This window comes from Colius striatus, chromosome 4, assembly GCF_028858725.1.
Source record: "Colius striatus isolate bColStr4 chromosome 4, bColStr4.1.hap1, whole genome shotgun sequence".
NCBI lineage: Eukaryota > Metazoa > Chordata > Aves > Coliiformes > Coliidae > Colius > Colius striatus.
This window is the reverse complement of record NC_084762.1, coordinates 6650936-7804368: the sequence shown is the minus strand read 5'-3', so window position 1 is coordinate 7804368 and position 1153433 is coordinate 6650936. Positions and strand designations below refer to the sequence as shown.

General features: G+C 39.3%; 12 protein-coding genes and 1 pseudogene across 19 annotated transcripts; 8 read left to right on the top strand and 5 right to left on the bottom strand.

Moving 5' to 3' along the window:
- Positions 1 to 247253: 247253 nt before the first annotated feature.
- On the top strand, positions 247254 to 743803 carry CTNND2 (catenin delta 2). Of its 3 annotated transcripts, XM_061994768.1 has the most exons (21): positions 247254 to 247382; positions 369805 to 369917; positions 453963 to 453997; positions 454487 to 454603; positions 476831 to 477003; positions 485524 to 486091; positions 507375 to 507569; positions 521106 to 521358; positions 585176 to 585308; positions 607109 to 607322; positions 621497 to 621680; positions 654058 to 654175; positions 655890 to 656075; positions 666369 to 666542; positions 678253 to 678403; positions 706745 to 706955; positions 710235 to 710319; positions 730631 to 730757; positions 734659 to 734790; positions 741867 to 741940; positions 743543 to 743803. In XM_061994768.1, exons 1-21 carry the CDS (start codon positions 247254 to 247256, stop codon positions 743801 to 743803), a joined length of 3633 nt encoding a protein of 1210 aa, XP_061850752.1. The 3 variants fall into 3 exon arrangements, with proteins under 3 accessions (XP_061850752.1, XP_061850753.1, XP_061850754.1); XM_061994769.1 differs by lacking the exons at positions 247254 to 247382; positions 369805 to 369917 and adding an exon at positions 445369 to 445382; XM_061994770.1 differs by lacking the exons at positions 247254 to 247382; positions 369805 to 369917; positions 476831 to 477003; positions 485524 to 486091 and adding an exon at positions 445369 to 445382.
- Positions 743804 to 821727: 77924 nt separating this feature from the next.
- Positions 821728 to 868765, top strand: DAP (death associated protein). Its single transcript, XM_061996027.1, has 4 exons — positions 821728 to 821906; positions 828488 to 828584; positions 863140 to 863182; positions 866105 to 868765. Exons 1-4 carry the CDS (start codon positions 821852 to 821854, stop codon positions 866222 to 866224), a joined length of 315 nt encoding a protein of 104 aa, XP_061852011.1. The 5' UTR covers positions 821728 to 821851; the 3' UTR covers positions 866225 to 868765.
- A 15555-nt stretch (positions 868766 to 884320) lies between these two features.
- ANKRD33B (ankyrin repeat domain 33B) lies at positions 884321 to 919927 on the bottom strand. The gene is made up of 4 exons (XM_061996005.1): positions 919511 to 919927; positions 896014 to 896143; positions 891517 to 891657; positions 884321 to 887463 (listed from the first exon to the last, which is right to left on the bottom strand). The coding sequence occupies exons 1-4, from the start codon at positions 919925 to 919927 to the stop codon at positions 886613 to 886615; spliced, it is 1539 nt and encodes a 512-aa protein (XP_061851989.1). The 3' UTR covers positions 884321 to 886612.
- Positions 919928 to 948475: 28548 nt separating this feature from the next.
- On the top strand, positions 948476 to 957470 carry SNRNP48 (small nuclear ribonucleoprotein U11/U12 subunit 48). Its single transcript, XM_061995923.1, has 9 exons — positions 948476 to 948545; positions 949358 to 949471; positions 949618 to 949678; positions 949939 to 950013; positions 953077 to 953265; positions 954558 to 954679; positions 955105 to 955220; positions 956154 to 956312; positions 957208 to 957470. The coding sequence occupies exons 1-9, from the start codon at positions 948510 to 948512 to the stop codon at positions 957245 to 957247; spliced, it is 912 nt and encodes a 303-aa protein (XP_061851907.1). The 5' UTR covers positions 948476 to 948509; the 3' UTR covers positions 957248 to 957470.
- Positions 957471 to 958236: 766 nt separating this feature from the next.
- ROPN1L (rhophilin associated tail protein 1 like) lies at positions 958237 to 972070 on the bottom strand. Of its 4 annotated transcripts, none has more exons than XM_061995922.1 (6): positions 971981 to 972070; positions 963882 to 964039; positions 962703 to 962826; positions 962369 to 962530; positions 960409 to 960584; positions 958237 to 958598 (listed from the first exon to the last, which is right to left on the bottom strand). In XM_061995922.1, the coding sequence occupies exons 2-6, from the start codon at positions 964010 to 964012 to the stop codon at positions 958535 to 958537; spliced, it is 657 nt and encodes a 218-aa protein (XP_061851906.1). In that variant the 5' UTR covers positions 964013 to 964039; positions 971981 to 972070; the 3' UTR covers positions 958237 to 958534. The 4 variants fall into 4 exon arrangements, with proteins under 4 accessions (XP_061851906.1, XP_061851903.1, XP_061851904.1 ...); XM_061995919.1 differs by lacking the exon at positions 971981 to 972070 and adding an exon at positions 965870 to 966111; XM_061995920.1 differs by lacking the exons at positions 958237 to 958598; positions 971981 to 972070 and adding an exon at positions 965870 to 966396 and having other exon boundaries at positions 960330 to 960584.
- On the bottom strand, positions 970781 to 1018233 carry MARCHF6 (membrane associated ring-CH-type finger 6). Of its 2 annotated transcripts, none has more exons than XM_061995917.1 (26): positions 1018172 to 1018233; positions 1013467 to 1013563; positions 1012538 to 1012611; positions 1004245 to 1004388; positions 1002831 to 1002903; positions 1001167 to 1001335; positions 999588 to 999780; positions 999232 to 999293; positions 997309 to 997341; positions 995119 to 995170; positions 992109 to 992167; positions 991516 to 991596; positions 990149 to 990217; positions 989945 to 990019; positions 989054 to 989188; positions 988462 to 988581; positions 987467 to 987567; positions 986654 to 986791; positions 984953 to 985154; positions 982374 to 982443; positions 980980 to 981161; positions 979647 to 979781; positions 977764 to 977853; positions 976458 to 976590; positions 975381 to 975516; positions 970781 to 973078 (listed from the first exon to the last, which is right to left on the bottom strand). In XM_061995917.1, exons 1-26 carry the CDS (start codon positions 1018188 to 1018190, stop codon positions 972988 to 972990), a joined length of 2733 nt encoding a protein of 910 aa, XP_061851901.1. In that variant the 5' UTR covers positions 1018191 to 1018233; the 3' UTR covers positions 970781 to 972987. The 2 variants fall into 2 exon arrangements, with proteins under 2 accessions (XP_061851901.1, XP_061851900.1); XM_061995916.1 differs by having other exon boundaries at positions 1013467 to 1013566; positions 1018172 to 1018223.
- Positions 1018234 to 1034741: 16508 nt separating this feature from the next.
- Positions 1034742 to 1039669, top strand: LOC104549392 (carboxymethylenebutenolidase homolog). The gene is made up of 5 exons (XM_010210902.1): positions 1034742 to 1034947; positions 1035199 to 1035306; positions 1037249 to 1037391; positions 1037791 to 1037882; positions 1039490 to 1039669. Exons 1-5 carry the CDS (start codon positions 1034742 to 1034744, stop codon positions 1039667 to 1039669), a joined length of 729 nt encoding a protein of 242 aa, XP_010209204.1.
- Positions 1039670 to 1041835: 2166 nt separating this feature from the next.
- LOC104564188 (carboxymethylenebutenolidase homolog) lies at positions 1041836 to 1048097 on the top strand (annotated as a pseudogene).
- A 1825-nt stretch (positions 1048098 to 1049922) lies between these two features.
- Positions 1049923 to 1056965, top strand: LOC104550867 (carboxymethylenebutenolidase homolog). Its single transcript, XM_010210900.2, has 6 exons — positions 1049923 to 1049986; positions 1052018 to 1052240; positions 1053393 to 1053500; positions 1054582 to 1054724; positions 1055717 to 1055808; positions 1056705 to 1056965. Exons 2-6 carry the CDS (start codon positions 1052026 to 1052028, stop codon positions 1056882 to 1056884), a joined length of 738 nt encoding a protein of 245 aa, XP_010209202.1. The 5' UTR covers positions 1049923 to 1049986; positions 1052018 to 1052025; the 3' UTR covers positions 1056885 to 1056965.
- Positions 1056966 to 1071315: 14350 nt separating this feature from the next.
- On the top strand, positions 1071316 to 1073173 carry LOC104555189 (serine/threonine-protein kinase SBK2-like). The gene is made up of 3 exons (XM_010198478.2): positions 1071316 to 1071496; positions 1072166 to 1072368; positions 1072604 to 1073173. Exons 1-3 carry the CDS (start codon positions 1071316 to 1071318, stop codon positions 1073171 to 1073173), a joined length of 954 nt encoding a protein of 317 aa, XP_010196780.2.
- Positions 1073174 to 1086216: 13043 nt separating this feature from the next.
- Positions 1086217 to 1094534, bottom strand: CCT5 (chaperonin containing TCP1 subunit 5). Its single transcript, XM_061995856.1, has 11 exons — positions 1094376 to 1094534; positions 1093676 to 1093736; positions 1093403 to 1093567; positions 1092725 to 1092923; positions 1091474 to 1091666; positions 1090408 to 1090557; positions 1089946 to 1090065; positions 1089356 to 1089541; positions 1088242 to 1088379; positions 1087336 to 1087516; positions 1086217 to 1086494 (listed from the first exon to the last, which is right to left on the bottom strand). The coding sequence occupies exons 1-11, from the start codon at positions 1094478 to 1094480 to the stop codon at positions 1086367 to 1086369; spliced, it is 1626 nt and encodes a 541-aa protein (XP_061851840.1). The 5' UTR covers positions 1094481 to 1094534; the 3' UTR covers positions 1086217 to 1086366.
- Positions 1094535 to 1094632: 98 nt separating this feature from the next.
- On the top strand, positions 1094633 to 1101552 carry ATPSCKMT (ATP synthase c subunit lysine N-methyltransferase). 2 transcript variants are annotated; one of them, XM_061995134.1, is made up of 5 exons: positions 1094633 to 1094721; positions 1095823 to 1096103; positions 1097185 to 1097322; positions 1098235 to 1098285; positions 1100051 to 1101552. In XM_061995134.1, the coding sequence occupies exons 2-5, from the start codon at positions 1095828 to 1095830 to the stop codon at positions 1100246 to 1100248; spliced, it is 663 nt and encodes a 220-aa protein (XP_061851118.1). In that variant the 5' UTR covers positions 1094633 to 1094721; positions 1095823 to 1095827; the 3' UTR covers positions 1100249 to 1101552. The 2 variants fall into 2 exon arrangements, with proteins under 2 accessions (XP_061851118.1, XP_061851116.1); XM_061995132.1 differs by lacking the exon at positions 1094633 to 1094721 and adding an exon at positions 1094732 to 1095109.
- Positions 1101553 to 1127190: 25638 nt separating this feature from the next.
- RNF182 (ring finger protein 182) lies at positions 1127191 to 1132463 on the bottom strand. Its single transcript, XM_010206247.2, has 2 exons — positions 1132401 to 1132463; positions 1127191 to 1128142 (listed from the first exon to the last, which is right to left on the bottom strand). Exon 2 carries the CDS (start codon positions 1127926 to 1127928, stop codon positions 1127191 to 1127193), a length of 738 nt encoding a protein of 245 aa, XP_010204549.1. The 5' UTR covers positions 1127929 to 1128142; positions 1132401 to 1132463.
- Positions 1132464 to 1153433: the final 20970 nt, after the last annotated feature.

The following is a 1153433-nucleotide window of genomic DNA, read 5'->3' as shown; positions in this document are numbered from 1 at the left end:
GAGAGGAAAATATTCAGATTGCTTCAATTTAGTCCTTGTGTTTGTTTCTGAAAAATATGAGGGGGATATATGTGAGATAAAATGTTCTATTTTACATATTATATCTTGCAGTAATAAAGAATCTTATATTCATAGTTACTTAGCTTTTCACTAATGAAAAGATTTTATGAAAGTCTCTGAAAACTGAAGAAGAGTATTAAAAATGGAAGGCAACTGTGCAGTATGACCTATTAGTATTATATTGCAGTATAATATTGCAGTGATAAATATTAACTCATTGCCTCAGGACTATGAAGTGTACAGATTTATTTCAGCACAAGGGCTTTGCACTTATTTAATCATTTACATCTATGCAAGCTGGTTTGAACGACAGTAGATTACAACTATAGCATCTGACTGCTCCTTTATATTGAATTTATAGTTGCATAACACCTGCAATAAAGCTGGAAAGAAAATGGGAATGAGGCAGAAGAGAAACCATATGTGGAAGGATGTGGTACAGGCAAAAGAGTGGATGCTGATGCAGTGGCGTATGGCTGGCGGAGACAGGAAGAGAGAAATTGCATTGCTACATAAGGAGACAAGAGACATGAGTTTGGCCCAGCTTTTGTTTAGTAATAGCACCACATGTGAACACGTGTCATTAGGAAACAACAGGAAGCATATGCAGAGGCACAGCTGAACTGAACAGACGATTCCAAGACCCCTGTTTCTCGATTTTTCAGTTCTATCCTTTGTGACCTCAGACACATCCAAAAATCTATGGAAAAAGAATATGTGTCATTTCTTTCTAGCTTGGTAGCAGTGCCAATAACATGCTGAGGGAGTCAGGCTATGAGAACAGGAAACACGCTATCAATAGAGGATTTAACCTTCTACAGATTGGAGAAAAATGACACTGAAGCATCATGCAAAGGCTGGAGCTTTAGATACACATCATGACTTTTTTGGGAAGTTACAGCAACAGAAATCCAGCAGAGCTGTACCCAGCTTTCAAAAGGAGAACCATAAAAAAGAAAAATGTTTGGAAGCAGTGTGGAAATGGTATTGGTGGCAAGGGACAAAAGCACACCACCCCTCAATAAAGACTGGAGAAATGGCAAAGGGAAGTAGCTAAACAGTAATGTAAAGGAAGCTAATAAATTCTGGGGGCTGTAGACCCATGAGAAGTCCACACTGGAGCAGACTCCTGGCAGGACTTGTGCACCCATAGATGGAGAGGAGCCTGTGACAGACAAGGTTTGCTGTCAGGATTTGTGACCTCATGGGAGACCCACAGCAAAGCAATCTCTTCCTGGAGGAATTCACCCCATGGAAGGAACTCTTTCACGAGCAATTTGTGAAGAACCATAGCCTGTGGGAAGGACTCACGCTGAGGTTCATGGAGGACTGTCTCAAGTGAAATATATAAAGAATGTCCTAAGTAGGCAAAGGTTTTGGCTCTTTTTAAAAAAAATTACTTTCTTTTTTTACCACTCATGTTAACCATGAATTGTAGAAGCAGGGACCCTTCTTTTCAGAGTCTTTTTCAGAGGCTTTGACTGATATTGAAGCTTTGGCAGAAAGGTTATGGATCAAGGAGACAATGTGAGCCATAACAAATCACCAGGAACAGATGGCTTCTGCCCCAGAGTTCTGAGGGAACTCAACTGTGAAATAGCCAAACTACAAACTGTGGTGTGTAGAAAACTGACTCGGTATCAGAGGACTGGAAAGTGGTTAAAACAATGCCAATTTTTTAAAAGAGCTCCAGGGGAACTACGGATGAATAAAGACTGGAATTAAGGGACATATGGACAGATATGAGATGTCATAAACTTACTTGAGTCCTTTGAAAAGATTAACATACATTTAGACAAAGGAGATCTGACTATTATTCCTTTGGATTTGCAGAGTACTTTCAGTCATGTACTTCACCAAAGGTTTTTAAGAAAACTAAAAAGAGAAAGTACTTTTCAGGGTAAAGACTAATAAAAAAAAGAGGAGGAATAGAAGAGAGAAGTAAAGGAATAACCACTCTTGCAGTGGAAGTCAGTTCACTGCAGAAGCTCCACAGATATATATGCTGGGTTCTTTGGTACTCAACATACTCACATGCATTCTGGAAAAGAAGATGAACACCGAAATGACAGAAATGAAGTTGTTGATTCTGTTAAGCTGTTCATGGTAGTAAAGATGACATCCAGCTGAAAAAAAACCTGCAGAAAGTCAATGAACTGGCAGCTGAAAGACAGCATAGAGAACTTCAAGTCAAAATCCCTGACTGAACTACCTTCTTTCCAAGATCCAAATCCCATGCTGCAGCAGGAAGAATGCAGAAAATCACCTTCCTGCTTCTCTACCTCCTAGAGTCTCAAAAGTCATACTTCATATGTTTACTGTACTGCAGCTATATTGAAACAACTGTAAAAGAAATGTAATGGAATTGGTCCCTATTCACGTGGTAGGAAAAGAAATATTAAAGGAGGAATAAACATTTAAACAAAAGCCTACCTGTGAAAATATGTGGATGATTTAGTCTTCTCTTATCAGTCCTTCACTCACAGCAGTTGCAAATATGACTTACTGTATTTTGACTGTGCTAGAAACAGTATAATTTTATGGATCAAAATACAAATCGCAAAGACTTTTTTTCTTCTTAACATCTAAAGTGGAGAGTAAAATTACTTGCTTTTCATACCTGGGGGCCCTTAATTGCTGTGTGGTGTGGTTAAAAGCAGAGAGAATACACTGTCAAATTAAATATGTAGTCCTTGGTCAGAACTGCTTTCACTTACGGTTTTGCTCTGTGCTGTTATTTAGTTTCGTGAGCTCCACCGTTAGGTTTGTGTTCTGAAATTGGATCATCTTTTTGATGGTTGTTGGCAAAAGACAACATGAATGGAAGTATCAGTCAAAGTAGACCATGAGGATATGTGTGTGTGGCTATAGAAAGTTTCATGCATGCCAGGCACATCCCGATTTCCACTTTTGATTGCATTTTACAGGAATTAGTAGCCCATTCACTATGCAAAATTCAGTGATTGTTACAACAGATCAGTTTTCAAGAGAATGGACTCTTACTCTGAGCAAATCTTATTTCTGAAACATTAATTTCAGCCAAGTTCTTCAGTGGACTGCTTCATTCAATACACAATTTAAAGACATTTTATTGGGCAATGAGGAAGGTTGAAGACTGTCAATCACATTAAGTTGCTCGATTTTCATTAGGCTTTGGAAAACTAATGGAGCAAAAAAATCTCTGTCCTAATGCTTTTACTTGTTTATGGTACAAGGATTAAATTCAGTTGGATTACCAGGAGCTATTAACTGTGGAGAAAATACTCTGAATATTTTGACCTCTTTTATTTCTCTTGCCTCTCATTGTTATAGCTCATTAGTTGTAAGACTCAAAAGACTTCAACAGATATATCTGCATTGCTGTAATGTGTGGCAGGTGTGTGGAGTTTCATAATGATCTACGTAGATTATGACTGTAATCAAGCCAGGAGACCAAGTGTTGGATACGGTAAGCACATATGCACATAATAACACAGTGATACATTTTTGTTTAGTCCAGTGGCAACAGCAGTGGAATTTAACTTGCAAATGAGATTTAAGGATGGAATTAAAACTATGGTTGTAATCGTGACATAGCTGTGTCAGGGCTCTGCTCACACCCACATATAGTGCATTTAAGTAATTAACTCCTCAGTTATTCATCTGCATAGAATAATTGGACTAATTTTGGACAGTGGACCAACTTCAGACCAAGTGATTGAATGAACTCTTAACCATCTTCATAGTTATATACTAAAGTATTTGCTGCCACCCTTTTGACTGCTCTGGAGATCCACCCAGGCAGCTCCTGCTGTACTCAAACACATCAGTATGTTTCAGTGCATGGATTAACATCCTAGGTGGAAAATCGGGTCCTACCAGAGAGACACATCCCATCCAGAGATTTCCAGAGAGTTGCTGATGAAACAATTACATTGTACATAGGTAATAAACTTGGGAACAGTCAGGGAAAATTCTCCAGAAGTGTAAAAAGGATTGTGTAAAAATCTCTCAGTGCAGCAAAATAGTTAGGAGATGTTTTGCACATTAACTAAGTTATTAGCAACAGAATTGCGGACCAGTTGGATAAGGGCTGTCACAAGGAGTCTCATCAGGTCCATCTGAAAACACCATGGGATTTTGCACACTGTAGTTCCTGCAATATGTTCATGAGCTGAGTTTTTCCAGTCAGAAAAGACTTGTGGAAAATCGATGACCATTGTTGTTCCATCCTTAAACAGAACAGCACTAACTCTATTACTTCTTTTACAGTTATTACTTGCTTTTGTGTTATGAAGTACACTGTAAATAATAGCACCACAACTTCCACAGCAACCAAATGTAGGTATCAAAGATTTAAGATGGAAGTTTTGCAAGAAATTTAAACAAAAGTGTAATTATTATTAGGTTTTCATAATATTCACATTTAACAGTATCAGTAATACCTTTTCATTACAGAAGTATCCCATACTTTTTTTCTGGTTAATAAAAGAAATCTCTTTTCAAAGATTTAAATCTGAAAATGTATAATAGACTGACATTACATAGGTAAATGTGTGAAAATTGTAACTCTTTATGAGCCTATATCACCCCTAGTGATAATCAATGTAGAAACAATGCTGTACAGAACAAATACAGCTTTTCCTTGATTGATCTTTAGTATTTCTGATTAACTAAAAATTGGCTTTTCTTTTATGCCAGTCTAGCACAACTGAACAGGTGTCATAGGCAATGTGCCACATTACTTAGAACTGAACATTGTTTATACCAAAGGAAGAATCAAGTTCAGGGGATGAGGCAAGATGTGCATTTTACCCTTCGTGCTTATTAAACTATTGTTAGCTAAAACTATTCTTGTTGGGAGAGAGGAATGTGATAATAGTTTGACTTTAAAAAAAAAGAGCTGAAAATAATATCATAAAGAGGCTTTCTGCTGTTACTTACCCTTTCAAATCCAATTAATGAAGCTATTAGGAATCAAGTTGAAACAAGTAAAGAGGTAAGTCTTCATGCAACACTTAGCAACCTTTCCAGAGGTTGTTGTGAAAATAAGATTACATTAGTTCTAAAGACTGGTTCATGGGAAGATAAATCCTATTGGGGTCCTCAGTTCATGACACTTAAAAGGCTGGAAGGTATTAAGAGGAAATATCTTGTATTCTTTCCCTGCTTTTACTCTTTCCTAGCCATTAGCTCATGCATACTCTGCTTATTTGTTTTCTCCAAGAAAAATAGAAGGAAGATACATCTTTAATATGTCATCAGAGTCCTCCCTGAGAATAAGGTTAGTAAAACATACAAGGGGGAGTTGGGGGGAAGAAGTGTTCAAGACAAGAAGTTTGAGGGGAAGGGAAGGTCAGAGGGTCAAAAGTGGAAGAACAAGGAACCCAAAAGATACACTCCCAGCAGCACCTCCTGTTCCCTGTAAAAAAGTGCAAAGAGATGGCTGATGGGCACAGCTGGAAGATTCCAAAGTGAATGAATCATTGGTCTGACCCATTCCTACTTTCAGTTACACAGGCACGTGCTGCTGCATGTAACGGAGATGCAAATGTTAAACATGTCATATCAAGTTCAGGAGCACCTTTCAGGATTCAGATGATATAGGAAATCCAATTAATTAATAGTAATTGATTAATTGAGTATTCTCTTTTTTTTTTTCAATATTAGTTCTTTTAGTCTTTTGACTTTGGAATCAAATGAAGCTGAGAATTACTGAAGAGCTATACTGAAACAAATTCTTGCTCAACAATATGGTGCACAGAATAAAAACTCAAGTAGCATGCTTGTTTGGAAAATCAGAGTTCATAGCCATAACAAAACTTTTTGTCTGGAAATTTTCAACAATAATCATTTCAAACTTATATTAAAACAATCTCACACAACTCTGTTATTGCCCCAGCTCCTATGAATATCTAGGAAAGGTAGGTTGCTTTGATTGCATTGGTTTTTGTGTGGTCTTTTTGGCAGATTCGGCTCTTGTTTGTAGAATATGGGAAATTTTCTGAAAGGTGTCACTAACACCCTGCACCTGAGATTTCATCTAGCAATAACTTTAGCTTGTCCTTTTTTCCCCACTGTAGGATTATTTAATGTAATATTTTCTAAGGTATTGGTCTTGCTTGAGTTTCTTCAAGTAATGGACCTTCAACTATTCTACAGTCCCATAGAAGTAGCTGTGCTAAGGATTTCTTTAATCTCAAAATCTAGCTAATAATGGCATTCTGACAAGTCATTTTGTTCAAGAATTACATAATTTACAACTACATTTTTAATTTCAATTAATATACAACATTACTTTAAAATATAGCCATACTTTGTTCTATTTTTATTGTTTCTAGGTTGCTGAAAACTGCAGATAAGGTACAATGAACACCTGAACAAGTTTGTAAGCATGGTTGAAAGTAATAATTACAGATGAGAGACCTGGAAGCTTGATTCTACACTGTTGGAACCACTGAGCATTTGGCTTTGGATGAAACATCAGATTTATATTTACTGTGATGGATCAGATTGTAGAGAGACTTGCTGGAAAAATCTAGAACACAACTTAGGTGAACCTGCTTCTGCAAGGAAGTTGGACTAGATGATCTCTAAAGGTCCCTTCCAACCCCTACCATTCTATGATTCTATGAACAAAATTGTACTTAATATACAAATCTAAAGCACTGAGTGCATATATAATGAAACTTTGCACCACAATCAGTGTAGATTTTTTAGGGGTTGTGATTTCCTTTTACTATATACAGGAACAGTGAACTTCCCATCTGTTACAGATTGATGCTGCAGGTTTCACACCAGTTACTATGAGCTGGGGTATCCCAGAATGACCATAAAATGACCAAAAAAGAGATAAATTCAAATATGACATCTTGATCTCCTGTTTCTTTTTTTTTTTTTTGTATTTTCTACATTCCTCCTATCATTCAATCAGAGTATGTTACTGAGAGATTTCTGTTTAAGTATATGCTGTACTTCACCCTTTGGCCACTGCCTCCCTCTTGCTTTCTTAGAATCATAGAATCATTTCAGTTGGAAAAGACCTTTAAGATCATCAAGTCCAACCCCTCACGTCACACTGCCAAGCCCACCACTAAAATATGTCCCTCGGCACCTCATCTATACATCTTTTAAATATGTCCAGGGATGGGCACTCCACCATCTCCCTGGGCAGCTCATTCCAGAGTTTAACACTAATCTCCAGTCCAAGTTCAGTTCTCCTCCCAAGCATCTTTCCTTTCCTTTCCTTTCCTTTCCTTTCCTTTCCTTTCCTTTCCTTTCCTTTCCTTTCCTTTCCTTTCCTTTCCTTTCCTTTCCTTTCCTTTCCTTTCCTTTCCTTTCCTTTCCTTTCCTTTCCTTTCCTTTCCTTTCCTTTCCTTTCCTTTCTTTCTCCTTATAATCAGTTTTATTAATTTTAGCCATAATTCAGGCCTGTATGGCTCTTAATGCATTTTTATTTATTTGATAAACACAGAATGAAAAACATCATCCAACCAATCAGTTAGTCTTCCACCTCAGTCCACTGTTCTGTGCCATTACTCTTTGGCTTGAACTGAGAAAAAATTATGTGTATTTTCATGAAATACAATGAAACAATGACACATATTGGTCTCAGTCAAATTGATGAGGTGATAGTCTCTAAAACTACAATAAAATTTGAATAGTCTGATGCATTGCATTCATTCAACACTGCCTTCTGTAATCTGTTGAAGGAGAAATTATTTACCCATCAATTAATTTATAAAACTGTGCATTTACTTACTTAGAGTTTAATTTCTTCCATCTGTTCTGATCCTGTCAAGTCAATTATACTTAATTTTATTGCCATGATCATTTTCATAAGAAGCCTTTTAGTCATAATCTGTCATAATAAAATTATCAGAAACCAGAATATTTTAAGGGTAGGACACACTAATGACTAAAATCAGTTTTTCTTTTGGTAAAGAATCATTGCAGGTTTTTCCCTCTCATTTTATCTCCAGTCTTAGTATTTTTTTCAGATTCCTCTGTCATCAATATTTTTATGCAAGCCACTATATTTGTTTGGCACTTTAATAAAACCAGACCCCTTGTCCTATTTTAATTGCATTATTTTCTAGGAATGGCTTCTATAATCAGTGCAAACAAAAGTAGAGCCTGCTTTCTTTTGTTTTGGGTGTTTTATATAATGAACATTAAGAAGAAACATTGGCCTTTCAGCATGTGGTTATATTCATCTTTTGTCATGTAGTTAGAATTGAAATGTCTTTTTTGTCCTTCAGTTTTATTATGAGCAATTTCAGTAGCATTTCTCTTCCACAATTAGTGCATTTTTACTGGGTTTTGATAGCCAATATGTTCTTTGAAATGTTAATATTGTTCAATACTTATTTTCATATTGTAATATAACTTAAAAATGTATATAGTATATTTACTTTTGTACTTGCAAAGCAGGTAGTCACCTCTTGTTTCTTGCAATAAAGTTGATCAATTAAAAGCTCCCTTGGTTTTTCAATATGTTCTTATCTATCTCAAGTCATTTGCAATATGTTTCTGAAAACTGTACTTTCCAGAGAGGTGACGTATCCTATGTAATGCTTTGGAACAGACTGAATTGGCTACATAAAAATTTATTCTATGGTTTCTAAACGTTTTTGTTTAAACCACTTTTGAATTTCACATATGGAGGTTCATCATGTTAGATCTATGGGGCAAAATAAAACTGTTAAACCAAAAAGTCTGTTTTTATGACAAAAAGATAAGAGTCTGATACATAATAAAGGAAAGATGTCTGTAAGAAATGTATTCTGTTTACTGAGTCAACATAGCGACAGCGTGGGAATGAGCTTATTTCAATGTCATTTTAATTTAATTGTTCCTTTCATTGGAATCAAATTCCTGAAATAATGTGATGCATCTGTGAAGAAGGCAAATCCAATCCTAAAATGCTCCAAGCAAAACATTTCCAGAAGAACTGAGGAAGTGTTACTGCTATCGTATAAGGTCCCACTCCAAAGTCATCTGGAAAACTGTAGTCACTGTAATCGAGAAAAAATTAGGAACTGTACTAAAATAGGAAAAGTTACACGGAAGAGAAACAGGGAACATCAGGGGAATCGAGAAGATTCAGGTAGAAGAGCACAGCTTGTTTACATGAGCAAAATAAAAGTTGAAAGGGATACAATTAATGTCTCAGAATACATTGTAAGTGAAGCTCTTAGAGAAGAGATAAGGTGTTAAAGCTAAAAATCAGGGGAGAATTTAACTTTCTACAGATTGGAAAGATGACACTGAAGCATCATGCAAAGGTTGGAGCTTTGCATGACTTTTCATGATATACATCATGACTTCTTTGGGAAGTTACAGCAACAGAAATCCAGAAGAGCTGTACAGTTTTCAAAAGGAGAACCATAAAAATAAAGAAGTCTGTAGGAGCAGCCAAAAAAGAAAAATGTTTGGAAGCAGTGTGGAAATGGTATTGGTGGCAAGGGACAAAAGCATACCACCCCTCAATAAAGACTGAAGAAATGGCAAAGAGATGTAACTAAAAAGTAATGTAAAGGAAACTAATAAATTCTGGGAGCTGTGGACCCATGGGAAGCCCACACTGGAGCAGGCTCCTGGCAGGACTTGTGCACCCATAGACAGAGAGGAGCCTGTGACAGAACAGTTTTGCTGTCAGGAGTTGTGACCTCATGGTCAGGAAGAGAGAGCTTGTATTGCTATATAAGGAGACAAGAGACATGAGTTTGGCCCAGGATTTGTCTGGTAATAGCATCACATGTGAACACGTGTCACTAAGAAACAACACGAAGCATATGCATAGGCACAGATGAACTGAACAGACAATTCCAAGACTGTTTCTAAATTAATTGCAGTTAAATCATAGAACCTTCACTTTTTCAATTAATTGCATCATCCCCACTAAAAAAATCAGTCACAGATTTTCTATAGTGTTAATTTACTTATTTTTGCAGTATAAAAAATGGAGCGGGTGTGAGTGGGGGTGTGTGTGTCTGTGCGTGTCTGGTTTCGACTAGAGATAAGTAGGCATTGGCACTTTTAACCCTTTTTGTTTGATTCCCACCCACTGTTTCAGAGGAACGTATAGAAACTTCACAGACAATTATTATGCATTACATTTTACTAAGAAAAAGACACAAAAGGGACTACTGCTTTTTTCTTCTGTTAAAGCCATAGGAAAATAACGATGGAAAAATTTGTCTAGTTTCTTACACTGAGGTAGTTTACTTCTGTAACAAAAAAAGCCCATTCAGCAATGCCAACTCATATTAAACAGTTAAAAAATATTCATCCTATATGTCAGATGACAAATGAGTCTTAACGTGTGAACTTTTAGAGTACTGGAAATGGAATGAGAGCACTTTTCCTTTAAGATATATGAAAATGTCACTTTCCTGCTCTCAGCATGCTGGACAGATGCAATGTAACGTGGAAATGAGATCTGGGCCTTAAAAACAATTCTGTGTCTACAGGAGTCTCAAATACTGAAATAGGTGTCAAGTACCTTGATGACAGGCAGCATGAAAGGGAGATCTGGAAAGAAAATTGCAGCTAACAAAGGTGAAACTCTTAAAAAGACAGCCTAAATTTTGAATGCAAGTGAAATGCAACAAATTCTTTCCTTAATAAATAAGTAGATTTAAAATAATTGGTCTACTAGCAAATGGTAAGGGGGAGGGGGTGTCCCTATAGGTCTTTAATCCAGGATCCTAAATAACTGCTGTGAGTGCTTCTTGGGGAAAAATAACATAGACAGTGTTCAATGACAAATTTCTATTCACTGTAATGGGATCATAACTACAAGATCATTCAAAGCATTTTTTATAAACATCTGCTAATTATGTTTCATTAAGGTGTTTAATATCTATTTGCTGCTTCCTAGATGGGAGCTCATTTACCTGATAACTTGACTTTTTCTGACAGTATCTTGTGTCTTGGAATAAGTCTGTGAAATGAGATTGACCTATAATTACATACTTCTAATGTATGAAGCAGCACAGATCTTAACACATCTTTAACATCTTAAATTCATTCAATATAAGTATATTTTTTCAGATACAATTTCCTCAGAATTGCTAAAATTGCCACTTGCCAGTGTACAGAAAAAGCATCTTTCAAGACCTGTGTACAAATTGCACACTGAAGCTGCTGCAATTTTCCCTGTAGGATTGGTCTCTCTGGCTCTGTTGAGTCCAGCCTGGCACCACACTCACATCTGTCCACAGCTTCCAGCATGCCACACATCCAGCTCAGCAGATGCATCTCAACCACTGTAGTAGCCAAGCTGTCTAATCACCACCCCTTCTTAACAAACAAACTTCATTTCCTTCCTATTTTTCTCTCTTTGCTTGGAAAGCATGCTAAACTACTATTTATTTCTCTTTCTTTCTTCCATCCAGTCCTTTTTTTCTTGCTTAAGAGTTTACCCTTTTAAAAGCACTCCTCCCAGTGTCATATTGTTTCCTGAATTTTGGCCAGTACATAGGGTGTTACAAAAGGTGGGATTTTCAGTCTGGAAGTGGCTGATGCTGGTGACTGCTATTCTTAAAGCAAGCCTTGATATTACGTTATCACTGCACAGCAGAATCATTTCTTTTGAGTATATCTAAATGCTGAAGACCAGCTCCTTATATTTTGTCAGCATAGCACTGATAAAGATGGTTTATTTATGAAGACTTGCCTCTCATCATCCTGAGTACTTTATGTTATAAGCTGTGAAGTTTTGCTATATTTTCTAGGCTTTACTCAGTTTCCAGCCCAGCAAGAAGTCTTTCTACCTCTCCTGAGAGCCACAGAATATGGTCCTGGGTGAGCTTGGATTGGCAAGGACATTTGGACATCGTCTGGCCCCTCTCACTGCTCAGAGCAGGGCAGTTTATATGAGGTTCAAGGGCTTTGACCTGTCTAGTTTGCCATTCTCTTGAAGTGGAGACTCCAGCATTTAGTCTCACTGATGGGTGAGACAGTCATCATAAGGAGTGTGTCATGGCTTGTCTTTAACATTTTTTCCCATAATTCTCTTTGATGTGTTCTATGCAGAAAGTCTGGATAACATGGAGGGTCTTAGATCCCTCTAAACAATTTCTCACTTATTTTGCAAATGAGGAGAGGAAATAATGTTAAATATATATACAAATGTACATATGTTGTATGTAATCTATATTCATATATATTAGTAGTTTTCAACATGTAAAAATGTTTTAAATTGCCCTGTTATTGAAATTAATTCTTTTAATGCCAATTCTTTTACAACAGATCCCATAAATGGTAAATCAGAACAACTAATGACAAAATAATCTACCAGATAAATGGTAAGTTAAAATAACTAATGAGAAAATAATCTGCCAGATAACAAAGCAAGGAGAATATCAATTGCAATATTAACTTTCAATTAACATTTAAATTCATTATAACATCCATTCTGATTATCAAAACCATTACCAGTTATGAGATCAAGTTCTAGTCATAAATAATTGTACAGGAAAAGAGATGTGTGTCTTTTAGGAAAAAATAAACATACAACTATTCTATTGAGTAATTAGGAAAAAAAGAACAGAACAAGATTAGAAAACATGTAAAATAGGTGTTTTTACAAGTATGCACTTTTCATTTTATAAATACTTGAAATCCTTTTTTTTAAATTCAGAAGAAAAACACTTTTACAAATAGTATTTTTTTAACATATCATATATATTGTGTGTAATATATGTCTAACATGATAGATGTAGATGTGCTGCTGAGGGACATGGTTTAGTGGTGGATGTGGCAGTGCTGGTTTAATGGTTGGACTCAATACTATTTAAGGTCTTTTCAAATATAAATAATTCTATTCTATTCTATTCTATTCTATTCTATTCTATTCTATTTTATCCTTCTATGTGATATGTGTATACACAGGTATAGTGTATGTGTTTCTTACAGATAAGCTATGCATATGTCTTGTGTGCGTACATCTACATATCCTCCCTGTGTTTATGTTTAAATATCAAGGTCCTGCAGAATACAAATGTTTAACAACTATAAATTTTAAAGTAGAAACATTATCAGCAAAGGTCAAGCCATTATTGTGCATTTTTGTTGGTACCTCCTTGAACAAAAGTTTATTTCCAGTAAATCAATGTTACCTGCAGCACTTTGAACTGAAAGTGTCTTCCCATTCTTATCAGAAATTCATTATTACAGCAATTTCTGAAGTAATACCATATCCACATAGGACTGGAGACACAGGTATTATCTTGAATATCAAAAACATATGGATCTTTAATATCATAATCTCAGTTTTTATATGATCTAAGTTTTTATGTGGCTTCCTCTGATAATGGTGTTTGGGCCCCAAATAATTCAAATGAACCTCTTCAAATTCTCAGTTCACATCAATCAATTAAAATAAGAGATTAATAGAGGAAATCTGATCAGATTTCTTTTTTCTATTGTTTGGGGGTGTTTTTTTGGACTATAACTCTCCAGAAAGTGGCAGCAAAGCAGTCAGACTGAACAGAACTTCAGGATACCTGCAACGCAACAACCCCTTCCCCCCCAGCTAAAATTCACAATGTAATGTCTTTTCTCTTCATTTACTATTTGGACTCTGTAACTCAGAATAAATGAAATTTAAATTTCAGAAGCTAAATCTCTGCCTTTCTTAAGAAAATGAGGGAAAAGGTGTGAGATGTTCAAGAAATAAAAGCAGAGGACCAGTTAACGTGATATACACATACAATCAAAATTTTTAACTGAGTCAGCATTGTAAGACAATGGCCAGTAAGAAGGAACATGAACTACAAAATGGTGTCAGAATGCCTGTGATTTTACTGAGCCATTTATATGATCTACCTTCTCCATCCTGCCACTTCAGACATATTTTTCACCATTAACATCACTTTATCACTTTGTACAGAGAATACGGCAGCAGCAGGTGAGGATTAGTAGAATAGAAAGCTCTTTAATGTTAATTGGTCAAAAATTAAATATGTAAATCACCATGACTTCTATTCCCTCAAGGATAAAGCAAAACATAAGTGTTCCAATTTTGTATGGCACTAAACTGATCTTTTGCTTCTCTTGATTTATGATTTATTTCTTCATTAAGAACCTTTGAAAAGGTTGTGAATGTGTGTGAAACAAATGGATTATCTTGAAAAGAAAGATGTATTCTGAACTTGCTTTTTAGTAATCTGATTCCAGAACAAGGATCTGAGTGTCATGTACACACTAAACTCACTGCTCAAGCATATTGTGCCCACACTTCCCACTATCCCTTCCTTTATGTTCATTTTTTATATAGACAATAAAACCTACTACACTCGTGACTATAATACTGCTGGAGACTTAGGTCTGGGATTTCTCTTCAGCCCCATGATTGTCACTATTTTCCACACGGCATTCTTAGACTTATTCAGAAGTTAGAACTTGGGAATCTAACTCATAGGTTTTATTAGACAACTTTCTTTTTTGCGCCTCTTCTCTGTCTTACCACTACTTCACACACACTGACACACCTAAGTGGGAATTATCCCTTTGTAATAAGATGAGGTTCTAGTTCCCATATGAAAAAATGATGATGTGCTACTTGTTTTGCTATATTGTCAGAGGTGTAGCTCTCTTACTTTTTTCATTTTCTTCACTTCTTCACTGTCTTTTATCTGGGCTTTCTGAATATCCTATAGAATCTTTCTCCAGATATTTCTGTTGTTGAGAGTAGAACTGGTTGTTGAATAATGCTCTATGCTTACAAGCAAATACATCCCAAGAAGCCTGGAACTGGTTAATGCATACTGCAGCTATATTTCCAGTATAGTGTGCAAATGCCAGTCAGTTCAGGAGTTTCTGGTCAGCTTAAACTGGAGACTGCAAAGGTAGTTCTGCTAAGAAACAAGTCTCTGCAAAGCTTTCAAGCTTTTACTGGCAACATTCAATTTCTTGAGCGCACCCAAAGGACACCAGTGTATTCAAAATGTAGCCATTAACAGCATTAAAATAATCTAAGAGTCAAATAACACTCAACTTTATTTTGTGGTACTTCAGGATTTAATCAACAAGATTTTCTGACTCAGTAAGATCAGCAGAAAATAAGCCCATCAGGGTTAGTTCCTGTGAGAAAACTATTAACCTTTGTTTAAATGCACACTGATTTAGGACTCGAAATGGTAAACAGCAGTTACAAGTGATTGCTGTGAGCATTAAAGAGTGGAAGTTTAGCAATCATTCTCTAAATTTAGAATGAGCAATTTTTGTTGTAAGTTCATTCAGCACTAATTGTGGGAGCAGTTACACTGGCTTCAGTGACGTGGAAATGAATGAAAACAGTTTGTGAAAAGCTACATTTAGAGCCAGAGGAAAACATCAAGGAACCAAATTATTGGGTTTTTTAAAAGTTAATAGGTTTGTTTTGACATTTCAGTTTTGTAATTTTTTTCCCAGGGTTTATGATCAACTAGGCACCAGTCTTAGAGACATAAACATCTAAAATTGAATATTTTTTTGGGCATGTTACATATGTGTAATCCAATGAAAACACTGATATCATAAACCAACATGTTCAGTGTTTCTAGTCTTTTTGGTTTTGTTGAGACTCTGTGTCAACACTTCCTTTCTATTAAGCTCTATTGTTGCTATTTTCAGCTTGTGTTTTCATGAGTATTAGGAAAAGCAAAATGTCCAATGTTTGTTTCCTTAAATAGAAATATTTATTGCCCTAGCTATTGAAGTTGCTAAATTAAATGTTAAAGTATCTTACATCATTATTTCTTGGGATAAGTAAATTTGTCAAATGATATTGGTTGTGTTTGGAGTGCTTCTTTGTGAGGACATCAAAAGTCTTGGAAAAAGCATGCTTATTGCCATTCCAGTGGAAGAAGAAAATGCTGTTAGGAAACAACTAACCCATAAAGACAGACCTTATGAAATTGGGGAAATTTAATACTCCCCTCACCAGTACAAGCAGGAGAGCATTTTGTTGATAAAGGTTATCCTGAAGTGTCTATTCAAGTTGAAATCAGAGCTGTGAATTGTTCTGCTGGAAATCATGAACACTGTGAATTCCTTCACTGGAAGGAATGCCAGTCAATTCACTGGAAGGAATTCACTGACTGAAGTGATTTATTAAGCATTTGCCAATGACCTTGGCTCAAACTATCCAGACTTCCTACCCATCAATGTAGAAAAGCAGTCCTGTTCACTGAAACTAGAGGGATCATCACATTTGAAGGCTGTCATAGGCACCATATTCCCCAAATTTGCTATTTAAGAGAGTGTTTAATGATGCAGGTTGATTAATTACAGGCTATAATTTATCACCAGCAGCTTCCATTTATTGTCTTCAGGACCCCGTATACAAGTTTAATTGGCCATCATGATCTTTTTTTTCCCCACTGTAGTAATGTTGATGTTGATTTCAGAAAGATTTTGTATGTGAATAATTATTTTCCAAAGTACTTGCACTTCTGAGGTGATTCGGATACATATTTGAATGAGAAGTCCTGTTTACACAAAGGAAAACTTCTTCCAGGAGCATGGTAGGCTTAAGAAAACAAGAAAATTAAATGTGTAGCAACCAGGTGTTACCACAGAATGAGGAAAGAAACAGAAAATAGATTCCTTAGCCTGGCAAGAGCTTGTAATCAAACTTTTCTCAGAATATGTCAATGTCTTCTAACTTTAGGTGAAACAGAAATAACAGATGATCTTTATGCAATTCTTTCAGTTCTGATTAATATGTAAAAGTTTAATAATGCTCATTTTTCATGATTTAAAAAAAAATCCACTACAGTGTTTAAGACTAAACTTTTTTCCCCTTTTTCTCCTAGTATACAGATGAATTTATCTATAAATCTTTACACATTAAGGCTGATAATTAGAAGTGAGAGTCACTTGTACAACGGGCATATTTTCTTCTTGGCAAAAAGAGAAAATTGACTAATTTTGTTGTCATATCACATGACAGTGCTACAGAAACTGAGATTATACAAGCAGCTACCTGTTCAGAATGCAGATAACTGAAAGGAATTTTAACCTACCCCATTGACTTTTAGAGGGTGATTAACTCAGGAGATTTATAAGTGGAATGATATTTCACCATTCCTGAGATTCAAAGACAATATGAATTTTGTGATGTCATTTTCTATCTATATAAGCACTTGAAAATAGATGCATTTAGATCAACAATTCAGAAGCTTGCTTTTATCTTTCATATTAACGTTCTACCCCAGAGGCAAGATATACAGTGGGTTTTTGACATGCTGCTAACATGATTTCATTTTTTTTCCCAACTAATTCACCAGTTTGGACTTTTCAGACTGTGATTCAACAAAGCTCTAAAAATATTTCTGAACAGATTTCCCTAAGTCATATACACGTTCAATTATGCCTGTTAGTCATCTATGAATGAATGTATTTTGATAGAAAAATTACTTTTAAATCTATAAAGACATTACACAATTTCTTTAGGAAAATAAAATTTACTCTGATAGCTATTTCCTAAAAGAGGAATGAGAAAATATAATTTACAATTAGAATGCTGAGTTCTTATAGTTGGTACTTTTTCTCTGACAACCAGAAAGGCCCCTGAGATTAATTATGTGCTTTAAAATATCACTGTGTTTCTTTGTGCTTCATTTGCTTCTCAGATAACTGGGTTTAAAGACAAAGTAATTGACCAGATCTTTTTTTAGGTATTTAGACAGCTCCATGTAGTATCCTTCAGTTAATTTTGTAACTTGTCTTTAGAAATTCACTTGTAAGTACTTGTTTTTTAAGATTACAGTACTGTGGTCTTTTTTTATTAACAGCTCAAACCCATGGACTCTCACCAGGAGCCAAATTACCATAACCGCCTCATTCTCTTATAGCATGAGTCACCAAAGCATGTGCCATTCATGTGGAGTCCAAATTATAGTCAAATTTAAAATATTTGAACTTCCTTTTGCTGTATTTTATATTACCTTTTAAATTCATCAGTCTTGCTAGATGTTTCCTCTATTTAGTTTTTGTAGTTATTGAGTTATCCTACAGATGTTATAAATACAGTAACTTTACTATAGAAATTCAGACAAAGTACAAGCCAGGGAAGGTAAAAAGAGTATTTGACTTTGAGAATGGACAATGGGTATGGAAATCTTTTCTTTGTTAAAATGCTAATGTAAATTATCTGCAACTAGTCAGGAAAATGTTTTGATCTGGAACTGGACTGGATGTGAAAGGTTCCTGAAGCTGTGGAAAGCCTATTTTTCTTCAAAATAATTCTGCCTGACTGTAGAACAAACACTGAATGTTCTGGTCAAATTCATCCCTGGGATTAAAGAGAGGTGGGAAAGAAAGAGGGAAAGATTTTTTGAGTCCTCCACTGAATATTATTAAGTTGGACCTAGTGATACAGCACAACATTTTTTTATAACAGTATGATATAGTAATAAGTTTATTAAGTAGCTCAGAATGTGCTACTATTGATATTTATTCTTTTAAATAAATGTGAAGCTCTTTCTGAGGTAAAAAGGGATTCTGCAGCATAAACAGATTTTTCTTGCAATTCTTTGGTTCTACCTAGAAAAGAAATGTAGAAATCTCCTGGGTTTTTTTCTTTCAATTTAAAGAAAACCCTAAGGTTTCCTTTGAAGAAGGATTCCTGGAGACTGGCTGGTATTCAGTGAACTTCAGAGTGCTAGGTTTGAACTGACAATCTTGTAAGAAGGGAAGCTGTTAACTCCTTTCCCTGCATAGATCATGCTCCAATAGATGAGTGATTCAATGCTTTTACTTTAAGTGTTTCATAGATTGAAACCCTAGTCAGTGTTAGAGGTTTTGATATTCAATAACAGTAGAGCATTTCATTAATGTCCATATATGCTTAAGTTCTATATTTTAATTCTATTAGTTTATGTTTGAATTCTAATGGGAATTGTCCTATGGAGCCCTCTAAGATATGAGTGAAAAATACACTTGTATTTCTCTTGGCAACTACCTATATCACCAGTGTATCCAAAAATGGTAATTTTATCTATAGTTTTCTAAGAATTATTAAGGAATAGGATCTGAATAAAATAAATTGTTCCATAAACATGTTATGTCTTGCATATTTGAATATGAAGTATGAAGTATCATATTTGACTATGAATCCTGACATACGCAAAATAATCTCTTACAGTCTTAAAGAAGTGTAGGTCAAAATCTGTAGCCTTGATAAGGTAGGTATTTCACTGTCTTATCAGAATGCCTTCGAGCAAGTAATTCACAATGTTCAAGGAGTAATCCCATGGGCCTTCAGTACTGCAGTAAATATTTACTCTTCTCTTTAGAAACTATGTTGCACTGACTAAACCAGGAAGGTTGGTTCATGCAGGGACAATCACAGTGAGGGAGCAGGAGGGAATAGTGCAGCTAAGATACTCGTAAGTGCTTGATAAACAGGGTAGGTAAGGTTATGGAATTTGCATGAAAAAATTCACCCTTATGACAGTCCAGACTAAAACTGATTCTGAAGAGCTGCATCAGGATCTTATGATGCTGAATAAAAATTGCAAATTGAACTCTATATCAACATAAGAATAAAAAATAAGACAAGGCCATTCACAGGCTGTTGCGGTTCAAAAGTATTTACCTCTGTTTAGGAAGGAGATATTAATCATTGTGGATGTCACCTCACTACTACTACGATATTCAAAAACATTATAGAGAACAAAACAGAAAATAGTGGCATCCCACTCTATAAATTCACTGCTACCACATCTTGTGTACTGATGTACATACAGTGCATTCCATAAAAGAGAAGAAATCAAATGCAGTGTTTCTGTCTAAACAGCAGAAACCTGAAAGGTATAATGAAATCATAAACAATATAGAGAAGGTGAGTAAGAAATAATCATCATCTTTCTCCTTAGACGGTCTTCACAGCATTATTAAGTTATTAAGTCATACCAAAAGGATGATTGAGTCTTATGTCTCGCATTTTCTTAAACCCTGATAAAACCAGGATGTGCTACTTAAACCTTTGATGTAAGAATCACAATACTTCTCACTGGTTGCAGTCTTTCAGGATAAAACCTACAGCATGGGCTGTGCACACTGTTCAAAACCACTCCTTACGTCCTTTGAATTGGATCATGTGACTGAAAAGTTTATATCTTACAATTTTTAAATAATGAAAACTTTTTAACTCTATATAGACATCCAGTTTGCTTTTGGAAAGACATGAATAATCCATGCCTCTTACAAAATACTACACACTACTTCACAGATTCCCTCCCTCTCCACTTTTGTTGTACTCACCTTCTTTGACTCTGTTTGTTTGTTATTTAATTGGTCTCAAATTTTTAGCTTTCCATTTTTGTAGTAAAATTCCATGTTTTATTGAGAAATTATGTGAATTGAGCAATAATGGCACAGAATAAAGTAGCAAAAAGATACTCAGATCTCATTTTCCAACCTTTCTTCTCAGTATTGACTGTATTATATTCTTCAGCTAACATGTTAAAATACAGTAAATCTTTACAATTGTTTACATTTTAAAAATGCCAGAGTCCTAGCTTCTGATGGAGTTATAAGGATTTTTCTATAGATTCCTCTTGAGCTACAATTTTGGTCTGCACATGTTTTTCAGAGATATAACCACCTCTTTCACGACTTCTTGGTGACAAATGGCATTCAATTTTTTTCAGAGGTCGTAAAAAAAAAAAATCTGAAGATGCATATTCACACAAAACTTTTCTCTAGAACTTCCAGTTTCCTCCCTCCAACATTTCACTCATTGTTTCAGAGCAGAAATGTCTAAACACTGTATAAATGCTCAAGGACTGATCGCAAGTCAGAAGAAAAGCTATTTCCTTTCACAAATTATAAATAGCAGTAATATGAGGATCTCAGTGGCCTACAATTCCATATAACATCTCTGATTACTTCAAGTAATGGGCCAATTAATAGACTCATGAATGATGTATGAGAAGAAAACCAGAAAACATTACTGTCTTTGAAGAGCTTGCTTCCTCTAGTCAAAGATCTTTTTTTTTAAAGATCAGTTACTATACATCAATGCTTTTTCAGATCAAATATCACCATCAGCTGCATGAAGGTCTCCAGTAACATCCACAGATAGTAAATTACAAGAGTGAACAGCCTGATCAAGAGGTGTTTGATGGAAATTCAACATCTTCTTGATGTTGTGCAACACTGAATTAAAGAAAAACACTAACTGAACATAAGCTTGGACTCCAGTATTGCCATACAATGTGTGGGGGTTTTATATTGTATTTTTTCTGGTTTCCATCTCAGTCTTAGGTGGCTTTTGGATGACCAGCAACAACTCAGTACATAGTTGTTCTTGCATCTTGCCAGTACTGAGATTCTTATTTACCATCTCTCAGGAGAGAGAAATCAAAAAAAAATACATGCTGTAATTTCTTATTTTACCATAATGTCTAACATATGCCCCCTTTGTTGTTTCTTGTTTCCTTTATTGACAGTTTTCATCTCAGTGCATTTCCTGCCAAAATGAAAATAGTATTTTATATTCATTATGTGCTAGAGCTATGATAATTTAGAGGCACAAAGGAAACATCTGGTAAATAAAAAGATCAACCAAGAAATTGGTATTACCCCTACATGGCAAGAAAGGAACACAAGCAGAAGCTGCTCGGTCAGGATACAGGTTTTATATCTGAAAAGAGTGTATCATAAGGTAAGAAGCTTTCACTCAGCTCACAGATACCAACATATGTTACACAGCAAAGACTGACTTTTCCCTCTGTGATCAGGCTTGATTTTCTCCAACTGTTGTATGGAAAAGTAACAAAAAAGAAAGAAAGAAAAAAAAGACTAGTTTTCTCTTTATTCACTGTAACTTTTGTGGCTTTTGAATACTTTTGGGAAGAAAGTATTTTGAAATTCTTGTACCTAGTTCAACCTCAAGTTCTGTGTAAGTTCTACTATTCTCTGGTACTTTCACAAAAGTTTCCCAAAGATGCAGCTATGAACTGTGTTACTGCAAGCACTAATCCTCTAAGTTTTAGTTTAATTCTATCTGAATTCTGTATCAGTTCAGAGAAAACCTCAATGTTTGAATTTTTCCCAAATTCTTTTTGTGGATTCAGTGAAATTACAGGTGTGTGCTCATTCCTTAGCATATCAGGTCTCTCATTGGAGATGGAATAACCACCTCTTTCTGAATCAGCATCTTTATCATGAAGATAAAGATTGAAAACAGAATATCTCATTCTGAAAGGGACTTCAAGAGGTCATATATTCTAGCCCTCTGCTCATGAAAGTCATAGAGTAAGGCTGCAAACCAAACTTCCTGTATTCTGAGGACTGTCTGACTTAAATCCCATGCTGGAATTTCAGTGATGTTCTTAGCATTTTGAGAGTTTCATACCCATTTCAGGAAAACTCACAAAGTTGTTTAATTTTTTTCCTTAAATATCATTTAATGGTCACATTTAATGGCAATGTTTTAAAGTGTAGAATCTACTGCTTGCTTCTTGATGAAAAAAGCCAAAGGATGTTCAAAAATGTCTTTGTTTTTGAAAGATTCTCAGATACTTACATTCTTGCTTGATGAAATCGGATGCTTATTCGTATAACAGAAAGTGAGAAATTACTATACATCTCTGGTTTTGCTTATTTTCTCTTCTGTTATTGCTTCTGTTCTTGCTGTGCAAAGTGTAAGTCTCCTCTGAGAGAACATCAGTCAAGTCTGAATATGAACACTGTTATTTTGGCTGCTAGTCAGATGCTTGCAGGTCTATGGGAGGCTAACCAGATTGGCAGCTGGTATGCCCTACACAGTACTAAGTATATGGTGTGGCCTGTGAGAATCTCTGTGTGGTGAAATGGAAATTTTACACCTGAGAGATTAATTTTGACAATTTCATTGCTCTCTGCAGTGTGTGGGAGAGGTAGAATCTGTCATTCTGGCATGTTGCTCCCCATGCCAGCGTCTTGCACTCTAGTGGGGGTTTTTTTGGTTGTAGCACCGTGAGTCCTGTAAGATGCTGTTAATGGTAAGAGTGCTGGGTGTGTGCATTCATGACTGAGCACGTGTTTCTTCTAAGGGAGAGTAGGTGTGAAAAATCATCCCACTGTCCCTGGAATGTGGTCCATTGTCCACTTTGTTGTGTTTGAGTGCAGATAGCCCTCATTTGATATACCTAGTATATTTGAGAACAAATTTTCCTGGATGCTAGATGTTGTCTTTGACCTTCATTCAACTAGCTTTCATTTTCTTGAGACAGCACTGTTCTATGTTTCTGTCATAGCTACTCAACCATGTTTCTCCATGTGTTCCTACTGGGAAATTCTCCAGGCAGCAACACTTCTTCCAGCATAATCAGACCAAAAATTCAATTTATTCCAGTCCCCAGGTTATCCTTCTGTGCTCCTAGGACTGCGATTACAACATCTTTTTCTTGAGTAGCAACTGCAAGGAGTAACAAAATGCACTGCAGGACCAAACACTGAAACAGTTGTTTCCCAGCATGTGAGACCTGGGTTTTTATAGATTTTGAAGCCTTGGGCTCACTAGGTTAAAAGAAATTTTGGAAGAAAACATTGCAGGTCTCAGGTAGCAAAGGAAGACTGAAGTTTGCAGGCTATCAGACCATTATATGCTGTGTAAAGTGGTAAACAGACTAGAGTATCCTCTTATATGTTGTTTTGTGGATTTCTTTAATGTGACCAAAAAGTAGGGATTTATCCAGCTTTCTTCTCTAGCATGTGACATGTGCAATAGGAGTCATCATGTAATAAGATACTCTAAGTAACTCGGATGTCCTCGCTCAGCTCAAGTTGGAAAGTGGTAAGCTGGATAACTGAGATTGTAATAATAAATGAAGGTGTATTTTTCAGACATATAGAGATTTCAAAGAGAACCATCAGGATTTCTCAAAAATGTACAGAATTATTGCAATAAAACTTCAAACTTCACTGATGCAGAATGAGCTATTTGGTAGTGTAATTGATGGGAAATGGCAGATTTCCCATACCATGACGTACAGTTAAAATAGTATTGGGATATTTATAAAAGTAAAATGAGGAAACACAGTTGTCGAGGAGAATTGTCTAAACAACATTGTATTTAGTGAAGAACAATATTCCCTGAGATCTACACTGAAAGGATATAAGAAGAATCGCTGAGATTTCATTGTCAGTTTAAAGAGCGATTCATGTAGTAGTCTGTGGAGAGAGAATGGGGGGGTAGGAATTCTGCTGGAAAAGAAAGGTCACTACAACTCTTCAATGACAAAAGTAATTGGACATCACAGTGGAGATGCTGATGTGTGGCTAGCAACAGGTTCAAGTTTGACTAGGTGACCTATGATGTCTTCAAGAAATCAGACTCTCAGGAAATGTCTAATGGTGTAATACGAAACAATGTCCCTGGGAAGAGGTGCAAGATGAGTGTGTGCTTGGACCTTCTACAACATACAAGTGTGATAGGACTGAAGTGGCTTCAAAAAAGAAGAAATAAAGAGATAAAATTGCCTCAGTGGTTTTTATTGTGTTATTTTTATATAGCTGAACAAACCCCTCTGTATCTGCAGTTGTTACAGGGGCCAGGCTACTAAAAAAACCCAAGAAGTTATTTGAAGCTATCATATCTTTTAAGCTGAAGTGTTTCAAAACTGTTCAGAACAAGGAAATATTGTAGCTGTTTTCAAATCTTGTTCCAAACATGCCAGAGCACAGAGATGAACTGAAAATGCTAGTGCTGGCAGAAAGCTCTGGCAATGGCATCAAGCAGATTTGGCACTACATGTTTTGATGACGTTCAGCCTTCTGCATGCTTAATGTCTGTATGAATGTGTGTGGAAAAGTACCTCTTTAGGGAGTCACGACTCCCCTGAGTCTCCCACACTCCCTGAGTATTCCCATCTGAACTGTTTCATATCCATGCGGCAGAGAAGCAGCTTGCTTGCAGATAAGAGTGCTGAATATATTTGAAATTCTGCAAAGGTGGCTGCCTCAACCTGGTGCAGACACTATCCCAGTTGTCAAGCCAAAACAATGACAAAACAATGCAGAATTGCAAAGAGTTTTGATACTCATCCAGAAACCATGGCAGCTGGGTTATCAGTAAAACACAGTGACAGAATTACCTTTCATATTACTCTGCTGTACTTGATATAAGACCTTGAATATTTGTTATGAGACAAACCCAGTACTTTGCCAGTGGCAAATATCTGCTTTGAAGATTCTGTAAAAATACAAACTTAGTCTGACAATGGTTGGCAAGTGGTTGTCTTATCTCATAATACCTGCAGTTAAGACTAAGAGGAATGTAATTTCCTGTTTCAGTGATACAGGTGTTTTTTATTGGAAAGATTATGTAGACTATGAGAAACTCATCTAACATTAGTAATTGTAAAATTAGAAACAATTTAAGTGAAAATATTTGAGTCAAATTCATCTAAAATCTGCATTTTCTTCCTACCACAAAATAGTTGAGTCTAAGAGGAGGAATTCTAGTACATACATCTACGTAAAAGGAAAATAAAACATCCCAGTTTTGGTTTGTTTTTTAAACTTTGAAACAAGAATAAGATTCCTTAAGTGCCAGATATGTAGGATTTTCCATAGACCTTATTTCCTTTTACTTGAGCTTACTTCTCCTGAATTAACGTGGCTTTGTCAGAAAAACAGGTACAAGGTCTTCTATTCAATAAGAGTTTTCCTTACCATGTTTTAAAGCTCTGAAACTCAATGAAGCTACACACACCACCACATGCCATAGACTAGACAGGCCCTCAGGTTTCACCTTTCAGCAGCTGAGGTTGTAACAGACAGATTTAGGCACTATCATCATTGATACATTTTTCCAATGTGATTTGGTTGCAAGAATTAGGAATCATTTCAACTGAATGACCAGCTCTGCAGGGAAACAATATAATGTTCCACAGTCCAAACTGATCTACTTGCAAAGTAGAAACTCCAATACTCTAAATCCATGACCTGAGAGTATGGTGAAATTCTTCACCCTGTCTTCCTGTACAACTGAATCTTTGCAACTGAAATTTATTGCAATGAATGGTTATGAGAAGTCTTTCTAGTGGGCAGAAACATTAATCATACTTGCAAAACATGAAGGGAAGCTGGAATGAATTTGGGCTATTAATGAAGATTATTTTAAATCCAGTGCACCTTTAAAAACATCCATTGCATGGATTTCCATAACATCACAGACGGTTAGATGGTCATTGTTGAAATAGTCATAGAATCACAGAATGGTAGGATTCGAAGGGATCTTTAGAGATCATCTAGTCCAACCCCCCTGCAGAAGCAGGGTCACCTAGATCAGGTCACATCGGAACATGTCCAGGTGGGTCTTGAAGATCTCGAAGGAAAGAGACTCCACAACCCCTCTGGGCAGCCTGTGCCAGGGCTCCCTCAGCTCACAGTGAAATAGTTTTTTCTTATGTTTAAGTGGAACTTTTTGTGTTCCAGTTTAATCTCATTACCCTTTGTCCTGTTGCTAGCTACAATAGAAAAAAGGGATGTCCCAGCCTCCTGACATTCACCATTTAGATATTTGTAAATGTTAATAAGATTTCCCCTCAGTCATAAACAAATCAGGGAGTAAAGAAAATGGGTGTCATCTTGTCTGATGGCAGCATATGATCCAGTTTATTCTGACAGAGAGGGGCTAGGAAAGGCAGGAAAGTGAAAAGCACGGAAAAGTTGCTAAGCCTGCCAAGTAGGAAGGTGAGCCAAGAATTAACTTGTTTCTTTACATGGGGAATTCATGAGGAAGTGAGTAACTGAGCTGAACTGTGCCAAAAGAAGTAAAATATGTCAAAATGATACTTTGATAAAAGCCTGTTGGAGATTACTCAATCTATCCTACTTTCCTCCCTTTGGATTAGTTCTCTTGTAATTGAATTTCAAAAGAAAAAATAGGAACCAATATCAATACATAAAATTTAGAATTTCCCTAAGAAATAATTTTGTTTCTTTTTTAAAGGGACTTCAAATTTAAACTGCTTATTATAAGCAAGTTAAATATACATTGAGGTGAGATATAAGTCTAGATAGTTCCAATTTTAACAGATAAATTAATCTTACAAATATTCAAATACAAATTGTTCACATATATGTATTGATTACTAAACCTCCATTTGTTCAATATTAGCTCTTAAATGTTCATTATACAAAAGAAAGTGGATTAAACCTCTTTTGGTATAACAGCTTAGAAAAATTACCATCCAAATCAATACCACTGCTAAAGTTTTAAATATGAATCAAGTTTAAAAGCTTCTCATACTTTTGTACAAGAGCTGTAGCATCAGAATGAATGAAACATTCTATATAGGAGTGTAAGAATATACTTTATTCTTTGTTTTTAGAAACTGCATGAAAGATTATATCCTGATGATATAATCCAAGACTCTTCTAAGTGCATACACACTGAATGGAATTTACTTTGTATTATATAGATGAACCAAAGTTCATGGGCAACAAGCTTCATGTGTAATTTTGAGATGGTGTATGTGCACTACTAAGAGAAATTCAACATAGTCTGCTCAAAAAATTGTCGTAGCTGGCTAAATCTGGGATGCTGTTTCACAGCAGATAAAATGGTATTCTCAGAAACATGGAACAAAATATTGTTCTCCCTGCTATGAGCTCAGGAGATGAACAGGTTCAAGCTATCAAGCCAAAACTATCTGCAAGAGAACAAATGAAAAAATTTCATAATAAGTTCCCTACACTACTTTGATTTTATAAGTACAAACATCAATATAGTGAAGGGAAAGACAATGTATAGGGGAGGAAATAGCAATATATGGGGAGAAAATACAAAAGATTGAGAGCAAAACTATGGGGAAGAAAGAGAAAAGACTGAGAGCAAAACTAGACTAGTCCCAACTTAGATTGCTGTAAACTGATATACAGTTTTTCCTCCAGACTTTATACATCAACTTTTGAAGGATTTTTCTTATCTCTGTGACATTTTCTACATTTAAATGAAAGTTGAAAATACAAGGTAAAACAAAGGGAAAAAAAAATCATCTCAAAAAAACCCCCAAACTGTCAGCTGTAGCTACTACATGAGAAGGGAATTAAATTTGTATGGGTAGGAGTAAAAAGTTTTCTTTCAGTCAAAAAATTGTCAAAGAAGGATACAGATCAAGGTCAGTCAAACATTTTACATGTTCTTTCTGAATGGATTTGGCAATAAAAATAGGTAAAAGCCCTTTGGGAAATGTTTCAAATGTAAAACTTTCATCATGAACCGTTTATTAAACCATGTTAATTAGCTAAAATATTCAAGATATTATTCATTGCATGTTAGCAAGTGTATATGTATTAATTTGCATCACTATTCAGTCTTGTTAAATAGTTAATCAGAATAGTTTAACAGAAATGAAAAAAAAATCCACCACCAACTATTTTCAGAATCCTTTCTTACAAGTAAAAAATCATTTAAAAAATAATAATAATTTGTCTCAATAATTTATTTATTTATTTTCCTCTTTTCATTGAACTTTTTTGTCAAAATTCCTCAATTATGCTGCTGTGTTTAACAAGTTGGACATGTCTCTAGACTTTGGTTCTTATCAGTCACAAAAAGTGTTCCAACAACAGGCCATATATTTGTTAAAATATTGACTTAAAATACATCTGATAGTCACTGAGAAATTTAAATTAAATTTCATGTAATAAGTATTTTAGACATGCACTGTAAGAAATGGAAATTTAGAGAGAATATTCTGTGATGGAATTCCAAGACGAAATGCAAACTTCAGCTTTGGCAACAGACTAGCAACAATGTCTTTTCAGGACATATTGATCATGTGTAACCCTTTGCATTACTTATTAGACAGAGTATGTAGTCAGATGGAGTGCAAGGACACGTCACTTCACTTTAAGTCCAAGATCTACTAATGTAGACCGTTTTCAGTATCTTTCCTGGTCCACAGGACACCCAAAGCCCATTCTGTTGCCCCTCTGGTTCTCTATATTGTTTAGAAGTACAGTTCTCTTTCTTCCTTGCCACCATTACCCTCTTCACAAGGATCCTTGTGTACTTAGATTCTTAAAGAACATATTGACAAGTAAAAAAATAAATATGTAAGCTGAGGAAAGGAAATTCTTAGTCTTGGACATATTAATTTTTAAGAAGACACAAGGTTCCCAGAAAACTGCTTATATAAGAGACATAGTCACTGCATCTCCATAGAGAAACTAAACACACTGCTTTAGTTTAGAGGAGTTTTAGTTTGATTGATCTCATTCTCTTTTGCTCACTAAATTGCCTATTTCTCAAAACAAATGAATGCCCAAATTCTAAAATGTGAATAATGTCACAATTGATGGGTGTATTAAAATTAGAAGTGAGTCTGAAATATATCATTCTGACTATACAGTAAGTCTCATTTCACTATTCAGTGCAGCACAGTCTTCATTCTCTGTACCAGCCCAGCTTCAAACTCCGTGGATTTATTCCATATTCCCTGTTTAAAGTGTAACTAAAAAAAAGAGATCATGGCATAGCCAGAGATGTTTAAAAAATGAAATAAAAGAAATATTTTCCAAATAACAAACATAGACTTTGGGTCACTGAGAGTGAGAAACCTTTTGTTCAGGGAAAGTGTTCTCTCAGCATATAACCAGTATTCTTCAAACTGTAATATGCATGTAAGACATGGGTCTGTAAAAATATTGTCATATTTTTGCTAATAAAGAATGTCTTCTTTGCAAGTTAGAGACATTGGATTAGATTTTAGCAACAGAATAATAATGTTTGTTCAAATACGATGAAACTCATTGGTGGGAAGTAAGTGACAGTACTGATTTAGCTCTGTTCTTTAAACACTCTGGTATTAAAATGCTAAAATTGAGATTATCACAGCAATTTTTTACTTTCAAATTACTCTTGTCACTTGTATGTCATGTGTGCAATTTTGTGCTCAAGCAGACAGCAGGTGATAGAGAAAAACAAAAGGGAAAGATGAAAGCTCTTGCTGTCATCAATTAGCACCAGGTTGTGTTCTGATTTGGTGGATCATAAGTACCTTTACTTCCTTGTTTCAGTAAAAAATCACTGAATTAGAGTTCAGAATTAAAAAATACTTGCTTTTTTATCTTCAATGAAAGCTTAAAAGCTCCACTGATAGTCAGAAATCTTGCTCATTTGGACATCAGTGGATATTAGGCTACATTTTTTTGTCAGAATAAGTATCTAAGCTGTAAGATGTGGGGGCAAATATTAGGTTGCCATATAACAGCATCAATCTTTGCAGACATTTGGAGAAATCCTGAGTCCATTGGAAATGTAATTTCTTTATACTAACTTGATGCTACTCCATATATCAACATGAAACATGTCATGAATGGGAATTCAATATATACAATGTGAAGGTTATGGTGTAGAGAAAACATGAGAGAATTCAAGATACTTGTTAATAGCAAAGGAATTTTGAGAAGTTTTCTTGTTTTAGGATGCTATCTCAAGTCTCAAATACTCCAATTGTTGTTCATCTTTAATTTAAAAGATACAGTGGTGGATAAAGGAAGATATATTGATATATATTGATGAGTTGGTTACATTTTTAAATATATTATCAAGTGCTTTACATCAAACAATAAACAGCCAACTAATGCATGGGCAGCTAAAAGGAAACAAATTCAAAATGTGTCAAATCTGAAAAGTAATCAAATAAAACAAAATAGACCACTTGATAAAAAACAAGGAATACATGTTACTTGTGAAATTGTATTTTCACTGGGATAGGAAAGTCAAAACAGAGCAGCTGACAAAAACTTGAGTCCTATAAAACCGTTTTGACATACTGCAAAATAGTTCTGTGAGTACCTGAAGTCAGCATATGTCAGTGCTCAGGTCACAGAGTGCTCTCACTGTCATGCCTCCTCTCTACTCTTCCATTTGGTTTCAGAAGAATGCCTCTCCCCTCTCAGGTGCATGGCTGGCAACTTATGTTAGGGAATTCCTTTGCTCCTGCGAAAGCTCTACTCCTCCACACTGAAGTATCTCACTCATTAGGCCAGAGAGAGATGAGAAGTTTATGCTCAGAAAAACTAAAACCATACATCACTATATCTTACTTATTAAAGTGTTTATTTGGAAAGGAGGCCTCAGCCTTGCTCCCTAATCCAAGGCAGCTTCTGTAACAAATCCAATGAGTGACTTAAATTAGTGCTTATCATGGGCCTTCCTGTGATCCTACTTGGGCTTAAGAAGTTTCTCCTCACAAATTTCTTTGACATAGAAAAAGACTAGTAACAGTCCCTTGGTTTTCATCTACGATTGGAGCCGTAACATCTTTTGCTCTGAATATAAATCCAAACCATGAGGCCCAGAATCTTTACTGTGTAAAGAGCTAGGCTAAGAACATGGTGAACTGTGTACTGGTTGCAATATGATGCCCCTGGGAAAAAAAAAATAAACAACACTTTTTCTTCTGTTATTATAACAATTCTTTAGACCACATTGATATGTATTTTAAAATAAACTTCTCTTTAAAGTTAAAGATGATTTTGTGTCTGTGTGCAAGTGTGTGAGGTCAGACTATTTATTATCCTTTGTTGTTAACTGAAGAAATAGAAAAGAAATATAATAGTAAAATGTGAGAAACCTACAAGTTCTCAATTTAACTGCAGCAGAACCTGAGATAAAAATGTACATTTGTAACTCAAAAACTTTCTGGTAAACAGAAAGAATGTTTCTGAGCTGTCCAGTTGCTTCAAGTAAGATTGTTTGTACTGCATATGCCTAAACCATGGAAGAAAGTTAATTCTGGTAGTAATGCTGACTGATGACTTCTAGGGTTTTAATTGCAATTAGAGAATAAGGTATTCAATTTACTTGTTTATTCATTAGTAGAGTATAAGGGATAAATGAAAGACACAAAGTAATGTCTTTGGTGTGATGTAAATATTGAAAAGTCTGTTTCCCTACTGTAGTTATATCTTTGATGAGTAGACTGAGATAGTTGTCGTTAAATGAATATTACATTGTGTTGCCTAAAAGACTTAATCTAATTTTTGTGGAAGAAAGAATTGTGTTTATTTCAATGAGATTACAAAAGGTGATACAGAGAGCTAGTTTTGTTTCACTTCAGTAATATAACATGTCTTTGCGGTGACAGATGTAGTGCACAAAGCAAAGCTAGGCATTGTGCCAGATTTGCAAGCACTGCACAAAAGGTTTGTTGTCCTGTTCCATCAGTTTTCACTGTAGGCAAAATTATTATTGCCAAACACTGTATGTTATAGTTGAGTAGGGGGAAAAGAGCAAAGTTAGAAGTTATTTGTTTTCTTTGTTTTAGAAGTGCAGCAAGTCTGTGAAGCAGAGCAGTCTCACTGAAATGAGTACAAAATTAAGTAAGCTAGCAGAAAGAGAGTATATTGCTATTTCCCTTTTGAGATGTCCTAAAAGAGTATTGCAAAATGAGGAAAGGATAAGGAAAATGTTTCCTTTACAGAACTCTTCTCACATCTTGATCTTGTGTTTTATGGCACCTATGACAGGTGATGATTACCAATCTTGGGTAATATACTGTAATAACAATATAACCATCTTTTCAGTCTGTCACTAGTCACACAGATCATAACTTTATTAATAAACAGTGTTTCATTCCAAGAGCCTTTGGAATTTTCTGGTCTGTAAAAACCAGACAAATACTTGGAAAAAAGTAAGCTCAGCTATCTATTTGCCTTTCTCTCAATGTCCAAAGATACTGTCACCCATGCAAGTCATTTTCCATAGCACACAATGCTAATTTTTATGAAGCTGGACACCACTGATAGGAGTTGACTCCAATTCACTTCTCAGTTGGTTTAGGCTTTGTTGCTAATGTAGCAGAAACTATAATTTCTTGACCTTCCAATGTGCTACTTGCTTTCAAAAGGGCCAGCACTGGTTTTAAATAATTACATGTGTGTTTTTCTCTTTGATTGGGTTCCTGACCACTTTCCAGAATGCTATACTCTTTGAATCATTTCCATAATTGTTGTGTTTCTGTGAGTTTTCAGATATTGCTGGCTGTTAGATTCTCACCATCACATGAATGAAAAGATGGTTTTATTAGCACATGGAGTTCATGTGGTATTTGTGTTTTGTATCTGTCTCATTCAAAAATTCCCTCATGATGTGTGACTGACTGTGCATGTGTGCTGAATGCTAGCTATGAAAAACACACATTGGAAGTTATATTGTCAAAGGTACAGTGAGCACAAATACCAATGCCCCTCTGTGAATGTATTGCTGGATGTTTAACATCATTTCTGTTACAGTTTTTTGCAGAACTGATAAGGATTTTATTTGGATTGTATAGATGTCCTTTGATTTGGGGGGTTGCTGGCCTTTTATTGTTTGTGTTTGGGGTTTTTTTTCCCAAAACAACCTGTCTACAACTAGTTGAGAATGTTTATGTGCAGGTGATGTTCTCATTCACTCATTGACCTCCCCACTTAGCTCCCTCCCTCTGTGGTAACGATGAGGCATCTGGTTATTTGGGAATTTTGAGGCTGTTTCTCCTTGTTAATTTTTTTCCTGAAATAACTGAGGAAGGTTCTGTTCTTCTGGATGTTATCCATGTCCCATCTTGCTAACCCAGCATGAGATATGTGATTTGTAATGCAATAAGGTACCTGTCGAGTTCAATCTGACTTCATGCATTTGTATGAAGCTCATTTATCTGAAATACTCATTTCAAGAAACTTTTTGCTTGAGACTAATAGGAATTATATTGTGTAAATCTTGTTTTACAGGTGAATGTTAAGTATATTTTTCCTCTAAACTTTCATTTTAATAATATTATCCTGCAAATGGCTCTGATTTTTCAGTAATTTGTTGTTAGCCTTTGCAAATTGCCAGCCTCTGCTAAATTATAGATGTTTTTAATCAAATAAAATGACTAATATATCCTTTCTATGTATTTTTTGTTGTTTTTCCTTCACAGAGGGCTCTAAAAGCAGGAAAAAAAAAGGAGGTAGCTGTGTAATTCCTGACTAAACAAACTGTTTTATATGACAGAAATCAAACTCTCAATTTATATTATTTTCTTACAATATAATGAAAGCAGGAAAAACATTAATTTCATTCAAATTCACGTGAATTTAGGTTGCATTTTCTATTAATGTCTTTTGTCTGTCTCTATGTACAGACAGACAAACCAAGAAAATAACAAAATGAGCGATACCAAAATGAAAAAGGGATTGATTTATGGCAAGGTATCTGAACATTGAATGTAGTGAGAAGCAGAGGGAGAGAAGAGTAGACACCTGCTGTCTCACTCTTCAGGCAGCAATGCGTAGATTTCCAAGCCAGCTTTTGAATATTGAGAGTTAAAAACTGTGACCACAACAACCTCGATGCAAGCTAATTCTCCTCTCTGTGCCAGACACACTCACTTTATTACCTTAACACACGTGATGGTTCAGGGAAAAACTGGATGGTTGTTCCCAAGCTGAATTACATTCACTTGTAATGGTTTAGCAAAAATGGCACTCAGGGCTGGTATTTAAAAGAGTGTCCTCAGAGCGACTCATTCTTTCCCAAGGTAGAATTTCTGTTGAAGTAGACTAGGTAAAGTCCAAATAAATGCTTTAGGGTTACCATACATATGATCAATGGCTCCACCACTGCTTATTCTTTAGGTAGCCTGTGTGCTATTATCACAGAGGTGTGTGAGAAAAACGCAGTTGAACAACTGGGTAATATTTATGAAATGTATTACTTTCCTGGTTCCCATTGAGTAGCCATTTATAAAACTGAAGCAAACTTTATGTACTTCTCAGTTTTTACTGAGTCCTTGCTTAGGATAAGCCTCACTATTCACTACCATTTAATAACTCAGAATATACCAGTAGGAAATACATCTGGAACAAGAAATAACTGACTGCATTTCTGCTTCTCCAGTAGCAAAATGTATACTTTGAGAACTATCAAAACACTGTTACTTTGGAGTGACTGTTAAGAAAAGCATAGTTGAAGTAGATCCAGAGGGCAATTGCCAAGAAAATGTGCATCCTTCCTGGATTGTAAATTTTGAGAACCTTAAGTACTTGGCATAATGCTTTTAAGCTAGAGCAGGCAACATTCCAGCTGCAAAATAAGAACTTTGGAGAGGTTTGATTAGTTTACCATTCAGACTTGAACTATATAATTATGTTTTCTCTTGGCTGTTTGACTAAGGAAAAAGGTAAACCATTTCAACATTAGAGACATTAATTCCCAATGTGCTGATCTTGGTGGAAACTTAATACTTCCTTTCATCCAGACAATGATACAATCACTTAGTAGTTGGAAAATGGCACCTTTGTCTTCAGGTGTCATGCTGTAACTAATGACAGCAGAAGTGGCTGAGTCATCTCTGCATGGTCAGAAAGCAGAGGCCTCCCTCTATAAGAGCTCTCTCATTCCATAAGTTTTGGTACATTTTTTTTTAATAGTTGGCTGAAAAAAATTAATTGGAAATAATTAACTCAATAAAAATAAAGGGATTGTAGCCAATGTAGAGATCCGTGACACTGAGAAATTATAAGTGGACTAATCAGGATATAATTAACATTAGCTATACTATGACTATTAAATTATTAAATGTTATAATTAACAGTGGTATTTATAACACTGTGATGGCATAGCCAGACATAGTTGTACTTAAATATATGAGTAACATAATCACCAAAGAGGCAAACAAAGCTAGGTCTAGTTGCACATAAAAGGCATTCAGACAGCTAAAGCTGCCAGACGTAGAACAAGATAAGCACAAGGAATATCATTCCAAATACACAAGGATTTCTGTCAAGACAAAGAGAACAAGATATCAGCATGGGAGTTAAGGAGGATTCCCTTGTCTTTTGATGAGAGGACACTGTATAAATACATCAAGTACAACCAAGGAGAATTGAAGAACTGGAGGAACCAAAGGAAGACAAACTCATTTTAATTCCGACTTCTTTTGTTGACTAAGTCTCACGCCTGATTAAAGGAACCTCTGCAACTAAGAGCCACCAAGGAGCGTACCCATCGGTACTAACTGCATGGCATCTACTCCATGGTATTATGTATTCATAGTTAATTTAAAATATGTCTGTCAAAAGACAGAGAGTTTTGCATATATATTGGTGATGATTAATATTAAAATCTGATCATTAACAAATGTTACTAATGAACAAAAAGGAGTAAAAGCTTACTGTCTAAAGCTGGTCTAATTTGCAACGCTTTTAAACATTTACATCATGATGTTTCTTTAGCTAATACACATATATATATATATATATATCACATACACACATGTGTATACACACGTATTCAGTAACAATAAGGTATCATAGAATCATAGAATGGTAGGGGTTGGAAGGAACCTTTAGAGATCATCTAGTCCAACCCCCCTGCAGAAGCAGGGTCACCTGGACCTAGGTATTGTGCCATTTTTCCATAATAAGATATGTATAAAATACAAAGCTATTTGGTAATATTTGATATAAACATAGCATCATTTGCAAAGAAAAACTTCCACATTCTTTCAAGCTGTGAGCCACAACACCTAATGTGTAAATCCTAGAATGGAATTAAAACCACGATGGTGTTACCCATAAAACATAATTGAGCAGTCTTTACAATTTTTTCTTAAAGAATATCCAAAGAAGGCCTGATTACCTCTGTCTATCCTTCATACCACTGTTAGAACACATCTCCTTTGTGAACCATCCAGGATTCAAACCATGTATCTTAAAAGTGTTCCTTAATTTATGTTCATTTTTATTCAGGATCTACTTAATGCAAGTTACAAAAGCAAGCTGCTTCATTACAAGACTACAGATGCAGGCTGTCATGACAATTATTCTGCCTGCTGGCATGAATCCTGAAAAGTCTTTCATATCCTTTCCCCAGTAGTACAGCTGCTATCGTGAATCAGCCTGACCATTCAGAGCTCTTCAGAACCACAGGAAGTTGTCTTGGGAAGTGTGAGCTCAAACTTGTTTCAGCTCTGGTGAGTATAAGCCCTTGGCCAAGCGTTATAGTCATGACAGTATTTTATGGCAGCATCTCTAAAAGGAGTTGTTGCAATGCCATTTAGTAGGAAATTTGTAAGTTGGCTTCTGCTAAATCTGCTCTATTTCCACTGATGGTCCATCTACTTTCCCACGTAGTTGAGAGGAAGTGACAAACCATGGATACGCAGCGTAAAGAATGAGGAAAACCAGTATAGCAAACTTTCACGGCAAGCAGAAGCACATCTGAGGAGTGGTAGTTTAAACCATGGACTATATGTTGGCTTTGTAACTTCCTAAAAGATTATTTTTTAAATTGCTTTGCTACAGAGAAAGAGTGATGTGTACCTTTGCCACAGGGTAGGCAAGGATTTACACTTTTATCAATCCTTGATCTTGCAGACAGTTACGTGTAAGCTTAAGTGTTATTTACCTGAGTTAAACTTCTTGAAAGTCAGACCTGAAAACAATCAGCTTGAAGCGAATGAGATTATTTATAGAGATAAATTCATCTTTTAAGTTTGTTGTTTGGGGTTTTTTTTAAGACTATGCATCCTAGAAAAGCAGCATGACATGAAAACAACTCATTAGTCAAAGAGTAATCATAAAACTGAGCCTCTTCCTTAAACAGCTCTTAAATGAAACTATATTGCCTAACTGTTGTTTTCTAAAGTATATGTAGATTTTACATGTACTTCAGTATAAATATTTCAACCATTTGATGGATATCTCCATCTGGTTGAGGCATGCTAGGTTTTCTGTTTCTATACTGCCACCAAAGATTACCACTGAAATGTTTTAAACCTGTGTTGCATTTAGGCCTACAAACATTTATATTGCTTCATTTAGATTTAGGGCATGAAATATGTTATAAAAATTCAAGAGGTCAAGGCAGGTCTTAAAATTGCTATGTACAGTATAGAGAATTTCAAATCAGGATCTAAGTTTCCACAATGATGGCACAATGTCCTGATTATGTAATATCCTTAAAACAAATGTAATACCAGTATCATAATTGCAGACTTGGACACTGAGAAACAGAGTTTCACCTGTGATAGTTGTATTCTGATGTCAAACCTTCAGAAGTTAGGGAGTTATACATCATATTTTGGTACTTGATTTAATTGTGCACACAGGTCTGTATCTTGACTTTTCACTTTCAACTACAAACTTCTCACCAAAACCTCTCACAAAAAACACAGCCTGTGAAATCACCAAAACAAAGGATTAAAGGACCTGATATAGTGAAATACTCAGCATCCTTAGCACTCCTTATTCTAGTGAGAGGGTTAAGGGTACTCATTGATATTAGCCTAAAGAATTCAGGCAATCATTGTATCATTTCAGGTGAGCTTTATACTCCTAAATTTGAAATTATTAGCTCCTTGGAAAAATTTGATCCTGATCTTACAAACATCTTACGAATATATCTTTCCTTAGACTCATGATCAATATGCATTTCATTTATATCTTTAAAGCATGACTTAGGCATAGAGGTAAGGACAGAAGACTGGGATCCATCACTATACAGAGCAATACTCAATGAAAGCATCAAAACTACTTTAAATGTCAACATATTAGATGGAGCATTTGAGTTGAAGCACACTTCTCTCTGCCATGCAGAAATGAGAGCTGTCTGGATAATTTTTAACAGATTAAAACCAGGAAAGCAGATTTCTAATGCTCTGATCAGAATTTCTATTGGCAAACAGCAATGAATATTAAAGGGCACAATAAATAAGTCTTGATCATCATTAGTGAGAACAAGCTTTGTTCAGAGAAAGCAGAATAGGGGCTCAAGACTTATCTGCTCACCACAGCTGGATCTGGTTTTAGCCATTGCAGCAATTGCCTGGCAGCCACATGCCTATGGCCTCACTGCCTTGGCTTAACTCTAGGGGTGCCTAGGGCTGAGAGACACACACTGGAACAGTCTATTCCTGAAGGACTGCATCCTGTGGAAGGGACTCATGCTGGGGCAGTTCATGCAGAACTGCAGCCCACAGGAAGAACTCACATTGGAAAAGTTTGTGGAGGACTGTCTCCTACGAGAGATACTCCACACTGGAGCAGGGGAAGAGAGTGAGGAGTCATCCCCATGAGAGAAAGGAGAAACAGGGACAATCTGTGATGAACTGACCACAACCCCTGTTCTTCATTCCCCTGTGCCTCTGTAGGGGAGGAGGTAGAGGAACATATAACTTACACATGAACTCAAAAACAGCTAGAGAAAAATGATCTGAAGTTTTGGTTTACAACCAAAAACTTGGTTAATCAACATCACAGAAAGCTGGTGAAAGAAATCAATACAATTGGAAGATTGGTAAAATAGAAATAGTTTATTCAGGAAGCACAAACAGGACAAAAAGGAAACCAATATTACACTGTAGATCAAGAATACTTTGAAGTCACTCTCTGAAGTTAAGAGGTGAGAGGCAAATTTGTTGCATTTCTCTAGGTGAAGATAAAAGGAGAAAGAACAAAGAAATATCCTTATCAAAAAGAAGCTGTAGATGAAACAAGAGCAACCAGCAGCAACTAAAGGACAACAGAAATGCAGGACTAAGTAGCTAATTATTTATTGTAAAACAGTATGTAGGGCACAGTCCTACAAAATGTATGGAGAGTGACTTTGGATAGGGGAAGTTAGAGAAGTTCAAAGGTGAGGAGAACAATAAAATTTATCCTGGAGTATCTGGTAAGTAGTCAAGGCCATCTCACAATTATTCTTAAAGAAGTGCATGCAGATAGCAAGAACACGTCCCTGCCAATGAGGGGGATGACCCTGCCAAGGACCTCATAGGCAACCCCAACTGCATTGATGGTGACTCCATTAGAAAAACTGAAGGCAGGAACTCTAAAATAAAACCTTTCCTTCTTGATTCTGAGTATTGAAAAAGTCACCCCACCAGTACAAGATGCTATTACGCTCTTTGGTTTCTGCTAAGTCTTTCCGACTTGTAAAAGTCCACTCTTCCAGGACTGGCTCTAGCAAGAGGGTTGTCTTTCAATTCTATTATAGTTCTTCTTTCTCTGCAACAGCAAGATATATTTGTTCTTGTTATCTGAGACCTTGAGGAAGACAGATTTCCAGGCAAAATACTGTTTAGTTGAGACAGGTTCCTAGCAAAAAATAACCTTCCACTGTTACAATAGAGCCATATTTGGGCTCTTGTCGCTAAAATAAATAGGAACTATGGATAGTAGCTTTCATACTCTTGCCCTAGCAAGGGACAGCCTGTGTTGTTTAACACCACCACACAGTGTTGCTAGGAGTTGAAAACTCACTGCCCTTTATCTTGAAAGAAACAGTTTCAAGATTCACAAAATTACTTGAAGACAGCTCAAACGTGAGGAAAGAGAATAAGTTACAGGGTCAATTCACTCACATGGCTACCCTTCGCTTTTTACTGGAGATAAAATAATCCACTTCATTACCAAAGTGTTTGAGAATCTAGCATTCAGCACCTAACAAATCCAGATTCCCAGAATAGCAGCAAGAATGAGCAGAAAGCATTACCCCTTTTGCAGGCACAGTGTATGGTTTGACACCTAGCTTTTACCATTTCTACAATAGCATGGGTAAATAAAAGCAGTATGAGGCTGGAGAAAGGCCCCAGAAGACTGGAGTTTTGTGGATATGAGATTCTTCTCTTCTGAACCACTGCAAAGTAAGATCCAAATTGGTGGTTAGCTACAAATATTGTAGGGACATCAATTACATGCATACTCATCTGATTTTAGAGTCTGCTCCGCACTGAAGAGATGACACTGCAACACAATAGTTGTGAGAGTCTTTCTGAAAAATGGAGTAAGTGCAGCTTCTTGCAATTTCAACAACTGTCACAGAACACTGAGGTTTTCTGTTGTGAGAATCTTGGTGGCCAAAGAAAATGACCAGTTTGGCTCAGGAGTAGAATTGTGTAACTACAGGTTTGATTCAGGTCTTCATTTTGTTAATGATAACACGCCACCACGGTTTCCAGAGATTCTGTCTTTGGCATCATAAAACAGGCCATGAGAGTGATTTAGATCTTCTAAATCCCAACTGCAATAGCTGTCCCCTGGACTAGCTAGAGGGAATATCATTCACCACTGGTTATATCGAAACCTATTAGCTGGTGTGGCCTGCTGATTGCCACAGACCTCTGCCTTCAGGTGATAAAATTAAGTTTAGGGTAAGAGCCTTAATTTTTTTTCCCCTGTGTCAGCTATTTCCTTTTTCTTTCTTTCCTCCCCATTTCATTTCATTGCTGTTCTCACTGGATTATGAGAGATTTGTGAATCTGTTTCTCCTAACAAGAAATCTTATTTCTCCACAGAATTAAACCTGATGCTCTGTACAGTTGGAAATTGTTCATTACTCTTTCTGTCTGTGAAGACAGTTTTTCCAGAGGCTGTTTCTTCTGCTAGGAAGTAGGAGACTCACATGGTAGTAATCAATCCCTCTTACATTGTTTCCTTTATGAATAAGATCTCTGTGCCAATTTATTCCAGCTTCTACCTAAGGTGAAATAACTGACTTGATATCAATCCAAGTCTGACAAAATCCAGACATTTTGTTGTTGGATTTGTTTCTTTTTTTCATTCTGGGTGTGATATTTCTGAGCTTAAGCCATTGTTTTTTCTCCATAGACTCAATCTTCAGTCTCATTGCAATAAATCTCTATTTTTTATGTATGATACTGAGAAGGCTTGTATCAAAATTGCAGTTCTATGAAGTGAGAAAGGGACACAGGCATTAGGTTTTTTAGAAAGAAAAGAGAAATAAGACATCACTTTTTTTTTTTCCCCTCAGTCTGCTTGGACAGAATGATTCCATAACAATTTATGTCCAATAGCATATTCTGTGAATTTAGCAGATAAGGTCAATAAGGCAAAACATAGCTTAGTAAAGAGGTTCAGTGACAGTTTTTCTATCATGCAGAAAAGTTTTTTAATTAAGGAGTAGAATAAAAAATCTTTAAGATTTGCCTGAAAGGCAGAAAGAAGAGGCTAGGGGGAAAATGATCTCATACAGCCTAACCATTCAAAGGCAAGTTAGCCATTTGATGTAGGCAACAACTGGGCGAGAAGCTACAACCTGTGGCCTTTACAGATATCCCGGATTATTTTATTTCATATAAACCTCTGCTTTGGCAAACAGCCTGTAGTTTACTCTTCCTTTTTCACCAAAGAGTTTATGTCTGTTTATAGGTATTAAATAGAAGGAATTATCTCCTACTGCAAAGGGGTTGACTGTTCTGAAACCCTCAGTGGCTGTTTGGATCAATAGAGATCTCTGCACAAAGAGAAATTTGATCAGGGGCTATGTTAAAATATCTTATGCCCAGGTGGATCTTCCTTCATCGATTAAAGTATCACCATTAAAGTATCACATAAAAGTAACACCAAAGCAAGTGTTACTGCAAGAGCTTTGCTGAGTCACATCTCCATCAATATCTTTTCCAAAGAATGCTCCTAAAAATAAATAATGGAAAAATGAGAAAGCAAAGAATCATATTGTGAATCCATACATGGATAAGCATTCAAAGGAGAAAAGACACTGGAAATTTTGATGACATTTGATCCACTAACACATTAATTATTTATCTATCTTCATGTCTTCTTCAAGATTTCATTAGACTCATTAGACTTTGCTGAGATGAAACTGGGGACTGTGTGGACCGTACTGTCCCATATACCCAAATGTTAGATTAACATGAGCAGAAAAGATAGGGGGAAAATTGCACCTAGACTACTAGAAAGTATTATCAGGATCATTGTTACAGTGCGGAATAGTTTGTTTGCTCGCTAATAAACCTTGGTACAATACTGTGTCTAGGTTGGTAAGAATGTAAAGACTGACAACATAAGGAATTAAAAAGAGCCTAAGAAGTAAAGTACTTGGTATACTGACCTGTAAAGACTGACTGACAAGACTGAGTTTCACTAGGTCCAGCAAAGAACTGAAAGAGAACTAGAGTATCCCTAGAAGGCAAGCTTACTACAATTGGTCAGTTGGTCATACTCTCTGTTATTTGATTGGTTTGTTTACAGAAAGCACTGGTAAAATATAATTATCACAGGCAATCAGTTATTGAGTTTCTGCCTGCCCAGTTAATAAGTCTTTTTCATTGTAAAAAGGAGGGAAGCAAACAGCTTTCTGGATATAGGTTCAGGCATATTTATTTTCTTTCATACAGGACAGACTGGATAGACTTCTTGAGGTCATTTTGAGGCAAATGTGTTTAGAATTTCTTCTCAGGCTGTGTGAAAATCTTAAGTGTGATACAGTCAGATTGCCATGAAAAAACTTACTTGAAAGTTTATTATTGAGATTCTCTAATACAGCAAGAGTATTCAGATTGTAACATTGATAATCTAAATTTAGAGATGTTTTAAGACTGTTTTTGAGGCCAAAAAATATCCTCAAAATGATTCTTAATAGTTACTTGTAGTCATTTCCTGATTTTTCTATCTCCAAATTAACAACAGTATAAATTCTGCCTTTTAATATGAGGAAGCTAGATTCTTTTAATTACCTCTTTTTTTTAAGATTGGCTTTGTTCATTTCCAATAGTCTCAGCATGTTATTTCCTCTGAATGGATAGATTAATTCTTTTTCTACAGAAGGTATTGTACTACATCAGACATCTATTTCAAACCAGTAACCTTTGAAGTTAATTTTTGGTTTTGGTAGATCTTTCTAATCTTTCCTTTTAAATGGAGAGTTGATAGCAAGAAAAATCATTTCTATCCTTTGTTATTATTCTCACAGTCTCCTAAAACATCATATCTATCCAAACATTTATATTGTTTGAATTAAAATATTTCTCTATATGGGATCTGAACTGATGATCATTTTTAGTAGTCAGAAGTTTTGTTTAAATCCCCCCAAAAAACTAAGTAATTTTTACTACTGATACATAGACCATTCATCTTCACTTTCTAGTGATTGTTTAGTTACATAGAACTACTTAATTTGGGGAGAATTGCAGTGGATATGATTGACTTTTCCTGCTGGAATAAGCAGAGTGATAGTCTGGGAAAATGGGAAAGTTGAGCCAGGTTTGGAATCTGTCATTAGCAGAGCGTCTTGCAAGCACTCCTGTCCTGGGCTGCAGAGCTTACCTGATCACCTCACTTGGAAAATTAGAACAGGTTTCAGACTGAATAAAAACACGTCAGTGAAGTCATGCATCAATCACAAAAGGTCTGCATGAGGGGAGGGCTCCTCACAATAATCCTTCTATATTCATTAGTCTTTGTTAATGGGACTTCCTATCAAAGTGCTCTCAGCCAGACAGCAAAAACTTCTGATCTCAAAACCTACATGCATCTTCACACACTCAATCTTTTGTTCTTCCAGGAGGATGTCTGAAAGATAAAGCTAAGGAGAACAGTATAGTGGTTTAGAATAGCATAACTATCTATCCTGGAGGAAACAAAGGATAATAAAAAAAAACCACACACACATAAGGATTTGGATTAATTTTCAGCATTTCTGAAAGCAATACTATTTTGTTTTGATAGAGCATTAATTTTTCTCTTAGATGTATGTCTCTATTTTCTGTAGATAAACACTTCATTTTTTGTGAACTCAGACTTAAAACAGTTGTTATATAAAAACTCTGAGCACTGCATAAATCTCTTTGACCAAAGAAACCATTCATGTCTGTCTTATATTTAAAAGAGGAATTGATATAAAATATTATGCAATAAATTGAGGTAAGTGAGCTCAGATATGGTTAGGAAAAAAATGGACTGTGCAAGGTTTCAAAGAAGGTGTGCTAATCATAGAATGGTAGGAGTTGGAAGGGACCTTTAGAGATCATCTAGTCCAACACTCCTACAGAAGCAGGTTCAATGCAGGCAAACTTTTTATTGTTGTTGTTAAACTGCAAATTTGAATCTGTGTTCTCCTGAAAGGTCGGTGCCTTCCTCCAGAGGAAGCAACTGAACTGGGATGATGTTTTGGATATGTCAATCTTAACATTGCCACCAGTAATAAAATCTTTTCCTGTTGATGATGATTTTGTTTCTACACTCTTTCAACCTTTGGAGTTTTTTTAAATGAGTTATAAATTTTGCACTATTTATCACATCATTAACATCAACATACAAATGTGTGTAGGTTAGGATTTAAAAACTAGAATATGAAAAAACATTGCCATTATGGAAAAAAATAGACATATTTTCATTTGCTAACAATATATTTTTCTCATTACTTGTATACAGCAAGCAGAACTTTGAAAATGCCATTGGATTTGTTGGGTTTGTATTACTATATAAAAGAGTTTCTGACTTCTTGAAACTAATTTCAAAGACATTTCTCTTGAGATAACACTCTGTTAGGGGATGAGCTTCAAGATGCCACTGGGATCAGGCAAGATCATCTGAATTTTTAAAAGCAGAGTTAAGAGTTTGGTGAAAGAAAAGAAATAACAGAAAAGCTCTCTCAACTTCCAACTCTTTCCAGTGATCATTATATGAATCTCTGAATGATGACTTGACTGGAATTTATCTATTTTGCACAAAAAGACAGCAGGAAACAAATGGTTGTTTCCACTAGTCAATCATTCATTAGACACCTCTGAAAGTTAATTGCAGATTATTAGCAGATAAAGATAGTTAAAATAACTTGTGGCATATCTCTTTTGTTGTCAAATACTTGTAACAGAGTTTAATTTCTGTCCATAAAACAATCAAAAAGGAAATAGTTAATTACAACAGTCTAATACTGAATAACTGTCAGAAATGCAATGTTTCCATGGATTACGGTGATTGTTGCCACAGGGAAAAACATTATCATTCAGGTCTTTATTCTCAACTGAAAAGGAAATTAATGCATTGTCTTACCAAGATGATGTTGTTTAGCTTTAGGTAAATGTTCCATGATAATTTAATTTATTATTTTATGAACAGACCTTTGATTTCCATTGACTTGATTGACTTGTTGCTTCTGTCACTCAGTTTCAGCTCATACCCATAACAATAGGGATTGAAAAAAGTCCCAGAGTTGCTAGAAGCTGTTCTACAGCTGGCTTAATGATACACTTTGCTGGCATTCTGATAACCACGAGGAATGGAGAAATCTCTTCTGTAAAAATGATAGTCTTACTGTAGCAACTGCTTCTAAAAATTTATAAAAACATCTCAGTTCATTCTCACATGATGGATTACTCTAGCTGCTGACTATCACTTGTGTTTTGGGATAAGGCAGCCTAGACTAGATTCACTATAAAAGCAATATGTACTTCCCCTCTGTAGAAAATGAACAACACCTAAACAGCAAAGTATTTAATCTATACAGCAATATTTTTGGAGAACTATTCTGGAAATAAATTTTCCCTTTAGTAGTGACAGAAGGCTTTTATGCAGAGTTCTATAAAATATGAGTTGTCTAGATACATATTTTGAGTTGCAATGAAGTGTCTCATCTTCAGTGTGCTTATAGTCACTTCCAGATACTTAAGAAAAATAGGTTCTCTTTAAAAATACTCAGAATGGCTAATTGGGTTTTGTTCCATCCAGTGAACTCTTGTGTTTATTAATTGCTAGGACTCACTATATGCTAACTGCAAGGCAAGGAGTCATCTTAACTTTTAGCTATCAATTCCTAAATGTTGAAGTCAGGTCGCAATTAGAAGCTTCATCATAACAACTATTGAACAGCACAGCTTTGAACTCCTAAAGATTTACTGTGACAGGGATAGTCTTATTCTCTAATGAACTCCTACAAAAAGGAATATAATGAAAGTGAGAGGCAGTGCTTGACAGTATGAAGTGTTCTCTTTTTTTAATATGACAGTTTTTTATACCTTAGTATTTTAAATAAATGGATGTGAAGACAACGTTAGATTTTGTGGGTAGAGCTTGAGATGAGTTTCAAATCAGAAACTTGCTCTGCTGATCTAAGAAGTTGAAGACTAAACTCCATTATGAGCATTCTCCTCAAAGATCTGAAAATCACAGTGTCTGCAAACATTTTGTTTCAGTATAGCTTAGCTACTAGTTCATGTTTTACATAATATGTGCAAGTTACTCTTATTTTCAAATTCTGTCTTTCTGGCTTCACTATTTTCCTAGAAGTGTATTTGATTTCATAGTAAAGAACGGTTTTCCCACTACTAAAAATGCAATACATCAAGATAATGACAGTTACAAACGTAAGTCATCACATTCTCTCAGCACATAACACATCCATCAGAATGTGATTTTTATCTGTATAGTTCTTCATTCCCTCTCTGAAAAGCACACGCCAAAGTCATAAACTATACTTTCAGCAAGTGCTGACAGAGAAATAAAGATGGAGGGGAAGTAAGTTTCAACATTAAATAGTCTTGCTGTTTTCTTTTTATATTTAAGTAGTTAAATCTGATTTAATCCTTTTATTATTTTTATTCTAAATGGCTACAGCTTAACTGTAGGGATATTTAATTAGCTTTGCTGATTTTCTGTCTGCTTTTACAGCCTCATTTCTTGTAAAATTTTCTTCATTTCCTCCTTGCTTTATTTTCCACCACTCTAGTACACAGTTCATCTTCTCTCGTTATTTTATATTTGCCAGATAATTTTAATATACCAGGCTGCAGTTAAAAAGACTTTTATAAGCAGGCAACATAATGCTGTAGCTAGATGAAGAACTTCAGCTGACTTAATTTGGAGTGAAATCAATCATTCTGACACCCTGAAAATCCTCAGTGCCTGTTTTCCCAACTGCTGTAAATACATTATTGCCCTCCATCAAATTTCGTTTTCACATGAGCGTACATCAATATTTCACCTGTATTCATACATTAGGGTTTTATTACTCTATACTAAAAGTTTACTTCTCATAGTTTTGGTATTCATCTCTGAAATCTTCTCTTTGAATTAATAGATTATTACTCTAACTTCTGATTTCTTCAGCTATCTGTGGTTAAAACACCAAAAACCATGCATTTGTCATGTCAAAGTATATGATGAATATTCAATGATCAAATTTGATATTTGCTTACAACTCATTGAGGTATTTTCTTAGGATTCTACACATTCATGGGTGCTGTAGTCCCTTGTGCTTCCCTTTTCATAAATAAACATTTTTTAACATCTAAATAAAGCAAATCAGCAACTTTCTTATGCTTTGCAAGAAAATTCTACAGGAATAATGTCCTCTGCTTTTTGGATATTTGGATGCTTTAACAAAGCACCAACCATAGGAAAGTTCTCACAGAGCAATGCTTTGCTGTTGCAAATGGAGCATCTTATACTTTTGGAAAGAGAGATGAACCATCCTGAATGACATTTGCATTGGTCTGGAATTTTCTTCAAGCTCCAAAACCAGAAAGCACTGAGAACTAGTAAGGCAAACTTTGTGTTGATCTTAGCATGACTCTTTTGCAGTGGGGAGCTAAATGTCTGACACAGAAAATGCAAGACAGGTATACAGAAAAATCTGGGGAGGTTTTTCACATTTGAATGCTGGCTTGTAGAGGTCAGAAGAGAGAAGGTAGTACAAAATAGTGGGCACTTGGACTTAAAAGCCTTAGACTTTTGTGAGCCTCCATACAAACTGCAACAACTGGGATTTCCTGCACCCATTAAGTGTTTTGCAAAGGGAAGTGAAGAGAAAGAAAATCAAGTATAGAGTACATCTTTCCCTCCTTTCCTGCTTGTATAAGTGTGACTTTTATATAACTGAGAACTACTAGGGGTTCTTAACTGCTGAGAGCTGATGCTTACTAAAAGCAACCTGTAAGAATATTAAAGCAAAACTACTTTTTCCTTTGTGCTGTCTAAAGTTTTTTGTATTATGCAAGTAAACCACAAGAATTAAACCCTTCCAGGAATAAAGTGAGCAGCCTGTTAGGATTATTGCAATCTGAAGCTTTTTGTTGCTGCAGGAGTGGAGAGCTAAATAGCTAAATCAATACTGAGTACCTCTGACCTCCTCTGCAAAGTCTCAGCGATGCTCTCACACCAAGGGATGCAGATCCAGGTCCTACAGGTGTTGACTGGTCAAGTTTTTTGTGCTGTTGTCATACAGCCTCAGGCTTCCGAGCAAATTGTTCCTCCAGGCTTCACATCTGTCCTTGAGCATCCAAAGCTGACGGTAGTCAAGGCAATGAGAAATTCAGGTGACCCAGGCAAATGGATCTGTTGGGCAATAAGCCCAGCAGCCAGTCACGAGGCTAGTGCTGTGTTATTTGGTAAGGGGCCAGGACAGGGTATCACAGAGAGATCTGCTGTGTGTCTTCAATTTTAATTCAGAAAAATCACTGGCACAGGTGCATTTGTCAAGGAATTGTCCTTCACAGTGTCCCTTAAAAAAAGATAGATTACTCTAGGCACAAAGACGTGAAACACTTCATCATAATAAGTGTCCTATAATTCAGAGACCACGATGAGAAAGAACATATTGTTAGCCATGTAAAAATGCCAGATGGAAACTTTAACTTGCTCATTCCTTCTCAGAGTCTACCAAGAACTCTCTCTCTCTTTCTCTCAAATATACATATTAATACATTTCCTCAAAGCATCTGAGACTGACAACGTTTTACACAAAAGAATTAACAGATTAGGTAGAATGATTTTGATAAATGATTTGTGTGAAAGCTGGGTGCTCTGAAAGCTACTGGGAGCTATAAGAATAAAGGTTATCCTTCCTGAGATTTACTGCTGTGGTGGATTTGGCCCAGTTGACAGACAAACACCCACACAGCTGCTCATTTACTCCCAGTGGGACAGGGAAAAACCTTGCAAGAAGAGGAATGAGAATTCTCATGGATCAAGCTCAAGATCAGAAGATTTCTTATGAATTGCAATGGTGTGGAATAGTATATCATTCATTTACCAAACTCAGTAGACTTTCGTTTTTCTATGGTCCTATAGCATTTGTCACATTGAGCATTGATCACTAAAATCCAGAAATACAGAAAAAGAATTTATTCAGGTTTTATGTTAGTTTTACCAGTTAAATTATTCTTCATTTAAATAATTCACAAATTAAATAGAGTTTATGTATTAGAGTACATCATCTACTCCCTCTTACAAATTTCATTTTGCTATCTTTTGCTAATGTTAACTTTCTGAATTCTTCTATTTATAAATGAAATCACCCCTAGCATTTTAACAGAAAAATGGCATTTCTTGTATCAGTCATTCCTGAACTAGCAGTTGGTTTCTGTTCTGTGTATGGAGATTGGAGTTTCATTTTGGCAGTGAATGTAAATCTCAGCTAAAACTAAAAGATGTTACTGTCAAGTGTTTATTCAACGCTCTATCAGTACTGTGATAAATTAAAACTGATAATAGCATATATTGCATCTTGCTGAAGATACTTAAGAGATGTAAAAATTACTATGGATTCAGCCACAAGAATCCTCTAAGGCATTCCATGCTTTAGAGAAAGAGAAATCCACCACATCATATGGAAAATTAGAAACGGATCCAAATTAAATGACTCTTTTGTGGCTAAAGGATATGCTTTCTTTCACAGTATAAAGTAGAAACAATATCTAATTTTCATTTGATTTTGTTTTACAATTTAAGGTAAGTTTAAAAAATAGGGTTTATTCTGGTACCACTGCTGTGAAAAATGTTATCACAAACAGGATTGTACACGTCTGTACATTAACAGTTGATCAGAGTATTGATTTCATTTATCAATCCATAGAACTGTATGATTCCATTTCTATTTAGGTAATATCCATCATTTTTCAAGCTGTTATCTGTAACAGGATAATGGAATAGCTTTTCAGACAGTGAGGTAGCAAAAGCTTGTGAAATCCTCAGACTATTGGCTCAGTTCACAGAGACACTGTGTTGTGAGAGTAGGCTAGAAAGCTGTACTTCTCAAGCTATCTGCTTCAGTCTAGGAAATACTGCATCCAATTTAATTTTCGGGATTATTCTTATTGGGAGGTGAACCTAAATCTGATTTATTTTATTTTGATTTTGTTTGTAGGTTTATTTTTGTCTGAGTCAAGCAGCAAAATACCACAGCCTAGTGAAGCTTTGACTAGGCCATATGAGACTTAAAAACCAGTAGCAGCAGCCAATAGGGCAATAAGTTTTCCTTCTGAGTTAATCATCCCAAAAGAAGCCTCCTATTTTAAACAACATTTTATTGTCACCTTACAACACCTGAAATGTGACTTCAACACTACCCTTTAGAAACCTGTTTCTGTCTAGTAATTGTTGTGAAATGTGTGGTGAATATGTCTTACCTTTCTGTACAAATAAGGAAGAATCATAGAATGGTAGGGGTTGGAAGGGACCTTTAGAGATCATCTAGTGCAACCCCCCTGCAGAAGCTCCAATGCTCTTTACTAAGGATATTATTTTTTTCATTCAGTGTAAATGAACACAAAGAATATCTACTTTATCTAAGATAATCAACTGGTAGAAGTTTCTCAGTGGACTGTAACTAAGCAAAATGTTTTAAACATGGTGAGTCATTATAGCCACAACTGCTAAGCAAATACCCATGGAAAGATTTAAGTCTCTGTAGACCCTGCAGAAAATATCACACTTTTTTAAATCAGAAGGAAGTGTTTGTACTGTATTCACAGAACTCAAAAGATCAAAAGATTGAATTGGTTGTTCAGCCCTTTTGTCCTAAGAAGTGAGTCTTTTTTTAATATACGTTAACTTTTTTTTTCAGTGAAAGGCAGGAAGTTTAAATAACACTTTGTCATCAGTACTATTTAGAAAGGCATAGAGTACATTCCCATTGCAATGGGGTTGCAGAAAAATTTAGTTGCTAAACATTAAAAAAAGCTCTCTTAAATGTGAGGAAACTAAGTCTTGCAAGAGTCCTAAAACTTGTTAACATTTCATGGAGTACCTTTAGACCCGAGACCTAAGTTCATTTTATTAACAGAACAGCTGAGGATAGCACATTTTTCTTCCCAGAAATGATTGCTACAGAATGACATATTTCCTTCCTTAGCTGCAGAAATTTCAGCAACTTAATGACAGAAAAGATGTAAAAATATCAGTCAGAGGGAAGCACATGAAATAAAAACGTTAACCTCAAACCCTTGAGTTTAGCCACGTTGTAACCCACTGTAAACAGTTCCTTATCAAGAAGAGGATTAATGTATCTTTTCTGTAGGTGGTGTTATCACCTACTCTTAGGACAGCATCCTCAGATAACAGACACTTACAGAACTCCAGCTGAATAAAGCCTGGCAGATACTGATGTGAATGCATTTTTCTTAGCTGGACAATTAATGACTTGCTGTCCAAGTATTTTAAAAAATAATATGGTGTGAGTGATCTCATGTACTGTTTTTGGTTTCCCCTATGCACCCAGAGTCTCAAAGGACAGTCCCTACGGCTGGTCTTGCTAAGCCTGTGGTAATTTGGTAATGCTGCACAGATACAGGTTCTAAGCCAGAGAGTGTGAGCTGATTACAGTCATGCTGTAATACAGGTTCCAGTTTTGAGCTCAGTTTGGTCCTCATCCTGTGCTAGATTTTAACTTGCTTAGAAGATGACATTTCTCAAGCTGAGGAAAAACCCAAGAAGAAAGCACTGATAGAAGTTATCCAAGGTAAATTCAAGCTCAGTATTAAAGCACCATAATGCCATACTGAACTAATTAAAGTATTAAACAACAGGCTGGAAGGAATCTTTTGAGAGCCCTTCCAATCGTTAAGATTCTGTGAGTCCATTGAAGTATCACTGAAATGGCTAGCTTCAGAAATATATAAAGAGACTGGGGGAACTGGGTTTAACATGGATGAGAGAAGCTTTGAGGAGGTCTAACTGCAGAAACCCAATACATTGAGGTTATGCAAAACAGAAGATCTAAAATAATGTCAGAGCTGCAAAATGAAGATGCTACGTGCATAGGACACAATGAAGAAACTCCACTTTGGATACAAGATCAAAATTGCAGTGGTCAAGCGCTGGAATAGGTGGACTAAGTCTGTGAAATCTCCATTCGTAAGAGATTTTCAAAACTAGATTGGACAAGGTCCTAAGCAAAGCAATCCAACTTTGAAGCTAGTCCTGCATTGCCAACACAAGTGACCCCTTCCATATTTTCTGTTCTATGATTGCTACAAAGTAAGCTCTCGACAACAACGTGGCCTGTCCTAAGACCCCTAATGCAAGACAAGTAAGGAGCCATTGCAGAGATCAGTGAAGGGCCATAAAGATGAAAGGACTGAAGCATCTCCCCTAAGAGGAAAGGCTGAGACACCTGAGGCTATTCAGTCTAGAGAACGCTGAGGGTGGACCTTATCTATGTATATAAGTATCTGAAGGGAAGATGCAAAGATGGAGCCAGGTTCTTTCAAGGGTACCCAGTGGTATCACCAGAGGCAATGGGCACAAATTGAAACACAGCAGGTTCCCTCTGAGAATCAGGAAACATTTCTGACTGTGAAAGTGACCAAGCACTGGCACAGGTTGCCCAGGGAAGAGATACTCCTTGGAGATACTCAAGAAATGCTATAATATGGTCCTGAGCAACTAGCTGTAGTTAGCCCTGCTTTAGCAGGAGCTTGGACTAGACAACCTCTAGAAGTCCCTGCCAACCTCAGTCCCTCCATGATTCTTCAGTATACGCTATGTTAAAAAAAAAAATCATCCTGGTACAACACAGATTAATCCTGTGCAAGTTTTTTTCATAGTAACAGCTATAAATTACTTGAATGTCAACAGTTTATACTATGTAGTGATTTGGTCCAATTTATAAAGTACTAAAGTTTTACTACACAGTTATTGTTCATTACTTGAAAATTAATTACATGCATTTTGGTGAAAAACAAGGGTACTGAGCTTCATAGGCTTTAATAGAATTTGTTTTTAAAAGCAGTAAGACATTATTCAAGGTAATAGTGAGAATGGCTTGCTAGGTTCCTGAAAATATTATATAACCAAACTTTAAAAATACACTTAACAGCCCCTCCTTCTGTCTCTCCATCACAGAAACCTTTTCTCCTGTACTCAGTGAAAATATGTGAGAAAAATAAAATCTGAGCTTCAAACCAAAATTCAAGTTAAATGCACTTGGCAATAACAATTTATTTCTTGTTTGAACTCTAATGCACAGAGTTCTATCAAGGTTAGGTAATAATTTAAAGAAATACAAAATGATGATATCTGCTGGTCCCTGTCTCAGTATCAGCAATGCAATTAAATAATTGAACTCTTCTACCTTAAGCTGGAAGTAATGTTTTCCCTGGAGTAATTAATGTTCAAACAGAAGCAAAAACAAATGCAAACCAGACAACTGTATGTGACATGATTAAGATAGTCTTCGGTTTTATTTTTTCTAATAGTGTTGTTTGTATAAAGCAAAGGCTCAGATGAATATCTAAGTCTGCTATTTAACGAGAATCTTAACTACAGTAGCTGTCTAGAATCTTTGCTGCCTGAAGAACTCTAAACTTTTCCTAAGTTCTCCCTTTGCTGGTTGGGTTTTTTTCTTTTCTTTTAATTGTTCTGGGTGAGATAAACCAGAAGAATAAACAAAGATTTTCTAAGAAATCCATAGGTAATTCACCAAGGTACACAACCTAACAAATGAATTTAACAAACAGATTGGCTGATAAAGGGTAAATTTTTTTCAGATTAAAATTTTTTCACAGCTTTAGTTCAGGATTGTGTTCAATTATGTCTCCCTTGATTATTTCTTGGAAATATTTTTACTACAAATGAAATCAAAGGATAAAATTCTCCCATATATGTCGCATTCATTACTATAGAGGCATGCCAACAGACCAGATTTCTACTTTGTCCACATCATTGCCTGCAACAGCAGGAACAGGCAGGAATCTGTGTTGGTGGTTTTTTGGGTGAAAATCAGATCAGTTTCACTCTTTCTTTTAAAAATAGCAGTAATTAGACAGTGGTAGTCCAACAGAGCATGGGTAGGTACATAAGAAACGTGACTAGCTGAGGACATTAATACAGGATATGTATCTCCATGGTTACAGAGATCACAGGATATTTGAGGTATCCAAAGTTGTTAATATGCAAGTCTAAAATTTTTTTTCAAGTCCCTGTTGACTTGTAAATCATAAGAAAGTCCTTCCTGGGTGACTATCTCAATGCAGAATTTGAACCACTTTCTCTTGTCACCATAGGCAAAGAAAGGATCATCTCTGGATACATTAAAAGGAGACAATCAGGACACAACCTTAATACTTTTATATTTACAGCAACAAAAAAAAAATTATGCCCAGGCAGGTAGGCTGTTTCATGTCTTACTACCAGCTCAGCAGGAAGAATGAAATCTAAGTCTTCCCACTCATTTGGTTTTTGTGGTTTAACACTTTCCAAGTAGTTCCTACCCCAATTCCTGCATTAGAACCAGGATTTCTTAACCTCCTAGATAGGAAGAGACGGGTACATGATTTTGAGCATAGCTGTGGGTGTGAGAGTGACCATTCTTGCATATCTATATACTTCCATTTTTTAGGAAGTTGTTTGTCTTCCTGAGAAAATGAGGCAAATTCAGTGTTCTGCTCTCTACTTATATTTCTCTTCTATTCATTTGTGACTGGGGCGTTGAAGGTCTGAATGAATTCTTCATTTTACTTTTATATAAGAATATAAATACACAGTACAATCGTGCCTCTCAGATTCACAGCTGAATGAAAAGCTAAAGGGCTATATACTTTATGTGACACTCATTTTGGTAAGCTAAGCAGTAGTGTAAAGTGGTCTGAAGGTCTGCTTGATCTGAAAGATAATTGCAAACACTCCCGAGACTTTTAAGAATTGTGATTTATTACTGGGCAGCTTATAGCTGAATTATTAATAATATTCTGAAGTAATGTAAACTCTTGCCTGTGACAAAAGGATCCATAAGGACAGTGTTAGTGTTTTGTGACATGATGAAATGACAGCTTTCACTTCAGGATATGTAAATTGCTGTAAATATAGTGTGACACCTTTGCTTTGCTGTAAAAGGTTTTCCATCTAAAAAGACGTCCAGTCTCCTGATGCTCAGTAAGACAAGCAAATATCTTGGTTCCTGAGAAAAGCAACAGGGAACTAGTATCTCAATTTGCTGTTTTAGACACCTTTCTTTTACTCCACTGACACTAGCAGGTATGGAACATAAGACAACAATCAAGATGGAGAATAAAAAATGCAAGAGTATTTACAGAGGTTACCCAGAGTACTCAATATAAAAGAGGTAAAACTGCTCTAAGAGTGAGCAGGATGGAAGCTAATTTAGAAATGGATTGAGATTAATGAGATACAAAATGACTAAGCAGATAAGAGCCCTAACTGAGCTGAAAATGGCTGGGGAAATGTAGGCTCCATATGGTTCCCAGTGCACTTTCCCTTTCTTCATGGAAGCACTCAGAAAGAGGCTGTTAAAAAGAGTGTGTGAGAAAAACAAATGGCTCAGGAACAGGATGGTCTCATTCCAAGGTTCAGGGAAGACTGTAGTGCTTTGTTTCTGACTTTGTTAAGTCTCTCTCCAGGTGGATAGATCTCTTGGTTCCTCTAATACTTGTTTGATAAGTTTGATTTGCTCATATAGAGATGTTAAGCAGTTCATTAATTTCGGGGAAGATAATATCTGAAGGAGAACAAACGTTTAGTTTGGGGAAGCATGTTTCAAGTGGTTGGCACAAACGATGGAAACTCCTTATACAAACACCAGTGGTTGGTATTAAGATACAACCTTTGTTTACTTCTAGCTTTAACCTCTCTGCCGTCAAAGTTGTGCAGCAGTTTTGCCCCAAATCAAAGACAGGAGCATGTTAGAGTATTGCATGGGGCAGGGGCTCCCCTGTCACAGGTACAGTCGAGGCCTGTCCCACCACTCCATATGGTGTCCCATGGATTTAGCACCTCCCCTGAGACAGGTTAGGAGCATGTAGGCAATTGCATGGGGCTCGAGACACTCTCCCCAAGGCGATGAGGGAGAGTGTAGCTCCCAGTTGCACTACCTCTGAGCTGGTCATGGGCTCTAGTAGCCAAACCTACAGGAGTGAGGATGAGCGCAGGTCCCTGACACTTAATTCAGTGCTACACAACACAGCAAATAAGGCAACAAGACCAGTGTCCAGCTCCTCATTGTATCAAAATAATGTCAGCAAACATCTCTTGCTGCTGGTGGTGCTGCCACTCTCCTTCAGGAGAAGTGAAGGATTCCAATCTGCTTTCTATTTCTAGCAAATTAATTGTTTTCTACTTATTTTTAACTCATTTTCATTTCAAAAAATGGTGGTTTTTGAGGGTGCTTATTTAACTGCTTCTCTTTGTTACTGTTTACAATGAACTTTAGAACTTGTATAGGCTAATGAACCTTTTCATTTCCCTGGAACACTTTCAAATATTATTTCTGTAATCCTTAATGTTGAGCTTACTTCTGCTACGCTAATGTTCTCCAGAACAAAATAGTTTATGGTGGTTCATATAATATTTTTACCACCTCTAAAATCTTTGAATACTGATTTTGTATAAAAGAATAATATTGACAGGTGGAAGGAAGAGAAAAAGTGCTAGATTTGCAATCATATTGAAAAAAATCCTCTTTCATCTGCCAGAGGTATTCTTTCCCAGAACAGACCGGTGGGGGGGGAGGTGGGGGGAGTATGTGTTACCTTTTCTCTTGGACGCATACCCAACCGCTGTCAAAGCAGACAGATAATCATTAGAAGAGGAGGGAATTAGGCTTTCCATCTTTGCCATTAACATTATAGGCTAAATTGAAACAATTATGAAGCTCAGTAACAAGAACAAGGATGTAGAGCCTTAAACTACTAGCAGTGACTATAACAACAGCAATTTTATTATAAAAATGAGTGGGGTCAATGACTCTGGAGGACAGAGGTTGTTTCTTCTTTAGGTTGGGATGCTTTTGGTGCAAGCCATGCAGTATTATAAACAGGGTACTTCACAGGATTCAAATCAATTTAGCTTTTGAGCATTCAACAAGGGTTTCAGTTGTAAATGTAAAGCTACCCAAAGGATTGAGGAAACTGTTACTATAAAATTCCAGACACAACAATAAAGATGTCATCTTTGCCTAGGATAGAACTAGGCTCTTAGGCTTTCCTAGTTGTAAAATGTGTTAACCAAAACTACAGAAAAAATAAGAGAAGGTAGAATTGTGCTATAGGAAAACCAGCATTTCTTGGATTTAACACAGAGTTATAATTATACTGCAATAAAAATATTGTCTCTTATCTCTGACCAAGATATTAAGGTAGCCACCAGTAGATGAACATCTATGTTATATAAGTAATTAATGTTTGAAAAGTTATGGTACTTCAGTTTATATACTCTTTAACTTTTCTTTATCTCTGTTAGAAAAAAAAACAGATTATAATTTCCTCTTGTAAAAATAAACAAGGTATTCTTTTCTTTGAACCTGATACTCCTCTTTTGCCTTGAAACACTTTCCTTGCAGTCAAATTTAGGCTTTTTAACTGAAATTCAGGAAAGCTTTAAAACACAGATCTTGGCTTTTGTTTTAGCTGCTTCTTCTATCATTAAAAAACAAATAAATGCATTTAATCTCACATTCATAGCTCTAGGATTTAACTTCTTATTCACTTTTTTTTTTGACATGGTTTTGCCAACTCCTTCACAGAGAAGCTGGGTTACTGCTAAAGCTTCTCTCCATCACTACTTACATATTGCAAAGAGACAGATTTACCTACGAAGAACATCCCCATCACAAGCATCTTTGAAGATGGCTTAGCAAGAAGAGGAAAAGAAAGTGTGGGAGAGGATATAAATGTGTAGCTGTCTAATTAAGAAGTCATATAGGAGATTAGAAACTGATTAGGAAAGGCAAAGGAGAATATAGAGCAGTACAATTTCAGTCGAACATATTGTCTAGCTATTCCTCTCCTTATTTGTATTCAACAAATGAAGACCCAGAGAAAATACTATCTCCCTGATGAGCTGTTAACACTAGCCAGTATTATCAATGAATAGATAATAACTTCCTTCTAACAGTGGGGAAGAGTCAGATTTCAGTATGTGTTAGTATGTATGAGTGTATACAAACACACACACACTAATAATGCATCTTTATGAATATATATTACTAAACTACAATATCTATACTACTTGGATAGTGTAGATGTGTTAAATGTACATACAAGTAAAACCCTTTACTAATGCATATACTGTACATGTTTGTATTTCCATAAATAAATACATGCACTTTTGCCTTTGAAAGCACAGCTAGCAACAGAGTTACTTGGAAAAGCAAGGACAAGTCTATCACCTCTCTGAAACTCTTCTCATTGAAACTCTGTGCATGGTCTGCCTCTGGTACACCAGTAGCTTGTTGCTGAAACAAAAGTAACTCAATCTAAACATAGAAAGGGAGGGAAAAGGGAAAAACCTTCAACCTTTCCTCTTCCCCAAGTGCCAGACAGTCCTTGCAGTACCAGCTTAGAGATCCTCATTTGCTTTAACTGATTTCTCAGTCTGCAAATTAAGACGTCTACTGCTCATTATTCAGAATTTAGGAACTATGAAAATACTCAAGAGACTTCATAGACAAAACTACCTGTTAGTTCAAGCAAGAGTGAAATAATTATTTTGTAAGCTTAATGTTTGATGAGTTTTTAGACTTCATCTCTTCTTTAACCAGTTGAAGTTTCCAGAACAACTTTTAATCAAATGATTACTGTCAAACACTTAATTAATTTATTTGGAATGGGAAATGGACTTCAGTTTGGAGATGTTCAAATGAAGCTTCCTTGCCACACCTCCTACATATAAATTGACGTATAAGCACAAAGATACGTATTCCAGAGTTGAAAATTACCCCTCCCACAAAGAAAGAAAAAAAAAGAAGTTAAATGACATCTTTCCTGAAGTCTCTCATTTCTGCTAGGGAGCTCCTTAACTCACTAAGATCTTTTTCCTCTAGCCTACTAGCCACTACCCTGCCTCCTTTTGCTCCTCAAATTGCTTCCCAGGGAGTCTTGGAAATCAGGGATGCAGGCAAGAAAACCCTGTGGAGGGATATATAGAGATCTGTGTAGGGCAGACTACAAGAGTACATGACCTTGCAAGAAGAAAAAGAGGAATTCCACCCTGCTTCCTGCAGTCAGGCAGATAAATGGCTACAAAGAAGGGAAAGTGAAACTTGGGTGTGATCCTGGCTAATTTGGAGGGCAGCAAGGGCTGAATAAAAGGCTTAAAACATTTAATAATGATATGTACTAGTACAGAAAGGGTAACGCACAAGTCTGAGAAAAAGTGTCCAACAACTGCATTGGATATAATGTCTGGATATATTTCATAGAAACATTGAAATATGAAATGCTTCTCCCATTCCCTGCATGATATACTGAAAGACTTAAATACAATCCTGACTTCCAAAATGATATCAGTATAGCAAAGAGGTCTTTGCCTCTCAATGTGTATTTTTAAAAAGACAGGATTTTCAAAGAAAGTTGTTCCATTCAGTTTGGAGCCATACAGGTCTGTTAGTTGCAGGTCTGTTAGTTGCATACTGGGGAGTTATATAAGTGTGCACACATGATTAATCAAGTGTGTGGACCTGAAGAACTTGTGAAAGTAATTTGGATAATAACATTTGAGGCTTGCAGAGACAAGAACCAAGACTGTCTTCCCTGTTTTTTCTCAGCTACTCTAACTTACATCACAAGTGAGACAAGCTTGCTTTTGAATTTACAAATGAAGTTAGTTTTAACTGCTTGTCAAGCCAGCATGGCTGGCATAAAAGCTGTTAAGTTTTTGAGGAATAACATTCTGTGGATTCATTAAAAAAATCATGGAATGTCATAGAATGATCAAACATCATGATAGAGTATGCTGCAGTTGTTTTTCAGAGGAAAATGCTTTCCAACTGAAACTCCAGCACCACTTGCTGACAACCTGCATGCTCTCTTGGATATCTGGTTCAATCCATTTTCTCCAGTACAGTTCAGCATGGGAGGGCTTCAAGTTGTTGTGATTACAATGATGTGGTTAAGTCACTTGAAGCATATGAAAGCTCACAGAATTTCTGCCTTGTTTAAATAGAGTTTAATTTCATTAAAGGAGTAAATGATGAGGGTTTACAGGCAAAGTTATTCCTTTTCCTTTTCTGCTTTCCTAAGACTGGATGTAGATTTAACTGTAACTGTCAAGCTTTGAAGACTTCCCTTGCAAATCACCTACTTGTGTCGTACTTCAAATGCAAAGAAAGGATTTACAAATCAAACCCACTTTCTTTTAGGACTTATTGGGATGATTTGTAAATTAATCATAAGAATTACATCTAGAAGGTAGGATTTATAAACCTAAAGTAGGATTATAAAGTATGATGTTGGATTAGTAAATCTATTGTATGAATATAAATACTTCTTCAAACAGACTTCTAAAGCTATTACATGTTAGTTAAATCATGTTTAAATTAATGATGTCTAAATCAAAGCTGAGTAAAATACTTCTTTTAAACCTATTGGAAAGATAGGGCAAAATTGGTACTAAGTTTAAAAAGGGAATATGAATATATAATACCAAAATAGATACTTTCCAAAACTGGCTTCAACTTTTAGAAAGCTGTCCACCTGGAAGCAAGCAGTAATCTAAAGCAATGTATTCACTGGTCACATACAAGATGGTGAGGGGAAGTTGAGAGAAGGTAACAATAAAGTCAGGAAAGCATGTATACATTGTTTCGACTACGCAAATTAGAATAGACAATGCAGTGATTTGAAACAACAGGGAAGTTACACTACTAGTCTGAAAACAAACTTGCCACCCACAATGACTCTGGGATTTCTTTTTTGCAAAAGAAATTTCTTTTTCTTAGGTCTCAGAGCAACAGAAAACTAACTCAGTGAGCAACTGGCACCTCATGAGCCGTTTAAGCCTAAAGAACTGATAGCATGAGCAATTTAAGATTCCTAGCAGCACAGCTTTCTAGAACTCATATAAAGACAAAGATAAAAGCCTTGTAGTAACCCACAATCATTCAGTAGAAGGTACCATGACGTAGGAGTTATATTGAGACTTAAAATGTAAAAGAAAAACAACTGGCAGCCTTATCAGAACAATCTGAGCAATTTGACTCACACCATGAAAGTGTTTGAAGTTTTCCTCAGCTGGCACACAGATTGCATTTGCTAATTTGTAGCAAGTTGCTCAGATTTTCTTTGTGTTTGTAAACACCCTGCAGAAATTATTTTTATTCTGTTATAAAAGTCTATTTGTACTCTGTTTCTAAATAAACACAGTGGATGAGAAGTGAAGAAATGCCAAAGTCAAACTGAGACAGAAAGACCTTCAAAGGGAGAAAGCAAATGAGCAAGAGGCCTTCATTATTGAGAAAACATAATGATAGAATAATCATATTTCTCTGTAATTAAATGAAATGGATTATCTACATAAGGTCCTTCACACAAACAAGTGTCAAGGTTTTAGCACTAAACAAATTAGGTGTTCAGCTTCATCCATATTTCATTAATAATGTAAGACATCTGAGGAAGAAGTGAAAGTTTCTTTCTTTTTTTTATCATGACTTTTACACCAGTTCTGCTTTTTTTCTTAATTATGGCATAGTTGTCTGACTACAGAGGCTGTGATGTAAAGGATCACTGCACTAGGTCTAAGTCTTGAGACTAAAGCAGAATAGATTCTTAATATTCTTTATTCCTCACTAAAGTTTACCTATTAAAGGTATTAGCCTTGACTCAGTAAGTCCATTACTCCTACACTCAGTCTTCAGCAATTTCTGCTCAGGAGGCAGGGAGAAGTTGTACTATCTTATCTTGGTTTTACATTTTCTTTCATGTCATTCACTTTTTGATGACTGATGGAGACTGACTATTTGGCTAGACAAATGCTTAATCTGAGCTGGTATATTTATTCTTGTCTGTTTTTTTCAAGATCCTCCCTGTTACCTGTTCATTTACATCAGCCCTAATGAGTGCTTTAAGCACTGTAGCACATGAAAAGTTATGTGTAAAATGAACAGCTACCTAGACTGACAGATTTATCTCTATGAATCTTCTATTTGTTGATTCTTGAGGCTGAGAGGTTGTGAGATGACTTCAGCTCCCTCTTTGCATCAACAGAATGTCTCAGTAAAATCAATTAATTGACTCAATCTCTTATTCTGCAAATGCATTCAGTGATCAGGATAAATAGAGACCAGGTTCCCTTTGAAATCATTGACAAGGTTTAAGATTCAAGGGAAGGTGGGACTTGATTTTGAGGTTCCAGAATAAACTTGCAGAGCAGGAGTTAAGGAAAAACATTGTTCCTTACTAAAAAAATGAATTTCTAACTCCAGCTAATTGGACTTGGAGACTTAGGATGCCACTTTTGTAATTTTATGTGCATTTCTTTCTTGAAAACAGAAAGGAATGAGAAAAAATACAAGAAAAGCAAAAACTGTGAAGCAACAAGACTTGCTTGAAAATGAAAGCCAAATCAGGATACCATTTAAGCACAAACAAGAACAAAAAGTTAGAGTTGTCATACCTGACAAATATTTACTTTTTCTCATTTTCCTACAGAGCTATTTCTGCAGTGCAGTTGTATTTAAGAAGTAACATGTTATCACCTCCCAGTCATCTAGAATGTTAAATCCTTCTTTATAGTGCCATTTGGTAAGAAAACAGTCTGCAGCTTAAATATTCTCCTGTAGCTCCAAGTACTTAATTTCCACCACACATACATATTGCAACAGCAAGATACAGTAAGACCATCAGCTAACAACTCCCACAGGGTACTCACCTTACCATTTACATTGTATCACTCTCTTCCTTTTAGAATTTTTTATATGCTTCTTCCTCCTCTATAAAAGGCAACTGTAAAGAGTTTCTTGCATGCATCTGCTTTTCATAGGATTTTAGAACCGTAACATCATGCAGTTATCTAGGTTGGAAGGGAGCTCAAGAGAGCAATCCCATCTAACACATTGCTCAAAGCCAGTCTCATTAGATCAAGTTACTCAGGGCCATGTCTAGTCAAGTCCAGAGCAACTCCAAAGACAGTTTCTGCATTCTCCCTGGACATCCCATTCCTTCATTCTACACCACCTCACGGAAAACAAAAAGTTACCCTTGTATCTAATCAGAATCATCAATGTTCCAACTTGTGCCTCTTTCTTCCTGCCCTATTACTGTCAGAGCAGAGTCTGGCTTCATTTTCTCTCTATCCTCACAAGTAGCTCTCAAGAGTCTGTTTACAAAACCATTCTTACCTTGCTTGATCACATGTGCTGCATCTCACCTCAGTACTCTTTACTCTTCACACAAGGTCCCATAGCTACAAGAAGCCAAAGCCCTACCTATGACAGAAGCTGTTCAGGAGGGTCTTGATCTGATGACCCCACTTCTGCTTAAATTTTTCCTCCTCACTTGTAGGAATAAGAAGACATCACCTAGATCCTATTCACCACTCCTTCACCTTACACACAGAGATCTGTAATTATTTTTGATATACTGCAACTTACCTGTTACAAGGTCATCACTGGCCATGTGGAAGATAAGCAAAGGGATAGAGTCCAAAGGAAGGTCACTCTAAATCCAGGCTCCAGCAAACAACAAACCTCTTGAACTCTCAGGTCACCATTTAAGTCTTTGCATCTATCACAGCAAGAAATCTCCTCAGTTACTCCTCTTTTCCTCTTCATGACTCAGCTGATTCTGATGCATCTGCTTGATGAATCTTGTTTGTCCTACCAGCACCTGTTCTGAATTTGCAGCTCTGAAGGTGAAGCAGGAACCTGAAGTCATAAGCTTCCAGCTTTCCCTATCTTGAAAGTGTTACCTCCCCTGCTCGTTTGACTGTGGCCTCTGTTATCCTTCCTTTGTTGCTTTCTATGACTTGGGCTGTCATCCCTGTGATTATTTTTCTTTGTAAAGACCCCCATCAATCACCTTTTTCTTCAGCTTCTTTGCCTAGTGACTCAATCAAAGAACTTTTCACATAAGAGATCTCCAGCACCAGACATTCCCTAAAGTTCTATGTCTGGACAGTGGTGTCCCTCCCGTGGAGCTCTGTTGAGGAAAGAGGTCTCCAAAGCATCAAGGGTATTTGTATCAGTTAGTACCACAGAATGTACCCTCAGCATGCTGAAACTATTGTCAGATAGTTTTCAAGCAACCTCACAATGTTTTGAGTGGATTTTCTGTGTCCTTCATCCCTGCTTTGCCATGACAACTGCAATTCCTCTGGTGTGCTCAAAGAGCTGGAGCAGTAGCAATTATTTCCTCCTCTCTGCTGCTCTGAATTCTGTTTTGCCCTTACTTCTTGGGTACAGAGATCGTGTCTGGACCTGGAAGCACAGAAGAAACATGTGAAGAACATGGGTTAGAAGAAGAGAATTTCAATTCAGGATAAGAGAAATTTAAAAGGTGATAAGTGAAGTAATAATCCTTTAACATTTCTCAGTCATTCTAGTTAAGGTCTGTAACCTTGTACCTAAACAATATGCCTTACACTGCACTGTTACAACTAATTTCACTATTTTAGCAGTTTATGGTTTGATGTGATTAAATGACTTTGAAATTCTTTACCAACCTTAGTAGAGCTGACCAATTTACATAGCAATGTCATTGTTACACTCAATTTTACTGTGGCAAAGAGACTAAGGAAACCAAGGTTCCAGACCTTAATTACTCACAAATGTATTTGTATTGATTTATTGAATGCATTGTTCATGAGCTCCATTGCAAGGATCAGTCTGTTAGTGATCCTTTTACCTTTTGCCTTACACTTTCAAATCAAACATCTATTTAAAAGTGGAGAAAGCATGTTTACATTGCTGCAATCTGACAAAGCACACCTGTTATGCCCTCAATGGATAAATTAAACCACTTACAGACCTTAGAATTAAGACACAATAGAGAAATGGCGGTTATTTGAAGTGACATAGAACATGAAATGTAAGAATGAAAACCTAAAAGTAAACAGCATGAAATACAGTGTATGAACATGTGTCAGAGTTATGAAGCTTTGTGTTTGGATTAGTTATTCCATTTTTTTAAGTAGGTACTTCAAAGATACTGGAAAGCTTTGTTTTCCTTGTGTGTCTTGATTTTTACCTCCTGACAATGACAGTTCTTTCATCTGAACTACAGGAAGAAGCAGCTCTGTAGAGCACTAGTAGTAAACAATATCAAACAATATCAAAAGAAGTGTAACTAAGGGAGTAGAGGAGAGAGAAAATGACCTACGACCAGCACAATCCATCCCATCACTTCTTAAATGATGCCTGTCAGTCCCTTCCTTAAAAATGCCCAATCATAGTCATTCCACACTTTACTCAGACAATTTACAGCTGTGTAAGTACACTTCATTTTAGAGTTTTCTTTATGTCTCGTAGTAATCCTATTTCATCCTGCAATTAAAGGTCCATACTGTTTTCCACGTTTTCTTTACAGTGAATCTGGGGGAGAGTCTATTTCCTTCTTCTGTGTGGCAATGAAGAACATTCAAAAACTGTTGATGTGTGCAAAAGCAGGAAAGAAAATGGAGAGGAGTTTCATGAATTTCAGTGTTAGGTGCCTTTGTTACCTTCAAAACTGTAACACAAAGAAGTTTTTTCCATGGTACCTTTTTACCTAAGTCATTTTTGGTGTTAATTTTATTTGGTTTACAGTATCATAGATAAAAGTATCTTTAAAAATAGGCTGCTGGTTGTTATTTATGATTTTGTATGCGATGTTTTCACTGATTCTACAATAACACTAACACTATAGGTTGATTGTAGATATTAGTTTTATGGAATGTTGCAATCTTTCCCTTTCACTCACTCCTTTAGGAGACTGAGACTTTATCAATTCAGATTTTTTTTTGTCTGAGAAATAGAGATCATCTCCCAAAATCTTTTTTCCCTTCACAGGTACCAGGTGCCTTATCTTTCAGAAACAAACTGATCCATATCTAATTAAACTCCAACCAGTTGTTCCAAAATTCCTTTTAGTTTTTAAGTTTGTTTCTCTGTTCATCAACCTGAAGAAAGATTTGTCTGCCTGAAACCTTGTCTGATAGTCTCCATTTATGGCAGAGGAGTACAAGCATTACTGCTACTTGTAACCTTTGTCTTGCCTATAACTTTACATTGTCCTTGCAGCAGCAACGTTGCCATTATAAAAAGGTTCTGAATGTAAATCCACTCAGCCAGAATTAAAGAGGACCACCTTGTTTCTCCTTCTTTAACTCAGAGATTACAGACAGGATCACAGAATACAAAATTTTCTTCTTAACTTCATCAGTTCTGGAAAACATTGTATGAAGACATTCACCATTTTATCTTTAATATCATTTCTTTGTATACAGACTTTTACTCATGCAGTTTTGCTGCTGCTTTTCATAATAAACAATTCATGCATCAAAAAATACAAGAAAAAAAAAGTATGGCTTATTTTCTATGCACCTTTGATTAAAAGATTATTTTCTAACATATTTTACCAGTAATCAGCAATATGCTATCATATTTCCTCTTTGTTGTGCCAGCAGAATAAAAACTTACTAAGACTAAAAATTGGACAAAGACTGATGATGTTTTTTCTAAACTTTAAATCTTCAATTAAACCCATGTGAGGTTTGGATAGCCATGAACTGTAAGATTAGAATTCAGTGTTTGGGGATACTAATAACAGTGTCACTGCTCTGATTTGCCTTGGTCTGTGACCATGACTCCCAAGATACTAAATTTTTACTATATTTAAAAAAAAAAAGCAGAATCATTCTAGTCATAACTTACTCTGCACTTCTCAAATCTTCCACATGATTAAAAGTGAATGGAAGTCTCTCATATCCCTGCACACAATTAGAGGGAATGGGATGGAGTCTGAATTCAGTGTATAAGTTCTTATGGGATTTGAAAATGTTTGCATCAAGAAGAGTGTGGGCAGCAGGTTAAGGGAGGTTCTGCTCCCTCTCTACTCTGCCCCGGTGAGGCCTCATCTGGAGTCCTGTGTCCAGTTCTGGGCTCCTCAGCTCAAGAGAGACAGGGAACTGCTGGAGAGAGTCCAGCACTGGGCCACCAAGATGATCAGGGGACTGGAGCATCTTCCTTATGAGGAAAGGCTGCGGGAACTGGGGCTGTTTAGTCTGGAGAAGAGGAGACTGAGGGGAGATCTTATTAACATTTACAAATATCTAAGTGATGGATGTCAGGATGTTGGAGCATCACATTTTTTCTTTTTTTTATTATATCCAGTGACAGAACAAGGGGTAATGGGATGAAGCTGGAACACAAAAAGTTCCATTTAAATGTAAGAAAAAACTATTTTACTGTTCTGATAAGGGAATCCTGGCACAGGCTGCCCAGGGAGGGTGTGGAGGCTCCTTCTCAAGAGGTTTTCAAAACCTGCCTGGACACATTCCTGTGTGACCTGATCTAAGTGGACCTGCTTTAGCAGGGAGATTGGACTAGATGATCTCTAAAGGTCCCTTCCAACCCCCACCATTCTATGATTCTAAGTGATTCTGTGATTTTCACATTTATTTTGCATTTGTTTGGGTTTCATATTTATTTTGCAGTAGGCTATTTTCATTAGGAATATATATTTGCTCTACACAAATTACCAAACAAGACTTAGAACCTCATTTCTATTTTAAAAAGAGGGATAAATTATTTTTCTTTTGGTCCAGAAAAAAAAATACCAGCTGAATACCATTAAATACTTTCTCCAGTTTCACATTAATGTGGTGTTCATCAGAAATCAGCAGGAGGGATCCATCTTGAGAAGCTGCAGCAAATGTATTGGATCTAATTACTACATATAGCAAACTGCATGTCAGTTTCTAGACAGCATACTCAGCTAACCCTTGAGGTAAAAGAGGCATGGCATAAAAAACCAGAATAGCTCGCATCTTCAGTGCTTAACTCTTGATACATGCAAGTGTTTTTCTTAGGAAGAAGTGGGCGTGAACAACATATGCTTTTATAGACACATTTGTGACACTTTTAATTCTGGGATGAAGTGCCATATGGGTCAGGCAGAGCTTTGTTTTCAGAGTGCTGAAGATTCACCTCTGAAGTAGATTTTCAGAACTCTCAGCAAAACTTTAAGAAAATTAAATACAAGCAGTTTTTCCAGTACTCAGCACCAACTCTCATGTCAGACTTTTCCAAATTATTTAGCAATAGTCTATTCTGCAATTTGACCAGTCATTTGCACTTTATATATCCAAGCTCTTTCTTTTGAAGTTCAGAACTAAAGAGAGGCCTGGCTGAATTTTACTACAATCAAACAAGAATCTAAGCTTCTTCTGAATGAAAGGAATTCAGTTGCAGCACTTGAGAGTTAACATCAGATTTCCATTTCGTTTGCAGAGACAGGACCAATCTTTTCCAGTTTCAATATCTTCTGAGCCATCAAGAGACAATAATTTTACCTGACATTGGATTCCTGTTCATTTCTGGCATTCTAGGAGAATCTTAAGACACTAGTGACAATAAAGAATTACTTATCTTCATAGCATGTTGTGTATTGCAGCATTCACTACATGCAAGAAACCTTGACCAGTGACAATGATGGCTTGATATGTACAAGACTGCAAAATTATTGATGTCACACACAGAATATCAGGTTTTAAGTGTGGTTTATCTTGTTACCCAATTTGTCACATCCTTGCACAGAATTAAAAGCAGTATGTTTGTTATATTACTTTATACCTCTATTGATGCTTCCAAAATGATATGACAAACATAAAACAAATAGCCAAGCAATGCTGATAATTTTCAAATGCCTGTCATTCTTGCTAATATCTGCACTAAATTCATAACAAGTGATCTTACATTTTGTCTTGCATAGTTAAATATTGCATATGAACCCATAAAATCATAACTATTCCTCCATTTAAAAATAGACTATGAAAATACATGATCAAAAAGTCATAGATATAATTTAACATTGTCCATTTTCATTATGGTTATTATGTGCTTTCCCAATATTTCTACTTGTCTGAGGGCTTGTGTAAGGTGAGAAGCTTTGAAATATTAATACAGTTATAATTACAAACTTTTAATAATCTAACAGGATGTAAGATAAAAGCCACTCGAAGCTCTTTATAGCCTGAGGGACTATGTTGATTCCTTTCTGCATTCATTTCTTAGAGTATTAAAAATGCATTATTGGGAGTGCTCTGATAACTGCTTGCATGTCTATTTATTCAACTCTGCAATTGTTTATATTAGAATTATGGACTTGGTTTTCTGGACAGTCATTTTACTTGCTTACTGAGTCTTGAAGCTATTTTAGTTCAAATTATTAGAGAATCACATAAAAAGGAATTCTTTGTTCACAGACTAGCCACCAAAATATAGAGGACTTCAGAAGCATCTATAGCTCCAGGGCCCAGTAAATTAGGTCTTGACTAGAAAAATAAAAGGAATAAGAATCGCTATATGTAAGAAGGTGGATTGGATGTACTGTCTTCCACTAAGGGAAAGGAAACTGTATTCTCTTATAAATTGAAAGTAGGTCTATTTTACACACTTTTTCGAAAAGTCAGATATTCTTAGATAACAGGATCAACTCTAAGATAAAGGGAGAAGTCTGGTTTGTATACTTTCCATGGCCCAGGTTGCATTTTTCCATAATGAAAAAGAAAGAAGTAAGTCAGACTAGAAATCTCTATGAAATTTACATTATCTTGGTGAATATCCATTTTTATACCAGCCATGAAAGATATGGAGGAGAGTTGCTTCAGAGCATCTAAATTTTACCACACCCTTATGAGTGTATATCAGTACAGTCAGAAAACAGGATGAATTTGCAGAGGCTGTTTCAGAATAGAAAGGTATTCTTCTCTTCTTTCTTTGCTTCTGTCCTATTCCAAAAGGCAGAAAATTAATTTGCAATGTCTGCTTCTATTGAAGTAACCACTGAAAAATACCTTTGGGAGGTTTGAGCCATGAAAACCACGGTATAATCAAAATGTTGCTTTTTGACCCTTATTATTTTAATGATCATGTTGTAAAATTTATATCCTGTTAAACATTATTCACAAAGTAGAAAGTGTTTTGTTTGTTTCCTGTAGCTGTCTTATTAGCTGTAGCATTTTCCTTAATATTTATATTTAGTTAGCTGATTCATAGAAATAAGTGGAAAGTAATAAAATTAGCTTCATGTACAATTTTGCTTGGTTTACCTCGAACATTATTCTTTTGTTTTAATACAAGCTGTATACAGTGGATTATTATTAACTAAATTAATTAACCTTTAATATTAGAGTGATAGACAGGATATGATTTTAGTCATGTCCATGTAGAGTTGTTTGCAAACTCTTCTGTGTTATTTTAGAGAAAGCTCCTTCTATGATTCATTTCCCATTTGCTCAGTGTTGGCTTGCATGTAGATTGTACACATATTATCCCTTAGTCCCAGTTAATAATATTTTGATTTCTACATCCTTCCCTTCACACTTCCCAGGGATGAGGATGCATTTTAGTTTTATTTTGGAGCTCATTACAAAGACACTTTTTTTTGATCACTTTGAAGCTCTTTAAAAGGTCAGATCCCCACATCTGATCTATATATGTACAAAAAAACCCATAACCAAACAGCAGGAGGCATTACATATTACTGAAAATGCTGAAAAGTAATAGTATGTTGACATCTATTTGATTCATTCATGTATTATACCTCTGCATCTTTAAACCTGTATTACTTATTTAAATTATTATATACCTGTTGCATTCAGTAATGTGGTAAGCTAAGAGATCATTCTTTAATGCTTCATGTGGTGTTCCTTTGGACCAGGAGGGAATTGCTTCTAATTTAAGAAGATATCAATCAAAACTATAGATATTCATTAGAGCAATGAGGCCTGACTTTGAACTTGTCACTATAGACACGTCTGCTGATTGCTGGACTGTAGCTGAAACCACTGTCATCAGAACTGCTCTTCTCACCACGCTCAGGTACTGTAGGGCTGTACCTCTTCTTCATGTCACCTTTGCCTTCCCTTGCAGAGTAACCTTACAGTGACAGCTGACTCTGCTTTGATCAGGGAGTTGGACTAGAAACCTTCTGAGGTCCTTTCCAACCTCAGTTATCCTATAATCATATGATCAGTTTTTCATGTCATTAGCTAGGAGAGTTTTCCTCATCCTTCTCTTCTGGCCTGTTTTTTAATGTACTTGATAATATAACCAAGAAAGGATTACAGCCTGACACTTTTAGTGACGTTAAAATTCCCAGTGTTTATGGATTGTGAGCAAAAATGCTGTGTACACACATACTATTTTGAGCCTAAACCAGACCCACTAAGTGTGACAGCATTCACCTTACTTTGCTTTCTAAATGGCACCTTTCTGTGGCCCATTTGGTGTCTGTTGATGCCTGAATTGTTTGTGTTGATCTGCTGCTTTCTGGCTCTTAAGGCATTCTGTAGCTGAGTTACAGTACACCTCTGAGAGAGTTCCTTTTGTTAAAAAATGAGAACTCAATGCACTCTTTTCTGTTTGAGCTTTCTCATTCATACTCATGCTTACTTTACTACCCTCTCATTCTTTCTTTGTTGCCCACTGCTGCTAAGAAACAACTTTCTATATCAAAAGAAAAGTGAAACTAGACTGTCTCTTTATATGACTTCCTACTTTCACAAACCTTTTGATCTGAATGTAATTTGGGCAAAAAATCCCCACCCCAAGCATAGTGGGAATGTTTAATATCTATGCAGAGAGAGAAATAGGTTGATGAGAGAGAGAATGATTCATGTATCGTTCTTCACACTAAGAAACATCTTGCTAATATGATGCCATAGAGAATTATCAGAGTTAAATCAAATAATACCTTAAAAATTAATTGCTACTCTATAAAATGTTATGACTGGGATTTCACAGTTGCAGAGGTCTATAGAGACACCATCACAGCATCACGAACCAAGAGCATACAGTAAACCAAACTATACACTGACTGTAGTGAGTTCATTTCTTATTTGTTTCTCTAATATTAGATGAAGGATGGTTCTGTGATTGCTTGCTTCCTTGTCTCCTTCTCCAAAACACTGGTGATTTGAATGAAAAGGATTTAGAAAGAAAAAGTTGCAGCATTTTCACATTGTTTCTATTTGTAGTGAAAGTTTGATCAAACCTGACAAAAAAATAAAACCTGTCAAGGAGATCTCTGGGTAGTTTATGTCCTAATCATAATCTTTCAGGGATGGCCAATTCCATAACTGAAAGTGTCTCATCTGATCAGAGACAATGGATACTTTACAAAAGTATAATTCTCCAGTTTTTACTGTGATATTTTATGCTTACATTTTCTTATCAAATATTACTTAGAAGTAAACACAGCAAAAAAAGCTTCAAGTAAATGAGATTTCAAATACCTTACTGCCCATGTTTCATAATTCACACAGCTTAGCCTCACTTTTAGAAAACATAAAATTATTCACTGACTGACTCTTTTTTTCCTGAATCTTTTTAGTCTTTTAGAAATCTTAGTAGTGGGGTTGAACTAGAAGATCTCTAAAGGTCCCTTTCAACCCCTACCATTCTGTGAAGAAAACTAAACAGTTCTCTTTATTCTCAATGTTTGCAATGCATGTAATAACTTCTGCTGGATAAATTCTGCAGTCATAAATTAACCCTTGATACAGCCACAACATGCAGGAAAGCTTCACTACCCAGTTTCTGACCCTTGTGAAACCTTATCATTCCTTGTTATAATTGCCAATTTGTGATACCAGTTTCCAGTATGCCTATGTAGAAATAATCTTGTATCCATATTCTGGTGTCATTATTCTCAGAGCATCATGCTTAAGGGTTACTCTACAAGAAAACTTGCCATGGTTGCAAGATATCTAATATGATTTAGAGAGTACAGACACTTCTGTATACAATACTTGGTGACTTTTACATGCTTTCAGTATTACATATTCAGCAGAGTGTGATTTAAAAAGATAGGTAAATTTGGCATGTTTCTAAAGCTACGTTGGATATAATGAGCTTGACCTTCACAATCATAACTAAGATTTCTTTATCTTATTCTTCAGATTTTTTTCTTTACAAACTTAACTGTTGTGGCTGCATGAATTTACAAATACTTCAACCCACAGGACTTTTTGGGTAGAGTGGAATCTTTTACAATGGACTGCTTCTTATTTTGCTTCTTAAACAACTTTGAAACAAACTTGTGACTGAAGATTTGGATATATTCCAGGAACACACAGAAGCCAAGCACCTAATTTTTCTCTTCCTAAACACAGCTGATAGGTCTACATTTCAAATTAAAGCAAGTAATGGTACAAATAATTCTGTACAATATTTTCATCTTTTTCATTACAGAATTTCAAAGATAAAATATTTATCTGTCATTCTTAAATGAGTTATTTAAAGACATTTGAAGTCACATAGAAAAAGAAGCATTGTATGTCTCTCACGAAACAGAAAAAAAACCCTCAGCATCAAACTCAGGAAACAGTTACTGCACAGTTGGTTGCATGCCTAAGTAAATATTTGCAAGGTAAATACAAACAATGATGAAAAAACACTTGCAGATTACTTCTATGAGAAAAATGGGAGCTGGATAATTTTTTACACCAAATACATCTATCTGAAAACTCTTCAAAGTAATTAAAAGGTATAACTAAAGTGAAATGTGGCATGACAGTCTTTGAAAAGCTGAGACAAGCATCTAGTTGAGGGAATATCAACCAGTATACAGCACAGAGTACCATTATACATTGATATATGATTCTGTTCCTTATGGCTAATAGCTATTATTTGTGTATTGCAAAAATATTAAGGAACTCCATTGCTTTTAACTATTAAAAAGATCCTGGTACTAACAATCCACTTAGAGGAATCCTGTTTCTCATGTGATAAGAAATGATCTGATATGTATAAATATTTGGAAAGGTTTTTCATCATTTTAACAAACGTTACTGAAACCAAGGAGCTCCAGTTCATTCTTTATAGTCATTTATTTCTTGATAATGAATCATCGCTTTTTGCATTTAAATTATACAATCTACAGCAAAGCAACTGCTTTATAGCACTGAACAGATATGCACATGCAACAAAGCATCATTGGAATCAAATACAAAAAGCACATATTTCTTATAAAGCTATATCCCTATCTCAAGCTTTTGCTATGGTGTTACCATTTACTGTCCTCCACTACATCACTTGACATACTAATACAAGTCTAACTGTTCTGTAAGCATAATTACAACATAATTATTGCTTCCTATAAAAATTATCTTTAAGAGAAGTGGTCAAAGAAATTTAGAAAGTCTAATACATATTATTTTGATAGTTTACTGGTGTCCATATTTTATATGTTCTTCAAACACACTGCAAATAACTAATGGCTGAATTTCTTTTGAAAACACAAACATATTGTCAAACAATGTTTGCAAGGTTTAAAGTTTCCCTACAGGAACTCAGATTGAAATAATATTTGCCTTTATAAATATAACCTTACTGAGAACTAAGCAGTCTAATGCCTTTCAACAGAAAGCCAAAGATATAACTTTTAAGAAAAAGTTAAACCTAAAAGAAAGAGTAAAAAGATCATGTAGTAAATTCAAAACAAAAGAAATTTTAAGTCCAAAAGCCTCACACAACGTTACTTCTGCACTTTTGAGTACATATTATCATTTTCCACAGTACTATTCTGTCGTTACATAGTGACCTACATGGATACAAAATTGGAGGAAAAGCTCATCATTCTGATGAGGTTGCATTTTTGCTGCTGTGTTGACCAAGTTATTTTTATCATCCTCTGCATCACTGTGTGTCATCTGTTTCTCTGGCTCATCAGAGCATATTGACCTGAAAAAAAAGTCATCTGCCATTCTACTGATACTCTTGATTGTTCCTTCACTCCTCCTCTTCCTGTGATCCTTTATAGTAAAGATCTTAATATCTAAGCCACTGAAGTGTTTTGTGATGTAGGGTATGATGCTTGATTACCACACGTGGGATGGGACAGCAAAACAGATCTGTTGCTCTGACTAAACAGAATGTGGTGAGCCTGCCTCTCCCCTTGGGTGGACCAAAGTGACTCAGAGCTTTTCATTTGCTAGCAGAGAAATGCCCAGGCAAGCCTCCTGGTATCACCTTGTCAGTATCCCTTCATGGCACCAGCACCTTCCTCATAGTCTCCCAGCACACTTCCAGTCTGATCAAAAGGCTGGAACAAGCTATGGGTGCTATGTTATGGTCTTGGGGTTGTTTCAGATGAATGCATTGCTGCAGATAAAATTATATTAAAACTGAATCAGCTTCTTGAAAAACCCAGAACAGGAGAACAGAAAAATTACATGAAATTATACATGAAAACACTGGTTACATTGGAACATTTCTAGTTCCGTTCTGGTAGTTTGCAGTCCAAGCAAAATGAAAAGTTTTTAGACTTCACAAAGAAGTTTTTGAAGTCTTCAGCAGCTTCCCAGAGTTTCACTATTTGGTTTAGAATGACATCTTGTAGAAGTATCACTGTAGGATAGCTCTGCCTCTATGTTCTTTACCCAGCCTCCCCTACTGACCGCTGTCCAATAAAGGCTTCTGAGTCAGGTTGCCTTTTGATCTGGTTTTGTACAGCTAGTAGTGGATGCAGCGGAAGCCCTGTCAGAACATTTGCACTGATGTCTTACTTTCAGGAAGGCTCTTTGGAAGCACTGATCAATTTTACAGTAACCTACACATTGAGTAGATCCATAGATTTTAACACGAACTCTAATATTTTGTATTCCATGCAGTCTCCTCCTTTTCTGCTTAGTGCAAGAATTAAGAGGAAACATCATGAAGCATTCCTCCCTTGATAGTCTGATAAAGGTTTTTCCAAATGTCAAGCTGGTCTGGTTGACTAGAGAAGATATATGACAGAACATCAAATAAAAAGGCATTTTAGATGGGAAAAAAGCATCCAAGTACCTTAACCAGAAAGTTGAGTCACAGATTCACGCAATGGTAGGGGTTGGAAGGGATCTCTAAAGATTATCTAATCCAAGCAGATCCACCTAGGTCAGGTCACACAGGACATAAGTTAAAAGAAACAAGAACTAGTCTTATGGAAGGGTGTTGAAAATGCAAGTTTACAAATTCTAATGCTTAAAAAAGGTTCAGTCCTCTGAACTACAGGCAATCACTTAGAAAAATCATTGTCCCACCTGTCCACTAATGAAAGTAAATGAAGTAAATTAGATTTTTGTGTGTGTTTTTCCAGTGTAATGGCCAAATTGTCTCTGTTTAATTTGACTACTCTGAAACTATTGTAAGCAAAATAGTTAGACATAAACTGGACTAATGTAGTTGGTGTCTAGCCTGAGGTCAGTATAGCACGGCTGTCCTTCTCCAGGGCCAGATATCAAAACAGCAAACCATTTTGTCAACAGGTGAAGGTCCAATGCAATAATCTGTTCTCAGGCTAATTACATCAGGGACAGTGACATGACATGATTTCTGAAGTGAGGAATATTTTTACTTAAACATAATACCCTGTCTTTCAATGATGACACTAAGTACCTTTTCCACAGAATCCTCTACGGTTGCCTGCATGTGAAATTAATACATTCAGTTTTCAGCAATGTCATTTGGTCTCATGATGATCTGGATAACACACTATTAATTAATTAAGTTCAGAAATTGAACTCGGAATTCTCTGAGCCGCTATTTAATTTATGCCCAAGCAAATTGACTTTAGCTAACATTGTGTATATTTTCCTGTATATACCCTGGAAGTCTTTTTTTTCCTCTCCCATTCCACAAATACAAAAATGTTTAAATAATGTTGGACTTGTCTTCACAGAATACATCCAAACGCATAAGTGAACAACACAAACAGTGCATGTAGTATACAGACAATTCTGTCAAGTATTGATTGATGCCTTTGCTGCATATACTGGAGAAAACTATTACAGAGATTCAACTAATGCATGAAAAATATTTATTTGCACCTGTTCTTTCACATTTACTTTTTCCTTCCTAGGCATTTACTTCAGATTTATCAGAAGCAGCTTAGAAAATAGATGAAATTCCTATACATCTGGTATATTTTTACAGGGTTTCTTTGGAACAGCATGAAACAATAAAGCAGAAAACACTGAAACCAATTGTTCTACCTCCACTAGATGTAAAAGCTGAAACATTTACAAATGGTGTTCTTACTACATGACCAATACTATATGATGTGCATATGTTTTCAGCTTTTCTGCCTGAATCAGTGTGCAATCATTCAGAGCAGTAATCAATTGATTCAACACTTCCTCATGTTTTTAAGCTGTCATAACAAGAATCTTTCTTATTCTGGATGAAAATTTAAGCCTTATAAAAAAAGTAAAATGCAAATTCCCTATCTTTCTTTTGTAAAGACTTTCTTTACTTGGAATACAGGTGCAAAATACCCACTTATCAGTCCTTAGAGCTAGATAAAAGCTTCAATTAAGTTTATCATTTTTTGGTTGCTTTGGTTTGGCTGCTTGCTGGGGAATGGATTGCCTTTTTTCTTCTTTTTCCTTAGCTTATTTGTAAGAAACATACTTATGTCATCTCTTCAAAGGAAAAAATTATGTTAGACACTTTTCCAGGTTTGATGTGCCAACTCTTCTTTTTCTGCTGGAAAACTAAACATACACATGTATAAATCTGTTTTTCCAAGTGTTCTTTGTCTGTCTCAGTGAACAAACTGTAAAATACTGTTTTATCTTCCTCTTCCATATCCGTTCCTCTATATGTTTTCTCGTTCACCACTCTTTCAAGAGGAAATATTTTTTGGAAGGCAAAGAGGTGATGCCAGCAGCATTAACAAGGATTATAAGAAAAACGTTGTCCTATGTGGAAATGTATGATATAATATCTACATATGCACAGTAAAAAGTATGATATAATTACTGTGCATGCACAGTGAGTGTTACTTTACCTTTCACTTAAGTGAGCGTGAGGCAGCATTCAACTGGTATAACTCTTCACTGGGGATTGTTTGTGAGAAGAAGTGTAGCATTTCAAGGTATATTCTTTTATTGTTGATTGTACTGTTTTATTGTGTATTTTTCTACAAGTAAATAATATCCAGAAGTTAATCTTTCCTAGCCAGGATGTTTTAGAATTGTCTAAAGCAACTATGTGCTGTATTGGAGTCAAGAAACTATCCTTGCTGAACCTATCCTTAAGATTTTATAGGAGAATTTTAACAAGGGAATATTAGAAGATCTAGAGAGTACTTTCTCTGTATCACATGGAACAATGAGGAAGGAAAAACAGTTACTTCAGGAAAAAAGCCAAAACCCTTCAATGTCTCAACTGTTTCACACAGCATGCTGTTGCCAACTAGCATTCCCATTCTCTTCCACTGTTGTCAATAGATTTTTCAAACCTATTGTCATTAGGTTTTCAAATGTATTATGTAACTAGAATAGAACTTTTTTCCAACATGTATAAGCTGAATTAATTTCTTCAAAATTTCCATAATTCATTTTTTTCTAATCCCTTTAATTATTTTGTCATCTCTTTTGACTTCTCAATTTATTGATATATAGTTTTATGATGAACTATGTCAATCTGTAAGTTTCCACATTTTTCTTTCTCCTCTTTGTTAAATCAAGGTAGTTCTGAACAAATATGTCTATGACAACCTCCAGAACGGTGACACTAGATAACGTCTTAGAACTCACAAGCCCTGAAACATTCCTTGTTTTGCCATCACATAAGCACTTCTGAAAAAAACTGGGAGGAAAGGACAGTCAAGGGAACCACAATTCTGTCAAAAATGCAAGTGTTAATTACTTTTAACAAAACCATTTTTCAAAAGAAGACAAGAAAGCTCAGGCCTTTTACTGGTTATAAATAAAACTGAGGTAGAAAGGTGCAAGTATATTATTAATTGCACCTTAGTTCACAAGTTTTCAACTTGAGCATCCACAGGCATTTTGAAGGAGGTGTCAGGTGCTTTTTCTAGGTGTTAATATTTAAAGCAAACAAAAGTTTCTAAGGAGTATAGTTCAACACTGGTAATAAAAAAATCTAGGTGTAAATATAGGATTTGATGTTGATAAAAGGGCATACATTCAGAAATACAAATACAGAGGGCATGGAGAGAGAACAACAACATGGGAAGAATTTTAATTGAAAGGAAAAGATGGGAAAGTGTACATAAAACTATGAATGTAATTTCTCTTGACTATATTTATGCTAAAAGAAATCATAAATGTAATTCTCTGTTTTAACTAAGATGGGTTGAAAAGGGCCTTTAACAGAAGGGTTTGTATCCTAAAATTAGATAAGGACACTGTGGCTTTGACACCCTCTTCCAGTCAAAGCCAGTTGCATGGAAAACTGAGATGGCAAGAGCTAATGAAGATCACATCCTAAACATGTAAACATGTAATCAGTTAGTGAACCTAAGCCACTGATTTTGTGTTCTTTACTCAGCTTCATCACATTTAAGTTATCAAAGAGAACAGTGTTTGTATACCACATTACAATGTTCTGATCATTATGGTTGCTATGGAAACTCAGCTCAAGTTTTATCAATATAAATTCAAATAATTGAATTGTGATTAAGCACAGTAGGTAAAAGAAGAGCTCACACCACAGCCTTACACTTCAAAGCAAATTACCAGGTCATGAGTCTAGGTATGCAGGAACAGGACCTTCAGGATACTCCTACTGCTCCCATCAAGATGCAGTGGAACAAGAGTAAACAGAGGCAATGACTATGAGACTCAGTTAGTACATGTTCTCAGTAATGTGGTGCAATATCTTCTCCTGCCTACTGTGCTTCACTGCAGGATAGAAATGGAACTTCTGGAGCCTTTCAAAGGCAGTGAAGGCCTGCATACAGCTGCAGAGTTACCCATTGCTCCATCTCACAGCTACAGCCTTGCCCCTAAATAGAATGTTGATTTAACAAAATTTTGTGAGATCTAATTTGAATAACTAGCTATAATTATCAAATAAGCAGGTGCCTGAATTCAGTGAGGAAAAAGAAAACAGAAATGTTTAACATTTATAATATTTTCTATGTGAGGAAAGGCACAAGTTGTCAAGCCAACACTAGAAGAGCTCAGTTCAGTAAATAATTTAGAACAGAATGTAAGCAGAAAAGAGCCAAATCACAAACTATTATAAAGGTTTGGGGCCTGCAGCAGTACAACACATTGTAAAGGTTTTTAGGGCAGCTAGTTAAAGACAAGAGATTGTGCAGTATTTTCCATGGGAAGATAATGTTAAAAAGTACAAAGCAATGCATACTGCAAGGGTTAAGATGAATATGCCATTGCTAGGGCGCAGCTATTCAGGAAAAAGAAAAGAGGTTACTCATTACACAGCTCAGCTGCTGGAAGGCCAGTGTTCAGTTCTGGTCATCTTAATTCAAAAGGAAAACAGCACATAGGCAGGCTCAGCAACAGTCAATTTGAATCAGCAGAAGCAGTGAAAAAGCACTAAAGAAGCTTTTCTGAAATATGCCTTGCTTGTTTCAGCAAAGAATAAAAATGCATTATAGTATAAAACAAAACAATGAATACCAGAGAGAAGAAAAGGCACAAAATGGTAAATTCCTTCACCATTTCTTTTGGGAGACAAAAGAGAGCAGTCAATCTGATGTTAGCATGTATTAGCTACTGAAAGAACTCCTTGCCAAAAAACATCACTGTAAGAAAGTTATAAGTTGAAAGTGGAAGATGATTTGATGCTTGCATGCTTGGAGAGTAGTTCTGTAGTTAGTTTCTAGGCTGGATTTTAAAGCAGAAAAGTCTTTAAACTGACTCTTCAAGAGCAGATGACAAAGGATGCTTCTATCATACATTGGTTATTCCAGGGTCTTTGTTCTGGATTACTTCACACTCTCAAACAAAGAATTACTAGATTATGATTAGCAGTTTAGTTAATTAATAATAGTCTCCAACCATTTCTTTGAGTTCTTAACTCCTCTAGTTCTATGATGATCTCAGGTCACAACAATAACTATGAGACTATAATTATATATTAAATGAATCTTCAATAAGTAAAAAAAGATTTAATCAGTTGTAATTGCTGACCAAGTTTTAGAAAAATATAGAAAAAATGCTAATTTACCTGAAAAATAGGTAAAATTCTGATATAAATTACATACTACAACTACAAAGCATAGCTTTATGTGGAATAGTAAGTTTGTGAAATGTTTTTTAGTTGGATTTTTTTGTGACAAAGATCAGAACAACACTGGTCTCACTTTGCTCCTCTACATAGATTCAACCTGATGTTGTACTCAAATTCAGTTTCTGAGAAACAAAGATAATAATATGTAGCTGTCTCATAAGGATGCTGTGAGAATTAATTAGTGCATAAAACACTCACTGCAAAAAGCAGAATGTTTTTTAAAGGAGTTTTAAATGAGACAAAATATTGCTGCAATCACATTGAGAGCACAATATCAACCCATAAAACAAATTTCCAAGTAAAGCAAAAGGAATTCTGTGTTAGAACCCAGCATAAGGACAAAGGAAATTAAGCCAATGCTTTTGTCCTCCTTCTTGTGGGGGAAGTTTTTGTGGAGTCGTGTCAGTTGGTTCATATTCTCTTTCCTTCACTGAAAAAATTTGATGTAGTCAACAAATGTTGTAACAGGCTTTTACAGCTGATTTGTATGAACATGCTAACTGGCCAGTTGTCAGACAAATCTTCTGTACTCAGAATGTGATCAAGGGAGCTCTAATTTGAATGTTCAAGTTGTAGGTAATAGTATATTTTCATGAAGCTTGTAGGAACTTAATAGCTTTGAGTCCTAGGCTGCACTTTCAAATTTGGTTGAACTTGGATATTGTTTGAAAGTTGTTGGGGAGACAGACTGACTGACTGACAGACAGATAAATGAATATGGATAACATGATTGCATAAAACTTTTCTTCTTAGGAAATCAGGATAAAAATAAACTGACATTATTATAACACCCAGCAAACTTTCAGAGTTGCTAAGAAAGCTTCCATAATTATAGTACTATATTCCTAAGGCTGTTAGAAGGTATATGATGGTTATAACTGTTATTCTTGTGTGACTTCCTGTAAAATTGCTGCATGTCACTCATTCCTAATGGCTGTTTAAGAGTTATCATTTTTGTATGTGTGCTACCAAGTGACTGTAACTTGAAAAACAAAAGGCAAGATAAAAGAAAAATCTCTATATTCATTTAGGGTTTTCTTCATCAAGGTCTGTAAAAAACACCTATTAACTCAGCTGGGAATATGATGAGCCTTTATAGGATGTGTAATTAAAGTTCAATCCAAAAAAACTAGAACTCTTACATGAAAGCTCTCAAAGGATAATCATAGAATCATAGACTCATTTAGGTTGGACAAGACCTTTAAGATCATTGAGTCCAACTATCGCCCTAACAATGCCAAGTCCACTACTAAACCATGTCCCAAAGTCCTACATCAACAGTCCTTTAAATACCTCAAGAGCTGGTGACAGTACCATTTCTATCGGCAGCCTGTTCCAGCGCTTGGCAATCATTGCAGCAAAGAAATTTTTCCTAATATCCCATCCCTGTCCTCAGCCTCCTTTATCTCCAGAGTAAAAAACCTCCGTTTCCTCAGCTGCTCCTCATTGGCCATTCTCTCCACACCCTCCACCAGATTCATGCCCTTCAACTACGAGTCACTTGTAACTCTTTTATGATGCTGCCTTTCAAGAATGAAGTAAATACTTGATTCTGAAGTACACCAGGACAAGCTGAGGCCTTTTGGGTCATTTAATAGAATACAAAAGCTGTTAAAGTAAACTATGCTCCTCAAATGAATATTTATTCATATTCTGAAGTGGCTTACTTTAACAACTTCAAATTTTAAAATTCATCTTTGCTGCATTCCAATTGTTATTTTCAGTAAACAGATTGGCACTTATCTAGAGGCAGAAGAACATTCGCCTGTAAAAATAAGCCATTCCAATTAAATTATCAAGGCTGTAATGTATGCTGCATTCAACAAAGGCAAATTATCTTTCTGGAAATTTCCAAATGCTTAGTCCAATTAAATTTACTATGTGAAAAGAAAGGCTTGTGATAACTAACACAAATATGGATTTCATAGAATCACAGAATGGAAGTAATTGGAAGGTACCTCTAGAACTCATCCAGTCCAGCCCCCTGCTAAAGAAGATTCTCCTTGATCAGGGGGCACAGGAATGTGCTGAGGGGGGTTTGGAAACCTCCAGAGAAGGAGACTCCACACCTTCCCCGGGCAGCCTCTGCCAGGATTTCCTTACATGAACACAGAAGAAGTTTTTCCTTCTGTTCAAGTGGAATTTCCTACTTTGGGCTTCTGTCCATTACCCCTTGTCCTGTCACTGGGCACCAAAGGGGAAAAAAAGACTGATCTCATCCTTTTGACCTCCACCCTTTAGATATTTAACAGTGTTGATGAGGTTCTCGCTCAGTCTTCTCCAGGCTGTATAGCTCCAGGTGTCTCAGCCTTTCCTCATTAGAGATATATTGCTTAGTATTTGGTTCCGATGGGAAAAAGAAGCCTATTCTGGTGGTTTGAGGTTAAACTAGGGTGATGAAGACTCCTTTATTGACATTAAGATTATAATTTGAGCCAACACGATTTCAGCTTAACCCAGAACAATGTGTTTTTGATTAAATACTCAGTAATGACGTGTGAGTTTTCTATTGCATATTATTCAGCAGCATGGCCATAAGCTACCAAAGGGTCAGATCTTGTTCTTTGTGTTTATGGAAATATTTTTATAGCTATCAATAGAATTTGTACATCCTTGAGGTTTATCACTGGTTTGTCTTGTCTTGCAATTGTCAAGCACAGAACAGCCAAGCTGGGAGGAAAGTAGTGGAGGGTGGGGGGAAGGAATATATTAGTTAATCAAGTCTTCTGTTTAGTTAAAATAACATTACCCATTCTTAATTACTCGTTTTCTCTCTTTTTTTTTCATGTCTTTATTCCTGGTGCATGTACATTAGTTGAACAGAAAATTCTCTATATACTGATGAAGAGGCTGGTATAGTGGCATTGCAACTGTACCCTAGACTAATGTAAGAGTCAAATGTTCTGCCCTCATCACCTTGTGACGTTTGTCTCTCTCATAACTAGCAGCAAGCTAAAGGTTTTTTGCATCAATAGAGAAGGCTTATTGTACCATAATTATCCTCTTGAGGCAAAATCAAAACAATGATGCAATATAGCTCAGCTGACCTTGTATTTGGAGCCAATCCTTAAAATTCATCATTACATTTGTTTTCCTGATTACAGAGACATGACATATATTCCTGCATCTAACTCAGCTAAAGTTTTTGAATGAGTTTACTACTAAATGCAGGTAAGAAATGAGATGTCATACTTGAGGTAGAGCCATTTTTCATGACAGAGTAGGGGAGGTTTGGGGTAATAGTGTTTTGTGTCCTTTTTAAAAATATATATTTCATTTCTTGCTTGTATGCATTCAGTTGCTCCAATGGCATTTCGGTGTTTTGTTTCTCTTAAAAAGACCTTGGATGTGAGATTTTCTTTTTGATGAAGGGCTATTCAGAGCTTAGTGTTTTCATATCTTAAACAATTCCATGTGGAAAATATATACCCTTTCCACTGCATGCCAGAAAGAGGAGAATAAAACTGCCATAGAAGAATAGACTGCAAGGTAAGTAACTGTTTTCCAGTTCTTTAAGACAGCTTGTAAAAAGGAAATGGGCAGGTTTTTATAACCATAGTTGGAAGACTTGATGTATTTATCTTGAAACCTAGAGGAATTTTTATATCATCAGTAAGTTCTGACCTATTGATCTGCCTTGTATCTGGTGACACCATTTATACTCATGCAGAGCACAATCAATAGTATAGAAAAACCATATTTTTCCTGTATTACAGTGATATTTTAAGTGACAGTATAGTGAGGGAGAAAGCTTCAATAATAATAGTAAAAAAAAAAATAAATAAGAAATATAGTTTGGGGTTTAATAGCTTGGCCATATTGATTTTTACCAGGGTTATTTGCCGTATTTTACCATCAGAGTTGTCATCTTTGCAAAACAGTGGGGTTTTTTTCCCCAATTAACTTTTTTAGTTGGGAAACCAAATAAGTGTACTGAGGGATTAGGATCCTTTCCTGAACTATAGGACAAACTCTCCTACTCCAAGATCCTGGTAACTTTCTCCCCCATATCCTCTGGCACTTTGGGATCCTTTAAGATAAGCATCTTTTGAAAATAAGAATAAATTCTAGCTCTTTCCCTAGTCTAAGCAGTGCAGACAACCATGTCACAAACAAAAAAAGTTTCCAGAGGTTGTGTTAGGAGGAAGGAAAGCAAGAGGATTCCTTGCTAGATGCTCTGGCAGAATGCATTTAGGGAAACGTAAGCTTAGATGCAGTCTTAGGCCACAAAGACACCTCAATACTACAGAGGAACATTAAAAAAAGACCAGTGTCTGACCTGGAAGAAAATATCTTCACTCCAAACTCAGCAACTGATGTTCCACAAAGTCTGTCTCATGGGGTAAAGCTTACCTGAAAATACTACTCAGGTAAACAAGACTTTGATCATCTTCACATCTCTGACTGACTATATCAATCCAGTATACACCACAAAATAAAAAAAGACAGGTAAACTTTCTTACATTGCTGTTGTCAAATTCACACACTTGTAACACACCAGAGTGTGTTAAAAATCCAATTAGAAAATGCTAACTGTCCTTCAGCATTGGGAAACTCAAAGAAATTGGTCTGTGCTCCAGGATTAGCAACTTATCAAATCTATTATACAAAGGAATAAATTTTGAAAACTATAGCCTCTGGGGACACAAGAGGAACTCTATACATAGATGTCCAACATTGTGAAAAAAGACTGAGTTTAAGGCAGAACCACTATGCCCAGGAGTGAGGCTGCCAGCAGACTTGGACACGACAAGAAGTTAGACTGGTGTCACACTCTCCCAGATCTGTGGTGCATCACAGCTGGCCTGAAGGGTCCTGGTTATTGTGAGTGAGAATTCTGTTCTGTGGAACAGAAATCTTAGAATAGAACTTATTGCTCACTTTTTATAGCTTAGTAAATGACATTAACTTTATGTGTCGCTGAGTGATGTGGTGCTGTTCTCATGTCCATCCAATTCAGATTTCCTCCAGGACACCAAAAGAGCAAGAATAGCACAGCTGACATTTTGGGCCACTGGATTTTCTGAATGGCATCTGAATACTGATACCATCTTCTCTGATGTTCCCTGCATTCCTAGATGGCCAATATCTGATGCTTCAGAGGAAACAGGGAGGAAAAATAAAAATATAATTTAAAAGAAAAAGAACTTTTTTGCCTCTGTATTGAATTTCTGTTTTCATAGCCACTCCTATAAAATCTTTTGTGTTGTTCCCCTACAAGAGTAGCTGGCCCTGTGAACAAATACCAAGAAATAACAATAAGCATTGCCTGCATGGAAAGCCTATGGAGATGACATTAAATAGTGCAGCTCTACATGATTCTTCTAATTATATCCCAGAATATACACATGTGTTTTGGGGTTTTTTTTATTGAAAGGGTTTGCAGCTCTCTGCTGAGGCACTGTAGCTTCATGCAGTGCTCCAGAGAGGCTGTGATTTTCAGTGCAGTGCCCCATCTCAGCCATCATTTTCTTCATTCTAAGAGCAAAGTCAAAGAAACTGCCAAGGAGTTCATCTTTCACAAAGTACCTTGACTCTCTCTGGGCCCTGAAGCAGCTAGCATCAAGTGGTGCAATCCAAAAAAAAAGAGAAGGTAACTCAGGTACAAAATGTATACTTTAAACATCGGGAAGAAAGAGGAAAGGATTATAGTAGGATATCTGGCATTGTTCTAACAGCCATCCTTTGGGAATTGCAAATTCCCTGTAAACTTCACAGAAAGAAGAGCTGAAAGATTATTCATTTGAAACTAGTGAGTGAAAAAAACATAGCTGGAAGAGTAAAAAAGAAAAGTATTCACTTGGCAACAGCAGTGAATTTATTAACTCTTCAAGAGGAAGATAACAGATGCTGTCAATAATGTATTTGTACTTGTGCAGAGGTGGGGCAGATGAAAAGTTCTGCAGAACTAGTTTTGATATAATGGAAACCTGAGGCTTGAGTCACTGAGGATATTTCCTGTAAAATGGTACAAAAACTACTTATTTCAAGATTGTTTCTCTTTTGTTTTACTGGGCTTGTTTGAGTCCTTTTGTTATTGAAAGGGAGATGGAGTGATGTAGATAACAGCAAGATAAAAAAAACAGATTTTGCCTGAACAAAAGGAAACCTCGGGTTTAAGTGCAATTTAATGTAAAAGAAAGATTAAGAGAAAACACTGATTTACCATGTGTGGTAAATATTTTAAAGTAACTGAACAGTGCCTTGTTTCCTACAGATGTATGAATAATGTCTCTGTGCATTACTTTGTTCATTAAGCCAAAAATCTTCAAGTGTCATCCAAGTGAGCATCTGAACACGTTTTCAAATTAATGAGGTGACTGTAACTTCCTTCCTTTGGATTAGAGGCAACCACTACTAACACGCAGGCTTGAATTATTTTTACTTTAAAAAGATGTCTGAGAATATGGTCACACTGCCTTTCATTATGCAAAAAAAGAAAGCTGTAAGGATCATAGGGATGCTTTCAAAACACCAGTGAAAAACAAGTAGGACACTTGAAAAACAGATTTAGTTAAGTCAGCACAGAGTAACAGCAGAATCATTTTAACTAAAAAGAGCTTGAAATAGTTTTATTTCTTATCTATCTGTGTTTAATAAAGTCAGAAGTCACCTTTTAGAATGGTATTGGAGTATGGATCCTTTGAAAATAGGAAGATATGAAGTACAGGAACTGTACAAGTCACGAAGTACTAGAGTAAACTGGGAGAGTTCTGTCATCATTAATTTTTAATTTAGACTAAATAGTTTAATAGTTAATAGACTTAGTTATTGGATTTGAGGTAAATTACCCTGGTCATAATGACCAAAGTTCCTTTCATTTCACCTCCTGTTCTTCCTTCAACTCACAAACTCAGATTGAACAAATCCAATATAGTGATCATAACTGAAGTAAACTTCAAATTTGCAACATCTTTGTTTATTTTCAGAACTGGAAATCATAATTTAGGATACTTCAATCATATAGCCAAACTGGTTAGGGTTTTTTTAATGATCTTAAAAGTCTTTTCCAAACTATATGATTGATTCTGTGATGTTAAGATTTATTATCTCTGTTTTAAAGACTTTTACTCCCTGTGAGCAAGTAGAATCTGGGTACAAGGACTCATCGTATTTTAAGCTTCCTTGAAGATCTGCATTCTGATGATAGATATAAATGGCATTTATCATGGTTCAAATAGAAGCTCATTCCTGCACAAAGACAGCATCTCTTACAATGCTGATCATCCTCTCTGAAGAACCAGTTGAGGGAAGGCGATGGAAGCAGGTTGACTATATATATATATATATGATGAATACATTAGCCAGAAGCAAAGTGATTCCATTTCATTATCTTGCCTCTGGATGTTTAATAATTTCCTCTTGTTCTGGTTCAGCGTGAGTTTAAGCAGTGCATTGTAGCAGACAAGTGACAGTGTGCTTCTACAGTTTTTTCTTAAATTCTTGTACTGTCTTTTACCGCTCACAATTTCATGTCCTTGGGTTGTGGTTTTTTTAGAATAGTAATACTCAAATTATATTTTCATGGATAGCTGTCTTCAGTTTGTGAGGTTTTCTTGTTTGGTTGGTTGGTTTTGGGGTTTTAAAGTATTTCTGTTAAATCAATTTGTTGTTAGGGAGGTGTTGAACAATTGCATAGTTGTTGAACGGCGGTAGATAGAACAACACACTTTGATCTGATGCTGGCTAACATTAAGTTTTTTGGGCAGTGATATTCAGCTAGATCTCGTGTAAGCTGCATAGACAAGACAACTGAAAGACAAGTTAATCTACAACAGCTCCACTAAGCTAGATTTTAATAGCAGTCTGTAGTCATCTGAATCCTCACTCAGGAAGATAGATGTGATTGTCTATATTTATTGTCTCCCAAAAGACCAATACACGGTTCTAAGTTTTAGGTTTAATGAAACAGTCATGGAAAAGTTTGGAAAATAATCTTGTGATTCTGCCTTAGCAAAGGAGAGACACAAGAGGTTTACTGAGCATTGTCTTCACATTTTAAAAAACTATATCCACCTCTCACTGTCTTCTCCAAGGATAGACACCTACACTACAGCAGCCATTTGAATGATCTACTGTATCCCACCCATACAGAATGTCCACGTATGAAATCAACAAACATGAAGTAGGCTCTTCTCTGACAAATAACCTCTTGACCAATTAATGAGGCAAAAATCTTACTCCCAGTTGAGTTAGGTGGCACTTGTGTTGCACAGCCTATCAGGAGCAAGCCCCTCTGTACCCACAAAGCACTAGAGTTTTCACTTGTAGGGGGTGCTTCAAGCTGAAGGGGTCAGTCAAGGTAGTTCACGTATCTTGCTAAAAGTCATTCTCACTCTTTTTCCTGTATGGAGGACTGCAGCCCTCAAGATGTAAGTTAGAGTTAGGACTTTCATGATAGTAGTTCTGTGTACATACAAATAGAACATATTTATCATATATCTGCCCAACAGCTTTTCACTTTAGAACTCTTTCAACATACCATACATATAAAGATAATGTTTTATGTGATACACTTTGGAAACAAACCAGATTTTATGCTTGATATTTCACAGTTTTAACACCTGTCCAAGCCTTAGCAACAATCTTCTAAAATTTTCTAGTTTTGGGGAGTTTTGTCTCTTGTTTTGAAAGGATTCAAGGGGCTTCGAGGATATGCTTAAAGCATTAACCTCAATTCAATTCTATATTGCACTAATATTGACCTAAGAGATTTTGATATCAATTAAACTAGTGTAACTCTCTCTTGAATACAGCCCAGAAAAACTACTGCAAAGATTTCTGAGGTCAGGAAAATGGGATATCTTGCAACATATCCACTTACCACATTAAATGAAACCATTTGGGTTTTTTTTCCTTATAAAGTTGTCGTGCTACAAACTTTCCTGTATGTCATATTTCTATTGTGTCTTATTTTTCACATTGCTGTGTGATTCAGAGATGTAAGATATTGGAATATTGGAAATGTCCAAATAGATAGTGCTCTAAGAGAGTACTTGATATTTTAAAACACCAAGACCTATGCACAGTAGTATATTGGCCAAAAACTGGCTACAAATTATCATGCATCAGCTCATATGGAAGAGGAAGCTGAAGTCAGAAGACTGTGTGTTTTAGTATTGTGTATTTTTCTTGTATTTTTACTTTGCAATTAACTGAATCACACAGAGTCACAGAATCTTAAAGTTTGGATGGGACCTCTAAAGATCATCCAGTCCAATCCCCCCGCCAGAGCAGGACCTCTTAGAGTAGGTCACACAGGAACTCATCCAGGTGGGTTTGGAATGTGTCCTGGGAAGTAGGCTCCACAACCCATTGGGACAGCCCTTTCTAGTGCTCTGTCATTCCCATAATGAAGAATTTTTTCCTTGTGTTTCTTTGGAATCTCTGTTCCAGCTTGTACCTATTGCTCCTTGTCCTATCACTGGACATCACTGAGAACAGCCTGGCTCCAGCCTCCTGACACCCACCCTTTATGTATTTGTAAACATTAATGAGGTCACCCCTCAGTCTCCTTTTCTCCAAGCTAAAGAGCCCCAGCTCCCTCAGCCTTTCATCATAAGGGAGATGCTTCACTCCATTATCTTTGTGGCCCTGTGCTGAAATCTCTTCAGCAGCTCCTTGTCTTTCTTGAACTGAGACTCCGAATTGGACACAGTATTCCAGATGCGGTCTCATGAGAGCTGAGTAGAGGGGTAGGAGAACCTCTCTCAACCTACTGTCCACATGCCTTCTAACACACACCAGGATTCCTTTGGCCTTCTTGGCCACGAGGGCACATCACTGGCTCATGCTCATCCTGCTGTCCACCAGGTCTCCCAGGTCCCTTTCCCCTACATCACTCTGTAAGATTTCATTCCCCAACCTGTACTGGTACAGGGGGTTATTCTTTCCCAGATGTAAGTCACACTTTGTATTCTATACATTTAATGTAAAATATATCTGGTAAAATGTTCTAGGACCATATTAAAGAAATATTTTAAGATTAAATATCTAGACACTTTCAATGACAGCTTTTTAGGTTTCACCCAGACCAACGTACAGGATCCGTTCAAATGGTATCATTAGAAGTCACTGTATAATGAATAACTGTTGGACATTTGGATTCCAAAATCCCGAAGCTACTAAATCAAAAGGTCTACTGCTGATTGATTTTTTAAAAAGAAGTCACATATAAATGAAAAAAGTTGTTAGAAAAAGGTTAAAGAGATTAATCATTCCCAGTGGCACTGTGACTATCTAATACCACCATGTGGCTTCTCAAAGTAAGGAATACAACCTACTAGCAAAGACTTGAGAATACTCAAAAGGCTAGGGGGTATCATTATAAAGGGAAATCCTTTAAAAACCTTAACCTATGTTGAAATTTGGATAATAGAAGGAATAATAATCACTAAGAAGTCAGTTATGTGTAAAAATACAAAATGGCAGGAGCAAAAAAAAGAGTTTGAGAAACTATCTGCAGATACCAAAAAAAACAAAGAATAAATCCATTTTCAAACAGATGAGGAAGAAAGCTTCTAGAAATTCTGTAGCAGGAGGGAATGAATCAAAACATGAAAAGAGCAGACCACAGCAGAGAAGAAAAATTGCTTGTTTATATCCCTGCTTAATATGGATATGTTCAGGGAGGTTTCTGAGCTGAACCTTTTTTTTAGCCACAGACACATTAAAGGCTACGCCCAACTGTCAGCAGAAGTTATTGAAGGAATAGCTGAAATTAAAACATTTGCAAACTGAATGATATTTCTCTTTGGACTCCAGGGAGACTTCAAGATGAAACAAATACATCACAAAGCTCTCTCTCAGAAACGTGGAGGCAAAGGACAGGCAGATGTGACACCAGTTATTTCAGAAGGCTGTAGGGAAATCCAAGGGCTGATCAGTGATTCATTGTGTCCAGTAGGTTAATTAATTGAAACTGGCTGAAAAATGGAATTAATGCGAACTTGAATAAATATGAATCATAATGGTTCATAAATATGAACGATTAGGGAAGAGCAGCAAGGCTTTTGCAAAGGAATACTCACAAACCTAGAGTTCTCTGAAGCAGTCAGCAAGCCTCCAGACTGGAGCAAGCAGGCTGAAACAAGGCACCTTGACTTTGAAAAGGCATTGAATTATATCTTCTACCAAAGGCCCTTAAAGAGATAAAGATGACTGTGGAAAAGGCAACTAAAACTGATGAATAAATTACTCATTAAGAGGTAAAAAACAAGTAGCAAAAATAATTTTCACAGGGGAGGGAGATTATCAGATGAATCCCTTTGAGATTTGCACTTGACTCCATAATTTTTAATTTAGTCATTAATGATCTTGAAAGAAGATGAGCAGTGAAGTGGAAAAGTCTATCAATACTTAATAAGTTATTTGGGACAATATATATGAGCAATGACTGTGAAAAATGCAAAAGCTCTTCACAGTAGTGACTGACTAGGTGACAAAATGGTGGATGAATGTACAAGGAAACAAGACTTTATTACCTGAAGTGTGCTTTAATTAATCTTTTGATTTCAATGAATTTTATAGAAGTTAAACGTAGGAAAGGAAAATTTCTGGGAAGGAATTTTTGAATCAATGAAATTTATAGAAGCTAAATACAAAATTAAAGTCGTCAATCCATTTCAGAAACAATAAGGAACCCTTAGAAAACTGCACAAAATACTGTTTCGGTTCAAAATTACTATCTGTAAATTGCATCTTTAATTCTGTTGATATACTTCCCTTGATTTTCAGGTTTGGACAGAATGGACTAGATTGAAACATCTGATTTCTGTTCTGTTAAATCAAATCTAGGTAAGAAAACTTTTGATGTAGTGTGTTTTTATTTCACATATACATTACGTTTACCATTCTATATTTCTCCTCCACAAGGCAATCAGTTCAATATGACTTCATGGAAACTGTTGTTTATGCATATGTTTCTGTCCAAAATAAAAGTGGTAAATTCTTTCTGAATAGCTTTAGTTCAGAGTTGGCAGAAAGCTTTCTGTGCTCCCTGACCTCTAAGTAGGGACAACACAGGTTACTGGGAACATGACTCAGTGGAAATTCCTTTATGACAAAAAAGGTGCAAAAAATAAATAACATAAAATTAAGACAAAAGGTGCTTCCCTGTCTAGGTTGACTGAAAAAATCCACAGGTTGCAGAGAAGTGATGCAAGAGAGAGGAATGTATGTATGTCCAGCCACAGAGGTGCTAGCAGAGACTCTCCAGGCAGTGGGCCACTTACAGCACTCAAGCTGTTGTCATGCTCATAGACACAACTCCATCAAGGCTGGGCAGTGCTAAAGAAAAAAAGCAAATGGCATGAGAGCAAAGTCTTGCTAGGAAAAATCCTCAGGTGAACACTGTTTCCCCTTTTCATGAAGTCATCTCTCTTTTTTTTTCATTTAGGGGACTGATAGAGCAAACAGATCCTTTCTTTATACTGAGTATTTGAGAATTTCCTATTTTATTATCCCCTTTCAATATTTCATCTACATTTTCTGTGTGATTGGCTGCAGGAATTTTTACTGCTTCAGGTAGCAAGGTAGCTGTAGTAGCAAGATTTATTTGATGCTCTCTAGTTCCTTTTTTGAAATGTCTTTGTCTCTTTCTTCAATGATGCAGGTATAATGTGAAAAATTCTTAATGCCTCCCCGTTTCTTTTCAAAAGTAAGAGTACACTGTGGTTCCTCTTCTACAAGAGTAGTTCAAAATGCTGACTATTTTTCATTACCAATAAAATTAACAAGATTTATAAATATCTTGAAGGTTTTTGAGACCTTAACACTGTCTGACCATCATGCTAGCACTCCAGACCTCTTATCAAGCTTGTATCATAGAGTTTTAAGATATTGCAATGTTAAAAAAAAAAGTTAGTTGCCTTGCATTTAATATAGTGAAATGTTAGTACTGCAGCCTTTCAATGGCCTTATCCTATTTGAATAATTCTGATTGCAGCCTTTACAAAACTTATGAAAGATGACACTTAAGTTCACTTAAGACAACAAAATAAATATATGACAAGAAAAAGAAATTCAAATAATAATTTTCTCTCAGTTATATGTTTCTATCTGTCCTTCTTTTCACTTAAAAAATACATCAGCTATAGTTTTGCAACATTTTAATTAAAATATCAAGATCTAATATAGAGAATCTCCTGAAATATAATGTAAAAAGTAGTAGAGGTCATCAGGCTTTATTTTAGTCAACATAATCAGCTTTCTCTAAAAATATATTTGCATTTCATGGGTTTTTCAGCTTCATGAATGACACTTATTCAGACCACCTGTCAAGTTCAGGAGACACCATGAAATAATGCTTGAGCTAGGGAAAATACTGGAAATTTTAAGAGAGAAGTTTAAATTAGAGAACTGCAGTATTTTTCATTTTAAGTCATCTAAGTTCATTTTCTCTCAACAAGTTTGTACATATTTGACAACTTTTTGATCAGTCTCTGATATGAAAGAAAATAATTAAGTTAGCTTTAGAAAGAAAGTAGTTTTGCTGATTTAAAAATTCAATGTCAAACATTAATTCTAATATGTACATACTGTCATTTTAGTTAATTACAGTTATTGTCAAAATCTTCCAAGTATACACTTATTTAAGTTGCTCAGAGCTCCTAGAAGTGTTCAAGGCCAGGTTGAACAGAGCTTTGAGCAACCTCATCTAACAGAAGACAGCCTTGCCCATGGAAGGGAATTTGAACTAGATGATCTTTAGAGGTCCCTCCCAGCTCAAACCATAATTCTATGACTCCCTGATACATAAAGTGATGATCATATTAGTTTGTAACACAACAACCTTTTGATTCCTTCTGATGAAACACACATTGTAAATAATGAGTTTTCCCCATGAGTTTTGTATAATCTTTTTCAGATTTAACAATGACTAATTTCAAAAATCCGCTTGTCATGTTTTACTGCAGCTGAAAAATGGAAAGAACGAAGACAGCAAGCTGGATATCAACCAGGCAGAGAACAGCTAGAGCTCTTTTTTTAAAGTGCTATCTAGAAAAATATGCTTTGAAATAACAGGACTGATAAAAAATAGCTTTAAGGAATAAAGCCAATGAATATTATCTAATATATGTAAATAGTATTGACACTTTCTAATCTGGAGCCCGTATATTCAACCATGTAAACGATGCATATATTTCTTCTTCCTTTTCTAAAGTTGCTGTCCTCTCAGTTATAATAATTTTGCTCATAAGTGCTTGAAAAGTAGACCAATTTACAAAAATCATCTGCAGAATGTAATTGCCATGTAGTATTCCAGACAGTTTTACCCATCTATGGGGAAAGAAATAGATAAAGGGGAAACACAAAAGACGAGCAATGTGAAAGAAGTGGAATTATAGACTGCTGAGAAGAAAAACTACTGCTATCAGTCCTGCCAGTTCATGAAAAACTGATCTGCAATTCATGAATGTGACAAAACACATTCTCCTTACAAAACAATAAACCACAAAGAAGCCAGATAAATAGGGACAGAAGGAAAGGTGCCTGCCCAGCTGTAGACTTTGAATAGTATTTCCACTTAGGTAGATCTTTTGTGTGTTTACAAAACAAGGGCAAGAAAAAATGCAGAAACAAGAAAAACCTCATCTTTTTACAATTGAAAAAATGAACCCCACAAAAATGAAGAGGTAAATGAAAAATTTTGAATCACTATATAATCTTCTTATAAGGAGGAGAATCCTCAAAACCTTACATTTGTGGAGTTATGAGAACTGTTTACTTTTTTCATGTAATCTAGGTTTATTTCTAACTGATAGAAGCTGAGAATCTTTTATGTAGTTTTTATTGTTGTTTTGCTTTCTTCATAAGAGTAGAGCTCCTACAATCCTTTGTTTATGACTCTTTTTTTGGTCTGATTACTCCAAAGCAACCAGGTGTCTTTTTCTCCTTCTTTGTATTCCCATGTCTTTAAATGCATTGGGTGGGAAATTGCCTTTTCACCTCTCTGTTGGAAATGCAGGAGTGTTGTTTTGCTTCTGGAAGCAGGGAACTTCATGGATCAGTCTGCATAGACCTTTGACAATTCTAGGCATTTTAAAATCAAATCAAAGAATACACGCTATTGATTACTCATTCCAAAGGAATAGTACTTTGTCAACTTTGGTCTTTAGGCCTTTCACAGATTTTTACATTTCTTCTTCCTCCATGAAAAAGTAGTATTTCTAGCCCTGGATAAACATTCTGGAGCTTCAGATTAACATGAGGAAGTAGGAGAATCTCTGATGGAAGAGATCTTAAACCAAATGGCTCCCTGCCCCCCGTGACTGTAGAAAGCCTTATTCTAACATGTTTCTCTGCATGATAAGACCTTTTTAGAGTATAATGGCATCACTGGTTCCAGAGTAAAAGTTCTGTATATTCTTGGGCATTAAGACTTCCACTATAAGTCTTTTTTATCTTTTTTTTTTCCTCAACTAACAAATTCCTTCTCCTTCTTGTATTTGTATGCAGAACAACTAAGGGTGATATCTCAAAGGAATTACAGTAACAGATTAAAACTAATGTGCAGGATCACAATTATGTTGTACTTGTCCAAAGTGAGTAAAATAGAATTAATTTCAGATTTATAATCATGAGGAATTACGCTAATGAAAGGCACTAATTACATCCCTTAACGTGCTAAGCATAAAATAAGTAAGTATGGACAATTATTATGATTTTGACGAAGATCGGGAGCATAGGTTTTCAGGAAAAGTACTAGGCAATGGGGAACTCCCTATACTTTTAAAATTAACAAAGAGAGCTGGGATAATAGATTTTCTTTTTGATCTCTGGAGATAACACTTTTCAGAACTTCATTTTTCATCCTTGTACTAAGGCCAGGACGAGAGAATTGTCTAATCCCTATTTTCTTAATGTTTTTTGTAACATCCTCTTTGATGACAACTTTGACTCCTTTCACATCACACTATGTCTATTCTTTACAAATATTTAGCAAATTGTTATTTTCTCTGCAAATACCTTAAAGTATTGAATTTAACTGTGTACTTCAACTTACCCAGAAAAGTAAATTTTCACTTATGTAAGTGTTGCAACAAGAAAATGATAAAAAAAAGGAGTTAAGTGTCCATGCAAGAAACAGAAATACAGAATAAAACAAAAGTACAGAAAACCATTCCATCTTAAAATTATAATATTGAATATTTACAATAATAAATATATATTATAGATCATAAATACAATAAATAACAAATATATACAATAATAGCAAACAAAAGAATTCAAAAAATACTGAGGAAATGATGTAAATTACAAGTTTAGGGATTTGTAAATGGAAGAGCTTGTTCTTTAACTGTTATTTCTAAAACATGATTGAATCAACTTTACATTAACTTCCATAGGAATTTACCACCTTGCAGTAATATCCCATCAGCCATAAGCCTCTACTACTATCTGTGTTCTGCCTGTTCTGTCATTTAATATCTAGTATAAAAAATATTGTTCCCCAATATATTGACATTCTCAGAACCCAAAAAACTCTCTACGATCTCCTGAGCATATCTAATTCTATTAACCAGTCAGTGACAATTTGACATAGAAAAAATGTCTCTGAAGAACCCTGTTTGTTTGTTTTACCCTGCAAGTACTCTTTATGCTGCCACGTTAAGGAATTTTCCTCCTTAAGTGTTGATTAATTTAATAGCACTGCTTGGAATCCTTACAAAAGTGTTTCTGAAATTAAAAATTTGGGTTTTTAAACAGTCATTCAGGTTTGCACCAAACCTTCCAATGCACATTGGCCCTTATGTGCAGTATTTTCCTGAACTAGCAGATGCAGTGATGAGCAGTAGGCTTTTCAGTCATGTCCCATGGTCTTCTTGTCTTTAGGTGCTGTGTCAAAAGCACGTTCTAAACGGCATGAGTGTTGCCTACTGGAAGAAGAGGTCTTTTAAAAGGTACATGTTTTCAAGTTGTTTTGCCAATGCTGTATTTAGCTCTATTTTACAAACAGAAGATTAAGCTCTTCCTTTTGGGTTTTTTTTTTTGGCAAAGCTAAAGCTGGTGAAACTTGGCAGGGGCATGTGGAAAGGAAGCAAGAGCAACTCTATTTATGTTTCATTCTCTGTGAAACCACAGTGTCTTACAACCAACTTGCAGCTTTAGCCAGTCTGCAGAATTACAACATGTTAGGAAAGGAAAGAAGTTGAAGGATGAGCTGCTGTGTAGTATGTTTCAGGTGAAAACTTCCCAGCATGCAAATAATGTCTCTGAGCAGAATTAAAAACTTCTGCACATTTTCTGCCCAGCATTGAGCAGAACCCATGTTTGTGCAGCTCCCAAAGGAAAAGCAGTTTTGCAGGGTGACCAGAAATGGAGACCAGCTGAATAAATCTTAACTCTGAAATAGCAAAGCAGAGAAACATGGGCTTATTGTCCACATAGCCCTACCACATGGGGAAGCCATGTTCCCCCATGAATCTGATCAGAATGAAGCATGTGCCAGTGATGTGAACTGATGCTCCTAGGTTCATTGAAGCCCACTAAGTAAATGAAAAGTGTTGCATTAGCATTAATAAGCTTCAGAAACTAAAATCCTATGATCTGCAGAGCATGAGCCTGATTTCACAGTAAATTGCCTCACTGCAGTCTTTGAGCTGAACAAATGTAATGAGATTAGAAACCCCCTCACAAGGATATTTCTCATTTCACCATATAAATGGGTATGTATTTCCTGTAGATCTGTTCCTGTCTGTTACTTGCCACCAACAAGTAATTCCAACAGATGTGTATTCTTCTCTGATAATGCCTTGAAACCTGTTGGATTCAACTAAGCATTATATCTTGGACAAGGTAAGAACTTTGAGTCGGTACTTCCAATAATAAAATTGAAAAGACAGAAGCTTTTATTACTTCTGCACAGCAAACACATTGATTAGATTGTGATTTTCTGAATTAAGAAATTATGAAGTGTCAGTAAGTAAGTGCTGACATGACACATTTTCATTGAATTACTTCATTTAAAGCCAAATTTGGCAGCACCTATAGAATAAAGCAGCAGAGAGTTTTGTAAAAAAACGCCACATCTCTTGAAGAGAAAAGCTTCCTTTTCTGAACAGGAAAAGATCTTAGTGAGAAAGTAAATCAGACTCTTTGGGAAAAATAAAACCTCATTAAGAAATTAAAGCTGGCAGCAAAAGAAAACTGTAAGCCAGGTTGTTCATTTTATCCAACTTGTGTCTTTAGCTGGATCAGAGGACTGGTTTGCTTTGACTGTCATGCCCTGAACAGTCATAAACTCTGTGGGTACATGCTCTGCGTCTCTTGGGACACACTCAGTAGAGGAAGGAGGGTGAGGTGGCAAATCTCCACTTCCAGCCTCACACACACACCATATGACAGAGGCAGAAGGGCCAGTGCCCTAGAGAAGACACCCAAATGGTTTGTTTCATTCCAGAAACCCTAAAGTATTCTTAAATCAATGTTCCAGCAGGAAAGCAGGAAAGCAACCTGCAGTTCCTGGTATTGGGCAAGATCTCCCACTCCACCTGCAGACATACCAGTTGTAGTAGATTATTTTGCACCAGTAGAGCACTGCAGAGATATTCCACTGGAGCAGTAAATCTAGCCCAACATATTTCGTTACAGAAAGAACTGCTGAGCCTGACATGTACATGACCTGTAAATGATATTGGTCTTTCCTATTTCACAGTAGACTAACCATGTTGGATGTCACTTCAGGGTGAAGTGGGTATACTTGGGTGTGCACATATATGGTTTTGTGACAGGACTGTAGCACCAAACATTTTGGTAGGAGAAATCTGCTCATAGGAATTCAGATTCTTGAAATAAGGAAAATTCACAATTAATAAATCCACTTTTTGGTTGACACAGGATCATGGGTCATGACGAATGAGCTTGGCCTATCCTAGGCATAGGTAATGAAGGGCTATTTATCTGCTTAAATGTAATGATGTAGCTCATTTTATACTTGCAGAGGTGTCTGAAAAATATGTGACAGAGAGATAAGCACAGGACCTGTTTTTTCTTATAGAATGGTAACTGGAAGCTAAACAGGAGCTAAACAGTATCAGGAGGATGAAGCCAGGCTGTTCTCAATGATGTTCAGTGATAGGACAAGGGGCAATGGGTACAAGCTGGAACACAAGAGGTCCCAAAGAAACATAAGGAAAAACTTTTTCACTGTTCAGGTGAGGGAGCACAGGAAGGGGCTGCCCAGATGGGTTGTGGAGTCTCCTTCTCTGGAGACATTCCAAACCCACCTGGACGAGTTCCTGTGTGACTTACTCTAGGTGGTCCTGCCTGGATGGGGGGTTGGACTGGATGATTTTTCAAGGTCCCTTCCAACCCTTAAGCTTCTGTGATTCTGTGATACCCTGTGTTAAAGCAATACAGGAACCTACTTTCAGGTACCTGAATAACTAACTCCTCTATTGTGTATGTGAGAAAACAGGAGCAAAAAAAAAAAATCAGTCCAACCCAAATGTCTATACTACCAGTTACAAAACTTTTGGCTGTGAGTATCAGTGCTGATCACATGACAAGAATTTATTCTGAACATTTAAAAGTAAAGTTGTTCAGGATTTAACGTGCCACCTGTATTGGGATAATAAAAGATATGCAGTGCTCTCCTCGCTTCACAGAGGAGCCACCCAGTCTGGCCCCTGTAATGTACAATGTGTGCTTTTTTTTTGGCCAGGAGTGACTGTGGGTGTCAGGGTGTGAGGAGGGAGGGAAGTGAGTGTGTGTTGTCCAAATGCCCAGGAAAGAGCTGGGCTGCCAGTGATTTTTATTCCATCACTCTTGTTAGCCTCAGGTCCCTCCTCCCATGTTGCCCTCCAACCTCCTCACTGAGCGATGTGTATCAAGGTGATGGCAAGGTTTCTGGCTTCAAGGTTCAATGAAAAATCTTTCATGGAAAGGACAGAGACTAGCTTGTTATTTGCAATTTTGTCTGAAGGGATGTTCCATATTTCAACAGGTTAGCCTCTCCTGTCACATGAGATGGTTGGACACCACCTGCATAAGGGAACATAACTACTTTCAGGTTATTTATGACCAGACGTGCACAGTGACTAACTACCTTTTTTTTTTCCACATCTCCTCACCATTTTTAAACTTAATTTTTCACCTGATTTTATCTGTGCTGCTTACTCTTCCTTCTGCCTTTATCCTACATCAGGAACCTTTTTCTCTCTTTGGAAAGAGAAGAATGGAAGAAAAAATCCTTTATTTATTTAAATGGGCCCGATCCTTAAGTGCTCTAAGGAAGACTATCGTGAAATGCAAAAGCAAGAGGTGACACAACCAGCAGGAAAGCAGGAGTCACAAGTTTCAGTACACAGTGGCTTTTACACTTTTTTTCATTTGGACATATTAGACAAAGACTAGACAAACATATACAGAAGGACAGACTCCAGACTGCTAGGTGGAATGGTAAGGTTAGCACTCTCATTCATGCAGCTATATTACGTAAGCTAGGAGATGAGCATCCACAGTAACACACGTGTGGTTTACAGCAATCCCAGCTGAATGGTAGAGGAATTTGTGCCAAAGATTATTTTTAAAAAGGAAAGGAAAATGTATTCTCTTACCAAATGTGGAGCTTATTTTTAAGTCATTCTACTTTTCAAATATGGGAGTAATCCAAAAATAACTACGAAGTCATTAACAAGTTTTATATAGGTTAAGTATTATGCAATACATACTATCAACAACTATGCAAGTATACACACCGAATACAACATTTGAAGGAGAGAAATATGGTTCTTGTTCTCTTCATGTAAACTCCACTAAACTTAAGTATATGAAAATACTTCTGACAAACTCAACTGATTTGAACACCTAATTATGAAAACTGGAAAAACTACTTAAAACTGAAAGAGCTTAAAAATAATATGCACAATTCCTCTGCCTCTGTATCATATTCCAAGCAAGTCAAACAATTGATTTCTTGTCACCTCTTTCCTTCTCTGACTGGTATATTTTTCTTTAATGGATCTTTCTTGACTCATTTCACCCCTGTTTCATATTAGCATTATTTTAGCATAAAATCATTAGCATAAAATCATCATATTAGCTCCCTGTTTTCACTGTATGCATGCTATGTGCTTTAGATTTCATATACATTTTACTTAGATGATGACATTTTGCACTGTATTGTAATCTTCTCTATTCTATTGTATCTTTACTTAGTCATACACTTATTGATTAGTTATATAAAATACTATACGGTGGTACATTTTGTCAGTTGAATTCTGACTATCCATTAGAGGTAACATTTTGCTTGTTAAAGAAAGCTATAATGAATTACATAAAATTACCTTTAATATCCTTCAGTTCTGGTAAAAATATTTTTTAAGTTGCTAAATAATTAATTTTTACCCCTCCTTAGGTATAGGCTGGAGCTTTCAAGGACCCACAAGATTATGTGGGATTAATGTACTATAGAATGTGCATCCTAAAGGAGAATGACATTACCATTCAGCCTCTCATACTTCAGATGAGTCAATTATAACATTTCAGTGACAACAGCATTGCTTGCTTTTTTCTTTACTTCAATAGTGACAAAATAATGAAGTGTTCCTTCTATTTTAATGCTTTCAGATATGTTTGCTGTGAGCATCAGATTCATGCTGGGTGCAGACTGAAAGCTGATGAATTTGAAGAGTTTCTGAAGGAAGAGCAGAGCATGTTGGGACTATGTGGAGGCTATGTTGGAGACACTGGAACAAGTAGGGTTCAAATAAGTCCATGAATTTATATTACTATAAACAGAGCAGCATGAAGAGAAAGAAGTTAGATAAATCAGAAAGCAGTTGAAGGCAAATTTTAGGAGTGAAGCACTGACAGAGGAAATGAAAATGAAGGGAGAAGGAGATCTGAACATAATGTTAGGGCTGGCAGACTAGATAATGAGCACATACCAAGCCTAACTACTTTAATGTTATTTTCAGTAGTTAAAATTAGATACCTCTGACCATTGAAAAAAACAGTATTTTGTAAATATTTCAGACTGATTTTTAATAAAGAAAAGTAAAGAGCCTTAACTAATGAAAAATAAACGTAATGAAACTAGAGTCAAAGGGATATTTTATTTAAGTGGTTGATTGTATAGAATTTAAAGGTTGAACAGAAGTCTGTTTTGATGAGACATGATAAAAATGTCCGAAAAGTTAGTGTGTGGGTTTCAATACAGAGGACTGAGTCTTGAGATAGATCGGAATTATTATAAGATTGTAAGAAAAATATTAACAGTGAAAATAGACCTAGAAAAATAAATGCACAGGTAGTGCCAGATATCAAAGTCCTTGGTATAAAAGCTCTGTTTAACAAATAGTGAAGTCACTATGATGAAATGCTATGCTAGTTTTATTTTCAGTGAGAGAAAATCTTACAAAGGTAATAGGGAATTTCAGCTTAGTAAATCAGGAGTTCAATTGAGTTGAGCTTTTAGAAAAACAAACTTTGAGAAATACTAGAAATCTTCTTACACGATTGCCTAGAATAATGTGTTCAAGAATTTGAACTCAAATTTGAATCCTGTTCTATCCAAAGTACTAGCATCACTTGGTGCTTGAATTTCAGGAAAAAACTTACAACAAACCAAAACTCTGACAAGGCTACAGACTTCCTAGGATGATTACACAATTCTTCAAGAGATGAAGAATAAGAATAGAGAATGCAAGTATGGAAATAAAAATATAACAGACATGAGATTAAGGATAAAAACAGTGAGGTAAAATTTCAAAAGATGATAAAGGAATCAATTAACTAAGGATGTTATATTGGCAGTAACAATATATGGCAAGGAAAAATTGTCTAGATTGCTCAGGATAGTAAAAGAAAGATCGACCTGTGAAACCATAGGTATAAATAACTAAACATTACAGAATAGGGGAAAGTATTTTAAATGCCATAACACCTATTTGTGAGACTACACACTTATTCTAGAAGTTGTTGCTTAAATTTCTCAGTGACTTAGAGGTTTTTTCTTTGGTTCTACTTTGTACTAGAGAATTATACTTTGTAGAAGAAAGCATTTCTTATTCATATGATATCATAAAGCTGTAATAATGGAAAACTTCAGAGTATTAGGCATATAACTTTTCTTTAAACATATTCAGAAGACAATTAAAAGAAATACTTCTAAGGATTCCCTACTGTTATCAATGAAATGTTTATAAGAGCATTAGTTCTTTTGCAGTTAAGAAGCTGTGTGGTTTTACAAGTGTGACTCACGAACTACAACAAATTTGTGTTCCTTTTGAAACTTTGGCACCTACCTCAGCTTTGACTGAGATTTTGAGTAGAATTGGAAAGAATCGCTTCAGTAATCAGTCCCCTTCTAGTACTTTAGCAGTGAATGCAATGAAATCATGAATTTCAAAAATTTCAGAGACAAATGTGGTCTACATAAACCTAAGAAGAATCTTCTACAATCTCAAGATCTCTAATCACTATCCATAACTATAATGGACATGGCCATAGGAAAAAACTGAAAGATATTGAGAAATGTCAAGGGTAAGGTTCTTGTATTCATGAATGATTGTTAAAAATCAAAACACACATTATTGTACAAAACAAAACAAAAGAACTAAAAAGAAAATATATTTTCCCTGTGATTATACCTGCAAGAGAAAAAGTCTTCCTGATTTAAAGTATGGTCATCACTGTAACCCTGAGCATATGAGCAGGGCTCAATAGCAAGTCACCTGATAAACTGATGCTACTGAGACCACTAGTGAACACTAGTCTCCAGTCTGCCACTGTCTTCAATTAATCCTGAGGTATATTAGTAAAATTATCCACATATATCATATACAAACAATCAGTCCCCTTTCAAATCTCTTTGCAGATATCAGTAAATCTGATAGGCAGAGATTCCATTTTGTGCTTTGCCATCTTTTTCATAAACTTGTCATCTTCTATCTTAAAAGATTATTTGTTCTTACGCTGCTGTTTTGGAATATTATTTTTAACATAAAACTTAGGTAATAATGATATTAACTACAACAACAAAAATATAATAATAAAAAATAACATTTGTAAGTGTTTAGAATTTATTATCACATTAAAAGATTGCATTTCTGTGCTTATTTTCTTCTCTTTATATTCACTACCCAGTCAACGTCGCTCTCAGGCTCTGTTCCACTAAACTAAGAAAACCAACTACTTTAAATCTCACTTCTTTAGATAGACACTCCTCCCCCCTTTAATTAATCTAGTAAAGCACATGTTGTCTTCAGATTAAATTTCTGTTTCTGGAAAAGATTCTTCCAGAGGATGTTTTGACAATGTCTCAAAGAGGACTTCTGCTAATTCTACATCTCCATCAGATGACAGAGTTTTCTGTCCAAAGTCTCTGTTTTGCCAAATGTAGCTTACAATAGTAGCTCTTCTCACACCTGTCTCATTCTGGCAGCTCAGGTGCCTTCTCTGGTTGACTACACACACAGATATCTCTTCTGCTGTTTCCATTTGGTGGGAAACAAGAGAATTGTTGTTTCTGTCAGTGTCTGACTTTTTGTTGTTCAATATCATTCTTTTCCTATGCCTCCACAACAGCGACAATATTCTCCAGCTTTCTTGTTTCCTCCCATAAATGAACCCATGCCTATTCCTTACCTAGTGGCCACCACTGGATCTATTAAGGAGTATCAGTCCCAACAGTGTTGTCAAAATACTATACCATTCCTTTCTGATAACTGCTAAACTCTCACTTTTGCTGTCTCCTTAACCTCACAATTCATCAGCAATCTCTGTCATCTACAACTCACTTTATAATTATACAGGAGTAATGTAGCAGGTGTTTAATCTAAACCTAGACCAGTGCCATTATCTGGATTAGGTCCCTTCTCTGAGAAATTGGAGATATATAAAAAGGAAAATGAAAAAAAAAAAAAAGGAAAAAAGTAACAAAAGAGTTTGGTTTGTCATGATCTGCCTTTGCTAAAACCGTGCTGTTAATTGAGGTAATTGCATTTCCTTCTTTGTCTTTACTGTTTAGTCTAAAATATTTTCAAAGACAATGTCTGAGGTATAGTATCAAGGATATTGCTGGTGTACAATTTTCAACATTTTCTGAAAATAAAAAGCTGTTAACCAACTTCAGCAACAAGTTATGAACTATACAGGTTGTCCTCCATGAAAAAAAACCCCAAACAACAGCCCACAACCACAATTTCATAAACAGATTTCCAGAAAACCTGGTCATACACTAGACTTATAAAAGTAGTATTTACTACAGAGTTGCACTGATATAGTCCACATGTTTAGGGATTACAAAATATATTAGTTCTTGGTTCCTGCACATTTTTAGACTATCCAAATTTATGGCTAATGTTCAAAAAAATATTGATGAAGGCAGCAAGATTAATCTAAACATGCTTTTGACTATATAGACTGCAACTGCGTAAAAGGAGTCCATCTGAATCTGAAGGAAAAATGAGCTTCTAAGAAATGCTTTTCTTAAAAGAAACAAAAAGTTTTACTAAAAAGTCTATTGCACTGTCAAGGATATTCTAAGAGCAAGGAAAAGAATCAAGAGGAACTAGGAAAACCCAGATGAGAAAAATAGCCTTACTATTACTCTTTCAGCAAAGTTAACATTCTAAGAAATAGAAAGAAAAGTGAAAATACAAGTTGACCATTATTTTAAGGAGGCAACATTATGTGCCTACAGATACCTGTGTTTACTAAAAACAGTGGCAAAATGCCTGCTAATTTTAAAATAAACAGGACATCAAAGATCCTTTAGAAAAAAACCACCAAAACAAAACCTGGGTAGTTGAGGCATTTGACAACCTTGGACAGACAGAAAAAAAGCCCAAAACAAAAAAACAGCAAAGCTTTGCCCTCCTTGGTCACACCTATCAAATGTCACTCTCTAGGACGTAAGAATACAGATACAGATACTCAAATTACTTGGAGTACTGGAAGTAATACAGGAAAATCAGAGCACTGTTTTACCTGAGATAATTCATCTTCTGTTGGCCAGTACTGACACTAAAGACTTGAGAGATTTAGATGCCACCACGCTGTTGAAGTGTGTTTTTCCTTTTCCTTCTGAAGTCCTCCACATCATTCACATGAAACTAAATATGTCTTAGTCATTGGAGGGAATCTTGATTCTCAGCTACTATTTGTCTTAGAAAATCTCCATCTATGAAACATCAGCAAAACAAGATGCCTGCCAGCTCAGACTGAGAGACCAGCAAGAGAGTAGTAGCTTGAAAATCATAGCATCCTCAAGAAACCTGTCAATGCAGATGGCAACAGGAGACTGGAAATAGGATGAGAACACAGCAAACCATGTGATTTCCAAGCAAATAGTCTATGATATGCTTAATACAGCACGTCTGAAAAATTCATATATGTTAGCAGAAAGCATATAGTAGATGTGCTGAAAAGAAGCCAAAGGTTTCTAAGCAGTCATCCAGTTTGAGGTAGGTTAAGTATTTTGTATGGCTACAAGGGGTGATCAGGGAGGTACATAACAGTAGTAAAAAGGTTGCCTCAAGTTGCGCCAGATTTAAGGTATGTTCTTTAATACTTAGGAGTCTTAGTAAAATCTTAGAACACAGAACCCTTAACTACCTCTCAGTTTTAAACTAAAGTTTAATATAGATCTAGCATGAGCTATATTCTCCTCCTTCAAGAAATTAGACAGGAAGCCTTAAATTACTATGATGTAATCTTATGCACAAGCAGTCAACTGCCAGTGAGTAAACTTACACTGAAAGCAGAACCTATGGTCTCTAGACTCAATAACTCATATAAATTTAGCTGTCATACTTGAGCAAAAATGTATCTGTTGGTTGTATGAAAGCTTTGTCATGTACCTTAATTACTGCATTGCAGAACAAAAGTGTAATGACCATCATATCCTTAAAAAGAAATGTCTTGCACAAATACATTTTCTACATTAAAGTTAATGATAGAATCCATATATTCCCACCTGACCCCCTGAAATAAAAGATGAAGTCTAATAAACAGAGAACTATTGAGAATCAATTTCTATAGTTTATTCAGTGATGTGATGACTTAGACATTGTGTGGTCTCTAAATGTAGCAATAAATCAAAAGTGTAATGCTAGGAGAAGCGTGATTTATTTTCTCCTTAATTTATTTTCACCCTGATCTTTTCACTCCTGAAATATAAGGTAGTTTCAGACCAAAGCTGCTTTGGGGTCTGAAGGACTGAAAAAATACAATGTGCTTCACTGTTCTGTGCCTGAACTCCCAAAATTTGTGGAAGCAATGAACAGTAAAAGCCCATCTGAATGCATATCTTCCTGACTCTAACCCTGAAATCTGTGGAGCCAAGGGAGTAAACTGCCTTCTCAATGGAAGTATGAGGAACAATATGAGTCCCTGTCCTGAATTATAAGAATTTTAATTTTGGATAATGTCCATATAATCTATATTTTCTTCATGAGTGATCTGTCAGTATAAAAAAATTGTTATATGCATAATTTTACTATAGCTGGCATTTTCCAATCCTCCTGAATTTGTAACGTAAAACTTATAACACTTTCCAGAGAATCATCATTCAGAATGTTTTGCTATCTGTGTCAATTTAAATTAAAACTAAAATTCTGCTTATTCTTAACTCTACTTTTAACTTCTCATTCTGGTTTCTGTTTTCTTATGTATTATTTCCCACTATATGTTGTACTTAATGAGTGCAAATTGTGAGTTTTAATTGGACAGTGATTTAATATTTTAGTTTTTAATATTCTGACATTTTCAGGTAGTAGGTACTTTGTAATTGAACAAAATAGGGAAGGTTCAGAATTTATATGAATCTGGCACAATTGCCTGAGGAAAAGAGGGGACATTAAACATTATATACTGACAAACTAACTGTTGATGAAGTATCTATCTGTGCTTTACAGCATGCAAAAATATTTTGGAAGACTCATAAAAATGCCAACCAACTAGTAAAATGTTCAACACCATTATATATATGTGAGTATTTTTTTTTCACTAGAAAGTTTCAATTCATTTAAAAGTACTAACAAAATATTGTATTCCTTAATAGTTTCCCTGAGTTCCACGTTCACTAAAATCCATATTGTAATAGGAATATTTTAAGGAATTTAGAAATTCAGAGTACCACCTGTTGGTGGAAAATAAAAGTAACAATGCTCAATGGCTGAAGTCATGTTTTGGTGAAGAGCTGGAATCAGTCATGGTTGTGGACAATTTGCCAGGCTACATAATGTGAAGCAGAATTACAAGAAAAAACAAGCTATTTATGATTTAATTATTTCAAGTTGATAATATGTAACGCTGATTTAACAAATCACATTTCAAATACTTTGCAAATATGTTCTAGTTTGTTTATAAGCATATCTCTCTGGTTTAGCTTTATCTGTGCTATATTTTGTTCTGGATAAACTTGTGAAATTAAAATGAGCGTATTTACATATGGGTATATAGTAGTCAGCTTAATACACATATTTGCTGGAGATGTTTTGTTATTTACTTCTTGTCACTAAATGATGACCCTTAAGTATATTCCTAAAATATAACAGGTGCAGTTAATCTTGTGTGGTCACTGAATATTTCACTGTATTTTCACTACATTTGATAACTGGAGTAAGAATAAGTATTGGAAGGGTTTTATGAACCTATTAATGGGGGATTTAATACTTGTGACACAGGGTTTCTTTTCTTCTTCTTCTCTTGTTCAAACAAATATCTTGTTTTACAAAATAGAGAAGCATGAGAATAACCATTTCAAATTTATCTAGACCAAATGGCACCCTAAATCTAGCAGTGGCCAATATAACATCTTTCAGATAGAAACTTTACATTGGTGAGGATGACTATTACAAACGACACCCAGCCATATTTGGCATTTTGATTCGATAGTAATCTGAAGCAATTACTTTTTTGGTACAATAAAAAACAGGTGATAAAAATACCAAGAGAAAAAAAAAACAATGAATCTTCAACTATGCTAAGCAGCTGAGTTCAATAGTTTCATAAAGTAACCACTTTCTATTCTGGAAGTTGTTGCTTTTTCTCACTCCACTTCCTACCGGAAGGATGGTTCAAAGTCTCATTTTGTTAAAGAACATCTTCTTAGTTCAAACCTAAACTTACTTGTGCACAGTATACACTATTTTTTTCTTCTCATACCTATATTATCTTTTGGCTTGAGAAAACCCTTCACAGTTTTTTCTCTAGAAAAGGAGACAGGGAAGTGAAGGTCTCTCACAGGGGGATCAAGTATATGTCATTCAGCCTTTGTTTAGTAAGACTATTAAACCATACTCTGTTAGTTACTGTTTGCAGAAAATTCTGCCTTTTATCTGAGCAGTCTCTGTACTCCTTTTAATTCTGTTTCCCTGAATGTGGATGATCACAATATCTGCAGTACTCTTTACTGTAGTTATCTAGGGCCCTGCATTAATAGTTGTTACTCTCCTGCCAATTCTTATGATGTGTTCAATTTAATTTCCTTTCTCTGGGCCACATCACACTGAAAACTTATAACCCATCTTGATGAATTCAAACTTTTTTCCTCCATTGTCATTTCCTTTTCATGAACTTTTCGTTTATAGAAGAAAATTCTTTTATCAGTCCTTCCTAGACTTTCTTTTCTTGCATTTGATACCAGTCTCTGGTCTTAATTGCTTTTCATTGACAACATATTACAAGTTTTGCACACTGCAGAGGTCAAATTAATTTATCTGCAGCTGCCTACATAACCTTTTCCTTCTGAAAAGTTACTGCTTCATGAACGATTTTTGATGCCATACATCAGAATTCTAGTAAAAATCATTGCTATCAGACTCATTTGTTCATTCTCCTATGTTTCTGTAGTCAGAAATCTAAAAATGAGGCAATCCATTCTATCAAGTAGTTTACTCATCAAACCAAGCAGATACCTGATGAAGAGCTACTGACCTCCTCAATGTTCCCTGTCATTTCATATGTCTCACATTCCACTCCATACCATCGTTATCATAGCCATCTGACTCCTGCTACATATTCAGTAACATCCCATTTTCTGCAAATAGAAGTAGGGTGCTCATTTAGGCTGGAGACACACCTGCACTTATCTTGACTCTTTCATCACTGATCAGGATAAGCTTGATGTCAGTTAATTATTATCTTTCTTTCTGATCTCCTTGATAAAATTCCTTCATGATCAACCTTCTGTATTTTTCTTCATCCTTAAAGGTTTCTATTTTTCACTCAGTATCCTGTTTCAGGTGTCTAACTTATCCAGCCAAATCTAGAGCTCTTGGCTACAGAATTTTCCTCATATTTGTTAACAAGCTCCAAGTACTGTGTTTCCTCCACATCATTCCAGAGTCTTTGACACATGAATCTTTCCAGCCTGACCTCTCTGAATTCCTTTATGTACCTCAAATCCTTTTTTTATTTTTTAAACAGAACATTATTTAGCAGACTGTTTGTTTATCCTTCCTTTAATTTAAGCTGAACAAGCTCAAGCTATTGGGTTGTGTACTTAGTACTTATTTGCCTTCTGGAATAGCTTTGTATCTTAACATTTTATCACTCTTCAATGACAAAATCTCTCAGCTATCCTAAACAGAAATGACAGTGCTATTCTTACTAATATTGTTTTCTGTTATCCATATCTAGGAAATTAAAAATATAGTAAGTACATAAATACAAACAGTTGTAGTATTTATCATATGAAAACCCCACATATTTAAATTCTTGGAATCTATAGAATATATGCTTGTAGTAGTAATAATTTTTTGCAATGCTTTCCCAAAATTGAGTAATATCTTAATTCAGGACCTCTTCTCCTTTTAACATCTATCTCAGTCATTTTTTAACTATTTCAGTGCTCGTTTCTATCAGATTATTATACTATATATATATCAGACTATTATTATATCTGTTTTTGGGGATTCTCATCCCTGTCTGCCTCCATTTTACTCTTCCTCTCCTCTGCTGGGATAGTGTTTTCTTTCTCCTTGCTTTTGTCATGCTGTCTCCAACCTTGACTGTCTTTTTACTTCTCCAGCACACCAAAGCTAGTTCCTCAGGGAACAAAAGGACTTGTTCTTCTTTATCTCAGGAATTAGCCAAGTCAGATCAGGGAAGAATCATGAGCTATTGGTTTGAGTCTGCATTCAGCAACAAAGACAGGGAAATCTGGGAAGTTCCTGCTGGAGTGGGATGAAGACTACATATGGCAGAGTCTCAAAAAGCAGCTGCTCTTGACCTCTGCCTAGCTCCTGACAGTCAGTTGTCATTAGCTGTCTTATTTAATTTAACAGCTTATGTAATTATGGACCTAACAGTGCAAGCAAGTCAGACAAGGCTTCTGTTGAGTTTTTTTAGTGACTTTTCTTGAAGGTTTTCCTCTCTAGACTTCAATATCAAGTACAAGAGAAGCAGTAGCTGAATTATCTCTTCTTTTCTATCTTTTGTATCCCACACCATCTGTAATAAGCATTTTTAAACAACTTGTTTGTCCTCTAGGGACAGAGTTCCCTACAGAAGCAATGTGCTGAGTACATTACTGAATCAGTTCTGTTTGAAAAAGAGATGAGGCCATTATCTAGCTAAGACCTAGTAAACTTCCAGTATCAGAGATAACTTCAGAGTTTCACAAATGCCTTATTTATAACTCAAGAGTTTAGTCATTGTCAAACATTGTAGCTTGGGTTCATGAGATACAATATCAAGTTTTTTATTTATTCAATATCACAAAGATAACCAACAATCTCCACTTTTTATGAGAAGCTCCCTTTGGTCCAGATTTGAACCTTACTCATTCTATATAGTCTCCTGCATAACGGAGCAATTTCCTGACTAAACATCCCAGAGCCTGGACCTTTGAGCGACGGTGGAAATTACAAGGGAAACTCTAAGATTATTTAGAAATGTCAAGCACAGGAACATAGCAGCAAGTGCTTTCATTTTGTTAACTGTAGTATTGAATCAGCTTTACACTGAGAAAATAATGGATCTATTTCTGACGATTGTAATAACTGAGGCTCATGAGGTCTATCCCAGTTGTGAGTTCAAGCGCTGTAAAGTCAATCAAAGTTTATAAAATGTTCCGATAGCTGTTAATAACATATGCTGAGGGCAAAAAGTACAAAAGAGAGAGGAGAGCGAGAAAAAACTAGTCTATCAGTCTTTGGATATGACATAGAGCTGCATGAAAACCATCTTTGGTAAGAAGAAATGCAGTTTGGAAAAGAATGAACCCAAACTGGTATACTGGAAACAGTCTGTCAACATCTACCCTTAATAACTACCTTTTTAATCATCTTTAAAAAGGGAGTTTGAAAGGAACAGGTGAACACAGAATCGAACCATTAGGAAGAGGAGTAACTATTTTTTTCACTCCAAAGACTGTGGCTTTTTTTTATGAGCCTCGAACTCACTTCCATAAGGGTGTTGCCAGATTAGCTCACTACAGTTAGCAAAAGCTCCTTCCTGGTTGATGTGAGGTGATTCCCAGGACCCAGAGGCAGGACTTTTGTAATAGAATCCACTGCAATTGAGCTCCAGCCTTGGATGTTAAAAATCATGAAAAAGAAAATAATCTTTCTCCTCCATTACCAGATTTCACTTTCCCCATATGTGTTTGTTTTCTTAAAAAACAATTACCATCTTTCAAGGAACTCCATAACAGAAACAGCCTTTTTTTTCCCCAATGACATGTGTTCCTATGACAACATATTAGATTTTAACTAGTAAGTTTTTACATTAAAAAGTCATTGATGCATTTTAGGCACAGTTTTCAGTTTTGTAATCAGGTTTGATTCTCTTTTTCTCTTTTTTTAATTCATTATTTCTTATTTTAACGTGTATTTCCTAGTTTCTGACAAATGGTAACTAAGTACAAGTATCTCTATTTAAAACTCGTTTACCATCTGACACGCTGTTACAATGGATTGCCACGTGAATATTGATAATTCACTAGGGATATTTATCCTCCTGGAATAAAGGCAGATGTACAGAAGCTCAAATATAACTGAGTAATCCAGTGTGACTCCAGATCTGGATAAATCATGCCACTGAAAAAATCACCCTCCTTGTTCTGTGGCAGAAGGTCTGAGGAGCTAATAGAAACTTGAATGAGAAATAAGAGTACATCAAACAGTGGAGACAAAGGACACTGTTCATACTGTAGCAGCTGTCGTCCAATCTACATTTGGCCATTCCTGGAAAAGTTTTTGCCCTCGCTTTCCTTGCCAGAATATAGCTGCTGCTGACTAATGAATTCTGCTCAGAACAACCACATTTTGCTGTAAGTGAACCGCAGACACTATGCTTCCCCCATGGCTACTGATGGAGAAAGTAGCTGAAATGTAAGTTCTCTTTAAATAGCCCTATGATAGCTTAAAATATATTGTATTTTGAAAAACTGGTGGGGATCTTATGGTAAACTATGCATTTAATACCTACATTTGCACAAATAATGAAAACCAGTGAGGGTCTTACTGATCATGTCTGAATAACTATTTCACTGGATTAAAGGGTATTTCCAATTTTTCAGTGTTACCACAGTATATGAAAAACGCCTCTTCCTTTCATACGTAGCAGGACTGCAGCTCAAATATAACCCAAAGTGGAATTATTCTGAAATCATATGATCTTGTTAACGCTAAAGTAATTTCTCCATGAATAATTTACAAATCTCTGTTCCTCAGACGTGTTCCCCACTGCCTACTGAATACATGATTCAAGTTATTTTACCTTTCTTTTGCATTATCATGCACTTCCCACAATCTTGCCATATTCTTATTTCGTATTTCTTTCAACCATTTATTCTTATGTTTTATTTTAGACAGAATTCATTCCAGGGCATGTGACTCAACTTAAGAACTTAATTATATATTAGCAGGTAAAGTTTAAGAGTTTTCAGTCAGATGCATCACTGGGTAATTTATACATCATCCAGTATAATATCACATATCAGTTTATATTAATACCCAGTTCTCTTTATAATATGAATATATGGCTTCTCTCCTCCTTAGATGAAAGAACAGATTTAAATAAACAAATCTACCTTATGATAGCTTGCTTTAGGGTTGAAGGAGGTTCAGCTGGCTGGTTGTTTACCTGTCATTCATCACAGTGAAACAGCACTGATAGGTACTGATTATTGAACCTTCAACAAGCTGAATATGCAATATTTCCTTACCAGCTGACACTATGATATATTTGGTTGCTAGTTCATTTGTATTCCAAAACTAATGTTATGAGACAACTTGGTTTCATATTCCTGAAAGTATGTGTTACTGTAAAAGGCAAATACTAACTGGTCATGAATTGTTTATTTCTTAATGTTTTAAAATCATTGTGAAAGTTCTTTAGCTGAAATGATTTCACTCTTCTTTTTTCAGCCTCCAATGTTCAGAAATAAAGATTTCCTTGAGTTGTAAGAACTAAACTCCTTAATAAATACTTTATATTACCTCTGAGTTTATTATTTTCAACCTATTTTTCTTCTGTATACACTACTTGCAAGTTGTGATGGAGTTAAATGATTTAAGTAGGCTGAAAATAAAAATCGTTCTCTGCAGTATGACAAACCACCCTCACACCTGAAGTTTATTGTCAGTATTTTCTCCTATATATAACATTATTCAACCAGATTTTGGTTCTTAACAATGCTTAGCCAATTTGAATTAATTTTTCATTATATTCAGAAAAAAAGGTTGTGCAAAGTAATCTCCAAAGAGTATTGAGGTTTACATAAATGGAAGCTAAGGTGATATTTCAAGTTCAAATGAAACAACATATTGATTTTCCACAAGAATTCCGATCTCTGATTCAGCAGAGCAGTTGCCTGACAGTGCTGTAGGTATATATTCATTCATGGATAGGGATCCTCTGACTGTTATCCATATGGATATTTTCTCTGAAATGAATGTTATAATGGACAAAACATCATGGTTCAGGGGGAAAAAAAACCCTAAACAAGGCAAAGTAGCAGCAATCAACTGATTAAACACAGAAGGGATTTATATGTTTATAACACAATTCGGATTATGCTTTCAGGAAGCTGTTACAAAGGCCATCTTAGCCTGGAAAAGCTACAGAAGGAGCTGACTGAAACCATTCACCTAGAAAAACTCTTCTGCAATAGTTACTGGTTTTGTTCTTAGGTTTTGTGTAAGTTTTAAAACCAATAAGAAGACTCATAGTCAGCAGGACAAGGCTGTCTTGTTGCAGGTAAGGTTTCTATACAGTTGTAGTGTAGAAAAAGTAGCATTGGTAAAGACAAAGGACATTTTTATTTTGCTCAGGAAAACTGTTGATATTTCTTTTCACCATTTTCAAGAACTTTGAAGCACTGCTGTTACCATAAGAATGGGAATTCTCCTTTGTTTATACCTATAATATACAGACACATGCATGCACACAGACACCTATTTACGCCTATTGGTTTATGAATAATTTCAGATAGATTTCAGATAAATCAGAAGTACTTATATTCTAAGCACTTTGGGGACTGGTAATACAAATGAGACCCTGAGACAAACACTAGAATTAAGGATTACAACTAAATGGAAGGAAAGTATTGGAGAGGCTCTGTTTATTCTGAAGGAGGTAAAGGAAAACTACTAGTTATCCTGTACCACCTATTATGAAAGGCCTGGAAGGAAGAATATGGGTAAAAGGTCTTGTTTAAGAGTCACGGAATATGAGACCTACAGAAATAAGATATAAATAATGAGTCAAGTGGCAGGTAAAGCCCACTTGTGAGCTCTACTCTAAAGCATGATGGTATGTGCTGAGGATGATAGAAGCAGTGACCCTTTGGTGTGCTGTCACATGCATTTATTCTCACTGAAGAGTTTGCCCAGGCAATGCAAGAAGGTCTTTATGTCTTTAAGTAAGGAATATCAAGGTGGATGATGGACAAAAGCAGTGGAAAGGGTAAAATGTATATGAGATTTCATTGTTTTTAGGAGAAACAATCTTGTTAACCTGAGAATTCCTTGTGATTTAATGGAAGTGCTAGCACACATTAATCACTCAACAACAAAAAAACCCACCAGTTTGATCATGTTCAGTGTATGTATGGAAAATGGATGGTAGCTTCATCAGTAGAATATGATCTGATGGTTTAACATATTGCCTTATTAAATACCCTTGAATTTTAGCTTGATGTGAACAAGTTCAGATTATTGGGGTTTTATTGCTTTTTCATCTTTTCAAAAACAAGATTAATACTAATTTTAGCAAATGTAAGAAAATAATTACTTGTATTAAAATAGAATTATTACAAGGCAAGGGTTGAATTGTTCCAAGGATTCATTATTAAAATTCTTGAGATCTGTTTAATTGCAAGGCTCTTGCCTCACATATCAAAATATATAGTTTTAATATTTTTTCTCCTGTATGAATCTTAAATCTATTTCCTCTATATTAAACTCCCTGAGAGCCTGAAACTGTAGCCTGATGCTGGTGATTACAGGAAAGCAGCAAGTAATGCGTGAAAGACAAGCAAAGAACTAGAACTGAGGAAAACCTGATAATTTTCAGCATATGGATTCATACTTTCTATTTTCTGGGTTTTTAAACCTGGAAAATTCTGATTTGAGTTTTGAACTGGGAGAGAGCATAATTCTGAAATGGAGTTGCTAAGTCAGAGTTCTAAATGGAGAGGCATAAACACTAATTTAGATATGTTTAATGTTTTTCCATCTAATTTATGTTAGAAAGATTATACTTGTGAAGATAGAATTCTTGTGATCGAGTCCCACTGTTCCTATGCTTTAATTGCTGAGATGGGCATTCAACAAACTGCATCCAGAAAAACTGTGCTGTTACTTTATGCTTGTAACAGTGAAATGATTATTCTATTTTTTTTCAGTTCAAATGGAGTCTTCTAACTGGATATTCTATTCAAGAGCTTTTCAATCTTTTTCCTCCTCCATCTCAGTAGATGTAATCACACTTTCCACAGCTCTCCATGACCCTACAGTCAACTCTTTGCAGCAACTCATCCTCAGATTCACAAGCTCTCCAAGATATTTTCTGTATATTTTCTAGAGACACAAAAGTAACACCCATGACCCCAACAAAAACATTGCTCTCTGCTCTGGTCATAGGAGTAAATAACTCATAAATTGAGATGTTCTGATCTATACAAAAACTGGCAGATTGGATGAGTTAGAGGAAATGCTGAAACACTTCAAGACTTTATCTCTTAAAAAAAGCAGAGGGAGAAGTGTGAAGATCAAGCAGATGGAGATTGTCAAAAGCCTTTATTAATGTTTGATTTTATGTATCACACTATATGAGGCATTGATACACTCAATCTTTTTACTGCTTTAGATATACATTAGATAGGATCTATGTTGTCTGGAATGGCTGATAAATTTAAAACACCTTTTGTAATTGCAAGAAAAGAAATAGTAGGAAGAAGATTTATAATGCTGCCACAGGGCACATTACAAACAAACAGGAAAACAAATGAACATTAAAGGCCAGAAGATGATGACTTTATTGTTCTTCAAGGTCTGCCCTCACCATATGGTCTATCTAACAATCTATGGTTGTTTTTACCTTTCCTGATTTTTTATTGTCCTTTTGTGTTACACAAATAAAATGTTAGAAAAATTAACCTCTGGCACATTCTGATAAGATGCTTTTCAAATATAAACTGAAAAACCTTTCAACACTTTTCCCTTTCAAAATAATGCTAGCTTCATTTTGTGTCTAGATTTAAAACCCCTGTTTGTTTTCTAGGAGTTGCCAAATGGTGTTCAAAATGACTCTATCTTCCAACACAAAAATGCCTGTTTTAATGCAATCAGAAGCAAGTCCTGTTATTGCATCAAAAAACAAGCAGAACAGAGGAGAAAAAGGCCCTACAATAGAGGTGATGGCAGCTCTTGTGCAGGCTGCATACTCCCCACAGTTTGACTACATCCAGAGCACATATGGCTCATATTTCCATCCCAGTCTCTCTGCTGCCCACATCTAGCTCATTTACCTTCTTCCAGATACAGACAGAGCTCTCACACAACATGAGTGGTTCAAGTCTCTGAGACACAGAGGACTGACCTACCCTGTTTTGGGGTATTGTCTCCCCACACTTTGAGCCCTGCTTGCTGCTTCCTGCCCTTCTTCCTGGCTATTGTTACTGTCTGTCAATAGATCAGACTGAGTAGTTCTGGTTCCAAAAGTGAAAAAGGATGTCTTTTCCAGGATCTTTGAGGAAGGATTCAAAAACTTCTAATCTGCCTAACTGAGGTGCATTTTTGAACCACTTCCCTCCTTCCCTTTCATAAACAGGTCTCTATCTTGGCATTGAAATAATAGCAGAATGCTATCCCCCACAGTAGCAAACGTGTCTCCCTGTGTCTTCCTTCCTGGCACATTAGAAGTAGGTGTACACATGTGCATGCTTGTGTGAGCATGGACATGTGGTGGGAAGAAACTATTTTATCCCCTGTGGTTTTAAGAGACCTCCATCACCAGTAGGACAGTAAAGCTTTCTAAAATGCACACACACTTGCTAAGCTGATGGATAATATCCAAGCTTCTGTGGCTCACCCTCTCCCTCTGCCTTGTGATAGCAATAGCTTCTGACAGAACAGAAGGAAGAGTAGCAATGTAGCTGGTGCAAACAAGGGGCTGGAGCACCACCTCTGCTGTGCCTCCCAAAAGCAGAGCAGTGACTAGCTGGTGAATATTTTCCCCTGCCAATTCTTTGAGTGTATGAGTAAGAAAGACTAAAAATTAAACTTAGCCTATTTTACTCTCAGTCAATGCCAGTGGGAGCATTACAGTCTATGAAGTGTAATTTACCCCATGAATTTGAAATACAGATTCAACCTTCAGAAATATAAAGGTTCCATATGTTCTTCTCAGCATGGGGAAAGCTTTGTGAAGCAGAGCCCGGAGTTTGATAGAAAGCAGTTTTGTGCAATGGCATGTTCTCCTGAAAGGGAAAGGAATTTCTCTGCATGACAGCAAGTGCACCTCTGAATCAGGCACCTCAGAGGTGAATCCAATAGGAAGAGAAGGCTATAAAAGCTCTTGAGACTAAAGACACAGTAAAAAAATTGTTGGTTACAAGCAGGTGCTGTAGTGCTATGGCAGTTTCACTGTGGATCTCAAGACAAGGAGGCTTGATGAGTTCTCCGTTATGACTAAATCATGGAACGATGGGAGTTCAGATGGACCCTTGAAGCCTTTCTTCTCAGATTAAATATGGCAATAATTCACAGCCTGAGGCATGCAATACAGACATCCCTTTGTTGCTCACTGTTTGCATGTATGACAGCGTGAACTTAAGGTCTTTTATTTTCTTTGCACATTATTTGTTAGATTTATTTTGGTTTTTAGAATGAATGGTCAACTTTCCTCCCAAATTAACAGAAAATATCACTGATTGTAAAGGACCAAGATACTATGCCTTGCCAGATGTCACTTATTATATAAACACTGAGGCTATTCAAGGCTTTCAGTATAAGACCACCTACCCTTGTCCAGCAATAAAGAATTCAGCAATGTTAATTATAATAATTCTTACAGGCTGCAGTGACAGCTTTTAACAAAGGAACAGCTAATCTGCCATAGATTCATCAGTTGCCAGACTGGGTCAACTTTCAAGCCACAACAAGCTGATGAGCCTCACTTATGTTCACATGTGTGTAAATAATCAAAACAAAAACAGTCAGAAACACTTATGAATGGACATGCCAGCATTGTTCATATCTGTAAGTTCCTGCCCATATAGTGACTCAATTGGTAATCTGTAAGGTGTTTTTAGGTCTTGTCAAAGGCTAGTTAGTATAAGTGACTAGCATGAGCAATTGCTGCAAAAGAGAGTTAATGAACCAGTTGTAGGGTTATAAAAGACTTTCTAAAAACAGGTGAGAGACAAAAAAAAAGCACTAATGCTCTCCTATACAAGGTCACTGCATTAATCTTAAATTATTTCATTTATAAACTCCAACAGTTCCAATGATCCTGCATGCCATGTAAACAAGATGTAAGGCTGATTTAGAAAAAGCTAACTCTGTATTTTATTAGCTGTGTATCTGCCTCTGTTACATTTGTATCCATCTCATCTACTTCTGTGTGAAGCAACACCTACTCCATAAGAATGCTGTGCTACACGTGACTTTTAAGCCACAGTCAGATTGTCACGCAATCTTATAGTGCAGTGAAGAGGAAGGATAAGAAGCAATCGATTTAACTAATGAATTCTTGTTACTTCAACCAAAGGAAGAATTCAGGAAGTGAAGAGTAAATCGGGTTGCTAAAGATGAATACAAAATAACATCAGCAAGCATGTGGAAACAAAAGACCAAGGCATAAACCCCATGAAACCAAGAAGACATATCACATTAACAAATGCATAGCACGCTAGCAGAAGAGTAGAAAAAAAATCCTGGCTTGTTACCCAACGGAGAAGGAAACTACTAACAGCTACGAACACCCATGTATTTTGTGCCCTTTTTGAGTCTTCTCTCCCTGAAATTACCCATCTGTCAGCATTAGCTTCCACAATTGACTACTTCATAGCAGTGGGATAAAATCTCACCCTAAAGCAAGGGGAAAACAAATATGAATACATTTAGGTAAGATAACTGTTTGGAGATCAGCTGGCCCTGATAAATTTAATTCCAAAATATTTATGGAACTGGCTGAAATAAACAGATTCACAAGCAGTTATTACCGAAAATTCATAGATAAAGAGGTGGTCTAAATGCAGATTAACCCTAAGAATGGTGAAAGGAAGTGAGCTGGAGGATTTCATGGGGATTTTAGAGATTTTGTAGCTTCATTGTAGACCCTAAGTAACCTTGATACAATTAAACCATTTGCAAGTAGAGACAGAAAGCTTACAAGATTAATAGCAACTAATGTGGATTCATAAAAAAATGAAATGTGTCAAATGAATATCATTTTATTCTGCAATGGGGTAATGGGATTTGTGGACAGAATGGAAGCACAGAACCATAGAAACATGTTTCATATCATGACAATAATAAAACTTCCAATGATGTCCTGCAGGATACTCTGATAAGCAGGTTAGAGAGACATGATCTAAACAAAATTTATTACAGGATGATCTGGATAAAATCTGCTGCAGTGAGTGTAAATCTTGTTGGCAAACTGTAATCAGAAAGGAGGCTGTCAATGATTTACTGCCCGTAATAGAAGAGGTCTACTCAGACATTTTACTTGAATCTTGTCATTAATGGATTTGATACTAAAGTAAAAGGAAACTTATTAAAGCATCAATGATGAAAAGCCAGATGGGGCTGCAAGTATGTTGAAACATAGTGTTAGAATTCAAAATAACTTTGACAAATTGCAGAATTGATTAGACAAAACAAGAGATTCAGTGGTAAGAAATGCAAGGTGCAGTCATGCAAATAAAAGATGAAAAGCAACCTGTTAGAAATCAGTCCCTTGGGAAGAGAAACTGTGTGAGCATAAAAGGGTTACTCTCAGAGGATCATTTTTGAAAGACAGCACACTTCTAAGCCATCCACATGACCACACTGTGGACCTGTTATGTAGTTCTATTCCCCATATGCTAGCAAAAGATGAGAAAATTTAATAATAACTACATACACTGAATATTTTAGGTGAGGTAAGATCTGATAAGAAGTGGTGCAGAGGGGGAACAGGAGTATCCCAAGTTCCACAGGAAAAAATACACTTATTCTCAGAGTCTTTAAGGGGCTTATGGTAATGGGTGAAACTTATTACAGGATGTTTAGGGGAAAGAACCAAAGGCAAGGAAAGGGTCACTACCCTTTGTCCAGCTGAGCTCCACATCTGATCAATGCAGACAGTTCTATGTTCTTGAGCCCTGTTTCTCCTCACTCTTTTCTGTGTGGACTTGATCTCTGTGTGGAGGTGTCTGGAGATGACTCAGTAGCACACTTCAAGCTGGATGAGACAGAATCTGAAAAGACATAAGGTCAGACTTGCCAATGAGTTAAATGGAGCCATGGGTTAAAACATGGATCCCAGGCAGATCTATCTGATCTAGGGAACCATTAATCAAATGGTGACTGTGAATGAGGTATGATAGTCTATGAATGTCCACTAGTAAGCTGATCATCTGGAGAGGGGGAATGAGATTGCACTGTGTTGTTCCTTTCTGTGTGAGTGCTGCTGGTGTTTATGTGATGTCTATGATAAGCCTGTCTGTGTGGCCCATGTGTCTATCAGGAATTCATGTTAAGCCTTGCTAACAAATGATCCCACTAACAGGGACACCAGAAAACAGACTGGATAAGATAAATCTCTTGGGCTTTAAACTCCAGTGGATTTGACAATCATTCATAGGTAAAAAAAAAATCCTATATACCTGTATTATATATATCTCTATATATATATAGACACCTATATAATATAGCTATATTGCAAATTTTGTTCAAGAATGATGGGGAGGAGGCTGAAGATTATGTGCAAACAATGAACTAAAAGCATCAGTGGAAGCAGTGTGCTAAGTCTGAATGTATTGCTGAGTAGTCATAGTTTCCTGCATCCTGATTTGATGGTTTTTATTTTCAAGAGACAGAGACAGAGAGACAGCTCTACAAAGGAGAAGTCTATTCTAAACTTAAAATTCATATTAAGGGTATGAAGATCAGAGTCTACACAGTGTTACACAATTGCTTGATGCAGTATGAAGCTAAATTGGCAACTACCTTGTCAGTCATTCATTGGAATAAACAACAGGAAAAAAGAACCCAGAGATAGATAGTTGCCCACCACTATTTTTCTACAGAATATGTTCAAACTATGTTCAAAAGCACAGTACTATTCTCTGCTGGTTTATAACAGCAGAAAAACTTTCCAGGCATCACAAAATAACATAAACATAACCAAAGGTCACTGAATCTAATACAATTTTCTAAATTGATATCCTAGAGTAAAAAAGAAAAAGATTTGCTGTCTGAACTTTGTATGTGACACTAGTAACTTATTTTAGGGATACAATTGACACAAAAAATGTCAATGATTTTTTGTAACTCGTTTAAAAGGTTTTACCACTTTAAAAGTACTCTAACTGTTGAATTTATCAGAGCTGTCACAGTGTACTTTTACTATCTCTCCAAAGGGACTGACGCTGAGACTATGACACTTTTGAACACCTACAGTTTTTCTCGTAGTGCACAGCTACAACACAGTTGTGGGAATTACAAAATCTAGTCAAAATGATCATCTAAATAAATTGAAAACATTTTAAACAAGTCCTTAATTAAACAAACAAACAAAAAAGGAAATCTTCACATTAGGATTTAGAAACATCGTATTATTTCTCTCTCAGTACTTTGTACTTCTTTACAGTTTATTCCTTTTATGTTTTTTCCTTGCATGAAAGGTAAGAGAAGACCAAGCTCAGTTATGTTTCTTACATTAAGCAGGTGGTGCTGATAAAATATATCTTTCTGTTTTCCACCAAGTTAAAAATAACACAGGTCAGGTGTGCAGTAATACAGAGATTTAAATAACAAGATTAGACAAAAATAAGCAATTACTTTTTTCTGCTGAAAAAGCATAGGGTAGGAAAGGCAAGTTTTCCTTCAACAGCTGTTACCCTGAAACCAAAAGAGCAGGAATAGAACAGGAAGTGAGGGAAAACACATCTTGCCCCACATGTGACATATTTTCTTGGCGTGTTTAGAAGTTGTGCTGAAAACTATCACACAGAGTATCACAGGATAAAAACAGCCTTCAACAAAGGTATCAAACTGGACAATTTACAATTGTTTAAAGGTTGTTTCACTCTTTTTTACAGTATTTCCATTTTTACGACACCATTGTGAAAATCTAATTTCCCAGGTAGAAAACTGTGGGGGTGAAAACTTAATGTACATGACACATAAGAACACTAAGAAAAAGCTTTGAAGAGCAGGAACATTCTTGCAAGGAACCTTTGCTAACTGTTGTATACCCACAGAGCTCCAGTGGTTTCTGTTTTCGCAACAGTTGTTAGTGTAGTGTCAAAGGAAACTGAGAAGAAGGATCTGAATAGGTGTCAGATGAGATCATAGAACCACAGAACACTTTAGACATCACCTAGTCCAACCCTCCTGCAGAAGCAGGTTCACCTAGATCAGGTTGCACAGGAACATGTCCAGGCAGGTCTTGAAGACCTCCAAGGAAGGAGACTCCACAACCCCTCTGGGCAGCCTGGGCCAGGGCTCCCTCATCTGAACAGTGAAATAGTTTTTCCTTATATTTAAATGGAACTTTTTGTGTTCTGGCTTCATCACATTACCCCTTGTCCTGTTGCTAGCTACTATAGGAAAAAGGGATGTCCCAGTTTCCTTGGTACTGTGGAATGATGGCTCATTTTCTAATCTATTCTCTATTATATTTAGATGAGATTTACTGATTTAGTCAGTATCCAAAAAGATGAAGCTAAATTTACATCAATGTACACTCCATAAAAATCGTGTCCCAAAAGTCACAGTCTTTTGGTTTTTCCAACTATGGTGGCTTTAAGCTCCTGGAGACTGTTGATCTGTTTTCCCAGGTTCAAAGGTCCCTTCCAACCCTACCATTCTATGATTTTATGATATGACAAGTCATTCATTCAGCTTTCAGGGTAGGTAATATCTCAGTCCTACACAATACGAGGTCTAACTAGATGCACAACCTACTGGCACCTTGAATTCTGATAGCCTTTTACACTGTGGAAAAATATGAAGTAAAACTTCTACATAATTGGATTAAATAAAATGATCATCAGTATAACAAGGTTTCACTGTTATTTGAACAGCATGATTTTATGAATCTGTGGCAAGATTTCTACTTGGATTTCTACAGGATGGTCTTTATCATTGAGATTAACTTATTTCAATACATAGGTATGGTGGAAAGGAAAAAGGATCCGGGTACAATACAATTTTGTAAGTGTCATACCTTAATCCTACACGCTTTTGCATCTCTAAGTGTATTAAAGGATACATTCTGAGACTATCTTGGCATTTCAAGAGACAGTAATAGGGATAAATGTGTTTTGAACTATTAAAACCAGATTGTAATTTGCATCTGAGTTGACATGATACTGCTCATAAGACTGGGTCACACAAAGATAGATTGTGATTGCTTTCTTTCATGGGATTAGGGTTTAGAAATCATTTCAGAACATTCATCTCTTTGTATAGTCTGTGCATGTACAGGATAGTAATCTATAACAGCAAACTTTCTTTTGCTGGATGCTGAAAAGAACAATTTTTACATTACTCTAAACTTTGTCTCAACTTCTGGCCTTCCATCTTCCAGAAGAAAATATGCCAAAAAGTTAAGACCCTTTCCAACCCCACATAAAAACTCAAACCCTCTTTAACTCATATATGCTTAGCCAATGGGAATAATCAACTATGTCCTGTCTCACATTATGTTTATCGTTGGAGTGGAGTAAAATTCCAGCTGGCTCATTAATCAAGAACACTTAGATAAAGGTTTATTATGAAATAATGCAGTTCCCTTACTATACTTCAAATAAGAGTGCTAATTATTTGTGACTGACACAGACAATTCAATTGAATTTTTACTTTTTTTCCATATTTTTATATGAAAATCCAACATGCTGAAAAATGCCAAAATGCTTCAGCAACTAATGGCAGCCATCGGCTAAATAACAACTCTTAAAATGATTTTCTAAAGCTAAGCAGGTCCAAAAAAGATTTTAGCTCAGCTGTTTCAGAGAGATTTTCTTCATAACTGCCTATCTGATTATCTACAGATGAAGCAGTGAATAAAATAATCCCTGTCAAGTCCTAGAGAGCTGACAGTTGTCTTCAGCACTCGCAATCCAACTCTCCCAATGCAAATATAGAGTCATTTACAAAATCTGCAGGTACTACAAATTCAATTGTATCTTCCTATTGCACTTCAACTGTAATTTACTCATAACCAGACTGAGTCAAAACCAGCTGTGCCTCAGAATAGAAAATATCTATTTCTTTAAGAGACCATGCTAAAAAATATTTCCATGAGATGAGGACACAAGCTTATGCAAATACAATTGTGCAAAGCTTCTCTTGTCATTCTGTTTTTGTTGCACAGAAAACTACTTGCTCATCCTAGGATTTACATGTACTTTGCTGTTAGGTAAACATGTTGTATATATAATATTGTGTAACTACTTAGGAAGAATGGAAAATACAAATAATATTACAAGAATTGATGTAACTTAACAAAGATCGCCAAATAAGAGAGAAGAAATTTGAATCAGGTGAATCAGTTGTTTAAACTCATTCAGACTTTGGTTTCATAAGACACCATGCTGTGTGTCTCCAGAAACGTGCTCTTTCAATGGATGTTGTCAACTACTTTTAGTAATTCCACTTTCAAATAATTCTTAGAAAGTGACTAGACAGTAATCACAGAAACTTCTTTAAATTATTGCTGTAAATTTGAAAGTCTGATATGCTTAGTTGACTTTTAATTTTATTAAAAGGGAAACCCACATGTTCTCCTGGTGTTATTCTGGATATGCTAAAGATGGCCTGAAACATTCATCTGTTTCATAGACCTAGTTTTACTTCAGTTACATTCTTGGTATGGACAGTTCTCCCTAACTTCAGCACAACAAAGGAAAGTGGACACTGACCATAACAGAGGATCTCAACAATCTTTATATGAAGTATATATTTAATTTTAAACATAAGCTAAAAGTAATAAAGTCAAACTAGTCAATAAATGCTTTCCTTTCTGTCCAAAAATCCAGAAAACAAGCCCTCATCTTTGTTCCAAGAAGGATTAAACCAAGACTAAATGAGTTTACAATGAGACACAACTAGTGCTTGTGCCTAGGTATCGCACATTTTAGATGCCTTGTCAAGCTGCTGACCCATGAACCCGTGTTCCTCCATTGCTAGTCTCATGCTTTACCTGAAGGTGAAACTTTCCACAATGAAAAATGGATGTTTCTAGTTAAAAGGATGGGAAAAGAATCACTGGTGACTAGCTACAGTAACATGCAACCCTGGAGCCTAAAGCTTATACAATTTGTTGTTGCTATTGTTCTTTAGAATAGTCATTTAGAAGACAAATGACTTGAAAATGCTATTACTGGATTTAAATTTGTTCACGTTAACACATTTTTTACTTTCTAAAATGTTTCCTTGTCATTATTTTGACCAAATAGAAGCTTAAAGCCTCAAGACCCTTTGCAAATCTTACAGGCAAATATAAATGGCAGATGCTTTTACAGCTCCTGTGCTTGAAAATGTTTACCTATATAGTCTAACATTTTCTTTTTCTCTTTCACCTTTATCAAGAAAAAAAACAAACCCAAATAAACCATGAAGGAGGTTAACTGAGGATTAGGGTAGATAACACCACTCCTAGGCACAAACTAAGTAAGCCTAAGCTAACACCTTGCCTATATCTGAGAAGGCAGAGCCTGATCAATAGAATGAACAGCCTCCACCAGTTTATGCTTTCGGCTTGTCAGAATAAGAAGCTTAGTCACTGAGAAAGTAAGCAGACATTACCTGCTATAGAGAGGGCAACTCCTTCCATAAGTTGACCCCACTCCTTTTCATCTTCTTACTCCTCATTGCTCTCTCTTACCTTTCTTCCATGACAGCAGCAATAGGAGCAAAACATCACTTCTGGAATCTGGTTTAGTCACTTGCTCCAATGCTCCATATCCATAAGCTGGCTCAGTCCTGAGCATAGTGACAAGGAATGTTGATGAGATGATGCAGGGAGAATCAGAGGAGATAAGCCATCGAATAATGAGTAGCCCTGTGAGTCATGTTAATGTCTTAAGATGAATGCCCTGTCATGGAAGATCATGATGGGAAAAAACGAAATCTTGTCAGAGAAAAGCAAATGTCTTCCGACACCTCCCAGATTCCTCCAAATCCCTTCAGCATCCAGCCCTCACGTCCTGTACAGAGGGTCAACATTGCTACATAACTCTATTACTACTATATTTAACTTCCAGGCCAACAGCTTCCAGACTAATACATTGGTATAGGTAACTGAGTAACCTTTACAATGTGGAGAGAATCAGATGTCTTAGGTATATCCTTCACTAGCTCATCTTGCAATTCAGACAGACATGTATGATTCCCAGGGCCACAAAATACCCCTATTATGTGGCTATAATTCAGAGGGAATGAAAGGACAGCACAGCCTGTTTCTAGCCCTTCTTTCTCCTCTGTCTTTGACAGAAAGATCTTTCAGCTCTGGAGAAGAGGTCTGGCTGAAGAAAGTGGATCACATGATGCTATGTTGGATCTAGGATGCTGACACCCAGAATTTCATTATCAAGTAGATCCTGAGGTTTAACACAAAGATAGTGACTGTAGGTATCTACTTTCAGCACAGAATTAGGTGCCTATTGCAGGCTAGGAATCACAAACTCAATGTAGTGCACTTAACAGATACTATATTCTTCCTCTAGATGTAGATGATGGGGGTTTTTCCTCTCTCCCTGTGAAACAGTAACTGCTGCTGAATCTCTCCTTATTCCGCAATACTTTGGAACTTAAATCATTTTTCAAGAAATAAAAGACCTAAATTACATGTCTGATTCGGAATTTCAAACTGGAAGACCACTTGGCTTCCCAGGGTAGGGCCCTACTTATCAAGCAATTTTTATACCTCCAACTGCTGATTTTTCCAACCTCAGATGGCCAGAGCAGGCCTAATACTGCTATTACAAGTTTTGATAAAGGCAGGGCAATCATTTTTTCTTCTTGTAATAGATGAGAAAAAGATTCAGATGGACCAATTCTTAATTGCTACAGATTTGTTTAACTATTTACTGTTAACAGCTTCTTGAATTGCTTAAGTAGGCTCCTCTGAATACTAATTTTCTCTTCTGTTCTTCTGATGTGTCTTTGAGTAGATGAAAACAACTGTGCTTATTGTGAGGCTTGAGACAGCTGATAAATGAGTTGGCCTCAAGGCAGCACACACAGAACTCTGCATTTAGTTCTTCCCCAGGTAAACAGCAAAGGTAAAATGAAGACAAGTTATGCAGGGAAATAAAAAAACAATAAGATACCAGAGGCAGCAAATGCGTCTTTGTGGGACTGGCCACAGCATGAGCAATGCAATGAAGAGAAGTGGTCCCATGCCTTCTGGGGGAATGAAAGGAGGAGTAACCCTCCCTCAGCAAGTTCCTGCTTCACCTCAGCTTCCAGGAGCGCTTGGGGGAAGCTGCGTGAAACGGCCATGCGAAAGGTGGCAGCAGCGAGTCGCGCTGCAACTCGACCTCAGCGGCGATCCCTACTGCTACCGAGTCCGCTAAAGCCGCCTGTAGGCACATCTTTCAAACCCGCAGCTGTTCATAAAGCGCCTAGGCGATGATTTACTCAGCCCAACTAGGCGGCGGTTCGGTAGCGAAGCGGCGGAGGTGAGGCAGCCCGAGAAGATGCCAGGCCGGCAGGAAGGGCCAGCTCCCCTCGGGCCAGGTGGAGTAGCGGCTTCTCCTCCCTGCGAGTAGGTACCAGGGCCGCGGATTCCGGCGGGCAAATAACCGATTGTAGGCGTTGCCCTGACGTCTCAGCCTGGTGAATGGCTTTCCTGATTGCTACGCTGGTGTTCAGTTCCATGCGAGCGTGAGTGAGCAGCAATTACCTCAGGCAACAACAAAAATATTGGCATTTTTTCTCAGATACCAAAACTCCGCGAACCAAGTTAAAAGGACGGATGGAATGGTAACTTTCAGGTGAGTGCGGTAATTGCGCTTTACACAAGTTTCTCAGTAAAGGGTTAAGCGCGCACAAGACTAAACATGACTTCCATAATCTTTACCCTCTTTGCTCGCCAGAAGACTTCTGAAAACATGGTAGATTTTCCAGCTATGGTTCCCAAGGATGGGGAGCAAGAAGCGAGACAGAACCGAGCAGAGGAATAAGCTCTTTGATTCCTAGGTGCTTTGATACCGGTTTTGTCTTCGGCTGGCACACCTCAAGTTTCAGTCACCCGACCCAAGGCGGCGGGAGCCGCTGTCACTGCCGGGGGCTGCTCCCCACCGGCACCGCGGCGCGACCCCACACCTGCGCCCTCAGCCCGCCGCCCTCATTTCCTCTTCCCCCGTAAACCCGAGCCCCCCGCCCGGCCGGGGGGACCCGGCGACGCGCTCCTCTGCGGTTAGGCGGCTGCTCCGCGCGGAGCGGGGCCTGGGGACCCGGCTTGGCCCCGCCCGGCGCAGGCGGCGGCGCCTCAGCGGGAGCGGGGCCGCTCGCTCCCCTTCCTCCCAGCGCCGGCTGCTCGGCCGTGGCGGGCGCGCTCCTGCTGGGGAGGAGACGGAGGAAGGAGGGGCGGAGGCAGGCGGGGTGGGAGGGAGGCTGGGCGGGCGGGAGGGAGCGCGGCGGCGGCAGATGCTGCGGCGGCGGCGGCGGCGGCTGTGTCTCCTTCGGCCACATCCCGCGGCCGGTGCGCCCGCCCGGCGCGCTGCGCTACGGCGCCGCCGCGCAGCCTGCCCCAGCCGCCGCCGCCGCAGCGGCCCCGCACCTCGCCCGAGCGGCGGGGCGGTGGATGCCGAGCCCGCCTCACCCCGGCAGTCAGCGGGCAACTGTCCTGCGGCGGAGCACCTTGGACCGGGATCAGCGCGCTTGCACAGATACGGGGATACACGGGCGCACATCGGCACACACACACACACACACGCCCGCCCGGGGCGGGGGGGGGCAAGCCGAAGATGCTGCAGCTGGGCAAGGTCAGGACCTTGCGGTGAAGCCCGGGGCCGTCGCTCGCCCCCCCCCCCCCGCCTTCCCCCCCTTCATTCTTGCCTAGCGGACTGAGGATTTGCTGTTGGATTTTGGTTTATGTTTGGGAGAAGGCAGGCGGAATCGGCGCCGATCGGTGAGTACGACAGGCACAGTAATGGTGCCAGGTTCCCCCCACACACACCCTTCATGCTTGCGTGATATTTCGTCTTGGTGCGGGCTCCGGCACTGCTCCTCTCGGCGAGGCAGCCGGGCTGGGTTGGGCTACTGAGAGCTGTGTTTGTGCCTTTAGCGGAGAGGTAACAAAGTGCGTTATTTTCCCTTGTTTCTTCCTCCCGCGCCATCTCCCCCCCCCACCCCCATCTCTTTCCTCCCTTTCTACGTTAGTCGTTGCTTATGTAGGGCATCCTCGGCACCGTGTCTCCCGCTGCCTCGCACTAATGTTCTCGTTACGGCGGTGAAGTCATGAGCCGAGGAGGAGGAAGGAAGGGGCTCAGGGACCCGCGGGCAGGGACAGCGCCCGGCCCTGCGTGGAGCCCGGTCGGGATGTGCCGGCACGATTGCCCGAGCGCTGGGGCGGCTCCGAGCGGCGGCTGCTCCCTGTCTATGTGTGTGCGTGTGTCCCTGTGCTGCGAGGATGGGGGGGAGGTGGGGGTGTTCTTCCTTTGAAGCCACCGTCTGCGAAATCTGTGCTCGAGGAGCAAGCGGAGAGGGGTGGGGAGGGGAGCCGCGATGTGCGCTGTGATGTTTCGTTGGTCTATATTTATGGCTGAAAGGAAAGATGCTTTTCTTTCCTTTACCCTTTACCTTACTCTTATTCTGGTGTGTAATGTGCTTGCATCGATCGGTCAAAGCGTTAGCTTCAGCTGAATCAAGTCACCACAGAGGAGGTGCAGCAGCAGCACAAGCAGAACATGTAATACACAAATTTATCTGGCAGGGGATCTTGGAGAGAAATTTAAAAACCTCAAATCCTGAAGAGGTATGATTTTAGAAACCATGTTAAATAGCCCCTGGAAGTGAAAGACTGGAATTCCATGTTAGACAGGAATATAGCATCTTTTGCAGAGACATTTTCTTTCTCATACTTTAAGTGTTAGGATGTGCTTTGTTTGGATGCAGGGTGTCGTGATTAACCCTATGCATTACAGAAAGATATCCCAAACTTGCAGAAGATACTTAGAAATGCATAAGCCCCTTTATTAAACACCCAGCTGTTAACTTTATCAGCTATAGTAACTGACATTCATGCCCCTTAAAATATGTATCCTTTTGGATTGGCCAAAACAAGACAAAGTTGAAACTTCACGTTGCAGGTTTATTTTCAGTCTGGAGAGATAGTCTGAATGTAAAGTGGAAACGGTGAATTGGCCTGAGTTGTGGGCTGTAGCAAACCTCTCCATAGGGTATGTCAAGTATTTCAAGATAGTGAGACAACTACCCAGAAATATATGGAGTTCATGTAAGTCTGTTGTGAGCTTTTGCAAAATCACGAGAGGGAAAATACCTTTGTCATCCCATATTTAATGATGTATTCATTTGATCTTAAGAAATGTACCGATTACCTCATGTAGGCTGAGTTGGTATTTCTCAACAGCCTAGTTAGTTGGGTCAGTTTATAAATGACAACAGCGTGAGGGAGTAATGTGCAGACCTCCAGCAAAAGCTGCTGCATATCCTACTTGTGGGCCTCAGAGACTCACCTGGTTTTGGGGCTTTTGTCAGCCTAGGTACCTTTACACAAGTTTTCTGGGGAGGAGCCCTGACTCTAAACCCAAACCACCTAGGAAGGCTATGATATATAAGCAAAACTTGGACATTCTATGATGATCAGATACTGTTGTAACACTAATTCTGAGCCAAGTTGGTGAAGCTGTCTCTTTTCAGTCTGTGAGTGACTAGACTCTTTGAGAGCCTCGACTCACTATCATCTTGCATCCTGCAAAGTCTTGGTGAGCTTGCAGTAGATCATCTTCATTAGTAAGAAGCTGATTAATGGTTTAGGACTATGTTGGATTTGATTATGCTGAATGTTGTAGTATTGAAATGGGAGATTGCATCTTGATCACGTTGTTCAGAGATGGCTTTTGCAGTCTGTTACATAAGAGAGGCTTAAAAAAAAACCACCCAGAGTAGCGGGTTGTGCTGTGTATACGTATCAAAGGAAGTACCTCCTAAAGCTGCTGGTAGGAAGCAAAGTCTTTATTTCTGAGTTCTAGTTGCATGACTTTGTGGACTACAAGAAAGATGCATTTGGGAGGGAACTCGAGCTATGGTGCTGTTTTTCAGGTACCTTAATGGTCATTAAAAGCAATAAATAGCTCATCGACGACATAAGCTTTTGAATTTGATGTGGGTTTTTTTGAATAATGCTACTAAAATAATTTCATCCTCACATAATGAACTCTGACAGACGGCTGCACAAAATAGAAATAGTAACAACTAAAAAAAGATGTTTGCATAATTCTGATTTGCATAATTTACCTTTGCTGATGGATGGTATCAATTTAATGGCTGTGATTTGGTGTTAAGTATTTGTTTCTCAAGACACATGTAAAATCAACTTCTGCTATAAATGAAGTGCCAAAGCAGCTTTTTTTAAGAGTTTTAAGAAATGCATTTTTAGGTGGGGCTGTAGATTGGCATGTAAATGGAGCAGATAACAGAATCAGAACTCATGAGTGTTAAATTTTGCACTAAATTTCAGATGCATTTTCTATTTCATGGTTCAGTATGATATGACTTTTCTTTTTTTAGAGCCTATCACTCATGGAAGTTCCAGCATATCTTTGTTAGATTTTCAGATATACGTTTCAACAATTCCTAGAAGCAACTGTTTTTAGGAGTATCAACAAGATAAGGAAAATATTGTTACAGTACTTTTTACTGAAATAAGGACTTGTGGTTTTGATGTTTATTGATTGTGCTTGTAAGTCATGAAGAGTTTGATATTTCAGGTTACAGCTGAGGTTTGACAAAAATGAAATTGATTGTTTCTTCCCTTTGAAGGTCTCAGTAAGATCTTATTACAGGATGAATTTTGGATGCTTATTTAGCTGTACAATACGAAATTTATCAGGCTAATTATTAATAATATACAAGTAAATGATAAAGCTCGATGAGGAAGTATTTTTCAATATGGTGCATTTATTTTTTAAATAGCAGAATGACTCTCAAAAAGGATTAAAGCACATTTGAGTTTAAAGAGGAGATTGATTTATTTTTTTTTTCCTGACAAAAGTCATTACACCTGAAAAAAACATTATTTCTCTGACTTTTTTTTAATGGAGACATGATCATAGAATCATAGAATGGTAGGGGTTGGAAGGGACCTTTAGAGATCATCTAGTCCAACCCCCCTGCAGAAGCAGGGTCACCTAGATCAGGTCACACAGGAACATGTCCAGGTGAGTCTTGAAGAGCTCCAAGGAAGGAGCCTCCACACCCTCCCTGGGCAGCCTGTGCCACTGCTCCGTCACCCTCACAGTGAAACAGTTTTTTCTTATGTTTAAGTGGAACTTTTTGTGTTCCAGTTTCATCCCATTACCCCTTGTCCTGTTACTATCTACTATAGAAAAAAGGGATGTCCCAACCTCCTGACACCCACCCTTTAGATATTTATAAATGTTAATAAGATCACCCCTCAATCTCCTCTTCTCCAGACTAAACAGCCCCAGTTCTCGCAGCCTTTCCTCGTATGAGAGATGCTCCATTCCCCTGATCATCTTGGTGGCCCTGCACAGGACTCTCTCCAGCACCTCCCTGTCCCTCTTGAGTCAAGGAGCCCAGAACTGGACACAGGACTCCAGGTGAGGCCTCACCAGGGCAGAGTAGAAGGGAAAAGTTATTTTTCTTATGTCAATAGGAAGCCTCAAAACAGACAGGTGTGCAGTCCTACTTAGATACTACAGAACCACAAGACCCTTTGTCTAATGGCTCTTCTGTAGTTTGGCTTACTTGGAAAGAAATCTGAATGCAGTATGATACACTGAAGCAATTTCTTCTGTCCTCATGGGATGTGCTAACATGGTGTCATGAATGGGTTGTAAAAGCAGATTGCCTGACCAGATTCTCTGGCAGTAAGATGGACAAAATTAAAGTTCAATAAAATTGAAAAGGAAATATGGTATCTGTTTATATGTAAACTGATAGCTCTGTTAATACTTTTTTTTAATTCTTGTTTTAGTTGCCAGTTTAGTGTAAAACCAAGGAATACAGAACCATCTTGTTATCTATGAGAGCAAGCATTTAATATTTGTTTAAATTGCTCTTGGCATGCTAACTTCTAGTGCATCCTACTGGCTCTTAATCTGCCTGTTCTACTTTACAAAATTCAATTACAGTAATAAGCAATAGTTTCAAGAGATAAATCCTCGAAGAGTAGGTATTATCTGGTCCTTTTGGCCACTGCTTATTTTATTGAAGTTGGTGAGGGGGAAAAAAACCCAACAAAATCAGGCTTCTAATGAAACTTCAAAACTTAGTTCTTCTCAGACCTGACAAAAAGGTGGTAACTTTCAAAAATTCTTTGTAAAATAACCCTGTTTTATGTTACATTTTATTATCGTTTATTGCATTAGAATAATTCTACTGTATAACAAACTATTATTTCCACTTGTTTGCATTCATTTTGAGAAGCTACAAATACCCAGAGTCCACTTTGAGTAGTAACACCCAAAGTCAAGATCATCTGAGAACTGAAGGAGATTTCCATAAAATGGTAGGGGTTGGAAGGGACCTTTAGAGATCATCTAGTCCAACCCCCCTGCAGAAGCAGGTTCACCTAGATCAGGTTGCATCATCTGCTAAAAATCTTCACAGTACAGCAATTTGCTTTTGGTCAAGAAAATTACTTTTGGAAACAGCCAGTAAAACTTTTTTTTCCCCTGTTTAGTGTCACATAAACATATTCCTTTTTTTTTCAGATATAAGTATATTCTTTTGTCCCAGTACAGTCAATTATTGTTCAATTAAGTAGCATGAAAATATCTCTTTAAAGCTGAGTTTTTGAGGACAGCTGAATGAAATTAGGCAGGTAGTATAAACAGGTGTTCTGATGGGGTTCTTAATGGTTTTAAACCCCCTGGATGAGACTTAACTGTTGCATATTCGTTTCTATCAGCTTAATTTATTTTACATTACTAAGATGTTTAGGGAAACGGTTAGAGAGAAGTTTCAGTGTGGTGGTAGAAAATTGCTGCACATTTTAGTACCACTAAAAATGGCACAGCATGGGATCTGGAGGTGCACATTCAGTGAAAAGCAGAATGAGAAGGCAAAAGGCTAGGTCACTGTACTGTTATCTAAGGAAACAGCAGCTTAAAGGTTTTCTACAATGGAAATGGCTCAAGGTTAGATATAGAAAGCTTGCCTGGGCAATCCTTGCTGTTTTAGAGAAATGGAGTTCTTTAAATAAGCAGATTCCTGAAGGCCTTCTTAACACCATCTCTTTCTCACATATTTTTTTCAACTCAACTTCAGGACAACTTTTGAACATGCCTAATGGTATTGTCTCATTTCTGAATAGTGTCATAGCTCTGAAAGTGACATTCTACATGATCTAGAAACTGAAGTCTCACAGGAAGTGGGAGTTGGGCTTTTAAATGGTAGTAGATGCTAAATACAGAGTAGATAATCTAGTGAATTCTTACAAATCAAAATCTAGGTCATTCTATGAGCACTTGGCAAATTTTAACAAAACGATGAGTCATATTTGACTCCTGAATATTTCTGATGAGGAAACTGTGTCTTTGATACACATGATGGTAACCTGAACCTTCATTTCAGTGCCTAACCTTGTCTGACTTAGTGTGCTTAGAGATGGCAATGAATAGAACTAAAAAACCACTTAAGGTATTTTTAAAACGTTTGTGCTTTAATGAGAGATTGACAGTAATTGATGAATTTCATGATTTTTGCTAAAGGTAAAGTTTGTTTCACTCGGGAAAAACAATGTTTTTAATCTGACACAGACCTCATTCAGGATTAACTGCTACACATGCCTTACTTTACTGACAACATAGAGCATCCTATAGTTGAATGCATAGGAGATATGCAACACTGTTTCCTCTTTTTCTCTGGTATAAATATGATGGTTTTTAAAAAGATTGTGTAGGTTCACAAGTACATATTTTTAGTTGAAAGTGTTTCTGACAAGCTTGGCAGCTTATTGCACTCATTCTCCGCTCTGACTTTTGTTGTCTTTACTGAGAACAATTAAAGTATTGCACAGAACGTGAAGGGCCTTGGGGGACTCTGACTTTAATCTCTTCAAAGGAGGATGGACAGGTTGATCTTAGTTAGAATCGTGTGTCTAATCAAAGGGTAAACTTAGAATCACAAGTTCTGAGAACTGGCAGGAAAAAGAGTGGTGATACCAAGAAATATTTTTCATGTAAATGGGAACATTAAGCAGAAGCCATAGTATATCTGGGAAGCCTAATGCACTGATCTGCTAAGTAATTGGTTAATACTGTCAGGTAAATAGGTCTCTTTAATATGTGTCATTATGTGTGTTTTCAATAAAAACAAATTCCAAGGCATGCATTTCTGGTGAAATTAGGGAAGTTTGTTAGCCTCTGAGTGTTTCCACTGGGATCAGTGCTGACTGTCATAATGAGCACTCAAAGGATCAATAATAATACTCATTTCAGAAAGAAACATTGCCTTATATTCCATGCCACCTTATGTAGTAGATCTATGCAGCAATCACTTAATGTGGATGAAATGCAAAGGTATAGTGTAAATCTTTACATCTCTTCTTTGCCTTTTTGTGATTGAGTTTTGATCAGTTGCCTTAAGTGTTCCACCTTTTAATACCTTTTAATTAAAGTAGCCAAGACTAATCAGCTTTGTAATTCTTACTTTCCTAAGTCTAGCAGCTATAGCACATATATAGTTCCTGCTGTCTTTCCTTTTTCTCCAGTCTGTTTGAAGATATGTAGTTTTTGATAATGAGTAATAAATATTTCTTCTGTTTCATGTGCATTAGTATAAAAAAGCTTAAATTGAGCCAAGAATGTACCTGGTTTTGAGTGGTAAACACGGAATTATGACCTTTGATCATGTGCTTTGAATTTAGCTTAAAATGGCTAAACCTGTGCACAGTTAGATTAAGTAAAGCTGGTTCAGTTTGATTGCCAATGTAAGATTCTTTTTCCTATTATTGCAATTTATTTTTTCTAGTAGCAAGTGCAACATTAGTATTTGGGGAGTATGTTATACTTGACAATGCCAGCTTAGTGCCACATAAACTTGACCTGCTTTTAGGACTTCAGGACATCATAGATTTGTTGAGATCTGGCATCTCTGTGTGACCTTCTGAACATGCTGATGTCATGCCATTGAAAAGCCTGCCAGGCAAAATGACTTCAGAGAACCTGATTTTTCTGTTTATGAAATATTTTTCTGTGTATGAAATTTCTCTATATTTCTCACTCAAACCAGAGTGGCTGGTGAGGGGGAGTGGGGGCTTCCTCTATGAAATTGCTCTTTCCACTGGAGTCTGAGGGCTGACATGGCTGATGGATTATTCTGTCTGAGACTCTCTCAGCATGGTCTTCTCTCTAAAAATATCCAGCGAGCAGCTACTTGGCTTTTGATCAGTAGTGATGACAATGTTTCAGGTCCCCCGTGACAGATTACTGGTGATCTATTGACAGAACAGACTTGGAGCAATGATGCTTGTCAAGGAGGCAAAGACTCAGTGGTATAAATTGCTTTTGCATTTGCTTGTGGGTTTTCAGATGGATATTTTGTGGTGGGGCTTTTTTTGTGTGTGTGTCTAGTGTCCAAAGCAGAGAAAGAGATCTGAGATACTTTTAATAGCAAACCAAAGAAAAGGCTAGGGGAAGGAGGAGACAAAAGACAGACTGGAAGGCACAATTACTGTGTTGTCATTCAGCAGGGAAGATACTAATACAGTCTTTCAACATAGGTGATTGAGCCAGCCGGGTGATTTCTAGCAAATAGTTTTACAAATACATTTTCAGGAGTGGTTATTAAAAAAAGTAAGTCAGTTCTAACGGGACATCTTGCACATATATAATAAGCAGAACACAATTTGCACATGTTTCAGAAATACATGCATGCATATGTTCTACTCGTGTGCTTCAAGCAGGTATGGAGTTAGTTGCACCCATGTCAGATGTTAAAATTCCTCCATTGCATGTGTGTAGCATAAGTTGTGTATTAACCTTAAAAGCAATGTAATTTTGTATTTCCCCCCAGGCAGAACTCAACTGTACTCTTGTGGAATTTCCTAACAAATCCAGCTGATTTAACAGGAGACCTGTGCTTTATAAAATGTACCTGAGCAAAAATGGTTTTTTCTCTTTGTTAACCTTCTGTAACTTGACTCTTCAATAATTCCCCAACTTAATGTTTGTTGTGACAAAGTACTGGCTTGGTTTTGGTTTGAGGGTTTTTTTATTTGGTTGTTTTTTTGTTGTTGTTATTTTTAATTGGTTTTTGTTTGAGTGTTTATGTGTTTTTTGTGGAGTGTTTGGGTTTTTTAAGGATTTGCTTTTTTGTTTAAAGAAAATGACAAGTTTTACATTACCTTAAAGCAGACAGGATGAGTAATCTTAGTTTATAGGTTTTATACTTGAGAATTCCTAAGTTTTGTCATATTGGATTAAAGTATTTTTTTGTTTGTTTATCAGATTTATATAAATTCCAGGTAGGGGGAAAAATGGTGGAGGAGAAGTAGAGAGGGAAAAAGTCTGAATGCTAGTTTCTTTGACTGACTTGTCTTATGGATATATCCCTTTTTGATGTATAGAGCAGTATAGTTCTGGAAGTATAAGGTTTGTTTACCTCATGCTGTAGTATGCTTGTCAGTAAATGGAATTGCTCTCTAGAAAGTTGTAGGGACCTCTGAATCAAGTAATTAAGTTTAGGGAAATACGTGTTCTTGGGAATGAAGCAATTTTTTCTCCCCCTGTTGTGCTGTTTTTAAATTCACTTTACTTGTAGCATTCCTCCAGTAAAGTACCAGGTCTGTAATAAAGAAGTAAAGACTCATGATTTATGGAGGACTTAATATTATCATAATAGCATTTAAGTATCTATGTTTTCCAAATTCTTTTCTAATACATATTTATTTAAATGTGGCCTTTTGGTTCTGTTTTGATTTAATAACTACATAGTTTTGGGAGATGTCCAAGACTGAAGGATTTCTTTGTCACATGATTTTATTTAGGAATGTCTAATTTGTGGTGCTGTGCAGAATAGTCATTTTTTTGCTTAACAGAAGAAAATTAATGGTTGGTATGAAACAGCTGAATTGGCCAGGAGGAAAGGGACAAAGAGGAAAGTGAAACAGTCCCTAAAACTGAAATCAGAGGGAGAATGGGAAGGGAAGACTGGTTGCTCTTGAAGTTACAAGGTTAAAAGGATTTCCCTAACTTCTACCTGTTGATCTGCCTTCTGAATGGCATTGGTCCTACATGGGGGACTATAAAGATCCAGGTGAATCCTTACTATTCATATATTCTCTTCAGCTGTTTGTCACTACAGAAGTAGGTGCCAGGTTTCCTCCCCTGTGCACATTCAAGGCATTCTTGGTTGGTGCTCTTTTTGGTTCCACTCTTCTTTTATGCTTACCTACCTATCCAGCAAAACCATGCGCTGGTAAATGTGCCGTTCATGTTAGAACACTGTCATCCTACAAAGAAGCTATATGAAAATAGGGTTAATGAGTTTAACATTTCAATGACGTGATTTAGTTTAGGTCAGGAATAAGCTATTGGACTTCAGGTTCAACTTTTTCTATTCACCTGAGGATAGCAATGCAAGCTTAAAATACTGAGAACACATTTAAAAGTACCTGTCCTTCTATCTGTTTGTTGAATGCACAGTTATTAATATGTGGGCTATTGTCATTTGAATAAAAAATGTAAAATAAAAATGAGAACTTGAACTCTGTGAATTCACCTTCTTACTGCTAGAAAGTGGGATAGTCACGTGAAACTCAGGTTAGATCAAGATTTTTTTTTAAAGCAAAAATATTTGTGTTCTTCCAGTGAAACAAGAAGACTCCAGTATTTAGTTGCAGTGCAGCTAAATTAAGTAGATGGTAGAAGAGAGACAGATGTGCTTCAGGGCCTGTATCAAGGTGAGGGAACATGTATAAAGGTAGGTATGTCTGCAGGGAAGCGTGATAATGGGCTTGCAGTGGCTGCTCCCATTCAGAAGGCCAAGCAGCCAGTAGTAGCTGCAGCACCTCAGCTTGTCTGTGTAGTTCATCAAGAACCTTGCCTGTTGGAATGGTATGGGTGGAAACGTTTATTTGGTTTTGGATCAGCTAAAGAAGGCAACATCACTGTGATAAATCCTCTAGTATTTCAAGAGAGTCTGAGGGTAGCTAAAATAATTTTAGTTGTGTATTCCATTCCCTTCAGTGTGCGTCTTATAGTAGTTTATGTGGAAGGCTTAGAGACTTATGATTTATTTCACAATACCAGGTTTTAGATATGAAATGTACTTCTGAAGCACAGCTATACATCTGCATTTCACAGGAACAGTTGGAGAAAGGAAGACCAGAACAAAGCTTTTTCTTCTTTGCACATGAATCATTTAGAACTTCTTCAGAAAGGTGACTTAACCTGCTGAATGAATTTATAGAATGTTTTGTAATGTTTCTAATGTTTTAATCTTCATCTATTTCATATATGTGTAGAAGAGAAGAATAAAAAGGGACTGGCAATTTAAAGTCTGAGCATTTATACATCCATATCTTTTGAAGTTTGAAGATCTATGCAGAGTTTGTAATAATACCTAAATATCACATTTAAATATTACCCAAAGTGTAACAGAAATATAAAGCAGTACTGTCTCACTTTCTTTATTTGTCAGGCAGAAATTCCTATTTTTTAAAGACTTACCATTCAGTTATCTCGAAACAGTCATTAATGGCTTAAATAAAATATAATGGAAGTTTCTATTAATTCCATTTTTTGTTTTGCTATCATTTGTTAATAACTGTGCATGTGTTATATATTGCATCCCTCTACAGTTTGTGATACTACTGTATACTTAAAATAATTTTGTTGTGCATGAAAATGTTGTGTTGTGGCTGAAGCTACTACCTCTAGATGCAGGCTAGCTTGTGGTGGAAACCTCAGGAAACTCAGTTGAATTGTTTGCAGCTCTTGTTTCAACCTTTCTTACTGTTTGCTTTATATGAAATCAAGTTCTCAACTTCTGAGAGGAAGTGTATTTGTTTCTTATTGATACTCAATTTCAGTAGGCTACTTTTGTTATGAAACTGGACCTCAGACGTAAGTTACAGAAGAACTTTAAAGTAAATAACCCAAGGTTCTCCATCTTGGCGTATGGAGTGAGCTCAACACCTCTGAGTTAAATAATCTGGGAAAACTTTTGCAAGCAATAACAAGTGCGAAAACCACAGTTAGGATGGCTTCAGGACTCTCTGCCTATGCTGAGTGGCACATAACCAACTCCCTCCCAGGGCATGTTTAGAAATTCATGTGCTATAGATTTATTAACTGTGTCATACATGAAAGAACGTGTGCAAGAATGCAGATACACTACCAGACTGTAATGTTGCGTTATTAATCATCTAAGCAATGAAACGTAACAGTGGCTCTTTATTTTGTTCATCAGTGTTTTAACAACTGAACTTAGATCACAACCCTTTTGAACATGGTTGTGAAGCAGGTGGACCTGCTTTGGACTAGATGATCTCTAAAGGTCCCTTCCAAACCCCTACCATTCTATGATTCTATGAACCGGTGCTGTCCAAAACATACAGATTATTCTTGTGCTGAGAAGTTCAAAACCCTAGTGAACACATTGCTGAAGGGAAAGTAAGTCTTAGGCTGAAAACAGGTCATGTACAAGTATGACAATAGGATTCTGACTGCTTGTGTACTCTGTCTCCTGGAACATATAACCCTTACCCATGTGGCTTAAGCAAATACTTGTCTCTAGTTATTCTGCACTCAGTGCATGGGTAGCATAAAAGTAACTTTTGCTTGACTTCATATGACATTTTCCCAAGCAACTTAACCACATGTTTTATATGATGCTAGAGGCTTTTTTCCAAAGCAGAAAATGTAATTCCTGAGCTTTTGTCTCTTCTTTAGAAAAATGAAAACAAGTAAAAAGAGAGTCATTTGGAGGGGAGAAAAAGGTAAATTGTCCTTAGTCCCTTTTTCATGAGGAAGGAAACACCAGAACTTGCTTTTGCAATAGTAATGAAACTGTACAAAGTACCAGCAAATACTCTGCTGCCCATCCCTTACTACAAGCATTGATACTACTGTATTAACCCAGATTGTACAAGGAATGGTATTAAACTCACTTGTGAGCAGGAGTCTGTTACTGTTGTTTCATGTCCTAAGAGACAGAACTGCATAGACAGCTTCTGTTCAAGCCTTGTTGTGTTACTCAGTAATATTTTCTTGCCAATGCTTTCCTTTTTTAGTTTCAAGCAAAAAAGAAGCAAACAGTCTTAGTTACAGCAGGAAAATGAGGGACAAATGTTTGAATTTCCTATATCCATAGGCTGTATTCTTCAAATAGAGGTCAAGTTGATGAAGTAATTAAAGGTTCTTGTGGCAAAATAATTAACATAGGTAAGCCCTAGAATATTTGGACAATCTCTCAGTAATTTTCTGTCTTTTTTACAAAACTTTAAATACTGTTCTGGTTTTTGTTTGTCTTGAACATATCTGAAAAAGAGCTTTAAGATGATTACTCAAAAGGAGTTTGTTTCTGACATTTTTCTTGCCTTTTGTTTTGTAATGGGGAACAAACAAACAATGAAGCCACAAAACAAATAGAAAGGGAAAAAAAAAAGTAATGGGCCTTGATATTATGGTCTATTGAAATGTACAGTGAATTTTAGAACATCTGCCCTCTAATTGCTTTAAATATCACTATCCTAAATGATGTAGGTAAGATGACTTCTTGTGTTTTTATATAATGTCATTCTAGAAGCTGCTCAAATCAGGTCTTTGTTTTTCTTATCAATTGTTCCTCCAGGTTGTCAGATTACAATCAGCAAGACTTGTGTAGTTAACAAACCACGTACACCTCAAAAGAGTAACTACAATGTGAATGACAATGGTATTTCCAAAAGATATAATCTGAAGAGAAATTTCAGTTTAAAAAACATAGTTTCTAGGAGATAAGTTTGTTTAGTGGCATATGTGGATGTAGCAGAGTACATTATCTCCTTTATCCATGGTAGAGAGTTTTTTTCCTTGGTACTCAGAGGATGGTTAGACCTTGATTCTATTTTTTTTTTTTAGTTTAGTTGTTTTTTTTCTCCCTTCTTCCAACAGACTGCTCCACAGTTGAGCACTCTTCCCTGACATCATTCAGTCTCCTGCTCTCATGAGCTTTGCTGTAGGCTTCATTACCTGTGTTTTCAGCTAGTAGCTGGCTTGTTTTGGATACTGCTTTTTGCTGAATTATGGCACAGGTTCTTCTTAAGTGACAGAGAAGCAGAGCTCACTCATGACTGTGGTAACATGAAGTTCTGAGACATCTCATTATTGGTTTGTGACTGTCAGATTGTCTCAGGATGGTTCCAGTAGGGCTTTTTCTTTTATTCCAATGGGGACTCTGTTACAGATGCGTGAATGTATCTGATGAAATGCTAATAAACAGCTGCCCTGGGCTTCAGAGTCTTACTTCTAAGCAACAATATATTTGCTCACTTAAGAGTAGGAGAGTTTATATTGATCCACTTCATCATGGCATCTGCCTATCATCTACATTAAAAGTTCTACTTCTGTATTAGTTGTAGGAAATTTAAAGTCTCTAATAATTATCTTTGAAAGGTCATGGCGATAAGGGGAGCTTCCTGAGGACTGGAAGAAAGTGAACATCATTCCTGCTCTCAAGAAGGATGATCTGGGGACCTACAGGCCAATCAGCCTCACCTCAGTTCCTGGGAAGGAGATGGAGCAAATCCTCCTGGAAATAATTTCCAAACATGACAGACAAGATGATTGGGAGTAGTCAACATTGATTTATGAAGAAGACATGTTTTACCAGCCTGATAGCATTCTGCAATGACTGTAGTGGGTGAAGGGAGAGCAGTGAGTGTCATTTGTTGTGATTTTATGGGATGCTTTGGACAGTCTTGCATAACGTACTCATAGACAAGCTCTTGAAGTGTGGATTAGATAAATGGACAGTGATGTGGGCTAAAACCTGTCTAAACTACTGGGCTCAACGGATTATGGTCAGTGATGTGAAGGCCAGCTGGAGGCTGTACACTAACAGTGTAGTCCCAGCATCCAAACTGTCCCATATTGTTCAACATCTTTGTTTGTAGTCTGAGTGATGGGACAGAATTGCACTCGGCAAGTTTGCAGATGATGCAAAACTCTGAGGAATGGCTGATATAACAGAAAATTGTGTTACCATTCAGACACATGTTAACAAGTTGCAGAAAAGATCTGTCAAGAACCTTGGAAAGTTCAATGAAGGCAGTGACAAGTTCTGCACCTGGGTTTGAGTAACCTCTTGCAGCAGTACATGCTGGAGTCAGCTGGCTGGAAAACATCTTTGCAGAGAAGAATTTGGGGTTCCTGGTGGAAAAGATGAACAGTGTGCTCTCATGGCAGAGAAGACCCAACAGCTTCTTGGGCTGCATTAGGGAAAGCATCACCATAAGCTAGAGGCAAATGACTCCTTCCTTCTATTCAGCACTGATGAGGCTGCATCTGGAGAGCTGTGCATAGTTCTGCTGCGTTTCTGGATAATTCACGACTGTTTTCTGAGTTCTGCTTTGGCATCTGCATTGTCTCAAGGCAATTCAGATATTAGTGGGCTGTAGTATCAGTTCAACTGTGACTTAATGTCAAATGAGGAACAAGGCTTTAAACTGAGAATGGAAGATGTTTGTGAAGGATCTTGGGTGTGGGCCTGATATGTTCCCACACCAATATTTGCTTTTAACGCAGTAGGCAACTGGTTTCTCTGCAAATGGAAGTCTGTATGTGGTTTTCAGGGTTAACACCAGACCTGTTTATTATCCTAAGGGTGTCTGTTGCATTGGTTACCGTGGCTTGTCCAGTAGAAGTTTCTTCTTAGACAGATGGCAAAGGGATGTTCTGAACCTGCCTGAAAATTTTGACATAGCAGAGTGTAAAGCTCAAAGCTTTGCATGATTCCTAATAGGGTCCATATGCCTGCAGTAAAGGGTGTCTGTGTAGCACCCTTCAGCCTTGCCTGAAACTGAATCTTCTACAGTCAAGAAGTAGTCTCCTAAAATTCAAAATTCATCATAGCTAGAGCTGGATCCCCAGGAGTCATCATCAGGATATTTCAAGAGTCTCATTAGTTTCCTCCAAAGCAGATACTACATGATTTTGTTAACAATTGGTCTTCATTTCAGCAGTCACTGATAGGATAGTCTACTCGGAATGAAGTGATGTAGATGTCTCAAATTACCCTGATGCAGGAATAGAAGTGTATGTAGCACTCTCCCTTTTTTTCTGTTGCTCCTGGGATACCCTGAACACCCTGATCCATGAGGGGTTTTTTTTTCATTTTCATTCTCAAAACCAAGGAGAGATGTTTTCAGCAAAAAAGCAGTGGTCCTTGACTCGGAAAGCAGTGTATTAATGGCAAATATTTTTTAATCATCCTAAAAATAAACACTTCCCTGTTGGAGTTTACACTTCTCTGTTATCCCTGATAATACGAAATGCCTCATTACTATTCAGACTGTAGAATGTTTTTCCTTTTTTTTTCTTCCATAATGAAGCAACTAAAATGAGCTATTGTTTTCTGCTTTGAGGAGGTTGCTTAAGTCTGTACAACTGCTTGAAACGTTCTGTATTTTCAGACTTACAGGGTGATGACAGCGGAAAATTAACGCTTAGTGTTGGAACACATTTGTCTTGGTCCTGGAAAGCATGATCTACTGAGATCTGAACAGGTAGTTCCTCATTATATGATGTAGCAAGTTGCATCCTAACATCAATTTGATCAAAAAGTCAGAAGGCAGTTTTGTAATAGAAAGTCATTTTCCCTTCTTATTTTGTATAGGCAGTATTTGGTGGAAGGGGAGAAGTGCTGGGCATACAATGGCAAATTAGATGATTAATACTGCTTTTATTCAGAGAACATGACTGAAAGTTTAAAGTACACTTGACAAATAAATACATGTGACACTAAAGGTTTGGAATATTGTTTTATTGTTCCAAAGATGAATGATGTATTATTTTTCTAGCCATTTTTTGGTTTGTTTTTTTTCCTTGTAAACTAAGTGAAACATTTTTATGAAGCCCCTGTATTATACAGTGGAAAAAAGATTCCCTTCTTTTAACAGGGAAGTATTAATAGTAATTGTGCTCTCCTGTTTGGGTGTTTTTTTCCTATAGACCCAGAAGTCCTGGACTAATTGAATGAGATGTGCAATCTGATCACAGAGAATGAAACAACAATTGATCCTCTAATGTGTTGGTTGTGCATTCTTGCATCAGCCCTTTCATACCAGTCTGCACTATTTACAGGGTTAAGTTCTGTATCATAAGCTCTCTTAAATTTTATGATAATTATCTGTCTTCCAAGTTGTTTCTCTGTGGGGGCAAAACCTCTAGAGGGTGCCAAAAAACTGGTTTTGGTTAAAGAAGCTTTTTGATTGTGTGCTACTAATGTCAGAAGTGCAGGACATGGTTCAGTTCCTGGAAGCTTTTCCTGGTCTCAGTAGTTCAAGTGCCTTAACGAACACCTGCTTCTTTAATTGTGGTTCTGAAGTCCTTTTAGTTTGTGATGATAGTCTTTAGTTTTTTTGGATTTTTTTCTTTTATAAGGCTCTGTGGGATTGACAGGACAGTTTTGAGATGATTATATATTTTTTTTTTAACATGTTTAATCTATTTGTTTTTTGCTTGGAGAAATGATGAATAATACATGATGTTTGTAATGTCAAAAAGAGCATGCACTAAGATTAATTTCCCAAAGCTTTCTATAACAGCAGGGTCTAGATGTCTGCAAATGACAGATTTTTCCCATTCCTTTGTAACTCTCAGTCTTGCCCAACATTGTGCCTTCGCTGTTGCCAGGTTTTCAAAAGCCTCAACTAGCTTTAGGCATACGCTGTTTGCGTATGCCTAAAAAACAAAAAAAGCCTCAAACAAACAAAAAATGATGGAAGGAGGGGAATTGTTCAGTAGTTTAAGTATGGGACATAAGCTTCAGGAACAGGTATTCTAAATAGTTGCTCCTATTTGACTTCTTGATTTGTAACTTCATTTTGAGAGAAACAAGTAGGTTTTTTTTTAAAGTAGTACAGTTTAATAACAGTTACATGTGTACAACATGACAAAATGCTGCCAGCTGGACTGAATATCAAGCAGTGTCACTTCCACTCATCTGCAGCTAGTGGTGAAGAAGACACTATCAGAAGGAGTAGACTAGTAATTGCTCCTGCTGCACCTTGTCAGAGACACAGAATTTTCCTTGTTTCTTGTCTCTCTCTATGTAGGTGTGCCAAAAATACCTGGATATATTCACTTATTTTAGTTAGAAATATCCCTAGGAATTCTTCTCAGGTGCAGTCTTGTGCACAACCTCAGCTGACTTCAAGCTCTTGTAGACGGTAATGATGTGTGCCCTTAAAAATAGGGTGATATATCATAGTTGGAGTCATAGTGGAAGAAGGTTCTTAGGGAGTTTGTAGGTATTTGGAAGCCTGTCCTGTAAGACAGGATTCCTTGGGGGTTTTGTGTATGATGTAAGACCATTTCCCTCCCCACTTCAAGTCTGGGAAATTCTTGTGTTCTACTTAACACAACCAAATCCTCTTCACATTTACTCTCAAACTTTTGTTGACATAAGTTGGACTATTCACATCAGTGAAACCAAATTTGCCCCAAATTGTACATTCTCCCAATTTTTTGGATAATTTATGTATTTTAACAGGGCATTTAAAAGTGGTTCATGATTAAGTTCAATACTTAGCCTACAGAAATCATACGGCATATAGATTACATGACCTGCCTAAAAGGAGTTTAAGAACACTGAGAATTAAGTACCTAAAAAAACTTGTCTCAGAAACAAGTCAGTGTGTATTCTTATTCAGAGATGCTCCTTTTGAATAGAGTGCTGGGGAAACAGGATGGAAATGCTGAAAGGAGCCTAGCTGAAGTTGAAAGGCTGTCCCAGTAAAATATAGAGTTGTTAGAATAAGACTAATAGATACAACTGGTGGAATCAGTTGGTTTAATCAAAAAGTTTTATTTATAAAGCTAATCATGAGAGTGCACAGAAAATCTGATGTCATTGCTAGGACAGAGCAAAACTAGGAGGTTAAAGAAAAAGGAAAGAAGGATGAATCTGTCCTAAATGAAACCATGTGGCATGTATTGGATTAAAAATTAATTGGATGACCTAAAAAAACAAAAATAAAAAAATTAAGGATCCTTACCCTTCAGTGCAATCAGGTGAGACACTGCAAGTGAATTGAGAAGGGTGAATTGAGTTATGGTCTAGAAAACACACCTGCAGAAGATGATAAAGCTTTAACTATCTTCTTTGCCAGTGGGAGTAAATTGATTGCAGTCTGCTGGGAAAATGATTTCTGTTGGAGGGCTTTTTAATTTTGTAGCAAATAAAACAATGAGAATTTGAGTTGGTGGTTAATAATAAAGAAATTGATTTTAGAAATGAGTTTAGTCTTTTAATATTGGTTGCTGATCATCACAGAAATAAAACTATCAAATGACAGTAGTGTTAATATTTATTGAAGGTTATATGTGTATTTAAAATACATAAATAGATTGTTAAACTATTCTATTATGGAAATCAGATCAAATTATAGTATTTTCTGGCTTTACTAATGAATTCATTACTGAATTTTAGATCATTTCAGAAGTTGTTATTGAAATTGCTCTCAGTTGCTCACTAGTATTTATTCTACTGATTTTATAGTCCGTTTCTCATTTTGGAAAAAAACTCACTTGAAGTTCATTTGTTTCTATTTATATTAACACTGATAATACCACTGGTTACATTACTGATAGTATTACTTGCACTACCACTGGTTCTGGGATGATTCCAAGAGAATCATATATTTATAAGTATAGTAACCTCTAGTTTAGTTTTTTTTCCATTTCATGATACTGGAAAGTAAATTTTAAATCATGAACAAAATCTCATGTGCATCCCTAATAACCTGGTTCTTTTTCCATCTGAAATTCATGGGCTATCGGGACTCCATCTTACTATCTAAACAGTTCTCAAAACTGGCACCAAAAGGGAACTTGGGCTGTTTAATCTGGAGAAGAGGAGATTGAGGGGTGATCTTATTAACATTTATTATTAACATTTATACATATCTAAAGGGTGGGTGTCAGGAGGTTGGGACATCCCTCTTTTCTATAGTAGATAGTAACAGGACAAGGGGTAATGGAATGGAGCTGAAACACAAAAAGTTCCACTTAAACATAAGAAAAAACTATGTCACCATGAGAGTGGCGGAGCAGTGGAACAGTGGCACAGGGGGTTTGTGGAGTCTCCTTCCTTGGAGGTCTCCAAGACCCACCTGGACATGTTCCTGTGTGACCTGATCTAGGTGACCCTGCTTCTGCAGGGGGGTTGGACTAGATGATCTCTAAAGGTCCCTTCCAACCCCTACCATTCTATGATTCTAAGGTAAAGCATAACATTTGACTGCTTTTACTTCTATCTACATCTTAGGAATATAAGGACAAGTTTGGTTTAAATAGGATCCTTGCTAATATACAGTATAAGATACTGGAATATGCTTTGATGATGCCTTGTTTTGGTCATTTGTTTGTAAATTTCCTTTGAAATCTATCATAGAAGATAAATAACTGTTCCAATTTTTGACAAATTGACTTATTGCATAACTAATGTAGTAAGATTTTTTGGCTTTTTTTTTCTGTGGAAACAAAGCAAAAGGAATGTACCTAACACATTTTTCTGAAGCTAGAGTTAGTTAGGTCTCTGCTACAGTTGTTAGCCAAGTTACAGAGGTGAATTTCTTTATAGTGTGTGTATGATGTCACCAAATAAAACTGAGGCAAATAGGAAGACAAAACTTGATGTCAGATTATGGAGGGTTGTTTTTTGATGTCTTTCTGAAATAATTCAACTGCTTTGATGAGGTAGCCTTAAAATGTTGCACTTCTCTTCAGATATTGGCACATGCACCGCTGCACCTTAGTATTATGATTATACTATACAATAATTTCCTTTTATGATAACCTCAGAATTTGTTCCACACCCTGATTCTACAATCAAGACAAGCTTACTAAGTGTTTTGGTACATGGCAATACCTGAGTATGTAAATGATGCATACCACTTTGTTTGTTAATAGTAATATAGACAACTAGTGTTATGAGGCATAAGAGCTTCCATGCATCAGTACAGTATACGCTTGGGCAACTGCATAGAGCATGGGTGTCAAACAGCCTTGAAGTGTGGTGATACTTGCATTGGCAGTTTAAGCAGCATGTCTCCTCTGTAGTTAGGATTCCTTATCTGACTGGCACTTCTAAAAGTTAATTTACGCTTCTCAGGTGTACTAGTTAAACTTTATTAATTTTAAATGTCTCTATTGTGTTTATGAAGAGCAAGTCAGCATTTATGTTTTAAAGAGGAAAAAGAGAGAGAAGGATTGATGTTTCTAGTTTGTTCTTCTCTAATTTCATTACTTGAGAAACAAAGATCACTTCCTAGGTTTGCAGTAGAAGCTACAGAAAACTTCTGTAAAATTGAGCTGTTATAGACTAGTCCGTAGCTTTTGTTTTTTAAGTGCCTAGATACCTAAAATTAAAACTTTCATTCTTGGATTTTAGGGTTACTCTCAAGCCTTGATGTGTCTCATACAGTGTACCAATGGATTTTTATTTCTTGACGATAAAGAAACCTGGTGGTGCTATCAGATACTGCATCATGATGTCATTTACCTGTGTGTGAGGAAGTACAGTCTAAATCTTCACGGTAGTGAAGAAGGTCTTGGAATTGTAAGCTCTAATTGGTGTGCACATGGGAAATACTTATGAGGCTTTTGTGGGTGTTTTGTTGTGTTGCCTATTCTTTGGTTTTCATTTTTTCTAAAAGGATTTTGACTTTGGGGTTGAATTCGGAATATCCATCACTGGAGATATTTAAAAGACACATAGATGAGGTGCTGAGGGACATGTTTTAGTTTAGTGATGGGCTTGGCAGTGTGAGGTTAGTGGTTGCACTCAATGATCTTAAAGATCTTTTCCAGCTGCAATGATTCTGTGATCAAAGAACTTGAATTATGACCATAGTAGCGAACTCAGGCTATACTAATTTTAGTTAGTATTTAATAGTATATTATTTAATTAGAGGTAGGTCATTAGTGTTTATAGTATAATAAATACATACAATGTTCATAGTGTTGTCTCATTAAGGTGGAGACATTTTAATTTTACTGAATTCCCCACAAATGTTTCCTTTGATGTGGTAACTTCTTGTGATTTCCTTCATTAAATACCTTGTCAACGGAAACATTTGTGGGAATGTAGTAAAGTTTCAATGATTAGAAACGTTTCTTGGAAAATTATAGTACCTCATATGAATAATGGAGAGCTTGTCAAACAACATAATTTTGTAACTTGCAGTGTTGCATTTTATTGCTTCCTCAATAAAGGAAACGTGGGACCCCTTTGAATGCCTGTGAGCAACTTATTCTGAGACACTACATATTAGTCTTTTAAACCCTGGTTTCCCCTCAAAATGTCATGGAAATTCATGATTATGTTTTCTCTGAAGAATGATGACGATTGTAACCTAAGCACCTTTAAATGATGCAGAAATGATTTGTTATACGATGATACGCAGTTTAAAATAAGATAATTCTTGTAAGAGTATAATGACCCAAACTGTCACTCTTTCTTTTTTTTTGTGGCTTTTAATCATTTACACTTGTTAATTGAAATGGATCAGATAATAATGAGGCTTCAGTATTTTTTCCCTCATTTATAGTAGTGACAGCTCTTTAGGAGTTCAGAAATAGAGCATCTCATAACTAATTGAGAGAGAAATGCACGTGCAAGTAGAAAATGATTCTTGTGCGTATTTTTATGCTCAGTGTTTTAACAGCTGCGTTTTACAATTATGTGTGACTAATTAGAAGTCTGGTCTAAAGGCAGTACTGCTTCTGGGGTTTTAAGAAGTACATTGGGCTATTAATCACAAGAATAAAGTTCTGAGTTACTTCTCAGTCTGGACTTCTTACAGTGTTTCAGTGTAGGAGTGCTCCTTATTTACCTGGAAAGATGTGCTATTGCCTTCAGTTGTGATTTGATTACTCAAGTTTTTTTCATGGGATCCTTTATTTTTTTTCAGCTAATGCTAATGTCCCTGTATTCACTCTATTTGGATCGTCAAGCTGTTGGCCTCTTAAAATAGACTCTCTGTCTGTGGATCTTTTTCTTTTTTTGTAGTCTGTATGCACCCAAATACTTGTTTCAGAGAATTTGGAAGAAACTGTGACTGGTCTTCTGGTTGCTCCAGGCAAAAGTTAAGTCTCAAAGTCTTAAAGTAATTTCCAATATTTTTGAAGGTCTCTGTGCTGGTGGACCTTGAGCAGCTGCCTGCTAGTCAAAAAGTCAAACTCTTGTTCTTTCTGTTGCCTCTTGTACTACTCTCTGAGGGCTTTGGCTAAAGCGTCAAAGCCTCTCTCTTAAGCAGTGGATAAATCATGAAGTTGTTTAAAGGGTGTGTTGATTTCCTTGAGTCAGTTTGGCTTTGTCAAGAGAGACAGGCTGCTGTTGGGCTGTGTGATCTGGATCAATTTTCTTATGAAAGGTGCAAGGACTAGGTTCGCACCATAGTCTGGGTCTAGAACTGTCACTCTTGGGGAGCAAACTGCTGAAGATAAGGCTTTCGGAAAGGGGTACTGAAGATGCTTTCTTGATTTATACAAGTCATGCTTGAAAGAGCAATTGCAATGTCAGGTGAAATAAAAGAGCATTATGTAAGGGGTCTTGAAACATCTCCAAGCTGAAGTAATTGGGACAGGATTCAGTCCAATTTGCTGACAGTTTGCTATCTGCACCCTTCTTTATGGTAAATCTGTTAAAATTCGCTTTGACTTTAACAGAGAGGGTAGTAGACTTAGTAATTAATTGCTGGTGTTGTAAGACTAGCTTTACTTTAGAGTGAAATAATATGTTGAACAATTTAATACAAATAAAATATGCATCTTCCAAAAATACCCTTGTGAAGGTGTGAGATTTAGTTGGGTTTTTTTTTAATGGTGAAATACATTTACTAATGGAAAACATCAAGCAGTATTTTGTCAGCAGTCAGAAATACAGTATAAGTTCAGCAAGAAGCACATTAGACACTACAGACAGTAATTTGTATTCTGTTCATGGCTGTTTAAATAACCCAATCGTTAGTTGTAAACACCCATTAATATAACACATTTGGCTATTAGTGGAGTTCAGACTAGTTCAGAAAGGCCTTTTTAGCTTTATTAGGGTGGGAATTTTGGGATTTTTTTGGTGTGGAGTTTTTTTGTTTGGCTTTGGTTGGTTTTTTTTTTTTAGCTTAGTATAAGAAAAACTGCTTCTGTCTTGAGAATAATTAATACTTATGTTCTTAGTGCCCAAAGACACCTAATTCCACATAGACACTCACCATGTGTAGTTGCAGAGTCCTCACACAATTATTATTTTTTAAGACATGTTAAGACCATCACTTCTATGAATGGATTAATAGCAGGTAAATAATTCTCAAAAAGGCTGAAGAAATGCTCAAGAGGAGAACAAAAGAACAAAACCAGATTGAAACATGATTTGAAATGGCGTTAATGGAACTTTATTTTTACTTTTAGAACCCTGCTTATACAAATGTGCTCTCTCTTGTGCACAGATAGCCATTGACTTTGAGAGAAACTTAATAAACATGGATAGAATCAGGTCCACAAGCACTACCATCCTTTTTCACTCAGCATAAAATACAGTCTCCCCTAGATGTTTCAAACATTTTCATTGTCATCTTTTGAACCTGGTTGTGATGTGAATAGTTAAAAGATTCATTGCTTACTTAGCAAATAGGGAAGAATAAATGTTTTACAGTGTTTTTATTGTGCATGGCCAGATGTCACGCTATCACCCTGCATTATTTTTCCTTTGAGATTAATAGTGCTTTTCTGTCTCCTAGATGATTGATAAACACCTGCTAGTTTGATATCTGTCTAGGTCATTGTTCTAGAAAGTCTTTTCCCTGTATGTATGCTATAAGGATTTCTCCTTTAAAATGTTTTTTTCTCCATTTTATGCTGCTTCTGTTGTTCAGTATTTAGAAAGATTTATGCATTGGATCTGTGGAAAGGAGAAGTCCTTAGCTCCCTCTCTCTCTTCTGGCAGAGAGAGGACCCTTCTTGATTTTCAAGCTCAGTTTTACAGTCCTGTCAGAGGAAAATAAAGGTGCAAATTTCTTTCACTATCCCTTTATCCTCTACCTGGCATTTCTGGCATCCACTTAGCTCATGAATAACTTCACCGCTTGTTTCGGATGCTCTTCACAGGATCTTGCCAACAGCAGCGCTGTGAAATAAGCACGGTTCATGCGAGGTGTCATGGCTCCCCACTGGGCTCTCAGTGGCAGCGCTGAGTGATAATAACACGGTCTTCTTGTTTTCAACTCTGCTGCAGTTTAACAAGCCTGCGAGTAATGGTGGAGATTAATTCAGCTTTCCATCTGCTGACTTGGGACAACATTACAGCACTTTGCATTAGGAAGCTTAGGTTTACTATTATATGATGTAGTAGGATTTATTATTATTGTTATTGGAATAATTTGGCACAGGAAAGCTGTAGGCTGCCTGACTTGCTTTGGGAGGCTCTACCCCTTGATAATTAGTAAAGTAAAATAAAAGTTTAGTAACCTCTTTGTGCTGTGTGATCTGATCAGTATTAAATGTTTTGTTTGATTCCTACCAGGAGAATGAGTGCTTATGATAATAGTGCTAGTGATAATCCCATACTGAGTAGTGCTTAAGTCAAGAAAAAACTAGTCTTTCAAAGGAGCCACGTCTGCTTAATTTAAAGATTCCTGTGGAGGACACTTTTCTAAGTAGTGAACTGTGTGTGCTGTTGCTAGTCTATGGGAAAGGAAAGTCAGTGCTGTTCTTCCCAAGTTGGTTACTGCGAAAGAGTGCAGCCTTTTTTCTCTCATTGTACAAGCCCCAGTTGTTGTTTCTACACCCTGGATAGCATGATGGAACTCTGTGGTCTCTTCTGTATGATATCATGAGGACTACTGCTGCTGGTTTAGAAAAGATCTTCCTTTTCAAGCTTCCCATGTTCTTTCTAAGTTTTCAAAACTTGTTGCTTCCATGTCCTGATGTCATGGCTTTTTCTTGTGGTATTTTTCCCTCCTCAGTGGGAAGAAGAGTACAAAAGAAAGAGTCTCAGCAGGATTTTTGCTGCTGTTAGTGGATGTCTCACTGTACAGTGGCTTCCTTGTTTTTAATGTGCTCCGTGCTGATTGCCAAAAAATTATCATCTTCTGATACTTCAAGATTTGATCTTTTTCAGGCCTTCTGAAGAAGATATTCAGTTTTTTATCACTCATGAATCATGATCTATTCAACCATGCTCTTCTCAAATATCTCAACTATAGAGAGTAAGACAGTCACATGAAAAGGATTTGTTTCCCACTGTGGCCTTCGTTGTGCTGGTAATGCTGCTATTACAGCACGTCACTCTTCCTGCCCCTTCTCTGGGGCCTCAATCACAGCATGCTCTCCTGTCATGAAAGCAGAAAATTCTCCTGCTTAGCATGAAGTTCCAGAAGAAAATACATAAATCTCACTTTCTACAGCACTGAGTAAAGATGAAGAGTTATTTTCAATACTGTGAGATCTACTGAACTGTAATGGCCCTGCAATAATTAATCCTGTTTTAATTTAATAACATAGTCTAAAATCCAGAGCTCAGGTTACCTGTCTTTACAATGAAATGAAAGAGAAGGGTTGGAAGATTCATGTGCAGATCTGAGAAGGACAGACAGATCTGTGTACCTCCTCCTATAAAATGCTTTCAGTATTAAGAGATAATTTGCTTTCACCAATGAACCCAGCATTTGTATTTGCTATTCTGTAGTTGATTAAGTTTGTTAATTAGTTTTGATATGTGATTGAGGCTGTTTCTGGTACCTACAAGTAGATAGGGACTGAAGTTGCCAAAAATCAGTTGTCATTGCAGCTGCTTCCACTTTATGAAGAGCTGGAGTGTAATTTTTTCAGTGTCGGATGAGTGTATCTGTGATGCAGGAACAACACTTGCAGATAAACGCCAACTATTTGTCATTTGCATCCAGTTCAGACACTGTGCAGAAGTCAGTTAAAATTAGTCAAAATTGGTTCCTAAATGTTAAATTAAAATGTGTCCTTTCATTTAATGTCATATTTATCATGATGTTTGAGGAAGAACGTGAATTTGTACGTTACAACAGAGCATTAATAAGCTCCTGCAGCTAACTTTTGGAAAGCAGAAATTACTCCATCTGCTTGCTGTTATTTAGATGTCTGATTTCTCAGGTGTCTAGGTGAAAGAGCCAAGCTGTTTTGGTGTGCATGGAGCAAACTCACATTCAAATGTCAATATAAATTTTCAAGTATACCTTTAAATAAATTCACTCATTCTCAGCCCTCAACTTTTTGTGGATTGAAATTATCTTTACTACATATTAACTTACTTTTTGGTAAGCTTAAAAAATCACAAATGCTGAAGAGGAATGGGAATTTGTTTTAGGGGCACACTTCTGAGACATGGAGTTTCTGAAATTTTGATAAAATTGAGAAGTTAAATGAAACATCTCCTTTCATTAGCAGAGGCAGTGTGTTTTATGTATTATATGATTTTTAACATGAGGGGAAAAAAATCTTTTTGAAATGTTGCTTTCTTTTCAACGTGCCATTTTACTGAGATCCAGATCTTCCCCAAATCCTGCTTTAGGGTTCTAGCACAAAAGTTTTTGGCCAAGCAGAAGAACTGTGCCACAAATTTCTTAGAGTATTTTTGGAAACTTTTTGAGAAGGTAGGTGAGACAGAGGGCTATGAGGGTGAATATTCATCAAAGCAGCAAGCCTATTACATGGTCCATCAGTGCAGCTGGGTGCCTTAGCTGGAGTCAGCAAGCAAAAGCTAGCTCTGCATTTCTGTATTTTGCTGGGCTTTTTGCTGATGTGAGAAGCTTGGGTTTCTGCTGTAGCTGTGAAATATGCCCTTTTCATATGTTCAGCAGAAAGTGTATGGATTGTATGAATCCTAACTTGTTAATATTTTGAAGGCTTTAAAAGGGCCTATGTGAAGCTCCGACTCTGCTGCAGCTGTTGGCTGAGGTGTGTTTCACTGTGGGTATGAAAGGTGTCCGCATACTGATAATTTTTCCTTATGTCATGTTGAAGGACGTAGATATTTGATGTAAACTGGATTCTTTGTATTTTTATTGCATTGGAAAGAAAATAGCAATGTATTTTAACTGAAGAGAATGCGCCTTTTATCTTCCTCCTCTGGTAAGTCCCAGTAGTCTGAGCTCCCTTCAGGATGTCGTAAAGTAAGGTTTTTCTGTGAGCTGATGATCTACTGACTTGGTGTATTAGGTTGCCACAAAGATGATAAAGGGAGTGGAGCATCTCCCTTATGACAAAAGGTTGAGGGAGCTGGGGCTCTTTAGCTCAGATAAGAGGAGACTGAGGAGTGACCTCGTTAGTGTTTACTAATAGTGCTGGATTAGGTCACACAGATTCATAGAATGGTAGGGGTTGGAAGGGACCTTTAGAGATCATCTAGTCCAACCCCTCTGCAGAAGCAGGTTCACCTAGATCAGGTCACATAGGAATGTGTCCAGATGGTTCTTGAAGACCTCCAAGGAAGGAGACTCCACAACCCCTCTGGTCAGCCTGTGCCAGGGCTCCCTCACCTCACACTGAAATAGTTTGTTTCTTATGTTTAAGTGGAACTTCTTGTGTTCCAGCTTCATCCCATTACCCCTTGTCCTGTTGCTAGCTACTATAGAAAAAAGGGATGTCTCAGCTTCCTGTCACTCACCATTTAGATATTTGTAAATGTTAATAAGATCTCCCCTCAGTCTCCTCTTCTCCAGACTAAACAGCCCCAGTTCCCGCAGCCTTTCCTCATATGAAAGATGTTCCAGTCCCATGATAATCTTGATAGCCCTGTGCTGGACTCTCTCCAGCACTTCCCTGTCCCTCTTGAGCTGAGGAGCCCAGAACTGGACACAGTACTCCATATGAGGCCTCACCAGGGCATTTCCTTTTCTGATACCAATTTATAGTAAGTAAAGAGTGACTGCTGCTGATTCTTGGCATCTATAATCTTTCATTGTTCAAGTGAGAGAGACAACTAATGGAGGAGTGACTGTGTATGTACTGCCTAATGATTTCAGGCACTTCAGTTCAATTGTGGGTGTTGCTGTCTACTCTGTAAATAGTTAAAAAAATCTGAAAAATTACATTATACATTATGGGGGAAAAGGGGGTCTGCAGATTGAGATGGTCACATAATGTTCTGATGTTTAAAAACTAGCATAAAAATTGCTAATGTATCTATTGAAACGACTGATTGAATGAGTAGCTTCATCAGCTACTAGGTGCATTAACTGTATGCTATTTCCTTTGTAGTCTTCATTAAAAGTGTTGCTAATTTGCCAGTAATTTATGTCCAGAGGAATCTCTTGATAAATGAATCTGTGCTATAGTGGTCATCAGACACTCTCAACTTTTTATTTATGGTGACCCCATTGTACCCTTTTAAATTGAAACTTACACAATTGTGGCAAAAAAAAAGTACCTCAACGTAATTAGCAAAAATTATGTTCTGGTGTTCTAAGGTTAATTTTACAATGTACATAAATCATAAAGCAGATAGGAAATCCTGTGAATTAGATGGCATGTTACATGATCTGTGTACAAAATATTTTCTCCCTTCTCTTTATTAATTACAATAAAACAAACTGAGACTTGTAGATTTCTTTTATAGCTGTCCAGACTCTTTTTAGTGTAACATTGTGTCTATTTGGATGTTTATTATTGAGATATTAATGAGAAGGTGAAACAACTCTATTTTTGTGTGTGTGTTAAATGGTAGTACATTAGAAAACCCTCCTCCAACCCCCAAAAAACTGCTACCCCTGAACTAAGCAAATAAATACTACTGGAATGACATACAACCTAAACTTTGATGTAAAATATTAGATAAACCAGAAGAAGAAAGAGTTGAGAAGGTATTATAGGCCAGGATTCTTTTCATCTAGCATAGAGGGTAAGCCATGCTGCACATAAAAGATATTTGACTGAAAAGTTCAGAGATGTTTCAGCTTTATGAGAATACTTGTTACTGCTTATGTTGTATTATATTCAATTTAAAATTTATAGGACTAATGAATTCAGGCTGTTGTTTCCAATTATGTTTTAACAGAGTTTGTGTGACCTTCTATCATCTTTATTACTTATGAGCAAAGTTATTGGAGATCACAGAGAAGGAATACACTATAGAACTAAAATTAAAAGAGTTTATTTCTGTAAATCTAAACTAATGGAAGTGTATATAGGTTTTATAAGAGCATTTGGCTAGAACCTACCATGCATATTTTAACTGATTTATGGCTAAATGTGCACACATCTGGGAAAAATTAGGAGCTTATCCTATCTTTTAAGACTGTACATGTTTCTTAAAAATGAAAGGGGGGAGGGGAACCACCCCAACCCAAATTACTTGCCTTAATAAACTGTGGTGTTTCTCAAGCATGTTGGACTTTACTTTGTATATTATTCATGCTGTCACTGTGCCTAGGGCTTCACTAAAGCTAATGAATAAATGCATCAGCTGCACAAGAAACCAGTTCAGCTGGAAGGATGATTCAAGGAATGTTTGGAAAAGAATCAAGAAAACCAAAATACCTGCATAGCTAGGAATTGTAAATTAGCAGATGGTGATAAAACTTTTAGTATAAAGCTACTGCTTCCTCCTGTGTAATGCACAATCCTGCATTTGTCCCTCTACTCACCTAGCGTGAGAAGCAAAAGCAGCAAAGTAGGTAGGCTGCAATCAGTGAATGCAGTAGGAGTCAATTTTGTGTGCTTTGGATTGTGAATGTCTCTACTCTCTTGTGCTGGGCTGATACCTTTTTGAAACAAAATAATGGACATTAAAATGTTAAGTTCTATCTCCTTTTATGAAAAAGGCTGACGAACTTGTATATGAGAGGCATAAGTAAATGGTGATAAACTTGTTTAAAATAACAGATTTGGAGGGCAAAAAGATTACCATGACTCAAAATGTAATCACAAGAAAATGTTTCCTTAGATGGGATTAAAGCAGAAAATACATCCTTACACTTTAAGGTGTCTGATAAGTACAAAAGGATTAGGAAGAAAATTCCTTAAGAGGCTGTTTGTGGCATGCTTACCCAGAATGGGTTCTGTTTTTCAGAAGATATTGTCCCATAGTCTCCTGTACTAGCCTTGGACTGAGATGTAGCTGGAATAAGTCAACGGGATCCGATCCCTCTTATTGCACGTGTAGTGGTCTTAAAGGTGATCTTGTTAAGAATGCTTGCATGGGCATGGAAGCACCAGGAGGAAGAAATTGCTGGAAAAGGGGCTATGGGAATGAACAAGTCTGAATGCAATTTTTCCTGAGACCTGGCTCAAGAGGCAAAGGACAGCAATTAAGCCCTGATGACCTCGAAATGGAGAGATTGATCACTGGCAGCTTCTGAAAGCTTCAGAAAGTCCACTCAGATCTGCATGTTACTGCCATCCCGACAGAAGGAGGACTCGTTCTGGGAGCCTCTTCACTCTCAAATCATCACTGTGGGCACTGGATGGATGCCAGCAACACAATGACCCTGCAGCCTCACTGCTGGGCAGGCTGCTGAGACCTGTGTGTTTTAGTGTTGGGGAATATTTGGGTATGAAAGTGAGAGTGAGTCAACACAACTCCGTTTTGAAACAAAGTAACTTTTCTATAAGAGTTGTTACAATAACACTGTGACAGTGTAGCAACATTTTCTACATACAAACAGCTCACCAGTGAACCATCGCATGCATTTCTCTGACATAACTAAGTCTCTGTGGGGGGTTGTATATGTTCTGCACAAATATCCCATCTGTGAGCAGTTAAGTACTGGAAAAACACTTAAAAACCCAAAACAAAAAACCACAAACAGAAACACAGTCAGCAGGATGTTGGACTTCTTCAGTGCTTAGGTCCTGGAGTGCTGCTGGTGTGAGTGGTGTTGTTTGGTGGGGTTGGGTAGAGTGTGAGGAGGCAATAAGGAGTCTTCTTGATGTGTGTCTTCCTGCAGGACAGAGCCTTATGTAGCAGGTCAAAGCAATAACAGAGGTTGTTCAGGTTTTGTTTTAAATGGAAAAAAAAAAAGATTTTACTGTGTCTTTCCATGTATGTTTTTGAAAAAGCTTTGGGTGGCTTGTGGGGTTTACAGGACTTTCTTTTTTGTTTGGATAGCTACATGCTTCTTTAAGACTGGAGATAAATGATAAACAATCCTGTGTATTTCACAGTCATCTGTGGTCTACAGAGTGTGTAACTGTTTTCTTACTCTGTTTTTCTGTCTCCTGCTATAGGTCAGGTGAATTAACAGGAAAAAGAATTAAAAATCAATGGTTTGAATTGTATCCCCTTCCATAGTACTCTGTAAAGCAAACTACTTTTTATGCATGGGGAAGCCTTGCCTCTGTCATTGCTTACTGCTGGACTCTGGGAATTAAATTTTCATTTTGCTTTTTGAATTATTATTTAGCTTGGACAGATTTTCTCATCTACGTGCTCCAGCAAACATGAAGATGTTTTGTCCTACTGTAAAAAGATGTCGCTGTTTGTTTATACCATGGACATGTGGTAGCAGAAGTTTCAATAGGTCTGTGTGGGAGTTGTGACAGTGCCATGATTCTACCTGAGTTTATTTTCATTAAGTGGTTGTAAAAACTTTCCATCCCTAGAGTGAGGAATTACACATTCCTTCTGTTGTGCAGCTCAGAGGTGAAAGGTGTGGTGCATGCACCATTCCCTAACTGCTGAAGTGTGTACTGTGGATATACACATTGGATTAGTGAAGAAATCTGAGAGACTGGAAGCTGTAACACAGCAATGGCATTAGAAAAGTTGAACCAGTGAGGTGCCTGTGGAAGCCTTGCTGTACCTAGAATATTCTTTGGCATCAGTCTGGATGAGTAGAATTTACTGAAGTAAACTGGAAGTGGAAAAAAATGTCTGTTGTTGACATGAATTTATGCTGATTTCATATAAGGAGATTAACTTGGACATTTTATTCCAGGTAATTCTCTTGAAATGTTTAAAACCATTTTCACTAACAGTGAACTGATAATTTATTAGTCTAGGTCTAGTCATCTGTTCTTTCAGTTGCAAGGGCTTAGACTTGAAATTTTCTTCAGTGGGACAGAGATATTCTTAAGTGATTTTATTGCAAGTACATTCTAACAATGCTGAACAAATTCAGTTGCCTGAAAAATACTATGAATTACCCATTGAATAATACATTTGTTATGAAGATTTAAAAATTAGAAGATAAATGAGAAAGAAGCACGCTGACAATCTTAAGAAGTTTAAGCTTTTACTTAGGTTGTTTGTTTTTTCAGGTATTGTTATTTTGGTTAAATCCTGAAGGATGATGGGAAGTGACAAAGCAGAACTAGCACTGAGTTGATCTATGACTTTTGATTTGAACAGGGAAATTTACCATTCAGCTGGTTTCCCACAAGTTTTCGGTAATAAAAGGACTTTACGAGTTAAAACTAATTTAAATAAATAAAGTGAATGACTGCTGATCTTTGGCAACTAATAAATGATATTTGGAGTATTAATAAATGAGAGCATGTTTGCAACCATACCCTGGAAACAAAACATATACTGTCCATATTGGTTACATTTACTGCTGTTTCTTGGCTTGTCTTTTTGACTTGCTTTGATTCGCTGAAAGCTTTTCTAGGAGACTGGTCAAACTGCTGATGACATTCAGGGATGGCACAGCATTACCAGTCTATTTCTTTGTTGTTAAAAAGGCTGAAATACATTCATTAACTAAGTGCTTTTCATAGATGACCACACTAATGCCAAACCTGTCACTACTAGTTGAGTCCAATGTCCCTCCAACATTTCTTTGCATGATGAAAACGTTGGAACATTTTTTGTCACTTCTATTTTTTTTTTTGTGTCACATCTTCAGTATCACTTGCTAAAGAGTGAGCTTTCTTTAGCATGAATCAATGTTTTGAACCTTGAGGGAGTGGAATATTCTTTTAATATAATTACTGCAAAAACATTTCTGTAATAAGATAAAGATTTTTCCTGTTTGTGAACCTTGTTTCTGTTTTTGTTCCGAGATCCTGTTGCAGAATGAAGATGATAAAATTTTTCATATCTAAAGAACTTGATCTTTCTGCAATAGACATAAAGAAATAAATGAGATTGATAATATTAGAATAGTGGGAAGAAGAATAGGGGGTCCTGTGTTGCTTCATGAGCACAGTTTTTCTCCTAGAATGCTTATATAGCAAAAATTAGAAATTCACAAGATAGTCTTTAAGTAAATGTACACATAACTGGAAAATCTGGCCATCAACTAATAATGAAATATGTCTGTAAATAAAAAACCCACATTTAACATGCATATAGTATTGAAACAATATTGGTTTATGTTTTATAGTCCACAACTACTGAAGAAATGTTATCTTTTCCTCACATTTTAGCAGTGACAAAGGGTTGCTCCTCAGGTTTAGAAAAAAGTAAATTTTTTACCTTGAAGGTAAAACACTTTTCCTTTTCAGCAATTGAGAAACTGTACAGTTTAGGTAGAAAAATCCAAGTAGGTGCTTATATAAGTACTTTATTTTCCTTTGGAAAATTACTATGTATTAACTTAGTTTAGAAAGTTACTGACTGTAGTTCATTTAATGCAGCTTAACTTGACTAACTTCAAGCTCCAAGCCTGTATAGATAGCATAAGATTATTTTATGTGAGGGAAAAGGAGGTATGGTGGCTGGAAATGGCCTTGAATTACAAAGGAGACACTGAAGTGAATGTGGAGCTGTATTTTATACAAAATGGACAGACTTTTCTGTAAGCAAATGTCTGTCTCTGTGCCCTGAATGATAATGGGGAAAAGCCAAGGATGAGAAAAATGACTTGCACTGTGATTCTTAACAAATTATGTGAAAAACAAGTTCCAAATCTTGTGGAAAACATCCTGTGCAGCCAGACTTCAGCTTTCTACTTGGTATGGCTGACAGTGTGTTAAGTTTTGGATTTAATTTGTCTAGCTGAACGGAACGCTTTTGCTTTCTTTGTTGTAATTATTTTTACTCAATGTGAAACATTTAAGCCCATATACATCAACATGGTGACTATCATAAAATAGTTTTGGAGAGGATTTCTCCACAAACAGGAATGTGGCTCCTGGCCTTGCTTTCACCAGGCAAGAACAGCTTTGACCTTTTTAATTGGAGCAGAGTTATACATTAAAATAAATCCTGTTTTTCTGCTGTTTAGAATGTATAAAAGCTGTCTATTCATAACACTTTTGTGTTTCTGGACATATTAATTGGCATTTTAACTCTTGCTTGTGATTACTTCATAGATTATCTTCTTTATTTTGTATGCTCAGGGGAATTACTGCTGATAGCTGAGAAGTAGCCCTGCTTTACTAATGCTGTTTTCTGAATCTGGTGCTTTTATTCCTCCACTGGACTCTTGGCTGCTGAGTTTGGGTGTAGCAGTTGGCTGTGGAGGTTGAGGTTTTTCTCACTGTTTATGTGAAACTCTTCAGTTTTTCTTTTGTTAGTGCTTTACATTTCTTATAAACAAAGCTACCTGTTCTGAAGTGTTATAAAGCTGTGAATATCTGATGTGTTTGAAGCTGTGGAAGGCTGTAGTAACGTCTTTGTTATTACGTGGTATCAGATTTTTTTCCATTTGTTCTTTTGTGTTGCAAAACATTGAGCTCTGGGCTCTATTATTGTCACAGACTTTGACAATCTCTCAATCCTTTTTGCACATAATCTTTTACTCTGACAGTGGAAACCTGGTGAATTTCAGATCATTTAATTTTAAACCAATCCCAAATGTTTGTTAAATGTCTTGAAACACAGTTTTCCATTTACTGTCCAAAATGAACAACAATTGCTAAGAATCCTCTTACTCTAATTCTTCCATTTGGCTGTTTTGAAATGAATTCCTGAAATGTAAAATATAAGGGCTCTACAAAAGTCTTAATGATGTGATACCTTTGCATGGAAAGACATGACTGCCTTTATGTACATGTAACTGGAAGCAGCACAGCTTTCATGCTGTTCAGTGTTGCTGATTTATTTCATGCAGACTATATAGAGTGGCTGAGCCTCGCTACAATGGGGCTTTGAACTGGTTTTTAACTGGGCATGGTGTCCTAATTACTGAGATACTGAACATATGGTTTATCAACAAGGTTCATTACATGATGTACTTGCTTGTGCTGAAGACACTTTAGAGCCCTCTCAAAAATGTATCCTATGCAATAGTCCCATTAGTGTGAGGTGATTGAAACTGTACTCTTGAATTCTTCACTGATCCATTATAGAGCCTCTATCAAAGACAGCATCTGGGAGATTAAGACACAAGAATTTTTTGCAGACATGGTCATATCCCAAAGAAAACAATTTAAACCCATGGATCAATCTGCACTGTTGGAGATGGAGAAGTTGCTACAGCTCTTGAACAACTTAGAAGTTTAAAACCAAAAAACAACCACCACCCCTCCAAAAAACAAACCAAAAATCATCAGCACCTCGAAACAGCAACCAAAAATGACACACAGTGAAAACTGATGCTAGGTGAGGGATTGATTTGCCCTATACAAGGATCATGGTAGGAAGTGTTCTGTCTTAGAAGTCTGCTGTTGCCACGCTGAGACTGCTAAAGTAGATGTTTCTTTTCTTGGTGAATGCCAGAATTAGGAGGGAGTAAAATGTATGCTACTAATTGCAGTCGACATTGCACTAGTGTTCTGTTGCTTCAAGTACAGACCTTTTGGAAAGATGTAAATACTACTGTCACGTAGAGCATGCTAATTTCCATGTAGCAGTCAAACCTGAGCTCATAGATAATGGCATACACCAACTGTACTTGCAATAAATGTTTTCCTTGGTAAAAACCAAGGCTGACAGGAATTGCTTAGCTTTGGCAGACTAAACTATCTGTCTGAGAAGAGCGTCTCTGGACTGAATCTTGGATAGGATCATTAAGTTCATACTTCATTGTGGAAGTATATGAATAAAAAGGTTCTTGTGGTGCTAATTTGATAAGGATGGGACACAAAGAGTTTACTATGGTATGTTCTAATTTATTTGAAAAGAAGTCACCATAAAAAGTGACCAAAAAAAAGCCTACTTTGAATTGAGAGTGTAAAATCTTTGTTGAATAAAACCTTGTTTAACAATAATTGTGATAAAGTATTGGGTTTGTATTTTTCCTAGCTTAAGATTTCTGTTAATTTTAGTACCATAATCAGATTTGTGTGGTGAAATATTTGGTTTTGCAGATGTTAAATAAATATTTCCTTAAAATGGGTAGAGCTCTTCTCTTTAGGGTGCTAGTTGTATTACTCTTTTTGTCAAGTTTATTACAGCAGTCTTAGGTATGTTGCTATTTTCTTATGATGGCTTCCTTAAAAGCCCTGAATAGTGTAAGATCATTTTGCTGAGGTGAGGTAAGTGATTCTTTCTTGGTCTGCATTCTCTGCATACAACAAGGTGAAACTATGGCTGGTCTCCTGCACTTCCAAATGCAGCCGTGTTTCTTTTAGGCTCATGTCTCTCTGGTTCAGAGGTACTCCCATCCAGGTCCAAGAATAACTGGATTTTCGAGGCTTACACTCTAACTAGAGCATTAAGAATGTTGTGGACAACGGATAGAGCTCCCAGCCTTGTCAGAGAGACCTATCTGAAGCAACTTTCTCTCAGGTAATTCCAGAAAGGCTGCTCTGTGTTTTTGCAGCACGTAAAATACTTGCAATGTTGGCCACACACGGGCAAGTCCAGTTGACAGAGCAGAGAGGTATATGTTGTTGTAATACAGTACCTGTGTATGTCTTCAAGTATATGAGACTTATTAATCCTTTTACAAGCTTCTGTAGCAGTTGTGTAACAGCTGTGTCCACAAAAGAGGATATCATGAAACTGGTGTCTGTATTTTCCAGTGTCTCTACTGACAAATGATGACAAATGGATCTTGTTTGCATCTCTACGAGAGGACATGATTAATTGTTTGATATTGTTTTCTTAGAAATACTTTTTAAAAGAAAATGTAGAGCTAAATGACCACTGTATTTAGTAGTTGGATCTCAAGACATTTCAAAGCAATTCCTGCAAACCAGCCTGAAATGAGTGCTGGTGGAATAGAATTTTATTTTTGGAAGGCTGCATTGGCTGAGTGAGCAGGTGATTTCTTATTCTGACCATGTAGAAGGAAAGCTGCCTTTTCTTAGAATATGATTCTGAAAGGAAGATCAGGTGTGTCCCTCTGCTACTGTGTTGAGGGGGAGTTAATAGCATTACTGAGTTCACAGTAGTTCATAATAGTTCATTAGTAGCAGTGTCAGGAAGTAAGCTGTATTTTAAACTTTCTTCTGTGATACAGATGATCCTTTTACAATGCTTAGACACAATTTCACTATATAATGGCAAATATTAATGCTTAATTGGTACTGTATAAAGAACAAATTACAGAAGAAGGTCCTGTTACAGTCTTCAGGAAGTCATTGGTGCATTCCTTATATAAATACTTTCTTTTTTTAACTACAGGTAGCATAATGTCAAAGGTTCTATCCAAAACTCTGTAATTGCCAATTTATTTTTCTTTTAAGCTTAATACTCATGTTTAGATTTAATCTCATGGTTTAAAAATTACCCTGATTTTAAAGATGGAAATAACTTCAGAGGATACAAAATGAGTATCTTTTTAATGATGAGTAACTTTTTAATGATGAATTTTAGCTTTCAAAGGAATCTAAGCATTGTTAATTCAGCCATTGATTACTGTAAGCTATACTGTAAGACTTAGACTGAGATTTTCTTAAAAATCCTTTTAGGTGTATGGAAGAATTTCCTTGTTTATCTGTAGGTGCTAAGTTGTTGTATTCAAACAAAATAAAGCCTTTCACTTCTGATTTCATTCTGTGTTCTCAAGCAATTCTTGTTCCTTTTCTGTCATCTCTGTTTCCTTTGTCTGCTAAACAGTGGGTTGTGTTAACATTTGAGCCTTTGTGTTTGGATAAATAGCTAGTTTATTTTGTAAATGGTGGAGAGACTGATAGTCTGTGTAGCTTATTTGCTGTTCTTAAAGAGAAAGATAATATTTTGCAGTTGACTGTATCTGTTTCGCTGCTGCTTTCTGAAGGGTGAAATCACTTGGGCCAACTTTTCCTCCACACTCCTGCACATGGAACAAATGAGATTATTTTTGGGCAGAATCTCCTTAATGTTATTTATTCCTCTCTGGAGAAACAGATTTTGTGTAGCTATTACTCTGAAGTACAACATGAAGACTGTAATTCTTCTCTTCTCCTTTCCTTTATTTTGGTGCTTGTTAAGGGCTACAGAAGTATTTTACCCCTTCATTTGGAAGGAGTTGAAGAGTGCATTCTTGCTAGTCTTTAGGAGCAGATGGAAGAGCTAATGGAAAGACTGTGGAACTAAAATTTTGGGTTATACTCAAAATTATCTGTTATCTGTGCAGCAGACTGCATGTTGCTTATGTGTCCTTAACACATCTGGTAAGCAAGTCTCTGTCCAGACATTCTGTCTGGATCTCCTTGACTGACTTCCCTGTCTGTGGACCTTTACTCAAAGATGGTTTTTTTCAACTTTTCATCAGTTGGGGAGTCTGTTAAATAAAGAAGGACACATGTTCTAATGAAAATGAATGGGAACTAGGCATTTGGAATTCTGGATTCAAACAGAAGATGATTCAGAGTCACACCCTCCATTTCATGTTGTGATACTGATTCCTTTTGCTAAGTCGTGGGTGAGAAGGGATTTTGCTGGAGTTGCAGAGCTGGTGGTTGAGCATGCCCTGAGGAGTCTGAAATGCTGCTGGCATCACAATCAACAGCTATACTGCTTGCTGATGTTCAAAGGTCCTTTCTGTCATAAATGGTAGCCCTGACTTGGTCAAAATACTGTTGTTACTGTAGGTCTGTTGAACGTGTCAAGGTACAATGATATTGTTAGTTCCCAACATCAATGCTGGTGATCTGTGGTTCAGTTGTTACTTAGTATTTGCTGCCATGTTGTGTGGAACGAGCAGCTGGAATGAGTCCTTTTAGTAAGTATGTGGGATGAGATGACCTGTATTGACTTTTCTCAGAAGGACTCCTTCATAACTTGGTTTCCACTGCTTTTGTCTTTCTGAGTATTTTTCTGGGCTGGCCATAAATGGTAATTTGTGTAGAGAAAAGATCCTGCTGACAGCAACTGCTTTGTATTTCTGCTGAGACCTTGCTGAGTTTATAGTCAGCATTTTTACTATAGTGAAATTAATGTTTTATTGCTGTTTAATGTACAGGAAGTAAATCCTGTGGCAGAATTGCTTGTTACTTGCCACGTCTTAAAATTGCTTCTCTTTCTTCAGCTCTCTCTGTCATTCTCTGTAGAGGATGGTGCTTGTTCTCTGCAGTCTTAAGTGAATTGAGATTCCCCACCCTGAGCCATGTTTCCTTCACGTTTGTTTTGTGGCAAATGTTTTAGGTTGCCTGGCATCTTCCCCAGACCAATTAACATTAAAATCTGTCAGGAGCAGTTCAAGCAAAGGAACTTAGCCTCAGACATGTCAGACTACAGCAAACAATTGTATTTTTGACAAAATTTAAGACAAGCATCTCTGCTGTTTAAATTATTATTCTACTTAGCTGAGATTTTCTTCTTCTGCACTGTTTATTATCTGTCTGGCAAATGTATTCCCTAGACATAGGCAATGGTGAAGTACAATCTCTATTCCAAACATTTTAGAGCCTATAATCTCCCCAATCAAATTCTTGTCAGAGCCAGAATCAAATTTCTACAATCTCATTTTCCTCAGTTTCATGAACAGTAAAATTACTCCTCCATCACTGTAGGAAAAACAAAAAAGGTTGCTCTGGGTGAGGCAGAGGTTTTTTGTTTGCATTTTTTTTCAGTGTTTGAGATCTCTCCCTTTGTCCTTAATCATTGTTGAGCCATTCTCCATTGCTTCAGACGTGGTTATGGACTCTGAACTGAGAGAGTGACTTACATGTTCCCCTGCTGTAGTTCAATGTTGTTAAGCTGTAAAGATAAGGAGAAATTTTAATTCTTTGTTTTGTTTTGCTACAACAGTTGTTTTTGTGGTAGCATCTAGAAGATCTAGTCGAGGACAGTGTTACAAATCTGTAAGAAAAAGTGCAGCCTCTCTCCTCAGAACTAAATTAAACTTCTCTCCAGAGGTGAGCAAGAAACAAGAAAACTTGTTTCAAGTTCAGGAGGCTGAAATAGAGTCTTGCAGTGTTCTCTGGCAGCATTCCCTGAAAGCTAACAGCATCCTGGGTTATGTTACACAGTACACTGATGGAAATGTTTAATTCCCCTTTTGTCAGCACTCATCAGAGTACACCTGGAAGATTGTGTCAAGGTTTGGAAGCCACCTCATCTTCTCTCCCTAGCCCAGTCTAAGACAGACATTTCTAGACAGGAATATATTCAGTGGAGGGCTATCAAAACATTTGAAGGCAGAAGTGTATGTTCTTTGAGGAGAAGCCAAGGAAATGGAACTTGTTGAGCCTGGAGAAGATGCTTTGAGGAAGGGAGAGCCTAATGGCAGCCTTCCAGTGCAGACAAGGATTCAATCAAGACAAGAGAGCTGGGCTCTTCACTGAGGTGCTTGGTCAGAAGATGAGAAATAATGTATGTGAGTCAATATAAGAGGCTCAGACTTGACGAGACATACCCATTCACTGCAAGGATAATTAAATATTGGAAGACGTTGCCTAGCAAGGTTGTGGAATGTCTGTTCTTGAGGTTTTCAAGTCCTGCCTAGAAAAGCTCTGAGCAACCTAGTCCATCTGAACTCATAGTTGACTCTGCATTCTGCAAGTTGGAGTAGATGACCAGCCTAAGTCCTTTACAGCATGATTTATTCAATGATTCTGTGAACCGAGGAAGACCCTGGGAAGTAGAATGTCTGCTGTCAAAGGTCATGGTTTATAGAAGATAAGCCCATGTCCTTGTGGCTGCTAAAGAAAAAGATGTAAAATAGTTTTCAAGAGGCTACATTTCAGATTTCTGAGCGATTCATCTGACCACAAGGATTATGCAGTGATCCAAATGTATGACAGCGATGAAGAAAATAGAGAAAAGGGAAACAATAATCAGAGTATGGGGAAGCTTCGCACTGTGAGGGGTGGTGGGTGATTGGAATCTACAGCCTAGAAATAGGACAGATGAATATGCATAAGGTAAAGAATAAAATGAATAAGATAAATCCCAGGGATCATGGAGGGTACAAACTCTTATCTCTTTTCCAGGTAAATGTGGTCATCAAATGCAGTAACCAGGGAACAGGTAAAAAAGACAAGAAAATGTTTCTCTCCTAATAAAGGGAGATGGGTGAAGCTGCTTATTGCAACTGTCAGTTTATAAATTGATGAATAATCCTCACATGTTTAAAAAAATTGGAAAAAATAATAACAGGAAAAAAAATGCTGTTAAACAGGTTTGTACCATAGACTTAGGAAGAATATATGGGAGAAAACACCTGCTTTTAACTGGAACTGAAGACAGGAGAGGACACTAGACCTGACTGTTAGAACTACAGAGTCTTAATTGAACAAATAGTCTTACCTAAATGTGAATTGTATCAGCTCAGAATTTGCCAAACTTGTAAACCTTAAGAGTTCATGCTGTCACAGTCTGACAACTGATTGATGATTGATTAATACTGATGATCTGAGAGCCTGGAGTGCTTATAAAAGCATGAAATCAAAAGGACGTTTTTGCTGTAAGAGAGCACAGAGGCAATTTCTACCTTGCTGTTGTTGCTGTTCAACAGTGGTTCAGTATTGCTTCTAGCAAAAAGGTATTTTACCATTAGGTCTTTTCAAGCTTATTTTTCTCTGGCTAAGAAAAAAACCATTCTTTGAAGATGTCAATAGGTGTATCATGTGTAGAGGTATTTAGTTCAGTAACTTTGTGATACTTTGATGTAATAAGATCAGAAGGAAACTTTATTTCAGGCTGGAAAAATCAAACATGGACTATGTTATCCTTTGGACAACTCATCAAGCATAAGTGAATATCTGCATGCAAAGTAATCAGCATTTAATTGCATTCAATAATAATGCAGTCAAGATCCAGTCTCTTACTGGACAATCTGAGAAGGCAACTGAAGTCAAAATACCAAGAAAGTGAGCTTTTTAAAATAGCAAACTTTTGTCTGATGTGGTTGGTGGCAGTGTATAATAGTCTATAGAAAATACCCAATACAGAGTCAAAGGGATGTTAATTTAACATAATTCTCTTTGAACACTGCAAGTGGGCATAGAGTATGAGGGTATTGTAACAAATTTATTCACTGCAACTTTTTCTCAAAGTGTGTGGGATTTTTAATCAGCACAACATGTTTCAAGAACTAGAGATAGAGAACTGCTGTAACAGCTTCTTCATGTTTGAGTAAATTTATGTTAATTGCAAATATGTGATGACTGCCTGAGATGTAGGAGCAGAATGCCAGAAACACTAATGACCTTCCAGAGCTTTATGTGCTTTTTTTCCACTTCTGTTCAATGTATATTAAATCCTGTCTCTGGGTATAGCATCCAGCAGCCACCTTTGACAAACATGGGGCTGGGACACAGAGGACAATGAAGGGGAAGTATGTCCCTGACATTTTTTAAAATGAAAACTTAAAAAAAGGACTATGTTCCATAAGAAGTTTTCCAAGTGAATATGGGCTATATTTTGGCATGCTTTCTGTTGGTATTTAACACAGAGTTCATCCTCCCTTCAATGCTGAAACTGTGTTAGTAGTCATCATATTATGGCTTTGGCTGGAAAATGGTTGTCTCCCACATGCTGCATCCTTTTCATTGTTCTATATGTGGAGAAGACATAAAGCATGTGCATGTATGCCTACTATTGAATTGATGGCTTTACTTTACTTGGTAGTTGTTTTTGACCACTTAGACACTCATCTACTGTGCTTCAGAAAGCTTGGAAGTCTTACCAAGGTTGCTATCCCTAGAGGATTTCCAGATTTCAGCATTGGCTGACAAATAAATGTAGAAGTTTGAAGCTATCTTCAAAGCTATTGTTAGTACAATCTTTTCATGACATGACCAAAAAGCAATGTTGGAATGTATTTTAAGCAAAAGAGGTAGCACTTAGAAGAAACAAGTGCCTGTGTGTGTGCACTTTAAAAACAAAGACATGAAGCAGTTAAGCAAATACACTCTTTTCTTCAGTTGGTTTTGGTCTTATATACTTAATCATCCATTAAGAAACCACAAATCTAGTCATTGACAAAGAATTATGTCTATTACTGGATTGCTTAACTAGTGAAATTTTTTTATACTGAAGAGCACCTAAACAGAGTTATTCCACTGTGTTTGCTTTATGCTTTCTACTTGAAAACACTTGCAGTGAAATGAAAGGTTGAAATGAATGAAGTATATTGTACTAGCTTTTAGTGGATAAAAACTCAATTGTACAAACATGTTGCTTCTCAAAGCTGTGAGCTCGGAGGTTTGTGTTCAACTGTGAACAATCAACTGGCAAACACTTCACTAATTTCTAATTTTAGCATCCTTTATACAATGGTATTATATAGTTGACTTTTATCTGTCTGTATATCTCTTTGTATCAGAGATCTCCCTGCCATATGTTGTTTTCTCTTTTAGTGTCAATTTATGTGTACTAAATCATTCTTGGTGGTCCCTAAGATCCACATATAATGATCATGTGGTTCAACTCAGATGATTATTATTTTATTTGTATGCATTATTTAGAATTGCTTTTCTTTTAAAGAGACCCCAAACCAACACACACACACAAAAATCCTGAACCAAACCAGCAATAATGAGAATGTAATAAATAGCCTGAAATGGTGTAATGGGAATTTGTGGGCATACTCTGAAACCATTTGGAGAAAGAAAATGAAGTATTCTGACCAACGTCATCTTTCACATACAAAGTCTGTTCCTCTTGAATGATCAAATGCTTGGTTTAAAATGTTTCTGGGGATAATGAAATAGTCTCAGCAATGGATGATGAGATGTTTATGACAGACAGCTAATGTCAGATGAAAATATGCTTAGTGAGTAATTCTTATGAACCAGTTGATCTTAGGCACTTGTGCTAAATGGCAAAACAGGTGCTGAGCTCTCGAGTGTTGCTGGTACAAGAACTGGTAATGAAGTTGATTTTGACAACAGAAGACATTTGAATGGATCTGCCATTAAAATATCTTCACTGTAATTTATTAGTAAGGATTAAAAATGACATCACTGTGCACAGGAAGATGACTTCTAACTGAAGCAAATGTGGTTGTGTTGTCAGTGTCTATTAAATTATGTTAAAGTAGCCCTAAATAACACAAGTGCCACTCCAGAATGCAGGGGAAGGCACAGCGAAGCAATTGCTTATGGAAGACGTTAATAAATCAATGCAGTAATTCTGTTGTGTATGGGCTGATTGTCAAAAGTGTGGTATTTCAGTAACATAGCCCAAGTCACAATTATGCTGGAAGGAAATTTTTATTTTGTAAGCCCGTGACATCTCATTTTTAAACTCCAATTTCTGGGAAGGTGTCAATGACAGAAGATAAATGGTAGGTACTGAGACACTCATTAAATACTTTTTGGTTTGCATTTAGAAACTAGTTGCTAGAGCACTCTGAAAAACTCTGCTTGTGTTCAGAACTGATTTACTAATTTGCAAGGTAATCCTTAAGACTTGTAGCTGGCAGATTGTGTCAGTTTTACAGAAATCTACAATTACAATTGCATGGTGCTGGGTATGGGTTCTCTGAGACTTTGTACAGGATGAGGATGAGATGTTTTGAATTCCTTTGGTGTTGTGGTTTGGATTCTTGTAACCTAGTGAATATGTCTGACAGGAGGACTCGTGCCTCCATTAGAACTTATACCCATTATTTGAGTGCATTTTGTAGTGTATTGGAGAAGGAACTTGAAAAAATTTGCAGATGAAGGTGGTGGAGGTTGAACATTCTTCCTAGGTTAGATTCCTTTATTGCCCCTTTAAATGTGGTTTAGGATGTGTAAAATCATCATCTGAAAAAGAATATTCATTGCTATGCATAGTCAGACATCATTCTGTAACTTTCTGACACTTCAAAGTCATGCACATGAGAATATTCGTGGTTGACATCATAAGGAAGCTGATGTCGTATCAGGGCTTCAATTTATTTTTTAGCTTCCTCCTTGATGTCAAGAGGACTGAGAAAACTGATTTACAGAGGCTATTGGAGAGGCATCATTAAAGAAATGCTTCAAGAATGCACAATCCTCAACTTACCACAGCAGGGGAACTGGAAATTAATCTCTGTACTTCTTTTCTTGATCTTGTTGACAACTTTCTGTTACAGTGATAAGATGTATCCTGATAGGACTAACCGTGGCTAAGCAGAATCATCAGTATAGCTCTCCAACTATACCACACAAGAATCTTTTGTTTATGGTATCAAGAAACAATATACATATTTTATTATGTTTATTAGTTCCCTTCACTTGCCTGTAATTTGCATACAGTGAGTTTTGCTTTTCCTATTTTTGCTTCTCTTGGTTTTTTTTCTGATGTTTTTCCTAATTTGTTCAAGTAAGTTTGGTTTTATTAACAGAGACATTCAAAAGAATCAGGGGGTTTACTGACACCAGAAAGACTTGCAGAAACAGACCCACAGCACTACAGAGAATAATCTTGGAAATTCCTATTCAAAGCCTAATTATATACTCTTTGTGGTCTGCTTTCCCTTGCTAAACATGTGGCAAAATTATTGTTTGTGTGACAAAAAGTGCTCTGTAGTTTAGTGGGGTTTTAAAGTTTATTTGAGAGATGGTGAGACAATAAGCAGAGGGAAGACATTGTATAATTAGCAAAAAAGTTAAACCTTTCTGAGAAAACACCTACTTTATTTTTATGGGCTGAATCAAACTTTCCAGCACCCACAAAGAAAGCTGCACAATGACTGTGAAACTGTTGCTTTTCTTCTTTTAAAGCCATTACAGAACTAGTGATACCAGTTGATAAAACATTTTAAAAGTGTTTTCTCCACTTGGAAAAGAGAGTATTTGTCTGTGAAAGAATGGAAGAACTTAAATTTCATATCCTCAATGTGAATATATAATTAATATTTCCCTATTGCTACTAGAATAGAAATTAAATGGTAAAATAAAGCATTTTCTTTGTGAAATGTAATTGTAGAAAAAAACAGTACTGCAAAATGGGCAGGTTGAGCATTTGTGAGAAATTTTCATTTAATTTAGTAATCTTTTTTGATGAACAAGAAGGATATTGCTAATGATGAGATATCTGGGCCCCTGAGTTCAAGAAGGACGCGGAGCTGCTGGAGAGAGTTCAGCACAGGGACACGAAGATGATGGGGTGGAGCATCTCCCTTCTGATGAAAGGCTGAGGGAGCTGGGGCTCTTTAGCTTGGAGGAGACTGAGGGGTGACCTCATTAATATTTACAAATATTTGAAGTGAGGGGGTATCAGGAGGCTGGAGCCAGGCTGTTCTCAGTGATGGCCAATGACAGGACAAAGGGCAATGGGTATAAGCTGAAACGTAAGAAGTTCCAAAGAAACATAAAGAAAAGCTTCTTCCCTGTTGAGGTGAGGGAGCACTGGAAGGGGCTGCCCAGATGGGCTATTGAATCTCCTCATCTAGTGACATTCAAAACCCACCTGGATGAGTTCTTATGGGACCTACTCTAGGTGGTCCTGCTCTGGTTAGGGGGGTTTGGACTAGATCTTTTGAGGTCCCTTCCAACCCTTAAAATTCTGTGATATGAGTGGAAAAAAATCATAAACTATTCATTGTTAAATATTTTACTCCAATAAAATGGAATTCCCTAAATGTTTTACTTTTCTAAAACCTGAAGTAGGTTACATTTTTAAGAAAATCCAAATATGTGTGATGGATGTCATTCTAACTGGTGGAGTGATTTGGGCGGGAAAATGCCCTTGGAGCATCCCATTCCTCAGTGTTCCTTGCTTTGGGGAAATCTTCTCCAGAAGAGACTTGTATAAAGAGACTGCCTGTGCATATTTTATGAGACAGACCATTAGAGTGATGGTTGTTACATTTCTTCTGACTCCTGTGCTTAAGGGGAGAGGAGTCAACACCTGCTAGGGGAAAGAAGTGGAGGGTTACAAGGGGTAACCATTTGGTTTTGCAATAGCTTTTTGTAAATGTTAGTTTTATGCATGGAGGTGTGTCAAGACTAAGAAACAATAGGTTAATCTGTTGTGAGAATTAAACAGATTGCACTTCTCTATGTATATCTATCCTGGAAACACATATAGATGACACTGAAATTGCTCAGCTTTGTGGTTAAGACTGCATTATATGGAATGTGAGATATAAAGTTTCAGATCTATTTACTTTCCCTGTAGGAAAAATGACTATCTTCTGTATGAATACACTGATCTTGTGTGCATACATTCAATTTATTTCTCTTAATAAGATACTCTTGCAACTCTCATTACTGAGCTAAAAGCATGTAATTTCTGTCTTTTTTTTTGCTGTTTTAAGGGTCTGTTTATTTTTCTGTTCTAAGGAGGAAAAAAACTTGAACAATTAAACAAAACCCTGTTACTGAGGAGATTCAATGTTCAGAACAGTCAAGGGGTTCTGGAGGGCCACTGCTTACTTATAGTGTGGCTGTCCGTGACTGCGTGCCCTAAGGGAAGAGATCTATTGAAATCATTTGAGCAGGATCAAGCTGTAATGCACTGCAGACCTCATTATGTTCTGCTTGCTTTAAATGGTTAAATGTCCTCCAGATGATTTTCAGTTGGATCAGGGGTTTTTCCCTCATTACTCTTTGTATGAAATATATAAAATTTTATTCTTTTTAAAGACTTCTTTTTGTTCCTTAAATTAAATTATTCATTGTAGCATCCCTGGTAATTATTGCCAGGGTGAGTTTGAGAGTAAGAATTCTCTTACCTTGTCGCAGCTGGGGACTGAGAAAGAGAACTGGAGATGAAAAGACAAAAAAAACCTGCTCAGGTTCACAACTTTGTAAGGTTATCACAATATTTATCATCATTTTTCATGCCCTTCCTTCATTAACCATATGAAGGTATTGTGCACATCTGTTGTCAGAAATAAGAAGAGAGCATTGGGAGTGGAGATAGTCCTTAAATTTTAGAGCTTGCCATTTTCCCTTGGAGGTTTGGTAGCGTGACCAGGAGACTTGATTTTGTCATTGTTCATGTTATTCTCTTCAACCTTTTTTACCAAGAATGATATCTACAAAGAGGGCTGTCACTACTACTCTCTCCTAGCCATTTAGGGAGTGAGGGCAGCCTAGAAGAGAGCTGGTGCAGAGACTTGCCTCCTGTAGCTGTTTCTGCAGCAATGGCATTAAGAAGCCTGCTAGATCCATACTATAGTGATGGATCTGTGTTAAGGAATGCTAATTTTTGGGGTGTCATCATAAAATAAAATGAGGGAAAGGCTATTCATTGCTCCTTAGGGATAAAAAAAAGTATATATACAGAAATCTAAGCAGCCTGGGCTTCTGTTAGTTTCATTATATGCATTAGTATACTGTTATCTTCATTTTGGTTTTTTTCCTTATGCAGGCTTTTTAATTAGTTGCAGGAGTGAAGTAAGAGAAAGCTTATAAATTAAATGAGGGGAAAGAATAAGTTTTAGAGACTGGGGGAAGGGGAAGCAGTGTTGCAGTATCCTCAATTTTTGTATGACCATTTCCTGTACTGTTTAAAATGGATAGTATTTCTTCCCCTTCTTCTGAATTAAGCTTGTATGGTGAATAAAATCCTCCTTGTTCAAATTAACTTAGTTTTATTATGTCAGCATGATTATCAAAAGGGAGATCTCAGGTGGGAAAACTTGAGCTGGAAACCTGACTCATAACGAATGAGAAATTGTCCTATTCATCAGCTGTGCCTGGGAGGATACTTGGCAGGGAGAAGGATGCAGCAAGAGGAAGAAGTGAAAAGAACTAGGAGGGGAACAGCTGACCCACTTTGAGGAGTCCACTGACTGAGTCTTACTCCCTTTGTTTCCTTTCTGTTCAAATTTTAGTGGAGAAGGTGCTCAGGTACTGCTGGTGTTAACTCAAGCTTTCATGTTCTTGGTGGAGTTCATTCTGTAGCACTTTCTGCTGCCTCTGTCTCTCCTGAAAATTGTCTTGGTTATTTGAACTTGATAAAGGGGAATTTGTGATCTTTATTTTGAAAATGCTTCAGGATTTTGTTGATCACCTCTTCCATAAGCTCCTACTTAAAATATTTTATGGACATACAAATGATTATCTTAGGAGGGGGAAGTTTCATGTGTTGTACCCCTTGGCACTAGTGTGATTTGGATGAAGAGTATTTACAGATTAACATCAATCTTTTTAGTGAGTTGGGAAGAACTCTCTGTTCTCAGAGTGGGCCTTCTCTTGCAGGGAGTGAAAATGATGGATACATCTCTAGTTACAAATAATAACTGCAAGTGTGTAGGAGGACAGTTCTTTGATGGGTTAAAAAACATTAAAATTTAGGTTATTTCTAAAATTTGGTGACAAGAGACTCAGTTTTTGGGGTGCAACTTGATACTGTGCAAATATTTCCCTAAACAAATATTAATTTTGATCTTGTCAATATGTTTCTGCCATGGATAGAACTGGAAAAAAAATCCCAGCAATCAATTTGTCTTCACAGCTCAAAACTGAACTTTCTTCTTTTACTAGAAAATATATGAAACCTCTCTTCGTAGTTTTATTTGACTGACTAGATTCAATAGATCAAAGTGTTAGTATTTACCACTCATATTTGCTCTTAAGGTCGGAATAGTTTGAAGTGTGTGTGCACAAACAGGTTGAATAAGCATAAATAAATCTAACTTACTTCAGTGGTATTGTTTGGTAATGGATATGTATGTTGTGTGTAAAATAGCACTTTTATACATTAAATGGTTAAGAGTAAAGTGATTTGTTCATGTAGAGAAGGGACAGTTTGAATTCATATGAATTCAGTCTGTGATACAGAGGTCAAAAATGTCAATTGTTTCTGCAGGTGAGAGATTTGATAGAGATTAAAAACTACCTATGTGTTGGACTAATACACTAATGTTATTGATTTCCTACAATAAGGCAAGGAATAGCTTTCCTAAACTAACACAGTTTACTTGATCTCTTAAATTGGTAACTCTGTAAAGAAACTCCAGAGGATGCAAGATACAGCATTCTGCATAAAGTTACTGATATTAAGGTAAAGGGGATTTTTGAGAGTTAATTTGATATGCTTCGGTAGTATTTGGTGTTCATTTCAGTGTTTATTCAGTCAGGATGATGAGATCTCATGTTGAGAAGTTAGGATGTTTATCCAGAGAAGGTGAGCACATACATTCTCACTTTGTTGAATGCATGGAAGAGCTTCTATACTGTTTGCACACACTGCACTCCTGTATTATATTTGACTGCATCAATGCAATGTGCATCTGTTCTTTCTTTGTTCAAGTTTTGTTTAGCAGCACTTTGAGATCATTGCTTGTGCTAACTGCAGAGGGAAAAATGGTGGTGTGTGTTTTTAGTTTTGGTGAGAATTTTTTCTAGTCATAGGCACAGGGAGGGCACTGATGCTACTGTACCAGTTACTGCACCATTTTGAAGGGAGAGCAAGAAAGGGGAGTGCTGTTGGGAAATGAAAGGCCCATGTAGTCTTCATGAATATGGAAAGCAGAAGCTAAGCAATCATGGTTAGAAGTGCTGTGTTGTACTACACCTCGTGGACCAGTGGTATTGACCTTTCTTGAGGACAGTGGGACAGGAGAGTGATGGCTCTTTGCTGGGAGTGGTGGGATACTGCTGGCATGAGATGGAGCCTTCCCCCTTTGTCTTGGGTCTGCTTGGGGCTGGCTTTATATATTTGCAGTCTGTTCAGACACTCTTTCTTTTCTAAATGTCTCACAAGGTAATTGCACAGGGACTTCTTATCTCATTTAGACCTTTATCACAATATGGTTAAAGCACATCATGGCAGAATCAGCGTTAAGCTTCTATTCTAAAGGAGGCTTCTATTAAGCTGTAGATAGTAGATCACTGCAGAGGCAGTACCCAGCTATAGAAAATAACCCTCTGGACCCTGTCCTCATCTTTATTGTTATTTTCAGATGCAAATAAAGCAGACCCATGATTATTTAAAGCATTCCCTAGTGAATCCCAAAGACCAGAGTTGTGAAGCTGCCTGTGGGATGCTGGTATCCCTTGCCAAGGCTGGGGCTGGCCAGAGGAAGGGCACAGTGAGACATGGCACAAGCACTGTTTTAGCCCAGGGGAGGAGGTTTGGGGACTGAATGCCAAGGGTGGGTGGAAAGAAAATGAGGTTTCACATCAACTAAGGATAGTCTATCAGAAGACATTAGCTAGCATTTCATGGATGGGTTTATGAAGACCATTTGTAATTCTAGGTCAGGTAGCAGGGGTTCAAAAACTCACATGTTTTTCCTTAAGCTTATCAACTGCCTATGCCAATTCGGGCACACAAGAGAAAATCAAAGTTTGGAGCACATCTCGTCATTTTTTGGCATTTTAAATCTTTCATTGCACTTTAAGCCTTTAACTTGAAAATGCCATTGATTTTCATTGGAAGGCTTTGTAATCTATTTCAGAACTGCTCTCCTAAAAAATATAAAATTAAAATCTATCTTGGTAAGGAGTGATACCGATTTCCTATTTTGGCCTCTTTCCAGTCTTATAAATTGGGACTTAATCAGGGCTACTGAACTGAAATAGATTTTATAGAGAGTAACAACCCATTAATAAGATCTTTTGCTTAAGTAAGTCTTTAATTGCAGCTCTGTCCCAATGTGGTGTAGGAAAAGTCTTGCTGGTTTGTGCTGTGACCTTTATATTGTCTAATGTTTCTTCTTTGAGAGAAACGTATGAAGACCTTTATTCTAAGTGTTTTCAAGGAGGTAGAACCAAATCTGAAGGTAAGCTTTATTTCCCTTACCAAGGATAGTTCAGGCAAAACCAGAACTTCTTTTGAATATTTTTGTCAGCTTAACCTCACAAACTTGATTCAGCTGCTTGGAGCTTTAAATTGTTAGCACAATCTACTTGAAGAAATATTCAAGCCTTGTGAAAACCTTGTTAAAGCTTTCTGCCCCCTCTAATCAGTTCTGCTTCTAGGGGGAAAAAATGTCTGCTCAGATGAAGTAGGAAAATGAGATGGTGTCCTTAATCAAACATGTCTTAAAGGAAGGTTTCTTTAAGTAGGCAGTATTGATCCCCCACTGTAATACTATAGTCATCTTCCAGCCTGCATATCTCTGAAATACCTTAAGCATTTTCTCCCTGATAATTCTTAGCCAAGCTGCCTCCCAAAAGCCCGTGTAAGTCTCTGTATCAGCTATGCTCTGTTCAGTTTCAGGTTTTATTTGGAAAAGGCCCAGCTGAAAAGGTTTTCCCTCTCCCTTTCACCAAAGCTGTGAAAATGAGAGACTGATAGGAGTCATGGTATGTTGCTGCAGAGCTGCCTGATACAGTGATACATCTCTGGCTGATTAACGTCAGCATTGCATTACGTTATGTTATATAATCACTGATCCTTGTATAACAAGGTGGTTGGGCTGCTATTGCTCCTGTGCCTGTGTCCTCCCTGCAAATCTATCTTATTTCTTAATTTCAGAGTTCTCAAGTAGGTGACTACATTATCTCTTTGGGATGTTATCTTTCTTGTGTCTAGCAACAGGACAAGGGGTAATGGAATGGAGCTGAAACACAAAAAAGTTCCACTTAAACATAAGAAAAAACTATTTCACTGTGAGGTGATGGAGCCCTGGCACAGGCTGTCCAGAGGGGTTGTGGGGGCTCCTTCCTTGGAGGTCTTCAAGACCCACCTGGACATGTTCCTATGCGACCTGATCTAGGTGACCCTGCTTCTGCAGGGGGGTTGGACTAGATGATCTCTAAAGGTTCCTTCCAACCCCTACCATTCTATGATTCTGTGATTCTCAGCTGTTAAACCTAGGATCCATTGTGAACTACTGTTTCCAGACTTGAGACTTGTAAAGTGGTATTGCCATTTCAAGTAGTCATTACAAATTCTTTTGGAAGTTATGCTCTATTCTGAAGTGGACAAATAGTTGATGTGACATTTCTCAAGGAAATGCAGCATTTTATAGATAGTGAGCTGTTTCTTTTATTGATGTGACACTTGGTGAGCACAGCAGTGACATGACTTTTCAATGATAGGTTTTTTGTCTGAGAGCTAGGATACATCTCAGTCTGTGTATGTTGACACAGTCAGAAAGTAGAACAATAGATCACTTAAGCCTGTGTCAGTAATAGCTAGACTATCAGGTAACTGTGCCAACAAACAGCAAGATCTCCTGAGACTTCCTTATCAAGTGGTGCTTCAGACACATGTTGCAACAGCTATGTTGTTAGTCTTAAGTGACTGATACAAGCTCAGGCCATATCTTCTACATGTTGAAAAGTTTTACGTGTAGTTGGAACTTAAATACAGAAATCCCTGTGTGGAGTTTGGCTCCCTTCAGTTATTTATTTGGAGTAGGCAACAGATGTGACAACCAATACCTGGGTATCTTCTCCCATTCAACTTTGCAGTTATTAAAGTTTAAAAAGCTCAAATATGTTACAGCAGTACTTGTGACCTATAGATTTCAGACCTATTTTCTGACCAAGAAAACAGCTGGGCTTTCTCCTTTGGAAGTAACTCAAGCGTTATTAAGATGCTGAACCTAATTAGCTCCCATCCCAGATTGCTTTATCATTCTGACTTAGAAGTGCTGCTTTTTGAAAAGGGGTTATAGGATCTTTCTTTAATTGGTTCACAATTTAACCACAAATTAGCCAGTAAATTTGTAAATTAATAACTTTCAAGTTTGCAAATTAAACTTAAGGAGTATTTACTTTACTTTTTGCAGGTGGAGTGATTACCTTAGCTAACTATCACTCAACAGATTTTCAGTTTAGATAAATCTGTTTAAAGAAACAGAAAAAGTCAAGGAAGAAAATATTAAATATTCTTTAAATCTGAGAAGGAAAATCTCAGGGTATCGATGGAAATCTTCAAAATTCTTTGTATCTGCTCCCCACCCCTAAAGTTTATAGAAGTAGAAGACAGAATTAAGTTAATTTTCCTCCTCTTTGCCAAGAATCTTGAGAAAGTGAGATTTCTCTGTGTCCTTCCAGTCAGTTTGTTCTCATACCACACCTTCATAAAGCTTGTAAATGTCAAGTAAATAAAAAGACTTTACAAAGTCTTACTGTACCTGTGGAGAGGTGGATTTTTTGCTGTTTATACAAATGTAGCTATGGAATGTGTATTTTCAACCAATCAAGGGAAGAAAAATTAAGGGTCAGTAATAGAAGACTAGAAATGATAGTTCTTTTTCAGAGGTCAAAACACAGAACTGATGAAGGTAATGGATAGTATTAAGGGTGAACAGAGGGGTTGAGGCTTAAATTCTTCAATTGAAAGAAAAGAACACCCAAACCTAAACAACTCCAGTTTAAATGGATTTAAGTTAAATGATGCTTTCATTGTAGGAGTTAATGAACATCTGTAAATGAGTTGGAAAATCTTTTTCCAGTCAGAACATCGCACTTGTTATGAGAATGAATCTAAGTGCCTTTAAAGCATGGTACTTTAAGAAACTCTGAGCCTTTGCCTATTTTGACCACTGAACTGTTCCATGAAGAGCAGCTCTATTGAGACACCCTCTACAGTCAAATTTCACATATCTTGGTGCCATCCATACTGATGTGGGGACCACCTCTAAAAAGTTACATAAGGCAGTGCATGTAAGATGAGGAAAATAGATTCTCTTCCACTACTACCCAGAGTAGAACTCCAAGTTATCTGTAGCAAGTTTGTTAAAGAGATCAAGAAAGCTTATGAGTGTGGAATTTAATGATGAAGACATTATTTTGAAGTGTTGATAATCTGAAATTATAAATGACTTTCCACTGATACTGCCTTTAAATAGGAAAAGTTATATAACATTTGACAGAAGGGATATTTAATCCTAAATTAGCTTTTTAAGGAGCTGGTAAATTGCTGAATAGTACTGACATGGAAAATTAGAAATTCTTCTATAATGGGAAAAGATGCAAGGGGAATGAAACAGTGGCATCCTAGGGTGTATTAGAAGGACTGTGGGCAGTAGGTCAAGAGAGGTTCTCCTCCCACTCTACTCTGTCCTCTTGAGATCACATCTGGAATATTGTATCCAGTTCTGGGCCTCTCAGTTCAAAGACAGGGAGCTGCTGGAGAGAGTTCAGCACAGGGACATAGAGATGATGGAGTGGAGCATCTCCCTTATGATAAAAGGCTGGGGCACTTTAGCTTGGAGGAGACCGAGGGGTGACCTCATTAATGTTTACAAATATGTAAAGGGCTGATGTCAGGAATATGAAGCCAGGCTGTTCTCAGTGATGAACAATGATAGGACAAGGGTCAATGGGTACAAGCTGGAACACAAGAGATTCCAAAGTAACACAAGGAAGAATTTCTTCCCTGTTGAGGTGAGGGAGCACTGCAAGGGGCTGCACAGATGGGTTGTGGAGTCTCCTTTGGAGTCATTCCAAACCCACCTGGATGAGTTCCTGTGTGACCTACTCTAGGTGGTCTTGCTCTGGCAGGGAGGTTGGACTGGATGATCTTTTGAGGTCCCTTTCAACCCTTAAGATTCTGTGATTCAATGAAAGTGTCCTGGAAACAAAGGGTGAAGGTCAAGAACTGGGTATCAAAATGAAGAAGCAATTGTCTGAGAAGCTGACTGTGCAAAATATTGACTCCCATTTACTGAAAATGTACCCCAAAGTTACTTTTGCAACCGGACAGAAGGGGAGGAAGGCTGGCTGTCACTTGCTTCATGTGTGGGTTCCTCCAAGGTTGAGAACTCCAGAAGGGTGATGAGGAGCACTATGGAAACGACAGCATTGTTTTGCTACTCATGTGCAAAACCCATTCAGTCCTTGGCTCAATTTAGAGTGGCCTTGCTGCTGCTTCCGTGTCTGCTGCGGTGACAATTGCTTGAGAGCTGTGCAATTGAAGAGCTGCTTGAGTATGACATGCTCATCTCTTTTGATGGCAGGAGCATTGAGGATGGAGGGGTTTTTTTATCTCTGTCAATATACTTCATTTTTTATATACAAAGAAGTGAATATGACCAAGTATGTAACTAGGAAGCTGGATAGGAGTCTGTACAATTTATGTCTAGTTCAATAGGGGAAAATAGTGATATATGTGGGAAAATAATATATACAAAAGGTTTATCTTCTCTTCTTTTGTATGATCTCTTTGTCTTCAGATTTGGTTAAGAAATGCAGCATGAAATTTTTCACTGGATTTTGTGTTTCTAACTTTTGCTCGAACTATGTCACGATGAATTGTACTTTGCTGCAAAATGTAATGCTGCCTTATCTGTGATATGACTTTAATGTGTAAATGGCATAGCTCTCCTGAAACTGTTAGGGGTTTGCTCTGTAAAATAGGGGTAAGATCGGTCACCTGGCTCCAAGTGCTTAATGAAACCTGGCTACTGGAGTCAAGCCTGTAAAAAGCACTACTGCCTGTGTTTGGTAATCTCCACCACCTCTCAAGTGTTAAAGAAATTAGCCTCAAGTGACTTTTAAAAAAGTGAACATCTTTTCAAAAGTGCTGTACTTTGGTGGCTTTCCACTGCAGAGGCAAAGAGAGCTGTCGCTTGCCATCTGGTTATCAGTGCTGATCCTACTTGAGATCAAGTGATGCTGCACCAAATGCAATCCTCTTGCACTGAAAACCAAGGCTTACTTGAGGTCTGAGTCACTGCCGTTCCAAGGCAGTTTTTGAACATTCACCCTCAGGATTCTGTTTCCTGGAAGGTAAAAATACTGCAGCCCTTTCCTTCCAGTATCTCACCTGGTAACAGTATCTTTTTTTCATCCTTTTCTAGAGTATCTGACATGATATCTGACAGAAATACTGTGAAAAACAGTTTAAGCAGAGTTCAGTGCTTTGAGGTTTTTGTCAGTATAACAATTATGGTCTTTTATAGACTCCTGGCAGATAAAGTCTATACATTTCTACCTGATAATGCAAGCCCATGTAGGATTTAGCTTTTAGACCAGGCTTGTAGATTTTATATGGGTATAAGAATTTGTCCATTCATATCAGCTTATATCTGAGCTGCATCAGGGGAAGTTCAGACTGGACATAGGAAAAGGCTCTTCACAGAGAGTGTGGATAGTCACTGGAAAAGTCTCCTCAGGGAAATGGTCACAGGAACAAGCTCACAGGAACAACTCTTAACTCTGTTAAGAGTTCAAGAAGCTTCTGGATGATGTTTTTAGTCATGTGGTTTAGTGTCAGGCAGTCCCCTGAGGAGCAGCAAGTTAAACTTGAAGATCCTTATGAGTTTCTTCCAACCTAAAATGTTCTATGATTTGAATCAGCCAAAAGAAAAGGGATTGCAAATACAGGGAGACATTTAGACATTAAGACTATTTTACCGACTTTTCCATTCCTGTGCATTTAAAGATATTCAATGGACATGAGTGGACATGACATGGAAAGGCTAGTTAGTTTTCTTTGCTTGTATGGCATTGGTGCTCATTAATTTATGAAGGTGAAAAGTACAGCATGTTATTCCTGTGAAGAAGTCTTGGCGTCTGTGAATATGTGAGGATTAACTTTCACCAATTCCATTGTAATTTCCAACTTAATTTTTACATATAATTCATATTTCACTGAATGTTCTGAATATGAAACTCCTCAGCTCCTTCATTTAAAGGTTAAAAAGACCCCAGAGCCATACTTATGGCCTAGATAATGATATTCCAGGTTATTGAAAATGTTCTGATTTGACTAAGGACCTCCTTTCAAATTCTCCATATCAAAGAAGGATGAGTGAGAGTTTCCTGGCAACTTGTTCATTTTTGCTCTATGCAGTCAAAGAGCTTGTTATCTCTTAGTGCAACATTTAGTAGATAAATACATTTACAAATGAGAGCTTTTGCAAACAAAATAAGTAGCAGAGATAGGAAGGGAGGAGTGTTGAAATGGAAATAGCTCTTGGGGTTTTTTTTAATGGGCTGGATATCAAGTTCTCTGTTGATTACAAACATCTGAAAGCATTGGACAATGTATGTTTATTCCATGACTAATACACCAAATAATAAATGTTTTTTTAGAACACATATGATGGAAAAAGTAGGCAGTAGTTTGACTAAGAAAATGTTACCAGCAATGAGAATAACACCACCAATGCTAAATGGTAACCCTCTTTTTTGGACACATGCTATCTGCTCATACCTTGCTGGGTAAAATCATAGTGAGATCACACTGCCCTAAGCTAGCAGACATTCTTGGTCTTTCCTTTGCCAGTAGCCTCTTCAGATGCCAATTTCAGAAAACTAAAGTCAGTTCTTAACATTGGAAGATCTTTGAATTTTGTTTTCCTGAGTCTAAGGATCTTAGTAAGCTGAAGTGGTCCATGATGAATTTGTTTAAAGTGAAAGGCTAATTGTAACAGGAAATACTCAGTGGGAGTGACCTGAATATGTGTCAAATCTTACCAAGACCATATGCGGTACCATATCAGTACCAAACTGCTTGAAAAAACTGAGAAAGGAGGAATGAAGTCTGTCTTGTTTATCTCAAGTGATGAGAAATGCAATTGTACTGTATCCTACTCTGCCAACAAAAGTAGTTTGACTAAATTGAAGATGGTCATAAAACGTGAGGAATGTGACAGATTGATGAGTAGGTTGAAAATGTTTATCCTGTAGAGTATGGAGGCTTGAGCATGAAGACCATCATCAATCTGTAAAGCAAATGAGATAACTTGAGAAAAATGTGAGCTGAATGTGGCATAATTTAGTCATAAGAAGTAATTTATGAAGGGTTCTCATTTTTTTCCCCATGAAATCACTATGTTGGTGTTGGGTTGAATAAATGACTTTCATATTGTGTTGTCAAAGATAGTTGTTGTAACCATTCACCACAAAAACGTGGCTCCTCTGTCCTCATTGTTTCTTATCATTGCCTAAGCATTATTTCAGGGTACAATGAGTTATATTTTCTGTGGCCATTTATCTGCTGTGAATTTTCTCTGGGAGAGGCAGAAACAGGAGATAAGACAGACAGAGGGCAAGGTGAGAGTTGAGGGGGCAATATGCAGGTGAGAAAAAATTTTGCAGAACAAGATGTGATAACCTTTAATGATTATTTTTTGTGTTTGTTGCACTCTGTTCTGTGGGGATATTCCAGAGTTTTGGAGGGTGACTAACCTTCTTATTTTCAGGACAGCCATCTTATACAAGCCCAGCGCACAATTTCAGCCATCCTGTATTCCTGTGGAATGCACCCTTCCACTTGCCTATGAAAAAAATCCCAAAGGAAAGCAAAGCCCTTGGCATTACCTGTTCATGTAGTGACTAGGGATGTCACATCAGTAACTGTTAGCTTTTATGGGAGATGTGGCTGTATTACTTGTAGCTACGTGACCATTTATCTAAATTGTCTCTATCAATGAAATGCAAGAAGCTAATTCTAATTGACTGCATTTAATGCAGAGTCACCTGAAGGTGTCTATACTGCTAAATTTAAACATATGCAAAATGACTTACGTAGCCCAAGAGGAACTTCAGTGTGTTTCTTTTCTGCTCCGCTTAGCAATTAAAGAGCAAATCTGTCAAGATTAGCCAGGTGCAATATGCTGCTATTCACTTCCCTGTGTAGCATCAGGTATTGGCCAGTGCTGGAGGCTGTGTTCAGGATTTTACAGAGCAGCAATATGATCTGCTATGACAAATCCTGTGAGTTCTTTTGGGGAAGTGGAACACTGCTCTGCTTTGAGCACTAATGCGTTCTCCACAGATTGTGTTTGTGGATTTAGTGGCGTGTCTATTTTCTCTACATCCTGCTTCATAGTAGTAACATTTCTCTCTCCAACTGTTGGACTAGAAAAATTAATCCAGTTTTATGTTACCTTACATGTCAGCATTCATGAAATTAGAAGGATGTAAGTACTTAGAAGGAAAGCAGCAAGGACAAGGAGGAATAGAGGTACAAACCAATGAGGAATGCATAGGCAGAGTTACCAAGTTTGCATGTTCATAGGCAGCTTCCTGGGTGAACACGAAGCAGCACTTGCTTGAATGAGAAGAGAAGCTGAAAAGTTAAGCAGGTGCAGTAACTTTAAGCTCTGCTTCACCACGCCACAGGTACTGCCTGAAAACCACTACAGTCATGTTTTGAGAAAGCTATCCTGTGACATTACAAGTTTCTCCTGGCTATGTAACTCACAAGTGGGACAGGCAATGCCCAGCACCAGAACATGCTGAGCTCCACCCAGCTGAAAAGCAGCTTTGCATAAAAGGAGCTGGGATTCTGGTGAACACTAAGTTGAATATGAGCTGGCAGTGTACTTCTGATGCAAAGGCATTGACTGATATCCTGACTGTATTAAGAGTGTTGCTAGAATCACAGAATGTTAAGTAGATAGATTCCTGGACAGACAATCACAGAATCTTAAGGGTTGGAAGGGACCTCGAAGATCATCTAGTCCAACCCGTGTGCCAGAGCAGGACCACCTAGAGTAGGTCACACAGGAACTCATCCAGGTGGGTTTCAAGAGAGGTGATCCTTTTTCCTCTGCACAACACTGGTGAGGCCAAACCTGGATGCTGTGACTGATTCTTGACTTCCCAGTGTATAAGATAGATACTGGACATACAGTATATACAGGACATATAGGACATAGAGATACTGGACGGGGTAGGCAAAGAGCCATGAAGATGATGAAGGAACTGGAGAAAAAGCTGAGAGAGCTGGGACTGTTCAGCCTGGAGAAGAGAAGGCTGAGGGAAAACCTTATTGATGTATATAAATCCCCCTGAAAGGAGAGTACAAAGAAGATGCAGCAATGCTCATTGCAGGTGGTGACCAGTGGCAGGATCAGAGGCAATGGGCACAAACTGAAACAGAGGAAGTTGCTTTCCTCTGAATAACAGGAGACACTTTGTTACTATGAGGGTAATTAAGAACTGGCACAGGTTGCCCAGAGATGTTGTGGAGTCTCCATCCTTGCAGGTACTGAAAAATGGTCTGTTTGCAGTTCTCAGCACTTAGCTCTAGGCAGCTCTGCTTGAGGAAGGGGTTTAAACCAGATGATCTCCAGAAGTCTCTGCCAACTTCAACCCTTCTATAATTCTATGTTCCTGCTAATCGTACATCTATCTAAAAATTCATCTGAACATTACTTATGTTTTTGACTTGGGGGTTTGTTTTTTTTTAGAAGTGACTGAATTAGCAGAACGATTTCTTTATTAATTTTCTTAAATCTGTCATCTCAGAACTGTACTATGTTAACAAAAAGTAATAAAGTTCACACGTCATAATATGAGAAGCAAACTATGTTCTATTGCAGCATTGCTGGGATTGAACAAAAACACAATTTCCTTTATGAAAAGGAGGTGTCAGACTAAACAAATAAAGAGCAAAGGGGACAAGATGTTGCAAGATCAGACACATCTGCAATGAATAACAAAAAAAGAAATAAGAGGATGTTAGATAATAAAGAGTTGAAGGTTTCTAGCTATGAAAAAAGGAAAAGGGACTCCATTTTTATAAGAATGACTTTGCAAATCTTATGGTTGTTTTTTGGGACAATGCTTCAGTGTTTTCAGAACTCTCATTGAAAGAGGGAGCAAAGAATGTTAAAAGGCTTGGGATGGAGATAATTTCATTCTTTATTTCTGTCTAATGTCAATTCAAGGAACTTGGAAGCATAAAGGCAGCTTGGGGGATAATTACAAGATGACAGGAATGAATCTGTATTAAAGATAAAACTTTACAGACTTTACTTTTATGTGAAGAAGATTAAAATTCAAAGTGTAGGTCACCCATATAGGGAACATCATCTTGAACAATTTTCTTCCTTTCTTAATTCTTCTCCTGTTACACTGTGGGTTTAGCTTCAAAACTTTACTCCCCATCCCCACTGCTGACAAGTTCCAGTAGATTGAATACTAGATCAGACACCTGTTTAAGGGCAAAACTCCATCTTTTGTGTCTTTAATCAGTTTCTATTGATTTTTTTTTTTTTTTTGCAACAGTTGGGCAAATGCTATTCATTGCTTAGTGTAGTTTTAGTTCCAGGGTGCCCCCATCTGAATAAATACACAGAAGATTTCTAAGTTAGAAAAATTATTAATTCTTGTTATCCATATGTACACAGAGATGCTAGATATGTTTTTTAGGGACTCTGTATTTTCACTGTGTCAGCAGCATAGTGATTTATACAACAAGACAATCTTTATTCCATATAGGACATTTGTGTATTTTTTTCCGTGTTTATTTAAGACTGGGTGCACTGAATGTGAAAACTGAAAGTGTAACATTAGCAGTGAAAGGGAGGATACAAAGAAGCATTAGAACAAGGTCTCTGGAACTTCATTATCCTTATCTGAGACTTACCACAATGTGAAAACATTGCAGTTTTAATTAGCTGCCATTTACAGTGGAAAAAATATATGAAGGTTGTACACATGAAATAAATGATTGCAGGGTTTAATCAGAAGAGAGTCTGGGTTGAGGTGAAGTGTGGAGGAAGGGGAGCAGGCACACCTGATTTTTGGATATTGTTACAGCTATCCTAGAATGGGGTCCTTGGAGAATTGTAGGGAATGTTGGGGATTCTTGTTTGTCTCTTCACAAATTTAACAGTTTCTGAAAGATCCTAGTTGACTTCTGTGGTGGTTTCAGCAATGTATCCATTCTCTGACAGAATCCTAGAAGTTAAATGTTCATGGGGTGACCTAGGACTTTTCCACTTATTAGTTAAAATTCAAGCACAGATATCTTGGTCTGGATGTGACCTGTTCTAAGTATTCAAACTTGCACTTGACAGATACAGGACAAATAAAATGATTTTAGGGATTTCCTTGGGATCTTGTCTGACACCTTGCAGGTGGTTTTACTTAAAAGTTTTGACTGAAAGAAACAAAAATGTTTCTAGGTATCTCTTTTTTTCCCCAAAAGAACCATCAACCAACCATTTTTTTTCCTAGTCTCTCTGAGACAGGCATTTCTTGTTTATTGTTGCACTTGGTGAACTTGAATCCAGCTAAAAAGAGTAGATCACTGTAATTTCTAAGAAAAAATAAAGTGTGAACTGCATTATTATTCAAAGAGTACTCATTAAATAATCTGAAACACCTTCACTGATTCAGGGATCTTTGCTTAGAAAAGACACAATACTGAGTGCAAATTTCCATCTCTTTGATGACAGAGTATAATGCTTTTCCATAATCTACTTTCTCTGGTGTAGAAGTTAGTTTCATTTTCATTTGTGTGGTAAATAATCTCAAAACCCTAGTTCTTGAATGGATTGTTCTGTTCATTCAAGGTAAGGATGAAACAAGTGAAGATAAGGTATATAATGTATGTTTTCCTTAAAAAATAAGCAAACAAGCTCAGAAGCAGCAACAAGAAAACCTGACCCAAAAATCTCCAAAAACCTGCCTGCCTTTTAGCCTCTCATCCTTAATCTCAGTCAGCAGTTCAAGACTCCCTCAAGACTGTGCCTTCATGGGATCGTACAGCATATTGCACATGTAGAGATAGCATAACATGAACTTAAAGGAAACCATTTCACTTTATTTTCCTTGCTGATATTCTTAAAGACTATGTGAAATGCCATTTTCAACTTTACTGCTAAGCCATAACTAAAAGAATCTGAAATATTAAACTTGTGATAGTTATGCTTACTACAAAACAGACCAATTTGTTTACTATGATTTTATCAAACTAAAACATATTTTATACATCTTGGTGGAAAAATAACTTGAAGTTGGGTAATGGTGTCATTTATTTTGCCCAAGAGTCGAGAGTCCTGCTGAAGAAAAATGGGATGTTTGCATTCTGATTCCTCCAAGGATGTTGCATACACCCAAATTCTTGTAGCTTTGAGCATAGCCTCACTTGGTCCTCATTCTGATGGTTTGTAAATGATTCTGGAAAATCTGGAAATGAACCAGAAAGTTTGGGGCGTTGTGTAGCCTGCATTCTTTTCTTTTTTTTCCTCCTTGTTTTATATATGTATGTGTGTGTGTATATATATAATTAAAATTATTATTATTATTATTATTTTTTACTCCCTTTTTGACGTGCAACAGTCAAATAAGAAAACTTGGAAAACTCTTTCACAGAAGATAGTTTCAGGAAACAGAGAGCTCAGCCTATTTCATATAGTTGTCTTTCCCTGAAACATTCAGAAAAATTCTGATTTAGACATTACTGTATCTTTGAAGCAAGATACCTACTGCTGTGGATGATTAGCTTCTTGGTTAAAAACTTGATTCAGATATCACCCTAGCTATTCTTGAGGTCCAGCTCTTAATCTAGCAAGTAAAGATAATGTTTCTATCTGATTTATTTGTTCCTGTATATTAAATGGCGATCAAGATTTTCTGTAACCTACCAGGTTATCAATAATTGATTTATAAAAGTAAAGCTTTCAGCCTAGAAGTGTTAATGTATCTGTCTTCCAGTGCACCTTCTTTGCACTATGGATATGAGAACTTAACACATTTACCGTGTGTTTGGAGCTGGGTTTATTAACTATGTTTTCACCGTCATTGCTGTTCACAGGTGTTAACTGTGTTCTTTCCCATTAAACAGAAAATTTCCCAGCTGTATATACCTGGTAGTTTTATATCCATTTATTGTGTACCATGGTGACTATCTAAATCCATTTTCATTAACATTTCAATGACTGTGAAGTCATGTGCCCTTAGAGAAGAACACCAACATTAGTACTGCTTTCAGCCAAGCAAAATTGTCCTTCTGTATTCTGTTCCTTATTTAATATAAATTGTTATCTTGATAGACACGTAATTACTCTAATTATTTTATCAATAGAGCATTTACAGGGAGTATTCTTTTTATTCAGCCTACTTAGTTTCTTAAGAACAGTTCTCAGTAATTTCACTTGCACGGTAAAATTAAATCTGCTACTCAGGGAAAAATTCTAAGAGGCGTTTTAACTCGTGCATATCAATTTATACGTCTATTTTGGGGTTTTATTGATTGATCTATTATATAGAACAGGTATGCTGCACTGAGATTGCTTTGCATTACAATTGTAGGTAGGGATTTAGATCTACAGTCAGGATTATCTCAGGATGTGAAGGTAGGAAGCCTTTACTATGAGAATATGTGAGACTCTCCATCCTGTGTTTGTAAGGATTGAAGTTATACGTCATTTTTCTAATGCTAGCGGTTTTAAGTGCGTTCTATAAATCGGACACTCTGCCTTAAATGTAGCTTAGTCCTGTACATATTTAAGATGACTGCTTACATCTGTAAGGTTTAAATCAATACAATTATTGGTAACAGTGTTGAAACCTGAGTTTTGTATCATGTTTCATTTGTGGACTGAGCTGCTCAAGTATAGAAGTTACCACTATTCACATTTTATAAGTTTCGAAAGAGATCTCCTTTTTGTAAGGGGTCTGGGATCTAATAAAATTGTTTCAAAAATGTCCACATATCAGTACTCTGGAGGACATTCAAATGCCAGATGATGCTGAACTTATTGAAATAAATTGTAGGTGTAAACCTTAATGTAGTAATGTAAACTGACAGACTTCCAAACCTAGATCCCAATCCATTTTCTGAATTGCTGCTTAAAAATATCCCCAAGCCTCTAAGGCTGTATTTCTCATTTTATGTAGTTATAAATGAGACAGAGAGCGTAGTCATTACATAATTCTGAAGGACAGTCTGTTTCTACAGATCAAGGCCTTTACCTGTGCAGAAGTGGATGTATAATGTAATTTCAAATAATGAAATACTAAATATGGGGTTTTTTTAAGGTCATTTGTAGACCGTCAGATATTTATGTTCTCATTCTAAGTCATCAGTTTCGAATCACATTCCTGGATGTATCTTAGCTTTCCTGAACAACCTTTTTAAATCTTCATTCTGACAAATGTTCACAGCAGAAGGAGATGATGTTAAGGACTTGGAGACTTTTCTTGCATTTTCCATTTTAATGGCTAGCCAAAGCTATGATTGAAGCATGTATTTTGAACATATATTTTTCTTTATAGGGAAAATGCCAAAGATATGTATTCTCTTAACTGTAGTTCCTTAAGCCTGTTCCTTAAGCGTTTGAAATCAGAGATGACTTTAATCATATTGTTGCTAATTTCTAGGTTACACTGAAATCTCTGCATCCCTCAAGCAACCCAGGACTGCCCTTTTTCCTTTACTTTTTGTTTTCCTAATGAATGTATAGATTTGTTTTTTCAGGCATTGATCATTCTTAAAAAAACCTTTTTTGTAGGTAAGTGTTTTGTTTGTCCTTATAGATAAATTAGTCAAAGTAAATGATCTAATACCTCCAGATTTGTACATCTCAATAGTTGCAATAGAAAACCTAATGCAAACCCTTTTTTAAAAAAGGAAGATTTTGCTCTTCAGATGTGTCCTTAGTTTTTCCTTTGCTTCATTTTTAATTTAGGTGCACAGTTTAGTGGATAGCCACTGAAGTGATGTATTTTTAGCAGAGTAGATGAGAGTATTTTGGATTATTTAGGTCCTGTTTGAGACATGTGATTTTGGTTTTTTATATCACTGGCAGCAGTAAACCATTTGGATAACTCCTGGAGTAGCAGGCCTGTGTTGGTTAAAGGATTGTGCTCTCCTCAAACTGCATGAAGAATTTTTCAGTGTTTCCTTTCTCCTGTAAGAGATTTTTGCTTTCAGATATCATCAGTCCAGATGGTTCCAAGCGTGAGAGACAATTTTTTTTAAATTGATGTTTTCCAAGTGTTTCCCCTGTCTCCACATCTGTAGCAATTTCAGCTTTGACTGATTACTTTCCAGCCTTTGGTTCGTTTAGGCTGCTGTTGGATCTTCTTGGCAAGCTGTACGTTAAACACTGTTTTTAGGCTTGTTTGAATGATGGTAGCTGGCACAGTAGAATCCATGTGGCAATGCATTATTAAAATGTATCTCTGTCTTCCAGTTTCCCTTCCATTTGGCATTTTCAAAACTTTCCATAAAGTCATCTTGTGGTAGCAAGAGGTTGGGGTTTTTCAACAAGAGCTAGAAGCTCTTGGCATTATTTTTGGTCATGGGAAGATGAGTAGCTTAAATACCAAAGGTACAAACAAATAACTGTTTGAAATCAGCTAAAATAAATCATTGATAAATCCAGTTTCTTGTCCAAGAAAAATAACTGTTATCATATAACTGCTGCTACAAATAATGATTCCATCATCATTTGCACAGGAAAATTTTGTAGGAAAATTTTGTTTCTAATCAAAAAGAATTTACCATGAGAGCAGCCAGACAGTGGGTTGGGCTGCCTCCATCCCTGGGAGTTTTCAAGACCCAGAGGTTTAAAGCCCTGAACAGTCAGGTCTGATTTCATAGCTGACCCTGGTTTGAGCAGAAGACTGGTCTGGATCACTTGCTGAGGCCCCTTCCAGCCCCATTTAGCCTTTGATTCTGTGAAATTCAGATTAGGTCGCCTGCTGCTACTGAAAATGAAGTAATTGTGTTCTAGCACATGCAGCTCTTCTGTAATCAGTTGTACCTTTTTACAAAGAAAGGTGAGGAGGGAGTAGGACACAAAGAGGAATATCAAAAAGCCAAAGGATCAAGACATAGTGCTTAGTGAAGGAAACCTTTAATCCCTGAATGATTAGATTTTTCCAGTTACCTTCTGAAGTCAGGAAAGTTTAGTGGCCTCAAAGTGTTGCTGTTTGTCAGATAAATACAGGGAGTTTACTGATTCCCAGTTTGGGAAAGGATGGGTTAGGTGGTCAGAGGTCAAAGTGTGTCTTTACAGACCTCTGCTGAAAAAGTATGTCCTGTACTTGAAACAAATAGGAATTGAGATATATATGGAAGAAGGTAATAGCTTTATAGATATTAATAAGAGATGTACCAAGCTCAAGGGGCTTGCTGCCGAGTGCTGTCCAGAAAAACAAGAGAAGAGGAAAGGCCTAGAAAAAAAAAAAAACAGTAAACTCACTCTTTATTTGATATGCTGTAGAGTTAACTTTGTGAGATCTTTGAGTACCCTTTTTAGCAATTTTCATTTAGTTTTTCTCATGTACAGTGTTCACAGTTTACTTCTTTTAGCTACCCCGTCTAACACTTAAGCATTTCCGTTGTAAACAGGAGAGAGCAGTTGGATCCCAGGCTATAGAATATTTAGAATAGTGTAAGACTTTACTTAATTTCCCTTGGCAAGAGTGGCAATATGCATAAGAGTTCTTTACAATAAATGGTATTTTACATTTTTTTTTAATTTAAATGTCTAAGGCCATCTGCACAGGCCATGAGAAGTTCCTGGGGGTTTGGTTGTGGGGTTTTGCTTTTTGTTTCTGTTGATCACTGTTGACTTATTATTAGTGTGGTTGTTAGAACTCTGGTAGTAACAGTACTGGGAACTCTGGTTACTGGAGTAACTCTGGTATTCCTGGTCTAGCAGGATATAAAGAGTGACAGGTGGGAAGAAAGACACATTAATTTCCCCTTTTGCTCCCTCATACTGCTGGTGAGGGTACTAGGACAGTTTTTTGAGGAGGAGGAGTAGCCTCAGAAGGAATCTCCAAAATCTGAAAGAGCTGTCCTGTTTTCTTATCTCCTGATGGTATGAGACATGGACAGCTGCTCCTGAGCACAGAGTGGCATGCAGCCTCTTGACTTGCTCCAACATGTAACTATGATGCTTGTATGCTTTTTGAATGGAAAGTGTCTGTTTGCCAACAGACTGCTTTCTATTTCTGAATGGATAAAACTGCCACAGAAGTTCTTAGTTTTTAGAGGCTAAATAAAATGTTGTGTAGATATCTTGACATCTAGTCTGAGTCTTTACTCAGGCTTCCATTTTGCCACTTGGTCTGTGTCTATACTTCTGAAAGGCCTTTGTATTTTTAGCACAGTACAAGCCAGCCAGAGGCTTTTCAATATATTTCACTACCTGAAACAGTGAGATCAGTCAAGTATGCTAAGAAAACTTCTGCATCTGTGTGTTACAGTTAGCTTCTCAAGGTAATGAGCTGTATTGGCTGTTTGTTGGAGATGACTTTTATGATCTCTAGCATACTGTCCTTTACAAGAAAAGAGGAAATAACATCTTTAAATTTGCAAGCTGAATAAAATGTTTTCATTGATCAGATGAAAAATTATTTGATGTTTGAGAGTTTTCTGTTGCATACTAAAAAGAGTTAAAATGTCACTGCTTTGAAAAACAAAGACAAAAACCTCATGCTTACGGTCGTTCTAAAAAGCTGAATCTTTTGATGTAACACCATGCTTCTCAAACCCTGGCTGGACTTCCCTAGGAAGTTATGGGAAAAGACTTTCAAGTTTCTTGTAAAAGAGAGAAAGACTTTTCAATTTGTTTTTATTTTTGAAGCACATTAATGAGAGAGATTGACTTTCAGTTAGTGAAATGAATCATGTAATGGGCATTATCTTTGGTGAGATGAGAAGTATTTAAACTTTTTTAATACTTCAGGTAGTTAAAACCAAATGGACAGATTCCTTGAGTGTAGGTGCCCAGGAAGGGTGAATGGGTAAACTCTGTTTGGAAATGAATTGGCTGCTTCTGTGGTTAGGTATAGGATGGTGTCATAAAAATACCTGCAGTAATCTTTATTCCATTCCAACTCTTTCTTGTGGGTAGTGAATGAGGGCCTGACATGTAAGGTAGGAAGCTACAGCTCAGCAGCCATCTCGGCCTTTTCTCCATTCTCGTTTGTCTTTGAAAATGCTTTAGAGCCCCTGGGCAAGTGAAGATGCTGTTGGAGTAACACACATGCCTCTGGGCAGCACAATCTTTTTTTTCTTTTTAAAAAATGAACAAATAAATGAAGAAAATCCCTAAGCAAAAACCAAGTACATGGGAACAAATAGTACATGGGATGAGGTGCTTTGGGAACTGAGAGGAGAATGAAATAGGTTTGATACCTGACAAAGCTGCACTTGAAAACCTTGAAAACAACATTTTAGTCCTAGGTAAGTAGACTGACTTGGTGGAAGAAACAATAGATTAGATATTTATAAAATTTTAAACACAGAATAAAGTACAACTGCTTTTTTCTTACTACTTACTTAGTAGTAAATGTTGACTACTTCATACTGGTGATATGATATGTTTTAAAAGACTTTAAAATAGCTTTCAAATTATGATAGTGGATTTTTCTCACTAAATTCTCTGCTTTCTATACTCTTGTGTTTCTGACTCAATTATTTACATGTTAATTGTTTCAGTAGTTTAGGTTACACTGTGTTCCGCTTCTCATGTTCACTGTTTACACTTTTTTATCTAATGACTCTGCCTTTGAAAATATGAAGTTATATGATAAAAAGACACACTTCCATGTGCACAAAGGAACAGAAAGGTGTGATGGCAGATAGGGAACCACAGTATCTCATAGAAAGAATTTCTTGTCCTAGACAATTTCAAGTTAGTTCCATTAGTCCCATGGACTTGGTTGATTCCCTTCACTGTGAGTTAAGGAAAGCAGATTTCTGGACCACCCATTGGAGTCTTTCTGTGTGGGATCGTTGCCCAGGGGTAGGGGGCACATTGTGGGTTGCAAGGGAAGGGCCTTAGGTACTTTGAGAGCCAGATATATTTCTACTGAGCACCTGAAGACACTGTCCCAAGCTGCCCAGGAAGGTGGTAGAGTCTCCATCTCCAGAGATACTTAAAAGCTGTGTAGCTGAGATGGTGAGGAATATGGCTCAGTGGTGGGCTTGGCAGTATGACATGAGTGGTTGGACTCGATGATTTTAAAAGTCTTTTTCAACAAAAATGATTCTGTGAAGGAGTCAGCTACTGGAGTGACCAGAAGGTCCAAGGCAACTGCCAGAGAGATCAGAGTGGAGTGTTCGGGGATGTCAATGTGTGAGGCCATTGGTGGATTCAGAGACAAGTTATTGGGCAGACTAATTATCTCAAATCAGTTACTAGAAAGATGCCCAGCATGCTTTTCTCAGTAATGGACCTTCTTCTTTATCTGCTAGAGAGGGGAACAGAGTAAGGCTGTTGTCAGTGTTCATGTTTCTGGTTGACAGTTTACAATGCTGAGAGGCAAGTGATGTAGTCAAGCTGGTGTCTGTTTACATCACATGTTTATGCAGGTTTACCTGGTAGCTACTTGACCTTTCTTCTACAGAGCTCCTTTCGCTTCTGCTGTTGCTTCTTCATTATTGTGTAATGAAGTCTCTCAGTCTAGAATATGGCAATTGTCTGTATAGAATCTGGTCCTGTCCCTTTTTTTTCTCCTCATATCCTATTGGAGTCTAACTCCATATTCATTGTGCTTGCACTCACACAAGCTTCAAGTCAATCATCTGGGTGTTGGGAGAGATAGCAGATCAGGTTGATGGGAATTCTATCCTTCTCTTTTGATAATTGCCATTGACAACTCTTCTCTGTTGGTTTATGAACAAATCATATTTGACTTTTTTATTTATCTAGACCATGTTTCTCTAGCTTATTTAATGGTGATGTGAGATACTAGAGAGATCACTTTGACTCTGTTGAGGTAATGCAGGTGCTTCTTTCATCGCAGTGTAGCCACATTGATTTCTAAGAGGAAAGTCCAAAATCTTTTTGGGTTGCTGTATTTTCTCTGCTCCAAAATATTGCCTCTTGAGGTCTCTAGCCTATTTAGTGAGCTTGAAATATGTGTTTTTTGTCCCTAGTCTTGTCCTTCAGAAATGCTATGTGGAATTTGCAGAGAAGATATACATTCCTGTAAAAGTCACTGCAAAGCATCTGTCAACTGAAAGACCATTAAAAACCAAAATGCAGCAGTATCAGAAATGCATTTGTTGCTTGCCAGTTTTGTGGAATGATAGAATCAAAGTTATGGGTTATCACATATAAGATATTCAAGACAGTAAAGCTGATTGTAATTGAAAGCATATTGGTAATAAATGGCAAATACAGTTGTTTTTAATATCCAGAATAGAATTCATTAGAAAAAAAAAGTAATTAATTTCTTTTGAATTCAATGCAATGTAAGTTTAATTTTCAGAACATTGCCTGGGGCAATGGTTTGACATTTTCTTGAAACCAATCTGATTAGTTCACGGAATTATGCAGAGAAATGTCTCTTACTATGGAAAATACCTTTATAAGCAGTGAACCTCAGCAAAGAAAAATTATTTTCTCTTTTCCTTCACAAATTACTTTGTGCATTTCAATGACAAGGGCAACAGTTAGCTCTAATTATGTATTGAACTTGTTTTTATATGATTATGGAATCAATTCAGGATCTTAACAGAAAAATGATATGGATTGAGCCAAGTCCTTTGTGCCATTTTTGTGAAGGTGACCTTAAAGAGTAAGAGTAAAGGCTGTTAAGTTTAAGCTTTCAGTACTCTTCTGCTGTAATTCTTACGGTATGAAGCTCTGAATTACCTGTGTAACATCTCCCTTAAATCAAACATCTGAATTAGTGGCAAAAATTGTATACATTGAGACATGAGTTTTCAATGAGTTTTTATTCCCTCGGGTTCTGGGAAAGGTCATGTGCACTTCCAATTTAAAAAATAAGTATTCATGTTGAAGAAAAATTCTTTGCAGAGGAAAGAAGTGGCATTTGACTGGTATGCATTGTGCAGGTTGCAGCATAGTCTCTTCTAGGACTGAGAGGAGTTCCTTTGAAATTTTTAGAATGACTTTGGACTCAGCCTGAAGTGAACTCAATGTTGCACTATGCACGTTGCTAACATTGATTTAAGTGCTGATATGCTAATACATATATAAATAGTTGGATGTGCAAACTGATGCATCAAGAATCCATTCTGATCTCTTATCTGAATTATTTGTGGCTTTATAATTTTCTTCTTCTTTTTAAAAAAGGTATTTTTAGCATTCAGACACTTTGTGACAGAAGCCACTATCTCATTTCTTCTTCCTTCTCTTTAATTTCCAGGTTTACAGCTAGGGAAATGAAAGGAGAAAAGAAGAAATTATTCACATAAGGTGAATCAAGAACAACAGTGATAGGACCCTAGATCTTTGTAGTCAGAGTCATATGATCTCCCTTAATCAAATTCGCTTTCAAGAACTACTCCTATATCTAAGCTTCACTAAGGTGTTATCAAGAAACTATGGAAATGAGAAGAGGATGCCAGAGTTCCTTAAACAGGACCTTAAATTCTGTTTATAGAATCATAGAATGGTTGGGGTTGGAAGGGACCTTTAGAGATCATCTAGTCCAACCTCCTGCAGAAGCAAGTTCACCTAGATCAGGTCACATAGGAACGTGTCCAGGCAGGTCTTGAAGACCTCCAAGGAAGGAGCCTCCACAACCCCTCTGGGCAGCCTGTGCCAGGGCTCCCTCACCTCCACAGTGAAATAGGTTTTTCTTATTTTTAAGTGGAACTTTTTGTGTTCCAGCTTCACCCCATTACCCCCTGTCCTGTTGCTAGCTACAATAGAAAAAAGGGATGCCCCAACCTCCTGACACTCACCTTTTAGATATTTATAAATGTTAATAAGATCTCCCCTCAGTCTCCTCTTCAGACTAAACAGCCCCAGTTCCCGCAGCCTTTCCTCATATGAGAAATGTTCCAGTCCCCTGATCATCTTGATAGCCCTTTGCTGGACTCTCTCCAGAAGTTCCCTGTCCCTCTTGAGTTGAGGAGCCCAGAACTGGACCCTACTCCAGATGAGGCCTCACCAGGGCAGAGTAGAGGGAGAGAAGAACCTCCCTTGACCTGCTGGCCACACTCTTCTTGATGCATCCCAGGATGCCATTGGCCATGAGGGCACATTGCTGGCTCAATGTCATATTCCAAGTTATTTAATTGTTGAGGACATTTAATCAGTCAAATCACTCATATCCCTTTAAACATTTTTTGGAACTGAAAATGACAAAATGGTTTTAATTATGGGGAAAAATGCTTAAATACAGTTTTGATAGCTTGCAAAAATGACATTTGTATAGGTAGATAGAAGTTAGCATTTGGGGCAATTAGGAAATAGTAAATTTTCAGATGCTTTCTTTTATTACTAAGATATTGTTATTCTTATCCCGAAATACTCAAGTAAGAGTCTTTGTATGATATTGTGCTTTGGGTTCTTTTTTAATTTGTTTTTTTGTTTAAACATAAAAAAGTTTATAGTCTCAGACTTTCATCCACAAGCAGAGGTGTAAAGACAGTTCAGAGAATTGTGAGTCTCTAGGCATGCGTCTTGTAAAGGAAGAAGAGAAGAAAATGGAACACTGGGAGGCTATTTAAATGGTTGAAAACAGTTGACTTTTTCTTAGAAGTGAATCTGCAGCACCATATGTGAACATTTTAAAGTAGTCTTTTTAATTACACAGTGTTTTAAAATTTGTGGCATATGCTTGTGTGTTGGGATGACTAATTGACATCCACTAGGTTTTCACAACACTCACAGGAGTGGGAGCTGTCCTCCAACATTCTGACTGTTTGGGTTTTTTTCAAGTAATGCAAAAGTATAAATGCTAGGAAGTAATGGCAAGGTGGACATTAAACAGGCATTTTTTTCCCTGAAGTTCTTATAGTTCAAATTGCCTGCAGTCCTTGAGAAACTTATGAAGGAACTGAAGTTAAAGCTGACTCCTTAATTTCTTTTAAAATGACTTTTGCAGCTGACGTTAATAATCTGAGAGGTAGGGGACAGAGGATGTGTCTTGGAAGAACATTGCTTTGTTTCTTTGGTTTTTCTCTGGAGACAGCACAGCCTGTGTTATCTTTGTTAGGCAGTCTCACCAATATGCCTTATCCCTGGCTGGTTCCTTCTTCCCTGTTCCTAGAGGGGATAAAAAGCTTTCATCCGCTTCTGGTCTCTGCTTGCACTATCTGCAGAGCTCTTGTTTTGAGACATTTCTTTTATGTCTGGTAATCTGGGGTCTAAACAATTGGCCTTGTTTCCAGCACCACTAAATTGAGCCAGGCACTAAGGAAGGGCTAGCAGTTCAAATCCTAGCATGGCTTGTGATATACTGCACATCGATTTTAAAAAAGAAGAAAACCTGAACAAAACAAACCCAAACCACTTTTTCCAATGTCCAGCACAGTACTTTAGGAAGAGATGACTCAAGGAACCGCATCTTCTTTTCTTCCCCTTCACTTTTCTCTGTTGTCATTTTCTCTCTTTGCTTTGAATTTGCACATTGGCAGCATCTTACTCCTCTTTGTTTCATTGTTTGCTCTAAAGATAGGATATGAATTCCTTACTTATACAGTAAAACTTAATGAGGTGATATGAAACACAGGATGCAACAATTTAATCCTCCCCAGCACCACCACATGCACATAAAATGTGCTCTGTTTTACATTGTGAGCATCAGCTGTGTTTTGAGTGGGCTCCAGCTTGTTTAAAATACAAGCGGCACTATGGTTCCTGGATAGAACCATGGGGCTCTCTTGTTCTGGTAAGAAAATGTGCAAAAATTAGGAATCTGTATAGTTTAAAAAGGACAAAAATGATTTTGTACTCTTTCCATGTTTTTCAGAATTTTGGCTTGTTTGGATTAACAAATTCACACAGACTACCTATTCATGCAAGTGAAAGGTGGACTCTTATTTAGGCCTCTGCTTAATTTCCCTTGAGCTCCTAGGAAGAAAGATGAAGTCCTGGTTTTAAGCTGAAGACTGGGCTGTTGTATGAAAAGAGAATGAAGTGGAAGCTCACATTGACCCAGTCTACCATAGGATATTCATAACATAAAAGCCTGGAATGCCAGCTCTCTCTTGCTTAAAATATTTCTTCTAAAGAACGTGCAATGTATTCATCTAGATGAGTTTAACATCCAGAGAAAAGACATGCTACAGAAGGACTTAATAGGCTTGGGTTTTCTCTGATTCACTGATATTTTGCTACTGAAAGCACACTTCCAGCATTCTACCATTTTTTATTCTTAAGACCAGCATCTCTAAGGTTTTCTAATGTTTTGATCCTGAAAGCAGGTGTAAGAGGTAAGTAAACCAACTAATGTGATGATTCAAGGAGAGATATAACATCCAACAATCATTCCCTCACAGCTGTTTTCCTGAGGACCTGCTTTTCCTGCTGAGGAATTCAAGTGTGGTTCTTCAGCTTCTCCAGAGTAAACTGCTGCCTGTCGAGGAGCTTATGAGATCTGAGATGCCAATACTACAGTTTCCTAAATCGCTGTCTTTTTAACATAAAATTGCTCAGATGAGGTGACTCACTGATCCCCAAGTGAAGCAGACTGCTGATAGTCCTCTTTGCAGCCTCCTTATTGCTGTGGAAAGGTAAAATTCGTAGTTCTTTGTACTTATTAATATATAGCTGTTTGAATTTCTCATCTGCAGAGAAAGAAGCAGCCTGCAATGAAGGAATCCTATGAATCTATGTCTTGTAAGGGTCCCAAGATATTGATTACCAGATAATGCTGGTTTTAAAGTAAATATGCACATATGTTTGCATATATATGTGCATATAAACATGTCTGTAATATGTAGGGTGTAATGATATATGTATGTGCAGTGTTTTAAAGCTTAAAACCCTCTAACATGCTTCCCTTTCTTCAGTCGTTTTCTGGTATAGCGATTATACTTACACTCATTACGTTGTTCTATCTTCTAACAGATGAAAGTAACATTCCCAACGCTTCCTTTTCATACATTGGGTGTATGTTTCCCTTAGGATTTTCCACCGTCAGAAATTCAAAGCTAAGACTCATAGCCATGCCAACAAGACTGAGGTGTTGATCTGAAGATGTGCGGTATCTTAGTTTTCTTTTGTTCTATTGCCCATTGATTTGCCCTGTAGTTATTTTCAGTGTAACTCTCTTAATAAGAGCTAGACAAAATATGGTTGCTTAGGTATATGTAATAGTAATAAAAAATTATTCTTCATCTCTGGTTATAGTTTTGCCTTCTGTCTTAAAGTATTTCCATTTATGATGGGAAACTTTGTAAAAAAATAACAACTCAAGAGAAGTTTAAGGTTCCTTAAAGCTTCAGCAGTGAACAGAGAGCTATTATCAAATGTCTTCCACTGAAACAATAGCTTTGAGAATAAGTTTAATGGGAATACTTCTTCAAATATTAAATATTCCAAGTTAGTATTTGCCCTTTTGCAAAAGTATAAGCATTATAATAAAGGATCTGCTTCAGCTGGTTGATTGTACTGCCCTCATTCGTGCATATAATTTGATTGATTTTGTTGTGTCTCATCTAAGTCCTCTGCAGTTTTAGCTGAACAGTACTGAACTGATGGTATTATTTACTGATAAACTTTAGCCCACATGTGTTGTTTTAAAAAACGAGGGTTTTTTGTCTTTATTTAAAACTTCCATATTTTCACTAAAGGCATCACAGTCCCGTTTTCTGAAAAGCATAAACAGATGCAGAAACTAATACGGAAACATTTCATCAATGTTGTGTTAGCTGTTTAAGAGGATTTGAAAGCTGCTCTCTTGGGACCTATGCAAGAAACAATTACTATGTTACCTTTCTTTTATGTATTTATATAATTCAATATAAAAGGGGATGCTAATTTTGTTCCAGGTCTAATATTATCTAATAAATTGAGCAAACTAATTGGCTAGTGAATGGAAGTATCCCATCTTATGCAATCATCTAAATGTGTGTATTTTATTGTAGCTGATGTACAGTTACTGTAATTCCTTATGTGCATGTTCTTAAATTAAACTACCATGTGTTACAATTTGCTAGTGGTATGAACTGGAAAAAAAAGATGCCTTAAGGTTTCCAAAACCTGAATTATGAGTGTAGCGATCATTTCAAGAAATTCTACAGAAAATTGCTTGGGTTTTTTTGGCATGCATTTGCCATTTAAATCAGTGGAAGTTGTATAGCTAAAAATCACACTGAATTCATTGCAAATCTAGGGCATGCTTAAGGGGCACTTCATCTGAGCAAAGAAATCATTGCTTTGACTGTGGCTATGTTAAGTTGAGAGATGGAAGTGAATAGCTTTTAGTTTATTGCTCATTTGAAAGCTGGAAGGAAAAATGGCCTTTGTCTACCTGCCAAGCTCTTTCCCTCCCCTGCCCAGACTTCCTAAAAACGCTCATTTGAAATCTGGCAGCAGTTACCTTTGATTTCTTTCAGTAGCTTTTCCAATTTTATTCTTTTATTACAGCATTGCTTCTTTCCCCCCTCCCTTCTTTTGTTCCTGTGATAAATTTGATCTATTTTTAAAGTGTAATAAGTAAAAACTAATCTCATTTGAAACAGACCCCAAAGAAAAAGTCACTTAATGGTAATTTCATACTTAATTAAAAATCTAATCACTGAGTACTCTTGAATAGCAATCTTTCTCTGGTTGTTGATAGGTGTGGACCTGTTAGGTTTCTTCAGGTAAATTAAAAAAGTCCTACTTTTTTGTGTGTACTGTAATGGCATCTTATTGCAGATCCTGCCTAAGCATGTGTTGTAGTGTTGAAAACCAGTAATTGCAGCTTGTAGCAAATTTGTGATCTGTACATCTGTGGATATGACACCTTATTGTTAAGGGATTAGATGAGGAAAATTAAATTATGAAGCCTGTTAGTACCCTCAACAATAGTGCTTTTAATGCTTTAATTAGCTGTGTTTGCTCTGAGACCAGCATAAAGAGTAGAAAATATTTGTTATTTTCATGGCAGAGCATTAAATAACACAAGCTTTTCTTAACAGAAGTAATCACGGGTTTTGCATTTATTCTGCTTTTTATCTTCTTACTTAATTGGGAATTTTTTGAGCTGCTGTCATTACCATGGATGTCAAGGAAGCAATTCTTGGAGACCTTGAGAGATTTGTTTCTTTGGAGGGAGAAGCGGGGGTGTAAAGTGTCTTGTATTTTTTTTCTTCAAAGCTCTGTTATGATAATGCACTTTTCATACTCAGGAATTCCTCAATTAAATGTAGGACTAAATAAAGGTGAAATCTTTCAGAGTCATGTCACTTGTTGCAAGAACAGATGAAAACCTTTAGAATTAACAGTGTGTCCTGATAGATGATGTGGTGAATGTGCCCTTTTATGCTTTGCCCAGGTAAAACAAGTGTTACTTCCACAGAGTTTTTAATAGCTTTTGTGTTTGAATTTCAGTGATTATTGATATCAGGAATAGAGGCAAGAAACAGTTTTCCAAGAACTATAGTCAGCTGAGGTGAATTAAATCTCTGTTACTGTTTGAACTGGATTCAAGTTTTATTAGTGGGTGTGAAACTGAGGAGACATGGATGGTGATAATAATAAGCACGTGCCTAAGGGAATAGAATTCAGTAATAACTTCCCAAACTCTGCTTACTGGTTCCTGCACTGCACTTACTGGATTTTGAGAAAATCAAATAAAACACCCTTTGCTAAATTAAATATATTCTGATTATGTAGTGGGTAGATATTTTAAGCTGGTTATCTTGAAACACTATTCTTCATTTGGCTTAGTTTTGTTTTCTATAAAGCACAAAAGAAGACAGTTTCTGGCATCTCCTGCCTATCTTCTTGTTTTCCCATTCTCCTTCCTTTAGGAGTAGTAAAGTAATGCATGCTTTAGTTTTGTGAAGTACAATTGATATAATCCACATGGCAATCTCTGGTTAAAAATAAACAACATTTATTCCAATTTGGAGATTGATGTAACATTCTTTACGTTATGGGTTATATCCCTGTCATGTTTGGACAGAATTCTCCTTGTAATGATATTACAGAGGGTCCTGTTAAATCAGAATCCTGTAAATAGTCTGGGTTTGACTGAGGTAACATCTCCTATTCTTTTACCTTTGAACTCTGTTCAGATGCCATTTCACCTATTGCAGTCTTATACCCATCTCCATCTAAATTAAAACAATGCCTTAATAAATATTTGATTTCCAAGGATATAAAATAAGATCATAGACCCATAGAATGGTAGGGGTTGGAAGAGACCTTTAGAGATCATCTAGTCCAACCCCCCTGCAGAAGCAGGTTCACCTAAATCAGGTGAACATAGGAACATATCCAGGTGGGTCTTGAAGACCTCCAAGGAAGGAGCCTCCACAACCCCTCTGGGCAGCCTGTGCCAGGGCTCCCTCACCTCACAGTGAAATAGTTTTTTCTTATTTTTAAGTGGAACTTTTTGTGTTCCAGCTCCATCCCATTACCCCTTGTCCTGTTTCTAGCTACAATAGAAAAAAGGGATGTCCCAACCTCCTGACACCCACCCTTTAGATATTTGTAAATGTTATTCTCGCCTCAGTCTCCTCTTTTCTAGACTAAACAGCCCCAGTTCCCTTACTGCAAATTTTCTTTCCATTTCCCTGGTCAGATTTTTTATGACAGTTGTAGCAACATAATGATTTCTGCTTGATAAAGATGCTACTGTAGATAATGGTGCTGCTAGATAAGTGCCATTACAATATGAGACATTTAAAAAAGAATAAATGTCAGGCTTCAGCTGATGTACATATTGCTGCAATAAATTGTTTCTTCATGAGTGTAGAAGGTGCTTATCTTTGAAATAAGGGTAAGCACGTTAAGATGATGGTCACTGAGGAGAGTTAAATTATCTTTTTGACCTTCATCATTAAGAAACATGGACAAAAGTTGTGTGGTTGACAGACACAGTAATACTCATTGTACTGTTTATAGTTGTTTGTACTGTTTGAAATAACAGTGGTACAGAACTTATTTTCTAGGTTAAAAAAAATATTAATTCTGGTGATTTCATAACTGATAGACTTGAGTTAAGGAGAAGAAAAAGCTTTCTTCATAGTGTAACTTAAATACCTTTAAGACCTTGTCCATATTACAGATAAGACAATTTTAGTCAAGGACGGAGCACTGGTACAGGCTGCCCGGGGAGGATGTGGAGGCTCCTTCCTTGGAGGTCTTCAAGACCCGTCTGAACATGTTCCTATGAGACCTGATCTAGGCTGACCTGCTTCTGCAGTGGAGTTGGACTAGATGATCTCTAAAAGTCCCTTCTAACCCGTACCATTCTATGATGATTCTAGCAAAACAGCTCTATTTCCTATTAGTTCACACCTGTATTTTTAGAGATATTGTGCATACAGTTTCAAGTAAACTTCCAAAAATGAATGTTAAGAGCTTTCCTGACTACTATGTAAGAATGATGTATGTATAAATTATTTTACAGGACTCTAGTTTGCAGCATCATTGATCTCTGTTTCAAAAGATTTATGATTGATAGGGTATAGAGAATGTGTGATTTCTATGAGGTTTTGTTGGATGAGACTACTGTATTTGTAGTATACCCTGAGCTCATTTTTAAAATCTCTTTGTCTCCTTTTAAACACAAGTCACAAACAACTGCTTTAATCATCTTGCCTTATTCAAAACAAGAAAAAGACATAACTTCTGTATCATCCAGTGTAGCTATTTTTGTCTTTGATGTTTTTGAGGGGATGGCAGGGTGTGCGGGTTTGGTTATTTTGTTTGGTTGGGGATTTCTGTGTTTCGGTTTTGGTAGTTGGGTTTTTTTTCTTCTTCTTTTTAAATAGTGTCATTGTAGTCTTAAAAAATACTTTTTCCTTAAAAGCAATATCTAATTTAGACAAACTGATTTTTCTGAAAGTGTCTATGCTTCTAACCTTTTTCAATTTACAATGTAAAATGTAAGTCGGTAATTGGATCTTAGGGAGACACTTCTTAAGAGTTAAGATTTCATTAGATGATGTGCATTCAATATGTTTAGAAAATGACAATCACCATGCTACTCATGTATATCTCTCAGTAGTATAAAGTTGAGGGGTTAATGCTTCCTGTTCCAAGAGAAAACTAAGATATTACCCATTTTGCCTACAATTTGAAAGATCGGGACATGAATAGCATCTGGCCAGTAAATGTAGCTACAGGATGCTGTAGCCTGTAGTCAGAAGGAAGCATGGTAAAGAGAAGACTTGTAATTCATTCTGATTATAGTCAGATTTGCTCTTGAATTCAGTTCTGCCAGTAGAAAATCCCAGAGATACACGTCATCTGCTAAGAATTCCCTTCTCCTGACTGTAAAAAATAGAATGCTTAGAACCCATCAAATGCTTTGTGTGGCAGGGTGAGAGAAGGGTAGACAGTCTTTGAAACATTTCATCTTTGTTCAGATCTATCCTTTGTTTGGTGACCACCCTTGTCCCAAGAGTGATCAATAAAAAGAAACTCAAAACCTTGACCACAAAAAATCCACATCATAACACTGAACCAACAGCCATTCAACCCACCATTTATTCAAAGTCATGTCTGTGTTAACTTTATGAGTTTACATTTTTGGCATCTTCCTTTACACTTGCTCAGGAGAAAGTCAGTGTTACAGCAGCCCTGCCAAACTAGACGCTGAGGTTATGCACTAGACTGCTGTGGCTTAAAGGAACAGGAACACAAGGAATGATACGACAATGTTGCATCTATGCAAGTTGCAATTGTATTGACTGCCTAGCACTGAGTATTTCACATAAAACTCATGTTGCCAACTGTGACAGAGCAGCTGCACAGCATAACACACATGTTGTGTTTTTTACCTTTTACTTCACACACATACTGTCTTATAGATACAGTGATACAGTTTTTACAGCAACATCCTAGGCTAGAACATCAGAAGTCACTGACTTTTGTCAGGACAACAAACAAACCAACTAACTCAGTGTGACTTACAGATATCATGGAGTCTTTTCACATTTTGTCATTTAAAAATATATATCTAGAGGTTTAAGTTGAACAAATTCATTTTCCTGTCAACATTTTATCACTCCAAACAATAAACTTTTGTCATCGATCATAGATGCTGTGAAGAGTACCTGCCAAGGAAGGAATGATGCTAGATTTTTCATCTCTACTTTCCTTCCCAAAGTAGAGGAGATAGATTTACCCTTAGTGAGCAAGGTGAAAAATACCAGATGTAAAAGCAGTCCATGGAAGCCTTCAAAAGCAGTGAATCTTGGTATTTCTTAAGCTTTCATTATGTTTGGACAATGCCTTTGATTTGTTAACGTGGCTATATTTTATCAATATTTAAAATGCTTTAGAAACCATTTTGAAATGTAAAATTTTAAGCTATTAATATAATATGTGAATGTGAGTTTGGACTACTTTTAATGTCCTCTGTATTAACGAAACTGGTAGCCTATTGGGCTGTGGTAACTGTTTTGCTAAGTTGACTACTTTAGTATTATTGCTGTATCTTCATTTGTCATAGAAATGTTATCTTCCTGGATAGCATCTGAGTTAGTTATTTAACAGCAGATATAATTTAGGTTTAAAAAACAACAAATGTAGCACTTCTTTAGTAAAGGAGACTTTGAATAGTGTGTGATAAGCAGGACTTAACATTTCTTGACATTAAGATAAAATAAGTCAAAGACTGTGCACTTTGAGTAAACAGGACACACCTGCATTAGGTATCTGAATTTTATCCTGTGTTCAGATTAGATTCTCTTGTTAATTTTTTTGATTGCTGTACAGTGCTCTATCCTTCTTTTGGGAAAACTTGTAAACTTCTCTCTGTCAATTAACACTTCTGTGTGGAGCTGGGCAGATCTTCTCTAGGTAAAAGTGCCACATCCTCAGCAGAAGGTATTAGTGCTGTTGGGAGAAGTTTTTCTTCTGCAGAGCCGACAAGATTGGCTCCCACAGAAAGTGAGAAGCTGCCTTGCAGTGTATTGCCTAGCTGGTAAGAAGAAAAGAACCTTAGGCCTTATAAGAAAAAGCAAGTACAATGTGAATTTCCTTGTGATTAGGTTTGCCTCAGACAAGACAGAATAAGTTGTTCTCTTTTGCCTTATCTTCTTGTTTTCTTTGCTCCTCAAGTTTTCCTGGGAGAACAGCCATCACCAAGGCACTCCATACAACTCCTCATCTGCCTAAGATTAAACTCAGATTTCTGAAACTCCATGCCTTGCTTTTGTTCCCCTTGCTTATCCCTTCAAAATCACGATTTGTTCTGTTCCTGATCTTCTGAATCACAGTCTAGTGCATCATAACTTCAATGTTTAGTTTGGCAGGACTGCTATAATAACCACCGTCTTCCTGTGCAAATGAAGAGGGAGATGCCAAAAATGTAAAGCCATAAAGTTATGCAGACATGATTTTGAATAAGTGAATGTATGCACAGCAGGTTGAATGGCTGTTGATTCAGTGTTACGATGTGGATCTTTTTGTGGTCAAGGTCTTGACTTTCTTTTTATTGAACATTCACTTTTTGGACAAGGGTAGTCACTGGACAAAGAATATATTTGAACCACTGTTGCTCTTGCATATGATTAATGTGTGCTTGGGATAATTTGCAATGAAGCACGTCAATATGTGTCCATACCCAGTATTGGTTTTAGAACCTGTGTTAAAGTGGCCTTCGGCTTATAGATATACGAAAGACATAGAATCATAGAATGGTAGGGTTGGAACAGACTTTTAGAGATCATCTAGTTCAACCCCACTGCAGAAGCAGGTTCACCTAGATCAGGTCACATCACACACAAATAGTAGAAATGAAGACAAAACAGTCTTGAGTGACTGATCTTGAGTAACGACTATGTAATGTGCACTTAATTTGTGATGGATATTGTTTTCAGACTCATAACAGAATTCTGAATGACATAGATGTTAGAATTGGAGCGTACATAGCCTTGTGGTTGGCCCTGCCGAATGCTGTTACCTTCTTTGACAGAAGCAGTGCAGTATGTTAGCAATCAAATGGCTTGTGTAGTTTCAATGCTCTGAGAAAAGTAAGGACTTATGAGTATAGCAGTGGCAAGCATAGAAGGGCATCTGGAGTAGTGAATATTTTCATCATGCCTTAAACCTGTAGAAACATTCCTCTTTGAACAGCCTTGTTGGAGCCAAAAGTTTGACCTTTAAACAGAGCTAGAAGTGAGTTTCCTCACTCTGTTTTTGGAATTGTGATACACATTTCTGGAATTCTTGTATAAGGACTCCTATTTCCACATTGGTTTTTAGGGAAGACATGTTTTTAGACAGGTTCTCATGTCCTTGAAGACTTCTTTACACCTGCTGAGTTTTCCTTTAAAGAGCTCCACTAATAAAATTACTCATGAGAAGTTTCTTCTTTGGTAATATATTAACGTATTATTACACATGATCAACTGGCATATATATATATATATATTTATATCTATATGAAAGAATATCTATAATGTGCACCTAATAATTCAGTAGTCTTAGAGAGAATTACTTGTTTTCAGACTGGACAAAGAATGATGCTTTTCCTAAGGGGAAAATACATCATTCTATTCTTTTTGACTGTCTTAAAAGAAGACTGGTAAAATTCAATGTTTTCCTTTGTTTGCTTCAGCTCTGAGTGCCTCCTTTTCTTTCCATATAGACTGAGGAGGTGCACTATAGTATGTTTCCAAGCATGCTTTTCTTGTGAAGTGCTAGTTGATGAGCTACTGCTAAAACTCCTTTCTGTTTGTCTTCTGTATCATCATTTGCTTCAGTCTCTCATAAGGCATCTCTTTTTCTCTTAGAGGGGAAGAAAAGGTTGTAGAGCTGAAGTCAGAACTGATTAGATGGTCAAAAATAGTCTGCACTTGAGAGTGTGTGTGTTTATACATTCACTCTTTTGTATGTATATTTTATATATATGTGTGGGTGTGGAATATAAAACTAGGAAAAATATGAGCCTCTGTGAAAATCTGCAAGTCCATAATTTGGGTTCTTCCTTCTGCCAGGATTATAGCTCAGAGAAGGAACAAACAGGGTCATGTTGTCATAGAATCATAGACCACTTTGGGTTGGAAGGGAGCTTTAAAGATGATCTAGTCCAACACCCTGATGTGGGAAGGAATGTCTTCAAACAGATCAGATTGCTTAGAGTCCCATCCAGCCTTACCTTGAACACTGTTTGGAGCACGTACAACTTCTCTGGGCAACCTGTTCCCGTCTCTCACTGCCTTCATTGTAATGAATTCCTTCTGCCCAATCCAAACCTAACCTCTTTCAGTTTCAAACTGTTGCCCTTTGTCCTGTCATTACAAGCTCTGGTAGGTGTCTCATAACCCCCCTCTATATATTCAAAGATTGCAATAACATTCTCCTGGACCTTTTTCTTCTCCAGGCTAAACCACCCCAGCTAAGCCTTTCTTTGGAGGGTAGATGTTTGTTACTGACAAATTTTACATGCACAATGATTTTGACAAATGCTTTTTTTTGTTTTCCTGAAAGATTGAATGAAATAGACTGATAAATGCACCAAGTTTCATTTCCTCTTTAAAATAATTATGTCTACAAAATCTACAACCACATGCAATTTAAATATACAATTATTTGAAGTATGTTATGTGTTTTAAAAAGTAAAAACACATTTGTCAAATGATGAATTGGAGTAATATCAGAGGGAGGCCTTTTTTTTAAAAAGAAAAATTAAGTACATATTTGTAAAGAATTGCAGAGCTAACTTAACTCTTTAATAGATGTTGTAAAAAGAGACGCCTGGATGGAGAAAACAAATGATATACTGTAAAGTTTGTGGATTATTTGTTCAAATATTTGAACCAATGACTTGCTTCCAATTTATTGATGCTATTATAATATTATATATAGTCCCTATGGCCATTATCAGAATGAAATCTGATGATGTGGATTATTGTTGCTGGTGGAAAACTGTAAAAGGGCCTAAACAGAGGCCTTTCTCTTAGCAAGCCATCCTAGTGGTGTCGCTGAATGTAACTGTGGAGTTTGGTAGTTGAAGAATGAATATTGGGAGACAAAGTGATGTAAGAAATGAAGCCTGAACATTAAGTGAAGCCTGTCGCACATGGTGGATGGTGGCCATGCTGGGCTTTGCACTAGAGTCCTGTTGTACAGGCATTTATATAGCTGAGAACCTTTCCCTCAGGTCAAAACAGGAAAAAATGGTGTGTTTGAGATTTTCTTTTTCTCCCAAACTGTTGTTAAAAGTAGATACCCTAACTCTGAAGATGTTTTTTTTCCCTCAGTTACTCAAACTCTGTGGAAATCATTACAAAGAAGGATGTCTGTTTCTCTTCAGGTTGACTTGATTGATTGAAATCCTGCAGATTTACCTTAAAGCTGAAGTAGAATTGGGGAGGTGGGTCACTGCCAAATTTTAATCAAACTGAGATCACAAAGTGCTTTGAAACAATTTCCCTTCATTTTCCCCTTTTTGGGTTATTTTTACAGTGATGTTTTTACAAATTAATGATGCATATGTGATTATCTTATTTCTACTGCCATGTGCATTCTGTGAATGTCAGCTTGGGTGGCAAAGCCAGGGGAACAGTATTTTTTGGTTCACTGCTTTATGCTACTGTATCCTGTCTAAAGGGAGACAAAAGAAACTGTGGCTGCCCAGTTTGTTTACAGATTTTTTTGTTCTCTAAAGAACCTGCTTGGTGAAAAGCCAAAATCATGGTTTTCATTCAAAAGAATTGCTTTTGAGAGGAAGTTTTCAAAGCTGCCTCCATTTATGTTCCATTGAAGTGAATGTCCTACAACAGTTATTATCTTTGTGTAAGCTTAAAAAAGGTGTGATAATATGTAAACCGGGTGAACATATGAAATTGATTCCACCAGCTCCCTGGGCAGCCTGTGCCAGTGTCTAACAACCCTCTCAGGGAAAAAGTGCTTCCTAATCTCCAGTCTAAACTGCCCTTGGTGCAACTTGAGGCCATTTCCCCTTGTTCTATCATTCGTTACTGGAGAGAAGAGACAGACCTCCACCTTACTAGGGCCTCATTTCAGGGAGTTATAGAGACTGATCATGTCTCCCCTCAGCCTCCTTTTCTCCAGAGTAAATAACCCCAGCTCCCTCAGCCGCTACCCATCAGACTTGTTCTCTGGACTCTTCACCAGTTCTGATGCCCGTCTCTGCACACACTCCAGCACCTCAGTGTTTGTCTTGTGGTGAGGGGCACAACACTGAACAAAGTATTGGAGGTGCAGCCTCACCAGTGCAACGTGTAAAGGGATGACCACTTCCCTGGCCCTACTGACCACACTTTTTCTGATGCTAGCCAGGGTGCCATTGATGTTTGCTTTTGGTTTGTTAGGATTCTGTGCAAGACCTTAAGGTATAGTTTTGATTTGCAGAAAGGAGACATTGTGCTAATTCATGTGTAAGTTTGGGGTTCATCCTCTGCCTCAGTTGGATATAATAGATACAATCAGTCTTTTGAAGTTCCAATTTTTTTTCCTGCTTTTCTCTGTTACCTCCCCCTAGTCCTACTTCTCACTTGATATTGTATTGTTTGACTACTGGATTTTCAGTGGCTTCTTGTGAACTAAGGGCAAGAGTAGTCAAGAATACTTTTGTCATTTGTGTTTCACAAAGTGTAGCTTTCAGCATTCTTTTTTAATGATTTCTACAACTAAAATTCCATCCAGCCAGAGCTTCTGCAGAAAAACTATGGTCAATTTATTCCACAAACAAACGGTAAAAATTGATTCCTAGTGCAAGTGCTATTTTCACATGGCCTTAAGTAAATTATTGCTTTATCTGCCTGAAGTCTCACAACCTTGTGTTTGGAGGTGATTCTCACCACAGCTTTGTACATGTAAAAGCTGAACCAACACTCAAGTAATTCTCTTGATCTCAGCATACTGAGTAATTCTGTATGTAGCATTATCACATGGTAACATTTTTATCTTTTACCTGTAATTTTGCAAGATGTTTTTCCTCTAGCAGAACTGGTGTACTGAAATACAGTACTGGTGTACTCCAGCAGAGCTGTTCTGTACTGAAACCAGGATTTCTAATCTCATGGAATAAATTCATAACCAGTTTTTTAAATGCTGAAATACAGATTTATTCAAGCTAGCATAGTGAAGCAAATTTTAGGGTACATTTTGTACATCAGACAATGAATTTCTGGATATGATTATTTGAGAATTTGCATGGAAATAAGAAATTATGCAGAAATCAAAACATAATGTACATTAGAGTTTGGACAAGGGCAGTCAAGAGACTTGGAGTTACACAGAATAGAAAATGAAGGCAAAATCTTTGATTTATGCTACTCCTATTGAGGTTGTGTCCCAAGAAAGATATTACTTTTTCTTTCCCTCTCCTCCCCCATTTTGCATATGCCTCTGAAAGGGAACATTGCTATCCATTGTGTATCCTTTTAAGTGTTAGTGGTAATACGAGGTATATCCACATCACAGATGGATTTTTAAGTTTGTTTTCTAATGCATTTTTACCTCCCTGATATGTTTGTTTCTGCTTGTACCTATAAGCAATGCTGACATGTATTTAAAGATATGTAGGACTCCATCTCTATTTTTCTTGAAACACAGCTCATGGATAAAGTTTATTCTAAGGGAAGTAAGAAAGCTGTTAGCCTGTAAAAACTGTCTGTAGTTATACAAAACACGAACAGCGTATCCTTTGTGAGTGGGTAAGAGAAGCAAGAGAGTAGTGACAAAGGGATTTTAAAGCCACCAAAAGGCAAAGAACCATCACAGTATTATGGGTAACACTAGTGAAATGTTTTGGCAAAAAAATTATTAGAGTCAAATACAAATGATTTCGTTACTTTACTTGTGCCATCCCCAATCAAATGAACAGTGCAAGACTTACGTTTGAATTTCATAGGAGAGAAATTGGACAGGCTCTCTGAATTCAATGTAATCATGCTGAAACTTATTTCTTGGGATAAGTTCAATATGTGTAAATCTTTGGGGTTTTTTAGAAATAATTTTTATGTCTTGCTGTCACTGGGTTTGACTTTGCTTATGGATGTTAGATGATCATACAGTTGTTAGATGAGTTTGTGCATAAAGAGAGACAACGTAGAAGAAGCTACAATGATGAAGGGAGAAGAGTTAATAGTGAGGTAAAAATGGTGATGACAATTCTGTGGAAGATATACAGGAAGGGCCAACTCACACAGGCTTTTAAATAAGGCAAACAAAACCTGTTGAGAGAGGCATAATGAAGTAACAAGGCATTTAAAAAAGGGATGCAGGTTCTCAATAGTTCAGAATTATTCTGAAAGTAATAAAGGAAGATGACAAAGGTAAACTTCAGATCTGGAAAAAGGAAGATACAATAGACAGGTCTATGTTTCAGCTCTTCTGTTGAAATGAAAAGTAAATGCCACATTATAGTGATTCTCTGAAGCAGATCTAAAAGGCAGCCTCAGCTCCCTGCACTTGAAGAGACTTGGGATGGTGTAGTTGAACTTCCTGTGGTGAAGGTCTAAATAGGCTCCATCATTGCCATTGGTGGAAAACTTAAAAGGTAAGCTCAGCTGAAAGACTTTGAAGATCTTCCTTGTTCTCTGAGTTGAGTTTGAGATCACAGAATCTTAAGGGTTGGAAGGAGACTCCACAGCCGATCTGGGCAGCTTGTTCCAGTGCTCCCTCACCCTCATAGTGAATAAATTCTTCCTTGTATTTCTTTGGAACCTCTTACGTTCCAGCTTGTACCTATTGCCCCTTGTTCTGTCATTGGCCATCACTGAGAACAGCCTGGCTCCATCCTCCTGACACCTGCCTTTTACATATTTGTAAACATTAATGATGTTACCCCTCAGTCTCCTCCAAGCTGAAGAGCTTCAACTCCCTCAGCCTTTCACTATAAAGGGCGATGCTCCACTCCATCATCTCTGTGGCCCTGTGCTGAACTCTCGCCAGCAGCTCCCTGTCCTTCTGGAACTGAGAGACCCAGAACTGGACCCAATATTCCAGGTGCAGTCTCATAAGGGCTTCTGTCAAATGACTAATGAAAACAGATCAGGTGAACTCTGTGTTGAAGACAAGTCTGTACTTAAAATATTTGAGGAATCTTAGCTGAGGAGAAAAATTCATCATATTTGAGGACAAGACCCAGTGCATGAGCTGACAGACAGGACAGGGAAGAGGATAAAAAGGCATCATGCAACTAACTAGTGAGTATTAGCCTACAAGGTGGCAATGGGCTTCTTCATGAAGCAAACTACCTGTTGACATTGGTACAGCTAAATCATGAGAAAGTAAAAATATATCTGCAGTTCACAAACACAGGTTTGTAACAGACAAAACATGGGATCACTGTGGAGTAAGGAATTGCTTCTTAAAGATCAAAAGCAGAAAAGATTGCATTTATATGGAAGGAAGAAGAAACAAGAAACAAACAAAAGCCAAACAAACTGTATAAAAATACAAAGCAATAACAGAGAAGCCTTTCTAAAAATAGGAAATTGAGGTTTGTAAAGTACAAAATAAATAAGCAGTGAATCTCATTTCTTTCCAGCTATAAGACAGAAGCATAACTTTGTTCTAATTAAAAAGCAAAAAATCACAAAATATTTCTTTCCCAGCCAACCTCTTTACCAGCAAGGTATGTACAAGATATCTTGGAAAATGGATTGTTGTGGAAATTACATGACTCATCTATATCCCCAGGGCATGAATGAAGGTGGAGGAAGAAAATTATTTCTTTATATCAGTCTTAGTGATAGAGGAAATGGAAATACTATCATTGCATTGAACAAGCCAGAAAAGTGATTTCCTGTAGATATCTGAAATAGTTAGTATATACTGTATTTCACCAGATCCACATCACAACTGTTTGAAAGTTCTAAATGTTTTAGAAAGGTTTAATTGAAACAATAGACTTTGCAGTGTTACGTCTTTTCATAGAGAAGATGCTTAAGAGATTAAATGTTGTTTGAAGATGAATACATGAAAATCTGCTTGTTTGTAGGAAACACAAACAACGTTCTCACTGCATGTTGAAAGATAATTGTGGATGTCTACCCAACATACCACAGCTCAGCATTTCCCAAAGAACACACTCTACATAATGATCATTTTGGAATCAAAGTGGATCCCAAAGCCTTTGTGAAAGTGGTATCACCACTGGAGGGGCACAGACAAATCTCTGTTCTTTAGTGATTTTCTTTAATGTCTGGGAATCCTTTGCAATGAAAGAATACACACCAACATGCCAGGGTCATTTTCTACAGCCTCCTGTTCCTTCTCTAATTTGTCTTTCAGTCTCTTGTTTAACAATCTAGGTTGTTTCCAGATGCTGTATTCCTCAGTAGCATCCTGCTTCACCTCTGTCTTCAGTAGGAAGGCACTTTTCTGGGCCTCCGTGTGTCAGCTCTGATAGAAGTCTTGCATTGTTTATGGGTCTAATTAATCCTGCTGTCTACCTGCTCTTGTTAGCAACTTTCAAAATGACTGACTGCTGTCACTAGCAATTTCATTATTGTCCCTGTCTTGTGACAATCTGTTGACCACACCAAGCACAAGTCACCTCACGGCGGTAATAAGTGCTGCATTACTTCAGTAAACGGTTTATTTGGCATATGGCGTCCAAGCAGACTTGACAAACTTCCCAGGTGATCTCCTTTATAGTTCTATAATCTCTGGAATGATTGATTTTTCTCCAGAAATTGACTTTGTGAGTACTTCCTTTATGTTCCCAAAGTACAGTTTCGGCATACAGAAGGATATGGCTTTCTATCTAATAATGTTTTTGTCTTAATCTAATTTCTTCATCAGATATTGCAAGTGTTGACATCCTAGACTCTGTTAGCTGTTCTGTGGATCTTTCCTAATTACACATTAGTTTGTTCATTTCAAGTGAGCTGTATATTGGTTTTTTTTAATCTCTAATAACTGGTTTCCTGACATGTTTCCCTCAGATCTAATTGTTGTTACTTTGTGTTACTGGAGATAAGCTTTATTCTTATGGCTGTGAACACCAATGTTTTCTGGATTGTTATGTGCTATGAAATATGATGCAGATTAGAATCAGTGCAGAAATATGAGATATGAAGCTCATATAATATTTGCACAAATCTTAACTCTGCATGTAACAGAACCTTTCTCTGCTTGGACTGCAAAAAAAAGGCTGCTCCATACAGGCACGTTTACAAAGGGCATTTAAAAAAAATACATATAACAGTTTCCTAAACTTGTGTGGTGTTTTCTCAGTTCACAGAAACACAGAATTCACTATTAAAAATAAAAATTTATAGTAAGTTTTAAAGCAAAACCTGATATCAGGGGTAGAATCTTTGTATAGAATACTTTTGTGTAATTTGCAGTACTTTGTGCTGTTTCTTTTTCAAAGGTAGCTGCTTCTTGCTGCTTTTAGAGGTCAGCATTAGGGAAGACATTCTGAAGTCGCTCTTCTGTTTTTCCAGTATACCAATTTTTCTGTGTGTTTGGCTGAGATTCTCTCTTCTATTTAGTCTGCCTGATCTCAAGGCTCATAGTTACAAAGGTTAAGGAAGTATTGTCAATGCCAATAAGCAAATGATAAACATGATAAAATGACTGGGTTTTGTTTTCTCTTTTTCTTAATAAAGTCATAAAAAACCTCCCCAAAATAGGGAAAGTGTATTGAAGGAGCACATTGTGGTGTTGCATTGCAGTTTGTGTTCTAATTGAAGTTGTAATTGTGTTCTAATTGCAATTAAGGAAAAAAACCAAACCTGCATATCTATAAATGCATTGCAAAACATTTACACAGGCATTTGTAAAACTTAGCTTTTTACTAAAGCTTCGTTGCATCTGTTTATATGTGTTACATATAATCTTCAGTATTGCATCTTATGGTGTTTTCATGCTTCATACTGTTCACAAGTGAGAAATTTAGTTTCAGAAGAGAGGATTCCTACAGTGCCAATTCCATAGCTGTGTGTGCAGTTATCACCTCTCTCCAATAAGTGATCTTCTTTTTCTTCTATTGAGAAGCCTGACATGTGGGCAGGAGGAGGATTTCGTATTAAATGGAGTAAATCAAATCTGTGATAACAGAGTGGTCTTTTATTTTCAGTCCAGGGTCTAGCTGACCATCCTTTATTGTTTGGCAGATATTGATGAATATATGTGTAGGACAGTACAGAGCAGGCAGCAGATTGTGCACCGCTATCGATCCTGATGCACCTCTCTTAACAATCTTGTTTGAGAGGCCATAGGTTCAGTGAATGTAGACAGAACTGGTTTTTTGCTTGCTGAACACAGTGCCTTCCTTTGTACTGGGTATGGGCTGTCTCAGACTGAGGCTTTGTAATGCAGCTAGAGTTTTAACGAGAAATGATGAGGAATCTGTTCTACAGTCTGTTGTCTAAGTTATGTGTGCTCAATTACCTTCATGCTCAGGTAATTATTATTTGTAGTAAAAAATTCTTCATCTATATAGTCAAACAAAACCTCAGTTCTGAGGAAACCTTTTGCACTACAACTGTCAATTTAAATCTGTGTTCTCAATAACATGGTATAATCAGTTTATTATTTTCATTCTGTGTCTGTATCACAGAATCATAGGCAGTTGGAAGGGACTTTCTAAAAAATCATATAGTCTAACTCTCTGCTAAAGCAAGTTCACCTAGATCAAGTCATACAGGAACACACCCAGGTGGGTTTTGAAAAACTCCAAAGAAGGAGACTCCAAACCCTCCCTGGGCAGCCTATGTCAGGACTGTCACTCTCACAGTAAAATAGCTTTTCCTTAAGTGTAATATGTATGTATAACTGTATGTATGTATAAATGTATAACTTTACTTTGAATGTGCCAAATAAAAGTAGAATTTTAGGTATTGTGGCTGTTATTGCCATGCTTTTTTTGCTGCAGATCTCTCTTGGTTTGGACCTTAGTATCAAGTTGTCCAGTCCTAATTTAACAATTATCCTGAGTGACTGGAAAGCTGTCCTGCAGAAAAGGACCTGGGGGTGTTGGTCTACAGCAGCTGAACATCAGCCAGCAGTGTGCCCAGGTGGCCAAGAAGGCCAATGGCATCCTGGCCAGGAGGTGGAGGAAAAAAGTTTATTCATTTTTAGTCAGAGCTTATTAGCCTTATGCCTAGGCTGCCATGCACAGGTTTCAGGGGCACCACAGTACAGAAGAGTCATTGATAAACTGTGGCCAGTTCAGGAGCACTTGATCTTTGAGGAGAGGCTTAGAAATGGGGTTTGTTCATCCCTATGGCTTAGAGGAATCTTGCAGCTCCCTTCTTGTATCTATGTGGAAGTTACCAAAAAGCCTGAGGCAGGCTCCTCTGCTAAGGTGTATGGCCTGAGGCTGAATCATTAATTGAGACGAGATATTTTGACTTGACTTAAAAGGGAATTAAAAAATTCACTGTCAGTCTAATTATGCGGTGGAAGAAATGTCCTGGAGAGGCTATAGCATCTTCATTCTTATTTCAAGAGCCAACTGAACAAAGCCCTGAACAACCTTGTTTTGAAGGCTGATCAGATCATTTTGAAAGCTGAAGCAGATCCTCCTGATCTGCTTTGATCAGGTTGTTGGATAAGAAAACTTGCAAAGGTCCCGTCCAACCTGAATAATTAATTCCATATGATAATTGTTCATTTTATACTTGCATAATCATTAATATTCACCTTCTTACTTGCACATTTGTTAATACTAAAAAAACCCAAAATAACATTTCTAAAAAATAATTCTATTGTGAGGAACAGATTTGTTCACTTCTTGTGTGACCTGCTCTAGGTGGTCCTGCTCTCGCAGGGGAGTTGGACTGGATGATCTTTCGAAGTCTCTTCCAGCCCTCGAGATTCTGTGATTCAGCACTCACTTGGTTGAGTTCTTACATTTTAAACACTGACATAACTAAGGAACAGGTAAAAATAATGACATTTTTGTAAGGGATTCTAGTTTGGATTAAATCCTCCTCCCCTGCACTGGAGGAGCATTATATCATCTCCTATTCAATAGGAAAAAACCCATCAACTCTATCATAAGTACTGCATACTTTGCATAATTATTTTTGTGCTGAATTTGCATGCACATACATTTCTGCTGAAAATACTATATGAAGAAATGTCTGATGATACCTAATTGTATGTATGGAACAGCAAAAGGTATTGGAAAAGCTTGTTTTCATGTCAGAGAGAATTTGTAGTACTGGATATTTATCCTCATCTTTCCAGAAGTTTTGGACAACTGTTTGATTATATAGCATTTCTCTGATGAGCTTGTTTGTTGATATATTTATTCTGCATCTCAGATGCAATTAATCTTACCTAATTTTAGCTACCTGAAAAGGTAGTCATTGACTTTAGAATAGTTGCCTAGGCACCCGTTACAGGTAATAGAGATGATTCCTCCTTTCCTCAAACATGAGTCATCCTGTCTGCCTTACAGGCTTGTCTTGTGATAGAATTAATCACTCTGCAGAAGCACCTGCTTTACCCTACTAACTAGGAGACTATAAGCAGCTAGCTCTTGCTAGATTACTAGTTTTACATGCTTATTTTGCAAATGTCTACATACATACTCATTGTATGTTGTGTTTCCCTTTCACAAACATCAGTGAAACACCTTGGAGAAACAGAAGTGAGCCCTGTTAAAAAAAAGAGAAGTTACTCTTAAATTCCTTAAATCTGTCTTAGAGATCTTGCTAGCTGATGCAAATTTCCATTTCTACATAGCATTCTGGAATGTATCCCAGCTGCAGCCTGAAGTGCAGATAGGAACCTGGCATTATGACTCATTGGAAACATGAAGTTAGTAACATAGGTCTGTCAAGATATGGAGGTTTTTCTAGATGTACAGAGTGGGTTGTTTGCAAGAGTTGGTGGTGGAGTCATAGTGCTTGATTTTAGTGCTTGTGGCTTTTTGTGTGTGTGTGTGTGTGTGTTTCATTTTACCCTTCTCTGAATACCTCACAGGAGACATTATTTCCCTTTTTGCTTCAGTACTGGAATCTGATGGCAAACACAGAGTTGTCAAGGAAAAACAGTGAAGCAACATTTAATCTTGGGCTGTAGAATTCTTCTAACATACTAAGAGCTTCTATTGAGAATTACTCGTCTTTTATTTTCTAATCAATGATCAGAAAGTAGACATGCAATCTCTACTTTATGTGCCAGAGATATATTTAAGCAGTGTAGGTATCACTGGGAGACTGTGGAAATTGTAGAAGCGATATGTGTGAGACAGGTCTCCAAACATGTTCTGGGATTTCTTTTTCTTTTACTGCTTTTTCTTGATTTCTATCTAGAGCCAACAGATTGATGTTGGATACATACCTCTCCTTCTCCCTTGGCAATATGCAAGTCCTCTTCAGGACAGGTTGGATATATGAGTTTGTACCCACTTCAGATTGAATCAGATGAAATCTGTAGTATTTCTTCTTTCTTTTCTTTCAGAAAGTAATTGAAATGAAATTCTTTCTTCTAGCAGGGGAATTGAGTGCACTTCATAGAAAACTCACAGAATTCACAAGTACATCTAAAAGCCCAACTTGAACTCATGGATTAGAGCTGATAGCAGTAATGCTTAGCATTCAAAGACTACCTGTGACTGAATGAAAACCACACCAGATCAGCTCAATATATGGAATGTATCTGATGGTTTTAAGTGTAGGACAAGAAACAGCCACCTGTGTGGCTTTATTTATCTGTGGTGGGCAGCAGTGTAATAATTGTTAAGTCAAAAGGAAAGTCAAAAAGTCATTAGAAAGCTGTTCTTCTGAGGTCATATATTCAAACATCTCTAGCAAATTCTAACATCATTAATAACTATGAATATGGCAAATGAATTGATATTTCTGACCTTGAGCAGTCTTTGTATCTAGTGTTTTCATCTGATAAATCTTGCAGGTGTTTGCAGTTTATAAAACAATAAGCGATTTGCTGCCTAATTTAGGTGATTTTAAATACTTCTAATGATTTTAAAGAGCTGTAGAGGATTTGGTTTTGGGTTTGTTTGTTTGTTTTTTTTAAATTCAGGGTTTTTTTGAAACTGAAAGGTGAGGGGGAAACCAGTCTTCATTAATAAGTGGCTGTGTAGAGATTATGAATTGCAAACTGTTTCAACATTAAGTCACTGTAAAGTGTATATGAAGGCTTCAGAACCATATTTGCTGTTCCTCCCCCAAGTCTCTTAGCCAATAAACAGTATCAAATAACTTACAAATAATGCTTTTGTAGCAAGAAAATAGTTGCCTCCATTAATATCTGTGCTTGTTTGAGCATTTTCAGTTCAGTAGAGGTCTGTGTGTTATGTTTTTATGACATTTTTTGCCTTTCCTTAATTTTTCCCATCTTTAGCCCAGTGCATCCTGAGTTGCAGCTGAAGGCTCTAGGTGCTGCTATAAACCAAATTACCGTGGTGTTCCATATAACAGAAACACTTCCAGGATTTTTTTGTAATGCAGACAGAAAAGAAATACTTTCTAGAAATACAATTTTTGGAAATGCCTGAACTGTTTAAGACTGGGGGTGTATGTGTGTGTGCTTAATTATGGGACTAGCTGCTTGGATAGAGTGCTTCAGCCTAAACAGTGAGCTTGTGAAAAGCGTGTGGCACTAAATGGGATCTTAAATTGAGAACTGCTAGGTCTGCCTGTAACTGAAAAGAGAAAGCTGGAAAGAGAATTGTGAAACTTCCTCACCAGCTTTAAGTTGTGAAATAAGTGAATTCCTCCAGAGCTGTCTGAAAACTGCTTTCAGCAAGCTTGACTTCCCACTGTTGCTGGCTGCTTTCCTGGAAGTTGTGATGTCTCAGCTGGATAACTGCACACCTTCCCCTTCTGCACCAGCTCTATTTCAGGAGACAGCACCTCTCACCTTGTTTGAGGGTAGGAGAGAGAAGAGGCAGCACAGGGAGGAGTGGCACCTTTCTTCTTGGCTTCCTGCCCACATTCCTTGTCCTTTTCCTCAGTGTTGAATGTATCTCTGCCAGTGCTTCTGCTTAACTTGTGCAAACTGTTTTAGGACAAAGCTTTTCTGTTAGTGTATCATTGGACAGAATGAGCTTGTAAATTAAATTGTAAATACAATTTAGATTCTGTAGTTATAACTAGATTAATGCATCCTGTAAGTACATTCACATAGTATATATGCAGATAGTTAAGACCAGGTAATATAGACAGCTGAAACAGACATTGGAAAATGTGTATAACTCCAATTACTTATGTGTATGCCTTTGTATGTACAGTGGGATAAATATGCTTCAAGTGAATGTTGCTGCTCTTCCAGCCACTTAATGGTGCAAAGGAATTCACAGGCATCTTAAAAAAGCCCTCAGAATGAACATGAGGTACAGCAGTTGTACTTCTGCACTTTGCCCAGCAAGGCAATTTTAAGGACTTAACATAGTGCAGTAATTTGGCACTAATTCTGCTGAAGACTTGGACAATAGTTTTTGTTTGAGTGTAATAATCTGAAAAGAAGGAATGATTAAAAGAAGTCGAGACTGGGACAGAATGCTGGCATAGTTGCCAGTCCATGAGACAGTGTTTAAAAGAAAAAACAGAGTAGTGTATCTTTGTAGGGCTACAATAAATGGAAGAAGTGGATGCTGGAGGATATGTACTGAATTGAATATATTGATTTCTTTTCTGTTACCTCTAATAGCTTTGATTTAGGAAAATAGAGTTACACAGTATATAATAAAATTCTAGTACAGATAAGTCACAGGTAATTTTCAGTTCTGTGCAATAGCTGATTCGAACCCAAGTTACTGAGGGAGGAGCTGACTTGCTTCTTACATCCAGTTGCCACTACAAATCCGTTATTGTTTCTGAGATATTAGCATACCCTTTAATATTGGGCCTGGTTTTTAGGAATCAAATTGGGTTTGACATATGTTCTTGTTAATTCCTCTCAAAGAAAGCAGCCCCTTAAGAAAAGACAGCGATATAATAGTGTTGTAACAGGCCTAGTTTTAGTCTTTTTAAAGAAAATTGTTGCAAACTCACTTACCCAGAATATTTGTAGGTGCAGTAAAAAAGCACTCAAAGGCTGATGTAATGTTGCTGTGTTAGTTCAACTATTTATTCTCACAGAAAAGTTTGTGGGTCTTCAGTTAACACAGCCCAGGCATTAAAATAAGACATTTAATTGAGCTTCCATGGGTGATTCTGTGAGATAGTGCTTTGAGGCTGTTCCTTTAGGTCAGTTTCTGTGGCACTTCCCTGTTTTTAAGAATCATTTGACCAGTCCAATGATTCCAGCTTAAGTTACTTCTCACTTGTTATCTTGTAAACAAAATGTCTGTGAATAAGCAAGACATGATGTACATTCTTCCCAAATACAGTTCAAACTGCCACTCTGAGTCTCCCTCACACCTGAAGTCTGTTTGTGTTTGGAGAAATGTATGTTTTCTTAAGCAACAGCAGAACCCTTATGTTAGACTGCTGCCCATCTTTTATCCCTTAGCAGCAGGAATATTTAAGTGAATGTTTTCGATGCTTCCTACCTTGCATGTTGTGACTGCACTTGTTCACAGTTGCTAACTTCTCTCTGCTATTTCTGTGTGCTGATCTGAGTGTTCTCGTCAATTTTTAAGATTCTATGTGCTGTGATGCACTCAGTCTTATTCAAGCTTTGTAGTCCTTCTAAGTATTGTCACATTCATTAGGTATTATTTATGCATCCCAGATCATTTAGTTTCCTGAAACAAAATTTCCAAGTCACTTATCTGGAAGGATCAAAGGATAAGAAGTTCCAAGCTGGTGGTGAAGGTGAGCAGAGATTTGTAAATGACTCTTAAAACTGTTGGCTCTGAGGGAGTTATGCAGAGGTTAAGCTTTGTCTGTATGTTTCCTCCAGCAAGTTTTGCTCTTGTTTAATAGATTATCCAACTTGATGTATTGAAAACAGGAAGAAAACTTTATATAGTCAGTCTATTAGAAGTCTTGGAAATGATGTGTTGCTATCAGATATATTTTCAGAGTGTGCTTAGCATATGTATATAAAGATAACACTGTAAATTGATACCCTTTTAATGTGACAGAGTGAAGATTGAAACTATTAGACTAATTACAGTCTTGTACAACTTAAATATAAGCATTTTCATTCTTTCCCACTAATTAACTATCTCCTGGATAGTATCATTTTGACTAGAAAGAATGTAAAATAGAAGATATGTGCTGTGTAGGGACACTGGGTTTGGTTGAACAACTCTGTGAGAGGATTAGTAATTTCCACACTTTCATACTAACTGAAAAGCAAATGCAAATGATTGTTCTCTCTAAACCACAAGACATAATTAGACATTTAACCTCTTATTTTATGTTCTTTACTGTAAATTGCTCCATTAATTCCACAGCATCTGGCTATAGGTTTTCAACCAAATTTAGAAGAGTTGTCATCATAGTCTCATAATGATTACTACTATCAATTTAAGTCTATTCCAGTATTCTATGTATGTAAAATATACTTTGTTCAAAATTATGCATTACTGCATGGACTTCTAGCAGGCAGAGATCCAGAGGCAGTTTTCTGCTCTGCTGTCTGTTTTTTTTCATGATTGTGTTTCTAATGCACTTTATCAGGTGATATGTCAGCAGAAATTTCTTTCAGCACTCATTTCTATGAAAATCCAGATTATGTGCTTGGGAGCACAAAAAAATATTCCTCTGTATGCAGTTTATAAGAAATAGCCAGGATCATACTGAGGGAATTTCCAGTCAATTGTCATATTTATTGTGTCATATGAATCAAAAAAGTTTGACTCTTGAGAGAGATGGATTCAACTCTGATCTACTTTAGATTTCTGTGAAATCTTAGGTGAGTTAGTTTGCCTCTTTGTGCCCCTGAACTCTGTAAAAAGAGAACAGAGACTGATACACTAGCCTTCTGTATACCTCCACTTTAAGATAGTGATGTAGGGCTTATAAATTAGAGAAAGTTTTCTAGCACCTGAGCTGCACACAATGTCAGGAATTCTATTGAATTTTGTGGAAAAACTGGGTAAATCCTTACAAATATGCCATTTCATATGAATGGTTTACTTTTGGTACCTGGAGTAGTTTATTTTTCATGTTTACTTAGCTGAGAAGTTTTTACTTTATACTTCTGTAAACATGTAATTTCAGCTATCAATTTCCCTTGTCACTATTTTGCGAGTTACAGTTTTGTGAGCAATTGTGCACACAGAGAAAATTAAGGTATTGGTACTAAGTCCATGTATATCCTAAAGCCTTCTCTCAAACTTCATAACATTATACTTGCTATTGCTTTCATATGAATGTTTCATGTGTCTCCTGATCTAAAAGCTGTATCTTTTTCTTACAATGAATTAATTTTATTTATAGAAAAAGAAAATTTATAGACATTTATATTTTCATACAAAATAAGAAACGATTTTTCTTATAGACATTAACTAACACATTCTCACTAATGCTCAAATGTAAGCAGTGCTTGTTAATATGCTGATTAGGTGAGAGAAAGTCAACAGAACTTATTATACCAAGCACAGAAAATGCAAAGAGCCACACAGATACGACTTTGGAAGCAGTAAACCTCTCACTTTTAGAAGTATATACAATCAAAACTTGTCATCAGGAAGGCAGGTACTACCCCACTGCTTGTATTCTAATTTCTCCCCTGATGATGAAATTGGCAAAGTATCTGCCATAGTGTGCTCAACTCTGCAAGGTCATGTGGAAAGAACATTTCTTAAGCAAGTTAAAAGTGTTCAGTAACAAGACTAATTATTTGAAGGAGGCACAAAGATTACTTGAAGGACCCGACTCTGAAGTGGTGAATATCTGAGGACCAGAAGTAACCAATAGTAAATTGGTGTAGTTATCCAGCAGAATCAAGTGCTGAAATGGAGTTCCCATGGAAGGAATAGAAATTAACTTGAACTTTGGCAGGATAAATGTAAAAACATAGTGAACAGATCAGAAGAGGCTTAAGAAACAGGAAAAGTTATAAAAAGGTAATGAAAACTTTTTAATATCTGGAGCGTGAAGCTTGGCAATGAGTCTGTATGGCTAGAAGTGAATAGGAACCTTCACTTACCATTTAAGACTGAGTGGCAGCATGGAGACTAAATGGATTTGGATACCAAACCACTTTCATCAGACATATATGAAGTTGTAAGAATTAGATGGTTTTACTGCTCCATGGGAGAGATGACTTGGTCCATGAATAAAACTGGGCAGGTCAGTGCAGTGGTTCCTTGCCTACCTTCCCTTTGCTGTGGTGGAGAGTGAGTGAAGTTCAGGAGACAAATTGGATGGATCAACAGAATACTTCCAGCTGGGAAGTATGCAGTCCTGTTGTAGGGTCATCGGGGTCTCTGCATGCTCTCTGGTGCTCTCAGATCCTCTGAGGATTGATCAGATGATCCCAGATTCCAGTGCAGGATTCTGAGGGTCTCACTTCTCTTTCTTTTGTAGTCTTGGTTCCCACAATATTAGGTATCCTTAGTTACAAGATTGGGCAGGGAGTACCATGTTGGTAGTTGATCCTTTCAGATGGTGATCTTTTCTGATTTATGGTTGCTGTTGTTGCTGCTTACAGTCTGGCTGTTCCAAGCCCCTGTTCATAAGCCCCTATCAAAAGGAGTGACACGATAAGTCACAACAGTTCCTATAAGGAGTGTTGCTCAGTACTCTGTCCGTCCATCAGACAGCTCTGCCTGTATCAGGCCAGGAGAATACTATATGTGGAGAGAGAGAAAAGCATAGAAATCTTTATCTGTAAACATACCTTGTCTCTTCAGGAAAATGCTAAGGAGATTTCTTGTTTAATTGTTTGAAACCTGTATTGTTTGACTGTTATGCTCATCTCTGGCTGGGGGAGGTGGATCCAACCATTTAAAAGAGAAGCCATCCTTACCCCAGCAGGTCCCTATTTCAGTAGGTAGTGAACAAGTGAGGAGACTTCCTGCTCTTCCACCAGCTCGCCATTTGAAGAATCCAGCCATGAAAGGAGTCCTGGAGTGACTGTTGTCTGGATTTTCTAGTGCAGCCCTACCTGCTAGATGTTAGTCTCTGAAAGTTAGTCTGGAGGTACACTGCACAGTGTTGTATAGAGCTTGGAAGTATCCCTTCTACTCTCTGGCTCTAGTAAAAGAGTAAGATGTGAGGCAAAGAGGATCTGTGCAATTCAGTATGATATGTATAAGTAAGCTCCTTAACTGTAGGAATTAGTGAAGTAGATTAGTCCTGAGATTACACCGATACAAGAATTGTCTATCCTCATCAAGCTTCAGATTGATGGGAAACATTAAGAGTAGTCAGTGTGACCAAGTCTGCCATTTAATTTTACAGTAGTAGTAATAAACAGATTACTTTTGGCACAGAACCTTAGTGGATTGCTTGCCTCAGATTCAAAAAACTGTGCTTTTGCCTTGCTATTTCTGTTCTTTGCAATGAATATATCTTCTCAGGTATTGCTGCCATTGGCCCCATCTCTTGCATTGCAAACTGGTTTTTTTTCTCTTTATGCTGTTGGTGGTGTTGGTGGGGAATTACTTAGTTGTGATGTGTGGTGGGTTGACTGTGGCTAGAAGCTAAGGCCCCACTAGCCAGCAGCATGGAGAAGAGAATTTGACAGGCAGAAGTGAGAACAAAAATGCTACTGAGTCAATTGTCTTTATCTTGACTTTATCACTTACAAGTGATGTAGAAGTACCCACTCATCACCATCAGACCAATGCCCAGCAAGTCCGCAAGCATCAGCTGCTTTGGAGAAGAGTTTTAGTTTTGCCCAATTTTATTCCTGAGCATGATGTCATGAGGTGTAGAATATCCTTGAGATCTGTTGAGGTCAGCTGTCCTGGTTATGTTCTCTTCCAACCCCGTTGAGGAGCAGAGTAAGAAACAAATGCAGTAGCTGAAGCACTGCTTTCATCACAAATCTAAACCACAGCGCCACCATAAGGAAAATTAACTCCATTCCAACCAGATACAGAATGTGACATCACTTAAATTTCCAAGTCCTTCCTAGACAATAAATGAACAACGAACAAAGCAAACAAAGGAACACACCATATCATGTTAGTGTCACCTGCTCCTATGTATCTAGGTCATTCAAGGTTTTAACAATTTACTGTCAAAGTGTTTCTGGCTTTTGTTTGTAATTGGGTGTTTTGCTCTGCATGCTTGAGGATATTGGCATTGTCACTGAAATCAGAACTCATGTTCCCTCGGTAACGCTGGCAGACGATATTCTCTTACTGGATTCTATGAATGGAACAATTTTGCTTGATTTATGAATAGACTTTTGAGCAAAACTGAAATAAATGATTGTAAATCCTCATGCTGAGATCTCTAAAATATTGACAGGAGGGTGAGTTTTTATGCTGCTTTCTCTTTGTGACTGTGCTGCTGATTCCAACTGTGGAATATTTCCATACGAATTTTAGCAGGTTACATACTTCTCAGATGGTACATGCTAGCTGGTTAGGATAAATTCTTACAGACTAGCTTGGTGGTTTCAGTACCAATGAAGTAGAAGTATTTCTAAGCCAGTGTATGTTTTATCTGTCATCATTAATTACTTAATTGCTATAAGTATATTGACAGAGAAGCAGACTACGAGCAGTTAACTGACACAGTGCGGTCTTTGTAGTTTGAGTCTCATCTTTCTTTAAATCTTCATGTGCCCAATAATGGTTGTTATCCAGTTTGAGAGAAAAAAAGCAAGGGATGTACAGTTGGGCCATCTTCATCTTGCCTTTGTTTCAAAGCCCTTTGGGCCAGATGCTGTAGCTTTTATCTCATAGTCGTTTCTTCCGAGTTATTCTGCTGAAATAGTGGGGAACGATTTAGGGGTTTTATTTTTGTGTGATTTTAAGGAGAAAGGATGTATAGTAGGTCAAAGGACTACAAATTTAAAATATTGTAGAAAAAAAACAAATCTGCCTTGTTTTATTACATATTTCTTGAGCAAAACAGTAGTTAGCAGGATCATATCAAACTAGAAAGACTGGAAATGTTGCAGCTGGCTTCAGCTCTAGGCAAGACTTAAGGTCTCATACTGGTTAATGTAGGCAACGTTAGGAAAATATTTGATGCAGCCTGCAGAGACCTCATATATTGGCTACTGTGTGCATAAAACTCTTCATTTTGCTTCCTCTTTGGAGAGTAGAAAAATAGAGATGTATTAATTAGAGCAGGAGTAGGGAGTCCTGAGAATGAAACTCTTCCTGTTGAGTTGTAGTCTTTGGATTGTTGCAGGAAATGCCCTTTTTAAGCAGGCATTTGTGAAAGAGAAGGAAATAGAGTTCCGTGTATACTGGCCGTGTATATGGCAACAGTTGTGGTTTCCATTTTAGGTATTATGTATTTATTTGTAGGACTTCAGGGTAAGATAAGTCAAGGAAAGTGTTGGGAGAAGTTAGTCAATGTAGCTTCTCTTCAGTCAAGTTTTAGAATACGATTGTCTTTATCCCTTACTGTGACAGTTGGGATCTGTATATATCTTCTGTGACACTTCTGCAGAGAGCTTCTGCAGACATCAACCTCAACTTTGCCTAAATTTTAAAACCCTTTTTTAAACCTTTTTTTGGTCCACTTGGACACTCTAAATAGTATGGTTGAAACAACTGAGAATGCAAGGGATGAAGTCACAAAATACAAGAGGCAAGCTTGCCTATCCTAGTGAACAGGCAACTGGATGGATCTATAGACAATTTCAGAAAGAAAATAGAGCCCTTACTCATTGGAAAACCCCTGTTATGAGTTAGCTAGAATAAGAAGAGTGCTGACATGATCCCTCGTATCCCTGATCCCTAATTGAGCTTAAGCCTTTGCAAAGGTCTTTGAGATATCATGTCTCCTTTAATTACTCCGTTTTCTCATCTAGTAATTTCAACATAGGAAGATACATGCTTTAGGATGTTGTTATGATAACTACTTAGGCAATTGGAAGACATTTCCCTCTTTGAGATATTGGGCAGGATCTGGCAGATTTTCCTATCTTCTTGTTGATTTGAGAGATTATCAACCTATTTTTAAGAATAGCCACCCAGACACAAATTATATCAAACTGTCAGCAAAGATAGGCCAGTAAAGAATCATGGAATCATAGAATCATTTCAGCTGGAAGAGACCTTTAAGATCGAGTGCCACCTTTGTCTCAGCCCTATCAACCACTAGACCATTTCCCTAATTACAACATCCATCCATCTTAAACACTTCCATGGATGGTGACTCCATCACCTCCCTGAGCAGGCCATTCCAATGCCTGACAACACTTTCAGTAAAGAAATTCCTCCTCATATCCAACTTGAACCTCCTCTGGCACAAATATGATCTGTCACAATGATTCAGTGAAGACAGTAGTGCCTTATAATTAGCTGATTTCAGTGGTTATGCATGCAGGAGAAGGGTAGGCCCATCTTTACAGACTTCTTGCCCTGTTTCACTGACACACAGCTCAATAATTCAACATCATTGCAGAAAAACTTAATGCAACAACAGTAGACACGTATCCTGCTGCCTACAGCCAATGCTGTCTCAGCCTTCCATCACCTCTGTAGTTTGACATTACTGAAGGAATACAAAAGGTCATCTTTCTGCTGCAAGTTATTCCTTGCATGTCTAAATTCCCAAGCAGTGACAATTTCTGCTTCTTCCGGTTAGAATTTTATTCCAAAAACCTACTGTAGACATCTTGATTAGTCTAATACTTATAACTGTGCAATAATATTTCAATTGACTTTACAATAATAATGAGAATTATCATTTTGGATATTTTTTCCCTCCATATCTGCACCAAATAGGACATAGATAATATAGGTAATCATTTGCAAGATGGCCAGGGCTTCCGTATTCCCTATTATTCTGGCTCTGAACTTACACCCATGTCATGGTTTGACATGACAGACTTTTCTGGTAAGGGAGAAGGGGCTGTAAGAAGTTGCTTGAAACTCTCCCCAGCTCTGAGCCAGACCAACTGCTGGGGCTGAGCCAATTAGGCACCTCCATGATTACTGTTTAAGAAGAAGCCGGAAGAGGAGGCTTCTTCCTGTTTCTTCCTTCTTCCGCCCTTCTTTTTCCGGCCGGTGGTGGTGCAAGGAGTGGGAAGAGAGAGAGAGAAGCAACCATGCGGACCTCAAGGTCAGTAAGGCAAGAGAGGAGGAGGTATGCCAGAGCAGAGACTCCCTTGCACCCTGTGGAAAGGACTGGTGAAGCAGTGAGCCCTCCCTGCTCTTGTCTCAATCCACAACATCCTTGGTTGTCTTTTTTCCTCCCATCTTGCTAGACCTCTGCCATCCTAATGAGGGTTGGAGTGGATGGGGGGCACTGAGCGAGAGACTGTCGTGGTGCTTCATTGCGGATTGGGCAAAACCATGACAACCCACCACATTCTTAGCTTATCAGAATGACTTGGTGAATGACATGAAAGCTGGTGGGTTTTGTGTTCATAGATACAATGCCAAATGTATTTCATTTTTTTTTGCTTACTACCCACAGTTGTTAGAAGCAAGTGTGTTGAAGCTTTCACAACTGCAGGCTTTCAAATAACAACTGTTGTTCACATACTCAGAGAGAAATAGAGGGTTCCCTATGGCAATAAGGCAGTTATTCCAATGAAGAACATTGTAGTATTTTTATGCATTTCTTCTTTTAGTTCAAACCAGCCTGGAAACAGGATTGGTGTCAGTCCTTCCTTCTGATATCTTGATATGAGTTACTGAAATGATAAACAGTAAATGTAGCCATAAACGTGCAGATTTGGGTTAAAAAAATAAAGCATTCAAGTATTTCCATTTTACAGTAAGTCTCCGTCATTTTGAAACAACAGCAAAAAAAGTAGGATCAACTTTAATAGGAACAATAGAAAGGTATATTATTAAATGATAGTTATACTGCAACCTCTATACAGCACATCCAAGGTACAGGAAGGGAAGCTAAAAATATTTCTAAGATGCATAACTGTGTATTGGATTATTTTAAGTGATTGGTTCTTGTCCAGAGCTACTTCAGTGTCATTCATGGTTCTCCAGATTAGCTCAGTAACAAGCCAAATTTGATTGCTGTGCAGTAAGACAGCATGACTCACACTTTATAATGAATGCTCTCACTGATTAATGGTTCATTGTACAGGGAAAGCCCACCAGGGAGTACATATCCTTTACCACAATATCTGGATATTAGTGAAACATAGTTGTATTTTCTGATTCCACTGATCTGATGCAGTTGCCAGTGTATAAATTGGCTTTTACCATGCATTTCCAGATATGAAGCTGGGTGGTGTTTTATTTGCCCTATCTACAGTTTCTACCCATGAAAGGGAGTGTATCATTTGACTCTATAAATAGCATATTAAATAAAGTGATTTCTTTTAAAAGAAAATCTAATGTTTAACAATGAAACTCTGTCTCTTGAAGTCATATTCCTTTTTTTTCTTTCCAGCGTAGGTTGAAAAAGAACCTATTAAAATAATGCAATTTAAGTTGCAAAATTCAGGAAATGCTCAGGTTACAGTTGATGCTGCTGCTTTTTCAGTTCCAGGCTTTTTTTCAGCATTCTATGTGGACAAGAGGAGAGTAAGATCATTGAAAGGCAGATTCAGCCACCCCATCTAAGGAAAAAATGGCAACAAGACATTGGTGATCTCTGCCACCAAAATGCTTTTACCAGCCACATCTTCATGGCTATACCTTATTAGTTCCCTGCTTAGTAAATCCCAACCCAGCATGATGAAAATCTATGTAAGGGTGTGTCTGCAAAATTAAACTTTCAAGTGAAGCCACAGCATCTGACATTGCTGTTTTTACATGCATTTATAAGTCACATGAATATTTTATTTTACCTAAGGATTTATTCATGGTGTACAATGTACCTCTGTGTATTGTGTACACATGTGTACTTCCACCACCTTACCTACTACTGATTTAAGAGGAATCTTCATCTGGTAAGGTTTGATATGTTTTTTGTTTGCTCATGAGATGATGACCATGGTAGTTTTCAGGTGTAGATTATAGTTGCATACTGTACACAACTGAAGATTGTCCCTGGACGGGTTCCTGTGTGACTCACTCTAGGTGGTCCTGCTTTGGTAGGGGGTTGGACTGAATGATCTTTCGAGGTCCCTTCCAACCCTTAAGATTCTGTGATTGTCTGTCCAGGAATCTATGTTGTCACCAAATCAAAAACCTGACCTATTTCTCTCTGCCTTTCTCGTTAAAGTCTAAACCAGCCTGTGGATTTGCCCTGGAACAGGAGGGCATTAAGGGAGATGGAAAAGCTCCTGGGTTGAGATAAAGAGAGCATCACTTACCTGTTAATCATCATGGCCAAAGCAGACTGGACTTAGGGAAAAGTAACATAATTTATTGACAGTGAAGATGGATTTGGGTAATGAGAAACAAAGACAAAAAATAAAACCACATCTTCCCACTACCCCCCCTGCTTCCCAGACAGGGCTTCAGCACTTCACTCCTGACTTCCTCCTCTCTATGAGAAGCGCAGGGGGATGAGGAATTGAGGGGCCATGCTCAGTCCATAACAGTTCTCTGCTGCTTGTCCTTGTCACACTTTTCCCTGCTATGGCATGAACCCTTCCACAAGCTGCAGGGAAACCCCTGCCCCACTGGAACCTGTCCCAGGGCCTCTCTGCAAGGAGCCTGGATAGAATCTTGTCAGTGCTGTCAGTGGCATATGGGAACCCATGAATTATTGATGTCAGGTTTCCTACTATGTTCCCAAAAGGCTGGTAATATTTTTCCTGTTCATCTGTCTATGATTGCCTAAGATTTTAATTTGATTCTCTTAGGAGTGTGTACATTCTCTGACTTACAGAATCTCATTTGTATTTTGGTGACACTGATAGGAAATACTGTTTCTGTTGTGGAAACTGAATGCAGCCAATTTACCTTTGTGTTGTAGTTACTCAGCTATGGTGTACTTTGTTAAGCAGCTTAATTTTTATTTCTTTCTTCTCATGTTTGCTTTAATTTTCCTTTTGTTTTTAATGCTAAGCTCCCAGGAGTGTGGATTTAAAAGGTTATCAGGCAGCTTATTTTATGAGGAAAAATGAAAAGAATTGAGGTAGCATTTCCAGAGAAGAGAAGCCAGAGCAGAAGCAAAGGTACAGTGGTCATCATCATGTGAGATAAGGCTTTTATTAAAGAGAACTGATGGGATAATGAGGATTTTTTGTCCATGCTGTATAGTACAGGAAACACTAAGTTTAAATGTGTTTTAGTAAACATTAAAGCAAGTTTTCTACTGAAAGGCTGGTGGAACCCTGAGGGGAAAGAGATGGCCAAGGGAGGCTGCAGCAAGGGAAGCTGTGAAGGACCAGTTATGTGTATTAAATATACAGAATGACTTAGGGGGAAAAAAAAGCCTACTTTGTCTAGAGATTTGGTCATGGTCTAAGGACTTGGATGCCCATTTCAGCCTTGTTTTCTGTAACTCTACAGTACTGGTAGGTGTCTTACACTTGAAGACCAAGCTAAATTAGAAGCATCTCTGAGCAGATGAACTGTTGCAAATGCAGGCCTTGGCTATGTTGGTGTTTGCTGTTGAAACACTTGCTGATTTATGTATAATTATTTTCATACAGCTACCTTTGGTACAGTAGCTTCTCTGTTGCTTTTGGAAGCTTATTATGTGTTTCCTTTCTATGTGATGTTTCTTATATAAATGTGTAATGAAAACATATTGAAACAGATAATGTTAGCTCATATGGACAACACTGTGCTGTGGATTCACAGAATCACAGAATGGTAGGGGGAAGGTGCAGTATGGAAATAAGAGCCTCCATGGCTGCAGCCAGAGGTCTTCAAGGTGGTGTTTGTGTCTTCCCAGTCAGGCCCAGTAACTATGGGGAGCAGGTGAGTCCTTTTCATTTGTCAGGTGAAGAGAGGAATCTAAATAGACCTCAAATGACAATTACTTGCAGAGCTGGGAACAGGACCAAGGAGTTCTTGATTGCTAGTCTGGTTTAGTTTGCTGGTTTGGGCTTTTTGTTTATGAAACAGTTGATTCAGCGGAGTCTCTCTTCTGGGGGTCAGACAGCCCTGGAGGAGCAAAGCAGACAAATAGGCTTTTTTCCAGGAAGCTTCTTTGCAACTGCAGAGAAAGCAATCCTGCAGCAAGGGAGCTACTCTCAGCCGATATGTCTGAAAGGATTTAGCAGACGTCTCATTCACAACTCTGGTGTTTTTTCCCACCTCAATGCAGTCTTAGGGAGGCAGTTCTTTGCACCTCATGTTGCTGCAGTTCCACCTGTCTCCCTGGAGAGCTGCCCTGATGCGGGCACCATGGCTCTCTGCTGCCCAGAGTGCTTGCGAGGGCAGTAGGACCGCTTCATGTGTCCTTACTCACATCCCTGAATCCTGTGGCCCCTCTTATTCCTTTGCACAATTTTCATCTGTACTTCACAGGGTATGGAGTTGACAGCAAGGAATGTTGCACTCCAGTGTTTTCTGCAATCACAGCTCTACAAAATGAACTATTAAGCCATTTGTAATTTTTTTTTAGGTAAATTGCAATACTATTTTGATACTGTAATTAATAATTTAGTAAAAAAGAAAATTAGGTTGTTTGAAAGTAAGATAATAGAATGGATATGTATCTGTACATGTTTTTTCTCTGGTACTTAACAAGAGAGTAGCAACTTTAATTGTATGTCACAAACTAGATTCCTTTGTTGCAAAAAATCATAGAATCGTAGAATGGTAGGGGTTGGAAGGGACCTCCAGAGATCATCTGGTCCAACCCCTCTGCAGAAGCAGAGTCACCTAGATCAGGTCACATAGGAACATGTCCAGGTGGATCTTGAAGACCTCCAAGGAAGGAGTCTCCACAACCCCTCTGGGCAGCCTGTGCCAGGGCTCCCTCACCTGAACAGGGAAATAGTTTTTTCTTATGTTTAAGTGGAACTTTTTGTGTTCCAGCTTCATCCCACTACCCTTTGTCCTGTTACTATCTACTATAGAAAAAAAGGATGTCCCAATCTCCTGACACCCACCCTTTAGATATTTATAAATGTTAATAAGATCTCTCCTCAGTCTCCTCTTCTCCAGACTAAACAGCCCCAGTTCCCACAGCCTTTCCTCATATGAAAGATGTTCCATACCCCTGATCATCTTGGTGGCCCTGCACTGGACTCTGTCCAGCTCTTCCCTGTCCCTCTTGAGCTGAGGAGCCCAGAATTGGGAAAATAGAATTCAAAAGTCCTTTTAGATTGATGTATAGGAGTCATATATAAGTTTTACATAGTATAGTTGTGATAGGAGGAGACAGGTATATCATCTGAGTTTTAAAGATTAATCTCATATAGTGTATGTATCTGGAGCCAAGGATGTTACCAGAGCCAAAGATTTGGTATTTGCCACTTTCAGTGATTTGCTTACAAAAAGTGAGCCAAATGAAAATGTTTAATTTCTTTAATTAAGATTCTAGATAATCTCATCCTTCAATATAGAAAATAATCTATCCTGAGATTTAGGGACATTTATCAGGAATAACTGACCTTTTTATGAATAATTTTTGTTTTCATGTTTTTGTCTTCCAAATATTTACCAATGTCCTGAGCTTCATAAAAACTTTTGGAAATAGCTTCCCAACTGGGTTGAATGAATATTCTTACACAACACTTGGCTTCAGAGCCAAAGCTTTGTAGAATGTCATCTTCCCTTCTTTTAGAGCCCTTATTTCCATAGTAAACTAGTGTGAAGGTGCTTGCTCTGGGTATTGAACTTTATATTCTATTTTGCCAACTCCCCTTTCCCACTCCTTACAAACTTCTTATTTCTTCCAGAAAAAGTTACATCTTATAAAAACATGAGCTTTGAAAAACAGAATGGAGCTGAGGCAGGAGTTTTGCCATTGACGTGACTGGCGAGTGCTGTGCCCATATGACCCCTATGAATATCCCCACTGCTCTTAAGGAGACTCATCCAGCTGGCAGCCTGTGGGCCAGTTCTCTTCCACAGAATATTTTTGACAGCTCCCACATGAATGTGATCTTAGCCTAACTCGCCTGAGCACCCTGCCAGCTGCCTCTCTGCTCTTTTACTTCTAGAACGGGGCACAACTTGCCTGCAGAGATACGCCTATAGTGACATTTAAACAGAAATGCTACACTATAGCTTTGCCTTCAGGAAGAGAAATGTTTCACAGTCACCACCAGTTTGCTCTTGAAAAAATAATACTAGAAATTCTTTTAAGTACTAAGAATCTTTAAGTTTTTTTGGTAACAAGTCTCAAAAATGGTTAAAAAACTGTTTTGCTGTTTTTCCTCAAAAATACTCTGATATAATGATATCAAAGTCACCTTCTAGACTAGAACAAAGGCAAAGTTAGTTACATAGCTTGGAAATATAATACATATTAAATGATTGTGCACATTAGAAAGTCAACACTAGATGTTTTATATTTCTCTCATGTGTCATTTGATGGTTTTCTGTTTGCAAAACGTTTCACGATTCATTGCTTTCGTGGCATTGTAATTTCATGTTGGACATTGCCGTTGAAATACTGTGCAAAAATTACAGCTCTAAATGATTTCAATCCTCTCCAAATGTACTGTGGCGAATATTTTGGAGCAAAACTAGGAGGTGATTTCATATTTTGTTTTGTAATTAATTTAGAACTAGTTTTAGTTTTAAATAATAATATATTAATTCTGTATTACAAACGCATGCTCTACAACTCTTTTTTTACTTAAATTAGTGTTGTTATACACATATGATTTCTGATGTGTATCAAGTTTCTAATAACAAAATAACTGTTTTCTTTCTCCATAACCTGCAGAAACTATGCCTGTTCCAGACCAGCCCTCGTCTTCTGACAAGACAAGTTCCTTTAGTCCCGTGTTGAACACATCCAACGGCGATGGCTCTGAAACTGAGACAACCTCTGCCATTCTAGCTTCGGTTAAAGAACAGGTATGCAAGTGCTGCATCTGCAGGGTTAAAAGCAACAATATGACTGAGTGTTTTTTTACAAAGCTTTAATAGATGGTATCTGAACAATTTTTCACAAGTACATGTTGCAAAGAATGTTAAATATTTCCTTATGTCTTGCTATACTTCCATGTGCTGTCCTACAGTAAATTGATGTATGATTTAATGTTTTAATTGTTTGTTTTATTCTCCATTTTCACTCTTTACTGGGAATGATGGTTTCCTCTTCTTGTTGGCAATCTGCATGTGGAGTTACAGCAGATAGACATGGCATAGAGGAACTATAGATAAATGAGTAGTTGTGGAGAAGATGTGTTAGCCTACACTTTTCAGTTAAAATAAACAAATTAAAAACTTAGGATTCATATTTAGCATACACGTTTCAGATTTGTTGTTTTGGTGAGTTGGTTTAATTTGTGTAAAAAGCTCATTGCAAGATTATTTTAGGGCAAAAATGGGTAGGAACAGAGGCTGATTAAAACCAAAAATGTTAGAAAGTTTTGAAAGGAAAGTGTTTAGTGTAGTTTTTCTGTTCGATGGTAATAAGACAGGTTTGGATATTTTAATGTAAAATGATGGTCAGCATTCTAGTTCATGAAAGCATCTGGTTTCTGTCTCTATCTTGTTTGGCTCAACAGCAGCAACAGGTATCCCAAAGAGGGAAAGTACAGAATAGCTCTTTTACACACCTTTTTCCTTGCTGAAAGTGTCTAAATTGATTCTCTGGTTTTAGTGGTCATTCTCTGCTTAAGATATTGAGTACTTCTTTAGTAAAAATAATACATGAATTCAGCTTATCATATCTATCAACACTGGAGTAACAGCTGTTGAGTCATTGGATTTTTACAAACAATATGACCTTGCTTTTCAATTTTTTATTTCTGATAGCTACCAGTTATGTCTTTTGGGTATTAAAGATTATCTATATTTTCTGATTCTGAAAAGAGGAGTGCAAGAAAGTTTGTAATGTGGAGTTTTGTCTTAAGATTTATGGCGCATTCTTGTACTGGAATTACCTATGGATTAGTTGTTTGCATATTCCCTTCCTGGACAATAACCTTACTTCAGTATATATCACTCTTTCAGTCTGTGTTACTCTATTATTTTGAATATGTATTTGAATTATTTGAGAAACTCTTACCTTTTTGAGTGTCTGATGTTGAGAAAATGTATGGGGAAGCTGCATAGGTAGAAGATATGTTGCATTTTCCTGTTCGAATGTGAAATAGTGTTGAATAGTGAGAAGTTCTCTGTTGTTGGGTTTTGTGGTGGTATTGCTTCTTTATACCTGGCCATGTGTTTTGCAACTGAACCTCTCACCCCCATAAATAAGTGGTTTGAGTAGTAGAGGGAATCAATGCTGAATTTGCTGGATGAAATGTAGTAAAATGTTAGCAAAGTTGTTTCTGGTTCCTGTGAACCACAGCAAAAAGGAGCCTGTAATGAAGGAGTTGTGCATTCCCTTATCACCAGGATCAGCCAAGCAAACTAACATAAGTTACTGCTGACTAGCAAGATAATCTCTTGAATTATTGTGGTACAGGGTACCAAAGTCTCTGCTCTGTGAAGTAAACTTCTTTCTTGACAAGTGATCTCTACTTAGTTTTAGAATCAAAAGCATAGCCAATTATTCAAAAGTACTGCTAATAAAATATGACTGAGTTCATAGTTATGATTTGATGAACCAAATGTTTTTTTCATCTGTGCTGATGCTTAAGCATCTTTACATTTTCTTGGAACACTGTGGCCACTTCATGTGGTGTTACTCCCCATTAAATACCTAGAACAGTGTCTTTGAGTGACTGTAACAGAGTAAACTCTGGGATTTAAGGCATTGATGACTGTAATAGGTGTTTGCAGTCCTTGAAAGGAGGGCACAGAGAAGTCATCAGAGATGTTGTATTTATTTTCTCTGCTTAAATGTCCTGTGTGAAACATAATTTATTCAGGAAATCTGAAGCTCTACTGTGCTTAGTTTGAAGGACATACATCTCTGTGCTCTCCGATTTTGAGGGACAGATTTATTTGGTACCAAAAAAAAAGTATTGGATTTAACAAATTGAGCTTAATATTGAGCTTGAGTGATGTTCATGGTGATCATGACTGGATTAGAAGATAGAGACATGCTTTTCAAGGTGAGAATTTCTGTCAACATAGAAATTGAAGCCTGTGTTTTATTGAAGAATTAGGTTGATTTTAGGAAATTCAAATCCTGAATGCCTTGCTTTACCATATAAGCCATTCCATGTATGTTTTACCTCTGGACAAGCATGCTGAATCACTTTCAAGTTTCAGACTTCTGAGATCCAATTCAGGAGAAGTGATGCATAAAGAAAATTAATCCTACTTTTGTTCTATTTTCTTTTTGCATTGCTGATGGCTTTCTTAAGGTCAGTGGACACTGGGGAGATCAAAGTCATATACTGCATGTCGAAGAAATCATGAGATGCCAGGCAGTGAGCTTTGATGTGTTTTCAAGTTGTCCTCATGAAGAAGAAGGGTTGTTAACTTCTGTTAAAGTGAAAACAGTTGGGAGTTTTTGTAGTTGTTTGTTTGTTTTTAGACAGTAGGAATCAAGTAGTGTAAAGAGAAGTCATCAAGTAATGTTAAACCCTCAGACAAATAGTTTCCGTTTTCCAGGCTGTATAAAATATGACTAAATATCTATATATGAGGAAGGATTATTTTCTTTTTATGATATACTGGCAAACACATTTGACTTAATGCTTTGTGGATTTTAGAAGGCTTAAGACCACTTCTCTTTTTTGGTTTGTCACATGCATTTGTATCTGTAAATATGGAAAAAAATTCTTCAGGAAACAAAGTGATATATCAGAACTCTATGAGAACATATGTGATAGAATATAACTGTTTCTTCTGAAAAAAAACATGATATGTTTCTAGTTAAGAATTTCTACCTGTGTAACAGATGGCTGAAAACATTAGGTGTTAAAAAATTCCAGGGAAGAGAGCTTTCAAAAATGCTATTTTAACGGCAGAAGTAGCTGCTGGAGAACCTTTCATGTAAACATGTAGTAAAGCTGATGCCTTTCCTGGAAGTCTTCAGTTGTATGTTGTTCACAGTCCTTTGGTTCTTGGCATCCAGAAATTGCTCTCTTGGAAGCTGAGGAGAAATGCAGTGATAGTCACTTAGCAGAGGCTTCTTTTGACAGTTTTGTTTAATAAAAGCACTTGGGAAACTTAAGATCAAATAATTTCTTAAGAGTGAGATCCATCTTGAACCACTGACAATTATATTCAGCTCAGAAATAGTATCATACACTCATTTTAGTTTGTGACTCTAGTGTCCTTTTCCAACTTACTGGTAGCTTGTTTCAGAGAACAGCTCCTTCCTGTTCAGAAAAGTTCTGAAAAAAACAAGTTGTCTATTGTGTAATATTTTTCTTGAAATATTAAATATCTCCTTTTTATATCTACCTATTTCAAATAAAGATGCTTGTTGCCTGTTTTCATTTCCCCTTCTCTCTAGAGAACGCTTGGGTTCTAAGACTTTTGGAATATTACACTGTTTAAATCAATGACTGATTGATTGATTGATTAATAAGTTCTTTAAATTACAGTGATGTTCCAGGGAAATCAGAAGTCTTTGGCTTTGAGGTGGTTACAGATAGCTCAAGACAACCAAATCCAAACCAAGGAGGAATGTATCATCTTCAGGGTTAAAAAAATTCTGGCTTTACAAGACATATTTTTTTCTAGAGGAATTTCTGTTATTTATAAATACTTTCCACTTTCCTGTGACAAAGCCATCCCTTTGTCAAGAAACTGTGGTAAAACAAGACTAAAACCACCACATACAGAGTGATAATGACTAAGCACTGTCATGTGTGTCAGTATTAAGGAAGGTACAGGACTTAAGTGAATCTGTATGTTGATAGAGTTATGTGTGTCATGCACTTCTTATATATGTATATTTAAGTAAAACTACAGATAAAAAATGGCAGTAGACGTTGAAAGACTTTCTTGCATTTCTTGGCTCTACCAGCTTGTTTCTCCCATGTCTTAATTTTGTGATTGCAGTTTGGAGAACAAAATCACATGTCTGCTGGGTGTTTCAATTCAAACTAGTTTTGAAGATTTTAAAGCCAGAAGAGACTTGTGAAATCATCTAGTCTGCCCAGACACAACATACAGTCATCCAGATATTGGGCCCCAAACCTGATTGCAGAATGACTTTTGCAACTGACATAATGCTTGCCATAATGTAGCATATGATCTTCAATAAAACTAAATGTCCTTCTTGCTTTACAGGAACCAGTAATTACTCTATTAACGTAAAGTATTCTGTAACTTCATAAGTTACGTGGGTTCAATTATGATATATTATGATATATTCATGTCCTGCTTGCCTTCAAACGTCAGGCTCTATCTCTGCTTTTAAAAGTTTTTAGCAACTCTATTTCAGAGCCTTGCTAATTATATTCAATCAATATATATTTTGCTCATCATCTCTCTTGGTAGCATGTCAATATATGCACTTCCTTAGTTCTAGAACTCCCTTGTTTCCAATGAAATTTTAAAGTGTTCCAGAGAGACATTCCTCTTCCTTTTTGCTCTCTTTTATTTTCATTAATATATTGATTTTAAATTCGAACTGGACTTGACTGTAGGATGTGTCAGTTACTACACTTCTAAGTTGCTGGATGGATCAACATGTTATTGAAATCTGAAGCTTTGTGAATGCAGCTTGTGCTTTCCAGGTACATGCTCAAGTTGCTGGGAAGTGTTTTATGAGGTGTACAATTCTGCTACTGGAAATGAGAAGCTGAATGGAGACATTTTGAAGAGTTTCATCACGGTGGCTGTTGAAGAAGGAAATAAATTAATACTCTTAGGTATATGCCTTGCTCTATTGGATTCTCAAGTGCCTGATTTAGTGTGGGGCTTGTTTCACATATACCTCTTTGGAGCAGCTGTGAGTGTATTCACATTGTGTGTCTTGGGAAATGTCAGTTTACAAGAATGCAAACCTACACAAATAATTCCTATTTAGAACTCTGTATCCTCCTAAGTCATAACAAAGATGCAGTAACCATAGTAGATGCAGTATGAAAACACTACAAATTACTTCACTGATAAAAGGATGTGATGATAGTCCAAAATATGTATTTTTAGGATTGTTTGAAGTGACCTTGGGGTGGAAGGGCTTCTATGAAGATTTAGCCTAATAGAAAGTTACTGAGAAAATATATCCTCCCAGTAAAACTGTCTTTGAAGAGAGGAAAGAAAATGCCAGTTAGCAGGGGAAAGAAAAGAGTTAAATGTGATGCTATTTTGATTTAATGTTCAAAAATTAGTAGTTCAAAGCCAAGAATTTCGCAGAAGCTGGGTAGAAAGCCACTTAGTGACAGCTCAGTGCAGTGCTTGTTTAAAACACTGTTGAAAACCATCACAAAGAAAGGCAAAATATCCTGTCTTACCACGAAGCCAGTACATGAACATGCTTTTGCTGATCCATGAGCGCTTCTGCCTTACTTCTTTTTTTTACCATGAGAGGAAGACTTTAAAGTTTTGAATAATGCCACCCTAACAAAGCAATAATGTTGATCTCAATGTCAATAGAGTTTAAATATTAGTATTTTAAGTTTCAAACAATTTTACATATTATATTTGTAACATCTTCATGTCATTGATTTCTTTTTTTCTCTGGTGTCATTTATTGGAGCTTTTAAAAATGTGAAATATGTTCACACCTAAACCCATGTCTTTTAAACCAACACAGTGGAATGGATGCTCAGTCTCACAAGTGTGTTTCTTTATAGCTTCTGGTCCTGAGACTTAGCTGTCTTACCTTGTTTTCATCAATTTTCTCTTTCTGTACTTGAAGTAAACAATATCCACCAATAGTAATTATCATTTGCATAGAAAATATATGAGACTGTGAGGCCCATGTCTTAGGAAACCCACATGCCTATTCTACAGAGAGAAGAAAGTGCTGTCAAAAGAACAAACTGCGAACACTTCAGTTAGTAATTGTTTTTATTTCTTATGTCTTCTCTGGAAATGAAAGAAGAATACTAAAAGCACTTTCCAGCTTCCATAGTGACCCTTCTCCTGTAACTTGCCAGTACTTTTCATGCAGCTTGCTCTCCCAACTTCAACTTTGAAAGGGATTTTTGAAGGAGATTTTTTTTACATTGTTTCAGCAATTTTCCTTCCCTTTATGTCATTCTGAAAACTTGAATACTTCTTTTGTGTTTTCCCATCTGTTTCTGTGTGTTTTCTCACATAATAGCATTTACTACTTCTGATGCATTTAGTGAAAAATGGAACTGTATCTTTCCCTGGGTAATTGAAATCTTTTGTATTCATAGAAAAAAAACTACTGAATGGTTAGTTGAATGCTCTGCATGTTACACTTAGAGAAAATATGCTACAATTCTGTTTATCCCCAAACAAGAAAACTAGAACTCAGCAAATGCTAAGTTTAAACTCAAGTCTACACCTGAGAGTTAAGGTACCTTACAGCCCAAATAAACTTGACTTTGACTATGAGATTCATAGTCATGCTAACACTAAACCAGTCTAATATCACAGAATAAATTGATTTTAGCAGCGTGTAGCATGTACTTGTCTTTTTTTACTCCTCTGTGGGGAAAATAAAGTATTTGTCTCTGACATTTCTGGTGACAGAAGTTTACTCTGTGGTTGCTTCTGACGAGAACTTTTCCAGTGTGAAGCAATTAAAAGGCCATAAAAGAAATTAATCTTCAAAAAAGATGTGAAGATCCATAGTAAAAGTCTGCTTGAAATATTTGCTGAATTCTTTCTTCTTTCCCTCAAGGTTAGCATTGCATTTTGGGTAGAACATCACATAACATACATAACCTGTAACATGTTTAACAGTGGAGTCAGGCTTTTTGTGTGGATTTACAGCTGTTCTTTAATATATATCTTTTCCTTTTCTGTGCAAACAGCAAAGTCCTGAGGTCCAAAGAATTTTAGTTTTTAAAAGCTTTCATTAGAAGATTTTTGGTTTTGGTTTTCAGGGTTTTTTTGGTTGGTTGGTTGGTTGGCTTGTTTGTGCAGATTTCTTCTTTTGTTTTTGCTTTTCACTGTGGGGTTTATTTATTTGTTTTAATTTAAGGAGTCAATATGGGGGTATAATAGCAGGTTAAATTTTGAAACATCTTTTTAGAGAACTTCTGGAGAGAGTCAGTGCAGGACTACCACAATGATCAAAGGACTGGAACATCTTTTATACGAGGAAAGGCTGTAGGAACTGGGACTGTTTAGTCTAGAAAAGAGAAGACTAAGGGGGGATCTTATTCATATTTACAAATATCTAAAGGGTGGGTGTCAGGAGGTTATGACATCCCTTTTTTCCATTGTATCTAGCAACAGGACAAGGGGTAACGGGATGAAGCTGGAACATAAAAGTTCCATTTAAATATAAGACAAATTTCACTGTTGAGGTGAGGGAGCCCTGGCACAGGCTGCCCAGAGGGGTTGTGGAGTCTCCTTGGAGGTCTTCAAGACCCACTTGGACATGTTGCTATGCGACCTGATCTAGGTGGACCTGCTTCTGCAGGGGGGTTGGACTAGATGATCTCTAAAGATCTCTTCCAATCCTACCATTCTATGATTCTATGTTATCCTTTCTTGTGTTGAGACCTTATTATAGTGCAATCCTCTCTGATTGTGTTCTTTTGTATATTTCACATGTGGAGAACTTTCTGTGTAGTACAAAGTTTATTGAATTTGATGCTACTTTCATTTACAGAGGATTTTGATTTAGCACAGAGACACAATAATGCACTCAAATCACAATATAATAAGAATTACAGTTAGTGGTGTATAACAATTGTACTATGCAATTGACACAAGAGAAATGTGAATCTCATTATCTAGAATGTGCTCACCATCACGATACTGAGTATCTCCAAGTTACTGGAAAGGAATGTGTGTGTTGAAGTCAGCTGAAGCCCATAGCTCTCTTCAGAGCTCTTTTGTTTGTTGTTGTTTGTTTGTTTTTTATATTGGGCTTAACCACATATACACTCCCCATGCTCATCTGGCTGGATAGTTTTTAGCCATGGGATCTCCAGTGCCACGTTGGTGGCCCATCACTTTTCCCTTCATGCATGTACATGCCTTTGGTTCTAAAGGCTGTTGATATCGTGACATGCCAGTATCTTTGTCATATTAGTGACATCGAATACCTTGCTCTGCACTGAATGACTGCTAAATGACTTTATTTTTCCATCTGTATAAATTATGATCACAACAGATTAGCCACAGGTACCTGCTTGATTATGAAAAAATGCTATCACAGCTAAGCCAAGTAAAACAAAGATACAGGCAGATCTAAAAAAGTTCATACAGAGAAATACTGGCAAGGTTCAGTCCTGAGGTCTTACAAACTGGGTACAAACTGAGCCATTACTTTGTTCATGAAGTACTTCATATAATTCATATAAAGCTATTCAGCAAGCTTCACAGTGGGGAACAGAATCCTTCCTCCATCACTCAGAGACCAAGAGTGAGCTGTCCTACACACCTGGAGCTCAAGGCTGGCAATTGTTGGGGAGTGAGGCTCGTCAGGCTCATCTTGCAGGAGGTATATAGCAGCTCAGTCCACTTGCTTGCAGTCTGTGCCATTGCATGTGAATTCATCAGTCAAGAATTGTAGGTGGAATCGTAGCAGGCAAAGTCACTTGGTGAGGAAATGACTGGTCTCTGCAGAAAAGCATAAAACAGTAAGCAAAATACCTATTACAGTTGTATGAGGAAAAGATACTCTTGATAAGAGTTTTATAGGATCATAATTTATAAGCAAATCCAATACTTATTAAAGTTATGTTATTTTAACTAGAAGCACCTCTAAAACTAGTTTGGTTTTGCTCTGGATCTGCATCCCTTTCATTCAGGACTTATGCAAATGGTTGAAATACTTTGCTGATATAGTCAGTTTCTCTAAAATAAAGGCACCCTTGGGTTTCTTTTGGCATTGAGATGAATTTGGCTTCCTTTTCAGAGTTGTGATCAATCATGTCAGTATTCTCCCCAGAGCCCTCAGGTCATATAACCACTATTCCTCCCTTCAGAGCATTACTTTATAGTGAGTGTGTGGGGAGCTTAGTGAGGTGGGAGTGTCTTTGATCAGTCAAAGCCCTTTGTCCCCTCATTTTACATAATGTGTTATGAAATCTTGTTTTCTCATGTACTGAAATTTACCTTTTTGGATAATAATAGCTCATGACACTAACTTTTATGAGTAAAACAAAGCCACTGGTTATCTACTTGATGGCATACAAAGTGATATTTATATTAGTATTGCTTCTATTCCTTGGGTCTGGATCGTTGTATAGCAAATAGCTGTTTGTAATCCATTTCATTAACTGTTTAGCAGCCTCTTCATCTAGGAAGTCTTTTAGTTCATGTTCATATCAGTAAGCAATTTTCAGCCTTTTTTTAAAGTGAAAAATACAGGAGGAAAAAAAAAAGGACAGAATGGAGGAAAAAAAATCTGACTTTATCTGTTCATTTCCATGTATTTCATAGTCATCAGAGCCTTAATGTAAATAGTTGTATTAAAGAATTACACCCTATGCTGCTTTGAAACTCAGAGATGTTTTTTACACTGTCTGTCTGATTCCAGCATAGCAACACATCTTGGTAAAACCCTGATAATATTTTTAGTGTATAGTTATTTACTGAAGTACATCCATCGGGTGTTACAAGTGGTACCCCTGGAAAATGCTGTTTTCCTTTTTCAAAGTAGTTGAGGATTAATTTTTTGTTCTTCACACTATCTTTCCTCTACGTAGTTACGCTCGTCTTTGTTGCCTCATTGTCAATCTAGGTCATTATTTGAAGCTTTTGTTGACAGAGCACTTGAGGGTAAGTGCATATGATACTATAAATAGGCTTGATTCTTCATAGTAAATCAGCAGATCACTTGAAAATTCTCAGTTTTGTATGAGGTTTGCTTAAATGGGAGATAAACTGCATGCTTCTGTCAGGCACTAGCATAACAATTTTTAAAGGAATTTATACATTCAAAACTTTGACTTTACAGAATTGAGTAATTTGGAATTAATACAGGATTCCAAATTCTGTTCAGTTGATGCTGTTCTGTTTTTTTCCAGATGACAGAAAATAGAGGATACTGTTCCTCTTACCTGTGCTGTGAAAATGATGCTTTGGATTAGGGTTTTTGTTTGTTAATTTACCATAAATTGTTGCAGGGACAAACCAAACAGTATGTGTTCTTGCCACAGTGTAAGGTGAATTTCTGGTACAGCTCCAAGATGCTGTTTTCCTTGCCAAAGATTTTCAGGCATGGAAAAACCTGTGGTGAGCTGTGTTTGTAGTTGTATGATTACAACTACAGGAAGGGAGTTAGGTGCAGCTGTGGCTGCAGCATGTGCATGGGCACCATTCTGAAACGTTTGAGCACCGTGTGTCCTGCTGCATCTATACAATAACCAACATTTAATTCCTGTTTTAACATCCTCTAATAGGCTTTAAAGCCTTATTTAAATAGTGAATAAATTATTGACATTAAATTTACAGTGTAGTTTCATCCTATGCCCTTTCTGTGTGAAGAACAAACATACTACAGAAACAGGTATAACACTAGATAAGTGTCTCTGTCTCTGAAAGTAGGACTTGATGTACCACTGTGATGCAGATTGGGATTGAAGAGCATTGTAAAAGGTTTTCATAACAGTAACTTCTCTCCACTGCAGTCTATAAAAGTTTTGTAAGCACCCCACAGCTTATATGCAGCACCAGCATCCTCTTTAGAGGTTTTTCCCACTGACACTGAGTGATGGACTGTGGAAAATGGACAGCTGTCCATAGTAAATTTGATAGGCACTCAGGCTGAGGTTTGATGCAGTGCCTGTTTGCTGATATTGAATCAGCATTGCTACTGGTGCTTTGCTGTTTCGTGCCAAATTCACTGTCAGACACAGAAATAGAAATTCATTGATAGCACATGCCACAGTGATGCCTCTTCAAAAAGAGCTAAGCTAAGTTAATGACACAAATAAATATACTTGTTTCTTTAGTAACATGTGAATATTTAAAGACTGGTGACAAGTCCACTAAGTGCTGTTCATTTAATTTTAGAAAGCGAACTATGCTGCACTCTGTGAATGTGTTTAAAAAATTATACAAATGCAAAAGTACTTCAATAGCTCAAGTGGTGAGTGATAGGCAGCTGTATTCCCTTATCAGGCATGAGGAATTATCCAGTACTTCAAACCTTGCAAGATTGTTTCTGTGTGTGAGAAAACGAACACTGCTACTGTCAGATAGTTTTAGTGCGCTTTAGTTTGTGAAGACCGTACCTAGTTGCATTTCCTTTATGCACTGGGAATAAAAAGATTGAAAGAAATGTCTGGTCATCAGCAGTTTAGACTGAACAGAAACCTCCTTATTTCACCTATGATGGCATTCACATGGAGCTTACTCTCCTCAGTTTTCCCTACCAGATACAGTTTAGCTTCTGCTTTTCTTGTGTTGACAGCTATGTCTACTCTCTCTCAGTTTATCTGTGGCAAAGAGCTACTCTGTGGTTTCTTACTGTAAAATTGGATGATATCTAGTATCCCTTGATGATTTTTTTTGTTGTTGCCTTTTGTTTAATAAGGTAGGCTGTTAGTCTGTAGCTATAATGCAAGATTTATAGGCATGGTTAATATATTTTATGAGGCCAACTCTTAAAAGGAAAAAATATGCAAGCTTTTTGTTGGGTCTAATTTATACACCCGAATGTTTGCCCTTTAATTTTTTCACCTTTAGCTGTTCTAATATCATGCACTTATCCTCATTACAAGCCTTTCCTGATGCAGTGATATCATATGGTAACAGGTGGTAATATTTTTCTGTTTCATTTGGTAGAGTATTTGGGAAAAAAAAGAAGAAATTGTTGTTTTATGAATCTTGTGTTGTTAATATATATGAATATTAGTGCTGTACCTGCACTGTTTGCTTAATTTGTGCAAGTAGGAAAACAGCCAATGGCTCTTTTTAATATAGCAGTGTATAGAGGAAGGTAAAGTCTTTTAATAAAAGCATGTTCATTTGTATCTCTCCTGTTTATTGTTTTAGATATCTGTGAAGCTTTATGTATTTTGTGAAGGTTTTGTCAACCTCAAGTAGGAAAAGTTTTTTCACTTGTCTTTCTGGATCCTTAATTTGCATTAATAACCAGCACTACTTGAGAAAGGAGAAACAGGCATAGAAGTTCTTCCTCTTGTCAGTGACTGTGCTAAGTGAGGGATCAATGGACTGACCTAAGAGAAGTATGAAACTTCAGGTTAACATTCCAAAGGATTGTATTAACATTGGCAAAGATGCACACATTACTTAAATGAAAATAATTCAGATTTTAATTTCAATATTTTTGGCATATTCCTTCCTATTTGAGTCTGTTTATTCTTACCATTTGTTTTCTCATTGTGTTCTTGAAAGAGTCATCAAATTATGGAGTCAGTTTCCTCACAGTTGTGGTCTTATACTGTCTTTTTCCCTAGAGTTCAAGGTTAGTTGGTTTAGATAATAAAATACCATGCACATTTTAAAATGTTTGTATTCATTACTGAAAGTACAGTATGAGAAAGTTTACTTCAGTTCTATTTAGTAAGAGAATTAAAAAGATCATAAGTATCTAAATTCTCTTTTAATGTAATATCTGTCATTTTATAGTAGGAAAATATGTATATTATCCAGCAGTGTGTCCAGATGGCCAAGAAGGCCAATGACATCCTGGCTTGTATCAGAAATAATGTGACCAGCAGGATGAGGGCAGCAATTGTCAGCAGTAGTGAGAGTGCAGCTTGAATACTGAGTTCAGTTTTGTGTCCCTCACTGCAAGTGGGACACTGAGGTACTGGAGCATATCCAGAGATGGGTAACAAAGCTGGGGAAGGGTCTGGAGCACAAGTCTGATGGGGAGTGGCTGAGGGAGCTGGGAGTTGTGATCTGAGGAGGGCAGGCACAGGATGTCTTTGGGCGCTTGGGTCAAACCACCACAGTCCCTCTAGCTTCTTGTTTTTATGGTTTGAGAATCGAAATATCTACCTAAATTTCATTGAGGTTGCACATACTTGTACATGAGGAGAGCTAGTAGAGGCCCTTAAGGGAGGCAAGGTGCTTTATCTTTTCTGCCAGATGCTTCTATCAGATTGAATATCTGGAGAAGAGTAAAATAGTTACAAAACCTATATTACACAACTTAATATGGTGAAGATTCCTATCTTGTGAGGGCTGAATCTTCCATTCAGAGCATTCAGAAATTTTTCAGAGAAACATTGCATCTCCCCTGTGTCTTGGACCTCAGGTCACAGAAAATGAGAGCGAGTCAATTATACCTTCAGCAGGAACATTAATCACCTCATTGTCTGTGTATAGCATATAAATAAATAGACTGGAAATCAGGGTGAGACATTCCCAATAAAGGAAGCTGAGTTACCCCTGATTCTGCTACAGTAAGCTGTCTTTGCTGGAGTGATCTCAATGGCACAGAGAACAGTTAACATGGTTAGGTCTGCAGGAGACTGTTCTTTGGGTTAATCCTCGGATTCAGCCAGATGTTGCCTGATTTTCTTTCAGCTCTCTGTAGAGCTAAGGGAGAAATACAATGGCTTAGTTTCAAGAATGGATTTTAGGATAAAATACGTTGATTGTTATCCCTATAATACTGAAGTGGTTGCCATCAAAATAAATGATTCTTCAAGTCAGAAACAGTTCCTGGGGTTTTTTTAGAGGTTATTTAGAGGATATTCCAGTGTCAAAATGCCAGATGAGGATTTTGTGCAACACAGGTAAGACTGTGACTGGTTTCTGCCTTTGTTGACTATTTATACAGTAGGCATATACCAATACCTGTTCCCTCCCTCCTTCCTTCCAGGTTAAATCCTAAGAAATGCTTTACACTGTAAAGAAAATCCAGCTTCTTGTGGGCATCTTATTTACTGAGATAGTATTCAACAGTATTGTTTTAGCTTTTCTGTTACTTTTCATGGATGTTTTCTTTCAATTCTGTTCCATACTCTATGGACTCCAATGTATTTAAGCAGTACTCGGAAGGGAGAGGTAATAATAACGAAGTTTTGAGCAAAACCTGCTGGAGCTTATATGGTCTAATATACCCTGTACCAGCATTTTCTACAGCTGTCTGTTTACAATTAAAGTTTACTTTCTTCAGTTCCTTTTGTTGCATCACTGTCAGTAAAACTGAAGTATGTTCTGAGTTTCCATAGGCTTGTAAAGCCATATTGTCTTCCATGAGTTTATCTATTTTTAACTGTTTAAAGTAGTTTTACAGCAGTTTTCTTGGTTACCACATGAATGAGTATGCTTTCCATCTTAGGTACGGCCTAGATTGAGGTTACAGATGTCATCTGATGATGTGTTATTTTTTTTCAGTAGGTTGTGCTATTCTGAGCACATTTGAAAATAGTTGAATAAAAACTTAGAGCTTGTTAAACAAAAGACTTTGTATCAAGGTTAGGTTTTTAAAGCTTGTTAGTTATGATGTATTAGTTATTGCTTCACTTGTTCATTTTAGCCCTAATGAAGCCATAGTTCTGGAGTGCAAGAACTGCTGCTCAAGTTACCATGTCTGTGTCTTCATTTTGTTTCTTAAGTGAGATTTATTTTATTGTGGGAGGAACATGTGTGTTGTAAAAAAAGCTCACTTTTCTTCAGTAGTGGTTTTTGGCCCAACACAGTAAAATCCTTTCCTATTGCTGGGACCTCTGGATGACCCTCATGCAATTTTTGAATTGGAGTAACTAAATCTCTGATCTCTTTGGTATTTTAATTATAAGTTAACACAATCTCTAGAAGTTTTTCTAAACAAAACTACCTTATCTGCATGCCCTGTGCAATGGAACACCATAGATAATACAGGTGTACCTCTCTCCGAGTGGCTTGGCAGACAGTCAGTGTCTGGGAAGGCTATTACTGAGCTTGTATTAATGTGCCCAGTTAAGACCTGAGTAGGCTTCCGATGAATTCACCATGGTTTTGAACAATTACAGTTTCAAAAGTGCAAAAGAAAATAAATGAATTGCTTCTAGATCCCAGGAGGTGTTGAATGTCTTACAGAAGTTTGGTGCTGTACCTGAATGAATAAAACCCAGTCAGTCTGAACCGTCTCGACCTTCCATCTTTTCACAGCTCCTCAGATGCAAGACTTTGTCTTGTTATATTTTTGTCTCCTGGGATTCAATTCCCTAAAACCTACCTTTTCTGCATGTTGCAAAGGTGCTGTGGGCCTTTTTTTGACCCAACTGTATTCAGTCTTCTGAGCTCTGAAAAGTACTAAAGATTTCCAGCTAGTGAGATGTTAGAAGATGAAATAGGGCAAACAGAAATGATCCAAAAGAAGGTCATAAAGCATGTCTAGTTGTCTGGTTATTGCAAATGCAAATTGGTCTTACCTCTTGGGCAGGAAAGAATTATTTCGTTCTTTGAGCTCACTGTCATACCCTATCTTGTGTATCTAGAAAGTCCTTTCTCATATCTTTGCTTACTACAGATGATGTGTTGGACAGACTTAATATAGCTTTAGAATAAGCAGCTGCTGCATTAATTTGAATAGCTAGGAGTTAAATTTCCACCCTGTTTCTGTGTTATTGGGAAAGAGATCTAATCCTGCAGGTCTTTCAGCATGGCTAACTATACTTACAAAGTTTTTTTATGAGTTGTTTGCAAGTTAGAGGGCTTAGAGATTTGAGTTGAATCCTGGCTTTAATTCTGAAAAGTTGACTTTGAAGACTTGGATTCAAATGATGCTAAAGTTAACGATAAAAAGTGAATCCTTATGTGAAAGTGCAATAGTGATTTTAAGATGTACATTTCAAGATGTAAACAATGCAATGTCCTGTAGGAAAAGGAAGTAGGCTGTTCTATTTACATAACTTTAAATAAAGCAAATAACCTGTTTGTAAATATTAATACTGGTAACTCATGTCATATACCTTGAAGTATGTAGTATGTTTTTTATCTTTCAGAGGGGTTTTGTTTAGTTTTTCAACAAATTTCATACTTAAGATGGGTTTCAAGGTTAAGATGCCTGTATCTGTTAGGCCAGTAGAATGTATTAAGGCTGATCAGCTGCTGGAAGAAATCTAAACCAAGAAAATTAAACTAATACCTCAACAGAGCTGGGCTAGCAAAAAGTAATTTTAGATTTGTGTCTTTCAAGGTGGTTGGGGTTTGGGTATTTTTAAGTATGAGGTTTGGGTGGTTTTTGGTTTGGGGCTCTTTTATATAATTTATTTTCAATGTCTAGAAAGGAGTTACTGAAAGCTAGAGAGAAATGCTTGGAAACAAATGATTTCTTAAGCATTCAGATTAAAAACTTCAAGATGGAAACATGTCAGAAATGTATTCTACTTTAGGAGGTTACTATTAAAATGGCAATATACCAATAGAAAGTTAGTGTACGATTGCCGACTTAAGGAAAGTGGTGTGATATGTAGGCTCCGATAATGATTTGAGGACTAATTGTCACCAAGTAACAACATTAGTTTTCCTGTCTTATCATATAGTAAAATAGAATTAAACTCTGCACAACCTTATGCTCTATATTGTGAGGTTCCAAATAGAATTGTGTAGCACCTACCTCACCTTTTTTTTTCCCCTAAACAAAGTACTGCTTTTCATCTTAAACATTTTTGGGAAACAAGCATTTTGGCCATATTGAAATATTACCATCCACTTTGTCTTTCAAGGTAACATCTCACTCATCAGCATTTCCCAAGAAGAAAATATTTCAGTGGAATATTTTAAAGTGAGTCAAATGATGACTGCAGCTAAGATATTAATGTCATGTAACTACTTTACAAAAGCCATTCTAGACCATTTATACAACCCAATTCCAATATGGTAAGCAAGTGTAATATACACTGTGATGATTGTAAACATTACCAAGCTACTAATATAAAAGAAATTCTGGTTGCTTGTTTAACATGAAATTGTTTTCTCATTAAATGAATTTCAAAATGTGATGCATTTAGTGAAAACTGCAAGGTTATTTCATCCCTGGTAGCATAGTAACGTTGTAAGAGTGATCAAGAATGAGCAAAACTCTTTTTTGTTCTCATGCATCTGCTGTCTGATTTTTCTCTGAGTTCTGAATGTTTGCATTCTGTCTTCACATTCTCATTTACAAGCTCATTGAATTTTATTAGTTATCACTACAAGCCAAATGAAATAAAATGAGTTGCACAGCTGCAGTGATGGGGCTTGATTATAGATCTCAGGAACTTTGCTAGAACAAATATGCAAGTGATTTCCTCAAAATTGAGCTATTTTACACGAGGAAGCTTTAAAACAAAACCTGAAAATAATTAAGAAAAGGCTTTCACCACCTTTTAAAACTTGGATCAGTATGTAGAAAGCTTTGTAGGTATTTAAGTTATCTTACTATAACAAAAGTGTTATCTTAATGCAATTGAGTTGAAGCTTGTGTAACTGTGACAGGAATAACTGTGGCTGTAAAATTGATATTGGCTATCTGAACAAACTCATTAATTTTTTGTGTACATAGAAGTATATGATTTAAGCTTCAGAATGAACCCTTTTGTACTCTGTGATTAAATGATTCCACAACAGACATAAAGATGGGAGATGTCCCTCTCCAGCAGGGTTGAACCTGTTCAACTGCTGCCTGCAATTCATACTGCTTCTTTTAATTCATATTACTTGCTTTAGCAGGGGATTGGACTGGATGATCTCTAGAGGTCCCTTCCAACCTCTACTGTTATGTAGTTCTATGATATTTAGTGCAGGCAACTACTAATAGTTTCTTTTAGGAAAAGAAACCATCCACCTGAGACTCTTCTGTGTGTTTAATAACTAATTTTTCTGCTGCTTCTACTTCAAAGGTTCACAAAAACTTTGCTTGAAGATAACAACCTGATTTGCCTGGAGATTTTTAGCAGTGCTGCAGGTTGACTGAAGGCAGCACAGTTCAAGGGAGTGTTGTAAATAGGTGACAGCAATACATCTTTTGAGAACGGGATTAATTGTAAGTGCTCAAAAGACAGCGTGTGTTTTCACATGCGCAGCATGTCTGTACTGACTTATGCACCTGAGTCATTACCCCAATGAAGTCACAACATCACAGTGTAGGGGAGGCTTTGCAAATAGCTGATAGAGACGTGAAACAGAGTCACTGTCCCTGGAAGTGTTTGAGATGGTGGATGTTACACTTAGGGAAATGGTCTAGTCGTTGATAGGGCTGGGACAATGGCTGGACTCGATCTCAAAGACCTCATCCAGCTGAAATGATTGTATGATGCTAAATGGTAAGTAGATGAAAGGAAGTCATGAAACTGTGTAATGATTGTATAGTTACCTTGAGCTTGCATTGCCAGGAAGGACTTCATCATCTGTGAAGACATAAAAGGAAGGACACCAGGCACTTTTAGTGCAGAGTCATCCTAGGCTGAGAATAAGGAAAGGCTGTTTAGTAGTACAGCAGCTGAAGACAAATGCTCTTCAGAACTATACTTCATATTATGCCTACATTCCAAAAAGGTTTTAAAGCTTCTGAACAGGTGGGGAGCTTTTTGTTTGTTTGTTTATTTTCTGACAGAAAGACATTTTAAGATCTTTAAATTCATACTTTCAGTATTTCCTGAAGTGTGTTGTATGGTATTATTATTCAGTCTTAGAAGTATTTCAATTGTATTTTTAAATCTAAGATTTTTTTTTCTCCTAGCTGTGGATTTTCTTGTACTGCAAAATTACAACTATTCAAACCATGGTTGGGCTATGACAGCATAACACACCTTTAAGGCCAGTAAAATAACACATTAATAATGCACTAGTTGCACTTCTGCCTCACTGGCCCTTTTTCCAATCCTACACTCATTAAAACAAATGGACTTATTTTAATCTGGTAAAACTTAAAGTCAAGAAAACAATTTTACAGTAGCAGGAACAGACATTAGCAAGCAAAAGAAAGTCCCTGTGGTTTTCTTCTTTCAACACCATGTCTATAGATTTCAGATAAAATAGAACTATAATACAGGTTTTTAATAGTTTGATTTTTTATTTCAGACCTCCCAGAGTGCTACTAAGTATCAAATCTCTTGTGATAAATTATGAATGTTTGTAAAGAAAAGAGTTTGTAGCAATTTATTATTTGCTTTTTTTTCTTGCAAAGGTAGTGAAATCAGTATTTTGGGAGTTTTGTACTTTAAAAAACAAACAACTTGAGTAGCCTTTTATTCTTTCTCCCTCTCCATTTAATGGCAGTTTTTGAAACCGAAGAGGATTGAAGGAACAGTATCTGCCATCCAAACTTTTTCAGTGTGTTGTTATGGGCTATTTCGGTTGCTTATGTATTTATACTTCATAGAATCACAGAATTTCAAGGGTTAAAAGGGACCTTGAAAGATCATCTAGTCCAACTCCACTGTCAGAGCAGGACCACCTAGAGCAGGTCACACAGGAACTCGTCCAGGTGGGTTTGGAATGTCTCCAGAGAAGGAGACTCCATACCCCATCTGGGCAGCCCCTTCCAGTGCTCCCTCATCTGAACAGGGATGAAGTTTTTCCTTATGTTTCTTTGGAACCTCTTATGTTCTGTCTTATACCCGTTACCCCTTGTCCTATCACTGGACGTTGCTGAGAAGAGCCTGGCTCCATCCTCCTGACACTCACCTTTATGTATTTATAAACATAATGAGATCACCCCTCAGTCTCCTCTTCTCCAAGCTAAAAAGCCCCAGTTCCCTCAGCCTTTCATCAGAAGGGAGATGCTCCACTCCCTCCATCATCTTTGTGTCCCTGTGCTGAACTCTCTCCAGCAGCTCCTTGTCCTTCTTGAACTGAGGGGCCCAGAACTGAACCACAGTGTTCCAGATGTGGTCTTACAAGAGCAGAATAGAGGGGGAGGAGACCCTCACTCGACCTAATGCACACACTCCTTCTAATCCAGCTCTGGATGCACTTCATCTGTATGGTATCAGTTTCAGGGAAACAAGCAAATGCAGTAACAAATGAAAGAGGCGTTTTGAAATGACAGCTAAATATTTAATCTTTGCTCTGAGTAATACATGAGAATTCAAATTATATTTTCTTGATTTGGTTGGCATTTTCTTGTGTTACTGCCTGAAGTGCCTGTGTACCTTCCAAGCAAACCTGACAACAGTTTTTCAAACTGCTTTCCTCATGTCTGTCAAATTTTAATAGAGGGAAAGCTTTCATTTGCTGAAATCAATCCTTGTTTGTTTGTTTTCTTAGAATAAGAAAATATTCCACTATAGGAAAAAGGTTGTTCTATTTACTTGTGGTAAATACATGTTAGAAATATACATAAGGTAAATTTATTCCTACGTGAGTATATAAGTAAGATCAGACATTTACATAGAAAATGTGTTATTGGGAAATACTGACAGTAATCTCTGAAGGTACAGGAATTTTCAAGCTACAAGTAAAAGGTGAGAGAGTGTGAAGACAGAGACACTTCTTTTGAAGGATGGTGTGAAAACTTCAGGAAAGCCTCATTGCTCTCCCAAATCAAGTTAAAAAAAAAAAAAAAATAGACACAGCAATATTTTTTCCTCCCCTAAACACAGAATGTGAAGGGTTGGAAGGAACCTCAAAAGCTCATCCAGTCCAACCCCACTGCCAGAGCAGGACCACCTAGAGTAGGTCATGCAGGAACTTGTCCAGGTGGGTTTGAAAGTCTTCAGAGAAGGAGACTCCACAGCCCATCTGGGCAACCCCTTCCACTACTCTGTTCCCCTCACAGTGAAGAAATTTTTCCTCGTGTTTCTTTGGAACCTCTTATGTTCCAGCTTGTACCTGTTGCCCCTTTTCCCATCATTGGATATCATTGAGAAGGACCTGGCTCCATCCTCTTGACACCACAACAAAGTACATACTCAAGATTTTATAGGAAACGGTATCAGAAAGAGGTGCAAAGGTTTACTTTCAAATAGGTTTAACCGAACTTTTATCACAGTTAAAGTATTAAACATTTACATGACTATTATGTATGATTTAAATTTCACTTATTTCAATGGAAACATAAAATAAGGCAAATCTACTGAGATTGCTTGTTCAGATTTTCTCAGAATGTTTAGGGAAAAAAAGATAAAACAGCCACTGGAACCACTGGTATAAAAAAAGTGTTTTCAAGTCTCTGTCACTTTACAGTGGTTTTAGAAACATATTTCACCCAGTGTAGTGGGTGAAATAACTGCACATCCTCTGTCCACCCTCTCCCTTTGTCATTAACCTAATTTTTGTATCATCAGAACACTGGTAGTGGTGTCACTGCTTAAAAAATCAGTGAGTGACAGCATCTACGTGAAAGATAGTTTTGGCTTTTGGGGAGTATAAGACAGGAGCATTGTTGCTTTCACTCCCTTTATTATAGAGTCTAATGATTTTACTAGTATTCTTTTTTTTGTGGGACAAGTTCTATGTGTGTGCATGTGTGTTGATTTTTTTTGTTTCATTTTTTAAACATATTGACCTACTAAATTCATGTTTGGGTGTGTAAGTAAATGATCTAATATGGACCATCTTGAAACTAGCCATATTAAACATCCAGCAGTCACTAAAAGTGTATAATTTATACTTGAATGTTTTGGGGAATCCAGTCTTTAATAGGAGTAGTAGCACTGAGTGGTAACAGGGGATTTGGCCCCTGTTCTTTCAGTGACTCAGAGACTTTTTTTACTGTATTCAAGGAGTTATTTAAAGCAAAATACAAAGGCAATTTCACAAGTACTGTTTCTGCTCAGTTACTTTTGGGTTTTTTTAGTGGTTTAAAAAGTTCAAAAAGTATTTCTGGTCTTTTGAATTTTACAACCTGTGAGTACAAGATTTTACACTGACATTTTTGGAACACTCAAAATTCTATTTAAACTTATATCTACAAGAGAATTCTTTTTACATTCAGTCTGTTTTACTTTGTTTCGAGTTACAATTGCAAGAGAAGTCTTTTAAGCTCCTGTTAGAAATAAATTAAACCATCACTCAATAGAAAACATTCATTGCCCCACTAGAAAATTTGATTTAGAGTGTAATTTGCAATTAAGCTAATATTTAACTTGCGATCAAATTTGAATTTAAATAAAAGTCTTATTTGAAATGCTGTCTGACCAGCACAGGTACAGTTTTTAATCTACTTTTCTGGATGCTGCTGTGCTTGTGCAGAAATCTCAAAACCTTGATACAAATGGCAGGATTTTACCTGTGCAGGAAATGAAAATAAAAATAGCATGACACCTGTTCAGAGTAGGCTAGTAAATAATTAAGCAAGCTGAAAATGAGTACCAAGTGTTTTTGCCAATGCCATTTAACTGATTTTTTATGGGAAAGTGATAGATCTCAGCCTGTCCAAGTTTATGAATGTCAATAAAGAGTGGAAGGCTCTTTGAATGTCACTAAGATGAAGGTATTTTAACTCTTTTTAAAGTCAAAATCAGGCCAGTTCAGCCTAGAAGCAGTTTATGTTGTTAAATGGTGTTGTAGCCCATTGACCCAAGCATCTGTAAGAGTGGTGCTTGGTAGCAATAGCAGGTAATACAGAATTCTTGCTGAATATCTAAGTGATATTGAATATGCCAATTGTTTTTAAATATATTCCAGCTCTGTGCTAGTAAATGAGTAAAAGAGCTGTCACCAGGAATACGCACTGTGATGCAATACTCTTTCAGCTACTGAAATAGTCCTCTAAGGAGGCGCACACAGATAACTTTGAGACCCTAGTGTAGCATGAAGGTACATTGCAAGCTGAGCCAATTACCCTTTTTGATCTGAACTGATACCTATTACAATGTGTGAAAACATCAAGGAGATTCAACATGCAGTAGAATAGTTCAGGATCCGATCCATGGTGACATTCCAGTCAGTAACTGTTTACACTGAAGCATAAGACATCCTTTGCTTAGAGAAGTCATAACTAAATACAAAATTTCTAAGAGAGAAAGAGGAGAAAGAAATTTGTTAAAACAGGGATTGAAAAAATAGTCTTTTTCCTTGTAAATCTTGTCATATGATTTGTGGTGCAGTGGTTTTGGTTTGAGTTTGTTGTTTGTTTAGGGTTTTTTTTCCCCCCTTTATTTTCTTTTCTGTCTAACATTCCTGAACTTCTGAGGCTTATTGTTAGCTCCTTCTGAGAGTTAGGAAAGTGCATCAAGTTGTGTGGGACTTAAGTTCTTCTAAGAACCAAAACCATGCCTAGTGAAAACGCTGAGTGTGTAAGAATGAATAATCTTAATACTGGGGTTTTGCTATGTTAAATTTCTGGTGACAGGGTAAAGAGTAAAGTGAAAACTACTTACATCTGCAGTCCATAGTCATGTCATTGTTAGAACTGATCTGCATCTTGTAATACAACTCACGTTAAACAAACAAGTTGATGTTTTGATTTGATGGATGATTCAATTTGCAATTTTGGTTTCCCCAGCCACAGCCAGCAGCTCTGCAGGTAACCGAGACTCAGAGGATGTGAAATACTCACTATCAACTCATTGCTAATTAATGTGTTGATCCTCCCTGTGGAGTAAGCACTGGAAGTTCACAACAGACATTTAATACAGTTTTTTAGTGAGTTCATTCCTGTCTGAAGATCCATGTCGTGCTATATTTCAAATAAGGTGTACTTTATATTAGCTGGATCTTCACTATGTAGTCTACTTAGTGTATGGGCAGACTTCACATTTTTCAGATGCTCTTATTCATGATAATCTTTTCCAAATGACCACATTAAGTCAAGAAAATAGCCACTTGATAATACAAAAGACAGGTCATAGTCTTCCACCACCTGCAGTTTTTCTCTGTTCCTGTTACTCGTGGGAAAAAGAAGAAAAGACTTCTTTACTCTGGCAGTGAAGACCTATGTATTTTAACCTATGTGCATTCTCTACTTTTTCTTCTTTTATGCTTCCTCTTTAGTAAAAATATTTTCGAGCATGTAGTTTTCTGTAATACAGTCAGCATCCTGTTACCTGAGATGTGCTGGGACTATTCTGTGTCAGGTTGCCCTCGGAAATGCATCTGTCCCTTGGAACACCTGTAGAAACAGATACCAGGGAAGCTAGGCATACACACACATCCCAGTGACTGCTTAGGTGTAGGATAGCCCGTATGTAGCACAGTCTGTGTTGAAGAAGGCAGCACAAATGAGTTGATTTATTCTGATTTGACTCCTTCGTAACTCCTGTGTGTTAAGACCTATGGTGCACCACAAAGCAGAAAAGTTTATTTGCTCATACCTAACTTTTTATGCTTAACTGGTCTTCTGTACATGCAGCAAAACTGATCTGATAAGTCTCCACCACACAAACTTTGTGTTCATAATTCAAATACATAATTAAAACTCAGCTTGAGCATAAGCCACCTTGTTGGCTCTGTTTCAGTGTTGACTATACTAGAGCTGAGATAGGCTTTGTAGAGGGGTCCTGATTCACAGCTGTGTCTATTTTGAGCTGCTTATAGTACTGAGTGCTGATGGACAGTTAAACTTGCCTATAGGATACTGGGATTAACTCAGCAGGATGATTACTCTCTTTGTAGTTTTAACAATTAAACATGTTAATATCTGCAAAAAGAATACAGCTCAAATCTCACCTGTGTATCTAGTTCCTGATGTACCTGTAGGAAGCAGAAGGAAAATTTATGTGTCTGTGGCTTACAGATAAAAAGCTCAGTTTATGAGAGACTATGGAGACAGTGCTAAGGAAATGTCATGTTGAAATGCAGTTTTCATTACATAGCTCACAGATTTTTAAATGGTTGTAACTTCCTCAAGTGCTTTTTAGAGGCCTGAAATTATTCCAGGCTCTGTTTTACCTGAGATCATTAATTTTAAAGCTTTTTTTTTTTAAATGAGAGAAAACCCAAACAAACCAGCCACCAAATACCATCAAACCTCTGGGGTTTTTCCCCAAATTACAGAAGAGAAAGGCTTTTTTTTTCTTTTCTTTTTCAAAACTACAGCACTAAAAAAGATAAAATTTTTTTAAACCTTATTTCATAGACTGTTTAGACCTTTGGACAGTAGTCATCACATAAAGAAAACAGGTGCACTTACTCTGGGGTTTTGTTATAAAACACTGTTTTATGAGATATTAACTCTCTAACTATTACATTGATTTGTGTGTAAAGGGAAAAAAATGCTGAAATAGTTTTTGTGAGAAGTAGGCAAAATTAACCAATACAAAGTGAAACTGTGAGCTGTGGCTCTGTAAAGTTTGACTTGGTTTGTTTGTAAGTACTTTGTTGTAAAAGAGGTTATAATCAAGTAGTTAGACTTGTAGTGGATACAAATTCACTCATTGGTACTTGTTTTTCTGGAAACACATGGTACAAAGGCAAAACATATGATTATTAGTAAAATTATATTAATTGAGTATTTACAAACTGTTTTTTTCTGGACTGTTGGAAGCTTGCTATGTAAAAGTATCCCATTGTAATTAAATACATCCTACACATTAAAAGGTTTACTGAATGAATGAATGCATCCAGTGACAGGACAAGGGGTAATGGAAGAAAGCTGGAACACAGAAAGTTCCACTTAAATATAAGAAATATCTCTTTTACTATAAGGGTGAAGGAGCTCTGGCACAGGCTACCCAGGGAGGTTGTGGAATCTCCTTCTTTGGAGGCTTTCAAGAGCCACCTGTATACATTCCTGTGTGACTTGATCTAGGTGGACCTGTGTTAGCAGGAAGGTTGAACTAGATGATTTCAAAAGGTCCCCTCCAACCCTTAAAATTCTGTGGTTCTGTGAAATAAAGTCATCTCAGTACTTATCTCTTTCAAGGATTTAAAACATAACCCATAGACTCTCACATTTTGGTTTAAATCTAGACGAGACTGGCTTTTTTCCTTATTATGGTTTATTTCATTTTAAACCATGGTTCATGGCTTTTATTTCAGGCTAGGAAAATACTGTATGGATAGTACTTCTAGTTTTGCTGAAGACAGAATAATGCAAAAATGTAGGAAACAAGCGTACACTGAAGTTTTCCCTCATATTAATGTTTTACTTTTCAGCCTTTGGAATCATTTTCCTTAGAGATCATTGGCAGTCAGGTGAAAGTTAAATGAGGTCCTCAACTGTAATGCTAGATAAGTACAAATATTGGTGAATGGCATCATGTCTATGATGGGAGGGATTGTGTAGGCTGAAAGCAGTGTAAGCATAAGCAGATTATTTTCTTTATATAGAAAGCTGAGTGTTTCAGTCATTAATTCAGCACAGCTTTCTAGTAAAAATGTGTGGGTTTGGAAGCAGTCTTTGAAGGAGGGCAACAGTGCTGGCTATCACACAGGTAACTTGAAAGAGCACACAACTAATTGACTTTGGTTTGCAAAGACAATAGATATCATTGGCCAAATTTAACTATGCTTTAACCATGTATCCTGTCATTAATTTAAGAAGTAATGCAAGTATTTCTTTCAGGAGGTGGTGAGCACACAGGGCATATAGGAGGCTTGCAGCCAGGGATTGTGGCAGTGCTCTCACTGTAATTTAGTCATGGATAATACACAATTACTTCACTGCTGTGGGGGTGGTTGCAGCTGGAATTTTTCAGCCTAAGTATGATATGGGACTGGTAAATGAAATCACAGTTTTGATTTCAGCTTCAACAGCTTAGACATCTGTGGGGAAAAGTAATTTTAAGCATATAACTCTTCAGTTTAAGCTGATTACCTGTTCTGCTCTACTGCCTAATCTCTCAGCCCTCTCTACATATAGGCCATCACTTTTAACTTCTCCTGCACCCACAATGTTTTAAAGTCATTTTAGCAACTGGTAATGCTTGAAACATTGTCCTCTTCTGTGCCTTTTTTGCTGTTTGTATATATCACAACACTGTATTATATGGAGAGTAAATGTAGTTTGTTGTTCAGCTCAGCTTACACGTTCAGCTATGTTCTCCCATTCACCATGTCTTCAGCTTTTCACTCACAGCCAACTATTAGGATTTATTAATCTCACTGACTATTTCTTCCTCTGTAGAAATTCCACAAAGGATTATGATTGTCATACAGCAACAAAAGGGAAAGGGAGACAATGAAGTCTTAGTCACACAGGAAAGCAAGGAGTAGAGCCTAAATGTGACAATGAATTCAGTTATACCCCACCGGTTTGTACGCCATATTTCTTCATTGAATCAAAATTCCTTATAGTATCTGAATCATGTTACTGTCTAAAATATGGATCTAGTCACTAGAACATGATGAGAGACTTTGTTAAGCCTTCAAGCAAAACAACATAACACTCCAAACCCAATAAACAAGGTTTTTAAGACAATAATTCTTATCAGTCTCTCTCCCTTCCTCCTCTCTGTCCCTTCACCACACCACTCCCAAATTTGGATCACTGACACAATGTTTTTGAGTCTCAGTAAGCAAGCACATTTCAGAAGAATTAGAAATTAATCTTAAATTTAATCTTAATTTTACTAAAGACAGTACCACAAAGGGTTCTTGGATTGATGAGAGTGTTTATCTAGAGCATGCAGAGGCTTATTCAGCACTATGGCTGTAGATCTCTCTGTTACCAATGGTGAGGACACCTGTCTCAGGTACTGAGACTCAGGTAGTGCTTGTGCCTGTTTTCCATGCTTCATTCCAGTCTACACTGAGTACCCCTCAGTAGCTCTCTGGAGCTCTACTTGCAGGGGACCAGGGCTGGCATGCCTGTTCACATCCACAGAGAAACAGGGATGTGTTCCCTCAAATGAAGGGCAAGAGGAAGAGCTGTCCTTTCCAGTACACTGATAAGGAACCTATGCCTTTGGAGGACAAGGCTGTCAAATCCAAGTCTCTTAAAGTAGAAATAAAAAGGTTTAAACACACTCATAGGTTCAGTACACTCCATTTTTGTGCCCTCCAGTGAGCACAAACCCAGGAATTGTACCCACTTTTTATTTTTCCCATTAGCCTTTAATCTATTATCCAGCTGTCCTCCTGGATCTGAACATCAGACACTCTCAGCATGCTTGGGTGAAGCCCATCATGTCCCATATGATCTCTCTCTCATGTTATCATTGACTTGATCCTCTTTCACTGCTAGCATTTCCCCTCCTTTACAAACTCTGCCTCTGGGCACAGAGGCCTGGGAGACTTTGTTGCTTCACCTTCAGGCTAAGACAGAGAAAGCATCAGGTACCTCAAGGTGTATCTGTATCTGCTGCCACTAAATCACCCACCCTATCCAGCCATGATCCCACATTTTCCTTGTTCCATGTTTTACCAGTAATGCAGTGGTCCTTTTGTTTTATCGAATATCTGTTGCAAATCTTATCTCTAGTTCAACTTCAGCCTTTCCTAATACATGCCCAGGCAATGTTTTCAAATTCTTCCTTTGCAGCTTGTCTTTGCTTCCATCTCCTGACAGTGGAGGGAGTTTTATTCCACAAGTATTTAGCATTAGTTGTGTGAATGCTTATTGTATGTGTGTGAAAACTGGGAAGCTGCATATGAACTAGAAACAGTTGCAGCTTGTGCTTTTGCATATGCAAAGGAGACTTTTAGGTGGGCTTTCTCTTATCAATTTCTATGGACGAGTTACTATGTAAAAAACCAGTATGAAATGCTTCTATATGAAAGATGCAATTTGTGCAACATGAAATGTTTGCTTTCTGTTATTGTTTACCCTCAGCATCACCAGAGTGACTCTAATTTAGCCCAGTTTATTTATAGATGGAGTACAACAAAGCTGCTTTTGGCTGGTGCTTTTAGCATTCCAGTCAGTAATGAAATTATTCACGATCATAGTTCTGCTCTTTTTGGAACTTAGTACTGATAATTATCTTGTAGAAAAATATAGCTTTCTTTGGATTCTGTTTTCAACAGTCTTATATACGTGTTTTATATTGATGGACAGAGAATTCAAGGTCTCAAGGCTGGGTGAATTTTTTAAATGTAATTTCTTCAGCCAACGATCACGTGGACTAAAATACTTAGGTATTGATGTAGATTTGGAGATTGGCATAACAGAAATGTATTTCAGAAGGAGAGCTACATTAGCAAACTGGAACACCTATGTAGAAAACATGGAAAGATTATTTTTTTACCATTTGCCTCACAAGTCTTTTCTGTATGATCACTAAGTCTTAAATTTGGACTGTACTAAAAAGAGAAAGCACTGAAAAATATCAGCTTCTGTTCTTTTATAGTTGTATTGTAACTTCTCTACAAGTGTGTCTCTACCTACCATTGTGGTAACACATTTATCTTAAAGAATGACTCATTATTTTCCAAATATTTATTGTAATAATTGAAGTGATGTTCAATTACTGTCTTGTGGTATTCAATATGATTATAATTCTGATCCACACAATGACCAAATATTTTCTTTTTCATAGTGTCTTGTTACTACTCACTCACAAAAGAACCAGTATGTTGTTTGTTTTTTATGAAATACAGATGACAGTAAACAATACTGAATAGTTTTAGGGAAAGTTATGTAGTAATAGAGTGATTTAGAAGAATTATTCATTGAATCAAATCAAGTCCCATTGCATATGGAGAGATATATGCCTCATTTAGATACATGAAGTTTCAGCTATTTCTGTCTTTTCTAAAATTAGGTCAGCCATATTGTGATATGAAAATGTACACTTATGGCACTCCTCTAACCTTAACAGCCCTATCACCAACACCCACACAACCTTAACTTCTTTATCATAGCTGTTTTCTGAACATATACACTTCAGTTTCACTGAAGTCTTCAAGGCAAGATGTATCTGAGTGCAGGAATAATTCTGGTTTTGTAGAGCAAAGCTTATTGCAGACATAGGAGCTGCTTGTTACATAACTGAAAACATTTTGTTAAGTAACTGGCATCCAGAGATTGTAAAAGGTATCCTGCTTTGTGCTTTTAAAGACAGATTTTGAAACCTAAGTGTGGTTTTTGATCTACACATAGCAGAGGTAGGTATTTGAGAAAGCAGTTACTGTTATACTGGGTATCAAAGCACCAGCTCTGTTTGCCAAATCAAGCTTAGCTCACAGAAAGTAGTTAAGTATTTGGCTTAAAACATTAAAGGCACCTTTATGCCAAAATCATTCTATACATTGACTAGAATCTCTGGTGCCACATTCTGTCCAGACAGCAATGTGATGGGATGACAGTTTGGGACATGTGACCAGACCACTGCAGCAATAGAATAGCCATTGTAAAATAAAAGGCTAAGGGCTTCTCTGAGTGTGGCCCTCTGATGTCACACAGGTGCTAATTCAAGTAAAAGAAAGTCCTGAATAGTGGTACCTCACTGCTGATACCCCTGAGCAGCTACACTGCTGAGAAGCCAAGTGATTGTCACCGTCTATTTTTACAAAGTTAAAAAATGGTGATCTAGTCCATAGACCAGTATGAATGAGCAGACATAAACACACAGTGTTTTATATGGAGATGACCTGGGGGAGTGGGCTTAAAAGTAAGGAAGTATGTAGGTAGATCTTTGGTCTTGCTATTCCCATAGGATTTACTCATATTAATTTTAGAAGTACAGTACATATGCCAGTATTCTTCAAGTGAAAGTATCAGCTATATGTCAGCTGTAGAATACCTTAAATTCACTTGATAATTGAGTCATCTGAACTCTGTCACATTGTGGAGAAATGAGATCGCTTCAGTTCTCTGCTGTCAAGCTCTGTGTCATTAAATAGGCTGAGGAAACTATCTCTATTTTTGAAGTCAAAAGCGATGCCAGATTTATTTCCCTGATGGATTGTAAAGTTTATTCATGACTATTGGTAATCGTTAGACTGTGAGAATGCAGAGTGCAGGTCTGGCCCCACACCATTCCCTTTTAAATTCCCAACACATGAGTGAAGTATGCTCTTGGCTTGTAAATTTGGCATTTCTCTCTTAACACACCCACATTCATGTTTTAGATTTGTTTTTACATATTTCTGCTAAAACTTGCTGTTTAGTCTACATATAGGCAAGGCTTGGAAGAGGGGTTATTTGCTTTCATTTTGTAAGTTTTCTTTGTGTGCTTGGCTAATGAGGAAACACAACAGTTACCCACAGTTTTAAGAAATGGATTGGATAGTCAAAATAATCCAACTACCTGAATAAAAGTAAAGTGAAATATTCATGTAACTGAGAACTTTTGAGAAAAAACAAAGGAAAATATGGACTTCTCAGACTTGGTTTCTAAAGTCTTGAGCCTCTGCATAGGCACTCAAATATTTGCATCAGAAAAAGAGTATGGATTTTGATTAGTAAACCCTCTGATACCATTGATGTCAGTGCTCCAGGATCTACGAGTCAAAATTAAGGCATCAAGCTCTGAAAATTCTGGATGAAGATAATAATGATTCTTCTCATATGTTGTGCTTGTTTCGTAGCTACAGGCATGGTCTGATAAAACACATTCTTCAGATCCCACACTGTACTCTGCTCCTTTCAGATTCACTAGCCAAATGAATACCTCTTGTAGGGTATATTTCCTAGTTCCCCTTCTAGTTTCCTATTCCCTGCCCTGTTGTTGAGTCTCTGGGAAAGGAAATCAGCTGTTACTGAAAGCACCTGAACCTGTAGTTTATATATTAATTTTCTAGTTTACATATTAAAGGGTGGTAAAAACTAACAGAACATGTGATTGATTTTAAAACAAACCCACTCATGTAATTCCTTATTTTGACAGTAATTGTATACAGATTCCAGTAGTCAAAGTATCTCCATAGCAATACATTGCAAATTAGACTAGGATTCAACTACATAATACCAGCAGGTATTTTTGGAAGTCTTCTTAAAGGAGTAAAATTTGTTGTTGAAAGGATATTACATAAGATTTTGTGTAGAAAGTGTTAAATTTCATGTCTTGATCCAGTCATTTAAATCTGGTGAAGAACATTATCTTTACCTCTCTGTAAGAGAGGTAATATAGTTGTTCATGGATTATGCTAAGTAAATGCTTCTGCTGCCTTATTGTGGGCGATAGCTTGATATTGGATCTTAACAACTGGTTTGACCTCAGTGGGAAGCAAGGATAAAAAATACGTGTTACAGAGTGGCATTGAGTAATTGTTTGGAGTAAAATGGGATTAGAGAGTAAATCCGACCTCTATAGCACTGACTGACAGACTTCATAGTGTGGGAAAACAAGATAAGGAGTAATGAAGAGTGTTTTTCCTCAATGGTCAAGATATTTTAGATTGTATAAAAAACTTGAAAATGGAGGTTATATGAGGTAAACAGTGGATATGATATGTGGGTAGATAGAATAGTGTGTCCAGTGGTGATAATACTAGATGTCTTTGTAGGGGATATTTTTAAGAGAGTTGTCTTACCCATCTTTATGTTAAAGATTTTAAATAGTTTAATATTATCTAGTTGATGGAAGTTTTTATATAGCACTTGGCTATAATGAAAGCACCAGGGTTGTTTAGGGCTTTTTATTTATAAAGGATGTATGTTTAACTGACTCCAGAACTTAGATCATGTATTTATATTGTCTTCATTTCTGTTAGTCTTGTCGTCTTGTTTCTTTGTTAATGGTTTTGTTTAGAAGCTACAATGAATACCAACTCAATGTCCTTTAGATTTCATTTTATCAAGTTACCTAAATAGTGCTGTAATTAAGACCACATCAGAGTTGATCTTATATCATGTTCTGGTCTTATATCATGTTCTGAATGTTTGTGGCTTATGTATCTACCTAGAAATTATTTGTACATGTCAGCTCTGAAATTGCTTTGATGAGTTCTTCCTAGTTCAATTCATATCCTTGCTATTTCTAAAGATTCAGAATTTCTGAGAGGAAGCTGTAACACAAATAGTTTTGAAACCTGAGTGAAAAAGTAATTTCTATTGCTTTGTCATTTGGAAATGGTTAAAAACCCTAGATTTGAAAAGATACAACTGTCTTAACTTTGGGAATTTCCCTAGGAGTGTTTTTCATAATTCTTCCAGCTTTATCTGTTGTGGGGTCTGTAGTTGTTTGCCTGTTTCAATATAATTATGGTGAATACCATGATTCTTGAGAGGTTTTTTCATTTCAGGAAGCATGCCAGAGCCTTCAGCTTCTTGGCTTCTTAAGCAGGTTCGGAAAATATCTCTGTGATTCCATAAAGTTGTTGCCTCATCCTTTATTTTGATAACTTTTGATGATTGAGATTATGATAAGATGATATAATTTGCTAAACTTAATTTGCAGAAGCATCCCAGTAATAAGCATTTTCAAAATAGCAACTGGGATTCTCAGGCCCATGAGCACAGTATTGACAGGTGTGAGGCACATACAGGTTTACCACATGGGCTAAGGTGACTTTGCCTTTTCTAACACTGCTTGATACAGCAGATGCTCTTGCATCCTATGTTAGTCACATATCTGTGCAAACATCCCCTCATATGAACAGAAGCTGCATCCTTCCATGTGGGATGCACATACAGAAAACAGATATGGTTTTTTCCTTTAACCTATGTGTGAAGCATGTACAATAGAGAAAGTCTGTAGCTGTCAGGGACTTGTGTTTCCTTCTACACAACGTTTACACAGTACAATTACACATCTGCAGTAGGAAGAGGCCAATCTTTATTGTGTAAACTGTATATGGTATCTAATATTTCAGCAAATAATCCAGATAGGTTTTTCTTTCTTCTTTTGAAGTATGTGGGTATCTTAAATGTTTGTGTGTAATATGAATTTTCTCTTAAACAGAAGGTAATAAAAGGCAATGAAAAGAAAGAATGATTTTGTCCCAAAAGCTTCCTGAATGCTCTTCAATAAAGGTCTTCTGTTTTGTGTAGCAGCAAAATATATGCACACTAACAGCAACTGTTTCAGCATATGTACTGGTTTGACTGAATTGCTACAGTAATTTACCTCCAGGAATATGAGTCACATTTACTTTTGCCACCACACAATTCAAATATGTATCCAGAGTAGTTAATCATGAAAGGGCTCCATGTTAGGGCAGAATGTAACAAGAATTAGGCTGGTTACTTACCAGCCAAAAATCAATAAAAGAGAATCTAGTTATCACTTGAACTCTGTCCTTGTCAAATCAGTTGTGAATTAAAAAGGCCAATACCCTAAGGCAGAGGAGAATAAATAAAACAAACTTTGGAACTGTTTAAGGAAATACAATTTTCTTTCCACTTGAATAACTAAGACATGCGATGTGCATCCTCATACTTTGTGTACCTTGTAAACTAATGAACCAAAGTAAGCTACATGTTAATTCTCAGTGTGAAAAATTATGCTTGATAAACCAACACTTTTATTCTCACTTCATGAAGAAAGATGGATCCAGAAAAAAAACAAACCAACAACTCCAACACCCACAACCCGCAAACCTGGTTTTGGTTGACTTTCAAGGATACATTATGTGTAGTATAGACTTCAGGAAAGTCTACACATAATATATCCATGAAAACTACTCTTTTGATTTCTAGGACTGTATAGTAGAACATGCATTTATTCTAAAACAAATGCCCCCTCTTTAGTTACAATGCTTCAGTCATGATTCCATGATTCTATAACTTGTCATGGCAAGAATAAGTCAAGGTCATTGGAACAGGTAATCATTTTCAAGTTACAAACACTGTTAATTTCTTGAACCCTTAAATTTTGTTGCTTCCTCATGTAATTGAAGCTACTAACACATTTTTGGAGATGGAGCTAACATTTGTTGCAGATTTTTTTGTCTGTACAAAAGAGGAACTATAGAAGAAGGAAATTCAAGTGTTCAGGGTTTCTCAGGGGATCATAGAATCATAGAATGGTAGGATTGGAAGGGACATTTAGAGATCATCCAGTCCAACATCACCCTGCAGAAGCAGGTTCATCCAGCTCAGGTCGCATAGGAACGCGTCCAGGTGGGTCTTGAAGACCTCCAAGGAAGGAGCCTCCACAACCCCTCTGGGCAGCCTGTGCCAGGGCTCCCTCACCTCACAGTGAAATAGTTTTTTCTTATATTTAAGTGGTACTTTTTGTGTTCCGGCTTCATCCCATTACCCCTTGTCCTGTTGCTAGCTACTACAGAAAAAAGGGATGTCCCAACCTCCTGACATCCACCATGTGCTGGTGCATGGGGATTGTTCCTTCCCAGGTGTAGGACTCTGCACTTGTCCTTGTTGAACATCATGAGGTTCCTCTCTGCCCAATTCTCATGCTGGTCGAGATCCCGTTGAATGGCAGCACAGCGTTCTGGGGAATCAGCCAGTCCTCCCAGTTTGGTGTCATCAGTGAACTTGCTGAGGATACACTCTGTCCCCTCATCCAGGTCGTTGATGAAGATGTTGAACAAGACTGGCCCCAGAACCGATGGAAAACAACCTTCTAAAATTGCATGTCTAAGATCGTACAATAGACAACAAGGAGTAGAACTTGATTTTTTTTCTTTTTGCTTGTCTATGGAAATCTTGTCTCAGATTTCTTTGCTAGAACTTAGATCATGCTCTGTTTTAGAAGGAGAAGAAATTAAGCAGTTAAAGAATGAGAATAAACAGAGTTCTCTGTGTTATTTTTGTACTTGTTGGCATTTCTCACTCTTTCACATCTTTGCATCTTGCTTAGGACTAATTTCAACTAGATTTCTTCACAATCTCTTTGTCATGACATCTGTAGTAATAACCTCAAAAGCTTCACATTTTTAATGGTACTGTTTTGATTTCCAGAACTAGTTAAAAGGGAACATCCCATTCTGATTGCATAGCTATTTCACATGGATAAACTTCTAGAGAGTGGGACACTCGACTGGATTACAGGTGCCCATGTTTAGCATAAGCATGTTGCATTTCTCCTGTTAGAAGGGATTGTTCTGGGTCTTAAAAATGACCAGCCAGCAAATGAACAAAAAAAGGTGCTCTACCTACCCAATGTGTGGACAGAACCATTGATCGTATAGGATTCTATATATTTCTCAGTTATTGCCCAATAGTAGTCCAATGAACACTTTGTGAAAATCAAAGTTATGTTTAACACCTGTAATAAAAAGGATTATGTCTGTGGACATATTCTTCCACTAGAGTAGAATGTTGCAGCAGTCCTATAAATGGCATTGTACGGAGGTGTTATTGAACATAGTTTGATTTTGTTTTTAAAATGGAGCTAAAGGGGAATAGAAACTTTAAGTGCCAGCAATGATCCATAGAATTTGGAGTTAATAACTTAGCAAACAATGATAAAGAAAAATACAACATTTGTATCTCCCTGAAACTTATTTTGTTCTCTAATGGATACAGATTTTACATAACAGTAGGATGAGCCTGAAAAAGTGCGGAAAATAAAACAACCTTGAGAAAACTTCATCTGTTCCTTATAAATTAAAACATATAGAGAGAAGTGGCAATGAATGAATTTTTTAAGGACCTTTGTTCTTTACCTCTTTTCTTTTGAAAGACTCCGACACTCACGTGATCCGATGTAATCCTTACAAAATTGCCTTCTTAAAGAGATCATAGCATTCTGTTGTCAGAAATGCCAAGTACTATGTTTTTAAGTGTTGTAAGATCTGGTTTATCCCCAGGCCTCACATAGGTGGAAGTTTGCTGAGATTTGTTAAAAATAAGAAATAACTTCTTGTGTTTATCATCTCACTCTTCTCTAGGGAGCTTGCTGTAGTACTCTTCATTCTGTTTTGCATAGCCTTTGGTTCTCCTCTGTTCCTCATATCTTACACATCCCTCTTACCCACTTTCTATACCTCAGCCTCAACATACCTTTCTAGAAGTATCTCACTCCATCAAACTTCATTTTGAAGTTCTACCCTTAACTTTTCTGAGGATCAGTTGACACAATTGTTCCCAGAGTTGTGATTCCTGTTCCCACTTAGGCTTACTTCATTTGCCTGAAGCAATTGTCTTATGTAATTATCTTCCCAAACTCTTAAATAGTATTTAATATATAGTCAGCCCTTGCAAGTATAAGTGCTTCAAATCAAATGCAGATCATACACATTAAAGCCAACCTATTTAGTTTTTCCTGTAAACTACAATGGGAACCATAAATAGAGACATTGAGAGAAGTTACCAAAGCCTTTTATGTGCAAAGATCATGGTAAAGCCTGATGCAGAAGGAAAGTGAGAAATGGAGTGTTAACACATTCAGAAGAGAGATGAATACAATTGAAAATGATAGACTGGTAGAACAGGGTAATAAAAATGCTTCAGAATAAAGAAAATAATGGCTTTTCAGTTCAGATCAGCTCAGCTCTAAGCAAGATGTCAAATCAAAGTGGGAGGCAAAATATCTCAGGATCACAGATTTATTAAAATCTACTTATATTATGTAATTTTGAAAATTTTAATTCTCCATGCAAATAAAAAGATTCAGTGGGTGACTTTACAGTTGGCTTAAATTTCAGCTTTAGAAGAAAAAAATCTTGATAATATTACTCAAAACTAAAAGAGAGAACCTGATTTTGAGCCCCATATGTGTAATCATAAAGTGGCTTAGAAGTGGTAAAAGTTGTTAAAGCTTTTTGAGATTCTGCATTAAAATAAATGTTATATTTTTTTGTCATCTTAGCCAGGCTAATTTCACTTTTGAGAACTTTGCAAAATTGGTGGGAAGTTTCTTCTGTGACTCAATGAGATAAGAAGTCAATAGGGACAGGAATAGTGAGAGGTTTTCACAATTTCATTCTGAGAATAAGCAGTAAATTCTAGAGCCTTTATCTTAGTTGTGTGACCAAATCTCAAATGAAGATTGCTTTTTATTATGCAAATTTCTTTTTTGTCTGGTAAAGTACAAACTTTGATTTTTCAAGTCTCAAAGAACATGGTTCAGTACCAATTTTAAAAGTGCAAATTGATTTTTGTGATAAAAAAAGAAAGATTAGTACTATTAACTGAAATATAGAATGGCAGGGATTGGAAGGGACCTTTAGAGATCACCTAATCCAAACCCCTTGGCAAAGCAGGTCGACCTGGAGCAAGTGTCCAGGTGGATTTTGAAGACCTCTAGAGAGTTGCCCTGCAGTGTCATTACCATTATGCAGCCTTCCTCTCCCTTTTGGCCTTTCCCTTTTAGCTTTTTTGTGTCTTACCACCTTTGCCAATTTTAAAAGCTGATGATATTCATTGGCAGATGCATTTGGAGGAAGCATTAGCTCTCTCTTGCCTTCTCCACATGTATTGCCTTCAGTTTTACATTTTATTATGTTTCTTGGCTAGTGTATCCTGGAAATTTCTAGCTTACTTATTTGAGGTTGCCAGTGAACGAATAGCAAGAGGCTTTCTGTTCTGGAGATGTGAAGAGCAACTGAGGCACACAGAAATGCTTTCTCTTGCTGATACCTACAGCACATGAGACAGAAGGAATGTACAAGTCATACATGGAATACAACCTTGAGTGTTTGGAGTAATTCACAACATCTGGATACATTTTTTGGGTTTACTGAATCATATGGGAGTCGTGACCCCAGGAAGGGCCAGAATGCTAAAAGGGAAGTTAGGGAAAGAGGAGGCTGGTGCCCTGTAGGAATATAAAACTGTTCTTTGAGTTTGGCAAGCCAGAGTAGGACACACATTGAATATTTTGAGCCTTTAGCAAAATAGACCTTTCTCATAGTAACAGCTGCTACTTCTCCAAGGTATTGCGAGTACATTGGACTTTTGTGTTTCCTCAACATAACAATTTAACTGTTGAAAAAAAAAAAGAACAAATCAAACCCCTAAATGACCTAAAGACGAACAACAAAATTGGTTAAAGCCAAAAATCTTGTCTTGACAGACTTAGAAGAGGGAAGAAACTAATAGCTCCAACCTTAGCCTTATTAGCATCTTGTTGCTGGCTACTTGTGAGGTTAAGATTTCTATTTTCTCACCATTTGTTGAAGAATATATTTTTAACTGAAGGTGTTCAAATTAATTGTTGTTTTCATGGTTGCTCTTTATCATATGAACAATAATGGTTGGTCGTTCTCTGAAATTCTTGGGGGTGAGGGGAAGTGTGGTATTATCTCATTGCCATCATTTATTAATAGCAAATAGTCTGTGTAGCTATGTAGGAGCATTCTGTAGTAAGCTGTATTTCTGCAAAATAGGATTGGTTTAGATTATTTTATAAACCTTTATTAGCACAAGGAGCAGCTACTCAGCCAGCTAGCTTACTTCCATATTTTGCTTCTAGTGTTTATGTCATGTCTACTACATAGTATGAAGCTATTTCAAACGATGCGTTAAGATGCAAGATGATTCACCAGCAGTGAGCTGCAGATGGTCTATTATTGAATTACAAAGTAACAGTGGGAAGACAGGGACAGTAATTATGGTATTTACCTACACTGAGGCGAGCAAGCAGTTCAGAGCTGGTTGTGTGTGAGACAGGCTTACTAAACATTATTTTTTTGTTCACTTATTGGCTGATTGGGAGGCAAATGAGGAAAAAAAAAACCTGATAGAAGATGAGTAAGCACAGACTAAGAGCACATTTAAGGGTATTCTCCAAATTTCTACTTCTATAGCAAGGATTCCAAAGAGTATATAAATAGTCAAAACTAACGTTATTTACAAAAGATCACAGCCATTGTATGTACCAGGAGAGCAATTTCATGTGGGGGAAAAAAAAGTGAAACACCTGCTTTGCTACAATTTAGCTCAGTATCCAAGAGACCCAATACATTTATTTTCTTTTTAAACATTTTTGATAGATTCTCATGTAGTGTGCTTTTGTATGTCTAATCTAACTGCAGTAGAGATAAACTCTTCACAAACACATCCATCATCAGAAGGATGAAAAGAGTATTTATCAATGTATAGGTATTATAACAGAAAGGGTAATTATTCCTACTCAGTATACAATTGAGTAGGAAAAGGACTATTTTTGACCAAAGATAGCATCTAAGTGATTAGCTGGGAAGATGGTCCATCACATCATTTTAAATGTATTTTGATGATTGTGTCTTATGATTTCGTAGAATCATTTTGAATGGAAAAGACCTTTGAGATCATCGAGTCCAACCACTAATCCTTTCAATCTTTTTTTTATCTCCAAGTTTAGATAGAAATGAATTATAGAAACTCTTTTTAGCAGTCTGACTACCTGTTTGAAAAATATCTCTGGGAGAACAAACTCCCCAAGGCACTTTTCAGGATGTCTTCTATGTTAGAAAACAGCAGAAAGTCTGATCACTCAGTAGTTTTTATTGAGTGTTGGCCTGTGCAGTTCTGTCTCTCTCAGTGGAGGAATTTTCTCTCTGGTTCCCTCGAGTTTGCTCAAGTAGCAGGATTATGCAGGCTTGTTTGATGTTAATAGGTGCACCCAGATTTTATCTTTCTACATAACTCATGGTGTTTTGAAACTGTTTTTGTAAACAATAGCTGAGAGTACAAGACTGCTTGTATTCTTTCTGTTCTTTGCTGAGAAATGTCTCAGTCACACATTTGATTTCATAGTTTAAGTATGGATTGAATATTAAGCACATACTTTAAATTCCACTTAATGTGTAATACATTGCACCAAACAGGTGTATATGCTATGTGCTTATGTATTTTGTTTCAGTGGAACCACAGTAACTAATATTTTACCCTAGATTAAAGCCTGTTGTTACACTTTATTGTCTCAAAAAATCACAATTTAAGGCATGAAGACTTGGACAAGATGATCAATTGGATGGCATGTTAGCTGTGGCTAATGACTTTAAATGGAAGAAGCTTTTTAAAATGGTGGAAAATGACTGATGTAAAATATAGCATATTCTTTTCACTTTTTTTTTTCTCATAGTCAAAATGCTCCCCCCGAGCTGCTGCAGATGGTTACAGTCTATTTTTTTCAAACTTTTTTTGTCTTGCATTTCCACAGCATTAGGCTTGATTATTTCTGTTGAATTGCTTTAGGGAACCCAACATCAACACTCATTTGCAATATCCAAGTAAGATGATACAGTATGATAGCTTGCTCTTAAAAAGAACGTCGTTATTTTTTCGTTAACCCTTTATGTAGGAATTCTGTAACCAGACCTATTATCAATAATGCCAGCAGCTCCTTTTATTAAAAGGGAGGCTGCTGTTGGCAAAGGTTTAATATTATAAGCTTTCACAGTATATTTAGTTTGTATGTCTTTTTTTTTTATATTAACATAATTCCGTACAGCATTGGATACTGTTTCTGTTGTTCATTTAAAGATTAATATAATCTGTCATTTCACATTGTTTCATTTGGTTTATTTCATAGAATCATTAAAAATATGAGCTAGATGAGACCTATGAGATCATCTTGTTCAGCCCTAGAGTCCAAAGGCAGAAGTTACTGTACAACTGAAATATTGCTGCCATTAAATAAAATGTCACTTTTCAATTCAAGCTTTCCCTAACTTAAATGTTTAATTAGCTTGATTGTGACTAATTTGCATGTTCTTTCTCATGTGTAACAATATCAGCTATACTGCATTTTTAAGTTATTCTTCCTCAACTGTACTTCCAACATCCTGTCTCTTTCTGTCTTCCAGTAAATTATTAGGGTGAGATAGAATTCATATAAGCATTAACATTTTTAATACTTACCCAAACCTAAGCCTTTAAGTTCTACTATTTTAATAATAATAATATAATCACTAGGTAGTCATAATTGCTTATAATAACCATTTTTTTAGTGTCACTCTGTTCCCAACCCTTCATAATATCCTAAAAATCCACCACCCATACCTTGGTAGCCCCCCAACATTTGCAAACTTGTCAAGGCAAACAAAAAAATCCTGGATTTAGCAGAGGAAGGGAGGACAGATTTTTACCAAGGAGAAGAAAAGGTAGTATTTTTTAAAAAGTGGAATTTGTTAAAAGCAGTACTTTGAGAAAGAGAATGGGAGACATGGTAATAAGTACAAAAAAGCCCTCAAAAAGCCAAGAGGGAAAATACTGAGTTTGGTATTCATGGAAAAAAGATATGACTGGGAGAATATCAGATCAAATGAGAGAAGCAATGTAGAAACAAGCTTATTTTGGCATCTCAAAGTGTTTATATTTTCAAAAAGGTTGTTATTAGTAACAATATAAGAATTCCATGACCTTTAGTATATACATATGTATATGTATACGTGCTACATAAGCAGTGGGTTTAATATGTCAAATCAAGAAGGAATCTTCCCTGAGGAGTACATTTTTTGTCCTGTCTTAGGTCATAATATCAGAGAACCTAAAAAGTTGAAGGAGAAGTTAGTAGCACTGTTGATGAAAAGACAAGGAGAAAGCTTCTCAGTCTTATTTTCAGTTGTGTCTAAATGTAATCATGCTTCAAACATTGTGTAAAAGCACTAATGGGAAACCTACTAACACAGAGTATTCATTCTCTTGGATATCATAACACATCAGCAGTGGCATGCTGGAATATCAGAGTCTTCAGAAGTCTTAAGGCTTCTTTATATCCGCTGTATGCAAGCGCTCAGTGTCTCTCAGTGTCATCTGTTCTCATCTATGTAGAATTTTGAGTGCTTATCATTTCTAGAAAGGAAAATTTCAACTTGAAAAGCATTCTTTATGTTTATGAGGAACAGTATCTCATATTTGTAATATTTATAAGAACAAAAACCTCCTTCACAGTACATACATGTTACCTGCCAGGATTATACACATAGATGTGCAGTGCCCCTTCTGACACTGCTCTCTCTGCCTGTAATTGGTTTATACAGGTTCCTAAGAAGATTGCAGAAAATGTGGTTACACTTGGCATTTCTTTTATAAATTGTAGTCATTGGTGCATTCCATATGTCTTTTGTGCTTAGTGTTTTTTTGCTGTGATGTTAGGTTATTCTTTGTCATGCTGCCGTTAACTTCACACTTGCTTCAATGCCTTTTTACTTTTCTCTGTACAAAACACTGTTGATAGCACAAGTTTCTGTACATTTTCCAGATCATATTCAAGTTGAAAGTCACCTTACTTTACTCCAACCTTCTACTCAAATAGGTGTTTGTCCTTGTCCTAGAAACTTTCTCCAAGAGGACTTGCACCACAGTTTTTCCTTGGTCTGAAGTAAGGCTGGCTGGCTTTGCTGTGATATAGACCAGGTCTTTCAGCAGTCTTGATTGCCATGCAACAAGGCCTACGGACTTAAGTAGGGTTCTGACAAGTAATCCTTCACCTGAGAATCATTCACTGCTGGTAATTCCCCTCCTTAAACCCTGCCTCTCAACACAGGAGGCCTGGGAGTCTCAGCAGTGTCTACTGCCAATTAATTACCCAACCCCTTCAGCCACAGTCCTGTTTTCTTTGTTTAAACTTTTAATGTAGCAGTAGAAGATCTAGTTGAGAGCTCGGCAAGTGTCTACCCAGGGGAAGGAGAGGGGAATGGAATGAGAAATAAAGAACAATGAGAACAGCAGTTGCTGTTTAGGAGTAAGAGGGGGGAGACTTTGCTAGCAGATCTACAAGTAGGTGCTATGATAGAATAGAAAGAAAGAGTTGAAAAATGATGTGAAAGTACTGACCACAGTCTTGGGAGACAGAGGGCAACTTCTTGATAAGCGTTAAACCAAGGTCAAAACCAGCTAGTCAGTCATGTGGAGCAGAACTCTCTACACAAGAAAGTCGCTTTCTCCCCCTCTTCCCAGTGAGAGAAGAGCTTCTAGCTTATTTCCCACACCGTAGTCAACTCTCAGGAGGTATCACCTATCTCTCCTATGGATATCTTTACTTCTCTCACCTTATGATGAGTTATCAGCATTCATAGGATCATAATTTTGGTCTGAATAGTTCTTACAGAGGAATAACTCCTGTTCTAGAAAGTATTTCCACACACAAAGCAGTTAGTGGCCGACTGCCATGGTGCACCTAGCACTATGCAGAGACTAAAGGGAGTCACTCATTGAGTGACTATCCCCTTCCCAATTTGTGATGATCCATTGACATATTTTGGCCTGTACTTTCTGTGTCGGTCACTTGCCCACGTTGTCCTCATGGCCCCCAAGGATAAAAATATAAGGAAGGCATGTAGGAGTAACACTTGAGTGATGGATGGTGAGGACTTTTCAGATTCTCCCACGTAGCAAGCCTGGCAGTTTGAGTTCAAACAACCTGCAGAGCTCATGGATGTGCTGCAAGTAAACCGGAGGGTTCAGGGACATGCTCCTATATGAAACTCTTTTTTATAGATTAAATTCTGCCTTAGTGACCTCTAAGTATTGATTATTGTTCTGATTTTCAAGAAACTTCACATCATCTTTTTTGGTTTATTTGGTTTATTCCTCTCATGCTGTATTACAGTCATAAGTTGGGAAGCTGGGGTTGTCACCAAGCTGAGCTACTGCCCAAGACACTTGCAGCCCCTTCAGAGAGGCTGATATTCATAACTAATATCATAATGTTAGGGCACAAAGACATACTTCTGTTTTTCCAAGAGTGGGAAACAGTGGCCAATGACTGATAGAAGAGAGTTGAAAGTAAAAAATGATAATAAGATATAGTAGTAAAAATAAAGTCTAGCAATGACTACTGCAGTAGATGAGCAGGTAAAGAAAAGAAACAACTTCAGACCAGAAATGTGTGTGACTGAAGAAGAAACAGCAGGGTTGAAGATAGTATCATTGGCAGTCGCTTTATATGTTGGAGGAACCTCTTTGAGTTTGCTGTGGTTTAAAGACATTTAGTGATGCTGAAGTTGTGTGTGGTGGTGTCAGCTCTATGGGAGTTCAGACCTAATGATCCCCATCGAAGTTGTAGAGCACTTTGGTGCAGTACTGCTAGTTTCATTTTCTGAAATCTTCATTTGTTCACTAAGCTGCTCTGAGAACTGAAAAAAGCACACAGGCAATGCAGTGAAGCGAAATCAGAGGATTTGGTTTGAGACTCCACCATTTTTACAAATGGGATTGCTAAAGAGCCTCTCTTAAAAACAATTAGGAACAAAATAGAAAAAGGCTAATAGCACGTTTTGCTTGTATGCCTGGAGTATTTATCATTTGTTGTAAATTTAACAAGAAAACAAAACCATCAAAAACAAAACATATCTAAGTAAGTTTTCTAGATATTATTTTTCTTAATACATCTTCAAGTGTTTGACTTCCAACATCCCTGCTTTGCTTTTATTTCCTTTACTCTTGCATTCACTGCATTGTTTCCAGCAATCTAAGCTGTTTAAGGGGTTTACACAGCTTTAAATTGCATTTGAATCACGGGCTTAGATCATAACACGCATGACTAAAAATCTACATTTACATAAATTTGTCTTTTTTCCTTTGCAGTTCAACATACAAACATGAGATATTTCTTTGAAAGCTTAAAAGGTTATTTCATTTTTATCTGGCATCGTTTTTTTTTTCCTGACATTTGAATTTCTCCACTGCTTAAGACAATAGTGTCAGCTGTGTATATGCTAGTCATCAAGAGATAAAAAGAGTTGGTTCAAAATGAGATGGTAGTTCAATCCACACTTTGTCTCTTGAGTTCCTGTTCGAAGGTAACTTGCTTTGTATTGCAACAGAAGGAATGCTGCTCTAAAAGAGAGACTGAAGAAAAAATGGAATTAAGTCAACTTTCAGTCCTTCATAACTTTGCTCTCCCCAGTCAATATAATGTTTTATGCTTTTTCTTAGTACAGATTAATCAATTGTTTGCAAAGCACTTTTCTAATGTGTTAAATACCTACTCTTATTACAAGCATATTTATTTGCAATTTACTCATTTAACGGCATTCTATTTTACTACAACTCATCAGACAATCAATTAAATCCTTTTTCAGTATTCATTGATCTTCTTTTCTGTATTTTCTAACTGTTTTCCATCTCAAATCTCTATAGAAGATAGGAATAAAACTAAAATTGATCAAATGTATTTTAGCTTCTCCCTCCTTTTGTCAAACTAGGCACAGAAATAGAGGACTTTTAGAGTACTTGAGCTATAGATATTCAGAATAAACATAAATATTCCAGGGCTGTACAGCTTAAAGAATGATGACCCTAGTGAAGTGAAATATACCAGAATTGTGATATTTTATCAGTAGGTTTGAGAAGAAAAGAAAAATTCACCTCAGATGTTTTGTTCTCTTCAGTGGTAAAAGTGAAATAAAATAGTCCAAATCATTTTTATTCATCACATGGGGAGTAACTGGTCAGTTCTATGTTTTTCTGCAACACACTACAGCAGAAATAAATTTCTAAGAAATTCTTTTCATCTCTTCTATCATAATTTATATTTTATTTATTGTTATTGCAGGACTCCTTAAAATCTCAGCTTCATAAAATCCACTATGGTGCCCTCAGCAAGACTATAAGCTTATTTACTTCTTACTTTAAATTAAAAAATAAACTCAGTTTCAAGGGACTCTTTCTCATAGAGTTGTGCAGGTGATTTGCTATTGACTGTAACAACTCTAAAATCTCTTTCATGTGATACATCTTCTGTGTTAATGTTCTTGACAACTTGATTTCCAAGATCTGTTCTACATTTGGTATTTGTGACCCTTGTCACAAATCGCTTGTTGAAGTAACTAACTTGAAGCTGAGTTAATTTTACTTTTAATGGCAGATTTTCCTTGGAATAGAAGCACATTTTGTATCAACTACATTTATTAAAATGGAAAGTCCCAATTATACCATTCTTGTTGTGATACTTATTCTTGTGAATAAATTGTAACAATAAAAACTTGCTTACCTACATGATGGGATACATGAGAATGCTATGGCACAAAACACAACAGAATCTTGTGAAGCTAGCCACAAGCAAACAGGAGAAAGGCCTATCAAGATGAGTGAGAAAGAAAAAAGAAATGCAAATACTTGAAATACCAGTCAGTGAGGTAAGTTTTAAGGTTTATTTCATCTGTGATCATCTTCCAAAGTAACAAGTAGCTCAGAAAATCACAACTGATAAAAACCATCCTGCAATGGCATATACTGACCAGCAAAAGGAAAAGAGAGTATGCCAGAACTCTCAGATAGATGTGGAGAGGTTACTTTTTAAAGCTTGAGTAAATGACTGAGATCTTTTCTGTGTCTGAATGAAGTGATCCATATAAAATATTGGATTATTAATTATTGCATTGAAATGAATTGAAATCTAAGTCAATAGGAACAAAAGGTACTGTTTCTAAATAGCTGATTTCATAGCAGTGGAAACCATTATAAGGCATATTATCTGGAAGAAAGTATTTAAACAAGAAAGGCCATAATAATTGGGAAGCAATTAGTTTTCAAGATAACTAGGAAATAATGCCAATTAAAACATTCAAGCTGTTGGATATAAACATAATAAGGAATCTGAGAAATTTAGAAAACTTACTGGGTGGTAAGGACTATAAACAGAAGTGTAATCAGCTAAGTTAAGGGAAGAAAAACGTGGTTTTGAAGGATAATAGGAGTTAGTATTACACAGCATGTTCACAGTCAACAAGTTACTTAATTTAACAGTTGGGTTTTTTTATTGTTACTATTACTACTACTGCACAATTCAAAGGAGAAATAGAACCACTGATGTTTAATCAGGAATTTTAGAAACAAGATGACTATGTTTTGGGGGTTTTGCGGTTTTTTTGGAGAATGGCAATGACCAAATACGTAGAAAACTGTCTCTGTGTTGAAGGATTCAAGAAACTTAATCAACTTATCAAGGAGGTGGTTAAAGGTAGCTGCCTAGGAAAAAGGTATCTGATAACAGGGTTAATCTGCGTTCCATCAGAAGTAAATTGCCTGAACTCTTTAAGTTAAACTATGAAAGTTCAGACTCAGGTAAAAAAAATGTTAATGGTAAAAGTAAATAAGTTCTGGCAAACTATTATAAGAATTGTAACGTATATACCATAAGATTATTCTGCTATGCATACTGTATTTTGAACTGAAAGTGCTTCATTTCAGATAAACTTTGTAAGTTCTTTTATTTTAGAAGACAAAGCAGAGATAGTTACTTGTTACAAAATATTTTCTCGAGTCCAACAAGCTTGAGAAGTGGTACTAATAAAGTCTCAAATGTCACTGTTCAAAACAATTTTCATTACAGTTACCCTTTCACAATACAGAAGGATTAGGTTCACTGATTCACAGGAGTGCAGCTTGTACTTTATGAAAGCAGTTTTACACCAAGCAAAGGCAGAGATCTACCTACATCAGTATCCTGTTTTCAAAACCAGTCATAAGCATGTATTTAGAAAAAGGAATACACAAGAGTAAATATGTACTGACACATCCCCAGGAGGGTTTTTACTTCCTAGATGAGGAGTGGTGCATTTTGAATTTTTCTCCACTTGATATCATGTACGTTTTTATCAGCTCCCATATCCTAAGACCTTCCACAGCTTCACTATGTCTTGTCAGAAGAACCACCATCTTATTTTGAATCAGCCACAACTCTACTTGTGAAGATCTCTTGGTCTTATAGTAGAAGAGAAAGATCTTATTTAACCTTCTTCAGTCATCTTTCCCTTTTAAGACATTTTAGTTTTCCATCTTGCTTACTTGCTTTTCAAATAGTTGTTCATTTTTGAGCTTCCTCTTACTCAGCTGATGTTATAGTCCCTCATATTTTGAAAGAAGACAATATCAGACCTGAATAGTAATCAAGTTTTATGAGAGAACCACTCCTTTACTTTTTCCTAATTAGGATAACTCATAAAGTTTCTCACTGTGCCCACAAATTAGAAAGGAAATGAGCACTTGCTATCTACCACAATGGTATTGTAATGATTCAAACTGATCTTCTAAATTGTCATGTGACTTTTAGGTATAGAAGGTAAGGGAATATGTTAAAATTACAGAAGTACAAAATATACTGAACGCACCAAAGAACATCTTGAAAATCTTATATCTATATTTTAACAAAATCACTTTTGAGTCTACTTGGCTTTTGGTTCAAGCACTTCTCATGACAAAGTTATTTCCGTGCATCCTTAAGAAGATGAGAGGTGAAGAAGGGTTTTGGTCATATTGAAACTTCATTAGCAGGGACACACGAGTGGCAGAATCTCTTGAGTTTGAAGTGCCAGTCTTCAGCTGGGGCAGATAACCAGGCTGTTACATAGAAAATGTTGAGACAAATTCAAGCACATGAAGACTTACTATCAGGGATCTGTGACTGATGGCAGATATTGAATCTAGTGATCTTTTTTGGGGGTGAAAATGGCAAAAAGAAGAAGGAGAGGAGAAAGAACATGAGAGAAAGGCGAACTCTCCCAGTGGCCAACAGGGAGGAGAAGCATCAGGGGGACCCCAAGTGAGTGTTCTTCCCTGTGTGTCCCCCCATAGTATTTTTTGTCCTATAGTAACTATATAATTTTCTTCAGGACCCGCTCAGACTTGCAGTTGTTTTTTCCTGTATATGATGCTATTACTGGTGACTGGAGCACGCATAGATCAGCAGAAGGTGGCACACACTCCTTGGCTGTTAGGCTTTCTGCATGTATATATTGCTTGCCTAAATATAAACCAAAAGCTACAATGAAGGGCTAGGAAAAGAAGGTAGAGAAGGAGTGACTAGTGGCAGTCGCTTTCCTTCAAGAACCACTGTAACAACACTGTAACAAGTTTTTTTTTCAGATTTGCAAGTGCAAAGCCATGGGAATAATAACAGCACAAGAGCAATTGCATGGGAACAGCAGAGAAAAAACACTGACACAGAGGCTCTAGAAAGCAGCTGGGGTGAAGGGATCAAGAGACACAGCTAAAGGGCTTTTAGCCATACAAAAGGCAATGCACTAAAAGCACTGTGTGAAAATACCTCTTGGTCCTTGTCATGAACAGACAAGACATCTCTAGTTTTCTCTAAGATGTTTTTCCCCTAAATCCTAGTTATGACATTTTGCAGTCACTGGATGCACGAGCTGCTACTTGTCAGTGAGTAATGTTATTTTGGTTGCATTAGTATTCAACCATGAGGTTACACCATCTCTTAGTCTGAGCCTGGGGTGAATTACTTATTTAGATTTTAAGCCATACATTGGTTGTCTTTAATTTTGTCCCCAAGCTCAGTATGTAAAACCTTCCTGGTTAATTTCTGTATTTAGTAGTTGTATCCATTTTTAGCTATATTGAAGTGAAAACAAAGTATGTCTTAATGGTTACTGACCAAAGGAAGTAAAGTCTTTTGAAGGACATTTAAAAACAAGCATAGAAAAAAGACTCTTAAAACTTAGTGACTTAATTTCATTTTGATTTAAATCAAAGAACTGTGAACAGGAAGAAAAAGCAACCTTTGTATACCAGAGTTGATATTTGTGCATAAAGGTGTTTGGAAGATTTAGAATGCCTAAGAGGGAACATTAAAAGGGCAATTTAAATAATTCTTTAGAACTTCAAATAAACATGAGCTTGGTTTTAGATTTTACCAGCTGAATTGGCAACTTTGGCTGAGGCAGAAGTGAACATTTTATCTTTTTATTGCACTGTAAATGGTAGAGAAGTGATAAGTCTGGTGTGTGGTTTTTTTAGGTCTGTAGGGGATTTTATGTGCATGTGTGTGTACACGTGGATACTCAGCACAGGGATATTTTGCTTTTTAAGTGTATAATTCACAAACTGCTTCAGGGATCCAACCAAATCCAAACATGCCTATACAAGACAAATAAATAAATAAACACTATCTGGTTTTGAGCCAGTGAGTACATTAGGAAGTTTATATTTTGAATGTGATAAATTAGAAGAGGAACAATAGGTCTTATTGAGAATGACATTTTTACTCTGATTTTTACACAAAATTGGTGTTTCTGTCCATACAAAAAGATTGCAAAGCTTTCAAAAAGGCAGCAAATCAAGGATGTGTTTCTCCTCCTTTCAAAAAGATTTGTTATCTTTTTGTAATCTTATCTCTCATTACCAATAAATAAAACTGAATAGACTCTGGATAAGATTAGCTGATCCTTATTAACGTGTTTTACTCTGGATGTGATGTTTGTTTCTTTGGAAGTTTAGAAATTTAAAATTACTAAATAAAAGGAAATATATAACAATGAAGGGAATCTAATCTACACTTCAGATAGGGAGACTAGGTATTTTAACACTTTTGACATTTATAATGAACAGAGGGGGTGATGTTTGCCATTGAAATCAGAGTACAAGATTGTTCCTTTAATCAATCTGTCCCTGGTAGAGGTTTGATTTTAGCTTTTGCCCTAGATCACAGACTTGTCATCCTCAGCTTTTTATTTGCAACTATCAACCCAGAAAGACCTTTAAGGGAACTGTTTGAAGAATATACTATGCTGATGATATTAAGTCTGTACCATCATATAAAATTGTTAAAGAAGGTACATCCAGTGTATGTGGAAGAAGATGACACTAAATATACATATAGTTGAGTTTGTCCCTAAAAAAAGGGAAACACTGGAAAAAATGCATTGCTAGTATAGTTGCTTTCCAAACAGAGGGAGAATGAATAATACAAAAAAGCCTATTCTTCCTACAAGTGTAACACTATTCAACCTAGTTCACCAAGATGGATTAATTTGATTTAGGTATTTAAAGCTGATTGGAATATAACATAATATTTCTATTCTTAAGGATTAGATAATATTCTTAGTAGTTATTTTGTCATATTATAAAATATGTATAATATTTTATAATATTATACATATAATAAAATAGTATAAAATAGTATAATTAATAAATGTAACTATAGGTTAATAGAAACAAGCTTTAACTCATTCCATCTCTGGATTGTGTGATGACTTACTTGTTTAATCCAATCCATTATACTTTGGTATTAAAAAATGCATTCAAATATATAATTGATTATAAGTATAATGAGAAAATCTACAAGGAAGCAAAAGCAGAAAAAAAAGGACAGTGGTTTCAAACACTTGAACAGTTGGCACAAAGGAAATAATTGTGGCAGCTAAACACAGAACAAGGACAAAGACAAGTAACTCTTGTTCACAATGTTCCCACAAGTGATCTCATAAGCACAACAGCTTAGCAGGAGCTTTTCTGTACACGCAGCAGGGTTTAGCTGGTAGCAAGAACATGCTGCCCAAGAAGCTATGTCAAGGTGCTGTCAGTCTCTTCCACTTCACTGCAGCTTGTCCTAAATGAACCCCAAGATGGGACTCTGAGTTACAACATACTGCAGTGTTGGATGCTGGATAGCATCTTCTTGGGTAGAATGACAGAGCTGGAAAGAGTGTTTTCTTGCATTTAAATAGATAATAAGGAAGTAGAAAGTTAAGAGACAGGAGTGGATAAAGGGAATGACTCGAGGAATGGAGAGGGAAGCACACAGAGAGAAAGGAGAATAATGTGTGGGAGGGGAATAAGCAAGCTTTGCCATTTTGTCTGGATTCACCAGCAGTGATACCAATGACTGTCTCCTGTCCTGACTCTGTACTAATCAAAGCTGGAAGGATTCTCTGGCAGAGGTAGGTACAGGAGAGCATAAAAGGCCAAAAGTGTCTTCCTTTTATGCAGGGACATCCCCTCTCAGAAATTGGAACCAGACATCATGACAGTATAACCTAAATTACAAATGCAATTTCAGTCTCAGATGCTGAACAATCAATAAAGTCACTGGATTTTAAAAAATTACTGGCTACAAGTCAAGTATGATAAATGCAGTTCATCTTGCAGAGCACCTAGGATTTAATATACCAAAAATGAGATCTGTAAGCAGTAGTACCAAAATACTTTACTTGGGAAAGCTCTGAAATAATATAGAATGAGGTGACAGTAACATCTGAAAGTTCCATATTGATAGGTAAAGAGACATCTGAAAGTCTTGTAAGTCTTACTGAAAACCCAAAATATCTTAGAAAGGAACAGAAATAATTGCAATTTAGTAGAATTACGAACATGCTGAGAATATGAAAATGCAAAGAAATAAGGAAAGTGACTGAAAGCTGTTATTTAGTATTAATGTTGTAGAATAAGCATAAAATATGAAATAAAGAACCGGTAAACTGCTGACAGCAACCATGAAAGGCAGATTTTCTAACTGATGAAAGGCAGATTTGCTAACTGGAAGGAGAGGCCAAGAAAAAGAAAAGCTAGTCACCGCTTAAAGAAGGCCTAAATATGTGTAGTAAGGTTGAAGATGTGATATGAGGTGGTTTTTTATTTATAGAGGATAAATATGAATTTATTTGAAGTAAGTATTGGTTTTGAGAGGTGAAGTGCTAAAATCACATAAAACCCAGTCAGACAATTTATAAAAAAAACTAGAACTGTAGTGGTTCATAACAGTGACTGAATCACTTGTGGTTTGACTTTCCGTGTGAGCTTACTCTTCTCTCTGAGTTCCTGTCAGCTATCCGTGCTCTCTGCTTGCTCTACATTCTCTGCTTGTTTAATGCCAGTGTGCTGCTCTGTCTGGTGTGATGTATGTTAAGGCAGGTTTCTTGCTCTGAAATTATTGCTAGAAATAGCTAAAGAATGTTGGAAGTCCTGTAAAATTGTAGTGAAATACAGCTCAGGAGAAGAGCTGCGAAAGTCTGAGGCACTGTGAGGTAATCTGATTATGCATCTCTCTCATTTTCTTTTCCATCCTAACACTAACTCAAATAGCCTTGGCTGCTTAAAAAGGGCCTGTGGACAAAATATGCCAGAGAGCCTGGATATCTGTTGAGAACACGGACAAACTTACTACTTGAAATTATATGGCACTAGCAAAAGATGCAGGAAACATATACAGAAATTCTGTGCAAAGATGCAGTACAGTGAGAACAGACGTAGCCTTAATTAAATATATACAGAATCTGCAAGGTATGAAATGTTCAGAAAAAAGAAATGGACTCAACTCTCACTTGATGTTATGGAGATTAATTAAATACTTGATACAATGCTTGAAGTTTCTTAGATGGCACAATAGTCTTCTGAAAGGACAGAAAACTTCAGAAACTATTCCAAAGCCACTATTTTAAGAAAATCTTTGGAAATCTATTTTAAAGATGTGACAGAATAATACCTAGTAAAAGAGTTTGATAAAGGATATCCAGCGTGAATTCAGGCAGAAGAGGTCATGCTGAACTAATCTGTTTGAGTTCTTTGAAGATACTAGTGGTAAGAAAGATAAGGGAAATTTAGAGGATGTAGCATCCTTACATTTCAAAAGAATTTGACAGGCTCTCACATCAGAGATAAATGCCTGCGGAAAGTTCTCTGGAGTAGGAGGTATATGAAGATGCTGGTAGAAAATTATTTGAAAACAAGGAAATGGGAATTTGGTAAATTTCAGAGAAGTTAAATGCCATTCCCTTGGTTTTATGAAACCCAGACAATAGGAATAACTATGATAATAATTTTAAAAACAGTTTAGGAAAGAGAACTGGAGTAACAGAAGGTCATTAAATTAATTCCTTAAAACATGAGTCATTGGGATTAAGATTTGTTAGAAACCTATTTGTATTGACCACTCAGATAATCTCCTGTTACACAATGACACCATAATTTTTCACAGCTTTTGCCTTCTTTAGTGCACAAAGTGTTCAGTATTCTCTTGGCTGTTCAGTAATTTTGTTTACCTTCATTCTGCCTCGAGTCCTATTAATTATTACCACTTCACTTGTAGTTTGAGTTAGATTGTTTTAATTTCTTCATTGGCTTTTTCAGGACAGTTTCCAACAGCACAAAAGTCTCTCACAGCTGAAATGACTCTATGATTCTAAATTCCATCTTTCAGTGATGGGGAACTGAGACATAGCAGTTACAGTCAAAGATGTCTACTGATTTTGTGTTATCAATCTGAGATTCCTCAAACATGAGCTCTAATCGGATTTCATTTATACAGTATTTTACATATTCAAAGCACAACTTCTGTTTACTTAACATGAACCAGTAAGTGAGAAACACACAACTTGTGATGACTCCCTCTGAAAAACTTTTCAATTATTTAAATTAGTCTAGTACAGCATTTGACTGCCTCAACTATCTAGCTGTCCTGTCTATTCATGTGTTAAAACTAAAGGAAAGTACTCAGTTATAAGTTAAAGAAAATAATCTCACTGACTGCAGATTTACATGTGTCCAGGATATGTCCAACCTGTGCTGTGAAATGCGTAATCCACTGATCATTTTTGGGGTGATAATTCCTAATTTTGAATGGTTTTGTGATCTTGATAATAGCATTTTTGGTGTATTTTTCCTCCACTAATAGATAGGAAAAATTTCCAGAGTTAAATGAGGAAGTAGCTCACGGTATGTGACAACATGCTGACACCTATGGGGGTAGAACCATCACATCCTCAGCACAGGATTCTCATACCAAAGCTAAGGAGGCAACTGACAGCAATTGCAATTCTGTGTGTAGATCAACACTCAGGACAGGGGCATTTCTTAGGTATTTCCTGGCAGATAGATGAAATGCTGATAACGTTCAGGAGTATATAGAGTCCTACATGAGATTATGTGATGAGTGTGCATAGGCACAAACCACATAAATGTGGTATTTTGCTGTGCCAGAGAACAGTTATCTTCTGATGTTAGACATAGCCGGTTCATAAGCTGAACAAGATGCCTCTTTCTGATTCTGTGAGCTGCTGAATGAGATGCAGCACAACTTTTCTCCTTGCATAGCCTTGTGGCTTGCCAACATTAGTTTATTCCATTCCTTCTGTCACTACTTTCTTGTAAAGTTTTTTTTTTTCTACAGATAGCAGTTCTTACACAAGAGAGAATACAAGATGATGTATTAGGTCTTTGCTGATGTCTCTTCTTGATACATTTTATCTTCCTACTATCAGTCACTCACTTTTGTTGATTAGAAAGTCCAAACAGTAGAGTTTGAGTTACCAGTTAAAGTATTAAGAATAAAACTTCTATAACTACAGTTCTGAGTAATGTAATCTGTGAACTAGCATTCCTTTTTAAAAGTATTTTCAAGATTCATGGTTCTTTTGAAATTTAAAGAAGAAAAAAATCTGTACATATTGTTTAGAGAGGTTGGCATACTTAGATCTGGCAAACATAAAAGGAACAATTTTGTTCATTTCAGAAAGTCTTTTTGTAGTGTGTAGGACTTGATTTTTGTGCAGGACTTCCTGAAGTTGAATTTATCATGGAGCCACCTAGTTAGTTGGTTTCACTTTCCTAGACATGTGCGTGCTATATGAGGGGAATGTAATAGATTTTCTTCATCAGAATGGCCCAAGGGAAATTTAAACAAGACAGGTTGGTAGAATTGGGAAAGGCAGTAGGTACACTTCTGTTTCCCCTGTAAGAAAAGGGGAAAAATAAAAAAGAGTCATGCTAATTGCTCTTGATGTCAGTGTAGTCCATTAGAGTAAGAAAGGCTTTCAAGTGAGAAGGATGGAAGAACATCACTGTACTCTGAGTACTTCAGAGTTTCTGTGATAATTTTAGTTTATTCTCAATAATGAGACGTGTAAAAATTGTCTTCATTTATCTCTTCATTTAGGTATCTTGTGGAAACAAGGTGTTTCCTGACCTTTTCTGCTATCAGATTGCTTTTGAAAATATTCCTTCGATCTGATACCTACCGTGATTAATTTATATCTAAAACTATCATTTTGCAGGAGGGAAAACACTTTTGTGTTGTGAGGGTGATTGAGCCCAGGCCTAGAAAGGTTGTGGAGTCTCCCACCTTGGAGGTGTTAAAATGTTGTGGTACTGGACAACTGGGTTGAGCAGGGGGTTGACCAGATGACCTCTAAAAGTCCCTGCCAACCTCAGCTTCTCTGCAATTCTGTGGGAAGATATGAAAATCAGTTCAGCCACTGCTGATTTCTGAAATGGGATGTAACACTTCTTCCGTTTCAAGGGATAAGGTAGTACAATTTTTCAAGTGCATTGTATCAAAATTAAAGTCATACAATCATTGCTGAGAACATGAGGTTTTCTTCCATGTTGAGAAGAGAAGAAATGGCAACTTTTCACAAAGTCAGTGACACATTTTCTTACTAATATTTCTCCTTTTACTCTTGCATACCTTGCAATACCGTTCCCATGGTAATGTGATTTAATTGCTTTCAGCTTCTTCAACAAGAAAATCCTGCTATTTTTTTATTTCCAAAGAAAAACTGTTGAATATTGCATCATAGAATCATACAATTATAGAATGATAGGATTGTAAAGGACCTTTAGAGATCATCTAGTCCAACTTCTACTCTGAAGTCCAGGACTGGCAGGAAGAAAGTGGTATTTTTCACATTATGCTTGATTAGTAACCATTCTGCTTTATTCTACTGAAATGTTGTGTCTTCCTTGTTAACATCTCTTCCAATAAGTCTGTGGACTTTGTCTCCTTGAAGTGCAACATTTGGAAGAGAGAGAATCTTTCACATCTTTAAATTCAGTCTGGAAAACTTGTACTCTGATTTTAATTGAAGCCCCTTGGAGCACATATAATCAAAATAGTGTAATAACACTGCTGTTATTGTGTTACACAGGAGATCCGAACATGTAAACCAAAGTGATGGGGAGTATTGGTTGTTTAGAACCTTGATTTCATCTGATTGTTGGTTGAGATTAACACTGAGTTTGGCAATATAAACAAAGAGATCAATTCTCCTTCAAGTTTCAGGTATTAAGTCATGGATACAGATTCCTTGACTATCTTCTAGTTCATATGTTTTGTCGTAAAATCTTTATCTGTCTAACTTAAATTGTATTTCTGTCTTTGCAATCAGTTGTCACAAGAGAGATTATTCCCTGCAAAATATTATTTTACTTCAATATAGAACAAGCTAAACAGGGTATGATTTTTTTTTACACTGTGTGGCATATATTCCTCATGATTTATTTAATGCAGGAATTGATCAATAAATAAACAAAGGAACTGGAAGACATAAACCATTATTTTCTGTTTGTTTTTTTTTTAAGTATAAAACATACAACTGCTCAGAAGTATATTAGAATTATTATGATTGTTTATATAGTCTATTCCCAGGCTTCGAGGCACATTTGATATGGATTTTTGCCTGAGGCAACTAAGGTTTAACATTCATAAAATTACAAATTGGCAACAGAATGCATAGACAGAGACATAAATGTGCATTTCTACAATAGACATGAATCAAAGATGTCAATTGTAGGTGTTTGAAAGAAAAAGAAAAACAGATGTCAGGTCATGTTGTGAGGAAACATTACTGACTTGGAAGCTTTGAAGATGCTGTAGTTACTGAATCTACATGATCTCTTGAGTTTAATTCTTTATATTAATTCAAAAAGCTTAAAGTTAACAGTTATTCTTGTGTCCTTGAAGTTGAGTTATTAAGAGATCATCTTGAAGGCTTGGACTGGTTGACCGTTGGTATGGTCTCACAGTGTTGAATTCTGTGCCATCACTTAAGCAATGCTGGTATTTATCTTAGGATATAGTGCTAAACTCAGTGAATGGAAATTGTCAATCAAATCACCATTTTGATGAGTCAGGCTTGACTGAAGCTTTTCTTCAATCAAAAGATAGTGCTGTTAAATAAATATTTGTGTTGTAATCATCCAGCTGGAGTCATTACGAGTTTATTTCAAGAACTGGCTTTGTAACAAGTTTTAGAGTACAGATTTGGGGATTTGACTTGACTTGTTGGGGTGGTTTTTTGGTTTTTTTTTCCCCCACAAAATGGACCTGCCAGGAAAAAAAAGGAAAAGAAAGAAAGAAGGAAGTAGGGAGAGACTGGAACAATCAGAAATCCTGGGCCATTCACTGGTCTTCAGTTAAAATTGTAGAGTGCTTTCATTCCGATGATATTTCATTTACTCTTTCAACCTCTTTTCAGATCTTAGAAATATTTTTGCCTTACTGGAAAAGACATATATAAAAAACAATCATCCTTTTCCTTTGTCACTTTTCCTCCATAAAAACGGGACAATATCTCTGCAGATTTCAGACTGCACCTCTGTGCATTGACTCATGTGAAATGAGTGTCACATCCTATATTCATTCAGGTTTGTACTTCACGATTTATTCACGTTGTTAAAGCTCTGGAATTCATTGCTAGTCCTCTGGTTCTTCATATTATCACAGGACAAAAGGAATGACCTCTATGGGTGATTTCATTTTATTGTTGTTTTCTACATGGGTTGATGATGGCAGCCCATGGGGCTGAGACACTAAAGCTTAAACAGTAAAGCTCTCTTCAAGGATGAAGCAGTAAAAAGTGAGGGGATTTTTTTTCTTTCTTTATAAATAAGGAAAATGGTTATACTTGATGAGTTTTAGCAATGAAATTGGTGAGCTGGAAAACTTCAGTCAGATGAGAGGGCCACCTTCTCCAGTCAATTTTTTGAGGCTGCTTGATGGAATATGTCTGTTGAAATAGAAACTGAGAGTGTAGATGGAAGATTTTATGGAGTATGTCATCTATGTGCTATAAAAGAAACTCTTCTTGAAGTTTAGAAGACTGTTTGCCTCTGGGGAATCTTTGGAAAATAAGAGGATTTTTAATTTTTTTTTTTAATAGAGAAAGTCCTTAGGAATATTAGAAAGCAAGCTGACTTCTTCAGCAGTCCCAGTTTTGATTTCAGAAAATTATTAGCTCAATTACTACCTGAGGCAGGAAACCAAATTATTTTGCTGTATCCCAGAAAAATTTAATTAGAGTATTTATTTACAAATATGTTTTTCAGGAAATAATTGGATTAAATTTTATTACTTCCCCTGAAAAGGAAAAACCAAAAATAAGGAGGTTGTTATGAACAGGTATAACTGATACTTCACACTTGAAAAAAAGAGATAAAAAGAGTGATGACTATAGAATACTCAATTGGCTTCGACATCATTTTGTGATAAACAGAAATGGGAAAGACTGACCAGATCTAAAAGTCAATGAAAAAACCCTACAGCAGTCACTGGACAAAAGTACAGTATTATCTTTTTTTCATGATCAGCAAATAAACCATTTCAAGGCTAAAGGGGCTATCCTTCCTCACTTGATGAACTGGCTGTCAGAACCTTCATTTATGTAGGACCCACAGTCATATACCTTGGAGACAGAAGTAGAATCATAGAATCATAGGATCACAGGACAGTTTGGATTGGAAAGGATCATCTAGTCCATCCCTGCTGCCATTGGCAGGGACATCTTCAACTCAGTCAGGTCACCCAAAGCCATGTCCAGCCTCTCCTTGAATACTTCCAGTGATGGGGCATCCACAACTTCTCTGGGTAACTTGTACCAGTATTTCACCACTGTCATTGTAAATGATTTCATCCTTACATCTAAATCTATCCACTTTCAATTTAAAACCTTTACCCACTTTCTTGTCACTACAGGCCTCAGCAAAAAGTTTCTCTCTGTTGTAAGCCTCCTTTATATATTGAAGTAGATGTCTGGGCTGAGTAGGAGTCTGTATGGTGACAATAGCTTGAAAAAGTGGAACCGTTCTGGACTTGAGTGATTATTGAAGTTAGTGGACATTGATGCACAATTCAAATGTGCATGAAGTCATTCGGAAGTTAGAAGCAAAGCCAGTGTTACAAGCTTGCATGCTTATGGCAGTCAGCTGAATTAGAGTTGTAATTGTGAGTGCACATAAGCCTCTGAACTGTCTGTATTTCATATTTTTCTACTATTGCTTCAACTGAACTGAAGACTGTAGTCATACACCAGTGCCCTAGCGGTTTCCTGGTCAGTTTCCTCATCTGATAAGCCCTATTTAGTTCCATGTCATTGCAACCTATCATTATTTGAGCATTGAAGAGAAGTGAGTTCAATAAAATTATATCCATGTTAACCTTCTTTTCAAAACTTTCACTTTATTTTTGTTGGAAACGTTTCCCACAAGAACAGTGGCAGCGTTTAAATAAGGCAAGTTTTCTGTTTACTCCAACCAATGTAGATATTTCAGTAACTGAATTGTATTTACATGGGAGAACTTACACATCAGCTGCTAAATAGCGAGATGATCAGAATCAGTGATTTCTTTTCCAGTAGTTAGGAAAAAAAATACTTTGTTGCAGTTGTTTTCCGTGCATTGGGTTGTTCTTGTGACCAAGGCTGGCGTACCAAACGTTTGTCAAAATTTACCCAACTGCTTGCCTTGTCACAGTGCTTGCATGATGGAAATCAGTTTAATGTGGTTTATTTTAGGAACTGTGATCTATTTTTATCAGATTCTTCAAATTTTTATTGGCAAAAAAAGTGTGAAATGTACCAGCAAGCCAGGAAACCTGAGAATTTCCGTGCTGAGCTTAATATAAAAGCAGTTCTCACTCTACAGGGGTGCTTCATTTTCTGCTGGCTAATGTCCACATGGTGGACTTTTTTTTTTTTTTCATTTAGTAAAAAAGATATTTTAAAAATCTGCTTCAGAGCCCATTAACAATTGCAGGAAAGCTTTTGAGCTCATATTAGATGTAAAACATATGCTTAAGTGATTCCTTGAATCTGAGCCATACGTGCTGACCCTGGAAATACAGATTCTAATTTCACACCTGCAGGAGCTACTGTTGCAGGTGTGGGTTGCAATAATGTCTAAAAATAAGTTAATGTTGTTATAAATAAGCCACATCTGTTACAGGAGTAAGCAGCAAAGACAGCTTTGGATCATCCACTGCAATACTGAGTAATCTTACATGATAAGTCACTGCAAGGGTCTTCAAATGTAATAGTCTTGGACCATAATGTAGCATTTCTATGATACTTCTCAGGTTATGAACAGCCCAACTACTCTGTGATGCACCACTTACCTGTCATTCACAAAGATATTTCTTTCCTGATCAGTAAGAATTCACTTACTTAAAATATTATGTGAAAATGTTTCTTCTTTTGGGTGGTTTCTTTAAATGGAGCTCTCTGTGAACCTGGAATAGGAAATTTCTTCCTTAAACGTCTTTTAAAACACCTTTAGTGTTACATAATAGCAATTTTAAGTTTCATTCACTGACCTCAAGCCATAAACTTGACTACTCCTTACTTGAACTAGTGTTCCCTCGTGGTCACATTGTAATATCTTTAAAATAAAAAAGAAAACCACCCAAATAATGTGATCATAGAATCATAGAATGGTAGGGTTGGAAGAGACTTCCAGAAAAGGTTTCAGTATGGGGTAAGAGGACTGTTTTCACCCTGGTAAAGACAGCTTCTAGATGTAAAATCTCTTAATATCTTCATGTAAAAGTCTTTCACAGATTTCTTTCTGTTAGAATTATCTCAGCTGTTACTTGTAATTATAAAATATATATTTTTCAAACACAAATCTGGTGATTTTCCTCTTATACAGGATTTCATCAATTGCAGGAGCATGGCAGTAATTAACTTGGAGGGGGATAAAATTATTATGAATGGTGTTTTCAATAACACCTTTTCTAATTTGATTTAAAAAACAATTATACCATAAAAGGTATTTCAGAAGCCTGCGGAAACACTGCTATGTGTGTTGATTTCCTGGTACCTACAATCCACTTTTAAAGTGATGGAGTAAAAAAGTACTATGCTTGAAATGTCCTCCAGTCTGTTGTGAAGCAGTTTCTCATCTTGTGACAGGCCACTCTGTTGTCTGAAATCCCTCTGCATTCCCAGTAATGGCTACAGTCAGTCTTCTTGGTCTGTTAACCATTGAGATGCCAATTCAGAATACAATTAGAAAAACTTTAACAGAGTCTTAAATCGCAGTAAAGCCAACTGAAACTAGATGTTTAAATGTTTTGCTACAATGAAGACTAAAGGAATGGAGGCAGGCTGACAGAATGCTTGTAAGTCTTCTCTGATCTGAAAAAAAGCATTGCAAAAGCAACTTAAATTCTTCTTTTCATTTCCACTATGAGGTTCAATAGTACAAACCTGAGTTCAAAAGTGACCAGCTTTTGTTTCCCTTTATTTCTCTATTAGTGTAGAACAGGGAGGCTGGTTGCTTGTCTAGCAGCTTTTGGGTTTGTTCTAAGAAATACATATTGTACCTCTTGACATCTTCCAGCAAGGGTAATCAATAGCTTTCCTTGTGCTAGGAATGGTCAAAATGTTCCTGGTCCATGCAATATTTCCACTTCAGTCAGAATGCATCTGTACAGTGTGTCATCTTTCTGGGTTTTTGTGGGGAAATGCAGGTGTGCTAGCTAAGTAGTAGAAGTAGCACCAGCTAAGTAGAAGCTGGGGAAGGGTCTGGAGAAGAAGTCTGGTGAGGAGCATCTGAGGTAACTGGGGATGTTTAGCCTGGAGAAGAGGAGACCAGCAGAGGACATGATCACTCTGCAACCCCCTCTGAAAGTAAGTTTTAGCAAGGTGGAGGTTGATCTCTTCTCCCAAGTAATGAGCGATGGGACAAGGAAAAATGGCCTCAAGTTGTACCAGAGGAAGTTTAGATTGGAGATGAGGAAGAACTTTTTCTCTGAGGGGATTATTAGACACTGTCTCAGACTGCCCCGGGAGGTGGTGGAGTCCTCATCCCTGGAGTTATTGAAACGACATGCAGATGAGGTGCTGAGGGACATGGTTCAGTGGTGGGCTTGGCAGTGTGAGGGGAGGGGTTGGACTCAATAATCTTAAAGCTCTTTTCCAACCAAAATGATTCTATGATTCTAAGTAAGCTGACCATAGCTAGGGGGAATAAAATCTAGGTAGGGAGCTCTTGCCTCAGTTTTTGAGAAATTGCAGTGCTTCAGCTGTGGCAACTGAGATGGTGAACCCATTTTTTGTACATGTGTAAACATATAACATTGCCTCTTTTCTTTCTTTTGGTGGAAATTGGGAAGTAATACACAAGGAAATATGTAATATAGGAAGCTAATACAGTGGGCTAGGATTCAGCATTCCCCGAGTTATTTAGATCTTTTCACCTTACGAGAAAACACTGAAAGTAATTCTTTCTCACCTAATATGTGGTGGAGTATTTTCATGATTTAAGAGTTTCAATATCCCCAACTGCAAACCTACACTGAATTATAAGCCTTTTAAACAGAATCCCTTGTATACGATCGATTGTACATCAGAAGTAGTGAGTACCAACCAATTTTTCTGAAAGAGAATGAAGTAGAACGCATCTGAGTGCAAAATATTTTTCCAGTGCTGAGATTGAACTGAGATTCCTACTTTTCCCTCTCAGCTTTGAAGATAATGTTAAAAGGGCAGTAATTACTAATGATTATGCGTCTCTCCTCACGCTCAGTTGCAGTCTCTATCTTGCCTCCAATCTGAAACCAGCAGTCCAGAAGCAGCTAACTTTGCTAAGCATAGGGATGTCATCTCCTGAGTGGCTGATGTCATATCCTGCAGCAGCAGGGGTTAATTTGAGCTAATGTATTTGATGCAATTTAGGACTACCTGATCTGGCTGCAGTACAGTCCAAATAAAACTCCTTCTCTTGCTGATCACTTGCAAGTTAAGTATCCTTGCAGTTCGCTACCTGAGTGCTTCAAATGTAATGAATGGATATTAAATGAAAACTAATGAATTTAGGTCATGGAACATGTCTGATCATTAGATTGTACATTTTGTAAAACTTCACGAGAAAGAATTCTGTGTGGAAAGATGATCCCAAATTCATGCATATTAGGTTTGTATCTTCTTATATTAGAAAATTTCACACAACACATATTCTGCAGTAAAAAGGTATTTTTCTAAAGGATTTACTGAGAAGTGTCAACAAAGTTCCTTTCTGCTTAAATTAAAATTAGTTTCATTGCAGTTGTTAGTTTTCAGCTGCAATTGCTTTTTAAAGAAAAAAAATAACTGTGATGAATTTATAACCATATTAAAAAGGTGCCTGATAATTTGTATGGTAAATTAAATCTGGGTCCTCACAAAAGGAAATTAAAATGCTGACTTTGTGCCAGTTCCTACCGTCTTTATTCACAGGGTCTTATACTTTATTGCACATTTAAGCTCTAGCAGAGAGACTTGGACTACTTACCCAGGAAAGCAGTTACCTTTTTATATGAAGATGACAGAGTCTGTTCTTAAAAAAACATGAATAATCCTTTCACCAGTTCAGAAATCTGAACTTACAGGTGCCATCTTATCCTGGCATAACGGTTTATTAAGGAAAAAAACCCTTTTCATTCACTATTTCAAAGGGCTGGATTAAGCTACAGGAATATTCACATTTTTTGCTCTTCATTCCTGGATTTAATTCGTAGGTAAGTAAAAGGTATTACAACAATTTTGGATGAACTTTCTAATTTTTGAATGAATGGATCAGCAAAATAGTCTTTTCAAATAAGATAAGCTTTTGCAATTACTGTTGCAATTAAAGTTTCATGAAATCAGCAGGACTTTTTTGGATCCTTCTCAATGCAGACATTTTGTTCCAACCAAAAATAATATCCATGGTTGAAACAGTGAAAAAAACTAGGTAAACCAATAGTGGGTTACACTCTAGATGAAGTGATCCTTTATCAGTATCCCATTTTTGGTTTGGCAATATCTGTCAGATTTTCATATGCTATTAATCAGATTATTTTTGTTGTCTATCATTGATTCATCTCTTGATTTATGTATTAATGAAGGTTTTCCTATTACAGAGGGAAGGATCCAAGGCAAAGCACTTGTTCTTCCAACTGTGTAGTATTTTTTATTTCTCCTTTTCTCTTAAAGTGAAAGATTAAATGGGGAGGGTTTAACACATATTTTTGTCATTCTGCACTATAACAAAGAAGAAATAGCCAAATTTTTCAGAGTTTCATAACTACTGTGTCTTTTCTCCATGCTGGAATTAGTTGTATTGGATTATAGGATTGATTGTCTTCCCAGAATTCAATAGGCCAAATTAAAATTCAGTTGGCCAAATTCATGCTGAAACAAAAGAACTCCTTGCCAGGGTTAGAGGGGACTAAATTCAGCCAGGAACAGTTTTGAAAGAGCATATGTTGGGTAGTTTCTTTGAGGTCACTGATCAGCCAAGCTGGGCAGGACACCCACTGGAATGGGCCCCATAGCCTCAGTAGCACTGTGGTTTTATTGTATCAGGGAATTATGGAGAACAAGTTGACCTGAAACATTTTCCTTTGCACCACTGTGAAGGCTAGGGAAGCAGATTGTATCTAGTAGCCAAACCACACTCTGAACTTGATCCCCAGCAGTAGCTGCTGTGATTTCTTTTGACCCTCTGAGCTAGTACGCTGCAAAGAATAGGTGTCCAGGATCTGTTACCATTGTCCAACCTTTGTGCTGTCTGGTATGATAGGGCATGTTCTTTGTGACCTTTGCCTTCAGAGTTGTCTGCCAGGGCTTAGGGGGCCTCTACATGCTGGAGCTTTCCCTGTAGCAGATGCAGTCTCTATCTGAGCATCTGTTGTTGACTCCACTGAGAAGGGACGTTGACATAGCTGCCATTGAAGAGTTGCCCTTGCAGAAATGTGCCTTGCAGTCCTCTACCTCTGACCAGGAAGCACCCCAAACCAGTACCCACCCCATTACCCACACTTAGCTCTGGATTCTGCGAGTCTCATTAGGCCATCTTCCTAGGAAATCCCTTAGGCTCAGAAAATCCCTCAGAAAATATTCCCTATCAGAGACAGTAATCAGATGTTGTATCCTTGTCCAGATTGAGAACTTGGCTCAACAACCAAGTTGAGCTATGGGATGAGTCTTTCCCTTTTTGCTGTCCATTCTCTTGAATTTAGAAACACTAATCAGACTGATGTTTTTCCTGCCTTGGGCTGATCCTGTATTGCACAAGCTTTAATGTCTTGTTTTGGCCAAAAGCAGACTCTACAGGAGCTGAACCTGAGTTCTTCATCATCCCTCCAACCCTGAAATCCAGTATATATCATTGTGACATTAGCAGTAGAAGGTCACAGGCTTCGTGCAGGCCTCAGGACATGTCTGGCGCTGCCTTGGTTTTAAGCCATGGCAGCAATCATCTGATTACCACATACCTGTGGCTTCCCTGCCTTGGCTTCACTCTGGGAGTAGCAGGGGCAGTGAGCTGACACTCTTACATAGTCACTGCAGGACAAACAGACCCTCTGGGGTAATAGGGCTGGGGAAGAACAAACATTGATAATAGCCCAAATAGATCCAGAGACTTAGGAAGGAGATCTCCACCCCCAACACCCTGCTATGAACAGTGTATTGCTCTCAGCAGGTACCTCAGGATGCTCATAATGTGTCTCTCCCCTCATTCATCTTGAAGAAGACTGAAACTATCAACCTTAGGACACAGAGGAACACGGAATGGGTGACCACAGCCCCAGAAGAAAGCAGAAGGTTTTCTTTAGACTGATAAAACATTAAATGGACTAACAAGATTTTGGGTATAACTCCCCCACTATAGATCGTGGCATCCAGCTCAGAGAGAAAAGGTCTGGCACTAGAGAAGGTTCCTGATACAACCTAGTTTTCTCAATCGGAACTCCTCTTAACTGGAGAGGGATGAATTCCCACCCCGGTCAATACCTCCCAGTCCTCCCAGATGTATTGAATTAAGTTCTGCATCCTAGCTTTCACATGTGGTATTTTTTCCTTGGCACTTGGGGCTCCCCTTTTTTTGGATACGTTAAGAGACTGAAAACTCTCTGCAATATGCTGAATGGCAACATCCAAGCTGTATTTGGATGGTAACAGAAAAATCCACTACAGATTTTAAACAATATGGCAATCTGTAAATTTGTAACAAAATAGATTTTAAGTATACCACAGAGTGGATCCAAAACTTCTATTTTTACTATTGCATAGCAAATGTGATCTGCCATATAGTATTTCTTCTAGCTTTAGTGTACACAATAGGCCCAAATTTGTACTGTTTAAAGTTTGCCTGAGCATTTATTTAGAACATTTGAGCTTTTAATTTTTTTTTAACTTGTTATTGAGGTAATTTCTCTCAGAGCTGTCATGATACTGTCACAACTACAACTCTTCCTCCCCTTCTTTCATCTTACCTCCATGCCCTTTGTTTTCTTGTGGGTAAATGGCAGTGATGGGTAGTTGCAACTTCTCTTAAATTAAAGCAGTTTCATCAGGAATGGGATCTGTGTGCCAGCGTTCCTGTAGCAATTTGTTTTCTTTTCTCAAGATAGGATTTCAAGTGACCTGTATCACAGGTTGGTTAGGGTGACATGACATATCATCTATTCAGGAGGAAACCGGGCTTCATTAAGTTAGCATCTTTGTTGATTATGAACTCCATTTACTATTTGAGTAATTACTTCCCAAGAGCTACTTCACCATTGCTTGGAATTATTCCTGAATTAATCTGCTGGGAAAAAAAAAAAAAGACTGTTCTAATTGCTTTAACATTTCAGCAGTCTGTGCAATGGATCCACTTTAAAAGTTCATTCAGATTTGTAATTATTACCACTTCAACCAATGTTCTCGATTTTGTGCATTTACAATGAGAAAGTGCCACAGGTACTGGTAATAGTGCTAACCCTTAGAGTGTGTTTAAACTGTAAGCAACTATACAGATGAAAAACTACCTGGCAGAACACTTCAAACCTACTTGGATGCAAAGTTTTTCCTTGAACTAAAACATACTTAATAAACAGGACACACTTTTAGTATGACAAAAATAATTCACACTGGTTTTGTAACTAATTTTTCTTTTAAGTAACTAATTTCTTGTATATTTTAATACTTTCATTGTAAAAAAATCCATTTTACTTCAATGGATGTCAGTCCTTCCTGAGGTAGGATCGCAACTCCTGGAAGAGCAGTCTCTACTGCTTCTTGCTGATGCATTCCTCCACTTCCCATGTAAGCTAGTGAGGGTTCCATTTACAGCAGAACGGTGAGATAAGAGGACAGTCAAGTCTAGCTTTTGCTAATATAGTGTTTGTTTCCTTGTTTTTAGCAGATAGGTGAGTTGCTACAGATATTGAGTGGTATTTGTGGTTAAGCTGACCTTCTCTCTGCAGTCCTGCATGACTCTTGTCTAAAAATCAGTCTTACAGTCTAGCTTTATAACCAGATTTTATTTATCCTGTGCTACACTGATGTTCTGAAGTAAGATACACATTGACCTTTTTAGTGATGTAAACAGGGTACTTGTTGTCCCTAAGAGCCTCCCGAGACAAAGGTAGGGTTATTACGTTCTTCAAGAACAACTATTTCAGCCAAGAAAGAAGAAATAAAGAGAAGAGTAGATCTTAATGTTGCCATCAGGAGTAGACAATGCAAGTATGTGATAATTAGCAGTGGTATTGAACTTTGCATTTTCTGTAATATTAGATAATTTATTTCAATATGAAATAGATTTGTTACGTTAATGCTTGTAAACAACTTTATTCTGCTCTCATCTGTCCACATAACACTGAATACTTGAAGTTCTCTCTACTGATATTCAAGCCAATAAATAATTGGTCCTTAATAGGAAAAAAATAAGAGAAATTACGTTACCCTTCCAACTTTCCTTTCCTAACAACAGTGTCTTCAAGTTGTATTTTGTCCATCCAAAAGCAAGCAGACTAAGCTTCACTCTTGTCCCAGCCTAATTGTTTCATTCTTCATTTTTGTTTGTTTCTTTTAATTGATTTGTTGACAATTTCAGCAGATGTCATTATGGCACTGTGTATTGATGAGTAAATTTTGGAGTGAGATTTATGACAGTGAAAAACAACCGTGCTGTTTGAAACAGATTTGGTAATATATTTTCCTTTAATCTTTACATTAACAGTGAAATACCAGTCCTTTTAAACAGGATTTTCAACCTTATCTTTACAATTCAAATTCAGGCTCTGTTTCCACTAGATTTTTTACATGTGTAGTGTTGATCATTCCTGTGAACCTTTCACAGATCAAAACTTGGATCATCTCTCGTGCTTCCTAATATGTTGACTTTATATAAGGATAAGAAATCCGTTCCATTAAGCTAATATGGTGTGAGAGGGAAAAAAAGTACTATTTTTCCCCCAAAAGACATATAAGGAAGCTGAATAATAACATTTTTGCAAGAGTTCTTTGTAGAAATAGAGTAGGTTGTTAGCTGGTCTAGGGAGGTGATTGTTGCCCTCTGCTGCGTGTTGGTGAGGCCACGTCTGAAGGACTGTGTCTATTTCTGGGCTGCCCAGGCAAGTCACAAGACACTCCAGAGAAGGGCCACTGAGGCGATTGTGGAGCTGGAGCATCTCTCACGTGAGTAGAGGTTGGGAGAGCTGGGATTTTTCTGCCTGGAGAAGAGAAGGCTCAGGTAGAATCTAATGTATATAAGTACATGAAGGGAGGATGCAAAAAAGAGGAAGCTGAGCTCTTTTCAGTGGTGCTCAGTGACAAGACAAAGAGACAATGAGCACAAACTCAAACATAGGTTGGTGCTGTCTGAATGTCAGGAAATGCTTTTTTACTGTTAGGATGACTGAGGACTGGCACAGGTTTCCCAGGGAGGTCATGACACCTCCATCCCTTGAGGTATTCAAAAGCCATCTGGACATAGTCCTAGACACCTGGTGGAGGTGGTTCTACTTGAGCAAAGGCTTGAACCAGATGGCCTCCAGAGATCCGTTCCAGTCCACAGTCCTTTAAAGATGCCTGCCACACACAGTGAAGGTTTGTGTCTGGTGTATCCAGGTAGCTTAGCTTCTTGCACTGGGATAAATATTTATTCCATATTTTTTTATGATCTGCACAATTTAGGCAGCAGATATTCTAGTCATATGAGCAAAATCATAAAGCACACTGTGAACTAACAAACAGTCGTGATCTGTCATGAATTCCCCACAGGAACAAAAAGCTGACTGAAGAAGCTATTTGAAGCCAGCCCTTTCATTGGCCCACCTGTTTTGGTAGTGTCCTTTCGCTGGAGGTAGAGAGTAATTTTCTCATTTCAAAGGGAATTACTTTGAGACCTCAAAAGGTGTGCTGCAAGAGAGCATGCTGTCTCAAGATAGCTATTTTAGTCACTTGACAGAGTGCTGTAATCAAAAGATTATGTAGTAACAGCAAGACTGTTGATGCATGTGCACCGCTACCACTTACTTTATGCTCTTGATAAACGATTGAGCAGGATGGCCTATGGGGCCAGTGTGCACAGTGCAGCAGGATGCTCAGATCTAGTGATTTGGATTGAGGACAGGAGTTCTGAGCTTTCGTGCCTGCTGTTACACACTTCTTTTTGCAAGAGTGACTGTGGCTTCTCTTCCTCCAATTGTGAAACATAGTATTTTCTTCCCACTGTGTTGTAAGGATTAATTAGTTGACATTTAGAAAGAGTTTCAAAGATGAGAGTTAACAGGACAGCATTCAATCTAAGACATGAGAGAGCACAATCTATTTGTTTTTTATCTGAGCAATCTCACTGATGTCAGACACAAATTCCTTTTCTAATCTAAGGACTGGAATCCTGGGAAGTGAAAAACCTCTGCAGCTTGCGTTTGAAAATTTGATTTAAAATCATGATTTCTGAAGCACGACTTGATGAACCAAATCAAACTAAGGCAGCTGAATATGTGATATGGTGATTTTCTGTTCTGAGTACTCAGCAGCTTTCACTGAAGTAAAGAGGAAACGTGCCAAGTTTTTTGGTCTGTTTTTTGTTTGTTTTAAATGAGGTCACCTAAACAGCTGCCTCAAGTATGGATTTAAGAAGCTAACTTTGGTTATCTTGGCTTCTCAGAATATTAAAAAGTTTAAGAAGGGCTTTCATTATATAGGGAAGTCATAATGTGCCTTCTCTGAACACTTCATCCATAAATAAGCTCTTGTAAGTAGGACTTAATATCAAATGAAGTTTGAAGCTACAGCAGGTGTCTGAAATGCAAAGAATGGCACCAATAGGCATAATTCAAAGTTCATTAAAATCAGTGGAAGAAAAACTAAATCTTTTTGTTAAGCTCTGTATTTCAGCTAGTGCACATATGCATTGATTAATTTAAAAATTACATATCAAATAATAAAGTACTTTTTATTCATTGCAATATGCTTCTGAAAAGTCAGGTTTACAAATATAGATGAGAAGAAGACTTCATTAGAACAATTAAATAGCTTTAGTTCTTAGGGCTTGACTATGGTATCTGTGCAGGGCTTGTGCAAATAACAAGGATCCCAGGGGTGGACTCATAACACCACAAGAGATATTTTGTCTTCAAAGTGCATCAGCAGAAACCTCATGGATGCAGAAGCTGTCTGTTCAATGCCCAGATCTCCTGTGACCACAAAAGTAATGCACACAGGGGTGCATATACCATTGGGCCTGAGCAGAAAGTGCAGCCTTATGGCTGCTTTCCCAGCCTTTGAGGAGGAAATGGGGAAGGGAGAAGCCTGCCTTTCCAACTGCTGGGCCCCCCCATTAACCTCCAGACTGTTTCGTTGCAGCTGTGCTGAAATGTATTCCATACACCAGCTGTCAGCCTAATGTAACTTGAAATGGGCTGCTGTAATAAACCATTATCAAAGCACTTGAGGAGAATGTGAGCCTTGACCTTATCTGGATAATTATCTAATAGAGTGCACAGAGTGATCCCTTTAATTGGTCTTGTCATCCTTTGCAGTCATGCTAGAATGTGCTGGCTTGGGTAGTTACCCCTTCCTAGAGTGTCCTCATACTTTTAAAATCAACATCTCTGTTACAGTTCTGTGGCTTTTGCTACAGATGAGAAGCGCCCAGGATTGATAAATGGATTTCATTGGGAACATTTCAAAATTGTGTAAACTGGTTGCTAAATTGACTCCAGTCAGTTCTTGAACATTACTGATCTTTTAGACCGTGTTATGTAAAAAAATCTCAGAGCAGTACCACATGGTGATGGTCAGCAGACTGTCAAAATTCAGGTCTGTTTGGGCAAGACACGTTTTTCACCCCTTCACGACCTACTGTCATCATATAAAGCAAGCGGCTCAGCTGTTCTAGGACAGAAATGTACATGATTTGCTTACCATAGAAAAGGAAATATTTAGGATCCATCAGTACATCTATAACAATTCATTTCCCCTGGTTTGGTGAATGGGGGCAAAGAAAACAACACAATCAATTTCTCATTGAGTTTATTTATTTAAGATCTTTGAACAACTTTGGTTTTCTCATGTGCAAAGAAGGTATTCTTTGAGGATGTCTATGTACAGATGAGTGTATGTAGTTTTTAAGTCATTCTCTAGTTCTGTTGTGTCTCTCAGATGCTGTCCTTTGCGAGTTCATCTAATGGGGAGGACAGAAGTGCTCATTCTTAAGCAGCAAAACACATTATCACTTCCCAGTACAGGAACTCACATTTGTTGGACCATGAAAATACTCTGTCAGTGTTCATGTGTTAGCCATAAATATACTCAACTGTAATTTAGTTAGAATATAACTGAAACTTAATCACAGATGCAGTTTATCATCATTGAAAGAAGTATCTCGTAATTTGTATAGGTGTCATAATTCTGGTCCGTGTTAGATTCTGAAAAGTCAGATTCAGGATAGAAAAATCTGTGGTTTAAATACATGTTATTTTCTAAAAGTACATTGGACAACATATTTTAATGGATATTTATGGTACTGAAATAATACTATTTAACTTTTTACCTTACCAAAAAGCCTTGCTCTAACCTGTATTCTTGGACTTTTGTCCTAATACATCTCTCAAAATCAGGTGACCAGAAGAAAATGGATCAATATTCTCATTTAAGAAGTTTATGATTTTTTTATGCCCTAGGCAATTTTGTCTTAATACATTATGAAAATTCTCTGATCATTCCTTTGTGCTGTCAAATTTGTGTCGACTTAAGTTACTTTTAGTTGGTTACTATATTCTCCTACTGAATAATTTAACCCACTATACTAATCCACTGAAATATTAGCAGTTTTTCACTTGCACCCAATGAGAGAGAGATTTCAGATGTGAATAGCAACTCATATTTCAGGCTCTGAGAAGAAGGGAAACTGGGTTCACTGCAAGTTTTTTTAAAGTCTATTGATAATAAGAGCCTTTGATTTTTTTTTTTGCATGCATGTAACTGAAAAAAACAATGCAAAGATTGTAATTTGAACAAAATAAAGATTTAAAATACAACAAACTAACCCATTGTGTCAATGCTGTAAAAATAAAGTAACTGTATGAGTGAGTAGTGATGTAGGTCAATTCAGCTGCTCTCCATATTCATTGTGACAGTTATTGAAATAGCTGGAGGCAGAGTGGTTACTGATACACTATACTGTATTTAGAGATTTAGATGCTATGGCATCAAAAGCGAGACCAGTGGGAACACTTAAAACCACTATTGGTGACACAGAGGTTGAATTTCATCCTGAGAGAAGAGATAATGATTCTCATGGATTTTGGTGCTGAGACAAAATTGACAAGGCAGCACGTGCTAAATGCTTGTGTGATTTCTTCTTCTTTCCTTGTTATTGCTGTTGTGACCCTGGATTTCTCTGTTACTTGTTTCTCCAGACTTCCCCACTTAATGGCATACGTAAGGAGAAATACATAAAAAATGGTTAGATAGTCATATTACTTTAACAGAGATAATTTATCTCTACATAAATCATAATCCTAAATTTCCTTATGACATTGATTAGGCTATCAGGGATGAATGCTGTCATTCTAGGTATTGGGCAGATAGAAAGTGAAGTGTTCCCATCCTATCAACAGTTTACTGGCCACACAGTTAAGGCTTATATAGCAAGAGGAGTGTACCAAACAAGTGTAATAGAAGAAATGACGAAGTTCACAGAATCACAGAATCTCAAGGGCTGGAAGTGACCTTGAGAGATCACCCAGTCCAACCCCATGCCAGAGCAGGACCACCTAGATTAGGTCACACAGGAACTCATCCAGATGGGTTTGGATCTTCTCCAGAGAAGGAGGCTCAACAACCTATCTGGGCAGCCCATAAGTTTCATGATCCTCTTTTATTTGAGTGGGGAATTAGTTGGATGGAGACAAGCATTGAGAGGGAGAGAGGTTATGGTAGGAAGGGAAAAACACAGGGTTAAAAACTGTGGGGTACAGTGAAGGAACAAGAAGTGAGGGCAGGTCTAGTCTAGTTACTACAGCAGTTACTATTTAGCTTGGGTTTTCATGCAGTTTTCCTTGGGGAAAAAGAGAGGAGGGATTTACAAGAACTGTAGTGATTTGTACTGGACTATATTTTTATCTAATGGAAAATGCTCATTTTTTAACACAGCACTTACATAAGAATAAATTCATTTGAGAAATGGACTCTTTTTTTTTTTTTTAGCACAGGCCACAATTTCAGGAGTCTTAAATAATAGATGCCATTGCCAGCAGAACTACTACTTGTGTCTTGTGTGGAAAGAAATATTGTAGCTTAGAAACAGATAAACAGATCCATGAAACTTGTGCAGATCTTCTCCCACATCGAGTCTGATGTCTATGCAGACAAATCTCTCATTGCTCCAGATTTCTGCCTCCTTAGTAACTAATCCAGTAGGGTTGAAAGACGCTTGGAAATATTGTAAGTAAAGGGTGTCTAGAAGACCTTTCAGCTGATACTTGTGGTTATGGGTGGGAAAAGGATAGGTTTCATGATGACTGATGAAGTTTGGTGTTGCATTACATCTATAACTTCATAGCAGTTATTAGTAGTCAGGAGGAAATGTGAATAGTATATTGACATTATTTTAAAAGTACATGTTCTTGACTGTAACTCTCTCTGACTAATTGAGAATTGCCTTCATTTTGGGAAAACTGAGGGAAAGCAATCTGTACTGCTGTGTTTACAAATAGAAGTTGCAGCTTTACTAATAGCTGGCATTCTGGGATGCATCAAGAAGAGTGTGGGCAGCATGTTGAGGGAGGTTCTCCTCCCTTCTGTGTCCAGTTCTGGGCTCTCCAGATCAAGAGGGACAGGGAACTGCTGGAGAGAGTCCAGCATAGGGCTACCAAGATGATCAGGGGACTGAAGCATCTTCCTTATGAGGAAAGGCTGCAGGAACTGGGGCTGTTTAGCCTGGAGAAGAGGAGACTGAGAGGGGATCTCATTAATATTTACAAATATCTAAATGGTGGATGTCAGGAGGTTGGGGCATCTCTTGTTTTTCTGTTGTATGCAGTGAGAGGACAAGGGCTAATGGAAAGAAACTGGAATACAAAAAGTTCTATTTAAACATAAGGAAAACTTATTTCACTGTGAGGTGATGGAGGCCTGGCACAGGCTGCTCTGGGATGGTGTGGAGGCTCCTTCCTTGGAGGTCTTCAAAACCTGCCTGGATGCATCCCTATGTGACCTGATCTAGGTGGACCTGCTTTAGCAAGGGGGTTGAACTAGATGATCTCTAAAGGTCCCTTCTAACCCCTACCATTCTGTGATTCTGTAACCTGCTTTTCATTACCTCAGCTGTAGCCCTAGTGTAGGCAGCTGTGCTGGTGGAGCTTGAAACTTTTGGTAAAGTTGCAAGTCCAGTTCCATGGTGCGCTTAGAGCACTCAACCCTGAAAGTATTCTTTTGTATGAGTTATTAGTTATACTGCCTTAATTTTGCATCTCTTTGAATCTTCCTGAGCTTTCTGTTGCAAGATAAAAGTAAGATTTATTTTGACATTGACTTGACTTTCAGACAACTCAATTTTAAGCAGCAAGTAGGTAAGACTTAAATGTGCTTGAGTAAAATTGGTGCTCTGTGCTAATTCTCATTAGAGGATTAAACTATAAGCATTTTATGAAGTTATTCTTTAGAAAGTTATTTTTATCATGTTATTTTTAATTTACAGAAGAAAAAAAAAATAGAGGAACTCAAAATAGAGGAAAATGCTGTTATTCAGAAGCTTCCAACCAGGAAATTATTTGTCTGCTTTAAATATAAAACCCAAGAAATACTCTGTGTTATACAGAGAGCACGCTGGGCAAACTGTATTCATTTTTGTTTTCCTTTTTTCTAGGCACTCTAATAAAAAAATTCACCTGAAACATACTCAATTTCTTAGGTCATTATTCTCTATAATATGAGGATTTTGAGTGTGAAGAGGAAAGGTATTACAATTCCTTCTTCTTGTTTTTCTTTCCTGCTTTGTCTGTGAAAACCAGCAGAATTTGCACAGCTGATCTGGGTTTATTCAGTAAGAGGGTAAAAAACTCCCTATGTGCAACAGGGCAGTGAAGGGGCTATAGAAGAATAAACCAGCCATTGAGGAATAAACCAGCCAAAGCCTTGTGATTTAAAGATAACTTTTTCTTTTGCCTTGACAAAAGGCTGTTGTTTTTCATATGTGTCTTGGGCAAAGGTAGCCAGATATTTCATAGCGATGTTCTTTCTGTTGTATTGAGTTGCGTAAGCTGTTTCTATCTTACCTTTCACCCTGCTGTGATAAAAATCACCTCCCTTCTATCTCTCATCTTATGTATAGTCCCAGTGGTCCATGTACTGGCCTGGGAGGATGAAAAAGAAATAGCTTCCTATCTAAAAAAGCAGCGTGACCTGACTAGCCTCAGATTGCTAAGGATAAGGGAACAGAGTAGTTCAGGAAAGAGAGTGGCAGTGTCTGGGTGACAAGGATGAAGCCAGAAGAAAGCTTTATGCTTCTTGTTAGGAGCACAGAGAAAAAAAAGCAGCACTGGAGCTATAAAAGCAAATGGTGACAAAGACTAGGAAGCAAACTGATTGACCAGGGAAGGGAAACAACTTCAAATACTTTAATGTTGAATCGGAATGATTTTGTGCTCGTTTATATTCTGACAAAGAGAACCTGAGTGATTGTAATCTAATAATGGTAGATGGCAGCCCTAGTAAAATATGTCATTTAGAGGGCAGCAATAACCACATGGAAAACACATGATACATTTACAGGTATTAAAAACTGGGCCCAGTGAATGAGATCATTGTGGGCTAGCTTAAAAGTGATATAAAATGATAATAGCCACTATAAACAGTAACTTGCTATTAGTTGCTATATAGTTATTCCCTGTCTGAAGCATGTGGTATATCCCTTTTTTCACTTCAGTCACAGTGCTTCTTTTGTATTCAAGCTTAACATACAGTTAACAGGTCATATAAATCTATTGAATTAAAAGGTATTGTGTACAACAATTTGTTTTAATTATGAAATACCACGTGTTCTGTTTAACTGTGAGTTTAATGAATGACTATTTAATTAAGGGCTTTAAATCAGGTAATCAGTTTGCATCACTGGGCAACAAGTAATCAGTTTATAACATGCAGTTGAACAGTCAAAAGGAGCTATAGGCTAAACCTTTTCCTGCAAGTGTTTATTGGCTAATTAAATAATCTAGACTTCAGGGTACATATAAAACAGGGGATAGATGGTAGGTAGGAAAAATGCCAGAAAAGGGTACCTGACAGCACTTGATGAAGCCATGAAAATGTTGATAGAGGCTTTCATACAATTCACTCTGTAAACTGTAACAATTCCCTCTATATGCTCTGCCACATTTGGAAACAGAATGGTTTACACTTTTACCTGTCTTTGGCAAATACATTACTACTCTAATAATGAGACTTTAAAGGTATTTATTGTTAGCTACAATATAAAAGAAAACATCAATTAAGGGGTTTTTTTGTGGTAAAATCCTTTTTGTTTCTTTTGGGTTTTTTTTTTTGTTCTGGTTTGATTTATCTTTCTAGTTCTATCCCATCTTAAGTAATTTCAGTTGAATGAAATTGATTACACATTTCCATGAAAAACCAACTGTTTACACTAGTACATCTCAGAACATATTGAATAACTGAGTAGACTCACATCCTAAGGATGACACGCCTGCTAAAGGTGTGAAGTGAGGTGAAAAAGGCTTTTCTATCTGCTTAGTCCTCCTGCTCACTTATTTTTTATTATTACAAAAAACTGTCTTCATATGATGTCTCTGCTGTCATTCCTTCAGATTTGGATTTAATAATTTGGAAGGACAAAAGGGATCATTCTGTTAACCCATGACCCATTTTGTAGGCTATCAGATTTCAGCCAATAGTCCTAGTATCTGTCTGAAAAGCTGTGACTGATCCATTTTACAAAGACAAGTCAATCTGTAAGTAGGAAGAGATGCATAATCCAGTACAATGCTGGGAAGTTATAGTATTTCATTTCCTCAAGGCTTGCATCTTATGTCTCTCTTGTTTCCCTTCAGCTGAGCCCAAGTAAACTTTCAGCTAAAGAATTTTTCCTTCTCATGTAGACTATATTTGTGTTTTGTAGCTAGAGTGCTTCATACTTCTTCTAAATAATAATTTAAAATAGGTATTTCTTAAAGGTTACAGTTGGAAAGAATTGTTTGGGAAATGCTAGTGGTTTGTAAAAGGTATTCTAGTTCAGCTGAGAGACCAAGACTAAGCATGATCCTGAACAGAGCATGGGGAGGTGTCATGAATTTGGTTACTAGTTTTACCTTTAAGGCTTTTAGATTTCATAAACCATATTGAAATCTGGTACACAGGACATGCACATGAATCAAGTATTTATATATTTTTCCTTTCTGCTAAGTTAGGGCAAATAAAGGTTTTGCATTTAAGCTTCAATAATATATTTCTTCTCTCCCGTCCATCATAAAACAGATAAGTTACCATAATGGCACGTGTGTACAAGATATGAAAGACATACTTACGTTATGAATAACTTCAGTGATATTTCATATATTACAGTTCTATGCTATGCTTCTGTCTCCATGGCCTATTCATAAAGCATTTTTTTTTTCTTTCCTTTTCATTTAGCTGGGGCAGAGGAGGATGAGTTTTGGAAGTGGAGATTAAAAGGTTTTGTTTTGCTGCTGTTCTAGGTAAAACTTCAAAATACGTATTTCTTCCTACCAGTATTTGGGTGAATTATAAAAAGGGGAAGAAAGGAATATGAGTTGGAGTCTTGAGTTTAGGTAAATGATGCTTAGGCATAATATAAAAAGAACTGCAATTGTATTTCTACTTAGGAAAAGCCCAGCAGCATCTCTAGTAGGGAAAAAAATTGTATTGGTGATTATAACACCTTTCACTGTCTTACTGGACCAACATCTTATAGTGTGGGCTACCTATAGATGGCACCAAGAGTAAATTTTACAAGGACTGCAGAGGAAAAGTCATAGCTTTAGAATCCAGCATATTTGAGATTGTGTAGAAGCATGACTTTCTGAATATTTTTACAATATTACAGTATTTTTATTACTTCTTATTTGAAAGAATTTAAATCCTTAGTCTGACCTCAGCTGAATATAGAAATTGTGGACTGGATTCAGGAGGTATTTGGCCTAAATGATCTTTGGCTTAATTTTTGTCTTTCTAGCCTGTTGCTGTTTTTTGGAGAGTGTACCAACTTCCAGCCATGAGCAACAACATCTCAAGGCTTTCAACTCTGATGTATACAGCTGGAGGAGATGCAGGGTTATAACACTGTCCCAGATATTCTTCCTTTCCCTTAGATGCATGTTGGTTCTCCTGGCATGGTAGCAAAATCTTTCTGGGGGATAACAATAGGATGCTGAGTTACATCCTGGCACTGTAATGTTTCTTTATGGCTTCCTTATTCCCACAATGCAATGTGGAAGTGTAACTATCACTGAATCCATCCATAAACCAAATGCTGCCAAGTCCACCACTAAAATGTGTCCCTAAGTGCCACATTTGTGCTTTTTAAATACCTCCTCTGAGATGTGCTGGGAAGCAGCATCAGAATTTGAGGCAGCGTGGCCCTTGGTGTCTGTGATTAGTACATGCATCACTATATTTTTGCTGTCAGTCTTTTAGTCCAAATTGGCTCAGGATCCCCAGTCATGATACTCGCAATGCCATTTGGAAGCATCAGCATCATTAATAATGTTGTGTTACTTTCCATCTTCAGCTCCAATTATAATAACCAAGCAAAAAAACTGTCAGTAGAATCTGCACAAAGGAATCTGTCCCAGCATTACTCACCTGCATAAGTCAAACTAACGTGACATTGCACACAATGTAAAGACAAGTTAGGCTAAGACTGGAGCAGGAGTCTGGAGATTAGTGCAGAGATGGAAAGCATTGCATGTCTACTGCAATTTTTCCAAGCAGTTCATCTCTTCTGGCAGCATTGATCCTGTAAATATGGAGAAACTATATTTTAGTGTTTATTTTTGAGAGAGTGCTCACAGTTGTTGAAGTCAGGCTGTGAGAGGGAAAGGAAGGAAGAAAGGAAAGCTTCATTTCTTTAGGAGTACGTTTCCAATGAAGTTGGCTTTACTACTGTTTTCATCACACCGTTTTCCTCTCGTACTATTTGTTTCAGATGGTTGGATTTCAAGCCACAAAGTTTTCTATGCAAAAGATACACAAGTGTTTTTTTAATTCTTTGCCATCCATCTCTCTGAGACTAAGTCTCAAATACCTACCATTGGGGGGTTTAATACTCTAGGAAAGCTTTATTCTTTTACCAAACTGCAGATTTTCTGGTTTGTTGCTTTTAAAAACCTTCCATAAAATAAATTTAAAGTGCAGGGTATGGCAGTGCCATTTTGGTTGAGTGCTGATGCAGAAACCTACACTACATGAGGTTATTACCAGTGAGAGGTCCATGTAACTGTCTTTTAAAAATTAAATGTTTTGTCTCCAAACAGACATGGCATGTGTCATACTCTCCTGGTGCTATTCTTTGTAGCTCATCCACTTTGAAAATAATAAATGTACTGTACCATAATTATTTTGACAGTGTTTAATGAAGTTGAAACCATACTCTGCTACTTTAATGGTTGCCTTTATTTTTTTATCTGACATTTTATAACTTCATTCCTAATTTCTTTGAATAGAAAGAGTGAAAGTTTTAATTGTTTCAATGTAACTGTAAGGGGATGTGTAATCTTTTTAGCCATGGCATCTAACTGTTGAACTGTACAAATACATGTGACCGGCACTATTAATATCAACTGGAGCACTGAAATGATGAAACTACGTGTTAACCTCCTGTAGTAGGTACTGGCACCATGGACATCTGTGTTTGGAGAGTAAAAACTTACTCTGGATAACAGAGCAAAAAGGGAATTCTCCTTATCTTCTACACAACAGTTTAGTCCTACTTACCTCATATTGCAGCAATCTTACATAAAGTACTGTATTCCGTGTCTGTCTTTTTCACGTATTCAGTTCTATTAAATAATGGTTGAATTGAAAGGAAGTGTCATTGTTTAGTCTTGTACTTTAAAGTTTTCTGGAGAACATTCCATGTATTCTTTTTCAATTATGCTGCAAGCTGATACACATTTCTTGTTACTTTTATCCCCATAGAACTGAAAACCTTTATATTCCAATATTTTCTTTATGTCAGAAGTACAACTCTCACCTGATTCAATTTTTAACAGAAAAGTATTGTTTTTTGTTGTATAGTGATGGTCTGGACATCTGAACTTATTCACATTCCTAAAGTGTATTTTTCCAGGAAAGAATCTCTGTATTTTGGTCTATAGCCAGATAAATAATACTCAGGCATTTTCTCAAGATCTATAATTTCATGCATATTATGAGGCCATGGAATGCTGTAAATAATTAGTTGCTCGATATGTCCAGCATCGACCTTATGGGTTTGATCACTGTAGGTTTATAAAAGCATAGAATCATAGAATGATAGGGTTTGGAAGGGATCTTTAGCGATCATCTAGTCCAACCCCCCTGCAGAAGCAGGTCCACCTAGATCAGGTCACACAGGAACGTGTCCAGATGGGTTTTGATGACCTCCAGAGAAGAAGCCTCCACACCGTCCCTGAGCAGCCTGTGCCAGGGCTCCCTCACCTCAACAGTAAAATAGTTTTTCCTTATGTTTAAATGGAAAATGTAAAATATCTTCACATTGAGAAAAAAACAAACTTGTCTCACCTATGGCACACGGTGTTTTCGATTTTCTTTTTCTCTTGGACGTTTGACTTAGCTAAATCAAAACATCTTTCTTACAGAAGAAATTATGAAGGTATTTGAGGCTTCTGTCTCCAGCGATATAAAAGCAGATGACAAAATATATGGGCAAACAAACAAGAACTCTTTGCATCTTTTATGCCATAGCAATTTTTCCTTAATTAGGCCCATGTACATTAAGTGTGCTGGGGCTTCCTTTGTGGTATGCAAAATCCCAGATTGAAAAATTACCTGCCATGTTTTAGGCACAATAGCACATAATATGTTTGTGAGGTAGTTATCTTAATTAAAAAGAAGAAAAAACTGCATAGTAGCTCTCTAGTCTTCCATGTGAACTTTATACAATGTTGTACTTAAGAGAAGGAAAATCATATTTGCTCTTACTTTAGCATTGAAGAGAATAGAGAAACACTCAAAGAGAAGCAGCAAAAGCTCTGAGAGACCCGTGAAAGAAACTGGAAAAGGGAGAATTAAAAATGTAGCTTCAAAATGTTAGGTTGCAGAGAGTCAGGAAAAACAAAGCAAGCAAATGCTTTCTGCAGATAGCTTCACTTTCAGTGCTGAATGCTGCCTACCTCGTTGCTCACTTCTTTCATTTATTAACAGTACCAGCTGCCATCAGGAGACAAAGACTCCAGAAAAGGCCTTCCATATAACTGAGATTTTCTCATTCATATTCTTCTCCATAATGTTCCACAGTCTTTGGTGTTGGGTTCCTGACTTTATTCCACTACTTGCTGCTAAAGAACTGGCAAAATACTTCTTTTTTTAGCTGAACAATTCCTCATTTTCTCATTGTCTTCAGTAATATGAAGGAGCAAAAACACAGACATGATTATCAATTATGATTATTGTTTATTTACATCTGCTTGAAATTCTAAGTGCTTGAGAAATCTGCTTGTTTTACTCAACGTGAGAAAAATCTTTTCATTAAAACTTGAGCAGGGAGGTTAAACTAGATGATCTTTAGGATCCCTTCCAACCTCTTACCATTCTATGACCTTATGATTCTATGAAAACTCCACAACTTCTTTTGTTATGTCTTGCTGTATTAACATAGTCTCCAGGAACATGATATTTTGAGGTAGTCGTCACATGTTGCCTGCTACAAAGGTGAACAACCTGCTATAAGTACTATAATAGTCTGTAAATACTAAGCTGGATTAATCTCTAGATATCCTTTGCATAAAGATTTCTTTCAAGTATGGAAAAGGTAGTTTAAAAGTGTGCAAAACTTTCTGCTCATACATTTACTCCTCCTGGGATGCATATAGCATCTGTGAGTGTAGGTCAGTGTTGCATCAATATTTACCTATTTTAGACAGTTGAGCTTGTTGGTTGTTTTTTCTTTATAGTTTAGAAATGTGCAGTAGGCATCTCCTTCCTCATCATAAAGCAACTTTAAAAAGTCATTTCTCCAAAAGCATTACAACATATGCCTCAAGAGTCTCACAGGCAGGTAGAACTGCTTTTCTTCATGCAGCAAGACCCTGTTTTCTGTCATATCCTAAGCCCCAGTGTCCACAACTTTCTAGTTGTGAGTTATATCTGCCACTAGCAAAGCACAGAAGGCAAGTTCATTCATAGTAATTAGGCCCTATTGATCACTCTGTGAACGCACTGAAAAGCCAGCCCTATTCCTCAGGGGGCCAAGGGAAGGAGACTGTCTTTCCTGAGATAGAACTGTTGTCAGGTATTTTAAAGATGTTTCAGGAGGCATGATTTAGGGAAGATTTTAGCCATTCTGTCTATAAATTAGTACAGTCAGAAAAGGCTCTTGTTAGGTGGATTTGCTTTCTTGCTTTACTAAGACATCCTGGGAAATGCATTGCTACCACTCCTGGCTGATAATCTGAGTGTAGGTCAGTCTGAGATCTCATGTGGGTCAACATAGCATAACTTTGACTCCTCCAGTTTATAGAGATAATATGGTCTCAAAAATCAAAGTAAGTTCTTAGACCAAGCAGTCCCTTAGTTATTACTAGTTTCCACTAATGTTTTCTACACGATGTATCAGCTTGGTTTGCTGGTAACTATCAACATATCACAGTAGTGCAGCTATTTGAGAAGCTTGGGAACAGATTTTGAATTTAACACTCTCAAGCAAGGTGTCAAGGCTGACAGACAGCTCAGCATGGGTCGGGGCATATGCAGAAACTCTTGCAAAATGTGTTGCCAAAAAAAGAAAGGAAATGATAAATTTGCATCTCTACATGAGATAAGGCAACAACCAAAATTTCTTGAAATTTGAAGAGGGAGAAGAAAATAGAATGGTGGAGCACTTTGTATACAGAAAAAGAGCTACCTGCTAGGTCGAAGTTACTCTGGGCTTACTGGACAGATGAAGGTGGAGTGAAGGATATTGTGGGAAGTGATATTTATTGTCACTTTTCAAAACCAAAAGAGATGCTGTAGTACTGCTCCAGTTGAAGGAGCACACTGCCCAGCCCATGCTGTGGGCACCCTCTTCCTCCTCCCAATGCAATCCCAGTCCTGCTGCTTCCTGGCTGTCACATGATAGTGCTGAAATTGGGCCTCTGGACCCCTGGGCAGGGGTGCAGGGGGAGTCTGCGGTAGGCAGTGAAGATTTAGCACTGCTGTTCATGCTTATTATATTATGAACTAGCAACATAGTCTCCAAAAGCATGTCCAGAAAAGGTAGTAGGGGTTGTGGTTTTTTTTTTCTCTCCAACATATTGTTCTGTTTGTTTGAGGGACAGGCAGAAAAATAAAATGCCACCAGAGAGAATGGTGTGCTGCAGAGTGCTGCTGGGATTTTCATGTTGTTTTTCAAGGGAACTGGATTTAGCCTACAGAGAGGGAGGTGAGAAAAGTGAAAGGGGAGGAAAAGGTAAAGGGAGAGTTTGTGGAAAGAGGAGGAAAAGGATAGAGCTGCAGAGTCAAGACACTGTGGAAAGGATGTTATCTAAATGTTGCAATGGAAAGTAAGTTATTAGAGTGAATGCGTGATTGACTGGAGAACATTAACAGTAGTTTAAGTCTCGTAATTGGTCTGTTACTCACAGGCCAAGCTACTTTCTTTCAGGCATACCTCACTGTTTCTTGGTTTTTGCAACATTTTTTTTAATGTTCTAGAGATATAATTTGAGGCATTGAATATTTTCTATGATAGTACATGAGCATATTTCCTTTTCTTAGTGTATCCTTAATGAAACTCAGTAAACAGGTGCACTATGTACTTTTTTGAGGGGAAAATTCCCAATACTTCTATCTTTACTTAATTAAAAGCCTAAACTAAAATCTCAGTAGCCAAGCAGTCATGACTGTCCCAAAGAATTCATTGGGAGAGATTTATTTTGTACCTGACATGATTGCTGTAGCAGGTGAAGGTTAATGTGCCCATCACCTCAAAAGGAATGATGGGTGCAGTCATTACCAAATGCCTCCCTATCTTTTCTGTTAGTATCAATGGCTCAAATACCTTTCTGAACATCAAATTCCCTCCCTGCTTTTTATCCCTTCTCCTTTTCTCCCTCAGCCTCCAGGATTCCTTCCAATCATGTTCACCTGTTTTCATTTGTTGCACTCATTCATCAATTTATTCTGAGAATTTACACAGCCAATACAGAAATCCATTACATCTATATAACAGGATAATCTCAACTAATAATTACTCATTAATCTTGCTGGAAATACACATTTCCTTCAGCCTATTGCCAATTCAGAAGCCTGAGGGAAAAAAAAGCAAAGTATTTAATCTGTTTTGTAAAGTTTGTTAATGACAAATTCTATCTGACAGATTGAAAAATTAGGTCTACAGTGTTGGGGTGCATTCAGTTCAAAAAAGTGATTAACTATATGCCAAGTTGTCAAAGAAATTTTGCATGAAAAAAGAAGAGTTGTTAACGTGATGGCTGTGCCCAATGATTTCATAATGTCCATTTTAAATAGAGATGGAGAAAAAAATCAGCAGCGTGAAGCCATTTTCAAAACATTGGAGTTTTGAATTCATCTAAAGAGAAGTCTGAAACAGCTGTTTTTTGTTTCCTCACACCCTTCTTCAATTTTTCCCTCCATATCTTTGACATATAAACCACTTTATTTCCCCTCTAAAAGTTTAGTTACATCTGCTTGCTAATTGAAACAAACACAGACTTGGGCTGTCCTGAAGAGCTCCTTATTCTGGCCCTCTCATTGAACCACAGCTGCATCCTGATAGACTCAGTTTTCCAGTGCAGCCAGATGTGCTGACACAGGTAGTTCATAGCCTAGGATGATTTAGAAGCCCCACATTTCCTAAATAATTCAACCTATTTTATGGCTATTTGCTTAATATCCCATTTCTGCAGAGATGGTAAAGCACATGATGAAAGGTCAAATTGATTGTGCTGCTTCTGTCTGTTAAACTTAATATCTGCTGCTTCCTGGTCCTGCTCTCTGTCTGTCTTCACTTCTGATTGATTTTCTTAACTCAAAAATTGATGCAAAGAGTCTTTTCTAATGAAAAGCATGTTTGTCAATATTCTCCAGTCCCCCTATGGATTTCTGATCCATTTTTATGTTGATTACTAGCTCCTGACCTGATATATTCCAGTTTGCTTGAAAACCAGAATATAAACAGGTCTTTGGTCTCCATACAAAATACCACATTTGCTCCAGTCTACTATATCTTGCCATGCTTTTTGTCAAAAGGCATAATTTCATTTTCCAGATCTTCTTGGGAGCAGATAGCAGCCTTATGTTACCAGGCCAGTGAGGTATATTCCAAAAGAGAAGAAAAATGACTTGTTGTGAGATTCCTGGTCAGAGATGAATTCCCAGATAAAAGGATATATTTCTTCCTTGCCTTGTGACACAAAGTCAGACTTAAAAAGCCTTCTACTTGTTCAAAATGACTTGGGTGCTGAAGAAGTAATGCTATGTAAGGCTGTGTATGACATATAACACTGCTGTGTGCCTGCCCTGCAGATTTAACATACCTCTTTGGTTCTTAAACTCTTTTTAGTTTGATGGAAAATCCATCATAATGTTTGACTGTTACAGAGCTTCAGCATCACAGATGTTGAACTTTACCTGTCATTTGCATACATTCTACAAGATGCAGCAAGTGAAATTGGGTTCCAGACATCGTCTTCTGTTATGGTGATGAATTATTACTGTCACTGATTACCACACCAGTGATGAAGTACACAACTGTAATTCCACATTCCATTTTTTAATTCCAATTTTGATTTAATCTTTCCCTGGTATACCATTTCTTTTTCCCTTGGACTTACATGACTATTAAACAAAGCAACTTAGTGGTTTCATTTATTTGATGAATAATTTTTAACTAGGAAAAAAAAAATGTTATATTTGAAAGAAGAGTAACACACATTCCTCTAAGATTTTATATGACTGAGCATATCCTCTCATTAATTGGCTTTTCCATGGTTCTGTATAACCAGTGTGACAGGTGAGCTGTTGAGGGGAGACATAATATGAATGCAGTTGTGACAGAAGCACTTGCCCTTCTTTCATTCCTTACCGTGCAAAAGGCTGCTCTCCTAGAACAGCGGATCTAGCAATGGGTTTTCTTCTGCTTAATGCAGAAGATTGTTCCTCAGGTGGATATAATGCACCCCTTCTCCATCAGTTCTTCAGGCTAATATTGTTTGTTAGGGAAAAGCAAGCCCTTTCACTACCCGTGATGTAATGTTTATTTTTCTGTCCCTCTAATATTTTGAGCTAGAATTATGTGTCAGAAGAATGTGAAATGAGACTTTGAATCAGCCTGGATGATCCAGTTTTGATTGATCAGGAAATCTTTACTAGCAACTCTTTGGTGTGAAAGGGAAGTGAGTCGGTCGTCTTCCTTAGCCTAATGTGTTGTGTTCAGCATTGTTGGGCATCTCATGGATTTTTCTCAGGCAGTGAACAGGCAGCTGATTGCTTCTGAAAGACTTAACCAGCAGTCATGCCTATCAGTGCACCTATTTTTTTCTGGTTTAAATACAGATGTTCAAGATGAAATATTGCTGACAAACAGTACAAACAAGTCTCATTTGTGCTTATAGCAACAGAGCCATAAATGCATATAGATTGTAGAAACAGAATACTCTTTTAGGGAGGAATTTCTTCAATTTTTCCTATTTTCACTGCATAGGTCAACAACCAAGATTTGAAAAAAGGAGGGGAAATAATTTGCCCAGCATCACTAGCTTCTGTGCCCCCTATTCATGCTTCTTTTCCATTAAAGCTTTTAAGTAGGATAGAGTGCTAAGTAGTAGAGAATAACATTGGCCTATTAGAGAGGCAAAGGGAGTGGGTTTCTTTAGATGAAGGTTTATCTATCAGGCCCTGTGGTTCTGATAGTGACTAAGTAAATAATAATAATAAAACAATGCAGCATATACCATTTGGAACAGCTTCTTTTTTGCCCCCTTTTCACCTACCCCACTTCTCCTTCTTTAGTATACTGCTGAGAGCAGCATTCTGTAAGAAGGTTCTGCACAGACCGGGAGATGTTGCAGATGTTTTCTCCATGAATTTGAGATTGTCTTCAGCAGGTCTGTTTAGGTACAGTTTCCACTGCCATTAGCAGAGTTTATCCAAGATAGATTTGTTTCTCTTTTGTTCGCATTTATAGAAGGATGAGAAAGTAAGTGCTTGAATGGTCCTTTTTAGACAGGGGCAAGGGGAAGTTATAAAAGAGTAACTCTAACTTCAGATAAGAAAGGAAAATAGGAGATACAGTTCTCCAAGACTGAGGGGACAATATATTTTCCCATTTATTTTCTGTTAATACTAAAAAATACGGACAACAGCAGAAATATCTGCTCTGTGTGGTCTAGAACGCATGGGTAATCAGAAATTAGGAGGCAGACAAATCAATTTAGCCAAGAATAAAGCTAAAATTGTATGTGAGATATGAAGTGATTCTGGCATACATGTATTTCCCAGTCTGTATTTCCCATAGCTCTGTCATTGTCAGACACCTGCAGGTTTCGTTGTGGCAGGTGCTTGACATTTCCTCTACATATAACACTCCTTTAAGGGTTTGCTAGTCATTTCCATCAGTATGAGAGGTATTTATGAACCCTGTAAAAGGCACTGCTTGCCAGTCTAGGTATGATAAAACGTATTGCCTCCAGATTACCAGTTCTGAAAATGGAGCTGGCTGAAGGTAGTAAGGCAAATGTTTTCATATTGTAAGTGGACATGTTAGTGTATCTATCTTGTGTCACAATGGTAAGATGTTTCATACTGCTTTTTAAAACAAACAGCACAAAGGAAAAAAGAAATAGAATTCTCAAGTACCACCAGCACAAACTCCACAGCAGGAAAGAGTTGAAAGAAGAAAAGTGTATAAATGTAAATTTTTTGCAAAAGGCAAAATCCTTTCTCTTTTGTTTTCAGAATTCACCTGTATTTTCAGTGTTTCACTGTCTCATACTGCACCAGCAGATCACACCTGAGAATTGATTGTCATGAAGGTTAACCTTTCTTTTAAAACAGACAACATGACATACAATTAATTAAAACTATGTGGCTATGAACTTTTAAAATTGGAAATCTTAATTTCAAAAAAAATCTGAGCTGTGTATCATAGAATCATAGAATGTTAAGGGTTGGAAGGGACCTTTAGAGATCACCTAGTCCAACCCCCCTGCAGAAGCAGGGTCACCTAGACCAGGTTGCATAGGAACATGTCCAGGCGGGTCTTGAAGACCTCCAAGGAAAGAGACTCCACAACCCCTCTGGGCAGCCTGTTTCAGAAAATCCTTCTGTAACTCAGAGAAACCACCACTAACTCAGTTAGCTGAGATTTAAGTGCAGTGTATCCATAAGCGTTCTCTCTCCATGATAATTCTAGTTGACCTAGATCTCTGCCTACTGGAATCAGAGTGAGTCTTGCTTTTGGTTTCCAGGAAGTAATGGAGGTGCCCAGCTCTTCTCAAGTTGTTTTGTTTTCTACTATCTGACATAAAAATGGCTCATAATTTGTAAAATTCTTGTTGGGTGTTGAAAAACTGTCAGGAATACTTATAATACTGATGCAAAATGATAGGAAATATTTTGGTGAATCCTTTAAGAAAGCTGGTTAGCAAATCTTCAAGTGTTTAGGCACATTCCTTGTCCTTCTTACTGTTACTGAATTGGTCATTCCCACAGACAGTGAAACAGAGTAAGTCTTAAAGACTCTGTGGCCTGTAATATTTTTTTAAAAAACAATTATGCTATTCATTAGTGTTGCAAAACATAAAGAGCAAATATTGGTGGAAATAATTGCTATATATACCACTGTCTATTCAGGCCCTGAGAAGGGCTCTTTGAATTTATTATGCAAGAACAAATTTGTCTCTTTACACTGTTTGCTTGAGCTGAGTATATGATGGAAGAGAAATTGCAGGGATCTGAGGATCCACCATGCACAATATCACACAAAACCCTTAACTTGTTCTTAGGGGAGTCTTCTCCATGGGGTTACCAAATCAAGAGAGAAACATGTATGAAACACAGAAAGAGATTGTGACACAGGGATAAGCTTTGGAAAAAAACATCTGAAATTTTGTAGTACATGCAATGCTACTTCATGGCAACTTTAATGTGACAAACCAGAAAATGTTAGCAGAGAAAAGGGATGATATCTGGAGTAACCACTGTAGATGCATAAATTGTCAAGAAGAGGAACAGCAAAATGTGCTTTAGAAGGAGTTTAGTAGAAAAAAGAACCCACAAACCACCACACAACCTGGTACAGAAACTACTGCCAAATTAATCCAGTAAATATTTGTGTAACTTTAAATCAGATAGTTTATTTCTGCTTTGTATGGCCGTTTGCCCTGTGCTTGCATCCTGTGGGCTCAATAGACATATGAAAGAGAGCACAAGCTAACCTTTAACTCTTGATACTTTTAATACTTGAGTATTGAATTGCAAAGAATCCACCTAGTCCCTGCAATCTTGACATTTGGAGATGTTTTAAATGATCCTTGAAGAATGGGTGGTGAAGGGATGGGCATGTGAATTTGTGTAAATTAAAGTGTGATTGTGGATGTTAGCATAAAAGCACTAACTTGTGGTTCACGTGCTACATAAGCAATAGAAAAATCCTGCACCTAACCTCCTTTCTCAGTATAACAATTTAAAGGCGGTTTTCCTTGAGTAAGTGATACTGAAACACTGAAATGCATTATAGGATTCCCTTCTATTTTTCTCTATTCAAAGTTTGCACAGCTTCAGTGTACAAGAAGTCAAACAACGGAACACTTTAGGATTTGATCAGTTTCAAGTGTGTAGGAATTTCTGTGATTCAGGAAAAAAACCCAGATATTCTAATGACAGGAAGGGTATGTGGGTTTGGAATGAGAATAGTTTTCTTCCACTTTCATCAATCAGTTTTATGAGATGGGATCCCTTTATGCAAAGATAGCAATCTGCACAAATGTCAAACTATTGAACAACTGTTTCATGAATATGTGGCAATCTATTTTAATACCAATCATTAATTTTGACTGTGAGAGCGAAATCCCTTTGAATTTTATTGTGAAGTTAAATTTCTCCAGCAAAGATATTGCCAAAATTGCACGTGTGCTGTGCGCTGCTGCAATAAATGCATTGACTTTATAGTATCTGCTTCCTTGGATTTTTCAACAGAGCTTCCCTGAGATAGTGATGCATATTAGCACATTGAAATGAAACAGGATGGCCATTCACAATATTTCAGTGAAACAGAACATGCCCAGACTGCTGAGTAATTAATTACCCCTTGGAGATATTATTTCATGTGGAGTAGATTTTCTCCTATTAAACTGCCATTTATTTGTGACCTTTAATTTATCATAAACAGTCTTCGTTCTACATCCTAAGCAGCAATGGAGAACAACGAGATATTGTTGTATTGCTCTCCTTAAATGACACTTGGAGCTTATTGGCAGAGTTACAAGGAAGCCAGTAGGTCTGTCATTCAGGAGCTAAAAGAAAGGGCTTTACAACTTCATTTTCCAACCATTGCCCCCAGTAGAATTTACCTCCTGGAAATTTTAGAAATACAGTTAACTGTTGGAGTTTCTGGATAAAGTAGCTGATTGTCTCTAATGATTACTATTGCATTGGCCTCAGCAGCTATTTTCAAGAAGTTGCTAATGCTAAATATCTGAACCTTCTTCGCTAGTTTCCGTTTCTTCCCTCTGTCTCCTTTTAAGGGGGAGTGGAGGGCAACCCCTGTACTTAGATCTGCCTCAGAGAGTGCAGATAAACCCCAGGAAGGATCATAGAAACTGAATCAGCATTTTTTTCCCTCTCAGACACTGAAATGTTGCTCTTCTTTCCTCCTTGCGTATACTGTGTCCTAGCAAATTGAGTAAAAATAACCTCAGCTTCACTGTGACATTTCAAGAGAAGGCTACTGAAATATGCACCGAAATTTTGTGACTCCCAAAGAGTAATGGTAAATATTAATGATAGGACATGTTAGGGACATGGTCATTGTGGTTCAGGAAAGGGAGACTGCTCTTTATAAGTGGAAAGGAGACATTTCTTTAACATCTGGATTGATTGGCATTTAAAGAAAAGGCTAAAATGCTAGCCTCTAATCCAATCCCTCAGCCTTTTACCTAAACATTGGCAGTGAATAATGAATGCTGTGTGCTATGGCAGTTTTAAAAATGAAAACAGGTATAATAATCACATTCACTTTTATTAAAAAGAGGGAAGGGCTTGTTTTAGAGTCTAAGCTGGTATTTTTTTCACATGAAGTATTTGAATATGATGCTCACATTTACGTGAAAGGGAAGGCTATTTTTTTCCTGATAGGGTCTTTGTACAGAAAATAATCACACAGTCCTTTTTCCTCCAGTGTTCAGCTTGCACAGGTGCTGGCCAACTGAAATGGGCTGAATAAATAAGGTATTTCAGCAAGAAATCCTCAAAAGCAAGTTGAGTCTTGTTGACTTCAGAAGAATAATCAAATTCCTTAAACATTTGCACTATGCCAAAGAATGATAGTAACCTTCTCCAGGCATAATAATTACATCCACAGGGCTCTCGTATGGATGTTGTAGAAATTTGTCGTTAATATTGCTTGAGCCTCTTTTCCACCTTTTGCATCTCGATCCTTGACCTGAGACCCCTCAGACTTTGAGGTCTATGAAGAGTCTTGCATTTGGTGGGAGTAATCCTGCACATCAAGTTGTGCCTGTAACGCATGCTGAAGCCTTGGAGCTGCCTGTGCTGAAGACCAGAACAGGCATTTGTCCCTTTGCTCTGGGCTTTGCTATTTATTGATGCATCCACTTCTGAAAATTTAAGTGTAAGAAAGTTTGGTTTTCTAGGTGCCTATGTATTTAAGACCAAAGTTTCATAGCTGCAGGTGATACTGTGTGAAAAGTAGGAGTTTCAAAGAAAAAGAAGAAAGCCTATGTCTCAAAATAACAACAGTTTGCATTATACGAGACTGATGAGCTACAGAATGTAGTTGTTAATTAATTCAGTGTGAAGCTACAGTGTGCTGATACTCTGTAGTAGCGTATCTAGTAGCAGAGAGGAAGCTCATGAGGTTCAACGAGGGCAAGTGAACAGAGTCCTGTACCTGGGAACCACCCCATGCACCAGCACAGGCTGGGAGTGACCTGCTGGAGAGCAGCTCCGTAGAGACGGACCTGGGAGTTCTGGTGTGCAGCAAACTAAACATGAGCCAGCAATGTGACCTCGCGGCCAAGAAGGCCAACGGCATTCTGACAGGCATCAAGAAGAGTGTGGGCAGCATGTTGAGGGAGGTTCTGTTCCACAGCTACTCTGCCCTGGTGAGGCCTCATCTGGAGTCCTGTGTCCAGTTCTGGGCTCCCCAGTTTAAGAGATGAGGAACTTCTGGAGAAAGTCCAGCACTGGGCTATCAAGATGATGAGGGGACTGAAACATCTTTCTTATGAGGACCTGGGGCTGTTTAGCCTAGGAAAGTGAACCTCATCAAAGGATGGATGTCAGGAGGATGGGGTGACACTTTTTCCTGTAATGCCGAGTGATAGGACTAGAGGTAATGGACATAAGCTGGAACACAAGAAGTTCCACTTAAACACAAGGAAAAACTTCTTTGGTGAGGGAGCCCTGACACAGGCTGCCCAGGGAGGGTGTGGAGGCTTTCCAAACCTGCCTGGACATATTCCTATGTCCGCTGATCCACGGGAACCTGCTTTAGCAGGGGATTTAGCTGGATGATCTCTAGAGGTCCCTTCCAACCCCGACCATTCTGAGATTCTCTCATTCTATGATACCTACTTCCACTCTCAATTAGAAAACCTAAATAAATATACATATGTATGAAGATTGATCTGCACCCCGGGAGCTGAGCAGGTATGTCCGTGCCAGGGGCAGGAGCCGGCAGCGTCTGCGCTCTCCGTGCTCCCGCAGCCTGTACATCACTGTCGCGCTGGAAGGCGGGCTGTCGGCCCTGTGTCGGCGAGGGCCGGTTCCCCGCCTGCCGAATCGCGATGAGGCGGGGCTTGCGTGCGGGTGATGGGGGCTCGGCCCGCGGTTGCCATGGAGACCTTTGTGCCCGGCGGAGCGCGGCCCCGCTGGGCCGGCGGCAGCTGCCCGCAGCCCGGCCTCGCCCCTCGCCCGCCCGCCTTCCCAATCGCCCCGGCCAGCACGGAGCGCACGGGAGAGCAGGGCGGGAGCTGATCGCTGCCCTTATCTCTCCCAGCGACTCAGAATGGCCGGCAGCCTTCGCAGTCTAATGCTTTTTGCAAGTTTCTTTTCGTAAGTGGTAAAAGGAGAAGCAAACAACTAAAAAAAAACCCCGTCCCAAAAACAAGTGAAAAAAAAAATGACTAGACCTGTTTGAGCTGCCGCTCCGGAGAGGGGAAACAGCTCAGCTTTGAGGAGACTTCCCAGAGCGAATGCTGAAGTGATTAAGGAGATTAATTTGCAAGTAGGAGACAAAGGTAAAGAGTGAAAGATGGTTCGCTTGTTTGGGGCTGCTTTGTAGTTTGTTTGTTTGTGATGAAATGAGAGGTTTCGGGGGGGGGGGGGGGGGAATGTATCTATGATTTAGTTTAGAAATGGCTTAGAAATATTTTTTTGGAGCTCAGATTGCTTTAAACCTGGTTTCATGGTGCATACAAGTAGTATAATCGCTAGATTTTGAAGTCTGTGTGAAATGCTGTCTACTTGGGTCTTGTAAGTTTCACTCGGATTTTGTTTGGTTTTTTGTTCTTAGATTAAAAAGAGAGAGAGAGAGAAACTGGTCCTTTGAAGTCCATTAAAGGCAAGAAAGTGAATGCCCCTGTTCACTGGATGTGTCTTGTTTCCCCAAAATGCTTCATGTCCTTGTTCAGCAAGGTTTTATTTGACTGTGGTTATTTTTTGTTTCAACTTGTCTAAAGCAAAGATTTAAGAAAATCAGTTGCAGTTCCACTGAGATAAAACAATTTGACAGGCTAATCTTTCTGGTGAAAAATGTGGTTTTTTACATGTATGCTTTGAGCTTACAGACCTGTTGCTTTGTACTTTTACCCTAGAAAATGTTCTGAATAAGTACAAACTGACTCAACTGTAGTGATGTCTCTTTTTTTTCAGATTACAGTCTTAAATGGGTACAAATGGGATTTGCATCTCTTATGTTTAACCTTCAAGTCTTTAGTAAGCATTTCAGGTAGAGGTTTTGTGTAGATGGGACAGCTAATTTGAAATTCATTACAGAAGATTAGTGAAAATAATGCATGGTAATGACCTCTGGGTTTCATCTGGTACTGCTTAAGTCCCAGGGAAATGTGACTAACTGTTCAAGAAATCAGATAAATTAATTTCATGTGGAAATCAGTTATGTGAAAAAGGTCTCAACAGCTTTTTTTAACAGAGATCTGTGTACTACTTAAGGTAATAGTTTATTTAGTAGTTTGATCTTCTGTCTGGATTCAAGTGAAACGTGTTAAAAAGTAAAAACAACACACTTGCACCCATGGTCTAGCTGCTCCTACTGAAAAAAATATAGATGGACAGGATGGGTTTGGAGCAGGTTGGTTTTACATGTTACTTGTGACTCCAGACACTGGAGGAATATGTTATTGTGGAGCAATGCTGCTTACTAGGCTGTTACATTTGCCATATTAAACCGATAATCGTGTATCCTCCTGGAGTCCATCATTAATAAAATACACGACTTTGAGGGAATTCTTTGACAATATAACCATAACTGTCAGTTTCTATTACTTAAGATTGGTAACAAAATATTTTCTAGACTAAACTAGTTCAACTGTTCGATCTTAAGCTAAGGGCTGGTTTTCTTTAATTGATTTTTTTTAAATGTGTATTCAAGAGTATTCATCATGAAAAAAATCTTCTGATGTTCCCATCTTTAAGACCAATAAAGTTACTTTAATTCCTTCAAAACGAGGAACTAATTTCATTTTAAAACAAAACAAACTCTTCAGTAAAATTAACTCAATGTTTAACTGGCACTCAGTGGTTTAAATGCTTCATGTGTTTGATCCAAGCTTGTTCCCAATTTATCCAGCTAGTCATTCTAACTAGCTTGTGCTGCCAGATTGATTTGAATAGGACTGCTTGACTTGTTTGTTATGTGGTGCTTTTGAGTTGACTCTGGTGTCTTAAAGCATGCTTCTTACTGTGGATTCTTTCAGTAGCTTTGTAATTGCATACAATTTAATCCTAGTGGTTTCTGAAGTCAGGTGTCCAGAAACTTGTTAATTTTCTCTCCGCTTAGATGCACTGCATAAAGATCCCAGTTAGTTTTGGCTGTGGGGAGAACATCAAAGTGACTCTGAAACAGTTAAGAAGGGACTCATGAAAGCCGTGGTGACAGAGCAGTGCCTGAAGTTGTTTTAGTAGTTAATTCTAGTCTCCTCTTCTGAAGTCCTACAATTCAGGTGTAGAAATAAAAATTCAGTGAAGTCCCTGATAGAGTGTGCTCTGGTGGAACCTTCTGCAGTTGATAAATATTTCAAGAAGCTGAAAGTTAGTGATACATTTTAAATGTGCTGCTAAGCTGAGATACTTCATGGTCCTTTGCATACACATTTGCATTATTCATTTGTGCTGTGCAGGTAGATAATGGGCCAAATCTACCTTTGATATGACTCCACTGATTTCTGAGTAACTGAACTAATTCAGCCATATGTGAACATCTTGATTTTTGGAAGTTCAAGGCAAAGTTAGAATTACTTCAGTGATTTTATTATACAGGTAATAGTTGCTTATGTACTAACTAATGATCTTCAGCAGCTTAGGCATTCTTTTATTAAAGTAATTGTAAGCATAAGGTATAATTTATTTTTTCTTCCCTTTTTCTTTTTAACCCCCCTCGTGTTCAGTCTTCTAGTTGCTAAATCCTAAAGTGACTAACAGAGGATAAAACAGCTTCCTGCTAGTGGTAAAAATTCATCCTCACATTCTACCAAAGCAGAAGAACTTGATACATGTTTTTGTAGCATACTTACTTCATGCAGAAACTCTCTCTCCATACAATGGGTCTGTGATGCTAACACATGCTACAGTTATGTGTGTACGTGTATTAAAATGTGTATATATAGAAATGGCATCTATGTTTGTACTTTAAATATATTAAGGACTTGCTTTAATCTATGAGGAGAAGCAAAGGTAACAGAAAATTATAAGCTCTGATCTATCAGTATGCACTAGATTTAAAATGCTGACACTGGGCAGGGCATTCAGAAGACAGAGCACATGAAATCAAAGCTACTGTCCCTACATTTCTCTATCTATATTCCAATCTGGTATGTGAAAGTGATTGGGAGGAGGTGTTCTTGATTTTCATTTATTTATTTTAGTAGAGTTTGATGTTGTAGGAAATAATTTCTCATTAAAATGATTGCAATTTCAAATATTTCTTTTTGAGATCCAAAAAGATCCTTTCAGGAGGCTCTTAGCATGGGCTTCATACTCTTACAGTTTCTGGCAGAGGTCAAGACCTTTGTGTGACATTCTTGGAATGGTCATTCCATTAATTGAAAAAACAAACCTGACAAATAAAGCAGGAACTTTGTCCTCCCAGCCACAAATACATTCAGAATGCGTCTTGTCTATCTTGAGTGCTAAGGAATTATGTAGTTTTAAGAACCTGTAAGAAGAAGTATTTGGAAACACAACTACAGGTTAGTTGAATTAAGACTGTCCTTCATGTGCCCTGTGTGTAACCCTTTCTAGTGACAGCATGTATGGTTGAGTTATTTAGCAATGGTCCTTGATTTTGTGGCAGTGTCGTGAAGCAAATTAGAATATGGAAATTGGTGAGAAAAACACCTGTAAAATCGATAGATTGCCAAGGAATTAACACAGCTGTGTATAGATTGTATTTAGACCAGTTGTAAATATTTTACTCTCAGTGGATTGAAACATTGACGCCAAGTAACTGTTGCAGCTTTAGAAGCCCTCAGAGAAGCTAAGAGTTGGGACACCTCTTCCTCCTGTGTTGGGAAAGGCTGTAAAAGTGTGTTGAGACTGCAATAAGCGTTCAGTTTCTACTAAAACTATAGGCAGAGAAATAGTATCTGTTTGAACTGTTGAATTACATATTCAAAACATTTGGTGATCAACAACAGGTGCTCAGGCAGATGTCATCATGTTGGATTTTTTTTCTAGTAGTGGCCTCAGTTTTCCTGGTAGTGATGAATAGTGATAGTTTTTGTTTAAAGGAAAACTTCCATTCCTCTAAATAGTGTTAACTGAGCATATGTGCACCGTGTGTTCAGTTATTTTGATTGTGTAATAAAGAAATTAATGCTGATTCTCATAGGGTTACACAACTGTTGCATAAGGACATCTACATTTGGAGTGTTTAGTAAATAGTTATTTGGAAACAGAGGGCAGATGCCTTTGCTTTCTAGTACATACAGGCTTTCATATGCACATGCATATGCATAGGGACTTTTATGAACTGAATTTCTTGGTAACCTGTTCAAATAGAACAGTAACAGGTAGTTTTGTTTCGGTTTCTTACCTGAGCTCTTTTGGTTCACTACTGAGTTTGGTTTTGTTTTTCCAGCTCTTCCAACTTTTCAACTATAGTGCCAGAGATTATGAACATACAAAAAGGACATGGCAAAACCTGACACAAATCATCATGCATAGAAGATAAAGGTTAATCCATCACCAATAATATCAGAGGGGTACTGTTGTCCGAAATGTGGATAACATAAAAGTGAAGAGGTGATAATACACACTTTTAGATTTGTTGTTAGTTTAGTTGCTTATCTTCAGATGTGTCAATATTTATACCAGGGCTCAGTCTAGCATGAACTTTCTAATGCTTTTACCTGTAACATTGTCAAAGCTGTTAATTCTCACAAACTGGCCTTTAAACAACAGAAAAGTCAGCCTATAGCTGGAAACCTCCACCTTAGAAAACCTCAAAAATTCTTCTTCTGCAAGGGATAATAAATTATCAATAAATAAAGACAAGGAATTAAAATGATCTGCTAGCAGAGATTTTAAAGAAACAAACAAAAAGCTTCAACAAGCCTAAATGCTTCAGCAATTTCTTTTTTTCTTCAAGATTACAGCATTATGTATCTGCCCTGTCCTGACTTCACGTTAGATTTCTTTTGGCTCCATAGCTGGCTCTTCCAACTAGCTTTGACTGTGCTAAAAAATTTAATGGCCAAATTCCAGATTGAGGGTCAAGCATGGGAGTATCTCATTGTCAGCTTTTTGTGAGGAACAAGTTCTCATCTTTGGGCTTGGGCTGTGTACCTTTTCTCCAGCTCATTCTGCACCGTGGCTCGGTTACTTTGCATTGTCCTGACAATTCAGAGCCATTAACCCTATACTCCTTGGCTATAACTCTCTTAAAATAATTTCCCATCTAACATATTCAGTCACATAGGTATGCACAGATTTCTGAGCCCTTCAAAAATGCTACTGTCAGCCCAGACCCTGCCATTAGCCAGTGAGAGAACTGGTCCTCAGCTCTCATATGAAATTCAGTGCCATTAGGGAGGAAAGTTTCTGGCTGCTGAGTCAGAGGAAATATTTTTAGTGATTCTTGTATTTTCTTCCTTTTTCTTTCTTTTTTTTACAGTCAAATAACTGATCTGTAGTAAAAGTCTGAACAAGCTCTCAGATGGTTTCAAATGAGCTATCAAGATCTATGGAAATTAGGGGAACTTGACTGGCTTAGAGGAGGTTAGTCTATTTTGGATTGCTTTATTGTAGTTGTGAAAGAGACTTGCCTGAACTTCCAAAATTTGTAGGCTTTAGTATGCTTTTTTTGTTAAGTTATATGACTGCTTTAAGTAGCTTCAGACATAGTAAACTAAACCACGTGTTGGCATATCCTATGGAGGATGTGAAACATCACCACCTTCATCTGTGTAAATTGTGTTTCAAATCATTAATTCAGAATGATGTGATTAAAAGAGGGAAAAAAGACATTGTATATAAGCTGTGAAAGCCCTCGGGCTTTCATAAATAATTCTACAGCATCCTGCTCTTGTTTGCTCCCTTCTAGATAGTCACAAGGTTAGACATTGCACTGGAAAGGCATGTGCTTGACATTCATAAAGCTTCAAATGCTGAAATATTTTTGGTTTAATTTTTACCAAGCCTAAATGCCAGAAAGTCATTCCCAGGAAATGATACGGTGGTGTGAGGATTAAATGAGTCGTTAGCTTTCCCCAAACTATTAATAGAACAAACATATAGAAAAGAACCTAGATCTCTTTTATTTTAATATACTTGGTCTCATAAAGTTTAATACTATGAGTGTTTAATACATATGAGTATTGAGTAACCCCTGCATTAGTCATATTTCCTTTTTCATCACTTTTTTTTCTGCCTCAGTTCACTGTAAGCCCATATGCTCTGGTGTGCAGCATTGCTGTGTAATTTCCAACAGAAGTAATAGAGCTTCTGTCAGACTCTGTATTCACTACCAAAATATGAAATGTAGTGAAATTGTAGTTATAGAGGTGGGGAATTTTCTTCAGCCATAACATAATGGGTTATATAGATTTCTCATTCTATTTTTTTTTGGTCATAAGACTTAGGCTTAAGATATTTCTCCCATCCATTTTTAGAGGAGATTGGGATCTGCCTTTGATCTGCCATTATTACAGATAGCTGTCTTCACTGATGTGCTGGAAATCATGGGGTTTGTGTTTGGATTATCTTTTTTAACATCATTGCTCTAGTTTTGCTGAATTGATAAAATAACTTCTACTTTGTTAGCTTTTCAGCTCTAATTTTGCAAGGTACCCTATGTACTTTATTTCTAATAAACCTTTTTTGGTGGTAGGTATTAATGAGGTTTTTCATACTGTACCTGGAAGTGGGTTTTTCAGGGTCTACTGTCCCTCTTAAATAAGCTTCTGCAATTGTTTACAAGCCTCTGTGTGTGTATGTGTACATATATATATACACACACACATCCAGTGCAGAATTACATAAACAGTGGAACCAAAATTAGCTGTGCATTTAAGTAGGAGATGTATCTAGAACATGTGTCAATATATTCTCCCAGTGTTCATTGCACAAGCTACCTGTCTTTGAAGAGTGATGTTTTTCACAACAATATTCCTAACAGTTATTAGCACAGTAGCTTCTGCATTGACAATCTGTTATTTTTACTACATTAAACAGTAATTACAAGTCTGTCTTTAAAACAGAGTGAAATTACTGTAATGAACCTGTGCAGCACATCATGAGTAAGTTGTTTCTAGCGTCGTAAGAGCTGTCTGGCATATATGGTTAAAAAATAGTACACAGAGGACTTGATGTAAATCAGAGATGCATTCATATGTTCTGAGGAGCCAAACTATTCCTTTCAGCTGACTGACTAGGGCACAATTTCATTTACTTTGCAGCTATAGCTCTCTTCTAGAGACTTAAAGAGAAATCATGACTTCAGAATGGAGGAAAAGGGGAAGGAGGAAACAACACAGAAATTCTTAAATGTGTTAGGGTTACATATCTCATTTGGAGATTGGTCAGATATTGGTCCTTCCAGCCAAAGGAAAGTGCTCTTATTTTTGGCAGAGCAGTAAAAACATACAGACTCAAGCAAAAGTGAAATTAGAATGGGTTACAAATCCATCACATGTTGAGTGAGACCCAAAGCACTTTTGCAGTGTTCTTGTAAGCATCTTAATAGTAGGTTCCACCAAAATGAAATGGATCAATAGGCTAAGGAAATGCTCATCTTCTTCCTCTGGACTGTAGCAATACACTCTTTGGAGGATTGCCTGAAAAAATTCCTTAAAAGTTACTGTTGTGGGTGAGGATTGCCAAGTTTTCAAAGGCTGCTCTAACTTAAAGGTGTCATTCTCTTCTCTGACAGCGTGAACCATATAGTGTATTTTTCATTAGGAACTGCATGAGCTCATCTAAAAGCAGGACTTATTTTCTAACTAAATTCTAAGGGGTTTTTTAATTATTGAAATGCTTAGAAATTGCACTTATGGCTGTGGTAAATGTAATACTACATATCGGCAGACTCCTTTGCTTCTTAACAGAAGTGCAGGCACAGGTGGCACCTGTGTTTACCTACGTGAGCAAGGCTTTGTCTGTGTATACATGCAGATTAAAGTAGGTTTACTATATTTCTGATTTGCAAACAAACAAAGTGTCATTGTTTGGTTTTTTTACTTCAAATATTATTGAATCCTACTATTTGTTAGTAAGCTGCTACAAATCAATGTTTTGAATGCTCAAAATCTTCTGTGACATTATGTGACTGTCAGTATGCCTTTATTTCTTTCTGTAGTGTGTTGAGAAAGCATAGGGCAACTGCATGACTTGGAAAGTCTGGCAGCAATAATCTTAACTGTTTCCTGCTCTTTTAGTCATTTGCCATCAGTGTTAATACTGCCTCATAATGGAAATGAGCTTGGATAAACATGTCTCAACACTGGGTTCCTGGATTAACTTCTTTCTGTTAATAAGCCATACAATAGGGATTCCTGTGGCATGGCTGTAAGATAGAGCAGACAGAGAAACTGCCTGGCTGTCTGTGATCTCCAGATAGACTCTGAGTATCTGTTTGGACAAACTCTAAAAGACTTTATAGTTAAACCTTTTGTCCTGCCAAGGCCCCCAGGCTCTGTCTTCACATATCTATGACAGGAAACAGACTGAACCTAAATTTTAACTAATACTATCTCTTGAAAAACAGAAATGCTGTCCATAAAATCAGAATTCCTATTTGGCCAAAGGCACCTTCTCCCGACTCTTACACAACTTACCTGTGCAAGTTTCTCTCTTTTCTTACCTTAAACTTTTATTTTCAGTGTTCATGAAATGCTTTAAAAGAGTAATTAGTCATCTGGTTATCTGGAGGGAGAAATGAGATGCAGATTTGAGACAGTCAGCGTAGGGACTTGGCATTTTGTGACTGATTTTTCTGAATGACAGAGTGGCTTTATTTAAAAAATAATGCATGCAATTCAATCTAAAAATCAATATATCTTGGAAGAGAATTTGTATCAATGAAGTCTGTACATTGTGAAGGGATTGAAAGTGCTTCTGAGGATAGGAGCCCAGTCATTATTGTTTGCACTCACTGTCCTTATTTCTTCAGGACACCTTTCCCTCATGACATAGTATTTTTTTAATATGTTATGGAATTAATGTTCATTATGAATTTTGTCATTCACCTCATGCTGATCTCAGTTGAAGTTTTGAAGCACACAACAGTGAGGCAGAATATAACTGTGAAAAACAGTAGGTTTTTAGGTGTTTTTATTTTTAAATTGGGTTTTTTAAAAAATCAGTTTGGCCCAGTTTAGTGAAACATCTGCAGGATTCACAAACAGCTTGTTGGCTGAGCTCAACAGCCGGAGAAGCTGTAGTCGATCAGTTCTACCCTCTTCAGCAGGTGTAATACCAGTTGATGGAAATTGCAATACATGGTTTCAGGGGACATGTGGATAATGTATCCAGATGATAGCAACATCAACAAAGTATAGAAAAAAAAAAAACATGGGCAGATGTTTGGCTTATTCTGTCTACATGGTTACATGTACTTAGGCTCACTCTAATGGAGTTTATCTACTGTCACATTGTGGCTTGCTCTGTTACAGAGAAGGATTTTACGATAGGCTGCTAATCTTGCAAAACAGTCCACCTGTTGCAGCAGCAATATTTTGCAGTGGTAGCTCCAGATTTTTTTGATCTTTTTTTCCTTAAAAAAAATAATCTTTCTTTCCAAAGATATTTGAGTGTTAGGTTTGTTCTACAATGGGATGGATTGCTTGGTTGTTTTGACATAGAGCAGGTTATTCTTGCAATGAGACTGAATACTTCAAACCTTCATAGCCAGAAGTTACACATTTTTTTCAAACTCCACCCTTAAAAAAAAAAAATAAAGCCTCTATGTTTATCTTACTGAATGATTTTTACTTTTGGTTTTCTGCTGTGTGTATCGGGAGTTAAAGCCAAGTCTAAAATTACTGAAATAAACTGACTAAACTAGATCAAAAGAATATTAAAAACCATCTATAACTACTTTTAAATATATAGTCAAATTGTTAAATTCTGGGTTCTTCAGGTCCACTGATGTGTAAGTGGTACACTGGTGGTGAATCCAGCTGTCCTGTAATCAGAAGTTCTTGTTGTCAGCATGCAGACATTGGTAGAGCATCCTGTGCCTGTTTTCTGCTCCAACCTCTCCTCTCTTCATTCCCACTACTAGAACTCTTTAAAATTCTATATCCTCATGACTTGCCAATTTAGTCTCAGTGCTTTGTAAGATTAATTCAAACATATATCTAACTGTAATTTTGGAGGGGATGCAAGCATTTAAAGAAAAGGGGCCTTATCTGTTACTCATTTAATGCAGCATGAAATTAACATCTGAATCAAACAGCAAAGTTTTAGTAAATAAAATCCAGCATCTATTATGAAGCCTCATTATTCCATAGATGTAGTAATGTTTTCAAAGTGTAATCTTTTTCTTCATCCTAAGCTGCTGAAACATTTCCTCCTGTTATTCAGCAAGGCATTGTGTGTTGATGTTTGTAATTAGATCATTCTCATCCAGCAGTTTTCATTAAAAAGCAAGCCTTTTCAGTAGTTACAATGTCATGGTATCTGAATTAACCAAAGCTTTCCCATTTCTAAACAGTAAAAATTCTAATTTAGGTCACATAGTTCTCATTGTGCTAACCATTATTTTCAGTGTTATTTCTCACATGGCTACTTCTCAGGCTCAAGTTTATTTCACTGTAAATATTTTTGTGGTCTCCATTTTTGAGGGTTCTGGCTGTAGAGAATCATTTTGGGTAAAACCCAGTTTTAAGTTACTTGCCTGAAGTGTTGTATCCAGAGACAGGTGTGCCCAGTTGCTACAGAGTTTCCTGCTATCCTCTCTTCCTGATAAATAGGAAGATGAGTGGGATACCAAACACATCAAGAGCAGTGGTGTGGGTATAAACTATGTGCAAACTCACTAGCTGTTACAAAGCCTGTTTCACTGGGTTGAGAGATGTAGTCTGTAAATTCATGAAAGGAAAATAAAATCCTGAACTAAAAAAACTGGTGTCCACTTCAGCACCGCTTCAGGAGATTATGCTCCCCTCTGTCCTGTCCTGACAGTATTCAAGCTGCCAAATATTGTAACAGGTTTAGGGTTTGTTTTCCAGGCTGCCTCTTGTCTGTAGAGGCTGCACCTTCTGCTTATGGTAGTACTGAATCCAAAAGGGCTCCCTACTCCTGTGTCGAACATGAACTGCAAGAACAAAAGTAGAAACAGTTTGCAATGAGATGTTAAAAACCTTTTCAAAGGGAAGATTTATAAGGGTTAACTTTTCAAAATCCTTCTCCATAAGTGCTGTTACACTGTTGCAGAGGGGTTTGCTTTTCCAGAAACAAAGATGTGGAAAGTGGTAAAGTGGTTAGAGATGCTTTATATTCTGCGTGTACAAAGGCATCCCAAACATTGTTGCAAGGTCTCTGCCCCCTTTTCATGAAAGTATTCAAGGGAGGGAATGCTGTATTTCTTTCTTCACATCTCTCCCTTTCTGACTTTGCTCTGCAATGGACATGAGCCAGAGAAATGTCTGTCTTAGTCAATGCAGCCTCTTGTTTGAGGAGATGAAGTAGAGTGACTACAGTCAGTGCATCTCATTAACTTATAATTTATTTCATTCTAATTCCAATGACTTTGCCAGCCACCTAATATGAAAAATCAATCTTTACCAAACAGATATCAAGTTTTAAGAAGGGGAAAGTAACACAATAATAAGAAAGCTTCAGTAGAGGTTAAATTTGGCTTAAAATCTTGACTTCAGTACACTCAATCTGTACTCTTCCTTCATAAGCCAAAGAGGAAATTACTTTATAAATTTCCAGCACTTGCCAAGTAATCAGTTTGTTGTCACATTTTGCTTGTTAGGTGGTTAGATGAACTAAAATACGCAAGGAGTAGACAACAGAGCAGGCCCAGAAAATTAAGTAGGCTGTCTTGTATTTCGATGGTTTAGCATTGCAAATGTTGCCGGTAGTTGTGTATTCTAGGCTGCTGAGACTCTGTTCCAAAGGCTGTGAATCAAAGGAGCCAGGCTTATTCAGCAAAGAGGCTTCTCAGGACTTTATCCAGTGTAGCCTCTCAGGTTGAGTAGGAAAAGTTAGTGTTTTGCATGGAACAATCCATGATTGGAATCGGAGACTGTCCGTGAACAGAGAGGAATGAAATCTGCAAGATAAGATAAGATGAACCATGACCAAATCAGAAAATAAAATAGCATTCTTCCATGGAAATTCTCATATAATTGAACCTTCTAGCCACTGCTATACCTTGGGCACACATGGGAGAATTATACCTGTCACATTGATCAGAATGGGAAAACTCATAGAAATTATCTCTTTTATTGCAGAGGGGTTCTGAGACAAAGAGTGATTTTAGTGGTACAGAAAGTTACTTAAAGCTGTGTGCATGGCAACTGTCTAGTCACATTTTTCTGCTTTTGGAGTGACATATGTTTGCCTCAGTACCCTTGGTAATGCTAATTGCAGACAGGAGTATGCCCCTTGATCTCATGCACCGGTACATGCTGGGAGCCACACAGCTGTCAAACAGCTTTGCAGAAAAGGACCTGAAGGTCCTTGTGGACACCAAGTTGAACACAAGCAAGAAATACGCTCTTTTGGAAAAGAAGGTTGCCAGTGTCCTTGACTGCCTTGGGAGGAGTGTTAGCTTGGCACTGATGAGGCCACAGCTGGGGCACTACTGGGTCCAGGTCTGGGCTTCTCAGTTCAAGACAAATAAGGACATACTGGAGGGTTTCAAGTGAAGGGCTGCAAGGATGATGAAGGGATTGGAGCTTTTCTTTTGTAAGGAAAGAGTATGAGAGGTGGGACTACTCAGCCTGGAGAAGAGAAAGCTGAGTGGGGATCTCATCAATATATACCTAAACACTTAAAGGGATTGTGCAAAGTAGAGGGAGTTGTATTCTTTTCAGTGATGACCAAAAGAAATGGGCACAAAATGAAATATAGGAGGCTTCATCTGAATGTCAGGAAACACTTTTTCACTCTCACTGTGAGGATGACCAAGCACTAGTACTGGTTGCCCAGAGAAGTTGTAGAGTCTTCATCCTTGGAGATATTCAGAAGCTACCTTGATGTGGTCCTGGGCAACTGACTATAGGTGGCTCTGCTTGAGCAGGAGCATTGAGCCAGATGGCCTCCATGGGACCCTGCCAACCTCAACCCTTTCTTCTGTGATCCTGTAAAGATGCTAGCCGTGTATGGTTAGGCCCTGTGTGAGGTGCTGATCCATTGCACTGTGGATTGTGAGCAGGTTGGGGTTTGGAAGTGGCCAGAGTAATCTTGCATCTTTCATATGTTGTGCAAACATAGATTGCAATTCCAGATTCTCATCATTTCCAGCTAGCCAAGATCATTCAGAAGTGTCACATTTCATCTCATTTCTATCTCTGAGACATTCAACTGTGAGAATTGTACGGCTTTGACAAAATAATCCCAACACATGACAGCCCTGAGGTGCTGAAAAATCAGGTTAAAGCTTTGGTACTACAAGCTCGGTGATGGTGGTTTGTGTCGTGAAAATGAGGTCCCCTTGTACTGTTTCAATTCATGGCAAGCACATATCTCTCCTTACCTGTAACCAGGGAGCAGGAGGAAATACATCTGCTACAGAATTGTGGGCAATGTGCTCTCGGAGAAGCTGGGAGGGGAGGAGAGCAGAGCACTTGCCAGTAATCACAGATCTCCTTCCACTTACCTGCGCAACTGGGCACTCCAGCTACTGTATTGCCTGTGAACCACAGCAGCTCTCAACAGACACAAAGGGAGGTGGTTTTCACGCATTGTGGTGCTTCCTGTACCTTTAGTCCCTCTCAGGCTGCACCATCAGCTTTGCTCCTGCCCCTCATTTCTCACCGTGCCTTGTCTAGGGAGGTGAGAGGGAGCTTCGCTGTGGCCCACGGTTCTCCTTGCCTCTCTCCCTGACCAGTTTGGAGTGGTTTTCCTGGCGCTGCCATGGAAACAGTGCCTGCATTCAGAAAAGAGGGAATGTGTGTGGCATTCAGCCTCTGCCAGATGTGGGGAGGAGAGAGCCTGCATTTTACCCAGTCCAAGTTCCCACTGTGTGGAGAGACGTCACATGTAACATGATGGGGGGGGGGGGGGCAGGGAGTAAACCAGATATGGCTCTAAGCCACAGCTCAGAAACCATGTCTGGAAATCAAATCAGACTCACTTTCTGCCACCAAATTTACTCAAAGAAATAGATTTAGAATTCAGTATGTGCTGGTTTGTTTCTACTTACTTTACCTTTCCTTTTCAATACCGTGATATCATGAACCATCATACCATGTTCTGAAAAAGGAGTTGCAACTCCTACCTGCTCTTTCTGTACTTGAGGTCAGGGACTTCTGTGATTTGCATTTGTGTGCTATGTGCTGGACAAAATCACTGGGGTTATCAATACTGTTAGAAGGTTTTTATATTCATCACACGGGGACAGATAGTTTTGATCGCTGTGTTCTGCTCTAATAAAGACTTGAATTGCAGAGGACTTCCATAGTAACATCAATGAAATATCTTGATTGCAGTAATGTAACACCTTGATTAATATTCATTATTTTTACTTTCTCTCTTCCCCCCCACCCTTCTTGCCCCTTATTCAATGACATGCAGATTCCTATGGCTCACATACTTACTTTGAACCAATAACTGATATCCCTTCTGCAGGGAACAACCCTGAAGAGATACTTCTGTCCATTTTAATCTACTGACAGTTTCCTGAACAGTATTTTGGTGGCAACTGACTGGCCTTTGAACTGAAATAAGTCCTGTAATCATGGAAGCAACACTTATTTTAGTGAAGCTTCCTAATTCTGGAGCTCTGCAAGTGTTGATGATGTTTCTGATCACCCAGAGCCATAGCCACAAATCCAGTCCTAGTGTATTTAATTCTTTTGTTCCATTCACTGTTTTACTTTTCCACTGCAAATCTGGGAGTGTTTGTTTGAGGACTCCATAGCAAAGCTGCATTGTGTTTTATGGGAAGAATGGCCTAGATTCACAATCTGCATGTTTTAGGGATTAAAATCTAGTTTTATATTAAAAACTTCATTCATTATGTTTTCTGGTTTCTGTTTGGTGGCAATAAATATAAGTTTCACTAATAACAGCCAATGTTGGTCAGACAATTTGTCTCCACCGATGACCAGGACGCCGATGTGTCAGGAGGTTGGGACATCCCTCTTTTCTATAGTAGACAGTAACAGGACAAGGGGTAATGGGATGAAGCTGGAACACAAAAAGTTCCACTTAAACATAAGAAAAAACTATTTCACCGTGAGAGTGATGGAGCAGTGGCACAGAGTGCCCAGGAGGGTTGTGGAGTCTCCTTCCTTGGAGGTCTTCAAGACCCGCCTGGACATGTTCCTATGCGACCTGATCTAGGTGACCTTGCTTCTGCAGGGGTATTGGACTGGATGATATCTAAAGGTCCCTTCCAACCCCTACCTCTCTATGATTCTATGACCATAAGCATATGCTGAAGGAAGAGCAAAACCAGGAAAAGAATATTTTATAACTGTCTCCTAATACTCAGAAGCCACCTGTTTTCAGATCCCCACAACCCAGTAAAATTATGTTGTGCTTTGTAACCACCAAAAGCATGCCTGTTACGTAAAAAACCATCTTCTTTCATCTGTTTTCAAGTCTGACTCATACTTTCTTCATGTGATATGTTTCAATTCTTGTTTTGGAAGTGCTAGTGAATAGGTGTGTTGAGGCCAAGATGCTTGAGGAAGACAAGTGATAAAAAAAAGACCTGGACTTCAGAAGAGCAGGTTTCAACTTACTCAGGGAACTATTAGGAGGGATCCAAGTGAGATCTGTCTTAGAGGGCAAAGAATCTTTGAAACTTTAGGACATTTCCAAATATACCTGTGTCTTGGAGCACAAATACAGTCTATTTCTCTAAGCAGGAAAAGGAGCAGGCATAAAGAGAAATCAGTTGGAAAAACACTGAGCTACTAAGAGAGCTGAAATGAAAAATGAGCATTGTAGCAGTGCAAAAGGGGGCAAATGCCTAAATTGCAATATAGATATATAACTTCAGTGTGCAGAGGTGTAATTAGGAAGGCAAAAGCTCAGCTGGAGCTTAAACTAGCAAGAGATAACAAGAATAACATGAAAGTTTCTGCAGGAATGTTAGTAGGGAGCAGAAGTGCAAGGAAGATGTAGGCCTGCTGCTGAATAGGGACAGCAAGGTCATCAGAAAAGGCACAGGAAAGGCTGAGGCACTCAGCCTGTCTTCACAGGTAATGTCAGGCCCCAAAACTCTGTATCAGGAAGCAACAGTGAAGGAAATGGTAAACCACTGATAATAGAGCAGGTTTAAGTGAGGGACTATCTGACAAATTGGAAAGGTAAAACTCCTATGTGACCTGATAAGATGTAACTGAAGGTGCTGAGAGAGTTGTCTGATACCATCACAAAACTTCTCCTTAACATCTTAGAAAGATCATGAGCATAAGGGGAAATACCATCTACATTTCTGGAAAAAAAATGAATATTACAGCCATCTACAAAAAGAGCAGAAAGATAGATCTAGGCAACTCCAGACCTTTCAGCCTTTCTAGGAGAAAGTATGTGACTCATGAAGGAATTTCCAGGCAGTTGAAGGACATGTGAAGTCAGGATCTTTTTTATTCAATGACAATCACCTTCTGTTTATCTACAGCAAATTTCATCTTCCGTTTTGTGTCCTGCTTTTTGGGGGGCTGTGATTCTAAAATTCTCTGTTCTTGTGCTTCAGCCTTACTATCCTGTATAACACTGTATTACTGTCAAACATGGTCACTCTGTTGTTCACTCCTTGTTTCAACTCATTTGTGTTTGTATTGAACGGTGGGGAACACAGAACCAGAACTTCACCAGTGAACACCTTCAACTGTAAGAATTTATCACTTATTTTAAACTTGGCCTCTTATTTAAGAAAGTTCTTCTTCATATAGAAATCTTCATGTTTATGTCAATGTCCACTAAATGGACCATGTTTATGTTTATGTCAGTGTCCACTAAATGGACCGTGTTACAAGCTCTACTCATCTGCCTGACTGGCTTGCTGCTCTGTTGTCTTACAGGTCTCCCTGGAAACCGGCATTGCAATCAATGCCTTTCAGTTCTCAGGTACTACCTATGTTTTTAGCTATGTATTTTTTAATTCCTTCAGAACTCCTGAGCAAATACCATCTGCTCTTCCAATTTACTGCTGTTTGTTTTGTCAGTTTGTTTCGTGACCTGCTCTACAGTTGCTTCAAGTTCAGACAGATCCTCTGATAAGACTCCTTCAGTGAGTTCTTAGCATGGGAATTTCCCATGAAATACCAAAAACCTTTCTGAAGGATTCATTTAGTTTCTCTTCAATGAACCCTTTTATATCCTAGTCACCCAGTGACTCTACAGATGCTCCAGGCAGCTTTTTGCTCCTGATGCATTTGAAGAAAGATTTGTTGTTTGCTTTGATGCCTTTGGCTATTTGTCCCTTAGAACCATATTGTGTTGTCTTGTGGTTTTATATTTAACCTGTCAGCGTTTATAGTCTTCTGTTTTCTTCATTTGAAGATGATTTCAGCTTTCAGAAAGAGCATTTTTGTCTCTAACGACTTCCTCTGCCCTCCTGTTTAACTGTGTTAACTTCTTTTTGTTATGTGTTTAGCTTTTCTTGACACACTGCACCGGCGCTTTGCTTCCAGTATGGGGGCATTAAATAGTTTCCATGCTGCCTTTGAGGACCTAACTCTTAGCTTTAAACAATTTTTTCATTTCTTCACCAAGTATTTTCTTTTTATCTGGCTCATAACTGGCAGATTTTCTGCCTTCTGTAGGCATGTTGATTCTGAGCACTGAATGATCACTTGAAGAGTGGCTTCTCAGCTGCAAGGTGTCAAATGGTCGCTTGTGCATTGCCCGAGACTATGTCAAGAATTGGATCTTTTCTTGTGGACATCCTAAGAAGCTGGCTGGAATAGTGTTCAAACTTCAATCTACATACCATATCTTTCTGTCTTTTTTTTTTTTTTTCTTGAACTGCACAAACTCCAGAAGTAATTGAAGACTCCCAGAACTATTGCATTTTGTATTCTTCCTTCAAAATACATCTTTGTCATGATGGACAACTAGTACTGCCAACTCCATGCTATGTCAACCCATACAAGTACATTTTATTCAATGAGTTTTTTTAATTTGATTCTAACCTCTTTCCTCATCTTTACCCATACTACAGATGTTATCCTGAACTGCGTGTTCCTTACCTGTTTGTTTTCAAACAGATAATTTTTAGACTGTAATTTCATTATGAAAACCTTTTTCCTTTGTTCAAAAGATGAGCTATTCATACTAGAAATTAGGAGAGTAAGATCATAATGATACTTCTTAAAACTAACGTTTTCATTACTAATTGCTTTTCTCTTTCACAAGGAACAATATAAGTCTGTTGGGAATTTCCTGAATCTCTGGTATTTCTGCAGGGTAGCCAGAGAAGGAATGAATTGCCTAATTATTTTACTAGTTCTCTTCTTTGTAATAAAAGATGTAATAAAAGAAGAAAGATTCAAAAGCATAGTTTAGGCTATTAAAGTTAACTGCCTCTGCCACAGAATCATCTGTGAGAGGAAATGTGCAAATATCATGGGCTTGCAGTCCTTGAGTTCAAATTTTGTAGCCCAAGCTGTTTGAAAGCCTGTTTTCTCCCCTTAATAGCAGTGGAAATAATTATTTCACTAATCAATGCACTGTCTGCTAGAATCCTGTGGTTTTTTTGTTTACAAACATCCTTGTATTTGTGCTGATTTTCTATATAGTTTTGTTGTAGCCCTCTGTTTATTTGAAAGTCCATCCACCTTCAGTTAGTGTGGCAAAATGGGACTTGCAAGTATGCAGAAAATCTAGCCTCTGTGTCCTTTAATTGTAACAAAAACCAAAAAACATAAACCCAAAATGTTATAGTATTAATTTGCATGCAATAGGTTGACCTAAAAAAAATGAACCCATCTTGCTTTGTGAGGAAGCTTTTGAATTGCTTACTAAGTAGCTGATGAGTAGTTCTTTAATAGCTACTCATGGCAATATTCAGGTCTTGTGTCCTAATTAATTCAGAGATTCAAGGATCATTGCAAATTATAGAGTCTGTTCTTGGACATGCTCTACTGACATTCGATGTATGACAGTCTATGTATGGATTGAGACAACAGTCTCTCTTACAAGGCCAGGAGAATCAAGAGAGAAAAGTGTTCAACAGAGTAGTTTCTCTAATTGAAGCAGGAAAAGAAGGAGGGACTGAATATCTCTAAAATCTTAGGCCATTCTGAACAATTGTGAAGCTATGATTTATAATGCTGTCTCTACATCTTTATGAAATAATAAACTAAACATGAGCCAGCAATGGCCAAGAAGGCCAATGGCAGCCTGGGATGCACCATGAAGAGTGTGGCCAGCAGGTCGAGGAAGGTTCTGCTCTCCTTCTACTCTGCCCTGGTGAGGCCTCATCTGGAGTACTGTGTCCAGTTCTGGGATCCTCAGCTCAAGAAGGACAGAGAACATCTGGAGAGAGTTCAGCACAGGGCCACCAAGATGATGAGGGAACTGGAGCATCTTCCTTATGAGGAAATGCTGCGGGAACTGGGGCTGTTTAGTCTGGAGGAAACTGAGGGGGATTTAGATATTTACAAATATCTAAATGGTGGATGTCAGGAAGTTGGGATATCACTTTTTTCTGTTGCATCTGGTGACAGGACAAGGGGTAATGAAAAGAACCTGGAACACAAAAAGTTCCATTTAAACATAAGGAAAAAGTATTTTACTGTTGAGGTGAGGGAGCCCTGGCACAGGCTGCCCAGGGGAGCTGTGGAGTCTATTTCTCTACAGGTCTTCTAAATCCACCTGGATGCTTTGCGGTGTGACCTGATCTAGGTGGACCTGCTTTGGCAGGGGGTTTGGAGTAGATGATTCCTAAAAGTCCCTTCCAACCTCTACCATTCTCTGATTCTAGAATGACATGTATCTTCAAAACTCTGGAAGACAGAAATGGTTTGACTAGCTTAGAGATGTATAAATAGGGAACTGGAGAACCCTACAGGTAGAATGCTGGAGAGGACTTTAGATCTCAAAACATGTAGATAGGCTGCATGGTGTCACTTGTTACTGGTATTCATATATGTTGATGTGCATACTGACACCTATGTAGCTATTACTAACATCTTGGCATAACACCCATCAGACCACAGATCAGATTAGAAAAGAAAGGGAGGCAAGAATCAGAATAAAAGTGCTTCAGTATCTGGAACTCTTTTAGAAGCTTTACTTTTTGAAACCACATTGTTTTACTTTGATAACTTTTCATGTGTCTTTAAACCATAAGAATAGTTTTTACATCATGATAAGACATCTTCTAGCTGCGACTGTTGCTCTTTTCAGAACAAGATTAACCTACAGATTTGCATTGGAAAATCAAGACAAAAGGCATCAGTCCACAATTCTGTCTAATGTATTACATCTGCTGAACATGAAAAGTCAGACTACAAAAACTTCTACTGTAAATGGAATTACTCCTTTTTTTGGGTTCCACTTAGACATTGTAAACTGTTCGTCCTGGAAAACTGAGTAATGAAAATGAATGCCAAGCTTAAAGCAGTGTAAGGATTAAGAGTCAGGGTCTGTTACTAAACTCTAGCTCTATTTTTCTCACTCACCTTGGAGACAATCCACCATCTCTATGGTTTTGTTTTGTTTCCACAATGAACTTTGCGATTAATAAAAATGAGCACTATAGGCAGTCAAAACTAGTGACTTAGTCATTCTATCCTGCATCCTCTGCAAATTGCTGCTGCAGAGAGTGGAGAAGTATGAGATGAGAAAGCTTAGTATTTCCAATCCTATCCTAATGCTCCAAGTTTTGCTTTATTGCTTTGGGAACTGAAGTAATTTTTATGGGAGGAATTGGAATAGCACAGCAATCATCATGGTGGATGATAAACCATTGGGAGCATTGGCAAGGGATGCAAAAACTAGTGAGAAGGAGAAAAAGGGAGCGAGCTAAAAGGCTGAAACTGAATACAAAACAGAAGAAAAAATGGGCTAAAAAAGGGCCAGGCAATTTGTAACAGAGAAATGGAGATAATTTGAATAACTTTGGTGATTGTGCTGGAGAAGAAATAATACAATTTCCCTAGAATAGAAGTCCAGGCAATTGGGCAGTGTGCCTTCAGAGCCAGACTTGCCTGTAACTCTCCAGGCAGGGTGCCTAGAGAGCTGAAACATGCAACTGAATGCAATTGTGGTCTCATTTGTATCAGCATCCTAAAAATAGAAAATAAAATGGGGTCTGATTTGTATAAAAGTTGTTAAGACGTGAGAGGGATTTCTTTGAAAGTAATCTTAAGTGAAAAAGAAGGAGTAGCTTATTTTTAAACACTATAATCAGTCAAACTATTTCTTTACCCTATAAATAATCCATGTGCACAATAGCCCAGACGCCACGCTAATCTCCTGTAAGGAAGCGTGGTATTGCTGAGACCCTCCGATAGATGAGGAGACAGGCTAGAGAAATACTGGTGCAGGCTGATAAAATACTAGTACTTATATCAAGTCCTGTAAGTCTTTATGTAAGCATGATGACAATCTGATAGGCACTGATAGTACAGATTGACACAAAGCCTTGGAAAAAAATCCAGAACTCATCAGTTGTAGGATTGTGGAAAAACAAGGTTAAAAGAGACTTCTGGAGATACTAGTCCAAGCTGGTCTGGCTTCAACTGGTAGCTCAGATGTGCAGTTGTTTTTCAAAATTTCCAAGAATGGAGATTCTACAACCAACCTGTTGCAGTGTTTAACCACCCTTAGAATCACAGAATCATTTTGGTTGGAAAATACTTTTAAGATCATCGAGTCCAACAACTGATGTTGGTATGTGCATAGCACTATAAGGATGTATTTTTCTTGACGTTAGTCAAGGTATAGTTTTGCTTGTTGAATAGATTGTGACAAGATAGAGCCCATGTTTTACATTTCTGCAGCCTGTGTATTTTAGGAAGTTTTGTAGTTTCTAAGATGTTCCTATGAAAGACTTCAGGAGATTATTTATTTGTTTGTGTAGCTGTAATCAGGATTTCTCTGTTCATTTCACCAGGGATTCCCAGCATTATCACCCTACTGTTATCTGCCTGTATTTGAAGACTCCAGTGATGATCAGTGTACCAGTTTGGTATTATATGGCATACTTACAGTGAAAAGCTAAGCATTTTTCCTCTTTCAATGTTATGACCTTAAGATTCTTGGGAATTCAATAAATCCTCGAGGCAGTTCAGCCTGAATTTATATATCTTATTCTCTTTTTTTGGTATCAGCCATGTTTTACTATCTCTATAGATTTTTCTGTGTCTTTTGCTCAGCATCAATACATGTCTCTTTCTGAAAGGATTGAAGGTTTACGTGAAGTTTGTAAAGGACAGAGTAAAGTGAGATCAACTCTGAATATCAGCCAAATTTCTTTTGACTTGTTTTACTCCTCCCAACATTAAAATGAGTCCATACAGATCACTCAGTAGATACAAAGCATAAAAACAGCCAAGTACCCTCTTGCTTTGTCCTGAGCTCAAGAGTTTATAACCTCTCTGAAGACTGCAATGATTTCCATCAGACTTATTCAGTTTCTGGACCACCATGAAACATATGGCCTGACTTGAGTCTTAATGAATGATTGAAGTTTTCTTGGCTGCAGAGGGTAGATAAAACATAAATCTCATACTGAAAAGGCAAATATGCTAATTGTCAGCTATAGAATAATGACATTTTTTTACCAAAAAAACCCTCACTTAGTGAACAAACCACTTTTAAACATAAATTGCTTTGGGGCCTAGCAGACACAGATTCTTTTTATCACTTCAAAACTATTTGATGAAATTATCAAGCTCCTCTCTTTCCAAGCTGCAGTCTCGAGTAATTCCTCTGGATTACTCTCATTATTATCTCTAATCTTTCTATTGACTTCCTACTCCCACAGCCTTTATGGTGGCAAATGCCATGACCACTTTCAAGCTGGTCATTTCACTTTGCATTGCTTTGGCATCATTGCCCTTTATAGCATGGTCACAGAATCACAGAATCATTATGGTTCAAAAGATCTTTAAGATCGAGTCCAGCCACCAACCTCAGCCTGCCAAGCCCACCACTGAACTAAACTCTATCCCTCAGCATCTCATCTATGCATATTTTGAGTATCTCCAGGGATGGGGAATTTACCACGTCCCTGGGCAGCCTGTACCAATGCTTAATAACTCTCTCCATGAAAAAATTCTTCCTAAATCTCCCCTGGGGCAACCTGAGGCCATTTCTTCTTGTTCTGTCGTTCATTACTATGGAGAAGAGATGGACCTCCACCTGGCTACCACCTCCTTTCAGGTAGTTGTGGAGAGTTGAATATATCTCCTCTCAGCCTCCTGTAAGCTAAACATCCCCAGCTTCCTCAGTAGTTTTGCATAAGACTCTTCTCTAGACCCTTCACCAGCTTTGTTGCCTGTCTCTGGACACACTCCAGCACCTAAGTGTCCTTCTTGTAATGAGAGGCCCAGAACTGGACACAGTGTTCATGGTGTGGCCTCACCAGTGCCTAGTATAATGGGACAATCTCCTCCTTGGTCCTGTTGCTCACACTGTTTCTGATACAAGCCAGGATGCCATTGGCCTTCTTGGCCACCTGGGCACACTTCTGGCTCGTGTTCAGCTGGCTGACGATTGACATCCCCAGGTCTTTTTCTGCCAGCCAGCTTTCTAGCCATTCTGCCCCAAGCCTGTAGCATTATATGGGGTTGTTGTGGCCAAGTGCAGCAGCACTTGACGTGGCATCACCTAAATAAGTTTTGATGTTGCGATGTAGTTTCTGCAGTTCTTCGTTCTACAGTTGTCTTCATAACAGATTTGCATAATCAGTGGGTAGGAATTTGTTTTTAATTGTGATATTCTGATTAGCTCGATTCAGATAAAGAATAGAAGGTTGTGAAGATAACACAATGTGCCATGAACTGGTGAAAACGATTGTAAACAGAACAAATAAGACAAATTATGGAGTCAGGTTCAGTAGTTATTTTTGTAAAATGTAAGCAAATACTATTTCTAGTTTCTGTCTTTGTGTACTGTGGCAGCTGCTTGAAATCTAAACATATGGATTTATTCAAATATTAATCACTCTCACTGCTTCCTGAACAAAGACAAGGCAGCTTATTAATCTGTTTTCTGACAGTGATTCTTGATACTGAGGGATAGCAGAGTCTCCTTACTGTTAGTTCGGTTCTTTTCTTCTTTCATTCCAAAGGCAGCCCTCTGGACCTGCACCTTTGTCATCACGTGAGGGAATACCTAACACAGTTTGTTAAATTTCATGTAGAAGATAACTTTGCAGTAATAATTGCTCAGCTCTTCCTCTTCACATCTGCCCCACCTTGCATCTCCTTCCCGCCATCCCTGATGTCCGATGGCGCCTTACGGAAGACAATTAAGTAAGAAATAGCAGCAGTTAAATGAAGCAAGTAATGAAGGTACTATTCATGCATTTTCATGCATTAGAGACCCAAGATTACAGTTTTTTTCTTAAGTGATCCAACACATGACTGCTTCCCGCTTGACAAGGGACATAAACACAGCTGTCCTTTTCCAGTCATCTCTGCAGGACAGGACTTCAGTATTGTGGACAGGGAAACCAGGAAACATTAATTTCTACATTGTAAGAAGAGCAGAGTTTGCTCAATAAGATCAATTAGAGAGAGAGAGCAAGAGAGAGACTGCTTAAACCAAGCATTTTAGGGCATTTGCCAGAGTAGGAACTTGACCAGTAGGACTGAAAAAGATTAGTTGAGGATGAGTGTGATAGAAAGTGAAAGAAAGATGATGTGAAAAAGAGTAAGTAGGGAAGAAAAAGAAATGACAGAGTCAAGAGTAGGAAAGTGTACTTTGGAGACTAGAATAAGGAGCAAAAAATGTTCTATAGGCAAAGTAATCATGGCATAAGGGTAGAAAGTAGGTGGGAAATGGAAATGGAAAATACTTAACCTGAGGAATTAACTGAAGGAATTAAATGAAGGAATTAAATGAATGATGAAGCATAGAAAGTATATGAGGAGATATACAATCTAGGTAGCAGAGGAAAAGAAAAAAGAAAAATAAGACTTGAAAGGTATTTCAATCGCATATGTTTGGGGCATTTCTATATTTAGTTGACTTTAGGACAAAAGGGAGTTGGCAAGGGGTTGTTTGCATACCAATGAGAGTAAAAGGACAAAATGAGATACACTTGTCTATCTGGGAAAAGGCAAATAACAGCATGGAGAGCCAAGAGTGTTAGCTCCCAAGTCCCTGGTTTTCTTAGTGACGGTAGGTCAGTTGCATCTTCTTACTAGATAGGTAAAAAAAGCACCCTCTGCTAGACCATGGCAAGGAACATGTCTGACTCAGCTGGGATGGCAGGAAGGGAAGCTGGCAAGATGAAATACATACTAAGTGTCGAAATGTGCATTGATATAATTGTCGTGACAGAATCAATTAACTTAAAAAATGCAGTGGAACAGAATAGCTGTTAGAGCTTTTGCTTTTGTTTGGTATTTTATGCTATCAAAATTTCTCAGTGCCTACATGTTTTAGTGTAAGCATGTGAGCATAGCAAATACCCTATCACTTTGATTTTACATTCTTTAATATTTTAGTAATAGTTTTTGTACAATCCTTTCTGCAGTAAGAGGATTTTTATGTAAATAAAGCCAGGATTTGAATAATAACTCTTGGAAAGTTGATCAATAGTCTCTTCAGCTTTTTGGATAATTGATTGTAGTGGGTGAGAGACAAATGTTCTTTGTGAAGTAGGCATACCTGAATTAGGTGATGATTATGATTCGCTGATTTTTAATAGTCCTATCTCCAAACAACGAGAAAGACGTTTCTGAGTACTACAAAAACATGCAGAGAATGTTACTAATGATGATTACTAATGGACTGCTGACATTCATTGAGCAGTGATATTGTGCTCTTTACATCAGTCTGACTCTTGGTTGTATTCTTATACTCTGGATAGTCTGACTTGGAATAATGAATACTGAATGAAGTAGACTTTGTCAAACAGTGGCTATTTAAGAATGCAGCAGCTCTTTATTTGCTGCATGGACTTCCCACCTTACTCGTGGTGCAGGACAGATGTTATTCCATGAAGAGAGAAAGAGAAACAAGGAGGGCTGATCCAGCTGAATTAGGTAGAACATCCACCAGCTGTTTCCTTCTTCCATTTCAGTTATGATTTACCTCATTTCAGAGCTCTGAAAAGTTTAATGCCTTCATTTACCCCTGGCCTCCACTTACCCACTTCTCAGGGGTTTTAGATAGCAGATAGGATGAAGACTTTTGAATCCTTCTCTCTCCTCCTGCCATTTCTTCCTTTCAGATACCAAGTTTTTCAATGTCTCTTGGTGGACATAAGTCCTGACCCCAGTAGTTTCCAGTGCTGCTTTTAGCTAGACAAGACATTGCTAGAGAATTATTAAAGGGACTTCATCCCATAACTCTGCATTAAGAAGTCTTTTTTAAAAGAAGGAGAAAGAGATAATGGGTGCATTTCTGTGGTCACAAGAATAATTTACCAAATGGATTCTCAAATATTTCTCCTTCAGCCTTCAACAAACCCAAAGAAAAAGGTCAAGAGAGCTATTGTTGTTTACTTGTGAGAAAGTCTTGATGCAATTGTGACCAAAATGAAAGGGCAACAACATTTGGGAAATTGGCAACAACCTTAATTCCCTGAAAGTGCTTCAAACTAGTATTTGATAAAACTACTGTTACCATATGTGAGCAATGTAGCTCTTTAAGGAATAGTGGGGATTTTATGTGTATTGAGTTTGCTGCTGCTTTTTCTTTTAGTTAAAAAATCTCTTGTGTATAAAACCAAAAAGTCTTTAGAAGTACATTTATAAGCTCTGTGGCTGAGTTATATCTGGTGGGACTGATTTTACTTCCTTGACAGAATAAAAGTAAATGCATTCAATTAGTGGTAGGATTTTTAACCCAGCTTTTGTCTGAAACTACCTGAGTTTCCGTTCCGCACATCATTAAATGCAGAAATTAAACTGTGTTCAGCCTGTAACAACACCCTTTCAACTGAGTTGATTTCATTAGTGTGTACTGTGATGGTTGTCTTTTAGAGTTTGAAAGCTTTTGCCACCTCATGATCATCTGCAGAACTTTGAGTCTTATTCTAAGTAATTCAAATAGTTCTCATTTGTGATCATACTGAGATCACCTTCTTGAGAACACATTTCTATGCTACAAAGAGTTCCACATGAACTATGAAGGAATTTGATATAGACTTACTTTGTTCCATATATTTGGATATTCAATTATTGATAATGTGTCTCATTCTACAACATACATCTTTAGAGTGAATGAAGGAACAAATAAGTATTACCACAAAAGTTTGATCTACAGATGTGTTTAAAAAGAGAAAAAAAAGGACTTTCCTATGAGATATTATACCAACAGTTCTTGCATGGGTCATAATTTTATGTACTGAAATTCCTTCTTAATCTGCCTCTTAAGAGAAGTCAAAACAAACTTTTTCTTTGTGGGCTTTTTTTTCCAGGAACTGCAGTTTGAGAGACTGACTCGAGAACTTGAGGCGGAACGTCAGATTGTAGCTAGCCAGCTGGAGAGATGTAAGCTTGGATCAGAAACTGGAAGCATGAGCAGCATTAGGTAATGTATGAATTGTGAATTTATTTGTAATGTAATGAACTTTGTCGCTGTTACAAATCACCACTGAGAGCAAGATTGATCATCTTCTTGTAAAAAAGATTATGCACCAGGGAACATGAGATTTTAGTAGAGGTTGAAAATTTGCATTTTAATCTGATTTTTAGAAAGAAATTTTGAAGAAGCAGCTTAATCACATGCAGTTTGGTATCTGATTTGTCCAGTGACAAAATCATACTCACATTTGGAATTCGTTGAATCGCTGTAGTCTGAATGGATTAATGGCAAAACTCCTGTTTCCACTTCCAATATAGCGGTAAGTTTAATCTGGAGCGTTATAGATTCATATTTGCAGACGTATTGGTAAGTTTTGTGAATGTGTTTTCATCATAATTACGTCATTGTAGGTATCAAAAGCTTCAGAGAAAATGACTTAAACATTGTTACATAAGAATGTAATGATATCAGTCACACTGTTTTTTAAACATTTACTTTCCTCAGTTGCAGAAATTGTTCTGCTACATTCTTTGGGTGATGGCAAGTTTATGTTAGAAATTGTAACAAAAGGAAGCTCTTTGTCAGTTTGTTGGGAGTTAAGATTTTGTAGTTTTGAGCTGATGGTACTAGTTTCTCTGTTTTCTCAGGTGAACCTAATAAATGAAACATGATAGTACTTGAATTTGATGGGTCAAGAAAAAATATGTTGTCTAGACATATCTTCCTTCTCTTTTTATCAGGGGAAATACTAAGTGTGATATCTTTTGAATACATAAGATTAAGTATGATATGCCAAGCTCAGAGCCAAGTTTTTTGTGGTACGAATAGAAAAACTACAAAGAATATCTATCACTACTGGAAGAAACTCTTCATCAGTTTAAGGAATTCAGACTACACTTCAATCAAATAAATGATTGTTTTCTGTGACAAGTAGGAATTCTTCAATAGAATGCCAAAGAAACAACAAAAATATTGAATGTAGCAGTTCAATTAAAATGGCAGAAGTCAGAAGAATCTTTCAGTAATTCAGCAGATGTACATGAAGTTGACTTAAGTATGAAGATTCTGAATAAATGAAGTGAGAATTAGCTCTGTAAGATATATTTTACTTTATTCTATATAATCTTCTCCACCAAGTAGATTTATACTAGCATTAGAGGAAACTATATTACTTGGAATTATTTAAGAACAGAGAAGGTAGTATTTGGCAAAGCAGAACAGTATATTTGCACTTCAAGTGCACTCCCACGGGACTTTAAATTTTAAGTATGGTATGACTGCATTTCAAAAAAGCTCTCGGAACTATATTTGAAGAATACTGAGCTAAGTTTGAATAATACTTTTGTTTTAGGATTACTCCAGCTCATGACATGGAGATGGGGAAATTTCTTGTTTAGAAGAAAATGTTTTCTTGGTGAACTTTTTTCTTATTGGTAAATTAATGCTTTTGAGTCATCAGTTGTATCAAGGTCATTCATCTGTTTCTTAAGAGACTTCAGTTATTTGAGAGGTTTAATCTTTTGACTACTAATCTCTCTGTGGAATAGACTAGTATCTCGAATAACCAAGGAGACTTCATGCAAACTTTGGACATCTGTAATTTACCCCAGAAATGTTTTACATACGAGATTAAAATTTCTAGTGTTTTAACTAAAACTGTTTCAAGAAATGCTTGAAATAATGTGGTCCAGAAGATAACATTGAAAGATTACAATTAGAAAGCTATTTTTGAACTTGGCAAGTGATGTAAAAAGGAAGTCAATAATACTATAATATTGTTTGTGTTGGGTCATTGTTTCTCCCATACATATTAAATGAGCTTTAATTTTCCATTAGCTTAAAAAATACTAAATCATTATTGGAGGTGGTAGAACTAACAAATATTAAGTGAAGTCAAATATGTCCAGCAGCTGTGTTGACTTTCCATAGTTAACTCTGATTTGAGAGTGTTCTAGGACATAGTATAGGAGACAAAGACTTGGAAGATGAAGAATTACTTGGTGGAATAAAATGTGGCTTAAGAAAAAATGTATATGAGGAGTTTTGGAGTCTGTGGAGGCAGAAGAGGCTTTCTTAAAAAGGCTTTTTTATAGATATGACTGTGAAACTAAGCTTTTTAGACATACATCCTTTAAAACGAGGTGACTAATTTCATAGAAATAGTAAATGATTTAAAAATAAGTTCCTTACAGAGTAATTTTAAGGTTTTGCTGTCTTTATTCAGATACTGCATCATTTATTAATAGTTTTAAGCATGCTTTTCTGATGGAACACAAACTAAAATCAGAACAAAGACCTGTTACTATTAAGCTATTGTTGGTGAAGAGCTGTTTAAAGCAATCTTTAAATCGGTTGCATTTCTTTAAATCAATTGCATTTATTTTAAATACTATTGTTATTCAAAGTGAAATCCTACCTATTAGTCTCCAGTAGAAGTGAATATACATTCTTCAGTGATGTCACCATTGTCTGATGATACTTAGATTTATTATTCAGATGCTTTTCCTTATCAAGGAATAATCAAACTGGACTGATTGTAATCTGCATATTTTAATACTGGGAAGTTAATTTTTTTATGATGCTTTAAAATAATTCATTCAAAATCCCCTAAAGGAATTTTTCTTGTTAAGATTTGTTACTTATGTCTGTTAGTACCCAAGTATCTAAAACTAATATATTGAACAGCTGTCCATAATTGCAATTTTAGGCAACCTAAACCAGTTTACAGTGGTGTTTTCTGCCATATCTTGGTCTGACATCTCATGAGAACTACAGATGTGAGTAACAGTACTTATAGTGCCCCTCATTTTAAAGATATCAGGAAAAAAATTGATTTTAGCTTTACCTCCTTGGGATAGTAATATCATGGAGTTTTCCTATATGTCTTAAGATTATGCCCTCCAAACCAGGTTTTTGGGAACATGCTAAAGGGTTGGTAGTTTTTGCTTCACTTATCCACATTTGCTTGACCCACAAAGAGTTGCTTATCCAGCTGTAACCTGAAGCTGGCTCAATTTTCAACCTTTAAGGACTTCCTGTGTTACTCAGTTTGTTCAGAAGAGATTGGATTAGCCATCACTGACTCCTCTGTCCAAAGTTCTGATTGCAACAAGACTTGCTCCACTGAAGGGACAGAAATGCTCAATTCACAGGACCATTCACTAACCTTGAGGAGCTTATTTTGGGTATATAAGGAAATACCACAGCTTTAATAGTGTTCATCGTTTCTATGCCTACCTGTCTCACAGCTGTGCCCCTTCAGAATACCCAAAGTAAATTTTCTTTGTCATATCCTTGATTACTAGTCATATTTTTAGAGGGTTAAGGGTCTCTGTTCACTAGGAATTGTGCTGAAGGGATTTTAGTGCCTGCTTTTCAGGAACAAGTTCTTGGCTTGAATCAAAGAGGGAATCAGGAGCTTCTAATAAAGCTGAATAAAATGTTTAGACCATGAAGCAGGACAAAACTTAAGTAACTCTTCCATGACACAGTGTTTCCCTGTTGGCAAACTGAGCAGTTCTTTACTCAGCCTGTCAAGTATTAAAATTTCATCACACATTGCATAAGGAGCCAAGTGATGTTCTGTACTGCTCCATCCCTCTGCCAGAGGTGCTTATTCCTCCCAGTCCAGATCCATCAGTCTGTCACTCCCTTTTTTATGGAGGGCAACTCAATACCTGCATATCTTTGAGGTCTTCAGTCTGTGATAATTTTTAGCACATATTAATGTATTTCAAATGACTGAATTTCCCATGACTCCATCATGTAGTTCCTCAGAACAGAAGCTGTTGTAAGTAAGAGTGTGATTTTTCCTTCCATAGATGAAGACAAAATCTCTGAGGCACTTTGAAGACTCAGCTACATGTTTTCATGTTTTCTTTTGAAAGAATTCAGACAAAATAGTACCACAGAATGGAAACACTAGAAAAGGAAGAAAATAGCTTGCATGCAAATACATGTAACATAAAGAAATTACACAGACAAGTGTCATTTGGACTTAATTGAAGAACTTCATTCTCAGTAAATCCTTCAAACTTTAAGTTTCTGTTTCATATTCCTCATCATTGTTTTATGTGAGCAACTTCTGTTTGTTTACATATGTCTTTTGGTGGAGCCTTACTGTTTGAACTTAGGAATGTAGGTCAAGCAGACCCTACTCTTTTTCTTTGAACAGGTAGTTTTCAAATTGTTCAGAATGTTTTCTGAAGTGAATTTCAACCCCACACTGAAATTAGTAGAAGTGATTTGCCATTCACTATTGAAAGTTTCTTGAAAAGAGTGGTGTCTCTGCATGTCTGTCCTAAGCAACATGCTAAAGTTTCTGTTTCACAGGGAGCAAAAGTAGAATCTAATTTACTGAACTGCATGGAAAGCTTACCTGCTTTGCATGTGCTTTCTTCAATGTAGTTCTCTGTCTTGGAGATGCAGATGTCATTCAGATTGTATTACTGGGGAAAAAACAATGTTTTGCTTAGGAAGATAAAACTTTTGCAAATTCCTTGAAGTAATATCCAGCAAGTTGAGCTGATAGACCTATAAGATCCTTCATTTCAAGAACATTCAAAACATATAGATTAAAAAGGGTGGTTGTCAGGAGGATGGAACCAGGCTGTTCTCAGTGATGTCCAATGATAGGACAAGGGGCAATGGGTAAAAGCTGAAACATAAGAGGTTCCAAAGAAATGTAAGGCAAATTTTCTTGCCTGTTCATGTGAGGAAGCACTGGAACAGGCTGCCCAGATGGGTTGTGGAGTTTCCTTCTCTAGAGACATTCAAAACCCTCCTAGATGAGTTCCTGCATTACCTACTCTAGGTGGCCCTGCACTGGCAGGGGAATTGGACTAGATGATCTTTTGAGGTTCTTTCCAGCCTTTAACATTCTGTGATTCTGTGATACAGATTAAATACTTTGTGACATGATGAACACAGAGAAAATTGTGTTTCTAAGTAAATAAAATTGTATTTATAAAGCTCTTCTATACAGCTGAGGGTGTGTGATCTAATTTAGGCTACTGATTGTAGGAGTACATATAATAATCTTTGTAGATATATAATACTAGGAGTTGACAAATCCTGTAGGCCAGCAGAGTCAAGGCTGCTTCAGCCTAGACCTGTGCAGGTGGGATAAATGGGCTGAGTGGAACCTTATGAAGTTGAAATTTGTAAATGAAAGCAAATGCAAATTTCTGCACCTGCTGTGGAATAACCCCATGTGACAACACAACCAGGGACTGTGTAAGTAGCAGAGAGCTTTAGAGAAAAAGCCTTGCAGGACATCATTAGCAATAAACGGAGTATGAGTCAGCAGTGTATCCTTGCTGCAAAGAAGGCCAGCTGCATGCTGGGTTGCAGCAGCAATAGTATAGCCAGCAGATCAAGGCAAGAGGATTCCTCCCTTCTGCTTTAAACTCAGCAGGCTACATCTTGAGTACCATATCCAGTTTGAGGCTTCCCAGTATAAGAAAGACACAAGTTGAAACAGCAAATTCTGACCAGATGTGTAGAAAACATTTTTAGTTGTCACTTTAGTTAAACGGTGGAACAGGTTGCACTGAGAGGTCTTAGAGTTTCCATCCTTAGAGATGATAAAAACGTGACTCCTATTTCCCATCTAAGTTTTTCTGTGCTTTATATTGTTATTTCCACAGAGATATTGGGAAAATAATTGCATTGGTATTCTATTTTTTTTTTTAGTTAACATCAAATTTGTCAAGATTTCATGAAAAAAGTCTCCAGTCTAAACTCATGAATATATAGTTTGCTTTTGCCTGTCAATGCAGGTGTTAAAAAGACCCAATGCTGAAAATATATGGTTACTGTGGGATCTAGAGCAAAATATGAGCTAAAAGAAAAACTACTTCCCTATTTTTACAATTATATTATGGGTTGTATCAATCCCAGGTAGCTATGTCTCTGAAGGCACCAACTCCAACAAGACCTTCAAAACACTCCCGCCACAGGTACTTTCCTTTTTCTTCTGTTTCACAAATACCCTCCTGAGATATCACCTTCATGACAGCAGAAACACAGTAATATTCAGCATTGTCAAACTCATAACACTGGCAGGTTTATGAAATTAAGTATCAGATTTTATTTTAATCTCATCAAAGTTACTGCAGAGCAGCTATGACAATAAGGCTATAGATATTTTTTTCTCTCTAGTGCCTCAATAAAGGGCCTTAGTCTGAAAGCTGAGAGCCTTATCTGAGGCTGCCAAGTGTCACTTAGATTCTCTTTTAGTTAGCTCAAGTCTTTATTTCTTCTATTGCACTAATACAAGGAAAAATAAAAAACAAAACCTCAAAAAAAGCACAGTGATGACAACGGATGCTTTACATATTGACATTTACTGATGTGTAAGCCAAGGAAGACTGTACCTAATAGTATAACCTCTACCTCAATGCACTTCTGGTGTGATACTAAGCTATCTAAAGACTCTTTTAAATTGTTGCAGTCACAGTTTTGCAATCCTGACAGTTGAATACTGTACTAATTTGAAATAAACATGGAAATACTGAACTTGGGAAATAAATTATTTTGAGTGTAGAACTTGGTTATGTCTTACAGAGTGGGGTTCTGTGTCCAGACTACTTTTGACAAGCCATTTGTTGAAAAAATAGATCAATACAGTTTACCATTAAGGATGGGTAAGCACTGTAATAGATTGCCTAAGGAGATCATAAAAACTTATCATTTGAAGCCTAAGGACGTGTAGAATATATATCAAGAATGGGACATGAGTGATAATACTGTTTCTCTACAGCCCTTCTAGCTCTCCTTTTTATGATAACTTGCTGGGCTCTGCTTTAATAATTTGACCATGTTCTTTTTCTCCCCATCCTTCCTTACCAGTTGTTGAAATATTTTTGGATAGGTCTGGAGAAAGACAAGATTGAGAATAATATTGAGGGAAAGTTCCTTGCTCTTAGAAGCTTCTCAAATTTAGAGTGTGTGCAGGAAAGTTTTAACAAACTTGTCCAGGAAAGTTCATTTTTAGTGCTTATTGCTCATGGGTCAGAGGCACTAGATATCATTTGTGATGGCTTAGAAGCATCTAGTTTCTGAGAACAAATTCTATAACTTGGTGAGTTTTGTGTGGCTAAGGGCAATTTACATTGGACACCAAAAGGGTAGTAAGGAATCGTAAGGAGTCAGTTCTGAGGAATCATGGACAGAGACTGTGGTAGTGTTTTGTCATTAATCTTGCCTGCTGGCTTGTATTAAACCAAGATTTCAGTTGTTTCTTATTTTGTCAAGTTGCACCTTCCAGGTTGATCCATTGAAGAGGAATTCAGTGTTATCCTTCCCTCTGTGTTGTCAGGGTGAGGAGGGGTCTTTCTGAGTCCAATGGTAAGAAGTCAAGAAGAGGACCTCCAGGTCCATTTAGCATCCAAGTGACATGCATGTATGAGGGGAGAAGTTGAGAAGGAAGAACCTCTGTTTAAAACATGGTTAAGGCATCTGGAAGAACTCAGTCTATGAAGTAAAGCCTTTTATTTAATGATTTCCTGCCAGAATCAGATGGTCAAAGAAATGAAGAGTGAGGTGCAGCAGGATGAGGACAAATTAAACAGGATCAGAGTCTAGAGAAGAGCAGGACTAGGAGGGTAAGCCAGAGGAATCAGGGAAACCATATCATGCCATGCTTACAGTTGGAGGACCAAAGACTAAAACTGAAAATATCCATTTATTCTGGCTACTCACCTGAGAAATCCAGGACTAATTGCTGAAGAGATTTTACTGGCTTCATTTGCTGCTCTGAGTAGTCATCACGCCTGTATGTCAGTTTCTGATCTGTTTATTCAGGTCCCTGCATATCTGGAAGGCTGTACAGAGAAATGAAAAGTAGAGAATATTTGACAGGGATTCAGATAGATCTTTTCAACAACAGAATTAGGCAAAAAAAGTTGATAAAATACTACTGGATTTCCTCCAGCTGTTATAAGCAGATAGCTAGTTCTTTTCCTGATGCACATTTTGCAAGTTATGAATCTCCATCGGTCCTGTAGACAACAGCATCCCTCCACAAAAACCCGATTTATCCCCACAGCAGTTTGGAAATGAAACAGTCATGAAACAGAAGTTGTCTAACAAGGCATTTGTACAAGGATTAAGTTAAAATGCAGCTAGTCTTTGATTTTCCTTTATATTGTCTCTACACTCCTTCTGAGGGACTGACATAAACAATAATACTGCAACTGTGATTGCTCTGTACTGGACACTGAGTATTGCTTTATACTCAAGCATATCAAATATCAAAAATGCACAGGAAGTATTACTAAAATACTTAATTGAGTTCCAGGAGTGGCATGAATGAACACAGTTCTGTTTCCACAGGCATCTTGCTAATGCATAGCAACAAACTTTGAATGGGTAATGTTATATGCTCTCCAGGCATGACGCCATTTCAGCAGTTAAGGAAAATTTTATGGATTTTAACACATTAAACTTAAAGGGTCTTTTAAATATCTCGTGCTTTCAGGTCACAGTAGATGTAGTCTCTGTTATGCTAATTGTGACTAAAATTCTACCTCCTCCTGGCTTTGCTCTACCCTTTCTATTTTAACTTGTTCCTCCACACTGCTCATTTGCACAAAGATTGTTTAAAAAACAAAGTCTCTTGCATACCAGCTCTCTACTTCTTCACTTTCTGTAGAGCAATATCCCTTAACTCCCAAGGTTTGGAGATAGAGATATAGTACAGCTTTTACATTTATATGTGTTATACTGAAACAACTAGATCAAGATTAAATAGTTGGATTTTGTTTTCATTTACATCTTCCTTCTGCATTTTATTTTGAAAGTCTTCATCATAAATGTTATCACATAGATGACTGTGAATATAGCTGCAGTAGGATTATCATCAAATTGAGTAGGAGACTGAGGGGAGATCTTATTAACATTTATAAATATCTAAAGGGTGGATGTCAAGAAGTTGGGACATCCCTTTTTTCTATAGTAGCTAGTAACAGGACAAGGGGTAATGAGATGAAGCTGGAACACAAAAAGTTCCACTTAAATATAAGAGAAAACTATTTCCCCTTTGAGGTGAGGGAGGCCTGGCACAGGCTGCCCAGAGGAGTTGTGGAGTCTCCTTCCTTGGAGGTCTTCAAGACCCACCTGGACATGTTCCTATGTGACCTGATCTAGGTGACTCTGCTTCTGCAGGGGGGTTGGACTAGATGATCTCTAAAGGTGCCTTCCAACCCCTACCATTCTATGATTCTAGGAGTACAGTGTGAATTTTTCCTGATTTCAAATATCCTGTGAATGTTACCTTAAAGTTTCCCAATAGAGTTACCGATTATTTTGACTATATTCATGAATGACTGGCAGGAGACAGTGACTACCGTGAAAGAAAGGTATTTAGCTCAGATAAAAATCCTTTAATCAAAGGATTGATGTTCTAACTTCAGTGAGAGCTTCAGCTAACTTCGCAGCGATGGCATTCCTGCCCCCAAAAATCAGACATCAGTTTCAAGAGGACTAACTTGATAGCAGGTTCTGTGGATTCTGGCTGATATTTCTGCACCAGCCTTCCTGATGGGTTAGAGTGTTGCTCTCCAAACCTTCTTGATCATGTGCCCCTATCAGGAAAACATATTTGAATATGTACCCACAGTATGTGGTTATTTATTTACAGATGATATACGTGTACTAAAGCATTAAAATATTATAAACCTTACAAACTCAGAAACTTTAAAAGTAAGAGATAAAAAAATAATTGAGCATGATTTTTCATTTTCTTTTATGTATTAAAATTACAAAACCATTTTCCTCCTTCAGTCCAGTGAATTCTCTTGTGCAATGCATGCCATGTGCACACCCTGCTTTGGAGACCACTGGGACAGAGTGTAATGGTGTAACGTAGTTACTCCTTTCTTTTTACTTTTAGATTACTCCTTCTGAAATTTGTTTATTCTAAAAACCAGTTTGTAAGTACTGTTTTAATCTAAACCTATTTCAGCAATGGTTATCTGAAGGATTAGTCTTCATAGAGTGACTTTCAGTCAAAACACTAGACCAGTAGATCTAGAACATTACGAGAACTTTCTTTATTACACTCATACAACTCATCCAATTATAATCAGTGCTTTGTAGTTCAGCTATCCAATTTTCCCCTTCTAGTTGATTAACAGAAAGCTCTGGCAGATCTTTGGAAGTTCTTGGCCACATAATTTGTCAATGAAATGTAGTGTATGTAAATTGATAAATGTAGCTACTAGGAGGAAATAATCACTGCAAGTTGCTGATGAGAACAGAAGACTATTAATAATTTGAAGTAATCATCACCTCTACTTTCTATCTTAGTCTGCTAAATATATTACATCACAATATAGTTTATTTTCCTTACTAGGGAATATGTAAGCATAAGTGACTTCAGATATGAAAAGCTTTGGCAAAAAAGCTTTCTAATTTTCTCTGTCCAGCTCATGTTCATCCTGTTGAAGAAATGAGCAAAAGAGATGTAGCTTGTCCACATGTAATGGTGTTATAAATCTGCTCTTGAAAAAGGACATGTAGTTTATGCAATAAATTCCAAAATTCAGTCTGAAACAGCTTCTGTAGCTGCATTTACATTTCCCATATTTTTTTCTGATGTAAAAATATTGAAGTGTTATGTCCAGGGAGTAGTAGAGTCCACCTCTTTTCCCCTCCTTTCCTCTCCACTTTCCTCTCCCTGGTGTTTTCAATTAGTGCTGTAATAAAAAAGGCAATAGCATTTACATTTGAAGTTAAAGACTTTTCAAGGCCTTCCCCTTCATAGAATCACAGAATGGTAGGGGTTGGAAGGCACCTTTAGAGATCATCTAGTCCAACCCCCCTGCAGAAGCAGGTTCACCTAGATCAAGTCGCATGTCCAGGCAGGTCTTAAAGACCTCCAAGGAAGGAGCCTCCACAACCCCTCTGGGCAGCCTGTGCCAGGGCTCCCTCACCTCACACTGAAATAGTTTTTTCTTATATTTAAGTGGAACCTTTTGTGTTCCAGCTTCATCCCATTACCTCTTGTCCTGTTGCTAGCTATCTTTTTCATGCCTTCTGATTTAATTTGTATATAGATTTCCATTTAAATCACTTAGCTTTTGTCTTAATGGATCCATTTTTCAGAGAAAGGAAGAAAATAAAAATAAAATCCATTAGTGCCTCTGAAGGTATTTATTTTAGTGGCCCAGGAATACACAACTGTTTCAAGTTTAACCTCTGTTTCTGCAGTGAGACACTGATAATATATTGCTTTGTTCCTTTGCAATAAATTAAGATGACAGTTTATATTCAGCTTAAAGAGACCTCAACAACAGAAAGCGATATTGATATACTTACAATAAATTCCCTTGTTCCCGTTGTTAAGAGAATCTGTGACATGAAACTCTTAACATCAACGATGTTTAAATAAGCATGATTTTTATTCCTTGATGAATAAAATTTATAGAAAGCCCTGTTACTGTGCATAATATACTCCCTTGTCAAGTTTTGATTGTTTAAAGCATTTGTTCTGTCGTCTATGAATGACTTTTGTTTTGTTTAAAAGAATTCAGGATATACATACTGAGGAGATATAATTGTGGCTAGTCATTTAGAAAGACATGATTAATATACAGCTTTCTGCATTAACTCTGATTTTAGTGAAAAACAGTACTACATTTACCTGAGTATTTTAACAGCAGCACATCATTAATTAAGAGTGCAACCAGCCTGGGGTACAAATTTTTGGATCTACTGGGTTTTTTTGCCTTTATCCTGCTAAAATTCAAAGCTATATCAAGTGACACTAAGCAGGAATAATTCTAAATAGTCTTAACATAATCCAATGATTTAGATAGGATTTTAAAGGTTTATTTTGCTTTTTTTAAAATTCAAATTGTTCGCAGGAATAAATTGTTTCGCTGTTACTGTTTTGCTGTTTAGACTTCAAGTGACTCAGATTTAACTTGTGGAATATAACAGTAGGTATCTTTAATCAAAGAAACCACAAGATGCATTTCCTTTTCAGTAGGTAATTTAGGATGAGGTCTAACACAGAGCAGATTGGTGGTTGGATCAGAACTGGTTAAACTGAGACAATTAGTAACCGAAATGCCCTTGATTCTTGCCTCAGTACTGCATTAGCTGGTTGTGTTCACATTCTTGCATTACAAATGCCCAGCAGGCATCCCTGTGCTTTAGTTCTGAGCTGCTTTTTTTGTTCTTGTTCAACATAGTTGATGGCCTTAACAAGGAGGAGTTACAATTACTCTGCTAGACACTTTTTTTGGGTATAAAACATGACTTTATACTCTTAACATAATTTTCTGGCAATCTTGCAATTGAGTATTTTCTACTGCTTCTGTCTTTTTCCTTAACATTTCAGTTCTGATTTAGCTTCTTGTTATATTTATAGCTTCCCTTCTCTTTTATTGATACTAGAAAGTTTTAGGTCTTTTGATGAGCAATGATCTATTCTGACAAGGTAAATATCTTATTTTACTAAAGTAATATCATACAAGTTTCCAGACCCAAAGGCCCTAAAGTCTTAATAAATGTAACTTCTTACCAGTTAACCCTCTGTGAAAAGTTGTCTCAAAGGACTGAGAATTCTTTTCTCTTTTTTTATCATCTCTGGTTCCCAGTTGATCCAGGAGTAGACTTTCAATCTACTGTCTTCAGTTAAATCAGAATCCAATTCTGACTTTCTCTTTTGGTTTTTGGAGGTACCTCATTCTTTTCTTCTGCAGGAATAATCAATCACTTTGTGTCCTTTATCATGATTTAATCAAGGTGAAAAATAAGCACATAGTCTCTTGTGTGTCCTGCTAACATATTGCATTCAGTAATGGTTTCCAAGTCAGAATCTGGGGCTGCAAGACTTAGAGGTAATAAAGTTTGGAAATGATAGTAATGCTCTCATAGATTCTTGCCGTGTGAATGAAAACATGAATCACATGCTATATTTCTTGATAATAGCTATAAATAGAACATTATATGCAAAAATACACACTTAGCACAGACGTCATTTTATCCAATTCAGTGAAATGTGCCTGCCTTCCTCCCTTAGGCTCCTTGGAATTGTTCTGTCTGAAAGTGTTGCACCAATGCTCCTAAAGTTTGCAAGTAATATATATATAAAATGAAATCATTAAATCCTTTTTGACTGAGGTTTTATTTTACTGTGACTTGTAAGCAGGCAGGAGGCTTTTTAATGAAGATCCAAATCCTGCAGCTGGTTTTTAATTCAGTGACCTCTCATTAATTTCAAAGGTATTGCTTGGGTAAAGAACTTAGACAATGACCTTTGATTTTGCCTGTTTAAACTGCTGGTGGAGCTGTTACATCATCCATATGGAAAGTAACTATGGAAAGAAAAATAAAGATGAAATATATGGTTAAAAACAGAATCTGTACATTTACTTGATTTTCACAAGCTCAGAAATATCTGCTTTGACTAGCTATGCCATGGCTAGAGGTTAATCCCACCTTTATGGCATTTTTCAGCCACTGGTCCTTCTCATAAGATGGAATTGCAAGAGAACACAAGAGCTTTGAAAAGGCCAATACAATCACAGCTGAATTTAAGCCATCTGTATTAGATTACAAGTTCTCTGTAGTGGGACTTCAGCCCCCTGAAAATCTGTAGGAATAAGATTTTGAAGAGTCTCAAGGCAGAAATGCGAGGTCATTTTCTATTGGACCATTTTTATATCAGAAAAATGGAATCTTAATTGCTTTTCATAACTCAATTTGTACAGAGATAAATATTGAAGCTTTATTTCTCTGTTGAATTGTCATGCTTCTTTTTAAAAGGATGGACCTAGATGCCGTACCCCATGGAGACAAGTTGATTTCCTTCTTTCAGTACTTTCATTAGATGGTCTCATATGCAGGAGAACTGAAAAAAATGAAGGCAAAAGAAAGAAAGAAAAAGCCTTATTTTCATGGAAGAAGGGAAGATTTCAGGGGCTGAATGAAGCATTCAGTTCTGCCAAGGCATCCATTCTCTTCTGTGGCATCAGTGCTCTGCCAAAATTGTCACACTGTGATACTTCCTTTATTTTTAAGTTGGAGACTTTCTAAAACTAAAATCTTTTAGGTCTGTGGGTTTGCAATATGATAGCTTGAGGCCTGATGGGAAAGATTCACCATCAACTACTGCTCTGAAAGGCTTGACCTATTCTCTTTGAGCAGAAAGCTTACAATGAAAGAAATTGGGAGGGAGGGAAAGAGCATGAATGAGGAATAAAGTTTCTTTACTTTTTTGACAGGACACTATGAACAGTCAGTGTTACTTTTCTTATCTCTTCCACTATCTTATCAATGGCCTTTTGGTAGCATCAGGAGGCAAAACTATTAACATCAAGAAAAAAATATTCAAATAAACATTCTAAGGGGAAATACAGCATCTAAAGTGGCATTGTTTACTTTTAGAACTCTGTTCAAAATGCCTTCAAATGCCAGTTTTCACTGCATTGGCTTTTTTAAGTAGTGCTGATGTTTAAAAAAAGAGATACAGGGAAAACCAAGATCAAAACAAATTCACTGTATTATTAGGAGTTTTAGCAACTATGGAGGTTTCAGAGTGTTTCTGTAAGAAGAGAAAAGTCTAACTGCTCAGTTTAAATTTGTTTCAATATTGCAGCTGATGATATTTTTTTCATATTTAAAGTATAGAATAATTACTACAGGAATTTTAGATAAGTAGTTGCTTATTCACTGTTTCCCAGAATACAAATCATGCTTTTAGTGAACAAAAGTGATATCAGGTGTTTATTCAAAAGAGTATTGTTGAGTGATTTCCAAATTTTCTCTGGGATTTTGAACGTGTAATATGTAAAAGAAAAAGGTGAAAGCTCAGGTGTTCCAAATATTCATAGTTATTAAAGATAGTTCTCCATTCCAAGTCCAGACGTGGAGTTCTGGTGGTAGCTCCACCACTGTTCATTTAGCGCAGATTCTTTCACGTGGAAAGCAAGGTCTGCAGGATCTTAGTGCACACTCATGTCTCAATGTAACTGATGGTCTGGCTGCAATCAGTCTCAAGTTAGGAAACACTCCTTGGTCTACAGGCTGTCATACACCTTTTCTTTCTGTTGTTTCTTGGGCCTCTGAAACTGTTAAGTATTAAATTGGTGTTTAACCATCCTGAAAGTACTAAAATCTCTCCTAATGTCAAACTGTGCTAAGAACGCCAACTGTTGGTATGCCTTATATAATGATAAGGAAATATTGATGACAGTTACTGACAGTTACTGACAGTTACTGTGCCACAGCAAGGCAACAATGTTGCTCCCTTGGACATAGGATTTATGTGCAATGAAATGTAGATGGTATTAAGCTTAAGATCACTTTTCAATGGTACTGGCTGTAAACATGAGGCTTTGACAGACATTTTCAGAGTATATTTAAAGGAGGACTACATCAAGTGAAAATGCCACGAATTATTTAATGGGGACTATTTAAGTGTTCTCTGAAATAATTAGACCTGAAAAGCCTTTTGAATGTATTCCAGTGCTTTACGTGCAGAAAATGCCTATTGCTTCCCTGGCAGATAGGATTGCCAGTTCTTACCAAGTGTTGCAGCCAAGTGGCAATGGATCTGTTCTCCATGAGCTTTGTCTGAGATGAGTGTACTTGCAGACTGGCACTGGGAGTGACAGTGACACAGAACTTGCTTTTCAGTTTACTGAAGTTACTCTGTAAATGTATAGGCGTGTTGTACTTGAAATGAATGTGTTAACGTTACCTTGCTATATGTTGTTACCTTTAATGTCATTTCCATTTTATTACCCTATCCAGAGTAATTTAACTTACCTATGATAACATTATTTCTCTGCTGTCAGCATAGTGTCAGTAAGACATTCAGGGGCCAATGGTAATAAATGAAGAGTGTGGGTATCTTTGCCCCCACCTGCAAGATAAATTTGCATAATGGTGCACTAGTAATACTTCAGTTTGTAGAAAAGTTCCTATGTCTACCCTGTGCACTAGCTTTCAGCTGGAAGATGTTTGACCCCGAGACTGAATGTCAGTACCCTGAGGGCATGGAGCATTTTGTAGCTGTACCAGTCCCGTGTCTTGGATGAACACTGAATGCCCATTGTAGGTGTCCTTGTCTACAATTCTGTGTAAAGCCCTGTCAGTTGAGTTGACCTTGGAAATAAGTCACACGATGTCTGTGGTGGTGATGGACGTGCACCATAGCTTGTCTTCTGTCCTGCCCCAGCCCTATCTCCTGATGCTCATGACTAAAACCCCAAGATTCATCTTCTAATAAACTCTGTTACTACCATCTTTCTCTGCACAGTTCCTTGGCTGAAGTGAAGAGCCTTGGCATAGTGCAATGTGGGGCATAGAGCAGACTGAAAATATATCTCTGAATGCTTCTTCATAAGGGTCTCCTGTGGGCTCAGCAATGCTGGAAAGTTTATTTGTATTGAGGACTCTCCAACGTGATCATCTTGGATCTGAGAGCATGGGTATCCAAATGAGTGGAAAGCTCAGGCTTTGTTCCCACAAGAAAAGTTGCTCACGGTCTCTATAATAAAGACATGTCTATTTTGTTAATCCCGAAGTCTGACAGTTGTTTAGGGTTTTTAAAACCTAGAGCTTTCATCTTCATGACAAGAGTGCAGTACCTGATCATCTCACACATTGCTATGCAGTATGAGAAGCGCTACAAAGTAGCTACAAACCCCTAAACCTTTCAAGAACCTTTTGGATGGCTTATAAATGTTTAGCCTGTATTTGGTATACCTCTGAAACAATGTTTTTGGCTAAGTTTACTCCTAAAACAATCTAGTTCACATGTACTGTAGCTGTTCTGCAAACTGAACAGTAGGGCCATTACTTCATGGATTCACTTCAAAAACATGCTACAGCTTCAGACTGAAAGAGAAATATAGATGCGATCTTAGGATGTGAGTTCGTATTAGGCTTAGTTTGACCTAACAACTGCTAGTGAAAGGAGCAACAGCCCTCTCATGCTCCACTTTGTATGCTCTTTTTGCTTCCTCTTCTGAGATTGACTTTAAGGGTAAATCTTCCCTGCTTGCAGGGGAAGCGAACTCATGAAAACCTGTGAGTTTTCCCTCAGATCAGCAAACTGATGGGAGTCACTGTAGAGTTGCACAATTGCTAAATTCAAAGCAAGGGAAGAGGCAGAAAAGCAGGGAGAATGCAGGTCTATTCCCTATGGCCTCTGCCTGCTGTTAGATTGAATTAAGTATAATATGAAACTACACCCTGAAGGAGAAACATGTAAGTTTATTCAGAGAAGATTATCACTGTTGCTGCTGGTTGAGAATTCACACAGCTGAGGATTTGCTGTTTAAAAAAAACCCTGTTGGAATCCCCCAAATCATTCACAGTTGTTTGCAGCAGATAATAAACGTTTTCAGGTGTCTTGTGGAGGCCTTTCCTGACAAATGGATAAACATTGGATGTTTATTTGGTTGTCCCTTTTTGATTTGCTGACCTTCTTGGAACAATGGAAGAATAGCAAACTGTTATCCATCAGTATGATATTCACAGGCAGATACAGTAGCAAATGCACTGCTAAGTTTATGCTTCTTTTATTGATAGTTCTAAACTCTTCAGGTCAGTTTTAGTATGAGGTCAATTGTCTTACCCATCTTAATTTGCTATGTCTACCTGTACATAGAAGATGCTAACCCAGCATTTTTACCTTGTATTTTCCTACTCATGCTTTACAGAACTCACGTTCTCTGCTTCCTTTCCAATCTATTTGTCTTTGTCTAAGGAAAACAAAATCTACTTAAAATACCGTATTAAAACACTATTTAGTCCATGATTGAGACTGAAAGTCCTGCTGGAGCTATTCTCACCTCACTTTAAGATAAACACACTGAAAGGCAGGAAAGTATTCTATTCCCTAAATACACATTTTGTTAGGAATAAGGTTGTCTAATTAGAGCACGTTAGTTCTGGAAATTGGGAAGTCTCAGTGCTGGTGTACAGGGAGACTAATGCTGAAGTTCTAAAATCAAGTCTGCACTTTGTGTTCATATACTCTAAGTTGCGTCTTTCTACTCATATACTGACAGCTTTTGGAGATTTTTCTGGGTTGAATAGATACCACTCAATCCCTCTAAGACTCCTAAAGGTTTGGGGTTTTTTTCCCCCCAGAAATTTCTCTGTAGAATGGCTGAGATCTGTTTTCTGCTCTGAGCAGAGCCTCTCCCCTCTGTGCCTTTCTCCGTCTCCACCTCACCCTGGAAGCCCTTCCTTGTCCTTCTGTATAGTTGCTCTGAATCAGAGTGCAGCAGCCAGGAAAGATTGCCAACCACACACATAGCCTTAGTGAAAATAGCAGATAACATTTATGCATAATGTTCAACAGTACAATGCATCTAACACACCATTAGAGCATTCAAGAAAGAAACAGATACCAAGGAAGATCCTTTGGCCTTACTGATATCCTGCAATTGTTGACAACTTGTAGCTAGTCCATATTTAGTACTAGGTTTGTGTCAAGTGACTATAACTAAATGCTTGGACAATTTAATGTACTTGATGTTTATTGTATCTGCTATATAAAACATGCTCTAGGAAAGTGAAATCTGATAAACAAGTCTGGCTTCTGAAACCTTGGCTGATCTGATATTTCTGTGATTACCATTCATGAAACTGAAGTGATTTTTCTTGAGGGGAAAATATCCATGTGAATATATCCAGCAAGATTGTGACAGGTTATATTGAAGTATATTAGTTTGTGTGATGGAGCTTTACATGGGAATCACCAAGACAATACTTCTGAAGAGTTGCTTGAGGATTGTGCAAGCTTTAGAGTCATCTTATTTGGAGATTACCAAAAAAAAGACAAAAACCCCTTTATGTGATTACCATTTACAGACAAGTTGCATGCATAGCATTTTACCACAAGCTAAATTTTGCTGACTATTCATGACCTGTACTTCCTTCTCCCAACCCTTGGATTCTGCCTCAGATCCTCAAAGAACCTTTCTTGTCCTCATAGTGTTGGCTGACATTACCCTAAGGGCCTCTTCTGGTTACTCTCCCGAGTTTCACCCACCTGAAAAAGCAGGTTAAGCATGGTGGAGCAAATGAAGAGTAGTCTAAGAAGAAACTAACCCAAGGCAGCTCCCTGCTGTGAGGAGCGGCGCTGGGACCCAGCTGTTGTCACCGTGAGTGGCTTTCAGCTGCTTTCCCTTTTTCCAGAACTGGGGCAATGGGAAGCATGACTGAGCCTCTGAACCTGTGCAGATCATTCCTCTTTTCTCCTACCTTCATGTATGTATATATACACCATTGACAAGGAATGAGTTTTGTCCCAAGACTGCTCCCTACTTCAATCCCAAAGCAACTATACACCTTTCTGCAGCTTGCTTCAGAGTCTCTCTTTCCTTGATGTTAACATTTTTTTTCCTAAACCAGTTGAAAACTAGAGCTAAGTCTGAACAATTAAAACTGAGCCAACTGTAATTTTTATTTTCTTATTTTGGTCAGCAGAGAATTATATATGTCCCTGCAGTACAGAATAAATCATTAACATCATTAATGTGATGGGTAATTTCAGAGCTTTAAACCTGGTTCTGTCCAGTTTTTTGTTCAGAGCTTTTGGCTGCCCCTCCATATGAAGCCATGTGAAATCCTAGGGTTTCTTGCTTCATTGCAGAGAACACATCTGAATGTCTAGATGTAAATGTTAGTGTTGTGCATACAAGTACTGTAGCTACCTTATTATTATTATTATTGAAGCTATTCCATCACAACATGAGTGAAAACAATTACTTTACCAGTGAATCCAGGTATATTCCTGAATATATGTTGATGGTGCAAGGAAACAAATATTTAAACATTAACATTAAACAATGCTGAGATCATTGCTTTAATTAAAAAGAAATAGGTACAGTCAAGCCCTGACAGTTCATATTCTCATCATCCTTTAGATAAAATACAGCAAAATAGTATGTCATCTTCGAGGACTGAAGAGGGAAGTGCTGTGTAAAAGGAGAGAATATGGTGGGAAGTGACAATACTTCCATGGTGCATTCAATTTGGCTGATGTACCTGTTACAGGGAAGACAGCAGGGGCATGGCTGTTCCCACAGATGTAGGAAACAGCTCTGAGCAGGAGTTTCTATAAGATAGTTCTCTGTCATACAGTACTGTGGAAATCCTCCAATGAAGAACTAAATGTGCCAGGTGACCAATAGTCTTGTGGGACCCGTGATGAGGGCCTACAGTCCAGGTGTCCTATTCCTGTTCTTCATGACTTGTAGGCTCAATCTTTACCAAAACTTCCACAGTTTGCCCTGTCTTTCAGAGTTACCTTTCAAATAAGGATTTCCAAAGGCAGAACAGCTTTCAGTGCTCTTAGCTGTGTTAGCTGCTCAGTGCAGAATCTGGTTTTGGTTTTTGCTTCCTGAGGACAGATGCACTAACACCCGATGTGCACCAGCAAGTGCTGAATCTCAGGCACCTGGGAGGGTTGTAAAGGAACAGGGAAGAAAGGAACAGTTATGTAGAGCTGTTTATGGCTCTGCAAACCTTTTGCAAACAGAAAGAAGAGGAAGTGTGGGTGTATATGCAAGGCTGCATCCTGGTCTTTTACTATAATGGCAATATAAATCAGTTTCAGTGTAGTTCAAGTAAGGACAGCTTTCTCTGTTGAAGGCAAAACAGAATTGCTTTGAGGGTTCCAAATCCTCCATTCCGGGTCTGTTTTTTTTTCCTGAACAAAATTTACTCTTGATGCATATATATTTTCTTTCTCAGCCATATTTTTTTTCTTTAACATTGAAAAAAACAAACCTTTTCAAATCTAATGCCTTTGGATGTTACAGACTTGAGACTGCAGCCTGAGGTAAGTGGGAAAAGGGATGTCAATTAATTCCAGTTGAAAAAGGGAGAGAAGATACTGACTTCAAATATAGGTAAATTTAGTCTTTTAAAGATTTGTGAGACAGAATTAATGAATTCCTTTTTTCCTAAGTACTTTCTCACCTGAGCAAACAAGTGAATCTCTGTTTTTCCTATCTTGCACCTCCATCCTGATAGCTGCAGCCTCTTCAAAAGGGCAGAAGGACCCTTCTTCTCTTTGCATCCCCTTGATGAATGTGGGAAGGGCAGATGCAGCCCCTGAACTTTTTTCTGGCTTTTATAAAGGTCTGCTCTGTGTGGAAATCACAAGCATCCTGACTTCTTCTACTAGTCTTCATCTGGTTCTCTCTGTGTTTTGTTACTGTTCTAGGAGAAAGGAGGAAGCTAGCAACTAAATAGAGTAAAACTAGGAAAGAGGGGAGAAATGTGAACTGATGTTTAATAGTGAGAGGCTTAGGAATGCAGTAACAGGGTAAGGAGGGGAAGTTAAGAGCAGAAGAGACTATAGGACTAGGTGAGCAAACACAAAAAGCCAACAATGTATCAAGACTTAAAAAAGAAATAACTTGAGATTGTCAAAGGAACTAGGATAAGTGGATGGGATCCAAAAGAAATGGGTAAACAGGTTAGATTAAAGATAGGGAAAACCTATTTCAGCACAAAATGATGAATGTTAGACTCAAAATCTTGTTATCACCAAAAGCAAACATATCATATATATATACAAACAGGAGTGTTTTGTTAGCCAAGTAAGTATTTGAATTGTCTGAAAGTCTAAGTTACCTAAATAAGAAAAACCTTATTTAAAATATCTTTTAAATTTGTATACAAGAGAAACTTTCAAGTAGCCATCTCTTCACTCTGCTATGATGTGCATTCTTTAAGTATTACTCTGGGCCGTGGGACTGACAGGAAGCACATCGCCAGCCCTGTTACCCCACAGGGGCTGTTTGTCCTACAGTGACTACAGAAGGGTGTCAGCCCCCTGCCCTAGGTGCTCCCAGAGAGAAGCCACAGGCACGTGGCCACCAGGTAATTGCTGCCATGGCTTAAAACCAGCTCCCACCACGGCAGGGCCAGACACATTTACTTAGCTATGGGAGAAAGGCTGAAGGAAAAGACAAAGGTGCTGCATTTACAGTCAGTCTTGAAGAAAATGTTCAGAAATTAATCTATATGTTGCTATGTAGGGAGATGGAATCTGACACTCTCCATCCCAAGAGACAAATGCCAGAGTCAGTTAGTGTGTAGAGTAATTTTGGATGAAGAAGCCAAAGCTGGAGAGGACGTATGGCTGAGGAAAAACAGCTTGACATCATATAGCATAGTGGCTCGCGTTTGGAGAAAGGGCAGAGGAGCCTTGTGAAGTAGGAACAAATGTCCTTCCAGAGTGGGGTGTTTGATCTTGTGTGTTTCCATTCCTTGCTCTCAGCAGGTATCTCTACGAAAAATATATCCAGTCTTGATATAGGCAGAGAGTACCAGCCTTTAAGCCTGTCAAGTACTCTATCAATTCAGAAGACTGCAGAGCCAGTTTAGGGAACCCCATCAAGCTGTTGATCTGCATGGATCTCAGCATGATGCCATACATACAGAGTCAATTGTGCAATAGGTGCCATCTGTGTTAAAGGTTACCCAAGGTAACAATATTTTGTACTTCATAAGACACAATCCTTAATAACAGGATCAGGTGTTGTATTCTTTTACAAACATTTGTGTCTTTCTGTAAACAGAATGGTTCAAAGTTATTATGCACTTTAAGGTATTAAGAAATTAAATATTACAGTAAATAAATGGATTGTATTATGCTAGATATTCTCCAAAATATGTTTTTAATCATCTTTTATATGTCTCTGAAAGTATACAGACCTTTCCATTCCTGCTTGCTTACAGTAATAGATTTTATTGTGTGCCTGTAAGTTAGAATTTAATGAAAAGTGATATTTCACCTGTGCTTCTGTTGTGTTTTGGATCTACTTAGAATAGAAGACCGTTGAATTTGGTATTCAGTATGTGACAATAGCCTCCTGCTGTTTCCTTTCTAGAAGTCAAAGGATTTGTCAACAAAAATAATGAACGAGGGTGAAGCCAAAACATATTTTCATAATGTGAGAAACAAGTTTTGTGTTGAGGCTGTAGCGCTGTAGTTCCACTGTATTAAATGACTGGTATAAGTAATAATAATTTTGCTTGACATTGATACAGTAAAGCAAGTACTTAGATACATTTTTATTATCTTTCAGAAAAGACTAAATTGTCAGCCCAGTCATCAGTTTAACTTATTGGTAAATTGAGCTCCAAAAAATACAACTCAGTACCCACACGTATTTTGGTTTGTATGTGAAAATACCAAGTGATGCAAGTGTCATTGATGGAGAGGCTTCATTACATTTTCTTCTTCTTAGCAAAAGGTCACTGCTATGCCTTTTGGGAAGAAATCCTAGTGCATATACAGCTTTCTTTCGGTGGTTTGATTAATCTCAAGGATGCTTATTGTGGCAGAGTAAGTGATTCAGGGATGACTGCTCAAACTCAATAGTTAACTCTCTAAAGAGGGACATGTACTTTGCAAATACTGGCTCTTCCCCTGTCTAGCTCTTCTTGCTCTGGGCACGGAAAGCACAGCCAGGCTAATTCATTTCTGAAATGCAGGGGGAAAAAATGTTCCTATTGAGCTGTAATTGAAAATCTGAGATCAGGAGAAGGAAAAAGAAAAGCGAAGTGGAGGGTAAAAGTTTAAATCATAACTCATAATGTATTGTGGCAATGTTTGAAGCCATTCCCTTTCACTGACCTACTGCACAAACACTTGAACTGCTTGTGTTTTGGGGGCTGAGGAGCCAGCTTTCCTAGGAGGCTGCTGTGCCTTTGTTTTGAGCTAGCTGAGCCTTATCACGTCTTCCCTGACCATGGAAACACGACACTTGGTGAGGCTGGGCTTCCCTGGGACACATTACACCCCACTTGCTGTTGTGTGCAGTGGTGGCAGAGGAGCTACAGACCGTTCTGTGAGGGCAATGCTATACAAGCAGTTCACAAAATCAGCTCAGCATCTGTCTCCAGGACTCTGCACCTGTGCCTATGATTGGTTTGATGAATCCAGAGTAGGCTAAGAGATATATCTAATGAGCTCAAATGTGTACCAGTGGAAAAGCATGAGTGACAATTAGTTGTCCCATATTTTCTTCAGTTTCACTCTTCTCAAGCCACAGCTCTAATAACTTGTGCATTCCTATCATCATTGTGGGAAATACAAGTTTTGGTGCCTTTATCAAGTACCAGGGTTTGATGTCTGGTGTTATTTTAAGTTCTGAACTAACAGAAGGAAAAGAGGAACATATTTTCTTGTCTTGTATGGGACAACTTTAAAACTGACAGCTCAGAAGAAATCAGAAAATGCAAATTAGTCAAATTATTCACTTGTCAAATGCCAGTGTCAGCACAGGGGTTATAATTTACAGTAAATGTTACTTACTGTGTAACACTGAGTGTTCTCTGTTGATGCTCAGGACCATGCTGTCTCTAGATGACTCTTTATCTGACAAATCTTTTTCTCTGTTAAGAATTTAAAGTACTCTGCCTATGTTGATTGAATGGAATAGGATTTTGGAGGCTATCTTTATCTCTCTTGTAGCATGTTACAGCATATCATGTTTCCCTGTCAAAATTAACGTATATTCTCCTTTAATTTTGCTCAGGATGAAGGAAATCTTGTACCATTTTCTTGTGTATATGACTTTGCTTTTGATGTCATTCAGATGCTGATACTGTAATTCACTGGTTATGTTCAATTGCTGTTTAACTTGCCCAGTACTAAAATTTGATCCCCAGAAGACTTCCTTTGTGATCAGGGTAATCGGCACATTGGCAGTCTGTTCCTGTTGTGGGGGATCATCCCACACCACCAACAGTTGCAGGGAGCCGAGGTTCTTTTTTGCTCAGTGTCAAGCTGAAGGAGTATAAATTCTGCTTTTGAAATGACTGTTTGAGAGGTTTTACTTTGCTGCTCTGCCAGCATCCCTTACAAAGACTTCAGTGTTTTGAGTACAAAATAGTATTTCTTACCACTTAACAGGATGCTCTTGGATTCTCTTTCCAACTCAGCAGGGCTCTAAGATGGTGCCAGACCTTTATTTTGTGGGTATCCGGTCTGTACTCCCAGTTCCAGTGTTACCATCAGTCCCAGTGAGGGATGTCTGGCCCACAGGGTTGGGGAGCCGGGAGCTGACATCCCCCGTGCTAACAAGCCTGGTAAAGCAGGGAACTCCTGCAAGGCTCAAGCAGGGCAGGTCTGGAGATAGGACCAAGATTCAGAGAACAGAGATCCCACAGGGTTCAGTGAAGAGGTCAGACAGGTTTGTGGTGATGACAGAGGTCTGAGGTGGAGCTAGCAACACATGTCAGCGTGACATGTAGGTCAGGAGACAGTAACCTGGGTATGCCAGAGTCCAGTGATCACCACAGTGATGAGTCAATTCCCAGGTCAAACTGGGAAGTTAGTCTGGGTCAGTGGGTACATGGCAGCTGAGATGAGGGTCAACCTCATCTCAGTAGCCATTGCTGCACAAAAGGGTATGGCAGTCACTGAGTCTTCTTCCAGCTTTCCCCAAAACCTTCAAGGCTGGACAAGGTGTCTCAGAGCTGGCCTTTGCCACACAAAGCCGGACTGATAGTCAGGACTAGAGAGTCAGTGAGAAGTCTGATCTCTGTGTCCTATGTAATGGTGAGTAGAAAATATCACAGAATCCCAGAATCTTAAGGATTGGAAGGGATCTTGAAGTATTATCTAGTCCAACCCCTTGCCAGAGCAGGACCACTTAGAGTAGGTCACACAGGAACTCGTCCAGGTGGGCTCTCTTTAGTAACGTTTAATGAAGTAAAACATTCCTGATACACCTCCAAAGACAATCTACTGAGATCTATCTTCTGTAGCACATGAATTGCACAAGAATCCTTAAAAAATTTAAACCAACAATGTAGGACAAGTATATGTTTATGCTGTTTATCCACAGATCTTGAACTTACTGGATCTGGTACAGATGTCGACCTCAGGATTAGCACAAGTGGGACGTGGTCTAAAACAAAATACCAAACAAATTAGTAAAGGCTCCCTACATCTTAATTTTTTAGGACTAACCCTCTGTGTCCAACATCATAGTGGTAAATTTGGTGGAGCAGCAAAAACTCTGCAGGAGGATTTTTCAAGGAAGTGTCTTGTGGGCATTCAGAGCAGACCAAGTGGACTGCAGTGCTTGCAGTGCTATGAGCAAGGTGCACTGCCAGTGCCATTCTTTCTGAACTTTGGCATTGGGAAGGGCTTCCCATTTCTGTGACTGGGAAGCATGGCAAGCTTTTCTCTGCTGGAGTGTACTCATCTGCCTTGGTGGGCTTATGATCTTATCTCTCCTGCCTGAAGACTTTTGGAGGCCTGGGCATACTTCAGCAGGCACTTTTGGAGGTGAAATGATCTCTCTTCTGGCTCTTGTTGACAAGTGTGACTTGCCTCCAGGATGTAACAGAATAGATTTTTAGTGTCATGTTTTTGTGGTCCTCATTACTCAAATCAAGTCAGTGTTTTATTTTAGGCCTGTGCAAAGCTTTCTGTACATAATGGGGACATTCGGCAGGGAGACTGCAGGGGACTGTTAGGGTATTTTTTGGCTTCAAAGTTTCATTGGCATTCACTCCAGCTAAAAGCACCAGCTGCTATTAAGGCTTGGATTCTGTTTTTTTTTTCCTTATTTTCTCTGCTTCTGTTTTTTCTGCAATTAAATAATTACCTCAATGAGAGATTTCCATTTATTCTGATAATGTCATGAGACAATGTTGAACTTTTGTGATCGACAGGAACCCTGGTAGGTGTTGGGATCTATGTACCATAGCAGCAGCCCTTCTGTCATGCAGAGAGGTAATGAGTAGCAGCCAAAAACACCATAGAGCAACACATAGCACAAAACAATGCGGTTAAAAACATGAAGTCCTTTGAATTTGAACTGTTCTGTGTGTTCACTGAAGACCTACAGTGGGTGTCTCGGTCGATTTTGTTGACTGGCTTTTATTTATTTCATTTTCTGCCTAATTTCGTAATGCACTGGCAAGGAGTGGGTAGGAAAAACTGGAGGTTATTTCATAGTAAAGAAAATGATTTCAAGATATTTATATAATGCAATTTGCTCTGATACTTATTTGTCAGGAATAAAAGACAGACTTTTCTGGTTATTTCCAGAGGCAAAACAGGGCATGAAGAATACCTGTTTGTAGCTGTAAAACTATGGTCCACATACTTGTACAATGTTTTTGCTGCACGTGTGTTATTTTGTAACTGTTCCACTTAAGTACACTTGGAAAGTTTTATTTTGAGGTTGTGAGTGCATTCAAGCAATGGTGGCAAATTCCAGGGTTATTATAGTTAATATGGAATAATATGTTGGCTTGAATTTGTGAAAATGGTGGCTTAGCCATTTAAGAGTTGTTAGGATATGCAGCCTCAAATGCTTTTGGAAAAAGTTCTACAAAATCTGAAAGTATTAGGACACCCAAATGATTGATAGAAGTAGTAGTTTATTGTCAAGGATAAAGGACCTGAAATGCATATAGAGGATAAAATCTTTCTGACAGTGAGATGATACCGCTCAGATACTTCTACTTCTGTTTTATAAGAACCCCCCTTCCCGTCTTTGCATTTGCATCTTCCTGCAGAAGAAGGCATTAAGCCAAAAATTATGTGGTAGCTGATCTGAAAACTATGCATCAGAACAGAACCTTGGTTTTACTGAAGTTATCTTGCCGTTAGAGAATGTACATTGTAGGAGGTTGTGACAAGTTCTTGAGTGAGATGAGTAAGGCCAGTCTTCTTAAAATGAGCTCCTCAAAGAAGACCGAAAAAGCTTTTAAATGCAGAAAGCAGGGAGAGAGGGAAGAAAAAAAGAAACGCTAGAATACTTATCTTTTAAATACAGAAAACTCTCAGTGGCTAGGAAAAACAGCATAAAAATGAAAATGATTCCCACTGTGTCATGATACAGTAAATTGGTCCTTCTGGGCTTGCTTTCTGCTAGTTAGTGACCTTGAGTTGTAGGGAATTGTGAACATTTCCCCTCCCTGCCACGACTTATTGTATTTCCCCTCTGCTCCCTCCTGATGCCCAGCTGCTTCAGGGTCCCTCTGGCTCTCCATCTTCCCCCTACACCTTGCATCCCTGGGTGTCCCTGTGGACACCAGCCCTCAGCTGCAACCCTGATACCTGGCCAGCCTGGCCCTTTCAGAGAGCTCCACATGCCCCTGAGAGTTTAAGCCTCGCAGAGGTGTATGATGATAGTTTTCACCAGCAGCCACTGAATTACTTAGTGTGCAGCTGCTTGTTGCTTTCCAGCACTTGCTAAATCACAGTTCAGGCTAAGGCAAAACAAAGCTGCCCTTGACTTCAGGAAAAACAGGCTGCAGCCTTAATTATTCTTGAATTTAAAGGCCTACTGTTAGCACTAGACAATCAAAGAGAAGAACACTTTAATACTACTTGTGGTGTGGGTTTGCTGGTAACTGGCACTTTGTAAATCCTCTGTTTTTCCTTTAAGCAAGCTACCCTAGTTTTTGTGTAATTCTATGCTGCTTCTTCAGAGACAATAAATGGATGAAGGAAAATGCCTAATTCTGAGCATGGGATTAGGGGAGGTTTTCCTCAGCGGCTCAAGGCAACTCAAACAGCTTTTCTCAGTGGCTGCCCTGCCTGTGGTATTACACCACATCTGCTAATATGTGTTCACATGATACAGAAACTTGCCAGTGCAGGGAAATGAGAAAAGGCGCCCTGTGCTAAATGGTTACTTCAGTGCCTTTTCAGACTGACCAGATGAAGCAGAAGTGGTTGAATGGCTGTTGGGACTGTGGTATGATGGGATTTTCACTAAAAAGCTGACACTTGATGTTACATTTTGAACTTTGTATCTTTGTTGTACTACTATCTTTTTATTGCTGACTGCTCCAATTGTATGTTGGGAGCCGTCAGGAGAAAAACTGAGAATGGCTACAGTGTAACAACTGAGAAATTAGAAAATTATGCTTCCTGTAACTGTTTCTTCCAGTATGAAAGGGATACGATAAAATTACTTTGAATAACTTCCAAAGTCACCCAACTTGAAGTGCTACCACAAAAAAGAAAGAGAAATTAAAATGAGTATGCATGCAGAATGCCTTTAGTTTCAACAAACTTTTCTTTCTCTAAAGATTAACTGCTGTTTTACTTTTATAACCAGTGATTGACCAGACACATTTCAGAAATGTATATGCAACAAAAGGACTTGAATTTAACCCTCTGTAATTCAGGAGAGAAACAGTAAAGCCTTGATTCAATACAAGAGCTAATAGCAGTTAGTTCAAGTTGAGCATTTGTTCGCATGTCATTTCTGGACTGGAGTTTTCCTGGCTTAACCTTGCAGTCAGAATCAAACAGAAGTTGAAACTCTTTCAATTATTACTCTTGAGGCTATAGCTGGCAAGTCAGAATCGTGGTCTTTCGGCCCACGTGCCTCAAGAGGAAGAGCCAATTTATTTGCCCGTACTGACTTCCAATACTGTCATGAATTTAAGAATGAGGATTTTTAAATCCAGTCTTTGAGATAATAAACTATTTCAAGAACATTTTCTGACTGTGGTTTCTCAAGAGAGAAGAAGTGTGAGAGTGGACTGTAAAGGTGTATATTGAGGAGAAAAAGGAAAACCTTACCTTTCTAAGAAATTAGCTGTAGTAAATTTCAGGCATGATTGTTTGGCTTCAATTTGTCATTATTCTCTGTACACAGAGGTTCCATTACCATAAGCAATGTTTAGTTTTTGTGATGTTATTTACTGTGTAATTCCATTTTGTAGTTTCACTGGCTTGTAAATGTCATTAATGGTGGACAGTACAAAACTCAGTCATCTTTCAACAGGTTCTCTGTCTGTCAAGGTAACAAATTAGCCACCGAAAATTACATGGAAGTCAGTAGATTTCACTGAAGTTACAGCTGTGTCTAACAGCAGTGAATCTGGGACACTGTTCCAAACCACTGACATTTGTAGATGGCCATTGAGTCCTTAGTCTTCAAGTAAACCCATCAGACATTGGGTTATCTTGACATCCTTAAGAGCCTTATCCTGGATCAATTAATCAAAACTTCATCCCTGATGTGTGTGTGCTTGGCATGAAGCCCCAGACTGGCAGGATTTTTGTTTGAAAAACACCCCTTGCATCATAACAAACATATTCCTTTTAAGAATCAAGGACACCCCACCACTTACATACAGAATTGATTTTGCAATGTGGGCCTTTAAGCTCTGTCAGATTTTTAAATACTGTAAGGACCACACAAGGAGGCTGGTTTAAGCTCTTTATTGTCCTGTTAGTTTGTTAGTTTTTTCCTTTCTATTGTTTGGACAGTATCTCAGTAAAAGTTTAATTCTTCCAGTGGACCCAAACCAGTGAAACGTAAGTGAACAGTAGAGGTCTATTTTATATCTCAGTTGAAATCCTAAAATATTGAAATATTATATTAGAGACTAGAGGAAAATGCTGCAACAAGCAAAATGATGAAATTGTTTCAAGGAATTTTAAGTTCTCGGAAACTTAAATCTGTGTCCATGGCTCCTGTTTGTCTGAAAGAGAGAGACTTGTCTTCCACACATCTGCTGTTGGGTGTGCCGAACTGAAACTGTCTCAACCGAGACAACTGTTAAGAACTACTTAGGAAACTTCATTTCTGCCAGCTTTTTAATAGTTCCAGAATGTGTGTAAATCCTTTCTCCATAAATGATTTTCATATTTCTAACTGCTTGTGTTTGCTGAAAATTGCTGTTTCCTGGTAAAATCCTAGTTTGTACACAGATGCTGCACTGCAGGGCACACAATTAGATATCTGAATATACACTAGTTGATTTATTCCATCTATTAAAGTTATAATTTTATGCCACCCTAAAAAAATTATTTAGTGGCAGTTCCTAAGTTCCCAATTGCTAAATTTTATCCTGTTATGTCAATGTATTTAGTTACAGTACTTGTATTTGAATGCAAAAAGATGTGATACTGCAGGCTTTGGGTTGGCTGTCGAGCCAGCAATGTGCCCTTGTGGCCAAGAAGACCAATCGCATCATGAGATGCATAAAGAAGAGTGTGGCCAGCAGGTCAAGGGAGGTTCTTTTCCCCCTCCCCCTTGGTGAGGCATCATCTGGACTCCTGTGTCCAGTTCTGGGCTCCTCAGCTCAAGCGGGACAGGGAGGTGCTGGAGAGAGTCCAGCTCAGGGCCCCCAAGAGGATCAGGGGACTGGAACATCTTTCATACGAGGAAAGGCTGCAGGAACTGGGGCTGTTTAGTCTGGAAAAGAGGAGACTGAGGGGAGATCTTATTAACATTTATAAATATCTAAAGGGTGGGTGTCAGGAGGTTGGGACATCCCTTTTTTCTATAGTAACTAGCAACAGGACAAGGGGTAATGGGATGAAGCTGGGACACAAAAAGTTCCACTTAAATATAAGAAAAAACTATTTCACTGTTGAGGTGAGGGAGCCCTGGCACAGGCTGCCCAGAGGGGTTGTGGAGTCTCCTTCCTTGGAAGTCTTTAACACCTGCCTGGACATGTTCCTATGTGACCTGATCTAGGTGAACCTGCTTCTGCAGGGGGGTTGGACTAGATGATCTCTAAAGGTCCCTTCCAACCCCTACCATTCTATGATTCTATTAAATAAAAAGTGAAAGAACAATACTAATGATTTGTTTCACCCTCGCAGACTTCCTAGGGCCCCATCATAAAGGTCAAAGAGAGGAAAGTGAATTAATTCAAAAATCTCTTTGAGTGTAGGGACCAATACTATTTAAAGGTATTCCTTAAGCTAAGCAGTAGAGGTAGAGGCTTCAGCAGTACTGTTCTGGTTGCCTCAGAAAGAAGGCAACCTTCCTCACCTCCCTGAAGGGGTGTTGGGACACCAGAGCTATGTGTCGTTTTATTCTCTTTCAAGTTGGATAACCAGATATGAATGACTACGTGTGTATTCTACTAAAATCACAAGACATTGACAAGCAAACATTGAAACCCTTTTGATTGCCTTTTAGGAACAATTTGGTTATTGCATTGAAATGTTTTCACCGAAATAAGGAGGTATTATTGCTTCAGTGATTCGTATGAAGCTTACACAGTGTCTAGTGTGTTATGAACGATTTCACTTACAGATAAAAATTTCTGATACATACAGTAATATGTACCATACCATGGACATTTCCCATCATCTTTATTTAACACAATGTGGAGGTATGCAGAACCTAACAATAGAGAGAACCATCAACTTCAATGAACTTGAAAAAAATCAACTCATTGGTAATAAAAAGCAACCAAGAATAGACGAACTAACAGCAACTAAAGGGTCGGGGGGCTCAGTGCAGGACTGGAGCAAATGCTTAAAGAATCTGGTTTGCTTCACTGATTTTGCAAGTTCAAATGAACTTTGCAATTTAACTTCCATTTTGCAGTTCCAAGTCTGTAATACAGTGTGGACCTGGGTGAATATCTGGCTTTTTTCTTCTTTCTTCTTTTCTTTGTAGGAAGAGGAGGATGTCTGTAGATGAAACATTTTTCATTACAACAATAATATTTCATCTAGTCATTGCTAGCAAGATGTAGAAGGTTAGAGAATTAGTTTGTGATTTCATTTTGTGTGGAGGTGAGAACACTGAGCTAGAGAAAGGCTTTTCTCAGTTACCCTAAAAGGTATGAGCATATTCTCTGCCTCACACAGGCACACATGTGCTGCATACACAAGTTGCATCTTTGGTTGCCATTGTGTCTTGTGCCTAAATGAAATGGAAATGCAGAATGAACATAAAAAATATGGGGAAACACAAAGAGAAAATGACATAATATAGAAAAAAGAAATGTCAAAATATGGGGAAACATGAAGTTATGGCTAATGTGGACAACAACTGAATTACATTAGAGAAATAAAGAAACGATGTGTTAAATGAATAAATAAATCTTCTGATTAAGATTTTCAAAGAAGTCTTGTTAAGGTAATCAATTCTTGTTGGTTCTAAAGAAGAGTTACGAGCCTAATTACTTTAAACCTCTTTCGAAGCTAGAGAATTTGATGTATCATCTTAGATGCAAATGATTCCCTCCTGAGAAAACCATTAAAAATAGTTGTACAAATATGAAGTTTTATGTCTGAGTAGGAGGAAAGAATATAAAATAGAAGACAAAGATTTCACTTCTGAGGAAAAATCTAGAAATTAAGAGATAGAAGTCTAAGGAAAAAAATATGTTGTTTGCTAACAAATATCGTGTTAGAAAATGATAAATGTACAGCCCAACAAATACATATTTGGTTTTATCCACCCTTGATTGACACACATTAGTTAGCCTAACTGGAAATTACCAAGGTTTCGATTTAGCTACAGGTCTGTGATATAGCCCTGGTTTACTGCTCTAAGTATTGTCTTTAATAATAGAGCAGGTAACACCAAGACAAGTGTTGCACTGTAATAAAACTCTGCATCCTGATGTATGCCTGTATTTTCAGACACTTTCTTGTGAAAGTTTCTTATATTTAACAAGTCACATCCAGCTGTTAGTTTTCATTATAATAGAATCGTTGAATAGTTTGGGCTGGAAGAGAACTGCAAAGATCATCTAGTCCAACTACCCTACAGTAAGCAGGGACATATTCAGCTCAATTAAGCTTCTCAAAGCCCTGTCCAACCTGATCTTGAATGTTTCCAGGGATGGGGTACTTGCCACCTCTTTGGGAAACCTGTTCCAGTGTTTCCTCACCCTCATGGTAAAAATTTTCTGCTTCTATCAAGTCTGAATATAGCTTCTTTTAGTTTAAAACCATTACCTCTTGTCCTATCACAACAGGCCCTGCTAAAAGTTTTTCCCAATCCTTCTTATAAGACTCCTTTATGTACTGAAAGGCTACAGTAAAGTCTTCCTCACAGGAGAGGTGTTCTATACCTCTGATAATTTCTCTTCTCCTCCTCTGGACTTACTGTCACAGGTTTGTGTCCTTCCTGTGCTGAGGACTCCAGAGCTGGAGGCAGCACTGCAGATGGGGTCTCACCAGAGCAGAGCAGAGGGGCAGAACCACCTCCCTTAACCTGCTACCCACGCTGCTTTGGATACAGTCCAGGACATCATTGGCTTTCAGCGCTGCAAGTGCACATTGTCAGCTCATGTCCAGCTTTTCATCCACCAGTACCCTCAAGTCCTTCTCTGCAGGACTTCTCTTAATTCCTTCATCCTTTAACCTATAGTGAAACAGGTTTGCCCTTACCCAGGTACAGGACCTTGCACCTGGATTCTTGAACCTCCTGAGTTGTACACGTTGTCACTTCTCAAGCATGTCCAGATCCCTCTGATGTCACCTTGTCCCTCAGATACATCAACTGCACCACTCAGCTTGGTGATGTCTGTAGGCTTGCTATGGGTGCACTCAATCCTACTCTACATCACTGACGATACTAAACTGTATGAACCCCTGAGGGACACTACTCGTCTCCATCCAGAGAGTGAGCTATAGACCACTACTCTCTGGATGCAACCATCCAGCCAATTCCTTATGCACTGAACAGCCCATCCATCACTATGATAGCAAAATATAGTCTAATCTCCTACAGTATATTCTGTCAACAGTGACTTTTTTTTTTTATTCTTTGGTATAAAACCAAAACAATAGTGTATTATATGCAACTTTTATAGTGGAACATACTATAGTGTATAATGGAATTACAAATAAGTTCACTATGTGGAAGGAGTGCTGCACAACCCCCTTCTCCTGCTGCTGCCGTTTTACGTGGAAACTCCTCCAGGAACTTGCTGTTGCACTTTTGAAATAGCTGCTGTGAAACAGAAGTGATGATAAAGGATGTTTTGGCTGATTTAAATACAAATCCTTCAGTGAAGCTGAGTATTGTGTATGTCAGCGTGGAATTTAGATAAATACTTTTATCCATCATGCCTTAACAAATCCTTCAAAAGACATACTACCTTGTTAATCAATTGAGATTTGAGCAGGGATGGTTAATGTTCCGTAGTCACACAGTATAAGAAGTTGACATCTTTAAAGTGAGTCACTAGTGTTAAATTCAGGATATATATAACTGTGAGTACAGACTTAAGAAATTACATAAACCCAATGTGTGTTCCTGGAAATGTATCAGAACTAAATGCTTAATTAACATAAAACACCTTGAAAGACCTTTGTATTTGCTAATTCTTCATCATCTCAGCTTAGGTTTTCAGGAAGTTTACATCACTTTCTAAAGGTACCTTTCTAGTAAGAAAGAAGTAGTCTGACACACACACATATATATATATATATATATATGAGAAATTAAAGGCAAATACGTAGTGCATAGGTCACAGCATTTTAGATTGTATTTTTGTGAATGTTTTTCTATCAGGGTGTCATATATTAATTTTATTACAGTTTTTGGAACAAGGACATTTGGTCAAACAATGAATATCTTTTAAAACTAAACAAAGAAGATAGTCCTATAAAAGTCTGCCCAATGGCTGTCATACTAGGTCATGCAGCAAATGAATGTGGATTATTGCAGTCTTCCATGTGTATTTTCTTGATGAGGGCAGAACAAGGAGGAAAAGAAGGGATGGAGAAGATTAATTTCTGTGTTATGGATATCAATTGACAACTCTTTTTTGTGCTCTCAGTTCCTGAAAGGGTGGACTTGGAATGCAAATAAAGCTTGTAATCTTCTGACCCAGGAGGTTGTAGGTTATATTGAAATACTCTGTTCAAGAATTAATATAGCTTTAAATACCAAGTAATTACTCACCTGTGTCAATTGGTGCCATACAAGTACTTGATCTTTATTGAAGAAATATATCCCCCAAATATATGTAGTAAGCCTAGAGGAAGTGAATGTTTGCAGCTATAATTTGTATTTGTCGATGTGGCATCTGCAGAGAAGTCAAGACATTGAACCGTCATTAAAAATGCTAATGAGTTCTTATCTTTTCCAAACACTTGATGGTGGATGAGCTGAGATAAGACTGGCTCTTTGCTACACAGTGCATAAATCTTCAAGCTGTGTCAATGTGAGATGGCTGTTGTTGGATCATTTAGGCTGATGTAAGCAGTAATGCAATTCCCAAAACCTAGGCACCTCTTTTAGGCTGTATACTCTCTCTCTCATCAGAGCTGTCTTGGTCTTTCACATATTGCTAAACATAATGTAATTCACTGAAATTATTTCTGAAGTTGGTGTTACCCCAAGGTCAGTTGTTGTCTAATAAACAGTAGAAGCATCTCACACAATCCAGGGTGATGTGTGAGTAGTGAAGAGCAGAGTTGTTACTCATGAGCTTAGAGAGAAGAATGGTTTATTAGAAATTGAAGTTAAAGCGTTTTCTAAAGAAAGCCATTTCATTAAAAGCCCTCTATAGATAATTATATATGTGCCCTTTAGAATTTTAAGGAAAAAATGAAGATCTGTATCATTACAGTACCCATTAAAGACTTAAAAGATATAATAGCTCCTGGTACGGTGGAGGATGATATAAATGAGGATCTATTCTGAGACCTTTCCTCTGCGTGGGTTAGTGCCTAATAAAGTTACAAACACAGCTTTATTTGCATCTAGGAAAGTCTGGAGAATCTTTTAGCCCCTTCTGGTTAATGGTTCTTTCAGTTTATTTCTCCATTGATTACATAGTCAGTGTAATGGTAGATATGACTTGTCAAACAGCCTTAGTTCAACTACTCCTTCTGGACTAAATGTGTAAGTCTATTACTTGCTGTGTTTTGAAATATGTATTGATTTAGGTCTCAACTTCAACCTGATATTAATTAACTTCATATTAAAGGTTCCACTTAGATATAAGAAAAAGCTATTTCACTGTTGAGGTGAGGGAGCCCTGGCACAGGCTGCCCAGAGGGGTTGTGGAGGCTCCTTCCTTGGAGGTCTTCCAGACCCGCCTGGACGTGTTCCTATGTGACCTGATCTAGGTGACCCTGCTTCTGCAGGGGGGTTGGACTGGATGATCACTAAAGGTCCCTTCCAACCCCTACCATTCTATGATTCTGTGATATTGCCTTGATAGAACAATCTGTTATAAAGAAATGATAGCTTCAGACTCTTCAAGTAGATCCTTAGTTGAGAGAAACCATACTGATTAAAAATAGTAATAGATCTTTGTTAATTAATCTAAATGCCTTTCTGCTCTCTGGGAATGTGGGTTAGAGAAGAGAGAAAAGCCTTTAAGAAAAGGGAACAACCCTTTAGCAGTTTTTATTACTTTTCTCTAACTGAGAAATGTTCCTCCTTGATTCTAGACTGATCAGCTGGATATACTTGTTGCACAGGCACTCATGGGCAGTATGTTCATTAAAAAAACAGGCAGCTTGGAGATCAGACAGTCCACTGGCTCAAACAAGTCCAGAGTCAGTTGTGTTTGCCCAAGCCTATCAGTTCCAGATCCACCCAGTGAACTGACAATTAAAGTCTTGTGCATACACACAGACAGAGCTCTGATACCCAGGACACAACACAGTTAGAATTTCCTCTTTGATTCACAGTTATAATTTAAACTCTGTAGATCTGGACATTGTAGATATTGTTATGAAAATGCACATCCTGCTTTAACACTGTGGAGAAATAGGATAAGAGAGCTGTAGAGCAAAAAATATGTCAATATATTAAAATCATTGCCACATGCATGGTAAACACTTCTCTCTGTCTTGGAGGACTGAGGCACATGCTGCAGTAAAATAGGCCTCATTCACATTCCTGAAAATGTTTTCAATCCTCTCCTTGTAGGTTTTCTTCTTTGGCTTCCATTAATAACGTTGCCTGAGATAGACTCAGATCTTTTTTCAAATGAAGCCCTAGGAAAAAAACATGCTGTGGAGCCACTATGGTACCTAGCCATTAGAAAATTTGCTTTTGTCCTTATCACAGCTCTGTTATAACAAGCTCTTAGGCTTAAAGCTCATTCTTAAAGGTGTCAAGCCTGTGGAAACTTCTCTGTAAAAGATTCCTAACCGTGGAACGTGCCTCCCAAATGTTCTACAAAAATGAATTGATCCCAGATAGTACATTTCAATGGGTTAACACTGGAAATTAAAGAAAATTTCATCTTTTTCTGACAGGCTCTTTCATCTCAGAATGTCTAGGAGCCCATCTTATTTTTCACCATCATTATAGCTGGGGAAATCACTTGTGTCAAGTGCAGAGGAGATACAGATAAATAGTACAAAAGGCACCACTGTCAGTCTTACAATGGTGATGTGAAAGAAAGTGGCAAAATGTTGATGGATTTTCTTTTTCAATAGATTACTCCACACCAACTGATTTCTTTTTGAGGAAAGTCTTGTGGTTAACAGACAGACAGGAAGAACTGACACTGCCTGTCTTCATTTAAGTCAAGATGCTGGGGGATGCAGAGACTCCAGAGCCTGCATGTGGGCATAGGGTTAACAGAACAACTGAGAGTTTTGTTGGATCCTGGAAGCCATGCTGTGTTTCTAAAGTAAGACACTTTGTGAATTTTAAGGTGTGAAATGGGATGAGCTAAGGAAGCTTTCATGGGGACATTCTCTGTCTTCTCTCATATGCGTCAACCATATCAATAGCTAAGCCATTATTATTGGCCACTCCATGAGCAATAAACTATTACTGTCTTTAAACCTTTAAACTCAAAACTATTGACATCTATATTCAGGAAGAGCGATAGTCCCTCTGAGCTTGTATAGGCCAAAACTATCATTAATTGAATTCTATACATTGTGCAAACCAGTTTTAGTTGAAGTGCAAGAAGAGAAAACCATGAATGTTTATTACTGAAGGGCAGTGAGGTAGTACCTATTATGAATAAAACAGCGTGAAAAAAGAGATACTCCATTTTATTCTTCTAGTTCTGCCTTTAACCTGTACTTTGATGTTTCTCTTATATCAATAAATGTGATTATGTACTTTATGCAAATTCCCCATGAATTAGGAACTGTCCTCATTTTTTCCAAATGAAAATAGTAAATAATATCAGTATGATTCCTAAGGAAATACCTAACAATAACACATTACAGAAAAATGAGATTCAGGAAAGTATGAAGTAATGCTATCAAGTCTTCCCATGTAAGAGCCTGGGAGACCTTTGGGGACAGTACTGAAAAAGTTATCAATATTAAAATACAAATGAATGTTGCATTACCCTTTGGCACAATACTGTACTCATAAAATGGACCTCCATGAGTGAAACCTTGAGAAACCTTTTCTGGAGACTTCTAAGGCACCTTTTAGTATTGCCTCCATTGGTTTCCAGAGAAGGAGAACTTGTTTGTCAGAACTGCATCATTAGAGCATTTGATATTTGTAACTGTTCACCTTTCTGGTCTGGTGATGTTGGAAAGTTTTTCTTTCTACTGTCTCAGAGACAAGAAAGATGTCTTTAGAGGATGGTTATCATTTAGGTGTTATAAATCAAACACCAGATGGGTGGTGAGCAACCAGGCAGATTCTGCTGTCTGGGATATTTTATAAAGAAAGTAAGAGTGATTTGACACTGATAATTCCATATTATGACTGTCAGTCACAATTCTGCCAGTCGTTGCACTGATGTTGTTAGAGGAGTCTCATTGAAAAGCAGGAAACTTAGTTCCAGGTTGGTTCCATAAACTAGCTGGGTTAGATAGTGTAAACAAAGCAATGCTAGACAAAAGCATTTGCAGAGACAGGTACTATTATAAACATTGATAGTTAGACAGATCATATACTTGTGGAATGTCAATAGTACATAAAACACTGCAGGAATTAGCATTCTTGTTAATGGAGTGTCCATCTGCAGAAATGTGATGAATTTATGACCCAAATGTTATTGCAACTAATGAACATAATGCCTTGGAAAGCTACAGAATTAACTGTCATACAGAAATGATGCTTTATAGCTTGGAGAATGTCTTCAAATAGTTTTATGGTTATATATTGTCATCAACTCCCTACAGTCAGTACAGGATACATCACTGATGCATATTATGTTCGAGTTACTCTTCTGCCTACTATCACACAATGGTTTAATTTGGAAGGAACCTCTTTCAGCTTTGGAGTTTCTTCATGTAAAGGCAGTCTTTGCCTACATCAACACACATTAAAAAAAAAAGAGATCTTGAAAGAAAAAAGATGTGTGATCGACTTTATGCACCAGCTGAATTGCTTGATCGTATCAATATTGATATAGAATACATGATTTTCTAATACTGAGATTGAGAGTTTTAATCAGTTAACTTTAAACAGTGTGCTGAAGTTTTTTGTTTTGTTTCCATGCAGCTCAGTACAAGAGCATTTCTCTTCTATTCCATGATACCTGCTAGCCTACTTTTGCAGCTATAGGCAGAATGTCTTAGTTCAATCAATGGCAGATTTTAAATTCTGTTAATCAGGGAGGGGTTTCCCTGTTGTGTTTTAGCTTCACTGTTTTCTCCGTTTCCTCCCTTATTGAATGCCGAGGGGCTCCAGCACCACAGAGTGCTTACCTGCATGTATATCCAGATCTAAAGGCAGCTGAGGAATCATGAATTACCTGTGCAGAAACAAAGCAGTAGTAAGCTGTGGCAGAGTTGTGTTATAAATTGCAATTTGTTACTGGGATGTCATGTTACATCAGGTAATTGATAATCTGATCCCTGACCCATCCTGTAACTGCACCCTGGGCTGCCAAGAACTGAGCTGCCAAAGAGCTGCTGTATAAAAGCCTGGATGCAGGTATTCAATGGAAAGTATATGTTCCATTATTACCTTTCCTCTCTGCACTTCATTTAATCATTTATCACAGTTGTCCTTTATGTCCAGCAGTTCTTTCCATTTTGCATGTGATTTAAGTTCTGCTTCTGAAGTAGAATAACCCCATCCAACAGTACAGGCTGGGGCTGCCTGGATAGACAGCAGCTCAGGGAACCTGTTGAGCAGCACGTGAGACTAGAGCCAGCGGTGACAGAATGAAAGACAAGAGACACACACTGCAACATGGGCAATTCTGTTTAAGATATCAGGGACTTCTTTTATTTTCAACACAAGAGTGATCGTGTTTGGGAACAGGTGCAGAGTTTGGTTGTGGAATCTTCATCCTCAGACATACTGAATCCTCACCTGTACATACCCCTGAGCAATCTGATCTAATTGGACCTGGTCTGAGCAGAGAATTAGTCTAAATGACTCCACAGGTCCTTTCCAACCTTAATTTCTCTGAAGTTTCATGATAAGCAAAGGTGAGCTCTGCAAAGATAACAGGGGCTAATGAAGCACCTTCATTTCAGGGTTCAAGTTGGAATAACAAATGATATATTTTTTATCTTTTCTGTGTATAATTTTCCATCTAAATGAAGAAATGAAACCTAAATGCAAGACCTTTATCAGAAGTTTCTGAATGACCTTATTTGTATGCCTAACGGTTTTGCCCTCAAAAATAGGTTTTTGGGACAGACCAGTGACTGACTCAGGTTTTAGATTTACAACTAAGGACACATGAGAAGACTGAGATGCAGACAGAAAACACTCCACACAAGTATTATACATACACAATTATACATACACACAAATTCTGATTCTTTGGAGTGTCTTAAAAAGTAATTTAAACTGGGTGATGTTCAGGGGTCTCAGAACTTTATATCCAAGCCAAAGCTTAGCTGAATAGGAAGCAAAATCTTAACTGAATAGGACCACAACAATAAGTATCTATTTTAAGAATATTAGGAGTGTTAATTTGTGAGAGAGACAGCATGCCTTTTTTTTGTTACACCATGATTTATTAGATTTTTTTTTTCCCAATGGAAGAAAATATAGTACAACCCTTGTTTTCCTATCCAGTGGATTGAAATCTAGAGGGAAAGAGAAGCCAGGGCTCTAATTCTGGCAGTTCATTGGCAAGTTTTGCCTTTTACATTCTGCCAGAGTAATGGTACCCAGCATCTGTGCAGTATTGATCAAATTGATTTTTATTCCTCCAGTGTAACAGGGCAACTATATTACTTATATATTATTGTATATATTAATATGAATGTGTATATATTAAAAATACAAATGTAAACCATGTATACAATCTCCCGAGTAAAAAACAGAAAAATGAATCGTAGCAGAAATCCTCCCTGCAGGGCTCATATGCTTTTAGGCTTAGAATTTAACAGATAATGTCCTAAATGTTCTCTGAGACATTTCCCTTCTGTCTACTCCAAATATGATCGCTTTCAAAACCTAAAATTACCCCAAAGGCAAGAAGACAGAGGGGTGAAAAAAATACCACTTTATATGTCTGCTATATGGCTGATAGAGAGGAATGAGCTTAATATGTAGGGTTAACTCTATTTACTGAATTATGTGAATGTTACCCTTTCATGTCCTGCAGTTAGGACATTGCTAAACAGTGACATGTTGTGGTATTTCATGTGTGCGGTTTTTAGGGTTTGTTTTTTTAAATATGTGGCAAAGACAGTACACGTTTACAACAGCCAGAAGCAACCAAGAGATGGCAGCACTGCTTTTAATATTCTGTGTGGGACTGAATGCTACATCTGTCAATACGGATATTGAACTTTCTCCTGCATACCTGGGACATATACTGTTCCATGAACAGGGCTTTCTTAACAAAAGACCTATTATAATTAGTAGCCCTGCTGCTAATGGAAGTTATCTTTTACTACTGCGAATTTGCATAATGCTTTATCATCTCTGCAGCAGGAAAAGCCTATCAGACGTAGCAACTCCAGTGAGTATTTAAATACCACTGGGCTACTTTGGTCAGCGTGACTGAGCAATCTCACTTTATCCTTTGTTTTGCTGCCCAGAAATGATTTCTATTCCATTTTTACTCCAGAAAACATCATTTTCTTCACTAGGCAAGGTGTTTCACAATATAGAACACTGAACTGTCCACGTCTAGCCATTGCTTTAGCAGTGGTTTTACATGCCTTCTGCCTCTCTGAAATGAACATTAATCACTTCAGTTTAATCAAAAAAAAATGAAAAAATAAAACCCAAGGGCCCTTATCTAAGAATTATTAATATTGTCAACAGATTGCTAGTGGATTTAATAATTGCCCATAGGCTGTATTAAAATCACTTTGTTTATCACACTGTAATGGTCACATTATATCAGCATGTTTATACAAAGCCTCAAAAATTTTTAATTAACTTGTTTTCTTTTCATATTGTATTTTTAAGCTTTTTTTTTTGGCAAACAGTAGACATCTGCAAAGGATAACAGGATAACAGAGTAAAAACAAGGTAATTCAAACAACAAATGAAGTATCTGAACATTAAATGAAATTTGTTGTAATACTGTATGAGGCATATGGTTGCAGTGTCAAAATTTCTCATTACAGATTTGGTCATATTTAAAAGCAAGGAAATATAACTTGACAGTCCTAGAATCAACATCCATTTCTAGGAAACTGAATTTCAGGTCATTTACTGTCATTTTGCAAGAAAAATAAACAACCAACATGCTGCCTGATCTTTGAGTCTTGGGGATTGAGATTAATTTTTTAATATCCTCACTCTTGCCAAGACAGACTGTGTAGAACTTCTCATTCTGAGTGATATTATAAGAATTTCTTATCTCTATATGCCTAAACATTCAGAAAAAAAAGGTTAAAGTTTATGGCCCAGAACTCTTTTTTTGGCATTATTTGACAAAATACCTTGCCATGTCTCTGCCAAGAAGCTGCTATTTTCATGAGAAAGGATGCCTATTTCTGACATTACTGGTCTTAAAGGACTCACTTAACTTAGCCTTACAGCAGTGCTGCTGAGTGGAATAGGCAATCATATTATTTTGAAATAATATCAGTATTCCTAAGAAAATGCCCAACAATAACACATTACAGAAGAATTATTTTTATTTCAAAATAAGCACAGAAGTTTTTTTCTTACATAGAAAATACATAATCCAAATTACTATCTGTATTCAGAATTTGATCCATGTTATTTCAATGTTTCTCTTTGCAACTGCTCTGGAAGTGGTTGTCACTAAGCAGCTCCTGTGGTCAAATTTGCCAAACTGCACATTGATCGTCAGAGGAAACTGTTTCTTCAGATGTGGAAATGGTCACTCCAGGAAGACTCCTGTACGAAGCTGAGATAGTGCTGGAGCAATTTCACAGGACATAGGGCTAGAGGGGTGGTGAGAATCCAGCAGAGCCTTCTGGAAAGTCTCACCCAAACCGGTGAAGACACCACTGCAGGGCTGCTTGCAGAAGAAGCTGCTGTTGCCATTCAGTCATTAACTGGACATCCTCTGTACAAGATCTGGGTCTCTATGCGAGTATTACCCAAGGCAAAACATCTAAATTAATACGTTTTGGGTTGGGAAGTAACTCTTCACTAGTGTCAGTGCCTTAGAACACTGCAGAACTATGAGGGGGTTCATTGCCCATGAGTGTCTTGTTATGGGCTTGGCTTTGCATTGACAGCAAAATGGCAGTAGATTAGGGCTGATGTTAAACTCCCAAGCTGCTGAATCAAGCAGGATATCTAGGGGAGCATGGGGACATTCTCAGCCCTGGGCACCAGGCACCCCTCTGGGAACAGGGACAGACCAAGGCCGGGCCAGGATTTGGGCCTGCAGATGGAGCGTGACAGAGACAGGCAACAAAAGGATCTGGAGCACAAGTCTGATGAGGAAGAGCTGAGGGAGCTGGAGTTGTTTATCTTGGAGAAAAAGATGCTGAGAGGGAGACATAATCACTGAAAGGAGGTTGTAGTGAGGCAGAGGTTGACTTCTTCTCCCAAGTAACAAGTGAACAGGACAAGAGGAAACAGCCTCAAGTTGCACCAGGGGAGGTTCAGACTGGGTATTAGGAAGAACTTGACCAAGAGTGTTGTTAGATGCTGTCCCAGGCTGCCCAGGAGAGTGGTGGAGTCCTCATCCCTGCAGATATTGGAAAGTCATGTAGCTGAGGTGCTGAGGGTCATAGTTGAGTGACGGACCTGGCAGTGTGAGCTGAGGAGTTGGACTTCACCTTAAAGATCTTTTCCACCTGAAGTGATTCTATGATTCTGTAGGCGCTCACTCAGCAGGGCCCATGGTCGAGTAGGGCTATGAGGAGTTGGAGACCAGCCCTGCTGTGGGATCAGTGGGGCAGGGACTGATGACCTTTTAGGGGCTGCAATGGAGTCCTGGGCCATGGGCAGGGTTGGGAAGCCCCAAGGGAGGGGGGAGAGTCAGCAAGGTATCTTGTGATCCTGACGTGCCTGGGCAACTGATAAATTGACCAACCATGATAACAGAAGACTTCATTAGCAGCATCTAGTTGAAAATACCCACCTGGCTGCAAGCAGGTATTACAGATATTGCAATAAAATGTTTGTATATCCTAGATGTATTTTCAAAAACTGAAGCATATAATGAAGCAAAGAGGTTTGTTATGCAATCAGTAATTGGTAAATGACACTAAAGAAGGGTCACCATGGCTTAAAACTGATGTGGGTATGTATGGAGAGTCCAGTGGATTAATGACAGTAGGGAGGACAACTGAAATGAGCAACTCTTGTTTCCTTATTGACTGTCACCTCAGTTATCTGCATTTAAGAAGGCAGAATATAAAAGTGATTGTTGCAATTGAAGACATGATTTCAGAGAAGCGAGGACATGACCTTCAGAAATGCTATCATGAAGTAGAAGCCTCAGGAGAATTTGAACCTTTTGAAGGACTTCACAGTCCAACAGACTTTCATAGAGGAAGACCAGTGGGAGAAAGCTGGAAGATGTTTACTTGAGTGATGGTTAACACGCCTGTTTACAGGCTAGGCTGGGGACAGAGACATTAACTCTGTTAGTGGCTGTGTTTGAAATGTATTCAGACCATAAAGTAACGAGAACTTTGTGACAGTAATACTAGATTTAAAATTCATCACAAAGCCTAAAACCTTTTCAGAGCTTCACTAACTTGAAAGTGGGATCTCAGTTTCTTCATAACCTTGAGAGTTCAAAGGATTCCACTATGAATAACACGGGTCTTGATATAAACCAAATCAGGGAAAGTAATAATAGTTAAGGCCTCAGTCCTTATTGTAATTCATTATGTATTCATTTTAGTTCATCCACTATTGCTAACTAAGCAGAAAATGCAGCCACTTTTAATAAATAAGGATATATTTGAGCAACTTAATTGGCAAATGACTTGAAACAAAGACCTGAAAGCATAAAATTGATCAAATCAAGATCACTGGAAGGTACAAGAAAATAGTTGGTGTTCACTGTTGGAAAAATAACTAGTGAAACAAAATCCTGAACAATCTTTAATGGGACTTGAAGTATGTCCAACAAACCAATAAAGTCCTTCACAACAGAGTTGTGCAGTCATGCAATAAAAGAATTTAAATAGCATTGCAAAAAGTATTCTGAGGCTAACAGTAAAAGTTAACTCAAGAATTTAACTTGGATTTGGATAAATAAAAAAACATTCTTTTAAACGGAACATCTGAAGAGTTAATGGAAGAAAAAAGGAATTTCTAATAGGTAAATTCAGGTTATAATTACTACAGTGTAAAGTATGTAGGCTTTTTGGCTAAACTACTAAAAAGAGATATTTAAAGTGAAAACTCTTCAGCCTTTAAAAACAAGTTCTTTGATTTTCCTGAGTATTAGGTGAAGTAATTTGCAGTTAAATTAAAAAATATTAGTCCAATTAGGAAAAAAAACCCACTGTCTTTCCACTTCCAAACAACAAGCTGAGTGTAGAACAAAATGCTGCATATATTGGCAGTCTAAAAATCTTGAAGAAAGCAGTTGAAAATACATACTGCAGAGAATCTCTATATGGGATATGCTTCCAAAGAAAGAAGCAAGAGATTCAATAGATTTTGTTTAAAAAGGTGTTTCAGATGGTAAAGTCTTTCATTAACATGCTTAAGGAAATCTCACATAAGAAAGAATGGCTCTTACTTTAATCACTTCAGAATTAGAACAGGTTCTGTTGGGCTAGTGTAGGAAGTCCTGCCCTCGTAACACTATTAGTGCCTGGAGATGTCTTACCTGAGAGGATTTCTTACATGAGAGAATTGCTTGCAAAGGACATCTATGCACAGGAGACAGAATGAAGGACAATTGTGAAATCTCATCAGCGTCCCACTGTCTGAACTTTCCAAGTAGGGTATTGTTAAATTTTGGATGCCGAGCACTCACAATTCACTGTCAGGCCTGCACAGTTACATCAAGTGATAGACTTTTGGTAAGGTAAAACAACTTAAAGGATTAAATGCTGACAGCTGTGTGATTGATATATATTCATTAATAAATATTTTATTTTAATTTTTCAATATATGTGGGCATATTGTAGGGTAGGAAATGAGAAAGGAGTCTTAGAATGGACTGAAAGTAACTAATGCAGAAGTAGAGCTAAATAGTTCACTGCTGAGTTGCCTGGGCATTAAGAAAAACTGTAGGTCTTCAGCTTGCAGACAGCCCTTCAAATTCTGTAGTCTGGGTGAAATCGAAATTGAGTTAAGGTGTATTTCACAATCAAAAGACAGGCCTAAGTCCAGACTTCCAGAAGTCCTGTGTTTTTCAAATGGAAAGTGAAAATCTATCTTTCTTAGAAGTATGCTTTCATCAAAGCAAACATCATAAAACTTGAGCAAAATCAGTAATGAAAACCTTTCATATACAAGTAAAAGAAATTGAATTCTGAATTAATGACCCTTTCTCAGTGGTGTGAATCATAGCATGATGTTTATGCACAAGAAAAGCTACTATATTCAAATATTAGGCCACACAACAAATCTATGTTGTTTGTTTTCCATCTTAGAGAGCATATTTACCCAGATTATGTGGGCTGCATACAAAACATACTTTCACTGTGGGGAGCAAAATTCCTCCTTTGGGCTTTTCTGTGTCAGTGACAACAACCTCAGGGTTGCAGTTGTCTAAATGGCCATGTTGATAATTTGATGTTTAGATTCTCTAGTTTTCTGTAGCTGGTTTAGCAGGTGACCTCAGATTGAAATTCTCTGGAGCAGGGACCATACATTTATATGTGCAGGAACAGTGGGGATTTGATCTTGGCTGAAGCTGCAGGCTATGACTGTGATGTAAATGTCAAATCATAATAGAGTAAGCTCAGGCAATTTCTCTCAGAAATAAAACTTGCTGCTTTCAAATGTCACTAGGCTAAAGAAACTTCTGCATAAACTAATGCTGAAGTCAGTGGAAAATACATTTATCCACAATGTAGCTTCACTATATGTTATTTAATTATAAGGCAGATGAAAATTTTATTAATCCAGCTATGCTGTCTTCTTCACTCTAGGAGGACTATGCCATTTGAGTGGAAAAAGTATAACTTATGCCTGTGTAAGTGCCACATTTCTCTTCTGACTCTCAGGCACTCATTGCAAATTTTGGCCAGGCATAGTCTAAAAGAGTTAAAAAAAAATTAAAAAGGAAAAGTCAATATAAAAAACCATAGTAACAGCTCTAAACATAGTCTTATATGTTCAATCAACCATAGTGCACACTCTCTTTTTAAAGAAGTCAAGTTCTCAAATATCTTCCACATCACCAGTGTGATTTTTTGGTTCATCTTTCCTTACTGCAAGTTCAGAAAAAAGTATGTCACATTAGTCAGGAATTATAATAAGTGGGAAAGAATTCATCAGTTGTTTAAACTCTTTAGAGCTACTTACCCAGAGTCTCTAATAGCTAGGGTGCAATTTAATTTCAAAACATGAATCTATAGCAGTCCGATGTTTACTCTTCTTGCAGGCAGCATTTTGCTCCTGGAGTATCCTTTTTATTTTCAGGCAGTTGTTACTGTAGTTGGAAGAAGTCACCATCCTTTCTCTTGCAGCTCTTGGGCTTCTTTGCAGAACACAGTTAAGAATTTAAATGTGAATTACACTAGGACATTTTAAATGATACAAAATATAGAAATATAAGAGTTGGAGTATGTGGATCATTTTGTTTTCTGGAATATGTATACAGTCAGTGTTCTCAATGGTGTCTCATGACTGGTTAATGTTCTAATTTCATAGCAAATGACTACACAGAAATTAGATATTTCTAAACTAGAACCACAGATAAAAAACCCATTTATCTGAGTTAAATAGCTGCCATGATAAAGGGAAAGAATTCAGAGGAAAATATAGGAAGTCGCAAATTCTTAAAGAATTCAAAAGAAAAAGATATGCAATGATTTTCGTACCTTTAGGTAAGCCATTGCACATTTTGAACAGTTTTGTCATTGACTTTAGCGAAAGAAAGTTGAGGCCTCTAGTACTAAGCTGATGCATACTGTGTTCAGGGGCTATCATCTCACATCACAAAAGATGTGTTTAGAGCCTTGTCTTACACTTGCTTTTTTCGTGATCTTAAAAGCAGATAAAGTTGGTTGGGTGCGCACTTTCTTGGATTCTCCAGGACAATACTTCAATAAGCATTGCTCACTACAGCTCTGAGTTCCAACCTTTGAGGTGGACAAACTGGATTCTAAGGCAGGACTCAATGGATGTGTCCACTGTTAACAGTTTGTTCCAGACACCTTTGTGAGGAAAGGGAAAAGTTAACAGGAAGAACATCTCCGCCAAGCCAAGGCTTTTATGTAGTTCTGTCTACTTCATCCCAGCTTACAAAAAGCTTTGTTCAGTAGCTTTCAATTACATCTGTGTCATGTGTGATATCTTATATCTACTCTGATTCAACTGTGAAGTCTTAGCAAAGAGAAAAATTAACTGAATGTAGGATCTTGGTGCTGGATGTAGCAGTGTTTTCCTGGCATATTTGTCACTGAATGTGACTTGTAGAGTCATGATAGGCCTTGAAAACGTGCAGTTATACACTCATAGGCACATCTATTACTAAGATGTATCAGTCAGCATCAAGGTATGTAGATCTCTGTTGTATAATATGAAAGATATTAATTTATATATATAGCTAGCACATATAATTAATCTTCTTATATTAAGAAGAAAAATGTAGACCTTTGTATAAGAAATTCATCCACAACTAATTAATTCTGCAAAAATACAGTATTATTTTTTAATCTGAAACTCCTAAGCTATTTTTTTTCCTCTATATTTGGCTTTCAAATTGACAAAACAGCTTCCAGGGGTTTTCCTGCACTGCATTCATCTTGCTTCACTGGGGGACTGCAGGAAATGCTGATCTGCCTAAGGTTGTGTTGGTTCAATAAGTTATGATTGTACTTTGGTGTAACAGGAAGGTTCTGAGGGGAGAGCCTGGAATGGAAATGCAATCCAAGGCAGAAATGAGGAGTCTTACAGGAGTAATTGATAGACTGCAGATTTATTTGTAACAGAGCATGTCCATATAAAGATTTAAGCCATATCTAGGGTAGACTGAAGAGGAATACTGAAATGCTACCATCCATACAGACAATGAGCTGGTCAAAGAGTTCAGGCCTTAACTGGATGTGAAAGCCTCTGCACATTTTCCTAAAGCTTTGCAGGTGTCAGCCTCTATCTACACTTTTCTCTGAGGGCTTCCATAGGCCATCTGACCAAAGAAGAGACCTTGTTAGTGCACATATTAGTCTGAAGTTGCAGTGTATAATGCTGCTTCTGTCACTGTCATTTCCATTCTCTTGCTGCTCTGACAAAAGGACAGAAAACAAAAAGTAAAACCAAACAAACCTCTCATAGGTGGTTTTAGTCTCTCAAAAGGAAATGTCCTGATCCCACGTTAGATGACAAATTGTCTGATGGTGTGATTTTCACTTTTTAATTTGATGTAGTTAAACTGGAGGAGTGGGCCTTAAGGAGGGATCCTTGATCTTCTCACTATGGAAACAAAATGGGCTACTCTCAAAAGAGATTGGATAATCCATAATCCAATTTTCCTTTACGAAGGAAAGTTCATTGGTCTGAAGGACAGTGTCCTTAACTGAGGACACTGGCTTCAAATCTCATATCTAGACACAGGAGTGAATGCTACCTGAAAGACTAAAATTGTTCCAGGGTTAGAAAGGCAGTAAAAGAAACACTTTTTAAAATATTGATTTCAGAGACATAAATTTATACAAAATTAAGATAGGGGAAACAAGAAGTTTACAGAAAAGAGAGAGATGCATATTATATGCCTATAGGAGAGAACTGTATGAACTGAAATAAGTAGAATTCAGAAACTCATTATCTTGACATCTGCAATAATAATATCCTGCATGTTTCAATATCCACAGATTGTTATATAGCAAATAGATATTTTCTCCCTATAATTTATATGCAAACAGTCAAAGAAATACTTTAAAGAACTTTTTTAAAGTGATAGTGTCTGTGAGAAATCCTACTGATTGTAATAGTTGCTGGTATAAATAGTATAATGTCTTGATTTAAGTGAAGTAATTACTAAACTCAGTCAGTTTAGTAAAGTTCCTTACCAGATCACCTGATACTGTTATTATTAATAGTTACTTCTTCAGAGTATTGTATTTCAGTGTCTCAGATCTATTTGTAAGCTGAGCAACGCATGTTTCTTCTAATGATTTGCCTTAAGGGAAAAAAATCATACATGGCCTAGCTATTCAAATATTTGAGCATAGAACCTCATGAGGTTCAACAAGGACAAGTGCAGAGTCCTGCATCTGGAGAGGAAAAATTCCATGACCCAGTACAGACTGGGGATTGACCTGATGGAGAGCAGCTCTAGGAGAGGGACCTGGGAATCCTGATTGGTAATAAACTAAACGTGAGCCAGCAATGTGCCCTCATAGCCAAACAGGCCAATGGCATCCTGGGGGACATCAAGAAGAGTGAGGCCAGCAGATTGAGGGAAGTTCTCCTCCCCCTCTACTCTGCCCTGCTGAGGCCTCATCTGGAGTCTTCTGTGCAGTTCTGGGCTCCCCAGCTCAAGAGGGACGGAAAACTGCTTGAGAGAGGCCAGCCCAGAACCACCAAGATGATCAGGGGACTGGAGGATCTTCCTTATGAGGAAAGGCTGTGGGAACTTGGGCTGTTTAGTCTGGAGGAGACTGAGGGGGAATCTCATTAATATTTACAAATATTAATAGTTTGAGGCATCACTTTTTTCTTTTGTATCCAGTGACAGGACCAGGGGTAATGGGATGAAGCTGGAACACAAAGAGTTCCATTTAAATATAAGAAGAAACTATTTCACTGTTGAGGTGAGGGAGCCCTGGCACAGGCTGCCCACGGAGGATGTGGGAGTCTCCTTCTTGGGAGGTTTTCAAACCCACCTGGACACAATTCTATGTGACCTGACCTAGATGGACCTGCTTCTGCAGAGGGATGGAACTAGATCTCTAAAGGTCCCTTCCAACCTCTACTATTCTATGACTCTATTATTTCTTCCCTTTTAGCAAATACATCACAATTTGTAATAGCTATCATGGCAATCAGTGATGGATCAATCACTGATAGTTAGTTATTGTAATCATAGTTAGTGATGTAGTTATTTCCCAAACTAAAATTCTACTGTGTCAGAAAATTACAGACTTTATTTCTTACTTCCATAAACAAGTGGAGTGCATTTACCTCCCCTTCCCAGCTTCCCTCAAGATTAACACATTTCCTCCCCAACCTACTTTAAAATTACTTCCAGGTCTTTAAGAATTTGCAGTAAGTTTGTTCTTGGGTTTTTCATTGGCTTTTGCATATCCAAGTGTGATGTAGTCTTAAATCTTGATTTGCTGACTAACATTAGTACCTCTTTCAAATCAATTAGCATGGAAACTCTCTCATTCTTAATCTGCATTTTCTTGAAACGGTTTTCTGTTCGATCTAAAAAAGCTAATGAAAGATTTGAGTCCTTTGCCCAAATTATTTTCCATAGTTTTATTATTTAAATTTAATTCTAAGGGTTGAAATGTCAAATATTTTGAAGACTGTCCAAGATCTCTGGTATACTTATGTCTGATCTGAAAGCTAAGCCAGAGAGTGAAGTCACTCAATCAGCAGCTAAAGTTCTCTTGGCAGTTTTAACATTCATTTACTGGGACTGCTATCAGCAACATGAAAGGTTCTGTGAAGAAAAAGTGATGGTGGTGGTGTAGGACACAGAGAAGGGACTTGTGTGTCATCTGTAATGATTGTTCTGATAAATTACCTCTCCTCTTAAAGCATGACTTGTTTGAATTCAGAAAAACAGGCATTATGCTAGAATGTGAATAGTGTAGAGGATAAGGTTTAGGTCAAAGATTGTCATAAAAGCTGATCTGCTGCTGGTCTTCAGTGTAAATCTTCATGTCTCTTACGTACCCTATAAATGACTGCAAGGCATGTTTACTCACTTGGTATATGATTTCTTAAGCTTCCTGAAATGCTTCTGCTTTCCATCTGTATTTATGTGGTACATTTTACTTAGCCAGCCACGTCATTTTGTACATCGTAACAGTAAGATATCTCCATAAATCATTTCCTTCTTACACGCAATACTCTTCCAGCTTATCTGTACAGTTAGCTGGACTCCCAAGTAGCAGAATACAGTATTCATCTGTGTAATGCCTTACAAAAGCTGCAGCACTCCAGTGCTCTTTCTTGCCCTCCCTATGCAATTAAGAACACACATTTTAAACTGATGTCACCTTATCTGAGGCTTAAACATGATGTGAATTTCATGGATTATAAACTGGCTGCTGTGACCTCATATTTCATAGATGTTTTTCCAACTGTTATTCTTCAAGCCTCACTTGCATTCTCAGCTTGTATTCTTTTCCTTACTATTATTTCCCAGGCTGCGACTCATGTTAAGAATGTGATGGACGCGTCAGGTTAATTATCTGTGAGAATTAGAGAAGAGGAGGGGAAAACTGTTAAACCACAACAAAGAACTACTGCTTTAGGGTTTGCCTTCCATACTTCTATGAATGGCATTCTTTCACTTTTTTGAGGCAATCATTTGACCTGTGTCACTAAATTGTATAAAGGAAGGTGTCTGTGATTCCTAATTTTCCCTTCTACCAGCAGTAATATGTTTACAACCAAGTGAAGACTGCATATTCATGTTCATAGCTGTAGGTGGCCCTTTGATTAGTAGAAAAACATTATGAAACCCATGCTGCCAAATGTTTGTCTAGTTGGAAATTGTGGCACTGGGCTTAAGGTACAGTTGTCAGCTATTCAAGGGAACATCTTTAAATAAAATCTAGGGATCTAGATCTGATGTGTCTGAGTGCTATCCCATCAGAGCCAAAAGAGATGCCCCATCAGGTCTAATTTTCTGCTTCTTAAGTCCAATGATAGCGAGTGGTGACTGAATAAATGCTTAAAGATTTTTTTGGGGGAAACAGTGACTTTCCAGAACCAAGAATACTAGGCCACTGTCATGTTGACAGGGACAGGAACAAAACTTTGCTGATAAATAGCAATCAAACTTTCTATCTGTAGTCTTTCCTCCTGAAAAAAGTAATAGAAACCTTTTCTTTTCGTAACCACTTCTCTTTTGTACTGTGGTAAGATGGGAACTTATTTAGTGAGGTGAATCAAGTTGGCATTGTTTGAATATTAATGCAAGGCAGTTTTAATAATCCTGCTGCAATGGTCCTATAAATACAGCTGTATCTGAAAGACAGAAATTATGGGAGAAAATATGCTTGTTTCTCAATTCAATATAATACTTAATTGTAACTTTTAAATCACTTAAATAATTTCTTATTAATTTATTGTGTAGGAAGGTGCATTTTTCAGGTGCTGAAAATGTTGGAAGTGATCTTATCTTCTATATGCTATATCATATTGGACCATTCTCTTTCATCAATGTTTTGTAAATCAGTGAGAAGCACGATGGTACCATTGTATCCTATTACAATTAAAATGTTTCAATATAAAGTAAACTAGGAAAATGTTTTCATTGGTGTTGTGGTCTTAATTCCCAAAAGATTTGGTACAGTTTTAGAATGGGTGATAAATGCAGGGCTAAAACTGAGGTCTATGGTTTTTGAGATATGGAAGGATGTGAGAAGGTTTTTTGGAAAGTAAATCCCAAGTTCACCTAGGGAATAGAAGGTAATATGCTTCTAGGTATTTTTTGCCCTATATATCACAGGTCTGGGTTTTTTTTCACCAAACTTTACATACAAAAAGATATAAAATGGATCTTTTGAAGTGAAGTTGTTGTTGTCTGCAGTTAGTTAAAAATAGGCCTAAAATATAGCTGATGGATTTTTCTCATTACCGAAACAAAAACACACTTCCTCTGCCAAGTCACTTGGAAGCTGTTGATATATTCCATTTCTTACTTTCTTCTCTTTTATTTTTTTTAAGTGCCATCTTTAACCAGAGCAATTGAGTCTTAGTATAATTTCATTTTAGTACTTACTAGGTAAGCACTGCTTTATAATCTTAACTTTCATCCCTGTTTATCGAAGAGGACACATAAAACTTGTTCTTTTTCTAACAAACATAGAAGTGACAGCAGCATTAGTGATTGGTTTAAGGTTTATATTACTTCAAGTTGGGGTAATACCATGAAACATCCCTTTAACAGAAATTATATAACAACATTTGGGGAATGCATAGTATAAAGAAATAAAGAGTAATCAAATATTTATTATATACTTTCAACAGTCTGTAATCACAAATTCATTCAGCAGGAGACTTGAAAGTTCAGAGCACTTTGCAATCCTATGTTTCAAGTGCTAGACCTTTGGATATCTGTGTACTGAAGACTAAAATCTAAGGTTTTAAATCTAAGTTACATTGCTACCACAGTAGAAAATCAAGTAAAAGTGGAACAGAATTAACCTGTAAGGGAATTTTAGATAGAAAAGGAATGTGTCATCCCAAATGTAAATAATAATACCAAACTACTGTCTTGGATTAATCAAGGTACATGCACTAGCTCTCTCTAAAATTTCCTTGAATATAAATCAGATGAGCAGTCTTCTTCTGATGTCTAAACATTGCATTTACACAGAACTTTAAAAACAATAAGCAGCTGGTGCAAGAACCAGTATCACAGTGGTAGAACACACGACTTTGAAAGAAAATCTATGGTTCCCAATTGTATACTGTCCATGAAGTTATGTGTAATGTTGAATAACTTGTAGTATAAAGCAAAATAAAGTTTTGGTTCTTTTTCCATTTTGCTTTTTGAAATACCTCAAAAGGATGATCTCTTTATTTCGTTTTGCCTAGGCATCACAGACTTACCTGTGTTGTTTTCCTATGTTGAAAATTTGTGCACATATCTCTTCTGACATCTATTAGCTGAGGGTCATGTCCTACAGCTTTCACAAAATCTTAGAGGATGAGTGGAGTTTTAGCTCAATAAAAATGGAGTTTCAGCTCAAAGCTTGTCATGAAATGCTTGAAGGCTATTAAAACAGATTCTTTGTAATTCCAGTGACCAGAAAAGTGTCCAATTCAGGATAAGTTGTTATACTGAGGCCATGTAGCCAAATAGTTTACATAATAATAAAAATATTGTTTAATAATAACAATTATAACCTCCCTTTTGGACAACCAAGAAAAGATTCACAGCTTTTAGTGTGTTTTCATTTGATTACAACTCATGTTTATGTTGATGCCTTTAATTTAACGTTTGTAAAGGTCTGTAAACTCATCTCTGACATTTGTGGTTTGGGCAGAGAGACGCATAGGGCAGTGGGTTTAGCAAATATCTCTCTCAGACATCTGCTGAGTGTCCTTGGTTATACCTGGAGTTTTTCTTGAGTGCACTGAGCCCTGGAGTGTAAGTGCTGGTTACCATGGACATAACTTGTCTTTAATTTACTGTGGCTGTGAGCTAAACCACATGAGGTTAAGAGCTTCTCAGTGGGATCAGAAACAGTCTGCATACAGAATGGGGCATCACCTGAATTCACAGCATATTAGAACACAGCTGTACACATCTAGTCACATTTTAGGTCTGTTACTGCAAGCTTCCAGAGGTCAATTCTGTATGCCTGAGGCATGCAGGCCTGAATCTTTTCCTGAATATTAAAAAATGTACCTGATATCTTCTATCCATCTCCAAAAGGCCACCAGAGAAGGTACTCAATACTTGAGATAGAAAGTGTATGAAAGCCAAGTTCAATTCATTTCCCCAGTCTACTACAAAGATTTGCTAATGACCAGACAGATAAATTGGTTTTGCTGATATTTATTTTATACTGTCTGTCGTGGTTTTCCCACTATACACAGAACTGAAGATTCGTTAGAGTAGAAAGACATCGAGGAGGCACTTTTATTCTCATCTGGGCTTCCAGGACTGTTTCTCCAGTGTTGTTTCATGGACTGAGACATAAACATTTTAAACGTAAAGCGCCTTGGGGTTTATTTTTCCCCTAATGGCAGACCTCATGTTTGCTACTAGAGAAATATTATTTGTGGTTTTATTCAGGTAAACAAATTAATGAATAGAAATGGAAAGATATCTTAATAGACATTGCTCTCATCCTAGGTAAAAGAAGACAGTGAGTCATTCTTTGATGGGAAGATTAGAATATAGTTTGTATAACTGAAACTACTGATAGAGGTTGCTTCTCTGAAGGTCGTTTGATAAGAATGACATAGTGAGGTGAAAGTGTCTAGCCTCCATTCAGGATGCCTTCAAGTGAGTTTTCTCAACTCTGGATGATGACTGTTACAGAATTTGAAGCAGCTGGTAGTTTCCTTCTCCCTCTTGTTTTTCTCCTAAAATGACAAGAGGACAAACCAGAGAGTTAGTAGGTACTCTCACAGGAAGAATGTCACAGAGAAGAATGCTCATGAGACAGCACACACATCTCTGGCATGAAAAAGAAAACCAAAGCCTGTAACATATTAAGCATCGTCATTCAAGACAGATGTCATAAGATTAATTATCCTGATGAATCCTATTTCTAAGGTTTCACAAGCTAAGTCTATAGGTTTTTTACAGTTAACAGTTCTAGTTCAGTGCGTTCAGTCTGGTGGTTACACAGGGCTAGCCTGATCTCGCAAAAGACAATCACACGTTCCAAATAAAAGACCAAATGCCTTGAAGTAGATCACTTGGAGATAAACAGTATTAAAATGGAAGCACATCTGCCAAGTATCAGCTGTCAAAGCCCTGCAGCTATCTGAAACCAATCAAGTGTTAGAATAATCCGTTGTAGTGCACTTCATCTTCAGGTCTTTGTAATCATCCAGCCAATTTCATGAGCTACACAGAAGAGCATATGTATGTGTTTGTGATTATAATAATGCTTTAAGTGAAATCAGAAATAAAGAACGGGCACTTAATCTGCAACTATGAATTTTAGCACCTTATTTGATCCTTATTTTCTGATTTTCCATTAATTCAGAATTTCCTATGGCAGCTAAAAAATGGATGCATTCTGTATATAGCTGAGAATGAAGAAAACCTGATGTAAATAGTCTAAACCGCTTACGCAAGTGCATGCAAGACTTAAATGATCCCAACATATGCATTGTTGCACTTTTGTCCTTTAAAAATGTTTGTATAAGACTCTTTGCAGAGGGACAGTACAAGCTGTTTGCTAAAGTCCAAAGTCTAACTTTCAGCTTATCTAGTTGTTAGCCCAGATATCTGCTGTATTTGTGTGGGGACTGCAAAAGTTAGATGTCTTCCTTGTATTCTGTCGTGATCGCTGAATAAAACTGAAAGCATTCTCTGATGGTTAGAGAAAAGGTTGATAATGAGAACTGGAAGACTGTCACACAGAATTGGAAGACAGTCTGTGTGACCTAAGAAGAGGAACTTCATGGTGCCCCTTTTTCTTTCTTTCTCATCTCTTTCCTCCTCCTTCGTCCATCATCATATTATTTCAATACTTCATAGAGCAGAAACAGACCTTTTTTGTTAACTAGGTCCAGCTTCTTTGGGCATTCATAGGGCACTTGGGCATTCTACTGTATAAACTCATTGCCTTTCTTATGCTGTTATTCAGTCTTAAAAACAGAGTGTTGGATTTTCAAGTGAAATGAGGGAAATGCAAAAGAGAAGTTGAATATGATGTCTAGGCTATGTCTATCAGAACATTATAGATGATACTGAAGTTCAAGAATCTACTGACTTAAGTATCAATACCTAAAATTCTATCTAACTTTTGTCTTTGATTACTAAACTATGTGCATGGATAGATGATTTTCCCTGGTATGTGGATATGTATTAGGCACAGTCTTTAAAATTAGTTTCATGGACAGAAATGACCCTTTAAATGTGTGGATCTGACCTCTCAAGTCATTTCATTTCAGCCAGCCTATATGTATGAGTAACATATATTTACCTCACTGTATCGGAGAAATGCAAACTCTTGGTTTATAGGCACTAAGAGATGGAGAGTCTCTTAGTACCTGTGGTGGTTTGTAGCTCTCAGTGGTTAGCTACCTTCAGGAATATTTATGTCAGATTTTCAAACAAAGATTTTTCTACTGTAATGCTTTCCTGTTATGCTTACTGTGCTAGAAGAAAACCCTAGTGCCTTGACTGGGAGAAATACTTTCATATATATTGTAATCAGACAACCTCTCAATCTTCTTGATTAACTGATCAAACTAAGCCTTCTAATCATAGGGGTCATATCGAGGCATTTTCATCAGTTTGATTTGTATTACTCTTCACTTCTGCAGTCCTTTCAGTGACCCCTTTTCAATTTGATCTCTCTAAGCAGTATTTAAATATCAAGAATATTTCTGAAAGCCACCTACTGAAACAGATTTTTCTCCATTATTTTTTATTCTCTTTTTACATCCAAGGTTTTTATATTAGCTCTTCTTACCACAGCATTTTACTCTCAACTAACTAGATGTTTTAACCATGACAGCTAAAATCCTCTGTCACTCTTTATCCAAGAAACATTCTCTGTTCTGCAGGAACTTATAGTTTAATGAATTCTTTTGTCTCTAATAAAACACATTTATACCTAGGAGAGTAATCACAATCAGTCTTTCTACTGGTTCCCCACATATTTTGCCAATTCCAATCATCAGCAAGCTGTATATAGTCATTATGATGCTTCATTCCAGCTCATCAATGAAAATAGTGTTATCCATCCCACAAACTGTCCCCATTTTCTTTACCTTTACTTTGATTCTGCCTGGTCCTGTTTTTTAACTGAAATATTAATAAAAATTGTGGAAATTGAATCTACCATTACTTCTAAAAAATTGAACTTCAGATTTAAGAAGGCAATCAAATTCTTTTTATAATACCCCTTCTAGTTAAAGTCTTACTGACTGACAATCAAGACCAGCTCAAGCTAGAATGCTGTCAATACAATAAATTCATCAATAGTTATGGCAAATGGAAGAGTAATAAGGTAGACTCAAACAAAAATTGTAAAAGTCTTTCATCTAGTTTTGATCTGTTTTCTCACTGTGAGGAGAGCACAGTCATCTTAGTCTGCTACTGTTTCTCCTGGCTCTTTTTGTATAGCACCAAAACAGGATTTCAGCTTCAACAGCTGTTAATCAGTCATAGTTTACTTCAGAATTCATGCTTAGAATAATATCCTTTTATTTTCTTGCCAGAATTTGCTCAAGTAATTTGTAGTTTGAACCAAGAGAAGGTCTTATAACCAGACTACAAGTGATGTGAACAAAGTAGCTACATAGTCTAAAGCCTTCTAAGTCAGGGAGAAACTCGAAAGTACTTTGTTGAATTGTGCTGGTAACTTGTTCTTCATTTTAGATTCCAAGTGTATATGGATGAAACATGAGTTGGAATGTAAATTCTGTCGAGGTTCTATTTTACAGAATATTATATGCTAAGAAAAGACACAATTAAGTGTCTTACCAGGATATGGACTTAAATATAAGTTACTAATCAGACTCTGTGGTGAATCTTAACATCTTCGAAGTGTAAATTGTGTAAAAGATGAACCTTGAGCTTTTTCGAAGTTCATTGAGACAGTAGGGTTTGTTAATCAGCATTTGACATCACAGGCAAATGAACCAGTATTGAAACTCCTATAAGACCTATAGCTTTGTAAGGTTTTGCATTGTCTATCCATTGTAAATAATTCACCATTATTTTGAAAGATCCTGGAATAAATTAACCTGTTAATTGAATAAAGATTTTCTTGTGTTTAATTTTCCTGTTTCCATTAAAAAATCCAATCTTCTCTTTTTCATTATTCAGACTACTACATTGTTTGGACTGTATAATATATTAGATTCCCACTGTCAAATTAGAGCAGTGTCAAGATAGCTTTTCAGGTGAGAAAAAACTGTTTCTGTAGCTTGTCGTGTACATGTTCAAAATGCTGGTGACAGTATCCAGTTCTAGGGGAAAGGAGGCCAGCTTCTCTTTTGCTTTTAACCACCAGACATGGTATTAGGAGAACATATGTTCTATACTATCCTTGACAAAGGGACACAGCAGTAAGTTCAGCAATTCCTACAACCTGTAATACTATTTATTCACTGGTTGACTGAGTTACACGTGAGGATCAGTTGTGAAGCAGTCACATATCTAAGCAGGCTCTCCTTACTTGACAGCCCTGCTAGGAGTTCAGCTGAGGAGATGTAGGTAGGAGCCATATGGCTTGGATTACCACACAGTATAAAACCTAGAGATGCAAGGGTACAGGGACTTCTCCAGAAGGCTGGTGGTAGGGTGCATGATCCACCCAAACAGCAAATAAAAATATTTGCATATTTTGGCCAAGTCTAGTGAGTGATATCGAATTTGCCATTGAGAGGAACAGTTATTACAGTCATTTAACCATTCTGTGATTTATAGTAAAGCCAAGACTTCTTTGTTTTCTTTTTGTCATTTAAATTATTTCTTTTTTCTTCCTCATTGAAAAAACAGCATCACAATTTTGCCTATTTAACGGGATGAAGCACCATTATTTTTGTTATGTGAAATTGTCCAAAATACTTAGGCAACTGTGAGTGTGTAGATAATGCTAGTATCAATGCTACAGCTCTAGCAAAAATACAGTATGGAAATTAAAGTATTTGTCCAGGCACGTAACTCTCATTGGTGGGAACTCTGCATGTAATCACCTATTTTTCCTCATGAATGTGCTTATAAGGAAAGAACACAGCACCACAGCCCTTTGTGATACTGAGTGTTGATTAACCTGGTTAAGTTGTATGATATTCACAATAAGTAACTAAAATATCCAATATGCAGTGATATGAGGAGCAGAAAACAGGCTTTTCGGCTGAACAACATAGCTTCTACACTTCAGTATGTTAACTTACTGTTAACTGTTCAACAAGTGGCCTTTTCCCTTTATAAAACAGAACATGGTTTCTTTTAAATGCCATCTTCTGGACTTTTTTAAATAAGCCATCCAATGATAATGTATCTCACCATTACTTAGCTTTAAGGAAACACTTGCAGACACTAGCAGAGCTTTTTTTTTCCCCTTCAAAATTTTAATCCACCCCAGAGTTACTACTCCTAGGAGTTTGTTCTCTCTAGCCTATAGAGAGAGTTCAAAGTTGTCTGTTGAAACACTGAATTGCAATATAAGTTTCTTAGCTTAATCTTTGTATCTAGGAAATTACACCCGAGGAGCGATGTGAGTTCTGTGGAGCAAATAAAATATCATAGTTTCATCTAATTAATATGGTACAGATTTTTACAGTTGGAGCTTAAGAAACACTGGGTAGTACGTAAGCTTATCAAAAAAAGATCCCCTTAATTTTTTCATTTACAGGATTCCTTCCAACTATGCATATTTGTTCTCAACTTGATTATGCAGTTTGCATCATTTAGACCAAATTCTCTTTGGCCTCCTCATAATAATGCTGTAAAATGCCTTCAAATATTTATTTAAAAAATTAAGAATTCAATAACCAATTGTATGATTTAATATCTACAGATCTCTGCAGAAAAAGCCTGGTTTTCTGTCAAGTCTGGGAGCATTTGTTCCATCATTATTGGTTTTTTTCCTTGCAATATTGCCAGCATCATTACTAAACATTTATGTACAGCTGTGCATGCACTGTCATAATGATTTGACAATATTTTGCAAGCGAGAGAAACTCGGTATTTGCATCTTCAGTAGCTTTGCTCTAACTTCTGATAGATGCTTTTCTACCAGCAATATGTATTATGTGCCACTCAGACATCAGCCTTTGCTATTTGATTCAGCTACTAAACTGGAAATTTCCATATATAGTATTTGCTCTAATTGCCTATGATTTGTCTTAATATATCACAGATATCCAGAGACAACAGAATATATTGACTTCATAAAGAGGATATAAAGTATAGGAAAGACTAAAACGCTCTGAATATTCAGGTACTGCTTGGCATCCTTGCTTATTTTCAAGAAAATGCTCTAGGATGTCTTGTAATAGAGAGAGAACGTCTCCAGGCCTGCCTTGTGCTGAACTAAGATTGATAAACAAGATATCTTTCTTTAATTATTGTTATTTTTGTCTGTGGAGAAATTGAACTGAAACTACCCACTCAATTCTAATCCACAGACCGGTTAGCTGAGGAGGTAGCCTTTCCAATTTGGATTCCAATTTAGACAATAAAATGAGATCCTTATCCTATCATCTGCCTGTGCCCTGCTGAGGGCACTAGAAAAACATAGCTATGTAAAAATGAGGTAGTTTTAAGGAAGGAGTAATCACAGCAGATATTTATTCAGTTCTCAGAACCTAATAATGAAATATTTTGATCGTTTTAAATGAAAATCAAGTTCATCTCAGAGTTGTAAATTTTTAAGGTGCCATTCAGTAGCAACTGTTGTTCTGAAGAGAAGAAAGTGTTGGCACTTCTTTTTCATTAAAGAAAATAGTATGAGTATCAGATAATGATTATTTTAACTTAAATCAACATTTGGAGAACAATTTGACAAGGTTGTTTTCTGTGTATATCTGATTTGAACAGATTATTTTTTAATACATCACAAGAATCTGGAAGTTAAAAATAGTTTCCTGGATAGGGATTAAAATCATCTTGGTTTTTTTCTTTCTTAATTTTCAGAGGGGAAAGTGAAGACCATCTGTCTATTAATTCTTTCCCCAACTTCCAACTGTAATTATTTTGTAGTATCACATAGCTTCACTTTTTATCATTCCACTTGTACAAACTATCTTAATTTTTGACTCATCTCAAGGGGATGCAAAAATGTCTTTTCCCAACTCAGTCTGGACTGAATGTTAACCTGTAGCTCATGGCTTAAACGTTTTTCTTGCTTGGCCAAAGTGCATCCTCAGTTCAAAGAAAGTCTTCCTTATCTGTTTCTTGTACACATCTCAATTTAAATATTTGCAGAATGCAGTTAGCACAAAAATTGACATTTATCATAAGACTGTGCTTGAAATATAAGATTTACTGAGCAATTTAGATGTGGGAGGAACCCAGCTCTCATCCTGGATGCATGATGTTCTGAAAATAGAAATGGTATTTCCGATGCTTGCTTGTGATCCAGCTAAGTTGATATATGCTGGCAAGGCTTTTTGGGAGCTGCAAACGTTTCTTATTTTCAGGATATATTCTTAGTTTGAAATAAAATATCCCTTTCTTCCAACTGACCGTTAGATGATGGAACCATCACCCTTTTGAGTTCTGGAATTGGAAAGAACCTGAATTCCATCACAGGGGGGTTCTGGTTTGGTTCTTTTTTAAGATTGGCTAGGGGTTGGATTTGATTTTGCAAATGTGTATATCACTTTCTGTCTTCTGAAAAAATGTGTCTATGATCTCTTCCAAATATTTTTAATTTGAAAGCTACTGATAAAACATCTCCTCACTGAGATCTCTGATTGTGATAGCAAACAGCAAGGCAGCAGGCAGAAGGAATGGCACTTTATTGTGGAAAAATATAGTACCCAAGATGGAAAGTAAGAAAAATTGTGACTTTTTGAACATGTAGCTTTGCATAAATAAGGCAAATTTAGATCTGAAGGGCTTATTGACAGATGGCTAAAATGCATAGTTACAAAACTATATTAAGAAATTATTATGAATTATTTCAACCATTTATTGATTATATTGATGTTATTTTACAAGATATACCATTGTATTTATAATAAACATATAGTCTTATTGCAGAAAGGCTTACAAGGATAACTTACATGACATGTAACATCAGTACTAGATCAAAATGAAGCTGTATGTTTTTAAACAGATAGAGGGTGCTGGTAACATCCCTCTATTCTAATGGCAACTGCAGGTTTGTGCATTGACTCCTTAGCATGTACAGCTACATATGTGTGTTGGCAGGAGACTTCAGCTTCAGCCAGGGGAAAACGGGAGAGGTGAAATTTGAAGACTTTGAAGGTTGCTAATAACAAATACCAAGGGGCACGTGCTGAGAACTAAGAACTGAACCCTGAACCCTAGGCTTGAGAGTCAAAGGGAGTCCTGGGGAGTCTAGAACTGGGCATAGTGCTCCAGGTGTGGCCTCATCATTGCTGAGCAGAGGGGAAGGATCACCTCCCTCAGCTCACTGGCAGAGCTCACTGCCCTCCTAATGCAGCCCAGGATTCCCTTGGCCACCTTTTCCTCCAAGGGAACACTGCTGGCTTATGTTTCACTTATTACAGAGCAGGACCCTCAGGTCCTTCTCCACAAAACTGTTGTATAGCTGGTTAGATCACAGCCTGTGCTGATACATGGCACACGTTGAACATGACACACCCTGTGTTGATCTTCATGAGGTTTCTGTCAGCCTGTTTCTTCAATGTATTGAGGTCTCTCTGAATGGCAGCACAAGCCTCTGATCTCTCAAATCTTGCTCCTTTTCCCAATTTTGCATCGCCTGTAAATGTGCTGAGGCTGCATTCTGTCCTATCATCTACAGGATTAAATTATGATGGTCAAAGTGCTCATGTCTGATACTAATCTATGTGGTATTTTCACCTAGCTGCCTTTCTCTTGAATTGATGAAGAGAGAGGCTAGGTGTTAGGGAATACTGCATAAAAACAACTGAAGAGCACTTCTTAATTTCCTATAGTCTGACAGGGAGGTTCGGAACAGCAGTTTGGATGTAAAGGATGTTGGACTTGGAAACTTAGGTGGGGCTAGTTCTGAATACATACTTTTTGTTTAGATTTTCAGATGCAAGGCCTCATTGTGACTTCATTTTGAGAATCAAATTTAGTACTTTTAGGTCTAACTCACTGAAAAGGAAATAGGCTTTAGAATATGAGAATATTCTATTTAGAATATGTTTCTAGCTTTTACTATATGCCCCTTCTGCCTCACACACATAATCCTCTCTTAAATTTACTATTATCTGTATTTGGTTCTGAAGTGAAGTATAAAGCTCATTCTGTTTAAATATCTTTATATGTATTGCTACAAAGAAATTTTAGGAAATACATCTTGAAATGACTCCTGCTGTGCTTAAACTGTATCCTACATATGTCAATACATAATAGTTCACAATTTCAGAGTTCATAATTAATAGATAATAAAACTCTATTAAATAATTATCTTGGAGATACCTTTTTTTTTCAAGAATATTCATTTATTGGTTATTTATTTCACTAAGCTCTATTTAAATATTTCTGTAGTTTGGTTTAGGCTACAGAGGTCTTGGCCATAATTGTACTGACAGCTGTGAATCCAGAGATCTATTTGTATAACAATCAAAGTATTACTCACAGCCTTAAAGCTGCAAATTGATAAAATGGTAGACTAGAATTTAAACTTGGAAATAGGAGAAAGAGAGAAAAAAAAATGTTTATGTCTGGAACATTTATAAGATTTAATTAATTTTAAGTATGAGTCACACTCTGATGTGTGGAGTGATGGAAATAAAATTTTTAAAAGTAAAAAAAACCAACATAAAAATACCCTCTTAGTTACTGATGGGGCCATATTCTAGTCTTATAGAATTTTTCAAATATTTTTCTTACTATAAATATGTTGAGAATTTGCTACATATATTTGGCCAATTTGTACTGAAAAGAGTTTTGTATTCGTTTTATTAGCCTGTGACTTCCACAACCAAAGAGTATGGCTGCTGGTAGTATGGCATGAGTGAGAGCAGCAAGGTGTGCTAACCCTTGCTAGTGTATTTGCCTGAGAAGTTGAGAGGAGTTCATAGAATCATAGAAGCATGGGAGTTGGAAAGGGCATCTAGAGATCATCTAGCCCAACTCCCCTGCTAAAGCATATTCCTCTTGATCAGGATGCACAGCAACATGTCCAGGTGGGTTTTGAAAGCCTTCAGAGGAGACTCCACACCCTCCCTGGACAACCTGTGCCAGGGCTTCCTCACCTGAACAGTGAAGTAGTTTTTCCTTATGTTTAAGTGGAATTTTTTGTGTTCTAGCTTACATCTGTTACCCCTGTCCTGTCACTTGAAACAACAGAAAAAAGTGCCACCTCATCCTCTTGTCATGCACCTCTTAAATACTTGTGTTGATGAGAGCCTTCCTCAATCTTCTCCATGCTAAACAGCCCCAGTTCCCACAGCCTTTCCTCATAAGGAAGATGCTCCAGTCCCCTGATCATCTTGGTAGCCCTGCACTGGCATCTCTTCAGCAGTTCCTTGTCCCTCTTGAGCTGGGGAGCCCAGAACTGGATACAGGACTCCAGAGGAGGCCTCACCAGGGCAGAGTAGAGGAGGAAGGCACTATTCTTTACCACTCCAACAAAGAGCATGTTTACCCACATGCAGTTTGTCACTGAACTGGAAGGAAATGGAAATGCATTGAATTAAGCTTGTCACTCTCGGAAAAGTATTTGCAGTAGTGCAGTATCTGTTCTTTGGTTGCCCTTGCCCGATGACTGTACTTTGCTGATGAAGCCCACTGTTGCAGTTCTCTGGCACAGCTCTCTTCTGCAAGCTGTGACAAAAAGCTGCCACAGAGTAGCTGTGATACTTTTTCTACTGGGCCACTCGTGGAGAACAGGGACCTCTGAATTTCCCTGATGGTGACTTGTTAGCTTTTCATGCTCCCCAGAAGCACATTATTATGAGAGCATCAACATAGGCCTCATGGATCTTGTCTGTAGACTGCCTTTGTTTGATTCAAACTTCTCTGTGTAGTAGATGTATGGATAAACCCAAAATAGTCACTTGCTTCCAGGTATCTCCACAAAATGCTGTCAGCAAGGCTATGCAATAAAGCTATATCATAATTAATTCTCTCGGATATGTAATTACTTTTCCCACATGAAACAGAGGGGTGGTTGTATGACAAGTAATAGTGTATGCTGCAAGAAGATCTTACTTTTGAAAGTTGTTTGCATAATGTATGATTTTGGTTTTGTTCTGATACAGCAAGTTAAGTTGCAGACCCAGGTAACATACACTGCAATGGAGCCATATGGAATCTCACAGTGGAAACTGGAGGGTTCCTGTTGGGGCTGCTAAGATGCAAAATAGGATTGGGGCCATCAGGGATCTATGGAGAGAAAGAAGAATGAATTCAGGGCAGGTTAATCCAGATCATGGTAAGGCATTGCTTTCTATGGACTCATTTTCAAGTGGTCAATGCTTTCATGAAAGAAAAGGGCAGATGTCATGGATTCATTTGTGTAAACAGGTAAGCTTGAGCCTCGTGGAAGAAAGAGAAATCTTCAGAATGAATGTGTGGTCAGCAGCCTCCACAGAGCTGAATTTGCCACACATGGTAATGACGTTGAGTGCCCTGTGACAAGTAATAGACTGACAAGGAAGTCTTTGGCTTTTCTTTGCTCTAATATAAACTTACAAAATGGCTTGAAGGAGAAACAGGAGGAAGACCATCTTCTGTTAGATAACCCTCCGCTTTCGATTATGTCTTATTTGTTCTTAGCAGGTTGTTGTTCTGCAGCCTTGAGAAAGGTTTTGCCATATCTGTCACATGCATATCTTGTGTCAGAACTCTAAACAGAGAATTGCAGTGAAGGGAGGCTTGTTGGCATGTTTCAGCTGCTTTTCAGGTCATGCCACTCATGTCTCGGTGCCCTCTACTGAAGAGGAAATGGAAACATTGGTTTCCTTTCAAATATATTGCTGAAAATATAGTTCTGCCCTGAGAAGATGGTGTCATGGGCTGCTGCTTCTTCTGCCCCAGGGATTCCAGGTTATATTTTCAATTAAAAAGTGAAACTAGGGATTACACTTCTTTTTTTCCTGTCTGAAATGCAACTTCAGACTGGATTTTAAATGCAACCAGGCTTCTCATACGTAATTCCTGGTTAGGACACCAGCAATAATCCTGAGCAAAATGTACAAGCCAGAACAAGCCACCTGATTTTTCAAGCTGCATTGGCTCAAGCTTTACAGAAGTTAAATTTTATGTATCTAATGTAAGTACTGACATGCTCAAAACATGTCTGTTTCGTATGTTTGGAATCAAGTTACTTAATAAATCATCACTTTTAATGTCATGTTTTCTGGACAGCCTCACTTAGTAATCTAACTTCTTCACATCTTACTAATTTGAGTAAAATCAGAACTGCTTAGGAAGAAATGAAAGGATCCGTATCTGTATTCTCATGCAGGCCTCTGGGGATTTGTTTTTCTTTTTCTTTAATTATACATTAATTCTTCAAAGAGCTTCTGTTATTGTAAAGCAGACTTTGTAGTGCACGTGAGTCTTGAAAGTTTTTCCTTGCAGTATGGAAACATTGAATGTGTTTTGAATGTGTTTTGTGCTCACCGTGCTGCAGAAGAGCACGTTTTCATATTTAATGTTAGCTGTGAAAACAATGACTTAAAGTAAAATAAGACAGAAAACTTTTATCCAATTAGTATGGATCACCTAAACTTGTAATGCAATTTGCCTAATAGTATTTCTTTTTAGATACAAGTCATTATAAATAAGATATTGACATAATGATAATGTAAATGTTGACTTTTGAAATTAACTATGTTACGGCATTGCTGGAATGTTTGTAAATGACACATTTTGTTTCAGACTCTTAAAAAGTAATTAGATTTAATATATTGATCCAAAGAGATGTGATTCTCAAGTACTAAAATAGGTCAATGCTATGTCTGTGTACCTATATGTATGTATACATAGATAGATAGATATAGATAGATAGATGAAGAGCTACTTTCTCTGAGACTAGAGACATTTATTGTCCTTGAAGCCTGCAATCTTGAATTAAAACTGACTTCTACTTGTCATCTTGGAAGATGAAAATATGCTGCAACATGCAGGTGGAACTTATGCTTATATTATGGTGCTTATGGGAAAAGAATGACTATTCTTCTAATATAGGTTTGTGTGTATTATTTAATGTCCTGTGCCTTTTATCATCTTTCCAATTACAGATAGTGATTCCATATTGAATAAAAAAATAATAAATGTACTGGACTAAATAATGTTTTAATTTGCTGTTTTGTGCATGTAGTGGCAGTTATAGCAAACTTTGATTTCCTCAATGCCTCTGCATTTGACTACCCATATTATTGGCAGAACATTTTGGACTATATTAAAGACCCATTTATGAGTAATAGAAGTTGTATTAGAATTGCTATTTTATAGCTGATCATAAAGTATTTTCAGAATTCCCTACTTTCTATCCACAACCTGTTCAAAAAACGGTTTCTCTTTTACTATCATGGGGGGGAAAAAATAAAAGGTACTTGTTCAGGGAAAAGAGAGACAATTAAAGTCTTAGTTTTCTAGAAAAAGGAAATCCAAATCAGGATAAGATGAGGCTGGGATTAACCTAAGGAACAAAAAGTCTAGTCTTATCTGATGTCAGAAGAGTGCTTTAATGCATTTCAGGTACTGATTTTGCCTCATCTTAAAATTGGCTGGATTTGTCTTACACATTCCTGTGGAAAACTGTTTCCCCTCAAGACTGATTTTAAGTGACTCTGTCATTTTTCTCTCACTTCAGCTTCAGTTTAACACCAATGGCTGTCTCTTGTCTAGCCTTTCTTATGCCCACCATTTAAATCTTGTACTGTTTCCCATTCTATTACTTTATCCATTAACTTGTCAGTGTAATCTGATAATGAATTGAATGTGTGATGGAATTCCATATATATTAGATCTACATTTCCTTGGTTTTACTCTTTGAGATAAATTTGCCATTTTATGTGCTGTCTATAACCTTAATAAATCAAGGGCATTTATTTATTTTCCTGTTGACCATTACCATTTGAATTATTAGCAAACTTTTAACTTTGAAAGTCTCCCTAAGCTTGAGTTGTGGTTGATTTAGTTTCTTTCCTTCTTTCTTAAACAGGTACAATACTTTGTAACATCTGTTTACAAACTGCCATCTCCAGCTTGAGAGATTAATAAGATCTGTGATTAGTTATTTCAGTTTTGAACTGAAGATTATGTTGTTCATTATGGAATGTAGAGTATACTTTATTCTTTGAATTCTCCTCACCATGTTTCCTTACCATGATCATACTTATTGAAAGCAAACCAAATACAATTTTTGATTATATATAGATCACTTTTGTTGCAGTCCTATACTGCAGTCAAAACTACACAGTTGTCCCATACACTTTTGTATTGAGCTGTTGTGTTCAATATAAACAATTATTGAAATTGACTTTTTCCTTAATCATTATATTCTTTGAAATTGAAAAACATTGAGATCTGGACTCACTTTTTGATATCTGAAGACTGGTAATACCTCCTAGCCAATGACTGTGAACCCTGCTTAGAGTAGGGGTTTGAAATAAATGATTTGAAATAAAAGTCTGTGTCTGCTTTTAACACCAACTGCCTCTAAGCTGCTTTTCAAATACTGTTCTTCCTCAAAATGGACACGAAACACGTGGCTTTTTTCATTGTTTTCAAATATGAGCTTTAGCATTTCTATAGTGTGAAAGTCCACACTAAGTTTTATATGATTCATATTCAGGGCAGGGGAGGGAATAAAAAACCAGTCTCTTTTCATATGATTTCTGTTTTGCCAGTAAAAGCAGATTTCGTTTCTTTAATTGGACTATTTCAGAGAATGCACTGAACAAGTAATATAAAATTTCAATGTTATAATCAGCTTTTAAACCTAAGTTAGGATATTTAAAGAGAAAGAAGTTGCAGAGTTAGCAAAATGATGGGATAACTCAGCTGAGAACCCCCTGAAATTTATTTTATTGTATATAGAGAAAAGAAAACTAAAATAAAAGCAAAGCTGGTAATTTTTGTCTATATGTTATATTTCTGATGATGGAATATGTGATTAAGATCGGCGTGGAAGGAGAAGTATTACTTAGTAGCCTAAGCTATAGTGAAAACTAACAGGATTCTGGATCTGCTAGACATGGATTAGAAAGAATTTTAATGAATTGTTTTGAACAAGTCGGGTTGTAGCATCCTAGAGAGGGATTTGTGTAGGTGGCCAAGAACTCTTTTTCCTATGCTTCAGAAAATTTTTCACCAAAACAAAGGGCTTTAAAAAACTTATATCTAACAATGTAAAGCTCCCTTGTTACTTGAGATCTGTGTTTCTCTTCCCTTGTCTGCTTTTTACATCAGTCAGCAGAGAAAATGAGTCCTTTTAGTTAACCTAATAGAGCATAACATTCTTCTCCATAATTATACACACTTTCCAGAAAGTACTAGATGGCCCCTTGAACAGCATGAAGATCAGTGCCCTACTTTAACACTTTATAAAGTGTTACAGCTTTTCTCATTCCAAATACTTTGAGGACTGCAATAGGTAGAATTTGGTTTAATCAAACAATCCCTTTCAAGAGACAAATTCTTCTGTTGAGAGGTTCTGAGAGATGACCTCAGTGCTACCGTAAGTGATAGACTAACCGGTCTCTTACATTTTTTATCATGATGAAAACTTATAACCAAGCCTCCTCTACTTATTTTTGAACACAGTATGAGAACTTGTAATATTTGTGAAGCCATTTCTCTAGGATATTAGGACCAAATCTGCATCAGGAAAACTTACTATTAGCAAGTAGCTTTCGCCACCAGTTATCTTTACTCTTCGCTTTGGTCTCCCCGATTTGTGGAAAGAAAGGTGGTCTTTTGGCAACTTAAAGGAACGATGGTATGGAAATTCAGGGGTATGTTATTAGTGAGATTGCCCAAACAAGAGTGAGAGAGTTGAAATACAACAATGTTTAGGAAACAAATCTGCCATTCAGCTGTAGCAAAATCAGCTGCAAGATAATAGGTGCAGACAAGGAATTTTGTACTTGTTTTGATATGGAGACAGTGAGGAATAGATGGGTTACTGGAAAGCCAAAGGGATGAAAAAAGTCTTGAGTAGAACTTCCAAGATTCACTGAGCACTTGTCTTTTGATTTGATCTGATTTTCAGTTTAACTCTTATTACTAGTGCAACCCTTCATGGTTTACCTGGCTGCCAGGCCTAGAACTACAAATTGGTGCATACATGATCAGAAAGTCACAGTGCCAAAGTTCTCTTGCAAAGTTCTCAATTGGTGTTGAAATGTGTAGATTATGTACATATACCCGCAATGAAAAGATTTCATATGTATAAATCTTGTGAAACTTCCTGTTCTCAATGCAGAGTATGTTTAAGTAGAAAGGTGATTTCATCCTTTTGTTAGCAAAACTACATTTCAAAGGATTGTTTTTGCTGCCAAGTAACTTTCAAAGCATTTTATATTGTGATATTTTGCTAATAATAAAGATGATTCAAACTATTGATCTCAGCATTACTAATATGATATCTGGAGGATTATTTTCTTCAAGCATCTACAAAGATATCTTTTTACTCTTTAGGAATATTCTCTTTAGTGCCTACATACTATTTTTAAAAATAGAATTATAATGCATTTCTTACATGATCTTTACCAAATGTCAGACTTAGGAGCCTGGTTTTACATGCATCGTTATCTCCTGTGTTGTATTTCTTTAGACACTTGTAGGCCATGAATAATGGAACAAAGACAATTTTCTTAGGGAATTGATTCTTGTTTTCCCCTCTGAGCCTTAATGGTGGAAAAAGACAAAATAAAAAGACTGTGTGCTTACAGCAGAGCTCCAAATCTATCTAAAGGTTACGTTTATTTTTTGTCAGCTTGCATTAATATAATTTTAGTCATTTTCAGTAATGAATGTGTGATTAAAGGTTATCCATATAGCTAAATAGCTGTTATTACCATGTGCCATTTTAGTTACTCAGATAATTTGTCAGCTATGTATACAAACAGTTTACAAATAATAATTTCCACTCTCCTAGTTAAAATCATAAGTCGATGGTAGTTGTTCCGGGGTTGATCTAGCTGCTTATCACCCACCTAAAAGTCCAAATTACCTTTATATTCATCTGACATCTTAGGTTAGAAAGCAGTTCTCTGCTGCTTTTACATTCATCCACTGAAATGTAGATTTAAGACTCTTCGTTTCTTGCATATGTGTTTCTCAGTATTGCCTGTTTCAAGAACAGCTGAGTTTCTCAGGGTTTATGGTGGTATGAGATGTTAATTTACACACTTGTGTGTACACTTTATGTAACAATGACCATGTTACCAGCATCACGGATTAAGATTATTTCAAATACACTGCTGTAGGGACCATTGTGAGATAGAGTTCAGTTCATCAACTCAAACATGTCTTTCTAATAAACCTGTCTAACAACCATCTGAGAGCAGATATGGCTTTTCCCACCTCAGTGCAAATTGTATGGGAATGGCTGACTCCATGATGTTTTAGTATGTTTCTAAGTGTCCAGAAAAAAAAAAAAACAATGACTACTTTGAACCCGTTTTTACCACCTATATGCTTCATCTTATTATTTCCTTTTCTTCTGTCATTTAGCCTGGCTACATTATAAAAGCAAGTTGTGCTCCCATCTCAGTCTTCAGTTGTGTCGTCTAAGCTCACCAAACTCTGCTAACTTGATCTTTTACCTATTTTTCTTTTCTCTTTTAAAAATGAGAAGTAACTAAACAAATTCTGATCCTCTGAATACTAAAGAAGTTTCCAGAACAGTACTTCGAAGTTAGCCCAGCTATAAGTGAGATTTAGACCAAATGATACACAAAGGGCATGCCAACCTAAATTATTCTATGACTACTTTTCCTTCATCTTGACAGAGATGAATTTGTTCAACATATCTTTTAAACTTGACTTTTCAAATGTACACCTCAAACTGTTTACGTAATCATCCCTTAAGAAGGATCTGCAGGGGAATTGGACTAGATCTCTAAAGATCCCTTCCAACCCCTACCATTCTATGATTCTATGATCAACAAAATCTTTCCTGCTCCCTGCAGAATCTTCTCCTGTTTCATGGCAGTGTTTCATGTCCACACATACAGTGGAGAATATAGAAATAATAGACAATAGGTAAAGCAGGGATGACTACCATGTAGCCTGTTCAATGTCAAAACTCAATGTTAATAGTCAATATTAACATTCAGAATATTCCTTGTGAGTTACATGACGGGCACGGTAGGAATTTGCTCAAACAGTCATAAGCTGCAGAAAAGAGAATAGCAAAATCATCAGCTAAGTGAAAAGAAGAAATATCCTGTCTCTGTGTTTTCTTCTGGAGGAGAAGAGGAGGAATGGAAAGAGTTGTTTGCGTGGCAAGAGGTGAAGGTGAAAAGCCCTGAAGGGTTTTCTCAGAAGGACCTGAGTGAAGCTAATGTGAAGAGGCTGTAGGGGAGAGGAACTGGGAAGGGCTGTGATGTGTGATTTCACACAATGAGGCGCTCTGTGTGTTGGGAGTTTCCTGCATGGAATGCTCTTTCTTTAAGGTAGAGGCTGTCTGGCTTCTGTCTGCCTCGTTTCCCTGAGTGCAGAGCTCAAGGTGAATCATCCCTCAAAACCTGGCAAAAAACACTTCCTTTTTATCAACGGCAACAAAGAACAAATGCTGTAGATGAAGTAGGTGTGTAAAAGTATGGTCATACTTAAATTGCCTGAAACAATGGGGAGCATGAGGTGCTCAGATTGATCTGCATATTGAAGATCAAGTCCTGTGCAGAAGGAGTATCCTTGTACAGTTTGTCTGTAATGAGAAGATGAGGAGCTTCATGTTACTACTGAGGTTTTTCCTGCTCTAGCAGATAACTATCTGAAGAAGAAATATTGCAGTTTCTTCATGTGCAGTGGTTTTCCTCAAAGAAATTATATTGCACCATGTTTATGTAGATATTAATGTTCTGGTACCAAAGACTAGAACCAAAAAGAGACTTTGTAAGTGTGTTGTCATGCTTATTTTTAGGTGACTGTCTCCACGCATCCATGGTTTAAGTTCCTGCAGTGCTCATACAATGTATAGGGAATGATGGGCCTCAGAACAGAATCAGTCTCAGTCACTGAATATTTCTTACCCAACGTCAAAATGTCAGGCAGGATGTTTAAGGAAGGTCCCTTACATGAAATTCAATCTCACCTCTGGATCTGCAGTACCTTTTTCTGCTCCACTGGGAAACTCTTTTCTCTTGTGGTTATTACTGTCTTTCACCCTTTCTCTGAAGCTATATTTCAAAACTTGGTACAAAGAGAAAGAAGCTGTACTGACATCTTTTATAGTGGAGTCTTTTAACTAAAACACTATTTTGTTTTCTAGACAGGACTGAGGTTTCAAAGGAAAGATATGGAATAGCCTGATGGTGACACTCAACTTAGATGTTGCTTTGATTTCTCACAAGTGAATTTGACTATTACTATTTACTATTTTACTGTTCAGGGGAGGGAGCCCTGGTACAGGCTGCCCAGGAGGATTGTGGAGTCTCCTTCCTTGGAGGTCTTGAAGACCCACGTGGATGCATTGCTGTGTGACAAGAGTGGCAAAAATAAAATGTAAAGCAGGCTGAGGGGCGACCTCATTGCTTTCTACAGCTTCCTGAAGAGAGGAAGTGAAGATGGAAGTGCTGATCTCTCTTTGGTATCCAGTCATATGATATGTGGGAACAGTTAAAAGCTATGTCAGGAGAGCTTTTAGACTGGACATTAAGAAGCATTTCTTCACCCAGAGGGTGGTTAAACATTGGCTTCCTAGAGAGGTGGTCAATGCCCCAAGCCTCTGACATTGTTGAAGAGGCATCAGGACAGTGCCTTTAACAAGATACTTTAACTTTTGATCAGCCCTGTTCAGGCAGTTGTGCTATATGATCATTGTAGGACTCTTCCAACTGAAACAGTCTGGTCTGGTCTATTCTAAATTGTTCTTGTGTATGTAGTTCAGTTTTGGAAATGAGCTCCTCTCTCAAATAAAAATAGGTTTGAAGCAAACAAGAAGAACCAACATTGTTACCATAACAGAAATCCAGCCCTGATCTAGTTCCTTCTTTTTGTAAACCATGATCCTTTTTCTTAATTAATTAATACAGAGAAATTACAAAAAATAAGTATTTTGGTTTGATTTTAGTTTTTCTAAATAAGAACAAGAGAGTAGTTGTATTGATTCAGAGTTTGAGTTTATCTAACCTGGTGTTCTGTCTCAGATCCATAGGGGTGAGAAACAGACACCTAGAGAAGAGTGAAAGTAGGGCAGTCATATGATACTTGTTTGCCTAACACTGTCATTGCTTTCAAGTTGAAAGTTCAATAAAATATAACAAGTCTTTGCATGTGTTGCCCTGCACATTCTTCTCCTTGGAACAGCAGAGCTTTGCAGGCACTGTGAAAGGATTCTCCGTCTTCACTGTCACACCAGTAACTATTCTCAGAACCAAAACAAGGAAACTGGCTGGTATTGGAAGCTAAGTACCAAGTGTTTTGTTTCTAGGTGGCTAAGTTCAATCAAAACTTCAGTAATTTTTTGGAGGAGTGTCAGCATGTGTGACATGAATTCAGTTAAGAAAAACCTCTTAACTATAATTTTCTCGTTGACTGTTTCAGGAGTGATGGTCAAAAACTACAAGGAAAAAGACCATATCATCCTCTGTCCATGAAATAGCAGCATTTGGTTCCTGCATTGCAAGCACCTAAAGCAGCACATTGTGTGGAATGCGAGACTGCTGCTACTGTTCTGTGCAGGCTCTGTGCTTAAACTGCACTCTTAGCACAGGAGCACACTCAACTTTAACTCACAATTAAATAAGAAGAAACAGAATAGTTATTATTAAGCACACTCAGTAAAGGAAAATTGGGTAGCAGCAGGACTGAAGCAGTTAAAAAGTTGCTTTTTAAGGAAAGTTATGTCTGCAAACTTCTGCAAGTATTAAATACCGAGAGAAGCATCGATCTTGAACCTATTTGAAAATTTGTCTGCAAATATTTCCCTACATTATTGGAAAGAAGCACCAAACAATCATAGCACAGCCACAAAGTTCTGCTATTGATTTTGTAAAACCTAGGGAATAACAATAGTTTGTCTGGGGAGAAAAAAAAAACAAATCAATTGTGTTCCCCTGAGGAACTTGTAGGCTTTTCTAATAAAGGTAGGAATTAACCACCTGAATGGCTTTCTGGCATCTGCAGTTAAGAAGAACTTCATAATGATTTAAAAAATCAGTTTGAAATTCATAGAGTACAAAAGAGCAGCCATCAGTAAAATATATATGGATTTGTGGTGGGTATTGCTTCTTTATTTTGATTTGTTAGGGTTTATTTAACATTTTCCAGAATCATTGTAGAGGATTGGATTAGCTTTGTTAGAACATCAAAAGGACTTCTTCATATTGTAGACAAGTTGAAACCACAGTTGACTAATGGAATGCAATTAAATATTTGAGAGAAGTTACTGTGTCATATCCATAGAGGTCACTCCCAAAGTCAGAGATTTGAAGAAATTTTAAATTGGTCAACAAAAAAAAGTGCACTTGGGGGTTGATCTTTTCTATGGTAATTTATTGAGGGGTTGGGACTTTTTCATGGGATTATTTCATGTCAAATTTCGTCTTGGATCGTTTTGTACATAACCTGAAGTTTATTCCTGATTTCAAATCTTCTCCTTTGCTTTATATGGAACATTAGTTTCTCAGCTACCTTGCTTTTTGTGAAATTCTCCTGAATCTTTTTTTTCTTCCATATTTCACAACCAGAATAGCAATTTAAAAATCAGTAAGAGAGTATCTGGCTGTAATTATGTACAGCGATGTTTGTGTCGCTCTGTTGCAGGAATAATTGAAAAAATAGAACTCCTTGGGAAAATCCTTTCATAGCTGTTCTGTAGTAATGTTAGATAGAAGTACATGAATTTTTTTTAGAGAACAAAAAAAAGAATTGTTTTTGTGTGGCAGATAGCTACACCACTTTCTCCAGAAATGAGTGACAACTGTAAACTGAATGACTTCACACAAAGAAGAGGCACACACATCTCTTGGATAATTAAAGGAACACAAAGCTGTGAACTTGCCCTGTCAACTTGTATGATAAATCATGAGGTGTGCCAGAAAGAGTGAATGAGAGACCTACATCCCTCCTCTGCAACAACTGAGTCTCTTTGCTATGGTTTTTTTTGAGGAGCACGAGACTTGAATAACTAAATCACATGGCCTGATGTGCATGTGCACTGATATGTATTGGTGCACAGGATAAGCAAAAATTAATTTCCACAGGCTGCATAATAAATACTGTGCTAGGAGAAGCATGTGGAGCACAGTGAGCCTCCTTCTTGCACTGCATGGTTCAGAAGCAAGAGAGGTTGTGGATACCCCATCCTTGGAAGAGTTCAAAGGGCAGGTTGGATGGGCCTTTGAGCAACCTGGTCTAGTGGAAGGTGTCTCTTGGCAGAGGGGTGGAACTAGATGATCTTTAAGGTCCCTTCCAACCCACACTATTTTATGATTCTGTCTCAAACGAGTCAGGTCTCAGATTAGACTATGCAATGTCTAAAACTTAACCCAGCTGATTGGTGCTGTGACCAGGTAGTGTCGAATTGTGTTTTGGGCTGGGAGGTTGATGAAAGCTGCCTTTGTCCCATCTTCGTCCATGCTACCAGGGCCACAGGCACATTCCCAGCTGCTAGCAGTTCAGCTGAATCCAAGATGCCCTTGCTGCTCCCTAGCACCTGCTTTGAAAGTGAATCCTTGGATGTTTACACAGGCCCAATCGTAATGCTGTCTGGGGATGTCTCAGGTAGTTTTTCTTCCACCAAAGGGCTCAACAGCCTTCCCTCCTCTGGGTTACCTCCCATGAGGGTTCTGGTTATTTTCATAGAAATGTAGCTGGTGAGCATGGTCCAGGAATGCAGTATTTTGGTGTCCCTTTGAGCATGCACTTGTACACCACCAAAACTGCTTTTGCCTCCTGTAGATTGTGGGGAGAGGTGTTAGATGGTCATACATAGCTCACCTTGTTCTGCTGGGTTCCTATAAAGTCTATCTTGAAGAGGACTTGTTTAGCTTTATTTGAGTTTGAGGAAGAAACAATGAAAGCTCCTAAAGGCCTAATTCATTGCTTGTTTATAGATGTACTGTACCTCAGACTGGGATTATTGTATCTGTGCCTGAAAAGAGAGAAACTTGATGTAAACATATTGCTCATAATAGTCAGACATCCTTTGCTGGCCGTAGAAGCTGTATTTTTTGCAACACTTTGTGCTTCTGATCATTCCACACTGTGCAGAAACAAGCAGAGCTCCCCAAGTGCTCTAATCATGTGATGTTCCCCAAAACGAGCTCCCTGCAGTGTGCTATGCTCATTTGCCTTTCGTCCTCCTAGTATGCAAGGTCACACATCGAAGGTTTCTCTCTACTTCACTGCTTTTATTACATGCAGGCAGAAATGGGAACATGTGAGTTCAACTGGAATCAAGATGACCACTCTGTGGGTATTTACTTCACTCATTCTTGCCTAGGGAGGTAAAACAATTTCTAACAGGAGTATTTCCTTGCACAGACGGCTATTAAAGGTAAAGTTGTAGGCACAGTGTGGTGTATCCTTATAGAAGATAGGTTCATTAAGTTTAAGATGAACATCCAGAGCTAAACAAATGACAATGTTCTTTTTTTGTTTAGTTGGGGTTTTTTTGTTTGGTTGTTTTTTTAACATTATCTTCTCATTCTTAAGTTGTTTTGCTTCCCTGGGATTTTCCTCCAATAAATCCTATTTTCCAAAGGCAATATAAGTATAAAAAAAGCCCAAAGTTTCATATAATTGAGTGATGACACGGGATTCTTTACATTGCTTGAACAGAATTAAGTAGTATACTGGTATTATTTATAACAGAACATTTGAAGTAGGTATAGGAAGCAATGCCTACCAATAATGAAAGAAGAATACAGCAAATAATTCATAATTATTCTGCTGATTTGGGGTTAAGGAAGGTAATAATTACACCTGCCTGAGTTCTCAGCTCATTAAAATGTTATATTGTTTTCTAATACTATACTAATACAATGCTGGTTAAAATCTACTTCCTCCCTCCTCAAGCTCTAGTGCAGATTTCCATACTTCTCAATAAAGTATTTTATTGCTCAGCTTCCTCAGTTGAAGTTGGTAGAGTTTGCAAACTTAGATAATGAGGCATAGCAATATGCAGAAAAGTGGTTGATGATTAAAACTTTTTCTTTTGAAAAACTAAAGCAGAAAGCTTTATTTTGCTGAAGGTGATGAAAAATTTATTAGGGGGAATATTGTTAATATTTCTATGGGTTTTTTTGTCTTTTCTAGAATTTGATGTGAGCATGCAGCCAATTGCACAGATCTCTTGTGAAGCTGGAAAACACCTAAAAGAAAAAACCCACAAAAAAAGAGCACTTTAATTCACTCAGGCAGATTTGGCACAGTTGTGTGACAGCCCCAAGGCTCCCTGCACAGACACGTCAGGTTGCTTCAGTCAGGAATCCTTTTCAGGCCAAAAGCAGCAAAAGTGAAGGTTAAAAAAAAAAGTCAAAATTAAAAGAAAAAGAAGCAGAGTAGATAAACTTTGTTGAATTCTAATAAGATTTTTCTAAGGAAATCCTTTATGTGTTCATCTGCAAGACTGACTCCTTCCTTGGAGGTCTTCAAGACCTGCCTGGACACGTTCCTATGCAACCTGATCTAGGTGACCCTGCTTCTGCAGGGGGGTTGGACTAGATGATCTCTAAAGGTCCCTTCCAATCCCTACCATTCTATGATTCTATGATCAGTTTGTGACCAAGTATAATAGCTGTGTGCAACTACATTGAAGTGTTCAACAGCTACAGAGCTTAAATTTAACTAGGGAAAGCAACACTCTTTTCATACTGGCATATATTAATATCCTTGTAGGACCATATGCACTTTTAATATAGAATCATTTAGGTAAAAAAAGACCCTTAAGATAATTGACTCCAACCATTAACCTAACATTGCCACAGCCACCACAGAACCATGGCCCAAAACACCATGTCTACGTGTCTCTTAAATACCCCCAGGGATAGCGACTCAACTATTCCCCTGGACACCCTCTTCCATATCCTTTATGTTGAAGGAGAAGGTAGCATTAGGATACAAATTTTGATGATGGATCTGTTAGAAGACCATTACAGTAGTTGTGAGAAAACTGGAAAAGCCAAAATATGTCAAAATTTATTGCAATCCTTTTTTAAATCATCTCACCTAAGATTTCTCAAGGTGAATACATTAAAATATTTCTATGGCAATCAGACTTGTCATATTAAGGATCACTAGTAATCAGCTGCTACTGATTCATTTAATACTATCTCTCTGTACTATGCCAATAATTAACTTCTACATTTTATATGAATTTACTGCTTTTAAAAGGGCTCAGCTGCAATTCCTGGAAATGATAATTTACTCTTTATACATAGACTGGGTTTTCTTTTCTCAATGATTTGGATGAGGTGGCACAGTCTTTTACATCACTGTGTTCTTGCCAGCAACACGTAGTAATTTGTTCTGCCAGCAAGAATGCCACCTGAGATACTACATTTTTTGTTCTGTCTTTGGACAGAACATATCTATCATACAAATCTGGATGCTGGAAGAGGGAAGTAATACATTGCCAATTATGGATGATGTGAATTCCAGAAAGGAAGTTCACTCTCAAGTCCCAGCATGTTGGCTGAAGCTGCAGTGGTTCAGTGATTTTGAAAACCAGGCAAAATGGATCTCAAATTAGAAAAAGTTACATTTCAACACTCATTGAGGCTCCATTTGTAAAGATAATTTAAATTAAAGTACTGCCTTCCAGTTTAACACTTTGCCATTATTATTTGCCAGAGGACTGTGGCTATGTTTGTCTTTGATGTTATTAACAATGGACTTGGAAGCCAGCATTTCAGTTCAGTGTCATAGCAAAGCGCTATCTTCCTAATCTATGAAACCTCACTACAGTCAGTCAATCTAAACCACAGATGGTAGATATTTGGAAACTGGTGATGATGTACAGATTTCAATTTGTCAGGTTAACACTTTTGATGCCAGCTGGAAATGAAGAGTTGTCTTTTTAGAAATATTTACATGTAAACTAGGCAATTTTCCTTTCTTCTTTAACACTATCAAATCTGATAAATAATTAACCCGAGTTCATTTCCTGTAAAACAATGCTTCCAAAAAGCAGCATTTGTTTTCATTCACTTTGCTCTTTTTCAGTATGTAGGTACTAGGAGCTATATTCACATATTCATGAGATTCAGCATCTTTTGGGAAAAGAGAAAACAATTCAAGATTTAAAATCCATTTGCTCAGTAAAAAGAGCATTTATTCTCAGCATCATAAATGAAGCAATTTATAGTTGAAAAAGTTAAAATAATATATGTCTTTGTTTTTTACCAATGGATGCAAGAAATGATTTTGTTCTCCTCTATAAATATCTTGTAAAAATATTCAGAAAAGTGTTTTAATCATGACCATAATAACCAGTTCACTCTTACCAAAGGAATGATTATTACCGAGTTATTTCAATTGTTTTTGTATTCTTGGCATGTGAGAAAGATCTATATTGAAGCATAAACAGATCATGCCTTAGAGGAAAGTGTACTCATTGCCTAATTGAATATATCATTCAATTGAACATATTGTTCATTTTATAGGGAAAAAAACCTACCTAACTCATGTACACGTTCATTATTTTAAAATTAAGACCTTCATTGCTTAAGTGCTTGTGCACAGAAGCACAGACACATCTAAATTTACTCTCCTGTGTAGGCCAATTGAATTAACTTAGCTGCACATTTGAATAATATAAAAATGCACATAACCATCAGCAGAACCAGAAATCATACGTGTTATTTCTTTTAGAAATCAGATGTAACTGCTCACTTGAGAAAGTAGTTTGTAACTTTTTCTATAAAAACGGAATATCAGACAAGGGATCCAAAGAAGTTACAAAATGTTAGTGTTTTTTCTTTGGAATACTGTGATTTGGATATCAAGACCAAGAGTGCAGTTTCTATAGGTATGTTTTAAATGACTAAATTAAGAAGTGCAGATGTTTCCTCTTACTGAACGAATGCTGTGCAAGTCATTAATTAAAAAATATTTAAAACAATACTTGATATCTTTTAAGTATGATATTTAGTCTTACGTCAGATCTTTTATTCAGAAATCAATTCCTTTATAATACAATTATATCTGAATATCAATGGCACAATACTGAATCATTTCATCAAAAATTAACGCTTTTCTTTTTCTTCTTTTCAGTTCAACGGAAGAGCAGTTTCACTGGCAAACACAAGGTAATGTTTTTATCTACATATATGTATTGCATACATTCTCTCACAGAATGATCATATTTCCTAAAGAAGAGGAAATTTGCCTAGTGTGTGAAAATCCTACTTTAAAAAACTGGCAAAATTTGGGACAAGTTGTTAGGTTTGACAAAAGAACACCAAGACTAAAGTAGGGTTTTGAGAGGGGGCATCGCTAAATGTCTCTCTTTTTTTAAGATTAGACCTGACCATTCCCTTTTTGCTTTTATTAATCCAAGGACACCTGCTTTAGCAGAGGGATGGGACTAGACAATCTCTAAAGGTCTCTTCCAACATCTACCATTCTGTGATTCTGTAACAAACTTTCAAAGAGTGGCGTAAATTTCAGTATGAATATATGATCTTGGTGTGTTCTCCATCCCTTCATCAGCTGTGGATACTTCTACCTTTTTGTGTCATAACTGGTTTTTCCTTTTACCTTTCTTTTACATTTGTATATTGTTTATTTTACTACAGATGGTCAGAAGGATATAGAAGATGAGCTCACCACTGGTCTGGAGCTGGTGGACTCTTGTATTAGATCACTGCAGGAATCAGGGATACTCGATCCACAGGACTATTCAGCCAGCGAAAGTAAGTTGATAAAAGTGTGTTTTCTTGAACTTAGACAAGTTTGTAACATTTCATGCTTTAAAACTGAACCTTGTAGAGATTTTCTTTATTGTTTTCTGATACTGACAGGAGACAGTGCAGGCAAATTGCCGCCTTGCCTTTGCAAGTTAATTTTTGGGTTTTTTTGTAACAGAGAGAATCTCATTGCTAGTTTGTGGGAGAAAAAAAACCACCAAAAGTGGAATATATTTTAAGGAAAATATTTTGTTTATTGTTGTATTGCTGTACTATATGATAAAGTCATGTCACAAGACTTTGGTATCACCACTACAAAAGTAGTTCAAACAGAACTTTGTCAGAAGGCAAAAGTAACAAAATGAAATGTAAAGTGGGCTGTGAATAATTCTGATGTCTCTTTGTACTTGGCCAGCTAAAAGACTAAAGTTTTCAGATGTATACAGACAGAAAGAGTAAAGGTGAACTCTTTAAAGATGTTATGAAAAATGCAACCATAGCAAGAATGCTTCAGTGTTTTGTCAAAGGTCGGCTCACTGGCCATTTAGCAGGCATTCTGTTTCCTGAATTGTGCAGTGAGTGGATAGATCTGCTAGGACAGGGTGTTGGGGAAATGAATCAAGGCTAAACAGCAAAAGGGAACAAGAGACATGGTAATCAACCTATTTGTAGAGCAGATATCTACAAACACTTGTGCTCATGAGTCATGTACACTGAGACAAAGTTTTCCATCAGGTTAAGAGATCTGTTATTAGCTGTAACACTAAGTATTGAAAAAGCAGGTTAATTCCCTGTTTACCTTTCCTTTTCCTCAGTCTCCTGTGTGGTACTCTGTTCTCATCTGCCACAATCTATACCCACTTTCATTCTACTCCTACTGCAGCTCCTGGTATTACCTTGGCTTTTTCATTTTCTCTAAAATTCCATTACATCTCCTTCTCTCTGCTCAGTTGAGCCACATTTGTCTTTTTTTAGTCCCCTGCTGCCCAGTGCCTACCCTCTGACTGAGTGATGGCTTTCAAGGTGGCTGCCCAAATTCAGCTTTCTCAAAACCAAAGGCGATGATGTCCCTTTCCTCTGGAAAAGCTAATGGAATCTGACAGCCACCTTTTGCAAAGCTTCTCTAGCATAATGACGAGTCATCAGCCGAAATGTGGTCATCAGGTGATGAAAGGAAGACACTGTAAACCGAATGCAGAATTTTGATTGGTCACAATGTTTGTCATTATTTTTAAACACAGATTTGCAGTAAATGTCACAGCTAATGTGCCTGGCACGATGCAAAAAATTTCTCAGCCAATAATGTCACTAAGCCTTTTGTTAAGATGTTGCTTGTTCTGAACAAAAGTGGGAAAACATGATGAAACAATGTAAGCCTTGGTAATTTGCCCTGATTCTTTCTTTATTTGAGGGTGGGGAGAAACATATTCAATTATTAACATGGTAAGGATTGCCTTCCAGATATGATTCGATAGATTAAAATGAAAAACTGTCTGAAGAGATGGAAAATAAGAAAAAATAAACTTGGGAAAGATGAAGACAGTGGATAGAGAGAAGAAAACTAATACTGAAGCAAATTTATGGGGAAAACTAATACTAAAGAGGAGTGTCACAGAAAGATAGAACACATGGAGGAATGCAGATTGATGGGAAGGAGAATAAGGGATGTGGGCAAATGGAAAATAGTGACTGAGGAGTAATAGGATGGATTGTGTAAGGGACCAGCAAGGAAGGAACTGAGATCTGTTGAAGCAGGACATCCAGTCAGAGAGTTGAAAGCTTATTTTATGTGATTGGATGCTTTGTTTGTGGGATCAGGGGATCGGTGCAAAGAGAGAGAACAGAGTGATGAGAGTGACATTTGAGAGATTGAATAGTGATAGAGTTATGGAGAGGACAATAGCTGTCCCTAAGACACAGGCAGGTGCATATGCTCACAAGGGAGCAGGCTTCCCCACAGAGCTTCAAGCTTGATCATCTTCATTGTCAGGAAATATTTGTGAAGGCTTTTGTCACAGTGCCCTGTACTCCTCTGCTCCAGGCCTACCTCAGAATGAAACTAGATTGCTATTTGCCATTTATGGTTTTAATTAAGGATCAGATATATACGCCAAAGCTAACAGTTGCAGCTCTGCTAATCATTCATAAATGCAATTAGGATGTCATATACTGGATTTTCATTTTGGTTTGGGGGCCTTTTTCAGTTTAGAGTAAAATACCACAAACACATCAGACAGTAAAAATGTTACTATGTTTGCCAACTCAAAAGTACCAAAGTCAAGGCTGTCTGTACAGCATAATTTGAGTTTGTTATGACTGCATTATAAAATAATTCTTATTATCATGCCCTGTTTTGTACATTTTCTGTCCATGCCTCATTTACCCTAAAGCTAAGGCTCGGATTACACAGCATACTAGAGGGGAATTTCATCTGGAGTGCTTCTCACTTCTCTGAGCAATGAGTAGAACATACATACTAAATGAAAACAAAAATCTCATATGTGACAGTTCAGCTTTGCACTTAAAATTTAATTGTATCCCTCTTTTCTGTCCTAAAGTTCTCGTGTTATGCTTGTGAAATCTTCTACTGAGACGGTAGATCTTTAGGTGTTCCCAGTTAGTTCTCAGTTGTGCTGAGAACAAACAGCTTTCACCGAACGCTGTGGAAACACAGACTCAAATATATGAAGTGTGATATAAAAAGAAGTTTAAAACTCACTCTGAAGAGTCTCACACACAGTGATAGTATTTCATAGACACTTTTGGTCTTAATTCCTTCAGTCTCCAAATAGGAAATGAGATGTACATAAATGTCTCACTTTACAGGTATTCTATAAATCATTATCCATGCTATATTTGAAATAAATGTTGTGTGTGATACAATAACCCACTAGGATGCTGGGTTGATTTTTTTTCTTTTTTGTGTTGTACATTTTTCAATGAAGGCCTGAGGTCATGCAATAAAAAATAAGGCAGCTACAAGACCCTGAATAATTTTGCATTGTGTGCACTGGCAGTAAGGCAAGGAAGGAGGGGAAGAGCAATGATTCAGAAGAGGGAATTTAGTCTGGCATTTCCTAACTTTTGAGCTCTTAACTTTACAATTTCAGTTATATTTACTTCTGCACTGTGACTGCCTTGCTGTAGTTCAACTAACAAGGCCAACTGAGGAGAGCACTCCTAGCCTACCATGGCAGTTCTAGTCTAGTCAAGACAGCCTTTTAAAATCATAATATGAAAACCTGCCCAGGGATGTGACCACAGCCTCTTTTTCTGAACTCTGTGCTTCTAGTCTACCAAGTTAATCCACCAGTAGCTCTTCCTTTGTAGAGGATTAGCGTGTCTGTAGTAAGAATCTTTACAATTCGGCTTCACACACTCTGATTTTGTCAGAATTAGTTTTAGAAAGTTGTCACATAGCAAGCAGCAAGATACTCTAAATCCCAAACATCACTTCACATGTGCTGTTCCTTTTAGTAGCAAATAAAAGCCATGAAAAAAGTCTGATGAGACAAGTCACATGAAAGGGGCTTACACAGGAAGAGTTCTGTATTGCTAAGAGAGGCTCAACTAATTATCTTTACCGAGTGTGAATCAGCAAATGCAGCTTTTATTTATTTGGAAAATTGGAAGCAGAGTGATGACTATTTTAAAAGTAATTATTGTCAAAGTTGGGCAGATTCACAGCTTTGTATTTTCTGTGGTTATGTTGACTCTGGGACAAGGTTCTAGGCATCTGAGAGGAGCTGCTGCACTGTTGCCCATCTCAGTATAAATTGGCTTCCCATAATCATGTGTTTCCAGTCACAAGGGAACAAACAAAAAGTAAGGAAACTTCCAGAATTACACAAGAAGTTGCAGCTGAGTTAAGACCTGAACCTGTATCTCTGTGGTCTAGTCCCCTGTGCTGCAGTGATTTCTCATTATCTTTACATAGCTATAGATCTGTCACCACTGTATCACTCCAGCTTACATCAAACATGATCTGACAGGTTTAGTGGAATCAGGGCGGAGTTCAGCCTGCCCTAAGTGTTTGTGGGGATGTCAGCAGCAGAACGATGGCAGTCCATACATACCCTCAGCCCCTGAGGGTAGGCAGGTGCATTAGATACGGTGTGTCCTTGGAACTAGCCTTGTCCCTCAGTGTCACTGCGAGGGCATTTGATCCTTCCTCCTCCCTGCTTTAGAACACGGTAACACCCAGCATGGCAGCCTGGAGCTGGCTGCAGAGCTAGCTGCTCCACTCTGAGACTGCTTCTTCCCTCCACCATTATCTCTTTCTAATGGGAACTCAAAAATACTGCTTGTGACCAAAGGAACACAAATAACTATCACTTTAAAAAGATCAGGAGAAAGACCAGACATGTGGCAGCCAAGCTAATTGCTTATAAGACACTGGAGATGAGCTGTGGGAGAGGGACAGGAAGGCACAGTAAGTGTAGAACCTGAAATCACTGAGGAAGGAAACAAGCAGAGGGGAGACATTTCATTCAGGACAGAGATTATACTTGAGGTGTTTCAGACAGACCTAAGTCTCAGGAGTACTGAATAGTGACTGTAGCTCAGGAAAAGTATTTTCATGGCAGGATTGGTTAATGTAGTGGAGAAAGATGTGGAAAAAGACTTTTGCAAAGGTCATACATGTATTGTGGAGATCAAAATTCTTTCAGATTAGAAAGCCTGGAAAAGTGGAGGGTAAAGGAAATAGGACACATTTTTCATCCCCTTCCATCACTGCACTACTGCCTCAGAATCACACAACTACTTCAGATTCATTCCTTAAACAACCTAGTCAGTGTACCTGTTTTTTTTGGGAGGTTATTTTTCTTCATTTTTTTCCCCTCCATTACATCTAAGAAGAGGTAGAAAGCTTCATAGAAAGAAGGAGAATAAACACAGATACACAACTGTGTGAAGAAGGGCAATTGCTGAGGACATTTGTCATTAAGGCTCGATAAGGTCGCAGTCTGGCCTGCAGATAAGTGGGAAAGGTCCTGATGGATTGCCTGAGGCCCTCAGATGTTCATCCTCCATGACACTGAGAAACAGGGGGCCTCTGAGCAATCGCTGAGGACCAAACTACCTTTCCCTGCCAATGTTTGTCGATTTGCATTTTATAGATGGGTAATGTAAGAGTGAGATAAATGTAGAACAAGAGGCAGATATTGGTCGTGTATTTCTTTCCCTCCTCCTGCCTCCTCTGTACCCCAATCCCTGTGGGTCACTAGCATGCCACGTTGGAGGACTGCCGTGATACTAGCATCAAAACCATTTCTGAAATAATTAGCTGAAGCTCATTGAATCCTCACAGACTACAGTGAATCCTTACAGGCTACAGCAGGGGAGACAGGCAGTGGTTGCTCCTTCTGTCACGGCGGCAGCAAAATGAGGGTTAGACGGGCTGCCAAGATTACTGAGCAAATCCATTGGCACTTTCTTCCTGACTTAAACCACAGGCTCGAATGTCTCCTAATCCCAAAGTCTCTAATTTTAATTTGAAGTATCTATACTTAAATCTTTCATGCTATTTCCTTTGCTTCAGTCTCCACAAAATGAGCATAAGACCGGTCTTAAAAGGATTATGGGCCAGATTTATGGAGCTTTTGGTGTTTAAGTGTCTGACTGAAACTGAATCGTTCCACTATTTTTTGCTTGCTTTATCACTTCATGTGGAAAAACTCCTTCTTTGCTCTCTAAATCAATACCACAGACTACAGCCAGAGTTCTTATTGACATGGATCAGAAACTCTCTTGGATCAGTCTTCCAATTCTCTGACAGTTTTTAAATGCTGCATTTTAAAATTCAGTTGTAAAGCAAATGGCTTGTATTGGAGTTGCATTTTGTCCCAATGGACGTTGCCAGTTGACTCCACAGAATATTTTTTTTCCCAAAATATTTTCTAAAGATATTCTGGTTTATATATGTGACCTTTTGTCCTAGTGCCCAGGATTAATTGAAGAATTCAACACACCGAAAAGGAGATAAATGAAATGAAGATTAAATAACGCTGCCTTCTCGGCTAATGCTGTTTCAGAGTGCATTTCACTGAGGTGACATAGTGACAGAAATGTAGGTAGTTAAGGATGTCTCAGTCCTTCTGGGAAACAAAAAGCAGTGCTCACTACTGAGGACTCAATCCCACAATATATTAACCCTTAGTCACTTGAAATTATTTACCCAAAATGCAGTACAAATGGGTAGTAACATCATTTAGATGTCAATTTGTTTCCTCCAAAGAATGACTTATGTGACAAGAACTGATTACTTTTATCACATTAAATTATATATGGTTGTTGTATTAGACAGATGCAGTTTTCACTTATATACCTTGTTTGATTCTGAGGCTAAATAGATGAGCTAAGCTCTTGTTTTATTCCCTTCAGTTTTGTTTCAGCAGTTTCTTAGAATAAGAGAAATCCTCTTTACTCAGTGTGAAAGCAGATGTCCCAGTTTGAAAGAGCACTCCTTGTTCAACCTTTATGATTTTCATCCTTTATCAGCTGCTTTATTCATAAATACTGAAAATGAATTGAAACAAAAAGGCACTATTGACACAATGAATGTGTAAAAGGATGTGCCTTTATCTGTTTTCCATCCTATAGCTCTTGCTTTGTGAAATTGCCACCTGTCAGATGGCTGACAGGCTCAATGAGATGAAATTTGGCATCAGTGGACCTCACAATTTGTTGATAGATGAAGTTATTTCCATTTCATTATCTGCTGTGAGAGCCAAGGTGATCCAGCTGAGTCATTCTTTGTGCACACAAGGGACGTGTTCTCATGGGATCTCCTGGTAAACACAAACACTAATGGAATCATGTGCTCTTTGAGTACGTTTCAGAACTGAAAAACTGACATGTACATGTCCCTCTCTTGGTTTAGGGTTGGAGTCGTTGGAATAGGAATGGTAGAAATGAGTAACAATGGGTCACACCACTTTCCTTTCTGCTGCATTAATGCAAAGCTGGCAACTGTCTGACTGAAAGGTTCTTAGCTCCAGATAAATCCCTCAGAGTATAAGGTTTGAAGAAGTTTTGATTTATTGACAAAATTTCTGTCAGCATTGTAATATATTCAGGGTATGTATTTACAGTTGGGCATTTCGAATGCCTCTTCCATCTACCTGTTCTTATACAAATCTTTTCAATATCTTCAAAGCTTTGGAGTTTCAGAGCTCTCTTTGCACAATTTGTAACGGGGTAAATCTTCTGAAAGGTGGACACCTTTTGTTAGAGTGGTCTCACAGATATTCATTGTATGTTCTCACAGAGAAAGTTGTACAGAAATCATCTCAGCCGTGGGTCAAGTTCAGTCTTTTGAAGCAGTTGTTAAATACTTACATTTGTGAGAAACAGGGATAAGATATTGTTTCCTTCATCCACCTCTCCTTTCTGGCCCTAGTCTTGCTAAGTGTGAGCATGAAATCATTATCGTGTCATTTAACATCGTTATAGCCACTGGCTGGTGGCAAACACAAAGACCTCAGCAGGAGATTAATGTCTTTACAAAATAGCTGACCATGTAAAGTTTCTGTAGACTCATCACTAAAGCCTGCTAAGACATTAAGATTTGATAATATGAAACAGACTCTAGAGATGATCTGAAAGCCAGGTCTTTCATCCCAGTATCAGTGTTTATATCCAGTGTTGCCTCAGGAAATGCTCCATCAGCACAGAGCTTCCTGAGCTTGGACTTTATTGTTTTCAGCCTCTATCAGAAGCACAGTTCAAAGGTATTGAGAATAGCATCAGATGAAAAGTAGTTTAAACACTGACATTTAGTAGTACTTCATCACCTCTGCTCTTATCACAGGTATTGGAATGGGAAGGGACAAGTAAAACAGGCACATCTTTGTTGCTGACGTGTCACATCCTATCAAATACATAGCGGTCTTCTCACTGGAAAAGCAGGAGTGAAGTTTTCCTTTTTGGTCTCTTCCCTCATGCAGGCAGGAGGAAACCACTGCAAAGAGTCAAATTTAGGAGCAGGGCCACAGTATGGGGTCTCACTGCTGGGATTCCTGTCAGGCTTTGGCATCTACTTCACCAGCCATGGTCTACTGTGGGTTTCTAACAGTGGAGTGTTAGGGTCTGTGACTTGGGTCCAGTTGTTCTTAATCTTGCTTTGGTTTGCTGCCTGTCTTCGTGTTCAGGTGTGATTGCTTACAAACAAGAGGCCAGGTGAAGGCTGTAGGAACCATCATCATTCAGGGAAGCAGCTTTTGTCTCACCTGATTCCTCACAGATCGCACAGGGGTTGCTGTGAGTACCCTCCTGTGCAAGGCTTCAGTTGCTTCAATTCTTCTGTGGCTCTTGTGTAGATTGGTAGGGTTTTATAGGCTTCTCAAGGAGAAAGCACTAGAAGCCACTGGCAGAAGTATTGTTCAAAACATGATGCTCCAGAACATGCCTTTACTCTTGGACCTAAACTGCTGCAGGCTGCTCCTCAGGAAGGACTCTCCAGCTTGATATACTCATGCCATCCTAGTATCTCCCCCACACCTCTCCTTTCCCATGTTCTTGCCTTTTCTTAATGTCCCATATTTCCCTAAACTACCTGTTATTGTTTTACTATATCTTTATGTCTAGTGCTTCCCTTCTTGTTTTAATTTCATCTTTTCTTTTTCCAGTTCCTTTATCTTTTGTGTTCTCACACATCATGAAATAAAGCCTTAGGCTCTTGTCCCCAGAAGAGATGACAATTCATCCTCAGAAGCAAATTAAAAAAAGACCCTAAAAATCACACCACATTTTCTGTGTAAAACTGCCCTTGCTATCTGACTTTTTACATGCTTAACGCAGCTCCAGGTGACTGCACATTGCTCATTGATGTGTCATGTTGGGAGTCCAATGGTAACACTGTGACAACATTGCAAGTAAGTCATTTCTAATTTCACAGAATTACAAAATAATAGAATGGTAGAGGTTGGAAGGGACCTCTAGAGATCATCCATCCCAACCCCCTGCTAAAGCAGATTGCTCTCAATCAGTGAGGACAGGAACTCATCCAGGTGGCTTTGTAAACCTCCAGAGAAGGAGACTCCACACCCTACCTGGGCAGCTTGTGCCAGGGCTCCCTTACAACCTACCTCAACTTTATCAATAAGTATTACTAAGGTCCTCTCTCAGCCTTCTCCAGGCTAAACAGTCTCAGATCCTGCAGCCTTTCCTTCTCAGAGAGATGCTCCATTCCCCTCATCATCTTGGCAGCCTTCCTCTGGACTCCCTACAGAAGTTCCCCATCACTCTTTTACTGGGGAATCCAGAACTGGGCACAGGACTCCAGATGTGGCCTCTCCAGGGCAGAGTAGAGGAGGCAGAGAATTTCCTTCAAGCTGCTGCCCCCACTCTTCTTGATGCCTTTCAGAATGCCATTGGCCTTCTTGGCCACAAGGGCACATTGCTGCTCATGTTTAGTTTGCTGCCCATCAGAACTCCCAGGTCCCTCTCCACAGAGCTGCTCTCTAGCAGGTCAATCCCCAGCCTGTGCTGGTGCCCGGGGTTGTTCTTCCTGAGGTGCAGGACTTTGCACTTGTCCTTGTTGAACCTCATGAGGTTCTTTGCCCATTTCTCAGCCTGTCCACATCTGCACAGATCTGCACAGCCCTCTGGCATATCCTCCCAGTTTGGTGTCATCACAGATGGGAAGGAGGTTGCAATGCTTAGTCTGTGGCAAACACAAATCCTGCACAGGCAATCAGGTGTTCCCTCATCTACTACAGGAAGCAGTTGTTGAAACTCATTAGAAGATGACAGTGACTTACAGTCGCATCCATAGGAGCAGAACAAAGAAAGACTTTTGGCATTCGAACCTACAGCGCAAAAGAACAGCGGTAAATATTGTGTCTGTAGTACAGGCCAGGAAACAAATGCACCCACATCCTCACGACAGACTGATAAACCACTCGCCCTACTCGTGCCTCAGCATCGTGCCAGCGCCCGCGCTCTTGGCACAGTCACAAGTGCCAAGAGCCACATCGTTCCGGGCTCTGCCAGTGCCAGCTCGTGAGCATAAGCAGCGTGGAGATACAGCCTTGAAAAAGAGATAGCTGGCTTGTTAGCCTGTGGGAAATGATGTATATGGAACAGAAAATTTGGGCAGGTATGGGTCTGATTTCTTTTGTGCTACACTTGGTTTACATAGCTCTCAATAAAGTAGGATTTCTGTGACTTCAGTGATAACCGAGTAAGGAATCGCTTCTGTTTTTTTACCATTCTGGCCAAATGGAGAAATGTGTTTTCCAAGTGCAGAGAGTAGTACCCATTTGTGGACACTGCATGAGAAAGTAGGAGCGAAAAGGTGTCCTTTCTCGTTTATGGCAGAGGAATTTTTGGCAGATGAAAAAGATTGACATAAAATGTTGACCTTTTTGACTTACTTTTTAATTGACTTCTGAGGCAGCATGCTAAACACATTCTGAACTGGCTCGCCTCAGAGACCAAATAGCCATTTTTGTTTGTGGGCAGAAAAGGTTCAAGGTTTAAGCCTGTCAGAGGTTGGGGAAAAAATGGAGTTCTGCTTTGCACAAGAAGAGGAAACCTGTTTTATGCTCGTAGTTAAGTTCATAGAACAACATAAAAGCCTATTAGATCTACTGATGCCTTTTGTATTACATCTTAGTGAGTAGTTTTATCTTCTTTACAGTAAGAAGCTGGTGGGTGCTTTTTTAATTGTTGTTATTTTTCAACAGCCTAATTTAGGTCTATCAAGAAGAGATTTGTCCAATATTTTAATTTCTGATAATGCATTCAGCTTCCATGTGAGTCATGTTTGTGTGATGTCTGTAACCATCTCACTTGATTTCCTAGAAATGAAACAGGAACATATTAGTTTAATGCTGTCAATAGCAGCTTTATGCTGCGCCAGGCACAGGGGGTGACTAGGAACACTTGACATTCACAGTTAGTCTTCAAAGGTATAAAATACTTCCAAAAAATTAGAACTTAATCATGCAAAATATGTTCTTAATTTACTTGGCTTTTTCTTTTTCTGTAAACAAAGACCACGCTCCATTTCAAATGTGGTTATTCTTTGCAAAATGGGAGACTGATAATGAAAATACAAATTAAAAGATAACAGCTATTGATGCCAAAATTCAGTGTTTCCCCAAAGGAAACGTGACAGTTCCTTCTGAGTCCACACCTCCTGTCTGTGTTGCTGCATGCAACATTTGATTCTGTGGTTCTATGGCGTTGGATTCGATGATCTTAAAGGTCTTTTCCAACCATTATGATTCTCTGCAGCAACTCCTCCTGCATGCAAGTTTCTTCATGTGGTCACATTCAGAAATGTATCTAATCCCATCCAGAAGCTCAGTTCAGGTACTGTTCTGCTGTAGTTCCACAGTGATTATTTAAGAGATAGCAAACGTCTGTTACAGTGGAGTACTGTTATGACTTCTGCCACTCTTAATATTGAGTACCACCTGCAGAGATTCACAGAATTAATAGTCACTGCCTGCAAATCATGCTTTTTGTGGAAATCAGTTATTTATATTCTTTGTGTAATTCACACCATGTCTTAGGCCACTGACAAGGTTTTGTTGGCAGAGGCTTCTCATGGAGGTGTAACAATTCCGAGCAGAAATTTTACTGCCAGAAGAGCTCCAGATCATCCATCCTTAAATACTCCTAGATGGAAAGTTAGAGGATATTGTTATTTCTCTTTTTGTCCTCCACAGTGTAGAAATGGAATTTAGTTATTATCCTTGCTGCCCTCCTTGTTTCTGTGTCATTTCTCTCTATTGTTTCTATAAAGCACATCGTCCTAACAGCCAATGATAAATTATCTGTCAGAGATTTTGATATTTGCAGAGTTTAGCAAGCAATTTCATAAAATATGATTAATCTTCTACAAAATAAGTTGGTTTAATCTTGGAGTCATTTGAAAATTTGCAGTAGTAGGTTATCCTCATTTTTAACCTAAATTTAGGATAGCTTTTTCTATTAAAAGAAAAACAAAGACAAGGGCAACTTCTATACTCTGAGCTTAAAATATATATAAAACTATTCGTGCTCAGTGAATGTCTTTAGGTCTCATCCTTTAGCATCTTCAGTAATTTCTCTAATTACTAATGAAACTCCAGATTTTTTCCCACTGTCAAATGTTATTAAGTATTGCTTATAAAAGCAGATCTCTCTATATTCCATTTCAAGCAAATATCTGGACTAGCACTATGTGTGGTACAGTATAGAAGGCAAAACAGACACTATCTGAGTGAGTAACACTGAAGTTACCCTGTTATATATTCCATGAGTCTGCTAGTATTTCATATTTGCAAGACATTTCCTGACTTCCAGAAGACTTATGTCTTTCACTAGAAATTCTGTTCTCTTATATCACCTAAACATTTTTTGCCATAAAAGTTATCTATCCCTAAAGAAATTCTCCCCTGTGAAATACTTCTTTACTAAGATCAGCCATTGATGAGCTACTTACTTCTCTGGTTTGCTTCCTGTCCCTCAGAGATGGATAGCTGATGGATTTTAACTACCAGGCAATATTTTGCAAGTGACAAAGGTTTGAAACACGATTCTCCCAAACACCAAGAGGAGATCATATTTTCCTCTCTGTAGTCCTAGTTTAATCGCACAGATTCCTCTTGTTTGGAGGCACTTCATTAGCTGGAAAACAGTTAGTGTCAGGTGTCCTCTCTGAATTAGACATTAGTGCTAGGCCCCCAGCCCTGACTGGGATTTGAATATGACCATCAGAAAAACCCACAATCTTTCAGTAATCAAGTAGTTCTTCTGGGAGAGAGATGCAGGCCTTATTTTTTACCTATGCACTTCAAGTCTAATGTTTTTCTACTACTTCTTGGACATTTATGGTGCTTTGCTGTCCCTTGGAGTAGTGATTTATTATTTCAAATCCTAGCCAACACCTCTGTTTTCCTCTCATGTTAGTGGCAGAATTTTTATCTTGTTTAAAAAGTGTATGATCATAGAATCCCGGAATGGTGAAGGTTGGAAGGGACCTCTAGAGCTCATGCAGTCTAACCCCCTGCTAAAGCAGGTTCCATTCAAACAGGAACACATCAGCATCTAATAAAACTATTTTCTATTTCCAGTTCACTTACTCTTGAAATAAAGTGTTGTTCATCATTCATGCCAATAGCAATTGGGTCAGAAGGGATATCCTTGTATTGTTCTCTTATATAATGGTATCAGACTAGTCTTTGCATCGTTTATCCAGATATTTATAATTTATAGAATTCCTGGATGAAAATGAACTTATTCTACATTTCTGAGTGCTCCCACCAAATCCTATTTTCCAGAACCTAAGAATAGCTTCTGCAGCAACACTAAAGCCTTTTCCTCTATTTGTAGGTAGAACATAGCTCTCTTAATGCTGGTAGAGCATGGTATTGCATATAAATTACATTCCTCTTTTTGTAAAGCAAGTTTGTTTTCAGTGTACTCATTTAAGAACTGCTGCCTCTCATCTAAAGAGATGTGTTTGCTTCAGAACAAGGGAGCTGCTTATCATTTAGCATACAAATGATTATAATTTATTTCTTAATTTAATATATGCATTTTCTTCCCCCACACTTCCTTTTTTCACAGTTTTCTTAATTACTAGGATATGGAATACCTTTGTTACAAGTTTTTCTTATAATATAAAGGTTCTGATATCTTTACTGTTTAATATCTCCTATCATTTGATAGATCTGAAAATATTTTTCTAGTACTAGTCCTGGATTTGAAGGGAGAATGGAGACAATGCTTATTACTATTGTTGTATTATAGCTACTTGTTACCTTCTGTTTGAGATCTGGCTAATAGATCCTTCTGAATAAAATCCTTCTTTTCCTAAAGAATCTGTTTGACCACTTGTAGCTGACAGGATTTGTTTTCATCTTCAGATCTTAAGTTTTGCCTTGGTTTAATCTCTCATTTTTCTACCTCAAAGAGAGTAGAGAGTATCATCTTCTTATGATAGCCACAAAAGTCTGTCATCCAGTTCCCAGGGTTTTCCCCCCAAACTGCCCCTGTCTCTGCTGCTTCCACCTGCACTTTTTGCAGCTTCCCCAGAGACTAGAAAATGGGGAGGAGGGGAGATGTCTGTACTTAAGTGGCAAGGTGGCTGCTCCTTGCCACCCCCTGGGGCACTTGCTGGGCTTCCCTTCCCCTCTCCTTTTCAAATCCAGCCTAAATTATCTCATCGAGAATTTCTTCAAAGAACATTTCAGATGACATAAAAAATAGGCCATGCTGCAACAGAAGGGTTTAAAACAAACAAATGTTCCTTACCCTTCTGATCTGGAGAGGAAAGTTTGCTCCTCATCCCAGCTGGGTATGCAGCTTAATTCTGGGACTTGAACTTCAAAAAGAAGACGTACCAATGAGATTAAAAAGTTAGTATCACTGGGAACAAGTCTGCCCATCTTTAACTATCACACCCTCTTCTTTATTGTCAAATACTTTGGAAGGACACTGGCAGGTTACCATGAAGGGCTAACCCTGATGTTATTGTCCATTCAGTCTAGTTCTAGGATTCACCCAGGATATCAAATACAGTTGAACAGTGAAAAATTCAGCAACTACTTTACAAATACTTGATCTGATCTTTTATTTTATTAAGTCTGTCTTAAGCAGCCATTCCTTTGCAAAACTGGGCAACAAATCAAACCCAGCCTTAGGAGCACTTAGCAACTGTGTACCGTGAGGATACACACTTAAATGAACTAACAAAAAAGGTACGTTGTAGGGTAGGAATCAATATTTTACCCTCAAACTAAATGACCTGGGAGGTAGAAGAAGCAGTAAGTGATTTGAAGTTCTTAATTAGGTATATACTAACAGTTTGGAGATGGTTCCACTCTCTGGGATATAAGGCACCTCAACCTGTTAACTCTGTAAATGAATGTTTAAAGGACATTAAAGGAGTTTTGCTGGTGCATTCTTTCAGCTGTTACCCAAAAGAGCAAAGCAGGTTGGAGAATGTGTGAAATGATTAATTACACTAATTAAAAACACTTTATTTACACTTACTCTATAATTTATCGTTACTACTTCTGTCAGTCGGTCGAAGGTGAGTGAAGTGTAGTTTATAATTGGTATGGGAGCTAATTAAATGTTCATTCAGGCATGTTTTGGTCTATTTCCTATGTCAATTAGAACTGGCATCACAATAGACGACTGGCCAGATGGAAATGTATAACACAGTAGTAGTGTTCCACTTTGGTTGGAGAAAGAAATGTGACCCAGTAAACCAACTGACTTCAAATCTGCAGGAGAGAAAAAAAAATACTCCTTTAACTTGTGTGATGTCTTTGTTGGGAACTTCAAGTGAAAAACTTATATCACAAGCATACAATTATCTCATGAGGGCTGACTAGGTATTTGTTTCCTTAGTTTGTAGTGTAATTATTTTAGCCAATTCAGAAATAATTATTGCAAAGAATTAGAATACTGAACTAATCACTCCCTTATCTTGTAAAAATATAACCATATATAAACAAATATAACACTGTATATAACTTACATACATCATACAGTAATTATTCTACAATTCAACAACTAGCAGATAATGTATTGTTGAATAGTTGTTCCACAATAAATTGTGCTCTGTAATGTAATGTATGAGTCCTCTTTCATAATTCAGCCTCTTTTTTTGTTCTGAAGAGTGACCATACTATTCCTATAGTGTCATCTTGTATTGTCACATCCTATGAAGCTACAATTTGTGAAGCATTGCATGAGGTACTGCCATCTAAGGGTTAAGAAACAGGAGTAACTTTTTGAGTTTGACTGGCATACACTAGACATGGGCTGTCTTCTACATCCCCATAGGAAACAATTTCTTTTCTTTGTGTGAGTTCCTCCTTTACAAGAATCCCACATTCATCTGGCTGTTTAGCTTGGTGACTCAGCAACAGTGCTACAGTGTAAGATAGAAAAAGTATAAAGTTCTCTGGATTTGTAATGAAGTTAATGCACAGATCCCTGCCACCTTAACTTGCTATCAAGCACATAAAAATATGTATCACAAATACTGATTGTGCTTAAATCTTACCAGACTTTTCATCATGTGTTTGTTTTTAAATTCCCACTCATAGGATATACTTCTGTGCCTCCCATTTCTAATCAGTGTACTGGAGCAGTCTCTCAGCACTTAGAAAACTGCTTAACTTCTGACATTGCTAAGCTCCTCAGAGCCCAAGTTCTTACTGGGTTTCTTACATGAGATACTCTTCTGGTTATGACCACTATGGGGTACAATTCAGGTGAGCTCTGGTACTTGCATGGTCACCAGACAAGGTCATACCCTCTAGGGGAAAGTGGTGACCTACCAGCTCTGATTGCCAGCCAAGTTCCCTGGCTTCTCAACTACTGTCACTGCTGATGCCTGGTTTTGGTTTAATCTCACACTGACACTCCAGTCAGCATTAATGACTATTCATTGACTCAAACTTCAGTACTGTCCCGATGCATTTTGTTCTTTGTTTCTTTACTTTTTCTGTTTGTTCTTTTCTGTTTTGTTTTGTTTCTAATAGACTCTTTTCTCTGCTTAGTTTGGGCATTATGCCAGCCAGGGCTGAGGATCACTGTAGGCAGCTGAGCACCCAGCTTCTCTTGGGGTTTGCTTCTAAGGGAGTGAGCAAAGGAAAGCTACATGCTGTATTTCTGGAGTCTGGCAATGCCAGAGAGCACGGAATCCCCTCTTGTCACAGGAGGACTAGCAGAAAGAAGCATACTTTTAAAATCTGGAGCAGTGGTGCTGACATACTTGGTCTGCTAAACATTTCCAATACAACTAAGTACTCCTTTACCAGTATAATATCTCTTAAAAATCGATTTTGTACTGTACATTCAATTGGTACATTTTCTCTGTTAGCACTCACCAATTTAACACACTTAGAATGTCTTTAAAAAGTGATTTGACTCCTACTGAAATCAGCAAGCATACTCCCATGGATTTGAATATAGTAGCCTTAGCCCTTGGCAGTTTCTGAGCATACAAAAATGAACATTTTGGACCTTTCTCCAGCGTATAAATTGGATTGTTCTGATGAAATGTAGGTATAAAGTCAGTTGCAGAAGTCAATATTTTATTCTGAGAATGAGTATATTACATAAGAGCAAAATACACTCTTGTTCACATGATGGAAAGTTTCTTTTATCTTGTTTTAAGTATTCTGAAAAGTGGTTTGAAATAAAGGAAATCCAAGGGGTGACCTAAATAGGGAAGTGTGGTAAAGCAATTATTTTAAAAATATTATAAAACTTTATTATTCTATTGCCATTCTTTAAAACAAACAAACAAAAGACTTACTGGTCTGTAATATCACTTCTTGCATAGAATAATTAGAATAGTAGAATAATTAGAAGTTTATGTGTATTCATTATATACCTGTAACTAATTTTTTGTTGCCTAAGCAAACACTGGCAAAGCTTGAACAGTAAATGCAGATACTGAGAAGTATCCTAGTATTGTGCTGTTTTGAAACAATATTTCTACATGCCAAACACTCAATGGTCAAGAATATTTTTAAAAATAATAATGAAATGAGAGTTTTAGGTTGTAATCTGGTTTTATCTTGCTTGGTTTGGGTTTTTTTTTTTACTGTGTGTGGTGGATGAAGGAAGAGGAGTTGGTCTGAAGACAGCAGAAACAACAGGCCAGATATTTCATTTTCAAAGAAAATACTGCTCTTGAAAATAAAAGGACAAATGTTTTCATAATTTCCTCTTTTTTCCCCCAGTTTTGACCCGACCATGGATGATAATAGTAACCTGGATTCTTTGTGTCACTTCAGTTCCCCATAATCAACTGTTACTGTGACATCCTTGAATTAATAAGTGTCATCATTTAAGAGCACTCACTTCCTTGCTTTGGTTTTAAATAGGTACAGTGCACCTATTTCAGCATTTCACATTGTATTTATTGTTATTCAAAAAGAAAAACAATAGGCCATGAAAAAATGCTGCCAGGGCAGTACCGTGTCCCTCACAGGGGAGGGCCACAGGAGTAGCTCATCCTGCAGCTTCCCCGACTCCTTGTCAGAAGTAGGTGGATGCTATGCAATCTCTCTTACTATTGCTTGTGATGGAGTCTGTAGCTCACCAGTTCACATTTATGGCCATATGTGATATAGTAAAGGCCACAGATTGGCCTGTTCAGTGTGACACTAGGGCATGCTGTTTGTGTCAAATGCAATATGGTTAGGAAGGCAGCAAGTGTGGCCTTGAGTGCTGCTCTTTAGTGACAGGACTCGGGGTAGGGCCAAGTCCTGCACTGCATCAGATTCTCTTCTCTGTGTTGCTTGAAGTAAGTGTGCCAGGTCCTTTCAGGTGCTCCAAATCTCTGAAACTATTAGGGTTTTAAAAGTATTAGTCATTTAATAGCCAACAGACCTACCAGTAGGAGGGGTGGGTTAATATAAAGTAATTAAAAGGGCTTCACAAGAAACCTGCCCCCTCCCCTCACTGCCTGAGTGAGTCCTGTCCTCTCATTTTGCCACACCTGCCAGCACCTGAAATGCCAGAGCACAGAGGACACTCTTGTTTCCCTTCTCTGATTCCTAGAAAAGTCATCTGCTCTCCATCACCTCTGAGGGAGGTTTCATTGGGGATTGGCTCACTGATGTAGGTAGGTGTGTCTATCTTTGTTCTCGCCTGGTCTTCTCTGTGCTTCAGCAACTTTCCCCAGCTTAAGTGCACTTTGTCTATGTCCCAAACTGTATCCTCATGCTCTTGTTCTCCTTTGAGCTCCTTACTGAGCCAGATTACAGCATCTAAGGTGAGGAAGATGAGAAGCCATGTGCACTGCTCAGCTCAAGGTTAAAGAGGAAGAGGAGGCTATTGTCTCTACTACATGTCCACCAAACTGGAGACAAATTAATTAATTGTGATACCCTGCCCCATCTTTTGAAGTTAGTCCACAGTGGCATCTCTTGCATTAGTTTCCTAAATTTGCACTCATGTCTGTACTATTTTAATACAGGATGAAAGTGGCACTGACCAAATAAGTGGGAATTTGGTACTGTCCACTATGAATGATGCAACACTAATATTCTTTCACAAGGCAAATGCATTTTTTTGTGGTGGTGCAAAACAAAGGGGAAAACAGGTAGTTATATCTTCACTGTAACCCCAGACAGAAACAAAATGAAGCATGATTTTTTTTTAAAGCAGTACTACAGATACTCAGTATATGCTAAACTAAATCTTATGAAGTTGCATTTGTCTTCCAGCTTATTTTAAGTGGAAATTCAGTAGTTAATTATGTAGCATTAAGGGAATTAATAAGGCTGAATAGTTCCAGTAGTTAACTAGTGATTTTCAGTGCCTAACTGAAAATAGAGAATTTCCAGCAGCCTCAGCTCTTCTGAAATGAAAAATAGTTGTACGAACCCTTTTTTTTATACCAACACAAGAGAGGTTAAATTTTTGGCCAGAAAGAAACAGTAGTTTGTTGTCAAGAGCTGTCAGTATATATATAAATACACAAACAAACCACTGTCTTCTGAGTGAGCTGCAGGCTCTGCAGAAGGTTCGGGTTTACGTTCAGATTGAAATCTCAGGAATTTTAATGAAAGCAGCAATCCATCTTTTCCCTGTCAGACAAGATGGGACTGATTGTAATCTCCAAATCCTGAAAAAAGGAACGTGCTATTTTTTTTTCAAGATCATGCTGATTGATCTCAAATCTATCTTATAGTTTGCATGCTTGGTTTAGACTTAGTTATTTACAGGTGACCAGCCAGAACTCCATTCTTGAGAAAAGTGAGGTTATTTAAAATTTAAATACCTATTTGTCTGTCTCAAGTGACTTTGTAATTACTTTATCGAAATGTTTGTGTGTTTTAATTGTTCATTACTGCTTGTAACAGTACAAAATAAAAACTGTTTTACGGTAGTGAACTAAAACAGTATGCTCCATACTTTTTACTAGGTTTCTTTCTCTACAGTTTGGATAAGCTTCTTAAATTGCATTAAGTATAAGCTAAAGAGTGCAGGTAACCCATCTATGTGATTCTAGCTATCTGTCTCCCTTAGTGAAGCACAGTAATATGAAAGGAACACTTGAAAGCTAGATGCAACGAAAATTTAAACATACTGAGTTCATAGCACATGATAGTTTAATCATTATTTAAGGTTTAAAACTGTCACAGCATAATTACTTTCAGAATGAGTATAAACACTTTCATGCACAAAAATTGCTTTCCTGCTGCAACTTTTGCCCCTCCTAGGAAAGTTATGCTTTTGTGAATTCTCTGAACTTAATAATGCCATTTGAACACAGGCATATTCTCAGTGACAATTCAAAATCCAAGAGGTTAAAATAAAGTCTACAGACATATTTTAAAGCTAAGCTTGGATTTTCTTTATGCTCTTTTAAAAATTCTGTGAAAATATTTATTTCACCAAAGAACAAAATTTGCAACAAAGCCAGTAAAATGGAAAATGCTTAGTAAACCCTATTTATAGATCCAAGGAGTGGAAAGCTACCAAATGTTGGATTTATAAGCACCCATGCAGGATTACATTCAGCTCTTCTATGCATGTGATACGTTTTTAATAACCTCACAGCATACATGGAGCCATGCCTCCTGCACTTGTAAGGAAAATACAAGGACCAGAACTCTTATTTCTAGATTCATCCTGTGTCTGGAATATTCTGATGAAAGGCTATGCAGTATAAATTGTGTTGATACCTAAAATTGTGTCCTAATCCCAGTCTGCACTTAGATGCAAACACTTCTGCCTTACAGAGCCTACTATGATTTGTTTATAATATAAGCACTTTGGGTCAGATTTTGTAAAAGATCAGTTGCAATGGTTCTGCCATTTCTGAGAAACAGGCTAGGGAAAAAAAATACTCTCCATGTTAATTTGGCAGTGGGGTTGTTTGCACATTTTCTAAGTGGAAATCTTTAGCAGCAGCTGTGCATCCTTGTAGCAAAGTTTCAAAAGGTCATAAAATTTGGCCTTTGTATCAGGAACGTACTGGGAGTTATTTCTAGTAAAATTCATTGGAATTTTGCCATTGTGAGTCTTTTTAAAACTGAACTTTTCACATGTTCTGTAGGAGCAAAATCAATGTAATCGTTTCACATCCCTTAAGGCTTGTGTCACCTTCTGTGAGCTTGTTAGTGCTAACCAGAAGGTGAACCTATCATCCACATGGAGCTGCTAAATATGCTACAGATGATAGCTGTTGGGTTGAAGGTAGGCTTCTTTGTAACTCATGCAATAGTCAAGGCTCTTGTATTTCACTTGATGACACTGTGGAAGAGTTATGTAGTTTATTGAAAATAAGAAGAAACTAAAATCAGTGAAGGCATAGGGAGAGATTAGGTGGGTATTCTTTGATTTAGTTCTTCATATATGGAGACAGAATTGTGTTCACCATTAGAAATGGTTTGTGGGAGGACATGTCTAAACCACACGACAGTGCAGCATAGGAAGAGCCTTTCACTGATATATTCTCTCAGGGCAAAAAAATTGCTAGGGGCGTGTGATAACCTAAATCATTTGTGCACAAACCTCATGAATATTAGAACATGGTTTAGTTTCATAGAACAACTAAACAACTGTGGAAAGTGTCACTGTTCAGGCTCCCAACATGCCCAACAGTCTGGCAGCCCCAGTTTAAGCTCGCTGGCTGCACTTGGCTCTCCTGCCACACAGTGCTGTGATGAGGAAGACAAGATAGCCTGACAAAAGAGTCATCAAAGATTCACTGAGATCAGGATGAATCCTCCATGATGAGAGGAGCTATTAGTATTCCAAAGGCTGCCATCCATCCCTACAGGTACCAAAGTATTACATCACTGCATATTGGGACAGAGTGGCAGAAATCAATAGACCTAATGTGCTGGGAGACCAGGAAGGGACGAGTTAGCCTTTCCCATGCAGAAAGATTGGATATAATTAAGTTAAATAAACAAAGCTTATCCTTAGAAAAAAAGAAGAAAACTCATCAAATATTCTGAGCTGAAAACCAAGGCTTTTTTATCGAATGGTATGACTGGGTTTGTTTAGGCAAGAATGTCTTCACCACTCAAAACCAGACATTCTTTTTGCAAAGAAAGCAATGTGTTCTGTAGATTGAACACAATAATGATAAGTAAGTGGGAAAGAAGCAATTTAATGTGTATGATTTTTATTACTGAAAAGCCAAAGCCACATATATTTGATAATTTCAAGGCTCACTGGACAGATAATATCAGGTATGCTCTTTGGCTGAGACTTTCTGACTGCTCTCAAATCCTGTCCCTGCAGGGCCCAGCCTCCTCTCCCAGAGCACTCTCCAGCTCAATTCCAAACCTGAAGGGTCCTTCCAGTACTCGGCCAGCTACCACAGCAACCAGACCCTCGCCCTGGGCGAAACAGCAGCCACCCAGCTCCCAGCACGCAGCAGTCAGGCCAGAGGTGCCATCCAGAGCTACGGCCAGGTACGTGTCCTAGAGCAGCCCAGGTCTCTCACACATGAATTTGTATGGGGTACCTCCCAGGAAACAGCTGTTGGATGCCCGCCAGCACATGAATGTCTGCCTTTACTGTGTCACATTTATCACATGTGTGGTGGCATGGAGTTACCACCTCAATTTTCCTAAATTTAGAGTGAGCTGGTTTGTGTAGTAACAAAACAATCCTGATTAAAAAGGAGGTTTACATGCCACTTTTACTTACTCACTTGCACATTCACTTTGGTGATAGCATGTTTAGGCATTTAAGTATGAACATTTCTGTGACTCTGCTGAGCCCTCCCTGCATTGTAAGTGCCAGCAAACAAAAACAAAGCTAATGTGACACCAGATGTGAAACCTGCTTGTGATACCATGCACTGCCTGGTGCCATGGCCTAATCCCAAGTGTAAGAATCATTTTTTGCATTTTTTTCCTCCCCTATATTGTAAAGGTAAGCAGCTTATCGAACAGCATCCTGATTGTTTCATATACTCATGAAAACTTTATAAACCTCTTTTCCCATCTAAACATCCCTCCAAGCTCTTGACATGTAACTTTCTCACCTTCTGTGCTTTTCACTGCAACATCAAAGCCTCTCGCTGGGAAGTTAAGCTTCAGTTGAGACAAAAATTTTTAGAAGCGTTGATGCTTCTGTACATAAACAAAGTCTGACTGGGTTTCGTTGGTCAGCTCAGGTTATTTTCTCTATTTTAGCTATTAACTGCCCCAGCAAAGCAGACACTGTGACACTGGGACGCTTTATCATTCAGGATTCTGTAGAAGGGAGTAGTATTTGAATTTCAAAGCCTTAAATTGCTAAGAGATTTCAAGTATTATGTAGCCATTGCACAGCTTGTGGGATACCAAGAGACATACAATATTCTGTTCTCTCAATTTGCTCAGAAAAGCTCCCTGTCCTCTAAGACTGAAAAATTAAATAAAGCACGGTGAAATTTAATTTCAAATTGGGTAAGTACTTTGTTTTTTTCCTTCTAGGAGGATTTAAAATGAACCTGCATAGTGCTTATGCCTAAGGGTTTTCCTGTGTTTGCCAAAGAGAACCTCCCTGATGTTCTTTGGGATTGGAGCCAGCAGGAGAGCAGGATTCCAGCTAGAAAGAAAAAGGAGGCTAAAATATCCAGTTTTAGCCTGGGCAGATGTCATCAGGACTGTACCCTGGGGGTTAGTCTGAAAGAGTATGATGCGTTCTTCAAGGAGGCTAGAAGAAGTAAGACTATGGAAAATTATCAGGTTGTGAGAGCAACAGAGCCACAGAAACAAACAGTAAAAATAAAGGAGAGGGGAGGGAGAAAGAATCTTATTTAAAAAACAGGCAGGAAGGGAAAGTGTGCAATTGTCTAGGGGTTAAAAGTAGTGATATTCTAAAGATAAGTTTTATCATAGTCATTGACAGAAAAGGATGAATTTATGGAGAGGGGAAAAAAATCAATGATCTAGAATTCCTTCCCTGAAATTACACTGAACAGCCATTGCTTAGATCTAAAAAGCTCCCATAAACTCATTTACTTCACAGAGAACTGGTTACTTTCAGAAAGGTGACTAACTTCAGTTAGTAAGGCTGCCCAGGGAGGATGTGGAGGCTCCTTCTCTTGAGGTCTTCAAGACCTCCCTGGATGCATTCCTGTGTGATTTGATCGAGGTGGGCTTACTTTGGCAGGGGCGTTGGACTAGATGATCTCTAAAGGTCCCTTCCAAGCCCCACCATTCTGTGATTCTAAGGCAACCTTTCCTATCTTTTTGTTTTCTTGCTATGAGAGGGCAGAAAATAGGTTTTCTTCCTGTGTTCCTCCAGATTGTATGGTAGATGTTCCCACAGGAAGATAACTCACAGAACATAACTAAAGGTCCCTTCCAACCCCTACCATTCTATGATTCTATGATCATCCTGCTTGACAAGTTCAGGTCAATAAAAAGATATCTTGAAAATGTTAACAAACTGCCATATAAACTATGAATTAATACCATTAAAGAAACATATAAAGGAGATTTGAAAAGAGGTAAAGAAGAGAGAAGAGGCAAAAGTTAAAAAGTTCTGAATATGACCATTGCTGATCCTGCAATTAAGGAGAAAAAAAAAAGTCAATCCTTAGAATTGTTTTGCTATCCCTATTATAATTAAAATAAGCCTCAGGAGTCAAAACTGCTCAGATTGTGAGATTGTGACAATTTCCTTTGGTATTTGTGTGCAAGGCATACAGCTATCTCTGAACATGAATGATAGCCCAAATGCAAGGAAGAAAATATGTAAATGGTCCCAAGGCCAGCTGTGACAGCATGAACAATCTCAGAAAATGCAATTATATATAAAAAAAAGATAAACTAATTAGTCTTGGGACTTCCTGTATAGTGCTGCAAAGTGCAATCTCACATTTTTTGTCAATTCAGAGGACTTCATTATAGAACACAGAGCTTTTCTGCTGCTTTGCCTACTTTAGAACAGACATATTTTATCTTCTAAACACTACTGGAATAAGATTTCTCAGCAACAACTGCTCCTCTGGTGGGGAACTACTCCTCTGTTGCCCCACTGAAAACAACTTTTTAGACTTGGCTGCTTGATTATCTGCCCAGACAAAATGTAAAAACGTGAAAAATAAGGACTTGACTTCTGGTTAGATGTGGCAGATGCTGCTGATGAGTTTAAAAACTGGATTCCAAATACAATCATAAGAATTTTTCTGTCATTAAAGGAAGCAGATGAAACTTTAAGATGGATTTCTCTTATTACAACACTGACAGAGAATGTTCACTAGTGTACCTTATGGTAACAAAGAACTGATCTGCACAATGCTGGCTCAGTCCTACAACAAGTCATGATTACAGCTTGCACCGCTGCTTTAAAACCAGAGATTGAGCATCTCTGGGCACTGAAAGGATCTCACACAATTCTGTTTGTGGATGCAGAAGGCTACTATGTGGTATTACCTACCTTCATTTATACATATGACCTTCGATATTGGGATCAGGTAGGCTGACAAGTTTTCCTGATAGTGTTGGGGTGTATTTTGCAAACACAGTATAGCCATGACCTCTGTGATAAAATCAGAAGGAACAGGTGGAACAGGCCACGTTTGAAAAATCCAGAGGTATAGCCTGGCATCTATTATCACGTAAGTGCATTTGAACATAGGTAGTATCTTCCTAGTTAGGTCAGGAACTTATAAATGCAGTCCTGCAGAAAAAAGACCTGCAGGAAAAAGACAGGTGCTGCTAAAGGACTGAAGTCTGCATCCCAAAGACCTGAGAATGTTAAGCATTTTCCATACCTTCTTCTGCGCTTTGTAGAAGAGGGTTGGTAGGGTACCAGAGAAGAGTGATGCCTTGAGTGAAGCCATATCATCATAGAATAATAGAATGGTAGGAGTTGGAAGGGACCTCTAAAGACCACCTAGTCCAACCCCCCTGCTCAGGCAGGTCCACCTAGATCAGGTCACACAGGAATGTGTCCAGGCCGGTTTTGAAAACCTTCAGAGAAGGAGCCTCCACACCTTCCCTGGGCAGCCTGTGCCAGGGCTCCCTCACCTCACCACCACTTTTCCTTAAGTGGAACTTTTTTGTGTTCCATGTCCTACCCTATGTCCTATCACTGGATACTACAGAAAAAAGTGTTGTCCCATCTTCTTGACACACACTTTTTATGTACTTGTAAGTATTATTGAGGTTCTTTCTCCCTTGGTCTCCTTCAGGCTGAACAGCCCCAGATCTCGCAGCTTTTCCTCACAAGATGCTCCAGTCCCCTGATCATCTTGGTAGCCCCGTACTGGTCTCTCTCCAGAAGTTCCCTGTCTCTCTTGAGCTGGGGAGCCCAGAACTGAACACAGGACTCCAGATGAAGCCTCACCAGGGCAGAGGAGAGAAGGTTCTGATAGAAAGAAAACAACCCTCAATAGACTAGCAAGTCTTGCAGTCATTGACAGAGCATTACTGAGATTGTGAAACAGAGCTGGACCCATAAAAGACCACCCATATTTCTCAAAAACCCTAGTAAGGATGTTCCCTAAAACTAGTAACATCCACCAGTAGTCAAGATGCCAAAGCAGCCAGGAGAGACATCTTCCATACAACTTGACTGTTCGATTGGAATATCCTCCCTAAAGTCAAGAGAAAGGATCTTCTAAGGGGCAACAGTGTACTGTATATGACCATGTTCATATTCATGAGATATGACCTTGTTTGAGATTTTAGGGGCCAAGCAATCCCTGAAAATTCCAGAGAGCAAAACAAGCTGAAAACTGGGGCTGGTATTTAATGCTAAATTAAAAATGCTCATGAATAAGAGACCATCCAGGCCTAGGATGGCCATGCCGATTTACTTAAATGTAACTTCTCAGTTTCTTGCATTATCTGTCAGAAAAATATACAGGACATTGAACACAACTTGTCATTTCTTAAGGGTAACTGATGCCACAATTCAAATTTTCCAACATTTTCCTGGAAATTGTATCATTATCTCATCCACAAGAAATGACTATGAAGCCTTTTCTTAGTTCTAAGACCCAGGTGGTTCCAGTGACAGAAGTTCTGTCCCTTACCACCTCTGACTTATGAAGCATAAATGCACAAACTTACCAGGTTCTGGTTTTGTGTTTTGGTACACCTAAGAAGAAGATAGTTTGAAGGCATTTTAGGTCATCTACCAAATAGACTTGCTGCAAATATATGCATCTTGTTCTTTAAGACTTTTGCTATTCAGATTCTGTTGGTCTTACAGAGTTTATTTTCTCCCTCTAAGAGCAACCTCCAAGAATCAATATGCTGATGTTTCAGTAATTACCAGCTGACCCCAAAGTTCTGCTTAAGCTGTCTAGTCATCTAGGATTTTGTAATTCCTAATCCATGAAAAATTTTCAACATCATAAATAATTCAACACAGTTATTTGCCCCTCTCAATTCCACTTCATAACAAGAAATCTTGTATTGCAGTCTCTCATTGAATCTCTTTCTGGTTAAAGTTCTGCTTTAAATTTTCAATTGGAATAGTAAAAAAGAAAAAAGGCTGATGTCTTGAAATTTAGTGCATTAAATGTGTGAATTATTGCAGGCAAACAACAGTCAAACTGTTCTCTAACTATAGCTTAACAGGACACCCTCGGTAAATTTCTGCAGAGAGCTCTACAGATCTCGTTTTGTCTTTATCAGTAGCAAATGACCTTTCTAGTGAGATTAAATGAGAAAGAAAATATTTTCACAGCTATATCAATGTTTTAATCCTTTTCATACAATTCTGCTGTTAAAATGGACATACCAGAATCCATATATTGAATCCAAACAACCAAATCAGGCTCCTTTTTGGGGAGATACCAGAAAAAAACAAAACCCGAGTCTTAGAATAGCTGTTAATAGGGCTGGAGCAAGAAAATCCTTGGGGTTTGTTCACATCTATGAAACAGGTTGATGCAGAAGGATATAGCAACTGAGAAGCAAATTTGCTCTCAATTTATTAGTTTAAACACAGTTTTATTATCAAGATGACAGCAAATAATGGATAAATGGAAAAATAAGGGAAAGATACCATTGTATTTCAGTCTTTCATTCAAATTAGAATGTCACATTGCAGGATGAACAATGGCATGTCTGTGTAGTTGTCTTAAGCAACAGATAGGGAGAAGCAGAGGGAAAAACTGAAACCTATTTTGCCCCTGAAAACAGGAGTGGAGAATGTGACCGTACACTTGGCCCTTTGTAAAAACATAAGAACATCATAAGATGTTAAGATATCTTAAGACAAGTCTGAGATTAGTCATATCCAAGAAAATGCTGCATGCTCATGTTTTCATTGCAATCTGTTCATCCAAAAGTTCTGTTTTTTCACCCAGAGCAAAAGCCTGGCTTTTTAGGAAGTGCTAAACACTGTGTTTTTAATTAAGCATTTAATTCTTGTCTCCCATCACTACACCTTCTTTCTTATAATACACAATCGTGAAGTAGGATTTTGGGGGGGGGGGGGGTTGAATTAGTACTTGGGGAATGCCTGCAGCTTTATAGAGATTTCTTAGGAATATGGAATAATATTGGTTTATTTGAAATTAATTACTCTAAATCCTTGACACATCAAGCAGTGCAGAAGTAGATTAGAAACAGAAATTTTGGATACACGATGACAGCGCTTGCCTCAAATCCTTATGATCAGTGACAAACTGTCATTAAGTTACCAGTGTATTAGCAGTGTACTGCTAACACTGCAGAAGACTGGATTTTGGAACAGTGCTGAATGTTAAGAAATACTTTATTATGCCACTTAAGAGTTCAAAAAAGTAAAGTCTCTTAACAACTGCCAATCGATAACGTAGGTGGTTCAAACGACCATCATGTGCAAATCTTGCTCTGTCCATGTTGTCTTAAATCTTGCCAGCTTGTTTTTGTTCTATAAAGTTGTTACTGTACAGTACAAACCTGGAAAATGAAAGCTGAACTCCTGTCAAATACATTATTGGACAGTCAGTTGCAGATTAGCCCTGCTTTTTCCAGTTTAAAGCAGAGACGGTAAGTAGCTCAGTATGAATGTAGCTTTCTAAAAGTTCATTGTTGTTCCCAGAGTTCACTTTCCTGGTTTTTCTTCTGAGTCTTTCAAGTGAGCAACTGGAGCTTGTTGACCATTGATGACAATTTCAAGGCTCGTACTTGATGCTGTGGTGGCTGCAGTCAGTAATGGTCTAACTCCACAGCCAGCAGGCTACTCACATCTGTGATCCCCATGCCCACCCGGGACTTACCACACAGAACAGCTGTTTACATTACATTAATTTCTTAGGCCATTGCATTTTGAGGTGCAAAACCTTCCAAAGCCACTAGGATTTGGTTCTAGCAGTGCTCTCTTGAGGTGCTTGACCGCTGCTGGTGGCATCCACGCTACTACGGACTGGGAGCAAAGCGCCAGGAGCAGCTCCTCCAACACCCTGCTTCTTGTCTACATCTAGAAAAATACATATTCTTCCCCCAGATACAAGATCTTTTAAGATGAGGAGTGAGGCTCCAGAAGGAAAAAGACAAAAGGATGGAAATGTTTCCAGTGGGCATACACAGAAGTCCACATTTCTGACATCTTGGAACCTCATTTATTCTTTGCTCTGATTAGTTGTTTTATCTTGTCCTCAGTTCCTGACCAAATTCTTTACTGAGCATCCTAGATGAAAATAAACCAAGCTTCCTACCAGGAACGTGGTGCTTTTGTTTACTTGTGGTTTTTTTTTCCTGTAGGATGCTACTGAAAAGCCATGTTTCTATTTAAATACTGACAGCTCTGCTGTGAGCACTCACCACACCTGTTTAAATTGAGTCACAAAATTCATTGTTTTCATTTTGAAGGCTTTTCTCTCTAAGGAAATCAGTAGCTGAGAGGTGTGTGTGTGTGTGGGCAAAGCACTGGTCAGACTGATGCAAACTGCACTGTCAACTCCTGGGATCTGGAGTGCTTTCTGAGGTTTCAAGTAAATCCTCTGCATAATCAGGAAAAAAACCCAGCAGTATCTGAAACAAGAGTGATTCTTCCCGCAGAGTGCTGAGCTCTAGCTCACGGCGGGATGCAGTTATTAGAGGATTGTGATGTTACCAGATTCACAGATGATCTCTTGAGCCTGAGATCTCCGATAGAGAACGGGGGAAGCCGACGGTGTGTAAGGGCGAGCTCCATCTTTCGCTGCTCCAGAGCGGCTCAGGCACATAACCGAAATGTGTAACAGGCAGCATCTGCCGAGGATTTTCGCTCACTCCCTCCTCCCCGCCCATTCCCTGGGCTTAAGGGGAACTTTGCAAAGCAGAGGCAGCCGGCGGGACTGGGCGCGCTGCGCTCCCTCCATCTCGACGGAGACTCTCCGCTGGATGCGGCCCCCGACAGCTCCTCCCGTGTCCTCTTTCGCCTTTGTGTCGGGGAAACACTCGCGGGGCTGCGCTTTGCTCCGTGCCTCCCGGGGGGAGCGGGCCGGTGGCAGTGCCCGCCCGGCGCGGTGCCTCTCCCCGCGCTGACACAGATTGCATTTCTGGGGGGAGAGTTACCCGATGGAAGCCCTTCCCGGGGCTTCAGCCGCTGCCTTCTAATGTAAGAAGAATAAAAAGGGGGGGAGGGGGTGTGCATTTATTTATTTAAACTCGGGCTCACGGTACCAGATTAAAGGCAGGGATGGGGGTCCGTGCGCGCACTTGGGAGCTCCAGACCCGGCGCACTTTCCTCTCCCGGTGGATGTCGGTTGCAGCAGCGACGCCGAGTTTTTTACGCCGCTCAGCCCGAGCCGGCGGTCCGTTTTCTCCCCTCAAAAGCTGGAAACGCTTTAGCAGATTAGCGAGTCCCTTAATCCCGGCGGCGCTGGATGCCGGCTGGTCTCAGGTCACAGAGGGGGCTGCGTGCGGCCGGGGAGGGGCGGGCGGGTGTCCTGCGGCGAGCGAGCCCCCGCGCCCCGTCCTGAGCAGGGCCGGCGTGGCCGGGCCCCCCCTCTCCTCTCCTCGCCCCGCCGCCGCCGCTGACGCCTCTGCCTTTCCTTCCCGCAGCAGGGCCCGGGGGGCCGCGGCGCCCACCCGGGCGGCCCGGAGCCGCCGCCGCCGCAGCCCGCCGCCCCGCAGCCGCGGGAGCCCTTCGCGCCCAGCCACGGCAGCGCCTTCCACCTGCCCGAGCCGCAGCACGCCGCCGCGCTCTACTACGCCAGCTCCACGCTGCCGGCGCAGCGGGTGAGCTCCCCGCTGCCCGCCCAGCCCGGCGGCTCCCCCACCAAGCTGCCGCGGGCCGGCTCCGCCGCCGAGGGCGCCGCCTACGCCACCGCGCAGCGCCTCTCCTCCCCGAAGCAGTCCCCCAGCCGCCTGGCCAAGTCCTACAGCACCAGCTCGCCCATCAACATCGTCGTCTCCTCGGCGGGACTGTCGCCGTCCCCCATCCGAGTGACCTCCCCGCCCACCGTCCAGTCTAACATTTCCTCCTCTCCTATCCACCAGTTAAGCTCCACCATCGGCACTTACGCCACCCTGTCGCCTACCAAGCGGCTGGTTCACGCTGCCGATCAGTACAGCAAGCACTCCCAGGAGCTGTACGCCACCGCCACCCTGCAGAGACCCGGCTCCCTCGCAGGTAAATCGCGGCCGGCGGCGTCTCGGGTGCCGGGGGTGGGGGAGGCGAAGGCGGGGGTAAGGCTGCCCCGTCAGCCCCGGGCAACAGAGTCCCGGGGCCGCGGAGAGGACGGAGCGAGCAGGGCGGGCTGGACAGAAAACCGGTTTGGGAGAATGGTGGTTTTTCGTTCCGACAGCGGTAAGTGGGGGGAGAGGTGGGCAGCGCGCCTGCTGCTTTAAGCAGCGAGCGTACTGCTCCCGGCTCGTCCCACCTTGCTGCTGCCGGGCAGGTGCGCTCGGTGTCGGGAGGGTGCGGGGCTCGTAGCGCTGGGCGCCCAGCTCCTTGCTTTTGCCCGCGGTTCGGGTGGGGAGTGTGTTACTATGGTGAATCCCTTCTCTGCCGCGATCAAAAGCTGTGAGCCTTTATTTTTTTTGCAGAGAGTCGCTCTTCCCCGGATTTACAGGCCGTTCTGGCGTATTTGACAAGTTTGGGGTTACTTAGCAGGAACTCCCGGTGTACCAAGTTGTGTCGAGTTATAGGTAGCGCTTATTTGGCTCCGAGTGCTCTTTAGGAAATAGGCTGTTACAGCTGGTTTAACGCCTCTGTAACCACAGAGTTTGAACAGAAGAAGTGAGATACTGGTGCACTGTTGCCTAAACCATCTCTCTGCTAAACTGAGCATCCTTCAGGGGTGGGTTTTTTGTGTTCTCAAAATTTCTAGTTTCATTGCTATAGTAACAGCTGCTACGCTCATATGTTCTCTTGTGTGACATAAATAGATTTGGAGATAAATAGGATACATAAAAAGGTCTGGCTGTGTTTATCAGACAGGTACACAAGTTTCTTACTGGAGTTTAAACCTCTCTTCTTATCCCCTTTCTCCTCTTGCCCATCTCCCCTTCCCAGCACTTGTTGGCATCCTATATAATTCCATTGTGCCTAAACGTACTGATTAAACGAACTGATAATAAAATGCAGTATTAATGTATCTCCTTGTAAGAAATATTTGATGGGGTGGGGGTTTTCCCTATTTAAAGGGTGGGGATTTTGAAACTTTTTGTTTGTTTGTTTAGATACCAATGTTTTTGAAGTTTAGAACGAGTAAAGAGATAACATCACTAAATAATGCCCCAATCAACATCTCGGGAAGCTTAAAACAATCTGATTGTCAAATACATAATTTGAAATTACAGAGTGGTTTGTTTGGCAATTACATTAATATAACCTCTCCCTCCTGCAGTCCAACACACTGTTGGCCACAGGAATTAAATACTGCCTTTATAAAGTAGAAATGTAGAATTGCCACAGAGTTTGTGTTTTAAGAGAGTTTTGCGACTTTATCCTGTAGTAATAGTTGCTTGAGCCTAAACAGGCACGGAGGGAACTGTCAGTATCATAGGAACAGAAGATAATTAGATTTAAAACTGAACTACCTATGTGTATGAACTACCAGCATTTCCCTGATTTGTCTTTACCTTTGTTTTAGGATGGAAGACTTTGCTTTGGGAAGTTTCTAACAGGCACAATCCATGTTTCTTTTCACGTACTTCTAAGTAGCGGAATTTGTATCATAGTAGAGTTTTGGTTTAGGGGTTTTTGGAAGAAGGCCTCTTTTGTAGCACTGCAGGATTGAACCTGTGCTGATAGCTTAGTCAGAACTTGTTCTGTAGGGCTTAAGGCTCATCATAAGGACTCTGAAGTGCAGCAGCGCTGGAGAAGCTGTTTATCCTACTCTAGACCCAAGTTGCAACGTGGATTTGGACTCCTTTGGCCAGTAGTGGTTCTACAGACATTCTTAATGAGGTTTTCTAATTTTATTTGAATGAAAGTTATAAAACTAACAATCATTTTATTGGACTGATTTCAAGAAAAGCTTTTGATAAGACTTCTCCTACGTCTTGCATAAAGTAGGTACTTCCCTCCCTGACTCCTTTTAGGACCCATTGGGAGGAGTTGCTTGTCACTGATTTATGGCTCAGGTGAAAGGAAGGCTTGTAGGTAGATGCATTTAGGAAATGGTTAGTATATTTTTTTTTCTGTGGATTTTGCATGCCAAGGGAATAGTGATTGATCATTTGAACTTGCTGTTATGTTTGTAAAAATTCATAAAGCAACACTAAGTTTTCCAAGTGCTGTGCTGATCAAAACAAACAGAAGGAACTACTGAGATAATTTATCACACAAGGATTTGTTTTTTTAGATATGATTAAAAACCCCTTGAAGTCCTATTTTTTAACAAATGGAAAAGCTTGTAAGTTGCCTAAGTGTTAGGTGACAGACATGCAGAGATATTATTGCTACTTAAAATAAATAAATAAACAAAATGGAAGCAACAGGATGTTAGCACATAACATGGATTTTTTTTCCCCAGTGGTGGCATGCCTTTCAAGTAGCCCTTGAAAGAAGCTCTATGGTATGACCCATTCTTTTGCAAGTTCCCTATTGTGTGCTCCCACAGCTTGTTTTCCATTCCCATTCTGTAGCCTGTTCCTCATGGCCTCCCTGCCATCCCTGCATTACACATTTGCTAGCAGCGTTAAGTGCCTGACTAATCTTCTAGACTTTCACTGGATTGACTGAAGTCAATGGACTACACAGAGGCTTAAAATTAGTGTGTGCTTTAGAGTTAGCCAGTATCAGATGTTACAGATGCTACCTTTTTATTTGGTTGTTATGTTTCTTCTATAGGCATTTTTTGCTCAGAGCAGGTTTGGTATGTGAGCTCTAAGTATATCACATTACTGCAAGATTTTTCCAGTCATTGTGTTAGGAATCAAACCCATTGAGAAGGAGAGCAAGCAACTGTGTATTGTAAAGTTGATCCTCAATAAATGAGATCTTTGCTCCTTGTTCAAAACACCCCAAGATGTATTGTTGGGTTTGGGGTTTTTTTGCTTAAAGGGAGGAGGAGGAGTGCAGAATAGTTGTCACATTGCACTGATAGATGGTTTGCCTACTGTGATTAGTGTGAAGTTGCATTGGTATGTATGTGTCATCTCAGGGATGATGTTACTCTAATCTTTTTTTATCTCTGGGAAGAAAAAAATAATTCAATGTAGTAATTACCAGGGATACAGATAATGCATTTGTTCTCATTTTTTTTTTTTTGCATGATATTAGACATTTGTACTGGAGCTATCAGCTTCATGAGTACTACTGGATCAGTGAGAAACTGAGTGATACCAGTACAAGGGTTAGATATTTAAGAGAAAACCTTTTGGATATGATCAGTTATTTTTAAAAAGTTATTGAAAATGTACAATACAACTTTCTCAAACCAGAATCTGTGTGAGATTAATTGAAGAGATGACGTTATTTGTATTAATTTCCTACAAACTCTGTTACGAAACAACTTGAAGTTTTAAAAATGGCAATTTTTAGGCTGCGTCTTGAATTTAAAATAAGACATGCAACAGCATTCCGTGACTCAGTTTTAACCAAGTAACCTTAGAAACGTCTGCAGAAATGGGTTTTAGTCTAGTTCTACTTGAACTATTCCCCTTGCCAAGCTTGTACATGTCTGAGTGTGTGCGTAAGTGTGTATACGTTGGGGTTCTTGTGAGGGTACACTTGCTGTGTTTATTTTTAGTGTAGCTGCTTCCTTGCTATGATTTGCAGTTACAGTTTGGGAAGCAGTTTTCCAGTCTGCACTGCTCCGAAGTGTACTCGACTTAAGCAGCAATCTGAATCCAGAGAGCACTGTTTGGAAATACCTTCTTGCAGCTTCCACACCTGCACCGAGCTGCTGGAAGTGCTGCTGAGAGCCAGACTGGCCAAAGCAGCCTGTTTTGCCTGGAAGGAAGAGTGTGTAGGACAACAAGCAGCAAAAACGTGGGAGCACTTGAGAGGCACGTCAGCCAGCACTGTGCCCAGGTGGCCAAGAAGGCCAATGGCATCCTGGCCTGTGTCAGGAGCAGTGTTGTCAGCAGGAGGAGGGAGGTGATCATTCCCTGGGCTTTGGTGATGCTGCACCTCGAATACTGTGCCCAGTTTTGGGCCCCTCTCTACAAAAAGGACATTGAGGTGCTGGAGAGGATCCAGAGGCTGGGCTGCCAAGCTAGTAAAGGATTTGGAGCATGTCTCATATGAGAAAAGGCTGAGGGGTCTGGGGCTGTTTAGCCTGGAGAAAAGAAGGCTCAGGGGAGACCTTATCACTTTGTACAACCACCTGAAAGGCAACTGTACTGAGGCAGGGATCTGTCTGTTCTGCCTAGTGACAAGCAATAGAACAAGAGGAGATGGCCTCAAGTTGTTCCAGGCTGGATATGAGGAGGAATTTCTCTCCTGAAAGGTTTGTCAGGCATTGGAACGAGCTGCCCAGGGAGGTGCTGGAGATGCCATCCTTGGAGGGGTTTAAGAGAGGGTTGGATGTTGCACTTAGGGAAATGGTCTAGTGTGATAGAGCTGGGACAAAAGTTGGACTTAAAAACCTTAAAGGTCTCTTCTAGCTGAAATAATTCTGTGATTCTATTTCTGTTGACCAAAATCAGATAGATGCTACTAAAGGACTAGTGGGTTTGCTTAGGAGTGAAGGGAGAGGAGGTGGAGAAAGAGCGTTGAGGTAGTTTATACTTCATGTTAAGTGACAGGGGAGCAGCCCTGGTGTCACAGAGCTGTTCCTGCCCCTTCATCCAGGCTCAGGGAAGACTAGGGACACATAAGACAATGCCAGGTAATTTTATACATTGCTTTATTACAAAAAACTGAAAATAAGTCTGTTTGAAGACTGCATCATGCTCCATCAGTAAAAGTTTAGGTTTAAGAAGTGAGTGTTGGTGTGGATCATTTTGTCCAGTGTTAGGTGGAAAGAATATTATGCAACTATTCTTCATGTAATGGTGACATGTTCCACTGGAACAAGAGCTGCAGCATCCCTCAGACAGCCCTGGGGGCCACTGGTGAAAACCTTGATGCTCAGTCTTGGTTTTGCAATCAGAATCTTCTTTCAGGTCCCTGTAAAATCAAAAAGAAAAGTTACTTGTCCTTTCTGAGGTCTGTGTATGCATATGTAGCAGTAATACTAAAGTACCACTGGTTTATAAAAACATGAGTTAATAAATGAAATATATTTCTGTATCAAGAAAAAAGTTTGAAGTTTATCAGAGTCTTAACTGATTCTTTCTACTTTGTCGTCTGTTTTGTCTCACTCTTCTCCCTCTTTGCTGGGGAACTTCCTTTGCCCTTTCTCCTTCTGCATGCTCTTCCTTGCCATGATGTGTTGAACCCTGGTTTCCCATTGAGATATATGGCAGGACTGCTGTTTGCTGGAGGTGTTTTACCATTTTGGTGTGCAATCATACGGGTACAGAACAGGTCAGTTTCTGTGACTGTGTATGGGATAACTGACATATACAGTACCACTAGCATGGATTTAGAATTCCTTTAATTCACATGAACATACTGGATCATCTATATATCACTGGTTCATTGCCATGTTTACAAGGAATTGTCTATTTAAGTGTGAAAATTTGTGTTAGAATGGCTACATTGCTGCTTGTGAGCATCCATACCTTCTTTCATCCTTTTACATAGGAGAGAAATAACTCTTAAGAGTTGGTGCTAACTTGAGTTAAAATTAGCCTCTTTGGAGGATTTAAACTGTGTGCAAGCAAAATATTCTTTTCAGACTGCATCAAACCTGAATTCCCACTGATGTTTGCAAATGCAGACAGGACTTCACCACATGTTTTTGGGTAAAGCATTATGGATAAGGATGGTACAAGTTACAAAGTGTTAACCCATGGCCAAGGTGGATCTGAGTCACTCCAGAGTGAAAAGTTCTGTGTGCCTTAAAACACTCAATATACACAGGGATGAGGTAATAGTGTGATTTGTATTTGTACTTCTTTGGACAGGTAAGGAAGGAAAATATTTGGCTTTTTTTGCTTTAAGATAACCCGTGAGACTTGGACTATCAATATGATTGATGATAACAAAAAGGACACTCAGATATTTCTGTCTTTCTTGTACTTTCTCAGAATCCTGTGAGTATTTCTTCTACAGGAATAACAAAATTGCTCATTAGTTTTAACCAAACTAGTTTTCTGCAGTTTGGGGTTTGTTCTCTAAGACTTGTTGTGTTCTCATTAGCTAGAAAATTCCTTTATCTGCTGTCAGAGCCTTTACCCATGAGAACGCTGTTAATGCTCTTTGTTCTGGGACAGACAGTGCAGTCTTAGGATTTATTTCTCCTGCTCTTGTTTGTTTTGAGACGCTTCGTGTCAAGAAAGCAGAACAAAAGAGGTTGAGGCATCCAGTAATATTTCAGATATTAATCAGAGACTTATAACTTTGTATTATTCTCATACTAAGTTACTTATGTATTGTAACCTGGAGGTTAGAAGGGGGGTGCTGGTCGTGGAGATGATCCAAATACAAAACTCAATGTTCACTTTGCTTTTCTTTGCTGTTAGTTCTACCCATTCCTTCAGCAATCATTACATTATCATTTGTTACAACTGAAGCATTCACAGTAGTGGTCAATTTCAGCTTTGACATGGTATCCAAAATAGACAGTATGCAGCAATAAAGCAGAAGGGATCATCTGGATGTCTGTGAAGTATCTTACTGTTGCCACGATTCTTTCATCTTTCAAATCTGGCTTACATGAAATTAGTTTGCTCATAGAAGAGTGATAATTGACAGGACACAAATAAGGAGGTCCCATGTGCGTTGGCTATATCTTTGAGCTAATGAACTTGAGCTTTGACTGCTGCATGAGCAAACACTGGCTGTTTCTCGGCTCTCGGGTGAATGTAACATCAAATGTGCTTCTGGTCAGTACCTGAAGCCTGTGCTGTTGCTTCTAACCCCACAACCTGCCTCGCAGTTTCTGGCCTCTGGTCCTGAACTTAAGCAGTGTGACTAAGGCAGCCAGGATTCAAGTGGAAGCATGCAAGCCACTGTAGGGAATTTCTTAGGCATCAGAGTGGAGTTTTGAAGGTCTGTGCTTATATGTGTGCTGAAAAAACGCACAAGAAGGAGTTAAAGTCTGCAAAAAGCTAACAGGGATGAGTCAGTGTCTGTGGCATAAAGATAGTTAATCCAAGGAGCTGAAATTCTTCTATTTCTTTCTTGGCTACTGAAATCCAGTGGAATACACAAAGTTCAAGAGCAGTGTTTTGGGAGCCTAACTTTTGGAACTTTTCTTTAGAGCAGTGAAAATACATCAACCAGGATTGGCAGTCCCAGTTCATCTAGCTGTGTATTGTTTATGTTTGTCATGGACTATGACACGTACAAACTTTTGGGTCTTGAGGGATACTAGTGAGACTGACTCTTGTCTATGCCTGTTACCACACCTCATGCCCTCAGGTCTGAGTGGTGTCCTCATGTACCTGTAGTCAGGAGTGGGACTCTGTGTCTTGCTATACATCTTTGGCCTTGAACTCACTTGTTCTAGGGAGAATGGCATGCATGCTGTTGTGCAGGATACAGGAGTATTGGGCAAGAAGAGGATCCCCTTCAGCTCAGATTTCTGATACTCAAGCTTTGGTGACATCATTGAATAAATTTGCTTGTGCTGTACAATCTAAATTGAGATGGTAGTCTTGCTTGTGCACTGGCCAAAGATGACATATGTGGAAGCTGTAGCTTCCTTAGTATCTGAAACCCCATTGCAAGGCCTTTTCCAATAGACTGGAGATGCTTATCACAAAAGTCTCTATAAATAGCAATGGAAATCTTTAGTCCCTCATGTCGTTGCATATTTAAGAAAAGGGAGAACATGCCCCTCATTTTTCTTCTCCTGGAATACTTCATCCTTTCCAGTTGCTGTGGCACACAAATTGTTTGCAGTAAACAGAGTAGCTGAATCTAGAAAGTCAGTCTACAGCTCATCAGGGCCATAAGCATTCGTTTGTTGGGCTAATAGCTTTTCCACCTTTAAAGCAGGGCAGGTATGTCTGATCAAAAGTCAAGAGATTAACTATGCCAAGAAGAAGGATGCAAAGTGGGGACTTGAGGAAGGCTGCCTTAATTTAAGGCTGAAACTTGGGTGGGGAGGTGCTTATGGTGGCCTATGCCAACATGCAAAGTGCTCACAAGGTGAAATACATTAGGTGTCAGGGGTGGCTGCCAGAAACCACACTGGGCCAAATTTGCTCTGTGAGCAATCATGAGAGACAGGTGAGGCAGTCCTTCTGTAATTGTAGGGTCAAACTTGAAGATGACCTAGGTATATGAGCACAGAACAGACAGAATACTTTTTGTTTTTATCCAAGTGGTACTGTGGAGGGCAGAGAGATACCATCTAATGGTAATGAGTTCATGGAACTGTATATTATCATAAGTGGGTAAAAGCAAAAGTCAGAATTTAATAAGCTGAAATGAGAAGGACCAAGTGATGACTAATCTTAGAATTATAAGGCATGGCAAATGAAGTGCCAGTTGGATTACATAGGTTTTTTTTTTTAATAAGTACATCAAGTTGCATCTTGTAGTGTTTAAGTGGAGAACAGAAAAGTGCCATATTTTGATACAAGTGGTTTTAAACCTCAGACAGCTTTCAGTTTTCTGAGGAAATTGTTGCATATGCTTTTTTTCCATGTTTATCTCTTCTGTAGTCTATGTCTTCATCTTGCCTTAGAGCCCCTTACCCTCCCCCTCCAACCCAGGTGTGAACCATCCCATCTCTTTTATCAGCTATCCAGCTGGGCTGCTCTTGGGCAGTAAAACCTTTTGATCATAGAACTCCCCTGATCATCACACTCTTCCTGGGTTTAAAGAGTGTTGCCTGGGAGGAGAGCAAGGGTGGAGGAGGGAACTGTGTCCTTCTGACAGTGGGGCAGGTTTCCTGTGGCTGAAAAACAAAAGGATTCCTCTCTGTGGGGTCCTTCTTCCACCCACACCTTCCCTAAGCATCCCAGTTCAGCAGAGATGCAGTTGTGCTTAACCAAAAGGTGCCATAAGCTCTTCAAAGGCTTTGTATTGAAGTCCTGGGAGGATGATCCACAAAGGAAGGTGAGTGGGATTATTTCAGATATTTTAGTGGGTGGGGGAAGGAAGAGGAAGAGTAAGTGATAGGCTTTTGCTTGTTTGGGGCTAACATACCCTGAAGAAAGGAAGCACTCAGTAAAAGAAAGGTTGTAGACCAGCTCATCACAGTGTTTTGCTGGACGTTACAACAAAAACTGATAGAAAGGGTAATACAAGACATGAAGATGGTAAATGGTTAATAGGATCATTTGCAGCCTGACTTCACCAAAACCAGATTGTACTGGAATAACCTGCTCACTGACCTTTTCTTAGATGATAACTGATTATAACTTAATATAACTGACTGTCTGTTTCCTGTCAGGGCTCTGGGCATGTGTTTTCTGTAGTGCCTCTTCTGAAATGTTTAGTTAAGGTAGAGAAGGTGGACATTCTTGCAAGAGTATATTTGGGTGAGTGTCTGAACAAAGGAGCATTGTCAGTTTGTCATTTGGAAAATCAAATTAAGGGAAAGGAAGGATGCTGCTTTAATAAGGTCCCCCAAGGAGAATTCTTTCGACCACTTGAAAAATACGTTTTCATTTTATTATCTTGGCACAAAACCCAGAAATATAACAAGGAAACTTTTTTTTTCATAATGGAATATTTGGAGGCATTTTCTGAAGAGAGGAAGGTAAATCCTGTGTAGAAAGAGTTTTTACAGATCAGAGGGAAAGAACGGAATTGGAGCTGATCTAATAAGACACCTAATAGCTCGTTACCAATTAGGGATCATTGGCTGAAAACAAGAGTAGGAAAAGACCTGGGTGACCTGCTTGACTATGGTACATCTCCGCCACCTCTATTAGGAACATAATAGAATATTTCATGGCCTAATCACATAACAAGCAAAATTGGGAGTGTTATGTACAATTAGGACTTCATCTGGAGAGCTATATGCACTGTGACCCTCTGTAGGCAAGAGAGACTTCAGCTCTCTTCTCTTCTGAAGTGATCTGCCTGGATGATCAAGAAATTAGGTGTGTATACAGCAGGCTTCTTGAATTAGTGCAAGGCTTCTGGCTTATGTAGCTGCTGTTAGTAAATGGAGGTTATACATCAAGACTGCTTAATCCTGGTGTAAGAATTGGTAATTTGATGAATCACAGAGTTTGTTGTTTGGAGAAGACCTTTAAGATCCCAGAGTCCAACCACTGACCTAACACTGCCAAGCCCACGAAGGGGTTTTGGCAGCCTGTTGATCAAAGGTAGAGATCAATTTGAGTTTCTGGCAGCTTTTGAGATAGTAGAGTCTTATCATACAAGTAGCTTGCTTTCACCATCTGCCTTTGCTTTTAGGGCTTTGGCTGGCCAGCCACGGTGGTGTTTGGCTGCAGGATCTTGGTGAGCTAATGCTCTTTGGTTTTTCCTCTAAGAGTTAAAACTGGTAACCTTGTGGAAGATAATGACTCTAATAATTGCACTTTGGTCTCTGACCAAGCTTCAAAGTTTTCAGGACTTATTTGTCAAAGTTTTGCATTTCTTTACAGACTGAAGTTGAAGTTCCTGTCTATCTCATGTCATCTTTGCCTATGTTGCACCTTGAGTTGCTTTTGGCAAGAATCTGAAGCCAAATCTGGAACATAATTGAGCAGTCTTCTCCCAAGTGATGTAATTTGTGTCCTGCCCTGCTTAAGGTCCTGTCTTGTGAGTCTGGGAATTCCAGAATTAACCTTCGTCTTAGACAAGAATTTCTTTTTCTCTGAAGTTTGTCAAGATTGTGATGGATTGCATGTCACTGCTTTTCTGTCTGCAGTAGAGCTTAGACTGTTTTTGTAAAATCAGGCAATGCTTGATGCAAATGTCTTCAGCCAGCTGTGTGATTGGGGAGGTGTTGGCTTCACAGGTGGAGCAGCCATTTGACATGCAAATGATGCCAATTTGCATTTATGAATAACTGGGATCGAGTTAGGGGACACTTCAGAATCCCACAATTCTTTGTCACCTTTGGACTAACACACATCTCATCCTGATTTGAAATCACTGTTAAAGCTCTTCTTGAAGCTGAACCCTTCCAGTGGTTTATTGCATACTGCTGTGAACACATTTCATGTGTTTCTTATCTTCAATCCGCTTGCCTTTTGCCAGTGACCTTCTGTCACCATTTGTCTCCTGCAGCATTTGTCATGGCTGTTTCTTTTTAGCGTGGACTCTGCTTGAGTGACAGGACTCTTTCAGTTTACAATCCTCCCCTTGTCATGCTTTTCAGGGATAATCTGAACTTATGAGATTAAGGGCACATTGCAAACTCTGTTGTGCTGATTTTTGTTTCTTTTCTTCTCTTGTCTCTTTTCTTTTTCTCCATTTTTTGCTTGAAATAAGTTCCTGGAAAAGAATCTGGAAAAATTGACATAAGATACTTTTCTGAGTTTTTGGAAATTTGGTATGAAATGCTTATTGTTGTGTGATTGCTGTATTAGTAAGCATCATGAATTAAAAGAGAAAACTTTGTGGGATACAGTGATTAATTACTCCAGCATAAACTTTGCTTGAGTCCTTAAGCTCCTCACAACCACAGTGTTAACAGTATTCCCTTTTTTTTTGTCTCCTCATTCAGCATTTCTTTTCTTTCTAGCAAGCCTGTTACAATTGCTTTAGATAATGATGATTTTAATAATAAGAGATTATTTTGTTTTAGCAGAGGTCTTCCTGTATATGTGATGGGAATGACCTAAAACCAACTTCAATAATGTCACAGTAGTCTTTTGAACATGATTGTAAAATTGGATAATTAGTTGTCTTAGCATTCTTTACAAGCATAACTAAATTCTTGAGATAGGTTGTATTCACATTGATCATATACATTTAACAGCTCCATGTTTTTACTCTTATATATTAAATGCAATGAGTTTCAAATGGACGGTGAAAACTTGATGAGTAATACAGTATATTACGAGATATCTACAGAGATCTTCCCTTTCATGAATGGGGTATTGAAAGAAAGACATAGGTAATGAACCATGTTATTTTGCCCTGGAATGTCACAGAGTTGTACCTCATGTCTTGGTGAATTCTCAAAACCAGGGATTGCAAGTAACAGCTCACTGAGGAGGAGAAAGCTGCTGGGAGGAGAAACTGTTTAATATTCTATCAAAGATGACTTAACATAAAAGAACAAATGCTATCTGATGCTTTTCTCCATTCTCTCAGTGAAATGCAAGTGTGAGTACAAAGTGTTACAGATAAAGTCTCCAAAAGTTAATATTGTTCACATGTCTAGTAATATGCAATCTCCTTATGAAAGGAATGACAAAAGTTGTGAACACAGTGAGCAAACCCCAGATGTGATGTCTTGGATTTCAACCTCATGTTTCAGAGACTGGAACATAGGTTTGCCAAAGAAGTATGCACGATATTCATCAGAAGTCAATACTTCTTAAAAGATGCATCCATGACCAGGAGCCTTTGGAACCATCTGTTTGTGTTTTCCCTGTTAGCAAGAAAACCACCTATTGGAACAGTGAACTCCCAGGAATGACAATATGATGAGCTCAAAAATTCTGGTTGCCCAGCAAAAGCCAGTTGAGAAATACTGTCGTTGGACAGACTGAACACTCCATTACCCAAGCGAGCTTTGTTTTCTGGTGTTGCCCTTACCACAGTGTTACACAGTGTCTGTTTTCCCTTTGGGAACCACTGTTCCACAAAGCATGCTCCTTAACAAATTTTCTGTGACAGTCTTGAGACTTTCACTTCTCCCTGCAGGTGGAACAGAAAGAATATCCAGGAGTCCGTGTGGAAAGGCTTTCCTCTTCACCCTGCACCAAGGCTGCTCTGAAAACTTGCTCCTTTTAAGGCTGACTGAGCTGATGCTCTGTTTGAAGGTTGTGACTTGCTGGGTTTTTAAGATGCAGTGCTTTTCCACAATGTTAAACACAATCAGAAAATTAAGTTTTCACTGGCGGGCATCAGTGGCACAGTGCCTGATTTGTTTTGCTGGGGGCAGCAATGCTTTTTAGCAAATCATTCATACTGCTGGAAGTGGTCTCTAGCCCTACAAAGATCTGTGGAGGATTTTGATGCTTAGTCTTCCTTGATATAGCCTTGTGCCTTGGGGAGGAAGGAGGAAGACCTGGCTTGAGAGAGTTAGACTCTTCCTCCTTTTGGTTGGCAGTCCTTGTCAGAGAAGTGTTGTTAACTGTAGGGTTTTACAAATTATCCTGTGGAGGTTTGTTTTCTGAATGTTGATTTTTTGGGGTGTGTCTTGCCAAATACACTAGTATTTCTGTGGCTGAGTGCATTGCCACAAGACCTGCTTTAACACATGGTGAAATCCAAGCTGTTCCAGTTCAAAACTTGAAATAATAAACTTAATCTTTTTTTTTTCCCTAAGATAAAACTATTTAGCAGACTTCAAGCAAAATCTCTTCTGCTATGAAGGCTTGATACTATTTTGAATTACAGTGAAGCTGTGGTGAGCTTTTCAAACAGCATACACAGGGCTGCTTGGCACATTGTTGCTTAGTAACATCAACCTCTTGCTGAGGCACTCAGCTCTCAGTCAAAGTGAGCAGGAAAGTTAGAAACGGTGATTTGTATCGTCAGATATAGCAGTATCTGTTCCCATCCCTGCATGGGTTTTCTTCCCCCTGTTTTTTGGTAGAGTTGAGAGGAAGGGAAAAGGCAGAGCTTAAGAGAAGGGAGGGGGCAAAAAAGGCACCCAATGTGGTCATGCAGTAAATAAGGTTGGATTTTTTTTTAAGAAGTAAAATATTACCTGACACTTTTTGCCCTGCTGAAGGCAAGTTGTTGTTGCTGTGTGGTAGCAGTTGGTTTGGGGGAGTTTTTGTTTTTCATTCTTTCTTCAGTGACAGTTCCCTAGATCACAAATGAAATGGGAATTATCTCCCTGAACTTGTGTGTCACATTTAATCTGCTGTTTCTTCCTGGCTATCTTTGCTTCTTATCTCTTTGCTCCCAGTCACGCTTCTCTTCTTCTGCTAACAATTTGGGTTTTGATAAAATATCCTAAGCAGGTGCGTGGTTTCCAACAGAATGAGGATGATAGGGAGGAAAAAAATGTGAGGAAAAAAATGTATGGTGTGGCCTTATTTTCTTTTTCTGGTTTTCCTAGATTCGTAGGAGTGAAATAACTGATGGGATACTTCGCAGTGAAGTCAACATTGCATGACTAAAAAGTAAACATAGACAATTTAAAGGAAATATTTTTAGCTTGCTTTATTTATATTTTACATACACTTAGGAGTGTAGCTAAATATTTGTCTTAAATACTAGATTAAATGGGACAAAAACTATGCCTCTTGTAAGACATAGGAAGCTTTACCAGATAATTATTGAAGTTTATTGGAGGCTTGTTTGTTATGCTTAGAAAAATGTAATCCTTTGAGTGTTTTTCCTTACCTTTATTTTTAGCACTGATGTGAAAAGTACTAACCCTCGGTCACTGCTGGTTTTGTAGTGTCCCTTAAGCAGCCAAAGCCAATCTGTTTTGTGGAGACTTTCCTAAGATACTTAATCTAGTTAATGGACAAATTGTGTCTGGGAAATTCCACAGTGTGAGCCGTACTGCTGAATGTGACAGTGAAACTGCAAATAGGTTTGACAGCACAGTGATAGTTTACAAGAAACACTCCAGGTCGTGCATCATAGTACACCTTAGTCCTTTAAGTAGAAAACCTGAGGAAAAGCAGTCTAAGATACTGACAGGTGTTCTGAGGGCTTGTATGTTGAAGCACATACTTATTTTGTGGTGCCCTCCTATAGTATGTACCAGAGATCATAGAATGGTAGAAGTTGGAAAGGACCTTTAGTGATCATCTAGTCAAACCCCCCTGCAGAAGCCGGGTCACCTAGATCAGGTCGCATATTGATGCTGAAGGAATGCTTCTGTGTTTTTTCAAGTCATCAAAGTTTGACATAAGTCAAAAGGCATCATGTGTAATTCAGTTGAGGGGTGGCATTATTTCCTTCTTTATTTGTACAAATAGCCCCAAGTCACAGACAGATTAGTGTAGTGAGAATGGAAAAACAACAGAAAGACAATCAGTTAAATTCTGAACTGAAGTTAGTTCATCTTTGACTTCAGTATTTGGGGAAAGAAAAACTTCAGTCCCAAATGGCTACATTTTGTATGTGTGTGCAAAATCTGAACAGGTGAGAAACCTATGTTTAAGAAAAACCTAAATTCAATTAAGAGGAGTTCACTCCAGAATGTGTCTTGGTTCTGGTGAGTACAGATAGTTGGTATGTTGAGGCACAAGCTGACATACCCAAGGTGTGTATTAGCTGGTACTGCCATATGGCCTGTCATGTCTTACTGGTTAATTTAACCATCTGTCATGTCTTAACAATTTGTATTTGCTTTAGTACTTGGGTTAGATGTGTTTTCTTCTCTTTGGTACTGTACCTTTCATCACACAGTGCTGGCATAGTCCCATGATCTGAGTGTTATTAGGTTTATTTATAGTAACATTTGTAGATCATACTGTCCTTTTCCGATGTCGTGAGCAGAAGATGCCTGTATTTAGATAGCATTGTGGAGATGTTCTTTTCATAAATTCTGGCAAAAAAAGTTCAGTTACAAATCTCCAGCTATGAATGTTGGACTTTTTTCTCCATCTCCCCTCTGTTCACTTCTAATTCTGCATTTGTGTTCACATTAGCTTTTTTACTATGTAAAATAAACCAGATTTGTGCCTGTAAAATAGGTTTCATTGCATATGAATTTAGAGTAAAAATCATACTATTCATATCCTCTTTCTTGCTTTGTCAGAATTACACTGAAGCTATGCCTTGATGTATATTATTTTTTCCTTTAATAAGGATAGGAGCATTTCAGGGTAATCTAAGAGAAACATGTCAAAAAGGGTTTTCAACCCTGATGTACCATTTAAATAAAAAGTTCTTTCAGTCCTCTGAAGAGCACTTGACATACCCAAGCTACAAAATTACTGTGATTCTCTTAGTTTCTGTGCATGCAGTCTTTTTTCTCACTGATGGACTTTGTCCAATTTTACCATCGTGTTTGGATTATTTTCTGGTTTTGTCTTTTTTAACTTGTAGTCTAAAAAAAAATTTCAGTGCAAATGTTGTGGTTGTATTTGAAATTAAAAATCCATACTGCTAGTTGTGGGTGGTCAATCCTCTTTGTTAGGAAATCAAATCTCCCGAGTGCAGTGTGGTGGACTGTGTTCAGAGTCTGAGTTTGATACTTAGAGCCTCAAGTAGCCAGAGATATAATGGAGTGTGTATGTGGAGTTGCAACCAAGTTGTTAAATGGTGTAAACACATTACTGATGAGTGGTAAGAGAATGGTCATTGAGCTTTATCTCCAGCTTATATCTCATTAATGACATTCCTGTATCATAAATGTAAGGAAACTGCTTAACAGGACTCTTGATAAATGATATATTTTGTGATGGAGCATTTCTAAATGAGGGCTGAATGGTTTATCTGGTCAAATCTGGATGGTTTTATTCATGTGGAGATGGTAATTTGAATATTTCATGTTTCCAATGAGCTCTTAAATCCTGGAAAGGAGGGTAGTACTATATGTTCTTTCTATTGGAGATGTTTTATCATGAATTTGTAGGAGTCCTTCATAGGGCTGCAGCCAGGCAGATGACTGGTTGTAAAGGCTTTCACAAGGGACACAAATAAAATCATTCAGGCTTTATTAAAGAACATAGGAGTGCCTGTGTAGCCATTCGTTGGAATAGTTTTAATGTCTTTAGTTTCTTGAAATGACAAATACTGCCAATGTAATGCTTTACTTTTTTTGACCTAAACTGTCAGATTAGCAGTGTCATTCAAATGTGTCTGCAGTATTTATTTCCATGACAGCCTGCACAAGCTCTGAAGAGCAATTATGGATTATTTTGTGTGTATTTCTCTCACATTTCACTTGTCTGATTATAGCATTTGTCCTCCTGTGGAAAGTGAGATTTTGTCAAAGAATAACATTTTCCTAGGAAACAACCATTTCCCTCTACTATTGGAGAACGTATTTGAGTTCTTGAAGCTTTCAACTAGTAGGGTGGGTTATTTTAAGTGTAAAGACTTTGTCTTTTTGATCCAGTCAGGCAGGGACTGCGTTCATTCTGCATTCTCTGTTGCCTTTCTGGATTGTGGGAGGAGAGCAAAGGTGGTATGAACGTGGTGTCATCTGATAAAACTTCTAGCTGCCTCTAGGTTATCACCTTTGCCCTTATCTGATTCACTTGGCTTGGGGCTCACAATATACCCCAGCTTGAATCCTCACCACAGCCTACTTCTGTGAGCTTCACTGAGATGTAGAAGAGGCATAGAATCATAGAATGGTAGGAGTTGGAAGGGACCTTTATATCAGGTTTTAGTCTTAGAGACTTGAGATGACAGAGAAAACTCTCTTCAAACTGAAGGTTGGGCTGTTTGACGAATTAAGTGGTTTCTTCAGCCTCTGCATAAAGTTATTCTCAAATGTTTGTGGGTTTTAGAGTTTTATTTTTGTCTAGAAGGGAAGAGAAAGACCCACTCCTTACAACCATGTTGTTAAGAATTCTGTGTCTACTCTAATGCTAAATACGTCACCTGTAATTAACTGTTTGCAGAACTGTAAATTTAATAGTGAGTTGTCTTTGATCTTGTATATAGGCCTGTTCTTGAATGGGCTTGATGCCTTATACCTCTCCAAGGGAAAGACAGTATTGCTGTTAAGGCTGGACTGGCCAGGAAGGAGGGATGAGTCCATTTTCAGCATATGTAGGAGAGTTGTGTGTATCCTTGATGCACATCACTGCTCTGGTTTCCAGGAACTCAGAGCAGTGCAGCATTGTTAGTGGGGTGAAGAGATGGCAGTTGATTGAGAACAGGGCTTGGACAAGTGCAGTTTAGGGTGAGCCATGTGTTTGTGTTGCCTCTAGTTTACCAGAAACCACTTCTGAGAGCGATGAGCCTCCTTGAATGCGAGAATGCTCACAAGCCTTGGTATTGCAGTGTTTTATTGCTGCTTTTTCATTCTGACCTTGTTGCTTTTCTGACCTCCATGAGCTTTAGGCTACATCAGTGCAAGTTTTTGTTGAAGTATGTGATACAGATTAGCTTGAATCTTCAGGTAGTAACAGATGTAGCTGTTTGCTACTAACCAAAGATTCAGGCAGGAAGCATGTTATACCTCTCCCTCCCTCTCTCACTCTCTCTTTCTGAGTGGCATCAGTCCTTTTGAGTTCACCGTCCTTGTTTTGATTGCTTAACTCTCTTTCTAGTGTCTTCCAAAGCAGCAGTATGTAGTGAAGGAGCTGAATGTGTGGCTGCGGGAGAATGAAGTTCTCTGAAATCTATCATCCATTCCCCCCTTTTATTCATCTTTCTCTCTCTTTTCTTAAAATTATCTAAAAATCTTCAAGTCTTTGTTGACTTCATCTGTAACTGAGTTATTTTTTCTGAAAGTCCTATATGAGTCTTACTGGATGTGAGACAGCATCAGCAACAAAGATAATTGGGTATAATAGCTATTGGCTGGTTGATTTGAATATTTAAATAAAACATGCAGTAGAAATGTGTTGCTCCTAGGTTGAACCTTGAATAAATTAATCCATGTAAGAATTCTAAGAGCAAGGGGAAAAGAAATTTTAATCAAAAGCAGAACTTGCTGTTCCAGTTTTTGAAGGATTAACTTCATAAAAACATGAAAAGATGGGGCACTACCATAATTTTTAATAAATTTGCTGGGTTTTTTTTAAGAAAACTCCTAGATTTAAGAACTTTAAAGAATGATAACATTTTGTGTTTAAATACTTACCTCTGATAAATTGCTAGTGCAGTCAAATTGCATGTTGAAGTCTGTAGAAAAGTATCGAGTTTTCTTGAAACTAAAGGGGTTCATACTTGAAAAAGGAGTATGCATATTCTGATGGCCTTCAGTTTTGAGATTTGAGAGAATATCATGTTTTTTAAATGCGAATATCTTAATTACTTGTTGAAATCTTTGTTTTCTTGGAATATTAGAGCAATAGTGGCAGTTAATCTCTGATAGAGTTTTAACGCTCGATACTTTTGGTGGGGGGGAATGTTTACTCAATCTTGTTATTCAGGGAGCCTTTAGGTACTTCTAGATTTCTACTTAGCTGTTTTCATACAAATTATGTTGTTTTTCTGTTATTGTTTGTCATATCTTTCTTGTTTGCTTAAACTGTAATGTGTTTTTGGCAGGAAGTTTCCCTGGTTATATATGTTTACTGGTTTGTACAGTAGTGTTCCACTATTAATTATATATGCAATATGCAAAAAACCCTCTTAATATTAGCATAATAGACTAATATTATACTTCTCTTTAGTATTAGATTAATACTAGCATTTACAGAATCAGAACTATTGGTAGAATATGAAGAAGGTTGGGTTAAGCACACCTCACCAGAAGACTAACTTAACTGTCTGAGAACACATTAGTATTTGAGTTATACTGCCAGTAAATTCATCAAGAGAAATCATTTGGTATGCCAGAAGAAGGATTAAGAGGAAAATCTATTGTTCCAAAGAACATTATTAATTTATACATGGAAAAAAGAATTGCAGTACTTACAAAACACAGTGTAATTCTTTGCTTTGTAGCAAGACTGGTTCTTTGATGCACCACTGAACTTCTGAAACATGGCCCTCATTTTTTTTAATCTTTTTTTTTTGTCTGACTTTGGATTAAACCAAGTACACAGTGAAATTTGGACATAATCATAACAGGCTGCATTTTACTCTGTTCTGAAGGGTACTCGACTTTGGTGTGGCCATTGGGCTATTGTGAGAATCAGTCTCAAAGATGCAGGGATAAAGAGCATTTTGAAAATGTGGACTATGAAGAATTTAATGCTACAATAGTAACATCCACTTCCAGGATAGTTATAGCTAAAATACTACTTTGAGATTCTTGGCTGACTTTCTGGTAAGGGGAACAACAGGATTACTTTTCAGTGGAGTGCTAATGACAAGTCAGTCGGAAAAATGTTTGAAAAGGAAAATAAACGTGTGGGATATGCCCCCAAAAACATGCATGTACATTGAAAAATTCAGAAGAAAAGATACATATGGCACAAGCTGATTAGAAAGAAGGAAATGGAATAAATTATTCTTTTCCTTCAGACAATTTCATTGATGTTTTAAGTAACATATCTATGGAACTTTGACATTTCTATCCCTTGTTGCTATCATATGTTAACTTATTTCTATGCTTTGCATTTAAACAATATTTAGTGTTTGTTTATGCCACAAAACCACAACTGACACCATGTGGGAGAGACTTTTATCAGGAATGGCTACACTAGTAGTCTGAGTAGTATATAACATCACCCACATCCAGGAGTTGAACCTCAGAGGAGTATCAGCGAGGGGTGTAATAGTTGTATCTGTGATTGCTTTTATAAGCATTTGCATAGCATGTTACCACTCTGTGGTATAGACCTTTGTCAAGTGTTGCTTGCTCACTTACCTGATTCTTGCCTTCAAAATGTGTAAAGTTTGTATGGCTTTCCTGTGACCCTTTAGGAATCTTGCAAACAGACCACAGAACTGAAGTGACAAAGGGATTCAGAGGACAAAAGTAGTCACAGCTGGAAATATAAAAGTCTCTTTTTAAAATATCAAGATGGAAAATTATAGTTTTACTACTTTTAGTAGTAGAGTAGGGAAATCTTGTCATAAAAACCTAGTTGATCTTGTTATTTACCAAAAAAAGAGCTATATGCTTAAAATAGACTTTCCAGGAGACATCCTTAATTTATTCATCCATATTTAAGTTGTGGAAAGTCTTGGCAATATGATTTTTCTGCTGTTGGGGGCAAAATCTATAAGTCAGGCCCGTTCTGTTGTACTTTAGTGAAGCAGCAGAAAGATCAGTCTTCATATAGCTACATCTATGATCAGCTTTGGCTTGTTTTGTTTGTAGATATTGAGATACAGGCGTAACGTGTGAAACTAGTTATGACTTCTGCGCCTTTTATTCTCCTCTATTCCTGGTTCTTCTGTGGATCCCTTTGGTCTAGGGCATTCCTGGATCACACAGCTTTTTTTCCTTTCTTTTTTTTTTTTTTTGGAGAGGGATTGGGGTCTTTTGGTCTCTGTTAAGGAAGAAATATTGTGTTATCCATCTCTCCAAAATGTGTAGTTTCCTTGGAAGAAATGAAGTTTTGGAGTAGATGTGGACAGATGGATGATACAACTAAAAGGATTAACTAGAGTTGTTGCTGCCTTTGCATACTGTTTGAAAACAAGCCTTTGTTTTATTTGGGTGGGTTTTTTTGTTTCACTGCTACTTTCAAATGAAACTTTTAATGAAGTCAGATGTTGTATTTGTCATCTTGTTTTTTTGCTCTTTCGTAAATGTCTTTTCTAAATCTATTTGCAGCTGGGTCTCGGGCATCTTACAGCAGCCAGCACAGCCACCTTGGCTCCGAGTTAAGGGCACTGCAGTCTCCAGAACACCATATAGATCCTATTTACGAAGACAGAGTTTATCAGAAGCCCCCTATGAGGAGTCTCAGCCAGAGTCAGGGGGACCCTCTGCAACCAACACACACAGGCACATACCGCACTAGTACAGGTAGGTGGATGTAACTTGCATGATTGTCTTCTTATGAGATATACCTTATTCTTCAGTTCTAACTCTTCTTCTCCTCCTGATGTGCTAAGGAAAATGTTACGTGCATGTCAGTCAAACAAAATACCTTGTGCCAGATGGTAGCTGTCAATTGAACCCCAAAGGCATACACAAAACAGATAAATGATTAATTTATAGTGTTAATTTTCCAGTAGTTAAAGTTAGTTTGGGGAGGGGGCTTACTTATAAGAAGAGAGAGAATGTTTTTTAACAATTTTGTGCATTGCCTTTGAGAAAAACCTGTTGCCTGTGAAGAAATTGCTAGGTTTTTTCTTTTGCTTGCTAAGATATTCTATGTGTTGCAAGATGACTACGAAGTTCCTTCCACACGAAGCTAAAGGATTGTTCACTTTCTTTTGAAGTGAATCATACATGAATGTTCTTCCTCTCTCCTGCAGAGCTACACTGAAGTATAGGTACAGAGACGTAAAATTGAACTACAGCATAGAGAAGAGCTGTGAGCAGCACTGGTTTATCCATAATGATTGTCCATTTAATGTATTGGTGTGCAAGTCCTACTTGCTGAATATCCGCTAAACCAAATGATTTACAGCTGTATGTTGAAACCCACAAATAGATCACAAATCAACAGGGATATTTCTGGTATTTAATGCACAAAATAATTAGAGTACATAAATGCTACAGCAAAAATAGCCTAAAACAGATGTAGAAAGAACTTGCCTTAGAAATTAAGTATTTCTGGTGTTGTATCCTTGCTGTATTAATCAAAGAAGGGAAAATGATGTTCATTCTCAGATCACTCCCTTTTTCATCAGGAAAAAGTTGTGTATGTTTTGGAGCAATATATTTTGCTTTCTTTTAAAACCATCTATTTATTTATTAAACCATTTCTCCAAGGGCTGAGCTGGCAGTTTTTGCATGTCCAAAAGTTTCTGTTGATTTATACAAGTTTTGGGTGTTCAGAGTACAGGAGGAAATCCTTGAAAAGAAGTTTGTCCACAGAATTCTCTAGTTAAGCACCCATAACAGCTTTATGCTTTGTGAAGAACACCATGGCAACATTTCCTTTGTGGTAAGGAAATTACTGTAAGTGTATGTTTTGTGTAGACTCTTAGATGCATGTCAGAAAAGGTTACTATTCTTTGCATGAGAGAGACAAGACCTCTGCCTAAATCACCGAGCAATGAAAGCAGTTGAAGTGGTTGAAGCAACTATTTATATAGAGCTTTAAGGATCATGTTCCACATGTGGCTGCCTCATATTTCCAATACAACGTCCTCTTTCCCAGTCATGCCCTGAAGAGGGTTTCTTGTTTTGCTTGGAAAAATCCTTTGGTTCTCTGTGTTGAAGTAGCAGGCTGTCTTGTGACTGTAATCTTCACAACACCCCTGTGAGGAAGGAAAGCTTGTCAACACAGATCACAATCATAGTGAATGAAACTGGGACGCAGGATGTTAGTGTGTAATACTTGAGGAGAGGTTTCCAGAAGGGAAGGGGAAAAGCTAAAAAAATACACCAATTTGTATAGTATAAAAGGGCCTTGTGAAGGTGAATTTTGTTTTGCCATTTGGGATACAGATTTGACTATTGCTCCAGGCCTCTTCTGAGGTACGACCCCCTCAGTCCAGCTTTATGTTGGGTTGATCCTCCTTCCCTTCCCCCTTCCACCCCTGTTATCAGAGCCAGGGGAAATAAAAGCAGATGGATGTGTGCCAAGCCAATTATTCTGTTGCTCCGTTGTGGATGCTGTCAACCTTTTACACAAGCAACCTGAAGAGCTGTCAGCACTCAGAAAGTATTTTGGGCTGGATTGGATCAGACTCTTCTTGCCTCTGCTAAAGATGCCCATAGGAACATAACTCTTCTGATGAAGACTATACAACTTTTCAAATTAGCAAAAAGAGGAGGAAGGAGTTCAACTGAGGTTTGGCAATAGAACTTTTTACTTCTTCATTGCATTATCTTAAGTGTTTTGTTTTTTTTTTTTTATTGTAGGACTGAATAGCTATTTGTATTGACTATTTGGTGTAAGATATGAGGGATGTAGATTGCTGTGTACTCCTTGAAGGTAATATGTGCCAAGGGCTCATGGCCTGTATCTTCTGTGTGGATGCATTGCACCAGGGTGGGAGGCAGGGGAAAGGAGCATTAAGACTTCAGTGTGCTCCTTTATTAGACCATAGTTTGCATTCTCTTGTCTGTTACAACAGTATCTTTAGTCATTCTTTTCCATGTCTGAAGGAAGAGGGAGACAAACTGAGTTTAAGACCTTTGTCCAAAGCTAGATTTTTTTCTGTCACAAACATTGTCCCTTTGATACAGAAATTATGCTGGTTATACTTTTACTTTTGTGTTGTTGGATTTTTTTTGAGGGAACACTATTCCTAAATTTGAAAATTTCATTGAATTTGGAAGATTGACTCACAGAATGGAAACTTTTTAACCATAGACATCACCTCTTTAATACTCTTGAGACAGCTCAGTCAGGTTTCTTAGAGCCCCATCTTGACCTAATCGTTAATGTTTCCAGGGATGGGGCATTTACTACCTCTCTGGGAAACCTGTTCCAGTGTTTCCCCACCCTCTTGGTGAAAAGTTTCTTCCTTATATCAAGTCTGAACCTTCCCCCTTTTAGCTTAAAACCATTACCCCTTCTCCTGTCGCAACAGATCCTGCTAAAAAGTCTGTCTGTTTTTCTTTAAGCCCCACTTAAGTACTGAAAGGCAGTAGTAAAGTCTTCTTGGAGCATTCTCTTCCCCAGGCTGAACAACCCCAACTCTCAGTCTGTCCTCACTGGAGAGGTGTTCCAGCCCTCTGATTGTTTTTGCGTTCCTCCTTTGGAACTTTCTACACCTGGGAGACTTAAACCAATTTTAAGGGGATTACAGGGAAAAAAAGTGTTTTTCCTCTATACCTGGAGAGACATTTTCAGATTCCTACAGTGAGCATCATTGAGTACATCGATACAGTTTTACTTTGGATTCAGAGCAGCATTGAACTACTAAGGAAAAACAATCTGATACTTTACAGATACTTTATTTGAAAGTAAAAAGAGAACTTTGGCTTCAAATAAATTTTTCTTTGTTTCACTGTAAAGCTGTCACTTGAAGGAGAAGCAACAGAAAAATCAGCTTTTACTTGCCCCAAATGTCTTAAACCCTTGGTCTGTTATACTGCTTCTCCAATCTTTGTTCAGCTTTTATTCAGTCCTAAATTGCAGTAGTTAGGTTATAAATACCAAACATTGTCTCTTTCTGCTTGGGTTGTGGTTTTCTTTCTGGTTAGGGGACAGGTTTGTTTGTTTTATGTTTTGCTTTGTCACAAGCTGATGTGCTGTGCGGGGGCAACCTGTGATGCCACAGCTGTGGATTAATTGAGGATCATGCTGGTAAATCACACAGCATGGAGTTCTGGCTATAGGACATTATGTTTTAAGGGAAATTAAAAAGAAGAATTATTCCTACCACTGCATCTCTTATCAGTTTGGTAATCTTGTGATAGCAGACCTGTATTCCCAACTGACATCCACTTGATAACATCGCTTTGGGAGACAGAATCGTAGGAAAAAAGCAGGGAACAAATCTTTACTACAGAGTAAAGTGAGCACAAAATACCTTTAGTGATCTGCATAGTGAATTGCAAATCACTTCAGAGCAGTGCAAAGTCATAATCCCATTTCATTCAACAGATGAGGATTGACTGCGCTGGCATAGCCTTATCTGCGATATATTGTTGCACAGAGGTTTTTAGGTGACTGTTTTTCCAGGTACAGGGGCATCTTCTCTGAGAAGTAATTTTGTGTTTGGTTGGGGATTTTTTTTTCTCATTAAAATTTTGTCAGGAGTGTAATTGAAGGTGTTGTTTTCAACTTCAGTGGTATCTCAGTGCTCGCCATAAAGCTGTGGACAATAGCAATGAGAGATGGAAGGAAGCAGCAGGAGGTGAAAGCCCTGCAGAATCACCTTCGTAAGCTATGAGCAATATCTCTCTTACAATGGAGAAGTATTTCTCCACTATAAGGTGTTCATAGCTTCAAAGTATTGAGCCCATGGTTGGGTTCCATAGAGGAACATCTGAAAACAGCCCAGGTTTCACCATTTCTCAGAATAGAAACCTTTTAAAATGATGAGTGTCTGTAGCCTCCTTCATCTATCCCACGAACAGGATACATCCAGAGGCTTGTGGGTTGTCCTGTGTATTTTCTATTGCTTTTCTTCTTCATTTTTAATACAAGAATAACTTAGTACCTGAAAGCTTCTCAGATGGCCCTTGACTTTTGCCACCTATTGAGGAGTGTGTTTATAAAATCTTAGTCGGGGAAGTACATACCCTGTAAATCTCATCTGCCAGTACTGAGAAGACACAGTGTGTACTCTGTGCCAGAAACTGTGTATTTATTATCTGTTTGCTTTACAGGTGTAGAGTGAGGTTAAAGCCTGATCACATTAGACTTCAGCGACATAGGACTACGTTCATTCTTTTCTATTTACTTCTACGTTGTATAGAAAGACAAAGTTGTTATTCATGAACTAAGAAGCAATTCAAACATCTTTCATAAATCTTCTTAAGTCCTTGCTGAACAAAAACACAGCGCTGTGCCTGAGATACAGTACCCAGTGATGTCTTCAAGACAACTAATGCTTTTGTTAGAGGATCATTCAGCAGCATTACATAAAGGCACTCTTTTAAAAATCACCAGCCTGTTACTTATTTTTTTTTAACTCAATGTGTAATTTTTCTTTCTTTTTTTCTTATAAGGCTGTCAAATTTTAGAGGTAGTTTCTTCCTCTGTCATAATTTTAGCAGTTTACATGTAGGATTGGAGGTTTTATGGGTACAGCAGATATTGAAAGATGTTAGTTTTTTTACCATAGTGAGTCCAGCAACTTTGAAAGTATAAATTGCAAAGGTTAGGGTAATATTTAAGGTGTACATACCACATGATCTGGCACTGGGGTACAAATCCAGTTAATAGTAAAACAACTCTCTATTCCAGAGTGGAACATATTAAAACAAAAACAGGTGAAGCTCAGTAAGGTGGTGTAAAAAATACCAGTTAGTGGCCATTTTATTGTTCAGGATCATAGTGTGCTAAATTGGGAGAAGTGAAAATCTGAAGGAGAAGACATCCATGTGCTTAATGTCTGCAGTGGGATGCAGTGCAGGCTGTTAATGTCTCATAGTTACACATTCTTGAATACTGATTGTGACTTTTGTTAGCGGGTTGTTTTATGTTGACCAGCTGGACAGGAAAGTTTTTTAACAGAGGGATTTAAAGAGAAGATGAATTTGGAGTGAGAACTGAAGTGCAGTTGCTGTAGGTTAGTCTGTGCACAATCTGTGTGGCCTTTGCCACCATCAGGTTTTAGGATCATTATGCTATTATGTCCCACATACAGAACATGAAATGACGTGGTACTACAAAGAGAAGGAAAGCACTGTGTCTGTCTCTTATAATGCCCTTGCTCAGGGTTGAATTCTATCTCCTGTGAGGAAACTGGCATGATGAATTTTGTTATGTCAGATTCTGAAAGAGCAGTTGCTTTTAAGGGCCTTGGCAGTTGCCACCTTCTCTGTTTAAATGCTGATGTAACAAATTAATTCAACTGCTTGTTCTCTGTAAATTGAGGGATGCAACTCAGAGACAAGAGACAATCTGAGAAGATGTCTTGGCATAACGTCTTTAGCAGCCAAAGTTGGCATCTGATTATCACATTATGTGGACGCACTATGTCTTTTTTTTGTGCAGAGCAGCATCACTGAAACATGCTAGAAATTGCTTCTGAGAATGGAAGTTGCATATGTTGTTGGAGATTAAAATCTGTCAGACGTAAAATGCAGTCAGTTTCTGGAGGGAGAACGGAGTTATTATGTGTTTAATACTGAAAATGTGCAAAATAGGGCTTCTGCCCAGTTTGGTTGTAAAGAAGGAAGTCAATTGTGCCTTGAGTCAGACAATTGGGAGTCTGAAAGAACTGAAAGTATGTAGTTGCCTGGAGAATCCTAATGTCTGCATAAAACCTTGGTGTCACCTCAGACTACATGGATTTCAAAATTATGCTTTTGAGATACAGGCTGTATACCGTGATGGACACCCCATAACTCTAGAAGCTGATGGTGGAGGAGGAGTAGAGGCAAGGATGTAGCATTTGAGAAGGTTGTGGGTGTGGGGATGGGAGGGCAGGCACAGCAGTGAAGCCCTGTAACAGACCTACTGTGGAATAAGCTGTGTTCAAGTTTTGCCTTCAGGTTTCACTAAAGCCTCACCAAGCACAGCTGAAAATGAACTTTGATCAGAACTCATTCACCTCAGGGCCCAAAACTACTGATCTGAAATATAAATCTCTAAGGTACAAACTCTGTCACCACTGCTGCTCACTGAACTACTCATCTACCTTTCTTCATTAAAATTGGCTTTAGAGAGATAGAAATCCTTATAAGTGACTTCATGAGGAATGTGTTTGTTTCTACTGCTAACCCTCATGGAACTAGGTGATTTCAGATGGATACTGGTTAATCAGGTGCTTGAATCCATAAATCAAATAATTACTACAGAAGAGATGCCAAGAAAAAATTGGTGATTAAGAAAATTGTGCCATATGCTAAGGGTTAGACAACTGCAGTTATATCTTCCCCCAATGGAACTGTTCAATAAAATGAAAAAATCAAACCAAACACTGTGTATTTGCAACCAAATAAAAATAAGCATGAAAAGGAAACTGTGACACAGACAATGTGAGAATGAGCAAACTGAAGTTGAACACCACAAACAAAAGGAGCCTTCAAAGTGACCGGATGCCAGCTGTCCTGTAAACAGAGAAATAGCTCAGAAACTGAGGAAACAGTTATTTTCTTTCACTCATTCTTTCTACATGATGGAAAAAACCCACCAGTTTCTAAGCAAAAGGACATTCAGCTTTATTGTAACAGTGTCAGATCTGAAGAACAACACTCTTGGAAAATCGAAATGAAACTATACATCCGTGCAGTGGCAACTTCAGTTTTTCAGTTTGTAAAGGCTGTCAGTTTTTGCATTGGAGCCTGGGCCAGGGCTCTCTCACCTGAGAACAGCAAAGAAGTTTCTCCTCATGTTCCAGTGGAACTTCTATCTTCCAGCGTGTGCCCGTTACCCCTTGTCCTGTCACTGAGCACTACAGAAAAAAAGAGACTGTCTCCATCCTCTTAACACTCACCCTTTAGGTATTTACAAGATTCCCCCCCTCAGTCTTCTCCAGACTAAAGAACTTCAGATCTCGCAGCCTGTCCCTCGTGAAAATTATCTATGATAAAAGTATTACTGAATACATGCAGCAGCATGCAGGCATGCTAATTACAAGCAGGTGTGACAGCCAAGTTAGAACCACTACCTGAAGGAAATTGTAACTAACATGTTTGTGGGTGGAAAAGAGACTTTTTTTTGCCAAGTACCACACTGTTCATATCTGTTTCTTCTGTTTGTATTTCCCCTGTACTGCATGTTATGTTCCTTTAGAAAGACATACCTGGTACAGCAGGGAGACTGGCTGTTTGCCATGCCTGGCCGTTGAAGGCACTGAGCTGAGCTTGGCAGAGCTGACTGGAGGGAAGGAGGTTGTATTTCCCCTGATGTACACAAAATATGAACATCTGGAGAGAGCTGGAGGCAGCAGAAAGAATTAAGAGGAACAAGGCTAGCTGAGTCTTTGAAGCATAACTAGAAATCCCTGAGAGTGGGAGAGGACATGGAGGTAACAGAGGGAAAGAGGCTTTTCCAGTTGACTGTGTGGAGTGTGATGCAATCCTGGAAGCTCTCCAAGGTTGATGCGTTGAGAGCAAAGGCTGGCTGCATGGAGAAGAGTTTGTCCTGAGAGGATGCAAAGGAAGACTTGGTTTACAGGTGCTTTTTATTCTTCTCTGACTGAGAATTTGGAGACTGGAATTCTGATTGCAAGATCATCAACTTAAATAGGACAAAATAAAGAGTGCAGAGAAGCGAGGGAGGAGAAAATGGAAAACCAGAGAAGTATATAGTAGTTTTGACTGTGTTTTCCCTCTTCTAATTATGAGAAGTTATGTAGCAAAGTTGCCATGCCACACAGGACTTCTGTGGTGTGGCCATTTGTGTAAGATCTTAGGTATTTTGAATCCAAATTGGAGCTTTATATCTTGAAAACCTCTAGTGTTTTCTTTGTTCTGCTCTTTCTGCATGTTTAAAATAAGAACTTCCTTGTCCTTCCTTCCTACTTTGAACAGGATACGATAGTGCCTTCATGAAATCTTAACTACCTTAGAGGTACTTGCTAGTATCAATTCCAGGAGATTTTTGTTTTGGCCTTCTTTTGGTAAATGTTTTCAGGCTCTCCCAACCATGTCTCTTTCTAAAATCTTACACTTCCAATGTGGAAAAGTGCTGCTAAAAGTAACTGCTAAGAAAACTTATATGTATTATTCATCTTGAACAGTGTTAAAACTTGACTGCTTGTGCTTGTTACTTTGGATTGCTGATTTGCTCCTAGCTTGATTATAATCTATTTTGTTAAACTTCGATTGCAAAAAAGCTGGTGCATGCTCTACTTAACATTTAGAGATAAAAGGTGTTTGTATCCCCCCCAAACTTGATGAATTCTGTTTCCTAATTGCCAAGGAATGCACTGTGTTATTTTTATGGCGTGTTAGATAGGAAAAGTATCTGTTCCGTATTTGCTACCAAGGGAATGCACTGCATTTGTATAGCTTACAAACTCATGGAGAAGTGGTGGACATACCTTGCACTGAAAGGATGTCTTACTGGCATCCAATTTTCAACTTTTCATGTGAGAGTAAGAGTCAACTGCAGGTGCAAATCAGTGAAGAAAAAATGGAAGTAAAAGACTTGTGAAATTTCTGTTGAAAGGCACAAGGAGAAGGTTAACACAGGAACTGAATGTCTACTATAAAATAATAAGAGGCAAATTTTACAAGGTAATATCCACAAATCAAACAGCAGCATCAGCCAAATAATTGCCAGCAAGAAGGTTTGGCAAGATAAGTCTCCTAAATGAGTTTATCCTTTCTGAAGGTCTGATCCTATGTATGTGAATTCGGCTAAATGCCCACTGACTGCTGGAAAGTCTGAACTTTTTAGCAATTCTTAAGTGAATTTGGTCTCCCTAAGATACTGAGGTGTGGTGCAGTAGTATCCCTGCCTGAATTCTATGTTTGTGCTTTTGGAGGTTTCTTAGTAGCTTCTAGATATACCTCAGATTTGAAAGGAACATAAAAATAAGGAATCAGAAAGGGAATTTTCAAGTTGATTATCTTACTATAATCCTGTGAGCGTGTTTAGTGGTGCACCTAAATTTTCAGCATTAATATAAAAGTTGCTGTGTGTCTGTTAGTAGTGTGCAAAAGGCTGTCTTTTCTTTGCTGTTTCTGCAATCAAAAGAACCATAATCAAGGTATACATTGGGTCTCTGGACGATTCTCATTACAGTTAACAGGAGCCTTTGTTTGTAAGGTTTGTAAGAATGTATGAAATGTCGAGGAGGTACCTCAGACACCCCATTTTCTGGGGATGCAGTTTTGGTGCCACAGCAGTGAAAGGTTGAGATGATAAGGAATTTTTAAGGTATTAATGATATGCCAAATTAAAACAAGATCTGAAATCTTTAGGTGACAAACTGAAATCTCTTCATGGAGACTGCAGCTCTTAATTTGCACAGTGTGAAATGCTCACTTTGGAAATTCTCAACCAAACCCTCTTCTCAACCTAAATTTAAAGTTCTCTTCAAGCATGGTTCTTACATGGAAGTTTAAAAAAAATCAGGGATGTGTAGAGATTTGTTGGCCTGCTACTGAGCATGTCATTTGCTGTACTCATCTGCTAGCTGAAACAGAGAGTGGGTGCTGTGACCCTGCCATCAATGTGAACCAGCCTCAGCTTTGCAGGTTGCAGCCTGTCTCATGTGCATGGAGTGGGGTGGCTGGATGCCACTTGCCATCATTCTGGGCCTCTACAAGACCACTGTGCCAAGTAGAGGGAGATTAATGCAAAAGGAGCAGAGTAGAACTTAAGAGCCTTAATTACCAACCACTGAATTTCTATGTAAGATTTTAAAGTCAAGGTGACAGTCACAGTCAAAAACGATGCTTCTGTGGGTGGTCAGCTATGTAACACAAGATACAGGATAAGTAAGGTTTTGAGGCTCTTTCTTATTCTCCTTGTCAGTTTGAGAATTTCTGAAGTCTAGAAGCAGGTCTAGTTTTGTGGACACCTTTATCTGCAAGATCATTGTTAAATCAACGAGATGTCAAGATATTTCTTCACAGTCTGGTTATGACTTTTGGTTTTACCTTTATGCAAGGGTAGAATAGTATCTGCCATAGACCCAGGGCCATGTGACATGGTCTTGCTTCAAGCAGGCCAGGTCCTAGAAAGGCTGAGCTGATGGCTGGTGCTGGGAGAGGGGAAAGCAGCCTTTTTCTCCAGAAGCAGCACTTCTGTTACAACTCTTTCCCACCCCACTTTTCCCTTGCTTTGGGGCAAACCCCTGATCCTTGTTTAAGTTGTATTTCGTCTTGCCAACGCTGAGGTGATTTTGGTCAAGATATAACTGGCTTGGATTTGAAAGGAAAGTCAAATGTGAAAGAGAAATGCACAAGTGTCTTGAATTTAAGAAAGTTGCATGACCATCTGCAAATGTAGCTGTGATGGCAATGCTTTCTAGTCCACTCTGAGTAGGTGTCTTTTGGATGCCCTCGTGTTCAGTGGAGATTTATTGTTGCTGGGTGAGGCAAATGGTCTTCTGAATTTATTTTACTAGACATAATCATATTGTTTTAATAGCTAAATAGAAGGGAGATCTTAATGGATGTAAAGCTTGCCATAGCTGCCAAAAGGATTTGTTGAAGCAACATATTGGTAGGAGATGACTTTTCTTCAGTTTTACATTAAATTATTCATATCAAAATGTCTGCTGAGCTTAACTCTTTTACAGTCCATGCAGATGGCTGTAGTCAAGTTAGATGTAGAAGTTATTCTAGGTTGTTAATTATTTGGGGGATTTTTTGTTGTTTTTCTTCTAATTATCTCGGTAATACTGGCCAAACAAGCTTCTTTGTGACTGTTTAAGTTACAGGCTTGTCTCATTCTCCTGTTCAGACTACAGTGCTTCTGTGTTCAGCGTGATAAAATTCAAAAGGAAGTATCAGTCTGCTAGGAAGATAATTTGGGACACGAATCACAGTGATTCAAAAAAACATGTAGGTGTTAGGGTGACAGCTAGTTTCAATTCACATAAATACCTATTTTGATACCAAGACAAAGAAGAAAACAGAAAAGTTTTCAAAGGATTTAAAAGCAAACATAGTTTCCACTGGATTGTTTTGCAAAGGAGAGGAGGGTAGACACAGTGGAATATTTTGCAAAGCAGACTAGATTACAATGAAGTTCTTGTTTGAGGCAGTATTAATATTCTAGGGAGGTTTTTTTGCAATTCCCCATATAATGTGTCAAAAACTATTGGAGTGACAATACTTGAGTCTGCCACATCAGTATACAATTACCTTTTTGCATTTTCACTTAAATATTTGTACTATTTTCTAACTTGTGTTTTTCCCTTCTTTTTCTCACAAGGCACCAAATTTGGGGTTTGAAATGTGTGTATTTTCTGTTAACATGTGATCTTTTTCCTTGTCTCTTCCTAACACTGAATTTAGCATGATTTGTGCATGGAGTGTTTCCGTGTGCTAATACTCTTACTGTGTTTTAGCTGATGGAGTTTTATGCAAAAAGTCTGGATGTGTCTTTTTACTCATTCCTTAAGGAAATATATATCAGCAATTAAACAAAAGTGACACTTGCAAAGTGTTGCTATATATGTAAGTTAATGTAATTACAGACTGAATTGGGTTGGAAAGAACCTTTAAAGGTCTTGTAGTCCAACCTCCCTGCCATGGGCATGGACGTCTTCCACTGCATGAAGATGATGAAAGCTTGACCTTGAATGCTCCCACTGATGAATGGCTAAGTGGGTGATTCCTCTTACTGTGTTTGTTACAAAGTCAGAATATAATACTTGTTATTGTAAAATGATGTACTTCAGAACCATAAGAAAAAATTACTAACAAGGCAAAGAATTGATGCAGATTTATAATTTCCAGGTGTTGTGACTCTGAGAAGCAGCAGGTCAAGCAAAGCTGCTGTACTTGTATTGAAAGCTCACTGCCTTTCATTTACTGACACTTTGAGATAAAATGCTTAAAGTCCCTTTCATGGACCTCTAATATGGTTGTGTTCTTCAAATGTAAATGTGCATGTTAGTGAGAGATGATTGTGGAGGATCTGTTATGACAACCTGCTTCTTGAATATGCTTTCTTTGTTTTGCTTGCAGTTTAACATACGAATTTGACCCAGCTAAAAATAATCCTGGGCTGCTGTTGATGAAAGTGTTCTTGTTGTCTTGGGACCCTTATCTTGAGGGGAAATTGAAGCCACCATGTGTTCACGTGCCACTTCAGTCCCAATTTCTGACAGAGCAAGCATTTGATTTGTATTTGTTTCCAAGCCAAAGATCATGTGGATATTGGTCCTCTGGCCCTTACAGTGATAATCCATTTGTCATTAACAGGATTTCAAAACTATTGCACGTTTAATACGAAGCCTAAAGCAGACTGGATCACTAGTACACAGTACTGTAACAGAAAGATAATGGGCTACAAGAGAGATTAATAAGATTTTTGAGGCGCAAAAGCGTTAAGTCAGTTTAAATCTGTTGGTTAAGCTGCTCAAAACTGGTAATGCATTAATCTTGAGCTGCAGTGTGTGACCACAGCCATTGCTGGTGTGCATTAAGACATTTATGTGATCACCTTGTGCTTAGCTCTTGCTCAGACTGAGTTAGTGGGAGCAGTCCCTTAAGTCTTACATAAGGTAAAACGTGCAGAAAATGGGTTAATGAAGCATATGCTGTAACTCTCAGTAGCAGGTGTCTGGTTTTACCTGCTTTATGCATATCAGGACTATGAATTTGAGATGGCTGTGGCTGTCTGTGATTCTTCTGCCATAGAGCTATCTGACTCAGTTTGGACGCTTGAGCCTGGTTTGACCCTCCTTCTGCTGATGGATCCAACTGACTTCCACCCCAGTTAGGACTGCAGAAGCCTCAGTAGGGTGGTGGTTGTGAATCTTAGCTTGACCATTCCCATACTGCTTCTGCACTTCTTTTGTTTCAGTTTAGTGCAGTTAAAACCCTAAGTGGGGAAAAAAAAAATCACTGCTAGGGTCTAACTGGTGTAAAGGTCTTCTAGTCCAAAAATGGCATGACATTTAGAAATTCACTTGATGGTTATTTACTTCAATGGTTTTGGAAAATGACAATGCTGTTTGTTTTTTGTTTTCTTCTCATTCTTTTTGAACCCCTGTTTTATATGTATGTGTTCTTTTCTTTTTTTTTTATTGTTATTTTATTTATTGTTTCTTTTCCTCTGCCTAGACCTGGTTAACCATTTCTGTGAACAGGTCCTCAATTTTTTACTTTGTCCCTACTTTCCTGTCGTAGCCCCATCTTCCCCTGGTGTCGACTCCGTACCCTTACAGCGCACAGGCAGTCAACACGGCACACAGACCGCAGCAGCGACCTTCCAGAGGGCCAGCTATGCGGCCGGCCCGGCCTCCAATTACGCAGACCCCTACCGACAGCTGCAGTATTGTCCTTCTGTTGAATCACCATACAGCAAATCTGGGCCAGCCATCCCACCAGAAGGGACCTTGGCTAGGTCACCTTCCATTGATAGCATTCAGAAAGATCCCAGGTGGGTGAAACCTTCATTGTCTACTATTTCTCGCTTGTGAAGAGGTTCCGAATTGCAGTTTGCTTTGTGTGGGGTGGGTGTTTTTTTGCTGTTGAATATGTAAAAATAAACCCCAGCTCCATGATTGCACATGTAAGATTTTGTTTGCATAATAGCTTTGTCTTAATGCTTTACCTTGGAAGGCTCTCATGAGCGATTCTGCAAAACGAGATGGTAGATGTGGTCTCGAATGTGCACGTTTAGTCTGCTTGCAGTAGCACCACCCCTCAAAAAAAGTGATTTTGTTTGAAAATCTGAGGAGTAATAGAATTGTTTTGGCTTTGTAACCATTGAGGATTGAATTTTCAAGATGCTCCGTGGGTAAAAGTTGTCACAGTTCTTGGTTTGTCTGAAGTTAATACCCATAAAAGCTGCAGAAACGGATAGTCTAGTATTAGGCAATGAGACTGAGCAATGTGGAAGCAACTGCTAATCAGGCTTATGCTTCACCTCGAGTATGGTGCAGGCTTCCAATGCCAGTATGTGGTAGCTGAATGTACATGTTACAGCTTGCCAGAAGGGATTGTTAACTGTGCATGCTTTTTAAAGATGTAGCATAACCTCTAATGTACTGTGAGGTTTGACCATCCTTGTATACCTGGTGAAGGTGCAAGGAGGAAACTTCATGGCCATACATACCGTAAGCAGGAAGATGGATTAGAGAGAGTAAGAGTTTTTTGACAGTTGATTATACTTCTATAACAGCAGTGGAAATGCTAACTGCAAGCCTCAGCATACTTGGTGATTCTGTTTGGTTTTCTGATGGAAAAGAAAGCAAGTCCCTTTGGTAATTTAAGTTTAAACTTGTTGCAAGTGTCAATTTATACAAGGTTTTTCTATGCCAGATGGCGAGACTTACTTATTTATTTTGTTATGTGTAATTTAATGGTAGGAGAGCCCAAAATTTGCCCCCAAGAAAAATACTGGAGGTGTTCTAGCAACAATATACCTCTTTCACTGCATTAAAAAACAGATATTCACAACCTGATCTTTCCACTTCAACAGCAGCTGAATTTTATGGCATATCAGAAACTCCACTGCTTGCAGCTACTTCTGCCATTGCAGTTTTATTTGTTGAGAAAACTTCTGTCTTTAACCTTTTTTCTTCTTTTTTTTTCCCCTTAGTTTTTCCTCCAGAAATTTGAAGAACAGTAAATTGAATTCCTCCCCTTCTTCCCCTTGCCCCAGAGCAAACATTTGTAAGCAGGGAGAAACAGTGTTTTTTCTGAAACCTTGGTATTTTGATATATTTGTATTCCAGAATATAAAAGCCCATGGAGGAAAAAGATATTTGCTTTGTAATTGTCTTGTGTTCAAACTTAGAAAAAAATTACATTAGGAGTGCACTAAACCAGAGGAGAAATGACTGTAATCTATATGAAATGTTCCTAGGAGAAGCGTGATGTTGAAGGCACTATTCCCTATAGACAGGAAAGACATATTTACAGTATTTCCACAGGTTCTAAACACTGTATCTTTTTCTTAAGAAGTTATCTCTGTTTAGTTGCTCTGCCATCACTTTGCAACTGTTAAGCAGTTAGTTAATGGATAGGATATGTGCTTGTAAAAGTTTTCCTCCTCCAAGTTTTTTGTTTGTTTGCTTTTTTGTTCTTTCTCATCTTGTGTGTGCATTCATGAGTATTGATTTCTGTAGGTAATGTAGGCACAAGCAGGCATCCAAGTATGAGCTGAACTTCATAAACTCTTTAGATGGGGATCATAAATTATTATTAGTGATTACTATTTGATGGATTGCCATTGTGCACAAAAGAAGTTTTGTAAAAGAGGTTTGCATTACTCTCAATCTCTTACTTGGTGCTTCTTACTTAGTGTTGCTGTACTTACACATTGATTTGAATAATTCTTATAAAGAAATGTCAGAAACACACCTGGTTATATCATGCCTTAATCTCCAGAAGCTGTAGTCCGCCTAGGCAGACTGACTTGTGAAATTATCTGTGGCTTACAGGAGTTGATGATCTTTGAGCTACGGCAGAGTCGTCGTAAAACTGGGAAGAGTTTGGAGAAAAGCAACAAAAGCAATGAGGAGGCTTTTAAGATGATGATTTCTGTGGATAGACTACAAAAAACGTGGATAAATGACAAGTGTGGAAAGGAGGGAACAGAAGACTTTCCAGATGCTTGAAAAAGTGTTATGGAGGGACAGAAATTATTTAGGGTACCACATGAGAGGTATAACTAGAAATATTTGCTTTAATTAGCAAAAGGAAAACGTGGCCCAAGTACAAGAAAAGCTTTCAATGGCTGGGTTAAGTTGCTTTGTACTCCTCCAAGGGTTATCATTTATATCTGACACAGCAAGAAAAATATAAACATGTTGGTTAGCAGCTGGACTTTGAATTTCCTTACAGACTTACACTGCTTTGGTTGGCTGGCTGGTGTGGGCTTGCTGTAACTGCTATCAGTTGTAGGAAGGAGTGGCAGGCATAATTTTCAAGCACTTGAGCCTACCTGTCCAACCAGAGGTCCAAACAAAAGCTCACTGACAGAGAAAAATCTGCAAGACAAAAGCATACTAATTGCAGGCTTTTGATTAGCTTTTTCTATATGTCAGTCAGCTCAAGATGAGAGATAGATACCCCAAAGAGAACATGCTCATTCTAATAAGCAATTAGCATTCCTAAAACTGAATTTTGTTTTCTGGAATCTTCAGCTGAGGCAGAATTTCCATTTGAAGTCCCAGAAAACTGGTTGGCAGGAACTGCTGTGGTTGACAATTTTTTCCCATTGTTTTCACTATGTAGTTTGGATCACTAATTCTCCAGTTTCACATACGTGTTCTGAACTGACATTTGGCAAATGAAATTTTAGCTCAACATCTGTTCTGCATCATCCAGCTGTCATAAAATGCAGTTTAATGTTAATTAACTTAAAGTTTAGGACAAAAAGTATTTTAAAAAGTGTTGAGATGTCTGTTGTCAAGTTTGTGGTAGGGGATCATTTTTAATGTATGTGGGTAGACCATAAGCAGATACAAGTTCAATATAACAGGTAGTAAAAAATACATACACCTATACTGGCAGAGTGTCTTTGCTGTTTAGAAAGGAAATAATCCCCTTGTCACCCATCAGAAACAAAGCTTAAGTTCTGCATATGCAAAATGTAAAGGTTGAACGTCAAAGATAATTTACAGATTGATTCTTCTTTCTTTTATATTTGCTTCATGACAAAAAATGGAAGAGAAATGTGAAGTAGGACAGTGATATAAACTGTTTTGTGCCATAATCTCTTATATGAAGAAGTGGCATAGGGAGGGAGGAAAAGAATACAATATTTCACTGAGGCTGTTTAGTCTGGAAAAGAGGAGACTGAGAGGAGATCTTATTAACATTTACAAATATCTAAAGGGTGAGTGTCAGGAGGTTGGGACATCCCTTTTTTCTACAATAGCTAGCAACAGGACAAGGGGTAATGGAATGAAGCTGCAGCACAAAAAGTTCCACTTAAACATAAGAAAAAACTATTTTACTGTGAGGTGAGGGAGCCCTGGCACAGGCTGCCCAGAGGGGTTGTGGAGGCTCCTTCCTTGGAGGTCTTCAAGACCTGCCTGGACATGTTCCTATGTGACCTGATCTAGGTGACTCTGCTTCTGCAGGGGGGTTGGACTAGATGATCTCTAAAGGTCCCTTCCAACCCCTACCATTCTATGATTTATTTTCTAATTATTGTCTTGTTTTATATTCCTGCCAACCTGTGAATGGGAGAGGTCATGAATGTTTTAAAGTATCAGAAATGTATGTTCATATGATATTTTTCAACCTATTTTCATTTACAGAAGGTTAATCTGTGTCTTAGCACCAACAAATTACCTAAGGTTTGCATATTCTTTAGGGGAACTGTGGAGCCTTTGAAACAGAAATGTTGGTATCCAGTTATCAGTCTGTGGACATTCCAAATTGTAATCCAAAAAACGAACCTGGTAAAGATGTGTAAGTTGCTGAATTTGAGAGCATTTAACTAAGAAAACAGGTATCACTGTTGTTAAATCACCCTCACTGCACAGCAGATGAAAAATACATTGTTTTCATGTGCTTCAGTTAAATACATACCAGTGAAGTTTTGCAGTAACAAGGGCTTAGCTTGTTTATGGGCTCCCTGTGTCTGGTTTGATGGCTTGAAGTCAACATGTTTCCTTCATTGTTTTGTGACTTCTCTTCTTACCATTTTTTATTTACATGCCAGTACACACACATCATCTTCTCCTGCAAAGGAGCTGGCAAGAAGCTGAGTTAACAGCAAGAATTGCGTGCAACACACTCCATTAAAACTGCAGAAATGAAATTCAGAGTTCAAAGGTCCATTTTCGTGTTGCACTGAATTATATTGATCTACACTTCCAGTTTTCCTTCACGGCGTACCCTTTCCCAAGAGATGTGCTTCAAAACCTTTAAAGCTGTTTATTCAGAAGAAATGGGGTAATTTGGTGAATGAAGCTTGTAAAGGATTCATTCTTCATTACGAAGCAGGCTGCAGTAATAATTGGGCTCTTGGTTAAAAGAAGAAAAAACCCAAAAAGCACCAAATTAAAAGCCACAAACTGAAGAATCACATTGCAACATAACACAGAATGAAAACTTTTAAAACCAACTATCTCATAGTAGTTTTGACCTTTAGAACCACCTGATTACAGGTCAGTAGAAAGAGTTTTCCAGGTACCCTTCCTTGGAGGTCTTCAAGACCCACCTGGACATGTTCCTATGCAACCTGATCTAGGTGAACCTGCTTCTGCAGGGGGATTGGACTCGATGATCTCTAAAGGTCCCTTCCAACCCCTACCATTCTATGATTCTACTGCATGATTTTCCTGTAATACACTGAGATGTTTCTGCTTTGTTCTGTGCTTTCAGAGTCACCTTTCCATTTCATTACCCGTTCTGGCCTAAATTTCCTCCTAAGCAGAAGATGATGGTGATATCTGTCTATCTTCTGAAATTGTCACTTATGAGAAGAAATAAATTAGATCAGAACATTTTCTGTGGACTGCACACAAGTTTCAGAACTGATATTTTTTATTATTAGTCATTTCTTTTCTTTCTTTTTTTGCAAGAATATGCTCTATTTGCAAACTACAAGCTAGAGAGCTTTCTTTTTCTGTAGGAATAGTGATAGAACTCAAACTAGGGAAATTTCAGTGCTCCAATAAAACTGCTTAGGAGGTTAGCACAGAGTTTGGAATGTGGCCTGTTAAAAGAGAAATGTTACTGCAGGAATGTTCACCATATATTTAACCTCACTTTCTTCCAAGGATTGTCTCAGTGTTAATAGTGTTAGTCTACTGCAAATCTGAGTAGCAGCCAGACATTCAAACAGCATAATGAGGTAAGAAAATAACAGGGTAAACCTGAGCGTGTGGGAGGTTGGACATCCTGGGGGGAACGTGTCTGGTAGCTTCTTTGAGAAGGGTTGTCACGTTCAGAAAGAAACGTCTGGTGAGGTAGAAGTCCTTGCTGTGACTAGAGTACAGCTCCTGGCAATGCTGTTCAGCACTGTTGTGCTCAGTCCTGAGATGTGGGCTTGGGTTTTCAGAATCCAGAGGACTCTTGATGAGTCTCTGGTATAACTCTCAATCTCCAAGAGGCAGAAGATTGAAGTTCATATTCCTGGTCTGAGTGAGACGGAACAGGACATGCAGATGTGGTTCCCTCCTTTTTATATGACACAGTATGTGATAGGTGTCTCTCCTCTTCACTCAGTGGTTTTCAAAAGTCCCTCTTACCCTTAATTTCAGATTAGGGTAAGGAAAACGGAGAGGTAATTCTTCAAAGGTGATGGGGAGGAAGCCATGGGAAACGTATTTCTAGTGAATCTGAACAAGTAAATGTTTGGTCCTGTAGATTTACCTCCAGAGATAAATGGTTTCAATTCCTAGGTCCTACTAACACCCTGTGATAAATATCCATGGGCCAGGCCCCTTATATTGGTAGGAGCAAGCGTATCACATTTGAGAGTACTCATTTTGTAGCTCTGTGATTAGGAATGCTTTTCATTCAACAAGGAAATACCTGTTTTATTTTCCCTACATAAAAATGGTACAGCCTCTCAGGCTTTGGTGTATGCTCCTCTGACCCTAAGTGAAATTGAAGAGTCTGAGCAGAGGAAAAGGAAAAATCTTTTCTACATCCTTTCTACATAGAAGACATGAATTTTTACTTAGTCCATAAAATAGCTGTGAAAAAACATAGCAGGTATGGTAAACAACAATCTGTTTCCCCTTCCTTCTGTAGGAAACTAATGACAAAGCCTACTTCCTTAAAATAAGTGAGATGAGAGTCCATAGGCCTGGTAATTTGGCATTTCCAGAGACTTGCTTAGCTGAAAACCTTGGCTGGAATATACTTTTCTAGAGAGTGTGCAGTTCTGTCTTGAGCATGGCAAAGTAAATGAGAAACAACCTGATCCATGCATGTGTCAAGTTGTGGTGAAGTAGAGGAATGGCACTTAGAACTTGGAAAACTTATTTTTGTGTGTGTTTGAGCACGTGGCTTTATATGCCAGCAGTTCCTGTCTTTCTTCTGTTTACATTGAGGTGGTTTGGAAATGGCTGTATTTGTTATTTTTGCCCCATGCTGTCTATCAACTTCCTTTCTCTGGGAGAAATATTTGGAGAGAAAACCTAAAAACAAACAAACAAAAACTCACATCAGCCTCCTCCTCAAAAAAAAAACCAAATTAAAGAAACACTACACCTTTATTCCTTCAGCAATAAAGTATCTGTGCTTTTAGCTCCTGAAGCACTAGTACTCACTTTCTCTGACAAGTATCATTTCATTGGCAGTGCAGGAGGTCACTGGATTTTGTTGCCATCCTATCTTTAAAGAAACCTGATCTTGTCATTGACAAACCTGCCCTACTGTAACCACAGATCATCACAGTTCTGCTGCATCACAGTAACACTGACAGTGCTGGTCCATATAGTTTGAATAATGAGTCTATACAGAACTTCTTACAGTTTCTAACCATCAGCATAGTAGAACAGCTTATATGCTGCTGTTTTATTTGGTAGATTATTTATGCAATATACAGAGTATCATTTAGAGAGAGAGAATGCTTTGTCTCTGGTTTTGATCTGGAAGTTCAGCTCTTACCAGAAAGCAATTCCTTTCTGCTGGAGGGAGAGGAATAAAAAAACACTTATCAGTGATGCAGGGAATTCAGGAGGATGGTGACAGGATCTCTGTGTAGCATTTACAGGAGCACATCTAATAATTGGGGGGGAAACAAGACCAACGTCTCCTTTTTGAACAACTGTTATTTATTCCCTGCCTTCATTGTTTGTCTGCCACTTGAAGAACAGCAACAAAGCACTTTCCACTGTTTCTTTTTTAATCTGTTGCTTCACTCATGCAGGAAGATCCAGGTGGATAGTGTACCTCATCCTCATACTGTCCATAGCTCATTTCTGATTCTTGCATGGCGTAACTGAGCTTCTAATGGTGACTATATATATCAGTGCAGTTTCTGCCTGTTTGCCACACATTTTGCTCAGTATCTTGTGGCTCATTTGCAAACTTTGACAGATTCAAAATCTGCTTGAAGCCTTTCTGTGATGACAGTGTAAGAGCCAGAAAAAGTATTTTCATTAAAAACATAGGGAAGAACCAAACTTTCAGACTTTACTGGGCTCATGTAAGCTGTTACGATCTTCTGTCAAGATAAACCACGTAACAAGCTTCTTGGTAGCAGCTCTTGGATATCTCATCAGCCAAATGGATAATAATGATCTGACTGTTTACATGGATGTTGAGAGTAAGTGAAATCTGTAAAGTTCTTTGAAGTTCAAAGGACAATCTTGCTCTTACTTCCATGGAAAACGTGATGTTAAGGATGAAGATTAATTGGGAAAACTGGAAGAAGCTTGCTACAGTCAGGACATAGTCTCCAATCTTCTCATTTAAAAACAACTGAAAATCATACTCAACACTGAGACACAAATTGCTATGCAGAGGTTGTTTAGTTTCTGAAGCTGGACTTTAGTGTGTTGTTGCACAACCCCTTTATAAGTAGGAAAACAACATTTTTTTGTTAGTTGAGTTTTTTAAGCCCGTGCAGCAACAGTTGCCACTCACTTCTAATAATTTAAGAGTCAGGTTTATCTTTACCATGCAATGGAGGACAGGGATCTAGGGAGCTGAAGACCTGGGAAGATATGGAAAGGTTTTCTGAGCCCAAAGGAGGACAGAGTGAGATCTCTACTTTTCCTGAATATACCAAAGGTGAAACTACAAAGGGAAGTACATGTGGGGAAAGGAGGAGCCGTGCAAACACTGTCTCAAGGTAAGACAAGTAATTTACTTAAGGAATAGAGCAAAGACTACACACCATTAAAGAATAAATTATTGGTATTTATTTTTTTATTCTCTAAAAATCATTTGAAGTTAGCTTGATAATCTTTTTTGTTCCATGCCAGGACATAATGTATTTGGTTCCTATGCTACATTTCAAAGAGGAGAGCTGATTTTGTTTTTACACTACTTGATACTATGTTTTCTCTTCCACCTACCAGACTTGGAGCATCTTGAATACAAAAACTTAGTCTGAATGTTTGTCCCAAGAGACTACTGAGTCTAAAGAAGAGTGTAACACACAGTTTATTAGTAAATGCAGTTCCCTTACTTTTCTTATTAGTTAGGATCATGTTTGATATTACCTTCTCATAGAAGCTGCACTGATCAGTCAGCCTCACTTGTTCCGGCTCTTGTCACTAGTATGAAAAATGGTGCCTCTTCTTGACTCCCAGTGAGCCCTGGAAAGATTTATAAATGAAATTCCCATGCTTTTTACGTAATTTCATTGTCCTTAAAATAGTCAGGCTCAATAACTTCTCACAGACTCTCAAACTACTGCAGTGTTTGCAGTTCCATAGTCCTGGCTATGCCTTTACAGAAACACCAGTATGATATATCCCTGGGACTTGTCTGTGCCTGTAAGGATATTTCCACAATTTAGCAGGATGGAGTTCTGTTCTTGATTTTATATAGATGGTTGTGCAGAATATTGTGTGAACTTCATGCATCAATTTCTGGCAGAGCAAAGAACAGACTTTGTCATTTGGATCAGAACAATGAAAGGGGGAAAGAAATCGTCTTGTTTCTTGACAGGTCTCAAAAAAGGAAGCAAGTAGATGTTCAAGGGTGCATTCCTCTGGCCTAGTGCCTGAGATAATGTGCAAGATTCCAGATATAATGTTCATGACCTGGGATTTTCCCCACTAGCAATGCACTAATGTGGATGGAAAATTACCGTAGTACTTTTCCTTGGCCCCAAGGTGACATGGGGACAGCATGTGACCACGGTGGCCAGGAGATGCCTGCTTAACACTCTGGGGAGAGAGTGGGCATGGAGCAACTTACACCTTTTTGTATTTCTGTGGAGTCGATACTCCCTTGTTGGCTGAACTGCATTGCTCCTGTCTCCTTTTTAGTTTGGTACTTGGAGCTGCCTCTCTCTGAAACATGAGTGCATGGTTAGTTATCTGCTTGCAGAGTGTCAGAGTATCTGGGCCTACTCACAATGGCTATTTTGCTATTGATTAAGTTTACTTTAGTTGAAGATATGAAAAAATTTGTACTGCTTTAGTCAGTTATAATTCACGTCCAAGGATTCACTGGTAGAAGTGTCCTCTGTTGTTTGGTGACATGATCCTATAACTACGTAGGTATTCATATCACCATACCTAAAATTATGGTCTGGAGTGGCCTTAAAATGGATGACAGGTTTTTTTGTGTCCCACCAAAAAGTTATCTTCCATAAGGTGTTACGCTTTTAGGCCTTTTGAGTTCTTTGTATAGTTCTGTGATTCCTTCTGTTAGCTTTTAATAGGGAAGGCTTGACATTTTTCTGCATCGGAGCAGTTGCCAAATGTCTTGTAAAGCTCTGGCTGCACACAAACTGGTACACAGAGGATTCTTTAGACATTTTGATGTTAGGTAGCTTTTTCAGGAAAAAGTGGGAGAAGAGGGTTTGAGTTTTCCCATGGCTTTACCATGCTAGCTGAGAATGGAGTTTGCCATGGGTAGGCAAATTGCAGAACCTAAATTTAGGCAAAGCTTTTCATCCTATGTACATAGAAAGTCTTTCCAAAACATAAAGTCTTCTTTACAGAATGCAATCTTCTTTATGTAGTCTTCTCTAGTGGCTGGTGTGGTGTTTTTTTTTCATTTGTCAACAGCTAATTTTCTTTAAATAAAATTTTATCCTAAACCTTACAGGTTTCATCTACATCTGCGAAGGGATTAACAGATCATGTAAGGCAGGGTGGGTTTTGTGGCACAGTTCCAGCAACCATCTGTTACCTTTCTGATTCTGCACGATTCCTACACCAGAATGTCCCCTCCTAAAAAAAAAACCCAACAAAACTAAACCAAATCAGTAGAGGAGCACAAAAGCTTCCCTCTGAAGTATATAAGGTTATATATGTTATTTCTTTTCTGTTGAGGTGAGGGAGCCCTGGCACAGGCTGCCCAGGGAGGGTGTGGAGGCTCCTTCTCTTGAGATCTTCAGAACCCGCTTGGACACGTTCCTGTGTGACCTGATCTAGGTGGGACCTTCTTCTGCAAGGGGGGGTTGGACTGGATGATCTCTAAAGGGTCCCTTCCAACTCCTACCATTCTGTAATTTCAGTGAAAGTGGGCCTCCAGTTCTTGGGTCTGATAAGACAGGCTTTAAAGCAGTTTGATTATGCTTTATAAGGAGAAGGAGGAGCTACTTTTTCACAGGTGGAACTTCCTAAATGAAACTTTCATGTTGGCAAGTGTGCAGGCTTGACTCCCAGAGAAATTCGTGAGCTAGTGTCTCACAATGCACGTTGAACACTTCTCAAGCTTTTTGTTTCCATTTATGGCTTCTCACCCTCTCAGTTTTCAAGTCAGCTAGGTGGAAATCTTTTCACTGAGGACCTCGTTTATCACCCCTTATATACCTGCAATCACATTGATTATACACAGAGGTACAGTGAAACTGAGCCTAATCATTCCTGATCCCCAGCAGGTTTATTACTAGGCCAGATTTCCCTCATAATAATAAAGCAAACAGTTTCCCAGAATAGCTTGAAATATGAATGCAGAAACCTTATTCTTTTGTTACATACTCCTTGATACCAAGCTGCCTGATACTGAACTTAGATCTTCTTTCCTTTTGTTATTTTAATGTCAAGTCAGAATTTGGCTTAGATTCTGCTTTTGGGTCATGTTAAACATGGCTAATTACAGTGCATTTCAGTGAGGGTGTTTGTGTTGTGGGTTTTGAGGTTACTTTGTTGTTGTGGTTTTTGTTTGAGTGGGATGGTTTTTGTTAAAATTAGCAGAAAGAATGGGATAGGAGTCATCAGCTACTCGACTTTTTCAAGAATCCACGATGAGGACAAATCTGCACTTCATTGCTTAAAGTGGTTTAAAAAGAAGAGTGTTTTGGAAGATTGAAGGGAAGAACTGATGGATCTGTTTTCCTTCAGAAGAGTGTTCATGGGGGAAAAAAAAATCAGGAAAACTATCTATGCATTGATCTCTGAAATTTATTTCAGAGCATTATTTATATTGCCTATATACAATTAAGAATAGAATCGATGGCAGAGGAATATGATAAAGCTGGTTGGTGACAGCTGAGACATGCAGAATAGTGAAGTTAGCCTGTCACACTTGTGTTGACAATTTAAGGGTAGCCTGAAGGGTAATGAAATGCACAGAATACATTTCAGAAACATTTTAAACTAAAATATTTATGAGCTCACTTCTCTCAGATTTTAAACATCTTTGGAAAATGGAATTCTCTGCACATGGTGTTGATTTAGTTCTTTGGTATCACAAGCTTCTTGGGAAAGCTAAGCTCATGGTATTCCCAGTTGTGCTGAATATAGTCAATGTAAGCTAAATCTTGCAATCTTTTTAAAGAGGAAATTCCATTTAGTCTGTAACTTAACTTTTAATGAAGTAAGGGCCACAATGCAAAGAAACTTCTACACGGAAATTTGACAGCAAGTCTTGATCAACAGTAATTATGAGTAAGATTGTGGGGATTTTTTTTGAAGCCCTCTTAGTTTTTGTAAGAATTAAGAAGTGAAAACTTTAATGTGACAGATAAAAAGTAGTGAATTTCAGAAATTCAGTAATGGGAGTTTGAGTTTCAACATTTGTTCTCACAACAGGCAGACTGGGGTTTTACCACCATATTTTATTTTCCACTTTTAAAACTGACACTGTAAGGGGCAAAATGTTTAAAAGGCACTGTCGTGAGGTTCACAAAATATGTGCAATGAGAAATACAGAGATAAAACTTTGTCAGCCTGTTTCATCTAAATGCTCTGGTAGTTTCCCTGTTCTTCCATTAAATGCAACAACTAAGTGTCTCAACTTGTTCACAATAGCTAGAAGCAGTTCAGGGTTGGAGTTTTTTCCCTACTTTCAGATAGATAGATAAAACATCTCGATTCAAAGGAGAAAATAACATTTCTTGGGTAAAAACTGTCTATTAAAATAACTTATCACTCAAATGTTAAGATGTCAATGTAACGAGAAGTATTTTCTACTGCCAACATCTCTGTAGAGTAAGGATTTTGTTTCAATATGGATGTCATGGATCCAGCCTTACAATTTGAATTAAACCTATAAAGAAACATGGTTTAGATTTTTTTCTGGTAAGACTCAAGTTTGCACTTATGTCTCAATGGTAAAGAAGAAAGCAAATAAACTTCTGGTAGAGCGAGTAGTAGTTTTCTTTTGACAGCGTTTAATTTTGGTTAAGTAACTTCAGAAAAATAAGAATCTTCCTTTGAAATAAAAGCCAGAAAAGGAGAATGGAAGTTGAACAAAGTGGGGCTTTTGAGTTTTCTGGGAATACAGAGAATAACTGAGGACCTAGAAAGCTCAGAGGGAAGAAAGATGGGTGCTTTCAGCGGAGCGTTGTAGTGTCATGGAAGATACAGTCTTTGACTTATACCTCAGGGAAAGAACATTTGCTTCCTCATTTTCCCAAACCCATGTAAAATTTAGGCTTTGTGATACTGAATTCTCTGAGGATCACATTGAAAGGAAGACAGGTGTGAAGATTTACTCTGATCATATACACGTTGTAGTTACAGTGATGTAGCTGCTGTGAGAAAGTGCAGCTTGGAATGGAAGCTGTGAGGAGTGCTCAGTGAATTACTGGTCCCCATTACTTTTGAATATGTAAAACAAAGGTAAAAACATGTGTTGTTTCTGCACATCTTGCTAGTATTGAAATGGTCCAGAAGTTTCATTTTGCTATGATTATGTAAAATTGCAGATCTTTGTTCCAAAAAGCTCGTGTTTCCATTTGAAATGAAATGCAGAAAGGTGGACTGGTGAGGAATACAAGAAAGTAGAAATGAAGGCAGGCTTCAAACTAAAAACAGTTATATTGTTTAACTGTGTGAATAGGTTTACTTCTCAAAATCAGTTAAAGCCTTGTACTCTTCACAACAAATGATTATAGTATGTCCTTACTGGTTTTAATATGGACACATTTCACTGTTAATTCTGGTAAGGAACTCTTCAGTAGAAAACTAAAGGATTAAGAAAGGGAGTAGCTTCTTTCTGAAAGCCTGTAGGACAGATTCCTTGGGAAAACTGCAAAAATCTTTTTGGAAGACATAGACAGATATGTGCTCAGGGTTGTTGTAAAAAGGACATTTCAAAGAGTGCAGCAAGGGGCAGAACTCAGAAGGACCTTGGTCATCTATGAAAATGATGTGGTAAATGTAGCCAACTGTACTGAAAAGTCTCATGCTGTCATCTTGTAAAAATCAGAAGTGCTGGGAGAGCTTGGTTGCTAGAATAACAAAAACCCACATCTTTCAAGCAGACTGATGATCTAAATGCTCAAATATTAAGCCTAGATAACGAATTTGATGGGAGAAAAAAAAATAGCTGTTTTGCTCACCACTCCACACTTAGAATTTGCTAAGCTTACCTTATTATGTATACATGTAAAGATATGTGTGTGTTTATGTATCTAGGAGTAAGTAGGGCTTTAAGTTTGAACACATGCTGGACATGGAGCATCTCAGAATACAGAAGTGCAGAGGATCAGGATCATCTACAGTGACAGGACACTTGAAGAACTCCTGCCCCTATTCAGTCTACAACCTTTGCACGGTTTGTAAGGAACTTCAGTCTTTGTGGCTATAGTATAAGTATAAATTGCAAATATATATGTACCAGAAAAATTAGTCTGTATACATGGCGTAGAGCTGTATGCTCTCAGTGTGTGTGCATAGGTGGGGATGTAGGGTACCAGAGCAGGTTGGGATGGTTTTTTGTTCAAAAGTGTGAAATGAGGCACCAGAGCAGAATGTGATTTTTTTTTGTTGTTGTTGCTGTTGTTCAAAGCTATGACAGATTACTTTGATTTTAAGAAACAAAGGGTAAGTGCCAGTAGAAAGTCTTTGCCAATACAGTTGGCTTCTACTGGAATTCATTGTGTAACTGTTGGTGAGCACTTGGCCTGACATGGACCTCAGGTTTTCCAGCATTTTTCACACAGAAGTGTCACATTCAAGGGACATGATATTTCCAGTGTTGTCTTCAGAAAGGATTTAATGTTCACTACTTCAACTAGAGTGATTACCTCTATCCTTGTGTGGTCTTTGCATTGGTCAATGTAAAGTATCCGTTCTGTCAGCTTTGAAATGATGAGCTCGGGAGCCGTGAATTTTACATAGCCAAGTTCTGATTGCAGCAGGTAGTTTTACTGGTGCCATTGGGATTTGCTTAACTGAAAAATAGAGACTGCAGTATAACTTCAATTCAGTTGTATTGGTGATACTCCTTGCTCACAGACATCTCAAAGAATGAACATGCTCAGTTTTCAGTATTTTAGTAACAGACTTACAGAGAATTTCCTAGTTGGTTGGTTTTTAGATGCTTTCAAGTACAGAGTCAGTATTGATGCTTTGTTTAAAACAAAAATAATGTGAGTATTGAAAACAAAAGTAGTTTTATCTCTCTGGTTCCACATTACTGAGTTGTAGGAGCTTATTACTTTACCTGAGACACTATGTACACTGAGAGAAATGTAGTTTAGGGATCAGCCAGACTGACACATGCTGTACCAAATTGCTTCGGCATGCATGTTATATGGAGAACTGAGGTCTGTGATAAGGAAGCATAATTCTGAAGTGACAAGGACTCTTCTGACTTAGTTTTATCAGCCAGTATGCCTTAAAAAAAAAAAAAGGCTGACACTTTAATAGAAAAAGCTTACTAGAGCTTCCTCTATCCCAGTACAGCCAATGTGTAAGACTGAAGTTTTCCCTTTGTTTCATGACTGAGTTTATGATAAAATAGCTTTCTGTTTCTAAGATATAAGAGAATAAATAGGTTTTTGGTTTAGTCCTAGCTGTTATCTCACCTGCAAACCAAAGACTATAGTCTCTGAAGTCTTTAGAATAGATATTTTTTTCTGTCATGTCCTGTTGTTTGACACTTAAACTAGATACAGTTGAGCGATCTTTAACAAGTAACTAAAAATATATAGGAGAGTGACAGATATAAAGCTAATATGAATTGAAATGGTCAGAAGATTGACATGGAAATGTTGCTTCTAAATTTATCAGAGGGAAAAGCAGAAAAATGCTTAAGAACTACAACAAAATAGACTTGCATATGAACTCCAAGAAGAATCTTCCCAGCTGTAAATTTGCTTCCTGCTGTTTTCATCCAAAGAGATGTTTCCAGCACCTGGAACCTTTCCAATTTGAAATATGACCTGCAGGACATGGAAGTTTCTATTTAACATTTGAGGGAACTGAAGCATGTATGTATCCTGCCAAATAGCTCTTCCTTGGAATGTCAGTGGATGTCTGCCTTTCATTCCCTTTTCATATCATTTCTAGAGCCTCTCATCACATGCTGTCTACCAGAGTAATCAGCCATGTCGCCAGCCATAGTTTTTTAACTATAAAGCATTCTGTGCTTCAAGTGGAAACTCTGTCTCCTTGCTTCATGCATGTACCTCCCCCCACTAAAAGGGGGATGCAAAATTATTTTTCCTTGGGTAACACCAAACTTCTCTGCTGAAGGAGTAACTCACAGCAAGTTGTCATTATGGCTACGTAAAATGCTGTGAGTAAAGCTAGGAGAGTGATGCTGAACTCTTTACTTGCTTACATGAAGGGAAGCGTGGGAGAGGCAGTGTGATACTGTGAGCTGTGAAGTGTAAGGCTTTAATGCCTCATCATTCAGAATAACTCACAGGTTAAATTACAACTTTAAACTTGTTAGTGGAAGAGAGATACATACTCACCAAGGGGCATATTCCTTGCTATGCTACAGACTGTATGCCTATGATGTAGCAAACTTTGGTTCTCAACTTGTTTATTATTGGAATTTTCCTTACTGGCAGTTTTCTAGCTTGGCAGAGCCTGAAGTTTTCAGGAACAGGTCTAACAGGGACAACCATGGTGGAGCTGGTAGAGGAAGCTGTGAGTGTTGACAGTAAGCTACTGTTGAGAAATTATTTATGGATTAGTTTATAGTTAAAGCCCTTTGTGTATATCAGACTTCTGGGGAAACAACACTGGAAATGATGTCTGAATTTCATGTATCAAAGTTGCTGGGTGTATATTATGTAATTTAAAAACTTATCCTCACTTCACCTTAGAGTTCAGTGCGTGTAGGGATATTATGTTGATGACTAAAAGACACTCAAAAACTGATGATAACATGGTTTGTGTTTGGTTTATAGGTAGAAAATACTTTTTTTAATGTTGGGTTACTTAGGCTTTGAAATCTGGGTGGTTAGGAAAGGATGACCTTTTTTGCCTTCCTTCCTCTCCCTGTCTACTCCATAAATTGTAGTGGGACTGGAGCAGAATTGAAGAGACATGCAATTTATTGTATGCCATATGAAAAAAAAACAATCCAAAAACCAAAAAACCAAACGCAGGAGGGATCAGGAACCTTCTGCCATGGAAAGCTACTGAGTATTTTCAGAATTAAGACTGACCAAAAAGCAGTGACTTGATGTTGCATTTACTTGCTTTTGTTTATATCAAGATGATGGTCCAATTAACTTTGGAAGTCCTGCAGAAGAATTCTCAAAAAAAAACCCCTATAAACAAGAATATGGGATAAAATTTTCCTTTCCCCATAGAGGGGCACATGCTCAGGAGTTTGAGGATTCTCAGTGCATAACAAGATAATACAAAACCATTCATTATTAAAATATGTCATTCCTGAGTGTTTACTGGTTTGAAGTTATTTTAATGTGTCCGGAGATGATTTGTCTTTGCATCTTTATTCTGAATTTCCAAAACAATTTAAATATTCCAAAGTATTTCCATTTCTTCTATATCTTGTCATTTTTTTAAAGTTTAGTCAAAGAACAACATTGATGGCATTCAGTAAGGAATGTGCCCTTTGCAGCAAGAGTCACACAGTTGCATTTCAGTCTCTGCATGCTAAAACGTTAAGTTGTGCTTTCAAATGCATGACTAAAATTTTTGTTTAGTAGGATTTGAGTGTAGAGAGTACCTGGGGTATAAAATGCTGAGAGGGGGAGGTTTCTCAATGCTTTCACATAGGATGGCTTTCTTATTCACAAGCTGATTTACAGTATAATTTCAACTTTGCTGTTTGTTTTGATGACAGTTTAACACTTTTTGGTGAAACAGTAGCTACTAACTTGACAAGAAATTTCATCCACTGACTGCCAAAGTTTTGTTTCCAAATATAACTAAATAATAGTAAATAAACCATAATAGACAAACTTGAGGAACCCTCCTAAATCCTTACAGTTTCTGGAAATCAGGTGTTTATTTTCTTGGAACATGATTGGAGTGGGAGGACAGAGTGATGTAGTAACAAAACACATCTGAGATGTCTTTGAAGGAAAAGCTAATCCATGCTTGCAGTCACTTACACGAGTCATTCTTTTGATATCAAGTTGATCATACTGATTTAAGGGTTTTGTGAGTGCCACGAGTACTCAGGATAGCAGAGCTGAGCGTAAGCTGCATCATCAAAACCAGTTTATTTATGGCTTATCTATTGCTGAGGTGTCAGTACCTTTGCTATTAAGTCCCTATCAGAGCAATCTGTATCGATTGGAAATTAATGCCTTTACATGATGTAATCATTCACTTACCTGGTTCACAGCATTGCATTTAAATGAAGTTAATTTTCCCACCTTTTTAATGAAGATCGGATTATATAAATGCCTGAGTATTTCACAGGTATCCTGAGAGGAGATCTCCATTTTATTTGCGGAATTCAGCTTTTACGTTTGAACAGTTGATTTTAACTCATCTGTAACAGAAAGTATAGTATATAATTCACTAGAAATAGTCTAAAAATTTACTGGCCCACTGAAATTTCAACCCGCCCTCTAAGTTCCTGGTGTTGAAGATCATGCCACTTTTCACTAAAGGTGAGCACACAGTACTGTTACTCTTCTTGCAGGCAGCATAAATAATATAATAGGATCTTGAGACAGGCAGCCTGGGTTTTGATAACAATGTGCAGAACCAAGATTGTTCTGTAAAGCAGTCCCAAAAATGAGGCTATCAATTGCTGTCTTGGTGGGTAGGTGAGGCAGTAATAGCTGAAAGCTGGTTTGAATTGTCAGCATAAACTCTTAGCTTGTGCATACTCTGAAATTACTGAATTCTCCAGCAAAGATTTCCTTGACAATCTATGACAATTTCTTTATGCGAAAGAAAGGTACCTGTCTGGGGCTTCCAGAGGATAGTGTTTAAATGTATGACTGTGTTTATAGAATATAGTATTCTTAGCATGGGTTAGTTCTAACTCTGCAGGTTTTTTTCAAACTTACCTCCCACTGTCATCTTCAGCAGAAGACTGATTGTACTAAGGGAAGTGATACACCTATGTCTGTATCACAGAAACAGCCTTAACCTGGAAGTTCAAGAAAGATGTGATGGAAGAGAATTACAGAGAATGAAAAAGAGGGATAAAAAAGGCATATGGCACCCTCATTTGTCTTTTATTCTTTCTCATATAGAACTCACTGTATCGTGTTGCAGGATGGACATTGTAAGGCTGTGCAACCCCAGCATATATTGATCCAGTTTAGCTAGTAGATAACAGTCATGATTTAGTATATTTAATAGTTTTTGTTTAGGTATTTTCATGTTTCAGCCTTACCCATGAAACAAAACACTGCTTTTGTGATTGTTATAAACACTAACTTTTGTTGCAGATTGCAGTTTTATTGCCAGTGCTTTGAGATAAGTCATATTTTTTAATATCCTTTCCTGTGTTCTTACTAGTTACTCTGCAGCCTTGCTTGCAAATCCATGATCCACATTGTTTGTCTTGTCACCGATTGCTTCAGGCCCAGCGATGTGTATTTACTGTTGTCCTTAATCCCTTTATCTGCTAATTGGAAAATTCATTGGAAATTTCTTGAGGTAGTATTGCCTTAACTTGTTGTAACAGGTAGGAAGTCATATTATTATTATTTCATACTTCTAGTTTATGTACAGAATTTTACTAGAGAGGTGCCTCAGGATGAACTCCTCCTGAACTCATTTCTATAATTGTTCTTAGTGTTTTGGGAAATGGGATAAGGAGTTGACCTGGATTATTTTGTCTGGGATTTATTATCATTCATTGAAAGTGCCTTCTTAAAGGTTTTTGCTTGAGGTTTGACATTTTTTTTAGATGTGTTTGGTTTTATTTTTTTAGATTGCTTGATACAGTCTGATTGTAACGTGTGTCTGTCTGCCTTTATGGTGGTTATATCCTTGCTTTTTGTACCCACAGAGGTTTGGGAAACAGCAATACTGTCTATGCACAACATATTTGTGAGTAGCCTTCCAAATTGCAGTTGCATTGTTCAGTCATGCAGGATTGTAAGATTGTCAGGTGAAAAAGCAACTGTGTAGCATATGAAATCTTATTGCCCATCTTCCACAAAGAAGCTATTGGGTATATGTTATATACCTGTTCTTCTAGCTACATGGTAAATGCAGACATAAAGGTAGTCTATTGCTATTAAAACAATTCTAAGGGTGAAAAGACTGAAGTTATTTGAATTTTTTTAAAAACAGTAAATAAAACCCACACCAAAACAAGTTTTAATTGCATTCCTCTTAAAAACTCTGGTATTTAAGAACAGTAGATATAGAGGATATGAATGTAATTTTGTTTGAAAAGTCACCACCAGAACACTTACATGTTTATCATATAGCACTTTGAAAATTATCCGTGAGAGTTGTAGTATGCTAATTTCTTCTGATGCTCATATCTCTCCCTCCATGCAATGAAAAAGATGAACTAGGCTTTAGATCATTAAAAAAAAACTCTGGCTTTTTCAGATTTATAATTGGCTTCAGCTTCATATTATTAAACTGAAAAATCCTGTGGGATACCAGAGTTTATCTTGAACAACTGTTCCTTGGTGGCCATCTGGGCTTTTAGATGATAAAACAGCGTACTCATTTTTTCTAACACTGTGATATTCTGGAGTACAGTGCAAGATCTGTATTAAAATCAACTTCCCTATGGGGCTTCCCCATCATCTGTCTCTTCCACACCCCCCACCACAGTATTTTTTTTCTCTGTGTCCTGCTTACAGACTTTGATTATATAAAATCCAAAAGAGAAAACAGCTTGTGTTGATTCTGAGCATTTCTTACCTTACATAGGTTGAAGGTTTATATAGATATATAGGTTTATAAGTGTCCAAAATGTTAATTACTTTTGTTACACTATACAACAGGGAAAAAAAGAGATCTTCAAGGCTTTGAGACTGATAGGGAAGCTTGTTAAACTGTGTGGTTTCCTGTCTGATTATTACAAGATAATTCTAGAGGATGCTTTTGAATATGTTCTTCACAGAGCTTTAGGTATAGATTGCCTATCTTGATTTCATGATAGAATAGCAATGTGACTGATCTAAAAGATCCTGGTCACAGAAAGCATTTTTGTTGTAAAGAAAGACATAAGTACAAGTGCTCCAAACTCAAGTGTTACTCCCAGTAGAATCTACAAATGGAGTTCATCTCTGACAGAAATGTAACTGCCTGTAAGTCAGCACATCCTGGTTGCTTTGCATGGGGACCCAGTAAGGCCCAAATTATGTCTGCTTCCACTGACGTAATCATTTGCTCTCCAGACTTGAGTTTGGGAAATGAGATGGCATGGTATCTCCTTGAGTTTTCTACAAAGATTCTTCTTCACTGAGGAAGAACAAGTGTGGCTGCCTCAAGCTGAGAGCTCCTGTTCTAGGATAACCTCTCTTTCTTGCCTTACTGGTGGCTATAAAGAATGTTAATGGATCAATCAGAAGAACTGCTCTGTGAGGATTCAGAATCTGAAGTAGAAAGGCATTGCTATAATCACTCCTCAGCTTATATACCCTCACTCTGCTCAGCGAAGATGATGTTGAGTGTTCATCGTTACTTTTGCTGCTGTATAAATCTCCCGAGATAGCTTCTGTAGAGTGATTCGGCATCTTTCAGCTTGGAGCTTAGTAAAGCAGTCATCACTGACCAAGTATCAGATGTTTGCTCAGGCCAGAGTCAAAACATCTTTTTAGATACATCACACTTCTCAGAGGAAGAAAAAAAAAGACTCCTAGCCAAAATTCATCTATAGACTGTGACAGTGAGAAAGAAAAGGACATCTTCCTGGAAAATCCTTCTCTAAAGGACCTTCAAGATGGAATGTTACTCTGTTTATTCTCTCATTTTCTATCAGATGATGGAAAGCAGTCAGTCTGAGGATGCTGACAAACTCTTAGGAAAAAAGTAATCTTTTTCTGAGAGGTGGAGATTTGGAAGAGGGAGAAAGTGTGAAAAGTGTGCTAAAGCATCTCCTTGGAAAATATTAGTTCCTTTTGTGAATGTGTTTTGTTTTCCCTGATGAAAGCAAATAGTTTAAAAAAAATACGTTATCACAAACATTCTGGGAGTGTTTTTATCTCTAAAATTGCAAATATCATCAAGATATCCAGGAAATTTAACCAGAGAAGTTAGAAGAGTAGAATACTGGCATGATTTTTTATGTTCAAAGTCTAAAACAGTCCCTGTCCCTGGAAGTCCACCTGTTGTCAGAAATGCCTGTTGCTAAAGGGAAAACCTTAAATCAAGAAATGCTGGGTGTTGCAGCTTTTTGAAGCCTTGATTTGTTAAGAGTAAAGAAAAAAAAAAAAAGGAATGAGTGCTTCAGTGTTAGTGTATTTTCTTCGAGTCTATTTTCCCACAGATACAGTATCTGTTGCTTCTTTCAGTCCAGGGAAGCAGTGATAGTTGAACTGTGCATAAGGGGTTTTTTTCTACAAAGCCAGAGGCTCCTGTGGTTTTATAGCTTAGTGAAGAAAAGATATTACTGATTATAGAGAAAATTATTTAGCAATGCCTAAGAGATGAGCCTCTCCTTGTAAGCTAGTAGTCAATCTGAAACAAGGTCACACAGTTATCTTAGGTGTCTAAATGCCCAGCTTCTGAACTTAAGGAGTAACAGTTTTGCAAAGGAGATATCTCAGCCTATTTTCTTCACTGAAGTTGCCATATATCTCAAGAAAGGTGACAAGAAATACCATTTAACCATTATGGAGACGTCCCCTTTGCTGATAGAAATGTTACAGATCAGCTACTAGGAAAATGTTCAGGGCTCTGTTGCTTTTTCTTTGTTCTTTTACACGTGTGCATGGACACAAACACATATCCAAGAAGGCAGCAAGGAATGCAGAGCTTGTTTAGGAGCTTGATTGAGCTCATGAAGCACCTTTTGCTGGCACAGTCTCCTAAAAAGATCACATGATGCCAGTGGCCTGACAGAATATCATTTGCATATTCACATCAGACCACACCATTAGCAATTTCTTTGCTTTTCCTGTTAAGATTGTTATTGATACTGAATATCAGCATGCATAAGCTGGACCTTTGTATGCAGTCAGATACTGTTTAAGGATTCATAATTTCCTAAAGCAACAACATCACAGACTTGCAATAAATTACTGTAAATCCTTTTTACATATTAATGCTTTATAATAACTTGAACTGAGACTTCTGTGGTGTCCTGATATGAGAAAGTGACAGAGATGTAGAATATTTCTAGGAAAGGTCTTGACAGTCTTTACAGGTTGGAGACAGATACCTGTACGCTAATCACAGAGTCACGGAATCTTGAGGATTGGAAGAGACCGTGAAAGATCATCCAGTCCAACTCCCCTGCCAGAGCAGGAGCACCTAGAGCAGGCCACACAGGAACTCGTCCAGGTGGGTTTGGAATATCTCCAGAGAAGGAGACTCCACACCCCATCTGGGCAGCCCCTTCCAGTGCTCCCTCACCTCAACAGGGAAGAAATTCTTCCTTATATTTCTTTGGAACCTCTTATGTTCCAGCTTGTACCCATTGCCCTTTGTCTTATCATCAATCATCACCTAGAACAGCCTGGCTCCATCCTCCTGACACCCATCCTTTATATGTTTGTAAACATTCTTGGCCACAAGGGCACATTGCTGGCTCATGCTCATCCTGCTGCCCATGAGGACCCCCAGGTCCCTGTCCTCTACACTACTCTGTAAGAGTTCATTCCCCAACCTGTATTGGTAGATGGGACTATTCTCTCCCAGATGCAAGACTCTACACTTGCCCTTGTTGAATTTCATTAGATTTTGCTCCACCCAGTGCTCCAGCCTGTCCAGGTCTTGTTGAATAGCAGCACAGCCTTCTGGTATGTCAGCTACTCCCCACAGTTTAGTATCATCAGCAGATAGATTCAGAAGCAACAATTGCACTATTCATATAAAGATAAGTAAGGAAAAAGCAGTCCTGAAAGCAGCATAAGCTTGTATGGAGGGTGCTATTCTTGAGGTGTTAAGCTTGTTTCTCTTCTAATGAATTTGCTTATGTGCATCACTGTATTTCATGTGTGTATACTCTGTCTGTGAAGTTTTCTTGGGATATGTGCACTGGAGACCAGTCCTTCAGTGAATGTAGAAGAGGGAAACTTCTTAAGGACTTCCTTCCTCTTGGAAAGAGACAATAAAGAGAGTATGACCCAGTGTTTGATCCTAAGAACAAGATCGAATGGCCTGAGGTATTTGCAAGGACTGTGGAGGTGGACTGAAAGTGAGAATCTTGGACAGTTACTGTGATGGCTGTTTAGGGTGATTGTAATCAGGTGCCATGGCCAATGTAAAATTGATGCAGGTCATTTATTTTTAATAATAATTTTTAAACCATATAAAAATGTGTTATTGACTTGTGCTTTAAGAAATGATGTGAGATACTTCATTAGCTTTTGTTCACCTTTCACTGAGAATATCTTCCCACAGACATTTGTTTTGGCAAAAGTTGTAACTATAGCCAAGGCATGAGCATCATCATGCTCTCCAAGGCTTTGAATTTACTAATGTTAGTGTTCTTACAATCAGTTCCCATTTAAGAGCTGAGAAGTCAACTTAGAGGGCCTTTTTAAGACAAGATAGTACTAAACAAACTACATCAAAACAGTTCCAAATCAAATATTTTCCTACTTTCCCTGATTTTTTTTCCATTGTAGATCGTTTATGCCTCCTTTTTTAGTTAATAAAGATTGTCTTCCTTAGGTTTCAGATGTGCATATACAGCATGATTTGCCTTTATTGTAGAATGCAAGTGCAGCTGAGATTGTAAGAGCTGGTGTGAAACAACAGTACCCAAAGCAGTATCGTTAAAGTGGATTTATGCCCATCTGTTACACAGTGGCTGCTTGCATTATGCTTTTTATACCACTATTAACCATGCAAGATTTATTTTTTTCCCCTCCTCTCAAATTACTGGTGCCTCCTCTCTGAGCTTTTAAATGGGATCTATACTCTTGTAGGGTTCTAAAAGAAAAAGCAACGTAATATCAGAATTACAATTCTAAGATCAAAGGTCTGTTGAGCTCCATATCCCCCCGACAGCAGCTAGCACTGACACCTGGGGAAGACGACAGAGCAAGCCTGCTGTTATTATATAGAAAGCTTTTTCAGTCCCCACTATGTATCATAAACCAGGAACCTGGCAGCTTTACACTTAGTACTCCTTTATGAGCTTGTCATTCCTAAACGTGCCTAATCTCTCTTTGAACACATGTAAGCTTTAGCATCTATCATGTGGCAAGGGGTTTTTCAGCTTATATGCACTATGTGTGGAGGTTTCTCTGGAAACTTTCATTTGATGTCCCTTAGTTCTTGGACTTTGCATAGCTGTAAACAGCTGTTTTATGTAACTCTCTACCACACATCCTGTAACTCATTTCATAGAATCAATCGCTTCAGCTGGAAGAGACCTTTAAGCTCATCCAGTCCAGCCTTTGTCCCAGCTCTATCACACTAGACCATTTCCCTAAGTGCAACATCCACCCATCTCTGAAATGCCTCCAGGGAGGGTGACTCCAGCACCTCCCTGAGCAGCCCTTCCAATCCCTGACAAACCTTTCAGGAAAGAAATTCCTCCTCAGATCCAGCCTGAACCTCCCCTGGTGCAACTTGAGGCTGTTTTCTCTTGTTCTATTGCTTGTTACTAGGGAGAGCAGATCAACCCCCACCTCACTACAGCTTCATTTCAAGTGGTTGTAGAGAGTGATAAGGTCTCCCCTGAGCCGCCTTTTCTCTAGGCTAAACAGCCCTAGATCGCTCAGGCGTTCCTCATATGAGATGTGCTCCAAATCCTTTACTAGCTTGGTAGCCCAGTCTCTGGATCCTCTTCTGCACCTCAGTGTCTTTCTTGTAGAGAGGGGCTCAAAGCTGGACACAGTATTTGAGGTGCAGCCTCACCAAAGCCGAGTACAGGAGAATTATCACCTTCCTCCTCCTGCTGACAACACTGCTCCTGATACAGACCAGGGTACCATTGGCCTTCTGGGCCACCTGGGCACACTGCTGACTCATGTTCAGCCACTGTCAACCAACACTCCAGTTTCTTTTCCAGGTTGAGGCATTCCCTGTGTATTCAGTGGTATATACTATGGAAACAGTTCTTTCACTTTTAGTGCTGCCTGTCAGCCTACTCTATTTTTTGTTAAGGTTTACTTCATTTTTTTTTGTGAGAGGGAGATTGGAACCATGCACAGCATTCAAGATAGAAGTGTACCATAGATCTGAATGTTAAGATAGTGGTGGTGACTGTTTTCTCTCATAATGTTTTCCTAATAAATTGCATTCATATTGATTTCACATACATTTCTGAATATTGAGTTGATACTTTCTTAAAATTCTGTTCTGATCCAAGTTTTTCACTTATTTTGGAAAAATAATGGACTCCTTGGCTTTTTCACAAGATTTCAGAGGCTTCTCAGGTGCTCATTAATTCAGGTTTTAGAATAGTTTCTAAAAATGTGGCCAGGGATTTACAAGCTTGTGGTTCCCCACATATCCCTTGCAATGTTCTTCTTTTTTAATTACCATCACTTTATCCACCTCCCAGTAACTAATACATATATATATATTTAAGCAAAAGATTGCATACTCAAGATAGTGTTTCTCTTATTTCATTCTTGCATTGTTTCACTAGTTGGAGCACATACCATCTTAGAATCACTGAACATTTTGAACTGGAAGAGAACCCCATTAGATGCAATAAGCAGGGACATACTCAGCTCAATCAGGTTTCTCAGGGCCCTGTCCAACCTGACTTTGAATGCTTTCAGGGATGGGATATCTACCACTTCTCTGGGCAGCCTGTTCCAGTGTGTTTCACCGCCCTCAGTGTAAAAATTTTCTTCCTTATATTAAGTTTGAACCTCCCTTTTTGTTTAAAACTATTGCCCCTTATGCTATTGCAACAGCCCTGCTAAGAAGTTTGTCCCCATCTTTCAAGTCCCCTTTAAGTATTGAATGGCTGCAATAAGGTGTCCCCAGAGGATGTATAAAGTAGAGACTGAAGGCCCTGAAATGGAGGCAAATCTGATCTTTTTCAATGCTTCCCATGGAAGAAAAAAGTTTCTCTTCACTTACTAATGTTTTGATGGAATTGAATAAGATATACTAGGTTTTAGACTCAATTCAGGTACATAGAATTCCTAATACACCTGCTAGGAAAAGAAGTAAGCCTAACACAAGGTCCTGGTCTATATGAACAGTAGTTTTTTGTTCTCTTTGCTTAAAGATTCTTCATCACTTTTCCCCTCGTGTTTGTTTCATTTAGACTGGGTTTCTTGTGGTTTTGTGTCTTGCAAGTAATCAGTGCTGGATACATCCATCAGTGCAACATCTCAGTTTAAAAATATTGCTAGGACACAGGGCAGAAAATGAAATTAAAGGTCTTAGGGTAATAACGCAAACAAAACTCTTACTTAGTGAAGCATTTCAAAACGAGTGACAGTTAAAAGAAAAACTTTCATTGTTAAACTAGACTGAAGATTAGTAACCAAACCCAGCTGCAGGCTTGGCATAGGTATCACAGTGAAGGAGCTCAGCATTATCTTGTTTCAGGACAGCATTTGGACCTAAGTTGTATATGCTATTTCTCTTTTTGCCTGTAACTGATGCTTTGTGTCATGGTGCACGGAAGGAGTGTATGTACTTCCTCACGGCATGAACAGGCAGGAGTGTGTTTCCAGCCTGGATCCATGGATATGGGGTAAAAGAGCCAAAAACTCTCAACTGTAATAATGATATATGTTGCAGTAGACGCTTTCATGAAAGCTGAGAAAAGATTCGAGCTCTTAAATTAGGATGGTGCTTTTCAGCAATTTATTTATGGTCACCACACAGAAACAACCCTTGTAAACCCTTTTTTTCTCAACAAAATAATTATTAGCTTCAGACTTTCCTCTGTGAAGAGAAACAATGAAAATAATAAGAGCTTAAATAGTTTATCATCACTGGCCAGTAATTGCCTATTAAAACTGGGGGTGGGGGAGAGTACAGAACAATTATATCCAAATGAGAGGACAGGGAGACAGCAACACTCAGATTCTCTCTGAGCTCATGCCAGGAGACTCGAGTCAGTGACCTTCTGAGGCCCCAGTGCCTTGGTTCTTTGAGGGGCTCATCAAGACTTAATCTGGTGCTATTGCACAAGGAGGCACTATTAAAGCAGGACCACAGAGGATCATTACCTTACCACTGCTGCGACTTTTAATTGAACTGCTATTTTGTCTAGTCTTTTCCTAATTCAGGCGGTAGCTAAGGGAAACCCTTTTCCATACCTTCTGGAAGAATAGAAGGAGCAAGGAAAAGCTCCAGTTAATAGAGAAAGCATTGGACTAGTTGCAGGGAGTCTATAGATATTTTTACAGGGAGGTTAAGAGGGCTACATACTATAAATTGTGACGGTGTGACAGGAGATGTCAAAACTGATATAATTAGGAGCAGTTTAGCTATCTGTAAAATTTGTTTACAGTTGTCATCTGAACCATCTGTTCTCTTTCCTTGTGTTGTAGTTAGTAGGGGTAGATGATATTCTGTAATAGGTGAAAGGATTTTTAAAGTATGGTTTTATGTGTCTGCATATACATTTATAGAGTACATCTTATAACGAGGCCTAGATCCCATTGATGCTATTTGGGGATGCCACTGTAGTAACAATGATATATCACATGCTGTTGATGCTGTGTTTGCAAAGCATTTCTAGTTAAAGTTGTTATGCAAATGACATTTGCCTCCTTTCTCCATCTGGTTGTTTGCATACAGGCTACGGCATGCTTTTCAGTGAAATAACTTTTGGTGTTATCTTTTTAAAAGTTTGATGTTGGCAGAGGGAAGGGAGGACTTCTGTCACAGGGAATCATAATGTCCCTTGACAGGAATTGCTACCAGTGCATGGACTTCTTGGACATACAACTCTGTACTCTGGCACTCAAGCTGATGGGTAGCTGACAGCAAGTGTTACAGCCTATGCTCAGTTGCTTCTTAAGGTGTGGAGACTACTAATGTCAAGAATCACAGCTTTCTACATGGTCAGGTGGCAATTAGGAGCCTAGAATAGGTGATGTGACTGGTTCTAGTTTCTGAGCTGCCCTCTGTTCCATAGAGTTGGTTCCTCTAGATGATGTACAGGAGACCAGAGACCGTGTTTTACCATGTATCTTAGTGAGAACTTCACCATGCAGGCCTGCCACTCTAATGTCTGTCACAGAGACCTCAGGATGGTCAAAAGAACTGGAGAATCAGCTGCTGTTTTTGAGAAGGAAAGGTAAATTCCACACTGTGCAGGCATTAACATCAGTTGCAAAAGCAAAATCTTCATTGAGATTGCACAGAATTAGGTTTATCTGAGATTTAATGCACTGTTTCTCTCCAGTTCCTATCAGGATTTGTTGGTCTCATACTCATGACCAGTCTATTTGAGGGCTCATTCTGAGGATGTACCTAATAGTTTATACATAGTTATTTCACAACTTAGTATTCATTTAAGAGTCATTACATCTTCATTTCTACAAAGTACTAGGAGTTTAACATCTATGAAAGAAGGTGTTTAGTCTGGATATGTTGCTCACAGTTTTTCTTGAACACAAGGAACGTGACCATGGAATAAGTAATGCTCAATGCCCCACTTGTAGTAAATTTTTCAAGTCAAGTATAACAATAAGTCCACTTAGCTAGGTAACATCCCAGCTTGGATACAAGGATTCTGTAGAAGGACACTATCAAGTCTTTCCTAAGATTGAGGTGGTTGATACTGATGACTCTGTTCATCAACACATCTAGTTATTTCATTACAGAAGGTAAGGTTGTTATCTAACAGGATTACCCTCTGTTCATTATTCCCAATAAACTACTTTTAATTCATATACCTAGAAATTATTTTTGAGGCAGCTTACTCCTTGATTTTTCTAGGTGCCAAAGAAGGGCATAGAACTCCGGCAGACTTTGTTGGGGGAAGAGCAAGACAAAGGCATTGAGTATCTGCTTTTACTGTGATTAGTGTTCTAGCAAGGAGCTTGCATTTTCCTTGCTCTTCCTTTTAATGTGGCAATAGAGCTGTTCTCATTGCCTTTTGACATCACTTGCACAGCTCAGTTCAAGTTCATCTTCAGGTTTCCTAACAGCACCCATACATGCCCAGGGAGGATTTCTGCATTCCTCCTTCCATTAGCCTGTCCTCACTTCCACCTTGTGTAGCCAGCCTTGTTACGCTGGAGCTCAGTAATGAGTTCCTCAAGCTTTTTATGTGTTACAATAACACAAATATTCTTGGCTTGTGGTCTGTTCAGTATTAAAACTTGAGGGTTTTTTCTGGTTGTGACAACTGTTGTCTCGTGACAAAAGCTGAGGATAAAATGCCAACAATAAATCAGTTATTAGCCTTAATTCTCCTTGTTTAAACTCATTTTAAAAGTAAATTAGTATTAATAAGGGCATGTGTCTGAGGAAGTTGAGAGAGGTTTCCAGTGATAAGTGAATCTCATCTGTGCTTCGTTTGTTTCTATAAAATTCATGCCTATAACATTCATGTACTGAAAAATTGAAGACTCTTTCAATGATACTCTTTCAACCTGAGTAGAATGAGAAAAATATGGCCTGTCTAGAAGAAATTAGAGACGTAGCCTTTGTGTGTCTGTGTGTACCATTTGATGCAGACTGCAAATTTACAGCAGCTGAAAGAAACCCTTGATCTCATAGGGCAAGGAAAGGGAAAAAAGGCTAAAGACTGTTTAAAGAATGAAAGATAAGCCAGCAATGTAAGGGTAGACAGCAGAGCATATGGTGCTGGGAGCTTGACGCGGGGAACAGTCCCACTCTTCGTTATTAATTTGGAAAGAACATGAACATATGCTAACTTTAATTTTATGTTTTGTTTCCCATCGATAGAATCTTATAAATTGAAGAATCTTGTAGTTACCTGTCAGGACAGGGGGCAATGTAATTTGGCACAACTATTTTTTTAATTAAAAAAGAGGAGAAAGCAAAAGCAAAATGATATTTGACCTGGAAATTACAAACTAATGTAATTAAGGGGAAATGAGCCAAATGTATTTACTTGGAGACAGAGAAAGTCATGTAGGAATTAGCAGCACTAGAGAGACCCTTGGGATTCCTTCTCACTGGCTGCAAGGTGGGAGCACAAGGAGCTGCGTTCCAGAGCCCTCTGCTCATGGATGAGGGGAGAAGAAACTACCCTTTCCTGGAAAGACATGTTGCTGTTTTGCAGAGGGGGAAACGGGTCAATTTGGGATTTCAGGAAGACTGGGATACTCTGTGACAGTTTGGAGCAAACATAGACTTTTGAGCTCTTAGTGATTTGTGATGTTAGTAATTAGTTCCTCTACACTGAAGTTCAAGGGCCATGTTAAAACTTCACAGAGGTAAAAAAAAAAGGAGACCAGCAGATGACTTAATCTGTCTTTGCTATTAAGGATGCTCTGGAAAGTTGGGAGCATGGTTGAAGTATTCTGGAGCCTTTAGCAGAACAGAGGCTACAGGCAGCCATTGAATTTGACCATTTTCAAATGTGAAAATGAAATCTGAACATGTCTAAGACCATGAGCAGCACTTAAGGGCAAACCAGAAAGATAAGCCATGCAGCAGTTCATCAGCACCAAGTGAGCTGGCAATGTAACTGGAGCTGGTTTATGGCAGCTAAGAGTGCCAAGTGAGTTTCTTGCACTGATATTTTTTCAGGCATCAAGTATTTGCCTGACATCATTGTGGTGAGTGAATCTAGGGGATGGATAGAGACCAGAATTTCCCACTGTCTGCTATCTAAGAAGTGCTGTATTTCAGCAACAGATACCTTTGTGCCTAACAGCATATCTTTCTTCCTTATTACTTAGATTCTGTGCAGAAGTGGCTTGAGTTCTACCTTACCAATTGTATTTTTCTTCCTGCTTGTTTTTTGGAGACTCAGTAGAATAATTTCAGAGCTTAAACTTTGCGATCTTCTTACCTGTGTTTTCATCTGTTTCTTTTAAAACTTTTGTTCAAACAGTCAGTAGATATAAAGAATAGAGAATAATTAAACAATGACCTCTCTTCTGCATTTAGAGCTATACGTGACATTTGCTTGGTATTTGCTGATATATCTCGCTGATTTAATTCCCTATAGCACCTTAAAACTCTGCTTCTATAATATATATTGAACAAGCACTTCTTAGCATTTAACAGCTAATGTTGGCTTAATATTTGATAAGAATGAATTCATTTAAATATTAAATTAATAGTTAAAAATAAATACAAATTCAGAAAATTAAGATATAGTGCAATTATTGACACCAAATTGATTTTCTATTTAAAATGAATCCTACAGGAAGGTTTGGTAGCCATTGGATAGTGTGTTCCTGTCACAGTTTGTTCTGAAGAGTTTGATTTTTTTAAAGCAGCAGCCATTGCACATTAAAGTGGATGAATTTTTACTTGCCATGTGCAACAGCATTTCTGTGAGTTACTTCCTGGAGTAACAGTCATGCACTTAAACTGTTTTTATTATCAGTGTGTACAGTTACAGATTCAGGGAAATCTAGGAAAACACCTTGGAAATAAAGATTTGATAATAGATTTCTGATGTGATTTCATTTCTACCACACATGACCTTAGTATTGCTTGAATTGAGGAACTGTAGCTTGGCATCTTAAAACATCTTGCTGTGATTGCATCTTGAGTGAGGGTAATACAGAAACAAGTTGGAAGATGTTCATAAAAAATTCAGCACCGTAGTAATGAAGTGAAAGAAATTCATCAGCTGGTATAACAGTAGGCAAATAGTTATTGAAAAGGCAAGCTTCATGTGCATTTATTAACAAGGTTAATCTTTATTTTTAAATAGAATCCAAATATCTTGGGATGTCTTTTAATTGGTTTTACAGTATTTGAGGTTAACTTGAAAAAATTCCTTTTCTCCTGTCAGATTTAAGGAATTTAAGATATGAGCTAGTTTTCAGGTTTGCATTTTGACTTCTTCTGTAATCCCTTTGGTTGTCTCTCAAAATGCACTGATTCCTCAAGCGATGTTAAATGTTAAAGTGTCAGTAGATTTTTGCCTCTCGGGAAGAAAAATACCAGATAGGTCAAAAAATTATCAGAGACTCTGATACTGTCTCTAGTATTGCTTTGGGTGAATTTTTGTGTCTTGATATTTTTCCTGGAGTAACCAAGAGTCTCCTTTTGCGTTTGGAGTGATTGGACATTGGATCACAGCAGCCTGATTCAACAGGAAGGAAACAATGAGAGTTCAAGCAATTAGTTCAAGAAGTTAGAATTACTTGACAGATTTTTACATGTTGTGATTTACTTGGAGTAAAAATAAAAGTGAATTAACCTAGAATATATATAGAAAAGCTTGGAAACCGAGCTTGGATTTAGTTGTTAACATATATAGTTTATTTCCACATACGTCACTGAAGAAGGCTGAATAAAGTTCAAGTTCAACTGTGTCAAAAAGGTTAAAATCATTTAAATCAGAGAGGTTTGTGTAATTGAGAAATGTGTACCAGCTCCATACTGAGAGTTCCAGGTATTATCTAGTTTAACTCAGCTGTAGTACATGAGACTTTTTGTTTCAAGATGGCACATAATGATCTTGATCTCTTTTTTCCTCATTCTGAATTGATATCAGTGAACATCAACTTGATAGATGTTCACAGTGCTGGAAATCCACAAAACCAGCTCAGTAATTTGTCTGTCAGTGCAACTGGTTGCCCTGTTGTAATCATGAAAGTTTAATGACTTGTTCAGTAATGAAAAGGATTTGGGACCTTTTTTGAATGTAAGATATGGAAAGGGCATTCACCTGGGATTAATGTGTAATTTCAGTGTATTTTTGGAAGCATCCATTTCAGTTTCATAAAGTATGTGGTTGTGATTGCAATAAAAAGTTACTGGAGGGCTGAAAAAGTAGCTGAAATACTGTGATTGATGATAATTCATGATGGTCAGTAGACATTTATTTTAGCCTGCCTTTTTCTAAATTATATTCACTGATTAATATATGCCAGTGATCTCATTTTACCATATCTAGTCACTAGTTAGAATAAACTCAATTAAGGCTTTTAAGTGTCTTGAGTACAGACAGGTGCAGGCATGTGCCAGATGCATGTTCAGATACAGCTTTTCTAAGAATGGTGCTGGGACTGGAACCAGTAGCTTTGACTTTTGAGTCAGCCTCTGAGCCCAGAGTGATGGTAAAGGAGTGCCAGCAGACACAGAGAAGATCCAAAGTCCTGAATTTTCAATCATTGACAGTCTCTGTTCATTTTGTGAGATTATAAGCTAGCTCCAATTGTTCTACCCTTACACTGAAATAATTATATGCTTTCTGTGAGCATTTTTAAACTGTATTAGGTAACTGTTCAGTCCAAGTTAAGGTGTGACTTCATTCTCAGCCCATACCATTTTATCCATCTCAGTAAATCTATGTTGATAAAGCATTTTCAGCTCTTGGAAAGAAAAGAGAAATGCACAAAAATTCCCAAAGCTCTCCATTCAGAAGTTCTTATTGACTGTGCACATTGCAAAACATTTTAAATACTATATTGCTGTTATCCTTCATCTCTGCACAAGTGATTCTTCAGATTGCTGAGTCATCTCATGAATGTGATGCAATTAGTGCTTTAGATACCTTCTCTGTTCCCCTTCACTACACCACACTGGACTCAGATTTCACATCATCTCACTATGCCTATCTTGAGCAGATGATTTAAGCCCACTCTTGAATTCTCCTTCATTTTCTGACTTCACTACCTGGTGTGATTTTTAGAGTAACAAATTCCAGAGATCTCGGAAGCGTTTCTTGAAAATAAACTTGTTCTCATCTCTTTGGCTCCTTTTTACCTTTCCTCAGGCTCCTTTTGATAGGGCATTTGCACTACCTTAGTACTTTCCTTATGGTGTCCTAAGGGAGTATTCATACTGTGTTAAGCATCTTAACTACCCCTTTTATTAAGACAATCTTTTTGTTCTTCTGTAGTTCCTTTCTCTGAAGTTGAATGAGACTATATGGAGGGTGTTCTGGCTTCCTTTTTGCATGGGGATGTTGAACTGCTGCAGTACATTCCATTTCACTTATGGAACAAGCCTTCAGTTGCAGGAGTTCAAACAAAAACGTTCATACTATCAGAATCAATAGTTAAACCTTCTGTTATGGACTCCCTAAGCCAGAGTGTTACTGTTCCTTTGTCTTCAGTAATAGTAGAAGACTCATCCTACACCATAAGCTGTTCTGCAGCCACCATCTTCTACCCTTCTTCCTCCCAGCCCCCACTTAGCAATATGAATCTCACTCATGAGTTTCTGGATTTGAAGTACTAACAGATTGATTCCCTTAAGGTTCAAATGAGCTCCCTCCCTCCAAGTGCAGACTTCTTGTTCACAGCATCTAATGTTTCATATGGAGGAGCCTCCACTCCATAATGAATGTGAAACCTCACATTTTAGCCAAAAGACCTTGGGAGACTTGGTCTTTGACTTCCCTTTCAGAGGAAACTTTCTCTTGCCTTTTCCCAGTGCTACTGGTACCTGTGGAGACCTTAAGTGCAGGCTTGTCAAACCCACTTCTTACCTGGTAATATAGAACCTCTGCATCCTTCATATGATGTTTGCGTTCAGGCAGCAAGTGACTGTGCGGTATTGCCTAGTCTTGCAAACTCACCTGACCTCTAGTTCCTAAATGCCAATCCCATTGTTAACAACCCAGCTCTTCCCTTCATCGTTGGTCCCTGGTTCCAGAAAAGAAGGATGCATGGCCATCTTTGAGTGGAAAGGTCTCAACACTGCAGTTATTGCTCCATCAGTGATCTAATGATATGCCCTTCTGACACATGATGTCATGGGTGTTAGTCTGGACTGCATCTTGTTTTATGATGTTCCTGAAAGTCTCTTCTACCAGTCTGATGATCCTCTTTCTCAGAGGACTTGGTTTCTATGTTTGGAGACTGCTCACCGATGTCTCTCAGGTGCTACCCATGACTGTGTTTCTCTGCCTTCTGCAGTCCAACTTGCCCACATCATGGTGTACCCACGCTGCTTTCCTAGGGAGAAGGTGTTTGTACATGAGATGTGCAACAGACACCTTTTTGCTCAAGTTCTACCATTATTTTTTTTATCTGAATGCATGATAGTGGTTCTTTAAGATGGTTTCAGTATCACAGTGATAGACCTGACACAGATTTCCAGATGTTGCCGAATTCCCCCTGGTTCCAAACTTCATTTATCTTCTCAGCTCACTTTGGTTTGTGTTTCCAACAACTCTGCTCACTCTGTGCTAGAACTTGCCTTGCCTCTAGCAAGGGCTTCTTGCCCTGCTTCAAGTTTGGGATTTTCAGCTGTGCATCTTCCTTCCCTCTCTCCTTCCTGCCACCCACAGCTTTCCTGAGTGAGTTTCTGTCTTTGATCTTGCTCTCAAAATTCAGAGATAAGACTGATTTTTTTGTTGTTGTTGATGCAAGAGGGGCAAAAGAAAAACATGTAAATATTTTATGTTGCAGAAAGTAATATATTCATGTAATGTGTTTTAAATTACTGGAAAACTAGGTTCTGGAGTTTTTTAAATAGAAAGAGCATCAAACACTATGGCATGGTCAAAACAGAGTTTCTGACCATTTTTATTTCAATATAAACAAGAAATTTCCTGGTGGGGGGTGGGGATTGTGTTAGGGAGTTTCTTGTCCTTAAGCACCAATTAAAAAATACCAAACTACAAACATCCAAACAGATCAAAACTTTCTAAGTTTAAGGAAATCAGACCAAAACCAACCACATAGTTTGATCAGTCACACTTCAGAGGGAGACTCAGGTCACAACTTGAGGTTGTCTTGCTGTCCTTAGCCGTAACATGCACATTGTTCTACAGTCACCCAATCTGAGTTTGCACTCTAGGCATTTCATGATCTTCCCTGAAATCTGAGACCAAGATTCTTAAAAGAAGCTGTCCTCATGAGTACCAGGTTGTTGACTTGGCTATGCCACCATGCATCCATTTTGTATTAGCAATTTGTGTGGACACTTTCGTGCTCCTAAAAACCGGTGGCCTGGGCCTCAGTGGCCTGAATAGCTTTAGCTACTTAAGACCACTGGAGCAAAAGTCCATTGGCCTCACCACAGGCAATGTGCATGTGCACTCTTACTCTGTTACACCAGTAAGCTCCCAGTTTAACTAGAGGCAGTTCTATGTGTTGATTCTGCAATTGGTTTGATGTATCCTAAGCTGTGAGTAGCTATTGTGGCACTCCAGATATTCACAGCAACTCTTCCTGAGCTTTCACCACCATCGTTCTTGTCATCACTGTGGCTACATATCCGTGTTTCACTGCAGTATAGTAGTATATTATTCTGTTTTCTTCTGCTCAGAATAGATGGCTTGTGTTTTCAAAGGTATTTTGTGTCAGAATGAGTTTTGTGTGAGGAAGGATACGTAGCGGCTGAACACTGAATGATTCAGCAATGTTCCAACAGAACAGACTTTGACATATAGATGTGTAAATGGCATGAGTTTGTTCAAAATACATGACTTAAAACATTGATTCATTTACTTATCCCTATTTCATCTTGCTATATTTATTCTCCTAGCCTGGATGTTTTCCTAAAGGGCTGTTTCAGACTTTAATTATGAATTTCTATCAATCATAGATTTTATGTGACCATTGTTTCATTATTGTCTTGCTGTTTGCTTGTACTGTGCAAAACTGAATGCAGATCTCTAATTTGAATTTTTCTTAGCCTCTGAATCCTCTGACTGGCAATTTTAATATTTTAGTAGTGTGTTGAGGGGTTTATGTATTTATATGAAACCTGTTAGGATTTAGTTTTGCATCTCAAACTGCGCCTCATGAAAAGTGACTCAAATTAATTCACATATTCTCAGTTTGAGTGTTTTTATCTGTTCCAAGAACTTGTTGAAAGGCTTTAAATTAGGCATGATTATTAAAGCATGTGGTTTAGGTTGTGGAAAAATACTTTTCTTGGAAAAAAAAAAGAATATCTGTGTGATCATTCTAAATGAGATGTCCTTACTAATAAAGCAGATGAGGGAGTAAGGAAGCATAGCAATGAAAGCCATGCATTTTATTTGTTTGGAAGCTTTCCTTGCAGTACCTCAGGAGAAGACCTAGGAGAGTCAGTGGAAAAAATACTCATATTTACATACAAATTGATAATGCGTTTGAAAAAGAAGGTGAAGGATTAATGAAGAAGGATGATAGTGGATAGCAAATCAGATGTTTTAGAGGTAGAATATTTCAGCTTGCAGTAGTTTACAAGACTCTTTTCTGTGTTAGTTCGAAGTTAAAAACAATAAGATGCAAGAAAATATTCCTCACAATTAGTCAGAAGATGGACAGAGGCACCCTCTGTGCATGGAGTTTAACACAGGAAAGCAAAAGCATATTTTCTGTATGAATTGCTGTTTGCAAGAATTTTCCTATTTCTTTGGGTACCCAGACTGTAATTGTTTTGCAGTTCATCTGAGAAACATTTACTGAAAGAATGTAAATAATTGTGCTTATTTAAATCAAATTTCTACTCTTCATTGAGGAAACAAATTGCAAAATCTGAAAATAATGGAGAAGCAGATCACAGAAACCTTTGTTGCTGTTAAAAAGAAACATATAAAGTTTCTCATTAACTTAAAATTAACATAAAAAAATAAGTGGAATCACTTCTATAATTTGACTTCTCACAATCTAGTTGGTGACATTTGTTCAATGAAAAGACCAAAGCAGGGAAAACAAAGCCAAAGTTCAGTATATTAAAAGTGAGCTATTGGTGAGCAGAGATGAGCAATATGTTAGAAGGGCATTACATTCCCAAAGCACCATGTGCTTTCACAGCTCAGTGCTGAAAGTGCAGCTCCTCTGAAAGTCAGATACTTTCTTCTTATATATTGTTCCAGAATCTACCATAAAGTTTAGTCTGGTGCTTGTGTTCTTACAGCTAGATGTTTTTCCATCACATTGTTAATCCAAATTATACCTGCTGTCATGAAATAATCTGCTGCTTGTTAAGACAGAAAGCTTTGCCAAGAGTTAGATGTCGAACGTGATCTGTATTGGCATAATTCCATGAGGAGACAGATAAGTTTGGAATGCTGAGAGTGCCTCAATCCAAATTACACTTTTTTTTTCTTCTCCTCTATAGTATTTACAAATTTTATATGAAAAAGCACAAGATAGGACTAGTAAGAAGTTCTGATTCACGGTATTTTGAAGTAATTTTCTGTCAGTATCAAACTAATAACCTTGAATTTTGTTTCAGATTTTTTTGTAACTTTTCTTTTTGAGACACCACATTAAATTTATTCTTTTTTTCTTAATAGCCATAGAGCCAGAAATGAAACCAGTTCTCTCAAATCTGGAAATAAATTTTTCAATCCCAGCATGTTGGCCAGTTAGATACAAAATATTTCTCAAGTTAGCAGTGAAATACCAAACTAGAGATGTCTTCCCTGGTTCAGATATTTTTTTCTTAAAAGATTTTCTACAATTATAAAAATAAGGCAATCTTTAGAAGTAGTAAGATTGTGAATGCAACATTTAAACATCATTAATCACAAAGTGAATCTGTCTAGTGAATCGATGTGAGACTGATTCATATGTCAGAGTGGTTTGTCATTTGTGGAGGAGATAGAACATAATAAGAAATGAGATTTTTTTTTTACTTGTAAAATTTTAAAATTCATAATATGTTTTTTTGTTAGCTAGCTTGATAGTCTAACATCATAGCAAGTCCTATCTTTTGCTAAAATGCTTCTTATTTTTAAAAAACAAGCTTGTTTAAGAATTGTTCACCACCTAATGCACAAAATTCACTAAATGCACTAGATTCAGTGAGTCTGGTATGGTATCTTACATCATATCATTCATAATAAAGGACAAGCGTTTCCAGGCCTACCCCATAGTATGCATCTCAGTCTTTTGGCTTACTCCTTTTCCCACAACAAAGACTGAGAGTGTCATCTTGGTTTTTAAGGCTTACAGATTTCCCATTCCCGTGTGTGCAAAGAACATTTCCAGGTTCCCTTTGCTGCTTAAGAAATGATCTGCCAGTCTGTCATGTAGCTGTGAGAAACAGTAAGCACTGCAAGTGCTAACTATTGGCTTAATTGCTCCCTCACACTACAGGAGCTTGGATCTGTTTTCCCTGGTTCTTAATGACGTGGTCATACGTGGCAGTTCTCAGTCCAGGCCAAGCCTTTTAACTGGGAAAATACCACTTATGGTCAGTTAAAATGAAACAGGTTACTGAAGTCTGACATCCTGAGATCAAGGTAGGCGAAGCTTAGAAATTGCAAGAGCTTATGTGGGACGGAGAAGAATGTAATAAAGCAGTTCATTGGAAATACCCATGGTATCACATCGCTTACATAGACCTTGCCAGTAGTCAATTGAACCTATGAATCACAGTGTTTGTTATGCCAGAGGAACAATTATTTTTTCTTGAATCTCTCTACCAGCACAGCAACTTCCATCAAAACTTCTCAGAAGCAAGGGAAAAATTTGGTTTTGCTTTCCCTTCTTCTGTTCAAGGGATGAGGAAATGAACATCTCATAGGATCTATCTCAAAATGTGCTATTGGTGACGAAACTTGGGAAACAAATCATAGAACGATAGAATGGTAGGGCTGAAAGGGACCTTTAGAAGTCATCTAGTCCAACCCCCTTGCAGAAGCAGGTCATATTAAATTAGAAATAACAAATTGCCAAGGCTACCCAATGTTCACTCAGAAGAGTAGTAAGAGCACTCTGAAACAAAATAGCCAAACCAAAAGCTATAGCGTTCCTTTTTTAGCCCTGAGAAAATCTTATGGGATGCCCATTTCCTAAATGAGCTTCAAAATAGGTCTGGGCATCTCAGAGCTGTAGCACATTTGTATCAAGCTGATAGAAAAATGGCAATTAAGAACAGAACTGATGAACTGATGTATTAACAAAATGTGGTGTGAGGGAGGAAATGTGCTTTTTACAGAAAATAAATGTGATGCCACACCAAAATAAAATTAAATTAATTTAGGGTAAATATGAAGTGATATATGTGGAAAAGTTCAGGAATTCACATATACAGTGATGCATTTTAAGCTAATACTAGATATAAAGAAGAATTGCTCCATTAAAATGACTGTTCAATGGTCAATAACAACAATAAAATGAAGGAGATATTTTGAAAGACTGGCAGAGATGAACCATTAGGCTCACCCAGAATGGCTTTTTCTGCTTTGTAACGTACAAAGCACCATGACACTTTTGACAACTTTGATTTAGCTTAGCAAGTTCCTTAACATTTCTGATGGTAAGTCCTGAGTTGCCTCCCAAATTTGCCAGTGACATCTGCCTGTCACAGGTCTGTTTCTCTTCATCAGATATTCCTGCTGAAAACTTTTTCAAAGAAGAGGCAGTCAGAGATCTTGGTTTTGTTAAAACAACAGAAGTCTTCAGGCCAAAAACTTGGATGTCAACCATTTCCTCATTCTGAACATGGTGTGGGTTAATATTACTAGATGTGAGTAAAATAAGCATATATTCTATATGAAATTTAGTGACAAAATGTGTTTTCATGTCCTGCATCAAGAGAATCTGAGTGTGACAGTTCATCTGCTGTTGTCAAAAGTATAGACCTTAATTTGTGGTGGAGTAAAAGGTTTTAGCCTGTATGCAATACTTCACAAAGCCATACTTTATTTCTAGAGAATCTTTCCACTCATAAAGTTAGACCTTTTTCATTAAATCTAATTATCCATGTTTACCACATGTTGTTCTTTCTTCCATGGAACTGTTAGTCCTTAAATCTGTCATCTGAGCTTTTGCTTTGTGAGTACTAAACGTTGTTAACAAGTGCCTCAGCCTTTCAGGTCATGTCTGTGGTTCTCCACAACCAACTGCTGTTTTCCATCCTGCCCCAACAAAACCAGGCTGATTGAAAGCATTAGATATATAAACAAATACAATGACCCAGCTACGTGATCTGACAAAAAATGCTTTAAATGGCCAACATTTAAAAATGTAGGTGAAGACTGAAGATCTCAGAGGAATATAGTTGTCAAGATAAAATGTCTACTTGTACAATGAAAACACAACCACCAAAAAAAAATGCAAACCTTACTAGAAAATCTAAATACTCATTCATGCTGTTTGTGGTAGAGATACATTTTAATGTCTTCACACTCCAGAGCAGTAAAAAAAATCCATTAGCACACAGATTCTCACAGTCATTGACTGTGTGGGAAGATACAGATGGGGTTTTTTTTCTTCATTGCAACAATATCACTAGCAGCAGGAGCTGTAACATACTATGTCATGTCAACCTGAAACAAATTAGGATTTAAGAATCTAATAAAGTTGGGATTGCTCAGTAGTGCAGTTTGCTAACAGAATGTCGTTGTACACAAATGGCGTGTGCTCTGAGTGGAAGCAGTTTAAAGTATGTGTGTTTCCCCATGGAACTGAAACACCAGCAGCTACCCCACTGCGGGTTTTAGTGTGAAACACCGAGCCTGAGTTTTCCTTAGCGCTGGGTGGTGGAAGAACTGTATGGCCAAACAATTGATCTGATGTTCCATTAAGAAAAAGGCCTGCTAAGCTTAAAATCTGCCGAGTTCAGTGGTTGCCATGCTGTGACTGACTGATGCTAGCTGTGTTGCTCAGATTCAAGTGAAAACATCTTGATCTATTCTGTGCTATACTTAATGATGATAGAATCATAGAATGGTAGGGGTTGGAAGGGACCTTTAGAGATCATCAAGTCCAACCCCCCTGCAGAAGCAGGTCAACCTAGATCAGGTCACACAGGAACGTGCCCAGGTGGATCTTCAAGACCTCCTGAGAAGGAGACTCCACACCTTCCCTGGGCAGCCTGTGCCAGGGCTCCCTCACCCTCACAGTGAAATAGTTTGTTCTTATGTTTAAATGGAACTTTTTGTATTCCAGCTTCATCCCATTGCCCCTTGTCCTGTTGCTAGATACAATAGGAAAAAGTGCTGCCTCAACCTCCTGACACCCACCATTTAGATATTTGTAAATATTAATAAGAACCCCCCTCAGTCTCCTCTTGTCCTGATTAAACATCCCCAGTTCCCGCAGCCTTTCCTCATAAGAAAGATGTTCCAGTCCCCTGATCATCTTGATAGCACTGCGCTGCACTCTCTCCAGAAGTTCTCCGTCCCTCTTGAGCTCAGGAGCTGGTAGTTTTTAAAATCTTACTCTTTTTATCCTTAAGAATGAACATGATAATTGTATCATTTGTTTTATATTATTTGTATTACAGTGAGGAAGAAACCAGAAATTTAGTGGGCAGACTTTTCATTTTATTCCCAAGAACTGTAAATATTTTACAGTTTTCCTTCATATCTTGCCAGGGCTAAGAAACATTTTTAAGACCTAAATACAATTAAAGGCTAAAAACATCTTAAGACACTGTGCAGGTGTCTTAAACCTGATTTGAAGTCATAATAGCCTCAGTATGTACAGTCTGAAGTGCCTATAGAGACATTAATGCCCAGGGAGGTTGTGGAGTCTCCTTCCTTGGAGGTGTTTAAGACCCACCTGGACATGTTCCTATGCGACTTGATCTAGGTGACCCTGCTTCTGCAGGGGAGTTGGACTAGATGATCTCTAAAGGTCCCTTCCAACCCTTAACATTCTATGATTCCATCCTTCTTGTTTTATCAGCAAAAAAATGAAACAATGATAATCACATGTTGTATCAATGATAGATAACTTATATCATTCCAAATTCAGAATACACTAATAAATATGGCAAATGCAAAGCTGTGGTATCCTTCTAAAAACTGGGTATCTTTCGCTCAGTTGTTTTGTGAAGCAGGACACAACTGTCTTGTTCCTGAATGTCAACAGCACGTGTTAAGATGCTTTGTACAGACACACTTCTTCTCTGCAGTGGTAGTATCAGCTTGACCTTCTTCCTCTTGCAAAGATTCCTTTTTTTAAGTGGTGTGTTTGAAAATCTGAAGATTGTTGTATGTATGAGGTGCTAATTTTTCATGTACTTCGGAGAACTTTCTGTTCTTGAATTAGCTTAAAAATATGAAGTGTTTGAACATCAGTGTCACATATAAACTAAAATAAATGCTTATACAACTGTTTTTCCCATAAAATAGAAAAGGTATGTTAAATATGTTAGAAAAACTTTAGATCTGCAGGGTCTAGTTGAATGGTGCAGAAAGACATTCTTTTGGTTCTATTGTTCTTTTGCTTAACCTCTAGCGTACAATTTCGTGCTTTTTTAAAGCTAATTGATGGTAAAGCTGGTGATGCTGGATTGTGGTTCTTTTCCCTTATTTCTATGCTTGACTAGACAGTTGCACCTCACTATCTAGTATACTGATAGTTCCACAAAATTTAGTACTGTTAGTTGTCAGCTTAAATATTTGGGGAAAGATTTTAGAAAGAAAAGAACTCTCTGTAGCTTTTAACATTTCTCGTGTCTTTGCCTGATATTGGCCACTATTTAAAGGAGAAGAAAACTCATCTCTGATACATTCACATCCTTTACTGACATAAAGACTGTAGCAGAACTTCTGTGTGGAAATTGAATATTCTGTTTAAATGATGAGTAGAAAGTCATAGGAAAATGCAGAAATCGGGTGATTAACTGAAGAAAAGTTCATGCAGCATACATTTTTCAGGCTGATTGCACATTTTAGTGCTCCCTGGGTGCTTTATGGCTCCACTTTCTTGTGTCTGAAGTGCTGCTGGTACAGCCTTGGCATTCTCTGCCTGTATGGTTCAGAAAGCTGTCCCAGGACTGCAGTGTTCTGCAGCTAGTTACTGCTCCTCTCATTGGATCTTATGGAGTTAAAATCTAGTAGCTTCCTGCTCTGCATAAATGTATTGTTATCTTTTCCATGTCTTTTCCTCTTCTAATGGTAGGACAACATTTTTAGAGCACAGAGTTACATAGGTTTTTTGTTTTCTTTTGGGGAAAGGAGAATAGCTTGATGGTGGTTTTGTCTGCTTCCCATACTTCTGCACACTTTTGAAATGGGAATTCAGTTATTAACAGATACTTGACTATATCTTAAAATAAGTCTTCATAGAAAGCAAGTCATTATTTAATTTTTCTGTAGACTCCTTTGATTGCTCCTTAGCTTCCAGCATTGCCAAATGAATCTCATAGAGAACCATAAGGTTTTTTAAACTGTATCGCTATCATTGTCATTCATTTGTGTGCTGAATAGTCTCACTTCTGATGTCCCATCTGAGCTTCAGCAGCAGCAAGCCTTATAGCATTATTATGCAATGCTGTTCAAAACAGATCACATGAAAACATTCAGAATTACTTCTTAGTACTCCACCTCCATTACAGCTCCAGGAAGTCTCTGAATTCTCGTGGGTTTTTAACTTGTGGGATTTCATTCCAAACATTAAAAATGCTTCAAGATATTTACATGACTCTAGAAAACCTCTGAAGGTTTTAGAATAAATGGAGAGCTGTGACATTCTGCAGCTTTGATGTTTTGTAGTGATGGGTGCCATGCCTTTTCCTTTTCATGAGCTGTAGTCTCAACAAAGTAGGGTTTGCTGAAACTGTTCTGGCCAGCCCATGCACCTCTAAGGACTAGACACCTCTGACCACATCTGTGCAGGATGTGGACCATTCATCAGCTTGGACAAACCCCTGGCTGATTTCTTCTCTGGGATTGACATGGTAGTCATGGAGGGTAGTTTATCTGAGTGTTACCTTCTCATGAGTTTAAATGTGGGTTTGGGCTATTTAGATCATGCTGAATCATCAGTGTATGGTGTAGCTCTTTGAGTTAACACTTTGAGGTGTAGGTCAGTACCTGTCAATTGGGCCAGTCGTATCTGGAGATCATAAGCACTTGGTTCCCCAACAAGGAAATAGGGAGTGAGTATGTTTTAAGTGTTCAGAGCTCACAACTTTACTTCACAGCATGCCTGTTTGAGCAGTTTTTTGTTCAGATCCTTACTCTGAAATGTGTAGAAGGCAGGAAGAAGGTAGACCTACAGTATGTCAGTAAAAAAGTTAGGGAAACATTGTTTGACTCGAGTTTTACAATCCGCTGAAGATAGTCTTGGAAGGACGTAGGAGGTTTAATGTAGTAATAAATGCATTCTTAAGGATTACTTACCAGAACTGTGAATAAAAGAAGATCAATACCAGTTTGATTAGTTGTTGTCTATATACTGATGTAATCTTACAGTTTTATTTGTGACCAAAAGTACATTGGATAAAATGCAATGTCAAACCCTTAACACATAAGTTGCAACTAATCAAACACGTGGCAATTAATTATAACTTTGACAGAAACTCTTTGATAATTTTATATTGTTTTCACTTAGAATAGAATAAGACATGCAAGATTTGTCATAAAATTGCTGTTGAGAGTATGTAAGGTAAACCACAACTTTTGAGGCAGATGAGTCTTCCTTTTGACATCTCAATATCAATGAGTCATTCCACCGAATATCACATGAAAAGCCAAGAGCAAGTCCCACTTGCTGAAACAGCCAGGAAACTTCCCCAAGTGTTCAGCAGCGAGAGGCATTCATGTACTTTATTGACAGCATGGTAACAGAACAGGTAAAATGCTGACTCCAGGTGTCATTTTTATTAAGTGCTGTCCTCAGTGAGTATTTGCAATTGACCATTCTTGAAGCTGCATACACTGGGATTGATTTTAATAACCTGAAGAATTTTTCATAAGCCTCTTTTTACCCATGTATTGTGTATAAATTCTCCAGTCAGCATCAGTTCTCAGCACTGGGCTGTGAGGAAGCTATTCCAAGGAAATGCCATTTTTAGGGCAAGAGGAAAACACCTCCCAACATAAATGAAAAACAGAAACTCTTTAAACGTGTGAAACAAAATGCATTTTATTAAATTTCTCTCCTTTTCTTTCTGCACAGTGCTTGCTTAACAAGTTGTAGTGAATAATCTGCCTCCTGATGGTTCTTTTTGTTTTAGACCTTCACCCTCTTTAAAACTATCCAAGTCTCAGTGATTACTCTGCACCTCTGTGGCAGCACTGGTAATAACATTTTGCCCTGGAGTTAGTGATTTTTACAGCAAGCTCTCAAAAATCTTTCAGAAGGGCCTTTTTTTTATAGGTGGCAAAACAGATGTATAGAGAGATGAAATGACACAGAAAAGATAATATATTTATGCCTCCTATTTCCTTGTCTCTTTCTGTGCTTACTCTGCATGATCTTTGCCTGACCTACGGGGTATTTTTTTTCTTAGTTTAATTCATTGAGTTTGTGACTGTGAGTATATTGCTTTGCTTTTATCTCATGTCTTCAAGCCATAACTCTTTATCTCCTGACTCAAAGCTACAAGACGAAAGGCTGAGGCTGAATTTCTTTCTTCTCTTCTCAGTGCTCTCTGATGCTCTGGGAAATAAAATTGGCAGAGCTAAATAACTGTCAAGAAGAAAGAACAAGACAAACATAGCAGACATGATTTTCAAAATTGGATAGTAATTTTAGGTGCACTAATTTTGGATATACAGTTTGACAAACAAAGCCTGACAGCCAGGACCCTGTAGTTTAGCAGCCAAAATCATTACCATCTTTTGATGATCTTTACCACCTTAGTATCTTTTTAGATAACCTCATTTTAAACAGATAGCTAAAGTGTAGTTTTATTACCAGAGGTAATTAAAGTCTGTTGGAAATGACTGTTTTTAATGCTCGTATATTCTTGTCTTAACTACAACAAGAAAAGTTAACCTTCTAGAAAAAGTTACTTGCCTTCTGACAAGCTGGCTTTTGATTTCTGACATGTTTAACTCCGGTTTAAAGGGGTGGCTTTAAACAAAAGGCTCAGCTGCTGTTGCCTTGCTGTTGCAAACTGATGGGAGCTGCAAAGCTGTGGCTGTCAGCAGACCTGGCTGTTGAGGATTCACAACAGGCAATGAGATGCCTGTCCCCAGAGCATCCTCCTAACCAGCTCTGGGCTTGAAGGCTGGACGGGTTTTGCAGGTGCAGAACTAGTTAGCCATGGCCTTGCTGCTTCTCTCCCTGCTTCTACCAAAAATCGTGTTACATCGCTTCCAGGGGGAAGGCAGAAAGAGCAAAAGAGTAGCTTCCTGAAGCGTCGTCTTCAGTTTTCATTGTGGTTTTGCAAGCTCTTGAACTTTGCTGTGTTTATATAGTCTGAAGACAGTAGCTGATGCATCATTTATATGTCTGAATAAAAATAAAGGTTATTTTACAGCCTCATTTATGATATATTTCCTTATCTTCTAATTGAGCAGAGTTTGCCTAGTTGTACTTATTCCTAAGAAAGGACTAAGTTGAAGTAGGTGTTGTTGATTTGTTTTTCTCCAAGAACTGATACATCAATTTCCTTTGCTCTGGATTTCTGTTGAATTTTTGGAACATCTCCTCTCAGCATTACATTTCAGCAGCAGGACTCAGTGACTGATTAGTATGCAGAGATCATTTTGCTCCTGGTCTTGCTTAATGGTACTACCCTCAAAATAAAAAGTTAATTAGAGCAAGTAAAGTTATTAAAAGTGCCTGTGTGATTTAAAAGCTGAAGTCTACATAGTCAGGAGAGTCTTAGGCATTTTGGAAACCTGATTAATACAAACTCCTTTATGAGGTTACATGAGAATAGGACTCTGGCTTTAAATCACCTTGGTGATTTTGAAAATCTTACTGTGTCTTTCATCATCTCACACAATGAATGGTAATCCCTCACAGGTGAAATGAAATTTATACCATTATAACTATGGATGAGTGCAAGGACATCATCACTAACAGCATATATTTAGTTAAAAACCTTCACAGAACCCAAGAGCACTTCAGATAACAATTCATTTTAACCTACTGTTATTTAGAAATGGTTATATGAAGTTATATGTTTTTCATTCAAGTTCTTCACTTTCAGGAGAGACTCGTGGCTGTTACAGTAGAGGTTACTTTTTATAGCCCAGGTATATAAATGTGATAAATGCTGGTACTCATCATGGACTTATACAGGAGAAGAACAAGAATGGCTTAGAGGATTGCTGAGGGGAAGCAGAGCCTTTCCTCTAAACTTCCTTGTTCACATCAAGCACAGTGGTAGTCGAGTGCCCTTGTCCACATACCTCAGCTTACACATTGACCACATTGGCCCATGTATAACTACTTTGGTGTTGTCAGCCCAAGTACCAAGGAATAAAGTGTCCATAAGAATCCAGATGCTACTAACTGGGATTCTCATTGCTAAATCCTTACCAGCAAACCAAAGGTTAAACCAGCCTGGAGACCAGTCTGTATTTTCAATTCCAGTAACTCTCTTCAATGGGAATTAACTGCCCTCAAATTATTTTAAGAGATGCAAAGCCATGTGTGTTTTCTTTTTGAAAGAAACTAATACACTGAATGGGATAATAGGTAGTCTGCTCTCTACCCTTGGTGAGGGGGATGAGATGGAATGACAGGGCACGAAGGAGCTGCAAAAGATGTGGGACCACTTCTAGTGAGGTGGCAGAGGAGCATCTCAAGCCCGTTGTGTGTTTTGTGCTTAACATCTGCCAAAGCATCTCCAGATGCTTGTGATTGTTCAGATAGTATTGAATTCCCCTTCTGTTTTACGTGTACTATCTTAATAATATAATAGGTGTTGAAGGCAGCTCTCCTTGTCTTCCTTTTTCTACTTGTCTAGAATATCCTTGGTATTTAAGACCAACCCTTATGTCAGCATCTTTATTAAAGAATGTGCTGCGGAAATTATGCTAATTGAGCTGGAGTGTAATTATGGGCTAGAAAGATTATTTCACAGTCAGAATGGAATTGTTGTAGATAAATGTGCATTAACTTAATAGTGTGCAGCTAATTAGTTTTGCTGTTTCCTTGTAAGAAGTTAAAAAAAAAGAAGAGACGTAATCAGTCATACAAAAGCTTGAGAAATGAATATGTTGCAAAGCCAATGGGAAACATACTCTGATTCTCTCTGTAATTACTGTTTTGCTGGAAATTTTCTCAGGTTTTGTATTTGGAAATCACAATGGCCACATGTAGGTGATTAACATACTTAACTTTATTTCTAATTAAAATATATGTTGTACAAGTAAAGCATACGGTTGATAGTTGGACAGCTACATATCTGTACTTCAAAGTGATTACAACTTCAGGATGTCTTGTGCTCTCTACAAAAGGCAATGTATTTTGGATTTCATGTAGCAAATGAAGGTAGAAAGTTTATTTGCTGAGCGTATCTATTTTTTTGGTCCATCACCAAGCTGAAATGTACATTTAGTGTGTTTTAAGGGAGGAAAAAACTAAGCATTTAACATGCTGGACACAGACATTAAATACCACTTATAATATTGCAACTACATAGCTGCAATAAAGTACTAAAACCAAAGAATACACAAATACTTGACCCCATCTGAAAGGCTGAAAGCCATAAGGAGTTTTCCAGCAAACCATAGATTCGTAGAATGGTTTTGTTTGTTCCAGGAATACCTGTATTTGTTGTACATCTCAGACATTCACAAGCATGATAAGAAGGCTGCAGAACATTCTCCTTAATGTAAATTAGTATCAACTTCTGGGAAGACCTGATGTAGTCATTTGATTTGTGTATAGAAATTCATATATAAAAGTTCTTTATAAGCCACCTCTGAGCTCAGTACTTTTTCCATTAACTTAGGAGTGAAAGAGACTCCAGTATAAATTAAAGTAGTGGTTAAAAAGTGCAATCTCAAAAAAGGGGGATGTGCTCTGAACTTCATTTGCAGTGTTGCCTGCGGAGTTTCTCTGTATGATCACCTTTCTTTATGCTCAAATCAAAAAGAACATAGAAAAGGGAGATATTTTTATGAAACAGCGAAAAAGCATTTCAATAGCCTATGCAGTGATTTCTCCACTAATAAATAAATAACACCAGATATAATATCGTCTGTTGCAGAACAGTTCTGGGACTTTCCCACACCGAGTTTTAATGAAACTAGGTATCAGTTTCATTTTTTATCAAGTTCTATCAAGAACAGCAGCTCCTATGTAAAATTCATATTTGCCATTAGAAGTACTGAAACAGACCTAAAAAAAAAATTCTCAAGACTTTTCCATTCCCAGCCTCCCCTTGTGCAAACAACACAGCTGAGAATCTCTGGACTTTGTTGTCTTGGAACTTGGCTTTGAAATTTGCAGCAGCAAATAGAAATTTCAAAATCATACAGATATCAAAGTCAGATTTGTCCTAAAATGATAAAAAATGCAAAATTAAGCATGTGTAAGAAACACTTATTCTTTTGTTTGCAGACAATACTATAGATATTAAAAATAGGGAAGGGAAAGGGAAAAAATAAAGGTTGCGTCTCTATCATATGTGACAGACAGTTGATTCCCAGCCTAGACAGAGAGCTCTTGTGTCTGTTCTTTTCAAGCACAATTATATCTTCCATAGAGCAGGCTGTGCTGTCCCCAGCCCTAGATTTCAGTGTATCTCAGGGAGGAGAGCAAAGGAAATAAATTATTATCAGAATGGCTTCAGTGTCTGTGAATGAGGGTCGATAGAGATGATTGGAACCACCTGTCATTGCAGTTTTCATCCATCTAGCAGATGAACTCGCTTTTCATTTTTTGGGAGTGTTTTAGAGCGAAATCTAATTTCTTAAGTGATAATCTCCTCAAAAAGCAAATAGATTCATACAGGGTACACATACTATGTGAACTGTGCATAGTGCAGCATCAGTGCTGAAGTCTTTAACCACAGGTTAAACTACTTTTAATTCTAAGCATACCAAAAATCTGTTTTACAAACAGATTGCAATTCACAGTCTGTACTTCTTGCAGTGTATGACATATATTCCTGGGCATCACACACCAGCTAAGTTCTGGGATTAATAAAGATGATGGGCAAAGATGAAAAATCCCACCCAGAACGTGTTGCATTGAAGTAGCTACAGTACAACTGACACCTAAGTACCAAACGAGTAACTTGTCCTTCTTGTGTGGGCAGCTGGACTGCCACAGGCTGAGGAGAGGTTGTTGATAAATTGAGGCACGTATTTTCCCTTAATATATTCAAGTTTCAAAGAACTCTTTAAGGTATTGATTCTGATTTCGAAATGGCAGATCCTTGGCAGTATTTCTCTCATTCGTTAATAAGGCTGATTGCCCTGAATCAATAGTGTGATTATTTTCTGCAGTGGATTTATTAGACATATACAGTGTTTCACACTTCATCTGGAAGTATTTCTGTAGAAGTGCTGTGCAGAACACTTTGCAACCTTTTAGTCAAGGATAGTAGAGACGTGTCCCAGTTGTACCCTGACAACTAAGGGCGGAGCTGATTTTCCTTGTTCAAAGGATGTTTTTCTGAGAGTTACATTTTACTGAGGTAGAGCTATGGAATATATGTATGAGATGTCTATTTTACATTTATTTAAAATCTACAGCCTACTTCTGCACTAAACTCTGAGTATTATCCATGTAAAATACCTCTTCTTTGATTTGGCATTTGCCTTTTTTTCCTTAGGTAAGGCACGCTGTTCTTGGTCTGGTTTTGTTGCTGACACAGCAGTTGAGTGTAGATTTCCCAGGTGATGTAGAGCACTGTTAGTCAAATCTGTCCATTGAACAGCTCATCATTCATCTACTGGCTTTTGTGTTATTGTAAAGATTCTCTGGGTTATCCTACTGCCTCGACAGAGAATAGAGATGTTACCATGCTAGATACTCAGGTAGAAACCATCCTTTCTCCACTTACCTAAGGTACTTAAAACAAGTATGCCCTTGTTTTCTGATTTAGAACTCTGAAAAGTAGGGTGCATATTATGTTTCTTGATGCTTTGAGTAGAATAGGACAAGATTGAAATACCCTGTTAGAAAAAAAACAACAGCAAAAAAGCACTCTTTCTGAATGAGTGTGTGTGACAAATTGTTGGGTTTTTTTTCATTTAGAAACTGAAACTGTTGTTAAGGTCGACAAAATCTGAGATTGATTACAGTTTCCCTGCACAAGGCTGTTTTTAGCTTGAGCAACAACTGTTGCAGCATTAGTGTCAAGTAACAGGAGACTACACTCAGAAATTTGCTTTGGTGGCCTGGAACATCCCCTGAAATTCTGTCCAGATCCTCTGCATTTTCACATTCATGAAACCTTTTGAAGTCAGCTGTTCACTGTATTTGGTTCTAGGAGTTGAAATCTGGAGCTGAGGATTTCATAGTGGCTCTTATAAGTTTTTTCCACTATTTTTTGTGATTTTTTTTTCCCCTGTGAGAGAAGCATGGAAGTGCCATCTCTCTTTACCCATGCCTGACATGAAGATGATGATATCTATATACTGCATTAGGAGACTTCCCTAGAGTTGCTACAGTGCTTTGAAGTCGATGAAAAGCGTGTGATGGGGAGTAGCAATAGTATTTGAGTGTCAGTCCTCATTACTGGTGGATATTTTCCCTTCCATCCAGCAGATTTCCATCTGAGCAATTTTAAAACCTTTTGACTCTTTTGTTATTGATCCCATGAGTTTTCTGTCTCCTGAATGTCAAGTATATCTTGTGTTATTACATTGTTTTGGTGGTTGTACACTGAGATACATCAAGCTGGCGTGCAGGAGGTCATTTTTGTCATGCTTAGTGACAACTGAAATAAAGGTAGCAAAGAAAAGCCATTAGTCTGTGTTTGACAAGAAGATCAAATTCAAGTGCATTTACAGGACTGTAGAGCTTGCAACTTTGATGAACAAAATTAGTCCCTCTGTTTCTCTAAAAAAATTAAGTCTACTTGTAAGAAAAGAAAATTGAGAACGATTTTGGGGTGCTTTTTTTAAAGTCACTCTTAGAAATTTATATGCAGTTTTTCTGAGTTTCAGAGCACATTTGGAGGCTTGTCAACTTGTATGATATTTTGAGTTGCCTTTAAGTTTTCGTCGTTTAATATGCATTATTTAAGCATCAAAAGAATGTCTACCCTGAAGAGTTTACTGTGCTCAGGAAGGCAGGGAGTGCTACAGAGTGTTGCATAGATGAGAACAATGCCTGGGCATGTGTGTGTGGAGATAAGGTGAGAGTTGTTGCTATGCAGCAGTACAGTGCACTTGATGGAGTGATTGCTAAGGAATGAGATAGCACAAGATACTTAGGATTAATACTTTCTAATAATTCAGATGGGCACCCATTCCCTGCCCCTACCCCAGCTATAGAAAGGTATTTATGCAACTTGTGCTAAACTGTGTGTGCTGTTGGCATTCCCTGTTGTCTGTTATTTGCATGCATGGGAAAAAAAGCAGTTTCTGGATGTAGTGGTCCCTGCTTTCCCATGGCAGTCTGCAGGTTACCCAGATGGTGATCTGCCCAAGCTTTTTATTTGTGATAGGAGAGAAATATCCAGTTTCATTGATGGGTTTTTTTTGTTATTATTATTTTCCCAAATGTGAAAAGGCTTGGCTTCAGTCATCCCTGCTAGAAAAAAAGTAAGAAGCAGTTCTCCTGTCACCTCCATACAATTCAGGAGTGCTGCTGGATCTAGAAGCTTGATCAAGCAAAGAGAGCGATGGGGAGAGACTATCCCTGTGTCGTCACATTGGTTATTGTAAAACCCATTGTGCTTAATAGCATGACATTAAAAGCTTCAGCTGGAGAGAGGTGAAGTGCCCCAAAACCTTTAGAGAGCTCTTTGGGTGGTGGTGATTTCAAAAAACAGCATGAATGCTCTGAGACTTTCAGGCAGTCCTGTGTATGTCAGCTTCCTCTCCTGCAGATGAGCGTGGTTTGAATTGCTAACACTGGTGCAGTTAGGCTAATGCTAAATTATTCCTGATGCTTTTTTTACTCCTTTATATATATATATATCTGCAGTGGGTTAGGTGTTAGGATGCATGGGGAGAAATAAATGCCTTCCTCTCTAAAGTGCTCCTCCAATTTTCCTAGGTAAATCAGGAGCAACAATTGTGGAGGAACATCTGTTCTTTAGAAAGCACACATTTCTACATGGCCAGATGGAAGCAGGACCTCAAAAGCTTTTTGCTCCTCATGTTAAAATACAGAAAGGTTTAAGAGCTGCTGAATGGGAACACTAGTTCTAGAAAAGGAGACAATTTCGATCTCCGGAGATAGTGAATCTGTCAAACCTCAGAGAAAGGCATTAAAGAAAATGACTGTCTGACAAAGTAAGTCAATGACAGAGTCAAGGCTGAAATCCTTTATGTCTGTCTACTGTTTTAATCCCCTGTCTACATTTCCAACTTATGTGGAAAGCACATCCACATCTGTACCAGCTGTTCTGCTGGTGAACAGCATTTCTCAATCTTCTGAAATCTTCCCTGTGAAGTGTGAACTCCCGTTGAGTGAGAGAAGCAAGTGCAAGCTGGTTTCTCAGGGAAGAGTTGGCAAATTTTCACAGCTGCAATGTATTAAGCCACTGTAAGGTCCATCCCTAGTAAGGGGTCAGGAAAATGTTAGGCATTACAGGGAGAATATAAATTAGGAAGCTTAAAGACATCTTGATACCTTACTTAATTTGCCTCTTACTTGCCTTTGCAGAACCAATCACTATATATGCAAGTGTCTGCAGAGGAAGAGATAAACCAAGATTGTTCTGAAGACTGTTTCAGATGAGCAGCCCCAAAAGACAAATGCAACATTTTAACAAAAAGAAAAAAACACAAAACAACCAGAAACCAGAAAAAAACTAAACAAGCAAATAGTACAAATGGCAAAATTAAAGATATCCTGAAGCACCCAAGTCCTTAATTGTTTTCTGGTCCCAAGCCCACAGTCTAGAGGAGAGATAATATTATACCACTTATGGTAGAGTATGGCTACCTCAGGATACAGGCAGCCTTTTTCTTAATAGTTCCCTATAAATATTTATAGTTCAGTACCAATAGCTTGAAAGATTATTTCATAAAGGTTCATAAATATATTTCAGTTAAAAAGGCATTTGTAAATGAAACCAGGATAACCTTCAGCAGATCACACTTACACTTCTGAACATTATCATGTTATTGGAGGCAGTAACCTAGAGCTCTAAGTAGTACCACGTGGGCCATTAGATAATCTTTACTCAACTGTATCATCCTTAAAATCTTTTCCTCTTAAGATTAAATGTTCAAGAAATCTACAGATGGTTCCGCTGCAGACTGGTTTTGTTGTGTTGAAGTAGGTCTCATCTTGCCTCTTCACAAGTTCACTTCTTAGGGTTTTCTTCTTTTAAAATCTAAATCACAGGTAATAATGTAGAAACAGGAAAGTGATGCTTTATCGGAGAACATATAAAGGATACAAAGGCAGAACTGCAGGAGGGTGTATTTGCCATTGTGCAAGTCATTTGCTGTATTGGAGAGGTGATTTGATTGAAGTGCTGGATTAGCCCCAAGACCTCAGGTTTATGGTTTTGTTAAAGACCTTGGGCACACTGAGCATCTCCATCATTACTTGGCAGAGCTAAGCAGGAATCACGTGTACCTGCCATAACACATCCTCCTCTGCATCTCATTAGAGACACAAATACATCCCACAAACCACATTTATGATGAATCTATGTAAGCACTACTGCATTGAGGTTCCAGTTTAGGTGACATGGAAGTGTAAACCAAGGAAAATATCACAACTTAACGTTCAAGTTTTCATTAGGGTTCCCAAATGCTTGTTCAGATGTGCTAAATTTGATATCCAGAGAAGACATAAGTTACATGCTTAACTAAAGTGTATATTGGAGTGCAGTTAAATGTTATTGACTGCTCTTGTATTATCCACTTAAATACTTAAGTGGTACATTTTGAGAATGCAAAGTGTTGCCCATTTGCATCTGTAAAATTGCTGTTGTGGTAAAGTGGGTCTAGGTACAGCAGACAATACCCCAACACAGCCTGTATCAACAGGTCACAGTACACCTGGGTAAGTAGGCTGTGTTACTCAAATGAAAATCAGTAACTGAGCCAAGCATATGTCTAATGTTTGCCTGCTCAAGTGCTGACAAGCTCTGAAATAAGCTTTTCCCATACCTCAAATGTCATTAGACTCTGTAGTGAAATGCATCCTCCTCGTTCTGATTCCATTTGCACCATTTGTACAACATTTTGCCTGAAAATCAAATTAACAGTTGCACATGTATTAAAATCAAATAAATTAGGCAGCCCAGCAATGAAGAGCTTGTTGCCATCATTCTTTAGTGATGCAAAGCCGTTTGACAAGCATGCAGCTCTTAACAACAGCCCTTCAGAAAGTGTTTAGAACTCCATTAGAGGAAGAAATAAATCGTGAAGATTGGTGAGATGCAAGAATTGCAAGTTTGATGGGATGTTTATGCAGTGGTAGGGATTGGAAGGGACCTCTAGAGATGATCTAGTCTAAATCCCTAAATGTTTGCATCAGTCATATAGAGGGACCCACAGAGGCTGCAGTTTTCAGGTTAGAATCAACAGTAATGTTTATAATAACGAATTTCTTTGTTTCACCAGAATTTACACTTTTTTATTCATAGAAGATACATCTGAGATGCCTTTTCTCTCTACTTACTTCTGGTGTTTCCAAAGTTAGCCTCAGTTCTGTCAGAATATTTTTTCTTCCTAACTTTTCCAATAGTCTGAGTTCAGTTTATCTTTCTTGAGAGGACAAGACAGAAGTATAGGGAGCTCTATGCTGATAAGGGTTCATTGCTGCCCTAAGGGGTTTGTAATAGGCCCAAACCTGCTGGTACTACATCTTATGGATATGTATTGTTTGTATCACCCTGAGGCTGAAGATGGTGATAAGTTGCTTATTGTTGTACACTTTGGCCAAGTTTGACTAGAGGAGACAATATGTTGAAGGGTTTTGGGGGTTTTCCAAAGTGAGTAGAACAAAGATTGACGCCTCTGTGTTTTATTTCCTAAAACTGTGTACTAAAGCTACCCAATGTTTTTGTGTTACGTTCTCAAATACAGGAGTTCTGCCTCTGGTTAAACTGGAGCAGACCATTCAGACTGGGCTGACACTTTGTGTATATGGATGTGCTTCCACATTGTGAAATATGTTTGAAAGAAGGGATATACTTTAAGGAAATACTTCAAATTTAACTCCCAATAAATCAAGTGTTATAAGTGTGTGATCACTTTTGTTTGACCAGCTGTCTTAGAATCACAGAAAGAAAAAGAGGGAATGAGCTGTTAGATGGTTTCTTTATGTTACTGTCTTTGTCTGTGGATTCTGTTTAAGCATTTTTTAATATTTTTCAGCAGTTAAGTTTAACATCTTGCCTTTGTTCTTTTTAAATGTACTAAGATAAAGTCCTTAGAGAGAGTTTCCTCTGGTATCAGTATATTCCCTTCCAAATATTTTTAATAGAAGAAAATTTTTCCCTTTAAACATGGGAGGTAGTTTTTTCTTTGATCTTCTCTTGGCTCTTGATTAATTCTTCTCGTGTTTGATCCTGAGCTATAGGCAGTTTGTTTTTCCCTAGTACTACCACAAAGCCATTCTTACAGCTGTCCTTTCAGAAAGGAAGAGAAAGAGATTTTCAGGCTTCATTTATTGAATTTTTGGGAGGAAAAAAAAACGCAAACAGAAGGGTGTTTCTCTATAGACATAATTTAGCATAAAGTCTTGTAGACTGGCATTAGCAATGCCACAATGTATATGAGTTAGAAATCTAGGAAAGATTATCCTTGGCTCAGATTCTATTGTCTTTGCCTTTGAGCACCAGTTCACATATGAAAGCTTCATCTTCAGCAGTCTAACACTCACATGTACACATGGGTATTGACACAGTGAGGCACATACAGCCCAGTCTGGTTCAAAAGTGCAGTTTGGTAATAAATATATCTAAAAAATGTGCATTCTCTTTCATTGATAAATGCTTAATGGTAGTTCAGTTTTTGTCAAACATATGGTTCTTCATAGCAGGCGTCTTCACAGCGCTGCCTTTGGGGAATGCTGCTGAGATGGGAATAGCTCTGGGTGTCAGTGCTTGCCTCTGCCAACTGCTTGATCAGATGTGAATGTTCTGCTCTAATAATGTAAATCAGAAATAAGAGCCCAAGCTCTTATGCAATTCACCGTGACCAATGGACAGAGAGTAGACAGAACCACCTGCTTCTTCATTGCTGTGCAGAAGCAATTGGTATCCTTAGCTACCAGCTGGAGATCTGTGCTTTTAAAACTTACTCTGTAGCCTTCATAAAATCAGTGCAGATCTAGATGTAACAAGAATTTGGGGTTTTATTTTCTGTGTCATCAGCATTTGCAGCAGCAGAAGAAAATTCTGGCATAGTTGAAGGAAACATTCAGATGCAGTACATGCTCTGTATTCAGCAGCACCTTTAAGTGATCCCACGTAGCCAGTGCACTCAGCTGTGTTACTAACAATCTCTTTTAAGTCTACATCTCCTTTACTTTCTGACATGTGCATGTGATATGGCAGGAGCAGAAATTGGTTTCGATGCAATACTTGCTGTACCCAAGTCGGCCTTGATTTCTCGGTGCTAACTGCTTCTGCTCCTCAATTTCACAGTTGTTGTATCTCATGCCCAGCTCCTTGCTGGTTCTCTTCAATTGTTCACAGTTAAATGTACCCTATTGTGGTAGTGTAGTCATATGTATGGCCAGATTACATGGAACTCAGTGTTCTCCTTTTGGGTCCTCTTCTACTCCAGTAATCCACAGAACATCTACCTGAGTAAAAGCTTCGAACTAAAACCTTCTGCAGGATCTAAATCCTACTTTCCTAGAGCATAACTTCCCTGGAAGAAAGAAGCTGGAGTACCTTGGCTTGTTTTGGTCAATCCCCTCAGATGAGAATGCTTCCTAAAAATAGTGTACTCTTACAATCTGCTGAAATATATGGAGTACACAACAAATGGTGCTTTCCAGCCAAAGCTTTGAAGTTCCTGCACAGCTGTGATTCCAGTATGGAAAAACCCTCACCATGACCAGAAACCTTTAGCTGACCTGAACAGCTTAGCATTGGTATTTGAAGGGAGTCATTGGTAACAGCAGAAGATCTTACATGTACAGGTGCTAGCTTACTCTTTGCTTTTGGATTGACTACACAGACACTTGTTAGCATTCACAAAAATAGCATGCCATGCACCTGCTCCAATTTGCTGCAGCATTCTGGCTTGTTTCACCATCTGTGTGGCTCACCTTGCTCAGATTTTGTTCGTATGGGAATGTTAATAGACAACACAGGATTAGCTACTGTTTGTTTAGGATGTTCACTACAGTTCCAAATTTTGCTTAGCTCTACTTTGTGACTTTACAAGGGATTGGATCTGGGTATGTTGCCAGTATTACTAACATCCATGGGGCACGATTTCAGATGTTTCACAGAAATTGAAGTAGATTCAATTTTCATTATACTTCTCCCTCCCTTTAATCTGACCCTTCATCAAGACTGACCCTACTACTGCTCTTTGCTGGTAGCCAGTAAAAGATATTTTGCTGTCTATATTTTTTGTCATAGAGGTATAGCTTCAAGCCATGGCCTAAAAATTCCCCCACATCTGTGCAAAATGTGCCAGATAGTTGTGCACCTTTGTCTTCAAGAAATTGCAGTCCTCCCCCCTTCTCAAGACCTCTGCCACTTGACTTCCTAATTTTGCATAATTAAGCCAGCTTTTAAAAGAAGAAATGTTTTTTTCAAGTAAAAGCTTGCTGTTCTTTAAAAATAAAAGAGAAAATCCTCTCTTTCTCTAGCTCACTTTTTTACCCACCTGTAAGAAACTCGTTTAGAACAGATGAAATAATGAAACCTCTGGAAAACAGTCCTTCTTGCCCTGAAGACTGCTAAAATGTTCACAATTATTCCAGCAGCCTTAACTGTTGACAGAAGCTTTTGTTTGTTTTATATAGCTACTGTATTTCATTTAGAAAATACTAAAAATGTAATCATCTTGGAGACCATCTGGTTGAAATGACAGAGAGTATTAGGGCTAAATTTTTAAACTTTGTCTTTTTTCCAGCTCTGTTTGTTCACTCTCCTAAAACTGCTTACATGAAAAACTCAGTATTCAGTGCTAAGGGTTTCTTTTCAGAATTAGTTTTCTACTTATGTCCAATGTACATACAACTATTTCCACTTAACTGCAAACTTTTCTTTTGGGAGATTGGAGGGGGAAAGTATCACAGAATCACAGAATGTTAAGGGTTGGAAGCAACCTCAAAAGCTCATCCAGTCCAACCCCCCCTGCCAGAGCAGGGCCACCTAGAGTAGGTCACATAGTAACTTATCCAGGTGAGTTTGGAATGTCTTCAGAAAAGGAGACTCCAGAACCCATCAGAGCAGCCCCTTCCAGTGCTCCCTCACCTGAACAGGGAAGAAATTATTCTTTGTGTTTCTTTGGAACTTCTTATGTTCCAATTTATACCCATTGCCCCCTGTCCTATCCTTGGCCATCATTGAGAAGTGCCTGGCTTAGTAGGCACAGCCTTGTTTATATGTAAATACCATGTCAACACTGCAGGTTCATAAGAACAATTAACTATACCTTTGATGAAAGGACCTTTTTCCTTGCCCCCTCATTGCCATTTCTGACCTGGATTCCAGGACAAGGACAAGAACCTGAGTTGATTGTCTGGGTCCATGGTGTACTAGTGCAACTTTTTGGTTGGTTGTTTTCTGTTCCAAGTCATACACGTACTACAAAGGAGGAAATTTCCTTTGGGAGATAATTTGGTGATAGAAGTTCACCATATCAAAGTATAATTATTTGAGGTAAAACTCATTTCAAATGGTTTCCTCTTGTTGCCTTGTGCACATGCTGGGTTTTTTTTCTGACATTTTGTGTCCTCTCCAAAATACCAACACCTGAACTTGGCATGTAGGATTGAAAATGAGAAGAAATTAAGAGTGGAGATAGGATTATTAATTAGTCCTCAGGAAGGTTGATGGATTTTGGTTTTCCATTTTTAATGTTTATTTTAAAAGAAAATCTGGAAGATATCTTTGGTCATCTGAGAGCCTTTTATGTGGGAGGCAGGTCTAAGAAAGCCAACTAGTGTTTCCATCACCTCTGCCAATTTATGGTTTGTTTATGTGTTTGTAGTACCCATTCTTAAACAAAAACAAGTGCTTAAACAAATAATCACTTCCTTTTCAATTGTTAACAGTTGTAGTAAGTTGGTATGCACAGAAAATGTGGTGTATGCCATCTTCAGGTGCTGAAGGTTGTGCCTTCCCTGATACCTTTTACAGTGTCCTCTGTCCCAACAGTCCATAGCATCTAAAGATGCATTGGAATAGTCCATGTGTGATTTATGATTAGGTGTTGATGGTTTCTTTGTATTAAACACTTGTTGTGAAATTTAATATTCATGAGCTAACGTCTGTTTTGTCAGAAGAAAAAACAGACAAAGTTCTGAGTGTGTTTTTTTACGACTCCTGTTTATATTCTGGATCTTCATGAAGATCACAGCTGTAGTGACAAACTCTCAATATGGCAAACATCCTGTGTGAGAAGAGAACAGACATTACCTCTGTACTGGAGTAATTCATTATTATTGTAAAATGAGTTGTTTTGATGAAATGTCTTGAAGAACTTAAAGTTCTTAAGTACTTAAAGTGTGAGGTGCCTGATTTTACTTGTGATAGGCTACAGAGCTACTGTGAATTCCCCCAGTGACGTGCACTTGGCATCAGTGCAGCAGAATCCTTATCATTTGGGAATGAAACTTAATGATCAGGAATATTTTTTTCAAGTAATGTGGCTGAACCCAGCAGCAACTCTTGTGTAGGGGTGTTTTTGGCAATGAACTCCCAGGTGATTGTGGTAACTGCAACAGAGAACCTACAGACTTTCTCACAAGCCACCTCTTCCCCCTAATTTCCCTCTGTTACCTTTTACATGTAGCATTAGATGGAAGATAGTGAAAATATTCATGTGGCACAAAAATTAGCTCTTAGGGAAAATGAATCTCAGAATTCAGGCTGCCCAGAGGGGTTGTGGAGTCTCCTTCCTTGGAGGTCTTCAAGACCTGCCTGGACATGTTCCTATCTAGGTGAATCTGATCTAGGTGAACCTGCTTCTGCAGGGGGATTGGACTAGATGATCTCTAAAAGTGCCTTCCAACTCCTACCGTTCTATGATTCTGTGCTTCTATGATCTCATGCAGAGTGGCTGTGTATATCTCTGTCTCTTGGGACACAAAATCCAAAGCCATTTTTGTGAATGATTTTACCCTAAAAAACAGAAAGGGAAAAAACTTAGCTGAAATGACAGATTGATTTTAAGTTCAATTCTAGAAGCTGCAGAAAATCTACTGTAAGTTGTTCAACACACTCAGATTTGTTTGTTTCCTTCAATGCTCACAGTGTTTACATACATTAGGATTAAAGAACAGTGCAAAGATCAAGTCTTTTTATTTGCCTGCCTGTTTCAGACTGAGTAGTGTGAATGAAGATTCGGAAGTAATCTCATGTATAAGTGTGTACTGTAAAGTTACAGAATCACAGAGGGGCTGAGGTTGAAAGGGACCTCTGGAGATCCTCTGGTCCAACCCTGTGCTCAAGCAGAGACAGAGCTGTATAGTGCTTACGTTATTTCCATATCTGGAAAATAATAACCAAAATGGGTTATTTCTATATAAGACTGAAATTTATATCAAATTAAGGTTGCAGAAAGTAAAAAGGACGTTTTGAACAAACTAGCATTCCATGGCAATCCATTTGTGGTTCTGATTCTAAGCTCTGTATTTTAATTTGAATAGAGAATGTGTGAGGGTATGAGCATGTGTTTTCTTTCTTTCTTATATTAAGATTTCCTGTAAATGTTTTTATTTAGGAAACTTTAGCAGTGAGAGATCTAATTCCACAAATTTACTGTAATTATACTTTATATAAACTTTTTCCCCCCCCAGACAAGCACAGTTTAAAATGAAAAACAGCTTAATATTTGATTTCATGTTTGCTTTCAAAAATATTGCAAAAAAAGGTTGAAGATTTTACTTAGTCATTATGTCTCTCTTTTGACCCAACTGTTCCCACATTTATCCACCAGTAGTAGAAATTTTTATGATTCTTTCTTGTTTGTTTTTGCAGAGAGTTTGGATGGCGAGATCCAGAGCTTCCAGAAGTTATACAGATGTTACAGCATCAGTTTCCCTCCGTACAATCCAATGCTGCAGCCTACTTGCAACACCTCTGTTTTGGAGACAATAAAATCAAAGCAGAGGTAAGAGTTATAAATGTTTTTTTCAGCACTGATGCTGTCTTCCATTTGTTATCACCAATTATTTGTATGTACTTTAAAAAGAGCTCCAAGAGAAATCACATATATGTGTCTGGACCCATTTTTTTCAAGCTTTTACAAGTCATTTGTTACAATTAATGAAAGTAAAAAGACATTAAATATTATTGTCAATCTTTTTGTTTGTTGTTGTTTGAATATTTTTATTTATTGCATAGTATTTAAACACTGTATCAATAGTTACTCATTAAACAGCCAGTGGTATAGTCTTGATCTCACTGTAGCATATGGGCATTTCCTTAGGATTTTCAAAGAAAGATGTTCAGACACTAAATACAAACAAAAAAAGATGAAAATTAAGCAGGAGTATTCTGAATCAAAGCCTTCTTTAATGTGTAATTGTGTGACTAGAGTTTAATTTCATTGGGTTTGCAGCTTGAGCTGTGATCCTTGGACTGTGATCTTGAAATTCAGTGGAAGTTGTATCTAAAATGTAATTCAAACAGCAATATAGACTTTGTTCTGTACCTGTAGCTGATCGGTACTTCTTGTTTGCATGTTCCCTGTGGTTAATGGGACCAGTTCAGCTTTTGGCACAAGTTGAAACAGAAGGAAGGCAGCTCTGAGGGATCAGACAAACACACAGGAGTCAATTAAAATTGAATGAGTGAAGCTGTTACCAGCCCCAGCTGCCTCCCCTGGCCTTCTCAGAGATACTACTAATCAGGGACATGTGGTGTGCACATAAATCTGTGCCTGTACTGGCTGGCATCTTTTAGCCTGACATGTAAAGGTGAACTGAGATCGAGATCTGCTATTGCTTATTTGTCAGAGCTGTGCAATGAAGCTGCCTTGCTAGCGCTTCATTATACTCACCCTCAGCACATAACACTCCATGGGTCTATCCAACTGCAGCAGCTTTCTCGTCTAGGCTTTTTCATGCTGAGGGAATTCCTGAGTGAATAAGTAAGTATGTGGTCTGCTGGCACTGGAAGACCTGCACTGGTTGTATGTATCACCTGAAACATCTTAGAGAAGGTGTTTAGAAAAACTCCCACAAATGTTAAAAGGAGGAATGGTTGTGCACGGGAAAAGAGAACTCTGTTACATGTATTGCTGACAGTTTTAACTGCATGCTCTCCCCATAGTCTTTTCTCATCCTTATTCACAAATTAGTTGTTTAGGAAAAGAATTGATTAATCTCTAAGAAAGGCAGTTAAATGATTAGAGCAATTCGCTGATTGTACAGTCTGTGCTGCCTCCTGTTAGCTGTAGATTGAGAGCCCTTAGGTAGTAGTCACATTTGAGGGGAGAAGATGGTTTGATTTTTGTTGCTAACCGTTTAGGGATAAAGAAGACTGATTGTTGTTGATCTAACCCATGTCTTTAGGTCATCAGCCTTTGTAAGCTTCTGGCTCATGAGCTGGAAGGGTGAAGGTAAGTATACAAAGCAGTAGAACACTATACAGCTCTCTGAGCTGCTTCTAAGAAAAGGACAACAGATAGAGGATTTCTCCCTTTCATTTGTTGTTATTCAAGGCTTTGATATATTCCTTAGTCTATAAAACATAAACTGCCTTTGGAAACAAGATACATTATTTAAGCAGTTCCCCTGAGAATATGCTTTCAAACTTTTGATTCTGTAAATTTTTCCAAGGCAAAAAAGTGAAATTTATACTTTTCTAATGTGTCGTGGAGCTTTTTAGACCAAAGCATCCCAGTTTTAGCAAGTTATTTTATCTCTATCTATTTACTAACCTATCATATTTAATGATAAGATCTGATGTGTTTAGACACACACAATTCAGCAGAGCACTTAAAACAGTTTCTCTGTTTGTTTATTGGAATTAAGATCTGCTTGAGCTCTCTACCGAATAAGAATTTCTTGAGGAACCTTTTGTCTGAGGAGTTTAAAATCCTGTGGATAAGGAAATATCACAGCAGATATCCTAGATTCTCCCTAGGCTTCTGCCCAGCCAGAGGAATTTAGGTGGTGCTGTTAATCCTGCCAGGGACAGCTTACATACTAACTGTTGAGGGTGCATCTGATCTAAGAGTTGAACACTCAAATAATAGAAACTGATACCAAAATTTACTTTGTGCAAAGTATTTGTGTCACAGTTGTGTGTTGTGTCCAGTTCTCCTCTCTCTGAGAAGGCTCGTGTTTAAGGTCCGATTCCTTCCTCATAGAAAACAAGATGCTAGTCCTGCTGCACATAGTCACGGGGAAATACCCCACCATGGACACGAAGTGCAGGGAAAAGAAGCTCCAATGAACATCCTAAATGACGTGGACTGAAGAAAGAAGACTGTCTTGGTGGTCTTTCAGACCTCAGAGAGAGGATAGACATAGGAATGTAGCAGTTAAGGAAAGAGCTGGTATTTTGTACAGCTCACAGGCACAGAGAACCAAGTAAATTGAATTCACTAAAAGATTTGTTCATTCTTAACATGCAAGATGCACTTGCAAGATATACACACAGAATTAATAATACTATGCAACAACTTAGTTTATTTACTGATTGCATTGAATTTGAAATGTGTTGCAGTTAGATGTTAAACTCTGGAGTTCTCTGATAGGAAAAAAACCAAACCAACATTCATTTATCTTTATCACTAATGAACATGAAATTGTCTCGCTTCAATTAAAGGCTATTTTATCCAGAGTTTGTGGAAGTAACTGTCCAGGAATATTTCTTTTCTTGTTTTAAGCATGATTTATACTATATTACCTACCAAAAAGGTGATTCATGATCTGTCCTTTGAACCTGACCGTTCTTTCAATTTCCCAGTTTTGTTTCTGTGTGTGAGTAAACTTATCCAACACTCATAAGAGCTTAGTGGGATTTGTATAAAATCTTCTCCTTGTGTACTTGGTAGGTCTTTATATTCATTTTGACTAGAATCATGTCAACTAAATTTTAGACAGAAGTAGAAAATATTAGCTATGACTACATGCATTTCTGAGATTCCAAATACCTTTTATAGTTCTACCATTACATTTTTCTCTTCTAAAATATTTTAATTGCTGTGTTTGAAGTGTGAAACACTACCCCTTGCTTCCTCTGCCTTCCCCACAAGAAAAGGAAGTGGAATTACTCCATAGAAAGATAACTATGAAAAAGAAATTCAGTCAAAAACATTTGAATGTTGTTGTATGGCTCAGGAAGGGAGAGATGTTTTTCTCTTCATGACTGTGTTCTTTATGGTAGGTGTTATTTCTAAAACACATGTTGATCAGAAGCATACTTCTGGGTTTGATGACACCAGTTTAAATGTACCTTTGTTGCTGCATGAGTGTAGCTCAGTCATCTATGCAGCAATGAAGTCTGCAAATACTCATCACTAACTGAAAGGTCGTTCCAACAAAGTTGGTAACTGTTCATGTGGAGATGCCCCAGGCTGGCTACTGAGGGGTCAGAAATCATTTACTTTCTTAATTTAAATAAAAAAAGTTTTCTGGAGTGAAGTAAGTTTTATATTTCTGGTAGAATTGTTATTTTTCCCTAACCAGTCCTGAACCTAACAGTACGGCCATGGGTAGATGCAATAAATACTGACCAATGATAAGAGATGGTGGTGGTGGTTCTTGCAGATGCTGCCACTCCTGTGCTGCTCAGAACAGTTCAGTGCTTGTCTTGATTTAAAAGTGTGATTGTAACTGCTGCTCTTACCTGAAAGTTTTCTTCAAGTGCTACTTCTGAGTCTCTTGAAGTATTGCTTCCTGCAAGGCAGGCATTACATCTGCTGTCAGTAGCGTTTCTTCTTCTCTACAGTTATTCCTTGTGCTTGGTGCTTAGGTAGTGCAGCTGACATTAGAGTGGAGTTTAAGAAATTGGGTTGTTTTTCTAACATATAATAGTAGGAATTTTCATCTCCTGTTGAACAGTGACCTGTCCTCACTGTCCTCATCTCACATATGTGAAAGGGGACACAGAGGCAGAGGGCTAAAGGTTGTAGAAATTACCAGTTAGGCATAATAATTCTGAAATGCAGAATCTCAAAATACTTTAACAATTCATTATATGAATCACTGTTTCATTAATGGCAGTGAAGAATGCAACTTAAAAGGCAAAAGGAGAGGAGGGAAGAAGTTTTGATCAGATATTTGAAGAGAAAACGAAGAGTTGATGAGGTAGAAGAACACAAGGAGGCCCTTTCAGATGACATTTTCTCCTTAGGAGAGGGCCCTTAACACCAACAATGATGAGATTGTGAGCAGAGCCAGAGTAGCTGGTCCTGGATGCCAAGAAGGAACAGACAGGGGATACAGGAAAACAGAAGCGTTTTAAAATACTCTTTCTTTAAAAGAGCACATTCTATTAAACACAGGATTCATTCTCCAACAGCAATTTTTCTTCCTATGATGATAGATTACGGCTTTGTATGAGGTCACCGTATAAAAGGATTGAGTTGTGCAGTTTCACACGCCAACACCATTTTGCTCTCCTGGAGCATGGCAGCCTGCCATCAGCTGCAAAGGTGTAACAGGTCACTCAGGGGTTTTGGCTCCAATGACTCCTTTCTGCAAGCAAGGAAATTAATTTTTGCTGTCAAAGCCACAACGCTTCAGGTTCTCCTCTCAGGAAGATCATGCAAAGATGCCATATAAAAGAACAGTAACTACTGAACTGTCCTGCCCAAAGCCTTCCCTTGCATCCTTAATAAAAGAAATTAAGATTGCTGTATAGGACAGTTTCCTTTCTGTCTTGGAGAGCATTCCTGTGTACTCAGTCCAGACATTATTGCATGGAGTTCTAACTCTGAGTGATAGCATACTGAAAGCATTTATTTTCCCAGCTTACTCAAAACCATCACTCAGGTTCATTTTGTCATTAAATGTAAGATATTTCTGCATCATCTTCTGGGAGTTCTTCAGTGTATCCAGAACCTTTTCAATACAGTACCACTGCTCTTTCTCATGCCACACAGTGGTCATAGACTACATTAACTTCTTGTTTTTCTTCTGTATAATTCACATAATTGCAATGTTTTAGTAATTTTAATGTCACCCGTAGTACTCCTACATTCATAATGGTTAAGGATATATATGTGCCTGTTTCTAGTATGGCTTTCTCCTAGGGAATATTTACACATTGTGTGGTGTGATGGAGGAACACTCAATGATGTTGCTTTGAGATCTGCTGGCTAACACTGACAGAATTCTTTGTAACATTTGAAGGATTCAGAAGAGAGGTTGGAAATGCTCTTATTATCTTTGAAGGTCATGTCGGTTCTGTTTCTACAGTGGTCAACAAGATTCCTGTGTCTACCTAAGGGGCTCAGAGAAAACAGAATGTCCAGGGACCTGGGAGTTCTGGTGGGCAGCAAACTAAACATGAGCCAGCAATGTACCCTCATTGCCAAGAAGGCCAATGGCATTCTGACAGGCATCAAGAAGAATATGTCTAGCAGGTTGAGGGAGGTTCTGCTCCCCCTCTATTCTGCCCTGGCGAGGCTTCATCTAGAGTGCTGATGTCCATTTCTGGGCTCTCTAATTTGCGAGAGACACAGAACTGCTGGAGAGAGTCCAGAGAAGAGCTACTAGATGGTGAGGGGACTTGAACATTTCTCTGATAAGGAAGGCTGTGAGACCTGGGGCTGTTTAGCCTGGAGAAGAGAAGGCTGAGGAGGGACCTTATCAACACTTACAAATACCTAAAGTGTAGGTGTTGAGTGAATGGGGCCAGTCTTTTTTTCTGTGGTAGCCAGTGACATGGCAAGGGATAACAGGCGTGGGCTGGAACACAAGAAGTTGTACTGGAACATGAGGAGAAACTCCTTTGGTGCTTAGGTGACAGAGCCCTGGCCCAGGCTGCCCAGAGAGGGTGTGGATGCTCCTTTTTGGGAGGTCTCCAAACCCACCTGGACACGTTCCTGTGCCCCCTGATGGAGGGGAACCTGCTTTAGCAAGGGATTTGGCTGGCTGAGCTCTAGAGGTCCTTTCCAAGCCCCACCGTTCTGAGATTCTGTGTCTTTGAAGAAGAATCATGGTTTTGCATTCACTTTTTCTTAGCCTTCCTGTTGTAAAATTTCTTCAGTGAAAGGCTGGAATTAAACTTGTTCAATGATGATACAGTCAGTTTCCCATTAAAGGCATTATGTAAACTCCTTTAATCTCTGCATGCAAGGTGATATAGACATGGTATTTAATTTAAATTGAAGAAGCATCTCATAGGTGATACTGAAGAGTAATGTAAAAATTGCAGCAAGACTCAGAAACATTTGTTGAGAGTGTACCTTAATGCAGACATTAACTGCATACTTTTGGAGAAAGTATACGTCCCTATTCAGTTATAAACATTTTATTGGTGCTTTGATGATCATAATTTTCAGATATTAAACATCTGTATGGGTAAAATCTCACAGTGTGAAAAACACTTCCCAAAATGGTTTCACGAGGAATTTACTACTGTAATGATGGTTGTTGGTACGAAGAAGTGCTTGCCTGCACCTGATTCCCAACATGAGCACTGAGATGTCATGCTTTTACTTACCTATGGTTAGATTATTGCACACAGGACAGTTCAGGTCTGCCTCCCCATAACCCTGTCCAGTTGTATTCAGCTTTGCTAGTAAATTTTAAACAATCCCTTTCAAATATACTCTTTGTGTAGTTTTTGCTGGTAAAAGTTATTCTAATGAAGTAAAGCAGCACTCAGTGACATACCCAGAAACAGTCTTGATGTAAGATTGGGTTTTGTTTTATAAAACTTCATGAACTGTGATTTTACAGGATTTAATTGTCATGTTCTTAATGACCTCTATCTAGTCTGTTTTCTAAGAATTCAATAGACAGATGCTGTGTTGTTTTGCAGTGGGGCTTTTTATTGTCAATTATTGATATACAAAATACTTCTTTTTAAAAAAGACAAAAATTACTCTTGAACAAATTTTGGAAATGACTCTTTGGTTTGTCTTTTGTGAATTGTCTTTGCATTATTGGAATAGTTTTTCCAACAAGATATTCTTTCTACTCCTTGCACCTTGTCATTCAAGGATGTGATTTTACACTGAAAGTTAGGCAAAGCTTCCACGCACAACCATCAACAGCACCACGGAGTCTTATTCTTCATGGTAAGACCAAGTATGCAAATAGTTCTATGATTACTCTTATCCCATTACATTCAAGATTTCCATTCTTTGGCATGTAGAATGCTTTTATTTTATTCCTCCTTGAGGCTTATTTATCTTTCTAACATTATTTTTGCAAAGAGCTCTCGAACTGGTGGTACTTGGATATATATTTCAGCTGCTACACTGTGTTGTACTGCGTATATCTTACATGAGAAGCAGCAGCAAAGTGTAAAATAACTGACCTGCAATAATTAAAGGAGACTTGCTCACCTAGGGGAAGGATAATTACAAAAACCAAACTGTGACAAGAAAAGTTAATTTGATCAATTTGAGTATCTGTTGTTTTAGCTTTTCTCTAGCGTATCTATGGGTCAAATCCACTCTATCATGCTGCAATACAGAAAGAGCCCTTCTATTGACAGGAGTATAATTGACAGCATTTCAGTAAATACAGTGCTAGTTTGAACTAATATGTCTCCTTTGGATGTCCTTCTGTACTATCTCCATGATACCCTCTCTCCTCTTTTAGTTTCAATTGTGTGAATGAGAGGCATCACTTATAACAATCCTGTGGCTGAACATTTTCCCTCTTTAGCTAAAACAGATGAGTCAGAAATGTCTGCATTGGTCTTGACATAATAGTCTATGTTAACACTCTTGTTAAAACCACTTACACTCTTAAAACATTATTTAGAATAATGCTGATAAAACCCACACTTTCATTCACTAACATTAAAGTATAATTCTGTTTGCCTCCAAATCTAGAGCCCAACACTGAGCTACTAAACAGTATTTATCAGAATATACCAATCTGGTTTTTCTTGCTAATAAATTATCTTATCTTAGCTAATAAATTCCAAAACCACAATGTATTATACAGTATAGGTCTTTCCACTTTAAAAGAATAAATAAAAACATAAAATCCCACCTTCTGTCAGGGAATTAGATCTTAAACTCACAGTGTTGCTTTCCAGAGCATTTCTAGATGGATTTTTCTATTCAGTTTCACCATCTAATTTATCGTTTTATGACATGTGTCTCTTCTGATGATAGAATACACATATTGTTTTGTGCCTAGCCTTTAGATTTATTAAAACTTAGTATTAATGAATGTCACTGAGTGCTTTGCTTTGTCACCACAGACTGGACTTTCTGTAGCACACAACGAGTGGCATTTTACACTGATATCCTTCTGGAGTCGTTTAACCATAGCTATTCTTGATTTAATCATCAAGATACCGTGCCTGAAGTATAATAATGATTTACTATGCACCTGGCATGTATTTTACTTGATGTAAGATTAGGAAAATGTTACAGTTGTTCAATAAATGAATTAATGACAAGCCCCCACAGGAGTAACATTCAGTAAAAAGAGGAAAGTGAGAAGTTAGGAAGTTAACTGGATACTGCACAGCGAAGTAGTGGCAGATTGTGAGGGGTAGATCTTGCCTTTCAACCCTCTGCTCTGCTGAGGATCTTAATGCTTTGAGTTTATTTCTCTCACATTTAAAAATTATTCCTTTTCAAAAATAGCTTCAAGTGGGAATGAAATCTGAGTCCTGTAAAGTGATGTGGCTTTTAAAATAGATAAACAGATATATATTATTACTTAGATGTGATGGAGCATCTGGTTGTGGTGGTTTTTTCTGAGTTAAGGTCCCTTCTAACCCCTACCATTCTATGATTCTAAATACTAGATAAGCAAAAATCAGACATTTTGCTTGCTGCTTTTCTGTTGTTTTAAGTTGTTCCATAACATGACATCATTCTGCCTCATCTTGCAAAAAGACTGGATTGTATTAATTTGCAGAGTAACTGAAAACTTGATTACTTTACAAAATGGTGGGCTCAATATTGAGAATAAGTATCAGTACTTTTATCCCACACACTGCTTTACACTGGTTTCTTGTTGGTGGCATGTCATGTCCCCATTCCTCCCTACTCTCCCTTACTTGTTCCCTCTCTAGGGAACAGTTTTGCCCACTCCTCCCAGAAGTTCATCTTTAAGATACATTTTTTCTATGACACTAATATATAGACAGCAACGATTATTTACAGACAATGCAAACCAATTTTTTTCTTAATTATTAGCAGCTGTCCATGCTTCATATTGATAACTGTAGCTTCATAGTTGTTGTCATCTAACTATCCTGTTTATACACTGCACTGCAAACTGTTGAAGTGTCTGCAAGCATCTTTGAGGCGCTTGATTTTTACCTCTGTGTTACTAGCACTGGTTTTCTGGTGAACTGGAGTGAGTGAATAAGGTCTTGAATGAAACCTGTCTTAGACCTGTTGTTTACTTAGGTTTAATACTCACTTCTATAGTGTCTTCCTTGCAGAAGATGAGAATACTGGCTAAAGGTCTGTGTCTTTTTCAGCTCGAGGCAGCCAGAGCTTGCTTCTGAATGAGGAACCACACAGAAGAGAATTTTAGGCAATAAATTCAGTTAGCCAGAAAATTCAGGTGTGAACATCTGGTGATAATTCTTTTCACACAGTTAGGAGAGAAAAAACAAAAAGCATCTGTATTATGTGCACAAGACTAATGCCTTTATGCTGCTTTCTACAGTATGCAGCAGATGCAGGAGGAACGTTGCAGTTTGTTGTGAATCTCTCACTGGTTGGAAGAAAAAATGTTCTGGTTGTATTAAAACATTTGTAAAAGCTGTATCTTTTGTGTTGGAAAATACTGGATGGTAGGGAAGGAAATGTAGTACACACTGAAAGACAGTGTCATTTAACATAAGTAATATGATAACTCCCACATTTGAATGGGCAATAAATACATGTGCAACTTTTCCAAGCAGTAGAATGTTCCACTATATGTGCTACAGATTTCTTTCTATTCATAAGTCTTCTGCCAATTGCTTCTTTGATTGTTTAGGCTTATGTGTGAATGCAGAGGATTACTTTCCTATTGTAGAGCATATTTTTTTATTACCGTGCTCATCATCCAGCAAGCCACTGCAAGACTTTGCACACTATATATAGAAATAAAATAACCTAGATCGATATCAATATCTGTAATTTGATGCTTTCTCAACATATCTATACTAAAAAGGTTGGCAGCAAAATTGTTTCAGTAAGGGGAATTGCAGTCCTCATAAAAAGGCCATGCCAAATGAAACTTCTGAGGTAAAGACTATCAGATAGTCTCCAACATGTGTTTAAAAATACAAAGAGGTGGCTGTTACTAAGCTACCGAGAGTGGTTGCAGCAGAAGGCAGGGATTTGTAGAGGCAGAAGGACACCTAAGGCTCTAAAATTAAAATGCCTACCTGTCTATCCAGGCCCTGCACAAAACTATTTGAAGTCTCTTGAACCAAAGAGTCCTTAACACAATCTCAGTGAAAACTTGTAACGATGCTGCTAAGTCAGTCCTGCTCTTCAAGGTTTACACTGGTGTAACTTAGTGTGACTCATACCACGTAGGGAATAAAATGATTAGAAAAGACAATTAAAAACAAGATAGGGAAAAAATTAGCTATTTTTAAATTCTGATGTTCTGTACATCTCCTATTGGTTGTGGGCCAGATTCTCTCCATCTCCTCAACCCAGTAGAGCACTACTTGCTGAGGAGTGGCTGACATTTCTACAATTGGTATGCTGTAGAGACCTTGGATCAGGCAGATGTGGAAACACAGCAGATCTGTGAGATATGGCTTGAAAAGTTATTTGGAATGTGATGAAGTTTTGTAGTTTCACAAAGAGATATGATTTGTTCCTGCATACTTGTATAAAAAGTAGGGATTGTAACAGCTACTGGAAGGATCATATGTAAAGAAATCGTTTATGTAAAGTGATAAAATGGCACAATAGGTCCAAATCAGCCCCTTCTATTTGAGCTGTTACTGCTACCGTGGTTGCTGAGGGGCAGGTGGGAATGCTGCCTGCCTCTTCCAGCAGCTATGCCAGATCTGGATGTTTGCTTTACTAGGTATTGTAGGCACAGTGCTAACCAAGCAAGACTCAAAAGAAAGGTACACACTCCTTACTCCACATACAAAAGTATTACAGGGTTCTGAGTGAAGTTTTTTTTCAGAACTCTGCTGTTTATATATCCAGAAGCAACTGAAAAACTCCTGTAACTCACAAGCTTTCTAAAGCAGTAAGCAGAGTTAGTCCATTGGCATTGTTTTTTATGGTTATTTTTCAGGTTCCTCATTTGTGTTTGATTTTTCTGTACTCTCTAAGAGGTCTTGAGTTAGCTGGACAGCTTTTAGAAAGTTCCATCTGAAGCTTATTGGCAGTCCAACCATCAGATGGAAGGTTGTCAGGAAAGCAATAGAGAACAAAATGCAGAGCATCACTGGGGTGTTCTGCAAATCTGTGTTACACTTGTCCTGGATACTGGGAAGTTCTGGTCTTTCCCTTATTTCAACTACAGGAGATAAAGAAAAAAAAAAATCAGGAGATTATGCTTTCACTCCATTGGTAACATTTATAATTCTGATGTAAAGGAGGAGCCAGAGGAAAGCTGTGCACTGCAGCTCTTAAATTACAGGTCCTAGTCATAGCTGGGCCACAGCCTGCCTTTGTGACCGTAGGCAAATGGTTTAATTCTATGTGGCAGAGTTTCTATCAGCAAAACTAACCACAAAAAGGGATATTTTGAGAATACATTCATTAGCTTTAAAGGCAGTAGCTGGCCTCCCAAATATTTCATCTATCTCATATGAGTGAGAGATTCTTTGGAGGATAATACGTCAGTTAGAAGGAGAGAATCTCTCTTGTTGAAATAGCAGTGGAGAATGTCATGGGAGCAGAGGTCATTGGGAGCAATGCGATGCTTGATCTAATAATTATGTCCTAAATGTATTCTCAGTCTGGGAAGTGGCATTTTTATTCTGTGAGCAAAACTATCTGACATAGCAACAGCAAGCATCAAAAAAGGGTCTTTTTGAATTTCCAGATTGAGCTGAAACACCAGATAGAGTTGTTCTGTTGTTTGGGCTTAAATGACTGAAAAGAATGATTTTTTTGCTGTTATTGTTGACCACTTCTTTCTAAGATGTGTTCACAGTGACTAAATCTCCCTAATAATATGCTCAATTGAATATAGTTCACTAGAGCTTGGGGAATGTTCATCACTAAGTTGATGTCCTCTATTACTCTTAGAATATTTGAAATACTGACTTACTGCATTTGTCTAAAAAAATAACTTTACATTAAAAGATAGTTGAATTTTCTATATCTTATTTAACTCAATTAGCAGTGTTGTTATAGGAATACCAGGATGTTGAAGTATATAGTTTTATTTTTTCCCCTTTAGTAAATATAATCCTTCCTTCTCAAGTAGTTGCTTAATTCTTTTTAAGTGCAAGAAGGTAAATGACCCAAACCTCTGGAATTAATCATCATTTTTCAATTTGTTTTAGATAGTACTAGATCAGTGCTTGAGGAATGCCAACATCTTTTACATCCCAAGTTAGTGTTACTGTTGCATTATCTGCAAAGTACTGAACCTTCTTTAGTATTGTCCCTTTTTGACTGTTTCAAAAGCAAAGACCCTGAATTAAAGTCAGGTAATTACAATGCTTTCTAAGGGCTTTGTCTTGTGTGCATTTCTCCTAATTTGTGTGTTTCCTCAGTGTTAGCTTATACCTCCCAGTGATTCAAAAGCTGACAAGCTCAGTTAATGCAGGTCAACACCCATCTGTTCATTTTAGGAGACAATGCTTTTAACAATGGGATTGAAAATCTCTCCTTGGATACCTTCACAGTCAGTCAAGCACTTGAGGTCAGCTCTACACCTGCAGTTAGGAGAGTTATTTGGATTATCCCATTAATGCTTGATGTTTAGATTTAAAATAGGATGCTGGTGTTGACCTACAAACTTAATGTTTTTAAGAGCATTAGTGTAAATTGCTGTGTAACTTACACCTAGCCAAAGATCTTTTTCATAAAAGATAAAATATGCTAAAATTTATAATAGGCCTGGCCTTCCTACCAAGCATGGAAGAACAAGAGGTATCACAGCACAGAATACATTAAGGCTTACTGAGAAAGCAGCACATATATTCTTACCTTTTCAGGGCCATTTTAGAGCAAGTTTTGAGTCTCCTCCTGTTCGGAACATGTTTTCGAGCATCTGTCAACCCCACACATACATCCCAGGATCTAAAGAGGTCATTTAAGAGACACCAGAAAAAACAAATATATACTTGGTAACAGAAACAAAATATCCATTCCCAGAAGAAAAGCTGCTGAGTGTTGACCCCGTGCTGTGCATCCTCGTGTGTGGCACAACCATTCCTCTGAACACCTACCTGATTTTGACGGATGCAGAAAAATGATCCCCTTCCTTCTTCACACACTGCAGTTTAGCACACCAGGAACAATTCTTACCTAATTTAAAGCAGAACCTTGTACATGTACCAGTGGTTGAATTCATTTAAATTTTCACTGTTCATAGCTTTATGGGTTGCCTTTGTGCCTGATCTAACAAGCCCCAGTGACAAAACCATGCTTAAATGGGACCCAGATCCAAGCCCTGGTTTGGGTTCCTTAAACAAATTAGACTTTGGAGCTAATGCAGCCATTCGTATAATATGCCACTCTATTTTAAGCTCAAATTGCTCAGCACTTCTTTAAACTTGCAGCAAATTGTTTTGCTAATGAGACTAAATTACCTTGTGATGTTACAGGTAAATTTTTTCTGTAACTCTCGTGTGCATTTGCAATGTGCAGATTTTTTATTGTCTACCTGCTGTTCCCCAGGCCTGTCAGAAGAATTGGTGGAGAGGAATTAAAAGTTTGGACCAGTATATTTATCTGAAGAAACATATTGTACTAAACACCATTCCTATATTCTATTTTAATGGAGATTTGTTTTCTTCCCTTTACATCCATTTTGAGCTTTAAGAATAAGCCCCCTGAAACCAGCTAGCATTGAGGCTACCCATCTTCCAAACCCTTCTCCTAAAGTAGTGGGGTATTTCCTCTTAGATGAAAGTCATTTTGGTAATGTAAACACGGCAAAGATAAAAAAACAGGGAGGTCTCATGGAAAGAATTTGAATTGCAGTGAAATCTAGCAATGTTATAATTTGGATGGATGCTGTGGATGGATGCTGTGTTCAACCAGTGAGTGCAGTCAACAGGCTGTGTAGGCAGTGGCCTCTTGGGCTTTCTTGTAGTGGCTTGGTCTCTGTGGGCACACTGAAGTGGTGGAGTCACAATCCCTAGAAGGATTTAAGAGAAGGCTGGATGTCTTACTTAGGGAAATTGTCCCAGCTCTATCAACCATTAGACTAAGGCTGGACTCAATGATCTTAAAGGTCTCTTCCAGCTGAAACGATTCTATGAGAGGAGAAGGGTGGCTGTAGTGGAAGCGTTTCAGAAACACTGCACTGCCTGCAACTGTTTAAAAAGTTATATTGGCATTTGTTTCTGCTCACTTGGAGCTTTTCCTTCCTGCACCTGTGGAACGGAATTGCTCAGAATTCATTTGTGTGTGAAATAATAAGCACTTATTCTGCTAGTTAGAAAACCAGCATCCAAGAACATTAAAACCAATTATTACTTAAAAAAATCCAAAGGCAGACTTAAATTGAGTTGTCCTTTTAATTTGGGGTTTATTGGATGTGTATCATCACCTGTGCTAGCAGTCAATTACTTGTCAGTTCTGTTCCATATGTAACAGTGGCATTAAAAGTATTTCCATTTATTTAAACACTTGTATTTTGATATATTGAAACGTGGTTTTTTAGTAATGGAAATGTCACAGAATAAGTGGTGGATGATGCAGTTTGTTATGTCAATTAAGCAGATAATTACTATCTATGATGTGTAAAAAGGCTTGAGTGTTGTTAGATTTCCTTCACCTCCTTTGGATGAAGAGTTATTCAAAAGTGATTATTAAGAAGAATGGGGAAAGGTAGCGTTTAACCATGGATTTATCTTCGAATTAGGACTATGGAGCTGTTAATAGTGGAACACTTAATGTCTTACCGGGAAAAGGAGATTGTGTTATTTTAGAAACACACTTTATCACTCTGTCAGTCTCTAACAATTTTTGTCACCTATTCTTAATCCTCTTCTGTTTTCATTATATTTTAGTCTGTAAGGCAGGGTAGTCAGAATTAAATGCAGAAAAGGATGTTCCAGTTATACCTACTGGCAAAATTTGAACAATATCTCAGATACCCACTTGCTGAGTATAAATAGAAGAGGAAGGGTGTTTTGGTTTCTATCACTGCAGTATTTTTAGGCTGTGTTGGAAAGCTTCATTATCTAACAGTCTTTGGCTAAACTCTTCAAAACTTGAAGCCTCACTTCTTTTTTTTTTTTTATCTGTAGCTCTTATTTTTACAGCCTTCCAAGGGATGGGAGAGGCAATTTCATTATGCAGTGATTGAAAAAAGGGGTTTGCTTCTCTTCATCACTGCTGGAAGAAATAGAATATTTTTTTATTTCAAAATAGAGTTCAAAGCTGTAGTAAGAGTCCAAACTGCTGGCATCTATGGCTTTGCTTCTGCTGTTGCAAAGCCATAGGAAATGGCCTGATCCCATGGCCAGTTTTCTCATACCTTGATACAAAGAAAAATCACTCACCTATATTTTATTCACATTTGAGAAGTTATCTATATTTCTAAATATTAGAAAATAATACTTTTAATAGTAAGTCAAAACATGAATTCCACTCACTCTTACAGTCCTGGTTATCCTGACTTTTAAGGCAAACCTTCCCCATCCCCAGGGGAGCAAACCAGTTGAGTTTTCACTTTCAGTTGTTAGACTTTAAACAGAGCCTGGAGGAACAGCGTGGCTTCTGTGCTGAATCAGTGGCAGGCACCCTGTTTTGTCAGTTAAGGTCATGGACTGTAATGCTGTCGCTGCTTACATCTGATTGTGCAGTCTTTGACATGCATTTGTCATGAAAAGTAAAAGGTAAATTAAGAGGGTTTCAGTATTTCCTACAATACTTCAGTTGATTGTATATTTAACCAGTGTAACACAAAGCAGGGAGAATACACCAAAAGCTGTAGATCCAGATATCTTTCCCAAAGGGAGATAAATATACCTCAGGAGAGGTCTCTGGAGGATTTTTTTAGTAGAGCTCTGTATTTGATTGTCTGACTCTAATATATTCTTTGTATAAGAGCAGTGCTTGAATGCTGCATGAACCATCTCTTCCCAACTGTGGGATTAGCGTTAGTAGTCTTCAGCATGGTCAAGACTCCTAACTGCTGCCTGGGAACGAAGCAGGATTTGTTACAGAATTGCTGAAATCATACAGTAATCATGTGCATCTGTATTATCTCAGATGTATCATCAATGTGTTATTGACTTGTTTTATATGCTTCAGGCGTGTCACGTGTAACTCCTGGTAGATTAAATATCTAACGGTCCACTGTCACGGAAAATTTGTTGTGGTAAACAGCATTGATTCAAAGGTCAGCCTTGAAACTGATAAATTACATTTCTCAAAGGCTCATGTCATGAGACATCCAGGCTCTCCTTATTAGAAACATAATTAACGTCTTTACTGTCTGAACCCCTTCTCAAGTCCAAGTTCACTTTGCATCTACATGGTGTGGATACAAATATGTTCTCAGATGGAACACAAGAGAAAATCTTCATATCATGCCAGAGGAGAGAGTCTGGTATGGAGCTGACATGAGTGAACTCTTAGCAGTCTGTGGACCAGAGATTCTGGCACTTTTTCCAGTCCTGTCTATGTTGTGATGTCATGGAGCTTGGCCAGAGCAACTGCTGCTGACCAGCAAGTACACAGTAACATTGATGGTAGAAGGCCAACTTTAAAGGGAAAGCTCAAACTTTTCCTGGAAAAATTCATTAGATGAAACCATCTCTGAACATTCTTTCATGGGATTTTTTTTTTTGTGGCAACATTTATGTAATCTCTGTTCTTTCAGTATTTACTTTGATCAGCATAAGTTTGCACTGCACAGCATAGGTTCCTAATTTATTAGGGAAGCTCATAAGAAGCAACTCAAGTTGGGATTCCTGGTCCTGATAAGGTTTGCCATATGCTCCGTAATGCCACGTGTGAGAGAATACAGCCTGGTTTATTTATTAAACAACTCTCTGACACCATCTTCTGAACACACACACAAAATATTTCTAGTGAAGGGAAAAGAAGAGGAAAGAACATTCAGAAATGAATGATGACCATGGATCAAAATAGTCATGAGAAACACTGCAACACAGATTCACACTGCATTTTTCGTACTTGTTATCAGATTCTCTCTTGGATTTTGAGAAAAAAGAGACAATATAGTCAAGATGGGTAGAAGAAACTTTATGATACGACTGGGTGAACTCAGGCTGCAGAGTTGAAGGTCATTGTTTTGGCTTTAGAAGTGGCTACTCTGATGTTGGTCTGTGTGAGAGCAGAGTTGGCCTCCTTTATCTCCTGACAACTTGGTACTATGCTGTTCATTTGTAGTAGGCAAACAAACTCTGGTGTATTCTATTTTCTTTCTCTCCTAGCTGTAGCAAGGTAGCAGCTACTTATGTGTCAGTAAATATTACATTAAGAAAAGTTCTCTTCAGATAAATCAGGAGTGAGATAGACGTATCTATTGAATAAAGGTTTTTGAGGGACTTGTATTTGATGCCCCTCTTGATGCAAATTGCTGCTTATCTATACATCCCAGCATTCTTGGCAAAGGTGTTTGCCATTAGCACTACTGAACTTTCTGGAGCTGTGACAAGTTAGCTCAGCTGAGATCTGCCCCAAGGGACTCCCCTAGGTCAGAATTATCCTCCAAGCTGCAGCTCTTAACTCCATAAAGGACTTGAACAAATAATTTCATTTCCTCTACCTCAGTTTCTGTAAATATAAATAGATTCGGGTAACATCCATCACAGCATCACAGTCTCACAATTTGTCAGGCATAGTTAAACCTCCTGGAGAATATAGTATTAAACAGCTATATAGATATGTGATGAAACACAAAGGTGGTGAATAATGAGCGGTTGGAAAAACAGAAACAAAGCGAGAAAGTAGTCCAGATAAAGAACACTGTCAGAAACTGAGCTCTGAGTTGTGAAGAATCAGTTTCATCTCTGCCTGCATCACACAACTAACTACTTTGTCAAGTATTTGAGCTTGGAAATTCAAAGAAAGTTTACAAAATAAGTCTTGTCTTTCTGAGGTAAGAATAAGTTCTTCAGTAGAGCTTAAGAAATGTCAAGTTCAAGCGTTATGTAATACCCATTTAATTTCTGTTGCATTTCCCTTTTTTTTTCCCTGACAGAAATGCATTTTAGGTGAATATTTAATGTCCTTGCTTTTAAGAAAGTATCTTTTAATCACTTCAGTCTGCTAGTGACTTCAGGTTCCTGTGTGATGAGGAGCTGCATGAGCTGAATAGTAGTGTGCTGTCAGATACCATGACTGAAAAGGGAAGGTGCAGCTCAGGAATACCAGCTGAAGGTGGCAAAACCATACATTTTCCCTGAGACATAAGATAGTAAACCCTGTCACCTGAAAGCATCCACAAGAGAACCTCCTGAGGAATGTGAGATGCCCCTTGTTCTGTGTCTGGGAGGGAGAGTGAGGAAAACAGAACAGACCTAGTGTCCCTCTGAATGGAGGCAGAGCCCTTTCAGCCTTCAGATGAATTGTAGTACTTAGAATGTATTTTTCCTACAAAATTAATACTTTCATTTCTTGATCTTTCTTTTTTTGGCAGTCAAGCAATTAAAATATTCATTCAGCATATTGTGCTTTAAAAATACAATTCACAGAGATCAACAGGCATGTTTTCATTCTGTTATTCCTGATATTACTCATCGCACCAGAACGACTCGTGGATTTTTTTAACCGTGATCTTTCTTCTATCAGATCTTATTTCCTTTCAGCAGTTGTGTGAAGCTCAGTCGTTGATTCACCTTTTGTAGAAGTGATGCATAAATTTTTGTTCCTAGTCTGTTTCAGTAAATGTCATCTACTTTGTTGTGTTGGTGGCTCTTCATGTAGTATGCTTGGTTTTGAAAATCTGATTAATAGGGGAACAGACGTATTTAAATCTGAAGATTTGGTGGTGATACGTTGTAAAAACAAGCACACAAGCAAGCTTCACTCCTTACCCTCTCCCAGATAAACTTGGTAAATTTTTCCTGGTTTTGAAAGGAGCAAATTACTTCATTACAAGTTGTCCTGTTCTCATGGGTAAAGTTTAGATGAGATAGATGTGTTGCAACACCTTTTACCTTTGATAGAGCTTTCTGGTTTCTGACCCGAAAGATATTGCAGTTTCTTGGAGCAGCAGAAGCATGGACTCTCAAAAAGATTAATCAACTTTCCTGCCTGAAGTTGATGTGTTTTACCAATGTCCATTCACACCTCTGCCCTCTCCATGTGGTGCTGATTCCTGTAGTCTTCCAGGCGACTTGCTCAGAAAGTTGTAAATGGTATACTGATACAGTGCCTATTTAAGGGAAAATATCTCAGTTTAAACACTGTCACTTTGGCACTTAGCCCAAAGCTGTGATACAGCTGTAAAGACATTAAAACATTTTAATTTCATGCTGTAACATCCTGGTATACACACTTTATAACTACAGAACTGCTCTGTTACTGAGTCTTCCTCTTATTACAAAAACAAGAATATGCCAGTAGAAGCGAGAACTTCTGTTTTATCAGTGAGTAATTTTGTATAGCTCCATTTTGGAACCTCAAAGGCTGAATCATTTTTCACTCTTTATTTGCAGTGAATCATAGAACCATTTATTGGAAAAGACCTTTAAGACTTACCAAGTCCAATCATAAACCTAACAAAGTCCCACTACACCATGTCTCTAAGCCACCACATGGACACATCTTTTAAATACCTCCAGGGATTGTGACTCAGCCACTTTCCTTGGCACCTTGTGGTGAAAAACTTTTTCCTAATCTCCAACCTAAACCTCCCCTGGCACAACTTGAGGCCATTTGCTCATGTCCTGTCACTTGTTGAGAGGAGACCAACATCCACCTCACCAAAACTTCCTGTCAGTGAGCTGTAGAGAGTGGTCACATCTCCCCTCAGCCTCCTCTTCTCCAGGCTGAACACCCCCATCTCCCTCAGCTGCTCCCCATCAGACTTGTGCTCCAGACCCTTCCTCAACTTTATTGTCAGTCTCTGGACACATTCCAGTATCTCAATGTCTTTCTTGTAGTGAGGGGCCCAGAACTGAACACAGTATTCAAGATGCATCTTCACCAGTGCTGAGTACAAGGGGACAACCACTGCCCTGGTCCTGCAGGTCACACTATTGCTGATACAAGCCAGGATGCCATTGGCCTTCTTGGCCACCTGGGCACACTACTGGCACACATTCAGCTGCTGTCAATAAGCACCCCAAGGTCTTTTCCTTCCTGGGCACTTTTCCAGATGCTTTTCCCAAACTCTGTAGCATTGCCTGGGGCTGTTGGGACACAAGTGCTGTACCCAGCACTTAGATTTGTTGAAGCTTGTGTTAAATGAATGAAACACCATACACTGGTTATTCTGAACCATTATGAAGTTAAGAGATAGAGTGTAAATTCCTAGTAAATTTTAGTGTGCTTTGTTTAACCATTTCCTACTCCCAAGCCTCCCCCCTGCAAAGAGCCCCAAGAACACATGCTGGTGCAAGAACTACTTCAGAAAGATTTCAGAACGTTTTCATTGCAAACTTTAATGTTTCTCTTTTCTCTCTATTTTGAGAACACTCTCTAGTTGTCTCTGGTTTACCATCTTAAGTAAAATATTACCAGAGGTGGTAAAATGACCAGTTGATGTGCCTGGCTTGCTTTGTGCCTTAGCCAACAACACCCACAGAGAAACTTTTTGACAGATATATGTACATATCACTTACTTGAAGCCAAAGCATTGTACTCCTTGGATTTTAGTTATGAATCAGTCTAGTTTCTTAAAATTAGATCTAAGACTGCCTATTGTTTGAGGAGCAAATAGTGCCAGAGAATAATAAAGATAGATTTGTTGCAAATAACTTTCATAATAAAATTGTTCTTGGTATTCTTGACCTGCTCAATCATTTGCCTCAAGCATTTTTGTGCTTTTTCTAGAATGATACTTTAGAAAAGATATTGCATTAGAAATCTATTTTGTAGGCCACAGTAGGAATGAATGAATTTTCTGTTCCTGGGTCATTTCAGAGTCTCCCTCAATCATAACTGAACAAGCTTTCCGTGATCTACGTATCACCCTTGTCTTTGTACTTGTGCAGACTTCTTCCTTTTTCTTTCATCTTTCCATTTCCCAAATGTATTGACATATTATCCTTACAAAGACTGCAGTAGCTACTCACATTCCCAGTAATTAAATGTAAAAGTAGGGGATTCCTGAAAATTCTGCTACACTAAGTTCTTTTTGTTTGTTTGCTGTAGTCTCGTGGCTTTTTCTCAAGCTTGTGATATGTTGCACTCTGAAGCAGATGTTTCTCCAGCACAGGGGAAAACCCTGTCAAGACAAACCTTGCTGAACCTAGAGAAACCTTGATGAAACAGCGCTCATGACTAACTTCTGACTGCTTTTACAGACGGTCAGGTTTTTCATTGTACAATTTTGTTGCTGCTGAAAAGAAGAGAGGGAATTAAAGCAGTGCAACATAGCAGCTTTGTGGGGATACCAGCACACCTTTGCTGGTGCATAGCCTGCCTAAGCCACAGCTTAACTACATTGGATAGTGTATGTAATACCAATGTTCATCCCCTAATTTTCTGATTAACACTTTGGACTGTTTCAGATAAGAAGACAAGGCGGAATACAATTACTGGTGGACCTATTGGACCATCGGATGACAGAAGTCCACCGTAGTGCCTGTGGAGCTTTGAGAAACTTGGTATATGGGAAGGCAAATGATGACAACAAAATTGCTCTGAAAAACTGTGGTGGTATCCCAGCATTAGTACGGTTACTCCGCAAGACTACAGATTTGGAAATCAGAGAACTGGTCACAGGTTTGTACCTTTCAGTACTTCATTCATTCAAACTCTATGTAGACCCTGCAAGCACAGTCCTATGCTGCATGCCACTTGCTCCATCAATAACTCTTTCATTTATTACTGTCTTCTTTGCTGTAACAAAACACTTTCAGGTACTTTGCATATATGTGATGTGTGAATAGCTTTATTCAGTATCATACGGACAGATTACAGATCTAGGCTTGGTTTATGCATAAGGTTGCTGGCCACTTTAATCTTGACTGTGAATACTCTCACAGGAGATGTGCTCCAGACAGAGATACATTGTAGGGGAAATCCTCTCCTCTCCCTCTGCTCTCCCTCCTGTCTGCTGTAGGACTGCACACGCAAAAAGTGGATTTTACTGAGTTTTCTTAGAAGCTGTTACTCATCTCTTCTATAGAGTGAGAAGGAAGATTTGCTTGGTGTTCTTTTTTATTTGCTTTCCTTGTGGTTCTGAAAATGGAGAAGGATGTTGGATAGATGAACAACATTCTCTTCTGAAGCCTTTTTTCTGAAGGCTCATAGCATGCTACGTGATATATGTTAGACCCAGAACATGCAGGTAGTGGTGGAGTCTATTTCTTTTCTTGGTGCAGTATAATCTGATGGGTTTTTTTGTGCATTTTCCCTCATGAGACTCAAGGTGTGGGGTTTGGGTTTGTTTCATCTGTTTGTTTTTCTTTTCAGAAATACCAATCTGAAATGTTTGGAGATGTGGGGTTTTTTTCCCCCCTTTTCCTCTAAACTGTTATATTTAAAATGCAAACCAGAAGCTAGGTTGATTTATTTATTTATTTTTCATTGTGATTTCATTCTGTTTGATAATATCAATATGGTGATAAGTGCTAGGAAAAAAAACACACTTAAGATCTTTTTAGCATCCTACTTCACAGTGCCTGGATTTCCATTATTATTTCCCTTACTAAAATAGGTAAGGAAATGTCTTATTTCTGCAATGGTAACATCAAAGTACACACTATCATCTGTGCTTCTTCAGAAGTTACCTACCCATGTGAGTGAGGCATCATTTAGGATACAACTGAGAAGGTTATCATGCTTTGGTTGACTCCAGGTTCCTTCCTTTAGGGTATCTACACAAACTATGTGGGGTTTATTAAATGTAGATTTTTGTATTTAGTTTTGTTCCTTAGGTAAAACACTTATCACCTCTTACTTGTTAGGCTGGATTAATGGGGCAGCAGTACCGGGTGACACGAGCTTGGCTGGTGCCTCCTGCAGAGTGACAGAATTACTGACAGATGTAATAAAGTGTAACCACCGCTTTGGATTCAACATACTTGTTTGTTTCTTGGTTATGTTGTTTGTGTCCTGGCTCCAGGGAACATTCTGCCTATTTATCCTGAGTAGCAAGCAGCAAACTGCTAATGAACATCAGCAGTACACCTCTGCAATTGCAGTGGCACTTCCCATGCTGCTTGTAGATGGAACAGGTAATATCATAGAATCATAGAATGGTAGGGGTTGGAAGGGACCTTTAGAGATCATCTAGTCCAGCTCCCCTGCAGAAGCAGGTTCACCTAGATCAGGTTGCATAGGAGCATGTCCAGGCGGGTCTTGAAGATCTTAGGTCATGTAAAGAAAAGATATCAGGCTACAGTTTACATTCCTTCCATCTCACAGTGTGATGTTAAATCAGTGTGTTGTTAAATTCTTCTTAATTGCCACAGAAAGTAGGGATATGTGTGCTAGTGTGACCTCAGATGTAACGCTCTTCTCAGTAGTTTCTGATCATCAATGGTAGGCAGAAACCAGCCTTTGTAGATGGTTAAATGCAGCTCCCAGGGATGTTGAGCAGTCAGGAGTGCTGGACATCTGTGGAAGGGGAGCAGTGAAAACATGGTGACCCTTAGGAATGGAATCAAAGTCAATGATTTCCAGGATTTTATTCCTGAGCCTGTTTCTGGTTTTAATAGCCAGCACATCCCAGAGGCCTCCCCTTGCCCTGGCTGTGTTTTGAGCCTTTCAAAATGCAAATCACTGGCCCTTGTTTTGGAAATGTTTTGGTGTACTGGTAGTGTTCTGCAGAGCTCCTTTCCAATGCAAGACTCATAGCTGCACTCTTCATTTTGCATCTCTTAGGATACAGGCTAGAATCGTGCATGTGAATCAGTTCTCATTTGCTTTGTTGTAAAGTGTTGTACGGTGACAGTTACCCCAGTTCAGTTCTTTCTCTCTGTCCTTTCTGGGGAAAGAAAGATAGCTCCTGCAGCAGCTGCTTCAGTAATGAAATAATTGGCATGGTGGTGGGCACAAGGGAAAATAACAGAAGTTCCTCCTGCTTCCTCTCAGTTGAAGTGGCAGGAAGATAATTATTTCAGTAGAGCCACCATCTCCTGAAGGCAGTACAGAGAAAATAATAGCAAATGTGTGCTTTAGGAGTAAACATAATACCTTGAGCCTTTCCATCTCATGTTCATCGAGCATCCTGTCTGCATAAAAGCTGTTGCTGTTTGTTACTTGTAGAGAGGGCACAAAGCTCCTGCCTTAGGAATTCATATTCTGCCGTAGCTGCCCCAAAATACTCTCCCAGTGTTATGCCTCAGAACACTTCGCTTAGGTAGGGAAATGTCATTATCTCAGTTGTACAGATGGGAAACTGAGCCTATCAGGTCTGAATGACCTGTCCAGAAATCTGGCGAGATGAGGGTGTGAGTCACTCTGAGTAGGCACTTAGCTTGTGAGTGAAGAAATAGGGACAGGAGAGGTTTTTTAGCAGCTCAATTTGAGCAGTAGCGAAGCATTCACTGCCTGCCCCCAAGTACCGTGAAACACACACCCGCCAGAGCAAAAGTTATTGCATTAGTTCCTTCCTCAAACATGCACATTTTCTTCCTTCTTGTTGCCTCACTCTAAGGAGATTAGAATGTCAATTCCCAGCTATGTCAGGACCGGTTTTGAAAGGATATATAAACCTGCAGAGCAGCTCTCTATCCCAGTAGCTCTTGGCTTGTCAGGATTGCCTTCGGCACCGTTTGTGCCTTTTCCTCTTTTCTACAGATTCCTTTCTGCTGTAATCGCTCCAAAATTGAGCTTTTCACTTCTTCCTTTATCTCATCTTTCTCCTCCTCAGTAGCAAAGTTCTAAGGCTAGTACCTTCCTCTGCTCAAATTTTTGGATTGTACAAACTGAACCTTACTGCTTCAATGCCTTATTTACATGGTTTCAGTGCAGGCTCCCTTGTAGAAGCTGTGAAGTAAGTGTGCTGCCTGACTGTTCACTACTTAAATAGAGCTAAGGGTCAGGAAATACTTCCTGAGGTATTGAAAGATTATTCTTTCAGAAGCACTTTAGCAGTCACTGTTTTTTACTAGAACAGCCTGGATATACTGAGGTATACCAATGAAAATATGCATTTATGTAGAAGTGAAGCATTCTGATAGAAACAGAGATTTTTGGCGTGGTTTACAGCCCCTGGTAATCTCCAGAGACTCTAGGAGAACCTGATTTACAATATCTTATTTCATATAAAGCTGTAAATGAAAAGAAATTGGTGTAAGCTGGATGCACAGTATTCAGCCATCTCTTCACCCCAGCACTGTGCTACTAGTTTCCACAGTAGGTCCTATTAATGGGAAGAAATAAAAGCCTTCCAATTTAAAATAATTAAATGTTAACACTTTCTTAACAATATAAACAGATGAGAACACAGTACAAAATCAGTACAGATGGTAGAAAAAAAGTTTTCACTTCTGAATAATGACAATGAGTAGCTGATTTCTGCTTCTCTTGCCTTTCCCAAGTTAATTATGAACCCTTCCACAAAATTCTGTTTTAGCATTCTTTCTATTTGTTTTACTATCGGGAATAAAGAACAGACCACAAACACATGATTAATGTGCAGCTGTAGCATGGATAACACAGAAATCTTGTTGATGCCTTGTGGAGAAGGTGAGGTCAAGCAGGTGTTGCTAGACTCAACCTGCTTTTGCTCCTTGTTCCATCACCTCCATCTGATCACAGGGTAGCTGTTTCAGATACTGGTCTCATCTCAACAATCAAAACCCATCACAGCTAGAAAGACTGTTTCTACCTGTGAACAATAAGCCAGCTGAACTAGAAACAACTCCATTTAAAGAGGCCTTTTATATGACTCTCACCTGTTTTCAAACTGGATATACCATCCATGATTGAAAGGTAAAAGTGGATGACACACTTTTAGATGGGATGATAAAGAAATGTAGCTATAAATAATGATAGGAGAAATTGTTCTTTCCTGTACTGGCAGGCAGCCTGCTGCTTAGTTTGGCTGACATTAAGGTGTTAGAGATTTAACAATTGACTACTGAAAAATATATAAATTATGAAATATCACCACATTTACAAAAGGAAAATATGAAAGGAGTATAAACTATCTAACACTACATGTATATGATATGCATAGATGTGTAGACATAGACTTTGTGCATTTCATTCACATTTTGGTTAATGTAATCAAAAAAGCATAGGTTCTATTTGTGTGAAAAATTATAAGATGTTTTGTACATAATGTTCCTTTCAAAGAAGCACTAGTTGTCCAAGTGTAATTGGCCCATGGTCAGGTTGGACAGAAAAAAAAATGTCATTTGCTTCCCATATTTTGTATTCCAATATTCATTAGTGTTGTCTTTAATTTCATGTGTGGCCAGTTTGTGTTTTAGCTTGGTTGGTCCTCTGTTGTCATCCCATGTTACACAACATTACTACACAGTAGTTTTGCATTTCTGTTCCATTTTTAGTAGATGCCACATGTTTATAATGAAGTATTTATAACTTTATGGATAGCCTATCAGTGTTACTGAAAGCAGTTGTATGTTGTCTTCCTCATATCTACCTGGTTTGAGGTAACTGCTGCGGTTAAAACTCCTCTTGATTGCATACTGGTTATTAGTATGTGCATAAATTGTTGACGGGTTGGTCAAGATGCTCCAGAAGGTCCCTTTGAGCCTCGCATGTGTCTTTGCTAATGAGTATAATTACAAGTTAGCAAGCCTGCAGTGATGTGCTAAGCAAGTTTAAGGGAGTATTCTATTTAAATGAGCCTTTTGGCTTTCTTCAGTGGAAGAGTTATGATGATCTAATTTTTTCTTATAGAATTCTGGCCAGTTCTTTGGAATTTTTAACTTCCTAGTACAATGGTGATTCTTCTCTTGGGTGTTCCCAAAGTCAAAATCACAGTTGTTTCCTATTTGTGATGTTATTTTCTAATTGAGCATTGTTTTGTCTAGTAAGTCATGTTTAACAGTATTATGGCAAAGGGCTGACTATTTAATACTCAGGATCTTGAAGCAGTTTATCAGTTTAATAATCTTCTGCAAAAGTGCCCTTGACATCAGCTTAGTTACTGGAGTGTGTAAACACAGATGTGATATTTTATTGTGATATAAACATTCATTTAGAGGTGGCAACTATTTGTAGCCCTTTTTATTGCTCTTTGGAAATTTGATTTGGAAAAGAGGAAAGGCTTGTTTATCCCACTCTGAGGTGACTTTCCCACAGATGTGAGAAATGAAGAATCCAACTCTTCCATGAGTTGATTCTTGCAGTATTTCACCTTGATGTGATTCTTAAAATCTCTATTTTATCACTTTTGTTATTGTTGTTGTAGGTTTATATTAGATGCCCTTCTGGTGTTGAGCATATCAAATATCTCCTTTCTTAATTACATTCAAATTTTGTAATGGAGCAATGCATAAAAGAAGGCCTGGCCAGTGAAAGACCTAATTAATTAGAAGCTTTTGATATTCAGTATGAAAAGATAGGTAGGAGGAGAAAAGTTAAAGTGGCTTGCTTTTGGAACCAAAGAGGATTTTGCCATTACATTAACAGAAAATTAATTATAAAGATATCATGTGTTTTAGGTTCAGATACCTATTGTGGATATCACAAACTTTGAAACAGACGATGTGAGAAGCCACCTATGTGCTTAAATAGTTAAGATACTGTAACCATGGTAATACTGCTGCTACAAGGTTGATGTAAATTTTGTTCAATATATGCTTAGCTGAGAAAATCAAACTGCCAAATACCATTTGGGGCTCATAACTCTATGTAGTTAAAGAGAGACATGGGGTAAATGCAGAAAGTATACAAATGCCTCTTCATCTGCAGCTCCGTGAATCAGCTTCTGCTCTGCCTCCAATATCCAATCACTATCTCCTATCAAGTCAAGGAAATGAGGAAGGTTAAACATGGAGGTAGATGACTGCTAGCATAAAACATCTTTCAGAAGTGCTTGTTTTGATTTTGGCAAGAAAAAGTGTTCATTTCTTGCTTAGTTTCTCCTCAGCAGATAAACAAATTCTCTGTAATAACATTAAACAAACCCTAGCACAGTAAACCCTAGCTTGGTAAACCTTACCAAGCACAGTATATTTTCTTTAGCTTTTCGTTCCTCAAGTATAAAAGCCTCTTCAGTTCCCAAACATTACATAATGTTCTTGGAGTTCTTTAGATACTTTTAATCAAAGCATTCTTCAGCCTCTGCCCAGAGCTTTGTGAACCAGTGCTTGAACCATTCAAGTGCAATGCCAAACTACCATCCAGTCTCCTGCAAATCTTAGTCTGCAGCAAAAGGATGCATTTCATCTCACCTCACTGCTCAGACTTTGCATTGAATAGTTCATGGTCAATTGCTATTACCTTTTAAACCTTCTTATAGGGAAAAAGGGAAACCAAGGATTTCTTGAACCGGAAGACTATTGTTACTGCTACCTTGATAAAATTAAGCTTGTGCCACACAGCTGAGCAGTCTAAGCAAAAAAATTGAAGGCACTTGGTCTGCAGAAGTGGTTGCTAGAGTTCATCAAGCTAAAGGTCTAAGTGCCCCAACACAATTTCTTTAGGGCTACCAGGATAATTAAGAGACTAGAACATCTCTCTTAATGAGGAAAGGCTGCAGGACCTGGGACTGTTCAGCCTGGACAAGACTGAGGAGGGACCTCATCAACACTTACAAATACCTAAAGGATGTGTGTCGAGAGGATAGGGCTAGTCTTTTTTCTTTAGTGCCCAGTGACAGAACAAGGGATAACAGGCACAAGCTGGAACACAGCAAGTTCCACTGCAACATGAGGAGAAACTGCTTTGTTTTTCAGATGAGAGAGTACTGGCACAGGCTGCTCAGGGAAGATATGAAGTCTCCCTTCTCTGGAAGTTTCCAAACCCACCTGAACATGTTCCTGTGTCCCCTGATTGAGGGGAACCTGCTTTAGCAGGGGATTGGACTGGGTGAGCTCTAGTGGTCCCTTCCAACCCCCACCATTCTGGGATTCTGTGAGGGACTGTCTTGGGTTTTGTACTGGGTCTGAGAGTGGTAAATTCAAGGCAAGTGAATGGGAATTTGCCTGGGAAGCAGAAAGGAGGACACAGGCTGTGATGGGAAAATTGATGAAACCACTTCCAAAGAGACCACTAAGAGAGAAAGACTACCCTGCCAGGGGCATGGCACTGCTCCCAGCTCAGACCTTGGCACTCCAGTGACTTATTCTAGCTCTGCCCTCTTCACCTCCAGGGAAAAGAACTGTGAGCCTGAGGATAGTTTTGTATCACTTGTTTCATTACATTCTCCTTTATCTGTAACAATACTTCCAATGTAACACACACTAAATCAGTGCCTTAGCCTGTTGCTAAGAAAGCTGGGCAGGAGATTTTAGAAAGCATCTATTTAAAAACCCCTCCTTATTTAACTGGGAGCAGCAGGAGGTGAAGTAGTTAATCTGATAATTCAGAACATGTTGAGAATACCTTTTCATGAAAACAACAAATCCCATCAGGGGGTTCTCCCTTTTTTCAGAACTAAAATAGTGACAGCATATTGAGAAAAGGGGCAAAGATTGTCTAAGAGTTAGGGAATTGTAATAGATTTTGTGTAAAATGATTCATTTGAACTATCAATATTGTTTGCATAAACAATATTTGGTAAGACAGCATCATTTCTGAAGCCAAATTACACAGTTTATTAAATTACTTTTAGATTTGCTAAATCTAAGATAAACAGGGTGTGTTTTGAATGGCTCTGGAATTTCCTAAAGGTATCGTAGCCTATAGGTTGGAAATGTGTTTCACCACGACTTCTGGGTGTAAACTGTGTAGCCTTTTACCTTCCAGCTTTGCAAGGAAAATGGCTTCAAAGATCTGATGTCTCAGTAAGTGGTTTCTCAGTGGGCAAATGCTCTGCATTTGTTTTCAAATCATATCCCCATTTTTGCAAATGCTGACAATGTTTTCTGTAGGTGATGCTGAAATCTGAAATTTAGGCTCTGCCAGACTGTGGATTTGTACTGTGAAGTACAGCAGTGTTCCTTCTTACACGGCAATGCCTTGTTAGAGCACATCCACTGCCTCTGAAATGTCAGCTTATTAGTCTGGAGAAGCACAAAGAGATATTTAAGTACAAGAGATATTTAGAAGTATTTTCTAAAAATTAGGATGATGCAATAGCAATTTTTTAAGACTCTCTGTAAAACCTTAAAGTAACTGTAGCTCACTAAACATGTTGTTGCCCATAACAAGCCAGAGGGTTTGTATTGCTGTGATGAGACCTCTGAAGTTGAGTTGCTTCACAGAATCCCAGAATAGTAGTGGGTTGGAAGGGACCTCTAGAGCACATCCAGCACAACCCCTTGCTAAAGCAGGTTCCTCTTGAGCAAGTGGCACAGGAACTTGCCCAGGTGGGTTTGGAAACCTCCCAAGAAGGAGCCTCCACACCCTCCCTGGGCAACCTGTGCCAGGGCTCCCTCACCTCAACACCAAAGTCTGGGCAGAATTTGTTTGCAAGCAATGGTAAAATTGGCCTCTCTTTTTGTTTTAATGAAACCATAGATGTAATTTTGGAATGAAAAGAGCAGTAGTTGAGAAAAAAAGTTAGCTTTTCAGAGGAAATGTTTATATTACTTGTATTCAGTGTAGTCAAGTACTTACATGTAGTCAAGATCAAGCTGTGTTCATTTGTGGAAGTCATCATAAGCATATGAGTGGCTGCAAAAGGAAAAAAATTCATATGGCTGCATCTTTACTTACTGTTTCTTGAACTCCTGTCTGCTTATGACTAAAACCCAGTCTTTCTCCATGTGCACTTTTCATGGGTCATCTTACACACAGATGGGAAACCACCTGTGTGCAAGTAAGAGAATCAGAGGAGGCTGCACATAGGTATGCATTCAGTAACCAGATTAAAAAATATGTCAAGAAAATTGGTGAAACTTCCTCCTCTGTTATGCCAATTTTAAACTTACTTTTATAGAGTGCTTTTAATGAGCTGTCTTATGAGCTGCAAATTGTTCAGGTGCCAGAATTTAAATCAGCTACTTTTTTGTTTCCTACAGAAAGTCTGTTACTGAGACCATTTCCTCACCTTGACAGCTCAGCAGGGTGTGAAGTCATCTTGCAGTTTGTAATAAAAAAATGTTGTGGTTGGGATTCAGCATCTTTACAGCAGAACTACTCTAATTCCTCAGGAGCCCACACCTTGCTGCCATGGAGAGGATCCAGCTCCGCTCTGTAGAGCAGCCTTGCAGTTACAGGAGACTCTGAGTGTCAAAGCTACAGTAAGAGCCAGCAAATCATGTAGTGCTTTAGAGCTTGGGGTAAAAGATGCTTTTCCTAAGGAGTCCGGCAAAAGATCCTTTGTTCTTGGCTTCTGGGTAGGGTATTTACCTCTCAGATTTCAATCTTAATTGTCAGATTCATGAGGGAAGCTCCCTGTGGTACCCGTGTGCCTTCAACCTATAAGCAAATGAGCCTGCAAACCCATGTTTGCTCTTCCTGGGATGCAAGCTCCCAACACTAGCAGATGGCATTCTGCATCACTTCATGACCAAACTATTAAGATGGAAAAGAAAAACTTAGATGAGTTGGAAGACTTTGAGATTTTTGTTTTTACAGAGAATACCAAATAAATAAGATATTAGTATAAGTTTAAGGTTGATTTAAATGTACCAAATTAAGAAGAATCAAAGTCTGCATTCTCCCAGTAATATCTGTTTACTGATGATCCTTTTAGGCTATAATTTCTTTGGCAAATTACATCATTCACAGCATTGTAGAAAAACAAAAATATGTAGTGGCAGTGTGGCAGGGGCAATGCTTTTTAGAAAAGCTGACTTTTCTAGTTTCATGGTTTCCATTTGTAGTCTAAGTTGTTCTAATAGGCTTGTTTATATATATATAAAGTCATAATCTGAGGTAGCATTAGATCATGCACTGAATAAATGTCTAAACTTTCCTGATTTCCCATGTGCTCTCTTGCTAGGGTGATCTTTTTTTTGCATAGGAGTGCATGATCTCTGTTTTCTTAACTTTGGATGGAATAAACCTAATATGTGGCTCATCAGGTCTTTAATTATGTCTGACTATAGATATACATATGCAAGAACTAGTTCTAAGTAAAACACTGGCTTAAAAAATGCATTGAAGAATGTGATCAGGGTGAGTTTGGCTCAAACTGCTCCATTAAGATGAGGGACTTCAAATTTTTTAAGTATTTTGCTTTGCTCCCTTAGGGTGAGTGATGCAGTGTCTATTGCAGCAGCTTAAGTCAATTCATGTCAAAAAGTTATCTCTTTCTATGCCGAAAGTGGATAAGCTCTATCTGCAGTGCTTTTAAAAGGGTTGGTCTTGTCTTCAATATTCTGGATTTGGCTAAGAGAAAGATAAAGTTTCCTTCTTGTTCTCTATTTTCTCAGTACCTTCTTCCAGTGCAACATTCTTAAATTGCCTTAACTAAGATCCATGAGTAGTTTTCCTTACGAACTCTATCTGTGCAGTGATGTCTTTGAAAAAGGTTGATTATAACCTTTTCCAAAACTTACAGCTAGTTTTTTAACTTGATTGCCAAAATCTGTGAAAGGTGGTCATGGAACAGATGATTTACTCTTAGTGTATTAAGTAACCTGTGGAATATAGTAGACACATGTCCTCTGATAAGCTACTCCAGAAGATGAAACTTGATAGAGCAAGGTCTCCATAGCAAGCGTTCTCATAAACTCCTCCACGAGTTCTTCATCTGGTGTCTGGTAATTAGTACTCAGACCCCAAATCCATCTTCCAACTACAATCAATCAGCTGAATGCCTTCAGTACCAGTTTCTCCTTTGTTTTAAACTCAAAATGAGTTTACAAGACACTTTTTCCACGTGCTTACCCTGGTTTTGGCTGGGATAGAGTTAATTTTCTTCCCAGTAGCTGGTACAGTGCTTGGTTTGGGTTTTAGTGTGGTGCTTAGTTGCTGACTGGGGTTTAAACCATAATATTGCTTCAGTTTGTTATATGTAAGAGTGAAAAACTTCCACTTGCAAATAAATGTAGTCAGTCTGGAGTAGCTAGTTTTTTTCTTTCTACAACGAATCCAACACAACCTGAAATGATTTGCAGGTAGGAGAGCAAAATGCCTGGTTTCAATGCTTTACAGCCTTAAAAATAAGAAGATAAGATACTGTGAACACAAGTGATGGAGTAAGAGCTGCTCAATGCTGATCTGATTAGTTCCTTATTTCCCCTCTCTCCCAAGAGTCAGTCTGTGGATGCTAAATCCTTGAGTTGGACTGCTGAGGTGTTGGATTAACAGCTCCCTTCCAATCTGTGTGCAGCAGGATGGGTCCCACTATTAGTGATGAATCACTCATATGCCTAGTCTGATCCCTTCCCTTCTTGTGGGCAGATGATGACATACAATTGAACTAGGGAGCAGGTGAGGCACCTCTGAGGCTATTCCAGACTTATTGTGCTCAAAAACCAAGTTCAGTTGGGTCTTTCAGAGTAAAGTGGCAAATGATCTCAGTGACCATCTCCTTACTGTAGTCTTAAGGAGCACATAATGCATACATGCTTAAAAAAATATGTTCAGAGTCATATGGGGAAGAGGTATCTCCATAATAGAATATCTCAGGTAAAAGATTTCTTTTTTTTATTGCTTCCCCTTGCAAAGTCAAGGGAATGGATCTTCTTCTTAGATGCCACATAAATCTAACTCCAGGTCGTCCTCAGCAAAAGTAATGGGAAGTAAATTGCCAGTGCCCTTTCGTAATTGCAAATCCTTAATTAAGGAAGGGTACAAGGAGGCACTTAAAATGCCAACCTCAGCAATGAGCAGACTACACTACTTGGGAGATAATTTCATTTCTGTTTTTTCACTAATGGGATTGGTAGTGTTCAAAGCTTACAGTTAGACAAAACACATTATTCTAGGGTAAAAGAAGGGTATAGTACTCCTTAGAAATGTGTGTGCAGTGCGAAAACTTTGAAGACAGTGTCAGGCTTACTGGGCAGTGCAGTTTTGCTTGATTCTGCCTTGACTTACAGTCATTTTAGGAGAAGGCAGAGCAACTAATTTAGCCTGGTGATCCTTTCACCCTCTTACTGTGCAAGTTTAATTTCCAGTTAGTGAAAGCAGACCCCATTTTTTGTCTCTTGGGTGAACGTCTAGGTTTTTATTTGGATTTGGAGCTCATCTGTTACTGCGGCAGTTTACTGAGCAAAGGCTCCTGTGCAGTGTCAAGTGGATTTTAAATAGGAGAAAAAAGAGCTTGAAAGAATAGTTCTGGGTTTCTCAATTATTATTGAATACCAACTATCATGTTGTATATGTGAGTTTGCTTTTAATTAGCAAGAGCCTAGACTGAATAGAAAATAACATAGAAATACGTATTTTTAAGCATTGTGCCAGACAGGGCTCTTATGTTTGTTTCTTTTGTATTTTCTTCTGCTTTTCTAGTTTATAGCTAGTTGTTGAAGCCCAAAGTACTGTTTTGTTGCTATCAAAGCACTCTTTTTCTGCTTCAATTCCAAAGTAGGACTTCACAAAGAAACAGCACATTGTCTCGCGTAAGAACAAAATGGTACCTTGAAAGGGCAAAGATTTTTATTCTGATTCTCTACTTCCATGCACATTATTTACACCTGTCTAGAAAAATGTTTAAAAAAGGCAACCACATTGTTGCTTGTACTGACTAAAACCAGCAAAATACTAGGTATTTCAGGAATGGTAATTGTGCCAATAAGGCTCACCAAGAACAGGTTGTAGAAAAGCAAGTACAAATATCTCCATGGAGGTCTTAATTCCTTCAAATATGCTCTTACTTTTCATAAAGACATTCAGGACAAAATTCAAACAAAGACTCTTTTTCCCTTTAAAGTTAACAATTCTTAAATGAAAAAAAAAAAATGAATGGTATTCTCATTTTTGCCCTTTTGGGTTCTTTTTTGGTCTGTAGCTAAATTCTGTCAGTTTCTGCAGGAAAAAAGCAGCACTAGTAGCTGCCCAGCAGCAGCAGACCCTTGGCACAGCACAAAAATTGGACATGCTTTTCCAGGAAATATACAAATATATACAAGGAAATGAAAAGCAGGATCTCTTTTGCCCCCAACAATTTCTCACCTGCTTTCTGTGTGGCACATCTGCAGTGGCCCTGATCTTTGCAGCTGTGCTCAGAAAGCTTTGGCTCTTGGTTGCTCTTCCTTTTCTTTGGCACATCATGAGTTTTGAACACAAGTGGATTTTGGTTTATTTTTAAATTCCAGTAAATCTCCCTGTGAGTTGCACTATTAAGGTGGTTGTTTCTGCACAAAAACAATAGTATTCTGTCACTTTGTGTAGAGAAATACTTAAAAAATGACTTGTTGAATGCCAGGATAATACCATACTCCTGGATCAGGTTGTGAAGGAAGTCTCTTGCTTGTAGTACATATTGCCTAGGCAGTTACTTTCATTACACTGAGGATCACAGTTGGGGTTTTGTTCTCTCAGTGTGTATATGTCAACAGTGATAGTAGAAGTCTGAACCTATTTCCTGCTATTGCTTTTTATTACTTTTATTAAAGAAGAAATCTGAAGTTGAAGACTTAATGCTCCTTCATTCCATGTGCAGTTCACAGCCTAAACAGGCCTAGATCATAATGAGCAGCTCAGTTTTTAGGCTTAGCTCTGAGAGATTTCCAGTGTTGCCGTGACTACTTGTGTACTCAAAGCTATATTCCCAGTTGTCATCCAACTTCCTTTACAATGTAGTTAGCGGGAGAGGGGTTTGACAGAAGCACCTTTATTAAACACACCAATGCTGTGAAATGTTGTGTAGGGGGTTTTTCAAGAACAAAACAAAACCAATTCAATCTTGAGGGTGTAAATTATTAGTCATTTGCACTTTTTTTTGTTTTGGTTTGCTGCTTATTTTATAGGAGTTCTCTGGAACTTATCCTCCTGCGATGCACTGAAAATGCCAATCATCCAGGATGCCCTCGCAGTGTTGACCAATGCAGTGATCATCCCTCACTCTGGATGGGAAAACTCTCCGCTCCAGGATGATCACAAAATACAACTCCATTCATCACAGGTGCTGCGTAATGCCACTGGGTGCCTAAGGTGAGTACTGCAAGATATTTGCTTTGCCTTAATCATCTTCCCTTGGCTTGAGTTGGTATTTCTCATACTTAGACAGCTGTAAAGTAAATAATTGGTTTGTACGTCAGCAGAGACTATGACTTTCAGGGCTGTAAACTCAAAGTTGGAAATTAATTAGAAAACAAGCTTCAGGCCCTTTGAAAAGCAATCTCTAGAAGCACTGCTGTGGGGTTTCTATTTTTTTTTTTCAGCAGCTTTGACCAATCTTCTCATCCAAGCTTCTATATTACAGATGTTTTTCTCCTTGTAGGCTTGTCCCATTTCCCCAGTTGCTTAAGCGAAGTCAATATGTTCTCGCTATTCCACCCAATTTAATCAGCACAAAAAGTAATGAAGACGCTCACAAAACAGTTAACATGCCTTACAGGTTCCAGATGCCATTACTGGAGTTATGAGAAACATATAAAGTGGATTTTTTTTCTTCTCTGTGAAACGAATTTCAATAAAAGAGCCACCAATTTAACATGGCACAACTCACATACTTAAATAGATCCTTAAGAAGTATGTTCATTTATGTTGTATATGAAACACCAAGGTGTACTTACATAAATATGTGCAGTGTGATCTGTCCCTTCCTAAAACTCACTGTAGATGTGAGAATAGAAATGAGTTCTGTCAAAACTTTACAACAGGACTGAGCCTTAGCAATTTCTGAATTCCAATCCATAGCATTGTAATGAAATATTTTGATATACAGGGTAAATTCCTTTAAGCTTTGCTTTTTTATTGTCTTGATATGTTGGAGATGAGAGACATGAAAATGGATTCATTCATATTTTTACCAACATCACTGGAAAATTGTTAGGTGAATAATATGTATTCGTTACACAATATATGTTGTATGCTGCATCCAAGGCAGCAGATATCTACAGCAAGGACTTTTTTGTCTTTGTGCTGTTTCATCAAGCAAAATGTCACTCTTTCAGAAGTAATACTTGAAAAGTTTAAGGGAAAATGTAGTTATTATTGATGGTTTATATGTAATTGGTAGTGAATGAAAGATAGGAGGCAGTGACTCCCATATTGCAAATGTACTTGTATTGGCCTTAAATACAGGTATGTACGTGCAATTACCAGCTGTGTTGGGATATGTGACTGAAGCTAGACATTTGTACCTGAGTTGTATTGGTTTGGAAGGGGTGGTAGTGTAATTGTGTTGCATTGTGTTCAAACTGCTGGAAAAAAAGATGCTCAAATCACTGTGACAGAAGTCATTCCATAAAGACCTGTACCACTTCATACATAGAGTCATAGAATGGTAGAGGTTGGAAGGGACTTTCAGTTGAACCTGTCTCAGTCAAAGAGCTACCTATGAATGAAGTGTCCATTAAAAATTTAGGGCTTTCTGAATGTTTCTCTGAACAGGCATGTCTAGTGTTGGTCTCCCCACACCATAGGCTCTATCTTCTTGTTAATTTTTCCCAACTGCTTTTCAGGGACTGATGTCCATCCCTGATTCTGCAAACCTCAGTTCTTCCTACCTCATAATTGATGGATTCATTGCACATTGGTCTTGAAATCTTTGGTTTTTGATTGATTGGTTGGTTTTTTTTGTGAGTTTATGTATGTGCCCATTTGCAAACTGATGTAGTCTGCACTCTGGGGCAGCCTGAGGACTTGGGGCCTCATGAGAATGGTACATTGCCTGATCTAATACACACTGCTTTGCAGCAAGGCTCACTACCAAGTGCTTGATCGTACGCTGTCATAGCAGAATGGCTTTTGGTCAACTCGTGCAAAATAAGCTCATATCTGCCTGCAAAAGACTGTGCACATTGTAACTCTTGAATCCTTCCCAGGTAGTTTTAACAGCAGCAAAAACAGCTGTCCTGAGCATGTTGGTCCTCCATCTAAATCCAGGCCCTTCAACCATAGTCTGGTTTTTTAATATCTTTCTGATATCAAACCCACCCTGTTTCCCAGATGCATCTTCTCTTATGGCTTCAGATACTTAATTTGGCCTTCATGCATCCTCTTTAGATAATTTCATCCCATTTATTTTGTGTGGGTACTCCATCGCAGAGCCAGAGCATTTGGAGAGGGTGGAACTTCCTTTTGCTTCACACCAGCAGGAACTTTCTTACCTTTCCCCAGTTTACCTTTCCCCAGTCATTGTTGAAAATCTCTCTCCATGAACAAAATGTGAAGTTTCAGTTTCTGCAAGAGAGAAAAGGGTAAGTTAACCTCTGAGATGACAACTGGATTGTTGTGTCGAATTCATATAAAATAATGGGGCTGTAGCCTGGAGGAAACAGCAAATGTCCAAAAGAAAAGCTTAGAAAGTTCTGTGGAGACAGAGTAGCACATACTCTGTGCAGGTAGTACCTTAGCTAGCATTCCTTAAATACCCACCACCCCCAGTAAACAGAACAGTGCTCACACTTTCCACATGTGACTAGTGACAAGCCTCATGTTTCCATTTCAGGATCTCAACGGACAAGGGAAGTAACGTAAATCAAAAAGATGTATTTGCTGGCTGAGATATTGCTGTGTTTCTTTGGTAAATGGAAAGTCCATTGTCATCTTCCATGGCAGAGGATTCTGGTTTGGTTGTCCTCTACTGTTTGCTTTTTCTCCTTTTGCTGGAGCTGGTTTTTGAAGGGTCACTGGTTAAAATTCAGTTGGTCAGGATTTATCAGTGTCAGTGCTCAGTATCATTGGAAAAGTAGTGCTGTTCAGAATACCTGACAACTGTTTCTGAATCTGCAATATTGACAGATTTTAAGGACATCAGGTTGTATTACATAAGGTTTAACAGTAGCAAATACACCAGAGGATTTGAGGGGGGCAGATTCACTCCTCCTTGCCTTTGGTTGTGTGGTTGGACTAGATGATCTCTAATGGTCCCTTCCAACCCCTACCATTCTAGTTATACATATCTTGAATACTTGGAAATGGTTTAGATAATTCAAAGCTCTAAATACAGCGTTAAACCCATCACTTATAAATTTAATCTTAATATTCATCTTCATAAATTGCCAGACCTCAGTGTGGTGTGTATTATAGTAATCACCTAATTTACTTGCCTCCCCACTGAGATACTAATACCTTACCTCGTTAAGTTCTGAGAAAGTTTGACTTAAGGTTTTTTTCCTTTTGTATTTCAGCTGTGACTGCTTGATTTGTGTTAGGGAAATACCATGTCTTTGGTTTATAGTGTCGATTCATTTACACTTATTAGGGAAAATCAGGCGAAAACCAATTCTGGAATTGCAGTTGTTTGTAGAGGGGTGTAGAACCCCTAGTCTGCAATACAAAAATCAACAGGATTTGTGATGCTGTCACAAATGATGTCGCACATAATACTATCACAACCTGAAGCATCAAGCTTACCTATTGCAAAACTAAGTCTCTCTCCAAAGACTATTTGAAAAAATCCCAGACGAAATGTTTTTCTATGGATTTAAGATTAATTAAGTTAAAAGTATGTCATCCAAGGACTTTAAAGAGTTTTAACAATTTCCTGTTTAAGCTTCTAATCTGTTTTTAGATATGAAATCATAAAACTCTCTCTTTTACTTTTTTCCATGTTCTGTTTAATTCTTCATCATACATTGAAGGTACGGGGGCAATTGTGAAAATGAAAGATCCATTAAAATATTTCTCTCTCCCACATTAATTGATTAGAAATTAGATGGGCGAGTAATTCAAGTAGATTTTGTTTGTAAAGCCCCATACCTTTCAAATTTTCATGCTTTCATACTTGTCAAACCTTTCACAAAGTACCATGAATTATTTTTCAACTGAAAAACATGTGGCAAGCTCTCAGAGTAGAAAAAGCAAAGGGGAAAAGTGCTTTTAAAAATATGAAATAAATGTAACTAACCCAATAGTATTGTCTGGATAGATCAGCTTTTGGAAGGAAGGAATTACCTTGTTAAAACAATTTGTGTTAACTGCAAAGCTTGAGTATAGAATGGTTTTTAACTGTTTCGTGGATCAACAATCTGTTTCAGACATTTACAGCTGATCCATTTATCCCACCATCTTCTTTCTCCTCTAGTTTTCTAATGCATCTGAAGTCTATTGATTCCTATTCTTAGCAAATTCCATAATCTGTTTTAGATATAATGTTCTGCTGCATACTAACAAAAGAAGATGTATGTGCAGCGTAAAATAAATAGCATAGACTGTATTATCATCTGTTTTGTTTCTAAGGAAACACATATGGGATGAAACATTCCTTTACATATGTGTGAAACGTGTTTATTAAACATTTTTCAAGAAACTAAAGTGATACATGTACATACATGCATATGTATATGTGTGTTTATGAGTATATAAAGATATAAAAGGGCTAAAGATTAAAACACATTTCTGTCTTTACTGGCTGTTGCAAGCTCCAAACATCTTCGATTGGGTAGAAACAGGGCAGGCTTCTAACAATAGGACCAGGATCTTTGCTGCTGATTTTATGATTCTCCTCCTGTCAATAGAACAGTCACACTTCATCCATCCCTGTGTATGCTGCAGTGGATATAGAGATGTTGGGCTCATCAACCCATCTCAGTATTTCCCTTGGGTTTTCTAGAGTTCAGAAGCTCTTCTCAGGCTGACCTTGCCATCTTGTGCCTCAAAGAACAGAAAGCTCACACTCCATTAAGAAGACTGTCAGAATCCAGAGTTAAGACAAAACTCATGTTAATGGTGTGTTTTCACTGGCAGCCTACCCAAGAGAGGGACTTTTAGTGCAAGCAGTTCCAGCAGCAGAAGGCATATGGGAGACAACTACCTAAAGCAATACTGAGGTAGGATAGAGAGGAAGCTGTCCAAAGGCAAACCTGCAGTTTTTCCTCCTCTTAACCTTTTCAAATCTAGTCTTATCCTGGAGGAAAGGGGTAATCACCACTGTTGTGGATTTTTATACATTTTGAGCCATTAAAATTACAAAGCTGATGGAATTAACATCCAAGGACCATCAGATAAGATGATTTGAAGCCAATTATGTAGCTACATTTTATGAATGTGGCAAAACACTTTGTGTTTTACATAGTCTACAGAGTTGCATACCTCTGTAACGTGTTAAAGCTCATTTGTCCACAAAGAGAATGTCAAACAAATTGGAGAGTTCCTAAGCAGGGTTATACTGATGTGTCCATTGTTAAACAAATGCATGTCCTTCTGAGAGCTCTCCTCAGTTGAAAGTAAGTGCAGAGGAAAGCCTAGTCAGAAAGCTAAGGAAAAGTTTAACTTTAGTGTCTTATTTTGTGAAGTTCAGTCCCTTTTCACTAGAACTTAAGTTCTTACTAAACCAATATCATTTATGTTCCTGAGTCCCAGCAGTGACAAGCTATGGAGAAACTGAGAGACTAATGTCAGCTCTCCACTACTTTGAAGAAGCAGAGAAGGATTCCTGACGTGTACTGTAAGAATGACTACCAGATCATTTCCAATTTAATATGATCATAGCTTCTACATCTTGTCTTTCCAGGTTAAAGCTGCATGTCATACATGCTTACATTTAAATGTGAGCTCAGAAGTTCTGTACTACTTGTACACAATGAATTTTGAAATACTCTCTTTTATAAGTTTAATAGTGCCTTCCAGAATACCATATGGAAACAGTTCAGAGGATGGAAAATGAGCTAAACTACTGTTTGTTGTCTTTTAAAACAAGATAGAAAGTAGTAAACTCTTCAAGTTGCATTTACCTAATGACAGGTGTTTTAATCGATACAAGAGCCTGGTTTTCAGAGGCTTTAAGTATTTCTAGACTATCACTGACTTACCAGCTCTGAAAATCAGTTGTAGCATTGATGTTGTTGATAATGAGTGTATCAAGTTGCAGGCACCCAATTCAGAACTTTCGGACAGGCTACATTCATAGTCACCAACTGTACAGAATGCATTTTTTTAAAAGGCTTAAAACTTTTACTAGCCCACAGGTAAATGTTCACAGCCATATTCCTAGTCCTCCAACCACAAACTAAACCAGGAAAAATCACAGGAAATTAATGAGTCAGTATTCTGTGGAAAATGTATGAAAGGTCTGGAAAAAAGTCCCAAGCCAATCTGCACAGTGATCACATCTCAGTAAAGCATCATTTTGGAGGAGGTTTTCTGCAAGATACCAGAGACAGCTTGTTCCTTACTGAATGCTGCAATTCTTCAGAAATGTAGCTGAAATAAAAATGTAATGTTAAGATTCAGGGGGAGAGGGAAGCTTTTGTATGAATAGATCAGTGCCCTCTGATTGCTGCTGTAGTATTTTTATTCAGAAGGTACTTGAGGGAAAAGCACCAACAGAAGTAAATGTGTTGCTGTGTCAGATAGTTAAGCACCTCACTTTTTCTTCACAGTGCAGTTACTCCAACTTTACATATTCAAGAACAAACTTACAAGGTTTATACAAGGTCATACTGTATTAATTATAGCAGTGGTGTTCAAATAGCAGTCTGAAGTTTAATGCTTTTTCAGCATATCTGATGAAAGCATTACTTTTTCACTGTGAGGCTGAGGGAGCCCTGGCCCAGGCTATCCAGGGAGGGTGTGGAGGCTCCTTCCTTGGAGGTCTTCAAGACCCATCTGGGCATGTTCCTGATCTAGGTGAGCCTGCTTCTGCAGGGGGGTTGGACTAGATGAGATCTCTAAAGGTCCCTTCCAAACCACTATCATTCTATGATTCTATACTTACTCCAGCCTACCAAATTGATGCTACAAATTCCACAGAGCTCTGGAAGTTCATATTAGGCTCAGATTGATCAAGCAGAAGTTTTGTTTTCAAACTGATGTTGTGGAATGCCTTTTTGTATCCTCCTTTGGTCTGAAAAAATAGTACAGCATAATTCCAGACATTTTTTTGCTCTCCTATACTTAAAAGTATGTAACAAGCTTCAGTGGGCATCATTTTATCTGATAAGAGACACGGGGCTGCTGTGCCTAAATCTGACTTCAAATGCAGGAGGAACTCCCAATGTACTGATTTCACAACGAGATAGCAAAAAAGTGATCTGTCAATATCCATCTTCAGAACACTATTGAAGTGATCCCTGGGAAAGGAAGGAAACTTGCTCATATTTCAGTGAGGATTCATGTTTGGATACAAATTAGAAATATCATACCTGTATGTCAGTCTGTTCATTTAGAACCTACCTGAAACTTAGTTCCTATTCTTCAACTAAGATCTCTTACTCACTTTAACATGAATGTATGTAGGGGTTTTAGGGGAAAAAAAACCCCAACAACATAACTGGATGTCATACAGTTAAATATTTACTTGTTACTATGTAATTTACTAGTTTACTGTTGCTGGAAACTAAAAGCAATTATGAAAAGAGTAGATGTGCCTCAGTACCTTTGGTTTTAACGATATTCTTGGACTCAGCAAGGATGTCAGAACTATCAAATGCTTCCTTTTAGGCTGAATGGCTTTTGGTGTACCCTGCCCTTGGATTAGGGATGTGTTGAGTATTTGAAGTATGTTTTGAATGTCTATTTTCCCATCTTCTGGTGGTTTTAATTCTTTCCAGATTGAATGCCTGCTGTTAGCTAGTGCCTCATGTGAAAATTAAACGTTGACTCATATTTGCATGGTTAGGTAGTGTTAATTTAAGTTTCTTTCCGTTGGAGATTTAAGCCTTGCAGATGTGAATGCTCTGAAGAAAGTGAAATTGTTTGTGTTGTGAAAGGGCTTAAATTCTGTGGGTTGGGTTTGCTTTTTTTTTCATTTTGGAGCAGTTTTCCTTTATACAATAGTGAGCATTAGCTTGGCAGACACTGTAATAAAGTATAATCTGAATCTTGGTGGTCTGCTGGCTTGAATTGAGCTGACTCCAAGCCTGGCTGATTGTAATGAGCCTCCTTCTTGCTGGCCAGCTGCAGAGCTGAGTATCAATCACGGTGACACAAATGTTTTCGGGTTTGGGACGAGTCCCCATGCCTGTGGTGGCACCACACGTGTTTTACAATGTGTCACTGTGCCCCTGTGGTCACTGCATGGGAAGCTGAAGAGAAGGAGCCAATTCTTTCTCAACTCTCTGAGACTGGAAAGAATCACAAGAGCCACGGGTGTCAGTAAGAACCAGAGTATACTTTGCTGGCTGTCCAAAATCCTGGATAGTCCTTTTTGAATGTGTGCTTTGAAAAAATGATATAGTCTGGCTCCACAGAAAATATTGTCTCAGTGTGAGAGAAAAACCGTGACAATTCTGTAGCATCATTCATGGTCACGGTGGCTGATGGGAGCATGATGTTTTATTTACCCAGGAAAAATGAGAAACACAGTCATCCAGAGGTTATATGCCCACTCAGTTCCACCACAGGTAATAAAATCATCTCTGGTAAGGCTTGGGTTCTTTGGTGCTCATCACTTGATGTGTATATTAACTAGATTTTCTCCTGTTAAAACTCCCTGCATTATTAGACAGTATGAAAAAGGAACATGTGAAAAGACACGGCTCCACATATTGAGCTAAAAGCACGGCATACTTCAGCAGCTTTCCCTCATTACCTTATGGTACAGTGCTTCAAATCTGAAGAAATTTCCCCTAGGAGTGAGAAGATCATTTGGTGTCTTTGCTCAGTCTGAGGATTTTCAGTAGAGATAACTGTTTGAAGTATGCAGAGCTTGCTTCAGCCTTCTGGATAAGCCAGCCAACATCACAGAGTAAACATTTTATCACTCTCTTTCAGAATGTTTTGGACATGTGAACTGTTTTCTCTTCAAACATAAGAGTAACTAATGCCAGCAACTCAAGTCTTTTCCTGCAAGAAGTCTTTGATGGCATTCCACATTTCTGCAACTTGGTGAGCTACTTGAGAGCTCATGAGAAATGCTTTCCAGCAATATCCTTAGCACCAAAGCCCTAAGACCTGCAGTCCTCACTTAACCACACTTTAAAACTTCATCACTTTTATCAGTTTTAGAAATAAATGCCCAGGAAGCCTCCTGATGAACTAAGTAAATGAAAAAATACAGCTCTTGTGAGGGATGATGAAGCAGGCTGCAGACTTCCAGCCTGCTTTAGACTCCACTCATGATGTCTGAGCTGAAGACTGAAAAGCAGCAGGTCATTTCTGGAAGTTATCTGTTGTGAAACTTTGCCCACCGAGTGTTGAGAATGTGTTCTTATCATCACTACACATCTCTGTGGAGGAGTTCTAGCACTCTGTGAGATTTTTCCTTGAGAGGACAATCAAGAAAGAATAGTTTGTGAAAGAAAAGTGAAGTCTGTTACTTGCAATCAAATGGATTTCCCCCTTTCTTAGCAAATTGGACAGTTAATTTGGTGGTAAATGGAGGCTTTTTAAAGCATGTGATGCCTTTCACTAATTCATCAGCTTTATCCAATTCAAATATTAATCTGGACATGATGAAAACTAATACATGTAGTTGGAGTGTTCAAAGCTAGGGCAAGGTGCAAGGTGATGCTGATTTTATAGAACCATAGAGTGGTAGGGGTTGGAGGAACCTTTAGAGATCATCCAGTCCAACCTCCCTGCAGAAGCAGGTTCACCTAGATCAGGTTGTACAGCAATGTGTCCATTTATAACTCACTGATACACACACAGCCTTGCAGACACTGCCTCAGAAAGGCAGCAACAGAACAGGACAAGAGGATTTTACTATCTTCTGCCAGCAAAGTCTGTGCTAAGTTTCATACACAGGATGCAGGGTGGAATGAGTTTTTTAAAATTAGTTAAATAGAAGTTTGTGGGGTTTAGTTTTCTTTTTTTCCTGTTGCCTTCCCTAAATGAGCTTCATGTTGTATTTTCAAGTTCTTTATTAATGTTGAGAAAGTTTCCTTTGGAAAGAAAGAACACATCTAAGAAAAACCTAAAAATCCTATATTGTAACTACATTGGCATGTACCATATGAAAACATTTAACCTGTACCTGATAGTATTTTTAGCTAGGGTTGCACACTACATACAGAGGATTTCCATGACAAAGTACTTCTGAGAGATCCATCCTAGTGTAGCTTTTTTACTTTCACAGCTCATTTCTTTTTGTCAGGTACTCATTTATTATAGGTAGTTGGTTACAGCTTCAGCGTTTTCTCTTGAAGGACAGTAGCATAGTGAAATTCCTGCTCCCCTTCCCCTGCTGTAATTCATCCATCTTTATACCTGATTTACCACATGCAGAAGTACAGCACTTGGAAAGTGTTTCAAAAGAAGTCATGAAAGGGCACAATGTAAGTATTGAGCATATACAAATGGGGTGAGGGGGGTTAATCCCCTACTGAAGTAAAAGTAAGAATGAAAGATTTAACAATTTCATTACCTGGGTTCACTGTATATAATTAATTTGTGTTGAAGATATTTTTTAGTAACTGGTTGAATTGATTGATTTTGATTGGTGCCCACAGTCTCCCTGGTTGCCAGGCTTCACACTAAGGAGTGTCTTCTACTCTATGCAAATATGAGAAAAGGTGCAGTATCATCAGTACCTTTGGTAGTTACTTGTGTGTTACAGTTAGCTGCTTGTGCTCTTAGTCTGATCACACTCCAGGATGCTCAGGTGAGCACTTGCAGCCTAGACCTAAGGCCTTAGGCACACTTTGTGACCTCAGAGTATTCAAGGTTGTAACTCCACAGGAACAAGGGAGATCTCATGTTCAGTTAACAAACTGGGTGGAGGTCAAAGGTGATCCTTTCATAGCCCATGTAATAATGGGAAGACAGCAGAAGTAATGACTGTTTACATTCACCTGCACCATGACCAAGTGTCAGAAACAACATTTCCAAGTTTGTACTAGTATTTGCTGTGCAAAGAGAAAGATCCATTGGGAAAAATTTAAGAAGGAAGAGGCAGCTTTATTAGCTTTGCACCAAGGACAGTGATGTAATGCTGTCTTCCCTGCTAGATAGACAGCACCTGTCCTGCAAACAGTGTGGTCCTCCTTAGCCCAATCCATGGCACAATGCTTAGCCCCTTCCCTGTCACTGGGTTGTAGAGGTTACTGAGGACAGCTGCTCCACACACAGGCACAATATCCACCAGCAAAAATGAGCTCAAACTGCCACTGGCATCACCCACGGTGAAATGGGGGAGAGGGAAATTCAGGTGAATGGTGCACTTTTCTGAACTGAAATTTCACATGGTTTACAGGAACAATGTGTCCTTTTTTTACTGTTTTTACAGCAACAGTGTGCTTGTTTGGGGGGGGGGGGTTATGCTTTGGCTTTACTTTCGAGAGGACCAGTGTCTTAGTTTCAGCTGGAATAGTTAATTTCCTTCCTTACATTTTGGATTTGTGCTGAGAACAAGGTTGATAACACAGGAATGTTTTAGTTATCACTGAGCTGTGCTAGCACAGTGTCAAGGCCTTTTCCAAGCCCTGCCAGCGAGTGGGATGGGGGTACACAAGAAGTTGGGAGGGGAACATGGCCAGGACACTTGACCTCAACAAGCTGAAGGGCTACTCCATGTCAGAGGACATCATGCCCAGTATGTAAACTGGGGGAAGGTGGCAGGAAGGGGTGAATCACTGGTCAGATATCTCTCAGCAGCTAGTGAACAATTGTGTTCTGAAGCACTTAATTTTTCTCTTGGGTTTCATTTCTTTCTTGTTATTGTTGTTGTTATATGCCTTTTCATTACTATAATTATGTATTTTATTATTAGATTGTATTTCATTTTAGTTAGTAAACTGTTCTTATCTCGTCCCATGAGTTTACTTTTATCCCCTGATTCTCTTCCCCATCTCATTGGGGGCAAGGAGTGAGTTGACAGCTGTGTGGTGCTCAGTTGCTGGCTGGGCTTAAACCACAACACATGGTCATTTTGGTTTTCGTAGAATCATAGAATGATAGAGGTTGGAAGGGACCTTTAGAGATCATCCAGTCCAACCCCCCTGCAGAAGCAGGGTCACCTAGATCAAGTCACATAGGAACATGTCCAGGCGGGTCTTGAAGAGCTCCAAGGAGGGAGCCTCCACAACCCCTCTGGGCAGCCTGTGCCAGGGCTCCCTCACCTGAACAGGGAAATAGTTTTTTCTTGTTTTGCCTTCAGTTAGATTATAGAAAAGTGAACTGGAAGAGTCTTTGGGCACTAAGTTAATCCCAGATTTTCCATAGTTGTCATTATGTGCAATTTTTTGTTTGTTTGGGTTTTAATCAGCAAATATGAGGCACCCAAAGTTAAGTCAGCAGCATCTCTACCTTGGAGGAACTTGAGGAAGTCAATCATCTTCCTTTTATTATAAAACCAATTTCTGACTTGTTTTAGGTGACTTGCTTAACTAGGCACCTGAATGAGGTGTAGATACTGTTTATTTAGAGGCATACTACTACTATATGTCACAAATGACCTGGAAATAATGTTTGTTTTACCACTTGCTACTCTGAATACATAGGTACTTAAAATACTTTAGTGTTGTTATTATTCTTATGATCTATAATGAAAATATATCCTTACTTTCAGAAAGACCTGTGTGCATTTGGGAGAGGTGATTTTGGTGTGTTTATATAGCTTTATACTTTGTTTTTCCAGTACACTTTGGCCTGAATAATAGCACTTGGAAGTATTTCTTTTAAGAAAGTGGAAAAGGACTGTGTCAGTACACCCATTTTATTCTAGAATCATGGTTGCACGTATCATGAAACACATGGAAAGCATTAGCTGATTAATTATCCCCCATAATTCTCTGACATATCTCTGTCTGGGCTATAATGCATGCAGTATTGCTTCTGCCAGGGTTCTATTTTGCTTGACCTTATGGCAGACATACAGTGTAATTACTAAATGAGGGCTAATTTATGTATACAAATGTTAGTTTTTCATAGCATGAGTCCTATCATTATGTTTTATTGCTAGTGGATGTATTATGCAGTCAGCCATTCTTCAAGGGCTTGGGTAGATCATTATTGTAAATTGTCTTCATTCTGTAAACTCTAAAGGTTTAGAGTTTACAAAGTGAAAGTATCATAATCCCTAGATATGATTTACGTTTCCTGTTCTACAGTTATGTGAGACAATTAATTGATCACGTTTTAGCAAAGTAAATGTGTGTCCTTTTGTCTAAGGGTAGCCTGTTTTCTAGTTAGCACATAGAGGGTTTCTGGGATGCTAATGCAAACCACATCTTCTGTTATCACACATAATAGACAAAAGCAGTATTCAGGAACTGGAATGTATTTAATACTTTGTTGATAATGGTCATATACTGACCTCCATCTGTCAAAACCCTTAGAGGCAACTGCCACACAGTAAAAATTGTTGACTTCCATTGCTTCTTGTAAGCCAAACTAGTGTAATGACTCCCACTGTTAAATCAAGTACAGGAACGTATTACAAGGGTAATAGTGAAACTATCCACCAGTTTTCTTCCTGATTTCTGATAATACCAATAATACCTTTTCTCTCCTTTTTTCCTTCTTTCTTATTCTTACAGAAAGAAAGAAGGAGATTGATTGTATTCACAATGACATCTGAATAGCTGGAGCTTTCCTTGGTGCAGAGGTTTTGGGAATGTGGCTCTTGGCAGGCATCTAAGCTTATTCATTCATTTCCTGCTTAGTCATTTCACGTTTGCTCCTCTCTGTTGGAGGTCTGTCCTTGTGCTGTTTATTTTGTGAAGTTCATGTGTTCAGTAAAAAATAAATGATCAACCTGTCTTGTCAATAATAAACATTTGTTCATGTTGAAAATCTGCCGTGAGAAGCAGAACAGTTTCCAGCTGATGCCAGTTTGGAGTTTGCCTTGTTCTTTTCATAGTTACTGTGAAATTGATTTAGTGTCTTTGACACAATTCCTGCTACTGCCTCACTCACCCAAAGCAATACTACAGTTGTCAGTCCTTGATACCCAGGCAGGAAGCAGGAATGATGTCTGCAGTAGAACTTGCAGCAATGGGTACCTGCAGCATCTTCACATCAGCATGTTCTACAAGCAGTACAGACTGTTGCATTTGGTATAAACTTCCTGAGGACCTGGATCATACATTTAGATGGTTATTTCTCAACTGCAGTTGCTAGTATTGAGTAGGATTTCTCAACAGAAAAGAAGGTTGTGGGGAATGTAGCTCCATTGATGCATGGGGAAGACAAATTAGTGAAGGGCAAATGGAAAAGACAGAAGAACTCCACACTTCTTGTGCATTCATCTTGTCAGGCAAATCCAACTGCTAGATTCCTGTACATTTCAGCATATTTTATGAAGGAGAAGGAGAAACCATCAATGGGCAAGCAGCAGGTTAAGGACTATTAGGAAAAAATAGTCGTAACCATGAAACTGGATGGGATTTACCCAAGGGTACTGCAGGAGAAGCTGGTAATTTGGGGATTTGACTAGATGGTCTCTGGAGGTCCCTTCCAACCCTTACCATTCTGTGATTCTGGTCAATATGGTTGTCAGGCACCTGTCACACTGGTGTTTGGAGTAGGTGTCTGAGGACTAGAGAAAGGCTAAAAATGTGTCTGTCTTTGAGGGGGCTAAAAAGGGGACCACCTTTACTTCAAACCCTGGAAAAAGCATGGAGTGGCAGTTTTTGGAATCCATTACCAAATATGTGAAGGCAGAACATTCAGCATAGTGATAGAATCATAGAATGGTAGGGTTGGAAGGGACCTTTAGTGATCATCTAGTCCAACCCCCCTGCACAAGCAGGTTCACCTAGATCAGGTCGCATAGGAACATGTCCAGGTGGGTCTTGAAGACCTCCAAGGAAGTTGACTCCACAACCCCTCTGGGAAGCCTGTGCCAGGGCTCCCTCACCTGAACAGTAAAATAGTTTTGTCTTGTATTTAGATAAGCCATCAAAAAGTCCATCCTGTGCAGTGCAGCATGAGTCCTCAAGGAGTGACAAGTGCCAGTGCAGACATCGTGTCGTGATCATTCTGTAAAAGGGAGATGAGTTACAGTTGCAGGAGCCAACTGAATTTGGGCATTACTGAAGTTTTCAGTGTTTGACTTTCTAACCATACTGTTCTGTAAAGTGGTTTATAATTCATAATGATGAACTGATGAGCAATTGCAAGTATGATTACTTTCAAACGCCAGGCAAACAGCAAGGTAAAGATTCGTCTTTGAAACACTTCTCTTTTTCAATTAAGGTAGTTTAGGTTAATGAGTGTTCGTTTGGTTTCTCTTAATTTTTGTGAGGAATAAGTTTAAATCATAGAATAGTCCGAAGTAAATAAAGTGCTATGAATTAGAAAGTGGTGTTTGGATGGGATTTTGAATTGAAATGCATAGCTTTGACATTGGACTTATGTAATAAGGTGTTTAAACAATTTCAGAACTGCAGTTACAAGCTGCTGCCCCTGCTTCTGTACACCAAGGTGAATTTACAGTTGTAAAAATAGGATTGACCATTGCAAGCACAGGGCCTAAAGTGTCCTTTGCAAGTCTCTAAAATCAATTAAATCCCCTCAAGATGATGATTAACATTCCATGCAAAATACTAGTATAATCATTTTCTAAAGGAATGGAGATGGGGTAAGCCCAATGGATTTTTTTCATCCATTAATTTTCCTAACTCACAGAACTTGAGAACATTTAGGTGTTACTTTTTGACCTCATTGATACCTCCATATTTTTCTGTAGTTCTCTGAATTTGTGTAGCGAAATATTTCCAGAACTCTTTGCTGTTTATTTCAGAGTGACTTCATCATTGGGCTAAATAAGCAAAGATGGTTGCACTTGATCTTTGAAGTAGTTTCAGAGTTTGTGCTTGTTAAGGCTCTTCTTTCTGGGTATTAATAGCAGCAATCAACTTCTCTGGCACTGCAGGATTTTTTGGCTGTCATGCTTCGTTCAGTTAACGGGCTGGATTTCTGAAGGAAGTGAACAGTATGACAGGCTGCCTGAATCTTCTGGGGCAGGCTGTACTGCCACTCTTCAAGTGGAGTTTGGGTGATAACTCTGTGAATTGAAGACCTAAGTGGTCTAAAGCACTTTCATTTGGGGAAAGAGGGAGAGAGGCATACTGAATGTCATGAAATGATTACTCTAAGAGGCAGCTAAGGGTAAGCACAGATAGCAAAGGCAGGTGTATGAGATTTTGCTGTTTGAATTATAAATGTTAAACAGCTCAGTGTAATTAGACATGTTCTGAGCAAAGTTTTCACAGTGTGGATGGAAATGCCAGCGTTTACCTACATGCATTTGAGTGGCTTTGGCTGCAGCCATGGCAGCAGTGCCACTGCTGGCAGAGGCAGTAGTTGGAGCAGACCAGCCCAGCCACCAAAGGGATGAGTAAACACCAAGGTTCATCTTTTTCATCTACCAGGGTGCTGCTTTCTGCAGAGATTCTCAGAGAGCAGATGATATTCCTGACAGTGGTGTTGCAGAGGGCAACAGGGCAGATACAATGATCAGGCAAGAGTGCAGATATGGTTGGTGAGGTGTAGGCTTAAAGATTAAATTGGAGCTGAGTATGAGCTACAACTTGGGTGTTGTAACTAAGAATTTTGTCTTAGGGACTTGTCTCTGCAGTAGAAGTGACAAAAGCAAAGAACTGCAGAATGGTTGTTTCTCAGTAATTCTCCCTGTGAATACTGTCAGGGTAGACCATGTGTTCCCAGAAGAGGTTAGTGCAGGATTAAATACTGCATATGAAATTCAAATAACTTTTCTGCAAGCTTCTTCCTGGAGAAGTGTCCATACAGTGCCTGTATGATTCCTAGTGGGTTTAGTGACACCCATCAGTGCCAGTGGGTATTTCTGGAGTGGGGGTGTACAGCTCTTCCCTTCATCTAAACACTGGTGTGGTTTCATACAGCTAAGTCTGTTCCCAGAGGTGTTCTCAGAGGGATACTTAACCACTGCCAGCATCCAAGAATGCAGAGAGACACTTGTACTCAACAAAGCCCAGTTCATCATCTGATCTTGATTATGGTAAGGAAGAGAGAGTGAGGCCCCTCGAATACCCCTTACCCCAAACAGTACAGGAGGATGTAGGGTCCGCAGCAGCATAACATCCCATAGAGCAAAATCCACAGGATGAAGAAGAGAATAGGGGACTAATGGCACCTTACAATCTATGCATACAATTATAGGAACAGCTGGTGTTAAACATGATGTAGTAATGGCTTTTGATTTATTGAGCAGCTGAGAAGCAGGACGTCTCAGCTGGAGACCATATACTTCACACTTTCAGAGGCCAATGAATTTAAGCCTAGTCCAGTTAAGTATGCAGGTTTTAGGGCAATTGTAATGCTTGATTCATGCAAGCATTGCAGTACTTGAGTCATGCAGTTACAATCTTGATGGAGTGTCATTTTACCAGAGCCACCTGTTCAGGAAGGAAGAAAAATACCTGCTGGTATTTGGTATTAACATACTTATTTCAGCAAGATCTGGCAATGGAAATTGGCTCTGAGCTGGGAAATAAGTGCTGAGCTTCTTAAAGTTGTGTTAAATAATTTGCATCTTTTTATACCTAATATAGGAAATTTTACTGTAACTCTGAGAATTGTGTTGGCACTGTACTAGAGGAAGCTACGTTGTTGAGTAACTGACAATTAACTGAGAATGGGAAAATAATAATTACAAAATTAGAATGAGTGTTTATTCATAAAAGAACAGACACCTTTATAAGCTGTAATTATCTTTTTTGCTAATTTGGTGTCTAACTGATGCACACAGTGTACAAAGGATGAAACTCTTCCCAGGCATAGCACCAGTACAGTCAAAGCACCATGTTGGAGGTGAGGTTTGTACACTGGGTGGGTTGTAAAAGTGGGTCACATGGGAGCAAGTCTGAGGGTGCTGAGTGTCTGTCACTCAGGGAATGCCTGTCAACTAAAGAGTAATCACAACTATAGAAATCCCTCAGACTAGGAATAATTATCAAGAGGTTGGGGCTGAAGGTTGCAACACCATCGGGAACTTTGTACTTCAAACCAGCTCTCAACTTTGTTTTTTCAGTTTGCATAGTTCTGCCTCCACTCTTTTTTCCTGTTGTTGGCCAGTTGTGGGTTTTTATAACACAAATACACTCTGCCCCTCAGCCCCAAGAACATACAGTAAAGCACCTAAGTAAGATAAGACATGATGGAAATAGGATGCATGGAAGTGGTCATGAGATAAAGAACACAGTGATTCTGCAGTAACCTTTACTCCGTGAGATACAGAATCTCAAGGGTTGGAAGGGACCTCAAAAGCTCATCCAGTCTAACCCCCTGCCAGAGCAGGACCACCTAGAGCAGGTCACACAGGAACTTGTACACGTGGGTTTTGAAGGTCTCCAGAGAAGGAGACTCTACAACTCATCTGGGCAGCCCCTTCCAGTGCTCCCTCACCTCAACAGGGAAGAAATTCTTCCTTGTATTTCTTTGGAACCTCTTATGTTCCAGCTTGTACCCGTTGCCCCTTGTCCTATCACTGGACATCACTGAGAACAGCCTGGCTCCATCCTCCTGACACTCACCTTTTACATATTTGTAACCATTAATGAGGTCACCCCTCAATCTCCTCCAAGCTAAAGAGCCCCAGCTCCCTCAGCCTTTCATCATAAGGGCTCCACTAATACCCCTGCAAAGTCCATTTTTTTGCAGAGGGCCGCTTGTCTTCTTTCACTGCATACAAGCATTTTGGTTCCATTTCTAGCAGGAATTGGGATGAGGCAAATACAGTAATGTGCTAAATATATACATTTGTGGAGAAGGTAAAACATCTAGGGCATCTAGGAGTATACTTCATGGCAAAGCAAAAGACAAAGTTGGAGAAGAGAGACTGATATCCATGCAAGAGTTTCAAAGACATCTTGAGGCATGACTGGGAAGTTGAACTGGGTGTTTAGTTTAACAAGAATGAGTGAATTGACTGAAAAGATATGTGTTGAAATGAAAAGGGGAAAATGAAATCTCTGACAGTAAGTAATCTCTGCCCCCTAAGCAATTACTGTGACATACAACAGAGTCAGACACTGAGATGGGGCAGTGTAGGGTTTTGTAAGAGGTTCGTTACAGCAGAAGAGCCAAGTTGCCAGACATGATCCCTGGGCTATAAGCCAAAATGGGTAGAGAACACTGACAATAGCACTGGTAGCAGAGAGTGTTCACTCATCATTTTATATGGCATGGACAAAGTGGGGATAAGTAGGGTTGTGGAAGAGTGATTCCCTTCTTTTTTTAGAGCTTATTTCAAGCAGCAGTGATGCACAATGACTCATTAGGCTGAAGGACATGCTAGAGGGTCAATTCTTTCATCATCTCTCAGTATGCACATAAAGCCGTTTGGAGATATGGTGAAGTGACATAATCTGAGGTAGGATCCACACTCTGTCAATCTCAGCTTAACTGGTACAGAAAGAGGACGTGGACATACATATTTATTTCTTACACTGAAGACACATTTAGACAAAGCATAAGAGTTATAAATTAATGTACACCACATTCTTTTTTAAAGCTTAGGCAATTTATGATAATGAGGTTTTTTAACAGGCATTCAGCTTAAAAAAATCATAATGAGGTGTTGTTAGTGGGAAGCAGCATAGATACCTCAACTTTTCTAATAGAGTTAAAGCATAAAAATAAGAAAATTGAGGGGAGAGATTGTTCTAGAAACAGTGAAATGCAATTTCACAGGAACAGTATCGTAGAATGAGTTCTGTGACCAGAAAGAAATAAAACAAGCAAGTAATAAATGAGTTTGGAGATGCCTAACTGAAAAATGCGAAGGAAGTGCTGGTAATATGGAGTGTGTGGATAATGACAGTAAAACAAAAAGTAGAACTGATATACTGCAGTCTAGGAGTCTCATATACAGGCTAGGAGTGGTGAGAAAAGAGATACAAGGCAGCATTTCTAAGGATTTTTAGTTTGATAGAGGAGAAAGATGCTTCTCAGGTTTGGAAAGAGACTCCGGACAGGGAAATGTCCATAGCAGTCAGTTCACTGAGAGTGTCAGTAAACATACAGTTGAAAAAACATCGACTTTTGCTTTCTATATTATGCTGTAACTTAATTTGTTTCATTCAGAGTACTGTTTCATACTTTGTAATATTCTAATGAGTGTTCTGTTTTGTGACTTCTTATCCTCTGTATTAAATCTTCTAAATAGCTGAACAGAAAGAGATGAACCTAATAATCTAATGAACTGATTGGTGTTGCAAATAATTGTGCTTATCTGATTAGTCAACAACCAAAGCTGATTTACCATCCTTTCTTCTCAGTGCTCAGCACTGATAATGTTTTTTCAAGACTGTCAAATAGATGCAGGAAGGCACTTGAAACTCAGATATGTCAGGGAAAGAGCTTTGTAGTTTAGGTGAATCATCTTACTTAAGCAATCATGATCTTATTCATTTGTTTCTCCAGGTTGATAGGATTGTTTTTTACAAGTTTGGGGTTTTCTTCTGGAACCTAATATTTATTCCTAGGATTTTCCAACTGGTAACTCTGCTAAATATAGCTATTTGCATTGTTTATGGTCTGATTGTATAGAGTTCTGGGCCCCTCAGTTCCAGAAGGACAGGGAACTGCTGGAGAGAATTCAGTACAGGGCCACAAAGATGATGAAGAGAGTGGATGATGAAAGACTGAGGCAGCTAGGGCTCTTTAGCTTAAAGAGGAGACTGTGAGGTGACCTCAGTAAACAGTGGGTGTCAGGAGGATGGAGCCAGGCTGTTCTCAGTGATAGGCAATGATAGGACAAGGGGCAACAGGTACAAGCTGGGACATAAGAGGTTCCAAAGAAGTACAAGGAAGAATTTCTTCCCTGTTGAGGTGAGGGAGCCCTGGAAGGGGCTGCCCAGATGAGCTGTAGAGTCTCCTTCTCTGGAGACCTTCAAAACCCACGTGGACAAGTTCCTGTGTGACCTACTCTAGGTGGTCCTGCTCTGGCAGAGGGGTGGACTGGATGATCTTTGATGTCCCTTCCAACCCTTGAGATTCTGTAATTCTGTATCATTTTTATATATTTTGATTTATAAGACCTGAGAAGAAGAGAATTACTAATAATCCTTTCAAATGTTTCAAACTCAAGGGCACATGCAAACAATCCTACTGAGCTTACCAAAGTATTTGAGAGGAATATGCGTTATCTTGTAATTCTGGATCTAAAACTCTTTTTGGTTTAGTGACAAAAACAAACAGAGAAGTGAAAATTATACCATAAAAAATAGAATCCTATGTAAAAATGGAACCCAGATTGCATCAGTAATGGCATTATTTATTATTTGTACAACTAGAAAGTCACATCTGAATTGTCATCCAGCCCAAGCAGAGTGCTTGTCTAACACAGAGCGAGAAAGCAAAGTGACACTGTCACGAGATCCTGTCCTAGGATATAAACAAGTTTGCCTTCATACAGATGCTGTTTCGAGTTAATATGTATGAAATAAGCTCTACTTTTCTTTTTCATTTTTTTAAGATACAGCCTTCATGTTTGTAGAGACACTCTCTCGTGTCTGTTTATCATCCAGGTGGGAGATCTCATTTTAATTTGCCACCATTTCAAACTGCCTGCTTAGTTGGGAATGTAATTGTCTGCCCAGTTAACTGTAAAATTAGAGTTTCTACCTGATTCACAGGTTTGTGTTGCTGCATGGTCTTGTAGAAGGAATTAATCACCTGTGGTACAGGTCTTTTTACTTGACGGGTTTGGTTGTCCTCAGCTGAGTTTGTGTGACTAAAACTTCAGGAGGTCCTTCAATCATATGACCATTGGGTCTATTTGGCAAATGGACTTTTTTCCATGTGCAGGCTGTTCAATGGATATTTTAACTCCTTTTTTGTCTGGGAGACTGACTGACTACTCAGTGTTTCATTTGTGCATATGAATCAAAAAGTAGACCCAAGTAATAACATGAGTAAGAGAAGAACTTATAATTTACTAAGTTTTCTTTTAGAGTGGATAATTAAGAGGATGTGTGGACATCATTTGAGACTCACTGTAATCCAGCACAGCCAAATGACTGAGGTTTAAATGAAGATATCTGGCCTCAAATAGCTTTCCTTTTTCCTTCTAAAGGGTAGCACAGCCATGTGCTACAAGGATAAGAAAAAATGTGGTTTCTGTGAGCTTTGGTGGGTTTTCTTTCTTCAGATTCTCAAAACTATACTTGTCAAACTTTTTCACAGACTTTTTCATTTGGGGGTTTTATTAAATAAGCAAACTGCTCTGTTTGGAAAAGCATCATATTGTTTTTAACTGTTGATATTATGTGATGGTCTGGTCCTTTCCTATTACTCTAGAGACAAACATATTTTCTGTAGCAAGGAAATGCCTGCTAGCACTAAAGAATTTCAGGTAAAAACCTGTAAGCAGGACAGCAATGCATTTTGACTCCATGTTGGATTCTGAAGTTCCACTTTTATCATCATCATCTCAGGAGTTCAGAATATTTGTGAGTTCACACAAGAGAGGCTCACGTGTGTCCCTGAAAAGAACATGAGCTACGCTGGGAATAAGTCAAGGGGAAAGAACTGTCAAAACCAAAAAGTTCTATTTTCATTTGTTACTACTGGTTGCTCTTAAGCTAAACCAAGGTCAAATACATCAAAGGATGGCAAGAAATTTCACACGCTATGTGAAGCTCTCACAAGTTTTAGGTATGAAAGAAAATCCTTTTCCCCAGCTGTTGTATATGTGAAAATTTTGTCTGAAGGAGAGTAATTTTTCTTTAGAGAATTAAAATTATATTAGAGAAATAAAATCCAAAGGATTTTCTAAAGTGATCTCAGCAGTTGAAGAAATACATGCTGATAAATACAGTCAGAATCATTCTTTAAAGAGTAAATTACTCTCTTTTACAGATAGTATATTTCTCTAATGCTTATTCTGATCACTAAAGCATCTTGTCTGCTTCTTTTCAATTGTTCTTATGAATTCAATTGTAATGCCAAGTTTTTGCTGAAGTTATAGCCCACAAGAAAATAAAAAGGGGAATATTTTCCTTCTTGTGGAAGTGGGTTTTTTTTTGCTAATGCAGCTCATGTAAGGACTTTCCCACAGGACTAAACAGGACAAATATAGACTTCATTTTTTAGTGGAGTGGAAAAGTAGACATAGAAATGATGAAAAATAACCTCAATTTTAATACTTTAGAAATTGCTTGAACACCTAATGTTGAGGAAGGCAATTAAGAACATCAAAACAGACCAATTTGTAAGCATTTGAAGAAAATATTCTGATAACTAATAGGTAGAATGGGGTTAATTGAAAACTATTCAAGTCCGATCAATGGTTTTGTTCTGAGTAAGATAATAAGCTGAGTAGGAAAATGAATAAAAACAGGAGAAAATACAGTACTGAAGCAAATGACACAATATTTTTGAGTTTTCACAGTGACCATAGTAGCTAAGCAAGGAAGAAGAAACTGGACCAGTAATACTTCCTCAGAGTGTGCTCCCACCAGCTATGTAGGTGTTTCTTTGGGTGCTGGCATGAAGGGAGTGGGTGGGAGGTGACGCCAGAATTTTAACAGCCTCAGTGACATCCTTCCCCATGAATTATTCCTACTGTTCTTTGGGTCCATGCAGACATTAAAAGCTGCAGTGTCTTCTGGCAAGCAATTCTATGGGACAGAAGTGACTGAGTGGATGCCTTTCAGGTGCAAGAGACAGTGTGGCTATACTGACATTGTGCTAAGTTGTTCACCCGTGTGGACAAGCAATCAAGGAGAAGATGGTGAGAGAGCCAGCAGAGTCTTGTAGCTCTTTCAGAGCTTCTGTGTATTCACTGGCTGCTCTACTGTGTTTTGCAGGTGCACCTCCATTTCTTCCAGTACTAGCATTGGGGAACCAGAAACCCCTCTGGGTTGTCCATATCCTTTAGAATCATAAAATCACAGAATCTTAAGGGCTGGAAGGGACCTTGAAAGATCATCTAGTCCAACTCCCCTACCAGAGCAGGATCTCCTAGAGTAGGTCACAAAATCACAGAATTGTTTTGGTTGGAAAAGTCTTTTAAGATCATTGAGTCCAACCACTCACTTCACACTGCCAAATCCATCACTAAATTAAACCAGCACCTAAACTATGTGTTTTTGTACTATCTCCAGGGATGGGGATTCCACCACCTCCCTGGGCCAGTGTCCAACAACCCTCTTGGTGAAAGAGTTCTTTCTAATCACCAATCTAAAGCTCCCCTGGCATGTCTTGAGGCCATTTCCTCTTGTCCTGTCACTTGTTACTTGGGAGAAGAGACTGACCCTCACTTCTCTACATTTTCCTTTCAGACAGTTGTGGAGAGTGGTTCTGAATTAATGGGACTGCTGCTTTTTCAGATTTGCTTATCCTCTTTCTCCTACCAACCTCTTTCTAGCTAGCAGACTTCCTGAAATAAATGTGATTTCCTTGGTTTTAATAACTCTTAAAAGATTTCTCTTCTGTGAACTTGCCTTCCTTCGAGCCCATAAACACTTTTGTCGTCCACAACTAGTTTTGGGCAAGACATCAGCAGCTCAGCTTCACTGAAACTGGCATCTGTTTTTTGTTTTAAGCCATCCTTCTATGGTTCCATCTAGTGACACCCAGTTTTCAGCTGAAATTGAAAGCTGATTTCTGTCCACCTCTCCATGACCATAATGACTTCACCATTGTTTATTATATTCTCCCTCTCCCATTATTTTTCACTCTTTCACCCTACTGGGTTCTGACTTACTAATTTTTTACCAAATGTGGAATTGTATACTCCTTGTCTGACTTTTTTCCAGTTCTGCCATGCCATATAATTTTTGAGATGGAATGATCAGAATTGCACACCCCGATAAGGACGGTGCATGCGGTGGTGTACTCCAGTTTAGCTTATGTTGCTTGCCTTATATGCCTTACATTAAGTATCAAGTTATCTCTTTGTGAATGTCTGTTACAATTCCAAGGTTTCGGTGGCCAGTTCTGAGCCCAGCATTTTGTAATTAGGATTATATGGGATTTTTTTTTTCTCTATCACATCACTTTACATTTATGTATCATCATGTAAAAGTCCTGCAGTACTTCCCTGTTAGCACTTAGCTTAGTACTCTGAATTACTTAATATCTTCAGCAAATTTTCATTTCATTGCTCATCTCCTGTTTCTAATGGGTTATGAATAAATCACTAAATCCACTGGTGACTGCTCTCCACTGTGAGACCTGACCATCCACCTATATTTTCACAATTCTCTATCCATCTTCTGCTTAGTCTCATTATTAAGTGTGTTTGTTTGTCTTGCCCGTAGTCTTTTGAAAGGTGAAAGAAATGCTATCAATCAATCTGACCTTCATCTAACACGGTTATTATGTAGGCATTTCATCTTCAAAGTGCAAAGGTGAGACTGTGAATCAGCCCTTTTGACTCCTCCTAGCGTGTCTTATTTATTCCTATATCCACTACTTCTGTGTTTGATTATGGTTTGCTATAGTTTATAGTGTTATTATATATAGTTTATAGCGTTATTCACACTCTCCTAGTCCTGAGATACCAAAGTGATTTAAAGTGAGAGGCTATGCACTGTGGTTATGGCACAGTTAGATGAACAGTTTGGACACAAACCTAAGATCTGCAAAATGCTACTGGCTGAATACAGTGGGCATTGAAGCAAAAGTAATGGTTGAATTAGACCTGATACCTTCCTATTTAAATTCACACAACCTTGCACTTTTCAGTGGGAAAGGCAGCCGTTTGAGTGTCTTCGGATTGACCAGTTTATTGCTTCTTCAGATAAGGAGGAAAAAGGAAAGACTGCTGAAAATAGAAGGCTACTTTCTAGATTCCCTACGGTCTCTGGGCAGGAGTGAGCAGCTCTGTGGAACTTGGCTGCAGGCTGAGGCCACCACGTCATGCCATGCCATGCCACGCCATACCACACCACACCACACTTGTGTGCAATAGGTCTTTAACACATAGAGCTCCATTTGACAAGGTTGCAGTTCTAAATGGAGAAAAACCTCTTCATGTAGACATTTTTAAACTGTTCCCATTATGACCTTCACAGGCTGCTCCACAACAGCTTCTTCCCAAGAGCAGTAAGTGGCACGATATTTCAGCTCTTAGCAACTGAGTGACCACTGGTCAAACTGACTTTCACCTCCCACATGTAGTGCAATAAGGCTGTCTCTGCATGAACAGCTGAGCATTAATGAATGCAATCATTTTATGGAGGCAAATGTCAGGTAGATGAAATCTCAAATAAGAAATTTGCTGCAGGTTGGATTTTCTTAGGCCATCATTTAAAACATTTCCTGAATACACTGCTTGTAATTCTGTGCATTCTATTTACTTAGAAGTTGCACTTCAACTGAAAACACGTAACAAAAAGGGAGAGGGGGAGTTAGGAACCCATTTGTTTGTCTTTTAGATGAGGCTATGGTTGATTAAACCATGAACCTTTACTAAAACCAATTTATGCCATATGCATTTTGTAGGAAGAGAATTTAAGGTGTTTATTGCAATTTATATTCTTTTCCACCACCTTATCTTCTGAAAACATATTAAAATAGCCAAAAATTATGTTAAAAGTCAATTGCTTCACAGATCACACAGAAGTGGTCATTAAAAACAGTTCATTTAGCCTAAGGATTGGACATGAAGAAGCACAGCAGTAAAAGCTACCTGTTGAGTGCTTGACTTGGTTGGCTAATTACTGTGATGCTTCAAAAATGAAAGGTATGGCTGAATAATCAAAGGTAAGTCACGTTGTTATAGCATTTGATAGAAAAGTTAATAACCAAGGCTGGATCCACGTTAGACTGTCAGATATTTGTCTAACTGTAAAGTATGCTTTTTCAAGTTGAAAAGAATACCTAAGAGATAAAGACCTGGGGCTAAATCCCTTGGTATATAAAAAAGTCCTGCTTCTTTAATTATAGTTGAGCTGTTCCAATTAATAAGAGAGAATTCGCCCTAAAACCCGTGTTAATCCATATACAGGATTGATAAAGTATTACTCTTCTGAAGACAAATGTATAGATAAAGAAGGCTAGAACAGGTAGTAAGAACATTTAGCAAGAAGAAATCTTGCTAATCTTGCTAATACTACATTGAAATGTCATTCAAATCAGGCAAAATTGCAAGTAGGATCTGTGGCAGTGACTGAAAAATCTATTTTAATTTAGTGTAACTTCCAAACAATAAGCTGAGTTTGTAGTCACTAAAAGCCTAACACCTGGAAACTGTTAATAATGAAGATGAACCATTCTGTGTATTTCCTTATCTTTTTTCTCACTGCCTGGTTTAAATTTGTATGTTGTCTGAGAAATAGCTGGCTCTTACCAGCTAGCTCTGTTTTCAGCAATAAGGAATGATTTTAAAAGGTCTTAGTATACAAATAATGATAAAAAAAATAGAATTTGTGTGTAAGTTACAGCAGTAACCGTAACTATTAACAGCTAATCCATTTACTCTATGTCCAAAGGCTGCACTGAATACTTAAGAGATAAGCCAATGTGACTCAAGGTCTTCTCCATTATAAAAAGGCCTTAAAATTTTATAGTTGTCAGGGAACTGCAGATGACTGTGAGTACACTTGCTGGGTATGTGCATGGTGCTGAGTGCTTCTTTTTTTGCTGTCTCTGTTGCTATATTAGACCCGTGCAGCAAAGAGCTTGAATGCTTATAGAAACAGCTGGAAGTACACAGAAAAAAAGTAATAGCTGTTACATGAGCATCTGCTACATTGCAGCCCAGCTCACAGAGTCGTCACCACTTGCTGCTGCCTGTGATGGGACTGGGGATTCCAGCTTGCCACCAAGACAAGGCTCTGTCCCTGAAGGAGAATGCTTAGTCAATTAGATAGAAATAAAAATAGGAGGCATAGAAGAGAGCACACGTGGAGGAGGCCAGTAGCAATGTGTTTGGAGTTTGTGCCATTTTTTTTATGCATGTGAAGATGAATAGTGTGTCAGTCACATCAGTATTCCTCTGAGAGCTTTCCCCTTGTTAGGTATCCTCAGGGAAACATAAACATGGTTCCTGCAACATTAATGGAGGGATTTTTTAATTCTTACCTTCTATTAAATTTGCCTCATTTCTGTGAAAAATCTCTTTCTGGTGGCTGTTACAAAAAGTAGAAGGATGAAAAACATTGAGGCTTAGGATTAGTCCCTCTTACACAAAACCTTTTGGATTAAATACTTTGGGTGCAGCTGAAGTTTCATACCAAAAATTGTTTCTGCATTCTGCCTGATTTACTATATTGACCTTCCTGTGTCTATCCTTTCTTATATCACATCAGTCCACAGCAAAAATGTTACATCTACTAGACACTAAACAGACTTTCTCTTTTTACTGTGTGGCCTTGAGGAAGTTTCATTTTTCTGAGTTTCATTTTTGTTAAATACAGATTATTTATTTTCAACTATTATCCTGTATGACTGCAATGAGACCTGCAGTCTGCAGACCTGTAGCTGCTCCAGGAAAGATGATACTACTTGATGTCACCTGAACACGCTCAGGGAGGGAAATTGCTTCTGTAGATACATTAATTCTGTTTTTGAGATTTGTAGAGCTGCTACTGGAAGTGGTGTCAACAGCTTGCTAAATATTCCCGTATCCAGGGGGCATATCTCTTAGCACACTAGTTTTCTGTAATATCTTTCCATGCAATTCAATGTCCCTCCCCTGAATAAGGCAAGTGGACTTAATTATCATAGAGTCATAAGGATATTGCTCAAAACATCCCACAGTTTGTATGAATGTCCTTAAAATGACCCTAAAGGAGAAGGAAATTACTCGGTACCACTCATCTTCCTCTGCCTCATGTTCCACCAAATACATTGAATAACTAAGGTAAGTGCCAGGGTTGACAGGAATCATGTTTGTGACAGTGCTTTTCTTTATACCACACACTTCATGTCCATAGAGCATTGGATTAGCACCTCCTACAAGCATTTAAAGGATCATGCCTCCTGTTAGTTACTGCGTGATGACGTGATATGTGTGACACATCTTCCTGTAAAACTGGAGCTGGATTATTGTAATTCTCCTTCCATTCCTAAATTATTAGCAAAATGAATCTGCTGTGTGTTCAGAAAACAGCAGTTTGATGAGCCATGACTCTGAGCTCTTTTCCTATGTGTTCCTGGTGTTTCTGTCCTAAGAAGTAGCTGTTTTTTGAGGGTCTGGACGGGACCTTCTGACTGAGAACTTTTCTTCAGCATTCTGTATTCTTGGTATTCCCGTGTGACTGGGTTCTATTTGAAATCATTTTTCCTGGTTTATGGAACTCTAAGGGACTCCCTGTCCTGCTAGATTCAAAATGCCAGCCTACACCTCAAACATACCTTGTGAGAGAGTTTCCACAAAAAATCTAAATTTACCAGGCAATCAAGGTTTTGCTGGGCTGCCTTTACAATATAAAAGTACTTTTTTCTCTGAAAACCTACGATTGTAGCTCCACATCTCTCTAAGAATCCAGAAAGCATGGCTTCACCTGTTTGGAAACTCAAGCTGGAGAAATATATGCTTATGTAGTGGGATGTTTTACCAACAGTAGATGTTACTAATGCTCCAGTTTAAGGTTTGCACAGCGACCTGTAAATTCAGAGATGACAAATCATGTCGTACTCCCTGTCACACTGTGACAGCTGCAGCATGTTCGAGTTAACAATGAGAAAGCAGAAAATGAGGAAGGCAGCTTTGTTGTCTTTGACAGCTCATGTGGTATGGAACTGGCTTCACTGTTGCAGACTTGAACATGGTGGCAGATACCTTCTGTGAAAGGTCTCAGTTAATAATGATTCCTTCAATAGAGGTGAAATAGGAGTAGTTAGTTGATGGGATGTATTTCTTCGTAAAATAATCAAATTATTATGTCTGCCTAGATGCTGATGCAAAGTTTGGATTTCTCTTGGATTTTCAGCTGTTCCTCAAATGTGAGGAGGGCTGTAGTAGCTATGAGTCAGTGCAGAAACTAGAGAGAGACTTAAAAAAGAAGAGAAAGCAGTGATGGGAATTCAGTGTATCCGCCTCTTGATTACAGAAGCAACCAGAGTATAGTGGGGAAGGATGATAAACAGCAGAACTAAACTTGACAGCTTCTCCATGCAGGGCAAAGAAGTGCATTGTCTGTTCAAGACATGCCCCTAGCGTGTCTGATTTACTTTGTATAAAGAGCTCATATTCTTTGTTTGGCTGGAAATGACTGAGGCAGGCAGCTCACAGCTCAGGGACTGTAGGGTTGTCTGCATTGCTGTCTTGGTGAGAAGAAGTTTCTGGTGAACTTTGAGAGGAGCTGAGGGGCTGACAGACTCTGCAGGCTCTGGAGAGTCAAGGTGACATGCATTTGGCCGTCTCAGAGAGAAGGAGAAATCACTCAATGAAAAGATCACAGAGAATCTACTCTCTGTTTCTACCAATGTGTAAGTCTATATGATTTGAAAGCTGGCACTCAGTATTTGTATCTGCAGAAAAAGTCTGGACACATTATGTTAGCACAGACTGTTACATCTAGTTCTGTGTAAAAGGCTTCAATAATATTTCAGAGTGGGGTTTTTTTATAGCGATGCAAGGAAAGATTGTGTGCTAAGAACACTTACTCAGCATCCTCCTGTTGTATCTTGTGCAGTGACTCTCTTTTACAGCTGGATACAACTCTCTTTATCTTCCTGAAGGATAAGAAAGTAGAATTTCAGATTTAAAAAGTCTACTAATCCCTTTTGTCTTCACTGCCCACTTTTCAGATCCATGATTCTGCTTTTCCTAAATGTGTTGCCCTTATGGAATTTCAGGTGGAGCTGTTACCTTTAATTGGGAGATAGTCTCCTCAAAATATGCTTTAAGCAGAGTCCACAGTCCTGCAGGAGCATGGACACTGCTTTGGGAAAGACATGCTCTATAAATTTACCTCCTGATTTCTGACCCAAAGGAAAAGTCAAGAGGTTTCCATCATTTCAAAGGGAGAGAATGCAAAACTGATGCTCTCCAGACCCCAGTTCCTGGGTGACAGAAGAAGGTTTCCCCATGAACTGGAAGAAAACCCCTCATTGCTGCTCTTAAAGCAATGGAGAGACAGGGAGAGAGGTGTGGAGTTCAGGGCCCAGGAGAAAAACACAACACAAAACTTGCAAGCCACTATGAAGGGCACACTTCTGATGTGTAATGTGCAGTGAACTGGAGAGTCTCAAGGAGACTGACAAGCATGAATTTGTGTGCTAGAGAGATAAAAGAGTTCATTCTGGGCTATATGTTTTTGTCAGACTGTCTGTGAGGAGGTGAAGGGAACAATATTGAATTAATTGGGGCAGCTTGTGTGTGGGAGAGCAGAACCAATTAGGACTATGTGAAGATGCAAGTATATATGGAAAATCATGTTTGTTTAGGGAGCAAAATCAATTAGGAATTTGCATTGGAGGAACTGGGGATTGTCCAGTTAGAAGATTATTTGATTAGAAAAACTCTTTGGTGCTTTAGGGGACCACAAATGCTTTAAATGACAGAGTCAAAACAAGATGATGTAGGTAAAGAATTGCAAGCAAACCTATCCTTAAGTCTTCTCACCTTCTTCCTTCTCAAATTCATTCATACATTGGCATTAAGGATGTAGGGCTGGTGTGTTCTTTTCTGTTCTATCTTTGAATACACTTTTGTTGTAGGGAAGGAGGAGCTACAGATGAGGCACCTCAGCAGAGCACTGTCTTCCCTTACCAAAGGAAACTATATGAAAAGTGTTACCCCATCCCTGAGATGGTTAATTCGCCCATTTCCAAATCAAAACTGCTGTGCACATTTGAATGCAATGTTTTTTTCTCAGGGAGACTTGATGTTAGCAAGTGTAGATTCTATTCATAGAGGCTCCTTTGTGCATGTTTGTTTCTTTATATATCAATGTTTTGAACTTTATGACACATGCAGTGCATTTTGGGTTGTGTTTTTGTAAATGTATTCGAAAGGCCCTCTGACCCTATCTGAGGAGCACAATTATTAGGATAAGCTGAGGTTTTCAATTTTGCAATGTAAAGCAACTTGTGAGTAACTAGGGAAAGAGAAGACTGAAGCATTCATGTCCTCTCAAAATGAGAGAGAAAAGGAAACACATCATGTAAAATGAGCAAGCAACACCAGGTGCTTTATGTGATGCTTTGATGTTTTCCTCTCAGGTTAAGAGCCCTAACTACTGAGTTCTTCAAGTCCTAACAGATTTCTTGGGCAAAACCTGTAGACTTTTTAAAGCCCGGTTTACATGTACACAAGCACATTGTTAAAACACTTTCTCACTACTATAAAGCCTACTTAAAAACAACAAAAAAAAAGAAAGATAAGAAAAATGATCATCCCTTCTCCAAATTTTAGTAGGCCATGAATCTCCCAGCTCAGGTGGGCACATGCTGCTTGGCCTCTCATACTTTTCTTGTGGAGGACCCAATGACTTCCATCTGTTCCCCTCTATGTTAGGTTTCCTGAGCTCCTTCACAGCTGTCTTCATTACTCACTGCTCTGAACCGATGGAAAGGAGAGAAAACAAGTGTTTTATCTGTGTGTTAATAATGAGAAGGTTCAAGGGTTGTAACCCTTGCTGTTGTCTTGCAGGAATGTCAGCTCTGCTGGAGAGGAGGCCCGCAGAAGAATGAGGGAGTGTGATGGCCTGACAGATGCGTTGCTGTACGTGATCCAGTCTGCTCTGGGGAGCAGTGAAATTGATAGTAAGGTTTGTCATCTTTTATCTTTTTGGGAGCCAGAAGTCTAGGTGTTAAGAGTCCATTGGGACTATAAAGTGACAAGCAGGTTTTTTTGGAAGATGTGCATTGTGAGGGATGCCTCAGCAAAGCATAATTTAGCCCATGTTTTTCTCTTCCTTCTGTTGAGCTGTGTATTTTTGTGTCAAGTATGGGATTTGTGTGTACCTGTGTAGTGTGCACAGGTAAGCATGTCATCCTCTCAACTGAGTTATTAAGGGAGGAAAATATGGTACCCCTTGAAGAAGAGCAAATATGTCACATTCCATGTAAAGTTCCTTACGTTGCTGTGCCAGGCTTACCTTTACAATTGATTTTCAGTACCCACTATGAGACACAGCTAATAACAGTGAAGTAGGCTTACAAGGCAAACAAACCATCCAAAAACTGAGTAATTAATAGGCCATTCTGCAGTACAGCCAACGTTATGTGTTATGTACAGGCTGCCCAGGGATGGTGTGGAGGCTCCTTCCTTGGAGGTCTTCAAGACCTGCCTGGACACGTTCCTGTGCAACCTGATCTAGGTGGACCTGCTTCTGCAGGGGATTGGACCAGATGATCTCTAAAGGTCCCTTCCAACCCATACCATTCTATGATTCTATGAAACAAGAATATACCTAATGTCTGATAAATGTACTTTGAGGGAGGATCAATGAGTGCTTTCAACACCAACTGTTTTAAGATGCATTTTCCTGTCAGCTTTACTTACCTGAAAGCACTGGGATATGAACATGCTTCTACAAAGGTGAGAGGCACTGCCTAATTAAAAAGACACCAAGCATTTACAAATTGAAGATCCATAATATGTTCAAGCATTCCTGAGAGTACGAAAAAGACTAGTTTCAAATACCTTTTGCAGTCAGTGTATCGTGCTGAATTAATTACAGCTGCTGTTCTAGGACAACCTTGGTCCATTTCTTGGGCTATTCTTAAGGGTTTGAAAAAGTTTTAAAGCCCACTGGGTTCATATTTCCAAGTGATGCTCTACAGGTAGCTGTCCCTGGACCTCTGTGGCTTTAGAGATTGGACAGGGATAATCTCTGCAACTTCATGGTCATTGGCTTGAACCAAATAGGTGAAATTTGCCTATGAATTCAAGGGAAGGAGAGAGGAATCATGAGAGGTTTGTAGCTGTTTTGAGGCTAGAAGCGTGTTTTTGTTTGTTGAAACGTTACCTGCAGCCTGTCTAGGAGCAGTGAAAGCAACAAAAGTTTGTAGTCTTACTTCCCAGATCTCATTTTTCCAGTACTGTATCCAGATATTGTGCCAGAAAAAGGTTATTTGTGGTTTATAAAACATAACCAAGAACCTATTGCTATTCTATTGCTATTTTCTGTTTGTGGCATTTTCTATTCCCTGAAGTGAGAGTTTGCTGACATTCTATGTATATTCAGGTTCTCATTGATCACTTGTTACATTGGCTTCTGTTTCACGTGGGAATGAAATTCAGAATTAAAAAAACCTCCCAGAATAAAATTGTCCAGACTGCTGATTTCTTTCTATAAAAATAGCTAAATCTCTTAAGCTGTAATTACGTGGGGAGCACTGAGAAATGAGCACAGAAGAATTATGCTGGGAAAATGTATGTGTAAAGACTGATGACATTTCTTCTGCTTTCTATAGAATGAGCAAGGGAAGGATTTTAACTTTCTGCTGGCTTTTGTTTTCTGTTGTCATGCTCTTCAGACCGTTGAAAACTGTGTGTGCATTTTGAGGAACCTCTCATACAGGCTAGCTGCAGAAACATCTCAGGGACAGCAGATGGGAACAGATGAACTAGATGGATTACTCTGTGGTGATGCCAATGGAAAAGACGCAGAGAGTTCAGGGTGCTGGGGAAAGAAGAAGAAGAAAAAGAAATCTCAAGATCAGGTAATGGAAGTTACTTGCAGCTGTGTTGCAAGTAGTTGAAGTGCCCATCATTTAAAGTGTAAATAATTAATGCACTGCATTAGAAATAAAGTGCACAATGCATAATACACAAAACTGTTGCATGTTTTAATTACCTGAGAGCTTAAAGCAGAGTGGACTAATGAAATATGTTTGCTTGAGGAAATGGTACATTACATGGTGACACCTGGAAACTGTAGTCATGGGTTACATTGTGAATGCCACAGATGCTGTGAAATGTTCAGTTTATTCAAGGAAGCCATTTATAATGAAAAGTGTAAATCTTAACATTTAGATATAATCTGAATATACTTACACTGTACTTCCACACAGCCACGTGTGTATAGAGAGACTTTGATGAAAACAAACTTCAGGCTTATATTTGTATACTTACTTGCATCAAAGTTAGTCTTGCACTCTGTATGTTGAGAGAAAATGGTACAGGGCTGAATCAAGCAGTGTGAGTGTGTGTTATAAAAGCACACATATTTTGATGTGTTTAGTTTCATTACCAAAAAAACATCAAGTACAGTCTTGATAATTTCCTCAAGTTATTTGAGATGCTGTGGATTTTTATTTTAGATAGGTTGAGTTTGAAGTGTATTTATCTCCCTGTTTTCCCATTAGAATGTAAAGTTTGGGGAATGCTGAAAATGATATCACAGAGAAAGGCGATGACATATCAGTACACACACTAAATAGCAATGAGAATGGCTTCTGATTTATGAACTTGTTCAAATTACCTGTGCAGTCAGCAAGTAATTCTCCATCTCTTCCTAGCCTTAGTCTTTTTCGTTGCCATTTATTCCTGTTTCTCATTGATCAAAGAAAATATTCAAGTAGGCAATTAGGCACACAGGGGATTTGAATAAATGATGTAAACCAGCATTGAAAAATAGTCCTGAATTCATACAGGCAAATTGTGTTAATGTGAAAAGTTATAGGAACATTAACAAGCTCGGGTTCTGGTACTGAGAAACATCGCAGTCATAACTAGTAAGACTTTAATTTCACCCACTCTTCTAATTAAACACTGCAGTCATAGGATAACTTGAATTTATTGTGGCCTTTTGCTGGGAGTCCTGTATTCTACAATGAGATAAAGTGCCAAAGCAAACTTAATTGTGCCCCGTAAAGCAATCATCGTCCCTGTTCCTGAATTAACAGTTCGCACACACTGTGCTTGCAGTAATTCAGAGTGCAGGAATGAAAATACCATGTCTGGATATGAATGGGTCATACTGCAACTCACCTTTCTCTTTTGATGCTCTGTTTACCAAACCATGCACGTGCAAGCACAGACACAAACTACAGAGAGTCCTTTTTAACTCTCCCTTTTTATAATCCTTCTGTGATTTCCGGATCTCAGGTTGATGCTTCTAATTCTATACCACTGACTGTTTCAATGTTCCTATCAGGCTTTGCTGTACTTTAAAGATTCCCTATAAAAGATCTTTCTTGCCCTCTAGGCCAAAGAACTAATATCTTTTGGCTAATTTCCTTTACAATAAACATCCTTCTCCCTAATCTTAGTTATCTTTTGTCCGTTTCTATGAGTGTTTATTATCATCATACAGCATGGCAAAGGTTTCTCCAGATATGCTTGTATTTCTCTAATGGAAAGGTTTAATATCTTTTTTTTAAATCCAAAGAAAAGTAAAACTTTGCAAGTATTTTCAGGTTTATGTGTACTAGGTTTTTCTAGCAAGCAAAGAAATTTCTTCTTTGCATAACTAATTTTGTGGTAGCCAGGACTCACTTTGCCTTACAAACATTAGAAATGCTTTCCTAATCCTTTTTTTCTTTTGTCTCGTTTCCTTTAAATCTGGACAGCCTACACTATCTTGTCTTATACCAATTCTGTGGCCATTATTCAGTTCAGGAGTTTAAGGGAGCCTTGTGAGCCGTCTGCAGAGCGTATTCTTCTCTTCCAGTGATCCTTGACTGTTGTTAACCATACCAAACATCCTTTTCAAATACATTATCGAGTTAACTAGAATGCTACTGAAAGCAAATGTGACTGAGGTCTGTCAGCAAGATCACCATGCTGGAAATAGCTCTCCCAGGTTATCCTCATAAACAGAAAAGGAAAACAGAAGAATGTTTCTCATGTAACAATGCCTTTATATTAACAGCATAGAACTTGACCCCTGACTCAAACTGGGGTGAGGGTAAAGGTAATTTTTTTGTCCATTCATTTTGCTAAAATTAGCACACAGGTATATTCAGTTGGTTTCCTGGAAATAACCTAGTCCAATCAATTATGTACGGAAAAAAACATGTTATTTCTGCTTCTCAGCCTCTGTAGTTGTCTTGCATCTTTTCAGGACCCCAGTAGATTAATACCACTGAAGAGTAGGAGTAGCTGGAAACTCAGATCACTTTCTTCTTCCAGACTGTGTTACAGTCAGGAATACTTCAGTTATTGTTTCTGCATGTTCTTGGGTGTTGAGATTGTCTTTTTCCAGGCAGAAGCCTCTAATAACACGATCATCTTCTGTTCCTCCATTTAGTCAGAATTTCTAAACTAAGCTCATCAATTCTTTCTGCAGGAGAATGTTTTCACATGTCCTTTCACCATATATTGTCTCCCTGTATGCTGATTGCTGCCCTGTGTGTTTCACATGTACATATTCTTTTACAGTGATCTCATTGTTTTTCTGCAAGACTTTTTCCAGGTATTCCCTTTCACAATCTGATTTCAATTGCAGTGCTTAAGCTATTACCTGCTGCTTGTTCTTCCATGAGAACAGATCTGGTGCTGTCCTCAGGATCTCCTCATTCCTATAAGTGCCTTAGGGAAGCTCTTATACTGTGAAATATAATAGTTCTGAAGGTCATGTTCATGATGGACAGTGGTTTACATGTGAAGAACAGGCATACCTATGGAATCCGCATATGATGCAATACTTCACAGCACCTGAAAGTTCTGCATCTGTTAACTGTGGAAGGAAACCTCAAACAAAGAGAACTTGAGAGGAATGATAATCAGTTAGCCAGGTGCCCTGTGAAGAGATGGCATTAAGCTTCAGGGTGCTCCTGGTAGATCATTCATAATAGACGGTAAAATCATGTTGGACAAGTTCTTCACAAACATAAAAGCAAATCCTTGGGCTCATTGTTTTTGTCACTTACAGATACATGAGGTGGAGTTCAGCCCAGTATTAAAACTGCAGCCATTTACCTGTCTGATTCCCTTAATACATGATAGTTTTGCCTTTTCTATCTGACAAAGCAGAGGACTCAACCTCTAAGCATTGTGACAAGTAAAAGGGAGTAGTTCACATTTTGTGGCCCTAGAAAATTTGTTGAAGGTAAAGGTACGATTCTCTTTTTTTTGGCAGTGTTTTGGGTTTCTCATTTATTGACTGATTCAGTATTTCTCAGAATATATGGTTTAGAAAATGAGGTGGGGGAAGAGAGTCCAGGTTTTAGGAAATGCAGTTTTCCAACTCTCCTTTAGCAGTGTGCTGCTTCTGTCATTCACTTACTTTCTGAAGTGTTCATTTTCTTGACCTTCTCCTGAAGTGACTGATCCAGGCATTTAAGGGATGGTCTTTCAAATTTTATTTAAAGATGTTCAACTTATCTAAAAGCTACTAGAAGCAAAACTACTGTTATTGGGCAAGAAGGAGAGAGGTATCATTTTAGACAGCAGATGTGGATGAAGTGACAATTTTCTAAACTTAAAACCAAAAAAAAAGCCATATGCAGCTTGAGTGTTTGCTTCTTATACCCTAAAAGCAGGAAAAACCTTCTGTGACATTAATCACTTTCTCATTGATCTTCTCCATAAAGAAAGTAGAAGTTAATTCATTTGGTTTATGATGTAGGAAGCAATTATCCCTGTTTCTCTAGACTGTATTTCAGTTGTATGTTGCATGTAAATTACATGTAAAAATAAAGCTAGAAACTGAGAACAACAGAACTGAGTGTTAGTGTAGAATGTGGGTTGTTGAGAGAGGCCTTTCAAGAAGAAGGAATACATTTTTCGTTAATGATTTCAGTTGTCCGTACCAAGGGCAACTTCTCTGCATCTTGAAATCAAATAAGAGATGTTTGTTTTTTCAGGTCATACTTAAGTCTAATGACAGCTTTCAAATTACTGAAGGAATTCCCTTAAGATCACAGCAAAGAAGGGTTCTCCTCATTTCAGAATAAAGGTGGATGGTGTCATAAAAGCCCACAATCATTCCTCTCTTTGGTGGTTTATTATCAGGGTTCAGACAGGATCCTAAGGCATATGCCTTGTCACACAAGTTTAATGCTACAAGAGACCCAGCCTTCTAAATATTTTCAATAAAATGTAGCAGGTATAGCATTGGTATTATCTGTGGTAAAAATGAAAGCGAGACTCACCTGACTTAATGTCTGTCTTGGACCCCAAGGGCTATAATTCCCTACTGTTGCTGCTGTTGGTTATATTCCCTCTACTGCTTAACTGTGATCAGCTGTTACTGAACCCCACAAAGCTTTCCAACTCTAGAGGCCGTCATATCTGACTAGGACATTGACCTCTGCCCTGTATCATGTTGCTCTTCAGATGGAAACTGTTTTGTCCACTGCTGAAAATTTTGTTGCTGCTTTGGTACGCTCACTGCTGCCAACAGGTTTATTCTTCCAGCTGCATGAGAAACAAGGATTATGACAAAAACCAGAGGAATAAAGATGAATGCTACAATTTCAGTAAAAGAAACAGGGAGGACTCTTCAATCCTTATTTTATTTCTTATGCAGACCATTATATACACATGTGGCACTGCTTCATTTCCTTTTTTTCTTCACTAAGAAGAAACATGCTGACTTCTTGGCTTCACGCTCCTCTTGAGTTCCCCATCTGTGATCATTCTTGTCAACCCAGAATCCAGCCAAAAATCTGATTTTTGATTGGAAGTGACACTTCTGAAATGAGCCTGACCTTCTCTTTCACCTTCTGTCAGGAGCCTTAAGGTATAACAGCAACGTTTCAAGTTATATATCATTATGAATTGACCGGCACACCTCTTTAGCATGCTTGCTAAATGGGCTGTAAATTCTTCTCTTCAGGTGAAATAGCAGGTTTAAGGCAATAATATTTCAAAAAAGAATATAAAATAAAGCTGTCAGATGTGCCTTTTCATGTGGTGAGACCACTGTTTTACCAAGTATATTTCAGTACTCTACTGAGCCATGTCAAATTAATAAGCACAGAAACAGAGAAATGGTGGTGGCTCCTGGGTTTAGCTAATAATCTAAACTGATTTTAGGGATGAAGGCTATGTTGACAGTGTGTTCTGCTCAGAAAGGATATTGCACTTGATGCTTCCTTGTCTTGCACAAGGTGGTTACACCAAGTGTTGATTTGCAAGAAATCAACTATCTTGAGCTGCAAGACAGAGCTTCTTAGCAACCACATCTAAATTCTTGCTCGCTTACACAAAAACATCTCGTGCACCCTGGGGATCTCTCAGTATCATGTGTAACCAAGTCTTTTTCAAAGTCAAAACTACAAGGTCATTAAATATCATTTGTATTTGTCAATTTGTGGACTAGAGTGCAAAAGCCATTATATTCAGCTTCCTATGGAGAGGAGAAGGGTAAGGAGAAGGAGATGTAGTGAGATGCGAAGGAGTGTTGGTTGTTCCTGTATTGAACTCTCACTTTGTTTCATTTGGGAGTGGTCTGGTTTAAAGCAAAGACAAAATGTACAAATCATGTTCTTTTTCTTAACAAAGCATAATGATGTACAAAAGTTGAATAAAGACAATGATGATTATTGCAAGAAAGTAATATATAATCTGAAGTGTAACTTAGATGTATTCTTATCTCAGATTAATAATGAAAATTCAAAACATTGGAGTGTTTTAAAAGCATTTCAAACTCCTCTCCCAAAAGTGTAACCATTGTTGCATCAAACTGGGGAGCTTACAGTTATTTCTGCAATAAACAATATCCAACAATTGCCCAGTTTTCTTGGGACTACATGGTGCTGGACCACAACAGCTCTGCCCTCTCACACCCTACTCCTGTAGTCTCTGTGTCAGTAGACACCTTCCTTTATGTTCATGACCTTTCTTTAGGCTTGGATGTCTAAACTGACATTTGACTTAAGAATTCCTGACATTCCTGTCTCCTTTCTGTCAGCTTGCATGGATTCCCATCACTCCTGAAAGCAAGCTCTGTGATTTGGATGACTTTTTTGTTGCTTAACTCTAGATTTCTGCTCTTGACATCATTGACCAATATGTCTGTTGGGACAAAGGTTTCCAAAAGAAGTTGTCAGATGTCAGGGACAGCTGGCATAGGCAGCCATAGCCATTAAGATATGCAGGATGAGAAATCTTTGTCCTCTTAGAGGGTCTGTTTAAAAGTGTTTAGCATTTAAAAAATGCTTTTGGTGAGCACTGTTTAATTGCTGGTACAAACGTTGTCACTGGTGCTACTGAAAGCAGGTACAGCATTATCAGACTATCTCAAATGTGTAGGGTCATTGGAGAGAAATCAAGATGGTTTTAGTTAATCCTGGGGGTTTTTTCTAGGTTGTTTTATAGATTTTTCTCCTTTTTTTTAACAGTGATGCCTTGCACAGACAGAGAGAAAGGAAAGTACTCATTTGATAAATGAAAATAAACCGCTGCTGCTTTGTTATCACAGGAAAAGCTGTCATCATGTGATACTCCTTAGTAACAAACCCCATCAAGCTGAAGTTGTCACCCTAAACAGGGAGAATGTGCTTCTCTTACTGATTTGAAGGCTTCCCTGGTATTCAGTACAATTACAGTGTAAACATGGATTTGCTTTTGTTAAAATGACAAAGAAGGTTGGTGGATAATCTGGTTTGTGGCACGGGTGGAGCATATCAATGAGTGATCTTTTTCTCCTCTCTAAGTTCCTTAGTAATGTGAAAACTTTGGAGGCTTTATTAGACTCCTCTTGCTCTGAAAAGTCTGTTGTTTCTTAAAGATCTTTGTATCGAGCTTTTATTCTTCTTGACTTTCATCCTTTCTTTGCACCAGCTTCAGGAAATGAGAGATTTGTATCTCACCCACGTAACAGTTTGCTAGCTTCAGCCACAATATATGTGGGTAATTTCAGCTGAAGGAGGGAAGCCTGGAAGGAATATTTGTTTATGATTTCTTTTTTTTTTTTCCTCCTTAGCATAAGCTAGGAAGAGTAATTGCATGCAGTCATCTCCTTTTTCAGAAGCTCCTACTACATCTAAATATCTCAAATAGACCTTACTGATCGTTCTTGATAGTATGCAACAATACAGTAACCATTCCTGTAATCCACTGGGTAAAGTTGTTTAGCACAGTGCCTTGATTCATTAATACATGAACCACGGAGCAACTTCTTCCACACCTTAGCCACCACTTGAGAAAATGAACTGTAATAGCATTTGTGAGGAACATACCTTTTTGCACATAGGCAGTAGATGTTTATATTTATGAAATACAAAGTAAATGGGTGAGGATCAGGACAATTTCCTTTGCTATAGCTTGTTTTTTGACCTATATAAATCCTGCATGCCCTGCATCAGTTGGACTGTACAGCTACAGGCACTGGTCTCAGCCACAGTTGAGATGCCAGATGCCTTTGAGCCCTTCAGTGAAGGGTTAGCTGAGATCACACATGCAGGAGCAGAGAGGAGCTGAAATGTGGAGACAGGGACTACGTGACAGGTCATAGTTGCTTGTTCTCCCTGTCTCCTAGAAAGCAGCTACAGTTCTGACACTATCACACAGCCTTGAAGAGAGGCTACCATAGGCACAGCATGTGTGTTATGTACAGTTGTGACACCCTCCCTGTGCTGCTCAGCTGCTCTGGGCACACACACCATGGCTGAAGAATAGTGCAGGACATTATCCAATGTCACTGGATTTACTGCACCTTCACTCCACATGCAATACCAAAGACTTCCATCACCTTTACAAGGACCCTGAGGCATCAGTGTGTTGAGAAAAAGTTCTTCCCCCACAGTTGGTTATAAATTAATGCAATCACAGTAAAAATGAGTCACAAGAAGGGCAGGGAAATGCAGCAACTTGTCTCGCTGTTTATCTTTTTTAAACTGTTTTCTCATTACTGGGCAGAATGGCAATAAACACATTAAATATTAATTTATCCACAAGTATCATTTCTAGTGCTTTATATGTACCAGCACAGCATGAATATATATATGACTGAATTGATGTCAGCTGAATTTCAGTAGTTCTTGGGATAGAGTGTAAATACCAGAGTTTGTTAAAACAATTATATCCCCACAAAAGCCCAAGAAATGTATTGGATGGATCTGATACATTTGATACATTATATATACTTTGCCTCTGAAATAATGTAGTAAATACCTTATGCAAACACTCTTCAGTTGCATAATGTGTCCATAATTCGTGCAAATTGGAGTGAGACAGATGAAGACCTGAATTTGTGCCCTTGGACATCAGAAGTCATTCATTAGTGGACTTATTAAGGTACAGAGCTTAAATCTGGTCAGATCTGACCTGTAAGATATGTTTCTGATCTGTTTTCCAAAAAAGTCTGACAGAGCAAATGATTGAATTTCGAGAGTTAAAATAAGAAGTGGGTTTTAATGTATATTTTATGAGCTGACAAGAAGTCATTGCTGGCAAGGACAGTGATTTATATGGAGAAAAAAAAAGGAAAACTGAGTCACAGGTAGTGAAATCAACCTGTTGGTATTAAAAATGCAAGGGCATATCCCTGTAATATTGTCATTTATAGGGATTGTTTCTCCAGAGGGCAATTTTCCTGTAGTTTCTCAACAACCACTGGATATTTGCTGTGACAGTTCTTTTAAACTAAGGCAACTTTTGTCCAGTGTACTGAGTTAAGTATTTGAGCAGCTTTCTGGTTTTCAGTAATTGCTCCTATGTATTAAATGGTCCCACTAGCTTTCCACTTTGGTGTTTGTTTTGCTTTACTTTAGTGTTTTGCATTCTCAGTGGTAGTAGCCTATAAAAACTTGTTAGTTGTTCTTCGATAAGACTTGATTAATTGTCCTTTAAACTAAATGTAGATTTTTATGAAGTTAGCTTAAATAAAATGATGATTGATACCTCCTGAAAATGAGGGGTTCCACATCTTCCTCAATGCAAGTATCGTGTGTTACAGATCTAAACAAGGAGTTAATTTAGGTTGTGCTGTCTTTGTGTGTCTAGTAGATGTTTTATGCTATTGATATGCTCTCATTTTTTAGCTATATAATCACAAGAAACTCTAACCCAAGGCATTAAAAGGTTTACTTCATATCATATTATGCAATCTGGACATGTCAGAGGTGTTAGAAAAGAGATTTTTATGGAACAGTTGAGGCATGTTCCCAACACTGGCGTTATGGCTGTGAATTTTCTAAATCCTTCTATCTACACAAATGAAAGCAATATATACATTACAAATATAGAGAGAAATCCCATTTAGAATTTAATTAAAAGTACATTCCACATCTTTTGTTTAAAGAAGGGAAAAAAAGTCCTTGAATTTCCTTCTTTTAAGGTGTTTCATGCTTAGTTGTAAGTATTGTGCATTCCACTGGAGAGGTGAATCACTCTTGTCCTGGAATAAAGTTGTTCTGGTAAGAGTGGGTCTTGTCCAATAACCTGCTCGTTGTCCAGGTTTTAATATTGTTCCTTTTGCATAGCAGGCTGGGGTTATTTTCATGGCAAAACTCTGCATGTGTTGAGAGGAAGTCTTTTTTTGGGAGAGATGGTTCTACTGACTAAGTTGGCGTCTCTAACTGTACTCTCTGGCTGTACGGCACGGTGAGAAGCCAGGAGAAGTCATGCAATGGAGGAAGACTTTTAACACTTGAGCCTTTCAGGGAATGGAGGGCTCATGGCCTTGAATAGTTTCCCACAGCAGTGTTTTGTGATGTTGATTATTTCCCTCCTGAGAAGAGAGAGAAGGTGGAGAGCTGAGCAGGATACGAAAAGGGAAAATCTTTATCCATGCAGCTTCTAGATTTACCTCTTAAGATAGTTCATGTTCACTGAGTTTCTGTGCCCACACAAAAAAAACAGATGCAGTGAAAAGTGCTTTTGTTATGTCAGCTAGCTAAAACACTGTGATTTCTGCCGATCCTGTAGCTCTTCTATAAGGAGTATAGAGTAGGAAATGTGGTTTCTCTGTGAAGAATCACACGATATGCTAAAATTGAGAACGGCTGCTTGCAGGCAGATTCCTTCATGTGCACACCCATAACTGTTGTAGCTTCAACCCATGCAATGATCAAGTATTTCACTGTTCCTTGCTGACTATCTTGGTTTGTACTTTCCAACAGTGGGATGGCGTAGGACCTCTCCCAGACTGTGCAGAACCACCCAAAGGAATCCAGATGCTGTGGCACCCTTCAATAGTCAAACCCTACCTCACACTTCTTTCTGAGTGCTCAAATCCAGACACGCTGGAGGGGGCAGCAGGGGCACTGCAGAACTTGGCCGCTGGGAGTTGGAAGGTAGGAATATCAGCTTGATATGTATTGCTTCTTCAGGTTGGAAAAACCTCTACAGATGTCAGCATATTGTCAATATAAACGTATTTGAATACACCTGGTAATGGAATAACCTCCTGTTTTCACAGAACCATCTGTAGTTAAATATGAGGTAGTATTTTAATTGATCCAGGTAGTCATAGTAAAAGTCAACACACAGCAGCAAAAAACACATTGGGCAAGTACAGTGTGAAAAATTGCCACTGAAAATATCTAAGTGAGGAGAAGCAGCTTCTTTATGCATATGGGTGACAAAGCCATGAAAAATGAGCCAAAAATATCATCAGTGACAATAAAATGAAACAAATGTCGCCAGTGACAATCAAATGAAACTGTATTGTTTTGTCACTGCAGAAACTGGCTGACGTTCTGGCTCATAAGAGAAACCAGGCGAGAGCAGAGCAAGACATAAACGATGTGACACCACACAAGTAATCTCAGCATCTTAATTTTTTTAAAGGAAAAGACATTATTAAAATACATCAGCAATATTAAATATGTACAGTGACCAAGGAAATGCTCAATCAAGTCACTCTACTCCAGCTAATACTACTTTTCAATTATGTTTAGAGGATCCATTTTTCTCTCTTGTGTTGTTTGCAATGAGCTTAAGAAAAAACCTAAGAACTTGTATGTTATATTTTGAAAATATTACAAAATCTAGAATAAATCAGTACAAGACAAATGTGGAACCTGATTTACTTCTTCAAGCTATTCCTTCTTTGCTTTCCTGATGGTAAATTGCTTTGATGGGGTGGAGTACTGTCTAATCCTATTGTATAAATATAATGCATCGATTTTAATTCTCAGGGAGAATTTCTCTCATGTACCATGTGAAACAGGCACATATGAGGAAACACAGTTAGCAAAGTTATGTCTCAGAAGGTAGCCTGTTTGGTTTTAAGCAGTTGAGGGTTTGTGTGTGATGTGTAAATACCAATTTTATTAGGCATTCGTTTTGAAATGTTAGCCCTGATGCTAATAAATTGCTTTGTTTTCCCATAAAGTTTTATTGGAGGTTGAGTTGGCAGGTTCAGTAGATCTTCAGAGGCATATGAATATATTTTTTTGAGCATTTTGTTATACCAAAGTTAGGATTCAGCTGTTGCATTCAGTGGCATATGAAATGAGTAACAAAAGTATCTGTCCGGTGATTTTTGTCCCATGAAGTACTACATATACACCATGCCTGAAAATCATTATACTTTTATTATTCTCATATTGTAGACCACATCAGATTGTGTAATCCTGGCACAGAAACATGATAATGTGTTCTATCCATCTGGAAATGGGTGTAGGCTCGGTCCAAATGAGAAAACAATGCATGCATATTTGCCAAGACTTACAGGAGTGCTAAAATCCAAGTGGTACTCCCTCTCCCATTTCTAATAAATCTGTATACCTGGCATCCTTTAGTTGGCAGAAGTGTACAGACAGAGGAAAGAATGAAGGCTGCACAGAACTCTTTGGCAAGGGCTGGGTTAGAAAAACTGATTCCAACTTTAATATTATCTGCTGTGATACCACAGGAAAAGCTCAGTTGTTCTCATGTTGCTCTATTTTTCTAAAGATTCACCAATTCCATTACAAGTGACGTGCAGACAGAATGAATATCCTTAATTTCACATGTTGTACTAGCCATTTTTGTGAGAAAATAATCCTCTTTGAGGATTACATAAGCATTGATGTTTCCACCTTTTGACCTCTCTTTTCGGCTGCAGACTGCAGTCTTCTGGATATAAAACAGCTGAAATAAAAGGTAGAGAACTCTAAAAAGAAGAGATTGTTCCTAAGGGAGATTTTCATTATTTTGTTTCCTCCAAGAAATTGTAATTGTGTAAAGAAAGGGAAAAGATGTGGGTTTTTTTTTTCCTTTACTTGAAATCTTTCAAGAATAACTTTATGATGGATTGAAAGAGCCAACTGCATGAACATTTAAAATGTTGCTATTAGTATTAATGACAATAGAAATCATGGAGGGATTTTTATCCCAAATAGCAATATTTTAATGCCAGAACAATCCCAGTATATATGGAGGCAAACAGTGTACCAGGCATGCTCACACACTTCCAAAGATATCTTTTGGAAAAAAAATACAGTACAGTTGATACACTTGGATAAATCTCTCTTATCTATTTCAGTCTTTCAGTTCCTCTGGTATAAAGCCATCCAGTCCTCTTTGGTGACCAAGAGGTAACACACTGGCAGTGCTTAGCCAATGCCATTACGAAGGGAATGGGAGCAGATAAAAGAAAACCTGAATAATTTAGGGTTTTTTAAATGTGTAGGAGATTTAGATAAATATCTGCCACTAGAATTAATAGATGGTGTGTATCTAAATCCCCTAGACTGCTTTTGAAAATATCAAGCACAAAAATAAAGCAACACTATGTAGCTTTAAGGATTAATAGCTGGGACAGGCTGAAAGTTTTTTCAGGGAACAGAGTTTCTCATTGGTGCATACACATAAAATCAACACATGCACATAATAATCTTAATCTGTAGGGCGTTTTTAGCACTGTTTCAGTTGAAGGAATTCCTTCTGAAGCCAAATAGTGACACAGAAAAAAAGTATGACATATATATTTGCATAAAAAAGCTTTTTGGACTAAAGTCTTGACATTTATTACCCATCTGCAAAGTAAACTTGTTGTTTTTTTTTTTTTCACAATGATTAATACAATATTGGAATCTGTAATGAATCAAAAAGAGTATATTGGTGACAGATACATTAACAGATCCAAATGGAGGTTTACCAATAAGACAGGATAACCAAATTTGTGCCAAAATGCACAAATAAAAATAGGTTTGCTGACTCGACTGTATTCTGAAGACACCTGCTAGCTTACTAAGGAATTTCTCTCACTATAACACTTCAAACCTGAAGTCTTTTCTGCAACCTCATATCATTATTTATTTTTATATCTTGGATGTAAAAAAAAAAAAATGAAGAAGAAAATTAAATGACTCATCTTGTAAAAGGAAATATCCATACATCTTTTTATAGGTAGTCTGGCATCAGTATTTTTCCTTAGATGGTGGGAATAAAAGTGGCAAGTTCTTTTTAGATTTCTCCTTGGTCAATAGGTTATTAATATATTAAATCTACTGAGCATGTAAAAAGTTATATGCAAAATGTCCTAGAGTTAATGATGTTAACCAAGGTTATGTCCCTTCTGAAAAGAAAATCCCTCTCAGGAAGAGAGGAGATATTGGAATATTACTATGTCTGTCTATATATATTTGATATCTAAATATAGACTGATGACATTTTATTCACCAGAGACATTTCTTCAATACCTATTGCTGTCAGCTCATAGAGTCAGAAGGGCTTAGACTAGATGGGATCTCTGGAGTTCATCTGGTCCAACCCCCTGCTCAAGCAGGGTAACCTAGAGCCAGTTGCCCAGAACCATATATAGACCTGTTTAGGTTTTTTTCACCATCTCCAAGGTTTGAGACTCCATAATCTCTCTGGGCAAGCTGTGCTTGGTGACCCTCATAGTGAAAAAGCACTTGCTGATGTTTTGCAAACCTCCTGTGTTTCAGTTTACTCCCAGTGCCTCTGGTCCTGCAGTGTTCTCTGTTCTACTACTTGCAGTTAAAAACAGTGTTGTCAGCACCAGTAGGTCTTCCTTAGTTTTGTGAAACCCTTAAAATAATCACTTCATTCATATTTTCCTGTTTTGTTTTAAAATACTGTCATAACTTGTATAGGTAATATGTATCTTTTAAAACCAGGAACAAGATCTGCTATATTTCTATTGTCAACATAATGGCTTACATTAGGACAGGTAGCACACCTGCTCTGGGCCTTGGTTAGTCCTTTCTGTGTGCTCAGGCTTCTGTCCCAGTTACTTTTCAGGCTTTACAAACCTTCCTCATCTACTTTAATGACAGGATAGCCAGCTTCCTTTTTCTGTTAGTTCTGTTAGTTCATAGAATTATAGAAGTGTTTAAGTTGGAAAAGAGCTTTAAGATCATCCTGTCCAAGTGTTAACCCTGCCAAGTCCACCTCCAAACCATGTCCCTAAGCACTACATCTACACATTTTTTCAATACCTCCAGGGATGGTGACTCAACCACTTCCCTGGGCAGCCTGTTCCAGTGCTTGGCAGCCCTTTCTGTGGAGAAATTTTTTATAATAGCCAACCTAAACCTTCCCTGGCACAACTTGAGGCCATTTCCTCTTGTCCTATTGTTTCTTGGGAGAGAAGACCAACACCTCCTTCACTACAGCCTCTTTTCAGGGAGTTGCAGAGAGTGATCATGTCTCCCCTCAGCCTCCTCTTCTCCAGACTAAATAGTCCCAGGTCCCTCAGCCACTCCCCATTAGATTTGTGCTCCAGACCCTTCCACAGCTCCAATGACCATCACTGGACACGATCCAGCACCTCAGTGTGTCTCGTGAAGTGAGGGGCCCAAAACTGAACACAACACTCAAGGTGCAGCCTCACAAGCACCAAGCTCACAGGGACAATCACTTCCTTGGTTCTGCTGGCCAAGCTATTTCTGATACAAGCCAGGATGCCATTGGCCTTCTTGGCTACCTGAGAATGCTGCTAGTTCATGTTCACCTGATGTTGACCAACACCCCCAGGTCCTTTTCCACCAGACAACTTTCCATCCCCTCTGCCCCAAGCCTGTAGCAATGCCTGGGGTTGGTGTGGCCCAAGTGCAGGACCCAGCACTTGGCTTTGTTGAACCTTGTACAACTGAACTCAGCCCATGGCTCCAGCCTGGCCAAGGCCCTCTGAGGAGCCTTCCTGTCCTCAAGCAGATCAACACTCCTGCCCGTCTTGGTGTTTGCAAGGTTACTGAGTACACTTAATGTTCTCTGGAAGTCCAAGGTTCTGCTGACCTCCTCCTTAATTCTTGAGCTCTTTAACATCAGGAACAAGTGCTGCTTTGTGTAAGTCTTACAATCACATGAGACCATAGCAGGAAGCTAGCTTTTTCTGCCTCCTTTCCTTTCCTTTCCTTTCCTTTCCTTTCCTTTCCTTTCCTTTCCTTTCCTTTCCTTTCCTTTCCTTTCCTTTCCTTTCCTTTCCTTTCCTTTCCTTTCCTTTCCTTTCCTTTCCTTTCCTTTCCTTTCCTTTCCTTTCCTTTCCTTTCCTTTCCTTTCCTTTCCTTTCCTCCCCTTCCCCATCCCCATCCCCATCCCCATCCCCATCCCCATCCCCTTCCCTGTTTGATCCTACTCACCAGAGAATGGTAAAGCTCTGTGGCTGGACAATTGAGTGTCCCTGCCTTTGATCCCCAACAGGTACAATACATGTGTGAATGGACTTTATGGGTCATTGGACTTATCTCTTGAGATAGCTAGATGCAATCTCAGATTTTGTTCCTTGGGCAAGCAACTACATTTATTTTCTTATTTCCATCCTAGGGAAATATGACTCTCATAGGAGCAAGAGCTCCATTAAGTAAATTATCAGATGGAGAAACTGAAAACATAAAAAAGACTGATGCAGTCACAAGGTCAGTGCAGCTACTTCAAAGAAGAGTATGAAGAGAGTTTCAAGCTCCTTACCATCTAGACACTGCAGATAGTGAGTAATTATTGTCTAAAGCAGCAGACATCTGGGTTATCAATCTTCCACTTATCAGGCAAGGACATACTGTGGGTTCCTTGCCAGACTTTTATGATTACTCTAGTTATTAAGACATTAACCCTTTGGAATTTCATCAGGCTGTTACAGCAGAGGGGTTTTTTTTATTACAGTGAAAAGGTTTGCATTCATTTTCTCCAAAATACCAATACTATGAATCCTTACATGATAGGAAGGAGAAGACCACTTAATAAACATCACTTAATCAACAAAATTGTAAATAACCAATGCTTTATTCTGTCAGAAGTTCTTACCTGGATGGAATCTCCCAAGTAGATGAGGCAGCATCTTCCTCTATAGGAAGGAAGATAAGATTCAAAGGACAGGGCAATATTCAACTTTGCTGCTGCAAACACCCATGTTATAGACATCATCAGGAGATCAGCAAGGGCATTAGTTTGTGGAGTGAGAACACAGTAGCTCACAGTGAATCTGTGCTCTAAGTGAGCCCATACTGTACTGAGTCAGTTTGCTTCCTGTGCAATGTGTCACATTTGTCTCAAAAGCTTTCTTTTTTAACAGGTACAATGTTTGGAAAAGTCATTTTAATGGCTCTCAGATCATTTTGAATACAAACTACATACTTGTACTGCAGAACCAAGAATGATGAGGCATGAGGACAGTTCCTTCTGCACTTTATCTTCTTCAGGCGTTTAAGATATCTTCTTGTAACAGCATTTTAGTTAATTTATGTATTAAAAGATCTTTACCCACCAGATTTTTTTCCTTTGTCTTTAAGCTTGACTACAGTCAAGGAGCAAGCAGATAGTAACCAGTTAATGTTTTTCTCTTGTCCCTTCACAAAGATGTAGAGAACTTAGTAGTGGCCTACTAGATGGGATCATTTCTGAGAACAAAACACTGTAGGCAGAGAGCAGAAAGTCCCTGGGAAGTGCTTACTGCTTTCAGAGGTTACAAAAAGACAACCAAGATTTCGGAGCCTTGCTCTCTGTCAGGTGATGTGACTTCTCAGGGATCTCAGTAGAGTTATTTGATCTGAAATTCCTAAGTGAAATGTAAAAATGTAAAAAATAGTATCTTTTTTTCCCCATATATTTACATGGCATACGATCAAAGAGGAATATTGATCTTTGATTACTCGCTGATCTTTGAGTACTCAACACACTTCTCTTCCATAGTCTATTGTTCTAGTACTGTTAGCAGACTGTTTGCCTTTCCTGCCAAATTCTGAGTCTCTAATCTTCCTGATTCTGTTGGTAATTTAATTTGCTTTGTCACACTTGCAGTCTGTATTTGACTTTAATTTTATAGTTTGTGTTTCAGCAATTCTTTTTAATGTTGGATATCTCAATATCACAGTATTGAACTGAACCAATTCAATGTAAATTCTAGTCAAAACTGAAGTATGGTGAAATAATCTAGAGGTACTCTGATAACACTGACATCAAAGTCAGGAAAGTAAGTCCATTCAATATAGCAAGTGTATATACAATTGTTGGTATTCCTTGGGGACAGTTTAGTGGATTTGTTTGGTTGGGATTTTTTTCTTTGTCATCTTGTGCTGGAGGTTTCTTCACTTTTAGATTGGTCTCCTGTGGTGGTATAGGAGAATAAAGACAACCATATGGAACACTAAAAGGAGATAGCTGCCTAAATGCTCTTCATTTTTTTTCTGGGGGAAAAAAAACAACAGGAAAATAAAAGTTTTATCTAGATTAATTACTCTTTTATTAATTCTCAGCCTAATGTAATCTTAATCCCTTAGAGGCATACAGCTCTGGAAAAGGTCCTTTATAATCATAATAACTGTGACAAACTAAAAACTAATTTTCCAGTTTACTCTGTTTTTCTACTTAATTACTATGACAAAAATAAAAAGGAAGGTACTAATGAAAGTGGACATAGAGATGCACTAGGTACCTTCAAAGTGATGTATGGTAGTTATGCCCCCCAAATTCAATTACCTGTAAAGAGTATTCATGCACAGATTGTGGCTCCTGCACTTGTCTCTGATAATTTAGCTGCAATCTGATGCAACAGTAATGATTTTATTTTCTTCTTTTGGCTCCTTGTTCCCTCTAAATTGTTTGTTGTTCTCGTAGGAACCCTTTCTCTTTACAAACTGAACAGCTCTTTGATCATTGCCACTGCCGCTGATTTGTGGAGTAACAGCATGATTAAGTATATTGGCAGAGTGCCTCATTTACCTACTGATAGGCAGCAAACCCTTTTGTGTCTTTCCTTTTTTTTATGATTCTTCATCTCTTCTCTTTTATACTTCACTGAGCTCATATTAGCAGTTGACCTGCAATGTGGAAACGCGGGCGTGTTTCACGATGGCTTTAGGCAAACAAAAGCATCATCAGGATATGTAAGAGCCAAGCAGTTTTTCCATTTTCTGAGAGAATAAAATAGCCCTTTGGAGGCATCTCACTTTGAGCATTCCTGAAATCCACACAGCACAGCGTAATTGCTCACAGAGACTTGTCCTAATTGGCAGCTTAAGGAAAGAGACACAGACAGCTCTTACCACTTTCCACATGGAAAGTTCTCCAGAGAGCATTGAAACAATTAATAGATATTTCTATCTTCCTGCCTAAGGTGCATGACTTGAGAAGGCAGATGAAACGATAGCAAATCACACACTGAGGAGTCTGTGAACTTTTCCAAAGTGGATAACATTCATTGGAATAAAGAAGAGCTGGGAGGCTTGAGGAATGCGCAGGGGAGAGGAGAGGTTTCCTATGTACTTTTCTCTCTTTCTGCCGTTGTTTCATGTATGTGTGTGCCTGTGTGCATCTGTAAAACATTATATGTTTCCCCTATGAAAACTTTGGAGCTATATTTTTCACTGTTGTGATGAAATTAATCAGTTTATTGCAGATGCTGAAGGTTTGCACATCACTTATTCAATAAGGAGGTTTATATTTTCTGGGTTTTTTTCATACTGAGTTGTTTCAGTGTTTCATCTACAGTGTCTTACATCCTCCCTATGTTTAAAGAAGCAAAACCAAAACAAACATGTCTTAATTTATTTCTTTTAAGCTTTTGGTTTGAAAAGGGGTGAAGAAAGTACTTGAACCCAAGAATTCTGTTGTAAACCTGAGTTTCATAAAAACGGTGCTTGTGTTTTCCCTTGGCAGCTCACTAAAAAAAAATGAAAGGAAAGCTTTCTGAGGTTTAAAGGTTTACTGAGGTTTTAATATGAAGAGGTTTATAATGTCATGATAAATCTGTAAGATGGGTTTAGATTCTCTCAGGTATTGAAAAGACAAAGTTTATGTTTGAAAAAGAAACACCTCTGTTGATTCCTCATGTAATCTGTATTGGAGATGCTACATCTGTGATGTACTTCTGCAATGAAAGACGCCTTTTAGTATACTGTCTGCTAGCTTGAACTCTCACCTCAACCAGACAGGCTCACTCCTTTCTTTAAGTAGTCTCACAGCTACTATGAACTCTCACTCTTGGCAGTCACCTTGTAATCACAGAAGACACAGCAGAGGACTTCTGTAGGAGAGGTGTAGAAAATACAGGGGTGGAAATTCTTATGTGTAAAGAGGTACTGCTTTAAGTAGTCCCACTTGCAGGTGAAAGTGTTTAACTGGCAAGCAAATATGTGTTTATTAAAACAGGAAGCTTAGAAATAATTATTTGGTGTTTTCAGAGCATCCTTTATACTTAATAACCCACTGAAATCAAAGTATAGGGAAGAAATTATTTTTCTCTATTAACCTCATTGATCCATAAGATGCATTTTAGTGTCCTATCTGGTGATAATCCTATACACTCATTCTAGAGAAGAATCTGGAGAGGAGAGGATATAGAATAAGATCAATCAAGAATCATACTGCCACTTTTATTATCCAAGAGCTATTTGCTTTGCTGCTGAAAATGATGGCACATTAACATTTTAGACACATGACATTACTATGTTCAGTGATGACAAGAACCTCAGATCCCATTTACCTGACTTGAAAGCTTATCATAACCATTATCACTTTCATATCTGCAAAGTCTAGCCATCTGAGTTTTTTTATGGACAGTTAATACATTGGTGAAATAATAAAATAATATCCTTTAAGTGTTGGCTTCTTTTCCTTTTTCCCAATTTCTCCTGCATGACATCACGTGGAATGAGTGCACTCCAGATATTGCAACATTGCAGCCCTTGTCTGTCTCTATATCTACTGTACTTATGAAGTATCTTTTGACTTTTGCTATTCAGAGCAACTGTCTGTAGTCTAAATAAATCCTGGCTTTTAAAGTGAGCACTTCATCTGTGGTAAGTAGAGGTATGCAGAGATTAAGCATGGTGTACTGACAGGGAGTGTTGCTTACCTTTTTCTAATGCTTTCTTTCATGGAATTTGATTTTACACTTTTTTTGTTCATGCAGGAACAGTGTTGCAATGTAACTGTTCTGTAAAGTGTGTGATCAAAGTGTTCTTTAAGGAGGATTTGTCAAAAGAGCATGGTCATGGTGATCTGAAAGTCCTAAGACTGAAATATTTGAAATATTTCAAAGGTTAAGGGCTTCCAGAACTGTGTCTTCACCTTCCAGGTACAAAGGCAGGATAAACTATGCCAAAGCACTGAAAGGAGGGAGAAGCACTGCTTCAAATCATTTCCATTCAGCTGGCAGTACAAGGATCATGAATAAGAACTTTATGAGAATTCCAGAGAAGAATTCAGGATATGGGAAGAAAAATATGCCTAGTAGATGGCTTGTTGTGGAGTGACTGTGCTGAGAAGACCTGCACATCATGCAGATGTCCAATGAAATTTGACAATAGCCATAGATTTTTAAACCACAAAGTTTTGGTCTTGTTGACCGTCTTTTCCAACTTCTGGAGCTAACCATGGAATGAAGAAGAGAATAGTATAATTAATCTTTCATTCCTTCACGTGCTGGGAACCCCAAGTTGTGAAGCATTGGCTAGATCTCACAGTCATAGCATAGTGCTCAGAGCTCTTTCATGGAGAGCTTCACTGGCATGAGAGTCTGTAGAACTCTTGGAGGTCTTTCTTGGAAGTAAACAAAGCTGGTGAAAGGCCTAAAGAACAAGTCTGATGAGTGGCTGAGAGAACTGGAGGTATTTAGTCTGGAGAGGCGGAGGCTGAAGGGGAACAAGATCACTCTCTACAGCTCTCTGAAGGGAGGTTGTAGTGAGGTGTGGATTGGTCTCTTCTCATAAGTAACAAGTGGTAAGAGAAGAGGAAATGGCCTCAAGTTGCTCCAGGGCAAGTGTAGATTGGAGATTAGGAAGAATTTTTTAACTGAGAAGGTTGTTAGACTCTGGCACAGGCTGCCCAGGGTGGTGGTGGAGTCACTGGAGATATTTAAAAGCCGTGTAGCTGAAGTGCTGAGGGACATGGCTCAGTGGTGGGTTTGACAATGTGACGTAAGTGGTTGCACTCAATCCTAAAGGTCTTTTCCAACCAAAATGATTCTATGATCCATGCAGAGGCCCTCAAACTCTATTCATCATTTCTGCAGTCAAACAAAAAGGATGTTCACATGGGAACACACTACTTCATTTTGAGATAAAGACATGTCATTGGTGGTCATGACCAGCTGCCATCTACTGATGATGCCTGCAGGCTTCTCCGATACAATCAACTCCAGGGTTTATCCTGCAGCCACGTGGTACCTGCTCCATGGCATAGCCCAGTCCTGTTGCTACCTCAGATCAATTCTTATGTGAATCTCTAACTCCTCAATACTCAAACCTCTAGGACATGTTTTATAATACATACTTTGTAATATAAACTTTGTTGTTTTAGCAGTGAGCGATTGTCATTAGACAGGAAATGATAGAAAGGAAGCAATCTGCAGGCTTGGGCTGTAAAAATGTAACCAGGTGTGCTGAAAATCAAGTCAATTCATCGTTTCATTTCTTTGCCACCATAAAAAATGAGTGCAGATTTCCAATGAAGCGATTGCTCAGCATCATGGTTGCAACTATTTCCTGTCTTTCGAGTTTCCATCCACAAACTTGTGTTATCCCTGACTCTGTATCCATTATAACCTCAGATGCTTTGCTTTCTGTAGTGGGATTTCTCACTGTCTTCTTCACACTCTCCCCTGTGTCTTTGCAGTGGTCAGTGTACATCCGTGCTGCTGTCCGCAAAGAGAAAGGATTGCCAATCCTGGTGGAGCTGCTTCGAATAGACAATGACCGGGTGGTATGTGCAGTTGCTACAGCTTTACGAAACATGGCCTTAGATGTCAGAAATAAGGAGTTAATAGGTATGTTCTTCCCAAACATTCCATATGTTCTATGGGGGTGGTTGGGTTGGTTTTGTGTTTCCAGTTTGCAGCAGAATGAGCACAATGAAAACAATTATTCTCATGTTTCTAGCACAGTTTTCTTTAATTCTTTCTCTAATGTGTCATATTCAGATTTTATGTGATAGCCTAGTGCTATATTGCAAGGAATTATTAATTTAATTAAACATCATGCAGTGTTTCATGATCTGTCATACTGTAACCTCCAGAAGAATAGCAATGGCTTTGTTCTGCTTTAGCGCTTCATTGCTAGGCTGGCAGTAGCACTTGCATCTTATACATTAAGGATCTGAGCAGAGCAGCCACTCATGATCTTCAGGTTATCTATTGCAAGTAGTTGTGGGGTCATGAAATGACAAATTGTAAAGGTTTTAAGATGGTTCAGTGAATTTACTGGGCAGATTAGTAGCTCCAGCAAGAGAACTAAATGCTTGATTCACAAACACCTGGGTAGTTAAGGAAGAGGACAGCAATTGACATAAATCACTGTTGCCCCTGAAATCTGGTGATGTGGTAAGCAAACATCTTGGGCTTTGGGTTGATTTTTTATTTTGCTTAGGGTTTTGGTAGGGTTTTTAATTGAAATTCATCCAAACACTATATCATTGAACTTTTCACATTCTGTCTTTGAAAAGTAATCACTCATTTTGAAGAGTAAAAAATTATTTCTACTTCTTCTGTACATCAAGAGCACATTTTTTTAATCCTTTTTGCTAACTTGTCAATTTGTTATCATTACAGCACACTTCTCCTCCTCTGCTTTTAATTAGAGAATTCCACAAATACATCATAACTTTGATCATAACATTTTACCATTTGTATCCAATGCTGTCTCAGGTTTTGTGCTTCATTATAGCAGTGCTCTGCAAGTTGTTAAAACAACTGAAGAGACTTAGCTAAGAAAACATTGTAAAGCAAATAGAGGTAGATGTTGGTGAATAGTGTAAACCTCCTGTGGTTGCTCAGAGATTGAACTCAGGACTGATGCTTTACCCTCAAGACCAGTCTGCTTGTTCAGCTTTTGCTTGTGTTATAGTTGATAAAATTGACATGAAATTAGATTTGTTCTATTTATTGTGTTCAGCTTTCAGGAAGCAGGATGCTGCATATGTGTTCTTAGTGGGTTTTTGTTGTTTTTTAGGGATTTTAAAGTAGAAAATAGTGCTGAAGCAAGTTTATCAAGCCATCTAATGTGGATTAATAACAGAACTTTTTTTCCCTCTCATGATCTCACTTCCACATCCAGTCTGCAGCATGTCATGGTCTCTGTTATTTAACATCTTACTCCTTCATTTGTGGGACTTCCTGTAGAGGGTTCACAAACCACATCCATAGTGAGTTATGTGTGTATAATGACTTATATCTACTTATTGACATCACCAAAAACTCTTCACAATTGGATTTACAGAGTATGAACATGGTTTGTAAAGCTATGAATTAGACCATATATAGTTGTCTTTTCACTACTGTGTTTATTTTTAATTGGAAGTTTTATTTCCTTCCCAAATCTGCAAATTCCATTTAGGAAAGAAAGGCTATGCATGTGAAATTGAGTTGTCTTAATACGATGTGTCATTCAAAATACTGAGGAGATTATGGATAGTGGACTTGCACAACCTCAACATTTTAATATTTTATTAAACTTTGAAAGAAGAAGTGAAATAAAGATAAATGTTTAAAAAGTGTAAAAAAATCAGATGAAAATAAGCACCTAATACATTTATTTATGTAGCTAGCTTGTAATGTCTGTACAGTTCTGCTCAGGCTTAAGTCATTTGTGGGGTTATTCTCCTTCATAATTGCAATACAAACTTGCTGCAGTTTCAAAACCAGTCCAAACATGCCACTATGACAGGGGAGTTACGACTGTAATTTGTGAACCATTTCAGCTGTTATCTTGATATGTTCATTTCTTCATCTTTCATCATCAAACCTCAAATGTACAGTAATAACAGTCATTATTTCTCTTGTTCCTGAATATTTTTTAGCAAATGGGGCATATCATAGAACTAATTTACAGACATACTAAACACCTGGAGTGGTCAAGGGTTTCAACTCATGTTGTAGACGTTCTATTTTTGTGAATATTACAGTTGCACATATCCTACGACACCTTAGCTGTGGGTGTCAGGAGGTTGGGGCATCCCTCTTTTCTATTGTAGCTAGCAACAGGACAAAGTGTAATGGGATGAAGCTACAACACAAAAAGTTCCACTTAGATATAAGAAAAAACTATTTCACTGTGAGGTGAGGGAGCCCTGGCACAGGCTGCCCAGAGGGGTTGTGGAGGCTCCTTCCTTGGAGGTCTCAAGACCCACCTGGACATGTTCCTATGTGACCTGATCTAGGTGACCCTGCTTCTGCAGGGGGGTTGGACTGGATGATCTGTAAAGGTCCCTTCCAACCCTACCATTCTATGATTCTATGACTCAGAAGGGGCTTCTTTCAGGTTAGTCTCTCAAGCATCTCTCTTTCTAAGCAAAATGGACATCCCGTTTCTCTTTCCTCATTGCAGTTTTTGTTTGTGTATCATATTCTTGTGGTGACAAAATCTACTTCACCCACTGGAATTTCCCCCTTGAGGTAACCTTTTTCTAAAGGTGAATTTTGCAGCTGTGTATCTAGTAAGATTGCCTAAGTAGGACTGAGTTGGTTGGGTTTTTGTAATGCATCTCTAAAGTTGTCTCTTCAGTGGTGCTGTGGTTCTGCTCCTGACTAACAAATTTTTGCTGCAGTGTGACAGAGAATGAAATATTTCTTTCTGCTACTGCCTGTAAATCAGTGTTGAGGCACCTGGTAAAAATATCTGAGAGCTTGCCAAAATCCAGACTCACCTCTACCAAACAACAAAACAAACAGAAAGACCCTGATTTAAACGGCCAGAAGTTTCTTTGTAGACTTCATTGAATTGACCAATCTGTTCTGGTTTTCACATGGATCTATCAGGTGTGTTATACTGCAAAAGGTTAGAGCAAGGCTTCTTTTATAATTTATCTGAGCCATCCCCATAACAGCATTTATTTATAGTGAGATCTTCTTGAGTTTCATCTCAGACATGCTCCATGTCCTTAAAAGGAATCTGTTTTTTCTCCTTCTTCATCACTTTTGCTTTGTGCCATATGTCTATAGGCTGAGACAGTGGGCATATTCATCTTTCTTCTTCCCAAAATTAAACTGCACTCAGATAAAGACATGGTAAACCAGACCTGCTTAGCACTGGCACTGGTTTTCCCTCCTTGCCCATACTGCCCATATAGTTGTGTTCGTGATCACAATCAGACCACATTCATTTTCCACTTGCCTTTCAGAACCCTCATCTGTATGAAATAATACCCGCTTCACATTGTTTCCTGAGAGTGCACCCCATGGGAAGGTTTATCAGCCTTTTCTCTCTCCCAGCAGTACTACAGCTGAGGGAAAGGGTGCTGTGAGAAGACCCAGTACTGATGCTGCCTATTTTGTTGTTATTTAGTTTCAGCAGCCTAGGCTTCACCTATATCCCTCTGGTATCTTAGCATCTTCTTTTCATGTGCTCTGTAAGCACTGGAGACTTGGTCCTACTTGAAATGAACCGTCTTTTCCTCCCTAGAGTCTCCTAGCCAGCACCAGTGTAGCAGGTTCCCTTCTTGCTATTTTCTTCACCCCACTCTGCATTTGTGGAGGCTTTATGAACCAGGATTCCCCATTCTATCCTAGGGAATGAGCCGGCTTCACCTTTCTTTTCTCTAAAACACAGAGCCATCAGTTTTCCTTTCTGTTGCCATCCATGACCTATTTAACAAAAAAGAATATGAAGTGTACAGTTAATTGAAATCTGTGTGACTTGTTATTCTACCTACACAAGCAGGTTCAGACTATCCCTGTCAGTGGAATTTTTTAAAGAACTAATCTGTCCCCAAAATTTGCATTTGCATTGTTCTTGTCTATGCATAGCATTTACCTTTGATTTTAAATTACAATTATCATGGCATTTTAAAGTGCAGTAGGTTGTCTCTCGGAAGAGTTAAACTGATTTTTTCAAACTGCCCCAGATGAGCAATTTGTCACTATTCATGTACAGCAGAATGTGTGCAGTATAGGATTTGCCCTCTTGAAGTACAATTTGGAACCTGTATTAGTATTGCATTTCATACTGTTTAGTGATAACTCCACGGGGTACAGGCTTTGTAGTGAATGCAGAGCTGGAGGTAAAAGTTGTAGCATTTTAATGCAGTTCTGTGGTCCAGGTCTTTCTGTCAGTTTTCTCTTATCCTGACAGTGGTTTCTAATGCTATTCTGGGTCAATATTGATTGATAGTAGTACTAGTAATTGAAGAGCACCATTCTTTCTCTTGGCCTCTCAGCCTGTATTTTTGTCGTTAAATAAAAGATGTTTTTAGAGACTGGAAGTATTCTGATCACTCACACTTGGCAAAAAAGAGGAAAAGGCCATTTTCACTTGAAGGTTTTTGTTAACTTCTTGTCCTGTATAGAAGCTAACTCCTTATGTATCTTGTCCATTAAAATGTGCAGATAATCCATCTATCTACTCAGGGCTCTAGCTTCTAGGGAGTTTGATGGGATACATTGAAGTGTTACAATAGTTAAGACACTTTGTGGCTTTTGCTGTAAAAATTCACTGTAAAAATTCAGATAAGTGAAGTTAGTGGCACAATTTCTGCCACCTTCACAGGGTTTTGAATCAAGTTCTGAAACAGGTCCTGTAGCAGGGGTCATTTTTTAATAATTGTGCCTGAGGGAGGGGCTAAAAGGTGTCTGTACTGAATTATTCTCAGCTCACTACTCATCTGTTAGTAATGTAGATATAAGATACACACAAAATTCAAGGATAGCATATCAATGAAATTATTACTTAATGTGTGTTGGAACCTGCTTAATCTTGCCAGTGTTTAAAAGTTCATTGTACACTATAAGACACCTGTAGTAAATTCCCTTGTAGTTGACTGAGACTCCCAGAAAGTGATTTATTTTATGTAACATGCAATAAAATAGGTCTCACCTTTGTATTATTGTCTCACCATTGTTGAGGGACGAAAAAATTCTAGGGAATGCATAAATTGCCACCGAACATATGCCTTGCCATCTCCTGAGCAATGTGGATCTATTTGGATGCCTGAAATAACTGGACTTTGTTTCAAAGCTTCATTGCTAAATCTGAGAAGGTTTGATTGAAATATATATCAGGAGTTCACAACTCTAATGAATTGTTAGGCTTGCAGAATAATGCAGGTTGGAAGGAGCCTCAGGAGGTCATCTTTCCCAGCCTTGCATTCAAGGCAGGGTCAGGTATGTTATTTCAAAGTGTGATATTGATTCACATTTGGAAAGATTTGCTTTCGTCTGTTACACAGAAAACACATAAGAAACAAGTACTTGCATTCTCACAGCTGAGTGTGACACTTCTCGAGCATAACTAACTAGATGGGATTCTCCTATCTTATTACAACATGGCCATGTTTTAAGATCACATCTTTGTTTCAATAAACCCGAGTGAAAATTGTTCAGTTCTGTAGTTACAAGATCAGCTGCTGTAGGAAATTCCAAATCCCAGTTAATGTACATTGATAGAGACTATGAGAAGGAGTTGGGAAGTGATTAAATCAAATATGCAGCTTTCATTTTGAGTGTCTACATGCCGATTTCTTTCCTTTCGAAATGTGAGCACTTCTGAATTTCTCACACATACTTCTGCAAGAATGTGAAAGAGAGACACTTGATTGGATTATTTTACTTTTTAATTGACTTATAAAGTATCTTAGTCACTGAAATGTTAAATTGACATAAATTCTCAACACATGAGATGCCAAAAAGTATTAATCAGAAATCATAGACGTTTGTTCAGAAGAAGGTGAAGACAGAATATAAACTGCAGATTGTTTACTTCCTCTCAGTTTTTATTGTACTTCATTTGTTGTGTTTAATAATTGAGCTGTACAAAACCTATATTATGATAAACAGGTACCTGAATAAGAACAAACTGTCATCAAGAAGTTGATTTAGGTAATGGAAGATATGGTCATGCATTAATAGCTGGTTCTCCTTGCACTACATCAACGAAGATGTTAGCTAAGGTGGTAAATGCATAATTAAACTTTGATGTTTTATAACATCTATATGGCAAAGTCCAGACTCCCTAGTTTCTAGTGTTGTGTTCATAAGCAAGCTGAGAATCTACTGATAAAAATTTAAATGTTGACATTTTTTTTCCATTAGAGTATAAAAGCCTTATGTCAAGCAGATTTTGACTTTTCCTGTGCCTTAACCTGGCAGTTACAGAGGTTACAAAGGCTTCATTCCTCACTCATTTCTTATTAAGTAACGTTCTCAAGTGAAGGGATTTAGGAGGGAAAACAGAGTTGGTAAAAATTCAGTTGGTAAAACTGAATTCTCATTTTTAGTATCAAAGTCAAGGCCAAGCATTTTCAAGACTAGATTAAGTCTTTTACATCTGAACTTCCTAATTGCCCAAGTACAGCTGTCTGGATTTGGAGGGATTCTTCTCTGCTATGAACCATCTTTAAAAAACAGTGTTTCAGCTAGTGGAGTAGGCTTCTGCTGTGGGCAATAGAGAAAAAAGGGCACCTCTAGGTGTTTGTCCCAATTGCCTCTATCACCTAAAGTCTTGGATCTGAGGATGGAATGGGTCCTGTGTGAGAACCAAGAGAAGTAACCAGAAACTTGATGGCTAACTAACTTTTGGGTGACTGAAGGTAAGCAAGTAGGATCCCATCAGGAGATCTTCCAGTTAATGCAGAATAAGTGCTGTCCTGCTCCCCTTTGATTAGCTCGGTAGACTTTGCAAGAGGAATTTGTGAAAAAGCACTGCAGTTTTCCATTGTCACTCAAAACAACAGAAATAACTGTATACAGGCTGGGATCTGGGAAGAACAACACTTTCACAGATCTGCTTTTCATTATGAAGACAAGTCAAAGAATTACAGTGTTTCATGTCTGTAAAATAAGGTCAAGATGCCTCAGAAATACTAAGCACTACCCAGCTCTTAGGATAGCTGTTCCTCATAGTAGGATAACGAGTGGGGAAAAGCCTGGAAAATGCCTGTATTTCTATTTTAAATGCCAGAGTCTCAAGAGAACCATCTTCAGTGCAGCACCATGACAGCTCATCTTGATGACAGTGGTAATTTTAAATGATGCTATATAATGCTTTAAGGTTTATAAACCTTAAAGCCTTTATTGTAGGTTTTATAAGTTTGTATTCGCATTCTATGTTAGTTAAGATTAAATTCTGAGTGCAAGTCATACAAGTTGCAAAATCATATAGAGGTGGCCCAGGAATGCCTAGATTAAAGGTAACTGCCAAAAATACCACCACTAAAAAACAAGCAGCCAACAGATGTGTCATTTTGCTTCACTGATATGCATTTCATACATAAGAAAGTGCCCCAACCTGCACATTGCATTTAGTCTGAGATAAACAATCTCCAGTTAGTTCTGTTCTTCTGCATGAGGTAGAAAGCAATTAAACTGTAACTGCATCCACTTTTCTCACTCAGAAGATTGACATCTCAAACAATTCAATATTAATTTTCATCTCTGTTTCTCAATATGTTCATGCTGAGAAGTGCTACTTATCTTTTGAAAAGTTCAGAGTTCTAATCTAAGAAGTACATGTAATTCCGTCACATACTCCATAAAACATACAAAGGTAGAAATGCAAATGTCACCAACTGCCAAAGTCAATTTAAGAGCACTTTTAAATCCATGAGGAATTATCCTCAATTTGCAAAGCAGTTTTGAAAATCCCAAGTTTTGTGTCAGCCTTACACTAACAGATAGGTGTATCAAAACAGATCATTCCAGTCTGTTCTGTATCAACTTCAATTCATGGAACAGTGAGCTTGGTTTATTCTATGTAAGATGCAAAATAGACTTTTTCTCCCCAGATCCTCATCAATTTTAAGTTATTTTCAAATGATAGAAATTGCGTATATGACATTTTTTCCTAAAAGCTTTTTTTTTAAAGAATAGAATGTCTTTCATGTTTCTTTCACATTCATGGCACATGTCAGTGAAAGAGGGTAGAACATCTCAGGTGAATTAGCACTTGGTAGAGGAAAGTAACATTGTTTTCCTTTCCTGTGGAAACCCTGGGAATGAGTCTGGGACACTGTAGTTGCAAAGGATATTGGAGGTGGAGCTGAGAAATTGAAACATTTTAAGGAAAAAAAGGATGAATGTATGTCAGCTCAATTTAAGTTATTTATAAACTGCTTCCAGACATATTAATAGTAATTTTTCTCCGTGCATCCTTGCGCTCTCTAAATTAATGCGGTTGTTCCTGCAAAATCTCATACAGTCCTAGCTCCTGAGTTACATGTTGACAGATGACGTGATGGTACACAACATCCCTCTCCTTACATGTAGCTTCTCAAACATACTCAGACTTCTGTTTCGTTGTCACCAAATTTTTCTTCTACATGTTTGGGAGTGATGTTCAGGATAAAACCCTTCACAAAGGGTTTTCACAAAGGTGACAGTGATAGAAAGCTCAGATTGCAGGGACCTAAAAGATTTCTGTGCCTCTGCACAGGGTGACTATGCTGACATGATGTAGGCTAGCACAGAAGTAAAATATCTGTGGATATGCAACACAGATGTTTGTCATCATCCATCAGATAAATATTTGCACTGTAAAATGTCTCATTTTTCCAGGATAAAAACATGAGAAAGGTAACAGTGTTCCAAGCCTACAAGTTTAGGGAGCAGTACCTATGTCTGCATTCTTACATCCAACTTTCAATCTTAATCTCAGTGCAGAAAAATGTAGTTTAGTTTTTCTTTCCATTTCTGACCATTAGGTGCTCACACAACATTGCTGGTTGTCAGCAGTTGCCCCAGTATAAGCAGAAGGTGATTACATTTCTTTCTTGGGTTATATACATTTTGTGCCAAAACACAGGTGATCCCAGTGTTAGTTTAGTCTTTGCCGGTTATAAAGGAGAACTCAGTCACATGCTTGTTGGTTTCTGCATGGCATCTTCAGATGCCACTGTTGTCTTACATAATCATTCTTCTTCCTGGAGTACTTCAATGTAGGATTTGCTTGCTTGTAAGAACTGAGTAATGCACTAGCTGTTTCCATCATTTATTATAGGTCATAGTGTTAAAAGCTCTTCTTTCAGATGACATTATTAAAACTTCAGATATCTGATTACAGAAAGGAGTACAATGATCTTTTGCTGCAGCCTTTACAAATGAATTCTTACGTTTCCTTAAGAATATTGTAGCTTTGTATGCAAGTAGTGTCTGTAAAAAGCACTGTCCAGGACTGGCTGGAAGCATTGTCACTATGTGTTAGCTTTCTGCTCATTTCTGGGGTCTCTTCTTTTGGATACTAGTTGAACAGGTCTCAGACTAAACCGGCTTGCACCCCTACTTAGCAAACAATGTTTTAAATCTCCAGATTTTACTGGTTTGTGCTTTTAAGTGGCAGAATTGAGTAGCAGCAGTTTTGTAACATGAAGTTACAAAATATTACAAGGGTAACAAATTCTCATCATCTGAGAGAAGCGAGGAAATAATCAATTTGCTGAGGGGCTCAATTACCATAATTCCATAAGGTAAGTCTGTGATTCTGAGGCTTAATACCTTGATGGGCTCAATTAAACAAAAATAAAGAAATGTAGTTTTCCTCCCAAGGAAAGCCTAGAGAACCCTTAGAAGCAGCTTCAAAGCCCCATTGATCTCTCCGTGGCATCTATATGAAATTATTCAAAATCTGGTATTACTGATGCAATCTTTAGTATTGTTATGTTTTTCATTTTCCTTTTGCTTCCTCTTGTGGCTGCATTATGCAAGAGATTGTGCAAACAGGAGAAAGATATAATGACTACCCCCTAGAGTTAGCAATTTTATATCTGTATGATGTATAATACTTTATAATGATAGATCAGACTTCAGGAATTGATAATAAAAAAGCATTTACGTGCATTACTGCTTAAGCCCATGCTTTTGGTGTAGAAATGGAATATGAGAAGTACAGATTGAAAGATTAGGGTAAGACAGAAGAATAGAGCACTTTGTTGAAATTTACAACTGAAGGCATTTCTACTTTTAAAAGAAACTAGATAATGATAATTGAATGTTGTAGATGTGATCCCTCCTATACTCCAGGCTGAAGATTTTGAATAAACTTTAATCAGAAAATCGGCTCCAAAAGAGATCATTTTGGAGGATTTTCAGCAGATTGTGGAGCCCTGCCCAAAATAAAAGAAATGGAAATAAAATTGCTGGTGCTTTATAAACCCCAATGAATGTGGGAAGGAATCAGCTGTAAAATTGAAAAGGCACTTATCATCTTAATGTAAAACAATGTTGAGGTCTACTTCAAGTCAATTACTTAAGTACGAGAGCAGGGAAGGTCAAAGGACAACTCGTTTTTGCCATGTTAATAAGACCTGGGTAAAATTTTAAGATACTTGATGATGAATTAAGAACTGAATTTCTGTTTTCAGTCTGCTCTAAGCAGACTGGTTTGAAGGAACTAATAGTTGATTCTGAAGATGGAGTTGGATGCCAGTTGAGTCAGTCCTTTAAAAACGTTGCAATGTCCCCACTGAGTGTATTTAATAGAAATAAATTCATGTTAAACATACTCCATAAATAATTCCTTTTTTTAATAGCAGAATTTCTATTTTCAGCCTAAAATAACAAGTTCTCAGCTCATTGAGCTTGCATGTTTAGGAAATTAACAGTTCCCTCACCCAAGACATAGTAGCTCACCCTGAGGCAGTCAGCAGCAGAAGATATTCCTGCTCCTAGCCTCCCTCCGGCCTCTCATTAACACGTCATGTCTACAGTCAAACCACTTGTGTGTGTCAGCACTGCCTGACTTACTGGTTAAAATGTGCTGGGCAAGCAAGAAATTACTCTTTCCTTTCACAGACAAACTTTTGTTAAACAGAAGGAACTCAAGTCACTTGAGCAGCCGACTTGAGACTTGGCCTTCTAGAGGTTGTGAGGCTCAAAATGTGGTCATTATCTGATAAATTTTCACACTTGCATACAGGATGTCTGCCTGCACCCTGAAAGTTGTTCTGTTTTGTTAGAATCCAGTCACTGTGCGTCTTACTGTAGTATTATTGCACTGTTGTAAACTGTTGTGTTACTACCAACCTTCTTTCCCATTTCCTCATCCCTTCAAACAAACAAACAAACTGCACAGTTTTGGTAATTTCTTCATATGTTCACTAGAAAATTAGAGTATCAAAACAGATAAGCTGCATTCCTCAGCCAGACAAAAGCAGACTCCTTTGGAATATGATATGAGATAGGCTGGCAAGCTAATGTGCATAATTTCCCTACATAGGTATTAAAACTTCAACAGTTAAAGGTGTTATCATCTGTTGTACAGTACTGTACAGCAAAGTCTAAATCAGCCCCCAAAGAAAAGAGTATGTCTCCTTCTCTCTTGTGAGCCACTATCAACCCAAGATACTGAGAATATCACAAGGAAAGCCTTTGAGATGGGGGTTGTGAGGGTGGATTTTGGTGCATTATCCACTCTCCTTCCCTGGGATTGAATATGTATACTGAAGAGCTCAGCCTCTTCCTAGGGAGACTGAAATACATCTCATTCACTTGTAGCCCTGTTTAAGCATCTTGCATTCACTGGGACTTTTCTGATAAGTTATCCTCAGCTTACAGAAACTTCAAAGCTGAGGCCGTTAGTAAAAGAGAAAGAAGAAAGAACTGCACATTTAGTTCAAGCTTCAAACAAGACAAAAACTGAAAGTCAGAGATCAGCTTTGCTGTAAGCATTTCCACATCCTTATGAAAATCAAATGTTATTTGTTTTGTTACCCTTTTTATTCTAAATCTCCATACAACTTAAGAGGTTGGTAACTGTTAGCCTGACAGTATTAATAAGGTGCTGCAATTAGGAGCCCTCTAGTCACAGATTTGTTGTAGAGTTGCACTTAAGTAAACAAAGTAAGAGATTTAAATGGTTTAGAAAGCAAACACAACAAAATCCAACTAGAGTCTGGAAGTGTTAATTTTCTCTCTAGTTTTGCTCAGTTGTTCCTGAGGAGGAAAACCATTAAGTCTTAGATGGCTTCTTGAGATGGTCATTGATCTGTCTGGTCTTGGTTTCCTCATTATTGAGTGAATAATCACATGTGTCTTTGTCATTGCCATGGACAATTAATGTTTAAAAAATGCCTGGACATCATCAGCTGAAAGTCATTATAAAAAGCACATCATTATTACAGAACTGATGTAAGTTCTTTCAGAAGCAGTGGTACTAACTTGAAAGTTAGTGACTTGAGCTTTCTTTATTACCAGTCCTGGGGCACAGCCTAGGTTATATTACAGCAGAAATCCAGGAGGAAGCATCCAGGGAGAGCTGTTCACACAGCTAATCTTGCTGGAAAGAGCAGTGTTCTTGAGTGTTGGCCCTTCAGTGTGTGCATAACTCTTGCAGGATAGGTGAGACAGAGTAGACACCTACTCCATCTGGCAATTGCAGCACCCGACCCAGAAGCCAGGATTGCCAAGTTACCTGAAGGCTGTGAACAAAGAGGAAGAACATTCCCTCATTTATGAATAGGAGTGGAAGGAGATAAGATGTCTCTGCTTCTGCTTATCCTGAAAAAAAAAAGAGAGCAGATAACAGGCAGAGTAAGAAAATAAGAGTGGTGGTTAAATGAACGTGGAGAATTGTGCAGTTTGGAAATGTAAGGAAAACAGAGAGCTGGATCAGGTGACTCAGGCTGTTGAATCTGCTAGTTCTCTCATCTCACTTCTTTTCTAGGACCTCTTTTTCTCCTTTCTTTCAAATGCCAGGAAGTTAAGTGGTTCATTTGTTATGCAAGATCATGTTACCTTCTTTGCCAACCACTGTACTGCACTCATTCACAAGCTAAAAAGGTTCTTCATCTCTTAGAAGTATATTTACAGAGCCTACAGGCCACAGAGACCTCAAACAAAGGTCTCAAATCATTATGGTCCTGAAGGAGATGAAGAGTATTATCAAAAGTAGATGTCATACTTTGATCTGCAGGAGTTCTGAGAATAAGTTGTCTGCACAGGTTCCTGCCAACCATCATTCTGAGTCCACTAAACTAAAAGTTGGTTGCAAAATCAACTGAATTTCACCATTTATTCGAAGTGGAAAACAACTGATGCTGAATGGATTGGCCTGTCAGTGAAAAGCACTATAATAATATAATATAAGCCAATCCTTCAAGTTATAACTCCTCCTCCTCCTGCTCCTTCAATACAGCATGCACAACCTCACTCAATTAATAGTCCTATCCTCTCTCCCAGCACGTCACAAGCCTGCACTTTCTACAGTTGACTGTGACTGACCCTCCTCTACCTCAGAATAAGCCAGCAATTTTCTGATGCTCTAGAGAGGACACCGTGCTGTCCACTTTTTATCCTCAGAAAAGCTTCTCTGACAAATGCCCTGTTGAAGGAACTAACAGATTCAGAAAACAGTTATTCCTCATTACAACTGCTTTATAATAAAACCTTACACTAGTGATGCAAGGCCATTTGACCACAAATTTGAAAGCCCTAAACCCAAACATAAAGTCTTGACAACTGAAGCTCAACGTAAATCAGAGCAGCCATCAAAATCTCACCCTTTCTCGTCAACCAGTGTTGAAAGCACACAGCTCATTGCGGCATCCTGAGTTTGAGAATGGAATGGATACCTTCAGTGTACAGATTCAACAAGCCTAAATATCGACCAAATAATGTTAATGTTGTGCCTAAGGCCATTCCTGTAAGCCCTCTAGTGCTCAAGGATGAGAAGGAAGATGATGGAGACACTGTTGCAGCCACAGGCGTATTTAACAGCATTGGTGATGCATGGAGCTCCATAGAGAATGGAGTTAGTATTTTTATACCACAAAGATCCATTTCAGATGGATTAGAGCAAGAAATCTATTTCAGAGTCTGCAGAGACAGCAGTATATTTCCATCTTTGGACAAAGAGAAAAGCAAAACACTTCTTAGCCCATTGGTAATATGAGCCTCATGGATTAAAATTCCTGAACCCAGTAGAGCCATATTGTGACCCTAAAACCCGTCAGAACAGGTCTCTTCCTGGGGATCATCCAAGCTATCTTACTGGAGCAAACTTTGTCTCAGTCCTAACTGACCTCTTAAAAAGATGAACTTAGATAACCGAGTAAATAATGTGAAACTGAGGTGGACTTTACATATAAACTGAACAACTCTGTTTCAAGGCCAGAAAGAGAAGCTTACAAGTGTAAATTCAGAAAACACAAAAAATACCAGCTGAACCATTTCTTTAAAGTCTTCTGATTTTGGACACTTGACTCAACAATTTTCTTTGTTCCAGTTCTTTAGGGAGGCCATATCCTGAACATGCAATGGGGCCATATGTTCAGGGACCCTGCTTTTTTCCTATTGTGCCTTGATAATCTTCAACCTCCAGTAAAAACTCTCTCTGCTATAATAACTAGTTACTCCTGAAGACAATCAGTAAGAGTGATGCAACTGAATTACAGTACCACAAAGAAGACAGGATTATGCATTGTTTGCAAATTGAAGAGGTATTGTTTGAGTAGTTGAAGCTGAGATAGTAGTCAGATCTTCCTATCTATTATTGTTGCTTTCATTTGGACTCATTCTGGTTGGTCCATATCTTTCCTAAAGTTCAACATTCAGACTAGTTGTGGTGTTCCTCCAGCTTTGCACAGAGGAACATATCATAGACTCATAGAAAGATATATAGAACATATATAGATATGTTCTGCCAGGAATAATTGTTAATACCCCCTCCTGTGGCTGTCTTTCCCACAGTTATAGAAGGCATCTTGTAACACATGCCTCTTGATCCTCTCAGGATTCTTAATCCTTTTCTGAAGAATTTCTCAGTAGGTTATTGTGTATTTCTGCAGATAAGCATCTCCTGCATGTGTATGATGTTATCCATTTGCCTTTAATGAATTCCATCTCCCTAAGTTAAGATACCTGAATTCTAAACCAGTCCTCAGACATTTTTCACCTCATTGTTCTGTCTTTCACTATTCATACCACTGACTGTGACACTGAATGGGTATAGATCCAGGATAGAAGATTGTCTACAGAACTTGCCGCATACATTTTTCTATAGAATTCATTTGATACATGCTTCTATTTCAATGAGAAAGCATTGGTAACTGTTCTGAGTAGCACCAAACAAACACTTTACACCCTATTTGCTGCAGTTCCTGTTAGCTTTCTTATGAGTGTTTTGTCTGAGACTACTTCAGTAGGCTTTGCTAATATCAAGACAAGTGAGATGCACAAGTTTTCCTCCAAGAGACCACCTGACACAAGATCTTTTAACCACAAAATGCAAAAATAAACCATATTTTACTGCTGCATTTGCATTTTAATAGGGAAAAATACCAATAGGCTACCAAAAAGAAATCTCACTTGTAACCTTAGAAGAGACCCCATGTTACTGCTGTCATGATTTTGAATAGTCTGCTCTTTATTTCTGAGTTGTTTCTGTATTATTTTTCACTCCTGCAGGCTACATATCTGCAAGGATTAAGTCTAACATTATGAGAGTAAAGTGAAGCTGCTGTAGACGGACTTTTATGCCCACTTTTCTCCCAAAGTGCAAAATGTTTCAAAAGTAGAATCACATTTTTCCTGTTGGGACAAAAGCAGCGTAGGTTTTTGAGACAGCTAAAATGCAGATTAATTTTCAATCTTAATGGACTAGTGGTTTCTGTTGAAGAAAGATTTGGGTTTAAAGGCATGTGTGGTTGTGTATTAATATGTGTGTGTACCAATGCGTAGAAGCCATCTTCATTTCCGTTCCTATTCTATCGATAAATACATATTCTCTGCTCTGTATTAGCTCATCTTTCCACTTGCATACTCTTACTGCCAGAATATATTCATCTCAGAAAGAATGCAGTCCATTGTGGTCTTTATGTGGGCAAAATTCTGTTTAAGAATTGTACTGGGAGAAGAGGCAAAAGCATGAGCATGCACACGTGAAGAGACATTCATCACATTGAGATCTTTCTATCACTATGACTATTATCCTTTTTAACAGGAGAGCAGCAAATGGACTGTACATGCCATCTAATGTGTTAAGTCAACTATATCAGCTGTAGTACATGTATTTTTTAAACTGTCTTCTACTGGTATGCAGTTGTCTCTTGTGATGGTTTTGCATTGCATCAGTTTTGCATTTGCTTTGGACAGGGGAGGTTGGACTAGAAAGGCTTCAGATATCCTTTCCAACTTCGGTTATTTTGATTCTAGATGTAATGATGAGATTTACTTGATATTAAGACAAACATTTTTTCACATTTATCTAATGAAAACACTTCCAAGAATTATAAGGAGAGCACTATCTGAAAGGAGAAATAATTCCTAGGACAAAGAGAACTTGAACATAAATGACAGACTTATCTACTCTAATTTACTTTCAGTAGAGGATTTCATAGCCTGTAAGTGGGCTGTGTTCCAAGATATTCTTCATGGTGTTTACTTTTCATATTTGCAGTAAATCTGTACTAAGGATATATTTCAGGCATTTTTAAAGATAAGAATATACATGTCAGTAAATCTGGAAGCCAAGAAATAACCAATAGAACATCCAATAATTTGCAAAAAATGTGTTTTATATTAATGATTTTTAAAGAATCTTTTCAATATGGTTTGTCTGCTATAAATTTTAGTCATAATAACTGCAAATACTTTTGTACTGCTGATTCTATTAGATAAGGAGCTCCTGTTTAACGAATGCGTGGCTGCATGATATTGCTGTTAACTGCATCCCATTCAAAAGCTGATGTGCCCATACTATTACTCTCCCCTTCTCTCAGTTTTTTTCACAAAAGTTTCATTTATCTGACTGAATTATTTCTTTTGCAGAGTAGGGCTGTGATATTTAAAGTCCATTGAGTTTAGTTATGCCATTTAAATAGAGCATTTTGCATAATTGTCAAAGAGAGGACCAGTGCCATTTGCTAGTGCATTGCATCAAATCCATCACTATCCTCCAGCTGCTTTTACACTGGATTTGATTCATAGGCAGGAATTTTAATTGGGTGTTTCTGCTAAGTCAAATAAGCTGAGAACTAGCTTTGTGCTGCAGAAACACCGTGGCTGACAGGAGCAAAATCTTTAATTTTCTCCCATAGTGAAGACTAATGTTTGCTTGAGACAGTGATAAATGACGCTTTACCTCGCTGCTCCTGCTCAGCTTTATGAGAGCAAGATCATGCCAAAGAAATGTGGTTTCTTTATTTTGACAATTATAAATACTTCTTGTGGCAATTTATTTTCTTCTTTTGCCTGATTATTCATTATTGGTTTTTATTATGAGCTCTGACTTTGTGATATTGGAATGAGGGATGAGAGTTTCAAATGGGGGTGGAAGGTGGGAATAGAGGCAGAAGTTAGGAGTCAGGCTTTGGGTTAGTGGTCAATTAGTGTAAGGACTTAACAAATGCAGTGTTGCAGTGATGTTCCATCACCTGAATCCCCCTTACAGCCAAAAAAGTCACCTTTCCTTGTTGGAACAGCTGTCTCATATCCTTCATGTCCTCACATGCCAGCCTCCAGCTCCTGCCCATTCAAAGACTCCCCAGATCTCAGTGCCTTACGATGTGCTCCCACCCTGCCTCTCCTCTACCCTCCCCTTGACCACCTGCAAAGGCACTCCAACCCCTCACAATGAGCTTGCCTTTCAGGGAAAGGGATTAGGCTTTGGAGTTAGAGAAGGGTTTTGGGTGAGGGTTGGGAGTTCTGCAAAGGGTTTGTGATAAGCAGTTAGGTGGATAGGTTGAGGGCTGAGTTGGAAGTAGCAGTGAGGGCTAGGGTTAGGATCAGTGACAGCAATGTAAGGCTGGCCATCAGGGCAAGGGTTTAGGGTGAGGGCAGGAAAAAGTGTTAGAGTTTTAGTCTTTGGCTTTGCAATAAGGCTTGGTGTTAGGGATTAGAGGAGGGTGTTGGGTTAAGGGCTAGGGTTTAGGTCACAAGGGCTCAGTTGCTGAATTTTCTCAAAATGTTGATAAGTCCTCTGCAATCCTAGGAAAGATTAAAAAGCTCACAGTCCAAGTTTATGCATTTTCCAGCATAAGGCAGTGATTCAGCTCCATATACCAAAAGAATGTGCAGTGGTGGTGTTCAGAGTTCACCTGCTGTTTGGTAGATCTAATGTGCAACATGAGGAAAGTAAATTGCCTCATTACTTACTCCTCTCAGGAGAAAAGTTACAGAATCTCTTAGATTTTGTGCTACTCAGGGTGCTTTTAAAGTGATATGTTTTATACATTATTTGGATTTCATAACTCAGGATTATTCTAGCAAATAATCAGAGTGCTAATTTTAATTGGAGAAGATGCTTCTATTAGCATGAATATATGCAAAGTCATATATTTGTGTGCAGGAGTTTTCAAGGTGACACTGACAACAAAGGTTGCTCTCACAAAGGGGAGCATAATATTCTCTAATGTGGCATTTGCAGGGGAGCAGTCTATCCAGAAATAGTTTACCTTGTGGGAATATCATCCTCTGAATCTCCTGTGATTAGGAGGTCAGCATTGTATCTCACCTCTCACCTGTTTTGTTTGATGGAGAGCATTTCTTTTTCAACTTCGCTTTTTCGTTGTTGTTGTTAAGCTAAATCTTTTCCAGCACTTCGAACCTCATCTCCCATCCTTCCCCTGCAGTGCAGAGTGCAGTTTCTATTCTGCCATGTCGCAGCAAGCCTGCTGAACACATGTAAAATCTTCACTCTTTACCCTGGCCAAATCTTTCAGAGCACTCTGATTGTTTAGAATTAGCAGGTGGAGCTGGGGAGCCAGCTGCTTTCTGGCAGATTCTTCTTTTCCCGAAGTCTGGAGAGAGGAGAAGACTTTTAGAAGACTTGCCCAGTTCTCCCCGTCTCTCTAGGAACAGCAGAGATCAGCCAACATTGCAGAGGTCTGAGAGAGATTAACTTGAAGGACCTAAGAAGTTATGGGCTTTGCCGTAAGTAGATGTGGTCTATCTGTGATAGATCTCCTCTGTCTGGCTTCAGCTCCAAGTGTAGCATATCAAGTGTAATATGTGAATTCTGACTCTTGCCGTGTGGACAGATGCATCCCTGTGGAGGTAAGAGAGGGAAATTCAGTGAGTGCACAGTCCTGTGAATCCTCCCTCCTTGTGTTGCTCAGATGTAGGTGAGCGGTTGTGACTGAGGTTAAAAAAGGCAATGATTTAGTGTCAGGGAAGCTTAAATGGACGTCTGGGACAAGGTTTCTTAGAGGGCCACTGGAGAAAAGATTGAAAATGCCATCTGGAGCTGTTACCTTAAAAGAAGCAACAGTAGCACAACCCGAAAACAAGTCACACTGTGAACCCTTTGAATCCCACCTCTTGAGTAAGCATAAGCAGAGTTGTGCTCTGGTAGGTCTGTATTCTGAGGGAGGAGTCAGAACTAGGATTCATTTGTCACAATGGCTTTGCACCCAGCTAAGAATGAGCTGTACTCAGAAGAGATGAGGAGATTTTTTATGAGAAATGTAAAAATTGGTCCTGTTGTAGTCAAAACAAAGAAGTATAGAGTATAATACACAGTAGTTAAGGAAGGTTATTGGATGCATTTTTGCATGAGAACACAAATGAGAAGACAAAGCTTATCTTCACTCTGCACTGTATCCTTGCTTACATACCTGCTGCATTCAGGCCTTAAATTGTAGCAGCTTCAGGTGAATTAAAATCATAGAACCATAGAATGGTAGGGTTGGAAGGGACCTTTGGAGATCATCTAGTCCAACCCCTTTCCAGAAGTAGGTCCCACCTAGATCAGGTCACACAGGAACGTGTCCAGGTGGGTCTTGAAGACCTCCGAGGAAGGAGCCTCTTCACCCTCCCTGGGCAGCCTGTGCCAGGCCTCCCTCACCTCACAGTGAAATAGTTTTTCCTTATGTTTAAATGGAATTTTTTGTGTTCCAGCTTCACCTCATTACCCCTTGTCCTGTTGCTAGATACCAAAATACAAAACTACAATATAATTTGCTCTTTTCCAAAAAACTGTTGCACAAAGCACTCTGTGGAGACCAGGAGTTAAACTTAAATCAGAACATTAGTAACATCTGCAAAATGAATTGAGCTCTAAAAACTATCCAGTAAAACCTCTTTGAGTTTCTGCATGACCCTGTTTCTAAGAAATGTACCTATAACTTCATTACTACAACAGAGCTTTGCGTCAGCAGTGGAATCAGATGGACACTGTGTCTTCATGAGGTCTTTGCTAGCTATTACAAGTTGTAGGAAAGGAGCAAATACTGTATTAGAGTCTTACCCTTTCATGGAGAAATTATACATGAAGATTTAAAAAGTATTTTTAAACCATTAGCACCTTTTGTGTTGCTATTCTGTTCCTTCTTTTCCCTTCTGCCCTTCTCCCACCAAACATTGACATCTGTGAAGTGTATGGTTTCACAGAGCCTTAGGTACTAACTAGGATGTTTAAATTGAATATAAGTGATTTCCTTGCATGGTGCACAGTAAAGCAATGTGAAATACTGACACCTATCCCCCATATTGTTGGTTTGCCATCATGCACAGGTGAATTATCTTGGATGAGATACGCAGAGTTTTCATGGTTACAGCTTAAAAACTGGTTGAACATAGAAGTAATTAAGGATTATATGAATGTTGCAGTATGATTTGGAATGGCTTTGATATTAGAAGAGTTGCTTTCAAAAGCCACTATCACAGCACCAAGATTTATATTTATTGAGCAAACGTGTTTACATCTATGTGTTTCATTTAAAGCCTAATAACAGAAAGTATCATGAGAACCCACTTTAGATTTGTTTCTTTTAATATTTTAATGTACATCTATCCACTTTGGGTTTATTTCTCTTAATGTTTTAATGTATATCCCTAAGTGTTAGAACTGTTGTACGTTTCATCGTGATGTTGTCATAACTGCATATAAAAGCATGCAAAAATAATCAGTCTTCCAGACCATGCCATGGGGACAAATTTGTTCAGGAAATGTTATAGCACAAGTGAAGGAGAAAAATAGTAACAAAAATAAATAGCAGTTGCTTCATGGAGATTTAAAACAGGAAAATGTCTAGTTGCAATTCACTCTGACTGTACTGGTCTCCTGCCAAAATCTTGTTCTGTTTTGGACACAAAGGAGAAACCAAAGTAGAAGAGAAAAGCTGCTTCTTTATGAATCCATTTTAATACCTTTTGACATTGGTAGACAGGCTCATTAATTTCAGTGGGTGTTGGATCAGGGCACAGATCTTGAAGCCTAAACTTACTTTTCCAGAAATAGATTACATTCTTATTTCTTCATTATGGCCTAATTTAAAGTCCCTTGAATCAGACTATTAACAAAATATTATCCTATCTCAGAAAAAAAATACCGATAAAACTAAAATTCCACTCAACACTCACATGGCACTTTTCCTCTTCAAAGCACTTTAGGAACACTGATTAATCATAACATTAATTAAATGACTATATTTTTTAAAATTCAGCCTTCCCAAAGCTCTATTCTCTGCAGGGAACCAGGGAGGGGATAGCAAGGGACTAAAACCAGCTCCAGTAATCAGAAAACGTAGCCTGCGGCAATTAAACTGAGGAATCGCTTCCCTTTGCAGAATCTTTTTTACCTTGGGCTATTGGAAAGATGAAAGGAAAGATGACAGTGCAGTCTGAACGAGAAATAAATCTGTTGATGTGTAAAGGAGACAATTAATTAGATGTATTTGCACTACCTGTGTGAGTAGGTAGTCAAACAGCTCCTTTCCATACCCCTTCTAGTTTTTGTACTTGGCAAGAAATATGAACCAAGTTAATTAAAAAGGAAATGTTTTGAATGATTACCCACATGAACTCCGTCCATTCTGGATACAAAACCCAAGCATGCAAGATCAATTTCCTAGATCCGGGAACAATGAAGCCTGGGCATGTCATTTTTGTTCTCATCCAACCTACCAAAGCTGAGAGAGACAACCAAAGTCACCACCTACCCAAATCCCTTTTTTTCTGGCCAGAGGAGGGTGACCAAAAGAAAAGCAGTAATATCTGTGGGGTTTTGAGAGTTTACCAGAAAAAATGCTGCTCCCTCCTCTACTGAGAGTGACAAATAGAAGCTTATTGATGGAGATTTTTCTTCTTCTGTGGACCTAATAGTTGTTTGTCATATCAAGTCAACAGCTAATTAAGCAGGTCAAACTGAACTTGAACTGACTTATAGTCCCAGTGTGGGTGAGACAGTCGACAAATTGATGGTTACATGTCATGTCTAATTCATCTTGCAAAACCAGGTTGCAAGTCAGAGAATGCACTGGGTTAGGCTGCCTGTGTTTGATGGTTCATTTGCCTCTCCAGCATGAGAGGGGGATAGAGTTTGCTCAGCTGATACATGACTTAACTTTCAAAATAGAAGCCATCCAATATGCTGGCTGAGAGCTGCTGTTAAGAAACAGAAATTGCATTTGGTTGTGGTACCCATAAATCCATTTCTGTACAAATTTTCTGGCTGTTCTTCTGCAAACATCTACTCTCCCAAAAGAGAGTTAGTTTCTCCAGAAATCCAGTTTTCTGTGGCAGCGTGCAGCCCATGACAACTGCCAAAAAGACAGCAGCAGAGATGAAAGAAGCAGAGATGTACAGCAGGGGCTTGATGTACTGCTCTGGTTTTGGCATTTGCTCCGGTGGAGCCAGCTGAAGTGCTTCTGCATGCAAAATGTAGACACGGATCTAGCCTTTAAAGCACACGTTGGGACAGATCTGCTGTGTGAATTAGCAGCTTATGGCCAGCTAAAGAGCCCTTTAAAAAGTTCTTTAATCTCTAGGTTTTAAGACAACTGCTACTATAAAGCCTGAATGCCTGCAGTCTTGGTGTGTGTGAGAAACACAGAAGATGGAGACGTTCCATTGGGAAAGGAGTAAAAGTAGTATTAGGAGTAACAGGAGATTAAGCAGATAGTTGTCTATGGAATTGAGATATACAAGAGAGACAACACAAGTAGTACAAGAGCAGTTGCTTTCAAACACACTGGTATTTTCAAGTCTAAAATCTGTGCTTGTAAGCTAGCTAAAATTTCCTTTATTTCAGAACATTAAAGAGCAGGAGCATCGAGGGGGGTCATGGGCACACAGGGCTGTGACAAAAACAGGATCTAGCTGAGCATCAGAGGGTCTTTAAAGCAATATGAGGAAAGAATGGGAAAGCTTGGCAGTCAAGGCAGATGCAGAGATACATGCTTAAGTATCAGGTACGCAGAATATGGGAAAGGAACACGAAAGCTTATCAGAAGACCTGAAGGGCTGATGGGCTACAGCTCAAGGAAGAAAAAATATCGATCATGTAATAGAAGGGAGAGGGGACAGCCCTGGGAAGGTGAGTTGAAAGCAAGAAAAGTGATCAGCTAGAGGGAGGTGGGAAGCACGTGACATGGAAGTGTTACGTTTCTGGAAGCTAAAGGAAGAATGTAGCTGGGTTAAAATACTGCTACAGGAAAGAGAATCCATGAAAGATCATGGATCTGAGGGAGCAATTTGATGAAAAATGACGATTGCATTGCATTGAGTTGTAATTCCCAGTGGCACATTCCAGGTGGACATGCCAAAATGCTTCTCTTGTGTTTGTCCAGTGCTCCCAGCTCCTATACATATTGCTCTTCCACCCCCGTTATGGCTGTGCCCTTTGTCATTCCTAGTTCTCCTCCTGCCATACCTTTCTCTTGCAAAATATAGAACTGGCATCTTTAATCTTTTTTAAAAAGATGAAAGCTTCTGTATTGGTTACCCTTTCAGAGATTTGACTCTTTCACAGGCAAATCTCAATTGACGTTGCCAGCGCAGATACTGGTGGTTCACATACTTTCATCACTCTAGGAAAGTTTGAGGGTTTCTTCCCTGAAGCTGTAAAAGATGACTATTCGTGCTCCCTGTAGGGCTTTATATGCTATGCTACCTATGGCTGAATTGATTCTTGATTAAAAAGGTTTTAAGAAAAGGAAGCCAGTGAATGGCACATCACATACAATGCATCAGGGAGGTTATTGTTCCTCTCTGCTGTGGTTCATGCCGGATACCAATCTCACATCTTGAAACCTTGCTGCCTGTCATCAGAGGTGGTGGAAAAGTGAAAAGCGTGTATCATTTTTTCTGAAGGGAAGAGGGAATCTGAGGCCTCCACCTGATCTTTTGTTCTGCCTCAGCAGCCCTTAGCGATGTACACCTGGGTGCCTGGGGGCAAAGGAGGGCATGTGTGCGTAACGGGTTTTATTCTTTCCATCTTCTCCAAAAATAATTTCTCTCCACAGAGTCTTAGAATTTTTCAAATAAACCTGCAAGGAGGTGAAATCCAGCATTGTTCTCTAGCTCAAAGCACTCATTATCCCAACTTAATTGGTATGCTAGGCTTAATGTGAAGCAGCTAAAGCAAGTGGCTCCAGCCCACGAATTTTGAGGTGCTTACTCAAACCAGTCTAACCAGAAACATCACTCATTCTCTCACAAATGGTTGAGCTGAGATGATAAATTTTTGGCTGGGGATAATTGCAGTACTATAGTCCATTAACATCAGGTAGTGAAATGTCTCCATATACATTTATTCTGAAGTGCCAGAGATCACAAATGTTTATTCACATCCCTAACATAAGAAGTAAAAGGACTTGGGTACCTAAAAAACATTTTTGGCCAAACATTGAGAATGAGATTCAGATGTCTAAAGATAAACATGAAAGATTGTAGGGCATCTTACCTTATCTCCATCAGCTTTTCCAGAAATCTGTGTACTAACTGTGCAGACATCTCAAGTATCCAAAGGAATTTGCAACTTTGTTAGCCCCCTGTGTTTGGACACATGAATTGCCCCTTACATGCCTATAAATGGTCACATTTTTACCTCTGAATTCCAAACTGATCAAAACTCCTCTATTCTCTGTCACTTAGCAGAAGTGGTGGGGGCCGTGCTTTTTGGGTTTATGCTTTTCAGTCCTACTCATCAAGTGGGTTTTTTCCATCTTCCAGTACTGCTCTGTGCACAGCAATCTTAGGAACAAGAAGTTGGTCTGTCGTAATGAGCAGCGTCACAGACCATTGGCTAGCTATGGTCAGGGACAGTAGCCACTGCCACTGAGTTCCATAAATGTGCTCTGTCAACAGCTTAGATAATGTCAAACCAGAAGTCACCAGATAGAGGGGAGAGTTGCACATAAACTGTGGTGACTTATATTTCCTTCACATGGAATCAGTGACTATATGGAGTGGATTATGGGGTGGAGTGGATAGCAAGGTCACTGGCTCAGTGGCTGCAGTGGAAAGCTTGTCTGGAGGCAGTCATGTCATTCAGTGCTGAGTGAGAGGGCACAAAACTTTGTGGTGGCTGATGACCCTTACTTTAATATGTGCTGCTCTGTCTTCTGAAATAGGGTTCCTCTTTTATAATCCAACATTGCCACTTCAGGTAAATTATTTCTTGTTCTTGCCTCACACCTTTCTTGGTGCTCCCCAAAGCCTAAGGAGGCAGCATGTGCTCACAGGGAGGAGTGTCTCTCAAGCTCAGTACTGCAGATTTTCATGCTTTCCAAAATACTCCTTTGTCTCCTTCCATCTGCTGCCTTTGCTGCTGGCCCGACAGCTCTGGCATTACCATGCTTCATCTTCTTGGGTTTGCTTCCTCCTCTGTCCAACAAAAAAACCTACTTTTGACTCTTAAGACCCAGTCCAAGAGCATTTCTTCCCTCATAACCTATTTTGCCTTTAAAAATCAGGGTAGATTTTCTCCCTTGGGCATTATGGTAGCAGAAGAAAATCTTCCTACAAAACCAACAAACCTTTACCCTCTTAAATCACGTGGGATTCTCTGCTGCTCTAGTGCCTACAAAATACTTTGTACTATCTAGGCAGTCCAAGTCCAGATTTTGCTACATATTGTATTAAGTATAATCATGGTTCTGTGGGCTCTTACATACTCTCTTGCACCTCAGTGTGTACTATAAGTTTTCCAGTGTTCCAAATTTCCTTGTGCCCAGTGCTAAGAGACATAGTTTTTAGCTGTTTAATGGAATGATCACTATCATCTGGTTCCACCAGAGAACTGGGGATGGTGAGACACTCTGTTGCTCATTTAAGTGAGGCGCAAAAGGAAAAAGGAACATTGATCGGTTCTGGATGTGTATATAGAGTAAAGCAGAAAGTCTGACCTGATTTATTTGCTTGTGCTTACTTCTGGCCAGTGACAGACAGTGAATTAGAAGAGCAAAACTACAGCAAATCATGATTTATTTTATCTTTTTGATACCCAAGCTTAATTTACTGTACACTACAGACTGAAGTAATCATTGTAAGTGATAAGCAACTATTAATGTGTTCATGTTACATAGAATAAAGAGTAAGTAGCACTTCAGGCAGTTCTTGATCAGTGTTTCATGTGTGTAGAGGAAAAAAAAGGGTTTCAGTTTGCTCAAACCATTTCTAAATGAGAAAGTGATGTTAACATCTATACTACATGTAATATTGATACTATTACTGAGAAGCTAATAATGCAAATGACCAACTAAATATTAAGTGCAGAGGGATACAAATGTTTGGGGACCAGAACTGTATTTGTATTGCAGCACACCAGTGAGACTCAAATCCTCCTGCACATATTTTGTTGGTAATTATTCTTCTTATAATTACTTATAATAAATAGTAAGTAAAAACTAATGTTTTTAGTTGATGTAGAGTGAGTAGTTTGTAAGATCTCACATTACCACGAAAACTATTTAATAACCTTTGAAGTTCAGCATTTCAGTACAGAGCTTTTGACTTTTTTTTTATCTGTATTGTGAGTATTCTGCTCCAAATGACTGGCTGTATTTCTACCATAGCAGGCAAAATTGTGAGAAATAAAAGCAGCTTAATGTTTGACAGTTAAAAGATGTGATTTTCCTCTTACTTCTGCTTTCCAATATGGGCACACATAACTGAATTTATGAATTCAGAAATAGGGTTCTTAATAAGTACTCATAAATACTATTTGATCAGAAATTTTATAAGTTATCCAAAAAAATCTGATTAAATTACCATATTATATACAATAATCATACCTGATAATTTCATTCATAAAATGTGATCTAGATTTGATTACTAATTACATTTGTTTGCCCCAATTTTCCTGTCCTTTTCATCCTGCATGATATGCTCATGGTGATTGCTGCATGCAAATTCCCAGCACAGCTGCACTGAAGGTGTTCCAGAGTTGTTTGACTGACCTCAGCCACAACTTCATCAGGCCCTTAACCTCTCTGATCTTGTCTTGATTGTGTTGAAGGTCTGAGCAGCCATTTTACTGTAATAGTGACCATCTAGAACTGGTGTGAGGCTTCTTGTATATCTATGCTGGTGCTTACCCTGCCCTACATTCACATATATATCTATATATTTATGTTTATACTATATATATCTCTACCTAAATTCTCAGAAGCTGCTCTTGTGTTATTTTCACAAGCACAACAGGACTTTCAGGCATAATTTCTCAAAAAAAATAATCACCATTTTGGTTGGAAACAACCTTTAAGATCATCAAGTCCAACTGTAATCAACAGAATCTCTTTTCCATGTCTTCAGTTCAGTGTGACTATGTTAACAAATCATCGTGCCTTTCATTTTAGGAGATTATAAGTTCTAGAGGTTAGTGTTACACAAAGTTAACTCTGTGCTAAATACTAGACAGGAACAGATGTCAGAAAGGTTCCCTTTGTGGTCAGCACCGTGCTTAGAACTAAAGGATGTGTGGAAAAGGTGGTGTCCCGTCTGAGCAATAAAGTAAGAAACACTAAGAAACCTGGTTAAATGACTGCATATAGTACAGAGTTAACCTTGTACAACAAAACTGGTCACAAGTAATAACAATGTCGTTGGCTTTGCGTTCACTGTAGTGGTTTTAACAACTGATGCACATTTTATTTATAGTAACAAGTTATGAGTTGTGTGGTGGGAGATGAGGAATTGCCAAGTTGTGTGAGTTGTGGTATTCAGGTTAACTTTGTACATATACTTGGCCTTTACTATCATCATTTTATTCTCCTAAGGGCATGATGTAGCCATATCCAAAGTGTCCAACTAATGTAGTAAGGAAATATTAGCAGAGTCCCTAATGTGTGAAGTGCTTGAACATGCGAAAGTATGAACGTGGCTTGCTCCGAAAGAGAATCAGTAGCCAGTTAGATTACATGCAATGATGCAAGTGGTGCTAATAGTCTTGCGTGTTTTCCCTGTACTTCTTCTCAGTCACCCTTTATTGCTGTATCTTCTGAATTCTCCCTTCATTTTCTTTCAACAAAGGCAAGTATGCCATGAGGGATCTGGTCCACCGACTGCCAGGCGCTAACAACAGCAACAGCTCAGCGAGCAAGGCCATGTCTGATGACACCGTTACTGCCATTTGCTGCACTCTGCACGAAGTCATCACTAAAAACATGGAGAATGCCAAGGCCTTACGAGACGCAGGCGGCATTGAGAAACTGGTTGGCATATCTAAGAGTAAAGGAGACAAGTATGTTTTGCGAATCGCCTCGCACCTTTTTCTTAACATCTCCAGTAGTTATTTGCTAGTCCTGAATGTGTTTGCCTCCTCTATGCAGTCCTGAGTTGAATTCTGTAGTTCCCTCAGAAACCCTGTGGCCAGTGGGAAAGGTGACAAGAAACGGGCAATACCAATAGCAAAAGTCTCTGCTGTGGTTTAGTTTTGACATACCACGTGCAGTTTAGGGAAGAGTAATTAACTGCTGCCTCTAAGCAATTCCAGAAGATCCTGATAATCATTAGGGACCAGAGCTGTTGGATTGTACCCTGCAGAAAGGGTGACACGCAGGTGGAGGGAGATCCTGTGAAAGGAAGGGACCCCACCACAGTTCTGATACTGCTGCTCTTGTTCTGGGAGTGAAGAATGTAAAGTCACTGTCCCTCTTCACAGCACCCTTTTCCCTGCCACCAGCTGGCTGGTAAGGTGGGTGCATAGTAGAAAAATGGATCTGTGGATTTTCCTAACACCTTGCTTCTGAGAGAGCATTAGGGTACCTGCAGGCTGCTTTGAGAGGCACCAAAACATGCAAATGTCTTACCCATGACTGTGACATTTTCAGAGCAGCTAAGGTTTCATCTTGCCTGTTTTCCTGTGCACGCACTCTTCACAAAGAGTTCACTCTTGTCCTTCTTCTGCCTAAATGAAATAGCCTGGTTCTCATATTTGTCAGCCTGAAGTATGGTGCAATGGGACTATGGGAGTTTGAAAACAAAACACCTTCACTGTAGTATCCAAAACCCATCAGTCCACCTCCTCAGAGCTGTCATCGAGCAGCCTACGGCATCATCAGAGCTCTAAAAGAGCCCTACAAAGCCAGGCCACAAGCTGAAGGGAAGATTAATGCACCCTACATTTGATATGAGAACTTAGGTTTGCCTATGTGATCGGAGCATTGCCAATATAATTCAGTTGCATTTCTTTTCCTCTCTTGCCACCCTTTTCTTTTCATGCCAAATTCATTATTGAAACATTCACACATTCTAATTGTAATGGGTAAAAAGCAGTAGCCTAACAAAGCATATGATTCCAGTTGTGGGAGCTCCCCATGCTCTGCCAATTTATCTGCATTTTCATTTTTATTATTATGAAATCTGTTTAAATTTACATATTTTTTTCTAGATCAAAAGTACTGATATTACAAGCAGGTTCATATCCCATTTCTCTTAAGTTGAATGTGACTTTCCCCTGAAGAATGCATTTGTCTACCTATTCATGATCTGCTAGAGATTATTAAGCCTATTGACTCTGGAGTTTTCAAAGTGTCATGGCAGTTTTAGGAGGATCCAAGGGTGTAATTCTCTAAGCTAAGAAAGATGTATCTATGTTGAATGAAAGTGCTTAGCCCAGGCAGTGCTGAGTAATTCCAAAATGCCCTCCCAAATCATGATACATATCGCCTCTCTGAAGTACTGCTGAGCTGTGATCCTGTGTTATTATTGTTAGAAGTTACACAGTTCTAAAACAAGAAAACCTGTCAACTCACAGTGCTGCAAATGCCCCTCTTAAGTGAAAGTTCCATTTTTCAGCCTCCAGACATGTTACAGTATCGCACACTGTTGCTTTGCTTTGGTTTCTTACAGGTAATCCATTGTTTAAAAATGAGAATTGCTGGTTGTTGAACTGATAGGAAATTCTGGCATGCTCACTGTATTACAGTAAAAGCCTTCAGTATGAATTTACCTTGTCCATTACGAAGCATCTGCTTCTACAAGTGCAGGATACTATGGCTGTGCATCCTGGTGTGTGGCAGTGCCAGGAGCGTGGGGCTGGCCCTGCTTGCCTTTGGAGCATGCCCAGGGCTTGAGCGCTTTCCCTGTATGACAGCATGAGAGAATTGGTGTTCATTAAGGTCATATTGGCCAAGCCCATATTCCTATTTCTCCTCAGTACTTGCAGTATGGCTGGCACAGTTATTTTCCTGGTTACTCCACTACTAGCTATTACAGCTGGGAGTATAATAAAAAGAATTATGGTGTATCATATTCCTGTTTGTTTGTCCATTACCCACCTACTGCGATGCTCTGGGTGAGAAATGGAAGAAAAAGTTTGGGGGGAAAGAGCTAAATAAATTACTAGTAAAATACTGTGTAAGTGAATTGAATCACTTGTGTCATGAACATTGCTTTAGCAGCTTGAATGTCAGCCTGCCGGTGGTCCTTCTCAGAGGTCACAGGATGCTCCAGAGCTTGACCCCTGAGAAGACTTCCTGCCCATACCAGTAACATATGCTGCTGGTTTTCTGGTTTCTCTTTGGTTTTGCATTCCATATGCCTTTTCTGCATAAAACAAGAAACATCTTAATGGCTGCCCCAAACTCCCATCAATCCTCACTCCAGCCTTTGGGCTTCACAAGGTTTTCTTGTGCTCTACTGCTTTATGTGTATTATTGGTACAGCACAGAGTGTGCTTCCTCAGTGGGCTACCCAGTCCTTTTCTATTTGACCCTTCTTCACTGAGCTGGATACTCTGATATTGTTTTAAGTTCACTATCCCAAGGGGAATATATAACTCCAGCTGATTGTAACAGTAGTTTAGAGATTCTTTCAAAACCTTTCTGAAGAGAATGTCCATGTGAAGTAATATATGGTTCAACAGGACATGGCATTGCCATCATTAAAAGGCAATGGTGTGAGCAAGGTACAGGTCCTAATTTGGAATCCTAATTAAATTTGTCATGACTTTTTATAAGCAGTTGTATTTCTGCATCTTGTCTCTGCAACTCAAAAGCAGTGCTTATAACCCATCTGGAGTCTTTCTTCTGGCCACTGCTAAGAGGCACTTAATGCCTTGAGCGCACTGTCAGTTGAAATTGGAGTTGAAGTTTGGCAGCTTATACAGAAAGAAGCTCTGGCTCTAACTTCTTGTGCTTTAGTACAAAAGTTGTAGCCAGGCCATCTTAAATATGCTTAATAACAGTTGGGTCCTCAAAAATTTTGCCAATTGCTACCTCTCCCACTCCTCTTACTATGTGCTCGGCGTGAATCTTTATCCTGAGCGTGCTGAGGAACATACATTTTGCTCCTCACTGAATAATTAGTATTAAAGAAATGAGATGGATTGCCCTTGCTTAAAAACACGGTGGTCTCCAAGATGCCAACCAAAGATCATCACATTTGAAACACATTTTAATTGTGGGTTTAAATCCATAGCAATGCATTTGAAAGTTGGGATGGAATCTTGCACTTAACAGTCTCTTTCTCACTCTTTCTTTCTCTCTTTCTCTCCCTTTTTAATATATGTGTGTAACAGGCATTCGCCAAAAGTGGTGAAAGCAGCATCTCAGGTCCTCAATAGTATGTGGCAGTACAGAGACCTGAGAAGTCTCTACAAGAAGGTAAGGCTTGTGTTTTTTCTAGATTTATCATCTTTGCTTTGGTTACCCAAATTTGGGGGCTGAGAGACTTTAGACCAAAACATTTATGTGACTGGAAATTCACCTCGAGTTTAACATTTTGGATACTTTGAGTTATGAGGTTTTTTCCTCATTTCTACTTTTAACATGTAAATACCTTTTGAAAGCTTGTTGTGGGGGATGAAAAGGGGATGTGAATTTGATTTTTTCTAAAGATTTCATACAAAAAGTTCTGGATCTGGCAGCCCTAGAGAGCAAAGACTTGTGTTCATATAACAAACCTATGCAAGCTCTCCTACCATACCTTTCCTTCTTACACCTCCCCACCCTGTCCTCAGGAGACTACCAGATTTCCAGCCCTTCAGCTCCCAAATTTCCTCATGAGATTGTAAACAAGAGTATCTGAAGGAGTGTTGCTTAGGGACCAGTTGTTTGTGGAGCTGGGCTGAAACTTGATAGCTTCACTTCCAATCAGCTGGCCGACGGTAGCATCCTATACTTGGTTTACAGACAGTCTATGGAGTCTGCAGCATCATACTGTTCCCACAGGCCTGCTAACCTCTTAAAAATGAATTGCAACGCTGTAACGTGATCCTGTGAAGCAACATCCTATATGGCTTTTAAAACATAAGCCTCTACTTAGTAAATGACAACATTTTAATTCAGTCTTGCTGAATATTTCCGAATTACATTCCATGTGGGTATCAGCCTGCAGATGCAGTTCTGCATGATCTTCTCGCTACATGGAATTTCTCAAGTTACCTGACTGATGTTTGCATTTGTAATCTTAGCAAAGGAGCTGAGGCTTCGTGTGGCACAAAAGTTCAGGGCCTAGGTACGTCTGAGGCGTAAGATCAGTGAAGTAGGGAAGGTTGACAGTGATGTAGGCAGTGTTGTTTGCATTTTGCACAAGAAAAGAGCCTAGTCACGTAATATGTATGCACCAAATCTCAAACTGGCAGAAGCTGACCTTCCATTTGAAATGCTGTTCTTTTGCATGCCTCAGCCCTGCTTGTGTCAAGCCTGAGGAGTAAGGAAGATGATTATTGAGTCTCTCCCATTGTTCACTTCCAGTATTTTCAGTCATCCTTGGCAGCCCTAGGGATACCATATGTGAAGACGTTCCAAGTAACGAGCTGATACTCCACTGTCCCATTAAGAGGTGGGAACAAACATGAGCTAGAGTAGGCTTTTTGTGGCATAAGGCAGTAACACATTGGAAGTGTGCATAGCCTGACTTCTGTGCATGTGGGTGGCTGCACTGTAGAGGCTGAACTTTATTGCACCTACATCTCTTAGATTTTTGTTACAATGTCTGGCTCATTTCCAACCTCCTGCCTGTGTATATATATATATTTTTATATATTTATATATATATATGCTGTGATGGAAAAGCAGTTTCTGGGGTTGCTTCATGCATGAGGTAATCTATATGCTGTATGGCTTCTCAATATACTGCTACTTAAAGGACATTCTCTTGGCTGCCAATGTGAATGCCTGGTAATGTACTTACATACTAAGCATGCTTGGGTACTAAGTACCTTGCATGCTTAAAAGAATGTTTTCTGGAGAAACAAACTTGTGGCCTGGAAAATAGGACAGGCTAGCCTTTCAGATAGCTTCCAGGACATGGTAGACAGATTGTCTATATTCTGAGGAAGATTTCTATTAATCTATATATTCCTACAGGCTTCACAAAATCTTAAAATGAAGGTCAATCTTTGCTACATATAGGGATATTTATTACATACCATTACATATGCTGCTAAGACTTGTGTAGATATGGTTTCTTTTAATCAAAATGCTCATATAGTCAATTTAAAATATTCATGTTTGTTAAAGATAATCTTCCTAAAGTCATTTATAAAGCTTGCCTATGGTTGGCTGATTGTTCTGCTGGCTGGCTGAGTTTCACCACTGTTGGGGAAAACAATGCTTATGAGATTGGAGAATCAGAAAAGTTTGCATTATGCTAATACTTATTTATGTAATATCAAGATACGAGGTCAATGCAATCTTTATTTTGTCCCATTAAAATACACATAGCAGTGAAAATATGTGAACATACAGTTGCCAGTATAGTACCTTCAGCACTTTGCAGTATCTTTTTTGATATGCAGATAAATCCCATTGCATAACCATCAGCAATTTCTTCCTGTGTACTGAAGTATCTATACAATTACTTTCAAAGGACCGGCGGCCTACAGAGAGACACAATTTTGTGTTGTAACACAAGGAAATTGCAAGCATCACATCACATTGAAGAAAAATTGGCAGCACTTACCTTACTGTTTGAGAAACAGAGTAACCAAATAGTTTGAACTGTGGTACATTTTAGACCTAGGTGTTTGCAGTAAAGTAAGGGGAGGTATAAGGAATAGAAGTATGATTCTTTGTACTAACAGGGAAAGAAGACAATACATGTTTACTGCTGCTGCAGTAATAGTATATTTAGTCTCAATATGACTGTATCAGCAAAAACATGAAAGTCTCTTTCAGTTTTCTAATTTTTCTTAACGTTTACAGGAATTATTCCATAGATGGCAGAATATAAACTGCACTGGTGGAAGGTCCATCTGGAATTAGGGATCAGTGTGGTCACCTAACGACTTGCCATACCTGTGAAGAACCAAAAGCCAAGTAGTGCATAGGCACAAGTTTCCCACTTGCAGGACTCTGTGATAACCTCCTGGCTGTGAAGTGCAGGGTCAGAACCTTGTCCCTCACAGCAGGGCTGCCCTAAGCAGGATGCATGCAATGCTTCCTGTAAGCTCCAATCCTGTCATGGGTGAGCAAACTCTTCAGCTTTAGCCAAGCCTATAACATTAATATGCCTCAGTAGTGAAACCTAAATGAAGCAGCCTCTAAGGACACAGTCAAAATCAGTTGTTGCATAATAAACAGCTCAAATTTAACAAATGTCAGGTTGCCAGCTTCAGCTATGTTGCTTAAGAAGAATAGTAGCATGCACAAATTTAACTGTGATGTTCAGTACTGCCTGTTTCTCTGGGCCATTCAAAGGCAGAAACTGCAGCAGCAGTTGCTTCGACTCAGTTAACTTCATTCACAAAATCAAGCAATATACCCTGTCTCAAGGTCATGGTGTATCTGGCAAAGAATACAAACAGTATCTTGTGATTACACACATTTCTGAGGTCCCATCCGTCTTCCCTTTCCTAAAAAATCCCAAATTATCCCACAAGTCAGTGACATGAGAGACACAGAAAGTTAAATCTAGTAAGCCAACTAGAGATATGTCTCTGCAAAAAGTGTTTCAAGCTAGCCCACATGCTGTGTTTAAACAGAAAAGCAGAACAGGTGGACAGAAAAAGCCCTGCAAGCAATGTAGCTCTGACAGTCCAGAGGTCAGAGTTCTGGTACCCAGGAACTTCTCTGAAGTGGGATCATCCTGCTCCCAGTGAAATCAATGAGAAGGCCCCAAAAGCAAGAGCTAGAACTGTTGCAGACAGTTGAATTTTACTAGGGAGACAGGCAAACTAATCCACAGCATCGAGTGTGTCCTGACATTCCCAAGATCGCATAAAAAGTAATGATTGAAGGTTTGTGTGTTGCTTTTGTTTAGTTTACTGGAGCAGGAACATTGTGCCTATTTACTAATAGCTAACAAGATGCATTGCACTGTTTGAACTGTTTGTTTCTTTTCAGATAGGCTTTTATTCTCTAAAAGCACGTCAAGTGGAGACTATAACTTTTCTGGCTCAGCAGAGAGATGGATAGATTTGTAACTTCCCACAGCCTGAGCTGTGAGCTCAAAGAGGAGGGCCCATAAGCTTTGTTGTCTCAATTTCCACTTGGAATGCTCTGAAAGTCCACAGCACCTTATGCACTGCGTTTGCAGAGCTGTGTCACACTCTGTACCCTCCACTGACAGGTTCTATCCAGTTTACTGGGATTTCCAGTTCACAGCTGTCTTGTGACTTTCGTGGCACTTGTTAGGCTGGGCTGGCATGGAAAAGACACAGAAGTAAATAGTCACAGTTTACATCTGTGAGTGAGGTGACTGTTTACCATCCTTTGTAGGCTTGTGCCTAGAGGAAGAAAGAAGATTTTGTTCTCTTGTATGGCTAATTTGGCACAGTCCAGTAAGGAAACGACAAGTCCTAACACAATCCAACAAGGAAAAACTGTAAAGTGCTTCTGGTCCTAAAATTATGGGGGGAAAAAATAATGAGAGACTGAGAGGAAGCAATTAATTTAGTCTTGAAGTACAGAAGTTGCCAAACATGCCAGTAGTTTAACTTCATCATGGAAGAGTTCACAGGAAACACTGCTCAGTCTGCTGAGCAATAGCTGAAACAGAAATATAACAGAGAGAAACAAGGTTCAGATTCAGTCCCATGTAAACAGTGTTTAGGTTATTTTTGTGTGATTAGTTTCTAAATACTGCTTAAGCTTAGCAAGTAAAAAAGAGGTCATCATCACATTTTTTCATCAGCAGAAGTAGGTGAAATATTTTCTTGCAAAGAATGATTTTACTGTCATGTCCTTTTCAAACTTCTTTGTTCTCTACTAGTAAGACTTACATTCTCCTAAGTGATCATTTATCTGCCTCTGTTTTCCTGAGTAGGTTTTGAAATTCTTAAAATTGGACTTTCCAAAAAAGTGCTTAATGATCACAAAGTCCTTAGCCCCATGGGTGGGTCAGTGGCTCAGCACTTACTAAAACAAAACAGGTAGAGAAGCTATCCCACTTGTCCCTGTGCTTCACGCTAATGGTACTCCCCTTTTCTTCAAGCATCTTGGTAACCTGTACAATCAGCAGGAGAATTAAGTGCAGCTTACAGTCTCCAGCGAGGTCCAGTCCCATTTTTGTTTAGCCACCTCAGCAAGGTGAAAGAAAATACCACAGTGATTCTTTAAAGACGTCTATGTCCAAGTCAGGAGCACTGGACCCCACTCCAATCTCTAGGATGTTAACTGGTTGAAGATTTAAGGACACCTGGGGAAAATACGGATGTGACTGTAAGAGAGCAGATTTCCATTAGCTGGTAAACTCTTATCTATTTCAATATTAAAGAAAATAACCAACTAAACACAGATAGCTTGTTAAATTACATGAGGAAATTTGAGCAAAAGGGTTGTGCTAAATGAGCTTAACATGAAAGAAAATTTGTTAGCAAAGAGCAAGCTTTAATTACCATTAAAAATGTGTGATGTTTAAGAGCTGGAGGAACTGTCAGGAAGAATATGTTTTCCATTACTTGGTTTGCTTTGCCTAACCACTTAGGCTCCAACAAAATATGTTTACGTTCTGTCATTATGTTTGCATTTATTCTGTCTTCCAGTATATTATTAGAGATCACAATGAATTTCCAGAAATTCTGTTTCTTTCCCATTTATTACTGTAGGTTTCTGTTCTGCATGGAATAATAGAAATGTTTGTCCTGTTCACCTGCCGCGTGAATAAAAACGCAACCAATGATTCGAAAGCTGGGAGGCCGTTAAAGGCCGTCATCCTTCAGCTTGTAGTGTGCCATTTACCACAGGGATACTATTGTGATAGGCATTTCATGAAGGCAGAGTAGTCACTCTGAAGATGGCCTTGTCTGTCATTGGCTGAAAAAGATATTTAGAAGTGCCTGGAGCCTTAGAAGCAGTGAAGCCGGTCTGGATCTAGAAGAGATCTCTCTTTACTTGTGACTTTCAGAATAAGAAACTGATGACTCTATCAGAAGGTCCTTTATGGATAAATATTCCATGAAAATTGCCAGCAGTAAACTTCAAAACCCTAGTCGAGGAGTTTTAGAATCTAAAGTCCTTTCTTATGTAAAATACTCCTTTAAAATGTTAATTGCTTGACCGTATCACCTAGACTCTGAGAACATCATTTGGATTTTCTTCTGCTAAGGTTATCACAAGTCAGATGCCCCCACAAAAGATGCAAGTCTAGGTTAAATTTATCTAGTGAAAAGGTCTGTGCAGAACTTAAACCCTACATTAAGGCTTTAATTCCAAATCCAAAACATAATAGTTCCTCAAAAAAAAGTGGCTTGACTTGAAGGAAGTATTTATGTGCTGAAATTGTTCGTGAGCGTATGCATTTTGCAGTGCTGATCTTTCAGCGGGGCTTAAATTATTTCTATACAATTGGCAAGGCCTTTTCTCAGATTAATGTGTCACCTTTTCAGAAAAAGGATGGATTAACTTAAGGTAACCCCCCCCACACACTGTAATATAAAGCTAGATTATCATTATAGAGAAGGCATTGTCTAGAGCCCATTTTTATATTAACTATGAAAATGCAAGTACCTGATTGATAAATGATTGACTGATTGATTGATTTGTGGCAGTGGGCGGCCCCAAGCTTCAGTGTGACTGATGACAGAGGATTTTCACCAACCCACCACTCTGGGTCATGGCACGCTCAGCATACTCTCTCCCAGAGCCAAGAAACCAGAATCTATTCCCCAACACAGGTATTCTGGCTGTCAGCTGACCAGTGTTGAATTGTTCTGTTTCATGCATACTGAGATTTGTACCCCAAAGAGTTCTGCAGGAGACGTTTGAATCAAAATTAACAAAGTCTTGCTGGAGAATACCTCTGTAAACCACACAGATTCATTTACTGAACCCTGCAGGTTCTGTAGGGAAAGCATCTCGCTTCACTTGAGCAAGCAGTCCCCATTCCTTTCATCCTCACAGAGAAGGTCCACAGAGTATTGCTCTCTCTGAGGACAGCATATACCAGAGAGGGGGACAAGTACATTCTGTTCAGTTCCTTGACAAGCTTTCCAAGCATTTCTGTAACCTCTTTTTCGATTGTCTGAGCTTTTCAAACAGAAAGGATGGTTATTGATAAGCACTATGATGCAAACAGATTAAATTGATGGAGCACTTGGCTTTCTTTTCTGGCCCAATGGCATCTTTAAGGAAAAAGAAGCGACTGTGTATTTCAGTAAGGTGACCCCAGGTAAACTAGGATATCTATAGTAAGGCCAGCATGCCCAGGAGTCAATTAACTTCTTCAAATGCTAGTTTTCAACATCTCTATAAATAAGAACAAGGGGTATTTCCTTCAGACATAAGGACAGTTGATGAGAAATAGCACAACTGGACATTTATTTATTAGAGGCACTACTGAATTTCAGGTACAAAAATTCCATTTCCTTAACCAAGGTCTAGTCTTTTGTTCTCCTCCTAATACGTTTTTCATAATAAAACATGACTCTCTCATGTTATTTCAAGAATAAAATACCTTCTACATATGCACAATAGTCAAGTAAATCCATGGATAAACCTTTATATATCTACAGATGTCTGTATTATTTCTGATAAAATGTTTAGAGAAAATAGGAATGTTTTGCTGGTTTTGGGGTGGGGATTTTTCCTGCTAAGTTTGCTTGAAAGAGTGAATGAGATGATCTCATTTAAATACTTTAGACATAAACATATTTCAAGGTTAGGGTAAATCCCTTTAATCTTTAGCTAATGGGAATATGATATTGTTAATGCCCAGCATTTTATCATTTGATACATGACATTACTTTCTTTTTGCTAATGAGGAGCTAAGTACGTTCCTAAATTGATTTCAAATAGAGGAAATACAGACATTTTTGGTGGAATTAACATATTCAAGCCTTTTTAAAGCATTATCTGAATAATTTTAGAAGACCGAGATTCTATAACCAATATAGCAAAAAAAAAATTATAGTCTTCAAATGTATACTGTCTTTTGTTCTGTTTCAGTCTGTCTTGCATTAAACCACGTTATTCACATTTAAGTGAGCATTTTAAATGTAGCCCTTTATCAGATGGCAGTCCTGTTAAATACTTAATGACAAAATTGTCATTGGCTTCAGTACTGGTGGAAAAGTTGGCATTATTGATTTTTATGTGTGTGTTGAATCATTATTACTCCTACATTTTATGCTGTCTGTTAGTTTCCAGTGATCATGTAAGATAGGTTTGTCTATCCCAATGCAAATATGAAGTATTTCTTCATTAAAGCATGGACATATTTTCTGTTCTGCAGGCAATAGCACATAGTAGCTACAGAACAATGAATAATCTGTTAATCTTCTCACTTTCTTCCTTAGAGACATTAAAACTTCCTCAGTGAGGAATGATACAGCAGTCTGAAACTTCATTTTCCTATCTACCTTGATGCTACTTTTTTCAAACATAATTAACAGTAGGCAGCATCACTATACAGTATAAACTTATTGCATTTGTTTTCCCAGGAATTTTTCTTATAAGGATCATTCAAAACTTTGTCAAATAAATGTTCATATTTGTGGCTTTTTCATTGGCAGATGCCTATTTAAGTAATACCCAGTTTGTCTGTACGATAGGAATTGACATACCATGAGTAAACTCGTGAAGCCTAAAGAAGAAATTGTGCAAACAAATTGAGCTAAGCAATAAAGATAGAAACTTTGGCACATGCAGTTTCACAAGTATGGAAAAAAAAGATGTGTAAACTGTGCTTGATTTTTTAAAAAGGAAAAGGCAGGATGGAGGGGAGAGTGATTCCCAGCATTTGGCAGAACAGAAATGTGTTGTGTCTTCACCTGGCTGTTCTGAATCATTTGGCTTTCATTTTTAAGAAGGATAATTTAGGAGAAAAGTCCAAATTTCTGTCTAAGACTTTTGAAAACATGAAGTCAAACTGAATGTTATTTCAGTTTTATTTTAGTTGTCCCTCAGTTTGATGATGTTGTGATTTTCCTAGCTTATCCATCATGCCAAGTAACATTTTTGCCTCAGTTCCTTCTAACCCCCATTGAGCTTATTAACCGTATCAGACAATACTAGAAAGAGAAGGAATTTGTATTAGGTTATTTCAGGGGTTTTTTATATATTTTACATGGCCTAAAGATGTTAAAAAATCTTTTGGAATCCAAAATCCTAATGTTCTTACCCATATGACAATGGCAACACGTGATGAAGTATCAAAATCTGTGTTTCTACATCATTTGTTAGCGAGAGATGGTTTGAAATGTTCTGTGCTTCTGAATTCCAACATTTACAGTGTCATAGACTTAAGTAATTCTTATCATTTTACATGGTTAAATACTTTGTGATGCTGTTGACAAAGACCTATTTACCATGTAGTTTCACCTGCTATTCCTGTAGCCATGTTTCAGTTCTCTCAGTATTTATATGTTTCTTTCTAAAACATTTTCAGTGTTTTCGAAGGGATTTAAAATATTTACTGTAATCTAAGATACAATCTGTGCTGAACTGAAGATCCAATACTGACAATAGTATTTTCATGAAAATAGTCCTGAGAAGCTGAAGCCAGACCATGCCCATCCCTAAATTATTTTGGCATGGGCTTTTTTACTGAGTGGTGTCAAAAAAATACCAGATAGGATAACTAAGCACAATTCAAGCCACACTAATGACTTTTTATTTTGCACTCCCTGCAAAGATTTGTATGTCTGTGTGACAACATGGCTGCATTTCTGCTGGTAAATTCTGTATGTGCATAGATGTATGCACAAACTGGGGGAGGGAGTGCATGAAAACTTACAGCATGTACCTAGAAGATGCTGCCTTTAAGCATGATGTCTGAGCGAAGAGAACTTGTGAATGCATCAAGGAATAAACCTGAACTGTTTGAGCTATGAGCTTTGAAAGTATCTGCAGCTGTGCTTGACTGATGCTTTTCCCATGAGAGCCTTAAAGGCATACACTGCTTTGCTTTAACATTGAGCATTGTAGCAAGTGGTAATTCAACAACCAATCTTAGCAGTGATTCTTACAAATTATCAATAAAAGGTGCGTGGAAGCTGCCACCATTCTCATCCAAAACCTGCTAGCCTTAAGATGTGATAAACATGTGTTTGTCCAAACAGTTCTCTAGGATGTGCCATAAATATATGGGATGCTAAAGTATCCTGAGCATTAATAATGGGTCTTGTGGTAAGCTCTAGCTGACATGTGGGAAAAACTAGGTATTTTTCACTTGAAAACCCAAGTCCACTTTAAGGTCGCAAAGCACAGATTTAGAAGAGGGAAAATCAATCTCATAGTTGTGGAAAGTCAGTCTCTAAAGTAGCCCACCCTTTGAACTTCTCTGAAGAAAATTTAAAATGCAAGCCAGGAGTCAGTATCTTTGACTGGGAGCCTTCTTTCTGAAGGGAATTGTGTAACTGAAGTTTCTGAAATACCCTTAGGGTAGAGGTACAAGGAGGCATCTGGAATCTGAACGGTTATGCATAAGTGGAAGGTCATATCTACACAATTTCCTCGGGATAAGATTTGATTTTAACACTTGAATACAAAGTAGATACCTTAGAAAATTATCTGCATGCCTTTTAGGACTGGGAACACTTTGAGTCTGCTTAAATAATGTATTAAATATTTTAACCCAAATATAAATAACATTAATGGCAAACCAAGTTTAGCTGGATTCAGGTGAACAAGACTGCAAAGAATCCAAAAGTCTTTCTAAAGACTTTCAAAAGTCTTTTAAAGATTCATAAAGCAAGAAACCATTTTTAATTCATGTCAGTCTTTTTCCAGAACTCATTCAAGAACATGATTTCTACCGTTCAGAACAAAATAACATTTTAAATTAGCTTGTGTGCTTGATGTTTTCATATCTAGGTTCAGAGATAAAAGCACACGTGTAGTAAGGAATGTGATTGAGAAACTCAGTTTCTATATTGGGTAGCTGCTCATAGTTTTGCAAATGAATCAGAACAGAACCTTTGTTATTAGTAATGGCATATGGAAGCCAATGAAAATCAAATTAAATCTATTACTGTGACAATTAAGGTACGTTTACTGTCCAGAGGTAAGTAGTCTAGATGTGGTGGTCTGATGCATTAAACTGAGCATCTTTTGCTGATGCTGTTGCATCAGTACTAATGCTATCATCATCCTCATGCTTCTGGGTCCTATAAGGAGGTTAAAAGTGTTTGTTTAACGTGGCCAGTACATGTAAACCCAATCAACTTCAGTTAAATATTAAGCTGTGATACACCAATATACTACTTTCAGTTCTTTGATGTTCTACTTGATCTAATAATGGGTAGGGGGAAAAAAGTGCTGGAACAATCTCATTTCTTCCCTCTTCTCATCCTAAAACCTCTAACAGAATTCAAAAATGGCCTAAATATGTCTGATATTTCAGACTCAAAGAGTCAAAGTCTGAAACGACTCTTTGTATTTTGAAAGGAATCTCTCTTGTATTATTTGTGCTTTGTTCTGGGGGGATTTTGCTTTGTTTACTAGCTGATCCAGTTTGTCTCAATACAAGAGATATATAGCATCTTCTTCCCAGAGAAAGCAGAAATGGCAATTTTCACTGGGAGTTTCTAAATTGTTTCTATTACTTTTGATTTTACAAAGTGCTTTTAGAGCGAGTTGTGGTTCCTGTAAAATGAGAGTTGTAGGCTTTCGCCCAATAGTGTGTCCCTGTTTGAGATAACAATACTTAAACTCTTTTTTACTCAATCAAACACTCTTAAAGGTATTTTGGTGAAATAGAATATACATTTCTTATTATTAATGTCTAAATGTGTTGGTAAACTACGTATTCAAGGTAACACATCCTTAAAACTCACACAGCTTAGGTGTAATCACTCAGATCTCTAACTCTCTAATTCAAGTGTGTTTATGCAAGAACTTCTGACCTAAATCCAAGGGAAGCATGAGTTTAGTGATTTTTTCAGAGGGGCACCAATTCCTTGTCTTTCACATTTGAAGGAAATGATCCCCAGCTTTTAGGCACAGTGCCACTCTTTAGCAAGTACAAAGTCCAAATGGCTCTTGATCACAATCATCCTCGTCAGTCCTGCCATGTTCTTCACCAGAAGAGACAACAGTGCGAATTTTATTCTGGTAATGTTTGGTTATGTGTTTTATGTTCACAGGCATCATAGAAGAGCTATATAGGTTGACCTTATGGTTTAGTGCATGAACAATACAAGTGAGAAGTGTTGGTTAGTTTCTAGCCCTTGTAAGGACAATAGTAGGCTTAAGAAACTTACCCTGAGCATGAAGTGTTATTTATCCTGCCCCTGAGATTCTGTGGCCAGGAGCCAGAGTTTGCATTTTTAGGGCATAACCATGTTAAGATTGGTGAAATTGCATTACTGAAATGAAAATGACAATGCAAGTTAAAAATTATTGTAAATACTTTCTTAGATGCAAAGAGGTTTTTGTATGTGCAAGATACAAGCAAAAATGGTTCTATTTGATCCTGACAATTTAAATTGTAAATTATAGTTTACAGACCTTATACTGGGGAAAATAGAAGAGAAATTCTAGCTGAAGGTCCAAGTACTGCCTTCATTTCCTCTAAAATATGTTAAAACAATTTTGTTTCTGTTTAAGAGGCAAAGTGATGCTTTGAAAAACGAATTTATTTCATTTTATTGCAGTGTTATGAAAGGTTTATTATTTATCTGCATATAACCCCACCAAAATGAATAATGAACTCTGCCGTATCTGAAGCCTTGTCCTTCATGCTTTGCCTCACATACAGTTCCCTTTTCTTACAGCTATTCTATTCATCAGGTTAGGTCCTGTCATCTTTGCAACTCTCACAACAGGAAATCAATAATTAATTATGGATAGGTAAAGCAATGCCTCAGTGATTTCCTGAAGCGGCCCCGAGTTCCAATGTGTAAAACAAGGAGGGGTAGTACCTGGCTGTTTTTTACTTGGATAGATTTGGCAAGTAATTAACATATCTCTCCCTTATCCCATCTCTCTTCATAGCTACAATCAAGGGATGGGATGTAAAATTAGGGTGGAAGGTACGTGACTAGGAGATGGTAACACTGCACACAAAAAGCATTTGAAACAGAGGAAACTGGCCAAGGCTCTCTGTAGGGTTTTGAAAGGTAAAAAAAATGTGGGGTGATACTCTGGGAAGAATATTGTACCTCAGGCTCCATGATGACAGGAGAAAAACAGGTAGAGAAGATAGACCAAATGATGAAAAGAGTGAGTTTAACCACCGATTCTGAAAGCATCACTTTAAAGAGCCTACAGAAAATGCAATAATCCTTACCCAGTGCCAGGCAGTTTTGCTCTGGCTAATAACTGCCTGACTAGGAGCCCTTCTTTAAGCCTCCTGCTGTCCTAAGTACGTGTTTCTCTTTCAGCTTAAGCAATTGTACTTCCAACATAACCTGTAAGAGATAAGTAACTAAGTAATAAGTAAGAATCTTTAAATCCCCCAAACTTGAATAATTTCTCTCTTTTAAGTAATTTTCTGGCTTTCATAAGCTGTGGAAACAAGACTGTGACCATAAACACTAAAATCCTCAAATTAAGACAAGCTTCAGTGATCTGTGTCTTCACTTTGTAGATTTTGAGGGCCTGGCTCATAACTCATTGGGAGAGGAGGGGTAATGGGACAATTGGAGTCAACAGCCCTCTGTCTTTTGAAGCCACTGAAGTTACTTCAGATTTCCACTTGCAGACTCGGTGCAGAATCAGTATGAAGTTGTTTAACCCAAACAGCAACCACTGATGTGTAAGCTGGGAGAATGACAATCTTTATTCCTCAATCTTTATTCCTCTCTTCAACAGCATACCTTGAGTTATCACCTTGGAGGAAAAAGACAAAATCCTAGGAGTAAAAATGGCAATATACTGTGTATCATTGCTTGTAGCTTAGCTGATAGCAGCAAAAAGCCATCAGTGGAGCAAGATTTATTCAGAATACATCATAAAGAAGATCAATGCCCAGGAATTCCCTGCTGATTTCCAGTTTTCCTGGAAGCAATGCAAGCAAACCCAGAAAGGACAATCCTTTGGGGAATTGCTTACTGATGGTAGGATTTGGCCCTGTAAATGCAAAGACAAAATTAATGAACACCATTATTTTAAAATCAAATAGCTTATCTGAAAGCAGTTGTTTTGTTTTTCAAGTGTGTCTGGCGTTACTGAAGCTGTAAGAATTTAGTTGAAATCCCTCTCTGAAAGCAAACACACTTCAATACAAAGGCAGAGGCCTTTTTGTGAACAGCCATCACTCCTTCAGCAGCTGACATTTCTTTGTCAGCCACTTTGGGAACAGTCCTGCTGGCACACTGAATATTCAGGTGTGTTGGTGAGGGGTGTTTAGCCTCTGCTGCTATGGGGCTGGCAGAAACAGAGAAGTCTGGCTCAGGACCTCTGTGGAGCACTAGGGAATGTATTTATTCTTCCTCTTGTGTTAGAAAATAATATGAGCCCAGGCAATAAAGCATAATGATAAGCATGGTCATTGGTGAACATGTAAAACCCATTATGTTAAAAAGAATCCCGTGGAAGAGCTCTGAGAGATACACATGTGGATCACCCCAACCTTGTTACCATTTCAGATTTCTCACTGCAGCCAAGCCACACACACAACTTTCATATGTCAATGCATGTAAATAATTCGATCCAGTTCTAATTTCTGTTATGTCTTATTAGCATTGTGACAACAAATTCCCAGTGAAGAATTGCCCAGACCTGTGTAAGACTGATGAGCCTTGACTTAATTCACATCAGATTTGTCTTGTACTCTAGACAGTGTCACAGTGGTGCACACCAGTCAGGATGTTTCATTTAACCTGACAGCAGTGCTTCAGCATGTGAAGGAAGCAACACCAGCGACTCAGAGCAATGTCTGGCTGAGTTGCAAAGCGAGTCAATCCTACGTTATGTCCTTACAGACACTTTGCCTTGTTGCTGTGTCACCTACTTCTAACACCATGATAGATCTACTTACCTATTCCTGCAAGTCATTGCCTATCAAACCTACAGCTTATTGCCATTACAGGAGCAGTTATTATTACAATTACTACCCTGGAACCAGTAAAATGCTGGCTTGCAGATAAGGGAGTAGGATGACAGAACAAGTCTGGTCCTGTGTGCTGCAAGTAATTTGGGAAAATGCCTATTAAGTCATGAGAGGATGAGGCCTGAAGCAAGAAATAGCATGCTGGAGAGATTGTAAACTTGGAAGAGGAAGGATGTGACGCTCTCTGTAGTTTCTCAGGTTTTAGCTGTTTCGTTATTGGATTGATCACATCGGTTTTGTTTCTTTTCGCTACTGGCATTTCTCTGCTTCCAAGAAGCTGCTGTCTGTCTTCCTGACAGTGTTAGGACATCAGTGGACAGGAGTCAAAGCCTGTAGCACTGAAAGATACTGACACATATGCAGCCACCATATGTTTTTTCTAAGCCAGTCAGTGTCTAATCAGCACAGTCATTCAGAGGGTAGGGCTTGTTTATATTTTTGCTGAGTGGCTCTCAGCAGCTAAGCTCACGTCAGGTTTCTTTCTGAGTGGATGCCACAAGGTCATCGAGGCTAAAGCTGCTGACGTCAGTGCTCCCTCCCCAGCTCTGCCACCCATTCCTTGACCACCTTACTGCGTCTTGCTCTGCACTTTTTCCTCTCTCGAGTTCTTCAGGTCAGAGCTCTGATTCCCCGTTGTGTCAGCGTGGTGTCAGTTCCCATCAGGGCTTAATTCCATTCAGTCTCCAGCGTGTTCGCTGCGCTGCAAGTGAGAAAATGGTGTGTCTCATATCACCCACCTCCACGAATCGTCTCCTCAAGTCTAGGTCTGTGCTACCAGAGAGTTCTGAAAAGTTGCAATTCTTGCAGACACAACAGAAAGCTGCCTTCTCTTTTCCCTTCCATTTTAAACACCAAAAGAATAATGTGGAAAAGGGCAAATTACATTTTCCATAAAACACCAGTGCAATAAGTGTTTGACACAGTAAGTTTAGTCACCCTGACAAAATCATTGTTTCCCATGGGCCTGGAGAAAAGTATTTCTTTTCAAAATGACTGAAATTTGAGCAGGGAAGCAAAGGACCTATTCATTCCATAAGCCCAGTAGAAGGTGACCAGTGAGACTATACTATCACTTCTGTTTTCTATGGTGGTTATCCATCCCCTGCCCCAATTCTAACATATCACCAGAAACCCGTCACTGCGAGTCAAGCTTTAACGTTTGGACTTTATGGAGTATAATTATGGGAGAATACATATATTCCTTATAGTCAAAGTGTAGAGAAATGCCCAGTAGAAAATACCTTGTAAGTTATGGTAAGGAAGTATAATGGTATTTCTCTATTCTGGTTGTTCTGTGTCCTCCTGTAGTGTGCAGTTGCCGCCTATTAATTATCTGCAGCCTTTTAACAAATGCATCCATTCTGTAACAGAATTGCATTGAATTTCTTTCCAATTTGTCACATCTTTTTGTCTTACTCTTCCTGTCCTAGATCACATTTGTGACTGGTAGATTGGTTTCTGAAATGCAGCCTCACACACTTTGCTTTCGAGTTAGCTTTCTTCTCTGCAGGACACTGCTATATACTGTACCTTTAAGTACCCAAATCAATTTAATTAAATTTCAGTACAGGCACTAGAGCTGAAACAAACTAATGAAAGCAGCCATCATGTCAGGTGGTATTTATCTCAGCATTAAATTGAAAATACTCCCTTTAGGCTCTTAAAAATTAGTTTCAATATTTAACGCTAATAGCTTTTGGAATTGTTGATGAGGATAGTTTTAATGAATTTGTTGCAAACTGTTTACCTTTCCGAGGAAAGAAGCTGGTTCCTTGCAGCAGAAGAGAGCTAAAGATAGAGAACTTAAAAGTATTAAGAGTGTTGAAGTACTGTCAGGTCTGGGAGGTGCCCATAATACTGCTGACAACCACCATGAAGGTTGCCATTCAGGGATAGCAGTATGTCTTGTTTAGTCAAAGGGAATGTCAAGTCACCGCAATACTTGTGTTAGAGTTTATCATTTGCCTGACTTGTTTTATTGAGCTGATCTGGCTTGAAAACATGAGAGTTTGTAGCAGATTTTATATAAAGACCTTATTATGGGCAATACTCTCACTAGGGAGTAAAATGGAAATTTACAGGGAGCAGAAGAAGGAGAGACATCTGCCACATGGAATAATGCTATTGCCAGCATCCCAGCTACAGCTGGGTTTTACTTCCTACTGTTAAAGCACCTTGCATTGCTGTTTCTGAGAAAGCAACAGTGACCAAGTACCTGTGGACATTCTGCACAGCAGAACTGGTGCCATGCAGTGTTCCTCTAGAGTCCATGGGACTATGCAGATAACAGGGATTTATCTCATCTGCTACCTATTAGAACCAAAGTCCAGCTATTGTAAACAACAGAGACAGGATAGACAAGAGGAAGAAGGTTTTAGGGGAAGGTCACTTTTTTTCTGAGCTACATGCCAGGGGTTTATTTGAAGGAAAGAAGAGTGCAAAGGAAGAATGTGTCTGACCATGCATGTATCCAGATGCACAAAGGTGGAAGCATTTCTGACTTGCACTAAGTAAGCGTGGCTGATGTCTCCTCCTTTTGCAGGCAGACAGTAATTCATAGTCTATTCCTTCTCCATTTGTCAGATTTAGAGTCTCTCCCCTTCCTCTTCAGTGGTCTCTTTAAAAGAAAATAAATGATTGGAAAAACATAACAGAGTGAATTATAGAGAGTCACCTTTCTGGTAAGAACTTCTGACCCCAGAGGAAGAAGAAGGGAACCATTTTTCTTCTGTAGGATAGAGGCATGAGCTTCTCACATTTTTACTGCTTCATTTTTACACTAGAGAAATCACTGTGCAAGTTGTAATTAACAGGAGATGTAAAAGCAGTGCTCAGTGTGTTATTTACAGTCTTGATGCTGGAATAAGATTGTTGGACTTAAGCTACTCCAGCTATCAGTTATTCTTTTAAAATATCTGTATTCGATATATAAATACATGTTTTATATATATGTATATTTGTATGCATCAAAAAGTGTCTAATCATTTCCAGCGTGATTTAAGAACTCAGGATTTTACAGATGGTTTTGTTTGCTCTCATTGTTCCTCTCTAGGTTGGAGGATGCAGCTTATATAGAAGCTGCTTATTGGAAATTAAAGATTGAACATAGAAAATTTTGGTATGAGCAAGTGGTATTAAAGAGTAACTATTTCTTTTTTCAAGTTACTCTTACTATTTTTTATTAAAGAACTGGGTTTCTTCCTTGTATTTTCTTGTGTGACTGTCATGAAATGTGAGTTGTCCTAAAGATGAGTGACCCCTGTGGACAAACACTCACGATTGGCTCTAAGGAAAGTCATGACTATACTGTGAAAGCCATAGCCCAGACGTCACTCTTAGAATCACAGAATCATAGAATGGAAGGGGTTGGAAGGGACCTTTAGAGATCATCCAGTCCAACCCCCCTGCAGAAGCAGAGTCACCTAGATCAGGTCACATAGGAACGTGTCCAGGCGGGTCTTGAGACCTCCAAGGAAGGAGCCTCCACAACCCCTCTGGAGCCTCCACAACCCCTCTGGGCAGCCTGTGCCAGGGCTCCCTCACCTCAACAGTGAAATAGTTTTTTCTTATATTTAAGTGGAACTTCTTATGTTCCAGCTTCATCCCATTACCCCTTGTCCTGTTGCTAGCTACTATAGAAAAAAGGGATGCCCCAACCTCCTGACACCCACGCTTTAGATATTTGTAAATGTTAATAAGATCTCCCCTCAGTCTCCTCTTCTCCAGACTAAACAGTCCCAGTTCCCACAGCCTTTCCTCATATGAAAGATGTTCCATACCCCTGATCATCTTGGTGGCCCTGCTCTGGACTCTCTACAGCACTTCCCTGTCCCTCTTGAGCTGAGGAGCCCAGAACTGGACACAGGACTCCAGATGAGGCCTCACCAGGGCAGAGTAGAGGCAGAGAAGAACCTCCCTTGACCTGCTGGCCACACTCTTCTTGATGCATCCCGGGATGCCATTGGCCTTCTTGGCCACAAGGGCACATTGCTGGCTCACATTTAGCTTATTATCAATCAGGACTCTTCCTTCCTTTTTCCCTTTGACATTACAACTGTGATACACACATGTTCATACAAATGCATTATGTAGGGAGTCCAGACATTCAAAACCTGTCATTAGGTGTCACCTCTGTTTATCCTCCTTTACTTAGAACATTTCCCTCTATATCATGTATGAGTGGCTGCTTTCCTCCTGCTGTGTCATACTCTTGCTTAGTTCCCTTTCCTGAATTTAACAGAATGGGGATTTTCAAGCTGTTTCCTTTTGCAATTCCAAGAGCCTAGTGCCCATGGTTTCCATGGAGGGAACAAAGTCAGGGAGACATCCTGGACAAAGGCAGAGAATGGGAGAGAGTGGGATTCAGAGCTGGATGTCTGGAGTAGCCTGAGGTAGAAGGTGGAAATATTCTTTACTAGCCCAATGGAGAATTCTTTTTCTGTAAGCAAGAGGAAAATTCCAACTGGTTGCTGGTAATATTTTGTTGTGTGGGTTTTTTTAAGCATTTCATTGCAAACATATTTTTTAATGTGCCATCCCAGGTGCTACCTTGATTTCCACTGAACTCAACAGACAGGAGGCACTCTTGCAAGGCTCACACTTTCAGTGCAATGCTGGGAAAATACTGCTACAGATTTAGATTTACCATTAAGCAGTGATAAAGCAGTTAAAAATCTGTCTATGCTTTTAAGACATTTGAAATACTGTCATTTAAGAGGAGCACTAGAAAAAGTCAATTTCTTCTTTCCTGATACTTTCAAACCACCTCTAATATCCTTTTAAAATGTAAAGTACATTATTTTGGATTATTGCATTATATTATGGTGCAGGAACAAGGCATGAATTGTTTGAACTCCTTTTTTATTTCTGAACTAGCTAGTTTTAGTATTTGTATTACTTAGTTCCTTTTAAAAAAAAAACAATTACCATTCCCACAGTTTTAAATTGAAGTAGTGTAATTTCTTTCTGTGCATCATGGAGAAAAAGGCATTGATTCTTTTTCCCTCATGTGTGAAAAGATGGGACATGAATATAACTAGACTATAGATATTCAAATAGTTGCAGTAATTTTGATGATCATGGAGCTTCCCCATCTATTTATGCCAAAATTGCCTTGTAACACAGAAGTGATGTAAAGAAAAGAAGTGATTTTCACTGTGAAAACAAGCAGACTTAGGACTTGGAGTCATTTTCATAGCCAGAATGTCATTTAGGATGTGTAAACAGAGACATGGCAAAAGGGAGAGCTTTTAATGAATCAAGTAGCCTGAACAGTTTTTCACAATTTGAGCCTTTCTGAAATGTGTTAGCTGATAGAATTTTTCAGCATTTTTGTTTTTCTCCTGGTGTGTCAGTACAGGCAGCACATCATAACCTGCCCTACTATTTGCCACCCAGCGTCAGGAAGAACACAGTAGCCTACTTGTGTGTATGTGGTGAAAACATTAGTGGAAACAACTCTGTACTTAAAATGGAGAACTTAAAATGGCTTTTTTTTTTTCTTTTCCCTGACTGCTGTCACAATGTTTGATGTTGCAGGATGGATGGTCGCAGTATCACTTTGTAGCCTCATCTTCAACAATAGAAAGGGATCGGCAAAGACCGTACTCTTCATCACGCACGCCCTCCATCTCTCCCGTGCGCATGTCTCCCAACAACCGCTCAGGTAAGAGCAGGCTTCCAGGGCTGAGGGAGACACAGCTAAGCCATCAGTCCTTTTCCTTCTTTAATCAGTGTCACTGACACCTGAATTTGTTGCTGACAATAGTAGAAAGCCACAAAACATACTCTTACCTGAGTATTTGTTTCTTTGTTAACGCCTTGTGAACTTTTAACAGTGGAAAGACTGTTCTATAGCTTTGAAACTGTGAATTGTCCCACAGTGTTTTCCTGACTGGGATTACCTGGCTAAATCTCAGAGCAAAGGTGCCCATGAGTCACTGGAGGAAATTCTTTTACTCACTTTGCTAGTCACGAAAGCCACTGTGTTGTTTGTGTCCACTCTGCACGCTTAGCAGGAGTTAAAGGATCCACATTACGTTTCTGCAAGGTTTTATTCTGATTGCATGTAACTAGATATATAATATACATATTATATAAATATATGTAGCACACACATATAGATGTGTGTATTAAACATACAAGTGTGCATATACATGTGCATAAAACATGCCTATGTGAGTTTTACAAAAGACTGACTACAGGACTTCAAGTAACATTGGTGGCATGTTTACACCAGCTATTAATTCTGTATGATCCATACAGTGAATTAATGAGAACTATCTCAATTTACACCACAGTTTTAATCATTTAAGATTAAAATTATTTAATTTAAGATTAAAATTGACTAAACTGATTTTTGCCATCAGCATCGTGGCATTGGGGTTTTTTTAAGACAATTGTTTTGTGAATCATCTAGAAGCTGCATCTCAGTCCTGCAGAACAGCCATTGAGGACATTTGAAAATGTAGACAGCAGTACAGTGAGAGCTGCTATTCATTTTTCAAAGTGTACCATTACACAAGTCCATAAAGGGCTCTTGTTCCTTTTCTTTCTCCTCCAGAATCTCATTTTGACTGTAAGTGCACACTTGAAATGTCTGGCCTCAGGATCTTAGTTCTGTCTCTTGACAGAACTGTCTCCTCACTTTTGTTACTCTGTTGCTTAAAGAAAATACTTAAAAGGAAACTTTGGATGAAATCTTACTGCCATTATCAATTGTCATAAGACTGAAAAAGAAGAAATACAATGTCTGTTTGTGGAGGAAGAGCCCATGTAATTACAAACCAGTCGGCCCAACTTCATGCTAGAAAATTGCTGGGACAAATAATCAGAATCCAAACACCTCAGAGACAGTGGGAATATAAGATACTGCTTAACTCTAGAAATATCTATTTCTACATAACAGTATAAGTTAACATCTGTCTGGTAGTATGCATATCAAATCCAACTCACACTGCCAAGCCCACCCACTAAACCACAACCCTCAGCACCTCAGCTACATGGCTTTAAATATCTCCAGGGATGGGGACTCCACCACCTCCCTGGGCAGCCTGGGACAGTGTCTGACAGCCCTCTCTGTGAAGATTTTCCTAAGATCCAATCTAAACCTCCTATGGTGTAATTTGAAGCCTTTCCTTCTTTTCCTATCACTTGTTTGTAACTTGGGAAAAGAGACCAACCCCCACCTTGGTACAACCTCCTGTTTGGAAGTTTGCCTTGGGGCCAGTATTCTTCAGTGATTTCATTACTGACCCAGATAATATACAAAGGATGTCTATTACCTTTGTGAGTGTCATAAGCCTGGAGGAACCTCATGTGCATTGAAGGGCGTTATTGGAATTCAGATTGATACTGAGGAACTGGAGATGCTGGCCAAATGGAAAAAAAATCCAATCCTTGATAAATAAATTACAAGGAGAATATCTGGCTTGACAAAAAGGGGTTTATTTAGAAATTATTTAGGGTTTTTTTTGTCAGCTATACACATGAATCAGGAGATGGAAAAGTGAGGATATGACGACATATTGAATAGGCTGTAATTGTTTAACTTGAATAAGAGAGACACAAGTTGAGAGCATTGGGAAGAGGTACACACCAAGTATTCAAGCATGTAACAGCCAGCTGTGAAGAGAAACAGCATGAACTTGCTCTACTTTCATAGCAGACAAATGGGAACAGTGAGCAGCTAGGAGTCAGGCTAGACAGCAGGGAACATTTCCTAACAGTAGGGAAACAAAACACTGGAACAGGCTGCTTGGAGCAGTTCTGTGATGTCTGTCATTAAAGATCTTTAGTTTTAGATGAAAACCTGTCAAGAATTGTTTCAGTATATTGGATCCTACCTTGGGGTAAAGAATTGAAGTAAATGAACTCACAATGTCCCATCTATCCCCAGGACTTGGTGATAAGATGCTTAAACTAGCATAGAAAGCTCTGTCTTCTTTTCCATGTCCTTTAAGATTAAGAGCGGAAAACCTTGATATCACTCCTCAGTTTAATGTCAACCAATGATTTTATGTCTGCTTCCAATAAAACCTCTGAAAGAGGGCACTTTTGGATTTTAACACTTGCCAGAAACCAGTCACTCTCACATGAGAGGAGAGAGATAATTCCCACAGGGAACCGAGAGAGATGGTTTTGTCTTTATCAGTCAATTTCGTTTAAAACACCAGAGTGCTTAAAAGCACTACTAGAGTATGTGAAACAAAATGCATTCCTGTCTTAGCAATTTTTTCAAGGTTTGCATTCTGGTTTGTTCCCTGTTAAACTCAAGTTGCCATTAGCTGTTTTGGTAATTTAACATTATGTTTCTTTGTATCTGTTGGATTATCAGCTTTAGAAATACATCACTATTGACAAGCAATTTAAGAGCAATCTCCAATTCTAATGACTTCTTAAGAAAAAAAACATCCATCTCATGTTTGCTCTGGAAACTGAGAGGCCACAGAGCCAACAGAACCAATCTAAGCAGAATTCAACATCATTTGCGCTTCCCTGCTCCCTAACTAAAAATGTAGGATAATTTAGAGATGCTGAAAGATATAACTCACAGCCAAGCTTCACAAATGAGCTTATCTTACTGTTTTTTTACCCTCTTCTTTTTAAGCAAGAGCAAAGTTACTGCTTTTGAGGTTTTGACATGTCAAATATCTGGGTGGAGGCAGGAGAGGGTGTGGAAGTAAGCACCAAGCGCTTCAGTTATTTTTGTACCAGCGTACCTTCATGAGGCTCTGGGGTGCTCTGCCACTCAACTCTCACATCTTCCCCTGCCCCTCACAACAGGGAAAGCACATTGTATCTGCCAACACCTAAATATATTGAAGTCAGTTTACCTGAAAGCTATTATTTTTCCCTCTGCTTATCTCCTTTTCCTGAGCATCACAAGCTCTTAGCCTTCAGACTCAGTGCCAGTGATCGTCTTTGAATTCTCCAGTGAATGAGAATGAAGTACAAACCCAGTTCTTCTCCCAGTCACAGAATCACAGAATGGTAGGGGTTGGAAGGGACCTGTAAAGATCATGAAGTCCACCCCTCTGCTAAAGCAGGTTCAGCTAAAACAAGCCCACCATTCCAGTCACCTCATGCTCTCCTCCTTTTAGCTATACCATGAGTATAGTCAAGGAAGGCTTTAGTTTTAATAATAGCTTAAAGTTTTAATGGCAGTTGTTCATAAGTAGATAGGTAAAAACAGAGAAACTACTTGAGTTACCCATCAGTGTTAGGCATTCTTTGTTATATGTTTTCTATGAAAAACACCTTTCTTTCCTGCTTGTTAACATTAGAGTCATCATACTGATCATCTTAGACATTGGGTGTATGTGAAAAGAGTAAAACATTCAGGGACAAAGTTATGTTTGGAGTTGGTTGTTCCATGAATCCATTTTTCCCATGCTTGAAATGGCAGCACCTTTTCTTTTCCTCCCATAATGTGTTAGTCTTTCCTCAGAGAGTTTAATGTTAGTATGCTAACAAATATAAACTTTCCTAAAATTTGTACTCTGAAATTAACCATGACATTGAGTCCTGTGTGGTGAGAAAAAATAAATCCTTTTTTTGGGATCTAGCAAGTGCCCCAGCCTCACCTCGGGAAATGATCAGCCTAAAAGAAAGGAAAACAGACTATGAATCAACTGGAACAAACGCCACTTACCATGGAAATAAAGGAGAACACACTTCTAGGAAAGACACCATGACAGGTGAGGTTGTGCTTGCATAGCATATGTTAAAAGCAGCTGTGACAGACCACTCATTTTTTGGGCTTGGCTGGATTTACTGTGCTGTTGTAGAGATGAGTGAACCTGTTTTGGTTGATTCCAAGGTTTTAGCCACCTAGAGAAACACAACTGAAGGAACATTTGATCTCAATGAATACAATGCCATGTGAAAACGATTTGTGAAGCCTGTGTTTATTCACAGAAGAAAGGCTTTAAAACGAATTTTACATTTCTTTTTAAGTTTATGTTTGTTTCTGTTTCAGAAGGAGGTTGGTACATCACTTTGAATGAACTAGTGCTGTTCCTGCAAGCATGACAGTGGTTTAGCATGTGCAGTGATCCCTGACATCTGTGTTTTGCAGGCAGTGTCTTTCCAAGACCAGTTAGCTTGTTTTGCACGTCAGTCATTCCCAGCAAATTTGGTAGCTGTTTGTAGAGCCTATCCACATTACTTTCTCAGCTGGGCTGATTTAAATGCAATGATTTTCTCTGTGTATGTTATGGCATCTGTTGCAGGTTTCACTGAAGGCCTCTCTCTCCTGGTGAGCTCATTAACCTGTTAGCGTTTCAGTAATTATAAAGTTTGAGTGCTTTGCCCAGTACTGCACCTCTTCATTAATTCTCTTTCAAAACACGTGTCGTTCTCCATCACCATTTCACAGGCTTATATAACCTCTGTTGAACATTTGGTTACATTTATACAGTGCTGAGCATCACGATGCCCTCTTCTCCAAATGCTGTGAAAAACAACAGTGAAGAGTCACTCTACACTCTACACTTTCTCAATGCCTTCTCCTGTGCTGTTTGTAGAGGTCTTGCTCAGATGTCAAAATGGGTTGTCTTTCAAGACTCTATTCAGGACATGATGATGCTTACACCACATCTACTGTGTTATACACTATTGTGTAATCCAAACCTAAAGGCCAGCCTTTGAGTTTGTGTGAAAACTGCAATGCAGAACATTAATTAGCATGAAGGTGGAAATCTGAAGAAGAAGAATGACAGTCAAGAGCATTTGGGAACCACAGAAGTGGGGAGTGTCCTGAACGAACATCTGCAATGTGCTACGTGAGATTGCAGCAGATTCAGTCAAGGTACTGCATTTTGTGTATCTGTGATATTTTGGTTGTTTCATAGTCACTGCACAAGGTGGTTCTCTAACACACTTCAGTGTCCCTTACTTGTGTGAGTGTGAAGGACAGGAATGTGGGGTGTTTTGCACTTTGTCAAGGATCCATGAAGGATCTTGCAGGGGCAGTAGACTGAAAAAGCAGAAACATCACTGTTTTGTTGTACCTCTATCTGCAAATTCAGACTAACAGATTATATCAGAAGGTTCACCCATCAAAAAAAAGTGTTTCAATGTGGAAAATCCATCTTTCCTTGCAAATAAGCTTATGTCTCTCCACATGTTAAAAAAATGAGGTTTTCTTTTTCCCCAGCCCTTTCCATTTTAACTTTTGCTGTAGTGTGTTTCTTCCCCCGTTCTTGTTTCCCTTGTTTCCTTTCAGTGTAATTTTTGGAGTGTGAGATTTGTACTTCTCCAGCAACCTTTGCTCCACTTTGCTTTTTTCATCATCTTTTCTTTTAATATCTGCTTGTATTTTGTCTGTTCTTATTGGTCTTTTGGGTGAGCTTTTGGTATGAAAACTTCAAACTCTCAGCATTATACTCAGCTGTCGACTATTTTCCCAGCTCCTGACCTCAGTGAGAGAGATCCAAAACCAAAACAACATTGAAGAGTGTCACAATATTTCACACCCTCACATGCCCATTGTGCAGATGAATATGGAATTAAGAAATTGCTTTCTCTGTCTTTCAGGTCACCAAACCTCTGCTGATTTGATCTAAGTTCAGATAAAGCACCACTTTTAAGAGCAAAAGAAAATGACAACAGGAGCCGTGCTCTTCAGCATTCGGCGTGAAATTTGTGTAACAGAAATGTAGCTCATTGAATAATAAATGTTTAAAGAACAATATCAAATCAGTATTTGTGACTTTAATTGTGAGACCTTTTGGCTTTACTCGAGTGGTCTAATAGAAATTCATGTAACAAGTTCATTGCAGTGCCTGTATTTCATTTGGTGCATCAGACATTGCTCTGCAGCAAATAAATCCACAGAGCCTGTGGGACTTAGATACCTTTATTTTCAGGTTCCACCTGGCAGGTACATGTTATGAGCTGCTGTTGTCTTTTGTGCCAAGCTGATGTATTACACAGAGCATTCTTTCACTTATGGATTTACACATTGTAGAGCCGCAGCTATAGTTCCAATTTATCCATGACTGTCTCCATTCTCTTCTACAAAGCTCTTCTCAGTTTATAGTTCAAAAATTTTATGACCTCTTGGCTGGGCCTGAAATGAAAGGGGGTTTTTTGATGGATTTTTGAAGTGGAAATGTTGGCTTCTTACCATTGTGGGGAGTTTTCAGGAAACCTCTGAGAAAAATGGAGAACCTCTGAAGTAAACAGTTTGGCTGAAGAAGATAACTTATATTGATTTCGTAAGAACAGCAAAGAAATAGAGGAACAATATCGAAGTTCTCATTGCCCTCTTCCCTTCACAGGTTCACGATGCCTCATATATTTATTATCCAACTTCTCTGTAGAAAATAATAACCAATAATAAAATTTTACCACCGAAAGTATATTTTTAAGACAAAAACTATTACATTCCTTCAAAAAGAAACAGGAACTGTAAGTGCATGTGACAACATTATTTATGCCACGGTGTTTTCCTTCAGAACAGGGAAGATAAGGTTACTGTATACTACCATGGGACTTTAAAGTGTCTTAGATCCTGCACTGAACTGATATGTGCATTGCAGTCTGCACCCTGTAGCTTCAATTCCACCTTCTGATTAATTTATTTTCTTTGGCTTGTCAAAAGTCAGTCATCTCATACTGTCACTGTTTAAACTGATTTGCAAGTAGCTGCACATTCCCAACACAACCAGCCACCATCATCTGTTAAAATAACTACAGATGCTCAGGCTGCTTGAACTTATTATTACTTTAAGAAACCATAATACACTGTAATCTTTTCTCATGCCCTTACCTCATCTTTCACCATGCAGGAAGGTAGCAGTGGTAGTGACAGGTAATGATCTCTGTTAGCTGAGATTTGTGAGGCACAGAAGCATTTTTCTTTACTGTCTTGAACTAAATTTTAGGAAATGGAGTCCTGCTGCTTATAGCAGAAAAAAGCAGGTGATGCCATACCAGAAGAGGATAACTTATCTGTCCAGCTGAGCTTCCCTTTCTTACTGTCAGTCTGTTTCTGAGGGCAGAAGGCTGACACCTTGTTATTTCAAAGTGTCTGTATATGTGTTCAGAATAAGTACTTAAAAGGACTGAAAGCTGACTTTTAAGCCGTTAATCAAGTGGCTGGGATGTATGGTGACGGCTTCAAATCACTGATACCTTTGTCACATAAACCACTGAGGGACAGACTTCTCAAAGCTGTTGTCAGCTTTTCAGGAAACTGCTGTGGGGAGCTATATGGTCGGGGTTAATTTTTTTAAATCAATATCACCTTGAAAACTGGACAGGGGGAAGAAAAAGGAAGGTATTTTTTCTGAAATGTTCTTTATGGAATGCAACCAGAAAGTACTGCAGGTTGATGATGGTAGTCTTAGAACCTTCACCATTATGCCTAGTAAAAACTACCTCCTCAGTACTATTGTGTACTTGATGTTTAGATACTGCCTAAAGTACACACATACACATGCACTCATCATCACTGCTCAGATCATTTCACCTGCAGCTCACATCTCTGTAAGGAACTGTGGCTGTTGGAAAATCTCCACCTTTTACTCTGTGTGCCCTTTTCCATTCTCTTGCCATGTTTTAAAAAGAAGATAATTACTTCATTAACCTCACTTTGATAATTCTACCGTGACGGTATGTATACAGAGCTAACGGCAAAAACCCAGGTACTAACCACACAGTATCTGTCCATTCATCTAGCTCATCCTCTCCCATCTTTCTTTTACATTTGCCCTCTGTTTTTGGACAGCAAAAGTCAACAGCTCAATGAAGTACAGCCAAGGGGGAATGGAGTTCCCAGGGATGCTGCCTGCGTGTTCAAAAGCAGGTACTGGAGTGGGGCTGCATGCACTGCTAGCAGCTACATTGCTTAACTTACATTTCCTCCAGAGACAGAATTATCTCAGCCTCACAGCTAGACTAAGCCAAGATTCCTTGAACTCTTGATATCTCTTTCCAAGCATTTGATGTGTTGTTTTTATTACAGTAAGAAAAGATGAATACTGCTTTTTCTTGTTGGGTTTCTTTTGCATTTTTAGACTTGTGAATTTGTATCTGCATCAACTGCAGTGAAATCAGCAGCACAGACCTTGCAGATATTTTCACAAGCTGATCCTATCCATTTTCCATTTGCCAGAATATGTGATCTGTGAGACTGTAAGTCTTCCATCTGGCACGTGGCAGTTCTGAGCACATCAGTGCAAATGTCATGGTCATACATTGGACAGCTATGCATCAACAGGGGACTATTTCTGGTTTTGTAATAGTCACAGCTATTAGTGGCACTTATATACAATACATCTTTGTATATCCCTGGAAAAGGATGGAAATATCATCACCCTCCTTGAAGTCTGCCTATTGGAACCACATATAAATTAGCATGTGTCCAGATTGCTACTTTTCACAGATTCCTTGTAAACCCCTCAGATATTGTGCCTTATGCTAGTATTTTATTCTTGACATCAACCAACCATGAATAGTATTGTCCTGTCTGAGCTGAATACGTTCATTCATATCTGACTGAAAACTTGCACACAACACTCCAGCCCCACTTACATGTATGAAAACAAAATGGATACAAGAAATTGTTCCTCTGTTTATGACTATCCAACACTTTAGTTTTTTTCAAGAAGTTGCCCTTCACAACATGGGTAGCTATCCTTAGATCTTGGGGAAAAGGAATTTGTATGACTCAACTTCTAGCACTTTGTTGGGCAAACAAAAAGGCTCAAAAGAAACCAGAGTAAAAGAGACGTTATCAAAGAAAGATGTGGCAGTTGTACTATTGAGACTCGTGCTGTTGTGATAAGCCACATGAACAGCAATGCTGATGTGGACTCTTCTGATACCAAAGTCTGTCATCAGGAGGGAGATTTTAAAACACTAAAGCAGAGGACACAGCTGCAATATCAAAACCACTGAGGCAACAGTCAACTCCCCCACATCTCTCAAGTTAGGTGACAAAATACAGCCTGAACAGAAAGAACCTCTGCAGATCAGTGCTTTGGCACTGACACCTGTGGCCAAAGACAAAACTACTCAAGTGATCCTTATTTCCATCTGTTACCACTTATGAGCACATAGGTGGAATTATGAGTACCTGCAACTCTAAAAGACCAACAAACATCCGTTACTACCATTCACGTTCTTCCCATCTTCAAAGAAAGGATCCTGCTGCACTCCTTGGAGACTTCCAGAGCTCTTCTCCATTTCCTACACAGGACTATTCACTGTCCCCATAACTGTCCAGCTCTTCAAGAAGCAAGAGTTTTTTTCACCCCCATTAGTTAATGGCTATGAAGTGAAAAATCTTTTTTACAGCTGTTAGGGTTCATCACCCCTCCCATCCCCGTAATTAAGCCCTGTCTTTGTCCCGTTTCAAGAACATGCTGGAGAATGGCACCTGAGATCTGTAAAGCAGCAGCGTGGAATAGTGCACCAAACTCTGACAAAAAATTATACCTTCAGCATGGAACCCTTGACAGATGTGAGGATGAGAATTAGTATACTTCAGTCAACTTTAACTGAAGACCATGCGATTCCTTTCTCTAGAGAAGGTATGGTGATGGAGGGAAAGGTAGAGGCAGTTGTACCTGCTGGGGTCCATGCTAGCAGATTGCCAAAGGAAGAAAAAGGGGTTACTTCATCAGTAACTGTACTTTTCCATAGTGATGTGACTAGCACGGATCCCCTACCCCACTTTCAGCTCTGATGCTTAGTCCTCACCCTCAAAAGTTTTGAGTTCGAAGCCACTCTTGGTGCCCGCAGGTTTTATACCATTGCACAGAGATCTGAGAGAACTCGCATGAGCAATATGTTTCAATTCTACCATGGACTCAGCTCCTCAGTTTTCACTTTCATGCACATGCTTATTTACAGTGAGAATCCTCATGACAGCATCAAACTGTTGATTATAGTGTCTGGAAAGTTAATAACACAAGCCCAGTACAAACGGTGCACAGCAGCCACACAAAACACCACCCTCTTATTCTTTCAAATATAAGAAGTAATGACAATCTTTCTAGTTCTACCAGCAAACTAAGCTGTGCAGGGAGAATCCTTAACAGCTGCTGCTGTGGATTTTGGGAGGGTTGAGGGGGAAATAAATCGTTGCAAAACTGTATGGTGTTATCCTTGTCTTTAGAGTTCTGATTTCAAACTCATAGCTCTGTTTTGTCTGCACATTTTAATAGTAGGACATCTGAGAAGAAAGTGACAGCAGTTCATGGATTTGAGACCATTTGTGGCCAGACCTCTTCAGTATAACTACAGACTACTTTTTGACATATAACTTGGGTTTCAGTTGCGTTCAGTCACTTTCTCCATGAATAATTTCGTGACATAGCGAAAGTATTTTAGGATAAGTAGCCCAGATCATGCAGTTGAGGTGAAAGGATGTAATGTTTCTTAATCTCAGTCTTTACAACTGCTACCCCAGTATTTACAAATGTTTTGTGTATGTGTGTTATAAAATCCCATATATAACCTGACGTGTTACTGAATGCCAGCTGCATATGAACGTGTTTTACTGATTTGTGTGTGAAGTGCACAAAGTCATGAACATGACACAGTGCCTGTTAACCATTAGTAAGTATCTAACTTGTACATGTATGTACAAGCAAAGATTAAGACTGTTCAGTGGGAGGAAGATAAAATAGTGGTCTACAGATAGATGGCTTTAAAGATTTGGGGAGGAAAACAGACATTGTGTGAGCTGTAAGAAATCACTTTGAGGCCAAAGAGCTATATTTGGTAAACCTGCTTTTTCCTTCCTTTCTTCTCCCTCCAGCTCAGAACACTGGAATCTCAACTTTGTACAGGAATTCGTACGGTGCACCTGCTGAAGATATCAAACATAACCAGGTAAGTGCAGAGACTAAAGTGTTACTGCTAAATGTTAGGAAAAAGACTGGTGTAACGCCTCGTATGGAAATGAAGTATATCATAAAGGCTGTGAGTCTGGATTAGAGGAACTGAGTAACCTTGCACAAATGCTAGCAGTTTGTGTGGCTTCAAACAAGCTGTGTGCTTTATGCTAATGGGTCATTTCAGCTCGAGTTTCAAAAATGCCCAACAGGTTATGACAGCACATGCATAAAAATTACCTGTGGTGTTTAAGTCTGTCATCATAAAGGAATCAAGACAGGCACACTGTACTTCAATGTAGCTGAAGCCCTCAGATTTTCCATTCATCATGACTACAACAAGGATTTCATTTGGTTTTTAATGTATGCATCAGGGCATGTGTGACAGAAAAACTAGCATTTCATCAGCAAGGACACTTTCCCAGATATATACATCCAAGCCATTCAGTCTGGAGCTTTGGGATTCTTTTATTATGTCCTGCTCCTGAACACCAGAAAGCAGTAAGTGCATCAGGATGAGAAGGCCTGTGCAAAAAAATGTAACTGGTAGCATGGATCCCAATCTAATGCACTCACAGAAAAAGGGTTATTGCAGTATTGATATATATATGCCATTCATATGGCTGGTATTTCCAGTATAGGATTTCCTCAGTTTCCAGGAAAGAGACATTTTTCTGCAGCCATAGACCTTTATCATGTGTTTATAAATGTCCAATATTAATTAAGGCACATCTATAAAAACAGAGCCTCACTAGGGCTGTCTGAAAAACAGCCCTTTATGGCAGGCAGGTTAAGGGGCTGCGTGAGGGGGGCTTTTTTCTGCATATCACAAATATTTCAAGGGAGCTCACTGGAATGTATCAACAACACAGCATTGCCAACATGAAGTGCTGAGGAGGCGGTAAGAAGATGGTTCTGCTTAACAGAAGAACACAATTCAGGATGCTTAGCTAGAGATTTTCTCACATCAGTGCCCTGAAAGACTATAAATGGTTCTTAAGGATATGGTGTCACTCTGAATGTCACTTGTGGCAAAGGCAGCTGCAAAATGTTTAGCACCTTTGGCGTGTGTATCACTGGATGCCAAGTGTATATATACCAAGTTTTGGCCACTACTATTTGCAGTATGTAGCTGCAAAATAGTCAGAAAAATGATTACAGATATAAAAGTAAATGCAAAGTACACTGCTTGAGCTACTTCTGAAGTAAACCAGCATCTTTAGCAGCAGTGATGTTAAATAATGAATGTATTTAATAATAATAGTAAATAAATACATTTAAAAATATAATGACAAGGAAAAGCTATGGAATTGATTCACTGTCAAGCAACACCTTGAGCAGATGTTAAGATAACTCAGAACTTGCCATTTCAAGACCCACCTGGATGTGTTCCTGTGTGACCTGACCTAGGTGGGACCTTCTTCTGCAGGGGGGTTGGACTAGAGGATCTCTAAATGTCACTTCCAACCCCTACCATTCTGTGATTCTATGATTCTACGATTTCCAGCATGACAAACATTTGTGAGGTTTACTCCTCCTTCCGTCCCGTTGCTCACAATATGTTGTGCCTTACAATCCGTGGGTACTTACTGTCTTTCAGGTTTCAACACAGCCAGTTCCACAGGAGCCCAGCAGAAAAGATTATGAACCATATCAGCCGTTTCAGAATTCAACAAGAAACTATGACGAGTCCTTCTTTGAGGACCAAGTGCATCATCGTCCACCTGCAAGCGAATACAACATGCACCTGGGACTAAAGTCAACTGGCAACTACGTCGACTTCTATTCAGCTGCTCGTCCCTATAGTGAACTTAACTATGAAACAAGCCACTATCCAGCCTCTCCCGACTCTTGGGTTTGAGACTTGGGCAGATACAAAAGCTCCAGGAACTGTGCATGTGCATGCATACCACAAGACATTTTTTTTTTCCCTGCCAATTTAGTTTGTTAAAGCCTGTTCCATAGGAGGGCCCAGATAACCAGTATGGGGAAAAAAACTAAGAGATTTCTTTTTTTTTAGGAGGTTAAAAGATAAGAAAGCTAAACCTGGGAGTAATTAGAAAGAAATATATATACATATATATATTTTACAGTGTGGGGCAACTTTACAGTTGGCCTGTAGAGTCTAAAGTTCGGTGCTGTATATTGAACGTGGCTGGAGGAAGGAGGGAGAACACGGCAGTGGGTGTGGGTCAAGAGTTAAGCACAAGTAACTGAGCAGCGGACATACTTTATGGGGGAACAGCTTCTCACACTTTGTTTAATATCCTCATTCATTGTGAATCTAGGCTTCAAGTTGCATTTGGGGTTTCCTCTGTACAGCAAGATGTTTCTTGCCTTTTGTTAATGCATTGTTGTAAAGTATTTGATGTACATTACAGATGAAAAACAACAAAAAGAGAAGGAAAAAAAAAAACCAACCAAGTGCATTGTGTATATTACACCAATGCCACAGTGTTTCTTCATCTATGGTTCTAAATATTGCTTCAATTTCAGATTTTGGAAGATGTATGGATTTACAGGTTTGGGGGTTTTTATTTTTGGTTTTCTTTTCCCCGGTGAGTTTTAACAGAAAAAAAAAAAGGGAAAAAAAAGGCAAAAAAAAAAGGAAAAAAACACCAAAAAAAGGCAAAAAAATCAAAAAGGAATATTTAGCAGTATTGTTTGTTCTGATATGTGAATTTGTTTGTGGCAACTAAAAAGAAAAAAAAGGCATTCAGCAGTTTCTGACAATTAACATTCATCATTCCACACTCCTTGTCAACAAAGTGCTTTTTCACTGCCTAAACTTTTAGATGTAGATATTTGAAATAGACTTTTTTTTCATTTATACCAGTTTTCTTTATGATGATACAGTGTTAAAAAGAAAATAAATTACGATTGATCTGTCGTCCATACTTGCTAAGAATGTCTATTTCCAAGAACCCTACCATACAAATACACATTCTTACTCATGTGTCCATGTATGCACAGTGTTCTCTGTGTGTGTGTGTATGTGTGTGTGTTTGAGCGTGGGCCTTTGTGTGGCGTAAGACCTTCTTCTCATCCAGTGTTCTCCTTGTTCAGGCTTCAATTTCTGTTTGATTTTTCAAGGTTTATTTTTTAATACAGTGGAAACTCCAGTATGTGCTTTCTCTTACTCACTTTCTCAACCATCGATAGCAAATCATAGAATGGTAGGGGTTGGAAGGGACCTTTAGAGACCACCTAGTCCAACCCCCCCCTGCAGAAGCAGGTGAATTGTCAGGCCACATACTTGCAAAAGAAGGGGTTGTGAGATCTTTTTGTCACTGACTCCTTCACACTTAGGTGCCATTTCCTTTAAAATAGCATCTCTTGATCTCCTCTTTGAGGAAAGGTCATTACTCTCCCATCACTGCTTGGCAAGTGGTCACGGAAGGCAGAGTTCTGCCATCTCCCCGAGAGAATGGAAAACATAAGACCCAACAGACTTAAGTCTGGAGTCTCTGAATTCTTCAGAGAAGGGTCCTACTTCTGAACCATTAGGACAATCAGTTCTTTTAGCCCATGCCAAAAAGAAAACCCAACATCAAGAACACATTCCTCAAAATACGAAAGACACCATTTCTGTGCATTTAAAGTAAAACCTTAAAGATGAAAAGATGGACAGAGACTTATTTTGGTTTTGATTTTAAAAAAAGTTACCAAAACCAATAAAATGCAGCTAGGCTAAGAAGCCAGAAGAGCTGGCATGTTCATTTTAGCTTTGGGCTTCTGTAAATAAGGAAGAGAATCTATCACTGCCTTGGTTCGGGCAACAGTTCAACATCCAGTTTTCACAGCCTAAAAGCCACAAAGGGAGTAGTTGTAAATCGCTTAATTTACAGCTAAGGAATTTGTTTCAGGTTGCAAACATCTCTGTGATTAGTCCTTGTAATAAGTCTTTACCATCACCTGGCATACCTCTCTGGCTGTGCTTAGGGGGAGAAGTCTCTCGCAGATCATCGCAGCCCCAGCAGTTCCTGCAGGGAAGGTATCATGACATAGAATTGGTTTATCAGTAATCTAGTACTAGAGTTTAATCCTGGTTTTTTTGGCAGCTTTTTCCCACAGTGTACGATATGTAACCTTATCTGCTCTTTGTAGTAAATGGGGGGAAAAAAAAAACAGCATGCAAAAAAACTTTGTAAACCACTAAAGAAAGGGTGGGTGGGAGGGGCACAGTGGGCCAGATGTATAGCGAGGTAGATACAAAATATTCTTCATAGTTTTGGACACAGGTTGTTTATATTTTATTTATTATGTTGATTTTAATAAGATAAAGTGACATTTGCAGTGCTCTTTTGAACAAAGCACGTTTTCAGTATAAAAAATAAACCTTTTTTTTTTAAGTGAAGAATGTCACTGGCGACAAGTGGAAGTTTCTTGGCTGCCTGGTAAAGCACCAGGCTGGTGCAGTTCTCCAGGCACAGGAGTGCCAGCAGGCTGAGAGCATCAGTCATTCTGTTGGAAGTTCTTAGGACAGGAGGTTGTTGTAAGTTGGATTTATTTCCATTCTTCAAAGTAGTGAAATGCCCACATTGCCCCCTTTCATCTTCTCTTAGGAATTACTTGGAGTCAAACGTTGACCATTGCTCAAGTGAGAGATTCTGGATGGATCAAGTGGCATAAAAATACCTTTTTTTTGTCTATAGTTTGTGTTGCTTTGTTCCCATTCTTCTGTAGTGGCAAGTGCTCTGACTGCTCATGTTCACTCTTGCTGTACTCGGTTTTTTGAGGTCTTGAATTACCTGGCTTCTTTTCCAGGCTTGGAAATCCAACACTGCTGCCATACTGAGCAAGAAACAGATGAAGCATTCTTTTTAATACTGAGGAAAGTATCATTGCCTATTGCTGTTCCCTTCATTTGTGTACTAGATCACACACAGAAATAGACAAGAGACAAAAGTGTTCCAAAAAAAAAAAAGGTGTATAAAATGCAATTGATGTACTGTAAAATGTTGGACTTCTTTTATTTTTAACAAGCTTCGTATTAGAATCTTGTTCAGCTGTGTAGAGCTATATAAATCTCACTGTTTTATTAAATGCTGTTTATGGTCTGGAAGGAATGGTTAACCTATCTCAAGATTTAACAAATTTGCACTAACGTGAGCAATACTGATTTGAAGAGAAGAAAAACAAGAAAGAAAAGAATATGAATTCAATATTTAAAAGAGAAACTATGATTTTAAAGGTATATTAACACTGAAAGTACATTTTGACAAGTAACATATCAAAGCCCAAAATAGAAATGGTTATGTCAGATAACACAAAAGAACTATAACGATATAGATTGAGAAAGAAAGAAAAAGAGAGAAAAAAATGTGTTTCACTGTACATGTTGCTGACATGTACAAAGGAAAACTCATATTGACATATTTTCTATTAATAAATCCTACTGTATTGTGGAGAATCGCTGGTTATAGTGCAATATGTTTGAACTCAGGAGTTGGATTCCCTAGATTGATGCCTGGCTTCATGCAGCCAACAAACCCTTGCCATTTATTTGTTTATTGTAAATATTAATTGGATAGTCAACTTTGAGCTGTTGAGTTATTCACTCCCCTGTCCCCTCCTCCAGGTTTATAAGCCCAAACTACATGATGGGGAAAAGTACTTTTGAGAACACCACCCAGTTCACCCCTAATTATGGCTGCAAGAGCTCAGCTGCCACTGCTCACAGAGAGATAATTTATCTACACCTGTAGAAAAAGAACTCAACAACCCAATGCTGGTGCCACTGGGTAGGAACATGCTGTGAAAAATATGATCTTGGCCCCAGTGTTACACAGACCACAGCCAAGAAACAAAGAGCAAGACATTAATTTACTCATGCACTGCTGGGAGTCCTGGCATGTAGTGCCAATGAGAGCTCCCAAATCATAATTGTTTCCTGGGACTGGGTTGTATGAGCCTGTAGAAGTCTCTGGGCAGGGAGACTTGCAGCTCAAATCAGAAATGCTGACTTAATTTTTTGATACCTTGGCACAGCAGAGGCTGTGTGAGGCAGTGTGCTGCAAGGGAGGCTTTCTCAGCTCCTCCACCCCTGTTAGTCATCCTCTCCTGCTGGCAGGCAGAAAGAGCTCTGAGTTTAGTGTTACTGCTGTGTCATGGGGAGTGGTGAAAGGGGTGGGAGGGATGGAGACAACAATCCAAAAGCGTGGCTGGGGGAGAGAGAGGGGGGCTAAAAATACAGAGAAACTCAGAGCTTGTGTGAGAAGGCAGATACACACCCCTAATTACTAACAGTGGAATGAACCCAACGAGAGATTTTTTTAATGCATCAAGATCTTCAGCTATTACTAACAAGCCAATGTATTGAACATTTAAGAGCAGCAACGTGATGCACATGAAGCTTTACGCTCAGCAGAGGGAAATCACGGGGCACTGTTTGGCACTTCCAGCTTCAGGCAGCAGATGCTGGGCACGAGGGTAATAACTGCTTACTGCTGTGAAGGAGGAGAAGGGTAAGACTTTATCAAAGACCTTAAGACTCGGTCCAAGACTAAGTCAAAAAGACATTAAGCAGTCAAATCAGAGGCAAACCCACCCCCCAACTTGCCCTGCATCCTCAGTGGCAGAGCGTGGTCCTCCCTGCAGATACACGGACGTGGTGCGTGCAAAGGACATTGCCATCAAGGGCTCTTTTCTATCAGCTGGGGACTACTCAGTAGAGGTGTGTGTCTTAGTGGCCACTCCAGTGCTGGGGTTGGGCTTGCTGAGGAGCAGCTCCAGCCACTTGCAGTTTGAAGCCCAGTGTTTTCTCTGGAGACCAGATGTGTACCAACATCTGCTGAAGAACTGTGCAGTGATGGTCCTTTTTTTCCAGGGGACTAGCCAGTTTTTAAGTAGTTGCCTAAAGCTAGTTTCAGAGAGTAGTCTGAAAATCAGAGATATGGGTTTCATCCCCAGGCAAGGAGATTGAAGCCTGCAGCTGGTACCTATAGGGAGGGGGGCATCCCTGCCTTCCAGGCTGCTCTGAAAAACAAGTGAGAAAAGCAGTGACTACCACATCTTTTGACAGCCTGGGTTAAGCAGCTCCTAACTCTTACACCACTTTTCTGAGGTCCAAACCAAACAACTCCATCTAACACAACCACATCGAGTTCTTTCTGTCCAATGCCTTCCCTGGGTTTGGCAGCATAACGACTGGGTGATGTTGTTCAAAAGATCAGCACACCACGGTCCTCTGCAGGCCCAGTAAGGCACATACATGAGTACTGTTGCTAGCCAGGTGCAATACTTTAGCAAGACACCATGCCAATGCATTAGTCTTAAACCTAATGGCCAACCAAAAACCCTTTAGGATTTGTAAAGCAATTTTAAAAGCAGTTTCCTTCCTCTGTAGGCATTGGTGTTGCTTTGCCAGAAGGAAGGATGTGCTAAACTTCTGCAGAGTATAAACCTTTAGCTTACATCTAATTTTAAAGCCCACAGAAGTCCCTGGAAGGGCTTCCATCAGCTTCACCAAGCCATGAATCATGCCAAGGGTGAGAACAAGTGAAGAAGTGGTGCAACCTTCTCAAAGGAAGAGTACACTGAGGCCTCTCCTGCCAGAACACCAGAGGCTGCAACCTTCGAATAGGTAAAAGGAGGAAAAAAAGGAGTTACTAATACCTGCCAAAACTTACTAGAGAGCCTTTGAGTCTCTGTAATTTTGTTTTCACTGCTTTAAGAGAGTGAGATCTATAGATATGTATAGATACATATATAAAAGTGCTTGCAGTGACCAGTTATTCCAGCTAATTTCAGTAGCCAGATGAGTAGTTTCAGACATTGCAACACCTTTCTTTTCCAGTCAGGCACAATCTGAAGCTTGCTACTAAATCTAGGAAAACAACATAGCAATACTTTGCCAATTCACTGTTTGTCACAAACTCAATTCAACTTTGGTCAGGGTTTGGCTGGGATGAGGTTAATTTTCACCAGACACCTTGAGGGGAGGGGTGACCAGGCTGTTTGCTTTCATTTATACATAGCCCAGTGGCTACAAGGATTGTTTGTTATGAAACTCACCTGTTTTATGTTGGTGCTACATAGGCAGAAAACGTTGATAACTAAACATGTCAAGACAATAACTTGGCATCAAGGCTGAAGAGGAAACGTGTGGCAGAGAATTCAGGCTACTATGTACAGAAACAATCATTTATTACCTCTGTTAGATAGCAACTGATAGGGAAAAAAAAGGTCATCTACTCTTCTAGGCAAAGCCTGATGTGTTCCATAAAAATTTAAGTCCTTTTAAAACAAGACTTATGCCTTTTCCTTAAAAAAAGAAAACCTAACCCCATGATCATTTCCTCTAAGCTACCCTGGATTTGATTTGTTATTAGGGTGGTAGGAGGGGAGGAGAATTTGCACTATTTGAACAGTGTTTTGTGTTGTTTCTGCCTGAGGTCTGCATGGGAATAGGAAGGTCACTCTGCAGTGCTGGGGCAGCATTAAGCAAATCAAAATATGCCAAACAACAGGCACACTGTAACATGTGACAAACAGCACTTCTAATACCCTGCCTACCACTGCAGGCTCACTGTCACGGGAAGGGACAAAGGAAGTGGCTGGTGCTTTTGGAATAACAGCCTCCTGTTACACAGATGGAGCAGCCCTCAGTCAGGGGAGGGAGCCCTGGCCCAGGCTGCCCAGGGAGGGTGTGGAGGCTCCTTCTTGGGAGGTTCCCAAACCCACCTGGACACATTCCTGTGCCCCCTAATCAAGGGGAACCTGCTTTAGCAGGGGGTTGGGCTGGATGAGCTCTAGAGCTTCCTTCCAACCTCCACCATCCTTTTGACTCTGTGATTCTGTGAGTGAACAGTACAAAAGCTGCTCAGAAAAGACCCCTCAACTTTGGGGTGTCCTCAGCCATGGGGCCTATGGGGCAAGCTGTGGCAGCACATGGGGCAGCCCACAGCCTGTGGGGCCACTGAGGACCAAGAGATGGCAAGAGTGTGTAAAAGCTGTCAGAGGCATCTTAGTCTTTGTCAGTGCACGTGTTCTGGGGCAAAGGAGTGTGATTTACTGAGGATGCTGCAGCTTTGAGAGCTCAGGACTGGCCACTCCTGCCTTACCTTTCTGCTGCAGCTCAGCCAGGGGCTTTCCAGGTGAGATTTTTACTTTACCTTCACTTAGATTAGTTTTAAGAGGTCATCTCTTTGTGGTTTTCTTCTTCTAATTCTGGTTCCTTTTTAATAACATTAACAATTGTCACACTCCATTCCCATTACCAAAACCCAGGTGGCAGAGCCAAGGCTTGCATGTCGGCGACTCTTCCTGCTCTTGCAGTCCCAGTCTACTTGTGATGGAGGGAAAAAAATGAAATCTCAGTTAGTAAAACATTTAATTCAATGTCCCAAACAACATTTACTCAAATTTTAAAATAAACAAACTGGAAACATGCCTGTTTTGCTGGTTCATTAAAGCATGGGCAGCAGCTCACACCCCTGAGCCAGGCTCAGGGCTTGGCAAACAGCGTGAAGGTATTCGAGCAGGAGGCTGCAAACTGCCTGAATGAGGAGGAACTGCCCAAGGGTTACTCCTCCACTAAGGAGGAGGGCTCTTTGCCAGCATACAGGCATCAGTAATGTCTTTCAGGTCAGTCAGAAGGGAATATAAAGTCGGAAGCCAGAGACCCACAGAATTAAATCTGCAGTTGAACATAAGGGAAAGTGAGAGCTACCCTTCCCACATCTAACATCTGCAGTTTGGGTTTTTGGGGGCTTGTTTTTTACCTTCAATAATTAAGGTGTAGGGCAATAACATTTTTGATGTTGGTATGGCCTGGGGAGTGTGTTCTGGCTAATTAAAAATTGAAAAAGTGGCATTAATACATGCAATTGAAAAATACAGTTGGAGACAGGTTGTGTCAACTTCCTAAATTCTGATGTGCATGCATAGGTTACGATAGTGTTTTGGTCTAACAACACTGATGCAAATGCAAATGATGTACTGTAATAGACTATGAAATTCCAGATCTATCAGGGTAACTGTTTGTACTATATGTAGTTAATTAACAACTGTGTAAATCAGCAAAATTAAGGTTAACCAGGTGTTGGAAGTCAGGAGGATTTTCCAGCTCTTTCCTAAAGTGACAAATGATGGCTGTCATTCATCTTGCCTCTGCCATGCCACAGTTTGTGGTGTTTGTCTGCTGTGTTAACTTTGATTTTAAAGATAAAACAAGTTTTATAAACCATAACAACTTCAGTCCTAGCTAAACCTGACCTGCTCAACTAAGGGAAATGAAAAAGTGGGAAATTAGCTATATAACCTTTCATTGTGTTTCCAATAGCATGTCCAGGAATCATGAATTATCCCAGAAAGACTGCTACTCTTTTACTTCCAGAGATTTGCTCTGTGCCTTGCGGACAGTACTTACTGCCTCTCACAAGGCCATCCATCTCTCAAGGAGCCCCACTGCATAGCCAACAATATTTTCAGGAATTTCAGCAAACAAGTATGTGTCTGGAAAGTAAAACATCAGGTCTGTGTCTTAGAATCATAGAATGGTAGGGGTTGGAAGGGACCTTTAGAGATCTAGTCCAGCCTCCCTGCAGAAGCAGGGTCACCTAGACCAGGTCGCATAGGAACGCGTCCAGGCGGGTCTTCAAGACCTCCAAGGAAGGAGCCTCCACAACCCCTCTGGGCAGCCTGTGCCAGGGCTCCCTCACCTCAACAGTGAAATAGTTTTTTCTTATGTTTAAATGGAACTTTTTGTGTTCCAGCTTCATCCCATTACCCCTTGTCCTGTTGCTAGCTACTATAGAAAAAAGGGATGTCCCAACCTCCTGACACCCACCCTTTAGATATTTCATAGAATCATAGAATAGTAGGATTGGAAGGGACCTTTAGAGATCATCTAGTGCAACCCCCCTGCAGAAGCAGGTTCACCTAGATCAGGTCACATAGGAACGTGTCCAGGCGGGTCTTGAAGACCTCCAAGGAAGGAGACTCTTGCCACAACCAGACTCATGATCCTTCCTTCAAGACCTTAATCCGCCCACAGAGGGCTGGAGGAGTGAAAAGGGGATGTGACCACCCTAACTTGCTATTTAAAATAAATCACCCACCTCACCCTGCCAAGCCCATCACTGAGCCATGTCCCTCAGCACCTCAGCTTTGCAATATCTGCAGGGATGGGCACTCCCCCACCTCCCTGGGCAGCCTGGGACAGGGGCTGACAACTCTCTCAGGAAAAAAGTTCTTCCTCATCTCCAATTTAAACCTCCCCTGGGGCAACTTGAGGGCATTTCCTTTTGTTTCTTCTCCTTTTGGGGAGAAGAGACCAGTCCCCATCTCACTAAACCTCTTTTCAGGTAGTTACAGAGAATGATCACGTCTCCTCTCAGCCTCCTTTTCTCCAGGCTGAATAACCCCAGCTCAGAGAAGGAAAGATAAGTGGAGTGACCAGTGGGCTGTCCTGTAACAGGGATAGCTGGTACTTGTTGATTCACTGGGCTTGGGAGGCATTTCTGCTGAAAAATATAGCAGACTGTAAAGCAGAGAAGGTTTTGTAGCTGTAGGTGCATGGATGGCCAGGCCAGTTAAATGCTGGGGTAATTGCTCTAAGGTAAAACAATATCAGCCAATTCTGGGATGCAAAAGTCACACTCTAAAAAAAAAGAAAACCACTTTTTGAGTGTGTGTGTTGACTTTGAGTCAACTGTAAAGGGAAGAATCTGTTTTAGGAACATCCTGTATGCAAAAGGACTTCACAGGTCCTAAGCAACACATCAGTTTTGTGGCATGGTGAAATAACAGGAGCAGCTAGCAGAGCTGGCTGGAGAGCTAGCTGGCAGAGCAAGGCACTGCCTGGGGTACAGTTGGTTGCTGTGTTCATCTCCTTGTTCGGTTCTCATTTTTCTCCCTTGCAGTAAAATACTCCCAATGAGTGCACCACAGCAAACAAAGAACTTCAGCTTATGGAATGCAAGAAAAGATTTCAGCATGATTTTTTGCCCATGCTTCTAAAGGGTACTGAACCCAGTTGTCACTGGCAATCAAGTCCTTGCAGACCTGACTAGTTATTGTACCTGGGTCGACAGGGAAGATGAGAAATACTGCCACTGGGAACTGCTGTTAACTGAGCCTTCATGAAGTCAAACCAGTTTGATCTGTTGGGAGAGGCTTGCAAGGTAGAGGTCCTGAGGCCCTTTAAAATGCCCTCTGGAAGAATGGCCCTGCCTGTAATTACAGAAAGGGATGAGAGGCAGAGGTGCACTGAGTCTATTGGGTCTTTGCACAACACTGCACAGCTGCCTGCTAAGCTGGACAAGCAGTTTGCTGTGTGTTTTCAATGTCTTTGCTCAGGATGGGGGGCATCAGCCATTCTTACTGCCCCAGAGGAGATGAGACTGATGGCCACATCTGGGTGGTAGCAGAACAGAAACGTGGCTCATCCCATGCATCAGTGGCACAGGCAGAGGCACAAGAGCTGAGGAGAGCTGTGGGGCAACCAGGACTTCTCTGAGCAGAGACAATGGGGCAGAGATAAGTTAAGGTCAGCAAGGCTGTCAAGGAAGAATACTGTTATTAATGTAAATGCTGCATTTGTATTAATAGCAAGTTTTAAGCTTTATAACAATAACAGAATGTATTAAGCCTCAGGCTCTGTCTGGATTTGTCTGGTCTTGAACCTATTTTAGCACTATTTGCAAAAAATCATGCTGGAAACTTTTGTAACAGCAACTCTCTTATCCATTTCTCTTTGGCTGTCTTAGTACTCATATGTCTGAGCTGAAGTTTTGCTCAGCCTTGCTCAATTGTGCAGTTTCAGCAGCCAGCAAAAGCAAAAAAGACTCATCCAAATACAGGAGGGATAAAGCATAACCCATTAAAGAGTTGTAGATTAAGGCATGAACGGCATGTGAGAAGTAAGGATGTGAGCTGCATCCCAGGTTGAGCTGATAAGGCATTGCAGAGCATGGATGTGCCCACAAGTCAATCAGCCTGAGGGGAAGTAACAGGGACTGGATGTCAACTTGGTTAACAGCAGGGATGTGAGGGAGATACTGGAGATACTGCATTTTCCCTCCCTGGAGGGATACCAGAAGAGGATGCTTCCAAAAGAAAACCTCCTGTTTGACATTTCTCAGGCCAGGCAAGCTTAGGGAAGGAAAATTAGCTTAGCTCTGAATGTCTGCCCTTCAGACACAAAAGATCTTGCTAAAATCACATCAACAATCAGGAAATATTAAGGGATTGTTGTGAAGCACAGACAATACTCAAGACCTGTAAAATAGCCTAGCACATATGTATATGTAGAGAGTTTATAGGTAAGGACATCAAAAGTTTGTTTTGATATTACTTGAGTGAGTTCTCAGCTATGAAAGCCACAGAGCTGCTCAGCTTTGGGTTTTGGCTTACTTTGTTGGAAATGAAAAAATTCCTTGGGCACTTCTGTTAATGCAGGGTCAGACTTCCATAAAATCAAAAGCTTTCAGGAGAAGGAAATGCTGCCTGGCATTCCTTCATGCTGGAATATGATGGGACTCAGTAGCCTGTGGAGCACAAGCCCTCTTGAAGGCCAGGTCCAACTGAAGGGATATCTGTAAGACAATTAAAGTATCATACTTAATGAGGTGGAGATTTTGCTGAAGTTACCCTTTCTCCTTGCCTTCAGTTTCAGAGAGAGGACCCTATGTCTATGACCTACTGCAGCTGGCTCTGATTAGCACAGATGCTTTAAAATATAGACAGAATTCACTGCAGATAGATGAGATCCAATACTGGTTTCTTCTTTGTGCCCTTTATGCTTTTGTTACTGTCTTTGTTATTGTCACCCTCGTAGCATTCATATATGAATCATAGAGTGATAGGGGTTGGAGGGAACCTTTAGAGATCACCTAGTCCAAAATGAATGGTTTTTTTATATCTTTGATAATTGATTTGCATTGTTTTCTTATTTAATTTCCTTCATGTTGATAGAGCTAAGTAGTACAATATGGATCATATTGATTTTTCTGAAAACAAAATATTTGTCTGCAATTACTACTAGTGCACTGAAGACAGTTATGCCTTTCAGTCATAAACAAATAATGCATACCTGGCTTTTTATTGCTTTCAAGAAGCATCAAGGAAGAAATGTGATCAATTCTTTATAAAACTGTCTTGTCTTCATCAAAGTGAAAATGAGAGCCTAATACAGGAGGGTGTTTAGAGGTGCTTAGAGCCCTTCATCTCAGATAAAACTTGGTTCTAGAGTTCATTTGCTCACCCAAGTGATCAAAGTTAATAACTATTTTGTGTTGCAGGGAGCATGTCTTGTTTTGGACTCCCCAGACATGATGTAGGCTGGAGAAACAAGTTCTGAATTAGGACAAACAACTGTTTTAACTGAGCTCTTCAACTAGATATGTGGGGGTGGTTTTTTTTAGAAGCCACGTACACAGGGAATTGTTGAAGAGAGTTTTCATAAATTTCAGCAAGTCAACATTGCTTTTTAATCCTGAAGGGAAACCACACTCATTAGGATCATCTTCCTTGCTTGGGTTTGCATTTCAAACTATGAAGAATCTATCTGTATGTCAGTACACCTTGTCAGGCTTCAAAGCTTACAGTTCACTGTCCTTTCATAGCAATGTAACTGAAGCCAATCGTGTTTGCCAATTCTAACACTTGTTAGTGTAGAAAGACTTCTTTTGTCAAGGTATTTTCCAGGTGAATTCCTGCAATGTGTCTATGAGGACAGGTTGTTTTAACTGTGTTAGATATTTTGTCCAGCAAAATACAAAAGATAAGGCTGCAGCATTTGTCAAATTATGGTTCAACTCCTGCATATGATCCCTCCCACCAATTTAGCTCTCATTTTTTTGTTAATATGCTACACAAGAGTAAGATCTTTTTTCAAGAGGAACCACTCTTCCCCCTTATCTGTTCTAAAGGGTTAAGCAGCTTTTTCATCATGCTTAGGGACATAGCTGTAACCTTGACTTTGTCATAAAAGCCTTTTGTTCCTTCAAGGACATGCTGACTAAAATTCATCCAACTTTGCCTCTCTCATTTGCATGTTAAGGAATTGTTTCTTCTTGCAGAAAAACTGTGTGAACAAAATCCCCATCTTTTGATGCCAACTGTAGCCAGATTAATGTTAGAGAAAATAATTACAGAGACCAACATAATAAATAACTTGCTAGACAACTAACAAGGCAGCAGCTAGTCACAGGGTTAACAGCCCAAAGAGACGGTTCTGTTTCAAAGGCTTTTACCTTCCAACAGATGTCTATAAAAGAAAATCATCACAGGGATACCTAATACTTAAACATCATGCTGTATCTGTAGAGCTCAGCTGGGAGGGCAATGGATTACCAACATCACAAAAAGAAACCAAGCCAATATTTGGTGACAGTGTGCAGAACAAGTCAAGGATTCAGTACATTTGGTCCAGCTTTTACATCCAGCTTTCAGCTCCTTTTGCCTAGCAGTAAAATGCCCAAACGAACAACGTTACAGCTGCCTTATGAAGGATTTAACATGCAGCCTGAACCATGGTCATAAGCACATTGATATTGTCGTAAACTTGAGCATCAAAGCTGTTGGAACAAAGCTCTTTGACAGTGGGAGAACCAGAGAGATTCTAGTGTCAGTCTATATATATGCTTTGTGTATGTACAGCTTGCCTTTTTCCTATGAGAAGATGAGGTAACTGTACATGTCCACAGCACGGGTTATTTGCCTGTTTGTGTTTGAGGAGCCAAATACATTTTCCCTGTGTTTTGTATTCCCAAAGGGTACAGCACTTTTTGGTAATGACAGACAGAGAAGGGGCAAAAATCATGAAAGTTCTGTTGTACAGTTTTCCTTGGTTAGAATTAGCAACATTTGCAGCTTTCTTTACTACGTGTGTAGCCAACTGCCTCCTACTAATTTACTTACTGCTAAATCCTGTCTGAATGTGAGGAACATGGCCTCTCCTATGACTGTCTCTTTCACTGTCATTTTAGGGCCACCCTACTAATACAGTCTTGAGGTGCATATGTGCCACTCAAAATTTAGCCTTTTGAGTTTTATATCCCCCAGCTGGAACAACCTGAACTAAAATCATGTCTTCCTTTTTTTCCCTTTCCAAGAGCAGTCAACGATGTGATCAAGTAAATAGCATCATTTCCAGAAATTGAAGCATACTGATTTCCCACACTGAGACTATCTTTAAAGAATAGAATCAATCTGAGTGGCACTTACACCATAGAGCTAAGGTGCACTGAAAAAGTGATGAGAAAGAGGTATTAGAACTGTGTCCTCTAAGGTCTTGTCCTTTACTCTCATTTATAGAGGATGCCTCTCACCATCCATCAAGGCTTCAGCCTTACCAACAATCACTCTAACTCATGTCTATGTAAGAAGGTGTTGCCATCGTTAACATGTAGCTAATATGCCATTGCAGACTTTTGCATCTCATTAACGTGTTCTGTGGTAGTTCTCTTCATATTTTCCTCACTTTTGAGTGCCTGATTTGGCAGAGCTGGCACAAGCAAAGTTCTCTAAACTGACATGTTCCTATGTGACCTGACCTAGGTGAACCTGCTTCTGCAGAGGGGTTGGACTAGATGATCTCTAAAGGTCCCTTCCAACCCCTATCATTCTATGATGACTTGCAGTTCTCATTTATTGAGCATTTGTCTTTTTCTACAAAGATCATTCCAGTAGCTACCTCTTTTCTCTCAGTTTCCAAGAAAACACAGGAAGCTTTCCACTCTTTCCTACTGCAAAACTGTCTGACACATCTAAATTTCAGTCTCTCTAGAGACACTTCCAGCAATCTATGCCAAGGCTTCATATTCTGCAACACCATTTCACTTGGATAACTTGTGCTGAGCTTAATACTTCTCCACACTTAAATATATACACTGCAAAGCTTTTACCACATTGGTTTAGTACTTTCTTAGACTTAGGAAAGCAATCAAACATGCCTTTCATAACAAGTCCCTTCAGCAAATGTATTGGCACTTCATCAAGAGACGCCTTACTTTCATGTTCTTACCTGCTTTTAGGACTTGCTCCTTCTAAATGCAGCCAGTCACATCCCAGTTGGATTTACATTATTTAATTCCTCTCTTGCATTCTCTTCATGTGGTGCTCTTGCAAAATAATTACTCCAGGCGTTGGTAATTAATTCAGTATTAATTTCCAATATACCTTATTTACCTCTAACACAATCAAGCATGTTTGTATCCCTTATCATTTGTTCTCTTGCCTGGATGAGCTTGCAAATGGTTTGTTTCAATGCCTTGAGTCTTCCCCTCCCTGGAGGGCTGTAAAACCCACTGCTAACTCTTCTTTCAGACAACACTGCTTAACATTTTTCACTTGTCATATTTTCACAAGCAAGTTTGAGTTTTTCACACACAAGTCAACTTTATTGTCCAGTTCAGCTCTGTTGTTAGTACTGGGAAGCTCTTGAAGAAAACTCATCTATGGTTCCTAGCCCATCCCGTTTACCTTAATTGTGTTTATCATATCACAGGTCTCAGAGGTGGTGCTAATATCACCTGGGAAGTGGGGTTCACACGTAGATTAGTGATTGGACTTGACCTTACATGTCTTTTACAACAGAAATGATTCTAAATTCTGATTCAGATACACAATAGAGTATGTTCCTGCTCACTCAGTGTCATTGCCCATTGGGTTTGTCCCTGTGATTTTTTTGGAGGTTGTGATGGTGTTCTACACACTAATGAATTCCTTTACCCCAAATGTGTGTAAGGGGCAAAACACTGTTACATAGATGAAGACTCAAGGTAAGGCAAAGCACATAGGTAAACCTAACAAGCATTTAAGAAATACATTAATGGAATGTACAGTAATAAAATCAAGCATTTTGTAAAATGCTTAGCACGTCAAATATCATTTTCACAGGCACATACTCATTGCAGAAGGTCTCAGTAGCAAACATGAGTTCCTTTAGAAAAATTAGTCCCTGATCTTTTCCCATGAAGTGTATCTTCTAACAGCTTATGACTTCACAGTGTGTCTGTAGTAAAGCCAGAGAAACTGGGCACCATATTCTGACTTGCTGTGTTCTGGTTTTACTACTCAAAAGCCTTCTACAGTGCAACTCTTGTTTTGTTTGGCTAATGTGCATAAAATTCAATGTGAAAGCATAGGGGGGAAAAAAATGGCTGAGGAAGAGGAAAGATGAATCATCTTTGCTGTGTCTCAGTGTTGCAATGGAAAATAATTGCAGAAAGCACGTGTGCAACAGCCACTTGCAGCCAAGAAAAGAGGAACAGGTTCACCTCAAACCAGAACATCAAAAACTCTGTCATTTCACTGGAGTGTTAATTTAATTCTTTGACAAGGTTACCTTAATTAGTTGGCAGATGATAGAAAGAAACCTGACAGGTAAGCACAACCTGACAGATCTTGAATCACTGCTGTCCTGCTGCCTTTTCATTTTGAGGTGAAATTCAGGCTAAAATATGCATTGCCATGAGGCTAAATATTGGCATGGAAGTTCTTGCACCAGATGTTAATTTCCCTTTTAAGAGGTTTTGGAGGCTTATTTAGAATATTATAGCAGCAACAGAAATACATAAAAGAGTTTAATTTTTAAAGGACCGATGTCAAAGCTGGCCCACTCCAGTTTTAGTCTGCAAATAGAAACTGTCCAAGCCTTCTCCATTTGAGAACACTTATTTTTCTTCAAAAGGGTATGGATGCCTGGCCAAACATGAAAATGAAATAGCTTTCAGGGTCAGTGAGGGGGAAAAAAAATGAATAAGATGCATTTCAAATAAGATAAAAGGTTGTTTCAATCTTGTTTTAGTCTTATTGTGTTTTAAACCATTTTACAGTGATTAAGAGCACAATTCACTGTGTAATTGGGGCAGCAGGCTTGCTTATTCACAACCTGCCTTCTGGTGGTTAAAACTAGGCCTGAGAAAAGAGAATCATGGATACAATGTCTGGGACTGATCATTTGGGCTTGATCCTGCAGATGCTTCTGCATGTGAGTAATACTGCCTACATGAAGAGACCCACAGCTCGTACGTGTTGAGCTGTACAGGGCCACAAACGATTCCTAGGATCAGAGTCTTAACTTTTGGCATGGCTTTCCAGGCACAAAATGTGCCTCTGTACCCTGAACACAGCTCAGAGTTTCCTTTCCTCCCTCATTTCCAGGTAAATCAGTACAATTTCTGCTTAAAACTGATTTTTTTCTCCCTGAAGTTGGTTGTGTGCTCACTCCCTGGAGCCCAAACACCAGGCACAATGTTTAAAACCCTAAAAGCTTTTGCATGACATTCCTGTTTTGCAATGTTGTTCTGACTGATAGCGAGTGTGAGCGAGAGGATGGTGAAAATCGGGCATGGAGCAATTCAGGGCACTACAGCTCAGCTGTTTGCATAGAGATGTAGTGGGGTTTTCCCGTGTTGCTGTTATGTTAACTCAGCTGTAATATTAGACACTGCTCAGTAAAGCAGCCTGTAATTCCTCCATTGAGACTTTTATAGCTTTCAGGCTCACCAAGCAGTCCTTTCTCTGACATCTGATGTATATTACAGTAACAACAGATAACATCCTCTTGGCACAAGTGGCTCCTATCTGACATTTTCGGCTTCTCACATATTTGACCACAGGAAAGGAATTTTTTTTGTATTGAGCTTAAGAAAATATTTCACTTCAAATTGCTGTTATGACTCTCATCCAGTTTGGGCCAAGGGCTATTGCCTCTTTTCTTGCTCATCTCTAGGTATGAGTCTGCTGTCTTTTCCAACAGAACCCACAATCAGTTAGCACCTCAGTTGCAAAGATCTCATACAGCAAGCAACATCTCTTCTCATGGAGGACACTATTTCAGTATCAAATCACAGCATTGTAGACTGGTCTCTGTTTGCAGCTTTTCTTTTCCTCTTTTTGATAATTAAATGGCATTTCTCTTTGAGAGAAGCATGCATACGTTCTGCCAAGACCCTCATTTCCAGGGAAATGGCCCCTCCTGGGTCTAGGAGCTGTCATTCTTTTCAAGCTGTCAGGATAGGTCCATCTGACTGAGCCTTCACTTCTTGTTTCATCACCAAGGAGAGGTGTTGCACCTACACGCTGCTAGCCCACATCTTCTACAGGTGATGTAATTTGGGTAAAGGTATAATTCACACCACTCAACATGCTTCATGAAAGGAGCCTCTGTCTCAGCAGAGAGGTTGAAGTCTGGCTTTTCGTGCAGCTGGAAGCTCATTGCACCTTAACTCCTGACTGGGTGACAATCATTTCACAGTTTCATAAGGGATTAACGATGCCTTAAACCTTATGCTTCTTCTCTGTAATATGAACACAAACACCAGAAATGCTGACTTCTAATTGTTAGGCTTTTACATTTCAAAGCATCAGGAGGTTCCTTGTAAAGTCAGTCCTAAACTTGACTATAAGACTAACATAGAGGAGTAAAACTTTACTGTTACTCAAAAACATGAACATTCCAAAGATTTAGTTTCTAGTTTTCTGAGATCAGTTCCTGGTCTCCCAAATTTCATTTCCCTTTTACATCATGATCTTGATGTCTATTTATGAACCTGGCTTGGAATCTAGATATAATAACCATACTTTCAAAGTAAAATCTTCTTACTAGTGAAAAAAAAACCCAACCCTGTTATCACTACAACAAAGTTGTAGTTGTTTTGAGTAAGAAAAGCCAAAGCACTGAAAGCCAAGGTTGAAGCTGGTGTTCAAAAAGTGAAAATGAAGTACAGACTCTTTAAAGAATGTTTAAAGACTTGTGCATTATCATTCATATATATTTGTATTACATATGTATTCAAAGTTTGTGTGTGTGTGTGTGCACATATATTTGGTTAATAAGTATTTCTTTAAGCAGCTGTCTTCTTAGCACAATTCTGATATGATAATAAGCCAATCCAACTAGACCTTAATGCGTGTTGTCTAGAGATTCGTAATAGCATCACATACAGAAATTTGGATCATCAAGGTTGCAAAGATCAATATTAGAGAAACAAGATGATAGTGATAGTACTCAGTCTCACCTGCCAGCTGGGTATGCCTCACTCCTGCTCCCTGGGGTCACATCCCTGTTTCATAGTAGGAAGATGCTTCGGTATCCTGGTTCCTTTCCAAAGCAAGAACCCTACACAAAGGGAGGAGAAATCTACAGTGAGTTTCTGAACAAGCCTGAGCAACAAAAAGAGTTGGGAAGCAAGGCACATTTTGCTTGAAAAGGTAAACAGCCTCAGCTGTTCTTATACTCCATAAATTAAAAATCCTGACTATGGCAAGGTACCACACTCAGACCAAAGCAATTATCATCTGTAGTTTCGAGCTTACACTCAAAACTGTTCAAACAGTTCTTGACAGTAATTAGGTCAATGAAGTTCTGCAGACTCTGTTGTAATTGTGAGTAGACAAGCTCCTCAGCCTTCGTTTGTAGTTAAATATTTTCTCATCACTTTGTGAAAGTCTCACGTCATTTGCACAGAATTAGATTTTACTAACCTTTCTGAACACATGCTTTGAAGAATTAACTACTGTGCAAAAGAGAACAATTTCTGTTTCCAGAGAAAAAAAACACATGGTCTTTAATTGAAAGATCCATCCTAGCTGGCTGTCAGCTTGCTGCCTCTTTTGGTACAATCATATGGGAGAACTGAGAGAAGTCACTGGCTGCCCACTCTTAGTGAATGGCCTCAGACCATTTCAAAGGGATGGAGTTCTTCCTTTTGTCTTTGGAAGGGGGAAGAGTTTAACCACTGCTATTGCCCCATGCACAAGCCCAAACATTGTTAGCTTAATTAAGTTCAGGATGCTTACTGAGCTGGCACGTGCCAGTAAAGAAATGGGAGGTCACAAGTTGGGGCAGGTTTTACTCTGATTTTACCATCAGTTTCTCCAAGATGCATTCCTTTCACATGCAACAATACATAAAGTATTGCCCAAATCTTCCCTGATTTTGTTGGAAAGCAGATGAAAGTCTTCCCTACAAGGTATTTTTCTTTACTGGAAGGAGGAGCATCAATGGGATTCCTAGCAAAGGCAATTAGCTAGATGATTCTATTGCAAACACTGTGCTAATTGCATAGGTCAATATCCTGCTATTGAGATGCTATCTTGAGGCCAGTTGCCCCACTGCAAAATATTAAATACATATTGCTTCACAGGTAGCTTTATAGTAGTGCCATACAGATATGACAGTGATATACTGATAGTAGAATAACTGTGAGAAATCCAAGCCCTTACAAGCTATTTTTCAAATCAACTGCTGAGCTGAAAGTGAATTGGAGAGAGTAAGTCTGAGGAGGGCATGATTTGAAGTCCGTGTATACACTGCTAGAAGGCAGGTACAACTGCACCTCTCCATCATTGTTCTTAATAAATACCTAACTTAGTTTTATGAATTGACTCTGTGAGTACATCATTAACCAGCACAGGGTGAATTCATCACAGTGACCAAGATAAATTTAGAGATTCACCACAAGGAAAAGAATGTGACTAATGGGTGTGGAAGATTGAAAGATTCAGGTGGGAATTTGCTTGCTTATTTTTGAAACAACAACAAAAATCCCACATGGAAATATCAGCAGTGAAGTCAGAGAAAATTCTTAAGTGGAATGTACTTGCAGGTTGCATTTTGGAGGAATGCAATATGCATGCATATTTGGTTCTTCATGCATACAAACACAGGCACATAGATATATATACATGCTTTTATATAAACATTATGTATATATACATACAGATACACACACATACATTCAGTTCCACACATCCCAGGTGTCTGATTGCCAATTCGAGTCCAACTTCATGCTTTGAGTAACAGTTGCTACCTGATTTAAGAATGAAGTGGGGTATTGAGCAGGAGATTAAGCACTATGCTCCATTAATCCAAGTAAAAGGTAAATCATGTTAAACAGTTAGCCAAGCCATGCTTCTTGTCCCTTTTTACCTGCAGAGTATAGCAAAGAACCTGGCCATAAGGCTTAATGATTTTTTCATCATATCAAACAGCCAACAAAGTGAACTAAATACATATAAAGTGGTAATTTTAATACATGTTTGGCATCCAAAATATTCTGGTTTTGAAACAGCTTATCACACACACATACCAATCATGAAAACAGAAACTCACTAGTCCACTTACATGATAAATTCCTCAGTCTGCCAAGCACTAAATATGACTGAAGGTGAAGAAGTTTTAGTGTTCCTTTATTTTTACTCTCTTCCCAGGTTTTATTCTACTCAGACAATCATAGAAGCTGTAAACTGGAAAATAATTCTGGAACAATTCACTGCAGAGACGTTCACAATATATTGCCCAAAAATTCTATCAAAGAAATGCTTGAACCTCATCAGCCCTTTACAATATTTGTGGCTCCCTTTTACTATCCTTTTAACAATGACTCTTTTTTCAGATTGAAAGTATTCTTGAAAAGACTACCATGAGACAGTATTTGTGTGTCATTATCAATGCAAAGTTAGAAGAAATGACTCCCAATTACCTTATTATTTCCTTGTTCTCTTGGGAGGCATTAACAATAAATTGTGAAGGCAGGGGAGAATATTCCATCTGAAAATCCATTTTTATTTTCTTTCCATCAGGAAATTGCATCATTAAATTGAAATCATCACCACTATACTATATTATCTTGAAGTCTCCTTGGTAAGCAGCTAGTTGCCTTCAAGAGCTGTAGTTGAAAGGTTGTATCTTGTATGAGCTCGTAACACACTCACAGCCGAACCTACAGGCAACATGGGAGGGTTTACCAAATCTTAAATGATGGATGTTGTTTCTTTCAGTCTATGAATAAACTATTAAATCAGTAGTTCAAACAGAAACAGCTTTGCAAAGCTGTTACTGGACAAGTTGAAGATAATGGGTTAATGAAGTTTTATGAAAAGCCAAACAGCAAATGCACCAACACAAATACTTTTGAGAGTGTCTGGATGAAAAACTCTCTCAGTGTTGCAATGCTCTTGGTAGACTTCAGACCAAAGATGTATTTAAAAATTACATGCATTCAATGAATTATTTGCGTATGTGATTGTTGCCAAATCAGTAGAGAGAAACATCATTGCAAATTTGAATGAATATTCATATGGAGCAAATAAACAATGAATACTCATCATGGCAAGCTGACAAAAATTATGCTAAAATTATGTTGAAATTGGCTTTGGAGCAAATTCAAAATTCATAGGCTGTTGGCAAATAATTTGCTGAAAGAAAAGGAGCTGCAATTGTCATAAAATCATTTGCATACTTCAGTTCTTGCACTGAGTTATTTAGCCATAAGGACTCTAAGACTTTCGAGTCTGAAGTAAATCCCCGTGTGAAATAAACAGCTTTTAGAAGATACACTGATAAATTGTCTTTGGCTCTCGCAGTTAACCCTCTGATCAAGACAGATGAACAATACTGGTCTACAGACACCATTACATATCCTTGGATATCATTACTGGAAATTGAAACTTATTAGTATTTAATTCCTGCTCCCATACTGAATCCAAGCTGATCTTTCATCGTCTTTCTTTTCCTTCCCATCACCTGATCCTTAAGGGAGAAGCTGGCAGCCACTCCTATCCTGGCCTGATTTCTTCTTGCTTTTGGATTCAAAAGTCCCTTCAGTCACTGGAGCCATTCACACCTGGTATACCTCTCAGCCAGAAGCCAACTCAACACTTGTTTGGCTTCCCTGTTAGATGGCTTTTATTGTAAACATATCCACCTTTGCTTTTGTTCTTATTGTGCACCTTCCAGCACCAGTTTATTCCCCACTCTATCAAAGCATTTTACTTTAAACAGACAGCTGCATTGGCAGCTGCCCAGTTTGCCTGGGAGAGATTTATCTTTTTGAGATTGCTCTTTTCATAGGAGGAAACTGAAGACGTTGTTTCTAAAGACCTTTAAGTTTATGCTTTTATGAATAACACTAAATTTCTTTGGATTGAAATTCACGACTTGCTTTACCTTGTCTGAATCACTACTGAATAGAATGCAAAAGGCAGATTATTTCTTTGCTTTTAAACTAAAGGCAAATCCAAACCCACAAAAAGTGGTAACAAGATGCAAATATATGAGTTTAACCACAGCTGGAGCGTGATAACTAAATTGATGACAGTGTGTGTTTTATCATGTAATCTGAACAGTACATACTTGTCACCATATCCCTGGACTTCCTATGTACAACATCACTGTGCTCCTTAAATAAAGGACTGTACTGAGCACTTAATGAAGAAACCAACCTGGAGACGTTGTTTTCAACTATCTACAAGTCATCACGATGTCAAAATCTGTCTCTTTTTTCAAGCCAATAATCTTGCAAATAAAAGCAAGAGGCTGAAACACTAAACTCTACTGTAATAACTTCATTCACAAGATTTCTACAAACTCAGCAAAGCTCCGGCTAATTACTACCATCTTACAAAGTGGAGATAAAGACATTGTGAGCCTGCTTGGATGAGGATCTCTTTAGAAAAGCAGTATGGAAGGAATGCAAGAGCTGAAAAGAAAACCAGCCATGAAGCCAATATTTTTGAGCTTAATTAAATCAATAAACTTTTCTGTAAAAAAAAGCCCTGCTATTGAGATAGTGAGAATTAGTTGGGGGAATTCTTCCAACTCCAACTTGATGACAGTTGAAATCGTATCAGTACTTGAAAAAAACAACACATTTGATTGAACACTCTATTCCTGATGGATCTTTACCTTTCAAGTCCGTGGCTGCCCCTTTTCTGGTGTTGCAACCCCATCAGTACCTTTGTACCATCTCCTTTCCCAAATGCAAGCAGTGGAATTTTGTATTGCAATGAACCTGAGGCTTTCTGAATTTAAAAGCTCCTTAGGGAATTCACTGCAGGAAAAAGTCCAGGCAAACCCTCCTCACATTTGTACACCATCTGGAGTCCTGTCACATGTGGTTTTGAGCATAAGGTGGTAAATACTGAATGGCCTTTGTCCCATTAGACTTCAGTTTACGTGTCCTCACTCTGTAAGTGTCTCTGGGCATCACTTTTTCCAAGAAACATACCTGCAGGTCTCCAGCTTCTCTTTTGGGCACATTCAGCCCATCCCCTGTCTTCATCCTTTTGCTCTCACTGAAGGATGACTAAGGAGTGCTCTAGTTCTCTTTCATAGCATTGGACTCAGATCATGAGCATCCCCAAAGCTCAGTGACCTGTTACAACTCATGACAAAACCTCCTTTTCCCTCAGAAACAAATTCAACAGTAGCAGTTAAGAGTCAAAAATTGCCACATTGTAAAACTGAAGTCCTTACATAGTTTGCATTACCTGGAGCCAGATCCCTAATCTGTGCAGTAGCCTTTTGTGAACTTCATGGTCTCTGCTCTATTGTCAGTGGGTCCTGGAGTTCTAATTTAAAAACTAAGGTTGTTTCTAAGGTTTCATCAGGCAAAACCAGCCACCCTTGCTCCCCTTTTTCTGGAATGTGGAGGTGACAGTGCCTGTGACTTCTCAGAATGGATTCCTCTGATGTGAGTATCTCTCTTTTGCTATTCTTCGGTGATGACAGTAACAAGGATGCCAAGATAAACTTTGCTGTTTGGTTTTATCGCCAACATTGCAGAGTATGTTCCTTAGTCTTAAGACAGTCACAAATCATTTTGTTTTCACCTTCTTTGGTACTCCCTCTAAACACAGAAAACAGAGTTCACATGCCTGTAAAGCAGATGTGCAGTTAACCAAAAATTAGTAAAAACATCAGAATTAAAAACTGAAGTCACCCTTTGTGCAAGTTTGTTGGCAGCTGCTGTTTGCAGACCTAGAGCAAGAGGCTGCTTTCAGTGTCCCAGGTGTTCTCTAGTTTTCCTGGAGATTTTAAATGCTTCTTCATGCTTTCCAGACTGTTTCTTTAGGTGGACTATTTTGTTGTTGTGGGATTATTTCCCCCTAGAAACAGCACTAGTTTGTTGAGGCTACCGTGGAAACAATCACGTGTCTTTCAGAAATGTCAGTAGCAATTAAAGTCTCTCTGAATCAAAGTTTCAGTAGAACATTTCTTACAGTTGTGACTTCACGTGGAAATAGTATGGTAGGTGAATTTTCAGTCATTCCCTTTCAATTTAGAGATTCAGCACTAGGAATAGCTCTTGGCAACATTACTGCACAGTAACTTCTAAAGCCCCACATCAAGAGGCTCTCATAGTACAATATCCATGCTTAATAAGAGGGTCACGGAGAGGAGGGAAGCCAGAATACTGAAACACATCTAAATCTTCAAGGCTTTATTAAACTAGAAACTCAAAGATGGGTTTTTTTTTCAAAAGTCTCTTTCTGTCAGTAAAAATAACAATAACTCCCTAAAACATCTATTAATTTGGCTGTTCAAAGCCTGGGTTTTCTATCACAGTAAAAAGTCATAAGAATTAGTGTATTCATACCAAACACATTGTCACAGCCTGCAGTTTCATTCCTGTTTTGCAATTCTAAAATGTTTTCCAGCCGTTAGATTGAGGACTTTACTTGTGCTACTGGAGATTTTACTGGTCATGGTTCATTGTCTCTCAGTAGCACAGAGCTCAGCTCTGGCAGTGCAGGTCCTCAAGCTGCTCTAATCATAAAGCAAAAGAAAAACAACTCCATACAGTGGCAGATAATAATAAGAAACAGCAGAAGTTGGCAGATGTAACCATTGAAGAGGTACAGACTCAAGAAAATGTTTACATGAAGGAAGCTTACAAAAGCACCTGCTTAATGAAGTCCATCAGCTTTCTTTTGTGAGGAGCCAAAAGCTGTGCATTGAAGGAACTGAACACAGTGATGTTTCCTGAATAAATAATTACCACGGTTAAGGAAGCAGAAGTAAATGCATTTGCATTTATGGAAGTTACCTTCCACTGCCTGCCCTTTAAAGTCTTTGCCTTTGTAGAAAGTGACAGCAATACACTCTGAATTAATTCCCTTCTTCCACATGGGCAGGAGAATAACTGTGCCAAAAAACAAACCAACCCGCCCAAGTCATACTGAAATTAGCAAATTTTACCCAGAAAGAATCTCTTCCTGTATTGAGGGATTAGCTGAAAACTACTCCTCTTGATGTTACCCTAATTGGGGGATAGGCTCATGTCTGGGCTGGGTGACCTGCTTAACTCCACATCACTCACAATGATTGCCATGAATTTGGAATATGCAAAACAATTCCTATTTTTCATTTATATTTTGCTGATTGTGGAATAAATTGTCTCTTTGCTTATATTTTATAGACTGGTGGTAATGAGATCTCCTTATTACCCTTTACTATATTACCTATTAAGGATGTATGAAATGCCTGATGGATTTGGAATAACAATCCACCTCTTAAAAGTGGCACATTGACACTTTCTGCAGTTCACCTTCCTTGTATCCCTCCAGCATCAGGACTATGTTAGAGGACTAAGAGATGTTAGAGGCTACACAGCCTTGTTTGTCCCCTTTAACACATGTCCCCTTGATAGCTGCAGTTTCTCTTCTCTGTACCTTCTCTAACCCCACCACGTCCTTTCTTGAAATGTTATGCCTACATGTTCATCTTTTTCTACCTTGTTTTTTATCTCTAGAAGTGTTTGTATCCGTGACAGGACCTTTTGCAAACACTATGCCACTTATCGCAGCACTTATCCTTTCCAACACTCAGGAGGCTAAGAACAGCTTTATTAAATATTGCCCCCAAAAAAGCTCTTTTCTGGCCTAGCTACACTGTGTATATCAAGAGAGAGCATTTCAGGGAATATGCAAAAGTGATTACCAAAAATAAGAATGGAAAGTGTGCCTAGCAACAATTTTTTATCTAAATGACTAAGAAACATTTTTAAAGGCTAGGGAGCCACAGCAGGTTTGTGAAGATGGAAGTAAAAAGGGGTTACAAAAGCACACAGAATATTGCCAGGAGAAAGAGAGAGGGAGAATTTGAGCCTTAGAAATCATGATCTGCAGTGAACTTTAATTATTGTTTTCCAATGAAGACTGAAAGCACTGATAAAAGATAACCTGAAAAGCAAGTCAAAAGGTTTTCAGTGAGCTTTTTGGTTGTATTGTAAAGCTTTGTAATTTCTTATTGTACATACATCTGTAGTATATCACATGTTTATGTACTATATATTGTATATTATCTATTTACATTATGAATACATATTTCATAAAATCTTTAAACATATTCAAAGTTTTCCTTTAGAGCACAGTCTTTCAAGAGATGCTAAGCAAGGCAGATTTTTGACCTACTTCAGGAGAAAAGGTTATGAGGAGGGCAGTTCAACCAACTACACAGAGGAAGAGATCAAAGGCCGTTTTAGTCAAGACAATCAGGTTCACGTCTCACACCAAATTTAGCCAAATACAGTCCTAATACTGAAACAGTACCCAGAATATCAACATTCTACTTTGAGTCATCTTACAAACCCTATTAAGGAAAATCCTTTCTCTGCTTGTTTTTCTACATCACAAGATTTTTCCCCAGACTTAACTTCTACTCATCAGCTGCTTTTTCACATGAAGTCTCTTAGCAGAGGCAATACTGATAGTCTTGCTCTCCCAAAACAGCAACTGCTAAAAAAATTCCCAACAACTCTAAAATGAGTTGCCAGCTGCATTTTTGATCTGGGGCTGCTCTTTGATTAACGGTTGGCTTTCCTTCCCCAGCTTGCCTGTGGCACCTTTAAACATCTGTTGCATTAAAAGAGTCACATCATGGAGCATACTGGGGATTTGCCTTAAGCCTTATTATCTCTTAAAGAAGAAAGATTGCCTGTCCTATTACAGGGACAAAATGCATTTTCATTGATATGTGACAAAAAAAAAGATGATGTGACAAAGGGGTTTTTTTAAATCAGTTTCCTGGAGAAGTGAAACATGATCTGTATTAGAGTCAAGTATATAGAATCACAAAATTATAGACTTGTTTTAGTTGGAAAAGACTTTTAAGATTATTGAGTCCAAACACTGACCTCACACTGCCAAGCCCATTACTAAACCATGTCTCCAAATGCCTCATCTACATGGCTTTGCAATATCTCCAAGGATGGGGACTCCCTCACCTCTCTGGGCAGCCTGGGACAGTGTCTGACAACCCTCTCAGGGAAAAAGTTCTTCCTAATCTCCAATCTAAACCTCATCTGGTGCAACTTGAGCCCATTTCCTCTTGTCCTGTCATTCATTACTGGTGAGAAGAGGCTGACTCCCACCTCACTACAACCTCCTGTCAGGGAGTTGTAGACAGTGATCATGTCTCCTCTCAGCTTCTTCTTCTCCAGGCTGAACATCTCCCAGTTCCCTCAGCTGCTCCCCATCAGACTTGTGCCCCAGACTCTTCCCCAGTTCTGGTGCCTATCTCTGGCCATGCTCCAGCCCCCCAGTGTCTTTCCTCTAGTGAGGGGCCCAAAACTGAACACAATATTCAAGGTGCAGCCTCACCAGTGTTGAGTACAGTGGCATAATCACTTCCCTAGTCCTGCCAGTCACGCTGTTCCTAATACAATGAACACTCCTGGCAGCTGTGTGAGTACGTGTAACTACCTTTCCTATTTACTCCCAAGGAAGTGGCTTGTCTAGACTTTCATTCAGTGCTGTGAAAAAGCAAGGCAAATGGCACTGCTGTGTCTCAGTGCTCTTTTACACATTTATCACTTCTTCTTTCTTACAGAATAAACCAAAGCATTGCTTATGATGTTTGTTGACAGTGCTATAGCTCCTGTACCATTAGAGGCTTTCTAATAGCTTGTCTAGGCTACCTGCTGGGCTGTGCACCTTCTGTCATCTGTCTGGTGACTGACTATCATCTTCAAGGGAAGGCTTGCAATTTGTAAGACCTCAGATTACTACTCCACATTTTCCTGACAACTGGGAAATGATGAGTAACTGGTAGGCAGGCTCATTTGGATGCCAGCTATGGGGAATGCAGTTGCAGGCACTGGTGCAAGTGTTTCAGGAGGCAGAGCCCAGCCTCAGCTGTGACAGATGCCTCAGAGCACAAAATGTGTTGTTGTCTCTTGAGACGCTTCTCTGCTGTAGTTTTGGACATATGGAGCAACAGATTGATGGACAGGGAGACTGGTTAAGTTAGTCTTTAAGTTTACTGACATTAAGTCTAATCAGCCTTCCTGAATGATGATTAACATGTTTGCAGTTGAAAGGGTACAGTTTCAGGTCTACTTTCAAGTGAAATATCATTGTTTTGCGATCTCTGGACAGATTATGGGAACATTTATATGGGAACATTTTTGCAGGCTACTAGTTAGCTAATGTCATCTCTGCTAAACCTCCTTGTTAGTCAGATGTCACCTTCCAGTGCTTCTGAGAAAAACAGATGAATTAAAAATTCAAAATGGCTTTCAGCAGCACTAATAATATTTAGCCCTGTAATGTTATGAAGGAAACCAAAGCCAAGAACAAGATTTGGCAACGTAGATTCCAGGACACTGAGATGTGACTAGCATGGATCTCAAGCATGTGCCCTTCTGCTTGTTAATGTTTGTTACACCTACATTGTTCTTCAGAGTGAGCTTTAGGACCAAGTACAAAGCAGTAAACATCCAGCTGTTAATATTGTCAAGCCTACAGTTAAATCAAAGAAATAATATCAAACTCTTGTAAAACAACCTCGATTTTGCAAGAAAACACCCACCTTTTACCATTAATTCAAAATAGAAATGAACAGAGCACAGGTAGTCATTAATTAGAAATAGAAACCCCAAACTAGTCACATCTCACAGGATTCCTTGTATTTATTTATTTACATTCATCTGGAATATTGTCTTCTATATCTGCTTATAGCAGGATCACCTTGTTTGAAAACTGCAATACAAAACTGTAAGCATATACTATTTTCTAGCTGCAATGGCCAAGCAAATAACCTGGCTAGTAAGAAAAGGAAACCAGACATGATCTAAAAAAATGGTGTAATGCACTGTCTCACCTGCAAATATGCACCTGTGCCACAGTAAATTATGTGCTGCTGTGAATCAAAAAGTTATTTCCCTTATGGCCAGGCGTACCAGGAGCTGTGTACAAATACTACATGCAAAGTGTAGATTGAAAAGATAGAGGGGAAAAGTGAGGAAATGCTTTTATATATTTACATATTTATGTCCTTGTGTAATCTGGTGCATGTTTGCCACCATGCAAGAGGGACAACTCTACACTGTGCTTGTGTACTATAGCAGGGAGAACATAAATAGCCTAGTGGGTTTTTAAAGGTAACCTATAATAGTGATTTTTTTTCATGTCAAGCCATGAGTCCTGACTCTTTAAAGGTCAAGTATCTGGGCTCACACTGAAAAATTAAAAGCTGCCATTCAGTACAGTGCATTGGAAAACAGAGAGCAGTGTAGGGTCAGAGCCTTCTCCCAACATGACTGGGTATTTCAAGTTGTTATGAAACGTGTTTGCAAATGCAGAAGAGTGTCAGCTGCAGGGTTTTTTGAAACTCTCTGAGTCTTCCAAATAATGATCAAAGGAATGGAATAAAAAAAAAAAACAACTTGAAAAGCAGCCAGAGTTATGGAAATCTTTGTTATCTGACTGATTCCAAACATACATAGGAAATAACCCACCCAGGGCCTGGATGGATCTCTTGAGAGGTGGGAATCCGAACACACAGGTGGGAATCTGAACCTCTGGCAGTAATTTCAACATGTGAAGATTCAATTCTCTGAACACAGCCTACAAGGAGCTTAAACTGCTTAAAGGACAGGAGAAGAAGTGTCTGGAGTCAGGAATTTGCCACTGATCCACAAAATTGAGAGAATGTGAATGGCATCATATCCAGCAACAATCAGAGTATCTGTTTTCTTAATGACAAGCAATTACCTAGATAAGCTCCTGTTTGCATAATATGTTTCAAATTCAGAACTGCCTGCTGAGGTTATGAATAGGCCCCATGTGGCCAGCCATTTGGTTATCTTTACTATGTGCCTGCTACAAAAGAAGGAGTTGGGCTTGGAAAGATTATGCTACACTTTGAGTAGTTTGCCTTTAGGTAGACATTACAGAAGACAATTTGCACAGTCCACAGGGACTGCGTATTACACAGTGCATAGGACAAAGAAAGAGATACCATTTAAAACAATGAAGGGGAGACATGGAGAGCTGCTTTGAAAATAACAGGAACTTATTTTTCTTTTATACTCCCTATTAAAAATTGAAAAGAGGGAAAAAGCAAAGGGAAAATTTTGAGGGATTAAATAACTGAGCGGTGTGTGAGATGAAGAAGAGCAAATGCCCTTGAAAAACCAAACTCTGTATTATTTGCAAGCCTTTGCTGTGTTTACCTGTGTATTTTGTGTGTTGAGTAGAGAAGAGAGTAAGTTTGAGTATTAACATCCCAGGAATACCAGTGCTATGGAAGGTAAATATATTTCTGTGGTATTCACAGGGCTGACTTTAGAAGAGCACATCAGATGGACGTGCTCCCTTTCTCTGAGAAGGGACTATGTCAGGGATCCTGGATGAGGAGTTATCCTTTCAAACAGCCTGACACCAGAGCTGTAGGACAGAGCCTGCCTTACACAGCAAATACAGTTTTCACATAACCTCCCTGGAGTATTTAAGAGTATTCAGGTTCACAAGCCCAAGAGCCAGATGGGAAGCATATTTGGAGTTTCTTCCCTTTTTGTTCAACTGTAGGGTCTTCTGTTGAGAGTCCTGGGGAAGGCTTTGTGGAAAACAAATAGCTAAATACAAACAGACAGTCTCTTAGGTTGTGCTTTGCTCCCAGAAGTGGCTTCTCACCTCATCAGCATACAAGCCATCTAAACCAGACATTTGAACTTAGGAAACAAATGATGCTTTTTTATTTGTCCTGCTTTTTTTAGTGCTTCCTCAAGGAAGTTTCATACACTGTTGAGAAAAGCAGTCACTTCTGGGAACCCAGGTTGCTTCATTGTATATAAAGCCTGGCCTTCAGCTCTTGGTTTTAATCACAAAGCACTAAATCCTTTCTTGGGGGGCTGTGGCAAATAAAATCCTTCCACCACTCCATTCTCAGTGTCGTTGTAAGCTGTGGCAACTGAGGAAACTGGATGAGTTTTCTGGGATAATCTTTGGGTCTGTTTGACTGCTTTTCATCAGGAATTACCTAGGAACATTTAAAGAAAATTGTCACTCTCAGGTATTTTCCTTCCCTAGTAAAAGGCTTTAATTGATGCAGCAGGCAAAACCAATTTGCAGAAAATAGAAAGGTGATTTGGGACAAACTGGAGGATTTATTGTGTAAATGTGGGGCTATGTGCTTACTTTGCCTTACTTCCAACAGGAATTCTGGCTTGAAGAATTGTTTACTACTGCCTACACGGAGAAAAGACTTGAATATCCACATGAAGCCAATGTCAACACACACTTCCATCCAAGGCTGTGGATGAAAGAGCGAAGCTTGAGACATCGAGTTGCCCTCTGCAATGAAGTGATTGCAGCCTGAAAACAACAAATGGGACAGTATCTATTGTAACAGGCTGCAGTTCTGGAGAAAAGTGGTATGACCACTTAAAGACCAGATATAAATGTGAAAATAGATTGAAGAACTTTGTCCTGTGCACTGTGTTAAGAATACAGCCACTTGTGACTGAAGAATGTGTCTTTGATTAGAAAATTGCGTCTAAATACAAAAACTTCATGATAAAACAATTCCTAGTCCCCCTGATGCTACCCATGGTTCATTGGCAGACCTACTCCTGTTGTTTTTTCTCATGTTTGTGCTTGCATTTTAAAAATTATAGGGAGTTGTGCACAAAATGCAATCACAGGAAGGATGTTATTGCAGCTGAAAGGACCAGCCAGTCTAAGTCAGCAAGAGCCAGAATGCCTTTAGCTTGTCCACTGTGTCTGTGCCTGTATCTAGATGTGCAACTGCCTGGGAACCTGATTTTCCACTATGTGGGAAATCATATCATTTTACATAAAAACAATATAAATAAACAACCTTCTGCACTGGACAGAAAACAACAACAAAAGTTGGTCTCCCTGGAGCAGGGAGAGAGGTTATGCTTATTTGGTCAGAATGAAGTTTGCTCTCTGCATTGGGCACAGTTTTATGTTCTCTGTATCTCTGTTTTCATATCTACATCCTGGGTTGTGATACCCCACCTTGAAAGCTTTGTTCGTGATGCCTGTGATGGAAAGGGGTAAGAGGAAGAAAAACAGGGGAGAAAAGGGCAGAAGAAACTTTAGAAAGCAGCAGCTGTGCTTGGTTGTACCTCAATGGCTCATCCATTCTTTAGAAAGTCAGACTGTCAGTAACACCTTGCTGTCGACTTTGGGCAAAGGTAAAATGCCCAAATGAAGAGCTAGAGTGCTGTAGCAAATAGAGCTTCTACTGCTCACATTAACAAACAGAGCATGTAGTTGGACTCCTTCCCTTGCCAGAGACTAGGCAATAAATGAAATTTCAAGGGTCTGATGAGCAGAAATTCCAAGGTCACTCAACCTGAGTAGGATAAATGATAATAAGCTTCTCTATAAATAGCAATTCAGTGACCTGTTGTTGCAATTCTGAATGAGTTATCAGTGATGGATTCTCAAGTAGTCCCCATTAAGATTATTATGCACCATGTTGAATTTCAGTCTGTAGAGGTTGTAGCTCTTTTTCTTCCTCAGATGTGGGATGAGACACCTCCCATCAAACTGCAGCCATTTATGAGGCATCTAGTTTAAGCTAGTTATTTAGGCTTTCTCTGTAATAAAAAGGGATTCATCTTAGCATTGGATTAATTGACTTCTGGAAATGCTTATTTTCTTTTCTGTTGACTAGGAAGGGAGATTACACAACTTTCCTTAAACCAAGGACTTGTCTTTTAGGACAATAAAGCAGAAATTTCATCATTACATTTAGTGACATCCAGTATCAGCATAGTGGCTAGTCATGCCCTTCCATCTTACCATATGAGAACAATACTCATGCTAGATATAGACATGTAAAAATAGATATTGCTAAGTTCACATGGGAGGAAAGGGATAAGATGATGGCAAACACCTGGCAAACAAGAAGGCATTCAAGTAAGCTTGGAAAGCATCACTGAGTGGAGAGAACCACTTGAGCTGGTTCTCCTTTCCTTCATCAGGAAGGGTCAAGACGTTTTGTTTGGGTGGGTCATCGTTTGCAGTGCTAACTACAAACACAAGTGACAGAACAGGCAACCCTTGATGTCCAGCAGTCTCCAAGACTTTAAAAACTGTCTTAAAAAGAGAAGTAAAACCCTAGTGTAGTCTCATGATTCCAAGAGCTGAGGCTTTAAGAATAACGTTTCTGAGGGGATAAAAAGCAAGAAAAAAGCCCCACAACCGTGTAACAGATGACAGCCTTAACTGCTGCCTTTCATTCATCTCAGGAATGTCAAGGCCTGACCCTTCTCTCATGACAGTAAAATGTCACTGTAATTCCCCTGTAGCTGTCTCAGTCTTTCTTCCAAAAAATAAAGGGATTGTTTCACATTATAGGGAGTATGGGCTTTCCTCTTCTGTTGATTACAAGCTTTGCATCTCAGCAACTACAATGAATTCAGTGAAAACATTCCTAGCTTTTTACAGTGCAGGCAAGGATAAATGAATAAACGTGATGATTTAGTCTTTATCAGTCAGAAACTATTGAAATAAGGCATACTCTCTACTGGATTCTCAGTTAATACTGTATGAACATGAACTTGCATTGTTTAATATCAATTTGCCACTAAACAAAGCCTCTCCTGACTTTAGCGTGACTCATGAATAGCAAATTAATCAAATTTGGAGCTGTTTACTTGGTCTTTAAAATGATTTAATTAGACAGATCTCATTTAGAAAGTGATTTAATAACAGAGGTAAAGTAACAGTTAACACTGAAATTCAGCCATGCTTCAGCATGAAGCCGATTGTTTAGATCAATTGGCTTATGAAGGCAACACATAGTATGTAAGAATGCAGATCTGTCACCTTACTCTTTTTGGATCAATAGCTTCCACAAGTTCCTAAGAGCACGTTCAAAAAAAACCATATTCCAAAAAAGCATTCAGCCAGGAGTTTCTTACCATTTTGATCTGTGAAAATAAATGTTTGGATTCAATACACTATTTTAATACACAATGTAACAAAAAGTCAGTATGGGTCAGATTAATACTAGTCCACAAAATCTGAATCACTGATCTCACTAGAGCTACTCCAGTTCATTCCAATGTTGGATGTATGTCTAGATACTCTAGATACTGTGCAACATGAAAATCATTCTCAAACACTCAAGTGTTTTCTCCACAGCGGTGTCATGTGCAATGTAACCAACTTTTTCAGGCTATAATTTTTATGACATAATTTAGGATTTGCATTTATCACTCCCCAGCTGAGACATGTAAACTCCTGGTGGGTACTCAGACAGGAACTCTATGATAAGTCAATCAGGTTCACTTTAAAGACTACTGAAATCTGTAGTGGGTCTCCTCTTGATAGAAGGTGGTATTTACATGAGCAATTATCACCTTCTCAGTTCTCCCATACTCCTTACTCCTGTGCTAACCTCACTCTCTGTGGCCTCCTATCATTTGTTCATCACCCTGCCACAAAATGCCACCAGCTCTGCAAACTCTCTCATTCATCTCACTAATGTTGCCCTTCCTTCAGATCCATTGTTAACCTTTCTCTCGTTGGACCCTCAGACAAATGGAAGTGCAAACCAGGATCCTTCCCTGCTAAAGATGTGCTTTTTTGGCTGGTTGTTTTATAAATGCAGAAGGCTGAGAGGCACTGGCATCATGTATAGTTGGCATCTTGGCTCTGTCTTTAATTACAGAGACATAAACAGGACTGCAGTGGGTCAAGCCAAACATCTTTCTAGCCCAGGATCCTCAGCTGAGCAGCAGCCAACAACAAATGTACATGGAAGAGTCTATAAAGTAAGGTAATGCGTAACCAGAGCAATCTTTTCTTAGGGTCTTCTAGTTGTAGCCCTGTAGATATGATCTTTGACAGTAAGAGGTAAAAGGCCACGAGCTTTAGCCGTGGCAGCAGTTTTCTAGTGGCTGCATGCCTGTTGCATCCCTGCATTTTCTTTGCTTGGTAGGGATCTGGCACCCTTACATAATAATTGCAAGACAAATGACTGTTTGGATATGCGAGGGCAGTGTGCAGCTCCCAAACTTTACCTGGGAAGCAGGGAGAAGGAGGTAGGCTGTAGTGAAATATTATGTTAAAGTATCCCCAAGAAGACCCAAGGTTGAGGAGAATGGGACCTCTGCCACTGCTCACAGCAAAGACCTTGGGAGACTGATGACCTTTTGCAACCCCACTCCATTTTTCATGAGACAGGTTCAGATCCTTGATTTTAGCACTTCTTGTAAGACAACTTTAACTGTATTACTATTGAGGTTTCTCTCTGTATTAAATTTGGACTCAGAGTGCATATAGTTGTAAATGCACTAGTAATTTGAACCATCAGACTCTTAAAACATTAATAACACTGATGCTAAACTGCTTTCCCTTTTGCCAGTAACAAGGTTTTGAGTATAAATAGATTCTGAGTGTGAACAGCTTCCAGTAAATTGTCATCCCTCTAGAGACTTCCTGAACTAGAACTGATGTCTCCATGGTTAGTAGCTGCGAATGGGTTGTTTCTACCATCATTTTGTTCAGCCTATTTTTAAACCCCCACAGATGTCTCCTCTTGAAGGCTGAGCATACAACGTAAGTTCTCTCACATGAACTAGCAATATGAACAAGAGCTTTGGAGCAAATGCATTTTGTAAACCTGCTCTGCTTTGCATTACAAAAAACCACCAGAAAGACCCATATTCTCACTAAGGTTTGCAGAACATACGACCGTGCATATGGTTACAGTATACACACCAACACCTTCCTAGTGTCCAAAAAGCTTTGTCTATGCTGTTCTCAAGGTGTGTGGTATGGTTGATTTGGTTGATTTTGGTTTTGTAACACACCTACCACTGGTAGCTGAAGTGTGCTTACTTAAGCACCCTGTAGGCAGCACTTCATCTCAACATGCAGAAGCAAAGAGGTGGGCTTTGAACAGAATCTGGGATTCCTAAAGGATGAAACAACATTTGAAATGCCTGGCCTTGGTGTTCACCCTTGGCTTACAGAAACTACAGAACAGCACAAGAAAAATCTGTCAGGTCAGCTAAAGCCAAGAAACAAACCAGCTCAGGCTTCACTGGGGACTCTTTCCTGCATTTGTACACTACAAGCCATAGCTTTACATCCACAAGTTTGTTTGCCAAGAATATTGTTTCTGCCCCCCCTTATAAATGAGTCAGGCATGACTCTGCTGTTGGAATATCCAGACACAAATTGTGACTTCAGTAATTTGCCACTGAGTTGTGCCTCTGCCCTGGGCAACATGTATACACTCTCAAAGGCAGTGAATGAAATAAAACTGTCACAAAAACTTGTCTGCAGTTCTTTATGAAACAATCTGCGGGAAATTCTCCGCCTGTGCAGCAAGCAGCAGGGGCAGAGACTCAGGACATTTCATCAAAAGCATTATGAAAGTGTCTGTTTTCCCTGGAAGCCTGAAGAATGTGATTTTCTGAAAACTCTGTTCAATTCCTTTCTTCCAAAAACCAAACGCAAACCCACCAGCTTTAACAATTATTGGAAGACAGTTATGTTGCAGTAGCGCTGAGCTAGAGAATAGCATCTCTTAGGAGAACAGCATTTATCTAATATCTCATCTTTCCCCTTTCCAAGCAACGTTAGGATCATGGTGAATCACTGCATATCTCCCTATCTCTCCACTATATATAATCCCTTTCTTCCATTCTTTGTCTGCCTTGGACTGCCCATTCATTATGGCAATGACTCACTCTTTACTATGTGTAGAAGCTAGCACAGTAGTGAAAGATGTTTTGATGCTGCTAAATGCTATCATTATGCAAAAAAAACAGCAGTGTTTAGTCAATCTTGTTCAACATAACAATCATCAGAAGGCCTATATTAACTTTTCTGTTTGGGGAAGGCAGAAATGTTGTTGTATGGATTCTTATTTCAGGAAAGCATCTTTGTTTTGGACACTCTGTGCCTAAAACACCTGAAGTCAAAAGTAAACCTGAGAAGGGAACCGCTGGAATGGTTTCTCCTTGGGAAAAATGTCATACAGTTCTTCTGGGATATTACTACTGTGCTTATAGACTGTGTGGACAGATGTTCTAGTATGGCTTTGTGATTGCTGATGGTATGAAAACTGTCTTTTGTACTACATGTTGGTGAGCAGGGCAGAGAATCTGAGTCACGTTGGTGGAAAGAGACCTCTAAAACCTATCTAGCCAAGTCTTAAAATCTTTGGTGTTTTCTGTGTTCACAGTTAAGCTGTCCCTGTGTTGCACTGACCTCTTGGTAAAGAAGTTTTACCTTGAGACCCACCTGAATTTCCCAAGACACAGCTGGTGTCCTTTGTCCCTTGCTGTATCACTTGTGATTGCTCTGCACAATTGGGCTCCTCCATTTTTGTGAGACTGCCCCTAAAGTAGCTGTTGGCAGCTATTATATGGACCCTTATTTTCCTCTTCCCAAGTCACACAAGCCCAGCTCCCTCCAACTGAAGACCCCTGCCAGCACCACAGCTTTATTTGATTCTCCTAAATTAATGAAAAAGATTTCCTAGTGAAAACAAGGTGAGAAAACCAAACAAACCAACCCCTTCAACTAACCAGTAAACAATTTCAGGAAGTTTTTTAAGCTTTGGTGGAATGATCTCTCACACATAAAATCAGAGGTTTAGGGCTTTTCTTTTTCATATGAAAGACACCTTATGTTGAACACCTCCAGTATTTGATATGGAGGAACTACCTGAGACATCTAGCAAATACTTTCTAGAGCTTTCATCTCTTTTGAAAATGCATACTGAAAAAATGAAGGAAGACTGAGAGCTGAGATTTCATCCTTTCCCTGTGTGAGGGAATCTTACCAGAGCAGTGCATTCTTGCCAGTTGGGAAAAGGAAGGAGAATGAACCTGTTAAATTGAAAGCAGAGGGCTAGATTTACATTGCAAGACTTCTGAATTTTGTTTTCAAATGGAGAACTTTATGTGCTGTTCAAAACAAGGAAATCATTTCCTCTGCTCTCAGTGAAATCCAGGCAACCTGCTGCCTGCTGCTGCTTCACTTCAGTGACAGCTTCTCACAGCAACTCCCTTTCAGGAAAGCTGTCTTTTATCTCTGAGGGAGTGAGGAAATAAGATCATTAGCACTTTTTCTTTGTACACTAGGGATGTTCTTCTGTGTTAGTCCAGGATGTAGGGAGAAGCACTGGACAACCATACAGCTGGGATCTCAGGGCTGTGCAGTTTCACTTTTCCTTCCTCTCTGATTAGGAAATTGTTTTAAGAGGGGGGGATACAAGAGGCAAAAAAGGGCAGGATGACAGAAGCAGGGCTTTGTGTTTGGCCTCTGAGAGCTTTACTGCACACAAGATTTGGAGACTATTTGTTTGCCATTAGTTTGCCCTTTTTACCTTGCTTTCCTTGTGTTCATGTGACTTTATCTTCAGCCTGACAGATCTTAATATCCATTACCAGGATTTTTGTTTTATGGGTTTTTCCACCAAGCCAAACAAACCTGCAGTGCAAAAGTATACTGATATCAATGATAATCCAGCTAGAAAACATTCCCTAAAGCAAAAAAAACCCCACAAGAAACAGGGCTTCATAAAAACTGGAGGCTTCTGTATTTTGCATGTATGGTTATTTTTCCTAAGATGATGAAAAATGCTGCCTTACAGTAACATCCCCCAAGCCCCAATAACTTTAGCAAGTCTGAGCTTGTGACTGCTTTACATTGGTGTCAAAGTCATTTTACCCCTTTCCTGGGTAATAAAGCACCAGAGTGCTCAGCTCCTTCTACAGAAGGACTTATTGGGGGCTCTTTCTAACTCCCTAAAGTTCCTCTACTCTGGCTGTAATTCAATCAATTATTGGCTAGAGGGAAACTATTGAAGCTCATCATGACAATGTTGTTCATCACATTAAACAGTGTTGCTGAGGGGGAAAAATATTGTCATTCCAAGACAATGCACTGGCAGAGAATTAGCTGATAAATGAATAACATGTGAACAAAAACTTTAATGAGGAAACAGCTTTTTTTAAGAAGCTATGGCTTTTGCAACAAACTCTAAATGCTTCCTCTATGTGATCTTAGCAGTTAAATTCTTTGGCAATCCAACGATGCAACACTCCACTTTGTGCTATGAGTGCAAATTGCTCAGTTGACTTTCCCTCTTGCATGCAGTTTGAGGATTCCCTTCCCTGTCATTTTGCCACTGACACCAGCATTGCACAGAGTAATCTTCATGGCTGGGGATTCTTCTCCACTCCCACAGAAAAAGTGGGAGCACGCCTGCTTGAAAGGGGCAACTGTTTCAGTGCTGTTTCTATGTTCTGGCTTTGAGCATTGTTAACTATGCCCTGCAAGTTTATGATGATCATTTTATATTTATACTATAGCAGTAAGAGATGTCAGCATGCTACTGACAGACCCTCAGAATTGTTATTCAGATGTCTAATTACTGGGCTTCAGTTGTTGTGCAGTGCATGAAGTGTGAGGAGAAGGCTGTGTACAGATGGAAGAGGCAGTCCAGCATCAAACTACACTGTTTCCTACAGCATCCTTGATTTTCATGTGTCAGCTTTTGGGAAGTATGGGATAAGGAAAAAAGGAGGCTGCAGGAATAAAAAGCCATGAGCTAGTGGAATGGTGCCATTGGCTGAGCCAATTGGGCACCTCTGCAATCACTTTTTAAGAAGAAGCCAGAAAAGGGGGGTTTCCCTTTCTGGGAAGTGATGGAAGGAGTTGGAGGAGAGAGAAGTGGTCATGCAGACCCCAAGGTCAGTGAGGGAGGAGGTGTGCTGGAGCAGAGACTGCCCTGCATCCTGTAGTGAGACAGCAGCTGTCCCCCTGCAACCCACGGAGGGTAATGGTGCAGCTGAGATCTGCCAGCAGCTCGTGGAGGAGCCCATGGCAGAAGGGGAGGCTATGCCCAGAGGGGCCATGACTCTGTGGGAAAGTGGCACTGGAGCAGAACGTGCCTGGAGTTCTGCTGCCACAGAGGATACCCACAGGGAAGAGTCTGTCAGCAGCTACAGCAGCCCTTGGGAAGGGCTCACACCAGAGAGGTTCATTAGGAACTGTATTCTGTGGGAGGGACCCTGTGTTGGAGCAGGGGAGGAGTCATCATCCTCTGAGCCTCTGAGAAGAGAAGAAAAGCAGCAGAGACTATCTGTGAGAGATTGACCTCGTTGCCCATTCCTGACCCTCTATGCCACTGAAGGGGGGAGGAGGTAGAGAGATCAGGAGTAGGGAGCTGAGCCTGGGGAGAGGTGGGGAAAGAAGTTTTAAAGTGATAGTTGTATTTTTCTCATCATCCTGCTCTGCTTTTGCTTTCTGTGTGTTCTGTTTCTCACTGGTAGTACATTAAACTGTTCTTGTTTTCTTCCCTAAGTTGAGTAGTGGAGTCTGTTTTGCCCAGAACCATAACTGGCAGTGAGCCCTTCCTGCCCTTGTCTTGATCCATAAGGCCCTTGGTTATCTTTTCTCCTCCCATCTTGCTGGGGCCTCCACCATCCCACCTTGGGATGAGGTTGTATGTAGGGGTGTGAGTGAGTGAGGGAGTGAGTGGCTGCATGGTGCTTCGTTTGTGCTGGGCTGAACCCACGACAGTCAAGTTTGCTGAAGTGTTGATCTCTGAGATCAGTAACCCAAAATTCTCATGGCTATGCAATGAACTGCTGTGAGAAAACAGGGAAGAAGAATGTGATGAAGCTCTTTGCTAGCTGGTTTCATGGGCATTACTGGATGCAGAGGAATGCAAATAGAGGACTTTGTGGCAGTATCTGGAAAGCAGTGTGGTCTGGAAACATCTAGGGGGCAATAAATCTTTCTGACCATCTTTCTGTGTCTATATCCCAGACATCTAAAGGAATCCAGCTAGGACAGGATCTTCTGTGCTAGGTCTTCTTTTTCTCATCCCTGTCCTTATGTTTTTATCTTCTGGATGCATCCTCAGTTTCCCCTCACTGCTTTAATTTATTCCCCATTGCTTTCTCTGACCTCCTGCCTCTCAATTCTCTTTAATCCTTCTTCTGCAACGTTATTTACACTGTACTCCACACCTTTCCTCTCTCCACATCTCAACCTGTATTATTTCCCCTATTTCTCTCATTCCTTGGTATCAATAGAGTAACATCACGTTCAGTAACTGTCAGGAAAGTTTTGATCATTCCCTGAGTCTCCATTATGTGCAGTTCCATTGCTGAGATAAATCAACCTCAATTGACTTAAATTTTCTTCTTTCTGTGGGAACATGTAGCATGCCTGATATCCAGATGTCTAACCTGAATCTTCCCTCCTGAGTTTAAACCTATTACTTTATCCCCTGCCTATTACAAACGTAGAAAAGAGCTTATTCACTTGCTTTTTGCAGCAACAGCTTTACACATCTGAAGACTGTTATTATGCCTCTCCTAGATATTTTCCTCTCTAGATTAAATAACTTCAACAGACTTAACTTTTCCCTGTGGGTGATGTTTTCCAGTGCTGTCATTGTTCTCTCTTTTGCACGTCCTTTTTGAAGCATGTCACCAAAAGTGGACACAATACTCCTGCTGAGACCCTGGTAATGCTGACTGCGGTGGAATTCAGTCTTTTATGGTACAAGCCTTTCTTTCTGTACCTATATATAGAGTTATAAGAATAGAAAATATCTTTCAGCATAGTGGGTTTAGTGCCTTTTTTTCTTTTTCCTAGCAATAACGTGATACTGCTGACTTATGTTCTTCAGTACAAAACCTTGGAGGTTTTTGTCTGCAGAATGATTTCTTACCACTTCTTGCTCCTCCTCTGTTTACATAAAGGATTGGTCCTGTCTCAGTGTATTACTCCTCATTACTGAATGGTACCCTGTCTTATTTGCAGAATATTCCTCCAATTTAACAATATTATTCAGAATCTTAAGCCTGCTCTCTAAGGTCTGTCCTAGTTTTGACACCATCCTCAGATTCAGTAGTCATACTTTCCCTTCCACTGCTTCCACTGTCCCACTTTCTCTTCCCAAGCTTCCTGATCCAGATCATTCATGATTCATTTCAAAGAAGTGAATATGAATTGGCCCTTGGTGGAACACTGTTTAACATATTTTCTCCCATTTTGATAGTGAATTGTGGTTATGACAGGGTCTCATTTTCTAGACAATTCTTCTCATGTATAAAATTCCTTCATGCAGTAGTCCATGGTTCTTTTACTTATAGATTGTAATAGACGACAATGTCTTTCTAAAGTCATGATATATTAGATCTGTTGCTTCCTCCATATACCTAAGACCTGTAATTCTGGCATTAAAAAAAAACCAGACTGGGATATCCATGTTTGATGTGCCAGCTCCCATCATTACCTTCTAGGTGCTTATGTACAGTTTGCTTGATTATTGTTTCTGCAAGTGAATTCTCCTTGTTACCTATGTGGTAGCAGGGGTGTTTAATATTAAAGTATTTGTAGAATCAGTATTTCTAACAGACACTAATGTTAGAACTAATGTATGCCATTTCTTGTCCACAGACCCACAGAAACAACAGAGAGGTAGCTGAAGGAAGTAACTTTGGCAGTTGACATCTGCTGTGTTTGTGGTTTACTGAGTAATGTGCTTTGTGTTATTTCACAACCCTGTCCTGGCTGCTACAGCCTGAGTCAGGAGGAACCTCTAGATGGAGCAGAAGATTGTCCTTCCGCTGGGAGTTACTGAGTATGGTCAGAGAAAGAACCACGGGACAGTAAGGGACCAGCTGAAGGGCATCAGGGGACAGAATGGACCCAGCTGAAGGGCATCAGAAGACAGGATGGGCCCAACTGAAAAGCATCTGAAGACAGAAGGGGCCCAACTGAAGGGAAGCAGAGAGCAGAAAGTCAAGCAGCAGGAGCCTCTAGCACAGCCAAAGAGCAAAAAAATCAGATGGACAGGTAACAGCAAGAAAAATGTTTCCTACATAGCAACTTAAAGATAGTACAGATCTTGTTCTGATCAGAAGTTAGCAAGCCTGTAAGGAGGAACTTGCCTTGAAAAGACATGGTGACATAATAGAGACTTGAAAAAAGTCCTTTTATTTCTTTTTGTTCTTATCCTGAATCTTCCCTATTTGAAAAAGTCTGGTCTTTTAGTTTATGGTACAACCTGACTTTTAACTAGCCTTTTAAAGTCCTGACCACAAGGACAGATTTGATAGTGCCATTTCAGTGCTCTGAAGGATATAAAATGTCATTGTAGTAGTCATGAAACCTTGGCTCCTAATTTTTTGTCACCCAATAATAAGCTGCTTCCTCAAAGTATTTTAAGCAACACTCTCATTTCCAATATTCCCTGACTGACTTTTCCATTTCACACCATCCCTGGTGACTATGGGCATGTGAGTGCAAGATGCTGGGAGCTTGGTTGAGGAAGGTCTAGAAGGCTCACAAGCCAAATTTTTCTCCAGGAAGCTCTGATCATGAGGAAATGCACATCTGTGGATGAAGAGGATTATGGAACACACTACAGGTGATGTAAAAAAATTCATTTCCTTTCCAGTTACATTGCTTTGTATAGCTGATATTTTATTTATGGATGAGGTATCTTCCAAATTCTAAATGATCTCTATCATCAGGCTCCAGCTGTGACATGCATAAGCAGAGCTGGCTCAAGGCATAGGAAATACATGCAAAATCTAGTGTTTTCTCCCCCAGTGATAACAGATCAACACCAATCCCTTGTCATGAAAAAGGAGTGCTGGAGATTTGGGCTTGCTACTTATAGCAGGGAGAGGAGAGATGGAAATCATAAGTGCTGGGAGGAACCAGAGTTTCTATCTCATGGAGAGCCTGGTACCTCTGGGATAGCAGCAGTCAGTCTGGCATCTTAAGACTGAGTACAGGCAAAATAGGAAGAATTCTGCTTCTCTTCTCCTTCCACCTAGTGACCATTTTTTTCCCCATGGCTTTAACCAGAAGCCAGATAACTACTTTGCCTAGGACTCTACTCACCGTGGGACCTTATCAAGTTATGGTTGATTTTTACAGCATTTTTATGGAGCCTGTGTTACTTCTAAAGAGTATGTTAGAAACATAGGTGCCATATACTTGCTCATATTCTACCCTGTGGATTTTGAGAAGTTGGGATAAGGGTTAGGAAGATGGGAGATTCCACATGTAATACAGTTCTGTGGTTGATACCAGCAAAAGAAGAAAAGAAGGACTTTCCTGGTAAAAAGGGTTAAAAACGTTTCCTTTCACAAGTTTTTTGTGATTTGATGGTCTTCCCACAGTCTCTTGAGTTTGGGTTTTTTTTCACTTTGAAGCTACTTTGAGATCTTTAGATATTAATACATCCTAAATAAATCTGTAACCACAAGGACATAAAAACACTGTTAAATTGCTACAAGACTCTGATGGGTTTTTCCTAGGTGGGACTTTCCTCCGGGAGGACTCCCATGAGTCTATGAGCAAAACTTTGTGTAGCAAGGCAAAATCCAAGCAGCTGAGAGAGGACCTAAAAATGTAGCCCCTAAGCAATGAAAACACAAAATCATAACGTCAGTACCTTAGCAAAGTGCACTAGATCTTTCTGATATTATGTGCATGGCTATTTAAACCATCCCCTTCAATGGCAGATCAGAAAAGCTTTAATGCTGTGAACTCATATGCTTGGGGAAGCCCCTGTGCTGTGAAGAGCTTCCTCAAATACCGTAGCTTTTGGAATTGCCATCTTTCCATTATTATCTGGTAGGATTTGCTGTTTAAGAAAGCATTTTTAAATGGGGGATTTTCATTTTGAAACCTCTGGAAACTACAGCAAATCAACCAACCATCACAATGGCTAATTATCATGGGGGTTTTTTTTAGCTTTACATGTAAGCAGACCTGCTCACTGGTATCCTTGAATTTGTTACTTTTTTAGAGTCATAGCATCTGAGACCATCTGTCACTATCACTTAAAGTTGAGATGATTACAGGCTTTAGAGTTTCAAAAGGGAGGATTTAATTCTTTTGAGAGGAAACATGGATAATATCCCTCCAAGCAGAAAGTCCAGCAAGTCACTAAGTTCTCGTTGCAGGGATGTTCTGTAGGAGAGAATTTTGCACACTGGCCTGAAGCTGCCTCAGCTGTGAACTTCTGGTCCCTGGCACTCTCTCTCTGAGACAGGGCAGCTGAGAGCGATGATGATGATGGTGGCTTTTTGGTGGCAGATTAGATTGAAACAAGATTGCACTGTCACGGCTGCTAGAGGGTTTCTCTGGGTTATTGTACTCATGACTTGTGTGTGTACTGCAGGATGCAGATTGTTCTACACAGGCTCCCAGGCATTAGCAAGGCTATGGAAAGTAATCTTTTTGGCAGCAACAGCCTTTGTTGATTGCAAAAACTGTAAATGCCAGGAGCTACTCCAGCCAAATAGCATATTTCATCCTTTAGAGTCCTGAGAGGGCAGGCAGGCTTGGTCAGGCCTCAGTGAATTATTTCATCTCATATAAGGGAAGGAGAGTCAGCACCAATGCTGTTGAACCAGATATTATCTCCTAGGTCAAACTTTTCACACAAAAGAATCCTTATCAGGAGAGAAAATGTTGTCACTGTAAAATAACACTTTAAAGCTAGAAGTATTACTTTAGCTATAAAATAAATGATTTTAGCTTATGGAGCATTTCAGCTTTGCCCTTCTATGATTTTGATGCATGGAAATGATTCTAGAAGCTCTTAATATCTGATTTGTTCCTCTAGAATAAATATGCCTCTGCCTTCAGCCTCACGTATGTACAATTAATAAGTGGGATGCCATTGGTGTGTCAGCATTTGCATGTTGGGGGAAATCACACTCTGCTGTCTGCAGACTATGTCCATCATGGGACAGAAGTGGACTGACTTCCCAGATACAAAAACCAGAGCATGCAGCCATGACTCAGAGCTGAGTACAAACACATGTAGAAGGTGAGGGGCAGTTCTGAGGGAGCTGTTGCTTTACAAAGTAGTTGTTGAAGTCTATTGAATGACCATATATATCTTCCACTGCTAAGAACACAAAGAGTAGAAGAGCTCTCAACTTCACCAGCTTGACTTGGGCAGTAAAACCAATTCTGCTCTTATTTGTCATCGTCTCTGTTCTTTGCTATGTATATACACTACACTCTTTAGGCTGAAAGTTCTACCCATAATAAAAGACCTTCTATTCTTGTTCATCAGATTACCTCATTTAAACACCTCTGTCACTGCTGGGTTTTGTAGAATTAGCTTTCCCCTAAGTCAGAACAGAAAATCTAAATTGTCTGGCACTCTCTCAGCCAAACCAGTCAGATTAGCTGGGAATACTGGGGACATTTCCTGAATTTTTTCTTCCAGTAGGTATACAACAAAGGCTTCAAACCTTAAGAATTTAGAGTATCTGTATAAAATTTTGAAATCCAGCTGGGACACCTTGCCTGAAAGAGGGGCTGTGGCTTTTAAATCATTTCCCCCAATCCTCCTTCAAAGCCCATTTCATAGTTCTCTCCTCTTTTTTCCTTTGTGTGCCTAACAGTTGCCAGGTCTCTGCAACATCATTGTCCTGTAGTTCTCTTCTGTACCCCTTTATCATCCTCTGATTTCAGCACTGAAAGATAAGCTTCACTGAGACTTGTGTGGCTGCAGTTAAGTCCTTAAATAAGCAGCTTGATTTTCAAAGGCACTGGACACTTCCCCCTTCCACTGGAGTCGGTGAAGTTGCTCTGGAATGACTTCACTGGAGTTTTGTGAGAAGAGTACAGTGCAGAACCTCAAATGCCAGCCTTGCCGTGGAGGATGGGAAAACAGCAAACCAGAGCAAATGTTGGTGTTGTACTGAGAGCAAAGTGCTCTTAACTGCCAATGGTTTCATGATCTTGCATGACAATAAAAAAAGAAACCCAATAGAAAAAACCCACTCACAAATAGATTTCAGTTTATTAGCATAAGTACACTGCTTGGGTGGGGGCTATGTGATATCTCATAACACAATAAGGAGTAAGGCAAAATGAGCCTGGTCCTAGCTCTGTAGTGGGAGCATTTAATATGAGCCTAAGTCCTGTGAAATGTTCTAGGAAGCAAAAGTTTTGAGCAGTTAACTTGAGCCTTGGGTAATCTCACGCTGATGCAAATCTTGGCTGGTGGAGAAATTCTTTTTATGGCACAGAAAATTCAGCAAGGGATCTCTTTCTTCAGACAGAAATGAGCGTGTCCTCTCATTTCTTTGGAAAGACTTTACTCCTGCTGGCCCGAATCAGTTGCCTAGATTGTAGGTTCAGGGGGCTTTTCCCAAGCAAAGACCCTCTTTTCCCCACATGAACTAAGGTAAAACCCCAAACATAACCTGCTTAAGGAAATGAAATGCCTATCAGTTTGTGGCAGGATGAAGCAAACCTCTGGTTGATCAGAGAATCAGATGAGGAAGAGTCAGGAGAGAAGTCCTCACAAGCAAAATTTTGCTTTCTACATTTGTGAAGGCACAATTTTAATAATACAAAGAATGTTGACTCATAGAAGCCAAAATTCAAATGAGGCAATGTCCTCCTTTTCCAAGAAACCACTCATGTCCTAAACCAATCCAACATTCAGAAGGTGGATTTATCTGTAAGGGCAAAATTGGAGCATCCAAAGGTTTTAAGCGTGTGTATGAAAGTAAAAATTAAACACCTTTTGAACAGTCCACAATAAAATCCTCCCTGTGTAATTTGCAATGTGGTTTTGCACATCTCAGGCTTAATGAATTACTTCCTGTTTGCCCTTTTATGTGGTAAAGTCTTTATTACCTTTGCCTGTAGCTTGACTTATTTACTGGGGGTTATTTTCCAGTGAAGTTCTAAAAATAGGGTAGGAAATTAATCTGTTCATTAACTCCAGCCAGTGCAGAGCAGCATCAGTCTCTGACCACAGTCTAGATGAGGGGTAATAGCTGGAAAAGAGGTTACATCAGGTCAGCCATTTGGGCTCTTTGCTCAAAGTGTTGAGCTAAACAGCTGTTCATGGGATTACTTGCAAACAAGACTGTAAAAAGAAGACATTAAAAAAGGTAATCTAGATACTATTTTAGGAACAAAACTAAATCCTCCCATGTTTGAATAATCTGTAGTGCTCATTATGCTGCCTTTGCTCTGGCAACAGCCTCGAAGTTAATCACCTTTTTTATTCCAGTTTTTCACACATCATTTCAACCACAGTGTTAGTAATTTTACTTCTACCTTTGATGCTCTTTTTTAGCTACTCACCATTCCACCAGCCCTCTTCTGAGAATTCTGAGATCTAGCTGCAAATTACAAGGCTACAGGCAGACTGCTCAGAAAGAAAGCGTGGTCAAGGAATGCAGCATTAGAATATGTACTTGACAGGGATTTTTCAATAGGCTTTGACTTAGGTTGGGCTAAACATTTCACTCTCTTTCCTTGACTGGAGCCAACGTTTTTATGATGAGGTGCCTTAAGGAACTGTACTACACTGAAAGGGAGGGGGGAAAAAAGAGTATAGTTCTTTGATGCACAGGGGAAAAAAGAAGAAGAAAAAACCGTCATGTTGGCTGAGGCTCATTAGTAGCTCTATTTTTCAATTTTTTATAACTTTGCTGGGAGTTTTGGGAAAAGGGGACATGAGGAAAAGCATCAAAGCAAAGCTAGTGGCGCTGTGTTCAGTGTCTGCTTCTTAGACTAACTAGTTTGTTATGACAAAACAATGAAAAGTTGGCCTCTAGTCATCTGAACACTGATGCACTTAAAATTGTGTATTGAATTTACAGGCTATGTGTATATTTACTGAAAGTATAAGATAAACCAAAAACTAGATTAAAGATGTGTTCTGAACAATAACCTCAATTGGCTGCAAGACTTCCAGCTAGACTTATGTAAGCAAGAACCTGCATTAAACCAAAGCTTGTTTTGAGCTCTACCATCAGCATCCAGAAAACTTTTGAGTAGAGTGTGAAGCAACTTGACTAACATCTGTGTCAACTTTTTCTACTCACACTCTTAAATCTTGCACACTGGGGCCATGGAGCCATCAATGAGGCAGAATACAGAAGTTTTTTCATGCTTAGGTTCCCTGTATGGAGACAGAGGATTGCATGCTTAAAAGACCCACATAAGCCAGTTGGCTGGCACTGTCAGGTAGCTAGCTTACCTAGCCAGAAAGGAAAACAAAAAGCTGAGATGTCTGTCTTACATTCTACCCTCTTTAGAGCCCTGATGTCTTGCCCTAACAAAAAGTAAGGTGCCTGGCTCTCTTCAGGCTCCTTCATTCTCTCCCAGGGTCAGGTGCCACAGGCAATATCTCACAGGAAAAAATGGGGACAGAAATAGATTGTATGTGACAGCTCAGGTAGTGACGTGAGAGCTTCTGGTTCAGCTCTCTCTTGATATAACTCTCTAGAAGGAAAACTGTTTTGACCATTCTGCTCCAGAAATCCCCTAAGTGCAAGCTTTACCACAGCAAAGTGTGTTGTACTGCATTGGAGATGAAGTCTGTGCAAAAGAATATATTTTGCTATAGCAAAGTTTTCCAGCCTCCTTGGGAAGAGACTAGAGCACTCTTCTTTGGGTTTTTTTGAGCTGCAATAACTTGAAAGCCACCAGGCTGCAGCATCCTGGTGTAAAAGACATGGGGCACACTGTTACTTCTCTTACACTAGTCTCATTTAATATGAAACTAATAGGGAATAAACATGCCTCTAACTTTCTGATTTGGTTACTTGCTTGGGCAGAAAGAAACTGTAGGTCACTATCCACATCAAAATGGGGATTCAGCTGAAACTGAGTCTTTTGAATCCTGGTCCAGTGCTCTGGTGAGTAACTCTCCTACCTGTCAAACTATCTCAGCTTGGTCCAGTCCTTCAACCTCTTCTCCATGTGCTTGATATCAAGAATCCTGCCAAAGTAGAAACATAAATGTCAATGTGGCTGGTGCGTTGGAATATAAATATTTGGAGGATATAGGATGCACTTCTACTTCATAAGCCTTCCCATAAAGTAAAGCCTCACTCTAACCTGAATGCCTGATGGTGATTGAAAAAGAAAGTATTTTTTCAAATGATCTCAAAAGAAGAAAGAATTCTTGTCTGCTTCTCAATGGAGGAACTGCTTTTCTCAGTTACCAAGTAGAGTGCCTAGTAAAAGTAGCTGTTTCTTGCATTACTGAATGAGCAGGGCAAGAAATCTCACAAATTTACAGCTCTAAAAACTTGTATGCAGGTGCATTGGCAATGAGGAATGGATTTTTGGACATTAATGTTTCTATAAACAACAAATAATGACTGGAAAGCCTTAAAATGGCTTTAAACAACAATAAAAAGATATCTATAGCCTTCAGCAAGCATAAAGATCAGTTAAAACAAACACATCTGTGTTCTTCATTCCAAAACATTAAGGAAGACATTGATTCCAGAGAGATGTATCAAGCAAAACTAACCCAATGAGAGGTATGGATTGCTACCTTCATTTGACAACAGTTAAAACACTTGGAATAGTAGTAGCAATAGTAATAATAGTATTCCCTTGTCTTGTAGCTAGTGAAATACAGGACTTGCTGGACTGTTATTATGCAAAGTTTATATATTAACTTTAAGGTAACAAAAGTCTAAACACCACTTGGAATTGTACTTTAAATTCTCTGGGAAATTATCTAGACACAGTAAGAAGTTCTGCTCTTAAGGAAATTCACTGCTGAGCTTCTCTCAGCATTGTTAAATATAGGGCACGATTTCAATCACTAAAGCAATTCTCTGTCCTTTCTGCCAGGCACACACCTGCCCCTGAGCCTTTTTTTCTGCCCATGCTGTGTGCTGAAATGGAAAGGCATTTGCGTGCTGTTATAAAAGAAAAACCAAGAAAAAAAAGGGAAGAGGAATTTTCTGCTGTGAGAAGTGATGAAGATCACTTAAACATATATTAGGAGCCAGCTTCTGCCTTTAAAATCAGAGTCCATTTACACTGGGATAAAAAGGGTGCTGCAGTTAAGTTAGGCCTCTGGGGATAATTTAGCTGTCTATAAATAAACACTTTGTGGCCTTTTTAGTACTATTCAGTGTCTTGTATGCAGTCAATCTCTGTGATATCTCTGAGTAAGGTAATGGAGAAAGATGATCATTTTGCAAATAAACTCCTTCTATAAAAACTTTTATTTTATTTCCCTTTAGTGAAGCATAAACCTTCACTTGAAGTTGTCAGATGTGATTATTGATCTGAGTCTGACAGCATAACTCCAGCCAAACACTCCACGAATAACTAAAAAGTTGAGTATTTCCTTTTTCTTGCTTTCAACTTTAATTTGATTTGAAAGAAGAGTAACAAAGAACAGGGGGGGAAAAATAAAGTAGCAAACTATTGAGGTTAAAGCACATTACCAAAGCAGAATCATGGTTTTGATGGCTCACAAGATCAGGACCCCTCCTTGAAAGAGCCATAGAGCTCTTCATCCCTGAAGGGTTTGACATACTGTGCTGGTTGATTGAATATAAAAGGACAAAAGACGCTAAAATTGGAGCAAAATTGGAACTCTGTCAGTGTTGAATGAAGGTTGGCAGAAGCATCTTTCACCATGATCTGATGACTTGCCCTAAACGTTGGAGGAGCCTGACATCCCTTCCATATCTCCTCTACTTGTGTCAATTCTTACATGGACTGTTAAAACATTAACTGGGCTAACAAGAAATTCTTGACTCCACATATATGCCTATAACAAGATGCTGATCACAACAATGTGCTCTCCTTCCCCAAATCCTCTCACATTGTTCCACAGCTTATGACTCAGGGGTCACCTGAGCCAGATGTGGTAACTTGGTACCCAATAACCTTCAGTTAGTTAAATTTCTTTTCCCTAGAATTGTCCAGTTGACCCTTAACTCACAGAAACTTCCAGCATTTGCATCATCTGACAGAAAAGCCTTTGGAAGATGTAGAAGTAATTGCCTCTATGTGTTTCTCATGAACTTGCAACCATCTCACTTTGTCTGATGCCTCCCTAAATAGCAAGTAGCAATCAATACCCTAGTAGAGGTTTCTTTTTTGTCTGCCACCATCTGATCTCCTTTCCCCTATCTCCAGGGGCTTTTGGTTTATATCACATCTGTCCCATACTGTCCTCTTAGAACCTTGCAGCTTCTTCGTGCCTGGCACATCCCTCTTGCCTTCTCCTCTCTTCCTTCCCTAGAGGATGCAGTGGGTTTGCACTGCAGATATTTGCACCACCTGCAGCTGGTCTATAATTAAGAAGCTGCCTTGAAAAAGTGACTGGCATATCTGGGGTCCCTGATGCTATTTTTAGCTGGGAGCTCTAGGCTTGAGATGTCATGGAAAAGTGACCTTCCCAAGAAAAAACAGCATTTTTAGATTAAAACAGTTAGGTGTGAATACTTCCTGCTTTCAGGGAACCTGTTTGGATGGCAGGGTTTCTTGGTACATGAAATACCAAACACAGGATATTATAAAACCTGTTTAAAAATTGTCATTTTCCAAGATGAAGTACTCCATTTATTCAATCAATTATGGTACATTTTTGAGAAGCTTTAAATACAGAACATGAGCAAATCATCTAATGTTATGTCTCGCCAAAGCTAGGTTCTAAAAACCAGCTTCTGCAAAACAAAAGCAGGGACTTAAATTCAGACTGCCTGAGGCAGTGCAATGACCATAGAGCTGTTGTGGAGAAGCCAGTGGAAGTGGAGGATAGCACCCATCGCTGCCCTCCAAGCACATAACCAGTCATTAAGTGCACTTAGGCAGTGCCTGTTGACAAGGTCCCTCTGGCAAAATAGGTGGCCAAGTACCTCTCTAACAGCTGATAACAGGGATTGTACATGAGTAGGTTTTGAGAGGTTCTGTCCTGTCAAGACTGAGACCTTTCTAAGTTTGCTCACAAGCAGAAGAGCACTTGCAATGTGAATATTTAAGAGAAAAAAACAAGTCAGCTTTGTGAGAGTTAGGCATGAGCAGAGCACAGTTTTCTGAGGACTAAAATGCTGGTCTTAGAGATCTAAATCCCGTAAGTAGTGATGTGGCTCTGCTTGTAAACATCATTTTTCCAGCTTTCTAGAGTGGTAGGAGAAAGAATAAATCATACTTCTGTGTAATAGTGAAGACTAATTATGTGTTGCCTATAGAAATGAAGAAAGAAGAGCCATTTTTTTAAAGACACAAGGATTTCAGGACATGCACTGTGCCAATTATACTTAGTAGTACCATTAGGAAATAAAATCGTATTATTCAATTATCAGTCACATTTGTAGCCATTAGTTCCCCTGGAAACTTGTCAAAGCTTTAGAGTGCAGCTGTCAAGGCAAAATCCACAGGAAAAGAATACTTTAAAAACAATTTGCAGTTGACCTTTAGATGTTATTTTCACCAATGAAATGAACAATGTGGAAGATTTCTCAGAATGAATGTATTATGCCTGACTAAAATCATACTGTATTCTGCATGTATTTTACTCGATATACCGACATATATATATAGATTGACTTGATATGGGTGAATAGATATATTGTGTGTATATCACATATTTCTTTTACCAGCCAAATTAATTTTGGACAAAATTAGGACATAAATGATAGAAACAGGGGCATTCATGTCTTTTGCTCCAAGTCTAACAATGATCTTAGCAAGAGTGAAGATTTCTACCCTTGATGTTTAGTAGCGCACAATCAGATAGCTCAACTATTGATTTTGGGGGGGTTGGTTTGCTGCCCTCCTCTGCTGTATCAAGTGCTGGCCACTGCCAGAGGCAGGATTTCAGACCTGAGTTAAATTATATTTCCTATAATCTTGCAACTGCTTGCTTCTTATGCAGCAAACACACAGTAAGGACGACTGAGTAAATAACTTGATCTGAGGTTTACTCTGCTCAGATATAGGAGAGTTTCATGCGTGGAGGAAGGATTGGCTCCTGAGTGCATTACCTAGGATGTAAACAGAAGATACATACTATAAATATGTTTTCAGACAAGATAGATGTCATTTAAAACTTTTTTTATCTACTTCAGCAAGCAAAGAGATATTTTGCAGGTATCAACTCCTAATTACAATTGGTTTGTGCATGATCTTAGAGACTAGTATAACAGTACAGCAGGAAATATTCAACTAGACTTGCTATTTAATAATCCTAAGGAGATTCAGTATTATAAAGAGACCTGTACTGTCCTTAAAGCTCTTCTTCTTCTACTACTTTTATTCAGAACTTCTTTCCTCGCCAATCTTGCTTCTGTGTGTGGTACCAGACAAAAAAATACACGTAACTTTTCGTTACACAAACACTAAGAAGAAAGGTTTGGTACTTCATACTTTAGGATAATAATCTGAATTGCCTTGTAGAGTCTTTATTCCAGGGAACATCAGCCTAATAGATATGCAGCAGTCTTCTAACCTCTGTATCTGTGTGGCTTGGCTATATGACAATACATGCTAGAAGGGGAACGTGCTGTGGGGAACATTGCAATGAACACAGTTTCTTCGACTCTACCGAGAAATGGAACAAAGAATGTTTTACAATTCATGTTTCAAAAATATCTAGTAAAACATAACAAAAGAAAAAGTAAGGGTAATAAAAGCATAGGCACATGATGTTACCAATTTAACGACGTTCGTTCCTTTTATTAGTAGCAATCCTACAGATGCCTGAGGAAGCACATTTGCCTTTGTTAAAACAAATCCATTCTAGAAACTGTTCTGACATCCATCATTAAAGCATCTTATGCAAGTAGTCTTTCTTACTGTATTATTAAACCATTCATTAACACAATAGACAAAAACTCAGTTCCACTGAGAATCTGCCATGGCATTACAGAAAAGTACCCTGCTTGGCATTGATGAAATCTGTCATGACAGGAAAACAATAACACAATGTGACTTAACATTAGGGTTTCAAACTGGGGAATATTTCTATTGTGTTACTCAGAATATATACCAAAGTAAATTTCCTCTTACAACAAATACATAAATAACATTTGAACCAGAATCGAATCCTGGCACTGCAGTCTACAAAATGACTGCTAAAATATGATAGAAAACAAAGATGGAAGAAATCTGAGTATAGCACTCAATGCACTGACTCCATGCCAATTTAAATTCCTGATACAGCTCTCATATGTGTCTGGGCAGACTGAACTGTATCTCTGTTACAGAGCAAATAGTGAATAACTGTACTTAAAACACCTTAAACTGCACAGGGTTCAGTGAGCAATGTACTTAGGCATGAATGAGGACATCACTAGCTCTTCTTCAGTATACTACAGAGAAAACTATATTTTCAAAACTAGGGTTTATAGATAATTTCTCTTACTGCTATTGCAGTGTTTAAGGACTTAGAAACCTTCAGTGACCCTTGACATAGACAAACACACCTTGGAAACTGAGATAAACAGAATCAGAAAATCACCAAATCCAGAAGGATTCCTGAAGATAGCTTAGTCCAAAGCCCTGCTCGAAACAGTCACCTAGAGCAGGCTCCTCAGGGACACATCTAGTCAGCTTTTGGAGACTTCATAACTTCTCTCAACTATCTGTTCCACTGCTCACTCAGCCTCACAGTAATAAAGTGTTCCTCTTAGGTTCAAGCAGGTAGCACTCCTGTTGCCTTTGCTTGATTTCCTACTCATCAAGACAGATCACTCTTCAGCTTGGAGGGGATGATGCTTGCATACTGATCACTAGTATTGGATTCTTCTTTTCTCCAGGGCTGTAATGCAGGAGATTCTTCCAAAGTCTTCTCTCCTGAAGACCAAGGAGATGCTGTAAAAAAACATCCTGCTTTAGCCCTACTCCCTCTTTACAAGATCCTGAACTTCTCCATCATTGTAAACAAAGCTGCCCCTATACCTTCATATCCTCTACAAATCCTCCCTGTTTATAAGTATCAGGACCAGTAGAGTGTCTCTCCTTGTGTGCTCCTCAGTATTCAGTGTCACAAAGTTGTTACCCATGCACTTCAAAAACCTCAAATGCTTTTGGCCTGCTGGGTTGTCCCTCCAGCAGGTATCAGGGTGGTTAAAGAGCCCAAGAGGACCAAGATCTGTGAATGTAAGGCTTCATCCTGATCACAGCAGATACCCACAACAATGTCACCCATATTGGTCTACCTACTAATCCTTACCCATAAGGCTCATCACCTAGCTGTAGGCATAGCTCCATGCATTCCAGATGCTCTTTCACATCTGGTAACTCCTTGCCTTCTCACCCTATCCTTCCTGGAGTCTTTATTGTCCAACACAACTGAAGACTAATAAGCTGCTGTCTTGAGTTCTCATGCACAGAAACTTAGGCAGCGTGAGAAGTTCACTCTAAGGAACTTTCAGGTCTGAGGAAGTCAGATAGTTCCATGATCAGGAAACAGATCAGCAGAGTTTTGAGAAAGTCAGTGTTTGACTTGGCACCTTGCTGCCCACTGCTGTGCCAGGTACAACAAAACTTATACAAGCATGCTGTTCTGCCCAGGCTGATTGGACTCGCTTGTCACCAGAAACTACCACAGCAGAAGGCAAGTCTTCCCATTATATTAGAAGAAATACTGGAGGAAAGACTACTCATAGTTTCACTGTGTTCTCCAAAACTGTAAAAATAAGATGTAAAATTAGGCTACATTGTGTTTGTCTGAAGGTGGCCTTACATGTTGGGAACATACAAGAATAACAGAAGTATAGAACTAGTACTGTGAAAAGTTTTGATACAAATCTTTCACATGTCCAGTTGGGATAAAAATCTGTTCTTTACTGGCTTTTGAAGTTCTTCAACAATTTTAACCAGGTGAAGCTCTGCTTCTCCCTATCTAGCAAAAAAAAATAAGCCAAAATGTTAAAGCTAAGCTTATTTCAAAAGACTTCTAAAAGTAGAAACATGATTCAGCAGTACCTGATGAAAATGAAGTCTGCATTTTTTCAGCTTCTATCAAACATTGCTAACTATTTCTTCAAGACTCAGACTTCAGTTACAAAAAGATTCTTTAAGATCTAATGTTTGTCTTTTTACAGCCCGTGGACCTATAATAATCTTAAAATTTAAACAATCCACAGTGTGTGTTTAAACACATTTTTATCTGAATTACTGCTTGCAAAACCCTTAGAACATCTTGCATTTTCATTGAAAACACTGCAAATACCATTCACACAGAAGAGGCATCAGGTTTGCCACCTGATTTGAGGGAAACTTTTTGCAATACATATCAGAGGATTGATGAATTAATCATTATACAGATTCAAAAGGGAAAGCTAAAGTGCATATATTAGACTGCATAGAATTGTAGAGAACAATGTGTTATCTTTTATCTTTTCAGTTGTATACTGATGCCAATTAGAGTAATTTTCTCACTGTTCACAAAATGTAGGACAGTGGAAAAAACCTCTTGTCACTGTAGCAGAATTTTGCTTAAATGGACTGTAACTCCATTTAATACCCTCAGATTAGCACTGTGTGTTTAATACATAGCTTTCGCCAGCTAAGGAAGATCTTCAGGCCAACTGATTCAAAACTTGAAACTACATCTGAAATGAGCAAAGACATTATACCAACAGAGCATTGTGATCCATACAACCTGTTATCATTCTGATATCTGCAAAAAAACCCAGATACTTGTATTGCTTATGTTTTACTGGGATTTCCTGAAGTTGCCCAGAGTAACAACATACAAAATACAACTAATTAAAAATGTTAATTTGCATTAAATTGATAAGGAATTATCTGCATTATACCACAACTGCCTGTGAACTGTAAAAGCCATGTCACTCAGTTTAATAAGTAGAAAAGTAGCAACTGATATGGTTGCTGTAGCTGAACTGTTAAATCTCAGAGGAAAAAACTGCTGCAGAATCTTTTCTTCTTTTTGTTCAGCCAGAGAGATTTTTTGTGTGCAGGGAAGGACTGAAAATTTGATACAACTGCCTCTGAGTACAAAGAAGTTTTGCTCATGTTTGAAAAAAAATGCAATGAAAACCATAGCTTTGATTTCTGATAGACTTAGTCCACAGAGACCTAACCATCAGTTATCTAACCACAGTTGCCTAACCCAGGTTGCTGAGGCCAGGACTAGACTTGGTACTCTATTAAAGCATAGTTTAGAAATGTAGCAGAGAGCATTTAAACTGCAAAGCTGCCAAGGCTTACAATGGGAGCAGAGTGAAAAACTTATCAGCTAATGATCCATCAACTAATTGCTACATAATTCACAGTCCAGATCTCTCTACTAGAGCAACAATAGTTACAAAACTTCCCTTCACAAAGACCATGCTGCTGAACAACTCCCATTTGCAGAAGCTCTGTCAACACTTAACAGCACTCAAATGCTGGCATCAGATAGATTGCTACCCAGTGTACAGTAAGATGAAGTAAGTCTGGTTTGGAAAGGGGTGAACACATCACTCTGCAAAGAATCTCCAGTTTTGGGAGGCTGAAGGGGGTTACACTTCACAGCATTGTCAAGTAGCTTATAGTGTGAAGCAGAGAGAGCTTGGCCTATCTGGGACCTCGGTATACTTTGAGGACCTTGTTGAGTAATGTGGGAGATTCCAATGAACGAAGGGGAGGGCAAGGATAATTACATATATCAATTTTTGGTATCCTCATTGAAAGTCATATCAGAGGAACCAGGTTTAGGCACATACTACTGCTTCAGTGCCCACCCAAATGGCTGCACAGGTGTCTGGAATTGGAAATTTCAACACAACACCATGGTCAATTTACCATACTGAAGTCAATTGTAGTTGACAGAGCTGAGACAGTCTACTGAAAGATATTACTGCAGTCAAACTGCATTACTGTTCTCATAGTCAAACTACTCCAAGTCCTTGTTTGGCCCTCATTATTCTTTTATTTGAATCCTGCAAAATCGTTGTGTTATTCATCCTCACAACACTGAGTAAAGGGGTATGTGATTACCCTCAGTGCTGATAAGCTGAGGCACAGGAAGGCCAGAAATCAATTTAAGCACCTAATCCTTAAAAGCTCCCTTCTACTCCAATAAGCCTTTTTGTTTCCAGCAGTCAAGCTTTTAGATGCTTAAAGTTTTGCTGCTGTACACAGACTGATCCTTTTTAGGATCCTTAGGTTACGTGTGCTTGAGTCTGTACAGCCAAGAGGCAATGGTGTCTCTCAGTTCCATTAGGATAACAAACTGTGCAGTGTTGGGAATGTTCCCCTAGGAAACCACTGATGTGGACTTGAATCTTCCTCAAGCACCAGACGAAGTGGGATCTTTCATTGCTGTTTCCTAGTGATAGCTCTCACTCAGACAGCTGCATATGTCAAACAAAAAAGCTATGATATCAGGCAGTATGGCACATAACTGATGCTTTCCAAAGAATTAGTCTTAAGTGAATTCCTTAAGGCCACCTCAGATACCACAGTGCAGAGAATTAAAGCAGACTCATAGGCACATATGCCACACACCCAGGTGCTATTCTTTCTAATCTGCTGGAATTTGCCATGCAGTGCATATCAAAATATCAAACAATCCTGTTCAGTGCTATTTCTCATTGATTAACTTTCCATAAAGTATGAAGAGTCTGTCTTACTAAAAGCCAGTGTTTTACAATGGGAATAATGGTTTCAGGACTCCCCTCTATAACCTGTCAACTGGTGGAAAAACTAAGTCATACCACTTGAAGCGTCTGCTCAATTTACCAGACACATAACCCAAATATCAGAACATATGTATGGCAGGAAATGTCATGAAAGCAATAAAAATATCTGGCAAGATGTGAAGACTAAGACAGAGTATTTCCTACATCTTCAATTCAGGTAGGGCAATTACTATAAAGAATTTTCTGAAACTAAACATACTAACTAAATAAAAACATTGCTAGATAATAACTACTTAGCAGAGTAATTTGAGAGAGAAAAAAAACTCATTTATATTTTCACAATTTAAATTAACTGGGTGTTTAATTAAATACTGGGAGACTCTGGTACTATGTTAAAAGATGCAGATGGTCAATGCTCTCCGAAGACAGGGAAGTCCCTGAAGATCTGTTAACGTTAATTATTGAGAGATGATTAAGCAAGACAATGAAATATTCAAGTACAGAAACACTAAATAAATCAAATGCCAAAGGCATAATGAGATGTTTTGGTTTAACCCCAGCCAGCAACTAAGGACCACGCAGCCATTCACTCACTCCTCTTCCCACCCCTGGTAGGACTGGGAGGAGAAGAGGAAACTCATGAGTTAAGAGCAGTTTAGTGATTTAAATAAAAATTAAAATATAAGACTAATAGCAACAATAACAGTAATGAAAAAGAAGATAACAAGGCAGTGAAATTAAACCCAAGAAAGACAAGTGATGCACAATGCAATTGTTCACCCAAGCAGCGATCCACTCCTCCCAGCCAGCTTCCTTGGCTTGACCACAAGTTTCCATTTATCCTGACTGCCAGAAGCTACCATCAACATGTCTCCATGTCCAAATAAACTTTTGGACTCAGGCAAGAATACACTGTCAGGCTTGTACTTCACCTCTAGGCATGAAAGTTAAAGCTGCTATCACATCAGGCCTCTGGACAGCTTCTGCCTGGACATTATTTCAGTCACACAATGAATCCTGCTGCTCTGGATCTTCTCCCCATTAACATTCCCCAACCAATAAACTTAACTTATTAAAAGATTATATGATAGCCAAGAGGATGATTCACTCATTGAAACACCTCAAGGCCTTGAGTGGCGGTTTGGTTTGATCTGTACATATACACAGCATGTTGTAAAAGAAATGTCACAGAATCAACCATTAAATACTGTGAGGGAGAAGGCTGAGTGTTTGCTGCAGCTCCAGCCATCCCAGGTCAGCTAGTGAGACAGCAAGGACAATCTAACTGTGCTAGCAACAGGAGAGCAGAGTTGGGCTAGCTCAAAGAGACAGTGGCTACCAATGATTTACAGAGGGGCTTTATACTAGATAATGAATGTGTGGGTGCCATCATTCAAGTGTGACCACCATCAGTGGAGCTGAGGAGCTTCTGTACCAGCCCAGGCAGCACCTAGTAACTATGGGCTGTGTGCTGATGGGGCACACAAGAGGAAATAATTAACCCAGTGGCAATCCAGAGCCAGCTGTTAAGTCAGACCCAGCCAACCAACACAATAACACATTAGAATCATAGAATCATAAAATCATTTCAGCTGGAAGAGACCTTTAAGATCGAGTCCAGCCTTTGTCCTAGCCCTATCAACCACTAAAACAAACAACCCCCTCCTCCCCCAAATATATATAGTCAGCTAAAGGGAAACAAATAAGAGATTCCTTGAAAATCTTGACAGCAAGGACTTTAGATAAATGATAAAATACTAGGTAAGATTATACATTAACAGTGACTGCTTGTGCAAAAACTTCTGTAACATGTTTTTCTTGTACTCTGCTCTGCCAACCATCCTCCACCATCCAGCCAGTCTGCTGGGAAGCTTGGCTCTCACTCAGCCATGGTTTTAGTGACACTGTGGGAAATGTAGCCTGTTTTAGGCATCACTGCCTAGTCTGTTGTAGGCTCAGCTGGGAGAACACACAAAGGCCTTTGAGATTGGGAGTCCATAGGACACACATCAGCAAATACTAATTAGAGCCTCTCCTTTGCAGCCACAGCCCAAACATTTGGGCAATGGCTTTGTCATACCAGCTTAAGCACCTGGTTTTCTGACATGGCTGACAAATGCTTAGATATTACATCTCAGGTAATTGCTTTTCAGGTCCTTCCCTTGGAAATCCTGCTACCCAAATCCTTGCGTGTCTTTGATGCACTTGCGGATTTTCTCTGACTTAGAATGGTTGCATTTAAATTGATTTCAATATTTAATATCTGTCTTTCACAGAGGGAATAGTAATGGTCTCTAAACTTTCTTAGTTATGTACCTGCAGGAGTGCTTTTTCAGTCTCCCCTGATGCAGTCAGCTAGATGTGACAAACGTGGGATTATTGGTAGAAAGTATGTGAGCTTTTCCTTCTGACTTGTGAAGCTTCAGACACAATTATTTGGTGTACACTGCTCTGCCTGGCCTCCTCTTTCTTATAAATGCCACTGAAACTATTACCAGTGTCTCCATCTCCCCCACCCTATTGTTCCTTTCTTTCCAAGCTCTTTTTTCCCCTGACAATTCAATTTTCTGAGTTTCAGTGGTATCATTTTAATCTTTCCTGTGGCTTTTTAGAATTTTCTTCAAAGGCCGTTAAGGTCCTTTCTCACACATTCCTCCTGCTGCAATACAAAGAGATCCCCAGTCTTATCAAATTAATGTGGTTTGCATAAGTTTGTAGCAATTTAGCCAAAACAGATGAAAATTTGTGTTGAATTACCAGAGCTCAGAAACCTGCACTTCTGACTTTTAGGCTCTGACAAGAGTCTAAAGAAGTGCCATAGAGGCTTCAGCGTTGCTCAGCACGTAGTAACACTTTAATCTTCAGACTTAAATCTATCCACAAAATGTCTTTTGCATTTTCTTTTTGGTTTTACCCAGCAGTCTCAAAGCACTTTGCAAAAAAAACCAAAGCAACAACAAAAATGTACTAGTTTTGCATCATGGTGTTTCTGAGAGACAAATAAACACAAAAGTGCATGCAGTAAAGCTGATTAACCTGGGGTACAGAGATGCAAAGTGAAGGAGCTCTCTAATACATTGAATGTTGCTGTCAACCTACTCAGAGGAATGCACTGCCAATTGCATCTCATGATTTCTCTAATGAAGGGTAACATGCTTCCTTCCTCAGTTGCAGAGAAAGATGTGCCAGCCATCTGGCCCAAAGGCTGCCCAGTGTCTCTGACTGGTAAATCTGTCTGAATGGTGGGAAATGATGGACATTAACTAGCGAGGAAGATTTAATCCCTGGCGTGCATCAGCCACCTCCTACTATCTTGGGAACTAAGTAGGACTCCACAATGTTGTTTATGCAGCTAGAGACAGAGTTTTAACATTCTATGCTTTCCCTCTGCCCAATACAAGGTTTGCTGGGACTCAATGTAACTTTCCAGGAACCATGTAATAAAATCAGAGCAGCTGAGAATAAGAGCTGTGAGTCCCAGTTGCCATTTGTTATACTATCGGTATATGAAAACCAGATACAAAAACTGGTCCGGGCTTTTCTTTTTCTCCCTTTTAATTTGGATTGTATTCATACCTCTGAGGAATGGTTAACTTTGATATCAGCTGTTTCCCCAGCTGTTTCTGTTTAGAAAAGGCTTGTAAAATCTGTGCCTTCAAACGTATTCTAGTGAGAACTTCCAATACCATAGCAGTGAAGAAAAGGCAAAATACTCATTGAGCAACCAACTCTAACAGATTTTCACAAAAACAAGCTCTATTTCAAGCAAGGAAGTGTTATATTACTTCAGTCAGTGGCAGAAACCTATCTCACTGGCTAAGATCTGCCACCTCCTTTCCCCCCCCAATCACCATCCTACGTTTCTATTTTTATGGGAAAAAAAAGCCCGAAAACAATGGTGAATATTAATTAAAAGAGTTGCTAAAGCAGAAAAGAATATTTTAGACGTATGACCTTCTGAATTCTCTTCAACAACATCATCTTAGGTAATGGTTTATCACGTAACATTTGCTTTATTCTCTCTTTTAACAGTAGGATATTTCCAAACTCGTGCATCCCATCTGTATCCATTTTCACAATGACTGAACAAATGCAATTAGTCTGCAGTCAGCCATGTAATGGTCTCCTACTACTACCACTAGGTATTTTTAGTTCATGGATTCTCTTATATCTCAGCTATGCCTTCTTTTTTGTCCTAGCTTACATTTATTATCAGAGGTGCTTTCTTTCCTTTGCTGTGTTACTGAAAGAATCTCATATGCTTTACCTTCTTCATATTTCTCTCGGGGTCACCTCATTACAACACACAGATTGTTGAAAAAGGAGGACATTTTTCAGTATAATTATTGCAAAATTTGCCCTTTATTTCTTCTCAAGTTCTGTACTTTGCAGTATCTCTAGGATTTGTACAGTCTGCCCTCTACTCAGATTCCGTTCTACTCATTCCTATGTTTTCATGAAGATGTATGAACTCCTGGAGGAGAGAAAAATCCTCACATCAACCTATTAAGAAAGGAGTACTGTTTCCTCCTCCCAGAACAGATTTTCAGCTATTCACCCACCTCATAGCAGGACATAACACTGACTTTTTTTAAGTCCAGATAACAGTTCTCTTACATGCTGAAGAGAGCAGGAATGAACATGAACATGAACAAAGAGGAGTGTGCGCTCCTCTTTGCCTAAGACACTCAAACGCAGCAGCCTTTCTGACTCTTCCTCAATCCATTAAAAACAAAGACATGTCACTGAATCTTCCTCCATCTTTCAGAGTGCTAAACATGACATTTCTTTAAATTCACTGAATTTGTCAACTGGTTTCTTCATCAAGCTAAATGTGATGTTTCTCTGCCTGTACCAATGATTGTGGCTTTCCTTAATGCTGGTAGTGAACAGATCTTTCTGTCTGTCAATGTCTTTAATTCCTGATTTTGTGGTCCATTTTTATGCTGTCTATGCAGAATTTCCTGTTTGAGGTGGTTTGTTTTCTTTTTTATAAGGCAGTCAACTTTTCCTATTTCTACCTTCTTTTTCAAAGTACTTCTCTGAAAAAAAAATGGTAAATCTTCAGTTGTACCTCCTCAGCAGTGAAATATTTTCATCAAGGTTATCCCTGATGTGGACAGTGAACAACAGAAAGACACACAGACTTAATTTAAAACAGTGTTAAAACCAATCTAGTCTGACTAATGTAAATTCCTGTGTAGACCTTCTTACTTAGTATAACACATGCAAGTTTTTTATTGTTCTGAATTAAAGATAGAATAAATTGGCTAAAGCTCAAATTAGGAATGCCTGTGGTATTCATTTTAAACTGCATACTTGAACAGATTGGCACAAACTTCTCATGGAGAAAACTATACACAGTAAGACAACAAAAAAGTGTATACAGACCCCTAGAGTATTTTTTTCCTCTATACTGTCAGTTCCCCATCTTTTCCACACTTCTAACTCTGATTGCATGCAGTTTTTCAGTTGTTTCCCAAAACAGAAACATGCATAAATTTCACTGTGGCTTCTGGGGACTTCAACAAGTCTCCAAAAACGTTCTTGTGCTTACACTTCCTATTCACAAGTTCCTGCTTCCCTTTTTACACACTGTCTCTGTGGATTGTACTGGCTCTAGAGCAATTTTGAACATTTAGACTACAGATTTCTCTTCAAAAATGTAACCAAACTTCTAGGAATAGCCTCAGAATACACACCTTTTTTCCTCCAACACATTCTTACTTTTTAATAGAAGAAGAACTATTAAAAAGAAATATTCTGGCAGTGAATAGAAAATGAAATGACTTTCTACCACTAGATTTGCCTAAGTTATATTCAGAGGCAGGATATACTGATGAAGCTACAGAAATACAACGAGCCTGAATCTTTCATTACCTTAGAGAATAGCCAAGCTTAGCAGCAGTGATTTCATCTCTAAGTCCAAAATCTCCTGCTGGAAATACTTTCTTTGCTTCCTTTGAACAGGCTCAGAAATCTTTTCTGCCTTCATCTCACTTCTCTTCCCAGCAAAAGAAATTATTCTGTTTCCTAATTTGCACTACACATTTTAGTTTGCACTCTCAGCTCAGGTTCATGTGTGTGACCACTTAAACAGACCTGATAGGATGTTAGTATTGTCTTTTTTCCCCCCTTATGTATAGTCATATTTGCTATTACATTTCCTTCCCTTTGATATCAGATTAGGGAGGCTACATTAATTATTCATTCCTCTAGGTGACAAATGCTCTGTGTTCAATAGTTGATTGACCCCGTTCTTTAAGCTCAATAGAGATGTTAGTTTTAGCTGTTCCAGGGAGGACAAAGGAGAAAAGATACCTCAGCAAGAGCTCAAATATTTATAACAGATCCTTTTCCTACTGCTTCTCACAGTGCTGCATGCCTTTCACTTTATGCAACTCGACATTTAAAAAAATCCTTTCATTCAGAGTTAGAAAATACTTTGGCACCCAAACTGGCAGAGTTCTCTGGATAAGCATTCTCCTCCACTATTTTGCTGCATTCCTGACCAGCACTGGTCAGCAGAAAATGCTTCTTCCATTTAACCACCTATCTGACAAGCTCCAAAAAGGTAAAAAAAGAACCCCTCAAACATTGGGATGATTGGCACTGCAAGAATATTGCAGTAAGCCAGTTCTAAGGCTAGCTGCACCTATGGGATTAAGTCATTAGATGTTTACCATGAAATCATCTTTAATTCAGCCTTCAGTAAAAGGAAAGAAAAATGTTTGCCTACAGAATTTAAAATAGGTGGCTGCAAAATTTACTGAAGTCCAAGTGTCAAAAGGAAATGGAAAATGTATGCAGATCTTTGGTCTTTATTTATGTGGGCTCTAAAGTTTCCTCTCACCCATTAGAAGGCAGATGAAAGACTGTTCGAAATTCACATCCTCTTGACAGAGGATCCAGCCTTAAAATAACTACATCCTCAGGCTGAGATCATGGAAGGGGTTCTTGGTTCTGGGAAGAATGCTACCTTTCCTAATTATATACCTTTAAACACATTTTAAGGATGTGTTCAAAATCAAATTTCCCTTCCCATAAAATTTCAAACCATCTTTTATTAAGTACAAGGTGATCCTTCACTTTGGTTATTTTTCTTGACTATTAATTGCCTTTGCCTCTAAAAACACACCATTCTTTTTGGGAAACCAGACATAGCTATCTCCTTGACTTGAGTATTAGCAAACTGTTGATCAGTTTGTCACCAGCTGATACTCTTCTCTTCCTACTCGATCAAAACCAAAACCACTTCTGAAAGTCAATGGGTATCATCCCCTCCATCAGAAGGTTTTGTTTCATGTAAAACTTTATCCATATTCTGTACAAACACAACAATGGACTATGCCACATCTGTCTGTCAGTTGTGATCACTGCACCAAATGGAACTGAGCTCTACTCCAAAGGGTAAGTCAGCTACAGGATGTCTGAAGAGTATCCGCAGCTGACAGCTACGTTTGTAGCAGGGAGTTTGAGTCACTTTTGGTCCATGACACAGAGAATTTGGGTCGGTGCAGCATGCACTTCTCAGACATTGCAGCAAGATCCCAAGGTCACTGCAAGAAGAAACAGGTTCTCCAGGCACAGGCTACTTTCCCCAGAGTCCCTGAGAGGACAGCAGAGATGCCCAGGAGTGGAAGCAGTTGAGGGTTGTGTGAGATTCCTTATCTGGGATTGTTCATTTTGGGGTTTTTTGTCCCTGCAGACTTGGGAGTCATGAGATATGAGAAGTGCCCACGAGACTAAAAACAGCTACATTGTTTTCATATATTTTTCATGTGCTGAGAGTGAGTTTGATACAGCAGAACTGCTCCAGGATTGTCTCCAAAGGACAAACAAGATCACACGGATAGAAGGCAGGCAAAAAAAAATGGGTATTCAACTGACATATGGGACTGCACAGAGCAAAGAAACAGGGCTTTAATCCTGAACAATCTTTCAGTGGAGACATTTCCATCAGGTGTTCAGAGTTGGTAGCAATATGGCTAATCTTCTGGAAAGACATTTGGAATGGGACCATGCAGAGTTATTTTCATTGTCACGTTGGGAAAAGATAGTAATAGAGCAGAGAAAGGAAAAGCCAGAGTTGGCAACAGGTAATATAGAAGCAGAGGCAGGCCATAAAGAGTCTTTTGAAGAACGAGCTTTTAACTTGTGATAGAATTTACACAACAATTAACTGATGGGCAGGAGACAGTCAAGTGTGACTTGTGGCTGGTGATCATGACAGCAAATGTGCAGTTCTGTTTCAATGTAGAGTGCCATCTTTAAGGCAGCTTATAAACTTTCACACTGCTCTGCCAGATGCAGATTTGGAAGCTAAGATTAGGTTTGTGCTATGGAAAAGGGCAAGCAGGTTGATAAGGAGTAGACAAAAAGGGCAGAGAAGGAGCACTAATCCTTGGGCAGAAGGATGAGGTAGCTTGGGGAGCCAGGACTTTCTGAGTTAATCTGTATGAATTTGAGGCTCTGTTTCAGGATGACCATAAGAGACAATATTTCTAGTACAGTTGTCCTTGAGAGGAAACCAGGAGTACTGTAAGAGTCAAGAATTTAAAACAGTAAAGGGCTGGAAAGAAATGGCCTATAAAAAATAATAAATGATGTAGCTGCAACAAGCATTATGGATCCCTTTACTCCTGTAGGACAGATATTGGCAAAAGGATGTGATGAACTCAGAATGATCCATTCAGCCCCTCTTTTATCCTCACAGAGTGTCCGTAAATGATGGTGGTGACCCTCAACTGGTTCTTTGATACACATTTTCCTTGACCTAGCAGTATCAGTCATTCTTCCCCACGGCCTTGTAACACAGCTTGCAAATTGTAACACCAAATTGGTACTTCAGCTATTACCAGCTCACCATCATGATTTCAATTTGCTAGGATTCAAGATCCAGGGATGGTATTTCTTCAAGAAAGCAATGTCAATAGGTTGCTCAGTGGCTGGCACAACCTCTGGTAATTCATCAAAATGCAGTAGTGGCAGTGAATTGGGAAGTGGAAAGGCACAGGTAGCTCACTGTCCACAGGAATTTGCTGGAAAGGGAGGCAAGAAAGTAGTATACAGCAAGGTGGTAGCAGACTGTGGTAGCAGGGAGGTAAGAAGTCCCTATGGCCATAGGAGAGGGCAGAGGGTGTTGTGATTTTGGACCATCTGGGGCCACTCACCCTGGCATGGGGTCCTCAATAATTACTCCCCCTTAGACAGGATTCTCAGTGAGCTCAATCACTCCCCCTGCCTTGGGGTTCTCCCTGAGCTGTGGGTGACTATCAGCCCTGCCATTGTCCTCTATGTGTTGCAAGGATACTACTGTGTTATCAACATGGTTTTGGTCACAAATCCAAAGCAGAACTATAAGGGCTGCTACAACAGGAATTACCTCTGTTCCAGACAGACTCAATATAAGCACAGAAAAATCTTCTAAGATATTTTGATAAATGCTTAACACAGGATAGTTGTCAAACATAAAGTTAGAGTTCTGTGAGAAGCGTAAAACTTGTCACACTAGCAAGTAAAATAAATTAATTGAAATTACATAGCCTGGACAAGTGGGACTGAAAAAAGAAAACTGGTAAACAAACCAAATCTTTGTGCAAAGAAAAATGAAATATAGATGCACACTTGAAAATGTCTTGGAACCTTTAGCTCTCAGACAACAAGTATTTTGAAAATATACTCATTAAAACTGACATAATTCTGGAACACAACTGAAAAGCAAAACAACCCTTCCACCGTTGTTCAAATGCTGCAGCTCCCTAAGCAGAGGTCATAAGACTTTCCAACCCTAAAGAATGCTGATACTTTGCATTCTTTTCATGTAAAAAGAGAAAGGATTGTTGAGATAACAGGAGAAAGAATGTGTTAGCCTATACCCTCAAGCTGTGATGAAATACCAGTCTACTTACATTTAATTACATTGAGTTTATAACAAAGCATTCAGCAGAAAACATCAATAAGAATGTTGACACACTCAGATTCCTTGTAATAAGAACGAAGAAGAATTATAGTTGGAAATCTAGCATCTAGAATTCAACTGAAATGAGATTTTTGCTGTTTATCAATTAGTTCTCTCTGTAAAGTAGTGCTTCTAAAGGAAAATTACTGAGTAGATTTACAACTGAGCTATGAATTAAGATCACTTCAAAGATTAAAACCCAACTACATTACTCTACACAAAGACATATTTGGACTAAATATACACCACAATATATAAAGTCTTGTTGTCTATTACTTAACACTCTCTGGAAAGAACATAAATAAATAATGCATAGACTAAAGACCCAAACTTTGCAATTGATATGTTTGCTATAAAGTTAACAAAACTCTCAGGTCAACCACCAAAGGCCTGAAACTAAGGCTCTTCCAGGGGAAAAAAAAAGTGGTTTTTAGAATAGGTCTGGCTATCTCTTGGAAGGATAAAGCAGGGTCAGGTAAAGCCTGTGTCAGTTATTGTTACTGTGGGAAGCTAAGTAGCAATTTCACTCATGTTTTAAGACTGGCTGGTTGTGCCTAAGGTCCAAGACAACCATCCTGTCAGGTACAGAAAGATGCTGACCTCTGACATGGTTATGATAATGGCAGCTATTTATCACCTGTTAACAGTCAACTCTAGAGTCTTAAAAGTTATTTCCTAGAAGCTAGGCCAACTGTCCTTATTCAGGTACAACCACAACACCCCGCACTCTGAAACTAGGACTAATAGCTAGGAAAGAAGAACAGAAAAAAAGATGAAGATATTGAAATCAGTGATGTTTGGTGTTATTTCCCATGGATGTGACCTTAAATATGAAATATAGACAATAAGAAATCATCAGTTCTGTAAATTAGTGCTTACTGTAAGGCTTGCAGTCAGCCAGGTTCTCAGTTCTCATCACTACTGTAAAACCTTAGCACACCTTTCACCTGTCCAAACCAGTTGTAATCTCAGACAGAATGGGATGGGAAACAGGGGAACAGAGAAGCAGTGGTAAGACAAAGCCAAGCACAACACCTAATTCTCTTGAGCCTCATCAGGGAACCATACCAGTAGCTCCCAGGAGCAATTGCAGTTCTCATTCCCATTGACACCAAAGCTGCCATGTGATTCAAAAACTCAAGAGGCTCACACCTGTGTGGAGAAAAGCCTTGTCATGCACAGAGCTGGAAGAACAAGACCCTCTCTAACTGGTCTGCAGTAATGTGACCATTATCTGTAATGATAAAATAAGCAATTTCTTTAGTAAGTCACAAACTAATGAGACTTAATGGAGGGAGAAAACTGTGCCTCAAGAGGCCTGGGTTCTGTTTTCATCTCTGCTGCTAGTTTGGCTTTTGCAACTTATTTTTACCTCTGTACTTCCATTTACCTATTGTAAGGCTGGGGAAAATGAAAATTATGGCCTTTATGCAGAATGGTGGGATCTTTGGATGAAAAAACTCCAAAGGATGGCTTTTACTTTCCCCGTTGCATTAGACATCTTCCTCTTCTTTTCTCCTTTGTTACTTTCCTTCTCTCTTTCTCTTTTCTTCTTCTCTCTGTCCTTCTCTCACCTTCCTCTCTTCATTCCTCTGAATCTATAAATTGTTTTCTTAATCTTCTGTATCAGAATACTTCAGTAGTGTTACAACTGTGAATAGTGTCCTAAGGCAGCACTGAATTACACTGAATTACAAGAAGGATGAACAGCAATATATTGAACAACCAGGTCTCTGGAAACTCACAAGGGTTTACTCACTTTATTTTGCTTTATTTTCCTTTTAGTATATAGTAGGAGAAAGTTTTTAAAGATATTAATGAAAAGCACTAAATTTTAGCTTAACTTGAGGCCATATTGTGATAGTGGTTTCCCTTTGTGTTTCCCTTAAAAGCAGAACTCTCTCATGAAGTCAATCTAAATTTCTCTTCAGCTGTATGCCAAATAATAACCTGCAACTGTTCTTGAAAGAAAAGGCATCTTCTAAAAAATGATACCACTCTAGCATGCACCATATCTATAACTTTACAGCTAAAATAACACCGTGGGGAGAACGGTGGGGAGAAGCAAATGTGAAAAGTAGTAATTGCATCTAAGATAACTGTAACTAGAAAACCAGAATGCTTTTGTGGAAAAAAAAAAAGCATACAGAGCAACTTAGCACATCTCAGCAGTAATCTGCCATACTGAGAAATTGCTTTTTATGCTGATTTAATGTTTGATAACTGTTCAGGGGTCTGAACTTTGTGACAACATAAGAGAGCAATGTAAGGTTGCAACATGTCTTTATGAAAGCATCCTTCCACCTTCCTGATTAGATAGACCTGTTGAATAATTTCAGCACAAATACTTCCAAGAAAATTTAGTCAAATGTTAAGATAAAAGAGTGCTTGAGTTTTACAGTTACATTATGATTCAGTTCAGTAACTTTTGACACTCAACAGATTTATGTGTTTGCCCCCAGTGGGAACTTATTCTAATTCTAAAGAAAAAACATTATAAGGGTTTTTCTGAAAAAATGAATTAGTAATTCCAGCTAGTAAATAAATTTGTGTTCCTTGTCAGAGTTAATAGTACAGTTAGAGTAATGACATGGAATCAATGAGATCATCAAGACAGAGAGAAAGCAGCAAACACTGACAACTCAAGTGACTTCCACGAGTCAAGGCAACAACAGCTGGCAAGGGAAGGGTGAAAAATTGTTACTAAAGCACATGATACTACTTGCCCCAGATTTGTTTGCTTGCTTTCTTACACAAACTGTTTCCTCAGATCTGCACAGTATAACAAAATCACCTTTTGTATGGTGGCCTATACGATCTCTCAAGATTTCCAAGAAAACTGTAGTCTTTAAAAAAGTCCCTTTTGTCTTTATCCAGAAGAGCAGTGGACAGAACTGAAACAACCACTATTTGGCTTTTGCTAAGGGTTTTACATATTTCCATGGAAGTAGGAAAGCAGGGAACTTCCCAGTCTTGTGACTGTATCAGACTGCAAGCCCACTGTTTTAAGAAGTGCTTGGTGACATATACAAGTAAAAATCTGCAAACTCAAAAAGTCAGAATGAAGCATCAAATTCCAATGAAAACCCTTTGGTTTATTGGTTCTCTGAAACTATCCTGCTGCCCTTAAAATGTCCCAATGGATTAAAACTACATAGAGAACTGACATTTTTATTAACTGTCTGGGGGAAAAACAAAAAAGTAAAAAAAAAGAGAAAAATAATTTAGCTTCTTAGTGGTTTTTAACCTGTGAAAATAGCAAGACCTTAAAACGTGGCATTGAAACAAAACAACCCAGCTTTCAAAACAACTGATTGTTTCCAGGCAAAACTCTTTTGGATGCCTTATCAAAATTAGCTGGTAGTTTTCATTGACTCGATGCTTATCTATAAATTTGCTAAAATCCTATTCACTGAGACAGTTTTGCTGATCCTATAGCTAAATACAGAGCAGTTTATCATGTTTCTCAGGATTTACAGCATGTGTTTGCATATGTGTGCTGGAAACCATGGCAGTAGTTAAGCGGCAAAACATTTAGCTGCCTTTTAAGTGTCAAGTGACCCTAGGATGCACTAGTATAATTTTCCAGACTTAACCCCAGAAATGGCTTTTTCTGTGTTTTTCAGAAAGAACACTTTGCTTCGGGCCCTGAGTGAAAACACCACAATTGCAGCCATCTGTTAAGTACTGGGGAGTATTTTCAAAATAGACATAAATGGTGTCCTAATCATAGTTCAACAGACTGCCTATTTTTAAAATAGACTGCTTACTGAACATACTTTGGGCTCTAAAGCACAAAAATAAGAACCTAGCATTACTGTTGAAAAGTGTTGTGAAGGGCCAGCTGCCACTGAAAACAGTTTTTATGTGTGTGTTTTTGCATACTTTCCTTTCTAATCTCTTCACATGGGGTTTATTTTTTTTAACTTAACCTTTAGGATCTGTAAAGGAGTTTTTTCCTATTTCTGGTTGGGTTTTCTTCATGCAGGAGCTGGGGTTTTGCCTGCATCGTCACAACAAAAGAAATGGCTTATTCTGCTAGCTATTTTAGTAGTAGCTGGAGAGTACTCCTTGGTTGTGCTGGATAATGACACATACTTAAGATGTCTATTTTGCACTCTTATCTATTAATTGGAGAGCTATGCTGTGGAATCCATCACAAAAAGTGCTCTTATTCTAAAATATTCACCGGTCTTCAAAACATGCTAAAACATGAAATAAAGGTGTTCTAAGCAGCCTGATTTATTTACAGAGGCATTTCAGAGCCCTATCTGGTGATGCTGTCATTCACCAGCTTTCCAGTAGAGACTTGTCTTTGCTGCAATCTCTGGGAAAGGATTGTCAGCACCAGGCGTGGTTGGTTTGGCAAAGGAAGTGACTCCACTGCCAACTTTCTGTAAAGAAATGGCCTGTTTTCCGCTGAGGTTTCCCTACTGCTCCTATTTGTGAGTGCTGGTACAAACAATGGGATTGCTGGAAACAACAAAGCGACTGACAACTCCTGGCATTTTTAATACCTGTCATTAATTAAGAATACATTTCTTGTACATTAGCATAATTGAGAAGGACATTAATATTATGGCAGTGCTGCTCGCCAGAGGAATGTACTTTGCCTTCGACCTGCCAAAGAAACAATCACTCTGTTTCACAAAAGTGAAATCTCACTTAAAACCTTGATGGCAACTCCTTATTTAGGTGCTTGATTTTAGAAAGCTCAGTTTTTCTTTTTTTAAAAAAAAATTGGGATTTTTGTCTCCTTTATGCTTTTCTTGCAACATTTTAAGAACGATAATGGAATCAGTAACTGAAAACAAAGTTCTATCCCATGGTGTCATACTGACACCTATATAATTCTTCTGCAAGCTCAGAAACAGCATTTGCACAGTCCCCTGTCACTGAAGAAATGAGTTATTATATGTACTGACAAGTATAACGAGGTCTGAGAACCTCCAGGCTCTGAAAAGCAGAGATCTTTCCCTCTCCTTTCTGCAAGCCTGATCCTCTACACCCTCCTCGCTTCTACCTGACCTACCTTCAGTCTTTCCTCCCTCCCCCTGGGCTCTGATCCTCATCTCACCCAACCAGTCCTGGCATCCACTTCACTGCTTGAGGAAAGATGTTTCTTATCTCCTACCATGGCACCCGCTCTGCTTCCACAATTCTCATGTCACCTCTCCATAGCCCCTTCCTCAATTTATTGTCTTCATCTTCTTGTCCACTCAGGCCAAGTCCTCTCATGCCTTGTTTTTTCCTGGTTTCATTCCTCTTCCACTCCTTCATCCTTGTGCACCTTGTGCATCCTTGTGCAAGAGTTTGCCTTGGGATCCCAGCTTCCAAACCTGACACATAGCTGCATTTGCAGGAAATCCCCTGCTTTAGCCCTGCATGTGGCATTAAGAAATATTGCCAGCTTTTGCAAGAACAGCCAAAGCACATCTTTGATGTAATTCTTCCTCCCAGTGTACCTCCACATACCAAATCTTCACACTGAAATATGAAACAATTCCCGATTCTTAGAGAAAAAAACATTAACTTGTGGAGTTTTTTAATGTCGTCAAGTACATGGTCTTTGATTTCAATTCTATAGCAGCAGGTTTAGATTCATTCATAGTGCCTCCAGTAACCAGCACAGGGAAATCCAAACCAAACATACCTGAGGAAACAGTGAATTACTGAAGATATAATCTTTTAATCCAAATCCAGAGGACGGTAGGCAAAGCAGCATTAAAATCTCCACTTGGGACATAATTCTGCCCTAGAAAAAAAAGGATCTGAATAGACTTTGACAGAGACTGGAAAGGGAGTTGGAGTCATTTGTGTTAGGCTACACAGAAGGTGGCAGTGCTGAAAATATAATCTGAGACTCTAAAGTGATATATGTGTAAGAAACTGAAATTACTCAGCAGCAAAGTGCAATAACTTAGCTACAGCATTTTTATAACAAGGTGCTCATGCAACTTGTTCAGGTTACTATGATGTGGTTATATTTTGGACTGTTGGGGAAAAAAAAGCATGTATATTTTAACAATGGTAATATAATTGTAACAAGGTGATGGAAAAGAGCTAAAATATTACCACATTAATTTCCCTGTAACATACCCATGATGCAGTATTACTACAGCACATTGTGGGGGGGGGTTTCAACTTCCAACCATCACACAGTCATCTTTTGGGGTCTCACTTTCCTTACTTCAAAGTATAAAAGAAAACCAGGAGAGCCCAACTTCTCAAAGCTAATGCTTTGCTGCTAATATAATGAATTTAGATATCATACTCGGTGCTTTTCCACATCACTTGGAAAGTGTAACTGAAGTGGCTGCAAAAAACCCTGAGAAGTAATGAGATCTGAAGCACTGGCAATATGAGTGCCTATATTTGCCACTTTGAGACATATGTGGTTTGGCAGAACAAAATAAAGCAGGAGATGGGAACTGCCAATTAGCCACTAATCGAGGAGGCTGAGAGCAGACATGATCAGTCTCTACAACTACCTGAAGGAAGGTTGGGGGTCAGTCTCCTCTCACAAGTATTGAATAATAGGATAAGAGGAAACGGCCTCAAGTCGTGCCAGGGAAGGTTTAGATTGGAGATGAGGTAGAGGTTTTCCCCTGAGAGGGCTGTTAAGACACTGGCACAGGCTGACTCAGGGAGATGATGGAGTCTCCATCCCTGGAGATGCTGCAAAGCTGTGTAGCTGAGATGCTGAGGGACATGGTTCAGTGGTGGCCTTGGCAGTGTGAGAGGTTAGTAGTTGGACTGGGATGATCTTAGAGGTCTTTTCCGACAGAAATGATTCTATGATAAGTATTATTTGAAGCATACAAGCACATAATTCAGGATCATGTGCTGTTTTCTCATAGAATCTGAATAAAAAGGCGTATTACCCTCTAAAATTGCATATGCTAGCCAAGCAGGCTTTTAAAAGGCAGTCTGTTGCAGGAACTAGTTACATAAAGACGAATTCATACCGCTCAAGGGCAAAACAACAACAAAAAAGGAAAATAAATAAAAAAGGCAGGCTTCCGCAGGGTGGTGGCAGTTTCGCAGCTCTGACTGCACACTCCGCAGCGGCAAAAAGCATCACGAGAAATTAAAAACACGGACAAAAAAGAAACAAGCAAACAAACCGCCAGGTAAGCAAGCGGAGAAATGGAAATCGACAGAGAAACGGGACACAGTAAAGCGAAAGCAAGCAGGCGCTGCGCGAGGAATTGGTTGCATGGCTCCTTCAGCTCAATCTACAACCGGCTTCTCACTCTGCCACCTCCACCTTCGCCACATCCCCGGCCCGCCCCAGCCTCTCGCCGGGGCGGCGCTGGGTCCCCGCCGGCCATGGCGCGGGGCTGCGGCGGCAGCAGCGGCGGCGAACCGTGGGCGCGCCCGGGCACCGCCTCCCGGTGGGCGCGTCCTGGCGGCGGCGCCCGGCGGCCACGTTGACAGGGCGGGAGCCGCGCCGGGCCCTGTAGTGCAGCGCGGGGCAGGCTGGGCGCCGGCCGTTGTTGCTCGTTGTCGGGGTGCGCGGTGCTGGAGCTGGGCCACAGTAAAAATGTCTTCGCCTCCTAAAGAGAAAGCAGAGACGCGGGCCGGACACCCTCCTGCTGGTACGGCCGCCGGTTCCCGTCTCTCCGCTCTTTCTCTTCCTATCCATCCCTGGGGAGGGGCCGGGGCGGCCTGGGCCGTCGCGGGCCGGGGGACCGAGCGCCTCCGGGGCACCGCTTCCCCGCGGGTAGGATCGCCCGGCTGGGCACCGGCTTACCCTCCAAGTCCCCGGCTTGCGGGCGCCTGAAGGCGGTGTCGGGGCTGTCCCGCCGCCGCTGCCGGCGGGTGCGAGTCCCGGGTAGCTGCCCCGCGCTCCGCCGCTCCCGGCAAGCACCGTGTGAGCCGGCTTGCTGTCACTGGCAGGTGTGCGTGTGCCTGGTCCCTGCCTGCCGCTCCCTCAGCTTTCGCAGCCTTCATCAGTAACGGGGCGATGCTCCCAGCCCGGCTTGTCCCAGAGCAGCTCTCTGGTTGCAGGCAAATCCTCATCGAGTTTGTGCTGTTCGGCATCTCCAGCTTCTGACCCCGCAGACAGCGTTGTTTTTATCAGCTCTTGTCCGTCAGGGCATCCCGTCCTCAAGAGATTGGCAGAGGCCTGTGAAACCAGTGCCTGGGGCTGACAGAAGTGAGAAGGGGAAAGGAGCAGTCTCAGCCACATTGCAGCCTGCGTGGCTGTTTGCAGCAGAGTGCAAGCTGAGTGTGAACAAATGGCAAATTAATAGTACTTTATGCATCTATTTTGCCAGTGGGCGTTACGGTGCGAGTGTTGGAGCAAGCTGCTGGCTCCTGGCTTTAATTCTGGGGGTTGCCAGGATAGGAAACAGATCCAGGCACTTGCTGGCTGCCCAGCGAAGGAGCTTTGGCCTCTTCCTCTTGTTCTTGTGTGCTCATGGGTGGAAGGGCAGCAGAGCGGGAGCTGCCAGTGCCATTGGTAGGGCACTGATCTGCCACTGTCCTTAGACAATGGCTCCTCTCTGCACAAGTGGGGCTTGGTGGTTCACAATATCACAGAATCTTAAGGGTTGGAAGGGACCCCGAAAGATCTTCTAGTCCATGTTGTCCTGTTCCTTCACATACTGTTGGGTTTTCTTCTCTATTTTCTTAAAAAAAAATAGAACTGGTCCCTTCACCAGCAACTTTTCACGTGTCTTCTCATGTTTTGTGGGTAGAATAGTTGAGTTGTTTCAAGTTTTTTGTTTTAATGTTTCTGAAAGCCTCAATTCAGAGAGTGGTTAGTTTTCTATTCAAATCAATTGATGAGATTTAAAGCCATTTGAAAACAGATTTTGAACCCTAATTGAATTCTGCTTCTGTTATAAAGAGGACCTGAAATTCTTTTAGATCAATGACAGAAGTGAGAAATAGTGGCTTTACGGTACATGCCAAACACAGCTGAGTGGTACAGTTAAGCCAATCTCTTGGCTGAGCAGAGTTATCCCAGTTCTGCAAACTCCCTTGTCATGGCATTAGCTCTTACTAGGCCTGATGAGCTGGCTTAGGGAACCAAAGCAAAGTGCCCTTCCCAGTGTTGACAGCTTTTGCTGCCCTAGCTCCTCGAGCTGGCTCACCTTGAGGTCAAGTGAACATCAGCTTCAGTGTGAAGGGATGGTTAAGATCTTAGATTGGTTTAGCTGTATCTCGCTGCTGCTGCCATGAATGGAAAGGGGACAAAGGATAAATGGCAGATGTTTTCATTTAGGTGCTTTGTCTGCATTTTCTGATGTTGAACATTTGAGAGTTTTGCTTCAAAAATTGTCTTGAAACAGGTGGAATTTTTTGAAAGACAAAGTAAGCCCCCTGAGAAACTAGCAACTCACAGTGCAAAAGCACAGCTGGAGCACAGTACAGGTTTCCCTTGCTAACACAGTATTCCAGTAGCAGTAGTAGTAGTATTTTTCATTGTAAAACAATCATCCACATAGGAACTGAAGAATTTTTTCAGCTATGTCCCTTTTAAGACCATTAACATCGCTGAGGGGAGGGGGGTTATGTGTATATACCAATTCAGCTTTGGAATCAAGACCATCACCAAGCTTGTCTTTAAAGCCAGAGAAAAAATCCCAACCCTAATGCTTTACAGTATCTTCAGGTTGGTTTTGAAGGAGAATGATTTTGAGCTGGCTGGCAGAGGAAAGTGACCCTGTGGTTTTCACATTTGGAAATTGACGATAAATGTGCTGACTGGTGACAGTTTATATTTACTCTAGGGGCCGAAGCTATGTTTAGATCCTTGAATGCAATATGATGATAATACAAAGAATATAGTGCAATAGAGCAGATTGCAAATGAATTTTAGTACAAAGAAAGTTACAAAATATTATAACCAATAAATAACAGATGACAATGTAAATATAGGTGGAATTGTGTTCATAAAAGCAAGGCAAGTTCCTAGCAAAGCAAAGATGTGAATGGGGGATCTCTTTTGACTAATGGCTTTAAAGCTCTGGTTTTGCTGCATACAGTTGTAAAAAGAGCCTTAGCTGTAATTACAGATGTGTCTTACCCCACTGAGTATGAATTAGACATGTCAATGCTAGGAGGGATCTGGATCACCAAATTAAAGCCGAATTGATGAATCCATTGTTTTTCATATGCTGTTAGCCCTTACATACTGACTTTGTGCAGTCTGTTAGCTTCCCCTCTGCATTGATCTTTCACATGGTGGGGGAAAAAACGAAAAAAGACCCACCTGAAAAGCCAGGATAACAAAATGGAAAGAAAGTTCAAGACCTTGCTGATAATGAAGCAACTTTGAACTCCTTTTTGAACCTTAAGAGGGCCTCAGCTTAAGCTTTGTTAAATATTGGTCTCTCAGTGAGATCCATGCATCTGTAATACATTGCTGAGAGCAGTCTCTCAAAAGAGCTCTGTGTAATTATGTTTTTAGCTGTTCATTTTTTTTTTCTAGTAGGTACCATGGAGGAGTAAAGCAAGGTGATTGTGTTAATAGTTTATTTATGAAGCTTTATAATAGGTTCCTGAAAAATAGTTACGTGCTTTTTCCTACATTAAAAAAATACAGCTCTGAGCCAAGATTTCTGTGGCACAAAAGTGTGTAATAACCCTTACTTCTGTTCTTATTGTGTCAGACGCTGATGTATGCTCCCTTAAGCTTGCAGAATGGTATATTTTGCATTTCCCTCAGTCCTGGCTTTTCATACATCTTATCAATGTAATGGAATCTTTTATTACACAGTACATAAGAAATAAATTTTGTGTTAATATTTAATACTATAATCAAAGAAAATGAGAAGCTGCTAAAGCTCTTGATTATGCTCTGGATTTCTAGAAGTCCCTGTCCAATTGCTGTGACCAGTGGTTGATTCGAGTTGAGCTGGAAGGTTTCCTCTGGAAGGACTGTCTTGAGTCTGTGAGTTGAGGCTGGAACTGTCCCTGAGCAGTGGTGATTCTCTGGTTGTTTGCTGCAACTCCATGGGGTTTGCTCCAGAATTCAGTCTCAGAAACTGGGAGCAGTCCTTAAGAAGCACAGCAGTGGGGAATAAAAAGGGTAAAGAGACTGAGAATGTTTCCACTGGATCTCTTGAGTGGTAATTGATTAACGTGGTTGTTAAATACATTTCCAAAAGGAGCAGTCATACTCATAAAAGGAAGGCAGGCATGTGTTCACAGGGCAAACAAGATAGTCCTGACTGGCTCTGTGAAGAAAACATGACTGATAATAAATAAAACCCAAAACTCAACTCTTATCCAGCAATGGGGCAAACAGACTTGTGCTGTTGCTTTTCTCAGAGCATTCTGGCAGATGATCCCCTCCTTTATTATCACCCTTTAGAAGCTGGTGGCCTCTTGCCATCCTCACCATGAGGAGCTGTTCCTGGTCCCCTCCTGCCTTAGCATGGGTCTCACCTGACCTCTCCTGAGCAACTCCATCCTCTTAGCACAGGAACTGCTTTCTTCCTAACCCCAACACGGTGTTGTCAACACCATCTTCTGAGCACTGATTTCTGGCACCGTTGTGGAAAGTGGTTTAATGACTTTTAAGTGGCAAAATCACTGTGGTAAGCATCTGTCAAATTATGTAGGAAATTCTGGGTGAGTAAGAAGTGGATAAATCCTTGTAAGTCCCAAGAAAATGTCACAAATGGAGTGGGTTTTTCTTTAGCTTGGTGGATGTAGTCACTGTTTCTTCCCTCTGTCTAACCCTAAGGTGTGGCTTGGTTGAAACCTTTTGAAGGGGAAGCTACACTGGGTTGCATGTGTATTTCTCCTCTTCAGCTAAGTCTCTTGAAGCCAGATTTGGGACGAACATACTGTGCCATGGGTAGCAGAGGTTTACATCAGCTGTATGTATGATCTATGATCTAATTAGTTCACTTTTGGTGTCAGAAATACACACTATTACTACACTTTTTTTTTCTGGGTTCCTCTTTTGATTTCCCAGATCTGCACAGTAACCCTGGATTACTAAAGATTATTCCATTATGCAACAATGTACTTTTAGCTATCCATACTATGTGTGTTGATATTAGTGCAAAAAGTGAGACTATTAAAATTAAGTTACTGTACTTGTCAGTCACTATTATGCCTTTTAATTATCTGGTTGTTTTCTTTTTAATCCCTGTTAACTCTATGTAAAGACAAGTCTGAACATGTTAACAAATCTTTGTGAGGGACAGATAAAGAGAAAACAAGTGGCTTGGTGGCCTGATGATACACAATATGAGAGGAGCAAGATTTTAAGACACCTAAATCAGCACTAAATATTCAGATATTATTTCCTTTAGTTTAGGTGGCAGAGAACATGGAAGCGTTCATGTATTATCCAGAAGTGCTGTTTGTTACCTGGCAGATGTTGCTGTGGAGACAGCATCTTCCACAAAAAGTAATTTGAAAGGGAGCTAATAAAAACTGATTGTGCAGTGATGTTAAATTTATACATGAATCTAAATAAAACATAACCAATCACTTTGGGTAACTGAGATATTAGAAGAAGACAGCACTTGACAGAGCTCAGAATCTTTGCTTGTGCAGAGAAACTTAAATTTCTTAGGAGTTTGCATCAAGAGAAATTACCAGGGATTTTACTTTTTCTTTCATTTTTAAAAATACATTTATTTCTTGCCTAACCTTTCTGTCATTCCCTGTCCTGTATGAAAACATTTCTCACCAATTGAACCATCATAAATTTTATGCTGGAGAGAGAACACGGTATGGTTAGTGGGTTGGTTTGGAGTCTTGTTTTTTTCAAATGCATGATCAGGGGACACACTTTTGATAGGTTTTAAAAGATATTTCTTAGTTTTGTCTGTTGACTGCCTGTCCTCAGTTAATGTCCTTTATTGAATCACAAGTTTTATCTTTGAAATGTCACACAAAGCTTAAAGTCTCTTTTAAAAAAATACCAGAGCCAAAGAGCTGTCACTTTCTCCTAGGGCAGGTCACTTTACTGTTTGCCTTCACTCAGGCTGTAAAATTTATGCATGGGAGTGGCCTTTCCATTGTTGTCCTGGTTAAGAATTGAGAACTAAACTTGTTTCTAGATTTCAGAGACTGACTCTGAACTGCTCTGAGGTGCTTTCGTCCCTCAGTGCCTGGGCACAGGAGCACTGTCAGAAGTAGGGCTTCCCCATGCCATGCTGCTAAGCCACTCTGGCCCCTTCTGAGGGCTGCTCTGGCAAGTCTGGCTGTGACATCTGGCTCTGGCTGTGACATCTCTATTGAGGCTATCCACAGACGCAGTGATGTGAAACACAAATCATCGTGTCTGTAGGTGCTTTTATCGACTACTGACCTCTGTCCTCGTTTTCTGACATGGTTGCTGATGGTGATGTAACCCATCCCAGTTAGCTAACAAATGTATCATCTTACCCTGTGCTCTCCTGGAAACGTGTGTAGCAGTGGCTGAAGAAAAAAGTACAATATTAAATCAGAAAGCAGACCAAGAACAGGCTGCTTGTTGCTCTGCTTAATAGCTGCAGTGTTAGGTCTGGCTTAGTTCCTATTTTATATTTCACTTAGAAGGGGATAAATGGTGGACAGAAGTAGGTTTGCTTTCACCTCTTGTGTTTCAAAGGGATGCTTTGCATCATTTCTAAAACTAAACCATGGCAAGGATTTGAAACGTGGTAAACGCTTATGTTTTGCACAATAAAAAGCTCTGATTTAAATGCAAGTTAAGAGTCCTGCTAAACTTTGCTTTTTATTATGCTGTCCACAAGTACTTCTTTGTATAAATACTATTATTATAGCTGTAGTTTTTAGCTTGAAATGGCAAGTAACCTTACTGTTTTATGGGAGTATTTAACATGAATGTTTGTGGCCTTTTGCATAGTGTTATATAAGCCACTGCCTCTGACTACTGCAAGTCAGTAAGGATGGGGAGAGAGTTAAAACAGAACTGAGTTATCTAAAATGATATTGGAAGCAGGTGCTAAAGTGAGCTGTGGCTTCTCAAGATGAGCAAAGATGGCATGATGTGAAAGAATGGCAGATGTGATCCTGAAGTAGCTGTTCCCCAGACTTGCCACTTTTAAACAATTTGGGCCCTTTTTTCAAACTGCGATTGCTGCTATTCAACTGCTCTGCAAAATATTAGGGGGCAAGGGAGGGAGGGTGGTCCTTAAAACATCCTTCACTTATGCTGATTTACCTGAGGTTTGTTGTGTCTTTCTCATTTTTGTTCCAGTGAAAGCTGGTGGGATGCGGATCGTGCAGAAGCACCCACATAATTCTGACGCCAAAGAAGAAAAAGATAAGGATGACCAAGACTGGGAAACCAGCAGGTGAGCACTTTGCTTTGGTACATATGGTACAGCAAATTTCATTACCTTGATACCTTGAACTTTATCACATTTGTTTTCCTTGTGGATAGCAAACTAAAGATACAGTTGGTTTTGTGTCAAAATTGATTTAAAGTGATAGCAAGTTACATGCTCCTTCAAGAGAACTGAGACCTTTTTACCTTGCTGGGCCTCTTTTAAATGATAGTGTCAGGTAAGAGAAGATTAGAAAAGAACAGTAAAGTAAAGCCTTAGCTTTCCTGAAATCTCTGAACGTTTTTTAGACTCTGCAGAGACACAGAAACAAATCACATTTGGACACAAGTGTTAGGCTGTCAGTTTGAACGTATGGAGTGGTCTTGCTGTGTACTGGGGGATTTCTTCCACCCTTTAGCCCGTACTCCTTTCTCTATGAGATATTTGACAATATGGTGCTTTTAAAGAAACAAATATTATTTTAGGTGGGAATCTATCAGTTTTAGTGGTGGAGGATACCAAGACAGACAGCAGTTACTTAGTGGTTTTAACTAGATTTATCAGGTAACTGTGGTGAAAGCAGAGAGGTTCAGTGGACTACTATTCATACAAAAGCCACCTATTTTTGTGCTTCTCTCCTTGGCTAGCTCTTTTAATTTGTAGCCAAAACTATATTTACTTGAAATCTTTATGTACTAGCTTATTCTTATGATAAAAGACTGAGGGAGCTGGGGCTCTTCAGCTTGGAGAAGAGGAGAATGTATAAATAAGCACAAACACAGTTTATTTACTAAATCATAACTTGAATAGGAAACATGTTTATGAGAAGGCAAAAGTAGTTTTCATTAATATCTTCAAATGAAAAGCAGAAAAATGAAACTTTATTCCATTGCTTCATTAACCAAGTTGATCATCATGTCTTTCTGTTCAGTGGCATATAAGTGGGAACAGTCTGCATTTGCAGTCAAGTTTCATCCAAAGGAAGGAATCATGTCTTTTTAATTTAAACTTCACCTGATGTGTTTGCGGTGGGTTGACCTTGACTGGACACTTTATCATTCTCTGCCTCAGCAGGTTGGGGGATGGTAAGATGATGGAAAAAAACTCCTGGGTCACGATAAAGGCAGTTTAATAAAGCAAAAGCAAATGCTATGTGTGAAAGGGAATGAAAACAGAAGATTTATTCTCTACTTCCCATCGGCAGGCGATGTCCAGCCACTTCCTGGGAAGTGAGGCTTCAACCTGCTTCCTGATTGCTCCAGAAGACAAATGTTGTAATAAGAAATGCCACCACCCCTCCTGCCATGAATAGATGTTATATGGTATCAAATATCCCCTTGATCATTTTGGGTTAGCTGTCTTGACTCTGTTGCTTCCCAAGATCTTGCCCACCTCCAGCCAAGTGGTGAGAGGGAGAATGTTGGAGAGAGAGTCTTGATGTTGTATGAGCAGTAGCCAAAACACTGGTGTGTTAACACCTTTCTAGCCACCAGTACAAAGCACAGCACTATGGGGACTGCTATGGGCAAAATTAACTCCATCTCACCCAGGCCAAGTACGGTGTTATATACCTCCTCATTTTTATGTTTCCTTAGCATGAATTTATGAGGGTGAGGGAGCCCTGGCACAGGCTGCTCAGGGAGGGCGTGGAGTCTCTTCCTCTAGAGGTTTCCAAACCTGCCTGGATGTGTTCCTGTGCCCCCTGATCTAGGGGAACCTGCTTTAGCAGGGGGTTGGGCTGGATAAGCTCTAGAGGTCCTTTCCAACCCCCACCATTCTGGGATTCTGTGCCAACTTCACAATGAAGGAATCTCATTAGGATCCAAATGAGAAAATGTTTTACACCTGCTTAGGGGTCTAAACCTCTGTTACAAGACAGCTATCTGCTTTATTCCTTTCTTCAAACAAAATTATCATTGTCCCCTCTCGCTATAATAGTGTAGGGAACAGTTAAAATTTAACCTGGATATTTGTGGCCATGTTTAGCAGGTGCTGTGACACTAGAGAAGCATATCTGAAAGGGGAACTTTATGTTCACACCATGTGTGTTTTGGAGATAACTTAGTCTGGTTGTCTGGACTGAAAGATCAATCCTAGCTGGCATGTGTTAGGTGTCTCCTCGGACTGTTCCAGTTTAGTGTCATGTGCAGAGTCCAGGTCAGGTGCCCTGAGACCAATCCACAATGCAAAAACAAAGCCTGGCAAACAGAATTGGGCATATTAATATTGTGAAGCAGGTCTGTGAGCAATGTTTGTGCTCATAGGCAGAGGAGAAAGTTTGATGACCTCTAGATCTCCCTTATAACTAGGGAACAGTTAGCTGTTGTACCTTATAAAATCCATCCCCTCTGCCACCTGATGCAGTTTATTGTCAAAATATGCACTTAGAGTGCACTCTTTGCTTTGGTTTGTTTGTAGAGGATACATTAACAGTCCCCATTAGGCAGTTGTGCATACAGTTACTCTCAAGCCTGTATATTAATACTAAAAGTATTAGTCTGAACTTTTTATTTCTTTGATTTGATCATCTTGAGAAAGTAAGCAGCAGGAGGGACAGGAGGAGTGTAGTTAGATGGGAACCAGCGTGAATTATAAACCAAAACTGATGGTTGGTTTACAAGTCTGAGAGAAGTTGTTTTCCTGGTAGAACTGGGAAACCTTTGTGTCTGAGGAAAAGAGTTTGATGTGCCTATTTGTAGGCTCCTGTGGGAATACTTGTACAGCTCCTGTGGCTGTACAAGCTGTAGATGTGAGCAAGAAGCTATTTAGCCATAGACAGAATAAGCAAACTTCACAGCCCATGGTACATCAAATTGTTGTTTGTCAAAATTAAATTACGTTTGCAGCGTGTCAGCTGCTGTTGTGCTGCAAGGTGCAGTCCCCTGGAGCTTCTGTGGCTGCTCCTGGTGATTGGATTTCTGATGCCTGTGGAGTGAGGTTTTTCAGGAGTCGGGGACAAGTTTATCAGGAGGGGGAAGAGACCGCTAGCATTCTGTTCTGCTTCCTCTGGCACCAGTGTATTTGTACTTTTGGGGCTTTGCTAGGTGGTATTTTACATCCCTTTACTAAGCAGATGCAGAGACCTCTGAGTTTTTAACTTGCTACTCTCTTGTTTTCAGTCTTTGCCATTTTAAGGTAGTATTGTAGATATGATGCAATCTTTCCTCCCCATTGCATTTAAAGTCAGAAGACAGAAACAGCCCTTCAGGCAATGTGTATCGAGTGATATGGGCAGCTGACAGTGATGTGATGTGAGAGAAAATAATAAACCAGAGAAGAGTAATTTGTGTGTGTGAAGAGGGAGAGTAGGGTGATTGAGTGATTATTTTAATCTCATTGCAGGCATAGTTGAGGACAGATTAGTGGAACTGGCAGTAAATTAGGGCAGAAGATTGTGAGCTCACCCAGAGTTCCATGGGAGCTCTGAGAGCACCTGTCCTCCCCACAAATCTGAGCAGCTGCTCAGCAAGAAAGCTTTCAGCTGTAGTTACAGAGAAGTTTTTGTGCCTTTGGAGACAGCTGGCATTGTTTTTGCAGCATGCTTGCTTGAAAAGACTTTGAGCCAGTGCTTCTTCTACTCTTAATGTAAAGAAAACTGCTACAGGTAAACGTCTCTGAAGTGTGTTGTGCTGTGATAAAGGTGACTTTAAGCAGGTTTATCTTCTTTGACATTTCTTTTTCTCTGTTATTTAGCAACCTGCAATCCAATTACTCTAATTTACTCTGCAAAGTATCTTATTCATTTCAGTTTCCTAAAATAAAATCGTTCTGACAACCTACCACTTGATGAAGTGATAGGCTGACTTGTCATAATGCTGATTTGTGATCCTTTGAAATAAGATGTGGTGAGATGATTTTACACAAATGGAAACATTTTATACTAGACAGTTCTCAGCCTTGAGCTGTAATGGAATTAATTCTATATGCCTAATATAAAAAGATCATTTTACTTGGAGGAATGGCTGGATATGATTATATGGAGAAGATTCAATGAAAGAAGGGAGGGGTTGCATCATTTGGTTTACGTGAACTAAAACAAAAGAAGTATGTGGCATCTAAAGCCAGTGGCACCACTGTGGTCAAGATGTCAGCAGTAAAGTTGACTGTGAGGTGGAATGCTTAGCCCACATGTTCTTAAAGACAAGAGTGACTTTTTTTGATCAGTCTGGTTGGAGAAAGGATACTGGCTGGATGAACTCCTGGTCTGATTTGTTATTGATTTTCTTAGGTTTCTGTAATTGCTTAAGACTTGTGTTGATTTGGGTTTTTGGCTATGGTTGCAGATCTGATTGCTTTGGCAGTGGTACTGATTGCTGCTGGAAGGGGTTTTTGTGATGCTCTAGATGCAGGTGAAACATATAGTTAGAAGTAGGGTTATGGATCGAAGCCATCAATTTTCAAGACTGAATGTTGTCATAGAAAATATTTGGAATAATTAGGCTACTCATAGTCCTGGGCTTTATTAGAAGCCTATAATGCATCTTTAACTGAGATTTACAGTTCATGTGCATTCCTGTGCCAGCATCTGACTCTAGCCATGATAAATACTCCTGAAAGATAATCTAAAATGAGATCTGCTTGTTCAGTTTTGCACAAGAGCTTCATTGTCACTGTGGGACCTCATGAAGAAACTGTAATGATATATCAGCATCTGGATTAAAAAAAAATCAGAGCATATATCTGTCTCAGTCTTTTAACAAACAGGGTAAAGGCCTTCGTGTCCAAAGACTCTTTCCTTCTCTTTTACTATATTTCTGAAACAAAGTGAGTAATCACAGTGATTTCAGTACTGAAAATAAATGCAGTAGAGTGATTTCTCAGTATATATATGTAAATTGTATGTGGTTTGTGCCTTAAACTCACCTGGAGATTGTGAATCCAGCATTATGTTTGAGTTGCTCTAGAAAGAGCAGGTTACGCAAACTGGAGTTTAATTCAGTTTACTGTGTTACTTGTTAAGTCTGAATATGCTAGTTAAGCTACACCTGCTTATTGTTTTTCTTTCAGAAGTGTGGTAGAAATCTCAAAAAATATATATATACTTTTATATATGTACATGGGTATATCTTTCATTCAAGAGTAAACTTATTTTTCCTCTCCCTCGCTTTGTTCTGTTGGAACTGATGTGAAATAAGCCACAGGCATTATTTTCTTTTTTCATTTGCCACTGAAGATTTTGCTGTCATTGAAATGTATTAAGTTTCTGCCTTGTAATGACCCTTGTTGTCCAAACATCACACAGAATGTTAAAAATAGAAAGCAGATTATACAACAAAGCCATCAGAGCAGGTTTGTATGTTTGTTTGTGCCCTAGATATGGAAATGCTTGAAACTATTTCTACTCTCTTGTATTTTACCCTGTTGTTCTGATTATTTAGCTGGGCCAGAAACTGTAGAGTTCATGTCCTTACTCTTTTGACTTGAGAATAGTGCCCTTCAGCACATCTGAGACCTGGGAAATGACATCCTGTGTTCAGCTCACTTTCACACAAGTCCAACAAGAGGTAGTTTCAGTCGTGGCTGAAGATGTTTCAGTCCAGTTAGGTCTAGTGTTGTCTGTTGCAGAGTCTGTTGAAGTGACAAAGGGAAATCCCAAACCTCCATGAGCAGGTAGAGTGGTGCTTCTATAAATCCTCAGAGTGAATAGCCTGTTAGTGTTTGTGCTATATGGTTCACCAACATAAAGCTGAAAAAAGTTCTCTTTACCTGCATTCATGCATCTATAAAACCAAAACATTGGAAAAGTAAGCAGGCATTGACTTGACATAGTGAATATTTAAGGTTAAAAGAAACAAACAGGTCTGGACAGACAGGCTGCTACATCATCTGCATAAGTTTATGGAGAGGTAAGTCTGCAAGTTTGGTGGGTAGAGGATTGACCAAGTGTCCCTTTCTGGCAGCGAGGCCACTTAAGTGTTTGCTTAAAAATTCCCTTGGGCTATTGTGTCAGTGGAGGTGGCTCTCTAGGAGTGAAATGATACTATATATACAAGCATCATCAGCATCCAGATCCTCCTCTTTGACAGAGTTTGCATTTCTTCCACCACTTTTGTAACTACCTCTTTTTTTCCCCTTCTTTTGGGGGCCTGATTCTGATTTCTCTGTGACCTGGTGTGACTTAACACGAAGATTTTGTTCTCAGACTGTATATTGCCATTTTATACTTGACCATATAAAAAGTGAAACATAATGGATAGGGTTTTTATGTAATGGGCCTTAGAGCCCTCATTACTTGGAGTTTTGGAGGCAATTTGCCTTAGAGGATGAAACATCTAGGGGGAATGCAATGAAAAAGCATTCTGGCTGTGAGATGCAAATTGCAGCAAACATTGGGCGTTATCCCACTGTCACACCAGAATTTGGTGTAACTTTACTTGGTTAAATATTCTGAAGGCTAACAGCAAGTTCTGCTGGCAAAAGAGCTGTAAAAACTTTGCAACTGTAATTTCATAATGTTATTAAGCAGAACACAGAACATAGCACAGTGAGGGAAATAGCTTTCTACCTTCTCCAAAACAGCTTTATTTTCCAATAAGGTTCCGTGCTTAGTGTCTTTTTTTTTTTCCCTTCTTCCTTCTTATCTTTACTATTTTGGATTTAAATTTGCTTCACAGTTAAGGGAGTAGCTTAATAGCCTCACAGTGTTTTCCTTTACATAAGTGATATTGCTCTTAATGCAGATTCCTACCTCATTATTCATCTTCACGTCTTAATCTTTTGCATAGAGTTTCTACTATGAGCAGAGACTCGAGTCTAATAAAGTTTATACATCCATAATTTGTTTAATTATAAAACCAAACACCAGTACTAGCGTTTTTCATGTTATTTTCAGGACAATACGTTCTGCAGATGACCAGTTACTTGGAGAAGTAGCAAAGTAATGGCTATGACCTATGTTGAACCATATCAATGCATCTGCAGTTATACATTTAGCTACAAGTACAGAGAATAGAAAACATCATACTCATTTTTCTTAAATGCAGAACTTCTGTAAGGCAAGAAAAGAGGCTGTGAATATCTCCATTTAAAGAAGTGAAAATATATGTGAATGTAAGGAATGGAGGAAAAAGCTAGACAAGATTATGAATGAAGCGTTCTCCTACAGGAAGATGTGAGTCTTTTTCTAAAAGACTGTTTCGTGCTTACAGTATTTCTTGATGATTGAAGCAGTAAGTTGATAAATCCATCAGTGTAAGTGCTAGCTATGACATTACATGGCTAGCTCTTTTCATATTCCCAAAGTACTATGTGCATGTGTGAAAGAACTAAAAAAGATCTGATATTTCCCCTCCTCAAAGTGAATAGCAGCTACACCATCCAGCTCAGTGAGAACCGGGTTCAGTCCCAAAGAAACATATGCTGTCTTATGAAATTAACTGGAAAGCTGAGTTGAGTTGTCAGCCAAGCTGATGTAAGAAAAAGGTTTTAAAAGAATGGAAGTCTATAATTTGTGTTCTGTGTGATAAGGAAAGTGAGAAAAGCTGAGTCATATGCGAGAGGAAAATGGATGAGAAGTAGTGTCCGAGTGGCACAGCTTAGCACAGTGTTCCCTGTCTGTATGGAAAAGTAAACTATCTTAAGCTAATAGCTTGAATCATAGCATTTTGTTTCATGCTGTCTTTCAGAAGTATTGGAATGCATAGGATAAAGGTCACATGTTTGAAGGCACAGTGTTGAAATAGATACCATATATGCATTAGAATGCACAAATTGCAAACCCACGGGTTTCATTATGTGATCCTTTTCATTATGTGAACTAAGCCCAAATCTGTATGAAGTCTTCAGCAAGGCTGAGAGCATTTTTAAAGGTATGACTTTCTACTGGATAAAGCTGCCAGAGGACCAGATGCTATTCATTTATTTAGAATCAAAAACTCTGTGTTTGAAGTGGAGTCATCATGAGCTGAAAATGAGTAGGAGGTGTGTGAGATTGACACCATGTGTGCTAAGGAGAGGGATCTAGTTTTTCAAGTAGCACCTTCATCTCCCTTAAGTTTCTTCTGCCTCAGCTGCATCAGGCATTGAAGTTTAAAGCAGTTTAATGTTAAAATAAACTTAGAATTGCCTTTTGCTAACTGTCACTGGGTGAAACAGGAGGGAATTTCACTTGGCTGATCCGAGGCCAGTGATACTAGAAACAGGAGATACATGAGAGATAATTAAAGACAGCACTGAAAACATTTGATATCATCAGAGTTTTATTTAGTCTCCTGTAGCACTTGATAGAGCTGCTCATTGCAGCACGTTAATTGATGGGAAAGTGTTTGCTGCAGTAAGCTTGCTGCCTTCTGATTTTATTGTAACATGCCAATAACTGCATCTTGGTCACAGGCATCCTGTTAAATACATGGCACTTAAAATACTTTTATTATTTATAATAAAACACTTCAGCAACATTCACACAGATCTTAGTTCTGATGAGTTTCCGTTTCTGTGGTACTCATTCCTTAGAATATATGTAACAAGGTGAGCCTGGAGCTGTTAATGCCTTCAAAGAGGACTGGTTTTGTTGCTGCAGGGTACAACTAAAGCAGTTTGTTTTCTCCCTAATGATCTTGGGGGTTTTTTTTGTACTTTGCAGTGCTGAATGTTTGTCACTGCTTCCCAAAGCCTACTCTATAACTTTGGTTTTGAATAAATAGATAAGCAATGCAGAGCTCCAGGTATTATAGTGGAGGAGCTAGGGTGTTTTTTAAACCAGAACAGCTTAAGTTATAGTGTCTTTTTTGAGAGTATTTGGAATGACTGAATTATTTAAAATAATTCAGATGAAATCTCATTACTGAGTGTATGCATCCTTGTACACCTGAAATGTTGATAATAAGCTTAATTTTCTTCTCGTCCTGTTGGTTACTCTTCTGAGACTGTAACCTCCTACTAGCATTTAGAAGATGTATTGATAAACTATACTCTTTAGTGATTTTTAGGATGATGAAGAGTACTTTGCATTTCTTTCCTTATGAAGGTTGCCATTGCTAGTTACATGTCTTTTATAAACAATATATTTGCATGAAAGTAGAGCATATTTACTAATACATATCACTATTGCTACTAAACAACAGTATTTGCATGCGGTGTATCAGGATGTTGAGTTTGTGGGCCACTAAGGAATTAACTGACCAGTTAATGCACAGCCTTGTTTGGTTTGTTTGTTAAGAAGTTGCCTTTTATTGGAGGTGATAGGATGACATTTCAATGAACTGAACTGGGTATTTTTACCTACTGTGATTTTCCTGTGATTCTAGGATCATACTAAGTTATGATTCTGGAGGAAGAGTGTATGTAGCTGTGTGTATGCTGGTTTATATCAACAGTGACACTAATAATATTACCACAAATTCTTCCACATGAGGCTGTTTAGAAGGCTTTTGACTAAATGAAGTTTAACGTGCTTATTTATTGCTTTGAAAACTGCTGTGGCATTAATTTCCCGTTTTCAGACATTACACAATTCTGTTTCTGATGGTGTGTTTTAAAGATTTTATTCTTGTGCCAGTTTACAATAGGGGAAAAAAACCACAACCAAACATGCCAGAACCACAAAAGCTTCTAAGAAGTGGATCTTCGTGTTCTGTTGTTTTCTCCAAACGTAGGCTTTCTGGCTGATAACATCTGCTCTTCAGGTTCTTTCCCTGTGTTGGCTTGGTTTGGATGACCTTTAAATGGCTTTGAAGTCAATACCACATTTTTCCTTCATATCTTATAAGCAAGCACAATTATAGAAAACTTGTAGTTCTGCTGATAATGTGTTATTTACTCCTGCTGCTGCCCTTTGGAGTGTGTCCCTTTAAGAAACATTGTTTCCCAGTCTTCATGTTCTTATTTTATGCTGTGTCTTACCCCTGAAATTATTTCTGTATTAATGATTGCCACTTGTCGTCTTCATGTTGTAGTTTCCTAAAATCACCTTTTTTGGGCTGAAAAAAGTGCTAATCTTGAGACTCCTCTGCATACGTGTACCTCTTCCTGTGCAGAACTAACAACTTAGCTGATCTGATTATCAGAACTTGTCTCTATTATTGTCTGTGTCAGACTGTGAAATAAATAGACATGGTGCTTATCAGCTGCACATACATATGTAATAGTCACGTACGCTTTAAAGCAATGATGTGTCATTTTTGTGTTTGGCTATTCCAGTCTCTGATCCTCAAGAATGTCTCCTGCCACATCCCGTGGTAACTCAGTTTAATGAGGGGTTATCTTGGCATTTGTTTTGAAATCTGTTCATACCAAATAAATAGGCTAGAAGATTGGTTTTGAGTGGTTTTGTTTTATATTGCTTTGATAATTCTTTCAGGTTTTAACACTTTTTACTGATAAGAGGAAGTTTGGCACATTAATGCAGACCAGTTACCCCCACGAGCAGGAGGAGGAAAGGAAAGATAACTGCTTGCAGTTAATGCACAAGATTTGGGCTTCCTCTGCAACACTTTTTAAAATTTATGTAGGCTTATTAGATAATGGCATTTTAAGATGCTGTGTAGCTCATACTTCTCCCTGCCTGTTCACGTGTCTTCTAAACTAATAAATAACTATTAAGACAATGAAGGAAAGGGAGAGTTATAACCTCATTATAATCTCTTCCTTCCTCTTCTGTTTTGAAGAATATGAATGGCTATGCAGAGCCAGCACAAAACTCTGCCTGTGCAGCACTCCACAACAGATGGTGCTTCAGGACAGTGTAGATGAAGGGCCGGTGTGGAATGAGCCCCATGAACTCTCTGCAATACAAATTGCTGCTTAGAAACCTGCCATTCGTATTAAATTACTGCCACTGGACCTAGTTCTTGTTTCTCTAGCCCTCTATTGAGCATATGTGCATTTCTCACTTTGATAATTGTCCCCCTGTGAAGGCAGCACCACAGTCTTAAGTAGTGTATGCTGTAGAAGTGTTCTCTTTCTGCTTGCTTGGTAACTTTTTTCCTGTGCCCTCCAAGCCTTCTGTGCTAAGAAATAGTGAATAACTGTATTTGGTTTGCTTTATCTACTGTACCTTTTTCCTCAAATTCTCTTTTATCTTTGTTTTTGTGGTAGGATAACTAGAATTATAGTGTGGAGAGTAAATGCATACCACACACTTACACACTGGCATAGTTCTATTTTTCTGCTTCTTTTCCTTACATTGTTCTTATGTTCCAGTTTTCTTTTTAATTACCTTTAGGGTATTAAGCTGCTGATTTAAAAAATCTTTTCACTGTGATTCCAACATTTGTTTACAAGTTGAATAACTGGTCTAGAGCCCATCATTATGTATGTGCAGTTAGGATTGTTTTTCCCAGTGTGTATACTCTGCATTTATCAAGGTGCCATCTTTCTCTTTCAATTTATTGTTCCGTTGTTCCTCTGAGATCCCTTGTAACTGTATATGCTCAGGTTTTTTTTACCCTGAATAATTCACTAACATTAGCATATATTGTAATCTCACTCTTTAGACTTCATTTTAAGACTCTTGCAGGATCCCACTGTTAACCTCCATCATTACGGTATTTGATTTATTTCTATCCTTTCCAGTTTCTGATCCTCAAGAGTGTCTTCTGCCATATCCCATGGTAACTCAGTTTATTTAATCAGGAGCCTTGTTTGCATTGTTTTTAATTCTGTGCATACCAAATAGACTTCTTCACTTGATCCTCCTGTCAGAGTTTAATACCAGTTGCATCAAATATTTAGACAAGATACGTATCCTGTATTTTGGGGTAACTTTACGGTAACTTTACCTTGAACGCTCACTCATTTTCTCTCTAGAAAATCCTGAGCTAAAGTTTTCTAATGCTGTCACACTCACTAGGTGGCATACAGAATAAATGCAAACAAAGGAACTAAGTAATATATTCATATGCTGAATCTAATTCAGCATTCACATTTCTGAAACAAATTAACTCCTTATTTACTTCTTTTTACTATTTCCTTAATTTCTTTGTATGTATTTAAGAGATAAACCTGGCCAGGTAAATAACTTGAGATTTGTGGCATCATTTGCTTTTATTTGAACTTTATTATGTTACTAAAAAAACATGGTGAAAGAGCTAATCAAGTGAGACAAAGAACCTAACAGCAAAATTTCTGCCAGAAGTCAGCTCAGATTTTCACAGCTTTGATAATGATGTTTGCTAACATTGGAGTTGTTGGAGTTATATTGCTTACATTGTTACATTTATATAACATAAACTTCACAGTTTATGTTATATAAACCTAAACCCCTTCACAGTTTATGTTTAGTCTGCCATCATTTCAACATTTACTGCCATGAGATCCCATAGCCCATCTCACCTTTCAGTAGAGAAGGCAATGCTGGGCAAACATTCATGTGTTTAGGATCTGAGTGAATAAACAAAAGCTATGTTTAAGGAAATGGTAGACATATTACTTCATATATGCAAACAGTGAAAGCACAAATAGTTGTCAATGACCTTAAGGAGGAAGTAAACAATGAAATCTTCAAGTCTGCAGGTGATAGAAAGCTATTTTACTTAGTTAAATGCCCTACCAATGGTTAGGAACGCCAGAAGGGCATCATTAAACTCTGAAAAAAAAGTCATTTTGGTTTACAAAAGTCACTCAAAAAATGATGGAAAATAGTTTGTTGAAAGCTACTAAACACAAAGACCCAGCCTCTCTGGCTTGGGAAATTCCTGAGCACCAGATTTCTGGACGGTGGTCTCAGGAGGGCCCTTCTGCATCTCTGTCCTCATCTCCTTCCCCACATGTTCACTGCTGCCTGCAGAGTCAGCAAGGTGAACGTGTGGTTAACAGTAAAGATCAGTTGCCATTTCAATAGTCACATGTCTGTGCTGTGCTGAAAGGATTCATGTATTGAAATAGAGTAACCAAAGTAGTTGGGAATTTGGCATCCTGGTGGCTGTGGTGGCGTAGTTTGCAGAACATTTGTGATTAATTTTTAGGGACTTGAAGAATTTGGTGCCTGCATCAGAGCACCTTCTAGGAAGGCATTTTAAAACCAAATTCTAATTAACAGATTGCTGCTTTTCTTAACCCTGTTTTAAGTAGCATAAGTAGGCTAGACTCTCAGCTGGTGTCAACAGGCTTCTGTAGTCTTAGATGAGGATCTGCTCTCTGTATCCTCTGCCTATTTAGTCTGTAGCACATCTGTGGGCTCTATAGCAAATTCAGGGAACAACTCAACAGTGTTATCTCGGGATTCACTGCTGTTGCATGTGGTATTATTAATACCTTTAATCTTGCATGATTCCCTAGGCAAAAAGAACTAGAGAAAATGTAAATCTAATTGCTCAGACATAACCCTGATATTGTTTACAGTATCTCAAGAAATCTCTCCTGGCTAGATTCTGAGAATTAGCCCAGGGTGAGTAGAATTCAAGACACACATATAAGTTGGTTTGTTTTGGTTTGTATTTTAAGATTGGATTGCCAAGGAATGCTTCCAGGAGTTCAGTTGTAGCATAGCAGTGTGTGAGTTAGCACCTTAACTCTCCTAGGCTTTGCTTAGATTTGTATCCATTATCAGTAATATGTGGCATAAATTGGATATGATTAATTGTTTTCTGGTTTCTTCAGACTATAATCATGGGCATAAATACAGACTAAGCTTTTCTAGCAAGTACAAGACAAGAAGAAAAGCAAAGAGAGGATAAGAGCCTTGATTTATACATTTTTCAGATTGATTTCCTTTTTCTTAAGACGAAGGGAGGTAAGAGCTACAGTGCAGTGTTAGTTGATGATTCATGATCTGCCAAAATCAGTTTGACTAAAAAGGATGGGGAAGAACCACCTAAACCACATGTTTTAGCTTTTGAAACATGGAAAAGGAAGGAAATGTAAGAATTGTCTGAAGAAAAGAATTTCACCACAAACCTGGCAGAGATTTTGTGGAGAAATGTCTGTGTTTTTCCAGTTGAACATTGAGCAAAACAACCTGGTAAGTATAGATGAGTGCCACATGCAGGTCTAACTAACATACTGTCTGCAAATAAATTCTACTGAGACTAGTCAGTCTTTGGATAGATGTCAAGACATGGATGGGTTTTATCTAAAAGCTTAATTTGGTTCTGTACATCCGTCACTTTCACTTTCCTAAAGTAAACTGTTGGAGGAGATGAAATATCTCTGTATGGGAAAAAGCCTGAAAGAATCTTTTTGCAGAACAGAGATGCTTTAATTCAGTGTGTAGTACTCAATGGTCGTGACTTCTTGTATTCAGTAATGAGTTTCTCTTCAGCCCCCTTCCCACTGCACTCCTGGTGTGATAATTGTCATTTAGGATGCAAGTCTGCAGTCCATCTGCCGCTGAGCATCTTGAAATCATTTGGAAGCAATGTCGTTTTGGAGACAGTGTCCTGGAAGAGTTCACACTTGGTAGAAGTAGTATTGGCAGCATGTACTGGCTTCTGATGTAGCACTTGTCAGCTAGTAGTTACAAACAATCCTGAAACGATCAGAACTGATGTCTGTCACGTGCCCACGCAGTAGTTGAGACCAAAGGCACTTCTTCAACTGTGTTAAAAAGTAAATCGCTGAAAGCTAGTGAAACAGCACCATTTCCTGCGGCAAGAAGAGTCTTCTGAAAACATGCAGCCTCTTGTGTCCTTGTATTTAGTAACCTTCAATAATGCCATGGATTTTCCAGGGTTCTGACTTCTTTTTCTCCCTTGGTGTTTCTGTAGAGGTGAATGATTCTGTTTATATGAGCCTGATGATGAGTTAGAAACTACAACTATGTTAATTTATGTTCTCGCTGTAGTAAACAAAAGCATGTAGTAAACAAAAATGTTTACTTCTTTAAGTAGCCTCTGAGAAAAAATTGGTTGTAAAGTACCGTTGGATTGTGTTCCCACCTGTCTGTGGTCATGTAAGAGGAATTGCAGCCAGTTCTTTTGCCCCAGGGGCAAGTTTGTATTTCATCCACTAGTATCTGCAGTGTCTCCTGCTCTGGGTAATATACGAATATATTCTGCAGAGCCTTAGGCACTGCTTTAAGGACAGCAGTCTGGCTTCAGCTCAGCCCAGGTGACATGAGGTATTGTTGAGGAGCCCTGCAAGGCAGTCAGATTGCTGTAGTCTTCTTAGAGTAAGCAGATGTATGAAGGTGCTAGCTTTAAACACTTCTGCTCGCCTATGTATCTCCCTTTACATTTAGGACCTTTGCTTTCTATTGCAATGATATCACCACTGAGGTACAATGTCCTCCTGCTGCATGTTCTGTCAGGGCCCAATGAGAAGCTGTATCCAGTGCACAGTTCCACAACTTATTTACAAAATAAACTTCTGCATCTGAAGTTAACTATGCCACTCTCTGTGGAGGTCTGTGTTGGTTCTTGCTGAAGTTCATGAGTCAAATGCAAAGTTTTGGTTTTAATATGTAAATCCGGAGTGGTTTTGTTCTTCATTACCTGGCATGCAGTAAATAGAACTGCTGAACTTGAAATTCTTCAATAAAACATGCTGCAAGAGTGCTTTGAGGAGGTTAGGAAAATCTGTCTGACATTCTCTTTTTAACAGTGTTTGGAGTAAGAGCAGCTCTGCCAGATACTTTGGCATCTCCTGCCTAAGAGAGCAGAAGGGCTGAGTTGTGGTTGATTGGCAGGATTGGCAGACTGGAGAAGTGGGTTAATGTGAACTTCACAAAGTGCAACATGGCCAAGTGCAAGGTCCTGCACCTGGGTCTGGGCAATTGCCAATATCAGTACAGAATAATGGATTGAGAGCAGCCCTGCAGAGAAAGACTTGGTACTGGTGAATGAAAAGCTGGACATGAGCTGACAATGTGCACTTGCAGCCCAGAAAGCCACCGGTGTCCTGGGCTGTATCCAAAGCAGCGTGGGCAGCAGGTCAAAGGAGGTGGTTCTGCCCCTCTGCTCCGCTCTAGCTAGACCAAACCATTCTGTGGTTCTGTGTCTACAGGTAGTGCTTTACTTAGGTTATTTTCTATTTTGTGGGGCTAACTTTCAGACCATTGGCTAGCTTATAACTGTATTTTTAAAAGTCCAAGCAAAAAAGGAATGTTTAACTGAAGTGTGTTTGACCCAGAAACTTGATGCCATTGCAAACAAGCTTTGAAAGGTTTAAAAAGAAAGACTTAAATGAGACTGTAAGCATTGCTACTGTGTGTATAAACTATCTTCCTCAAAAAGATGCCATCCTCTATGTGATACAACAGGAAGAAATTGCCTTACAATCAGATTCTGGTATAGTTTGCTCGTTCTTGTGTGTCTGACACCTCTTCCTGAGGCAAGATGAGCTCGTGAATTGAGAGAGAACACTCTCTGATACTGAATTAAAAATACCAAGTCCTCAAGGCTTGCTGGTATTTCTTTGAGGTTTCCTTTCATTTAGATATGGGAAGGCAGCTGTCCTGCAGTGTCCTTGGTTTCTGGTAGCTAAACATCAAGTATCCTCACTGTTACTTTGGTTGTTATTACTCGATCCTGGAGCCACCTTGTAGACCTCAGTTGCAAAACAGTAAGGACATAGATAGAGGAAGAATCTGTTTGAGTTTAAGCAATGAAGCATAGAGGGTGCTGTGCTTATTGTCAGTTCATCAGAGAGTGTCATCATCCTCACTTAACAGGCTAATGTCGGTGAAGTTACCTCCCTTGTTCTTGGTTTTGTACGTTTATTATCCTGCATTCTGTTTCTATGCATTATCAGTAGCTGCTCTAGTGAATGACAGGAACACTTAAGTCCAGATTTCATGTCTGCATCTTTAGGGAGGCGAGAAAAATCTTTGCACTTGAGGGCGTTGGAGTTTTGCTGCCTTCACAGTAGAGTCTGTGGAACGGCAGGAAGAGCAGTTCCACCTAGCAGGAAGAATAACACAATAGCTGTATGTTTGGTGGAGGAGGAGGTTTGAAAGAAGAGGTATGTGTTTTAGGTAAATTAACACATGTTCTTTCACCAAGGGACTGCCTGTCAAGTTTAATTGGAAATGAAGGTAATTGTTAGCCTGACAGCTTGATGCGTTGGGAAACGCGATAAATACGTTGGTACCAAAACCGTTTTCAGCTCTATTATCTAACCATTGTTTGACTTAATGAGAACAGAAGAGCTGAAACATGCATGTTTTTAGGAACAGCTGCCTACAAATTTTGCTTATGTGTGGAAATAAGTCAAGTTTTTGTGTTCTTTTCATCAAATGCTTTGAAAAACTGTTGTGTGCTTCTTTTGTAACCTTTGCTAATTAACATGGGCATAGAAATATTACTAGTTCTGGTGACATGTTAGTGTGTTTATCCAGAGTGGTTTTGGTCCTGTTAATATTTTCTTCCCTGCTCTAGTGTATGTGGGACAGAGAACAATCTGAATTCCCTAAACTATCAAGATGTAGAGCTGAAGCATTAATTTGCATTTTTGGTCATAAGAGATTTCATTAGAATCACTTGAACTTTAAAGAAATAATTGCAAGCTTATTTTACAGTTGGTATTAAAATGACAGCAAGGTCACTTTCTCTGATCAAAGCAAAGTCTGAAAAGAACTGCTTGGCAACTGGAATAGATAAGCTTGGAACCAATTGTATGAATCATCAAAGTTTTATTGTTATCACTTCAAACTAGTATAATTAGGCATTACCTTTTAGCAGTCACAGAATGCAATTGGTCCTCTCCAAAATTAAGCAGTGAGGCTGGTTTTGAAATAGAAATGACAGTGGTTTCTCAGGAAGGTAAGACTTCAGGCACCAATGTGGATTAAGTGCTGTCTTTGTAGGCAGCTCTCTTTACTGCTGCCACCAGTTTCTTTGCTTTGCTTTGTTTCAGCAGTTGTTCAGGTTACCTGAAGAAGTGTCATAATGTTTCTCAGTTCTTGCCCAGTGACAGTGGCCAAAACTGCACAAAAGTACCAGAAAGATTTTTAACAAAAACTCTCAAGTCAACACTTAAATATGTGTTGGCATTTGTTTCCTTCCTGAATGATTGCTTTTTCCTCTCCTTCTCTTTGCAATCTGCTGTCAGCTCTGCAGTAGGACCGCTTAATGGCAGCAGGGAAATGTTCTGCTTCTGTAAGTTCCTTTTTGATCCAGCAACAAGAAGTAGAACAGTGGAACATCCTGACTGTAGAAATATCCAGGGACTAAGGTCTCCAAGCAGTAATTTATCAGAGCTCAATAATAAGGAAAAGAATGAAAGATCCTGAGGGGATGAATATCTTTCTAGGACAAAGAAGGGAGGTTCACAGGGAGTAAGAGACAGCTCGTGGAAGAAAAGATTGTAATCATCTGAAAAGATAATGAGAAGGTGGAATTGTCTAAGTGTGAGAGAGACGTGGACTGTACTAGTTAGGGCACAAAACTGAGAGGGCTGCTGAAATTAATAAGGAGCTAGGTAGAAAGGGGGAGAGGAAGGAGGATATCAAAATCAAGGTTCAAAGTGGAATGGCAGAAGGGATTAAATCTGAGAAACAGAAGGAAGTCCAGGAAAGCATATTTGCTTCTAATTCTCATGCTCCTGTGTGGCCATGAGCTAGACACACAAGATACTAGCAATGTGTCCTTACCTCACACAGTGCACGCCAGTGCAGAGGATGAGAGCTCATTACTACTATCACTTACCCTCTGGTTTAAGTAACTAATAGTCTCAGTGAATGTAACAATCTACAAATCGGGAGAGAAATGAGGTGTATTGGTTGTAAAATTTAGTCTGATGTCTTCTGCAGCCTCTTCTACAGTTGTATTTCATCACTTTGCATACAGTGTTAGGTTTCTCTCCACTTTAACTTCAGGTGTCTTTACCTCTCTTTCACAATTCCCAATCTTTTGTCTTTGTCTTCATCTGTTCCTACCTGACCTGTGAAACTCATTTTCTGCACTCAGATCTCCTAGGATTTTCCCTGAAATGGTGTATAGTAGGAACAACACATAGAAGCAATGATGCCATAGTGTGGCTGATTTATTTATTGTTTTGGGGAGTACTCATGTCTGCCAAAATTGCAGGACAGGTTCATGAACCAAATGGGACTTTGAAAAAAACAAAGAAAGACTTTTTTTATTAAGGATAAAGGATTGATTCTCACTAAGATGTATCCAGATATGCATTGGATTTATTTTTTTTAATTGAATTAATGGACCTGAACACACAGAAGAGTAAAAGGCACGAGGTAGGGTTTTTTTCTTCAGATAATAAGGTCTGAAGATCTGGACTGTTGTGTAAAAACATAAAGATAACTCGTCATGGACAGAAGTGTTAATTCAAAGCTTTGTGTTTTCAACAGGAAAAAAGCCTTGTCCCTATGTCTTATAGTAAGAGAAGCTTATTATTTAAAGTGTTGATGTTGGTCTAATTTAGGAAATGTACATTCTTCCTGGCTATGGAAATTATCTCAGCAGGAGCAAGCTTTGATGTGAAGGATATTGTGTATTCCTTTCTAAGAGGATGTTGTGGGTTCCTGTTCCAAGCTATAAACAGAATGAAGCATCTCAGACCCACTAAAATGAAAGGCAGTTCCTAGGTACTCTTTTAACCTGTTTGCTTATTTGTTTACTCCAAAGACAGCAATTTTAAATCAAGCTAAAGTGTAGTGGCAGACCTTTATTAAGAGTGGTCTTGGAGGAAGCACTTGTCTTTTGTATGGTTGTGCAGGAGGAGCCACCCAAGCAGCACATACAACTGGATGACCTGGGAAAACTATCTTACCTCTTCAGGGTGACACCTTATGCATGCATACCCAGATGTTACACATTGGGTTGTTGCAACAATGAGAAACCATGTCTTGGTTATCTACAACTTAACTGGTCCAAACTATTTGATCTGAGTTCTGACCCAAGCCAGGGATCTTCAATGCAAAACAGCCACCATGGGCATTTGAACCCCCAGAGACAGGCTGAGCACTGAACTGTGCATTGCTGTGGTAATGAGAGTTATGTCTGTGGTCTGGTGTCTGTGGGCACTGCTAACAGAGCCTGAGCTGCAGTCGGATAAACCACTGAAGTGCAGCTCCAGGGACAAGGTCACGTTAGCAATGGTGTTTGAGTTGGCTTCTGCTTGCATTGCTTGTTCTGTACTTCAAAGGACTGTTATCTTGGGGACTGTGAAGTAGACATTTTGCACAATATTATATTTCCTTATTATAACCAAACTGTTTCTGGAAAAACTATGTTAGCTATTGAAAATTGGACTATATAGGCTAAAACCCAAGATAGTTGGCCACCGCCACACAATGACTGTTTTTGCTCTCTTGTGTTTAATCAGTCCATTTGTGCTCAAATTCTTTTCCTGTTTTCTCCAAAGATTGTGTCAGATGTTTCTGTTTTACCATGCTTCTTTGACAGTGGTTATGCTGGCTAAATTACACATTCTACTGAAAATTTGGAAGTGGTTTGTCAAGTGCAACTACCTTACTTGGTACTTTTCACTCAATTTTCAGAGGTAAGGTGTTCCTGCTTAAATCAAGTGAAATTGTGAATGCCTAACCTCTTTGTAAATTGCAGCAGGGTATATTAAGGAAAATACCCAATCTTCACTTTACAAACTGCTTCTGAAACTGTTGTGTTGTGCACACTATACCTGAGATACTGATTAGGTTTTCCTTAGATTCTCCAAGGACATAAACACCACCAAATCACACCTTCACATTGCTATGTTAATAATTTGATCTGATGCAAAACCTGACCTACCTGAAATAATTACAGGCCTTCCTGAGGTTCTAAATATGCATTTCCATTAAAACCCCACCACTGCCTAGTCACACCTGTCAGCCTGGTTTAAGTTTTTAATTAATTTGTTCCTCAAGATTACCATACCTAAAAGAAAAAGTAACAGCTGATCAAATTGCTTCATATGCCAAGAATGACAGTGAGATAAAACTAAGTGAAATCACAATGAGACTTTCTGAACATTGATTGATTGATGAGAAAGTTAGGAGAGGGTGCTTGCCAGTCTGTGAGACTTAGAGGAAGACAGACAGGAATTACTTGAGAGTGGACTCTCTTAATAATGAATTGGCTTAGCTCATGGTTCCTAGTGTTTTCGTTCTGTGTCAACACCCTACTGTTACTTTAAGGTCTGCAAAGCGAGTGCAGACTAAAATGAGCATGACTTGTGCTACTTCCATGGATGATCATGGCTTCCCCTTTGACACAATGCTGGGTGTATCATTTTTACCACACATCATGGTTGTACTATGACAGCACAAAGCAGATACAGAGAGTGGGCAATTTCCCCATGTGTCTTATGTGTGCTGTGGACAGCTGTGGGCTTCCTGTTTCAAATACTCAAGTCATAATCTTTTGATTCATTAAAGATTGAGGATCTCTAGTGCTCTATATGGAAACTAAGGTTCTGGATATAGCAGAGGTACCAGAACTCGTACATAGATTCCTGGTGGCTCATTAGTGCTGATAGCCTATCAATGCTCTTCATAGGAGTTGCAAATCTGTCTTTTGATGCTCTTTTTCAAGAGACCAGGAGTGCTCTGCATAGGCTGCACAGCACTTGGATCATTTCTCCACATGACATTGATAAGATGTGCCTGGGGAATTGCATACATGTGACTGTAGTTAGCCCACTCACACAGAAAAAGAGGAGGAGAGAAACTGTGCAGCAGTGTTATCTCCCTTTGTACGCTTAACTGAGCTCTTTGGATGAGGCAGTAAGCCGGTGGCAATGTGCCTATTACTGATACCCTGGGGTGTCTACGTTAAAGGCGTTTTTGCATTGTCTTTTCAAGTGCTTTTTCTAGTACTACTGTTGTCTAGAAAACAAGCTACCTAGTTCTTGTAACTGAAGCGTGTCCCTGGGTGTCACTTCTGCCCTGTCATCTAGGCCTGTCACAGGGAGTTAATACTTCCACTGTGGTTTAGGATATTTTTCCTGATACTTTTTCATCAGTGATGCAAAAGAGAGGATCTCATTTTTCTCCTTCTTTTGTTTCCTCCCCTTTCCCCATCCTTTCCCTTACCTTGCTTCTACAGCTTCCTCTCCTACCTTACTTCTGCCCAGTACTCACAAAATTTTTGGACTATCTGTCCTTGGAAAGAATGAGCCCTTCTCATCTCACTCTCACAGATCAAATAGCATGATTGCATTGTGGAGTTTTTTCTGAGACATGGATTGTTCTATTATCCTCTCCTTTCCATCAGGAAACATTACCTCTCTTCAGAGCAGAGCTTCATAACAAAGCTTCCTTTTCTGGTTTAAAGCTCCTGGGCACCTTTTTATTTTACTTTCTGCTTCTCTTGATGTGTTACAGTTATGAATGAAGATTGCTGCTGTAAAATTTGTGGAAATTTCTCCTTCTTTGCAACTGAAAGTAGGTAGAAGAGATCCCTCTGATAGGCAAAAATGAAATTAAACTTCAGTTTGCAGCTGGCCATTATGTTGCAGGAATAGCATTGCTGTCATCTAAGTGCCCAGGGTATGTCTCCATGGACAACTTCTGGATAAAGATTTTAAACAAATATGACAGGAGCCCAGTGCCCTTCTGTCAGTTTCAATGTCATAGAGGCAAGTGTTCAAAGCAAGTATACACAAGAGGTCTGTTTTTCTCTCTTGAAAATGAAGGTTAATAATAGGAATGCCACATTGGTTAATACAAAGGTTTTCCATAAATATACAGGGTGAAAATTAGAAAATGGTTTGATCTTGTGGTAAATTAAGGACAGTCTCTTTACACCTGCTCTTTCTGCCTTTTTGTGGTGGTAAACTGAGACTGAGTGGGTAAGATTTGAAATGAAGAGTGCAAACATGTTTGCTAGTCAGAAGTGTGTTCATACTCATGTGATCTCTGGAAATAAGAAGAAAGGAGGATCATAAGTGAATACAATATAAGTAGTAAATATATGAGGCATTAATTTGGCTTCTTGCTTTTATGAATAACTATCTGTTTGTCACTAAAAACCTGTAGTAATCCATGTGATGGGGGATTTTCAGTCCTTGTCAGAGACCAGATATTTAACAGACCATAGCTTTATGTGTCTGGGAACAGCCTGAATTGTAGTCCATCTTCACTGCTCGATTTGTACCTGACAAAAAGTACCATTAAAAAATTTCCTCTGCTTTCTGCTCCTGCAGATCTTGAGCTCCCTCTAACCACTTGCTTCTTTTAACGAAAACTAAATGGGCACGTGTTTTATATTGAATTCTTAAAATAGTCAGCATTGCACAGATGTTCAGCTGGATGTCTCAGCAAGTTGGGGAGTTTTAATGGTGGGAAGGATAATCGAATGGAACTAGGAGAGAAATAATGGGAAATATGTTGTTGTGGCAATAGCTCATATTTACAACGTATTTCTTCAACATGAACGTTTGAAAAGATTAAGCTCTCAGTAAGTCATACCATGTTATGAAAAGCCATACAGTATGATGTTTACAAACATGCATAGCTGGTTGTGTGTATGATAGAAGGTGCACTTATTGTGACAACTACCGTTTCCGCTTTTTAATTGTTTGAACGTCTGATTGCTGCATCATTAATTTTCACATTACATATTGAGACTCCACTCTGTTGAACTTCATAGAGTAAAAATTACCTTCTGAATCAGGAGAGATCTCTGCATTTGCATGTTAATAGGCGTCTACAAAAGGTGCATCCTGGTTCATTAGCAAATAGAAAGCTATTCATTAAAATGTTTATGTGTCCAAGTACACATGGGGATAACAAATGGTTTTTTGAACCATACAGAGGAACTAAGGAATCTTTAGGAGAAGAAGTATTTATGCTAATCTAACCTAAATGAATACTTACATAGGTACACTTACCTTTGAAATAAGTACCTTTTACTTATGCTCATTGTCCCCAATTTCAAATCTGAGTAAGCTAATGACTTATTATGCTGTCAGTTGTTATAACATCCAGAGCAACTGGCCAGAGGAGCTATCACTAGGCAATTGCATTGGAAAAACGGTATCCTTGCTGAGTACACCCTTCAGCTACAAGTACAGAAGGAACAATGGGTACAAGCTGGAACATAAAAGGTTCCAAAGAAACATAAGGAAAAACTTCCTCACTATGAGGAACAGGCTGCCCAGATGGGTTGTGGAGTCTCCTTCTCTGGAGACATTCAAGCTCTACCTGGACAAGTTCCTGTGTGACCTACTCTAGGTGCCCCTGCTCTGGCAGGTGAATTGGATTGAATGATCTTTCAAGGTCCCCTCCAAGCCTTAAGATTCTGTGATTAGACAGCACTCTAATCGGCACCATGCCACCAGGTAGTGGATAAAGTCAAATAAGCCATTTGTAGTATCCTTTTTTTTTGTTTCTGTTGTGCTCTGTATGGAAATGGCCAGTGTAAGATTCTAGTCCAAACTACTGGTATAGAGTACGAAGAGTACTGCTGCTGTTTAATAAATGGAACTTGGCTGAGGCTGTGCATGCTTATTGCATTTTCATTCCTCAGAGAGACTGATCTATTTGTCCTGTAGAAGCAAAGCAAAGAAGCAAAGCTTCTTGTTTGCATCACAAACAGAAAAAGTGTAATCTAACCCTGTTCTGTATGGTAGAAGGTAACATTGCCAAGTGGTTAGATGCCTTCTTGCAGGTGATATAGTACTTTAAAGAAATTAACTGCTTTAGCTATTATTAAAGCAATTAAGAGCCATTCAAACAAATGGAGCACCTGGATGTGACAGACCTAACAGACTGAATTGGGAAATTAGCAGTCCTTTTTTAGATTAACAGAAAAATCACTATTGTTACCAACATTCAGGAGTTTGTAGTTGCTTTAAGGTTTCTACATCCCTCTGAAATGAATGGGTACTACTATAGAACTATATTCAGATTTAACAGCACATTGATCCATTTGCATTGCCATGGCTTTTATTATCACTGTAAAAAGCTTAGATATTTATTTCACATTGTGTGAAAACTTACCATCTAAGAACTGCTCTTGAAATTAGATTGTAATGCTTTGAATCCCATGGCTATTGATTTCTTGGAGGTAACTTTCTGTGTATTTTCTTGGAACCAAGTTCCAGTCCCATTGTTGATGGAAGTTTTGCAGGATGTTGTAGTAATATCTGACGTTTTTCTTCTAGATTAAACCCTTAAGAAACAACCTGTTTTGATTGTGTTCAAGTGACTGAATGTTTCTAGATGGAAAAGGAAGATGTGGCCTTTCTGACCACTACAGCTCAGCAGCAGGTGTAGTAATGGTAGGAGAGGGATGAAGTGGTTGCTTCCTCTCAGGTCAACAGAGGTCAGTTCCTCTGTGGAGGAATTAAATTTCCCCAAGTTCATTTAAGCAAAGATGCACTCCTGTCTGAGTCCCTTTCAGAGAACTTTGTTCCTTGTCTTTTGTCACATTAAAAACCTAGCTGGGCCAAGTTTATTACAGGTGAGGGGATTTCTTAGTGTAAGCAGTTAAGTTGAAAATGGTTCTTTTACTTCTTTTGCTCTTTTATGAGCTCTAAATATAAAATGACATACTTAAAGAATGTCTTCCTTGTTTTCTATGTCTGAAGAAAGAGGAGTTCTAGGTTCCAGGGTTTAGCTGAGTGCAGGCGCACAGTGATGTTATTCTCAGTATACTGTCAGGAGAACGAACACAGGGATGCACTTCGGCATTTGACCAATACATGGAAGACTTGATCTTCTTTCCCCTTTTCACCATGGGCATTGCTGGCTGTTTTGCTAATGCTTAAAGTCTACCCTGCTTTATTCCTCGTTTTGAGAATTTTCTTTGAGTTGTCACCTTAAGTCAGTTTTCACAGCTCTCTCTTTTGCCACAGTTAAGTGACTACAATGAGCTAATGCTGCAGTCACTGCCTGTGAGAAGTTTTTCATTGATGTTCACTAAGAGCTAATGTAGATATTGAGATAATAGCGATGAACCTTAATAAATGAACAGGCTGATGGAGAATGATGGACTCTTTCTAAATCCTCTGAGTCTATAGAAAAGGTGAATTACTCAAATCTTCATTTTGTGATGTGAAGAAGGCATGAAAGAGAAATTTACCCTCTGATAGCAATGTCATGTACAAAAATATAGAAAAGAGATGGTGGATATCTTTCTTAAATAATTTTCTTTTATGGCTAACACATGCACTGAAACCAAAGATGAATGAGAGTGTGATGGGATTAATCAGGCCACGTGCTGCAGTATGTTCACAGTGAATGTAAGAACGGTGAATGTCAATCAGTTGCTATTAAATACAATGACCAGTGATTTACTGCCTCATTAAAAGATCAGGACACCCAATTTGCTTGTATGTGAACAGCAAAACAAATAGTCATTAAAATTTTCATCCAAACTTGCATTAATTTTGCCTGCATAGGAAGAGGAACAATATCATGGAAGATATCTCATGGGCTATATTGGCACATGGGGAGACAAGCAAATTGTTTACCAAAAATACTGTCTGTAGGTATGTGTATGAATTTGTGTGTGTATATATACATACTGTGTTTTATCAGGATTTATCCTCAAGGGGAAGTATTGCTTTTTACTTCTTTTTAGTGTATGCTACAGCACCTGGATTTCTTTCAGGTTGTTCCCTGCGTACTGTGCAGGTTACTCAGAGGTTCAACAGTGCCATCCTGTGGGTGATCTTAAAGGTTTCAAAGCTATGGCAGATGAATAAATAACCTCAACAGGATAAATTATCACAGAATATCAGATACTGTGTGTCCCCATGCAATCAGCTAGAGTATTTCCCTCTGGTAGTCAGTCAGACTAATTATTACTTTTCTGTCCAGAAAATTAATAACCTAAATGTATTATAACCAGTGGGTTATAATATCAGGCAAGCTGATGAGCAGTGTGCTTGTTAGTTTTACTCTGTTCCTGAGAAATGTGGTTTTAATCATCTCGGTATGTCTTTAACCATCTTGGAATTTGTTTCTGCAGACAATGCCAAAATCAAAGGCAACTATGTAAGTTCAAATAAGCACCCCAGTAAAAACATATCTGGACGTCTTGAAAGAGGCATTAGACTGAAACTGAGACTAGTTAGCTTTCATGTTTTGCAACCAGAAAATATGAATTCCCAAGCAACCTTGAAGATTAAGTGGAATGATTTAAACAACTGACCAAAATGCATTTAATTCCGGAAAGATAAGGGCAGGGTTAGAGTCTGGAGTTTTTTTGACTGACGATGAAATTCTGCTCGGAGTATTTGGAGACTTTTCAGTTCACTGAGTGAATAACACACCAGGGCAAGGTAGAAAATAGCAAAACTTGCTCCAAATAGGGAACAGTTGGGGGATTCATGGGTAACTCTTAGATCATGATGTTTCATTTACGTTTTTAATTTTACTTGCCTAAGAAATTTGTTAATGAGAGTGAAGGAAATGTTTATTTGGAAATGGATGAGGAAACAAAGGGCAAGCTGCTCAGTAGAAGGTTCTGCTTATTTTTCAAGTGATATAGAGTTGTAGACTCTTTTCTTTTGGAAAAGGCCTTTAAGATTATTGAGTCCAGCCCCTCACCTCACACTGCCAAGTCCACCACCCAGCCTTGTCCCTCAGCAACTCAGCTAGCTCGTCTTTTCAATATCTCCGGGGATGGGGACTCCACCATCTCCCTGGGCAGCCTGTTCCCATGTCTAACAACCCCCTCAAAGAAAAAGTTCTTCCTAATCTCTAATCTAAACCTCCCCTGGTGCAATTTAAGGCTGTTTCCCCTTTGTCCTGCCATTTATTACTGGGGAGAAGAGACCGCCTCTCACCTCGCTGCAACCTCCTTTCAGGGAGTTATAGAGTGATCATGTGTTCCTTTAACCTCCTCAAGACTAAATATTCCAGATTTCCTCTGCTGCTTCTCATCAGATATGTGCTCCAAGACCCTTCACCAACTTCATTGCCCATCTCTGGCCATGCTCCAGCTCCTCAGTGTCTTTCTTGTAGTGAGGAGCCCAACAGTGAACACAGTACTCAAGGTGCAGCCTCACCAGTGCTGAGTACAAAGGGACGATCACTTCCGTGGTCTTGCTGGTCCCACTCTTTCTAATACAAGCCAGGGTGTCACTGGCCTTCTTGGCCACCGGGGCACACTGCTGGCTAGTGTTAGGCATCTGTTGATCTACACTCCCAGGTCCTTTCCCACAAGACAAGTCTCCAATCACACATCCCCAAGCCTGTAGTGTTGCCTGGGGTTGGTGTGGCCCAAGTGCAGGACCTGGTACTTGGCCTTGTTAAACCTCATATGATTGGCCTCAGCCCATTGCTCCAGCCTGGCCAGGGCACTCTGAAGAGCTCTCCTGCCCTTAAGCAAATCTACACACCCACACATGGGTTGCTGGTGGGGTGAGGTGTGTGCTGTCTTACTGCCTTTGCCTGATGGTTCAGGGAGTCGGGACAGCACTAGGTTCTGCATTGCTGCCTCTTTGGTCTGCAGCCTGTCGCAGGAGTTTCTCCTTTGCTTTCCATAGCTATAGGCCAGCTGTGAGTAGCAGTACGTGCCACTGGATAGTCTGATTAAAGGAAGGAAACACCAAATTACGAAGTCTACCATTTCTCTGTGGTAGTTAAAGATTATGACATGACTTGTAGTTCCTAAGTCTTTGACATATCATGTCATGCTGTTATGTGTTTCATCTGTCTGTTTGCCAGGCCCGCTTACACAGCAAAAGGTGATCAAATGAACAGTATGAACAAACGTGAGTCATTCCCATTTAGATTAGTTTAGTGTAATTTTAATGTATTCAGCTTCTTATACCTATTTTGACAAAAAAAACCCCTTCTAGGCTGACAAAAGCCTTGCATCTGTGGAGTTCTGTCCTTTTTAAAGCAGGCTAACCTGTTATAATGTTGGCATAATGGGAATCTTGAGACTGTACTTATACCCTGATACAGTACATAGATGAATTTTGGATAAATCAGATGTATCAGGAAAACAATCTCTTATGATATTTAATTAAAGGCAGGAAGGGTACTGACATATCAAAGTTTCATCTCCATACAGAAGAGATTTCTTTGTAGTCCTGATCAGTTTAAGGATAAATTGAGCCCCGGAGCATCAGCATTCATGTAACTTTTATTGTCCAAACTGCCGTGAGTGGGTTTGCATCATATAAATGTCAAATTCTGGGTTTGAATCTCATTAAACTCTTGATGTTGCCTCATTTTCAGGAAGGTTCTGCATTTAATTCTATGGTACTCCAAAGGTATCTGCTAGTATTAGTTTTAAATGTATCTCTTCCACTTTGTCACTTTCTTATACTATAAAGAAGATAAATAGGAGCAATATTCTCCACTCTTTTGTATACTGTATACAAATAGTTTTTAGCTCTTTCCTCATATAGAAGGTTTTCCATGCTGTCTCAGCCATTTTTTCCATCTTCATTTCTGTACTAATGCTTTGCTTATGATGTTCCTGGACCGAATACAGTATTTTCAATGAGGTAGACTGTGAAGTACTGTTTTTACCATTGCTTTTCCTCGGTTTTTAATTGTCTTAGCATGTTATTTTGATTTTTCTGATCACCACTGAACATAGTACACTAGCCTTCCATACTAACTGGCTGCAGTACGACCCGTTTCCCATTTCAGGAACTTATATAGCTGACATGGAAAGGAATGGTCATAGAGTCATAGAATGATTTAAGTTGGAAGGGACCTGAAAGATCATCTGGTTCCAACCCCACTGCTATGGGTAGGGACATCTTCCAGTAAATGATGCATATGTAGTATTCTGTTCCCTGGTTTGTCAGTTCTAAATGTAGGCTTTTGTTTTGGATCACACTGTAAGCAGTGCTGATAGTCCTTCCTTCATTGGATCATGCCACTGGAAACCAGCATGAGATTCAGATCTGTCCCATCAGGCAACTCAAATGCTGCAAACAGGAGAGTGACTGCAGGAGTGAATTTCTCATGTGGCTGTGGAAATATGTTGTGCTGTTACCTGCATTTGGGATCACCCTTAAACAGCTGTGAAAGTGTGTGATCTACATATATATGTACACATGCATAGTGTGCATCTGTACTGTGTGTATGCACATACACTGCATATATATAGATACTGTTAATAACTATAAAATTCCCTTGTTAACTTTGAAACCTAATTTATTCGCTTTCTCTGTTTTAAATGGAGCTGGGAAAAAAACTCATCTGCCCTATGTACGTTCTTTGGCCTGTAGGAGATTTCGCAGTAGTTCCAATGTCTCTGTGTTCATCTTTATAGTACATCAGGCTCGAGTTCTACTAATCCCTCTAAGGTGAAGGCCTAAGATTTTAGTATTATTAATGCCTCATTTCATGTAGTTAATGATCTTTTCAAGTATTGCATCTTCTTTGGGGATTTTATTTAAGATAAATATTATGTAATAATAGAAATCTCTATTTTATTGGAATACAATCAGGACAAATTAATTCAGCAGAGTCTGATGCTAAACAGGTGCAATTCTTAGCAGCATTGCACATGTAAAACCAGGGTAGATTCTTTGAACACTCACATCTTAACAGATGTATTGTTTTCCTCCATATGTTAGAATAAAATAAGGATCTTCTCTGAAGGTATTGACATACACTAAGCAGTCTTGGCAAACACACCTCTGTATTCCTTACATTCCTTGGCTGTGGCTATTATTTAACTTTAAATGTGTCCATTAGATAGCTGTGAAGCATATATATGTATTAAAAAACCAAGATTTTGTCAGAAAGTAACTTTTTCTTTTGCTTCCTTGTTTACTGATGCCTAGACAAAGGAGTGCTGCGTCTTCAAAACAACATCTGTCAAACCCATTTTCATCAGATTAAGTATATCCTCAAAGCAACCATCACAGCTTACAAAATACTGGAAATGTAGGTTGTGCTTTGCATAAAGCACCACTAGAATTTAAAGCACTTGAAAGGGTTTAACAAACGCAGAGATGATCGTCTGTGCTTATTCTCTGCTTTTGTTGCTATTTTTGGTAGGTACTTGGGAAAGATGATGACTGATGTTGCAACGCTGCAATCCCAGTAGATGTCCCAGAATGCAATTACAGAGATATGGTCCTGGCAGCTAATCTAGACCCACAAAAGCCAGTAGCTTAAGAGTCTGGTAGTAGAGATTCAATTTATTGTGAAGGAAGTTCATCTGTAGAAAGATTTCTCTCATTAAGAATGAAATTAAAGTGTGAATCATTGACTGATTATCCAGGCCGTTCTCTGAACCGTTGAATTTCTTCATTAGTGTAGATGTGTGATTATATATATTCTGGACTGATTCTGGTTCTATAGATCATCAAAAATAACTGATAATATTAATTTTTTAAGGATCTTTTCTGAGACTGTGTAATCTGGTAAAAATGGGGGGAAAGCCAGTGGCTTTAACATAGAACATCGATATAGACGCACTCAACCTCAACTCAATTTGCATTTCTGGCCAGCTTTCTGTCTTTTTCCCTGCTAGGGAATAATTAATGGATGAAAATGAGCTTCCTAATAGGCTGGTGTGTCTTCCATAGGAGTGAAGTATTTTGCCTTTGTAATCAATTAAGTAGAGAGGTGAAGCCTCATTACTATGTGTGCCCATACTGAGTGTGAGAGCTCAGGTCACCCAGGAAGGAAGGTTGGGGTTTCTGTAAAAGATCTTTCTAGATGGATGGTAGAGGTGCTTGAGCTGGGAGCTAGGCCAGCATTCCCATTGGTTTTTCCATTTAAAAGTTGGAAATCTAGCATAAACCAAGAAGAATCCAGTGAAAAATCCACAAAGAGAACAAAGAAGGGTGAAAATCAATGGACGAAACTGTTCCAGCTGCATTTGTGTGCAGCTAAGTTTTTGCAGCTTTAGCTTGCCATTAGATTGTTCCCTATGTGTCAGTGAATTGCCCTGTGCTATCCTAAAATGTTCCACAGGAAACCCAAGGTGACTTAGTGTGAGCTCTTTTGATGCCTACCAGACACCCATAGGATAGTCTTAATTTGTGTCATGTTCCTAAGACAGTATGACTAAAGACAGTACAGAACCAATTGCGTATAAATCATGGAATGGTAGGGGTTGGAAGGGACCTTTAGAGATCTTCTAGTCCAAAATAAGGCTGTGTAAGTTATTTCACGCTAGAGTTCAAGAGAAATGCTTTATATCTGAAGGATATAGTTCTTACCAGCGAAATGGTATTGCTGATTTTGATCCTCTTCATAAAGATGTGCTAGCTATGTCTGTGGTACTGCCCGAAACATAAACCTCAGACTGCATTTTAGCTTAACTGAGTATGGAAATGATCTTTTTAGGATCTCCAGCCTAGTTCCTTGGACAAAAGAACATGCAACTAAGTACAACTGATATTAATACAGAAATATACCAAATATTCTAACTCTACCCAGCTCCATTGTGTAGCCACAGAACTTAGCACCTGCAAGCTTGGGTCCTTTGAATATTAGTAGCATGACATTTAAAACAGGAGACCAGAGTTTCTGAGAAGTTTTTTGTGATTTGCAGTGGGAAATTTTGACCTGCTTCTGCAGGGAGGTTGGACTAGATGATCTCTAAAGGTCCCTTCCAACCCCTAACATTCTATGTTTCTATGTGTTTGAAACAACCATTTTGCAAGAGATTCCTTTCTGTTGTCATTGTTGGCCAAAACCATGAAGCATTTTGTTTGTTTTTAAAGCAAGAAGTAGGAAACACCCAGCAGATAACAGTGTGATAGTGGTGAGACAAGTCATAGCACATGCAGTAAAGGAATACAGTAAATACATAAATGAATGCTTCTCTTGGGGAAGTGTTGATTTGAATTTCATGCATCATCTGAGGATAGCGAACACTCAAAGCTCATGATAAGAATATAAGGGAAAAAATCCATCTGATTTGAATTTCTCACTTATCCAATATTGTTAATAATGCAAGGTCAAAGAAATAGGTGTTTCTTTGTTTCTGAAGCCAGATTCTGTGTATAGTTGAAGAATAACTTGGCAACACGGTTGGGTTTTTTTCCATTTATTATTTGTTTCCTTTGTACTCTCATGATGTTAGTTTATGAATGGTACCTTGAGCTGCTGTAGTACATCTGTGTTTTCTCAGTCAGTTATTTCTATGAGTTTATTATTAGGCATCCAGCAAATCTCATGCAGACCGGAGCATACTAATTGCCTCAGTACAATTAGAATAAAATGAAAGTGTTTTGCTATTGATCTTTGCTTGTTATTGGTTTATACCAACAGAAAATTAGATTGAAGAAGTCTAATATAGCTACCAAAATATTAGTTCTTATTGCGGGAAATATCACCGATGCTCTTAAATAGAGATATTTTGAGCAAAACTTCCTTCCTTTCTCTCTCTGTCTAATTCTTTCTCATTCTGACTTATAAAAAAATGCTAGAAGGAATTATTAATCTTGTTAAATAACTGGGGTGTTCAGAGACTGTGTAGCAATGCTGTGACTTAAGGCTCAGACAATGTTTATCAGACTGTTCTATCAAGGTCTAATACTGTGCTGCTTGTTAACTTCACATAACATCCTCTCAATAAATCTTTACAAGCTGTGTAGTTGTAAAGTGTATCATCATAATCAGTGTATTTCCTCTAATAAATCATTTGATTGGTGTTTGCTTCATGTTTTTCCTACCTTGTCAGCCATGACATCACAGGGTAGGGACCCTTTTCATGGTACAAGGTAATGAACTCCCCGAGTCCTCTGTTATGAACATGCTTAGAGGGAGGTCCAGCTTTACACCTGCACTTCACTTTTGTTTGCAATGCTTCAGGTTACTTGATTTTCCTACAGAAGTGTTACCTCTATTGTGGAGATTTTCTGGAGCTTCTGGTCTCAGTCCTTCTGCAGACTCCATGCAAGTGTATAGTTTTACTGGCCCAGGAGACCACTGAAGTTGCAGAGTATTTATAATTTAGACACTGTGACAATGTACAGTGCCGGGGTGAACTGTTAGATGTGGCTGCACTTTGGCCTCCATATAGAAGTTGTCATTTCAGTAGATTGGTGGCCTAGGGAAACAGATGGCTCGTGCTGACCAAACTTCAGAGTTAAATTCTACCTGTGGAGAGTCAGTTCCTATTGGCATGGATTGAGGTCTAGAAATGAAAAAGCAGGGCAGACTATGCATTATGTTGTTTTGACATTTAATACAGATGTGATTCTTCCTTTGTAATAGAGTAGATAAATATCTACTTGAAAGTGTGTGACTTAATATACTGGGTGGTGTTTTTTCTGAGACTCAGAATCTCAATCCATTTGATTGACAGATGTAAACTTGAATATTATTTTATTCTCCATCACAGCAGTAAGTTTAGTCCAACTACAGTTTTCATTGCTGCAATACAAATATACTAAGCCTAAGCTGCTCCCAGCTTGTATATAACATTTGAGGATTAAGAAACCAATGCAAAAGAACCAATGGACAAACAAGTTTAGCACAACTATGGTTTTCATTGTTGCAATACAAATACACTAAACCTGAAATACTGCTGCCAGTATATATATAAAATTTGAGGCTTAAGAGACCAGTGCAAACAAAGAAAGACTCTCAGCTTTAAGAAAGGAACAGAGTGTTGTTGGACTAGCCTTTTACTGCTGTCACAATTTATACAAAGTAATAGCAGCCAAAACCTACAGGTCTGTTCTTGGCTGCAGCAAGTAATAGTAAGGCAGTAGTCACTTGAAGAGAAAATTTGTCTTGTCTGCTTGAAACAGTTGTTAATTGTCAAAAAAAGCCACTATTGTTTTGCATTGTGTATGTCATGTACTTCTCACTTCTACCTTCTAAATAATTTGTACAAATAATCCCTCTTCTTTTTTTCAGCCCACCTAAACCAACGGTGTTCATCTCTGGTGTCATTGCTAGGGTAAGATTATCATTAAAATTCTTTCAATTGTGGAAAAATTATTGTAGGCTTTTCAGAGCTATCACTGATCAGAACAGAATTAACCTTTTTCATTACCCTTCCTCTTTTATGAGAAGAGGCTTTATGTTTTGCATATTTGTCTAAGTCCCTTTGAGCATTCTTTCTGGCTTTGTGAAATTGAAATTATTTCTTGAAATTACTTCCACTGTTTTACTTTGAATTTTAGCACTTTAAGTTTATTGGATCTTCTTTTCATATCCAAGCTAGATATTACTGCATTCATTTCCTTTGAAAGCAGTTGCATGTTAAGTCTGCTGCTATAGCTTGTTCTGTGATGAGTGAAAGGATAACGTGTTTGAAGATACATGTTTCAGTTGCTATATGTGCTTTGAGGTATTTGGGATTCAAGGTGTTATTCCCTGTTTATTTCCAGGACCTGGAAATCCATAAGCTAAATCATTAGTGTTAACAAGCCATTAACTGTATGATCAATAATTCATGCCTTGTGCATTGTGACAGAGTTTTTTTCCTGTCTTTACATGATGGGTACCTTTATCATGATGGCCTTACATCACTGGGCTGTGTAACGTGGTTTACTGTGCTTGTGTCAGACCATGTAAGTGCAAAGAGCAAGCTGATGGCATTTTTCCCAAGCCAGAAGGGTAGTGGACAGATACTGCTATATTTCTTGGACCTCTGCATCAAGGTGGTTACCTGTTTAAGCATTTAGGTGCATAATTTCTTGTAACAAATTATTGCATTAACGTTTAGTAATTTCAGTAGCACTTTAACAGTTGTAGGGAAGTGATTTATTCTTTTTTTAATGAACAACTTGGGAAATCTCAGCATAAAAAACACAGGCCCTTAGTTTAGTAGGTCTGCAAAAGGTTGCCTATCCTCGGTAAACTGTTAGCTACAGATTTATTTATTAACCTAAGAAGAGCAAAATTGTTCTGTCATTTACTGAGACTTTATATCTCCAAAACATATACCAAAATTTATCTGTGTAATAAAAACAGCCTAGCAATACTTTTTTGAACCCAGAGCAAATTTGCAATTATATTTCCAAGTTTCCTGGTATATAATAGTTCTCATCAGTGTCAAGTGGAGTCCTGTTTAATGTCTTTAACAAACAGAAGGCTCCTCATCAGTGCTAAACAGCAGGAAAGTCAATAGCATCTCGGGCTACACTAACCAGAAAGTAGCTGGTAGATCGAAAGAAGCTGGTAGATCCTCATCTGCTCAAACACACTTTAGATCACACATGGAATAGTTTATCCAGTTTTGGACACCCCAGCATACGAAAGGTGATGATAAACCAGAGTTCACTGGAGGGCCACAAAGGTAGTCAGGGGGCTAGAACGTATGCCTTGGAAGAAGAAGCTGAGGGAATGGGCCTTGATGAGCATGGAGAAGAGATGATTTTTTTGGGAAGACCTAGCAGCAAGCAGCCTTTACACATTTGCACAGAAGTTATCCAGAAGATAGAGCCAGGCTGTTTGGAGTGGTGCATGGCAGGAAGACAAGAAACAACAGACAAATGGAATGGCCTAACCAGCCATAGAAAAATAAACTTTTTCACTGTAAGGACATGAAGGCAGTGGAGCAAGTTGCCTGGAGGGGTTATTCAGTCTCTGTCCTTAGAAGTTTTCAAGACCAGACTGGATAAAACCCTGAGTAAGCTGGTCTGATCTCACAGTGAACTCTTAACTTGAGCAGGAGGTTGGACTAGAGACATCCTGAAGTCCCTTCCAACTGGAATTTTCTGTGGTGCTTTGATACCAAGATAGACATTTCCTGCTAACATTTACAGACTGGCTGTCATCTGCTCAATCATTACAGTAGCCCCAAGTCATAGGAGAGCTGCATTTGCACCGTCTGTTTGAGACAGCGAGATGTGAGGAGTCAGAGAGGTATGGAAAAGGCAAACAGCAAGTTAGAAAATGTCAAGTTGATGAGATCTTTGTAAACTGGAAGAAATTTGGGCTGGAGAAAAAAAAAGTGAAGAAATGTAAAAAGTTAACCTTGTGACCAAGATAAAAAGGAAATTATGTCAGAATAGAAAGGAAGAATTTGGAGGAGATTGAAATGGGATCAAGTATGAAACAGGTCATCTGAGACCTCAGGTTTCTACAAAATAACTCTGTGTAAGATTGTCAGCCCATGAGCTGATGGAATGCAGGGAGTTTCTGACTTATGTTTGCCCCAATTGCTAAAGAGGAAAGCTCTGGTGCTATTCTCCTCCCTTTGTCACTGACCACTGGTAGTAGTTGTTTCCCATTGCTTTTTGAAAGCTTCATGGGGCTGACACTAGAAATGACAGTTGTAAATAGGTGGTATAAGGACCTGAACTGAACCTGCCCAACAGCAGCACGTGAGAACCCTCACTAGCAGACCTGGTTAAATGAGGATATTAAAAGCCAGATACCCTTAAGATTTGAGTCAAAGCATATCTGGATCCTGCCTTTCTTCCTAAAGAGCTGGCATTCCTTTGTAGGTTTTCTTGTGCAGGTAGTTCTTCATACTGCCTTATTTGTAAAACAGTCTTCTCTTTCTGGTTGCTTTGTGACAACCAGACAGATCAAGGAGATCTGACCATACAGAGCCAGTGAAAGTGACTTAGCACAAGCTATTAAGCACTGAAGATAGGAATGGTTTGGGTTTTCTTTTTTTCCCCTTGAGTCACTTTAAGATACTGTGTTCTTGGATGGTGACTGTAATTGGAAGAAGTGAAACTTGCAATTGACAAATGTTGAAGTTGGCTAAAAGAATGGCAAGACAGGCTGTGTACAGGAGGACTTGAGTAACATGCAACGCTGTTTCCCATCTGCTTTTTTGCATTTATAGAAACTTCCATCCACTTGAACTGGAAAGTATGCTTTAAAGACTTCTTAGATTTTTCCTGGTGTGTTCTTTGAACAGGGCGATAAAGACTTCCCTCCAGCTGCGGCTCAGGTGGCTCATCAGAAACCACATCCTTCTGTGGAAAAGCTTCCTCACCCACAACATGTCAAACAGCACATCCACCAGCCTCGCAAGTGAGCTCTCTATGAAAAATCTCAGCCAAACTGCCATCGGTGAATAAGTTTTTTTTCCAAGAGAAGACAAAAACCCGTTAGGATTCACACTGTCAAATCAGTAAATTGATCTCTAAAATAATATGCTGGCTTTTTCACTTTAATTCTCGAGAGTTAAGAAGAATGTTCAGTTGACTGGTTGTTATCCCAGATGGAAAAATCTCTTTTAAGTATTTGTCGATCAGGGGTGGGGTTTTTATAAGATTTTCTTATTGCCAAGATAAAACTTCAGTGTGAATGATACGATTAATGAGCTTAGAACTTGTACTTTTAGCTGTGGCATTGCAATAGCAGATAGTTATGTAGCTTTTGTGCTGAGGCGGCGAGGAAGAATAGCCCTTTTGTACTGGTACCTTTATTATCTGGAGGGAGTTTTGTTGTGTGTGCTGAGACAGAAACTGGTGGTTGTTTTAATTCTACAGAACCCTTGCACTCTTCAGTATCCTGCAATGTTACATCCCAGTGACTGTGCCCTCTGATTTCAACTAGTCAGATGATAAAAGGCCCAAAAACATTCCCAAATGGGCAGAAATCCAGATGAATCTTCTTTACACCCCTTTCTGAGGTTCTTCCATTTGGAAGTCTGTAGATACGAGAGGGGAGAGAAATCAGAGTTACCAGAACACTGCTGCTGTAGACAACTGATTTATGATCTCACAGATCTCACTGGGGAATGTATTTTTATGAGGTGATGACTTCTCAGTTCCAATAACAAGCTGAAGGAACTTGGGACCCTCTAAAATTGAACTTAAACTGGTGAAAAATCTGTTTCCTTTTTTAACTTACAATTTGAGATAATTGCTTGAAATTAAGAGATGGCATTAGTGAATGTGTTTAACTTTATGACCCAACCTCCGTTGTGCACCATATTTTTTCCTAGTCCTATTACTGTGAACAAGGACAGTAGTGATATGAGGAAATTAGAAAGTTACTTTTCAAATAGAGCAATCGGATTAGCTTTGGCCACATAATTAAATCTTTTGATTGCGCAGTTCAAAGTCGCTTAGCTCTGTCGTTTTCTTATGCAACTCATCTCTGTAAAAGCCAGGAAAGAAAATTTTAAACATTCCACCTACATTTTTCAAGTGTACTTCTATTTTTAACTGACTGTATATACAGTACAGCTTTTAGTACCCTCTAGGCTTATAAAACTTGTAATAATGTCCAAAAAAAAAGTGGATACCAGAACTAGTGCTGCAAACGTTAACCTGGTAAACTGGTGAAGGTTTGGGGTCACTTAGGGCTTTGCTAGTTCATTTATGTTGGAGGTCAAGTAGTATAGAAAACCAATGAGGAGAGGTTTTAAACTACTCTCTTTCAAAATTTCGACAGATTAAATAATTATTCCCCGAGCAGCTGATTGAAACCAACAAAAAATGTGTGAAATACAGCCCATTTGCAACAGACCAACTCACTTCATGTGGGTCAGAGGGACCTGACTTTTCCATGTCTTTGTAGACTTGAAATGGAAATGATGTTTTACAAAGGATGTGCATGGTTCTATTTATTCTACACCCAAGGAAGGATGTACAATCTGTATATGCAGCCCTTATTTTTTCAGTTTGAGTAGATAACAGTACTTGCCTTAAGGAACAAGCATTGTTTATAAGAGTTAATTCTCTTAGAACAGGCACCATTTTAGAAACACGTTTTCTGTTTCTTGTATCGGTACATTTGGGGCCTTGCTTTTGAGTGTGCATATGACTCACACATGAGTAACTCATTCATAAAGGTAGCATTGTGGAGTAGGTGCAGGAGGTAATTCATTGGCAGATTCGGGAGGGAAAGCGGTGGCGTGTCACGGATGGTGCTGCTGGTAGCTGTCAGGGTGCTGTGTCAGCAGCGAAGATCATCGCAGTCACTTGCTACCAGGAGCTGCTGGCTTGAGAGTTAGCTGGGTGGGATTTAGCTCTCCTAGGTGTGTGTCTACGTCTGAAGTAGTGTCTAGACTCAACCTGTAATTGATGGTGATGTAGGCAAGACAGTTGGGAGAGTTTTAAGTATGGCATCTTTGGCCAAATGGAAGTGTCTTTCAGCATGAGCTGGATCACTCCCAACTCCATCAACTGCAGTGGAAAAGAAAATGTACCTCACTGTGGAAACACATGATTAGTTGGGGCTGTGTACCTCTACTCTTTGTCTAGAAACAGCTGGTAGAAATGCTTGTGAAAGCAACACCACATTTCCATTCTAATACTAAAGGTTATGAACATGGATCCTTTTGAATTAGGAACTCCTGCTTCTGGTTGTTAATGCAATATATACAGCATATAAAGACAATACAATATATAGACAAGATTTTGTCTTTAGATAGATATGTAAGTTTGTACAAAGGACTACAACTCTGAAGATATCTTTAGTGGCTTTTAGAGTGCAGGAATTCTTAGATGGTTAGAAAATGTCTCTATATGAAAGCATATTATATGTTGTTGGGAAGTATCCATGTTTATTCATAGGTGTCCTTGCCAAGGCGTTACCTTGCCCAAAATAAAGAATTATAACTGGTGATCTGGATTGCCTACTGTTGATTATTGATACTCTTAAAATATGTTACAGTAACATACAAGCACAGGAGATGTTCAGATGTTATTGTCAAAGTGGCAATAATGCAACAATAAAGCATGAAGTTGTGTATCAGGCTTTTCTTTCAGCAAGTACAATGGAAATCAGCAGGATGTGGTTTATGGGATTTTTATTACAGAATGCTGCACAACTGATCAACATTTTATAGACAGTGAAATTTATTAGGATGAGCTGTTTTGGATAGTCCAGTCACATGTAAAAGAAAAACTAGGTGCTATCAGCTAGAATGGGAGTTGCTATTTTCCACTATGAAATTGGAGAAGCTAGACAATCTAAGCCTGGTGATAAATCAGTATGGTAAGTAAGTTTAGTATTTTTCCACTGCTTTTCAAGTTCTAATCTTCTTTCAGAAAAAGAAAACATTGGAATCAGAAGAGGTGGCACGCTTCTAATAAAGCTGCAGTTAACATTAGGTAGTGCATGCCCTAACACAAGGGATTCACAGAAGAGTGTGAAGAAATGGCTGCAGCGTTTGTGGAAACTTTCTGATGCTTTGGGCATCCTATTTTTAGTGTATTTGTAGTGTATTTAATACAACAAATACATGTGATAAAGTGCAGATATAGATTTACCAGCCCGGGACTGTTGAAGTGTTACATCCTTAGACTTTGTACTCCCATAAAGATGCACCACATTATGTAAATGTCATGAAAATTTGGGGAAAATACATGTGCATGGTGGCTGACATGCTGTTGACTGAGTTGTCCATAATTACTCCCGAGTTCTGTGGCCCTGCTGTCAGCAGTATTGCAAATGTTATTAGTAATGAGAAATCATTTCCCACTAGTTTTGACAGTGTGGTTTACCCTTACGTCATCTTATGTCTTGAAAAATAAGTCTTGTGCTTTTATCCATGGTAATATGATCATCACATGCTCCTGTCTGTTTAACAAAAACATTCACAGCCTTCTGTTTCACACAAAGGTGAGGGGGATAGATTGGACATATGTTTCTATCCCTTTGGAATAACTTTCTTCTGAATACTGCCCATCTTCATGGAAGAGGGAGGTGTGGGTTTTATAAAACCACTTCTTATATCCCCTTCAGATTTGGGTATACCAAGTTTAAAATGAGATTTAAATCTAGGCCATTGCCTTTAGCTACAGGATTAAGAGTTGTTGCATTTTAGAAAATGCGGGGATACCAGTAATGGTACAGCCAGTTTTATAGCAGGAAGAGATGATGCTGGTCAGATGGTGCTGCAAATGATGTAAAGAATTAAGAAGATACATCTTTGTTTTGGTTATCTTTTGCACACAAACCTCCTCCCTCACAAGATAAAGGCATTTAAATATAACTGGTAACAGCTCATGTTGTCTGCTCTGTCAGTAAAAGAGGAACGCAGGTCATAGTGACTGGAGGAGCCTCAATGAGAAGAAACTGAGTCAAATCTACAGCAGTAAGTCTCCATCAGATTTCTTCAATGGACAGGTAAAATAAATCTATGTTGTAACTGTAGCCTTTGGTAAGCACTGTGCATGACTGTGTTATGTAAATAAGTAAAGGTAATGACAAAGTACCTGATTTGCTCTACTTTATTTTCTCCTCTGAATTTCTCTTAGCACACCTCTGAGGTGCACACTTCTTAGGAAGGTGGAGGTTTGTATTTTCCTTATCACTGTGTGCTTGGGTCTCCTTAAGAATGCTTATTTATTGGTTTTCCTCCACTTGCATCAGAGAAGAGACTGCATCTAGCATATACTGTTTTTCAAGTCTTTTCATAAAATGGCAGCAGTGGTATTTTGATGGGAAGCCTGAGGGGAGAGGTGGAATGGGCTGTGTTTGACAAAGAACTCCACGGACGAAGAAGTCAGTTCTGTTGGAAAGACTGTTTCCCTTCTCTTCAGTGTGCTTCTCAGAGGTAAGAAAAAGAATACATTACCTTTTCCTGAGAATGTAATTTATTGCTGCTTGGAGTTGATGGGCATGCATGGATGCTGATGAGTTTTTGCAAAACACGTTCCCAGGGCTACCAGGGATGAAACTGAAACACAGATACTGAAGCCATTGCAAGCATAGATCTTGCAAGTGACCTTGAAAGAAGCCTTGTAACATAATCTCTGCTGCCCAGCTTGCATTTGAGGTATTTTTAGAAAACTAGAGTGGCTGTAGGTTCTGTAGGTCACTCGGAGCTTTAGAAAGAGAAAAGCATTTGTAATCCACAGTGATTTTAAGGATTATAAAAATTGTTTAGCTGTTAATGAGCTGTGAGCTCTCTATAGCTAACAGTAAGGACACGTGTATTACCTTTGGCGTGTTCTCACATTGTTTGTGACTAAGGCTGGTTCAGCAAAATGGTCTTTGTCCTTCTTTCTGGCTGACAAATAAGTGGCAGGTTGTGAAGGTATGTAAAAAAACCAGAAGCCGTTTTGGTAGGCTGTCTCGTGTCAATGGGTGTCTGATACCATGTTAAGAAGGATAATGACATCACTTGCTTACATACAGAGGAGTGAGATAGCTGGGGAGTACTGCAACTAACCTGGTTTCCCTCTTAAAACAGAAGTGTCTCTTGAGATAAAGAACAGCAGATTTAGTTAACCTGAAAGGCAGGAGTTAGCTCCTAATCTGTACTTGCTGCCACCAGCTGAAATAACTCATGTTTCAGACATGACTGAAACCACAGATGTGTTTAATACCTTTCTGAGTAAAATTGCAACAGCATGCCAGTGTTTGGATCTGAGGGGGAGGCATCAGATTTCTTGTTCACTCTTGCCTGTGAACCTACTGTATTTAGCTGAAAACATGGCTTAGTATTTTTTTTAACAGCCGTATTTCTAAGCATGCACCTTCTTTCTTATGTACAACTAATCTGAGGCTGCATTTCATTTTTCAAGTGATGTATCACTCTGCAGTGAGGGTTAGCCTTCCACTTGTTTGAGTTCTGCTGACTTCATGGTTCATTTCTTTAAAAAGCTGTTCTAATTCGTGGTTGTCTCTGTGAATTTGGAGCAGATTTTCACAAACAGGTGCCACGAATGGCAGGTTCCTTCTGTGCAACTCCTAGTGCTGAGGTCAAGGAATAAAGGGGGAGCCCACAGAAGCACTTTATGAGGGAGCGAGGTGAACCTTCAGCTACTGGGGAAGGCAGAGATGGTAGGAGACAGTGATAGGGGCAATAGTCCTAATGCAGCAGGACAAAGCAGAAATATGGACCTGGTCTTTTTCACCTCCTTTATTTATCCTATCATCAAAGTTTCGTAGAAGGATGGGCTGAGTGGAGTTCTGGTTCTTAGCTCCAAGCCACTGCTCTGAGCAGGTCAACTGGATGTGTAACAACGTAGTGGGGAACTTGAAGGAACCTAAAGGACCTGTAACTTTGTCTCTGGAAGACCAGCAGACTGGAGGACATGGCAGTGGACTGTTGTGCGCCTCAGTTTTTGATGTATTTAAATCTGCAGTGAGCAGGAGCTGTGACAATAGCAGAGTAAACCCTGAAGTATTAAAACTAGAATAGTAAGTGGATCAGCACAGAAGTGGATTCAGTTGTGCTTTATAAAGCTGTTTTTACATGATGTTGAAAGAAAAGAAACTGAGCTATCGTCTTGTTTCAGAACTGGCTACTGACCATTTCTTTATGCTGCTTAGTGACCTCAATTTTCACTGCCTAATTATACACTGAAAGTACAATCCATTGATTTGTAAATCTACACGTCCTTAAGTCTTCTTGAATGGGAGAGACTTTGGGATGAGGAAAATCTGCAAGTGCAAACATATTTTAACAAACTTACAGTTCTTTTAGCCTAAAAGCTTTAGCATAAGGAAATATGTATCATCTCTCTTTGCTGCAAAAGCCAGCACTGGGTGTATGTGCATGCAGGATGTGGAATTGAGACATAGTCTAGTTGAACTGAGACCTACTTAATATTCTAGTGTGTGTGTACCTACAAAGAGAGAGAAAAGTCGATTTTGAAAACTAAGACATAATATTTTATTCATCCTAGAGGCATTAAGCTACATGAGAGAACTCCTTGGAACATACAGTTTGGGTGCACACCTTTAGCATCCTTTTTGCAGGTAGCTTTTCAGTGTGTTAAATCTGAGTTGCTAATTAAATAAAATCCTCTACATTAGAAGCTGATTCCTTTACCTAATTCCTACTCTCTTTATAAAAGAGAATGAATAGCAAATGCAAGAATTCTGTTTTAGGACCTGATTTGTCACTCGGAACATAATAAACATTAGCCTGCTGCTGATGTGACAATTGTGACAGCTGGAGATGTCTGGAATAAAAGGCTGAAGCCTTAAATAAGCCTTTCAACTGAACTTGTTATGATGATGTTTGTTAAACACATAGCTTTGCTTTTCTCTGTGCCAAATAGTTCCCACGATGTACACACTGGAAACCTACACTTTGCATGCTAATAGCTGGTTCACTATTAGGCAATTGTTGCTAAGATAAATATTTCTAGAATGTACAGAGTGTGATGTGTTTGTTGTGACTCCTAGTATTCCTCTTTCTTGGCTTGTATGCTTGGTTTGTTTACGGACACATAAATACGTGTTTTACCTGGTTGTCGTTGCGCACAGCACATGTCACTCTCTGGTGGTTGGTCCTTGGCATCAGGCATGACTTTGTTTAGTGGGAAATGATTAAAAGGCAGAATCTATCTCTGGTGAGTTATAGGAAATGTTACCAATGGCATCTAAGCAGATCTCTCCTGGGAGATATAGAATCCCTACAGATGTAAGTTCTGTCAAGGCAGATTATTTTCCCATCTCACAAAGGCCACTAGTCTTTCAGAGAGGACTTTTACTTTGTGTTTACAGAGTTGTGTTAACTTCAGTGATAGTCTCCAAGTACTTAAGGTAACTTGAACAAGCTGCCCAGGAAGGTTTGAAATCTCCTTCTCTGGAGGTTTCCAAACCTGCCTGGACACATTCCTGTGCCCTTGGATAGAGGAGAACCTGCTTTAGCAGGGATAATGGACCGGATGAGCTCTAGAGGTCATTTCCAACACCCACCATTCTATGATGTTGCAGGACTGGGGTGTCAAACTAGGTACTTTACAGGAGGTAGAGACCTCCAAATGTCTCTCTTCTCACACACTGCAAGGCATATCAATCTGAAGAATAGTGGAGGAGGAGATCTTTAGCTTTATGGAGTTCTGCAGAGGAATGTCAGTGTTAGATGACTATGTCTCATCTTCAATTCTGCAGCTTGGTGGCTGCTAAACCACTTTTTAAACATTGATTTCTGGGCTTTTTGCTGACTCACAAATGTGCTGTAAAGCCCTGGCTTCAGGGAGCAAAATTAAATTCATCATGCAAAATTTGACCTTGGCCTGTTGTTGTGTAGGACTCATGATTTCAAAAGTAGGGGACTGGAATTCAGTAGAACTTGTTGCAAGAAGGAGCACCTGTCTGTGCAGATGGTATGAGTGGTAACCTGAGTTATTTGTAAAACAATGGAACAAAATGCTTCAGAGTAAATTAGCTTACGAAATAGGAAGGGGGGGAAAATGCTGGTATAACACACAGGTGTACATGTACATCTTTACATATACATGTTGTATCATTTAGTATTGCTATATTTTAATAACTAGGGAGAAATACCCTAATTTTGCAATTCTTAATAAGGGAGTGTACTGTGGGTTTCAACAGAAACAAACATAAGCCCTACCACAGCCATTCTTTGAGGAATGATACAAACACTAAGTTAAAAAAGCAGTCTGAGGGTTACTGCTCTGCAGTTTCTCCTTTACTATAACCAAACCAGGCTGCAAAGCAATTGGCAAGATAACTGCTCAGCCTGGAGATAGAGTTGAAATGCTTTTAATAGTCAGAATCAAGCAGGGACTTCACTCTTAATTTATTGTCCTTTATGTTCTGAAAATACAACCATTTCTGTGGCTGTTTGTAAGGAGCTGAGATTACAGAGTAAAAAGATTAAAGCATGGCGCTTCAGGAAGAAGGGGTGTACCAATTACCCTGAGAAGCAATTCTAAATAGCATTAGTGACCTAGCACTACTACTCTGAAAGGTGTCTAAATAAAGATGGCACCTTTGTGTTCGTTATAGGCCGCTGCATTTTGATAGCTTATAATAGGTACTCAAGGTAAAATGCTGGAGCTGATGTAAATGGAGACTATTACTTAGATAGCATTATAGTTCTAATGGGTAATATAAGCTACAAGCAATGAATATGAGCCCTGTGTATCTTCAGCCATATTTGCTGGCATTAATAACAAAACAGCTGAAGACGTATTGCTTTCCATCAACTGTAGAGCAAAAGCTCTTCACGTGTAAAAGGAGAGGTGAACTTGGTTTTGCTCTGCAAACTTAACAGAAATGCTTAAGAACAAATCTCTGATCCCTGTGCAGCTTACTGACAGCATCTGCTGGAGTTGGCTGGAGCATCACTTCAGTGTGATCAGCGCAGATTTGGGTGAGACTTTCTCTGAGTCTCTTTTCAGAGAAAGGCTCTGCAAAACATCAAGTAAAGGATAGGAGGAGGGACCTAAATTGTAAACTAAATCTGTTGGGTCTGTAGTCACTCAGAGGCAGGAGCAGTTAACATGTGGGCCCATCCCATCTGCTAGCATCTCACTTCCTAGTGCTGCTGCTCTCAAGGACAGGCTGGCATGCCATGCTGCGTCCTTGCTTCTGCATATGCCTTGCAAAGTCACAGATTATACTTGCTATAGTGACTGGAACTGTTTTGTGGTGGGGAGTAGACTTCTTAGAGGTGAGAGCAAGTCCAGGTGTGGTTAGCTGTCTTAACAGCAGTGGCTAGGAGAGCATTCAGGGGAGAGACCTGAAGATGAACACGCATCTTTTCATTCCCTAAACCTGCCACTGAATGCTCAGAGTCAGGTGGCCATGTTCTGTACATTTGCTGAGGGATGGTTTGCCAGGCAGACAGAATTTGTGAAAGATCATGGTGGCAGCTGGTCTGCTCTAACCTTGTTATTTTGAAAGCGAAATGCTACAGCCTTCTTGGAAATGCACCCTGGTAGTGTTGAACTTAGGGCTGGAAGAAGCAGAAGTGACACCTCTTAAGGAAGGTCCAATTCAGAAAAGAAGTGAATGCAGCTCACATAATTATGCAGGACTACTTTGTCTTGCTGCTGCAGACATGGCTGGATGAGAGCTCCTCAGCAAGGGGAGAAACAGGAAAGGTGCCTTTGGTTTGCTCAGAAATTTCCCTTGGAGTCAGCTGAGTTGGGAGAGTCTAGCCACAACAGATCTGTACTGTGTGGAAAAACTAAACAGTTAAGGAAAAGGCTTTGCAAGGCTGCCCTTGAGCACCAACAAAGCCTAAAAGAGGATAGGAAGTATCAGAAAGTGGTTTTGAGTGTTCTCAACAACCTTTCATATTAGAAGTGAGTCTCCCTCTGTTGTTCTGTCCCAGTTGATTGATTGGATGCAGTGGACAGGTTTTGGTCTTAGACAGAGACCTAGCATGATCTCTACACTCTTTCTTGGTGAGAGTCTCTGAGATTTACACCCAAAATGTTATTGATGTAGGAGTTTGGAAGAGCACGTAGGGCATTTGTGGAAAGCAGCAGCATCCAGCCATCAGACACCAAGTCTGTGGAGGCTTGTTGCTGGTGAGCAGCTGAAAGGAGAGGAGGGAACAAGGCTGTTTTGATCTGGACCACAGGATGTGTTTTGAAATCGCAGCAGACATAAAATATGTGGAGTTACACACCACATGTGGCTGTGTCTGCCAGTGACGCTTACGAGTAACCTAATGAAAGCCGAGTCCCTCAATAAGCAGTGTTTACAGCAACGCCTGGAGCGGGGTGTTGAGAAATGGGCTCAGATTGTAAGGGATCTGGATTTCTAACCCATTTCAGTGGAAGCTTTTGTTATCTTTCTTAGAAATTGATTGCTTACCAGTAAAATGTATCCAGTTCTTGTTACAATGGAATAGGGTTTGCCTGTGAAAACAGATGTGAAAAAGCCTTTCAATAGCTGTGTGCCCTGCCAGCATCCCAGCATTCATTGCCCAGCTCAGTAGATATTTTCTTAAAGGGAGGATGCCAATATAATTGAAATTAGCAGAAATGCTTTACAGGGACTCCTAGGGAAAGGTCTGAGTGGCTCCAGAAGTATTTTGCAGATGTGAGTTTGCAGACTGCTTGAAACTGTCCCTAAGAAAAGAAGTACTCTTTGTGTGTCTCAAGGGAACTGTTGGCTCCAAAACCCAAAGTTGGAGAGTGGCAGTGGCATTAAAGCTGAAGCTGAAAGCAAAGTGAAACACATTCAGGTTCACATCAAAAGAAGATGCCTGATATACTGGCCATGGTGTTTATGTTTATATTTTAGGTCAGTAACTTTGTATAAATCAGATGAGAAGGTGCTGTTTCCTCCAGGCTGTGGCAGGGTTTGGGCTCAGCTGGCTGTGACATGCTTAGTTTAATACCTCTGCTTCATGCTCATTTGTGAGTCTCTCTCTATTGCCTAGGAAGTTTCTACAATTCCATCAAAATATCACCTGCCTCAGCTATGTTTCTGGACAAGTTCAAAGGAGCTGAGACAAGCTGATGCTTGAATACTGCACAGCATGTTTAAAAATCAATCTTGCCAGACTAGCAGTCGTGAAATGTCTGCTGTTCTAAAGCATTTATCAATGCTTGCTCTGAGAATGTCGTACTCATTGCATATGCTTTATTATCACGTGGTTGGGTTGGATTTGGAAACTGTGATGTGACTGGCAGACCTGCTCTGGCATGGAGGAGAGACCTTCAGGACAGGAATGAAGGAAATTCTGCTTTCTTCTGCTCTTCCCTTCCCTCTTCCTAGAAATCTGAAGGCTGTTTTGGGTTGGTGCAAAACTACGATGGGATAAGAAGATTCATGTCCATAGGTTAATGTGATTTTTAAGTAACTCTAGTGGGGGATTATCACTGTCAAATTAGAGCTTGGTTTTGTTTGACTTGCTGCTACTACCTCTCCTCTCTTCTCCTGCCCCAGGTTCATTTAAATTCCTTCAAAGTGTTGCTCCTTGATGTCTCTTCTCAGCTGGCACGAGGCTTTCAGAAGAGGCCAGCTAATGGGAAATGACAACACAGGGGTTTAATGGCATTTAGAATGCATGGACCTGGCTTTCATAGCTTCATAAGTCTGTTAAAGAGCTCACTGGAATGTCCAAAAAGCTGGAAGTCTTCAGAAAAGTAAGGCATGATGGTGGTAGGTGATGCAAACACTTTTTAGCCTTGCATTTCTAGGCAAAGCTTTCACAGTGTGCTTTTTGCTATACAGCAAATACTCGTTCACCTGAGCAAAGCACTTGGTGAGAAAAACAGGCTAAAGACACTATCAGTCAGCTTCCTGTTCCTCTGAGGGCAGTACTACATTATTTTCCCATGGGTTTTTGAAGGATGATACCGGTAATGGTGTATATCTGTACTGTGGGGAATGCATGAGCACTCTTGCACTTCTTTGTCTTCAGAAGCTGTATGAGTTCAGCCACGAGCAGCAGATGATCTATGTTCTGGATGTATCTGGCCTCCCCATCATTTCACAGCTGAGACTGCCATGGGGACAAGCCCCAGGCTCCACTCTGGCCCCTGCTGTCCAAACTGCCTCTGCCATCTGTAAAGAACTTGCTGTGGTTTTCCAAAGCCAATAGATGACAAGTGCTCTGTTTGCTCGATTCACAGAGTTTTCATTATGAGGTTTGGTTTCTATGGTTTTTCCTGCTGGTCCTTTTCCCTCGTTACCTGAGAGCCAAGAGCTGACCTTATGAGTTACCTTGGGATTTAGGAAAATAGCTCTGTTTAAGTGATGGGAAAACTGAAGCCTAATTGTGTTGCTTTTTCAGTTTAACTAGTTCTTGTGCTCACTAGATGCCACTCAATCCCCTAAAAGCAGAAGAGTGACCAATGTAGCACATGTCCTGTGTCCTGAGATGCTGCCCTTAGGAGGAAAAGACCCAGGATTTGGTATGTAGATTTTGCCTAATATATTTATAGGTCTTTTGTGGGGTTTTTTTTTCTTTCTTGCACAGGTAAGCACATCCTGAAACAAACTTTTAGTGCCTAAAAGTAGCTACAGTTACAGATGTGCTCTATACCTGGCAATTGAAGAGCATACCTGGAGATAAAGAAGGAATAGAGTTCTCCAAGCCAGCCCCAAGCTTAGTGTCTGGGAGGTGGGCTGTCTGTCTACTGTGTGTAGTTAAATCCCACCACTGGCTTCTGTACGAGCTGTGCTTTGTAGAAGGCAGCCTTGGGAAGACCTGCAGACAGGGAATTACTGTAATCCAGCCTGGATGTCACAAAAGCATGGATTAATATTTCATCTTCTGCCTCTCACTCTTGTCAGGCTCACTTTGTTCCTGAGCTGGGGCTGTGATCCTCAGAAGGCAGCCCTGAATTAAAGATTAAGCCAGTGTTTTACTTGATAGAAAAAGAACAGTTCTCTGCAGAGGGCGGTGACGACACCGTTCTTACCCAGCACCTCAGGCAAGGGTTTAAATCTTCCCAAATCCAAACAATAGAAAGCTGCAGCGTGGTGCTGTGTGAGGAGAAGGGTCTCTGGCAGTTGTGAGCTGCATTAATGGAAGTGAGATTGGTAATTAGCTGATGGAGAGCAAGAGGTACTGAACTGCTCAAGGAGGTGCCATTGACTCTGCTGTGTAAGAGCTCATCAAAGACAAGCTGTAGAAAAGAAACAAGTACCTTATGGTGCTGTTGGGAAAATGAAAGCTGCAAGGAAATCAGAAAGGGTTAGCAGAGAGCTGGGAGCAGAGCCTTCCCTCAGCTCAAGGATATGCCTCTCTTCTGCTCAGTGGGCAGGGCAGCACTCTGCACTGAAAAGAGTTAAGCTGACAGAACTCTCTGGGTGAAAACTGATTTCAAGATGAATTACTTATATTGCTTTAATCTCAAGCTGGTTCTGATTAAGTCAAGTGAATATTAGCCTTATTAAAACCAACCTAAGAGAGTCTGTGCACCTTTGTTCAGCTTAATTTTTCAGTTTAACCACTCCAATGGTGGAGGGTTTTTTATTTGGGGTTTTTGTTTGTTTGTTTTGGGGGTTTTTTTTAAATACTGACAAGACCTGCCCATGATACCTGGCTCTGTCTTCTTTGAACAGGTGACATGCAGTTTAAGTTCAGCACTTTATCCTTGACTTTCTTTGAGCTCAATAGCTTAGGCATGGAAAGCCTCAGGTAATTCAGGGCATTTATAAATGGGCATGTTGGTGGGCAAATGATTACCCAAGAACATGGACAACCCAGTTTGAGCAGACACCTAAAATTAGTGCCCATCAGCTACCCTGACTGAGACAACAGCTGTCACACAGCAAAGCCTGGTTCTTGTGGCTGAGAGGAGTGAGAATGTGAGAGCAACAACTCTGCAGATACCAAGGGCAGTGCAGGAGGTGCTGCAAGTCCAAAGCAAAGATTCCCCTGCTGCCCATGGTGAGGCCCTGCCCTGCAGCCGTGGAGGCCAGGGGGGAGCAGATATCTACCTGCAGCCCCAGGAAGAACACAGACTGGAGTCTGGGGATGACCAAAGGAGGATGTAATTCTGTGGAAAGATGATGATCAAGCAGGCTCCTTGGCAGGACCTGTAGACCCACAGCAAGAGCAACCCATACTGGAGCAGGTTTTCTGTCAGGACTTGTGACCCCATGGAAAGGACCCACACTGGAGCAGGAGAGGAGTGTGAGGAGTCCTCCTCCTAGGGAGCAGCTGAAACGTGTGCTGAACTGGCTGCAACCCCATCCCCGTGCACTGCTGAGGAGGAGACAGAGAAATTCAACAGAAAGTTAATTCTGGAGAAGAAAGGAGAGGTGAGTTGAAGGTGCTTTTAAGATTTGGTTTTACTTCTCATTATCCTACTCTGATCTGATTGGTAATCAATGAAACTAATTTCTCCAAGCTAAGTTTGGTTTGCCCATGACAGTAATTGCTGAGTGATCTTCCTGTCCTCATCTCAACCTATGAGCCTTTCGTTGTATTTTCTCTCCCCTGTCTATCTGAGGAAAGGAGTGATAGAGCAGCTTTGGTGGGCACCTCACAGCCAGTCGGTTAACCATCACATTTACCAAGTATGACTTTAACTAAGCATGTCAATCAATTTTGAGTTTGCTAAAACAATTTTTTGAGAGCGAAACAGAGCAAAATTAGTGTACTACAACTAGTCTGTTCAGTTCTATTGCTCACCCAGCAAGTGTTGCTTTATTTCACTTAAAAGGATACACTTCAGGAGGCTGTGACTCCAGGTGGTCAAAGACGACATATACCTTGCACAGAAGCTGGATAAATTCTGAATGAGAACTATTCCCTGGGAAAGCAGTCAAGCTGATAAGCCAGCACCTCTGCTTTCAGTGCAACTACATTTATATATTCTTTTGAAACGCTGTTTTGGAACAGAACTTTTAGTGGGACCATTGCTTAATGGCATTGCTTATTAATTTGTGTCACATTAACACTGTCACACAGTAATGCTGAGCATCTCCTTGCTACCAGCTCCTGCAGGAAGCTGGCTTCAGTGTAGTGGCAGCAAGCAAAGGGAAACCTCAGCTCCTATTGGAAAGTAAATATTTTATCACCTTTTGTCAGTAGAAGGCTTGTGTACAGAGACTCAGAACGTACCTTTGGTGGTTAACGCTGCCCTGAGCAGATTCCCGTCACTGTGGCACTACAAGTAGAAATACTGTGAGCACACACACGAAGCAGAGATGCAGGAGCCACTTCTGTCTTCCTTTCTTGATGCACATTTTCAAGAGCTCACTGTTCAATCAGGAAGTCACTGAATGCATCTGGGATGGTGCCTGCGAGCGTGGCTTCTGCACATCTGCCTCTTGAAGGTTTCCATTTGTTTGCAAGGAAGGGCTTGGGCAAAGTAGAGAACTGTCATTCATGTGGGAAGCATGGAGACAAGAGACCACCTGAATCCATCTTCCCCACCTCTTCTATTTTCCCAAGGGTTGACCGCAACAGTAGCATTTGACCCACTAATTATCCACCAACCTCTGCAGTTTTGTAGCTGTAAAAGAATGCTACAAACATCATAAATTCAAGTGTGCCAAGAGAAGTGCCAAATGGAAACCTGACTAGACAAAATTAATATGCAGAATAGCTTTAATAACCCAATAAAGCACAATTTTTCACAGTCCCCTGCCTCTTCCTATGCACACTCTCCATGGTGTTCAGTGGATAGGCAGCTGGTCTGTTTTCTCTTTGTAGCTTCCATATTATACCCTGAATGATTTGTCCCTCTTAGAGAACAAGTATTTAATGCTAGCTTTCTCAGAGACTGTCATCATTAACATATTTGAGTGCTTCACATTGTCCCTGGGAGGTAAAAGACTTTTTGCATGTGTATTTTATACATTTCTAAGCCTATATGAATATATATCTATAAAAACATATATTACTTTAATATATGAATGACATTTATGGATGACTATGTTACCAATAGATAGGTTTATACCTATGGTTTCATTTAATATTGTGTTTCATTAATACAACAATTATTTTTATAGGTAGGGAACTGATTTAAGGCATCCAGTTTGCCAAGCTTGGGATGTCCTTATTCAGTGTATTTGGCATTATAAAACACATGTTGGTCTAAGCATGGCTCTAGCTGATGTCATTTATGCTACTCGGTGGTTAGCAGTGGGTTTTTTTCCTTAAATGCTATATATTTGTCTGTAAACAGGAATTCTTCAGGCAGAAGATTTCTAGTCTCTATAGAAAGCCAAATTAGCCCTGACAGCCTGTTATACCTTTGGAGGTATCTATGAATATACAGTAATTTTTGCTTGCTGAGATGGCCTGAGGGCTGTGGCCAGAAACACATCAAACAACTGGAGCTAGATGTTTGCTGGAGCTACAGCAGTTCAGACCATCTGCAAAATGGTATATCCTGAATATTAGATCCTAATTTCAGTCACAGCTTTTGGAAGTTTCTTGCTGAAATGTTGATGTTTAAAAAAGAAATGCCCTAAAAGAATATTGCATTTCTCTAGGCTATTTTTGTATTTAAGATTTTTTTTACCAGCTACTCTAGTATCTCTCCCTTAGAGGAAAACATGAGCATTCAGGACTATTAAGGAGAAAGCACCCAGTGAGCATTTTTGTCAAGTTTTAAGGAATCTGAAAGGAGGCTGTAGCGAGGTGGGGATCAATCTCATCTCCCATGTAACAAGTCATAAGACAAGAAATAGCCTCAAGTTGCACCAAGGGAGGGTTAGATTGGAGATTAGGAAGAACTTTTTTACCTGAGAGTTGTTAGACACTGTCCCAGGCTGCCTCAGGAGGTGGTGGAGTCCCCATCCCTAGAGATGTTGAAAAGATGAGATAGCTGAAGTGCTGAGAGATATGATTCAGCGGTGGACTTGGCAGTGTGAGGTGAGGGGTTGGATTTGATAATCTTAAAGGTCTTTTCCAACCAAAACAATTCCATGAACAATTTTCAGTGGTATTAAAAAAACCCCAAAAGAATAATACATTGTAACACAAGAAGCCAATTGCATGTAATTCTGTGTTCCATGAGATTGGCAGTCCTTCCTTGGCTCTCCAAAGACAAGAGCACAATATCATTCTAGACAGCATCAGGAAGCACTTGGCATTTCACTTTCCACTGTCAATACATTAAATACCCATTGCAGGAGTAAGTCAGTAAGTAGAAAACCATCCTGCACCCTCAGAATCGGTGTCCCTTTCCCCTCTGTGGGAGCATCCTCCTGCAGCAGCCCATCTGCCTTCCCTCAGGGGCACCAGCTGCCAGGAGATGCTGCCAAGGGTTCATATGCTTTTTTTTTAGGAAGCAAACCATCCTGCTTGAGCAACCAGGAGTGATCTGAGGTACAGCTGGTACTGCTTGTGGCATTTCATAGTTATGGGCCTCCTGGAAAGAAAAACCACAGCAAAACACAAACCAGACCCCTCTAGATGTGTGGAAATCCAACAGAAATCAAATCCTTCACTGCAACAACAGCTCAAGAGGGACAGACAGCTGAAGGAGAGCCAGGTGTGCCTCCTCCCATGCTGTGGTCTGTTTGCCACACGTTTTGAGGCATGTTTTGTGGGAGCTTTGCCCACTGCATCCTTCAGACCTTTCAGACAGACAAAAAAAAGCAAAGCAAGAGGTGCAGCATTTTGAGTGAGGATGGTGATGATGAGTAAGCTGGAATTGCAGGGAGGAAGGCAGTGAGAAGACAGAGACCTGTGCCTGCACTTCCCAACCTGGCAAGTGCAAAGCTTTACACAGATTCACAAAATGGATCTGCACTCTCCATCCTTAACAGGGACTTAAGTGCCAGAGGACTACCTGCTTGCAGTAGAGCAATGTGAAAAGCAACAGCTTCTCTCACCACCAAGATGACCAAAATCTCTTTACTCCTAGGGAAGAATTCACAAGGAGAAGAAGTTAACTCACAGTAGCTGCTTCCAGGGAAACCAGACTGCTTCCTGATGATGCCAGTTACTCTGTTGGTGAAAGTGAGTGGGCTTTTTCATCTCCTGAAAGGCAACATCCCCAAACCACTCAGAAGAATGAGGTCACCAAAGAAGTTGAACAGCTTGTGCCTCTTTTAATGGAAATATCACATGTTTATACACATATATGCACAGTAAAGTACAAAGGGTAGAAAACAGGCTTCATTTTCAGCCCCTAATTCTAACATACTGTACATTAATCCCTGAGAGCACCTGTCAATTTGGAGGTCTCCTGAAAATGATACTGAGAGAGCAAATTCACCCACAGCATAGGTTGCTTTTCACATAGTGATCTGACTGCTAAATCCTCAGTACACTGGGCTGGCAGTAAACAAAGAAGTCATAGTTAAACCATTCAATCCACTGTACCAATTCCAAATCCCATCCTGATAGCTTTGCCACACACAGCTAAAAGACTGTCTTCCTTCTCTCCAAAGAAAGGAGTTCAGCTTATATTCTGGTCACACCAAATCCATTGTATGAATTGCACAGCACTCGTCCTTGCAGACTAAAAATCCTCTTTATATTCACACAGCTGGGGAGGTTTATTATCAGGGTGCATATTCCTCCAACTCTGACCTGGGAGATTACCTGGCAATGCAGTCTAGCCACCACAGCTACTTCAGCAAACAGTACAAATAACTGGCTGTGTGGAAAAAAAAATCTTGTTTCACAGGTCTGCCATACCCTCTGTCAAGCCCTGACCCTGCAGGCATTATGTGGCAATGCCAATCTTGGTGCTGGTTTTCAATCAGCTGAATCTGTTGCTCCCATGGCACTCACAGTTTCATGACAAGTTCAGTGAGATCCTGGACAGCTTTTGTGCTGTGGGAGTAGAGGATGGAGAAGGTTTCCCTTTCTATAATTGAAGGGAGAAACTGGTGACAGCAGCAACTGCCTGGGCTCCAGCAAAGCAACAGTGTCAGGAGGACACACTGCAGCACATTTCATTTGAAACGGGAGCAAAGCCTGAGCAAAAATACATCCTGAGCACGTACTGCATGACTCTCTGTTTGCATTTGACCTCTACTTTTACAAAGGTGGGCTTTCTTCAATAAACAGCAGGTTTACTGAATTTGCCAGGGTTTGGCATACCCTTCCACTTGGTAAAACCAAAGGAAGGCTTAATGGGAACCACAAGAACTTGCAGCAGCCTGTGGGAACTACTACTTTAAAGTGCACTCACATACTAGGGAAGATTTTCTCCCAGTGTTGAGACAGGGAGGTGAGGTACTGCCTCCTCCAAGCACTGAGAGGAGTACTAGCAAAGCTCACAGCACATCTGACCACTGTTTCCAAACATTAGTGGCCAAGCTGCCTGATACTGCACCTCTGACTGGATGTGTATAGCATATGGCTGGAGCTGGGACCTGGGAAACTTCTGGAAGCTGCATAATTTTCCTGTCCTGGCTCTTAGCTCACAATAAAGCTGGTGAGCTTATTTTTTTCCAAACAGGACCTTCAATATCCACCTTGAAAAAAAATGAAATTAAAAAAGCTTACCTCTGGCTCACCATCTCCCTTATTTCACAGTTAATGACAAAAAATTCCCTGAGACTAAAGAGGAGACAACAGATAACGGGTACGGAGAAACCTAATGGGAAGAGGCAAATCTTAGGTGAAAATGGCATTCAAAAGTTAACCCAGCTTCGCTGTTGCCCCAAAGAAATCCGATTTATAGAGGATGTGAATACCTCAGCTAGAGAAATATTTCGTCTGTGGCCCTTTTTATAGTCAGCAGAACACACAACAGTGTTACAAACCGCATCCACACAGACTGTGTAGAGCTGTACAGTTTAAAACCTATCCCATCTTTAACTTTGATTACTGGAATGAAAATAAAGTGCTTAGCATGTTCAGAACAATTGTATGCCTGGATTTTCAGTGCCTGCCACCACTGTGGTATGTTTTAAACATTTCATTATTACTAGAAAACCTTGCAATACACCTACCTAAACAAAGAGAGGGAGCAAGATCTAGTGTCAAAAGCACAACTCCTTAATTTTGTCCATTACAAAATGAACAAAGACAAAATATGATCCTTTCACACACACACACACACACACATGCTTTTTCAAGCTGTTTCTCAGTCATTCACCTGGAATTGGAAGAAAAGGAAACCGCAAAAGGACTGTACCGCTTAAAACCTCCCATGACCAGCAGCAGGCAGGTAAATCTTACACCTTGTGATAACTTCCCATTCCACCACCAGACACACCGTGGCATAGCCCTTGCCCTGTTTCTGCACCTTAAAGGCCAGTATTCCAGCTCTGTGAGCACTGGGCATGCATGAAAGCATTCGGTCTGTTACCTTGCCGAGATAACAAGAGTAATGGCTCCCAAACCTTCTAAGCAAAGGATTTTAAATCAGGTCCTGCTTCTGGCTGGAGACACCTGCCTCTGCTTTTGAGCCTCCGCTGCTTTTTGCTTCTCCTGTTCCTCTGCCTTCTTCCTCTCCTCTTTTAACTCCTTGTACCTCCACTTGGGAATCTGCAAGTAGGGGTCATCCTTTGCGCTGCTCCTCCTTCTTGCCTTTTCTGGCTGGAAGGTGGGAGCAGGAGCCTTGCTGATCCGGACTTTGGGGATGACGAAGCCCGGCCTGACGCTGCTCCTCCTGAGCAGGTGGAGTGGCAAGAGGCTCGCTTTCCTGGTGGCTATGGTGTTCACATGGGACACTGTGAGGCTGATGGGCTGCAGGCTGGCTCGCCGGTCCTTCTTTTTGGGGATCAGCGTGACTTTGGAGTTCTGAAACAGCTTCTCGTAGCTGCTAAAGTGATCTTTGTCCTGAGATCGGATCTCCTCGGCTCTCTGCTTCCTGAGGATTTCTTGCACAGCCAGTCTGCGTTTCCCCACAGAAGGCGGGCTGCCAGGGCACACGGTGCGGCAGGACAGAGCGATGAAAGGGCTGCCCAAGCTTGTGGTCACCTTCACCATGTGGTGGAGGACGCCGTCTTCTTCTGGGCCGTAGAAAGACCGGAATGAGACGGCCGCCCTCACACACTCAGAAATCCTTTGCAAACAGGTCTTTGGCTCTGCAGCCTTGGCAAGAAGTTCCTTCATCTTTGGCCATTCTGGTTTATATTGGTCACAAAACTGATCTGGGCACGGTCTGTCCATCAGCTTTTGCATGATGAAGGCAGATTCTGATCTTCCTGTGTAACAAGCCCATTCCCACGAAGTCAGTCCACGGCTTGGGTCGGTCGCGTGAACATTTGCCCCTCAAAGAAAAGAACAGTTAGTGTTGATTAGTGAAACTGCCTGCCTTTTTGTTGCTATGATCACAGCTGGACCTGGCAGATAGCTGCAAGAAAACATCACATACAACACAAAACAATACTTGTGTCAAAGTGAATGTGCAATAAGAAGAGGTCGTGTTCCTGACTTCCTTCTCTGGAGACAGTCCAAACCCACCTGGATGAGTTCCTGTGTGACCTACTCCAGGTGGCCCTCCTCTGGCAGGGGGGTTGGACTGGATGATCTTTCAGGGTCCCTTCCAACACTTCACATTCTGTGATTCTAAACTCCTGACTTATTTTAAAACACAATGAAAGAGCTCGGGCATCTGTTACTGACCTGTTTTATACGCAGTATTTAAAGCCCAGACTCCAGATTCACAGCCACTCTGACGACTTTAGCAAAGCAGCACTGAGTTTACGCTGGAGATTACAGCAGGGCTTGACATGTGAATTACAGCTGGCATTTCTGTGCTTGCTGGCAGCAGCGTGGTCCTGGCAGCGCAGCAGCCTGTGACAAACTGCTGATGAGCGGACTGGGTTTCCCCTCTTACTCCCTGTGCGCTCACAAACAGCAAATTCACATGTTCCAAAGATTCACTTGGAAAGAGCAACATTATGGACAAGTGTCTCAGAGCGCCTTCATCTTGTAGCGATTGACCTTGGCCACCTTCCAGGCACTCAGATATCAGAGAGGTCAGGCACTTTGACAATCCATCTCCAGCCATCTGCAACACATGGCTTTTACCTCTTCCCCATCTGATTGTGAAAAATGCATGCTTAGGCAGCCAGGAAGGTGAGTCATTTTCCTTTACTGGCCTCCTGCATTGCCATAGGTAGGTGCCCATCAATAGATGTGTTAACCAAGCCACTAAACAGATAAAACCTTCTAAAACACCTGTTTTCAAAAATACCTGTTTTGTAGCTATGCAAGTAGACCCACAGCTGATTTGAGGTGTTTTCCCCCCTATATTTCCATGCCCTTGTACATTTAATGTTACTGTTGTGTTTGAGAAATCAGGCTTTTTTCACCAAATCATAGAATGGTAGGGGTTGAAAGGGACCTTTAGAGATCATCTAGTCCAACCCCCCTGCAGAAGCAGGTTCACTTAGATCAGGTCACACAGGAACACCTGAAATCATTCAATAACAGTTTCTTTCACATTCTGCAACAAACTGACACTTTATTGTCAGCAGCCACCCAGTACCTCTTAATCCCCAAACTACTTCTAAATCTATTCTGAATGAACAGCTCCCTCCCTGCATTTCACCAGAGTACACGGTGCTTAACAACAATCAAATACTCAATTGAGTGCAGACAATTAATTTACCACATTTCCTTTGTGGGCACTATTTTGAGCTCAGAATGTGAGGATCTGCAAAATGCTCACCAAAACATGTATATAAACTGCAATTTAGAAATGTATTACAGAATCACAGAATGTTAAGGGTTGGAAGGGACCTCAAAAGATCATCCAGTCTCTGCCAGAGCAGAGCCACCTAGAGTAGGTCACACAAGAACTTGTCCAGATGGGTTTGAATGTCTCCACGGGAGACTCCACAACCCATCTTGGCAGCCTGTTCCAGTGCTCCCTCACCTGAACAGGGAAGTAGCATTTCCTTGTGTTTCTTTGGAACCTCTTATGTTCCAGCTTATACCCATTGTCTCTTGTCCTGTCATTGGCCATCACTGAGCACAGCCTGGCTCCATCCTCCTCACACCCACCCTTTACATATTTGTAACCATTCATGAGGTCACCCCTCAGTCTTCTCCAAGGTAAAGAGCCCCAGCTCCCTCAGCCTTTCATCATAAGAGAGATGCTCCACTCCCTGAATCATCTCTATGTCCCTGTGCTGAACTCTCTCCAGCAGCTCCCCGTCCTTCTTGAACTGAAGGGCCCAGAACTGGACACAATATTCCAGATGTGATCTCAAGTTTATTAACTATACATCTCTTTAGCCAATAAATGATCTTTGGTATCCTCGCTGTCTCTGATGCACAAACAGACCGATACAACTTCCTGTGGGTAAACTCAAAGCTAACAAAGCAATTTTCTGTCTGGTAAAAGATTTGTCTTCCCTAGTATTCTACTTTCTTATGAATCATGAAAACGAGAAGGTTCAGATGCCAGAGGCAGCAACCACACAGTGAAGTTTGATATTGATACTTTTTGTACAAGAAATGGAATAACAAGGACTGAGTTATCTACACAGATGGAAAGGTTCTGAAATACCTTTTAGTGGTCAAAACTCAAAGAACAAGCTTCCAGCAGATCTCCAGCCATGACACTGTAACATCCATTTAACAAGTCTTAAGGTCTTGGGATTGAAGTTTTGTTCTAAGTGAGAATTTATCACACATACTGGAAAATTCTGAACTAGCATCAGCACCAAGTATGTGTTAATCCAGAAGGTGCATCTGTGTCTAGCAGTACTCTAGCTCTGACACTCATTTTATAGTCTTGATTCACAACAATTTAACTCCAAAGTGAATTATCCAATTCCAAACCCTGGTAGCTGTGTAAGAGGCTACAGAACCTTGCAGAAAGGAAGATGCTAGTTACTACATCAATCCAAACATTTCCTGTGTCATATCAACATCTAGAAACTGGGTATTATGGAAATGAATGAAAGTAATATCACTATGCTTGATAAATGGCTCTGACTTGAAATAGGTTATGAGGGGTTAGACTGCTGCAACAGTAAAATGACTGGAATAATGACTTATTCAAGATCTCTCAACGAAATGGACCTGGAGGATTCTTGGTCATTCACATGCAGCCTAATGTAATTTCTATAATATTTCATTTGTGTCAAATATCTGCAACTGTAATATGCAAATATATACTAATATATGCCAGTTATTTAATTCTCACCTAATAATTTGTACACCACTTCATATAATAAAAACATACCATGTTGTGTCTAGAAGGTGCAGTATGCTGGGACTGCTGCTGTAGAGGCTGTCATCCCAATGCCTCTCAGCCTTCTGACTTTCCTTTCCAGAACCCCTTCACCTCTCAATGCATACAGCTGGAGATTCATAGAATCATTTTGGTTGGACCTTTAAGCTCATCGAGTCCAACCCGTCCCCTCACACTGCCAAACCCACCACTGAACCACGTCCCTCAGCACCTCAGCTCCACAGCTTTGCAATACCTCCAGGGATGGGGACTCCACCACCTCTCTGGGCAGCCTGGGACAGTGTCTAATAACCTTCTCAGTAAAAAAAATGTTCCTAATGTCCAGTCTAAACCTCCCCTGGAACAATTTGAGGCCATTTCCTCTTGTCCTATCACTCATTACATCAACCGTGGTCAAGAGTCAACAGCAAGAAATGTGTTTCCTGTGCCCACATACAAAGAGAGACAGGTGGGCTGAGATGGATCTGCTCGCTCCCTGTGCCACAGCCCCTCCTACAGCAGAGACAGACCTGCTGGTTCTCTGTTGCCCATAAACCTGGAGACCAAACTCAGATCTGTAGAGGGCTTAGAAAGAGAAGTTGTGCTCTATATTGCCAGATTTCCCACTACTGTCCTCTGTGGGATAGGAAACCTACACTCAACTCTTTTAACAGGAGTCAGAGCCCCCAAAGCTCTTCACTTCCTGCCCCAGGACCTTTCATGACTGGAGAGAGAAGTGGAGGTCTGTCTGCAGTCCCACCACCATCATGCACCTTTGCACTATCACACCCACAAAGCTGGCAGCAAGAGACCTCCATGTCTTTCCTAGCTCTGTCGTGAACTTCATGAGCTCTTTTGTCTACAAATCTTGATGATCACACTCCCTGAACAGTCCTGAAGACAATGAATCTCACTCTGAGAGCTCTTGGAGAGCTCCTGGATAAGTTTCCACAGGCAAACTGGACACTGCCTCACCTGCAGCACGTGCCTTCACCACCTTACCTGTGACTTATTTAAAAGCTGCAGCTGTTTCCAGGGAAATGGCTGCACCACACCACTCAGAGTAAACACACCAGGAGCCAGTTTCCTTCTTGGTGCTTGCATGTGACTGTCTAGTACTGACAGTTAGACATACCTGCCAACATCAAGGCTTTCACACATTCAGTTCGGCCCTGCATCGCGGATTTCATCAGCGCTGTGAACCCAAACGCGTTCCTCTTCTCTATATCGAGCCCGGGAAAGTAGTTCAACAAATAGTTTGTAATGGTTATGTGCCCTGTGAAGAAAGGAAAAAGCCAAGAAAACATGTCACTGAATTAAAACACTGTCTCAAAGTTAAACCAAAAATTACTCTTGTAGGTTTGATAACTGGACAAAAATGCACGTAATTAATTCCTCGTATCCTCCTCTGATCACTGCAGTCAGCAGCCTTAGGGTCAAACTTTGGCATAGGCTTGGGATAGGCACCTGGAAACCTGGCTTCCCACCTTCTGTCAAGGTGCTCTTCTCTCTGAAAAGACAGTTTAAAGTAAGGGGGGAATAATTTAGGTGGTCACTCTGAGGTTGCAAGGGGCCTCAGTTTCTTTACTCAGCGAGCAGCATTACAAAGGGAATCTTACAGCTTATGGAAGGAAAGCCAATCACCGAGGGGAACTGACTGCAAACGCTCAGCTCTTTCCCTTCTCCTGGTAAATTTGAGCCTTACAGTCCTGGCACTTCATTAAAAAGTGATTACATGTGGTAGTTCCAGCCAAGGACACTAATGAGCCTTGCCAGGCCTGAGATGAGACACTGGAATATTTTGTGTATAACCTCACGTTTTTATTTTCCATCTGACAGTGTAAAGCCACTTGTCTGCTCTCCAGCGATAGGAAAACAGTCAGTTTTGGTAGTAAAATGAATTATTTCAGTTCTGTTTCTAAGAGCAACTGTTGCTGCTATTCACGTGCCTTGTAGCCCAGGCTGACTAGTGTCAGCAAGGGCATGCGGAGTAGATGAAGGCATCTCTGGAAGACCAATTAAAACATCAAGTCTTTATAATTGGGCTATGAGAACAAGATGAATATCTAGTGCCATTATGACTCATTCAAAACAGCTTTTCCCTTCTCTTGTCATTCATTTTATGATGCTTTGACGCTTTGTAAAGTAATGCAGTCTGTCAGGCAGCTGCGACAATCACAATTTAATTACTAGGAGCTGTAAAAATATTCTCTCATCTCACTCTGCAGTCCAGCTGAGTGTTCTGTGATGCATGTCATTCAAAGTCATCTAGAAATGTTACCAAAGCGGATTGTAATTCATACAGGACAATTTTAAACGTCTGTACTGTCACATCTGGTGCATCAGCAGTAGCTCTGTACCAACACAGTCCTGCATTTGCCTTGGAAAGCAAGTTTAGGAAATCTTTAGCAATTAATTTAAGATGTTTTCCAAAGTGTTACTCTATATCCTAGAATTTGCTGAACTCTGCTACTTTGCCTGCATAACTGGAAACTCTCCTGAAACCTGAGCAGAGGTAGAGATATCACACATCAGCTTAGTAACACCAGAGTCACAGAAAACCAAATAAGGAGATCTATCTTGTGCAGTCTGATGCAAATGAAATATAAAGATACAGCAAACTGCCTCAAGCTGAGCAAAAATGAAGTGAGTTCAGGGCAGGATTAAGTGACCAAGTCTTGCTTACTCCATATAGAAGCTTCAGCTTCAATGACTTCATGTCGCATAAGATCAAAACCTAGCAAGGTACTGGTTACTGCTGGGAGGGTCTTTGTGCTCAAATTGTTTTGCAGGACATGCTCTGGTGTACAGCATGCATCTTCATGGGGGTTTTGGAACAGCTGAAATACTGCTTTTTGACCACAGAAACCAGAAACAGAAACTGAAACCAGGAGAAATAATAAGATGAAAGAGTTTTCAGCCATTATTACATTACTAAAGATGTTCTTCCCTATGCCAAAAGTATAGCAGCAGTAAGAAATGTTTGGAAATCTGGGAGGATCCTAACAGTCAGTCCTGAAAGAATATGCTTTGCCAAAACTCTCCAGGAGACTACACAGTTGGGCAAAAAAAATACTAGCAAAAGAAAAAATAGCAGCAAAAATAAGAGGTTTGTGATTGTCAGGGGTTTTGTGTCTCAGGGATTCCTGAAAACCACTTCAGTTTTAATCTGCAGGAGCTTCTGTCAGCTGAGGTTTGCTTTAAATTTCTAATTGAAAGAGATATCAAATTTGAAGCAAAACTCAGGGCTGCCAGGTTTTTGTTCAGACTCCATCATACACCTTTGATTTAAGGCCACGAAGTTTGCTTCATTTGTCCCATGTCTGGGCAAAAGAGAAGCTTGTGGCTAAGTCACAAACCAGTTAAGTCTTCCATGATTTAAAGTCTGCCATGAAAGTATGAATCTCTAAAATAAATTAGCTTGGCCTCAGTCAGTTTGATGATAATTTGCATCAGGCTCTTGCTGCTTGTAAGCCAGATCGATGTGCTACCAGAACCAGTGTGCTATGGATACCCTTCCTTGCCCTGTGAGCCATATCTAGAGATCATCACAGATGCATATAATAACTTCCTTCACTTCATTGCTGCCATGGAGGAAATGCCTATAATGATGACAACATTATCTAGTAATCTGTGTAATACAGGCAAAAGGATAAGCTGTGTAGTAAGGAAGATGTTCTGTCATATAACATCATGATTTCGGATTGTACCTGCAAAAAGTGTGTGTTTGATCTATGGGAGGGCGAGTGCTTTCTGAGGGATGGATGGAACTGAAGGTATCCAGCAGCTTTTGTCCTCTGGATGCTTTAGGTGTTTGTGTTCTCACACCTCCCTTAATAACCAGAAACTGGGATAACTTCTGATTTTGTGTTCCCAGTTCCCAGCTCTACAGCCTTGCCCCAAACTGGTCCCTGTAATGTAAAACATCTATACTTTGTGAGCAAATGGGATTCTCTTTAAACACAAGGTTATGCCAGCTACCACATACTGACACTGATGTAGCTGTGTCCTCAGAAGCAGCAGAACTGAGAAAATAAGTTTGAATGTGAGTTTCCTCACTTCACCCTTTTTGAAGCTTCTTTCCCATCCAGCTCCTTTCTTCAGAGTCTGTCCATACATGATGGCCCATACGGTCAGTGGGTCATAACAAAAATGGCAGCACTTTCTGAAACCTTCTGATATCACCTTACAATTCACTGAAATAATGTAGATTTGCTATTAGACCTTCCACAGGAAAGCCTATACTTTTGATGTGAATAGCAGCAATCTCTCAGAATCATGTACTTTGCAAAATAATCTTGATTTTCATGGCCTAAAGCTAAATACCTAACTAAACAAACCCTCCACTAAAGGAAAGCTTGCATAAGCTTTGCTTTCAGTTCTTTGTAGTACACTGCTCAGTGTTACTACTTAACATTTAGCAATAATTAAGCAGCATCTATTGCACTGCAGCTGCTCTGGTTGCAATGTTAACCTCACTGTAAACTCTATTAACGCTCCAGCAGTATCTTGTGATAATGAATTAAATAACTGGTGTCAACACCGTAGCTCAGGATTATCGTAGGCAGGGGAAAACATCCGAGTTGTTGGGAGTTTGTATAAGCTTCTGCTGACTACAGTCATTTCCAGTTGCTTTGGGGATCAATATCAAGCACTGGCACAGAGTGTCAAGTCAATGTCAGCCCTCTGGATTAGTTCTGAGCTCCTTATCGTGAGTTATAAAGGTCAGGAAAGAGTCAGTGTTAAACCTTTTAGAGTCCAAATTTTTATCAAGGCAGATAAATAAAAGTAGGTGAGTGTTTGGGAGACTTCTCCACTTTCTTTGGAAAGCTGCTATATACTCAGTCAGGACTTTGCCATGAACATGTCTACCCTGGTCACAATTCTTTCTTCCAGTATTCAAGACCTATCTCTCAGTCACTTCTTTAGCACAGTTCACTTTGTGGTACAAGACAAAGCCAAGTTTGGTACTACTTGTCAATGTCAGCTGGCAATGTCACTGTAGACTTGAAACTAATAATTCTACTGGGAGCATCTCATACATTTATGTGGCCTCAATATTACCATGGTGGATGGGATAAAAAGAAAACCTGTGGGTAAACTCTGCTCTCTCCTATCTGTGTCAGGATTAACATGTGTTACAAAAGCAACGTTGGTAAACACTGAGTCCTCCTAAGGCTATGTAAATAGGGATTTTTTTGCATGTAACTGTGGAGTGGTTGAAGAATGTCCTAGCAGCTAAGATACTTCTTTTTGATGGAACGCTTTCCTACAGTCAGCAATTACTACAGACCCACTGCAACAAGAAATGACAATGCTACCAGCACCAGTATGTAACATTACACAACCACACTGTTGACTGGTTTCTTGTCAGAACAAACTGCACCCTTGGGCAAGGTTCTCTATTTTTAAGTTAAAATATTTGATTACCTCTACTAGAAATATATAGCTTCTCCTGTCTTAAATACTGTAGATTAATTAGTTCAAAGAAAATAATCAAAATGGGTTGGGCCAGGATTATTTCATGCAGTCTCATTTCTTTTAGGGCTTTGAGAAAAGTACTGAAAATAGTAGCCACAGCACACCTCCCTCCTCAAACCCTGTATGCAAGAGGTGAAACAAAGAGCCTTACCTGCCTGTGCAGCTGTAATTAGAGCTGTGTTCCCTTCGTTGTCCTGCCAGTTCACATCGAGGTGAGGGCATTGTGCTAAGGCTATTACAATATCCACATAACCTTGGTAACAGGCAACGATAAGACCATTCTGTAAGTAAAATATAAAGAAAGAGTTAGGTTTGCCAGACTCAGAAGAGTTCACTAAGGAAGCATACTAGTCTTTTTTTTGGGGGGGGGTTGTGTTTTTTTGTTTCCAGACTGAACAACTGAAAGAGTATCAGCATAACATTAGCTCCAGGCACAATGTTCAGATCCAAAACACTGCTTTTTTTTTATCTCTGCCCTTTGGCAAGTAACATTTGGTGTTCCTCAGAACTACCTAAGAGAGTAGGTATTATATTATGCTATTTGGAAAGTGTTTATAAATGGCTTATGCTTATATGGCTATATCATCTATATCCAAATGAGAATAAATCAAGTTTTATTATATACTAAAATGAACCCAGCATGTAAGATGAACTGGACCTGCTCTGAATATTAATTCACTGAAAAGCAAGTAACACGTTCTCTGAAGGGGAAGCGGTAGGCAGGAGTTGTGTTTGTACTGCCTGTTGCTATCTTTAAAGACTTCAGCTTTCCCATTAGAACTAGAGCTTTGTTATGGTCATAAATAAAATCAAATCTCTTTTAGTGTTCCTGTTTAATGTGCTTTATGACAGCTGGAAGCTGTAAAACTTCCAGGAGGAAGCCAAGCCAGGAGGTAAACCTTATAACTCTACCTGGTGGCCAGATAGTGTGCAAACTGACAGCTTCCCTAAAGTACAGCAAAATACACTTGTCATTAATTAAATGGAACTACAGTACTTAATCCTGGCTGCTCAGTCGACCACTATGATTAAAACCATTATCTCCAGTCTTACAGGATTACTCAGGCAGCCCAGTGTTCATCTGCACAGGGTGGATGGGTGTAGGGGAGGGCAGGTGTGGATGAATCAGTGCTCCCTGTGCTTCCTTTACACCGCCAAGGCATGACTCAGTTTTCTAGAGCTCATCATCAGTATCTGACTATTGAAAAATACAAGGACAGAAACTAATCTCAACCTCTCTGGTAACCCTGCCTGCCTACAGCAACCTCACATAGACATGCTGCAAGTTCATGACCACGGACTCACAAGAAGGAGAACTCGGTTATGAAAACTGAATGGCCCGCTCCGACTCCTCCATCATTTTTCCAAGCAGCTCTTGCCTAAACTCTCTGCATTTCTTTTCCCCACAGACACTACCTGGACATTGAGCAACAGACAAACAGCCACTCCTTCTGATTTATTGTCATTATAACTAGTTAGTTAGCACTTCAGTGTCCTGTTGCATTGTTACCCTGGACAGTCCTTTTGTCTTAAGTGGCAAACAGCTTCATTAAGATACAGAGGCAATGGCAACCCTTTGGGATGCCCACAGGCTATGAAGGGTATTTCCCAGTTATGTCTTTCAATAAAATTATTGCTCTGATTTCTTTGATCCTCAGTTCACTCTTGTCCTCAGTATGAAGCAACACCCAGCACTGTTTTACAAAGACCATCTCCACTTCCCTGTGAAGAACCTGCAATACTTCAAACCATTCTACTGAAACTTTACAGAGGCTTCTGCTCTAAGTTTTTTACTTATAGATGTGACTTGAATAGTCACTAAAATGTATGTACTCTCCTGGTGAGACTGTCCAGATTGATCAAAGTTTTACTGCAATGTAATCATTCTTAGCTTGACAAAAATAATTGTATCAGTCTCCACTTGGTAAGGACTTGAGCATTATTTTAGTTCTTGAATAGTTTTCTTTTTCACCTCATGTTCAGGACATAAGTCTCTGCAACTCCAAAACCTCTGCAGATTTAAAACATCACCCAGTCATTGCATAAAATGGCAGTTACCAATGAGAGCAGCAAACTAAGTGTACAGTCATTTGGACACCTGAAATTATTGACAGTAACACAACATTTGCCAATTGTTCTCTTTTTGCTCTCCTTAAAAGAAAACCAAACTGAAAACCAGTAAAACAAAGGATAACAAACAACAAACACTGGCTCTTTGTATGAGGCTTTTGTATGACAGTATTTAGGGACTTTTGTCCTACTTTTAGTGGATACCTGCATCAGATTGGATCTGTCACATCTAACACACACTGGCATTCTGATTTCAGCAGACATGAGTCTCAAATGATCTCAAAATCAATCTACCTCATTCACTGTTCTGAGTTTATAAACCAGAAAGATTACTTAGGTAATAACATTTCCTGAAGTTTCTTTTCCAAAGATGCTATCAAAGACCGCTTGCTTAAGGATAAGGCAACAGAGAGTAGGAGCTTTCTGAGGGATTACATGATGCAGTAGCATGGAAAAAGCATTTTTAAAGGACAGTTGTACCAATCCAAAGTGGGCCAGATAAGAGTGAGAACGTGGTGTTCAATAGAGTGTGCCCAGCACTCCCTGGTTGAGAAGTAAAACAGCAATTGCATCAGGACATAAAACCAAGTCGTTTCACCACCGTATGGTTCCCAGCATAGGCCAGGGCTATAAAGCTGATGCAAGTGCTGTCTGGTTACCCTCAGCAGTGATATGTTTCACAAGGAGTTGGGTGAGATGGATCACTGAGGGAGTGCTTTCCTTTGCATAACTCTTCCGAACGCATCAGATCTTAAGGCACAGGAAGCTACAACTGTAGAATAAAAATTGCAATAAACCCCTGGGTTTGATGGTTATTTCCCAAATCCCACTTCAATGATACCACAGTAATTTGTGGCTTCAGGTTACTTTTTTGCCCTGTCTCTCTTTTTTTCTGGCTTTGTTTGTATTCTTGTTGAATTTTAGTACAAACAGATCAGCCAAGATGCACAATCAATCAAATATAACACCAAGTTATTAGTCTGGAATCTTTAACTTCATATACCAATAAATACTATTACTCACAGCCATAATATATCACAAACTGTTTCAATAATTAATAAATATAACTGACACAAAATTGCTTTCAGCAAACTGTTTTTTGAAATGATTGATGAAGCAATGGTCTGCATCACAAGTAGCCTGCAAGAAAATAACTGTTGTGCACCTAAAGTCATAGAATCATAGAATGGTAGGAGTTGGAAGGGACCTTTAGAGATCATCTAGTCCAACCCCCCTGCAGAAGCAGGGTCACCTAGATCAGGTCACATAGGAACATGTCCAGGCAGGTCTTGAAGGAGACTCCACAACCCCTCTGGGCAGCCTGTGCCAGGGCTCCCTCACCTCAACAGTGAAACAGTTCTTTCCTTAGGTTTAAGTGGAACTTTTTGTGTTCCAGCTTCATCCCATTATCCTTTTTCCTGTTGCTAGATACCATGGAAAAAAGGGATGTCCCAACCTCCTGACACCCACCCTTTAAATATTTATAAATGTTAATAAGATCCCCCCCTCAGTCTCCACTTGTCCAGACTAAACAGCCCCAGTTCACACAGCCTTTCCTCATATGAAAGATGTTCCAGTCCCCTGATCAACAGCATCCTTTTCCCTCTCTTCCCTTTCACATGTCTTCAACCACCAGTTATTTTAAAGGATAATAAAAACTCAGACTATGCCCATGAATATATGATCATAATAATCAATTATTAGAAGGAATAACTGTACATATATCACAACATGAAAGCACAACATCCTTGCTTTTCGAGGGCTATTGAGTTAGCTAAGCCTTGCTCTCTCCTAGGCAGTGGCCATCATTCTCACACACCAAGGAAACATAACAGGCAGGAAAAAAAGCTGCTTTAGATCCTCTGTGCAGAAGAGACCTTAAACATGAAACAACACTGGTGCCTTTAGACTACAGGAAAGGGGTTTACTTCATTACAGAAGACTGCTGCCGCTGGCTTCTCTGAGGTTTGCAACAGCTCTTATTTCATTTTTTCAGGTATCACGTACAGACTGTGCGTGACAAACAAGAAAGCATGAGTCATCCATCACTGCAGCTATATTAACATTTACTGTCGATCTTTGCACATAAGGGGGGGTTGATATTCAGCTCAGTAACAGGCTGCTGCTTTTTTTTTTCTCAAGGAGAAGCCATAATACTGCCAGATGTTGAGGGCTGTCTTTCCTCTGTGGAATATCTGGCATTGCACAGAGCATCCCCATAGTTTTTCTATAGTATCTGTTATGTATCTAGCACAGTGTTGAAAGATACCTCTTTGTTTTGAAGTAACAGGATAAAACTAATAACACTTTATTTAGAATATATGATAAAACAATCAGTTGGGGATAAATTACCTATATCCATGTTCTACACAAAGCATTAACTACTTCTTAAATGTCATCCTAAAGTACATGAATGGATATTTCAGCTGTAGGACTACCTGAAGTTGGTCAGATGTTGCAGCACCCTCCTCAAGCAGTGTTTATGAATCCTAAGAGTTTCTTAGTGCTGTTTTGTAAGAAGACTAAAAGTGCTGCATTAAAATTCCCTACAACAGTGTTAACTTGAAATAGAGTAAAATAGTCTCAGGAAATTTTTGATTCCTTTTGAACTGATATATCTTTACGTGCCTTTGATTTCATGTGAGTCTGGGATAGTGCTGCCACTATAAAAACACACTCTGTTCTGCTCAAGCGTGTTGGCTAATGACATAACAATGTGTCTGATTAAGTGAGGTCATGGATATCTCAGGAGCCAGTTCTATAAAACGGATGTTATGACAAAATTACAGATGTAAGGCTGTTTGTACACTAGATCATTAAATAGAGATCACAAGAAATACTAGAGGATCAATAATGAACTCAAGCTGAAGAGCAGGCCAGGTGACATGCAGCATGCAGTTATTTTAGCTTTTAAAAACATCTCTTCAGGCAACTTATATCCCACCAAGAAGCTATGAATCAAAATGGCTTATTGTAACTTTTTACCTATTATCAGGCTGCCCAGATGGGTTGTGGAGTGTCCTCTGGAGACATCAAACCCACCTGGACCAGTTCCTGTGTGGCCTACTCTAGGTGGTCCTGCACTGGCAGGAAGGTTGGACTGGATGATCTCTTGAGGTCCCTTCCAACCCTTAAGATTCTGTGATTATCTCAGACAAAAATGAGTCGATTAAGCCAAAAGACTTAATTGACGTTACCCACTGCTTTTTAGAATCATCATGACAAACAACTGTCCAGTTCACTTTACATGCATCTGTAGGTATTCATGAAAGCTCTGCAAAGTTGGTTTAACAGCAGCTATTAAAACTGCATGTAACTGAATTCAATCATTATTCTTTGAAATCCATAACCATATGCAGGGACAACTGGGAAAAGTGCATCTAAGTTAAAAGCATATTTATCACAAATGTTGTTATGAGTAATAGAGATGTAATAATAGTTAAAACATAAAGGAATGCAAAGCTGTGTTTAAGCTTTTTCTTGTTGTTTTGCTAAAATAATCATTTGTGGATTTAATATTTTGTTACACATAAGTATTAGAACTATGTGTAACTATCACTCACGATAATGTGATTCACATACAGAGAATCACTACCCACTATACATTAATTTGCCTATAATGCACAAAACCTTCCAGTCTGCATAAAAAAAATAAAGCCCTGAGAAACTTTTTGTAAGTGGCTTGAGCTTATATTATAATTGGTTTAGCTGATTAGGTCAACGGCGAGCGAGATGAGGTAATTACTCAGGTCATCAGTCCCGTGAGAAGCGGTGTTTATGTGCTACAGAGATCCATCAAGCACATAAGCTTGAATAATATCTGCACAAAATAATTTCAGCTGACCTTTTAGAGAAAGGGCTGCAACAGCTTAGTCGCACAGAAGTGAGAAAAGAAAACAGAGATGGGAATTGAAACGGATTTTGTCCGACTGTTGCTTGGACACGTGCCTGGAGGGGGGCAAGGGGGAAGATGCTGATTTTGCCAGGATAAGCAACAAGTGCAAAAGAGTATTCAAGCAGGGATGGAGCAGCAGTATGCAAAACTCTCTACCTCCACTGCAGAGGAACACAGAAGCCTGAAGCACAATCTTCTATCCAAAAGCCAACTTAAATGGCACAGCCCCTTCCAGCATCTGAATACCGAAGGCATGAAATTGCCACCTTTGCTTCACAGCAATGTGAGCTCTCACAGAGTCATTTCACAGCACAGTGAACTGCACTTCTCTAGCCAGAAACAGACCAGTCCACAGACACCAATTTTCCCTTTTATATTGTGGGATGTGTTCAACTTATTTCATAAATGCTTCTCAGGCAGGCCACATGTGTTTAAGTAAAGGTATAGTTTAGTATATGTATCATCTCTGCAGAAGTCCTTGCTTAATCTATTCTAATCCAAACCTCCCTGATCACCTCTAAAAATAGTCCCCTGAAAGTTAATTTTACTCTGCCTGGGAGAGCTTGCATTACACAAGAGAAAAATACAATGCCACTTGTGTAATATATCAGACAAGAAGAAAAGGTAATAAAATTAGTGTGGCTTTCCTTATTTACTAACATATAACATTGTCTGAATCCATTCCAGGGTCACTAGTGATACATGCAGCTGGCAGAAACTGCCAGGAGACATAAGGTTCACAGAAAGCAAATAAACACACAGTACACAGCCAGAGATATTTCAAGGGATGGGATATATGGGAAATACACTTTTTAATCACATGGCAGAGCTGAGAGGTGCTTATGGTGGATTAACCCTTCTTTTTCTAATATCAAGCAAATAATTCAATGGGAAACCAGAAACCCTTAAGCTGATGGGAACTTGAGGGCTGTATGCAATTCCATTGCCATGGAATCCTTGCCCAGGATTTTAGCAGGTATTACACATTCATGCTCAGCATCAATTTTGTTAAAGTAATGTATTATTTTGCAGTGACAGCTGGTAGGACTATATTAGGAATGTACTCCTGAGTCTGAGGTTTCATCAGGTAGGATAAGTGCCTTTGCTAATGGCAGCAGACTGTTGTGCAACACAGCAACATACAGAATGAAGTTCATATGGAAAGAGAGGAAACATCATTTTCCCTCAACTGAAAACAGAAGTGACATTTGGTGTATAATCCAATCAGTCCAAAATTAAGCTTTGCAATATATGTGAGACCCCTGGTCACAGCAGGAGTCAATAAGGTGGAATGTTAGGAAAGGAATATGCAAGGAAACACTAAGGAAATACTGTTTAATCTAAGCAGCAGATGCTTTAAATGAACTGACAGGTAACCGAGGTATTATCCACACGTTAAAAAGAAGTTATCTAAGGATTCCATTTTCAGGGTTTTATGTTCTGTTTATGGGGTCCCTGGATGTAAAGGAGAGAAAATACTGTGGGGAAAATGGCAAAGGAAATAACATTATTTATCAGGTTAAATGTCACATTTTCAGTGACTGCCATGTTAGGTACAACTACTAAATAGAGATGATCCCTGACAAATAACACAGCCTTACTAATCCTAGCTTCCCTGTTTGTGTAACACATACTAATCAGTGTTAATGCTGTCAAATGTTAGTACTAAGTTTTGATAGTGTTGACAGTAATAACACATGAAATGTGGCAGCCAGATTTATACATCCCTTGCTGCTATGCACGTTTTTTGAGATCCGAGTTAGATGCAGGTCACTGCTCTGGCTTAAAAGTAAGGGAAGAGACAAATGAAAAGTAAAAGCAAAGTAAGCCTAATGGCTTACTTACCCTAGTCTTTTCTTATGAATCAAAGAGACAGAAAAGTGAGAAGCCTGACTTCAGAAAACAACGAAAATGATGTATTGAACTTGTGCTCTTAAACATGAGCAACCCAAACCATTAACTGCAGAGGGCTGAGGGAACTTCCACTGATGTCAGGATCCTGCCCCAGAAAACAGTGGATTGATCTTAAGGGGTAATGACAAAAGCTGGAACAGAAAAAGTTCCACTTAAACACAAGGAAAAACTTTGCTGTGAGGATGAGGGAGCCCTGGCCCAAGCTGCCCAGGGAGGGTGTGGAGTCTCTGCATGTTTCCAAACCCACTTGGATACATTCCTGTGCCTCCTGATTGAGGGGAACCTGCTTTAACAGCGTTTGGGCTGGATGAGCTCTTCCAACCCCAACCAATCTGTCATAATGTGATTTTAATTTCAGTTCTTTCTTTTTTCACTGGCTTGCTCTGCCATGTTCAGCACAGCTTCCAAGGGCTCTAAACCATCCTGTGAACCAGAATAATGTAATTCTGGATCCCTAAATGAACAGCACATTATTAGGCTTTGCTTGGAAGAGATGTTTCTGGCTAGCAATAGATTTAAAACAGCCTCTTCCTGTGAAGATGTGAGGCTGGGAGCACCTGCCAACTGCTACACAAAGTGAGTCTGTAGTAAGATTCAAACTGTACCTTTTGTGGAAATAAGTATTTCTAAAACATTTTGGACAAGCTCTCAATTGCCAGATGACTTCAAAATCCAATGTTAAAATAGTAATCTTTCCATCAATTGTATCATTGAAGCATTTGGGGTTGGGGGGGGGAGGTTAGAAAGGCAAAACCCCTAAGAGCTAAACAAAATGATAGCCAAAGGCAGCATAACATCAAACAGCATAACCCAGCCCTGATGTAATCTGGATCCAGTTCACTCTCAGGACACATAAGACTTCTAGGAACATTCAGAATCCAGTTTAGAGAAGAACTCCCAAGTCCTGGGCCTGACAGACACTACTGTTAACTTCTCTCCTGGTCTCTAAATAGATGGATATAGTCACACACATTTAAGGTAAAAACAAGAGTTTACAGCATTTTAAAAACATATTTTGTGATGCTTTCAGAAGCCATGTGAAATGCATTATATCAGTGCACAAAACTGTCAAAAAGTACTCCCTTTGGCTTTAAGGCATATGATACAGCTTCTCTCTATACATTTAATAGAGACATCTTCCTTTCTGTGATGTTCTGGGACTGACCATAGCTTAAATCTTTTGCAAAAGGCCAAACAGAGTATTTGAATGCAGAGGGGTTTTTCTTTCTGGAGACCGCTCCAAAAGTAATGACTCACCAAATCTTTGTAAGCAATAAATTTCAGTTTGGCACTGGCTAAAAGATAAATGTACAGCCTTCTACTCCATCATAATCTATTATTGTATCTAATTGGTCTCTTCTGTAAACAACATTTTCAAGGTCCCAGTGCATTTTCACCGTGGAGCTCTCTGAAGAGACAGATATGAGCTTGCAAGCACCCTCTTGTGGCAATGAGCTCCTATAGTTATGCCAGGAAAGACCTTACCAAGAAGTCTCAGTTCCCTTCCACTAACTTCTCTAAATTCATTTGGCTCGTGTTTCTCTGAGCCTCTCAGTTGTGGAATTGTACCAGACCCAAACCTTGTAAAGAAAGAGTCCAAGAAGAGGCCTATCCACCAGTGGCTAATCTGCCACTTCAATAAAGTCTTTTTACTCAAAAGGAAATAAACCTGATGGAGAAAAAAACCCCAACCCATCAGAATGAAAGCTTTTCCTTTCAGAGGCCCTGTGCTCACCAAGATGAGCAACTGCATACACTTCTTGGGACATCATTGATGAGGGACTGCCTGCACACTACACACCACACTGCATAATACCACAGACAAAAGTACCAGCCTATTTCATAGAATCATAGAATGGTAGGGGTTGGAAGGGACCTTTAGAGATCATCTAGTCCAACCCCCCAAAATTTCCTCCCCTTTTGATGTAAAGCAGCTGTAAAAACCCAGTCTCTGTCCTAGTCTACCATTGGATAGTAAATTTCATAACCACATCAATGGATGAGTAACATCTTCATTCTCTTCTTCCCAGCCACCCCTCTGCTGTGCCTTTTGAACCTCATTGCTTCCTTTTCTATAACACTTTTAATAATAACTCTCCCTACTGATCTTAGATCTTCTCATAACAAGCCTTATTGATCCTGGAACATACTGAATGGACCAGGAAACTGCAGGAAACTTTCTCCCCCAGTGAAAACAAAGAGAGAGGAAAAGACCAGCTGCCCTTGCAAAGCTCAGATGACAGAGATGTATGAGTATTTAGCCCATAGGATTCACCTTACAAACCAGTCTAGATGTGCTATCAGATAGCAACAGTCAACACCCTCTTTTCAGCCAAGAGGATAACATGGTAACAACTATCAATAGTTCACGAAAAATGCAATGGAAATACTGATGTTCAGGAAAAGATGTATGTTGAAATATCATTGGTGGGCATGAAACAGGTTCTCCAGCTGTACCAGGTGTTATGTTATTTCTACCAAGCACAGATCCTGCTGATGGAGTCTTATTAACTTGCCTCTTCAGATTATCAACAAGTGCAAGTGACAATGATTCTTTAAATGCTGAAGTATCCTGGTTCTTCAAAGCCCTTATCATTGTACTTTCCACCATGAAAGAGCTTCCTTTACCTAGGATATGCATTGATTTTACCTAGACATCTCACTTACGCCCCTTCTTGGTTTTCCTCAGCTCTAACAAGGCAAAGTGTTCCTTTGTGCATGAAAATGACAAAAGTCTCCTGCTTTTCCTTAGAAAACACACCTTTTGATCAAAAGGTGAATCTGTGGTGAATTGACTGGAGGTGTCTGTTTTTCACATAGAAACCTAAAGTGGATTTTGGTATGGATGGATTAATATCAACTCCTGTGATCCTAAAGGGTTGCAATCCTGTAATCCCAGAGCTCCCTGCAATGTAGCTGCTGTAAGATACCAGAAATGGCCATGCTGGAGGCCAAAACATTAATATTTTTAAGTATTACTCCTTGGATTGTGAAACTTGGAGGAAAGTACCACAGTTCCTGCCTTAAGAAGTCTTTTACTCTTTCCCACCTATGCACTGCTTATTACTAGAGCTCCACAAGTTGCACTGAGAAGTAGATCTCCACAAAGAAAGAGAAAAGAGGTACTAGTAACTGTTGTGGAGTTTCTGTAAACACAGTCTTGATAAATCCACAGCCTCTGAACACCGGAGATTTTCAGTTTGGGCTGAAACACTCCCTTCCAATGAAGTGTGCAGTTATCAAGTAACATACAGAACTCACATTGCTAATACTGAACAGTATAAACTTATTGCCCAAGGTTTTCATCTTTTATAACTGTTTGAGACACTGGTGACTATGGTCACATTTTAAGTTGCAGCAGAACTTTTCCAGGTTTAATATAAATATGCTTTTGGTCATGTGCAAAGAAGGTTATGCTCTTGTGACATACCTATGAGTACTATTGGCTCTATAAAAACCATGAGACTATGGTTCTGTCTGTTTTAGGAATAAAGTCACTGATAGGCTGCACACAGCCACTGGAGAGGAAATCCACTGTGCCTCAGACTTCCCATTAAGGAATGGTTCCTTCCTCAGAGTTTAACATCACCCTGTGGAAAGTGAACCTGTTTTAACAAAAGGCAGAATTATGTTGTTCAAAGATCAGAGGCCAGCTCTTGACTAAATCAAAAACACTGCTACTACTGGCTTGCAAGTCCTAGTGAGCAGCCTCACATGAATTCAGTGCTGTATTCAGGGAATGGTCCACAATGATGTTAATCTGCAGAATGTTTAACCTGGAATGGGAAGATTGTTTGAGAACACACTCTGTGACATGGAATTAATTTGTTCAGAGTGATCTTTTTTCCACTGGTAGCTCACTATTTTTTGTAGATTCACCATTTTAAAAATGCTGAAGAAAACGGTTCTAAAGGGTGCTTTCCCATTTCTAATTTCTTTATTATCTCAATTGGCTAAATAAGGATTCATCATCCACTGCAGCTGTAACAGGTAATCAGCTGTAACAGCTGTAATCTGTGTATGAGCAGACAGTTGAGCAAAGGTGAAAATCATATTTGGAATATCCAAGTGAGAGACAGTAGCATCACCATCTCACCTGTCTCAAGTCAGCTACAGGGCTGCAACTTGAGTTTAATAAGCAAATGTAGCACACAGTCATACTGTATGTCATTATCTAGTGGCAAGAGCTGAGTGAGGCTCTACTGGTACAGTCCTTCCTCTTCTACAGAGCCTGTGACCACCCTGTTTATCTCAGGTCTAACTGTGCAATAAATGCAGGAAGGCATCTTTTGCCTCTGTGTTTGGATTTAAGAATCTCATTTCCTAATGAATACACTTCATTCATCTAAATCATTAAGAAGCATCGTCAGGGATTGGGCAATAAGTCATTTTTCTCAAGTTAGTTGTTCAATTAGCAGTCATTCACAGGCCACACTTATGGAGAATCCAGCAGTTTTACAGGAGGCAAAACCAGAAGGCAGAAATTTCTATATTTGATTGATGATTAAATCAACCACAAAGAAGATGCTAAATGGTAAATATTTAGTCTACATCTTCTTTGTTTTGTCAGAACTATGTGGAGCACTAGTCATCCTCCTTCAGCAAGAGACCTTTAGGAGCATCCTTAGATCCATCAGTGTGTAGCCAAGAACAGTAAAACCTCAGCAGCATTAAACCTCCAAGCTCCATACAGAGCTCCCCTTGGAGCTAAGCTGAGGCCCATCAGCAGCACAACCTGTTGCTAGAGCTCGATCTTCTCTTGTCCTGCAGATGGACAAAGGACTTGGGAGCAACAAATGCTGTCCTTCATTACTACTAAATCTGCACAGATGCTGTTTCTTCAACCAGAAGCTCTAGAAGCAAATGCACAGAGGTCTATACTTTCTGTTCTGCTTTTATATTATATATATATATATATATATATATATATATATTACTCTAATGTGCATTTTATCACCCAGTGCTGAATGTCTCCTTTGCTAGGACTGACTCTCCCACCCCATTCTTTTGATAAGGAAATGGACAATCATTCTGAAAAGTTAAGTGATAATCTAACTATGTAGGCTTCAAAGATTCTGAGATGTTTATTTCACAAAGAACTTTCTGCTCACTGCTCTACCAAATAACAGCCAAAACCCCCTTCCATGCCTCAGGAAGAACATATAGGTCAGATGAAATCACGTCAGCTACACAAAGGCAATGACTCATACAGGAGAAGTAAACTGAAGGACATGTGTACCTTAATGATTTCAAGGACAACTCTTTTCCAGGCTATGATCCTTCCTATTTTTGAGTCAGGGGTTTCTCCCCTCTTTAAAAAAAAGTGTGTGCTAACTTATCCTACTCAGATGGATATTTGAAAGCACAGGGAGGAAACATCAAGGTCTTGCCTCTATTGGAAGATTGACAGCTTATAATTTCTTTCCCTTTTTTAAGTTCATGAACAAGAAAAAGAGCTTTTACACCCAAATTTGAAAATTACTAATTTAATAGCATTTTACTTTCTGTGTAGCTTCATTCATTCATATTAAATCGTTTGTGGCATGAGGAACCTGATCAGTACGTGCCTTTCTGCATGAGAGATCTCTTACCTAAATATTTGCTTAAGGACAAAAACTCAGGAAGCTTAGAGAGATGTAAAATCTTTTCAGAGAATTTATAACCAATTTCCTAAGTAATTTCTGGTTTCACTCTCACTTCTACTAAACTTTTCATCACTCTTTCAGAATGCCTTGATCTGGAGACAGGCTGCGAAGCTGACACTTTCCACTTGAAGAAGTATGGTCACCTTGCACTTAACAGTTCAACAGGCAAAGCATCTTTCTGGTGGTCTCAGAAGATACTAGGATTGGATTTTCTCTTTTGCATGGGGAGTGGAAGCTCTGCACTTCAGACCTAGCAGATCTCCCACTACAGATCTAGCATCAGGTACTAAAGCTCCAAAGAAAGATCACAGTATTTATGGCTGACACCTGACAGCTAGGGGATTGCATAGCTTGAACAACAGCAGAAAAGAGATGTGAGAAGCGCTGGGGAACAGCATCACCATACTAGAAACCTTCAGGTTTATTTTTCTTATTTGAACTCAGAGAGGACAATCAGTTCTCTGCACGTTTGTGATCTGTGAAATGCACAGTAACAATCCCATAGCTGTACATCAAAATACCTCAGCTCTACCTGTATTCATCTGTGAACAGAGTCTCTGCTCATAAATCAAATATACTGACTGTAATAAGCATAAACTAGGTCAAGCTAAGAATGCTCACAGAAAGGGAAAAAATGACATTAGGAAGTTAAATCATTTCACAATTTTGCACCTTAGAAGAAAGTCATTTGGGTGATAAATTTGGAGGGAAAGGCTGACATATATTCACCTTGTCTCTCCCTTGTTTAATTTTCTTTTTGTTCTGGGATGCTGATGTTTCTCAGCACTTCTAAAATGTCTCATTGGAGTATTAAATATTTCAGTATCTGATTCATAAGATGATTGGGAGGTCGTCCCACCAGGATGAGGGGAAGGGATTGCAATATCTATCTTTTTAAAATCACAGAATCTTAAGGGTTGGAAAGGACCTTGAAAGCTCATCCAGTCCAACCCCCTTGCCAGAGCAGGGCCACCTAGAGTAGGTCACACAGGAACTCGTCCAGGTGGGTTTGGAATGTCTCCAGAGAAGGAGACTCCACACCCCATCAGGGCAGCTCATTCCAATGCTCCATCCAAAAGCAACTTTTTCAGTCTTCAGGCAACTGTTTTATTGCAACAGGTGTAATTTGATGAAGCAACTCTCACCTGCCACATTTAATTACTTTGCTTTTGCAGGGAGTTTTCCACATGTATGTAATAGATCTGATACACTTCATGGGAACTTGTTTGGAGATGAGCATTGTAAATGCACCGAGAAGTCTCACTTCAATAAACTTCACACATGCTACTTTAATTCAAGTAAGGCACTAACAAGATTGTCATATACCTAGTACCCAGTTCAGGTTCCTACTCCAAGGGCAGTTTTGCTCATGGGTATATTCATGCATGAGCATCTCTATTGCATTTTTATGAGAAGAAGAATTTACCAGGCTGAGGAATGCCCATGGACCGTACAGCAGCACAGCAGTAAAACCAACCAAAACACAATCAGCTCCTTTCCATACACGATAGATAAGCTGGCAAGGCAGATTCAATCCCACCCTACATAAATGATAGTGGGGAAGACATTTTAAATATCTTTAAAATGTCAAAATATAAATGTAATTTTAAATATTTTAAATGAACTCCTTTATGGACCTGAGCTGAAAATTCTGCTCAGTCTTAGAGTCATCATGGTTGGAAAAGACCCTCAAGACCATCGAGTCCAACCACTCACCTCACACTACCAAGCCTTTTCAAACCCATGTGATATCTCCAGGTACACAGAAATACCCTGCCACCTTCCAAAAACAGCCTTCCCTTTCCTTTCATCCACACCTAAAGCAATTCCTATGAGTACATGGCTAGTTTCTCAATCAAATGGTGAAGAGGTTTTTCATATGAGCTACAAATAGCAAGATGCCTAGGCTTTCAAAGAAAATAAAGGAAAAATAAAGCCAAATGCCTCCTGAAAAGCTGCTTTTATGAAAGTATTTAATATGTTATCTGATGCTTTACTGCTTCAGAAAAGTTATAACAATGGCTTACACATAAGCTCACTTCTACAGCAGTTAACAGACAAAACTTCCCGAGGGCCCAATTCTGAGCTGTGGCGGCTGCTGGCAGCACCTCTTATTGTCAGCAGTCACTCTGTCTACACACAGGCTGTCCCATAGATTGGACTTATCACATACTAAGTAAAGAGTCAAAAGACTAAAAAAACCCCTTATATTTGTGAGGGAGTGTTACAGAATCAGGCTCAAGTTGTTATACACACTCCAAAATGTGACGCAACACAAGGCCAGCCCTGAGTCGTTCCTGTTTTGCATCAGCTTGCTTCCAAATTGCTCCCCGTGGAATTTAACAGACAGAAAAGAAAATAATACATTTGGAAAACAGGAACTGTTTCCACACTGTGGGGTTTACCATTTGAATGGCTAATTTGCTGCCAGATGTGCCACTACAACCTCTGTGACAGCCCTCCTCTTCCTACACTACTTAATTATTTCTTGTTGTGACGCACTGGGTATGCCATAGGATTCTATTTAGCCCAGGCTGTAGGGCTTTCATTTTTGTTTGTGATGAAAGAACCCTTAGAAATGGGTAAATTCAAACCTATATGACATAACATCTTAAACAATTGAAAAGGGAGAGAAACTTCACTTGTGAAAACATTAAAGGTGAACTCCCATCTCCAGTAAAGCCCGTGGGATGCTTTCACATCACATTTTGTTTTCAGTTGAAATAAAAATCCACCAGCAGTATTTAGTCAGTGGCATTTGTTCAACTGTACCTCAGTCACTAAACTTAAACCCAGTTCCACAGAGCAGCCACAGGCAGAACATGCAGAAAAATCATTAGCAAGAGATGTGCTTTTTATCCTAATTGCTACAAAGATACACAGAACAGAATGGTTTCTATAAGCAAACGATGAGAAGTGGAAAAGGTCCTGAAATGAATGACAAAACTATCACTTTGGGAAAAACTGGAGCATCATATTAGCTCTGTAATCCTGCCTGAAACTGTCTCATCATATCTGAAATGGCATTTGCAAACAGGTATTATAACAGTCTTAGGTTCAAGATGTTTAATGATTTCCAAAACCATAACATAGCAGGAAACATCACTCGTCCTTTCAAATGGTGCTAGTTGGGACACTTTGAACTTAAAAGCTTACAAAGACAAGATCTTCTAATGAATATATAGACACAGCATGGAAAACCTAAAGCAGCAAGAACAGCATCTGGAGGCTTTTGGGATTGTGAACCTCTGTATATTGTTGTACTAACAGAAGATACCCTCTGCTTCTTAACTTCTGCTTCTCAATTTGAAAAAGCCATGTGCTGTCCATATCCCAGATGTGAGGCTCCTAAAACCACCCCTTTTCTATTTATCCAAAACAGCTTTTGAGCTCCAAGCGTTGTGCTTGGTGCAGTGGAAGGGAGGCAAAGCAGAACCAGGAAGGAAATATTAAAAATTGCTCATTTTTAGAATGAAGATAGAAGATTGTTGGGACAGACAGCAAAAAGGTTCTGAAAAGTTCCTTTTTTGTATTCTAGGATGCTTCTAGAGTTTTCTTATATCTTATGGTAAGATTGAAGACTGCCATGCAGAAGCAAGGAGGAGAGCAATGTCACTGTCCTTTTCCACTTGCTATATTCCAGGATTTAAACCTGACTTTTGTAAAGAAAATTGCTCTTCATGGACTTTGCTGAAACTCCCCCTCTGAAGTTCTTTTAGACCTACTCTCATTTTTTTTTGCAGCTTCAACACCAAAAGGATCTTCTGTTGAAAGCTGTTTACAATACCTATGCATTACTCCCAAGTAACCCTTTTAAAAGCTTCAAGAAACTCAATTTTATCTAAATCTTGGTGTTTGGAGAGCATTTTATGCCTCAATAACATTTCAGGGAAAGGATCTTAGTAACCTTTATGGGAGAAAATTAGTGCCAATATTCCTTCTTGATTAATTTCTCCATGAGAATGTAATTTTCATTTCCTAATGGGATGAAGGAATTAGCAGTGCCACTTTGTGCAGTGGGAAACAAACCTCAAAGATCCTCCTGGGGAAACGCACCATGGCATCCCAAGGTCACGTTTCTTACCTGTCTTACAGACACATTCTATTACAGACACCATTGTAGATCTGTCATAATTGTGGATGACATGTCCCAGGCAACCAGTCTTCTTAGACTATCATTAGATTTTAAATGTAGCTATGGTTTATTACATCTGGAGTCAACCTGTGCTCAGCTGGGTAAGCAGGATCATCCCTGCATTTCTGAGGAGCTCTGGCAAGTCCACGTTCTTGATTGAATATACTAATGGTGAAACACTGCTTAAACTGGAACACAAGATTGCTCTGACCTTTACTTCTGGGCTACCATCAGGCTAAAAACATCCCTCCTGTTCCATATGCTTTGCAGTAAGCAATTTGTCAAAATTCATTAAGGAAACTACTCCTCACCTGGTTTCTCTAAAAGCTGCATCACTTGAGACTAGATTAAACCTGTACAGCTTTTATGTATCGATGAGGTCTTCAAATCCTGATCTATCCATTCCAGGAAGAGTTACATCCATTACCTAAGGCTGCTTTTGACACTAAGTACAATTTTTATCTTACTACCTGTTAACTGCATAACTGAGTTGTGATCACAGTGTTTGAAGAGGTCCCAGTTTGTTTTAAGCAGCTTCTATTTTGACAGCTCCTACTCCTTGCCTTTAGTCATTCACTTCCTCTTTAAACACATACAAACACATACATACTCCCAGGGACTTTTTGTTAGAGCATTTGGGTATTTCTGAACTTTTTTTGAAGGATTTAAACTAGATTACTTTTGTCATTTGGGTCTTTTTGAGACTATTTCCACCCTAAAAAAATTCCCTTTCATGGCTTGGTGTCATGATGTTAAGTTTCAATCCAATCCCTCCCATGAGAATACCTTCTATGAGAGAAGGTGAGGGAACTGAAATTGTCTATGAAAATGAGGAAAAAAGTTCCCAGCACTGTAGCAGGCAACATTCTTCCAGTCCTTTCTCATGACTCTTGCTGTGTGCCGTGACAACTGACAGGCAATACGTGACCGCGAGAGCTTTATCCCCCACCACACAATGCTGCACTCCTCATTTGGTATTTTTACAAGTTAGCCTTGTGAAGATAACAAAAATAATAAAAAGAGGTGAATGGAATGTTACACAAGCTCTGTCACTTTGTGTGACATGTGGCTTTCCAGAAAAGCACTATCCAGTACAATGTTCCCTTACCTGGGAGGTGGGAACTGAACCACTGGCTCCCTGTCCTTCTCCCGGCATGATTTTAGGGGCACGGCCCTTTGGCAAAGACACATTTGGGTGTCAACTCTGTGAAGGACTCACTGTGCATCTCTCTGTGAAAAGCTCTGAAGGGTAGTGCTCCCTAAACTAGCTGAGCTGCCTGACAGAGTCTCACTGAGGCAGCAGAGCCCACGGGCTGCTTTGCCTTGCTGAGCAGCAGCCTGCAGCACAGGGCAGGGAGACCAGCGTGACGTGGCTGATGCTTCAGTTGCCCTTCATGGGTCCAATAAGGAGATTAGGTGAGTGATACTATTCCAAAACACCCTCCTGCAGCCTGGGCTGCATTCAGAGAAATGTCTCTATTCAGGGGGTTGCTTCCTGATGCCCTGCAACACAGCATGTTCACTTCAGGAGGTATTTCTTGTGCCCACACCATAAGTCTCATGTGCCCAGTCTCTGCAAACTCAAAAGCCAACAGATGAATGCTTTTTGGCAGAGTGAGGTGGGACAGCAGTTAAAGCATAAGCATAACATAGATGCTTGAATCATCCTCTGGAGAAAATGACTCCCCTCTGCTGAGGAGAGTACGAAAATCACCTTCCAAATTTATGCACTACACTATGATATGAACCACCCCCCAGGAAGCTTCTCTCCTCTTTCTGCTTCTCTGGGCTTAATTCCATGGTTGGCACAACCTTCTAAACTTTTCAGCTAGGTTTCTGGCCAAGACATCACTGCTTTATTTTTGTTTATTCAGTAAAAGCAACTTCCAGGCTTTTGATGCATCATTGTCCCTCCACAGAACTATGCATCAGAGGGGAAATCAAAAGCAATTTAGATCAAGAGGAACAAAACAGGATTCAAGCCCCTGTTTTCTTCCTTCAGCAGAAAAAGGAGACAGGAACAAACAAATCCAGGCCCACTTGGTGGTGGAGCTGCAGAACTATTGTATCTCAAAGGAAAACTTACTCCAGACACAGCATCCTGGGTAATGCATTAATGGGGAAAAAACACTCATCTGTGGATTTAGGAATATTTTCTGAAAGGAGAAGAGCTTGGAAGTTGATCCATATACTTTATTTTGGCTTTCCACCTTTTAAAGGGGGCAAAACGAAGATCATAAATATACTATCCCCACTATATAATAATGAACTTACTTCCTAGTTATCTGTGGGACATGACAAAAGACTCATTGAACAATGACATAAATAAAAGCTGAAAGACTGCAGCAGAAGAGTCTCACACTTCTGCCAACTCTAAAATATGGACTTACAGAATACCTGCTGTACCACCAGACTATACCACATGGATGATTTGCACCAAACCTTCCTGAGGATGAACTGCAGTGATTATTTTCAATCTGGCAAGGGAATGTTCTTTGCCTTCTTTTCTCTCTCTCTCTCTCCCCCATCCCTTATTGCCTTCTCTATTGTCATGGCAAATTTCTAAATTTGCCTGCATTCACAGTTAAGTAACACCAGACTTTGAAACTCTGTCTTTCTGAGTGTATTTATAAACCTGGTCACCAGGCAAGATTTAGTATTAAGCAACATTCAACTTATGAGATGCAGATATCTGCGAGCGTGGAAGTGGGGCTAGTGAGGAGGCAAAACCAGTCCCCCCATCATCATTACGGGGTGAAAAGCAGCATTGTTATCCAGATGACACTCTCTGGTCTGAATCAGATCAGGAGATTTCACCAGAGCCACGATTTTATTTGCTCATATGTATTTGCAAATCCTTCTTTCCTGCCAGCGTGAGGGGAGTAAATACATCAACGTCAATGGACGAGAGGCTGCGTGACCTACAATTAGTATGTTCTATGCTGTCATAGTTCTTTTTCAAACCTTTCAGCATTACATTTGGCAAGGGGAGGAAATGAGCAGTACCAGGCCAGTCTTTTGGGACTCTGGCTACAGACAGCAGCGCAACAGAAGATGCAGGGATCGACCCTTTGGGGATCCGATGCAGACAATGATGTATAAACTGTTGCTGTCTTGACAGTAATGAAAACAAGACAGGGAAGGTACTGGTCTTCAGGCTACATGTGGTGACTAATAAATCAGATGTTGTGGAGTCTGGTTTACTGCAGGAAGGTGAATTTAATGAAAACCTGTGCCTGGCAGGAGCTTCTGCAGCTCAGGAACAGAGCGGAAACCCCACGAAAAGTCACTATCCAGCTTTGGCAAATAGACTCCAAAGACAGAGTGGATGCATTTTGATACAAAGGATGCTCTGCATCCCAGCACTTTTGGAAATACTTCCTTACTAATCTTAAATCCCTACACTTTAGGGATAAGATAAACATTTTAAACCAAAGCAATGGCAAAATTCTGACTGTTTGTACCCAGATTCCTTGAAAGAACTTAGCCATTAGAAAATTCTCCTTCACGCTGTGTTTTGTGAGTTGAGCTTAATTACTTGCAGAATTCAAACTTGTATTGTCTTCCTACCATAACTTGTCTATTCCATGACAAGTTTGTTTTGAAAAGAACCCAGTTTTAAATAGTGAAAAGGAAACTGTACTGTACATTCTTAACAGAGGTTATCAGATCAGGGTTGTGAGAACAGTTAACATACTCTGTTGGATAGCTCTCCCTTCACCACCCCACTTCTCAAAAAGCCAGTTTTTCTTCTTTTTCCTGACTCACAGAAAAGAAACATGATCCCTGTTACTTATTTACAGTGAAGAAAGAAGGGAGAAAGGGAAAGGGGGGAGAAAGAGAGGGGGGAGAAAGAGAGGGGGGAGAAAGAGAGGGGGGAGAAAGAGAGGGGGGAGAAAGAGAGGGGGGAGAAAGAGAGGGGGGAGAAAGAGAGGGGGGAGAAAGAGAGGGGGGAGAAAGAGAGGGGGGAGAAAGAGAGAAAAGATGCTTTGCAATAAATGCATGCCAGATAGCTTGGTAAACAAATGGTATCCTGATGAAAGAACATGCTGAAAAGCTAACAGTCAGAGTTCAAGTGACAAATCTTGTTAGCACAAGTGACGTGTGTAATTCATTCACTTAAGGTTTTGGCAGCAAAACTAAGTTTTGTTTATGAGTAATGTGCAATGACTTTCTGTGACATACAAACTCAAGAGCTGCACAAATTCCACAGAAAGGGCAATAAAAGACCTGAGTGAAACTTCCCTTTTGCAGGGTAAAAAAATTCCCTGAAGAAAAAAGGTGCTTTTCTATTGCAAAACATGATGAATTTGCCCTGATGTTCACTGTGGGGACACTGGGACTGCAGTCACACCTGACATTTCAGCTTCCTAGCAGAAAAGTTGCTCCCATCCCATTCACATCTGTCAAAGTTAGAGTCCTGTTCTGTATCACTGTGATTAGGGCACTTAGTGAGGGTTTATATTCCCTCGTGTGGAGGGAGAAACTGGGCTCCTGTCTTCCACATCTTTAATGAAGCCCAGATCTGATAGAATAGATGTATCTGCAATATCTTCAAAATCTCCTGTAACACATCCTTGGATCTCACATCTTACCAACTCAGAGTTATGTTGCCCAGGACAGAAAAGTTGATTTAAAACCTTTTTACCCTCTGCTTCTCATTCCCACTGCCATGCCATAGGTTGCTGCCCCCTCAGATGTGTTAATACAACCTTCTGTATTTGTACCTTTTGCAGAAACGTACAGTAGATCAGATCACTAAAAATCTGTATTAAAACCAATCCTTTGTGGGGGGGAAAGAAAAGATAATTGTAGGGGAAAGTCCTACAAGTACATACACCTCAGACACAAGAAAAGCCTCTCTCCAAACACCAAGGATTGATGGAAAGACCATTTCTGTTGTCAAAATGTGCAAGTCACTTGCTCAATTATTGGTTCCCTTTCAGAACATTCTTGTCACAGAAAAGTTTTTTGAGAGTGATTATTGCAAACTACAAGTAAAAATGTCTTGGTTTTCATCTAAATTGTAGTAATAGTAGTGAGAGGAATTGCTGTTACTAATCTCCAATATTGTTCAAACATGTTCAAACACATTACTCGGGAAATCTCCCCCAAGTTTTCACCTTCTGATTTAGTAAAGTATTTACTTCTGATTTACTAAAGTAGACCCTGCAATTAACTACAGCAACATGCAAAAACTGAACCGTGGACCAAAAAATAGAGCAAAAATACTTCCCTAGCAGCAAAGAAAACACCAGGAGAACTCTGAAAAGTCTGATTTTAGCACAGGAATACCCTGAGCCCCGCTTGGCATTCTAGGAGCTGGGAGCAAGCTGATCATTTGGGAGGAGCTAAAGAAACAAACCGAATAAACCAAACTAATCAGTGGCTCAAAAGCTGCAGGTGGCAAGTGTGAAGCTGGAGATCGCTGCCCTCTCAGAGCTGTTAATACAACGTGTTTGTATTCGTACCTTTTACAGAAACGTAGAGTAAATCAGACGTGTATTGAAACCAGTCCTTTTCGGAGAAAGAAAAGATTTTTGTAGGAAAAATCCTACGAGTACGTACACCTGAGACACAAGGAAAGTCCCCCAACAAAGAAAACAAACTAATCAGCGCTTCAGATCCCGCAGGTGGAAAAACACTGCCGGGGATGGGCTGCAGAGTAAAGAGGAAGGTTTAGCCCTGCCGAACGCGTTGCCAGAGATGCCACTGTCCTAAATAAACCGTGGGAAAGCGAGACACGACTAGAAACTGGCGGCGGGAAAACTGGAATCCCGACCTTTCTCTGTCCCCAGAAACCGGACCTTTCCTTTGCCAAACACGACAACTCTCGTCTCAGGACGGCGAAACCTCACGCCCTTCTTTCATCCCCACCGCTGGGGGTCCCGTGCCCCGCGGGACTGCGGACCAGCACCCTTTCAGTGAGAGCCGTGTCACCCAACCCGCACGGGCTGTGCTCCCCGGGGACGCGGCGCGGGATGCTCACCCGGCTGTTGCGGTCGGTCTCCCGCACCTCCTCCTCCTCGGGCCCTTGACGGATGAGCGCCTTGAGCACGACGGCGTTGTTGGTACAGCAGGCTCGGAAGAAGCTGAGAGCCTCCGGGCTGTCTCTATCGTCCTGCTCCAGGGACCAGCGATCCTCCTCCTCATCCTCCAGCCCTCCCGGAGGGTAGAAGGAGTCGTCCGAGGCGATGCTGCAAGTGTCGGGCAGCTCGGAGAAGTCCTCGTACTCCTCGCACTCCTCTTCCTCTTCCTCCTCCCCGCCCAGCCCCTCGGCGGCAGCCCCTGCCGCGCCCTGCTCGGGGCCGCTCTCCGCCTCGGCGCCGGGCTCCTTTTTAGCCGCCGGCGCGGGGCACACGCGCTCCCCGGCCAGCTGCTCGCCGTGCCCGGACAGCAGCACCATGGTGGCCCCGGGGCCGCGGCAGCTCCCGTCCGCCCCGAGCGGCCCCCGGGCCCCGCCGGCCGCGGGGCTCTGCCCGGGGGAGGGCGGCTCAGGGGCAGCCCCCGCACTCCGAGCGCTGCCCCGCCGGGACCTGCGGCTCTTCCCCGGGCACACCGACGGCGGGAGAGGGAGCCCTCGGTTCCCCCTTTCCCTCCCTCACGCCTGTGTCAGCCCTCTCCCGCCGGCCGGTCGCCCCCGGGCCGGGGCATGCTGCGGCTCGGGGGTTCCCCGGAGCCGGGCTCGGCTGCCTCAGCCCCGGCAGAACGGCGGGGAGGGCAGCTGTGGGGAGAGGAGGAGGCAGTGAGCGGAGTCCCGGCCCGTAATCCGCTCAGCATCTCTTTGAGAAGCTCGGGCTTAGCGCGCTGACATCAGGGCCACGCTGCGAGGGCGGTTTGCAAGCGGAGCGGCCAGCAGCCGCTGCCCCTTTCACACGGAACCGCGGCTGACACGTGGCAAACTCCAACTTGTAGAGCCCTCACCGAGCCCACCCGCGGGTGGGACAGGAGCCGGAGGGACCCGGTGCAGGTGAGCCAGAGGCTGGCGCTGGTCTTGTGCTGAAAAAGCCACGAATACAGCCGCGCACGCCAAACTTTTCAGGAATACAGGCAGCCTGTGCAGAGTTCAGCTTTTGAAATAGACGTTGAAACTAAGGAAAGTGCTTGTACAGAATTCCTGTGCTTTAAACAGATGACCCATTAAATCATGTCACAGACACAGTAGTTTAAAACAACTGCAGAGATGTCAGGCACGTGTTTGGTTTTTTGTGGAAGGCACTTAGAGATTAGGTTGAGAGGAATCCCAGAGGGGTTGAGGTTGGAAGGGACCTCTAGAACTCATCCAGCCCCACTCCTTGCTAAAGCAGGCTCCCCTCAAGCAGGGGGCACGGGAACATGTCCAGGTTGGTCTGGAAACCTCCAGAAAGGAGCCTCCACACCCTCCCTGGGCAGCCTGGGCTCCCTCACCTCAACACCAAAGTTTTCCCTTGTGTATAAATGGAACTTTTTGTGTTCCAGCTTATCTCCATCACCCCTACTCCTCTTGCTGGACACTACAGAAGAAAATACTGGCTCCATCCTCTTGACCCTCACCCTTTAAGTATTTAAAAGTGTTGATAAGGCCCCCTCTCAATCTTCTCCTGGCCAAACAGCCCCATGTCCCACAGCCTTTCCTCATTAGAAAGATGTTCCAAAACAATATACATCCAAATTGAGTTCCTGTTTTGTTGCAGGATGCCATGGATTAGTCCCCTTCTCTGGCAGAGCAACAGGGGAGGAAAGCCCTTTGGCCAAGAAAATACAATATTTGGTTTCTTCAACAGCACTTTGAAGCAAACCCCATTAATATTATATGCTTCAGCAGATGACTGTCCAGGGCCTCAGTCCCTCTCTGTTTGACAGGAGGGAAAGGAGCTGGTATCTCCACATGAGGTGGAGCAGAGGATGATACACACTTTTTACTTTAAAAGAAGGTATGAAGGAAAAGTAAAACATAATTGTGAGTTAAGAAGCCAGAGGAGTGGGTGTTTACAGTCTTTGCAGAAAACATGGTGTGATACAAAGGCCAGTGCTTCTTGCTGATGTGTAACTAGCAGGGTTAGCCCAGCACCCAGCAGGAAGATAGCTGTAATCAGAATGAGTAATAATTAGCTCCATGATTGGCTGCTTCTGCAAAGAAGCTAAACGGGGAAGAAAGGAGATTAAACTATTCTCTCACCTCCATCCCCTCTGAGATCACAGCTGACGTGTATTAGCAGCCATGCCCATGCTCATGTGCCTGTCTCTTGTTTCTTTGTGTAAAGGAAGGCTCTTCCTCCAGTTCTGCTGCATGTCTCTGCTTCCAAAGCAAATGCTTCTGAGTTGGCTTTACCTGCAGCTCCATGGGATTAACTTGGTACTCTTATTGCCTATCCCTTTCTTAAGCATTTGCATTCACCAATCTTAAGGGGTCCATTCCATTAACTTTGACTTTCCTCCTCAGTGTGGCCAACAATCTACTCATCAGAGTGTTACTTCTTAGAGCAGAATTCATACTTGGGAAGAACTTCCTTTTTTTCTTGACAACTGCAGCTGGCAGGGAACATTTGCATTGTTCTCAGCCTGAACACATAAAAGCTCAGGAAGCCTTTTGGCTCTAGTAACTTTGAATAGCAGGAAAATAAAAAAGCTAATTCTAACTACAGGGGAACAAAAATTTGGGGGAGGGGGATGAAGGTTCATCTCATCTCTAAGAACTGATTCTTCAAGTAGACCTGTTTTGTTTCTGTCTTAGAAAAATCAGTTCACAGAATTAGTAAAGATTTGCTTGATCTACCAGATGGCTCCTTAAAAAATTATAGGAAATATGATAACAAAGATGCAGGTACCAGCAACCTTGGATAGAAAAAAACCTCAGTCCTGAAAATCACCAATTCTAACCACAGTGAAACCACAGTTATTTCAATACAAGGGGGGGAAAATGATTCTGAATGTTCATCCCTTTTCCCCCTGTGTTCAGAGTTTAGCTTATTGACTTATTAATGGAGGAGAAATTAATCTCCCACAGCTGTTGCAGTTCTGCAGGGACCTCAGCAATGATAGCTTTCCTCTCACCTGAGAGGAAATAGTGCTGTATTGCTGGAGCTTTCAAAGCAAAGCATCAGGCTAGCACAGAGCACACAACTGTGTTTCCCATTCCATCTTTTACAACCACTGTTGAAACTGTAGTTCAAGTAATTTCCATCTCCACGCAGCTTGGGAATCAGCTGCCACACAAAGGTGCAGCTGACTGAACATAAACTGTTATGTGGCTCCTTAAGATGGTGCTGCAGCCATTCATCTTGTCAGAGCCACCCACCAAGGCTCCTCTGCTTGGCCATGGTTATAGATTTAAACCAGATCCTGGTTTCATGAGTTGTTCAGTGACACGGTTTGTATGTGGCAAACAGGAGGTTTTTGTCATTTGTGCTTTGTTGTGTGAATGGATGTGAAGAAAGGCCACAGAATGTCTGCAAATGCTTTCAAATTATTCTTAAAGAAAAGGGGAAAGCTGTTTTCGTGGCCTTTGTGAGAGGATAGCCTCAGACTTTTCACCTAGAAAACATACTAGTGAACTAGTTCTAAACTTTGTGATAAGAGCAAAGAAATAAACACTAGCATCTTAAAGCAAATAGCCTCAAATTATTAGTCATTATCATCATTAGTATCTCATAAAAATGTATTGCTGGGAATTAACAAGGCAGGAAATTAAAATACCCATCACAAATCCCACCTGTCCCTGTGCAGACAAAGCTTCCCTTGAAGAAACCCATGTTTGGAATGGCTACAGCATCATGTGCCCCCAGTTTGCCTCGTTAAGGTTTGTAAGCCATTCCATTTATAAACCACTCTGAGGCTGAGATTTAATGGGTTTCATGTGCAATAGCAAAATCACACACAATCACAGAATGTTAAGGGTTGGAAGGGACTTTGATCTAGTCCAACCTCCTTGTCAGAGTAGGACCACCTAGAGTAGGTCACACAGGAACTCGACTCCATATGGTTTGCCTTTTTTTCCCATCTGACATCTGTGCACTCACTTTTGCAATTCTGAGGCTATTTCTCTCTTTCTTAGTTTATCTGCTTGTAAAAAAACCCCTACCAGACCATAATCTGAGGCTTAGCACTTGTTGGTAGGGCATTTACACTGTTTGTACACCTTAGAAAAGAAAAACAGTGTTTGTTTTCATATTTCCTCAATTGGAGGTGGACTGAGGGAGGAGGGCTCTAAGTTTCATTTACAAATGAACAAATGGAGAACTTGCTAAGATTGTCCCACTTATAAAGTCCTTTGGAAGGAGCAGGGATGGAGATTCGGTTTTCCTAAGCTCTGCCCAAGGTTTGATGTGAAATCCTGCTTGATCTGAGAAGTAACATCTGCTAAGGAGTCATGGGTGGAAGTTGCAATATGTTCCCTAGAAACCAAAGGCTTGAGCTGAATAATGAGAGTGGAGGCAGAGAATAAGAAATATTAGCACTCATTTTGCTAAATGTTAGTGTTTTCTCAGCTGCTGGTATTTTCCAGCTGGTGCTCACTCAGATGAAGTGTTGTTTAAAGTATCTGTAATACCAGCTCATTGGTGTCTGTGCAGTGAACACAATGAAGGGACACAAGTGTAAAAATACTAGTTCCTTTAATTTCATTTACTAGATAGGACATCATTTGTGTTCTGCTTTTAATATGAACCTCTGTTTTGTTTCTCCTTCACTAAAGCATGGGCTGTTATAGAAAAAGATGATTTCCTCGAGGCATGGCATTGTGTCTAGTTGATCTTGGCTTAGCTTGTAGTCAAAGCCTGCAAGCTGTGCCAGTGCTGAGCTCCATGGGGATAGCAGAGGTTAGAGGCAGGTAGGTTTCTCAGTGTAAGTTGTTCTGAGCAGAGAGAGCAGTTTCCTGGCAGTGAGGAGCACCTGGAAGTTGTGCACCTACCACATCTGTACTGGTTGGAGGGGCTCAGCTTCACTACAGGAAGTTTGGAAGCCACTTAAACTCGTTTAAGGACTATAAAGGACTATAAAGAACAACTGTTGTAGTGTTGGTAAGGCACGTCAAATATGCTAATGTTGTGCTTTTGTGTGGTGGTTTGATATTTTTGAAGGTGGTGGGTACAAGGCTGAGAGTGGAGGAGCAGATGCAAGTGAAGAGGGGGCAGATGGATACAGTTCGGATTCCCACAGAGCTGCTCTTCCCAGCTATATGCAACGGTAGATTGTGTTGATAGTGAAGATCCTTGAGGCTTCTCACTAGTTCTTCAGTGTGGAACTTCTGTTTTCCTATTTCTTTTCTGTCTTGGGGAATTTCTTAGGAGAAACGGATGAAAATGTATTGTTATTGTTCAGAAGTCAATTCATTAATATGGTGAGGGAAAACAGAAGTTTGCAAAAGACCTTTGTCCAGGGCTCTGCCATCTCTGAAGAATGGATTATTGAAATCTCCACTTCAAAAGACTTCTCTTTTTTCCTTTCACTTTGCATATTATTTCCTAAAATGCTACATAGGCATGTAATATTGTGGAACCAGTCATTGTTTGAAATGTCAGTGCCTGGCTGTTTCATTGGATGAAGGCTCACAAAGACTGAGAGCAGGAGAACAAAATGCTTCTCAATAATAAGTTTAAGTTTCTTTCCCTGCTTTTTGATATCTTTCACCCAAACAACACAATACTGGATATTAATAAATCACAGAATCATGTATAAAACTACTGGGGCGGGGGAATCCCATAGATGCTCCATTACTAGATGATAATTATTGGCTCAGCAGGGTTGGGGTTTTTTAATGGATTAATATGCATGAGAACTTATTTGTGAACAGTTATTTTACTTTTGAACTTTAGTGTAGCAGAAGACTCTCCCCATACCTGTGTGAAACTGTGTCACTCTGTTGGGTATCTAAAAGAAATAACTATTGTTATCTTTATACCAAAATCCTTTGTTCCTCCCTAAAGGAATTTCTTCCCACATACAGGGAGTAAACCATGATTTTGTTTCACATTTTCCTAAGATTATTCCTCTTCCTTTATGGTCAAATTATGCAACCAAAAATAGGTTAGTTTGCTACTGGTATGAATAAGCCTGCTGATGCTATTCCATATGGAGAAAGCGTGTAGCACATCTACTCCTGTACTTCCGAAGCTTGAGATCGGTTCACTCCTCTTCTACAGATTTCCTGCACGACCGTGGGAGCTTCAAGCCTTTCCATCCCTGACGTTTCACTCCTCAGTGACAATAATCTCTCTGCTCCTGGGTTGTTTGGCACATATGGACATTACAGTTTTATAGAGGTTCAGATTGTGTTTGACTTCAAGCCGTGGAAGTACCACCAATGAGTGTCCATCTATCCTTACTGTTGCTCTGCATCGGTAAACTGTAAAGAAGTCAGTACTGAATTCATCCTAATTGCAATTTTCTGGCAAACCCCAGAGAAAGCCTTAATATGTGACCCAGTTTCTATTTCTGAAATATTATGGGTTTAATCCTCTTTCTACTTCAGTTTTGTCTAATTCAAACTGGGGGTTGGATGCTGTTATCTAATGCCATCCAGTACTGGAGAAATGTTTCATACAAGAATAGAAACAGAGATCATTTCACCAAGTTAAAGAAATCAAAGGGGAAAACCCAGAAGTTTTGCTGCCATAATTTATTCATATATACCACCTCATTTTATTATTCACCCTCCTGTGAAGGTTTGGAGTGGTCTAGAATATACATTGAGTGACATCAGGAAAGCATCTCAGCTCCCATTGTAAAGGTGAATATCACGCTCTTTTTGTGGGTGCTGAAGTTGAATTAGAGACTACTCAAATGCAGCAGAACATTGTATAATAAAACATCAAACATTACAGATGTCTTGTTTTGGCACTGCTCAAATGCTTTAAGTGACTCATAGTTTAAATGACTTGTTCCAATCTGTGTAGCCAGGCAGATGGGGAATAGGGTAGGCTTCTCACCGAGACCATTAGAGGAATCCATCTGAATACGTAAGGTGTAGCTCCATCAAAGGCTACAAGTGGTTGCCATGGAATTATTTCTCTTTTCAGGACATAATGAATGCTGGCCAGCAAATATTTTAAGTGGCACTCTATGAAAAGCACTCTTACACTTGGTGTATTGGATTTTTCTCCAACTCTTTTTCTTCTACATCCTTAAATACAAACCAGGACACCAAGAAACAAAGTGCTCTCCAGCAAGGCCACATGCATCCAAGATCACTTTGTTTCTTTGTGTGGTATCAAGATAAAAACAACAATCTATAGTTAGAAATGTGAATCCTTGTATATGCAATGAATCACAGCCAGAGGATGTCTTGGTTTTCCTCTCCCACCTCTTCCTGAGATAACTGGTCTTTCTGATGTTAACTGGCATTTCACCAGAGTATGCAATCATATGATTAACTACAGGCTTGCATTGAAAGACAGATATGCTTAGAAATTCTGGAGAGGCTCTATGCATGTATTTAAGTGATTTGGAGAATTAATGCCCTGATAGAGGAATATGTGGTTTGAAAACATTTTAGAAACTCATAGAATAACTATGGGACTATCATTATATTCAAATGATGCATGTTCTCTATTAGGTTTCCTTGTCTCTAATAGGATCATGCTCATTTTCATCTTTGCAGGAATGCAATGCTCTTCAAGGTGATTTATTTAATGTTTTCCTGAAATTGTTTAAATTGCCATGCTGCCAGGTTCAAACAAACAGGTGCTCATCTCACCCAATGGCTCCTTTATTTCTTCTTGTTTTCTTGTTCACAAATTGCAAACACCGTGGGATTTATCCCAGGAGGTGCTCAAGTGAAAGCAGATTATCCTTAAAACATACCTCTGCAGGAACCAAATCTCCCATGTGATCATTATTTAAGCAATTTCAAATATCTAACTCCGTTGCATCTCCTTTTTTGTCAGGATTCCTACACTTAAGAAAATGCACTTCCACTAATTTGCACTTAGGGATAAGGCAGTAGATAACACTGACTAGGCTTTTGTGGTAAATTCCATGCAGTTGCATTGGTTTCAGTTCTGTTACTGCCCATATTCCTCTGGATGGATATAGTGTATTGAAATTAAGAGCTGTCATGGTTCAAAGCATATCATGCCGTAGAGAAAATGTATGAAGGGTCTTTCTGAGCCCCTCTACAGAGCAAGTTAACAAGTAATACCAAATGGAGAGTGCAATATTTCTTTCCTGCACTGTTCTCATTGCCTGTAATTTCCTTAAAACCCCAAAAAACAAAGTCTGTCACTGATTCAGTAAAGGAATTGAATGCTTCTGTGTAGCTTCCTTTCCTTTGGAAACATCCTATGAGTCTAGTGTGATTTCCTTCTGAATGCTTCTTGCATAGCCAGCAACAAGAAAGTCCTTCACTTGCTGGAAGAAGGCAGCATCAAGGGATGATATTTCCACAGTCAAACTGCTTCAGAAGCAGCAATTAATAACCAGAAGACACTGAGATAGGTAAATGTTGTTATCTCTGCTTTTCAGTTGGTGAAGCTGAAATAAAGAGGTCAAGGTCAGTGTCTTCCAATTTAAAATCTGTGGTTGGACTTTGACAGCTAAATCAGTGACATGAATTGTAAACTTTTGAAACCTAAAGAAAGCCCCAAACCCCAAAGGACTGCACAGTCTTGTGAATTCTGCAAATCTGAACACTTGTTTGTATGCCAGAGGTTGTTGTAACCAAGTTAAACGTTCTTGCTTTCTAAACTAGAAAGGTGAGTACAAGGAATAAGAAGTCTGCTATTTTAAACACCCGATGACTTTGAAGATAATATGGGGACTTGTGTTGCTGAGTACAAGGATCTTTGAAAGCCTGAGCATGGCAGTCCCTGAAAACTGTGAATCCATCCTACCAAATGATGCACAAATATGGGAGAAGCCCCCAAATTTGTACCCTGTCTGAGCTAATTCTGCTCCAGTGTGGGATACAGATCCTACTTCCCTAATGCTTGCTGATGGTTACAGTGTGATAGTATCTCAAAGACTCCTCAAGTGAGTTAATAATTAGTACAAACTCTGCATGATCTGAAATTTAGCACTTAGGAATCATTGGTTTAGAAATACCCAGAGCTGACAGTTGTGGTGAGGAACATATATTTACAGGTTAGGAGTAAAACAGGCAGTCTCATCCTGTATTGGCCCATTATTGTGCTCTACAGACAGAATAGTCTTTCAGAATTAATAGATATCTACAACCCAACAAGTTCTTGCCTATTTTTCTGCATCTAGCCTTAACTTCAGTTCCTGTATTGCAAGTTTTTCCTGTGTGATTTCATCTGAGCAGCCTTTCATTAGTGTGGAACAGGTTTCATTAGCTATAGACCTGTGCTTGACTTCAAGAGAGAAGTTTCTGCAGTTCATGATCAATATCAGACCTTCCGTAACAGACACTTCAGCCTCTTGGGTCCTGATGTAAATAAGGCAGCTTAATAGTTCCCTGTTACACACAACCCTGTTCTGTTCCTTTACAATTAGCAGCTTTCCACTGTAAGGAATCCTGTTCTGTTACTTTAAAAATGATTGTTTTAAATGCTCAGGCAAAATTCCTTAGGTTTTAGGAAGGTTGCTTTTGTGACTTTAAGGTATTTTTGCCCTAATTTGATTTGCTGCTTTCAAGAAGGGTAAAAAAAAGAAAGGACAAGTGTGCTGTTCTGACACATCAAAAAAGCTCTGGTGTCCTCTTTGAAGGTTGACTTTTCATAACTATTATGAGGAATTCTGTTTCCCAGCAGTGTTGTCTTTCAGCCCTTTGATCCGAGCTGACTGGTGATCACTAGCTGTGCGTTCTTGGTTTTCACAAGGTCTTGATTCCTTCTTTTCAAAGTCCTCCATCCATTTTATCACAAATACTGCCCGTTCAGCCCTGCAACTGAAACAGACCTGTGCTGTAGAGAGTGTGCATCCTGTGAAACCCTGAAGGGAAGAATGAAGGTGATTAGGCAGGTGTGTTAGGTATCTAAATCCATTTAAATTGTGTTATACGTGCAGTCAAAATCCAAGTCCTAAGCAGCTTTAGTAGTGTGCTCAAAATTAGTGAAGGCTCATGACCCTTGTCTCTTTGTGCTTCATTTCCTTTGAAAAAGCTTTATTAGTGTATGACAAGATTTGTTTCACAGTACATCATTCTGTTTTAAAAGTCAGGCTTTGCTTCACTTCTTTTATTATTCCTTTTTTCTCCTTTGCTTTTCCTTTTAGTAGGAAATATGAACATTGGAGTGAGATGGGGACTAAAGCAGCTTCTGAACGACCTGCCAGACTGCTTTCACTTTCAGCAAACTCCTGTTTTTCACCAGTCCCTCTTCAAAAGTGCAGCTCAAAACATTTTTGCTAGAGCCTCCTCCTGTGCCTGGCGTTGCATTATGGTCTCTAATTAAGCAGTGACACGCTATTGTTTTTCTTACCTGTGCTGTGCACGGCACAGATGGGACGCAGTGGAAGCTCAGCTACTGTGGGATGGGCTAAGTAGACTCTGATCCTCTGCAAAGCAGCTTCTTTGAGAGGAGGCAACATACACACCGAGCCTGCCAGTTTGTTACACAAGAATTTGTGAGGCAGCTGTGGATTACTGGTGCGAGGATGCTCGGTTTATGTAACGGTACCCAGCTTGCAGGCAGCCTTTCTCATCAGTAGGTATTAAAGAGCCCTACACACAAGGAGAAAAAAAAGAGGCCAGTGTTAGTATCCTCGATTTACATAGTCTGTCTCTGTCTGGCTTTGAGGAAAGAGCTTTTCCTCGTGCTCAGAGAAGGGGTAAAAGACAGCTTGTGCAAAGATCTGAAATACTTGAGCAGTGTGTCAAATGAGACTCACCTATATAGTACTTAAGACCTATGTCTGAATCTGAAACATGCCTGAATTACCTTTTACCTGTAACCTTCCAGTCATAAAATTAAATACTACTAATTATCTGTTTCTAACGTCTTCTATTTTGGACTGCAGAAGTAGCAGTCCCTATAACTCAGTTTGCTTAATGCTTTTCATACCAAGTCCTTGTCTTGGTGTGCATGCAGCTCTGCAGCTTGGCATTTTCAAAGCTGTCTCCAGCTGATTTGAAGAATCTGCTAGAAAAAGGTTCTTCTGCAAAAACAAGGCAGCACAAATGGAAGTTTGGGGGAAAAGATTGTTAGGCATATCATGGGGGAGTTTCAGCCTGGATGCTGGCTTTAAAGTTGCCATTGTTGTGTCAGTGTCTGCAAACCTCCTATGCCCCGTTCCTGCCAGGCCTATGCTTTAGTTCTGCTCCATACAATGAAATAACAGCCCTTTCTGCAGGCTTTTTGCCTGTGTTTTGCCTTTTTGGCCTATAAGCTCTGAGATCAGAGTCTCTGTCTTAAACATACCATCTGCCTTTTCTGGACTCCAGAGTTCTTCCAGAAGCTTGCTATAGCTTCACTACAAGCAATGTATACTAATGTAATATTATTATAGGCTCTTTGATCAACATTTTATAACATAATGGAGGAAAAATATGTTTAGGAAGAGGAGAGTATCTTGTAGGAGTGATCATTTGTTTGACCTTAATCTGTCAGTGGCAAAGCTTCCAGGCTGCACTGTATTAACAGATGTTGTAGATGTAGATGGATAATCGGCTCCAGCTGAAATTGCTTGCACAGTTAAGTAGTTTATTTTCTCATTTTACCACAGTGAGAGTCTCTAAGAACAGGGTTAGCATACAGGTGCTTGTGTGTGTTCCTGTTCAAATGTCTTGGGCTCATCATTTGGACTGTTTGAGTGAGAAGCTGAGGTGTTACCATCCTTTTTTCAAGGGATGTAGGGAACAAAAGCTGGAGCCAGTTCATTATTGCATTCCTTTTGGAGGGGATGTCTGCCAGAAAAGTGCAGCACCTCATTTGGGAGCCACTCCAAAGGATATGGGGAGGGGAGTTTTTCCCAGACTTCACCAGATTTTGGATCATCTTTAGGTGTTTTTTTGTTCTTAGAAGGGCTTGTAAAGCTTCTCTGTGTTGGGCTTTTCAGTGATGTCTTTGTGCCATGTAGAGAGAAAGTCATTAAAGCAGGAAATGTATCATAGAAGTATAAGAAAACAGAATAAAACTCACAAGATTCAGAGGAAATTGGATTCAAGTGATAACACCAGAGGAAACAACAGAATGAACACTCATTTTGCATGCTTGGCTTTTGTTAACAGCTTAGGGCGAGCTCCGACAAAGATTTTTATCCAAGTGTAAGCAACACGAAGAGGAAAAACTACCAACTGCTGTTTATTACATGCTATTAAGAAATAAAGTTAATTAAAAATAAGATTCTGATTTTTTAAATGAAAATTAATTCAATACAATTCCCAATTGCTGTTAATTCTGATGCCTTTGCCATCTGAAGGAATTCCACACACCACAACTCGATCGGGTTTGCACAGTTCTTGTCAAGATGACTGCTCCCCTAAATGATTCAAATATGATTAGAGCAGAATGAAGAGATGTGCAATTCCTGTCTGTGTCCCAAAAAATAATCTCTCATTTGAATATAAAGAGGAAGAGGGATGTTGGTTATAAGTCAAAACAACATAAGCAAGTCGTGCACAAGCTAAGAGGCGCATCCAAGGGCTTTGTTAGGGGGATAATGCATTTATATACTCAGGAATTACATAAAGAAATTTGCATCTGGTGAATAGTAATATAGATGCTCGGTAAGGTACAGAAATGTTATGGGTTTGGTATGGTAGAGAGTTGTCATTTGAAGCTGGCTGCTCTCTGTGGCATGTAAATCCAACATAACTGTGTACTGATGACATAAGGTAATTTCAGTGAAACGTAAATGAAAGGAATGGAAAGGCAGGTTGGATCTTGAATTCCCATCTCAATTGTATTAATTCTGCTTGTATTAACCACAGGCAAAAGAAATTCATTTATCTGTGCTTGATTCCTAACAGAATCACAGGTAAAAGACGTTCAAAGAAAGCTGAAAAAGAAAAGAAGAGCCGTTCCTCTGCTTAAAGCTGCAGAAGCTGAATATTAAAAGGGATGTTTTTGTTGTTTTAAACAAGCAAAAGCTGTAACAACTCTTGAAATAGTCACAGATTTTACAAGGAAGTTCAGTCATTCCAGATTTTGTGATGTAAGGAAAAAAGACTCAAGAGCAGACAAGGGGAAGCCAACACAGTAGAGGCAGATATGGGCTGGTGGTGTGAAAGAATCAGTGTCAGCAGTATCAGCTAAAGTGATTTCAACAGGAATTTGTAAAAGTGCCACTTAACAGAGTTCAATGGCAAGGTTGACTCTATTACATACTACATGGAAGTAATAAACAAAGGAAAATCAAGTTAGAATGGATTTAGAGTGATGTTCACAGAGATTGGAGGTGCAAAAACATAAGGAAGATCCTCCCATGGAGTCACGAGGTTCAGAGTGAACCCCTCTTGCTTTCTAAACCCCTTCTCAGAGAGGATCCAGATTTAGTCCCAGACTTGGCCAATGGTTTATATCTAATGGGTGTAATATAAAGAGTAAGGAAAACCTCCCATGGAAACGAGTGGTTATGAATCTTACACAGCTTTGAGGTAGCAGCAACTTAAGATTCATTGACGCTGTTAGGGTAAACTGCAAAATTAGGTTACATGATTTGAACACCACTCAATCACCAGGCCATTGGGTGATCTAATAAAGTTTGCTATAATCCACACAGTGATCTAGTTAACGTTTTAAACATGTTCACACAAGATTTATGGCAAACTGAGGCAGTTGTGTGGGTTCCAGCTACAGCAAGGTGTAGTGTGAGGTGTGACTCTGCTCTCCACCAACAGCATTAAGTGGATCCTACACCTGGCCCAGGTACAGGTGCTGCACTGTGGCCACCCAAAATGAAGGAGTAGAAATTCCACCTAGCTTTTTAGCATTTAGCCTGAAAGATTGGTGTAACTAGGTATTTCCAGTAGAGACACGTGGAATTTAGGGTTATTTCAAACAAAAGAGATCATTTTTTCAACCTTCTAGTGACCTTGCAGTGTGAAGTCTGTTGTTCCAGTAAATTACATTCTTAGTTCAGTGGCTGAATTAGGTAAGAAAACATAGAACCATAGAATGGTAGGGGTTGGAAGGGACCTTTAGAGATCATTGTATTAGGCTAAAGTGTGGGAATGACAACAAATACTTGGAGAAAACTATTTGAAACTTTTTGGTGGACTGAAAATTCACAGGAGAGATTTTCTCTAGTTCTGATGAGCCCCTGGACTTTGCATACATCAGCATGCACTGGCATTTGCTTAAATGTCACTAATGACATTTGGGCCAAGAGGGTCTCAGTTGGCTTTGCTCACTACAGAAATGCACATGGCATATCCTGAGGGAATTACTGCGCCACTGTGTTTGTTTACATTGCTCTTTAAGCTGTCATTCCCAGTAAGTGTAATTAGTTGTTCAGGGAAACAACATCTTCCAGTACCATCTTTCCTAATGCTTAATGTAGGAATAATTCTCTGGGATATTTGTTGTCTATGGAGCAAAGGAAATGCTTCCTTCTCAGTGTTGTGAATAAAGTTACCACTGTCAAATGTGGAATGATGAAAGACACAGTTTACCCAAAGGCACTGTTTCAGGGGCATAAATGAGGGAAACCAGACATTGATCTGATAGAATGCTGTTGAGGTTATTATATGGCAAATTTAGTGAGGAACATATTATTTCAGGCTCTTGCAGTGCCTGAGGCCACCTAAGAGAGTAAAAATCTCTTTCCAGGAGAAAGACCACCCCACATATTTGATAACTGTGCTGTTACTCAAGTGACAGTGGCAGATTAAACCAAGGTTAATGTGATGTAGCTTGAACTCACATCTACTGATGTGCACAGAGGAGAGGTCTGGTAATGCCACTAGCCACTGTACTGCACTCTGGAGAACAAGAGGAGTCTGCTTACTGGAGCAGACTTACATCTTTATCACAGCATACAGGCAGACTGAGTGCTTTTGGTGTCAGTATTCAGTGTCCTGGGGATAAGAAGAGAGTGGAAAGTACTCCCACAGAGTGAGAGAGGTTTAAACAAAACATCTAAATTGCTTATGAATCAGGCTTGCATTAGGACCTGTGGACACAGATCACTTCAGGAATGTTGTGAACCCACACCCAGGATACCTGACCTCCTACCACTAGGGCACAATTGAATGTCAGCAGCATTTTAGGCCAGTGTTGTGCTTTTAAACACTCCACCTTTATAATTTCTTACCAATGAACGTACATTGCTGTCTTTCTTCTGAAAAGGTCAGGCTGTGCCTAACTGGAGGGGTACACTGCTGCACAATGTGTAGTGTCTTTTGGCACATCATACTTCTAAGCTCTTGAACATCTTGTTTCTTTGCTGCACAAGCCGTGTTAGGGCAAGGCTGTGTTTGTGCTGAGATCCTGTTGGCCTCAGAATAGTGTCATTAGAGGGCTCAATGTATTAAAGTCTGCAAAAGGATCATAAAAATCAAACAAACTCTGACATATATAAGCTCTTTGCATCTTCTTTTCTGTTTTACTCTGTTCTCAAGAAAGTGAGTGATGATTCAGTATTAACCTGGTCATCAGAGCCTTCCTTGAGAGACAAGAGCTTAATTTCTGCCTTAATGAAGAAGCCAAAAATATGATTTTTGTCAAATCATCTTAAAATACTATAATGATGAGTTTAAAAACCAGCCATACACACAGTTATGGTCCTTCATTGCTTGGTAGAATACATGGAACATGAAAATAAATGGCTTTTATAATAGAAGAACATTTTATGGGATAAATCTTCCCCAAGCAATTACATTCTTTCACAGTAATGCTTTCATGAAAGATAATCTGATGGAATTCTTTTGGTCAGGAACCTGTTTCTAATTAAATACCCTAAGGATAGCTCTAAAAGAGAAAACATTTCACTCCTTTGGCTTTAATGGCTGTCAGTAAACCCTGAATGATCCACGTGGTCAAAGAAGCTGGATTTGTGGATAAATCCTAAGTCATCCCAGGCTGAATCTATGGCTGGGCAGAGGGGTTGGAAAGTGACTTAAGGAGACTTTCTCTGCTGCTTTAGTACCTCTACCTGCTTGCCCAGCCCCTATGCTTCCCTATAGGCATGTGGTAGAGGACACTTTCAGACAGACTGTTGGTCTTGATGCAGTGCAGCTATTCTTATGCTGCTATGTTTAAGCTCCCTTTTGCACACTCAGCAGCCTATTGGGTCCTGAATACAGTAAGAGTTCAAGCACCCTCTCCAGAAACGTTGATGCACAGCTCTGACAATGGGCATTTGGACATATCAGCGAGATCAAACTGGGATTCAAGCTCCTACACTCAAATACAAAGGAGAGGCCTAAAAAATAGTCTTTTTTCCCAGTAATGGGAACCCCCCCAGGATGGGGATTTGCTCAGACTGATCAGGAAAGACTTAGGAAAAGATGTCTGGGAAGGTAAAAGAGAATAATGATTCACTTTTATTTAACCAGGTGTTGGAAGGATCAGATGGGAGAGAAGTCAGCAGGTGGGATGCAGAGCTACAATTCTGGGAAGAGGGTCTGTTCCTCAGGAATATACTTGGGGCTATCACTGCCCTCTTGTTTTCTCTGTCCATTTTGTTGACTGTCACCTGTATGATGTGTCTCTGCACAGCTGCAAGGGCTCAGGCACCTCATTGTAGTAGGATCCTGCTACAAGGAAACATGTTTTCTTTATATTTTTACATGAGATCAGATGCAATCCTAAACTGACCATTTGAGAGTCCCTCCTCCTGTTACTCTCCTCTCTTTCAACACTGTAAGATTGCATCAGACAGTGCTAAACGGGGAAGACTTCTTCCTCTTAAATCCATTCCTGCCATGGCTGTAGCAGATGAGTACACTGAGGCTGCATGGAGCTGGCATTATGGGAGCAGGCACAGCAGCCTGGAGTAGCCAGCTGCAGAAGAACAAGCAAAGTGGGTTGATGAGGTGAATTGAATTGCTTGTTAAATAATTAACCTTCCCCTAAGAAAGTACCTTTTAATAAGAGGATGAAGAATGCCTATGTATTGCTATTTTTCCCCCAAGGTTTTAGGTATATACAATATTTGTGCCTGAGGTTAGGATAGCAAAGGAAAATACTTTAGTGCCTTCTAGAGATTTTGGCATAAAGCAAACTGTTAATATGACCATCAGGAATAATGGGTCAACATAGTAGGTCATTATTATGCTATGCATAAGGCTTTTATTATGCATTGCATATAATTCCTGCTAAAAGGGTACTCCTGTGGTGAAGGATTTAAAGTCTAAGGCTCTAGTCCTGTAATTTACAGTGTATGAGTGCACTTCTTAATCTGTATGCAGTGCTATGCAGGCAGTTGCATGGGAGCAGTCAGTCACAGGGCTATGGCCTTCCTACAGCACAACTGAAAATTGCCTGGGAGAGCCCAGTGCTCATTTCTTACCTTTTTAGCTAATATGCTGCATTTTCTTGTAAAGTTGAGGAAGCTTTCACTTTAGGAAGAGTAGGGCAGCGTAGGGCAACTCCAATAACTCACTGTGATTGCTGAGTGAATACTGTTGTGACGACTCTGTAAACCCCAGGAGGTCTCCAAGGGTATACTGTGCTTTTCCCTTTGTTTGGAAATGGCTGCTTACAGATGGCAGCTGCACTCAGAGCACTGAAAGTTGAACTTACCTGAAGTGCCTGTAGCTTCTGCCTTCTGACTGGACAGACAGAAGCCTCTAAAGAACCAATCTGACTAGTAGTCTAAAATAACAACCATAATTTAGTAGCATTCTCCCCCCCAAAAAAGCTGAGCTGGAGTATCTGGTGTTTCTACTGTATCAGGCATTTGATGCAGCTATCATGCTAAAATGCAAATGAGCTGTGTGGGTTTTTCCATTAGTTCTGAAAGTGCATAACTTAAAACATAAGAAAATGAAGTGTGCAGAGAGAAAAGAGTGTCTTTGTGATAAAATTGGTGTTAACTTCTCGGGTATTGTAGAGGCTTTTGCTGCTCTAAAGGTGAGTGAGATGTAGCAGTACATCTTAGAGCTCTTGACTCTGTTTCTTTTAGCACTGGGTATCATAAGACTTCTTCAGAACTGATTTGCTTCCAGATAACCTAAACTGGGGCATTGCTTTGAGGAAACCAAGTCCCCAGTGAGTGTGGGTGAAGCCTCTTGAGGGATGGCAGTTCTTCCTCTCTGTCCATCTGCCAGCTGCCTCAGCCCACAGTCTGCTATATTCCCAGCTGGGAAATAACAAGCTTCAAAAAGAGATAGCAAAACAGTTGAACATATTTTGAACTAGCTAAAAAGCAGTCATATTGGCTACCACAGCTTAAAAAGAGCAAAGGTCTTGGTATTAGCCTTTGTGCTACTCACAGGTGAGAATTATTCTAGGGCAAGTTTACCTTCCAACATGACCAGTGAAAAGTAAAGACAGGAATACCTGCCTGAATGAGTTCCTGTGTGACTCACTCTAGGTGGTCCTGCTCTGGCAGGGATGTTGCATTGGATGATCCTTTGAGGTCCCTTCCAAACTTTAAGATTCTGTGAATACATATAGCAGCTTAAAACTACATGCAATTTAAAGGAATAAGGAGCTAAGGTGAGCATGATCCCTTAGTTTATCCCTTAGTAGTCTCTTCAATGAAAGTGCAGGTATAAAACCTATCTCTTTTCCCTGTAAAAATCTGTGTTGACTGTAATTCACTTTGTGCTGCATGGTGATAGGTTGGTTTTCATTCTTTCTATGCATGTATACATGAAAGAATATCCTTTTTCTCTTGTAACAGCTCTTAAAGGTTACTTTACTACTACATATATTGAAGATAAAAGCTCAGAGTACTACTCATACTGTGCAACACTACACTTGCTTTTCTCCTTACCCCCAGCTCAGCCTGATGTATACAGTAGCAATGCTGCTTGCCAAGTCATTTTTGCTATCAAAATGCCTCCTTTCCAGTGTGAGATAGCCAGAGGGCTGCTTTGCTTGCAGAAGCATGAGAGGAGTAGACATTGACATCACTGGAACACAGAATCTGACTCATTTGCAAAAGTCATGACAATACTTACGATCTGTGACGGTAGAGGTAGGCAAGAGCTGAACCAGTGCTTTCTTTATGGATATGTATGGTGCTATTTACTCACAGCTGCAAAGGGAGATGTGAGCAACCTGCACCTGAAGCAACACCCCTAGGGGAGTCCCAATCAGGTCAGACTGAACTCTCATGCTGCCTCTGCTGCCCAGCTGCATCACTGCCTTCAGGATACCCTGCTGTCTCTTTGGCTCTGCTGTTTGTTGGGTAAGATTAATTGCAATCACATTTCCCCTCCTGCAAGAAAATGAGAAGGGTAAAGCCAAGCATGTCTGTGAGGGACTCAGGTAGCACAATAAGAAACTGGTTTGTTGGTTTTGTGGAAGTCTCTCTCTAGCAATGCGTGGCCAGGCAGGAACATCCCTGACCTTCATGACCCTTCTCCATTAGGGAAATCAAGAGCATAATCTCATTAGTTAATCTGTGTTGATGCTCCTTTGCATTTTAACTGCATGGTGTTTTGCAGAGGAGTGATGAAATCCATCACAGGGGAGCTCAGGAAAGGCCCCTGCCAAAAATGCCTGCACAGAGGAGCCATACAACAGCCTTCCTTATTGCCTCCAAATTGCAAACTGAGACATGGAGAAAGGAGAGCTGACAGGGACCTGCCATAGGATGCTTTTGATGTCTAAAGGCTTTCCATGTTAAAAAACAAATGCCCAGGTGATTTAAAACATTGCTTTCTTTTTCCATAAGATTATTCCCTGGTGCTGCTTCCAGGTTTCTATGAGAGAAGAGATTCTTTGTGACTGTGCATTTTCTCCCGCTCTCAGGGCTTTTCCCTTGAACTTAAGGGAGTCTCTGGCCCCTTAACACCAGTTCACTGGGTAACACTGTCTTCTGAAGTTCAAACACATGGGTACAAAGATAGTGAGCTCTGACCACCAGCTAAAAGCAAGGGCTTCCATGCACAGCTTTAGTGTGTGAAGACACATTCTCCTGTGAACATGTGTTTTATAGTTGCTCACAGCTGAGCTGATGTGAACTCCAAGATGCCATCTGCCAGAGCACAGGAGAAAACATTATTGATGTCAGTTTAGTGTTTAGCTAATCTGTACCTACTTGTTCACAGCCCTGGAGTTTCCACACCCTTCTCTGACTTCAGTTTCTCCCAGATCACTTTCATTTTTAAGGCATATACCTCCAGTAGTGACCTTAAAACTGCTCAACAGAGCATAAGAAGTACTTGCAGGAGCTCCTGTAGGTCTTGTTGGCTAGTGTCCTTTTAATACAGTCCTGTATAGTGCTTCCCTATTGCACAGCAGCCTGCCACAGGCTTGTGTTGAGTTTATGGTCCACTGTAATACCCAGAACCTGCTCTTTATCACTTCCTAGATATGTAGTCCCAATTTTTACTCCTTAAATTGGTTATTCCTACACAAAGGTAATGCTTTGCATTTGCCTTGACAAAACTTCATCCTCCTTTGTTTTTGCAGCCCATTTCTCCACTTGGTCAACTTTAAATGCAAATCCTGCCTCTGGTTTCTTTGGCAGAAAGAGGTAAAACAGTGATATACTAAATATGGCCACAGTAACCTCACATCTTTAGGAAACTGGTAAAAAAAGGTGCAACAAGAGGAGTTTTCAAGGTTTGGCACGTGGCACTGACTCTCTTATGTTTGCAGTAGGAGGGAAAAGTACAGACTTCATTCAAAATCAAAAGGCTCATCCTCGGGCAGAGTCAGTGGTGGCAGAGTCGTGCTTCTGCCCATGCAGCCTGCAGCTCTCCCAGGGATCTCAGAACATCCAAAAGCTGGCAGGTTGCACCCAGACATGCTCCAGCAAGTGCTGTCAGGATGTAGCTCTTCCCATGGATTTGAAGTCAGCACAGCTTGGAAGCAAGGCCTGTTTGAAGCTAAATGTGTGTATTGGTTGCTTCGTTGGAGAGGGACCCTTGATGAGGTGTGAATATAGCAATACAAGCAAGATTAACTGCAACCAGATCTTTCTGCATTGTAGTAAGAAGGACAAACCAAGCATTTCTTGGTTTCACATCTGTATGGGGCTGACAGGACAAAAGTATGTTACAGAAGTTCACTATTGGCACTTCAAACATGCATTGCTCTTTGCTTTCATGGATACTCATGGTGATAGGAAGAATAAAGGGGGCTTACATTTTAGTCTTGCCTTTAGTAGAAGCACAGTTTCATTTACAGATAGATTTGTGTATTTGATAAGTATCCCAGGATTTAGCAGTGGCTATTTTGGTCTATTTATTTGGAAGGCTCTAATAGCTTAGTCTGAGCTCACTTCAGAGCTTCCCTTAACTGTAGGACCATCTGTTACCCACCTCACTTTTTTTTTCTTTCCTTAATTGGTCTCACACAGGCCCTTTAGTTCACTTTAAATTAGGGTTGTTGGGAGAAAATCATACTGTAATCTGCAATTGTTTCCCCTCTCCTCACTAATTAAAAGTAAAACATCCTGTTACAAAGAGTGGGGGTTGGAATTTACCAGGCTTAGTGGGGAAAAGAAAGGGTGTGTGAGGATTTTCTCCAAAGCTGAAAGGTTTCTACCGGTAAGCCTATAAAACCTGCAGAAGAAGGGAATGATTACAAGCTTGAACTGCCTTCCAAAGTGACCTCTGCTAAAAATTTTTCCTCAATTAGACAGAACAGCTAAAAATATTGAGGCTCTTTAATCATAATGTTGACCTTTTCTGCATATATGCACATTCATTCATACATATCTATTTAAAAGGTCAGTGTATGTATATAGATATAATTTATAAATACCCATTTGATCTATGTTTAATATTTCAAAAAGCTGTCTCAGTTCTGTGGGGATTTTCTCCTCAATTTCAGAACCTCTGGCTTCCAACTTACTCAGGTCAGGTGTGAGGCAGAAGAAGGGAAATGAAGAGATATTGGAAAATTCCTAGGAGCCTCCTGAAAAATCTCTCCAGATAGATGAACCTGGAGGCACCTTTTGTTTCTGGAAATTGTTTTGGTGGTTCTTATAATGTTAGGCTCTGAGCAAGAGCTAGAGAATGATGGCCTGGGGAATTGCTGCTGTGGGGAAGGTGTTTTTAGAAGCAGCAGTTCAGAAACAAGAGAGCAATGCCAAGCTTGAAGGAACCTCGTGTCTCTTCCACTGTCATTTTGTTATAATCAACAGAGTCCTGTGAAATCCCCTGGGCTTTAAACAAATCACAATTCAGACTGAGGTGGGGGAAAAAAAACCCAAAAAATCAAAGGATAATTGACAAGTTCTAATATCCTGTGTTGTCTGAAGTAGTGTTGCAATAAGCCAAGCCATTGACAAGCACAGGAGTGTTCCTAAGTTGAGATGTTCATTTTCAAAGCTCAAAAAGTCCACTTACTCACTGCAGGAAATGAGGGTTTTTGCAGAACTGCTCATGGCACATGTGGCATTTGCCAGCTGCCTGTCTCCTGGTGCCTTCACTCTCGAGTTTGGCACGAGTCCTTCCACTCCAAATCTTGCTGTATCTGTTTCATAGCCCCAGAGAGGAAAGATGCAAACATCAGCCTGAAAGCATTTCCATTTTGGCTGGCAGTAAGGCACTGCATGGCTTGGGCTGGCTGGGAGAGCTGCTGTGTCTCTCTTGCCCACCTTCTTGCTGCCAGACTGTAGGCACCTGCCCACAGCCCTGGGCTCTGCCGGCCTTATCTGCTCCTAGAAGCTGTGTGGGTTCCCTGGAAGGGTGGGAAAGGGAGAGGGGAGGTTTCCAGGGTTCCTTGTGGGGTTGTGAAGGAAAACTCCCAAATAAAATGGGAAAAGGCAAGGTGATGGACACATTCCAGGTTCACACTGGGAGGAGTTTGAGGGCTAATCCTGGTGCTGTAAAGACAACAGACCCCTCCAGAAGGAAAGGGCTTGTGCAACTGTTCTGTTACTGAAATATCACTGCAGCTGTGTTGTTATGCCTTTCCCAGGCATGAGACTCCCTACCACTGCCTGCAGCAGGCATGGGTGTCACAAAGAAGAGCCAGGGTAGCACAAAGCTGTGGGACACTTTCTTTGAGGAATGTGAGCACATCTGGATGAGCTTTGTGGCAGCAGCCTGTGCTGTGAGGCTTTGCTGCACCACTTCTAACCTCAGCTGGTGCTGGGCTGTAGCAAGGGAAAGTTTCCAGAGCTGTTCCCATCCCAAAACCTCCCTTTCCTCTTCTGTCTGTTTAACACAAGCCTCTGTGAAAGCCTCCTGGGGTGTTTGGAGAGACCACTGTCTCCTGCCCAGGGCAGCTTTGCCCCTTTGCACGAGCAGCATTGGTACCAGACACCTTTTGAGTTTCACAGCTGCCATGGGCAGCTAGGATTTCTCAGAAAGGACTGATTGGCATTTAGCTCTTATGCCAAGTATCCCTTTACTGGGGTAAACTGGTGGTGGCCTTATTGTTTATCAGTATGACCAGGCTGTAAGCAGTGACACAACCTGGGTGCAACCTTCTGCACCACAGGGTCATGCAGGAAAAAACCCACAATGACACACTTAATCAGGCTTGCTTTCTATAAGCAAGAGGAGACACAGCTAAAGCTTTTTTTTAGTAACTGTGTGTTTACAGCTTGCTGCACTGCTGCCCCTGCAGATCCCATGGCAAGGAGGTTGAAAAGGTAGAGAAAAAGCTCTCTGCCTCCTGCCCTGCAGCTGCAGCCTGTGTGACTGCACCTGAGCAATCCCACGAGGAATGAGAGGAAAGCCCAAGTATCAGGGAGTGGGATCCTGGATCTGGGATTCATGTCTGAAGTTTATGTCTGCAAGCAAAAAAATAAAGCCTGGTTTGTAGGATCTTGCATTTTTCAGTGGTACACAGTAGCAGCTGCTTTATTTCCCCATACTGAGTGAGGAGCTTTGAGCAGAGATGATACTACTACACTTAGCAAGAGTATCTGGTTTAAATCACTGTTTCTTCCTGATTCCTCCTGGTTTCCTACGTAGCCAACTACAGCCTAGGAAAGGCAAGACTGAGTTAAAGTATCCCTGCATCTCCATTCCTGTAAGACATGTAAATATCCTTCCTCTTTAGCAAGAAGGGAGTCCCTGCTAGATTTGGGATGGGAGGTATGGCTGGCAAAACAGCTCCAAGTCCCCTAGAGGCAGTCACAGATTGTTCAGAGGGAGCCCTTCCAGACATGGGCTCTTGCTTATCCTGCTTGTAATCATGGTCATACCCATTAAGACTCTGCCTGGGGAGCCAGGAATAGCCCAGAGTAATCCTGGTGCCTGGCAGCCCTACAGATAGTTTTGTAATTCCCAGCCATGTGTGTGGCATCTGAATTCAGCTCATTTTGCATTGCCATGTAAAATATGTATGTGCACAACCGGCTGTTGTGTGGACACTGCTGTTCTCCCTGCATGCCACAGAGCTGAGAGGCTGCAGCATGGACCCTCAACTAATCATCTGGCTTTTCCTATGTTGGAGTTTGCAGCTTAAATGTTGCAGTTGTAAAGTAGCTCTTTTAACACAGCTTACAAGTGCGTGTATGGATTAGGTGGACCCTGGATTGATTGTTGACATGCTTTTGCTTTGCCAAGAGCTGAAGTGTGAACAGAGCTGTTGTCTTAAGATACATCCTAGCAGTGTTTTGACATTGCTTCTGCTGTGGTGGGTAGGAGCTGCAGCTGAGGTGAGACACTTCACTGCACAGTGCATTTGACAGGCATGAAGAACAGCACGTGAGAGGCTTTTGCCTGAGTGGAAAGTGGAGTAAACAACTGTTAAAAGAACCTTATTCTTCATCTGTGCTTGGAGGGAAGTGTGTGCTGGGGTTGGAAGATCATAGAATCATGGAATGGTAGGGGTTGGAAGGGACCTTTGGAGTTCACCTAGTCCAACCCCTCTGCAGAAGCAGGGTCACCTAGATCAGGTGGATCTAGGATGGATGTGCCTGGTGAAGCCAGGTGAGGGTGGATGCTTTTCCTTTTCACCACAGTCCAGCCCTTGCTTGCTTTGGAAGGCTGTGCCCCACAAGAGACAAAGCTTATGTTAGAGGATGCACAGCAGGATGGGCCAGAGCTGCTAAAATAACAACAAGCTGAGCAAAATGGGTTCTTTTGCTTGGCTAAGGAACCCTTCTTGTTTGGAGGTAAGAGTAATTGCGTTCTCTTTCTCCCCACCCCAACACACTTGGGAAGCCTGAGACGGTGTGACCATCTGGGCATATGCCAATCTCTTCAAAGGGCATCAGTAATCCCCTGTGCTAATCCTCCAGCAAGAGGAAGGATGCTTGTAGGCAGCACTTGCAAATCCACACCCAGATTATTAAGCTTGTTATAAAACCTGGCCTGTGGTTGCATCTGCTGACTCTTGTTTCCGAATGAATTGTGGTGGATGAGTTAAGTTTCTTCTTCCTGTGGACTTCCTTTGAAGGGTTGTTTCAGGTTGCTTGCTTCACATACCTTTATGAGAAGAAATGGCAACACCTAGGGACAGCTATCATTCACTGCACTAATAGTGCTGAGCATGGGAGGCCACATTTTTGAAAGAGACCTCTAAAGCTGTACAAGGCTGCAGGTGCAGCAAAAGCAGGTGGCTTGGTCTGTGTGTCCTGGGGGGCATAAAGAAGAGTGTGTCCAGCAGGTCAAGGGAGGTTCTGCTCCCCCTCTGCTGTGCCCTGGTGAGGCCTCATCTGGAGTCCCGTGTCCAGTTCTGGGCTCGCCAGTTCAAGAGAGACAGGGAACTGATGGACAGAGTCCAGCACAGAGCCACCAAGATGATGAGAGAGCTAGAACAATTCTCTTACGAGGAAAGGCTGCAAGGTCTGGGGCCATTTAGCCTGCAGAAAAGAAGACTGAGGGGAGCATCTCATCAACACTTATAAGTCAAGAGGGTGACACTTTTTTCTGTAGTGTCCAGCAACAGGACACTGTTGAGTGATGGACATAAGCTGGAACACAAAAAGTTCCACTTAAACACAAGGAAAAACTTCTTTAAGGGTGAGGGAGCCCTGACACAGGCTGCCCCAGAGAGATGGAAAGCTCTGAGCTAAGGAAAGGCAGAGCAGGTAAAGGACCAAGGACTGAAGTTCAGCAACTGTGAATGTCTTCAGGCCTAAATGTGAAAACCCAAGCAAGTTCAAAACCACACATCATAAAATCTGAGCGTTCAAGAGGACTTCAGGCTTACTTCTGGCTGTTTAAGGGTGAATTCCCAGCTCTGTCAAGTGAGAATGTTTTCTGTCAATATCGCTGCAGCAATACCTCTCGTCTCTGTATTTAAGCATGGATGGTTATGTAGCTTCCCTATGAACCTGGCACAGGGGGGCAGCACCAAGCTTTATCTTGAAAGATAAGGGTGATACCAACGTGATAAGTCATCTAAACCTGAAGAATCTATGAGAGACCACACGGAGATACACAAGAATAATCAATAAGTTATTAACAGATGCTAGAGTTACTGCCTGTAAATCAATTTGGAAGTGTCTGGTGTACTGCAGTTTGTAAAATAGACCTTAAGCTGTAATTGTGAACTGGACTAAGCTACAAAAAAGTAAGCATCAAGATGCAGGAGCCAAGGACTTGTAGCAGGCTGAGCAGTACAGAGCTTCAAGAGTAAACCAGCTGCATTCCCCTAGAAGAGGCACCAGTGAGGTCTGAGCACTTCTCTGGTTGCCATGAGCACCTGCATAGCACCACACTGATGCTTTGGGATGGGCTGGATGAGCAACCAAACTGGAACTCAGAGAGTAAAAGAGGAGAATTGACTTCTAGCCAGGGGTCTGGTGAAGGGTATTTCACCTAAGCCTTGAAGAGTGTTTCTATAAACTGATTCATGCATGCTAGAGCAATTCACCTCATGTCCCAGTAGATGATGACACTGATTCAGCTGACTCTCTGCTACAGATTTGGAGTGTGGCATATTTTAGCTGAAGTCTAAGATAGGGGGTAACAGCAGCAATGTCAAAAAGTTGAAATTCAGGTGCCTTTGTGCTTTGTGAGAGATTACAGAAACATGCATGCCAAGCATAGTAAGGCCTGAGAAGGCTGTTGTAAAGCTTATTTCATTTATCTTTACTAGAAGCATGTTTAAAAGAATGAATAATTTGAGCTTTCATGGGCTTTCCCCCCCCCCCTCCTTGTTTCCAGGAGGAACTGCAAACACAACTCTAAGCAATGCTTTGTATCTAAGGGCAGACAGACCTCTCAGCACAAGCTGCCTCCGAACTGATAATGCTGCATCACAGGAATGAGGCTTCTCCTGGAGCTCTAGGAAGGAAAACATTCATCCCAGTGGTTCCATTTCTTGAGTGTTTCCCCAAATCCATAAAGGATAGGGAGAAAAAAAAAGAGACAGTACTTTTTGATCCTTTTATGACCCCAGGAACTAGGTTTTTTGTAAAGGAAAAGAAACTCCTGAGGTGATTTGGAATGATTCAAAATATTGTTCAGTTGAGCAAAATGTCTATTCTGATCATAATTCACAATCAGCAACTTAATATAGAAGAAAATCAATATGTTGTTTAATCTCTACCAGTCCTCAGTCCTAGCTGAGTCTCAAATTCACCGTGCAGGAAAGGAAGGGCTGTAATCTGCTAACAGAAACAGATGTACAACAGCCATTCTCCCCACCACCCCCCTCCTTGTTAAGCCCACTCTTCCTTCTAGTCATCTGTGCTTTTCTTACAAGATGACAAAAATAGGCAAGCACTAATGTGAATCTTATGAAATATATTCCTTGGGACAGTTGTTCTTTCCTCATCCTATGTTACAGTTGAGTCCTGATGCCCCCTCAGCCTCGAGGGGAAGGCTCTCAGAATTTTGGCTGTCATACAGCACATCAATTAGGAAGCACCTTGTGCTACGAGGGGCTGCTGCCTTGCACTGTGCTCCTCTTGCAAGAGGGAAGCTGGCAGGAGGGGCCCAGTTTCCTCCTGACCCATCACTAACAGGCACAGGCTTCTGGGTGCTGGCTCCTGCTCTGAAGTGTGCAGCAGGCACGAGTTGTGCTCAGAAAAGAGACTGCCTCTTGATAAAGCTGGTGAGCTGCTCAGGCCTGGGTCCGGTGAAGAAAAAAGATGGCTGTTCTCAGGGTTTGCTTTGCTCCTTTATAGCAAGAAGCTCAAACAGGAGCAGAGGCTACCAAAGCCCTCACAGAATCATAGAACCGCTTGGGTTGACCTTTACCATTAGGATGGAGTCCTACCCTCACCCTGCCAAGCCCACCACTGAGCCATGTCCCTCAGCGCCTCAGCTACAAGGCTTTGCAATATCTCCAGGGATGGGGACTCCATCGTCTGCCTGGGCAGCCTGGGACAGTGTCTGCCAACCCTCTCAGGGAAAAAGTTCTTCCGAATCTCCAGTGTAAACCTCCCCCGGTGCAACTTGAGGCCATTTCTTCTTGTCCCGTCACTCGTTACTTGGGAGAAGACAGCGACCTGTCAGGGAGCTGCCGCGAGTGATCACGTCTCCCCTCAGCCCCTCTTCTGCAGGCTGAACACCCCCAGGTCCCTCAGCCGCTCCCCCCAGACCGGCGCCGCAGCCCCGCTGCCCGTCCCTGGACACTCTTCAGCACCCTGGACACGGCCGAACGCTCAGCTCGGCGCCGACGCTGCGGCCCCAGCAGCGCCCAGGACAGCGGCGCAACCGCTGCGCTGCTCCTGCTGCCCGCACGGCTTGTGATCCAAGCCAGGATACCACCGGGCTTCTTGGGCACACTGCTGGCTCGTGTTCAGACGCTGTCGATCAACAGCCTCAGGTCCTCCAGAAAACCTGCCGCTGCGGACCCGATTTCCCCGGAGGCTCTGTACCCAGCCCCTTCCACCCGCGCTGGCCAACCTCCCGCTGCTGGTGCCCGCTGGGCCTCGGCCTCCCTCAGTGACCGGGCACGGCCCCGGAGCACGCTGTGGGGCAGCTGCCCGCGGCCCTTCGCTCGGGCTCCCCGCACCAGCCGCTTCCCGCTACCGGAGAGCGAGGCGAGACGCGCGGTTCGCCCAGGGCCGCGTTGCCTCCTCCCGCCCGGCTGGCGGCGCCCCGCGCGGCGGCGGCGGCTGCGGCTGCGGCTGCGCAGTGCCCGGCCATGAGGGCGGCCCGAGCCGTGCGTCGCCCCGCCCGCAGCGCCATGGCGGATAACTGCTCCGTGTGGCTCGGGGACCTGGTGAGTCGGAGGCTGCGGGGGGCTGCCGGGGGTAGCGGGGTACGGCGGGGGTCTGCTGGGGGGATAGCAGGGCGGTGGGAGTCTGCCGAGGGGCAGCGGGACAGCGAGGGGCAGCGGGACGGCGGGGGACAGCGAAGCGGCAGAGGTCTGCCGGGAGCAGCGAGACGGCGAGGGTCTGCTGGGGATAGCGGGGGCAACGGGACGGTGGGGGTCTGCTGGGGAGAGCGGGGGCAACGGGACGGTGGGGGTCTGCTGGGGATAGCGGGGTGCAGCGGGACAGCGGGGGTCTGCTGGGGATAGCGGGTACAGCGGGACGGCGGGGGTCTGCCGGGGAGAGCGGGACGGCGGGGGTCTGCTGGGGATAGCGGGGGGCAGCGGGACGGTGGGGGTCTGCTGGGGAGAGCGGGATGGCGGGAGTCTGCTGGGGATAGCGGGGGGAGCGGGGGTCTGCTGGGAATAGCGGGTACAACGGGACGGCGGGGATCTGCCGGGGAGAGCGGGACGGTGGAGGTCTGCTGGGGATAGCGGAGGGCAGCGGGACGGCGGGGGTCTGCTGGGGATAGCGGGGGGTGGCGAGGGACTGCCACGGGTGGGGGGGTCTGCCGGGGGCAGCGGGGCAGCAGAGGTCTGCGGGAGATGGTGGGGGTCTGCCAGGGATAGCAGAGGGCGCCGGGATGGCGGGGCTCTGCTACAGATAGCAGTGGGCAGCAGAATGGTGGGGGTCTGCCAGGGATAGCGGGACGGCGGGGGTCTGCCGGTGGTAGCGGGACGGCAGTGAGCGCTGACCTGACCTGTGTCCCGCTGGTTGTCAGGTGGAGCGGGTGCCATGTCCCTACGACGTCCATCACCGTGTGCCCCGGGCCTCGCTGGAGAGGCACACCGCGTCCTGCCGGCTCCGCAAGATGGGCTACTCGGCCGAGGAGGAGGTGGGCGCCCGGGTGGGCTCGCCGTGATGGGAGGAGGGCGGCATGGGACTGTGCCCCTGGCTGGCTGGGCCGGGCGGCGGCTGGGCAGCTGAACGTGAAGCCTCGAGGGTGATCTCACGTCCATTGACTGAGCATTGGTCCCGCAGGCTGAGATGTACGACTCCCGCTTCTTCTACGAAAAACTGAAGGTTCCCAGCGTCGCAATGGGTGAGCAGCAGCTGTCCCCCTGCCCCAGTGGTGTGCAGCAGGGACTGGGGTGGGCACAGAGGATGGGATTCAGGAGAGATCCCAGGGGGGTTGAAGGCTGGGAGGACATTCCGGGGGGGAGGACACGGAGGTGGAGGGGCTGAAGGGGAGATATCCAGGGAGTTCAGAGGCTGAGGGGAGATCCACAGGGGAGACAGAGGCTGAGAGGAGACCCCTGGGTAGGGGCAGTTCTGTGATATTTTTATCTTCTCTGTCTGCAGATAAAGAGCTACAGTTTCACATTGTTAAACAAGCTAGAGCTCAAAGTGCAAAAGAAGGTACAGGCTACAGTGAAGGTGAGTACAAGCAAGGCAACTTTGTCAGCCTTTATGTGGAGAGCTGCTCTTGTCTCCCTGCCCTCACAGCTTCCTTTGTTCTACTTGTGAACCGCTGTGTGGATTGTTTATCTCCTTTCCCTCTTATATTTTGGAGCATAACTGCTTTCTCTAGGGCAACTAGATAAGAGAATTTGAGTCTGTTGTGCTCACACGTCTGGTCCTCTTTAGGAAAATCAATACTGCAAAATTCAGGCGTTTCAGCTTCGCTTCAGAAGTGCTAGTCCTTCACTTCTCATCCCACTGCCTGCACTTTACTTTCTGCGTGTGTTTTCTGTTACCCTTCTGCTCTTTGTGGCTGAAACTCTTCTAATGCTGCCTCTAGCTTTGTTCTTCATATGATGGTTCTTCACGTCATGTTTTGTTCAAGGATTTGCTAGATGTGGGCTGTGTGTGGTTGCCAGCCGCTCCTCAGATCAAAAACCTAATGACATGCCTGTTATTATGATGGATTGTTTTAAGTCTGTCCTAAGGAGTTGTGTAAGAAATGTGTTGGTGCATCTGCAAATATGATATTGTCCTTTGCCACTGCTCTTAGCTTATTGATTCCTTGATATTTCATTTTCCAGTGGGTCTGGTGACCAGTCTGGGTACCAGGTTAAGGCAGAGCTCTGCTTCTCTTTGAGAATTCAGCCCAACATTGAAAAGTAGGGCTACAAACCACTGTAGAGCTGCAGCATATGGTTTGGAGATTACTGCAAAACCTGAAAGATACAGTGTTTTACTGTCTGTAATCCTTTAGTTTGGCAAACATACATGCAGAAGGAAAAGTGCATTTGCTCTGCTTTCCTGAGGGTCTGGTGCAGCGGTGCTTGCTCAGGCAGAGTTTTTCACGTTGTCTTTGTTTCTCTGGCATAGCAAATGGAGCTTTGTCAGTTGCTTGGGAAGGAGCTTTCAAGTGACAGGCCACTGTGTTTGGAGTATGTTAGATGTGTTTCCTCTGAAAGTAACTCGGTAATTTGCCACAAGAATATCCAAGCAAAGAAGAAACAGATAAACCGTTTTTCAGGCGTTGTGTTGCCAAGGCACCTCAGTGAGCCATGAGATGCCAATCTTGGCTGTCCAGCTGCCACTGCACGCTTGCCTTTCTCTGAAGATAACATTAAAACTGTGCTGGGGTGGTTTTTGTTGTGATGTCTTGGCTTGTGGTAAGGTTTACTGACTTGGAATTGTTGTTTAAAGTCCTGTTGCTATGAGAAAGACACTGAGGTGCTGGAGCTTGTCCAGAGATGGGCTGTTGGAGAGTTTGGAGCATAAGTCTGATCATCTGAGGGAGCAGGGGTCATTCAGCCTGGAGAAGGCTGAGGGGAGACATTGTCACACTCTGCAACTCACTGAAGAGACTGTAGCAAGATGGGTGTTGGTCTCTTCTCCCCAGTAACGAGTTACAAGACAAGAGGAAACGGCCTCAAGTCGCACCAGGAGAGGTTTAGATCAGAGATCAGGAAGAACTTTTTCCCTGAGAGGGTTATTAGACACTGTCCCAGGCTGCCCAGAGAAGGATGTGGAGTCCCCATCCCTGGAGATATTGCAAAGCCATGGAGCTGAGGTGCTGAGGGACGTGGTTCAGTGGTGGGCTTGGCAGTGTGAGGGGGAGCAGTTGGACTCCATGAGCTTAAAGGTTTTTTCCAACCTAAATGACGTGATTCTATGGTAAGTCTTTGGCAATAGAAACAAATGGAAAGCATTTGTCAGTGCAAATTTCTCTTTGACTATGTCAAAGGAAGTATTTTTATTTGTTTTATATAAAAATCCAACCATGTTTAGAAAAGCTATTTAATAGGGCAGGAAAGCTGGTCTAATCACAAGTTGCGAAGTCCTTGTAAGATCACAAGCACATAACTATTAGAGCACCTTTATGTGCTTCCATGACCTTGGAACAACAGTGCATTGTAAACATAAAGTTCTAGTGCTCACATTTACAGCTGTGAGTTTGGATTAGAAAAGTTCTGCTTTAGGCTTCAAGTACAGTAATGAGGAAATCTTGTCTTTTAGGCTTGTTGTTGTACAGTTATTGCAGCCTCTCTTCCTCCTCTTTGGTGTCTGTAATGAAAACAGGATGGGAAAGATTGCCCAGTATCCTTTAAGGGCTGTGTAATCCAGAGAAGCAGTAGCCTTGCTGTTGTGGAGGCTCCAGCATACACCACATGTAGGCTCTTCTGTCTGTGTGGGATTGTGCCTTGCAGGGAGGAGGTTGTGTGGTGGGAGCAGGATTATGGAGGTCAGGTCAACAGTTGTTGGGAATTTGAGTAAAATGCTTTCCTGCAGGTGATATCCTGGGACGTGGTGTCCTGGATCTTCAGGGTAGTCACTTTGCTGCTGTTGCAGTGGATTGAGAATGGATTTATTGTTTGTTTGGAGGATACATGTTTTAACACGGGGAACAGTGAGTACTGGGGTGATCAATCAGGGGAAGAGGAGTGTGCAAGCAGGGTGTTTGTTTTCTTAACTCCAAAATTCTTTATGTGAACTGATCTGGAGCATTTTCAAAGTGCCTCTGTAGCCCTTTTGGCTAGAAATGCCTGTGGCAAGTCTGTTACAAAAGCTCTGTAGAGAAAGTGACAATGTGAGTGAGACTGTTTACCCAGTTGTCTAGTCTCCTAGAAGCTTTCATTCTTGTTGGCAGAACATTTTCCAGCTATTACTTTACAGAAAATTTCAGGAGTAAGAGAAACCCACAAGTTAGAGCTGTAGCCTCCTCTCTCTTGCTTTAGCTTGTAAGCCAAGAGCTGACGGGACGATACAGAGTGTCCTTTGGCGTGATCCCTTCGAGGTGTGTGCAGACCTGGAAGGAGCAGTGTAAGCAGTCATGAGAAGTTATACAGTCTGCCTGGGGCTTTTTTCTCTTCTTGCTTGAGCAATTTTTATCCTTTCAACTTAAGAAGGATGCAACTTTTTACAGATGTGTAGGGGAAGGATGAAAACAGCACGAGTGGTTACTACGTTATTTATCTGTCGAGCTGCTCTGCGTTTTCCAGCGTCACTTGCTGTTTTGCTAATAACAGCTCTGTGTTCAACCTCCAGCCTCTTACTCATTGCTGCCTGTAGAAGTTCCTCAGAATCACAAGCGTTTCACCTGTGACCTGACTCAAGCTGACCGCCTGGCTCTTTACGATTACGTTGTTGAGGAGACAAAGAAGCAGAAGTCTAGGTCCCAAATAACAGAAAACGACAGTGATCTCTTTGTGGATTTGGCAGCAAAAATCACCCAAGGTATGGGAAACAATCTCTTCTTGAATTTATAGCTGAGAACTGTTCACTTTGTGTAGTTAGATAGCGAGTTTTGTTGAAAGCCAAACAGAATTGCTTGTCCTGTTTTTGTTGTGAGAAGCAGGCTGTTCTTAAAAGCCCCAGTGAAGACCTGGTATCAGAGAACAGTAGTGTGATTCCTTTGTGATGTTTCTCTTCTGAGAAAGCCTGTGTGTTCCTCTCTTGGTACATGTATTGTGCATATCTTAGTGGGTGGATCTTTTGTATTTGCTGCAGCTGACTTGTGACCTGATCTAGGTGGACCTGCTTTGGCAGGGGGGTGTTGGACTAGATGATCTCTAAAGGTCCCTTCCAACCCCATTCTGTGACTTCAGGTGGCTTCATGTTGCCAACTTACTGTTCAGCTTGGAGTAGTGCTTACTTTGAGGTGATGAGATGAAAGATCACTTAGGACTAAAAGCCAAACAAGAAGGTCATCTGATGGAGCTCTTGAGCAATATACAGATGGGTGTATTTGACTGAGACTTCTCATCCCTGTTGAGTCATGCCACTTTGTAACTATAACAAGTGCAATATCAGCATCTGTGGGCCCTGCTATGCCTAGGGGTTAGGGGATAGTGTTTGTCATCTACACAGGGAAATGTTTTACAGAATCTCGGTGCCTTATTGTAATACTGGCTTTGAAAATGTAGCCTGTATCTTGTAGGTGTTTGATCAAATTGCAAGCCCATATGTTGATTTGGATCACTTGTTCATCACCACTTATAAGTACCTAAAGGGTGGGTGTCAGGAGGATGGGGTGACACTTTTTTCTGTCCTGTCCAGTGACAGGACAAGGAGTAATGGACATCAACTGGAACACAAAAAGTTCCACTTAAACACAAGGGAAGACTGTTTTGGTGTGAGGGTGAGAGAGCCCTGGCCCAGGCTGCCCAGGGAGCATGTGGAGTCTCTGGATGTTTCCAAACCCACCTGGACACATTTCAGTGCCCCCCCGATCAAGGGGAACCTGCTTTAGCAGGAGGTTGGGCTGGATGAGCTCTAGAGGTCCCTTTCAACCCTCATCATTCTGTGATGGCTGTTAGGAGACTGAGATAACATAACATTGGCTTGGGGGCTTTTTAGGCTTGGGTCAACAGCTAGTGAGTAGGTTGGAGGGGACACGTGCTAAATTCATACTAGTTACTAAATACTGGTGAAACTTCAGAAGGAACACAGTGTATTTGGTTTCATACATACTCTGGTTGCTAATGTCCTGCTAACAACCATCTGTTTCACTTGTGATTTTTTGCTAGATGATAGTCAGAAAGGTCCAAAGTCTCATCTTGAAATCCTGGCTGAGATGCGAGACTACAAAAGGCGGCGGCAGTCGTACAGGGCTAAGAATGTCCATATAACAAAGAAGTCGTACACTGAGGTGAGAGCTGAAAACAAACAGGGTTTTTTTGCTTATTGTGTATCAGCATAGTGATGACAGACATTTTTCAGACTTATTGTACCACTTCTTGTACCCTGCCTTCTTAGAGCTGCAGAGTATAGAGGAGTCCGGTTTTGGTTTGTCACAGGTCACAAATAACCAGGGTGTTTCTGACTATTCAATTTTGAAGGTGAAAATACTGTCAAGATCTATTTGACTGTCTGCTGTAAAATGATGCTATTTAAATTTATGCTGAAATACCTGTTTCTGCAAGCAAGACCTTCCATTCCAACAGCTGTTGTGTGAGATGTGGGGGAGACTTTTTTCTGCACGTGTCTACTTTTGCTGTCTAGTTGCTAGTTGAGGCCACTAGTGTGACATGCTGCTTTCCTTGCTGTTGGTTTTTAATGTGTCTGTATCTCCAGGTGATTCGGGATGTGATTGGTGTGCATATGGAAGAACTCAGCAATCACTGGCAGGAGGAGAATAGGTTGGACAACGCAGAGATATGTGGAGGAGGGAAGTCAAAATCTTCTGGAAGGTATGGCACAGTTGACAAAGTTGTCAGGCATGTGAGCAGGCGATCATAGCCTTTAATTGTATCTTATCACCTTCTTCTCATAATACATAGCAGCCTTTGCATATATCTTGGCTCAGTTTAGTTTATACTCTCTTAAGCTCTTGTTTGAGAAGCTCTGCCTGCATGAAGGGTGTTGAAAAATGCATTGTTAGCTTTTTTGTTAAGGGGTAAGGAGGTGAGCTGCAAGTACTCCAGGTGAACAGGTAGTTTCTGGTGGAGCTGAGGAATGAATAGTGCTTCCTCTGTGTCTCAATGCTGCTAGCTGGGAACAGAAGACTTGAAAATATAAGCACACAGTGTCTTCCTCTTCCCTACCATGTGAGAGGAAATGCTAGGGTAGATAAGAATAACATACCTCAGATGGGTTTCCATAACTGACTAAATATGGGGATAAGGGGGGTTTCTATACATGTTTCTTCCTGTGTCAAGTAAGACTGCACAGACATCTGTTGCTGAAATAGAAATGGAATCGTGACCTAGTGGTAGCCTATTTGTGCTTCTTCAGGAGATATTTGAGATGAGAATGTTGTTGAAAGGTGTAGAAGGTGATGCTGGAGGTGTTTGTTTTCAGTGTTCAAAGGAAGGGGAATGACAAGGCCGTACATCAGGCTTGCTGGGTTCTGCAGCTGTAGGTAGCAGGTGACTGAAGAGTCAGGGAGTGAAAGCAAAACAGAGTGAGCCCCTTCTCTGCTCAAGAAACAGGAGACAGTAGGTGTTAAGACTTGGGGGGAAGCGTTTGTTTAACCAGGTTAAACATAAGAGCATGGACTTTGTGCCTCATGGGGGAGGTACTGCTTTAGGGAGATGAAGGGGGTTAATAAAAGATATGTGCTGAAAAGAATAGTGTCTGAGAAACTTTCTCTCTCTTGGCTAAAATGAATAACCTTTTTCCAGGAAGGAGGAGAGACGGTCGGCTTCGGCAGAGTCGCGGCAGTCGGGGGGAAGCTGCAGGGACAGCGAGCGCCCCAGGCACAGGAGAGACAGCAGCAGGAGCCCAAGCAAACGAAAAAGGAGCCGGGAAAGAGGCAGAGAGTCTCGGAGAAAGAGAGAGAGGTGAGCATCAATGATGACAGCTGCTTCTGAATTGGAGTATCTAGTCCAATTAAGAAGTTAGGTTAATCCCACATACGGTATAACAAGGCAGGGGCATGAGGCTGATGCTAAACAGAAGTTGCTGTGAGATCATACACTGCCATCCAGACTTCAGCATATTCTCTTGGGTCTGAAAGGTGGCACTTCCACGAGCAGGTGTAGCACACAGTGTTGTCACAGGCTGTTGTACTCCTTTATCAACATCTGCCCGTTTAACCAACCAAGTGTGCTCATCCTGTCTAGTGCTGATTTCTGCTCCACTTTGGCTCATCCTGTCTAGTGCTGATTTCTGCTCCACTTTGCACTGGGACTTACTAAATAGGATGATCTGTGTCACTACCTTGTATATAGATACAAACACTTGACTAGCTTTTCCATGGTAGAAGCTTCAAAACAGTGCTCTTGCTCTTCAATAGTTTTGGACATATTTTTAGGCAAAAGGAAACAAACTGAGGCCACACCTAATGCCAGCAACAAGGGCACATTTGGATCTGCAAGGCCCTGGTGTGTGGGACCTGTGTTGGAGCAGAGCCTTAGGCTGTTACACACAAGAAAGGCTGCACATAACTGCAAGGCTGGCAAGGGTTGCCTGTCTCAAAATTGGCTTCATTGCATAGGGATGCCACTCATCCTAAACTAATTGCCACTGTGGCACTGCATGACAGGACCTTGATTAAAACAGCATGGGAAATAAACTGTCTTGAAGTAGTTGACTTTCTTTCCTGAGAAGAGAACATGATTACATTTAATGAGAGCTTTCCATTTCCCAAGTTTGTGGGGTTTGGGTTTTTTTTGCCTTCAGATTCTGTCAGCCTGAGTCTTAACAGCCCACACAATGTTTATGGTTTTGTTTCAGGGATGAAGACAAGTATCACAGTCATAAAAGAAGAAAGTAGAAAAAAGAACCTGATTATTTTGTTTGTCAGCCATTCAAAAAGTCACTGCTGCTGTGGAAGGGATGGTAATGTTGTGCACATAATAGTGGTGTTGCATCACAGCTATGCTTGGAGACAAAAAAGAAACAGGGTTAGGATTTGGTGGGAGGGGTTTAGTATATATCAGAAACTGTAAATACCTACCAGTAATGCTTCTATTAATAAATTATATGGATCTCTCTAATCTTTCTGAGGCTGAAGGGTGCAGTTTGTGAGAGGCTATACACATTTTCCTGCCTGGTTAGTGGGTGTGGAACAGAGCTACTCCCTGGAGTCTGGGATCCATTGCAAACAGGAAGGGCATGGAGAGAGCTCCCCCTGCTACCCTCCCACCTCTGGCATTGTCCCCTCTGGGAGCAGTGTTCCAAAAAGCTCTTCCTCCCTACTTAAACTGTGTACCAGAGCTGAGAGAGCAGATTTCTGAGTTCTCCAGCAGGATGGGACATCTTCAGCTGCAGGAAGTGGTAAAAAGGACAACAGGAAAGTTACTGTTGCCCAGCTCATGCTCAAAGAAATTTCAAATCAATGCTGAGAAAAGAGAAGGAGAATATATAGCTCTTCCTGGAAAGTAGTAGGGAAGGCACCAAGGACAACTGTAACAATGCTGATTGCCATCTTCAGACATCAAGTGGACACCCATTTCCTTCCAGGAACAAGGAGTTCCCATCACGTCAACTGACATGTGAGTATTGGTGCTAGAGGTTGATAAACCAGTGACTATATGGAACCATTGCAATCCTTTCTTGAGTTGATGTTTCTTCTGGCAGCTGAGCCACAGGGTCCTGATGAAGTTCTCCTGAGTAAGGCTTAGTAAAACCATTTTAATAGAGGGTATTCATGCAGACAAGGTAGTCAAAAGGCAATCTGTGTTTGTGTAAGAGCCAAAACCAAAGGTGGTGGTACTAGAAGTATAAAGAGGAATGAAGCAATAGCATCTGTCCAGTCACCTCTAAATGTATTTCTGCATTTTATTGCTTTTCTTACAATCACTTAGGAAGGAAAAGTGAGGAAGATACACACCAAAACACCTTTTACTCCATACCAACAGTGAAGGTATCACTCCCTGGGACTCAGCATCGGTAGTGGTGTGAGGCAGAAGAGCCTGAAGGGCAAGTCCAAGAGTGGGATGATGAAGTTCCAGAGAAGAGGATCTTGTCATAGTCCTTAGAAAACAAATTATGTTCTTGCATATATCTGTTCCTTTAGGGTGTTTTTTTCTTCTCACCTGGTTCTGAAGAGTCAGCGTGTTCAAAGCAGCGTCGAGGGCTGGGGCAGGAAGTTTCTGAGCAGCACCATGCCCGCTTGTCGGTCACTGGAAAGGAAAAGAGCAAATGGTTTAGAACATGGTCAACCCATCTTAGACAAGATACCATTGAGAGTTATGTTAATTGCAAGCGAGAGCAGTGTGATTAAAAGGTGGGTTTTACTCTAAATTATCAATCTTGTAATGACAAAATGGTTTATTTGTGTGCTTAGGCATTTTTGAGCTCCTGTATGCATGGAGCTGGGAGCAGTGTAAAACAGGTGGATGGTAGGATGAGTAAGTATCTGTATGCAAACATGCCACGTAGGCAGCATTCACAGGACAAGCCTGTTAAGGATCTTTTAAAATTGGTTAGAGAGCATTTTGTGTGACCCATGCATGACAATGGATGAGTGGGAGTTTAGCACTGAGAGCTGGATTGAAAACACTCATTTTCATACATTCCGAATGCTGATTCCATGCTTAATTCTAGCAGGAATATAGGCAGTATCTCAATGGATTGTTTTGATAATGTTGTGAGCACAAAACTTCATATAACCAATCAAAGTGTATTGGAGATGAGATTGTGCCCCATAGCAGTGAGCTTGAGTTAGCCTGGGTCAGCAGGGCTCTTGGTACAAGCCTATGCCTTTGAAGTTTTTGTCAACTTGTACAACAGCAAAAATGTGATCAACCCTCAGTCCAAAGCAATGGAACAGTGTTGGTGAGCTCCAGCAACAAAAGGTATTTAAACTCTCTACATCCCCTGGTGCTCATCCTGAAGTGTGCAGCCAGAAGTACTTGGAACAAACAAGCTGGGAGCACCAACGATGGTGACAGCACAGCAGAAAAGGGCATTTGAATGGACCCATCGTCAACTGGGTTTTCTCTCCGCAGTCCGGTCAGAAGGACAGCTGGTAATGCTGAGGGAAAGCATCATCTGCTAACAAACTGCTTGGTGAAAGCAAGAGGTGAGGAGGGAGCTGCCTCTTCATGATGAAGCAAGACAAAGATCATAGAATCATTTCAGTTGGACAAGAGCTTTAAGCTCATCAAGTCCAACCCCTCTCCTCACGCTGCAGAGCCCACCGCTGAACCTCAGCACCTCAGCTACACGCCTTTGCAGGGATGCAAAGGGATATCTCCAGGGATGGGGACTCCATCATCTCTCTGGGCAGCCTGTTCCAATACTTAACTTTCTCAGGGAAAAAGTTCTTTCTAATTACGCAAGAGCTCAGAGAAAACCTGGACAGCAAACCAGATAGCCAGATGGTGAGTTTTTGCTTAATCTTCAGCTTACAGGTCTCCTGCTGTGAAGAACTGCATCAATTCATGGCTCACTGACAAGATTGACACCCAACTATACACCAACCTCAGAGCAAGCAGAAAGTGGAACTGAACAGACTTGAAGTGTACCACATCACCCCAGCTTGGTACAAACAGCAAACCAGGATGAGGTGTGCAGGTGGGACTCTATCCTGCCTTTGTGCTTTACACCCCTGAAGCCAACCAACACCAAGACCAGTCCAAGACTCTCTGGTTAATGATCTATGTTAAATCAAAAGAGCAGCCCATAAGATGTCAGATGCAGACGATACAAACTTGTATCTAATTGCTTCTTAGAGGGAAAAATGACAGCACCAGGTAGTGACTTCAGTATTTCAAAGAAAGATGGGTAAATAACAATTTATCCTTTACCAGTTCAAAGCTTGAGGCTGAGCACTTAACAAGAAAGAACTATGTAGATGTTTGATATAACCTTAGTCAACCTTCACACCCATTCCTGCCATCTGAAGCTAGACTAGTCACCCAAAATTAAAGGTTTATGGAGAAGCCAGGGATCAATACATTCAAATTCCACACAGGGATGTGTACTCACGCTGCTTCTTTCATTCTGTGGAGGAATGCTTCCATTTGCTCCTCTGGTACCTCTCCATCAATTCGGGCCAAATAGGAGTAGAGGAAGGAGAAGGTTTCAAAGGGAACACGAGCTCCTCCACCTTCTGGGTCCTTTGTCAAGACCTCACAGGCATGCTTCATGGAACTCAGTAAGGACTGGGGAGGATCAGCCAAAAAAGGAAAGAAACAGGATCAGAGCCCTGAACATCCTTTGAAGACTCAACAAAATCCATGCTCTAAGCCACTCAAAGCGAGTGTGAATGAGATGAAGGCTTTACCATTGTTACCTGCCTTCCAACCTCAAATTTATCCTCCAGTAACAGACAGAATGATGAAGTTCTAGTAATGACAGAAGTAAAAAAATAGCAGAATCCCATAATTTTTCAAGGGCTACTCTGAGCCCTATCTCCAATATGACCAAATTGCTCTGTTCTGCTAAGGTAAAGGCTCCTGCATCGCCATACAGAGCAATATCTGTGTTTGTATTTATCTCAATGGATCCAACTGCACTCTCAGCAGGAGCTAAGACAGACAAATCTACCAAACCCCAGACAATTGATATGGGTTTGATGACTTTTATTATGATGACATAACATTATTATATTAGTTTTTAGGAATGCTGATGTTTATGGATAAAGCAGCGAGGCAAAAAGCATTTCAAGAACACTTCAATTTAGCCAAAGCTCAATAATATCCAAGTTCCCATAAAAACAAACAGGCCTCAAAGTATTACTTCCAAATATACTTGGAAAAAAGTCCTTTATTCAATAGGGTGTCTATAATCCAGTGCCCTACAGATGCTGAGCTATACAGGGAAACGTGGAAAAATCCAGCATTGAGCTTCATTGAGTCAAAGGCTACCTGGATGCCATTAAAACAAAGATGCAAATGAACAAAAACAACCCCACATAGGCCTTTCATAACTTTACAGAAAGATACTTAATATGACTGGTGTTCTCAAGTCATTCATACTGTCTGCACTCTGGTACCTTAACTGCAACCCTATTAAACCATGAACACAATTTACAGCTGCAGGAAATGAATGTACAGTTCTTGGGTGCATCTTCCTCTCCAATTTAGGAAACTGATGTTTAGGTTTCACTATAAAGAGCTGAAATCAAACCATTCACTTAATACTTGACAGGATGGACTGATGGAGGTAAATTCCATCTTTTTAACTCCCTCAGAATAATGTTCCTGTGTCTGGGTTTGGTTTGATTTTTTTTGCTGTTGGGGTTTTATTTTTAAATGAAAGAAAGAACCCAAACTACATAATTATACTGGGAGAGAGACTGGAATCAAGAAATACACAGTAGAATAAACATGTAATATCTCTACAGTTGCATTGCCAGGCCAGGTTAACATTTAGGGCTTCCAAACATTGCAACATTCTCAAGATATTATTTAATATGTATTTCCTTTTTAGTACCATACTGTAGAAATCATTAAAAGTATTATATTTCCTGAGAATATCAACTTGATGCATTTTAGAATGTCTTGTTCTGTTGAAATGCTCTGCTGTGATTTTATTACTGACATTAAAAGAATTAAATGTAGGTTTAGTAACAGTAACTGCTTCTGTGAAAATTTAATTGACTACATAATCAATTAAAAACTGATGTTTTTGTTTCTCTCTCCAGTTCTCCTCCACAGACATTTACACTGATGCCAAAAGCATCACTCCTCTGTCATCCTTGAACTCTTACGGTCTAAGCTTCCTGCAGACATGCTTGCTCCCTACTACCATCTTTCTGGTTAAGCTCCCCTGACCAAAAGTTGATGGTGAACACAAGTAAAGACACAAGTCACTTTGCCAGCTGCTGCAAAAGCAATAACCCTTCCCCAAAGCCCATTTGGTTTAATTGTTCTCTGGTCTAACTCATGTATGATCATACAGGACTGTTCGTGTTTGGATCCGAGGGCTCCTGCTGCGAACATACCTTGCCAAGCACGCTGCACCCAAGGGCCAGAATCTTCATCCATTCCACCTCCTCCTCAAAGTCATCCAGCTGCAGGATAGCTTCCAGCTGCATTTCTGGCAAGCACAGGTTCTTCCATCTTTCCTTCAGTTCTGTAACACTCACGGTGCCTTTGGGAGAAAGCTTTAAACAGCTTCATGTTACCACAATAAGAACTCCAAAAACGAGAAGGAAACTGAGAACACATCCCCCTGCCCAAAATACATCAAATACTTGACAGTCAGTCTCCCCAGCCATCACCAACACATCAGCATTCCTCAATAGCATTGTGCATTTGACATAGGCCTGGTTGTACCTGTTTATGCAAGACTTTAAGGAGTCCTGGGGTCAAGCCAGCACCTGTTTTGTCTGCTGCTAAAGGCAGTTCCATCCTCTCCTTCACAGGAAGGGGCTCACCTTTTGACAATGCTGAAAAATACCTAAGTGAATGGCGAGAGCAACACACTTCAGTGCCCACAGCCGTTAGGCAAAGGCTCTTAGAGCGCAGTGACTGCATCCACACGCTCCCACACAAGCTGCCCCCACACACAACTCCCACCTCCCCATGCCACGCACTACCTTTCCTTTTAGTTTAAACCACGACCTTTAAAATTGACACGCTCCTTTCTACAACATTCTAGTAGTCCTTAAGACACTGAACTGATTTTGTGCACGATACACTCGTCCTTCTTGGGACATCCATCACCCAGAGGAATGTCGTACCCCACCTCCATCACCTTCCCAAGAAACACCACGCTATTTCAAGATGTTCCCACTGCCTGTCTCCAACATTTGCAGCTGTAGCAATTCAGGTTCAAGGGTTTTTTCTCTTTTTAAGGGACAAGCCAGGCCCTAGCCTGGCTTTATTAACAGCTTCCTATCCCTCATGTACACAGTAGGGATGTTATTCAGTCCCCCCAGTTGAGGACATCTCATGGATAACATTCAAGAGCTTGCCCACACAAACTGGGACAGGAAAAATTGATGAGTGGTTGAGGTAAAAGGAAAAAAAAGTTCAAGCAGAAACATTTTAACATCTTAAATCAACTTTAAGATCACAAGGTTTCAGGCTCTTTTCCTATTACAGTAACCTTCAAGGAGAACTCCTTCATTTCCTTCCTGGAAACAAGAATCCTAAACCAGCTTGAGAATTAGAAAGCTATTTTCTAGGTTTCCTTTAAATTCCAAGAATTAAATCTCACAAAGAACAAAAAGAAAACAAAAACCCAAAGGTTTGGTGTTCAAGACAGAGAAATGAATAACAAAAATAATTAAGATGCATTTTTCTGTATGGAACTCAAACTATCCCAGAAATATGCCAGCCCTAAACCTCAATGAAACAGAAAATAAAACAAGTGCTGTACTGTTTTTGAAAGGCCCACACGCTGCATTAATGCAACATATGAGTTGACTTTAATACTCAAAGCCAGCTCCAGTGTACAATAAAGAGGAGGTGGGAGATTTGGGGGGGACATTCTGTGAACATCATACTCACGCAGCTGCCCACTGCAAAATGTCGTGGGGCTGAGTCCTAATAGCAGCTTTAGTAAACTGCTTCAGAATGTCAGGAAGCTCAGGGGGGATTTTGATCTGCTCAGCACAGAACATGGTTTCTGGAAGAGGCATGGTCCACTCGTGTTCTGTTACAAGGACCTGAAAGAAATAATAAGAAAACAACAGTTCACAGGTGCAGAATGTGAATGCAAAACTGCTTGTGCAGATGAGGGCCAACAGTGCTTGGAGCCAAACTCCCTCTTCTCCTATCTGACAGCTGGGGCTGCTGGAGAACTGGCACACTCAGAAGGGTAAACAGATGAGCACTCTGCATCTCTCAAAAACTTGATGGCAACACTGAATAAAAGGTTGGAGCTTGGACACCAACCTGCAGGTAAGGAGAACTGCTTCTTTAACAGGTATCTTTAGGTAGTTTGAAGGTGATTTTCCTTCTCAAACCTACCCCAGTACAAATTTACTACACAGGTAGAGCAGACAAGTCACATCCCACGTGCTATTGCGAAAGCCATCCATGTTGACAACTCACTACTGCACACCAAGGACAGTCTTGTCATTTCTGTACAGAAAGTAGGGTGTGCCAATCAACAATTTTGTGTTTCCATACTCAAAAATTCACACTATAGCAAAAAGTTACTCGTTTGTGCTGCTGGTAGACTTTACATCAGAAAATTACAGTGATGAACAAAACATTCCCACGCGCTGCAATCACACCTTGTGTGTGCAATCACACACAATTTGCTCGCACAGTTCTACAGGTCAGTTTCTCTCATTCAGGATGCAATTTCTTTGTTGCAAGGAATCCTGGTGCCCAGGATTCAAAAGGTTATCATAGGGTCCTTCTACCATTATAGCAATGGGGCATATTTGGTGGGAAATCTGTGCATTCTCTTCCTCATTTCCTGGGCAAACTACAGCCTACTTAAGTTGATTTAGCAACAAGAGCTGAAACCACGTCATTTATTGACAGAAGGGAAGATCAGTGAAAGCAATGGCATCAAGAAAGAAATTAGGTGTGACAGCATTCTTTATCCCTTTAGGGGCTGAGAAACTTTTTTGATCTGAAAATAAATGTATCTGTCAGGTGGCTGGCTTTCTCCCTTATCATGTGAATTTTCCTGCAGTGGAAAAAAAAAAATAGCCAGAGATGGAGGAGTTGGAGTGCTGTGACTCAAGGCTCCTTTGAGGATCAAACCAGACTTAGAACTTCATTTCTGGAGAAACACTGACAAGGTACAACAACTTCATTACTCAGAAACGCAGCAAATTTATGTCAGGGACAGACTTCAAAGTGTGCATTTAATTACTACATGAGACATTTTCAGTAATGACTTAAAAACACAGCTCTAGCCAAGGGGCTGAAGCTGAAGGCAAAAAGTTGGGGATTTCAGGATAAGTCAGAGAACAGAAAAACCTTGAGGAGGGAATACATGTGTGTATGCACGTGTCCTTAGGAAGCAGCCAAAGACAAGGATAAAAAACACTAATCAGAAAAGTAGCAAGCGAAAAAAGCATGAGAGCTGCTTTTCTATAGTAAGAAATTTACTACAGAAATCTCCCCAGAAGGGCTGAGGTGGGCAGGGAGCTTTGGAGGCCACCTGGCCCAAGCTCTGGCTGGAGCACTGTCGCCTAGGACAGGCTGCAAGAACCATGCCCTGCGGGGTTCTGAGTATCTCCAAAGAGGGAGATTCCACACCTCCCCGGGCAATCTGAGGCAGTTCTCGGTCAGTCTCACACTGAAACAGGGTTTCCTTATGTTAAGAGGGAATCTCCTATGTACACACATATAACTGGAAAAGCCAAAGGCAGCCAGGCCAGCCAACACCGACCATTTGTGCCCTCATGCCACTAAATCAACATCATGTTTCTCACCTCCCACTTGCTCTTATTTTCTATTTCTATTGACTGCTCACGCCCTCAAAATCATCCCCAGGTGTCCCGGCTAGGAGCCAAACCCAAAGGCTGCCCGACCTTGCCAAGCTCCCGGTGACGGTTCCCCGCCGTGAGGGCCCGGTGGAGGCCGCCGTCAGGCCCCGGCGCCGGGCGAGCTGCGTCCGGCGAGAGACCCTCCTCCGCCCCCTCACCCACGGCTCCGGCCGGCGGACAGCGACCCTGGGCCCTCCCTGGCACGGCAGCGCCCGGGCCTGAGCGGCTTCCCCGCCGGCACCGACCCGCAGGCCGCGGCGGCCGCCTCACCTCCGCCGCGCTGCCCGGCAACGCGGGAGGAGGGCCAGGCCGGGGGCGGGCCGCGGGAAGAGGGATGTTGCCGGCGTTGTTTGAGGCAACACCGGCTTTTCTATGGACTCTGAAAAGGGCTGAAACACCGCCGCGGGAGGCGGCTCTGTGGGCAGCAGCGGTGTGGCACATCCACCCTGCCTTAAGCTCTCCCACATCTCCTTTCCAGGCTTAGATGTGGTATAAACAAACACTGTCCGACACGCAAAACTGCGGGCAAAGGATTCCCTAACCTTACTCGAAGCAGCTCAGCCACAGGCACCTCTGGTCGGCCTCACGGTCCTGGAAATTCAGGGCAGCAAAACGAAGGGACTGTGCCCACCTGGCACAGCAGGGCTGGTGCCAACAGCTTCCCCACACTTGCTGCCCCAAACCTGGCACAACCTCTGGCACACTGAGGAACCCAAGTGCCCTCTCTGCCTCAGAGTGGTGGAAGGCTACAAGACTTCTGCTTATGGGACTCACACACACAAAGGGTTAAAAGTGCCTGTGCTTTTTTGCTCTGTGGTGAGGAATATCTGGGATAAGCATTGCTGTCATTTTTACCATAGGTTAGCACGACTGCACTAAGTATTTCTCAACAGCACGCTCAAACCTGTTACACCTGTCACCTTAATAAAATATCATTAATCAAATTCTAATCCTTGACTTTGCAAAACTGCTTTTGGTGAAAGTTCCCAGGAAGGACTCTGACAGACAAGCTCTGACACTAACCTTCACCTGACACTGCTCATTCAACTGCAGATGAAAACTGCACCAGAGGTAACCTGAAGGGCATCCTCTGTAAAGACACTAGAGGGTCTCTTGATGATAAAGCAATACCCCTCCTGTCCCTTCTAACATGGGCTGGAAAGAGCCTGAGTACTCAAATGAACTTCTTAATAGGATTATTCGCTTCAGCAAGCCTTCACAAACCATTGCTCCACAGAAATGGAGGTGCTGCATGCTTCAACAGGCCAGTTACTGAAAAAGAACACAATCTTACAGAAAGATAGCCCTTCTTAATCCACATTATGTCCCCATCGATGAACAAAGGCCAAGCGGGACAAAGACAAAAATCACAATCTTTGGAAAACAAAACACACACGGATTTTAACAACTGATAAGTCTTTCATAAAGATTTATAAAGGCCCAACTACTGGGCCTCAAAGCACTTTGCTGTTTCCACGTAGTTGCAGTAACCTTCTGGCATATCAATGACATAAACTTGTTTTGTCTTTTTTAAATGGGCAGATGCTTTAAAACAATTAAGAACACTATAGCAAAAAAAAAACCTGCAGCAAACATTATCCTGCAGAGCTTTACAGAGTGGAATCTAAATAAATTGAGTTCACAATGCAGTTTATCAAATGTGTCCAACAGGAAAACAGCAAAAGTATCATATTCTCTTTCACCCACAGTCCTTGGAACTATCCTAAAATGATCAAAAAGTAAATGTCATACCCTCAAATTCTTGGTCCAGTGTGGGGAAATCATGCACAAAAAGCTGCCAGACCATATAATGAGGAACAGCAACACGTAGGTGGAAGGTTTTCTAAGAGTACTTATGAAAAAAATGTGTGTTCATAAAAAATGTTATTCCATATGAACTGCAAACTGGTGGAAAAAGCAAAAAGGCTACAACTAAACCACTGTGAAAACAGTAATTGCAAGCTGCTCAGGAACATGGTTGATCTATACAGGTGTGACTAAATTAATCTTTGTATAAATGCTTCCATGCAACAAAAATTAACAAGACACACTACATGAAGGAATAAAAACCCCTCTAGGGGATATGCTGCTTGTTCCTTTGCAGACAGAGGAGCGTAGGCACTGCTCTGCTCTTTCCTTTAACCCCCACTGGCCAGAAATCATCAGGCATTTAACTGCAGGGGCAACCTGGGATGGAACAGAAAAAAACCCTGCAGTGACACAAGTTGTGGTTGTCCTTACTACACAGTCTCTCAATTTATAAGCAGAACCAGATGCACTGTGTATTTTCTACTAATTACTCCTGGTGTGAGTAATTATGTTAAGTTTGGAATATTGGGATATCACCGAGTCCTTTTTAGGAAGTCATTTATAATTCAGGGAACTAATAAGTTTTGGCTGTAAGTAGCATGCTTTTCACACATAATTACACTAAACCATCCACTTAAAAGATTACTGCAATAAAAGGAAGATGACTAGGACAGCAAAACAAATAATAAAGAGTGGAATAACCTCTGAAACAGTTGGTGAGTAAAAGATCAAGGAGGAAGGAGGCTTCAGTTTCCAGTGCTGGTGGTTTAGTGTATGCAGGTCAATGTAGGGCTGTTTAAGGAGACTGGGGATTACACAGGTAAGTCACATGGCTGTTAGGTCAACAAATCCCTTTCAAACGAGGAGGAATGATCACAGAAATGCACAGTGAGAGGTACATTGATGGATCACGTTGAGAACCTTGGCCCAAAGTTATAAAGGTGATAAGGCCTAAACAATTTGTGTTAAGAAAAAGCTGATGAAACTTGCATGAAAACACAGGTAGGAAATAACACAAGTGTAGCTTCAGTGAAAGAAACCACTCAGATCCTTCCCAGACACTGAGTGCTTCCTCCCACGCCTTCTACGGATGCCTGTTACATAAAGAGCATTTAGAAGTATACCCATAGACACAGCTATTGCTTTATAGCAACATTGCTCAGTTTTGGCTTCCAAACTGAGGAAGGCTGCTGCCTGCTCCTGTGACTCCTGGTCACATTAAGCCACAATATCCCAGGTATATCCCATATTAGTGCAGCAGTATCCTTAGATTCAGCACAGTCCTTACTGAACTTCACCAGGCCGTTTTTGCAACTTACTGAACACGGCACATCAATGTCATATGTATTCTCATACCTACATTCTATTTAATATAAAGAAGTAACAAGCTTTGCAGTGTTCTCTGTTTTTGTAAGCAACAACTCAGTCTGTTCTCTCTAGGTAAAACCTGCATCCAAGTTTTCCAGGGACAGAAATACTCCTCAAAAGCCAAGTGATTCAATATAAACCAGACAAGTAAGCTTAAGTGCCCTCCCCTCTGCAACCTGGTCTCAGGCAACTCCGAGGATGTTTGATTTCTTCTTATAAAAGGAAAAAAAATAAGAAGGTCTATGCAGCTCTGGCATCAGCCACTACTCAGCAAATAAAATAATGACAAGTGAGCACACAGGCAGCAAAACTGATGTTGTGGAATAATCTTGCCACTGCTCCACCCCTCAGCGCTGTATTGAATTCAAAACATTCAGTTTGGTTTTGGAACAGTTATTTGATCTTTGGAAACAGTAAAGATTTCAATTATTGAGTAACTTTGATTTTGGCATTTCATTTCTCAATTTACAGTGACTTGTAAATGTGAAGAACCTAAAGCCAGAAGCACAGCTTGTCTGGAATAATCACTGACTTAATAAAATGGCTGTTAACTATGCAATTCTTTAGTTCCAATTAACCTAATTAAGAACTCAAATAGAGTGAGAGAGCTCTAATTTTTCAAGCTATGTAAATGTAATTTCCTTATCTGCCTCAGAAAATGGTTTCCTTCATCTTTTTTGCATCCTGACCTTCATTATACTGTCAAGATTCAGTTCTCTGATGTTCTTATCTGTATCACCATTTCTGCTAAGAGCCCCACTCATTGCTCGGGCTGCACCGTGCCCACTCACAAGGCAAGCAGAACAAGAGCATCCAGTCTGCCACAAAGAACTTCCAATCTCAACAAACAGTGGGGTATGAGGAAACAAAATGACACCGAGCAGCATGCCAGGCAGTAGAACCAACAAACCACCGTCCTTCCTGCTTTGTAAGGTCAAGGGTTTTTTTTACAGAGCTCTCTGAAGAAGAGTGGGGCTGTTGTGTAGATTTTTATGAAGACCTTTGCTCAAGTTTAAGGGAAAGCAAAGAAAGAATTCAGGCACTCAGCTGAGAAGGGATGTGAATACAGGAATAAGTAAGGAATAAGTAACTTAAGCTTTACCCAGTGGAGAAGGGGGAGTCAGAAAAAGGATGCAGAGTTTTAACTATTTTTAATCAGTATCAAACAATCTGTGTAAAAAAACACACACACATACATACATCCCCCCCCTTCTCCCACTTCAACAGTAACATAAAACCACAGCATGCTGTAGATAAAAGCCACAGGTATAGAGCTCAGCAGCTGTCTCACAGCATCATTTTGGTTGGAAAAGACCTTTAAGATCAAGTCCAACTGCTAACAGTTCACTAACAGCCAGTTCAATGCCATGCTTACTATCAAGTTTCTATCCCAAAGGAGTACACACAAGACAAATAAAGCAAACTATTAAAAAGCTAAACCAATACAAAAGTAAAGTTATTTAATTCTTCTTCTATACAACATCCATCTTCTTCTCTAACACACAGGTAAAAACTAAAGAGATGAGGAGATTTTTGGAAAGTTCACAATAGACAGTTTTAGAAACAAACTTCACCACACCTGGGATGCATAAAGCAGTGCAAAAGCCAACACAACAGTTGGGTTTGAAACCAGTTCTCCGTAACAAACAGCCAATACAGGTAATATAAGCTACATTAAAATACCTACAGTTCACATTACATGACTGGCCTGATTCCCTTTTCCTCTGTCTTGACTCGTAAAATAACAGTAACAAAAAAGGGGCAAAAAAAAAAAGAGGCTTTTTCTTAATAAATTTTAATGTTAAAGACCAGTTTGTCTGGAACATAAAGTTACAAGGACCAAACTCTGCATGATGCACAGTAGTGCTGGCAAGATTTGAGTGGGAAAACCATTCTGGAACTGTTTACAAAAGATATGTCAAAAGACAAGACTCTTGGCAGAAGTAAGAATGTATGTTACCAGTGAATTTAATAGTGTGAAAATATATCTGTCCCATAATGTACACCACTGTAAATAGTCAAATGCAATACTTATGCAGATCAAAAATACAGGGGGTAAATACTCAATCTAGCATTTAGTCAGCAACAGTGAATGAGAGCGCAATATTTTGGTTATTTTTCTCATGATTTCAGTTCACTGGAAGTTTCCTAATCGATCACTCCAAAGGGTAATTAATATTTGTGGTTCAACATCATCAGTACAACGATAATTCTGTAGAACAGTAGTTTCTGCCCTTCTGACAGTGACAGCCCAATCCATCTGCCACTAGATTGAGGTGCATTTGGCATGTGCTCGCTGCCTTAGAACACGAGTCCTGACGCCACAACAAAACAAGCCACTGCTGTTACCGGACCACGTTAGCTCAAAACACACCAGATCAGAGATGCAATATCAATAAAAGGAGATGACAATCTCAAAGCACCTGCCAGCTTCTCAAGTATTAATCATAACACACATATAGTTAAGTACAGAAGACTGAGGGACAGCGTACTGAGTAGCAAGTTAAACGTTCCGTCGATTTTCTGATTACTGCAATGGATACTCACGTTTTCCTCCATTTAATCTAGGAGAGATACTGCAATCCAAGCATGTGATTTGATGCTACTTAAAGCTTTGCCATACTGTTAGGTATTTTCTTTAAAGTATCTACATAAAATAGAACCTCAAACCTTACTGCAAAAGAACTCTATCAACATACAGAAATAACACAGACTTGATTTGGTGGCTCTGGTTTGACTGTGTCCTTGCAAAGGAACCTGCTAACATTTCTTTGCCTGTTTAACAGCACACGTATTTCCCCGCCCCACAGGCAATACATAGTAGGCATTGAATCACTTCCTCAACATTATTCCCATAAAAATTCACAGTGACCAATTCTGAGAGATTTTTCTGTTGTTGGGGGAGGTCTGGTTTTTTTTTCCTTAAAGAACTTCTGCAGTATCTGATTTATACTACAACTTGCAACTCTGGTAACTTACAGCATCAAAGATTTGAAGCTCTCCAAGTCAAAATGTTGCTCTTTGTTTCTTGTGCAAACACATCAGTTAAGGTTCATCCCTTCCCTCTCGAGGACCTGAAAAAGTCTAGTATTGATAAGAAATTGGCTACAATTTTAAGCTGTGAACCTATCTCTTTAAGTGCTTCCATTACCTAGCCTTAGCAATTTTTTTTTACTTGCTGTTTCAGTTCAGGAACTCCTGATTCCCCCAAAGCCACCCCAACTCCCGCCACGAAACAGAAAAACCCAGCTGAGCCTCAACGAGTACATCTGAATTCTCAGAAGAGGAAATATTTTTCTTGATTTTAACAGCAACTGTACAATATTACAAACTCAGACACATGAAAAACAATCAGGCAATAGAAAAAAAAATGTACAACAGCTTTGGTGTTATACAAAACAATAAAAAAGACTTGATAGCAAGATACAGAGTTCATAACGTTCTCACCACAGCCACTTCACTGCTGACTGTAAGACAGTTATTCAGTTTTGATATTCTCTGTGTGGGCCTTTCCACTCATGAAAAAAACCAAAACCCCAAACATACTATGTTACTACAATAAGAATTTGTTATGAACACCATAAAGTAAGCTCCAAATTTTATAAAAACATCTTGCCTCTTCGCACTATTGCTTTGTGGCACATTGTCAACAGAACAGCAGTCCAAAATAAAGTGACAACTAGATTTAATAAATTAATAGAACTTTTTAAAAGATGTACAATGCACATTCTTTTCCTTTTTTTAATCCAAGGTTTTAGGGTGTCAGGATACTTCTATTTACACATGTACAGACCTCAGACAGCATCGATAACATCAGAACATGCAGATAAGGAGCTGAGTCCTTAACTGCTATCTGCATGCTATTAACAGAAGTTGAAACACTGCTGAGAGAATTCTTGGGAGAGATATCCAAAGACTGAAGAAGAGTCTATGAAAAATAAGGACATGAAAGGCAAAGGGAAGTTCAAGGTGTTTAATGCGACCATCTATTCTTGTGAAGACTGAGGTGGAGTTGTTGATGTGCCTTGTTTACCAGACTTCCGTTCGTAATTCACAAGCCGTTGTCCAACAAGGTACCTGGGAGTAATTAACACAAGTTAATACAGTTCTGTAACATGAAGCCACTCCATCTCCTCTGCTGCAGAAATAGCTTTCTCATATCAATAAAAGTTATTCTACAAGTCATCATTCCCCTCCCCCCTTAACGGTCCCCAACCATCCTCATCCTGGTTCTCAGCATTCAGGCATTTCACAATGGAATTAATATGTTAAGCATTACAGGCTTGTGTTTACAGCCCTGAATTCAGTAGCTATACAATTCAGACATGTATAAGCTGAATGAAGATATGAAATACAAAGACTGTGTTTGCATTATTTATATACCCAGCTCCTTTGCTGGATGATCCTTCTAAGAGCAGCTTCACACTGTTTGAACCACTGGCATTTGAACATCTGGAACAAAAGGTCAGGTGTCAAACCAAATGCGAGTGCTAATGAGGTTCCAAGTTGAAAAAAAGAATCTGCCACAATGCAGAACATGCACTGGAGTAAGGGAGGTTCAGCTCATGTATCCAGTGAAAAATGTCCTGGTTGAATATGGGACAGGAAGAACTTTTACTGCAGCCCAGTCTTCCTTAAAGGGAGAGAAAATACACTAATGCTACTTCATGTCAAGCCTAAGGGCTGCAAGATTCCTTTACTTAAATTCTCCTTCAACATGTCACCATTCCATCAGCAGTTTTCCTGCCTTCCACAGAATTCCTCTGTGTCATTGTTTCACACTCCTACTTTCTGCCATCTAAATTCATTGCCACGCTTCCTATTCATATGATAGTTCTACATATAGAAAAGCCACACACACCAATGAATTCTCCTCCTGAAACCTTCCATTAGAAACTTTGCCACCACCGCTCCTTTTCTCATGGTACCAAAGCCAAACAACTGCCAGGTGGGTTTTGGATATTTTAGCATGTCACTTGTATAAGCTTTTGAAGCTTGTTATATGAAACATCTAGTTGAGCATATTTCTAAACAATAAATCTCTACTGGCTAACAGGACTACATGTTTGCCTATTTCCTGACTAATGTCTACAAGGATGACTGTAATTAAATGAACTTATTAAATGTTATAAAGTAATTTTCATTTATATATATATTTCCCAGCTTTGTACACTCTTGACATGCCTTATCTACACAAGAAACCAGGCTGTAACATCAATGTAAGTTGCAATTCAATATGCTTTCTGCCTGAGAGATAGTAACATTTAGCTCAAAAGCCTTTTGTAGATATAAACACCACCTACACATACTACAGTAGGGGGGTTGGACTAGATGACCTCTAAAGGTCCCTTCTAACCCCTACTATTCTATGACCATGAAACAAACGCTAGAGAACGTGTTATGAAGGCAGGTGGGGAAACAGGATTTACAGCAGCTTATCAAATAAAATGTGCTAAAATAGCAACTGATCTGTTGAAAGTTTAATTTGTTAGTCACAACTCTCTTAATATTTCCAGATACTATTAATTTCACATTTACAATAAACAATGTCTCAGTCACTTCCTAATATTTAAGACTCAAAGTAGATTATTTTAGGCTCGACTCCTTTTGTAGACAGTGGAAAGCAAAACTGTTCTAGGGTAACTCAAGGACATGAACACAACAAGCTCATTTACTCCTTTTCAATGCATAAGAAGCCTAGGAAGACTACTTGCTGGGGTCCCAAACTTATATTTCTAAATAACCAACACAATGTAATTAGAGTAACACAAAAAATAAGGTAATAACACACACAAAAAAGCCGAGAAGGCAAGCGGGATAACCAGAAAAAACACTGGAAAAAATGACATTTTATCAAGCATCTGAGAATACAGAGCAATAATTACTGAAAGTATCAGAAAACAGGATAGAATTTGGTAGGGACAAACTATCAAATCAACTGAATGTTCTTTAATGGGTTAATTGGACTAATGAGCAGAAAGAATATGAAAAATAGTTATGCAGAAAAGTTTGGAGATATGATTTTATAAGCAGCAAGACTGAGTCATGACTGTATGATAATCATTGCATTCACTTGTACTTTGAGATTACACAGGGGTGATAAACAAGCAATCAACTTCATCTGTGCTAAAACACAATCAAGTTAGACGTAAGGGAGCATCTTCGGTTGTGTTTGCCTACCTGAACCACAGATAAAACATCTGCCAAGAACAATTCAGGTTTGCCTCAGAGGGTTATTTTTCCAGGAAGCTTCTTAAAATCCCATTTCTCCCTAAGTATCTACAGTACCTGAATTCAATCTGAAGTTGTTACCACAATTTAAAGTGGGAAAAAGAACCAACCAACCAACCAACCGAAACCCAACGCACTATATACTCACTTGTCGTTTTTAATGTGTTCGTAAAGGCGCTTGAACTGACGGACTTGGAAGGAGAGAATTCCCATCAAAACCACCACCATAAGCAGAAAAGGATAAATCCGTCGCTGAACGAGGTTTTGCATTTCAGCAGTAACTCCTAAGAAACAAGACACATTATCTAACTCATGCATTTCTGCTTCTGTACCTGCTTCTCTACCTTTTGTTATACTGTAACTGCAGTAGAAAGGCTCTGAAATAAGTACGATTTATTGCAGAGCTCCAACCTAACAGCTGCTGTTGTTTTCTGTCTCAATCATTAAAGTCTAAAGTTTTCCATTAACAGTGAAAATCCACAGTAAAAAGACCCCAACCCATCAAGCTCAGCAGCTCTTCCTGCTTACTGACATGTGTCTGCCTTACAGTCTTGACTTTCCTCTGATACAGAACTCTGCATTCAAGTGAGAGGTTGCAGAATAAAACAGGACTTCTACACTTTGTTAACAAACCTCACTAGCAAAAGACAATTGATGATGAAAAAACACAACTACCCTACTTTTAATGAAGTTATTTCCCTCGATGAAGAGGAAAACCTGAAAAAATCCCAAACCATATCTACAATTTCCATTTCATTTTAACACTGAATGAAAACATCAAAACAAAGCCAGTATTTTCACCTGTTCTAAGCTTCCTTTAGGATCTGAAAAGTCAGAAAAGATGTCCATCTCAGTCTTAAAGAGAGACTAAAATTAAAGGTTGGTTGTCCAAAGAAAACAGAAATTAATCATCCCTTTCCCTAACTAGTAACACAAATACATTTGTGCTGTCAGATGCTGTGCACTCTCATACTCTTGGTGTATTCTACACTTTGATTTACTAAAAAGCCAGTCAGAATAAGGTGTTGCATCTCTCAAAAAAGCCCAGACTTTCAAGATGACACAGCAATCCTTAAGCATTTACGTTTGCTGGCAGAACAGTTGGGTGGGTTTGCTGTTCTGTTGGTTTAAATAGCCTAAAGCTTGAAGGTTTGTTTCCACAGATATCCATTTACATCCCTCTAACCCATCAGATGATAACAAGGAGCTGTGAATGTACACATACCTAACAAAGGTACAACCCCAGATGCTATGATGTATGGTACACACAGGGAAAGCAACAGAACGGAGATGACGGGTGCTGCCAGTTTCCGGACGATGAAGTATAAATCAATGTTACGAATCCCATTTGCATATACCTACAGACAGAACAAGGTAGAAGAAGAAGAGATCAATCAAGAAAGCCATGCTTTGTGCTTACAGTGAGAACTACAAGATTTTACACAATTCTCCTGATCAGAGGAAAGAGGTGTCCTCAACTTGAAGGAAAACATGACAGCCACAGTCGAAGAAGGAAAAAACTTTGTGCCAATTTACATCAAGAGGGTTCCAGGAAATCATTTAAACAGTGCCCAGAAGAGCAATTTAATCTGGAATAGTACTGTGACCATCTGAAAGATCCTTAAATAGAGCTGTAGATCACAGAATCTTAAGGGTTGGAAGGGACTTTGAAAGATCATCCAGTCCAATCCCTCTGCCAGAGCAGGGCCACCCAGAGTAGTCACAGAGGAACTTATCCAGGTAGCTTTTGAATGTCTCCAAAGAAGGTGGATGGTGGTTTTGTGGGTGACCTGACATCATTTTGTACTGTTAACTTGCTGAACAAGGACCCTGTATAAGCTAATACATCAAATCTATTAAATTGGTAACACAGGCAGAAAATAGCATCTTATTCTGTATTTGGCTGGGCAGACCAGGGCCTCTGCATATGGAGACAGGGTCTCCACAGTTCTTGAGCTTCTGCAGCTACTACCAGGAGCTGAGGTCTCAACATGACTAATAATCATGGGAAAAGACTGATTTCAAGTGGTTAACAACATACAGCCATATGATGGCCACTGTCCCAGTCTGGATGTAACCATTTCCAAGGATGCCTCAGGAGAGCATGTGTGTTTAACAAACAGGCCCAGGGGGAGCCATCAAAATGGAAGGAAGAGGCATGGATATGCATCAAAAGGTACTCACAGAACTACATTCCTCCAGTGGTCACCTGAAGTGATCAGTATACAGTTGACTAACTGGGACTATGTGCTAGACTTAATCAAGAGAGGCATCTTTTGTACAAAGGTCAGAACATGCACTGTAGCCATTCTATACAGTGCAGGGCTGAAAAGATACTTTCCAACAAACAATTGGGATACTTCCTTGAGATAACAAGCATTGAACTTGAAGGTTATAATAAAAAGATACTTCTGCCAAAGAAAGCAACAGGCCATGTGACTCAGAACTGCTCATAGAAATTGTTCTGTCTTGCTTAGTAACCAAAGGACAATGGAAAATACACATAATTCAAATGGGTAGATTTTTCCTACCTGTTCAATAACAGTTTTCAGCCACCACTGGGGACCCATCAGTGTTATGGCAGCAATTATTTTGGCATGCAGAACTCCAAGAGCCCAATCCTAATTTTGGAAAAACTAACTGTTAGTGTTAACATATATTTAAATACAGTTTGACAACCAAAAGCTTTTGTTAATATTACTTGTGAGAAGATAACTACTTTTTTATTTACGAGGCATCACCTGCAAACTCTTAAGAAAAATAGGATGCTCTCAAGCTTAAGTGACGTGTAAAATACTCTGTTCCCTGGGACAAAGAAAATCAGCTACTACTATTAAACCAAAGGTAAACCTAAAATAAAAAGCACTAAACTTACTTAAAGCATGAGACTAACATCATGGTAAAAACTAATTTACACTAGTAACAAAACTAGAGGGTTTTTTTTTAATTAAAGGAATCAAAATGAGAGACACACAAGATACACAGATGCTCACACAAGTCAGGAAACAAGGTGGTTGGGTTTTTCCTTTAAAATTTTAATTGTTCACAAAACTCTACCTGATGTGAAGAAAAGCTAAACAAAGTAAGGCAATACTCTTCTCATACTATCAGGAGGAAAATTGATGCTTTAACATTTATCACAAATACTATGGTATGGAATTAAAAGAGCACAGTGTAACTACAGGCTTGTAGTAAACACTGCACATCAGGAGTCAATCCTTTCTGGATTACAGATATTTGTAAGAGAGTTTTTAATCAAACCAGAAAAATAGAATGCAAAGTATTGGTTGACAAGGCAAAAAACACCCAACCAGGAACTGGTAAGACTAAGAGGTCATAGAATCATAGAATGGTAGGGGTTGGAAGGGACCTTTAGAGATCATCTAGTCCAACCCCCCTGCAGAAGCAGGTCAACCTAGATCCGGTCACACAGGAACATGTCCAGGTGGGTCCTGAAGACCTCCAAGGAAGGAGACTCCACAACCCCTCTGGGCAGCCTGTTTCACTGCTCCGTTTTCAACCAGTTGTTTAAAAAGATAGCTTTTGTTAACATCTGTTTTCCCAGATATGTTAAAAAATATTAAAAACTTGTCAGTGTTAAAGTTACTTTGTGTTTGCTCAAGCATGTAACCTTTGTATAATCTTTTGTGAAGAATGGAAGGTATTCTCAATTTCAGCATCTCTTTGTTCATTTACAACAAGTCTCAAATCCGTCTAACCTGATATTTTGAGGAAGCTCTGCCATATGAAAATAAATCTCTTTCATAATTTAGCCTAGGCGATGCAAGCACTTGTCACTCCATTCACTGCACCTCCATTTGTTCTACCAAGTTGTAGGAAAAAAAGTTTGCACTCACTTAGCCTCTGAGACTTGACTGAAGAAAGCCAAAACAGTACTACCTCAATATCTGGTATTCATGATTTGACATCTCAACCTAAAACCAGAATGATCCTAAAGCATAATGAAATTCCATTCATAGTGGATTGAAATCACCACTGAATTAAAGCCCTGTATGGACAAAAAGATCAGCTGAACCTCTTGCTGCATAACTGTAGGCAGGAAGGTTTCCAGAAAGGTCAGATGCAAGATGTATGTCTGTGCATATGTACATACAGGGATATTAACTTATGTATCTAACTACAATCATGCTACTGAAAAAAGTGCCCATCTGACCACTGAAATGCAAAGATGCTCTTTTGTCATCTCACAGAGTTCAGCATTTCTTATGAAGATTTCTAAGCATATCCTTTTGGTTTAAATAATCTTCACATCCACGCTGGCTGTCTTCCCTGCCACACAGAAAAATACTTGTGGAAAATAAGCACTGTATCAACATGAAACAAGAACTCCTGTACTCTTTTCTTCTAAGTAAAGAAATCTATCAACAGCAAGAAAAGAATGAGGGCAACTGACCTGCCAAGGATAGAAGAGAGGTGTTTGATCCAAAGGAACTCTCAAAGGTGCAACGATGACGAGTTCAAAGAGAAGACCAAGCAAAAGTGGAACCACACCAGCTAGCAGGATAGCCACTATTAACGTCTTCATTATCTAAAATAATCCAAGACATCCAATTAATATGTTTATCACAGGATTCCTCTTGTTTAGACTTCAAAGTATAACTTAAACTACAAAGCCAGACAAAGCTGGGAGAAAAAAAACCCACTTCTACATAGACCTTTAATTCATACATATACAGCCCTAGAAATAATTTTTATTACACACATAGTTTTGCAATTCAGGTTCTCAAGATTTCCATGCACCTTCCACAAAAAGGCATGACTGTGCCTACTGGTGTCTGTATTTCTGACACAAAAACTGAAGAGCTACTTCAAATATCCCTCCTGATTATTTTTTGTTATTACTATTATTCTAGAAATCCTCTTACTTTACTTGCATTATAATAAATCAGATACAAAACTAGTCTGACTCCATTCACATGATCAAGAGAAGGGACAAAGGACAATTACAGCGTTATATTTAAGCTTGGTTAAGAAAATTCAGAGTTAAAGATTTCCTAAGTGAAAATGGTGCATGAGCTATTTGGAAAATGTGGTAATACATGAAATACAGACTTACACTGTGTGTCCAATAAACACACAAGCAGGTCCATCCCAAGACACCATTTATGCAATGAATGTTTGAAATGACTATACTAAGGCAAGAAATCTACTATAGAAATCCCCAAAACCAAGATTAAACAGAGTGGGATATAGTTTGGTTGCCATGGTGAGAATCTGAACTCCTGGTAATAAAAAAAAGGATATTTTCTTTCCAAACATTCATTTGAACAACCAATGATTTTGACAAATCATAAAGACCTTTCTGAAAATATGCAGCAAGCTACTTTGTAGAAGAATGTTCAGCATCATCTGTCTGATAATACCAAGTTGCTAAATGAGTAATAGTTGAAGCTTCCAGGTGTATGTGAAAATGTAAATGGATTTGAGTACATATCACATGTGGGGATAATATAATGCAATATACTCACTTTTAAAGGAAAGCAGAAACACATAAATATATAGATAAACATATACACACAAACTCATTTACACTGGTTGTTTAACATTGTGATAAATAGCTTCCCAAAATAGAGTCAGCCTATGCAATGGTTGAAAAAAAAGCTGCAAATGCTTCAAAATGGTCTGAAAAGGAAAATGCAGTCTACATCTACACTGTATAAAGTGCAAGCAGAAGTGAAACACCAATTTTTGAGAGTTACTTTTTGGATAACTCAGTGAAGACTCACCATGAGAGACCATTCTTTGACTTTCTGAAAAATCACCCTCCGACCCTGTGGCATCCAGGCGACCAGCACTGTCACAGCTCGGATCGTTAGCCAGCAGACATAAAGACCACAAGCAGCTGTGTACAGTTCATGGATTTTGGCAGTCCCAGTCCAAAATGACATTAACCATCGGCCAGCAAACACTGAAAACACAAACATTGTTATATAGTGTAATGCTTTTTGATGTATTAAGGAAGGATGCCTATTACCAAACAATTTATCAAATGCATTGTTAAATACCAATGCACAAACAGCATTTAGCACCAAATAGTGTTTTGGTGCTGTACCTATCAATGTGTGAAATGGAAACATAGAATGGTAGGGGTTGGGAGGGAACTTTAGAGATCATCTAGTCCAACCCCCCTGCAGAAGCAGATTCACCTAGATCAGGTCACACAGGAACATGTCCAGGTGGGTCACTACATAAATAGTTACACAGATTATATAAAATACATGTTTAAGTTTTTTTTCCCCTTAAAATGTCATTTTGCCAGCTACTGGACCTGAACTACAACAAAACAAAGCACTGAATACTGCACTATTCAGAGCCTAAACACTAACTTTCAGAACTGCAAAGGCAATAATGGATTAGTGCATAAGCTTGAATTTAAATCTAATGAACTATATTTGGGTTATTTCAACTGCCTCATGAAATTTTTAAGGCTTACTGATGGGGCTTCTGAAGCTCTGACAAAGACAGGAGACTCATTTACTACATTTCACTTTTTAATAGTGTTTCTATTCGTTAGTATTACAGTGGAACTATTTTATGTACTACTATTAAAACCATCACAAAATTCCTAACTGATCTCTAGACATTATTGACCTGAGGATCATTAATACAAGGAGATAAAAATGACATGGTACTGTGGTAGCCAGCTTATAGAATTCCAAATAATTTCTAGGTCTTCATTTATTCCAAAAGTGGTTTTGATTTGGTTAAAGTCCTCATCCATTCATATATGAGAAGTGGCATAGATATCACTTCAAAGTCTCCTAGTGACCTGTCATGCTGACACCTTGAGAACATTTAATTAAAGATCCTACAGAAGACCTTGTAGAAACCTATGTATTTTCCTTCTCTAAATGGTAAAGCAAGTGCTTCTCTTTTTCTCTCAATATTACTACAGAGATTGTCTCAGCACTTGGAGCCTTAAAAGAAAATTTCTCGACAACAAAGCAAAGGAAATGTCAGTCCCTTATTTAAATACATGTATTATCTCTGACATTTAGATTATTACAATTTGAAGATGTACTATTAAAAATGAGACAATTTTCCATCATCTGCCATTGCTGAGCATGGCAACACACAGAGTTGGGAGTTGGTTTTCATTGTAGTGTTACAACAGACTTACCTGGTAAGGTAAGGCAGATAAGACTAGCAATCAGTAATGTTATGCACATGAAAACAATCAAAAGAAATATCTGCAAGAGAGAAAAAATAGAGAAACAGTTTGTAACAAAGTTGCTTATCCAAAGCCAAGAAAAACATATTAAAAGACGTATCATCCTAGAAAGGCTGCTAATCTAGAACATTCAAATAGCAGCTGATGTCTCGCTGGATGACTAACTCAGTGATAGCAAACCTATCCACAGCAGATGCAGCACACCTATAGTGCTGTGTTCTTTTAAGAGCTTCTATCAGTAAAACACACAGTCACAAGAGTACAAATTAACACTTGGATATAGATTTACTGCAGTTCTTTGGTGTTACATTAAGAAAATAATTTCTTTCTGCATTGACCAAGTGTTTAAAATCCCAATTGGGAAAGTAGAATCATAGAATGGTAGGGGTTGGAAGGGACCTTTAGAGATCATCTAGTCCAACCCCCCTGCAGAAGCAGGGTCACCTAGATAAGGTCGCATAGGAACATGTCCAGGTAGGTCTTGAAGCCCTCCAAGGAAGGAGACTCCACAACCCCTAAGTAAACAAAACATTGTATTGTTCCATAGTGGAAGTCTGTGTAAGAGACACAGTTTTCATAAGATTAACTTATCTGAGGTCAACAAACCAAAAATCACAACTGAAGCACCTGCAGTGATCCTCACTGATTCATTCTTTAAGTATTTCAAACAAGTGGAACCAGGGACACAGAATCATATCAATGAGCTACCACGTGTTTGAGATGCAAGTGCTCATCGCATCTCTTGATGAAAACAATGGAAACAAATACAGTTAAATCAGGGTTTTTTCTTTCTACATTCTGAAGAAGTCTCCAAAGAACAACTTAAAGTCTAGATGAAGGTAAGTAAACCAGAAAAAACAGCCCCTGAGAGCTGAACAGGAAGTGGCTTAGTTGTTATCTCCACTTCAAGGTCAGCACATCACATTACTGAAAGCTTATACTCTGCAATAGTTTGAGAGGAGGAGATGACTTCAGTACATGTTCTTATCTAGAGGTATCCACAAAACCAAAATAACTCATGCAAACTTGGTTCTAGAAAGGATTTCATGAAGCCCTAGGTTAACACACCCCTTCCTTGAAAGCAGGATGCCAACACTGCAGTTGTTCCATATCACCAGGTCACAGTAAGAATCCACTTTAATTACCTCCATAGCAGCTAATCAGACAGCTAATTTCAATTAACTTGTTTGTCATTCCAGCACCTTCTTATGAACTTAACTCAGGCCAAAGGAAAATGTTACAAGTATTATATTGTTTTCTTTAAAAATTACACTATGAAGTCTTACCTGAACTTTCAAACTAACTAACACACACCTCCTGCATATTACCTCAGTTTTTGTCTGGACTAGTTTTCTGTTCCAGCTCCCCACATACATGTTCTAGCATAGGTACCCATGCCAAGAAAGGAAGAAAGGATCAATTGCCATGGGAAGACCAGCAGCTCTCCTTTGAGCAGTCTGTGCATATTTATGCTAGATTAAATTGGTCTCAGAGCATGCTCTGGCTTCCTGTTATGATCAAACTGAGGTGGCAGCAGCTGCTATGGGGGCCAATTCGTCCTCCTTCCCTACCTTTTTTCATCTCTGAGCAATTTCCTCTCACTGTTTCCTCAAAACCAGTGTTGTAGCTCTTGTATTCTTGTGGAGAGCCATTTTAGAAGGTAAGAAGGGTGGAGTGAATTAAAACCCCCACTTCCTGCCCCAAAAAGCCTCAACTTCAAATACCCAGAAGCTCAACAGTTGTGAAATCTTAAAATACTTTCAGTTTGGCTTTCAGTTCTATTGGGTTGAGATAAGAAAAAAAAAAAGCTTTATTTTGTACTTTGTTCTAAGATAGATTCCGCATTTTAAGGAAACTATAGAAGTAATACTACATTATTTTAACTGTAGCCATTACTTCCAACCTTGAGCTATACCTGTAACCACAGTCAATGAGCTATTTTTAAATGTATATTTTATTAAGTCAGAGTTCTAGTAGCAACAAAACAATTTATCTAGTATGCTAGAATGTATTTACCAAAGTTTCCTTTGTAATAGTAGGGACTTTGAACTTCCAAGTATTACAACACCTTTTCTATGTTTAATAGAGATGCAACAGAAGTCCTCCATTTAATTTCTCAATAAAGCAAAGTTGTTTAAAACACTCTTCAGCTAAAAGACTGAAGCATGCCCTCTTAAAAGCTATGTCCTGTTAAAAACTCTCCTGAACTACCTGTTTGCTGGACAGTTGTTGTATTTCTCTCCATTACTATTAGGAAAAATAAGACATAAACTAATAGATAATACACAACATGTATGGGAGCTATACATCAAATGGCAAACAAAGGTCTTAAGTTACAGGCTGCAAAAAGCTATATGTGAGAATAACTCCAATGTTCAGAAAGCTGCAAACTGTACAACACACAAAACAACATCACCCACCACTTGACTTCTGATACAGAATCATAGAACCAAATCTTTCTTACAGAAAAATTATACACATTTCACAAATGTCTTTCCCTTTTCTCTTAAGGTGTTAGATATACCTACCCTGAGTGGGAACTTTAAAGGCCTCCTATAAGGCTGGAAACCCACAGGTCCTCCTTGTTGAAGTATGGCTTGATGGGCTGCATGAAGACCTTCTCCCACAACTGGAATGGCATTGTTATTGCGAGCATGCTGGTTGTTAGGCTGCTGGTTTGCATTGTTTTCATTCTCTTCCTGGTCACCAAGTAGGTAAGAATGGAGATCCCTGTAACAAATCAAAATCTCAGGTTTGTTCTGTTTGATTGGAATGAAAATCTTGCACAAAGATAGGCTTACTCAGAATGCAGAAAAGTTGCACAGAACTTACACAAGAGTCCTGGCAGAATCTTGATAAACTTGTTTCTGCTAAGGTACTCAATGGCACACTAAACAGAGTTTAGAAGAAAAATGCTAGTGTGGAAGCAGATTAAAACAGTGGAAATACAGACACAACTAAAGATCACTTATGTGTTTGATTGCTTTAAAACATCTGCTATTCAAGAAAAATCACATCTGTACTTCAGCTTGTGTAAGCAGGCAGTTCAACTGACAGCTTTGACTTTACTGCTACTGAGCTCTATTGGAAAAACTTTGCCTTCAAACCTAAACTATACAAAGACAATACTGCATTCCTTGGAGGTCTTCAAGACCTGCCTGGGCACATTCCTGTGTGACCTGATCTAGGTGGACCTGCTTCTGCAGGGGGGTTGGACTAGACAATCTCTAAAGGTCCCTTTCAACCTCTACCATTCTGTGATTCTATGATTGCTGTAGATGTGTTTTCAAAAGTACAGTTAAGCTAAACCTTTCAAGAAGGTTCTAAATTACTCAAAATCCATTCAAGAACATCAATCCTAGAATGAGTCAACCTACTTTAAAAAGTATTCTGCTTATAGTCCCTGCATATATTGTTAACAAATAGATATTTGAGATTAAAAAACCAAACCCCAATATGTAGATTTAGAGGTGAATTTTCCTCAGCTTGAAGAGAATTTTTATTAGCAGTAAGATGCATGGAAATACTCTATTGTCAGACATGAAAACATTTTCACAGCAGTTGGTTTTTTAAGACAAGCAGAAGAAAAAAAATTGCACCAGCGTTCAACTAAAACTGCTGAAGAGATATTTCACAATTGTTCTTTAACAGCTGCAAGAGTGGAGAAAGCAAAGCCATTTCTATCATCATCTCTGAAATGCTTTGTGTCCTACTGAAATATTATCACAACATGGGTAATTGAAAAATAGAACTTCTCTAAAGGTAAACTAAGAGAATAAGGATGAGGAGAGTTTCTTTATGGGAAGCTAAAATAAGTAATTTGGATTGCACTTGAAGAAAAAAAAGGGTTTCATTCACATTCTGAGTCTCAGACATCCCAACAGCGTTGTATTGCCATCACAACAAGCAAGACATGAGAGAATGGCAATATACTTGAATTTAAATGTAAAACTTTACAGAAACATAATCAGCTTGACTTTTTCTTGACTATTCTGGCAAACAAAGTAGGAACTGAAAAAGAATTTCAAGTGTGAGAACTCTGCCTGGCAGTCTAAATTAAAGAACCTCACTTTGTTACAGTCATTTGCTTCAGCTGACAAAGACACTGTTTCGTCCTTCTTTAGATTGAACTTTTAACTTTAAAATCCCCAATTTAGAGGTATTCACTTCTTCAGCTTCATTGAAAGCTAAAAGTTAAAAGGATATAATACTTGTCTCTCTGTACTCACAGCAAGTATCCAGCAGTTACAGTCCATGCACGTACAAGACCTTTCAACCACTGCCTTGTATGTCCTTGTTCTAGCAAAGCTGGAAGCACCACCTGAAGCAAAAGGAGCTCTAGGGAAAGTTCACTTACTGGAGCATCACTAGAAACAACGAAAAGAACAGGAAGTCAAACATAAGGAGCATTATGATGATATTCAGGGTAAAAGATTACTAACACCACTATAAACAAAAAAATTTACACAGAATGTCAACAGGAACAGTTCTTTTTGCAGATATTTTTCTTTACATGCTACTCTGAGCACAGGTTAAGTGTTCATGAGTGTTCAGGCACTCAAGCACACAAGAAATTTAAGACAAAACGTTGAAAAAAGATTTGCTCTTCTATTTGCTTTTATCACTGCTGTTTCAATTATTACTTAGGAAAGGGAAGAGAGTGTTATCAGTTAAAAGAAATGCAGTTACAGATATTCTTTTACTCTTGAAGCAATGATAATCAGGAATGAATGCGAAAAACAAACCTGGCAGCAACTTCGCTACCAAAAAGACAGAGGGGATATTGTTTTGGGGGCACAGAAAAACCAAATAGTTGTTATTATGGAAGTAATACAAAACGTTTTACTTTTCTAAGTATTTTGGCAAACTCTATGACGTATCTACGTCCTTTATCTTTTTCCTTTTCTAGAACAATGACTTTGAAATTGAAAACAAACAAAACAACACAATAATCTGTCAAATTAAAGCTCAAAGAGCACAAATGCACCTTGTTCTAGTTATAGGCAGACTGAAAAAAGATCTTTTTCAAGTTAAATGCTTACCTGTAGAGCATGACGTTATATGGAAGAAAATTAGGCAGGAGATATTTAATGATGCGTATAGGAAGCCAGAGCATGAGCAGTACAATTGATCCAAAAACAATCTGCAACAAGGACATTAAGTCAGTGTGAAAGCAGAAACAACTAAACCTAGTTTCCCACCCACCTCTCTGATATTGTTTCCTGCAGCATGTGGTTACTAACAGTAGGCTTTTCCTTACATTTGGCTGTGACACAAAGTTTCAGGCAGCTAAAGCATTAGGACTATCTAAGAAGAAAATACTCTAAAAGTTGGACAGATCAGGTTGTCTCATGTACTGAGGGGCTCCCTAATAGAAGTAATATATAAATGAGCTTTCACTGATCAGAGCACTTTAGGTGTATTAATACGGTATGTAAAATAATGTTTCTGGTATATCAGTTTTCACAGTTGATGTGACACGTCAAAACCAGCCCAAGACCCCTCCCTTACCACATGCTAGGCAAACTTCTGACAAACAAGCAACAGGCAAAAAAAGTTTGAATTGCCTTCAATATTTTACAATGATAATCTGAAAACAGACACCACTGGGTATATATCAGCATAACCCAATGCAAAACTGAACTAGAAAGTTACTCCTCTGTGGCACTACTTTAGCTGAACTGGACACACAATGTTTACTGCAGTAACTAAGAGCATCTTGAAAGAGTTATAATAGCCATAACAATAAACATTTGTTGTCTGAATACACAAACATTTCCTGTGATTTTGCCTAAGGAGTCTAGAGGTAAACTACTCTAACCCCCTGCTCTGAGCAGAGCTAGTTGCATCAGGCTGCTCAGAACCTTATCCAGTTGAGTTCTGAGTATCTCTTAAGATGTAAACTGTGTTGGCAACCTCTTTCAGTGCCTAAGCACCTTCACAGTGAAGATGCTGTTCTTTAAATACACAGTAGCATATAGGGGAGGTAACACATGGAATTTATTTCCCAACACAGAAATTTGAGAAAAGCCCTTACCACTGATAAGATAAACCTCCTGAGATGCCTATAAATGGGCAAGTGAATCATTTCCTGCACAGGATTGAAGTCTGGATCATTCAAATTCCTGAGAAACCATAAGACTCCAGGTCTCAACACCTGAAGTAGGAAACAGAAAACAATACATGAAGAGAAAGTTATCTTTTTACTCTTTGTTTTTAATTCTGGGTAACACTATTGCAGCAAATGAATAAGTTTTAAACATAACAAGTTCAACAAAATGGTACAGAAATAGAACAAAGGAAGAATTATCATGGAGAAGCAACAACCAATTCCAAGCTTAATTTTCAGGTATTAATCAATCTCAAACAACTGGAATGTAGTTAGATTCATTTGAAGGCAACACCCATAGTGTCCATAAACTAAACACCTGTGGGTAAAATATACTCTAAATCACAATTTTCCACTGCAGTAAGTACTGGTGTGCCTCTTTTTAGGTAAGGCTCATAATCCAACACACACACATAAAACACAGTAGCAGCAACACCCACACATGAAAGATTTAACTAACAGTTCAACATACAAGCTTCTTTAACTACATTACATACCAATCTTTTCCATGCAGACTTACCTCTCTCAGAAGAAGGATGAAGGATGCAAAGTAAAAGACGTAAACCATCCCCACTAACCAGTGCAGAAACATTGTGGTACCTGGGGCAGACTGAAAGCTCAATTCTCTGTCTTTTAAAGTGGCATCAAACATCTCCTAGAAGGTAAGTAGTAAGTAAATATGAATAAAGTTTGGCAAACCTCCACAGTTACTCATTTTGTTTAACCTAGCTCATACATATCAATAGGCATTCAATTTAAATGTCTGCCTCCTGCTTACAATAAATATAGGGAATAGTTTACACTAAGAACATCAAATGAAGGTAATTCCTGATCAATTTCTTTTTTCTGACGGAAGAAAGTCAACCTCAACACTAATGTACCTTACATAAGTCACAAATCAGCTCAAAGTGGCAACTGTCATAGGAGCAAATAATTGTTCCCTTCAGTAGAATTCTTCTACTAAGGACAGAAGAAATTACATTTTCTCCATTTGAAATGGATCTCTTTTTCTTAGGACAGAAAAACTGTCCTTCTCAATTACAAGCAAGCATATCTTACTCAAAACAGAAAGAGATTGGACAACTATTAATGTATGTCATTACCACTTCACATAAGATGGCTACATGAAGAAATTTATTCAGTACGTGTTTGTCTCTAAGTTTGTTATCACAGTGGTCTTGAAAATGCAGAAAGAATTATTAACATCTTCTTATTTTAATAATAGCAGGTTCATTTGTATGTAGTAACATAAAGCAGTACCTAAAAACCCCTTTCCCTCTGGAAACCACCACGTTTATAAAGACTGCTGTCAAACTCCTACCAACAACTTTCTTCTCATAAAACCTTTGTTTTCGTTCAAATATAAGCAACCAATAAAAAAAGATTTTATCCCATTTATTTCCATTCTTACCAAAGAACATATATCCAACCACCAGCCACAGATGAGAGGAAACACACCAATTTCAACCACCACTAACAAGGAAACCTTTAGGAAAAAAAGAGGAAAAGTAGCATCTCACTGCTTTAACAGAAATTGCAAAGAAAAATGATAATGTAAGCTTAAATTGAGAGGGTTTTTTGCTCCACACACACATACAGAGCAAAGTAGGATTACCTTGACAACAATATAGCAAACTCCTAATAAACGACGTGATCGTTGGAACTTAACAAGTGCTGCCAAACCCTGAATAGTTTTGTCAAGAAAATAACACTGAAAAATACTTTGTAAGATAGTTTGATTAATATAAACCACTATTACATGGCTTGCAATAACAGGAAACTTTATAAAGGACAAAAGTGAGACAGGAAGTGTGTGTTTTATCAGGGCTGTTTCCAAAATTGGCTGTGACTCTGGAAGTCACAATCTGATGTGCTGGATAATTCCCTCAACATGCATCTAAAATAAACAAATGACTGAATAAATAAATAGTTCTACTACTACCCTCCTTCTGAAAGTTTCCTCAACAAATATACAGTTGACTTCGACAAATCAAACAAGCAAGTTTCAAAACTGAAGGCCTACTTTCATAGAACCAGAGAATCACAGAATGGTAGAGGTTGGAAGGGACCTTTAGAGATCATCTAGTCCAACTCCTCTGCAGAAGCAGGTCAACCTAGATCAGGTCACATATTTTAAGTGGTAGCTTTCCTTTTCGTGCAGTCTGAAACAAATTGTCACCTTTCCCAAGGAAAGCTGGCTGCATATTGCAATTCAGGGGCTTGTTTAGTTTTAGGAGGTAACAGGGAGACACTCCAACCAACTCTTTTACCACATTTGCACTTCACCATGGTATAGTACGGTCTGAAGTTGATTTTAGCTTTCTGTACTCTTGGACAAAGAGCTGCTATTATTCTTATGCTATTATTATTATTATTTGAAATTGAAGTTGGTTTAGTCCCTTTAAAATCATGCAGCTAGAATGTAGACTTTTTACTTGGGATTAAATCCTTCCAGCATTCAGGACACCGCCGTTAGTTAATTTTCTGTGTTACCTCCTGAAAGAAATCATTGCTGAAAACTCTCAGTGGTTCAGGGACATAAGAGAAACGAAACCAATCCAACACTCTAAAAATCTAGCAGGATCAAAAAGATGTGAATGAATTTCTCATCATACATATTTCCATAATCCCATTTCTCTGTGTTGCAACTACATAGTGCACAGGGATACTGTAAGGTCAGTGAGGGCAAAACAATGGTTCTACACTCATCTTCTCAGACAGACTTTCAGATCTTAGTTGGAGGCCTTTAAGCAAGTATAAAAGCTTATGATGTTGTGTTGTTAAACATGTGTGAGTGTTCTGAAGAATACAGTCACACTGCCAACTTTTAGATGTCCAAGAGAACAGAAGACAGCTTTTCTTCTCATTTCAACCAAAGAGCAGAGCAAAATGGTAAATTCATTGCATTTGCAACGTAAATGTACATGTAAACATTATTTTACACATAAAATCTGAACCAGGTATCTACTGACAAAAGGATACATGACAAACAATTAGAGTCACTGCTAGCAGAACATAGCCGACTATAGTTGTAATCAGGCCTTCAAAGTGAGATGCTTGAACCTGGAGAGGAGGGGAACAAAATAAGGAAAGTTATCAGTCTCTTAGAAGATTATCTCTCTTTTTCATGTAATTAAGATAAACTCCAAATCTCAATTTAAGAAGAATGAAGAGTTTAATTTCTATATATTTAAATAATCTGCTACTTTTTTTTGGTATCTCCATCAAGAGTAGAAAATGTTTTCACTCACTGGGAAAGTCCAACAATTCATTTCTTCATACACAAAACAACCTCTATATATAAAACAAAGACTGTCACACTACCTCATTGCCTCCGAGCTTTCACTATTATCGACTATGAAAATCACTCTATACAAATTAAAACTACATGAGAAACAAAAAGCTGTTAAAAAATTTTAAACCTAAGTATTTTTTGGTAAAAGAAGGAAACCTCCATAGAATGGTGGGAGTTGGAATAGGCCTCTAGAGGTCATCTATTCCTACCCCCCCACCAAAGCAGGTCCACCTAGATCAACTCACACAGGCAGGTTTTGAGAGTATAAACCAGTACTTACATATTCCTCAAAGCCCAGGCCAACAATGGAGAAGTGACCAATGTGGTATGGACAAAATGCTGCAGAACATAAGCAGACAGGTGAAAAAAGGTCATGAAATGGAGCCTTATTTGCGGGATGTATATTGTAACATGGTAATTATTCTACTTCTTAGCAATTTTGTGAAAACAACTAAAACAAATTACATTCTGGGCAAAGATTTGTGAGTGTTATATTTGTGTGATTTTATCAACACTGAAAATCATAGAATCATAGAATGGTAGGGGTTGGAAGGGACCTTTAGAGATCATCTAGTCCAACCCCCTGCAGAAGCAGGTTCACCTAGATCAGGTCACGTAGGAACACATCCAAGAAGGTCTTGAAGACCTCCAAGGAAGGAGCCTCCACAACCCCTCTGGGCAGCCTGTGCCAGGGCTCCCTCACCTCAACAGTGAAATAGTTTTTTCTTATGTTTAAGTGGAACTTTTTGTGTTCCAGCTTCATCCCATCACCCCTTGTCCTGCTACTATCTACTATAGAAAAGAGGGATGTCCCAATCTCCTGACATCCACCCTTTAGATATTTATAAATGTTAGTAAGATCTCCCCTCAGTCTCCTCTTCTCCAGACTAAACAGCCCCAGTTCCCGCAGCCTTTCCTCATATGAAAGATGCTCCAGTCCCCTCATCATCTTGGTAGCCCTGAGCTGGACTCTCTCCAGCACTTCCCTGTCCCTCCTGAGCTGAGGAGCCCTGATCCGAATTCACACTGAAAGACTACAAAGCAACATGAAACTTACATGGAGTGAGAGGACAGTCTATTCATTCTTAGTTCATCTTGCTCTGTGTAAATTGAACTTCTCACTCTTACATACTAGGGTGGCATCAGACTCCTAGGCTGCTGTATATTCATGCTTTCCCATGTGCTGAGAGACCGCGACATTTCACATCTTGGTCAGATGAGACTTTTATTTTAGCAAGGATTCAGTTTTAGTGCTTTGATTCTTAAGAATACAGTGAAAAGAAATGCAGAAACTAAGGTTCCAAATGCTTGATTTCTGTTTTATCTTCTAGAAACTACCTCCTGTGGTATTTGAACTCACCAGAACTGCAATTCCAAATAACTAGAGATTTGATGGTCGTAAATTAGGCAGTATTACTTAGTGGGATAGATAATAACTAGGCTTGAGAGACAGAAATTAAACTCCCAGATCTCCTACTCCTTTGCTTGGGAAAGTCATTACCCTTTTCTACTTGCTTGTTTCCCACTTGTTGAAGTGCACTTAGAGCTACCAAAAATGCATCTATATGACAATCATATTAGTTACTCTTATTACTCACTTCTTATTGAATTTAAAATCAAAAGTGTAGAAAATTCACAGTTGTTGTCTACTTATTAAAAAAGCATCAAAAAAAGCCCTAATTAACTGCTGGTAACTACAGATTAGAATAGATTAATGATCAGAGAGAAAGCTTTCAATTATTTCCCAACTCTTATTACAAGTTCTGGCTTTTTGTGAATTAAACACACATGATAATTCATATTATTTTCTTTTCATCTGCTGATTCATTTCAGTAATGAGACACTCAAACCACTGATTCGGTATTGTGAGCTTTACTTTGCCAGGAAAAACTTATTTAAACATGTTGAATTGAGTGTTTAAAGCCTTAACTCTTCTACCAAGACAAACCACTCAAGAGCAACAAAGCGACACAACCCATCCCTTTCTAAACTGGTAATTCAAAGCAAGTGGAGTTTTGTATCCACTGTCTCTTGAAATAAATGCATCATCTTGTCACTAAAATGCTTCTCCATACACTTGTGTCAAATTAACAATTGGAATGACCACAAGCACCATAATCCAAAAGTTCCTGTTAGCAGTGAAACGGGTGAAATTGAGGCAAAGGGAAGAGTTGATATTCTCCCGTGTACAGCTATAAGGTACAACAGTAGAGGAAAAAACAACCCACTCCTCCCTCCCAACCCCCTATTCCCTCCAAAAACCCAACCCAAAACCAACTCAAATCACTAAAACCCTGAATCCCAGCCTAATGACTCTCAAGAGGGTCCTAAAAAAGACCAGTAGAAATTTGTTACCCTCCTTCCCGCAGTAAAAGCAGAGTAAAAATGCAAGTTTACCCTACATATAACAAGCAGTAAACACAAACCAGGAATTCCAGAAACTCTCAAGAGGGATCTTAGTGCTATTTACAATAAGGTAATGCATTTTATCATTTTATTTCAGGGTTCAAATGATTGAGAAACACACACCTGTGGTTTGGGGACTGAATTTATTACTATTTCTTTTTAAGTCATGATAAGTTCACGTTCAAGAAATTTTCCTATCACTGATTGTACAAGGAATCAGAACACTGAAATATTCCTATCTAGTCCCAGAATCTTCCAAACATTTAAAGTTGCAATTCAGCTTCAGCACCCACAGGGACCAGAAAGGAAAATAAAGCAAAAACCCATCACTGATTAGAATTTCCTGTTTTCTAAAACTTATGTCAAGTCTAAGTTGTATAAGGACAGTTGTTTGGGACACATAATGAAAGTATATTTGACAACTTCACACAGATACATTCTTGTGTGTCTTCCTTCCTTCCAATTTTGAGCTCCAAAAATGGTTTCATCATAGAAAAAGTAGTTTAACTACACCTAGCAAAAACTACAAAGAGAAAAAATATATCCTAGCCATTCGTACAAGTACTGCATTTGCTCAGGAACTAAAATCCAGGAGGCTGCTCCTTTAATTGAGCAGTATTCCAGTCAAATATTATCTTCTGTGCTCTGGTTAGTATCATTAAGATTTTGGCAGATTTCCAATTTTAAACCTATTCACTTAAAGGAATTATAAATGACTAAACTGGAAGTAATCAAGATTTAATATGCATATTCTCAGTTCGCTTGTGGCTCCATTTTTGGATGTCACAACATCATTTACTCTGAAAGAACAGCTTTAAAAATAACCTGAATTACCTCTTCACAAAGAAGCACTTTTTTCAAGCCTAAAAGCAAAACATACTTACCAAATACAAGTATGAACAACGTATTTAAAGATACCACCCAGAAGACATGTTCCTGTGAGGAGCATGGGGAAAAGAGGGAGGAAGACAGTATGTAAGTATCAATCATTTCAATAAGTTGTTTTACTTTTGTATCTACACTTATTTCAACTGCCTGTTACTACCAGAACTATCACAACAAGAAATTTGCTCTAACACAGAACATGCAGGACAGACTATTTAGACATTTGTTTACATTCATGCACATTTACCTAGGTAAGAGCACTTACATTTGCTTTAAAACTCTTATTTATTAAAAACAAGCTGTTATTTTAAAATCAATACACACAGTTCCACCCTTAAAAACAATAATGCAAAATGTATGTGGATATTTGGTTTATAAACGAGGTTTTAAAATGAGTTCATCTGAGCTGAAGTTAAGACTTTCACAAGAAACCCCAACCCAAAACTAACAGCTCTCACTCTAGAAATTACTTCATTGTTTTTTTAACATTACTTTTAGCTGAGACGTGACATAAGTACACTAGAATGTTAATTCTTTGACATTACTATTTAGTGACAAAATAAGCTATATTATTTTAAACATGAGACTTTAAAATGAGATTGATGTCTGAAATAAACTATCTACTACAGTATCTAATAAACACATTCATACTTGAGAATTGTATTCCTTTCACACATTAAATGAAGTAAAATGTATACTTCTGGAAGTGAGCACAGGTATTTTTTCCTTTTAAAATATAAATGACTTCTCATCTTAAAATAAATGATGGTACTCAATGAACGTAGCTGTGATTGCCTGAAGTTTTGTTGCCATGGTCTCTTTGCACTCTCTCTCCCCTGACCGCTAAAGTCAAGAACTAAACATCTTCAACAGCCAGGCAGGATGGGCAGCAGAGAAAACCCTTCAAATAAGCTATAACAAAGCCCACTAGAAGATGGGCTCACTCTCTACTCTGCCCTGGTGAGGCCTCATCTGGAGTCCTGTGTCCAGTTCTGGGCTCCTCAGCTCAAGAGGGACAGGGAAGTGCTGGAGAGAGGCCAGCACAGGGCCACCAAGTTGATCAGGGGACTGGAACATCTTTCATACGAGGAAAGGCTGCGGGAACTGGGGCTGTTTAGTCTGGAGGAGACTGAGGGGAGATCTTATTAACATTTATAAATATCTAAAGGGTGGGTGTCAGGAGGTTGGGGCATCCCTTTTTTCTCTTGTAGCTAGCAGCAGGACAAGGGGTGATGGGATGAAGCTGGAACACAAGAAGTTCCATTTAAACATAAGAAAAAACTATTTCACTGTTGAGGTGAGGGAGCCCTGGCACAGGCTGCCCAGAGGGGTTGTGGAGGCTCCTTCCTTGGAGGTCTTCAAGACCCACCTGGACATGTTCCTATGTGACCTGATCTAGGTGACCCTGCTTCTGCAGGGGGGTTGGACTAGATGATCTCTAAAGGTCCCTTCCAACCCTACCATTCTATGATTCTATCTGTTCTACGATTTGCCTTATATATGTAAGAATTTGTTAGGGAGATAACCAACATTGGCTCACCCACAGATCAATGTTGAAAAGCCAAGAGCCTTTTTAGGAGTGCTTTGCTAAATTATCATCATCATAAAGATCTTTGGAACCAATTGACAAGACACAAACTCCACAAGACAGACTGGCTATTGTGAATATTTAAAAAATATATATTTGACACTGATGTCAATTAAAATAATATTGAAGAGGAGAAAAATGTTAGGGAGGAAGAAAAAATCCCAACCAAATAAAGAAATGTAACTGAAGATCATAAGTTTTAAAACCTAGTCTACACTAAAAATTCAGTGGTAGTGTTCTAGTGGTAGTAGGGCAAGTCAGAGAAGTCTGAATGAGGAGACTGTTTTAATTGTAACATAGTGCAAAATTTCAGGCTAGAACAGACATGTATTTTCCAGTATATGCTTTTCTAAGGTCTGAAGGTACCTATGTCTTTTTAAAAGCTCCACTTTTAAAACACACATTCACACAACTCTACCCCATGAAACTCCTAAAATAGACAGTTTGCTTGAAGGTATCATTAGATGAAAGTCTCTTTAAAGAATATGTATCATATGAAAACAGGGACCTCAAATAGAATGATGTAATTTTTTTCAAAAACACAGTTTACTTCTTTAAAAAGTCTTCTATAGAAATGCTTGAAATGTAGGATTTCACTTACTAAAAAAACCAGAGATCCATCAAGTCCAAGCATCTGTAAAGAACAGAATGTTACTTTCAGTTACTCATCAGAAAAAGCTAAGCAATGTGCTTCTAAATCGAGCCTCTTAAAAGCCTCTTTCATGTCCAACACCGTCAAAAGCTTTTTTTATTACTCAACCAACAGAACCTGGACATAAATTCTTAAAGATAAATAGAGAAACTAAGTTCTTGTTCAACACAGTATTTCCCTCCAAGACTTTGAAGACTCTGACAAAGACTCAGTATTTTTAAAAGACTGAACTCTTATTTAAAACCACGTTAAAACGCCTCAATACTAAAATGCAAGAGCAACCTTTTGGTTTTTTTGGCTTCCTAACTGCAAACTATCAGTTCACGGTGCACTGAGAAAAGTCAAAGGTTAGTATTTTACTTCAATGAGTAACAGCAGCTAGTAACAGGATAATGTCGGTCTACTGTATGTTAAGTTTAGAACAGAATTGGTTTACAGCTAGGGAAGAGCAGAAACAAATCCTCCATCCCTCTGCGCAGCTGTTACGGGAAGCAGCCACAGAACAGACAAAAATAGAGTATCTATTAACAAAAAGGACCCCAAACTCTCCTTTCCTCCCACTTAAAGGATTTCCTACTGTTTCAATCCAGACACTTCCACTCCATGATTACCGCTGTAAATTACCAAGTTCAAGGCTATCTTATAACAGGATTTCACACAAAGTTCCAAGACTTTAAGTTGCTCATATTTTAAAGTCAGTCTAGATGTAAATATTTTTGAAGATCCAGAAAGCTTGCATGCTATTTTCAAAGAGATCAAATAGCAGAAAATGCCTACCTCACTTTTGATGCTAAATGCCAATTAGTTGTCTATTGCCAGCACACAGGATTGGGAATGCTTATGAGTTTGCTGAAACTGATTTCTACATTCATGGACAGGCATCAAAAATATTATCAATTAGGAGTACACCAACACTTCCCAGGACATAAATTGGGTTCAGAAATAGAATACTTTCACCTTGAGATACACAATAGATTTGTTCAGAAACCTGTATTTATGTATGCTCTTTCTCACCAAATATCTTTCAAAACAAGAAATTTTCACTGGATACAAAACAAAGATCAAGACATGTTCCTTGTGATAAAAACTGGATTTCTACTACACTGCAATCACATCCTAGGAATACAATGACTAGCTTGACGACTGCCATATCCACTAGTGACCCTGGTAAATGACATGAAGCTGCTGTAGCTACCCTCAGGTAGATTTTGCTGCACATGTTCAGCTTTGAACTCAAGACACTGGCTACTTCTAAACCACTTAGAAAACACTAGGTTGTAAGCCTCTAAACTACTTTACAATTACAGTGTGTGTGCGTCTCATCCCCTGATCACAGAATTTGTGATCCAGAAAAAAAACAGAAGCAATGTTACATTGACATGGTCCGTCCCTTAAAAAATACATTTGTCTTGTGCAAATATGTAAACAAAGGAAATTAATCAACACTTCTGGTTTTCTTTGCTTTAGTTCAATGTTTTCATGAATAAAAAGTTAAGCATTAAACTATATTTATCTATAACTACATATAACACAACACCTATGTACACCTAACCTGGCCTAGCACTCTCAATGCAAGATGCAATTAATTTCTAAGCCCAATTAAGCTGAAGATTTCACAAAGTCCGTGTTAAAACACAGTTTAAGCTGCTACTATGTTTCAAATCAAACAAAAGCCTTTCAGATAGTTAGCAAGCAGCACAACATTTTGGTTCTAATACAATGACTTTCTTAGGTCACTAAGCCTCTTACTGATAGTTTTCACTAGACAGCAGCTTCTGTGGAAAATCTATCCCAAATGGATTTTAACACAGCAATACTACAAATCAAGTGTCAGTCTGAATTATTCAATTCAAGACAATGATTCTCACTCACTCGCTCCCAAGTAAGTTCTTCTGCTGCTCGATCCCATTCCAAAGCATTCCAGTTCATGTCATCTGAGGAGACAACAGCCATTCTGTTAGACTTATCCAAAACAAGATGTAACCACTCCATGGTATGTTTTAAATGAAAAAAAAAGACTTAAGTGCATAACATTTGAGTCATAACTGCTGAAAGTAACAACCAAATGCTTCAGCATTCAAAAGAAATGTATGACATTTGCAAAACCAAGACAAATAAGCTGAAGCAGGAATCTACACAACTTCCTTGAATTATGAGAGTTCTGTTTTCAGTGTTTTCATTTATATGCAAAAAGAACTAGAACATTACTAGTTTGAGTCACCTGTTACCTTGTGCTCCATTGTTTGCATCTGCTGCATCTTCTACTACAGCATCTTCTTCATCTTCATTATCTTCCTCCTCTTCGTCTACTTGTTCTTCTTGAATTTCAGGGTTCTCGCCTACAACTACATTCTCAGCAGCTGGGTTAGCAGGTTGGTCAAGCACAGCATTTTCAACACCTCCATTGACAACAGCCTGAGCCTGCAGAAACAGGATTTGGTTTTAATTTGAATCGATCAACCTCTCTCTGTATTTTTCTCCTGTACGTAGAAACAAAAAATAGCATAAAAAATGAATAATGTGATTTTTTTTAGGTAAGCATTAAATATGGGATGACTAAACCTTTTAAAAGAGGAAGGGAAACATTCAGACTTCTTCACAGAGTAGCAAAGGTTGAAAAGGCTTCTAGAGAATGTCCAGCCAACCCACCTACTCAAAGTAGGGTCAGTGAGCAGCTTGCTCGGTGCTGTTTCCAGTTGACTTTGAGTAACTCTAGAGATGGAGACTTCATAAGCTCTGAGCAACCTGTTCCAGTAGTCGACCTCAATAACTAATAAAAACAAAACCCAAACCAACCCACATCTGTGGTGGGTTTTTGTTTTCCCTAAATGGAATTTTCTGGATTTTAATTTGAGCCTATTGTCTGTTGTCCTGTCAGTCAGCACTACCAAGATGACTCTGGATCTGTCTTCTTTACATCCTCTCATCAGGCATTTATACACACTGATAAGGCCCACTCTGAGCCTTCTCAAGCTGAACAGTTCCAGCTGTCTAGGCCTCTCATCATATGTCAGATGCTCTAGTCCTTTAAGCATTTTTGTTGGCTCTTCACTGCAATCACTCCAGTAAGCCCATGTACTAGGGGAAACTAAAACTGGACACAGCACTCCAGATGTGGTTACACCACAGAGGAGAACTCTCTTGATCTGATTAACTATTACTTTATTAGAAAGATGAACATTCAAGAACAACCCACATCTGTCATCAAGCTCAGGATCTCTATCTCTGCCTTTAAAAAATTGATATTTATTACAAAAGAAAACAAAATTTCAATTCTTTCCCCCCTGTGCATGTGTTGCTTTATCTCCTCTCCCGCCTAAGAGGCTCCTGTAAGCATTAAAGGAGCACCTGTGTCCATGTTGGCAGCTGTGGAGAGGGCAGAGAAGCTCCAGCTTCAGAGGTTTCAACAAAACCACCAACTGCTTTGAGAAGAGTGAATTGTCACCTCATGAACTACTGAAATACTTTTTCAAATTAAAAAATAAAAGCAAACTGCATCTTCATTGACTATGTCTGACAATTCAGATTTATATGAACTAAATCATCTTTAAAACCCCTGTAAAAATATAAGAGTCTAAACTGTTAAAGTTACTTCATAAAAATTACACTGTAACAAATCCATTACCATTCCATTTTACAGAGCTTTAAGAACGTAACAGTGCTGTCACTGACTTTAGACAGGAACACACATTCAGCTTCTGCTTCTACACAAATAAAGACACTCTGCAGTAGAATAACATTACTGTTGGGTTCTGATAACATATTTATTCACAAAAATACATTTTCTACCAAGCAGTTAAGTCTTACCTCATTTTGCTGACCAACACCATTGAGGGGCTGTTGCTGATTTTGTTCCAACCACTGTGGTGCTCCTCCATGGACGATCTGTTCACGTAACCAGACAAGGCTGATAAATGCACACAGAGTGCATGTTACCACAAAACAGCCCTGCAAGCAGTCAGCCAGTAAGTTCTCCCTGTTAAAGAAAGCAAAACCACAAACATTAATGACAAATCAGTGTTGCTAATAAGGCTAAACTTGGTCACTGTTAACTACCACAAATCAACAAGTAAATTGGTACTGGTAGAAAAACAAAGCTGGATTTATTTATATGTTCAGCTGAAGACAGTATTCATTTAAATGATGTGTTCAGAGAAGGCTTCCTTTAGGAAGGATGTATGTACCTGTGTGCAAATGGGTTTATAAATACTGATCTGGAAAAGGTTTTATTTCCCTCTGGTTCTGTTTGTGAAATCACTGCTGTTTAAACTGAAATATTCCTGCAAAACAGGATATGACTCAATATGCAAAAAAGCTTCAAGAGTAGTTCAGGAAAAACAATCTTAAAAAACAGCAAAGGAAACACAGTAGTCAGTAAATAACTTGTTACAGTAAAAGGTCTATTTAAACAGCTAAGAGGCATAATACACAGTCCACTGAAACATTTTATCTGCTGAGCTACCCCAACCAGAAGAATGGATCTGCAAGGTTTGCCTTTGACTGCTCTGCACTTTGGGGAGATGCAGCAGATGAAAACAACAGAGCACAAGGTGACAGGTGACTCAAACCACTAATGTTCCAGTTCTTTTTGCATCTCTACACTTACTGGGAGATGACAGGAAAAATACTGTTGTTGATCTTAAGTGAGTATCTCCCTAGGTGGTCCTGCTCTGGCAGGGGGGTTGGACTGGATGATCTTTCGAGGTCCCTTCCAACCCTTAAGATTCTGTGATTACCTCATGTCTCAAATCAAACAGCCCAACAGAGATGACAAATCCGAACCGCACAGGACATTCACTCAAAGTTTGCTTAATGTGCAACTGATTCTACTCAAATTTCAGTTGCTCATGGTCAAGTTAATGAAAAAAGTAAAAAACAACCTGAAATGGTGCTGTGTTTTATTTACTGATTCTTAAAATTGTTGTCAAAAAGACAAAGGTAGACAATATTTAGTAGAATATGGCAATTAAAGCATTACAACTTAACTGCCAGCTAGAAGGTAATCCAATTAAAAGATCCTTATCACATAAGAGCCTCAGGATGGTTATAATCCAATTAGAAATATAGAAATGGATCAAAGCAACATGTGACAAATATTATTTGCAACAGATATTAATATTCTACTATGTGGCATATGATTTAAACTGTACAAAACTAAATTTTGTTAATTAAGTGTAGTTTTGCACTGTAAGTTTTCTTGACATGAAACAGAAATCTTCAGTAACCAGGGCCCATTTTGAAATCGGCTTTCGAGCTCCAAAGACTCTGAATAACAGAACTTGTCAGTCAAGTGATTTCTAGTGTAATAATGTTGGCCATAGATCTCATTATGGAAAGGGTTAACAGGCAGCTGCTCATGTAAGATGATGGAAGATAACAAGGACAAATGGAAGAAAAAGAGACTAAGTTCCAAAGCAACCATTTTCACTGATTAGGAAAGTTTTTTGTATCAAACAGTTTTAAGTACTTACGTTGACAGAATATCTAATGGCAGTGTCAGTAGTGAGCTCACAGAGCCAGTAAACAAGCACTTGTAGATACGACCTGCAGGAAGAAACAAGTGTGGTATAAATTCAGTTTTGGTTATAGCCTCACTCATAAAGAAGCACAGGTACCCTCTTTTCACCTGCTATCCCAAACTAAATTAGCAATAAGAAGCAAATCTCAGTTTTCAGTGAACTCACAGAACTCAAGACCATAAAAATCCCAAGTCAGTTATATTGGTTTAGTAAATGAGTATCAAAGACCCCAAAATACTTTTTCTTTACACTACAAAGATCATTTATAACTAAGCTTTAGGTGGTGCCTTCTGGTAACACTTCAGTATTACTGAAGAGGCAGCATCAGAGTTTCAGTTATGAAACGTAACTACCCTAATCTATTGAAAGTGATTTTGCTGTCCTCTTGAAGTTTTGGTAAGAAAAGTATACAACACTTGCATAGAAAACTAAGATTCATCTACAAACCAAGATTTCATCTAAAATTAAATCTGACTTTTTTTGTGTTTGCTTTAATGCACAGTAGTTTGTAAATCTTGTTTATTCCATGCTCAGAAAAGCTCTTTTCCTTGCACAGGAAGGACAGGCTGCAGAAACCAGATCACTCTTTTATAACTGATGGCAGCACTATTCTTAAACTGTGCTAGCTACAAATAAAAGCACACAACATATTGAGAAACTGTCTAGGGAGATGCAGTTATTGGCTCCCTGCTCTTTTCTTCAAAGGATCTATTACTGTTTGTAAAAATATACTTCCAATCATTTCCTCGACTGAACATCATATTCCCTTTTGCTTTTTTTTCCCATCTTCTCTATATTTTTAGCTTATTGAAGCATCAATACTTCTCTTTCCAACTGTATTTGAAAAGTCAGCTTGAATGCTAAGGTACTGTAAATGTGCACTCTCCTTTTCTGTCAAATTCTTTTACTAGTTATAGGCCTCAGTTTAAGTTCTTTAAGAGGAGTTTTACTTATCACTTCATGTATGACTGTAAATTAACTTCACTTCTCATATTAAAAAACATTGCACTTTATACATGGCTAGATAAAATAGGACATTCCTTGTATCCTACTATTATGACACAGTATCAAATAAAGACTTCCATGTAGTTTTTCAAGAGAATAATTGAAAAGAGGCATTTAACTGGAATAAGAAGTCCAAAAGCCCTTTTATGCATATGCTCCTCTCTTACCACCTTCTTGCATTGCACTAGAGGCTCAAGAGTCAAATATCTAAAACTTTAGAGTGAAAGGAACTGAAATGATGTCTTTGACTATGATTTTTATTCAAGTAAGTCAACAACAGTCTCACAAAACTTTGTTGCAGAACGTGGTGTATTTTCCTGCATATATGACTATCACAGTTCCAAAACAAAGGTATACTTACATGCAGTAAGAGGTACTACTCCCAACCATGCAAAGGCCACAAGTGTATAATGAAACCAGTATCGTATTGCTGTGCCAATACTTGTAACCAGTCCCGCAAAGATGTCTTGGATTGGAAGCCTTGAAGGCATATCTGGGGAATAAACTGTGTAGAAAAGCCACTTATGAAACAGTTCTTCCTTTAAAGCAGCATTTATGTAAAAGTCTTGCCAACTACAAAATATTTGTATCTGGCAAAAGCTTACTAGAAGAATAACTGTATTTTATAGGTTCCCAAGAGATGAGCCCAAACAAATAACAAAAAAACCCTTCACAACACATTTGTTACATTGTGTACTGAGTAGAATGGGAAATCTAATAAACTCTATGCTAGTTTTTGACTTGGGAAGTTTCCTTACCAGCTTTATTTACCAAGTGTAAACTCACTTTAACTCAAAATATGCTCAAGCCTGCAATAAAAAGCAGGTTCTAAATTCAGCAGCCCTCCCACTCAGCACTACCTCAAAGATATCCCTGTCTGTTGTTTACAAACCTAGTTCAAGGAAAGAGCACGAGGAACAAGACCAATTAGCAATTTTAGATGCTGCCAATTTGTTTGTGATAGATACTTTAGATTACACTTGCTATCCAGCAGCACATACAGAAAGAGCAAAATGAAAGCACCAGACAAACAGGAAAACTGAAAGGAACTGATTAAGTACTTTTAGATCTTGACATTTACAAAGAATGACTTTTACTTTCAATGGATATCTATTCTATGCCACATGAGATCTCTTCTAAGGTCACTCCTACTAAGGAACATAATGCAAATCTTTTAAGCCTGTATAGACATTTCCATAATAGTAAGTTTTCTTGACTTTTTAAATTCAATTCTTGCATATTACACAAACCCATCCCTGCTCAAAAGCCAAGAAAAACAGTGACAGGGCTTCTTGTTTTGCAGGCAATTAGAAACCATCTCTCTCACACACACAATCTCTTGACACTAGTTTCTGCACATTTACATGGGTACTAAATTGTAAGGCACAGTATCACTAACAGATTTGAATAAAGAAGATTCCTGCCTGGATGTTTAACAGTTGGAAACAGGTGAGCTTGGAGACTTTAACACATTTAATTAAAGGACAAACTTCTAAAACTTCATGTACTTTGAAGTACAAAAGGAAAATCCATTTTTATAAGAGCTACTAAAGCATTCCTTCCTTCCCATGGACAATTCTTTGACTCAGAAGTCAGAGAAATATTGCTTCATTCAAACTACTGGCATCCCCCCTTTTCTCTAATGAACACCCCTGCTAACTTTACCAACATTCCTAGTCAGTTTACTAATCCCAGATAGGAAGCCTCAATGGGATGAAAAAACCCTCCTTTTCTCTCTCCAGGAATACCTTGCTAAGCTTCTGTATTGTTAAGAGGACTGCAGACCACAGAAAAGCAGTTGCAACACATAGAAGCAAACAAACAAACAAAGTGGTAGAGTTTGGTGTATTTCATGAGGAAATGGGAACTCTATTTGACACAAAGTATCAACCCATTGGAGACAAAGTAACAACAAAACGATAACCATAACACATATAGTAACTGGTTGTACATTTCAAAGGTTCTAAGTTGTCAGATAAAGAAAACTGGAATTTGTAAAAAAGGATTAAAAACATAACACTAGAGAAGTGTAGCTGTAATGCCAGAGCAGTGAATGGAAACCAGGACACAAACACATTTTGACACTGACAACCAATTTACAGTTGTCTTATTAGAGACAGATTTAGCACATAATTGGTATTGCCACAAAAAAAAAGACAGATAAAGATTTTTTAATGATCTCTCAGCTCACACTAAGCAAACACTCTGGAAAAGCATCACAGGAGACAAGCAGATCTTTGTTAAGGGAGCTAAAATATACCAGAGTATATTTGTTCCATATTTATGGTATCACTCAAGACAAAATTGAACTCAGTGGGTAAGTATCCAGGCTCAACACTTTGGGAGTGCAACAGAGGCTATGAAGAAAATCATCCCTGCAAAGTTAATGTTTATCTGGTGAGGGAAGTTGGAAGGGATTACAGTTTTTTAAAAATGCATCTTTCAGGAATTACTGAACACTCAGGGGACTGCAGAAAAAGAAAGATGCCTATTCTCACTTGGTAAAGGTGAAGTGTTTATAAATGTCAGCACCTCTACACGCTCGTTTTTCTAAAGGCTTTAGAATTACAACCAAGCCTTCAAATAGATGGCCAATGTAGCTGCTACTCAGAGATGACACACTACATCTCTCAAATGTAAAAGAACCGGTCAGTTTGAATGTTTTCAGGAGCTGAGGGCATGGGTAGGGGGAAAGACCTCTTCCTCTGCTTTGCCACAGTTCCAAACATATAAAGCTTCTAGCACTATAAGCTTTATAGCATGATGATAAGATAAAGCCCTTCTATGTCCTCCAACTGGTGGGTGAAATGCAAAAATTTCTAGCATGACAGGAACTCCTGCTGTGCAAGCACACTGCAGCACTGAGGCTTGCTGCCAGTGATTTTCACAGTTAATCCCCTCACTTGTGTCTGTCATCTACTGCCATTTTCCCTCCACATTCCACTCCCTTTTATCCATTCTCCACTACCACTGTGATGCTTGAGATTTTGACCTCTGCCACCGCAGTATACATCCTCTTCATTCCTTTTCACACACTCGTCCTCCACATCCTTCCTTCATCCTCTAATTCCCAACCCAGCTAATTTTTCCTAACCCAGTTCAAGAAAGGGGTTTTTCTCCCCCATTATTTACCATAAGTGAGCCTTTATGGCTTTTGTTCAACTTTTGAGCTGACCAGGCCATAGGAAAACTACCAGAAAGCTTTCTGGATACTCAGCTCACACCTTTGCTGTGTAATGGCTATTTCACTTGTGGATATTAAGTTTGGTGGTTCTGTTTCAATGCTTGTTTTCTGGTGGGGGTATTTTGTTACAAACACACCCCCACACCCACCCCACAAGTCTAATCTTTCCAGGAACACAAATCTTAATTTTGCTGCTCCAAAGCAGAAAGCTCAGGACAACAAACCTGCTATTACATTGACACAAATAAGGTAGGAAAAATACAAGGCTGTCTTTAGGAATTTTTCCTCCTTCTTGAAAAAATAACAAAGTAAGCAGGCAACAATGATTTGTAGTTTCCAGGGAAACAGATTGTCAATAGATTTCATCCAAGAAAAAAAATCAGAACAGGAAAGCATAAAGAAAAATGTTCCCAATACTGTAGCTTCCCAAAGTGATACTTCAAGTTTATTACAGGAAGCTTTCTCATTCTGATTTCCTCAGAGGCTCTTTAGTACAAACATCACACAACTGCACTTTGACAAACACAATAGGAAAAACCTGCTGAACCTGAATGCTCTAATTCCCACCAAACTTACAAAGAAATAAACAAACCACTTTCAATTTAACCTCTTTCCTAAGCTTTTCAAAGTACCACTAGTTAATCCAAATGAAACCTATAGTGCCCACACAGTTTCCCTTGCAAGGAGGCATGAGACCTATTTAGTCACAACATGGCCAGTATAGAAAGGAGCTCTCATCAGAGCAGCATCTCAGCAGTGACAAGGTCTTTTTGGACCAACACAGAGACAACACCATGCTTTCCTAATCCTGAAATTCTCTTGCTCCTCTTTCCTGTCCCATGCCAGTAGCAGAATCATGTAACTGATCCCAAAGGAACGGTCTGAGACCGACTCCTAAGGGCTCACTCCCAATGAACCAGAATAGGTTGTGCAGGTTTAAACATGTCTACCTTCCCCATTTATAGCTCTGCCACAAGGTAAAAAGTGGTTACTTTCTGAAATATTCAAACATTTGCAGAGAAGTCAGATACACAATTGTTATGGAACAGTATAAAACACAACAGAAAGTTATCTGTAGTTTTCATGTTACTGGCCAGTAGCATTCTAAAAATGCAAATCTTCTCCCTAGAAGGAAATACAGATCCTAAATATAGTTTCCCAGCTTATGTTATACCTACAGATTTCATGCCTACCCACGAGGCCTTTCCTATATACTGCATCATCTCACTGAGGGATGCAGAGCTGCAGAAAGACACCTAGAAAAGCAACAGCCTGCTGACACATACGGTATCCAAAAGACCCTACCACTATTTATTCTGAAAGCTCATTTTTTTAAACAGCCTTATTTTCCTCCACAGCTGTCATAATGCAGCTGGATCCTATTTCATTTCTCACTCTTTCCTCATCCAAGTCAGATGATTTATTTGCCTGTAACCTGAAGTGTATGCCTAGCGTGGAAGAATGCAAAACATCTACCTTTGATTACGTAAAACAGTCATTTAGCCTACTTGACAGAACCTCCACGCTCCCAGTCCTTTTACCCATAGATGTTCTATTTCTTGTTATACTTGCAAGCCACTTATATGTCATCTCAATCATTCTTGTGCACTGATCATGAAATAAGATTACATAAGTCATAAGTAAAAGCTGTGTGTTTTATAGCTCTCGGGTTAAAGCATTAGCTTGGTAAAAAAAGGCTGCTCGGTTATTCTTTAGGTTGGACTAGAATCATCTTCAAAAGACCTTTCCAACACAAACCATTCTATGTTTCTGTCTCTTACATGCTTGACATCTACACAGACTTTGCTAAGGCCAAAGGAGAAAAACATCACCCCTTGTCATGCACACCACGGGTCAAAACATCTGGAATGACACTCATATTGCATCTGCATGTTTACCTCGGAACTCTGTGCCAACATGCAGTATTTCATTTCAGAAGCCTGCTTTTCCAAACCAGACTTTCTAGAAATGCTAAAGCTGGAAGACTACTCTGATAAAAGCTTGTCAAAAGGAACTGGTGAAAAAAATAGTCCATAATATCCTTCAACAAAACCTTAATGACTTCAAACGATGAGCCCAACAAAATGGATCAACTCATTTTAGTACGATTACATAGCACTTTATAGAGAATGAATTCTGCACAAAATTAAAGATCCAAAAGCTTGGAGCTTAATAATTAAGCACTGCTACAAACAAAATGTGACTATTAAATGATGGGTTTTACACAACTTACTTAAAAATATGAATATATAATCTATTATTTTATAACTCTGTCAGAATGATACTCATTTTTGTCTTAAAATCCAGGAACCATGAACTCCTTCACATTAAGCTTGACATGCTGGTCACATCCAAAAGGTTTTAAGATAATCAAAGAAGTATCAAGGCTTATGGATTAATTAAAAAACACTATCCCAACATTAAGTATTTCATGTGGAGAATCTCAGTGTGCTTTACAATAGCTTAAGAACTCAATCAATCCAAATGATTCATAGGAACAGTTAGTTCCCGATACAAGAAACTTCAACAGTTGCATGTAAACAAAGATGGAAAACAACAGGAAAGAGCAAGAATAGGAACAAACAGGGATTACAACAACACAGAGATGTCCAACTGCATGCAAGCTTTGAATTAGTAACTTTTCATAAATCAAAAGCTCATTTCAGATTATAATAATTTATAAACTGAAGAATATTTTAACAGACAAGTTAAAAATGAACAAGCTTGACATAAAATAAGACCAAAGCTGGTTTTTAGCAGTTGTATTAATTCATGTCTTGAACTGCAGAAAATGAATGAATTTTAAAACAGATAATATTTAGCTTCAAAGTGTGCATTTGAAAGTTGAGTCATTTGCCTACATGACTCAACATTTTTAGAGAATCATGCTATTATTCCAAAGAAAAATCAGTTCCTTTGTATTCCTGCCAAGATGCAAGTTAAACCCTCTAACTCTTTCCTTCCTTCTTTACAAAGAGTAACAAACCTAACAGCTCATGTGTTAACAGAACCACAAGACATTGCAGACCTTAAAGATGGTAGAGAACTTAAAGAATATATGTACTAGGAATATTTTATGAATAGCTCATACACTAAAAGTTATAATGGGAGCATTTTTGACAGAACAGCGACAACTTTAGCAAACAAACCAAGCTAAACTAAAAGAGGAGCTGCTGGCATTACTGCACTATTATTTTCAACTTAGTGCCTGTCCACTGAAGCACTGATAATAATTATGTACATGCTTGTATTTGACACATTCCATGGTGAATTAACTTATTTGAAAGTGCTTTAAACCTGGTATGGTGAAAGGCCAGACTCAACTTCTGGATGACTGGATACATACACATCAATCCCATCTCTGCCTTATCGTTCTCTCTCCAGGACCTGTGGCTCTCTCCCAGCTCACACAAGCAGATTCAGCTTCCAGAGTGGACACCCACACTATCGTCCAAATAGAGTAATAAGAGAACTAAAGAAACTAGAACTGCATGAGTGTTGGGTGCAAGGGACACAATGGAAAGAAGACACACAGGGTAGAGAGGACTTGAGCAATCTGTGCTAGGTACCTGACATATGCTACCACTGTGTGCAGCCTGGTATTTTGTAAAAACCACATTGTACAATGTGGAAAGCCAAGAAATCATTCTCAGCTGAGGGTGCTCAGTCTGACCAGTGTGTGACAGGAGGATAAGGAGACCTCTGCTAGAGGCTGAATGTGGAGGAAGTACTCTACTCCACGGTGAAAAAAGAGGTTTGCTCATTACCAATTTCAAGGCTCCCCATGACAAATGATAACTTGTTAAAGCCACAGTAACTCAATTCCCTTTTCCCACGTGACCTTAATCTACAACTACATGGCAAGCTGTAGCAGCGTGTCAATGAAGGATTAAACTTCTGCAGGAACACCTCTGCTGGTAAGGGTAGCAAATAAGCTTTCTAGTATCAGTAATAACACACACAAGAAAGTACATTTTACTTAAGACTTCTCATCCTCTTTTTCCAATATCCTGAGGAAAACTTGATACACTTTTGCCTGTTTTTGTCTTTCACATAAAACTAGAATGTCTTTCTTAACAATTATCACATCACTGAAAGGCACTTTTCCAGTGTTATACACTAAATTCTGCAGAGCACCTAGTATCAGTGTGCAATTTTCAAAGTGAATAATTAGCATGTAGGGAGGTCCAGAACTGGGGATTCACTTCTACTTTGCAAACTTTCCAAATAGAAGCAATATAATGTCTTTATAGATCTGCAAGCAGATGGCATTTCTCTTGCATTTCTTACACAAGTGTCTGTAGCACTTAAGAAGAATAACCTGAAAGTACTGCTGAGATCAACACAAAATACAGGGTTCTTCCCATAGTGGTAAGACAGATGCAACATTGTGAATTTCACTGCCGGTCATATAAAAAATGGTCTAATTAATTGGTGGGAGAAATGGAAAATCCTGAGGTTCAATATATAGAAGGTAGATGATAGGATTTTTGGAACAGGAAATAGCTGAACAAAACCATCAGTTTTCTCTGTCAATATACAAAACTAGTAAAAAAGAACCAAAACAAAAACCAACCACCAAACAAACCAAATCAAGAAAGGGGAGAGGGGAGAAGGAAGAGTTCTCTATTCTTTTAACTGGGATCAGCTACACTGAAAAGGAGCTTTGATTTTTATTGTACCTCATACACCTAAAAATAGTCAAACTTCACCATTCCTAAGATGGTCTCTGCAGTGCACATGCTTATCAATTTACACACAAAAAGAAATTGCATATCTGCACCACAAAGACCCAAGCTCAGCAGCTGTAAAGAAAAACCACTTTACCTGTTCCACAAAGCCAAAAGACCTCACTTATTTCTACCATTATGAGCTAAAATGTAATTAAGAATGCTCTGGGAACTTGATGAAGGTACAGTCACTCCTCATCATAAGTTGCCTCATTTATATAGTTGAATAAAAGGCAATGTAATACTGAAATGCAAGTGGAATCATTATCATTTGCACTAGCTGTCAAGATCACTTGAACTGAAAGTGACAGAAGTCATGAGGTAGTGCTGCAGGTGGATGGTTCAAAGGAACTGAAAAATTGGTTTCAAATTCAGATTTTGGGGTGGTTTCACCTTAATATTCATAAATCCAAACACTCAAATTTATCAATGAAGCTGAAAACACACCATATACTGAAACATTGGCAACAAAACAATGGGACTGAGGTAGGCAGAAAAGGTACAAAACAATACTTTTTTAATGGCACATTTAAGGTTATGAAAGAACCAGATAACCCATTATTTAAACAATTCACACAGCCTGCAATAACATGCATAAAACCCACAACTCAAACAAGAATATAGAGGTTGAAGCACAAGTTTGCACCTGTCATGCTCAATGAGAAAGTAATTGCTTCATATATAAAAAAAGACAAAAGAAAAGAAAGTCTGAACAAATAGGAGTGGTAAAACATACTTACTTGGTGTGAAAGCAAATCTATGCTTACATAATTCACAGTATTCTTTTCTGCTGTGTTTAAGCCACTGAACTAAGCTGCAAGAAAAAGCAATCGTATCAATATACACTACTGCAACTTAACTGCATTATCCCTCCATTAAGGGAAACACACCAGTTCTTCTTTTTCTCCAACATAAATCAGGATATTGGTACTATCAAGTAGAACTTAAATGATCACACTTGTTAAGTCCATTCCATCCACTAAGTAAGTTTCAAAATGTACAAAAGGCAAGCTGACTATGATTAATAAAGGCTCTTCGACTACACCACTTACATTACTGATGAAGTACATTCTTTGAGTGTGTGACTGAAGGGGGGAATAACTCACAGCAAATATCCTGACATGGACTCCCACTAGTGACACCAGTGCTTGTAAATATTTCAAGATATGACACATGCATGGACACAACTACAATTTTCAACTGTTGTATTTCTGAAAAAATGACTATTAAAATACCATCAAAAGGTATGTGTGCTATAGATCAGAACTACATTTTTGACTGCAGCGATTCCCTGATCAAAATTACACCTCAAAGTGACTAAATAAGTATTGGGCTATTTTCTTGTCATGAGGTTGGATGGTTTTTGTTATTCATAACTATAAAGCGAGGAGAAAAACCCCCAACACACTGATTTTTCTGCTTAGTTTTCAGAAAGCTGGCAGATGAGTAGAACTGTAGTCATAACCACAAACAATTATCAGTACTTTTCATATAGAATTACTAAATTCTTTCTGAACTGTAATGAAACAATGTAAAAACAAAATCAAAACCTCTAACACATTTCTGTTGAAAAATGGATTTTCTTACTAGCTAACCAGAAGACTTAGAAGTACTGTCTTTACAAACAAGTTATTATGTTTTACTAGCAAAAAAATCCCACAGAACTCACCATTCCTGATGAATAAATTTAATACTGCCAGTACAAACACATGGATGATAGAGGGGTTTCTCAGGAGTTCCTTCAGATCGACAGACTCTGCATATATCTGCTGACAAGGACATAAAGCTTATTAAGCTATTGCTTAAAGAAGGCAAATTTACAACATAAATTGCACTATTAAGTCATATAAACTTTGACATGTAGTAAAATGAAGCCAGGATAAATGGAAAGAGGATGAAAGACTTTATCTGATGCAAGACAAGAAGGCAAAGATCACTGGAAAAGGCAACAAGAATGTTAACTGCCTGATCGTGTTATAAAAACCCCCAAATGTGTCTTATTATATTTTTAAGATTTCTAGGATGTAGACAGAGTAAAACTCCACAGAGGTGGTCTCTCTGAGAAACTTATCACTGAAACAACATCTAGACTGTTAAGGATAATCTTCCTGAAAGCAGAGAATTTGAAACAGAAAAGCTCCATCAGAGTATTGAACAAGTTAAATGGAGGCTGAGCAGAAGAGATTTACTAAATGTCTAACAATGATCCTAAACCTGGAATTTGCTAGTCTTGAACCTAACATGGATGTTTCTTGGTGCCCTTGATGAAAGGGAAAACCACCATCATAACAAACAGGAATAGCTATTTCCTGAGTTTGCTACCTGAGTTGAATAAGGCCACTCATTCAGCAGTCTACAGCCCAGTCACAAGACTATTTCTACTCCTTATTTAATCATTTCAGTTTCCATGTAATTTCGATAGGTCCTGCACGCACTTTATTCTCTGTTTTTGACATTTTCTTACAATTAAAGAGAGCAAGATGTTTTGTGGACAAAAAAGTGATTGTAAACCTCTCCCCCTACTGCACAGACATCTATTTGAATACCATGTGGTTACCCAGAGCATTTAAACACACAAGAAAACGTAACTAAAGCTCAAGTATTTTATTCATTTATTGACAGATGCATGGTATCTTCCCTTTACTCCTTTTCTTTATATTAAGGAAATGAACATAAATGATGCATTTGTATAGATAACTTTATATTTTGTTAATTATTTTTCTATCAACCACCATCTGGCAAACCTGAAAGACTAACAGATACACAGAAAAGCTCTAACCTAGAGTACTGACGTAAGAGCACTGAAAACATGCAATCTGAAGCCTGAATAACCTATCATTGTTCCTAGTTAAAATCTCCAAAAGGTATTGTTTTTCTACAGAAAAGCTCCAGAAGCTACCAAACATTAAGAATTTCTGTATAAAGAAGTCACAATATAACCATATCAGCAGTTTGCTCAGTATCAGAATGGTTTCTGCACATAAAGCATCAGAATTGAAGTCATTACAAAGGGAAAAAAGGTCATTTTCTAGCTATAAAAGAGAGAGCTAAATTCATTCATGCAGGTGGAACACCTAGAATTAACAGAAACGTGTGTTCAATAGCACATCAACGGTGCCACAAAGAGACACAAAGGGTACTTCTGTCACTGCTCAATACAGCTGCGACAGACTGCTACAAACCCCAAGAGCTCCCAGTTTCTCTGACAAGAACGACCAGAACTGCTACTTCACCTAACAAGTGATTCTTTGATCATGGAAAGTGTTTCCAGATGTCTGCCCAGGACAGGTCTCTTCAACTGCCAGGCAGAACCTACCCATGAGCTGTGGCGTGCCCACCCTCCTCCAGCATTCTTTCAAAGAGAGCTGTTTCACTACAGCAAGTTGACAACTTTGGGTCAGCCTCATAAGACAAGCATCAGAGGCAGTACAAGAGACAGGATGTGAAACCGCTGCTTTATAAACACCCCCTGGCACCAAAGCAAGCATGTTAAAAGCAGGCTGTGCTCTGAAAGGCTCCCATCGCTTTCTGAACCCACTTATTAACGGTCCATGGGCTTTCACAGCAGACTGTTCATTTATTCTCAAGACTGTTGGGGAATAAATATAACTTGCTTTACTGAAAACAAATGAATTCTTTATTTGGAAAATGATTTCCTCTGCTACCTCACTAAAATAAGTTAAGCTTTGAACTTATTTTTTTCCAAAGGCTATAGGACTTTCCAGATATTCCTTCTTGTTTTGTAAACCCAAATAAACATATCATGAGTGTAACAATCTGGACTGTTAAGCAGTCAATAGCCCCAAATCAATAAACCCCACTGAGGGTCAACATGTAAAGCTATGCACCTTGTGACCTACTGTCACGTTCAGAGGGAATTCCACTGTGTAATAGACCCTATTTTTCTACTTGCACACACACTCTGCATTCCATTCTTCATGCGTGTGCTTTGGAAGGAATGACCCTGAGTAATTTTTTGTTTGCCCAGAGAATGGTTCTCTGCCTATCACCTCTCAAACTGAAAGTTCATCACTGTAACACCCAAAAGTAAAGGTCATGTTATTGAGCAACAAACTGATTTAACTAGAAAGAAATAGAAGTACCTCTCACGGGCAAAACCTGGTATCTGGCGCTTTCAGGTGCTACAGAGAAGCAACTCTCACATGCATTCTGAGGCAGAGTACGTCAGACTTAACCTCAACTGCCTCTCTTATCCGAGCTCTCACCATCCAGCTAAGTCTTCTAGCTCCACAATACAGTTTAATCAAGCACGAAACCCATCCGAAACACAAATGCCATAATAGCGTTAATGGGTTATCCACAGCTAGCAAAGTCCACCTGACATTTCGTAGCAGAAGTTCAGGCACACAAGAGTATGGGAGCACTGATTTCCTCCTCCTTAATGAACTAACACAGGCTTTTCTGCTACTAGTGTTTAAAGCATTCTAACCTTGGGAAACCTCTACAGCATTCTGGCAAGTGTGGTGAAATTCTAGTAATGGGAGCTGAAGTCTGAAACCCTAGAAGTCGTAACATTCTGGTGGTATTTATGGAAAGTGAGTATATATATATATAGTTACTTCCATCCTACTATTCAGGGCTTTTGAGGGCAACATTGATAAGGCTACAATACATCTGAGGCCACACATATATGTGTTTGTGTGTGTGTGCTTATATATCTATAAAACTCAGAAAGCTAACAGCTCCCTTCCCTCTTCTCTTCCTGATCTGCTCTGTTCACCTACTTAAGTCCTACAAAAGCAAGAACGATCAAAGTCTACCACTGCTAACAGCCTGTAACAAATTATCAACTACGCTGCTTGAATCAAATCCACAGAGATGGATTTACCAACTACTGGGAACTCAGATGGTCATTTCTGAGTATTTGCTTCACAGTTTGTGATAATCTGTTTTCGGGGCAATCGGTGGCCAAGCGATCAAAGTTTCCCTTTGTTAATTTCACCAGTGTAGGTAACTGTTGGTCACTGGGCCCTGACCAAATTGCAACAAACAGCTCTCAAAGTTGCCATTTTTTTTAAAAAACACTAATATTTTGACAAACTTTGTTCCCACAAGTACTAAAGATGTCTACAGGACAATCCAAGGGACATTTCTACAAAGGCACTGTCTTACTTCATCCAGCAATTCATGTTTATCCAGCTTGTTACCTTTTTAATCCTCTCAAGCTCGAAAGAATCAAGTGCTGCTAGATAAAAAGCTACACTGAAAATGATGCCAAAGTAACAAAAGACATCTTTCTTGGAACTGCCTCGCTACTGTAAGATATATATTTGTAGTTATTGCTGGAGATGACAAACAAAGCTCAAAGACTGCAAGAAACACAGCACAACACACATCCTTTATTTACTTTGGTTTGTGCTACAATGTGAAGTCTCGGTTTATGCAAGTTCTGCCTTACGAGCTCTAACTACACAATTCCTCGACATCACCTGAGCAGAGCAAAAGTGCTGACAAAGACATGCCCACATTTGATCTCAAAGCAGTACGCTTAAAAATGGAAACTAGACATTAAAAAAACAACACGGCTATGATCTGTTTGACAATTCCTTTTTTCCTCTAGAAGAGAAACGTGTCAACTCCTGCACCACTTTACTACATTTTTTGATTTGTCAGGTTTCCCAGCATACATAACAAAGTTAACCTTGCAAAAGAACCAGCAGCAGAGACCAAAGCTGCTATTAGTACTCTGCTTGAAAGGGGAAACTTAAAACCCGCCGAGTTCCAGGGCCGGGTTTGATGACAGCGTCTGCCGGCCCACAGCCACTCTGCCCCAGCCAGGATGTTGCTGGACTGAGGGCAATCCCCTCTTCACGGCCTCTGACGCCGTCCCGCTGCAGGCATCTCGGCTCCTGCTCTCGCCCCCGGGATTTCCTTTCACAATCCCCGCTACCTCGCCCCCTGAGCCCCCGCCCCGCGAAGCCTCAGCCGGAAGGGAACGCTGCGGCGGGTCGCCGAGGCCAGGGGGAGGCCGGGCGAAGCTGTGTCGGGATGCGGCCCCGCGCCGGGGTGTTGCCACCGCACCGCGCCGCCCTCCCCCGGCTCGCAGCGGCCGCGGTTATGTAAGGGGCACCCGCTAGCCCTCGCCCGCCGGGCCCTGGCATAAGGGACGGGGCGAACGGTGAGGGGGGTGGCCCGGGCACCTGCAGCCGCGGCTATGGGAAGCCCTGTGCGGGCGTAAACAGCCCTAGTCTCGCTTTCAACGACTACCGCACCCAGGGACGTCCCCCAACCCATCACCTCCCTCCCCCCCCCCCCCGCCTCTCAGGGCAGCGAAGGCGATGCACCGGCTCGGCCGGAGGACGGGGAAGGGGAGCGAGAAAAGACAGCAGCGTTACGCGGAGCGAGCGCGATACCTTCCTCGGCCGTCTCCATCTTGTCGGGCTGACGCAGCGCCGGCCGAGCGAGTGGTGTGACCGCTGGGGGCGGGGCCGCGCGGGTACGCGGTGCGGGCACCGGAGGGACCGAGACGGCGGGGCTAGAGCGCCGCGCCCGCTGCCGGCGCCGCCTGGCGGGGCGGCGCGGCCGGGAGGCCCCGCAGAGCCGGCCGCTCACCGGGCAGACGCTCGGCCCGGCGGGGCCGCCTTGGTTACCGGGCGTTCGGGCAGCCCGGTGGCCGCTGCTCTCCTCCCGCAGCGCCTGGCCCTGCCTCCGCGGGCCGGAGCCAGCGGGACCGCGCGGGACAGGAGCGCGTCGCCGCTCTGAGCAGCTGCCGTGCCGGCCAGAGAATGGAAGGGAGACGAAATAGGGTTCTAAACACTGCCCCAAACCGAAGAGAAAGCTCCTGTCGAAATTTCCAACAGAACAAATAAACTCATCGGTAAAACGTACAACTCTGTTTTGGCTTCATCATTTATGTTTTCCACTCTTGCTGGCCTCAGCAGCTGGGGCCGCGTACGGTCAAACTTTGTCCTCTGCTGGGTGCACAGCAAGTTATCTGATGGTCTCTGCAGAGTTGGCAAAAGTCTTATTAAGGAAGAAAAGAGGTTCATTTAATTAAGGGTAAATAGGAAGTGTATGAAATGCACTTGTATACTGTTTTACTTTTCCATTGTGGCAGCTATTCTAACCCCCCTAGTTGATCAATGAGTCGTAGCAACTTCCAGCTCTCTTTACCATATGACCCTTTGTGTCCAACCACTCATTAAACCCTATGCATTAAAGCCTTTGGCCATCATATTGGGGTAAAGTGGATAGTAGTTCAAGTCTGGACTTAAAAGTGCAGAGGTGGCACATGCCAAAGTTATAGTCCTATAACTTTTCTTCTCAACTTTAACCACATTAGTACCTTCAAGTTATTACCTTCTTCAAGATAGTGGGATGTATGATACTGGCCTGTATAACCAATAATATCAGGAACACATGACAGCATGGTGTTGTTTTCTGATAACTCTGCAATTACAGTAAAGTACTGCAATAAAACACGTGGGCTATGTTATCATATTCATTTCATCTGTGTCCTCCCTCTCAGAAAGGCAAAGTGCAAAAACTCCCACTTACAACTGAAGAAATCAGTTTATTATTAAAAAGGGCATATTTAGAATGGGTGTGAGGAGCAGAGGGAAGTCGTGGTTTGTTTTGGTTTTGTCATATTTACATGCTTAGAAAACACATTGTCTTTTTTCAAAGCTCTCTTAAGAGAAGACAAAATAAACACTGCAAAACTGAAACTAATCAGCTTTCCTACCGTGACATTCCCACCTTTTCTCTCACTTCATAACAGTTATTCCCTTACATTTTCAGACTGATTTTGAACGTTCAGAGCATCCAAAAACCTGAACAGTGACAGCTAATACTTTCCAGTTTCTCTGCAGCTGAACATTCCCAAATGCATTTATTCTCTTTGCCAGTTGTTTGGGTTTTTTTCAGTATTGTTCCAGTTCTTTTCCTTAACTGCCTGACTCACACCACAAAAATTGTTCAGGTGATTATGAAGAGTGAGTTACAGAAATGTGGAAAACATAATGGATTATCTTAAGGAAAATCAAATGGGTGACAGTTTCTCTTTAAAAAAAAAAACAAGTAGTATTTGGGGTGAACATGTATCTGGTTCCTAAACAACTGATGCACCACTGATGGGGAGTTCTAGAGCTTCCGTGATGTTAGTGCAGGCACTCTGGTATATAGCACAAAGTATGGCCTGTGGAAAACTAACCTGGCACAATCAGAAAGCACAAAGGTCTATGGGCTAGAAAAACACATTGTGAAAGTCATTGCCACCCTGAATTTTCCCCGTGCACTGCAGGGCCTTTAGAGGACATGCTTCCTGGTGATGAGCCATTTTGCCACCACATCTCACAGACTGCTCCTAATCAGCTGATAGCTACTGTGACAGCAGATTCCTGGAACAAAGACAGAATAAAGTATTCTCAGATGTACTGAGCATGCAATAATGTTTACTGCTGCACCAGGAGAATGGCCCAGGTTGTTGGACTGACACTAAATACCGACTCTGTAGCCTCAGTGTTGGGCGATGTGTCAGGCTGCTTCTTACTGGACCTAGGCTATAATTAGTAGCTACCTAAACCAAACTTCCTGAAAGAAAATGTGACTTGTGAAGTCACATTGGCTTGATGAAAGAATCCTGGGTTCCCAATATAGAAAAAAGGACTGTATTTGTCTTCCAGAATATCCCATTCCTGATAACTATAGTATCATTTGAGGCATATGGTTCTTTACCTAAAACACTTCCATCAACTTCAAGTGAACCTTTTAAACAGATATTTGTGTCATTAGTATAGATTTGATTTCTTTTTATACTTCTCCTTGTTCTCCTTGGTAATAGAAGGTATGGTGTGAAACATTACAATTGTCTGGTGGCTGCTTGTAAGTTCTTCTGAAGAGGTGTTGGCTCTCGTGTCTTTTGAAACCTGTGAAAATATCCTTACAGATGATGACAGGAGCAATTTTATTTTCCCAGAAACCCTTTCCCTGACCTTCCAGATGTTATTGGAGGTTATGACTGCCAACTAAATCAAACTGAACTCCTCAGGGCAAGGTTCAGTTCTGTTTCATTGAAAACTGTCAGGATTGCCAAAACCAGAGTGTGTCTATTGTGTAGAATGATCCACGTAGTTGCTACAGACACTTTCTTTAATGGCACTGATGTTACTGCCTCTGCTTCTGCTGCACTGACTGGAAGACAAATACAGAACTTAGAATTTTAATTACCTGTAATTAGTTTTTCTCAAACATTTGCAGCAACAGGAAAAAAGATGGCCAGGGAGAAACGAGCTATGGTCTAAAGGTTGAAGGTATTGCAAGTTGACCTTTGTTTTATGAGGCTGTCTCATTTCTGTAGTGACTTTCACTTCACTGTAACTTGCCCGCTGAGGTTTTGGGCATGAACAGCAACTTTTGCTTGTTTCTATTTGGCAATAATCTATTTGCTGTGTGTACTGCCTTCAGTCAGCAAAAACAGTGAAGAAACCACTTAGTGCTTTTGATGTCTAAAAAGAAGAGCAAAATCCTTGGCTTAGTAAAGCAGATTTTCAGTTGGGTGACTGACATGGAAAATCAAACACATTCACAGCTCAGAAATCTACATCTTCTTCACTCTTCTTTGTGGATGAAGTGAACATTTTTTAAAGAGTCTTCTTTAATACAGTAATCATCTTACAAAAATAAAGATCCACACACAAATGGCAGTTCAGAAATGGCAGAAATAGTGACTCATTCTCATGACCTTGTCCTCAGAGCATCTGAAAGGTATCTGAGCAGCTCAATTCAGCATCCCCGTTCAGCTTCTGAGAACAGGCATGTTTGGAATCTGTCCTTTTCAAAAGAGAACATCTGGGAAAGTCCCTACTATAGACATGTCTAGTTTATCCCTACTTTAGAAGGAAGGGTCTTATGACAGATTCATTATCAGCTGAGCCCTGAGAACACAAAATGCTGTCAGAATTCTAGCCAGAGCTTTTATATTCAGGGTCTCAAAGTGGGTTCTCCCTCTCTTTCATTTTTCCCTGGATCTTGAAGTTTGGTTCACTTCCTCCTTTCTCCACTTATTGATCTCCTACAAGGAAGAAAAGCGAGGGTCTTCAAATTAGTTGTAGCTTCTTGAAGTGTTACCTCTGCTTTCCTTACACACTCCTGATTCCCCTGAGCCAGTACCTGATTCAGCTTCTCTGGAAGGGCAGGGGACAGTTTTATATGGTTAAGTTCTCCAGGAGGCCTGAATCTCACAGTAGCTTCAAGGAAAGCAAAGGCTCATGGACAACTCTCTTTCTCAATCTCCCCCTGGATGGGGGTAAGCTGAAGCTGGCCAAGTTTTCCCTTTGTGTACCACAGTCCTGTAGTGCAGGAGTGCAGGAAGAATAACCAGGAGCTGTACAGATGCAAAGCATGGTGGAAGAGTTTATGGTGAATAGCATGGCCAAGATCAATGTGATGAGTTGGAGGGGGTATGTGTACAAGTGACTGAGAAGGGCTAGGAGACTATAAGAAGTTAAGAACTGGTAATACGGCAAGGTCCTTCAAAATGGGAAAAAAGACAAGTGTTCCAGCCATCTGTAAGGTGAAGAAAGAGAATCCAGGGAACTGAAGGTCATTCAGAAAAATCTCAGTCCACAAGAAGATTATGGAATGTGCAGTGGCAGCCTCATGGCAACAAAGAGCTGGGGACCAGATGCAGGAGTGTGGGCAGATACAGAGATGTGACAGACCTGCATGGGTGCCACAAGAGGGAACCTCTGCACCAGCCCCAGGAGCTGGTTTAGAGACTTATAGAAGAGCACGGCAGAGGTGATAGAGCATCTCTGTGGCCTTCAATGGGTCAGCCAGGAGGGATCATGGTGGTATGCACTCAGCTGGGGCCATCTGCTAATTGCACAGGCCATGGAATGGCCAGCTGCTGATATTGGGAAATGTTTTTCTTCAAATCCTACCACCTGGTTAAGCCAATTACCTGAATGGCCGTAGGGCATTTCAAGGTGTCTGAAGCCTTCAATATCTGAAGCAGCATCCTGTGCAGCTGCCCTGCACCTTGCCAGCACAGGTGGCACCTGAATAAGACAGTCAGTCAGGGCTACCGATCTACTATCCTGGCTCAGGCCAATGTATCTTGCTGTATCTTCGCTAGAATAACCTCTAATTAACACAGGATCACAGAATGGTGGGGGTTGGAAGAGATCTCTATAGATCATCCAGCCCAACCCACTGCTAAAGCAGATTCCCCTTGATCATGGGGCCCAGGAACATGTCCAGGTGGCTTTGGAAATCTCCAGAGAAGGAGCCTCCATAGCCTCCCTGGACAATCTGTGCCAGGGCTCTCATCCTCACAGCAAAACTCGAACATCCTTATGTTCAAGTTGGATGTCCTGTGTTCCAGCTTGTGTCCATTACCCTTTGCTTTGTACTTACAAAATTGCTGTATGTGTTTAGTGTCATGCTCCACAGGCAAATAAAGTCCCTCCTGGAGCTCAGGGAATAAAGTGTGTGGAGCCTTGTGGTGGAATGATGTGCATTGTAGGACTGGGACCTGTACTGGCTTGGCTCTTCTGAGCTTGGCTTGAGCTTAGCTGCTTCTTCAGCATCTCAGTCATGTTTGTTCTTTTTGTCTGCTTTTTTAAATGTGGAGACAACAAGCTGGGAAAAGAGAGATGTTATTTCCTGTTTTCAGAAAACAAAACCCCAAATTCAGAGAGTTTTGTTTTCTTTGTGAAGTTTATGTTTAAGATAAATGGAGAGCCATTTAATACAGGAGAAAAGAAAGTTACAAGTGTGACAAGGGAGTTACATTTGTTGGGTTTCAACTGCTATTGGGAGATCACAGAAAGAAGAGTTCCTCAAACAGATACCATATCTAAAGAATATGAAGAATTCCTAGCAGCCTTTGAAGTCTGCACTCATTTCCCAAACTTCACAAAACCATTTCATGCCATCAAAGGAGAAAACATAAAACAGGTCTTTTAAGCAACCTGTATTATAAATGCATCTTGTGTGGCAACGAAGAGCCTTAATTATGAGTTCCAAGGAAGGTGTCTGTTGTTTAATTTCTGACTTTCTATTTGCATAATTCCCAAGTTCACTGAGGAATGTGCAGTTTCATTGCTGCTCTTCTGAGTCATACCATGCTTACTCTTTGCTCTCAGCTCACATGATATCTAGTTGTCCCTGGGAATTCATTTAGCTTCCAGAGTTTTAAGTTTGAAAATATTGGCATTTATATCTTTTCTCACTGGAAAGAGCTTGTCATGGCTGTTGCATAATATACACAAATGGTTGTGCTCAGCTAAACTGTGGGGTTTAACTCTGAAGAATTGAAATGAGCTGTCTCTGGGCTTTTTTAGGATAAATACATATCTTCAGGCTAATCTATGTGATCACAACTTAGTTTTGGTGACACTTTCTAAGAAATTGAAAGGGAAAAGATCAGCAGCAGGCACTGATTTCTGCTTAAAACCAGAGATGGAGTGTTGGAATAGTTAATAACATACTGAAATCTGACCAGAATGAATCAGGCTTCTGGCTCCTACTCACATGAAAATGTAACTGGCTGTACAAAGGCAGGATTTGCCAAAGAAGACAGTGGGTAAGTAGTAGATGTGTAGGTATGGCAGACTCCACATGAATGAGCGTGGTGGATCTCTGAGTTAACATCTATGTATGTTAAGCCTTGCAGACCACACTGAGGGCATATGTCTCGGACAGAAATTCCGAGGTCCTGAAGGACCATACTATCCAAGACTTCCTCCCACAGCATTATTCCTGTCTCCTTTATATCCAAGTTTTATTTTTTGTGTGGCCATTCAGACAAATGCTATCCCATTAATCTCTCACTCTCTCACAAATGCTATCCCATTAATCTCTCACTCTCTCACGAGAAAGAGTATGTGATGGTAAAGACATGCTATGAATTCCTTCTGTGGAGAAGGTGGCTAAGTTCCTTCCCCCCATCCCATCTTCTTTATCCAAATAACAAGCTAGAAACTCATTCACAACCTGGAGAACTCATTCCTGTTTGTATCTGGGGTTATGAGAATGTTTGTACAATGAGGAAAGGAAACGCACTGGGGTCTGACCTCATAGAAGATGTCAACTCCCCAAGTAAACCTACAAGCAAGCCAGGAGACCTAGTAAAGCTAGTAAGTTGTGGTGCAGACTGTTGGTCTCTTTGAAGAGAGGCAGGTGACTGAAGATTTTATTCCAGCTTGCTGGGGAAGAGTTTCAGGTCTGAATAGTTTCTTCCCCCTGAACCAGGAGAACAAGCTATAGTGAACAGATGAGCTCAGCCTCAGGTCTGAGCTGCAGCACAAGACAGAGTTCTGCAAGGGATGTGTCTTATGGTAGCTAGGGTGTCCAGATAGGTCATAATCTTTATAGCTTCCTGGGGAAAAATCAAAGCACCTTAGACAGGAAGCTTGTGAAGGATTGCATAAGGTGGCCCTAAACTTTCTACCTCACAGCTCATTACTTGATAGCTCTCTGAGATCTCCTTGTGGCTCTATCTTGGCGACTGACGTGCATTTGGAAGCAGTATGCTGATAGCTCTCAGGACTGGAGATGCTGATATCAGCCCTTGAGAGCAAATCTGATAAGGCCTTGAAGTTCCTGCTTAAGCTCATGTTTTCTCCTTGCTGAAACCTCCAGTTTGAGACTTGCTAGCTCACCAAACAGAGCTGTAGAAGAGCAAGCTTGGGAGTTCACTCCTCGTGGCACGGCTGCTTTGGCACAAGTAGCCTTTGTTCAGGTGAGCAGTGGGAGACAACCTCTTCCACATCACAACATCTGATGACACATGCAACAGGCATCCTCTCTGAACCACCATATACTCAGGGACTCTTAGAAACTGATTTTATTAAACTAGCACAGACTGTAGGGTAAAGACACTCCCAGCACAGACTCAGCCGTTTGCAGGATTACACCAAAATGTCATTTCTTTCTTTTAGGTCAAAGTTCATTGTTTCAATTTAGGAAAAGGATAAAAACAGGGGTTCTCTCTGCAAATGTATTTAATAAAGTACCTTGATTTCTCTGGATTGATTTGTGTATGGTAACAACCTTGTAATATAATTAGAAGCTCTTCTGTTTACTTTCCTTAAACTTGCTGCTTTGATGTTGCACTTGGGCGTCTGTATTGCTTTGTGGGATACAGTCCAAAGCTGCCCTGGATCCAATTCAAGATTAGTAATGCATAGACATGTTTGCAAAACAGGACTTCTAAAGTCAAGCAAAGATGGGAAGAAGGCTTTTTTTTTTTTACTTTACCTGGCACTCTGTTTAAAATGTTGAAGTTTAAACCACAGATTTAATGTAGTAATTTTTGCTAGAATTGTTGGTCTGTCAGTGACAGCAGCAAACATTTCCTCCTTTTCCAGTTAGGAAAAAACTCTAAATATTCATCTAGAAGGTGTATAGCCAATTTGGGATCATATGTAAGTGGAATTTTTGGGATCTTCTTGGCTTTAAGAAGGATCTCTTGGCAAATCTCAAAGTGTTCAAGTGTACGCTGAAGAGTTTACAGAGGGGAAGACAGATTTCTACTCACAAAGGTTACCTTTTCTTAAAAATGTGGGAGATTCTGCTGGCATAAGGTGCAGCTTTTTGTCCAAGGCAACTGTATGTACTGAAGAATGAAGCTGTGTTTAGGTCTTAGTGCAAGCACAGCCTCAATTCTCAGCAAACAAAGTGATTCCTTTTCAGCTCATTAATCCCATAAAGTTCCTGAAGTTAAAAACAAGGACAAGGAGATGTGTTTTGTTTCAGGAGACAACTCATCCCAAGAAAAGTAAAGAGAAAACAATTGTGTCCTGGGGCAAAACAGACCAAATATATGTATCTTTACAGTAACATTTATGGGGAAAATTCTACATACAAAGTTCAGCTTTGAGTGACTAAATATATAGAATGAATTAATCTTTGATGGTAATAGTCTGAATGGAGGATAATTGAAAGGAAAAGCACTTGTTAGTCATTTCTATGCTCCAAATTTTTCTGGTTTTAGAGAAGAAGACAAAATACTTGGTGAGAAAAAATAATAGACATATTCTTAAGTCCTGCAACAAATTGATGTTCATGTTTCTAGATAAAGAAAGAAGCCCTTAATCCACGCACCATCTATGTAATCTTAATTCTATTGTCTTGCTCTTGTCTCTATTTACAATGTTCAGTGCAACAATAATGCTGCCTCTGATCTCAGGCACCTATTTTGAGACTATTTTCCCTGTGTCTTCATATTAACATTTATTATTATTTGTTATATTTGGACTCGTGCCTTGTACTGCAATTCCAATAAAAGTGTTTTTTGATAAAGTGAGGAACTACTGAATAACCTAGAAGCACCTGGACACTGTTAGGTAATATTAACACGCCTCTTTGCATGTCATCTACCGTTTAAAATGGTCTTCTTGTTATTGCTTTAGTGTAATTATAGTTACACTCCACCCTTTTCCTATAAAGTTGACAAAACACACCCTCTGAAGTCACACATGCTCTTTCAGCAAATATAGAGAATCTGAGACTAATCATTCACAGTTCATTTTGGGTAAAAAATAATCCAAACCAGGCATGAGAAACCCAGAAGCTGTTGGGTCAACCGGTTCTACATGTCAACAAGCAAATTAGCAACGTGCCTGTTGAAAACAGTTTTCTTTTTGCAGATAATCCTTCTGTCCCTGTGGTCAGAGCCATACTTTTGATTTTAGGGAGAAAAGGAGCTGTGTACTCCAAGAACTGATCTGCACCTTTGCTGATGAAATGTGAAACTCTCAGGAAGACATTAAAAGGGACAACCAGAAACAAGTTGACACCAATGGCTTCAAATAACTTATAGTGATGGAATGAAAAGGATAGAAACGTGGGGGAGCAGAGAGGGAGTGGAAGACCAGGAAAGGAAGTGGATACAAGGGAGAGATGGCCAAAGGGGAGAGATAGTGGCATACTAGGTCTGTTATTTTTTAGCAGCAAATGAAAGCACGAGGGAGTGCCAAGAGATGCAAAGATCAACAGCAAAGAGTCAGCCATCACCGTGGCCTGAGTGCTGGTGGTCTATGAGGATGGGAGACTGCTCTGCTTGGTGCAGGGAAGATGGCTGTGGTTGCCAATGCTGCACCAGATGAAGCAGATAAGGTCACTCCCACACAGGAGAGGCTTTGAAGCCTCTCTTCTTAGACCCATGGGAAAGCATGGGAAAGAGCAAGAACATGGATCACTACTAACCAAAACAGAGAATTCCTGGAGGTACCTTTTAATGCTCCAGACAAAGACAGCCATGAACTCTATAACAACCTCTAGATAAATAGTAAAGAACAAAATTGTAAGTGTGAGACTACTTTTCCACTGGTGACAGTGAAAGTATCTGTACATATAAATCTCCTGCCAGGCTTTGATGGGCAATAACAAGAGCTGGCTCAGTTTCCAAGAGTTTTATGCAAACACTGACTGGAGACCAAAGTCAGAAACCTGAAAAATGAAATCAGGGTTATTAAACTGTATTTCTTCACTCTCAAGTGATGACTCAGTAGATAACTTCAGGTATACAGCCTTTTGCTGGATGAAGGGAAGGAAATCATGCTAACATACAGATACAAAAGCCACAAACCCAGCCCCATATTACAAGCCCACTAATTGGGCCCTCTCTTTTCAATTAAGTTGTGTGAGAAAGACTGGCTGTACTCCCCTCCTGTAGCCACCCAAGTCCCGAAGGATGCCTCTTGCTCTCAGGGCAGGCACAGCATATAGAGCCCTCCCTGGCATCAGAGCTGACCCTGTAGAGCTGCACTGTTCTGACTCCATTCCACCATGCCTCTCTGCTAGCCCTTTCTGAGAGCTTCTCCAGTGGTTCCTTGACAGGTACTCTTAGTAGTGGGAACCTCATAATGAGGTTGCTATTGCTGGCAGGAGCCATGTAACAGGAGAGAGGAACTTCACCATCCCTCTTGCCTTGTCTGCAGCTTCTAAGCTGCAAGAAGAGCATCACTCACCACAGGTGCTTTGAACTGTTTTTTCACAACATAAAGGTAACATTTGCAATGATTTCAACCTTCTGACGAGTCTGTTGCTACCAGCAGTCCTCCAAATACTTTACCAGGTGATGGCAAATGGAGCACGTTTAAGCATGTCCATTGCTCTCTCCATTGAACTCTCACTTCTGCACTAGATACCAGCAGAGTACTTGCCTTTCTGGGGTTTTATCTTCCAGTAGTTTTCTGGGAGACAATATCTTTCTATTTTGCCTCAGGATATCAGGCTTACATGTCCTAGGATCTTGTTTCTTATGTTAACATACAGCTAAAAGTGCAGCCAAGAGCAGCGAGGGTTTACTTTGAGGTGCTATTCTACACCCATTTCTATAAAACCAGGTGGAGCAAACAGAGGAGTTGTGTTGAAATCCTTCAGAGGATTTCATATATGTGTTTCAGGTGAAGGAGAAATTTGACCATTGTGTGTTTGAACAAGTGAATCCCCTGTGCTCATTCCAACCTTCACATGTCTTCTTGTTTGGTTGGTTGGGGCAGCCTTAAAAGAATAAATGTCTAAGCTGCTTGAGACTGTAGGAACTGCACGTATGCAATGAACTCCATAATCCTGAGTTCATTACAGAGGTGATTAAATCTTATGGTGGAAGAGACTATCTCTTCAAGTAGGGGAGATCTAAATGATTTAGGGTTTGCAGATCAAACATAATCACAGTGTGCAGGCAAAGGCTTGCATTACAGCAGAGCAAGTCCTTTGCTCTCCTTTCACCCTAATCACCCCCAATTAGAGGTGCTGGGCATGGAGACAGGCTTTGCAGTCATGAGATGCATGTGGGATCAGATGTTTGGCTCTGCTGGATCAATCTGATCCGCAGGGGACCACAACTCAGACAGACCCAAGTGCTGGGGGAAAGATAGGAAGACAAGACTTCAGTCTGCTGGATCTGAGTACAGTGTGCCCATCTGGGGTTGGGGTAGACAAGCTCAAGCAGAATTCCATTAATATTAAAGTATAAACTGGATCTTTTCAGTGAGGTCTCTCCACTCCCTCCCTTGCAACACAAGCAATCTTTTTAATGGTTTCTTGTACAATCCCGAGCAACTGACAGGTATGACAGGACAAACATCCTCTGTCCAGTCATGACAAACCTTAATTTTGAGTTGCATGTAGCTCCCACAGCACGCAGACGTGGGACTCATCTTGCCTGATGATGCACTCAACACACGAATCTGTATCTGCACTGGGTGGTTAGGCTGCCCTTAAACTCCATGATCAGCACAGGGCATGAAGGGAGCCATCCATTTCATTCTAGAGAAGACACCCATAGAGTGTGAATCATACCCTAAATTGTGGTGACAACTGTGGGAGTGTAAACACCTTGCTGACATGTATACATCCTCATTGGAAATGTCTGAAGTTTGGTGAAATGAAACCAATGATCACAGGGTTTACATAGTCCTCAGATTAAACAGTGATCACTACCACACAGAGTGCTACTAAGTAGTACTGCTTAGTACTATTAAGGATCTACTGAGTGACTGTGAGCCTTGCTTGCACATAGAGTAAAATTTCTATATTGATCTTTGTCTTGAAACGATGTTGCTGCTTTCTTTGAGCTCTTCTGTCTCTCTCATTCCTCCCCTGCAACACACACACACACACACACACAGATCATGTGCAGGCACAGAGAAAATGAAAGCTACAGTAGACATCAGCCTGAGGGCTAAGCTAATGCTCCTTGGCTACAAGGCCATTAAAGAAACAGGAATGGAAAAATTCAACGAGTCACCATCAATAACAACTGTCTCAAACTCAAATGTTTCTAACTTGTCGAAAGCAAGTCGAATCAAAAATAACCTGAACGCTTTTGGACTTGTTGGGAATATTTGTGGGTGTGGCTGTGAGATGTTTAATCAGTGTGCTGAGGAGACTTCCAAAATTTTTCTACTCTGAGCGTTTGTAGGGACAGATTCATCTTGATTCAGTACAAATCCTACTAAAGACATTTATTATGGACAACCAAAGTGCACGAAGATACCATAAGACAATGCACCACTGATGCTAAACATCTCAGTCACAAATGCTGAGGTCTAGAGATTCTACAGTGTCTTAAACAGCTGTATCACACACATCTTTTGCTTTGCAGTGAACAGGTCTGGAAGAGAAAGTTTCCCAGAAAACTGAAGTGTGCTGAGAGTAAGACTCAGCAGCCTGGTTTCAACTTCTCCGTAGTATTTTGTTATGAACGACACACATTTTGAGAGATGGTGAGGGGTTGGGGGAAATGCAGTGTAGTGTTTTCATGCATTTTGCTTTCTAAACTCCTTAAATAATAAATAAATTAAGGGTAGAGTAAAAAGGCAAGTGATGCAGAGCGTGCTGCACCCTGCCTCTCTGCATGATGTGTCCCCACCCCTTCCTGCGGGGATGGCTCCTGTGCTAAGCCTCTCCTCCTCACCTTCCCCAGTCTCAAAGCCTGCAGAAGAGTCAAAGAGCATCTGAATACTGGATGGGCAGCAGCAGGAGCAAAACTGTCAGCAGAACTGGTTTTCTTCTTTTTGTGTTTAGAGATATCTAGCTGGTGTCCCTCTGAGCAGAAGAAGTGAGCTGGGCTAAGACAGGATCCTGAACTCCAGGTACGTGATGTCAAGCTGGTCCACAAAGTCTGAGATGGCAGCAGAGAAAGGATAACTGCTTTTAGCTGTGCTGAAAGGGAGAAATCTGAAATTGTTAAGCAATTAGATACAGCTCTTTGAAAAGAAACATTCTGCAAAAAAACTCTTTTACAGAGAAGCTTTTTATTTTGGTATCAGTAAAAAAATGCCCAAAGACAAGAGTTAGGGAACAAATGTGAAGATAAAGGGTGTCAGCTTTGGGAAAGGCTGGATTTTATTTTGAGTCCTTGCTGCAAGCTGTGGCACAACAATAATTCTGAGGACATTGATAACCATTTTGCATCCATCAGTAGCAAGGTCACATTAAAGGACTGTAAAAATTTCTTGTTGCCCTTATGGTAATTGATTCCTATTCTATTCCTTGTTTAGTCCATTGGAACACTTACCATTGAAACAAATTTATGCTGGAGTTTAAAATGTTATCACTGGACCCAGGAAAAGGGCACAGGTGTCACATCTTGGCATCACTAGCCCAAGGTCCTGCCAAAAAGCATGTTGCTTTGAGATCACGTGCTTATGCTCACTTTCTGAGAAGTGGAGATTATCCTTAGCATATCCTGAGGACTATCTTTGCCTCTGTTTCAGCTGATTGTGTTTTAAAGGTTTTTAACCTCACCTTCCAAGATTTAGTTTTTTCTTATTGAAAACTAACACTCAGAAGGATTTAACCATGTGATTTGTTTCTCCCTAAAAATATAGTTGTTTGAGTCTGTCCTACCACCCAAGGAAGCTCACCTTTGCCTTGGGAAAATAGTAAATGTCCTCAGTTTTTATGTTGCTTGAACAAAAATGGGATGATATCAAGACACCCATGGAAGAGCAGGACAACTGGTGAGAAGGAGAAACTCTAAGAAGGCCTTCTCCTAACAGGCAGAAGGCTGACAGCCTGACTCATGGATGTCAGTCTTTTTTGCCTCTTAGCAGCAGTCAGTTTTTTCCCCTGTTCTTGGCTTCCCACCAGGCCCTGCATCTCCTCTGGGCTGGAGCTCAGTGATGAGGAGTGAGGCATAAAGGCGAGATGCTGCGTGCTTGGAAACGTGCTTCAGGGAAAGCAGGAAAAGGAAAAGTGTAGTGGATGAAATTGGTGGGAAGAGGGAATGAAGTGAGACAGGATAGGTAGGAAATATCCTGGTTTGTTACTTTGCCACACCACGTTGCGTGGGACAAAGCGGGCAGGAACAAATAAAGCTTCTGACTGAACAGGATCCCATTCAAGATTTCTAAGCGGTTCAGGTGTGGCTGACTATTTACTAACATTCTCCTCATCCTGGTGCCTGAAGGAGAGCCAGCTGGCTAGCCATCCATCAAGATAGGATAAAGAAATGATATCTGAGAAGCAACCGACAGATAGAAGGCTGTTTCACAACTATTGCAAAGCTTAATGCCTCTAAATCACTCCTTCCTTGAAGGGGATATCATAGGTTGTGCCCTTCTGAACAAAAGACCTTAGTGGAGTAAGGTTGTGGCTGCTAGAAACTAGTGGTGTTAGTTATCTTTGGGAGTGGCTGTGAATTTTCCACTGCAGTCTCTTGCACTTCAACAAGCTTATTCATCTTAGGTTGGAAAAAAAAGAGGTAGGATGCACTTTTGCATGAACAGACACCTCTCAAGCCTTTTCCAGGCCTATTAGGGGGTGCTTAAACTAGGAGATACTCTCCCATGTGTGTTACAATTTCCACTTTTCTGTGATGCCAAAACAATGGGGATTTTAGTCCTGAAGATCAGGCTACTTTATGCTTCCTAGCACCAACTCTGAGGTTCAGATATTGAGAGAGGTGGGAGGACGATTAACAAATATAATGCGCTCTCAGTGATCAGAACAGGGGACTACTCACAATGTGAGATCATTCACTTCATGGCTGTTTCTGAAGCAGCTTGATTCTAGCAGTAAAGCCACATCCACCCAGTTCCTGTATCTCTGTACTACGCTCTGTCAGCCAGGGGTTATGGTTGTAATCAAGCTTATTTACTCAAGCTCAGATTGGCTCTGCCAGACCTGGTGACAGCAGCCCCAGGGGTTGGGAGGGGATGAGGAAGAACCTTCACTACATGTTGGGAAGGCTGATTCTGTTGGGTATAAGGCAGTCTAAATGCATTATAAAATTTGGCTCCTGCTTTTGAGCCTGTGTTAATCATGTGAGGTGGGAAGTGTTGTGTAAGGCAAAAGCAAGCAGTGAGTCTCTGCAGCATCGACTCTCTGCTGTTTGGTCTGACTGCACCATGGTTTCAAACGTGTCCGTATTACCTAGGCAAACCTCTCTGCTGCTGTAGTTAAAGGAGACTTGAGGAAGGTATATGTTTTTTACCAGAATTTGCCACACTTCAGTGAAGACTAGATAGTTTTCTGAAGTACATGTTACAACACAAAGAGAAAGAATAGGCTGATGTAGAAGTGATCAGGGACGTACAGTCATAATGTATATGCAGGTATGCGTACTGCATCCCCAAGGACGGTTTCAAAGTCAGTACCTGGCTGGGAAATGCTGTCATTAACACTGCCCCTGAAGACTTAATTGGATTTCTTGTATAGGCACATTATAACACTACTTTTAATTACAGGATTACAATCTACTTTTTTGCATAGAGTCCATTCCAAGCTATTGACACAGAGAGTCGGAACAACTTTTGACTTTAATCTCGCTAACACAGCCCCTGGCACATTGTCTGTAATTGCCATTTTTGGACAGGAGGCGAAACCAAATATTCTCAGATATTTTGAATGACGTTTGCATACTTGCTTGTTTTGTTGCAAGGGCATATGGGCCCAAGGCATTGAAATCTAATTGACAAATCTGTACTGCAGTCATTCACCAACTGCACCTGATACATCACGTTTCAGAACAGCTGTGATGTCGCTACCAAAAGCGTATGCCAGCACTGAGAGAAGCACTGAACACTCTTCTGTAGCACTTGAGTGCTGTGGTCCTTCCTCATCACATAACTCAGTGAAACTAGCATAGGTTTCACTGTGAGGACACACATGATGGTCCCTTGCCTGGGGAGACAGTGATATCTAAAGCCATACTGCTTCACACCAGTGCTGACAGAGTGTTGTGGGAGCAAACCAAATGTGTCTGTAATTTTATAACTTTGCTCTTAGTATTTGTCCTCATTCTCAGCTTCATAACACACAATGAATGGACTAAGACCAATTCTGCACTGGAACATTGCCTTTTGTCCTTTAGTTCCTTCTCCTTTCAGACAAAGACACCAATGTTATTTACAGAAGTTATTGAACTACTTTCTGCATATTGTGTTTGCCTTTATTTCCCTTTCACAACTCACAGTAACAAATGATTTTGACTTTCTTACTCTTCCTTTTTTAGGTTTCCAAATGGCTGATCCTTTTCTATATCATACTGGAGAAAGATCTAAATATGGGTGCCTTGGACACGAAGTACAAATTGAGCACATCAAGGCATATGTTTGTAGACCATCTTTTTTCACTGACAAAGCTGTGATTGTGATTCATGATGTATTTGGATGGCTGTTCCCAGACATTAGATACATAGTCGATTTGATTTCAGGTCATGGATACATGTAAGCAACTACTCTTGTATTATGTCTAAAGGAATAATGAGAGTTTATTTGTGGGTTTGTTTGTTTTTTTTCCATAGAAAGGCATACTTTTTGCTCTGCTGATTGCCTGAGCAAGATGAATAGAATATGATTCAGATAGTAACCATGTAGACGTGTACTCTGGAGTAGAAAGGACAGCAGGAGACATTTAGACATCCACGAGTTCTCTCCACGTGAATGTGAAAGTTGACTTGATTCCATGTCTCACACAGAACCATCTGCCCAGACTTCTTCAAGGGGACAGAACCCTGGAAAAGTACTGATCACTGGGCTGACTTTGCTGACTGGATGAAGCATCATGATCCTATGAAAGTAGACAAGTAAGATACATATTTGTACTGGGACTTTAAAAAGCGTCCAGCAAACAAGGGGAATTTGTATGAAATGTTAAAAGTGGCACCTCAAAGGAGGGCAAGCTGGCTCCATACACACAATTCTTATTCTTGATAGTTTTGTGGTTCTGGATACTGTCTTGGCTGGGATTTGGAAAGGATCATCTACTCCATCTATCACTCTGCATATTGTCCCCATCTTGTTTTCCTGTACCTTCTTCTGATTACATTATAGTGGCCACACAGTCTCACAGCCAGTGTTCCACAGGCTGTGCAATACACAGAACTCTCACCCACAAGTGAGATTCTGCCTCCAGTTCCTCAAGATATCACTGTTCCATAGCTGCTCATGTTATCTGCCAGTTGTCACTTGCCAACGTTGCTTTCTGCCTCGTGATAATGCAAGTGCAGGTGATATTCTCCTCAGCACCATTAGATCAGAACTTACCAAATTGTAAGACTGCCCAAAATCTACATTGATCAGCTGTACTGTGAAACAGAGACACCACTATCTGTAAAGTCTAGCAGTACCTGTAACAAGGCTTCCCTGAATTATAGGAGACATTACTGTTTCTTCACCAGCTATCATAGAATCATAGAATGGTTTCATTTGGAAGGGACCTTAAAGATCATCTACCCCTTTCCCATGGGTAGGGAAACCTTCCACTATCATCACAGCCTAAAGCTTCAGGAGATGATAATGAGGCAGTGACACTCTACTAGTTAGCTATCATTTTGTAAGCCACAAGTATTCATATGACCCTTTCAAGAGGTCCCAGCAGTCCCAGCCTAACTTCAGCATCTCTCAGCAAAGCTTTTGACCGTATAGTTGCAACTTAAAACACAAATGACTAGCACTTGTAAAAAAATCCAGCTCCAAAGAGTAAGCAGATATCACATATCTTGAACAGTTAAGACCTCAAGGACATGTCTATGCTGTCTTTTGAGAATTCATTCATAGCTGCCCACAAGGTCAGATCTGTTGCTCTTTCGGAGCATTAGGCACTCAACATATCCACGACTGACTTAGTACCCTTCCAAGCAAACTAAATCTGAGAGACCCCCTTGATTCACAGCACACCCCCTGGATACAAGCCCAGGACACAATCTCCTCCTCATGTCACTCTCATGCTGCTCTTTTTGTCAGCCTAACTAAACCTGTGATGACTCTACTAATATACCTAATAGTTGACAACAGTTGTTAGTATATGCAGTCTGCACTTAAAATTCATTTAAAACTCTGTAGATAATGACAGGATAAAACTACTGAGACATAAGAAGTTAGCAATTAAAAGAAATAATCAACCTGCTCTAGCCCACACTAAAACCAATTTCCATATTTTTGCATTATACCTCATGCAATACCTGTTTTTTTTTAAAGCAGTATTGTTACTGTCAGTTTAATTTTGAGTAACTCTGAGTAATTGCTACTTTAGTACGTTATTATTGCATGTGGGGTTGATAGGATATTTTAATATTAACTCATGCAACAGGAATGACATACTCAAGCTAAATCTTTATCTAAATAGGTGGACTCTGCAGAGATAGCACAGTGAAGCTTATCTGTTCCTACAATCCATAATGCAAGATGTTGTTCTACTTGCAGATATGTCTTGTCTTTAGTTGTCCTGTCCTAGACAAAGTGATTCAATTAAAAATTTGCTTATTTTGAAAACAAAGGAGCAGGTCACAATTCAGGTAAGTATTTAAGTACCTGTACTTCCTTAAAGTAGAACAGAGATGGTCACTCCTGTTTAAGAACAGAAGCCACCGATCTGGGATGAAATGTGGTTTTGAAGTATTCTGTTTTAAATAATTGGGGCTGCAGACACAGAAAAAAACCCCTCTCACGTATCTCTTCTGATTCTTAAATTGTCAAGTATTGATTCTGCAATAGATTCCTTAGTTTGCTTTTGTTTATATGTCTTAGGGAAGCTGATGTTGTCTTGAAGTATCTAAAGGAACAATGCGGTGCAAAGAAGATTGGTATCGTTGGGTTTTCCTGGGGTGGAATGGCAGTACATCACTTGATGCTGAAAAATCCTCAATTAACCGCTGGGGTGTCCCTCTATGGTAGTGTAGAACACATGAAAACTTACCTGGGCTCACCTGACTCTGCATAGTTTGTGACTCTAGTCATTGCTTTGTAGCAATTTCTGTTAACGACTCGACTCAAAAGTGAGTTGTAGACTTTAGTCGTGATGATTTCAACAATACGCTGCATTGGTATCAAAATTTAAGAATGGTGGAACCTAGAAAATGTTCTAATCTCTTTTTTTAGTGCTTGGAGAGTGGGGAAATGCATTTTCCAAATGCTTTTTTATTTCCCCATTGGAATAGAAACTGTCCCAATGTAAAGAAAAAAAAAGTATTTAATAAGTAAATCTAAACAGGCATTCTGTCTTTTGTTTTACTGTTAATCTTGCAAGACTGTGCCCCTCACTAACAGACTGTTTCTTAAACACATTGCAGGAATAATTAGAGACTCAGAAGAAAGATACAATTTACTAAATCCCACATTTTTCATTTTTGGTGAGAAAGACCACACTATTTCTTATGATCAGGTAAGCTGTTGTGCTAGAAATGCTTTTCCTTTTCCCATGAGTTTTTTCATCCTACACGTGTATCTTAGCTTGCTAGAAACAAGCTTCGTATTTTCAAACATGTAAAACAAGACAGGCTGGATTGTTCTGCTTCCATTTCAACTTCCCCCCATATCTTGCTTAGGTTACTTAAATCTGTTTTTTGAGGTGGGAAATGCAGCCTCTGAGTGGCTGGACAAGCAGAATGAGAAAGTGGGCAGTGAGATCTGAGTGGTACGAGCCAAGCATCTCAAAAACTTGGCTACTGCTGCTATGAATGAGAGAACAGGTAGTTAAACGGCTGAATTTGGACACTGAATGGAAAGAAAAGTCGTTTCAGATCAGTAACTGAACTTTCTGGTGATGTGAACCAATGACTACATGATTTTGGTACACAAAGATAAAATGAACTGCGTCAGAAGAGCGGGCGTGTGTTTTAACTAAGGTGCTGAAAACCTGTGGGCTCTGTTTTCACTCCTGACTGCCATTTATATTCTGATCTGACCCCTATTGTAAGCATCTGAGAGAGGCATTGGGTGGGAAACTGGTGCCCTCTTCTGTGCATGAATTCTTTCTGTTCAGTGACAAGGGCAACATACCACTTCTAGCACAGTTTGTTGTGTAGGAGTAGTCTAACTGGGGACCCCGCAGTGTCTGGGAATGCAGAAGCCAATTGATATTTACTTCTGACTGTGTTACTCAGCATATTGTTCTGTACCTCAAATATGTGTCTTCTCTGCACAAGAAAACAAATTCCTCACTCTCTGTCCTCTTTTTCTAGCAAAACATCTTTTTGCCAGGGGCACAATTTTCACAAATACATTCTTTCCATCATGTGTTATACATTGAAACCATACCTTTTTTTCTCCTGAAGCTTTCTCTCTGAGCTAACTGCAGATGGTATAAGAAAAATTCCTGCATTTAAAACAAGAATAATCCTCAAATACATTGTTTTCTGCACTGAACAATAAAGGCCTCTGGGGAAAAGAAAATCGAACATGCAATAAGTCACTGTGATGTCTCTAATCTGCACAATGTACAGAACTAAGCTTGCAGGGGCAAAATAAATGCTCATTCTCATATTTCCTGACTTTTTAATGGAAAGGAGCACAAAAAAACATGTCCACACATGTATGCAGGTACATATTGTATGGTTAATACTCTGTAAGCATGTGTGTACATCAAAAGGTTGTGCAGGACGAGTGTCCTTTTGTTATACAGTAAGCTTAGATAATCCCCTGTGTTTTCTTAAACTCTGCTAATAAGCCTATCAAAATATTTTGGACTGAGAGTCACTGAGGTTTAGAGAATATGTTCACCCAAGATCAGGGCTTAAGTTACAAGCCTAAGTCTCTGACTAGAAGTTCATCTGTAGTAATAGCAGTAACTGTTGGTGTTCTTAGACTCACACTTTAAAAAAAGTCTTCCTGTGATATTCCAAAAAGAGATTTTCTCATCCATTGAGCAACAACAACCTGCTTCAAGTTTGACAGTGGAGAAAAGATAAAGATGCAGAGAAATGAGAATGGCAAGTTTGTCAAACAAAAAAAAAGAACACCAAAATAATGGAAAACCACTTTGTTTTACAGATCACTTTACTGGAGGAGAAGCTGAAACAGTACTGCACAGTTCCATATAAAATTAAAGTTTATCCTGGGCAAGTTCATGGGTTTGCACAATTGAAGCCAGAAGATATGAAACCTAATGATAAACCTTATATTGAAGAAGCTAGAAAGGATATGATTGATTGGATCAAAACGTTCGTTTGACAAAAGCATAAAGTAACAGTAGGCTTCAAGATCAGTGTTTGGTTTCGGTTGAGAGAAGAAAACAGTCAAGGAAAAACGATCTGGTTTTGGGAATTGTCATAAACAAAGTAGCAACATTTTAATTTATAAGCCTTAATTATTTTTTTTAACAAGATTTACACAAGATTGTGAAATCAAAGTTGGACTAAAGGATGATCAGGCATTAAAGAGTTGGTTGAATTTATCCTGCCTTGTGTCTGTTCCATTATTCTGCATTATGACATCAATGGTGATCATCCCTTTTATCCATTTGTCTTTGCTAGTGAGCATGACTTCATCATGACTCTACCTGAGTAGTTTCAGGCATTACTTTAGTATGGTGATTGGTGGTCATCAGCATTAACATGGAAATAACCTGGTTTTGCATGCAAGCATCTTTTTTTATTAACTACAAAACCTTTGTTCCAGATGTATTGCTGAACTGAGCAGAATTGCCCATGTGTGAAACAATCACTTGGCTATGAGAAGGAACCAGGAAGAAATGATGGTTTTAGGTGACACTCTCCAGGTTAAGAAAGGTACTTCTAGTATTCCACCAACAACAGGAAAAATATTACCAGTCCCTCCTGGCTGTAGAAGTAACACAGGCAGGAACACTGGGTTTATTGTCCTGGTCCAAACTGGGCACAGGGCTGACAAACAGGTACCCCCACTCAGTCCTGCTTATATTGTTTGCTTTATATTATATCCCACTCCATTTTTCTTTCAAGTTCTCCCCCTTTATTGTGCTTATCTCCTCCCAAGTACATAACAACAAGCATCCCTGTTTACTATTATGACACAGTCTCCACTTTTGTTGACGTGCTGACCTTTTTTGCTGTTATTGTTGGTTTTTCTTCCATTGTCTTGGTAATGACTTGCCAACTTTGGTTTACTCAGAGATCCTCTGAGGGACCAGTCTCTTTTCATTCTCTACAACATCTGTCAGTTACTCACCCTGACGTTAATGTAGCAATAAATCAAGGCTAGCTATCTGCATGGATATTACTTTCCCTGGCAGTTTCAGACATTGCTATCCTATCAGTGTGAATCTAGGGTCACTGCATTCTAGTTGTCTGCATACTTCAGCAGACAGTATGTTAAGGAAGAACTTTTTCACAGAGAGTTAGACAGTTAGACACTGTCCCAGGCTACCCTGGGAGTTGGAGGATTCCCCATCCCTGGAGCTATTTAAAAGATGCATAGATGAGGTGCTGAGGGACATGGGTTAGCGATGAGCTTGGCAGTATGAGGGAAGGGGTTGGACTCGACGATCTTGAAGGCCTTTTCATAGAATCATAGAATGGTAGGAGTTGGAAGGGACCTTTTCCAAACAAAATGATTCTATGTTTCTGTGATATTTCACAACCAAGCTCTGGAGCAACATGCTCTAAGAAGGGATGGAATCTCCCTCTTTGGAGGGTTTCAAAACTGCTCAGAGTGAGTAGCCTTGAGTAGCCTAATCTGGATCAGAGGCTGCCCTGGTCCATGCAAGAGGTCAGATGAAGTGACTTGTAGATGCACCTTTGACCCCAAACTTCCTCTGACTCCTCAAAATCCCCATGCTCACCTGGTGCTTTCTGCATGATAACCCCAGTCTCTGTTACTCCAAGTCCCTAAATGGCCATATCTGCTTATCATCTGCATTTTGTGTAGCCAAATGCCCAGATCCTAATCCTGCAGTATTCCTGCATATCCCAAAGGCAGTTCCAGCCCTTGGAGCCACTGCTGTCCCTCTATGCCTTCATGGCCTCAGAAAAATCCTCCAAGTATTGTGGGTTTGCAAAGGCAGTGCCATATGTAATGTTATTTTTGTAGAAGGCAAGGGACAAGCATGATGAAGCTTTTCTAATCAGGAGAATACAGATATGAGGGAGCTGGGAAAGCAGTGTTGTCCTGAACTGAAAAAATGCCAGTTGCATTGTTGGTGTTAAAAACCTATTTGAAGTGGCCTAGAATCAGGCAGTGCATGCACAGCAGCTTTATCCTGTTTGTTTTACCAAATACTACACAGCTTCTTAAGAATAAGAATTCAGTTGGCAGCCTCCTTAGACTGAAGCTAATGAGCTGAAGTGCTGTAGCTGTGGGATAGCACAGGTGGAGGATAACTGCAGGTTGTGTAAACAGCCTGTTTGTACTCTTCTCCAAATGGCACTGAGCCTGGACAGTCAGGGCTGGTACAAGGTGTCTGTAGCCACTCTGGGAATCTGGGCTCTCCTGCTGGTCACAGCACGTGGCCATAGGTACCTTGGTTTCTGGGGCCCCTGATAAATTGTCCCCAGGCTTGGTTGGTTGACTAAGGCAGTGAGGGATGCCCTGACTTCATCCCGATTCATCCCCCTCTACCCTCATCACCCCTCTCCTCAGTGTGCAGGTAAGGAGTTTGCAGGCAGTGTGTAAACTTTCCTCCAGGTCTTTAAAAGCTGTATTGGGACAGAGTTTCTCACACCTGCGAAAAAGGGAGGATGTTTAGCCTCAAGAAGAAGAAAGGAGGTGTTTTCTATGCATAATACCTACCTGCTCAGCCCAGACAAGTCTCTAGCTCAGGTGAGACCTGATGCAAATGGCTATCGTAGCCAGCTTTTCAGCACTGCATTGAAAGCACTGTGAACAGCTTCTCAGCCATATTCTCTCCAGAAAATGTCCACAAGATGGGGCCCCTCTCCTTGATTGTCATAAAGAAGACTTTGACAGTATTTAGCTCAAGTTGCAGTAGTCAACACTGAATGATCCCTGTCAAATCCTGCAGTAAAGGTACACACACCACTGTCAGAGGAACCTGGCTTCTTAGGAAGTGGGAAGTTGTAGTAGCTGCAGTGAGCAAAGCTGCTGAATGTGGAGCACAAGTCTCATAAAGAGAGGCTGAGGGAACTGAGGGTTTTTAGCCTGGAGAAGAGGAGGCTGAGAGGAGACGTGACCACTCTCTACAACTCCCTGACAGGAGGTTGTAGTGAGGTGTGGGTCAGTCCAGTAACGAATGACAGAATGAGAGGAAATGGGCTCAAGTTGTGTCAGGGCAGGTTTAGAGTGGAGATTAGGAAGAATTTTTTCACTGAGAGGGTTGTTAAGTATTGAAAAGGGCTGCTCAGGGAGGTGGTAGAGTCCCCATCCCTGGAGATACTGAAAAGACACATAGCTGAAGTGCTGAGGGACATGGGTTAGTGGTGGACTTTGCAGTGTGAGGTGAGTGATTGGTCTCTATGATCTTAAAGGTCTTTTCCAAAGTAAATGATTCTATGATGCTATCTTGTCCCTGCATGCAGCAAGACCCTGCAGCCTGCTGGGTTATGACAAAAGGTGGAATGTCACCTCCTCCTTATGCCTGTAGATATGCAGAGGGAGCCCTGGTTGCAATGCAACATTGTCACACCCTGCATTTTATTTTGCACTGCTGAATAGTTATCTGTTTATCTCCTGTACACTGCAAAATCAGATTGCCTTGGGATGTCATTAAAATTTGATAAGCCAGTGAGTTGGGAGAAGCTTGATTTGAATTGTACCCTGAAGGTATTCTGTTTCTGTATGCTCATCATAAGATAAGATATTTCTCATACAAACAAATATGAATGGAGGTATACTGAAGCTGCTTAAGAGAATTTTAACCATGACAAACAATATTAGCTCCAAAATGCCAAGTTAATGTCATTGCAATTCTCCACTGCTTAAACTTGGGCATTCAATAAGTGAAAACAGGGCATTCAATAAGTGAAAGGTGATAACAGTTTCTCAGGGATCCCATTGCTTGTCTGTGGACTGAGCATGGGATAATATACAGCAGAGAGAACACATATGAGGGTGACCTAACAGTGGACACCTCCAGAGTCCCTGCTTGTTTCCCTTTGCCTTATCCACTAGTGACTGCAACATCACACAATGCTGCTGCTGGTCACACAACACATTTCAGCCAAGGTCATCCCAAGCCAGCCTTTGGGCACTCACATGATGGAGGAACTCTTTAGTACTCAGTGGACTCTTGCTGAACTTCACTTTTTCCAGTCACCAAATGATGACCACAGTAAAACACTCCTCCCTTTCTTCCCACATGTTGTCCCTTCACTTGTTCTTTGCTGACCTCAATCCATCAGGTGTTTGGATTCTTTTTTCTAGTTCCCAAGTAAGCCTCATGCTTACTATGTTATGTAACTGTCTGTTTAAATGCAACCCATTAATGATGGGTTTCTGTTCAATGGTATTATGTTGTATGCAAAATCTAAAAGTGCCATAGTCAGGACTTGCTTTGATCATCAAGATGATCTGTTTTACTGTATATAGCTTCAAATTACGTACTCAAAGGGGGTAAAATACTGGGGAGAAAAAGAATGTTTTCCAGATTTCTATCAAAAATTGTATTGTGTGGCTTAGTTGTTGAAAAAAAGCCTATATGGAACACTAAAATGTTTTCTAAAGCTCACAGGCATGTGTGTAGAATGGTTCACAATGGTATTTAAAACCATTACTTCTCAGGAAAAAAGAAATCAAACCAAAGTTATGCCTGGCTAGAAACTTTCAATGCTATGAAGGGCCAAAAAAATAATCTCAGTGTTTGATTAATTCATTCAGTTTTGACTTCTGTGTGTTTGTGTGTGCAGAGCCATCTGCCCAGACTTTTTTGCAGGAAGAGAAGCTTGGAAATCTTCTGATGACCGGTCCAAGTTCAATGATTGGCTGAAAACTCGAGATGCCAGGAAAAAAAACAAGATGTCAGGGAGATGGATATCACATTGCCTTCTTCTGTCAGATATTGCTGCTTTTTTTCCCCCCTCCTCTTTTATTTTTGTTTGCTTCAGATTAGATGCAGCTGATCTACCAGCAAACGTGGCCTTTTTAATGACTCATTAGAAGTGACCTTTCATTTTGCTTTGGAAAGAGTTCAAATCTCTTCAGTAGTGACTTAGAGGAGAGTTTTGTCATTTGATGATGATGATGAAAGAGACTGCAAGTTGCTTCTTTGCCTCAAAAAGCATGATTTTAAAATGACCAGTAATGCAAGCATTGAGAAAGCATAACTCTCATCTTGAGTCTCACTGAATGTGACAGACTAACAGTTTAAGATGTTGCTGTGGAAAGAAGAAAAGAGTTTTCAGTTGTGGCGTGGTACTTGCCCTGGATGGTGTAACTGGTCCCAGTAGCTAATGGCTGGATCATGTGTTGGGAGGGTACAATGAGGGCTGGCAGCTGCCTCCGGGGACAGAGTGCTGGGAGCCAAGAGGAGTATCATGTCTTCCCTTCTCATGTGCAACATGGCCTGAGCATTTATCACCAAAGACCTGTCAGTAGCAGAGGTGCTGAGCTGTCTTGGTAACACAGAAGGAAGCTTTTGGCAAGACAATACTGGGAAAGGTTCAGACTAATTAAAGACCAAACTAATTAACTTCCTGGGAGAGCAAATATCTCTCTTGGACTGCTGGGAGTAGATATGTTGAAGGTTTCTGGGATTAGGTATTTGGTGAGAAGGTTATGGGAGACATAACTGAATCATTTCCAGAGAGTTCCTGTCTCAGAAGAGTCAGATGTTGTGGAAACTTTTCGTTTAGAACCTATCCCTTCTCTGCTGCAATGGCGAGGAAGGGCTGGGCTCTGCCTGGCATTTCTTACAGGCAATTCACATGTTTCAAGTGTCAGCTCCAGTGAAGAAAGAATTTTTTGGCACTTAATTTGCTTCTGCATGTGTTTTTGTTTTGGCAGATAACGTGGTATTTGCAAGGCTGATGTGTCAACGGCATATATAGCTTGTGTGCCCCAAGGGACAAGGAACTGGGGCTGAAAATACAGTCTTGAGGTGATATAAAAGACTTAACTGCTTCCTCCCTCCCATCAGTATTTTTCCTTTACTGCCTCTGCATGGTGACACCAGCTTCAGGGATAAATGTGTGTTTTCAGAATGCAGCATCTGGGCAAGGTGTATTTCAAGCTCCATTGTGAATTCTGAGAATACAGATGATGTTTGTTACATTGACTTTCCTGCATTAGAAATACCTCAGACTCTAACTTACAGTTACTGTCAACATTTTGTCTGTCTAATTAATAGCATTCTCTGGAGAGGTTTTTATTACTTTTTCAATCTACATTTATCTACATTATCTTAGATGGCTGTTTAATCAACCATCTACTTTCCATCCCTTTAGCTTTCCTTTGGCATATGCTATTCATGTTGTGTTTTTATTTCATTCCATTCAGTTTTGGGGTTTTTTTCTCCTTCTAGTAGTTTCAGATTAGCAATCCTTAACATTTGTCTGAAATACTGGTTTATTTAAAGTATATGAAAGAAAACATAGTAGCAGCATGATATGGAGACACTTATATGCATCTGTGTATCTTCTTTTTATATTTTCAAATGCTGGTTTTACTATGGGTGCTTAATTTGCATTTGCTTGTGTGTTCCAGAGAAGCTGATGCCATTCTGAAACATATAAAGGAACAATGTGGTGCAAAGAAATCAGGGGTCATTGGTTTCTGTTGGAGTGGTATTGCTGTACATCACCTGATGATGACACACCCGGACCTGAAGGCTGCTGTGTCTCTCTATGGTAGGTAAATACACATGCATATGTGTGTTATGTAGCTTAAGTACTCCATCTAGCATTATCTCTTCAAATCAGGCTGTCAGCTGATGAGGAGGGATATTTTCAGCTGAGTAGGAAGGATGTTTTGCAAAGGAGATGGTGGTGAGGATTTTTATTCCTAGTTTCAGAATAAGTCATAGGAGCCACGTTTTTATCTCATATCTGGACAGACAGATGTGTCCTTCAGTCACCTTCCCAATTTAACTCCCTTTTCCTGTTTACTACTGCTCTGCACGCTGCAGACCTAGAACTTCACCCGTGAGCAGAGTGTTTATTTTTGCTCTAGCTACTCTGTAAAGTTAGATTGTGGTTATTTTAACACCAGCTTTCCTTTTATGCTCTGCTCAAGAAGCTGGAATATCTAAGCTGCCCTTTGCTAACATTCTCACAATGTAAATTTTGGACTACTTACTCAAGCATCAACTTTCACAGTCAGTTCAAAAGAACTCAAGCTTGTATGCACAGAAGGCACCTTCCAAGCCTTACTCATTCAGATATTCACTCTGTATCTTAAGAAACTGGCTTGAAAGGAGTTTTAATCTGGGAAGATATTCTTCTAGGAGTTGTGGTTACAGTAGCTTGAAAGTACAGCTAGTATGGATGGCTACATAGCGCTTGAGGCATGAAAACTTCTCACTGCAGAAGCAGAGTGCTGTATTTGAGTCTGGATTTCACATTCAGAGTCAAATGAAGAGGGTTTTTTTTTTCTCTTTAATGTTTTCTAGGACTAATCTGATGATATATCCAGTCTCCTGAACCCTACATTTTCCATTTTTGCTGAAAAAGATAACTTCATTCCCCTTCCTCAACTATGCCAATGACATCTGACTTCTTTCACTTCTGCAAATTTCCAGTCTGAACTGGGAGTTAGACTCATAATAGTGTTTGAAGAGCAAGTAATAGGGAAAAAAATCCAGCTAGATAGAGAAGGGCTAATGTAACCTAGACAATGAAAACCAGATATTTTTTTTCTTTAAGTTACTTTCTATTGTAAAATTATGGCTGGCAACTCAGATAAAGTTTTAACAAAATGCCATTGCTGCTTTGGAGTATTCAAGGAGCTATCCTTTGCCACTGTTTTCTCTTGGCCCTGGGAACCCATAAACTGTGTAGGTTGCAATGATAGGTATCTGTTGGAAGCTTTTTGTTCAGTTGTAATGTATTCACAATTGTTATATACTTCACATACAGGAAAGGCTTCTGTTATATCCACATCTTTGCAGATTATTGGGCTTGCTTTCATGTTCTAATAAAGTTTTCTAGATCCTTGCTGCAAAGGTGTTTTTTCTTTATATCATTTCATTTTTCCTTTTGTCCATATGGAGCTTGGTTATTAACGTCTGAGTGATGAATCAGGGAGTTGAACTATGAATAAGATAGAATCATAGGACGGTAGGGGTTGGAATGGACCTTTAGAGATCATCCAGTCCAACCCCCCTGCAGAAGCAGATTCACCTAGATCAGGTCGCATAGGAACATGTCCAGGCAGGTCTTGAAGACCTCCAAGGAAGGAGCCTCCACAACCCCTCTGGGCAGCCTATGCTCAGAGCCTATGCTCCCTCACCTCAACAGTGAAATAGTTTTTTCTTATGTTTAAGTGGAACTTTCTGTGTTCCAGCTTCATCCCATCACCCCTTGTATGAGGACAGGCAGAGTTTAATACGTCTATATTAACTACTACTGTGCTGTCTATTTACAGATCATACTGCTGGACCAGATGTTAATGAAAGATTTTGAAGTTAAAATTTATCCTGGGGTTTGTACATTGCAGAAGAGAAGATATCAGTCCTCAAGATAAGCCTTACATTGAAGAAGGAAGAAAGGGCGTGATCAACTGGCCTGAATAAATTTGTTTAAGAAAAGAGCAAGCAGCTGAATTTGAAACACAATTATGCAATACACTGGAACTTCTTTATAATGCTTTAGAAAATTGGAAGGGAAAGCTTGATATAGAAATTAAAGAAAAAGCAAACAGAATATCTTAGATGTGGTTTTTCAGTGGATTCAATTTGATATCTCCATGTTATATTCTCTTGAAGAAGTTTCTCTTTGGCCCAGCAGTGTCATGTTTTAATCTGCTGTGTTTTTTCCAGTTCTGAGAGGTTTGTCTTAATGCTTGAAGTAAGTTTGACTAATAGTAGGTTCAGAAGTTTACAAAATCTGCTTGGATGTAGCATCTATTAGAAGAGTAGCAGCAATTACTACAAGCTGGTGATAAAACTGTAAGTCAGTGAGTACGAGCTGGAAATGTGAGATCCCAGAGAGGGATGTGTTTACAGGACAGTTCACAACCAACCACATGGATGGAGGTTGTGAATGTGTTGAACTAAGTTCTGACTTCCAAGTAAAATACCTGCACAGATTGCAGAGAATATGAAACAACTGGAAAACAAATAAAAGGCATTTAATTTCCGAAGTTTAATGTCAACATCAAAGTAAAGAGGAATAGTCTTACATCTAGCAAAGAATTTCCTGAACCACATTGTTGCAACTAAGGGAGTGGAAATGTGGTTAAGCAACCCTAGTTGAGAGAAGGTTCTGCAAGCATTGTTCTCATTTCTCTCTTCTAGGAACAGTTTAAACAGCCTATTTTTGTCACATTTATTTTTCTACAGCTCTCTGAAATTGCCATAGGGTATCTAAGCTCCCTGTGTGATGGAATTTGTTGTTTCTAGTATACAAGTGGGAAAAAGCCAAAAAAACAAAACAAAATCAAAGCAAAAGGGTTGAAGTTTGAACCTTATGACTTCACTCTGCAATTTGTACTAGGGTTTTTTTCATTTGTTTGACTCTATTTTAGGAACTGTAAATAAATAACATTGACAAAGCTGCTTAGAACATAGGAAAACACCTTATATACCAAGGACTAAATTGTAAAGCTGGTTGCTCTCCCAAGGAAAAAAGGCTAAGACTAAGGTGTGCTACATTTAGATGTGGCTCTGAGGAAGCAGTGAATGATGGATTGCTAATATCCTCAGATAAAAACACTTTAAAGACTAGTCCTAATAATCCATTAAAAAGAAAATCAGGAGAACTGGAGGGATACAAGGATTAGAGAGCCAGCTTAATTCAAAAGGAGAAAAACCTATGGATAAAATGCGCTGTGATAAGATAAAAATGCAGCAGTATTTTAAACACTTATTATAAGGATATGTACAGCAGTCTACAAAACCACTACCTTTTCACATGTTAGGTATTTTCACTCTGAAAGAGAACATATTGTTCCTATACTATATAAGCTTTGTCTTGCACGGAGCTTTGAAACTATGTCTCCACTACATCATCCCACTGATGACTTTGGGTATGTCTTTTACCAATAAACGAATAGTCAACACAATCTTTTGAAGTGATACTACCAAAAGAACACCCTTTTTTGAAAGAATCATTTTATCTGAATTGCTCAGCTGAGTCAGCATGTTTCACAGGCTGAAAAGACCTCCAAAGGTTAATATCCTCTTGTGTGAGTTTAAAAGAAGATTCAGCTGCAGCAGTACTCATCACAGCAGCCCACTCTGCTTACACTAGCAGTGGAATTAATGGCTTTAAAACGAGTGAACTTTCAACTTGCAGTGACTCTGCAAATCACAGGATAAAGGCAGTAACTTACGCAATTCTTGTGTCAAGAAACTTGATCCTTGCCCTCACTCCTTTTCGTTTTATGAGTCAGCACTTTCTTTCGGGATCACATTCAGCGATAACCATCCACGCTGAGCTCCTGCAACTTACTGTGCTACAGGTATGTGTAGGCTTTAGGGGTTTATTTAATCTTCCAGGGCTTTTCCTCCTGAGAAATAGAAGACAAGTGCATGCTGAGGTTGCTCTCAGCATGTTTGGGGGAGCTTTCATTTTTAGGTACTTGCTTTTTTAAAGAGCATATGCTCGTTTAAATGCTATGAGGAAGCTACTTTCTCCCCTAATTGTTTTGAGATGAGGGTTCAGAAACCTTTTCTTTTCCCTCCTGAAAGAGACACACAGCAATATCTTTCTGTTTGGCTGGCTGTAGGTTCAAGTTTCTGAAAATGAATTCTATTGTTTGGTCTTTAAATAAAGACTCAAGTGTTTGCAAGTCTCCTTCCTCTCTTCAAGATCCACTTGGACATGTTCCTATGCCACCTAATCTAGGTGGACCTGCTTCTGCAGGAGGGATGGGCTAGATGGTCTCTAAAGGTCCCTTCAAACCCCTACCATTCTGTGATTGTATGATTTATTGGAACACCAAGGCTATAGGTTTACAGACACTCCTGAAAGAATAACTTTGACAGATGTAAGAGTAGGAGATTATTTTTTTATGGAATGTGTCAGCAGCATCTTAGAAATGGAAGAAGATACTGTTTGCATGTAATACACAGGATGGCAAATGTAGAAACACCAAAATGCTTTGACTATGCTACGCAGCTTGCAAGTCTATATGGCTTATAAACCATACAAGCCCGCATCATCCCTCATAAGCTTGTGTCTGGTGATTTCTTCAGCTGCTGTATCTGCATCTTCCAATATTTCATGTTTTACATTTTATCAGATATTGTGAAATCTTTGCAACTGAAGCCTTTAAGGAAATACTGAATATATAAGCATACATAAGGGCATTGTGTTGGTGTTTCTCGAGTTCTGAAATCATGTTTGTTTTAATACTCAGTGGCTGCTTTTGTTATATTTTAGCCTAATTAGAAAGAAATTGTAGGTGGAAAATTAGTTGTCAACTCTTTCCGATATTTAAGCTGTATTTTGCCTGATATGCTCATCTATTAACTTGTTTTTTTCTAGTAGACTCATTTTCAATTAGAAGTCCTATACGTGAGACTACGTGTGGGGAAAAAAACTACCTATGAGTAGGCGTAGATTAGCATAAATGTACACCCACAGTTAACACAGCTTTCATATAAGATACAGCTTGCCTCAAAATGACCTGTGAAAATGAAATCTCCCAAGACCTGCTTGGCACATTCTGAATTTTGAAGCCTGCAAATCCAGAACATCTTGGTCCCTGGAAATCTGTGCAAATCTGACTGTGGGGTGTTTTGCTTGTCTGCTTGTTTTCCTAAAGCTGTACTTTTAGAACCACCAGTATTTAAGTCCCACTAGTTCGGGGACTGTTGAGTAGCCTGATTTTCCCCATTTCTCTCTGTAAGTTACATTTGGCACAGTCCATGGCATAAAATCATTAACCAAGGAGCCAAATAAACCTGTGCTAGATTCTGGTGGCATTTTTTGACCTTTGTGAATGCCTTGTTTATTTTCTTTTAAAGAATGGTCTGTAAAAAATTAACCATGTTCTGGTGTTGCCTTCTTGATAAAATGTTTGTGTCAACTTAAGGATTTTTTTCTTTATGTTCAGTTTTCTTTTTTCCTCCCTTAGAGTTTGACCACGTTCTTTATTATTCAATAAATATGATTTTATACTCTACCTTCCACTTGTATATTTTTCTTGACAACTGTCCTAAGCATCCTCCTTCAAAAGTCTACAAGGTCTGAGGCTAAAGCTGGTTTAGAAAGGGATTTCTTCACACTGAAAAAGTCGACTATGGAATGTTTTAAGTCTCTGGAGAAACATACCATGTTTAATCTAAGTGTCTTAATGAAAAAGACATCCCAATGTGAGCTTATTGGCTAACGTTGCATTTTTGATCTCACAGTAACCAGCAGGTTCACAATATTACTATACTGATTCAAAAATTCAACAGTCTATGATGCTACTGTATTTTGATCTTTTTTTTCCAGTGTGATATGCTATGGGATTCAAAACTGAATGGGTATTTTTGTTCTTTAGGATCACACATGGCTAACGAATCGAGGCCCTGCCCATGTGATATTGGAGACAAATTTGACTATGGAGGCCGTGGGCAGGAAGTACAAGTTGAGCACATCAAAGCTTATGTTTGCAAAGCACCTGCCAGCACTGATAAAGCTGTGATTGTGATTCATGATATCTTTGGATGGCAACTCCCAAACACCAGATATATAGTTGATATGCTTGCAACTAATGGATACACGTAAGAAATACTACTGTTTGCAAAGGGTCTTTTTAATAAGAAAGGTTATTGAACTATTTCCTTTTCATCTACACCACAGAAACACAATTTCAGAGGCTTCACTTCCACGTTTCTCTAAAGACTTTCCTGTTTGCTAGTACAGTGTAAGAAGTCTAGCCTAGTTGAGTAGTCCTAGTCCTGCCTAGTAATGAGACAGTAGGCAAGTACAGAAAAGAGAGGAAACAGAGGAAAAACCTTATTCTGCATCTTTCATGCTCCATGAACCCAAAGCTGACTACTTTCTCCCTCCCAATATAGCATCTGTGCAACTTTATTCATAGAACCATAGAATCACAGAATGGTAGGCTAGAAGGGACCTTTAGAGATCATCCAGTCCAATCCCTCTGCAGAAGTAGATCCCACCTAGATCAGGTCACATAGGAATGTGTCCAGGTGGGTCTTGAAGACCTCTAAGGAAGGATCCTCCACACCCTCCCTGGGCAGCCTGTGCCAGGGCTCCCTCACCTAAACAGTAAAATAGTTTTTCCTTAGTAAATGTTTAAATGGAACTTTTTGTCTTTCAATTTCATCCCATTACCCCTTGTCCTGTTGCTAGCTACTATAGAAAAATGGGATGCTCCAACCTCCTGGCACCCACCATTTAGATATTTGTAAATATTAATGAGATCATCCCTCAGTCTCCTCTTTTCTAGACTGAAAAGCCCCAGTTTTGTTGTTACAGTAAAAATTCCAGAGAGGCTGAATGGCATTCTATGAAGGTAAAGTGTACCAGCTTGTGCCAAAGGAAGAAACAAGTTCTCAGACACATGAAAAGTACATTGAGCATCCTCTGCCCTGTGTTACTGGGTTAGCATTTCTTCTAGCCCAAAAGTAAATGATAGGGGGGTTTGTAAGTTGGTAGGAAACCACTAAGGATTTTCAAGAACAGGTAATCATTTGCCAAATGAAGTAATGAATTTTAACAGGGTAAAAATATACCTGGAAGTTATGCCAAGTCCTTTTATTAGACTCAAGAGATTAACAAGGGTTGCTGGTATAGTGCTTTGATTAAATTCTATGTGTGTTCAACAAAATGGATTTGTTGCATAGTACATGTGGGCTTCCCTTTAATCCTTTCTCAATGCACATAAACTGTTTTCATTTTTCTTGCAGAGCCATCTGCCCAGACTTTTTTGTGGGACAAGAAGCTTGGAACCTTTCTAATGACTGGGCTGCTTTTGATGAGTGGCTGAAAACCCGACAGGCCAACAAAATAGACAAGTACAACCCTTGTTCCTTGTCCAGAGAGTGGATGTCCTTCTTTCATGGGAATTCTTACCTCAGGAAACATGCATGATTAGATGCTAAATTATTATTATTGGGTCAAAGACAGCTGGATGTCCACAAACAGAAATTCCATGCAGATTGTGGATCAAGCTAGTGGTTATGTAAGGGATGTTTTTTTGGAAAGAACTTTGAAGAAGAGCAAAAAGTGCACACTGCTTACCTGGGCAAAGGAAAGTCTCAAAAGAAAAGAACCAGATGAGGCTAAAAAAATCCAACTCACTCCTTCCACTTCAGTTTGATTCAGTTCCTGCAGGCAGGCACAACTTCCAGGGCTTTCAGATAGGATGCTAATGTAGTCACCAGACAGTATTTAACTAGGGAATACTGGTCCTGCTTCCCATCAGATCCCAGCTAGTTCAAAGCATAATGCTTTCCCATTCTTCTAGCTGGATTTTTCCCATTTTTATCTGACCCATAGCTTGGTTGCATCATGTTCTTGCTGATTTTGGAGCGACTATTTCAAATTTACTTCCACAGTTTCATAAAATGTTTGTCTCCTGGATGAGAGATGGTTTATCTATAGCCACATCTGTGATAATGGGATGCTCTTGGCTGGCTCTGTGTCCCAGGTTTTTATTTGGGTTACCCTGTAAGACAGCTATTGCCATTTTTGAAATGAATTGGACTACTGCTTATAAAATCACCTTAGCTTCCAGTAACAGTGATCTAAGAAGATAGATCTTGTCCTTTGTCTTTTCCCTGGGGTTTCTTTTGTATTTTAGAAGGGACTAATATTGAACTAGTGTTGTGGGTTGACCCCAACCAGCAGCCAAGCACTTATACAGCCACTCACTCCCTCACTCCCCCAAGAGGGACAGGGGAGAGAGTAGGAGGAACAAAATGAGAAAACTTATGGTTTGAGATAAAGACAGTTTGATAAGTGAAGGAAAGAGAAGAAACAGGAGTGATGCAAATACAGTTTTTCACCATCCCCTATAAGCAGACAATACCCAGCCAGTCTCTGGGCAGGGGCATATAGATAGATCCTTAATTCACTTTCTTTTACGTGTCTCAGAGAAGTTGATGCTGTCCTGAAGTATCTAAGGGAACAATGTGGTGCAAAGAAGATCGGTGTCATTGGGTTTTGCTGGGGTGGAGCAGCAGTTCAACATCTAATGCTGAAGAACCCTCATTTAAAGACAGGGGTGTCTGTCTATGGTAAGTCTCAAATACCTTTTGTTCTGAGCAGGCATGACTGGTGCAGGAGCTTATTCTGTAGGATACTACTGTAACAAAATTCAGTGCCACATCTTATGGAAGAAGATATATCTATTACACGAATCTTTAAGCATTTAATTTTGCACACTCACATTTTTGCACTTAATCATAACCAGCAAGATCTATGTATTTGACTGGTGTGGCCAGGATTGGTTCTGTGCAACAGACTGTACAATGGAGACCAAAAGTCAAGACCTCACTATGGCTCAGGTTTCTCTTGGCTAGCAATGACAAAGTGGTTTCTGAGCACATTTTTATATCTTTTAGGAGGCAGCGGTTATTATGAGGTGGATCTCCACCGTGGTATCTTGCTTACTGTGTCTGCATGAGTCAGGACAGGTTGCTGCCCACATGTGGTTTTCATTATTTGGAAAACCTGTTTGACACATACCTGTACTCAATTTCCCTGTTGAGCTAACAGGGGAAGAAGTGGCAGCAAACTTTTTGTTATCCTATTACAGTGCAAGGTCTTTCACTGATGAGACATCTGTGCTGGAAGCTGCAGAGGTTGCAGACCTTCAGGTCATGACATGAACAATTTAGTCCTCAGTGTTATTGCTGTCAGCAGTCTCTTGTTACTCATATGAACCATTATTCATCTCCCTGTTTTAACCCTTGCACTCTCACACTTCCATTCTTACTGCTTTCAGGCTACCTTTACTACTAAACAGATGCCCAAAGAAAACCACAGGAATGAGGCAAATGCAACAAATTCTTCCCTGACTTTTAGATTAAGATGATCTTTTATCTTTAGTGCCATTTGAAACCACAGGATGTTCTCACAACAAAAGGGACTTTCAAGCAAAGCACATTTTATGCAACCTGATGAGCTCTAACTGATCAGAATGTCTTTTATTTTGACTGTATAGCTTTGGTAATGATTTAACCACTTTAAGCATGACTGATTGTATATGCCTCCCTTCCTTCCCTAGGAGTGATCAAGTTCTTTGACAACGGACTCAATTTGCTTCATCCCACCTTCTTCATTTTTGGTGAAAAGGATGAAATCATCCCGTTGGAGCAGGTGAGTCTCCCATCAGAAGTATTTGTCTTTTTAATGCTTTTCACGCTTGTTTGGTATTTAATTAAGAGAAAGTAGAAAACTACTTTGCACTTCTCTTTCACTAACTCTTACAGTAGCTCTACACAAATTTAAGTTTATGCCTAAGTAAAATAGTTTTACAGTGACACTAAAACTGCTTTGTTTCTGTTGCAAACTATGGATGATTTCTATATGACAGCTCCTAAGAGGAAAAGGGAAAGAATCCAAAGGAAGGCTTCGGTCAAGTTTAAGATAGATTTTCTTTAGTCATACTGGTAGTGTATAAATCACTAGATGCAAGAGAATGTAAAAAATCATGTGACTGTCCTTTTCCTTCTCCCATTGTCCTGCAGAGATTCTCCTTTCTGGCACTCTTAACAGCCTTCCTGGTGAGCCCAGGTAGAGAATGACTGGGGAAAGCTAATTATCTACTAAGGAGATCAAAGAGCAACATGCTTTCATTGAGTGATGTTGCCTTTTAATTTTCCTGCCAAAAATGCCAGTAGCTCTGAACAGATGATTTTATATCTGTACCTCTCCTCTCTCTATTTCAAATTAGCCTCAACTGGAGCAGAAACTCAAACAAAACTGCAAAGTGGGTTATTCATTCAAACTCTTACCTCATTTCCTTTTTGTTTTTTAAGAGGTCTATAAGCAGTAACTTGCCTAGTGATCACCACATGGAGGAAAAAAAAGCCTAGTTAAATAAAGTGTATTACCAGAAATACATTTGGGTATAAAATTAGAAGAGAAAACAAAAGAGAGGACACACTGCATCTGACTCCCAGACAACTGGAAAAAAAACAGGGCAATTTGAGGACTGTAGATACATAATGTTAACTCTGTACTCATCTAGCATGGAATTTTCTGTGTTGCAGGTCACTGACCTGGAGCAGAAACTTAAACAAAGCTGCAAAGTGGATTATGAAGTTAAAGTCTACCCTGGACAGACGCATGGGTTTGTACATCGCAAAAGAGAAGCTATCAACCCTCAAGATAAACCTTTCATTGAGGAAGGAAGAAAGGATATGATCAACTGGCTGAATAAATATCTTTAGCATAAATAAATGCCTGTAAAACAAACCAATTGTTGTAGGGAATCAGAAAATAACACAGATTCCGTTGATTAAAGTGCTCTTAAACCCATCAAAATGTTCTGTGCAAGTCCTGCAATAAGACTTCTCATCTGCATTTGTTTTCTAAAAAGGTGTCTAGAAACGGCTTTACAAAGCCATTTGAAAGTTGTAAATGTGAGAAAAGGTTCTTACATTTGTTCCTGTGTATCCTAAAATTATTTGAATGTCATGGGAATATTTTCTAGAATCTGAAAATGTCACTTTTTTATACTAATATCAATCTGATTTTAAAAAATCATTGAAACTCTGCCTATGCTTGAGAAACACTGTCCCAAAAAGCTGTGGTTAGAGTTGTTGAGCTGCGAGGTTTTCAGCTCCTGAGAGGTTCAGCTTTGGGGTAAATACAGCTCTGGTTTGGAAGGCTGAGATGTTACCTTGGAATCAGAGTCTCCTATTGAGAATTTATAAAAACAGAGCTAGAGAGAGGGAAGGGGAAGGACAATGGGAAGAAATTAATGCAAACTGAAAGAAGGCTGCAAAAAGTAACTGTGACTGGAGTTAGGAGACTAGAGAAACGTTTAGGACCAGAGGAAAAGGACCTGAACAAGTGGGAAGAGGATAGGACACCAAGAGACGGTAGAGAGCAGGAAAACTCAGATGAGAAAGAAGAACAAAGTAGGAATAAGAGACTACCATCAGACATACACAGAGCTTAGGAAGAAAATAGGAGTGAAGGCTTCCAATCCCTCTTTTCCTTCCACTTCCAGACTTGTCTAGTTAGGAAGGCAGAAGCTTCTTGTTGGCTGCCACCTTCTTATTTCCTTTAGCACGTTATTATCCACTCTATATCTGTCAACTGACTTTTGGATCATCTGTTTTCATATCTTTCAGGCACTACCAGTAGAGCCTTCCTTTCATCCATGGGAAGGCTGTCCTCTGTGTTTGTCACAGGCACAGTCACACAGCTCGGGGCTCACAGAGCTGCTTGAGCTCCCTGAGCTTCAAACATGGTCACACTTAGTTATTCCACTTTAATTCTCCTTCCTCCTCAGGACACCTGTACTCCTGCTGTAAAATTAATTTTAATCAGAATATGGTTAAAATTAACTTTTGTGAAGACTGAACCAAGCAGTTCCTGACAATTCAGTCTCTACTGGACTTTGTGCTATTAGTTCTCCTTCCTGCTAGTAGCCAGTGCTTTCCTTTGTCCTTCTCTCATTTTTGACACATTTGCAAATACTTTTATCGCTAGCTCTGTGTCACTTGATAGCAGTAATCTATGCTGCTGCCTTAGCTCCTTTGCTCTTGTTCTGACACATGCCTGTGTTTCCCCCTTTCTAAGCCTCCTATTTGGTTCTGAAACGCTTGTGGACATCTGGATGCAGCTGCAATTGCCTCTTACTATGCTGTCTGCCCTTCCTACACATCAGGATCATCTGATTTTTAATATCTCTTTCACTAAGCATGTGTCCTCCACTCCTTTCTCCCTCACAACCCCCAGCACCAGTCAGAGTTTCTGACACTGCTTGCTGTAACTCATTTTGGCCACATCCACAGGCACACTAAGCTTGTTATTTAGGGCTGCAGTTGCCTACCTAGCACAGGTTTTAATCCAACTTTAAGCCTTTAAATAATGACTCTTCAATACCTTTCACCACAGGCAATGAGTGCTGGCTTAGCCTCTAAAAAGGGTGCAGTGAGGGGACCAGTTTTCAGGTAGGTAGTCTTGTCACAGGGACTCAAAAATCTGGCTTCATTTCATTTAAGATAAGCAAAAATAAAAGTAGACTCAAAAAGTGTTGTAGACCTCCCATGGGATAAGGGATTAGAGTTTGATGCCTAGCTCCTCTTTCAGAAACCTCCCTCAGCATGGATTCCTTACTTGCCTGTTTCTCATCTTTGCTCAGAAGTATAGCAAAGTCCAGTAAATAACAGAATGCTGGATTTCAGACAGTGAGGAGTGGAATGGGGTAACAAATCTCCTCAACAAAGTTCCCCTTTCAGACTGTCGAGCAGATGGTGACACCTGTGGTAATTCCTTTCCTTTCCTTTCCTTTCCTTTCCTTTCCTTTCCTTTCCTTTCCTTTCCTTTCCTTTCCTTTCCTTTCCTTTCCTTTCCTTTCCTTTCCTTTCCTTTCCTTTCCTTTCCTTTCCTTTCCTTTCCTTTCCTTTCCTTTCCTTTCCTTTCCTTTCCTTTCCTTTCACCATTGAGGAAACTTCGAATCTTGCCTGGTTGTTTGGAGAAAACATCTTAGGGAACAACAGCCATCTGGGATTTTTCTGGATTCTCACCCCTTTCCCTTGCTCAGCCTCTCCAAATTTGCTTGTTCTGCTGGGCTGGTGCCAAGTGGTACATGCGAAGGATTTTGGAGAAGAACAACATGTCAGGATGTTTCAGCAGAAAGATAAGGAGATGGAAAGCAATTTAAAGGAGAAGGAAATCAATCAGGAATTAATAAAGTGGAATGAGTTTTAAGTATTTATTCCTCCTTTTCCCTAGGCAGATTGAGGAATGATGGTTCTGGAGGAAGGAAAAGAGATGGAAGAGAAAGAGAAAGAATATGTGTGTACCCTTTCATGGTATACCAGCAGGAAGAAGGTGGGGAGGGCCCAACAAAGACACCCTGATGGAGTGGAGAGGGGACCATCCCAAGCCTTAGCATTTCCCAGCTAGCTCAGATTGCTGGCATTTACTATTCCCATGATACTTTTGATAACATCTGTCTGATGCATTAATGACAAGATGCTCTATTCACCACTCAAAACAGGGATTAGGGCTCGAATCGCCATTCCAGCTTGTCACTCACCAAGGAATTAAAATCTTTGAACAGGGAATTTACTGACCCTATGGGAGAGGCTAAGACTGAGGAAATGATGCTTTAAAGATGAGATCACTGAAAGAAAATAATGCATTAGCTGGAGAGCTTTCAGCTTTCCAAGCTGTGGCTGAGAGCCACCAGGCAACATTACAGAAAGGCACCTGATTTGTTCTCCAGCCAGATCCAGATCATCACAAATACACTTGCCCTTTCCCCCTCTGAAGGAATAGTAGTGTACAGTGCAGGGACTCCAAGGAATTGATAGTTTTTAGAGAGTTTATATGGCCAGTATGGAAGAGGCTTTGACGTGCATCTTTTTCCTAACAGAGGAAAATATCTACTTAATGTCCTGGTTTTGTCACTGACAGCTGTTTGTCTCCAAAAGTCCGTATCAGTGGCTGCACTTTGAACTTCATTGAAGCAAAAGAATGATGCTGATAGCAATGACACAAGTGAACACAGATGTGCCCATATGGGAAGACCAGCTTGCTGTATTGCAAGCCCATGAGCTCTGCTATCTCAGCTGTGCTGTCAGGTTTGCCAGCAGCTGTGAGCTGGTTCTGAGCTAAACAGGCACAACGGTCAAGAGCAGGAACATCACTTATCTCAGGAGGGAGGATGGTTGAGCAATGATGCACAGTCAGTTTGAATACTATGGATTCCTCCAGAAATTACTAGCATTTGTGGTTTTAGAAAGGCTGTGGGCTTTCTCACTCCTCCCTTCCCCAATTAAAAAAATCATTACAAGAGTCCATGAGATAAAACCCTTCAAGAAATGAGCCATGGATTCAAGTTCTTACTATTTGCTGTTGGTTCTTGGCTGGGTTGTTTTATTATTCTGGGCTTAGTCTGTCCACATTGCACATAATGTGGTTGGAATCGTGCTGATAGCATCTCCTTTGGAATAGAAGAACAATTTGAGCCAAATGTGCTGCAAATTGAAGCAAATCTACTGTAGCTGGTGGGTTTACTATGGCTTGATGAAGAACAAGGCCAAAACCTGTTTTTCTGTTCCCTGTTTTGCATGGGTTGGACAACACATTGTGGTTTAGCATCTTCTTATGTCCAATCCTACTGGCCAAGCTTACTCAGGAGTTTTCCAAACTTGCTCAGTACATCCTTCCACAGCTTTCTCTTTGCACTGCTGTATGTCAGAAATAGTCATGTGTTACTGCTTCAGATGACATCTCTTAACTACAAGCACAGTTTTAGGGCCCAGCTAGGAACAACCAAAGCCTGAATTCGAGAAATGCTGAGCTCTGTGTGCTGTCTTTGCCTCTAGTATGCACTGTGACTTGCTGGCAGCTTTGATGCTCAGGCTTTCTTGGGCTGTTAAACTCAAGGAGTCAAAACTACAGACTTATTTTAAACAATGATCTTATTATTTGAGCTCCCTGGTAAAGAAAAATCATTGCAGAAGAACTTTCTTGATTTCTTTTCTCTGTCTCTCAATAGTATCATCATACAGATGCAGCAATGGCCACACCAGCAGCCGTGATTCTTGGAAACAGACATGAGAATTGAGCTCCAAAGGTGAATTTGTTAAGACATCAGACTTCAAATGTTCCTCCTGGAAGTTTTAACACACCTTTCTTTTACATCTGTCTGGGAGAGAAGCCTTGGGATACAGCTGCTTCTTTCACCTTCCAGTTGAAGGTGAAAGTGAGGAGGTTTCTACTCCTGGTGTCATAGTCACAGTAGATTGATCAGAGGAGACAGCTTAGTTTGAATTAAGACCAGACAGATACTTTCAATGCTAATAACTCACTAGGACTGCATGACATTTGCCTGAAAGTCCTGTAGGGATTCAAATGTGGAACTGTGAGCTGCTATCCAAGCTGTATAACCTGTCATTAACGTCTCTGTGCCCAAGCACTGATGGATTGCCAGTGTAATATCCCCCTCACTGTAAAAACAATGACTGGTGCGTCTGAATTCCACTTGCAGTGAGAGACTGATGTCTATAATAAACAGCAAGACAGATAAATATATAAATGTCTGTAGAGAAAAAGCTGGGTGTTGGAATTGTCTTATAACAATCATGTAGTCCAACTGCCTGACCAGTTTAGAGCTGACCAGAAGTCAATGCATCTTAAGGGCACTGTCTAAACACCTCTTAAACAGTGACAGGCAATGGGCATCAATCACCTCTCTAGAAAGTCTAGTGTTTGATCACCATCTCAGGAGAGAAATGTTTCCTCATATCCAGTCTAAACCTCCTCTGGTGCAGTTTTGAAGCATTCCTATTTGTCCTATGACTGGGTACCAGGGTGGAGAGATCAGCATCTCCCTCTCCTCAGGAAGCTGTAGAGAGCAATGAAGTTCCCTTCAAAGGATAGTTTAAGGATTGCTCCTGGCATTTTCATGGACGACCTGGAGAAGTGCCTGAATGGTGAAATCCAAGCTTGAGGATGATTCTGGCTTTCCTTGCGTGGCCAAATCCTGTTCTCTTGGCAAGGAACTTCAGAAGGAGTCCACAAAACTAAGTGGTCGAGCAGAAAAAGTGTCAAATGAGCTTCAACAAAGATGCACAGAAGGTAATATGTTTTGGGAAAATAATCTCACACGTTACTACATGATGCTGAACTCAGAGCTGAGATCTGCAGTTGCAGACCTGGAAGGAGATCCTGGACTTGTCATTTGCTACTCTATAAATGGGCTTATGCAGCAGCAGCCAAACTAAATGTAGGGCACCATTAGCAAGTCCTGCAAAGCCTTACTGCAGCCTTTCCCTCCCCAGGATCTGTCTCCAGGCTGTCCAGAGCCCCAGCCAGCTCAACCTCCTGAGATGTCCCTATCTCACCAGGCCAGGGTGGATGCTGCAAGCTGAGCTGCTACCCAGACAGTTCCTAGCTGTAGTTGTGGTGACAGTCATTGAGCTCCAGGGAAAAAGCTGATGTGCATCTTGAATACCGGATATCATGTATTGGTTTATGCCCTGCAGGACAGGCTAGGAGAGATCACAATGGAAAGAGTTAAAAGCACAGCTATTGTGAGCCTCTGTCCCTGTGGCAAGATGGAAGATCACTGTCCCAGCAGTGCTCTGAGGCATTGGGATCCATGCTTATGGACTAGCACTGTCTCTTGCAACTACTCTGCACCCAGCAGCAACGTAAAGGGAGCAGGTTGCAATGGGACTGGGCAGGGTGTTTGGAAGCCGATTTGTTGCTCAGTGGGTAACCAGAGGTTTCAAGTGAGAGGGACTTTGCTGAAGTTGGCGAGCATGGTTAGGAAACACCTCTGGGAAGCAGGGCCTAGGCTCAGCAAGAGTGTTGTGTCAGCTGTCAGGAGAGGTGGGACATTGTAGGGCACTATCAGGACAGAAGCCAGCAGATTCCTCAGCGATGGGGTAGCTCTGAATGATCTCAGAGCACAAATGGTCTGCGCAGCTGTGGACTCCTCTGAGCACCCTGCCTGTGCTGGGGAGAGCTCAGGGCCTCGGCTCTCTGTCTGAGAGGCAGCCCTCACTCTGTAGCACCCTGCAGATTGGCTTGCTTGCCTATCTATTAAGGCTGCAGGGAAGGAAAGTGTTTGCAGCTCACAGAATTAGTGATATAAAAAGTAGGAAGGCAATGGGGAAAGTCAAAGGGTTCTTCCCACCCTAGAGCCAGGCACAAAGCTGGTTCTGAAAGGGGTTGAGCAAAACTGAGTGCTGAAAAGGACAGGATTGTGGCTGTTCTGGTGATCTGCCATCAGCGATGTCCTGAGGACATGCTTATAGTCAGTTTGAATAAAAATTGACAAACTGAGTATTGCTGTAGACCACAATATTAAAAGAGCAGTGCTATTTTAGGGTCTAGTAGAGGAGCTTGATGTTTGTACTTCAGAAGCTTTCTCTCACACATATCCCTGCTGATAAGCCCTCATACCACCAAAGAGCACTCTTTGAGTTCAAATGGCATCAGATCTGCCACCACAGATCTGCTGTCGGTGCCTCTGGTAGTACAGGATGGAAATGAGAGACATGTGGGGCTGGGTAGCTCTAAAACAGGATCACAGACCTCCTCTCCCAACATACACCCTGTGGAAATCGCCAGACTTGTTAGCCAGAGATGTGCTGAAAAATATTAAGGCCAATAGTTGAGAAACTGTGTCTTGCTAACAGTGTGTTGGAACAGCCAGTCCACTCAGTGCTTCATTGAGGACTTTCTGGAGCCTGGTGGGTTTCTCTTCCAAGGGGCAGTGTTCTAGTTGTGACCATACAGCTGGCATCATCCTACCTTTGAGCACTAAAAGGAATTCAATCCTGATCCTTTAGCGTTGTGTACATTGTTTGCTCAGAGAACTGCTGCTATTCTGATGGGAGTGAAATGGGCTGTTGTGTATATGCCAAGGAAGAGCCATAAGAGAAGAGCAGGAAAGACTAAAGAGTTGTGAGAGAGCCTTTCTCAATTAGGCCCCTTCAACTGCAGCTTTTTTACTCCAGCTATTCCTCATTCAGTTGTCACTGCTACGACTTTGTGACACTGGCTGCCACATCTGGCTCCTGGGAAGGTTCACATTCCATTATTTTCTGGTGTGCTGCCTCCTCTGAGCCAGGCACACAAGGAACGGGATATTCATCATGCTAACTAGTAATTCAGAGCTGGAAAAGGATGCATTTTCATGACATAGTTGTTGTTAGATATCACAGGCCATCCCCAAACCTTGTGTGTGCCATAAATCATAAACGTGCATCTGAAAGGAATCTTTGTAGTGGACAATATTAGGCAAGATGAACAGAAGTGCCATTAATACTCACTTGTAATTTCTCTACTCTTCCTCTTTTCCACTACAGAGTTTAGCTGAAGGGTGTGCAGAGATCCACAATCAGTCTTGACTCAACGTGAGATTCTTCATGGGTCTGCTTGTGGGTAGTGAAGGCAAATTGTTCTGCATGGCTGGAGACAGCATATCCTCAAGTCCACCACCTGGGATCGGCTTTTTGAAAGAGAAAGGAGATCTTGGTTACATCATATTTCCACCTCTACCAGTGTTGTCTTTGCCAGTGGAGCAAAATGTGTGTATGGCTGAGAGAGGTGTAGGCGTTACATTACAGAGCTCCTGAAATACACAAATGCTGACCATTAGTAGGACAGAAGGTCCCAGGACCTCTCAACAGCTGCTCTGTGCCCAGTCCTCAGGGAATAGAGAGCAGGGACTCTCACACACATGATATGCAGAACTTGACACTTTCTCTCCATTGTAACCACTACAGATGTAGTGTCAGATGAACTGCAGGTTGGGGGCAAGCCCTGAGCCAAATTGCTACTTGTTGGTGCACTGCACATAAGGCTGTGAGAGAGAGCTCTTTTCTGGGCAAATCCATCCAACAAGTCTCACTCCCAGTAGGGATGGAAAACAGAGAATCTGTCTCTTGAAAAAAAATATATGGAAAAATCAAGAAAATTACTGTGTTTTCTTCCTAGGAAGCAGATTTGAGTTAGTGATTGGAATGGAGGAGAGAGGGACCAAGGAGTCAGGGCACCTGGATTCCTTTCTCAGCCCTGCCTTGTAACTGTGACTTCAAACAAGTCCCCAGGGACACTTCGCTGTTTGACCTCAGACATGTATCTCAAGTACAGGTAACAGTCTCACTCATTCTGTCCCCCAGAAGACTATAGGAGCCATGTTCCTGGGGACCAGTAGTTGCACTGCACCTTTCATCCCAGTGCTGCAGTTTTGGCTACTGGATAGGTTTCTCCTCTTACACTCACACAGCGCCCGTCAGTAATGTTCCTGCCTGTAGGGACTTTGCACATTGAAGGTCTTTCCCATACCTGAACATTCTTCAGGCCCCAGCTCTGGAGAACAGCAGGGGGCTGGTGCTATGACACAGCTTCAGATACACAAACTGATTCATCTCCTTATTGACAAAAACAGTGCTTCAGACCCAAGATCACATAAACACAGATCCAGGACTTACACGACGTCCATGTTCCCCAGAGCTGCTTTGCTCTCCACACTCAAAGAAAGAGGACTTTGGAGTTCCTGTGTGACCTACTCTAGGTGGCCCTGCTCTGGCAAGGGGGTTGGACTAGATGATCTTTTGAAGTCCCTTCCAACCCTTAAGATTCTGTGAATATAGTCTGGGTGAAGGCACTGAGAATAGGTGAAATGCCTGTACATTATTGTAGTTGCCAATGCTCTGTAGTTCTGGTATATGTGAGGAAGTCTTACCCATCGGGCCCGCTATGGTTTGTGCCTGATCTCCCATGCTCACTGACACAGGCACTGACATGTCTTTGGCCCTTTCAGTAGCCAAGAGCAAGTGCTGACAGCCCACGGTCTTCCTAAGCACTGCCAATGTGCTTTGGCTTGGCGTGGCCCCAGAGCAAGAACCACGCACCAGCCTGGGGAGCTGCTTTGCTCCCTGAGCTATAACGAGAGTCCAAGCTGAAGGGAAGGGCTGAAAAGGGTGGGTGTGCTGAAGGGTCCCTGGGGCTTATGATGGGTAGAGCAGAAGTTACCACCTCACTCAAATGCCTGCAACACCTCTGCCTCCATAAGCAGGGTGGATGGATAGCCCCACCTGATATTCCTCCCCCTGTTCCCCTTCTTCTCTTCCCTCCTAGGGGTGACCTTCAGCAGGCAGGCAGCATGCCCCCAGGACCAGGGACGTGGGGAAGAGGCGGAGCGTCACGCTTGGCCCTGTAACTCCTGGCAGCCCCCTCCAGCTGCTCAGCACAGGCTGAACCCAGCCTAGAGGCTGCAGCGGGGGAAGCGAGGCAGCCCACAGCCACCGCTGCGCTGCCAGGGAAGGTGAGAGCCTTCAGACGGACCGTGAACGAGCGTGGGACGAGGTTACAGCCGTGGTGGGATGAAGGAGACTGGATAGGCACATAAAAGGGCACCCATCCCTCACAAGCTGGTTTTGGAGAGCCTGGCGTGGCTGCTGGCACGACGTGGAGTGCACCCATACCCCAACACCTGGTCCATGGTGAGCTCCTTGGGTGGCTCTGCCCCAGAACGTTGTGTTGCGCCCGGGTGCGTCTGGTGGGACGCTGCTGCCGGTTGGTCGGGAAAAGGGTTTGATGTAGAAGGGGAGACTGCTGCCCAGTTCTGAGGAGGCTGCTGTGCAGACATAGTACAGGTACTGCTTGCTGGGGAGAGGTGTGTGGGGCTCTGTGCTGGGAGGCTGGTAGGTGTTTCTGCCCGAGAAGCGCAAGACGGAGTTCCGCTAAGGGGACGGTCACACGGTTCCCTGCAGAGAGGTTAAGCACCAGCCTGCTGACCAGCTTTAGCAAGAAGCTCATAAATCTATCGGCAATAAGGCCAGAAACAACCACTGTGACAATCTGTTCTGATCCCTTGACTGTATTAGATGTGATTTGCACTAGAGTGGAAAAAAAACCCCACCCTTACTGAGTTAAAAGAGGGACGGAGGGGTATTCTTCCACACTGTTTGATGAGATTTTTAGGGGCAAATATCCCTCTTCACAAAATCTGCACCACAATTGGGGTAGAAATCTCCTCACTTCAGCTATTGCTTTCACTATAATGCTTTTATGTGATTTGGAGAGCCCTCTTTAGTGAAGTTTCAGTACCCGTAAAGGTACATATGGATGACAGAATCACTCCTTTACTATTTGATAAGCTAAAAAACACTGCTCCTCTGGAAGTTTCCCTTGGAATTGTCAGTCCCTGTTGTCATTCTCACAGTTCTCCTCCAGTCCTTTTCCCAGCAAACTTGTGGAATTGTGACCTCACATGCTGTTAATAAAGACAGAAAACATGCAAGAGCTAATTCTATTGACAGAGATCTCCAGAACAGTTCAGGGAATTTACCCTAGAGAAAGCAGGCTTTGACATCTAGGGGTTTTTGTTTTAACATTCCAAAAAGCATCATTAGAAAGGAAACAAGAATGCCAAGCAGAGCAAATGGAAGGAATGCGTTTCTAGTAAAAGTACCAAATCCTCTTGTGCATGATAGTCTCAGTTGGAGTGCAGAAGTCATTAGCAGGTGGCCAGCTCTTCAGAAATACAGCTATCCTAACTCAGCTGATTTTCAGAGATGAAATTTCAGACTGTCTCAGGGCATCTGTGTGCAGGAACCTCTGCAGAAACTGGAGTTTGCTGTGAGACACACATTGTCTCAGAATGGATCTCTTCTTTTGTTATAATCTATGTTATAGTCTATGTAAAGCTGAACTGCTATATCTTTTTGGGGGGTTTTATTGTTCACAGTGAAGCTCATTTTCTTAATTTAGCACCTAGAAAGTGCTAGCTTGCCTCTCACAGATGATGTTTGCTGTGTCTGACGTGGGCATTCTCTTCAGCAGAGTGAATACAGAAGTGGAGTCTGCAACATCAGTAACACTTGTACCCTTAATTCCCTTAGACTCCATTCTGTAACATTCAGATGTGTCTCAATATCACTGTGGATTATTTGTAGCACAATTCTATATCATCCTAATATTCCTTTGCAAAGGAAGTGAGGCTATACCAGATCTACATTTCTGGGTTTAAACAGTACCCATTTTATCTACAAAGCAGCATGAAGAACTTGGATTTGTCTGATTAATATGACATTTCAATTTCTTTCCTGTCACTCAGTGCCAGACTAAACTCCTGCCTTCTTTGGTCATTTAAAATGCTTTTGCATGTGGGTATGTGCATGCAGCAGCTTTACCATGCAATGCATTATCTACTCAAACCTATTTTGTGCCACTTACAAACCTTTTCTGGATGATTTCAGTGCTTTCTTCTAGATCATTGACAGAGGTAAAAGTATTAGAGTCGGGATTTAACAGAATGAATTGTGTAGGGTGAGTACAGCAATAAAATACAATAATTCAGGGAGGCACAAGGCAGGCAGCACCCAGGGAGGGACATGAAAAGGAAATGGAGCTTTTTCCCCACCAAAAAAACCCTCAGTAATTTGGTAATGGATGTATAAGGCAATGTAGATTCTTCGTGTAGAGCTCCTGCAAAAAGAGATCTTGGGGCCACAGTGTGAGGCTGAGGGTAATTCCAGATGAATGAATCACAGAAGCAGTCAGTGAGAGGCAGAAAAACGGTGAGGCTTAAGAAAAGAGCAATAAAACAGATCTGAGAGCTGGACAAAAGTCCTTGGAATGAGAAATTGGCAGAAGATTGCTTGAAGGCATTGAAACAACAAGGAGACTGAGAGGTTTCTTGATCAGAGAGCATGGGGATGTTTACTCAAGATTCAAGATGGGATGACAATTCCTGGAAGCTTTTAAACTAATTGATGTGGGCACCACTAAAGCACAGCATGCCAGACGGTTTGTGAAGCCTAAATAAAAGTTTGGTTAAACATAGCCCAAGTTTCAGGCTGTATCTTGTTAGTTTTATGGAGTCTAAGTAGTTTAAAAACTATGTTCTCATAGGCTGTGGTCATACCTCTGACCACAGTGCATATAAACCCTGCAAGAGTCGGGAGAAATATAACAGTCACTAAAAACCTCATTTCTCTAGCTGAGAAACTCCTGCAGTGAGTTAGGTAAGGTCAGATTAGGATATGTAACAGTCAGAATGTTAACTCTTGCTTTTACAGTTGACCTAAAAATTTGTCTTTGCATCAAGCCTGCATGCCTTTTTGTAAGTGCCCCACATGTGGTTGGTTATTTGGTCTGGGTTAAAGCCCTGTAGAAGGTCAGACAAGAAAATGGACTCTATGTGCCATATGCTCAAGGCCATTTTTAATGGAGCGTCTTTGATACGAGAAGCTGAGACAGCTGAAACATTTCTCTGCCTCTAGCAGGGATGAAGCACAGGAAGGATAGCAGAAGGTGGCAGAGGTAGGTTCAAAACACCCAGCCACACTCCTGTGGTCAGTCAAATTTGGCCCTCACATAGCTTCCTAGATAGTGGCAGTGGTATCTCAGAGAAAGACCTGACAGCTTTGGCTATTTTCTGAAGTACTAATTCAGTGTCTGAAGTGTTAGTTCTGAAGTATGAAGTATTAATTCTGAAGATTAAGTTCCATGTCTTATTATCTTTTTCTTCAAGGGCAGCAAGGGCCAAAGACAGCAAACTGTTCTGGAGTGACTGCAGCAGAGGCTTCCCTCATGTGGAGCCTTGATCAGACACACAAGATCGCCACTCTCAACACACTCTACCAATACCCTCTGCCTAATCTGTTTTTCCAACCAGGCTATTTCACTTTGATGCTCTGCTCTGGTCACAGACAACCTGCCCTCTCCTGCTAGCAAGGCCATGCTAGACATAGAGATCCTTGTCATCTATATTGCAATTCACCTGAAGTGCAGAGTGGAGGGACACAAGAGGGCTTGGATTGAAATGCTTTGATTCTCAAACCTGCAGTGAGAACTCAGAGTATACAGAGAAGCTGAGTTTTCACACAGCAAAAAGAGGAGACATAATAAATCATACAAAAAAAAGAGAGTAGGTGAATCATATAATAAACAATTCAATACAAATAAAAACAGATCAATGAAGAGATATTTGACAATTATATCATTAGTGAATAATATATCAAGTGGGTGCAGGGAGAAGATTCTAACCTTTGGGTTGTATAGCACTAACAGGTGGCCAGCCCACAAGGGAAGAAATTCAAACTCAAGTTTGAGGAATTAAGTTATCTGAGAAGATCATGAACCATTTGCTGTCAAGAACTTGTAAATAACCATGAATTCAATATTGGAGAATCACTGTCTTACGGAAGAGATCTTTTGATATATTCTTTTCCCACAAGTATAAATCTCCTCTGTCCTGCACAAGACAAGCAGGCATCTCTCCCGTTGTTCCAGTCCCTATTTAGCTTTTCATCCATGTTCCTAGCTAGGGCTCTTCAAAAGGCTTTTTCACCTAAAAGAGGCAGTTTGGAAACGTTGGTGTCAGAGTGGGTCTGTCTGTGGGTTCTGCTATGCCCTTGATGTGTGGAATGTCACAGGCTGTGTCGGCTGGGCAGCAAACAGGAGGACATCAAAGCAAAAATCTCTAAAATACTTTCCAGACCATTTTCCACTGGGAGTTTCTCCTCAACCTTCCATTCATCTCCTCCCATGCATGCACTTGTTCATTCTTGAACTCCCTGGGGACTCTATTAACTTTGACCACTGTCAGCTCTCACACCAAGCCAAAGCCTTTGCAGAAGAGCCAATTACTTGGTACTTCTAAATTGGGTAAGATTTAAGCAATGCAATCTAAGAGAGAAGGGAAGGGAGAAGAATGGGAACTGTCACACAAGTAGCCCCAGTCTCCTGTATAAAAGCAGCCTTTTTGTAGTTCTCCTAGGTTTAAATAATTGTTACTAAATTACTGGATTCTTAAGAATGACCAGGCTTAGCAGCAGTGGCGATTGGGAGTTGAAGGGATTGTAATAAACTGCAGTCACAGACAGAGTAATGTAATAACAAAGGGGGAAAGCTCCATTCTTTCTGCTCCTACTCATTTTCTCAGGGTGATATCTTCCTTTTTAGCAACTTGAGATCCTATTCCCTCCCTCAAAAAAAAAAAGCATCAATCATGTGAGTCAGAATGTTTCATGTCAAATGATCCTGAGCTCATACATGCTCTGCGGGAGTGCTCAGAGGCAGAAACATGTCCAATCGGTTTGGGTTTGGGGTTTTTTGTTCTCATGTGCATATTGGAATGTTCCTGACCTGGGCTGTGGTGTTTCTGCAGCAATGGCCGAGAGCTCAGCTGTGGCAGCAGCAGGGACAGCAGCACCAACCGTACTGGATGAGCTCCTGGAGATCACAGCCCAGAGCCTGGTGCACGCTGAGGTGGCTGAGCACTATGAGGTTATTCGGGAGCTGGGCAGGGGCAAGTATGGCCACGTGATGCTAGTGACCCACAGGCAGAGAGGTAAGGAATCAACTGTGCTCTGTGAGATGCTGTACCTTCCCTACTCTTCGCTTACCAGGGCACTGGTTGGGCTGGTGGCTCCTTAGGGCCAGGAACCAGGCATGGTGGGGGAATCCCCAGGGTGTCTGACAGGACAGGGACCTCTTCAGACAGGGAACAGCAGATGCCACGGGGCAACACAGAACATCAGGCAAGGTTACGGTGATAAAGCAGGTCCAAGGTCAAGTTGGAAAACCAATGCACAAATCAAGATCAGTAGGGTTGATGGCTACTCACCAGCATAAATATGATGGAAAACAGGCCCCTCACCACACAGTTCAGAGAAGGAGTGAAGCTCCAAGCCTTAGCTTAAATAGTGCCCCCGGCCCCATGGGTAATGAGTACAGGTGATGGTCCCAGGTGGGGATGCTCAAGACCTTGGCCCCTTGACCTTTCCCCAGTTGTTCCAGCTCAGGCTGAATTTCCCTTCCTTTGCTGAGTGCTCCTGTGCATGCACTGAATGGCTCAAAGCCCACATCAACAGCAGTCCCTGCTCCTAGATCTGGTCTCCACAGGATGTGTCCCTGCTTGTGACTAAGTGTCCAGATCTATGACTGCTCAATGACCTCTCTGTCTGGCCTTTGTGTGAGTGACTTTCAGAGGAGTTTAACCCATTCTCTCTATCCCCAGGGACTCCTATGGCTCTCAAGCTGCTACCCAAAGCCAGTACTAAGCTACACACCTTCCTGTATGAGTACTGCGTGGCACTGTCCCTTGCCACCCACCCTGCCATCGTTGGTATGTTTGGAATTGCCATCGAGTCCAGCCAGTACTATGGCTTCCTCTATGAACCAGCACTGCACAAAGACCTCATCTCTATCATCAAACCCCGGGTGAGTGCTGCTGCAAGGCCATGGTGGCTGGCACTGTAGCGTTTGGCTGTCAGGGAGGTAAAAGCAATAGGCAGTGAGTGACTCTAGAGTCTGCAGCACTGAAAGCAGCTTCAGGCTTGCAAGACCAGAAGTGGAAAGGTCTTCCCCAGTGCAGAGCATGCAGGTGAAAGCCCAGCTGGCAGGGCTGCCAAGGGGCTCTGGCTATGCTGTATTGCCTGTCTTTCTCCCCTTGCAGGATGGGATTCCTGAGCCAGCTGCCAAGCACTGTGCAAAGCAGCTAGTGAGCGCCCTGGAGTTCATCCACAGCCGAGGGCTCGTGTACCGCGACGTCAAGCCGGAGAACGTGCTGCTTTTTGACCCCGAGTGTCGACGCATCAAACTGACTGACTTTGGGCTCACGAGGCCCAAGGGTACCAAGCTCAAGCTGGTGGCTGGAGTAATCCCCTACACGGCCCCGGAGCTGAGCAACACCACAGATGCCCAAGGGGTGCCCATCGACACCAGCTTGGACGCCTGGGCCTTCGGCGTGCTGCTGTTCTGCCTGCTGACTGGCTACTTCCCTTGGGAGCAGAGCCTGCCAGACGACCCCTTCTTTGAGGACTTCATGCTGTGGCAGGAGACGGGCCTGGAGGAGGACCTGCCCCGCCACTGGAAGCGCCTGACAGCAGAGGCAGCCCTGATGCTGCGGAGCTTGCTGGCCCTGGATCCCGCCAAGCGCGGCCCTGTCAGCGGGGCCCTGCGCTACGTCAACTGCCCTTGGCGGCTGGAGGACGGGCGCAGCGAGGGGGCTGCGGTGGAGCCCTAGGCCCTGCTCCCCACTGGAGGAGGGAAGGTGGGTTTCACCTCGCAAGGATCTTTGGTGGTTGGGGCATCACGGTGGACAAGGTGCAAGAGGTCACGGTGAGCCAGAGAACAACTTCTCTGCAGTGCTGTCCCTGCTGCCGTGGAGCCAGGCTCCCTCCACAGCTGATGGTCCTCGACCCTTGGCGCCGTGCTGCCCAGTGCCACCACCTTGTGCTGCCTCAGGGCTTGAAAACTTTCCTTTCTCTTGGAAATGTCTGTACAGATGTGAAGCAGCCATCTGCTTCCTGACCAGAGGGTCTCCGGGGTGCTTTCTATGGGCTGCAGCACCTACCTGGTCTTTGAAATAGAGTAGAATATGTACTTTTGTGTTTCTGTATGTAGCTCTTTTACTCATAATAAAATGCCTGTGGGGACTCATTTGTTATGGGAGAGCAGAGCCCGTGACTGTCTCAGGACAACCTGCATGAGGCAGGGAACAGCCTCAGATGCTGCTAGGGCTTCCAACAGGAGTCTTGAAGGGCAGCAGGTTGGAGGAGCTGAGCATCCCCCATCATGTGGATGCAGATGATAACTGGGGATGGGTGATGACACCAAAAAGGTGGTGGTGGCAATGGAGGTGAGGTGTTGGAAAGAGTCACAGGGAGCTGCACATTGTAACCTACCCACTGCTGTGCATTTCTACCCATTTCCTTGTGTTCAGGACCAGGTGATAGATGCACAGACAGTGGACTAGGCAATCTCCAGAGACCCTGCCCAGCTTCAGCCATGCTGTGATTCTGTGATCTTTTTTCACTTTGAGGACACTCTGTGTTGCAGATGGAGATGTGTGAGGCTCCCAGTATCTCTGCTCTGGAACTGCTCAGCGTGGCAGGCAGTGATCTCAGCAGAGCTGGACACACGATGCTAAACTGGCTTGACAAGAAACAGTTAGCAAATTTTTAAGGGAAAACAGCTCAAACTGTCTGATTCCATCAGGACCAAGGCTGGTTTTTTGCAGGATCCAATCATGCTGATGAGGACTGAGGATTCGGTGCTGCTTGACAAAGAGGGTGTGACAGAGGCTCTTGGTGGTAAGCAGTGGTGACAAACACGATCGTTTTGCTGTCTCCTTTACCACAGAGCTCTGAGAGTTTGACAGAGAGATCTTCTACTGCTGAAAAGTGGTGTAATATGTAGCTAGAGAGCTGAAATCAGCACTGTGACTGCATCATGGAGGAGTGGACAGTGGCAAAAGCCCTGCTCCGAGACAAGTACCCAGCCTGGGATCTTTTTTCCCCCTGTATGGCTTAATCATCATTACAAATGGATTTCTTAAATCAATGAATAAACAGACCTGTTGAAGTCTATCCCCAGGGGGTCTGAAAAGAGATCTGCTTGTCCCTATCACCCCCGCAGCAGCTGCTGGGAGTGTCTGAATGGAAGGGAGCTGCGTGCAGCCACGCTGGCCCTTTGCAGCCCTGGCTTGCAGCAGAGCTGGCCAGGCTCCCAGGGCAGCAAAGGGCAACACTTCAGCTCATGTGGGCACAAGGTATGGGGTGGATCTGGTGTCATCCCCAAAGAGGCATCAGGTGGCTCCAAAGGGGAGGGAAAGATGTGGTACTTCAGTCCTCTCCGGGGTGGAATGAAGAGATAAATTGGGTAATTACAGAGCTTGCCAGTTCTGGCTGCAGTGACTGCACACAAGAAAAGTGAATCCAGGCCTTATTGCCCTCTTGCCATGGCTTTTGGTAGGATGTATAGTCAGTTTCTGAATCCCCTTGTGTATCTCACTATGGGTTCTTCTCCCTCTTCTGCACTGCACATTCCACATGGCTCCTGAATAGAATCATAGAATCGTTTTGGTTGGGAAAGACCTTTAATATCAAGTCCAACCGCTCCCCTCACACTGCCAAGCCCATCACTGAACCATGTCCCTCAGCACTTTATCTATATGGCTTTAAATATTTCCAGGGATGGGGACTCCAAAACATTCCACCCCTTCCCACTTAATCTCTGATAACTATCGTTACTGTGACCATGACTGAAGTTCCTTAGGAAGGGTAGCCAAGGAGTCATTCTCCCTATTCCCCAGAATTCCCTCACCGCCTTGTCTCCTGAACAAGAGCACAGTCTGACCATCCTGTGTGACCCTTTCCACTCTGCACACTGGTGTCAAGTCTTGAGAGTGCAGGGGGACTGAGCACCAGATCCCAAAATTGAGTGGAGGAAGGCACCTCAGGCCAGGGAATATGGTAGAAGCAGAAGCAAGACTGCATAGTGCCTATGCATAGTGCCTCCTACACTGCTTGTTCTTGAGTTTTGACTTTCATTTCAAAAACAAAGCAGGTCAGAGCTTTGATAGGAACCACAATACAACCTGTTCTGAATAACTGTCCTTCGAGAATAGGGATGGAAAGAAACAATAATTGGGAGATAAAGATGGGGGCAATTTGTTACCTTTCATTCCTACTCGTGCAAGAGCATGTTGCTGGCAGCTGCAACACAGCTGATGTCTTCTACAGCTGCCTGTAGCTGAGAAACCATGAGAAATCATGAAGTCCCATTGTCATATCAAAGGACAAAGAGCTGCAGGACTGAAAGTGACTGGATCAGAAAATATCTCATCACTGGCTTGCAAGGGGTCATGAAGTTTTAGCCTTTTTCTAACTCTATTCTATATCCCTGAGTGGAGATGCATGAACCAGAGGGAAATGCCTTAGATAGTGAGAGCAAAGGAACTGCCTCAGTGTTTGGCACATCCTGGAGCTTGGGTTGGACAGTACTTTGCTGCCTGTGCTATCATTTCACTCCTCCTTATGCTGTGCTGGGCTATCTGTGTCAGTGCTGACCACAACAAGTGAAGTGACCACTGTTAAACCCCATAAGGATTCTCTCCTACCCTTGACTTCCCTACTACGATCCATCCAAGGTCTGACAGCCAGCTTCCCCAGCCAATAGTCTGCCCTTGCCCATATATATACAGGCCTGCCCGTTGCTGTGGGTCTGTTTGTTGTTTTTCCCCTGGGCTGACAGGCAGCTGGGCATGTTTATAAGCCCTGTACCTTGGCCCAGCTTTGTGCAAGCAAGGGAGGAAGGGGGATTTGGCCTGTCCCAGGGTGATGACAGAAGGTGGTCACAGTTGGCACACAGAGTAATTGCACTTTTAACCCTTCTTTGCTGTTTACAAGCTACTCTCCCATCAAGGACTCATGTCCCTGGCTGGCTCTGATGTTTCAGGGTGGAATCACACAAGGCTCCTGCTCCCACTCTGGGCTGTCATAGCCAGCTCCTGTGTGCTAACTCTGACTGAATGCACCTTCCACTTGAGCTTTGCTGACAGATTTTTTAGTGGGAAACATGATCTGTGACTGAACAGATTGATTTAGGTGAGGTGCTTAGGAGAAAATTTACCTTAAGTGATAAAACAATCTGGTTTTTAGCTTGTGTCTGATATCCACCTATATAGAGCTGGCTTCAGGCAAAGTAGTCCTGTTATCATGACTAGAAGCTACTGAGATGTCAGATGCTTGAACAGGCAGCTCTGAGCCACTTTTTCCTTTTCCCCAGCTCAGCCAGTAGTCTTCCACTGGAGTAGCAGGAGATGGAAACAGAGCAGGAATGGGAACATGGGGATGTTGGCTGACATCTGCTGAAGCTTCTCTCTCCAAAGCCAGGCAGTGACAGCTTTCACATCCCCTTGTTCTGCTATCAACAGTTGCTGCAGCTGACACTTTGCCTTGAGGAATTACTTCATCTTCCTCTTCAGGACAGTAAATCTTGCAGAGATTGCCAAACACAGAGCTAGTTCACAATTGCCTTCCCCAGGGGCATCTTAGGCAGGCATAATTTCTGACCATTCTCTCTTCAGAGCCTCTCTCTGCTTTTCCTTGCACCCCTCTCCAGATAACTTCTGCTGCTCAACCCTCTTGGTAGGAAACAAAACACATTTAATCACTTGTACTTTCATGATATGCTAAGCCCTGTGTAACCTATGGGCCAGTTCCCTGAGGCTCATGGATGTGGATGTGCTTCAGTGCCCAAATCCCTAAAACTGAGCAAGATCAGCAGATGGTAAGCCTCCATACCTTTGGGCCCCTTTCAGCTGGATTGGAGAGGTGCTATTGTCTTTCAGTCATGACTCATTTGAATTGGTTCATTTCCTTGCACCACTGATGGAATCATAGAACAGTTTGGGTTGGGAAAAGGACTTTAAGCTCATGGAGTCCAACCCCTCTCCTCACCCAGCCAAGCCCACCACTGACCCATGTACCTCAGCTGCACAGCTTTTCAATATCTGCAGGGATGGGGACTCCATCATCTGCCTGGGCAGCCTGGGACAGTGTCTGACAACTCTCTCAGCGAAAACAATCTTCCTCATCTCCAATCTAAACCTCACCTGGTGCAGCCTGAGGCCATTTCTCCTCATCCTACCACTCATCACTTGGGAGAAGAGACTGACTCCCTACAACCTCCTTCCAGGGAGTTGCAGAGAGTAATCATGTTTCCCCTCATCCTCCTACTCTCTGGGGAGCAGTAGCAAGAAGTGACATGCACTTGTGTCCTCAGGTTCCTCTCTCTCACACCCATACAGCTCACAGGGCTTCAGAGAAATCTGCAGCACCTTTATGCCACCACAACTGTTTATCAAACAGCTGCAGGGTCAGGTATTGCTGGTAGCAAGGCAGGAGTGGGCTTCAGCAGGAAGGTTGAATGGCTTCTATTCCCAGTGCTGGAGGAGGTGAGGGCAGAGGGACCTTCTGGTGAGCCTCTGCATGTCTTTGGAGGTAGCCATTGCCAATCTCTGTTTGAGTTTACTGTTGCTGGGCTACCCCAGGAACTGCTGAACTGGTTGGTCTTTTCTGTGCTGCTCCCATAATGGAAATTTGGGGATTAAGTGGGAGGCACAATAGGCAGTGATTCTGCCCTGCCCCTGAGCAACCTGCCACCCTCCCACTGCTTCCTGGCTGCACAAGGACATGCCATTAATGGGACAGGGCTGGCAGAGACCTGACTGTAACAGGATGCCTCTGTCCTTTCCTTCTGTCACTGTGGGAGAGAGATGAGTTTATGGCACATGGTATCTGAGGGATGCCAGGTGGCACTGGCCAAAGGAATGGTGGGACCTCAAGAGGAGAAGGTAACTGTCCACCCACCACCAAGAATCAGTTTTGTTCAATGGGTGGAAATATCACTGATGAGAAATCTGGACACAGAGCAAACTCCTGAGCTGTAACTCAGGTAACCCAGCAGGCAGGAGCTGGGAACAGCATTCAGTAAGTCTGACTTCAGGTGTCCTTAACCAGCAGAGATGTATTACTGCTCTCCCAGAGTTAGGCAAAGTCCAGAAGCCCTAACCCCAAGTTCCCATTTTCCTTTCCACCTCTTCCTACCATCAGCTCCCATCCTTTGAGCTTCATCTTGGGACCTGTATTCTTAGAAACAAAAGCCTTGACTTCCTTCCACCTTGCCTTCAGTCTGCAGTTCACTGGACTCCTTGTTCTGCCTGCCTTGTGAGTGCCATCATTTCCCCATCGTGTGTGCCAACCCCTCATTGCCTCCAGAGGTCAGAACCCATTTGTTTTGTTCCCTCTTACTATTATGAGATTCAGTCAACACACCAAGAATTTCAAGAGGGCTTTCTGTGTTTTGCCACCAGCAGCAGGCTGTAGCCTTTCTCACAGCTTATCCAGAAGAGATGTGGCATTAAGCCCTTCCCATAGCAGGCTGTGATGAGTTTCACAGCTCTGGAAGACAATTCCTTTAGTCCCCAAGTAGGGCTTCTGCACACTTTGATCAATGTTATATCAGACCCCTCCCCTCAAAGTCTCCGAGATGGCCATAATTCATCACCCAGGATGTTAATCTAGACACTGAAACGTTATCAGTTGGTCTGGGCACAGCAGGAGCTGCCTGGCAGGATCTCCAGGACAGCTCAAAGTTCCCATCTGGAGACTCCTGCAGCAATCAAACAATTGTGAAAGCTGACTGACAATTCATGAAGTCTAACAAAAGTAACCATCTGCACAACCCCATACAGTATTTCAACAGAAGGAAAGGATTTGGGACCTTTCTGTTGCTGGAGTTGCCTTCCCACGGAAAGGCAGGCACCAAAACCAATACCTCTCTGTTCAGTCAAAACATTTTCCTCTGAGTACTTCCAGTAGTTTCTTTCTGGGTCACTTAATGCCTCATCTCTCTTATCTTGATTAAAGTAGACCAGCCTATGGTCATGCAGTTTGGATCTTACACCAGCAATCCAGCACAATCCACATAGCTTCTAAATTCCTAATGTTGGGGAAAGCAGGGATAAAAAGGCCTGTAGGGACCCAAGTCCTGTTTTGGGACTGTTCCCAGTTTTGGCCACAGCTGCTCATTTTGCCAAGCTGTGATACAGATTCCATTGCTCTTCAGTGGCTCTCAAGGCTGTTTCTGGCTTGCTAGCAGAAGATGTCTGGGGAGCATCCATGTATTAGAAAGGTGCAGGGGAGAGTAGTAGGTCAGAATCAATGCTCAGGTTGGATTAAGTTGGGTTTCACATCCCTCCTCCTCAGCTTTCAGCTTTTTCTTAAGGTCTGAGGACAATGGCATTGGGAAATCTCTGTTTGCCCATAGGAATTCCTAATCAGATGATGGCAAAGAAAAAGAAATGGAAAACTCTTTGCTAGAGGTGAGAAACCTTTCCTTACCAAGGTAAAACCTGAGCATCTACAGGCTCACTTTAGGTTAGCCTTCACTTCCCTTTTCTGGCTCTCCCCTTCATGTCAGTGTGTCGTGGGATGCTGGCAGAAATCTCCAGGCTGATTCACAAAGCTGTCTCCCTCATCCTTCATCAGCTTCATTGCCTCTGTCATTCAAAGATGTATTTCCTCCAGTGATAAATCCACTCACCCTTTCATTGCCAGATCATTTTGCTGCAATTAGGAACCAAAGACTCCTAGTTGTCAGCCTGAGAAGAGCTGAGGTAGAGACATACTGCTCAGATGAAAAGACTAAACCTCACCCTTTGTATAGTTTGTGAGGCAAGCACTAACACACCACTCATGCCTGGGCAGTACCTAAAGCAGATGATTCCTTGCCTGTGTCCTGGGGCTGAAAAGAAGCATTTAAGAACAGAAGAATCAGCCAACCTATGTCTTGAGACAGATCTCTCAGTCTCAGAGATGAGGAATCAATTGGATTGTCTTCACATCCCCACATTCTCTTAGGACACAGAAAGGATTAAGGAACACATTTACTGTCAGTAAACTGTACACAAGATAAATTCAACATGCCTGGATTTGGGACCAGTAAACTCTGACAGCACAGAAACTGGGAGAGGTGTAAATGATTTCCTTCACACCCTTTCTGTATCCCTGCTCTGCCATGGAGCACAGTCCGGGCATGCATTGCCATGGGTCACTCAGATCTCATATCCCACAGAAACCCTGGCACATAGATCAGAAGCCAAGAGGACCAGAGCTCTGATTTGGACAATCAAGGCACCAGAGAATTTCTGGGGCAGAACCTACAGCTGAGACTCAGAGGTAGGGTTTATATCCCCCCCACTGCACTACTGCTGGTGTGCAAAGCTCCTGTCCCAGTTCTGCCTCACCTGCAGAGAAGTTTCTTGAAGGAAGGTGGGATCTAGTTTTTGCAGTACCTTAAAGGGATTGTTTCACTGGAGGGATTCTTATTATCACATCTCAGTCCCTCAGATGCTCACACTGCTGCACTGCAGTAGCTGAAGCTTCCCATGCTGGGAGTGAGCCAAAGATTCAAACACTCATACCCACTAACCCCTGCCTGAGGAATCCAGATTTGCCTGGGACTTAGTAACATGACCTGTTTTCCATCAGCTCTAAACTGCTCCCTCCAGAACTGGGTTTCATCTTCTCCTATGTTTAGTTTCAAGCCAAGAAATTAAATCACTCCTAAACATCCACTGAACTTTTTTGGCTCTGTTAGCTTCTGCACTTCCACTCAAAAGCAATAATAGTCGTGAAGAAGGCACATCTCTGCTGATGTTTGCCCACCCTTCCTAAACAAGCAGGAGCTGAAGGGCACACACTTGTTTTTTGTATGGCCAAAAGAGAAGAAATGGCTGTAAACTGTCAAGAAAGAGGAGGCAAGGCTGTGCTGCTCTGTTCGTCCTCTGGTGGTCCCAGCATGAGGAACAAGATAGAAAGCCTGACCCAGATCCTGAAGGCTCAGAAATGGAGCTCCCGTGGGACTCATAGCTGAAGCTTTTCTTAGGGTGTGAGTCAACATAGCTGGAAAGTGAGGCAGCCTGGCAAGTTTTAAGAGAATGTACCACTGCAGCCTTGTGCTGAAGTTACTCAGCAAAGGATTTTTCTTGAGTGGGTGTTCAGTCATTTCAGTCACTCTCTCCACAGCACTTTCTGCCCCTCTCAGCTTGTTGCCAGTCACTGTCACTAGTGCTCACCTCTCCTTAACTATTAGTGCTACCCTTAAATCAAAGGCAGTGCTGGAAACTTGCCTTTCCCAGCCTTTGGCTTTCTCCCAATTACCAGAGACGTGTTAATGAGAAGACCTCACGTCTAAGTGTCTAGTCAAGGCACTTGCAAAATGCCAGCCAGCACAGTAGCTGCATGTGAAGCATGGGAAACCAGCTGATGGCAGCTCACACCAAGCCTCAAACTCAACCAGCAGCAAAGCACAGGGAGAATCAACAGCCACCTGGAGGTGAGCACATCACAAGGTGGCCCAAGGGTCCTTGGAGAAGCATCGTGTTCACTGGAAAACCCAGCTGAGCGTGAGGACCACCAGCTCCTGCCAGTGGGTTATGGGGACACATACCTGGCAGTGGAAGAGCTGGTGGTGTATGCACGAGAGAAAGGTCAGGAGATTGCAGAGGGCTTTGCACTTGTGATCTGGGTGATGGGAAGGGGCAATGAGTGATGAATATGAGCAGCTGGCAGAGCAGTTCCCCACGAGACAGGCCAGTTAGGGAGCGGGAACTCAGCAATTTTAATGTTGGAGAGGGTTTTCTTTACAATACTCTGAGAACTAGGTGCCATAAGGCACATAAATCAAAGCAGCTCCTTGAAACCGAGACAGTCTGAGGCCCCAATGCCTCAGAGCAGCTGAGGTGACACTAGATAGTCCCCTGTGTACATGGGCTCTGCTTGTGCCAGCTGGGAAGCTTCTTGGTGTGAGATGAAGAAATAAATGACACTTTTGAGGAATGGACTTAGATACTTACAGGTTTCAGAGAAACAGATGCTTTTTGGTTTTCCTTTGCCCACTCCACCTTTGCTTGCACAGCCCTTCTTGCTCATACACTGCAGAGGAGCCGTCTTCCCATTGCCCTTCCCCAGGGGTAAGAGTGTCTTCAACGGCCTGAGGTGCAGACAACTCCTTCCAGACAACTGCTGGCTTTTGTTCTCCTCCTGAGCTCCTTGACATGACTGTACTCAAGCCAAAAAAAAAGCAGAGCAGGTCCAGACATGGTGATCAGGATCAGTGAAAAGTCAAGACCACCAGGCAAAGCTCAGCTTAACAAGGCAAAGCTAAGGACAAGCCAGGGAGTCAAAGCAGCGTTGGCATCAGCACATCACAGGAGCAGCTGAAACCACAGCTTGGGCAAGGGCATGAGGCTGAGCTTAAATGCAGCTCTGGAGCAAAACTGGGAGGGTTTCTCCCAGCTCGTTCTCACTCCCAGCAGTCTGATTCGAGGTGAAACAGGTGTGCCAGGCCAGAGCTAGCCTTGAGCCCAGGTAGTCAACTCCCTGGGAGGGGAAGCAAGGGGAGCTTGCCCAAGGCCCTCCCAGCAGTGTCCCACATTCATTGGGCACCCAGACACCAGAGAGCTGGCAGAGATCTGTTTGTCTCAGTGCCCCTGCTGCTGCTGAGGGGCAGGAGCTTCACTATAACACAATTACTGGTCCCAAATAGCTCAGGGAGGAATCTCATGAGGACACCACTACACCAGGCAGGTATCACAGGGCTGTGTCTCACAGAAGACATACTAAAGCTTTACCCCCCACAGTCATTTGAGTTCAGCAAACTGTGTCTCTTGTCTCACAGAGATGAGTTGTTTACAAAGCAAACACTGTCAGTCCATTTAATTGGCTCTTTAACATGGTGAGAAATGTTCCCTGGCAGAGAGCTCCTGGGAAACCCTCCAAGATGTGAAATGGAGAGGTACTTCTGTGCAGGGAGGACAAAGAAGGCAAGTCTCCCAGACTCAAACCTCACAACTTAACCATCCTTCCTTGGATGAGAATAAGAGTCCAGGGGTGTAATAATCACTCCCATGTCCAATATAACAGTATTTTTTACCAATGCAAGAGCCAGTTGTGCCATTCTGCCACAGAGCAGAGCAGCTCTTTTCTTTACAGCCTTAGCATAAAGACAAGTTCTGGAGCCAGTCAGCTGGGTTTAAGTAGCTCTGGGTCTAAATAATCTAATACCCAGGTGTCTTGTTATTAGAGGGAGAGCTAGCAGACACACATGTTGGCAAGATGCTTGACTTGCTCCACTTAAGACCCTACCTGCTCTTGCCTGTAAGCTTGTCAGATCAGATCCTTCAGACAGGAACTGATCATGTTATAAGGCACCTTTCCCCATGCAGAACACAGTCAGAAATGCTCAAACAGAATGGTTTTCTTCCTAAGCAAGGGGAAAAATAGATGCTTTATTAAAAGTGACAGTTTCTGGAGAAAAAAGAATGTTGTTTCACATCTTTGCTTAACTGTGTTGAAAAAGAACATGGATTGCTCTGATTCACTGAGGTGCACCCAAAGTCAGAAGCCCAGCCCTGCAGACCAGGTGTGACTGGAAGGGATGGAGAGGACTCTGCGTGCTGTGCTCCCAGCAGCCTCATGTCCTGACCCTCCAAAGTCTCTGTGTCAGGGTGGAGATGTGAGAGATTGGACAAGGAAAGGAACCAAGGCCCAGGAATACAGCAGAAGAAACAAGGTTGGGGAAAGCTGGATGGTAATAGGAACGAGAACTAGCAGGACAAAGAGGCAGGGCCAGGGTAAGGGCATCATCTTGGGCAGATGTGAAAACTTGAATTTAAGAGGCCACATGAAATTAGCTCAAGTAACAGCTTTTGAGGGAAACTGGGAAAGATTCAGGTCTTGCTGATTATGTGCACCATGCCAGTGTGGCAGTGCAATTCCCACACTCTCCCTCTCCTGGGCTATTGGGTTCCTACCAACCTAAGTCAGGAGATGTACCTGGCTCCTGCCTTCCCTATGGCTTGGAAATGGCAGCAACAATTAATCACCACCTGACAGCCTGTACCTGGGTTGTGGCCCAAAGGAGGGAGACCAGAACTTCACAATCCAGCAACTTCTGGGGCTGTACAATTAGTGGGAAGCACCAAAATATTTCATCATCCATGCTGGGGTGAAAGAGAAAAGCACCTGTCAAAAGCCTCTTGTCTCTGACCCTGTAAATAATGACCTAGGTGAGACCCTTTGAATTCTCCTGGATCACAGTGGGCTGGGAGGTCTCTCAGGTCTCTCACAAAGGGCCAGGTCGAAATAGTCCATCTTGAGGCTCAACTGAGGAATGACAAGGCATTGTATTTAAACTCAAGAAGGGGAAGCTTTGACTAAAGGCTACTTTGACTATCCTTCCCTCCAGCTCATCTGTGTGTTTGAATAGACACATTTGCCTTCAGGATTGTAAGTGGATCCAGAATGTTGCTGTATGTGTGTGTGTGCCTTGTGTTTATACAGATACACATCTGTATGCTTTGACTTAACCTTGTGGTGTGTGAATGTCGTCACTCTTGAATCTGTAACTAAGTCCCTGGTTTTATTATAACAGATATATCAAATCACCTTGCTCATCTTTACATGGCTTAATCATTAAATGATGCTAAAATCGACCTTTTGACTCCAGCTCAAAGCATTAGACACATCTCGAATGCCTGCTAAATCACTACCGTGTAAAAGCTCTCATCCTTGACAACCCTCAACGCTGGGAAAGAGCTGCCGGGCTGCTTCAGCTCTGCTAAAAGCCCTCTGGATGGAGCCTCTAAGCCCATGTTGCCCTCTAGTGGTGAACCTCGCATGAAGCAACATCCCTGGAGCAAACGCAGCCGGGGACCGTGGGGTCAGTGGCACCCAGCCCCAACCACAGGCCTAGGCAAAGCTTTGGTTTCCTCATGGTTACAAACCCACCACGATTCGTATGAGCATCCGTGTTTGGCTTCCACCAGCCTTGTCATGATTTGGAGAGGTCTGCTTGCTTTTATTCGATCAGAGGCAAACCTCAGCCCAGTGTTGTGTCAGATGCAATGAGTCCTGCTGGGCAAGGGTACGAGCTGGGGCTCCACAGGTTGCATTCCTTTGGTTGAATGGCTGCAGTTGGGTGTTGCACACTGATGAGAGTCATTTGCCCTCCTATTGCAACAATTCTTGGCACTACTACCACCATGGACCCGGGCTGCAGCACTACAAGCCTCTAAAAACAACCCCAACTTCATCAAAAGTTCCATCATGAAGCTTCAGACTTTCCAGGTTAAGATGGGGTTGAACATTAAAAACCATTTGTGCAGAGCACAAACCCTTGATTTCCCTAAGTCAGATCAGCAAAGCCACAGGAGTTTTGCACTTAATAAAGAAACTGTCCCATGTTCCCAGAGGCTGCTGAATCAGGCAGCTGTTTATAGACCAGACCTGCCCTTGGGAGCCAAAGAAAACCACCCAAAAACAACACAGCACCCTGTAATTGTGACCAACTCTCAGCTCACACAGCCTTAGAAATCACTGGCACATCATGCTGAAGCTTCTGCCTGTCCTTACTGTCTGTAAGCTCCAAGCTGCTGGGACCCAATCGGAGGGGCACAGGCACAGCTTTCCCCCTCCCTGCCACCTGCTCTTTGGCACATTTTACAGGTCTCTCCCTTTTACCTTTGTGATTCTCTTCCCTGTCCACAGTGGGAGAGCAAGTGAAGGGTTACAGGTAGCTGCAGGAGCAAGGGAAAAGGACCCAGAGAAGTTCAGTATTGTGCCAATTTGGGGTTTTTCTCCCCCTCTACCTTCAAGAAGTGTTTTCTACACACATTCACACCTAAGAAAAGATGCAATGGCACTTCTGAAACAAGCCTTGAAACCACCAGTGCTAAACTGTGTTTTATTTCCAGCAATTAGCCATTACAGTATCTGAAACAAAAAGTGTCCAAACAGTTGAAGCATCAGAACACTACTGTCTCCACTACTGCTGGGGCCCCCTTCACATTTCTGGGCTCTTCAGCCTTCACTCTTCAGATTCTCCAGGCCGACGGATATCGTCGATCTTCAGAATCATCCTGACAACCTGAGTTGCCAGAGAGATCTGCTGCTTCTTACCTATCAAGGTTTCTATAACATGCTGCTGCTTCATATCTGTCAAAGAAAGGAGAAGGATTAGATATCCCCCTAAGATCTAGAGCTAACAGCAACCTGAGATGGTGGTTTGGGTGAAGGAGCACTGGAAGGGGCTGTCCAGATGGGGTGTGGAGTCTCCTTCTCTGGGGACATTCCAAACCCACCTGGATTTCCTGGAGTTGTTGTGTGACCTACTCTAGGTGGTCCTGCTCTGGCAGGGGGGTTGGACTTAAATGATCTTTTGAGGTCCCTTCCAGCCCTTGAGATTCTGTGATTCCCGTGTAGTTTTCAAGAACAGCCCATTACCTTTGACCATCTCTCTGATGATAAAAGGCTGTGGGAACTGGGGCTGCTTAGTCTGGAGGAGATTGAGGGGGGATCTCACTAATATCTGCAAATATGTTAAGGGGTGGGTGTCAGGAGGTTGGGGCAGCACTTTATTGTATCCAGTGACAGGACAAGGGGTGATGGGATGAAGCTGGAACACAAAAAGTTCCATTTAAACATAAGGAAAAGCTATTTCAGTGTGAGGTGAGGGAGCCCTGGCACAGGCTGCCCAGGGAGGGTGTGGAGGCTCCTTCTTGGGAGGTCTTCATGGCCTGCCTCAACACATTCCTGTGTGATCTGATCTAGGTGAACCCGCTTCTGCAGGGAGGTTGGACTGGATGATCTCTAAAGGTCCCTTCCAACCTCTACCATTCTATGATCTCTCCATTTGCATCAGCACTGACTCTGGCAAGGGCCAAGAGCTCATAACCCAAGCAATTCACGGGTTAAAAATAAAATAGTCTGACAGGTAAAATAGTGTTTTGATGTCCTGAGGCACAGAATCCCTCCTTCTCCATACTGCAGTCCTTACCATTTGTTCCTTTCTGCAGGCAGTCGATGCCCAGGGCAGGGTTACTCTCCTTCACCTGCCTGGCCCGCACCTCGGTCATCATCTGGATGGAGTTCATGCCGCTGTTCTCTGCAAGAGCCATGGGAATCACCTCGAGGGCATCTGCAAAAGCCCTCATGGCATATTGCTCCAAGGATGGGCACTAAGGAAAAAAAAGAGACACTTAAATTTAGTCTGGAGAAGACTGAGGGGGGATCTCATTAATATTTACAAGTATCTAAATGGTGGGTGTCAGGAGGTTAGGGCAGCACTTTTTGCTATTGTAGCTAACAACAGGACAAGGGGTGATGGGGTGGAGCTGGAACACAAAAAGTTCCATTTAAACATAAGAAAAAACTATTTCACTGTTGAGGTGAGGGAGCCCTGGCACAGGCTGCCCAGGGAAGGTGTGGAGGCTCCTTCCTTGGAGGTCTTCAGGACCCGCCTGGATGCTTCTGCAGAGGGGTTGGACTGGATGATCTCTAAAGGTCCCTTCCAACCTCCATCATTCTATGATTCTATGACTTACACAGCTGTTAACCCTCATGTGAGCAGAAGTAGATTTTCACGCTACCTACAGAGACCGTGTGCAGACTTGCTTGGGAATATGCATCTCAATAACCAAACTGAATGCATTTGGATGATCATTACTTGCCAATTAAAACAACTTGCAAATGAAAACAAATTTAAACTGCTCTTCTCATTAAAGGCAAAAAGTACCAGAGAAGACTTTTTACAGGGAGGAGAAGGAAAACTTTTAACATTGGAAGTTCCATCAGATGCACTTTCTGGAAGCTCTCCAAAGGGGTTTTTTTGGATCTCTTCAGATGGACATACCCTTATTTTCCCCTTTATCAATTCAAACAGGATGAAGTGTTCCTTTCTTACCTTATCTGCTGCCTCACTGACCGCCAAGGCACAGGAAATCTCAGCTGCCCCCCCACCGTACACGATGCGGTTGTCCCGGACCAGGTTGCGGATCACGCACAGGGCGTCGTGAAGGGATCGCTTGGCCTCTTCAATGATCTGCAACCCCAAAAGAGTGTTTTTGCAAAGAGCACAACTGCAGGCTGAGAAGATACACTTCCTAACTGAGAAACAGAAACTGCTAACTGACTGGAGGATCTTCTCACTGCTCTAATGCAGCTCTGCTTCAGCTACCTTGTGCTGTTTGAGACTATAAAACATCATCCATCCAGTGGCAGAGAAGAAGCAGACAAACCCCACACCTTCTATTTGTTAATATGAACTGAAACAACAAAACCTTACATGATAAGGTTTTCAATCTTGCACACTTCCAAGACATACACTGGATCTCCCCGTGCTTACATTTAAATGCCAACGTTACATTCAGTCTGTCATTAGTGGCGACTCATTCTTAACAAAAACAGAATGAATTCACAAACTACACTAACATTTAAACCACTATTTCTGCTTCCTTAAAGAACTCTTCAGCTCTAGGGGTTATGTTCTTTTCTCCCTAAGGTTTTTCAAATATAGGATTTGTACTGTTAGTGTTAAATTCTGTTTAGTATGGGTCAACCAAGAGGCAGGTTGAGCACATGAGCACTTAAAATGGTCTCCATCTCTGAGTGTGGGAAGTTTGGTTTATTCTGTTTCATTTTTATAAGAACTGGACTGAATGAGAAGTGCCACACCCAGGCATACAATAACATCTCATTTAAAATAGATGCCAGTATGTCTTCACATATAAAAGCTGGGAAAAACAAAGTAGAGCATCCACAAGTAAAAATATTTCTATGGTTGTGAACTATATGGGCTAATCTTGAGAAAAGGGTTTCAGTCAAAAGCAGAATATGAATCCAATAAGTGACTGTGTAGAATCATCAAATCATTTCAGCTGGAAGAGACCTACAAGCCTTCCCCTTTTCTGCTTGTCCATGCTGCAAAGGAAATTCAGACAAAACCAACAAGAGTTGAACGTCTGTTAAAGAAGCCACGACACCTGTAACAAACATTTATAACAAACCAAGCAGCTCACCATCTTATTTCCTCCTCTGATGAAAATGGTGACAGCTCTGGAGTTCTGGCACTGCTCAATGACAAGCATCCTGTCCTTGGTGGTTCCAAAGGAGATCTCTCGCACGACACCCGCGAAGCCCAGTTTCTCCGCCGTGAGCTCGCAGAAGCGGGGCACGATGCGCCCTCCGGTTGCAATGGCTATTAACTGAAGTCACACAGCCAGCAGTTATTTGGAGGAGACCTCTCATTTATGTTTTTCAGAACACAGAACCAGTGGAAGAGAATCTGTGGAATGCCTAAGTCCTAAACATTCTCTTCCCATCAGCTGAGAGTGTTTCAGGCGATGCTTTGTTTCTGCAGACACTGAGGCTGATGCAGAAACACTCCTGGCCACGTGCAACTTCTCACAAGTACTGTGCACACACTCCAGTCATCATCCTGTTCACTGCAGGATCTTCCCACACATGCCCACTGACCTGTTTCCAACACCTACCCCTACATACGATGACACAGCTCTACTTGAGCTTTCAATTGGTACAGCACATTACTTCTCACTGAAGAAACACTTGAGAACTGGTAGAGAGACCGATTTCAGAAGGTTTCACTTACTTCGATTTCTGGTCCACCAACCCAACGAACAGCTGGCAGCTCGTTCTGGAGCAGCAAGTGATTTGCTTCATCATCAAAACCCCACTGGCAAATAGCAAGGTTTGCACCAGTGTCCTTTATCTGAAAGCAACACGAAACATCAATCTTCTGATCACAATGAACAAGGGAATGAAAAACAATCTCGTCAGGGTTTTAATTCTCCTGGTTCTCTCAGCACAAGGCTGAAAAAGAGCCACCTGGCATCCACACAGATCAAAGTAAACTACCAAACCAGGGGGGCAGCTCCTTCTTAATGTAATCTTTGCTTATATTCACAGCCTTACAATTGCTTGGATATATTCACAGCCTTAAAACTGCCTCCCATTAGGATTGTTAGCTCATTACCAGAAATAAACAATGCATTATGCCAATTTGTGTAAAGTCTAGGAAGAAAACTTAACAGAAATCATCTAAAAGACTTACTTGCTTCACCATCTCTTCAAACTTCTCCTTTTCGTATTTCTGCAGTGCCTTGTAATCTTCCACAGACGTGACATCAAGCTTATGCTTGGTTTTAGGCTTGGGTGGCTCAAATGGACAAGTGAGGATTGCAATTTTAGCATCTTTAAGCTCCTGGACAATTCAAACAACAAAAAAAGAAGAAAAAAAGGTTTGAGTTTTGCCCTCAGCAGTAACTCTTCTATTTGCAAAACATGCAGATGTATCTCTACAAGCACAGGGATAGTAGGCTACCTGAAGATCACTTGACCTCTAAAACTAATTGTCCCCAAAGAATTCCATCAGAAGTCTCTAGAACCCTCTCAGAACAAATTCCAGTTTGTCTAAGTGCCCTCAACAACCTTTACCAGGTTTTTTTACAGCTTCATGTTTATATAGACAGGAGAAAAACCTCTCCTATGAACCCATTACCTGCCCTCTCCACTGTCACCACTAAGAATGCTACATACTCATTCTCATAGATACCTCCACTGACCTATACAACTGCTGCCTTCCACCAGACTCACTCCTTTTAGAAGATAAACAGGGCCACATACTAGAGAAATGTTTTTAGAGTAGAGGAAGTCTTAATTTGCCTCCATCTTTCTTAAAGTACACTGCACAAAGATTTGGAGACCCTGCCTTCAGCAAATAGCATAAAAGGACAGCTTCTAGGTGGTCCAAACAGGACAACATGGCAACTCACACAGCTTAAGAAGCATTTCTTGCTACTGAGTTGCATTAAGCACCTTATTACACAGGATGAATGGTTATTTTGGCTTCAACACAGGACTCTGCACTTGCCCTCACTCAGCTGTACAGTAACCCCCCTCACCCCATCGTTTCCCAGTCTCAAGAGTGCTGTAAATTCTGACCTGGTCTCCCAACATGAAAACTTAATGCTCTACTCCCCTTTTTCTGTTGATATATGAGTGAAAAACCAAGGCAAAGCACTAAATACTTCAGAAATGCCAGGAGAGCATTTAAAGGGAGCTAGAAAATCTTATTAAAGCCATAACAGATGAGAGACATGGACAGGGACATCACTTACTTTAGGCATCTGTGGATGACTGAAATCTTTATCCACAATCACTCCTTTAACCAACTGTGTATCTTCCAGCCTGCCTCCCACTTTGCCTTGTACTTTGATCAGCTCAAAATCGACATCTTTACGTTCCATATCCGCTACCGTCAGGACAGCATTTACCGCGATTTCTGCCATTTGCCTGTGACAACGGTTCACTCTGGGGTTGGAAACAAAACGATACAGGGAAGTTGCAAGACATCTCACAGAATCTTAAGGGTTGGAAGGGACCTCAAAAGATCATCCACTGCAACCCTCCTGCCAGAGCAGGGCCACCTAGAGTAGGCCACACAGGAACTCATCAGGTGGGTTTGGAATGTCTCTCCAGAGAAGGAGATTCAACAATCCATCTAGGCAGCCCCTTCCAGTGCTCCCTCACCCTCACATCACAACCTCCACAATTTGGAAGGCAAACAAAGTGATTCTATCAATCTTGAACACAAAAAGGTATTGCTAATGGCTATATAAAAGTATAGCTGATGATTTCTGTATCCTGCATTAAAAAAGAGGGGGGGGGTCCTGCTTGCTTGTTCACAGAAATCAAAGATGCTAAACATGGTAAAACACAACACACAACGTGGTTTCTCTGAGTAACCTTTGTGGGCATAGTCTCAAGACATAGATTTGAGCCAAGTGAGAAGATTTCACTACTAGGAAACATTCAGCTCACAGAAACAACTGTTCTGCAAAGGAATCATACAAAGTTAAGGGTTGGAAGGGATCTCGAAAGATCATCCAGTGCAACGTCCCTGCCAGAGTAGGACCACCTAGAGTAGGTCACACAGGAACTCATCCAGGTGGGTTTGGAATGTCTCCAGAGAAGGGAGACTCCACAACCCATCTGGGCAGCCCCTTCCAGTGCTCCCTCACCTGATCACTGAAGCCCTTACAGTGTATGTATTTTCATATTACATATAGAACTTATAAAGAAAAGGCAGAGTGGAAGAAAAAAAGATTCACAATCTCTTATCCCAAGACAACTGAGCTAAAAACCAAAGAGCCTTCAGCAGCCACTCCCAGAACACAAACAATGTAATAAACTGATGGAAGGGAACCTGCTTTAGCAGGGGGTTGGGCTGGATGAGCCCTAGAGGTCCCTTCCAACCCCCACCATTCTGGGATTCTATGAAACCATCAAAACTCCAGGACTTCTCCTTTTAACTCAAACACTTCTGAGGCAAAACCAAAGCATCCTTCTGAAGTTTGTTTGTGACTTACACTTTAGAGCCTAGTGTTGTCTTTGCAGTCTGGATCAGAGGTTCAGTGTTCTGTGGATCGACTGGAAAGCTGTCACTGATTTTGTCCAGGTGCTCGATGGCAATGCGGGCGGCCTGCTCGTAACCATCTGCTATTCTGATGGGGTGAATGCCACGATCTAGTAACTGTTCAGCCTGTTCCAACAACGCTCCAGCCAGAACTGCAAAACACAGTTTCAAAAGACTGAAGCATTATTTTTAATACAGTAGTAAAAAAGAGGCTTGCTGAGACCCTTTTTTTTCTATATTATTTGATCACTTCAGGGTCTCTTCAATGACAAAATAACCCCTAAACAATCCCCTACATGCTATGCTTAGAAAGAACTGTATTGTGTCAGACCAATGAGAAGCCTGGGCACCAAGGTGGGGCAAGTATATGATTATAGAAGAAAATCACCCCAAAAAATGTTGAAAGTATGGAGGGCACATGCAGCACTAACTTCCAACTTAACCAGACTTAGAAAGGACAATGTCTCTCTGATGGAAAGCCTAACACAACAACTGCCAAGAACACTGAAGCAATCAGTGCTTTGTAAAGCTGCCACAGAAGAACTCCTGTCACCTCCCACAAATATCAAGACAGCCAAAGAAATCATTGAAAGCTGCAAAAGCTAAGTTAAACTTCAAAATTGTTTCTTACCAACCACTCCTGTAGTTCCATCTCCAATCTCATCATCTTGAGATTTAGACAGCTCCACCATCAGCTTGGCTATCTGGTGATCCACATCCATCATATTCAGGATGGTAGCACCATCATTGGTCACAGTCACCTCACCATCTTTATCCACCATCATTTTATCTAAGCCTACGAAAAAAAAGTTATTTTCAAAGCATGAAGGAAAATTCTAGAAAAATCAAAAAAAGCTTCTACCCAATTGCTGAGAAAGAACCATTAAAATTATTTCATTATTACCATTGGGCCCAAGAGATGTTCTCAGAGTACTTGCAACAGCCTTTGCTGCCATTATGTGAGACTAGAAAACAAAGAAGACATCAGTTAAACCGTTAGCATCCATGTTGAAAAAAGAGATTAGACTATGAAATGAAATATGTTTGTTTAATCATAGAATCGTTTCAGCTAGAAGAGCCCTTTAAGATCGAGTGCTTTGTTCCAGCCCTATCGACCACTAGATCATTTCCCCAAGTGCAACGCACAGCTTTTATGCCAGAAACATTTCCCATGCGTTTTCTGGCACGGCTTACACACACATAGGGAATCTTAAAGGCTGGAAGGAATCTCTAAAGATCATGTCAGCCCAATCCCCAACATGCACCACTAACGCATAGAAAAGTGCAGTGGGTACAATGAAAGCCTCGAGGTTTTAGGCAGGGAAGCTAAACGGAGGCACCGGGAGCACGTTGCTCCGACTATTCCGTCAGTACTGAAGCCTCAGGCGGTGACAGAGAGCCGTCTACTCCCTCAGACGCGGCTTTCCCCAGGAACAGCGGCCGAGCTCCAGCTAGGGCCGGCGGCCTGCTGGAGGGGACGGCTGACACGAGGGAGAAGGCGCCTCATCCCCGCCGGCTCCATCCTCCCGCCGAGGCCTAGCAGCAGCACGGCGCGGCGCAGCTCGGCGAAGGCCCGCGGCCGGAGGGGCGACCGCCCCGCTCACCTTGAGCGCTTCGAGCCCCATGAGGCGCGTCTTGCGCTCCTGGTCCTTGAGGATGAGGAAGGGGCGCCCATACTCATCAAACGCCAGCGTGCCCATGGCCGACATGGCTGCTGCCTCACCGCTGCTGCCGCGCCCGCCGCGCCGCGCCGCGCACTGACGTACCGACGCGGTGACGTAACGACGCGCGGCCCCGCGCCTGCGCAGCCGGAAGCGTGGCGCTGGCGGCCCCGGCCCCTCCCAACTGCGGGGAGGGGGTGAGGGCATGGGAGGCAGGATGTTACGTCGCGGAGAATGCGGGCGCTAAGGGCTCCCAGCGTGCTGTGCTGAGGGACGCGGGCGCCAACGGGTAGGGGCGGATAGGTGGCGGCAGGTTGGGCGCCACTCTTCTCCGATCTGGCTTCAAAAAGGTTTCGGTCTACCCCCGCAGAGCGAAGCGGTACTGCCCTCTCCTATAAATAGAGCCGGCCGAGGCGCACGGCACGGTAATGGCGTGGGAGAGTCCCCGCGAAGGGACGGGCAGCAACCGCCCGGGGACGGTTCCGTGGTGCCGGCTCCCGGGCGGCCCGTGGCGGAGAGGAGCTGTGCCGGGCCCGCTGCCGCACGGCCGGCGCGGGAGAGCTACGGGCAGAGATCTCTGTCCAGTTCTGGGCTCCCCAGCTCAAGAGGGACAGGGAACTGCTGGAGAGGTCAGCGCCGGGCTACCGGGATGCTGAGGGGACTGTAGCATCTCTCTGGTAAGAAACGGCTGTGGGACCTGGGGCTGTTCAGCCTGGAGAAGAGAGTCATTATTGTTGGAAGAGATGTTAAGATCGTTGAGTCCAGCCACTAACATCACACTGAACCGTGTCCCTCAGCACCAAAGCTATGTGCCTTTTAAATGGCTCTAATGGATGGGGACTCCTCCCTGAGGAGGGACCTGATTCACACTAAGTTATCTAAAGGGTGGGTGTCAGGAGAGCGGGGTGACCAGTGACTGGACAAGGGGTAACAGGCACAAGCTGGAACACAGAAAGTTCCACTTAAACACAAGCAGAAACCCCTTTGGTGCTGAGGTGAGGGAGCCCTGGCCCAGGCTGCCCAGGGAGAGTGTGGAGGCTCCTTCTCTGGAGGTTTCCAAACCCACCTGACATGTTCCTGTGCCCCCTGCTTGAGGAGAACCTGCTTTAGCAGGGCTTGGGCTGGATGAGCTCTGCAGGGCCCTTCCAACCCCCACCACTCTGGAATTCTCAGAAACCACTTTCCTGCCCTCAGAGCCTTGTGCTCCAGCATCTTAACAGGGGTAATAAGAACATTTCCCTAGGCTCCAGGAATTGGCTAAAGGAATACAAAGTGGTTGTCTCTTTTTTTTCCTTGATGCCCCATCTCTTTGATAGAAAATACTGCTTTGTCTTTCAGTGAGCACAGAATAAAGCTGTTAGAGAAAATACTCTTTAATGTCTGTCTCTAGGGGTGATGCCAGAGGCACTGGTGAAGGAGAGACAAGCAGCAGGCCCACGAGAGGATGGCGAGAGGGGCTCCAGGAGGAGCTGGGGGCTCTTGGTTACTGCTGGTGTCGGTGGGACCTTGGTGGCACTCTATGCCGTGGCCACCCCGTTCGTGACCCCGGCTCTGAGGAAAGTGTGCCTGCCCTTTGTTCCTGCAACTTCCACACAGATCCAGAACGTGCTGAAGATGTTAGAAAACAGAAGTGGCTCTGTAGTTGACATTGGCAGTGGAGATGGCCGCATTGTAAGTTATGGAAATTGCCTTTCTTCTTTATCACCTCAAACAAAAAAATGCCAGATGCTCTAGCTGCTGTTTTCTCATACTTAGCAATATCTTTTCTTTGGTATCCTGTGGTTTTGTTTGAGCTTTTTGAAAAGGCTCAAAGCTGATCAAGGTTTAACTTATGTTTAGGTGAGTAACCAATATTTTTTGCTCTAGTCTTACTTTCAGTTTGACCAGGTAGCATACAAAATTGTAACCTCATCCTGTTGGCTGGGGGGAATTGCACTGCATTCCCCTCAAAAGCTGTGATCAGAGAGCTGGGATTCCACACTGGTTTATAGCTGCAGCGTGTGAGGCTGTGAGTTTAAATAACACTGTGCTTTCGGAGCTGCAGCTCTATGCTTAGTGTATAAAGGTGATAGAAGAGCAAAAGAGAATGAGAAATGAGTGATGGATTAAAAAGATTAGTATCATAGTCTGGTTAGAACTCTAGTCCTCAAAGCTTTGTGCAGTGCTGGCTGCCTGGCTTCAAAATCAATGTGGTGAAAGTAGAGTAATTACTAAGAGAAAAGGTAATTTGTTATATTTTACAATATAAACCAAAGGAATACACTCAGGTTTTAACCCCCAACAGACCAGCAGTGAACAGAAGCTTCTAGAATTAAGGTTTAAGTCATCATTTAAAAGGTTTTGGCAAATTTTAATCAGGAAAAGCTTGATGAACTACCAATGACAGGACAGGTGAAATCAGGAAGTACACACTTCTTAATAGAACTTCTCAAACAGCATTACGTGGACAGTGTGTTTCATACCATTAATGTATTGCATCGTCCATCATGCATACAGCATTTACAAGTACACTAAAAGAACCTGACATTTTTACCATGCTTGGAAAGAAAAACATGGTGATATTTATCCACCAGTTACACCTGAGGAAGTGCTACTTCAAAGCATCTGAAGAGAAGATCAGCTTTTTGGGGGGGACGGATGCATGGATTTCCAAACCAATTGGGTTTTTTTTTTAGTGTGGATAAATGATCGAGTCATTGACATGTGGATGATACACTCCCTCTGTTTCTAAGTGAAGATTTCTTCCTCATAGGTGATAGCAGCTGCAAAAAGGGGATTTAAAGCTGTTGGTTATGAATTAAATCCCTGGCTAGTCTGGTACTCCAGATACCGTGCCTGGAGAGACGGGGTGCATCAGAACACCAGATTTTATATTTCAGACTTATGGAAGGTAGGTGGCAAAGTACCTTAGAATGAATCTGAGATGTTGGAGAGATTTCTGTTCTTTGGAAGAACTCTCTTGAAAGGAGCAAAATGCTGAATATGCACAATGTGTCATTAGATGTGTTCTCTAGCTGTGCAGTAGGTTACTTGGGTTTGAGTGTTGCTTTAACACACTTGAGGTACACATGACTCAGGGTGTTTTTTCTCCACAGTTTTCAATCATTTGAGTCACAATTGCATCTTTAATAAGGTGTTCTTTGTGGGGTTATATTTATCTCCCCTGCTTTTCCTGCCAAAGTTGTGGGTTTGTTCCTTTTTGGCTTTTGTTGTTTGTGGTGGTTGTTTTTGGGGGGGGTTCTTTTTGTTTGGTTGGCTTAGGGTTTTTTGCTTTGTTAGATTTGTTGGAGGCCTTTTTTAAGAATGGCATTTTATGATCCCAGGAATTTTTGGGCAAAGTGTGAATGTACTGTTTTTATCTTTGTTCAGAGAGGAGCACTGTAAAATTTTGTGGTACCAATTGGAAGAACCCAGGCATTGGAATGCCTGGCAAGCTTTTAGACCTAGCTAGCATTTAACAACACTTGAAACATGAACCATCTTAATACATTGAGGAGTTGTGGAAAAACTTAGCTATGAGGAAAATCACATAGGTAATTTCTAAATGAAGACTTCCTGGGCTTCTAGGATTGGTGCCATATTCTTGGCCAGGCAGTAGGAAATTTTGCTGTTCAGCAATATAAAGTTGTCTTTATGTGTAAATTTGTGTGATGAAAAATTGATATGGGATCTCCTTTCTTATTTTTGGTCTAAATCTCTGTTGAATGCAGCACAGCTAGAGGGATTAAGGGAAAAGCATGGGAGAACTTCTCCAAAGAGAAATGCCATTTTCATTAAGACTTGTTCTCAAATTTTATTTCAGGTTTCTTTTTCCCATTATACAAATGTTGTTGTTTTTGGAGTACCTCAAATGGTAAGTTTACTGCTTTTGCATTGTTTAATTGTTTCCCTGCCAGGGCATTCGGTATTAGTACATTCCATCTGCGAAATGAACCAACCTCCAGGATGTCAAAGGCAGTTAGTACAAATATTTTGACATTTCACTGTTGCTTTGTTGCTCTTTTTCCCAGAAAAGAGAAACGTATCTAACTGTTCTTGACATTTTTGACTTACTATTAGAATTTTCTATATGGGTTGAATGCATATGGAGGAGTGAAACAGAAATGTCCTATGAAAGCTTCAGTATTGCTTTGTCCTCTGCTAAGGCAGATGTGGGATGAAGCTTTATGTGATGCTATACCATGCAACATCCACTCATAATGTTTCTGTAGTAGTAGTAAGAGGAAGATGCAACAACAAACATAATGAAGCTTCGTTATTCTCTGCATTTTCTTCAACATCACAGGAATTAAATGCTTACTTCAGATTCAAATTGTAACTCACATTGCAAACTGAAGTGAAAGCGTGTTTGGGGTTTTTTTCCCCCCCCTTACTTTTTGTGGCTGGTATATTAGTGAGAAGGATGATGTTACCTGTGCTACAGATGTTGCCAGGTTTGGATGTGATGTGTTCCTTACCTTGACTTCTGAGAGGTGGTGGTATAAATGTTTGAAGTCAGTCAGAAGTTCTTACCAAGGGCAAAAGTGCAGGTGAAGAAAGGTGTTTCAGTAAAGTAGAAATAAACACAATGCTCTGGCAAAATGTGAGTAAACCCAGCAGAAATACTGGCTTCACTTGAAATGTAATAGTACAAAGTGGGCTAAATTAGGAACAGCTATGATAGAAGGTGGGGCTACAGGGCTCAGAAGAACTTTACTGTCAATTCAGTAAATACTAGGCTAAATCCTGCCAATAAAAGTAGTCATAAATGTAACAGATACAATCATTCAAACGACTGCTGAGCATTTGTTTGCTCATGATTCCCTTTAAATTGGCTTCAGAAGTTGTGAATGCTTAACCTCCTGAATGACCAAATTGATTTTCTAGAAACCATAATGCATTGTCTCATTTTACTGAGGGCAATAGGTCCCTTTAGCTTCATTAATAATACTGGTCTGATTTGATGCTGTCACAGAGTGCTTTTATTGCACATCCGAGATTAGCTTACAACTTGGATGTATTGATCTTTGGGGAAGACTAAGACACTTCTGTTGTTTGCTTTGGGTTGTTGGCTGTGTGGTCCTTTGAGTGTCCCTATTTTGGGGTTAGATTGGAAATCGAGAGGCCTTGGCCTTTGAGAATCACCCAATAGTTCCTGCAACTTGGGGTGTCATAAATAGCATCAATTCAGGAGCCTGAACTTTCCTTCTCCACAGAGGATCCCACTGAAGAGAATCATGAAATGGAACATAGAATCATGGAATGGTAGGGATTGGAAGGGACCTTCTGAGATCATCTAGCCCAACCCCCCTGCAGAAGCAGGTTCACCTAGATCATGCAAAGTCTTTCCTTAATTTGCAGGGTTGGGGTTTTTTTTTAATCTAAGGGGGATTATCTACAGTTTTTGATTGAATTTTTAGAACTTTGGATTTTTTGGATCTCACCAATCAGAGCACAATAACCACTTTAGATATCCTTTGTCAAAGCCAAAATGTATTATCATCAGTGCTTTCCTCTTTTCTTTTTTCCCCCAAAATTCCTCAGACCTTTTCCTACCTTTTGAATGCTTGAATTAAGACTCTAAAGAGAAAACTTCTGGCTCTTACTGCTTCTGAAAGCTTTTTATTGTTGCTCAACAGATGCCACAGTTGGAGAAGAAGCTGGAAGAAGAACTTGAATGTAATGCCAGAATCATTGCCTGTCGTTTTCCTTTCCCTTGCTGGATCCCAGATCGTACTACTGGAGAGGGAACAGATACTGTGTGGGCCTATGATTTGAAACATTCTAGAAGATGTGAAACAAAAAGCTTAGAAATTAAACCAGAGACAGAATCCTAAACATCTAATTTGGTTTTGTACTGATTTTTTGGGGGCTTTGATTTTGCCTGTTAAAGAGACGTGTGAACAGAGCCCCAGGATAAGGGGGACATATAATCACTAAAAGAGCTGAAGTACACTGTTTATCTGGAAGCACACAATGCAGTCAGTAAAAACTGAGAAGGTTTTATACAAGTGGAAAGCTTTAGTGTGGAAAAAATGGGATAAAATATGTTAAGGGGAATATAAGTTAAAAATGCTCCAATCAGTGAAGTTAACGTGTGCATTCTTTCTGAGCCCACACAGCGTTTGTTATCGGTGTTGGAAGTGTGTTAAGTGGCTTCCCAAATGAGCCAGGGTTCTGGAATGTCTTCCTTCTGTGTGCCAAGGAGGCCCAATGCTGCATTACATCCAACTGATGCAGACTGAGTACGATGGTGACACCAATGTTTTACACCTCAGCCTTGAATGGCTGCTTTTAAAAGTTGGGTATGACATGACAAGCAGATATAACTAATACAACAAGTTGCTTCTCTATTTACAGAAGTGCAGCCCTTGATTATTATCTTCATGTCTTTTTATTTAACTTGTTATGTGAAGACAAAACTGCAGGTGTGTGCTCTTACTGAGTGCTTCTTGGTATAAGCATTTGCAAATGACCATGATTTTTCCTAACCACACAAGGAGACCAAGCCAGGCAAGGACACCACCCTGGCTGAGCCTCTCATTCCTCTCCCATCTCAATCTCACCCTCATCAGAGCCAATCTCCCAGACTAGAAATGTCTCACACCTATTCCTGGATGAGAGGTGTCAAGATGGGAAAGAAGTGCAAGGCTTAATCTCACTTTTGGAGTGCATCTCTACCCAATGCTGGGCTTGGTGCTGTCCCACCTACTGAGTGGTCTGAACTCAAATAGAAAACATCTCACTGCTGGTCCCATGTAAGAAGTTCCTGGAAGGAAAGAAGCTGCTGGCCTTCATCTGCCCCCAGGAGCTCAGCAGAACCTCCACCAAACCTGGGGCTCAGAGCTTTGTTCCTTACCTGACCATGCTGACTTTCCATCTCATCAATCTGACTCTCACAACACCTCCTCTCCAGAATCAAAAATGTCTTACAGTTGCTCTCAAATGAGGTCTTCCAAGAAGGAGAGAAGTGGCTGACTTTCACCTTCCCTTAGGATTGCATCGGAATCAGGACCAAAGCAGGGGCTCAGAGATTTCACTCATTTGGGAATTTAGAGGGTTTTGTGGATGTTTGACACTGATGAGTGTATGAAATTGTGGTTTAGAATGTGCTTTTCTGGGAAAATAAATGAGAACTGTCTCGCTGGGGACATCCCAGACCCACCTGGATGAGTTCCTGTGTGTCCTACTCTAGGTGGCCCTGCTCTGGTGGGGGGGTTCCACTGGATGAGCTTTCGAGGACCCTTCCAGCCCTTGAGACTCTGTGATCCTGTAAATGAAATCCCATGTGTGGCTTTGTTCTTTACATTGAGAAATGATCCTAAAAGAAGGAAACAGTGTTAATGGATGGTTTCTGACTTGAATGGATTAATGATGACAGAGGACAAGAACTTTAACAGTGGTGGTGTTCCGCATGTGGAAAGTTTTAAGTTAGAAGGATGTACAGTTAGAAAGTGTTGATAATGGAGTGAAAGGTAATGAGACTTTTGGCCTGACAGCAGGAAGGACTGAGGCACAGCAAAATGCAGTCATTCAAGCTGAAGTACCATTTTCAACATCTGATGTAATGAATTGGAAAGAGTCTGCAGGGTCATACGGGGACAATCCAGAAGTGTGTCAATCCTTTAGAATGATCATCAGAAATAATAGTGCAGATTGGTGAGACATTCAAGTGCTATTAGTTTGTTCACACCAGAGGAAAAAAGGGTGGTGATAGGAAAGGCAAAAGGAGGAAAGTGGGAGGCAAAATAGAGAAGCTCCCCAACAATTTCTGCCAACTCAGGATCCAAATTGAGACCCAAATTTGGGAGCAGGTAGATTAATGATTAAACAGTATCAGCGTTAAAAATGGGTAAAAAATGTAAGTAATGGGTAAAAATGAAGTACCCAGACCTAAAGATGGTGTGAAATTGTATCAGGTGACACAAGGTAAGACGGGGAATCCCTCTGCTTTTTACCAATGACCACGTGAAGTAGCCCAAAGGTGGACAGAGATTTGGATCCTGAGGATGAGGCTGACAGGATGACTTTTACTACTCCATTTGTGGGACAGTCAGCACCTGGTGTAAGAAAGGAGCTGCAAAAAGTGGATGACAACATCTCAGTTAACAGAACTTGCATGCAAAGTATGTAACCATGGAGAGGAGATAGAAAGGAGAGAAAAAGAGAACTTAGTGGTGATTCTGGTGACAGCTTTTGCACCAGCCCAAACCTCCTCTCAGGGCACAGGTGTCCTAAAAGGATGGGACCATGGAAGAGGTTAAGCATTCAGAGGAAGTTCAGGAACTAAGGTTCACTTGGGAGAAGATCAATGTGAGAGGTTAGACCCTTTTCCAGCCAGTCAAGTGTAAAATTGAAAAGAAAACATTCTCACCTGAGCTTTTGTATATTCCAGAATGCTGCCTCTGATGGGGAGGGATTTGCTAAATAAATTGGGAGCACAAATGATCTCTGATCAGGATAAAGTTCACATGCACACTCCACAGATGTATGTGTTGCAGGAATTATCAGGGGGGAAAGATGATGAGAAAAGAGAAGCAGCAGCTGATGCCCTCTCTGAGGTTGTGGATGCTGCAATTCCTGTTGTCTGGGCCACTGAGAAACCTGAAAAAGTCAAGTCAGTCGAACCAGTTAAAGCAGAATGAAAACCAGGAGCCAAACTTGTGAGACAAAACCAATATCCTATGAAACTGGAAGCCCATATTGGATTGGAGCCTATAAGAAACAATCTTCTTAAGTAGAGGCTGTTAGGAGAATGCCAATCAGAGTATAATACTCCAATAAAAGAATGCTTTTGGTACAAGAGCTGAGAACTATCAGCCCAATAGTGATTGATGTACACCATGGTGCCCAGCCCTTACACCTTGCTAACTACAATAGTTGTGTCTAACATCTAGTTTACAGTATTGGATTTGAAGGATGCTTTCTTTTGCATCCTGTTGGAGGAAGAAAGTCAGAAGCTGTTTGCCACTAAATGGGAAAGCCCCACGACAGGAGGCAAGACGCAGTGATGCTGGACCTACTTCCTCAGGGATTCAAGAACAGCCCCATGATCAAGTAATGCATCTGCAAAAGAACTAGAGCAATGGCAAGGTAAGACCCCCAGTGTTACCTTATTACAGTATGGAGATGGTATCTTCTTGGGAGCCAGCACAGCTGGAGAATGTGAAGAAGCAACTGTCTGTTGAACTTTTTTGAGGTTAGTAGGATATAGTGTCACAAAAGAAGGTACAAAATATGCCCGAAAACGTCACCTGTCTGGGATCTGAAATATCCCAGGGAGAAAGGGGAGGAACTGAAAGATTAGGAATTCATCCCATTGCACCCCCCAAATCAAAAAGATAACTCTGAGCATTTCTGTGAATGGCCGGATGGTGTCGCCTTTGGATCCCTGATTTGGGATTAAAGGCTAAACCTCTGAAGCTGTCAAAGGGCCGGGAGAATTACTGGAGTGGACTCAAAAATGAAGGAAGGATTTGATAAAAATCGCTCTCATGATGTGCTCCAGCCTTAGGGCTCCCGAATCTGACAAAGCCTTTCGAACTACATGTGCATGAAAGGGGACAACAAGCCTTGGGAGTGCTTGTACAGACTTGGAGAGACTGGGAAAACACCAGTGGCTTACTTTTCTAAGCAATTAGATAAATTAAGTTCAGGATGGCCAGGATGTTTGAGAGCAGTAGCAGCTACAGTGCTGTTAGTACAAGATGCAGGGAAATTGAGACAGAAAATCACTGTTGATGTACCACATGCAGTTGCAGTGGGACTGGAACAGAAGGAACATCATTAGCTAGCCCTGAGGAGGATGGTACAGTACCAAGCAGAAGATATAGTGATGAAAGTGTCCCTGAATCCAGGTTCATGAAAAGGGAGCGTTGGTACAGGACTGTTTGCAAACTATGCTCCAGTCATGCTGCTTTACAAGATCCTGGTTGGGAACTGTTTACAGATGGAAGCAGTTTCATGATAAAGAGGTGGGGAGTGAAAGGCTGGATATGTTGTTGTCACCCTGGAAGAAAAGCTAGGGGCAGAACTGCTGCCAGTGAACATGTCTGCTCGGAAAGATGAGCCTTGGGATTGTCAGAAGGAAACAGAGCCAGTATTTATACTGCCACAAAGTGTGCTTCTGGAGTCATACATGCTCAGGGTGTGATTTGGAAAGAAAGGGGGCTGTTATCATCACAGGGGAGTCCTATAAAATAGAGAAGAGACTCTGAAGTTCCTCGAGGCAGTTAATAAGCCTCAAAAGAAATACTGATGCACTGCAAAGCCCACTGATCTAGGCAAAGCAATGGAATCGGGGGAACAGAAAAGCTGCTGAGGCTCCAAAAAGAGTTGCTTTGCCAGTCAATACAGCAGCCCTAGTTCCAGAAAGGATTCTAGAATCTGATTCCCCTAAGTATACAGGAAGAGAAGCTGAAGTGGCCGAGTTCCTGAAATGTGCAAAGGCTGCAGAAGGCTGGTGGCAAAGCAGAGCTGTCCAGCGGGGAGCTGCCAGGTGTGGGTGCTGAGCTCCACAGGACGGGAGTGTCACAGGAGCTTCTCACAGGGGCTCTCCTTGCAACTCGTGGGGCTCAGCCTGGACCCCCTTGCTTTCCAAACTGCTCCCCAGAGGAGTGTAGGTGTGGCTGGATGCAATCTTTGCTCCCCTCACCCTAAAGAAGAGTCTGACTCCAGCTCAAGCTGGAACCTCTCTTAGCAGAGCTGTCCCAAACCGATAAATCCCATGGTTATTACCCCCTTACAATCCAAGTTCCCCTTCTCTCTTGTGAGGGCTTGTTCCAATAGTAATATTTGAGCCTGGGATCTTCCTTTTCCTTTCTCCATCTCCATCTGGTTTCTCTTCTTATCTGGGAAGTCTTTCTGTGGCTTATCTCTGACTTCCCAGTTTGATGCAGATTTCTAATCCCCTTCCCTGCACTCACATGTTGGCAGCAGCACCACCAGTCTTCTCATTTCAGGCAGGATGATTTACTTCCCCTTCTTCTGGCTTATGTTGTTTAGCCCCAGACGACTCCCAGTGCTTAGTCACCCTGAAGTCTGTGTCCTCAGCACTCATACAGTTGTTCAGCTTTAGGAAGTTTCAGTTCATCCAGATTTTGCACAATTCACTCTAATATTTTTACAGTCACGTTATTTTAATCCCCAGGATTAGTTTAATTAGACTAATTAAAGGTGGTCTCAAGATGCTATCAGGTTTGAGTTAGGCTCTGGTGAGAGTGAGAGTTTTGAGATGTTTAGATGAGCAGGAAAGCACAGAGCTGCAGATGTGGTGGAGATTCTGATGAGCTCCTAAGGGAGCTTCCTAAGGGAAAGTGAAGACCAGCAACTTCTTTCCTTCCTGGCACATCTCATGGGGAAACATGGGGGAGACATCTGCAATTTTGGTGCTATTGGTGAGAGTGAGGGAGTACTGAGACAGGAGAGTGTTGGGATGGTTAGGTCCCTTGTTACTCAGGCTTTTGGAAGAGTTTTGTATTAGTTGAAACACACTGAAGACTTTCCTTTTACATCTTTCCATTGCAAGTACTATGCAGAGATGTCCTCTGCCTGTGAAACACTAATTAATGCTCTTTCTGGCACCCCTGTGGGAAATTTTAATTCCCATGGTACAGATGTCAAGCCCCTAAATTATAGTCAGTGACTCAATTTTGGATATATACTTGTAAGCAAGTCCCTACAGTTCAGTAGGGCAAGTAGAAATCCTTTATATGCTTCAGTTATCTCACTTCTGTTAAGGTTACTATGAAAAGCTGAAGTCAGTTCCTGAAATCTTGGGCTTGCCCATCTTACTGTTGAAATGGGATCTAAAGCCTGTTCTGAGCACTGATTTGGTGCCAGAGCAGGTTCCAGATGTGGGACTCTTGATCCTATGAAGTGGTTCCAGCTTCCCTTGTCTCTACCTCCCATCCCATACCTGCTGGTGGTACTTACAGCTGATGGTCCTGATGGGAAGGGATGCAGTAGGGTCTCCAGCAGGGTCTCCAGCATCAGCAACAGCTCTGCCCAGATTGTCCTTCTGAGCACCTCCTCCAAAATCCAGGCTGAACACATCCTTACGTAGCTTATGACATCTGATGGAATCACAACAGTGAGACAAACGTGGACACATTAAAAGAAAAAGCAAAGGGGTAAGACAGTACTTTATACTGAAACAAAGGGGTAAATATAATTCCTAGGAAAGATCACTCAGTTTGCAGTGCCTAATCAGCCTGAATGACTAAGCCAGGACATCTTCACAGAGTACAGTGTTGTGTTGCCAAAGAACATCACCCAGAAGATTATTTTAAACATTTCAGTAGAAATAGCTCTGGAAAGTGTGTAGCTGTTTCATTTAACTGTAATCCAAAGAAACACTTTGAAATGCAGCAGGAGCAGATAGCCATCACTTCTCAGCTGGGAAAGACCCTAACCTAGTAACAACTCCAATCATTTTTGCTGTATCTTTACTTTTATACAGGCCTGTTGATGGGAAAATGATCCAAATGCTTCATATCTAGTGTAAGTCTGCTCCTTTTCTTTTGCTATGATGTTGGACACACAAATAGCTGGAAGAACAGATACAATTTACTGATTGATAAAAACACAGAAGGGCAATATAGGGAATCTCACATGCACTAACACCACCTCTTTTGCTGTACCAAGAAAGACACCTGAAGTCCCAAGTTGTTGCACAGAGCTTACATCTGTCCTTCAGGCTCTGGAACTCACAGCTCTCACAGGCTGAAAAAGCTCCCGTGTGCTGACTCTATGGGTTCATCATTCTATGGGTTCATCATTCTCTGGGATTGTGACAGGGGACAGAATCTCACTGGTGTAAAAAAACAAAGTGGCTCCAGCTTTGCATTTGCCAAGTGTATTTTTTACTTGAGTGGCTGCTCTGCACTTTGGTTTAGTGTTATTTTTATAAAGATGATTTGCAGTGGTGTAAAAGGTGCTGAGGGTGCAACTTCCAGAAGCCTTTTGTACATATGCAAAAATAACGAATAACTAACTAACTGCTCTTTTCACATGACCTCATTAATAGCAAAGCCAAATTCCTGCAAGGGAAAGCCAGCTGAGCACAATTTTCCAAGTGCCTTCATTCTGACATTATTGCTGTTCCCATTGCATCTCAGGGTCCTAGTCCCAGACCGGGACATGACGATGCTAAGCACCACACAGAAATAAAAGAGTTGTCTTTGCTCCAAAGGGCTTTTATAACAGCAGTGGTGGAAACAGAGCAATGTCTGCCAGTAGGACCCAGGAGCATTTTTGCAAGCATGGAAGCATGTATCAGCACTTTCTTTTTACACAGGCTCAAGGACAAGATGGGAATCTGTGCAATGACATCTGAAGTTCCGTTTTGGCTGCTGTGTACACAGTCATAAATGCTTCAGAAGAACCAAGCTGTACACGTACTGTAGAACCATAAGAGTTTGGAAAGACCTTTAAGATCAAGTCCAACCACTAACCAGGGATGGGGTGTCCCTCACCTCTCTGGGCAGGCTGGGACAGTGTCTGACAACCCTCCCAGGAGAAAAGTTCTTTCCAATCTCCAATCTAAACCTTCCCTGGCACAAGTTAAAGCCATTTCCTCATGTCCTGTCATTCGTCACTGGGGAGAGGGGACCGACTCTCACCTCGCTACAACCTGTTTAGGTAGTTGGAGAGAGTGATGATGTCTCCTCTCAGCCTCCTCTTCTCCAGGCTGAACACCCCCAGCTCCCTCAGCTGCTCCCCATCAGACTTGTGCCCCAGACCCTTCCCCAGCTCCAGTGCCTGTCTCTGGACACGCTCCAGCCTCTCAGTGTCCCTCCTGTGGTGAGGGGCCCAGAACTGAACACAGCATTCGAGGTGTGGCCTCACCTCGTGCAGGGCCATAATCTCTTCCCTGGTCCTGCTGCTCACACTATTTCTGATACAAGACACAACTCAGAAGAGGTGAAGTTAAATACTCATCAGCCGACTATGCAGATATGAAGCGGCGACAGTCACCTCAGGTTTTCAAGTCAGCATTGCTGAGGGATTTTGCTTATGCAAACACTTGCTATGGTGTTTTCTATGCCTACAACCAGCTGAAGTTTTGCATAGCTGCAGACTGAACATCTGCATACATCTGAATGAAAGATTCAGAAAACAAATGAGAAGATTATGCGGCAAAAGTGCCTCTTTGTTGCAGCATTTCGGAACTCAGACACAACAAAATTGGGGACTTTATCTGAAATTACAAGGTGGAATTTCTGTTTTCAATCCATATCATCCATCTGGGCGTTCACTTTCATCACCTGTGTCTTCAGGTTTGAGCTGAAGGTGCCACGCTGCTGGGAGCCAGGGTATCGTGGCTTGTTAAGCTGGCACTGAAGACACTGCGTAGTTCTGACCAACGGACTGTAATGGGCACAAACTTGGGGAGGTGAAGGCCAATGGACTCAGATCTCATGGTGGCAGTGATGCAGATGAGCAGTACTGCTGGAGCCCCAAGGATTCACTAGCCCAAAAATGATAGCTGTGCTTTCATTAGGAGAAAAGGATTTAGCTCGTGGATCCCTGTGGCAATTGACACTTCTCACATCTGCAGGAGTGCAAGAGACTTCAGCTGAACCTTTATTCAGGCATCCAATGCCTGAGACATGTCTGCACCTCAGCTCTTTTGTGATATCCTCCCAGGCTGTGATTGTGCCCTGCCACGTGCCTTTCCTCACGTGAAGTTATTAAAATGCATGTGAGGCGACAAAGGAAGAAAACAAGCACATCTCTTCCCTCTCCAAAGGGCTAAAATAGTCTCTATCAGGTGATTTTACATTTTAATGATCCCTTGGCACTGCACATGCATTGTTAACATGACGAAATCTCACCTGTCAGTGTCTCCCACAGCCACTCAGGTGGGACATACCCACTAGAAGAAATAACCTTGCTCTCCTTACTTCCCATGAGTTTGGGGGGATTGCTTCAATGGGGGAGCAAAGACACAAACCTAGTAGCTGGGACCCTGGAGAGCAGGAAAGGACTTCAGAGGGAGTGATAGAATTAAACAGCTGTGATTTCAAAGTCCAGCCTCTTCTCTTTATGTTACTAGCGAGCCCTAAATGGTATCAGGTCCCATTTCCAGAAGGTGGAAAGTGAATGTGAAAGTATAACTAAATGCAAAGGCAGTTTCCACAAAAGCCCTCTTTTTTTACCCAATAGAAACATTGCTTCTTAACTTTTGGAAGTTAACCAGTGGAAAACCTTTTTTTGTTAAACTAAATCAAAGCATTTCATTCTAGATGAGAGCAAGGCAAATCTGGGCTGTTAAATACTGATGTTGAGCGTCAGCCAGTTTGTCTCTAGGTCAGGATCTTTGCCCAGCTTAAACCCCAGTACTGTACCACAATTTGTCAGACTTTTCCATGAAATTCAAATGCAGCTGGAATTAGGGGGTTTTTGAATGCTAGAAGTGCAGCTTGGAAGCAACAGGTGGGTTAAATATGCAGATGAAAAGCCATGAGCATTTGCAACAATCCTGCAGTCTGGAGTCTTTCAGACAATGAGCAAAACACCCCACATTTCAAATACAGTCTCAATACCAGGCAAATATATCCCTCTAGGTTTTTTCCTGCTATTTTACTTCATCAACCAGCTACTAATACTAATACTAGTGTTCATATCCTACGTACCATTTCCTTCCCCCCCAAAAAATAGTCCTTTAAAAAAGAAGTTGTGGTTCAAAAGATGGTTGAAATTAATGACTCACGAGCAAGTATCAGTAGGCCTCCAATTCAGGGTGTCAATTAGATGGCTTCTCTTGTTCTGCTGGGGTGGCTGACAACATGCAGTTGAAGTCATTACTGGCCTCCTTTGCTTCTTTCTCCATTAGCTTCTATTGTCTTTGGTAATTGTTCCACTGATTTGAATAAATAATGATTACAGTTCATTAGTATAACAGTAATCCTTGTTAGAGCATAGCCTAATCACTCTCTGGGGCTGACTGAAGCTTTTTTAATCATGAAGACAGAATCCAATTAAATATAGGATAAACAAAAAGCCCCCCAAAACACTTTTCCCTCCAACATCATAAAAACATTTCTCAAGGAACTATGGAAACAAACAAAAACCCCAAAACCCTATTTTAAAACTTAATTTCTTCTCATTTCTTTTCCTGGGCTATTGCCAATACTTAAAATGTTGATGTTTTTATTTCCTTCTCTTGAGTCTCAAGTGGAAGATGGATCATGGCTCAAAATGAAGATAACATTTTTATTCTTAAATAATCTTCCCCTAGGAATGATGTTGCATGCTGAAAATTCCTGACAAAACCAGACCAAACTAAGCTCTTGTGCAAGTCTATGAAGGTCAATAGAGTTACACTAAGAATGAATTTGGCCCAATGAAGTATTCTGGAGGATAATGCCAAACCTATGAGATTCTGTACAATAAAACAGGGCACCAGTGCTGCACAGTTGGACAATTTAATGCTATTTTCATTGCAGCTCAAAAGCTTCTTGGTTGCTAGTTTCTATTCTGCCTAGTTTCTTTTATGCTGCAGCCATCACCACGATATCCAACTACCTTCCAGTGATGCATCACATAGTGTGACTAACATCTGGTATGTGTTTGTTTTCTCATCTTCTCCAATGCACTTAGGAAGCTCTGTTTACAGGGAATCAGGAGCAAAAGGTATTTGTCCATTACGGCTGTTAAAAAGAGAAGCAGTATTTTTTACATAGAGAATCAAACACTTAAGAGGGAACACATGATTCTTTTCTACACTTCATAAGTACAGATTCAGGCTTATGATGTTTAAAAAGTACTTTCTGCAGCTGTCTCACAAAGAACACTTTGCAGCACAAACACATTCATAATGCTTTTTTGTACCCTGAGTTTTTGCAAGGCAACATCTTGTGAAAAGAGGCTGAGTTGTCAAGTCAGTAGGTATCAAAGTGATTCACCTCCTTGTGAAGTTGCTTGGTCATTTCTGAGACTGGCAAGTTGAGTGCAGAGCAGGAGAGGAGAGGGGAAGGCTTGGCTTGCTGGCTGCTCAAGTGGCAGCTGGAGTAGGCGAGAGGAGTGTGAATGTTGCCCCTCTTCATCCAGAATGGGAACTGAGCAGAGTAAACCCCTCCCACCATGCTCTCAGCGATAAAGAACTGGGAGTTTGAGCAACCTCCCTTATGAAGGAACAGTATCTATTTCTCAAGACACAAAAAGAAAACTTAAAAGATAAAAAAGGTTGATTAAATGATCAAAGAGAGGAGAAGCACCCCGATGCATTAACTGGCTTAAAGACAGTTCAAGCCTCAGTCGGTTCTTTTGATACATCTAACAGATAAATCCTGCCACATTGTTTGATCATCTATATTTGAATTTAATACTTCAAATGCAGATGAATCCTAGCAAGCACAGGAGCTGTTACTCCCTAATTCGAATCCAGTTGAGTAGCATCTGTGCAGAGAAGCTAATTGCAGAGAATTTTCTGTGGTCTTTGTACAAACTATCTCCTTTTACGGTTGAGAAATGAGCCTTTTGTTAGCTCTGCAGATCCCAGTGGTTCCAATTCACGCCTCTCAGCAGCATCTTCTTTGTGGCTTCTTTTCATCAGGTGTTTATGTGAATTTGATTCCATCTTCTTTCACAGGTCTTCGAGGTAACACCCTCGGTTTGCCCTAACAGGGCTTTCCTTGGGTAACAGTGTTTGTTGCAGCTCTTTCATCACACAGCACCTCTCCCTGCAGAGTTTGGTTTCTCCTCTGAGTCCTACCTCTGTTACTGCAAAAGTTGCTGTTGGCTTTGCATTCTCTGTGATATGGTTCATTTCAGTAAGGTTTTTAAAAGGCAGTAATTTAAACCAGAAATAAAGACAGAAGAACTAGGAATCTGACATGCAAGATGAAGTTGCCTCCAAACCAATCCATCTCGGAAGAGTATCCAGGAATGGTTCAAACCCCTGCAATGAGCAGTGTTCTTGGAGGATGCACTGAAGCAAGTTGTTTTTAATTCTGGCCATGTATACACTGAATAATTAACAGCCTGTGTGTGTGTGTGCTGCTGGCAGGCAGAATGGGTCCAGTTCCTGAGAAGGTGGTCAGCAGGTGAGGATTGTTGGCATCACAAAGAAACTGAAGCTGATGAAATAAAATGAAGTTAGCAGCAGCAATGGCTTCTCTCCTAGTGTGGAAGAGAAATGGCAATTTCATCTCAGTTACTGCAACTCCAAAGGTGTCAGAGAGTGCAGAAACTTGCCTAATGACATTAAACCTGAAACCTTTCAAATGACATATGCATATCCTTCAGACAAACTGTGATTTACTTCAATGAGACTTGTACCTTTGAATCATGTATTTTGACATTGAGCCAATCCACACAATCAGCCTTCATGAAATTGGTGACAAACTGCTGTAAACGTTGCGTCATCAGCCAACTTGCTGAGGGTACACTCAACACGTCCAGGTTGTTGATGAAGATGTTGAACAAGACTGGCCCCAGAACCCATCCCTGTGGAACTCCACTGGCCACAGGCCTCCAACTCGACTCGGTGCCATTGATCACCACCCTCTGGGCTCTGTCATTCAGCCAGCTCTCCATCCACCTCACTGGCCACTCATGCAAGCCACACTGCTTGAGCTTTCTGATGAGGATGTTATGGGTTATGTTATGTTATTATTCTCTCATTCATATTAGAAAGGAAAAGGTATTTTTCTCTTTGCCCTAAGAGTATTGGTTCTGTGTTGCAGCTGGAAAGAGCCACTGTTGTGGCTTGCATTTTCCTGGGAGTTTGCTGGTGAAAGAACCAGCTCAAATTCTTTAAAAAAAACAAACCCTGAGTTCAGAAGTACTGAGCTAAATGCAGGAGCATTTCAAGAAACAATTAGAGCCCATTTTGGAAAGCAAAGGCATAAAACCACAGTAGAACAGTCAGACTAAACAAGCTTTTCTCCCTTGCGTTGCACCCCCTGCTTTTTGATTTATGACTCTTCAGTGAGGTAAAAGAAAGTTTTTATCCAAAATATCCCCATCATTTAGGCACTATAATAACCTGCAATCTACAGGCTTTCAGGACTCTGAGAAGTTAGGAGACTGCCTTTTGTTCAGCTCCTCACTCTCTATCATTTTCATTCTAAGCACCTAAGACAGAATGTCACAGAAATCTATGGGATGATTTCTACTTGAGATGAATCAGACAATGCTGAGTGCTGTAAATCTGTCCATTACTACCTTTAAAGATCCCCATAATGAGCAGCAGTGTATCAGCAGTTTACACCTCTTCTGCTACCATCATCCACGTTAATAAAGGACTCCAAGATCATCTCCATCTTTTGTCAAAAGCATTTTGTTTTAACAGGTCCCATATAAAATTTGATGATGGATTGTAAAAGGCAAATGAAACGTGGCCAGGTGGATAGGTTTATCTTATCATAATGTTGGGACAGTTTAATCTTTTTATTGCTTGAACTGTGAAGATTGCCTCCTGCTGCTGCAGAGAAGCCCAGCAGAAAGCTGAAAGAATGCACGATGGCAGTTAGCACCTGTGGAAGGTAAAGATGCATCATATTGCTGCTGTAGTCTTAAGGGGGTAAAAGGGATGATCTAAAACAATCCCCCAAGATTCATTAAGCATTCTATTTGCACATTAGTGCATTGTGCTAAATTTACTTGCTAATTTTGATGTCAACAGTGACTAGTACTAATGAAAGCTTATGCAACATCAGAGAGCTTTGTAAAATAGAAGTTAAAAGTTTGAAGAGTTAGACTACAGCAAACTGTAATTACTAATTCAAGATTAAACAGGACTGTAATTAACAGTTCAGTGTTACAAACACTATCAAAAGGCAAAAGAGAGGACACATTCATTGAGTGTACAAACACCCATTACTAGCAAGGTTTTAATACTATATAGTTTCATTTGTTTCCCCTTCTAATTAGCAGAAGTTTAGTAATTTGTAGGTTTAAATGGTTTAGAGAAATGAGGTACCAGGAGGGAAATCTGGCCAGATTAATGTTAACCATTGTGTCCCAGTTCAAGATGGGTCTTAAGCCACTGCAAAAATAAATGGCAAGGTCTTAACTGAGCACCATTCTGCTTATACAAGCTGGACAATAAATTTGAAGCAGGAGAGGAGATGCTCAAAGCTGGAGGCCAACTACAACCTCATCTAATGTGGTAGACTGTGCAAACCCCAAATTTAAATGAATATTCCAGAGCAAAAGGCTGACCTTGAGGGATTCTTCCCATCAAGGGTGATATTCATTTCCAACCCCTTTCTAGATCCCACTATGGGCTTTCAATGCTGCTGAGAGAAGGTGGCAGGGCTTGGAAACATAGTAATGTAGAAAGATAAAAGCAGTGCTCAACAAGCAGAAACTGCATCCCTGCTGCTGGAGGACTCATCCATGAAGCCTCACAGGACCCAAATTTGCCTCCATGAAGACCAAAATCGCTTTTCTCCATCTCATTTCCATCTCTCTTTGCAGTTTCAGGGTGAGCTGGCCAGACAGCATAGGCCAAAGCTCTGGCAGCAGAGGGAAAAACCATTCACTGTATGCACAGATTCCCATTATCAGTAAGGTCCAGCTCTCGTGTGGGATTGGGCCATGGATGAGGAATACAAGTACTTGGTGTAGGTGGGGAGGCAGCCTTGGGTGCTAAGGAAGCCTCCTGAGGTTGTGATGGGTCTGTGCTGATACAGCAGGTCCCCTGAACAAGCTAAATTTTACCTTCCTGCTACTCTCTGCTGCCTTTCCTAAAACACTGCTGTGAGTGCTGGATGCACCCCACGGTTTATGGCAACTGGAAGTTGACTAAAAACCACTTTGTTATGGTGCTTTATCCAGTACTGTGGATGTTTCATTGCAGAGGGTGTGGAAGCTCCTTCTCAGATGGTTTCCAAACCCACCTGGATGTGTTTCTGTGCCCCCTGATTGAGGGAAACCTGGTTTAGCAGGGGGTTGGGCTGGATGAGCTCTAGAGGTCCCTTCCAATCCCCACTATTCTGTGTGATTCTGTTTCTCAGAAACAGATCCTCCCCTGTGCCTCCTTCTAGGATCTAATAAGCTGCTCTGGGAAGGCACCTTCCCGTTTACCACCTTGCTGCTGCAAGATCATTTTGTTTTGCTTTGTCATCTTTAACATTATCACAACCTTGCACGTCCTGTTTATGTTTTAAGAGCACGCTGGTGGGATTTGATTTTCACCCATTAGATCTAGCAGGCATCCAAAATGTTCATTCCCCCACCCAGAGAAAAATATAAATGAGAACAAACCTATCTGGGACTTCAGTAGCATCAGGTACTTCACACACTACTGGAAGGCACAACTTGGTGCTGCATGGTAACTGAGTGCAGAGGGAGTGTACAGCTTTCCACACCTGGACTGGATAGATTTCTCCTCATGCTGGGGACCAGAGTGGTTTCGGTACCAATAGCTGCTCCCTTGACATGCTAGTTTTAATTTTCATTCTATGTCACCCTGAGTGCTCTCTGACAGACTTGATGCTATAACAGAGCTCAAATAGATCACTGGTCCTACCTGTATCTGTGCTCCTTGAACATGAGCTATCACCTCTGGTTTGCAATTAAAGTGCTGTAGTGGGACCAACAGGAGTTTCTGGCAGGCTGAACTACTGAAGCTTTTGTCAGCTTGAGGAATTCAAAAGCAAAGTCATACAACAAAGCAACTGGAAGAAAAAAAATACTCATGAAAGTCTCTTTCAATGGCCATATGATAAAAGGACATTGTAGGTAAAACTGAAATAATTACACACCTGAAGTATATTTAACATACAGTAGATAAATTGTGAACTTACAAGGATTTAAGATATACTAACACTGCTTTGATGTGCAGTTTTCCTTTCTCTCTGCTGGTATTTGATGTGGAAACAGAGTGAATTGTGACTTGCCTGCAGATAAGGTCAGTATTTTTTTGCACAAGCACACTACCGATTGGGATGTCCACACTAGGGGTAGGGGGAAACACTCATTTTCCATTCTCAAGACTGAGCTGTGTTCCCTGTGTAAGAAACACCAGACCCATGGATCCAGAAGGGTTTCCCTCTTTGAAGTTCCTCCTGTGAGTTAAATATATTTCCATCCTTATGCATACACTTCTTTCAAACCAACCACATCTGCCCTCTGTGTCCTTTAATGCCTGAGACTCTGTATGGTGGCTTTAAATGACTTAAAAAATGTAATTTTTCACATTCTTGTTGGTTTTGACTTTCTTAAACAATCCTTCTCTGTCTGACAAAGGCACCAAAGTAAACACCCCTTGATTTGTGCTTGGCAGCAGTTGAAGAAAATCCTTGTGAGCAGGAAATGTCTTTTACTGCTGAAACAATTGGTTATTAAATAAATCTTGGGTGATTTTTTCAGAAGCATGCAGTGTACATTTTCTAGCATTTTATTCCATTTATGCTTTTACCTTCACCTTGGCAGATTTCTCCTTTACCATAAAGAATATGCCATTTTTCAATAATTCAGAGACAAAATCATGGTGGGAGCACTGAGTAGCCCTGCAACCATCTTCAATATGCACATCCTTCAGTATTTGTTAATGCAAATGTTGGATCCAGACCAGGATATTAATCTGGGTAACTGTTCTCATTGGTATATCCATTCTCATCCCCATTTGGTTAGTCATCCTTTAAGGATCTTGGGTATGAATAGCCATCTTTGCTACCTTCCAGTAGTTTCCTACATCTGTCTTTTTTGTTTATGAGATTATACACATCTTTTTTTCATGAGGCAGTAACAAAAACCATACTATTATCCCAAATGTAGGCCATCTACTGTTCCTCCCTTACTGACCAGGCCCATTACTTTGCTGCAGAAGGAAGGAAATTAGCTTGCCAGGATTTGCTCTTGATCAAGCTGCTCCCTTTGAACATGTAACTGGCTTGACCAGAAGAACCACAGAGAGCTGCAGAGCTGAGCAATCAATAATTCCCTGCTCCTACCTACTCCATCTTTAAGAAATAATAAGCATACATACCTGTTTCCTTCCTTCTTCCTGCTATTTCTCCCATCCTTTTCTGAAGAGGACCATTGAAGATCTGAGATAGCTTTAGCAGGTCTTTTTCCAACCAAAATGATTCCATGATAAACGTCATCATAGCTCAAGGCCTGGGAGATGCAGCCTTCCTGGTCTTCCTCACCCACTTGCTATGGGGATGTACAACCAGGTGATGCTGAGGTGCATCTCCCTGCTGCTACTCGATGTTCAGTCCCAGCTCAAATACCCATGCCTCTAACCAAACCAACCACCAAATCATCTGCCTCTTGAATGATGTGTCAATGGCAAGAGGAACACGTTCACATCCTTTGCAATGAAAAAGCAGCCTCTGATACTTTCTGTATTTGAGGAGGAGGAGAGCTGGCTTTTAGCTCTAACATATCGAGAATCTGGGTGTAAGCTCTGCTTATTTTCCTCTTTGGAGGTTCCAGTGATTCCAGATGAACATTAAAAGCTCACAGAACTTGGGATCCCTAACAAAGTTGCCTCTTCTCCATTTTTATGGTACTTTTATCAGTACAGTCCAACAAAGAAATAAAGAACTTCAGAGTGAAGATCACATTCTCTCTCATTTGCTTATGTAATGCACTTGATTTCCTAAATCTATACATTGGGCTGTGTCAGGGAAAAAACAAGGGAAAGAAAGGTCTGAAATTCTGGTATGGTAAAAATGAAGCTGAAAAAAAACCCCTTTCCTGTTTGAATTGCCTGTGGAAATTTGAAATGCCTACATTTTCATTTGAGCTTCATTTCAACACTAGAAAGAGGGAAAGAGAGTACACCTCCACCTTTTACCAAGGATGCTTCACTTCCAGCTAAGAGCTGGCTTAACACAGAACTTTAGGGTTCAAACAACTATATGCTCATGAGATCTGGAAATCAGAAAGTTTACCAGTTCCAGGCCATCCCTCAGTTTATCAGGGAAAAAGAAGCAGCAAAGTATGGCAAGTGAGGTTTTGCAATGCAAAAATAAACCCCAAAGAAGCCACTGGCTGAGTTTCACTATACCAAAGTCTCATACATTTGAAATGCAAATTACATCAGTGGCCAGTAATCTTTTCATTCATTTTTCATAATCTTCCTTTAGAGAAAACACATTCCCATGCAGTAAACAGAAATATTTTGTCCCATTTGGTTAAAATACTGTGAAATACTATCACATACTCACCTTCAGTCTCTTTTTCAACCTGTTTCAGTGAATGACAGGAATGAAATCTGAAAGACTGCCAAATGCAGGTATTAAGAAATATGCTCACCGTGACAAATCTTTACTGAAAAATTAATTTATTGAGTGAAACAATTGCTTGTACATTAGTACTTCATTATTTCAGATAGGAGCAGTTAAATTTCTGCCATTTGCTACCGTGTGATATTGTATTTCATCGCTCCACTCCTGAAAACAAAAGCAAACAAAAACAAGTCCCCGCACTTGGCTTTTCCTCACAAAGCTAAAAAAAGACAACTACAGAAGGCAAAATCCCAGCAAACTCCTCTCATAAAACTCTCATTACATTGGGTAAACCTCAAGCTGATCTAGAATATAAAACCAGTGGATTTTAGGAGACAAAGTGTGAAATAATATATGCTTAAACCTTTTGGGTTCTTTTCCAGTTTGTTGGATCAGGAATTGCACGCTACAGTGTGTCAGTAATTCCTTGGAGCTTACACGTGTTTTTCACATTCTATCTCTCTGTGCATTACTTCTCCAGACTCTCACCTTGAAGTTCCATCCTGAGTTCCATCCTCTCCATCTGAGCCTTATTGTATGGTTAACCCTCTTTTTTTTTCCCCTTCAAGGAACTTTCTCACTTTCAGAACCTTCTTGTGAAGTTTCATTAACTACCTGCATGATAGATAACAGCCTCGCTGACCTGGTTTTCTTTAGCATGTTTCACTACCAAAACCCATTAAAAAAGTCATCAGAGCTTTGCAACTGACCCTGGAAGCGCCACAAAAATCCTGAGTTTCAGTCTTAGCATTTTATTGTTTGCTGAGAGAAAATGAGCCCTGTCTAGTTATAATGCAATTGTAATGGTTTTTTTACAGTGACTCAGGATTTCTAGGTAAAAGCAAGAACAAAGATAGAACGCTGGTGTAAAGAGCATCAATGGGAAGAAGTCCTTCAGAGGCTGCAAGGAGCCTTCTCTGGGGTCCAGGACAGCAAGCTGTCAATCTCCCTGCTTACATCCCTGTGAGCTGAAGGCAGACACCTCTACCTTTTCCCCTAACTGGCAATATGAAGGATCAAATGCAAAGGGCTCAGCCTCTATAAAGCAGTGTTACCTGTATCTGTCAGCATCTCCTTTTGTTGGACTGAGAAAAAGGAGAACACCAAAAAGGCCACAAGCTTTGGGGAAAGAATAAGCAGAAGATCTTCTTTTAAAGAGAAAGTGGCAATGAAAAGCTAGAGGCTGTAGTTTGGGATGGGTGAGGCAGGCACATCACTGTGGCAGCGAGACAAGGCATCTCATAGCATTTGCTGATGAGTGGCTGCTCGGTCCAGCAATGTCAGGCCACATCCTTAATGAGCTAATAAGCTCTACAGTCTATGCCAAGATGAAATTCAATATTCTCCTGGAATTTACCATCTCCTGCACCCACGTGAACTGGGCAATTTCAGCAGACAGAATAGAATGCATGAGACAAACGCTTGTTAGCCTGTTTACCAATGCACATCTTTCTTTGCCCTCCATATAATGCACGATGGATAAGCTACCAGTAGTCAGGTGTAACACCTCCAGGTGACTTCAGCAGCGTGGGAGTACAGGTGTCTCACATGGCCATACAACCATAACAAATGACACTAATTAGGACCTATTGCTGACTTCTATGTCCCACCTCAAAGCAAAAAAAAAAAAACCCAAGAAGTAGCAGTAGAAAAGGTTCAGAAAAGAAGGATAGTGTCAAGAGTGGAAAGGCTGCTATCTAGGGAAAGATCAAACTGATGAGGATCTCCAGCTTGGAAAAGAGGCAGTCAAGAAGTATGAGGGATAAAACCATGATGTTAATGTTCTACATACAGATGAAGTTTTGAGGGGTGTGGAGGACACAACGTGCAATCCCACCTTGGAACTGCTTTTCCTATCAGAAAAAACAAGGGACACATCAGTAGCATCTTAGGGGTTTTTAGGACAAAGCAGACCTTTTTCACAAAGTCTATTATTAAATGATGGCACTTGCTGCTGTGAGATTTTATAGATGCCAAGACTATGAATGAGTTAAAACCAACATTTAAAGGAATTCACAGAAATCCCCAGGCAAGAATCTAACCCACAGACACAACCTCCATCTCCAGAGGCCTCCCAGCTGCAGACTGCTGTAAATGAGGAGGTATATTGGAGGCTCTCACAGATAATTTCCTACATCCATTCACCAGCACTCATTGTCAGAGAGACCCTGCTTGAACCAGCAGACCACCCCCATGAGTCAGGCTCAGCCTTCTCTCATAAAGCACAGCACTGCTTTTTTTAAGCAAGCATCTTTTGAATGCAAAACCATAGGAAGCCTATCTGTCCACCTAGGGTTTCCTTAGTCACACTGCTCCTTCTTGTCGTTTGAGGCAGGCAGAGCATTATCTAATACGCTGTAATTAAATCAGCAACACACTGTTTCTGTTGTCAAGACAGGAGCCTGTTTTTCACGTACAGATCGGATCCCAGCGACATAGTTGCAAAGGCATCATTTCAAACTCTTCTCCCCCATGCAGGATTACATTTTCCTTCTGAACTCAGCTGTCAGCAAAAATTGGAGTGGCAATCAATGGAGCCTTGTCTCTCAGCAACGTGAAGAGTTTTGACATAGGGTGGTTCTCAGGAGTTTCCTGATGAAAAAGACGTTGAGACGCTTTCTAAAAGTGTTCTTTTAATAAAAATCTTTCACTTCTAGAAAGAAAAGAGCTAAAGAAGCAGGCTGTTTGCCTCAGCACCTCTTGAAATGTCAGTAATATTACAATGCATGCTCTCAGGAAGACGTATTTCTTCAGTTTCACTTGACACTTTTCACTCCCCAACATGGAAAGAACTGTTAGCCAGAACTTGCCAACAAATACGGCTACTGGTACGTGGCACATCATCTCGGTGAAGTATCAGCTGCTCAGCAACTTGGTTGTTTATCTCTTGCCATTACTTGAGCACCACGGATGATGAATTATTCAGCTGCAGTATGAAATGGATAAACACATCTCCCTGATTTCATAAAAGTTAAAGCAGTGGGCGCAGAATAAAAGGATTCCATTATGCAGGTGAAAACAACATCTGGATCGGTATGAAGAAAACATTTCCTAACAAAGATGATCAGGGGACTGGAGCATCTGCCTTGTGAGGAAAGGCTGTGGGAACTGGGGCTGTTTAGTCTGGAGGGGACTGAGGGGGGATCTCATTAGTATTTACAAGTATCAAAAGGGTGGGTGTCAGGAGGTTGGGGCAACACTTTTTTCTGTTGCAGCTAGCAACGGGACAAGGGGTGATGGGATGAAGCTGGAACACAAAAAGTTCCATTTATACATAAGGAAAAACTATTTTACTGTGAGGTGAGGGAGCCCTGGCACAGACTGCCCAGGAAGGGTGTGGAGGCTCCTTCCTTGGAGGTCTTCAAGACCCACCTGGACATGTTCCTTTGGGACCTGATCTAGGTGACCCTGCTTCTGCAGGGAGGTTGGACTGGATGGTCTCTGAAGGTCCCTTCCAACCCCTACCATTCTGTGATTCTATGGCTGGAAAGTCCCTTGTGGGAAGATGTGGAGGTCTCATCACTTGAGATATTTAAAATCAGACTAGACAAAGCATTCATCTCTATAGTGGCAGAGGAAATGGAGAATATGACTGACCAGGCTTCTTTCTACCCATCTTTGATTTTAGGATTGAACATGGGGGTTTGTTTTGAAATGCAAACAGCGTTTGTAGAATGCAAGAAAGAGGCAGAAATACAACAAAAGGATTTTTAGTTGTAGTGTTGCCCAACACAATGAAACTTGATTTAATATGAAATTTATGCTAGCAATTCAGACTGGAAGATGACTTGGCTTTGTTTAAGGTCTCGCATTGAAAGCACTGCCACACACGTCTCTAAAAGAGATGATTTACTGTACCCAAACTGAGGGTTTATTCTCTTTGCCAGAACTCTTTATGAAACAGCGACAGTTCAACTTGTGACAAGAGGAGCTGACGCAAAAGGGAGACTGGTGCTTTACAGAAAAGCAGTGGAGTATGGGGGCTGTGCCTAAGATCTGGCAGACCTATAAACTCCCTCAGGAATCTCCAGCACTAAGTATTTACAGATGTCACTCCAAGGATAACATCTAATCTGCAAGGACAAAAGTAAACGTAGACTCTCAGAACAGTCTCTTTCCATTGCTTTGAAGAACTACAAATTATTTCCAAAGCCTCAGTTCTTCTTGCCTCCATTTGTTTTTAATCCTTGAAGGCACTGCTCTGTTTAAAACACAGCTCACTGCCTTGCTTTTGGAGAAATAGGAAGAAATTCAGAAGCAAACCAACCAACCACCCAGAGGAATCTTAGGATAGTTAAAATGAGCCTGTTTATGAGTGGGACACTGTGGACCTTTCACTATACCCATCATCTGCTCAAGAAGATAAAATCATGATGTACAACTGCTGTACAAGACAAGTGAACTGTCACAGAGGCAATGCAGGGGAGTATGTCAACTCTTGGTGGTCCTCACTAGTTTTGAGCCTGCCCAGGTAAGGCGGGATATAGCCTCGTGTTTTCCTTGCTTTGCCATCAAAACTGTTGTCACAACCTGCTGCCACTGCCCCTCTATACCCTGTTCACTCACACATGCTGCCTGCAATTTGCCATCCTTTCAGTATTAATCTTGGGCTGTAAACTCAGGACAGTAGGAAAGGTTGTTTTGTTTCAGAATACTCTTTATCTACAGATCCATACAGCCTTGTCCCAGCAGAAGGAGCAGAAAAGCCATGGGGAAAAGTGAGTTGAAACTAACCCTGAAACCGGTTAGAATTAGGAAAAAACAGTGGTTCTGTGCCCTAATAACAAGGAACTCTCCTCAAACATAACATCATCCATCTTCCTGGGAACCTCCTCAGTTCCCCTTCCTCTGGTTGAAATGATGTGTAGCCTTTTAGGTGTGTTTCCCTGCACTGTGCTTGTCTATTTTGTGAGCTCTGGACTCGGCTCTGTCTCCGAGTAACAAAATCCATTGGGAAGAGCATCTGTTCTTAGACACATTAAAAAATGTTATCGGCCCTGAGGTTTGCCTTTTTTAAGTGTTTTATATTAGCATATAGAATTTCATAGAGAAGGACAAAGCACACGACAGCTCAATTAAAGACATCAGCCCTTATGTTGCTCAATCCTCTTTGAAAGATTGTAGCTTTGAACAGTTAACACAATTCACAGAGTATGCACAAATCTGAGGGTCTCTTTAAATTGTGAAGTTTCATACTTTGCCATTTGGAAAAGAAAAATACTCGACTGTGGTAGCAGTAGCAGGTGATTGTTAATTACCAAATTAATTGTAAAACCCAGAAGAGTCAGTATGATGAGCATTCAACTCCCTTTGTAGCAGCTCTACCCCAAACTCCTTATTTAAAGCATAGCTCCTTTGTCCCAGGCTTAGACTCCCTTTGCACTCTGCACACCTCCTCAGCCACAGCCCAGCCCCAAGGTCCCACATCCCCTTTATGAACCCACAGGCCCTGCCTTTCAGGTAACCTACTCCCTGTTAAATTGCCCTTTGAACTCTGGGCTCAGGCTATGCTTGCAGTAGAGCTTCATCCCTCCCTGAGTCCTGCTCAGAAGACAGCTCAGCTCAGCAGGTCCTTCCTATGCTGTGCCCAGCAACTACCACTGCATCATCCTGTCCCAGTCCTCAGGAGATACCACCCTATCATACCGTAAATGAGCAGCAGCTAGTGGAGATACAGTCCACACCTATAGGGTAAGCAGGAATTAAAACCAAAACATTCTCATTTGGACTGAATTAATCCTGGAGTAATGAATCTCTAACACTTTGTACCCAACTGAGTCACACGTCTAGGAATAAAATCCTTGGTGTGCAGGCTGTATTTTACGACCACAGGAAACATTACTTTCCAAGGAGACAAAAACCAATGAAATGCAGGCAGGCAGGTCTGCAGGACTTGACTCTAGCCCCATTTACACCGACTTCAACCGTTATTCCACGGCAGAGGATACGAGATTTTTCAGTTCTAAGTCTTAAGGAGAGTGGAGAATAAAAATAATGAAAGAGTAACATCTGAGGTTCTTCTAGTCTCAGTCACATAGCAAATAATCTTCTCCACAAGTAATTGAGATATGGGCCTCCTAGCAATTCTCATTGGCCACGTGATAAGTCACATTGGAATTTTATGAGCCCAGAGCTGTAATAACGTGCTCTGGCTGAGCAGCACGATAGCTATGCAATGTAATATGGGGTTTTTTTCACACTTGCATTTTGAGTGGGTTAGTATTGCAGCACAGTCTTAAAATAACAGCATAAAAACAGTCTGGCAGCTCTTAAAAGTAATGAACTATAATAACGGGTGTATTTATTTGAGCTGTGATGTGTTATGATACCACTGTAATCCTGCCGAGATCAGGCTCTGGTTTAAAACAGAGTCCAAAATACCTGATGCTGGAGCTGAAATAATATTAATCAACTGAAAATCAAAAGGAAAAGACAACAGGTAGCACTGTAGACATGTTGTGCAGAGGTAATACATGTATGTCAGACATTACTTCCTCTATTAGCCAGCCCTTTATTAGAGACATTATATTCAGACAATTTGAACAAATCCTAAAACACAGAAAGCCCTCACACTACAAATACATCTTTTCCCCAAATTATGAAGTACTATAAAACCACATAGGCTTCTATTCTCTTTGCTTTTTGACAAAATTGTGGTTGGATACTTACAATTGCAGAGTTCAAACCTCGAACTGGAAATGACACCTCTTCTAACTACATGTGATTTACCACAAACATTAAAAAAACGGTTACTTAGGCATAATCATTTCTAGGAATTCTGAAAATATTGCAGTTAGAATTGTTCTTAAGTCATTACAGAAAAGTCTGGAACGTTTCCTTTAATCATTCAGTACATAGTTCCTAACTCCATACACTCAAATCCTGTGATTTGGCTGTAAGCTTCCTTCTTACACGTGTGTCTGTGTGTACGTACACACACGTGTATATGCACGGTTAGAAAAGGAGTGTCAAGAAAAGCAGGACCTTTGCATTTCCATATTTCTCCCTAAGTCTGCAATAGGAATGAAACTGTAGGTACCACCTGTGCCATCGGTAAGAATTGGATCAGCTCGACTTCAAATCCTCTTGACAGACACAACCGCCACCTACGCTCTGCTTTTCCTGTCGGCATTTTTCATTCTTGCCAAAGGCAGTTTGCTCAAAGAATGTGGTTTTAGGCCATACATTCAGTCTTCAAGCAACAATCTCATGCCTGACAAAAAAACCCCATGCTTGCACTGCTCAACTCCTCAGTTTTTACCCTGCTTTGCGTGGGAAAACGAGTTTGCAGCCGTGGTGTTCACTACATCAGGTTACACACGTAAACATTAAATATTTCCTTCTCGTGTGCTCTTCTAGTTGTTCAAAAAGTAGCCTAAACCATGCAACATACAAACAAACCTTTTGGGGCTTGTGGAACGATAAATCATCAGTAATTCCTCTGAACTCAACTAATCAAGACATGCTAATTGCCACATCTAGAGCACTATCAGCTCACAATGGTGACGGAGGGAGTCCAGGGTGCTAAACATTTTTAAGGACTATATGTTAAGTTGAGACCTTCCCAAAGTCATGGGACACAATGTTCATTCTGTGAACTCAGAAAAACAAACTCAAACCTCAATTAAGCGTTTCAGATATCTTCTGAAGTGAGTATTGGCGATTGAAGGCCCATTTCCTAATGTCTGGGAAGAAAAGTGTATCTTGGCAGCTAAAGTCACACAGGCCAAATTCTGTGCATGGTCAGGCAATCCGTTAGGAGGACTAATGGGTTAGAAATGTGGTGTGCTGGTGGAAATGTTGGGGCAGAAGAGTGAGCAGAACAGAGCTAGAGAAGCCTGTAGAGCTCTGAACCCTCAAAGGGAAGCCTAAGGTGTATGTACACTGAACTGATTACACCTAGAGAAGAGCAAACATGTGGCTGGGTCCCTGGAATATCTCAGAGGGAGCCACAACTACATGATAAGTGGGCTTCTGTCTGGGGAAAGTGTTTTAGAGATATGTTTTTAGCATGGTGAAAAAAAAGATTCCTCATGTCACAGAATGCAAAAGTCTGCAACCATCGGCCTCCCACAAATGGTTTTGCCATAACGAGAACCGAAAAAGCAACAGGAGATTGTCTTGTATTACCTACAAAGTGATGTAGTTTTGCTAGCTATAAATGATAAGGAATGACAAGTAACAGATTTGGATGAAGAGATGCTGTACTTTGACCTGGAAAGGTAGCTGTCATACTAATTTTTTCTAGGGTGGATCCTGCAGCCTTGACTGACACGATCAAGCCAATGGAAAGAAAGGAAAGGGCTACTCTTTTGAAGAGTGTCAGCAACAGCAGGCACCACGCTTGGCAATCTTGCTTTATTCCTTTCTATAGCTCATCCTTTTAAAATCAGCATGTAGGTTGTACTTCCATTACTCAGCTTTAAAAAAAAGGCAAATCAAGTAGAAAAAAAAGGACTGATAACTAAGGCCACTGCTTCCATTTAGTGGGATGGACAACAATAAGAATAAATAAGAACACAAAGATGGGATAAATCAACTATGCTACACACGTGGCAATACATCTTATTTTACTGTGTTTGTTGTCAAGATGACATGCAGTCTAGAACTTCGTGGCAAACACACTGGCAAAAGCCATAAACCATGAGGATAACAAGGCTCGAAGGAACAAGGCTGACAAAGACAACCCCAAGGGTGACTTTCTTAGATACCAGTAAATAAATCCCTAAAGGCAAGGAACTGAAGTACAGCAACCCTAGCAACCACACTAGCACCCGAATTGAAGTCTGGAAGAGCAGAGATGTGCAGTTCCACACTGTCCAGTTGTGGGAAACAGTTGCAACAGAGTCAAAACTCGTAGGCCTGTAAAATTCCACCACGGGGGTCGAGTTCAGAGTCTGAGGACTTTCTCTTTGTACTTCCATGATTGTTATAACCAGGCAATTAGAAGAGGTGTGAGAAGGGCTAACCAGAGACGCCAACCTTTTGGGAGTCAGCAACAGTTCTGTTGGGTTGTCCGGTAGGCACTTCCTTCCCTTTCCCCCGCAAGCTAAATTCAGAAGGATGTTGTTGTCATCAGGAAGACTACTAACCTCATCGTCTGGCAGGCACGTTTCAAACCTGCAAAATGGGCATACTATGACTCCTTGAGGGGAATCACCAAAGTCTATGATCTTGCAAAGGCATTTGGCACATACTCTGTGACAACACTCCAGCACTTTGGGTTTTCTCTGTCGCAGGTTATAGCGGTTGTAACAGATCTTGCACTCAAGCTCATCTGAGCTCTGAGTCTCCACAGACTCCTCCGGTAGTTGACTGGTCATTTCTTCTGATGGTTTTTAGACTTGAGGAGAGAGAAGCCAAGGGATAAAGAGGTCACTTGGGCTTACTTTAGAACTTTTTCCTTATGATCATATTACCCATCTCAAACAGGAAAGTTGGAGACGTCGTCGTGAGAAAGCAGCAGTGGGCACCATCCATGTTCAGCTTCTGCTAGGGATTATGCACTGCATGTCTAACTCTGAGACAGGCATCCATCTGAAAGAGATGATGGGGATTTGTTGTGGAAGAAAAGAAGCAGGAGAAATATGCAAATTCCACTTTTGACAAGCCTTGCTTCATTTGCTAAAGATACCCCTAAGGTAGAGTTTGGGTTTTTTCTGTGGCATATAGAGCAGTCACGCTGATAAAACTTAGTATCACACTGCACACATTTGTTTTAGACTCGTAACTGACTGGCTCATCCCATCAAGTTCTCAGCAGAAGCTGCAATCTAATCACTGATCAGTGACCGTTTGTTTAAACTCTGTGTTCCCAAGGAAATGAGACCTGACCCCTGCAGCTTTTTGTCTTTCTCAGTAACTTGTGAACCTGCTCTCCAATTTCAAACAGATTGGCAGAGGGGCAGCAGTACTGAAGATAACTCAGTTTCTAAAGAACAGTGAACACTGACAGGTGAGTAGAGAAAAAAGGTATGGTAATATTTTATTGACATATGATTGTATTGACATCTTTTGTGAGCATCCATTCTGATGACTTCAAGAAAAAGTTCAGGTGTTATAAAGAAAACATTAACCAGGACTATGTACTGTGCTCATAGAGATGAGTCTGACCCTACATTTTACAGGCTTTCAAACTTATCCCTTCTCTGCTAGAGTCAAACTTGCCACAGTCAAATGATGGGGGTTGGCATTTGTGTCCAGGTGCCTCTTGCATTATCAATAAATACCAAGCACAGAGTACAAAAAACATGGCCCAGCTCAATATAGGCAGAAAGTTCTCTCTTTTAAGCAACATGCTCCTTGTGTAAGTACACTTGACTTACCAACCATCAATACAGTAAAGTATCTCTCAAGGGCCTCTTGTTCTCACTGCCTTTTAAGGCTTTGCCATTCTTTATCTTGACTTTTTGTAGGATGTAGTTTCTATAAGCAACAAAAATTCTAAAACTTACCTCCTGGATTTCCAAGCACAGATGTTACACTTCAGACAATGCAGTAATGAAAAAAGCCGTGACAACATCATGAAGAAAAAACCCAAAGATCTTATAACAGACATGGCCCACCCCTCACTCCGTTTTGTTCAGTTCTTTCCTGCCCTCTCCCAGCTTCTTTCTTTTTCTGCCTTACTCCTGTACTGTTTTCATCTCTGCCTTACTGTTGTTTTTATTATTTGTACTGCAACTATATTTGTGGTGTGTTCTGTTTGGCAAGACAAACACAAGAAGGTCAATCCATAATTGTCAGAAATAGATAAACATGAGAGACAAAAAGCCCATCTTTTACAGATCTTATAACCCATCCTCTGTCCTTCATTACACCGTGTGCTTCCTTATTAATTTCTACTACTCTTTTAATTTCATTCTAAATATCATCTTCTAGGTGGCTTTTAGGCATATATAAATGTCCTGAGATGCTACCACAAAACATGGTTTTGAACTTTTCTATCTTGAGTATCATCATTACCTGCACCTGAGGTGAATTTGGATTACTAATATGTTCATGCTTCACAGTTAAGGCTGGCAAATGTCATCCTATGACACAAAACTAGATTTCTCATTAATTTTGGTTAATCCAGAGTTAACATTAGTGGATCCTCCAGAAAATGGATCTGCTTCTCATGGAAAAATGTGACCTTTCTCTGAAAACTCTCCCACCTAGAAAAAGCTTTGTGGTTTAGTGTTTACCTTTCTAATGAGTAGGTTTTAACAAAAACCAGCTCACTTTCCAACCAGTTCTAGTCAGACATGGATCACTGAATCATAAAATCATGGAATGGTAGCGTTGGAAGGAATCTTTAGAGATCATCCAGTCCAACCCCCCTGCAGAAGCAGGTTCACCTAGATCAGGTCGCATAGGAACATGTCCAGGCGGGTCTTGAAGAACTCCACGGAAGAAGACTCCATACCCTACCTGGGCAGGCTGTTCCACTGCTCCCTCACCCTCACAGTGCTTGAATCAGTTTTCAAACTGAAAGTGTTTTCCTCATTCTTCACTTAAAAGGAATCTTTAAGTGGCCAAATTTAGCATTCAGACAAGGAGTAACAAGTCCCTGGGACAAGCTACATCCCAGTTGCTAAACTGAGACCATTAGCTTCATTTCCAGAACACAATGATCCTCCGCTGTCATTTCTGTCAGGAGCTATCCTACAAATTCTTTCCAAACTTCTTAATGTACTGTCCAAGACAGAGCTACTTTTGTCATCTCTCTTCACAGATTCTCTTCAAAACACATCCAGCAGTAATAAACCATTGTTGATTACTTTTTCCTTTGGCTAAGTTTAGATGTTGGGTTTCTCTTTATGTGTTCTAGTGTGATTACTGCCTACTACTGTTCTTCATTTATACAGCCTTTTTCTTTAAGAATTAAAATTTAATCCCTAATTCCTATTAATGCTATTCATACATTTTTTACCTTCTCAGTCCTAAGGTGGTTTTAGATGCTCCTTCTGTCTTTTTTGCTTTCCTGATTTCTTAGGGAATTCTCTGTATTTCAATACCCATTTTCCTGCTTATTTATTCTGTGCTGAGAACTGACACCTTTTTGAGCTCAATTAATGCTGCCCTGCTATTTTAGACACCACATATACTAAAAAGTTCTCCAAAGACATTACAAATATAAGGAAACTGAGCATTTTAAAGAAATATGACTTCAAATTAGCTTTGTTTCTTGAGAAAATGAGGCATTTCTTGGCCAGCTACTCCTTCAAGCAACCTCTACTCCACATCAAAGACTTTCTAGCTTGTCTTTTGCACGTCTCCCAGGTGGGTACTTAATGGAAGCTGTCAGAATAAGGAATTAAAGTAGGGAATACATTAACTGCTGCCCCTTTGAATCCTGGTCACTCACCTAAGAGGAGGGAATTCACATACTTTCTGTGTGTGGAAAGCAAAAGAAGCTGCAATACTACACAGAAAAAAAAAAGGGATTGTGTTTGTGTGTTTGCTTTTTGTCTACCTCTTCTTTCTGAGTCACTTTTTTATGATGCCATGAGAGGGTGTGTCCCTTAATGTTTGGGCTTTTTAAAACATTGGGCTGCAATCTGTTCTTTATGACCTTGACATCCAGAGAGCAGTCAAGCAAATACTCCTGAGGGCAAATCCTCTGATGAGCCTAACCTCTTCAAGTACAACATTGATATTGACTTGGGGTCAAAGTGAAGTCCCATATCAATTTTTTCAGCATTGTTTTTATTTTTACTAATTCTGGTTGTTTTTTTCATGAATTTAAACTACTACTTATGTCCAGCTTTCTACTTGAGCTTTCTTATTTTTAGCTAGAGGTGTCTCAGCTGCTTGTTTGATACCAACAGACACAAGCTGTAACCAGGGAAATTGCAACTAGGTATATTAGGAGAAAAAACTTTGCAAGGTGTTCAAATACAGGAACAGATTGTGAGAGAGGTAGAAATTAAGTTAACCTTACAGATACTGAAAACTTGACTGGATTCAACCCTGGTCAAGCCACTCTACCTTGGAATGTGGCCTTTCTTTGAGCAAAGGGGCCTGGACTTTCACTGGAGATTCCTTCCAACCTAAATCGTTCTATGATTTTATGTTTCAGTATCCTGAACTCACTTTATGTGGCCTGTTTGAGAAGCTTTGTCCCTTACTGAATAAGGAACCAGGCTGACACAGTTATGCAGCTAAACATCTCTCCTAGACAGTAATTCTTCCATTCAATATGTGATTTCCTTTTTACAAGAAAGCCTGGACACTTTCTGTTATTCTATCTTCTGTGGAATCTATCTGATGGGATCAACACAACCCAATTGCAGAACTTGTCATTCTTCTATCTATTATGCAATACATAGTAACTTTCCAACAGAAAGTGAATGGGTTGTGCAACACATTATGGCCCCTCTTTGCACTCATCTGTCAAACACTGCATTAGGCAAAGTGTTCTTATGAGAGGCAAGAAGCAATCAGTTGTATGTGAAACTTTCAATACTGGAGTTCAGTCATGCTGATGGAACAAAGTAAATAGGGATAAAAGTACCAGTTTCCTAACAAAAGATCATCCTTGTCCAGTTTACCAAACCAACTTTTTATCAGATCTCTCTCACACTTCTTTCCTCTAAAGGGAATTCGCCAATATTGCATATACAACCTAAAACAACTACATGAGGTCAGCAATTAACTTCCACAACACATCATCCATGGAGTCACCCAACATGCCATATTTTCAAAGGCCTTTAAAGTTTCCTCTAAATGCAAGCAGTGTATTTAGGGAATAAAAGGAGGAAAAAAAACTCCCAACCCAATATAAAGAGAAAAATAAATACAGAGAAACTTACATTCCAAGAAAAATAACTTCTCGCAAAGGTTCACTTGCAGGAAACACAAGCAATGCCTGTTCTTCTCACACAGGCAAAAACTGGTGGAAAGGAGGGAAACAAAATTAGAAGAGGAGGAATACAGCTGGGAGGCTTTTCAATCTGTTGTCTGAAAGAGAGGAAGTAATCCTATTTCTTTGGATGGAAATATCCATATGTTAAGATTTCTGCTTAGAGAAATATATTGGGTAAATCCCATTTACTAAATTTATGTCTGTAAAATAATCCAGAGTTATCTTTACAGATCTGTTGTTGTTTTTAAGCCTTTTTCAATATTATGCACTAAACACTGTGAAGTGCTATCTCTTCCTAAACACCATACAGTCACAAATGGTAACAATTCACCCAAAAAAACCTCTCCACCCAAAAGCAAAGCAAGCTAAGAGATAAGATATGTTTAAAAACATATTGAAGTGCTTTCCTTGATAAATCTTAAAGAAGCTCTTTGATGAATTCAACGTTTTGAAACAAAAAGTCTCTTCTCCAGCACAGATCAGCAAGCAACCATCTCCTGTGGACCTCTGCATTCACACTCTAGCAGCTTGGCTGAGTTCTGACTCAGCACGAATGACCATCACACCAGATTTTTCCAGCTTGAGCTAAACACAATGAGAAAAAAAAAAACCCAAAACCAACCCACCCCAAACTGCCTTACTCATCTGACATTTGAACAGACTCTGTTCAAAGTGCCAGCAGCTATCACATGTCCAACCTGCTTCATGCCACAGTTCTGCTAACATCAGATGGGTTTTAACAATGGGCATTTCCTTGTCAACACTAATCAACGTGAGACTTTGCACAAGAGTTACAAAATGTGGTGTGCTGATCCATGCTCTGTTCATGGTCAGCTGTATAAACTGCTCCCAAAAATGCCTCAGTTCTTTTCACAACAACATCGTTTCCACCGGGATAAGTAATGAGATTATTTCTCAGATGAGTAGGCATGAAAGAGAAACCCTACAATACACACAGCAAACATTTGTGCATTATTGTCTGCTTTGCAAAGGACTCATGTAAAATACAAGTAGTTTTATCAGAAGTTATTGCTGGAGTACAGTCCTTGCCTGATCTGTCTCATTCCTCTACAGTAATATCACCAAAATACAAAAGAGAAAATCGTGGCTTGTCACATTTGGAGCAGAATTGGTGGGTCTCTGATCATTTAGTGTGGGGAGTCATGCAATATTAACGTACCATTTTCTATTAAAAATTAAGTTAAAAAACCCCACAGAAACAGTTACAGTTGTGAGGGTGTTTTTATTATTTCATCCTCTGGTAAGTAGGCAGGGATATTTTCATCTAACACAGCGTTCACTTCATTCAATATTGTGACACTGGCTCTTCGGGTACTTTCTACATCCTTTGCATGTGCACATTCAGTACCACCAGACCCCATTTCCTCTGGAGTATCATTTACAACACTTTTTTTCCTTATTCAAATAACTCAATGTGTCAGGTACTAGTGGAGAAATGTATGAATAAACAGTGAGTGCCTTACTGGAACATTGTTATCCTCTACGACTTTCTTTCTAGCTAGAGGCTACTACAGTGTGAATCTTAAAACTGACTGTGATGTGGGGGAAAAAGGAAAAAGTTGTATTACTTAAACTTAAAAGCACAAGAAAAATCTCTTCCAGTATTTCTGAAGGAGGATTTCTCCCTCATATATAATTCATGAGTTATTTATACAGCAATATGCTGAATGACTACTTAATATGCCACACAGTTGTGGGTTGCTTTGTAGCTGTTTGAAGAATAAAACGGACAAAGGATCTGATCTCTTCATAGGTGTCTTGATTTTAACTGACTATTATAACTTGATAGTCAAAAGATATGGCTGCAAATAACACTTTAGTTTAGAAATATGCTAATTAAACAATCTGACCCTTTAAACATGATCTTTAATTGTTTCACAGCCTTACTTGGGCTGTTTTAGCATTTTCTCTTAGTGTTTTCTCACTTCTGATGGTTTTTCCTTTACGACTCTGAAACCAAGGAATTATCTACTCCAATATGAATATATTTGACAACAGAAGTCATCACTTTACTATTATTTAAAGGAAAGGCCAGACATTCTCTTTGGTAGCAGGGCTGGGGTTTGGGCAGCTTTCTCAAATAAGATTTCTGTTTCTCTGCTTTAGTGTTTGTGTTCTTTAGAAGCTCTTCTGAGAACCGAACAGACTGTAGGACATTGATTCTAGAATGTGACTCAAAAAGAGATGCAAAATGATAAATAAATAAAAAGCTTCACAGTATTTCTTAATATAGGCATACATATTTAATTGTACTACCTACAAATATGTCATGCACTTCTCTTTAGTTTAGGCATTATTAAAAGCCAATATGATCTTGTATTAGGTTTCAGAATACATAAGCACCATAGAAGTTTACCTCTTTGTTTTACTCACTATTGTATGCCTGCATGTAAGTAATGAAAATAAGTTGAGAAATAAAAGTAAATCACTTTCTTTAAGAAAGATTACTGTTCTACTGGAAGATATTTAAGTGACACACACACAAAATGCAAGATCCCCAAAATATGACAGAATTCTTTTTGTCTGGACATATGTTTCTATGTTATAGAATCTGGGAGTTAACCCAAAATTACAGAAAATTAATCTGGACTACATCATCCAGTCAAAAAATTGAAGCATGACTAGATTCTGCCCCTTTGCTCTGCTCTCATGGACCTCACCTGTGTCCAACTCTGAGGCCTCAGCATAAGAAGGACATGGAGCTGTTGGAGGGAGTCCAGGGGAGGCCACAAAGATGATCAGAGGGCTGGAGCACCTCTTCTATTAAGACAGGCTGAGAGAGATTGGGCTGCTCAGCCTGGAGAAGAGAAGACTCCAGGGAGACCTTAGAGCAGCCTCTCAGTCCCTAAAGGGGCTGACAAGAAAAAATGGAGAGGGACTTTTTACAAGGGCCAGAAGTGGTAGGACAAGTGCTAATGGTTTTAAATTGAAAGGGAGGAGTTTTAGATTACACATGAGTAATAAGTTCTTCCCTGGGAGCACGGTGAGGCCCTGGCACAAGCTGCCCAGAGAGGCTGTGGCTGCCCCATCCTTGGCAGTGTCCAAGAACACGTTGGATGAGGCTTTGAGCAACCTGGTCTGGTGGAAGGTGTCGCTGCCCAAGGCAGGGGGCTGGAACAAGGTGACCTTTAGGGTCCTTTCCAACCCAAACCATTCTGTGAATCTACGAAATATTGTATCCTCTGGCTATTTCTGAAGGCACTTGGTCAACCAGGGGTTGCTCTAAGACTTTTGCTACCTCTGGAAGCACGTTCAGGTCTGGAGTGCCCTTTGGAGTGGATAAGAGTATCAGAGAGAAGCAGACAATTTGTCTATAGTGTCTCAAAATCCAGTTAAGAATGCAGTGTATCTTCCTCACACATGTCTGTGATAGAAATACACAGCCATAGTGGCAGCTAGACAATCAAGTCTAAATCCGATCAACACGTGTCTGAAAAGCAATTGGAAAATGTGTTTCAGCAAGAGTTATTTAAACTCTGTTTTGAGACAAGAAGAACCTGGACTTTCCAGATTTGCTTTGAGCAGAGCTACAGCATTTTGATTTTTCAACCACAGTTAAAAAGTTGAACTAAATCAAAATGTTTGAAGTGTGCCAGTTGAGCTTATTTAAAATACAAAATCCAGGAGAGGAAAGCATTGCTTCAGTAGTTTTGGAAGTAATCAAGGTAATATTCAGAAACACACTTTGTATATTAAATATTAACAAAGAAAGGAAAAAACAACCACCACAAAACAGACAGAAAGAGCACTAAATGAAATTCTAAAGGTTTAAAAACCAATTTGGTCCACAGAGAGTCATTACACTTACCAATTTAACCCTAAGTAAAGTAAATAGGCAACTGAGACTGGGTATTGGTATTTTCTTAACTGGTAATAATGAATGAGGAATGTAGTGTTTTGCAACACACAGTACAAGGCTAGAAAAACACGGAACATTAACAAGTTCTGAATTTCACTTATCATAATATAAATGCCTAAGTTCTGAATTTCACTTAATGTAATACAAATCCCAACACCAACACAGCAGCTTTTCAGTGGGTATTCCCAAGGATATCAGGTTTTCTATACAGTTACCACAAATGAGCAGCTTGGCTGAGGCTCATGGAATAAAGCAGGAAATGAAAAACATTTCTTACCTTCTACTAACCAAGAGAAGATTTGATAGAAAAGAAACACAACCAAGAGCATCTTAAAATACAAGATGTTTTAAATTACTGTTTTCTTTAAAATATGATGAATCTCATCTGCTTTGCTTTTACAAAAGTGAACAGGAGACTTGTGAATGTTCTACTACTGAAGTCTGTTTGCGAAAAAGGGATACTAGAAAGATGCATAAATGACCTTATTTACTAGACATTAGGGGATAACACATTTCATTATGTTTCCATTTCCAGTGTGCTGAATGCATACAATTTACAAAGAGATGATGATCTCCAAACAAAACCCCTATAGAAATGTAGTATTTCTTTGGAAGCTAAGGAGCATTAGTTTTCATTTATGCTATTACTTTTCCAAGCTCCATGCTTCAAGCACCAGTGCAGCATACTACTATTTGTCAGCCTACCAGACCACAGTTTATAAAGTTACAAATATTGCACTAATAATCAGTGCAAAAGGCAGCAGAGCATCTATCCACTGTGAATCTGACTTTCTCGCATCTCCACAAACACAGATCACGTCATTTGCAGCAAATTAAAATGTACCTTTTTCCTTGAGCTTGGCTTCTTGACAGAAGGAGCTCTCTGTGAAATTGAATGAAAATCACTTCTAATGTCCTCTCCAGAGTCAAATGATTACAGTATTCCTTGAGGACTTCTGGGCTCATATTTGTTCTTCTCTGCTTCTGGAGGGCTCGCTCAGAAAGTATAACCTGAACATGTGCACTCTGGAGTGCATTTCCCGTTGGTTGTGGTGGATGTATTTTGCAACAGCGAGTAGATCTACACTTTAAACTGCAGTGCAGTGTTGATACAACTGAGACAGATCTGGTACTGGAAGCAACCTATCTATAACAACATGTAGTTCTGGATGAGCTTAGTTCATCTTGTTTGTAGGACATTCAGCCAAGCTTAGAAATCATTTCAGCCCTCATTATCCTGTGCTAATACGTTGTGGTTTGTCTACAACCTGTGCTGCTATCTTGCCTATCTGTAACCAGTCACTGTAGGATGTTAAGCTACAGAAGGCTGCATTTTGAAACGTGATATGAGATATTCTAGAAGGCAGGAAAAGTTTTACCTTTCATTCTCAAATTTAGCTATGTCTTAATTTGAACCAGGTATCCCAGAGGATCAGTAAGCCACAGAAAACAGAGACTTTCATCTCCACTTACTCAAAACTTTATGCAAATCACATCTGTGTTCCTCCATACAAGTGCCTTCTGAAGGGCCTTCACAGAACACTGTTACATGGAAGGATCATTAGATAAAGGTGGATTGATGGTAGTGAATTTCATGTTGTGGATTCACTAGACCAAATGACTGCTGCAAAAAGCCCCCCATGCAGCCACAACCACAGCTTCACGTACCAGACCAAGTCCAATGACCAAACTCTAAGCACAGAATTCAAACAGAAGCTTGCAGGTCACAGATTAGTTGAACGTGCTGCTAACAGTTATGGCTTTAAACAAACACACAAAAAAATTCTACATCTAAGATTTCTAAGAACAATTGCAGTGCATGCACTCAGATAAATGAGAGCTATCGTTGTGGTTCCACTGGATTGAATGAGAGTAGCTGGGAATGGGCTGCCATGACATGCCTACCTCCTGGAGAAATTCTTTTGATTCACACTGAAAATTCTGACTTACTTCAGGCAGTCCTACTGGCATTTTTGTCTTATTAACAAGCATTCCATTTCTACAGCAAAAGGTGATAGAATATCATGCTGTCAACTCTAGCTTTCAATGATCCCACTCAAATGCATCAATAAAAGGCATTTACAGCATTTACAGCATTTGCAGTGATGCAAGTGGTATGGTACAGCAATAAAAATAATTTACTTTCAGGCCAGAGTGGTTAAAAGCCTTTTGATTAGCAAAATGGCAACAGGGTGCATTGATAATTCATTAGACAAAGATACTGTAAACTAGATCCTCTTGAGTAAATCAAGAGAGACTCAACCAAACGAGATGCAATGCTTGCAAATATAATGTGAACAAATCTCATTGGCTTTTCTCTTTAAAAAGCTCTTTGTTTGGGGAAAAAATATTTCTTCATCCTGTTGTTTTCCTTACAGTAGCCTCTAGTTGTAAAAATGTGTTAAGAAAAACTTAAGGGATTCATTCATCAAATCTTCTCACTGAGATTAACTTCGAAAATGACATCAGAAATTAAATCTTGGATGCAAATATTTTCTTAGGACATACATGCAGGCCTTCCTCCAGAAAAAAATCTTGTTTCTTGGGGTAACAGGGAGAAAGCTGGCAGAATTAAGCACCTGAAGAATCCCATATGCTTTTATTGGTCCGATTTGTGATGTTTCTAATATTTGGCCCTGCCTTATTTATTCAGCTCCTAAATCTGTAATCCCAGCTAAGGCAAAAGTCAGATTGAATTGACTAGGAGACTGACACAATCAACCATTAATTTCTCCTTGGCTTTGTTATTGAAGTAAAACCCTAATTTTAATTGCCAAGTTATTAAACCTTGGAAACAACTGTGCTTCATAATACATAATTGCAACCAGGGAACATCATCAGTAAAGAACTATGATGGCATCTAGTAATTCATAAAAACTGCAGGATACTGTTCCCTACTGAACAAGATAAACTTCCTTTAATACACTGGGCTGTGCAGAAAGCAGCAGACAAGATCTCAAGGGCAGTGTTTATGAATACACAAATTGTGGCAGCCCCACTGGCAGGATATCAAGTCTGAAGGACTCACCGATCAAACATTATGTGAATGAAGTATTTGATACACTCACACAGACTTGGTATCGTGTCCAAATGAGACATTACAGCCTCAGATGTGTCTCACTGTGAGCACACCAGGTGGAACCCCTGCCATATTACACCAGTGGTTCTGAAAGAACTTCAGGTCCCTCTCACAATCAATAGCTAAATATTTAACCATTTCATCCACTAAGAGTTTAACTCAGCTACTCAGAAAAGGAAACTATGGCACTAGGCACTGTAATTGTCTTTAAAGACTGTAAGACATCTTGCAGTGACACCTTAGTAACAACATTAAGCACTAGATCTAAATAGAACCAAAAAGGACCTTCAAAGTAAATGCCCACTATCTTTTCTAAGCACTCTGCAGTAAATGCTCTTTATACCTGTGCAAAGCCACTGAGCTCAATTCCACTGAGTTACTGATGTTGCAGGGGTGTAACTGAGCACTGAATAGAATTTACAGCATTGCTATTTCAGAGTCTTGGGATCCTTTCAGAAGAGAGTTTAGAATCAAAGGAAAGAGAGGACAGCGGCATGATGAACCTGAAAGAGTTTTATGTTTAGAGTGGATGTTGCAAGTGAAGACACTTTTGGAAAAAAACAGGTTTTAAATTGGCATGCTAAGGAATACAGCAGAAAGCATGTACAGGGGGAAAAGGTTTGAGTGTCATAAAACCAAGTTTGAGTTGACACAAGGTGAATGTGCAGGGAGTTTCAAAGATGCAGAATTACATGGTTTAGGAAGATGGCCAAAATAGATACAAGGGGTTTGGATAAAGGGAAGGGAAGCAATGGAAGTGTCAGGTCAGCTAAGATAGAGAAGGTTACAAGTTACAGGAATCAAAGTAAGAAAATATTAAGGCATAGGCAGTGATGGAAGGTGAGGAAAAATTTGTGTATTATATAAATAGATGATGGGGAAATTTGGTACTAATCTCAATGTGGAAAGAAATGGAGAAATGAGATATGGCTTCTGTTGCCCACCATGCTGATGGGAATGAACGTGATAAATAGTAACAGAATGATAAAGCAGGAGAGGATGTAGGAACAAAATGTGAAATTCATCTGGATACTGGAAATACCAGTAAAATAGCTACAGTGAAATGTTAAAGAGCCAGACAAAGCAAGATACATGAGGAAACTGATTTCTCCTGTTGTATGAGCAAAGTCTGTCAGTATCAAGAGCACCCACACTAATCCTAAGTGTTTGTAGACATTTTAAAAAACAAACAAAAAACCCCACACCAAGAAAATCCAAACAAATAGACAAAAAACAACACAAGAGAGTAGGGAGGGAGAAGAGTGATGCAGGAAAGAGATGCATTCACAACACTTACTCCTCGAGTTGTAAGACCATCAATGTGACAAATGACTTGGTTCTTTTAATAGGAGATTCTATTAAGGGTAAAGGCTGGACAAGGAGTGGATGATGAGGTTCACAGCAGATCCTTCCATGTTTTTTAAGACATGGTATTTTCTCACAAGCAAACTAACAAGCACAGCTCCTGGTCTGAGGCAGAGCTGACAGATGTGCACGATTTTGGATATCATGCCTTCATTCCAGAGGTACAGCAACATTGCAATACAGGTGACAGATTATTTGTGGCTCCAGCCTCGTGCAGTCTGCTCAGCACTGTGAAGAACATGACATGATGAGGTCTGCAAACTGGGGAGTTCAACCTGGCCACTGCAATGTTTTTAAGTGGATACATAGTCCTCTTTGTGATTGATCCTGTCTCAGTCAACAACTGAGATGGTACTGCAGTCCCACCTCCCTGAAGTTCAGAGGTTTACACCCTTCTGATCAAAAAGATCCACTGAATGGAATTATTTCAAGTGCCAGATTCCCTCTCAGGAATATGAAACTAACTTTTATGCTCTGAAAATGCTGAAGGTAGTCTTTAGAGCCACATAACACATAATAAATTGAATACAGTATATAAGAGGTTTGACAGGCATCGACAGCTACCACCTGCGGCCGGTTCAGATCACAGTGCTGCTCTGGAGAAACAAAGCTACCTTAATACTCTCTCGGCTTCCATAATCCCTAACTAGGCACATACCTGCTTGGAAATGTTGACTATACTATAAGAGTCACTAAATTCTCCCTGAGTCTGTTTAGCAGGTGACATTTCACCCCTTACCTATGTGGAGCTGCCACCTGGCTCATAGCTTGGAGGTGGTGTCATCCATGATGATGGCAAATTCCTCTCTAACATGAGGCTGAGCATCCTCAGTTTCAGCAAAAGCACTTAACACCATTTCCATGTGCCTGTCTTCATCCCTGGGCTTCTATTGATTATATATTTGTACCACTGTGAATGATCATTAAAAGAAACATACAAACAAAACCAGCCATTGATTGCTTTTACTCAAACCCTGCATGAACTGCACTGTCAAACAAATATAAATATTATATGTGTGTATTTCTATCTGAAAATTTAACCACTCATGTCCATTTCCTTTGTAATGTGTTATGATTTTCATGATTCTGATTTTCAAAAGCAGGTCTAACAAACAGCATTTTTCAGGATGAGTTAGAAGAGGGAATGTGTTGCCTCACCCATTACACTTTCCATGCTTCTGAATACAGCACTGTATCTTGTGGAAAACAGAGATAAGTGATATTTCAGAATAAAAGCTGAAATGGCAATTTTCACATTGAAAATGAGCACTACTATCTCCTCAATAAAAGAAGCCACATCAGGTAGAATACTGTTGCTAGTGACTGGAATAAAACATCGCATCTCTGAAAACGCAGAAGAAAAGTGTCTCCATATATTTCACTTATGGTGATAAATTAATGCTTTCAGCTACCAGCAGCACATGTGCACAACAATATTTAGCTAGGTAATTTTACCTGATGTTTCAAGAATAATATTCAGTCACAGCTGTGCTCTATAATCAGTACTCTAAAGGGATACTGATGAATAAAGGAGCAACACACAGAGACATACACACAAACAGACATTCCCGCCTTTAAGCTCGATTCAGCCAGAGGACACAAGATCTCTCTATTTAAAGGCTGATTCAAGACTGAAGAAAAGAAAGATTTAACAGAATTATCAGGGAGTTATTTAAATAAAAGAGAAGCTTTGTTTAAACAATTTAAAGCTGGGACACAATGCCCTCCTCACAATGCCTCATATTAATTATTATGTTTGCTCTTTCCGGCCTGTCACAATGATGAACAATAATGATTGCACGATGTGAGATATTCACCACTTAGCTAATTCGCTCAGTCTAGGCAGGGGATCAAAGATGTCCCTGTACTCTTCTATTCCTTAACAACAGCCTTTTTTTGGTTCCAAATGTAATGAAGAGAAATCCTAAACGTGGTGTGACCTGCACGTATCTTTCCTGTCATACCTCAGAGCCTAAAAGCTGTCTGTGGGAACGCGGCGGCCACAACTCTTAACCTCAGTCTTTCCAGCTGGCAGAGCAGAGATACACAGCTTCAGTGTCCATCCTCTCAGACCTCCAGCAGATCAAGGACCACCTCTGGTATATCAGTGGCAGGGTAATCCTTTGCTTATGTGAAAGGAAAAACTGAGGGCAAAAAAGTTTGATGGCCATCTGGATCTGGAGGCAGGAAATGAGCTTTGTCAGTGTCCTCACTGGAAATGGTGGGTTTAAGGGAACAGACACTCAATCTTTGCCCATTTCCTGCCAACATAATTCCCTGTGGTTTCCTCATTATAACCCTACTCATCAGTGAATGTATGATGCTTGCTGTTTGCTGCCTGGCACACTGCATTTCTTTCACAGATGGGCGAATAACCAATGGTATCTCTGACTAGAGCCTTTCTTCTGCTAGATACGCAACTGGGTTTGTGCGGGGCAGCTGCTCAGTATTTGTGTGCCAGTCTGAGTGGCCCAGTATGTCATGGGAGGCAAATGATGTCATTGCTGGAGCACGCTTCACAGGAACCGTGCCACTGCTCAGTGCTATGAATGCTGATGAAGTTGCTTTCCCAAGATTTGTTTCTTCTCTCAGAACAACACGATCTTGCAATGGGTTCAGTTTGGTTTTTTTCCGACGAGTCTTTCAGACTTTGCCTGGATACTTTACACTCCTTCAGTGTATTGTCTAGAAAATTTGATCTAAACATTGGAGTGTGTACTGGTAGGACAAAGTTAGGTATTTAAACAAGCATGCTGCTAGGATGGAAATTCATTCTCATCAATATGCCAGTTCAGAAATCCCAATTCTAGTTCATACTGCTTCCCCAAAGACCCGTATCTACTGTAAGAACCAAAACAAACAAAATCCCCCACAAAACCCAGCAAACTATTCCAATCCATTTCCACTCAAAATCAACATCAAATCATATTCATCTCCTTCTCTGGAATTTTCTGACATACCCTATCTGCTGCACTTCTGTTTGGCCCCTAAATTCTGCACAGCAAAGGCTGTATTGCATCTCACCCATCAACGGCATTGATAACTTTTTAACTGCAAATAACCAATGTAACCATCAGTTATGTGCATTACTGCCACACATACATACACACTTGAATTTTCATTTTCTGCACATTCAAACATTGAAGAAAATGCTGATTGAAGCTGCCTCTCATCAATACTCCAAACATCAAGACAAATGCAACTCTCCAAACATGACCAAAAGAGCTCTGGGCCAGAAGCAGTGGGATGATACCAACATTACTTATCAATACACTCATGTGCTGATGAGTCTTTTTTCCTTTGTTTCCCAGGTGTTTTTATTTGTCATAGTGTTATTTCATGCATCTTTTTGCTCTTCATCAGTTCTCTGGTTGACATTGCTTGTGTGAGCAGTAAAATAAAACATCTAGGCTAACTCTTTGAAAGACCATTTAAAAAAATACTTGTGTTCCAATAAGGTTGGTTTTTCTGTACTCACACAGATAACATCATACATGAAAATACAAAGCTGTGATAAGCATGAAGACACCACTCTGATAGTGGAAGTGGTGCAGACTGAAGCAATAAAAAGGAGGAGGGACCAAATGTGCAGTGGGATCATTTGCTGCATGGATAGATGCTTCTGTTTTGGACACCTGTATAGGATTATGTCCTGCTCTTTACTTATCCTACTGTGTGAAACTGTTTCTCTTTCTTGAGCAACAGGCAAACAAAAGATGACAGGGATTAAGTTGTTTGGACAGCAATTTACAGCACTGTATGTAAGCAATTTCCACACTTCTATCTGTGAGGTCAATTTATACCCATGGTCTGTCTGGCAAATAGGAATATTCCATGTCTGTATACTTGCATAATTAAAAGTATTATAGCTCTAGAGGGTAGCATATATAAATGTGTGTGCACGTGTGTGTGTGGACTATAAGCACAGAAAAGCTCTTATCTTCTCAAAAGACCTACAGAACTTTGAATATACACACACATACTATGTGAGCTATCTGTATGCATGATAAACAATGAGCCAAGCATCATATTAATGTTATTAAAACTGAAAACAAATTACAGGAGTGGCACAACTGATATTTCTTTCTGTGAATAATTTTACTGAAATGGTAAAATAGGCAGCTGACTTCTTTTTAACAGGGAATGAAGTTCAACTTATTCATAGCCATTTCTATCCAGAATAACACCACTGCATTAAAAAGAACCCCAGAAAGTTTCTTTCCTTGTGTTACTGTCCCAAAGACAATCATTCATATTTCAACAAGACTGTGTCAACATGCACTAATGAAGTTTTACCTTTACACTGATGAAGGCATTGAAAATTATCCTCAGTCCCTAAAACACTTCATGATGAGGCAAAAATTTTGGCCAGGTTACAATAAATTCATTTAAAAAAAGCTTCATAATGCAAATGTTGACAGATCTATATGCACAGCACACTAGAGTGGGACAAGCCATACCAGGGAAAGGTAGGGATACACCACTGCACTCGGTGTTTCTCCATTCCAGGGTTGTAAATGGCTCTTACTTGCCGCTCAGATGGCAAAATAGTCACGTAAGAAAAGTTTCATTTATTCTTAAGAGACAGATGACATGAGATTTACTGAGGACTTAATTCATTTGCCATTTTTCTGAGATCCATGGATATGCAATGTCACTTCACTTTTACATCAACTGCACACCATTAGTTTTCAACTCTGCCTTGCTCTAAGACTTGTAAGAGCTGTTTCTCCATCTCCCCATCCAAGAAAGCATCCTTCTCCAGATCCCTACTTAAATACATGTGCAAGTAGGTACATGCTTAAGTCTCACAGAATGTATGCTTGAGCGTGATCCTATCGTTGTTAAAATTTTCTTTACGTTCTAGGACATGATTTGGCAAAATATAACACATAAAATAGAGGTGATGCTTGAAAAAGCATCTTGGTGAGCTTCCAGGGGCATATCTGCCAAGCTGGCTCACAGCTCTGGGCTCAAGCTATTCATTCATCCATCCATCACCAAAGTATCTGACTGACTGATAACAAAAACAGATGATTCATCATTGATATGTTCTCTGTCCTGTCTTTGACCTGTAGAAAACATGCTATTTTACAATGAAGGTGTTCATAGTTCAGGCTAAGAGAAACTGACAGTGTAAATTGGGCAGTTTTTCTCTTCCCAGATAAATACTTCTTCCTAGCTTTTAAAAGACAGGGGGGACAACAAGTGAAGTGTTTCGTTGTCAGCTGATCTTTAAATGAGCAGGTACCCATGCCTGTCTTCTCAAGTGTAAAATAACCTCCTAATGGCCAAATGAAGAATGACATCAGCTATGCAGTCAAGAAGGTGCTCTCCCTTTTGGTGTTTTTAGATAGATCTGTTTAGTAAGAACATATTTCATTTCCATTTACTTAACAAATGTTAATCAAGGCGTTGACCTGGAACTTAATAACACAAATATCAAGGAGTTAATCTCAGAGAGCCATAGTGGGATAAGACAACTTCAGGACTGCTATGGAGATGGCAGAGAAGAAAGGAGAAATACATCAGAATATTGAAAAATACAGAGGGCATTTCCACCTAACAACTTTGTTCAAGTGTTACAAACAAAACGAGGAATTAACAAAAGAAATCAGCGTTGCTCTTTAGCAATGCAACTAAAAACTAACTTCAGTGTCATTGATTCAGATTTCTGTAGAGAAAAGTATTCATGCTGTGAATGAAACATGCAGATTAAAAAATCCCTGACCTTCCTCCATTAAAACCTGCAGGAAAAGACATAGAACTATTACTTTTAAGGGAGAGGAGGGACTGCAGACAAGGCTAGTAAGTGTTTTCAACAGTGGACTTGAAAGACATATAAAATAACTTCTGATAAATAGTATGGATTGCACAAAAATGTGAGAGACAAGTAAATAATTAAGAGGACAGGATTACTTGGCAAACCAGACTCATTCAAACAAAATGCATCTGAATATAAACAGATAAAGAGTCTGAAATTATCAGACCAGACTCTGGGAACTATCTAATGGAAAAGAATCTGAGAGAATACAGAATCATGAGTTTGGATGGGAAAAGATCTTTACAGGTCACCTAGTACACACCCCCCTGCAATGAGCAGGGACATACAGAAGGCATGGGGAACAAATCACTGAATGTGTAATCTAATCAACATGGATTTAGCAACATGGGAGAAGTGAGGAGGGAAACACAGCTGGTTAGTACCTCTAAATGATGTTACCGTTTAAGCTTTGGGTTAAACTAAGATATTTTGCACAGTTCTGATGTTCACTCTATAAAGGGATGAGTGGATGGTATCTCACAAGAACAGTGAGATGAAAACAGAATATTCAGTAGCTCAAAAAAACAAAATATTCAGTGTGAGATATTCACCACTTAGCTAATTGCTCAGTCTAGGCAGGGGATCTTATTAACATTTATAAATATCTAAAGGGTGGGTGTCAGGAGGTTGGGACATCCCTATTTTTCTATAGTAGATAGTAACAGGACAAGGGGTGATAGGATGAAGCTGGAACACCAAAAGCTCCATTTAAACATAAGAAAAAAACTATTTCACTGTTGAGGTGAGGGAGCCCTGGCACAGGCTGCCCAGAGGGGTTGTGCAGTCTCCTTCCTTGGAGGTCTTCAAGACCCACCTGGACATGTTCCTATGTGACCTGATCTAGGTGACCCTGCTTCTGCAGGGGGGTTGGACTAGATGATCTCTAAAGATCCCTTCCAACCCCTACCATTCTATGATTCTAAGTGACGTCTTTAAAACCAGTCTGCTGGCTTATCAGAATGAGAGGCAACTTGGTTACAGGAATAGAAGCATCAGGTACAAAACCTACTCCTTCACTTAGTGGACACAGTAAAATGTAACGTACTGAGAGCAATACCAAGCACCAGAGCATGACAAAACATCAGCTTTCCCTTGAATATATGTATTACAGTACAGTTTCAGTCATATAATTGCACACCATTTTCTTCCACAGGAAGCTTCATTGCGTGTGTGGGATAGCTGATGGTTATTTAGCAAATGCTCTGGTTTATTCTCATTGTTGAATTTGTGGCCTCACAGCTCCCTCCAATTAACTATTTAAACCAGGCACCAAACATTCTTTGACTTTCATTTGGCTGTCACTTTAACAGCATGCAACTCAGTGAACTGAAAAGGATACAGGAAGATAAAAGCCCTCCTTACACACATTATACAACACTCCACCTGAACAAGGGGAGACTAAAACACGACCTAAAATTTTTCCTTAAGGTGCTTATAAAATTCTAGTTAAATAACCTAAATCTTTTCAACAGTGGTAGAAGCACTAGTGAGCCTTTTCAAGCTTTTTTGAGAGTTAGATGTAGGAATTGTTCAAAGAATCAAAAGCCAGTATCAGCTTGAGGTTTTAGCAGCTTTGTTTCCACCACAGGATACTACTGTGGAGATATTCCAGGTCCCCTGTCATGTATTAGGAGGCAAATGGCTTCTGCAGGTTCTTGGTAAACATCTGCAGGGTAAGCTCCTCAGGGGTAAAGACATACTTTTACATAAAGCTGTTCCACAGGAGAAGCTTCAAGGTCAGATATTTTTTCAAGCAGACTCTGATCAGGCCACTGCTTGTGAGTCACCAAGACGGGAATATTTCCCTTTTGTCCACAGCAGCACATCACCTGCCTGTGATTTACAGACTGGCTATTCATCTACCATCTGAAACAGTAGTTTTCTTTCTTTGCCATGAGTTGCCTGCCAGGATGAGTTACCCTGCCTGGAACACCACCTGCCCTGAAACTATTATTGAAAGGTTTGGGTTTCCTGACCACCAGCTCTGCCACAGATGTTGCCAATGAAGTTTATCAGAGGAAAAAACAATATAATAGTTGAGGCAGCACCAGAAAAGAACACAATAGCCCACTAGTCTCACATCTCTAAGGGCTTCTCATGATCATAACAGTGCCAGCACTAAGTTCCCAGTCTCTCAGACTGTCATTTCACACCTTTATGAGACTAGGTTTATAGGAAACCTGTTCTCAACCCGTCTTTAAAGCATCCTCTAAAGCTATGCAAGCTGTACAGGGATATAAGGCCACTGCAGGAGTCTGCTCCTCAGTATTCCTCTTGGAATTGGTCTGAGTTTAACATTTAGTTTGTCTACATTCTAAGTTTGATGACTCCTTGTTAAATGGGATTTATTTCCTGGAGGGATATGTGTGTTTGCTGTAGCCATCAGCAGTTTCAAGTACACAGGGAAACACAGCACCTGCTGTCTAGAGGCTGTGATCTCTGTCCTTCCAAAGAGGTTGCTAAAGAGTACTAGGGATCCTCAGAGAGCAAAGCCCAGGAAATTCTCCTGTGGCCTTTGCACACGTTGTGTGCTGAGGCGCTTCCAAGCCAAAGTAAACCACTGTTCACACAGTAATACAGTCTGGGCAACTGTGGGCCTTAGAATGGTGTAACATTTGGTAAGTGTGACTTTCTGGTACAAAGAAATCGTTTGCAAGTGTGAGAGTGCTGTGCTAAGCTATAGAGTGCTTAGGCCTCCTGAAAACATACCTTATGTATCAAATTCATTTGCAAAGACACACCAAGAAGTAGGAGATGTGTGGCTTTTAACCTATTACACAGTTTATATTACACAGCCAGCAATTTATGTTTAGTTCAGGTACTGTGAGAACCCGAGAGCATCTCCAAAGTGTTAAGCAGGGACCTGAAATTCATATTAAGGGTTTGCCTGATGTCTCTTGACATTTCCAAGAAATTTAGCCAAAGTATAACAAGGTTATGGTTCTCTGAAAGACTCAAGTTGACAAGTGTTTTGTAGATATGTCTTGTATTTTGAGAGCAGCATCTAGAAAGTTTACTATTGCTGGTGCTGCAGTGTTCAGAAAGTAGGGGAGGGATGGAGATGGACTGTATCTCTCAGCTTTCCTCCCTCAGTTAGGAATTGCCCAAGTTATTGGGAAGAACATCAACCTAGTAGAAAGAAAGGGGTGTGACAATCTGGACTTGAGAATAGCTGTAGGGAAACCTGAGAAAACTGAAGGTTTATGGGTCTGCAGTGAGGAATGAACGTCATTAAGAGGAGTTTACAATTGTTCTACATGGATCAATTTCAGGACTGAAAAGTCAAATGGCAGTGTAACCACAAATATTTTGCCTATCCCTTTGGCTTTTAAGGTAAAATTATATTAAGTTATGAGATGTTTCCCATTCTCTACCACGCAGCTAATGGAACAGAAGTCTCCAGGTCTTTATTATACACAGCTAACCTTTTTATACCCTGCTAGGTGCATTCAATTTCAGTTAGCCCAGGGTACACTCTTGAAATGTCATTTCCCGTCATGCTAAACTAATCCAAGGTCTCAATTTCTACACATTTAAGAAACTCCAGGGTTTGGTTTTCAGCATTGCATGAAAAACAGAGGTCATTCTGAAGGTTATATAACTTTTTCAACAAAACTGTTGAGATGCTTCTGAAAGAAGCAAAGAACAAACACAAACACTGAGCAAACCACTGCAATCGACGTTAAAATAATCCACAGGTTGTTGTTTTTAACACACTACATCTGATTTCCACCCTATATTGCAATGATATCACTCATTTATATTTCATATTGAGAATTCATATTCATGTTTAACCTTAACTCATTTAAAACTTTAGTTACACATCTCTTGCAAGAGAAGCCTGTCTCCATTTTATATGCTACTTTTATCCACAATTGCTGAGGAAAGGTCTATCTTCCCTTTCCACCCTATGAAATACTTTCACTTTGTTTACTTAAATGGTATTTGCCATTATTTTTATATACCTGTCAAACTTCTTCCAGTCAATACTCAGCCTTTGTGTTTCAATATCAAGATTACTACCTATGTACAGTGTTTTAAATCTCAAGTAGCCTGATGTTTAGATTACATATTATTTTAAAATTCAGTTCCTGTCCACTCAGACACACTCTCCTCTTTTTTTCTTGTTCACATCCAAGCAGATTCCCATCTAGAGCACCCTGCTGGCTGGATACTCATCACAGTACAATTTTGCCTTGGCCCATCAACTAGTTTATTTCCTAAATCTCTCCACAACGAACCACAATGTCAGCTCCTTAGGACCTCATCATACAAGGTCAGCCGTTCTGTAATCATTGTGAAATTGCTCTGAATTTTAAGCTTCTGCTGAAAGGCATGGTTATTCATACAGCCACTACAAACAGTGCTCAGGCAACTGTCCTGCAGATGACCTTCCCATTCACCCTCCTAAGGGCGGCTAATTCTTGGCTAACCTTGGTACCTCCAGTAGAGATAAGCAAACGTTTATCATCTCTACCATCTTACCTTAGCTCGTAATGTAAAACCTTTTAGTGAGCTTACTCCTAAGAAAAAACACACAGCAATTCCGTGATTACTCTTCGATATGAACCCTTTTAGAAATCACGTTTTGAGCTAAGTAACGCGTTTTAAAGTTATCATCCTAATTCAACTTTATAAAGATGAACAAATTCAACTTTGAAACCCAAAAAATTTCCGGGGTGGGGGCGGGAGGTGGGGAAAAGCATCATTTTAAAACAACGACGTTAATAAAACGATCATTACCAAGGGAAATCTTAATTGAGGAGGGAAAGCCGAGCCCACCGGTTGCAGCCCGCTTGTACCCGTTCCCCATCAGCCGGGAGAGGTGAGGCGGGGTGACCTGCCGGGCCCACCCCGGCCAGCGCCGGCGATCCGGGAGCCGAACCGCCGCTACCCAGGCGAAGCGGGAGAGGGGCCGCCACGGTCGCGCCCGCGGGAGCCCTCCCGGCTCTCCATCACTCGCCACGGAGGAACGGGCGCGTCTCCTTCTCTCCCGCAGCCCCGCGCCGCCGCCCCTCAGGCGACGCCCGCCGCCGCCCGGCCCGCGGGGAAGCCTCTCCGGCGGCCGTCACCCGCCGCACGTCCCCGAGCTCCCCCCGAGCCCGCCCACGGCGAGCCCCGGCCGCGGCAGGGGCAGGCGGCGGCCGCCGGGAAGCCCCTACTCCGTTACCTGTCTGGGGCGCTGCCAGGCGGGCGGGTGTCTTGGGGAGCGGGAGCCTCGTACCCGGAGCCGCGGCGGGCAGCCGGCTTTGTTACTACTCGGAAGAGCCGCGGATCAGCGCCGTCGCTATAGAAACTGGCTGCGCCTCCAAGCGACACCGGCGAGTGGCGGGAGGAGGTGCGGGTGAGAAGGGAGCCGTTCATTCAGGAATATCTCGGCCTCCGCCTGCAGCCGGTCCCCGGCACCGCCCAGCCCGGCCCGGGGGGGCGGGAGCGCGCCTCGCTGCCCTCACCTCAAGGTGTCTTCCCCCGCCCCACCGCAGCTGCCTCCTCAGGGACGGCTCTCCCCAAACGCACGCAGGACTACGCTCACTCGCTGGCTCGCTTATTAAGAGCAGACCCCAAGGCAGTGCAGACCTGGGGAGCATCCCTATGGTTAAATGATGTGGGGGTTGACCTGAGCTCCTACTCCTTCCCTCCTATATTTTACCCATTTGATCCTGGAGTATCACCACTAAAAACCCCCAGAAACAACAAAACCACAACCACAAACCTAGGACTACACTTTTTTTAGCAATGATGTCTCATTTTGTAAAAGCAATTAGCCCCAAGTCCTCTGGTGAGGAACTATGTGAAAAGATGGGGCAGGGACCCCTCTGTACAACAACTCCGTTGACAAAGGCCACAGTGATGCGTTTTGTTTGATGCTATGGGATGAGGAGGAGTAGGACACATTGTCCTAGGTGCTGTGCAGGCACTAAACAGGAGGGGCAATGTGGGTGGTGGGCAGAAAGAAGAGAGAAAGACTGAGAATGGATCAAAGTAAAGCAGCCAGGAGAGTAGAAGACACCATTGCATCCTGATGCCTATGAGATTCAGGGTCTTCCATGCATTATCCTGACTCTGGGGTATGGTGTATTTTCCTACAGCCTGTCACAGATGCTCGTCTTCACATCCTTCTCCCTGCTTGGCACAGCTGACAAAAACTGAGACAGTCACTCCTTTCTTCTTCCTCTCCTCCTCATTCACTGAAGGCTCAGTAGTATCCATCTGTTGAATCTATTATCTTCTAATTTCTCTCCCTGAAACATCCCTATGTCGATAAAACATCCTTCAAACTCCAAGACAGATCTCTCCTTTTCTCCTTCCCTGGTTTATATTGATTAAATTGTCCTTCCAAGTTTGCCAAACAGAAGAAACCCAACATGCAAGGTGCAACTCAGAGGTGGCATTACCCGTCTCAGCTACTGCCACTGCTGAGCTACAGGAGATGACTATTAAGTATCAGCACTGCAAGTCACTGTGAGCTGACAAACCTGTGCCAAGAGCTGCCAGCACACTGCAGAAAATACTCTTTTAGGAAGAGTTTGCCAAGAAAGACCCCCCACAGGAGCTCTTCATGAAACAACACAGCTTACAGCAGAGCTGCTGGCAGACCATAACACAGCCAAATGACAAATGAGAGAGACAGAAGGTTGGGTTTGAAAAGCAGGGGGTCACCATGTATTTATCTACCAAATTTGCATGCTAAAAAAATGAAAGATAAATCCAGTAGCAGATCTGAAATAGTTTTTTGTTCTGCCTTACAGCAAATTAATGTGATATGAGGTGGGAAAAGTGACATTAGAGATGTGAAAGATCTGCCACACGCCGGATCTTATGGCACAGGGGA

Excerpts from the sequence above, each read along its gene's own strand:
- LOC104555189 (XM_010198478.2), top strand. The coding sequence starts at position 1,071,316 with ATGGCCGAGAGCTCAGCTGTGGCAGCAGCAGGGACAGCAGCACCAACC. Across the intron at positions 1,071,497-1,072,165 it reads AGTGACCCACAGGCAGAGAG|GGACTCCTATGGCTCTCAAG; the intron begins GTAAGGAATCAA and ends CTCTATCCCCAG. Across the intron at positions 1,072,369-1,072,603 it reads TCTCTATCATCAAACCCCGG|GATGGGATTCCTGAGCCAGC; the intron begins GTGAGTGCTGCT and ends CTCCCCTTGCAG.
- LOC104550867 (XM_010210900.2), top strand. The coding sequence starts at position 1,052,026 with ATGGCTAACGAATCGAGGCCCTGCCCATGTGATATTGGAGACAAATTT. Across the intron at positions 1,052,241-1,053,392 it reads CTTGCAACTAATGGATACAC|AGCCATCTGCCCAGACTTTT; the intron begins GTAAGAAATACT and ends TTTTTCTTGCAG. Across the intron at positions 1,053,501-1,054,581 it reads CAGGCCAACAAAATAGACAA|AGAAGTTGATGCTGTCCTGA; the intron begins GTACAACCCTTG and ends TACGTGTCTCAG.
- MARCHF6 (XM_061995916.1), bottom strand. Across the intron at positions 991,597-992,108 it reads GCCTGGGCTTTGAGGAATAT|GTTCAAGCATCTCACTTTGA; the intron begins GTAAGTACTGGT and ends CCTCCTCTCCAG. Across the intron at positions 977,854-979,646 it reads CTCTCTTCTATCCTTGGCAG|GATTGGGCTCTTGGAGTTCT; the intron begins GTCAGTTGCCCT and ends TTCCAAAATTAG.
- DAP (XM_061996027.1), top strand. The coding sequence starts at position 821,852 with ATGTCTTCGCCTCCTAAAGAGAAAGCAGAGACGCGGGCCGGACACCCT. Across the intron at positions 828,585-863,139 it reads CAAGACTGGGAAACCAGCAG|CCCACCTAAACCAACGGTGT; the intron begins GTGAGCACTTTG and ends TCTTTTTTTCAG. Across the intron at positions 863,183-866,104 it reads TCTCTGGTGTCATTGCTAGG|GGCGATAAAGACTTCCCTCC; the intron begins GTAAGATTATCA and ends TTCTTTGAACAG.
- ROPN1L (XM_061995920.1), bottom strand. The coding sequence starts at position 966,265 with ATGTGCCACACCGCTGCTGCCCACAGAGCCGCCTCCCGCGGCGGTGTT. Across the intron at positions 962,531-962,702 it reads TTAAAGTCTTGCATAAACAG|CTTTCTCCCAAAGGCACCGT; the intron begins GTACAACCAGGC and ends AGCTGTTTAAAG. Across the intron at positions 960,585-962,368 it reads GGTGCAGCGTGCTTGGCAAG|TCCTTACTGAGTTCCATGAA; the intron begins GTATGTTCGCAG and ends GATCCTCCCCAG.
- SNRNP48 (XM_061995923.1), top strand. The coding sequence starts at position 948,510 with ATGGCGGATAACTGCTCCGTGTGGCTCGGGGACCTG. Across the intron at positions 950,014-953,076 it reads AGGTACAGGCTACAGTGAAG|CCTCTTACTCATTGCTGCCT; the intron begins GTGAGTACAAGC and ends TTCAACCTCCAG. Across the intron at positions 955,221-956,153 it reads AAGTCAAAATCTTCTGGAAG|GAAGGAGGAGAGACGGTCGG; the intron begins GTATGGCACAGT and ends ACCTTTTTCCAG.
- ANKRD33B (XM_061996005.1), bottom strand. The coding sequence starts at position 919,927 with ATGGTGCTGCTGTCCGGGCACGGCGAGCAGCTGGCCGGGGAGCGCGTG. Across the intron at positions 891,658-896,013 it reads AATTACAGCTGCACAGGCAG|GGCACATAACCATTACAAAC; the intron begins GTAAGGCTCTTT and ends CTTTCTTCACAG. Across the intron at positions 887,464-891,516 it reads GAAAGCCTTGATGTTGGCAG|GGGCAAATGTTCACGCGACC; the intron begins GTATGTCTAACT and ends CTTTTCTTTGAG.
- CCT5 (XM_061995856.1), bottom strand. The coding sequence starts at position 1,094,480 with ATGTCGGCCATGGGCACGCTGGCGTTTGATGAGTATGGGCGCCCCTTC. Across the intron at positions 1,090,558-1,091,473 it reads GTCATCCACAGATGCCTAAA|GAGCTTAAAGATGCTAAAAT; the intron begins GTAAGTGATGTC and ends TGAATTGTCCAG. Across the intron at positions 1,086,495-1,087,335 it reads CCTGCAGAAAGGAACAAATG|ATATGAAGCAGCAGCATGTT; the intron begins GTAAGGACTGCA and ends TTTCTTTGACAG.
- ATPSCKMT (XM_061995134.1), top strand. The coding sequence starts at position 1,095,828 with ATGCCAGAGGCACTGGTGAAGGAGAGACAAGCAGCAGGCCCACGAGAG. Across the intron at positions 1,097,323-1,098,234 it reads ATATTTCAGACTTATGGAAG|GTTTCTTTTTCCCATTATAC; the intron begins GTAGGTGGCAAA and ends ATTTTATTTCAG. Across the intron at positions 1,098,286-1,100,050 it reads TTTTTGGAGTACCTCAAATG|ATGCCACAGTTGGAGAAGAA; the intron begins GTAAGTTTACTG and ends GTTGCTCAACAG.
- CTNND2 (XM_061994768.1), top strand. The coding sequence starts at position 247,254 with ATGCCTGTTCCAGACCAGCCCTCGTCTTCTGACAAGACAAGTTCCTTT. Across the intron at positions 706,956-710,234 it reads TCTAAGAGTAAAGGAGACAA|GCATTCGCCAAAAGTGGTGA; the intron begins GTATGTTTTGCG and ends TGTGTGTAACAG. Across the intron at positions 741,941-743,542 it reads AAGATATCAAACATAACCAG|GTTTCAACACAGCCAGTTCC; the intron begins GTAAGTGCAGAG and ends ACTGTCTTTCAG.
- RNF182 (XM_010206247.2), bottom strand. The coding sequence starts at position 1,127,928 with ATGACCAGTCAACTACCGGAGGAGTCTGTGGAGACTCAGAGCTCAGAT.
- LOC104549392 (XM_010210902.1), top strand. The coding sequence starts at position 1,034,742 with ATGGCTGATCCTTTTCTATATCATACTGGAGAAAGATCTAAATATGGG. Across the intron at positions 1,034,948-1,035,198 it reads ATTTCAGGTCATGGATACAT|AACCATCTGCCCAGACTTCT; the intron begins GTAAGCAACTAC and ends TGTCTCACACAG. Across the intron at positions 1,037,392-1,037,790 it reads CGCTGGGGTGTCCCTCTATG|GAATAATTAGAGACTCAGAA; the intron begins GTAGTGTAGAAC and ends AACACATTGCAG.